Source organism: Scyliorhinus torazame, chromosome 9 (assembly GCF_047496885.1).
Source record: "Scyliorhinus torazame isolate Kashiwa2021f chromosome 9, sScyTor2.1, whole genome shotgun sequence".
NCBI classification, from domain to species: domain Eukaryota; kingdom Metazoa; phylum Chordata; class Chondrichthyes; order Carcharhiniformes; family Scyliorhinidae; genus Scyliorhinus; species Scyliorhinus torazame.
The window spans coordinates 186770449-187861344 of NC_092715.1; the positions used below are offsets into that span (position 1 = coordinate 186770449).

The 1090896-nt window shown below is 48.0% G+C and overlaps 1 protein-coding gene and 1 long non-coding RNA gene across 2 annotated transcripts; one reads left to right on the forward strand and one right to left on the reverse strand.

The window, feature by feature from the left end:
• Window positions 1-72842: 72842 nt before the first annotated feature.
• glis3 (GLIS family zinc finger 3) lies at window positions 72843-969702 on the reverse strand. The gene is made up of 11 exons (XM_072516903.1): window positions 969358-969702; window positions 963810-964316; window positions 733335-733530; window positions 689435-690470; window positions 398505-398666; window positions 394961-395071; window positions 295814-295955; window positions 239185-239350; window positions 222268-222449; window positions 123118-123300; window positions 72843-79057 (listed from the first exon to the last, which is right to left on the reverse strand). The coding sequence occupies exons 2-11, from the start codon at window positions 964201-964203 to the stop codon at window positions 78921-78923; spliced, it is 2709 nt and encodes a 902-aa protein (XP_072373004.1). The 5' UTR covers window positions 964204-964316; window positions 969358-969702; the 3' UTR covers window positions 72843-78920.
• LOC140429640 (uncharacterized) lies at window positions 513180-568217 on the forward strand. Its single transcript, XR_011949151.1, has 4 exons — window positions 513180-513257; window positions 524030-524147; window positions 567321-567463; window positions 567582-568217. It is a non-coding gene; the product is annotated as an uncharacterized lncRNA (long non-coding RNA).
• Window positions 969703-1090896: the final 121194 nt, after the last annotated feature.

Genomic DNA, 1090896 nt, shown 5'->3' on the forward strand with positions numbered 1-1090896 from the left:
GGCTCAGTTACAAAGGTTAAGACTGAGTATGTAATGAAAAAGGATGATCTGCGACCCCAACAAGCGGCAGAAATGGTAGTTTACCAGCAGGAGCTCCAATATAGTGACTTTGGGTGGGTGGATCAGCGAAGAGGAGGATGAGACAACAGTGCTATATTTCTATCACCCCCCCAGTGGTGGACGTTAGACGTTGAACAGTCACTGCATCACGTTACCCTGGCCTATGACAGAACTGGACGAAACAGGGAGTTGGAGGACAAATACCGGCCATTACTTGAGACCGAATGGCCAGTCAAGGTTACAGCCACAGTCACGGGAAAAGAAGGTACAGCCGATTTTGTTACAATATCACCACATTTATGGCCACAGTCAGCTTCGGTAAGCCCTCATATTACACGTCAGGTCCATGACCAGTACCATGCCAGGGATATGGGGCGAATGGTCAGCATCTTACCGCAGCTCGTCAGAATAGGTATGAGATATACCTTTTGAACAATCCACGTCTGACATTTAAATACTGTACCACTATCAATCCAGCCTGTTTTCTTAATGGTCCCCCTGTCCATGAAGACGCACCTGGCCACGACTGTTTAGCCTTGATTCAGGAAACTACCACAATAAGGGGCGATTTGAGTGACATTTCGTCAGAACAACCTGACATGATTATGTGTGGTCAAATATCCCACCGGGGTTTAGTTAATGACCTACTGCAGGCCCTCCTTATGCCCGCGCAGATTTCCGTTATTAAATGCGCTGCCCACACGAATGGTACAACCCCAGTTGACGTTGGTAATGAACGAGCAGATCGTGCAGCGCGCACAGCTGCACAAATTCAGCAAGTGATGGTGCCTAAAATGTTAAGTCAGACTAAACGATCTACTATGAATATGTCTGCTTCTGACAAGCCAATGCCAACCATCCAAGACGTCATAAGGTTACAGGAGGACGCTCCTGAGAGTGATAAACAAATGTGGAAACGGTTAGGTTGTACATATGATTCTGTTTCCTCTTTATGGACCACTCCTGCACATCAGACTTGTATGTCTGATGCGCTGGCTTTATGGGTCATTGAATGTGTACACTTTGCAACTCATTGTGGGGCTCGAGGGACTAGTGATTTGTTGCTGGACACTTGGTGGCACCCTAAAATGCAGGGGTTGGCCCAGAGTATCAGTAATCGGTGTTTGATTTGTCAGCAATATAACACCGGAAAAGGTATCCCTTGTGGGAAGGGGCAAACCCCGTTGCCCAGTGGTCCCTTTGACACGCTCCAAATGGAGTTGGAAAGGTGTCAATGTTACAAATATGTTTGGGTCATTGTGGATGTGTTCAGCAGATGGGTCGAGGCGTATCCGACTATCTATAGTAAAGCTGCTCCTGTGGTTAAAGTCTTGATGAGGGGAAATCATTCCCCGGTACGGTATACCAGCTCAGTTAAGTTCTGATAATGGGCCTCATTTTATTGGACAAATTAACAAGGAGTTTTGCTCCCAGTTGGGCATACGCCAGCAGTTACACTGTGCTTACAGACCGCAGGCGGCCGGGTTGGTTGAGAGACACAATCAGACCCTCAAAACTAAATTGGCAAAATTAAGAGCAGACACGGGACTGACATAGCTTAAGTTGCTCCCCGTTGCCCTCTTCCAGCTGCGGGTTACACCTGCGGGATCAGCCCGGCTCTCTCCCGTCGAGATTCTTTATGGCAGGCCTCTTAGAACTCCTTGGAGCCTGCAGGTTCCCAGACGGGTTCAGTTTCATCAGATGACTGAAGAAATGACCACCTATGTTCTAGCCCTTACGCAAGTGCTCAAGGAACTCCATGGCCCAGTCCGCGCGGCTCACCAGCCATTGCCCCAGTACCTAGCTCACTTTCAGTCCAGCCCGGTAGTTATGTCATGGTCAAAAAATTGGACTAGGAAGGGGTCGGAGCCGCGATGGGACGGGCCCTTCCAAGTTCTCCTTACCACCCCCACAGCAGTTAAAGTGGAGGGGCGAAGTGCTTGGTTCCACCTACATCACTGTAAATTGAGTCCATCTCCACTACTGTAAAAGGTCGGATACTAACCTGCCTCCCTTCTCCAGTGCTATTTTACAGGTGTGGAGCATGATGGAGTGGCTACGCATCGTCTGTCTGATATTTAGCCTCACTTCGCTTGGCGTGTTATTGGCGATGGATATGGAAAAGGGGAATATTATGTATCTGTGTAGCCCCAACCAATCTACAAGGATACATCACCTATGCAAAGGTGATGTTCTTCGCTGCCCCCATATACGAGGACATGGTATCGACTCATGGAAGGTCATCAAAGTTAAGGAGAATGCAGGAGTCATGAAGCAGCTGCACCGGTCCCGGCGATGGGAAGGGAACATTATATGGACATTGCCTTGTTTTTGGAATACATGTAAATTTGATTTTGGATGTGTTAAAAGTGGTACAATAAAGGAAAAATCAGGCTGTCAGAAGAGTGTAGGAAGAGAGCATGAGAAAGAGAAAGGGACTGGAGAGAGGACGGGGCGTGTGAGAAGGGAAGTACAGCTAGAACGTAGGTTACCGGGAGATACACTTAAGTTAGTTAAAGGCCAAACTGAGGAAAACCCGGGTAGTAAACCTTGGGAGCCCTCGGGGCAATAACCAAGGAGTTGTCTCAGCTACGGTTGTTTGCAATGCAGAACCGGCATGCTCTTGACTATCTTCTGGCCCGTGAGGGTGGGGTATGCGCCATAGTACAGGGCAAGTGTATCATGGGTGTTCAGGACTTGACCGCTAACATTACTAAATTTATGGATCGCATACGGGATCACTTGGACGGGATGCAGGATCCTGACTCTTGGGGTAACTGGGGATTTGGAGGATGGAAGGACTGGTTGATAAATATGGCCATGTATCTAGTGGTAGCTATCGGCTGCATCTTTGTGGGCCTGGCCATCCTTAAATGTGTGATGGGTAGAATGCGGGGTGCACTAGATCAGATCACCGCCCCAATCACCGGAAAAAAAAAATTTAACTGTTAAAATCCATGAGGGTGAGGCAGATGAAGGGGGGCTAAGACAGGAATTGGAAATGCAGCGACGGATCTTTTTAGATGAGGAACCGTAGCTATGGATTGGATAGTTTGGTTATCATGGAATGATAAAAGGAGGGAATGACGAATGTGATATAAAATAGTTACTTTAGAGTTACTAGTTAATGTATGTAGAAATAAGCCACTTTGATTCTGGCAGTTAGGGACAAAGGGGTTTGAGACCGCATGGAAAAAGCAGGAAGAGGTGTGTCTATGAGAGTGATGCTGCATTGATAGGGGCCAGAGGAAGGGATTGGAAGTGAGCCAATCAGAATAGATCGAACAGGTCAGGAGGGACATAGGCTGACCTATGTCCGTCGAGTATGTGAAACTTGATACCATTTGAATTGATTTTGCAGAGATCCCTTTGTCTTTTAGTTCAGTCGTTTTCTGGGGTGTAAGAGGCTGGATGTCTCTTACGTTTCTGTAAGATGATTCAAGCTTGCAAGCTAAATAAATAACTTCTTTTTACGTGCGAATCCATCTCAACTTTTATTGAGGCCAGACTGACAGAGAAAGAAATTTGGGGATCAACAACCACACAGCCTCTCACACTGCTCAATACACCACACTCCACACAGCCTCTCACACTGCTCAATACACCACACTCCAGACCGCCTCTCACACTGCTCAATATACCAAACTCAACACTGCCTCTCACACTGCTCAATATACCACACTCCACACTGCCTCTCACACTGCTCAATATACCACACTGCCTCTCATACTGCTCAATATACCACAGTCCAGACCGCCTCTCACACTGCTCAATATACCACACTCAACACTGCCTCTCACACTGCTCAATACACCACACTCCACACTGCCTCACACACTGCTCAATATACCACACTCCAGAGCGCATCTCACAATGCTCAATATACCACACTCCAGACAGCCTCTAACACTGCTCAATACACCACACACCACACTGCCTCTCACACTGCTCAATACACCACACACCACACTGCCTCTCACACTGCTCAATACACCACACAGCCTCTCACACTGCTCAATACACCACACACCACACAGCCTCTCAGACTGCTCAATATACCACACTCCACATTGCCTCTCACACAATACACCACACTCACACTGCCTCTCACACTGCTCAATACACAATACCCCACACATTACTCTCACACTGCTCAGTACACCACACTCCATACTGCCTCTCACGCTGCTCAATAAACCACAGTTCACACTGCCTCTCACACTGCTCAATACACCACACAGCCTCTCACATTACTCAATACACCACATTCCACACTGCCTCTCACACTGCTCAATACACCACACTGCCTCTCACTCTGATCAATATACCACACTCCAGACCGCCTCTCACACTGCTCAATACGCCACACAGCCTCTCACACTGTTCAATACACCACACTGCCTCTCACACTGCTTAATACACCACACTCCACATGGCCTCTCACACTGCTCAATACACCACACTCCACACAGCCTCTCACACTGCCCAATACACCACACTCCACACTGCCTCTCACACTGCTCAATACACCACACTCCACACAGCCTCTCACACTGCTCAATACACCACACTCCACACAGCCTCTCACACTGCTCAATACACCACACTCCACACTGCCTCTCACACTGCTCAATACACCACACTCCACACAGCCTCTCACACTGCTCAATCTCCCACACTCCAGACCGCATCTCACAATGCTCAATATACCACACTCCACACTGCCTCTCACACTGCTCAATACACCACACAGGCTCTCACACTGCTCAATATACCACACTCCACACAGCCTCTCACACTACTGAATACACCACACAGCCTCTCACACTGCTCAATACACCACACTCCACACAGCTTCTCACACTGCTCAATTTACCACACTCCAGACCGCATCTCACAATGCTCAATATACCACACTCCACACAGCCTCTCACACTGCTCAATACACCACACTCTACACAGCCTCTCACACTGCTCAATATATCACACTCCAGGCCGCATCTCACAATGCTCAATACATCACACTCCACACAGCCTCTCACACTGCTCAATATACCACACTCCAGACCGCATCTCACAATGCTCAATATACCACACTCCAGGCCGCATCTCACACTGCTCAATACATCACACTCCACACTGCCTCTCACACTGCTCAATACACCACACTCCACACATCCTCTCACATTGCTCAATACACCACACTCCACACAGCCTCTCACACTGCTCAATACACCACACTCCACACAGCCTCTCACACTGCTCAATATACCACACTCCAGACCGCATCTCACAATGCTCAATATACCACACTCCAGACCGCATCTCACACTGCTTAATACACCACACTCCACACAGCCTCTCACACTGCTTAATACACCACACTCCACACTGCCTCTCACACTGCTCAATACACCACACACCACACTGCCTCTCACACTGCTCAATACACCAAACTCCACACTGCCTCTCACACTGCTCAATACACCACACTCCACACAGCCTCTCACATTGTTCAATACACCACACTCCACACAGCCTCTCACACTGCTCAATACACCACACTCCACACAGCCTCTCGCACTGCTCAATATACCACACTCCACACTGCCTCACACACTGCTCAACACACCACACTCCAGACCGCATCTCGCACTGCTCAATACACCACACTCCACACAGCCTCTCACATTGCTCAATACACCACACTCCACACAGCCTCTCACACTGCTCAATACACCACACTCCACACAGCCTCTCACACTGCTCAATATACCACACTCCAGACCGCATCTCACAATGTTCAATATACCACACTCCAGACCGCATCTCACACTGCTCAATGCACCACACTCCACACAGCCTCTCACACTGCTCAATATACCACACTCCAGACCGCGTCTCACACTGCTCAATACACCACACTCCACACAGCCTCTCACACTGCTCAATACACCACACTCCACACTGCCTCTCACACTGCTCAATACACCACACTCCACACAGCCTCTCACATTGCTCAATACACCACACTCCACACAGCCTCTCACACTGCTCAATACACCACACTCCACACAGCCTCTCACATTGCTCAATACACCACACTCCACACTGCCTCACACACTGCTCAATACACCACTCTGCACACTGCCTCTCACACTGCTCAATACACCACACTCCACACAGCCTCTCACATTGCTCAATATACCACACTCCACACTGCCTCTCACACTGCTCAATACACCACACTCCACACAGCCTCTCACACTGCTCAATACACCACACACCACACAGCCTCTCACACTGCTCAATACACCACACACCACACTGCCTCACACACTGCTCAATACAGCACATTCCACACTGACTCTCATACTGCTCAATACACCACACTCCACACTGCCTCTCACACTGCTCAATACACCACACAGCCTCTCACACTGCTCAATACACCTCACTCCAGACCGCATCTCACACTGCTCAATACACCACACTCCACACAGCCTCTCACACTGCTTAATACACCACACTCCACACTGCCTCTCACACTGCTCAATACACCACACAGCCTCTCACATTGCTCAATACACCACACTCCACACAGCCTCTCACACTGCTCAATACACCACACTCCACACAGCCTCTCACACTGCTCAATATACCACACTCCAGACCGCATCTCACACTGCTCAATACACCACACTCCACACTGCCTCTCACACTGCTCAATACACCACACTCCACACAGCCTCTCACATTGTTCAATACACCACACTCCACACAGCCTCTCACACTGCTCAATATACCACACTCCACACAGCCTCTCACACTGCTCAATATACCACACTCCACACTGCCTCACACACTGCTCAACACACCACACTCCAGACCGCATCTCGCACTGCTCAATACACCACACTCCACACAGCCTCTCACATTGCTCAATACACCACACTCCACACAGCCTCTCACACTGCTCAATACACCACACTCCACACAGCCTCTCACACTGCTCAATATACCACACTCCAGGCCGCATCTCACAATGTTCAATATACCACACTCCAGACCGCATCTCACACTGCTCAATGCACCACACTCCACACAGCCTCTCACACTGCTCAATATACCACACTCCAGACCGCGTCTCACACTGCTCAATACACCACACTCCACACAGCCTCTCACACTGCTCAATACACCACACTCCACACTGCCTCTCACACTGCTCAATACACCACACTCCACACAGCCTCTCACATTGCTCAATACACCACACTCCACACAGCCTCTCACACTGCTCAATACACCACACTCCACACAGCCTCTCACATTGCTCAATACACCACACTCCACACTGCCTCACACACTGCTCAATACACCACTCTCCACACTGCCTCTCACACTGCTCAATACACCACACTCCACACAGCCTCTCACATTGCTCAATATACCACACTCCACACTGCCTCTCACACTGCTCAATACACCACACTCCACACAGCCTCTCACACTGCTCAATACACCACACACCACACAGCCTCTCACACTGCTCAATACACCACACACCACACTGCCTCACACACTGCTCAATACAGCACATTCCACACTGACTCTCATACTGCTCAATACACCACACTCCACACTGCCTCTCACACTGCTCAATACACCACACAGCCTCTCACACTGCTCAATACACCACACTTCGCACAGCCTCTCACACTGCTCAATACACCACATACCACACTGCCTCTCACACTGCTCAATATACCACACTCCAGACCGCATCTCACAATGCTCAATATACCACACTCCAGACCACATCTCACACTGCTCAATACACCACACTCCACACATCCTCTCACATTGCTCAATACACCACACTCCACACAGCCTCTCACACTGCTCAATACACCACACTCCACACAGCCTCTCCCACTGCTCAATATACCACACTCCAACCGCATCTCACACTGCTCAATACACCACACTCCATACTGCCTCTCACACTGCTCAATACACAATATCCCACACTGCCTCTCACAGTACTCAATACACCACACTCCACACAGCCTCTCACTGCTCAATACACCACACTCCACACTGCCTATCACACTGCTCAATACACCACACTCCACATTGCCTCACACACTGCTCAATACACCACACTCCACACTGCCTCTCACACTGCTCAATACACCACACACCACACTGCCTCTCACACTGCTCAATACACCACACTCCACACTGCCTCTCACACTGCTCAATATTCCGCACTCCACATTGCCTCTCACACTGCTCAATACACCACACTCCACACAGCCTCTCACATTGCTCAATACACCACACTCCACACTGCCTCTCACACTGCTCAATTCACCACACTCCACACTGCCTCGCACACTGCTCAATACAGCACACACCACACTGCCTCTCACACTGCTCAATATTCCGCACTCCACACAGCCTCTCACACTGCTCAATACACCACACACCACACTGCCTCTCACACTGCTCAATATACCACACTCCACATTGCCTCTCACACTGCTCAATATACCGCACTCCACACTGCCTCTCACACTGCTCAATATACCACACTCCACACTGCCTCTCACATTGCTCAATATACCACACTCCACACTGCCTCTCACACTGCTCAATATACCACACTCCACACTGCCTCTCACATTGCTCAATATACCACACTCCACACTGCCTCTCACACTGCTCAATACACCACACTCCACACTGCCTCTCACACTGCTGAATACACCACACTCCACACTGCCACTCACACTGCTCAATACACCACACACCACACTGCCTCTCACACTGCTCAGTATACCACACTCCACACAGCCTCTCACACTGCTCAATACACCACACTCCACACTGCCTCTCACATTGCTCAATATACCACACTCCACACAGCCTCTCACACTGCTCAATACACCACACTCCACACTGCCTCTCACACTGCTCAATATTCCACACTCCAGACCGCATCTCACAATGCTCAATATACCACACTCCAGGCAGCATCTCACACTGCTCAATACACCACACTCCACACTGCCTCACACACTGCTCAATACACCACACTCCACACTGCCTCTCACACTGCTCAATACACCACACTCCACACTGCCTCTCACACTGCTCAATACACCACACTCCACACTGCCTCTCACACTGCTGAATACACCACACTCCACACTGCCACTCACACTGCTCAATACACCACACACCACACTGCCTCTCACACTGCTGAATACACCACACTCCACACTGCCTCTCACACTGCTCAATACACACACTCCACATTGCCTCTCACCCTGCTCAATACACCACACTCCACACAGCCTCTCACACTGCTGAATACACCACACTCCACACTGCCACTCACACTGCTCAATACACCACACACCACACTGCCTCTCACCCTGCTCAATACACCACACTCCACACAGCCTCTCACACTGCTGAATACACCACACTCCACACTGCCACTCACACTGCTCAATACACCACACACCACACTGCCTCTCACACTGCTGAATACACCACACTCCACACTGCCTCTCACACTGCTGAATACACCACACTCCACATTGCCTCTCACCCTGCTCAATACACCACACTGCCTCTCACACTGCTCAATACACCACACCCCACTCTGCCTCTCACACTGCTCAATACACCACACTCCACACAGCCTCTCACTCTGCTCAATACACCACACCCCACTCTGCCTCTCACACTGCTCAATACACCACACTCCACACAGCCTCTCACTCTGCTCAATATTCCGCACTCCACATTGCCTCTCACACTGCTCAATACACCACACTCCACATTGCCTCTCACCCTGCTCAATACACCACACTGCCTCTCACACTGCTCAATATACCACACTCCACACAGCCTCTCACACTGCTCAATTCACCACACTCCACACTGCCTCTCACACTGCTCAGTACACCACACTCCACACTGCCACTCACACTGCTCAGTACACCACACTCCACACTGCCTCTCACACTGCTGAATACACCACACTCCACACTGCCACTCACACTGCTCAATACACCACACACCACACTGCCTCTCACACTGCTCAGTATACCACACTCCACACAGCCTCTCACACTGCTCAATACACCACACCCCACACTGCCTCACACACTGCTCAATACACCACACTCCACATTGCCTTTCACACTGCTCAATAAACCACACACCACACAGCCTCTCACACTGCTCAATACACCACACTCCACACTGCCTCTCACACTGCTCAATACACCACACAGCCTCTCACACTGCTCAATACAACACACTCCACACTGCCTCTCACACTGCTCAATAAACCACACACCACACAGCCTCTCACACTGCTCAATACAACACACTCCACACTGCCTCTCACACTGCTCAATACACCACACAGCCTCTCACACTGCTCAATACACCACTCTCCACACTGCCTCTCACATTGCTCAATACATGTCACTCCACACAGCCTCTCACACTGCTCAATACACCACACTCCACACAGCCTCTCACACTGCTCAATACACCACACACCACACTGCCTCTCACACTGCTCAATATACCACACTCCACATTGCCTCTCTGTGGTAGTATGTATTAGGGGTCATGTGGGACTGGAAGCCCAAATGTCATTGGCTGACAGATCCCGGGTCCTGGTTGGCCGTTGATCTCTAGCTCCGCCCTGAAGGCGGAGTATAAGAAGCCGGAGTCCTCCCCCGCAGGCCATTCTACTATCGAGCTGCGGGGGAACAGACACGCTTAATAAAGCCTCATCGACTTCACTCTATTCGTCTCTCGGAGTCTTTGTGCGCTACAATTTATTAAGCGTGCCTAAAAAGGACTATGGAGCTCAGGATCATCCCGGAATGCCTGAGGATCAGCCCCCACGCAGTGAACGCAGCAGCAGCCTTCAAGCACTGGCAGACTTGTTTCGAGACCTACCTCAGAACGGCCACCGGCCGGGTCACAGAAGACCAAAAACTACAGGTCCTGCACTTGAGGTTAAGCACGGAGATTTTCTCCCTCATCGAAGACGCGGCGGATTTCCAGACGGCGTTCGCAGCACTGAAAAGTCTCTATGTCCGCCCAGTTAACCAAATCTACGCTCGCTACCAGCTCGCGGCGAGACGGCAAAGTCCCAGAGAATCGATTGACGAATTCTACGCCGCGCTGCTGATTTTGGGACGAGCCTGCAGCTGCCCTTCGGTGAACGCAAATGAACACACAGACATGTAAGGGACACACTCCAGACCGCATCTCACAATGCTCAATATACCACACTCCAGACTGCATCTCACACTGCTCAATACACCACACTCCACACAGCCTCTCACATTGCTCAATACACCACACTCCACACTGCCTCTCACACTGCTCAATACACCACACTCCACACAGCCTCTCACACTGCTCAATACACCACACTCCACACTGCCTCTCACACTGCTCAATACACCACACTCCACACAGCCTCGCACACTGCTCAATACACCACACTCAACACAGCCTCTCACACTGCTCAATACACCACACTCCACACTGCCTCTCACACTGCTCAATACACCACACTGCCTCTCACACTGCTCAATACACCACACATCCTCTCACACTGCTCAATGCACCACACTCCACACTGCCTCTCACACTGCTCAATACACCACAGTGCCTCTCACACTGCTCAATACACCACACTCCACACAGCCTCTCACACTGCTCAATACACCACACTCCACACAGCCTCTCACACTGCTCAATACACCACACTCCACACAGCCTCGCACACTGCTCAATACACCACACTCCACACTGCCTCTCACACTGCTCAATACACCACACTGCCTCTCACACTGCTCAATACACCACACAGCCTCTCACACTGCTCAATGCACCACACTCCACACTGCCTCTCACACTGCTCAATACACCACACTGCCTCTCACACTGCTCAATGCACCACACTCCACACTGCCTCTCACACTGCTCAATACGCCACACAGCCTCTCACACTGCTCAATACACCACACTCCACACTGCCTCTCACACTGCTCAATACACCACACTCCACACTGCCTCTCACACTGCTCAATACACCACACTCCACACTGCCTCTCACACTGCTCAATACACCACACTCCACACTGCCTCTCACACTGCTCAATACACCACACGGCACACTGCCTCTCACACTGCTCAATACACCCAAGGCACATTGCCTCTCACACTGCTCAATACACCACACTCCAGACCGCCTCTCACACTGCTCAATACACCACACTCCACACTGCCTCTCACACTGCTCAATACACCACACGGCACACTGCCTCTCACACTGCTCAATACACCCAAGGCACATTGCCTCTCACACTGCTCAATACACCACACTCCAGACCGCCTCTCACACTGCTCAATGCACCCCACAGCCTCTTGTGGTAGTCACCACTAACTGTATATTAGATGTCGTACCTGTATATTAGATGTAGGACGGTACGGCTCCTGTACTAGAGGTACTGAAGTGTTGGGTACTCTGAGACACAGACGAACTAACACGGTTGCGAATGGTTCAACGCAGCTTTATTTCATTTAACTATTGACATAGTAAATTCTGGTACTCAGTACATGGTGACTGTCTGAGTGGCTGGCAACGAGGTCTGTGCCCTAAGCTGTCTCTTGATGGACTGCCCAGGAAGTGTCGTGTTCCTTGTTTTGTACTGTGTATGCTCTTGTCTGTGATTGGCTGTTGTGTTGTGTGTGCTAATTGGTCCGTTGATCTGTCCATCATTATGTATGTGTGTATGTGCTGTGATGTTCACTTGAATATCATGACAGGTACATGGGTCAATCCCTGCCTGCTGGCTCCGCCCAGTAGGCGGTGTATAAATCTGTGTGCACACCGGAGCTGCTCCCATTCTGGTAGCAGCTACAGGAGGCCACACGTCTTGCTCAATAAAGCATCGATTATTCACTCTCTCGTCTTTGTAGTAATTGATAGTGCAACAATTTATTGAGCAAAGATTTTGAAACGATGGAACTTTGCATCAAGCCTGATCGCCTGCAGCTACACCCTCAAGCAGCCAACGCCACTTCGGCCTTGACCACAGGCTAGCCTGCTTCGAAAGCTACCTCCGAACATCGGCTGAACAACCCTCGGACGCACAGAAGCTCCAGGTCCTTTATTCACGGGTGAGCCCTGACATTTTTCCTCTCATCTGGGATGCGCCCACTTATGCTGAAGCAATGGAGCTCCTGAAAGGACATTACGTTCGGCCGGTTAACAAACTCTACGCCAGGCACCTCCTGTCCACGAGACAGCAACTCCCCGGTGAATCCCTAGACGATTTCTGGCGTACCCTGCACATCCTGGCGAGGAACTGTGACTGCCAGGCAGTTTCGGCAGTTGAGCATAACTTTTAATCAGAGACGCTTTTGTTACGGGCATGGGGTCGGCGTACATCCGCCAGCGCCTATTGGAGGGGAGTACGCTTGATCTTGCGGCAACCAGGCAGCTCGTGAATTCGCTAACAGTCGCGTCCCGTAACGTCCAGTCGTACGCCCCTGACTGCATGGCACCCTCGTGGACATCGTGGACCCCTCCAACTACCGACCCCAGCCCACCGCAAGCCTGCGCCGCATGGCAGCCAGCCAACCCTGGGGGGCCCAAATACTACTGCGGGCAGACCAAACACCCCCAGCAGCACTGCTCGGCGCGGAGCGCAGCCTGCAAGGCCTGCGGAAAGAAGGGACATTTTGCTGCTGTGTTACAGGCACGGTCGATCGCTGCTGTCTCTAGGCACAGCGTTCCTACACCTCCCATGTGCGACCCGTGGGCGCCGCCATTTCCGTCCCCGCAGACCACGTGCGGCCCATGGGCGCTACCATCTTCTTCTCTACACGCCACGTGCGGCCCATGGGCGCCGCCACCTTCTTCCCCACAGGCCACGTGCAGCCCATGGGTGCCGCCATCTTTAATGTCGCCCGCCATGTGCGCCCCATGGGCACCGCCATCTTTGGCGCCTTTTTGGACGGCACCTCAGGACCCCTGCTCGTCGGGAACTTCGTCTGGCCGCTCATCACCTTCCACCACCTCCCAGCATCAGCCGCAGCTCGCCTCGATCGCCCTCAACCAGTCCCGGCCTCACAATCTCGCAACCGCAACAACAACGGTGAAAATCAATGGGCACAAGACTTCCTGCCTTTTTGACTCCGGGAGCATGGAAAGCTTTATTCACCCCACTGCAGTAAGGCGCTGCTCCCTCGCGGGTACACCCCGTTACCCAGAGAATCTCCCTGGCCTCTGGATCCCATTCCGTGGAAATCCGGGGTACTGCATCGCGACCCTCACCGTCCAGGGTGTAGAGTTTAGCAACTTCCGGCTCTACGTCCTCCCCAACCTCTGCGCTGCCCTATTACTCGGTCTGGACTTCCAATGCAACCTCCAAAGATTAACTTTAAAATTCGGCAGACCCCTACCCTTCTCATTGTATGCAGCCTCACGACCCTTAAGGTCAACCCACCTTCCTTGTTTGCAAACCTCACCCCGGATTGCAAACCCTTCGCCACCAGGAGCAGACGGTACAATTCCAAGGACAGGACCTTCATCAGGTCGGAGGTCCAGCGGCTTCTGCGGGAAGGCATCATTGAGGCCAGCAACAGCCCCTGGAGAGCCCAAGTGGTAGTAGTAAAGACTGGGGAGAAACACAGGATGGTCATTGACTACCGTCAGACCATCAATAGGTACACTCAGCTCGACGCGTACCCCCTCCCACACATATCTGACATGGTCAGTCAGATTGAGCAGTATCGGGTCTTTTCCACAGTGGACCTGAAACCTGCCCACCACCAGCTCCCCATCCGCAAGGCGGACCGTCAATACACTGCATTCAAAGCAGTTGGCCGCCTCTATCACTTCCTTAGGGTTCCCTTCGGCGTCACTAACGGGGTCTCGGTCTTCCAACGTGAGATGGACCGAATGGTTGACCGGTACGGACGGCGGGCCACCTTCCCGTACCTAGATAACGTCACCATCTGCGGCCTCGATCAGCAGGACCACGACGCTAACCTTCGCAAATTTCTCCACACCGCCAAGCTCCTTAATCTCCCGTACAATAAGAAGTGCGTGTTCCGCACCAACCGCCTCGCCATCCTTGGCTATGTTGTGGAAAATGGAGTTCTAGGGCCCGACCCCGACCGAGTGCGCCCCCTCATGGAACTCCCCCTCCCTCACTGCCCCAAGGCCCTGAAACGATGCCTGGGGCTTTTCTCTTATTATGCCCAGTGGGTCCCTAACTATGCGGACAAGACCCGCCCATTCATTCACTCCACAGTTTTTCCCCTGACGGCTGAGGCCCGCCAGGCCTTCAACCGCATCAAGGCAGACATCGCCAAGGCCACGATGCACGCGGTCGACGAGTCCCTCCCTTTCCAGGTCGAGAGCGATGCATCGGACGTAGTTCTGGCCACCACCCTCAACCAGGCAGGCAGGCCCGTGGCATTCTTTTCCCGCACCCTCCATGCCTCCGAAATTCTGCATTCCTCTGTTGAAAAGGAGGCCCAAGCCATCATGGAAGCTATGCGGCATTGGAGGCATTACCTGGCCGGCAGGAGATTCACTCTCCTCACTGACCAACGGTCGGTTGCCTTCATGTTCAATAATACACAGCGGGGCAAGATCAAAAGTGATAAAATCTTGAGGTGAAGGATCGAGCTCTCCACCTACAATTACGAGATTTTGTATCACCCCGGGAAGCTCAATGAGCCCCCCGATGCCTTATCCCGAGGTACATGTGCCAGCGCACAAGTGGACCGACTCTGGGACCTACACGATGGTCTCTGTCACCCGGGGGTCACCTGATTCATCCACTTCATAAAGGCCCGCAACCTGCCCTACTCCATTGCGGAGGTCAGGGCTGTCACCAGAGACTGCCAGGTCTGCGCGGAGTGCAAACCGCACTTCTACCGGCCAGATCGAGTGCACCTGGTGAAGGCCTCCTGCCCCTTTGAATGCCTCAGCATGGACTTCAAAAGGCCCCTCCCCTCCACCGACCGAAACATGTACTTCCTGAATGTGGTCAATGAGTACTCCCGATTTCCCTTCGCCACCCCATGCCCTGATATGACGTCTACAACGGTCATTAAAGCGCTCAACAGCATCTTCACCCTGTTCGGTTTCCCCGTTTACGTCCACAGCGACCGGGGATCCTCCTTTATGATCAATGAGTTGCGTCAGTTCCTGCTCAGCAAGGGCATTGCCTCAAGCAGGACGACCAGCTACAACCCCCGGGGAAACGGGCAGGTGGAGAGGGAGAACGGGACGGTCTGCAAGGCCATCCTGCTGGCCCTACAGTCTAAAAATCTCCCGGTCTCCCGCTGGCAGGATGTCCTCGCCGACGCGCTCCTCTCTATCCGATCACTACTCTGCACTGCAACAGACGACACCCCCAATGAACGTCTCCTTGCCTTCCCCAGGAAGTCCACCTCGCTCCCAACGTGGCTGGCAGCTTCTGGACCCGTCCTCCTCCGCAAACACGTGCGGTCCCACAAGGCGGACCCGTTGGTCGAAAGAGTACAACTACTACACGCGAACCCGCAATACGCCTACGTGGTGCACACCGACGGGCGCAAGGAAACAGTATCCCTCCGGAACCTGGCACCAGCTGGATCCCCACCCACGGCCCACCACCCGGCACCCCCCCTCCGATTGCCCCGGCCCCACTCACCCTCCCCCAGCGCACCTCACCACAGCCCCAACTGGTTCCATTCGGGGGCGATGAAGACGAGGACAACACACTCCCGGAGTCACAGGTGACCAAGTCGGCGCCCGCATCAACACCGGGACTGAGGCGATCACAGCGGAGGACCACGGCACCCGACTGACTGAACCTGTAAATTTTGCCTGAACTGTAAATTTTGCCTGAACTGTAAATTTTTCCACCAACCCCGCCAGACTCTTTTTTTAACAGGGGGTGAATGTGGTAGTCACCAATCCTGTATATTAGATGAAGTACCTGTATATTAGATGTAGTACGGTAAGGCTACTGTACTAGAGGTACATGGGTAAATCCCTGCCTGCTGGCTCAGCCCAGTAGGCGGCGTATAAATCTGTGTGCACACCGGAACTGCTCCAATTCAGGTAGCAGCTACAGGAGGCCACACATCTTTGCTCAATAAAGCCTCGATTATTCACTACTCGCGTCTTTGTAGTAATTGATAGTGCATCACCTCTCACACTGCTCAATACACAACACTCCACACTGCCTCTCACGCTGCTCAATACACCACACTCCACACTGCCTCTCACACTGCTCAATACACCACACTCCACACTGCCTCTCACACTGCTCAATACACCACACTGCCTCTCACACTGCTCAACACACCACACTCCACACTGCCTCTCACACTGCTCAATACACCACACTGCCTCTCACACTGCTCAATACACCACACTGCTCAACACACTCCACTCCACAATGCCTCTCACACTGCGCAATATACCACACTCCACACAGCCTCTCATACTGCTCAATAGACCACACTCCACACTGCCTCTCACACTGCTCAATACACCACACTCCACACTGCCTCTCACACTGCTCAATACGCCACACTCCACACTGCCTCTCACACTGCTCAATACACCACACTCCACACTGCCTCGCACACTGCTCAATACACCACACTGCCTCTCACACTGCTCAATACACCACACTGCCTCTCACACTGCTCAATACACCACACTGCCTCTCACACTGCTCAATAGACCACACTGCCTCTCACACTGCTCAACACACCACACTCCACACTGCCTCTCACACTGCTCAATACACCACACTGCCTCTCACACTGCTCAATACACCACACTGCTTAACACACTCCACTCCACAATGCCTCTCACACTGCGCAATATACCACACTCCACACAGCCTCTCATACTGCTCAATAGACCACACTCCACACTGCCTCTCACACTGCTCAATACACCACACTCCACACTGCCTCTCACACTGCTCAATACACCACACTCCACACTGCCTCTCACACTGCTCAATACACCACACTCCACACTGCCTCGCACACTGCTCAATACACCACACTGCCTCTCACACTGCTCAATACACCACACTCCACACTGCCTCTCACAATGCTCAATGCATCACACTGCCTCTCACACTGCGCAATACACCACACTCCACACTGCCTCTCACATTGCTCAAGGGGTTTGAGACCGCATGGAAAAAGCAGGAAGAGGTGTGTCTATGAGAGTGATGCTGCATTGATAGGGGCCAGAGAAAGGGATTGGAAGTGAGCCAATCAGAATAGATCGAACAGGTCAGGAGGGACATAGGCTGACCTATGTCCGTCGAGAATGTGAAACTTGATACCATTTGAATTGATTTTGCAGAGATCCCTTTGTCTTGTAGTTCAGTCGTTTTCTGGGGTGTAAGAGGCTGGATGTCTCTTACGTTTCTGTAAGATGATTCAAGCTTGCAAGCTAAATAAATAACTTCTTTTTACGTGCGAATCCATCTCAACTTTTATTGAGGCCAGACTGACAGAGAAAGAAATTTGGGGATCAACAACCACACAGCCTCTCACACTGCTCAATACACCACACTCCAGACCGCCTCTCACACTGCTCAATATACCACACTCAACACTGCCTCTCACACTGCTCAATATACCACACTCCACACTGCCTCTCACACTGCTCAATATACCACACTGCCTCTCATACTGCTCAATATACCACACTCCAGACCGCCTCTCACACTGCTCAATATACCACAGTCAACACTGCCTCTCACACTGCTCAATATACCACACTCCACACTGCCTCTCACACTGCTCAATATACCACACTGCCTCTCATACTGCTCAATATACCACACTCCAGACCGCCTCTCATACTGCTCAATATACCACACTCCAGAGCGCATCTCACAATGCTCAATATAACACACTCCAGACAGCCTCTAACACTGCTCAATACACCACACACCACACTGCCTCTAACACTGCTCAATACACCACACACCACACAGCCTCTAACACTGCTCAATACACCACACTCCACACAGCCTCTCACACTGCTCAATACACCACATTCCAGACCGCCTCTCACACTGCTCAATATACCACACTCAACACTGCCTCTCACACTGCTCAATATACCACACTCCACACTGCCTCTCACACTGCTCAATATACCACACTGCCTCTCATACTGCTCAATATACCACACTCCAGACCGCCTCTCACACTGCTCAATATACCACAGTCAACACTGCCTCTCACACTGCTCAATATACCACACTCCACACTGCCTCTCACACTGCTCAATATACCACACTGCCTCTCATACTGCTCAATATACCACACTCCAGACCGCCTCTCATACTGCTCAATATACCACAGTCAACACTGCCTCTCACACTGCTCAATACACCACACACCACACTGCCTCTCACACTGCTCAATACACCACACACCACACTGCCTCTCACACTGCTCAATACACCACACAGCCTCTCACACTGCTCAATACACCACACACCACACAGCCTCTCACACTGCTCAATATACCACACTCCACATTGCCTCTCACACAATACACCACACTCACACTGCCTCTCACACTGCTCAATACACAATACCCCACACATTACTCCCACACTGCTCAGTACACCACACTCCATACTGCCTCTCACGCTGCTCAATAAACCACAGTTCACACTGCCTCTCACACTGCTCAATACACCACACTGCCTCTCACTCTGATCAATATACCACACTCCAGACCGCCTCTCACACTGCTCAATACACCACACAGCCTCTCACACTGTTCAATACACCACACTGCCTCTCACACTGCTTAATACACCACACTCCACATGGCCTCTCACACTGCTCAATACACCACACTCCACACAGCCTCTCACACTGCCCAATACACCACACTCCACACTGCCTCTCACACTGCTCAATACACCACACTCCACACTGCCTCTCACACTGCTCAATACACCACACTCCACACTGCCTCTCACACTGCTCAATACACCACACTCCACACAGCCTCTCACACTGCTCAATCTCCCACACTCCAGACCGCATCTCACAATGCTCAATATACCACACTCCACACTGCCTCTCACACTGCTCACTACACCACACAGGCTCTCACACTGCTCAATATACCACACTCCACACAGCCTCTCACACTGCTGAATACACCACACAGCCTCTCACACTGCTCAATACAACACACTCCACACAGCTTCTCACACTGCTCAATATACCATACTCCAGACCGCATCTCAGAATGCTCAATATACCACACTCCACACAGCCTCTCACACTGCTCAATACACCACACTCCACACAGCCTCTCACACTGCTCAATATACCACACTCCAGGCCGCATCTCACAATGCTCAATACATCACACTCCACACAGCCTCTCACACTGCTCAATATACCACACTCCAGACCGCATCTCACAATGCTCAATATACCACACTCCAGGCCGCATCTCACACTGCTCAATACATCACACTCCACACTGCCTCTCACACTGCTCAATACACCACACTCCACACATCCTCTCACATTGCTCAATACACCACACTCCACACAGCCTCTCACACTGCTCAATACACCACACTCCACACAGCCTCTCACACTGCTCAATATACCACACTCCAGACCGCATCTCACAATGCTCAATATACCACACTCCAGACCGCATCTCACACTGCTCAATACACCACACTCCACACAGCCTCTCACACTGCTTAATACACCACACTCCACACTGCCTCTCACACTGCTCAATACACCACACACCACACTGCCTCTCACACTGCTCAATATACCACACTCCAGACCGCATCTCACACTGCTCAATGCACCACACTCCACACACCCTCTCACATTGCTCAATACACCACACTCCACACAGCCTCTCACACTGCTCAATACACCACACTCCACACAGCCTCTCACACTGCTCAATATACCACACTCCAGACCGCATCTCACACTGCTCAATACATCACACTCCACACTGCCTCTCACACTGCTCAATACACCACACTCCACACAGCCTCTCACATTGTTCAATACACCACACTCCACACAGCCTCTCACACTGCTCAATACACCACACTCCACACAGCCTCTCACACTGCTCAATATACCACACTCCACACTGCCTCACACACTGCTCAGCACACCACACTCCAGACCGCATCTCGCACTGCTCAATACACCACACTCCACACACCCTCTCACATTGCTCAATACACCACACTCCACACAGCCTCTCACACTGCTCAATACACCACACTCCAGACCGCATCTCACAATGTTCAATATACCACACTCCAGACCGCATCTCACACTGCTCAATGCACCACACTCCACACAGCCTCTCACACTGCTCAATACACCACACTCCAGACCGCCTCTCACACTGCTCAATACACCACACTCCACACTGCCTCTCACACTGCTCAATACACCACACGGCACACTGCCTCTCACACTGCTCAATACACCCAAGGCACATTGCCTCTCACACTGCTCAATACACCACACTCCAGACCGCCTCTCACACTGCTCAATGCACCCCACAGCCTCTTGTGGTAGTCACCACTAACTGTATATTAGATGTCGTACCTGTATATTAGATGTAGGACGGTACGGCTCCTGTACTAGAGGTACTGAAGTGTTGGGTACTCTGAGACACAGACGAACTAACACGGTTGCGAATGGTTCAACGCAGCTTTATTTCATTTAACTATTGACATAGTAAATTCTGGTACTCAGTACATGGTGACTGTCTGAGTGGCTGGCAACGAGGTCTGTGCCCTAAGCTGTCTCTTGATGGACTGCCCAGGAAGTGTCGTGTTCCTTGTTTTGTACTGTGTATGCTCTTGTCTGTGATTGGCTGTTGTGTTGTGTGTGCTAATTGGTCCGTTGATCTGTCCATCATTATGTATGTGTGTATGTGCTGTGATGTTCACTTGAATATCATGACAGGTACATGGGTCAATCCCTGCCTGCTGGCTCCGCCCAGTAGGCGGTGTATAAATCTGTGTGCACACCGGAGCTGCTCCCATTCTGGTAGCAGCTACAGGAGGCCACACGTCTTGCTCAATAAAGCATCGATTATTCACTCTCTCGTCTTTGTAGTAATTGATAGTGCAACAATTTATTGAGCAAAGATTTTGAAACGATGGAACTTTGCATCAAGCCTGATCGCCTGCAGCTACACCCTCAAGCAGCCAACGCCACTTCGGCCTTGACCACAGGCTAGCCTGCTTCGAAAGCTACCTCCGAACATCGGCTGAACAACCCTCGGACGCACAGAAGCTCCAGGTCCTTTATTCACGGGTGAGCCCTGACATTTTTCCTCTCATCTGGGATGCGCCCACTTATGCTGAAGCAATGGAGCTCCTGAAAGGACATTACGTTCGGCCGGTTAACAAACTCTACGCCAGGCACCTCCTGTCCACGAGACAGCAACTCCCCGGTGAATCCCTAGACGATTTCTGGCGTACCCTGCACATCCTGGCGAGGAACTGTGACTGCCAGGCAGTTTCGGCAGTTGAGCATAACTTTTAATCAGAGACGCTTTTGTTACGGGCATGGGGTCGGCGTACATCCGCCAGCGCCTATTGGAGGGGAGTACGCTTGATCTTGCGGCAACCAGGCAGCTCGTGAATTCGCTAACAGTCGCGTCCCGTAACGTCCAGTCGTACGCCCCTGACTGCATGGCACCCTCGTGGACATCGTGGACCCCTCCAACTACCGACCCCAGCCCACCGCAAGCCTGCGCCGCATGGCAGCCAGCCAACCCTGGGGGGCCCAAATACTACTGCGGGCAGACCAAACACCCCCAGCAGCACTGCTCGGCGCGGAGCGCAGCCTGCAAGGCCTGCGGAAAGAAGGGACATTTTGCTGCTGTGTTACAGGCACGGTCGATCGCTGCTGTCTCTAGGCACAGCGTTCCTACACCTCCCATGTGCGACCCGTGGGCGCCGCCATTTCCGTCCCCGCAGACCACGTGCGGCCCATGGGCGCTACCATCTTCTTCTCTACACGCCACGTGCGGCCCATGGGCGCCGCCACCTTCTTCCCCACAGGCCACGTGCAGCCCATGGGTGCCGCCATCTTTAATGTCGCCCGCCATGTGCGCCCCATGGGCACCGCCATCTTTGGCGCCTTTTTGGACGGCACCTCAGGACCCCTGCTCGTCGGGAACTTCGTCTGGCCGCTCATCACCTTCCACCACCTCCCAGCATCAGCCGCAGCTCGCCTCGATCGCCCTCAACCAGTCCCGGCCTCACAATCTCGCAACCGCAACAACAACGGTGAAAATCAATGGGCACAAGACTTCCTGCCTTTTTGACTCCGGGAGCATGGAAAGCTTTATTCACCCCACTGCAGTAAGGCGCTGCTCCCTCGCGGGTACACCCCGTTACCCAGAGAATCTCCCTGGCCTCTGGATCCCATTCCGTGGAAATCCGGGGTACTGCATCGCGACCCTCACCGTCCAGGGTGTAGAGTTTAGCAACTTCCGGCTCTACGTCCTCCCCAACCTCTGCGCTGCCCTATTACTCGGTCTGGACTTCCAATGCAACCTCCAAAGATTAACTTTAAAATTCGGCAGACCCCTACCCTTCTCATTGTATGCAGCCTCACGACCCTTAAGGTCAACCCACCTTCCTTGTTTGCAAACCTCACCCCGGATTGCAAACCCTTCGCCACCAGGAGCAGACGGTACAATTCCAAGGACAGGACCTTCATCAGGTCGGAGGTCCAGCGGCTTCTGCGGGAAGGCATCATTGAGGCCAGCAACAGCCCCTGGAGAGCCCAAGTGGTAGTAGTAAAGACTGGGGAGAAACACAGGATGGTCATTGACTACCGTCAGACCATCAATAGGTACACTCAGCTCGACGCGTACCCCCTCCCACACATATCTGACATGGTCAGTCAGATTGAGCAGTATCGGGTCTTTTCCACAGTGGACCTGAAACCTGCCCACCACCAGCTCCCCATCCGCAAGGCGGACCGTCAATACACTGCATTCAAAGCAGTTGGCCGCCTCTATCACTTCCTTAGGGTTCCCTTCGGCGTCACTAACGGGGTCTCGGTCTTCCAACGTGAGATGGACCGAATGGTTGACCGGTACGGACGGCGGGCCACCTTCCCGTACCTAGATAACGTCACCATCTGCGGCCTCGATCAGCAGGACCACGACGCTAACCTTCGCAAATTTCTCCACACCGCCAAGCTCCTTAATCTCCCGTACAATAAGAAGTGCGTGTTCCGCACCAACCGCCTCGCCATCCTTGGCTATGTTGTGGAAAATGGAGTTCTAGGGCCCGACCCCGACCGAGTGCGCCCCCTCATGGAACTCCCCCTCCCTCACTGCCCCAAGGCCCTGAAACGATGCCTGGGGCTTTTCTCTTATTATGCCCAGTGGGTCCCTAACTATGCGGACAAGACCCGCCCATTCATTCACTCCACAGTTTTTCCCCTGACGGCTGAGGCCCGCCAGGCCTTCAACCGCATCAAGGCAGACATCGCCAAGGCCACGATGCACGCGGTCGACGAGTCCCTCCCTTTCCAGGTCGAGAGCGATGCATCGGACGTAGTTCTGGCCACCACCCTCAACCAGGCAGGCAGGCCCGTGGCATTCTTTTCCCGCACCCTCCATGCCTCCGAAATTCTGCATTCCTCTGTTGAAAAGGAGGCCCAAGCCATCATGGAAGCTATGCGGCATTGGAGGCATTACCTGGCCGGCAGGAGATTCACTCTCCTCACTGACCAACGGTCGGTTGCCTTCATGTTCAATAATACACAGCGGGGCAAGATCAAAAGTGATAAAATCTTGAGGTGAAGGATCGAGCTCTCCACCTACAATTACGAGATTTTGTATCACCCCGGGAAGCTCAATGAGCCCCCCGATGCCTTATCCCGAGGTACATGTGCCAGCGCACAAGTGGACCGACTCTGGGACCTACACGATGGTCTCTGTCACCCGGGGGTCACCTGATTCATCCACTTCATAAAGGCCCGCAACCTGCCCTACTCCATTGCGGAGGTCAGGGCTGTCACCAGAGACTGCCAGGTCTGCGCGGAGTGCAAACCGCACTTCTACCGGCCAGATCGAGTGCACCTGGTGAAGGCCTCCTGCCCCTTTGAATGCCTCAGCATGGACTTCAAAAGGCCCCTCCCCTCCACCGACCGAAACATGTACTTCCTGAATGTGGTCAATGAGTACTCCCGATTTCCCTTCGCCACCCCATGCCCTGATATGACGTCTACAACGGTCATTAAAGCGCTCAACAGCATCTTCACCCTGTTCGGTTTCCCCGTTTACGTCCACAGCGACCGGGGATCCTCCTTTATGATCAATGAGTTGCGTCAGTTCCTGCTCAGCAAGGGCATTGCCTCAAGCAGGACGACCAGCTACAACCCCCGGGGAAACGGGCAGGTGGAGAGGGAGAACGGGACGGTCTGCAAGGCCATCCTGCTGGCCCTACAGTCTAAAAATCTCCCGGTCTCCCGCTGGCAGGATGTCCTCGCCGACGCGCTCCTCTCTATCCGATCACTACTCTGCACTGCAACAGACGACACCCCCAATGAACGTCTCCTTGCCTTCCCCAGGAAGTCCACCTCGCTCCCAACGTGGCTGGCAGCTTCTGGACCCGTCCTCCTCCGCAAACACGTGCGGTCCCACAAGGCGGACCCGTTGGTCGAAAGAGTACAACTACTACACGCGAACCCGCAATACGCCTACGTGGTGCACACCGACGGGCGCAAGGAAACAGTATCCCTCCGGAACCTGGCACCAGCTGGATCCCCACCCACGGCCCACCACCCGGCACCCCCCCTCCGATTGCCCCGGCCCCACTCACCCTCCCCCAGCGCACCTCACCACAGCCCCAACTGGTTCCATTCGGGGGCGATGAAGACGAGGACAACACACTCCCGGAGTCACAGGTGACCAAGTCGGCGCCCGCATCAACACCGGGACTGAGGCGATCACAGCGGAGGACCACGGCACCCGACTGACTGAACCTGTAAATTTTGCCTGAACTGTAAATTTTGCCTGAACTGTAAATTTTTCCACCAACCCCGCCAGACTCTTTTTTTAACAGGGGGTGAATGTGGTAGTCACCAATCCTGTATATTAGATGAAGTACCTGTATATTAGATGTAGTACGGTAAGGCTACTGTACTAGAGGTACATGGGTAAATCCCTGCCTGCTGGCTCAGCCCAGTAGGCGGCGTATAAATCTGTGTGCACACCGGAACTGCTCCAATTCAGGTAGCAGCTACAGGAGGCCACACATCTTTGCTCAATAAAGCCTCGATTATTCACTACTCGCGTCTTTGTAGTAATTGATAGTGCATCACCTCTCACACTGCTCAATACACAACACTCCACACTGCCTCTCACGCTGCTCAATACACCACACTCCACACTGCCTCTCACACTGCTCAATACACCACACTCCACACTGCCTCTCACACTGCTCAATACACCACACTGCCTCTCACACTGCTCAACACACCACACTCCACACTGCCTCTCACACTGCTCAATACACCACACTGCCTCTCACACTGCTCAATACACCACACTGCTCAACACACTCCACTCCACAATGCCTCTCACACTGCGCAATATACCACACTCCACACAGCCTCTCATACTGCTCAATAGACCACACTCCACACTGCCTCTCACACTGCTCAATACACCACACTCCACACTGCCTCTCACACTGCTCAATACGCCACACTCCACACTGCCTCTCACACTGCTCAATACACCACACTCCACACTGCCTCGCACACTGCTCAATACACCACACTGCCTCTCACACTGCTCAATACACCACACTGCCTCTCACACTGCTCAATACACCACACTGCCTCTCACACTGCTCAATAGACCACACTGCCTCTCACACTGCTCAACACACCACACTCCACACTGCCTCTCACACTGCTCAATACACCACACTGCCTCTCACACTGCTCAATACACCACACTGCTTAACACACTCCACTCCACAATGCCTCTCACACTGCGCAATATACCACACTCCACACAGCCTCTCATACTGCTCAATAGACCACACTCCACACTGCCTCTCACACTGCTCAATACACCACACTCCACACTGCCTCTCACACTGCTCAATACACCACACTCCACACTGCCTCTCACACTGCTCAATACACCACACTCCACACTGCCTCGCACACTGCTCAATACACCACACTGCCTCTCACACTGCTCAATACACCACACTCCACACTGCCTCTCACAATGCTCAATGCATCACACTGCCTCTCACACTGCGCAATACACCACACTCCACACTGCCTCTCACATTGCTCAAGGGGTTTGAGACCGCATGGAAAAAGCAGGAAGAGGTGTGTCTATGAGAGTGATGCTGCATTGATAGGGGCCAGAGAAAGGGATTGGAAGTGAGCCAATCAGAATAGATCGAACAGGTCAGGAGGGACATAGGCTGACCTATGTCCGTCGAGAATGTGAAACTTGATACCATTTGAATTGATTTTGCAGAGATCCCTTTGTCTTGTAGTTCAGTCGTTTTCTGGGGTGTAAGAGGCTGGATGTCTCTTACGTTTCTGTAAGATGATTCAAGCTTGCAAGCTAAATAAATAACTTCTTTTTACGTGCGAATCCATCTCAACTTTTATTGAGGCCAGACTGACAGAGAAAGAAATTTGGGGATCAACAACCACACAGCCTCTCACACTGCTCAATACACCACACTCCAGACCGCCTCTCACACTGCTCAATATACCACACTCAACACTGCCTCTCACACTGCTCAATATACCACACTCCACACTGCCTCTCACACTGCTCAATATACCACACTGCCTCTCATACTGCTCAATATACCACACTCCAGACCGCCTCTCACACTGCTCAATATACCACAGTCAACACTGCCTCTCACACTGCTCAATATACCACACTCCACACTGCCTCTCACACTGCTCAATATACCACACTGCCTCTCATACTGCTCAATATACCACACTCCAGACCGCCTCTCATACTGCTCAATATACCACACTCCAGAGCGCATCTCACAATGCTCAATATAACACACTCCAGACAGCCTCTAACACTGCTCAATACACCACACACCACACTGCCTCTAACACTGCTCAATACACCACACACCACACAGCCTCTAACACTGCTCAATACACCACACTCCACACAGCCTCTCACACTGCTCAATACACCACATTCCAGACCGCCTCTCACACTGCTCAATATACCACACTCAACACTGCCTCTCACACTGCTCAATATACCACACTCCACACTGCCTCTCACACTGCTCAATATACCACACTGCCTCTCATACTGCTCAATATACCACACTCCAGACCGCCTCTCACACTGCTCAATATACCACAGTCAACACTGCCTCTCACACTGCTCAATATACCACACTCCACACTGCCTCTCACACTGCTCAATATACCACACTGCCTCTCATACTGCTCAATATACCACACTCCAGACCGCCTCTCATACTGCTCAATATACCACAGTCAACACTGCCTCTCACACTGCTCAATACACCACACACCACACTGCCTCTCACACTGCTCAATACACCACACACCACACTGCCTCTCACACTGCTCAATACACCACACAGCCTCTCACACTGCTCAATACACCACACACCACACAGCCTCTCACACTGCTCAATATACCACACTCCACATTGCCTCTCACACAATACACCACACTCACACTGCCTCTCACACTGCTCAATACACAATACCCCACACATTACTCCCACACTGCTCAGTACACCACACTCCATACTGCCTCTCACGCTGCTCAATAAACCACAGTTCACACTGCCTCTCACACTGCTCAATACACCACACTGCCTCTCACTCTGATCAATATACCACACTCCAGACCGCCTCTCACACTGCTCAATACACCACACAGCCTCTCACACTGTTCAATACACCACACTGCCTCTCACACTGCTTAATACACCACACTCCACATGGCCTCTCACACTGCTCAATACACCACACTCCACACAGCCTCTCACACTGCCCAATACACCACACTCCACACTGCCTCTCACACTGCTCAATACACCACACTCCACACTGCCTCTCACACTGCTCAATACACCACACTCCACACTGCCTCTCACACTGCTCAATACACCACACTCCACACAGCCTCTCACACTGCTCAATCTCCCACACTCCAGACCGCATCTCACAATGCTCAATATACCACACTCCACACTGCCTCTCACACTGCTCACTACACCACACAGGCTCTCACACTGCTCAATATACCACACTCCACACAGCCTCTCACACTGCTGAATACACCACACAGCCTCTCACACTGCTCAATACAACACACTCCACACAGCTTCTCACACTGCTCAATATACCATACTCCAGACCGCATCTCAGAATGCTCAATATACCACACTCCACACAGCCTCTCACACTGCTCAATACACCACACTCCACACAGCCTCTCACACTGCTCAATATACCACACTCCAGGCCGCATCTCACAATGCTCAATACATCACACTCCACACAGCCTCTCACACTGCTCAATATACCACACTCCAGACCGCATCTCACAATGCTCAATATACCACACTCCAGGCCGCATCTCACACTGCTCAATACATCACACTCCACACTGCCTCTCACACTGCTCAATACACCACACTCCACACATCCTCTCACATTGCTCAATACACCACACTCCACACAGCCTCTCACACTGCTCAATACACCACACTCCACACAGCCTCTCACACTGCTCAATATACCACACTCCAGACCGCATCTCACAATGCTCAATATACCACACTCCAGACCGCATCTCACACTGCTCAATACACCACACTCCACACAGCCTCTCACACTGCTTAATACACCACACTCCACACTGCCTCTCACACTGCTCAATACACCACACACCACACTGCCTCTCACACTGCTCAATATACCACACTCCAGACCGCATCTCACACTGCTCAATGCACCACACTCCACACACCCTCTCACATTGCTCAATACACCACACTCCACACAGCCTCTCACACTGCTCAATACACCACACTCCACACAGCCTCTCACACTGCTCAATATACCACACTCCAGACCGCATCTCACACTGCTCAATACATCACACTCCACACTGCCTCTCACACTGCTCAATACACCACACTCCACACAGCCTCTCACATTGTTCAATACACCACACTCCACACAGCCTCTCACACTGCTCAATACACCACACTCCACACAGCCTCTCACACTGCTCAATATACCACACTCCACACTGCCTCACACACTGCTCAGCACACCACACTCCAGACCGCATCTCGCACTGCTCAATACACCACACTCCACACACCCTCTCACATTGCTCAATACACCACACTCCACACAGCCTCTCACACTGCTCAATACACCACACTCCAGACCGCATCTCACAATGTTCAATATACCACACTCCAGACCGCATCTCACACTGCTCAATGCACCACACTCCACACAGCCTCTCACACTGCTCAATACACCACACCCCACTCTGCCTCTCACACTGCTCAATACACCACACTCCACACAGCCTCTCACACTGCTCAATACACCACACTCCACACAGCCTCTCACATTGCTCAATTCACAACACTCCACACAGCCTCTCACACTGCTCAATACACCACACTCCACACAGCCTCTCACATTGCTCAATACACCACACTCCACACTGCCTCACACACTGCTCAATACACCACTCTCCACACTGCCTCTCACACTGCTCAATACACCACACTCCACACAGCCTCTCACATTGCTCAATATACCACACTCCACACTGCCTCTCACACTGCTCAATACACCACACTCCACACTGCCTCACACACTGCTCAATACAGCACATTCCACACTGACTCTCATACTGCTCAATACACCACACTCCACACTGCCTCTCACACTGCTCAATACACCACACTGCCTCTCACACTGCTCAATACACCACACTCCACACAGCCTCTCACACTGCTCAATACACCACACTCCACACAGCCTCTCACACTGCTCAATACACCACACTCCACACAGCCTCGCACACTGCTCAATACACCACACTCCACACAGCCTCTCACACTGCTCAATACACCACACTCCACACTGCCTCTCACACTGCTCAATACACCACACTGCCTCTCACACTGCTCAATACACCACACAGCCTCTCACACTGCTCAATGCACCACACTCCACACTGCCTCTCACACTGCTCAATACACCACACTGCCTCTCACACTGCTCAATGCACCACACTCCACACTGCCTCTCACACTGCTCAATACGCCACACACCACACTGCCTCACACACTGCTCAATACAGCACATTCCACACTGACTCTCATACTGCTCAATACACCACACTCCACACTGCCTCTCACACTGCTCAATACACTACACAGCCTCTCACACTGCTCAATACACCACACTTCGCACAGACTATCACACTGCTCAATACACCACACACCACACTGCCTCTCACACTGCTCAATATACCACACTCCAGACCGCATCTCACAATGCTCAATATACCACACTCCAGACCACATCTCACACTGCTCAATACACCACCCTCCACACATCCTCTCACATTGCTCAATACACCACACTCCACACAGCCTCTCACACTGCTCAATACACCACACTCCACACAGCCTCTCACACTGCTCAATATACCACACTCCAGACCGCATCTCACACTGCTCAATACACCACACTCCATACTGCCTCTCACACTGCTCAATACACAATATCCCACACTGCCTCTCACAGTGCTCAATACACCACACTCCACACAGCCTCTCACTGCTCAATACACCACACTCCACACTGCCTATCACACTGCTCAATACACCACACTCCACATTGCCTCACACACTGCTCAATACACCACACTCCACACTGACTCTCACACTGCTCAATACACCACACACCACACTGCCTCTCACACTGCTCAATACACCACACCCCACTCTGCCTCTCACACTGCTCAATACACCACACTCCACACAGCCTCTCACTCTGCTCAATACACCACACTCCACACAGCCTCTCACACTGCTCAATACACCACACTCCACATTGCCTCACACACTGCTCAATACACCACACTCCACACTGCCTCTCACACTGCTCAATACACCACACACCACACTGCCTCTCACACTGCTCAATACACCACACCCCACTCTGCCTCTCACACTGCTGAATACACCACACACCACACTGCCTCTCACACTGCTCAATATACCACACTCCACATTGCCTCTCACACTGCTCAATACACCACACACCACACTGCCTCTTACACTGCTCATTATTCCACACTCCACATTGCCTCTCACACTGCTCAATACACCACACTCCACATTGCCTCTCACCCTGCTCAATACACCACACTGCCTCTCACACTGCTCAATATACCACACTCCACATTGCCTCTCACACTGCTCAATATACCACACTCCACATTGCCTCTCACAATACACCACACTCCACACTGCCTCACACACTGCTCAATATACCACACTCCACACTGCCTCTCACACTGCTGAATACACCACACTCCACACTGCCACTCACACTGCTGAATACACCACACTCCACACTGCCACTCACACTGCTCAATACAGCACACTCCACACAGCCTCTCACACTGCTCAATACACCACACCCCACACTGCCTCACACACTGCTCAATACACCACACTCCACATTGCCTTTCACACTGCTCAATAAACCACACACCACACAGCCTCTCACACTGCTCAATACACCACACTCCACACAGCCTCTCACACTGCTCAATACACCACACACCACACAGCCTCTCATACTGCTCAATACACCACACTCCACACTGCCTCTCACACTGCTCAATACACCACACAGCCTCTCACACTGCCCAATACAACACACTCCACACTGCCTCTCACACTGCTCAATAAACCACACACCACACAGCCTCTGACACTGCTCAATACAACACACTCCACACTGCCTCTCACACTGCTCAATACACCACACAGCCTCTCACACTGCTCAATACACCACTCTCCACACTGCCTCTCACATTGCTCAATACATGTCACTCCACACAGCCTCTCACACTGCTCAATACACCACACTCCACACTGCCTCTCACACTGTTCAATATACCACACTCCACATTGCCTCTCTGTGGTAGTATGTATTAGGGGTCATGTGGGACTGGAAGCCCAAATGTCATTGGCTGACAGATCCCGGGTCCTGGTTGGCCGTTGATCTCTAGCTCCGCCCTGATGGCGGAGTATAAGAAGCCGGAGTCCTCCCCCGCAGGCCATTCTACTATCGAGCTGCGGGGGAACAGACACGCTTAATAAAGCCTCATCGACTTCACTCTATTCGTCTCTCGGAGTCTTTGTGCGCTACAATTTATTAAGCGTGCCTAAAAAGGACTATGGAGCTCAGGATCATCCCGGAATGCCTGAGGATCAGCCCCCACGCAGTGAACGCAGCAGCAGCTTTCAAGCACTGGCAGACTTGTTTCGAGACCTACCTCAGAACGGCCACCGGCCGGGTCACAGAAGACCAAAAACTACAGGTCCTGCACTTGAGGTTAAGCACGGAGATTTTCTCCCTCATCGAAGACGCGGCGGATTTCCAGACGGCGTTCGCAGCACTGAAAAGTCTCTATGTCCGCCCAGTTAACCAAATCTACGCTCGCTACCAGCTCGCGGCGAGACGGCAAAGTCCCAGAGAATCGATTGACGAATTCTACGCCGCGCTGCTGATTTTGGGACGAGCCTGCAGCTGCCCTTCGGTGAACGCAAATGAACACACAGACATGTAAGGGACACACTCCAGACCGCATCTCACAATGCTCAATATACCACACTCCAGACCGCATCTCACACTGCTCAATACACCACACTCCACATGGCCCCTCACACTGCTCAATACACCACACTCCACACAGCCTCTCACACTGCTCAATACACCACACTCCACACAGCCTCTCACACTGCTCAATACACCACACTCCACACAGCCTCTCACACTGCTCAATACACCACACTCCACACTGCCTCTCACACTGCTCAATACACCACACTCCACACAGCCTCGCACACTGCTCACTACACCACACTCCACACAGCCTCTCACACTGCTCAATACACCACACTGCCTCTCACACTGCTCAATACACCACACAGCCTCTCACACTGCTCAATGCACCACACTCCACACTGCCTCTCACACTGCTCAATACACCACACTGCCTCTCACACTGCTCAATACACCACACTCCACACAGCCTCTCACACTGCTCAATACACCACACTCCACACAGCCTCTCACACTGCTCAATACACCACACTCCACACAGCCTCGCACACTGCTCAATACACCACACTCCACACAGCCTCTCACACTGCTCAATACACCACACTCCACACTGCCTCTCACACTGCTCAATACACCACACTGCCTCTCACACTGCTCAATACACCACACAGCCTCTCACACTGCTCAATGCACCACACTCCACACTGCCTCTCACACTGCTCAATACACCACACTGCCTCTCACACTGCTCAATGCACCACACTCCACACTGCCTCTCACACTGCTCAATACGCCACACAGCCTCTCACACTGCTCAATACACCACACTCCACACTGCCTCTCACACTGCTCAATACACCACACTCCACACTGCCTCTCACACTGCTCAATACACCACACTCCACACTGCCTCTCACACTGCTCAATACACCACACGGCACACTGCCTCTCACACTGCTCAATACACCCAAGGCACATTGCCTCTCACACTGCTCAATACACCACACTCCAGACCGCCTCTCACTCTGCTCAATATACCACACGCCACACAGCCTCTCACACTGCTCAATACACCACACTCCACACTGCCTCTCACACTGCTCAATGCACCCCACAGCCTCTTGTGGTAGTCACCACTAACTGTATATTAGATGTCGTACCTGTATATTAGATGTAGGACGGTACGGCTCCTGTACTAGAGGTACTGAAGTGTTGGGTACTCTGAGACACAGACGAACTAACACGGTTGCGAATGGTTCAACGCAGCTTTATTTCATTTAACTATTGACATAGTAAATTCTGGTACTCAGTACATGGTGACAGTCTGAGTGGCTGGCAACGAGGTCTGTGCCCTGAGCTGTCTCTTGATGGACTGCCCAGGAAGTGTCGTGTTCCTTGTTTTGTACTGTGTATGCTCTTGTCTGTGATTGGCTGTTGTGTTGTGTGTGCTAATTGGTCCGTTGATCTGTCCATCATTATGTATGTGTGTATGTGCTGTGATGTTCACTTGAATATCATGACAGGTACATGGGTCAATCCCTGCCTGCTGGCTCTGCCCAGTAGGCGGTGTATAAATCTGTGTGCACACCGGAGCTGCTCCCATTCTGGTAGCAGCTACAGGAGGCCACACGTCTTGCTCAATAAAGCATCGATTATTCACTCTCTCGTCTTTGTAGTAATTGATAGTGCAACAATTTATTGAGCAAAGATTTTGAAACGATGGAACTTTGCATCAAGCCTGATCGCCTGCAGCTACACCCTCAAGCAGCCAACGCCACTTCGGCCTTGACCACAGGCTAGCCTGCTTCGAAAGCTACCTCCGAACATCGGCTGAACAACCCTCGGACGCACAGAAGCTCCAGGTCCTTTATTCACGGGTGAGCCCTGACATTTTTCCTCTCATCTGGGATGCGCCCACTTATGCTGAAGCAATGGAGCTCCTGAAAGGACATTACGTTCGGCCGGTTAACAAACTCTACGCCAGGCACCTCCTGTCCACGAGACAGCAACTCCCCGGTGAATCCCTAGACGATTTCTGGTGTACCCTGCACATCCTGGCGAGGAACTGTGACTGCCAGGCAGTTTCGGCAGTTGAGCATAACTTTTAATCAGAGACGCTTTTGTTACAGGCATGGGGTCGGCGTACATCCGCCAGCGCCTATTGGAGGGGAGTACGCTTGATCTTGCGGCAACCAGGCAGCTCGTGAATTCGCTAACAGTCGCGTCCCGTAACGCCAGTCGTACGCCCCTGACTGCATGGCACCCTCGTGGACATCGTGGACCCCTCCAACTACCGACCCCAGCCCACCGCAAGCCTGCGCCGCATGGCAGCCAGCCAACCCTGGGGGGCCCAAATACTACTGCGGGCAGATCAAACACCCCCAGCAGCACTGCTCGGCGCGGAGCGCAGCCTGCAAGGCCTGCGGAAAGAAGGGACATTTTGCTGCTGTGTTACAGGCACGGTCGATCGCTGCTGTCTCTAGGCACAGCGTTCCTACACCTCCCATGTGCGACCCGTGGGCGCCGCCATTTTCGTCCCCGCAGACCACGTGCGGCCCATGGGCGCTACCATCTTCTTCTCTACACGCCACGTGCGGCCCATGGGCGCCGCCACCTTCTTCCCCACAGGCCACGTGCAGCCCATGGGTGCCGCCATCTTTAATGTCGCCCGCCATGTGCGCCCCATGGGCACCGCCATCTTTGGCGCCTTTTTGGACGGCACCTCAGGACCCCTGCTCGTCGGGAACTTCGTCTGGCCGCTCATCGCCTTCCACCACCTCCCAGCATCAGCCGCAGCTCGCCTCGATCGCCCTCAACCAGTCCCGGCCTCACAATCTCGCAACCGCAACAACAACGGTGAAAATCAATGGGCACAAGACTTCCTGCCTTTTTGACTCCGGGAGCATGGAAAGCTTTATTCACCCCACTGCAGTAAGGCGCTGCTCCCTCGCGGGTACACCCCGTTACCCAGAGAATCTCCCTGGCCTCTGGATCCCATTCCGTGGAAATCCGGGGTACTGCATCGCGACCCTCACCGTCCAGGGTGTAGAGTTTAGCAACTTCCGGCTCTACGTCCTCCCCAACCTCTGCGCTGCCCTATTACTCGGTCTGGACTTCCAATGCAACCTCCAAAGATTAACTTTAAAATTCGGCGGACCCCTACCCTTCTCATTGTATGCAGCCTCACGACCCTTAAGGTCAACCCACCTTCCTTGTTTGCAAACCTCACCCCGGATTGCAAACCCTTCGCCACCAGGAGCAGACGGTACAATTCCAAGGACAGGACATTCATCAGGTCGGAGGTCCAGCGGCTTCTGCGGGAAGGCATCATTGAGGCTAGCAACAGCCCCTGGAGAGCCCAAGTGGTACTAGTAAAGACTGGGGAGAAACACAGGATGGTCATTGACTACCGTCAGACCATCAATAGGTACACTCAGCTCGACGCGTACCCCCTCCCACACATATCTGACATGGTCAGTCAGATTGAGCAGTATCGGGTCTTTTCCACAGTGGACCTGAAACCTGCCCACCACCAGCTCCCCATCCGCAAGGCGGACCGTCAATACACTGCATTCAAAGCAGTTGGCCGCCTCTATCACTTCCTTAGGGTTCCCTTCGGCGTCACTAACGGGGTCTCGGTCTTCCAACGTGAGATGGACCGAATGGTTGACCGGTACGGACGGCGGGCCACCTTCCCGTACCTAGATAACGTCACCATCTGCGGCCTCGATCAGCAGGACCACGACGCTAACCTTCGCAAATTTCTCCACACCGCCAAGCTCCTTAATCTCCCGTACAATAAGAAGTGCGTGTTCCGCACCAACCGCCTCGCCATCCTTGGCTATGTTGTGGAAAATGGAGTTCTAGGGCCCGACCCCGACCGAGTGCGCCCCCTCATGGAACTCCCCCTCCCTCACTGCCCCAAGGCCCTGAAACGATGCCTGGGGCTTTTCTCTTATTATGCCCAGTGGGTCCCTAACTATGCGGACAAGGCCCGCCCATTCATTCACTCCACAGTTTTTCCCCTGACGGCTGAGGCCCGCCAGGCCTTCAACCGCATCAAGGCAGACATCGCCAAGGCCACGATGCACGCGGTCGACGAGTCCCTCCCTTTCCAGGTCGAGAGCGATGCATCGGACGTAGTTCTGGCCACCACCCTCAACCAGGCAGGCAGGCCCGTGGCATTCTTTTCCCGCACCCTCCATGCCTCCGAAATTCTGCATTCCTCTGTTGAAAAGGAGGCCCAAGCCATCATGGAAGCTATGCGGCATTGGAGGCATTACCTGGCCGGCAGGAGATTCACTCTCCTCACTGACCAACGGTCGGTTGCCTTCATGTTCAATAATACACAGCGGGGCAAGATCAAAAGTGATAAAATCTTGAGGTGAAGGATCGAGCTCTCCACCTACAATTACGAGATTTTGTATCACCCCGGGAAGCTCAATGAGCCCCCCGATGCCTTATCCCGAGGTACATGTGCCAGCGCACAAGTGGACCGACTCTGGGACCTACACGATGGTCTCTGTCACCCGGGGGTCACCTGATTCATCCACTTCATAAAGGCCCGCAACCTGCCCTACTCCATTGCGGAGGTCAGGGCTGTCACCAGAGACTGCCAGGTCTGCGCGGAGTGCAAACCGCACTTCTACCGGCCAGATCGAGTGCACCTGGTGAAGGCCTCCTGCCCCTTTGAATGCCTCAGCATGGACTTCAAAAGGCCCCTCCCCTCCACCGACCGAAACATGTACTTCCTGAATGTGGTCAATGAGTACTCCCGATTTCCCTTCGCCACCCCATGCCCTGATATGACGTCTACAACGGTCATTAAAGCGCTCAACAGCATCTTCACCCTGTTCGGTTTCCCCGTTTACGTCCACAGCGACCGGGGATCCTCCTTTATGATCAATGAGTTGCGTCAGTTCCTGCTCAGCAAGGGCATTGCCTCAAGCAGGACGACCAGCTACAACCCCCGGGGAAACGGGCAGGTGGAGAGGGAGAACGGGACGGTCTGCAAGGCCATCCTGCTGGCCCTACAGTCTAAAAATCTCCCGGTCTCCCGCTGGCAGGATGTCCTCGCCGACGCGCTCCTCTCTATCCGATCACTACTCTGCACTGCAACAGACGACACCCCCAATGAACGTCTCCTTGCCTTCCCCAGGAAGTCCACCTCGCTCCCAACGTGGCTGGCAGCTTCTGGACCCGTCCTCCTCCGCAAACACATGCGGTCCCACAAGGCGGACCCGTTGGTCGAAAGAGTACAACTACTACACGCGAACCCGCAATACGCCTACGTGGTGCACACCGACGGGCGCAAGGAAACAGTATCCCTCCGGAACCTGGCACCAGCTGGATCCCCACCCACGGCCCACCACCCGGCACCCCCCCTCCGATTGCCCCGGCCTCACTCACCCTCCCCCAGCGCACCTCACCACAGCCCCAACTGGTTCCATTCGGGGGCGATGAAAACAAGGACAACACGCTCCCGGAGTCACAGGTGACCAAGTCGGCGCCCGCATCAACACCGGGACTGAGGCGATCACAGCGGAGGACCACGGCACCCGACCGACTGAACCTGTAAATTTTGCCTGAACTGTAAATTTTGCCTGAACTGTAAATTTTTCCACCAACCCCGCCAGACTCTTTTTTTAACAGGGGGTGAATGTGGTAGTCACCAATCCTGTATATTAGATGAAGTACCTGTATATTAGATGTAGTACGGTAAGGCTACTGTACTAGAGGTACATGGGTAAATCCCTGCCTGCTGGCTCAGCCCAGTAGGCGGCGTATAAATCTGTGTGCACACTGGAACTGCTCCCATTCAGGTAGCAGCTACAGGAGGCCACACATCTTTGCTCAATAAAGCCTCGATTATTCACTACTCGCGTCTTTGTAGTAATTGATAGTGCATCACCTCTCACACTGCTCAATACACAACACTCCACACTGCCTCTCACACTGCTCAATACACCACACTCCACACTGCCTCTCACACTGCTCAATACACCACACTGCCTCTCACACTGCTCAACACACCACACTCCACACTGCCTCTCACACTGCTCAATACACCACACTGCCTCTCACACTGCTCAATACACCACACTGCTCAACACACTCCACTCCACAATGCCTCTCACACTGCGCAATATACCACACTCCACACAGCCTCTCATACTGCTCAATAGACCACACTCCACACTGCCTCTCACACTGCTCAATACACCACACTCCACACTGGCTCTCACACTGCTCAATACACCACACTCCACACTGCCTCTCACACTGCTCAATACACCACACTCCACACTGCCTCGCACACTGCTCAATACACCACACTGCCTCTCACACTGCTCAATACACCACACACCACACTGCCTCTCACACTGCTCAATACACCACACTGCCTCTCACACTGCTCAACACACCACACTCCACACTGCCTCTCACACTGCTCAATACACCACACTGCCTCTCACACTGCTCAATACACGACACTGCTCAACACACTCCACTCCACAATGCCTCTCACACTGCGCAATATACCACACTCCACACAGCCTCTCATACTGCTCAATAGACCACACTCCACACTGCCTCTCACACTGCTCAATACACCACACTCCACACTGCCTCTCACACTGCTCAATACACCACACTCCACATTGCCTCTCACACTGCTCAATACACCACACTCCACACTGCCTCGCACACTGCTCAATACACCACACTGCCTCTCACACTGCTCAATACACCACACTCCACACTGCCTCTCACACTGCGCAATACACCACACTCCACACTGCCTCTCACATTGCTCAATATACCACACTCCATACTGCCTCTCACACTGCTCAATACACCACACTCCACACTGCCTCTCACACTGCTCAATACACCACACTCCACACTGCCTCTCATGCTGCTCAATACACCACACTGCCTCTCACACTGCTCAATACACCACACTCCACACTGCCTCTCACAATGCTCAATACACCACACTGCCTCTCACACTGCGCAATACACCACACTCCACACTGCCTCTCACATTGCTCAATATACCACACTCCATACTGCCTCTCACACTGCTCAATACACCACACTCCACACTGCCGCTCACACTGCTCAATACACCACACTCCACACTGCCTCGCACACTGCTCAATACACCACACTGCCTCTCACACTGCTCAATACACCACACTCCACACTGCCGCTCACACTGCTCAATACACCACACTCCACACTGCCTCGCACACTGCTCAATACACCACACTGCCTCTCACACTGCTCAATACACCGCACTCCACACTGCCTCTCACACTGCGCAATACACCACACTCCACACTGCCTCTCACATTGCTCAATATACCACACTCCATACTGCCTCTCACACTGCTCAATACACCACACTCCACACAGCCTCTCACACTGCTCAATATACCACACTCCACACAGCCTCTCACACTGCTCAATACAACACACTCCACACTGCCTCTCATGCTGCTCAATACACCACACTCCACACTGCCTCTCACGCTGCTCAATACACCACACTCCACACTGCCTCTCACACTGCTCAATACACCACACTCCACACTGCCTCTCACACTGCTCAATGTACCACACTCCACACAGCCTCTCACACTGCTCAATAAACCACACTGCCTCTCCCACTGCTCAATACACCACACTCCACACTGCCTCTCACACTGCTCAATACACCACATTCCACACAGCCTCTCACACTGCTCAATACACCATACCGGCTCTCACACTTCTCAATACACCACACTCCACACTGCCTCTCACACTGCTCAATACACCACACTCCACACTGCCTCTCACACTGCGCAATACACCACACTCCACACTGTCTCTCACACTGCTCAATACACCACACACCACACTGCCTCTCACACTGCACAATACACCACATTCCACCCAGCCTCTCACATTGCTCAATACACCACACTCCACACTGCCTCTCTCACTGCTCAATACACCACACTCCACACTGCCTCTCACACTGCACAATACACCCCACTCCAGACCGCCTCTCACACTGCTCAATACACCAGACTGCCTCTCACATTGCTCAATATACCACACTCCACACTGCCTCTCACACTGCTCAATACACCACACTCCAGACCGCCTCTCACATTGCTCAATACACCACACTCCGTACTGCCTCTCACACTGCTCAATACACCACACAGCCTCTCACACTGCTCAATACACCACACTCCACACTGCCTCTCACACTGCTCAATACACCACACTCCACACTGTCTCTCACACTGCTCAATACACCACACTCCACACAGCCTCTCACACTGCTCAATACACCACACTCCACACTGCCTCACACACTGCTCAATACACCACACTTCACGCTGCCTCTCACACTGCTCAATACACCACTCTCCGCACTGCCTCTCACACTGCTCAATATACCACATTCCACACTGCCTCTCACTCTGCTCAATACGCCACACTCCAGACCGCCTCTCACACTGTTCAATATACCACACTGCCTCTCACACTGCTCAATACACCACACTGCACACTGTCTCTCACACTGCTCAATACACCACACTCCACACAGCCTCTCACACTGCTCAATACACCACACACCACACTGCCTCTCACACTGCTCAATACACCACACTCCACACTGTCTCTCACACTGCTCAATACACCACACTCCACACAGCCTCTCACACTGCTCAATACACCACACACCACACTGCCTCTCACATTGCTCAATATACCACACTCCACACTGCCTCACACACTGCGCAATACACCACACTCCACACTGCCTCTCACACTGCTCAATACACCACACTCCACACTGCCTCTCACACTGCTCAATACACCACACTCCACACTGCCTCTCACACTGCTCAATATACCACACTCCACACTGCCTCACACACTGCGCAATACACCACACTCCACACTGCCTCTCACACTGCTCAATACACCACACTCCACACTGCCTCACACACTGCGCAATACACCACACTTCACGCTGCCTCTCACACTGCTCAATACACCACACTCCACACTGCCTCTCACACTGCTCAATACACCACACTCCACACAGCCTCTCACACTGCTCAATACACCACACTGCCTCTCACACTGCTCAATATACCACACACCACACTGCCTCTCACACTGCTCAATATACCACACTCCACACTGCCTCACACACTGCGCAATACACCACACTTCCATCACTCGCCCAGCAGTTCTCTCTCGTTCTCAAGACTGAAGTTTACAATCTAGATCCTTCACCTCAGTCTTCCTAAGTAGCTATGCTACCAGCCTCACACCTGCTTTTCGTTGTCTCCACATACTTTAAGCAATGGAGCAATGGTAGGCACATCACTCGCCGGAGAGATTGCGTTTCCCAATTTTCTCCACCCCTTGCCTTTTGCTCTCTTTGGTGTTGTCTCTTAATTTAGCTTTGTTTAATTACATTTGCTGAAGAGTCGCCAGGTATCTTTCGACACCGCCACAAGGTTTAAAACTGAATACTGATCAATGACTCAATACACCAGATAGTAAGTTCAAAAGCATTGCTCATTTATTTACACACAGTCAAATCTACTCATGCATAAAACTCTACAACCTAAACTATCACTATTACTAAAAGTCTATACTTAGCTTCGGGTGCCCACTCAGTCAGAGGAACAATGGCCGTTGCTCAGTTCTGAGGCTGCTGGGTTGAGCTGTTTACAGGATAGCAACTCGGAGCGTCTATCTCGTAGCGTGCGTTGACTTGGAACTTACTTGGTCTGGCGTAGCTGCTAGGCTGGTCTCTCTTTGCTGAGGTAGAGGTGGTGGTGGCCATGGATGCAGAAAATACCTTTGATCGGGTGGAGTGGAAGTACTTGTGGGATATCCTAGGAAGGTTTGGGTTTGGTCAGGGATTTGTGGATTGGGTCTGGTTGCTATACCAGGCACCTGTGGCGAATGTAAGGACCAACCGGGTCTGGCCAGAATACTTTAGTTTGTGTAGGGGGACAAGGCAGGGATGTCCGCTCTCCCCACTACTGATTGCCCTGGCCATAGAGCCCTTGGCAATGGCCCTTAGGTCATCGAATGTCCGGTGGAGGATAGTGAGGGGGGGGCGCAGGGGTGGAGCATACGGTCTTTCTCTACGCGGACGATTTGCTCCTTTACATAACAGACCTGTTGGGGGGGATGCCTGGAATTATGGAGATATTGGAAGAATTTGGTCGGTTCTCAGGCTACAAGTTAAATATAGGTAAGAGTGAGGTGTGCGTGATCCAGACACTGGGGCAGGAAAGGAGGCTGAGGGAGTTACCATTTAAAATGGTGGGTCAGAGGTTTAGGTACCTGGGGATCCAGGTGGCAAGGGATTGGGGGTCAGCTCCATAAGTTAAATCTGGGCAGGGTGGGCGAGCAAATGAAAGGAGGCTTCCGTAGGTGGGACATGCTCCTGCTGTAATTGGCGGGGAGGATACAGACTGTGAAGATGACAGTCCTCCTGAGGTTGCTGTTTGTTTTTCAATGTCTTCCAATTTTATCCCTAAGGCTTTTTTCAGGAAGGTGAATGCGGTGATCTCGGGTTTTGTATGGGCTGGTAAGACCCCGAGGGTGAAGATGGCACTTTTGGAATCGGGGTGCGAGGAGGGGGTTTGGTTCTTCCGAATTTTATTAACTATTACTGGGCCGCCAACATATCAATCGTTCAGACGTGGGTAGTGGGAGAGGGGTCAGTGTGGGAGCGAGTGGAAGCGATATCTTGCAAGGGTACGAGTTTGGAGGTTTTACTAATGGCACCCCTGCTGTTCTCTCCTGGTCGATACTTCACAAGCCCGGTGGTGGTGGCAGCTGGTGTGGGGGCAATGGACAGCACATGAGAGTGGAGGGGGCGTCAGTGTGGTCACCGATCTGTGATGATCACCGGTTTGTTTTGGGGGGACTGGGAGGGGGCTTTAGGAGGTGGCAACGGGCGGGGATTGAGATATTTGGGGAACTCTTCATTAAGGAGGGCTTCCCAAGCCTGCAGGCATTAGAGGAGGAGTTTGAGTTGCCGGGTGGAATGGGTTTCGGTACCTGCAGGTACGGGACTTTGTCCGGATGCAGGCTCCAAGCTTCCCTCGCCTTCCCCGAAGGGGACTACAGTATAAGGTGATGTCAAAAACGGGAGTTGGGGAGGGGAGGGTTTCGGAGATATACAAGGAGTTGATGGAGTGGGAAGGGGTCCCTATCGAGGAGGTGAAGAGGAAGTGGGAGGAGGAGTTGGGAGGGGAGTTGGAAGTCGGACTATGGGAAAAAGCCTTGAAGAGAGTCAATTCATCCTCGTCGTGTGCCAGGCTTAGCCTGATCCAGTTCAAGATGGTTCATAAGGCTCATATGAATGTGGCCCGGTTGAGTAGGTTTTTGGAGGAAGTGGAGGATAGGTGCGGCAGGTTTAAACCGGCGAACCATATATACATGTTCTGGGCATGTCCGAAGTTGAGGGGACTCTGGCAGGGATTTACGGACATCATGTCAGTTGTTCTGGAAGGGAGGGTGACTCCAAGTCCAGAAATGGCAATATTTGGGATATCGGAGAATCTGGGGGCCCGGGGGGGGAGAGAAGCCGATGTTTTGGCCTTTGTCTCCCTGGTGGCCTGGAGACGGATTTTGCTGTGATCGAGGGACTCGGAGCCTCCAAAGTCAGGAGTTGGGTTAGTGACATGGCAGGGTTTCTCAGGCTGGAAAAGATTAAGTTCGCCTTGAGAGGTTCAATTCAGGGGTTTGCTCGGAGGTGGCAGTCGTTCATCGACTTTTTTAAGGAAAACTGAACGTCCGCAGAAAGGGGGGGGAGAAAAATGAGAGGCACGGCAGTGTAACAGGGATTCCAATATAGGGTAGTTAGGAGCTAGGGCGGGGGGGGGGGGTAGTTGGTTATGTTATTGTAATATTGTTGCGTGTGTTGGGCTGCTAGGCTGTTCAGAATGTTAATTTGTTAAACCGTGAAAATTACAAATGCTTCAATTAAATGTTTTCTAAAAAAAAAGATTTCGCCCAAAATCTCAAAACCCATCTATAGATTTCAATGAAACTTGGTACACAGGCAGGCCCAATGAAGATCTGATTTGGTTTTGGTAAAGATGTGGATCCTGATCCAGCTTCTGGAATTATTTTAATGATCTGTTAACATTGGGAGAAAATGCAAATGGTCTGAGTTTAAAATGTTGTGGATTGTCTCAGCTGATGTTTTGGAATTTGTCACAGCTCTCAAAATGTCAGCAGAATTTTCAGAGTAGGTTGTTCAATATGGATTGGCCTGAAGTCTCCTCAATGAGATGGCAGCTCTCAAGAAAGTGAGAGCCATTTCAAAATGGCATGTGAAGAGTGCCCTCTCACTTATTTCAAACATACCTGAAACTGATTTGCTTTGATGCAAAGCTGGCAATTGGACATGTAGTTTTAAGTATCATTCGTCTCTATGTCAGTTCACAACAGAAACACAGCACCAGAGTAGGAAGAAAAATGATATTGAAAAATTCTCAATTTTAGAAATTTAATGAATGATAAATTACTTCTTGATGGACATAAGATAGCAATCTATCATCCGAGCTCTGACAAACAACTTTAGCTGCTCAAAAATTTGAGTTGTGGTTGATGTGTGGGACTTTCCTCCCTCTCCACAACTTGGTCTGCAGCAGCGGAGGGCTCAGCCGTGGCCGGCGACTGGATCGTCTCGTCCTGCCGTTGTCAACGGTTTCCCATTGAATGCACTCATCGGCACTGCGAAACTCACGGCAGCGTCGGCCAGACCGTAAGATCCCACCAACACGAACGGCCAGGAAATCTCTACCAAAATCCAGACCTTAATTTGAATTGTTAGTTTGTATTTCACAGGTGGGTATCCATTAGCCTCCATCTAATTTTGGTCAGTTCATTTACTGCATTAATATATTGAATTTATTCAGAACATACTTTATATGTGGTGAAGACATTGGGCCATCCACATCACTAAGTATGCATCTGCTCCGCATTATTATACTTGCATTTTTGCTTTGTTGCAAAATCAGGCATTAAGAGAAATGAACATACCTTATCCATCTAATTGATAATAACTCATGTTTGGATTCGAAATGAAACATTGCAAACCAGCCTCCATAAAATCCAAGATTTCACAATGGCCTTGGTGTTCACTTATGTTTTCCTCTTAACTTTGCCTTTTATTGAAATTCAATGATCCTAATTTTACTGCTTAACATTCTTGGATACGTTTTTCCTTCTCCATGATTAATTATTTCAACGAGCATGACTCAATGAGCAGCCAACCCAGAATTCAGGGTACATACTGTGCATCATTGGTAAATGATTTTGCGCAATGAAAAAGAAAGAAAATGGAGAAAGTTGGACGCCTATTAACTTTCTGTGGTACCGTGTGTGAATAGCGTGATTAGTGATAAACACCAGTGAAAGTAAAAGTTGATTAGAGTATTTCTAGAACCTTACTGTGTACAGCATCTGTCTTTACTTATCAAAGACATCTGGGTAAATTATTAACATTTCATCTGTCAGGTGTCCTTTGTCCTACCTCCTCTCTCCTTTCTGATAATTGGTCATTACTCAATAATACTGCCTTTGTGAAATACTTGCTGGGTGAAGTAACACTAGGACAGTTGCCAGAATTTCTAAATTCACCTATTTGCAGCAAAAAGAGAATAGAGCTTTCGTAGCAAAAGTGTATTTTTATTTGTTTTGTGATAAGTCAGCATATTTCCTTATTGCTCTTGAAGATTTAGAACAAGACATTTTGCTAATGAAGGCAATACTTATTTTTTTCAGGCTGCTTAAAGTTATAAGGACTGGACTAGTCTATCCCTGGGAATTATGGTGTTAACAATAAATGCACTCATGCATGATATTGGTATTTTCTGGTCACTTTCAAAAGTATGCGGTGGTACTTTCAAAAGAACATATAAGAAGGATCTTTATCATACTTTAATAAACTGGTCATCTCCTTTGTGAATCATTAATTTCTTACAGTGGCAGATCAATTTACAGCAGTTCACTGTAAATTTACAAATGGCATGAAAGGATGCGGTACACTGCTTTTCATGTGTAGATTTAAACTAAATGTAATTAAAGATGTATTTTCAATGATCAACAGGAGGACAGCTGTGAAGCTGTCTGCTCCCATTTTGGTTTATTGATGGTGCAGTAAACTGGTAATGACATAACAGAGTTTTATTTAGTTCTGGTGTGCTAAGTTTCTGCTGAGCTTTCATTACATTTGGCAACTGATCTAACTGGTTAAAAGCAGAAAATACTGAAAATGTATGATGGGTTTATCAGCATCTGAAAAATACAATTTGGCTGGGACACTTGTCAAACTTAGTTTGTGTGGGAGTCGTTGCCTGTCTCCTATGATATTGCATAGATTGTGGCGTAGTACATAAAGATATAAAGGATGGAGTCATGCTGATATGAAGTTTTAAATTTTATTTTGACAGATCACAAAGAAATGCTAACTCAGTAGTTAGGACATCCAAGATTAAAAATATTTCCCCTGAGATTTTGGTCGGCCTTAGATTTTCTTGGTTTGAGATCATGTCAATGTCAAATATGGTGACCACTAAGAATGAGGATAGATCAGAAAAAGAGGTCTGAGTGTGAAGAATTGTTCCAAATGCATTTGCTTCAAAAATCCTCTGTATGCTCCTCTGAGGGCAGCACAGTAGCACTGTGGCTTCACAGCGCCATGGTCCCAGGTTCGATTCCCAGCTTGGGTCACTCTCTATGCGAAGTCTGCACATTCTCCCCGTGTCTGCGTGGGTTTCCGGTTTCCTCCCACGAGTTCCGAAAGACGTGCTTTTCAGTAAATTGGACATTCTGATTTCTCGCTCTGTGTACCCAGAATGTTGGGTGAGGTTACTGGGTTACGGTGTTAAAGTGGACGTGTGGGCTTGGGTAGGGTGCTCTTTCCAAGGGCTGGTGCAGACTCGATGGGCCGAATGGCCTCCTTCTGCACCGTAAATTCTATGATCTAATGTGGCGATAGGGGCTTTTCACAGTAACTTCAATGCAGTGTTAATGTAAGCCTACTTGTGACAATAAAGAGTATTAAAAAAATTAAAAAGTATGCTTGAAGACAATATATATATGTTAGCTGAAGTTCTAAAATTGAAAATGACACTGATCTATTTTTGACTCCATCACCATTTGCAAAGTGTTAAATTCCACTGTTTTCTGAGGGACATTTTAAAATTTAAATCTTGAACGATGTTGCATGAGGCCTCAAAGACTGTTAGACTTTACTTCCCGTGAGGTTGTCAGTTTTTAATCAGAGGATGCCAATTTCTATCAGGGTCACATCCATTCCACCTCAACATTGTACTTCATGATGCATGGATACATTAGAAGAAAATGAAAATAATTGCAGATCTGTGAAGACAATTATAGCACAGCTCTCTTTCTGTCCTTTTTTATTAAGGGCGATTGGCTAATCTGAAACATGTACTGATGTGATTTTGTTCATTCAGATAACTATTTCCTTGGCTAGAACACAAGAATTCTGCAATTGTAGCTGCTTTTAGAAGTCAGGGAACTGAATTGTTTTACAAGGTAATGTAGGACGAATCAGGCTAGTCCAATATCAAGCCTAGGATAAATAAATGCTGGCCTTCCAGTGATGCCCACATCCCATGAAAGAATAATTAAATGAAGCCTAGGGTAAGGACTGTATGGTGTTGCATGACCTCAAATGTACAGGCACACGGTGAGTGAAGTATTTAGTTGCTGATGTAAGCATTTTTTCTAGACAGCTTGTCTGTTTGTGGTTCATCTTGGTCTTGTTTTGCAAATTAATTTCTCGAGATTGGGGAAAGGCTTCGATTTGGTCAAAATATTTAAATTTGACTTTTGCTTTATGTTAATCTCACAATTGCAAAATATTAATGATGCAGGTAAGAACTCTGTAGAATGGAGAAATAATAATAAAATGCAAAGTGTGAACGTGCTTCCTCAACCCGTAGGCTGAATTATTGACTATTTCACATTGGTTAAATACATGGGGCGGGATGTTCCGTCCTGCCGTACCACATTTCTGTTCACCCCGCCGGCGGGATGCTCCATGATGCCAGCTGGTCAATGGGGTTTCTCATTGTGGGGCAGCCCCACGCCGTCGAGAAACCCCCGGGCTGCCGGCAAAACGGAGCATCCCGCCGGCGGAGAATCCAGCCCGTTACTTTTTAAAACTCAATATCAGTGTGGTGCAATAAACAAATGGAACTGTAAAACCATTTAAAATTAAATGTATCAGTGCTGGCATAACCAAGGTTATATTACATCATTGGTTTTAATTTAGGTAAAAATAATTGGAGATGATTCACCGGCCGGTAGTATTGGCCCAGTTGTGGCTGGTAGAAGGAGTGCACCCTGGATGACTCAGGATATTGAGGCATGATCAAAAGGAAGAAGGAGGCATATGACAAGCATAGGCAGCTGGGATAAAGTGGATCCCTTTAAGAGTATAGGGCTTGTTGGAGTAGAGTTAAGAGAGAAATTAGGAGGGCATGAGATTGTCTTGGCAGAAAATCCAAAGAGCTTTTACAGATACATAACGGGTAAAAGGGTGACTAGGGAGAGGGTGGGTCCTCTTAAGAAAAACCAAGGTCATCTATGTGCAGATCCACAAGGAATGGGAGAGGTCCTAAATGAATATTTCTCGTCAGTATTTACTGTTGCGAAAGGCACGAATGTTAGGGAAATTGGGAAAATAAAAAGTGATGTCTTGAGGAGTGTATATATTACAGAGAAGGAGGTGCTGGAGGTATTAAAGTGCATCAAGATAGATAAATCCCCGGGACCTGATATAATGTATCCCAGGATGTTGTGGGAGGCAAGGGAGGGAATTGCCGCCACCCCTAGCTGAGATATTTGAATCATCGACAGCCACAGAAGAGGCGCCTGAAGATTGGAGGGTAGCAAATGTTGTGCCCTTGTTTAAGAAGGGCTGTAAGGATAAGCCTGGGAAAGACAGACTGGTTAGCCTTACTTCTGTAGTGGGTAAATTGTTAGACGGTAATCTGAGGGACAGGATCTACAGGCATTTAGACAGGCAAGGGCTAATTAGGGAAAGTCAGCATGGCTTTGTAAGGGGAAAGTCCTGTCTCACGAATTTGATTGGGTTTTTTGAAGGGGTAACCAAGAAGGTAGAGAGGGCAGTGCAGTCGACGTTGTCTACATGGACTTTAGCAAGGCCTTTGACAAGGTACCTCATAGTAGGTTGTTGCAAAAGGTTAAATCTCACGGAATCTAGGGGCGACCGAAGCCAAAGTGTGGTTGTGGAGGGTTGTTTTTCAAACTGGAGGCCTGTGACCAGCGGTGTGTCTCAGGGATCAGTGTTGGGTCCACTGTTATTTGTTATATATATTGATGATTTGTATGAGAATGTAGGAGGCATCATTAGTAAGTTTGCAGATGATGCCAAGATAGTGAAGAAGATTATATAAGATTGCAACAGGATCTTGCCCAATCGGGTCAGTGGGCCGATGAATGGCAGATGGAGTTAATTTGGGTAAATGTGAGGTGATGCAGTTTGGTAGGTCAAATCAGGGCAGGACCTACTCAGTTAATGATAGGGAGTTGTGGAGAGTTAGAGAACAAAGAGATCGAGGGGTACAGGTTCATAGCTCCTTGAAGGTGGAGTCACAGGTGGACAAGGTGGTGAAGAAGGCATTCAGCATGCTACGTTTTATTGGTCAGAATATTGAATACAGGAGCTGGGCCACCTTGTTGAAGTTGTACAAGTCATTGGTAAGACCACACATGGAATACTGTGTTCAGTTCTGGTCACCCTATTATAGGAAGGATATTGTTAAACTAGAAAGAGTGCAAAAGAGATTTACGAGGATGCTACCAGGACTTGATGGTCTAAGTTATAAGGAGAGGCTGGATAGGCTGGGACTTTTGTCCCTGGAGCGTAGGAGGCTTAGGGGTGATCTCATAGAGGTCTATAAAATAGTGAGCATAGAAGGTAGATAGTCAACATCATTTCCCAAAGGTGTGGGGTCTAGAACTAGAGGGCATAGGTTTAATGTGAGGGGGAGAGATGCAAAAGAGACCAGAGGGGAATTGTTTTCACACAGAGGGTGGTGAGCATGTGGAACGAGCTACCAGAGGCAGTATAGAGGCGGGTACAATATTTTCCTTTAAAAAACAGTTAGACAGTTACATGGGCAGGGTGGGTATAGAGGGATATGGGCCAAATACAGGCAAGTGGGACTAGCTTAGTGATGGAAACTGGGCGGCATAGACAAGCTGGGCTGAAGAGCCTGTTTCCATGCTGTAAACATCTATGACTCTATATGCCAAGGGAGGCCCGGCCAAAGGTCTTTTGGTGGGATAGAATGATCTCAATGATAGGCTGGGCCCGCGAATCCCACCCACTGTCCACAAATGTGGTTTTGTACACGGCTGGAATTGGGTAGTTCATAGAGTTAGAACAATTTCTTTCCACCCTGCATTAAAACAGTAGTCTAATCTCTTCATTGACCATAAATATTCTATGTAAAAGAAACTCAAACAATCTCCAATTATTTCAGGTTTGCCATTGAGCAGCACAGGAGGATCAGTAAAATTGGACATATCTTGGCACTAAATAGATAATTGGATTAAAAATAAATATTTTTAAGCAGTGGGAAATAGCAGTATCAAGATACTGATGAAGCACACATACACATTTCTCAGTGTTGTATTAGGAGAACAATTTGAAATTGATACCAAGATATGAATGAGGGTCAGGACTGTAGAGAATGTTTGACTGCTCCAGGCAGATTTAGATGTGCTGGAGGAATGGGTAAATGAGTAACTTACAAAAGTATATATATAATATATATTAAAGGCAGTAGCCAACAAAAGCGACCTGTGTTCTAGCGTATAGACTTCTAAAGATTCATGATTAATCCAGTGAAGAGATAGTTAGAGTGAATAACGTACTAGGGTTGATTTATTGGATAACCGATTAGGACAAAGCCAACTATTTTATCCTTGTACAAGGGCCTGGTATAATAATAATAATCTTTATTGTCACAAGTAGGCTTACATTAACACTGCAATGAAGTTACTGTGAAGATCCCCTGGTCTCCACACTCCAGCACCTGTTCGGGTACAGTTAGGGAGAATTCAGAATGTCCAAATGACCTAAAAGCACATCTTTCGGGACTTGTGGGAGGAAACACACGCAGACACAGGGAGAATGTGCAGACTCCGCACAGACAGTGACCAAAGCTGGGAATCGAATCTGGAATCCTGGTGCTGTGAAGCAACAGTGCTAACCACTGTGCTATCGTGCCGCCCTGTACCGTGAGGCCTGGTCGGACCTCAGTTAGGATACTGACCCACAAATGAGACACGGCTTCTGGGGGCATGTAGGAAAGTGGAATTGAGGCTACAATTAGATCAGCCACTACCCCACTGAAGGGTAGAACAAACTTAAGGACCAAATGGTCTATGCTTGCTCCTTCTTGTTACTTTATGTTTTTATGTTCAGTTATGGTCTTCTCACATGGTTACACGGAGTTTCAAAAATAAAAAGGTACACTGGAAAGCCACTAGATTAGTTAGCAGTTTAGAGCACCTTGGTTGCCACGTGAAGCTCAAAGACCATAGACTTTAGAGAAGCATTAGGTGGAATTTACTGGCTCTTCATACCCATGGGAAATTCCGGTCCCACGCCGGTGCACGGGTTACCCATGGACAATGGCAGGACCGGTAGATCCCGCTGGCGGGCCGCCTCCACCACCGAAAAACGCGCGCGGGTGGTCGTTACATCCCACCCATAGACTTGGATATTATTTGATCAAGGTTTGAAAGGTGATGAAGGTTGTGTTCGCATATACAGTTAGTCTCAACTAAATAGGTTGGGGAGCAGCAGTGGTCACAATCTCAAGTTATGTAAGACCAGAACTAAATTAGATGTTCGGAGCTGGTTCTTTTTCCAGAGACCAAAGGAAGAGGTTGCTGGCTCATGTGGTGAAAATTAATTTGCTGAATTGTTTGTTTGTTTTTTACAGCACAGAAGACCATTCAGCCCATCGTGTCTGCACAGGCTCTCAAAAGAGCAACCTACCTGGTCCTATTCTCCAGCCCTATCTCTGTAGCCCTCTAAATTCATCACTTTCAAATATATATTCAGCTCTCTTCTGAAACCTCCGAAGGAATCTGCCTCCACCACTCTCCCAGGCAGCACATTCCAAACCCCAACAACTCTGAGTAAAGAGGTTTCTCCTCATCTCACGCTTAGCTCTCTTGCTGACCATCTTGAAATTGTGACTGACCAACTAGTGGAAACAAAATATCCTTCTTTACCCTGTCAAAATTGTTCAGAATTTTGAACATCTCAATAAGGCCGCCTCTTAATCTTTGCTCCAAAGAGAAGAAGCCCAATTTCTCCAATCTTTCCTTGTATCAAAAATTCCTCATTCCTGGTATAATTCAAGTAGATCTCCTCTGCACTCTCTCTCGGGCTTTAACATCCTTCCTTAAATAAGGTACCCAAAACTGAACACAATACTCCAAATGTGGTCTGACCAATGATTTGTAGAAGTAGCATCACTTCCTTGCTTTTATACTTTATGCCTCTATTTATAATCCCAAGGATGCTGTAAATCTTCTTAATAACTATTTCAACTTGTCTGGCAACCTTCAGAAAATTATGCAATTGAACACCGAGGTCTCTCTGCTCCCGTACTTCCATCAAAGTTGTACCATTGAGCCTATAATGTCTCCCCATGTTTCTCCTCACATTTTGCTGCATTGAAGTTCATCTGCCAAGTGTCTGCCCATTTGGCCAACTTGTTAATGTCCCTCTGAAATTGCTCTGCGTCATCCTCACAATTCACTATTCTCCCTAACTTTATATCTTGTGCACATTTAGAGATTGTGCCCTCAACACCTGTCATGATATGCACTCATGCACATAATGAGATACAGACAGGCAGTGACAGACACCCAGTACAGCCAATCGACACACAGGACAGAACACAACCAATCACCAGGCAGAACACTAGAAGGTGGTCTCCCACTATAAAACACACGAGGCATCAACACTATGCCTCTTTCCACTGGTGACAACTGGAGTGACAGTCAGGATGTATATATCAGTTAGCACCTTCTACACGTGGCTCAGAGCTAGTCTGGTCTAGTTAGTTATAGCAAGCACGCTTAGATTAATAGTGTCAAACCCACAGCAAACTGTGTGCACTGCTTAACAATTTCAATAAAGCGTATTGAACCAACACCAAAGTTTGGAGTCTACTTTCAAGTACAACTGCATCCAGTTGCAATCCGTGTTACCCCTGGGTGATTAACATGACATGGTACCAGTAGTCTACTGTCTCTAAGTGGTTTACCTCGAGTGATTCCGTGACAACCAGCAAGTGCCTTCCAGCGGCATGGAGAAGATCCAGGCCCCTCCACAACTACGGATCTTCGGCAATCTCGGCACCAACTGGCGGGTCTTCAAGCAAAGGTTCCTTCTCTACATTGAGGCCTCTGACCTCGAGGATGCGTCTGATGCCAGAAAAATCGCGCTGCTCCTATCAACTGCGGGGGACCAGCCATCCAGATTTTCAACTCGCTTAATTTTACCGATGGCCAGGACAAGACCAAATTCAAGACCGTTTTGGAGAAGTTCGATAGTCACTGTGAAGTCGAAACAAACAACGCCTTTGAGCACTATATCTTCCAGCAACGCCTTCAGGGTAAGGATGAACCGTTCCAATCCTTTCTAACTGTTTGCTAGAGCTGTTGGGGAGGGTTTAAACTAATGTGGCAGGGGGATGGGAACCGATGCAGTGAGTTGGAAGGTAATAAAACAGGGACAGAAACAAAAGGCAGTAAGGGGGAAAGTGTAAGGCAGAGAAGCCATAGTCAAAAATCAAAAAGGGCGACAGTACAAGGTACAGTGACTGAGGGGAGCCCAGTAATACTAAAAGGAATAAAACGGGAAGTAAAATCATTAATGGTAAGCGACGCGGCAGGTTGTTACATGAAGATATGGGTTCAACGACAAGGAAATTTAGGAGAAAAGTTAAGAGGAAATATAACTTAGGAGAGGTTACTGATCGAGGTGTTAAGATTCAAAACAGAGGTAAAAAAGCCAAAATAAGTGTACTTTACCTGAATGTTCATAGTATTCAAAATAAGATAAATGAGTTGATGGCGCAAATCATCGTGAATGACTATGACTTAGTGGCTATTACTGAAACGTGGTTAAAGGATGGTCACGACTGGGAGTTAAATGTCCGAGGGTATCAAACTATTCGGAAGGACAGAGTGGATGGTAAGGGAGGTGGTGCAGCTCTGTTATTTAAAGATGACATCCGGGCAATAGTAAGGGATGACATCGGTGCTATGGAGGATTAGGTTGAATCCATTTGGGTGGAAATCAGAAATAGTAACGTGAAAAAGTCACTGATAGGAGTAGTCTATAGGCCACCAAATAGTAACAATATGATGGGGCAGGCAATAAACAAAGAAATAACGGATGCATGTAGAAATGGTACAGCAGTTATCATGGGGGATTTTAATCTACATGTCAATTGGTTTAACCAGGTCGGTCAAGGCAGCCTTGAGGAGGAGTTTATAGAATGTATCTGCGATAGTTTCCTAGAACAGTATGTAATGGAACCTACGAGGGAACAAGCGGTCCTAGATCTGGTCCTGTGTAATGAGACAGGATTGATTCATGATGTCATAGTTTGGGATCCTCTCGGAAGGAGCAATCACAATATAGTGGAATTTAAAATACAGATGGAGGGTGAGAAGGTAAAATCAAACACTAGTGTTTCGTGCTTAAACAAAGGAGATTACAATGGGATGAGAGAAGAACTAGCTAAGGTAGAATGGGAGCAAAGACTTTATGGTGAAACAGTTGAGGAACAGTGAAGAACATTCCAAGCAATTTTTCACAGTGCTCAGCAAAGGTTTATACCAACAAAAAGGAAGGACGGTAGAAAGAGGGAAAAACGACCATTGATATCTAAGGAAATAAGGGAGAGTATCAAATTGAAGGAAAAAGCATACAAAGTGGCAAAATTAGTGGGAGACTAGAGGACTGGGAAATCTTTAGGGGGCAACAGAAAGCTACTAAAAAAGCTATAAAGAAGAGTAGGATAGATTATGAGAGTAAACTTGCTCAGAATATAAAAACAGATAGTAAAAGTTTCTACAAATATATAAAACAAAAAAGAGTGGCTAAGGTAAATATTGGTCCTTTAGAGGATGAGAAGGGAGATTTAATAATGGGAGATGAGGAAATGGCTGAGGAACGGTACTCCCGTTTCAAATCGGCAGAATACGAAAAACTTGCCTCCCACGAGGCAGAGAGTGTACAGGCCATCGCCCGGATGCGGCGCCTCAGTATCGATGAAAGCGGCCATTTTGCACGCTTTTCCCAGGGCCCCAAGCGTGCGCAACACGAACGGGAGAACGAAGCGGCCGAAAACCAAACTGCGCAGGTGTGAATGTCGGCTGACCGCAGTGCGCATGTGCGACGACGCACGAAGCGAAACAACGTCAACATCATGACTTGCCCGAACTGCGGCACCGCCCACTTAAAGCATCAATGCCCTGCAAAAGGCAGGCGATGTTTAAATTGTGGGAAGCCTGGACATTATGCAGCCTTGTGCAGGTCTGCACGACCAGTCAAGGGTCAGCGATCCCAATTCCAACACAAGCGCGTTCAATGTGTACAGCAAGATTTCCTGGATTCTGATGCTGGCAGCACTACAGATCTAGAGGACGAATGCGTGGAGTCCCCCTATCGTGTGGGCATCATCACTACATGTGAGAATGCCTCTTCAAATTCAGCAAGACGCCTATCTATCCTCAATGTGGATTCCGCGGACGAATGGCATGCTGTCATACAAGTTAATCAATGCAGCATCCAGTTCAAGCTGGACACTGGCGCTTCTGCCAATCTCAGCTCTCAGGTTGATTTTGACCGCATTGAGGACAGTCAGCAAGGCCTGCAAGGAGACATTTGCCAGGCATGGCATTCCACTCACTGTCATGAGTGACAATGGTCCCTGCTTCCACAGCCAAGAGTGGTCCAATTTCGTCAAGTCGTACCAATTCAACCACATCACCTCAAGCCCACGCTACCCGCAGTCCAACAGAAAGGTTGAGAAAGGGGTCCATATAGTGAAGCAACTGCTCTGCAAGGCTGCGGACTCTGCTTCTGATTTCACCCTTGCGCTGTTGGCGTACAGGGCAACCCCTCTGTCCACCTCTCCGGCTCAACTCCTCATGAATAGAGACCTGCGGACGACTGTTCCAGCCATACACTTACTCAGACCTGAATCATCTCCCAGTGCTGCAAAAGGTGCAGCAACTCAGGAACCGGCAAAAGCTGACGTACGATGCTACCGATTTGCCTGTGCTATCTCCGGAAGATGCTGTTCGGATCAAGCTACCTGATGGAGGCTGGTCAGCTCCAGCTGTTGTTGTTTGACAGGTTGCTCCAGATCGTTTGTAGTTCGTATGGCTCCATTGTCAGGCGCAACAGAAGGGCACTACGCAAAGTTGCCTGCGCACCACCAGATCCTACTTTTCCATATGTTGTCGTGCCCCCTCCGGACACCTCGCACCATGAGGCCACCAATCTGGCAGCAATCCCGCCTGTCAAAGGGCCGTCGACCCCACCTCCACCTCTCAGGCGGTCGACAAGGATCAGACGCAAGCCCCAAAGATTGGACTTATAGACATTTATCTTGTAAATTTTGTTCTACATCTGCACACTAAACACCTCTTATGTATATATTCATCCACTCGCCATTTAATGTAAATAGTTCTACATGTAAATACAGTCGCATATGCTCCAAGCAACCAACATTTTTTTTTTTAAGAAAAGGGGAAATGTCATGATATGCACTCATGCACATAATGAGATACAGTCAGGCAGTGGCAGACACCTAGTACAGCCAATCAACACACAGGACAGAACACAACCAATCACCAGGCAGAACACTAAAAGGTGGTCTCCCACTATAAAACACACGAGGCATCAACACTCTGCCTCGTTCCACTGGTGACAACTAGAGTGACAGTCAGGGTGTATATATCAGTTAGCACCTTCTACACGTGGCTCAGAGCTAGTCTGTTCTCGTTGGTTATAGTAAGCACACTTAGATTAGACTTTCCTCCCCTCAATAGCCTGGGCTTGCATCTGATCTTATCTCTTCAGGAGAATACATGGCTTTTGGGTGCGTGCATTGGAAGTGTATATTCTGTGATGCACAAGGCATTGGAGCAAGCTGGATGAACTGATGGATCTTTTCTTGTCTGTTATTGTTTGTGTTTCTATAAAATTTTCAATCTCAAAGAATATGGGAAATAAGAACAGGAGTAGACTGTATTGCCCCTCAAATCTGCATCACCATTCAATACGATCATGTCTGATCTTTGGTCTCAATTCCACTTTTCTACCCGTTCTCCATATCGCGTGAGCCATCAGGGGCTAGATTTTTAATCTGGGCTCGAGAGACTGATGCCCGGAGTCCCAAACTCAAGTGGTGTCAACATCAGTGATGTGATGCAATGTGCTTTTCATATACAAATGCCGAACTGGCCTGGGGGTGAGCAATTAGCAGTGTTAGGAGTGGCCTGCAGAAGATCCCAGTAAGTGTGTAATGTGAATGGCAGCTGTGAATAGGCTTGCCATTCACTGATGAGATGGAGTAGCAGCGTATTCATAGGGCTATTACTGGTATTTACAGGCATCCATGGATGACAGTGAGATTCTTTGATTTCCCTTTTGCAGCTTTTGCAGAGGTAGTGGCTGATAATCTAGAAATATTGTTCCCCGTGTCCAGCAGAAGAAATCTGCCCAGAGACACAAAGAGGTTTAGAATGGAGGTGGTTATGGTTAAAAGCAAAATACGGCAGTTGCTGGAAATCTGAAATAAAAACCGGCATCATCCTGCCGCGCACTGCGTGCCGTTGGTCCGTCATCGGCTGGCTCACCCACGATGCTCCACCCCCGATGGCCGAAGTTCCCGATGGTGCGGGCCATGTGTGGTCCCAGCAATCGGGAACCCGGCGTGCCAGTTGCGGACGGTGTCCAGCGCCGCCACACTCATCTGGGATCCGTGCCGCTGGCCAGGGGGGGCTTCTGCTAGGACTGGTGGGGGTGGCCAGGGGGTGGGCTGTGGGGTTGCAGTTGGAGGGTTAGTGTTCGAGCACGGCCGGTGCCATGTTTTACGGTGCGACCAGGGCGTGTTATCAGCCCTCTGCATGAACTGCCCTGGACCCGGCCATTCTTTGCCTGTTTCCAGCGCGATCTGCGGGTGTTTCACGCGGCACTGGTACTCGCCCCTCACCGGCACCGGAATCGGTGAGGGGTCCGCGCCGATTTTCCTGTCGTGAACCTCCCGCAGATTCTCCATTCGCGCCGGCACTTACCCTCGGAAACCAAGAATCTAAGCCTGGATCTTTTAGTCAGGAGTCCAACCAGACTCCTCAGCACCAAGGTTCACAAACAAAACCTAAATCAAACTGGGACCATTTTACCTTACTTAACACACAAATGTACATATTCCATGACTCTGTCAAGATGAGGAGGTGGTTTGATCAGCACAGGGCAAGGAAGAGCAATGACCGGTGCAGCAAGAGGCAGCGGGACCTCAGGAAGGTCAGAGTATTGGTGACCTGGGGTCAGTGTGACGAGCATTGGCCTGACCATGGGTATAATACAGGCAGTGCAACTATTCACAGAGAGTGAAAGGCAATGCCAAAGATGTATTATAATGTCACAGGGAGTGGTCCCTCACATCTGCCAGCTTCTCCATGATGACCTGGAGGAAATACCATGCCGATAACATTGAAAGTCACGCTGCCTTAAAACTTCTTTGTCAATGGCTTCTTCTAGGGCTCCACTGGGGACCTATGCTGCATCGCCCACTAGCACTCTGACCTTCCTCAGGTCCCGCTGCCTCTTGCTGCACTGGTCATTGCTCCTCCTTGCCCTGTGCTAACCTGTGCTGATGCCGGGCCAACGGCGTTGAAATGGCGCACGGCGTGCGTCATGATGATGGCGGTTTTCAGGGCGCGGAGCATGGCAGACTTGCGTCAAACTCGTGCCGGCCCCGATTCCGGCATTGGAAAACATTCTGACATGCGGATCTGGGAGGTGATGGATGCCCTGTTGAGGAAACGCACCAATTTTTCCAATTACGCCTGGATTCCAAAAGCCAGGCTGCAAGAACGTTGGGTTTTGCTTTTACAGCAATCACAGGATTCCCGCAAGTCGAAGGGGCTATTGACTGCACACGTGGCCTTGAGAGCTCCCTGGCGACAGCCAGTCATATTCATCAATAGGAAAGGTTTCCAATTTTTGAACATGCAGCTGATATGTGATCACACAAGACAAGTAAGGTTTGTGCTCGGTTCCCAGGGAACTCTCACAATGCCCACATTCTGACCCACTCAAGGTGGCACAAGTTTTTTAAGGACCTCAGTGATTACAGGGCTGCCCCCTTGGGGACAAAAGATGTTCCAGAAGACCTGGCTGGTGATGTTAGTTTGCCGTCTGAAGAATGCTGTTGGGGAGAGCTACAATGTTGCGCATGCCTCTTCAAGGGCCATTGAGGAAGCTGGCAATAGGTTTGCTAAAGATCAGGTTCAGATATTTGGACCACTCAAGCGGGGCTCTCCAATACTCCCCACAGTGTGCCCTGGATCATCATTGTCTCTTGCATCCTGCACGACACCATTCTACAAAGGGTGAATGTCATCCCTGAGGAAGACATGGAGGACAGAGATGTCTCCTCTGATGGTGATGACAAGGGTCACGATGCAACACGCAGAGATAAATACAAAGGTACGATGCAGCAAGTAGGCAGTGACAATCTAATAGCTTACAGATTTCCAGGCAGAGTAAACTGCCGATACATTTCCTTTACTATTTGTTTTTTTTTATCCTATATTGGCTGAAGGACCTCAGCTCTTTTTTGGTTGCAAACATTACATTTTTCTCTTATGAATCTTGATTTATGATAGCTGAATCTTTGTCTTCTTTATTCATTCATGAGATATGGGCATCGCTGATTGGTCCGACAGTTATTGCCAATCGCATTGCTGCCGCAGACTTTTAATCCTATATCCAAATTCCACTATCTGTCCTGGTGGGATTCAAACCCTGGTCCCCAGCGCATTACCCTGGGTCTCTGGATCACTAGTCCGGTGACAATTCCACTAGGCACTGCCTCTCCTTAAATCGCACTGCATAATGTCTGCCCTCCTGATGGTTTGATCAGGCAAATAGCTTCAGGAGACATAATGACCTCTCTGCACAGACATAGTTTTCAGTGGTCAGAAGATGGTGCACTGCAAGCAATGACTTGCATGATGCAAGTCCAGGCCACACACTCACAAATGATGACCAATGTTTAATCACATACCTGTGGGGTTATTGAGGAAACACTATATTGATAACGTGAGAGAAATAAATCTATAGGAGTTCATTGTTGGATTTTGATTTGGCCCCAAACAAAATGCTCGCAACTACTGAAGCCATTAACAGCAAGATGGAATCTAGGATGCTTCTAAACTGTGCATGTGAACATATATCTACAAGTGCTGAAACTATAGACAATGGCTGTATGCATGCCAATTGTGTGTCTTCAAAACTTCTTTATTTTTCTTTTTCCATTACTATATCTTGGGTAAGCCCTGACATTTGTAGCGGAGTTGGAAGCATCCTGCTGACTGCTCCACCCTGTCAACTGATGACTTTGGTGGGCATATCCTAGTTGACCGGTTTTCTACTCAGATGCAGGTGCACCTTTCTTGGCTTGATCTGCTGGAGGTGAAATGATCACTGGGGGGTGGGGGGGGAATGATCACTGGGGGGGGGGGGGGGGGGGGGGACTGGCAGGCACCCATGAAGGTTGCTGAGGCGAAGTTCCTGGGATGCCTGACTGGTGCTCCTTCTCATAGTGAGTGTCTGACAGATGGAGGTCAAAATGCCTCATCTCCCTTTTGCCTCAGCACTACACACAAGGCTAGAGGATGTCTAAGCACATATCCGGCAGTCACTGTGTGTCCTCCTGGCCCTGGATCTCCATGGTGGCCTCCTACCTTTCCATGGAGGCAGTCAAGTGCTCGCACGCCGGAGCTACAACAGCACACAGAACATGGAAAAATTCTTCCAGCTTTCGATCCAGCCTTGGCTTCTGGCATCTCTGCATGATGTTCGGCTGTCTGTCTTTGCACCTACAACATACCTCTTAGCGCCGAGTCCAGAGACTCATCATCTGTATGGGGCTGAGCAGGGGCCTTGTCTGCAGCAGTCCTCCAAGTGTCAGAGACATCGGTATCAGTTCCTCCACCAGCTGTGGACCGGTGACTAATGATGTCCTCACCAGACTGTGACCCTGAGCCTAGTCTAGAATGTGTAGCCATCGAGGTGAGTGTATCTAGTTGAAGAGGCAGGTGAATGCCGTGATAGTCCATTCTCCAAGGCTTCCGAGGCATCATCCTCAGAGGTGGTGTTGCCGATCAGCTGTGGTGGTCTCCATTGTGTGCCTCCCCCTTTCCTAGAATGGAGAAAATAAATATTTAGTAGATACCTAAGAAGACACCTTAATTGAAGCAATGTGATACTCTGGGTGCATCTGACAACAGCAGACTGGAGGCAGCCTCACTGGATTCCTAGGGCAGTCCTATTACACCTTCGGAACAGGCACGGCCTAGCTCCTCCCTGGCTAGCTTGCTGGCCTCCTCCTCGAAAAGGGATGATGGCTCAAATAACTGATCTTGGCCCCTTCCCTCTTATTGTGGGTGTTATTTTTCCCCGCTGTAAGATAGAAGGATTGAATGTCATCCCAATGGGTTAATGAGCAGCTTAGGAGCATGCATGCCCATGCCGGTTCTTGAGCCCTCTCCAGTAAGTAATTCACAAGCAGGATGTCCTACTACTGATTGTGATCATGAAGTAGCTAGGATACATTCAGTGCACATATTCTATCTGCTGCTGTGTCTTGCAACCCAAACTTATGTCTGACATCCCTATCCACTCACACACTTGCATTGCCTGATGTCCTTATGGGTGTCACATTGCAGTGAGCAGACGATGCCACTTACCCTTGTGGAGTACCGCAAATCGTTCATTCAGTTCTAGCACTGACGCCACAGGTGCTAAACTCTGCTGCCATATCTGCCCATGCCACAGTGGTCGGGTGGGAGGGCTCCCTGTTGCCATTCCTAGGAAACAGCAATATCCTGTCTTTCCTGGATGGCCTGATGGAGAATCTTCAGGGAACCTTCACTGAATAGTGTCTGGCATGCAACATCCTGGTCTCAGCAGAATCTGGAACACCTGGCTTGCTGTTCACCAAAAGTAGACTCTAGAACAAAATACTCTGGTCATTTGTTATCTAATCTCTTGCAGGAAAGCTCTGCAATTTTCCATTGAAGGTCTTATATCCTTTCCATTTGCATCATATTCAACCCTGGTCAATTGCACGCTACCAGCACTTTCATAGTTCCATTAAGTCTGCACTCTCGTGGACCATTATGGGCAGCACGGTAGCACACGTGGAAAACACTATGGCTTCATAGCGCCAGGGTCCCAGGTTCGATTCCCCGCTGGGTCACTGCCTGTGCAGAGTCTGCACGTTCTCCCCGTGTCTGCGTGGGTTTCCTCCAGGTGCTCCGGTTTCCTCCCACAGTCCAAAGATGTGCAGCTTAGGTGGATTGGCCATGGTAAATTGCCCTTAGTGACCAAAAAGGTTAGGAGGGGTTATTGAGTTGCGGGGATAGGGTGGAAGTGAGGGCTTAAGTGGGTTGGTGCAGACTCGATGGGCTGAATGGCCTCCTTCTGCACTGTATGTTCTATGTTCTAACCATTGATGTGGGACATGATCCATGTAGACCGAGTGGTTGCATGAGAACGTGATGGCACGGCTACACAAGAGGTCACGTGGCAGGAGCACAGGAGCTATCCCCGGAATCTTGGGCAGAGCATAAGTGTTGTATATAGCTGTTGAGTTCAGGAATCAATTATCTTTGCTGGAAGTCCTTGATGTCAGTGATTTAAGGAACCCACAACATTCTACATGGTATCAGAAGTTGTCAGTATGGCACAAGGACTTTGCCGCATTGACCCACACGTCTTGTTGCGAATAGTTTTGAAAAGTTTCAGATGGAGTGGCGTACTTACTGTGATGCTGCACTCTTTGACAAACCAAAAAAGGTGCAGGCATATACCCTATTAAACCTTGCGGGCCCTGAGGCCATCAAAAATTTGAGTTGTTTGTTTTCCAGACAGGGGGAAAAGAAGACCCCGAGATAATCCTGAAACAATTCAAGAAGATTTGTCTCCCGGTAAAAAACATAATCCTTGGTAGACATGCATTCAATTCATTGGACCAAAAAGCAGATTAATCTTCCACGGCTACCCTAAAATATTGACAAAGACATGTGTACTTGGAACTTTTACTAAAGATTTGTTCAGGGATCAAGCAGTTTGTGGAATATATATTGGTTTAGTCTGCAAACAGTTGCTGCAAGAAAAAGGCTTAACGTCACAACCAGCCATCAATATCTGTATGTTCAATAAACAATCCGAGAAACAAAGCAGAGATTTTAGATGGGAAGCCGAGGTATTCATAGTACGGGGGGTGCCTGCTCCAACATCAGCAGCCAGCACCCCATCAAACAGAACAGCCTATTTTACATATGAAAGATGAAACAAATGCGGGAAATGGAACCACTTTGCTAAATGCTGCAGATCCAGGTCACAGCAGCACTCCTCTGCCATCAGCAACATGGTAGCGGTTCAATCTTCCAGAGGTAGGAGCATCAGTAAGGTGAACGAATTGGAGTTTAACCAAAACAGTGAAGCTACAGAGCACCCAACAATACGCAATAGTGACAGTGTTGACAACATCACAGGAAAGGTTGAGAGATCTTCACCACTCTCAACATAATAAACAATATCACCAGACTTAAAGTCAGGTTTGATACTGGAGTGAAGGATAATGTACTATCCAACCAAAGGTTACATGAAGTAGACCATTATGCATCAGCAGATCCCAGCACCTAGACATACCTCATGGCTTATGGCAGACAGACAATCCACACTGAGCCTCTGGACCAGGCTTACCGGGAGCTTCTGCACTTGATAGGGGGTGGCTATGAGATTCAGATGGGGATGTCAGTGATGCTACAGCAGGTCCATAGCCAATTGAAGGCATCCCAAAGGCTATGGGTGCAGGTGATAGGCACCGGTCATGCGTGGCACTGAGGCCGACACTGCTAAGGTGGCGACCGCAGTGGAGAGTCTGGTGCACGATGCCAGCAGCGTGAATGGTGGGTGTCCAAGGCGTGGCTCAGTCAGTGATGGCCATGGCTGAGGGCCTTGGCAACATATTCGCTGGGGGACTTGTCCCAGTCCCAGGTGGACCTTGCTGCGGGGCTCCAGAGCATGTCCCAGTCACTGAGGAGCATCGCTGGGGCGTCGACACCATGGTGCAAACATTGGGGAGCCACCTCGGCTGGCAGAGCCAGATAATGCTGGGGCGTCTGGAGCTCAATCCAGCTGCCCCTCTGTCCCAAGGCGACGTCCCAGGGCCTATGGGCACCGATCGGGAGGAGGGGGTGCTGGGTGCCAACCCAGAACCTCTCCACGACCTAGCGATGGCGGGCACTAGCTCGCCTGAGCTCTCTGCCCTCACAACCGCGTGTCTTGGAGTCAGCCTCCGGAACAGGGTGGAACGGCGAGGCATGTGCCGCTGGCAAGTGGGCTGGAACCCTCTGGCCTCAGGACCCCCAGAGGACGCCCGTCAAGCCATCAAGGCCACGGGACGTGGTAAGCAGCAGGCTACCTCCACCCTGATGTGCATCCTGGCGACACACCTAGACGTAGTGGCAGAGCGCAGAAGGTTAAGCAGGTCAAGGATCACTGAGAGAGCACTGGGGAGGAAGAGGGGGGTGAGGAGGGGTGGGGAAGGGGGTAGGGGTGCATCAGAGGCTGGGGGCAGTTGGAGTCACAATTGTACGGCATTAAAACACATTGCACCCAAGAGATGTGAAGCATCTGGCACGTTATTTTGCAATGTGGACGGAATCCAAGCCCATGCCCCAACACCCCTGGGATAGTGGTCCTAGATTTCCCCCCTCACCCAAGTCATACGAAGTGCAGGTGATGGGTGTGAGCGTGCACTCAGCAGAGCAACAGGAATCAGGCAATGGGCGGCACAGTGGTGTTCATAGTGAGGGGCTTAATTGAGCTGTATAGAAATGGCAGCCTACAGGCAGTTTGCCTCATGACAGAGTCACATGATTCCAGCAAGTGAGGTGTGACATGTAGACTAATTGCATTCAAAACCTAAACATGTCCCACCTCCCACAGAACCAGTCCCAATGTCCCAGGAATCTGAATTCTTTCTTCCTATAACATCTTACAACAGTGGTTAGCACTGCTGCCTCACAGCTCCAGGGTCCCAGGTTCAATTCCAGCCTCAGGTGACTGTCTATGTGGAATTTCCACTTTCTCCCCATGTCTCCGTGGGTTTCCTCCGGGTGCTCCGGTTTCCTCCCACAGTCCAAAGATGTGCAGGTTAGGTGGATTGGCCATGATAAATTGCCCTTAGTGCCCAAAAGGTGGTGTGGGGTTACTGGGTTACGGGGACAGGGTGGAGGTGTGAGCTCAGGTAGGGTGCTCTTTCCAAGAGCCCATGCAGACTCGATGGGCCGAATGGCCTCCTTCTGCACCAAAAATGCTATGATTCTGTGAGGCGAGACGCAGCTCACAGCGAGTTATCATCACCCTCTTGCCTTCGACAGTGATGCACAGACGGTGTTGACTCAGGCCCATCACCCTGGAGTGACGTAACACAGACCCTGGAAGATTGGAACAGGGCAGTTGTTGGCGTCGGGGGGAATGCGGGAGGGTAACGGATGGCCGAACTGGACCGAGGATGGGGGAATGGGTGTGGTGGGAAGGGGGATGGGTGAGATGACGGATGAAGCCAAGTCCTTTGAGAAGCGGGTGATGATGAGGGTCTCCCTGGCCTTCCGGGCATGCCAGACACTCACTGCTCCCGCTTGTCCTCCATCCTATGGCTGGTCCTGCGGGTCCACGCTGGGTTCGTCCTCCAGCCCCTCCTCACCCTCCTTCACCTCCAGCACCTTTCCCTCACTGCTGTGTCAGGTTGTGGAGGCCACAGCAGACCACCAAAAAGCAGGCGTCCCTCTGGGAGATGTACTGAAGTGCACCACCAGAGTAGTCGAGGCATCGGAAATGTATTTTGACCAGTCCTATGCACCGCTCAATGACAGTCCGGGTGGCTGGATGGGCCTCATTTTATCGGGTCTGAGCATTGGTCACTGGGCTCATTATTGGCATCATGAACCAGGTCCTAAGTGGATACTTCTTATCCCCCAAGAGCCGACCAGCCATCCTGGAGTGGTCTTTGAAGAGGCCGGGGATCTCCAACTGTCCCAGGATGTAGCTGCCGTGCACAAGATAGCGCAGACTACGATGGCGCACTCTTCAGCCTGCGAAATCTGTCACGACAGGACCAGCCCTCTTCAGCACAACGGCTTTTTTCCATGTGCACCAAGACCACAGTTCCTAGGGCCAAGTCTCTGCTGCGGCTTAAACTGGAAACCAACACGAATGAGGCCCTCCTGCAACACTGACTGAAAAGCAAAACGCCCTTTGATCGAGATGCCCATAGACTCAGCTCTCTAACATCAGGTCAGACGGTCAGTATTCAGATACTGAGGAATGGCAGCGGGTGTGAGGGGGGGGGGAGCCATGGGGGACTTGAGGGTCACGGGTGGAAGCCATCACTGGTTGTTTGTCTCTCAACCTCCTTACAGATTTTACACAAGATGGATGAGATCCTGGACCCAGGGGAAGCTGCCCTGCCGGTGCTGGTGGCAGGCCAGGCGGCCACACAGCGGCAATGGCAGCAGCAGCAGTGTTGACAGATGCTCGAGGCAGCAGACTATGTGCAGGGCTCCGCCCCACATCCTGAGGACCCGGCCGCCAATCAGACCAGGGAGGGGACCCAGAGGGGGAGGCCGGCGAGGGCCCAAGGTGTACAGGTGTCGCTTGTATTTTTGAACAGGTGACGGACAGCGTGTGCTGCAGGAGGCTCCGCCTCAACAAGAGGACGATGCGGCCCCTGTGCCATGTCCTTGATGACTTGGCACCATCAGGAGGAGGAGGATACCTGCTCCCAGTGGCTGTCAAGGTCACTGCAGCCCAAAGATTTATGCCTCAGGATCATTCCAGGGCTCGAGCGGGGACTTGTGTGGCATTTACAAGCTACAGTCCACAAGTTAATCCGTGAAATCATGCATGCCCTGTTTATCTGGGCCGCTAACTATATAAACTATTTAAACTTTGATCTCGAGCACACAGGTTGTCGCTCTTCTGCAGGAGGTTCGGCTGCCATCAGTACATACTGGGTTGTGGAAGGCACCTCTGAGTGACTGCTCTCTGGTGTCCTTCCTGTTCCAGGTGAGCAGGCCCTGCCGCCCTCTTCCTCCTCAGAATTTTGCTCCTACCTCTGCAGAGCCAGGTTCCTCCATTGACGTCTTCTCTCCTCTCTATGTGCCAGAAGAATAACAGCCAGTTCCACAGGCTCCATCTCTTCCCAATGCTAATCACTGCAAAAGTAAACGGAGAGCGTTAACAGTTATATTTTGCCTCGAAGGTCAAAGTTCTCTTTGCCCATTTACCTTCAGTTGCTCCATCTCGCTGGCCAGTAACCCATGTGCTGACCACCACATTGATGACCAGTCCTTCATTTGCTCCCAAAATGGTCAAGGCCCCACACCACCCTTGTCCATCGTAGCTTGACTGAGTAGCTACTGCTTTGGCCATTCTACTGCATCCTGCGCTCTCATCTTAGGCACAGGAATTGTCCCAAGCTTCACCCAAGGCCTTGCGTGCAAACTAGTCAACAGTGGGCCCCTATCAAAACACAACTTCAGACAAATCTGCTGGGTCAGAGAGCTCTCCTCAGCCAGTGTGCCCTTGCTCACTGTCAAAGGGGATGTATGTGCTTGCCCACTCGACAAATGGTGCAGAGAAACCATTGCAGTCACTGAATGTCAGCAAGCTGAGGGGTAACTGCTGAGTAGCAATCAGTGGCACTCACACAAATCAGTGATTATTTAGTGGGCATAATTGGGTGAGCAGTCAGACTACGGCATGTTAATTGAATTGTAGCTGAACAATCTCAGCTGCAGCAGAACGTTCATTAGTGATCTGTGTCACCATTACACTTGCATTGTCAGTTCGAAGCTCGCAGCATGCCACCCCCCCCCCCCCCCCCCCACACCCGCCACAAAATGAGTGAATCTGTCAGTCCATGATGACTGGCCATCTGTCCACCGCGCTAGCCTAGGCTTCTCTTCCCAGTGTCAGAACCATCCAGGAAGGCAGAGGTGAATCATTGGGCAGAACGTCTGCGGAGTGGCAGTCACAGTTGAATTGCCATTCTGTTCTTTTTTACTCCTTCGTTTGAAATAGCGAATTCTTCAACAGACACGTAGGAACAATTTTATCTCATCTTAGCAAGAGTACTGAGGTCTGCACATGGTGGGTACTGAGTGAGTAAGCATGGTAGGTGTAAGGGCAAAGGGTGGTAGCTGGGAGTGCATGATTTGCCATAAAGTTCCATTGTGTGCGAGGTTGGGGCTGATACAGCTGAAGGTGGTGTATAGAGCGCACATTACAAGGGCGAGGATGAGCCAGCTCTTTGAAGGGGCAGAAGATGTATGTGAACGTTGCGGGGGTGGGGGCCTCGCAAACCACGTTCATATATTTCAGTCCTGTCCAAAGCTGGAGGATTACTGGAAGGAGGTGCTTAGGGTAATCTCTAAAGTGGTGCACGTGAAACTGGACCCTGGCCCTCGGGAGGCCATATTCGGGGTGTCAGACCAGCCGGGGTTGGAAACAGGTGCGGAGGCAGATGTTGTAGCCTTCGCCTTGTTGATCATCCGAAGGCGGATCCTGTTAGGGTGGAGATCAACCTCTCCACCCTGTGCCCTGGCAGGGTGGGGGGGGCCTGCTGGAATTCTTAACGCTTGAAAAGGTCAAATTTGAACTGAGGGGAAGGATGGAGGGATTCTACAATTCATGGGCGTTATTCATTATGCACTTTCGAGAATTGGATCACATTGAACATTAGGGGGCTTTGGGGCTGGGAGGGTTGGGGGGAGGGGTCTGTATGTGTTAATGGTAACTATGGGTGTTCCTGATTCCTCTTTGTCATTTGTTTATGTTAACATGCGGGATAATGTTTGGAGGTTTGGTGGGAGGATGGGATCGTTGTTATTGATATGGGGATTGACATTACATTCGTTACTGATTATTGTTTATTGTTGGGTGTAAATTTAGGAGAAAATGTGCAAAAGGAGAATAAATCTTTTAAAAAAAAGAAAAGTTCCATTGGGGCTGTAAAGGGCCATGGGGATAGGTAGAGGCACATAGGATGGCATGGCGTTATCGAGGGACCATGAGGGTGGCATTAGGTGGCATGGGATGGCATTGATGGGGCATGGGGAGTTTGTGAGTGCTGAGAAAATGTGAGCGGTGAGGGATGGAGGGCTGTGTAATGTTTTATTTTAAAGCTTTGACACAGTGCCAGCATACACTCAGGCAGGCCTTCTACTCAGTCTGCCTCCACACCCGGTAGCCTCTGCACTCGTTCCTGGGTTACCCGTCACAACTCCTATTCACCACGCCCCCGGACTCAATCTTCCTGGGCAATTTTTCCTGGCTCCGATTTGTGGAGCTGCGAATTGTCCCGACTCTGCACTCGCAACCCATGAGAGAAAGCTTAGGCCGAAGTTTCGAAATTATCAACTGCAGATTAAGTTGAAAAGTGTACATATTTATTTTGTTTTTTACTATTTCAAGTTGATGATCATTCTATTAATATATAAATGATTAAGCATTTTCTTGTTATGAAATATTCGTCATGTTTTAAATCGGTTGCACAGTGGTTAGCACTGTTGCTTCACAGCTCCAGGGTCTCAGGGTTGAATCCCGGCTTGGGTCACTGTCTGTGCGGAGTCTGCACGTTCTCCCCTTGTCTGCGTGGATTTCCTCTGGGTGCTCCGGTTTCCTCCCACAGTCCAAAGATGTGCAGGTTAGGTGGATTGGCCATGCTAAATTGCCCTTAGTGTCCAAAAAGGTTAGCTGGGGTTTCTGGGTTACGTGGAGGCATGGGCTTAAGTAGGGTGCTCTTTCCAAGAGCTGGTGCAGACTCGATGGGCCGAATGGCCTCCTTCTGCACTGTAAATTCTATATGATTCTATTCATGGGTTCATGGTTAGTGAACAAGCCTGATTTCAATCTTGCGGCCCACTGAGATAGTAGAGGGCCACTCATACTGCCCACTCACTAGCCTAGGTTGCCCATCGCTGCTCACATAACTATGATCTGAGTGTTGCATCTGCCTAAAGAGTAACCCTAAGTACCCAAACATCCCTGCTCTTACTCACTAAACTATTTATCAGACATACTTCCAATATAGAAATCCCAAACAGAACAGATTTTCAATCAAAATGAACTCTCGGTAAATTTCCATCTGGGTGCTGATCATTAACTTGACTCAGGTCATACTGAGGCAGGCCAAGTCATGACTTGGGTGAAAAGAGTTGAATTAAACAAACTTTTAACAAAAGGAACTAACTTTAATCACTTTTAACCATTTCAAAAGTTTTATTTGGGTAACTCCCATTGGGAAAAAGAAGTACAAAAAATGTTCACTCCAGGTGCTGCAGTTTTATGACAGTTATTTCACAGCAATATAATCTACATTTCTAATCAATTCCAGTCCTAGAACTTTGGCCAAGAATTAAAAAAAAACAACCTCATTAGCAAGACCTTAAAGCATTTTTTCTGTTTCTGATTATATAAAGAAGTAGCACAAGTACTCAGCAATAACAGTAAAACAAGTGGAAAAACTGCTTTATTTTTCAGTACATCCTTCACTGGTGCATTTCAGTTGTTCAAGTGCTGACAGATATCCAGTTTCAATCTTGTACCATTTTCAGGGAAACAATTTATTTTGTGCTCAAAGTAGTGAACTAATATAGCAAAAGAATAATATAAACTTAAGGAAAAAAATAATTTATCAAAATAGTATTAAACCACAAGACTACATTATATGTGTGAATGAAGATGTAGCCATTAATCTATCCTGTTGCAAATTCAAGCTCTAGCCACACAATTTACATGATGTCATAAGTGTAGTGTTGGACAAGAAAATCAACCAAATATACAACCAAAATTGTCATTAAAAATCTACAAGTGCAGATCGATGAAATATATACAAGCTCTACAAAACCATGCAAAAACATGATACATTTTCACATCATTTCCTATCAAAAGTGCTCCCAGAACTATATTATGCAGAAAGCTCTAACATATGTACAAAATTATTTTATTTAAAAATGTTTTTAACATGCATAATTACTATACTTTATTAGTATACTATACCATTAGTATCCTCAGTGGGGAAACACCACTGTCTTGCCAGTGAGGACAATGCAATGTAATCTAGGAGAAATACAGCAAAAGAGCCATTTATCATGAAATACATAAAATAATAATCAAAGCTAGATAGATGAGCAAAGCAGCGTCTGAGCTAAACTGAATTGCAACATGGAGTTTACGCGGGACAGAAACCTCATCAGAGTCACTCAGGTCATAGAAATTGGGTTGTATCTGACTGTTATAATTATGGAAATATGGCACACGATGCCTGACTTTTGATGCAACTTACAAAATATTTTATGTTGGCTACTGTTACAACTGGTGTAAGAAATGTAGGTGAATGGCTAATGTCCTTCCTGGAAGACATGGCAAAGATTGAAAATAGTGCAATAGAAGATTACATAGATTTACAGTGGTTAAGTGCGACCAAACTTGCATTTCAAAAGCCTGCCAATTGTGGAAACAAAGGGAAATTGGGGCAAGTAAAGACTTCTAATGGTTTTGAAGCCATGCAAACGGTGAGTTAGAGAAGGAGACAATGATAATTCTTGATTTTAAAAAATCAAGTAATTTGAGGCAACACAACTGTGCTGCGTAGTAGGGGAATAGGTTTCTGTGACAAGGTGTGAAGGTTTAATCTTCATTCAATCCTTGCTCTGCTCAACCCCTGATCTGGGCCAACACTAAGCAGTCTCTCCAACTTGGATGATGATGAATCAGCAGGAGCAATCATGCCTGGAAGACTTACCAGATCAACAACAGAAGATTGGCAGGGAAAGTAACAGGATGAGTGCCTGCTGTCTCATCAGCAGAGGTGTGAAATCCAAGAGGACCTGAAGCTAAAGAATAATTTACAACAAAAACATTTGTAAAAGGAAACTGAAGAAAAGACAAATGACTGTGCACTAAAATAATTTTAAAAACTACAGAAATTGGCCACTAGTGGATGATCAACAAAATATTGGGGTGAATTTAATGGTAGCTCTGGCCACAATGGCAGGCCAGAAAGCCGGCTGGGTGGGGTGGTGGGGGACCATGGTTCAATGGTCATCAAGCAATTAACTTCCTGCTATTGGGGTTACCATCCATTTGAGGGTGAAGACCCAACCTCAAAGAGCTGTTGGACAATCAGAGTTGGCAACACTGCAGTGCCAGCAGCCCTACCATGAGCAGTGGCCACTGCTGGGATTGCAGACATCAGGGAGGAGGCCTGGCAACCCAGGTTACTGATTCAAACTCATGGTGCCACAGGTAGGTGAGTGGGTGCGGGTGGGAGAGGACCGATGAGTGTGAGGGCGTCTTTCTGAGGGAATGGCTTTGCTGATAGAGGGCATCTCCATGGATTACAGGATACCTGAGCAGGAGGGCCCCGTGGACTCATTCAGAGACTGCCAGCATCTATTGGGCAGCCTCTCTAAGTTGTGTAGGGCTTTCTCCCTCCTCATTGCTGGTTTAAGAGCCTCAATTAGCTTTTTGATGGGAAGGCCATCCTCAACCTTGCCCACCCTTGACTGAATCACAGGGTGCCAGGAAGGCACAAGCATTCCAACCAGACCGATCCTACTAATTCAGTGGTCTCCTTTCCTCAGAACACCCCCACCACCAAACCCCGCACACCCTATCAAGGGCTGGATTAAATCCTACTCATTTTATGCAAGGTGGAATATGAAGAGATTTTGATATTTAGATTTGTTTGTGGGTCAACCCTGTCCAATGGCTAAAACGCCCTCACTTAACAGACCTTCTCCTAAATAAATAGTCATCTCTTTGAATGATTGTATTATTTTCAGGCTGCATAAATGAAAGTCATACTTTCACATTGATGAATGACACAGTGAAGTGGTGTCATCACTGCATGCTAAAATATAGCATTCAATACTTTACTGCAACCCTGGGCATTCACTTCAGCCAACTTTGGTGTCTGATTTCAAGCTTTAGGGCTTCTCAATTAATTCAGATTATCAACGGCAAAATTCTTACTAAAGTCAAAATCAGCTTTGAAACTCCCAGGGCTTACCTTTATTATAGGGGTTATGATTCTTGCATCTAACTTCCCCTTCACTCTGGGTGCTATCATAAAATGGCGAATACACCATACAAACTTGTTACGCATATTTTATTGTTACTCCTTATGAAACTAAAAATCCTTTCATATAGATCTGCCCCCATTCCATTAAGTATCCTCTGTGTATTTCCCACCGCAGTTCAATAAAATTGGAGCGTTATCCAATTTTGGTAGAGCAATCAATTTTCTTGAATTAAACAATGTCTCTTGTATGATTTTTTACAGAAGTTTCCTTTTGGTTCTGTTTAGATGTTGAGTCATTCGTCCAAAAGAAGAAACATGTTTTGCAGAATTGTCACACAATCATAAATGTTTTAAAGGGAAATGTCCTCACAGTTACTTATTTCTTCCAGTGACCCGATTGATTACGTTCCCTGCTTTTTGACTGCTAGTTAGTGGCAGCCTAGGTGCAGGCCTTTTGTGTAAAACCTTCTCGAATGTGATATCAAACATTCTGCTCCTTTAAAAATGGGGACAATCAACGGTAAGAATAAATTCCTGTATTGTCACTGAAGCAGAGTTTTGTGATTGTTCACCAGCGGAATGTTACACAAAATGGTTGCTCCTAGAATGTCTTGAACATTTTTACAGTCTTTACCAGTAACATCCAATGTGCAGGAATGGTACTGAATAGTTCAAATTGATTTCTTTCTGAGGCAAAGCAGCTGATTGGCATTGTAGCAACAATTACCAAGTGGTTTCTGATCATAAAATGTAGAGAATAGGGGAAAGCGACTTTGGTACGTTGGAATTGACCCATTGATCAGAATGCTGCTCCCCTTTAAACACATGTAGGAATTTGCACGGATTGTTGTGAACATTCAAGTAAACAAGACCTCGAGAGGTTTAAAGAGAAAAACTCTGAATATTGTTTTACGTGAGTACGTTTTCATTTCTACTCGTGGATGTGGCAATGTATGACCCATTAGGGACCAACTAGAATAATTTGTGCACTGTACACATTCAGGGTGTGGGGAATTGGGGTGTTATGGTACTATTCTGAGCACAGGATGAGTTTAAGAGGATAGAACAACACAAAAGATGGTTTAGATCATATGGTTAATCTGAACAATCCTTCTCCTTGAATTTTGTGATCTCTGCATTCTACCATAATAAACAAAATACTTAATTAAAATAGTGCAGTGTGTGCGATGCTGTGTTACACCTCATTTCTTACTTTCATCTCAGAAATAGAACAATATAATGAAAAATAAATAGATAATGTGCAATTTTGCACTCTGTACAACATAATAGACTGGAACTTGCTGGACTGGAGCATCTCGCAGTATACGCCGCTAGAATTTCTCTGCTCCTTACAGCTTAAAAATATTTGCATTGCTGCACTTAGTGAAATACAGTCTATTCAGCTAACTAATGAATTTTAAGTACTGAGAAAGAAACAAAGGAATGTTGGAGAAGGAGAGCAGATCAGAGTCAAATTAGCAACAGAAAGAGAAATATAAATAGGAAAAGAAAAATTGATTAAGATAGAAAGAGAGAATAGACAAAGGAAAAGTAGGGGGGGATTCTCTGGCTTTCCCGCGGCGGGAAGCGGCCCACCACTGGCCAGCGGCGGGAGCTTCTGGTCCGCAGCGGTCAATGGGATTTCTCATTGAATCCACTCCATGCCATTGGGAAACCCATGGCAATGGGGCGCTGTCGATGGGACAGGAAGATCCTGCTGATGTGGACAACCAGAAGATCTCACCCTAGGTTTCTTTTCACATTTTTAAAACCTTTACAAGTAACTTGCAATGTGCAGGAATGGGATTGAATAGTTTAAATTGACCACTTTCTGGGATAAAGCAGTTGATTAGCAACAATTACCATGTGGTTAAAAAAGTGCTTATGCAGTTCATGTTCTAGTCCTAACTTTTGATGGCAAGCTTAATGGGCAATTAATGTGTATATCCAGCAAGTTCTGAATAATAACAGGGACATTATGAGAGTGGCATAAATCAAGCAACAAGTTCTGGAAATCCACAACTCATGGCATAATCCCCTATTTCTCGGAACCTGGTGGCCAATTTGCACATTAATAACAGCATGTGTTGTTAACATGCCATTATTTTTCCAGCAAGATCCGGCCCAATATCTTTATTAGTCTAAGTTGGACAGTGATTTGCAGGTGTGTGTACATTACTGTACATATATTAGAGCAATAAAGGTATTCGGCTTTAGTTAAATTACAATTTCCATAGAGTTTCAGTAAAAGCCATAGCATACAACTCACACACTGAAAATCTAAATATGGTTAGTTCTTATTTTATTTGTTGTTCTGTTTTTAATAAAACAAACTTGTAAATGTATTTTGTGACACATCTTTGAATGGGGAGAAACAGCATAACCTTTTCTGAATCCTAGGGCTGTTTAATGCCAAACATCATGGAAAAACCCACATTCTTGTTCATTCTAAGTTTTGTTAGAGTGCATCAAAAAAAAACCTTGCCTGAAAAATGTAAATTTCCAACTAATGATTTGAAAAGCAAGAAAAAAAAATCAGAAAATGTACATAAAAAGTGTGAGATATATAATACATTGGTAAATAGAAGATAGTGTAAAAACAAAAGAAAAAAAAGACAACAGACCTGTTCTGGAAGCTTCCTACCACATGCAATGCTACCTGTTTGAGTAGTCTGCTCCACTGTTTCTAATGTTCAGGTTGCTTCAACACTAGGTGGTGCTATCAGCCATTTTTTCAGCATCAACTGGAAAAAGAAATGGGTGGCTGGGATGCACATTAGACACAGTTCCCACTGCACCGTCACACTGTAGCACCACTCCTATAAGACTGATTGTGAAAGCTCTTCATTCAAAAAAAACGTTCAAGTTTGAGGAAAGAACAGAACAATTAAAGAGAAACAAGGACTCTATAAAGCAACATACGACCATTCATATAAATCATGGTTCCCTTTTCTTTTCGAGTGGTTGTAATGTGGCCATGGATAGATGAGCTGCACCTTAATTCCATGGGCTACTTCCCTTCCATGATATATTCCAGCTTTTGTGTTTCTCTTCTCTCAGGTGCTGGGCTTTATGTGCAAAGAGAAACTAGAGGTGAACACCGTGCTTCTCTCATCTGGGAGAGGTAGGGATGCAAAGTCTGAATTCACCAGAATAACTTCATTCAGAATCACAACTTTTAAGAATTAGTTCCAAAATAGAACAAAACAAACAAACAGTGCGGGGTCGCCTCTTTGTAGTTCGTCTCTGTTCTCAACCCTCTGTGTAAATGGAAGACATCTGGCTGGGGCAACGATCAATTGCATTAATCTGGAGAAAACCACTGTCCTCAGGACAATTCCGTACAGCGTCACCAAAAATCCCAGGGGAAGTTCCTTGAAAGTCATAAGCTGTAAATTAGAAAAAATATTGTTAATGCTTTGCATAAAATAAGGGCATACTAACTCCAAACTTCAGTATCTGGATCCACGCCTCCAAGTAGATACCAGCTGAGTTTTTAAGCAGGAGGTCTAGTAAAGTTCAAAACATTGATTGGCTCTGAAACACCAGGGGCGAGATTCTCCACTCCCGCGCCGGTTGGGAGAATCGCCTGGGTCGCCAAAATTTCCTGGGATGCTGGTCCGACGCCCACCCGCGATTCTCCCAAGCAGCAGGAACGGCCCGGTCGAGTTCCGCGGGCCGCAGGCTGGAGAATCGCCGGAGACACCCAAAATGGCGATTCTCCGGCACCCCCGCTATTCTCAGGCCTGGATGGGCCGAGCGGCCAGGCCAAAACGGCAGGTTCCCCCCGGCGCCGTCCACACCTGGTCGCTGCCGTCGTGAACGGTGTGTGAATGCTGGGGGGGCGGCCTGTGGGGGGGGGGGGGGGGGGCGAGGGGGGAATCCTGCACCGGGGGTTCGAATTCATGACGGCACGGCCACTTCGGCGTGGGAGTGGAGAATCCCACCCCAGGGGTTCGAATTCCATGCCTCGCACATGGTGATCTGGCAAAAAAAACGGCAGACAAGACCCAGTCTGGGATTCGCGCCCCACCCCTGTCAAGACAATTTTAAGCGGCAAAGAGAATTGGTGTGGGTAGCGAACCGGTACGCATTGGTCCTGGCTTTGCTGACTCCATTGCTCAGATAGGCATTTTGATGGAGACAGGCTAGCTTCTGAAGGCGACACAGTTCACATTAGCTCAGAGATACCGTGAACATGGGGGAACCTTAGTCTGGAGTCGGGAACCATTTGACAGACAAGTTCAAAAGATGTCACTTCACAAGTCGTAATGTAACCCTGTATGTTAAGTTTCATGTATATTTTTGATGCAATAATTGATGACAGCAGTTTGTTCTGAAAAACTAAGTGACCATTAAATTCACCAACATCATGAAAGTGGAGAAGTCGTCAGATGCATTAGGGATTATTATTCATTGATAAGAATACTCTTCTGCATTGAACAACATTGATATTCAGATCTGACTATGTCAGTTGTCCACTGTAATTTAATTTTTTTCCATTGAATGACAGCTCAGACATCTGTTTCCCTACTTCAAAGTTTGGGCAGATCATATTTAGCTCTGGGATTTTTTTACACAGTTGTACGATGTTTGGCTGAGTTCCAACCCCCATTAATGGATTCAGCTCAGCAAAGTTGTTGATACAATAATTCACTATAATGTCATTATGCATGCTTGGCTAAACCCCAAACTCCATAATGGATTCATCTCAGTACACGTTGTTGAAACAGTTGACAATAAGACTGGGAGTTTTTTTTCCTGACAGTTTTCTGACCACTTAAACGATAATGTTTTCGTGAAGTGTTTTTTGAATGACTGCTTGCTTATTTTCACAGTTTTATGAGCATCTCAAAGATTTCTTAGAGTTATTATAGAGGCCTAAGTGCTCTGTACACAGTGGACACTATGTATGTGGGTATAGGGAACTTAGGGATATGGGCATGGTGAATGAGCATGCAGGGGTTGAGGGGGATATGGGGGCTCAGAGAGCATTGTGTTATAGGGGTGGGAGTATATGGAGGTATGGAAGAGGTGGGGGTTCATAGGAGTGATGGGGTGAGGAAGTGTGGGGAGGAGGGTTGGAGGCCGAGAAGTGAGGATTAGAGGGCCTCAGACTCTTTAACAGCACTGGGCTCATGTCCCATCATAAAGAGATGGATTTTCTAACCTGCCCATCTTGGCATCTGGTCAACTCTGCTCCCATCTCTGGCTGTTTCTGGAAAAGATGGCCTTGACTCAAGCCTGCCCATGCCACCCCACCATGCAAATTGTATGGGTGGGCACTGCCAGACAGGAGGCATGAGCATAATGTTGGAAAATAGGACGATTTCCACCTCAAAACTGAAAATCCAGCCCCAGAAACCTTCCAATTTGCATGGTTCCCAGGGGTGGAGGCGAAGAGTTGTGGGTTGGGCCAAGGAGAGGAAAATATAATGTTAGGATTATGACCCCAGCCTCCCCATTCACTAATTCCCTGCTTGCTGTGATGAAATCAGCAATATGATTGTGTATGGGTGGTCCCAGTTTCAATATTATACTGGTTCAGGCTTTGAAGAATTTCAGCCCATCATAAAGGTAATTTTTGAGCTATATTCAAAAAATGCTCTCAGGTGATGGTGCTCACAGGCAGTGCTACTTTTTCTGTTTTTCTCCTCCATCGGACACTCAAAATGTGTTGCCAGTGGCGGAGACATATTCTCATCCTATGTACAGGTGATCCTGCCCGGACCATGGATATTCTGGTGCTTTTGGTGTCTGCAAGGGTTCGCGGATTTTTGCTCCCATATGTTCATGGACACCAGTGTCACATGGAACAGAGAAACCTTTTCAATGTTTTATACACAAGTACTTTCACTTTTATTTGGTGTGTGTGAATCTTCTGCAAGTTGCGAGAAGTCTATTTTAAAACTGAAAGGCATAGATTCAGAGAATCATGGGAAGTTTGCGGCACAGAAAGAGGCCATTTGGTCCGTTGTGTCTGCACCGGTCAAGGAATGAGCCATGCAGCCTAATCCGACTTTCCAGCACTTGGCCAATAGCCCGGGTTACGGCATTTGCATTGCATAAGCAGACACCCTTTAAGTGAGTTGACAGTTTCTGCCTCCACTACCCTTTCAGGCAGTGAGATCCAGAATCAAACAACTCTCTGCATGGAAAAAAAAATCCTCATCGCCCTTCTAATCTTTCTATCAATCGCTTCAAGTCTATGCTCCCGGTCACTGACCTCTCTGCTAAAGTAAATAGGCCCTTCCAATCCATTCTATCCAGGCCCCTCACAGTTTTGTACATCTCATTCTGTTCCGAGGAGAACAACCCAGCCTATACAATCTTTCCTCATAGCTGCAATTTTCCAGTGCTGGCAACATCCTCATAAATCTCCTCTGTGCCCTCTCTAATGCAATTACATCCTGTTACGACACCCTGGGCAATTGCACAGTTAATTCCATCCCCACAGACCCGGAGTCTCAACATAAGTGAATTGACCCAATAATTTGTGTTTTCTGAAGATCTTCAGCCCTTGACTGTTCCAATCAGTACCAGACACCAGATTCATAAGTAGAACATTAACAAACCGTTTATTAATAAAAAGAGGAAAAGTTGACTATATATAAAGAAATAACAGAACAATGGCCGATCAGGCTCCCGAATCCCAAAACCCCGTTGTGTCTACCCAGACATACACAGGACAGACACAAGGTAAGGGTTGGTGAGGAAAAAAACAAGGATTAAAAGGTATGTTTGAGATGAGTCTTCACTGCTGTTGTTGCGGCCTCTGGGAAATAGATTTAATCAAGAGGTTCAGGTGCAATTCTGTCCTTCGACCACCAGATGACGTTTTACCCAAGAGTTCCAGGTCAGTGCAATTCCACCCATCTGCCACCAGATGGCGCTAGGTATAGCATGTTCAGATCAGTTTTTGTTGCCGGTCACCAGATAGTGTTGAACACAGGGGGGCGGCAGGGATTCTCCGCTCCGGTGCCGGTTTGGAGAATCGCCTGGGTCGCCAAATTTTCTCGCCACGCCAGTCCGACGACCTCCCGCAATTCACGGAAGCGGCCAGATTGGCACAATCGCGTTTTGCACGGCGTGGTCCAGTGAATCGCCCGAGACAGCCAAAATGGTGATTCACCGGTACCCCCGCAATTCTCAGTGGCGGATGGGCCGAGCGGCCTGCCCAAAATGGCGGGTTCCCCCTGGCGCCGTCCACACCTGGTCGCTGCCGGTGGGAACAGCGCGGGAACGCTTAGGGGGCGGCCTGGGGGGGGGGGAATCCTGCACCGGGGGGGGCCTCAAATGGGGTCTGGCCCGCGATCGGTGCCCACCAATCGTCGGGCCGGCCTCTCTGAAGGAGGACCTCCTTTCTTCCGCAGCCCCGCAAGACCCATCAGACATTTTCTTGCGGGGTGGACTCGGAGAGGAAGGCACCCACATGCGCGGGTGACGCCAGTTATGCGGCGCCGGCCGCGTCATGTATGCGGCGCCGCCTTTACGCGGCGCCAAAGCCTGGCGCGCGTAAATGATGCGGCACCGCTCCTAGCCCATTATCGGGCCCTGAATCGGTCCGGATAGGGGCTTCACGACGGCGCGAACACTCTGCCTCCATTTCGGAGAATCCCGTCCAGGATGCTCAGATCAGTGCACCCCAGCCTTTCTACCACCAGATGGAGCTTTTGTCAGCCTGTGAGATTACTGGGCTTTAAATTCGAGAGTTTGCAGGCCTTTTATTTGCCTGATTTCTGTGAACAAACGCCAGCTGTATTTTAACGAATGCTCTCAGTTCGAGCTCTTCCCGGCTTTTCAGACAGAGGATTAAAAGTTTACAGACCTGGTGAGCGACTGCTTGTTTTCTTAATCCACTTGAGAGCTGTCTTCAAGGCCCTTACTAGCTGGCTTTCTTCACAGAACTGGCTTGGGAGCTTTAGAAATTGCCTGGTCGAGGGAGAGAGAGAGCCGCAGAGAGATAGAGAATGCCTTCCAGCTGCGACCTGGCTGAAACATTCTCAGAACTGAAGACAAAATGGAACTCTGCAGGAGACCCACTTTCTTTCCTGAAAGTTTCTGACTGGCTTCACAAATCACAGGCAACGATAGGAGCTGGCTGAAAATTCTACATCCACCGATTGGCTGCTTGCCAAGTGAATCAAGTCATCATCACAGGTTTTGCCACAGAACCTAAAGAGGATGGCTTGGCCTGGTCCATCAGAACGGGGTGTTCCAGCTCTGCCGATGAATCTTTCTATAATTCAACAGAAATCCCAAATGGCGCAGTAATATTGTACCAGTTAACCAGAAGGCAGTAGATCAAAGCAGGGCAGCAGGACGGGGATAAAAGGGGAACACAGGACAGACAAAAGGTTTTACAGCAATATTCTAACAATCCTTTTCATAATGAGGTGACCAGAACTGCAGTATTCCGATTGTGGCCTAACTAATGTTTTATATATATTTCCAACATAGCCTTCCTTACTCTTGTATTCAGCACCTCCGCTAATAAATGAAAGGGTTCCATATGACTTCTTAATCACCGTATCAATCTGTCCTGCTACTGTCAGGTATCTGTGGACATTGACTCCAAGGTCCCTCACTTCCTCTACAACCTGTCTTCCCATTTATTGTGTAATCCTTTGCCTTGTTTACCCTCTCCAAATGCATCCCGATCATACCTCATGGGTTGAATTCCATTTGGCAGTTCTCTGCCCACCTGACTAGGCTATTGATACTTTCCTGCAGTCTACAACAATCCTGGCTGTCGACCATTTGGCCAAATGTGTTGACTTCAAATTTCTTGATAATTCCCTCTATATCTACATCCAAATCATTAATCTGTATCACAAAGAACCTAGTGGAGCCCCGTGGAACTCCACTGGAAATAGCCCTCCAGTCACGAAAATATTCATCAACAATTACCCTCTGTTCAGTCAATTTTGGATCCAGCTTGCTACATTTCCCTACATCTCTCGGGTTTTAATATTTTTAACCAGTCTGCCATGCAGGAACTTGTCAAAAGCTTTGCAAAAATCCATGTAGATCACATCAACTTTGCGTACTCCCCTCATCAATCCTCCTTGTTACTTCCTCAAGACTTCAATTAAATCTATGTTGATTGTTTGTGAGTGATCCATGTCTTTCCAATTGACAGTTTATCCTACCCCTTGGAATTGATTCCAATAATGTGCCCACTACCGAGGTTAGACCGACTGGCCTGTATTTATTTAGTCTATCCCTTGCCCCCTTTTTCAACAAAGGTACAATGGTAGCAGACTGCCAATTCTCTGACACATCACCTATATCCAGTGAGGATAGGAAAATGATGGTCAGATCCTCCACAAGTACTCTCCTGGTTTTTCTTTTTATTAAAAAAGTATTTTTACTCGACAATTTTCAACATTTTCACAAGACAAAAACAACCCGAAACAAATTTAAACCCCCCCCCCCACCATCAACAGTCAACGGGTGTGCATGATGAACATACCCCAACAATTGTAGAACCCCTCTTTCAGCCCCCTCAGCTCAAACTCCAGCAGGTCCCTCCGCCACGCTGAGGCACCCCAACAAAACCCGCCAACAAGACCCGCCATTGAACGATCAGCGAGATGAAGGCTAAGACATCTGCCCCCACACACGCCTGTAGCTCGGGCTGGTCCGACACCCCAAATATGGCTTCTAGGAGACTGGGCTCCACATCCACATACCCCGAGATTGTACTGAACACCATCCTCCAAAACCTCTCCAGCTTTGGGCAGGACCAAAGCATATGAACATGATTCATCAGGCCCCTCCCACATCGCCCACAGACATCCTCCACCCCCTCGAACAGTGGGCACATCCTTGATTTTGTACCTTCAGCTGTATCAACCCCAACCTCACACATAAAGTCGAGGAATTCATCCTTTGCAGCACCTCACACCACAGTCCCTCTTCCAGCGCCACCCCCAGCTCTTCCACCCACTTTGCCTACTTTCCTAGTTTTTCTTACAGCCTGAGTACACTTCATCTGGCCCGTGTGATTTATCCACTTTCAGGCGTGCTAATCCTCTTAAATACTTCCTCTCTCCCTGTGTTTATCACATCCAAAACTTTACAGTCCTCTCCTTAACTGTAATGAGCAAGATATTCCGCCCAACCCGCTGCGAAGGCAGCCTGACATTGGCTGGTGGCAGGATCGGTGGGGCAGCACGGTAGCCTTGTGGATAGCACAATTGCTTCACAGCTCCAGGGTTCCAGGTTCGATTCCAGCTTGGGTCACTGTCTGTGCGGAGTCTGCACATCCTCCCAGTGTGTGCGTGGGTTTCCTCCGGGTGCTCCGGTTTCCTCCCACAGTCCAAAGATGTGCAGGTTAGGTGGATTGGCCATGATAAATTGCCCTTAGTGTCCAAAATTGCCCTTAGTGTTGGTTGGGGTTACTGGGTTATGGGGATAGGGTGGCGGTGTTGGCCTTGGGTAGGGTGCTCTTTCCAAGAGCCGGTGCAGACTCGATGGGCCGAATAGCCTCCTTCTGCACTGTAAATTCTATGATCTATGATCTTCTGGTCCTGTTGTTGTCAATGGGATTTCCCTGCGAGGGAAACTCACGGCAAAGATTTGCTATCAACGGGATTGAAAGATCCCATGGCGTGAATGGCTGGAAAATTCTGGCCTATGTATCCATTGAACCCCCCTCCCTTTTTGAATACAGGCCCGAAGTATTCATTAAATCATACACACATCTTTTGCTTTCACACATTAATTACCATTTTGGCCTTTTATGGGCCCTGCTCTTTCCTTAATTATTTTTTTACACTTGATGTATTGATAAAATATCTTCGGGTTCTTGATTTTGTTTGCCTATATTCTTTCATGTCCTCTCTTTGTTTTCTAATTAAATTTTTCATTTCACCCTTCCTCTTTCTATATTCCTCTCGGTTTTCTGTAGCATTGAGTTCTCAGTGTCTGGCATATGCTTTTGTTTTCTGGTGTATCTTACGCTGTAAGCTCCTTGACCTCCAGAGTGCTCCAGATTTGGCTGTTCCACCCTTTTTCTTTGTCGGAACATGTGTACTCTGAACCCCTTGAATCTCCCCTTTGAATGCCTCCCACTGCTCTGACACTGAATTATCTTCAATCAGCTGTTTCCAGTCCACTTTTGCTAGGTCGCTCTTCATCTTAGTAAAACTGACCCTACTCCAAATTAGAACATTAACTCCTATTTTATCTATGTCCTTTTTCATAACTATGGGGCTGGATTCTCCGTAGCTTCACGCCGAAATCGCAGAAGGAGATCGGCCGGAGAACCGGCTCCGACTCCGCAATCGGCTTTGACGCGTGTTTCGCGTCGATTTCCGATTCTCCGAACTCCCCAACATGACGGAATCGCGGCGCCCACCGCATGGCCTGGAGAATCACGTGAGGTGCCCCGACAACCGATTCTCCGGGTCTGCGCCCTGAATGGGGCGAAGTCCAGACGCCATGGTTCTAACCACATATAAAAATTTGTGAAGCCAGTGTGATGGCTGCTGCGGCGGCGGGAGGAGGTAGGAATTGGCGTGGGGGGACTGCAGGCTCCCGAAACGGACACCAGCTGTGGCTGCTGCGGGGGGGAGGGGGTGTTGGAAGGGTGGCTGCCAGGGTCGGGGAAGAGTGAGGGGGAACAGGTCCAGTGGCAGTGGACTCCCCGCCGTGACAGGGCGGTGCCCACGCAACGGACGCCATTACGGCGGCCATGTTGTTGGGCACCCGCCCCAGGCGCTGGGTGAGTGCAGGCTTCACGGCCGTATGGGTGGGTACCGGCCTAATCCCTGGCCACCCCACCCAACTGGCGACACCCACGGTGGGAAAGACCCAGCGCCGCGCCCACGGCAGCCCCAGTGAGGGCTGTGCCATGAAACGGTGGCCCTGGTAGCAGGGACGGGCGCATGTGTGGCTAGGGCGTGTGGTGCCAACTGGGACGACCATGTAGGCCATGGCACTTGGTTGTGCACAGGTGAATGCACCATGATAACATTTTGTGTCCCCTCACCTCCTGCAGATCATAATGTTTGGGCACCACCCAGCGATGCTGGCCACCGTGGCGGGGGCCGCTGCCGTGCATGCAGCCCTGTGGGAGAGTGAGCGCCTGCGGCTCAGAGAGGAGGCGGAGGCTGTAGCAGAGGAGCGGGCCGCAGAGGGCAGGTGCCAGCCGCTCAGGCTGGAGGGCTGCCCGCCCGACAGGCCGAGGAGGAGGAGGAGAAACAAGACGAGGGGGAGCAACAGGACGAGGACGAGGAGTAGGGGGAGGAGGAGGAGGTGATGCCAAGGAGGCGCTTGATGAGGCCCAGCATGTACCGGCACCGCATGTCCTTCCAGTCGCCAATTGGGGACCTGTCCGGCATCTCCCAGGTGCATCCGCACCATCACAGACACCCTGTGTGCCCTTGCAGAGCGCTACATACAGTTCCCTGTGGACCACGCCCACCAGGATACCCGGGCAGCGGGATTCGCTGCCATCGCCAGGATGCCCATGGTCCAGTGGGTCATCGATGGGGTGCATGTTGCCCTTTGGGCACTGGCGGATAACAGGCCGAAGTTCACGAACAGGAAGAGGTACCACTCCATAAATGTTCAGGTGGTCTGTGACCACCAGGTGAAGATACTGCTCGTCTGCGCCCGGTACCTGGGCAGTGCGCATGACTCATTTATCATGGTGCAATCATTCATCCCCGGCATGTTCGAGGGTCACCCATCCCGGCTGCGGGGCTGGTTGCTGGGCGACTGGGGTTACCCGTTGTGGTCGTGGCTGATGACGCCTGTACGGAGGCCACAGAGCGACACGGAGAACCGCTACAATGATGCCCATTGTGTGATCAGGGGTGTGGTAGAGAGGTGCTTCGGGGTGCTGAAGATGCGCTTCAGGTGCCTGGACCGCTCTGGAGGGTCCCTCCAGTACGGGTCAAGGAGGGTCGACCGCATCATTGTGGTCTGTTGCGTCCTCCTCAACATAACCGTGCAGAGGGGTGATGTGCTGGAGGAGGATGAGGAACAAGGACAGGTCTCTCCAGACGAGGAGAGGGAGAGGGACAATGGGCGGGACATGGGGGCTGGACATGAACGGGAGGTTGCACTACGCCACCGGCAGGCCTGCGAGCATGGGGCGCTTTGATCGTCGCACGTTTCACCAACTAGGGGCGTGAGCAGGGGTTTGTCGCGCAGTGGCACGGACACCACAATACCGCACCACCTCACCACCGACCACCCTCACCTCCCACAACATCAAAGAAACTCTGCCCCCACCACTGAACGCACTCACCTCCCCCAACACTGAACACACTCACCTCCCCCACCACCGAACACCCTCACCTCCCACACCATCGATACACCCGCATGCACACCACCCTTCCATTACACATCCACCTGCATCACAACGTGCTGGGGCACGGGGTTGCTAGTGACACCGGGCCTGGTCCATGGGATGGAGGATGATGACAGCCCGCTCTGCAATGTGCTCCGAGCTCCACATCGTTAGAAAATGTCTGACTCATGCCCATAGTAACACCCTCCACTTGGGTGGTCCCTGCATGTGAGCTGGACACTCCATCATATGGCCCTATCATTTAGCTGGGGACAGGGTGATTGGGGCGTCCGGTGGGGGGGGGGGGGGGGGAGGTGGTGGGGGGGGGCATTGGGGGGGGGGGGTTGGGGGCTGCCCTGCCCTGCGACTAGGGTCCCCTTAGGCGCACGTTTCCAGGGATGGCCCAGCCTGGATGGGCCAGGCTGCTCCTCGGGCATCCCCGCTGGCGTGGTGCCACCCTGCTCTGACCGCTGTCCACCAGATGCACCAGGGACATTAGTGGGGGATGGGGAGTCCGAGGTGCTGCAGTGTTCCGGGACCTCCTCTGCAGGAGTCACCTGCACGGGCTCCAGTACCTCCTCCTCCCTCGGGGTGCCCAATGGCACCCGGGATTCTCCATGGGATGGGGGTACGAGCGGAGCCCAAACCCCAAGGCGCCCCCAACAGGTGGTGCTGCCAGTCCTGGTGGCCCACTCTAGTATCGACCAGGGTTTGCATGTTAGTGGCCATGGAGTTCAGGGAGTGGGCCATCTCTGACTGGGATCTTGACACCTCCCTCTGGGACTGTGCCATCTCACTCTGGGTCTGTGGGACGCCGGTCAGCACTTGGGCAGGGGCGCGGATGCTCTAAGCGCCTGCTGAGACTGGACCATCACCTGAGCAATGCCACTGATGCTCTCAGCAATGGCCTGCTGAGACTGGGCCATCACCTGGGCAATGGCGCCGATGCTCTCAGCAATAACCTGCTGTGACTGGGCCACGCTGTGGAGCACCGCTGCAATCTGCAGCTGGCTCTGGCACATGCTTGCCTGTGAGTGGGCAGTCATGTCCTGGGCCATGGCCCTCACCTGTACAGATAGCCCCAGGCCTTACATAATCTGACGCATGTCTGACACCTTTGCCCCCATAGCCTTCACCGCGGAGGCCACCTGTGCGGTTAGGCCTGGATGACATGCATGACCGGCACCACTTCCTGCTCCTGCAAGCTGTTGGACTCCTCCACTTGCGTCTGCAAGTGCTGGAAGCCAGCCGCCATCCCCTTGCCTGGTCCCTGGGACGCTGACAGCATCCGATCTATGAATATCGAGTGGATATTCCAGGAACCCGGGACCCGTCTGGCGGCAGATGTTGCTGGGGCCGGGCTGCCCACTGACCATCCGGCCCTTCGGCTGCTCCTATCTCCACCTGCTGTACCGGAGCGGCTGTGTGGTGCGCACCAGCAAGTGTCCCAGAAGCCTCCCCACTAAAGCCTCCTCATTAAAGAGCCCAACCGAGGTGATAGTCTCTGCGATGGTGGAGGGTGTATGAGACAGCAGTGACGGAAAGTCTATGTCATCATCGGACCTGAGATCCGGCATCTCCTGTGTCGTGTTGTGCTGTGTGTTGGTTTCCTGTGTATCTGTGCCCTGTATGTTGGTTTCTTGTGTGTATGTCCCCTGTGTGATTGTCCCCTGTGTCGTTGTGTGCTGTGACTCCATTGCTTGTGTTTCCATCTCCTGGGTCGCTGTGTCCTGGCTTGTCTCGGGCGGAGGGCTGTTGTTAAGGCTGCCCTCCCCGTCGGTGCTGGCGTCCCTTGGGGACACTGGCCCTGGCACTGGCTGGGGGCGGGGGGAACCGGATGGGTCGGGACCATCACCGGCTGGTCCTGCAAGACGCAAGACAGCATGTATGGTTAGACAGACGGATGAAGATGAGTCATTATATAGTGAGGGGGTGGGCGGAGGGGGTGGGGTGAGGGGGTGGGTTGACGGAGTGCGGTGAGGGGGTGGGTTGACGGAGTGCGGTGAGGGGATGGGGTGAGGGGATGGGGTGAGGGGGTGGGGTGAGGGGGTGGGGTGAGGGGGTGGGTTGACAGAGTGCGGTGAGGGGGTGGGGTGAGGGGGTGGGGTGAGGGGATGGGGTGAGGAGTGGGGGTTGGCACACCTGTTGTGAGGGGCCGCAACCAGGTGGAGGGTGGGGGGGTGTCTCACTTGGTGGCGCGCCTCCGACTTCGGCATCAGCAACCTCCCACTCCTCGGGTCCGCCAATGGCGTCCAGTGCCCTCTGCTCAGGCACGGTGAGGGGATGCAGTTCTCTGCGGTTCGCCCCTCTGCTCACGCTCCCAGGGCTGCATGCAGGGCAGCGGCCCCCGCCACAGCACAGGGCACCCGGCCATTGTGGCTGGCATGGTGGGTGCATGTGGATCACGGTGGGTGGGTGGTCACATTGTGTGAGGGCTGGGGGGTTGGTGCCAGGGGCACAGTGTTGGGTACTCACGCTGGCTGCCCTGAGTAGTTTGTGCAGTTTCTTCCTGCAGTGGTCAGCTATCCTGGCCACCGGCCCGACTACGCTGACGATCTTGGCCACCTCCGCCCAGGCACGGCAAATGATGTCGCCTGCTGTCCTGCGGCCAGGTCCTGGGTACAAAACCACGCTCCTCTCCTCCATGTCCAGGAGGGTGTCCAGTTCGCCATCTCTGAATCTCGGGGCTGCTTGGCTGGTGGCCATCTTGCCTACGACTGCCGTGTGTTGGGGGAGAATGGTTTTCATCTGCCACGGCGCCGCGTCAATGATGCAACCCGCGTATCTGTGGCCGATCGGCGGCCGCTCCCTCGGGCGCTTCCCGTTGCGCCCGTGCTGGCCCCTTGTGGGCCGCTGAATTGCTGCACCTGGGGGCCCGATGACGCCGTTGTGAAACGCAACGGTTTTTACGACGCCATCAACACTTAGCCCCATTATCGGAAAATCCCGCCCATGATCTCCCTCTGTCACTCCTCCCACCTGCCCAGCTTCAGTTACTAAAACTAAGTCCAGAATCACACCCTCTCTTGTCAGGCTTGCTACATACTGGCCAAAAATGTTCTTCTGAATGCGCTTTCAGAACCCTTAATGGTTCCCTCCATTTATTTCAGACTAAACCTAACCCAGTTAATGTCTGATATGATTTGATTCGATTTATTATTGTCACATGTATTAGTATACAGTGAAAAGTATTGTTTCTTGCATGCTATACAGACAACGCATACCGTACATAGGGAAGGAAGGAGAGACTACAGAATGTAATGTTACAGTCATAACTGGGATGTAGAGAAAAGATCAACTTAATACGAGGTAGGTTCATTCAAAAGTCTGATGGCAGCAGGAAAGAAGCTGTTCCTGAGTCAGTTGATACGTGACCTCAAACTTATGTATCTTTTTCCTGACGGAAGAAGGTGGAAGAGAGTATGTCCAGGATGCGTGGGGTCCTTAATTATGCTGGCTGCCTTTCTGAGGCAGCAGGAATTATAGACAGAGTCAATGGATGGGAGGCTGCTTTGTGTGATGGACTGGGCTACATTCACGACTTTTTGTAGTTTCCTGCGGTCTTGGGCAGAACAGGAACCATATCAAGCTGTGATACAACCAGAAAGAATGCTTTCAATGGTGCATCTGTAAGAGTTGGTGAGAGTCGTAGCTGACAAGCCAAATTTCCTTAGTCTTCTGAGAAAGTAGAATCGTTGATGGGCTTTCTTAACTATATTGTCAGCATGGGGGGACCAGGACTGGTTGTTGGTAATCTGGACACCAAAAAACTTGAAGCTCTCGACCCTTTCTACTTCGTTCCCATTGCTGTAGACAGGGGCATGTTTCCTGAAGTCAACAACAATCTCCTTCATTTTGTTGACATTGAGGGAGAGATTATTGTCATTGCACCAGGTCACCAGATTCTCTATCTCATTCCTGTACTCTGTCTCGTCATTGTTTGAAATCTGACCCACTACGGTGGTGTCATCAGCAAATTTGAGAATTGAGTTGGAGGGGAATTTAGCCACACAGTCATAGGTGTACAAGGAGTATAGTAGGGGGCTGAGGACACAGCCTTGTGGGGATCCGGTGTTGAGGATGATCGTGGAGGAAGTGTTGTTGCCTATCCTTACTGATCATGGTCTGTGGGTTAGGAAGTTCAGGATCCAGTCACAGAAGGAGGAGCCGAAGCCCAGGCCATTGAGTTTGGAGATGAGTTTTGTCGGAATAATCGTGTTGAAGGCTGAGCTGTAGTCAATAAATAGGAGTCTGGGTAGTTACAATCTCCTACTCTTACTACTCTACTGTTTTTGCACTTCATAGAGGGGACATCGTCGTCAATCTCCACCTATCACTGACCCTCTATCCAGCTCCACTGCTCCATGAACCCCCACAACAGTGTAAATCTGATCCTATTTCCAGTTTTCTTTAGCTTTGATAAAGAGTCATTCAGACTCATATGTTAGCTCCCTTCTCTCTCCACAGGTTCTGTCAGACCTGCTAAGATTGTCCAATACTTATTGTTTTTTTTCACAAGGAGGATCTTGGTTCCGGCCCTACTGAGGTGTAAACCGTCCAGCTTGCACAGATCCTGTTTCATGTATAAGGGCAACTGTACTTCTTCAGTGTGTTCATAGTGAGAGGCTTAATTGAACTGAATAGAAATAGCAGCCTCCAGGCAGTTTGTCTCATGGCAGAGTGACATGATTACACCAAGTGAGGTGTGACATGTCAACTGAATGCATTTCAAAACCCAAACATGTCCCACCTCCAGCAGAACCAGTCCCGATGTCCCAGGAATCTGAATCCCTTCTTCCTACAACATCTCTCCAGCCATGCTTTCATCAGCTCTAACCTCCTATTGCTATGCTCACTAACGTGTGTCACTGGTGGTAATCTGGAGATTTTTTATCACTGAGGGTCTTCTTTTTAACATCTTACCAGCTCCCTGAAATCCACTTTCAATCTCATTCCTCTGTCTACCCATGTCATTTGTACTAATGTGAACCCTGACCTCTGGCTATTCATCCTCCCCCTAAGAATGTCCTGCAGCCGCTCTGTGATATCCTTGATCCTGGCATTAGGGAGGCAACCGATGCACGATCAATTGCACAAAGACTAAAGTTGTGTACAACTGTGGCTTTATTACAGTCAGATGCATGGCCTCCTGCTGCAGCTGGCGAAATGGCAGGGCACTGGAGGTCATGCATATTCATACAGTTCTCCCTGGGCGGAGCCAGCTGGCAGGAGCTACCGGCGAACCTGTAGTGCAGGTCCTACCTTACATCTCCTATTACAGTGGATCACCACATTCACCCCCTGTTAAAAATGAGTCCGACGGGGGTGACGTGAAACTATATACAATTAGTGCAATTATGGACAGTGGTAGGGAACGAAAAGTACATGTTGACGGTCCGGAGTCCGTCAAAGGTTCAGCCGGTCCGGTGCTTTGGTGCTTCGTTGGGAGCGGCGTAACGGTGGCGGCGAAGTCGGTGCTGGCGGTGGTGGAGGTGGCACCGATGGCGGTGCTGATGCTGGCCAGTCATCGCTGAACTCCGGGAGCGTGCAGAATTCCTCTTCGTCCTCTTGTGCGGAAATGGGGAGGGGTGGGGTGGTCTGGTGGGGTCAATATTGGCAGCGCGGTGGGAGGTGGGGGGTGGGGGGGTGTTGGGGTGGAACCTGACGGTTCCAGGTTCCTGAGTGAGACAGTATCTTGGCGGCCGTCGGGAAACTCAACGTAGGCATATTGAGGGTTGGCATGGAGCAGGTGAACCCTGTCCACCAAGGGGTCCGCCTTGTGGAGTCGGACGTGCCTACGGAGAAGGACCGGTCCTGGAGCAGCGAGCCAAGTCGGGAGCGACACCCCGGATGTGGACTTCCTGGGGAAGGTGAAAACACGTTCTTGGGGTGTATTATTAGTGGCGGTGCACAAAAGTGACCGGATGGAGTGTAGAGCGTCAGGGAGGACCTCCTGCCAGCGAGAGGCTGGGAGGTTCTTGGACCGTAGGGCCAGCTGGATGGCCCTCCAAACCGTCCCATTCTTCCGTTCTACTTGCCCGTTTCCCCAGGGGTTGTAGCTGGTCGTCCTGCTGGAGGCTATACCCCTGCTGAGCAGGAACTGACGCAGCTGGTCGCTCATGAATGAGGATCCCCTGTCACTGTGGATGTAGGCGGGGAAACTGAACAGGGTGAAGATGGTGCTGAGGGCCTTGATGACGGTGGCAGACGTCATATCGGGGCATGGGATGGCGAAGGGGAATCTGGAGAACCCGTCGACCACACTGAGAATGTATGTGTTACGGTCGGTGGAGGGGAGGGGCTGAGGCGCTCAAAGGGGTGGGAAGCCTTCACCAGGCACGCACGGTCCGGCCGGTAGAAGTGCGGCTTGCACTCCACACAGATCTGGCAGTCCCTGGTGACTCTCCTTACTTCATCGACGGAGTAGGGCAGATTGCGAGCTTTGACCAAATGGTACAATCGAGTGACCCAAGGCTGTCGTGTAGGGCCCGGAGTTGGTCCACTTGTGCGCTGTCACATGTACCTCGGGAGAGGGCGTCTGGGGGCTCGTTGAGTTTACCGGGGCGATACAAGATCTCATAATTATAGGTGGAGAGCTCGATTCTCCACCGCAAGATTTTATCATTTTTGATCTTGCCCTGCTGTGTGTTGTTGAACATGAAGGCTACCGACCGTTGGTCCGTAAGGAGAGTGAATCTCTTACCGGCCAGGTAATGCCTCCAATGCCGCACAGCTTCAACGATAGCTTGAGCCTCCTTTTCGATGGATGAGTGTCGAATTTCAGAGGCATGAAGGGTGCGGGAAAAGAATGCCACGGGTCTGCCTGCCTGGTTTAGAGTGGCAGCAAGGACGACGTCTGAAGCGTCGCTTTCTACTTGGAAAGGCAGTGACTCGTCCACTGCGTGCATCCCGGCCTTGGCGAGTGTGTGTGGTTCCGATGTCGGGATGTCCGGGGACCCTAAGGGGAACAAGATGCGCACAATGTGGGGTTGGGACAAGATGGCGGAGCCCATGGGGCGCACGTGGCCGAAGGGGGACAAGATGACGGCGGCCATTGGCCGTATGGACCCGGAAGGAGAAGATGGCGGCTCCCATTGTGCGTCTGGCGTGGGGGAGGGGGCGATAGCGTGCGCCATCGCAGTGACTGCGCGGGCCTGGCACACAGCCGCAAAGTGGCCCTTCTTACTGCAGGCTTTACAAACTGCAGTGCGGGCCAGGCAGTGTTGGCGGGGATGCTTCTGCTGACCACAGAAGTAGCAGCGGGGACCCCAGGGGTGTGTGGATCGGTGTGTGGCGCAGGCGTATTGCGAAGGCAGGGCCCCGGCTGAGGAGGTCGTCGGCGGGGTCCAGGAGGGGTGGGAAGGGGTAGAATTGTGGGCAGCGCAGAGGGAGAGGTACGATTGTACGTTACGGGATGCGACAGTCATGGAGAGCGCCAAGGTTTCCGTCTCCGCCAATTCAAGCATGGGCCCTTCCAGCAATCGTTCTCGGATGCAGTCTGACGCAATCCCCGTCACGAAGGCATCGCGCATGAGGAGATTTGCGTGTTCGGCGGCCGTGACGGCCTGACAGTCACAGTCCCGGATGAGTGGAATTAGGGCCCGCCAGGAGTCTTCGATGAACTCACCAGGTCGTTGCGAGCGGGTGGCAAGTACATGCCTGGCGAAGAGCGTGTTCGCCTTCTGCGCATAGTGTTCTTTGAGGAGTTCCATTGCTTTTGTGTAAGTCGTGACGTCTTGGATCAACGGGAACACGCTGGAGCTCAGTCTGGAGTACAGGACGTTGATCTTCTGAGCCTCCGTTGCCGCGGGGCCCGCCGCATTGATGTAAGCCTCGAAACATGCTCGCCAGTGAGTAAAGTCTTTTCTGGCGTCGGGCGAGTAAGGTTCCAGCTGCAGGTGATCGGGCTTAATTCAGATATCCATTCTGTGGAAAATCTGACTGTAATAAATTAATGCACGATCAATTGCACAAAGACTAAAGTTGGGTACAACTGTGGCTTTATTACAGTCAGATGCGAGGCCTCCTGCTGCAGCTGGCGAAATGGCAGGGCACTGGAGGTCATGCATATTCATACAGTTCTCCCTGGGCGGAGCAAGCCGGCAGGAGCTACCGGCGAACCTGTAGTGCAGGTCCTACCTTACATCTCCTATTACAGTGGTTCACCACAGCAACATACCATTCTGGAGTCATGTCTGTGGCTGCAGAATTTCTTGTATGTTCCCCAAAACTATCAAATTCCCGACCACTATTCCTCTTCCACTTTTTCTCCTTTCTGCCACTGCAGCCGAGTCACTCAGTGTTCCCCAAACTTGGATCTTGCTGCACTCCCTTGTGGAACCATTACCCTCACTGACACTCAAAATTAAAAACTAGTTCATGAGTGAGATAGACTCCGAGGACTCTGGCACGACCTGCCCCATCCTCCTAGACTTTCTGGTGGTCACCCATTTTCTCTCTGCCTGCATGCTCCGAACCCATATGGTGCCCACCTCCCTAAATGTGCTATCCACATAATCCTCAGCATTGCGGCCACGCCACAGTGACTCCAGCCGCCGCCTAAGTTCTGAAACCCCAAGATCGGGTTTCTGCAGGTGACACGTGAAGTGTCCACGATGCCCTGCATGCCACAGAATTTTGAAACAGTTCTAACGCCCACCCGTGACGATAAAAGGAAAACAAAAGCAAACTGAAAATGCTGATAATCTGAAACGGAAACAAAGAATGCTGAAAGTACAGAACAGATCAGTCAGCACCCTAAGATCAAAAAGATGACTTAATGTTTCAGCTGTAGGTCCATAGTCACAACTGGAAAATAGGAGGTAAGCATGCTGTGGACTGAACTACATGAAGAGGCCAGAGAGAAACAACAGGTAACAAACCAAGAATGTTGTCGCTTGTCATGGATATTTGTTCATTATTATGTATTATACTCAGCACAGAGTCAGGCCATTCATACAACTAGCTGAGCTGGTGTTTATACTTCACACAAATCTTCTCCCATTCAATTGACCTTATTTCAGCCTTTCAGCATATCTTTCTATTCCCTTTTCTCACATCGGCTTTTGAAAATGCCTAACATCTTACAGATAAGATTTCAAATCAGGGCGCCGTCTACCTGCTTATGTGAATGTAAAAGATCCAATGGCAGTATTTTGAAGTATTTTGAAGAAGAGCAGGGGAGTTATCCCCGAAGATCTATCCGATATTTAGTCCTCAGTCAATGTCATACCCGGGAGGTTGTCTGTTCATCAACATATAGCTGCTTGCGGGAGTTTGCTGAGTGAAAAGTAGCTGCCAGATTTCCTACCTTACAACAGTGACTGGTACGTCATTAGCTGTAAAGCACTTTGAGACATCTGGCGGTCATGGAAAGCACTTTATGAATGCAAGCCTTTTCACTATGTTCTTTGCATTAACCACTTTCTGTGGTAGTGGGTTCCAAATTCTAACCGCTCTCTGAGTAAAGAAAATTCTCCCTATGTCTCTATTGGAATTAATTTGCATTTCCTATGTTCTATTTGATATTTAGGGCCCCTAATTTTCGATTCTCCCACAAGTAGAAACATTCTTTCCACATCTATCCTGTCCAATCTATTCATAATTTTAAAGAACTCTGTCAGGGCACCTCTAAGTTTTCTCTTTTCTAAAGCAAAAAAGACCAAATCAGTTACATTTTTCCCAATAGCTCTAATGTCTCAGTTCTGGTATCATCTGGTACTTTTATGAACTTTCGCTGATGCTTCAATGTCCTTTTTTAGGGTGTAGAGGGTCAGAAATCTGCACAATATTGGTCACAGTCACCATAGTCTCATGCAAGTTTATCCAACTTCACTACTTTTGAATTGTATAACCAAGGAAAAACGTCTCACTGATTTGCTAATATATTTAAATGATTTCCTGACCTGTGATTCTGCTTTTAATGATTTGTTTACATGTATTGCTAGATCCCTCTGCTCGTCTATCCCATCTCTTGCTTTTTATTTTAAAGGTATAGGTGATGTTTCTGAATTTCCAACCAAAATGCATCATCTCACATTTATCTACATTAAAGCTCATTTTCCACTTAACTGCCAGTCTGCATGTTTTCTCATGTCTTCTTGTCACGTATTGCCTTTGCCATGGCTTTGTTTGAGTGCTCCAGAACCTGCACTACAGTTCCTGGTCTTTACCACAATTCTACTGGAGCCTTGATGCATCAGCAATCACTGGAAAATGTAATGAAGCAATGCAGCACTTAACTGTCACAGAGACTTGTGTCCACTACAGGGGTAGAGTCTTCAGCCAGTTTAGTCATACTCTCTGGAATTTCCAGATCACTCAGTTTTGCTGTTTCTCTACCCCTTCTCCTTTGAGATTGTTTTCAAACTTATTTCTGAGATCAACCTTCTGATTACCCATTGCGACCTTTTCTTTGGAGTGGCTTCCATTTTCCACACATTTGTCTGTGAGTTAACATACCATAATTTTTACTTTAACCATCTTGTCCTTCTGATAGCCTGTTGTTATACCCTGACACTGATCTGGTCATACCGACAACCTCCATTCCCAGTGAAAAAAGATGAACTTTCTCGTGAAGCACTGACAACATGCCACTTGACTGGACTGTCAGCTGAAAAAGCTGGCTATTGGCATGTATGTTGAAGTTGTCATTAGTGTACTATTACATTTGGGACAATGTCATGGTTGAATCTCCAGCAGCTGGTACCTCGACAAATAATCTTTGTTATTATCTACTGATTGACTCTGGCTCCGATGCTCAAGTTAACATTGTACATTATAGACTAAAAGAGAAAATGCTGGAAAATCTCAGCAGGTGTGGCAGCATCTAGAAGGAGAGAAAAGAGCTAACGTTTCGAGTCCAGATGACCCTTTGTCAAAGTACATTATAGACATCCACTCATCTGAGCCCTGCACAAATAGAAGGCAATTTTTATTTAATAGCTTGGAAATCCTGTGTAAATGCAGGTTTCTACGGACCGGGAGTGAATATGCCAATTCCCATCTGTTTCCCCTTTCTCTTTCAGAGGGTGCAGGGGGGGATATCTAGAATGTCACCAGGAATTAGGGTATTTAGTTATGTATTGCAACTATAAAGTTGGAGCCGGGAGGTTTAAGGGGAATTTAATGGGGGTCTTCACATTTATGAATGATTTTAATAGCATAGATAAGGGGCGGGATTCTCCACTCCCACGCCAAAGTGGCCGCGCCGTCGTGAACGCCGTCGAGGTTCATGACGGCGCGGAACGGCCCCGGTCCTGACCGATTCAGGCCCTGACAATGGGCCAGTATCGGGGCAGCGTCATCTACACGCGCCAGGCCTTGTCGCCCGCGTAAAAGCGGCTCCGCATAGATGACGCGGCCGGCGCCGCATAACGGACGTCATCCGCGCATGCGCGGGTTGGCCGGCGCCAACCCGCGCATGCGTGGTTGCCGTCCTCTCTAAGTCCGCCCCGCAAGAAGATGGGGGACGGATCTTGCGGGGCCGCGGAAGGAAGGAGGTCCTCCTTCAGAGAGGACGGCCCGACGATCGGTGGGCACCGATCGCGGGCCACCCCACATTCCAGGTGAAGCCCGGTGCAGGATCCCCCCCTCGCCCCCCCCCCCCCACAGGCCGCCCCCCCAGCGTTCACGCACCGCCCACGACTGCAGCGACTAGGTGTGGATGGCGCCGGGGGGAACCCGCCGTTTTGGCCTGGCCGCTCGGCCCATCCGGGCCTCAGAATAGTGGGGGTGCCGGAGAAACACCATTTTCGGTGTCTCCGGTGATTCTCCGGCCTGCGGCCCGCGAAACTTGACCGGGCCGTTCCCACCGCTTGCGAGAACCACGGGAGGGCGTCGGACTGGCGTCCCCGGAAATTTTGGCGGCCGAGGCGATTCTCCCAACCGGCGTGGGAGTGGAGAATCGCGCCCAACGAGTGCCGCTAGTTAGAAGACTAGGATTTATGAAAATTAGCAAAAGAACCAGGGACTGTGGGAGGGGGATGTTATAGATGAGGTGAATATTTTTGAACAGCAGGTTGTTGTGAATTGGGATACAGTGCCTGAAAGGGTGGTGGAAGCGGGTTCAATAGCAACTGGCAAAAGGAAAATATTTGAAAAGGAAAATGTTTCAGAGCAATGGAAAAGAGCAGGATAATGGAATTAATTGAGTAGCTTTTTTAGAATTGTCATAAGCACAATGGTCTCCATTGTTCATTTTCTATGATTCTGACACACATGAAATGAAATGAAAATCACTTATTGTCACAAGGAGGAAGTTACTGTGAAAAGTCCCTAGTCGCCACATTCCGGCGCCTGTTCGGGGAGGCTGGTATGGGAATTGAACCGTGCTGCTGGCCTGCCTTGGTCTGCTTCCAAAGCCAGCGATTTAGCCCTGTGCTAAACAGGACTAAACATACAAACAGATCAAAGAATTTGTCAACAGGCGCTATAATTCCCACTCTTTTCCAATTGTTTGCCTTGTGCACCAATGTGTTGGTGCACATTGGATGTTGTAGCTCCACCAGGATGAAAATCTGAACTCTTAAGGTGCATCTCTCTCTGTAGCAAGTAGAAATCCACAGCATCCAAGGCTCAGGTAAGCTTTATGGATACCTTTCGTGATTTTCTTTCAGTTTTTCCTCATGTAACCGTGGCTAATGAATGCTTTCTGATTGAGAAATTAGTTTGTTGTTCTCCATTTTCCCGCATAAAAAGTGTTTTTTCTGAAATAAATAGATTGTGAATTAACTTTTTCCTTCATTATTTTTAATGCAAAAATGCAAGAATTCTGGAGGCCATTGTTATATCTTTCCCTTCGGACTGATAAAATATTTATAGGTTTTTGGAACATGTCCCACAGGATTGTATAAACCTATATGTGTTCCATTACTTTTACAACATACATTAGGGTCCATTCGAATGCAATAGCCTAGACGATAACTTCTTCAGGATTCTCCCAAGGGACCGAGCATAGAATTTCTAGTGTCCTGTGGAATTATGTTAACATTCAGGCCTTTTTACATCTTTCTACAATTGTATACAAGGATAATTAGACTCGAGATGAATATTTATATTACAAAAGATTTGAATGCCAGGGTAGGATGTGGGATCCAAGATCTTGTGCAAAGTCATACCCATGGTACTCGACCTGTTATTTCCTAAATTAGAAGGGATAGGTGCCATACAACAATTGGTGGGTGAGTTACCCTCACATGCTTTTATTCATCCCCAGCAGCTGATTCCAGAGGTCCATTGCCAACACCTTGGAAGCTGGTCAGCTGCGTCTATGGGGTAGTTTAAGAATATAAAACAGAAATTGAAAACATATCAGAACGTGGGATGGAAGACGGATTACAGAACATATCCAAATTCTTCCAATATATTGTTCTTAAATAGCATTTTTATTTAGTTGTTTATTTTATTTTTGTCTTTTTATCTCTCCGTGCCTCCTCAAGTTATATATCTTCCTCCGCTGCGAGGATGAGCAAATTGCTGCTGCCAGAATTCCTTGACCCCAGAGCTAACTGTTAGGATTACAGGAATGATCCAGTGTGCCTCTGACATTTCCTCACTTTGTTGAGGAAATGGGAAGTCTCCAACAGGTGGTTGGCCATGGTAATACCTGTGACAAATATGAAGCACTTTGGTTTCATTTTGTCTGATTGCTTTTCATTCAAAGTCAACCTCAACCTACTTTGTTATGTGTGTTATAAAGACTGCTGTGGTCTCCTTGGTAGCAGGCTTGAGGGATGCCTTACACATAGATGATTTTCCATTTCAGATGGACTTTGTAATTGATTCAGTTAGGAGTAGACCATGTTTCTTTTGATTGCAGCTGGAAGTTGTGAATAGTGCTTCTTGGCAACAGGCTAAGAGTTACAAAAAAAAGGACCAGACAATAGTCATTTGAGTATTGAACAAATTGGGGCTTTAAAGAAAGAAGCATACACTTTAGGTAGCTTCCCACAAATGTGTAAAAATGCAAGAAAAGGGGAGCAGTGTTCACAACAGTAGTGTTGGAGAGATTCAGACAATATTTAAATTTAAATATTGATGCTGTCCCCTTTGAGAAGGTAGATGACAGAATTTTGACAGTTATTTAAAATGGGCAGGATCCGCCGTTCGATCACGGCGTCGGGATTCTCCAGACCAGCTGCAGTGAATGGGAGCGCCAAATTCACCGCCCTCACTAGCAGTGGCAGCAGGGTGGACTTGCATGGAAAATCCCAGCCAATGTGTATATAGATGTTACATATTTGCTTGTGGTTCCATAAATTAACTTGCTTCATCATTTAAACGTTGCGCATTTTTATTATTTTAAATATAATTGGAGATTGACCTCATAGAGATATTTTAGTAGCTCAAATATAAATAAGCCAGCATGTGCTGTCTGTTGTCCCAGATGCGTTATTGAATGTTTTCCCAAAGAGTAAAGTTGCTGAAGTGTAAGGATATGGAACTCACCGAGGAGAGATGTAAGTTATAAGAGCCAAAACAGCTAGGATAATAAAGCAGAGAAAAGACGAAAAGCAACAACTTGAATTCATTTGATGACTTTACTTTTTGTTGGAGATAGGGATGAAGTCGGCAGGAGAGATAGTTTTAAGGAAATCGCCAACGGTAGAGGTAAGTAGGTGTGGGTTATTTTTGCATTCCAGGCTGATCATTGAATAACGAGTAATTATGGCAAAGGGGAGCAGGGCCCGATTGTGGTTGAAGTGGCCCAGTCAGACCAGATAAAAGTGTTTCAAGCAGCAGCTATTACAATTGTTAGAGGCCTCCTCGAAAGCCATATACACTGAAAAGGCATCAAACCGTCCATTCAATTTGAGCAGGCAGCCCGATAATGAAGTCCTGCGCCCAGCCAACCCCCCGCCTCACACGGCAAATCAGTTCCCCCCTCCCTCGCACAGGAAAGTAGCCCCTATTCCTGGATTTTCAAGGTGGCCCCCCCTTCCCCAAGTATTGGGGTGACCTGGCCACCCCCACCCCCAACCCCCCAAGGACCCCCACAAAGCAGCTATGAGCCATGCTCCATTCATCTTCTTTATGGATGACTAAGTCATCACAATGTTTACAAACACCCACCACATCAAAGGGAGTTAAGTGCGTTCCAATTACGCCCCTTCATGCTTGAGTGATATTGAAATGCTGAGCTGGAAATTTAATGCACTTAACACCCTTGGATGTCAATCACAGCCCACTACCAGAAATGAATGAATCACTCGCAGCTACAGGATCTGAGGGGTTTAAACACAAGTCACAGTTGTTCTCCTTCCAGGAATGGACAGGTGGTGCTTCCAAATAAGTGTTCCAACTCGATTCTTTTCACTGCCCCTGTCTGGGCTGCTCTTTAGCTTCCCTAATAGGGTCTCCCTATTAAAGGGGTCCCTGTGGGGGTCTCGCTATTAAGGGGATCACTGTGGGGAGTTTTCCATTAAGGTCCTTGGGGGGGGGCTATCACCATTAAGGGGTCCCTGGGGGTCTCCCTATTAAGGGAGTCCCTGGGGGTCTCCCATTTTATTGGGTATCTATGGGGGAGGGTGGGCAGGGCAGTGGGGCTGTGGTCTGGTAATGGAGGGGTAGGCAGGGTGTACATTGTATGGGGGTAGGGTGGCACTTTGATGGACTTTGGGGGAAACCCCCTTAACGAGTTACATAGATACATAGAAGATAGGAGCAGGAGGAGTCATTTTGGCCCTTCGAGCCTGCTCTGCCATTTATCACGATCATGGCTGATCATCCAACTCAATAGACTAATCCTGCTTTCTCCCCATAGCCTTTGATCCCATTCGCCCAAGTGCTATATATAGCCGCCCCTTGAATATATTCAATGTTTTAGCATCAACTACTTCCTGTGGTAATGAATTCCACAGGCTCACCACTCTTTGGGTGAAGAAATGTCTCCTCATCACTGTCCAAAATGGTTTACCCCAATACCTCAGACTGTGACCCCTGGTTTTGGACACACCCACCATTGGGAACATCATTTAGAATCATAGAATTTACATTGCAGAAGGTGGCCATTCGGCCCATCAAGTCTGCACTGGGCCTTAGAAAGAGCACCCCACTTAAGCCCACGCCCCTACCCTGTCCCCATAACTCAGTAACTCCACCTATCCTTTTTGAACACTAAGGGCAATTTATCATGGCCAATCCAACAAACCTGCACATCTTTGGATTGTGGAAAGAAACTAGAGCACCCAGAGGAAACCCACGCAGACAAGGGGGGAACATGCGGACTCCTCACGGACAGTGACACAAGCCGGGAATCGAACCAAGGACCCTGGAGCTGTGAAGCAACTGTGCTCACCACTGTGCTACCATGCTGCCCTGTCTAGCCCTGTTGGAATTTTATAAGTCTCTATGAGATCCCCCTCATTCTTCTGAACTCCAACGAGAACAATCCTAACCTAGTCAATCTCTCCTCATATGACAGTCCTGCCATCCCTGGAATCAGTCTGCTAAACCTTTGCTGCACTCCCTCGAGAGCAAGAACATCCTTCCTCAGAAAAGGAGACCAAAACTGCACACAATATTCTAGGTGTAGCCTCACAAAGGCCCTGTATAATTGCAGCAACACATCCCTGCTTCTGTACTCGAAACCTGTCGCAATGAAAGCCAACAAACCATTAGCCTTCTTTATCGCCTGTTGCACTTGCATGCTTACCTTCAGCGACTGGTGCACAAAGTCACCCAGGTCCCCCTGCACACTCCCCTCTCCCAATTTACAACCAGTCAGGTAGTAATCTGCCTTCCTGTTTTTGCTTCCAAAGTGAATAACCTCACACTTATCCAAATTATACTGCATCTGCCATTGATTTTGCCACTCGCCCAACCTGTCGAGATCATGCTGTAGGATCTCTGCATCCTTGTCACAGTCCACTCTCCCACCCAACTTGGTATCATCTGCAAACTTTGAGATGTTACATTTTGTTTCCTCATCCAAATCATTATTATATAATGTGAATAGCTGGGGTCCCAGCACCGATTCCTGTGGCACCCCACTAGTTACTGACTGCCAATTTGAAAAGGACACATTAATTCCTATTCTTTGTTTCCTCTCTGCCAGCCAGTTTTCTATCCACCTCAATACACCTCCCCCAATCCCATGCGCTTTACTTTTGCACAATAATCTCTTATGTGGGACTTTGTCAAACGCCTTCTGAAAGTCCAAATATACCACATGGACTGGCTCCCCCTTGTCAACTGTACTGGTTACATCTTCAAAGAATTCCAACAGATTTGTGAAGCATGATTTCCCCTTCATAAATCCATGCTCACTCTGACTGCTCCTGCCATTGCTTTCTAAATGTTAAGCTATAAAGTCCTTGATAATGGATTCAAGAATATTCCCCACGACCGATGTTAGGCTTACTGGTCTATAATTTCCTGCTTTCTCTCCACCTCCCTTTTTTTCAATATTGGAGTGACATTAGCTTCCCTCCAATTTGCAGGGACTGTTCCAGTGTCTATAGAATCCCAGAAGATGACCACCAATGCATCCATTATTTCCAGAGCAACCTCTTTAAGCACTCTGGGATGCAGATTATCAGGCCTCTTTGCCCACCACGAGGTCCACAACATCAGGCTCAAGTTTGATGAGACTTGTTGTAAATCCCGCCCACGTCATTCCCAATCCAGAGGACTGGAGAATCATGCAGGGCCATAGAATACGGTGCCCGGCCTGCTAGGTGGATGCAAATGGGTCTTAGCATCCTCCCACTAGCGGGCGGGTGCGAACTACGATCCTGCCTCCAGCGAGGGGCCGGACCACAGCGATCAATTTGGTGCCTGGTGCAAATCTGGATTTTGGCCGTACTTCATTGGCCTACTTTGATGCAAACCACATTGTTTATAAACACTCTTGCTGTGATTGACATCTCTTTGCCACATCAAAAGGAGCCAAGTTGTTTCACTTCCTATTATTCACAGCAGAAAGCACTTAGCCGGTTCAAAGTAGGTACTTGAGACTCATTTCAAGTGTTAAAGGAAATAAAATTGATCAATCCAGACATCTGGCTGTCTGGATGCTCCCAATTACAATCCAGTAAAATCTCTTTGAAGTGAGCAGAGGCCTTGCAGATCAAAGGATCTGAGGGGCTTTAAACCCTGGTGAGGCGAGTTTTGCTTTCTATAAAGTTACAGCTACTGCTTTCTCTGCCTGAGGCAACAGCTGGAAAGGGCAGGTAAGTTTTAAAGAAACTATTTTTTATTGTTTTTGTTTGGACTGCTCTTTAGCTTCCAGCAGCGGTGACTGATGGGGATAGGGGTCTTTGTTATGGGAGGTCTCCGATTCTGCGGCTATGTCTGCAGGATCCGTCTGTTCGTACGACCAAAACGTCTGTGCTGTCCCCGCACCGATCCTCCACCCTGTGGGGGGCTAGCAGCTGCGTAAAGCCCTTGGCTTTACCTGCGGATATGGCCGCAGAATGGCCGGGTCCGTGACCGCACATGCATGCGGCGGCGGCCTGCGGCAGTGGCACCCTACAGTATGGCGCTGGCCGTGCGCGGAGCCGGCCTGCCAAATGCTGCCCTCTTTAAAACCCCTCGCCACCCTTGGACCACCCCCATCAGTCCCCCCAGCCCTCACTTATGCCCCCCCTGCCAGAGGAACGGCGCCGCCCCCTGCCAGCAGAATGGCTCTCCCCCCCCCCGCCTTGCGCGGTCCCCGAAGGTTGAGAGGACATGCGCCCCACGCCGTCGGGGACTCAGCCCATTGGGGGCGGAGCATTGGGAGAGGGCCTCAGGTGATGTTCTGATGCCATCCCGACGGCGTGCGGCACACTCCTCGAGTACGGCATTTTGGAGGGGGCGGAGCATTTGAAAAACGGCACCACCCCCGATTCCAGCGTAAAACGCATTCTCCGGCCGATTGCTGAACGCGATTTCGCCGTTGACAATCGGAGAATCCAGCCCCTATTCTCCCGAACAACCCTCCTTCGCACTTTGCTGTTTGAAACCAACACCTTTGACCAAGCTTTTGGTCATCATCCCCAATATCTCCTTATCTGGCTGGGTGTCAAATTTAATTTTATAATGCCTCCCTGTAGCACGTCGGCACATTTTATATTCTATTATGTTACAGATGCTATAGATGTTATAAATACAAGTTGTTGCTGTTTACACTCAGAATATAAGAATAACTTGCTGCCTATACTTTGTAATCTTGGTGTCAATCTTCACTCTAAGTTGCGCAGGTGTATGGCAGCCATGCATGGGACAAACAGGTCACTGACAAGCAGTTATACCTTTAAGCTGTGCTAAGCCTAAAGAGCCAGGCAGTGTAAGAAACTGACCATGCACAACAAAGAGAAACTAGAGAGGACATCGCTTGGTGTATCGAATTTTTGCTTACTTAACTACTCCTTTATAAAAAAGACAAATATACATAGTTCTCGTATTTGAATGTGAGTGTAAGTTAAAACTGAAAAAAAAGGTTTTACTGGCATATCTCCAAACTTAAATCTTGTTCTGGTACAATTGAATCCTGATAAATGCGTAACTAGTTTGCCAAGAAATGTTCCGCTTGAGTCAGGATTATGCTTCATCAGAATTTTTATCTAATTCAGAGAAAAAAAATAGCCAGTTGGCAAACCCTTGTACCAGAACCCATTTAATCATACAGCACTTGAGCCGAAACAAAACAGAAAATGATTAATAAGTTACATTTCACACAAAAGAGATTAGATTTCTAAAATATTCTGGCATCTTGAGGTAAAATATCACAGTTGGTTTGCTTTCATGATGATGAACATAAAAATAGAGTTGAATAAAACAGCATATTGAATAATTTTGTCCAGAAGTGTACATAGCATAAATGTGTTAAATGGACTGCAATTCTATACAATGAATTGGAAACAAGTTAGTACATGGGATTCAATGCAATGCTAGTGTTACCAATTTTGCGTCACGTCTTAACTGCATGTTTGCATTCAGAGTGGCACACTTTAAGAGCTCCTATAGAGCTAGGATAGATCCACATTATCAAATATCTACTTGTATGATAGCATAGTCCAGGGGCGAGATTCTCCACTCCCACGCCGGTTGGGAGAATCGCCTGGGCCGCCAAAATTTCCCGGGACGCCGGTCCGACGCCCTCCCTATTGGGGCTGTTTAGCACAGGGCTAAATCGCTGGCTTTGAAAGCAGACCAAGGCAGGCCAGCAGCACGGTTCAATTCCCGTAAAAGCCTTTCCGAACAGGGGCCGGAAATGTGGTGACTAGGGGCTTTTCACAGTAACTTGATTTGAAGCCTACTTGTGACAATAAGCGATTTTCATTTCATTTCATTTCATTTTTTCCCGCGATTCTCCCAAGTGGCGGGAACGGCCCCGTCGGGTTCCGCGGGCCGCATGCCGGAGAATCGCCGGAGACACCCAAAATGGCGATTCTCCGGCACCCCCACTATTCTCAGGCCCGGATGGGCCGAGCGGCCAGGCCAAAACGGCGGGTTCCCCCGGCGCCGTCCACACCTGGGGCGAAATTCTCCGTTATCGGCGGAAAGTCCGCCGATTGCGCAAAAAACGGCGCAAATCCCACTTGCGTCACGTCATAAAAATGGGTCGATAGTCTCCGGCCCGAAATGGGCTAGCAGCGACGTAACGGGATCCGCGCTTGCGCAGTGGTTCACGCCGTGCAGCGTCATACGCGCTGCACGGCGTGACGGCTCATAAGGCCGCGCTGCTCCCCCCCACCCGACCGGAACACCCGACCGCAACACCCGACTGGATGGCTGGCCGTCGCTCAGCCCTGAGGTTCGAGTCACGCGATGTGGAGGCGCACCTGGATGCGGTGGAGCAGAGGAGGGACGCCCTGTATCCCGGGCACGGCCGCAGAGTTGCCCCACGCCACAGCCGGCGTCTGTGGAGGGAAGTCGCAGAGGCCGTCACCGCTGTGGCCCTGACACCACGGACAGGCACCCAGTGCCACAAGAAGGTGAACGACCTCGTCAGAGCAGGCAGGGTGAGCCTCCCCATATCCCCCCCTCCCCCATATCCCCCCCTCCCCCATATCCCCCCTCCCCATATCCCCCATATCCCCCCCTCCCCCATATCCCCCATATCCGCCCCTCCCCCATATCCCCCCTCCCCCATATCCCCCATATCCCCCCTCCCCATATCCCCCCTCCCCCATATCCCCCACATCCCCCCTCCCCCATATCCCCCCTCCCCCATATCCCCCCTCCCCCATATCCCCCCTCCCCATATCCCCCCTCCCCCATATCCCCCATATCCCCCCTCCCCATATCCCCCATATCCCCCCTCCTCCATATCCCCAAGTGAATCCAGCCCTAACCTTAACCTCTGCAATGCACGTGCAACCGATGGCGTGCATTCATATACCTGCCTAACACTGTTGCCTTTTACCCCTGCCACCACCAACCCCCCCACAGGAGAAGCGCGCACACAACAATAGGGAGCATGTGAGGACTGGAGGAGGGCCCGCTGATGAGAGGCCACTGACCGTACACGAGGAAAGGGCCCTGGAACTGGCTGGCGGACCTGAGGACCGGGAGGTTGCTGATGCAGAGGTCGGGGGCGCACCAGCAAGTGAGCCACCGACAGCCCGTCCCCATATCCCCCCTCCCCTATATCCCCCTCCCCCGTATCACCTGATCACTGCCTGATGTCTAACCATGCATGCTTCATTGTGTATCGCAGGACCAAACGGCCAGGCACCCATCCCCGCAGATGCACACCGCCCGCAGGATGCCCCTCGGAGATCACAGGAGACGGAGAGACCTGCACCCTCCAGCATGCGACGCCCGCAGGATGCCCCTCGGAGACCACGGGAGACGGAGAGACCCGGACCCTCCAGCATGCGACGCCCGCAGGATGCCCCTCGCACACCATGGGAGACGGAGAGACCCGGACCCTCCAGCATGCGACGCCCGCAGGATGCCCCTCGCACACCACGGGAGACGGAGAGACCCGGACCCTCCAGCATGCGACGCCCGCAGGATGCCCCTCGCACACCATGGGAGACGGAGAGACCTGGAGCAACAGGGAGACGACACCCCCGTCACGTGCGGAAGCGACCACCCAGCGATGAGGGGGGCAGCCACAGGCCCCCGTCACATCCGAGCCAGGACACCACTACCCAGGACACCACTACCCAGGACACCACTACCCAGGACACCACTACCCAGGACACCCCTACCCGGGACAGCACTACCCAGGAAGACGAAATACCGGACAGTGACTCAGAGTGGATGGGTGGAGACGAACCCCCACCCCAAAGTGCCATGGACTCAGAGTGGGACGAAGAGCACGACACAACGCCACTGCTGTCACCAACACCCTCCACCATCGCAGAAACACTCACCACGGTTGGGCACTTTAGTGATGAGGCGTCTGGTACACTCACTGGTGCGCACAACACAGCCGTCCCGGTACAGCAGGTGGAGGTAGGAGCAGCAGAGGGACCGGGCGGTCGGAGGGCAGCCCAGGCCAAGCGAACATCTGCCGCCCAGATGGATCCCGGGTTCCTGCAGTTACCACACCCACACATAGATCCGATGCAACCACCGACCCGGAGACGAGCGAAGAGGGTGACGGGTGGCTTGCGGCGGCTGCGGTCGCAGGTGGAGGAGTCCACCCGCGTCCAGGAGCTGGGAGTGGTCCCGGTCATGCGTGCCACCCAGGCTGACACCGCACGGGTGGCGTCCGCGGTGGAGGCAATGGTTGCGACGGTGTCAGACATGGGGAACGGTTTGCGAGGCCTGGGGCCTTCCGTGCAGGCGGCGTCTGTGGCCCAGGAAATGGCTGCCCTCTCACAGGAGGCCATGAGCCAGTGCCAGCACCAGATGGCAGAGGCGCTCAACGCCATAGCCCAGTCTCTGCAGGCCATGGCCCAGTCTCAGCAGGCCATGGCCCAGTCTCAGCAGGCCATGGCCCAGTCTCTGCAGGCCATGGCCCAGTCTCAGCAGGCCATCGCTGAGGGCATCGGCGCCAGTGGCCATGTGCGAGCCGGCGTTGCACTGTCACAGACAGGGTTTGCCAACACCCTGGGCTCCATGGCTGCAAACCTGCAGACCCCTGTCGATACCAGCACGGGCCTCCAGGACTGGCAGCGCCAGATGTCGGGGGGGCGTCGGATGGCCAGTCCGTTCGCATCCCCCACCCATGTAGAGGCCTGGGGGCCATCGGGCACCCCGAGGGAGGAGGAGGTGGTGTGGTCCGTCCTGGCTCCCTCTGTAGGGGAGGTCCCGGTACACCGCGACACCTCAGACTCCCCCCCTTCCGTCCCAGGTGCATCGGGTGGGCAATGGGCAGGACAGGCTGGCAGCTCGCCATCCCAGTCGCCCGGGCCGCAGCCTGGCCCATCTAGGCCAGGACGCCCCAGGAAACGGCCGCCAAAGGGATCCAGTGTCAGAGGGCAGGAATCACAGGAGTCCACCTCCAGTTCTGCTGTACCGTCTGGGGAACCATGTAGACGTAGTCAAAGGGCCCGTAAGGCCAAACAATTAGACACTGAGTAAGTTGGCACGGGTGCAGGGCACAGATGAGTTTTAGGGGCTAGGGCACGTGCATGAACTGCTTTGGTTATTAAAGTCAATGTTACACCTACCGAAGCTGCCTTTGTGCTCTGTCCAAAGTGTGCGGGCGTGTCATGTACGTTGAGCGCAAATGTGTGTGTGAGGGGTGGTCTTACCTCAGCCCCAGGTGAGTCTGCCCCTTTCCCCCTGGGCCGCCATCAACATCCCCCGGGCAGAGGACGGGACCGTGCGCTGCAGTGTCACAGCCGCATGCAGGGATGGTCCGGGTGGATGGTGGTACTGTGGCCATGGGTCAGACATAGTCCAACGATGTAGAGCCAGGAGCTCATCGCAGGGCGGGTTGTCATCATCCTCCATGGCCTGCGATAGACACGCGTCCACCTGCAACTGTGTGAGCCCGGCCCGTTGTGCCGCCGGTGGATCGGCAATGGGGGGGGGGTGGTGTGCATGCGGGTGGGGTGGGTGGGGTTGGGGAGAGGGGTGAGGGTGCTGGGTGGGTGGATGGGTGGGGGGTGTAGGTGGTCGGCTGTTGCCATGGTGTGTGGTCTGTGGCCATACTACCCGATTCCCACGCCCATCTAGTCAGTGAAGCGGGCGTCTATCAGTCTGTCCCGTGCCCGCTGGGCCAGCCGGTAACGGTGGACAGCCACCCGCCTGTGTCTACCCCGTCTGCCCTGACCATTGCCCCCATCCACCTCATCTGGGGAGGACTGTGCCTCTTCCTGCTGCTCCTCCACTCCGCCCTCCTCTGCCTGCGGCACATCGCCCCTCTGCTGGGCTATGTTGTGCAGGACGCAGCACACCACAATGATGCAGCCGACCCTATCTGACCGATACTGGAGGGCGCCCCCAGAGAGGTCCAGGCACCTGAAACGCATCTTCAGCACTCCAAAGCACCTCTCGATCACTCCCCTTGTCGCTACATGGGCATCATTGTAGCGGTTCTCCGCCTCATTGCGTGGCCTCCGTATAGGCGTCATCAGCCACGATCGCAATGGGTAGCCCCTGTCGCCCAGCAACCAGCCCCTCAGCCGGGGATGGCGTCCCTCGTACATGCCGGGGATGGATGACCGCGACAACACGAATGAGTCGTGTACACTGCCTGGGTGACGGGCGCAGACGTGCAGGATCATCATGCGGTGGTCGCAGACCACCTGTACGTTCATCGAATAGGTCCCCTTCCTATTAGTGAACACGGCCCTGTTATCTGCAGGTGGCCGCACGGCGACGTGCATCCCATCGATCGCGCCCTGGACCATGGGGAACCCGGCAACGGCAGAGAAGCCCACGGCCCGGGCATCTTGGCGGTGCGCCATGGCATAAAGGGCAACTGCCACTGCCCGGATGCACCGGTGCACCGATGTCTGCGATATGCCGGACAGGTCCCCACTCGGTGCCTGGAATGACCCCGTTGCATAAAAGTTCAGGGCCACCGTAACCTTGACGGACACGGGGAGAGGGTGTCCCCCGCCAGTGCCACGCGGTGACAGTTGTGCCAGCAGGTGGCAGATGTGTGCCACGGTTTCCCGGCTCATCCGGAGTCTCCTCCTGCATTCCCAGTCCGTGAGGTCCTGGTATGACTGCCGGGGCCGGTACACACGGGGCGCCCTCGGGTGCCTCCGTTGCCGTGGGGCCGCGACGTCCTCCTCGTCCTGTCGGTCAGGTGTCCCTCCAGCCTGGGCGGCTGCCGCCTGCCCCTCTGCGGCAGCCTACGCCGCCTCTCTGGCACGCTCCTCCTCCTCATCCAGGGCAACATAGACATGAGCGGCTGCCACCACGGCGGCCAACATCGCTGGATGATCTGAAAACATGATGGCCTGGTGGGGGGGAGGGGAACGACGACATGTCATCATTGCCCATATCCCCTCCTCCCCCCAGCCAGGTGGCATGGACCACATGGGTCCAACTGTTGGAGGCTGGCACGTGGCCAGGTGGACCAACTCACTTGCCCTCCCATCACCCTCCTCGGCACGGACCCCCCCCCAACCTCCACCCCGGCACGGACCCCCTCCCCAACCTCCACCCCGGCACGGACCCCCCCAACCCCCAACCTCCACCCCAGCACGGACCCCCCCCAACCTCCACCCCGGCACGGACGCCCCCCCCCCAACCTCCACCCCAGCACGGACCCCCCCCAAACCCCCAACCTCCACCCCAGCACGGACCCCCCCCCCAACCTCCACCCCGGCACGGACCCCCCCCCCCCAACCTCCACCCCAGCACGGACCCCCACCCAACCCCCAACCTCCACCCCAGCACGGACCCCCCCCAACCTCCACCCCGGCACGGACCTCCACCCCAGCACGGACCCCCCCCCAACCCCCAACCTCCACCCCGGCACGGACCCCCTCCCCAACCTCCACCCCGGCACGGACCCCCTCCCCAAACTCCACCCCGGCACGGACCCCCTCCCCAACCTCCACCCCAGCACGGACCCCCTCCCCAACCTCCACCCCAGCACGGACCCCCTCCCCAACCTCCACCCCAACACGGACCCCCCCCAACCCCCAACCTCCACCCCAGCACGGACCCCCCCCAACCTCCACCCCGGCACGGACCCCCCCCAACCTCCACCCCAGCACGGACCCCCCCCAACCTCCACCCCAGCACGGACCCCCCCCAACCTCCACCCCAGCACGGACCCCCCCCCAACCCCCAACCTCCACCCCAGCACAGACCCCCCCCAACCCCCAACCTCCACCCCAGCACGGACCCCCCCAACCTCCACCCCGGCACGGACCCCCCCCCCAACCTCCACCCCAGCACGGACCCCCCCAACCTCCACCTCAGCACGGACCCCCTCCCCAACCTCCACCCCGGCACGGACCCCCCCCCAACCTCCACCCCGGCACGGACCCCCTCCCGGCACTCCGCTGGAGCCCAGCCTACTCTAACCACACCCCCCCCGCCGCACACACACACACACAAGCCGAGACACACCTCTCCTCATGCAATCAGTCTGCGGCCACGCCATTTCCTGCCCAGAGCCAACCCCCCAGGCCGTCACTCACCTCCACGCTGGTCGGCGTGAGCCTGGAGCACCGGGTCACGCCGATGAAAAGGAGGTTTGATTCACGTCGACGTGAACGGTCATCACGTCGACGGGACTTCGGCCCATCCGGAAGGGAGAATATCGGCAGGCCGAAAATCGGCTGCCTTGCGCAGACCCGTGACATTCTCCGCGGCAGCGGCGCCATTAACGCCCCGCCGACTTTTCTCCCTTCGGAGACTTCAGCGGGGGCGGGATTCACGGCGGCCAACGGGCATTCTCCGACCCTATGGGGGGTCGGAGAATGACGCCCAATTGTCTCTGTTGTTGGGAACAGCTGGGGGGGGGGGGGTGGCGGCCTGCGGGGGGGGGGGGGGGGGGATCCTGCTCCGAGGGGTACCTCAAATGTGGGATGGCCCGCGATCGGTGCCCACCGATCGTCGGGCCGTCCTCTCTGAAGGAGGACCTCCTTCCTTCCGCGGCCCCGCAAGATCCGTCCGCCATCTTCTTGCGGGGCGGACTCGGCCGCGCATGCACGGGTGATGCCAGTTATGCAGCGGCGGCCGCGTCATGTATGCGGCGCCGCCTTTACGTGGCGACAAGGCCTGGCGCGTGTAGATGACGCGGCCCCGATCCTAGCCCATTATCGGGCCCTGAATCGGTCGGGATAGGGGCCATTTCGCGCCGTCGTGAACCTCGACAGCGTTCACGACGGCGTGGGCACTTCGGCGCGGGAGTGGAGAATACGCCCCAGGGGTGCAATAACAGCATCCACTCGTTGGATAATGAATTGAATATGCCAAGCAATCTATTGTATACCTGCCACACATATATCGAATATATTCAAAGGTGGGCAGAAAACACAGGGTAAAATGAAACAAGATATGAAATGTTAAGCTTTTTATGTCAGAACAAGTGAACATTCAGAGCAAGACATTGTCGGATTTAATCAGTACAAATTGTTTTTCCATAATATTAAAAAATAATGATCGTGCTCTACTTTTACACATCAGTGGGCTACCGTGCTTGACTTGAATTAAAATAACTCCTAACTACTCTCTTATTTTCTGCTTCCGAGCTTGCCAAATGTTTGTCCTTGGAGCCTTCTGTTTTAAAACCTGACTGACTGCCTATGTCTTTGTCTTTTATCACTCCCTGGTCAAAGTTAAGTAAAGCCTGCCAGATGATTGCTGCCAAGTGGCCAGGTCCAGAGACTTCCCAGCGCAATGGCTGTGAGGTGATAATTCATACAAAGTCAGAGTAATTCATTTCTTATTGGCAAAACAAATGGATTTCAGCACAGGCAAATGTGATGTCCTCCATTTTTAGACTTAAAAAGGATAGAAACAGGACACTTCCCAAATGTCATGGACAAGTACAGAATTAATCAAAAAGGCTAATAATGGAATTCAGGCCTTTTATCCAGGGGGCAAGGTAATAGAAGTCAAGCTTGAACCATACAAAGCCCTGTTGGAACAGCACCAAATCTGCGGGTGAGGGGGGGGTTTGTAAATTTGCTCAGATGGACTTCCTGCTGCCTTTCTGCCAACCCCTGACCGGTTTGTAATTTTGGGAGGTGGATGTGGGGGGATTGGAAGGGGGATGGGAGTGGGGCCCAGGGCAGCCTGACTGCATTCACCCTCAATTGTGATCCTTAAATGGCCAATTATATGTCACTTAAAGGCCACTTCCCACCTGGCCACAATTTTGCGATCGATGGGTGGAGGCCGGTGATGGTGTTCGGGAGCCTGCTCATGCCTGGTGTGGAAAAAGAGAGATGAGGAATGACTTAATCACTGGCCCCTTTGCCAGAACAGATACCTTTTCCCAAATTTATGTGCCCTGAATTCTACTTCCCAGCCTGGCTTTGTTGTAATGACGCCCGTCTCCCTCAGGCCTCCCTTCCTGTCCCCGGCGCAAGACCCTGCGCCTACCTGGCACTGAGAGCTCTTGCACTGAGACAGTTGGGACTGCTTGTAATCCCAGGTCTCTGACGCAGGACTTTCTCCCGAGTGAGTGATAGAAATCCCGACTCTAGCTAATTAATTCTCCTTGGAGCATTAATGGGTTGCACGTCCAACTGCTGTGTTTGGCTCGATGCATTCCTCATTGAGACTTCAGGTGGCGATGTGGGAACTGCACCATTCGACAAATCCTACTTGTGGAGTACTGTATGCAGTTCTGGGCACCACGCTCAGGAAGACCTTTAAGACAGTCCATGAAACCTGGGGTGGAATCTTGTGGAGGCAACCGAGGTCTTGGCTGTGAGCTAGAGCGCCATTGAGACCCTTGCATTGTCACTTTTAGGGAAGGCCCACTGCACTTTGTGCCACTCAGGCACTTGGCATGACTGCAGAAGGTCTTCCACGGAGTTCAAAGACCCTGTGCGGGGTGGAACTCCTGCCAACCGAGAGCTGTTGATCAATCAGGGACTGGATGCTCCTCTGTACTTGCAGCACTTCCGGGGAGTTAGCGCTTACTGCCAATATGACACACACCCAAGGCCTCGGATCAAGGAGGGGCCCATGAACAGATGAGCGATGATGGGAAATGGATCAAGGAGTAGTGATCATGGACCAGGTGGGTTGGGGGGGGTCAGCAGGAACGGCAGGAAATTGGTTTTCTGAGGGCCACCCCTTCCCGATGTGGGGTGCCTCAATGAGGCACTGAGTAATTCTGAATGAGACAGAATTTGCTTGTTCTGTTCCCTGCTTATCAAGCACACCACCACTCCCGGTTCAATGCCAGTAGCAGTGGGATGAGACCCTTAGGTGGGCAGTAATTGTGCACTTAAGGGACTCAATTTGTTGCATAATAGGAAGGTCATCCACGTGCCATTCTGCCACGGACTTAATCAGGATGGAGGGAAGAAGGTGGTGGGGTCCCCACCTGCCACCCACCACTAAATGTGCCATGGGAGAGGATGCAAGATTTCATCCCTGGACTCAATGGGCAAAATTCTGACAGGAGATTATAAAAACTAAGGTTGTATTCCCAGGAATTTAGAAGGTTAAGGGTTGATTTGGTCCACGTTTGCAAGCTATAAATAGAAACAGATAGGGTAGGTAGAGAGGAACTATGGGCATGATTCTCCGTTTGGGAGATTATGTTCTCCCGCTGGAGTTGAATCACTTCTGGCTTGCGCTGGTGCTAGGAGTGGCACCCAGAAGCGATTGACTGCCCCTTGCCATGCAAATTTATGCATGGTGGGGATCGTGAGGGATTCTGTCACAGATCCTGCTATCAGGCCGCCATTTTGAGAGGGCAGCCGATAGCGATGTCCAGCAGCTGGCCCCTCTCCCCCCACTGCAATGCAGCTTCTGCCCCCTTCCGGCTGACAAGTATCTATGATTGACAGCTCATGACCACTTCAAAAGCAGTTAAGTGCTTTCTGCTGAGCAAACAAGGAAGTAAAATCCCTTAACTCCTAGATGTTTATAAACATTGTGGGTAGTTTCACAGGCTACTTGAGATTCATTTACGCATGAATGGAAATGAAAATAAACAATCCAGACCTTTGGTTGTTTTGAATGTGTTAATTACAGCCTAGCTAAAGCTATTTCTCTTTGAAGTGAATAGAAACCTTTCAGATCAAAGGAACTGAGGGGGTTGAAAGCCTTGTTAAGTGGCTTTTGCTTTCTATGAAGTTTCTGCTGCTTTCCAGACATCTGGCTGACGCAGCAGAGGTAAGAGTTAGATGAGTGAAAAAGCAGTGATTTCTTCACTGGGCGTGACTTACTGCGTAAAAAACAGAGAGTCATTTTGGGTGCGTATACCGTGGTCTTTCTCGGTGCCTGCAGTTTTTTTGGCGTTGGTGAGGAACGCTGTGCCGGTGCCGCACTTACCTCATTTCCTGTGCTGACGAGCTGATCAGGGCGCCATTTTTAAATGCTGCCCTGATTTTTCGACCCTCATCTGAATCCCCATCATGAGTCTGGACCCCCCCCCACTGCCCCAACTTACCTCTTAGAGAGTCCTCGAGCCGCCCCCTCACCCCACCTTTTAAGGGCAGGTCATCCCAGCCAGATCCCTGACATGGACAATCTGGAACCCAGGAGTCTCCAATGGCTTGGGAGACCCCTCCAGGTGCCATTACATCTGGTCCATGTTTGTGTGGACCAGTGCCAAACGGAGCCATGGCGAGGTCTCCAAGACATTGGTGTTAGTTCTCAGGCCTTGGGAGAATTGGGTGCAGACATTTAAATGAACATAATGACTCATTTAAATATGTTAATATTTATCTTGCCCAGCGCAGGGCCATGCTGGCACATACTTATACTAATCCACGTCCGTGTGAATCCCGGCCCAGAGCGATTGAATGGGCCCATTTATGCCTACCCTCTCCTTTCTAGCCATTAACCAATCCTCTCCACATGCTGATATATTACCACAAACTCCATGAACCCTTATCTTGCCTATTAACCTTTGTACCAGATCAAATGTCCTTTGGAAATCGAGGTACAAGACATCGAGGCGCCGTTTCAGAGAATCGCCTGGGGCGCCATTTTTACCTGCCACGCCGGTCCGACGCCCTCCCGCGATTCACCCCAGCGGCGAGAACGGCCACGTCAAGGTCTGCGCGGCGCAGGCCAGAGAATCGCCCGGGACCCCCAAAATGGCAATTCTCCGCTCTCCTGATATTCTCTGCCCCGGATGGGCCGAGCGGCCTGCCCAAAACGATGGCTTCACGCCGGCGCCATCCACACCTGGTCGCTGCCGAGATGAACACTGCGGGAACGCTGGGGGGGGGGGGGGGGGTGGCGGCCTGTGGGGGGGCGAGGGGGGTTCCTGCACTGAGGGGGTACTCAAAAGGGGTCTGGCCCACAATTGGTGCCCACCGATCGGCGCGCTGGCCTCTCTGAAGGAGGACCTCCTTCCCTCCACTGCCCCGCAAGATCGATCCTCCATCATCTTGCGGGGCGGCCGCGGGGAGGACGTCAACCGCGCATGCGCGGGTTGGCGCCGGTTATCCCGCGCATGCGCGGTTGACGTCATTTACGCGGCGCCGGCCCTATCATTTACGCGGCGCCACTTTTACGCGGCGCCAAGACCTGCCGCGCGGAAATGACGCGGCACCGCTCCTAGCCCCCCGGGGGAGTGTGAATCGGGGTCTGGGAAGTAAAACACTCCGGTTTTCACTCCGCCGTCGGCAGTTAGTCTCCAGATCGGAGAATCGCGCCCCTACTCTTTCCCCTTTATCTCCCTACTGGTTACACCTGCAAAAACGTCTAATAAATCTGTCAAACAGCAATTCTCTTCAGTAAAACCATGATGATTTGTTCGAATCATACTGTACTTTGCTCAGTGCACTGTTAAGACTTCCGGAATAATAAATTCAAGCATTTTCCCAACAACTGGGGCAAAATTCTCCTACCCGCCCCGCCACATTTCTGCCCCGACCGGCCGGCGGGAGTCTCCGTAACACCGGCCGGTCAATGGGGTTTCCCATTGTGGGGCAGCCCCACACCGTCGGGAAACCCCCGGGCGCCGGCAAAACGGAGACTCCCGCCGGCGGAGAATGACGCCCCACATGTTTGGTCTCTAGTTCATTATTTTCTCTCTCCCTTTTTTTTAAAAACGCGGCGTAACCTTTACCAAAATCCATTCCAATGGGACTATTCCCAAATCTGATCAATTGACTATTTATACAGATTGCTCTTCATGGTGATATGTGTATATCTTTAGACTTCTGTGTGTATGTATATATTCTGTGCATTTCACTTGGATTTCTAAATCTCCCTTCACCTATTCTCCTCCCTCCCGGTTAGTTTAAAGCCCTGCCCACTGCTTTCACAAAGAGTCATCCAGACTCGAAAGGTTAGCTTCATTTTCTCTCCACAGATGCTGTCAGACCTGTTGAGATTGCCCAGTATTTTCTGTTTTCCGGCCCAGTAGATGAGCTGACTCTTCCCCAAGTACTCATGTCAATGCACCCCTTCTCCCTGCAGCACTCTGAGCCCTGCATTTAATTTGCTTGTCTGTTTGACCCTCTGTCAATTGATGTAAATGGCAAACGCCTGATCTTAAGTTGGGGAAAGCAACCTCAGTATCTAGTCATTCGTAAATCAACCATTTTTTATTTTGCCGTTCTATTTTCCTCCAAACGTTTGGGAAAACACTGGCTGATAATCAGCTCGGAGTTGCTTTCATTTCCCGCCCTCTATTGTACATTTGCAGGAAAGGTGGTGGGAACCCTGTTTACACTTGTAAATGTGGTTTACACTGTAATTCCAGCAAAGTTTGGATGGCACAGTGGCAGCCGCTCCAAGTGATGTTTAAAGAACTAGCATTTAAAAAATAACTGCTTTTCCGAATCCTTTGCATGGAAAAAATTGTCAAAACAAATTCTGAAAAACGCTAAAGGAAAGTATAACCAGCTTGAGTTTCTTGGCTGTTTCATGATGTGGTTGGAAGCACTTGTATATATTACAACCATATTAATGCAGCTCCAATCAGCTTCAGTTCACTATTTAATGGCCTTTGCCACATTTGGCTTTCTGTCTGGTTTTAGAAAATGAAAAATAAACAAAGCACAAGAATGAAATAACAGCACCATTTTCAATTGTGATTTGGGTATTTCCTGAACAGGTGTCGAAGTGATTATTCAGCTTCAACACTTAAACACTTGGGGGGGAAAAAAAATCTCAATTTAAAATAATAATGATAATGCTGATGCAACTGTGAGTGATGTAAAATTTGCTTGCATCATTAAAATTATAACATAGAACATACAGTGCAGAAGGAGGCCATTCGGCCCATCGAGTCTGCACCGACCCACGTGAGCCCTCACTTCCAGCCTATCCCCGTAACCCAATAACCGCTCTTAACCTTTTTGGTCACTAAGGGCAATTTATCATGGCCAATCCACCTAACCTGCATATCTTTGGACTGTGGGAGGAAACCGGAGCACCCGGAGGAAACCCACGCAGGCACGGGGAGAATGTGCAGACTCCGCACAGGCAGTGACCCAGCGGGGAATCGAACCTGGGACCCTGACACTGTGAAGCCACAGTGCTATCCACTTGTGCTACCGTGCTGCCCATAACACTGCAATTGAAAAATTATTCAGGGACTGGACAACCACCTAATTGTCAAATCAAATTTGCAACAAGGAGCAACACTGTATTCTCATTGTTAATGACTATTTATTCATATCTTGTGACTGCTTAAGTGTTTTCAACTTTAATTCCTCCTCCCTTTAATTCCCCCCACTTCCTTAAATTTTTCAACTCGCACCACGATGCAATATTACAAAACCTCACCCCACACCTGGGGCCTAGAGTGAGATTTTCTCAAAATTCTCTGGCAATGTTGCTCTTTAACCAAAGTTTAGAGGTAAGGTTTATCCCCCTTGACCGTTACCATTCAGGAAACAATTTAAACCATCAGATGTCACTACTGAAGCTTTTCAAAATGATCTTTTATCTCTGATCTTTTCGTACAGGCAATGGATAGGCAACTAGGGAAGGGCAATGACTGCTGGCTTAGCTCGTGATGCTCACATCCCTAAAAATGAATACAAAAAACATCATAAGGTACAGTCCTAGCACTGGAGATTGTTTAGTAACTACAGCTTGAAAACCTCTTCTTAAAACCTCATTTCAATGGCTCATTACAGAATAGGAGAACTGTGGTGTTCTTGCATCGCATAAGAATAAACAGATAGTCACCTGGAAAACTGGGATGAGCGGACAAAGCTCTGTGGAAGACATCAAATCCAGATTGTCCCACATTTGTGGGAAGAACACAGTCTTCAAATGAAGGCACCATATTGCGAGGACTAGCTTGGCATATATTTCGAGAAGTTTCATTATACTGAGGAGGGTAAAAAGTCTGTAGCTGGCCATAATAACCTATAAAGAGAAACAAAGCAATGAGATAATTAATTAGGCCTAACCAGACTCAACTGTAGAAGTTTACTTTTGTTGTGTTACTTCTGAAATTCATCTTCTAAATTCTGAAAGCTGTTACAAGTTTTCTCAGAATCAGACAAAGAGAGGTGGTGAAATTCTCCTTCCTTAGACTAAGGGCTGGATTCTCCGATTGCCGACGCCAAACTCGTGTTCGGCGATTGGCCGGAGAATGTGTTTTTATGCCAAAATCGGAGGTGGTGCCGTTTTCCGGATGCTCCTCCCCCTCAAAAACAGCATCATCGGCGAGTCCGCCGCACGCTGCCGTTGGGACGGCCTCAGGACATCACCAGAGGCCCTTCCCTGATGCTCCGCCCCCAATGGGCCGACTTCCCGACGGCATGGGGCGCGTGTGCTCACAGTTTCCGGGGACGTCACGTGGTGGGCGGTGGACTGTGTCCAGCACCGCCATAGTCGGGGGGTGGGGGGAGCGTTCCGCTGGCCGGGAGGACTTGGGCAGGGGCTGGGTGGACTGGTGGGGGATGGTTGTGGGGTGGCAAGGCGGGCACTCTCTGGCAGACTGGGTCCGCGTGCGGCCGGCACCATGTTGTATGGCGCGACCGCTGCAGGTCTCCGCCCTGCGCATGAGCGGCCACGGTCCTGGCAATTCTCCATCCATGTCTGCAGGTAAAGCCGGGGGCTTTACGTGGCTCGGCTGCTAGCCCCCCACCGGGCGGAGCATCGGTGCGGAGGCGGCGCCGTCTTTTTGGTCGTAAGGGGGACACAAGCTCCGGACACAGCCTCAAAATCGGAGAATCACGCCCTAAGTGTTGATGCCAAGGTAGGATTTGTGGACTTCTACAACAGCAAACCTGGTGCAGCAGCAGGACCGATTCAGCGTCTGTTGACGGGCTAGCACCGGCGCCACGTACCGGCGCCACGTGGTACACAATCGATTCCAATCAGAAATGGTGCCGGATACGCTGGATTCGTGACTGACACGAAGGAGGCTGAAAAGGTGCAGTTGCATATACACACCGCACTCTCCACACACACCATCCCCGCCAACACGATGACAGCGAGGAGAGCTTGAGACACTGCTGGACGCCATGGAGGAGAGGTGGGCAACCCTGAAACCCGGCCTGGGAAGGAGGCTGCCAGCCCCCCCGTTCATCGTGCCTGGGAGCAACACCGTCCTGGCAAACCAGCAGTGCCGGAAAACACTGCACAACCTCCTCAGGACAGCCAAGGTAAGCAGGCAGCACTGTGCCCCTGGCAACAATCCCTGACCCTCACACCCGTAACACTCCCCTCCCCCACCATCCGGAGGGCATCCGAATTCCCCACCCTGCACCACATACCGGCACTCATATCGGCTGCCATGGCCTGGTGCCCTGGCCACTGAAGCCACCAGCTATCCACCCCCTGAATAACACTGTGCATTTTCTGTTCCTCCCCAGGAGAAGGCTGCCCATAACCGCCAGGAGCGAGAAAAGACTGGAGAGGGATCGCCAGACCTCCGGCCCCCCCACCCCGGCGGAGCAGAGGGCCCGGTAAGTGGTCGGCTGGCCCGAGGAAAGGGCAGTCGCAGGGGTGGAGGTTGGGCGAGGAAGTGAGACCCGACTGTGTTGTGGTTCCCCGTGATACGTACGTCCACCACCCCCTCAACACTACCCTCACCCTCACACCACCTTCACCCCACCCTCACACCACAAACACCCACATTGCCACTCACCCCCACACCATCCCCTCATCCCGCTCCACACATCCCCACCACCCCTACTCCCCCTCGACCCGTGGTCTAATCATGCAGGAGCTACTGGTGATGGGGCGGGTCCCTCTGGTGTCCCCCGCCCCCAGCCACAGCCAGAACCCCAGGTGCTGAGCAGCGGCGAGGATACAGACACAGCCGAGAGTCTTCAACCCGAGACCCAGGAATAGCCTGGATCTTGAATCCGATGATGACACTGATTTCGAGTCACAGCTGTCTCCAACACCCACCCCCATCCCAGAAATACCCACCTCGGTTGGGCACTTTGGTGAAAAGGCTCCTGGGACATTATCTGGTGCGCACCACACACATGCTCTGGAGGTAGGAACACCTGAGGGGGTGGAAGGTCAGGGGGTGGGCCGACCCCAGGGACTAGATGCTATCCAGATGGGTTTCAGGCTTCTGGAACGGACAGTCCCTTCGATCGCGGAGTTGCATTCGCAAAGCCAGGGACCACGGGCGAAATTCTCCGGAAACGGCGCGATGTCCGCCGACTGGCGCCCAAAACGGCGCCAATCAGACGGGCATCGCGCCGCCCCAAAGGTGCAGAATGCTCCGCACCTTTGGGGGCCGAGCCCCAATATTGAGGGGCTAGGCCGACGCCGGAGGAATTTCCACCCGCCAGCTGGCGGAAACGGCCTTTGGTGCCCTGCCAGCTGGCGCGGAAATGACATCTCCGGGCGGCGCATGCGCGGGAGCATCAGCGGCCGCTGACAGTTTCCCACGCATGCGCAGTGGAGGGAGTCTCTTCCACCTCCGCCATGGTGGAGACCGTGGCGGAGGCGGAAGGGAAAGAGTGCCCCCACGGCACAGGCCCGCCCGCGGATCGGTGGGCCCCGATCGCGGGCCAGGCCACGGTGGGGGCACCCCCCCGGGGTCAGATCGCCCCGCGCCCCCCCCAGGACCCCGGAGCCCGCCCACGCCGCCTTGTCCCGCCGGTAAGGTAGGTGATTTAATTTACGCCGGCGGGACAGGCAATTTATCGGCGGGACTTCGGCCCACCCGGGCCGTAGAATCGAGCGGGGGGGCCCGCCAACCGGCGCGGCACGATTCCCGCCCCCGCCGAATCTCCGGTGCCGGAGACTTCGGCAACCGGCGGGGGCGGGATTCACGCCAGCCCCCAGCGATTCTCCGACCCGGCGGGGGGTCGGAGAATGTCGCCCCACATGAGGGATTGTCGGCAAGCATCTGCAGGCGCGGGTTGAGGAGTCCAACTGTGTGCAAGAGCAGGAAGTGGTGCCAACCATGCATGCCACCCAGGCTTACACTGCACAGGTGGCATCCGTGGTGGAGGCCTTGGGGGAAAGGGATTCGGCTGTAGATCAGCATGTCCAAGGCCTAGCGCTATCTGTGCAGGTGGTGGCCTAGGCCCAGGACAGGGCTGCGCTCTCACAGGCAGCTATGTGCCAGAGCCACCTGGGCATTGCAGCGGCGCTTCTGGGCGTGGACCAGTCACAGCGGGCCATGGCTGAGACACAGAGGGAGGTGGCCTAGTCCCAGAGGGAGATGGTGCAGCTGATGTGATACAGACCCAGAAGGTAGTGGCACAGTCAATGGGTGATGTGGTGCAATCTCAGATGGACGTGCTCCACTCCCTGTGCTCCATGGGCACGGCATGCAGACCCTGGCCGAGACAAATGCGGGCCTCCAGGGCTGACAGTACCAGGTGGCGGGGGAACCTCAGGGGATAGCTCAGCTCGCACCTCCATCCCAGGAGGCTTTCGGGCATCCTGAGGGAGGAGGAGGTGATGGGGCCTATGCCAGTGACTCCTGCAGGGGAGGTGCCTGTACATCACAGCATCTCGGACTCCTTCCCCCCTTGTATCTGGCACATCTGGTGGGCAGTGGGCAGAACGCCACCTGGGACACCCGAGTAGCAGCCGCCCCAGAAGACACCCGCCAAAGGCGACCCAGGTCGTACGGCAGGAATCATAGCAGGCCCCCTCCTATCCTGCTGTACAATCTGGGGATTCACCTAGATGTAGCATTATGGCCTGTAAGTCTAGAAAATTAGACATCAGTTAAGTTGGCACGGTTGCAGGGCACAGTTTAGTGATAGGGACTAGGGCACGAATCTATCTATATGTTTTCACATTAAACACCTATGCACAATGTTACAACCTGCCTCAGTACTCTGTCAGAAGGGTGTGAGGGGTGTGCTGGCCTCAGAGGGAGCGAGGGCGGGGTGGGGGGGGGGGGAATGGATGGATGTTGGGGGTGGGCTTGGTTCTGGGACCACAGTTCAGTCAGTGCTCACCATTCCCATGTTACACCACCCCCGCCCCCTCAAATGTCCCAACCTCTGCCACCCTTTGGGATCCGACGGGGCCATGCGATGGAATGGCCGGCCCACATGCAGGGATCACCCAGGTCCCAGGTGAACGGTGGAAAGTGCTACCATGGGCAGGAGTCAGACGTTGTTGAAAGAAGCTGAGCACCAGAGCTCATCGCAGAGCGGGTTGTCATTATCCTCCATTCCATGGATAAGAACTGCTGTTACGGTCAACCCAGGGCCCACATCCCTCTGCAGCAGGTATGTATCATGGAGGGTGTTACAGGTGGGGGTGGGGGTGTGGGGGGGGGTGGCGGTGGGGAAGGTGGCCACGGAGAGGGATGGTGTGCAGGTGGGATGTGGTGCTCGTGCCCCTGGTCAATACCCCCTAGTCGGTGAACTTGGAGGTGATCAGAGCATCCCGTGGGTGTTGGCCCTGACGCACGCATTGTGCGGTCTCCTGTGCCTGCCCGGGCCCCATGTCCTGCCCATCCTCGCCCTCCCCACATCCTCCTCAACTAATGATGACTGGCGTTCATCCTCTTCCAGCACGTCGTCCGTCTGATACGTGATGCTGTGGAGGACGCAGCAGGCTGCCACGATGCGGGCGATCCTCCCAGTCCATAGTGGAGGGCCCCTCCAGAGCAGTCCAGGCACCTGAACTGCATCTTCAGGAGGCCGAAACACTGATCAATCACGCTGCATGGGTGTCATTGGAGCCGGTTTTCACATCAGTCTGTGGCCTACAGATAGGCAACATGAGCAACGACCACAGCGGAGAGCCCCTGTCATCCAGGAGCCAACCCCTCAGCCAGGGGTCCACCTCGAAGAGGCTGGGAATTGTCGAGTGTGCCAGGATGAAGGCGTCGTGTACACTGTCCGGGTGTCAGGCGCAGACGTGCATCTGAAGGTCACACACCAGCTGCACATTCATCGAGTGTCCACGTGGACTTCAATAAGTCCCTTGACAAGGTCCCTCATGGCAGACTGGTATAATAATAATCTTTATTAGTGTCACAAGTAGGCTTACATAAACACTGCAATGAAGTTAATGTGACAATATCCTAGTCGCCACACTCCGGGCTCGGTTAAGGTACACTGAGGGAGAATTCAGAATGTCCAATTCACCTAACAAGCACGTCTTTCGGGATTTGTGGGAGAAAACCTGAGCACCCGGAGGAACCCTACGCAGACACGGGACAAATTTGCAGACTCCGCAGACAGTGACCCAAGCCGGGAATCAAACCCGGGTCCCTGGCGCTGTGAAGCAACAGTGCAAACCACTGTGCTACCGTGCCGCCCTGGTACAGAAGGTGAAGCCACATGGGATCAGAGGTGAGCTGGCAAGGTGCTTTTATGAATGGAGGGCTGTGACTAGTGGTGTTCCACAGGGTTCAGTGCTGGAACCTTTCTGGTTGACGTATATATAAATGATTTGGAGGAAAATGTAACTGGTCTGATTAGCAAGTTTGCGGGCGACACAAATGTTGGTGGAATTGCAGATAGCGATGAGGACTGTCAGAGGATATAGATCAGTTAGAGACTTGGGAGAGATGGCAGATGGAGTTTAATCCGAACAAATGTGAGGTGATGCATTTTGGAAGGTCTATTACAGGTGGGAAATATACAGCAAATGGCAGAACCCTGACAGGCAGAGCGATTGGGTATACATGTCCACAGGTCACTGAAAGTGACAACGCAGGTACCAGCCCCCCCGAACAGGCTCCGGAATGTGGCGACTAGGGGCTTTTCACAGTAACTTAATTTGAAGCCTATTTGTGACAATAAGCGATTTTCATTTCATTTCATTTCAGGTGGAGAAGTTAGTCAAGAACACATACAGCATTCTTGCCTTCATCAGACGAGGCATTGAGTATAAAAATTGACAAGTCATGCTGCAGATCTATAGAACCTTAGTTAGGTCCTACTCGGAAGATGGGCGGAATTCTCCGACCCCCGCCGAGTCAGAGAATCGCCGGGTGGCGACGTGACTCCTGCCCACACCGGCCGCCGAATTCTCTGGCACCGGAGATTCGGTGGGGGCGGGAATCTCACCGCGCCGGTCGACGGCCCCCCCCCCCCCCCCCCCCCCCGGTGATTCTCCGGCCCGCGTTGGGCCGAAGTCCCGCTGCTGCGCTGCTGTCATGACAGCCCCGCCGACGTGAATCAAATCACCTCCCTTTCCGACGGGACTGGCGGCGGGGCGGGCTCCGGGGTCCTGGGGGGGGGGGGGCGCGGGCCGATCTGGGGTGCCCTCACTGTGCCCGCAATCGGAGCCTACCAATCCGTGGGCGGGCCTGTGCCGTGGGGGCACTCTTTTCCTTCCGCCTCGGCCATTGCCTCCGCGATGGCTGGTGCGGAAGCGACCCCCCCCCCCCGCGCATGCGCGGGGATGACGTCAGCAGCCGCTGACGCTCCCGCGCATGCGCAGCCTTCCGCCGACTGGCGAGGTCCCTTCGGTCCCAGCTGGCGTGGCGCCAATGGCCCTTCCTGCCAGCCGGCGGCGCCCCGACCACTCCTGCGCGGGGCTGGCCCCTCAAGGTGAGGGCTTGACCCCTAAAGGTGCGGAGAAATCCGCACATTTGGGGCGGCCTGACGCCGGAGTGGTTCCCACCACTCCATCCCGCCGGGACCCCCCGCCCCGCCGGGTAGGGGAGAATCCCAGCCTAGTGTTCAATTCTGGTTGCCACACTACTGTGGTAGTCACCACTTGCTGTATTATATGTATTACGGTAAGACACATATACTAGAGGTACATGGGTAAATCCCTGCCTGCTGGCTCCGCCCAGTAGGCGGCGTATAAATGTGCGTGCTCACCGGTGCTGAAGCCATTCTGGTAGCAGCTACAGGAGGCACAACATCTTTGTTCAATAAAGCCTCGATTATTCCACTACTCTCGTCTTTGTGGTAATTGATAGCGCATCAACTACTAGAAGGATGTGGAGGCTTTGGAGAGCGTACAGAAGAGGTTTACCAGGATGTTGCCTGGTATGAAGGGCATTAGCTATGAGGAAAGGTTGGATAAATTTGGTTTGTTCTCACTGGAACGACAGAGGTTTCAGGGCGACCTGATAAAAGTCTACAAGATTATGAGGGACATGGACAGAGTGGATAGTCAGAAGCTTTTTCCCAGGGTGGAAGAGTCAATTACTAGGGCCATAGGTTTAAGGGGCAAAGTTTAGGGGAGATGTGTGAGGGAAGTGTTTTAAACAGAGGGTCGTGGGTGCCTGGAACTCACTGGCATTGGAGGTGGTGGAAGCATGTACGATCTGACAAATACATGAATAACAAGGGAATAGAGAGATACGGACCCCACACTTGTAAAACGTTTTAGATTGGACGGGCAGCATGGTCAGCGCAGGCTTGGAGGGCTGAAGGGCCTGTTCCTGTGCTGTACTTTTCTTTGTTCTTTGAGTGAAATTCCTTTCGGTTCATGTAGAGTGGCCTGTCATCTGCAGGCGCTAGTAGGGCGACCTGCATCCTGTCGATTGCAACCTACACCCGGGGCATCTCGGCAATGGTGGCGAACTCCGCTGCCTAGGTATCCTGCTGGGCCCGGTCCACATCGAAATGGATGTATTGTGCCAACATTGTGCTGGGCATATAGGGTCTCCCCCATTTCCCACTTTGCCAGGTGCGCCATGGTCTGGCAGATATCTCTCCCTGCTCTGCCGGAGTATTCAACGGCATGCTCGGTCCGGCAGGTCTTCAAATAACAGGCGCTCAAGATACACGCGAGCCCACATACATCTACTCCTTTGCACCTCATCCTCCTCCTCCTCAGCCTGTTGGATGGTCAGCTCTCCATCCTCAGCAGCTGCCTCCTTTTCTGCTGGGGCACGCTCTGTTGCTGCAGCTTCCTCCACCTCGAACAGCTCCAGCCGTACAGCCGCAGGGCATCCCCGAGTGCTGCAGTGACTAGTGGAAGGCTACCATTGCTGGTTGAATTTAAATATCCATTGCCTGCAGGGGATGAAAGGCTGACATGTTAGCATGGTACCATGACCAACCAGGTCCAATGGGTTACATGGCGGCCCCGGTTGGCACCAAGGACCCTGCTCCCTCGTGTCCCCACACCCTTCCCCATCCACACACCCCTGGCCCCGTCGGTGCCTGGCATCGTGGGGGTCTTTGGTTCCTGTCCCTGCTGCCAGGGATACCGTTGGCTGCCGCTGCCCATGCCAGCGGTACGCTCGTGGCCCTCCTCCGGCTCCCCTCTGCAGAGGCTACTGTGGGCATTGCCCTTGGATGGGCCATGCGATGCCCTGCGAGCGAGTGGCGGCCGGTTGGGAGAGGGGGGGGGGTGATATGGTGGAGGGTGGGGGCTGGGATAGTGGAGTGGAGGGTGAGGGCTGGGGTGTAAGGTGGGTGCACCCATACGGCCGGTGTCAGTCTACAGAACCAGGGGTCAAGATTGGTGGTCAGTAGGGTGTGCAGCAAGATAGCTGCCCTGCAGGCCAAGGCGGTCCATGCCTGGACACCGCCCCAGTCCCATGGGGAGTCATCCTAGCCCCACGGCCCACCCCTGGTCATCCCCCTCTCAGCCCGGCCAGTGTGCAGCCCGGCAGCCCATGGTCATGCCTCACTGTATCTCCTACCTCCTCTCTCTCCCTCATGAGCCAAGGCGCCTGTTTCTTGATCTTTAAAAGCACAAGAAGTGGCGGAGAATCACGGAGGCCCCGAGAATACAAGGTCAGGCCCACTAGTGATATGCCAATGGTATTTACTGTATATGCGGAGTGGAACGCAGTGACGCCGCTGTAGAGGCGCTGGAGAATTGCGATTTGGTGTCAAAACCGATTCTCCACCCAATCGCATTTCCTGATTCCGGCGTCGGTTGACAGAGAATCCCCCCCCCCAAGGATGTTGCCCCTAGACATTGAAGGCTTGTCATCCTCTCAGCAGCTGCCACATATTAAAAATAAATGTAAACAGTTAACAGGTTAACCAAGATGGCGGAGCTTGGAAAGGAATTTTGGACTCATCAAAGCTGGCATTTTGCGACTCTTTGCGTGAGTGATGGGCAAATGAATCAAAATTTAAAGTGATCTAAATTGACTAAAGTGCATTTTCAAGTATTTACAAATACTTTGAGCCAAATCAATTTTCTAGCTTTATTCCGTGCTCAACTCAAATAGGAAACTGCAGTGTAAGTGAAATCAATTAATGTTATTACAGTATGATCTGCAATTACAAAATGACATTGAAAATACTACATTCTCGATGTAAACGTCTGCATCGAAATATGTGCCGATCAGCTTTAGAGACAACACGTCTTTGCACGTGACTAAAAGCAGCTGTTCTCAATGTTCAGCAGAAAATTACAATGAATTAAGTGCTCCACTTGCTGGAACAGGACTGTTTTGCAAAAGGTTACAGCTGAGTCCTATTACAGGAGAAAACTGCTTCTATCGAAGCCAAGCCAGCTGGCAGGGCCAATCGGAATGCATACTGTATACATCCTTCACACTGCCTTGCCCTCAATCTGCATGTTTGCACCGTCTCCAACTTTCTATTCACAATTCAGAGATTCATACAATATTGTCTGCTGCAACCAATAGCCTTGTATCAAGAAACCCAATAATTGTTGGGGAAAAGGTACAATGCCCCATAATATCATGTTCAATGTGAAGGGAAAAATACAGAATACTTTAATAATTTCAACAACAGCTACATGAAACAAATAAATTCATAATTTCAACAACAGCTATATCATACAAATGAATTAAGAATAAAATGCTCCCTCTCCCTATTCTTCCGGTCTAATTAATGTTTTTGTTCTGCTTACTTTGTTTTGTTACATTTATAAGGTTTATAACAATATAGGTAAATGAAACAGGTTATGTGACCTGCTCTGCAGTCTGCGTGACAGTATGTCTGGATGGTTTGATTGTTAGAGATCAAAAGAAGGCTTAGATTATTCCACTGAAAAAAAGTGCAAGGTACTTATGTTTGGACACAAAGGCAGCAGTCTCTGAGTTTAAAAAGGATAGAGTCTCCCAGAGTTCTACAAAGGTGTTTAAGGTAGTGTGGTAAACCACTGTTAGTGTATTATATGTGTTGCGGTAAACTGTTACTGTACTACATGTATTGTGGTGAACCACTGCTTGATGGTTCCGCCTCCCCTTGGGCTTGCTATAAAGGTGGCTGACCTCCGGTACTGCCCCAGTTCAGGATCAGTGGCCAGGAGGCTTTCTGTTTTGCTTATTAAAGCCACAGTTTTGTTCACTACTCGTCTTGTGTTAATTGATGGCACATCAATTTAATAAGCTAAACATTTAAGATGAATTCATAACTCAAGCCTTATCGCCTGGAGCTGGACCCACAAGCAGCCGACGCCACTGCGACATTCGAGCACTGGCTGAGCTGCTTCGAAGCTTACCTTGGATCCTCCACCAACGACATCACCGACCTCCAAAAGCTTCAAATACTCAACGCACGGGTGAGCCCCCTCGTATACGGAGGTGATAATGCTGCTCAAGGGAGAGTATGTCAAGGCAGTAAACAAAGTGTACGGCAGGCACCTCCTTGCCACGAGGCGACAACGCCCCGGAGAATCACAAGCCGAATTCCTGCGAGTCTTGCGGCTACTCGGCCGGAACTGTGCTTGCCAGGCGGTATCGGCTGTCCAACACACGGACCTGCTGATCAGGGACGCCTATGTCGTGGGCATTAAATCCAATTACATCCGCCAGCGTTTGCTAGAAGGGAGTACACTCGACCTCCCAGAGACAGTGCAGCTCTCAAACTCGCTGGAAGTGGATTTCCAGAACATGGAGGCCTACACATCCGACCACATGGCACCTTCGTGGACATCGTGGGCGCTGCCATCACCCGACTTGAGTGCGGTGCAAGTCTGTGCTACGCAGCAGCCCGCCAACGCCGGAAGCCCGAAATGCTACTTTTGCGGCCAGGGTAAGCACCCCAGAAAACGCTGCCCTGCACGGAACGCGATTTACAACGGGTGTGGGAGAAAGGGCCACTTCGCCAAAGTCTGCCAGGCCCGACCTGTCCCTAAAGTTCCTAGGCCCAGCAGCGCTGCCTGTTGTCTGTCAGGACCACACCCATCTGCCCAGCCACCCGCCATGTGCGACCCATGGGGGCCACCATTTTTGACACCACCTTCAATGCCACCTGCCACGCGCGACCCATGGGGGCCGCCATTTTGGAACCACTCCGCCGTCTCCCGGGACCCCTGCTCACACGGTCGTTTGCTGGCCACTGCTACCTCTACCGGCCCACCCACCACCTTCCGAAATTCGCCTCCATCACACTCGACCAGTCTCGACCTCATCATCTCACGGAATCCGTCCGGATCAACGGGCACGAGACAGCTTGCCTCTTCGGCTCCGGGAGCACAGACAGCTTTATCCAACCAGATGCGGTAAGGCGCGGCTCCCTCCAAATTTTACCCGCGACCCAGAAAATCTCCCTGGCTTCCGGATCACATTCCGTAGAAATCCGGGGGTACTGTGTCGCGACCCTTTCGGTACAAGGCGTAGAGTGCACTAACTTTAAGCTCTATGTCCTCCCCCATCTCTGCGCTGCCCTATTACTGGGCCTTGACTTCCAGTGCCACCTCCAAAGCCTTACCTTGAAGTTCGGTGGACCCCTGCCCCCCCTCACCGTCTGTAGCCTCGCGACCCTTAAGGTCACCCCACCCTTGCTCTTCGCTAACCTCACCCCGGACTGTAAGCCCGTCGCCACTAGGAGCAGACGATTCAGTGCCCGAGACAGGACCTTTATCAGGTCGGAGGTCCAGTGACTCCTACGAGAGGGGACCATTGAGGCTAGTACCAGCCCCTGGAGAGCTCAAGTGGTGGTCGTCAAGACTGGGGAGAAGCACCGGATGGTCATCGACTACAGTCAGACGATCAACCGGTACACGCAACTCAATGCGCACCCACTCCCCCGCATATCTGACATGGTCAATCAGATTGCGCCGTATCGAGTCTTCTCCACTGTTGACTTGAAGTCCGCGTACCACCAGCTCCCTATCCGCCCGGAGGACTGCCAATACACTGCCTTAGAGGCAGATGGCCGCCTCTATCACTTCCTCAGGGTTCCCTTCGGCGTCACCAATGGGGTCTCGGTCTTCCAGCAAGAAATGGACTGAATGGTTGACCAGTATGGGCTGTGGGCCACGTTCCCGTACCTAGAAAATGTCACCATCTGCGGCCATGACCAGCAGGACCATGACGCAAACCTCCAGCATTTCCTCCACACTGCTAAGCTCCTTAACCTCACATACAATAAGGAGAAATGCGTTTTCCGCACAACCCACCTAGCCATCCTTGGCTACGTTGTGGAAAACGGAGTCCTAGAGCCCGACCCCGACCACCTGCGGCCCCTTCTGGAACCTCCCCTCCCCCACTGCCCCAAGGCCCTGAAGAGATGCCTGGGATTCTTCTCATATTATGCCCAGTGGGTCCCCAATTATGCGGACAAGGCCTGACCACTCATTAAATCCACCATTTTTCCCCTGACGGCTGAAGCCCGCTTGGCCTTCAACCGCATCAAGGCAGATATTGCCAAAGCCGCGGTGCATGCTGTGGACGAGTCCATTCCATTCTAAGTGGAGAGCGATGCTTCGGACTTTGCTCTGGCCGCTACCCTCAACCAGGCGGGCAGGCCCGTTGCTTTCTTCTCCCGTACCCTCCATGCCTCCGAAATACGACACTCCTCCGTCGAAGAGGAAGCCCAAGCCATTGTAGAAGCTGTGCGACATTGGAAGCATTACCTGGCCGGCAGGCGATTCACTCTCCTCACTGACCAACGGTCGGTTGCCTTCATGTTTAATAATACACAGCGGGGCAAAATCAAGAACGACAAGATTCTGAGTGGAGGATCGAACTCTCCACCTACAACTACGAGATCTTGTACCGACCTGGGAAGCTCAATGAGCCTCCAAATGCCCTATCCTGCGGTACACGTGCCAGCGCACAAGTAGACCGACTTCGGCCCTCCCCAATGACCTCTGTCACCCGGGGGTCACCCGTTTTTTTCATTTTATCAAGGCTCGCAACCTGCCTTATTCCATCGAGGAGGTCAGGACCATGACCAGGGACTGCCAGGTCTGCGCGGAGTGCAAACCGCACTTCTATCGGCCCGACAGAGCACACCTGGTAAAGGCCTCGCGCCCCTTTGAGCGCCTCAGCATCGACTTCAAAAGGCCCTCCCCTCCACTGACCGTAACGTGTACTTCCTCAACGTTGTTGACGAGTACGCACGATTCCCCTTTGCCATCCCGTGCCCTGACATGATCTCTGCCACCGTCATCAAGGCCCTGCACAGTCTCTTCACCTTGTTCGGTTTCCTCACCTACGTCGATAGCGATCGGGGTTCCTCCTTCATGAGCGACGAGTTGCGTCAGTTCCTGCTCAGCAAAGGCATCCCCTCAAGCAGGACGACCAGCTACAACCCCCGGGGAAACGGACAGGTGGAGAGGGAGAACGCGACGGTCTGGAAGGCCGTCCTTCTGGCCCTATGGTCGAAGAGTCTCCCAGTCTCCTGCTGGCAGGAGGTCCTTCCCGATGCGCTCCACTCCATCCAGTCGCTCCTGTGCACTGCCACCAATGAGACCCCTCACGAACTTTATGTTTGCCTTCCCTAGGAAGTCCACCTCCGGGGTGTCGCTCCCGTTCTAGCTGACAGTCCCAGGGCCCGTCCTCCTCTGGAAGCATGCGAGGAGTCATAAATCGGATCCCCTCGTCGAGAAGGTCCTGCTCCTCCATGCCAACCCACAATATGCCTATGTGGCACATCATGACGGGCGGCAGATCACAGTCTCCCTCCAGGATTTGGCACCTGCAGGTTCCCCAGCGACCATCACCATCACACCCGATCCTACACCGTTTCCCTCCACCACTACCCGGCTACTTCAAGATTTGGCACTCGCAGGCCCACCGGCGACCATCATCACCACCCCCGCCCCTATACCGCACCCCCCTCCACCGACTCAACTACTGGGCGAAGAAGAAGACAACACGCTCCCGGACGCACAGTTCTCGACACCAGTGCACACACCACAGCCGGGGCTGAGGAGATCATGGTGGAAGGTCAAAGCCCCCGACAGACTCGACTTTTACGTCCACTTCACCCCCGTTGGACTCTTTTTTTTAACAGGGGGTGAATGTGGTAAACCACTGTTAGTGTATTATATGTATTGTAGTAAACTGTTACTGTACTACATGTATTGTGGTAAACCACTGCCTGATGGCTCCGCCTCCCCTCGGGCACGGTGTAAAGGTGGCTGACCTCCGGCCCTGCCCCAGTTTGGGATTAGTGGCCAGGAGGCTTTCTGTTTAGCTTATTAAAGCCACAGTTTCGTTCACTACTCGTCGTGTTAATTGATGGCACATCAGGTAGCGGGTTGTCAACAGTTGTGCTGTAAACTGTCCATTAACTTCGAAGATGAAAGGGAGTTCGGGTCAAGGAAAGCGAGTTAGCATTTTTGACCTAGGTACAAGGGTTTTCTGGTCTTCACATGGTGGGTTCTTCAGATCCTACCAACAGTGCACCCCGCCACGGATTTTAGGATGGTGAGGGGTGGAATCAATGGAAAACCCTGTTAACAACGATGGGAGCAGAAGCTCCAACCAATAGCAGGCCACCTCTGCAAAACTCGTGACGGGTTCTGCAGAAAATCCCACCCAAGGTTGATTGTTTCATGTTGCCATGGGGAAGAGGGCAGAGGAAGCCATTTTTATGATCAGGTTATAAGTTTCCCTCCAAATGAATCATAGAATCACAGAATTTACAGTGCAGAAAGAGGCCATTCAGCCCATCAAGTCTGCACTGGCCCTTGGAAAGAGCACCCTACCTAATCCCACACCTCCACCCTATCCCCGTAACCCAGTAACCTCACCCAACCATTTTTTGGACACTACAGGGCAATTTATCATGGCCAATCCACCTAACCTGCACATGTTTGGACTGTGGGAGGAAACCGGAGCACCCGGAGGAAACCCACGCAGACCCGGGGAGACCGTGCAGACACCGCACAGCCAGTGACCCAAGCCGGGAATCGAACCTGGGATCCTGGCGCTGTGAAGCAACTGTGCTAACCACTGTGCTACCGTGCCGCCCTGAATATCACAGACAGACAGAAGTTCTGTATGGTAAGCAGAGAGAAGAGACTGCTTGGCATTATGAGCTACGACACCCAGATATGGAACGGATTGGTCTCTTGTTGAAGAAACACATCCTACAGTCATTTATGGATTCTGGTAAATTTGTCCTGGCATGGTTTAGAGGAAAAGGAATCAATGGAACAGGCCATGCTGCTGCAACCAATCCATTGTTGTAAAAACTGAAGAAAGTTTCTGGATATGGCCACTTGAAGTTACTACTCAGAGAAATGGGGCCAAGAACCCACTGGAAGCCATGAGTAACTGTGCACTGTTCTCTATAACTTCTATTTTCCCGTGGGACGTGCGATTGTGATAAGTATAAATGAGGAACATGCCTCTCTGAAATTTACAAAATAAGTTGTCTCCAAAAAATGTTAATCTTTTAATACAGTTATAAATCATAGTGATTTTAGTCAATTGTTACAGTAAAAGTTTGAAGACATGAAATCTTGCTCTGTCAGTCTTTCAGCTAGTAACTGGAAATTCAAATTGTTTTAAGTTATTGGTCTCTATGGAGATCATAACAAAGTCTAAAGTAATTCAGGGTTTAAGCACAACAAAAGTACATTGTTACCATTTTGTATGTTATTGATAAATGCATTCACTTAAACCTTTAATACATGCGTGGGTTTTATTATTTCTGTGTTATTTTTAATTACCTCTGCAAGCCTTCAAGAATCACCATGTAAGAAAGCATTTCTTCACCAGCTATGGGCAACATGGTAACACAGTGGTTAGGACTGTTGCTTCACAGCTCTAAGGTCCCAGGTTTGATTCCGGCTTGGGTCACTCTCTGTGTGGAGTCTGCACGTTTTCCCCGTGTCTGCGTGGGTTTCCTCCAGGTGCTCCGGGTTCCTCCCACAAGTCCCGAAAGACGTGCTGTTAGGTAAGTTAGGTAATTTGGACTTTCTGAATTCTCCCTCTGTGTAACTGAACAGGTGCCGGAATGTGGCGACTCGGGGCTTTTCACAGTAACTTCATTGTGGTGTTAATGTAAGCCTACTTCCTACTTGTGACAATAACGATTATTATTATTATTACAGGTGACTCAGACATCTTGGGCTGGATTCTCCGCCCTGCCACATTTCAGGTTCAGCATACCGGCGGGATGCTCCATTTCGATGGCCGGTAAATGGAGTTTCCCATTGTGGGGCAGCCCCACGCCATCGGGAAACCCCCGGGCTGCCGGCAAAATGGAGCATCCCGCTGGCGGAGAATCCCGCCCTTATCGATTGCTCTGCTTCAGCTTTAGATATCTTTCTCACTCTCACTATCTTCTGTCTCTACCCGTAGAATTTCTTCTTTTGTACTTTTGAGGGCCGTGTCCAAAATGCAATCTGTAGTAAAATGTGATCTGCGAGATTCTTGATTGGGACTGCTAAGCCTTTTCTGGCTCTTGACAAAGGCTGCAATCTAACGGAATAAATTCTAAATGTCATTTCGGGGGCGATTGGTGGGACATTGCTCAATAGCTGCGTTGGCGAGATCGTGACCCATATCTAACGGCACTTAGTGCCAAAAATAATCCATTCCGGGCTTACTCGCCGTCTAATTCGCCGCACGTGCGCCCCAGGGAGCTGCTCTAAACGCTCCCTCACCACAGTCAACACAGAAGAAAGAAGAATGGCAGCATGCAGACCAGCCCCTCGCTTCAGTGATGCCGTCCTGGACAGGCTGTTGGTTGCAGTGGATGCGAGGTGGGCGGCCTGTTCCTCCGAGGGGTCCAGCAGCAGGGTAGGCAAGTTACCTGGGAGGCTGTGGCAGCTGAAGTGAGTGGGGGAAGCTTGTACCAGAGGACTGCCGTCCATGTCGGAAGAATACCAACGACCTCCAACGAGCTACAAGGGTAAGTCACCACCTCTCCTGGCATCAGTTCCAGCTGCCACCCCTCAGATTTACAACCAATTGCTGGCTGACACCTCGCACCCTCCCCACACCGATCTTCGTGCTTGTTCTTCGGAACCTCCTGGCGCCCACCAGCACAACCCCTTCATGTCCAGGTCCGTTGCCCTTCACATGCCACCTGCTATAGACCTTCCTGATCCATCAAGTGTGTGGCTCACAATGCCCTGTCTCTGTCCACACAGGAGAAGCTTACCAAGAAGAGTAGAGAACGAGACTTGAAGGGGCGGGAGGGGGGTCGGAGTACTCGTTATCAGCGTCCTTACCCAACATGAGGAAAGGGCCCTGGAGATCGGTGGCACAACAGAGGACAGAGCAGTCACCGACTGCGAGGTTAGCCTGCTCCACAGAGGTGAGGATCCACTTCTCCTTCACCCAGATGTCCTGCCTCAGCTGAATTATTCAAGTCACACAAAATGATCCTTTGCTCTCATTGACTGCACGTCGCTTCTCTCACAGGATGTTCACCTGATGGGGCCAAGCCATTGGGAATGCCGCACACCTTCCCCCACCACCCAAGAGACCACCTCAGAGGAGAACACCATTGATGCATCACAGCTATCATTTGCACCTTCCACTAGAACAGAGACACACACCTCGGTGGACAACATTAGTGGACAGGCTTCTGGGGCACAATATGATGAGCACCACACAGATGCTGATGTACATCCTGTGGGGGCAGAAACATCCAGGGGAGTCAGAGGCCAGCAGTCAGAGGTCTCCAGGCCCCCAGGACTCAGCTCAGTCCAAGTCAGATGCTGGGCCTGTGGACCAGACTATCGCAGAGCGCACAGTCACTCGGCTGCGGCTGTGTGATTCAGAGGGGAATGTCAGCAACAGTCCAGTGAGTCCATAGCCAATTGAAGGAGTCCCTAAGGCTGTGTGTGCCCGGCACTGCATGGCACCTAAGCCAGCACTGCTGGGTTGATGACCGCAGTGGAAAGCCTGGTGCATGACGTCCATGCCATGCCTGGTGTCCAATGTGTGACTCAGTCAGTGGCGACCATGGCTGAGCATCTTGACAGAGACGTGTCCCAGACGCAGGTGAACATTGCTGAGGCGCTGCAGAGCATGACCCAGTTACTGAGACATGTTGAGGGTGTTGACATCATGGTGCTGACAATGAGGAGCCTCCAGGACTGGCAGCGCCAGATGACCCAGAGGCCTCTGGAGCTCACTCCAGCTACCCTTGCATCCCACAGAGACCCCCAGGGCCCAGCGGGCTACGTCAGGGAGGGGGAAGCACTGGAGGTGAAGCCGGGGCTTCCCACCAGGAGGTGGCGGTGGCCTCCAGTTTTTCTGAATCTCCCCCCCCCCTCCTGACATCGGGTGACATGGTGATGCCAGTGACACCGGAAAGTCAGCTGGCCCTCCAGCTCCAGGCTCTCCAGAGGACATGAGCCAAGGGCATCAAAAGCCACAGGGCATGGAAAGCAGCAGAATACCTTCATCCTTCATCTCTGATGTGCATCCTAGGGACACATCTAGACGTAGCACTAGACCATGTAAGATGAAGAAGATTGAGGAGCACTGAGTGGGCATGGGGGACACTGAGGGGGTTGCTATCTGTAGCTATTAAAACATGTTGCACTTGATACTTGTGAGGCCTCTGTCACGATAATTTTCACAGCGGGCCTACCTGCGCCCCCAACCCCTTGTTGCCCTCCGCTACCCCCTAACCCAATTCCCGCGCCCCCACCCCCCCCACCCAGCCCCAGGCCCGGGGTGACCCCTGAAATGGATGACTAAACACCCCCAACAAGCCCAACCCCACCACGCCCCTGAAAACTATGGCAGCAATTCCAATGTCCTTGAGCTGCACGCCCATGAGTGGAAATGGGTAATCACCTCCTCAGGTGCCCCAGCAGCCATTGCGCTAGCTTCGCCTTTTTGAAAAGCAGCACTGAATTTGTGGCAGTGGGGATGAATTAAAATAAAAGCTGGATTTCTGCAGGGCAACATTTTCAGAGAGAAGTGTTTCTAAGACCATCAAAAGTAACAAAAATTGCAGAATCAAAATTGTGGAGACTAATCAAATGTGTCTTGGTATCATAAAGAGCTTACAGCGCAGAGGGGGCATGCAGCCCATCAGGACCATGCTAGCCCTCTGTAAGAGCAACTCAGCTAGTCCCACTCCTCCAACCTTTGCCCGTAATCCTGCAAATGTTCTTCTCTTCGGGTAATTATCCAATCCCCTTTTAAAAGCCACGATTGGTCTGTCCAGCACCACACTCTCAATCTGTGCTTTCCAGGCTCAAAACAGTCGCTGTGTAAATAAAATCAAGCCGTTTCTGCTTCTTTTGCCAATTGTCTTATATCAGTGTGCCCTGGTTCCATCAATGCGAACAGTTTGTCTCTATGCAGATCCTTTTTGAACACCTCTATCAAACCTCTTCTCAACCTTCTCTTCTCCAATCTATCCCCGTAATTGAAATCTGTTATTCTTGGATCCATTCTCGGAAAATGTTTCTTCTTTTTTATTCTTTTGAGGGATGTGGGCATCACTGCTTAGGCTAGCATTTCTTGCCCATCCCTAGTTGCCCTTCAGAGGTGGTGGTGAGTTGCCTTCTTGAACCGCTGCAGTCCCTGAGGCGTAGGGACACCCACAGTGCTTTTAGGGAGGGAGTTGCAGGATTTTACCCCAGTGACAGTGAAGAAACGGCAATATATTTCCAAGTCAGGGTGATGAGTGACTTGGAGAAAAACCTCCAGGTGGTGGGGTTCCCAGGTATCTGCTACTCTTGTCCTTCTAGATGGTAGTGGATGTGGGTTTGGAAGGTGCTGCCTTGTAGATGGTACACAGTTGCCACTGTTCATCAGTGACGGATGGTTTGAACGTTTGTGGACGGGAGACCAATCAAGCAAGCTGCTTTGTCCCAGATGGTGTTGAGCTTCTTGAGTGTTATTAGAGCTGCATTCATCCAGGCAAATGGAGAGTATTCCATTACACTCCTGACTTGTGCCTTGTAGATGATGGCCAGGCTTTGGGGGGTCAGGAGGTGAGTTACTTGCTGTAGGATTCCTAGCCTTTGACCTGCCTTGGTAGCCATAGTATGGCTAGTCCAGTTCAGTTTCTGATCAATGGTAACCCCCAGGATGTTGATTGTGGGGGATAATGCCATTGAATGTCAAGGGGTGATAGTTAGATCCTCTCTTGTAGGAGATGGGCATTGCCTGGCACTTGTGTGGCGTGTATGTAACTTGCCACTTGTCAGCCCAACCTGGATATTGTTCAGGTCTTGCTGCATTTGACATGAACTGCTTCATTATCTGAAGAGTCGTGAATGGTGCTGAACATTGTGCAGTTATCCGCAAACATCCCACCTCTGACCTTATGATGTGAGGGAGGTCATTGATGAAGCAGCTGAAGATGATTGGTGCCAGGACACTACCCTGAGGAACACCTGCAGTGATGTCCTGGAGCGAGTTGATTGACCTCCAATCACCACAACCATCTTTCTTTGTGCCAGATATGACTCCAACCAGCAGAGAGTTTTTCCCCTGACTCCCATAGACTCTAGTTTAGCTCGGACTGCTTGATGCCATAGTCAGTCAAATGCTATCTTGATGTCAAAGGCAGTCAATCTCACCTCACTTCTGGCATTCAGCTCTTTTGTCCATGTTTGAATCAAGGCTGTATCGAGGTCAGGAGCTGTGTGACCCTGGCCGAACCCAAACTGAGCGTCTGTGAGGTTATTGCTGAATAAGTGCAGTTTGGTATCACAGTTGATGGCTCCTTCCATCCCTTTGATTATGATGCTGAGCAGACTGATAGGGTGGTAATTGGCTGAGTTGGATTTGTCCTATTTCTTGTGTACAGGATACACCTGGGCAATTTTGCACATTGCCGGGTAGATGCCAGTTTTGTAACTACTGGAACAGCCTGGCTAGACTGCGGCACGGTGGTAGTCCCACACAATTCGATTGGGGTATCCTCAATGTAAATTCGAGACTATGTCTCCACAAGTACAGTGCGGTGGTCACTTCTACTGATGCTGTCATGGACAGATACATCTGTAGCAGGCAGATTGGTGAGGCTGAGGTCAAGTATGTTTTTTCCTCTTGTTGGTTCCCTCACCACCTGCTGCAGTCCCTGTCTAGCAGCTATGCCCTTTAGGACACGGCCAGCTCGGTCTGTGGTGGTACTACTAAGCCACTCTTCGTGATGGACATTGAGGTCTCCCACCCAGAGCATACTCTGTGCCTTTGCCACCCTCAGTGCTTGCTCTAAGTGGTGTTCAAAATTGAGGAGTTCTGATTTATCAGCTGACGGTGACCGGTACGTGGTAGTCAGCAGGAGGTTTCCTTGCCCATGTTTAACCTGAAACCATGAGACTTCATGGGGTCCAGAGTCTATGTTGAGGACTCCCAGGAAAACTCCCTCCCGACAAACATAATTTGTTCAGCCATGGGTGGGTGTCATTCCAACTTCTGCTCCTGCTAATGGACTTAGCCTCTGGAATAGAAGATTCTGCCTCAAATCTGTAGGTTTAGGTTAGGAGGTTAGGAGCTACGTGGCCATGCCGGAACCCAAACTGTGCATCACGGGGCAAGGTTATTGCTGTGCAAGTGTTGCTTGATAGCACTGTAGATAACACCTTCTATCACTTTGCTTAAGGATCAAGGGTAGACTGATTGGATGGTAATTGGCTAGATTCGATTTGCCTAGCATTCTGTGGGCAGGACATACCTGGGCCATCTTCCACATTGTTGGTTAGATGCCAGTGTTGTAGTTGTACTGGATTGGATTTGTTTATTGTCACGTGTACCAAGGAACAGTGAAAAGTATTTTTCTGCGAGCAGCCCAACAGATCATTAAGTACATGAAAAGAAAAGGACATAAAAGAAAATACATAATAGGGCACCACAAGGTACACAATGTAACTAGATAACACCAGCATCGAGTGAAGCATACAGGGGTGTAGTGTTAATCAGGTCAGTCCATAAGAGGGTCGTTTAGGAGTCTGGTAACAGTGGGGAAGACGCTGTTTTTGTGTCTGTTAGTGCATGTTCTCAGACTTTTGTATCTCCTGCCCGATAGGAGAAGTTGGAAGAGTGAGTAAGCCGGGTGGTAGTGGTCTTTGATTATGCTGCCTGCTTTCCTCAGGCAGCGGGAGGTGTAGATGGAGTCAATGGATGGGAGACTGGCTCGTGTGATGGGCTGGGCTGTGTTCATGACTCTCTGAAGTTTCTTGTGGTCTTGGGCCGAGCAGTTGCCATACCACGCTGTGATGCAGCCAGATAGGATGCTTTCTAAAGTGCATCTGTAAAAGTTGGTAAGAGTATACTGCAACAGTTTGGGCTAGGGGGACAGCTAATACTGGAACAAAGATTTTCTGTTCTACCCCTGAAATATTTCCTGGCCATTTGTCAGGCTTTTCTGCATCGGTACCTTCAGCCGTTTCTTGCTATTAACTGGAGTGAATCGGATGGGCTGAAAACTGGTATCTGTTATGTTGGGAACTAAGTAGGTGGCCAAGATAATTCAAGTGCTTCAATCTTGTCCTTTGCATTGACGTGCTGGGTTCCCCACATCATTTACGGATGTTTGTGGAGCCACCTCCTCCTCTGGTTAATAGTTTAATTATCCACCACCATTCATTTTTTTGGCTCTTTTTTGTTTTATTTTGTTATAAATTTAGAGTTCCCAATTCCTTTTTTCCAATTAAGGGGCAATTTAGCATGACCAATCCACCTACCCTGCACATCTTTGGTTGTGGATGTTATGGACCAGGGTTTAGAGAACCCCAAAGTGTGTCATAGAGTTTACCTGACCCACAACTTTAATAGACTGTGGTATGGGGAGCACACGGCCCACTCTACATGTGTGGTGCAGCAGAAATGGAAAAGTATTTTTTAAAGCAAAACAATGTTTATTCTATGAACTCAAGTTAACCTTTTTAAAACATACAGTGAACATCTTAGCAACCATTAATTCAAATACAACCCCCAAAGAATACAACACTAAGTAATCCTTTAAGCTTTCCTTTTAACATCCATAAGACTTAGAACACCTTTTACCAGAAGCACATCAGGTTAAAGTCATTACTGTTATTAGTTTTAAATCACCAGGATCGATTTACAGTCTTTAGATTATAGAGACTCCAATACACCTTCTGGCTGTGACTGCAGCTATCCAGCTCTGAAAATGAAACTAAGACACACCCTGCAGCAAACAGCCTAAAACAAAAGTAAAAAGCTGACAGACAGCCCAGCTCCACCCACTCTCTGACATCACTGCAGTAATAAACATCCATTTTTTAAAGGTACTCTCACTACAGATACTTATATATACACCCATTTATAAACACCCATTTCTTAAAGGTGCTCTCACATGACATGGGGGCGAAACCCACGTAAACATGGGGAGAATGTGTAAACTCCACACGGACAGTGACCCAGAGCCGGGATCGAACCTGGGACCTCAGCGCCATGAGGCAGCAGTGCTATCCACTGTGCCACCGTGCTGCCCCTCCACCTCCATTCATGGCTGAATGTAGCAGGACTACAGAGCTTCTTCTTACCAAAATGTATCGCTTCACTGTTTTAAACTTTGTCTATGCCCTCTTGAAGTCTATCACATTTCGGTGTCCAATATTTCCAAGTTTTGTGTCATCTGCCCTGTCCTGCATACTCAGGTTTAAGTCAATTTAGATAAAGAACAGCAGTGGTCCCAAACGCTGAGAAACTGCTCGCTCTCTCTCTCTAGATATATATACATATATATCCATCCAACAAATAATGGTTCAAACTAGTCTCTATGTTCTGTCACTCAGAGAGTTTTGCATCCATGCTGCCACTGTCCCTTTTATTTCATGGGCTTCAAATGCCTTTTGGACGTCCATGTACATCATTTCAACTTCTTTACCTTCATCAAGCCTCTCCGTTAACTTGTTGAAAAACACAAATCAAATTACTTTTCTCTGAACATATCTTTGTTGCTTTCCTTAATTAAGATGTGGAGATGCCGGCGTTGGACTGGGGTGAGCACAGTACGAAGTCTTACAACACCAGGTTAAAGTCCAACAGGTTTCGATGTCACTAGCTTTCGGAGCGCTGCTCCTTCCTCCTTCACCTGAGGGAGCTAGTGACATCGAAACAAACCTGTTGGACTTTAACCTGTTGTTGTAAGACTTCGTACTTCCTTAATTAATCCAAGGGATTGTTAATTTTGTCCTGGTTGATTGTTTTAAAATGTTTTCTGACCACCAAGTTTATACTGACTGGCTTATAGTTGCTGGTTTTACCTTTACACCTTTTTCTGAACAAGGGTGTAACATTTGTTATTCTCCAGTCTTCTGGCACCACCCCTGTACCTAAGGAGGATTGGAAGATTATGGTCAACACCTGCAATTTCGGCCTTGCTTCCCTCTGTCTCTTCAGGTGCATCTGATCCGGTGTTGGCGGCTTACACACTTTAAGTACAAACAATCTTTCTAAGGCTTCCTGGTTATACATTTTAGCCCTTTCAGTGTCTTAACTACTTACTCTTGCAATTTGACTTTGGCAGCATCTTAATTATTTGGTCTGAATGGTGCTTCTTAGGTGTGAGATCTTTTGGTGAAATTTATTTTGATGGAAATAGGTTTTGTTCAACTAAACATCTTTCACGTATTGTTTTATTGGTATCAAAAATGGAAACTTACAGGTATCTTCAAGATGCATGTTGGTGATTTCTTATGGGATGGTACTGTGAAATTTAAGAAATGTATACTGAATTATGATTATAGTAGAATTTAAAATTGGGAATACAGGCTGTGGGGTTCTAAGATATTGGTTTAGATATTAAGTAAAATAAGTCTTGAATAACTAAATTGGCAATCCTATTCAGGTAGTGTTAGTTCCATCCCAATTACTCATATTATGTTCTCACAGAAAGCGGAGACAGAACAATTGTGTTGCTGGACTGTTTAGTTGAACTGTTTGGACACTGAGACTAGACCAGATGGTAGTTTTGATGAGTTTCATTCAAGTACCTATTCAAAATACCCTAAAATTTAGATTGTTTTGAGGATAGATAAAACATTGAAAAAAATAAACCCAGGGAAACGCACATTTAAGTCCCCATGTTTTGGTAATCAAAAATCGATGAACTAGTCATTTATAGTGATGTGTCACGTGCTAACCTTTCTGATGGGTATTCTAGTGTAGCTGGTTTCATAATATTTCCGATGTATTGAAATGGGAAATGCCGTCCTTTAGTTTGGGAAGCTAAACAGGTTCATTAAATGTACTTTGGCTGCTGAAACACTAGCTTTCAAGGTGGTTGTGGATATACGTTTCTATTTGTCAAATATTTTTAGATTCTGTGCAATGGGCATATAAAAGGCAGTTTTGTAGATAATCATTCACTGTGAGATAATGTATACTCTGTGAGATGTGTGAGTGACCACAGGTTATGGATTGACCTTGATGGCTTGAAACAAATACTAGGGAGAAAGGCAATTTCTAACATTAAATGAGTGGGTGCAAGTCATCAATTGCTACTTATTTTTCAAAAGTAAATGCATGATAAATTGTTCGGAGTTCTAGAGGAAGTGTGCCTTGCAACGTAATATTTTATATAGAATATGGAGGTTTGATTTAATTATTTTGCAGTCTTGCAACAAGGGGATTTCTGAAGTGTGGGGTGGTGAAGGGTGGGTGTGAAGGGGCCTCCAAGATATTGAGATGGTGATGAGAGGACCCAAAAGGGGATGTGGGGAGACTTGAATAGGGGGGTCCTCATCAACCCCATGTGGGGTGTCTTCACTTGGGGGGGTGTTGGGTAATGCCGATGAGTGTGGAGAGTGACACTGCCCATCTATGGAATGTGTGGGGACCCTCAAGCTCACTTAGAGATTGGGGCGCCCGTTCAAAATGGTGCCCCGATCTTTGAGGAGCCTTTCTCACCGGCGGGTTCAGCTCCCAGTGATGGAAATATTTCTCAGTGTGGGCTTGACCTGCGAGGAACACCCCAAGGCCCAAACAAATTATTTAAGTGTGGCTAAAGAGTGTGGATCGCACCGACAAAGCCGGTGGGAAACACCTAGTCAAACCCACCCAAAATTACACTTGGAAATCTTTCCATTAAATCGCGCATCCCCTTTCTTCCTACCTGTCTGTAGCCTTACACCTACCAACCCCCATCCTCTCCCCACCATGCACCTCTTTGACCTGCCCAAATCTCCCTGCCCAAGCCCCTGCATTAACCTGATTCTGGGACCCATAAGCCTTCTCGCTTCTCCTCCTGGCATTGCGTTAGCAACCACTAATGCGTTCTTTGCACTGTTAGAGCTGGCAGCCAATCAGACAGCTCCTGATGTCAGGACTTTCTCCCCAGTGAAGTGTAGAAGTCTGACTGACAGGCAATTTAGCTGCGGGGTGTGCTGCACTCTGTAAGGGGAGGTGGTGGCGCAGTGGTATTGTATTGTCACTGGACTAGTAAACCAGAGACCCAAAGTAACGCTATGGGGATTCAGGTTCAAATCCCGTCATGTAGATGATGAAATATGAATTCAATAAGAATCTGGAATTGAAAGTCTAATGATGACCATGAAATCATTGTTGATTGTCGTAAAAACCAATCTGGTTCACTAGTATCCTTTAGGGAAGGAAATCTGCCATCCTTACCTGGTCTGGCCTACATGTGACTCCAGACACACAGCAATGTGGTTGACTCTTAACTGTCCCCTCAAGGGCTATTGGAGATGGGCAATAAGTGCTGACCCAGCCTGCAATGCCCACGTCCCATGAACGAATAAAAAAAAAATATTCAGCCCCATATTCAAAGGGCAGCATGGTAGCATGGTTAGCACTGTTACATCACAGTGCCAGGGACGCGGGTTCGATTCCCTGCTTGGGTCACTGTGTGTGCGGAGTCTGCACGTTCTCAACATGTCTAAGTGTGTTTCCTCCGGGTGCTCCAGTTTCCTTCCACAAGTCCCGAAAGACATTCTGTTACTTGAGTTGGACATCATGAATTCTCCCTCAGTGTACCCGAACAGGTGCTATAGTGTGGCAACTAGGGGATTTTCACAGTAACTTAATTGCAGCGTAACGTAAGCCTTCTTGTAACACTAATAAGGTTATTATTATTTTAAAAAACACAGATGGGAGTAAATGTTTGCTCTCAGCACAGAACTTCATGCAACAGGAGTACACTTCCCAGGATTTGGCCATGTGGCCTATTACATTGCATGCACTCTATCAGAAAACTATGCACCTGGACTTCTTCAGGAGGGAGCCAGAAGTTGTTAAAATAGTTTCAAGATTTTAAGGCGTTAATGTGCCAGGTTTAATTCTTCCAGCTTAGATCCACCATGCTGGTTCATATACCATCTGCTTTACATAGATATACCAGCTGCTGGGAGATTGCTATGCTAAGAACATGGAGATCCCTGGACTGAGAGTCCACATCCCCTGATCATCTCCCCACTGATACTAGTAACCTTGTTTAGAATAGTTGGAGGATCTTGAACAAATATGGCATCACATTGAAATGGCAATGGAGTCCAGGTGGAATATCCAGGTTTCAGGCTATTAATAGTTCTTACATAACATACCTGTCTGACTCCAAAACAATTAAAGCTTAACAAAAGAGGATAAATGAGGAATATATTACAGCTTTGAAAACTGTGTACGAAGTAACAAAGGGGAATGCTGCAAAGGAGAAAGGAAGGCATTGGAGTTTGATGTGGTGAAAAATATTTTGAAAATGTTGCTTCTTGATACTTTATTGATGTCTGTACTTGTACTCCAAGTCATTTTGAACTTCACTGTTTCAAGCTCTTTACTATTTAGAAAGTATCCTGTTCTGTCCTTTTTAAGGTCAATGTGGAGAACCTCGAATTTACTTATGTTGCCATCATTAATAGATTTTCCCATTCATTTAATCTGTCAATATCTCATTCAAATGTTATGCTTCCATCTACACTGTTTACTATATCGTCTATCTTTGCATCATTAGCAAATCTAATATGGGGCTTTCTATCCCATCATTTAAATTGTTAATATAATATGGTGATCAACACTGATCCTTATGGGAGACAACTTGGTGCATCCTGCCAATTTGAGTACTTGCCCATTACTCTGCTCTCACTGGGCCAATCTCCTGACCAGGTCAATAATTAGCTTCAAATTTAGCAGTCTCTTATAAGGGACTTTATCAAAGGTCTTCCAGAAGTCTGTACAAATAACATCCAGAGGCCTTCCCCTGCTCTTTAATTTAGCCACCTCTTCAAAAATGTCATCACATCATCAGACATGACCTATCCTTTACAAATCCATGCTTGATTTCTCTGATTATTTGAACATTTTCAAGGTGTTCAGACACCCTACCCTTAATTATATACTCTAGCAATTTCGCAACAACAGACATTGGGCTAACTGGTCTATAATTCTCTGGTATTCCTCTGTCATATGTCTTAAAAGAATGACATGAAATGCTTAATTTTCCAATATAAAGGGAATTGTTCTCAAATTAAGAACAATTTGGAGATTATAGTTTGGGAATCTACATTGTCTCACCTATTCCTTTTAAAACCATGGTATGGAAACCATTTGGTGCTGGTAGTTTGTCACTTTTGAGTGTCATTAATTTCTCCACTACTGTTAATTTTTTCTTATATTCATGCTGTTGAGACCCTTTCCCTGGTTTATTAATCGTTTCCTTGGCAAGCCTGGTATGCTAACCACTTCCTCTACAATTATTATTGATGCAAAATAATCATTCAACATGTCCATCATTTTCTTATTTTCATTGATGACGCCACCATTATCGATTTGCAGGGGGCTCATGTTACCTCTGATCACTCTCCTTTTCCGAATGTACAAAAACCTAAGCTTAGTAGTCTGAACAACGCAGACTGTGATGTTGGGCTGAAGATGGTGCAGTGAAGTGTTAACATGGGGGGGGGGGGGGGCGGTAATGAAGCAATTTGTGGGCAAAGAGAAGAATTTTTCAGTTGTCCTGGATAGTTGGGACTCAGAAAAAGGTCAGGCACGAGTGGTGTAATGGATGAGTAGCATTTGACACAAAAAGAGGATTTAAGTAGTATAATCTTTGACGGGTGGAGGTTTGTGCAGAGTGCAGTTCAGGTTCTCGTGCAGAAACCATGTTTGGAGGTTACAAAAGTATGGGTCCGTGTTTCAGCAGTAATGGGGGTGTGCTTGGGGCAGAAATGGGCTGTGTTGTAGAGGTGGAAGTAAATGATTTTGGTGATGGAAATGATTTGAAGCTCAGTTCAACGTTGCAGAAGACAAGAGAGGCTATACACAGAGGCTATACACCATCTGTTTCAATTTGAGAAAGTAACCAGGGAAAGCAGTATTTTGCATATGGGCTGTTTATTTTTGCACACAGTATAAAAATAAAGACTGATAAATCAGAGAATGCAGTTCAAAGAATATAACATTATTTATGTTCTGAAACTGTGAATCCTCAAGAGAATTAGATGTCAGCCTCATAGACTCAACAGATTGACCCTTCAAAAGACTCAAGAGAGTTCTGAATGGGTAGCCCCTAGGGCTAGTAGAAGCAGTAGACCAACTGGTTGCTGAGCTATGTGTAAAGCCAACCAGTTTCACCAGTTGCATTCAGCCAAATTGCAACATTGTCAGGTCATTGTTCATTGGAGGATTACCAGGCTGCATACTGTCACAAATATTTTGAATGGTCTAATGATACAAGCAATTATTTCCCTTTAGAATCCCTTGGGTTTGTGATCGGGACATGATAAACAGTACCTGTCAACTGTGATGCTTTATCTTGTCTGTTGTTGTATACCTTCTGGCTTCTAGGCTTTCTATGCCTAGGTGCAAAATTACAACTGGGAGGCATGAGAGGCATAACTTTAACTTAAGGCATAACTTTATAAAATCAGATTCCTAGTGAGTGATGTTTTATGCTGGGAGCATAATGCCGTAAACATATTACTATAATGCGTGACAGTTTCTTTTTTATTGTTCAATCTTATATAGATTAGATTTAAAGCAGTCTTGAAATGACATCCTGGGCGGGATTCTCCGAAATGGAGGCAGAGTGTTCGCGCCGTCGAGGTTCACGACGGCGCGGAACGGCCCCTATCCCGACCGATTCAGGGCCCGATAATGGGCTAGGTGCGGCGTCACGTCATTTCCGCATGCCAGGCCTTGGCGCCACGTAAAGGCGGCGCCGCATACATGACGCGGCTGGCGCTGCATACATGACGCGGCTGGCGCCGCATAACTGGCATCACCCGCGCATGCGCGGGTTGGCCGGCGCCAACCCACGCATGCGTGGTTGCCGTCCTCTCCGAGTCCGCCCCGCAGGAAGATGTCTGACGGATCTTGCGGGGCTGCGGAAGAAAGGAGGTCCTCCTTCAGAGAAGCCGGCCTGACGATCGGTGGGTACCGATCGCGGGCCAGACCCCATTTGAGGCCACCCCCGGTGCAGGATCCCCCCTCGTCCCCCCCGCAGGCCGCACCCCCAGCGTTCCCGCGGTGTTCCCGCCGGTAGTGACCAGGTATGGACGGCGCTGGGGGGAACCCGCCGTTTTGGGCAGGCCGCTCGGCCTGGCGGGAATCGCGGGGGTACCGGTGAATCGCCATTTTGGCTGTCTCGGGCAATTCGCTGTACCGTGACACGCAAAACGCGATTGTGCCGATCTGGCCGCTTCCGTGAATCGCGGAAGGGCATAGGACCGGCATCGCGGGAAAATGTGGCGATTCTCCCAACCGGCACGGGAGCGGAGAATCGCGCCCCCTGTTCTTCCCAATGGGTTTGGCCATAAATGTAGGCTGCCCATGAATAGTGGCCTTCCAGAAATATGTTAGAAACAGCAACAACATGCACTTGTATAGTGCATCTCATGGGGATGCAGTTTGATAACTTTAGCTGCACTTTATGAAGTTCCTGCATGTTTCTGGAGGTGAAGAAAGGAATAAAATAAGTAATGTGAGGGAGGTTCTTTTGCACCAAAGGTGGATTAGCCAAAGACTCCATGAACAATGTAGACATCAGGGGCGTCATTCTCCGACCCCCCACCGGGTCGGAGAATGGCCGTTGGCCGCCGTGAATCCCGCCCCCGCCCCCACCGAAGTCTCCGGTACCGGAGATTGGGCGGGGGCGGGAATCGGGCCGCGCCGGTTGGCGGGACCCCCCGCTCAATTCTCCGGCCCGGATGGGCCGAAGTTCTGCCCAGAAATTGCCTATCCCGCCGGCGTAAATTAAACCTGGTATTTACCGGCGGGACCAGGCGGTGTGGGCGGGCTCCGGGGTCCTGGGGGGGGCGCGGGGCGATCTGACCCCGGGGGGTGCCCCCACGGTGGCCTCTGCATCTTTGGGGGCTGAGCCCCAACCTTAAGGGGCTAGGTCGGCGCCGGACGAATTTCTGCCCCACCAGCTGGCGGAAAAGGCCTTTGGTGCGGAAATGACATCTCCGGGCTGCGCATGCGCGGGAGCATTAGCGGCCGCTGACGGCATTCCCGCGCATGCGCAGTGGATGGAGTCTCTTCCGCCTCCGCCATGGTGGAGACCGTGGCGAAGGCGGAAGGGAAAGAGTCCCCCCACGGCACAGGCCCGCCCGCGGATCGGTGGGCTCCGATCGCAGGCCAGGCCACCGTGGGGGCACCCCCCGGGGCCAGATCGCCCCGCGCCCCCCCCCCCAGGACCCCGGAGCCCGCCCGCGCCGCCTTGTCCCACCGGTAAGGTAGGTGGTTTAATCTACGCCGGCGGAACAGGTATTTTAGTGGCGGGACTTCGGCCCGGCGGGGGGTCGGAGAATCTCTCCCCAGATGTGATTTTGCCAGAGTGGACTGGGAGCAGACACTTGGGTAAATCTGTGACAGAACAGAGGGATGCATTCAAGAAGAAAATAGGGAGAGTACAAGGCCAACATAGAATCCCTACAGTGCAGAAGGAGGCCATTTGGCCCATCGAGTGTGCACCGTTCCAATAAAGAAAAAGGGTAGGACAAACAAATCCAGTGAACCCTGGATATCAAGGGATATACAGCATTGAATGAAGGATGAAACAGAGGGTTATGGCAGATATCGAATGCTCAAAACAGCAGTAGCCTTAGAGGAGTATAGAATGTGGAAGAGGAAACTTAAAAAGGAAAATAGGAGAACAAAAAGGGGCATGAAAAGATACTGGTAGGTAAAATAGAGGAAAATCCTAGTTGTTTTACAAGTACATTAAGGGTAAAAGAATAACTAGGGAAAGAGTAAAGCCCATTAAGGAACATGGTGGTAATTTGTGTGTGGAGCCGGAGGACGTAAGTGGGGTTCTAAATGAATACTTTGTGTCAGTCTTCACTAGTGATAGGGATGATGTGGGTATAGAAATCAGGGAGATGGGCTGTGATAAATTAAATAAATTGACATATGCAGAGAAGAAGCTCTGAGTGGTCTGGCAGGCTTAAAAGAAGATAAATCTCCAGGGCCGGATGAAATGTATCCCAGGCTGTTGAATGAGACAAGGCAGGAAATAACAGGGGGGTGCTGGCAATCATTTTCAATTTCTCCCTGGCCACAAGAGAGGTACCGGAGGACTGGGGGGTAGCCAATGTGATACCATTATTCAAGAAGGGAGGAAGGGATAAACCAGGAAACTACAGGCCAGGCAGTCTAACCTCAGTGGTGGGGAAACATGGACGAAATTCTGAGAGACAGAATTCATCTGCATTTGGAGAGGCAGGGATAAATTGATAACAGTCAGGATGGTTTTGTTAAGGGAAGATCCTGTCTAACCAACATGATTGAATTTTTCAAAGAGGTGATCAGGGCCGGGATTCTCCCCTACCTGGCGGGGGGTTGGAGAATCCCACCCCAGGTGTGTAGATGAGGGAAATGCATTTGGTGTAGTCTACTTGGACTTCAGCAATGCATTTGTTAAGGTCCCACATGGGAAAGTGATAGCGAATATAAGAACCCATGGGATTTATGGAAATTTGACAAATTGGATCCAGAATTGTATGTAGAAGGTTGATCAGTAAGCTCACGGATGATACAAAAACTGGTGGTGTGGTAAATAGTGAGAAGGATAGATAGGCTGATCAGTGGCAAATGGAATTCAATCCAGATAAGTGTGAGGTGATGTACTTGAGGCAAGGGGATACATGACGAATAGGAAACACCAAGGATCAGAGAGACATTGCTGTGCATGTACATAGCTCCCTTAATGTAGCAGAGCAAGTGGATACAGTGGTCAGAAGACATATGGTACACTTGCCTTTATTAGCCGAGGCATAGGGCATGACTCTCGCAAAAGGGAACAAAGTCCCCTAGCGAACGTGTTTAGCCATGTGTTTCCCGGCACTCACAATGCCATGAAACACATGGCTATTCAACGTGACTCGTGTTGAATAAGGGGCCTGAACAGGGAACACGCGGCGGATGCCACACATAGCCCCGTTTTGTACAGTGGGAGCTCTGCTCTCCAGAACTCCCCATTGCAGTGAGAGATCAGGATGCCATTTCTAAATAGCGTCCTGATCTCCGAGGCCCCCGAAACAATCCCAGACCTCACCCCCCCCAGCCCAAACGCAATATTGGAGGGTTTCCGACCCCCTATCCACAACCCCCTTCCCAAACCCACACCGGGCAACCTCAGCCGGTCGCGCATGTGCAAAATATGCCAGCTTGGCACCTTGGCAGTGCCCATACCAGCTGGTAGTACCAGGGTACCGAGGTGGCACCAGCAGTGCCAAGGTCATGCAGCTAGGAGCTTCCGAACCCCTAGGAGATCCTCATGAGTGCGGTTCTGTCTGGTCCCTGTTTGTGGGGACCAGTGCTGAACGGCGCTCTCCCGATGTCTCTGAGGCAAAGGGGTTGAAAAGTCTCAAGTACCTCAGGAATCTGCACATTAGAGTGAGGCTTAATGCCTTGCTTTAATATGCAGATTTTCTAAAAAAATGGTCACGGCCATTGTGGGCAGGATTCACATCGCAACGTCTCGTGAGATTGCGTTGAATCTCGTGAGGTGTTGCGAGCCAGGTAGATCCCAGGATCTTTTGGCTTTCAACGGTCACGTTGCACCGCGGTGAGCTGCTTTTTTGGCGCAGCGTGGCCGTTGGATTGCACCCTTAGTGTTTAAGAGCAGGGAAGTTATGCTGGAACTGTATAAAACATTGGTTCAGCCGCAGCAGTTCTGGAAACCACATTATAGGGGGGATGTGGTAGCACTGGAAGGGTGCAGGAGAGATTTACCAGGATGTTGCCTGGGCTCGAGAGTTTTAGTTACGAAGAGAGATTGGAGAGAAGTTGTTTTCCTTGGAGCAGAGAAGACTGGGGAGGGATATGATTGAGATGTATAAAATTATGAGGGGCATAGATAGTCAGAGGCTTAGTCAGGAAGAAGCTTTTCCCCTTCATGGAGGGATCAATGACCAGGGTGTATAGGTTTAGGTAAAGGCAGGAGTTTTAGAGGGGATGGGAGGAAAACGTTTTCACCCAAAGGATGGTGGGAGTCTGGAAATTACTATCTGAAAGGGTGGTAGAGGCAGAGACTCTCATAACATTTACTAAGTATTTAAGTGTGTGTCTGCAATGGCAAGGCATGCAAGACTATGGGCCAAGTGCTGGAAAATGGGATTAGAATAATTAGGTGGTTGTTTTTGACTGGCCCAGATGCAATGGGCCAAAGGGGCTTTACTGTGCTGTCGATCTCTATGACTGTATGACCACAATCTGAAGAAATTCTTCCTCGTCTTGGCCCTAAATGGCCTACATCTTATTCTGAGACAGTGCCCCCTGATTCTAGAACCCCCAACCAGGGGAAACAGAACTTACTCTGTCAAGCCCTGTAAGATTTCAATGAGATCACCTCACATTCTTCTAAACACTAGAGAATTCAGGCACAGTCTCCTCAATCTCTCCTCATGGAACAATTCCGTCATCCCATGAATTAGCCTGGTGAACATTCATTGCACTAGCTCAATGGCCAGTATATCTTTTCTTATGTAAGGAGACCAAAACTCACCAAGGCTCGATACAACTGCAGAAAGACTTTGTTACTCCTGTACTCTAATCCCTTTGCAATAAAAGCTAACATACCATTAGCCTCCCTAATTGTTTGCTGCACCTGCATGTTAGCTTTCATTGACTTATGAACAAGAACTCCCAGCTCACTTTGGACGTCAACACTTCATAATCGCTCCCTAGCTATAACATACTCAGCACTTCTGTTTCTCCTACCAAAGTGGATAACCACATTTTTCCACATTTCATTACATCTGCCATGTTATTGCCCACACAGTTGATCTGTCAAAATCTCTTTGAAGTCTCTTTGCATCCTGCTCAAAAGCCTCATTCTCGCCAAGTTCTGTGTCATCAGCAAACTTGCAAGTTTTGAAATATTTGGTTCCCCCATCCAAATCATTGATATATATTTTGTGAATAGCTGGGATCCAAGCATTGGTCCTTGTACACTAGTCACGGCCTATCACCCTGAGAATGATCTGTTTATCCCTACTCTCTGCTTTAAATCCGTTCACCGATCCTCAATCCATGCCAGTGTATTGCCCCCTAACCCATGTGCTCTAATTTTGCTTGTGTAGGAACTTATCAAAAGGCTTCTGAAAATCCGATTACACCACACCCACTGGTTCTCCCTTAACTAATCTGCCGGAAACATCCCCCAAAAAATCCAACAGGTTTGTCAAATGTGATTTCCCTTTCATAAATCCATGCTGACTCTGTCCAGTTATAATAGATTCTAGCATTTCCCTGACTGCTGATGCCAGGCTCACAGGTCTCAATTTCCCTGGGCGGGATTCTCTGAGCCCCGCGCCCGGGCTGGAGAATTGCCGCAACCGTGCCATGCCGCCTCGATGCCGGCAAGCGATTCTCCGAGGAGCAGTGAATTGGTGCCATTTGCGCCGGCGGGTTTGCCGCGCCGCCGGTTGGGGCCGCTGTCCGTGGCCGGGCCGCCGATTCTCCGGCCTTGATGGGCCGAGCGGCCGCGCGGAAATGGCAGAGTCCCGCCGGTGCCGTCCACACCTGCTCGCAGCCGGCGGGAACTCTGCTTGCAGGGTCGGGGACTGCCTGTGGGGGGGGGCGGGGGGCTCCTTCACCGGGAGGGGCCTCTGATGGGGTCTGGCCCGCGATCGGGGCCCACCGATCGGCGGGCCTGTCTATCCAGCCCCGGCCCTATTTTGTTACGCGACCGGCTCCTGAACCCCCGTGCCATGTTGCGTCGGGGCCGGCGCAGTGAGGAAGTCCCCCGTGCATGCGCGGGTTGGCGCGGCTCCAGCGCCGTGCTCGTGCTGGGCCCCTGTGGGGCCAGAATCGGTAGTGCCCACGCCCGTTTCGCACCGTCGTGAAACGCAACGCTGTTCACGACGGCGCGGACACTCTGCCTCCATTTCGGAGCATCCCGTCCCCTGTTTTGTCTTTCCTTCCTTTCTTCAACAGTGGGGCTACATTTACTACTTTCCAATCTGCAGGCACTATTCCAGAATCTAGAAAGATGGTCACTAATGCATCCATATCGCTACAGGCAGCTCTTTCAACACGCTGCGATATAGATAATCGGGTCTGGTATCAACTTTCAGTTCCATTAATTTTTTGAGCACAACTTTTTTTACAAATACTAATTTATTTCTGGTTCTCAATCTCACTAGTCTCTTGGCCCCAGTATTTCAGGGAGATTTTTTGCATCTCCCTCCATGATGACAGACTCAGAGAGAGGAATCCCCCCCCCCCCCCCCCCCCCCCCACCCCCACCCCGCCCGACCCTTCCCGCCGCCGGCAGGCATTATGACAGGCAGGGGCAGACAATCCCGTGGGAATATAAAAATCAGTTTGGGATTTGGATTTTATTTATTGTCATGTGTACCGAGGTACAGTGAAAAGTATTGTTCTGCGTACAGTCCAGACAGATCATTCCATACTTGAAAAAACATAGAGCATACATAAATACACAATGTAAATACATAGGCACAGGCACAGTTTCTTGATGGCGGGATTTGATGACAGGAACTTGCGATCCTGAGTAATGGCCAAGGAGTGACTGATAAAATATAGCCATCTAAAATTTTAGAAATAAGGCCATCATGTCTATAAATCACCATGATTTGATGTGATAATGCAGGGTAAAATCCACTTCCCAGGCAGCAGTTATACATTTTTCATGCAATTGTCTGCACTTGGTTTATTCAAAGGAGACAAAACTATCTCCACTTTCTGCAACCTTGGCAAATAACACCCCTGCAACAGCTATGGGAAGCTGAATGTAGGTACAGTAAGGCCCATGCATCCCTCTCTCTTCTGATACCAGCACTGGAAGTGATGGCTGCTGCTATGGCAACGCCCAGCAAAGGAGAGACAGCATGGATCGCGCCCTTGAAACATGGTAAGGGGGGGTGTGGATCACTGGGACAGTTCAGGAATGCCCAGGAGGTTGGAGGGGCGGAGGGCAGTTGATGGGGTTGGGGGTGGTATTTGTCACAGGGGTGACCGTTACTGCTAGGGACCCATCTATGATGGGCCACAGGATTCCCAATCAAGAGTGGGCCACCTAAATCTGCAGGTAGGCTCCTAGAATTTACCAGGCTGGGGTCAAGATCAACGATTGTGGGGGGAGTGGGTCAAGTAGGATGGGGGGTCAGGTCCATGGGTCAGGAAGAGTGTGTGTGCCCTGGGGAAGGAAATTCTTGTGGGGTCTTGGTGGTATGGAAAACCGTCGGGAGAGTAGTAATCGGGGATGGGGGGGTTTGCGGATAGGAGACCTCTGGGGGGCAGGGTGTGTGGGGAGGGAGTCCCATGAGGGGATCGGTCTGGGTGTTTACAACATTAGAAATTACTTTAATTCTTCTAACTTTTTTGAAGTAATTATTGGTGGAACCCTATTGGAACCATTGTACAAATCTTTCCTGTTTATTTCCTCTGTTCCCATTTATTTTATTTTATTTTTATTATTTTGATCCATGGACCCATAATCGGGATGTGTCTTTAAGCAGAAGTCACAAAGTTGAAACAGCCTGCTTGCTAGGACACTTGTGCTTCGCATTTTGGAAAGGAGAAGCCAGACTCTTCGCACCAAGTGGATCTTAGGAACTGGATTTGCCAGGGACAGTGTTCTGACTGAAAACAGTCAGTGATTGGTTCCTGCATGATGCTTTCTGGGAGAACTTAGCAGAAGCGTTTAGACCTTGGAAGTGAAAGGAATGCTCTATCTCTCTCTCCTGCTTGCTGAAGTGAAATAACTGCTTTATTGTTCTGAAAGCAGTGAGTGTCTGGCACATCCTTTGCTGTGAACCTGAAATTATGCTAGGTCTGCAGAGAAGGTAGAGAACTTTGCTGGAGAAAACCATCTCAAGCCTAGAAGGAAGAAGTACCGAATCGAAAGCCTGAACTTCAGAAAGACATCGACTAGGAGTCATCACAGTTCATCAGAGATTCTTATCCTTTTATTTTTATTAATATCTTCTTTCCCTTCCCACCACCCTGTCCCCTCTGTCTGTGTGTTTAGAGAGTGGGGCAAGTTAGGAAGGGGGGGGGGGGTGTTGGGAAAGGGGTAGTAGATAGTCAGTTACATTTTCTGTCTGTTTAATTAGGTATTATAGTTGTGTGGAGGTGGTGATGGTGCAGCATACATGGCTATGTGGAGGTTTCTGGCATTTAGCAGCAATGCCTTGTAAATCCTGATATAGCAACTGTGGTGAACCAAGGGTTCTCTTAAAATGTGGGATTAGCATGGACATGTTTGGAAATCTTTGGCAAGTGAAAGCAGTGACTCAGGTTCACCGGGAATGAGCAAATGAGGAAAATAAATGTTCAGTAACATCAAGAGTGCCAAGAAACATTGGTACATTGACATACAAGCATGCTTGTACTTTTAATTACCTTGTACAAGGAATTGGCCTTGAGCATTATACTTGGAGAGGTCATTTAAAAAGTTATTCTATAGTATTTTCCTCTTCTTGTAACACATTTCTCTATAGAAATTGGATGGGACATGGTCTTTGGGGGTTCATTACTCCATGCATGTAGCTCGTGGCAAGTCTGGCAGGAAGACCCATGCTCGGAAAAGCACCATGTAGTAGGCGAGATCTAGACCAGCAAGAGACTTGGTCAAGTGAAATTCATATGGGCTTTAAAACTGGAAAAGCCCTGGTCAGAAAATCAGGTGTGATGATCATTTCCTGAGATACATAAGCTGCCATTGGTGCTCTGTCTTGCATGCAGAGCCTCCCAAAATGTACCCTTTAATTTACCTACATTTCTCAAATTAGTGAGAAGATTCTCATTGGTTTCAAAACTTTTCAAACATTATATATGAAGATGGCCTAAGTTTTCAATGGTCTTCTGTTGTCAATGCTGCACCAGTGCCAAGACAAGCATGATTGGATCCAATGTACTGTTTCACCAGTACAAACAGTTCAACTTTACTGAAACATGCTGTCCTCTGTAAGAGTTCTCCTTCTTTGCCAATTTTCACCTATTTATTGCCACTAGTGTAACACATCATATTCATTTTTATGTGCCAAGAAGCTAATTTCCACCATTTCAGCAATAAATTTGAATAACGTCAGCTAACATCTGACTGAAAGTCAATCAATGGGCCAGAAAATGTAGTATAATGACTCAGTTTAAGTGTATGTGATTACTGCCAAAGAGCTGTCTACAGTGCCTTTTGCACCCAACAGCTCAAATATCTGTCACATACCCTGGGTTAATTTCAAAGAATGAATGGATGGATTCAAACATTATAAAAGTTGTTGTTTCCACAAAATAAGTTTTCCTAAAAGTGAGGCGCACTCAAGGGTGGCACAGACTGAGAATAATCCTGATTCAGTGACCTGTGCTCCTCCGAGCATAGCTCCTCAATGAGCGCATGGGGGCGATTAGTTCTGTCTCAGTGAAGTGTGTCACATTTGAAGAGAGGTAAGCCGATGGTGTTGCGGGTGATATATTAGCCTGGATAGAAGAGTGACTAACTAACAGGAAACAGAATTGGGATAAATGGCCATTTTCGGATCACCAAACTGGAACTGGTGGAGTGCTGCAGTGAACAGTGTTGAGGCCTCAACTATTTACAATCTCCATTAATGACTTGGATGAAGGGACTGAATGAAGGGAAGCCAAATTTGCTGACAATATGAAGATAGGTAAGAAAGAAAGTTGTGAGGAAGATACAAAGGGTTGAATCTTCTGGGTCCGCCAGCAATGCAAAGCTTGGCAAGGGGGGGAACATAATTTGGCAGGAGGCCAAATGTCAGTTTCCCAACGGAGGGATGAACTTTAGTACTCATGTTTTCTGGACCTTAAAGATGGGTTAAAGGCGGAAGGTACAGTGCAGTGTGTCGGTTGCCCCTTAAACACGGCACCCAGACTTTGAATCTCATGAGGTAATGATTGGGATGGTGAATTCCTGCCTGTCCCACCACCAGAATCGACGAGTTCATCACAGCTGTACAAGTAATTAGCGTAACAGCGCAAAATTGTGCATGATTGACCATATCGCACCAGCAGGCCCCACTACCGCCACCACCACTAGCAGTGGAAATCACACTGACTTCCACGTCCACTGCCTACCACCAAACACAGGGCAGAATTCTCCCTTTTCAAGACCAAATGTGCTGACGGGTGACTCTGGCGGTACCTTTCCCACAGGCCAGAATGGCAGAATCCCACATCAGATTCTATGCTTGGAAACTCATTAATTATGCACAGGTGAGTTCCTCTTCAAATCTGCTGCTGGTGGGCCATATTCATCCGCCCGCTGTCAGCTGATGGGTTTGAAGGTCCCGGCGCCATATGTAAACACCAGTCCAGCACACTCATATCACTCTCTCTAGCCCACCTATCTTCATCAGACTCTGCAGGATGTTAGCAACCCAGAGGAAAAAGGCAAGCAGCCTCAAAAAGAAGGTAGAACCAGCTTTCATTGCCAGGGCCCTCAAGATCCTCATTCAGGCGGTCCAGGTCCATCATCATATGTTCTACACCAGGGACAGCTCAAAAAAGCACACCAACCTGCACTCTCTGGCTTGGAAGGTCATTGCGCAACAGGTTAGCGTGGCTGTCATCCACCCGTGAACAGGCATCCAGTGTAGGAACCGGATGAATGATTTGCTCTGAGAGGGTGTGTCCTCTCAGCTCCCAAAGGACCATAAGATGTAGGAGCAGAAAAAGGCCATTCAGCCCATCAAGTCTGCTCCTTCATTCAATGAGTTCATGACTGATTGGCTCCCACCACTATCAAACTCTCACAGGTTTGTTTCGATGTCACTAGCTTTCGGAGCGCTGCTCCTTCCTCAGGTGAATGAAGAGGTCTGTTCCAGAAACACATATATAGACAAATTCAAAGATGCCAAACAATGCTAGGAATGCGAGCATTAGCAGGTGATTAAATCTTTACAGGTCCAGAGATGGGGTAACCCCAGGTTAAAGAGGTGTGAATTGTCTCAAGCCAGGACAGTTGGTAGGATTTCGCAGGCCAGATGGTGGGGGATGAATGTAATGCGACATGAATCCCAGGTCCCGGTTGAGGCCGCACTCATGTGTGCGGAACTTGGCTATAAGTTTCTGCTCGGCGATTCTGCGTTGTCGCGGGTCCTGAAGGCCGCCTTGGAGAACGCTTACCCGGAGATCAGAGGCTGAATGCCCTTGACTGCTGAAGTGTTCCCCGACTGGAAGGGAACATTCCTGCCTGGTGATTGTTGCGCGATGTCCGTTCATTCGTTGTCGCAGCGTCTGCATGGTCTCGCCAATGTACCACGCTTCGGGACACCCTTTCCTGCAGCGTATGAGGTAGACAACGTTGGCCGAGTCGCACGAGTATGTACCGCGTACCTGGTGGGTAGTGTTCTCACGTGTAATGGTGGTATCCATGTCGATGATCTGGCTCATCTTGCAGAGATTACCATGACAGGGTTGTGTGGTGTCGTGGTCACTGTTCTGAAGACTGGGTAGTTTGCTGCAAACAATGGTTCGTTTGAGGTTGCGCGGTTGTTTGAAGGCAAGTAGTGGGGGTGTGGGGATGACCTTGGCAAGATGTTCATCGTCATCAATGACGTGTTGAAGGCTGTGAAGAAGATGACGTAGTTTCTCCGCTCCGGGGAAGTACTGGACGACGAAGGGTATTCTGTCGGTTGTGTCCCATGTTTGTCTTCTGAGGAGGTCGGTCCGGTTTTTCGCTGTGGCGCGTTGGAACTGTCGATCGATGAGTCGAGTGCCATATTCCGTTCGTACGAGGGCATCTTTCAACGTCTGTAGATGTCTGTTATGCTCCTCCTCGTCTGAGCAGATCCTGTGTATACGGAGCGCTTGTCCATAGGGGATGGCTTCTTTAATGTGTTTAGGGTGGAAGCTGGAGAAGTGGAGCATCATGAGGTTATCCGTGGGTTTGCGGTAAAGCGAAGTGCTGAGGTGACCGTCCTTGATGGAGACGAGTGTGTCCAAGAATGCAACTGATTTTGGAGAGTAGTCCATGGTGAGTCTGATGGTTGGATGGAACTTATGGACCTTCACCGCACAGGACCTTCAACCGATGTTATACACCAGATACATCGATGACATTTTTTTCCTTTGGACCCACGGCGAAGAATCACTGAAACGACTACATAATGACATTAATAAGTTCCATCCAACCATCAGACTCACCATGGACTACTCTCCAAAATCAGTTGCATTCTTGGACACACTCGTCTCCATCAAGGACGGTCACCTCAGCACTTCGCTTTACCGCAAACCCACGGATAACCTCATGATGCTCCACTTCTCCAGCTTCCACCCTAAACACATTAAAGAAGCCATCCCCTATGGACAAGCGCTCCGTATACACAGGATCTGCTCAGACGAGGAGGAGCGTAACAGACATCTACAGACGTTGAAAGATGCCCTCGTACGAACGGGATATGGCACTCGACTCATCAATCGACAGTTCCAACGCGCCACAGCGAAAAACCGGACCGACCTCCTCAGAAGACAAACATGGGGCACAACCGACAGAATACCCTTCGTCGTCCAGTACTTCCCCGGAGCGGAGAAACTACGTCATCTTCTTCACAGCCTTCAACACGTCATTGATGACGATGAACATCTTGCCAAGGTCATCCCCACACCCCCACTACTTGCCTTCAAACAACCGCGCAACCTCAAACGAACCATTGTTTGCAGCAAACTACCCAGTCTTCAGAACAGTGACCACGACACCACACAACCCTGTCATGGTAATCTCTGCAAGACGTGCCAGATCATCGACATGGATACCACTATTGCACGTGAGAACACCACCCACCAGGTACGCGGTACATACTCGTGCGACTCGGCCAACGTTGTCTACCTCATACGCTGCAGGAAAGGATGTCCCGAAGCGTGGTACATTGGCGAGACCATTCAGACGCTGCGACAACGAATGAACGGACATCGCGCAACAATCACCAGGCAGGAATGTTCCCTTCCAGTCGGGGAACACTTCAGCAGTCAAGGGCATTCAGCCTCTGATCTCCGGGTAAGCGTTCTCCAAGGCGGCCTTCAGGACCCGCGACAACGCAGAATCGCCGAGCAGAAACTTATAGCCAAGTTCCGCACACATGAGAGCGGCCTCAACCGGGACCTGGGATTCATGTCACATTACATTCATCCCCCACCATCTGGCCTGCGAAATCCTACCAACTGTCCTGGCTTGAGACAATTCACACCTCTTTAACCTGGGGTTACCCCATCTCTGGATCTGTAAAGATTTAATCACCTGCTAATGCTCGCATTCCTAGCATTGTTTGGCATCTTTGAATTTGTCTATATATGTGTTTCTGGAACAGACCTCTTCATTCACCTGAGGAAGGAGCAGCGCTCCGAAAGCTAGTGACATCGAAACAAACCTGTTGGACTTTAACCTGGTGTTGTAAGACTTCGTACTGTGCTCACCCCAGTCCAACGCCGGCATCTCCACATCATATCAAACTCTCAGCATGGCATCATGCACTCAAATGGCTAATCTCTTCACGGATCTCACACATTCAGTCATGGGAGATACATGTCAACACTCATTCTCGTAACAAGACTTTCACAACACCACCATCCCATCTCCCTTGTTGCTCACACTCCATTCTCTTCCCCTCCTGGATAGGGCGCAGCACACACAGGGGACATACACTGCACGCAGCCTCTGCTCCAACCCCTCAGATCAGATGTCTTTCTCGCATCTCAAGACGACAGGCCAAACTTGTGCACAACAAACCAGAGCAAGCCCAGACCAGGGGAGGGACAGCAGAACTATTCGCTGTCAGTGAGTTCACTCCTGTGGCATCACAGAGCTTGACTACTTGCACCAACCTAGTATGGGACTTCCAGTGGCGGCTATGAAGGAGTAGGTCGCACATTTGGTGGCTCCCATTTCGGTCGGACTTTTGGACCTGTTACCCCAACTTTTTTGCGCTTTTGAGCGCAGAACTGGAAAGCAATAGTACTCAGGCACTGAACCCATACAGAGTTGTATGGACTTAAGAAGCCGGAGGGGTCACAAACAGCAGAAGAAGTGGTCAAGCAAGGGCACGGTGGAGGCTGTGAGAGAGACCAATATGGCCAATGTCCAGAGCAAGGCGCCAACAACCCAGCCTACAATGGAGCAGCTGCTACAGGCCATGCAGGAGGGCTTTTTAGCTCTGAAGCGCGATAACTTGGAGCTGCTCCGGAAGTCGATGGACCGATTGGAAAAAAGGCTGGATGATCAGGCTGAGAAGCTCCTGAAGCTGGAGAAGATGGTGGAGGAGCAGGCCAACTTTCAAATGATGGCAGACATGGCGATTCGGAGATTGAGGGATCAGCAAAAAATGCTTCTGGAGAGGCTGGAGGACCTGGACAACAGATCTGGCCGGCAGAATGTAAGAATCGTTGGCCTCCCAGAGGGGGCTGAGGGGCTGGATGCTGCTGCGTATCTGGAGGGTATGTTTCAGAAGCTGCTGGGGAACGAGGTGTTCCCTCGCCCGCCGGTGGTGGACAGGGCACACAGTTTGCAGGTGAGGCAGCCGCGACGAAGGGGTCCCGCACGAGCGATGGTGGTCTGGTTCCACAGGTACCTGGACAAGGTTCTGCAATGGGCCAAGAGCACACGAAGCTGGGCTTGGGACAATAGCACCCTGCGTGTTTACCAAGACCTGAGTACTGAGGTGGCCAGGAGGAGGGGAGGCTACAGGCAGGTGAAGGAGATTTTGTATAAGAACAAGGTGACATTCGGGCTGCTTTTTCCGGCGCGACTGTGGGTTACGTATGAGAGTCAGCACCACTATTTCGAGGAACCCGAGGAGGCGATGGACTTTGTTAAGAAGCAAGGGCTGGCCCTGAGCTGAGGACTCTTGGACTCATGGTAGAACTTTTAAGTCTATTTTTTTTCTCTCTTGCTGTGAGAGATGCCTGCATGCTTGGGTCTGTTCTTTTTGTTTTTTCAACCTTTTTAGATGGATGTATTTTGTTTTTTCTTGTTCTTTTTTGTGGTTTCTTTGACTGTTTCCTTTTTGGGTTTCTTGTTTGGTTGGAATTTTGATCGGGGGAAAATATAAAAAAGAAAATAGTTAACAAGGTGCGGTTATGATGGGGGTTTCTGGGGAATTTTTTGCAATCTTCTTCTGTGTTTGGAGGGGAAGGGCTGAGAGTGCCTGGTACCTCTTATCTCTATTTGTTTGATTAAAATGTCACTATTGTTCGGGATGTTTCTGACTTGTATAGAGTATTTGTGTAAGCAGGATTAGTTTGGTGGAAGATGGGTTGGGGGAGGGGAACCAGGGAACAATGGGTGAGAGACGCGCTGGCGCCGAAGCTGGGAGCCACCAGGCTAACTGGGTGGGCTAGTCAACAGAAGCCAGGTTCATATAGTTAGATTAGAGCAGGGGTTAGGTGGTAGGATGGTGTTGCTGGGGGGGGTGGAGGGGGGGTTGATCTGCTGACGAGAATGGAAATTGGACATGGCAACAGTGGGGAGGCCATGGGTGGAGCCGGCCAGGAGGCAGGCCAGAGGATGCGTGACACATGGCTGGGGGGCTGGCCAAGGAAAGGGGATGGCTGATCGGCAAAGAGGGGGGGGGGGGGCGAAGAGCCTCCCAACCAGGCTGGTCACCTGGAATGGTAGAGGACTAAACGGGCCAGTGAAGAGGGCGTGTGTGTTTGCACATTTGCGGGTTCTGAAGGCGGACGTAGTCATGCTGCAGGAGACGCACCAGAAAGTGGCAGACCAGGTTAGGCTAAGGAAAGGCTGGGTTAGTCAGGTCGTTCATTCGGGTCTCAACACTAAGACTAGGGGGGGTTGCGATCCTGATTAATAAAAGGGTTCAATTTGAGGCGGAGGGTACAGTTGCGGATGGGGGCGGCAGATTTGTTATGGTTAGGGGTAAGCTCGAAGGGGTGAGAGTAGCCTTGGTTAGTGTGTATGCCCCTAATTGGGACGATGTGGATTTTATCAGGAGGTTGCTAGGGAAGATCCCCGACTTGGACTCGCGCAAACTGATCATGGGTGGAGACTTTAACACAGTCCTGGACCCGAGCCTGGATTGGTCGTGTTAAAAAACGGGCAGGTTGCCAGCGATGGCAAAGGAACTGAGAGGGTTCATGGAGCAAATGGGGAGAGCTGATCCGTGGAGATTTAGTCGGCCGTCGGCGAGGGAGTTTTCGTACTACTCCCACGTCCACAAGGTGTATTCCCGAATTGATTTCTTTGTCATGAGTAGGGACTTGCTGGCCGGGATGGTGGGGGCAGAATATTCGGCAATTGCCATATCGGGCCATGCTCCGCACTGGGTAGATCTACAGATTTGTAAGGATAGCTTTCAGCGCCCACAATGGAGGTTGGAAGCTGGATTGCTAGCGGATGAGGCGGTGTGTGAGAGACTCAGGAGATGCATGCAGAATTACCTGCAGGTAAATGATACCGGAGAAGTCTCAGCAGCAGTGCTCTGGGAGGCGCTGAAGGCAGTGGTGAGAGGGGAGCCGATCTCAATCCGGGCTCAGAGGGACAGGACAGACAGGGCAGAAACGGACCGGTTAAGGAAATTTTACGGACGGACAGGAGCTAAGTGGGGTCCCCGAGACCAGAGTTACTCAGGAAACGACAGAGGCTGCAGGCCTAGCTCAGGGTGCTGACTACAGGCAAGGCTGTAGAGCAGCTTAGAAAGGCAAAAGGCGTGATAAATGAGCATGGAGAGAAGGCCAGCAGAATGCTCGTGCAATAACTAAGGAAGTGAGAAGCGGCTAGGGAGATAGGAAGGATAGCAGATGGGGAAGGAAATCTGGTGGGGGACCCGGCAGGGCTGAACAAGGTGTTTAGGGACTGTAAGCTGTACACTTCGGAACCCCCCAGGGGACCAGAGCGGATGAGGCGATTCCTGGATGGACTGACCTTCCCAAGAGTGGGGAGGGGGGTGGTAGATAGACTGGGGACCCTGGTTAGGATCGAAGAGGTATTGGGGGGCCTGAAGGTCATGCAGTCGGGTAAAACCCCGGGGCCGGATGGGTATCCGGTGGAGTTTTATAAAAAGTTTGCCGGGATAGTGGGGCCGGTGCTGGTCAGGGTTTTTAACGAGGCAAGAGACAGAGGGGTCCTACCCCTGACGATGTCGCAGACCACTATTTCACTTCTTCTGAAACGGGATAAAGACCCAGAAGCTTGTGGGTCTTACAGGCCGATACCTTTGATCAACGTAGGCGCTAAATTACTGGCCAAGATCTTGGCGACTATAACTGAGGACTGTGTACCGGACGTAATTGCGGAGGACCAAACCGGGTTCGTAAAGGGTAGGCAACTGGTGGCCAATCTAAGAAGGCTGCTTAATGTGATTCTGATGCCCACGGAGAGCAGGGAGGCAGAGATAGTGGTAGCTATGGATGCGGAAAAGGCTTTTGACCGGGTCGAGTGAGACTATCTGTGGGAGGTGCTGGGATGGTTTGAGTTCGGGGAGGGGATCATTGACTGGGTTAGGCTGTTATATCAGACCCAAGAGGCTAGTGTAACGACTAACAGGTCGATATCAGATTATTTCAGACTGCACTGCGGGACAAGACAGGGTTGGCCTCTCTCCCCACTGCTGTTCGCGCTGGCCATAGAGACCCTGGCAATTGTTCTGAGAGTTTCAAGGGACTGGAAAGGGCTGGTCCGGGGGCGAGTGGAACATAAAGTCTCGTTATACGCGGATGACCTGCTGTTATACGTATCGGATCCAATGGCGGGGATGGACGGTATCATGGAAACCCTGAGGGAATTTGGCCGGTTTTCAGATTAGAAACTGAACGTGGCTAAGAGCGAGTTGTTTGTAATTCAGGCTAGGGGGCAGGAGAGTAGGCTGAAGGGGTTGCCGTTCAGGCTGGTAGGAGAAAGCTTCAGATACTTGGGGATGCAGGTGGCACGGGACTGGGGCAAATTGCATACACTCAACCTGTCCCGACTGGTGGAACGAGTGAGGGAGGAGGTTCGGAGTTGGGATGCGCTCCCGCTGTCACTAGCGGGTAGGGTGCAGACTGTTAAGATGACGATTCTCCCGAGATTCTTGTTCATATTTCAGTGTCTCCCCATTTTCATCCTGAGATTCTTCTTTAAGAGGCTGAATAAAATTATCCTGGGATTTGGCTGGGTGGGGAAGTCCCCGCGGGTGAGGAAGGTGATGCTCGAAAGGAACAGAGGGGAAGGGGGGCTGGCGTTGCCAAACTACTACTGGGCGGCCAACATAGCGATGATAAGGAAATGGATGGTGGACACGGGGTCGGTTTGGGAGCGGATGGAGGCTGCTTCGGGCAGGGGCACCAGTTTGTCAGCCCTGGTTGCGGCGCCTCTGCCGCTCCCGCCGGCGCGGTACTCCACCAGCCCTATAGTGGTGGCGGCTCTACGGATCTGGGGCCAGTGGAGGAGGCATATAGGGGAAGTGAGAGCATCGGTGGCAATCACCAACTTGCCCCGTGGAACATGGACGGTGGGTATCGACTGGCGGAGGGTGGGGATTGCGAGGGTGGGTGATCTGTTCCTGGAAGGGAGCTTCCCGAGCATGAGGGGGTTGGAGGAGAAGTTTGGGCTGGCGGGAGGGAATTACTTTAGATACTTACAGGTGCGGGATTTCGTGCGCAGGCTGGTGCCGTCCTTCCCACGCCTCCCGCTAAAGGGGAGGCAGGAAAGGGTGGTTTCTAGGGGAGAGGTAGGTGAGGGTAGAGTCTCAGATATTTACAAAGAACTAATGGGAGCAGAGGATACACAGACTGAGGACCTGAAGCTTAAGTGGGAAGAGAGCTAGGGGGGGGGGAGATGGAGGACGGTATTTGTGCAGAAGCTCTGAGCAGAGTAAACATGACCGCAACATGCACCAGGATAAATCTGGTCCAGTTTAAGGTTGTGCACCGGGCCCACATGACGGTGGCCCGGATGAGTAAATTCTTCGGGCTGGAGGACAAGGGTGCCAGATGCGCCGGTGGGCCGCTAATCACATGCACATGTTCTGGTCATGCCAAAACTCAGGGGTACTGGCAGGGATTCACGGACATCATGTCCCGGGTTTTGAAAACTGGGGTGGTAATGAGTCCTGAGGTGGCAATCTTTGGGGTGTTGAGGACCCGGGAGTCCAGGAGGAGAAGGAGGCCGACGTCTTGGCCTTTGCTTCCTGGTAGCCCGGCGACAAATACTGTTGGCATGGAGGGACTCAAGGCCCTCGAAGACCGAAGCATGGCTATCGGACATGCGGGAGCTTTCTCAGTCTAGAGAAAGTTAAGTTCGCATTGAGAGGTTCACTATCGGGGTTCGCCCGGAGGTGGCAGCCATTCATTGACATCTTCGCGGAGAATTAAACATCAGCGGGGGGGGGGGGGGGGGGGGGGGTAGGGTAGAGTAGGGGGTCGTTCAGGCAGGTCCTTGCGAGAATGGAGTTGTGGTTTGTACTAAGCGTTATTTGCTTTTCTTTTTTGTACAGTACTATACAATGTCATTGTTTTATATGCCAAAAATACCTCAATAAAATTGTTTATTATAAAAAAAACCTAGTATGGATCTCAGCCTCATCACATTCACCGAATCCTTAAATTCACGCAGGGTGCAATGTTCTCAGAATTAGCTTCAGCTCATCCGTTAAAACTGTCTTTTTCAGATACCAGCAGACATGGCCACCTAGCCAGCCCAGCAGCTCTCTGGACTCAGAGAGCAAGTCTGAGGGTGGAGGGCTCAGGAAGAACTGTCTCAGTGCTCACCCGAATCATGGAATCATAAAATAGAATTTACAGGGCAGTAGGAGGCCATTCGGCCCATCGAGTCTGCACTGGCCCTTGGAAAGAGCACCCACTTAAGCCCACACTTCCCACCTAACCTTTTTGGACACTAAGGGCAATTTAGCATAGCCAATCCATCAAACCTGCACATCTTTAGACTGTGGGTGGAAACCAGAACACCTGGAGGAAACCCACGCACACACGGGGAGAACATGCAGACTCCACAGAGACAGTGACCCAAGCTGGGAATTGAACCTGGGATCCTGGAGCTGTGAAGCAACTGTGCTAACCACTGTGCATCCTCCACCAGCGCAGAGACACATATCTTTATGGGGTGTAGTTAAAGGCTAGACTCAGGGTCACTTTCTGGAGAACACCTCCCATATGCATCCCCACAGCTGCTGGGGGCAGGAAGAGCCCAGGTCTCAGGCACTTGGAAATCTGCTGGAGACCAGTCAACTGATCAGTCCCAGGCAGAGAATGCGCCTCTGGAAGCGGCTGTCAGCTCACTGTTGGAGATGCAATGAGAGACAGCGGAACATTGAGCAGGGCTTCTAAAATGTCTCAGCAGGCGAGAGCACATGATTGAGGAGCCCGTCCATGTGTTTTGTCTGATGCCGTGGCACCTGTCATAATATACACCAGTATATCATGGAGCAGACACACACTGATGGACACACAGCAAGACCAATCAACACACACAACACCGCAGCCAATCACCAGTGAGAGCACACGCACTATAAAGACAGGGGGCATCAGAGTTCCCGCTCATTCGAGATGCAGCCTCCTAGTAGGACAGAGCTTACAGCTTGCAGCACAGATCTTCACCATGTGCTGAGTGCATAGACTGGTTAGGACAAGGCATAGGTCTTTAGTTCAAGCTAATATTGTGTTAACCCACAGTGAAAGTATGTTCAACCGTTTCTGACTTAATAAAATAGTGTTGCACTATTTTAAGCGTTGGTGGCCTGTATGTGTTCCACGGATCCCGAGCACCCAACACATCATGATACCAGGAGTTGAGGGATATTAGAACTTCTTAGACCTACCTGCAAGTGATCTGCCTTCCACCAGCATACAGTCATCCTGCAAAATGGACAGCGTCCGCCCACCGCCGCCACTCCGCATCACCGGTAACCTAGGGGCGAACTGGAAGATATTCAAACAATGCTTCCAGCTCTACCTTGAAGCCACAGACCGGGAGGATGCCTCGGACACCAGGGAGATTGCTCTCTTCCTATCCACGGCCGGGGATCATGCCATCCACATTTTCAATTCTCTCACCTTTGCGGATGATGAAGATAATACAAAGTTCAAGACGGTCCTCCTCAAGTTTGACACTCACTGCAGCGTTGAGGTGAATGAAAGTTTCGAGCGCTATGTATTCCAACAGCGTTTGCAGGGTAAGGATGAACCTTTCCAGTCCTTTCTCACCCACCTCCACATCCTTGCGCAGTCCTGTAGCTACGGGCCCTCCTCCGACTCCATGATACGCGACCAGATCGTTTTCGGTGTTCAGTCGGACCCCCTACGCCAGCAGCTCCTCAATGTGAAGCAGCTCACCCTAGCGACCGCCATCGAGACCTGCGTGCTACATGAACACGCCACTAGTCGGTATTCCCACATCCAAGCGGCTGAAACGGCGCGGCAAGGTCCCCACGAGGCAGAACAGGTCCAAGCAATCGAGCAACTCCAGGGCCTCAGCCTGGATGAGGGTGGCCATTTCGCCCGCTTTTCACGGACCCGTGCACTTGTGCGCACCAAACGAGGGGCCGGCGACGTCGACGAATGTAATGCGCAGGCGGCACCATGTACAACCTCACCGCGCACGCGCGGTGGCACAGCGAACGTACTGATGCACAACGTGCGGCAACTGTGGCTCCACCCACTTAAAGCGGCAATGCCCTGCCAAATCCCGACAATGCCTGAGATGTGGCAGACTTGGCCACTATGCTGCTTTATGCAGAGCAGCTCAGCCTGCCAACTCATATCACTTCAGCCAGCCTCGCAGGAATGTCCGGGCCATTCAACCCACGGTCACCGAGTCCGATGCGGACCTACTACCCAACATTGACACTGAGGACCCGAAGGCGCCTTTTCGAGTCGGTATCGTTACAAAAAAACAGGGTGTCCCCGAAGCAAAGAATCCAGCCTCTATCGGTATACAGCATCGATCCAGACGATGAGTGGTGTGCCACCCTCACGGTCAACCAGAACTTGTTGCCCACCTCAGAGACTTAATTTATGAACTTTGCGGACTTATAGACTTTCTGAATTGTTTCATTGCTTTGTTTGATTGTTTCCCTGGTTTGTGTATAGTGTTGATCTTGTTATTCTTGTTGCATACTGCTTCTCTGCACCAGGCACCTTCCCATGTAAATAGCTTAGTTCTCATGTACGTAGTCCTGTAAATATGTCTTCGCACTCTACACGTAGTTTTAAAAAAATATATATTTATTAAAGTTTTTTAACACAATTTTTCTCCCTTACAAACAATAACACCCCCCACCCCGTAACAAAAAAAAACGAGAAATCGCGCAGAGCAAGATATACACATGGCAAAATGATATATTTACACAGCTTTGTACACTGGCCCTCACCTGTACGTGCCAGTTTCCCCAACCCTTCATGTTATCTCTTGCTCATCCACCCTCCCAGGCAGTCCCCCCTTTCCCCCCCCTCCCCCCCCTCCCAGGACGTCCCCTCCACCCCTCCACCCCGCCCCCCCCCCCCCAAGGTTGCTGCTGCTGCTGACCGACCTTCCTCTAATGCTACGCGAGATAGTCTAGGAACGGTTGCCACGGCCTGTAGAACCCCTGCGCAGACCCTCACAAGGCGAACTTAATCCTCTCCAACTTTATGAACCCAGCCATATCATTTATCCAGGCCTCCAGGCTGGGGGGCTTCGCCTCCTTCCACATTAGCAAGATCCTTCGCCGGGCTACTAGGGACGCAAAGGCCAGAATGCCGACCTCTTTCGCCTCCTGCACTCCCGGTTCGTCCACTACTCCAAATATTGCTAGCCCCCCCCCCCCCCCCCCCCCCCCCCCCCCAGCTTGGCATGACCCGGACTTTCACCACCTGAGATATTGCTCCCGCCACTCCTCTCCAGAACCCCTCCAGTGCCGGGCATGACCAAAACATATGGACATGGTTCGCCGGGCTCCCTGAGCACCTTCCACATCTGTCCTATACCCCAAAGAACCTACTCAACCTCGCCCCCGTCAAGTGCGCTCTGTGGACCACCTTAAATTGTATCAGGCTGAGCCTGGGACACGAGGAGGAGGAATTAACCCTACCTAGGGCATCAGCCCACAGACCTTCCTCGATCTCCTCCCCCAGCTCCTCCTCCCATTTACCCTTCAACTCTTCTACCAGCGCTTCCCCCTCTTCTTTCAACTCCTGGTGTATTTCCGACACCTTGCCCTCCCCGACCCATACACCCGAGATCACCCTATCTTGAACTTCTTGTGCCGGGAACAAAGGGAATTCCCTCACCTGTCGCCTCACAAAAGCCCTCACCTGCATATATCTAAAGGCATTTCCCAGGGGTAACTTGAACTTCTCCTCCAGTGCCCCTAGGCTCGCAAACGTCCCGTCGATGAACAGGTCCCCCATTTTTCCAATCCACACCCGATGCCAGCTCTGGAACGCCCCGTCCATCTTCCCCGGGACAAACCGGTGGTTACCCCTGATCGGGGACCACACCGATGCTCCCATTGCACACCGGTGCCGTCTCCACTGGCCCCAGATCCTTAGCGTTGCCGCCACCACCGGGCTCGTGGTATACTTTGTCGGCGAGAGCGGCAGCGATGCCGTCACCAACGCCCCCAGACTCGTTCCTTTACAGGACGCCATCTCCATCCTCTTCCATGCCGCCCCCTCTCCCTCCATAACCCACTTGCGGATCATCACCACATTTGCTGCCCAGTAGTAGCTCCCCAGGTTTGGCAGCGCCAACCCTCCTCAGTCCCTACTGCGTTCCAGGAACCCTCTCCTTACTCTCGGGGTCTTATTCGCCCACACAAACCCCATAATACTCCTGCCTACTCTCTTAAAAAAGGCCTTAGTGATCACGATGGGAAGGCACTGAAACACAAATAGAAACCTCGGAAGGACCACCATTTTGACCGACTGCACTCTACCCGCCAGCGAGAGCGGTAACATGTCCCATCTTTTGAAATCCTCCTCCATTTGCTCCACCAACCTCGTCACATTCAGTTTATGTAGGGTCCCCTAACTCCTGGCTATCTGGATCCCCAGATACCGAATGCTCCCCTCCGCCCTCCTCAGCGGTAGGTCCCCTATCCCTCTTTCTTGGTGCCCCGCCTGTAATACAAAGAGCTCACTCTTCCCTACATTGAGCTTATAGCCCGAAAACTCCCCAAACTCCCTGAGAGTCTGCATGACCTCCACCATCCCCTCCATTGGATCCGCCACGTACAGCAACAGGTCATCCGCATATAGCGACACCTGATGCTCTTCTCCCCCTCGGACCACCCCCCTCCATTTATTAGACTCCCTCAATGACATGGCCAATGGTTCGATCGCCAATGCGAACAACAGGGGGGACAGGGGGCACCCCTGCCTCGCCCCTCGGTACAGTCAAAAGTACTCCGACCTCCGCCGGTTCGTCACTACACTCGCCATCGGGGCTCTGTAAAGGAGCTTAACCCAATTGATAAACCCTACCCCGAACCCAAACCTACGCAGCACCTCCCAGAGGTACTCCCACTCTACTTGGTCAAAGGCCTTCTCCGCGTCCATAGCTGCCACTATCTCTGCTTCTCCCTCCGATGGCATCATTATCACGTTTAAGAGCCGCCGCACATTGGTGTTTAGTTGCCTGCCCTTTACATATCCCGTCTGGTCCTCGTGGATTACCCCCGGGACACAGTCCTCGATCCTCGTGGCCAGCACTTTGGCCAGCAACTTTGCATCCACATTGAGGAGCGAGATCGGCCTGTACGATCCACATTGCAGTGGGTCCTTGTCCCGCTTTAGAATCAAAGAAATTGTCGCTTCCGACATTGTCGGGGGCAGAGTCCCCTCCTCTCTTGCCTCATTAAAGGTCCTCACCAGTAGCGGGGCCAACAGGTCTGCGTACTTCCTGTAGAACTCCACCGGGAATCCGTCCGGTCCCGGGGCCTTCCCCGCCTGCATGCTCCCCAAACCCTTGCTCAGCTCCTCCAACCCAATTGGTGCCCCCAAACCAGCCACCTCTTGCTCCTCCACCCTTGGGAATCTCAGTTGATCTAGGAATCGTCTCATCCCCTCTTCCCCCGCTGGGGGCTGGGATCTGTACAGCTCTTCATAAAAGGCCTTGAATACCTTGTTTATTTTCGTCGCACTCCGAACCGTGGCTCCCCTTCCATCTTTGACACCCCCTATTTCCCTCGCTGGCATCCTCTTACGGAGCTGGTGTGCCAGCATCCGACTAGCCTTTTCCCCATACTCGTAGGTCGCCCCCTGTGCTTTCCTCCACTGTGCCTCCGCCTTCCCTGTGGTCAACAGGTCAAACTCCGTCTGGAGCCGTCGTCTTTCCCCAAGTAATCTTTCCTCCGGGGCCTCTGCGTATCTCCTGTCCACTCTCAAAATCTCCCCCACTAACCTCTCCCTTTCCATACCCTCTGTCTTCTCCCTATGAGCCCAAATGGAAATTAGCTCTCCCCTGATCACCGCCTTCAACGCCTCCCATACCACTCCCACCCGCACCTCCCCGTTGTCGTTGGCCTCCAAGTACCTTTCGATACACCCCCTCACCTTCCCCCGCACCACCTCGTCTGCCAGCAGTCCAACATCCAGCCGCCATAACGGGCGTTGGTCCCTCTCCTCTCCCAGCTCCAGTTCCAACCAGTGCGGGGCATGGTCCGAAGCGGCTATAGCCGAATACTCCGTCCCCTCCACCCTCGGGATGAGCGCCCTACCCAGAACAAAGAAATCTATCCGGGAGTAGGCTTTGTGTACATGGGAGAAGAAAGAAAATTCCCTGGCCTGCGGTCTTGCAAACCGCCATGGGTTCACTCCCCCCATCTGATCCATAAACCCCCTAAGTACCTTGGCCGCCGCCGGCCTCTTTCCAGTCTTTGATTTGGAGCGGTCCAGTGCTGGATCCAACACTGTATTGAAGTCCCCCCCCATTATCAGGCCTCCTATCTCCAGGTCCGGAATGCGCCCTAACATGCCCTTCATGAATCCTGCATCATCCCAGTTCGGGGCGTATACGTTTACCAACACCACCCACGTCCCTTGCAGCCTACTGCTCACCATTACGTATCGCCCTCCATTGTCCGCTACAATAGTCTTGGCCTCAAATGACACCCGCTTTCCCACCAATATTGCCACCCCTCTATTCTTCGCGTCCAGTCCCGAGTGGAATACCTGTCCTACCCATCCCTTTCTTAACCTGACCTGGTCCGCCACCTTCAGATGTGTCTCTTGGAGCAGGGCCACGTCCGCCTTCAGTCCCTTTAAGTGCGCGAACACTCGAGCTCTCTTCACCGGCCCATTCAGGCCCCTCACATTCCACGTTATCAGTCGGATTGGAGGGGCTCTCACCCCCCCACGCCCCGCCGACTAGCCATCTCCTTTTCTGGGCCAGTCCCGTGTCCACGCCTCCCTCACCCTCCAGTCCCCCAGAGGGGGGACCCCCGTCCCGACCACCTCATCTGGGTCCCATTCCCTTTCGGCCAGTGCAGCAGCAACCCTTTTTCCCCCCTTCCCCCCCCCTCCCCTCCCCCCGCTAGACCCCTGTCTAGCTTTTTTGCTCCCCCCATGTCACTCCCGTAAGTCAGCTGACGCCTGCTGACCCCGGCTTCCCCGCCGTCCCATTGACCTCCCCGCGTGGGAGTCTCCCAATCCATATGCATTCCTTCGTTCCCCTTCCCGCCTTTCCTCCCGCGCGCGGGTAAAAACCCCGCGCTTTCCAAAGCTATCTCCGCCCCCTCTGGCGCAGCTCCTGTCGCGGCCTTGTCTCTCTCCCCCAGCCCATGTAACATTTCCTGCGCGTGATTGACCCCCTATATACAACAACCATCACACATCAAACCCCAAAAACATCCCCCCACCCTCACAAACCCTCAGTTAGAGTCCAACTTTTCGGCTTGTACAAAGGTCCACGTCTCTTCAGGCGTTTCGAAGTAATAGTGTTGGCCCTTGTATGTGACCCACAGTCGCGCTGGCTGCAGCATTCCGAATTTCACTTCTTTCCGGTACAACGCCGCTTTGGCCCGGTTGAAACCCGCTCTCCGCTTTGCAACCTCCGTGCTCCAGTCCGGGTATATTCGGATCTTTGCATTGTCCCACTTACTGCTCCGCTCCTTCTTGGCCCATCTCAGGACCCACTCTCTGTCCGTGAACCGGTGGAACCTCACCACCATTGCCCTTGGCGGCTCATTTGCCTGGGGCTTCTTCTCCCGCACCCGATGTGCCCCGTCCAACTCCAGCGGCCTCGAAGGGGCCTTCGTGCCCATCATCGCCTCGAGCATCGTGCTCGCGTATGCCCCGGCATCAGCCCCCTCCACTCCCTCAGGGAGACCCAGGATTCGCAGATTCTTTCTCCTCGACCTGTTCTCCAGGTCTTCGAGTCTGCCCGCCCACCTCTTGTGTAGCGCCTCGTTCTGCTCCACTCTCACCGCCAGGCCCACGAGCTCGTCCTCGTTCTGACTGACTCTTTTCTGTACCTCCTGGATCTTAGCTTCGTGGGCCTTCTGCGTGATCCCGAGTCCTTCAATTGCTGAAAGCATAGGCGCCAACATTTCATTGCGCATCTCCTCGCGCTGCTCCTCGAAGCAGCGCTTGATGAGCTCCTGCAGCTCCCCTTTGTCCCTGGCCGCCGCCATTTTGTTTTCTTTCCCTCGCTTTTCCCGTTGCTCCAGTGCCGCTCCTTTGGCCGTTACACTTCTGGTCCGTTTCATAGAAGTTGGCAGTGTTTGCTTCACCAGTCTGCCCCAAAAAGTTTATGGAAACTCCTGAAAAAGGTCTGAGAGTCGGTTCCAGACGGGAGCTGCCGAATGCGCGACCTACTCCTCCATGGCCGCCACCAGAAGCCTCGTCCCTGCTTCTTCAATGGCCTTGTTAGATCTTTTCACAGTTGTTCCCTCTGCTGCTAGAATTCACCTTTGATAGAGTCAAGTCAGATTGCAGCTTTAAGCTTGCCCTTCCCCCGCCTGCATGCTGGAAGAGGCTTTTGTCTAAACCTGCAACCAAAGCCAAATCTTTTACTGTTTCTGCCGGGTCTGGCAGCCAAAAGACATAACATTCCTGGGGGGCACTGTCAGGGGAATGCTGCAGTCTTCTTGCCACACCGGGAAATTTCAAACAAATGCCGTGGGGGCCCTGTAAAAGAGCCCAAAAGTCCGATCCAAGCGGGAGCTGCCGAATATGCGACTTAGCTCTGCATAGCCGCACCCGGAAGTCTCACCCTACACGTAGTTATGAACATTCTCACCATACATTATTTATTGCCACACACATACATTCTTTTATAAAAGGGGGGATGTCATAATATACACCAGTATGTCATGGTGCAGATTCACACACACTGATGGGCACACAGCGGGACCAATCGACACACACAACACCGCAGCCAATCACCAGTGAGAGCACACGCACTATAAACACAGGGGGCATCAGAGTTCTCGCTCATTCGAGATGCAGCCTCCTAGTAGGACAGAGCTTACAGCTTGCAGCACAGATCTTCACCATGTGCTGAGTGCATAGACTGGTTAGGACAAGGCATAGGTCTTTAGTTCAATCTAATATTGTATATTGTGTTAACCCACAGTGAAAGTATGTTCAACAGTTTCTGACTTAATAAAATAGTGTTGCACTATTTTAAGTGTTGGTGGCCTGTATGTGTTCCACGGATCCCGAGCACCCAACACATCAGCTCCAACATGGAGTGCCTCAAGGCCACTCAGAAGGAAAAATCAGTAAAACATGGAAATAAGAATATTGGTTTGAAATGGTCTTGTATACGTTCAAATGGAACACCAAAACAACAGGGAAATAAGACTACTGGTCAGAACTGTTTTTTCCTCTGGGAACCATGGGAGACTTTGGTCCAGCAGATTGTGCTGGATTTGCGCTTGGCCCTGGACACACACCCGGGTGGGGACCCTCAGAATGTAGGCCACATGGGGACGAGGCATCTTGACTTCCCTCCGGGTGCCTCATCTCCTCCAGCAGCCATGCCAGGGGGGGGGGGGGTCCTCTGGCACCCACAAGGAGGATGAGTGTTGGCCGGACACCACAAGGGTCTCCACTCAGGACACTCCATGGGTGTACAGCCAATTCGAATCCCCTTTTCCCGCACCAACTCCAACAGCACGGGCTGCACAAGGGTGCTTCTGCATGAGCAGGAAACACCTATGAAGCTGGGCCCCTCCAGCTCTCTGGAGGTCATGACGGGCATCAGGACGCAGCAGCCAGTAGGCTGCCTTCACCCTTGCTGCGGATGCCGGGGTTGCACCAAGGTTTAGTGGTCGGGGTGGGTAATTAAAAAAGTTCTGATGCCATTTCAGGTTCACGGGTGCTCTATCACTGCGAGTAAATTGCACTTTTTGAAAACCATTCCACGGGATCTAAATGTAATGGTCAGATGAAGGCTGTTGCATAACTGTTGCTTCACTGTGCTAGGGTCCCAGGTTCAATTCCCAGCTTGGGTCACTGTCTGTGCGGAGTCTGCACGCTCTCCCCGTGTCTGCGTGGGTTTCCTCCGGGTGCTCCGGTTTCCTCCCACAAGTTCCGAAAGACGTGCTATTAGGTAATTTGGACATTCTGAATTCTCCCTCTGTGTTTCTTAACAGGTGCCGGAGTGTGGCGACGAGGGGAATTTCACAGTAACTTCATTGCAGTGTTAACGTAAGCCGACTTGTGACAATAATAAAGATTATTATTATTATTATGGGTAATGTATTAGCACGGATAGAGGATTGGTTAACTAATAGAAAGCAAAGAATTGGGATAAATGGGTGTTTTGCTGGTTGGTAAACGGTGGCTAGTTGTGTGCCTCAGGGGTCAGTTTTGGGACTGTAATTGCTTACAATTTACATCAATTATTTGGAGTCGGGGAGCAATTGTAATGTGTCAAAGTTCACAGATGACACTAAGATGAGGGATAGTGTAAAGTGTGCAGAGGACACTGAAAATCTGCCAGGGAGTACAGATAGTTTAAGTGAGTGCGCAGGATCTGGCGGATGGAGTACAATGTGGGTACATGTGAGGTCATCCATTTGGAAGGAATAACAGCAAAATGGACAATTATTTTAATAGTTAAAAAATTTGCAGCATGCTGCTGTGCAGAGGGACCTGGGTGTCCTTGTGCATGAATCGCAAAAAAGTTGGTTTGCAGGTGCAGCACGTAATGCAGAAGACAAATGGAATTTTGTCCTTCATTGCTAGAGGGATGGAGTTTACAAACAAGGATGTTATGTTGCAGCTGTATAGGGTGCTGCTGAGGCCACATACTGGAGTACTGTGTACAGTTTTTGTCTCCTTACTTGAGAAAGGATGTACTGGCACTGGAGCGGGTGCAGAGGAGATTCACTAGATTAATTAAGAGGATTGGCTTAATAATAATAATCTTTATTGTCACAAGTAGGCTTACATTAACACTGCAGTTACTGTGAAAAGCCCCTAGTCGCCTCATTCCGGCACCTGTTCGGGTACACGGAGGGAGAATGCAGAATGTCCAAATTACCAAATAGCATGGGCTGGATTCCCCATTATTGGGACTCTGTCCCCAAGCTGGGGTCAAAACGGTGGAGTTTCACACCAGAAAAACTGGCGTGAAAGGGCCACATATTCCTAACCCTGCAGGGGGTTAGCAGGGACTCGAAGTAAATCTCGCAGCATTTGCTGTGGATACGGGCCCCTGCACTTCCGGGTCAGAGGCCGCGCATGTGCACGGCAGCAGCCTTTAGCGGCTGCGTCGTGCTCCATGGCGGACTCAGACCACGGAGCCAGACCCAAGAAAGTGACCCCCCGATAGGCCTCACTCCCGACCCTCAACCCCCGCACGAACATTCCCCGGCTGCCTAAAAGCCCCCTCCTGGCCTCCGATCCTCCCGCCCCCGACTCAGTCCGCAGCCACCACTCGAGTATCCTGACTGGTTGGAGCACATGAGTTCCATGCCATTGGGACTTCAGCTGGTTGGGGATGGAGGATGTCGGAACGGGCCTCTGGCAATGGCCCTACGCCGCTTTTTGGGGCCCGCAGAACAGGTGACCCGGCGCCGGTCATGATTTCTTGCGGGAACATCGATTCTCCACCACTGCGCCGGCCGCGATTTCGTGGCGAGGGTGCGGAGAATCCAGCCGCATGACTTTCGGGACATGTGGGAGGAAACCGGAGCATCTGGAGGAAACCTCCACAGACACAGGGAGAACGTGCAGACTCCACACAGACAGTGACCCAAGCCGGGAATCGCACCTTGGACCCTGGCACTGTGAAGTAACAGTGCTAACCATTGTGCTATCGCTTATGAGGAGAGACTGAGTAGACTGGGACTATACTCATTGGAATTTAGAAGAATGAGGGGGGATCTGATAAAAACATATAAAATTATGAAGGGAATTGTTAAGTTACAAGCAGGGAGGTAGGGACTTCTGGTGGCGGCTATGATAGAGTAAGTCGCACATTTGGTGGCTCCCGGTCGGACGTTTGGACCTTTCCCCTGGACTTTTTTGGGGTTTTAAATGGTGAATTTGAAGGCTGAGACAATTGGGCACCGTTTCCACGTATCGGTGTATGGAGAAAAGAACCAGAAGTGCACAAAAAGGCAGAAATAGGAAGATAACCAAGAGCTGTGCTGAAGTTGCAGCTGGGGACAGCATGGCCGAGGACCGGACCCCTGGTGTGTTGGCCCAGCGATCAACGGAGCAGTTGATGCAGGTCATCCAGGATGGCTTTGCCAAGCAGAAACGGGACTGTCTCGACCCAATTAAAAAGTCGATTGATCGGCTGGAGCACAGATTGGACACCCAGGATCGGGCAATCCAGAAGGTTGAGAAGGTGCTGAGCAGGAGGGGCATCAAACAGCGGTGGAGCTGGAGGTGGGGATGCTGCGGGGCCAGCAGAAAAGGCTTCTGGAGAAGGTGGAGGACCTAGAGAATAGGTCCCACCGGCAGAACTTAAGAACTGTTGGTCTCCCGGTGGGGGCCGAGGGAACTGATGCTGGGGCATACGTAGCGGGTATGTTCTAAAAGCTGCTGGGAGAGGGGACATTCTCCCGACCCTTGGAGGTGGACAGGGCGCACAGAGCGCTCGCGAGGAAGCTGCGAACGGGGGACCCTCCGAAGGCAATGGTGGTGAGATTCCACGGGTTCCTGGACAAGGAATGTATTCTTCAGTGGGCCAAGCGAACGCGAAGCTGTAAATGGGGCAGTATCCTGCGGGTGTACCAGGACCTGAGTGTGGAGGTGGCTAGGAAAAGGGCAGGCTTCAACCAAGTTAAGTCAATCTTCTTCAAGAAACAGGTGAAGTTTCGACTGCTGCATCCGGCTCATCTTTGGGTCACATATGAGGACCAGCATCATTATTTTGAGTCGCCCGAAGATACACTGGACTTCGCGAAAAGAAAAGGACTGGGGGGCAGGGGGGGTGGGGGGGGGGTGGGGGGGGGGGGGGTTGAGAACTCTCGAACTTTGATGCAACTTGTTGGCTTATATTGTGTCCTTTTTTGTTTTCTTCTCCTCTTATATTTTCTCTTCTGTTTTTGAGTTCTGTTTAAGAGGGGGGGGGGGGGAAAGTTTTTTCGTTTTCGGGTGTTCTTTTTGGTGGATGTTGGCAATGTCTTTTTTGTTGAGGTGAACTTTTGTGGGATGGAGACGTGCTTATTTGGGTTTCGGTGGTGGGGTTGTTTTTTTTCAGTTGGGTGATTGTGTGGGAATTGTTAAATGTGGGAATTTGTTTGTATGAGCGGGGGGGGAGGGGAGTGAGGGAACAATAGGTGGGAGAATTTTTGGCGCCGTGGGCGGGGGCCACCAAGCTAGCTGGATGAGCTGGCTCACAGAAGCACAGTGGGGTGTGTGCATATGTTTAGTTTAACATATGGGTTAGGTTTTAGAGTAGAGTTGCTGGGGGGGGAGGTGGGTAGGTGTTCTGCTGACAAGGGAGGGGTTTCGGTGAAGGGCCAGAGAGGAGGTCGGTGGCGGGGGCTGCCGGGGGGCGGGCCGGAGGAGGTACGGCGCATGGGCTGGAGGCGGGCCCAAGAAAGGGGATGGCTGATCAGCGGAGTGGGGGGAAATTTGACCCCAACTAGGCTGATCAGCTGGAATGTACGAGGGTTAAATGGGCCGGTTAAGAGGGCACGTGTGTTCGCGCAGCTGAGGGGACTGAAGGCGGACGTGGTAATACTGCAGAAGATGCACCTTAGAGTAGTGGACCAGGTTAGATTGAGGAAAGGCTGGGTCAGTCAGGTTTTCCACTCGGGGCTGGATACAAAGACTAGAGGGGTTGCGATCTTGATTAATAAGCGGGTGATATTTGAGGTGGGTAGAATAGTTTTGGATGTTGGGGGTCGATATATTATGGTTAGTGGTAAGCTGGAGGGGATGAAGGTTGTGCAGGTTAATGTATATGCGCCAAATTGGGATGACGTGGAATTTATAAAAAGGATGTTGGGGAAGATACCGGACCTGGACTCGCATAAGCTGATCATGGGAAGGGACTTGAATACAGTTATTGATCCGGGCCTGGATTGGTCATGTTCGAGAACGGGCAGGGTGCCAGCAATGGCAAAGGAGCTGAAAGGGTTCATGGAGCAGATGGGGAGGGGTGGGTGGGGGGAGGTGGGTGGATCCAAGGAGTTCTCCTTCTACTCCCACGTACATAAGATGTACTCTCTGATCGATTTATTTGTCTTGAGTAGGGCTTTGCTGGCAGGGGTGGTGGACACGGGGTACTCGGCAATCACGATCTCCGACCATGCTCCACACTGGGTGGACCTGCAGGTTAGTACAGATAGCAATCAGCGCCCGCAATGGAGGTTAGATGTATGGCTATTGACGGACGAAGCGCTGTGCGAGAGGCTGAGCACATGCATACAAAATTACCTGCAGGTAAATGATACGGGAGAGGTCTCAGCAGCGGTGGTCTGGGAAGCGCTGAAGGCAGTGGTGAGAGGCGAGCTGATCTCGATCTGGGCTCACAAGGACATGACAGAGAGGGCAGAGACGGACCGACTGATAAAAGAGATTTTACAAGTTGACAGGAGGTACGCGGAGACTCCAGAGCTAGGGGGCGGGATTCTCCACTCCCACGCCGAAGTGGCCGCGCCGTCGTGAACTCCGTCGAGGTTCACGACGGCGCGAAACCGCCCCGATCCCGACCGATTCAGGCCCTGACAATGGGCTAGGATCGGGGCCGCGTCATCTACACACGCCAGGCCCTGTCGCCCGCGTAAAGGCGGCGCCACATAGATGACGCAGCCGGCGCCGCATAACTGCCGTCATCCGCGCATGCGCGGTTGCCGTCCTCTCTAAGTCCGCCCCGCAAGAAGATGGCGGACGGATCGGTGGGCACCGATCGCGGGCTTTGCCACATTTAAGGTACCCCCCGGTGCAGTATCCCCCCCCCCCCCACAGGCCGCCCCCTCAGTGTTCACGCCCCGTTCATGTCGGCAGCGACCAGGTGTGGACGGCGCCGGGGGGGGGGGGGAACCCGCCATTTTGGACTGGCCGCATGGCCCATCCGGGCCTGAGAATAGCGGGGGTGCCGGAGAATCACCATTTTGGATGTCTCCGGCGATTCTCCGGCCTGCGGCCCGCGGAACTCGACGGGGCCGTTCCCACCACTTGGGAGAATCGTGGGCGGGCGTCGCACCGGAGTCCCGGGAAATTTTGGCGGCCCAGGCGATTCTCCCAACCGACGTGGGAGTGGAGAATCTCGCCCAGGGTTTTTAAGGGAACGGCGGAGGCTTCAGGCGTAATTCGGCTTGCTAACCACAGGGAGGCAGTGGAACAGCTCAGAAAGGCGAGGGGGGTGATATTCGAGCATAGTGAGAAGGCCAGCAGGGTGCTTGTACAGTACCTCAGTAAAAGGGAGGCAGCTAGAGAAATCGGGAAAGTTATTGACGGGGATGGGAACTTAGTTGGGGACTCGGCAGGGGTGAGTAAGGCATTTCAGGATTTTTACAGCAGTTTGTACAGGTCGGAACCCCCTGCGGGGCCAGAGGGGATGAGGCACTTCTTGGAGGGGTTGACCTTCCCGAAGTGGACGGGGAGCTGATAGAGAGGCTGGGGACCCCGATCGGGTTGGAAGAGATAGTGGAGGGCTTGAAGGCCATGCAGTCGGGTAAGGCCCCGGGTCTGGACGGGTATCCAGCGGAGTTCTATAAAAGGTTGAATGCTGAATGCTCGTAGTATTCGGAATAAGGTAAATGAGTTGATGACGCAAATCATCGTGAATGACTATGATTTAGTGGCCATGACTGAAACATGGTTAAAGGATGGTCACAACTGGGAGTTAAATATCCGAGGGTCTCAAACTATTCGGAAGGACAGAGTGGATGGTAAGGGAGGTGGTGTAGCTCTGTTATTTAAGCATGACATCCGGGCAATAGTAAGGGATGACATTGGTCTATGGAGGATAAGGTTGAATCCATTTGGGTGGAAATCAGGAATATTAAGGTGAAAAAGTCACTGATAGGAGTAGTCTATAGGCCACCAAATAGTAACATTATGATGGGGCAGGCAATAAACAAAGAAATAACTGATGCATGTAGAAATGGTACAGCAGTTATCATGGGGGATTTTAATCTACATGTCGATTGGTTTAACCAGGTCGGTCAAGGCAGCCTTGAGGTGGAGTTTATAGAATGTATCTGCGATAGTTTCCTAGAACAGTATGTGATGGAACCTACGAGGGAACAAGTGGCCCTGGATCTGGTCCTGTGTAATAAGACAGGATTGATTCAGGATCTCATAGTTAGGGATCCTCTCGGAAGGAGCGATCACAATATGGTGGAATTTAAAATACAGATGGAGGGTGAGAAGGTAAAATCAAGCACCAGTGTTTTGTGCTAAAACAAAGGAGATTACAATGGGATGAGAGAAGAACTAGCTAAGGTAGACTGGGAGCAAAGACTTTATGGTGAAACAGTTGAAGAAGTGGAGAACCTTACAAGCAATTTTTCACAGTGCTCAGGAAAGGTTGATACCAACAAAAAGGAAGGACGGTTGAAAGAGGGAAAATCGACTGTGGATATCTAGGGAAATAAGGGAGAGTATCAAATTGAAGGAAAAAGCATACAAAGTAGCAAAGATTAGTGGGAGACTAGAGGACTGGGAAATCTTTAGGGGGCAACAGAAAGCTACTAAAAAAGCTATAAAGAAGAGTAAGATAGATTATGAGAGTAAACTTGCTCAGAATATAAAAACAGATAGTAAAAGTTCCTACAAATATATAAAACAAAAAAGAGTGGCTAAGGTAAATATTGGTCCTTTAGAGGATGAGAAGGGAGATTTAATAATGGGAGATGAGGAAATGGCTGAGGAACTGAACAGGTTTTTTGGGTCGGTCTTCTCAGTGGAAGACACAAATAACATGCCAGTGACTGATGGAAATGAGGCGATGACAGGTGAGGACCTTGAGAGGATTGTTATCACCAAGGAGGTAGTGATGGGCAAGCTAATGGGGCTAAAGGTAGACAAGTCTTCTGGCCCTGATGGAATGCATCCCAGAATGCTAAAAGTGATGGCTAGGGAAATTGCAAATGCACTAGTGATAATTTACCAAAATTCACTAGACTCTGGGGTGGTCCCGGCGGATTGGAAATTAGCAAACGTGACACCACTGTTTAAAAAAGGAGGTAGGCAGAAAGCGGGTAATTATAGGCCAGTGAGCTTATCTTTGGTAGTCGGGAAGATGCTGGAATCTATCATCAAGGAAGAAATAGCGAGGCATCTGGATGGAAATTGTCCCATTGGGCAGACGCAGCATGGGTTCATAAAGGGCAGGTCGTGCCTAACTAATTTAGTGGAATTTTTTTCGGACATTACCAGTGCGGTAGATAACGAGGAACCAATGGATGTGGTATATCTGGATTTCCAGAAAGCCTTTGACAAGGTGCCACACAAAAGGTTGCTGCATAAGATAAAGATGCATGGCATTAAGGGGAAAGTAGTAGCATGGATAGAGGATTGGTTAATTAATTGAAAGCAAAGGGTGGGGATTAATGGGTGTTTCTCTGGTTGGCAATCAGTAGCTAGTGGTGTCCCTCAGGGATCAGTGTTGGGTCCACAACTGTTCACAATTTACATGGATGATTTGGAGCTGGGGACCAAGGGCAATGTGTCCAAGTTTGCAGACGACACTAAGATAAGTGGTAAAGCAAAAAGTGCAGAGGATACTGGAAGTCTGCAGAGGGATTTGGATAGGCTACGTGAATGGGCTAGGGTCTGGAAGATGGAATGCAATGTTGACAAATGTGAGGTTATCCATTTTGGTAGAAATAACAGCAAAAGGGATTATTATTTAAATGATAAAATATTAAAACATGCTGCTGTGCAGAGAGACCTGGGTGTGCTAGTGCATGAGTCGCAAAAAGTTGGTTTACTGGTGCAACAGGTGATTAAGAAGGCAAATAGAATTGTGTCCTTCATTGCTAGAGGGATGGAGTTTAAGACCAGGGAGGTTATGCTGCAATTGTATGAGGTGTTAGTGAGGCCACACCTGGAGTATTGTGTTCAGTGTTGGTCTCCTTACTTGAGAAAGGACATACTGGCACTGGAGGGTGTGCAGAGGAGATTCACTAGGTTAATCCCAGAGCTGAAGGGGTTGGATTACGAGGAGAGGTTGAGTAGACTGGGACTGTACTCGTTGGAATTTAGAAGGATGAGGGGGGAATCTTATAGAAACATATAAAATTATGAAGGGAATAGATAGGATAGATGCGGGCAGGCTGTTTCCACTGGCAGGTGAAAGCAGAACTAGGGGGCATAGCCTCAAAATAAGGGGGAGTCGATTTAGGACTGAGTTTAGGAGGAACTTCTTCACCCAAATTGTGTGGGGGGGGGGGGGAGTACAGAGTCTCTCTGTATGCGGATGACCTGCTTCTGTATGTTTCAGATCCAACTGTGGGGATGGAAGAAATCATGGGTATTTTAGGGGAAATCGGCTGGTTTTCGGGGTGTAAGCTTAATATGGGGAAGAGGGAGATGTTTGTGGTCCAGGCGAGGGGTCAGGAGAGGGGACTGGGGGAGCTGCCGTTTAGATTGGTAGGGGACAGTTTCAGGTACCTAGGTATCCAAGTGGCGCGGGATTGGGACTGGCTACATAAATTGAACTTGGCCCGGTTGGCGGATCAGATGAAAGATGATTTCCGGAGATGGGATGCGCTCACGTTGTCTCTAGCTGGGAGAGTCCAAACGGTGAAAATGATAGTCCTCCCGAGATTCCTGTTTGTAGTTCAATGTCTCCCCATCTTTATTTCACGGTAATTTTAAGCGGGTCAATAAAGTTAGAGCAGGTTTCGAATGGGGGGGCACGTCCCCGCGAGTGAGGAGGGTAATGCTGGAGCGGAGTCGGGGAGAGGGAGGGGTGACGCTGCCGAACTTTAGCTATTATTACTGGGTGGCTAACATAGCCATGATTAGGAAGTGGCTGGTGGGGGGGGGGGGGGGTGGGGGGGGGGGTGGCGTGGTCGGCATGGGTGCGTATGGAGGCGGCTTCTTGCAAGGGCACAGGTTTGGGGTGCTGGTATTCTGCCATTTCCGCCGGCGCGGTACTCCACCAGCCCCACGGTGGTGGCAGCCTTGAGAGTCTGGGGACAATGGAGGAGATATGTGGGAGCAGTGGAAGCATTGGTTTGGTCCCCAATTTGCGATAATCACTGGTTTGAACCCGGAGAGTATGGACGGGGGATTCCGAATATGGCGGAGAGCGGGGATTGAGAGGATGGGGGACTTGTTTATAGAGGGGAGCTTTCCGAATATGAGGGCGCTGGAGGAGAAGTTTGCATTGGCGGGGGAAACGAACTTCGATATCTGCAGGTGCGGGACTTTCTGCGTAGACAGGTATCAACCTTCCCGCTCCTACCGCTAAGGGGGATTCAGGACAGGGTAGTTTCCAGAGGATGGATAGGAGAGGGGAGCATTTCTGACATTTATAAGGAGCTTATGGGATCAGAGGAGACGCAGACCGAGGAGCTGAAGCGAAAGTGGGAGGAGGAGCTGGGGGGAGAGATAGAGGAGGGTCTTTGGGCAGACGCGTTGAGTAAAGTCAACGTGACCGCAACTTGTGCCAGACTCAGCCTGATTCAATTCAAGGCCGTGCACCAGGATCGCATGACAGTGGCCCGGATGAGTAGATTCTTTGGGGTGGAGGATGGGTGCAAAAAATGTGCGGAAGGACCAGCGAACCATGTCCACATGTTCTGGGCATGTCCAAAACTGAGGGGATTTTGGCAGGGGTTTGCTGACATCATGTCCAAGGTATTAAATACAAGGGTGGCATTGAGTCCAGAGGTGGCGATTTCAGGGTGTCGCAGGATCCGGGAATCCAGGAGGAGAAAGAGGCAGACGTTCTGGCCTTTGCTTCCCTGGTAACCCGGAGGTGGATATTACTGGCATGGAGGTACTCAAGGCCCCCAAAGTTGGAGACCTGGCTATCGAACATGGCTGGCTTTCTCTGCCTGGAGAAAATTAAGTTCGCCCTGAGCGGGTCACTGTTAGGGTTCGCCCGGAGGTGGCAATCATTCATTGACTTCTTCGCAGAGAATTCATCGTCAGCAGAAGGGGAAGGGGGGGGGTGGTTAGTTTAGCGTAGATTAGGGGGTTAATTAATGGTGGGATCTGTGGGGGAGGGAAGTGGTATTTGCACAATGTTTATATTTTTATGTACATTGTTTATATTGCTGCTGTTACAATGCTCCCCAAAAAACCCTCAATAAAATGTTTATTAAAAAAAAAAGAAGCAGGGAGGTTGTTTCCACTGGCGGACAAAACTAGAACTAGTGGGTATAGCCTCCAAAATAAGGGGGAGCGTATTTAGGACTGAGTTGAGGAGGACCTTCCTCACCCAAAGGGTTGTAGATCTCTGGAATTCCCTGCCCAGTGAAGCAGTTGTGGCTACCTCGTTGGATGTTTTTAAGGCAAAGATAGATTGATTTTTGAACAGTAAAAGAATTAAGGGTTATTGTGAGCATGCAGTAAGTGGAGCTGAGTCCACAAAAAGATCAGCCAGGATCTTATTGAATGGCGGAGCAGGCTTGAGGGGCCAGATGGCCTACTCCTGCTAGTTCTTATGTTCTAGACATTCTGACCCCTCAAAATCTCAGGGAGCAGCTAGGATGGAGGACAAAAATGCAGGATTTGCTTTGCATGGTCATTTGCCAACTGTATGTTGATGTAATGGAAGCCCTTGTGATTGATGGACATCAATGGCTGCTGCCTGGGAGCCTGTATAGCCAAAAAGGTGCAGTCTATGGCTCCCTGCACTCTGGGCAACCTAGGAATATCTATGAAGCATGTGAATCTCTGAGCCTGGCTGTCCTAGTTCAGAGTAAAGTTCACATAATGATGGGCCCTCCTGTAATGGGCATTGGTCACTTCCTTTCTGCACCAACGTGTTTCTGACTGTGAAATGCTGCACAGGTCAGGAGTTTCTCCCTGGAATGGCCTTGAAGTTGAGAGCTGCCATTACATTCAGGGCCAGTGACAGGGGGATGCCTCTAAACCCATGTGGTGTCAGGTCTTCTCAGGGCATGTGACGTAGGTGGTGGACATCTGGATCTCTGGAAAATTGCAGCCTTGCCCTGCACTGCCTCTCACTCATGTGTAGAAAGGATATTTGTGGATGATAGACCTTCAGTGTTGCAAGTCCACTCCACTGACTGGGTGTCTGTTTCTCAGCCTCCTGTTAATACTGATGTCCCGCATGCAGTATCCCCTGCGAGCTGTGCACATCTACTCCTTTCCCTCTTTCACTTCCTGCATCGAATGAGCATTCTGAGGAAAACTCCCTGAACGACTAGATAAATTATCATTCTTGCTTCTTCTCTAAGATGACACATTGAAGTCCAAAATGGTTAAAGGCTGCTGAAAAGAATGGTGTGAACAAGAGACCTATGGAAGAAGTGGGGCAGCTAAGCTTTGACAGCTTTGACTGCGTTGTTTCTCATGCTACCTTACCCCGGGACTCTAGCAGATGGGAGTATAATGTGGGAAAATGTGAGGTTGTCCACTTTTGCAGGAATAGAAAAGCAGAATATTATTTGAATGGAGAGGGTCAGCAGAATGCTTTGGCACAGAAAGAAGTTGCTTCAGACAGCATGCAAGTACAGCAAGTACTTAAGAAGACAAACTGAATGATAGCCTTTATTGCCCTTTATTGCGAGCAGGGTGGAGTATAAAGGTGGGGATGACTTGCTACAATTATACAGGATATTAGCGAGACCACACGCAGAGTACTGTGTGCAGTTTGAATGACCTTACTTAAGGAGGGACCGACTTGCATTTGAAGCAGTTCAGAGAAGAATTATTAGGCTAATTCCTGGGATGAAAGAATTGACGATGAGGAAAGTTTGAATAGGATGAACCTATAATTATTGAAGCATCGAAGAATGAGAGGCTATCTTATTGTAACATGCAAGATCCTGAGGGGATTTAACAGCGTAGACGCTGAGAGGGTGTTTCCCCTTGTTGGGGAATCGAGAACTAGGGGGTATAGTTTCAAAATAAGGAGTCTCCCACCTAAGATGGAGATGAGGGGGAATTTCTTCTCTCAGAGGGTCACTAGTATTTGAAATTCGCTTCTCCAGCAGTGGAGTCTGGGTCATCAAATATATCCAAGGGTGAGTTAGATTTTTGATTGACAAGCGAGTTAAGGGTCACAGGGGACAGACAGGAGAGTAGAATTAAGGCCACAACAGATCAACCATGACCTTATTGACTGGTGAAGCATGTTCGAGGGGCTGAATGGCCTACTCCACCCCTTTTTTTGTGCTTCTATATTCATACATTTAAGTCTTGAATTCACAGCTGCAGTTGGGTGTGGGGTGGTGAAAAGAAGCACTGGATTGTTCGTGGGTAAGCTGGATTAAATATATATCCTTAATTAGAAATAACTCAATAAAACAAACAGGGAAACACACAAAAATGTTCTGCCCTCTGGGAAATTAGGAAATATGGAGATGGAGATAAAACTGAACATGACTTGTCAGGGAAAGACTCCAATTTTTCCAACCCCCAACTTGGAGAAAACAAGCAAGACAGATTTGGGAGGGATGGTGAGACATTTTAGATTTCAAGCTGCTTTTGCTTATCTAACGTTAATGGTTTTTATTGACTTATAATCATATAATTGAAGTCTGGAGAAAATATTAGCAAACTGCAGGAACACTGGAAACTGAATGGGGCTGAGGGAAGGGGGGTTGGTGATGTTGATTGAGTGGCAAATGCAAGGCAGAAACTCCATTGTAGAACAAAATGAAAAATATAGCAGATTTCTCTTTTTAAGTTTGTATCTGTAAATGTTGCCTCAATAAATGCGTAACATTTCAGAAAATGACATATATTTGTCGTTGGCGATCCCCACCCAATTCCTATGATGTCCTGATGTATAGCTTAAGTTTGGGAATGTATTTACAAACTTTGTCATGATATCCATATTAACATATCATGGTGCAATCACACACACACACTGATGGACAGGTCGATGGACCAATCAACACACACGCAACATCACAGCCAATCACCAGTGAGAGCACACGCACTATAAAACAGGGAACACCACAGTTCCCGTTCATTCCACCAGGACATAGCTCAGAGCACAGAGCTCACAGCGTGCCACTCAGACATACACCATGTGCTGAGTGCCTCTCTAAGATAGTGCTAGGGCTGGGTCCACAGGTTAGCTGGTGAAGTACGAACCACAGCCAGAAGTTAACAGTTGTTATTATACAGAATAATAAAACAGAGTTGTACCATCTACAACCGTGTTGGTTCGTTTATATATCGGAACACCCAACACGACAAACTTGACCACGAGGGCAGCCATTTATTGAATTAAACTATTCTGAAATGCAAATTTAAATTGCTACAGTATCCTGAATACTTAGGCAATGCTGACCATGGAGTGATTTTTGTATGGAAAAATAATTGATGTTGGAATGAGCCAAATGGTCTGCTACATTTGAACATCGGCAGAACCTGCAGCATAAAAGACTGCCATTTGTGATAGAATGTTCCTAAATCTATAAAAGACACACCACAAAGATTAATTGGTGCTGTGTTGCAAGTTTGCAGTCTATGTGGCAAACAGTAACCTCCAATTGGGCCAGGTTACATATAAAAATGTAAAAATCTGAAATCTGTTCACGACATGGTTACTTTTAGTTTGAACAAAGGCTGGGGAGTGGGCGATCAACCGATTGGCAGGAGGCAGATATAGACAGGGTCATTTGAATATTATAATGTGCTACGTGCTTTACATTTAACCACCATTTTAAATTTAAACTGTACAGCCAGGTTTCTCAGGTCTCAGAAAATCCATTGGCTAAAGGGGGGTGTTACGTTCTGGCGCTTGGCGGACAGAATTAGTGCACAAGAGAACGTCTAGTTCGTGACTGGTTGAATATTTATTGATTAACAATAATATGGGCCAGATAACAATAAGAAAACTATTAAAATTACAAACTATTAAATTACTATTGTAAAATTATCCAAGAGCTATAACAAATGCGACTATCCACGACAACGACTATCTCCAGACTCCCCGAGGTTGCAGTGTCACGTGGTTGTTCTTTACTGCCACCTGCTGGTTGAAGGTCATATCTGTTAATATTTACATAACTGCTTATGCTTATCATCACAGGAGGCACGGGCTGCTGGATCTAGGAGGTAAGCATCAATCCACTTACGTGCTGGTTTTCCTGCTTTCAACCCCTGAATTCAGTCACCCCATTAACTCTTCTGATTTCCCCTGCCCCAACCTTCTGATCACCCACTCAACTCTTCCAGTCTCCCCCACAAGGTCTCTGATCTGCCTTTTCACCTCCAATTCAAACTTGCATTCCAATCTCCCCCCCCCCCCCCCCCCCCCCCCCGCCCCCCACTCCAACCCTCCACCCCCCGCTGCCAGAGGACCTCGTACTCGACAAAACCCCACCCATTCTCCCTCATGGTCTCTGATCCCTCCATCCTTCTTCTCCTCTATGTACCCTGGCTGAGGTCTGGTGCTGAAGGCTTACCCATCTGACAACCAGCTAGTTTCTCAATCTGGTTGCCTATGGAAGGATATGGAGGAGAGAAATGCTGTTCGGGGCTGGGTTTCCATCCCAGAAAACAGTACCCCTGCATGCTCTCTCCATCTTTGAGTGAATATCCCGCCCTAGGTATGAAACAGATGTGGAGAACTGGCAAACTTTGAAGAAAATACTTTGTGAAATGAACATGTTAAATTTTATTAGCATTAGCATATATTAGAATGCATTAGAATATAAAACAAACATTTTCCCCATTTTCATTCACTACTTTAAATATCAAAATGGGACAATGATTTCAAACGTCTGGTAGCAGGGCTCATGCTTTGGAAATCTGGATTGGGTGTGCAGTGCAGATGGTCTTCTGGTCATATTTCTCTGGTGAATCATGTGAGTGAGGGAAGAGTGTGGATGTGCAAGTGAGTGAGGGTGAGAGACAAGAGTACATATGAATATATATGTGAACAAATGAATTAGGTGCCGGAGTAGGCGATTCGTCCCCTCAAGCCTGCTCTATTATTTGGTAAGATCATGGCTGCTCTTATTCAGCCTTAAAAATATTCAAAGACCAGGCCTCCATTGCTCTCTGTAGAAGAGAATTCCCGAGATTAACGACCCTTTGAGAGAAAAAAATTTCACCTCATCACCATCTTAGAGATCCCTTATTTTTAAATTGTGCCCCCTAGTTCCAGTCTCCCCCGCAAGGGGAAATATCACATAGGTCATTTTGGCTCTCTACTAATGATATAACAGGAAATTTCAACCTGTAGATTCAGATCCACAGAGAACCATCTTGAAAAGGTTTCAACCCAAGCAGAGAAAGGCATCTAAAAACAGCTACTTGTCTACTGTAAAGTAACTGAGTTGCTGGAAGTGCCACATCTGCAGCACCGAAGTAAGTCCTGTAAATCCTGGTTCCATCTTCAAAGCTCACTTGTTAAGGCAACCTCTGGCAATTCGACAGTGAAAGCAATCACTGCTGCAGAGACAACTTTACAACCTCATGACCTTCATTTCACATAAAACAACACCTCCACTTCAAAACATATCAGACCTGCACCGAATACAGACTAATCTTGATCTTTAATAATTCATTTTTATGGGATGTGGGCTTCACAGGCTAGACCAGCATTTGTTTCCTATCCCTGCAGTCTATGTGGTGTAGGTACACCAACTATGCTATTAGAGAGGGAGTTTCAGGATTTTGACCCAGCGATAGTACAGGAACGGCGATATATTTCCAAGTCAGGATGGTGAGTGATTTGGAGGGAACTTCCACATGGTAGTGTTCCCATGTATCTACCTGTCCATCAGTGTGTGTGTGTGATTGCAGCATGACATGTTAATATGGATATCATGACATCCCCCCTTTTCACAAGGATATGTGCCTACGTGGTAATAAATATTGGTACGTACTGAGTGCATTTGAGTATGTGTGTGCAATATTTACAACATGTACATGAGGCTAAACTATATACATAGGAAGGTGTCAGGTGCAACAGAGCAAAGAGGTTGTACCACAAACAAAACAAGTGCAAACATCAAATATTGAAAGAGAACTCCTGGAACGACAAGAAAGAAACACGTTAACATTATTGCACAACAAATTAGTGAGTCCAATGTGCAAACAGGCTCATAAGTCCAGTCTATTAGGTGGGCGACAAATTCGGGTTGACCGCCTCAAGGGTGGGTCAGGATCCACCGGCTGAAGAATGGGCCTGGCCACGGGCGCGAGAAGAATAGGCAGAGTGGCAGGAAGCTCCATGAAGTCGACATCAGGGACAACAGGAGGGCGTGGCACCGCTGCATAATCACGTAGCGAGCGCGGAAGCAGCCGAAGGGCCCGCCGATTACGCTGGCGAATAGAGCCATCAGGCATGTGAACCAGGAATGAGCGGGGAGCCACGCGGTGGAGAACCTCGGCGGTTGCCGACCAGAAACCCTCCGGTAGGTGTATGCGGACGTTGTCTCCAGGCACCAGGGCAGGAAGATAGGTTGCCCGAGTGTCATGTGCCACCTTCTGCTGAGCACGCTGCTGTCGCATCCTTTGCAGTACTGGAGCATGGTCGGGTTTAGGAACATGAATGGACGACACAGTGGTCCTGAGGGTGCGACCCATCAACAGCTGGGCTGGCGAGAGGCCCGTGGACTGTGGGGCCGAGCAATAGGCCAGCAGGGCTAAACAGATCCGGCATCAGCAGCCTTGCAGAGGAGCCGCTTCACGATATGGATGCCCTTTTCTGCCTTGCCATTCGACTGGGATGCAAAGGGCTGGACGTCACGTGTGTGAAGCCGTATGAAGCGGCAAAAGAAGACCATTCTTGGCTCGCAAAACAAGGCCCGTTGCCAGACATGACGGTGAGCGGAATGCCATGGCGAACGAAGTTTTCTTTGCATGATCTGATGACAGCTGATGATGTCAAGTCGTGCAGGCGTATGACCTCCGGATAATTGGAAAAATAGTCAATTATAATGACATAGTCCCTGCCAAGCGCATGAAAGAGGTCCACACCCACCTTTGCCCAGGGGGACGTTACTAACTCATGGGGCTGAAGTGTCTCAGGGGGTTGCGCCGGCTGAAACTTTTGGCAGGTGGGGCAGTTGAGCACCATGTTGGCGATGTCGTTGCTGACGCCCGGCCAGTACACAGCTTCTCGGGCTCTCCGCCTGCACTTTCCAACCCCGAGATGGCCTTCGTGCAATTGTTCGAGGACCAGCCTGTGCATGCTGTGTGGGATCACAATATGGTCCAACTTTAGGAGGACACCATCAATGACGGCCAAGTCGTCCCGGACATTGTAGAATTGTGGGCACTGCCCCTTGAGCCACCCTTCCGTCATGTGGCGCATCACACGTTGTAGAAGGGGGTCAGCTGCAGTCTCACGGCGAATGTGGGCCAGACGTGCATCAGAAGCCGATATGAAGGCTACTTATGCGTCGACCTGACAAACAAACCCCTCTGATTCGGGCGGTGTGCTCACTGCTCTGGACAGGGCATCAGCGATGATGAGGTCCTTTCCCGGGGTGTAGACAAGTTGGAAGTCGTACCTCCGGAGCTTGAGCAGAATGCGCTGGAGGCGAGGGGTCATCTCGTTGAGGTCCTTCTGAATGATGCCGACCAGGGGGCGACGGTCGGTCTCCACAGTGAACTGCGGAAGACCATGCACATAGTCGTGGAATTTGTCGATGCCGGTTAACAAACCCAGGCACTCCTTTGCAATCTGCGCATAGCGCTGTTCTGTGGGGGTCATGGCCCGCGAGGCATAGGCGACCAGGGCCCATGATGCCGTGTCGTCCCGTTGCAGGAGTACCGCCCCAATGCTGGACTGGCTGGCATCAGTCGAGATCTTTGTGTCCCAAGTAGTGTCGAAGAACGCCAATACCGGGGTGGTGGTGAGCTTGATCTTGAGCTCTTCCCATTCCTTCTGGTGTGCGGGCAGCCACTGAAACTCCGTAGTCTTCTTGACCAGGTGGCGAAGAGCCGTTGTGTGCGAGGCCAGGTTGGGAATAAACTTCCCCAGGAAGTTGACCATCCCGAGAAAACGTAGCACTGCCTTCTTGTCTGCCGGCTGCAGCATGGCTGCAATAGCTGCCACTTTGTCGGCATCCGGACGCACCCCTGACCGGGATATGTGGTCCCCCAGAAACTTTAGCTCAGTTTGGCCAAAAGAACACTTGGCTCGGTTGAGGCGCAGGCCGTGATCTCGTATCAGTGCAAAGACACGCTGGAGACGACTGATATGCTCCTGTGGTGTGGTGGACCAGATGATGACGTCGTCAACATAGACGCGCACCCCTTCGATGCCCTCCATCATCTGTTCCATGAGGCGATGAAACACCTCGGATGCCGAGATGATGCCAAACGGCATCCTATTGTAGCAGTATCTGCCAAAGGGAGTGTTGAAAGTGCACAGCTTCCTGCTGGACTGATCCAGTTGAATCTGTCAAAAACCCTTTGAGGCATCAAGGTTGGTGAAAATGTTAGCCCAGGCCATTTCACTCGTGATTTCTTCCCGTTTGGGTATGGGGTAGTGTTCCTTCATGATGTTATTGTTCAGGTCTTTTGGGTTGATGCAGATCTGGAGCTCGCCAGAGGGATTTTTTACGCACACTATGGAGCTGACCCATGGCGATGGCTCCGTGACCCGGGAAAGCACTCCTTGGTCCTGCAGATCCTGCAGCTGCTGCTTGAGGCGGTCCTTGAGTGGTGCTGGGACTCTACGAGGTGCGTGAATGTGCGGGGTAGCGTCCGGTTTGAGTCGTATTCTGTAAGTGTAGAGCAGTGTGCCCATGCCCTCGAAAACCTCCTGGATGTGGGCGAGAAGCGAGTGGAGCTACGCCCTAAAGTCTGCATCCGGGAAATCGGACGTGCCTTCTGGTGACAGAGTGTGTACCCTCTGAACGAGGTGGAGAACCTTGCACGCCTGTGCGCCTAACAGAGTCCTTCAAGGATCCAACTATCTCAAAAGACAGTGTGGCTGTGTATGAATTGTGTGCAACCTCGAGCTGGCAGGACCCCATTGCCAGGATAACGTTCCCGTTGTAATCAACCAGCTGACAGTGGGATGGCCGAATCGGTGGTTTAACCTTCAAGGTGTGGAAGGCTGACCATGCGATGAGATTGGCGGAGGCACCAATGTCTAAGCGGAATGTGATTGGTGATCGGTTGACCGTTAGGGTGGCACACCATTCATCGCCCGGATTAATGCTGTGCACTGGCATCGGCTGGTGGGTCCTACTTGGGGACATCCGGCTCCTGTCTATTACTGCAACACGGAAGGGTTCCCGGTCGTCGGTATCACCGGTCTGCACGTTGTCAGGGTATGACTTGGTGTATGTGGGCTGAATGGCCCGCACGTCCCTGCGAGGCTGGCGGAATTGCGGAGGGTTGGCAGGTTGACCTGCTCGACAGCAGGCAGTGTAGTGGCCCATCTTGCCACAGCGGAGGCATTGTCGCGTTTTGGCTGGACATTGCCGCTTTAAGTGTGCGGATCCACAGTTGCCGCACGTCGTGATGTCATGGCGTTCGTTGCACCACCGCGCATGCGCGGTGTGGTCCTGCGTAGAGCGCACCTGTGCATCACGTCCCTCTGCGTCGACGTCCCCTCTTTTGGCGCATACAAGAGCGGGAGGCATCGGAAAGCGCGCAAAATGGCCGCCCTCATCCGGACCGCGGGCCGATGGCGGTGGCTAGGGTGAGGTGCTTTATGTTGAGGAGCTGCTGGCATAGGGTGTCCGAGGTGACCCCAAAAACTATCTGATCCCGAATCATGGAGTCGGAGGTGGCCTCATAGCCACAGGACTGCGCGAGGATACGGAGGTGTGTCAAATAAGATTGAATAGACTCAGCCTTACCCTGCAGGCGCTGCTGGAAGAGGTATCTCTCGAAGCTCTCATTAACTTCCACGCTGAAGTGTTCCTCAAATTATAGAAGGACCGTCTTGTACTTCGTCTTGTCCTCGCCTTCCGCGAATGCCAGGGAGTTGTAGATGTGGATGGCGTGTTGCCCCGCCGTGGAGAGGAGGAGGGCGATCTTCCTGGTGTCCGATGCATTCTCCCTGTCTGTGGCTTCTAGGAAGAGCTAGAAGCACTGTTTAAACAGCTTCCAGTTGACGCCGAGATTTCCAGCGGCTGCGGCGGGCTGATGGTGTCCATGGCGCAGGATGGCGGATCTCTCAAGAGGTGCAGGTGGGTCTCACAGTCGCTGGCGAGTTTCCAACCCTGGTATCATGTCGTGTTGGGTGTTCCGATACACAAATGAACCAACACGGTTGTAGATGGTACAACTCTGTTTTATTACACTGTACAATAACAACTGTTAACTTCTGGCTGTGTTTCGTACTTCACCAGCTAACCTGTGGACCCAGCCCTAGCACTATCCGAGTGAGGCACTCAGCACATGGTGTATGTCTGAGTGGCACGCTGTGAGCTCTGTGCTCTGAGCTATCTCCTGGTAGAATGAGCGGGAACTGTGGTGTTCCCTGTTTTATAGTGCGTGTGCTCTCACTGGTGATTGGCTGTGATATTGTGTGTGTGTTGGTTGGTCCATCTACCTGTCCATCGGTGTGTGTGTGATTGCACCATGATATGTTAATATGGATATCATGACACCTTTGTCAACTGCTCCACAATAATCCCTTCAATGTCAGCAACTTATACAGTTTGATTTTGTGTGAAATGGTAGTGAACAGGATGGTGAAGATTGCCAAGCATATATAGGAAATAAGTTTCATGAGTATACATCTTGATGCTAAAGCACTGGTATAAATTGAAAAACAAAGCACTTCAAAATGATTTATTCACCATGTCAAACTATAATTACAAATTTTAAAATATTTTCTTTAAAGCATCTCCATTAACACCTAAACTGATGAGCAGCAAATGCTGCCTTGGAATATTCAAAATGTAAAAAAAATATGTTGATGGAAACAACAAAAATTGTTTTCACTCTATTTTCACTCTGTGTACCCGAACAGCACCGGAGTGTGGTGACTGGGGGCTTTTCACAGTAACTCATTGCAGTGTTAATGTAAGTCTACTTGTGACGATAAAAAAAATTATTATTATTTTGTGTTAAGTACCACAAAATAACACCAGGCAGTGGAGAAGACTGAAGAAAACTCTCATTCTCAGCCTTCAGCTAGATTTATTTTCAAAGTACAGAAATGTTGCTGCAATCTTCAGAATTACTGCACGAAAATGTGAGATAAGGCCTAAAAGTCCATGAGTAATGCCTTTAGGAAGACATTATGATCATTTGAAAGCCTTTTATTATTCTCATGAAGAAAATACAGCTGCAAAACAGAAGTAGTTTATGGAGTACATAGAACAGTCAATCTTGGACTGATTTCATGACTGCTTGCTATTTAAGCGCTAACACTTGGAGATTCACATAGGCTTCCAAGACATCCAGTCTTCAGCAGGGAAACTGTTTACTGCTCTTTGTTGAAAAGGCATGTTGGCTATGGAACTGTTCTCGCCTGGTACAGCCAATTTAAACTGAACTGACAAGTTTAAGACTGCACATTGAGATAGATAAATGTCACTATTGTTTGGTACCAGATTGAGCTGAAAGTTCAGTGACCATGGCTACAGCTCTTTAAATCATTCTAAACAAGCTGGAACAGCAAGGTAGTGAACTGCAGGAGATGGTGACTATTAGAACTGGCTTCCCACAGCCACCTGATATTATGAAATAAACCAAAACTGATGAAGCAGCACCATTGTGCACTCTTTAATACATTGAGATGAGACAACGAAGGATGATTAAAATTTTTGTCCATGCCTGGGGTGGTGAAGTTCAACACGAAAGTAATAAACTGTTGAAAGACATAAATCTTTCTAAGCTTAAAATGTTCGATCTGCTGTGCACAGGAATGAGAATTTTGTACTTATTTATGACCATAGTTTTCATGAGGCAACTAAAATTCAACGACTATTATAAAATAAATAAAGAATTTACCATTGTACCAACATTTATGAGCAATCACATTAAAAATTATCCAGGCCAGAAGACATGAGCAATAATTTCAACATAATTCAGGTATTATCAAATCTCTTGGTTTTAGTATTTTAAAAATTGCTTAAATTCTGTTCTGTGAAGCTGAGTTCCCTACTGCCACTGCTACTGGTGTGAGCTATTGGTGCCTGAAGCTGTTCCATGGTGTGGCCTGTGCAGTGCCCCACATTGAGGAGGGTGCTAATGCGGACAAGCTGCACCCATGCCATAGAAGTTCGCAGCGGGAAGGTCCTAATGTGAAACAGTCGTTCCGGTTGGTCACATGTTCTAGAAACAACACAACTCCAGTGAAGGCCTGTTCAAATCACGTACAGCTTCACCCCCAACCAAGAACCAATTATCCAACTATCAGGCGAGATGTTTTTAACTTAGCTTGGCTCGGGCAGAGCTTCTGCAAGTGCTGTGGAGTGTTGATCGAAGGGTTGTGGTGATTTGCTGGATTTAGCAGTGAATGTTGCAGCATCCATATGGGGGCAGAGAAGTTCTGTTACTTGTCCCAAAACAAATACGAGGGTTGTAGTTGCAGTGCCTTTGGGAAATGGAGCAGAGGCTGCAAAGAGGAAAAGCTCTGTGCAGAGAGAAGAGGAGGCTGCTCTACAGAAAGCCCTGCTCACCAAGGGTTTTCAAGGAGTACTTTACCTACTGTCACCTCAGCCTAGAACAATGCCTGGAGCACCTGAGATCCACCAAGAACTGTGCTCCATCCTTTAACAGGACCTGCTGCTTCATGGCAGGGCAAGGACCACACTGCTGGTAGCTGTCAAGCTCACTCATTCCAAACCTCAAAGCGAACTGATCCTTTCAGGCAGGAGCAGGTGACATTGTTTCATATCCCAGGATGACATTCACTACTACCATGGCTGAAAAGTGACAGAGGCCCTGTACATGAGGAAAGGCAAGCTCATGGTTTTCTCTATAACCAGGGAGAAGCAGGATGAACAGGCCTGTGATTGTGGGATTTCCAAAGGTGCAAAGTGCCATCAACTACATGCAAGTGCCTCTGTGAGCCTCATATGTCAATGGTAAAGTGTACTGGAACTGAAAAGGGTTCCACTCCATGAACGCCTGGTTGGTTTGCGCCTATGAATCATCATGTCTGTGAATGACTGCTGTTCTTGCAACAGACATGATCCTGACGCAGTCCACCACTCTTTCCAGCTTCGGATCACTATGGACCAATGATTGGCTTCCTGGATATAAGCGATAGCCCTGTACACATGGCTGATGATCCACCCCTCCTTCACTTGACCATGAGAACAATGGTTGCACAATGGGATTCATGATGATACCAGAAACATTGCGGAACAAACTACTGGCATTCTTAAGCAATGGTTCTGCTGCCTGGGCTACTCAGCAGGGAGCCTCACAACACTTACTAGAGTATGTAACAATGTTGGTCTGTTATATCCTCAGCAACCTCTGAATTGTGAGTGTACAGCAACTGCTATCAGGCATGCAGAGCCCCTTCTGGATGCGGAAGAGGAGGAGGAGACAACAAGGACCTCTTCACCCTGGACCACCTGTCCATGAACATTTACGCAAGCTGTGAAGGCTTTGATGAGTCATACTGAAGAGCTCCAACTACGGCCTGGTGAGAGGCCACAATCCTTCTCAGAGTGTACTCACTGCCTGCCAGGTGATTGCCAACTTCATTGAAGTTACCTCACTGGCTAGTACTTCACCTCTTTCAGCTGCACTTCCCTGCTGCTAGGCCTCATCATGGTATGGGAGAAGCTCATGGGAGAAGCTCATGCAGCTCTATGTTGCACCTCTGATAAAGGCAGAGAGGAAATGCACCACCAGCTGCCGTAGGAGCAAAACGAATAGTACCACCAACTGCCTTCTCCTCAACCCCATGCTCCACAGGTCAGAACGGATGGACTCTGAAATCTAGGTGGAAGGATGTGCACCCCATCCAACACAGGATTTGCAGGCTTGGGGCAGCTCGCTCTACCCAATGCACAAACTCCACGCAGACAGTCACCCAAGGCAGCAGTGCTAACCACTGTGCCAACGGGGTTGAATTAAATCAAGCCATGCTGCTGGCAATTCCACCTCCAATTCCACTTTTTCCCATTTTCCCCAGAGCTAAGTTTGGAACAGGCCTCAAAGATGCACTCTTTCTATTAAGGAGCTAATTTACATAATTCCGTGCTCACTCACAGCCCATCTCCAGTAAGTTTTTAAAAATTTTAAACGATGTGATGCAATTAAGGAACTTTTTGCCATCAGGTCAGCTGCATAGATGTAAGAACCAAATAAGGCAGGAAGAATTTTAAATGGCTTTGCCTCTTAGAATTTAACAGATTCCGGTTTTAATTCTCCCTGTATCTAGTTCTCACGTAGAAACAATGGTTTCAGATTGTGACTCAACAATTAATAGAGCATTCAATTGTATATTAATACTCCAAATAAAGAATGGATAGCTCATCTTTTGAATCTGAAGGATCTATGACTTTTACCTTGCTTCATTTTGGCATGTTTAAATGTGGTTACATGACATACTTTCTCTTCTTAGGAAACATCAATCTCCAATTTTTCTGTTGTACTATAAATTAATGATTATATAATTTCGCTTTCTAATAGATGCAGGTTTGAAAAACAACTATATGGGGTCCAATTCTCCTGTCCTGAATTAGGACAAAACAGTGGTGGGACCTTTAACCTGCCCACTCTGGAGTCAACCTGCCTCCGTTCCCTCTTCATGTCTGCCCAATCGGGCAGCAGACCAGTCTCGGGGCCAATTCGGGCCCTAACCGGAACATCCTGCTTCCCTGCAGGCTGGCAGCAGAAGTGTGTCCTTTTTTTTTATTGGTCTATGGGATGTGGGCTTCACTGGCTGGGCCAGCATTTATTGTCCATCCCTGAGCGCAATTAAGAGCCAACCACATTGTTGTGTGTCTGGAATCGCATGTAGGCCAGACCAGGCAAGGACGACAGATTTCCTTCCCGAAAGGACATTTGTGAACCAGGTGGGTTTTTACGACAATCGACAATGGTTTCATGGTCACCTTTAGGCTTTTAATTCCAGATTTTTATTGAATTAAAATTTCACTATCTGCCATGGAGGGATTCAATCTCGGGTCCCCAGAGAATTACCCTGGGCCTCTGGATTACTAGTTCAGCGACAATACCACTATGCCACTGCCTCCTGCGATCCGGAACTGAATCTTCTTCTCTGTGCCAATCTCTGAGGGGAAAATTCCACCCATGAGAGCAGCTGGCTTCATTGGGGAATTTGTTTTTTAAGAGAACTGCTTGGGGATCAACAGAAGCAGGGTGCTTCCCAAGCACCATAAGCAAACCTTCTGCTGATCATAGCCTTTTGCTGAATCCGCAAGAAGTAGCACACATAAATGGTAGCAAATACTGGATAAAGATTTATTAGCAATATAACACGTCTCCAGTCCCCTGAGGGTCTCCTTCCCCGACCTGCACCCAGGATGGGGTTTTTATATAAGTGAGGGCTCTCTGGGTTAAGGGGAAGCCCCATTGCTGGGGAAGTTCGTATTCTGTGGAGGTCACGAGAAACGGATGGTCCTTATCCTGTGACCTCCATGGGGGTTATAACACCTTTCCTCATCTTCAATGTCTGCTGGTGCCCTCCTCCACCCAGATTGCTGGGGATCATCCCTGTTGGCCATCTGCTGCAGCTTTCTCTTGCTGATGTTTCCAGCCAGAATCTGGACAGCTTGTCGATCTGAGGCAAGTGAAATATTGAAAATTGATGGTGTTATCTGAGGAGCATCTGGGGATTTGTTTCCCTGGAATTAATTGAATTTTCAAATTAAAATGATGGATTCTGGTTTGGATTCTGGAAACTTTTGTGTTTCACAACAAACCGATTTTAATTTCAACAGAGGGAAAAGTAGTGACATTCATATCCCCTTGTTCGGGCTCACAAAATCATTCTACCTTTCTAGTTGCAGCTGAAGGAGATGCCGTATCCAAACCAACACCCGACCCTCCCCCAATTACACTTTCTCGCCCTCTGACTAGTTCAAACTGACTCAACAATTAACCCTTGAACTTTCCTCCTGCCTCCTCAATTCAAGTATATTTTTGCCGGTTGTCTAATACCTTTAAGAGATAGCCAGCTGGATGCCATCATTTTAAAGGAAGTGTGTTATGTCACCCAGTCTCAGTTTCACTGCGGCCTGGAGAAGTTCACAAAGACACAGCTCTGCAGCTCTGAAGTCCTCAAGCTTTCTGTCCATGTATATCTGCTCACATATGCCCTGAATTAATAAATTAACCCACAACCTGTTTGCACAATCCCTTATGAGTGATTTGTAACTTTATATCTTCGTAACAGACACAACATGGTGTGCAGTAGTGATTCCTTCTAAACAAGATAATACTCAGCCTGGTAGCAAGTATTGAACCGTCTTAGATTGTGCTACATGGCATGAGATATTTTGGTCAGACCACATCAGAGTCACAATGTCAGAGTGTCAAAACTGCAGCTTGGTGACTGCATGGAAGCTTTAAGCTAGTGATCAAGCCAGGGGATTTTCACAGTAACGTCATTGCAGTGTTAATGTAAGCCTACTTGTGACAACAAAGATTCCAAAAATAAATTAATTAATAAGGTGAAAAGCTATTAACTAGACGGATCCTTCGCAATGAGTAATAATAATCTTTATTGTCACAAGTAGGCTTACATTAACACTGCAACGAGGTTACTGTGAAAAGCCCAGAGTCTCCACACTCCGGAGCCTGTTCAGGTACACTGAGGGAGAATTCAGAATGTCCAATTCACCTAACAGCACATCTTTCGGGACTTATGGGAGGAAACCGGAGCACCCGGAGGAAACCCACGCAGACACACGGAGAACGTGAAGACTTCACACAGACAGTGACCCAAACTGGGAATTGAACCTGGGACCCTGATGTTGTGAAGCAACAGTGCTACCCACTGTGCTACCAAGCTGCCCATGGTAGCATGGTGGAAAGTAGGAAAGTGCTTCAAGAGGACCAGCACTAGGTAGCTCAGGGTGAGTGATCAGGGCATGTGCCGGATCGATAGCGAGTGAGGAAGAGTCAACTGAACAAAAAAAGAAATTCCTAAAAATCCAGAGAAAGTTGTGAATAAAACAGATAGAGTTTCAGAAATGTGTGTGAAAGCAGCTACAGCAATTCTCATTCCAGGCACTATGAGAGAAGGAAGGTCAAAAAGATATTGCAGAAATATTCACAAAATTCTCCAGTTTGAATTGGGATTCAGCTGACTTAATATCCAAATTCGAAATGTTTGAACAGCATACAGTGCTATGGTTACTTGATTCAAGTGCATCTGAATCAGACAAGCACGCCATAAAATAGCAACCTGGCAATTGGTCTACACAGCCTGAACAAGTCTGGATTAACAAGTGAACAGCTAAAATATCCTCAATAGATCGAGACTACATTGGAAGACTGGTTCAGAATCAGGTTAAACTTCCGTATCCATCGACTAGAATTCTCATTTCAATAACAGCCTACAGAATCCCTAGACCGCCTTGTCAGTTGGTGCAGAGAAAAGAGTACGTACTGTGATTTTTCAAATGCAGATCTAGTAGACAGAATTGTTGAGTTTGTGATCACATCCACTCCTATAGAAGCTTTCCAGAAAGCTCTGGCCAAAATGTGTAGCATCGAAGAACAACTCAAGGGTGGGTGTAAGTACAAAGCACACCTCGCAGGTGAACAAAGCTTACAAAATGCAACCTCAATTGTGGAGGCTCTTATTAAAATACCTAAACCTAGTGAGCCATGTGGAAGATGTGGCCTTCTTCATGCACCAAGGAAATGCCCAACTTTCTATCAATATTGCAAAGCATGCAGCATAAGGGCCATTGGCAGTGTCAGTGCACTAGAGCAAAGGTTGAAGCAACTATAAAGAGCCATTCACTGATCCAAACAGACTAAATACAATGGGAACTCTCAAGCAGTAAAAATGACCATCCGGTATCCCGTCAGAAACAAATACTTGAACGACAAACCACAATGTTACCGACAGCTGGTCAACTCTCAGCAGTGGCTAAGATACTAGGCCAGAGCCTCAACTTTTTAAAGTTTTAATGCAGTGTGGAAAGATCGATTTGTTCCAGGTGCAATAATATAAGAAATAAGGCTTATTCATTTAATAAACAAAGTTCATTAAAGCAAAATAAAAAATAAATTCAACCTTTAAATTCAACCCTAACAATAACAAATTACATGTAGTTTCTTAACTTTAACACACAATTTCCCATTAAACAGCACTTTACATAAACCTGCAGCTCTCATTCCACTTACAGAGAAGGCAAAGATGGTATTTGTATTCACGAAGCAACTATTCTCCTGTTATGAAAGTTCTTTTAGTCCCCTTTTCCAAAGTCTGCCTCGGTGGCAACTTTCATGACCTTTCATGTTCGCTTTCCAAATTCTTCTCCTTGTACCAGTTCAAACCAGGTGTCTATCTCTCTCTGAGCTCCACACAGCCCCTCAAACAAAGCTTCTCTCCTGGTGTTTCCAGGCTTGAACTCCATCATCGTTATCTTGGCTGTTAGATTGCCTTCTCTCATTTATACAAAAGAACAGAGCCATGCTATTGATATGCAATTCATCTTCCATTGATGGAACAAGAGGAAATCAGACACTGTAATGGTCTAATGGGCTGGTCAGACAGAGTGTCGCAAAGGACAATAGGTCTGGGGCATCCTGTGTAATCCCACTAACAAGTTTTTTTTACATTTAATTTTTCCAATTAAGGGGCAATTTAGAGTGGCCAATCCACCTCCCTGCACATCTTTGTGTTGTGGGAGTGAGGCCCATGCAGACATGGGGAGAATGTGCAAACTCCACATGGACAGTGACCCAGGGCTGGGATCGCACCTGGGTCCTCGGCACTGTGAGGCAGCAGTGCGAACCACTGTGCCACCATGCTGCCCTCCCACTAATGGGTTTAAGTCTGACTGGGACAATTTACCTCAGGCGAGGTGAGGGCGTATCCCTCTGACTCCATGGTATCAGTTCTTTCCCTCAGTCTGTTTAACCCCTAAGTTGCCTGTTACATCTTCAATCCCATTTCTGGGCCCAATTTCCTCATAGCTCCCTCGCGTAACAATGGTGACACAAAGAGCGGTATGCACAGGTTTCACATAATCAATCTCATGGAAAACACAGATGCCATCCAAAGTGTTTGCCAAGATTCAAATTATATGCCCGAAGAAAGTGTGTAACCACAGCTAGTGGCCAATATTGACACAAGAACAAGTGCCAAAGTACTACTCTTGCAACTTCTAAAAGACATGTATCCATAGCCAAGGCGAACTCTACTACTGCACAATTTTCAGCATACAATGGTTCACGAATTTCATCTGCAGGTTCCATAGTCTTGGGGTGCAAGTACCCTCAATCTTCCTGGGTACCACAGATGTGACTCATCATGGAGTCTAAATGCTGTGAATTTGCACTAATGACAATCCATGGATTTAGTCAGGCCTCAAATAGCAGATCAACTTCAGAACCTATTCCTGTAACCTCAGTTCATGGCCTAACATTAACATTTCCAGGACTTCCGGTGATGGCGGGCGGGAAGCAGCCGCGCGTTGGAGGGCTCCCGTTTGGGAACGGCATTGTCGGGGAGTAACGCCCGGTCCTAGGGCCAGCGACGGTAGTAAAAGTCGGAAGACAGCGCAGAGAGAAGAAGGATGTCAAAAAACAGCCAAAAAAAAAGGCCATGAAAAAAGCGGCTGAAAGTCCGTTGGGGAGTGGAAAGGTCACCGCGAAGTCAGCAAAGAAAATGGAGGCTGGATCACCAGGGGAGGCCGCAGTGCTTACGGCTGAAGAAATAACTAAGGCGATGGCTGCGGAATTCGAAAAGCAGTTGGCGCAGATTGCGAAATGCATGGAGACGGTGAGGAAGGAGATGAGGGAGGTTTTGAGTGCGCTGGTTTCCCCGGTGATGATGGCGGTGGCGAGCGCAGTGGCGGAGGTGCGAGAGCAAGGGGAGGCACTGAAGGAAGTGGAGGAGACGTTATTGCAGCACGGTGCTCAACTTGCCTCGATGGGGAAGGAGATGTGGAAGGTGATGGACACTAACAAGGATCTGCGAGGAACAACGGAAGACCTGGAAAACAGATCCAGGCGACAGAATTTGAGGATTGTAGGGCTGCCCGAAGGAGTTGAAGGACCGAAGCCGACTGAGTATTTTGCCGTGATGCTGGCAAAGCTATTGGGGGAGGCAGAGGATCCCTCCCGATATGAACTGGATTGGGCTCATCGGTCGTGGAGGCCTGTACCAAAGGCGAGTGAGCGGCCAAGGGCAGTGACTCTGTGCTTCCGCAGGTACAGTGTGAAGGAGAAGGTCCTGAGCTGGGCCAAGCAGAAGCGGGTGGCGCAGTGGGCTGGAGCTGGTATACGTGTATACCAGGACTTTACGGTGGAGCTGGTGAGGAGGCGGGCTGCCTTCAACCGGGTGAAGAGGGCTCTGTACATTAGCAAGGTGCAGTGCGGCATTGTATATCCAGCGAAGCTCAGGGTGCCTTATAAGCTCAGGGACTTTTATTTTGGAACAGCGGAAGCAGCGGAGGAGTTTGCGAAGGCAGAAGGACTGTGGCAGAACTGACAAATTGAGGAACGGCCATGTGCCGATGTAACCTCATGACTGTATATTCTTCTTTTTTGTATCACTGCGTGCGGGTGTAGAGGCTAAAGGAGCCAATGTTGTATATATTTGGACAAGGGAAGGGACAGGATTTTCACTCGAAATGAGGGCTCTTTGGGGTGTAGGTGGATATGCGGGGTTTGTGTGCTAAAAGGGGATCTTTGGGCTTTCCTAGGGCCGGGCAAGGAGGAAAGGGACCCGGGCGGGGGCCTCCACGCTGGCCAGTTTAAGCCGGCCAGTGAACGGGAGTGAGGTGGGGGGAGGGGCTGCGGCCACGGAGCCTGGCAGAACAGGGTCCGAGTGGTCTAGCCGGGGTGGAAAGTTGGGGGGAAGGAACCGAGGTTGGGAGGAGGAGTTTTACAAGAGGCAGTGGACGGGAGGAGCTGGAGACTTGGGGGGGGGGGGGGGGGGGTACAACTCTGGGGTATCATGTACAGTACTCTCTCAGAGGCTGGACGGCGTTGGTTGGGGGTGGGGGTGGGGGGGTGGGGGGGGGGGGGGAGTTGTGTAGATTAAGGGTGACTATGGGTAATCCCTGATTCCTTTTTGTCATTTGTTTATGTAAACATGCGGGTTGAGGTTTGGGGGTTGGTGGGTAGATGGGATTGTTGTTATTATGGGGATTGACATATCTTGCTGATTATTGTTTATTTTTGATGGGTGTAAATGTGGGAGAAAATGTGAAAAAGGAGAATAAATTTTTAAAAATAGAAATGAAAAAAACATTTCCAGAATGTTCAACAATATTGACAGTCTCATGCAAGCTGCTATGCTACACTTGTAGGAGAACACAAGTCCGTCAACTGATCTGGTAAAGTTTGCGCAATAGAATTGCCAACACGCAAGAAACAATTACGAAAGATTCCATACCAAGGAAACTGCAGAAAAACATCATTGAGGGATGGGCTGATCCACTTCAGCATGGCCGCGAACATGTGAGGGCACTTTGGCCTGACCTGGGTGAGCCATGCACCTCCAAGAGAGTCATTTTTAAAGATAATCATACCTGAACCGTTGCAACCTCATATTCTTCAGCAACTTCGTCACTCACACATGGACGCAGATTGGATGAGAAGACTTTCAAGAGAGACACTTTATTGGCCAGGTATGAACAATGATATTGAAGTCATTGTCAAGAAGTGCAAGGCATGTCAAAAGCATATGCCAAGTCAGAACTACTCATTCCACATGAAGTTACAACCCATCCTGGGTCCAAATCGGATCCAACTTTTTTCATGTCGCACACACTGCTATTTTCCGTTTATTTGGTATTCCATTATGGATAATGGTCGACAGTTTATTGGTAAGCCATTTCACGATGTGAGAGAAGTGGAATATTGATCACATCGCATCTCCTCCTCATTGCCCTAGATCTAACCACCGAGCTGAATTTCACACAGTGAAATCCCTAATTCTCAAATGCAGACAGACCAAGCAAGATCAACACATTGTAATGTTCCATCTGACAATGACACCTTTAAGTGCATCTATTCTATCACTGGCAGCGCTTGTATCCAGCAGACCAGTGTGTATCACTTTACCTACTCTTAACATTCTACTCTCTCAGGAACCAGAAAACAACTTTTGTATGGATAGATTTGTATGGATAGACTGAGACTTTTTTCCCTGGAACGTAGGAGGCTTACGGGTGATCTTATAGAGGGCTATGAAATAAAGGGGCATAGATGAGGTAGATAGTCAACATCTTTTCCCAAAGGTAGGAGAGTCTAAAATTAGATGGCATAGGTTTAAGGTGAGGTGGGGAGAGATACAAAAGGGTCCAGAGGGGCAATATTTTCACACAGAGGGTGGTGAGTGGAACGAGCTGCCAGAGGCAGTAGTAGAGGCGGGTACAATTTTGTCTTTTAAAAAGCATTTACACAGTTATATGGGAAAGTTGGGTATAGGGCAATTGGGACTAGCTTAGTGGTAAAAACTGGGCGGCATGGACAAGTTGGGCTGAAGGGCCTGTTTTCATGCTGTAAACATCTATGGACAGTAATAGGAAAAGTGAAGGGAAGAAGAAATAAGAGGGAAGCTTACCTTGTGTGCTGCAATGGTGACAGGTCTGTGGCAGGCTGGGACTTGCATGTGCGCCATGCTTGCACTCTTTCCCAGGCCAGTTGCCAGGGGTTCAGGGTGATTAGCAAGATTTGAATGAGCACAAGTGGTATTGACATTTCTGCTGCATCCTTCACCTCAGACAGATGAGGAGAATTGTTGTGGCATCTAGCTACACTGGTTGTAGACGTTGCATGAAGATTGCCCTTTCTAATTAAATATTTAAACTTTCCCTAAAATCACCAAAATATCTGGGCGGCATGGGGGCACAGTGGTTAGCACTGCTGCCTCACAGCGCTGAGGACCCGTGTTCGATCCCGGCCCCAGGTCACTGTCCTTGTGAAGTTTGCACATTCACCCAGTGTTTGCGTGGGACTCACCCCGACAAACCAAAGATATGAGGTCAGTGGATTGGCCATGCTAAATTGCCCCTTAAATGAGGAAAAAAATTGGGTACGCTAAAAAGAAAATCACCAAAATATCCTTTATAATAAATCCCCCTTCCCTTTGGCCCATATCACTAATGGACGCCAGGAATGTATTGGTATTCTTGCAGCGAGTGTATCTGTTGCAAATTATGGGAAATATGTCAGATGATATCATCCTGTCATTTATGTCTTACACATGTACTTGGAAATCCAGGAAATGCAGGTGGTGTTGAACCAGAAGAATGCAATCTGGTATGATCCCTTCCTGGGCAGGATATGAGATAAATAGCAATGTAAGACATAGAAACATCTGCCTTTAGGTTTAGAAATGGCTCTTTGGTCAATATAATTCTTAACTGCCTTCTTAATGCCGCTAAAGTCGCATAAATGATATGGAAATCCTGCTCGGAATCTCAGCAGTGTGTCTGTCTCAGCATGAAGAAGGGATCGGTGTGCTCTGGCAACTCTGAAATTGATAGCATGGTTTATCATACGTGAAGGCAAGATCATGGCAGTCTTGGCCATGAAAAAAAGGCACAATACAATAATATTTGAAACTTTAACAGGCCGGAAATGATTGTTGTTATATCAGCAGATTAATATATTTAATGCATTCATATGATATTCCTATGTTGCCATTTTAATGGTATTATTAATCTGTTTAATTGGGTCAAAACCTGTATGAAAATAGAAGACAGAGGAACATCATCCAAATGTGTTATGCATTTGTTCACTAAAACCAGTAACAGCAATTTCTCAAATCACGTATTTTGGCTTTCACTGAGAGATTTATGTGGACTCGATTTTCCACCTATTGACTATTAATGGGACAAAATCTGGTACAGCTGTATGTGTATGAGGCCAATTTTACTGGAACTGACAAGAGTCAAATCTGCAATTTAAAAAAATATGAGAATCCACAGTAAAGTGCCAAGGCCAATAGATGCGTTCACCATCAAATTTGACAAGTATGAAAGAGAAGAGTAAGCAACTCAGGAAATTATAACTTGATGATTCTAGACTTCACTTTTATGTAGATTGAAGAATATTGAAATTGCACTGCAATAGCATAAAACGGTGTATATTGATACCATTTTACCTAAAGGAAGTTGATGCAGAATAAGTTAAACAGAAGTGGATATTATTGACTGATGAGTTTGGAAAATTATTGAAAAGAGTGGGAAAAATTCTCCGCCCCGCCGCACCATTTCTGTTTCAGCACACCGGTGGGATGCTCCATTACGCTGGCTAGTTAATCGGCTTTCCCATTGTGGGGCAGCCCCACGCCATCGGGAAACCCCCGGGCTGCTGGCAAAATGGAGTATCCCACCAGCGGAGAATCCAGCCCCTGATGGAAGTCCCTGAGTTCATGAAAAAGGGTCAGAGGATAAACACTAATTCTACCACAGATCAGAGCATGAAGGAAAGGAAGCTAAAAAGTCAGGAATGCAACTTTGGTGAAAGGAGATTGGTGAAATAACAAAGAACAAAGAAATGTACAGCACAGGAACAGGCCTTTCGGCCCTCCAAGCCCGTGCCGACCAAGCTGTCATGCTTCTACACTTCCTGGGTCCGTATCCCTCTATTCCCATCCTATTCATGTATTTGTCAAGATGCCCCTTAAATGATACTATCGTCCCTGCTTCCACCACCTCCTCCAGTAGCGAGTTCCAGGCACCCACTACCCTCTGTGTAAAAAACTTGCCTCATACATCTACTCTAAACCTTGCCCCTCTCACCTTAAACCTATGCCCCCTAGTAATTGACCCCTCTACCCTGGGGAAAAGCCTCTGACTATCCACTCTGTCTATGCCCCTCATAATTTTGTAGACCTCTATCAGGTCGCCCCTCAACCTCCGTCGTTCCAGTGAGAACAAACCAAGTTTATTCAACCGCTCCTCATAGCTAATGCCCTCAATACCAGGCAACATTCTGGTAAATTTCTTCTGCACCCTCTCGAAAGCCTCCACATCCTTCTGGTAGTGTGGCGACCAGAATTGAACACTATACTCCAAGTGTGGCCTAACTAAGGTTCTATACAGCTGCAACATGATTTGCCAATTCTTATACTCAATGCCCCGGCCAATGAAGGCAAGCATGCCGTACGCCTTCTTGACGACCTTCTCCACCTGTGTTGCCCCTTTCAGTGACCTGTACACCTAGATCTCTCTGACTTTCAATACTCTTGAGGGTTCTACCATTCACTGTATATTCCCTACCTGCATTAGACCTACCAAAATGCATTACCTCACATTTGTCCGGATTAAACTCCATCTGCCATCTCTCCGCCCAAGTCTCCAAACAATCTAAATCCTGCTCTATCCTCTGACAGTCCTCATCGCTATCCGCAATTCCACTAACTTTTGTGTCGTCTGCAAACTTACTAATCAGACCAGTTACATTTTCCTCCAAATCATTTCTATATACTACGAACAGCAAACGTCCCAGCACTGATCCCTGCGGAACACCACTGGTCACAGCCCTCCAATTAGAAAAGCATCCTCCCATTGCTACTCTCTGCCTTCTATGACCTAGTCAGTTCTGTATCCACCTTGCCAGCTCACCCCTGATCCCGTGTGACTTCACCTTTTGTACTAGTCTACCATGAGGGACCTGTCAAAGGCCTTACTGAAGTCCATATAGACAACATCCACTGCCCTACCTGCATCAATCATCTTTGTGACCTCCTCGAAAAACTCTATCAAGTTAGTGAGACATGACCTCCCCTTCACAAAACCATGCTGCCTCTCACTAATACGTCCATTTGCTTCCAAATGGGAGTAGATCCTGTCTCGAAGAATTCTCTCCAGTAATTTCCCTACCACTGAAGTAAGGCTCACCGGCCTGTAGTTCCCTGGATTATCCTTGCTACCCTTAAACAGAGGAACAACATTGGCTATTCTCCAGTCCTCCGGGACATCACCTGAAGACAGTGAGGATCCAAAGTTTTCTGTCAAGGCCTCAGCAATTTCCTCTCCAGCCTCCTTCAGTATTCTGGGGTAGATCCCATCAGGCCCTGGGGACTTATCTACCTTAATATTTTTTAAGACGCCCAACACCTCGTCTTTTTGGATCTCAATGTGACCCAGGCTATCTACATATCCTTCTCCAGACTCAACAGCTACCAATTCCTTCTCTTTGATGAATACTGATGCAAAGTATTCATTTAGTACCTCACCCATTTCCTCTGGCTCCACACATAGTTTCCCTTGCCTATCCTTCAGTGGACCAACCCTTTCCCTGGCTACCCTCTTGCTTTTTATGTACGTAATAGATGGAGAGGCTCTATATCGTGGTGAGCACCCTAGAAATGGCTGAAAATTCTACATCTCAGTTCTGAACCCAGCATTTCCCATCTTTGTGGGAGGAGGACTGGAGTCAGGCTAGGGCTTTACGGAGGCAGCTGGCCATTTAAATCACCAGCTGCTTCCACTGAAGTGGGATTTTGGAAGGCCAGGAGTGTGAAATACGGAGTTTCCTGATTAGACCAGGTAAGAAGTGGTCTGAACCTTCTGGATTTGTTTGGATAGCCAGGGTACCCCTTTGGAGTGATAAGATACCCCTTTGCATAGAGGCCTGACACACCTTTGGGAGAGGTAGGAACCCTTTGGGAGAGATAAGGCATCATTTGGGATTGTTAAAATTAAAAATGATTATGCATTTTTCTTTGCACAAACTAATTAGAACTGTCAAGCGGCCAGGGAACTGTCCAGCTGTCAACAAAATGTCAAAGCTGTCCAGAAAGTGCCCAAGGATATTTGGTGAATTGGCATGGAGGGTGAAAGAGAAAAGGGTTTATGAGTTGACATATGGACACAATTTGGCATAGTGAATGAGAGGCCATGGGGTTTTTGGGGGGGTATGGGTTGGAAAAAATGGTATAGGGCCATGTGGCTGGGCAGAGGGCCATAATTGGCATGAGGGTCATTGGGTGTAGATGGGGAGCTTGGGTTGGCATCGGTTTGGCACGGATAGAGCATAGGAAGTGTGCAGAAGATAAGGACAGATGAGAGGTGAAAGCCAGAGGGTTGTTATTTGTTTTAATCTTTTATTTATTTAAACACAGTGTGATGCACAGAGGCAGACCTTCCATCCAGTCTTCCTCTGCACATGTTAGCCTCTGCTCTTGTTCCGCTGTTGTCCGCCTCAGTTCCTATTTCAGCCTGTTCCCCCATCCCCCAATTGAAACTCCAACTTGTGGGAGGACATTTTTTAAAGGCTGGGTTTGCAGAGCTAGGAAATCTCTCGCCTCTATGCATCCAACATGGGGGTGAAAATCTGGGCTTTTGTGTCAGTGTTTGCGCACAAAAAATTTATTTTGCTGTCAATGCTGTTCCTATGAGAAACCTGCTGTCAATCAATGTGATTTCTGCCAATGCAAACCTCAGGTTGGTATGAACAAGTGTCAGCTCCCACTGCATGTAGTAGCCAGAGTCCCTTCCATTAGCAGCAGAACTCAAGCAGGTCAGACAAGGAAGGGTGAAGCAATTGACAGCACTGAAGAACAACAGAGCCATTGTCATTTACGGCACAGGAGGAGGCCATTCAGGCCATTGAGTCCATGAAAGGAAATCAAATGGATTGCAATGGCTGGGAAGGGAAATATAAGTAGGATAGGCAAGCCAGAAGGTAGTCATCAATGGTTTGTGGATGGAACAGCATCGAAGCTGGGAGTGACAATCTTGAGGAGAGAAAGGAGTGCATGAAGAACAACTGAGGAAGTGGAGAGGGCATTGCATAGAATATACACCACAGGACAAAGCCATTTGGCTCAAACCTGTCAATGTCAGCTTTTATGCTTCACCCGAGCCCATTTCCATCCTTCCTCAATAATCTCTATCAGTGAAAATCCCTATTTTCTCCTCCTTCATGCATTTATCTAGTTTCCTCTTAAATGTATCTAAACGACTTGCCATGAGGTAGCAAGTTCCACATTCACATCACCCTCTAGGCAAAGAGTTTCCTTTTGAATTCCCTACTTGATTTCTTGATGACTTATCATATAGTGGTGACCTCTTGACTTGCCCAGGGTGCCAAAATTCATTGAAGCGGAGTGGAGGGAGGGGAATATAATTGGCCAAGGGAACCTTTTCTTAATTTTTTCATATTAACATACGAGTTGCATGATGGAATGTTTAATTGATTGCTGCATTTTGGACTCAATTTTAACTCCCGCCCGCAGTTTTCCATCTCGTGAAATGGCAGTTTGTGCCATGGTGGTCAACTCTGCATTAACACAGTGCTATCCGAAAGCAGAAGTTAAATAAGTAGAGATACAATGGATTGTCAGTTCCATGTTCCATTTCATTGAATCTGTATGGAGGCAGCAAAATCAGTTTCCTGTTGAAGGCTGTCTGACGTTTTAAGCTGCTTCCAATTCCCATTGCAGCTGCCATTTCCGCCCCCTCTCAATGATGAGCTCCTGAAGACAACACCACCAATTATCCATTGAAAATATGTAAATATGCATGTCCGTGGAAAATTCACTGGGGTCAGTGCTGACGGCCTCAGGAAGGAAAAATACCTGACTCACCAACCTCTCCTGTGGATTGCATCAGGGGAAGAAAATCCCAGCTATCTCCTGTTCTGCGTTCAAATGAACTTCCCTTTTTGAGGTTTTAAATAATTCATTTCAAGAAAATGTTTAACTATCGTTAAGAACTGCTTAGCTGAACTGCTAACAGTTCAGAACTTTTCTTAATGTTCATTATTCTTGCAAAAACAGGAGAAAAATTGCATGTAAATAGATTTGAACCTGGCAGAGACAAGTTTTGCCATTCCTGATTACTAAAGGAGGAAAATTGGAAATTGTGAAAGTTTGCAATAGAACATTGCAGAACTTCGCATTTATCAACAAGATTTCCAGTGTGGATTTGACTGTGTTTTTGCTGTTGGTCTTCCTTATTTCTTACCTTGGACATGGATACTGCTGGAATGTGACGAAGAGGCTGTAATTGGTGGGTAGGGTTTGAGGTGGGATCCTGAAAACTGCTGTATTTGGGGTGGCTGTGGTGTCCTTCTGTGCATCAAGGGTGGTGGTGCTGTAATTCTCCTGGGACTGATGTGGTGAGGAGAAGGGTCTGAGGCTGCAAATCTGCCAGACAAATCAGAAATGACATAGTAACATAAGTTGACATTTTCAAAATTATCCCTTATATTCGTGGGGCCTAATGCCCACTTAAGATGAACTTTGAAAAGAACCTTGGGGTGCCTGTACTGCATTCAATTGTGGTAAAAGTCCAAAGATATCAAAAATAGAGCGCACAGCCTGAACGATTTCACATTAGGTTTGGCATCTGGGAAACAATTGCAAGTCATTTTGTACTACAAAAGAATGGTTTCATTTAGTAGTACTTTATGGCATTTAAAATAGTTCATGAATTACTTACTGAGTTCCTGGCCTGCTGACATTGGTGACTAGAGCCATTATTAATAGTCCCACTTGCCATATAAAATGGGTATGTTGGACAGCTTTCAATCTATATCTGAGTTTCTCCATTTATCAGAATTTTCCACTGGAAAACTGGAAACCTACTGCTGCTAAAAAGAAGGCATTTGACACCATAGGGATGCTGTTTCTAAAATGCTCATAGTTTGCTCCCCTCTGTCCCTCAACTGTTAGGAAAAAGTTGTGCTTCTTATGTTGACGTATGAATTTTCAGATACATGTGATGAAACAATGTGGCAGAATAGTGAACTGTTTGACTTGCCCTTTAAACATCTTTCCTGTTCAACTTGTAGTACTGCCAGTTGAATTGGAAGTCACAATGAATGAATTGCAGTCGCATTGGAAGCAGATACATTGATATTTATATCAGATGTGTTCTCTCTGTCCCTATTTTCTGCCAGTTCAGAATCCCCCTATTTGCAACATGCTAACATGTAACACCATCTCAAAGCTTGAACTATTCTTACAGTAGATGTGGATCGGACCTGAAAGTATCTTTAAAATTGCAAATACTTATCAGCTAGTTGTAGACTTTGAGGTTTTATAATTTAGTCTTTCCTGTATTATCATCTCTTGCTGCTTAATTTTGTCCGTCTTCTTGGGCTGTCCCGTGGGATAAAGAATTATTTGTTGCCACTCTTGGTTGATGGGTTCAAAGATGGTTGATAAGTCCAATGCATAATCTGCAAACTCTGCCACATACGGGGCAAGTGGTGCTTGAACCATTGGCAGGTGGTTATTTGGAGGTTTGGGTGCTCCCTTTGACAGATAGATTTTGTCCTGCTCCAGTTTGGGAGACAGTATTCCAAATATGATTAAAGTTGATTGGAACTAAATTACTGTGGATCATGAACTGTGATTTGTGGGATGAAAATGATATGATCATTGTGCATTATGGCTGGGGCAGAGGTAACTTTTACATTGCTTTTGGCCTGTGTTGTATCTCATCGGTGCACCGTCACCACAACTTAAGCAGCATTACACTCAAAAAGTATATTTTGCTGGATTATGTGGAGTATGTGTTAGCTCTTTACGACTAAATATTTAAATTCCAATCTATCATCAAGATTCATTTTTTAATTTTGTATTTTTTAATTGCAATTTTTGCTCACTTTTACTTTTCTGGCCTCAGGCCTCTGACTTTGCCACTCCATAGGCGAAATTCTCCGGAAACGGCGCGATGTTCGCCGACTGGCGCCCAAAACGGCGCAAATCAGTCGGGCATCGTGCCGCCCCAAAGGTGCGGAATGCTCCGCAGCTTTGGGGGCCGAGCCCCAACATTGAGGGGCTAGGCCGGCGGCGGACGAATTTCCGCCCCGCCAGCTGGCGGGAAAGGCCTTTGGTGCCCCGCCAGCTGGCGCGGAAATTACATCTCCGGGCGGCGCATGCGCAGGAGCGTCAGCGGCCGCTGACGGCATTCCCGCGCATGCGCAGTGGAGGGAGTCTCTTCCGCCTCCGCCATGGTGGAGACCGTGGCGAAGGCGGAAGGAAAAGAGTGCCCCCACAGCACGGGCCCGCCCGCGGATCGGTGGGCCCAGATCGCGGGCCAGGCCACCGTGGGGGCACCCCCCCCGGGGCCAGATCGCCCCACGCCCCCCCAGGACCCCGGAGCCCGCCCGCGCTGCCTTGTGCCGCCGGTAAGGTAGGTGGTTTAATCTACGCCAGCGGGACAGGCATTTTAGCGGCGGGACTTCGGCCCATCCAGGCCGGAGAATCGTGGTGGGGGGGCCGCCAACCGGCGCGCCGCGATTCCCGCCCCCGCCGAATATCCGGTGGTGGAGAATTCGGCAACCGACGGGGGCAGGATTCACGCCAGCCCCCGGCGATTCTCCGACCCGGCGGGGGGTCGGAGAATCTCGCCCCTGGTCTGAATTCTAAGGAGTATTTGAAAATAATTCATATTTTTCATCCTCCTTGGAGGGAAATGCTAGTCTTCTATCCAGCACTACCTCTGATGAGAAGCTGAGATCAAGGGGCAAAAAACATTTGTAGGGGTTGTATACAGACCACCAAACTTCAATGGTAATGTTGGGAATAGCATGAGACAGGAAATCAGCATTGCATGCTATAAAGGAACATCTGTGATTGGATTTAGATTTACTGGCTCAAATTAGTCACAATACAATAGAAGAGGGATTTCTGGAGTGCATAGGGGATGGTTTTCTGGACCAGTATGTTGAGGAACCAACAAGGGAACAGGCCATCTTGGACTGTGTGTTGTGCAATGAGAAAGGATCAGTTGGCAATATAGAGAGAACCCTTGGGGATGAGTGACCACAATATGGTAGAATTCTTTATCAAGGTGAATAGTGAGGTAGTTGAAACTGAACTGGACTAGCCATATTAATACTGTAGCCACCAGGGCAGGTCAAAGGCTAGGAGTCCTATGGCGAGTAACTCACCTCCAGACCCCCCCAAAGCCTGTCCACCATCTACAAGGCACAAGTCAGGAGTGTAATGGGATACCCACCACTTGCCTGGATGTGTGCAGCTCCAACAACACTCAATAAGCTCAACACCATCCAGGACAAAGCAGGCTACTTTATTGCTTCCCCTTCCACAAACATTCAAACCCTTCACCACTGACAAACAGTGGCAGCGTGTGTACCAGCTACAAGATGCACAGAAGTAACTTACCAAGATTCCTTAGACAGCACCTTCCAAACCCATGGCCACTACCATCTAGAAGGACAAGGGCAGCAGATACCTGGAAATCCCACCACCTGGAGGTTCCCCTTCAAGTCACTCACTACCCTGACTTAGAAATATATTGCCGTTCCTTCACTGACGCTGGGGCAATATCTGGTACGCCTGCTCTAACAGCACAGTGGATTTACCTAAACTGCAAGGACTGCACCAGTTCAAGAAGACAACTCACTTCCACCTTCTGACGGGCAACTAGGGATGGGCAATCAATGCTGGCCTTACCAGCGATGCCCACATCCCGTAAATGAATTTAAAAAAACACGAGCACTGAGAGGGCGTATCATGGGAAAATATACCAACCTAACTGGCATGTAACAGTGAGGAGGGGAATAAATTGATACATTCTGTGTCAACTTTGTCCAGAAGATTATTTTTGATTGTGTTATAACCCTCGCGGAGGCCACAGAAGAAGACCAATCAGAGTCCCCATGACCTTCACAGAGTACAAACTTCCCTGGCAGTGGGAGCAGGGCTTCCCCTGAACAAGAGAAAAGGTCACTGGTATAAAGACCCTGACCTGGGGGTAGTTCAGGGAGGGAGACCCTTCGGGGAGTAGAGATTCTTGTATGGCATAAATAAACCTTACTTTTATTTTCTACCTGCTTGGTCCATGCATGCTACTTTGGCGTATTTTACACTGGCGAAGAGGATGGGATTGGCCCGGCCGTCCTTGGTCCTGCCTCCACATAGATGTTGCGGGACAGTTCCAAGAAGCAATGATCCACATTGTCGTCCATGCCCACTCAAAGTGGATGATGCAGTCAATGACAGCTCAGACCACCATCGACAGGCTGCGACAATCGTTTAGCACACACGGGATACCTGAAGTGCTGTTCTCAGAACGGCTTTCGCGAGAGCAGAATTTGGGGTGTTCATGAGCATGAACGGCATAAGTAAGGTGCATGCCGCCCCGCACCACCGGCACCAAAGAGATCAGCGGAGTGAGTGGTCCAAGTGTTTAAGCTCGGAATGAAAAAACAGACCTCGGGTTCCTGGGAGACTTGACTGGCGAGGTTACTCTTTTGCTCCCGGATGACGCTGCATGCCATGTCACGGGCCACTCTGGCCAATTTATGATGGGTCACCGCCTTTGCAACCGGTTGAGTTGGGGTATCCAGGAAAGTCCGCCAGGGCCAGGACAGAACTGAGGCTGACGCAGGCCGATGTACGCCATTGCGCACATTCGCTTTGGGAGACCTGCTGCACGTCTGCAACTTTTGTGAGGGTACCATGTGGATCCCGGGCATCAACGGGACCAGTCTCCTATCAAGTATGGGCACAGGGTCGCGAGTCTAATCGACATGTGGAGCAACTCGCATTGCCACCTCTGCCACAGATGCCACCATTGGCCTCAATTGCACCAGCATGGAGAAGCCGGATTCAGACGTCGAGGGCGCTGAGATGCTGGACGAGGTCCCCTTGGGTTCCGATTCCGAGACCAACATGGACATATTGCCACCGCTGGAGTCCATTGTGTTGGCGCTCATGGCTGCCTGTGTCCTGCTGAACCCTGCCCAGGCACTGCACGTGAAAACGCTCCTCCCTCTGGATGCCAGATGCCCAAAGGCCGTAGCTGGGCTAAGAAAATATGACGTTCCTGGGACCCGCCCCTGGACATGAACATTTCTCCGGACTTGGGGGTGGGGTGGGTGGGTGGGGGGGGGGGGGGGGGTTTATAACCCTCACGGCGGAGACAGCATAAGAACTTTAAGAACTATCAGATTCCCCATGACCTCCACAGGGAACGGACTTACCCGTTAACGGGAGCGGGGCTTCCCCTCAACAAGGGAAAAGCTCACTGGTATAAATACCCCGACCGAAGGGAGACCCTTCGGGGAGTGGAGATTCTTATATAGTGTAAATAAACCTTACTTTTGTTTTCTACCTGCGAAGTCAATATGTGCTACTTTGGCGGATTCTACAGATTGTTTATAAAAAAGAAGCAGCATAGCAAAGTATGTGCCCTGATGTTAGCTGGGTAAGTGAAGAGGATGATGTATAAGTTGCTTGTAATTACATTTTTGGTGCCATATAGCTAACTGTTTTTAAAGCTTAGGCATTAAAATGAATGTCTTTTGGATAAACACTTAATGCCTCAGTCTTCCTTATCATACTATTGTTTTTGCAGTGACATCATTCGGCATTCTGACCTGGCCTTGTTTTTAGTTTGTAATCCACCTCCATAGCTGGGCCTTTTTACACTGCCATGTAGTTTGAGCTTGCAGCAGGGGACAATGATCTTGGAAACCTTGGTGGGGAGAGTTTAAACAGTCAATTGCCCCTTGATCTGCTGGCATTTGAAGAACTGCTTCAAGATGCAAACAGCATTCTATCTAAAAGTTGGGTTCAGTACATGAGTCTCACTGCATCTGTCCTTTGCTTCTTCCCAAAGGTGTCATAGGAATGTCCTTAGCCATGACTGAAGAGCATCCTTTCAGCCTGCCTTTGATTTCAAGTAAGTCCAAAAATGAAATGAATGCATCATGACAACTGCCTGGCGAGTGATGTCTGACGACGAAGACGACGGCAATGACGCTACTGTTACATAAACAACAACGTGAATTGAACATTTTTAATCCATTGAATTTCCCAAGGCAATTTATTGGAGAAAGAGATCTTAATCAGTTATAGAAGAGTTTAAGGAGATGATGATAGACCATAGATATGCAACCAGAGTCTTTTGACCTAACTTTCACCCTTAAATATAACCTTATGGGTTTTGTGCAAACAATCAAGTTCCAGAAATGACTGTGAATATGGATTTAATAGATGGATTTTTAAAATTTCGGAATCATGAGGAAGTAAAATGATAGCAGGATACTACGAAAAGGGAAATAACTCTGTCCCGAATATTGATTTAAACTTTGGATGAATTGAACTTTTCTTATACCTATCTCATTTTTCTTTAGCACACTCTTCTTTTCAGCTGCAGGAATTCAATGTTTGAGTAAATAAATTACGTCAAAAAGTGAAGAAGAAGAAATTCACTTTGATGGGAATTAGCCCAGTTTAGGAAAATATTTCAGAAATATTAAACTAGAATCCTTTAAAGCTGACAGTTGCACAAGTTATTTTACAATGCAGTGCTAACAACGCCAGAGCAACTGTTTAATATTGCTGGCGAGGTTGTCATGAAATGGTAAGAGCAACTGTAAAGAACACTGATTTTGCCTCAGAGAAATGGGAGGCACTTCTCAAAATGTTGTGCAGGTGGGAAAACAACAACACTGGTGCAAAACCTAGGTACAGCACAAAGCTACCATCTATTGTTCATAATTTCTTGGTGTTGCTGGGACTACCTTTCGTCTGAGGGTTTTGTCCTATTATCGTGATTCTTCCTAGAGTTCTTCATTTCATACCCTTTCCCAATCAGAAACTCATCTTAGATTGCAAAGGGTTAAGAGATGAACTGTGAATATTTCTGTTTCAATTGCCGCTGATCCTGTGGACCTAGAAAATTTCTACTTTCAATTCGGAGCTCACATCAATGGTAATGCAAATTTACCTGGCATAAGAAATGCTTTCCCTTGCCAGACATGAGTGGCTATTCCTTGTGCTGAAGATTGCACACAATAGTTGATGGTTCGTGCTTTTTGGAACCCTGGAACATATTATCTGGGTAGCTTACAGCTTTCAAAATAAAAACAAAACCACAGAAATGACATTAAGAAATATGAATCATTTCTTTAGCCATTCGGCTACACAGGTTTGAGTAACGTTGCACACATGTAACCTAACAGTTCTGAACAATATCAAGGAGAATAGTGGCTAAATTCCTTTCTGAAACACCACATTCAAAAGACAAGATAAACCATAGTATGCAATAGTTATGACAGAAAGAAATGCTAAAGTTTTTCTGAAGCACAAAGCTTTCTCCCCTATTTGGGAATGTTGGGAAAAATCAAGACATGGTGCATCAGACTGACCAGGAAACCACATCTTGCTCTCCTTTAATCATTTTTGAATGATGCTGCCGCCCAGAAATTATAGAACAAGTGATTTTCCTTTTTTGGGAACCCATCTGAACGAGGATTCTTCAATCTATGATCACAAATCTAAAAGTCGGCTGAGCATAGGAAACTATAGTTTGACTGTCCAGCAGCGCTAGTATAATTGCTTCCAGCCCAGAAATATTGAAACTGTCCTCAAAGGATGTCTGTGCAAACATTGCCTCAGCCCTATTCTGACTAACAGTTCAGAGTATTAACAGACAGAACATCCTTCGATCCATTACTGACTGTAGTGTGATAACTGAGTCAGATAAGAGCTGCTGATTTCTGTGTCCATGCAAGAACCATTGCACACTGAAATAGTCATCAGCTGAAACCTCTGAAGATCTTTTTATGGGCACTGGAGTTGGGTAAGGGGTTGACTAATCCTAAAGCTAAAGCAATAAATCATAAGATACCTTGCATTTTGTGGTGCAGATGACTATTTTCCCCCTCTAAAAGCAAATTGAATTCAGTAAATTGTTTTAAAATTTGAGGTAGGCCTACCTGAAGGGTTATTTAAACTATGTAAAGACATGCATATTTAGAAAGCAAACTTGCATAATACCAGAGAAGAAAGTTCTGAATACATCCCCTTAGGCAGCAATTGATAGGCTACATACAAACGGATGTCCCTGCTTCTGTACCCTCCTGAATGACAGGACATTAACCCCCAGAGGAAGAGTACAAAATAGAATGCATTTTTAGCTGAAAATTTTAAATATTCATATGCAATTTCACCTCACGGGGCATTTGATGGGTTTTCTACAGGCAATGAATCAAACATTGATTTAATTTTGACGTCATGTCAATATTTTGCACATTCCATTTGATTGGGCCAAAAAGGAATTGGAAAATTCCAAATATGACTGCCATCTCCAAGTAAGACATGAAGGATGAGCCATCAAAATATAGATCTATAAGCCGTACTTCAATGCATTCCAATTCTCTTGCCATACCTGAGGCAGATTTTTGTCTGTTTCCATAGCTAGTTATTCCTGGAACCGGTCGCTAGTCTGTTGCCAAGAGCTTTTAGCTGGGGGACGCCATTCCACATCAAGTATAGTTTACCAGGAGTCTCCCCCACTCTTACCGCCAGCCATTGACATGTTTGGAAGGATTTGCAGGTTGACACACTCAACTGTTTGACCGCGTTATGAATACACCTCCCTTGGCCATCAAGACCTGGAATGGGATTCAAACATGGAGTTTCTGGCTTGGAGGCAGGGATGCACCTCAAAACCACCAAGTTGCAGTGCATGGAGACAAGTATCAGGTTGGCAACCAATTTCCAGTGGAGAGTGTCATATGCTTCGGTATTAAGGCCACTGTTCATATTTTTTAATATGATTTAGAGGAAGGAATTGTATTCCAATTGTCCACATTTGCAGATACTACCAAAGTAGGGCAGTGGGAAATAATGAATATCAATATGCACAAATTCAAAAGGGTTGTGACGAGATTGTTCAGTGGGTGAAGAGATTGTTGGTGTAGCTTAATGCATGGAAATGTCCAGTTACTTGGGAAAGAAGATTTGGATTATGCACTAAAAGGGAATTACTTGAGGTATTGGTGGAGGCAAGAAATTTTGGGGTTTGAATGAGTTGTTGGGGAGCCACTGGGGTTTAACATGAGTGATTGGGGGTTCAGTTCTGTAGTTACCAAAGAGTTAGATGAGAATATTTCTGGCTCACATTTCCTGGGTAACTATTCAAATAAGTCCTGTGGAACTGTCCAAAGACTTCAAAGAACAAAGAACAAAGAAATGTACAGCACAGGAACAGGCCCTTCGGCCCTCCAAGCCCGTACCGACCATGCTGCCCGACTAAACTACAATCTTCCACACTTCCTGGGTCCGTATCCTTCTATTCCCATCCTATTCATATATTTGTCAAGATGCCCCTTAAATGTCCCTATCGTCCCTGCTTCCACTACCTCCTCCGGTAGCGAGTTCCAGGCACCCACTACCCTCTGCGTAAAAAACTTGCCTCGTACATCTACTCTAAACCTTGCCCCTCTCACCTTAAACCTATGCCCCCTAGTAATTGACCCCTCTACCCTGGGGAAAAGCCTCTGACTATCCACTCTGTCTATGCCCCTCATAATTTTGTATACCTCTATCAGGTCTCCCCTCAACCTCCTTCGTTCCAGTGAGAACAAACCGAGTTTATTCAACCGCTCCTCATAGCTAATGCCCTCCATACCAGGCAACATTCTGGTAAATCTCTTCTGCACCCTCTCTAAAGCCTCCACATCCTTCTGGTAGTGTGGCGACCAGAATTGAACACTATACTCCAAGTGTGGCCTAACTAAGGTTCTATAGGAGGGATATCAGAGGTAGGTTCTTTACCCAGAGAGTAGTGGGGGCATGGAATGCACTGCCTGTGGAAGTAGTTGAGTCGGAAACATTAGGGACCTTCAAGCAGCTATTGGATAGGTACATGGATTACGGTAAAATGATATAGTGTAGATTTATTTGTTCTTAAGGGCAGCACGGTAGCATTGTGGATAGCACAATTGCTTCACAGCTCCATGGTCCCAGGTTCGATTCCGGCTTGGGTCATTGTCTGTGCGGAGTCTGCACGTCCTCCCCGTGTCTGCGTGGGTTTCCTCCGGGTGCTCCGGTTTCCTCCCACAGTCCAAAGATGTGCGGGTTAGGTGAATTGGCCAATGATAAATTGCCCTTAATGTCCAAATTGCCCTTGGTGTTGGGTGGAGGTGTGGAGTTTGGGTGTGGTGCTCTTTCCAAGAGCCGGTGCAGACTCGGGGGGCCGAATGGCCTCCTTCTGCACTGTGAATTCAATGATAATCTATGGTTAATCTAGGACAAAGGTTCGGCACAACATCGTGGGCCGAAGGGCCTGTTCTGTGCTGTATTTTCTATGTTCTATGTTCTATACAGCTGCAACATGACTTGCCAATTCTTATACTCAATGCCCCGGCCAATGAAGGCAAGCATGCCGTATGCCTTCTTGACTACCTTCTCCACCTGTGTTGCCCCTTTCAATGACCTGTGGACCTGTACTCCTAGATCTCTTTGACTTTCAATACTCTTGAGGGTTCTACCATTCACTGTATATTCCCTACCTGCATTAGACCTTCCAAAATGCATTACCTCACATTTGTCCGGATTAAACTCCATCTGCCATCTCTCCGCCCAAGTCTCCAGACAATCTAAATCCTGCTGTATCCTCCGACAGTCCTCATCGCTATCCGCAATTCCACCAACCTTTGTGTCGTCTGCAAACTTACTAATCAGACCAGTTACATTTTCCTCCAAATCATTTATATATACTAGAAAGAGCAAAGGTCCCAGCACTGATCCCTGTGGAACACCACTGGTCACAGCCCTCCAATTAGAAAAGCATCCCTCCATTGCTACTCTCTGCCTTCTATGGCCTAGCCAGTTCTGTATCCACCTTGCCAGCTCACCCCTGATCCCGTGTGACTTCACCTTTTGTACTAGTCTACCATGGGCAGCATGGTAGCATAGTGGTTAGCATAGTTGCTTCACAGCTCCAGGGTCCCAGGTTCGATTCCCAGCTTGGGTCACTGTCTGTGCGGAGTCTGCACGTTCTCCCCGTGTGTGCGTGGGTTTCCTCCGGGTGCTCCGGTTTCCTCCCACGGTCCGGGGACGTGCAGGTTAGGTGGATTGGCCATGCTAAATTGCCCTTAGTGTCCAAAATTGGCCTTAGGGTTGGTTGAGTGGGGTTACTGGGATATGGGGATAGGGTGGAGGTGTGGGCCTCGGTAGAGTGCTCTTTCCAAGAGCTGGTGCAGACTCGATGTGCCGAATGGCCTCCTTCTGCACTGTAAATTCTATGATGCTATGATGATGAGGGACCTTGTCAAAGGCCTTACTGAAGTCCATATAGACAACATCTACTGCCCTACCTGCATCAATCATCTTAGTGACCGCCTCGAAAAACTCTATCAAGTTAGTGAGACACGACCTCCCCTTCACAAAACCGTGCTGCCTCTCACTAATACGTCCATTTGCTTCCAAATGGGAGTAGATCCTGTCTCGAAGAATTCTCTCCAGTAATTTCCCTACCACTGAAGTAAGGCTCACCGGCCTGTTGTTCCCGGGATTATCCTTGCTACCCTTCTTAAACAGAGGAACAACATTGGCTATTCTCCAGTCCTCCGGGACATCCCCTGAAGACAGCGAGGATCCAAAGATTTCTGTCAAGGCCTCAGCAATTTCCTCTCCAGCCTCCTTCAGTATTCTGGGGTAGATCCCATCAGGCCCTGGGGACTTATCTACCTTAATATTTTTTAAGACACCCAACACCTCGTCTTTTTGGATCACAATGTGACCCAGGCTATCTACACCCCCTTCTCCAGACTCAACATCTACCAATTCCTTCTCTTTGGTGAATACTGATGCAAAGTATTCATTTAGTACCTCGCCCATTTCCTCTGGCTCCACACATAGATTCCCTTGCCTCTCCTTCAGTGGGCCAATCCTTTCCCTGGCTACCCTCTTGCTTTTTATCAACTCCAGCTCAGAGTTAGTGACATTTATGGATGGTCCCAGTGTGCAGGGGACTTCTCTGTCGGGTGTTCAAACTTCCTGGGCAATTCCCACCGAGGTCAGCTCATCAGGACCCCATCTTGAGTTTTGTGTCCAAACCATTATGCTGGTGACTGTTAACTGATTCAGGTTTGGAGGTGGTGCAAATTACTGGTGCTGCTTTGTACTGTTTCTTGTTTCTATTTAATGTTTGTATGCTGTATACTTGCTATTGCACTGTTGCTGTTTACTGTTTAATGCTACATCCTCTTTTGCTTCTGTGGCCTGGAGCAAGGAAATGGAGGGAGTAAGATTGCCTACTGACACTGCTGGAGCGGGGGAAGGGGTGGTGAACTGATTCGACTGAGCTATTTGATGAAGGTGTTGAAGAAATGCTTTTGCAGATTGCTGGTGCCTTGTGTACTGTTGACTGTTCAATGTTTAATGTCTGGAAGCTGTGTGTTTGTTTGTTTCTGCCTCTTTTGCTTTTATGGGCTGGAGCAAGGAAAGGGAGGTAGAAAGGTGACCTACTGCCGGTGTTGGAGAGGGGGGAAGGTGTGGCGGACTAATTTGACTGAGCAACTAGATGAGAATGTTGCAAAAATGCTTTTGCAGGTTGCTGGTGAGTTTATTGCTTTGTTGGTTTTTTAATGTTTAAGTATATTTGGTTTTCTTTATATAAATGCACTGTTGTGGCTTTTTGTTTCTACTGATATTCTGTGGTGGAAAGGTGCTTGTGTATGTATGGCACGGTGCCTTCTCCTTTTCGGTTGATGGTTAATGTGATATATGGACTGTTAAGTTGTTTGTTTGTATCTTTTTGTCGAAAGGTATTGTTGACTGCTTTATAAACAGAATATTCTCAACTCTCAAGTGCGTACCCGAAGGCACACGTGCCATGTCTCAGAGGATGATTAGTGCAGAGCATGTCAAGCAAACTTTGATGCCTGAACAGTGTGCCTGAAGTCTAGGAGTTTCAGCACCACAGAGGCAGTTGCCAACAATCAAACACTAAAGAGCTGGGCTTCAGCACTGGTGATCCTCTCGTGGCCAGAGGGTAAGTGTGTGGCTCAGGGTTGGGCCCCTGAGAACGGCCTCCCCTAATGTTCCCGACAGAGGATGGAGTCTAGGGGCTCCTGGTGTGGCCCGGAATAAGTGTACGGAAGAAGGTTTTCCAGAACAACTGGTTTGCTGAATGGCATTCTGCGAGAAGGTGGGACGCGCGGGAGAGGTGGGGGGACGGGTAAGAGAGGCTTGGGGGATTTGTGGGTCCTGGGGATGGAAGCCTTAACTGATTGTTGGTCTCTCTCCTTCTCCAATTCCTTTCAGATCAAAAAATGTTTGCTGGTGTTGAGCCCGCAGAGGCTGCCATCACGATGCTGGTGGCAGCTGAGGGGGCAAGCTCCAGAGAACACAGCAGGCTGGAGGCGGCACCCCATGTGTAGAGGGCTGCCTCACTTCCTGAAGACCCAGCCACCCATCAGGCTGAGAGGGATGCTGAAGGAGAGGCCAGTGGTGGCCTGAGGTGCACAGGCATCATTGGTCATCAATGAGCTGATGGACACCATGTGGCGCTGAAGACTGCGTCTCAGCAAAGAGACAGTGCGGCATCTGTGCCACATCTGCGCAGACCTGGCACCCCGTAAAGCAGGAGGACACCGGCTCCTGATGGCCACACAGGTCACCGCAGCTCTAAGCATTTATGCCACTGGGTCATTCCAGGCTTTCAGCGGTAATCTCCATGGTATTTCACAATCTACAACCCACTGGTGCTTCTGGGAGGCTACGGATGCTCTGTATGCCCGGGCAGCAGACTTTATCAACTTTGAGCTGGACCAGGCCCACCAAGGTGCCAGGGCTGCAGGATTCTCCGCCATCACCAGGATGCCCCAGGTCCAGGGTGCAAATAATGGCATGCATGTTTCTCTGTGCCCACCGGGGCATCAGCGAGTATCCTTTGTTAACAAGAAGGGGTTCCACTCCCTGAATGTTCAGATGGTATGTGACCACCACCTCTGTATCATGCACGGGTGTGCCTGTTACCAAGGGATTGTGCATGACAGTTACATCCTGGCGCTCTCGAAGATCCCCGGTGTCTTCGAGGACCACCCCAGGATGACTGGTTGGCTAGTGGGGGACATGGGATACCCGCTGAGGTCATGGCTGATGACACCGGTGTGAAGGCCTGAGACTGAAGTGGAAACTCGATATAATGAAGCTCACACCATCACTGAACGGTGCATAGGATATGTGGTTCTGATACCTGGACCACTCTGGTGGTGCCCTGCAGTATAACCCCCAGAGGCTCTCCCTCTTTGTTGTGGTCTGCTGTGCCCTCCACAACCTAGCATAGCAGCGGGGTGACATGCTGGAGAGGATAAGGGCCCAGGCCGACTTACCGGTGTCACAGGCATCACCATACCACCCTGTCCTGCCTGCAGCATTTGAGATGAACTGGTGTTAGGAGGGTGGGATTTGGAAGAGCTGGAGAACACCATTGTTTCGGTGATGGTAGGTGCAGGGTTGGCCTCCAGCGTCTCCTCCCCTTGATGGTGCCCGTAGAGCCCTGGGAGACTCCATAGAATGGAGGGTCAGATGGAATGAGCTTCAGAAGCTTCTGAATCATCTGGTTCTGCCAGTCCTGGAGGCTCCCCATCATCTGCACTATAGTATCGCCTCCCTCAGCAATGCTTCTCACTGTATGGGCCACACTCTGGGGTGCCTCCGCAATGTCCACCTGTGCCTGGTACATGTCCCTCATTGAATGGGACATCTACTGTTGTCCAGGCCCTCAGCCATTGCCATCACAGATGAACCACACTTTGGGCACCACCACTCAAGATGCAGACGTCGTGCTCCAGGTTTACCACTGTGGTCGCCACCTTAGAAGTGTTGGCCTCAGTGCCACGCATTGTCAGCACCATCTCCTGCGCCTGAACCCTTTGGGACTCCTCCAATCGGCTTTTCCATCGCCGGAATGTTGTGGACAGCCCTCCTGAATGTTACGGCTGCATTCTATCATCTGCATCAGCTCTGGGAGAACATTGTCCAGAGGCATCTGACTAGGACCCAGTTAAGTTCTGGGATCCAGCAGTCCATCAGCTGCTGTCTCCCTTGGATGCTCCTGCCTCAACCTGATGTGCATCAGCAACTGTGTGGTGCTCATCAAATTGTGCCCACAGAACCCTGTCCACTAATGTGACTTACCGAGGCGCATGTCCCTGCACTGTGCGGGTGATAGCTGTGATGCCTTGTGGGTGGTCTCCTCGGAGCTCTCCTCTGAGGTGGAATCTTGGGTGGCAGTGGGGGAAATGTCTCTGGGTGGCCTCATCAGATGGAGATCCTGCGAGACAATGGACGTGTGGTCAGTGAGAGGGAAGGATCATTTTGTCTGGCATGAACTACTCACTTGAGACAGGTCATTTGGGTGAAAGGGCAAGGGCAGTGGATCCTCACCTTGCTGACTGCACTCTCCTCTGTCAACACTGCGATTTCTAGGGACCCCCATCTAGCATCTCACCCCCATTTTGGCCCTTCATTGCTTATTATGGGTTATTTACCCCCGTGGGGATAAAGAGAGAGCAGTGTGAGCCGCCCGCTCAGGGGGATCTATAGCAGGTGGCATCCATGGGCACCAGACCTGGATATGAAGGGGTTGTGTTGGTGAGTGCAAGGGGGTTCTGAGGAACCAGCACGAAGATCGGATGTGGGGAGGGTTTGAGGGGTCAGCCAGTTGTCATGTGAGAGGTCCTTTAAGAAATGGATGTTTAAGCAATGTACCTTTAAGAAATGGAGCTGCTCATATAACTGAAGTGATGTCAGAGGGTGGTGGGAGCTGAGCTCACTTTTGCTTTTTTGAGTTTCAGTTTGAGAAGGCAGCTGGGAATGTCTGTGTGTTTTGCTGTGAGCTGCAGGAAGAAACACAGAGCTGGTCTGTTGATGTCTGCAATCCAAAGACGATAAATATATTGAATGTAACCTAATGTGTTCTTATTTTTTAAGGTTTGAAGTCCTTTGGATGTTTAAAGGAACAGTTTGAAGGATTATTTAGTGCTGTAGTCTTTTGGGGTTATCTTTGAAGTAATGGGTGTTAAGATATTCAATGTTTGTTTTTGAAAGGTTAACTTGAGTTCATAGAATAAACATTGTTTTGTTTTAAATACCATTTGTCCATAATTGCTGTACCACACCTGGAGAGTACGCCGTGTGCTTCCCACACCACAATCTATTAAAAGTTGTGGGTCGGTTGAACTCCATGAAACACTTTGGGGTTCTGTAAACCCGGACCCATAACACAGTGATTTGTGGCAGGGGGGAGGTTTGAAAACAGGTGTCAGGAGAGAGGTGGTAACTTATCCTTGCATCTTGGTGGAGTTCATTGGTCTTCTTCCAACATTGGACGGTGGTCCTCCTGGTCATGCTGCCCTAACTAACAGCAGTGCCACTGCCTCTCGGGTAGCATTGGTGTCCCTGTTGCTGGGCCTCCGACCCCTTCGGGGGAAAGACTGGCCCGCAGCGAAAGACTCATCCACAGCGTTAAGAAGCTTGGTCAGGTCAGCATCGCCAAAGCAAGGAGCAGGCCTACGTGATGCCATGCTTGTGTGTTGACTGAGAGTGAGTGGTGAAGGAGTGTTTAAAAGCAGCTCGCTCTTGTTAACGGCGAGAAGTCAGGCGAATCAGACGGCAAGGTAGCCAGTAATGTCGAGAATCTCGTTGGGACTAATTTTTGGCACTAAGTGCCGTCGAATATGGGCCGCGAACTCGCCAACGAGGATGTTGAGAAGCACCTCACCATACACAATCAAAATAACACTTTATCCATTAAATTTCTGATTTACATGGTCTAAATGCTGTAAAGATTAGTACAACACTTGCATTTTGTTGGCGATTTTATACTAAAATGAGTTTGGTAGGTAGTGGAAGGATCCTGTGAAAGAACCTTTTAAAAACTCACCTTAAAAGATGATAGGCTCAGTGTTTCCTGTAGAATTTGAACCCAGGACCAGTGCTCAAATGGCTGAGTTATCAAGCAAGTTATTTTCATTTAATGGCACACAAAATCTTTATGGAAAAAATTATTTGACGATTGACTTTGAATATCAGATGTAAATCAAGTATTGATGAAGATAAAAATGATATTAAAAAAAATCTTAATCTAACATTTACTTACCTCTCATTGCCCTCTTCCACCACAGGGAGTTGGGGTAGCTGTGTCTGTGGATTGTGGGGACTCCCTTGCATATTATGCACAGGAGATGGATGGTTTGGAGGATGGGAGGAAGGAATGATGCCTGTTGCTGTTCCACATCGGCTTGAATGCGTGCTGGAAAACATTCCTGAAAAGAGCCATAAAAATGTAATATTACTTAATACAAGCAAAATTGCTCCCAATAACAATACAGTCACTATGAATTAAGGAAATGTCTCTCTCTCCGCGCCGAAATAGCGCTTGGTGCGGGGGCGGAGAATGGGCTTCAGACCCGCGATCAGGTCCGACAACGGGACGTGATTCTCCGGCGACCGGAGAATCGCCGCCAGTCACGCGCATGCACGTTCGACACGGCCGTTGAAAGAGGCCCCCGCGGCGATTCTCTGCGGTCGACCGGCCGAGTCCCTGCCAGCGTGGCTCACGTATGGTTCCACCCGGCGGGTGCTCGGCGTAGTGACTGTGGTGACCGTCCTGGTGGGGGGGGCGGGCGGATCAGTCTCCGGGGAGGCCTCCACGACGGCCAGGCCCGTGATTGGCGGCCACCTTTCGGCTGCGTGCATGATCTGGGGGGGGCTACCTTCTTCCACGCCGGCCCGCTGTGTGGCTCCGCCATGTTGCGCGTCAGCGCCGCGTGCATGTGGCCACCGCGCGCATTCACAGACCGGTGGCGAGCAGTGCAGGGCTGCATACGGCAGCTGGATCAGCATGGAGCACTCCGGCACCATGCTGGTCCCCTGTGGGCTACAGAATCGCTGGGCCAAGAGGCCCGTTGATGCCGGCATGAAACACTGCGGTGTTTACGTCGATGTCAACACTTAGCTGCGTTTTTAGAGAATCCCGGCCTATGAATCTAGTCACCCATTTAAAATTGGTTGAGAATTAAATCAGATCCCATTTTGGTTATTGCAAGGAACTTAGCCTGCAGGGAAGGGGAGTCATAAATTGATGGAGTAGAATGCCGGATAAGGTGTGCATAACTGTCATGACCTGAAATCTTGCAAATCCACTGTCGCTTAAATTAAAATAACCAGGCTGCAGCTGACTGTGCACGTTTAAAAAAAACCTCTCTGCTTGACTGGTTTGATTGACAGGCATAGGTTAGGAAAAGTAGCTTTTTGTTGACATTTCCACAAGGGGTTATCATTATGTCAGCATGAATGCTAGACTGAGTTTTGAAAACTACAACTATCTCAGCAGGGGATTTGAGAATTCACAACTTGTCAGCTTAAAGAGATGATCAAAGGATCAGAGGTCTTTGATGTGGTTACCAAAATAGATATTTGTTTTTGTAAGAGATTAACCACTTGAGATTTAAAAACTTTGTAAAGTTTTATGAATGGAAGATTTTTCTCTATCTGGTTTGTATGAGTGAGTGCTGTATTAGATTGTTAGAAGTTTTTACCATCTCTGCATAGCTCTGATGTCCTCCTCTGATTGATACTCGGAATTATCTATGGCAATGGAAGTCACATGAATGTTATAGGACAATGGGGGGGGGGGGGGTGGTGGCAAGGGGAATGGACATGAGTTAGCATTGAATTGACATGATTGAGAGTACATGGGGAAGGTGGGAGGCTGAGGGAGTGTAAGGGATAAAGACTAAAAGATCCTAACAATTTCTAATCCAACTGGGACAAAATCTCAGAGAGCCGAGAGGTGCCCTCGACCTAGCCCACTTCAGCATTTGCCCACCATGTGGCCACCTACATCTATTGTTCCGGTATATTTTGAACTTTCGATCAATACTTTATATTTTTTAAATGCACATAAGGCTACAAAACAATGGCTGCCTGAGGATCGCCAAACTTCTCTTGCGGTTAAAATACTCCCCGTGTCAGGTGGGAACAAAAGGAATATCCAGACTAATGTTGAGTATCTTTTTCTGAAACTAATTCAAAAGAGTCATTTCAAATTGAATGGACTATTCAGAAACAAAGGGCGTGATTGACAGGCCACATCCCACCGGAATCAGGGTGGGACGTGGCTGTTGATCCCGGGAGAGGCCTCCCCTGGAATTCCCGATGATCGTTCTGCCTCCCGAGATTTACCCAGATCTCGCGAGATGTTGAAATCTAGGTCCCGCCCAGTCGTGCGCGGTTAAGTGAGTTCAGAAACCCACTTAGCCGTGCTGACGCCAGATGAACGGCCAGCCAGCATCTATCGGCCTCGCCGAGGACACCGCTGTCGAGTGACAATTAGCACTGGTCCCCACAAATGGGGAATAGGTGGAACGGCACTTGGGGAGATCTCCCATACCATCGGAGGCCCCTGGATGGTCGGCCTCTGGTCAGCCTGGCACCCTTGTACTGCTGGTGCCATCCAAGCACCTTGGCACTGCCAGCCTGGTGCCCTGGCAGTGCTTCCTGCGTACCATCCTGGCACTGTCAGGGTGCCCATGACAGCCTGTCTGCGCCACCACATTACAAAGCAAAATGTCTGAAAACCCATTGGAAGGCTACATTTGTTTCACCAGGTCAAAGCTTGCACGGTGCTAGCTCCAACTAGTACTCTTTCATTATGAGCAGCCTAACAAGGAGTCTTTAAAGGGGCCACTGGAGACTTCCTAAAAAAGATCTGAAAATGCACAGGCGTGTACAAAGAGCAAAGAAAAGTACAGCACAGGAACAGACCTTTCAGCCCTCCAAGCCTGCGCCGACCATGCTGCCCGTCTAAACTAAAATCTTCCACACTTCCGGGGTCCATATCCCTCTATTCCCATCTTATTCCCATCCCTGTAGTTTCTTTTGGAGATGGAAGTAAAAAGAATTCTTCGCTTGGTTGCACAAAACAATTGCGGACTATTGCTGTCCGGCTTGCCTTTGTCAGTGACTGATCACCTGTGTCTCAGACTAACTTGTGGACCATGGCGCAGAAGCTCACCTGAATCATAATGGCGAATCATTATTTTTGTGGAGAGGGTATTGCAAAATAAATCATGTGGCATCGTCACTGAAATTTAAAAAAATATATTCCATGGTGCCCCAGTCTTGTAAATCAATGGAATCGACAAATACAGATACAATTATGCTTACGTTTAATAAGTAATTTACACAAAATTATTTGTGTCACAGCAATGCTTCTGACAATGAGATGTGAACTGATTTGTAAGTAACAAAATATACTTGTAACAACCCATGGTATGCAGAACAACAACATCAAGCATGCTACAATATATTTATATTAAGTGCTGCCTAGAAGGGTTAATTAAGTTCATTGTCTGGATCTTTTAGATTAGTGAAAGTCACCCCTTTTTTTGCTGCTGAATTGCTTTTAAGTTAGTTTTGAGACATTTAAAATGATTGACGGGTGGAACAATTGATTGGGCACGGCAGGAGAACATATCTGTTATTTTCATTGCTTGTATGACTGGGAGATTTTGAGATTAATCTGGAGCTGGTACTTGTGGTATTAATAACAATACAAGATTATAGGATCTCGTTGTAGACCATTTTGCCTTTTCACAATTTTAGCATCAGATTATTATTTCTACAGAAAAAATAAATTCATATAGTATCAGACTGATACCCACCAACTTTACATTAAGGTCAACTTCTGAAGCGTATATTATTCAAAATAATTTTTTTCAGGGAATTGCTAAATGTGTAAACTTACAGATTCTATTGATGACCACAACAGCACCATTTGTCATTATTTAAAATTTCAGTTGTGGTCATAAAAATTAATTTTATCATCACACAGATCTTTCATATTATTTCAATTTTCTACATGAGGTTTGACTGAGAAGTGTATTTTTAAATAGTGCCATTGGCGTTTAAAAATACAATGAGAACATTAACTTCATTTCCTCCTGTTTCTCCCTGTTCAGATCTCAATAGGCACAGCATCTGCTGCCATTGAGTTTGGACAATCTGGGCCGAGACCGCAGCAACTCCATTTTGCAGTTGACTGCAAGGAGGCAAGAAATAATGATTTACGTCAGTGGGATTTTGTGTTCCAATTGTCCCTGCCCCCCCTCACCCCATCATTGATGTAACAGGGAACCCAACGTTAAATACATTTAAATATAGTTAGCAGGCCATTGCGCCTGATAGTCCCATGCCCTTAAACTGTCCTTCCCCGTTGGCATGTGGGCATGCTGACGTGAAGCATGACAGATCTCCCACAGTGCACACCTGGTGAACAGAACTCACCTGATGAGCTCAGGTGTGTGCTTGGCTCAATGGGGAGAGGGACATGTCCAGGCACTGTCCCCTGGCACTGCCCAGGCATGTCCTTCTCCCTCCTAGCCAAGTAGTGCCGTGGGGTGGGGGTGGGGGGGGGGGGGGGGGGGTCGATTTCTAATTTTTTTTTGAAAATTTAGAATCTAAGTTGCTGACAGGGCGGGATCATTTCAATCCCACCCAGCCCTGCCAGCATGATGTAGTGGGATCTGACCTTCATGTTATTTTTGGTTATGAGCCAAATGAAGCAGCGGGGTTCACTACCTTTACGGGCTGCCAGCTTTTTCGCTGTTTACCCTGCTCGCTTTGCCATCCTGCCTATTTTGGGGGAAATTCTGTCCTTTGTCTTTCACAAGAGAGTATTTAATCTCTGCTCTCGAAGAACACGCCTTGGAACCTTCTCCTAAACAATGTTTTCTCTCATATGTTTTCATTAAGGATCTGCCTCCAGGGTTTCAACTTCGGCACATGCATTCAGGCTTCATCTTTCGCACAATCTCTCAGATACCTAGCTATGCAAACAGAACATCACTACTTGACAGGCTGTAGTAAGGGGTTAACAGCCTTTGGGTGTCCCTAGATCTTCTGGTTTTTTGCAAGCCCACATTATTTCAGGTCTGTATCCTGTAGTCCTGACTTTTAACTTGGAGCCTCTACTTCTTACTCGTAACTTCACTTAGCAGGACATTTTTCCAGATTCATGTTCTTTCCCTGTGACAAGAAGATCTTCTTGAAACGTCCTTTTGTTCCTCTCCCTCATTTTGGAACCTTTCTGTTGTTTAGTTTCTGACTTGCTTTCTGTCTGTTTTGCATCTGCTGCCTGTCCTGGCACTTTCTGTCGAATGCTGCTTCCAACTGGTCTAAAACTGTTTTTGCTCTCCCTGTGCGCCCCTGGCTACTAGGCAACAATATAGTTTTCCTGTTCTTTAGTAGAGTCGTAAAACCTAATTAAAATGCAGGCATCTTTTAAAGATCTTTGAAACTAAAATTCAAGACACCTTAACACAGAACTGTGGAAATATAAATTAAACCTAAAGTTAGACTGAAAGCTATAGCTTATGCCCAACACACAAAAAAATAGAAATGACCTAAAATGATTGAGCATGATTTAACTAAAAAAAAGTCCATTCTGGGCTGGAATCGAGGGGTCGTTCCCGGCACTACAAACGCCGCCATCTAAAGGCCGCAGGTGGGAAACGACCCGCCAATGGCACATAGCCTGCACTGAGTGGCTTTGACGAGTGGAGCACCTCAGGAAGAGATTGGGGCACCATTATTAAATTGCGCTCCGATCTTTCGAACCCCGATATGAAACCTGGAACCCCCTCCCCACAAGCCCCAACTCACCTGTTGGGAGTCCTTCTGGCCCCTCCCCCTCCACACCCACCACATATCGACAGGACACCCCCGGGCCCGATCACTGGCATAGGCAAAATGCCAGTTTAGCACCTTGGCCTGCCAATCTGACACTCTGGCAGTGCCAGGGTGGAACCCAGGTGGCACTACAAGAGTGACCAGGTGGTACTGCCAGGGTGCCAGCCTGGCTAGAGGCCAACCAACCGGGACCTCCGATTACATGAGAGATCGCCCAAGTGCCATTCTGCCTGTTCCCCGTTTGTGGGGACCAATGCTAAACGGCGTATGGCTTGGGTCTCCTCAGCGAGGCCAATAAATGCCGGGTGGCCATATGATCTGGCGGCAACATAGCAAAGTGAGTTTTTAAGTTCTTTTAGCTATGTGAGTCTGTCCCGCCCATTGTGGGCAGAATGCAGATCATGACGTGCCGCTAGATCTCGGGAGGCATGACGACCGTCAGGAATCATGGGAGAGGCATCTCCCAGGATCCACTAGTCACGACCTGTCCCAATTCCGGCTGGACACAGGCGGTAAATTGCACCCCATATCTATTTCCTAATACCTTGCAAATCGGTAATGGCTTAGGTGGTGCTTATTGAACACACAAGAAATCTAGCAGTGTTTAGTGGCTTCTTATCTGACCAAACTCCAGCAATACATCTACACATTAAGAACATAAGGAATCATAGAATTTACAGTGCTGAAGGAGGGCATTTGGCCCATCGAGTCTGCACTGGCCTTTGGAAAGCCCACACCTCCACACTATCCCCACAACTCAGGAACTCCAGCTAACGTTTTTGGACACTAAGGGCAATTTAGCATGGCCAATCCACCTAACCTGCACATCTTTGGACTGTGGGAGGAAACTGGAGCACCCGGAGGAAACCCACGCAGACACGGGGACAACGTGTAGACGCACAGACAGCGACCCAAGCCGGGAATCGAACCTGGGACCCTGGAGCTGTGAAGCTACTGAGTCCACTCCACCATTCAACAGGATAATGTTTGGTTTTCTCATTCAACTCAGCCTTTTTGCATTAATGTTAAACCATTTTGAAGTCTTGGTTCTTGTATCAACTAGAGTAAGATGTCTGGATTTATTTAAGTTGTACATTGCCTTCCAAAGAGTTTACACATTTTGCATGGAGCAAACAGAAACTGTGGCTTGTATTTATAAAGCCTCTTTAACATAACAAAGCATACAAAGGTACTTTACAAGAGTTTAATAAAGCAACGTTTCCACCTAACGAAATATGAAGGCAGTTGACCAAACACTTAGCCTGGGAGGTAAGTTTTAAAGAGCATCTCAAAGGAAGAAAGCGAGCTAGAGAGACAAAGTTTTTGGAAAAGAATTCCAAAATTCCTGCAGCTGAAGGCATACCCACCAGTGATAGACCTTTCACCATCAGGTCAGGCTACCTGATGGTGATATGTATCAAAGACTGGAAGGAGCATACAGATACAGTGAAAGAGAAACTGGGCTTGTGCGAGCAATGCCACTGTCCATTGTGGGTAAGAACCAGGTGATCATATGTGAGCTGCTCTAGGCACTCATCATCTATCTGAAGATCAAACATGGAACGTTTCTGAAGGGACACGATGTAAAAATGTCTAGATAAAGGGGAAGAAAACAAATGCAATTTTGCCCCCTTCCTGACGGCCACCTTTATGTGACACTGGTACGCAACACTAAAGGCTGGGTTTTCAAAGGGCAGCAGGGTTGGTACTAATGTGGGCAGGATTTGAAAAGTCCTGGCAGACATCTCAGGATCTGGTTGCCTGCGAGATAGTTTGTAATTTTAAAAGGGTCAGTGGCGGGGAAGGAATGGGAACCTGTTCACCATCAATTAACAACTGCTTAAGCTCTTTAAATAGCTTGTTAAAGGGCCTGCCCGATTCAGCATTGAAGTTTTAAACTTTACTTTGGTGATCCCAAAAGGTCTGCTGCATGTTAGTGAACAGATGTTGGGTTCGCTGCTGAGCCAAGTAAAGTTTTCCTGTCTTTTTACCGGTTTCTCTGGGACTTACTTGCCGCTGCATGAGTGCTGGATTGTCATTTTTGCTTCATGGTCCTCTGAAGAACTGTGTGCTCTCTTCGGCAAAACAGCAGCAAGTTCCAACAATGTTGTTACCTGTCTTTGCCACTGGCAGCAGGCAGCTCCCACCTCCAATTTGGTTATGAGCTTGCCTCTTGGCCAAATGAATTTAAAAATAGCATTGCGACAGCGACCCAAGGCGAGTGTGTGATCCGGAAATGGATTTCATCCAGTTGTTGGTTTCCCAATCCGGATTTGAAAATATGGTTCCAAATGTCACTAGGTTCTGATGTTGCCGTGTTGTGAAGGATGTGTATGGCCATGTTGCTGTGGAATGCTCCATTCAATTGAAGCGTGCAGTACCCCCTGCACCTCATGGAAAACACCTCTGACCACAAGTCTATCCGGCAGTGGTCCACAGGTAACGTCGTTGAGGCCCTGTAGGAAAAGGAGGTGGTGGATCCAGTTGGATGGTTCCCTGAATAGACTGTCAAAAGTATTTGGCAGAATGCCTCTTCATTAACTCAAACAGTCACCACGATGTAGTGGCAGTGAGTCAGATTCTTCAGGCCAAATGTACTGGAGGATATTTGACATGAAATATGAATGTACATTATAATATAACTTATAATGGCAAGATAGTGATGCACCTCATGTATTGCATTGAAAGAAACCAGTCTTTATGTAATGTCAAATTTGAACTATTATGTAAGGTGCAGTTACAAAATTTTGAATAATGTATATTTTTTAAAGAAAAACAATGGTGGAGCAATTAAAATCAGGAATGCTCAAGCGGCAATAATAAGACAAGTGCAGATAAGTAGGCAGCACGGTGGTTGGCACTGCAGCCTCACAGCGCCAAGGACCCAGGTTCGATTCCGACATTGGGTGACTGTCTATGTTGAGTTTGCACATTCTCCCCTTGTCTGTGTGGGTTTCCTCCCACAGTCCAAAGATGTGCAGGTTAGGTGGATTGGCTATGCTAAATTACTCCTTCGTGTCCTAAGGTTAGGTGGGCTTACGGGGTTGAAGGGAGAGGGTGGGGGAGTGTGCCTAGGGAGGGTGCTCTTTCAGAAGGTCAGTGCAGACACGATGGGCCAAGTAGCCTACTTCTGCACTGTTGGGGTTGTATGATATCTTGGAAGATTGTGGGACTGGAGGGGATTACATAGATAGGGAAGGGTAAGGCCATGGAAAGAATTGAAAATGAGGATGAGAATTTTAAATTGGAAATATTGCTTAACCAGAAACCACCGTCAATCAGTGAGCACAGGGATGATGGGAAAATTGATTTGGTAGAATCAGGACATGGGCAACAAAAGTTTTGGACCACCTCAAGTTTACAAAGAGTGAATAGTGGGAGGTTTATTGTTTTATTCGTTCATGGGATGTGGGCGTCGCTGGCCGGGGCAGCATTTGTTGCCTATCCGTGAGGACACTTAAGAGTCAACCACATTGCTGTGGGTCTGGAGTCACATGTAGGCTAGACCAGGTAAGGACCAAATGGGGTTTTACCACATTCGATAATTGTTTCTTGGTCGTCGTTAGACTTTTAATTTTTTATTCAAATTTCACCATTTGCCATGGTGGGGATTCGAACCCATGTTCCCAGAGCAGTACCTTGGGTCTTTGGGTTACTAGTCCAGTGCAATACCACTACGCCATCGCCTCTCTGTTTTAGGCACAGTTTGGAGTAGTAAGTCCAGAGGTAACAAAGCCATGGATGAGGGTTTCAGCAGCAGGTCAGAATTGGGAATTGTTACAGAGGTTGATTTGGGATAAGTGGTCAGAAGCTCATCTCGGAGTCAAAAATGGCATTCAGGTTCAGCCTCAGACAGTTGTCTCCACAGTCCGAAATGTGCTTTTCCAACAAATAAAAAACCTTTGCATTTTTCCCATGATCCAGCTACCCCTGTAACAAAAGTTATTTTTATTGCGTACGTTTGTTCAGAATGTCCCCAGTAAAGGTGCATACTCAATGACTGTTTGCATGTATCACAAATCACTGTTGTGGCAAAATCACACAACAGAATATTAATGAATTCTACTTTAAACAGACACAAACTTCAAGGAATATTTGACATTGAGTGGATTTAATTGTGTTTACGTTAGAATCATATCTTCCGTTTCCTGGATTTTTCTTTCAAAATCATAATAAACCTTTTTTTAGGAGCCCATCCAGCCCTGATGGCATAATGATCACTTGAAAATTTAACAGACAATGACATTTGAAGATATTGATGGCTTTCTTTCAAAATTGTTGCTGGAAGGTAATAAAAATTGGCCTCAATGATGTGAAACAGAAAATCATATCGTACAATCAATCTAAATTCCCATATTAATGATGTGTAAGAACACTGTTCTTTGTTAAAAACTCTCAGAAACAACAGGATCTTTTCTGTTCCAACTGGGATGAGAGGAGTGCACACTTGATCTCGCCGCACTTAGTCCACAGGTCGCAACATTAGTGCAAGTCTTCAATTCACTCACCAAAGTGATCAATTATTTACCTATGCTACTGTTCGACCCATTTGAAGGAGACCTTAACCCAGCTTCTTTCTATAATCTCAAGTTTCATTGATTTATTATAAAACTTTTTAAAAACAAGTTGCAAGGACTGGTCAACACACAATTTGTAATCCAGAAATATAACTATCCAGCCCTTTTAAAATTCCCCAGCACACACACAAATACACAAAGAACAAACAATAGAGTCTCTGCACAGATCACAGTTGAAGGAAAAACTTTATATCAAAAAAGATAGAATTTGCAGTGTTTGGACACTGTCAATCTGGAGCTCCCTTGTGAGAAGACAGAATGCTATTCTCAGTAGATGCCTGGAGGTCTCACCAACTGAGCTTCAGTGTGGAGGAAAATAGGGGCGGATCAATCCTTCTTGTCTCAGTCTCTCGGTTTTCCAAATACAGGCAAGCTCTACAAAGTATCCTGCCTGGATACTTATAACCACACTGTTTCAGGCAAGGCAAAGAGATAGCGAGTTGAGCAGCATTGCTTCTTCTCAGTTCATTCGTAACTAAGTTTTAAAAAAAGTTCCAAACATAAAGCTCATCATTGTCAGGTGGTTTCCAGTAAATCACCAAGGCTTCTGCATTTCAAACATTTTTTTCCTCCCAGCCATTAAAGCAATTACTGTTTAAATAGGCAAATAACTCTCCTCTTCAAGTAGCATCCTGGGCAGGTGTTTTATTGGAAAAGGCATGCTTGGTCCCAGTCCAAAGATAAACACATCCCCTACTTTAAAAAAAAAATCCAAATGTGCAAATAATGCAATGTCCTTCCAAATTTTAAAAGAAAAATACAGTTCTTGAAGATTTCTCAACATTTCTGACAAGAGAAAGAATTCTGTTTACTTTTGAAATTCCCTATAAATAAAATGCAGTGCTTTCCATTCATGTCCCTTCACGGTTGAGTGACTTTGAAGTAGTCAGCAGTGAAACTAACAGAAAACACATAACTCTGTTTGATGTGGCCCAGGAGCTGTCAATCAAAGCTTGATGTTTATAAACAGTTTCACAGCTGAGCACGTCAGTCACTTAATCATGAAGGAAGATCATCATAGAATTTACAGTGCAGAACGAGGCCATTCGGCCCATTGAGTCTGTACTGTCCTTTGGTAAGAGCACTGTACTTAAGCCCACACCTCCACCCTATCCCAGTAGCCCGACCTAACCTTTTCTTTTTTGGACCCTAAGGGGCAATTTAGCATGACCAATCCACCTAACTTGCACATCTTTGGGCTGTGGGAGGAAACCGGAGCACCCGGAGGAAACCCACGCAGACATGGAGAGAAAGTGCAAACTCCACACACTCACCCGCGACCGGAATGGAACCTGGGACCCTGAAGCTGCGAGGCAGCAGTGCTAACCACTGCACCTCCGTGCCACACATGGATGAATGGAACAATGCTGACAGCTGGGTCTGTGTAGAAGCTGTCAAGCACAGCCTCGGAAAATCAATATCAAAGAGAAATGAACAAATGGCTTATAGCCCACAGATCTGAGGGGGTTTAAACCCATCTGACTGTTTTTCCCCTTCCATGAATTGACAGGTGCTGCTTCCTGTGCCTGAGCCAACAGGTGTATTGCCCAGGTGAGTTTTAAAGCAGTCATTGTTTTCACTGACTGTCTGGATTGCTCTCTAGCTACCGAACATGGGACTCTCTTCTGGGGAGCTTCAAGACAGGGGTCTCTCTTCTGGAGTTCTCTTTATTTAGGGGGACTCTGTGGGTGTTTCTTTATTTAGGGGATATCTGTGGGGGGTCTCTTTATTTCATGGATTCTGTGGGGTTCTCTTTATTTAGGGTGTCTCTGGATATCTCTTTATTTGGGGGGGTCGCTATGGGGGTCTCTTTATTTGGGGCTTGCTGTGGAGGGGTCTCTTTAGGGGCTCTCCCTGTAATTAGGGGGCTTTGGGGGCGGTGGGGAGGTCCGGTGGGGGGGATGGGCAAGTTTTGCATTGTGAGGGGAGGGTGGCCCTCCGATGGACTTTGGGTGCAACTCCTTTAAGAAATTACCCCCTTGGCCCACCATCAGGTCCCCCGCATCAGGTACGTGCTTGTCCGGGCCTGCACCAGTTCTCACCCACGTGATTCCCGGCCCAGAAGACTGGAGAATCACCTGGGCCAGGAGAATGTGGTGCCAGGCCAGATAAAAGGATGCAAATGAGATTTAATGACCCATTCGCGGGCTCCGATCCCGGTTTCTCCCCAAAGCTGAATTCTCTGCTGCCTCGGGAACGCCGCTATCGGTACTCATGGCAGAGAAGCCAGCCCAATGTCAACAGTCATGAATCATCATGTTCATTACATAAATATATTTAGTATACATGTTTTCTTTAATAAAACAAGTTGTCAAAGTAAGCATACCCAAGACAATATGACAGGCAAGGCTTTTGAACTTGGAAGATATAGTTGTTATAGTATCTCCGGATTTAAGAAAAAGTATAATTGTTGCTAATCGATAATAAAAAGGTGCTCTGTGAGCAAAATGGCAAATGTTGGGATCATTGTGTTTCAGGAGGCGCAAACAAAGCAAAAACAGCAAATAGGTTTAGCTTTCCCTGTCCTCTCTGCCAGTGTTTGATTTTGGCTTGTTCTATTGCTGCAGTTAAAGGCGCCGTTAATAAGCTGTGTGTTACGGCTGCTGACTGAGCAAATTTTGACAAAGACTGCAAATAGTCCACCTCCCATCAAAAGTACAATAATCGCTTATTGTTACAAGTCGGCTTCAATGAAGTTACTGTGAAAAGCCCCTAGTTGCCACATTCCGGCGCCTGTTCGGGGAGGCCGGTACGGGCATTGAACCCGCGCTGGTGGCCTTGTTCTGCATTACAAGCCAGTTTAGCCCACTAAATGTAAGTGGACCTTAGTGTAGTTATAATAATTTTCAAAAAAATAACTTTCAAAAAATATATACAGCTGATCAGCATCTTGATAAGTGGCGGTGCTGCTGGGTCTGACTTCAGTCTGTTTTACTTTGCATTCAGCACATTCTCAGAAGGCTACAGAAGAGGTTAAAAAAAAGAAGTTCTGTGAAAATTGTTGATGGTCTGTGACATCTCAGGGGTTGAGGCAAAACGTCACAAGTGGTGAATATATTGAATGGGCAGTGGATCATGCCCTCTGCTGCCTGATAAAGTTGGAAGGAGGCCTGACCATTTTTGTGGTTGGGTCCTATTGAATACAACTGGTGTGCTGCTAGCACTAATAAGCCTCCTTGTAGGCAGCTCAATGATTGGAAGGGCAAGAAATCTAACCTAAAGGGAGCTGCTGCCACAGAAGGAAGAAGGCACTTTCCCAAAGGTGGTTAGCTCAGCACTACAAGTTACTGAAGCAACAGTCAGCAAGACATGGCCACGGGTCCCGACTTCTCGGAGTATTCCATGGAGATGCATTTGCAGCAAGTCAGCAACAGCTCAAGATCTGAACGCCACAATTTGGCCTTGATTTACATCTATTATTATGCCCACGTCTGTCTCAGGTAAGATCTCCAGCTCTCTAAATCAAGGTCTAAAAATTTAAATGGGAGTTACTCGAGCAGTAAATCAGCAGTTCGGTTTCTTTTGCGATTCTTGGTTGTTATACCGCTCTGTTTTTAGGTGCAATTTTCCCCTGTATCTTTTTACTGCTTTTCATACTTTGCTGTGCTCAACAGACTTGAAACATATCTAACCTTTAAATAGTCAATACAGAAAAGATGAGAGAGTACTGGAACCCCCAACTCCCTTCCCTTACTATCCGTAATCAATGTGTTTTTCAAAAAGATATGTGTGTTTCTTAACCTCCGAGTGTATGGTCAAATTGATCAACAAGCACATGCTTTTCAGGAGTTTAAAAAGAGGGCTATTTGTTCACTGATTAACCCCAAACATCTAACTCTACATCACTTCTCGGCATTTCCTCTCTCTCTCTCCCCCACATGCATACACATTCATGGAAAAATGCAATTTAAGAACAGTGAACTTTTACAAGTCATAAGCAAAATGATAGCTTGTAATGCACATGTTTGGCCTGTCTTGGAATGAACATGTGTTGCAGGCCCAGTGAAGAAGTTGTTAACATTCCTGAATGGTATGTTAAACTAGTATGACAGAGGGGTGGGGACCACAGTGTTAGCTTAGAAGGTGTAATAACTGAAGGAGAAATAGAGAACAAAAATAAGAGAACAACAACATCACCCTGTCTGCTCATAAGCAGTGGTCTGAAGGGTATTTGTTTCAATGCCATAAGTATAACAGATAAGGCAGATGAACTGAGAGCACTGATTAGTACTTGTGACTATGATGTTGTGGTTACCACAGAAATATGCGCAGTAATGTTCTTTGTTCTATTATAGACGATAAGGGAATAGTGTAAATGGGCTTTAGAGTGGTTTCACAGGTCGGCGCAACATCGAGGGCCGAAGGGCCTGTACGGCGCTGTAATGTTCTATGTTCTATGGTTAAAGGAAGGGCAGGATTGGCAACTGAATGTTGGAGGATATAGATGCTTCGGGAGAGATAAAGGGGGATGTAAAAGGGGTGGGGGAGTAGCATTACTGGTTAAGGAGAATATTATAGCTGTACTGCAGGAGGACATCTCGGAGGGCTCATACAATGAGGCAATCTGGGTAGAGCTCAGAAATAGGAAGGGGACAATCACAAGGTTGGGGGTTTGTTACAGGCCCCCCAACTGCCAGTGAGAGATAGAGGAGCAGACAGGCAGAGAGATTTTGGACAGATGCAAAAGTAACAGGGTTGTTGTGGTTGGGGATTTTAACTTCCTCTATATTGACTGGGACGCACTTAGTGCTAGGGGATTGGATGGGGCAGAATTTGTAAGGTGCATCCAGGAAGGCTTCTTGATGCAACATGTAGATGGTCCAACTAGAGATGGGGCAGTACTGGTCCTGGTATTGGGGAATGAGCCTGGACAGGTGGTTGAGGTTTCCGGAGGGGAACATTTTGTGAGTAGTGACCAAAATTCTGTACGTTTTCGGGTACTTTTGGATAGGGATGAAAGGTGCTAAACTGTGGAAAGGCAAATTATAATAACATTAGACAGGAATTGAAGAATTTGGATTGAGTGCAGCTGTTGGAGGGTAAATCAACATTGGACATGTGGGAGTCTTTCAAGTGACAATTGATTAGGATTCAGGAAAGTCACATTCCTGAGAAAACAAAAGATAAGTATGGGAATTTTAGGGGGCTTGGATAACGAGGGACATTGTGAACCTCGTCAACAAGAAAAAGGAGGCATTTTTACAGTAGAAATCCTTGAGGAGTATAAAGAAAGTAGAAAGGCACTTAAGTGGGAAATTAGGAGGGCTAGGAGGGATCATGAAAAGCCCTTGGCAAGTAGGATTAAGGTGAATCCCAAAGCTTTTTATTCATATGCAAAAAACAAGAGGGTGGCCAGGTAAAGGATTGGACCACTTAAGGACAGTGGAGGGAATCTATGTGTTGAGCCAGAGGAAATCGGTGAGGCACTAAATGAATACTTTGCATCAGTGTTCACCAAAGAAAAGGACTTTGTGAAAGATGATTCTTGGGCAGGGTGTGTGGATAGTCTAGGTCATGTTGACATCAAAAAGGAGGCATTTGGTTTTTAAAAGACATTAATGTAGATAAGTCTCCTGGCCTGTATGGGATTTACCCCAGAATACTGAGGTATTCTGACATCTTTGTATCCTCATTGGCAACAGGTGAAATGCTAGAGGACTGGAGCATAGCGAATGTGGCACCGGTGTTTAAGAAAGGTAGCAGGGATAATCCAGGAAACTATAGGCCGGAGAGCCTCATGTCAGCAGTAGATAAATTATTGGAGAGAATTCTCAGGGACAGGATCCATACCAATTTGGAAACAAATGGACACATCAGCAAAAGACAGCATTGTTTTGTGAAGGGGAGGTCGTGCCTCACTAACTTGATCGAGGTTTTTGAGGAGGTGACAAAGACGATTGATGAGGAGGGCGGTGGATATTGTTTACATGGACTTTAGTAAAGCTTTGACAAGGTGCCTCATGGCAGACTGGTACAAAAGGTGAAGTCACACGGAATCAGAGGTAAGGTGGCAAGATGGATGCAGAACTGGCTCTGTCACAGAAGGCAGAGGGTAGCAGCAGAAGGTTGTTTTTCTGAATGGAAGGTTGTGACTACTGGTGTTCCACAGGGATCGGTGCTGGGGCCTCTGTTGTTTGTAGTATACAAAAATAATTTGGAGGAAAATGGAGCTGGTCTGATTAGTAAGTTCGTGGATGACACCAAGGTTGGTGGAGTGGCAGATAGTGTTGAGGATTGTCAGAGTATACAGCAGGGCATAGATAGGTTGGAGACTTGGGCAAAGAAATGGCAAATGGAGTTTAATCCGGACAAATGTGAGGTAATGCATTTTGGTAGGTCTAACAGAGAGGGGAACTCTACCGTAAATGACAAAACTCTTAGGAATATAGAATGTCAGAGAGATCTGGGCCTAAAGGTGAAAGTGGCAATGCAAGTAGACAAGATAGTCAAGAAAGCTTATGGAATGTTTGCCTTCATTGGATGGGCATAGCGTATAAAAAGTGGCAAATCATGCTACAGTTGTGTGGAACCTTGGTAAGGCCGCACTTGGAATATTGCGCACAATTCTGGTCGCTACACTACCAGAAGGATGTGGAGGCTTTGGGGAGGGTGCAGAGGAGGTTTACCAGGATGTTGCCTGGTCTGGAGGGTGTTAGCTATGCGCAGAGGCTGAATAGACTTAGAATAGACATAGGATGAGTGCCGACCTGAAAGAGGTCTACAAGATTATGAGGGGCATGAATAGGGTGGATGGGCAGGCACTTTTTCCCAGGGTGGAGGGGTCAGTCACTAGGGGGCATAGGTTTAAGGTCTGTGGGAAAAGTTTAGAGGAGATGTGCGAGACAGCTTTTTTACACAGAGGGTGGTGAGTACCTGGAACACACTGCCAGGAGAGGTTGTGGAAACAGATACATTAATGGCATTCAAAAGGCATCTTGACAAATACATGGATAGGATGGGTAGCGAGGGATGTGGCACTCGGAAATGCTGAGAGTATTGGCCAAGGGTGGTATCATGACCGGTACAGGCTTGGAGGGCCAAGTGGCCTGTTCCTGTGCTGTATTGTTCTTTGGTAGTCTAGGTGGATTCATTAGCTGGAGTTGGACATCAGGTTGTTGCAGGATTCCCTTGAAGAACTGGATTTTCAGTAGATCACAAAGTTAGGTACTTGTATTCTTCTTACCAGGAGGTCAGTTTTTGGTACTGGTGGACTTGAAAAGTAGCAGGCTTGGAGACTTTAAAAGATGTTGTAGTCTTTAAAGGTAAAAATGTTGTTGCCCTTTATGTTTAGGTCTCTGTAGCTGTTGTTTGCAGACTGCCTAGTTTTCTGTTTGGTTCTTGGAGTAAAAGATTTGTTATCTGAAGGTAGTTTCAATCATATGATCAATATTGTTTAAATTAGAAGCCATTACTCTACAGTGGAGAATAGATGGTAGACATTCACCTTTATTTATGTTTTGACTAGTTTTTGTGTCGCTCTCATTGTTACAATTCAGGTTCAGAGACAGTAGCCAAAATGTAACTTTGGGCTCTCCCCGACCCAACGTATAATTGTGCGCGAAGACTCCGAGCGCATGTCCCGACATCATTGTGCCCTTGCGTGATATTTCAGTTTGCAGGCACACACGTACGCAAGTCAGAAGCGTGTCCGCTAACAATCAAGAAGCCAATTTAAGGTTTCCGGGTGCGGCGATGACCAGCTGAGTCGCACGTTTCGGCAGCTCCCAGTGAAACGGACTTTTGGGCTCTTGATAGGAGCCCCAACGGCAATTTTGATGGCTAAAAACACTGTGCGGTAAACCAGAAGGGAATCCCCCCTGGATACGGATGAAAAAAGGAGGAGAAAGTGGCCGGATTGCAGTGGATCCTTTAGAACAGCGGCAAGGAAGGCAAACAAAAACCAAGATGGCGTCGGAAGGTGGCAGTTTAACATGGGGCCCTGAACAACAAGAGTTCTTGAAATGCTGTGTGGAAGAGCTCAAAAAGGAAATGAAGAAAGAGCTGTTGGCCCCGATACTACACGCGATCGAAGGGCTAAAGGAGGAACAAAAGACCCAGGAGCGGGAGCTTCGGGTCGTGAAGGCAAAGGCAGCCGAGAATGAGGACGACATACAGGGCCTGGTGGTGAAGACGGAGACGCATGAGGCACATCAGAAACGATGTGTGGAAAGGTTGGAGGCACTGGAGAACAACGCAAGGAGGAACAACCTGAGGATTCTTGGTCTTCCTGAAGGTGCGGAGGGAGCGGATGTCGGGGCATATGTGAGCACGATGCTGCACTCGTTAATGGGAGCGGAGGCCCCGGCGGGTCCGTTGGAGGTGCAGGGAGCATACCGAGTGATGGCGCGAGGACCGAGAGCAGGAGAAATTCCCAGAGCCATAGTGGTGAGATTCCTCCGTTTTAAGGATAGAGAAATGGTCCTTAGATGGGCAAAGAAAACTCGGAGCAGTAAATGGGAGAACGCGGTGATCCGCGTTTATCAAGACTGGAGTGCGGAGGTGGCGAGAAGGAGGGTGAGATTTAATCGGGCCAAGGCGGTGCTTCATAAAAAGAAGATAAAATTTGGAATGCTGCAACCGGCAAGACTGTGGGTCACATATCGAGGGAGGCACCACTACTTCGAGACGGCGGATGAAGCGTGGACTTTTATTGTGGAAGAAAAACTGGAATGAGCGGGTTATTAAAAAGAACATTTGAACAAAGTGGTGGGGCGAAGAGGGGGGTTAAAAAGGGGGGAAAGAGGAGTTTTATGTACTAATCCTGCAATGTGGTAACTTTTCTCTCTTCCACAGGTGGTGATGGGGGGAGGAGGGGAGGCGGAGGAGATGGGGCGTTGGCCATTGGGGGCGGGGCCAAGGGAGAAGCGCGGGCTTGGTTCCCGCGCTATGATAATCATGGCGGGGCCAAGGGAGAAGCGCGGGCTTGGTTCCCGCGCTATGATAATCATGGCGGGAATAGAGAAGCAGGAAGGAGGGGGCGTCGCACGGTGCGAGCCGAGGTCACGGGGGGAAGCCGAGGTCGGCCAGAGTTTGCTGACTTCTGGGAGCAACATGGGGGGAGTAATTACGCTAGCGGGGGATCTAGCGGGGGGGGTGGGGGGTGTGGCGGGAGGGAGGAATTACTGGGTTGCTGCTGCTGGGGAGAGGGGGGAGCTGGTATGGGAGGGGATGGGCGGGGGGGCACCGCCTGGGGGAGATACAGCTGCGTGGGAACCGGGTGAGGAGCTGGAAAAAGGGGATGGCTAATCGACAAGGGGGGGGTAGGAAGCCCCCCAACCCTCTGACCAAGATCACGTGGAACGTGAGAGGGCTGAACGGGCCGATAAAGAGGGCACGGGTACTCGCACACCTTAAGAAACTTAAGGCAGATGTGGTTATGTTACAGGAAACGCACCTGAAACTGATAGACCAGGTTAGGCTACGCAAAGGATGGGTGGGGCAGGTGTTCCATTCGGGGCTAGATGCGAAAAACAGGGGGGTGGCTATATTAGTGGGGAAGCGGGTAATGTTCGAGGCAAAGACTATAGTGGCGGATAACGGGGGCAGATACGTGATGGTGAGTGGCAAACTACAGGGGGAGACGGTGGTTTTGGTAAACGTATATGCCCCGAACTGGGATGATGCCAATTTTATGAGGCGGATGCTAGGACGCATTCCGGACCTAGAGATGGGAAAGCTGATAATGGGGGGAGATTTTAATATGGTGTTGGAACCAGGGCTGGATAGGTCGAAGTCCAGGACTGGAAGGAGGCCGGCAGCAGCCAAGGTACTTAAAGATTTTATGGTGCAGATGGGAGGTGTAGACCCGTGGAGATTTAGCAGACCTCGGAGTAAGGTTTTCGGGCAATTCGGCCCTTTTTGGACTGCCCAAGAATAAAACCCAGAGACTAAACTGGACACTTTTCAGCCAAAGGAACGTAACCAAATTTCCCAGCAGGCTTGGTCCGCTGAGCTGAGTAGGGGCATAGGTATTTACAAACCCCCCCCAGGAGCTACAAGGAAGAAGGAGCCAGACAACTAGATAAGATTAAACACAGAGACAAAGGGGCATGGTAATGCTGTAAGGGGCCTGCCTGCAAGCAGGACAATGGGATGGTCATAGCCCCATGCAGATGTAAATGACTTTGCCTCCACCAGAGCAGAATCCAATCAACACCCCATCAACATAGCAGCGATCTCCAGAGCAGATGGAAGACTTTGAAAATCTTCACAAGGGAGCTCAACCTCGTTATCTCAAAAAGCAGACTGGAGGCGGACCTAGGGGAGGTACTCCCATCTTGACAGGTCTGACCGGCTCAAAGGGGGCAGGACCAGCGGGAACTTTAAACCTTATGGATTCAATGCAAAAGGGGCTGGCCGAACACAGGAAAAAGCCAGGTAAAACGGATATAAAAGGGGCTGTGTTTCGATTGAGGGTCTCTTGGCTTGACCTCTCCACCTTTGACTTGACCTCCTGCAGCCTGTGACTGTAAGTACCCTGCAGCAGCTTGCGAAACTCCCTTGACTTTGATAGTGGTTGAGGCTTTGGGGAAGGGGACTTGATTTGTATTTTGTGTCATTGCTAAAATTGTGTAACAATAAGATTTTACGTTGTGTCCGTTATAGTACTTTCTGAATAGACTTAGTTTGTGTTAGAGTTTAAGATTTTATTATAATTTCTTCTGTTTGATGATTTTGACCTGGGTTTTGCAATAAACCTCGATTTGCTGATAATTGGAGTCGTTTAAATTCTTCAATCTCTCACCAGCGATCTCTGACCAAGTCATTGTTAAGATATTCCTCACCTTAATTCCGGGGTCGAGAATCTAGGGTCATCTTGAACGATTCACTCAGGACAGGCTGCTGGTTAGGTAATAAACAGCAGTGTCCTATTCTCTCTCTTGGGAAAGCTACTCCAGCGAAGTAGGAACCGGGTGGGTGTTGCACCACCGGCAAGAGAGAGAATCACCTGGGCATTGGTGGGGGTCTGGATATCTGTGTGATATAAGCCTCAGGCTTCCGATTAGGGATAAACGGCAGGCTTGATTCAGTGCTCTCTTCCGTGGAGGTGTCCCAGTGCGGCATCCCCTGGCCTCTGAAGTTTCAGTGCCAGCTGGAGAGAGACACACACAGATACTCAAACCCCAGATATCGGCCCAGTAGTGGAGTAGCAGAGATGGAACCCTCTACAATGGCGACCGCGGCAGGAGCCCGGTGGTTTGGAGTATGTGACTTGGCAGAGGGGGTGAGGGAACGAAGTAAAATGGAGGAGAGAATCTCCTCGTATATGTGGCAAAAGGTCAACCTCACCAAACCTTGGGTCTCAGAACTAATCAATGCGGAGCGACCCGTAATGGCGGCGGCCGCATGGACAGAAAGTAAGGCACACAAAAGGCACTTGGAGAAGGCAGTTTGGCTGGTCTGCTTGTCCCAGCAGGTAGCCAAAACAGAGCGAAGGGTCGAAGAATTAGAGCAGGAGTTGGGAGAAGTTAGGGCCAGCGCAGGGGACAGCACTAGCGCAGCGGAACGACTGCGGGAGGAATTGGCAGAAATGAAACAGGACAGCCTACAGGAAAGCGAGTCTAACCGGTGCGAGAAGGAATATCTCCACTGCCAGATAGTGGAGGGTAAGACAAAGGAATGGAGGCTCCAGGAACTCTATGCTCGGAGTACAGAGCAGTGTAGGAAGCTGGAGGGGAAGTTCCGGGACATCCAGGCAGCGTACCGAGTGGCTCGCGAGGAAGTAGGGGACTGTGCTCACGGGCCGTGCCAGGCACGGATAACGGAGCTGGAGGAGACCTTGTCCAAGGTCAGGGGACAGGTACACCTGGTAGGTCCAGGGGGGTTCCCAAGGGGCAAGGGGCTCCTCGCAGCGGATGATTCCCCAAAGGCTAAGGGGAATAGACCGCCTCCTGAGGCGCCGGGATTGTGTCCGGGTCGGCAGGGGGGGATCGGACTGCACGTTCAGGGGCAAGTCCAAGGGGGGTCGGCAGGGTACCCCCAGCTGGCGGCGTGTCCGCCTGGTTTCGTATGTGGGTCCCCATGGGATGGGGACAGACCGCTGCCTGGGATGCCGGTGATGGGGCCGGGTCGGCAGGTAGGGTTCGGACCGCCACAGGGGCAGGTCCAAGGGGGGTCAGTGGTGTATCCCCAGATAGCGGCGTCTCCTATATGGGTAGTTAGCCCGGGGACAGGGGGGCTACCCAACGGGGCAGGAGAGCTGGACGCCGGGGAGGCGGAGGAGCAGGAACCCCAGGTAGGGCAGATGTGCCCTGTCAGGCAGAGAAGGTATGGTCCCCCGGCGGGGCTGGCGAATAGGGGACCGGTTGAGGGCGACATTATCATTCCTCATGGGGCATCCGCGCTCAGGGGGATGGTGGCCCACGTTCCCAGGCTAACTCCGAAAGGGGATCCCTCGCTTCACTTTATGGAGGTGGAGCAGGCTGCCAGCATTAATGACTGCGACGAGGGGGAGCAAATAAGGATGCTCCTGATGACCCTAGATTCGCAACTATGCAGGGCAGTGACCTCCGGGAATGGGGGAAGACCTGACACCTGGGCAGCAGCACGGACTGCTGTTCTGGAGGCAATGGGCTTGAATCTGGGTAGCCCTTTCATGAGGGTGGGGGAAACCAAGCAGCAGCTAGGGGAATCGCCAAATATGTTCGCAGACAGGCTGTGGACTGTCTATGTGGAGGCGTGCGGGACTCCCGCGGATAGGCAGAATTTAGATGAGAGAACAGCCCACTGGCTGAAGACCCTCGTAGCTAACTGTCTCCCTCACGTTAGGGCAAAGGCCGAACACTGGTTCGACCCGCAGAGTCCGGACCTTAATGAGGCAGAGGTCCTTAGAAAACTCACCCTTGCATATCGCAATGGGGAGAGAGAGTGGAAGCATGAGGGCACCCGGAGTTCCGACAAGAGACCGGTATGCTACGGGTGTGGTAAGGCCGGGCATTTCAAGAGGGAGTGTGAGAACCCTAGCAAGGAGGAGAGGGCTCCCGCAGTAGAGAGTCAGGCCCCGGCGGCAGGAGCAGCTGCTCCGGAAACCATCGAATTAAAAAAACTTTTAGCCTTTTTGCAGAGCCTAGCAGCTGGGTCGGGACAGGTGGCAATGGCAACGGGCCAGGGCCTGCCCGCACCCACACCACAAGAACCCGTATGACTACCCAGGGAGCAGCCTCAGGAAAAAGGGAGCGCAGGGGTAGTTCTAGCCCCAGACCCTGGTCCGGTCCAGGTGCAGGGTCCCATTCTGGAGGCTGCCTCAGCGGCTATTTGCAGTTTAAATCCCTTAAGGTGGGACCCATGCGAACGCCACATCAGTCAATTTAAATTGTTCCACCCCATAAGGGCAAGAAAGAGCAAGGTGGGGGGAAGACTGGGGGTGGTAGTGGAGAAACCCCCCGTAGAATTAACGACGGTGGGGGAGGTCCCTGACTCCACGGTCACACAACCGGTGACAAGGTGCTGTCCCGAAGGGGCAGTCCCAAAGAAACCGACAGTGCTGCAAGCACCCAGCCCAGGGACAGTAACGATTCCCAAGCCATTACCTGTGGGTCAGGTGGCCTGCCTTAGTATAGAGGCTAGGGAGGCAGAGGAGAGGGAGGTATCACCTTGGGCGTGGGAACCACCCAGGGGACGAAGGAGCAATCGGGTCTCCAAGCCCCCGGTAAGATGGTCCCCAGTAGAAGGGAATGGTGAGGGATGTAGGACATTATCCAGTGCTGCCACAAGTAGCCCAGTCTCCGGAGGGAGCAGAAAGGGATCCCCGAACCCCTTTGGGGAAGGAGAAGCAAGGGGCAGTCCGGACCCCTGGGAGGGGGAGGTCTGGCCCGAGCCGTTGGTCCAAACAGGTGAACAGCCCCAGTATAGCGGGGTCCAGTTTTAATTTGGCCACCCGGAGGCGGGTGGCATTGTATATATCATTTTCCCCCTGCTAGTTCTAATTAGTGTGTAGTGGTGTGTGGGTTATTTAGGATCGTGGGATCACAGAAGCGCATAGTGCAGTGATATCATGATTGAGCAGCAGACACTAGGACCCTGGTGGAGCCGGGCTGTGGACACAGAACCACAGACAGGCTGCGGCAATTTCATGTCAATTTCCCAACTTCAAAGCGGGAGCTGCTGCTGGCGCTGGATAGAAGCTATGCACTTTAAGGTAGGTAGTTCTGTAGAGGCAAGGATGTGTTTTGTCTCTTTTACAGATGGGGCACCCGCCGATGTGGAGCTTGCTGATGATCCTGGCGATGGTGGGACCGGGAGAACTCCGCAGAGGCGAGACAGAAGAGTCCTTCGTCTACGGGTGCTCTGGCGGCAGAGCCCCTCTTGTCACTACCGGACAGGGAGACCAGGTGTCCACAGAGCAGACCCGCTACTCACACCTGGGGAGGTGGCCTGGATGGCTGGGGTCGAACTCGACCAGGTACTCCAGCCACCAGAGCTTCACCTATGGAGAGGCCTCTGTACTCTGCGAGGAGATACAGGTGCCGACTGACCGGGTTAGGGTGACTGAGGGCAGGCGGGTGTGGTTAACCTATAAGGGGGACGTTCCTTTGGGGAGATGGTGGTGGCCCAGGAAGCTGAGCCTGGACATGAGGGATCGGTCCTCGGACTGGGAACGCCTGGACAACAACACCTACCGGACCATCACGGGGTCACCGGGTAGGATCACCGTTTGCTGGGATAAGTGGTGGGCTTCTGACCAGGGCATCTGTTTGTGTTTATGGGGGTCTACCAAGGCATGTCCACAAGGGGCATCGATCACTTTTGTTAGGTGGTGGCAGAACCCAGGGAACGGGATGAATTGACCGCAGTGGGGAGGGATGTGTAACGCCCAGGGAAGGGATGACTGTAAAAGCTACCGAACTGCTGGTTCAGGTAAAGCGACCCCTGCCCACAGCCCAACCAATCGACCCTCACAACTGTCCGATCACCACCAGGGGGCCTGAGAATGGTTTAGTGTTTGTCCCCACAAAGAAAATGTTGCACCAGGGGGTACATTATGCTGTCGCCTCAGTTGTACTGAACCTCTCAGCTGCAGGTATCGACGACGGAGGAAAATGAAGAGCCTTTAACGGGCTTTTGGGAAGAAGCGAAGTGCAGCCCAGAAAAGAGGATCCTTAATGAAATAAAGAGATTCAAATGTAAATAGTTGTATGGATTCGCGGGTTTCAGTTATTTGATTGTGATATATGTACAGGGACCCTTACGTTTGGGGTTCCGGTGAAATGTGTGTATGTTACTGTGTGTTTAAATTAAGTATGGTCTTGTCTTTCCCTTTCAATGAAATTAGGGGTAGCCTAGATTAAGGGAACTGTCTTGGGACTTGTAGTTTCGCATGTTGTTGAGGGGGGGCCTACGGTCCACACAAAAGGAAATGATTGCCCTTCACCTGTGTCGATACGGTCCAAGCAGGTAGGGACGTATCGAAGGGGCATCTGTAAGGTTTTCGGGCAATTCGGCCCTTTTTGGACTGCCCAAGAATAAAACCCAGAGACTAAACTGGACACTTTTCAGCCAAAGGAACGTAACCAAATTTCCCAGCAGGCTTGGTCCGCTGAGCTGAGTAGGGGCATAGGTATTTACAAACCCCCCCCAGGAGCTACAAGGAAGAAGGAGCCAGACAACTAGATAAGATTAAACACAGAGACAAAGGGGCATGGTAATGCTGTAAGGGGCCTGCCTGCAAGCAGGACAATGGGATGGTCATAGCCCCATGCAGATGTAAATGACTTTGCCTCCACCAGAGCAGAATCCAATCAACACCCCATCAACATAGCAGCGATCTCCAGAGCAGATGGAAGACTTTGAAAATCTTCACAAGGGAGCTCAACCTCGTTATCACAAAAAGCAGACTGGAGGCGGACCTAGGGGAGGTACTCCCATCTTGACAGGTCTGACCGGCTCAAAGGGGGCAGGACCAGCGGGAACTTTAAACCTTATGGATTCAATGCAAAAGGGGCTGGCCGAACACAGGAAAAAGCCAGGTAAAACGGATATAAAAGGGGCTGTGTTTCGATTGAGGGTCTCTTGGCTTGACCTCTCCACCTTTGACTTGACCTCCTGCAGCCTGTGACTGTAAGTACCCTGCAGCAGCTTGCGAAACTCCCTTGACATTGATAGTGGTTGAGGCTTTGGGGAAGGGGACTTGATTTGTATTTTGTGTCATTGCTAAAATTGTGTAACAATAAGATTTTACGTTGTGTCCGTTATAGTACTTTCTGAATAGACTTAGTTTGTGTTAGAGTTTAAGATTTTATTATAATTTCTTCTGTTTGATGATTTTGACCTGGGTTTTGCAATAAACCTCGATTTGCTGATAATTGGAGTCGTTTAAATTCTTCAATCTCTCACCAGCGATCTCTGACCAAGTCATTGTTAAGATATTCCTCACCTTAATTCCGGGGTCGAGAATCTAGGGTCATCTTGAACGATTCACTCAGGACAGGCTGCTGGTTAGGTAATAAACAGCAGTGTCCTATTCTCTCTCTTGGGAAAGCTACTCCAGCGAAGTAGGAACCGGGTGGGTGTTGCACCACCGGCAAGAGAGAGAATCACCTGGGCATTGGTGGGGGTCTGGATATCTGTGTGATATAAGCCTCAGGCTTCCGATTAGGGATAAACGGCAGGCTTGATTCAGTGCTCTCTTCCGTGGAGGTGTCCCAGTGCGGCATCCCCTGGCCTCTGAAGTTTCAGTGCCAGCTGGAGAGAGACACACACAGATACTCAAACCCCAGATATCGGCCCAGTAGTGGAGTAGCAGAGATGGAACCCTCTACAGACCTAGGAGTAAGGAGTTCTCGTTTTTCTCCTATGTCCATAAAGTCTACTCGCGAATAGACTTTTTTGTGCTGGGAAGGGCGTTGATCCCGAAGGTGAGGGGAATGGAGTATACGGCTATAGCCATTTCGGATAACGCTCCACACTGGGTAGACTTGGAGATAGGGGAGGAAACAGGAGGGCGCCCACCCTGGAGAATGGACATGGGACTAATGGCAGATGAGGGGGTGTGTCTAAGGGTGAGGGGGTGCATTGAAAAGTACTTGGAACTCAATGATAATGGGGAGGTCCAGGTGGGAGTGGTCTGGGAGGCGCTGAAGGCGGTGGTTAGAGGGGAGCTGATATCAATAAGGGCACATAAAGGGAAGCAGGAGAGTAAGGAACGGGAGCGGTTGCTGCAAGAACTTTTGAGGGTGGACAGACAATATGCGGAAGCACCGGAGGAGGGACTGTACAGGGAAAGGCAAAGGCTACATGTAGAATTTGACTTGCTGACTACGGGCACTGCAGAGGCACAATGGAGGAAGGCACAGGGTGTACAGTACGAATATGGGGAGAAGGCGAGCAGGTTGCTGGCACACCAATTGAGGAAAAGGGGAGCAGCGAGGGAAATAGGGGGAGTGAGGGATGAGGAAGGAGAGATGGAGCGGGGAGCGGAGAGAGTGAATGGAGTGTTCAAGACATTTTATAAAAAATTATATGAAGCTCAACCCCCGGATGGGAGGGAGAGAATGATGGGCTTCTTGGATCGGCTGGAATTTCCCAAGGTGGAAGAGCAGGAAAGGGTGGGACTAGGAGCACAGATCGAGGTAGAAGAAGTGGTGAAAGGAATTAGGAGCATGCAGGCGGGAAAGGCCCCGGGACCGGATGGATTCCCAGTCGAATTCTATAGAAAATATGTGGACTTGCTCGCCCCGGTATTGACGAGGACCTTTAATGAGGCAAAGGAAAGGGGACAACTGCCCTCGACTATGTCTGAAGCAACGATATCGCTTCTCTTAAAGAAGGAAAAGGACCCGCTACAATGCGGGTCCTATAGACCTATTTCCCTCCTAAATGTAGATGCCAAGATCCTGGCCAAGGTAATGGCAATGAGAATAGAGGAATGTGTCCCGGGGGTGGTCCACGAGGACCAAACTGGGTTTGTGAAGGGGAGACAGCTGAACACGAATATACGGAGGCTGTTAGGGGTAATGATGATGGCCCCACCAGAAGGGGAAACGGAGATAGTAGTGGCGATGGATGCCGAGAAAGCATTTGATAGAGTGGAGTGGGATTATTTGTGGGAGGTGTTGAGGAGATTTGGTTTTGGAGAGGGGTATGTTAGATGGGTGCAGCTGTTGTATAGGGCCCCGATGGCGAGCGTGGTCACGAATGGACGGGGATCTGCATATTTTCGGCTCCATAGAGGGACAAGGCAGGGATGCCCTCTGTCCCCATTATTGTTTGCACTGGCGATTGAGCCCCTGGCGATAGCGTTGAGGGGTTCCAAGAAGTGGAGGGGAGTACTTAGAGGAGGAGAAGAACACCGGGTATCTTTGTATGCGGACGATTTGTTACTATATGTGGCAGACCCGGCGGAGGGGATGCCAGAAATAATGTGGATACTTGGGGAGTTTGGGGATTTTTCAGGGTATAAATTGAACATGGGGAAAAGTGAGTTGTTTGTGGTGCATCCAGGGGAGCAGAGTAGAGAAATAGAGGACCTACCGTTGAGGAAGGTAACAAGGGACTTTTGTTACCTGGGGATCCAGATAGCCAAGAATTGGGGCACATTGCATAGGTTAAATTTAAATTTGTTGGTGGAACAAATGGAGGAGGATTTCAAGAGATGGGATATGGTATCCCTGTCACTGGCAGGGAGGGTGCAGGCGGTTAAGATGGTGGTCCTCCCGAGATTCCTCTTTGTGTTTCAGTGCCTCCCGGTGGTGATCACGAAGGCTTTTTTAAAGAGGATTGAAAAGAGCATCATGGGTTTTGTGTGGGCCGGGAAGACCCCGAGAGTGAGGAAGGGATTCTTACAGCGTAGCAGGGATAGGGGGGGGGCTGGCACTACCGAGCCTAAGTGAGTATTATTGGGCCGCTAATATTTCAATGGTAAGTAAGTGGATGGGAGAGGAGGAGGGAGCGGCGTGGAAGAGATTAGAGAGGGCGTCCTGTAGGGGGACTAGCCTACAGGCTATGGTGACAGCCCCATTGCCGTTCTCACCGAGGAACTACACCACAAGCCCGGTGGTGGTGGCTACACTGAAGATTTGGGGACAGTGGAGACGGCATAGGGGAAAGACTGGAGCCTTGGGGGGTCCCCGATAAGAAACAACCATAGGTTTGCCCCGGGGGGAATGGATGGGGGATATGGAATGTGGCAAAGAGCAGGAATAACGCAACTGAAAGATCTGTTTGTGGATGGGAAGTTCGCGAGTCTGGGAGCGCTGACCGAGAAATATGGGTTGCCCCAAGGGAATGCATTCAGGTATATGCAACTGAGGGCTTTTGCGAGGCAACAGGTGAGGGAATTCCCGCAGCTCCCGACACAAGAGGTGCAGGACAGAGTGATCTCAAAGACATGGGTGGGGGATGGTAAGGTGTCAGATATATATAGGGAAATGAGGGACGAAGGGGAGACTATGGTAGATGAACTAAAAGGGAAATGGGAAGAAGAGCTGGGGGAGGAGATCGAGGAGGGGCTGTGGGCAGATGCCCTAAGCAGGGTAAACTCGTCATCCTCGTGTGCCAGGCTAAGCCTGATTCAGTTTAAGGTATTACACAGGGCGCATATGACTGGAGCACGGCTCAGTAAATTTTTTGGGGTGGAGGATAGGTGTGCGAGGTGCTCGAGAAGCCCAGCGAATCATACCCATATGTTTTGGTCATGCCCGGCACTACAGGGGTTTTGGATGGGGGTGACAAAGGTGCTTTCAAAAGTAGTGGGGGTCCGGGTCGAACCAAGCTGGGGGTTGGCTATATTTGGGGTTGCACAAGAGCCGGGAGTGCAGGAGGCGAGAGAGGCCGATGTTTTGGCCTTTGCGTCCCTAGTAGCCCGGCGCAGGATATTGTTAATGTGGAAAGAAGCCAAGCCCCCGGGGGTGGAGACCTGGATAAATGACATGGCAGGGTTTATAAAGCTAGAGCGGATTAAGTTCGTTCTAAGGGGGTCGGCTCAAGGGTTCACCAGGCGGTGGCAACCGTTCGTCGAATACCTCGCAGAAAGATAGATGGAATGGAAAAAAGAAGGCAGCAGCAGCAGCCCAGGATCGGGGGGGGGGGGGGGCGGGGAGAGAGGGGGGGGAGGGAGGAGGAACCAGAAGGACTCTCAGGGTTGTTAATATATACTGTATAATATGTATAGGTCGTTGCGACAGATAATTATATATTGGACTGTTAAATTATATTTTTGGAGAGTGTTACTTGTGATAAGGCAGTTGCCAATTAGGGTTAGTTTTCATTTTTGTTATTTATTATTTATTCATTTTTTGTTTATAAAATAGGTCATTGTTATTTGTGTTGTTATAATATTGTGTAAAGGATGCACAATGTACTGTGTTGGTTGACCAAAAATGTTCAATAAAATATTTATTTAAAAAAAAGAAGCCAATTTAAATTAAATTAACAGCAAATTGTCTGTCTGCCTATTCGATTGGTCGGCAGGTTGATTGGCAATGTTGCTTCTATTCAGAGTGGGTGAAAGACCAGGGCTCAAAAACAATTAGCAAATCTGTCTGGGGACTGAAGTCTGTGTATGAGTGTTCTGTTAAACACTCGTGGCATTGTTGCTTCATTGATATTTGTTTTTTTACAAGTCAGCAGCTCCTTCAGACAGCTCTACAACTGGCCCCCTGAGGGAACACATTGGAAATGCCAAACACATCCAATCTTTTCTCAGCACCTGCCTTCTTCCTGCCCTCCCTGGCAATGCTCAGCCTTTCACAGAGCATGCTTCATGCTAGATGGTCGCTAATTGGTCAGCCATTGTGAAATTGCACTCGGGGTTGACTGCGCCTGGGAACGCGCTTCATGCCCACCAAGTGCTCATGTCCGACAGGCAGAGAATTCAGATCAGTAAGTCCAGGAGTCCATAAATTCTGTCTTTTGTCCACAAGCAAAAGAAGGTGTGAATTCCAGAGATGTTTTTTGTTTTCGTATGTCCATTCATAGGGGAACCTAACCCATGATCACCCACTTTTAAACTTGCCAGAGTTTTGAGGTAGCCTGTGCAGAAATGGACAAAGGTCACCTACTTAACAGCCTTTATTGTCCATTTTCAAAAAAAAGACAGTTCCAGAAAATTCTAGATCAAATATAGTCCATGTTTATGGTTATGAATAGGACATGCCTTTACTGGGCATGACGCAGTTGATGGTTTGAGAGAATGACTCAAAATATTAACCTGCCTTTCCTCATTATCCGTGATACCTTACCTGCTGACTATTTCCAACATTATAACATTTTACTTTACATTTCCAACATGTACTAAAGTTTTTCTTTTACTGGGCTCAAGAACTTACTTGTTCCCAGTGCTCAATGATGTTGGACATTTTTAGCTCACAATCTGTGATGCAAAAATAAACACTCATTTTATGAAATGCGAGTGCAGCTTGATTATTGCAATATTTAGTCAACTGAACTAAAAAAACACACAATTTATAACTAACAATAAAAAATTCAAATCATTAATTCTGCTCACCAGATCATTCCTGTCCGTCTCAGTTCATAGCAATTGCTGCTGTGGGCATCTGAGGAGGTGAGTAGCCATTGTTGAAATCGGGCAGTAACCCCGGGGGCACCGGGGGCCACTGCCCCAGTGCTCAAGGGGGCGAGGGAGCCCCCGGTGGGACTGGCTTGGTCGGGAGGGTGCATGTGCAGGTCGTGTTGGATGGCACCCTGAGAGATGACAGGTGATGTGAGGGTGGGGGAGGCCTCGTGGACCCGAGGGACCGGGGTGGAAGCCATAGCTGATCGTCAGTCTCGCACCCTTTTCAATTATTCCTTACAGATATTACATTATGGATGATATCGTGGAGCCTGCAGAATCTGCCTTTGCGGTGGTGTTGGCAGGCCAGGCAGCCAGACACTGAAGAAGGCAGCGGCAGCAGCGTCGACAGATGCTCGAGCCGGGTGCTCATCTGCAGGGCCGCGCCCCACACCCTGATGATCCGGTCACACATCAGACCAGGGAGGGACCCAGAGTAGGAGGCCGGTGTACAGGCATCATAGAACATAGAATATTACAGCGCAGTACAGGCCCTTCGTCCCTCGATGTTGCGCCAACCTGTGAAACCACTCTAAAGCCCATCTACACTATATCGCTGGTCCTTCAAACAGATGGTGGACAGCATGTGCCGTAGGAGGCTCCGTCTCAATGTGGCGATGGTACGGCCTTGTGAATGTGACACCACATGGAGGTGAAGGATACTCACTCCCGGTGACCGTCAAGGTTACCGCAGCTCTGAACCTTTATGCTTCAGGACATTCCAGGGCTCGAGTGGGGACTTGTGTGGCATATCCCAGCCAACAGCCCATAAGTGCACCCATGACGTTATGGATGCCCTGTTGGCCTGGGCAACTGACTATATAAACTTTGACCTGGACCAGGCCCATCAATGTGCCCGGGAAGCAGGATTCTCTGCCATCACTGGATTGCTCCAGTCCCAGGTCCAGGGGGTAATAGATGACACGCATGTCACCTTGCGCGCACCGGACAATCCGGATGTGCCCTTCATTAACAGGAAGGGGTTCCACACCATCACCTCGTGGGTGACCACCACCTCAAGATCATGCATTTGTGTGCACACTTCCCACGGACTGTGCACAACAGCTACATCCTGGGGCAGTCGGAGATCATCGGTGTCTTTGAGGGACACTCCAGGATAGCCGGATGGCTCTTGAGGCATCTTAAAACCTGGCTACTGACACCAGTACTGAGGCCGGTGACCAATGCGGAGACCTGACATAACGAGGCCCATGAGACCACCCGAGCTGTCATTGAGCAGTGGGATTCCAATGCCTTAAACAGTCTGTGATACACTGCAGTACACTCCCCAGAGGGTGGCCCCCTTTGTGGTGATCAGTGGGCGATGTGCTGCAGGTGGAGGAGGAGGAACATGCAGCCATCTCGGAGGAAGAGGGCGAGGAGGAGCTGGACCAGGAGGGGCTGAAGAACGTGCCGGGGAAGACCTGTGGGACCAGCCGGAGGGCAGAGGATAGACGGTGGTGGTGGGTTCCGGCATGCCTGGAGGACCAGGGAAGCCCTCATCCTCACCCACTCAGCAAAGGATGTGGCTTTGTCCGTCATCTCTCCCCTTCTTCCTTTCCCACCCACCGCCATCCCCACCCGGTCCGCCTCACAATAACCCCCACCACTGCGCCCCGCAACCCTCCCAATCACCCTGTTCCACCCTCCCAGGGTCTGTGCTCTATCATTCCAGGGTGATGGGCCTGTGTCTGCACAGTCAGCAGGTCAACATACAAGCAGGAGGGTGATTTTAACCCACTGTGAGCATCCTCTGGTGCTCTTCAATCTGTGCCATAGTCTGATTCCTGTCTGCCTGCTGAGTGCACGCTCACACCTTTCACCTGCACGTGTTATGTATGGGGGGGGTGTAGTCCAGGTCTAGCAGCAGGGAGCCTGAGGGGATGGGTCCAGGGGAGGGTGGAGGTCAACTTGGGGAGGTGTGTGTCTCTGCACTGGTGGAGGGTGGGGATGACAGCCATTATGCATCAATGGTAGCATCCTCAGAGCTCTCCACCGAAGTGTTCTCTTGGGGAAACAAAGTGGTTGGGGGGGGGGGGGCACCCCGAAAGGCTGGCACCGCCGGGTTGTGATCCTGCGGGAGAATGAACATGTGGTCAGGGAGAGGAAAGGATCATCATCCTGGCATGAACAACCCATGTGTGACAGGTCATCTGGGTGCTGGCCGGTGGATACTCACCTCTGCAGCATTGGCCAATCGAGACGTCGGTGACCGATCTGTCCTCTGCCACCCCCGCAACCTCCAGAGCCCATTCCTCATACCCTGAGGTCCACCACCCCGCCGCCTGCCTGGGCACTCTGTTTTGAGCCAAATTCTCTTGCGGGGACACAGAGGGGCCATTATAGGTGGGTGGGGGGTTCATGGCGGCAGCCAGGCAGGTGCACCACTGCTGGACATGGGTGGGGTGTGCTGGTGGATGCTAGGGTGTGCTGGGGCATATCACAGTTTTGTGCAGGGGTGGGTGGGGGGGGGGGGGGGGGAGGCTGTGCTAGGCGCAGGGCCATTGGGGGGGCCTCCGGGGGTAGCAGTCGGGGCCAGTGACACAGGGCCGATGCCAACTCACCCTGCGGCCCAGTGGAGATCGTTGAGCTTCTTGTGGCACTGGGTGGTGCCTCTCCTTGTCACACTCCTGGCGCAGAAGGTTGCTGCCTCCCAGGCGCCCAGGCTGCCTTGAGACTGACCTGAAAGTTGCCACTCAGGTTGAGAGGGTTGTTAAGAAGGCGTATGGTGTGTCAGCTTTTATTGGTAGAGGGATTGAGTTTCGGAGCCATGAGGTCATGTTGCAGCTGTACAAAACTCTGGTGCGGCCGCATTTGGAGTATTGCATGCAATTCTGGTCGCCGCATTACAGGAAGGATGTGAAAGCATAGGAAAGGGTGCACAGGAGATTTACCAGAATGTTGCCTGTTATGGAGGGAAGATCTTATGAGGGAAGGCTGAGGGACTTGAGGCTGTTTTCGTGAGAGAAGAAGGTTAAGAGGTGACTTAATTGATGCATACAAGATGATCAGAGGATTAGATAAGGTGGACAGTGAGAGCCTTTTTCCTCGGATGGTGATGTCTAGCACGAGGGGACATAGCTTTAAATTGAGGGGAGATAGATATAGGACAGATGTCAGAGGTAGGTTCTTTACTCAGAGGGTAGTAAGGGCGTGGAATGCCCTGCCTGCAACAGTAGTGGACTCGGCAACACTAAGGGCATTCAAATGGGCACTGGATAGATATATGGACGATAAGGGAATAGTGTAGATGGGCTTGAGAGTGGTTTCACAGGTCGGCGCAACATCGAGGGCCGAAGGGCCTGTACTGCACTGTAATGTTCTATGTTCTATGACCCTCCGAGCCTCTGGGGAACACGGTATCCCAGCTGGAATTGATCGTGTCCATCAGTCTGGCTAGGTCGGCATCTGTGAATCATGGAGCTGGCCTGCTGGCAGCATGCTTGTTCTGCGGGATTGGTTTAAGTGCTGCTCCCCCTCGTTAGTGGGGTGCTGTCGAGCGCAGTCCCAGCAGTTTCTTGATGACCATATTGGTAAAAACATAAAAAGCATATTCCTGGCCTGCGCCTAAGATAGGCGATAGAGTCTTTGCGTATGCAAATAGACGTCATGACATCTCTACGAAATTGGATTCCCTGAATGCCGTTGGTTGTGTGCCAGCTGAATTTAGTAAAGAGAGTCTACATGGCTTTAATGTGACCGCTGATGGCTGCCATCAAAAAGCTAATTAAAAGGAACTTTACTGAATGTAGAGTTAGGAGGTGCCGGGATACTCCTCTTGGTCATTGCCAGTCCCCACTTGACCCCCTTCTGATCATCTCGCTTATCTCCCGATCATTGCACTAACTCCTTCTGCTTGCTTTCCCAATCGCTTTAATTCCTCCCAGGTCTTACTTAAGGTCTGTAGTTAATGCCACAATAGTTGAACTCCTCTTCACAGATGAGTGGTGACCTGTTGATGCCCAGGAGGCTTCCGCAGAATGACATCCAAGGAGCAGTAATGGCGATTCAGACCTACCAATTCTGGCAAAGGATTGGCACCTGTACTACATTCTAGGCCTAGGTTTTTATAGTAAGAAGTCTTACAACACCAGGTTAAAGTCCAACAGGTTTGTTTCAAATCATTAGCTTTCGGAGCACTGCTCCTTCCACAGGTGAATGAACAGGTAGGTTCCAGAAACATATATGGAGACAAAGTCAAAGATGTAAGACAATGCTTTGAATGCGAGCATTTGCAGGTAATTAAATCTTTACAGATCCAAAGAGAGGGGTAATCCCAGGTTAAAGAGGTGTGAATTGTCTCAAACCAGGACAGTTGGTAGGATTTCGCAAGCCCTGGCCAGATGGTGGGGGTAAATGTAATGCAACATGAATCCAAGATCCCGGTTGAGGCCGTACTCATGTGTGCGGAACTTGTCTATAAGTTTCTGTTTGGCGATTCTGCATTGTCGCGCGTCCTGAAGGCCGCTTTGGAGAACGCTTATCCGGAGATCAGAGGCTGAATGCCCTTGATTGCTGAAGTATTCCCCGACTGGAAGGGAACATTCCTGCCCAGCAATTGTCGCGCGATGTCCGTTCATCCATTGTCGCAATGTCTGCATGGTCTCGCCAATGTACCACACTTCGGGACATCCTTTCCTGCAGCGTATGAGGTAGACAACGTTGGCCGAGTTGCACAAGTATGTAACGCGTACCTGTGGGTGGTGTTCTCACGTGTAATGGTGGTACCCATGTCAATGATCTGGCACGTCTTGCAGAGATTGCCATGGCAGGGTTGTGTGGTGTCATGGTCGCTGTTCTGAAGGTTGGGTAGTTTGCTGCAAACAATAAAGGCCCTGTCCCAGGCACTGTATCGTCTGCTCCTCGTGGCGACGGGCTTACAGTCTGGTGTGAGGTTAGCGAAGAGCGAGGGTGGGGCGACCTTAAGGGTTGCAAGGCTACAGACAGTGAGGGGGGGGCAGGGGTCCACCGAACTTTAAGATAAGGCTTTGGAGGTGGCAATGAAAGTTGAACCCCAGTAACAGGGCAGCGCAGAGATGGGGGGAGAATGTAGAGCTTAAATCTCCACATCAGTAGAGCTTAAAGTTAGTGTACTCTAAGCCTTGTACCGAAAGGGTCGCGACACAGTATCCACGGATTTCTACGGAATGTGATCCGGAAGCCAGGGAGATTTTCTGGGTCGCGGGTAAAATTGGGAGGGAGCAGCACATTACCGTATCTGGGTGGAGAAAGCTGTCTGTGCTCCCGGAGTCGAAGAGGCAGGCCGTCTCATGCCCATTGATCCGGATGGTCATCGTGGATTTTGTGAGATGATGAGGTCGAGACTGGTCTAGTGTGATGGAGGCGAGCTTCGGAAGGTGGTGGGTGGGCCGGTCGGAGGTGGCGATGGCCAGTGTACGACCGGGTGAGCAGGGGTCCTGGGAGGCGGCATAGTGGTTCCAAAATGGCAGCCCCCATGGGTCGCGTGTGGCGGGTGGCATCGAAGGTGGCATCAAAGATGGCGGTTCCCCATGGGTCGCGCTTGGCGGGTGGAATCAAAGATGGCGGCAAAGATGGCGGAGCCCACAGGTCGCACATGGCGGATGGCGGGCAGATGGGGGCGGTCCTGACAGACAACAGGCAGCGCTGCTGGGGCTAGGAACTTTAGGGACAGGTCGGGCCTGGCAGACTTTGGCGAAGTGGCCCTTCCTCCCACACCCATTGCACATCACGTTCTGTGCAGGGCAGCGTTGTCTGGGGTGCTAACCCTGGCCGCAAAAGTAGCATTTTGGGCTTCCGGCGTTGGCAGGCTGCTGCACGGCACAGGCTTACGCCGCACACGAGTGGTGTGATGGCGGCGGCCATGACGTCCAGAGGGTGCCGCGTGGTCGGAAGTGTAGGCCTCCATGTTCTGGAAAGCCACTTCCAGCGAGTTTGAGAGCTGCACTGTCTCTGGGAGGCTGAGTGTACTCCCTTCGAGCAAGCGCTGGCGGATGTAATTGGATTTAATGCCCGCGACATAGGCGTCCCTGATGAGCAGCTCCGTATGTTGGACAGCCGATACCGCCTGGCAAGCACAGTTCCGGCCGAGTACCCGCAAGGCATGCAGGAATTCGGCTTGTGATTCTGCGGGGAGCTGTCGCCTCGTGGCAAGGAGGTGCCTGGCGTACACCTCGTTTACTGCCTTTACGTACTGTCCCTTCAGCAGCATCATCGTCTCCGTATACGAGGGGGTGTCTCTGATAAGAAGGAAAACTTGCGGGCTCACCCGTGCATTGAGTATTTGAAGCTTTTGGAGGTCGGTGGTGTCGTCGGTGGAGGATCCGAGGTAAGTTTCGAAGCAGCTTAGCCAGTGCTCGAATGTCGCAGTGGTGTCGGCTGCTTGTGGGTACAGCTCCAGCGATCAGGCTTGAATGATGAATTCATCTTAAATGTTTAGTTTATTAAATTGATGAGCCATCAATTAACACAACGACGAGTAGTGAACGAAACTGTGGCTTTAATAAGCAAAACAGAAAGCCTCCTGGCCACTGATCCCGAGCTGGGGCAGGGCCGGAGGTCAGCCCCCTTTATACCGAGCCCGAGGGGAGTCGGAGCTATCAGGCAGTGGTTTACCACATTACATGTAGTACAGTTTACCACAATACATATAATACACTAACAGTGGTTTACCACAGGTTTGTTTGAGGTTGCGCGGTTGTTTAAAGGCAAGACAGTTCCAACGCGCCACAGCAAAAAAAAACACCGACTTCCTCAGAAGACAAACACGGGACACACCGACAGAGTACCCTTCGTCGTCCAGTACTTACGCGGAGCGGAGAAACTACGACATCTTCTTCGCAGCCTTCAACACGTCATCGATGAAGACAAACATCTTGCCTAGATCATCCCCACACCCCCACTACTTGCCTTTAAACAACAGCGCAACCTCAAACAAACCATTGTTTGCAGTAAATTACCCAGCCTTCAGAACAGCGACCACGACACCACACAACCCTGCCATGGCAATCTCTGCAAGACGTGCCAGATCATCGACATGGATACCACCATTACACGTGAGAACACCACCCACAAGGTACGTGGTACATACTCGTGCGACTCGGCCAACGTTGTCTACCTCATACGCTGCAGAAAAGGACATCCCGAAGCGTGGTACATTGGCGAAGCCATGCAGACATTGCGACAACGGATGAACAGGCATCGCGTGACAATCGCCAGGCAGGAATGTTCTCTTCCAGTCGGGGAACACTTCAGCAATCAAGGACATTCAGTCACTGATCTCCTGGTAAGCATTCTCCAAGGCGGCCTTCAGGACGCGCGACAATGCAGAATCGCCAAACAAACTTATCGCCAAGTTCCGCACACATGAGTACGGCCTCAACCGGGACCTTGGATTCAGGTCGCATTACATTCACCCCCCACCATCTGGCCTGGGCTTGCAAAATCCTACCAACTGTCCTGGTTTGAGACAATTCACACCTCTTTAACCTGGGATTAACCCTCTCTCTGGATCTGTAAAGACTTAATTACCTGCAAATGCTCGCATTCAAAGCATTATGTTGCATCTTTGACTTTGTCTATATATATGTTTCTGGAACCTACCTCTTCATTCACCTGTGGAAGGAGCAGTGCTCTGAAAGCTAGTGTTTGAAACAAACCTGTTAGACTTTAACCTGGTGTTGTAAGACTTCTTACTGTGCTCACCCCAGTCCAACGCCGGCATCTCCACATCATAGGATTTTATAGACTGAAATATAACTTTAAAGAATGACTTTTCAGCCAATTATAAATCCTAACTCTTGAATGCATTTTTATGTGCCTAAATTGGTTCTCCCAACTGGTCTACCATTTGGTGACACATGGAATCTGTGTTGTGCGCAGAGGGTTATAGAAAACAGTAAATAAAGCTGGGAATGAGTTGAAGGCAGTGTTCCGGCAATGTTGATAAGCGACTTTTGTTTGGTTTTGTGATTTCAGTACAAATTGTTTGATTGAATTAAATGAATTGAATTTCTCGAATCTCACTGTGAACCATCCCAGGAACACATAATGGCTTACAATTAGAAAAGCATTTGATCTTGGAGCCTGATAGGGACTGGAAAGACCATGTGCTGGGCAGATTGGTGGACTGTGAAATGCCGTAGATAACTGAGATATTCAAGAACCCACAGGCAAATGTCAAGAATCCATTAGTCAATAATATTAAAATAAGAAAGCAGAGACAGGGGATTTAGCAATTATGTGTCTGTGTTTAAAAGACTCATGTTTTGGAATAAATCCCTTTTAGTTGTAACAAAAATATTCAATTACGATGCTTTACATAGCCAAATTCCCAATTTTGAGAATTCAGGCTCTTGTTATTAAAATATATTAATTTTACTTTTAAAAAAGTCAGCAGGATATTATGTTCATTCCTGCAATGACTGCCATATGAAAAACCAGCTGGCTTGAGGAAGTGGATTCACCATTTTAATCCCTTCATCATCACAGCGTTAATAATATATGGAAAATGTTATTTTAGACAAAAACTGAATTCTTTTCAGTCCTTTGATAGCCCTTGTTTATTATCCACCAGGGAGATGACTAGGCAGGTCCTTCTGGCTGCAACAGTACCTGTCAGAGTGACAGGGCAAGAGCAGTTTGTCCCTGATACCAAACTCTTTGCTAATTTGATGGCAAACAATAGCACCTGCCTCTTGCACTCCATTACTGAGAAAACAAACACTTGTTGACTGACTGATTGCCAATGCAAATACTAAACATACAAATTTAGAAAACCATTCTATTAATTAAAACATGTGGCAGGTGTAAGAGTTTCTAGGTCACTGAAATTTCCATTATGTTTTAAATCATTGGCCTGAATTTTTGCCATGACAGGGAGGGTCTCTGCCTTATCCAAAATAATGCTGAAGGCCCAAGTCCAGAATTCCCGCTCTGAGTCTGACACCCAACATTTTTGCCAGGGGGCGGGGAACAGGGGTGGCTTGTAGTTGACCATCTGTGGTTCACAGAAGCAGCTGCACTTGCCCTCAGTCAGAACCAATTTTCGCTTGTGGGATGTCCAAAACACGACTTGTGGTATTTGTACCGATCAGAAGAAGATCTAAAGCTGCTGGAGATCTGTGGAGTTGTAGGATACCCTTTTGGTTAGGAACAGATACACCTTTGGGGCAGGTAAGTTGCACTTTGGGAGAGGTAAAGTGCCCTTTTGAATTGTTAAAAGTAGACATGAACATGCATATAGAGCAGAATTCTCCATTTGGAGACTAAGGGCACAATTCTGTCAAAAATGTTCTGCGTCATTTTTGGCGAGTTTGACGGGGTGTTTACCGCCAGATTTTTGGGTTAGATCCAGACTTGGATTCACCCAAACATAGGGTGCGATCGAACCAAAATAAAACAGAGTGCCGTTCTGGGTGGGGATTAGCGGGGTCGTTCCCGTTATCTATGTGCACTCTGTCTTGTTTTCGGGCCCCGATGGGGCACGCCCTGCCAAGGCCACACTTAGCCACATTTCTAAATTTTTAAATGGTGCCCCAATCTCATGACCCACTGACGCAATCCCCCAAAGCCCAAAATCACTTGTTGTGTGGTCCTCGGGCCCCCTGCACCCCACCATATACACGCAGGGCACCCTCGGACCTGATCCACAGTGCGGGCACAATGCCATCATGCAGGGTTGTCACATGGGCATCCTGGCACTTCCTGGCTGGCACACAGGTTTCACTTCCAGGGTGCCAGGCTGGCAATTACAAGGTGCTTGGATGGCACCAGCAGTGCCAGCCTGGCCAAAGGCCGACAACCCGGAGTCATCAGTGTCGTGTTGGGTGTCCTGCTGCACAAATGATCCAACACGGCTGTAGATGGTACAACTCTGTTTTATTATCTTAACAATGGTTACAACTAACTGCTGGCTTGGGTACGTGTTTCACCAGCTAACCTGTGAACCCAAAGAACAAAGAAATGTACAGCACAGGAACAGGCACTTCGGCCCTCCAAGCCCGTGCCGACCATGCTGCCCGACTAAACTACAATCTTCTACACTTCCTGGGTCCGTATCCCTCTATTCCCATCCTATTCATGTATTTGTCAAGATGCCCCTTAAATGTCACTATCGTCCCTGCTTCCACCACCTCCTCCGGTAGCGAGTTCCAGGCACCCACTACCCTCTGCGTAAAAAACTTGCCTCGTACATCTACTCTAAATCTTGCCCCTCTCACCTTAAACCTATGCCCCCTAGTAATTGACCCCTCTACCCTGGGGAAAAGCCTCTGACTATCCACTCTGTCTATGCCCCTCATAATTTTGTATACCTCTATCAGGTCTCCCCTCAACCTCCTTCGTTCCAGTGAGAACAAACAGAGTTTATTCAACCGCTCCTCATAGCTAATGCCCTCCATACCAGGCAACATTCTGGTAAATCTCTTCTGCACCCTCTCTAAAGCCTCCACGTCCTTCTGGTAGTGTGGCGACCAGAATTGAACACTATACTCCAAGTGTGGCCTAACTAAGGTTCTATACAGCTGCAACATGACTTGCCAATTCTTATACTCAATGCCCTGGCCAATGAAGGCAAGCATGCCATATGCCTTCTTGACTACATTCTCCACCTGTGTTGCCCCTTTCAGTGACCTGTGGACCTGTACTCCTAGATCTCTTTGACTTTCAATACTCTTGAGGGTTCTACCATTCACCGTATATTCCCTACCTGCATTAGACCTTCCAAAATGCATTACCTCACATTTGTCCGGATTAAACTCCATCTGCCATCTCTCCGCCCAAGTCGCCAAACAATCTAAATCCTGCTGTATCCTCCGACAGTCCTCATCGCTATCCGCAATTCCACCAACCTTTGTGTCGTCTGCAAACTTACTAATCAGACCAGTTACATTTTCCTCCAAATCATTTATATATACTACAAAGAGCAAAGGCCCCAGCACTGATCCCTGTGGAACACCACTGGTCACAGCCCTCCAATTAGAAAAGCATCCTTCCATTGCTACTCTCTGCCTTCTATGGCCTAGCCAGTTCTGTATCCACCTTGCCAGCTCACCCCTGATCCCGTGTGACTTCACCTTTTGTACTAGTCTACCATGAGGGACTTTGTCAAAGGCCTTACTGAAGTCCATATAGACAACATCTACTGCCCTACCTGCATCAATCATCTTTGTGACCTCCTCGAAAAACTCTATCAAGTTAGTGAGACACGACCTCCCCTTCACAAAACCGTGCTGCCTCTCACTAATACGTCCATTTGCTTCCAAATGGGAGTAGATCCTGTCTCGAAGAATTCTCTCCAGTAATTTCCCTACCACTGAAGTAAGGCTCACCGGCCTGTAGTTCCCGGGATTATCCTTGCTACCCTTCTTAAACAGAGGAACAACATTGGCTATTCTCCAGTCCTCCAGGACATCCCCCGAAGACAGCGAGGATCCAAAGATTTCCGTCAAGGCCTCAGCAATTTCCTCTCCAGCCTCCTTCAGTATTCTGGGGTAGATCCCATCAGGCCCTGGGGACTTATCTACCTTAATATTTTTTAAGACACCCAACACCTCTTCTTTTTGGATCTCAATGTGACCCAGGCTATCTACACACCCTTCTCCAGACTCAACATCTACCAATTCCTTCTCTTTGGTGAATACTGATGCAAAGTATTCATTTAGTACCTCGCCCATTTCCTCTGGCTCCACACATAGATTCCCTTGCCTATCCTTCAGTGGGCCAACCCTTTCCCTGGCTATCCTTTTGCTTTTTATGTACGTGTAAAAAGCCTTGGGATTTTCCTTAACCCTATTTGCCAATGACTTTTCATGACCCCTTCTAGCCCTCCTGACTCCTTGCTTAAGTTCCTTCCTACTTTCCTTATATTCCACGCAGGCTTCGTCTGTTCCCAGCCTTTTAGCCCTGACGAATGCCTCCTTTTTCTTTTTGCCGAGGCCTACAATATCTCTCGTCATCCAAGGTTCCCGAAAATTGCCTTATTTATCCTTCTTCCTCACAGGAACATGCCGGTCCTGAATCCCTTTCAACTGCCACTTGAAAGCCACCCACATGTCAGATGTTGATTTGCCCTCAAACATCCGCCCCCAATCTATGTTCTTCAGTTCCCGCCTAATATTGTTATAATTAGCTTTCCCCCAATTTAGCACATTCATCCTAGGACCACTCTTATCCTTGTCCACCAGTACTTTAAAACTTACTGAATTGTGGTCACTGTTACCGAAATGCTCCCCTACTGAAACATCTACCACCTGGCCGGGCTCATTCCCCAATACCAGGTCCAGTACCGCCCCTTCCCTAGTTGGGCTGTCTACATATTGTTTTAAGAAGCCCTCCTGGATGCTCCTTACAAACTCCGCCCCGTCTAAGCCCCTGGCACTAAGTGAGTCCCAGTCAATATTGGGGAAGTTGAAGTCTCCCATCACCACAACCCTGTTGTTTTTACTCTTTTCCAAAATCTGCTACCTATCTGCTCCTCTATCTCCCGCTGGCTGTTGGGAGGCCTGTAGTAAACCCCCAACATTGTGACTGCACCCTTCTTATTCCTGATCTCTACCCATATAGCCTCACTGCCCTCTGAGGTGTCCTCTCGCAGTACAGCTGTGATATTCTCCCGAACCAGTAGCGCAACTCCGCCTCCCCTTTTACATCCCCCTCTATCCCGCCTGAAACATCTAAATCCTGGAACGTTTAGCTGCCAATCCTGCCCTTCCCTCAACCAGGTCTCTGTAATGGCAACAATATCATAGTTCCAAGTACTAAGTCCAAGCTCTAAGTTCATCTGCCTTACCCGTAATACTTCTTGCTTCGCCCTATCACTATCCTAGTGAGGCACTCAGCACACGGCCTATGTCTGAGTGGCACGCTGCAAGCTCTGTGCTCTGAGCTGTCTCCTGGTAGAATCAGCGGGAACTGTGGTGTTCCCTGTTTTATAGTGCGTGTGCTCTCACTGGTGATTGGCTGCGATGTTATGTGTGTGCTGGTTGGTCCAACTGCCTGTCCATCAGTGTGCGTGTGATTGCACCATGATATGCTGATGTGGATATCATGACATCCCCCCTTTTCACAAAGGATATGTGCCTACATGCTAATAAATAGAAATGTGTACTGAGTGCATCTGAGTATGTGTGTGCAGTATTTACAACATGTACATGTGGCTGAACTATATACAGAGGAAGGTGTCAGGTGCAACAGAACAACGAGGTTGTACCAATAACAGAACAAATGCAATCAGCAAACAACGAGAGAAAACTTCTGGAACAATGAACGACAGGAAAAGAAACTCGTTAACAGTACTGTAAAACAATTCAGTGAGTCCAATGTGCTAACAGGCTCATAAGTCAAGTCTCTCAGGTGGGCGACAAATTCGGGTTGACCGCCTCAATGGTGGGTCAGGATCCACCGGCTGAGGAATGGGCCTGGCCACGGGCAAGAGAGGAAGAGGCAGAGTGGCAAGAAGCTCAACAAAGTTGACATCAGGGACAATAGGAGGGCGTGGCACTGGTGCATGATCTCGTAGCGAGCGCGGAACCAGACAAAGGGCCCGCCGATTACGGCGGCGAATGGAGCCATCAGGCATGCGAACCAGGAATGAGCGGGGAGCCACGTGGCGGAGAACCTCGGCGGTTGCCGACCAGCCACCCTCCGGTAGTATGTGGACGTTGTCTCCAGGTGCCAGGGCAGGAAGATCAGTCGCCCGAGCGTCATGTGCCACCTTCTGCTGAGCACACTGTTGTTGCATCCTTCGCAATACTGGAGCATGGTCGAGGTCAGGAGCTTGAATTGACGGCACAGTGGTTCTGAGGGTGCAACCCATCAACAGCTGGGCTGGCAAGACGCCCGTGGACAGTGGGGCCGAGCGATAGGCCAGCAGGGCTAAACAGAAGTCAGGTCCGGCATCAGCAGCCTTGCAGAGGAGCCGCTTCACAATGTGGACGCCCTGTTCCGCCTTGCCATTCGACTGAGGATGCAAGGGACTGGACGTCACGTGTGTGAAGTTGTATGAAGTGGCAAAGGAAGACCATTCTTGGCTCGCAAAGCAAGGCCCATTGTCAGACATGACGGTGAGCGGAATTCCATGGCGAGCAAAGGTTTCTTTTCATGCCCGGATGACAGCTGATGACGTCGTGTCGTGCAAGCGTATGACCTCCGGATAATTTGAGAAGTAGTCAATCAGAATAATGTAGTCCCTGCCGAGCGCATGAAAGAGGTCCACGCCCACCTTCGACCAGGGGACGTGACCAACTCATGGGGCTGAAGGGTCTCAGTGGGTTGCGCCGGCTGAAACCTTTGGCAGGTGGGGCAGTTGAGCACCATGTTGGCGATGTCGTCGCTGATGCCCGGCCAGTACATACCCTCTCGGGCCCTCCGCATGCACTTTTCAACTCCGAGATGGCCTTCGTGCAGTTGTTCGAGGACAAGACGGTGTATGCTGTGTGGGATCACGATCCGGTCCAACTTCAAGAGGACACCATCAATGACGGCCAAGTCGTCCCGGATGTTGTAAAATTGTGGGCACTGTCCCTTAAGCCACCCTTCCGTCATGTGGCGCATCATACGCTGTAGAAGGGGGTCAGCCGCAGTCTCACGGCGAATGTGGGCCAGACGTGCATCAGTGGCCGGCAGATTGGCCGATGTGAAGGCTACTTGTGCGTCGACCTGACAAACGAACCCCTCCAAGTCGGGCGGTGTGTTGGCCGTCCTGGACAGAGCATCTTATCCCCTTTTATTTGGGCAAAATGGCTGCCTCCAAATTAAGCATGAAGACATATTATCTTATTATTTTATTTTCCATTATGATAGAGAGATATTCAAAGTGCAAGCCTGTTATTAATATTGAAGAAATAGAGATCTATTGGTTATTTCCAACTTCTTTGAATCAGCACAGGTGAGAAATATCTGTTCTGCTTTGTGACATGCAGAAATTAAAGTTGAATTATTTTCTATTGAGTTCCAAATGATCTTATGAGACAAAAGGTGAGATATTTATACACTTATCTGTGGCTTATTTTTGTAGCTTGTTGTCTTGATTTGTATTTTGGAAATGGTTAGTAAAGGTGGGCTATTAAGCAATGGAATGTTTCAATTACGTGACATCATTGTGTGTGGAGAAGTGGTTGCCACTACACTACATACAAAAACAAAAGAACTAGGAGCAGGAATAGGCAATTCAGCCCCTCAAACCTGCTGTGCCATTCAATATGATCATGACTGATCTCATCTTGGCCTCAACACTACTTTCCTGCTGTTCTCCAAAACCCTTCAACTCATTGCTAATTAAAAATCTGTCCATCTCCTCCTTAGATTTACTCAGTGTCCCGGCATTCACCGTACTCTGTGGTAGTGAATTCCACAGATTCATGACCCTTTGAGAGAAGTAATTTCTCCTCATCTCTGTTTTAAATGCGCCCCATTATCCAAAAACTATGACCTCTCATTCTACATTGCCCCACAACAGGAAATGTCAGTCCATAACTTGCTGGTTCCCAGGGCTGCATGTAGGGGGCACCCCTATGATGCGTGGGAATCCCTCTAGGATGTTTGCACTTAAGGGTTGACGCAGAAATTGCCCAAAAGCGCTGACTTCTTCTGGACAAGGCATTGGGAACCATCCAACAGAAGCGATTTAAATTATTAACTCCGGATGGTTCTGCCAGTTTTACCGATAGTTACTCTGAAACAGTTTGAACATCCGACACAAACATGACCCCGAGGGGACCCATAACACCACACCCACATCCGACATTCCCCACCGTGCCGGCCGTCCTGCGGCCTGACCCGAACCTCCTCTGGCCCAACCCAACACCACCCCGCCTGATGCACACCACCTCTCTGTCCCGGCCTGACCTCCCCCTCCGGTGCGTCCCCCCCCTCCCCACACCAGCCCTCCTGGACTGAACCCCCCCTCCCGGACTATGCTCAATCTTGGACTGATCCCCCCACTCCGTCCCTCCTTCTCAGAATGAGTCCCCTCCTAAACTGACCCCACTCCCAGACTGAACCCCCTCCCAGACTGAACCCATTCCCGGACTGACCCCCTCCTCCCGGGCTGTACCCTATCCTGCACTGACCACCATGTCAATCTATGCCTCTCTACTGACCTCCATAGTCACTCATACCCTCCACGTCAATCCATAACCACTGTTCACCCCCATGCCCCCTATACCAACTTAATGCCAACCCATGCCACCACCCACCATCCTTTACCTTATATCCCCATACAAACACACCCAGTAACCACCATTGCAGACCTCAGGAGCCATGCTGAGATGAACTAAAATGAAGTTCTAAGTATCTATGGCAGGCTTCACTGTATAGAAAGCACTCTAATTAATAAAAACCCATTCAAAAGTGCTTAATCCCTTCAAGTGCTTACTCTCTTATAAAACCAAACATTTGTTTTCATAGCCCCACTTTAAAGATAGTTAATCCCTTTACAAGTTCTCGAAGCTGTCAATCAAACTGTGAATTTACAGACTCTTATGGGATACTGAAAGGTTGTGAAATCAATCAAGCAGCACTAATCCTATAAGGATAACACTTAAGCTCATAACAACAAACATCTATTGAAATTGCAGGCACTGATTTCTTTTCGACTGCAGGCTGTTTTTCCCCAAAATATAAAGAACAGGAGATTTAAATGACTTGATAGCTTGACAATTCCACATATTTTATCCACTTGTTACTCATATTCATGTCTACTTTTAACAATCCTACAGCTGTACTTGAACCTCTACAAAAGGGTATCTGACGTCTTCAAAGAACACCAGCAGGTTTAGACGCCTTCCTCCAATTTGTAAATCCCACAAGTTGTGTTTTAGAAACTTTGATGATGAAAGCTACTTCTGAGTAAAGGCAGCTGTGTGAAATATGTCCTACTCACATTCCCCCCTCCCCCCAATAACCCCCAGTGAAAATGCCGGTTGCCGGGCTCAGTGACAGGACTTCTAGAATCGGAGCTCCGGTGCCATTTTGGCTAAGGTGTAGGTCTTCCCTTACTTAAGCCCTAATTTTCACAGAGACGGATGATGTAATTGAGCTGTTTTGAAGAAAAGAATTGATAGATTAGATGGAGAGAAACTATTCTCTTTGTTGGGGGAGTGCAAAACTAAAGGGCATTCCCTTGAATGCAGAGCTAAGCCATTCTGGAGTGATGATAGAAACATTTATTCACAAAAAGGAAAGCTGGAACTCTCTCCCCCAAAAAACTGCTGAGGCCAAGTCAACAGAAATTTTTAAAATTTTGATTGATTGATTGTTGCTTTTCCTATATAAATCCAGACTCCCACTTTCTACAGGGCAGCACGGTAGCATAGTGGATAGCACAATTGCTTCACAACTCCAGGGTCCCAGGTTCGATTCCCGGCTTGGTTCACTGTCTGTGCGGAGTCTGCACATTCTCCCCGTGTGTGCGTGGGTTTCGTGCGGTTTTCTCCCACAGTCCAAAGATGTGCATGTTAGGTGAATTGGCCATGCTAAATTGCCCTAAGTGTCCAAAATTGCCCTTTGTGTTGTATGTGGTTACTGGGTTATGGGGAATAGGGTGGAGGTGTGGGCTTGGGTAGGGTGCTGTTTCCAAGAGCTGGTGCAGAGTCGATGGGCCGAATGGCCTCCTTCTGCATTGTAAATTCTATGAAATCTATGAAAAAACAGAGTGAGAGTAGAAAATCCTTGCTATTGTCTCCAGAAATTTACATATATAAATTCCAGTATAAGTTGACCTCAGCCCCCTCACCCAAAGTATTTTACCTCTACTCAACTTTTCTCTGCAAATGCAGCTTCATCATCTGTATTGCAATTGCCTTCAGTTCAAAAGAAAACATAATGGAAATAATGTCCTGATTTACACACTCCCCCACTCCCAAGTGAGGTGCGGAAGTCGCACCTGCTTGCTGGCCGGCATAGGCACAGTGTGCTGAAGGGCCTCTTTGCTTTGTGCTTTAAAACTCAATGGGCTGGATTCTCCAGGACGTCCGGAATGTGCTTCCTGATGAGTCGGAGTTTCGGGCGTGAGGCAAAATCGAGATTGGCGTCCAGCGCCATACTCGGGGGCCCCCCACTGGCGACATGAACAAGTTCCATACCGCACACCAGCAGGAGCATGTAAATGATCAAAATGACCCATCTGCACCTATTTAGCAGGCCTAGTGTCCTATGCTCCGCCCTCCTATGTTTCTCCAATCCCCGTAGGCAGGAATCACGTGGGCCGCAAGAGGATCGTAAAACTGGTGCATTTCAGCTCCGGCGGGAGAACAAAGTCTCCCAAACGGAGAATCCAGCCTTATGGCTTTTTAGCCAACACTTATTCGAGCGTGAAATGGCTGCGGGCCAGGCAGAATTGGTGGGGAACTCTTTGGATGGCGGGACAGGAAACTCTACCATCCAAAATATCCTGGCCGATGTCTAGGCACCAGTTAACTTATGAGGAATAAAGATATGATAGACAGGCCATTACTAACACATACAAAGCAAATGAAGTACCACTCAATATCATGCATCAAACATAACATACCATGTATAAACTACACAAAGTTCAACTTTTTTTTACATTAGTTGAAGCCTTGCGGCCTTTTAGGATATAAAGCATTTCAATGCAACTTATTGCTATTTATTCAAACATGAACAAATATAATCAAATAAAACACTATTTACATGCAATGGCTTCATCAATTCCTGACGGTGTCATTGCACCCCTCCTGCATGCAAACTCAATGGATGGGATTTTACATAGATGTGGTGGCCTTGCCCATTTGCCAGAAAATCGGGTGCAAGCCCACCTCCACCAAACCTGGAAGCCACGCCTCAATTTACCAGCCGGAAATCTCGAAAGTGCATAGGACAATCAGAGTAGTATAAAGTGGCTCACCAGGAGTTTTCTGTTGCAATTTACTGGGGTTGTGTCAGTTCCCAGATGCAGTTCCAATGGAAAATGTAGGTCTCATTGTGTAACACTTTATTAGAATTTCACAGTCCACTACAATTTTATCCTGGATAACTATTGCAGAAACATACATACTTGTACCATGTATCGGTGTCCATCCCTGTGGCAAGTCATACCACATGACATTGTGAAGCTGAAACTCTACAGTGTGTTATTAGTATCAGATGTAAAATTATTTTGTCTACTTTTTTAATCAAGACATTGGTTCATCTTTTTCAAAAGACATTACTCCTAACTCAATTTAAATTCTCAACAGGAAATTTCCACGATTACAGGAGGAGGCGATTCAGACGAACATATCATCACATTTTCTTGAACAAGACTACTCACTGTATACTGCTATCTATATTTGAAAAAAAGAATTGCACTTTAAATTTAAAGTTTTGAAAACAAAACTTGAATTTTTAACCCAATTTTATTCAATCCAAAAATCTTTTCCACTTACCATGCCTCAAAATAAGAGATAATAATAATCGCTTATTGTCACAAGTAGGCTTCAATGACGTTACTGTGAAAAGCCCCTAGTCGCCACATTCCGGTGCCTGTTCGGGGAGGCCGGTACAGGAATTGAACCGACGTTGCTGGCCTTGTTCTGCATTACAATCCAGCTGTTTAGTCCACTGTGCTAAACCAGCCCCCCCAGAGTGTGACATTGTTCCATTCCCAGGCCTCTGCCAATTCTATTTTGAAAACTAAGAGAGGCACATAACCAGGTGAGTGATTCTCCCGTTACGTTATGGGTGAGATCTCCAGCGGCGTTGCGCCCGAAAAACAGCGCGGCCGGTAGGTGCCGGGAGATCTCTCTTCTGGGATCTACCCGGCTTGTCATGTCTCGCGAGATCTAACATTGTGGGCGAGATCACTTTCTGGCAAATCTGCAGCTAATCAAGTTTATTCAATCCAAAAATCCTTTCCATTTACCATGCCTCAAAATAAGAGAGTGTGACATTGTTCCATTCCCAGGGTTTGAGGGTCGTGTCGAGAGGTTGAGAAATCGAGAGAAAATGGCATCTTGATCTCTCCCTGTGCTGAGGAGTTCCGGCGAGCGGAGCTCCTCAGTGCAGAAAACAGGACTAAGTGTGGCCTCGGCCGCACGTTCCCCACTGAGATCCCCTTCTACCTGAATGGCCATTCGATAGCATGGTGTTTCTTAATGCTCTGAGCGCCGGGAAACACCCGGCTAATCACACGCACACTTTGGGGCTCTGTTCCCATTTGGGTAGATCGCGCCCTATATCTTTTCTCAAAATTTGATGCTCACCATATTTTTTGGGGGGGATTTCTGATTTTGATTTGATTTGATTTATTGTCATATGCACCGAAGTACAGTGAAAAGTATTTTTCTGTGGCCGAGGGAATGTACACAGTACGTACATAGTAGACAAAAGAATAATCAACAGAGAACATTGAGAAATGGTACATTGACAAACAGTGATTGGTTACAGTACGGAACAAGGGGCCAAACAAAGCAAATACACGAGCAAGAGCAGCATAGGGCATCGTGAATAGTGTTGTCACAGGGAATATAAATTATCATCCTTTAAAAAAAATTTAAAGTGCCCAATTCTTTTTTTCCAATTAAGGGGCAATTTAGCGTGGCCAATTCACCTACCCTGCACATCTTTAGATTGTGGGGGTGAGACCCACACACACACGGGCAGAATGTGCAAAATCCACTTGGACAGTGACCCGTGGCCGGGATCGAACCCGGATCCTTGACGCAGTGAGGCAGCAATGCTAACCACTGTGCCACCCCATTATCATCCTTGTTGATGCAACTTATTAGCAACCAAGCACAAGCATAAGCCGATACAGTGGGATAAGTAAATGTTATTTGACCACCAGAGACTGGTTTAATCCCAGCCCAGATTAATGGATAGAATGTCTCCTCTCTTTGCTGACCATTGAGGTTCCATGTGAACATAGATTTGAATTATCTCAAACCAGTTCCTAATCATTTGCTGCAAACGCCTGACATTAACTTTGTAACAAATTAGCAACTTATACTTTGTGGAGGCCAAAAGGATGTCACATACAAAACTGTAAAATGTCACATTGGTCAGCTGTAATTGATGCTTTTCTAAAGTAGGATTCAAAGCAGATTGTGGGGAAATTTCTCAGTTGGCTAATTGTAATGAAATTGGAAACATGCTCATTATAAACTGATTTACAATTTTCTGATGGATGTTGAGCAGCATGGTTTTGGCAGGTCAGGAGGAGTTTTACTCTGCAACTCTTTGCATTACATTTGACTGGGGAATTCTCAATTTTAATTCTGGGGCCCTGATAATTATGAAGAGGCAGAGAGGGCTGTTTGCATGAAGGAGGAGGCGAACCAGAAATGTCTAAGTAGAATGATAGTGACTCATTTTCATTGTTTTACTTTGTTTACTACCCTGGGTCTTTCCCAAATAGATCATTGGGGATTGACCCTAGCAACCGAGAAGCATCACTAGGAAAATTCAGGCCGGTAATTGTGACACAGGGGTTCTCGAGCTTGCTCCACCATTTAATAAGATCATGACTGATCTAATTGTAACCTCAGTTGCACATTTCTACTACCCCTGATAAACTTTCACCTCCTTGTTAATCAAGAATCTATCTAGCACTGCCTTAAAAATATTCAAAGACTGCTTCTACAGCCTTTTGAGGAAGAGAGATCCAGAGACTCACGACCCTCTGAGAGAAAAACATTCTCCTCATGTCTATCTTAAATGAGTGATGCCTTATTTTTAAACGGTGACCCCCAGTTCTAGATTCTCTGACAAGTGAAAGCATCCTCTGCCCATCCATCCTGATAATATTTCTTAGGACCTTAAAAGATTTGATCAAGTCACTTCTTACTATTCTAAACTCTAGTGGATACAAACCTAACCTCTCCAATCTTTCCTCATTCTTGGTATTGGTCCAGTAAACCTCCTCTGAACGGCTTCAAACATCTTTCCTTCAATAAGAAGACCAACAGTACTCCAGGCGTGGTCCCATCAATGCCCTCTATAACTGAAGCATAACCTCCCTATTTTTGTTACCACTTCCCCACTCACTAAATTAGAACATTCGTTTTGCTTTTCTAATGACTTGTTGTACCTGATACTAACCTTTTGTGACTCATGCACAAGGGCACCCAGATCCTCCTGCACCTCAGAGTTCTATAATTTCTAACCATTCGGGTAATATGCTTCTTTTTTTATTCTTCCAGCCAAGATGGACAATTTCACATTTGCCCACATTATACTCAATTTGCCAGGTTTTTGCCCACTTGCTTAACCTATCTATGTCCCTTTGTGGCTTCCTTATCTTCTCTTCACAATTTACTTTCTTACCTATCTTTGTGTCACCAGCAAATTTAGCAGCCATATCTGCAGTCCCTTTGTCCAAGTAATTATGTAAACACAGCACTGATTCCCGAGGCACACCACTCGTCACATCCTGCCAACCAATAAACAGCACAACTTCCTGTTTCCTGTCAGCTAGCCAGCCTTTTAACCATGCCAATATTTTACCCACAACACCATGAGCCTTTATTTTCTACAATAACCTTTGATGTGGCATATTATCAAATGCCTTCTGGAGATCTAAGTGTAGTACATCTACCGGTTCCCTTTTATCCACAACACATGTGACTCCTTCAAAGAACTCCAATAAATTGGTTAAACATGAGTTCTCTTTCACAAAACCATGATGACTCAGCCTGATTGCCTCCTGGCCCACAGCAGTGCCAGAAAAGTACTTCTCTGCCGGTTCAGCCTATTTCCAACTCCCTTTAGCTGCAGGGTTTCTGGAGACCTAGAAATTCCAGCTGGCCAGCATTAAATTTAAAAGAATGTCAGAATATCGAGAGTGGTACATCATTAACATATTAAAATCATAGATCAACCTCTCCAGACTGGATGACTGGGATGCCTCCTAATCTATAGCGGTTACAATGGAAGTGGGTGTTTTTTTCCCAGGTTGCACATTTTGTAGATTTGACCAGTGACATCCACCCCCAACATTCCATCCTTTCTTGTCCAGTGTGGGGGTAGTAATAATTGCTCTCTGCAATGGGAAAGATATTTATTTCCAGCAAAAATAGCCAGAAAAGGTAAGGTAGGGAAAACATGTTGCTTTAGAAAGGTGACATTTTTTACTAATTCATGGGGATGTTTATAGGTTCCTCATACAGCATTCCCCTTATTTGAATGGAGTAAATAATGTCCTTGTTGACTAGGTGTAGCTAAGCAGTTTGTCTTTGTGGGGAGCTTAGGCGCATTCTATTGAGCCTCACAGGCAGTACCACCAGTTGTGGGTGAGTGGGGATTGGGAAACAGCATGGTTGCTGACCTGACCCAATGCTCAATGAAACATAGTCTGCAGTTATTTTTGTCTGAATAACATTCCTTGGGAACCATACACATACTCCTTTTGAGTGGCTGCTCATCAAGCATATCTGTATAATGCTAATGATAGCCATAAGGAAGTACAATCCTCTTACAATATTTAGGTGGAATTTTTACCCCTAGAATTGTGCATTAGTGGCAAACTGTTCGGATTTCTTTTGGACTGTTTCCAATATGAATTTTGGTTTTCCTGTTAATGTTTAATGTATTTTTCTGTGTTTTCTGCCTCAAATCATAATGGAAATATAAATAGGAAAATGCATAAATTGTTATTAATATTGCAAGGAAACTGACGATGGATATTTCCAAGACTTCTGAGAAGAGGATGATCCTTAACGTAGACTGAATTTGTAAAGCGCTGATCCAGTGCCAACAGTCATGCTACCCAAGGATGCATCCCTACATCTAAATGAATGCTGCAGAAAAGAGCTCTTTACCAAGCCATGGGTACTCTGCGACACCACACATCCAATCACACTGTAGAAACATAGGCAATAGCAGGAGGAGGACCTTCGGCCCTGCTCCACCATTCATTATGATCATAACTGATCATCCAACTCTATGGCCGAATCCTGCTTTCCCCCTATATCCTTTGATTCCCTTCGCCCTAAGTGCTTTATCTAACTGTTTCTTATATACAGGGCGTGATTCTCCAACTTCGTTGCACTCTCGCTCGAGCAAAACGAGGCCGGTGAATAGAGGCAGAGGCCGAAAACAAGATCCGCGCCATGCATCAAACCATTTGTGATGTAACCGGCCTGCTCCCGTAGGCGAAATCGGGGTCTCGCCGTAGTGTGGCGAGAAACCAATTATCACCACGTAAGCCCTATTTCCATACAATTAATGGGAGTGACCCCATATACAATGGCCTCCCATGATTCATTGGCCTCCCCAGCAAATGGTCACGTTGGCACCCATTATCCACCTTTTTAAAAACGTGAACATTGTGAAGGGCTTCTGTGGGGAGCCAAGGAGGTGAGTAGCCATCTTTGCTCACAGGAAAAGAGACTGGGAGAGCTGGGCTTGCCACCCCAGTGCTCGATGAGGCTGAACCGCTGTTTTAGCCATGGGTCTGGGTACGGAAGTGGGTCTCATAAGGAAAGATTAGACTCCCCATCTCAGGATCCTACCCCACACAATCTCGTCCCACCTCATCCTGATCATCTTACAGGGATGCCAGGGACCATTCCTTCTGCCACTCAGCATTCTACTCTGGCCCACTTCCCTGCCTGTATTGTGTTGGAAACATACTGGGGCCTTGCAGACATGGCCTTAGAATTAAAAGACCCTGAGCCTCAGACTGCTGAGATATCGATTGTTTACCAATCACCTTGGCCAATTCCTCCCTCAAGTTAAAATTAGGCTTTGGCCATTGGCTTTGCACGCAACATTTGCACCGTGCTTCCTTCCAGTTAGGTATTGTCTGATAGTTGTGATGACGGCATTTCGCTGCCCCAAGTTGTATGAAATAACAGACTGATGCATCCACTATTACCATTGCCTGCATCATACAGCCAGTTGGACCAGACTGCACTGACCCATGCTGCGACTCTGCAATCTCTCCCAAGGTCACTCTCCACCTGAAATATCCTAAAAGGAAGCTCAGCAAATGTATATTATGCAAACTGCTTTGGAGGTTTTTAAAAGCTTACCTGAATAGATGTCATGGGGTGGCCCTGGTGATCGACCCATAGTGCCGTCTGCAGCATCTTGTGGTGACGTAGCAGGCTGCAATGGTTGAATAGTGAGGCAGTCATTGAGCATTTCCTGATCAGGCTCATTGCTGGATCTTAACTGCATACAGAATTAAAACAGATTGAGTAAAGGAGAAAACAGTGATCTTACACGAGAGGCATCAAAATAAGCGAGTTTAAAAAAAAATATTATCAGATGGAGCATCGCCTGTTGAGCATACATTCTTGAAATGGATTTGTAAATGAAAGAAACTGACAAGTTTCCATCACATTACACAGGAATGTAAGAAAGATTTGCAAAGTGGTAACATACACGGGAATATATTGCTTAGAATGTTACAAAGTGAAAACTATTCGTTTTAATTTGACCGATAATTTATCCTAATTTTGTGGCAGTCTGACATTTCAGAATGAAGTATATGTGAAATGTGAAGGTTCATCTCGCTGCATGCAAAAACATGGTTAAGCAGGTGGTGTTAGGTTCAAAGTGCAGGAAGTTAGATCAGATGCAACACGTGCATCTCCGCCTGTCAGCAATAAATCGCTATTAGGCCACTGGGAGGCCATATTAACAAAACTGCTTTTTGTGCCACTGTTTTGCAACATTCCAAAAAATAGTTTCAAATACATAAACGCAGAAAAATCATTAACAGTTTAAAAAGCTGCCATTCACTTAAAGAAGGTTTCTAAAATCTATTCCAGGTTGGTGGAAAGGAACCTGGGGCGTCATTCTCCGACCCCCCATAGGGTCGGAGAATGGCCGTTGGCCGCCGTGAATCCCGTCCCCGCCGGTTGCCGAAGTCTCCGAAGGGAGAAAAGTCGGCGGGGCGTTAATGTCGCCGCTGCCGCGGAGAATGTCACGGGTCTGCGCAAGGCAGCCGATTTTCGGCCTGCCGATATTCTCCCTTCCGGATGGGCCGAAGTCCCGTCGACGTGATGACCGTTCACGTCGACGTAAATTAAACCTCCTTTTCATCGGCGTGAGCCTGTGCTCCAGGCTCACGCCGACCAGCGTGGAGGTGAGTGACGGCCTGGGGGGTTGGCTCTGGGCAGGCAATGGCGTGGCCGCAGTCTGAATGCGTGAGGAGAGGTGTGTCTCGGGTTGTGTGTGTGTGTGTGCGGCGGGGGGGGGGGTGGTTAGAGTAGGCTGGGCTCCGGGGGAGTGCCAGGAGGGGGTACGTGCCGGGGTGGAGGTTGGGGGGGGTCCGTGCCGGGGTGGAGGTTGGGGGGGGGGTCCGTGCCGGGGTGGAGGTTGGGGGGGGGTCCGTGCTGGGGTGGAGGTTGGGGGGGGGGTTTCTGCCGGGGTGGAGGTTGGGGGGGGGGTCCGTGGCGGGGTGGAGGTTGGGGGTTGGGGGGGGGTTCGTGCCGGGGTGGAGGTTGGGGGGGGGGTCCGTGCTGGGGTGGAGGTTGGGGGGGGGTCCGTGCCGTGCCGGGGTGGAGGTTGGGGGGTGGGGGGGGTCCGTGCTGGGGTGGAGGTTGGGGGGCGTCCGTGCTGGGGTGGAGGTTGGGGGGGGGTCCGTGCTGGGGTGGAGGTTGGGGGGGGTCCGTGCTGGGGTGGAGGTTGGGGGAGGTCCGTGCCGGGGTGGAGGTTGGGGGGGGGTCCGTGTCGTGCCGGGGTGGAGGTTGGGGGGGGGTCCGTGCCGTGCCGGGGTGGAGGTTGGGGGTTGGGGGGGGTCCGTGCTGGGGTGGAGGTTGGGGGGGGTCCGTGCTGGGGTGGAGGTTGGGGGTTGGGGGGGGGGGTCCGTGCCGGGGTGGAGGTTGGGGGGTGGTCCGTGCTGGGGTGGAGGTTGGGGGGGGAGGTCCGTGCCGGGGTGGAGGTTGGGGGGGTCCGTGCCGGGGTGGAGGTTGGGGGGGGGTCCGTGCTGGGGTGGAGGTTGGGGGGGGGTCCATGCCGGGGTGGAGGTTGGGGGGGGGGTCCGTGCCGGGGTGGAGGTTGGGGGTTGGGGGGGGTCCGTGCCGGGGTGGAGGTTGGGGGGGGGTCCGTGCTGGGGTGGAGGTTGGGGGGGGGTCCGTGCCGGGGTGGAGGTTGGGGGGGGTCCATGCTGGGGTGGAGGTTGGGGGGGGTCCGTGCCGGGGTGGAGGTTGGGGGTGGGATCCGTGCTGGGGTGGAGGTTGAGGGGGGGGTCCGTGCTGGGGTGGAGGTTGGGGGGGGGGGTCCGTGCCGGGGTGGAGGTTGGGGGGGGTCCATGCTGGGGTGGAGGTTGGGGGGGGTCCGTGCCGGGGTGGAGGTTGGGGGTGGGGTCCGTGCTGGGGTGGAGGTTGGGAGGGGGTCCGTGCCGTGCCGGGGTGCAGGTTGGGGGTTGGGGGGGGTCCGTGCTGGGGTGGAGGTTGGGGGGGGTGTCCGTGCTGCGGTGGAGGTTGGGGGTTGGGGGGGGTCCGTGCCGGGGTGGAGGTTGGGGGGGGGTTCCGTGCTGGGGTGGAGGTTGGGGGGGGGTCCGTGCCGGGGTGGAGGTTGGGGGGGGGTCCGTGCCGGGGTGGAGGTTGGGGGGGGTCCGTGCTGGGGTGGAGGTTGGGGGGGGGGTCCGTGCCGGGGTGGAGGTTGGGGGGGAGGTCCGTGCCGGGGTGGAGGTTGGGGGTTGGGGGGGGGGTCCGTGCCGGGGTGGAGGTTGGGGGGGGTCCGTGCTGGGGTGGAGGTTTGGCGGGGGGTCCGTGCCGGGGTGGAGGTTGGGGGGGGGTCCGTGCGGGGGTGGAGGTTGGGGGTGGGGTCCGTGCTGGGGTGGAGGTTGGGGGGGGGGTCCTGTGCCGTGCCGGGGTGGAGGTTGGGGGTGGGGTCCGTGCTGGGGTGGAGGTTGGGGGGGGTCCGTGCTGGGGTGGAGGTTGGGGGGGGGGTCTGTGGCGGGGTGGAGGTTGGGGGGGGGTTCGTGCTGGGGTGGAGTTTTGGGGGGGCTCCGTGCCGGGGTGGAGGTTTGGGGGGGGGGGGTCCGTGCTGTGCCGGGGTGGAGGTTGGGGGGGGTCCGTGCCGGGGTGGACGTTGGGGGGGGGGGGTCCGTGCTGGGCTGGAGGTTGGGGGGGGGGGTCCGTGCCGGGGTGGAGGCTGGGGGGGGTCCGTGCTGGGGTGGAGGTTGGGGGGGGGTCCGTGCCGAGGAGGGGGATGGGAGGGCAAGTGACTTGGTCCACCTGGCCAGGTGCCAGCCTTCAGCAGTTGGACCCATGCAGTCCATGCCACCTGGCTGGGGGGAGGAGGGGATATGGGCAATGATGACATGTCGTCGTTCCCCTCCGACCCCCACCAGGCCGTCATGTTTTCAGATCATCCAGCGATGTTGGCCGCCGTGGTGGCAGCCGCTCGTGTCTATGTTGCCCTGGATGAGGAGGAGGAGGAGGAGCGTGCCAGAGAGGCGGCGCAGGCTGCCGCAGAGGGGCAGGCGGCAGCCGCCCAGGCTGGAGGGACACCTGACCGTCAGGACGAGGAGGGGGAGGTGGACTCGTGGCCCCACGGCAACGGAGGCACTCGAGGGCGCCCCGTGTGTACCGGCCCCGGCAGTCATACCAGGACCTCACGGACCGGGAATGCAGGAGGAGACTCCGGATGAGCCGGGAAACCGTGGCACACATCTGCCACCTGCTGGCACACCTGTCACCGCGTGGCACTGGCGGGGGACACCCTCTCCCCGTGTCCGTCAAGGTTACGGTGGCCCTGAACTTTTATGCAACGGGGTCATTCTAGGCACCGAGTGGGGACCTGTCCGGCATATCGCAGACATCGGTGCATCGGTGCATCCGGGCAGTGACAGATGCCCTATATGCCATGGAGCACCGCTACATCCGCTTCCCCGTGGACCGGGCCAGCCAAGATGCTCGGGCCGTGGGCTCCTCTGCCGTGGCCGGGTTCCCCATGGTCCAGGGCGCGATCGATGGGATGCACGTCGCCGTGCGGCCACCTGCAGATAACAGGGCCGTGTTCACTAATAGGAAGGGGACCTATTCGATGAACGTACAGGTGGTCTGCGACCACCGCATGATGATCCTGCACGTCTGCGCCCGTCACCCAGGCAGTGTACACGACTCATTCGTGTTGTCGCGGTCATCCATCCCCGGCATGTACGAGGGACGCCATCCCCGGCTGAGGGGCTGGTTGCTGGGCGACAGGGGCTACCCATTGCGATCATGGCTGATGACGCCTATACGGAGGCCACGCAATGAGGCAGAGAACCGCTACAATGATGCCCATGTAGCGACAAGGGGAGTGATAGAGAGGTGCTTTGGCGTGCTGAAGATGCGTTTCAGGTGCCTGGACCTCTCTGGGGGCGCCCTCCAGTATCGGTCAGATAGGGTCGGCAGCATCATTGTGGTGTGCTGCGTCCTGCACAACATAGACCAGCAGAGGGCGATGTGCCGCAGGCAGAGGAGGGCGGAGTGGAGGAGCAGCAGGAAGAGGCGCAGTCCTCCCCAGATGAGGGGGATGGGGGCAATGGTCAGGGCAGACGGGGTAGACACAGGCGGGTGGCTGTCCACCATTACCGGCTGGCACAGCGGGCACGGGACAGACTGATAGACGCCCGCTTCACTGACTAGATGGGCGTGGGAATCGGGTAGTATGCCCACAGACCGCACACCATGGCAACAGCCAACCACCCACACCCCCCACCCATCCACCCACCCAGCACCCTCACCCCTCCCCAACTCCACACACCCCACCCGCATGCACACCACCCCCCCCCCCCCCAATTGCCGATCCACCGGCGGCACAACGGGCCGGGCTCACACAGTTGCGGGTGGACGCGTGTCTATCGCAGGCCATGGAGGATGATGACAGCCCACCCTGTGGTGAGCTCCTGGCTCTACATCGTTGGACTATGTCTGACCCATGGCCACAGTACCACCATCCACCCGGACCATCCCTGCATGCGGCTGTGACACTGCAGCGCACGGTCCCGTCCTCTGCCCGGGGGATGTTGATGGCGGCCCAGGGGGAAGGGGGCAGACTCACCTGGGGCTGAGGTAAGACCACCCCTCACACACACACTTGCGCTCAACGTGCATGACACCCCCGTACACTTTAGACAGAGCACAAAGGCAGCTTTGGTAGGTGTAACATTGACTTTAATAACCAAAGGAGTTCATGCACGTGCCCTAGCCCCTAAAACTCATCTGTGCCCTGCACCCGTGCCAACTTACTCAGTGTCTAATTGTTTGGCCTTACGGGCCCTTTGACTACGTCTACGTGGTTCCCCAGACGGTACAGCAGAACTGGAGGTGGACTCCTGTGATTCCTGCCCTCTGACACTGGATTCCTTTGGCGGCCGTTTCCTGGGGCGTCCTGGCCTAGATGGGCCAGGCTGCGGCCCAGGCGACTGGGATGGCGAGCTGCCAGCCTGTCCTGCCCGTTGCCCACCCGATGCACCTGGGACGGAAGGGGGGGAGTCCGAGGTGTCGCGGTGTACCGGGACCTCCCCTACAGACGGAGCCGGGACGGACCACACCACCTCCTCCTCCCTCGGGGTGCCCGATGGCCCCCAGGCCTCTACATGGGTGGGGGATGCGAACGGACTGGCCATCCGATCCCCCCCCCGACATCTGGCGCTGCCAGTCCTGGAGGCCCGTGCTGTTATCGACAGGGGTCTGCAGGTCTGCAGCCATGGAGCCCAGGGGGTTGGCAAACCCTGTCTGTGACAGTGCGACGCTGGCTCGCACATGGCCACTGGCGCCGACGCCCTCAGCGATGGCCTGCAGAGACTGGGCCATGGCCTGCAGAGACTGGGCCATGGCCTGCTGAGACTGGGCTATGGCGTTGAGCGCCTCTGCCATCTGGCGCTGGCACTGGCTCATGGCCTCCTGTGAGTGGGCAGCCATTTCCTGGGCCACAGACGCCGCCTGCACGGAAGGCCCCAGGCCTCGCAAACCGTTCCCCATGTCTGACACCATCGCACCCATTGCCTCCACCGCGGAAGCCACCCGTGCGGTGTCGGCCTGGGTGGCACGCATGACCGGCACCACTCCCAGCTCCTGGACGCGGGTGGACTCCTCCACCTGCGACCGCAGCCGCCGCATGCCGCCCGTCACCCTCTTCGCTCGTCTCCGGGTCGGTGGTTGCATCGGATCTATGTGTGGGTGTGGTAACTGCAGGAACCCGGGATCCATCTGGGCGGCAGATGTTCGCTTGGGCTGGGCTGCCCTCCGACCGCCCGGTCCCTCTGCTGCTCCTACATGCACCTGCTGTACCGGGACGGCTGTGTTGTGCGCACCAGTGAGTGTACCAGACGCCTCATCACTAAAGTGCCCAACCGTGATGAGTGTTTCTGCGATGGTGGAGGGTGTTGGTGACAGCAGTGGCGTTGTGTCGTGCTCTTCGTCCCACTCTGAGTCCATGGCATTTTGGGGTGGGGGATCGTCTCCACCCATCCACTCTGAGTCACTGTCCGGTATTTTGTCTTCCTGGGTAGTGCTGTCCCGGGTAGGGGTGTCCTGGGTAGTGGTGTCCTGGGTAGTGGTGTCCTGGGTAGTGGTGTCCTGGGTAGTGGTGTCCTGGCTCGGATGTGACGGGGGCCTGTGGCTGCCCCCCTCGTCGCTGGGTGGTCGCTCCCGCACGTGACGGGGGTGTCGTCTCCCTGTTGCTCCATGTCTCTCCGTCTCCCGTGGTGTGCGAGGGGCATCCTGCGGGCGTCGCATGCTGGAGGATGCGGGTCTCTCCGTCTCCCGTGGTCTCCGAGGGGCATCCTGCGGGCGTCGCATGCTGGAGGGTGCGGGTCTCTCCGTCTCCCGTGGTCTCCGAGGGGCATCCTGCGGGCGTCGCATGCTGGAGGGTGCGGGTCTCTCCGTCTCCTGTGGTCTCCGAGGGGCATCCTGCGGGCGTCACATGTTGGAGGGTGCGGGTCTCTCCGTCTCCTGTGGTCTCCGAGGGGCATCCTGCGGGCGTCGCATGCTGGAGGGTGCGGGTCTCTCCGTCTCCTGTGGTCTCCGAGGGGCATCCTGCGGGCGGTCTGCATCTGCGGGGATGGGTGCCTGGACGTTTGGTCCTGCGATACACAATGAAGCATGCATGGTTAGACATCAGGCAGTGATCAGGTGATACGGGGGAGGGGGATATAGGGGAGGGGGGATATGGGGACGGGCTGTCGGTGGCTCACTCGCTAGTACGCCCCCGACCTCTGCGTCAGCAACCTCCCGGTCCTCAGGTCCGCCAGCCAGTTCCAGGGCCCTTTCCTCATGTACGGTCAGTGGCCTCTCATCAGCGGGCCCTCCTCCAGTCCTCACATGCTCCCTATTGTTGTGTGCGCGCTTCTCCTGTGGGGGGGCAGGGGTAAAAGGCAACAGTGTTAGGCAGGTATATGAATGCACGCCATCGGTTGCGCGTGCATTGCAGAGGTTAAGGTTAGGGCTGGATTCACTTGGGGATATGGGGGATATGGGGGAGGGGGATATGGGGGAGGGGGGGATATGGGGGATATGGGGGAGGGGGGATATGGGGGATATGGGGGAGGGGGTATATGGGGGAGGGGGGATATGGGAGAGGGGGGATATGGGGGATATGGGGAGGGGGGATATGGGGAGGGGGGGATATGTGGGAGGGGGGATATGGGGGAGGGGGGATATGGGGGAGGGGGGATATGGGGGAGGGGGGATATGGGGGAGAGGGATATGGGGGATATGGGGGAGGGGGGATATGGGGGAGGGCGGATATGGGGAGGGGAGGGGGGATATGGGGGAGGGGGGATATGGGGAGGGGGGATATGGGGGATATGGGGGAGGGGGATATGGGGGAGGGGGATATGGGGGAGGGGGGATATGGGGGAGGGGGATATGGGGAGGGGGGGATATGGGGGAGGCTCACCCTGCCTGCTCTGACGTGGTCGTTCACCTTCTTGTGGCACTGGGTGCCTGTCCGTGGTGTCAGAGCCACAGCGCTGACGGCCTCTGCCACTTCCCTCCACAGACGCCGGCTGTGGTGTGGGGCAACTCTGCGGCCGTGCCCGGGATACAGGGCGTCCCTCCTCTGCTCCACCGCGTCCAGGAGCGCCTCCACATCGCGTGACTCGAACCTCGGGGCTGAGCGACGGCCAGCCATCCAGTCGGGTGTTGCGGTTGGGTGTTCCGGTCGGGTGGGGGGGAGCAGCGCGGCCTTATGAGCAGTCACGCCGTGCAGCGCGTATGACGCTGCACGGCGTGAACCACTGAGCAAGCGCGGATCCCGTTATGTCGCTGCTAGCCCATTTCGGGCCGGAGACTATCGACCCATTTTTCCGACGTGACGCAAGTCGGATTTGCGCCGTTTTTTGCGCCGATCGGCGGACTTTCCGCCGATAACGGAGAATTTCGCCCCTTAAGTGAGCCTGAGTTGACTCAACTCATGCACACAAATTGAAACCCTGGCATTAAGTACCTCAAAATTGGCAGGCTAATTAAGTTGTAATAAGTTGAATAGGAGATGATAATGTCAGACTCACACAATGGAAGCTGCCATTCTGAACCTGGGGCTGTGCAGATGAAATTTAATTTCTCACTTATGATTGTGAGAATAAGAATAGACGAGGAAGCAGTGGTGAGGATCTATAGGTATTTTTGGACAAAAAGGACAAGTGAACATTTTTTAAAAAATCAGCATTTACTGAGGTCTTGCAAGTGCTATAATGTAATTGTTTATCCAGAAAATACTGTCTAACTTGAGGATACAGAAGGGAACAGTGAAACACATTTTATGACACCAGTGAGGATGCTGCATACGATACAAGGTTTGTGCCATGAGTAAAATCAGTCAATTTGTTATTCCACTGCTCAACATTATACTTTCTATTTATATTACAAATTATTTTATATTTGCATCCTCATGACATGGTTTCAGATTTCCAGTCACATACCAGTCTAAGTCTTTAGAAAATCTGAAAAAAACAACTTTGAATGTGAATTTATCTTGAACAAGCATCGCATCTTCCCTTTTTAGTTGGAAGGAACTGAAGCTAGTCAGATGTTTGCCAGAGGCAGTCTGTGCCTGCAATTAATTGCCTAAACATGCAGTTCTACTTTATTCCTTCTGCCCAGATCTAGAATGATGAGGTAAAACAACCTATAAAAATAGAGCGGTCATCACACTGCAGTGAAAAATCTAAAGCGCTCCCTGCAAATATGTCACAGTGCACATGTAGAGCTATGTTTTCCTCCACTAATGCAAGCAGCCATTGCACTGACACCTCCCATTATTTATCACTGGTGAAATGTTACCAATAATGCAACAGTAGTTGGGGTGTACTGACAGTATCCATGTGTTCAGCAAACATTTGTGCATCTCTTTACTAACCTTTCAATACAGTGATGCCATTACTACCACAGTTTGTCACCAAAATGTCATTGCACCATTTGGCGCATTATATTCAGAGGCCGATGGGAGCAGGAACAGAGGTGGGAGGGTTTGAAATGTTGTGCCAGTGACCAGTCGCAAGCTGCAGGTCCCCTTGAGGTGCAGATCCTATTCCACAATGGTGATCTGCAAACTGTGTCCAATTTATATTTCCAAAATGTTGAAGTTGCTGAGAGGGCAACTCCTTCTCTCTATCCTTTATCTGCAATGGCAGGCTACAACTTCTTCCATGTTGTAGGGTCCCCTGTTTCAAGAACAGTCCTTAATTGAACATGTCAATCATGGCCTCTGACCACTAATTGGCCAAACCAGATAAAATCAATGTTGGTTGACTGACCCTGACAAAGTTTGAAGGTGGAACCTGCCTTTGACCTCGACATTGATGTTCCGACATAAAATGCTAAACCCTGGGCTGGATTCAACGCAGCCCCGTACCAAAATCGCATTCGGCTCAGGGGTGGAGAATTTCCGTTTACGCCGAAATCGTAGCCGGCGCCGCTCCCGCGATCCCGGAGAATCGCTCATGCGTAATTTACGCGGCGTGGCTAGGTGGCCATTGACAGAGCCCCCCCCCCCCCCGCGATTCTCCGTGCAAAACTGGCCGAGTTCCCGACAGCGTGGGTCTAACCACGTATTGGCCGTCGGGACCCTCAAGTGGCGGCTGCGGACTCAGTCCGTGGCTGCCCTGGTGTGGGGCGGGGGAAATCAATCACCGGGGGGGGGGGGGGGGGGCCTCATGGGCGTCCAGGGCAGCGATCGGGCGGCTCGGATCCACGGGAACCCACCATCCCAGGGGAGCCTACATCTTGCAGCAGCCTCCGCGGTCTGAGTCCGCCATGGTATTCGGTGCGGCCGCTGCAGGCTGCTGCCGTACGCATGTGTGTTGCGGCCGGAGCTGCGGGTGCCCGTATCTGCAGCTGAAGCTGCGAGAAGCACTCCGGGGCCCTGCCAGCCCCCGCAAGGTAGGAGAATAGCTGTAGATTTTTCTGAGGAAAGTCAAGAGTGAGACGCCAGCATTTTTATGCTGGTATGGGGACGTAGCCCCATTTTTTAGGAAGTCCAGTCCCCTGCCTTTGGTTTCCACAGTATCATGATGATGAAATTGGAGTGAAGCTCTTTATTCTCCCAATAATAGCAATGCTTCTTTAATCCAAAATGGAAAGTTATATCTGCAAATATATTAGATTTTTCACATGGGTGAGTAAGCATTACTTACATGTTAGTAATGGATATTGAATCAACCCACTCCAATGGTAATGAATTTCATATCAATTAACAGTTTTACAATGAGGAAATTCAGATAAATTAGTATTTTCTTGTGATTTTCTTCTGAATGAGGAATTCAAATGTCTTTATTTGGCTGTCTTGCTAGACACTTTGCAGTTCCATCTGATAACAAGCTCACTCACATTAAGACTGTAGTTTTCCCTGACTGCATTTTTTCCAATTGACTCAACAAACTAAAATGAATATCTTCTTATAAAGTACAGTTATTACTTTTGGGTGCAATTCTCCGGAAAGATTGCAAAGTATGGTAGGCAGCAAGCTTCTCAGAACTCGGCTCGGTGATACACCCGTAGCACTTTAAAGATGAGTCCACTTGATCCTAGTTTTATTCCCTTGATGTTTTCAATATACAAGAATTACTTGGATTTAGAATGTAAACTGGTGAAATCAGTGCCATTGGTACAAAATTAGGAGTGGCCATTGAATCTGAAGCAGTAGTTTAAGAAATAAAAAGGAACAGAAGACTGTTATTTCCATAGCATCTTCTATGATTTCAAGATGCCCCAAAGCACTTGAGGTATTTCGGAAGCGTAGTCGCTGTTATGTGTCAAAAATTGCAGTTGTCAACTGGTGCCCAGCAAGATCCCACAAACATCAAGGAGATAGGGCGGCACGGTGACGCAGTGGTTAGCATTGCTGCCTCACGGCTGAGGTCCCAGGTTCGCTCCTGGCCCTGGGTCACTGGCCATGTGGGGTTTGCACGTTCTCCCCGTGTTTGCGTGGGTTTTGCCCCCACAACCCAAAGATGTGCAGGGTAGGTGGATTGGCCATGCTAAATTGCCCCTTAATAGGAAAAAGTGAATTGGGTACTCGAAATTTATTTTAAAAAAAATCAAGGAGATAAACAATCAAATCATCTGCTCTTGTATTGTTGTTTGAGGAGTAAATATTGGCCAAAACACAAGGGTAACTCCTCTGTTCCTCTTCAAATACTGTTGTGGAATCTTTTGGCCAAATGGGGATCTCCATTTCACTTTTCATTCAAAAGGTGGCATCTCCAGCACTACAGCCCAGGGGTGTCAGCTTAATGCCCAAGTGTCTGGGGTAGGACCCAAACTCACAAACCCCTCATGAGGGGGTGAGAATTTTACTCATCGAGGGGCATGCTGTGTCAACTTCATCAAAACGCATCTTGCTATAAGTAGGTAGGTTCACTGCTCAAGTCTCAAGCAGAAGTTGTGTGCACATTTGAAATTAACAGTCGGAAATACATGTGCTGTGTACAACCAAATTTCGTATATATGTTTCTGGTTGGAAAGACTTCTTGCTGACAGTGCAATGTTTGGAATTACCCTGAGTTGTTAAGTGGGTTGAACAATAGCAGATGACATTTTTTAATATAAACAAACGTAAAATAGTGCATTTGGCAAAAATAAATTGGCCACATTAATTTGGCGAGCGAGAGTTATGAAGAAGTTAAAAGAGATCCAGGAGTATTAAATATTTCATCACTCAACACATTTAATCACTGTAGAGAAACAACCCATGATGCAAATAGAATACGGAACTATGTAGTTGAAGTGCACAATGCAAGTTGAGGGAAGACATGCTCAAATTATAAAGTACACTATTCACATCAGGGGCGGGATTCTGCCCTACCCGGCGGGGCGGGGGGTCCCGGTGGGATGGAGTGGCGTGAACCACTCCGGCGTCGGGCCGCCCCAAAGATACGGATTTCTCCGCACCTTTACAGGCCAAGCCTTCACATTGAGGGGCTAGGCCAGCAACGGAGTGGTTGGCGCGGCGCCGGCTGGCGGGAAAGGCCTTTGGCGCCATGGCAGCTGGGGCCGAAAGGTCTTCGCCGGCCGGCGGAAGTCCACACATGCGCGGGAGCGTCAGCGGCTGCTGACGTCATCTCCGCGCATGCGCAGGGGGGGGTGTCTCTTCCGCGTCGGCCATGGTGAAGACTGTGGCCGAGGCGGAGGGAAAAGAATGCCCCCATGGCACAGGTCCGCCCGCTGATCGGTGGGCCCCGACCACGGGTCAGGCCACCATGGGGGTAACTCCCGGGGCCAGATCCCCCCGCGCCCCCAAGAACCCCGGAGCCCGCCCGCGCTGCCAGGTCCCACCGGTAAGGGAACTACTCTAATTTACGCCGGCGGGACTGGCAAAGAATGGAAGGGACTTCGGCCCATCGAGGGCCGGAGAATTCGGTCAGCCCCAGGACCCATTGAGTCGCGCCGGACCTCCCATTCTCCGAGGCGGGCGGCGCGACTCACGCCACGTCAATTTTTAGGGGGGCGGGAGAAATAGGAGAACAGCGGGGGCGGGATTCATGCCGACCCCCAGCGATTCTCCAACCCGGTGAGGGGTCGGAGAATCCCGCCCCTCATTTCAATGAGTTTAAGACATTTTAACCGGCCTCCCTGCCACATGACCCTCCCCCCCCATTGAATGTCCAAGCCTCGCCGACATTTAAAACAGGTTTGGCAAAAGGAGAAACAGTGAGGGGATTCCCTCCGGGGGCACAAAGGGAGAGAGACATGCCTGGGAAGTACCCTGGCAGTGCCAACCTGTGTTGGGGCAGTGCCAGTAGTGAGCCCTCGTGAGAGCCCCATGGGGGGGGGGGGGATTTCTATTAATGTGTTGTGGGGAGGGGAGAGCAGGCTATGTGGGGGTACTTGCAGGCACATGGGAGGAGCAGACACTTAGTGGGGGGGGGAATGGCGGTAATACACGCATAGTGGTGGGGGGAGCCCCCAATTATTGTCCAGAGGGGGGGGGGGAGGCCTTGATACCTCAGTGGTGGGAGCTGTTAGATTCCATTGCTGATTGGGCGTCCTTTAAAGATGATGCCCAAATTTCTGTGGAGCCAGGTGCCTGTTCTATCAGGCCTCGCCCCAACAGAGTGATGTGTAAACCCCAACCACTTTTTTTTTCTTGAAATCGGCTGAAGATCTGGAGTTAAAGCTGGTCTGTGCAACTGTAGGGTCACATGCTGGTTTTCAGTCTGAGCCTGACACTTTGCCAAATTCTGGTGAGATTGCACGCTACATTGTGGGAGCAGGATAAGGGGGCACAGGTTCAAAGTATCAATAAACACATTTGGAATCAATGTCAAGAAGTTCCTGTTTAAACAAAGAGTGATAAAAACATGGAACAGATATGTGGGGCCAGAGTTTCATGCCTCCCTCTGTGGTGGAATGGAAGTCGGTGGATCCGACCCAATTCCAACCCCTATTTCCTTTGTGTGGAACATATAAGGATCTGGGATAAGGGTGCAGGTAGCAAGCCAATTTGTAGCAATCCAACCTTGCTTGCTGCAATGCATGGGTGGGTATTTTTGATCCCCCCCCCCCCCCCCGCACTATTTCCATGGAGTCTGGACTCGGGAACATTTGATAGGCAAGTTGAAAATCCATTGACAACTTTGCATATCATAATGTAACAGCATGTGTTAAACAATATTTTTAACATTGTTATTAATTATATTGTTTGACTAAAAAAGGTAACTGAACATTAAATTGACCAGCATTGTGAAAGTACTCAAATGCATTGGAGTATTTTATCCAATGGATAAACTGATCCTGTGAATTCAAAAGTATTGAGATTCAGATTTTAATATGTTATTCTTCCCCTGATATTTAATATTTTATTTGATAAACAGTCCAGCCATCTGCAGAGCCTTTGAAGCAATGGAACAGATGGCCATCTACTTCAAATATTTTAATGTATTCAGATCTGAAGGTTTTGTTTCTACATTTATGCATTTGTATTCCATAATAATAAGTGGCTGAGCTTCAAACCCCACTAATGGATTCAACTTGGCAAGGAGGATGTGAGAAGGCATGATGGGTGGGAGGAGAGGAAAGGGAGTGAGTTGCGAGTGTGAGAATGATTAACACTCAAATATGGAACAGGGACAATGTCCGAGTGAATGGAGGTGGGTCTTCTAATCTCCCCACCTTGTTTACATCTCTGCCATGCTTTAGGTAGTTGCCGCCCCAATTCCAGCCTGTCCCCACAACCCCGCCATGGAAATATGAGGTGGGATTGCAACTTGGGGAATGGCTTGCCATGTATCCCTCCTCAAGGATGAAAATTTGGAGCTTGGTCTGGTTGGTGGAGGGAAAATCAACTCTGGAATCATTTAGAAAATATTTGGATGAAGTGATGGGAATATATGTACTTTCTGGATTGATGAGACATGATGGGGGCGATTCTCCGATATGGAGACCAAGTGTTCGCGCCGTCGTGAACGCCGTTGCATTTCACGACCACACGAACAGGGCCCGGGCACGACTTATTCTGGCCCCCACAGGGGGACAGCACGGCGCTGGAGCGGTTCACGCCAAATGGGCGCCGCGCCAACCCGCGCATGCGCAGTCAGGGCAGCCCAATCCTGCACATGCGCAGTTGGGCCGCGCCATCCTGCGCATGCATGGAGAACGTCTTACGCACGCCGGCCCCTCACCAACATGGCAGCGGTGTTCTGGGGCCGCGCGCAGAAGGAGGTAGGCCCGGGGAGGGAGAGGCCGGCCCGCCGATCGGTGGGCCCCGATCGCGGGCCAAACCCCATTGGAGGCCACCCAGGTGAAGGAGCCCCCCTCCCACCCCCACAGGCCGCCCCCCAGCATTCCTGCAGAGTTCCCGCCGGCAGCAACCAGGGGTGGACGGCGGCGTAGGAAATCTGTCGGGCCGTAGCGGCCGCTCGGCCCATCCGGGCCGGAGAATCGCCGCTCGCCGGTTTTCTGAGCGGCCTGGTGTGAATCGCGCGCCACTGGTTTCCGGGGGGTGGGAGAATCGCGTGCGGGGGTCGAGGCAGCGTGGCGCGATTCACGCGGCGCCCCGGCGATTCTCCCACCCAGCGGGGGGGGGGGGGGAGAATAGTGCCCAATATGTTTAAGGATATAACTCATCTATATCAATTTGGCAACTCAAGCTTTTTGTTTTTGCCGTTTAGTAGTTATATTTGTCTGAATATAACAGGGAGGTATAGGGTATTGGCCTTTCATTCCAATGGATTGACACTGTTGTTATGATCCCTGTGATGAACTATAAACCGAATTAGCAAAATTTTCTAAAAGACACCTAAATGAAGAAATTACCAACCAGAATTCATTTTTTGTGACTTTTTGTGACTTTTACTGTAACACACACACATGAGCAAATTATGCTTCAAATGAAAGGTAAAAGTCATTTTAAATATTCCATACAACAAAGACACATTCTAGCAACCACAAGCACCCCACATAATTTTCTGAACAAAATGGCACTGTGTGTAGGGTCGTCTGGTCCTGCCAAAATTCAATGGCCTTTTGGCTGGTCTGTCAAATCACCTGCAGTAGCTCTCCACCATGATGGGACTGGAAAATCCCGGCCTCAGACTTTTCAACCCAATTCATTCAACCCTGGCGTTGCATTCACAGCAGGTGAATTTGATTTGCGGTCCCCAGGTGCGGTTAGCACCAGCATGACATCTACCAATCCTCTCTCACTAAGATCGTGTCAGGTGATGAAGGAGCTTTCCAGAGTTCCAACCAACAGTGCTTGGTTCACGATCTGGTCCTCTGAAACCAACTCTCTGCTTTAATGCATGTCTGAGCTATTCACACCACATTTTAGGATTCACTTCCATTAACCCGCTTATACATTGCTTCTCCAACAGCTTCTGGAATTCCATGTTTCTTTTTACTGCCAAACAGAAAACCAATCTTCTCAGAGAGCTTATTTGGCTTTTCCTCACAAGAATTCTATGTGACTCTTTCTGTCTCTACCTGTTGACTCTTTGTGGTTGCATATGCTTACTGATTGCCCAATGGCTCCTGCTCTCCTTTGCGTCGGCCAAACTCATGGACTTTGTATGTTAAATTCCTGTTGTTACTGTTTGTGAGTCAACTGATGACAGGTCATATGGACTAGTGCATGTATTTTTACTATTTTACAGAGTTTTCGGGCTTCGCGCCACTTTCGATAAAATTGAAAAACACATAAGAATGGTACAAATAATCTTCTTAAGATCATGCACCAGGATGTTGAACCAATTCACAATAGGATACATTGAAATTCGGTGGACATTACATCCCATACAAAATTGGTTCTTCTTTTTAATAACTGTATGAAATTGATACTCGTTCCCAGCTTTGTGATTGGCAGCAACTGAAATTGTGCTGCCATTGTAATTGCAAACAACATGTATCCAAGCCTTCAGTCTTATTGAGTGAAACATAAATACTTCACTGACATAAATTATATTAACAATATTTGTTTGGCATGTTAGATATTTTTCATTTGGAATCTAAATATATCTGAGACCAAACTGCTGAACGCTATCATATGTCATGTGAGTTACTTTTAAATTAATAGCTAGGATATATCAAGACCACATATCTAAATATTAATCATGTTTAATAGAATAAATGTATTAGTTGTTGAAATAAATATTTAGAGATGGACTAGATGACAACACTATTATTTTCAGTGCTGTCATCTTGCATTTAACACGGAGCTATATTTAATTTTAAGATCCAAAAGGCTTCCAAATCTTCAGGCTGCCTAGGTTGGAGACTAATTCCAGCCCCAATCCTGAAAGGTGTGTTCCTGAAACACGCACCTCAATTTTTATCGTGTTAGGATCCCAATTGATAGAACTGGACAGGAAGATCACAGAATGGAATTTGGCTAAAAGACTGTACCTTGCACTTTTTTTTAATCAAACATGGAGGGACAGAGTCACAGGACTGCAAATTAGTTTTTATAACAAGAAAAAAGCATTTCTTAAACATGGAAAAATTGGATTATAATCGGGCAGCACAGTGGCACAATTGCTGTCCCGCAGCGCCAGAGACCCAGGATTGATTCCGGCCTTGGGTGACTGACTGTGGAGTTTGCATGTTCTCCCTGTGTCTGCGTGGGTTTCCTCTGGGTTTTCCAGTTTCCTCCCACAGTCCAAACATGTGCAGGTTAGGTAGATTGGCCATAATCTATGTGCGGGGTTACAGGGATAGGGTGGGGGAATGGGCTGAGGTAGAGGCTCTTTCAGAGGGTCAGTGCAAACTCGATGGGCAGAATGACTCCCTTCTGCGCTGTATTGATTTTATGGATAATACAATAACGGATGACAAAGTACTTTTGAAGCTACAATGGTCTTGTTGAAACACAAAGTCCCTTTGATGCACACAAGATGATTGTGGTCAAAAACACACTGCTTCCTGAAACTCTAAATGAATCACTGTGGATGCCTCCTCTGAATTTCTCCAGATGATTGTCAACCACAGATCTGAGGAGGTTTAAACACAGCTGACTGATATTCTCTTTCCATGAATTGACACGTAGAGCTTCCTCTGTCTGAACCAGGAAGTGTATCACCCAGGTAAGTGTTAAAGTAGTAATTGTTTTCACTGCCTCTGTCTAGACTGCTCTCTAGCTTCCAGACAGGGGTCTCTCTTCTGGGGGGTTTGTGGGGGGTCTCTTTATTTACATGATCTCTCTGGGGATCCCTTTACTTAGGGGATCTCTGAGGGGTCCCTTTATTAAGTGAGTCTCTGGAGGGTGGGGTGTGGTGGGGTGGGCAGGTCTTGCATTGTGGGGGAGGGAAGAGGAGTGGCTCTTAGATGGGCTTTGGGGCAACTCCCTTACAGAGTCACCCCCTTGGCTCACCGTAAGGTCCACCACATCAGGGTCACATTTGTCAATAGCAGTAATGATTCTCGCCCACGTGATTGCCGAACCAGAGAATCACACCTGCTCAGAGAATACGGTGCCCGGACCGCTAAGCGGATGCAAATGGGTCACAGCAGTGCGCAAACCTTGATCTCGATGCCAGTGGGGGGCTGGAGCATTGGAAATTGATCTTTTCTTCACTACCATAGGTTTCTCCACCTCACCAGGAACTACGCTCCCAGCAGCGCGAGGTGGAGAATTTCGCTCAGTATCACCATTTTTATCCATCACCCTTATTATCCCTTTGAGCAACTTTAAATATTGGCTTCCAGACCTTCAAGGAGAATAACTTGATTCCCCGTGTCAAACCTAGTATGAATCCATTTTAAATACAAATAGTTCTTCACATGAATTCAATACTGACAGTTTAATGCAACTCTTCTACACACCTTGGCAAAAAATGTAAGAAAGGAACGGTAGACAAAATAACCATCTCATGCACGAATTGGTCTCACTTCCTATTTTTAAGACTGGTTTGAGACTAGAAATTCTGGACTGATCATCAGCTGCTAATTGTATTTTGTGCCTGGGTGATAGGTAGCCGGCAATTGAAGATTGGGGAAGTGGCACCTTGGCCACCTCTTGGGCAGCCAAATTCTGTCTGGTATGTACATGAGTGAGCAGTCACCGACCACAAAGAGGTGAAAGGCTGCCTATTTACACAAATACCTGTAAGACACAAATTGCAATTTTCAGATATAAATGTGCAAAGGATGTACTGTTCATGCTCTCCCCGTTTACACCAAGCACTGAGTGGCCTAACCCAGTTGCCCTTAAATGAACACGAGAGGCCACACAAAATGGCTCAGGAAACGTTTATAAACAGAATTGGTGGGCCCAAGAGGATTACTTTGGCTCCTCCTGGACCCAAATATCGATTTGAGGTTCCCCCACTCACACTCCACAAGGTGGGGATTGCATTCCTCCAGCCTGCTTTATTATCTTCATTTAGGAGACAGCTGACCTGAAGCTCTACACATCTGGTGAGCTACAATGGGGTGCCCACAACTTTGTGGTGGCAATTAGATAAGGTTGAGCATTGAAATGACTCAGTCCTGGAACCAATAAAAACAAACACATAGTGTGACAGCTCCATTGACTTCACATGCATTTCAGATTGTCCCCTTTGATGTTATGCTATTTTGAAGGAACCCTCCTCCTTTCCAGTACTGAGTACTTTTGAGTACAACCTGTAGAAGAGAATTATGCTGTGACTTGCGGTCAACAGTAGCTGGAGATTTAATTTCTAGTACACAAGCACAATGTTCAGATTTTGAGAGGAAAGTTAATGCTTAAATATGTTCCAACTGCATTTATACCAAATGTGAGTGCTTAATGATGACAATGGACACACAAAATGGAAAACACCAACTTCATGAGCATAATATTCACAAAACAACTGCTTAAATTATTAGAAAGCATCAGTCTGATATGCAAACATAATAGGACAACAGGACACTAGGAACTTCCTGACTTACAATTAACAATTAGGATTGATCATGCCAGGGCAACAGGTCAGGAGTATATCATTTTGAGTGATAGAAGTGCAGGTTTAGGACTTGGTAGGGAACCTTTCTTCACACAAAATGTTTTCAACAGTTGGAATGAGTTTCTTTGAAGGCTGACTAAAGCCATGTTACTGGACTCGCTAAAGGACTAACTAGATGTAATCAAAACACGGTAAAGTTGCTGCCGCATCAAGAAACATATGTTGGGCGAAATTCTCCATTTGGGAGAAATAAGTGTTGACGTCAGGACTGATTTGCATTCAGTTTCCATTCCCGTTGGGGGCACTATTTGTGGAGCGGTTCAGGGCATGCAAATGGCCTAGCACTCTGCACATGTGAATCTAGAGCAATTCTCATTCACGTTGGCATCGGATTCGCCTGGACCGGAATTGGCGCTGGAGTACATGACAAGCTGGAGCTGCTTATAAGCACTCCACTCCCCACACACTCTCATCCCAGCCAAGAAGATAGCCCAAAGAAGAACAGCACCTCGCTTCACAGATGTGGAGCTCGATACCATGTTGGATGTGGCGGAGGAGAGGCGGGCAACACTGAATGGGCGGGATCAGCGGTGGAAACCTTGGTTCAAAAAGTCACAGCCATGAGTCAAGATGTCCAAGACTTGGAGCACAGTGTGCGGTCGATGGCTGAGGCCCAGGACAGGGGAGTCAGTCACAGGCAGCCATGGACTGGGCCGATATGGACATTTCTGCAGCGCTCTAAAGCTTGATCCAGTCACAAAGGGGCATGGCTGAGGGAGTCGAGAGCATTGGACAGGCGCTGACTGACCTGGGCCAGTCACAGACGGACATGACGGAGGCAGTGAGGGACATGACTCACTCAGTCTGGAACGTGGCCCAGTCTCTGGGCTCTACATTTGAGGGCAATGAGAACCTGGTTGAGGTGAGACAGGGCCTCTCGGACTGGAAGCGCCAATTGATGGTGGAGTCTCTGGAGCTCACTCCAGCCTCACCTCCTTCGCATGGAGTAGCCTGGAGGCCATGGAGCACCCCAAGGGAGAAGGAAGTGATGGGGCTCATACTGGTGCCACCCGCAGGGAAGGTCCTGGAACACCTCAGCGCTTATAAATACCCCCCAAGGTGGTACCAAGGAACCTCTATCTGCACCACCTGTACCTGTCAACAGGGATACCGGTGGCTGCTGCAACCCCTGTCAGCGATAGGTTCTGTGGCCCCAGTCTTGTTTCGCCATCGGGATCGACTGTGGGTACCCTCATTGGGTGGGCCATGTGTTATCCCACAAGCAAGGTGTCATCTGGTCGTGCAGTGGAGAAGGTCACCGTGTGCCACCAGTCACTTCCATGTTTATAGGCTTGTTTGTGTGTAGATCCCACAGATGGGGGTGAGGCAGGGAAGTGTGCGTCTGCTGGGAGCATAGCTGCAGTGTGATGTGGGTCCTGGCAAGGCCTGGAGACAGCTGGTGGTCCTGTGGAGTGGGCTAGCTGATAGTGTCACAGGTGAGGCCACTGTCCTGAGAGCGGCAGTGTGCCATAAAGGGTGCAAAGCCACGGTGCATGTGGCCTTTGTTTGGAATGAGTGTTGCTATTCCCCTGCTTCCCCTGCAGTGGGGCTGTGCTCCTGATGAGTGCACGGAAGAGTGGCAACAGCTGTTGGGCCACTGATTGAGCTTGGCCATGCCCATCCCATTAATAGGTCAGCTGGGGGGCCTAGGGGTTTCCAGAGGAGAGGCCCGATTGGACTCCCAAATGACCAGAGGCTCTGTGATCATTTACAGGACACAGTGAACAGTCAGCAGAGTGAGCAGCCAGGGACCTGTAACTTGTACGAACAGGGTGCATTTAAAACCAATAAAGCAGCAATGGCAGTCTGAGCCAGGCCACCCTGATCCCGAGGAGAACACCCCAAACCCACGGAGCTGTCACCAAGTTGCTCCCCTCTACACTCCCCCCACACCCCCCTCTCCGGCCCTGGCAGCCAGCCCCTCGCAAGCGGTACAATTTTTAACAGTTTTTAAAACTTCTTACCTTTTCTCTCTCCCTCAGCACCATGGTGTCCAGTCCCCGTTTGTAAATACCTGTAAATGACTGAGAGGGGTGGCGGACCGGAGCATAATGTGTCAACCGCGTTAATCTCACATAAATGCCGATTTTGATGCCACCGCCGATGCGGGCCGCAAACCTCATTATTGCCACCAGCGAGCGACCAGAGTATGGCACCCGAATTGCGCCAGGCCTGGGACTCGATTTTGGCCTGTCGCCTGATTCTCCGTCCGTTTGTGCATCGTGAAGCGGAAAATCTCACCTGTGTTATTTGCAAGGTCATAGCATCTTCCGGAAAAGCAAGGAATGCAATGGCACAAATTACTCTGAATAGCATTTTCGTTTCATGTGTGTGTGACATTGTCACAATAAAACTCTATACAGCTTTCCTCCTTTCCAAGCAAAATATAATTTGCTAAATACTTTTCCATGATGGCAAGCACACCTATATTATATTACCCGGCTGCATATCAAATTCACACAATCTGCAGTTAACGATTTTGCTTGAAATGTTTTGGGAACGTACATTTTCTCAAAGCATTTAACTCAATTTTAGAGACATTTAAAATTGTGTTGAAAGTCCAAAAAAACTGCCTGAACACTTTTTAAAACCAGGGGGGAAATTCTCCGGAAACGGTGCGATGTCTGGCGACTGGCGCCCAAAACGGCGCCAATCAGACGGGCATCGCGCTGCCCCAAAGGTGTGGAATGCTCCGAACATTGAGGGGCTAGGTCGACGCCGGAGGAATTTCCGCCCCGCCAGCTGGCGGAAACGGCCTTTGTTGCCCCGCCAGCTGGCGCGGAAATGACATCTCCGGGCGGCGCATGCGCGGGAGCGTCAGCGGCCGCTGACAGTTTCCCACGCATGCGCAGTGGAGGGATTCTCTTCCACCTCCGCCATGGTGGAGACCGTGGCGGAGGCGGAAGGGAAAGAGTGCCCCCACGGCACAGGCCCGCCCGCGGATCGGTGGGCCCCGATCGCGGACCAGGCCACCGTGGGGGCACCCCCCCGGGGTCAGATCGCCCCGCACCCCCCCCAGGACCCCGGAGCCCGCCCACGCCGCCTGGTCACGCCGGTAAGGTAGGTGATTTAATTTACGCCGGCGGGACAGGCAATTTATCGGCGGGACTTCGGCCCATCCGGGCCGGAGAATCGAGCGGGGGGGCCCGCCAACCGGCGCGGCACGATTCCCGCCCCCGCCGAATGTCCGGTGCTGGAGACTTCGGCAACCGGCGGGGGCGGGATTCACACCAGCCCCCGGCGATTCTCTGACCCGGCGGGGGGTCGGAGAATGTCACCCCAGATTAGACATCAAATTCGAATTATTTCTCCATGTGGTTCTAAGCACAAAACTGAGACTGCCTTCTACATTACAACAATGACAACATTTCAAAAGCACTTTATTGGCTCTGGGGTATCTTGAGACCATGATCGACACTACATAATCAAAGTCTCGTGTTTTACTGGATAAAAGCACATTTCTGCGGCTGCTGGAATCTGAAACGAAAGAGAAAATGCTGGAAAATCCCAGCAGGTCTGGCAGCATCTGGAGGGAGAGAAAAGAGCTAATGGTTCGAGTCCAATGACTCTTTGTCGAAGCTCTGACAAAGCTTTGAAAAAGAGTCATTGGACTGGAAACGCTAGCTCTTTTCTCTCCCTACGGATGCTGCCAGACCTGCTGAGATGTTCCAGCATTTACTCTCTCTTCTTTCACTTCCTTCCTCTGGGGATCTCTCAGCATTGCCCTCAGGAGCCAAAACAGAAAACAACTTGATGACTAGAGCTGGATTTTGCTGTGAGCAGCAAATGAAGGACATCACCCATTATCATAGAATCTTCGGCATGGAGACAGGCCCTTCGGCCCAAACTGGTCCATGCCAATCAAAAAGCCCATCTACGCTAACCCCATTTGCCTGCATTTGGCCCATATTCCTCTAAACCTTGCCTATCCATGTATCTGTCCAAATGCCTTTTGAATGTTGTCAATGTCCCTGCCTCAATCACTTCCTCTGGCAGCTCATTCCACATAGATGCCACCCTGTGTAAAAATAGTTGCTCCTCAGGTTCCCATTTATTCTTTCCCCTGTTAACTTAAACCTATGCCCTCTAGTTCTTGGCCGGGATTCTCCGCTATCCAGCGGGGCAGGCCGTACCGGCGCTGAGGAGTGGCGTGAACCACTCCGGCGTCGGGCCGTCCGGAAGGTGCGGAATCCTCCTTACCTTCAGGGGCTAGGCCAGCGCCGGTGGGGTTGGCGCCGCGCCAGCCGGAGCCGAAGGGACTCCGCCGGCCGGCGCGAGTTGACGCATGCGCGGGAGTGCCAGCATGTTCTGGCGTGATCCCAGCGCACGCGCACGGGGGTTCTTCTCCGTGCCGGCCATGGCGGACCGTTACAGCGCCCGGCGCGGAGGGAAAGAGAGCCCCCACGGCAAAGGCCCGCCCGCAGATCGGTGGGCCCTGATCACGGGCATGGCCACCGTGCCCCCCCCCGAGAACTCCTGCCTGCAGAGTCAGGTCCTGCCGGTAAGGACCTTGTTTGATTTACGCCAACGGGACTGGCCGAAAACGGGCGGCCACTCGGCCCATCGCGGAGCGGAGAATTGCCGGGGGGGGCTACTGCCAACGGCCCCCAACCGGCGTGACGCGATTCCCACCCCCGTTGAAAATCCTGCGCTGGAGAATCCGGCAGCCGGCGTCGGGGTGGGATTCACGCCGCACCCCGGCGATTCTCCGGCCCGGCGGGGGGGTCGTAGAATCCTGCCCCTCAATTTCCCAACCCTGAGAAAAAGACTGAATACGTTCATCCTATCCATGCCTCTCATAATCTTATACACCTCGAAAACATCAGCCCTCAGTCTCCTGCCCTCCAAAGAAAAACTTCCTAGTCCATCCAATCTCTCCCTATAACTCAGTCCCTTGAGTCCTGACAACATCCTTGTAAATCTCTTCTGCACTCTCTCCAGTTTAGTAACGTCTTTCCTATAGCAAGGCGACCAAAACTGAACACAGTACTCCAGGTGCGGCCTCACCAACTGTCGCAGTAGATTTAGGTTAGCTGATTTCTTGGATGCAGTCAGGTGTAGAAGATGTTGCAATTATTACAAGATCTCTGTTCCCTGGTAGGTTTCTTCGAACCGTTACTCTTCTTCCAAAAGAGAGAGGAGGGGGAAGAGAGAGCAGCCCTCAGCTGGCTTCCTCTGCTGAAGAATTTCTTGACACTACTTGTGTCGCTTGCAAGACAGACCTGCCTTAAAATACTTCACCCATTTGTGTATTCGCAAGAGGATTTGGGTGTATCCGTCTGTGGCAGTCATTGTTTCAATATCCAGTCGTTTACATTGAAGTGTAAAACAGTTAAGAGTTTTGATGGGTGTTTGGATTATAGGAAATGTCCCTTCACACTCCCTGATGGCTATTTGTTGGTTTCTCCATCTCCGTTCAAATTGAAAGTTGAAAAATCATACTTAAAAATTGAAGGGACATAGCCTTGCAACATTATTCTTCAGACTTGCATTTGCCCATAGACGGCTATGGGGTTTTGGCTGACAAGTGGCTATCAGCAGACAGGAAACTGTGGGCGAGATTCTCCACTCCGGCGCCGGTTGGGAGAATCGCCTGGGCTGCCAAAATTTCCCGGGACGCCAGTCCGACGCCCTCCCACGATTCTCCCAAGCGGTGGGAACGGCCCCGTCGTGTTCCACGGGCCACAGGCCGGAGAATCGCCGGAGACACCCAAAATGGCGATTCTCCGGCACCCCCGCTATTCTCAGGCCCGGATGGGCCGAGCGGCCAGGCCAAAACGGCGGGTTCCCCCCGGTGCCGTCCACACCTGGTCGCTGCCGTCGTGAACGGTGCGTGAACGCTGGGGGGGCGGCCTGCAGGAGGGGGAGGGGGGATCCTGCACCGGGGGGTACCTCAAATGTGGGATGGCCCGTGATCGGTGCCCACCGATCGTCGGGCCGTCCTCTCTGAAGGAGGACCTCCTTCCTTCCGCGGCCCCGCAAGATCCGTCCGCCATCATCTTGCGGGGCGGATTAGAGAGGACGGCAACCACGCATGCGCGGATGACGGCAGTTATGCGGCGCCGGCCGCATCATCTATGCAGCGCCGCCTTTACGCAGGCGACAAGGCCTGGCACGTGCAGATGATGCGGCCCCGATCCTAGCCCATTGTCAGGGCCTGAATCGGTCGGGAAAGGGGCCGTTTCGCGCCGCCGTGAACCTCGACGGTGTTCACGACGGCGCAGCCACTTCAACAGGGGGTGGAGAATCCCGCCCTGTATTCCTACTACACGGAAACGGCACGGCATGTGTACCTCTTTAACCAGTCAAATTGAAGAATTGTGAATGAGCAGAGTCTGAACCATGAAGTAAAATAATGAGTTGGAAAGAAAGATTGAATTGAGAATGGGAAAGAGAAGGCTAAAAGAGGCAGGATGTTTCAAGGTGATGTGTGACTAATATGTGACTGAATTGGCATCTTGCAGCCTAAGTATATTCAAGTCAATCAGCTGGAGCCAAACCCAGCACAGTGGAAGAGGGCCGTAGTTTTGGCAGCCGATTATCTCAGGGTCAGGCATTGCTGCAGGAGTTTCTCAGGGCAGCAGCCTTAGGCTAACTATCTTCAGGTGCATTTTTAATTACTTTCCCTCCAACATAGGACCGGAGGTGGGGATGAATGCTGGTGATTGTACAGTGTTCAGTTCTTTTTGCAATTCCTCAGCTAATGAAGCAAACCATGCCCATATACAACACCACCTAGGCGGCATTCAGGCTTGGTCAAATAAGTGGCAAATCACATCCACACCACAAAATGTCTTGTAATGATTATCTCCAACAATAATCAATATAAACACATCCCCTTAAATGGCATTAGCATCATCGGATCTCCCTCGATCAACATTCTTGGGATTACCACTAACCAGACTCTTAGCTGGACCAGCCTTACAAATAGATACTGCGGGCACGATCGAACAGCCAAGTTGCGCCCAAAACACAGCTCGTCGTGGCACAGCATGGCCGATAGAAGCCGGGAGACCCCACTACAGGACCTACCTGGCTCGCAATTCCTCGCAAGATCTAACATGATCTCACAAGATATTGTGATGTAAATCAAGCCATAAGGCCATAGGTCATAGGAGCAGAATTAGGCCCCGCAGCCCATCGGGTTTGCTCCGTCATTCAATTTCTGGCTGATATTTTTCTCATCCCCATTCTCCTGCCTTTTCCCCATAACCCCTGATCTCCTTATTAATCAAGAACCTATCTATCTTTGTCTTAAAGACACTCAGTGATTTGGCCTCCACAGCCTTCTGCAGCAAAGAGTTCCACAGACTCACCACCCTCTGGCTGAAGAAATTCCTCCTCATCTATGTTTTCGAGGATTGTCCCTTTTGTCTGAGATTGTGTCCTCTGCTTCTAGTTTTTCCTACAAATGGAAACATCCTCTCCATGTCCACTCTATCCAGGCCCTGCAGTATCCTGTGAGGTTCAATAAGACCGGCAGCATGGTCGGCGCAGGTTTGGAGGGCCGACGGGCCTGTTCCTGTGCTGTACTTTTCTTTGTTCTTTAAGATCCCCCCCCCCCCCCCCCCCCCCCCCCCATGCTTCTAAACTCCAACGAGTACAGACCCAGAGTCCTCAACCGTTCCTCATACGACAAGCTGTTCATTCCAGGGATCATTCTTGTGAACCTCCTCTGGACCCTTTCCAAGGCCAGCATATCTTTCCTTTGATACGGGGCCCAAAACTGCTCACAATACTCCAAATGGGGTCTGACCAGAGCCTTACACAGCCTCAGAAGTACATCCCTGGATTTGTATTCTAGCCCTCTTGACATGAATGCTAACATTGCATTTGCTTTCTTAACTGATGACTGAACCTTCACGTTAACCTGAAGAGAATTGTGAACAAGGACTCCCAAGTCCCTTTGTGCTCATGGTTTCCTAAGCATTTCCCCATTTAGAAAATAGTCTATGCCTAAATTCCTCCTTCCAAAGTGCATAACTTCACACTTTTCCACATTGTATTTTATCTGCCACTTCATTGCCCACTCTCCTAGCTTGTCCAAATCCTTCTGCAGCCCCCTTGCTTCCTCAATACTACTTGTCCCTCTGCAGATCTTTGTATCATCTGCAAACTTAGCAACAGTGCCTGCAGTTCCTTCTTTCAGATCATTAATGTATATTGTAAAAAGTTGTGGTCCCAGTACAATTGAGGCACACCACTCGTCACCGGTTGCCATCCTGAAAAAGACCCCTTAATCCCCACTCTCTTGTCTTCTGCCAGTCAGCCAATCCTCTATCCATGCCAGGATCTTATTGTGGGCAGGGTCACTTTTCGGCAAATCTGTATATTAGAGCGAGACAGCTCATCTTATTTTAATATGCAGCTTCCCGAGGCATTGGGATTTATCCCTTTTGCCGCGGAGACCTCGGGCAAGTGTCGTTCAGTACTCATCTCCACTTGTGGGAGTCTCCCAGGGGATCAGAAGCCCCACAGTGCATGTCCTTTGGGCAGGGTGGTACTCTGGCACTGCTGGTGCCACATGGGCACCCTGGCACTGCCAGTCTGACACCATGGCAGTGCCACTGCCAAGGTGCCCAGGTGGCACTGCTAGCTGGCAGGGGCACTGCCAGGGTGCCAGGTTGGCACTGCCATTGTGCAAAGATGGTGCTTTTTGGGTGGTGGCGATCAGGCTGGTGTACCCTGCATGGGTGTTGGGGGAATGGGAGTTGCTCCCATAGTGCATTGGGCCTTTGGGGGGGGGGGGGAGAGGGGGGAGTTGGGGATCACTTCGGGGACCCCAGAGATCGGGACGGCATTTTGAGCACTGAGGAATTCTGGCAAGCGGAGCTCCTCAGTGCACAAAACGGGACTATGTGTGGCCTTGGCCGCGCATTCCCTATCTAACCAGGGTGCCGTTTTATAGCATTGTGTTTCTCAGCGCTGCAAGCGCCCGGAATCACATGGCTAAACACGCTCGCTATGTGACTTTATTCCCATTTAGTTAAATCCCGCCCTGCAGCTCTAAAGGTCAGAGGCTGCATATATTTTGATAAGTGACTAATCTTCTGACTCCCCAGAGCCTATCCACCACCTACAAGGCACAAGTCAGGGGTGTGGTGGAATACTCCCAATTAGTTTGGGCGGCAGCAGCTCCATCAACACGCGAGAAGCTCAACACCATCATCCAGAACAAGGCTTGTTCTGAAGGACATAACATTCACCTTGATAAATATTGACACACTGCACCACTGGGTGCAATGTGGTGGCAATAAGACCATAAGACCATAAGACATAGGAGCAGAATTAGGCTACTCGGCCCATCGAGTCTGCTCCGCCATTCAGATATTTTCTCATCCCCATTCTCCTGCCTTCTCCCCATACCCCCTGATCCCCTTATTAATCAAGAACCTATCTATCTCTGTCTTAAAGACACTCAGTGATTTGGCCACCGCAGCCTTCTGCGGTAAAGAGTTCCACAGATTCACCACCCTCTGGCTGAAGAAATTCCTCCCCATCTCTGTTTTCAAGGATCATCCTTTTAGTCTGAGATGGTGTCCTCTGGTTCTAGTTTTTTCTACAAATGGAAACATCCTCTCCATGTCCACTCTATCCAGGCCTCGCAGTATCCTGTAAGTTTCAATAAGATACCCCCTCATCCTTCTAAACTCCAATGAGTACAGACCCAGAGTCCTCAACCGGATACCATTCCTCAAATGTCCTCAAATATATGCCATTTACAACATGCAGAGTAGCAACTTGCCAAGGCTTTTTCAAGAGCAGCTCCCAAGCTCATGACGTCTACCAGCTAGAAGGACACGGGCAACAGGCACATGGGTATGCCACCATCTGCAAGTTTCCCTACCATGTCACACGTCACCGAGTTGGAAATACATTGTCCTTCCTTCATTGCCACTGAGTCCAAATCCAAAAACACCCGAACAAGTCGGAGTTCCTTCAGCATGTTAACTGCATTGTTCAAGAAGGTGGTTCACCACCACCTACACTAGGTCAATAAATGTTGGCCTTACCATCAATGCCTACATCCCATAAATGAATGAATGAATTTTTTTTGTATGTCCATGCGATATGTGCATTGTTGGCTGGGCCAGCATTTCTTGCTGATTTCTTTTTGCCCTTGAACTGCGTGGTTTGCTACGCCATTTCAGAGGGCAGTGAAGAGTCAATCACATCGCTGTGAATCTGGAGTCACATATAGGCCAGTTATATAAGTAGGATGAGATTTCCTTCCCTAACGGACATTCGTGAACCAGATGGGATTTTACGACAATCGACATTGGTTTCATGGTCGTTTAGGTCCAGATTTATTTTATTGAATTCAAATTTTACTATCTGCCATGGTTGGATACTGTTATAACCTGCCTACTTACGATTGGCTGGGGACTAATGACTATCCCACAATCCTGTGGGAGTATGAACTTCCCCAATGAGGGGGGCGGAGAAACTCCTGGTATAAATAAGCTGGCCAGTTCAGGAACCAGCAGGAAGGAGAAGGTAGCAAGGGAAGTTACTGCTACTGTTATGTATATATTGTTATAGTAAATAAATGTAATTACTTTGCATCATTAAAACTCGTGCTAGATTCTTCATGGCCCTTACAAAACTGGCGACGAAGGTAAAAGTGAATAGCTGTCTACACTGCTGAAGCCACCTCCCTGGGTTTTTGTTGGATACAGGTTGGAAGTTGTTTTCTATTATACCATGCCTCTGTACGGACGTTTGGATGTTTTTGATGCTGCGCTGGAAAGCTGGAACCAGTACACACAACGGATGCGTTACTATTTCCGGGCAAACAATATCACTGAAAACGAGCGCCAGGTGGTCATATTGCTCACCGCCTGTGGGCCGCATACGTTTGGGGTGATTAGGAGCCTTACGTACCCAGCTGCGCCGGACACCAAAACGTTTGACGAACTTGTGAATATAGTGGGGCAACACTTTAACCCAACCCCGTCCACGATAGTCCAGCGTTACCGGTTTAATACCGCTGAGAGGACCCCTGGAGAGTCCCTTGCCGATTTTTTATCCAGGCTACGCGGGATTGCGGAATACTGTGACTATGGTGAGACCTTGTCAGAAATGTTACGCGACCGTTTGGTTTGCGGTATTAACAATGCAGCAACCCAGAGAAAGTTGTTAGCGGAGCCAACATTGACTTTTCAACAGGCAATACAAATAGTCTTGTCCCGAGAGAGCGCAGAGCGAGGAGTACAGGAGCTACAGGGAATGGAAGTGCATGCCTTGGGGCGCAACCCTTTCCGCCCAAAAACATCCCCCCGCACTCCTGCGGTACCTTGGGCGAGGCAACGGCCGGACAGACGCCAGTGGCCATCGGACATTCCTCCCCGAAGGGAGCCTTCTCCAGAGCCAATGGATGAGGAGCCATGTCCGTGTCAGACTTGTAGGCGCCGACCCCGTCGCGGACGGCGGTCCAGGGGACGCCAGAGGCGCCGTCGTTCCGACCGAAACTGGGACCAGCCCAGGGGCCGTAACTGGGACCAGCCCAGAGGCCGTACCTTCCATGTGGATGAACCTGCGGCGACCACTCCTGAGACGTGGAGACGGAGGACGACTGCCTGCAGCTGCATTGTGTGGCAGCTCCCCGTGTGGCCCCCATTAAGGTGACAGTACGGGTCAATGGCCACCCGCTGGAGATGGAGTTGGATACTGGCGCAGCAGTCTCCGTGATCGCCCAGAGGACATTCGACCGCATCAAGCAGGGTATACAGACCCTTACATTAACTGACTCACAGGCCAGGTTGGCCACCTACACGGGGGAACCACTGGACATTGCAGGAACTACAATGACCCCTGTTGTCTATGGACGCCAGGAGGGGCGTTTCCCACTTATCGTAGTGTGTGGCCATGGGCCCAGCCTGTTGGGTCGGGACTGGTTGCGCCATTTGCGGTTGCAATGGCAGCACATCCTCCAAACAGTTTCTGGAGGGTTGACTGAGGTGCTAGGACGATACCCAGAGGTATTCCAGCCTGGTTTGGGGAAAATAAAAGGGGCCGTAGCCCGTATCCAAGTTGAACCAGGAGCCACGCCGCGCTATTTCCGGGCGCGCCCAGTGCCTTACGCCTTGCTCGAGAAGGTAGAAGGGGAGCTCACTCGTTTGGAGAGTTTGGGTATTATCAGGCCCGTCCGTTCTGCTGACTGGGCAGCACCAATTGTACCAGTAATGAAGCCAGATGCCACAGTTCGCTTGTGTGGCGACTATAAACTTACAGTGAATACAGTTTCCCGACTCGACCGATATCCAATGCCTCGCATAGAGGATCTCTACGCGAAACTTGCAGGTGGACTCTCATTCACAAAATTAGATATGAGTCACGCCTACCTGCAGTTGGAGCTGGACCCTGCCTCCCGACCATATGTAACAATTAATACACACCGGGGCCTGTATGAATATACACGGTTGCCCTTTGGAGTATCCTCTGCCTGCGCAATTTTTCAACGTGTTATGGAGGGCATTTTGAGAGGTTTACCACGTGTGGCTGTCTACCTCGATGACGTGTTGATTACAGGGACGTCGGAGCAAGAGCATTTGGAAAATCTGGAGGCTGTCCTTAGACGCCTTTCGGAGGCTGGAGTCCGTTTACGTCGCACAAAGTGCGTATTTCAGGCAAAAGAAGTAGTCTACCTAGGTTATCGGGTGGACCGCGAGGGTCTGCACCCCATCGCAGAGAAGGTGCGTGCAATTCAACATGCCCCCACCCCGACTGACACTTCGCAACTTCGTTCTTTTCTCGGTCTCGTAAACTATTATGGGAAGTTCCTCCCCAATCTGGCAACTACGCTGGCCCCTTTGCACCTGCTGCTAAAGAAAAATCACACCTGGGTTTGGGGTCAGCCGCGAGAAACCGCTTTCCGGTGGGTAAAGCAACAATTGTCGTTGTCTGGGTTACTAACCCACTATGATCCGGGAAAGCCTTTGCTCGTCACATGTGATGCATCCCCGTATGGTATTGGGGCCGTCCTGTCCCACAAGATGGAGAACGGGGCCGAGCGACCGATAGCTTTCGCCTCCCACACATTGACTGCAGCGGAGAAAAAGTACGCGCAGATCGAGAAGGAGGGCCTCGCAGTGGTTTTCGCGGTGAAACGCTTCCACCAGTATGTGTACGGCCGCCATTTCACTATCGTGACTGATCATAAGCCCCTGCTGGGACGTTTCAGAGAGGATAAGCCAATACCGCCCATTGCTTCTGCACGGATCCAGCGCTGGGCTTTGTTGCTTGCTGCATATGAGTATTCTCTGGAGCACAAACCAGGTATGCAGATAGCAAATGCCGACGCACTGAGCCGATTGCCTTTATCGACCGGCCCCATGTCGACCCCCACGACCGGTGAGGTGGTTGCAACCCTAAATTTTATGGACATCTTGCCTGTCACGTCATCACAGATCCGTGAGTGGACCCAGACGGAGCCAGTCCTGTCAAAGGTTCGGCACATAGTCCTGTATGGTGGGCAGCATAGACAGCTCCCAGGCGAGTTGCGGGCATTTTCCTCCAAGCTGTCAGAGTTCAGCGTGGAAGACGGCATCCTCTTGTGGGGGACGCGTGTGATTATCCCGGAAAAAGGCCAGGAGCTGATGTTATCAGACTTGCACAATGGGCATCCGGGCGTGACCAAGATGAAAATGTTGGCCCGGAGTTATGTCTGGTGGCCAGGCCTCGACACCGACATTGAGAAGGTGGCCCAAAACTGCTCCATTTGCCAGGAGCATCAGAAGCTTCCGCCGGCCGCGCCCCTATATCACTGGGAATGGCCAGGGCGGCCTTGGGCATGCTTGCATGCAGATTTCGCAGGCCCTTTTCAGGGATCCATGTTCCTTCTACTAATTGACGCCCAGTCCAAATGGCTGGAGGTGCATAAGATGCAGGGGACAACGTCCTGCGCAACAATTGAAAAGATGCGTTTATCGTTTAGTACGCATGGCCTCCCCGAGGTGCTGGTCACGGATAATGACACTCCATTCACGAGTGAGGTGTTTGCTAGGTTTACAAAGATGAACGGCATCCGCCATATCCGCACTGCCCCTTACCACCCGGCTTCAAATGGGTTGGCAGAGCGTGCAGTGCAGACATTCAAAAGAGGCCTAAAGAAGCAGTCTTCCGGATCAATGGACACGAGACTGGCTCGCTTTTTGTTTACGTACAGGACCACCCCCCATGCAGTGACTGGGGTAGCTCCCGCAGAACTCCTAATGGGCCGGAGACTCCGCACTCGCCTTAGTATGGTTTTCCCGGACATTGGCGCAAAAGTACGCCGCACACAAGAACGTCAGGGACAGGGATTGTCTCGGCATCGTCCGATTCTGCAGTTTGCGCCCGGTGACCCAGTATTCGTGCGGAATTTTGCTGGTGGTGCCCAATGGGTTCCTGGTGTAATCTTTCGCCAAACGGTCCCTATATCTTACCAAGTGCAAGCCCAGGGTCGTCTCCAGCGAAAACATGTAGACCACGTCCGGTCCAGAAGATCAGCCCCTCAAAAGATTCCCCGCCCCCGGAGCTCATTTCAACAGCCGCAAAGACCAGAGACAAGGGAAGGTAGTCCTCAAAATCTTCCACTGGTGCCTCACTCGAAGCCTGCGCAGGTCGTTACGTGACCAAATGGAGATAGAGACGCTGACATGACGGAGGCAGCAGACTCTGACTCCGAGATGGAGACACAGGATGCATCAGAGGGGGAATCCTCGGGTCCACGGGCCGTGGATGTACAACCGCGCCGTTCATCACGGAAGCGCCGGTCTCCATCTCGTTACACGCCGCCTGATCCAGCGCCGTGTGCAAATGGCGTCCGGCCTGCGGCCAAACGAGTCCGACGCCTTCCTTCGCCAGGGTCTTCGGTGGATTCCTTGGACTTTGTGGGGGAGGGATGTTATAACCTGCCTACTTACGATTGGCTGGGGACTAATGACTATCCCACAATCCTGTGGGAGTATGAACTTCCCCAATGAGGGGGGCGGAGAAACTCCTAGTATAAATAAGCTGGCCAGTTCAGGAACCAGCAGGAAGGAGAAGGTAGCAAGGGAAGTTACTGCTACTGTTATGTATATATTGTTGTAGTAAATAAATGTAATTACTTTGTATCCTTAAAACTCGTGCTGGATTCTTCGTAGCCCTTACAAAAGATACGAACCTGGGTCTCCAGAGAATTACCCTGGATTTCTGGATCACTAGAAGTGCCAATACTACTATGCCACCGCCTCCCATGAAAGGGTATTCAGAATGGAATGACTTGACTTACCATTTGCGGTGAGTTTAGTAGGAATAAGATATGGAACATTGTAGAAATGCATCAAGCAGTCCTTCAGGTTAGAATCATATGAATAATATATTTCTGCTGCCAAATGAATTGTGTAAGATGTTGTCGTGCATTCATTCTATCCATTCAAGCAAGTTCATTTCCATTTTAGGTTTTTATTAACTTTCCTTCCATTTTAATTTTTTCTTCTGTTCAATTAAGATGACTATCGGACTCTTGATTTATGCTAGTTTTTTTTCCAGGGACAGCGAGAATGTGGCTATGGTTTTGGCTATTTTGGCTATGGTTGTCTTCAAGTACCTCTCATATTGTGGATAATATATTCTGGTAACAACCAAATCTGTGAAGCATCGAGTCAATAGAAAATGCAGCTTAAGCTTCATTTAATCTTATTTATCACTTGTAGACATCCAATCTTATCCTACGGGGAGAATATGGAGAAGCTTGTGAATATTTCCCCAATGCCTAACAATTCATGTTGTTACCGTATTTAAGGCAATACTGCTTTTTAACAACATCTAAAAAGGTGAAGTCTTTTAAATAATCCTAATGTTGGAGAATTTAACCAACACCATTGTCAAGCTCAGTTTCTGTTCGATATTTTAAATCATTCAAACTCTTCCCTGCTATTTGTTATGAACAGTAACTTTATCTTGGAATTTTCTCGGTTGTGGGAATTGAATTTGGCTTTCTTTGGAACAGGACTTTGGAATATGACATTCAGACTTTAACAATACTGCTTCAGGAAAAGTGCCAATGGCTTCATGCTCTGCAAAATTATATCATTCATCACAGACAATTCCAATATTGCATTTATGAAAAATTACGAGTTGTAAAAGGTATGATTGAACTTGTTTTGTTCTTTATTCTGAGCAGTATTCAGCTCCATTAAATCTTCACTGTTATACCAATTTTTCTGAATGATATAATGTGTTGTGGCTACTAAATTTAATTACTATTGCACTTTGATATAAATGTTAGGAGGAAATCTTCTCTGAAATAATTAAATCCTCGAGACAGCATTATACATAGAGTTGCATTTTTTGCTTGTGAATGGTCTAAGCCAAAGTGGACAAAACATCGTTGTATGAATTACTGTGCAAGACTTCCGGTTGCGGCTATGCGGAGCTAAGTCGCACATTCGGCGGCTCCCGCAAAAACGGACTTTTGGGCTCTTTTCAGACCTCCAACGGCACTTGTTTGACGTTTCCCGGTGTGGGAAGGAGATTACAACAATTCCCCGATAGTATATGGCTTTTACCAGGAGCGGGGCGACTAAAAAGGTGGTGGTGAACCCGAAGAAGGTGCAAGGGAAGAAGAACAAAATGGCGGCGAGCGGAGACCAGGCAGCGTGGATGCAGTGGGCGCAGGAGCAACAGGAGGGTATCCAGCGCCGATGAAGGCTTCTATCGATAAGCTGCTGGAGATACAGACGGCCGGGTGACGATCCGCGAGGCCCGACAAAAGATCTCCGACAACGAGGACGAGATCTTAGGCCTGGCGGTAAAAGTGGAGGAGCACGAGGCGTTCCACAAGAAATGGCAGGAGCGGTTCGAGGAGATGGAGAATCAGTCGAGGCGGAAGAATCTGCGGATTCTGGGCCTCCCGGAGGGGCTGGACGTGGGGGCCTATGTGGTCACCATGTTGAACTCGCTGATGGGAGCGGGGTACTTCCAGGGGCCCCTGGAGCTGGAAGGGGTCCATAGAGTGTTGGCGAGGAGGCCCAAGGCTAACGAGCCTCCGCGGGCAGTGGTGGTGCGGTTTCATCGGTTCGCTAATCGGGAGTGTGTGCTCAGGTGGGCCAAGAAGGAGAGGAGCAGCAGGTGGGAGAACGCAGAGGTTCGAATATACCAGGACTGGAGTGCGGAGGTGGCGAAGAGGAGGGCTGGGTACAATCGAGCGAAGGCGGTGCTGCACAGGAAGGGGGTGAAGTTTGGCATGTTGCAGCTGGCGCGACTGTGTGTCACCTACAAGGACCGGCACCATTATTTTGAGTCTCCGGAGGAGGCGTGGGCCTTTGTTCAGGCCGAGAAGTTGTACACAGATTGAGGGTCGGGATGGGCATTTGAGGACTGCGGTATGTTACTTTTTGAGAGGGGGTCCTTTGCTCTTGGTCTCTTTTTCTTCCTGTTTTTCTCTTTCTGGTCGGTGAGGGTGGTTAGGGCAGGTTGGGCACTGTTTTGGTTGGGTTGGTCGGGGGGCTCTTGGAGGGGGGGGGGTAAGCAAATGGAACAGGTGTGGGTGGCCGGCTGTGAGATGGGGCTCCGCGGGGGAGGGGGAGGCCCGAGTCGGGGGTGAGGGGGGGGGGGGGGAATCGAGTTGCTGCTGCTATGGTCAAGGGGGTGCTGGAGTGAGTGGGGGGGTGTCGAGACGGGGGTCTGCCACCGTGGGGAATGGGCCAGGCGTGGGGTGCGGGCACGTGGCTGGCCGAGGAGGGGTTATGGCTAGTCGGCGGGGGAGGGGGGCGGGTAGCCCCCTGATCCGGCTGATAACCTGGAATGTAAGGGGACTGAATGGGCCGGTCAAGCGGGCCCGCGTGTTCGCGCACTTGAAGGGGCTGAAGGCGGATGTGGTTATGCTCCTGGAGACACACCTGAAGGTGGCAGATCAGGTAAGATTGAGGAAAGGGTGGGTATGTCAGTTGTTTCATTCGGGGCTGGATGCCAAAAATCGAGGGGTGGCGATCTTGGTGGGAAAGAAGGTGTAATTCGAGGCGTCGAGCATTGTGGCAGATAATGGCGGTAGGTACGTAATGGTAAGTGGTAAGCTGCAGGGAGAGAGGGTGGTAGTGGTCAATGTGTATGCCCCGAATTGGGACAATGTGGATTTTATGCGGCGCATGTTGGGTCGGATCCCAGACTTGGAAGCGGGGGGCCTGATAATGGGGGGAGACTTTAACACGGTGTTGGATCCGGCACTGGATCGCTCCAGGTCTAGGACGGGTAGGAGGCCAGCGGCTAGAGTGCTGAGGGGGTTTATGGACCAGATGGGAGGGGTGGACCCTTGGAGATTTGCAAGGCCGGGGGCTGGGGAATTTTCATTCTTCTCACATGTCCATAAGGCTTATTCCCGAATCGACTTTTAAAATTTTGACCAGGGCGCTGATAGCGAGAGGAGAGGATACCGAGTATTCGGCGATAGCCATTTCGGACCACGCCCCTCATTGGGTGGACTTAGAGCTGGGGGAGGAGAGGGACCAGCGCCCGTTGTGGTGCTTGGAGGTGGGGCTGTTGACGGACGAGGAGGTGAGCGAGTGGGTCCGAGGAAGTATAGAGAGGTACCTGGAGGCCAACGATAATGGGGAGGTCCGAGTGGGGATGGTATGGGAGGCGCTGAAGGTGGTGGTTAGGGGAGAGCTGATCTCCATTAGGGCCCACAAGGAGAGGAGGGAGTGGGGGGAGAGGGAGAGGCTGGTGGGGGAGATGGTGGGGGTAGACAGGAGGTATGCGGAGGTGCCCGAGGAAGGATTGTTGAGGAAGAGGCGCAGCCTCCAGGCCAAATTCGACCTGGTGACCACCAAGAAGGCGGAGGTGCAGTGGAGGAAGGCCCAGGGGGCGATTTACGAGTATGGGGAAAAGGCAAGCCGGATGCTGACGCATCAGCTTCGGAAGCAGGACACCGCTAGGGAGATCGGAGGAGTTAAGGGCAGGGGAGGGAGTGTGGTGCAGAGTGGGGTTGGCATCAATGGGGTCTTCAGGGACTTTTATGAGGAATTGTATCGGTCCGAGCCCCCACGGGAGGAGGGAGGAATGGGCCGCTGACCAAAGGGATAGGAAGCATGCAGGCGGGGAAGGCACCGGGGCCGGATGGTTTCCCGGTCGAATTCGATAAAAAATATATGGACCTGTTGGGCCCGTTGCTAGTTAGGACCTTCAATGAGGCAAGGGAGGGGGGGCTTTGCCCCCGAAGATGTCCCGGGCACTGATCTCCTTGATCCTGAAGCGGGACAAGGATCCCCTGCAGTGTGGGTCTTACAGACCGATTTCGTTGCTCAATGTAGATGCCAAGGTGCTGGCGAAGGTCTTAGCCACGAGGATTGTGTGCCACAGATCATCCACGAAGGCCAGACGGGGTTCATGAAGGGGAGGCAGTTGAACGCGAATGTGCGGAGGCTTTTGAACGTTATCATGATGCCGGCGAGGGGGGGGGAGGGGAGGCGGGGATAGTGGTGGCGATGGACGCTGAGAAAGCCTTCGATAGGGTAGAGTGGGGGTACCTATGGGAGGCGCTGAAGAGGTTTGGGTTTGGGGAGGGGTTTGTCAGGTGGGTTATGTAGCCACTTAAAATGGGCAACTCCCGATTCAAAATGGCGAACAGCAAATGCTGATGGGAAAGTCAGCCAACAGGCCAAAACCGAGCAGCTGCAGGTTGGTTGTGTATTTACCTCTGGAAAGGTCAGACAAGTCGATACCAGCAACCATCAGCATAACAAAACACCAGCCATCTGCATACTAATGAGCAATCCCCGGGAACAATAAGCAACATTTGGACACACAAAGCAAAGCCAGACTCTTTGGCGCCAGCAGAAGCCTACACAAAAGGAGATGAACGACCACCTCAGGACCGCCCATCGATCAGGGAACCGCTCCAGCATTGGAGAAAATCGAACCAAGTGATTGGGACAAAGTCCCGCGAAAGGCGGGAAGCCCCTGGAGACTAAAAGAATTGAGCCCCAAGTTCAAGGCGCTCTCTCTTCCAGCTCTCGTCACTCTTCAGCAGCCGACCGAACCTGTAAGTCTTACTTCAACGCTTGCTACGAGATAGGCACTCCTAGCTATCAATCAGTACCAACTTCGAATCCCGTAGGCTCAGAACCCGAACAAAAGGCCATTTGTTTCCCTAGGGCAGCACGGTAGCACAAGTGGATAGCACTGTGGCTTCACAGCGCCAGGGTCCCAGGTTCGATTCCCAGCTGGGTCACTGTCTGTGCGGAGTTTGCACGTTCTCCCCGTGTCCGCATGGGTTTCCTCCGGGTGCTCCGGTTTCCTCCCACAGTCCAAAGACGTGCAGGTTAGGTGGATTGGCCATGCTAAATTGCCCGTAGTGTCCATAAGGGTTGGGAGGGGTTATTGGGTTGCGGGGATAGGGTGGAAGTGAGGGATTAATGTGGGTCGGTGCAGACTCGATGGGCCGAATGGCCTCCTTCTGCACTGTGTAATCTATGTAATCTATGTAATCTGACCTGGTGGGCCAGTTCCAAGTTAAGTATAGGCCTGTTAGTTGTAAGAAGTAGCTCAGACATAGAATTTATGCATGAGTAGTGATTACTGTGTATAATAAATGTGCTTTGATTCAAATCTTACTAATCGGTGTATTGGATTATTGATCATTACTCGGACTTGAACCACGTGGCGGTATCATAAAGATACCCGGCGACTCAAGAGCAAAGGTGATAAAACAGAGCAATTAAACTAAGGCAAAGTTAGCAACTGTCCCGATGGTAAGTGTGGCCACAAGCAGGAGGAGGTCCGATTACTTTCGGTTGCACCGAGGGACGAGGCAGGGGTGTCCCCTGTCCCCCCTGCTCTTCGCACTGACGATTGAACCCCTGGCTATGGCACTGAGGGAGTCGAGGAACTGGAGGGGGTTGGTGCGGGGTGGGGAGGAGCATAGGGTGTTGCTCTATGTGGACGACTTGCTGCTATATGTGGCGGACCCGGTGGGGGGAATGCCGGAGGTAATGAGGATCCTGAGGGAATTCGGGGATTTCTCGGGGTACAAGCTCAACATGGGGAAGAGCGAGCTGTTCGTGGTTCACCCAGGGGACCAGGAGAGGGGGATTGTCGAGCTCCCACTAAAAGGGGCGGAGAGGAGCTTCAGGTATTTGGGGGTCCAGGTGGCCAGGAGCTGGGGGGCCCTGCATAGACTTAATTTCACAAGGCTGGTGGAGCAAATGGAGGAGGAGTTCAAGAGGTGGGACGCATTGCCGCTGTCCTTGGCGGGTAGGGTGCAGTCAGTCAAGATGACGGTGCTTCCAAGGTTTTTATTCCTGTTCCAGTGCCTCCCCGTGTTTATCCCAAAGGCCTTCTTTAGGCGGGTCAACAGGAGTATAATGGGGTTTGTGTGGGCGCGAGGGACTCTGAGGGTGAGATGGGTGTTCCTGGAGCAGAGTAGAGATAGGGGGGGACTGGCGCTGCCCAACCTCTGTGGGTACTACTGAGCCGCCAATGAGGCGATGGTGCACAAGTGGGTGATGGAGGGGGAGGGGGCTGCATGGAAGAGGCTGGAGACGGCGTCTTGAGTGGGTACGAGTCTGGGGGCGCTGGCAACGGCGCCGCTGCCGTTCCCTCCAAGGAGGTTTACCACGAGCCCGTTGGTGGTGGCGGCCCTCAAAATCTGGTAGCAGTGGAGGCGGCACAGGGGGGAAGTTGGGGCCTCGGTGTGGACCCCAATACGGGGGAACCACTGGTTCGTCCCAGGGAGAACAGATGGAGGGTTTTCGGGGTGGCACAGGACAGGGATACGAAGGTTAGGGGACCTGTTTGTGGACGGGAAGTTCACGAGCCTGGGTGAGCTGGAGGAGAAGTACGGGCTCCCCCCGGGGAACACTTTCAGTTACTTACAGGTAAGGGCGTTTGCCAGGCGGCAGGTGGTGGAATTCCCGCGGCTGTTGCCACACACAGTACAGGGCAGGGTGCTCTCGGGGGGGTGGGTGGGAGTGGGGAAGATCTCGGAAACTTACCAGGTGATGCAGGAGGAGGAGGCCTCGGTGGTGGAGGTGAAAGGTAAGCGGGAGGAGGAGTTGGGAGAGGAGATTGAGGAAGGGACGTGGGCAGATGCCCTAGGGAGAGTGAACTCTTCCTCATCGTGTGCGAGGCTCAGCCTCATACAGTTTAAGGTGCTGCACAGGGCACACATGACCGGGACAAGGATGAGCCGGTTTTTTGGGGGTGAGGACAGGTGTGTTAGGTGATCAGGGAGCCCAGCAAATCACACCCATATGTTCTGGGCGTGGCCAGCGCTGGAGGAATTTTGGAAGGGCGTAGCGAGGACGGTGTCGAGGGTGGTAGGATCCAGGGTCAAACTGGGCTGGGGGCTCGCAATATTTGGGGTCGCAGAGGAGCCGGGAATGCAGGAGGCGAAAGAGGCCAGTATTCTGGCCTTTGCGTCCCTGGTAGCCCGGCGAAGGATTCTTCTTCAGTGGAAAGATGCGAGGCCCCCAAGCGTGGAATCCTGGATCAACGGTATGGCAGGGTTCATTAAATTGGAGAGGGTGAAATTCGCCTTGAGAGGGTCGGTACAAGGGTTCTTTAGGCGGTGGCAACCGTTCTTAGACTTCCTGGCAGAACGGTAGACATTGGTCAATGGCAGCAGCAACTTGGGGGGGGGGGTTACTTTAGTTTTGTTTTTGTTATTTACACTGGAGGGTATGAGGGGGGTGTATATAGCTGTTGTGTTAAGTCGGGGTGTTAATGTTAATTTATTATTTATGTACAGGGGGAGGGGGGTATGGAGGGTTGCTTTTTGAGACTGTGTTTTGTACTTAACCCTGTTGGGTTCCTTTTTCATTTTGTTATTGATATTTTATGAAAATCTTAATTAAAATTATTTATTGTAACAAAAAATGAATTACTGTGCAAAAAGGTCATTCTATCCTTTTGCAAGAGGTAAGTGTCAACATTTCCATAGTAGCTTGAGCATTATTTTCTTTGGCCTTGCCTTTATAAAGAATTTTTCTCCATCAGTTGTTTGGTACGGTACTGTAATTGTATGAATCGCAGAATCACACATTTGTTACGGCTCTGTACGAGGCCACTTGGCCCATTGTGTCTGTACCAGCTCTCTAAATGAGCATTGTGGCTTCGTGCCATTCTTCTGCCTTTTCCCCATACCCCTACACATTGTTTCCATTCAAGTAATCATGAAATGCCCTCTTGAATGCCTCGATTGTACCCACCCCAACCGCACTTTCAGGCAATTCTTTCCAGACCCGAACCATTTGTGTGGGAAAATAAATTCTCACATCACATTTGCTTCTTTTGCAAATCACTTTAAATTGGTGCCCTCTCATTCTTGATCCTTTTACAAATGGGAATAGTTTCTCCCTATCCACTCTGTCCGGCACCCTCATGGTTTTGCTGAGTTGTTTAAGACTTGGCACATTTCTATAATGTCGGCTGTCTGGTATAAAATTGAACAATTTGAGATAGCTGGACCACCATGCTAAGAAAAAAGCTATGATGTGGAGGTGCCGGCGTTGGACTGGGGTGGGCACAGTAAGAAGTCTTACAACACCAGGTTAAAGTCCAACAGGTTTGTTTCAAACACTAGCTTTCGGAGCGCTGCTCCTTCCTCAAGAAAAAAGCTGGTTGCACAAATGTATAGGCTTTTGGAAATGCATGCATATATCAGAATAGCATGACACAGAACGATATAGTTGGTAGAGTGCATGCACCTCTTCAGCATGACCTTGATGCTGTTCTAGTACTGTATGGCTAAGGTTCAAGTAAAGTATGAACTTTGACTTTTGTAGCTTTTGTATCCAACTTAAATAGCACATTAGGACTGCGATACAGCAGAACGAATGTTTTTATTCGTTCATGGGATGTGGGCGTCACAGGTTGTTTCAGCATTTATTGCCCATCCCTAATTGCCCTTGAGGATGCAGTTAAGAGTCAAGCACATTGGGTCTGGAGTCATATGTCGGCTGGCCAGATAAGAATGGCATATTTCCTTCCCTGAAGGACATTAGTTTTACAAGTGACAACAGTTTACAACAATCGGCAATGGTTTCATGGTCATCATTAGGTTTTGTAATTCCAGAGTTTTATTGAATTCAAATTTCCCCATCAGCAGTGGTGGGATTTGAACCTGGGTCCCCAGAGCATCACTCTGGGTCTCTGGATAACTAGCCCAGTGACAATACCATTCTGCCACCACTTTTCCAATGAAGAAATGTTGTCCCAATGGCACAAACCCGCTTTGCCAGCACGCTTCGGCCCCAGACCCCGCATCTGGCTGCGCGATCCTCGCCAGCACCTTGAAATTGCACAAGGTGCGATTTCGTCAGGCGAGAACCGGCGTCCGTGAAGCCGATGAGTTTTTCTTGCCTGACATGTCACTCATTGCAATTTGGGGGAAATTACACATAAGAAGTTTGTCTCTTAATGATGGGCGGAAATTTCCAGCCATTCATGCCGGCGGGATGATCCGGTCCTGCCGATGGTGCAGTCCCGCTGTGGATTTCCTGGCGCCGAAGGATGCATTTAACAGGAACCATGTTGACAGCAGCGGGATCAGAAGATACTGCCGTCGGCTAATGGCGGGCTCCACGTGTTGTGTGGTAAAACCCATTGTTTTTGTAACATCAATTTGCTGATGACCTAGAGCTGAAACCAATTCCTGTGCAGTCAAGTTTGCTAAAAGACCAGGGGGGCGATTCTCCCATGCTGCGCGTCTGGGTGAATCGCTGTTGACGCCAGTTTTTCGTCCGACGCCGTTCCGCCATTCTCCCAACCGGCGAGAACGACTTCATCGAGGTCGGCGCCGCCCATGCCGGAGAATCTGCCGAGCAGGCAGTAGCGCCGATTCTCCCAGCCCCCCGCTATTCTCAGGTCACGCCGTCGCCGTTCACCCCTGCTAAATAAATTTGTCAGTCAGTCGTGCCGACTGACGAAGCGGATGAGGGAGGTGAGTAGGGGGGGGCGTCCACGGCCGGTGATGGCAGGTGGGTGGGAGGCTGTCCGAAGCATTTGCCGCGATCCCCCATGGGGAGGGGGGGAGGGGGGAGAGTGGGGAAAGGTGGATGTGGTTGGGGGGAGGGGGAGAGGGGGGAAGGGTGGATGTGGTTGGGGGTAGGGAGCTGGGGGGGGGTGAAGGGGGTTGGGGGGGTGAGGGGGGAAGGGTGGATGTGGTTGGGGGGGAGGGGGAGAGGGGGCAAGGATGGATGTGTTGGGGGAGGGGTGGGAAGGGCGGATGTGGTTGGGGGGGGGAGTGGGGAAGGGTGGATGTGATTGGGGGAGGGGTGAGAATGCGGAAAGGTGGATGTGGTTGGGGGTAGGGAGCTGGGGGGGTGCAGGGGGTTGGGGGGGTGAGGGGGGAAGGGTGGATGTGATTGGGGGGAGGGGGCCAGGGGGGGGTGATGGCAGTTTGGGGGAAGTGGGGGGAGGGGGAGGGGGAAGGGTGGATGTGGTTGGGGGGGGAGGGGTGAAGGGTGAATGTGGTTGGGGGGGGGAGGGGGCCATGGGGGGTGAAGGGGGTTGGGGGAGGAGGGGTGGGTTTGGGATGGGCGACGACAGGGCTAAGGAGGATGGGTTGTGTAAAGTAGTACAGGGAAGGGGGGATGGGGTAGGAGAAGGGGGCGGGGGTGGGGGATTGAGAAGGGGGAAGGAGGAGGGGGCAGGGCAAATGATGCCACCAGCCTGCCGGGTTGGGGGGGGGGGCCCTCCACGGTTGCCCGCCGGACCGAGACCCCCAGTTGGAGTGCCTTGGCAGGCAGGTGGCGAAGACACCCTTCCAATTCGAGGGCATGGTGGAGGGCTGTAGCCGCTGGCGCTGCGATGAGGAGGGACGGGGTGAACTGTGCGGGAGACGGATACTGTGGGCAGGTGGCACGGTGCGTGCCTGAATGAACAGTGACCAGGCAGCCGGGACACCCATTCATCGAAAGGGCCTTGGCTGCCTACGTGCCAAAGCGCCCTCCTAACAAATTTTGTTGCCTCTCCCTCCCAAACCTAGCCCCCCCCCCCTTCAAGTTCATGATGTATTCACAGCACCCATCGACGTTCGCCGTCGTGGCGGCAGCGGCAGCCTTGCAGATGGGCATCCGTGGCGGGCGAGCACGGCAGCTCAGGAAGGGTGCTGCGGAGGCGGGTGCAGCAGAGGGAGTGGCTGTGGAGGGCCCCGTGCCAGCCGCTGCTGCTGCAGGCCATCACGCCCGACAGGTCCAAGAGGAGGCGGAGGGTGTGGATCACCTCCACGTCGTCGGCCAGGAAGAGGGCGACGTCACCGATTCTGATGGGTCACCAAGGGATGAGCACGAGCAGGTGGTCGTGCCAAGGCGGCGGAGGCATCCCATGCGTCACCGTGTGTACAGGGACCGCATTTCCTTCGAGAACCTAATGGAGGCGGCATGCAGGAGGAGACTCCGATTGAGCCGTGAGACGGTCGGCCATATATGCCACCTAATGGCGCACCTGGAACCACGTGGAACTGGGGGAGGACATGCCATCCCAGTGAGGGTGAAGGTGACGGTCGCCCTGAATTTCTTCGCGACCGGCTCCTTCCAGTCGCCGAGCGGAGACCTTTGCGGTGTCAGTCAGACCTCGGTGCACCGGTGCATCCGGGCAGTCACCGACGGCCTTTATGCAGTCACGGCACGATACATCATTTTTCCGGAGGACCAAGCGCACCAGGCTGCCAGGGCATCGCAAATCGCCTCAGTGGCCGGCATCCCGATGGTACAGGGCATTGTGGATGGTGTGCACGTCAACCTGCGTGCACCAACGTGAGACAGGGACGTCTTCCTAAACAGGAAGGGGACATATTCGATGAACGTCCAAGTGGTGTGCGACCAGGGAATGAGAATAATGCACGTGTGTGCCCAGTACCCGGGAAGTGAGCATGACGCCTTTATATTGGCGCCCTAGCCCCTATAACTAATCTGTGCCCTGCACCCGTGACAACCTACTACGTGTCTAACGTTTTGGCCTTACGGGCCCTACCACTATGCCTAGGTGTCTCTCCAGACGGTACATCAGGAGTGGAGGCGGACTGCTGAGAATCCTGCCTTTCAACGTGGCTCCCTGTCGGCGCGCGCTTCCTGGGGCGGCCCGGCCTGGATGGGCCAGGCTCCTTGGCGTGCATGCTGGATGGCGTGGTGCCACCCTCCTCAGCCCGCTGCCCACCAGATGCACCAGGGACAGGACGGGGGGAGTGCGAGTGTTCCGGTCCCTCCCTTGCTGTGGTTATCGGGACAGGCAGCAGGACCTCCTCCTCCTTTGGGGAGCCCGTTGGCCCCGGGCTCTCTAAGGGACGATGGTGCGGCAAGCCCCATTGCCCCACCGACACCTGGTGCTGCCAGTCCTGGTAGCCCGCTGTGGGATCGACCAGGGCCTTAACGTTCCTGGCGATAGAGCTGAGGGAGTGCGACATCCCTGTCAGGGACTGCGCTACCTCCCGCTGGGATTGTGCGACGCCATCCAGCACGTGGCCAAGGCCGCCGATGCTCTCAGCGATGGCCTGCTGAGACTGGTCCAGACCCTGTAGCACGGTGGCAATGTCCAGCTGGTTCTGGGACATGGCTGCCTGTTAGAGGGCAGCCCTGTCCTGGGCCACGGAAGATGCGTGCACACTAAGCCCCACGCCCTGAAGAACCTGACCCTTGGCCGAAACCGTTTCCCCCATTGCCTCCATCGCGGACGCCACCTGTGCGGTGTCGGCCTGGGTGGCAATGTCCAGCTGGTTCTGGGACATGGCTGCCTGTTAGAGGGCAGCCCTGTCCTGGGCCACGGAAGATGCGTGCACACTAAGCCCCACGCCCTGAAGAACCTGACCCATGGCCGAAACCGTTTCCCCCATTGCCTCCAGCGCGGACGCCACCTGTGCGGTGTCGGCCTGGGTGGCAGCCATGACCGGCACCACTCCCTGCTCCTGGACGAGGATGGACTCCTCCAGCTGCATCTGCAGTTGCCGGAAGACAGCCGTCATCCCGTCTTCTGGTTCTGGGGTAGCAAATGCATCGGGTCTGTGGGTGGGTCTGTAATGCCTTGGAACCCGGGAGCCATCTGGGCAGCAGCTGGGTGCTGGGCCTGGGCTGCCCTCTGACCGTCCAGCCCCTCGGCTGCTCTTACCTCCACCTGCTGTACCGGTTCGGCTGTGTGGTGCGCACCAGTCTGTGAACCAGAAGCCTCATCACTTACTTGCCCAACCGAGGTGTTTGTATCTGCGATGTTGGAGTGTGTGGGTGACAGCAGTGCCGCGGCCGCTAGGTCCTCGTCTGTCCCCAGCTTGATTGTGGGGGTGGTGCAGTGTCAGGCGGCAGGGTGTGAGGGTGTGGACTGTGGGGGTGGTGCAGTGTCAGGCGGTGGGATGTGAGGGTGTCGACTGTTGGGTGGTGCAGTGTCAGGCGGTGGGGTGTGAGGGTGTGGACTGTGGGAGTGGTGCAGTGTCAGGCAGTGGGGTGTGTGGACTGTGGGGGTGGTGCAGTGTCAGGCGGCGGGGTGTGAGGGTGTGGACTGTGGGGGTGGTGCAGTGTCAGGCGGTGGGGTGTGAGGGTGTGGACTGTGGGGGTGGTGCAGTGTCAGGCGGCGGGGTGTGAGGGTGTGGACTGTGGGGGTGGTGCAGTGTCAGGCGGTGGGGTGTGAGGGTGTGGACTGTGGGGGTGGTGCAGTGTCAGGCGGCGGGGTGTGAGGGTGTGGACTGTGGGGGTGGTGCAGTGTCAGACGGTGGGGTGTGAGGGTGTGGACTGTGGGGGTGGTGCAGTGTCAGGCAGTGGGGTGTGAGGGTGTGGACTGTGGGGGTGGTGCAGTGTCAGGCGGCAGGGTGTGAGGGTGTGGACTGTGGGGGTGGTGCAGTGTCAGGCGGTGGGGTGTGAGGGTGTGGACTGTGGGGGTGGTGCAGTGTCAGGTGGCGGGGTGTGAGGGTGTGGACTGTGGGGGTGATGCAGTGTCAGGCGGTGGGGTGTGAGGGTGTGGACTGTGGGGGTGGTGCAGTGTCAGGCAGTGGGGTGTGTGGACTGTGGGGGTGGTGCAGTGTCAGGCGGTGGGGTGTGAGGGTGTGGACTGTGGGGGTGGTGCAGTGTCAGGCAGTGGGGTGTGTGGACTGTGGGGGTGGTGCACCACCCCCACAGTCCACACACCCCGCCGCCTGACACTGCACCACCCCCACAGTCCACACCCTCACTTAGCCCCGCGATCGGAGAATCGCTCCCCAGGTGTTCTTATTTTGGGTGTGATTATATACTGGATCATTCATTATTCTCTCTTGTGCATGTTGTATAAGTCTTGAAATGATGTTGTGTTGTATTATTGTAAATGGTTCAGCGCCTCAGTTACAAAACATGTTCGGCACTTATAGGAAATCATACATCATAGAATCCCTACAGTGCAGAAAGAAGCCATTCAACTCCTCGAGTCTGCACTGACCCTCCAAAAGAGCACCCTACCTAGGCCCACCCCCCTTTCTTATCCCCATAGCCCCACCTAACCTTTGGACACAAGGGGGCAACGTAACTGAAGTTTGGAGTCTTTTAAATGACCATCCATGTCCAAAAGGAAGAGTACTTTTAACTTGAAAAGAATGGTTTGATGTCATTGAAGTATAATTCCTTATAAATCTATGTTCTTGCTGAAGTGAAGTTGACTGTCATTATGGTAAATTGCAGAAATTTACATCAAAACTCTTTTCTCAGTACAAAATTATTTATTTGTCTCTGAAGGACCACATGATTTTATTTAGGAAGTGGAATAAATCACTGAAAAAAAGTCTTAATTCACCATATTAGCCTTAAAATTATGTTGTCTGTGTAGGGAAATCTGTGCAAGGTTAGCTGCACTGGAATTTCAGATCTGCAACCTTTCAAAATATGATAACAGTTCCCGACCTCTTTTGCACTTCCAGAGCTAATTCCAAATGTCTAAAATTGCAATAATTAATTAGCTGGACAATAAACTATATCACAACTGAGGTACATTTTAATAGCCCAGTTAATACATCAGTTTTACATAGTCTAAACTCTAATTGCCTCCAGGTTCATCAACTAGGGGTCTAGCCAACGGCATGAACATCCCCTACCCCCTCTGTGATTTGTACCTGCCTCATAATGGCGCGCGGGCCCTGGGTTGGCAGTAACAACGGGTCTGGTCCATGGGATAGAGGATGATGATGACCTGCTCTGCGATGAGCTCTGGTGCTCCACATCATTGGACAATGTCTGACTCCTACCCACCAACCACCTGGGTGATCCCTGCATGTGAGCTGGTCATTCCATCACACGGTCCCACAAAACTCTTTGGGTGGCGGAGGTGGGGACGGGGTGCGGGTGATTGGAGGTAAGAGGAAGGAGTGGGGTACCGGGTTGATGTGCAGTGTCTGACCTCAAGCCCCAGCCCATATCCACCTCCAATGTCCGTCCATCTCCGTCACGCCCTCCCCCCGCCCCAGCGCCTCCTCTGCAGCCAGCTCAATTCAGCCCATCCTTCACAACCTTCTGAAAGAGCACCGAGGCATTTCGGAACTTTTGCGCACAGGTGTTTATTTTGAACATAACAGGTGAACATCTCTATAGCGGATTGTGCTCAGCCCCTAGAGTTATCCCCTAAAGTTATCCTGTGTTCTGCACCAATGGCAGTCTGGTGTCTGCCTTTCTGGCCTTATGGGCCCCTATCTAGGTGGATCCCCAGGTGGTTCATCAGGAGTAGAGGTGGCCAAATGCTATACCCACCCCGTGACATGCGTTCCTTTGGTGATTGTCCTCTGGAGCTACTGGGATGGGCCTTGCTGGCAGTCGCTCAGGTGCCCCAGGTGATGTGGAGCAACCCTGTTCTGCCCAATTACATTTGATGTGCCAGGCATGGGTGGGGGGGGTTGGGTGTCACCACCATGGGCCCCATCACCTCCTCATTCCCCTCTCCCTTCAGTGTGCCCGGTGGCTCCTGGGCTACACCTTGGGACGGGGGGGTCGCCGGAGCCAACTCGTGGGGCTCGCTCGCCTTCTGGCATTGCCAGCCCTGGAGCCCACTCTCGTCTCGATCAAGGTCTCCATGCTCATAGCCACGGAGCACAGTGAGTTGGCCACCTCACTCTGGGACTGTGCCACAATACTCAGTGACTGTGCCACCTCCCTCCGGGACTGGCTCAGGTCAGCCACCGCCTGGGCAAGGCTGATGACACCCTCATCCATAACCCATTGTGACTAGGCCAAGCTCTGGAGCGTCGCTGCAATGTCCAGGTGGGCCTAGTACATAGCTGCCTGTGACAGGGCAGCCCTGTCCTGTGCCTCGGCCACCTCTCGCACAGATTGCCTCAGGCCTTGGGCATCTTGACCCATGGCAGATACATTTGCCCCCAAGGCCTACACTGCAGAACCACCCATGCAGGTGGCCTGGGTAGCATGCATGGTGGGCACCGCCCTCCTGCCCCTGCACGCGGCTGGACTCCTCCAACTGCACCTGCAGGTGTTCGATGCTCGCCAACAACCCCTCATGTAGTCCCTGGCTCTGTGTCTGCATAACCATTATCGATGGGACCGCCCTTTCCAGAAGCCCGAGACTGGCCTGGGCAGCAGCTAGTTGTTGGGGTTGGGCTGCCCTCGGACCGTCCACCCCCGCAGAGGTTCCTACCTACACCTGATGTACCGCTGCCCGTGGATGGTGCGGACCAGATAGTGCCTCAGGACTCTTTTCACTAAAGTGCCCAACCAAGGTGGGTGTCTCTGGAATGGTGGAGGGTGCTGGAGGCAGCTGTGATGGGAAGTCAGTGTTGTCTTTGGATTGGTGCTCTTTGGCATCTCAGGCTGGAGTTTGAGGGCTCACGTCACTGTCCGTTGCTTCCTCATTGCTCGAATCTGCTTGGGGTTGTGATCGCGGATGGGGGAACCAGGACGGCCCGCCTCATCTCCAGGTCATCCCGCAACACACAAGACACGATGCATGGATCGCGGGTTCGGGTGGTGTGGGTGTGGTGAGGGGTGACAAATGGGTTATTTGGGTCAGTGTGGTGGGGTTTGTGTCACACATGCCACGGGAAGCTGCAACCCCCCGGGGTCTCACTTGGTTGCTCAATGCTGACCTTTGCCTCGTCTACTGCTCTCTCTCCGAGCCCACCAACCAGGTTCAGTGCCCGCCGCTGCGAATGGGTCCAGCAGGACCCCACCACTCTCTCTTCTCCTGGGGAGGGGGGAGACAGGAAGTGCATAGTGTTAGACTGCCGGACTTGGGCAGCAGAAGGGGTGGGCAGCGCACCTGCCCATGGTGGCCAGTATGGATGCTGGCACCGTGGTGCAGGGTGGGGAGCTTGCACACTGATGACGGGTGGGGTTCAGCTGCCATCCGGATGGGGTGGGGGGAGGGGGGGGGGGGGGGGGGATACAGGTGTTTGGGTTGGAGGTTGGTGCCAGAACTTACTCACCGTGGCCACCCTGAGGAGGTCATGCAGCTCCTTTCTGCACTGCTGTCCGCTCCTTATGGTGGGGCCCAGGACACTCACAGCCTCTGCTACCCACACCCAAGCCTGCTGTTTCTTCCCACCCCGGGGAATAGGATCACCCGCCTCACCTCTACAGAATCCAGCAGGGTCTCCAGAGCTGCGTCCACAAACCGGAGTGCCGCTCTCCATGCTGCCATCTTGCTGGCTGTGATAAGTGTGTGTCGGGAGCTGATATGCGGCTGCAGCTTGTGAGCCTCTCGAATGGCAATCCGAGCCCAGCGAATCGGACACCGCTTTTCATTGGAATCGATCGAGTTCCACGGGGCGTCGGTGCTCGCCCATTAATGGATCATGAATTGCTCCGGGACCGGCGCCAATTTAGTTGTCGTGGAAGTCACCGATTCAGTCCCAGCGTCAACACTAGGAGAATCCCGCCCAGCACACCTTGAAATGCTTGATCGAACAAAGGGTCGATTGGTTACTTAGGAAATATTTTAGACTTTATTCCTTCTCCAGGCAAAGTGTGCAAACCTGGGGCGGAATTCTCCCCAAACGGCGCGATGTCCGCCGACTGGCGCCCAAAACGGCGCCAATCAGATGGGCATCGCGCCGCCCCAAAGGTGCGGAATGCTCCGCATCTTTGGGGGCCGAGCCCCAACATTGAGGGGCTAGGCCGGCGCCGGAGGGATTTCCGCCCCGCCAGCTGGCGGAAACGGCCTTTGTTGCCCCGCCAGCTGGCGCGGAAATGACATGTCGGGGCGGCGCATGCGCGGGAGCGTCAGCGGCCACTGAAAGTTTCCCGCGCATGCGCAGTGGGAAGAGTCTCTTCCGCCTCCGCCATGGTGGAGACCGTGGCGGAGGCGGAAGGGAAAGAGTGCCCCCACGGCACAGGCCCGCCCGCGGATCGGTGGGCCCCGATCGCGGGCCAGGCCACCGTGGGGGCACCCCCCCGGGGTCAGATCGCCCCGCGCCCCCCCCAGGACCCCGGAGCCCGCCCACGCCGCCTTGTCCCGCCGGTAAATAGGTACTCTAATTTACGCCGGCGGGACAGGCAATTTATCGGCGGGACTTCGGCCCACCCGGGCCGGAGAATCCAGCGGGGGGGCCCGCCAACCGGCGCGGCCCGATTCCCGCCCCCGCCGAATATCCGGTACTGGAGACTTCGGCAACCGGCGGGGGCGGGATTCACGGCGTCTAACGGCCATTCTCCGACCCGGCGGGGGGGTCGGAGAATGACGCCCCTGGTTCTGATCTTTCAGAAATAATTCACTTTGATAACTTTTTAAAGAACATTCTTCTGTGCTTTTAAAGTGCTGCAGGAATAACATTCTGTGTAAACAGGGAAATAATGTAATAATAATTCTGGATGGTTTGATATACCTCAATGTAACACCAGTTAGCCTGCTCTAAACTTACAGGCCTTTTGCAGCATCCAGTGTTGGTTATTGTTCACATATGTGTGAACAATATGTTGACAATATGTTGACAAATTGTTGACAATATGTTGACTATGTAATTCTGAAAAAATCTGAAACTTATAATAATTCACAGGGCTGCTTGTAAATTGATGCAAATGAAATATTTAACCGTGGTCTTCCATGCTTTGATGTTGTGTGTTGTACAAACATTTGAGACTGGCTGCTATAACTTCTAGTTAAGTGTCAGTCGGAGCCAGTTTCTAATCACGTTCAAAGTGCGTTTAGTTGTTCTTCCTTGACTGCACTAAAAAGAATTGGTCAGTCATGGCCTGAAAAGTTTTACAACAAATTATGAGATTAAATTCCTTAAACACTTTTGCCCATTACTAATCCTCTTTTGCCAACAGCCTTTTCAGTGAAAATTGCTGCACACCATGGTGCCTGATTTATATTTCATTCCTGAACAGGAAGTAGGGGGGATTAAAGTTGCAGGATTAGAACACTTGCTCTTCATTGCATTTTTGTAAAGAATGTATCCTAGATACCATATGCACTGTTCAGTGACCCTGAGCCTTTTAGAGCACCTCTTTACACATACATAAAATATTTTAAATTAGCTTTAGGAATGTTTAAATATCTTCTTCAGTGAGCGCAGTAGAACAAATTAGTCTTGTTTCCTCATAATACGTGGAATGTTTTTTCAGTTTAACAGCAACAATTAGAAACAATTGTTTGATATGAGAAACAAGAGTGCAGAAGGTAATACATTTTCAGTAATGTGCTTCTATTTTAGTGTTTTTTAATCAGAAGATTAAACAGTTAACTATTTCCTCCATGAAAAGGTTGCACATTTTAACTTGGGTGTAACAAACGTAGTATACTGCAGGAAAGCGTGGCCTTGATTTTCAGTCATTCGTGGCAGCGAGAATGCAAGAGAGTGGGCTTTGAAAATAATGCTTCCGGATGACGTGTCAGTACCTTGATGTCTCTGGGATGCGTTGCTAATTTCAGAGCTTGTCAACGGGCTGAGGAGGACTAGAAGGTGACTTACAAATCACACCTCACCAAGCGAAAACAGTCTGCTGTATGTTATTGCATAGCTGTCATGAGCCGTCAAGCAATGTGTTTTTTGAGGAACACATTTTGGCAATAAGGGTGTCAGATTGGGTGCAATACCTTTGCATTTGGCCACTTCGCTGCACCACAAGGCTACTGGCCCTCTGATGCCCTGCCTCCTCTGTTCAGCAAGCCCCAACATGGCTGCCATCTGCCTTTCAGGATAACCCTCAGCAGGCAGATCCCACCTTCTGGGAATACTTGACATCACTAATTGGGCATGAAATTCGCTGCTGGCCTAATTAGAGCATCTGCATATGAAGATACTGCCATGTGAGCAACACAGAAGCGGCACAGTGTTGGAGCTCAGAAATTATCTGGGCATCGGGTTCCTGACCACAGATGGAAAATCCAGGTTATTGCTGACCTTAAAAAATATAAATGAGTAAAAAGTCAATTTACTACTTCTGGATTTCTATTAGGTTACGTAGTAATATACAAATTACCTCAATTTCAAACATGATAGTAACTGATTTCTTACATGAAATGATGAAAAAATTGCTTGTGTTATTGTTAATTCTGGAAATGATAGCCTAACAATCGAGCAATTAACTCCAACAAAAAGGCTGAACTTTCCAAGCTAAAATGACTGGATAGGAGGCAGAGGAGCTGGTAAAATAGTGGGGAGCTGCAACAGATGTGTTCCTGCTCCATGGACAAGGGCAACCATTACCCTGGTTATGGCTTCAATTGGGGCTGATTTTGTGGCCTTATCAGCACTTTTCTGCCAGCAGAGTGGTCCCCACCATATGCAGAGGCTGCAGCTCAACGGAGACAGTCTACCTGGGGCCAGAGGTTCCATGATGCATTGACAGGGCCATAAGCATGAAAGGCTGCAATTGTGACTGCTTCCAATCTAGCAGGAGTTTCATCTCCATTCCAATGGACCCTCTGGCCCAGATTTTGCTTGGTTCTTCACTGCTTGGAAGGCCACTGTGGGTGCCATTATGTTGAGGTGCCCCTTTGATCTAGACCTGCTTCAGCAGCGCCAAATTCTTAAGGCGAGGCTGCCAAGGCTCCAGAGCTGACGGCTCTCTGATTCAGCCGGCAACATTGAGAGTCTGCCCGCATTCCTTTATAGGACGGTGAAAGAAGAGGCAATTTGGAGGTCACGTCCTGGAAGATTGCTAATTTTGTCTCACTGCTACCAAATGCAAGCTCGAGGCCACCATTTGGTCATTACATCGGAATCCTGAAGCCCACAGGAAAATCCAGTCCGAACGTTCTACGCACAGGAAGTATGCTCAGTAAATGAATCAAATCACTGAATATGCAAATAAGTCAATATGATTGCACACCATGGGCGAGATTCTCCGACCCCTCGCCGGGTCGGAGAATCGCCGGGGGCTGGCGTGAATCCCGCCCCGCCGGTTGCCGAAGTCTCCGTCACCGGAGATTCAGCGGGGGTGGGAATCGCGGCGCGCCGGTTGGCGGGCCCCCCCGCTCGATTCTCCGTCCCGGATGGGCCGAAGTCCCGCCGCTAAAATGCCTGTCCCGCCGGCGTAAATTAAACCACCTACCTTACCGGCAGGACAAGGCGGCGCGGGCGGGCTCCGGGGTCCTGGGGGGGGGCGCGGGGCGATCTGGCCCCGGGGGATGCCCCCACGGTGGCCTGGCCCGCGATTGGGGCCCACCGATCCGTGGGCGGGCCTGTACCGTGGGGGCACTCTTTCCCTTCCGCCTCCGCCACGGTCTCCACCATGGCGGAGGCAGAAGAGACTCCCTCCACTGCGCATGCGCGGGAATGCCGTCAGCGGCCGCTGACGCTCTCGCGGATGCGCCTCCCGGAGATGTCATTTCCGCGCCAGCTGGCGGGGCACCAAAGGCCTTTTCCGCCAGCTGGCGGGGCGGAAATTTGTCCGGCGCCGACCTAGCCCCTCAAGGTTGGGGCTCGGCCCCCAAAGATGCGGAGGATTCCGCACGTTTGGGGCGGCGCGATGCCCGTCTGATTTGCGCCGTTTTGGGCACCAGTCGGCGGACATCGCGTCGTTTCCGGAGAATTTCGCCCAGGATCTGGAGAAACACATCCAAGGGTTTACTTTCTTCCATGTGCTGTTTTCGCTGGCTGGATAATGTGTTTTCTATTTTTAATGCAGTTATCAATGCATTTAAAATAACTGTGTTAACTACTCTGTGAAAATAGCATGAACTCTAACATGTTAACCAGTGTGTTAAAAATAGTACACAGAGGAAATTAAACCCAGAAGTGGGCTACTTGGAATTTTTAATACAGCCGCATTGCTTAGACTTAGACAATTCTGGCCGTGTCAATAACTAATCTTTTGAATGTTCAAATTCCACATGCCCAAATATGTGCACAAAAAGAATGGGATGAGGTTTTAAGGCCTTTGTTAAAGTGTGGTCATCAGAGTTCAGTTACAAAATGTGACAATTATGAAATTCTAACTTGTGTTCAATCACTACAGAGGACCTGTAAACTCCTCAATAATTTTGAAGGGTATTAAATTGGACAGCCCCCCTCAAATGGGTGTGGGGATCACAATGTCCGATTGTCCTTCACCTCTTTAATGTAATGTGGGCAGCAGGGTATTTTCCATGCTTCCTGCTCATTCTTATGATTTGTGTGTGTGGCCAGTGCGAACTGTCCCATTGATTGGCTACATGCACGAACAAGGAGCCAAACATCGTAACTTGCTGGAACAACTTGAGTCTCACCTACATCTCTTAAAAGAGACCGTGGCTAAAAATAGGCTAGCGACTGACATCAAATAAGTGTCCCGGAGGTGGAAACTGTAGATTTGAGAAACAGAGAAACTATAACACGTCACATTGGAGAACAAAGACGTCTTCAGGACAAAATAACCTTTCTCAAAACCCAACTAGTGATCCAGTTACAGTCATAGTTTGTTGAATGTGACTTCTGCTTCTGAATAACTGCTTGATTTATCACACCCATATCGTCTCAATTTCATAGAATTTACAGTGCAGAAGGAGGCCATTCCTGCACCGGCTCTTGGAAAGAGAATCCCTACCCAAACCCACACCTCCACCCTATCGCCATAACCCAGTAACCCCACCCAACACTAAGGACAATTTTTGGACACTAAGGGCAATTTAGTATGGCCAATCCACCTAACCTGCACATCTTTGGACTATGGGAGGAAACCAGAGCACCCGGAGGAAACCCACGCACACATGGGGAGAACGTGAAGTCTCCGCACAGGCAGTGACCCAAGCCGGGAATCGAACCTGCGACCCTGAGGCTGTGAAACAATTGTGCTAACCACTATGCTACCGTGCTGCCCCTCAGCTCGATAGCTCTGAGCTCCGTAATCTCTCACCATTTAGATAATATGCTTTTTTATTCGCCCTGCCAAAATGGACAATTTCACATTTGCCCACATTATATTCCATTTGCCTGATCGTTGCCTACTCACTTAAATATCTATATCCCTTTTTACCCTCTTCGCAACTTACTTTCCTCCCCATCTTAGTGCCTGCAGCAAATTCTGTAATCATACCATCAGTCCCTTAATCCAGTCATTTAAATAAATTGTAAAAAGTTGAGGCCCCCAGCACTGATCCCTGTGGCAAGCCACTCGTTACAACTTGCATAAACCATTCATGCCTACTCTCTGTTTCCTGTTAGCTAGCCAATCTTTTATTCATTCCAAAATGTTACCACAAGACTTTATTGTAACCTTTGATGTGGCACCTTATCAAATGCCTTTGGGCAATCCAAGTACGATGGGCACGATTCTCCGCTCCCCCGGCTGTTGGGAGAATCGCCTGGGTTGCCAAAATTTCCCGCCACGCCGGTCCGACACCCTCCCGCGATTCACGGAAGCGACCAGATCGGCACAATCGCGTTTTGCGCGTCGCGGTCCAGTGAATCGCCCGAGACAGCCAAAATGGCGATTCACCGGTACCCCCGCGATTCTCAGTGCCGGATGGGCCGAGCGGCCTGTCCAAAACGGCGGGTTCCCCCCGGCGCCGTCCACACCTGGTCGCTGCCGGCGGGAACAGCACGGGAACGCTGGGGGGGCAGCCTGCGGGGGGAGGAGGGGGGATCCTGCACCGGGGGGGGGCCTCAAATGGGGTCTGGCCCGCGATCGGTGCCCACCGATCGTCGGGCCGGCCTCTCTGAAGGAGGACCTCCTTTCTTCCGCAGCACCGCAAGATCCGTCGGGCATCTTCTTGCGGGGCGGACTCGGAGAGGACGGCAACCACGCATGCGCGGGTGATGCCAGTTATGCCGGCCGCGTCATGTATGCGGCGCCGCCTTTACGCGGCGCCAAGGCCTGGCGCGCGTAAATGACGCGGCGCCGCTCCTAGCCCATTATCGGGCCCTGAGTCGGTCGGGATAGGGGCCGTTTCACGCCGTCGTGAGCCTCGACGGCATTCACGACTGCGCGAACACTCTGTCTCCATTTCAGAGAATCGCGCCCAGTATATTCACCAGTTCCCCTTTATCCACAGCACATGTTATTTCTTCAAAGAATTCCAATAAATTGGTTAAATGTGATTTCCCTCTCACAAAACCTTGTTGACTCTGCTGATTACTTTGAATTGTTCTAAATGCCCTGCTATAATGGCTTTAATAGCTTTTAACAATTTCCTTGTGAAGGATGTTAAGCTAACTGGCCTCCAGTTTCTTGTTTTCTATCTCCTCTTTTTGAATAAAAGAGTTACATTCACTATTTTCTAATCTAATGGAGCCTTCTGCAAATTTAGTGAATTTAGGAAAATTAAAACCAACACATCAACTATCTCACTAGCCAATTATTCTAAGACCCTAGGGTGAAGTCCATCAGGACCGGGGGACTTTCCAGCTCACAGATCCTACAATTTGCAAAGTAACACTTCCCTGGTAATTGTAATTTTCTTGATTCCTCCCTCCAATTCCATTTCCTGATTTACAGCTATTTCTGGAATGCCACTTGTATCCTCCGTAGTATAAACCTGTGCAAAATACCTGTTCAATTCATCTGTCAACTCTATTTTTTATTATTAAATCCCCAGACTTACTTTCTATAGGGCCAACACTCAAGTAACTTTTTTCTTTTGTAAATATCTATAACAATAGTCTCCAACGTGTCAATCACAATCGACAGGTTGATTCCAGAGTTTTGAACAATTGATCTTAACATTTAAAAAAAAATATACAGAGAGAGAGTAGGAAAAGTCATGATTCTGTATGCTGGTGAATTTTAAACTGTGGTGGTTATGGGTCACAAATGCAAGCTGCTGGAGAGTTTTTAAAAATAAATTTAGAGTACTCAATTATTTTTGTTTTTCCAATTAAGGGGCAATTTCGCATGGCCAATCCACCTAACCTGCACATCTTTGGGTTGTGGGGGTGAAACCCACGCAGACATGGGGAGAATTTGCAAACTCCACACGGACAGTGACCCAGGGCCGGGATTCAAACCTGGGTCCTCAGCGCCGTAGTCCCAGTGCTATCCACTGCACCACATGTCACCCCTGCTGCTGGAGAGTTAAACAAAGCTAAATGCTGGGATACAGAACAAACAGAAATGCTTTATGTTTAAATGAACCAATTGTCCACCTATGACGCTGTCACTGAGCAACTGGGGCCACTGTCCATTTGTCAGCTCATTGTCTGTTGTTGAACTGCGCCAAAACCTGGATGAAGCTGGGCTTTTCATTTTTTCATTCTAATAAGATTCATTTTCTAAAACTCAAATGTTAAATGAGGATCTAGGGATGTCTAAGAAGAGGGCAAGAGTGGGGGCGGTGGGGGGGGGGGGCCAGAGTAAAGGAGTATTGTATCATAATCCAATCTTTTCATGTTTAATCAATGTTTTCCCCTTGTTGTTAAAACTAATTTGAAGGTCCTGTGGCTCTGTTCCTCCACATTTTATTAAAAATAAATAAATGTAATTGTCTTTTGAGCCAGTGTTCCATTCTGGGATCTTCCCATCCAGTTATAACATCAACTGGGATCGTAACAATCACAAAACAATGCATGCAAACTTTAAGTAAATTTCCCTTTAAACAGCGTGATTTGGATGAAGAAAGTTGGGGAGAATTTTGAAAGCTCAACAGTCACTCTTTTCGATACTTGCAGCTAAAGGTAAGGCTAACAAAGTGGCAGCTTTTCATATTAGCCATCTGCTGGTGAAATATAAGAAACCAGTCACCAATCGCGAAGTTATCAAGAAGGCTATGATGATTCCTGCCGACACCTTGATCAAAGATTTTAAAAAGAATGATGAACTTAGAACAGGCATCAAGAGCATGCCACTTAAACAGGAGCCAGAGCTTTTCTCATGTAATGATAGTTGTTGTCAAGATCGCCAAATCAATTCATGCCAATTCTGCAACATCACTTGCTCAAATCATTACTCGATGATCGTGATGAACTATGACACTATGAGCTATGAGCTATGGTGAACTAATCCTTCAGGCAAATGTGGGGTGATTAAGTTAAGGAAAAGCCCTCCAATGATTTTTAGATCGACTCCCCAAAATTGTTACCTTTCTTAAATCAAGAAATGAGGAATACAGCGTGGTTGCTAGACTTGGCGTTTCTTATGGACATAAGTGCAAAATTGAATAAGCTGAATTGCGAACTGCAAGGAAGGGACGGAGACACATCACATATCAGTGCAGTGAATGCGTTTAAGTTGAAACTGGGCCTGTGATCCTCTCCGTTAAAGAACAATATTACTGAGCACGTCCAAAATTTGGAGAAAATACAACAACAGGTCAAACAGGAAGGGTTCCTCTAAACAAATTCTGTGACCATCTGAACAAATTGGAAAAGGAATTCAACAAACCATTTCAGGAGGTAGACAAGATGGAGCAAATCATTATGTTTGTCTCAAATCCTTTCCTTCAAGTGGACATTGGAGAACTGACAGCAACATTTCAGCAGGTGCTTGAACAAAGCAATGGACTTGACATGGAAATCATCATCATGCAATATGATATGGAGCTGAAAGCTAGGTCAAGAGACAAAGACATTTGGGGACTTATAAACTGATAAGTACCCTCTTTTGACATTCTGCACTCAAGGTGAAGGCTACGTTTGGTTCCACATAATTCTCTGAGATGGCTTTTTCACAGGTGAAAATCATCAAGTCCAAGTATTGCACTCATCTCACAGATGCCCATCTGATGGATTGTATGAGATTGGCCATCACAAATTATGACTTCACAGCACTAAAAGATGGTGTGCAAACACAGGCTTTACACTACAAATAGGTGTGTGCTGCGCATAGAGTACATTTTTCTGGGTTTTAGTAAAGTCGAATTTTTAAGAGTAGATCTTGGGATTCTCTACTTCACGATGCCAGAAACGTGAATCGCGATTAAACAGATAATCCAAAAATCGAGGTTTGCGCCCACGGCGATTCCGACACCATGGGCGAGATTCTCCGACCCCCCGCTGGGTCGGAGAATCGCCGGGGGCTGGCGTGAATCCCGCCCCCGCCGGTTACTGAATTCTCCGGCACCGGAGATTCGGCGGGGGCGGGAAACGTGCCGCGTCGGTTGGCGGGGCCCCCACCGCGATTCTCCGGCCCAGATGGGCCTAAGTCCCGCAGCTAAAATGCCTGTCCCGCCGGCGTAGATTAAACCATCTACCCTACCGGCGGGACAAGGCAGCGTGGGCGGACTCCAGGGTCCTGGGGGGGGGGGCGCGGGGCGATCTGGCCCCGGGGGGGGGGGGGGGGTGCCCCACGGTGGCCTGGCCCGCGATCGGGGCCCACTGATCCATGGGCAGGCCTGTGCTGTGGGGGCACTCTTTTCCTACCGCCTTTGCCACGGTCTCCACCATGGTGGAGGCGGAAGAGACTCCCTCCACTGCGCATGCGCGGGAATGCCGTCAGCGGCCGCTAATGCTCCCGCGCATGCGCCGCCCGGAGATGTCATTCCGCGCCAGCTGGCGGAGCACCAAAGGCCTTTTCCGCCAGCTGGCGGGGCGGAAAATAGTCCGGCGCGGGACTAGCCCCTTAAGGTTGGGGCTTGGCCCCCCAAGATGCGGGGCATTCCGCACCTTTGCGGGGGCGCGATGCCCGACTGATTTGTGCCATTTTGGGCGCCAGTCAGTGGACATCGCGCCGATACCGGAGAATTTCACCCCATGCTCCGGTCCTTAGCTGGGCACTATATTGATGTTTCTGCCCCGCAGCAGCGGACCCATGCGAAACCGTCATTTGCATGGATTTTAATATCATTAGCGGCTTGGACACACCCTGTTCCACCCTTCCCCAATGCTCACCCCTCGTATGCGAAAGTCACTCGGGCGCGAATTAGTGCAAGTATTGACAAGCAGGGCCTGGGCACCATGGCTGCAGAGGGGAAGCATGAGGCTACAAAGACACTGAAAAACCCTCAAGAATTGTCAGGCTTGCTGGGGGGGGGGGGGGGATGGCTTCCGGCTGGGGGTAGTAGCGAAGAGTGAGTTGGAGTGACTTAGGGTGTCCCCATTGGGATCGGGGTGGCCTGGCTCAGACCGCTATTGCTGCAGTCTGTCTTTTAAACGCACCCTTTTGCTGCTACTTACAGGTCCCTGGCTGTTCACTCTGCTGACTGCTGCCTGTGTACTTTTAATGCTCAGAAGGACTCTGGTCATCTGGAAGAACACCCAGGCCATCCCTAGAAACCCTCATATCCCAGCTGTTTCAGCAAGCGGATGGGCATGGCCAAGCTCAAACAGGGGTCCACCAGGTGCTGCCTATCTTCGGAAGCGCTGCCCCACTGCAGAGGAAGCAGGGGATCAGCAGGGCCACCCCAATCAGAGGACAACTGCACGTAGGCCTTTGGAGCCTTCCCTGGTTCCCTGCCACTCACAGGACAGAGGCCTCACCAGTTACCTCCACCCCTCTGGATCACCAGATCTCTCCTCTTGCTGACTGTCTCTGTCACCACCTCCCAGGCGTGTTCAGGAGGAAAAGCTTGAGTCTCGGCCCACCCTGGGGAAGAGGGTGTCTGTCCCCCCCTCTCCTCACTGGCATGGAGATTTTTGGGTCCACCTCGGACTCCCTCCGCTCCTCACTGGCATGGAGGTTTTGGGTCCACCTTGGACTCCCAACTTCGGGGGAGGTCAGGTCATCTGGGGGCCATCTTTGTGGCTGAAGTGTGTGTGGTAAGTGGAGCACCATAAAACAGCTCCAGCTGTTTACTACAGATGTGCGATAGAGAGCATCCTATCTGGCTACATCAGAGCCTGGTATGGGAACTTCTCGGTCCAAGATCGCAAGAACCTGCAGCATGTGGTGAACTCAGCCCAACGCATCACACAAGCTTGTCACCCCCACATTGATTCTGTATACATCACCTGCTGCCTCAGGAAGGCAGACAGTCAGAGACCCCTCCCACCCATGCATTGCCTTCTTCCAGACCCTTCCATCAGGCAGAAGGTACAGAAGTCTAAAGACCCGCACATCCAGACATAAGAACAGCTTCCTCTCCACAGCTATAAGACTCCTCAATGACTCTCCCTCTGACTGATCTGCTCCCTGTAAGAACACTATTCACGACGCCCTATGCTGCTCTTGCTCATATATTTGCTTTGTTTGCCCCCTTGTTCCACACTGTAACCAATCACTGTTTGTCGATGTACCATTTGTCAATGTTCTCTGTTGATTATTCTTTTGTCTATTATGTACGTACTGTGTACGTTCGATCGACCACAGAAAAATACTTTTCACTTTTATTTCGGTACATGTGACAATAAATCTAATCTAATCAAATCAGCTGCCAGGCTCTTTAGCATTAACTCCAGCCCCAGTGGTTAGAATGCCCGCAGGGCTGGGAGTTGGTCTGAATTCATGTGGGCAGAGGGCTGGCCCATTTACTTGTCCTGACTCGTGTACTGAATAATGACCCCCACTACGAACGAGAATCGCGCACAATTCAGTCCTGGCGGCAACTTAATCTCCCAAATGGAGGGCGGGATTCTCCGATTTTGAGACTCGGTGCTGGATTCTCCGCACCCTGACGTCGAAATCGCATCCGGCACCGGGGCAGTGAATCCATTTCCACACATGAAAAGCAGCTTACCCGGGAAGTAAGCCGCGTATCTCCCACCTGCGGTCATTGCTTGAGGCCCGCCCCGCTACACTCCGCCCCGACTGGCCAAAGTCCCAACGGTGTATTTCTAACACGGTTCCAACCATTCGGGAAACTCACGAGGCAGCTGCGGACTCATTCTGTGGCTGCCATGGTCGAGGGTGGGCCGATCGGAGAGCAGGGGGGCCTCATGGGGGGGACTGTGTCTTTATTGAGTGGGCGGAATTCGTCGGGTCGATGATTGATACTCGGGAGGCTGAGAAGCTGCAGCCGCACATACACATTACACTCCCCACACACACTTATCCCAGCCAACAAGATGGACTGGTTGTGCTGGAGCGCACCCATACAGCTGATGGGTTGGCTGGGACCAGAGGACACCTAGGGGAGGTTCCTGGGCGGACACCCGTACAACTCGCGGCACTAAGTTTAAAGTGGGCTGTTAACAGTGTGCGCAGCTGCCTTACCGGCTGCGGCAATGGTGTTCCGTGCCCTTCCACTTCGAGCCCACAGTCTACCTCCTGGCCACGCCCCGCTACTCTCCCCAGCCCTGGCAGAAACCCCCCGGCCAGCAGCACAACTGTCAGCAAACTATGGCGATGTTGACCCTTTTCGTACCCCCTCTCTTTCTGGAGTCGGTGCCGATTTTCCGCCCAATCGCCTTTCCCGATTTCGGCATCGGCTAACGGAGAATCCCGGCCGGAGAATTCCGGCCCTTGTGCTGCGTTTCGATTCTAAAAGTGATCTTGTGTTTAAAAAGGTTGAAGACCACTGATCTATAGAAACTTTTACTATCTGTCTTTAATTTTTAGCTAGCTTTCTCTAAATCTTTCCTCCTTATTATTTTATAGTCTTCCTTTGCTCTGGTTTTATATCCTACCCCATTCTCTGACCTCCCACCCAGTTGTATGCTTTCCCTTTCAGTTTGATGTTATCTTTAACTTTTTAGTTCACCACTGATGGTGGGTCCTCCCCTTGGAATTTTTCTTTCTTGTTGGAATGCAACTATTCTGTTTCATCTGGAATATACCCTTGAAGTTTTGCCACTGCATTTCTATTGACTGATCCCTTAACCCAATTTACCAGTCCAGTTTAACTGGCTCTGCTTTCATGCCCTCATAATTGTACTTATTTAGTTTTAAAATACTAATCTTAGGCACTCTCTACACTCCATCAAGCCGAATACAAAACTCAATCATAGAAGATACTTCACAGAAGCCTGCTTTGTCAGTGATGCACGATCAATTAAACTCAAGACGAAGTGATTTCATAACTGAAGGCTTTAATCGACTAGAACTTGTTCCCCAGCAGCTTCGGTACAGAAAGTGAAGGCTTCTGGGATGGCACCGGTTCTTATACTCTGCCTGTCAGGGTGGAGCTAAGTATCAACGGCCAATGGGAAACTCCTAGGTTTAACCAATGGTCATCAGCCTCATGGGTACCGCAATACCTGATAATACCACATTCACCCCCTGTTAAAAAAGAGTCCGGCGGGGGTGGTGGCCAGTGGTAACAGTCGCCTTTAACATGGTATGATCAGATATGGAGGTACCGTGATACCTCCTTACAGGGCTGTCGAGAATATTTACAAAGTGTTCGTTCACGGTTAAAGTCACAGCGAAGCAATCAGTCGATCGGGGGGCCTGGTCATCCTTCTGAATCGTCTGGGCTTCGGTGGTGATTCTGGTGGGGGTCCAGGTGGTTGCGACTCTGGGAGCATGGTTTCGGCCTCCCTGGCAGCTTCGTCACCCCGAGGCGGCGCTGTTGGAATTTTGGAAGCATGGAGGGTACGGGAGAAGAAGGCTACGGGCCTGCCCGCTTGGTTGAAGGTGGCCGCCAGAGCTACGTTGGACGCATCGCTCTCGACCTGGAAGGGGAGGGACTCGTCGATGGCGTGCATCGTGGCCTTTGCAATGTCTGCTTTGATGCGGCTGAAGGCCTGGCGGGCCTCCGTCGACAGGGGGAAGGTTGTGGACTGGATTAGAGGTCGGGCTTTGTCTTCGTAGTTGGGGACCCACTGTGCGTAATAACTGAAAAACCCGAGGCAGCGCTTCAGGTCCTTGGGGCAGTGAGGGAGGGGGAACTCCATAAGGGGGCGCATGCGCTCAGGGTCGGGGCCTATAACTCCATTTCGCACTACGTAGCCTAGAATGGCTTGATGGTCGGTGCTAAATACGCATTTATCCTTATTGTACGTTAAGTTAAGGATTTTCGCGGTCTGGAGAAATTTGCGGAGGTTGGTGTCGTGGTCCTGCTGGTCATGGCCGCAGATGGTGACATTATCCAGATACGGGAATGTTGCGCGTAAGCCGTACCGGTCAACCATTCGGTCCATCTCTCGCTGGAAGACCAAGACCCCATTAGTGACACCAAAGGGAACTCTTAAAAATTGATAGAGCCGCCCATCTGCTTCGAAGGCAGTGTACGGTTCACTATTACGGAGGGGTAGCTGGTGGTAGGTGGACTTGAGATCCACCGTGGAGAAGACCTTGTATTGCGCGATCCTGTTTACCAGGTCAACTATACGGGGGAGAGGGTACGCGTCCAGCTGCGTAAACCTGTTGATGGTCTGACTGTAGTCAATGACCATCCTATGTTTCTCCCCGGTCTTTACCACCACTACTTGAGCTCTCCAGGGACTGTTGCTCGCTTCGATAACCCCTTCCCTCAGCAGCCTTTGGACCTCTGACCTGATGAAGGTCCACTGTACCGCCTGCTCCTGGTGGCGACGGGTTTGCAATCCGGGGTGAGGTTCGCAAACAGGGAAGGCGGGTCGACCTTAAGGGTCGCGAGTCCGCAGACAGTAAGGGGGGGTATAGGGCCGCCAAATTTAAAGGTCAGGCTTTGCAAGTTACATTGGAAGTCCAGCCCCAGGAGGGTAGCCGCGCAGAGGTGCGGCAGGACATAAAGGCGGAAATTGTTGAATCTCCTGCCTTGGACAGTGAGGTTCGCGAGGCAGAACCCCTTTATCTCCACTGAGTGTGACCCAAAGGCCAGGGAGATCCTTTGGTTTACAGGGTGGATAACAAGTGAACAGCGCCTTACCCTGTCGGGGTGAACAAAGCTTTCCGTGCTCCCAGAGTCAATCAGGCAAGACGTCTCGTGGCCGTTGATGAAGACCGTCGTTGTTGCTGTTGCGAGTGTCCGAGGTCGACTTTGGTCCAATGTCACTGAGGCCAGATGAAGCAGTTGCGAGTTCTGATCGGGCAGCATGTAGTCGGCCGTGCTGGGGGCCTGGGGCACATCCAAGATGGTGTCTCCCATGGGTCGCACATGGTGGCCGGGGATGGACAAGATGGCGGCGGGGATGGACAAAATGACGGCGCCCACCCGTCCAGCTTGGTGTCCGGGGGGCAAGATGGCCGCATCCGTGGGTCGCACGTGGCCCTAGGATAGGGGGGTGGCGGTGAGCGCTGGCCGGTCGGGGCCTGAAGGGGGGGTTGCCGCGGTGGTCCGGAGTCGCTGGAGACTGCGGCCACCGTGCGGGCCTGGCAGACCCTCATAAAGTGGCCCTTCTTGCCGCACCCTTTGCAGGTAGCGGTGCGGGCCGGGCAGCGCGGGCGGGGATGATTCGCCTGCCCGTAGAAGAAACAGCATGGCCCGGTGGCGTTAGCGGGCCGTCTCACCATGCAGGCCTGCGGGGTCAGGGGGAAGGACTGTGGGGCTGCCGCTGCGGGGTGCCACGCAGTCCAGGGGGTCGCCGCGCGGTCGGGTGCATTGGACTGCGCGTTTTGGGAGGCTACATCCATGGACCCTGCCAGGGCCCGTGCCTCTCTAAGTCCCAGGGTGTCCTTTTCTAGGAGTCTTTGGCGGATCACTGAGGAGCTCATACCTGCTATGAAGGCATCCCTGATTAAAAGTTCCGTGTGCTCGCTCCCCGAAACCTGCGGGCAGGCACAGTTTCGGCCCAGCACCAGTAGTGCCTGGTAGAAATCCTCCAACGATTCCCCGGGGCTTTGCCGCCTAGTTGCAAGCAGGTGACGTGCGTAGACCTGATTTACAGGGCGGATATAATGTCCTTTTTACAGTTCGATTGCGGCATCATAGTCCTCCGCCTCCTCGATAAGGGTGTAGTTCCCAGGGCTGACCCTTGAGCGCAGGAGATGCATTTTCTGTCCTTTTGAGGGGGTGCCTCCGGCCGTCTCAAGGTAGCCTTTAAAGCACGCCAGCCAGTGTTTAAATATTGCAGCCGAGTTCTCCGCGTGGGGGCTGAGTTGTAGGCACTCCAGTTTGATTCGGAGATCCATCCTTCCAGCTTAAGTCTAGTCGATTAAATTGATGCACGATCAATTACACTCACGACAAAGTGATTTCATAACTGAAGGCTTTAATCGACTCGAACTTGTTCCCCAGCAGCTTCAGTACAGAAAGTGAAGGCCGCTGGGACGGCACCGGTTCTTATACTCCGCCTGTCAGGGCGGAGCTACGTATCAACAGCCAATGGTAAACTCCTAGGTTTAACCAATGGTCATCAGCCTCTTAGGTACCGCAATACCTGATAATACCACAGTCAGCATCTTTCAAACCCATGATATTTACCACCTCGAAGGAGAAAGGCAACAGATACATGGAAATACAACAACTTGCAATTTCCCCTCTAAGTCATACACCATCCTGACTTGGAACTATATTGGTTTTCCTTCACTGTCACTGGGTCACGTCCCTACCTAACTGCACTGGGGTGTGCCTACATGACTTGGACTGCAATAGTTTAAGGCAATTACCAGTGTAGTAGCCAACGGAACACACTTTATGGAATGCACGGTAGGCTGGATAAGAACAAGGTTTATATACACTATACACAATAAGCACAAGTACTACAACTCCTCACCCTGAAGGGACACCCTCTCCGACCTGCATCCAGGCCGGGGTTTATATACTGCGAAGTTCCTCCCAGTCAGGGGGAGGCTCTGCCCCTTCAAGTACCAGGGGAGTTCATATTCCATGGTGTAGGAGGGGAATTGGTTACAATAGAGTGCTTGGGTCATGAAGGGGTCATAACAGCTAGCAACATCTCAATGGCAATTAGGGACGGGTGACAAGTGCTGGCCTTGCCAGTCATGCTCATAATACATAGGTTATCATAGATTATCGTAGAATTTACAGCGCAGAAGGAGGCCATTCGGCCCATCGAGTGCAGCGGCCCTTGGAAAGGGCATGCTACCTAAGCCCACACCTCCACCCTATCCCTGTAACCCAGCAACCCCACCTAACCTTTTTTGGACACGAGGGGAAATTTAGCATGGCCAATCCACCTAACCTGCACATCTTTGGACTGTGGGAGGAAACCCACGCAGACACAGGGAGGACGTGCAGACTCCACACAGACAGTGACCCAAACCTGGAGTCGATGAAAGAATAAAAAATCTTGCTGTCATGCTCAATGCCAATTGAAAGGTAGACCAGTGCATCTATGTTTTGGAGCAACTAATTTGTGCAGAAGCCCTCAATTCAGCAAAAGGTCCTTCAGTTCATGCCACACTATTCTCGGTGGATTCTTGAAACCAGAAAGAACTATTGAACACACCAAACACTGGTAGAATTGTAGCGACAGAAAAAGAAGTCAACCTTCAACTAACATGTAAGACATTGATGAAGCCTTTAGAAGCAGGGTTGCGTTGCGGTAGAGGGGAGTGGGGGTAGGAGCTTATATATGTAGCTTAGCAAGTAATCGAGTTGCATCAAATGAATGTTGCACACTGATAGATGTCATGATCTGTTTGCTTACTGTCCTTTTGGCAAATCTTAGCTGTGTATAACCCAACATATTTACCAAGAGGATGTCGACATGCTTCAAATCAGAATATTACTAAGTCCTGCATTACCATTTTTGGATCCATAATGGAGTTTAGCGCCAACCCAATTTTTCTACCTTTGTACATATCTTTTTTTACTGTGGACAATAAATTGTTTAGTTGCCAATTTGGTGCTCATGTACAGCGATGCCAATGTGCTAATGAATCTTAATCCGAGTTACTAATTTAATAATATATTTTCAAAATGTTCTCCTGTGCAATGCACAAAGGGATTATTATTTAAATGATAAAATATTAAAACATGCTGCTGTGCAGAGAGACCTGGGTGTGCTAGTGCATGAGTCGCAAAAAGTTGGTTTACAGGTGCAACAGGTGATTAAGAAGGCAAATGGAATTTTGTCCTTCATTGCTAGAGGGATGGAGTTTAAGACTAGGGAGGTTATGCTGCAATTGTATAAGGTGTTAGTGAGGCCACACCTGGAGTATTGTGTTCAGTTTTGGTCGCCTTCCTTGAGAAAGGACGTACTGGCACTGGAGGGTGTGCAGAGGAGATTCACTAGGTTAATCCCAGAGCTGAAGGGGTTGGATTACGAGGAGAGGTTGAGTAGACTGGGACTGTACTCGTTGGAATTTAGAAGGATGAGGGGGGATCTTATAGAGACATATAAAATTATGAATGGAATAGATAGGATAGATGCGGGCAGGTTGTTTCCACTGGCTGGTCAAAGCAGAACTAGGGGGCATAGCCTCAAAATAAGGGGAAGTAGGTTTAGGACTGAGTTTAGGAGGAACTTCTTCACCCAAAGGGTTGTGAATCTATGAAATTCCTTGCCCAGTGAAGCAGTAGAGGCTCCTTCATTAAATATTTCTAAGATAAAGATAGATAGTTTTTTGAAGAATAAAGGGATTAAGGGTGATGGTGTTCGGGCCGGAAAGTGGAGCTGAGTCCACAAAAGATCAGCCATGATCTCATTGAATGGCGGAGCAGGCTCGAGGGGCCAGGTGGCCTACTCCTGCTCCTAGTTCTTATGTTTTGCCAATAAAGAACTCTACCTTATGGGGTGCATTCCTTTCTTTAGTTTGTTAAGTTCCTGATGGCATTTTCTGATCAAACCAAAGCATTTATTTTCGTTCTTTTCAGAAATTTTAAAGGAATATTTGCTGAAAAGTGGAAGTCAAATGGTGGGGAATTCCTTCTCAAGAATAACAATTAGTTTTTTTGCGGCTAATTTCTCTTTCTGTCCTGCACATTCTCTCATCAGTACTTGCAGACATAAATAGTGCCTGTATTGGTTATGATAGGATCTGGGAATAAACAAATGAGGTGAATTGATGGCATTCCCCATCTACTAATCCTATCTCCATAGAATATATTCAGTCCACGTGCTCTGCATCCTGAATCAAGCTACCTTACAAAAATGTATCCCGATCGAATATTTTGAAGCGAATGAGGGATTTGTCTCAAATAAATTTACAGTGAAATGAACGGCTGAGTGCTTGCAATATGATATTTTTTGATGGATTGTAGAGATTGTAGTGATCTGTACATCTGTACATACATCTGCACATACACCAGGGACTGCAGCACAGATGTGACAGCCACAGCAGCACTAGAGGGAGCATCAGAGACGGGTATAAAGGGTCGAGCCCAAGGCAGGATCCGCCTCTTTTTAGAAGCACAGAGCTAGTGAGCAGCAGCACACAGAGATAGCTTAGCATAGGCAGTTTACCTTAGCTTCACTGGTGATACCTCTTGACTGTTTTACATCTAGTTGAGCTCTGGAAGCAGAACAAACCCTTTGAATAAAGTGTTTGTGTTAACTGTAAGTCTACAGTCATTATTCAGAATTAGAGAATAACATATAGTACCAGGAGTGCTTTCAGCAAGCCAGCTAGACACCAGCAAGAGAAGAGAACTTAAACCAGACATTCGACCAAGGAAGGCCTTGCAGCATTCGGACACTTCAAATACCAATCGGCCTGCTCAGGACCACTGGTAATATGCATTCCAAATGGAAACTTTTCATACAACAGTTCAAAATATATCTAGAAGCTAAGGATCTAACCTCAGCGCCTGATGCCAGGAAGATAGACTTGCTCTTATCCCTGGCAGGTCCGCAGGCATTAGAAATATATAATTCCTTTATCTACCTGGAAGGGGAGGACAAGGGCAAGCTGGAAATAATCATCAAAAAATTTGAAACCCACTGTTAATCTGAAGTCAATGAGATATTTGAAAGATTCAAGTTCACCAGGCGCTTGCAAAAACCGGGAGAATCTTTCAGCAGTTTTGTAACTGATTTAAAATTACTAGCTCAATCCTGCAACTTTGAAAACCTCCGTGACTCCCTCATCAGAGACCAGGGGCGTCATTCTCCGACCCCCCGCCGGGTCGGAGAATGGCCGTTGACCGCCGTGAACCCCGCCCTCGCTGAAGTCTGCGGTACCGGAGATTGGGCGGGGGCGGGAATTGGGCCGCGTCGGTTGGCGGGACCCCCCGCTCAATTCTCCAGCCTGGACGGGCCGAAGTCCCACCCAGAAATTGCCTGTCCCGCCGACGTAAATCAAAGCTGGTATTTACCGGCGCGACCAGGCGGCGTGGGCAGGCTCCGGGGTCCTGGGGGGGGGCGCGGGGTGATCTGACCCCGGGGGGTGCCCCCACGGTGGCCTGGCCCGCGATCGGCCTGTGCCGTGGGGGCACTCTTTCCCTTCCGCCTCCATCACGGCCTCCATCATGGCGGAAGCGGAACAGACTCTCCCCACTGCGCATGTGCGGGAAACTGTCGGCGGTCGCTGACGCTCCCGCGCATGCGCCGCATTTCCGCGCCAGCTGGCGGGGCACCAAACGCCATTTCCGCCAGCTGGCGGGGCAACAAACGCCATTTCCGCCAGCTGGTGGGGCGGAAATCCCTCCGGCGCCGGCCTTGCTCCTCAATGTTGGGGCTCGGCCCCCAAAGATGCGGAGCATTCCGCACCTTTGGGCCGGCGCGATGCCCGTCTGATTGGCGCCGTTTTTGTCGCCAGTCGGCGGACATCGCGCCGTTGGGGGAGAATTTCGCCCCAGGTAGTCAAGGGTATATCTGATGAGGGACTTAGAAAATCCTTATTAAAACGAAAAGACCTAACCCTAGAAACAGCCATGCAAAGATGCTCTACTGATGAAAAAAGTAAAGAAGAATATGAGGAGTTTACTTACTTGGACCAAGGCCCTTTACCACGAGGTCGAGCCCGTCAAAATGGTGGCCCACGCGTCCAGAAGGCGCTCCTCTAGCGGCAATCCTGCACGCGCGAACCAGGATGCAGGCCACACGCATGCGCAGTTCTCCCGAAGATTTGACACGGAAGAAAGGTCTACTGCACATGCGTGAGCGTGGAGGGACAGCATCATGACGTGTCCCCGATGCGGACACACCCACTTAAAAGGGCAATGTCCAGCTTCTGGAAAACAATGTTTAAAGTGTGGCAAATACAACCACTTTGCCTCACAGTGCAGAGCTGCACTGCAAATGTTGACAACAAGACAGAAACACATGAACTTCAAAGTAAAAAGCATAGACTCAACGGAGCACAAAAAAAACAATGATGAGTATTCCTCGGATGAGGACAACCTCGCTTGCGACAACTCATTTGTCGTGGACACGATCGAGACAATTGAGGAACATGACGCAACAATCGCCACGCCTCACCCGGTCAACAGCGTTGATTCCAGCAGTGAGTAGACTGCGACTGTGCAAGTCAATGACTTTCCATTAGTCTTCAAACTTGACACTGGGGCCTCAGCTAACCTCCTCACTAATAAGGATCTCCATTTGATTCCAGGAGACCATGAAATAATACCAGCTGCATGTCGGCTGAAGGACTACAACGGCAATCAGATCGCCTCAAAGGGATTGTGCCATCTCCGGGTGGACAACAAGACGATACGCAAGCAGCTACGATTCGAGATTGTAGACGACAATAAATCATCACTGTTAGACGCTCAGGCCTGCAAAGACATGCGGCTGGTGCAACGCATTTTCATGCACACCCAGGATCCATCAAGCCTGGAAGCTAAATCTACAGCATGCTACAAGAATACCCCGACGTATTCAAAGGCATGTGCACCCCCTACCCTGCCAATACAAAATCATGCTGAAGATAGACACCAAACCCGTCATTCACCCGCCCAGGAGGGTTCCAACTCCACTGCGGGAGAAGTTGAAAGCGGAACTCAACAGACTGCAGTCACAAGGCGTAATATCGCGAGTCACACAGCCGACTGACTGTGTTAGCTCCATTGTCTGTGTTAAGAAACCTTCTGGAGATCTTCGCATATGCATAGACCCGAAGGACCTGAACCAGAACATTCGCCGGGAACACTACCCCATCCCCAAGCGTGATGACATCACAGCTGAGATGGCGAATGCTCGTATCTTCACCAAACTCGACGCCTCACAGGGATTTTTGCAGATACAGCTCGATGACTCGAGCAGATTACTGTGTACGTTCAACACGCCATTCGGACATTTCTGCTTCAATCGCATGCCCTTTGGCATTATCTCTGCGTCAGAGATCTTCCACAGGATAATGGAGCAAATGACCGAGGGCATCGAGGGTGTCAGAGTCTATGTAGATGACATCATCGTATGGTCCACCACTGAAGAAGAACACCTCTGTCGTCTGAAGAAGGTGTTTCGGAGGATTCATAAATACGGTTTGAAATTGAACCAGGCAAAATGCACATTTGCGAAGGAGTCTGTAACCTTTCTGGGTGACACCATATCATCTCAGGGTGTCAGCCCTGATGAGGTGAAAATCGCTGCAATATGGACCATGAAGACGCCACACAACAAGAAGGCGGTGCTACGATTTCTGGGCTTCGTCAACTTCCTCAGCAGGTTCATCCCAAACCTGTCCGCACGGACGGTAGCTTTACGCAATCTCCTACGAAAGACCATTGCGTTTGAGTGGACACAACGTCACCAAAAAAAATGGGTGGATCTCAAACAGCAACTAACGAGCGCACCGACCCTTGCTTTCTTTGACGCAACCAGACCCACCAAGATCTCCACTGACGCCAGCCAGGACAGGATTGGCGCCGTTCTCCTCCAACAGGCCAACCAGTCTGACTGGGTCCCGGTGGCATACGCGTCCAGGGCCATGACCGCAACTGAGTGCAGATATGCACAAATCGAAAAAGAATGTCTCGGACTCGTCACTGGGATTCTGAAGTTCCATGACTATGTGTACGGCCTGCCCACGTTCATAGTGGAAACAGACCACAGACTGTTGGTCCATATCATGGACAAGGATCTAAATGACATGACACCTCGTCTGCAGCGCATCATGATGAAGCTGTGAAGGTATGATTTCATCCTAATGTACACTCCGGGAAGAGATCTTGCCATTGCCGATGCACTGTCCCGATCAATTGGCACTGACAACGCACCATCAGCCCCCGTCAGAGAAATTAAGGCCCAAACACAGTTATGCATGGAGAATTTGCCTGCTTCGGACGAGAAGCTTTGTCTAATGCGACAGGAGACGCAGAAAAAAGCAACCTTACGGAGGGTGCTGCACCTACTCCAGCACGGTTGGACGAGGGGACAATGTCCACAATTTCAGAATGTCAAGTCAGAACTGATTGAAGTTGACGGCTTGCTGCTACGCAATGCGCAGATTGTGATTCCGGCCACACTCCGCGCCGAGATGCGACGTAAGATTCATGAAGGCCATCTAGGAATTGAGAAATGCAAAAGGCGAGCACGACAGGCTGTTTACTGGCCCAGCATGAATCAAGACATAACGGACATGGTCATGACATGTGACACCTGTCAAAGACATCAACCCGCACAGTGTAAAGAACCACTGCAGCAACACAAACTCACAATGGCACCATGGACAAAACGGGGCAATGACCTATTTCATGGCGCTGGGCGTGATTACGTCTTGATCATGGACTATTACTCAAACTATCCGGGGGTACTGAAACTCCATGATCTCACGTCTTCATCTGTCATCAAGGCGTGCCAGGAGACATTCGCGCGACATGGAATCCCGCGTGTGGTGATGTCAGATAATGGTCCCTGCTTCGCGAGCTGGGAATGGAAAGAGTTCTCAGACCGCTACGGCTTTCGGCATGTGACATCCAGTCCGCGCTACCCACAGTCAAATGGGAAAGTGGAAAAGGGTGTTCACATTGTTAAACAACTTATTAGCAAGGCAACAGATTCACGCTCGGACATCAATCTAGCGCTGTTGTCCTACCGAGCAACCCCATTGAGCTCAGGACTGTCGCCAGTGCAGATGCTCTTCGGCAGGGACATCCGGACAACCCTCTCGCCGATTCAATTCCGAGACCCCGATAACGCTCTGGTACTCGACAAAATGCGGGTACTACGGTCCAAACAAAAACAATACTACAATCAACATGTGATCCCACTCAAGCCACTGAACATGGGCGACATCGTCAGGATCAGGGACCCAGAACGCGGATGGTCTGAGCCAGCCACGGTGATCAGGCAGTACGCGGTCCTACATTGTCAAGTCGTCGGCGGGAGTACTCTTTCGCCGTAACCGCTGGGATCTGTTAATGCTTCGGCCTACAACGCCGGTGTTTCCCACACTGGACTTGACCAAGTCCATTAGTCCACAGGACGTTCCTCGCCACACAACGCCAGACAGTACTCTTGATGGAATCAAACCGTCATCCCCACCACCACCGTTAAGATGCTCCAGCAGAAGCCGTAAGGCACCCGACCGGCTAGATTTGTGACAACACTTCAACACGCCCACAAGACAAATATGAACATTTCTCACGATGGACTCATAACACTGTTAATTGTTTCTGTATTACTTTATCATTTTCAAAGTGTGCAGCTTTGCTTATTCTCACCACTTGTTCTGTACAGTTTTCTTGAGGCCAGCCTGAAAACATATCAAGTCAAAAGGGGGGGGGGGGGGGGATGTAGTGATCTGTACATCTGTACATACATCTGCACATACACCAGGGACTACAGCACAGATGTGACAGCCACAGCATCACTAGAGGGAGCATCAGAGACGGGTATAAAGGGTCGAGCCCAAGGCAGGATCCGCCTCTTTTAGAAGCACAGAGCTAGTGAGCAGCAGCACATAGGGATAGCTTAGCATAGGCAGTTTACCTTAGTTTCACTGGTCATACCTCATGACTGTTTTACATCTAGTTGAGCTCTGGAAGCAGAACGAACCCTTTGAATAAAGTGTTTGTGTTAACTGTACGTCTACAGTTGTTATTCAGAATTAGAGAATAACATAAGAGATTAATGGATAATGTTCACTACCTTATTGGACTGAATTTTCATTATGATGGAGAGCTTCTTCAGCACCTACCATTTCCATAGGGTGGCGATGTGGGTGGGTTCTCATGTCCACATCCGCGATTCATGGCTGCCTCAGGCTGATCTTATTTTTGCTGGAGCATTGTCAACTGCTTCAATGCAGTGCTAGTACACTGAGGCAGGCTTTCTGCTCAGCCCGCTTCAACACTCTTTCCAGAGTCACCTGCCATGACTCCCATCTTCAACCAGTCCACCACTATTCCTTGAACGAAAGTCTGACCTACTTTCTCCTGGGTTGGGTTTGCGGAGCTGGTAATGACGTTGGCTTTGCTCCTGTCCCGGGAATGACAATTCAGCCCCTTATGTCTGGTTTGCTGCCGTTTAACATACATCAGTCCGTGCATGTGCACACATATGCAGAATATTTCCAGTCAATTAGATTTCTTTCCAATGTACTGAGTGTTTCTGTTGCTACTGAAAGATTGTAATAGTTACTTCTACATTTTCGTTCCTTATACTGTGATCAAAAGACTTTGTGATATAGAACCTTAAAAAAAGTTTGCACATGCACTGTATTATTAGTGAGATATATAGTGTATGTGGGCACATATGAAATGAAATGAAAATCGCTTATTGTCACAAGTAGGCTTCAAATGAAGTTACTGTGAAAAGCCCCTAGTCGTCACATTCCGGTGCCTGTTCGGGGAGGCTGTTACGGGAATCGAACCGTGCTGCTGGCCTGCCTTGGTCTGCTTTCAAAGCCAGCGATTATAATATATGTACACACATATATATCACTCACACAGTACGTTACCATTGGTCATGGGATTTAACTTGCAGTCTTATTGTACAGCACAATAAAAGATTTAATCTTGGATCTTTTTGAGAGTAAAACCTGTTCTTCAAACATATATTTTTGGAAGTAACTTGAGAAGCGCCTTTGTAATATAATTGGTGACTTGACCCAATAATGTACAGGTGACAAGCTATTGTAGTTGGCCCACCATTGTGAATTGTGCATTGTCCTTGCACATTAATTGTACATACTGGGTCAGAATTACAACCCAGAAAGATAAATTGTGTTCTATGTAATTTTAAAAAACATTTTAAGAATCACTTCCATTGAAAATAATGCGAAAAGACAAATTAAAGAGCATTTGTAAACTTGCTATATAAATGAATCCATGACTAACAGGATGTGACAGGAGAGGTCTTTTATCCATTTGTCAGACACTGGTAACCTACTGATGCAAAATTGCTTCACTGAGCCTTCATCTCCATGGAATTTTTATGGCGATTTACATTTTATGAATTTCGCATTTTTGTATAAGGTTGCTTGGCCTCATGCCATCATTCAAGTTTAATTAAAGTCATAATTCAGTTTTGAGACAATTTTTTGTTTCTTCAGCTTTCACTGTTATTAGCCGGGAATGTTTGTCCATGCCAAAGTGAGACTCAAGTTCTCAACTAAACTAAAACAACAAAGATGCCTCGGAAGCTTAGCATACTGATAGAGTCTGAGTTCACTAGCGCTTAAAATATTTGAATTTGTCTGCACTATAGAAGACAAACCATGTAAGTGTGCACTACAGAAATGATTCAGTGTTTCTCATGTATTTTCAAGATACTGATGGTCTATGGTGGCAGGGATGCAGAAATGGAGTTCGAGAAATAATTCAATATGTTAGGAATTAACAAAGTTGGAGCATATTACAATAATGGAAACAAACTGCGAGGTTTGGACATTGCCTGAGCACAATGTAAGTCAGTTTTGTGCAGTTATCGCAAACTTGAGACCATCCTGGAGCAATGAACAATATCAAGCCCTTTTGAAATTTCTCATTTCATATTATGTACCAGCCATGAGTTCCTAAAGGAAAGTGGATAAGAATGAATTTTCTAATCCTGGGGCTTAGATGGCATGACTGGTATGCAGCAACTGATGTGCATCACTCAGAATCCACATGCCCAGCCTCACTGAAAATTAGAGGATTGGACTAATTTAGACATGTAGTGTGAACTCCAGTGGAGAATGCGCCTACTTTTTGGAGCCTGTAGAGTGAGCTGAGAGGGGAAATTCTGTGTGCTTCTGTAGTTGTGTGAAACTGATTTGTGGGCAGGGTAACTTAAAGGATGTGTAATATTTGGCTGGCCATTGAAGTTGGATGCTAAAAAATTCCGGAGGAAAGGAAGTAATCAGGACACAGCTTAAACCTTCCATGAATGTGCAATCAAGTGAAGATGCCCGTGTGCAAAGTAGATGTCAGGAAGGTGCCTTCCTTGACACTGCAGTGCACCCAACCCCCAAAGAAAGAAAATACAGTCAGATGTTGAAATATTGTGGATGATAGCAAACACTTTAAAAAGTGCAACATAATGCTAAACACTAGTTTCACCAAGACAAGTGTATCATCCAAGCACGTAAGCAACAAAGTGTTGCTCACTAACTTGCTACACATTTACTGAAGGCTCAGTTTTAGTCCTTAACTTTTTAGTTTCTTCATTGTTGATCGTGCTTGCTCCTAATACAGCACATTCAAACTATGACTTACAACTGAAACTCTGGGAGTTTAACAACTTAAAAATAACATTATCTGGTAAATTATTGTAACACAAGTGCAAGATGTATGATGCTTGTTTTCACACAGGACTGGCTGCAGGTTGAGTACAGGACTGTTACGTATGTGTTCTTTAAACTTACAATATCCTGATACTATTACTCTGATTGTGGGCCATGATGGAGCATATTGCAAGAATATTCTTGCCTGTCAGAGCATCAAGGGAGGAGTGGAACTTGAAACCCAAACCACATTCTGTCTTGTTCTCCTTCTTGCTCGCTACCATGTTGTCACCCACGTGAGCGTAGATAAAGCACGCACAACGTTTTACAATAAAGCTCTTTAAGAATCAGCTTTCTGAAAATATGTTCCTCTTCTGGAATTTTAGAGTTGAAGAGCTAGCACTTACAATGGCCCAAAATGCGGCAAGGTCTCCTGACACACTGTATTACTTTTACCAACATTTTTTCACATGCAACAAAGCTGCACAAATTCCGGGGGATTCAGCTTTAGGAGGTATCACCACGATGAGTCAGAGTGCACAGGTAAGGGGAGCAAGTGGTGGGTGCAAGACAAAAGGCGAAAGTCCGTTGTCTAGATGGCCATATGGATGTTATCAGTGCCTCCATGTATTAGAGAAATTCAACTTGTGTTGAAATTGCAAAACCATATCATACGCTTGTACTGTTTCTAGTGGGAAAATAAATGAAAATGCGGGAAAAAGCATTTGTTATTATTCTGATGGATCACAGTCCAGCCACTAGGTGACTTCAGATCATAAATCTCTCTGCTAGACTGAAAGGTGGTGAAGCTGAAAGGGGAGGTGAACTGACTTGTTACTGGGAACATTGTACCATCGCAACAATGGGGACTAACTGCATGTTTCCTGCAGCACAGTTGTACTGTGTTGGCCTAAAGGCGCAGAAGATGCTCCCTCAGTTATTGCCCGATATATTTGTGTCATAGTTTAGAGAGGCATAATATTAGGTGCAGAGCGTGTGCCTCTGGTGACAGCTGATCTCTCTTTTTAAATAAATTTAGAGTACCCAATTCATTTTTTCCAATTAAGGGGCAATTTAGTGTGGCCAATCCACCTTACCTGCACATCTTTGGGTTGTGATGGCGAAACCCACGCAAACATGGGGAGAATGTGCAAACTCCACACGGAGAGTGATCCAGAGCCGGGATTGAACCTGGGACTTCGGCGCCGAGGTTTCAGTGTTAACCACTGCGCTGCTCAACAGCTGTTCTCTTTGATAGGATTTTAAAAATATATTTTATCACTTCAGCCTGTAGATATTGCATATTTTATCACTTCAGCCTGTAGATATTGCAATGAAGGTGATTTAAAATAACCCCCAATATTAATTTTGAATTTGCAAATGGAAAATGTGGCATTTTGGATCGAAATTGGCTCAGTGGCAGGAAGTGAAGTTTAATTGGCCAATGGGTGTCTTTGTGACCGCAAGGCTGTTTCCAGGGGGCTCCATGAGACTTGGAACCGGTTCCCTTGCTTTACATGCTTTATATGAATGGTTTAGACATACATAGCACGGTGGAATAGTGGTTAGCCTCACAGCGCCAGGGACCAGGGTTCGATTCCAACCTCAGATGACTGTGTGGAGTTTGCATGTTCTTCCCGTGTCTGCGTGGGTTTCCTCCAGGTACTCCGTTTCCTCCCACAGTCCAAAGATGTGCAAGTTAGGTGGATTGGCCATGCTGAATTGCCCCGATGTGGTGTTATAGGGATAGGGTGGGGGTGGAGTATTGGATGTGGGTGTGTGCTCTTTCAGAGGGTCAGTGCAGACTCAATGGGCCAAATGGTCTCCTTCTGCTGTAGTTATTCTATGATTCTATTCTACATGTAGGGAGCAAGATTAAGAACCTCACAGCTGATTCAAAAATTGACTCTATGGTTGGTAGTGAAGAATAAAGCTTTAGACTGCAGGAAGATATCAATGGACTAGTTTAGTAGGCAGAAAAGAAACAAATGGAATTCAATCCAGAGATGTGTGAGGTAATGCATTTGGGAAGAGCAAAGAAGACAAGAATATAAACCATAAATAGATGGATACTGAGAAGTGCCGAAGAAAAGGCAGGCCTTGCAGTATATTACCACAAATCCCTGAAGGTAACCAGGAGAAAGGCATTAATAATACTTTCCTTTAGGGCAGCACGGTGGCGCAGTGGTTTAACCCTGCTGCCTCATGGTGCCGAGGACCCAGGTTCGATCCCGGCTCTGGGTCACTGTTGGTGTGCACATTCTCCCCGTGTTAGCGTGGGTTTCACCCCCACAACACAAAGATGTGCAGGATAGGTGGATTGAACGCGCTAAATTGCCCCTTAATTGGAAAAAAATGAATTGGGTACACTAAATTTAAAAAAAATATATAATACTTTCCTTTGTTAGAACATAGAACATTACAGCGCAGTACAGGCCCTTCGGCCCTCGATGTTGCGCCGAACTATGAAACCACTCTAAAGCCCATCTACACTATTCCCTTATCGTCCATGTGTCTATCCAATGACCGTTTGAATGCCCTTAGTGTTGGCGAGTCCACTACTGTTGCAGGCAGGGCATTCCACGCCCTTGCTACTCTCTGAGTAAAGAACCTACCTCTGACATCTGTCTTATATCTATCTCCCCTCAATTTAAAGCTATGTCCCCTCGTGCTGGACATCACCATCCAAGGAAAAAAACTCTCACTGAGTCCTCTGATCATCTTGTATGCCTCAATTAAGTCACCTCTTAACCTTCTTGACAGAAATCTTTGGATCCTCGCTGTCTTCAGGGGATGTCCCGGAGGACTGGAGAATAGCCAATGTTGTTCCTCTGTTTAAGAAGGGTAGCAAGGATAATCCCGGGAACTACAGGCCGGTGAGCCTTACTTCAGTGGTAGGGAAATTACTGGAGAGAATTCTTCGAGACAGGATCTACTCCCATTTGGAAGCAAATGGACATATTAGTGAGAGGCAGCACGGTTTTGTGAAGGGGAGGCCGTGTCTCACTAACTTGATAGAGTTTTTCGAGGAGGTCACTAAGATGATTGATGCAGGTAGGGCAGTAGATGTTGTCTATATGGACTTCAGTAAGGCCTTTGACAAGGTCCCTCATGGTAGACTAGTACAAAAGGTGAAGTCACACGGGATCAGGGGTGAGCTGGCAAGGTGGATACAGAACTGGCTAGGCCATACAAGGCAGAGAGTAGCAATGGAGGGATGCATTTCTAATTGGAGGGCTGTGACCAGTGGTGTTCCACAGGGATCAGTGCTGGGACCTTTGCTCTTTGTAGTATATATAAATGATTTGGAGGAAAATGTAACTGGTCTGATTAGTAAGTTTGCAGACGACACAAAGGTTGGTGGAATTGTGGATAGCAATGAGGACTGTCGGAGGATACAGCAGGATTTAGATTGTCTGGAGACGGGCGGAGAGATGGCAGATGGAGTTTAATCCGGACAAATGTGAGGTAATGCATTTTGGAAGGTCTAATGCAGGTAGGGAATATACAGTGAATGGTAGAACCCTCAAGAGTATTGAAAGTCAAAGAGATCTAGGAGTACAGGTCCACCGGTCATTGAAAGGGGCAACACAGGTGGAGAAGGTAGTCAAGAAGACATACGGCATGCTTGCCTTCATTGGCCGGGGCATTGAGTATAAGAATTGGCAAGTCATGTTGCAGCTGTATAGAACCTTAGTTAGGCCACACTTGGAGTATAGTGTTCAATTCTGATCGCCACACTACCAGAAGGATGTGGAGGCTTTAGAGAGGGTGCAGAAGAGATTTACCAGAATGTTGCCTGGTATGGAGGGCATTAGCTATGAGGAGCGATTGAATAAACTCAGTTTGTTCTCACTGGAACGAAGGAGGTTGAGGGGAGACCTGATAGAGGTATACAAAATTATGAGGGGCATAGACAGAGTGGATAGTCAGAGGCTTTTCCCCAGGGTAGAGGGGTCAATTACTAGGGGGCATAGGTTTAAGGTGAGAGGGGCAAGGTTTAGAGTAGATGTACGAGGCAAGTTTTTTACGCAGAGGGTAGTGGGTGCCTGGAACTCACTACCGGAGGAGGTAGTAGAAGCAGGGACGATAGTGACATTTAAGGGGCATCTTGACAAATATATGAATAGGATGGGAATAGAAGGATACGGACCCAGGAAGTGTAGAAGATTGTAGTTTAGTCGGGCAGCATGGTCGGCACGGGCTTGGAGGGCCGAAGGGCCTGTTCCTGTGCTGTACATTTTTTTGTTCTTTGTTTGTTCTTCTTCTCTCTAACGAAAACAGCTCAAGTCCCTCAGTCTTTCCTCATAAGATCTTCCCTCCATACCAGGCAACATTCTGGTAAATCTCCTCTGCACCCTTTCCAATGCTTCCACATCCTTCCTATAATGCGGCGACAAGAATCGCACGCAATACTACAGTTGCAACATGACCTCATGGCTCCAAAACTCAATCCCTCTACCAATAAAAGCTAACACACTGTACGCCTTCTTAACAACCCTCTCAACCTGGGTGGCAATTTTCAGGGATCTGTGTACATGGACACCGAGATCTCTCTGCTCATCCACACTGCCAAGAATCTTACCATTAGCCCGGTACCCGGTCTTCCTGTTATTCCTTCCAAAATGAATCACCTCACACTTTTCTGCATCAAACTCCATTTGCCACCTCTCAGCCCAGTGCTGCAGCTTATCTATGTCCCTCTGTAACTTGTAACAGCCTTCCGCACTGTCCACAACTCCACCGACTTTAGTGTCATCTGCAATCCTTCTACGCCTTCCTCCAGGTCATTTATAAAAATGACAAACAGCTGTGGCCCCAAAACAGATCCTTGTGGCACACCACTAGTAACTGGACTCCAGTCTGAACATTTCCCATCAACCACCACCCTTTGTCTTCTTCCAGCTAGCCAATTTCTGATCCAAACTGCTAAATCACCCTGAATCCCATGCCTCCATATTTTCTGCAGTAGCCTACCATGGGGACCCTTATCAAACGCTTTACTTAAATCCATATACACCACATCAACTGCTTTACCCTCATCCACCTGTTTGGTCTCCTTCTCAAAGAACTCAATAAGGTTTGTGAAGCACGACCTACCCTTCACAAAACCGTGTTGACTATCTCTAATCCAATTATTCCTTTCCAGATGGTTATACATCCTGTCTCTTATAAACCTCTCCAGGATTTTGCCCACAACAGAAGTAAGGCTCACTGGTCTATAGTTACCGGGGTTGTCTCTACTCCCCTTCTTGAACAAGGGGACAACATTTGCTATCCTCCAGTCTTCTGGCACTATTCCTGTAGACAAAGATGACTTAAAGATCAAAGCCAAAGGCTCAGCAATCTCCTCCCTAGCTTCCCAGAGCATCCTAGGATAAATCCCATCTGGCCCAGGGGACTTATCTATTTTCACACTTTCCAGAATTGCTAACACCTCCTCCTTATAAACCTCAGGCCCTTCTAGTCTAGTAGCCTGAATCTCAGTATTCTCCTCGACAACATTGTCTTTTTCCTGTGTGAATACTGACGAAAAATATTCATTTAGCACCTCACCTATCTCCTCGGACTCCACGCACAACTTCCCACTACTGTCCTTGGCTGGCCCTACTGTTACCCTAGTCATTCTTTTATTCCTGACATATCTATAGAAAGCTTTAGGGTTATCCTTGATCCTACCTGCCAAAGATTTCTCATGTCCCCTCCTGGCTCTTCTTGGCTCTCTCTTTAGGTCCTTCCTAGCTAACTTGTAACTCTCGAGTGCCCTAACTGAACCTTCATGTCTCATCTTTACATAAGCCTCCTTCTTCCTTCTTCCTTGTTAGTCAAGACATAGGGCACAATCTAATGGGAGAAGCACCAAGTGGGGTAGTGAGCGCGACTTTCCGGGTGCTTCCTGGCAGCCGACCCGGCGAGACTGCGACTGGTATCTAACGTCAGTTAGGGCCGGCAATGACCCCGTCCGGGCTTCACGGCGACAATGACTTTCCTGGCAGCTGATTTGCCTGGACAGCACCCGGCAGCTCCCCACTAACGAGGGGTAGCAACACATAAAGTACTCCCTCTGAGCAACCCCCAGTGAGCACACAGCCATGCCACTGCGCAGACAGCTCAACGTTTCACAGTTTCCGAGCTGGCCAGACTGTTGGACGTGGTGGAGTTGAGGCGGGACAGCTTGTTCCCCCAAGGGCGTTGGAGGGTCAGCCACAGGTTAGCAGAGGCAGTGGCAGAGGCTGTCAGCTCAGGAAGCGTTACAAGGAGGACCCCAATCCAGTGTCGTAAGAAGCTCAACGACTGCCACTGGGCCGCAAGGTTGAGTTGGCATCGGCACCCTGGCACTGATCCCACGTGCTACCCCCAGATCACCCCCCCCTGCCGGACCCCTCCTCCCCCAGCCGTCGCCCAACGAGCTAGTGGCTGGCAGCGAACACCATGCCTCCCACTACAATACTGTGCCTGTGTACCTGCATGCCCTGGCACCCACAAGCACAACCCACCCATGCCCAGAAGCGGTGCCCATGCCTGTCTCTCACCACAGATGCCCACCAATGTATGAAGCTTGCGGCTCTCTTTATTCCCACAGGAGAAGTTGGTGCATAACACGCAGGAAAGGGCCCAGGCGGGCTTAGTGCAGGACATCAGAGTCCTCACCCCCAATGAGTAACAAACCCTGGAAGTCACGGGAGTGACCCAGGACAGAGTGGTCACCGATGGCGAGGTTGGCCTGTGCCACAGAGGTGAGGATGACCCGGATGACCTTTTGAAAGTGATTTGTTCATGTCAGGCATAATGATCCTTCCCTCTCACTGACCCCATGTCCATTTTCCCACAGGCTCTCCATCGGATGGTACCGGTCTATCCGGGCCCCCCTCCTTCCCACCACTTCCAAGAGAACACCTCGCAGGAGAGCTCTGGGGATTCCAGCTTTGAGGCGTCACAGCTTCCCCACCTTCCACCAGGGCAGCGACACACACCTCGGTGGGCAACATTAGTGGGAACGCTTCTGAGGCACAACATGATGAACGCCACACAGGCGCTGATGCCCATCTGGTGGTGGCAGGATCATCCAAGGGAGACAGCAGTTGGAGGTCTGCTGGATCCCAGGACTCAGCTGGGTTCCAGTCAGATGCCGAGCCTCTGGACAAGGTTATGCCGGAACTGATGCAGACACTAGGGTACAACTGAGAGATTCAAGATGGGAAATCCACGACACTTCAGCAGGTCCATAGCCGATTGGAGAATTCCCAAAGGCTACGGGCGCAGGATTGGCACCGGCAATGCATGGCACCGAGGCCAATACTACTGGGGTGGCAACCGCAGTTGAAAGCCTGCAGCACGAGATCAGCATCATAAGTGGTGGTGTCCAAGGCGTGCTCAGCCAGTGACAGTATGTCTCAATCACTGGGGGGGGGGGTGTACCAGACAATGGTGGACATTGCCAAGGCACTCCAGAGCGTGGCCGAGTCTCAGGTACATATTGCCAAGGCACACCAGAGGGTGTCCCAGTCACTGAGGAATCTGTCCCAGACACGGGTGGACATTGCTGAGGCATTCCAGAGCGTGGCCCCGTGACAGAGGAGGATCGCTGATGGCGGCAACACTTTTGTGCAGACAATGGTTAGCTGCCAGGGCTGGCAGAGCTAAATGATGCAGGGGCTTCTGGACCTCATTCTAGCTACCCCTCCATTGCAAGGTATCCCCCACAGCCCTACAGGGAGCCTTCCAACCGGGAGATAACGGCAGTCTCCAACTCTTCCAAGTCTCCCCCCTCTCCTGACGACGGCATGTCTCGGGGTCAGCAGGTGGAACAGGGTGGCATGGAGAGGGGAGTGTCACCGGTAAGTCGGCCGGGGCCCTCATGTTACACCTGAGACCTGTGCAGCCTCTGTCATGTGATTCCCCATTGCAGGATGGCCTACACCCCCACCCACTGTTGTCCTCTGCTCTTCCCCAGCCCCTGCCCCCCCCCCCCCCGCCCCCACCATGATGGTTCTAGATCTGTGGCCCCTTAGACATACGATATGCAGGTGATGGGTGTGAGCATGCTGTCAATACAAAGAAAGTGTCGGACTATGGCATAGAGTGAGGGGCACCAGAGCTTACCTCACACCCTCCTGCCTTGTATAATGACCCACTGGCAGTCCCTAACACAGGCCAATCACCATGGGAGGATGTTACACAGACCCTGGGAGGGTGAAACAGGGTAGGCGGGGAGGTAGGGGAAATGGGTAGACAGGGGGCGTGTGTGGGGGGGGTGGGGGGGGGGGGGGGGGGGGTGGGGGGGGAATTGGAATGGTTTGGAAGTTGTGAGGGACGGGGAGATTGGGAGGCGGGGTGGGGGGAGCGGTTGGAATGACGGTCAAAGCCCTGTCTTTTGAGAAGTGAGCAAGGATGAGGGCCTCCCAGGTCTTCGGGTCATGCCCACCCTTGCCATTGGCTGTCCACCATCCTCCGGTTGCTCCTGCAGGTCCTCCCTGGGCTCGTGCTCCAGCCGCTCTTGGTTTGGCTCGTCTTCCCCCTCCTCCTCAGATGAGGCAGCATGTCCCTCCTCCTCCACCTCCTCCAGCATGTCACGCCGCTGCTGTGCCAGGTTTTGTTGGGCACAGCAGACCATCACAAAGCAGTCAACCCTCTGGGGGGTGTACTGCAGTGCATCACCAAACCGAGGCATTGGAATTTCATTTTCAGCAGTCTGATGTTCTGCTCAATGACAGCACGGGTGGCAACATGGGACTTGTTATACCGTGTCTCCACATTGGTCTCCGGCTTCTACACTGGCAACATCAGCCAGGACCTCGACAGTGCACCTTATCCCCCAAGAGCCAACCCGTCATCCTAGGGTGATTCTCAAAGACGCCGGGGATCTCCGAGTGTCCCAGGATGTAGCTGTCATGCACGCTCCCTGGGAAACGTGCACACACGTGCATGATTCAGAGGTGGTGGTCGCACACAAGTTGAACACTCAGCGAGTGGAACACCTTCCTGTTAACGAATGTCGCTCCCTGTTGCCCCCGGTGTGCGCAATGCAACATGTGCACCATCAATTACCCCGTGGCCCTGGGGCATCCAGGCATTGGCAGAGAATCCTGCTGCCTGGTCATCCTGATTGGCTTGGTTCAACTCGAAGTTTGCATAGTCCGATGCCTGGGCATACTGGGTATACATGACTTTGTGAATGCACTCGTGGGCTGTAGGTACGGAAATACTGCACAAGTCCCTGCTCAAGCCTTGGAATGAACCCAAAGCATTGACGTTCAGGGATGTGGTGACTTTGACAGTGGGTATCCTCCTGCTCCACATGGAGCCAAATCCGCAAGGACGTGGCCCAACTGCCGCACCATTCCCTTGTTGAGTCAAAGCCTCCTGCGGCACATGCTGTCTGACATCTCCTCAAACGACCGACGACACCTGCACACCTTGGGCCATCGCTGGCCTCCTCCTTAGGGTCCTTCCCAGGCCTGATGGGAGACCGGGTCCTTAGGGTATATGGCAGGCCCCTGCACATAGGCTGCCTCCTCGAGCCTGTGTCAACGCTGCTGTCGCCATCTTTTCTGGTGTCTGGCTGCCTGGACTGCTCTTCCAAGCCTCCCCCATCCTTACGTTCCCCACACCTTCTCTCAGGATGCCATCCAATGAGCCAGTTGTGCTGGGGGACCCTGTCCTGCACATGCATCCTGACCATAGCAGGGTGCCCTGGACCCCAGACCCCTGCCAGGAACATTACTTGGGCTGAGCTCAGGTTCCCTCCCCAATCCACACATGCACCCTCTGGTCACGGGGATAATAATAATAAAATCTTTATTAGTGTCACAAGTAGACTGCAATGAAATATCCCCAGTGTTGAAAGCCAGCGGGTGTATGATTGTTGGCTGCTGCCTCTATGGTGTTGACGCCTCTAGGGTTCAGGCAACATGTTCAGGCCTCACAGTTTGATCGGGCTGCTAGGTAATAGCACTCACCTGAGATATGGCACATGTAGCCACGGGATTCCACTCAAGAGCTGTGAAGTGCTTATATAGCCAATGATGCCCATTCCCCAGTAGCCTTCACCTGTGCAACCTGTGTTGCTCATGGCCAGAGGGAGTTAAAGTGCCCTTCACCATATTTCCACGGACAGGGCTCTGCTCTGGGGGTGTTCGGTGGGACAGTCAGGCAATAGCTGAAGTTGTCCCTATTATGATGTACACAATCTGGGGGGTGGCTTGTGGGACCCACAGGTGCTGAGCCCCTCACCGCCCCCAGCCCAGGGGCGACCCCCCCCCACAATGGCGCCCAGCACCCCCCCCCCTCCCCCCGACCAGGCCCGTTCACCCCACCTGCCCAGGGCCTCACCAGAGCCCCCCCCCCCCCAGGGCCTCACCAGAGCGTCCCCCCCCCCCCCAGGGCCTCACCAGAGCCCCCCCCCCCCCCCCCCCCCCCCCCCCCCCCCCCGGGCTGCATGCCAACTTTGAAGATGTCTACTCACCTCCTACAATCTCCTCAGCAGCCATTTCACCAGCATTCCGTTTTTAAGTAGGTGTGATATTGGGTGGCCGTTAGATAGGGGTTTGTCCCATTTATGATATGGAAAGTGCCCTCAATTGGTGTCAATTGGAAGCTCACCACGTGTAGATGGGATCCAGAACCCGCCAGCGAGAGCGGACCGGCTAGTTCGGAAACCAATCCCTGCCCAGCACGGATCCCGATTCCGGCCTCTCCCATGATCTAACCGGCTCGCAAGGCTCTGTGCCGGGTGCAAAACGGCCTTTAGATCACTTTCATAGGATAGAAGATTAAAGATGTTATGCTCCAGGTGCATAAAGTACCACTTATTGTTCTGGTCATATTATAGGAACGATATGATTGCACTGGAGAATGTATAGAGGGGAATGCTATGCTTCCAGGCCCAGGATTTGAGAATATTAGCTGCAGAAAGATTGGCTAGATCATAGATCATAGAATTTACAGTGCAGAAGGAGGCCATTCGGCCCATCGAGTCTGCAACGGCTTTTGGAAAGAGCACCCTATCCCCATAACCCAGTAACCCCACCCAACACTAAGGGCAATTTTGGACGCTAAGGGCAATTTATCATGGCCAATCCACCTAACCTGCACATCTTTGGACTGTGGGAGGAAACCAGAGCACCCAGAGGAAACCCACGCACACACGGCGAGGATGTGCAGACTCCGCACAGACAGTGACCCAAGCTGGAATCGAACCTGGGACCCTGGAGCTGTGAAGCAATTGTGCTATCCACAATGCTACCGTGCGGGCTAGGCTGGGGTTGTTTCCTTTTGAATAGGGAAGTCTGAGGGGAGGTTTAATTTCAGTACTTTTAATTATGTGGCAGGCTCTATAAAGTTGATAAGAAGGACCTAACTCTCTGAGCAAAGAAGTCAATAACCATGGGACACAGATTTAAGATAATTGTTCAAAGGATTAGAGGGGAGTTGAGAGTAGTAGGCCGATTATTGTGGGTTTATCTCAGGATGTGTTGGCTTCTTACTCTAGAAGAGATCTTGCTGGAGGCAATGACCTTTTGTTCATTTATTTACATGCTAACTATTTACAAAGATTAAATAAGACCAAGACAAGGCTGGAGCGATTCTCTGAGATGCTTCACACTTCCTCTCCTCGCAGTGAATAACAATAGTGTGACATAGCTCCTTATATACATGCACATAGCTTTCATTCGAGTTAACCCTTCACTCTACAGTAGGGATCTCTTACTCATTTCCTGAAAGGGATACAAATATCCTCATTGCACATACTTAGAAACGCACTTAAGATGCCATAACCTACAAGACGATGGACCAAGAACTGGAAAGTGGGATTAGAGTGTTGGTTCTTCTTTGCCTAGCACAGGCATGCAAGGATGAATGGTCTCCTTTTGTGCCATAGAGTTCTATGATTCCATATGAGTCAGAACTAGACTCTAAATTTCAGTTCCATGTAGTGTCACTTCCAAAGCTGGACTGAATATTTTGCATTTCACGAACATTTGACAGATTGTCTAAAGAGAATCAAACCACCTCTCCAAAGTAAAGCAGCTAAAACAACCTTTAAGAAATGTCTTCCACATATAGCTTTCCTTTAATGCCTAGTGTAATGCCATTGAAGATGAGCATGTCTTTATTTTTAAACTGAAAATGTATTCAATTCTGCTTCTGGTCTTTATTTACATGTGGGACACAAGCTTAGTTAAGCTATTGCACATTCTGTAACCACGTTTTTGGCCATTGCTGTTCCGTTGTCCCCCTCCCTTCTGCCTTCCACATGCAGACATGGCTGGAAATGGAAATACAGTTGTCTGTAAGAGGAGAGGACACAAACTGTAACAGACTTTACAGTCGCTGCCATTTCACCACATTTGAATCAGGTCCCTGGAGCTCATATTAGTGCCAAATGAAAAATCATTTCAACGGCTGAGATTGATTATTGGAAAAAATGGTACCTTACAGCAAAATGTAAACATTTTGTAATACACACATCAACATGCATTCATGCAACGCCTTTTAGCACAAGAAAATGTCCCATGGGGCTTCACAGGATAACTATGAAACACAATCTGATCCCCAAGCAACATTTGAGCAGGTGACCAAAAGCTTGACCAAAGAAAGGTGGGAGAGGCAGTGAGGCAAGAGATTTAGTGAGGGAATTTCAGAGTTTAGAGCCTCGACTACTGAAAGCATGGCTTACAGTGAATAGGTGGATTTTCAAAAAGCCAGAATGGAAGGAGCATGGAGAGTATGGGTAGGTACAAAGTATATACACTTTGCTGCAAATCAGCTGTGTAACTGTGCAGTAATATTCACTTGCAGACATCTGTGAGTACACAATTTCTCCTACAGCTACACTTCAACTACAGTGACATTGTAACGCACATTATAGTCCTCTCCATGTGATTCATTCATCAACAATGTAGACTTTGGTTCCACTGAATTAATTAAGAAAACAATACATTTTTTATAAATAATTGATACTAGGGAGTGGTTATAAGATTACAATCTCACTAAGAGGTTCAAACAATGTCATAAATTATTAGGACAGAACAAATTATGACAATTATCTCAACCCCAAATTGAAATTAGAACCTTGGAATTATATTCATTCATCTGTATGACATATGCGACAGAGTTGATTGTAGAAAGGATTTGGTTGTTTACAAACTGACAATACGTGCCTCATTAGATGCCAATGGTCACTGTGTTTTATTTATTTAATTGCGACGCTGTCAGCTTGAAAAAGTAATGACTCTGCTACAATATTAGACTATTTGAAAATTATAGTTACTCACATGACATAGAGGAATAATGTTTTGTAATTTACCAATGTGTGGCCATTTCACCTTGGAGTTGAAATTTGTGTTTGGAAACTTTACTAAGAATAGGTATAAAGTTAAGTGGAACACTGCTTTATATTCACAACCTTTCTTTGCTAAACCTGGCTCAGGAATTTTGCCTCCTTTGTTTCCAGAGTTTGTCCATTTAACTTGAGTTTGCAGTACTGCTAATAAAGTAACCAAGGTCATTTTGTTGTTGTGAGCTTGACTGATGTTTAAAACCAGAAGACTTCCATCAACAGTGCCAGTGCTATAGTTCATTTTGGAGGAGAGACTAACTTTCCACAACATTAGTCCACGATGATCTGACTTCTAGCTCTTAAGACTCATCTTTAGCCAACTGTCAGGAATGCAAAGATTTGACCTATTGTACAAAATATGATCAGGTAAAAGCTGGGAGGACTGCTGCTTGGTCAGTAGTGGGACAGTATGCTGTAATTTGTCGATCTAGGCAGGTCAAGGTGTCATCAAGGTTGGGCACGGGGTGTTGATTGGAGGGAAGAGGGGTTATTAACTGCAGGGGAAGAGGCAATTACTTGGGTGGTCTGCTGATTTTGATTGGGATGGGGAAAGATCAGGGACCTGAGTTAGGTGGGTAGGTGACTGTGGGGCTGAGGGGTTGGCATGGTTGAGGGGGTGAGTAGGTTGGAATCAAAAGCCTCAGGGACAAAGGCATTTGCAGTGGGGATCAAAATGCAAATTGAATCTGTGTCGATTGAGTACAATGACTGCATCGTCCAATCAGTAGCCTCCCTGTTATTTAGCTGGGATAGTGCATTAGTTAAATCTAGCCTGCACTGCCTAAAACTAACCCGTCACTGAAGCTGGTGCAAATTCTGAGAGTCCTCTGTGAGCTGAATCAGAGAGAACTGATCAGAGAGAACCTGCACAACAGGTGGTGCACTGAATGCCTTGGTGGGAGGGAAGAAAGAAGTCCTGGGTCAGTAAGGCCCTCCAGATATATTCAGAAGGCAGTGGGACAACCACAGATGTTATTGTCAGGAGTCAAGGCCCGAGGATCTGGATGCAGTGCTGTAAATATTTAATAAGCTCACTGGAGTAGAGATGATCGGTGAATGCACCTTTGATTTCAATGGGCGGAATTTTCCCCCCCCCACGCTGGATGGGAGAATCGCCGGGGCGCCGCGTGTGTCCCGCCAAGCTGTCCCGACGCCCGCACGCGATTCTCCCACCCCCCCAACCGGCGCGGCGAGAATCACGGCTTGACAGTGGGAGAATCGCCGCTCGCCGTTTGCAACGGGCGAGCGGCGATTCCCCGGCCCGAGTGGGCTGAGCCCAATACGACGGGTTCCCGCTGGCGCCGTCCACACCTGGTCGCTGTCGACGGGAACAGCACGGGAACGCTGGGGGGGGGGGGGGCGGCCTGTGGGGTGGGGAAGGGGGGTTCCTGCACCGGGGGGGGGCCTCAAATGGGGTCTGGCCCGCGATCAATGCCCACCTATCGGCGGGCCGGCCTCTCTGAAGGAGGACCTCCTTTCCTCCGCCGCCCCGCAAGATCCATTCGACATCTTCTTGCGGGGCGGCCTCGGGGAGGACGGCAACCGCGCATGCGCGGGTTGGCTCCGGCCAACCCACGCATGCGCGGGTGATGTAATTTACGCGGCACCACTTTTACGCGGCGCCAAGGCACGTAAATGACTCGACGCCACTCCTAGCCCCCAGGGGGCGGGAGAATAGGGAACTGGGAGCGGCGTTGCGTCATTTACACTGCTCCTAGGGTGAAATTCTGCTGAAACGGCGCGATGTTCGCTGACTGGCGCCCAAAACGGCGCCAGTCAGACGGGCATCGCGCCGCCCCAAAGGTGTGGAATGCTCCGCATCTTTGGGGGCCGAGCCCCAACATTGAGGGGCTAGGCTGGCGCCAGAGGAATTTCCGCCCCGCCAGCTGGCGGAAACGGCCTTTGGTGCCCCGCCAGCTGGCGCGGAAATGACATCGCCGGGCGGCGCATGCGCGGGAGCATCAGCGGCCGCTGACAGTTTCCCACGCATGCGCAGTGGAGGGAGTCTCTTCCGCCTCTGCCATGGTGGAGACCGTGGCGGAGGCGGAAGGGAAAGAGTGCCCCCACGGCACAGGCCCGCCCGCGGATCGGTGGGCCCCGATCGCAGGCCAGGCCACCGTGGGGGCACCCCCCGGGGCCAGATCGCCCCGCGCCCCCCCCAGGACCCCGGAGCCCACCCACGCCGCCTTGTCCCGCCGTTCAAAAGGTGGTTTAATCCACGCCGACGGGACAGGCAATTTATCGGCGGGACTTCGGCCCATCCGGGCCAGAGAATCCAGCGGGGGGGGGCCCGCCAACCGCCGCGGCCCGATTCCCGCCCCCGCCGAATATCCAGTGCCGGAGACTTCAGCAACCGGCGGGGGCGGGATTCACACCAGCCCCCGGCGATTCTCCGACCCGGTGGGGGGTCGGAGAATGACGCCCCTAGCCCCCAGGGGGCGGGAGAATAGAAGGCTGGGAGCGGGCTCCGATGCCGGAGTGAAGCACTCCAGTTTTCACTCCGGCGTCGGCACTTAGACTCCCAATGGGAGAATTGCGCCCCATATCTTAGTAATTGCACCACGAGCCTCAGACCACTGCTCAATTCACCACAGCCTCATCATTCATCTGCCAACAATTTCGATCAAAACATTTTCCCTTCACTTAACTTCACTGAAAAAGAAATTCATGTAGATGGTGTAATGGTGAGCAATCCACTTCTGCCCGTTATATCCTCATCACTCACTAAAGGTGAAAGTTCTTGTAACAGTTGTTAAAGTTACACTAGTTTTCCTGACTCTATGTTTGTCTGGGAGCAAGTCTTAGAGCAACCAAATATTTCCAAATGTTTCAGTCAGTGGTTTCTACTGTCGTTGTCATTGGAATAAATTTTAGATATTCAACCACAACAGCACTACCATTCTAAATGGAATCCATTTCTTATCAAGATGTTAAAAATGGTGTCAATTTCAACATTCCACAAAAGTGTTTGCTATTGTTGACATAAGCCTGAGGGATATCATTATAGGATTTGAACTGCATGACTGATTTTACAACATATCGGGAGGCATGGTAGCACAGTGGCTAGCACTGCTGCTTCACAGCGCCAGGGACCCTGCTTCGATTCCCAGATTAGGACACTGTCTAATCCACTGTGCGGAGTCTGCACATTCTCCCCGTGTCTGCTTGGGCTTCCTCCGGGCGCTCCGGTTTCCTCCCACAAATCCCAAAAGACGTGCTTGGTAGGTGAATTGGACATTCTGAATTCTCCCTCAGTGTACCCGAACAGGCACTAGAGTGTGGTGACTAGGGGATTTTCACAGTAACTTAATTGCAGTGTTAAATGTAAGCCTACTTGTGACACTAATAAAGATTATTATTATATTATTATCACAGTGTGGTGCCTGTCATTTCACAGTTTGATTGATAGCTCCAAGTGGTTATAAGGGGCGGGATTCTCCCCTACACGGCGGGGCGGGGGTTCCGGCGAAATGGAGTGGTGTGAACCACTCCGGAGTCGGGCCGCCCCAAAGGTGTGGACGTCTCCGCACTTTTAGGGGCCAAGTCCTCACCTTGAGGGGCTAGGCCCGCGCCGGAGTGGTTTGCATTCCACCGGCTGGCGGGAAAGGCCTTTGGCGCCATGCCAGCCGGGGCCGAAAGGTCTTCACCGGGTGACGCATGCGCGGGAGCGTCAGCAGCTGCTGACGTCATCCCCGCGCATGCGCAGGGGAGGGGGTCTCTTCCGCCTCTGACATAGTGAAGACCATGGCGAAGGCGGAAGAAAAAGAGTGCCCCCACGGCACAGGCCCACCCGCGGATCGGTGGGCCCCGATCGTGGGCCAGGCCACCGTGGGAGCACCCACCGGGGCCAGATCGCCCTGCGCCCCCCCCAGGACCCCGGAGCCTGCCGTGCCACCTTGTCCGCCATTCAAAAGGTGGTTTAATCCACGCTGGCGGGACAGGCATTCCAGCAGTGGGACTTTGGCCCATCACGGGCCGGAGAATCGGCGGAGGTGGGCCCGCCGACTGGCGCGGCATGATTCCCGCCCCTGCCGACCAGCGTGGCGCGATTCCCACCCCCGCTGAATCTCTGGTGGCGGAGACTTTGGGACACGGCAGGGGCGGGATTCACGCCAGTCCCCGGTGATTCTCCGACCCAGCGTGGGGTCGGAGAATCCCACCCAAGGTCTGTGATGTGGTGCTGTGAATATAAATGTTTGTTGTTGTGAAGGGATTTAGTAGTTTAAGGAATTTTAATGCAGTGAATGGGTTTTTATCAATGAGAGTGCTTTTTATTAAAGGAATTCAACAACAGACGCTTAGAACTTTTTTTTTTGCTCTCAACATGGACCCTGAGGTCTGCTCATAGTGGATATTGAGTGAGTTTGCATGGAGGGTGTAAGGGCAAAGTGTGGTGTGTAGGGGCATGGGTTGGCATAGGGGTTGTAAAGGGGCATGGGAGTTGAGGAAGTGGCATAGGTTGGCATGGGGAGTGTGATGAACCATGAGGGGTGATAGAGGTTATGGGATGGCCATGGATGGTGGGTGGAGGGCATGCCGTGGCATGGTTGGTATGGATGGAGTATGGGGAGTGTGTGGCAAGGTGAAGGCTGAGGACTGTTTTTAGTTTTCCTGGGTTTTTTTACAGATGGGACACAGTGCCGGATCACTGACGCTGGCCATTCACTCAGCCTGCCTCTGTAACCAACAACTCATGCGCTGTTTCTGAACTGTTTTTCTGGGCAGCAGCCATAGCTCCTGTTAACGCCAGCCAATCTGGAACAAAGACCTGATCATCCGGGCAAGTTTCTCCCAATTTGTGTTTGCAGAGCCGGGAATTTTACCGATCCAGGGGTGAAATTTCAGGCCCAATTGTACCATTCTTTCACAGCCCTGGCTTCGATACTTTGATCTGGCATGGACAAAGGATTGTAGTTAGACCCCTGTAGGCTGCCTGATTCAAGTTCACATTGCGGAGTATGCTCATCAATTTATTCATAGACCTGCAGTCTTACAATTACATTTTCAGAATCTTGCACATTACTCCTCACGATTGAGAATCTATATTCTAGTCATTTCAGGTTAAGGTAGTCACAGGACATCAGATAAGATTAGTTTTCTCAGTCAGAGCCATAGAGAAATTTATAGCCCTACATTGCTAAGCATTCAGTAACGCTGAATTAGAAATCTGTTCATCTATCTCATTTCTATGACTAAACTAGCAATTATGGAAAAATTATCTGCTAACTTAAATAATAAAATAAGCCTACTAGATCAGTATGGTATCTCATATTTTCAAATATAGCAAGAGTTGTGTCTGCATTGTGTTCCTGAACAACCACAAAACTGAGGATTTGCATCTTGCGACAAAAGCATCGTTAAACGTGAAATAATAACGATACTTCCACTACAACAGGAGAATCAATATTCTTTGTTGCTCCCGTTCCATCACAATAATTTCTTCAATCCTCCTGAATTTACTCACCTTTTTTCTAGCCTGCTGTTCTTTTGTGGAATGTGCCTTCACGTGCTTTCTGAGAGAGCTTGGGTCGGTGTACCGCTTAGTGCAGCCTGGGATCTGACATGCATACGGCTTCTAAACAAAGAGAGAAAACATCACTGGCTTTAGTACAGTGAAGGATGGTTGAGGAGTCTAATCAAGAGCTGGTCGGGAGCATTCTGTTGCACTGTCCACCAGTCAGATCTCAAATAAATTAACTTCACCTGGATCATGCGTACATTGGAGCCAGGCACGGAAGAGCTCAAGTATAAGTCAAAGGTTACTGAGAAACACCCGGTTCCCAATTGTGAGTAAATTTAACAACACGCTTCATAGGGTTGCATGCGAACCATTGCACAGACTGACATGCATTCCCCACCAAAGCAAACTTGCTATTAAAATTTGACAACATTCTCTTCTTTTGTACCTTTTACCATCTTTGTGAATTTAATTTATTTTTCAGTGAAAGCTTGCAGCCGACTTCTGTGATTATTGTAATTATATACTTACAATTATTTCAGCCCCTGAGACTGCAGCATAGTCAGAAACGATTAGCAAGAGAAAGCATTTAGGGTTTCAGCTCAAAAAACAGCAGAAAGGTCCATGTAACAGTATCTGATCGCTATGAGAGAAAATATAATCTGCTAGGAAAGACAGAAAACAAAGGTAGAAATAAGAAATTAGTCCCGACAAACTCAGAGGGTTTAGAATGTTGGTCATGCTTTCCCAAGCAATATAATTTAGTTCATTAACTAATATAGTTGTCATCTGACATAGGAACAATTTAAAGGGAGGTAACTGTCTGGAAAAGTGCTATCTACGAGCTATTACTTCAAGAGGAGACTAACTTAATGAGCTAGTATAGTTACCATGAGTTAATTTAGAGAGGAGAGTAACTCCTGAGAATCCCACAACACAGAAGGAGGCCATTTGGCCTACCATAAATGTGCCAGTTCCTTGCAAGAGGTATCCAATTATTCGCATTCTCCTGTTCTTTCCCTAAAACTTTGCAAATTCTTCATTTTCAAATATATGTTCAATTCCCTTTTGAACGTTAGTATCAAATTTTCCAGATCTTAACAACATGCTCCATTTTAAAAATTGTATGCGTCTCCCCTCGCGCTCCTCTCACACCTCCCCACCTCAGCTCCTTTATCAATTTGTACAGGTCTGTGCCTCTAGCAACAACTGAACAATAGTTTTGTCTTATTTATCTAAACCCAACACCTCTATTACATCCACCCTTAACTCCCTTTGCTCTAAGGAGAACATTTCCAGCTTCTTGAGTCTCTCCGCATACTCAACTCCCTCATCCCTGGTATCATTCCGGTAAATCTACATTGCGCCCTCTCCAAGGTCTTGACATTCTTTCTAAAGTATGGGGTCCAGAATTAGGTCCAAATACAACCAATTGTAAATAATTCCAGGAATGTAGTTCTATGGAGAATGACTCAACAAACTTGGGCTTTGCTTGTTAGAACAATGCAGTTTAAGGGATGATATGGTAGAGCTGTTTAAAATCATGAAAGCATTGGAAAATATCAGTAGAAGTAGAATTGTTTCCAGTAGTTAAGAGATCAATAACTAAGGGTCTTAGATATAAGATTAAATGTGGATTTAGAGGTGTTTCAGAATAAAGCCCGAGAGACACTTCTTTACATAGAGAATTGTGAGGCTGAGGAATTCAGTTCCCCAGTTAGTGGTTGAGACAGAACAAATGTCAATAGCCAAGATTAGATTGGACAGAGAGATGAAGAAAATGGGAATAGGATGGTTACATGTAATTAGGGCTCGATGATCATACAGGGGGTAAACTGGCCGATTTGTGTGTTGTAATTTCTATCTATTTCAACAGTTAATTCTTCTGACAGCCAGCAACAACTGAACAATCACCTTAGCTTTGTTGTACTTTCAAGCTTTTACAATTTTTTCACATATTTAGTCTGTCAGTGAAGCCAACAAAAAAATGAAATAGGTGTCCATATTGTACACTGATCTATACTGGATGTGGGAAGTGCAAATAGTAAGTACAGGTTATGCTCCTAGCCTTGAATAATGAGATTCAACCAGGTTAGCTAAAAGTCTTTATGGATTCCTGTATTCTTGAATATTGCTGGAGCAAAAATAATTAACATTAATGCAACATAATATGACAGAGCTGTGTAAAATTCTGAACTGCGTTGGAGATTGTGCTCCCAAACCTCAATAGGTTACATTAGCAAATAAGTAATATGGGTGGCACGGTAGCACAGTGGTTAGCACTGTTGCTTCACAGCGCCAGGGTCCCAGGTTCGATTCCCGGCTTGGATCATTGTCTGTGTGGAGTCTGCACGTTCTCCCTGTGTCTGCGTGGGTTTCCTCCCACAAATCCTGAAAGATGTGCTGTTAGGTGAATTGGACATTCTGAATTCTCCCTCCGTCTACCCGAACAGGTGCCGGAATGTGGCGACTAGGGGCTTTTCACAGTAACTTCATTGCAGTGTTAATGTAAGCCTACTTGTGACAATAAAGATTACTATTATTAGTAGTAAAGTACAGGAATTTCACTATGAGCAAAGAATCGGACTCTGATAATCCGAGCACATCTTCATTTTTCTGGATCTTTCAACCCTTTCACAAGCCCAAGGACGGCTCAAGCTCTGTGTTGTGCTCTGTTACATTTGGAAATTGTCTAGAAATTACTGTTGTTGACATACGGGAATGAACGATTGGAACATTTTTTCGTATTCTGCATAATACTATTTGAAGACATGTATTTCTATTCCATTTCATGAGTGCTCTGTCCAAAGGCAGGTCCTTGGCTCATTGTCTACGGACACTCCATTTAAGCTGTTTTCTTGCCTGGTTTTGTCAGTAGTGGTTTGCCATTGCCTAACACTCTGCGGGGAAAGGTGAGAGGACAGGTCGTCAGTCTACCCCAGGCAGAATGGGAATCCAATCCATGCTGTTGGCATTATTCTGATCCACATGCTCACTACCTAGCCAACTGAATTAACCACGCACATTCACTCATTGATTTTAAAATAGCAGTGTGTGTCTGCTGCACTCCCAACTAATCTCTTCTCCAGCAAGGGCTGAATGGGATGAGAGAGAAAATTCAATTAAGGTATTCAACCACATGAAAAGCTAAAAGCTAAACGAGTTTAAATATTTAATTAAATAAGTTAGAACTCACATAATAACAGATGAAAACAATTAACTGTTACCAGTTATTTAGGGTATTTGTAGCAGCGAATAAGACTAAATAGCTGATGTGCTGTATATTATATTGTCTTAAAATTATCGCCCAAGTAATGTTTAACAAAATATTAAATAGCATGAAAGCATTTTTGCAGGGACTTTCATGTGTTAGAACTGCTGTATTTTAGATATCAAATTATGATTATGAAGAAGTTAAAAAATAAATTGAGGCACAACGAGAAATATGATAACAGGATTATTTTTGTAAAGATTGCAACATTTACCATTACGTTTAAAAGCTTTTATTTCTTAATAATAGAGCACTGATGTCTGAATTAGAGACTCTTACTGTGTCTAGATGTGTTCTCTGGTGCTTGGCACGGTCACTTGAGTTGCTAAAAGCTTTTTGGCATCCTGGATGCTGACAAAGGTAAGGTTTTTCCCCTGTGTGACTTCGAAGATGAATCTTGAGATTTTCCAGTCTTGAGAAAGCCTTATTACAGCCTTCAAACTACAGGAAAAGATGTGAGAAACTATTGTTAGACGGAAGGCTTTTATACAAATTTCTATTAGGAAATGCCAGTGTTCTGCAGATGTCCACTTTTGATGATGGGTTACATTCAAGACATTAACCCCCTATCTTTTCCTTTTGGACAGTGGCTGTCTTGCTGTGCATTTCCAATATCTGACATTGTAGCTGTGATTTAATGGGAATGAAACAGAGTCCCTTTTTGAGCACATTTCGTTGGGTGTTTCCCGGCATTTGTAGCACTGAGAACAACCCCGCTATTGAACGGGACTCTGCTTCATTGTTGGGTCTCGGTGAGGAATGCCCCACCGAAGCCACACTTAGTGCCCTGATCTCTGGAGCCCCCACCGTGGCCTCCGGACCTTCCCAAATCCCTCACTCATCGAGTCCCTGCAACCCACCTCATAAGGGTAGAGCACCGCAAGCCGGATCCCTGGGCAAGATGTCACCTGATCATCTTGGCACTGCCAGCTGACAACGGCATTGTCAGGGTGCCAGGTTGGTACTGCCTAGGTGCCAAGCTGGCAATTTTGTGTGCTGCCAATTGGGCCAGAGTGCCCTGCGCAGGTGTTGTGGGGTGCAGGGGGTGGTGGTGGTGGGGGGGGGGGGGGGGGGGCGGGAGGAGGGACCCTCCAATAGTGTGCTGGAGCTCAGTAGGGGTTGAGGGTCACATTGGGGCTTCGGAGATCGGGACGCCATTTAAAAATTATGTGCCAATCTGTCGCTACACTGAGGATTTCCGGCAAGTGGAGACCCTCGGTGTAGATAACGGGGCTATGTGGGGCCTCGGCTGCGCGTTCCCCACTGAGGCCCCTCATTCAATACAAGTGGCATGTATAGCCATTCATTGCTCAGCGCTGCGAGTGCCGGGAAAACATGGTTAAACCTGCTTGCTATGGGACTTTGTTCCCGTTTAGTTGAATCAAGCCCGCGGTTCGATCACCCACCAAAGTCCAAGGTGCCCTGTTGCACTTGCTGCAGTTATCAGCTTGCATTTTTAGCAATTTTCAGTACAAATACTTTTCAACAATAATTGCATTTATGTAGCACCTTTAATATCATAAAACACCCCAAGGAACAAGCTGAATACTGAGGGAAACGTCCAACAGGGCATGCTATAAAGTGCTCTGCTGTGACCATCACAGTAAATAGTTGATAAAAAATGCCAAATAATTTATTGAGGTTTGAGGTACAAGGGAGGCATTTACAGAATAGAATCATTGCAGTCAGAAGGAGCCTGATGTCATTAACGATGGTGGGCAGGATCCAGCCTCCATTCTTCACACCTACAATTTTTCAGTCATGCAGGATAAGAGTGCAAATAGTGAGCCCACTCCTCGCTCTCCCGGTCTAGCTGGCTCCATTGCAATTGTTGGCATCTCGTAACCCCCTGCAAATTTTGTGGAGTCAACCCTGCTTTGTTACTCACTGCTCATTCACTGAGCAAAGAAGGGATCGAGAGCCAGTATTTACTTAACATATTTATTCAAAGGAACATCCAAGACAAAGACCACCACCACCACCGAAACCACCACCATAACCTCACACACACACAGACTCACACACACACATAGACACACACACATACACACGTATAATAGATTTCTAGATGTTACAGGTATCAAGGGATATGAGGATACTGTGGGAATTGCAATTAAGGTTGAAGATCAACCATGATCTCATTGAATGGCAGAGCAGACTCAAGAGCCTGAATGGCCTACGTCTGCTCCCATTTGCGTTGTTCATGCCACTCCCCACCCACAATTGCCCCTCATACTGTTCATGCTAGCAGAACTAATGAACCGTATAGTAACAATGGCATGTGTGAACCTGTTTAGGAGAAATCGTTCATTCATTTTATTTTGAAAAAAAACCCTGCAGTTCCGACAACCCTATAAAAGTGTCAATCAAACAAAACATTAAAGTTTCAATAACAGAAGCTTTAAGCACTTGACACCACATAACCTTGAGCAAAAAAACATTGAGACATTGACAAAAGAAATCACATAAAAATAACTTGTAACCTCATAGAGATTTCAATCAAGCAAATTCAACAGTGCTCTGCACCTGTGACAACAAACTCATTAACATAATCCTTTTAGACAAGCTTTATGGGAAATGAGTTGGCATTAAGCTGGCATGGGGGCTTGGAGGGGGTGTGGGTGTGACTGGGGAAGCTGATGGGATGTGAGAGGTGAGGGCTGGAGAGCCTAAAATATAACTAGACAATGGGGACAAAGTCCAGAGAACCAAGGCATTCATTTTAACCAGCTTGGCTGCCCCAGTGGCCATTCCTGATCTCCTTCTGGGGGCGGCAAGTCTGACTCTAATCTGCCCCTGCCTCCCCAGACAGAAAATAACATGTAAAGGAGCACTTTATACCAAGGCGAGTCTGTTGAATTGGGGATGTTTCCATCTTGGTCGTGAAAATCCGGCCTACAGGAACGGAAGAAATGGGAGCAGGAGTAAACCTTATGATCTGTCAAGCCTGCTCTACCATTCAATACTATCATGGCTAATCTTGGACTTCAACTCCATTTTCCTGCCTGCTCCCCATATTCCTTAATTTCCTTTGAGACCAAAAATCTGTCTATCTGCCCATTATCTGCCAATCTTTTCTGTTTGGTATAAAAATCAGTGTTGTAGTTAAGTCTTCTCCCTCTACATGTCGCACATTAGTAGCATCATGCCATTTTAGGGTGGAAGGGATGTTGGTGCTAACGCCGCTGTGCGAGAATCATTGGTTTGAGCCGGGGGGGATGGATAGTGTATACAGGAGGTGAGGGAAGTGGGTCTGTTCAAGGTGAGGGATTTGTATTTGGAGGAAGGGTTCACCAGTCTGGAGGAGCTCAGGGAGAGGGTAGAGCTGCTGAGGGGTAGTGAGTTCAGGTATCTACAGGTTAGGGACTTTGCACGAAAGGTCTGGAAGGGGTTCCCTAGATTGCCGGGATACACCTTGCTGGAGTGACTGCTGCTTCCGGATGTGGAAGGGGAGGGAAGAATTGGGGATATATCTAAGTGGCTGGGGGAGCAAGGAGGCAAGCGGGTGGTGAAGATCAAGTAGAAATGGGAAGCGGAGTTGGGAATGGAGATCAATTGGGGAGTATGGAGTGAGGCACTGCGAAGGGTAAACAGAACCTCCTCTTGTGCACGGATGAGCCTGATACAGTTTAAGGTGGTGCACAGGGTGCATATGATTCGGGTGAGAATGAGTGGGTTCTTTCAGGGGGTAGAAGATGAGTGTGAGAGGTGTGAGCGGGGGCCAGCAAAACACGCGCACATGTTTTGGGGTTGCAAAAAATTGGGAAGATTCTGGGCAGGAGTGTTTGCGGTCTTAGCCAGGATAGTCGAGGAGGAGGTGGACTTGGACCCTTTGGTGGCGATATTTCGGGTTTCAGAGAAGCCGGAGCTCATGGAGAGGAAGAAGGCCGATATCTTGGCCTTCACCTCTCTGATTGCACGGCGATGAATTTTGCTGGAGTGGTGGTCGGCATCGCCACCAGGGGTAGCAGCATGGTAGGGTGACCTGTATGACTTCCTGCGCTTGGAGAAGATAAAGTATGGATTAAGGGGCTCAGCAGGGGAGTTTGAGAAAAGGTGGGGGATGTTTGTGACCGTGTTTGAAGAGCTGTCCGTAGCAGGGGGGTGGGGGGGGGGGGGGGGGGGGGGGCGGGGGGGGCTGGGTGATGGGGAGATGGGGGGGGGGTGAAAAAGGAGAAAAATATGTACAAACTATATAGCTGATTGTTGGTAAGTATGTTTCCCGGGTTGTTTATTTGCTGTAACCTACTTTGATACATGTTTAGAATAAAATGCGTTTTTAAAAAAAATTAATAGCATCGTGCACAAAAAGGGAATCAATTTCCACATGCATGTTAATGATATTCACTCTACCTTTCCACCACCTTTCGCAACTCCTCCTACTTGCTCCCTGTTGTCACGTTGATCGTTTAGCTTCTAATTATTAATGAGCTCCAATTGTCTCAGCAATGGAAACATTGGGAAGACCAAAGCCATTGTCTTTTACCCCTGTCACAAACTCCATACAATTGTAATCAATTCCATCCTTTTCCTTGGTCAATGTCCAAAGGTGAACAGGCCAATAACAACCTTGGCATCCTGTTCAACCTCAAGCTGAACTTCCAATCACACATCCACTATACAAAATCAACCTGCTTCCACCACTGTAACATCATTCAATTCTGCCAATGCCTCAGCCAATGCTGCTGAAACCCTCATCCATGCCTTTGCCAGTTACATACTCAACCATGACAGTGCCCTCGTGGAAGGTCTCTGCACTCAGTAACTCCGCGGGTCCGAGCTCCTGCCGGGTGGTCCAATAGGGGAACCACGTCGGCAGAACTCGGTGGGAACTCAGCCGATCTACCGCGGAGAATCACCGCAGGGGCCTCTTTCAACGGCCCCCGACCGGCGCCATGTCAACCGCGCTCCCGTGACTACCGCCGATTCTACGGTCGCCGGAGAATCGAGTCCCGGCGTCGGAGCGGCACGGTGGGAATTTTCGATGTCAACAGCGATTCTCCGACCTGCCGCGGGCTCGGAGAATCCCGGCCCAGGAGTACGATGGAATACACACACACTGGTCTGGGTGGGTACTGCAGTGGAGGGTTTTCTCCATTTTGAAGCACCCTCTCTCTTACTTCCTCCTGCTCCTTTCAAGCTGCAATAGCTCTGACTGGTACTTCACTGTTGAGAAACAGCTTGCCCACCTTAATTGGATGGCAAGCTTGCCTCTTGTCATTAATTGGCAGCTCTGGGAACACCCCCTGACCCTTGCACATGGAGTTACTACAGCCCCTTACCACTCAAAGATTGGGGGACACCCTCCCACACCATACAAGCATCAGGGTGATCTGACTCGACCATCCCCCCCCCCCCCGTCGGCATTGGGGTACCCCAACCATCCCCGTCAGTATGGCGGCACCCCCTTCACTGCATTTTGTGAGTGGCTTGCTAGGCCATTTCAGAGGGCATTTAAGAGTCAAACACATTGTTGTAGGTCTGGAGTTACTGGTAAGCAAGACTGGATAAAGAAAGCAGATTCCATTTCTGAAAGGGCATTAATGAACGATATGAGCTTTTACGACAATTGATATTAGTTTGACAAGCACCATTACTGAGACGAGATTTCAATACGAGATCTAATAATGAAATGTAAATTCCACTGCCATTGTAGAAATTGAACCTATGCCCCTAGAATATTAGTCTGGGCCTTTGGACTACAAAACTAGCGACATTACCGATATGCCACCATCTCCCCATTTATAATCAGCAGTCCTTCAATGGAACAATGGTTGGTTCCTGAAGAAGTAATAAGTTTTCTGATTTTCACTTAATTTGAAACCATGCGTGCTTGCTCCTCCTGGTTCTACAGCAATACTGTGAATATCATATTGCCAAAACTCTCAAATAATAGCAAAATCTTACAGCTGCTGGGAATATGAAAAAAAATCAGAAAATGCTGGATAAATTCATCAGGTCTGGCACCATCTGTGGAGAGAGAAATAGAGTTAACGTTTCGGGTCCTTATGAGTCATATGGACTAACCTCTATAGTGTTATCATAGGATGAGACACACAGAGATCAATTACTTCTTCACAGCATAGCATTCACACAGCGGAAATGAATAAGAGAACCTTTCCTGGGTTTCTGCTAAGGACATTCTGGTGATCATTCCAGTCTGGTATTGGTAAAAGTGCACGGCTGTTTTGACTACTCGACCTGTCAACTGGGGAATGTGACATGGGAATAAAGGGAAAGGGAGGAAAAATACATCTTAATTCCCACAATGTAACCTTGGTGAAATGTGATTATTATGCAAGGCCTGAACAGAGTAAAGGGAACAAAGTCTCATAGCGAGCACGTTTCGCCGCATGTTTCCCAGCATTCGCAGTGCCGTGAAACACATGGCTATTCAACGTGACTCGTGTTGAATAAAGGGCCTGAACGGAGAACGCATGACAGAGGTCACACATAGCCCCATTTTTTACAGTTTCGGAGAGCGGAGCGCCCCATCGTAGCGAGCAATCGGGACGCCATTTTGCATTGGCATCCCGATTCCTGAGGCCCCTGAGACAATCCCTGACCTCCCTCCCAGCCCAAACACAATATGGGAGGGTACTCCCGCCCCCACACAATATGGGAGGGTCCCCCCGGCCCACCCCTTGCACCCCCCAACACCCACGACAGGCAACCCAGGCCCGATCACATGCACACTCCCAATGGCAGTGCCCATGTGAGCTGGTAGTGCCACCTGGGAACTTTGGCAGTGTCAGGCTGTCACCCAGGTGGAACTGTCAAGTTCCCAGGTGGCACTGCCAGGCTGCCATTTCCAGAGTGCCAGGGCACCACCCTGCCCAAAGGGCAATGCGCTGGGGGCCTCCAATCCCCTGGGAGACCATCACGAGTGCCTTGCCATCTGGTCCCTGTTTGTGGGGACTGGTGCTGAACGGTGCTCGCCTGAGGTCTCTGAGGTGAAGGGGCTGAATCCCAAGGCCTCAGTTACCTCGGGAATCTGCACATTAGAATGAGGCTTACTGGCTTGCTCTAATATGTAGATTTGTTAAAAAGTGATCCTGCCCATTGTGGGCGGGATTCATATCGCAACATCTCATGAGATTGCGTTGAATCTTGCGAGGCGTTGCGAGAAGGTTAGATCCCGGGAGCGGGGTCTCCCAGCTTTCTACGGCCACGCTGGGCCATGGCGAGTTGCTTTTCCGTCGCAGCATGGCTGTAGGATCGCGCCCCTTGAGTTAACATATTAAAGAGAGAGATTTCATGATATTGATGCCATAGGAACAGGGAAAGGCCAATTCAAAAGAAAGAATTTGCACCTTACTCATGCCATCAATATATCTCAGAAATATTTCATAGGCAGTGAAGTACTTTTGAAATATAACCACTACTGTAACATTAGGAAAGACAGCATCCAAATGCTTCACAGCAAGGTTTCTCAAATGGTAATGGAACAATAGTCAGGTCATTGACATCAGTTATGTTGGCTGAATGGTGAATGTTGCCCACAACATCAGAATAACTCCACCACTCTATTTTCAGATAGTGCCGTGGGAAGTTTGATGTCCATCTGAGATGGCAGATGGAGCCTTGGTTTAACTTCTTATCTGGAAGATAAAACCTCCAGTGGTGCAGTGCACCCTAAGTAGCAGCCTGGGGTCTGTGCTCAAGCCTCTACAATGGGCTTCAAGAAATAACCTTTTGACTGACGAGTGCTACTGCTGTAACTGTAAACTGAAACTATTGTGAAATATTTAACTTGAATGACTATCAAGAATTACCTTTTGATTAAACATTTCTGACCCATAAGTTATCATATCTATGTGAACTTTTAGGGTAATCAATCTTCAATTTTTATTGACAATCTTCACCATTAGGTTAAAAAAAGTGGTTATTTCATCAGGCAACCAATGTGGAGTGGGATTCATTTCACATGTCACATGTTAAATGTCCAATCAACAATCACACATGATCCCAATTCATCTTATTAATATGCTATTTTGCTGCCCTTGCTTTATGTGTATTCATTGTTTAAAGGCTAACAGCATTGATATTCTTCGGATCAGGTTTCAGCACTGTCTCTGATGTCAGTGAAACTGAAAACATGAAGGATTGTATGTCAAGTAGACCTATTCTATACCATTTGACTTCAATTAGAAGCAGAAAGTACAAAGTCGGGCAATTCCATCAGTCAAAGTCCCACACAGCCCTATTATTAGACACAGGTCAATGAGAGATGCAGTCTATATAGCTTGACAGGCAACTTTATACCCGAGACTGTATTAAAGTGTCTGACAACTTAATTACATACATGAACAAACTTGGAAAGATGAAGTGTTTTGCAATTCAACATTAGACTAACACTTGCAAAACTAGAGAAATAAGTCACAGTTTCATATTTTTCCTCCACCAACTTTGAAGGTTACAAGTTAGATTGCAATTTATTATTCTTTTCATCACTACAGTTATAGGCTTGCCACAGTTTAATCACTCAGTCACCAACACATTTGTAATTATATTAGTAAGCTGTCTGTGGTGGACAGGAGTTCAAAGGAGAAACTTGCCATTTTTTGTCTGAGTTCCACATCAGCCATGATTGAGAGCACAAGACCAGCAATGCCAATCTTTACTCCATGGCTAGGTTAAGTTGCATGGTTGGGGTACTGCAGCTGGAGTTATTGCCACAGATTTCTAAAATGCAGATTCTGGAAATTTAAAGGATTTGAAGTCAAAGCTATGAATTCTTTCCTTTGCCCTTTAGGATCATTTTAATTTGTAAGTGTGTTCATTTTGCTAAGACACATAAAATAAAAGACTTGCATTTACAGCACGTTTTACGAACACTAAATCTTTCAAAGCACTTTACAGTCAATGATATAGGGCAGAATGTTCCCATATTCTTTCAGAGTGTCAGGCTCTGACTGAAATCCGGGTCAGGATTTATCGGTTGTTCACGCCTACGGGAAATTCCGGCCCCACGCCGGCACACGGATTTCCTGGCGATGAGGGGCGCAGTCAAAGTGAAGTCCTGTTGATAATGGCAGACTGGTAGATCCCGCTGGCTGGCCACCTCCACTGCGGGGTGGTCAGTAAATACCGCCGCGGTATGTAGCTCTCCAGCTGCATTTTTAGTCCCGATCTTGAGCCACTCTGGGAAAACAAATTCAGGGGATGTGGTTTACGCCGTCACTGTGGGGGGGATGGGGCCCGATAGAACCGGTGAGGCCACCTCTACAGAAGGGCGCCCTGTTCAGCACAACCAATAAACTCTCCCCAGACACCCCTCTCTCTCCCCCCCCCCCACCCTCCACCCCCAACCTCTCCAGACATGGAGGATCCTACCCACAAGCATCGGGGCTCTCACCTCCCCTAACCCCCTACACTTTAAGTATATTAAAATGTATTTAAATGAGATTCCCACCTTTGCTGGGGGTGAGACTCGTTATGTCACCGGTGGGGGTTGTGGAAAATTGGAAAACACGATCCACTAGCAAGAATAGTGTTTTCCGATTCTCGCAGGATTTTCCAGCTGCGTCGCTGTTCTCACTGATGGCTAATGCGGGCTGAAAATCAACTCCGTACTGTCCAAGTATAGTCACTGTTGTAATGTAGGAAATGCAGCAGCTAATTTGCATTCACCATACTCCCATAAATAGCAATGAGATGATGACCAAATAATTTGCTTTATGTGATTTTACTGAGGGGTAAATATGATGAGGAGACCAAGGATAACACCCATGATCTACTTCAAAATAGTGCCATGAGATCTTTCACACCCACCTGACAGTTTATAAATACTTGATGTCCTCGGTCATTTGTTTTTATTCATTTGGAAGATCTGGGACGGATTCTCCGTTTCTGAGACTAAGTGTTGAAGCCAATGCAGAATCCCTGGACTTTCATGACAGAAAAACAGGCGCCCACATGGATCGATTCCGCAACTGTTAAGGGGTTAGCAGCGGTGCCACGTGGAACACTCAATTCTGAGAAATGGTACTGGATTCGCCAGTTTCGCGACTGATATCCAAAGGCTGACAAGCTGCAACCACATATAATCAATTCTCCCCTCACAAACACCATCCCAGCCAACAGGATGGCAGCGAGGGGGGCAGCCCCGAGGTTCACAGACACTGAGCTGGAGACCCTCTTGGACGCGGTGGAGGAACGGCGGATGACCCTGTACCCCAGCCCAGGAAGGAGGCTGCCAGCCGCCCCGTTCATCATGCCTGGACGCAAGTGGCAGAGGCCGTGAGCTCCGTGGGCCACACCATCTGTGTAAAGTCGACAGGGAATGGAACTGACAGAGCAGATCCGGCTGGGATTTTATGTATATTGTAAATGTAATTGCTTTGCAATCAACCAAATTTTCTTTTTCCTAACTCGGGTCGGACTCGTTTGTGGCCTACAAAAATTAAATTAAACATGGGTTCAGGTTTAAACACTTTTCTTCTCAGACAGTTTGAAGCTTTCATACACAGAGATCACTAAATAATTCGACACATGGTTTCATTACCAAAACCATTCTGAAATTCCTTTCTTCCATTTTCTCAATATTGCATGAATGAGGGAACAAAACAGGAAAAGGAAGAAAAAGTGGAATAGTTTTGATGTCATTTAGCAATGCAAAGTTGATCATTCATGCAGCTTCTTTTACAAGAAAAGTATAGGTAGGAATCGTGAAATTCATGCCAAGGCCACAGGCTGGTAAACTAAAAGCAAATGATATACATTTTTAGATTAATTACAACCCAGCTTGCCAGAGAGGTAATTGTAGTTGTAAACACCTTTACAAAGTACTATGATGACAACAGTGGTGCAGTTTGTATAACATACAATACCCCATTCTTACTATCGTCAGCTTTCAAATTATGGTAACACAAAAACAATGCATCGGGCTGCAAATTAGTTCTTGGTGCATTTAACATAATTTCTAATGTGGACAGAAAAAGAGCCAACCGATCACCAAATTTAAATGGAAAGGCAAATCCTCTTAAAGGAGTAGCATTTCTCCAAAGCAGTTGTTGAGTAAGCAGCACGGGAGCACAGTGGCTAGCACAGTTGCTACACAGCTCCAGGGTCCCAAGTTCGATTCCCGACTTGGGTTACTGTCTGTGCGGAGTCTGCACATTCTCCCCGTGTCTGCGTGGGTTTCCTTCGGGTGCTCCGGTTTCCTCCCACAGTCCAAAGATGTGTAGTTTAGGTGGATTAGCTATGATAAATTGTCCTTAGTGTCCAAAAATAAAGGTTAGTTGGGGTTACTGGGTTACGGAGATGGGGTGGGCTTAAGTGGGGTGCTCTTTCTGAGGACCGCTGCAGACTCAATAGGCCAAATGACCTCCTTCTGCACTGTAAATTCTATGCCTCTATTTTCACTCTTTTGTGAAAACAGAGCCCTTAACCAATACAATGGTAAATTAGTCATTTGTCAACTTTTCATATCTCCCTGATATTTAATAAGCGGCATTAACCTGTTTCAGGGAAATAGGTTTATGCCTTAGCTGGAATAATGGTAATAAATAATTCATACAATTAGGCCAAGTTTTAGTGTGTTGGCATTCCAGAGAGAAATTTCAATATTGGATGTGATGACACAAATCACATTGTAATGACACTATCAGAAGAAATAATTGTATCATAGAAATCCCACAATGACACATCTGCTTAATTTTCATATCATATCGATTTGCAGAATTTAGATATCTTTCTTGCCTAAAATGAAGCGTGTTCAGATTCAATACTCCGAAGGGAAAAGCAAATGGTGTGGAACGGACAAATTGAAAAGTGTCTTCCTCCTCCATCGAAAGATGGATCTGGAGTACTATGTCAGATTGCTCGGTTGGTTAGAGAGAAAAAGTACAGCTTTCGTTTTTTTTCCACTGATTCACTGAAAGCAGAAGTTTTGTTAATCAACAATACAGGTCCCAACAGAATAATTTTATTTGTTCAGTAATGTTTTGTTAAGATTTTATTTGCCTTGTGGTTAGAAAATTAAATTACATGCTGAAGGTTTCACTATATCCTAAAGCTGGTTTGTGCTACTCGTATTTGTGCAATCACATACAAATTCAAACCATACAGAACCCCATAAAATGTAATTTCCTGACTGCATTCATTTCCTGTTTTCCTGGCTCTCTCTTAATGAGTCTCAAATAAAAGGATTATACCTATTTACATTACATGAATTGTGCTTAGAATATAAAGTGGAGACATTCTGAGCCCTTTAACAAGCTAAACATTTGATGCCAAATCAACTCATAACAAAATGCATCAGAAATGGTTTTAATCTACGGCTGGGCTTTTATCCCCCTCACAATTTCAGCCTGTCTTATTGTTGATAGCCTCAACATTGCAATTTTGTCTGGTTTTGATAAAGACACGTCTCAGCTGTGTGTTGTCTTTAGGTGCTAACTTTTCATTTTGCAAACCTTCAATATTGAAACTATGAAGATAGGATTTTTCTTTTGTTACATCGACAATTATGAATTAAAACATTTATTGAATTCAGTCGGCCTTGTCACTTTTAATATTGGAACATTTCAAATACTTGTAAATTAATTTTGAAATGCTAACATGGTGGATTCCTGTTATGTCATCATTTAGTACAACAGCCAAAAAAGTAGACAATTGGTCAAAAACCTGTCGCCCTGCATACATGTGGATGCAAAGTTGTAGCCAAACAGGTCAGACATAAGCACATGCACTGTGCTCGGAAGTGGAATTCTGCATCAGGTAAGATGGGTATGCATTCAGCTGACCCTATCGGTGTCACCCACTATACACTCCCATTATTGTGGCAGGAAAAGGCTTGGGTTTTGTAATAGTCCTATAAATGTATGTCTTTTTTTTCTACATTAAGAAACTTGAGAACCTGTTACTTAACCAGACTTAAATATATTTTTAAAGATATTTTTGATGTTAGAGGATGATTTAATAGAATCCAGAGACTCCCTATAGTGTAGGAGGAGGCAATTCGGCCCATCGAATCTGCACTGACACTCCGAAAGAGCACCCTACCTAGGCCCATTCCCCTGACCTACCCCCGTAATCCCACCTAAGCTGTCCATTTTTGGACTGTGGGAAACTGGAGCGCCCGCAGGCACAGGGAGAATGAGCAAACTCCACATAGTCACCCTAGGTCGGAATCAAACACGGCTTACTGGTGCTGTGAGGCAGTGGTAACGGCTGTGCCACTGTGCTGCCATATTGGGCATAATTGTAACCTAACCCAGCCAGTTGGATTGTGTGGAATATCCACCTGACAGTCCAGTTGATATTACTCCCAACTGACTTTAGCAGATTTTAGCAGAGAGTAAAACGTGAAGGGTGTTAAATCAGAATTCAACTCAATCCTGTCTGTCTATATGTAGGTTAAGTTAAAATTACCCCTCATTGAGTACCTAAAGAGATGGGATGGGCTTAAGTGGGGTGCTCTTTCTGAGGACCGCTGCAGACTCAATGGACAGTATAGTAATGCACATATAAGTTTTGATGAATATGTACACACTTTTCACAGGGCATTCCATACTTTTTATGAAATACTCCATGAGTTTCATGAGTAACATGGATTAACTATGAATGAAAAATTGAGCACAGCATGTTCACAAATGCATTAAAGTTATTACCTGTACTTTGCAAATGTGTTTGATTACAGTGATTTGAAAAAAAACCCTGCTGCAATAAACAAAGGAACCAGTCAAATGTTACATGCAGCAGACCTGACACCTTTTACATTCAGGGTAAATCAATTTCCGGTTGGGATCCTAAAACAGGCACTAAGCCTTTTATTGGAAAATTCAACATCTATTATAGATAATTAGCAGGAACACTTTTAACATGTCCGAATCAATGTGGCATGGAATGATTTTTCTGACTCAGTTCATGCACAGGAGATTGGCTCCCAAAACAGGGCAACTTTGCACCTGTTCTTTGCTTTGAATGTAATGCATCTTTAGAATTAGATATGATTTACATTGGAGTAGAAATTTAATCAAAGTAGATCACATTATGCGCTCTTAGTACTGCTCTAAAATGTTTGTTTGCACCAGTACATGAGTGCTTTACGAAAAGAACTTTGTATTGTTAGAGATGCTGTCCTTCAGATAAGACATTAAAACCAGAGTCCCTTGTGCTCCAATGCTTTGGATGAAGATCCCAAGACATTACAAAGAGGAGTGGGAATATCTTCTGGAATTGTGTTTAAAGCATTTCTCCGTCAACCAGCTCAACTGGAAATGGGCATCCATTTCACTGATGACATCAAATACTTGTCATATTTGCCCAGCTCTTGACAGTCGCTACATTTGAAAAAACACTCATGTGAAATGTTCTGAGATATTGTAACAATATAATAAGGTGACCTAAAAATGCAAATAATTGAATGTTGATAATGTGAGGTCTTTATACCAAATAAATACTGTTTGGGAAACTTTAAAAAGTGATGCTCTATGACTGGAATAGGAATGCTGATCCCCATTGAAAAATCATGGTGACCTCAGAAATAATGTGACAATGGAAAATTCCATCAATAATAATAATAATCACTTATTGTCACAAGTCTGCTTCAATGAAGTCACTGTGAAAAGCCCCAAATGTATGAAATAATATTTACGGTTGTCTCAATCCCTAAAAGAATACACTAACCATTTTTAAACTGAGTGGAAAAAGGGTAGATTTCAATACATCTACTCCATCAGTTTAAATAAAGTGGTATGTTGGAGAGTCAGGGTATATGCATTTAAATTTTTTTATTTTCCAGCCACTTAGCTGCACAATTTATCATCATCAAAAAAAGCCTTGGATTAATGTTATTGTGGACCTGTTCAACACATGGAACAAATCCAGACAGTAACTGTTTATCGTGCAGAGCCTGAAAGTACTCCCTATTACCTGTTAACCAAGTCAAGGCACAAGTCCAGGCGAGGAATTAACAGTTCTGTTTTGCACAAGAGAATTCTAAATGTACACAGATTAATTGCAGCTGTTATATCGGGTAAGTGGCATACCTACGGACAGAAAATGCATATGCAATTATTACTGGTCTCTTCATGTCTCTTTTCGAGAGTGTCCTCTTTTTGCTGCAAATAATCTACTCCAAATCTCATACACACATTTAACAACATCTGCTACTACAATTAAAATAGATCTGATCAGGTAATGTTAAGGGTAGAAATTCATGTTTGGAAAATAAATATGGGCGGGTTGTAAAATAGGCTGTGGTTTGTTATCACCCATTTTTGCTACCATCCAAGCCTAAATTCTGCTAAACAGCGAAGGATTTGAGCAGAATATATTTTATATTGTTATTTAAAAGAAGGTTTGGACTAAGAGATCGAGAAATACTTCCCATCATTACCATTTTAGATCTGTACTGAGGGATGTGTTTGCTTCTGTTCCGGTAACTCTTTATAATGTCACTGCCACGTATATGCTGAAGACTATAGCTGACAATACACAACCTTCAATCAAACGATGAGCTGTAGCATTTTTAATCTTATGAAACTTTTTATACATGGCCCTCAATAAAATTGTGGAAAATTGAAACCTTTTCAAAGTATAGAAATAATATAGGGAAGTGCCATTAAATTTTATTTATGCCATCTGCATTTTGAAAATAAATAATTTATGTTCTACAGGCCTAATTATAAATATAAAATCAGGCACCAAAATTGGTTTGACTAACTCAAGGTACAAATTTATTTTACCAATAGAAACAAGAGGAATCAATTCCAGCTAGATATCAGTAATGTCCTTGAATGTGTGGCCACCACCCAAATCTGTTTCCATCTTTCCTGGAACTCAATGCTTGAATTCTTCCAATTAGCTGCCTGCCACAAAATTGATCCAGCTCTCATCAAAGTCACAAATGACATTTTATGTGACTGCAACTAAGATGATCTTTCTCACCTTATTCTTCTCGACTGATCTGCAGCCATTAATACAGTTGATTGCAACATCAGAGATCATAATCAAAGAAAAATTTCAACAAATCACTACCAAAGGACAGTTGCCAATAGTGAAGAAATGCACCTTCAGTGGCAACAGAATTCCATGTCAAAGGCCTTTGTGTACTGCTTCTGTGGCAAGCTGTTTACCAGTATTCCTTTTGCTTTTTCATTTATGGGATGTGGGCATTGTTGGCTGGGCCAGCATTTATTTCCCAACTCTAATTTTTCTTGAGGAGGTGGTGGTGAGCACCCTTCTTGAATCGCTGCAGTAGGTAGAGCCACAGTGCAGTTAGGAAGGGAGTTCCAGGGTTTTAACCCAGCAATGATGAAGGAATGGTGGCATATTTCCAAGTCAGGATAGTGAGTGACTTGGGAGGGGTACCTCCAGGCTTGGTGTTCCCATGTATCTGGTGCTATTGTCCTCCATGAGTTTGGAATGTGCTGTCTAAGAAGCCTTGGCGAGTTGCTGCAGTGGAGCTTATAGATGGTAACACATTGCTGTCTCTGTTTATCAGTGGTAGAGAGAGCAAATGTTTGTGGCAGGGGTGCCAATCAAGTGATTGCTTTGTCTTGGATGTTATCGAGTTTCTTGAGTGTTGTTGAAGCTGCACTCCTCCAGGCGAGTGAGAGTTTCCATTATACTCCTGACTTGTGCCTTATAGATAGTGGACAGGCTTTGGGGAGCAGGAGATGAGATATTCTCCACAGGATTCCTAGCATCTGACTTCCTTTGGTAACCACAGTATTCATACGGCTAGTTCAGTTCAGTTTCTGCTCAATGGTAACCCCTAGGATGTTGATAATGGGGGATTCAGCGATGATAATGCCTTTGAATGTCAGGGGACAATGGCTTGATTTCCTCCAATGGAGGTGGTCATTGCCTGGCACTTGTGTGGTGTGAATGTTAGTCACCACTTATCAGGCACAGCATTTGCTGCATTTGAACATGGACTTTTTCAGAAACTGAGGAGATGGGAATGGTGCTGAACATTGTGCAATAATCAGCGAACATCCCCACATCTGACTTTATGTTGGATGGAAGGTCATTCATGAAACAGCTGAAGATGGTTAGGCCTAGGACACTACCCTGAAGAACTCCTGCAGTGATGTTTGGGACTGAGTTGACTGACCACCAACAACCACCACCATCTTCCTCTGTGCCAGGTATAACTTCAGAAAGTGACATGTTTTCCTCCTGATTTCCATTGACTCCAGTTTTGCTATGGCTCCTCGACGCCGCACTCGGTCATATGCTGCCTTGATGTCAAGGACAGTCATGATCACCTCACATCTGGAAGTCAGCTCTTTTGTCCTTGATAGAACCAAGTGTATAACAAGGATAGGAGCTGAGTGATCCTGGCAGATTCCAAACTGAGCATCGGTAAGCAGGTTATTACTAAACAAGTGCCGTTTGATAGCACTGTTGATGGACCCTTTCCATCATTTTACTGACAATCGAGAGTAGATTGATGAGCGGTAGCAGACCAGGTTTTTATTTGTCCCTTTTTTTGTGTCAGGACACACCTGAATAATTTTGCACTGGGTAGGTGCCCGATCTGATCCGTTGATTATGGAATTGTTCAGCTCTATCTGATACTTGCTGCTTATGCTGTTTGGCATGCAGGTAGTCCTGTGTTGTAGCTTCACCAGGTTGGCACACATTTTTAGGTATGCTTGGTGCTGTTCCTTATATACCCTCCTGGACTCTTCCTTGAACTAGGGTCGATCCCTGGCTTGATGGTAATTGGAGATCGGGGATCTATGGATCATGAGGTTACAGATTGTGGTTGAGGACAATGTTTCTGCTGCTGATGGTTCACAGAACCTCATGAATGCTCAGTCTCGAGTTGTTAGATCTGTTCTAAGTCTACCCAGTTAGCACAACACAACATGCCACAACACAATGGAGGGTCCCCACAATGTGAAGATGGGACTTTGTCTCCACATGGACCATGCTGAGGTCTCTCCCCCCGATATTGTCATGGACAGATGCATCTGCGGCAGACAGGTTGGTGAGCATGAGGTCGAGTATGTTTTTCCCTTTTGTTGGTTCCCTGACTACCTGCTGCAAACCTGGTCTAGCATCTCTGACTCTTAGGGCTCTGCTAGCTTGGTCTGTGGTGGTGCTACCGAGCCGCTGTTGATATTGAAGTCCCCCACCTAGAGTACATTTTGCCACCCTCAGTGCATCCTCCAAGTGGTGTTCAACATGGTGGTATACTGATTCATCAATTGAAGGGGGACAGTACATTATACTGTACAGAGAGTACTGTACACCACTGTGTTGCCACCTCTGCTGGGTCTGTCCTGCCAATGCTGGTAAAAGTGGTGCCTGGGACATTACCTATGAGGTGTGATTCTATAATTTTGACCACTGTCTTTACTGATGTCTAGATCGGGCCAAGTGGTCTGCCCGGTATATTTTCTTTTTCTTGATTTTATGGAGGTTTGATACAACTGAGTGGCTTGCTAGGCCAATTCACAGTCAACCACATTGCTGTGGGACTGGAGTTACAGGCAGGCTTAGACCAGGAAAGAACAGCAGATTTCCTTCCCAAAGGGCATGAGTGATAGAGATGAGTTTTACGACAATTGACAATGGTTTCATGGTCATCATCAGACTTTTTATTCCAGATTTTATTGAATTACTCTGGGTCTCTGGATTACTAGTCTTGTGACAATACCACTGCACTGTTACATATAATAATAATAATCTTTAATAGTGTCACAAGTGGGCTTACATTAACAATGAAGTTACTGTGAGAATCCCCGAGTCGCCACACTCCATCACACGGAAGGAGAATTCAGAATGTCCAATTCACCTAACAAGCACGTCTTTCGGGACTTGTTGGAAGAAACCGGAGCACCTGGCGGAAACCCAAGCAGACACAGGGAGAACGTGCAGGCTCCGCCCAGACAGTGACCCAAACCAGAAATCGAACCCAGGTCCCTGGCGCTGTGAAGCAACAGTACTAACCACTGTGCTACTCTGCCGCGCAGGTGTGGGTGATTGTGGTTGTGTGCAATGTCTGTTAAAGAACCGAGTTGCGCAACAGTGTGTGACGTTATTGGCTACTTCGCGGGCTTTTGGCCTTTGTCTATTACCAGCTTCTGTACAGTGAAGACCTATTTAATAAACCTCAGTTAATGTTGCTGTCAACACATGTGCATCTGCAATCTATTTCTTTTGTACTGTTAGACAATAGATACAACACAGGCCGCCACCTCCCTCGTGGTGTGCCATCTCTTTTTTCTGGTAAAAGTTTGAAAGATTAGAGATACATGACTACAAGAGAAGCAGCAAACATTGTGAATTTTTAAAAGTGAATGGAAAGAAGTTGAACTGCGATTGAAAGAGAGGAACCATTGATGAAGAAAATTTGCGTCACAGTAAATTAGAATAAAGTACTGGCAGGAAATCATAGAATGACTTATTGGTTTCGCGAGAGTTCTTGGTATGCAAAATCTGGCCTCTCTGGGAACAAAGAAAAGGCAGCAGCCTTCTGGTAATGGGAACTTACTGAAATTTGGAGAAGATCTAGCTTTGTTTAATCCAGTTATGGACGAGTGTCTTCATAAGATAGAAGACAGTGAGATAGTGAGATACATGCACATTACCTTGGGAAAGATATACAGAATGAACTGATTCAGCTCTTATCCAACAACAAAGAAAAACAAATCATAACATCTGCTCATCCTGGCAAGTACTTTTCAGTCATTCTAGATTGTAAACCAGATGTAGGCCATATTGAACAAATGACCATGATCATTTGCTTTATGAACATAATTACAGACACTGATAATAATGAGCCTGTGCGCATAATGGAACATTTCTTGGAATTTGTGCCACAAAACGAGACAACTGGTGCTGGTATAATTATCCTTCACCAGTTGGAAGAGGTGTAATTTCCTATTAAAAACTCAACACGGGCTAGTTTATGATAACGGAAGCAATATGAAGGGGAAAGTAAATGGTGCGCCAAGCTTTTCATCACTTCTGCCAAGCAGGTGGCAGAAAGGGCTATTGGCACGATAGTGTCAAAGGCTGATTCAGCTGCATTGGGATGATCCAAACAGACCATGCACAACAGGTAAGAATGACCATCCAGTACTCCGTCAGAAACATATACATCAGGTGATTGACAAACCAGAAAATGGCGATGATGTGCACCAAGAGATGAAGATGGGAAGGTTCAAATTAATGTGGCAGGGGGATGGGAACCGATGCAGGAAGTCGGAGGGAAGTAAAACGGGGCCAGAAACAAAAAGCAGTAAGGGGGAAAGTGAAGCCAGCGTCAAAAATCAAAAAGGGCCACAGTACAGGGTACAGTGACTGCAGAGAGTGTTAAAAGAGAGGTGGCCAATGCAGGATTGAGGGTGTTGTACCTAAATGCGCGCAGTATATGGAACAAGGTAAATGAGCTTGTTGCGCACATTGAAATTGGCCGGTACGATGTTGTGGGCATTACAGAGATGGCTGCAAGGGGATCAGGGCTGGGATCTAAATATCCAAGGATATATGTCCTATCGAAAGGGATAGGCAGATGGGCAAAGGGGGAGGGGTTGCATTGTTAATAAGGAATGAAGTTAAATCGATAGCAAGGAGCGATATATGATCAGAAGGCATGGAATCTCTGTGCGTAGAGTTGAGGAATCGCAAAGACCCTGATGGGAGTTATGTACAGGCCGCCTAGCAGTAGTCAGGATGTGGGGCAGAAAATAAATCAGGAGATAGAAAAGGCATGTAAAAAAGGCAATATTACAATAATCATGGGGGACTTCAATATGCAGGTGGACTTGGAAAATCAGGTTGGTAGTGGATCCCAAGAAATGGAATATGTGGAATGTCTAAGAGATGATTTTTTGGAGCAGCCTATGACAGAGCCTACTAGGGAACATGCAATTCTGGATTTGCTGATGTGTAATGAGGCAGACTTGATTAGTGAACTTAAGGTGAAGGAACCCTTAGGGAGCAGTGTCCAGAATATGACAGAATTTACCCTGCAGTTTGAGAGGGAGAAGCTGCAATCAGATGTAACGGTATTACAATTAAATAAGGGTAACTACAAAGTCATGAGGGAGGAGCTGGCCAGAGTTGATTGGAAAAGGAGCCTAGCAGGGAAAACAGTGGAACTGCAATGGCAGGAGTTTTTGGGGGTTATTAGGGAGGCACAACAGAAATTCATCCCAAGGAGGAGGAAACATGCTAAGGGGAGGACAAGGCAGCCATGACTGACGAGGGATGTCAAGGACAGCATAAAGGCTAAAGAAAAAGCATACAAAGTGGTGAGATTTAGTGGGAAACCAGAGGATTGGGAAGCCTTTAAAAGCGGGCAAGGGACAACTAAAAAAGCAATAAGGGGTGAGAAGATGAACTATGAGTGCAAGCTAGCTAGTAATATAAAGGAAGGTAGGAAGAGATTTTTTCAATACATAAAAGGTAAGAGAGAGGCAAAAATAGACATTGGACGACTAGAAAATGTGCCTGGAGAAATAATAATAGGAAACAAAGAAATGGCAGATGAACTGAATAGTTACTTTGCATCAGTCTTCACGGTGGAAGACACCAGTGGGATGCCAGAGCTCCAGAAGAACCAGGGGGGACCAAATGAAATACAACGTGGAAAAGTGTGAGGTTATGCACTTTGGAAGGAGGAATTTAGGCATAGACTATTTTCTAAATGGGGAAATGCTTCGGAAAGCAGAAGCACAAAGAGACTTGGGAGTTCTTGTACACGATTCTCTTAAGGTTAATGTGCACGTTCAGTCGGCAGTTAAGAAGGCAAATGCAATGTTAGCATTCATGTCAAGAGGGCTAGAATACAAGACCAGGGATGTACTTCTGAGGCTGTATAAGGCTCTGGTCAGACCCCATTTGGAGTACTGTGAGCAGTTTTGGGCACCATATCTAAGGAAGGATGTGCTGGCCTTGGAAAGGGTCCAGAGAAGGTTCACAAGAATGATCCCTGGAATGAAGAACTTGTCGTATGAGGAACGATTGAGGACTCTGGGTCTGTACTCGTTGGAGTTTAGAAGGTTGAGAGGGGATCTTATTGAAACTTACAAGATACTGGATAGAGTGGACGTGGAGAGAATGTTTCCACTTGTAGGAAAAATTAGAACCAGAGGACACCATCTCAGACTAAAGGGACGATCCTTTAAAACAGAGATGAGGAGGAATTTCTTCAGCCAGAGGGTGGTGAATCTGTGGAACTCTTTATCGCAGAAGGCTGTGGAGGCCAATTCACTGAGTGATTTTAATACAGAGGTAGGTTCTTGATTAATAAGGGTCTGATCATCAGGCGTTATGGGCAGAAGGCAGGGGAATGGGGATGAGAAAATATCAGCCATGATTGAATGGCAGAGCAGACTCGATGGGCCAAGTGGCCTAATTCTGCTCCTATGTCTTATGGTCTTAAGAGCGATGAACACGGGCGGGATTCTCCGACCCCCCGTCGGGTCGGAGAATCGCCGGGGGCTGGCGTGAATCCCGCCCTCGCCAGTTGCCGAATTCTCCGGCACCGGATATTCGGCGGGGGCGGGAATCGCGCCGCGCCGGTTGGCGGGCCCCCCCTGGCGATTCTCCGGCCCGGATGGGCCGAAGTCCTGCTGCTGGAATGCCTGTCCCGCCGGCGTGGATTAAACCACCTGTCTTACCAGTTGGACAAGGCGGCGCGGGCGGGCTCCGGGGTCCTGGGGGGGGCGCGGGGCGATCTGGCCCCCGGGGGTGCCCCCACGGTGGCCTGGCCCGCGATCGGGGCACACCGATCCACAGGCGGGCCTGTGCCGTGGGGGCACTCTTTTCCTTCCGCCTTCGCCATGGTCTCCACCATGGCGGAGGCGGAAGATACGCCCTCCACTGCGCATGCGCGGAGATGCCGTGAGCGGCCGCTGACGCTCCCGCGCATGCGCCGCCCGGCAAAGTCAGTTTTGCGCCAGCTGGCGGGGCACCAAAAGCCTTTCCCTGGATTGATTTCCGCCCCGCCAGCTGGCAGGAAAGGCCTTTGGTGCCTGGAAATCAGTCCAGCGCGGGCCTAGCCCCTCAAGGTTAGGGCTCGGCCGCTCAAGATGCGGAGGATTCCGCACCTTTGGGGCGGCACGATGCCGGACTGATTCGCGCCGTTTTGGACGCCGGTCGGCGGACATCGCGCCGATTGCGGAGAATTCCGCCCCAGATTTCTCACACTCTCAATCTCATGGGAAACATAGAGCCAATCCAAAGTGTTTGCCAAGATTCAAATTATCTGTCCTAAGAATGTTAGTAAGTATTCATTTTTGGACAGGATTGACATGGGATAAGTGGCAACATATTCACTCCTGTGAATTCTAAACGACATGTATCCAGAGACATGGAGGGCAATGGTGAAACCCTCTGTTGTGAAACATTCTGTGTATAATGATTATCTAATTCCATGGGCAGGTTCCGTAGTCCTGGAGTGCAATTGCAATCAATCTTCCTGGATGTCACAGATGTTCTATACCATGGAAACTAAAGTCTCAGAGATTATAAGCCCAGTTCCACATTGGGGCCTGAAACTAATAACAGTCCATGGAATTAGGCAGCCTTCACAAAGCTCAGAACCTCAGAAACTACTTCTATTGCCTCAGTCATCACTTAACATTGAAATTTCCAGAATGCTTGGTCAAAATTGGCAGTTTCAAGGGAGCTGCAACATTACACTTGCAGGAAAATGCATGCCTGTCAATTTATATATAGGTGCAGCATCCACAAGACAAATTGATGGTCAAACTAAACAAAATGGAGAAAGACGGCATCATTTAAAGATTACAAGAGCACACAAATTGTCATAAAGTCATAGATGTTTACAGCATGGAAACAGGCCCTTTGGTCCAGCTTGTCCATGCCGCCCAGCTTCGATCACTAAGCTAGCCCCACTTGCCCATATTTGGCCCATATCGCTCTATACCCACCCTGCCCATGTAACTGTCTAACTGCATTTTAAAAGTAAAAGTCCTACCCGCTTCTACCACTGCCTCTGGCAGCCCGTTCTAGATGCTCACCTCTGGCAGCCCATTCTAGATGCTCACCGCCCTCTGTGTGAAGAAACTTCCCCTCTGATCTCTTTTGTATCTCTTCCCCCTCACCTTAGAACAATGCCCTCTAGTTCTAGACTCCTCTACCTTTGGAAAAAGATGTTGCCTATCTACCTTATCTATGCTCCTCATTATTTTAGAGAAGAATGGATTATTGAGAGTATGCCACAATCCATGACACTGAAATGCAGTTTGGAAAAGTTGCCAAAATCCACACAGTAAAAGAGTTAATTCCAAGATATACAGGTGCAAAGTTCTTCTTGAAGCCTGATGCCAAGCACTGTGACTGGTCAGCACATTTTGCGGCAAAGTTCCAAAACCTTGCCACATTTCATACCACATTCAGATGATACTGTTTCCAATACCTCCCTTTCGGGCTATCCCTTAGCCAGGATCTCTTCCAAACTCACATGGACCACATTACATACACTGTACCAGGATGCATTGGTATTACAGATGATATTACTGTTGTGGGGAGAACAAAGCCAAAACATGACCATAATCTGCACTTATTGACGCAAGCAGCACATAAGGAAGGATCGGTGTTTCACATTCTGAAATGTTACATCAACCTGCACCAGATCAATTTTTTCAATTCTATTTGTTCCAGTTCTGGCATATGTCCCGATCCAAGTAAAATCAAGGATAATTATGCCATGCCAAATCCTCAAGATAAGGACGATTTTCAAAGATGTCTAAGTTTCTTTAATTTCTTGTTCCCTTACATTCCCAATTTTTCTGAAAAAAATCTGAATCGCTTAGGGAATTGTTGAAAAAGGATATGCCTTTCCTGTCGCATGAAGACCACCAATACCTCTTCAAAGCACGAAAACAGTCATGAACAGAAGCATTGACATTGTAATTTTACTATCTTACGGAGGTAGTTATCCTGGGAATAGATGCCTCAGAGAAAGGTGCATGCATAATACAAAAAGGCAAACCTTTTTGCTTCAGAATGTCTGTAACGCAAGCCCAAGTGCTCCAACCTCGAGCGGGAAACATTTGCTTCAGTGTTTGGGATCATGCATTATTTTACCTGTCTATTTGGCAAAATATTTGTGGTAGAGACAGACCGCAAACCACTGGCGATGATTTGGTGTAAACCATTGACCAGTGCACTGTCAAGATTGAAGATTGCAACGTTCCTTGACAAAATTCGAGACTATGACTGTGAGATTAGGTGCAAGCTAGGTAACTTGATGATCACATTGGATAAATTTAGACGATTGCGTAACCCACCGAAAACAGGGGATATGATTAGATTTACAAGTTGACTTCATTGACTTAGAGATGTTCTCCAAATTGATCTGGTACATTTTTTGCCACACAAACGCCAGCAGCTACAAGAAGAAACGGCAAAAGGTTCCGCATCATAGAAATATGGAAAACCATAACGGAAGGAAGGGTTGATTCAATCTAGCATGTCCACGAACACATGAGACCACTTTGCCTTATGGAGAGGAGCTGGACATCTCCAAGAGAGACATTTTTAAAGGCAAGCAGGTCATCATACTGGAAACTTTGCAACATGATATTCATCAACACTCCCATGGGAATAGATCAGATGGGCAGCCTCGCAAGATGGATAGTCTATTAACTGGGTATGAACAATAACATTGAAGTCAACGTCAAGACATATGAGGTTTGTCAAGAGCATATGCTAAGTCAGCACAAAGCAGCAGTGATTGCACATGAAGTTCATGCCCGTAACCTGGTCCCAAAATTGCATCTTACCTTTTTCATGTCCAGAGCACTGAGGTAATTATCATTGTTGACTATTTTACCAAGTACCTCGTCATTCATGAATTACACAATATGTCAAGCACACCTGTTGCGCGCACTCTTTGAGCACTTTTAAGTTTATTTGGTGTGTCTAGAGAGATCATTATGGATAACATTTCACAATTTATTGGCAAGCAATTTCAGGATATGTGTGAGAAGTTAAATATTAAACACACTACTTCTTCTCCTCATTATCCTAGATCTAATGGTCTAGCTGAATCAATGATTTGTATGATGAAATCCCTAATCCTTAAATGTAGACAGACCAAGCAAGATCCACACATTACATGTTACATCCTTAAGTTCAACTATTCCATTACCAGTAGAGCTCATGTTTGGCATCAGTGCATACCAATTGACATATTCTTATTCATTTGGCCCTCTCAGAAACTAGAGAACATCTTTTAAAACTACAAGGGAAGTTGACCAATGCACATAATTAAAATACAGATGTTGAATTGTCAAGTTTACAGTTGGGACAACAGGTTCGCATCCAGGATCCCACAGAATGTGCATGGCAATTAGGCGAGGTGACAAGGATTTATTCAGAACTCAGGTTCTATGAAGTCTTTGCAGACAAAGACGCAATGGTGAGGCATCACTGAGAGCAAATGAAATCCATTCCAGCTTCTTATCCACCATACAGTCCAATTGCATTGAGGACAAGATCCAAAAGGCAACCAGGAATGACGTCCAAGAGTGATAATCCAATAGATCACTGCCCGGTAGCACAATGGTTAGCACTGTTGCTTCACAGCGCCAGGGTCCCTGGTTCGATTCCCGCTTGAGTACTGTCTGTGCAGAATCTGCACGTACTCCCCGTGTCGCTGTGGGTTTCCTCCGGGTGGTCTGGTTTCCTCCCACAAGCCCCAAAAGACGAGCTTGTTAGGTGAATTGGACATTCTGAATTCTCCCTCTGTGTACCCGAACAGGCGCCGGAGTGTGGCGACGCGGGGCTTTTCAAAGTAACTTCATTACAGTGTTAATGTAATGAATAGTTATACTTCTTTTGAAGGGGAAAAGTATCTGCATAAAAAGGGCGTATATTGTAATATGCCTTTCAGAGATATCAGCGTGACATCGCTCAAAGGGAAATGTATCAACTGATCCGGTTTTAGTTTCACATTTTCTTTGAGCAGAGCGCACAAACACACAGCTGACACCTACAAGCTTAAACCCTATGTATAACTGTTCTCGTGTGCCTAGTCTTATTAAACAAAGCCACAATGTGATTACCAAATGCTTTATGAGTGATTGATGCCTTGTGTCTTTTACAGTAAGTAAGATCAAGGCATTGTCTCATTATAATAGCAGTATTTCTCAGCTCCAACACTTGTTCTAATGCACCATATTCCTAATCTTGCAGTGAAACCAGTGAGTGAAACTATAATAATAATAATCTTTATTGTCACAAGTATGCTTACATTAACGCTGCAATGAAGTTGCTGTGAAAAGCCCCGAGTCGCCACATTCCAGCTCCTGTTCAGGTACACGGAGGGAGAATTCACAATGTCCACATTACCTAACAGCACGTCTTTCGGGACTTTTGGGAGGAAACCGGAGCACCCGAAGCAAACCCACACAGACACTGGGAGAATGTGCAGGCTCCAATCTGTCAGTGACCCAAGCCAGGAATCGACCCGGGGACCCTGGCACTGTGAAACAACAGTGCTAACCACTGTGCTACCTTGCCACCCAGGTAGATGGGAAAGTCGACTAATGCCTTGAAACCACTTTGCTATCAGCTCAGTGATATTAATAATGCACTAAGTGAAATCACTGACAATACTACCCTAACAGGAATATCTGGCAATTCCTCACAAGTACATACACAAGCTCTTGCAAATGATTAGCAAATGACTTCAGGCAAAGAAAGTTCACCTGCACAATTCCGTTATGCAATTGAGAGAAACCAACACATTTCTTGTGAACTGCAGGAGTGACAAAGGGTTTGAGGAAACACTGGTAGATGCACATGAACCTGCTGAGGATTTTGAGATACCTGCACACTTGGAACGAGATAAAGTCTGTATTGGGAGAAAGAGGAAGCACTTCACATATGAAGCAGATGATGAGCCTTTTCAGTGCCCCAATGAAAAATTCAGCGTCACCGCTGATTTTATCGTCCCTGACACAGTAATACAATTGGTTGAAGAAAGATTTACACAGATGCATCAGATTAGTTCTGAGTTTGGCTTCCTGTATGCTGTTCACAGTTTTCTGAAAAGCATATCAAAGCAGATTATGGAACATTGCTTGAAGCCAGAGCAAGTTTTAAAACATGAGGGCGCCACGATATTGATGGTGCAGAGTTGTGCAGTGAATTGTGAGCTATTGCAAGATGAGTCCCTAACTCTGCATTACCACAAGATATTTTGAATTGTGTATGCAAAAATAAGCTTGAGAGATAATGTCCCCAGCAACTTTATTGCTCCACACACCCTCTTGATCCTGCCAGTTTCTGTGGTCGTTGGTCAATGAAGCTTTTCCAAGCTAAAATTGGTCAAAACATACATTGGTTCCTCAATGATGCAAGAAAGACTTGTTGGACCATCCACCTTGTCAATAGAACATGAAATTGCACAAATCATTAACCTGAAGGAACTTGTTTCTACATTTGCTTAACTGAAAGAACGGAAAGTTAAATTTAAAATCTTGAGCAGCTTTTTTGCAGGAATACACAAGAGGGCATTCAGAGTTAGATAGCCACACTGCTCCCAATTTATTACCTTCAAATATGCCGGTTCCATTTCGGCCAACGTCTGACTCAGGTACAATGGCTAACCAGAAGTTAGAATTGGTTTTAATTCTTCTGACTTTATCTGGGTAACTATTGATGTTTGACAGTCAGAGCAATATGAAGTTTGCAATTTTAAGTTGCAGTTTGTCAGATGGTTCCCAGTGCAGAAGTGCAGGGCAGTTGCTCATGGGAAGTTTGCATTTCCCAGGTAATTTCTGTGAAATCCACCCTGGGACCCGCCAAGTTGGCAGGAGTTTCCTTTTTATTTATTTATTCCAATAATCTTTTCCAATTAAGGGGCATTTTAGTGTGGCCAATTCACCTAACCTGCACATCTTTGGGTTGTGGGGGTGAGACCCATGCAGACACAGGGAGAATGTGCAAACTCCACACAGACAGTGACCCGGGGCCAGGATCGAACCCGGGTCCTCAGCGCCGTGACGCATGAGGCAGCAGTACTAACCACTGTGCCACCGTGCCACCTATTAGCAGGAGCTTCCTCATCATATCTCTGGGACACCCCCTCACCGCCCCCCAGCTATGATGCCCTGGAGCTTGGAAGTTATGGTACAGTATCATGCCACGTGAGCCGTTACACAATAAAATGCATTGTGCGCAACAATGAGAATATACCATCAGTATTATAATATTCTCACTTTTCTTGTAAAATAAATCTGTAACTTGTTAACAACTGCTGAATATTTATTCATACTGATGCAGAATAAAGTTAATTCTATTTTCCGACGTTTGGAGAATGGATGGTCTGCCGGTTAAAAATGCCAGTTATCTAAGAGTTCTGTGTTTTCACGTTCAGCCATTTAGAAAATTCCTAGGTTATCTTGTGATGCAGGTTAAGGAATTGAGAGAGGTGCGGGAACAGAGCGTGCAAATCTAGTGAACATAAGGGATCATGGTGCTGTAGAAGCAGAGCAGTGAGAGGCTGAGGCCAGAGCGAGGGCTGAAGGCAGGCCATGGATAACAACTACCTGTGAGTTTGACAATTTTTAGCAGCTGTGTTCAAGTGGGAGAATTTTTGTATATTCATTGTTGGGGTCAAGGGGTTGCACCAGGCTGAAGGTTTGCCTTGCTGAAGTTGAAGACCACTTCAGCTCTAGTGAAATGAGCGATGGCCGTGAAGGCCATTGATCATGCAGCCTGGCTGTCACATCTGTGGAAAAATGTATGAACTCATTGTCATGACAGAAGAGGACATTGGCTACCTCCTTGATGCATTTGTTTTTGGCAGCCTGTGATATGTCACCCCTTGAGCCCTGGTAATCCACCACAGGCAAAAGATTTGGTGCAGAAGTGAACTTGAGAGCCTCTGGCATGGAGTTGCTGCAAGGTCATCCCCAGTTTCCTCCAATGAAAGTCAACAGCCTTCCACTGACTATTGTTATGACACCCTGAGCTAGTGCATGATCAAGTCCAGCCCCACTTGACCCGGAGTGACAACACAATTGAAATTGTCGATTAGTTCTTAGTCTTTGGTTGCCCAATAACTACAGTCACCAGGTTTGTAAATTTAAAGACAATTATTTTTTATCATAAACAATAACTATAATTAAATAGGCAGAAAATACAGCTGGTTAACTATGATCTATTTCCTCACCCCCCTCTTTAACTCACCCACCCTCTATACACACACACACACAAGACAGACAAACACAGAGGGGGAAGAGGGGTGTAGAGGAAAGTAATATGAAAAGTAAAAAGGATAAAAGTCTCCATTTCAGATGGACGTCTTCCAGTATACCTTTTAGTCTAGGCCTTCAGTTGGAGGTTCTTGCTTTCAATCTGTAATGGTTTTTACTGAATATTCATCAGGATTTCAAGACTTCTCTCCAGATTCAGAAACAGCAGGCAAGAAACCTTTTTGGAGAAAGAGAAAGGGAGCAACTCACAGCTCCTTCTCTTGGCGTCCAGGAGAGTTCTGATTCCTTCCTGGGCACTGAGAACACCTCCCACTTGATTGAAGCCAATCACTGTCTGTTGCCGGCAGATATCGGGCAGGATTCTGCCGTAATCGGTGGGGCGGGCAACTTCGGTGGGAAGGAGTGGCGTGAACCACTTCAGCGTCAGGCCGCCCCAAAGGTGCGCAGTCCTCCGCACCTTCAGGGGCTAGGCCAGCCCCGGAATGGTTTGCGCCATGCCGGCCGGTGGGGAAGGGGCGTGGCGCCATGCCAACCGGCACCAAAGGGCCTCCGCCGGCCGATGCGAGTTGGCGCATGCGCTGGAGCACCAGCGTGTGCTGGCGTCATCCCAGCGCATGCGCGGGAGGGTTCGTCTCTGCATCGGCCATGGCGGAGGACCACAGCGGCTGATGCGGAAGAATACATGCCCCCACGGCACAGACCCGCCCGAGGATCGGTGGGCCCTGATCGCAGGCCAGGCCACCGTGGGGGCACCTCCCGGGGCCAGATCCCCCCGCAACACCCCCCCCCCAAGGACCCCGAAGGCCACCCGCACCGCCAGGCCCCGCCGGTAAGGACCTACTCTAATTTACGTCGGCGGGACTGGCAGAAAACGGGCAGCCACTCGGCCCATCGCAGGCCGGAGAATCGCAGGGGGGGGCGCTGCCGGTGGCCGCCGACCGGCGCGGCGCGATTCCTGGCCCTGCCAAATCCCCAGCGCGGGGGAATTCGGCAGCTGGCGGAGGCGGAATTCACCCCGCCCCCCGGCGATACTCCGACCTGGCGGGGGGTCGGAGAATCCCGCCCATGGTCTTTGGCCACCAGCCAACCAATCAAACTGGATCCCTCTGATCTCTCAGGTGCCAGAAAGTCTGAGTTCTTCTGTTAAAAATCTAAATCTTCATAGCACAGTTTGCAACTTTTGAGTTGCATGTCCATTAAATATCTATGGATCAGAAAATGATAACGACAAAGTGAAAGAAGTGGGAAATAAGGGAATCAACAGGAAGGGTCCTTACACTATGTGGTGTAGGAGCACTAGGCCAGGCATAGTCACTCAGAAGGCGGGCACTAAAGGAATGTACAAGGACGATTGATTGACCTTTGTATGGAATAGTGATGGTTTTTCTGACAAAATTGATTTGGAATGTTTGTTTTGTAGTGCCTTTTATTTATGCATGGCAGAAAAGAGGATGACATCGATGGTCTACAACAGAGAACGTTATGGTGTGGGACAATTGTAGAAGGGGGAATTAGGGCTCCATTCACGGGCATCTCAGTCAATGAGTTGTTATGAACAACCTTGCCAGAAAGAGGATCAGTTGATTGCCTTATCCTTTCTTCCTCATCTCTTCCTCCTCTTCCTTCTCCTTTGTTTCATCCTCCTTAGTTTCATATTGTAGCAAGGGCTGTGCCTCATGATGGAAAGGTTGTGAGGGTCACAGCAGACCATGATGACTTGTGACATGCTCCCAGAGTAGAAAAGACATCAGAAGCATTGTTTAAAATCCCAAAGATCTGCCCAATTAAATTCTGTGTGGCTCCCAGTATATGCATGCAGCCCACGTGTGCATGGCTTGTGCACCACACCAAGGTCAGAGGATCAGTGCTCGCCCCTTGTCACCCAGTAGCCACACGCTGGTCTCTCATGGTGCCTCAAATGTTGACACAATAAAGGCATCAGGACTGCTACCAGAAAATCAGTCATTGATGAGCTAAATATGGTTCCATGCCAAATGGAATTTGGGGAGTGGTAGCCTTTTTGATTATGGTACATCTCTGAACTTGCAAAGCAATCTGTGTGCAGTAATGACTCACTGCAGAATTGAAAAGCCTGCAGTCCTGGGGGAGCCAGTGTACGTTTTGACTGCTTTCCCCTGGAAAAACAGAAGTAAATGAACTTTCCTCTCTTCACATTCAATGCATCAGTCACTTCCCTTAGACAGTAGTGGAGAGTCAACTGAGAGATGTTCCACCCTGGTAGGAGCCCAATATGAAGATATAAATAGCCAAGTTTACCTTTACAGCCTCAGCAATGGCACCCTCATCCTGTTTAGAGGCTCTGGGTCCATCTACAAGGTGTGTCAGGTTTTAGTGACCATGCTGTTCCCACTATTCCTCACTTAAGAGTCCTATGTCACCTCTTTTGGGGCAAGCCCACCAAATTAACTGCCCATTCGGCATTTAAGTGGACTACCAAACATCCCCCTTTTCAGAACGATTTGCAAGCACTATCATGTGCAATTGTGAGTTACCAAGTTATCAGTAAGTCCCCCAATGTTCTTCTGCATTAATAAACTATTATTCTTATCAGTCACTGCACATGCAAATCATACATAGTTGTTCAATCATGCAGGTCTCTTAATGGTACACATGCGTGCTGGGACCAGTGCACCTCTGGGAGTAGTGGTCATTCTGTACTCTGAGAAGCTGGTGAGATATCATCTTCCTGATCGGTCACCTGCAGCAAAGTGAAAGCTTCACTCGATGTTCGCATATGCCTGTGGTTGCAGGCATATACTATTGGTTATTCATGTTAACCACAGTATGGTTGAGGTGACAACTACTCTACGCATGCTCCAAGTTTCCACGTGGGCTGGTTCCTATTGAGAGCATTGAAAGTTTGAACCTTAACTGGGTCACCAATGCTCAGCTCTGGCAATCGTTTGGAAGTTTTGTCAAAATGAAATTTGGCTTTCTACCGTTTAACCTTGATTTGTTTCAACACATCTGTTACTACTTCTGGCTTTAGTAACTTTTTTGCTATTGTAAGAGAAGTTTGGGTACGGCATAACATTTGTCTTTGGACTGGTCCACTTTTCATGCCTTCAATCAGTGTGTTTTCCTATTTGTGGATTGCCTTCCATACATCTCTACTAGATCTGCTTGAGCTCTTGATGATTACTTTGGCAATTTTCACTTCCACCTTCGTGTATCCATTCAATTGGAGATAATGTGGAGAAGATGGATGGTGTTGAATTTCCCCATCATTTGTGAAGTGGCTAAATTCTTCACTTGTGAACTGACAGCCATTGTCGCTCATCACAATGCCTAGAATGCCATAGCGACTGAAGTGTGCTTTCAGGTATTCTACAATCTCATCAATAGTCATTGAAATTAGCTGATCTAACTCCCAGTAGTTAGAATAGTAGTCTATGGTGATAAAATAATCAGTTACTGCTAGAGTGGAGAGCTGTATTTCAACTTCATCCATAGTCTGTCTGGGATGTTATGCACCATCAGGGGCTCTCTAGCTTGCTTAGTTTGGTATTCATTACAAGCACTGCACTGGCTGGTGTGGTACTTAATTTCATTGCTCATGTTTGCCTTCCTCAAACTCAACTGAATTTCTTCATGGCTTTCATGGATGTTGTTCATAGAAACATATAAAATAGGAGCCATTCAAAATGATCATGGGCTCATCACCTATCTCAATGCCATACTCCTGCTTTTTCCCCATACACCTTGACACCTTTAGTGCCGAGAAATCCATTTCCTTCTTAAATATATTCAATAACTTGGCTTCCACAGCCACAGGTTCATCACTCTCTGAGTGAAGAATCTTTTCCTCATCTCAGTCCTATATGTTCTATCCTGTATCTTGTGACTGTGACTTCTTATTCTAGATCTCCCAACCAGGGGGAACATCAGCCCTCCATCCTGTCTCTCCAGCCTGATCAAAATTGTATATGTTTCAATGAAATCACCTCTCATTCTTCTAAACTCCAGTGAATACAGACCTAGTCGACCCAATCTCTCCTCATACAATAATCCTGCCATCTCAGGAATCAAACTGGTGAATTTCTGTTGCACTCTCTCTATGGCAAGTATATCCTTTCTTAGGTAAGCAGACCAAAACTGCAGCAATACACCAGTGTGGTCTCACCAAGGCCTTGCTCTTGTACATCAGCATTTCTCCTCTCATCTACTTAAGAATAATTATTCCATCTCATTTGTACAAGATGCTATTTTGTGCTATCAATTCATGTCTGTATGTCGGATGTGCTCTTGTGACTACAGTTGTGCCCTTGATCCGGTCAGGCCATCCTTTTATCATTACTAATTGCAGCACTTGGAGACTTCAATCATGTTGGGTAGCCTCGCTTGATTTGAGAAAGGTGTTTTTTGTCAGATTCAGTGTCTCTGCAGGGTGATGACTTTCAATCAACATGTCGAGCTGCTGCTTCTCATTGGAACTGGAAGACTTCACATTCTGTTTCATAATTGTCAACTTTTTTCATAAGGAGTGCTGCTCTCATCAGCATGTCAATGATGTATATCTGTTTCCATTTCCTTGTGTGTCACACCTGTAGATGAAGTAACATTCTTTGTAGACACTTTGGAGCAGATAATAATGGTTTGAGGAAAATACTTTGAAGTGGCTTGTGATCGGATTCTACTGTCACTTTGTCCCTCCCAAGCAGGTATTAATGAAAATTCTCTCAAGCAAAGCCAATGGCCACGCATTCTTTCTCAATCTGAGCATAGCATCTTTTAGTTTGTGCTAAAGCCCTGGATGCAAATGCAACTGATTGTTCTTGCCAATAAACACTCATGCTAATCGACGCATCATTGGTGACCATCCCATCCCTATTCCATCTAGCCACAAAATCACACAAGGATACCACTTGGCAGCAAGATCTGTCTTTCTGCTATCACACTGCTAATTGACTTCATCATTTACATCAGAATACATCAGCGCTGGTGTTGTCATCACTCGTTTGATTTTAGTGAATGCTGCTTCATGTTCTGTGCCCCAATAACACTGCACATCCTTAGCAATGAGCTGGCATAGTGGTTCACACTTCAATGACAAATTAGGCAAACATTTTGCTCAAAATAGCTCATGAATCCAACAAATCATTGCATTACTTTTACAGCTGTTGGATCAGCTATCTTTTCAGGATCTGGGTGAAGGCCTCTTGCTATCAATACATGACCTAAGTTCTTGACTTCAGGTATCTTCAATTATCTGGTGTGATCTCTCTACAAATTGCATTGGATTCTGATTGTGGTCAGCAATGGCCTCTTGCATTGTGTCTCCATATCCACAGACCAGCAGATCATCCACGATGACTTCCATTCCAGGAAGATCACTGACTACCTTATGTTGTCTGTGTCAATATACTTCTGTAGCCATTGTGGTGTTGGGTGCTCTGGTGCACAGATGAGCCAACACAGTTGTATGTGGTACAACTCTATTTTATTATAACTCTTATAATACAGTTCGTTCTGGATACTCTGCACGTGCTGTCTCCCTGAGTGTCCCCGGCTATGGCTGTGTCCTGGTTCTCCCCTGCCGCTCTTTCTGACCACCAGGGGTTGTGTCTGTGCTTTTATATCTTTTTGTCATTGGTTGTGGTGTTGTGTGTTCTGATTTGTCTGTTGGTGTGTCTATCATGATGTGTGTGTTTGAATATCATGACATCCCCCTTTTTTACAAAGACAAGTGCCTACGTGGTTATAAATACAATTGTGTCGTGAGTGCATCTAAGAGTGTGCGTTTGTGTTGTGTACAGCGTGTGTTTATGACGTAACTATTTACATGGGGCGATGTCGGGTGCGTCACACTAACAAGGTTGTACCATAACAAAACTTGGATGCGAGAGAAAAAAAAAACTTGAACATTGGTCCGGTCAGACGATATCTGGAACAATAAACAACAACAGGTTATAATACAGAAGTGTTTGACTTTTTGAACGTATTAACAGCGTTATAAGTCCAGTCTAGTGGGTGACCGCCTCAAGAATGGGCTGGTCCTCAAGCCGGTTCAGCTGTGGAGATTTGTGGTCACACTGGTTCACCTTGGACTGTTGGAGGTGATGCTGTTGCCGAAGTCTCTACTTTACCATTTGTTGTACTTCCTGCAGTGCTTGGTCTTTTTCATTCTTGCAAATATGACATTCAACATTTTTGTTAGTGGTGCCCTGGCTGTGGTTTGGTTCCGGTGGCGATGGAAGGGGCATGATCCGTGGCATCTCCACGAAGTCATCCTTGGGAACCAGTGGAGGATCCGGCGTGTGCGTACGGTGCAGTTGCGAGCGTGGAAGGCGGCACAGAGCCCGCTGATTGCGCCTACGCACCAATCCATCCGCCCTGCATGCCAGGAACAAGGTGGAGTCTGTTTTCTTTTTATGTTTGTGGTGGACGGCATCTTGTAGCCGATGGGTCGTTGCCATTGAAGTAGCACCATCACTAATATCATGCAAGGCGATGACTGTGCCAGATGTGGAAGTTGGCCAAGACCGTGTACGCTGGTTCCGGCCACCTGCTGTGCCGGAAGGGCGACTCCGCAGAGAAACGTCGAAGCATGTCGCCTTGGATAGAGAATTGTTGCTCGCATCAACGTCTGGCGATGGCGCGAGTTGGTGTGTCCATCTTGGACCGCCGGTGCTGGTTGCCACTGCCGACCCAGTGGGACTGCCACGCGATCCATTCCCTGTCGCCGTGGCATCTGCCGTCACCTTGAGCGTGCCATCACCGAGGCCGCGACACCGCCCGTCCGGAGCAAGGTCTGGCGTGCGCAGATCAGAGTCGGCGCTTGGCTGCTCCCCATCTGGAGTCCGGTCTGCCTTCCGTCGATGCCCCCCATCCGGAGTCCCAACAGGTTCACTGGAGGCAGCCGAGATTCCCTGAAGCTGCACTTCTGGAGTCGGAACATGCAGGAATGCACCAACCAGTGGAGAGGCTCGAGCCATCGAGGGTGGAAGCGGTGCGCCGCCACCGCAGTCATCAGTGGTCCCACCGTGATCGTTGAGTGCCTTGGTACGCACTAGGCGAGGTCTGTCACCTTGCACCTTTTGCATGGGAAGTGGGATGCTGTCGTCACTCGTCTCACATCCCGTGGATAGATCGTCATTAGCAGCTTGCTGTTCACTAGGGTTGGGTAAATTGTCAGAGTTTTCATCTGGTGGTGCACACCATGTCGGTGGACTGTCATTGTCTTGCCATTGTCCTTCATTTGGGCTTTTCTTCTTTGGAACTTTAAATCTTCCCCCAGACATTGCAGAACCTTGTTTATTACCCCCAAATTCTCCCATATGTATGGTCTCGAATATAGTATCCACTGTTTCTATCGACATTGTACCATTTTCCAAAGAACATTCCGTTTCACTTTTCTTCTCAGGTACCTCATATGTAACTTTGTTTGATGTACATGCCTTCATGGTCTCTGGGTCTGATTTTGCTGGGACTGGCATGGTCACAGTCTCTTTTTTACTGTTCTCAATTGCCCACATCATACTCCCCATACATAACTGCTTGAGCACTGGGGTTAGTGTGGTACAATGGATAATCGGTTCGACCTTATCTGCATCTTCATCATTAGTGGAAAGCACACTTGGTTCACTTGAAACTGCTGTGGGTGTTAAATTCGTTATCTGGCTACTCGATGTCGGTGTCCTCAGGATTCTTGCTCCAATGTTCTGCTCAATAATCAGTGGAGTGTGTATAGGTTCAATGCAATTAATGTTCCCTTCCAGGTTTGAAGAGTCATTACTGACTAACTGCTGGTCTCCGAAGTTGGGATTTTGCGGCATTGTGTTGAAGGGAGACATTTGTCCCTGCCGTGGATATGAGTCAGGTTGTGTTATTTCCATCACCTGAGGATCAATGTCTTGTCCATTTTTTCGATCCGTACTAAAACACTGGCAATTCTCAGTCTGCTCCTTGCAAGTTAAACATACAATTAATTTCGTTAGGAAATCCTCAGCATCCTTCTGTGGCCGTGCTGCATTATTAATCTCTGTTCGGCTACAATGATCCTGAAGGTCAGCGCATAAACCTTTTTTCTTCGGGCTTGGACAAGGCGATTCCTTTGGCTTGTCTTCAGTTGGGCTTGAACAGTCTTCAGCGCTGTGCCCTTTATTGTAGCATGAGAGACCGTCATGGTCATGCTGCTGTGTAGTGGAGCATGGTAGGCTGTCATAGCCTTCCTGCTGTTCACGGGAGCATGGCAGACCTGCATCGTCTGCCGCTGGTTGGTCAGGAGAGGTTGCTAGACCCTCATGGTCTTGTTCCTGCAAGGACTGCGCTCTGGAGTCCTGCGTTCCTTCCATCGTGGAGTCCGTCCACGAGCTCTCTGTGGAGGCTTGTGACACTGGAGTCACTTCTTGTTCGTGCAAGGACTGCGCTCTGGAGTCTTGCGCCGCCTCCACCGTGGAGGCTGTCCACGAGCTTGCCGTGGAAGCTTGTGACACTGGAGTCACTTCTGGTTCATGCGAGGACTGCACTCTGGAGTCTTGCATGTCTTCTTTCATAGAGTCGGGAACGTTGAGCGGGACGTGGACCACGCTCTGTGTGGCAGCAGGGCACCCTCTGTGTGCTTGCACCGCTCCCCGTCTGGTAATGTCAGGCCGCAGCATCATCCGGTACTGATAAGTTGGAACGTCATATCTGCTGGGTTGAAGATCCTCAAATCCGAAAAATGAATCCGCATCTGCGTCGGATTCAGTATGGGGGCCGCCAATGTGCACCACGAAAGGTTCGTCCGAGTCATAGTCATATAGGACCACGGAGCTATCATTGGGCTCGCGAGGTCCGGTAACACTGTAAAAATCGTCATCGAAGTATTCAAGGTCGGAATCATCGGCTTGTGCGTAGGTAACTGCTTGTCGGAGGGTTCTTCGGAGGTAACATTCATCTCCTGGGTCAATTTGCGGCACTGCGCTGTCATTCCAGGTGAGGGAAGGTTGTTTTACAGCTTTAACAGATTTTTGTTTTTTTGATTTGGGACGTTTCCCTTTTAAATTGGATTTGGGACATTTCCATTTTAAATTGGTGCAGTCTGGGGCCTCTGACATCCTGACGCTCGGTATGTAGCACGTAGGAAGCGACTGCGCATGCTCAGATCGCTGTTCCTTTACCGATGGCCATTTTCTTAACTGCGGATGCGCACCATATTGCGCATGCGCATACGAAACTTCCGGTTCTGCGCACTTCTCGCGCAACTGTGCTAGCGTTATACCTTTAGCAAGATGGCCGCCGACCTCGACCCAGCCTTCTCTCAGGCCCTGGACCTCGGGCTCCGGGATCCCAGCCACGAGGTGAGTACTGCAGCTTGTCTTACCTTTAAGTCCCCATTGGATTGCGTATTCTTCACAGTACTTGGCGAATTTGCCCATGACTGCCTGGTAATCGTGCCTTTGCTGCCTCCTGAAGAACCTGAACCTTCTGAACATTGCTCTTGCCCTTGCACCGGCGACGATGAGGAGAAATTCAATTTTTTCCTTGTCATCCAGGTCTTGGAGTTCAGCTGCCGCCAGGAACAACTCGAACATTTGCCGGAATCGCCGCCAGTTTTCGTGGAGGTCGCCGTCGCACTGGAGCGCCTGCGGAACCGGGAGCTCTTGCATTATGCCTGGGCACTGCTGGTTGTCTCTGTACACTGGATGTATGCCGGCAGGTATCGATCCACTCCTGTACCATGTGGTGTTGGGTGCTCTGGTGCACAGATGAGCCAACACAGTTGTATGTGGTACAACTCTATTTTATTATAACTCTTATAATACAGTTCGTTCTGGATACTCTGCACGTGCTGTCTCCCTGAGTGTCCCCGGCTATGGCTGTGTCCTGGTTCTCCCCTGCCGCTCTTTCTGACCACCAGGGGTTGTGTCTGTGCTTTTATATCTTTTTGTCATTGGTTGTGGTGTTGTGTGTTCTGATTTGTCTGTTGGTGTGTCTATCATGATGTGTGTGTTTGAATATCATGACAGCCATAGAATGCCAAACAGCATGTGTAACCATCCGTATCCCCCAAACAGTGTCCAGAATGTAATTAGAAAGTTGCAGCTTTCATCCTGCTTCACTTATCAGTAACTATCCTTGAACTCCAGTCCTCCCTCCCTCCTCCCATCGCCTAACCTTCGACACAGAGATTGGTCCCCTCCCAGAGTATCCCCTACCACTTAGCTGAAATACGGTGCTGGGACTTAGGCTCAGGCACAGCACTGCAACACTTCTTCTGGCCACTGCAGCACTGTGTCTGGAGAGGCTGTAGAACTGCCGGCCAATCAGCCAATCAGATTGGCCGACAGCTCTCTAAGGCAGGACTTCCATCCAAGTGCGGACAGAGGTCCAGCCCGCTGCCAAATAAATGCTCAATTGAGGCGTAAAATGGCAACAGGCCTGTCGGAGTCCCAACACTCAGGATGGCCGACGCAAACTGCTCGTCATCGTGAAAATCCAGGTCTAGATCTTCAGTCTTACCATTGCATTAGTTACTCAGTTTAATTTGCCCTCTCAGCATGAGTATCATGCCAACATTTGGCCTCAGCTTACGTTCAAAGGCTTTAATTTTGGATTGCAATGTTGAGCCACTTCGCATAGGTCTGTGAAGTTCATGATGTTGCATGATGCACCGGTGTCTGCCTGACATTTCCTGTTCACTTGATGGTCTTCTTCTGCAGTCATCATTCTAACAGTCACAAACCATTTATCAGCTATAGACTTAATGAAACCAACTTGTTTTATGGTGTATCATGATCAGCCAGACTCTTCAGCCGATATCTCTCCAGTGGCCATCTGTGTCGGCTTTCTTTTGCTTCTTTCTAGCTAAACACTTGTATGTAAAATTATTTGGCTTCTTGCAGTTAGAGCACATATTTTCATTTGTGTGAAGTCCACCCTGCAGAATTTGCGCCTTGCTTTTCATCCGTGGTAGTTTTGTTCCTTCAACCTGAAATGTCCATTAGCATAATGCACAGCCAGGTCTGTTCTGCCGTTCATGTTCTCTAGTTGATGTTTTACAATCGCTTCACTTCTGCCCATGTCGATTGTTTTCTTTTGAGTAGGTTTGTCCTCTCTCAGTGGACTTGCTCTCACTGGGAAACCCCGTTGACAGCGATGGGACCAGGAGATCCCATTGCCGACCATTGGCAGGACGGCTTTGCTTCACAAAACATGCTGCGGGGTTGGGTGGGGCAGAATAACCCACTCATAGATTTTGTATGTTACTTTCACTTTGGGTTCAAAGCATGCTTTCAAGGATTTCAAGATTTCTGCTGTCTGTTTTTTCTGTCTTTGGAGAGATTTAGGGTGATGTATGAGTTATAGCAGTCTCTCCGCAACAGTGCTAAAAAATGTTGCTACCCGTTTTGATTCCAGATTGTTAATTTAATCTGTTTTAATCTTGTAGGTTTGTCATTGCGAATGGAAAAACTGCCAGCTCCTCCGCATATCACCTTTCATTTCGACAGGAGCTGGGAGAGGAAAATTAACAGCCATTTTGATTCACCCAGTTTGTTTGCTTCCTATTCAGTTAATTTCTTTTAGCAGCTTTCTACAGCTCCGAACCTTTCTGTGTGCCTCTTTCAGTGGCTGTGGCTTCTCTCCAACTCTTCAAAACTCAATCTCAGCTCCACTTCTGACACCATGTTATGAGTTCAAAGAATAAATTGCTACCAGTATAATGATTTTATTAAAACTGCATGTACACAGCTGCCTCAAAGCTGTGTCTCATGGCAGAATTCACATGACTACAGTAAGCCAGGTATAACCTTTAGTACATGGTTGCTTTCAATCTCAGACACATACCGGCTTCATTCTCTTACTCTTGCTTGGTGATGATGCCGAGACGCGGTATGAGCCAGAAGAAATGTTCAGTTCTTTGTGCCCGGGAGGGAGAGGCCTGTTGCCCAAATGGGTGCGGCTGGGGGTATCAGAAGTAGTGAGCAGTAGGTGCATGGTTCCTCACAGCTGATGCAGCAACGCAAGATGAGGTTAGGAAAGGCGAGTGGCATATCATTTTCATGTGCCAACTCCCACACTCTCACTTGCCCAGTATTCGCCTCCAAAGCAGTCTTCAGCACTCATTCCTCACTCTCCAGGGGCTGCTCCCTCCCACAGTCCTGCAAATGTCTTAATGGATGCTTATCTGAGTACTGAGAAATGGTAACTTTGGTCATGGGTGAGGGCCATGCAACATTCTGCCCCTTTCCATCATCAGCCCGTTGCTGCTTCCAGTTGGATTTGAGTGATAGGCCGACAGACCATATGGGGCTGGTTTAGCACACTGGGCTAAATCGCTGGCTTTTAAAGCAGACCAAGGCAGGCCAGCAGCATGGTTCGATTCCCGTACCAGCCTCCCCGAACAGGTGCTGGAATGTGGCGACCAGGGGCTTTCACAGTAACTTCATTGAAGCCTACTCGTGACAATAAGCGATTTTCATTTCATTTAGATGAAGCCTGAGAGTCAGATTCGTTTGAGTCCAATGATGGGCCATTCACGTTGGCCCTCCTCACCCTTCTCATCACCCGAGTTAAAATGAGAGCTTATGACATTCATTTTGCTCTTGATAAGCTTAACAATTTTAAGTGTTGTATATACAAAGTGTAAAAATATATATTCACGTACTTCTAGCTACAACTGATAATCTTTGTTCTGTGGGATTTACTACACTGTTTAGATTAGCTACTCAACTAATAGTTCACACATCTGAAAACAAAATAAATCAATCGGAAGAAACTGTAGTACTGTTAACCTAATTACAGGGGAGGGCAGGGTGGGGGAGGGGGTGCAGTGGTGTTGGTGGGCGGTGGAGGTGGGTGATGGTGCTGAGGAGAAATGAGATGTTAAAAGAAACATTTTTCCAATTGTTTGTAAAAAAAGATGTCTAGTTAAGTGGGATTTAAGGCCCTTGAATGCTGGCTGAACAACACTGTTGAGATCTATACTTTTCTTTCGTAAAACTTTCAAACACTTACACAGATGATAAAGCCAATGAAGATATTTTTAATCAGTTATTTGTGGAGTGGAGCTAACTCTCAACCTATGTATCTTCAATTTATTAATAATTTTCTTTGTGATCACAAAAAGATGAGGGTGGCAGGTTGGCACAGTGGCTAGCACTGCTATCTCACAGCACCTAGCACTGCTATCTCACAGCACCTAGCACTGCTATCTCACAGCACCTAGCACTGCTAGTTTGCACATTCTTCCCATGTCTGCATGGGTTTCCACTGGGTGCTCCGGTTTCCTCCTCCACTCCAAAGATGTGCAGGTTAGGTGGATTGAATATGCTAAATTGTTCCTAGGTGGGGTTACAGGGAGAGGGCGGGGGATTGGGCCTGTGTTAGACTGCCCTTGCAGAGGGTTGGTGCAGACTCGATGGGCCGAATGGCCTCCTTTTGCACTGTAGGGATTCTATGATTCTCTGCCACATGACAAACATTTTCTCCAGAGAACTGGCAGCTTTCAACAGAACATGACCTGTTGATATTAAGTAGAAGTCACTGATACAAAGCTTTATGTTGAATAAAGCATTGAGATTTCTGAATGGCAGATTTTTGCATATGTTTTACTTAATATATTTTTTGGCACAGGCTATATTTAAGTTAGGCCCAAAATTCTTCCTGAATTGCATTAACTAATATTTCAGCTTGCTCCTGTACTCCTGTACCACTCAATTCCATTCAAGTTTATGCTCGAAGTTTTTGCCAAACACAGCCAGAGTTGCACCTGCATCTTGTTAATTTTGTGCAGTCCAACGGAGTTTGCATCTGTCTTATACTAAACATACATGAAATGAATGCAGTTCAATTCAATTAAATACCAGCTGAGTAAAAATGCCATCTAAGGTTATATTTGATTAAATTATTCACAGAATAAATTAAATTAAAATACAAGATCATAACAAACCCGTGTCTTAAATTTGATAAAGTGAATCTCGGTAGTTTTATCACGTCAAAAAGGGAATCCATTTATAAAATTAGTTCCTTCTATAAAACTTATATTTTGTCATTGTCCTGAGCCTTTTGTGTTCGTTTTGGGGCTGCCTGTCATAGACACCAAAGGGTCCAATTTTAACTCACTCAATACCCATTCATTTACACAGAATTAAATCCAGCCCCGAGTTAAGTAGACTTAACGCCCAAAAATAGAGTTCCGTTTTGGGCACAATAGCGGCGTGTTTCACAGCACCTACAGAGCCAAGAACGACCCCGCTATCGAACGGGACTATATTTTTTTGGCCTCAGCAAGGAAAGTCCTGCTGCGGCTGCACTTACTTAACTTCCTTCAATTGCAAACTCAGCTTGCCAGTACAGGAAGAACATAGAACATAGAACATTACAGCGCAGTACAGGCCCTTCGGCCCTCGATGTTGCGCCGACCTGTGAAACCACTCTAAAGCCCATCTACACTATTCCCTTATCGTCCATATGTCTATCCAATGACCATGTGAATGCCCTTAGTGTTGGCGAGTCCACTACTGTTGCAGGCAGGGCATTCCACGCCCTTACTACTCTCTGAGTAAAGAACCTACTTCTGGGGCGAAATTCTCCAGAAACGGCTCGATGTCCGCCGACTGCCGCCCAAAACGCAAATCAGACGGGCATCGCATCTTTGGGGGCTGAGCCCCAACCTTGAGGGGCCAGGTCGGCGCCGGATGAATTTCCGCCCCGCCAGCTGGCGGAATAGGCCTTTGGTGCCCCAACAGCTGGCGCGGAAATAACATTTCCGGGCGGCGCATGCGCGGGAGCGTCAACGGCCGCTGACGGCATTCCTGCGCATGCGCAGTGGAGGGAGTCTCTTCCGCCTCCGCCATGGTGGAGACCATGGCGGAGGCGGAAGGGAAAGAGTGCCCCCACGGCACAGGCCCGCCTGCGGATCGGTGGGCCCCGATCGCGGGCCAGGCCACCGTGGGGGCACCCCCTGGGGCCAGATCGCCCCGCGCCCCCCCCCAGGACCCCAGAGCCCGCCCGCGCCGCCTTGTCCCGCCGGTAAGGTAGGTGGTTTAATTTACGCCGGCGGGACAGGCATTTTAGCGGCGGGTCTTCGGCCCATCTGGGCAGGAGAATCGAGCGGGTGTGCCCGCCAACCGGCGCGGCGTGATTCCCGCCCCCGCCGAATATCCGGTGCCGGAGACTTCGACAACCGGCGGGGGCAGGATTCACGCCAGCCCCCGGCGATTCTCCGACCCAGCGGGGGGTCGGAGAATCTCGCCCCTGATGTCTGTCTTATATCTATCTCCCCTCAATTTAAAGCTATGTCCCCTCGTGCTAGACTTCATCATCCGAGGAAGAAGGCTCTCACTGTCCACCCTATCCAATTCTCTGATCATCTTGTATGCCTCAATTAAGTCACCTCTTAAGCTTCTTCTCTCTAACGAAAACAGCCTCAAGTCCCTCAGCCTTTCCTCATAAGATCTTCCCTCCATACCAGGCAACATTCTGGTAAATCTCCTCTGCACCCTTTCCAATGCTTCCACATCCTTCCTATAATGCGGCGACCAGAATTGCACGCAATACTCCAAATGCGGCCGCACCAGAGTTTTGCACAGCTGCAAACTGACCTCATGGCTCCGAAACTCAATCCCTCTACCAATAAAAGCTAACACACCGTACGCCTTCTTAACAACCCTCTCAACCTGGGTGGCAACTTTCAGGGATCTATGTACATGGACACCGAGATCTCTCTGCTCATCCACACTGCCAAGAATCTTACCATTAGCCCAGTACTCTGTCTTCCTGTTATTCCTTCCAAAATGAATCACCTCACACTTTTCTGCATTAATCTCCATTTGCCACCTCTCAGCCCAGCGCTGCAGCTTATCTATGTCCCTCTGTAACTTGTAACATCCGTCCGCACTGTCCACAACTCCACCGACTTGAGTGTCATCTGCAAATTTACTCACCCATCCTTCTACGCCCTCCTCCAGGTCATTTATAAAAATGACAAACAGCAGTGGCCCCAAAACATGTGGTACACCACTAGTAACTGGACTCCAGGCTGAACATTTCCCAAAAACCACCACCCTTTGTCTTCTTCTAGCTAGCTAATTTCTGATCCAAACTGCTAAATCACCCTGAATACCATGCTTCCATATTTTCTGCAGAACCCTACCGTGGGGAACCTTATCAAATGCTTTACTGAAATCCATATACACCACATCAACTGCTTTACCCTCATCCACCTGTTTGGTCACCTTCTCAAAGAACTCAATAAGGTTTGTGCGGCACGACCTACCCTTCACAAAACCATGTTGACTATCTCTAATCAAATTATTCCTTTCCAGATGATTATACATCCGATCTCTTACAAACCTTTCCAAGATTTTGCCCACAACGAAGTAAGGCTCACTGGTCTATAGTTACCGGGGTTGTCTCTACTCCCCTTCTTGAACAAGGGGACAATATTTGCTATCCTCCAGTCTTCTGGCACTATTCCTGTAGACAAAGATGACTTAAAGATCAAAGCCAAAGGCTCAGCAATCTCCTCCCTAGCTTCCCAGAGAATCCTAGGATAAATCCCATCCAGCCCAGGGAACTTATCTATTTTCATACTTTCCAGAATTGCTAACACCTCCTCCTTATGAACCTCAAGCCCTTCTAGTCTAGTAGCCTGAATCTCAGTATTCTCCGCTACAACATTGTCTTTTTCCTGTGTGAATACTGACGAAAAATATTCATTTAGCACCTCTCCTACCTCCTCGGACTCCAAGTACAAATTCCCACTACTGTCCTTGACTGGCCCTACTCTTACCCTCGTCATTCATTTATTCCTGACATATCTATAGAAAGCTTTAGGGTTATCCTTGATCCTACCTGCCAAAGACTTCTCATGTCCCCTCCTGGCTCTTCTTAGCTCTCTCTTTAGGTCCTTCCTAGTTAACTTGTAAGAGATTGCGTGCCATTTTTAAATGCCACCTCGATCTCTCGGCCCCCTCTGGATACCCTACCGTGGCTTCCAGACCCCCCAGCCTACCCCTTATTGAGTTCTCAAGCTCCCCCTCTTCCCAACTCCTGAGGGCAAGGCACCCCCAGGCCCAATACCTGGCGCGGGCAAACTCGCACCTGGCCACTGCCAGCCTGGCAATGCCACTCAGGATCACTGGCAGTGCCAGGGTTCCCAGGTGGCACTGCCAATGTGCATGACTGGAACTGCCAAGGTACATGGGTAGCACTACCAAAGTTCCATGTTGGCACTGCCAAGGTGCCCAGGTGCCAACAGGAGTGCCAGGGTACAACCCTGCCCAGTGCCTGACCACCCGGAGGCAGCCGAAGGCCTGGGAGACTCCCCCAGGTGTTGTCACGCCCTGGTCCACTTTGTGTGGACCAGGGCTTAACAATACATGGCGAGGTATCCTTGGTGCGGGCGTTCATTCCCAGGCCGTGGGAGAATCACCGGCAAGATATTTAAACCAGCCTCTTGGCTGATTAAATATGTAAATCTGGGTCTCGTCTGCATCGTGAGTGCAATCACATGCTTGAGTGATTGGAATGCACTTAATGCTTGGAATGCACTTACCTCACTTTGATGTTTCACCACTTAGGCCACTGAACCATGAAGGGAGCTGAATGAATCAAAGCTGCAGATGCTTTGTAGAAGCTGTCCAGACAGGGGCAGTGAGAATAATTACAGTTTTGACACTTACCTTGAAGCTCCTTCTGTCCATTCTTCGAAGAAAAACAACTGTGACCTGCATTTGATTCTCACAGATGCATTAGCTGCAAACCATTCATAGCTTTCTAATAGTGGTGATTGACAGCTTCTACAAAGCACTATTCAAAAGCTATGAATGGTTTGCAGCTGCCCCTGTCTGGACTTCTCTCTAGCTTCCAGTCAGGGCCGTTTTTTGCTGGGGGGGGGGGGTGTCCTTTTAATCCTCCTGTGGGGAATCCCTTTGGTCAGATGGTCCTTGGAGGATCCCCCTTTCACAGGGGCCCATGTGGGAGGTCCCCCTATTACAGGGGTTCCTTGGGGGGGGGGGGGGTCAGGGGAGTCTCCCTGTGTGGGGTTCTCCTTATTGCAGGAGCCCCTGTGTGGGGCCTCCCTATTATGGGAGTCCCTGTGAATCCCGCCCCCTATGATTGTATGCCTCTGGCCACTATTTGGGTCAATTTGTGGAAAAACACTTCTGCATCACTGTTACCCAAACAATGCAAGGTTTTTCCACCCATTAGACCCCAGCGTCAGTGTCTCAAACCAAAATGTCCTGCTCTAAAAGGATAACAAATTTGCAGAGGGTGACACCCAACATCTCTCATATATTTATCAGCTGCTACTGAGACAGCATTTCCAACAAAGGGCTGCAACAGAATGATCCATCTGGAAGATTGCATTTTCCGATTTGGGAGTGGGGGCTGAAAACCAACAGATGGAAAAATAAGGTAAAAAGTGGGAAAAACAGTGAGTACTTTGAAAGGGAGCTATCTGAAGAATAACAAAATGAGCATTTTGTAGTGTAATAATATTGTGCCAAGTATACGGGTGAGAAAGAAAATACTCAAAACAGAAAATTGCATCATATGCTTTCTGACAAGAACTTCAATCATATTTTGGGGATTTATTTACACTCTCAAATTGTTCAGTATACCAGACAGAAATGATCAGAAAACTAAAAGTATTTGGCAAATTTATACAATACACTTGAATCAATTTCAGAAATTTGTGGAATAGTTTTAATAATTTAAAATGCCCCACAATCTTTTCTTTTTCCACACCTAATTTTCAGTGAATTTAAAACAAAGTTTTATCAATTGAAATTGGGCGGCACGGTGGCATAGTGGTTAGCATTTCTGTCTCACAGCACCAGAACCCGGATTCAATTCCAGCCTTGGATAGCTGTCTGTGTGGAGTTTGCACGTTCTCCCCATGTCCGCATGGGTTTTCTCCGAGTGCTCCGGTTTCCTCCCACAGTCCAAAGATGTGCAGGTTAGGTGGATTGGCCAAGCTAAATTTCCCCTTAAGTGTCCAAAAATTTTCAGATTAGGTGGGGTTACGGGAATAGGGCGGTGGAGTGGGCCCGAGGTAGGGTGCTCTTTAAGAGAGTCGGTGAAGACTCGATGAGCCGAATGGCCTCTTTCTGCACTGTAGGAATATTATGTTGTGTGAAATGTTAAGTTATTAATGGAAAAGTAGTTGAAATTGTAAGTCTGATGATGTTAATTCTTTTGTCTTAAGATTCATCAAGCTTACTATACTCATGATTATAACAATATGTAAAGCCATGAGTATCTTAGGTTTCAAATGGCCCTCAACTTTTCAAGTTGTTCAGAATTTTCTCAGTAATATTTCACCTTTAACTATTTATACCGTGGGCAGCATGGTAGCACAGTGAGTAGCACTGTTGCTTCACAGCTCCAGGATCCCTGATTCGATTCCCGGCTTGGGTCACTGCCTGTGTGGAGTCTACACGTTCTCCCCGTGTCTGCATGGGTTTCCTCTGGGTGCTCCAGCTTCCTCCCATAAGCTCTGAAAGACGTGTTTGTTGGGTGAATTGGACATTGTGAATTCTCCCTCAGTGTACCTGAACAGGCGGCGGAATATGGCGACCAGGGGCTTTTCACAGTAACTTCATTGCAATGTTAATGTAAGTATACTTGTGACAATAAAGATTATTATTACCCTGAAGGTCTTATTTTAGGGTTTTCCCTTCCAGACAGGGAGAGTGAATTTTAGAAATTCAGGCATGCATCATTCTAAATAGTCGAAAATCAAGTAGTGTGTAGGCGTGAATTTTTAACATCCACTTTCTCCCTGTGGCATCAAGGTCTAGATCAGAGCTTCGCAAATTGTGGGTCGTGGCCCCGGGTTGGGCCAGAAGATGAGAATCTAAGGTCGCAACCTTAGAGGCAGCAATGCGGTCATGGAACTCAGGCTGATTTCTGACATCTGCAGTCCCTTTAAATTCTCACATTTTTTGTTAGTGGGCGCAACCAAATAGACTGCTCTCTCAGGCTTGACTGTTGCTGCAAAGAAAGCCTGTGGACACAAAGGTGTTTGATTTGTCACTGTGTCTTCAGCCAATGCAAGCTGGCTGTCTGCACACGTGCACTGGTCCGTGCAGACATCACTCTTGCGCCCAGGCTGCCAGAGAGCTTTTAAATTAAAAAAATGTTTATCCTTTAGTCCCAGCATCCCACTTTGTTATACAGTATAAGGGAGAAAAAAAGAAAAAGGATGGAGGTAGGGACAGAGCTAAGGTGAGCTGGGACTGTAAGGCTAAGCGAGAGTTCGGACAGCCTCGTCTTGCAGTGATCCATTAGACTAATTTAAATATGTTGGCACACAATTCTCTCGGGGTCCAGGAACGAACGCCCGTGTCTGGGAGACCTCGCTATGGTGCCATTTAGCACTACTCCAGACAAACGTGGACCAGCCAAATTAGCACCTGGTGGGTCTTCCAGTCCATCGGAGCCCCCTAGGTTGCCCTGCCGGACTGGCAGGGACACTACCAGGTTGCCAGGCTGGCAGTGTCAAGATGCTCGGGTGCCAGTTTGCCCATGCTAGGATTGGGCCCAGGGATGCCCCTTACCTTGAGGATCCCCTGAGAGTTATGTTTGGGCAGTGGGGGGAGATCGGGGTGGCATTTTAAAACGGTGCCCCGATCTCTTCCTGCACTGACGGGTTGAGCTCATCAGTGCAATAAGTGGGGTAAGTGTGGACTTGGCGGGACATTCCCGACCGAGGCCAAAAAACACATTAGTCCTGTTTAATAGCGGGGTCGTTCCCGCCACTGCAAGCATCGCGCGAGATCCCATTGTATGTGCCCAAAACGGGATTCAGGTTTTCAGGCATTAAATCACGCCCTAAGTCTCATTTCTCATTGATATTGTATCAAAGACAAATGCAGTATTAATCCCACGCTCACCCATGTTTAACCCTCTCTTGCCTACTGCAATCACTGCAGATTTCAGATAGAAATTATTTTTAAATGAATGCCTTTGTGTAAAGATATTTCTGAGCATCGAGCTTGCAGTTATTTACTTAGTAATTAAAGGGAAATGAAATGGAGTGATACAATTTTGTCTGTGGGCTCCAATGAATGAACACTGGACAATGTCTTTGTGAAATAAAATTTAGCTTCCTGTTTCACGTAGTGGAGAAACACCTGAAATGGGTGGGTGCAGCGTTAGCAGCAAAACCTTCCTCTTTGGGAAGAACTCTGCCATTTCTTCAACTACCACCAGGAGAGTGATGGGAGTGTGAAGGAAGGGGAGATGGGAGTGTGAAGGAAGGGGAGATGGGAGTGTGAAGGAAGGGGAGATGGGAGTGTGAAGGAAGGGGAGATGAGAGTGTGAAGGAAGGAGAATGGGGGTGAAAGAGAAGGAGATGGGGTGGTGAAGGAGGGGGAGGCACGGCAGGCCTAACTGCTTTCCCCTCCATTAAGCCTCCGTTGTCGCTTAAATCTTCCATATTTCCACCCAACCCCTCAATCTTTCACCCCTAGGTCACACAAAGTTTGAGGCATTAAAATGGGGTCAGACTGGAAAATATTTGGGAAGTACTGCCCTAGGTTCTAAACACTCTCCAGATAAAGAAATTTCTCCTGAATCCCCCCATTGGATTTATTAAAGATTACCTTGTGCTTACAGCTTGCTGCTGCCCATTCATTCTGAAACTAGGTGGGATGGTATTTCTCCAGTAAGCCATGACAAGCAATGGCAATCTGATCTGGCATTTATAAATGATTCAGAAGTTGTACAGAAAATGGAATTTGTAGCATTTATGGGGAACAGAATCTGGGAGTCACAAATACCTAGGACCAGGATACAGATGCGTAACTTTTAAAGAGCTAAATTTGCTGAAAAGTTAGAAAGGTTACAACAACTGAAGTTAATAAGTAATTGGAGAGTGTTCAACATATCGGTATAAAAGATGGCACACTATTAATGATTTCATGCTTGAATGTACAGGATAAATGCTTATGCAAATGTCTAAAAAATGAATGGAGCTGCAAGCTGTTTTGACCTGAGGATTGTTGTTCTGGGGAATGCTGGGAAAGTCAGAGTGTGGGGTTTGGCATCTGAAAGTGTTATGCCACCCACCTTTGCAATCCTTCTGAGGTCCTGTATCCTCATGATGCATTGTCTCCCGTTTGGAGGGACCACACTCATCTGCTGACCAACCTCCTTAGCCACTTCCATTCAGGCCTGCTTGGTTAGGGAGGTTGATCGCTTCCTCCCATGCGTTGGAGAGTTCACCTCACTGCAGCTGCTCAGATTCTGAATTCTGACCCCCAGGTAAATGTGAGAGACCTGGATCAGCCTTCCTAGGTCTCCTCAACATTCCTGTGGTTACTACAACCTCAAAAATCAAATGTTGGTGAGCCCCAGTAACCATGCTATGGTCCCTTTAATGAGAAAACGTCTCTTTGACAGAATGGACACACCATCCCGCCTGCCCAGAGGAAGGATGCCAAAGTCATTGTTTTGTGAAAGAGCCTTGGCAAAGGCCACCCATAAAGCTTTCGGCTTCCTGACCCTAAAAGAGGGTCCACCATTCCGGCAGGGACCAAAAGGACATGATCCTGCCCTATGGGGCAGCTCAGTTAACTTTGACAGATACAATCATTAATGCACAGTATTTCAGTGACTTCGGTAAGCATGTATCTTAATTCAATCCAGAGTCTGGAAACCTATACAGCCAATTTCCAATTATGACTCACTTTTCAATCCAAAATATTCAGAACAGAGCGGGCAGTCAGTGTTTCAGACTGTGAGGGTCTCACTGTTAGTGAATTATCTTTAAACTGTAATTTGGCAACCAAGATATTACACAGATTTTTATATTGTAAATTATACTTTATATTTCCTAAACATGAATGAAATATGAAGTAGAGCTGTAACACAAGCAAAAAGAACTGGCAAGAAGGGTCAAATCAGACATCTGTCTCCGTGCCAACCAACATCTGCTGTCAAGTATCATCACTGCAACTCGCTGACATATGTGCAGCTTTTCATATTGACCAGAATGATTCAATAGATAATCAGATAAAAGATGGGTATATCAAACTTCAAAGGCTTTAGAAACACCATATGAAACTGGTTATGTGTAACACAATATTTTTAGAGTGCTGAAATGATCGGTCAATTTACAGATAAGTGCCATTGTACATTAAAGCATTTGGAACTGAAGTTCACAGATGTGTTCTTTAATTTATAGGAGCTGTTTGAAAAACTCTGAATACGTACCTTTCAATCTGTCCTATTTAAACTTCAGTATATTGGACTTTCTAAACAATATTTCTTCTTTTGATGATGAAATGTGTCTACTGTTCTCATTGCGCAGCCATTAAGAAAATAACACAAAACAAAGTTTGCAGTGTGCTGTATTATTTTTGTCACCAAAGCTTGTTTGTAAATGTAATTGCCTGGGTAATCTTTTAGTGTGGGCATTCTACAATTACTGTTTTATTGCTAAATGTGCAGGTGAAGTTATAAAAACTGACTATAAACATTGGGGTGTTTAAACGTTCAAACTCAAATAACGCCATAATCACAATTTCCTGTATTTCACAGCCAGCTCACAATTCAATATAGGATATTACTTAGCCAACAATTATGCATTCAACTAGAACAATTAGCTGCCTCAGACCTGACTTAGCTATCCATAACATAAATGGCACAATATTAATGTTTCAGTGATCTTTAAAGGGACACCATAAAACATAATGGGATTAAATCAAATATGGGCTTGTGATGACCACCTACTGTCCTCTCTCAGCTGATGAATTGGTACTCCTCCATATTGATTGTCATTTGGAAGACAAAAGAGCTGAACACCAGAGTGGAATGAGTGTGACTGTCCTTGACACCAAAGCAGCATTTCAAGGTAGCACCAAGGAGCCCGAGCAAAATTGAAGTCAATGAGATTCAAGGGAAAACTCTCCACTAGTTCACTGGATTCATATCTGGTACAAAAGAAGATGGGTGTGTTTGTTGAAGGCCAATCACCTGAGCCCCAGGACATCACTGCTGGAGTTCCTCAGGTTAGTTTCCTTGGCTCAATCATCTTCAGCTGCTTCATCAATTCTCTCACTTTCATCATAAAGTCAGAGCTAGAGATGTTTGCACCGTGCTTAGTACCATTCACAACTCTTCAGATGCTGGCGCAGTCAAAACAATTGATTTTCAGTTTTTTGACTTTGTTACACTAAACTGGTCTCTGCAAAACTGATGTGGCAACAGACAAGTAACATACCAAGGGATTTTTACAGTAATGGAAGATTTGGAGCTCTCTCCAAAAATTAGATAGTATCACTCTGCTGTTAATGAGCAATTATACATTTGAATAATCAATGTTGAAACATCTAATGCTCATACCTCTCAGATAATTCAAACTCTAAAATACAGTTATCTACCCTGGTACTCTCAATCACATTGCTAATCAACACAGTAAATTCAAACAGCTATGGAATGATATTTAAAACAAAATTGAACTTGGGCAGAGCAGATAGGGAGGAACTGATCCTGCTCATAAAATTAAGAATGAGAGAGCACAGATTTAAAGTGATTTGCAAAAGAAGCCAAAAGGTTTTCACACAGCGAGTAGTTTGGTTCTGGAATGCACTGCCTGGAAGGGTGCTGGAGGCAGGTTCAATTGAGGTATTCAAGAGGGCATTGAATGATTACTTCAACTGAAATAAAATGCAGGGGTATGGGGAAAAGGCAAGGGATTGATAATGAGCCATGTTGCTTGTTTGAAGAGATGGTGCAGACACAATGGGTGAAATGACCTCCTTCTGTACCATTACAATTCTGTGATTCAGTGATTGTTTCTTTGTGTTTTTTCTGTTCCTGTCCTTGTGCAACCTTTGTTTAGACAAGTCTAAATCTATTCCCTTTACAGCTAATGCATCTGCTAATATGTTTTACATATTTTCCACAGTCTCTTCCAAAGTTGATTCAATGCTTTTACCACAAGTTTTAGCCGGTGACTTCCTCAAAACTACCTTATCTACAAAAAAGAATTGTTGGAAATCTAATTTCCAGAATTTACAATAGAGTTTTTTTTTCTGCAATAAAAATGCAAGTCTTTTTTCTTGTTTTGTGTATTATCTAAAATCTTGTTGCATTCAACAATGAGCTGCATTATGTCTCAGATGTGCTTATGTCCCCTTTTTAACAAACTATTACATTCTTCATGGCTTCTTCACTTTTATAATTTGGACAATGGAGAAAGCAGAGGAATTAATTAAGGGCAGGAAAGAAATTGGATGAATAGGTATAGATTAGCATGGATCTGGATCAAAGAAATAGTTCAAAGAAATAGATCGAACGCGATCGCGCGAGACATTGCAATGTGAATCCCGCCCATTGTGGGTGGGATCATTTTTTTAAAATCTGCATATTAGAGTGAGACAGTTAGTCTCACTCTAATATGCAGTTTCCTGAGGCACCCGAGACATTGGGATTTATCCACTCTGTCTCAGAGACCACTGGTGAGCGCTGTTCAGTACTGGTCTCGACAAACGGGATCAGATGGAATGGCACTCGTGTGGGACTCCCATCCTGCCAGTGCCACCTGGGTGTCAGCCTGGCACTGCCAAGGCACCCAGGTGGCATGACAAGGAAAATACGCAGATAAATGCACTTTCTTTGGGACTTTGTTCCCATTGAGTTAAATCGCGCCCATCATTATTAATTACTCGTTAAAAAAAAGCCATGAATAATGAATTTATTATGAAAATTCAACAGAATGAAGTGATCTTACCATAAAATAATCATACACAGTAAAACAAAATATTTTCATTCTAGTCTGGCAATTGTAATCATGGAGATACAATCTTGACTGAAGTCGAAGGGTTGCATTTTACTACAGATGTCAGGACCCCCGATGTTGGGGCAAGTGGCTGGTTCCAAGCCCATGCTTGCTGGCAGAGGGATCATCTTAGTGATTTTACAGCAGGGGGCTTCCTAATTATCCCACTCCATTGACAAATTGCTGGCCCAATATAAGGGCCGGCAGCGCTGAAGCCTCAGCAGCACCATTCAGAGAGATGGTCATTGTCTAACCATGCAGGAGACCTCAAGCCTCTGACTGGTGGTAAAAGGAAAATTTCAGGAAAACAAGAGCCAGAGGGAGAACCTCTCCGGGAGATCGTTAGGGCTACAGGTGCTGCCATGAGGAGGTTGCCTCTATTGCTCTCCTTATGGGTATGCTGCCCACAAATATGTGGATTGCATACGAGAGTCATGAGACAGTCAGTAAATGGTTGATATTGCTTGATACCTCTTGCTCAGTAGTCGCCCTCTGGTTTATTGTGGTGGCTCAAATGCAGATGATACAATGGACGGTTGTAGAATGACGGCATCATGATGGCTGTCCAAAGACCGGATATTGACCTCGCATTAAGTATGGTCCCAAACTTCAGATACGAGCATATGAATTGGGTGGCACAGTAGCACCGTGGTTAACACTATTGCATCACTGCATCAGGGTCTCGAGTTCGATTCTGGCTTGGGTCACTGTCTGTATGGAAAGACCAACTGGCCTCTTGAGCCTGCTCCACCATTCAATAAGATGGCTGATCTGATTGTAACCTCGACCCCACATTCCTGCCTACCCCTGATAATCTTTCACCCCCTTGTTAATCAAAAATCTCTCTAGCTCTGCCTTAAAGAGATTCAAAGAGTCTGCGTCCACTGTCTTTTGAGAAGAGAGTTTCAGAGACTAATAACCATCTGAGAGAAAACATTTCTCCTCACCTTTGTCTTAAATGGCAACCATTGGGCAGCACGGTAGCATAGTGGTTAGCACTATGGCTTCACAGCGCCAGGGTCCCAGGTTCGATTCTCGGCTTGGATCACTGTCTGTGCGGAGTCTGTACGCTCTCTCCGTGTCTCCGTGGGTGCTCCGGTTTCCTTCCACAAGTCCCAATAGATGTGCTATTAGGTAATTTGGACATTCTGAATTCTCCCTCCGTGTACCCGAACAGACGCCGGAATGTGGCGACTAGGGAATTTTCACAGTAACTTCATTGCAGTGTTAATGTAAGCTTACTTGTGACAATAAAGATTATTATAAATGAGCGATCCCTTACTTTTAAACCGTGACCCCCTTGTTCGAGATTCTCTGATAAGAGGAAACATCCTCTCCACACCTACACTGTCAATATCCCTCAGGATCTTAAAGGTTTCGTTCAAGTCACCTCATACTCTTTTGAATGCCAGTGGATACAAACCTAGCCTGTCCAACCTTTCTTCATAAGACAACCGGCCCATTCCTGGTATTAGTCTAGTAAATGTTCTCTGAACTGTTTCTAACACATTTAGGTAAGGTAAAGCTGCCATAGTCCCAGATGACCATAGACTCCTTTCCCTGTTGAGGGGGAGAGCTGACTGGTGGTGATTTAACCTGAGGATCACTATACCTCAGGTGAGGGGCAAAGTTGAGAAGGCGAGACCTTCATTAATAACCTCAACCGGTACTGGAATTGAACCCGTGCTGCTGGCCTTGCTCTGCAACATGAGCCATCTGTCTAGCCGAGCGAGTTAAACCGGCCCCCAAACACATTTACATCTTTCCTTAAATAAGGAGACCAATACTGTATATAATACTCCAGATGTGATCTTACCTGGACAACTGAAGCTTAACCTTCCTCATTTTGTAACCTATTCCCCTCACAATAAATGATAACATTCTATTAGTTTTTCTAATTATTTGCTGCACCTGTATATTAGTCTTTTGTGGTTCCTGCACTCTGACATCTAGATCCCTCTGCACCTTTCACCATTTAGATAATAATCTTATTTTTTATTCTTACTGCCAAAGTGAACAATTTCACATTTGCTCACAATATTTTGTCCACTCACTTTACCTTTTGGATATTTATGATTGGATTCACCTTCCAGTTGTGGCATATCGCAGAGTTGACATGAGGTGCCCACAAAATGAAGTGCATGCAGACAGTGATACCCTCCACCATCAGGAAGCATACGATCCTGGTAGAGTAGCGCGTTTGCTTTACTCAGACAAAGGAGAATGACATGTATTCAGCTTTCTTTGCATACAGAGCCCCTCTTATCTCAGTGGTTAGCAAACTGGAAGATAGTGCAAATATTGCTTGTTGCAGGCGGCCACAGTCACCTTCACAACCACCGCCAATGCAATTTTCACCCTGTTCTGAAGCAATAGTTTTGGCTGCAGCAGGTAGAACCTCCTTAGTGAAGCAAAGATGCCCATCACCTGTTCCTTGCTGAAGTCAGGCAGGTGAATTGCACACGCTGAGTTGGACATGGCTCCCTGCAGAGAATCCTTATCCCCATTTCTCTTCCTTTAACTTCTCCTCCTCTGATGACTCTGCTCATTCTCCTTGTCAAGCTGTGGGCCAAGAGTGATGGGAATCATAACTCCCATGTCTCGGAGCAAATGGTCTACCCAGAATCCTTGAAGTCAGGACTAAATCCTTCAGTTACACGATTCCCTGTGGACCTCAGCAAATTTAAGTAAAAACAGAACCCACCAAACACTTCTACAAACTCAACGGCAGCCAGAGAAATCAATCAGCAACTAATGTCTCACTTGATGATACCAGAGGCTGGTTTAGCAGAGTGGGCTAAAAAGCTGGCTTGTAATGCAGAACAAGGCCAGCAGCGCAGGTTCAATTCCTGTACCGGCCTCCCCGAACAGGCGGCGGAATGTGGCGACTAGGGGCTTTTCACAGTAACTTCATTGAAACCTACTTATTATTATTATTTAAATAGTGTGTGTGTGTGCGGGGGTGGGGGGGCGGGGGGGGGGAGGGGGGGGGGGTGAAGGTTTTTTCCTGCAAAGTTAAGAAAGGACATTAGTTGATGACATCACTGCGTTACATTCTGACTGACATCACAATTCGCCTATTTTTCACATTCCCAGTGCCCGTGCCAATGCCCTACCCAAGATAATGTCTGGAATTTTGGAACCAAAGCAGAACCCATTTTACCAAATATATTGTTTCAACAAATTTAGATTGTGTGGCCTGTGTTTAGTTTTGGATGCCTTACTTTGAAGAAGGTTGCAAAATGCATGCTGAAGTGCTTCATTAATGGCGAGAAGTTTTCACCAGAGAAACTGGGACGTTTTTCCTTGGAACAAAGAAATGTTAAAAGAAGGTCCAATGCATGTGTTCAAAATGATGTTGATCAGTGGACCTTAAATTGGAGGCCATAAATTTACGAATATAAGCACATAGGGAATTTGGCACCTCAAGCTTGTTCAGATCATTGGCAAAAGAATGGAGAGGTTAGAAGATTTTTTTTCCAAAAATGTAGAGGAGTTAAGAAATAGAATGCCCCATCAGAAACCACATCAGAATCCAAAACAACTATCAGAAGTCCAGCAATATTTGAAAAAACAATATTTGGAACGGTATGGAGAAGGAGCCATGGAATGAGATTTCAGGGACAATTCTTTCAAAGAGCTACATGAGAGTAATGGCTTGAATAACACTTTCTGTGTTGTGAAATGATTCTATTTTATGATTCTCACTATTCATTTCTCTTTCCTCCATTCATCCTCTGAATCCCAACCCCATCAATATCCAAGAACCAGTAGATTTCCACAGTAGTAGTTCTTTTGAGAGCACCACAATTGAGGAGGGATGGGCCTGGGTCCAGTTAATAAGCAATACTGCTGCAGAACAAGGAAATACAGACTGAAGTCTCATTTATTTGAGACACTAGTTTGTGTGGAAGGCTGCTGCGATTGATCAGAAACAATGCCTTGCTCACACACTTTGTTTATTGACTTCTTTCAGTACTGAATGTTCTTATATGTGACCTTGTTAGAAAGAACGCATGTCATTGTACTTTTCCAAATACATCTCTGTCAGTTTCTTCATGAAATAATTAAAATTGTAATGGATGTGCTACTTCGTCAATGCTATTCCAAAGCAGATCGGCAAAAGAACAGGACTGGAATGATACAACTGTATCTATTATATATCTTGTTAATTATTTTCAAAAGGAAAAATAAAATCAGTTTAATTCAAAAGAGTCAAACTGGCATTGGCTTGGGTAGTTTTAGGGGTTCCATAATTGGATTCTGATTTCCAGTTGCAAAGGGAAGAATATTTTACAAGGTTCCTGTTCCTCATTGTTATCCCGTGACCCTTGCTGAAAAATAGGCATGTGGCTGTCTACGACAGACAGGGTCAGGCTTGGCTGCAGTGGTTCAGAAGGATGTGTCGCCAACTAAAGCTTGCCCCAACTCATCATGCCCAAGATAATTTGAATGAGACACTCAGGGCGTTATGTCCTGATAGAATCCTACAGGAGCATCAGAGGAGGAGGGCCACGGAGAAAAATAAGAGGGATGTATCCAAATAAAACAATATCAATTACGTTAATTCAATGTGTTGGTATTGCTTGGTGAATCTGCCGAATCATAAACGGCAACTACCCTCTGTTTGATGTGCAATTGGCCTGCAAGTGAGGATCTGAAATTTTAACACATTCCTTACTCGACTGGGCAGACCACTTATTCTACCATTTCTATCAACACGGGAGACTTTTCTTCTCTGGGGTCATTAATCTTGTCAAAACTAATTTGTCACCACAACTGTGGACCCTCGGTGTATCTGACAGCAGCACAAGTTTCCATCAGCTCTGTAAAACAGCACTGGGCGCAACCAGGAAAGTGAGTGACTGATTAGCTGCGGCATGCTATGTTCATAAGTCAATCCAGTAAACCTCAAAACTATTGGAGTAACAATAATCTCCAGAGCCTGATATTGTTGTGATGATACCAAAAAAGATTTTTATTTGACCTTAAAATAACAATCCCAATGCCTGTGGATTCAAGTCTTAGAAATGTGATTACAGTACTGGAAACAATCACTAGCTCCTGACTGACTCAATTATATTCATTCTTCATTATCTGTCTAATTTCCAGAGTTTTTCAGTTCTTTATTGATGTAGTATTGATGGTAGTATTTTTTTCTGAGCAAAAGCTTTTTTTTAACATAAGAACTGATTGAAAATTTTCCCAGTCCTACCCCTCCCCCGTTTGTAATGATGTAATTGATTCCGTAATCTGGTGCATTAGCATGTTTTCCCACCTTTCTTTGCTAATTGCCGCTCAAAACTTGGCAAACCTGACCTTAATGGAATTTAGCCATTTCTCACTATGTTCATAGCCAAAGCCTGCTGAGATCTGAATTTTAAGTTGTTTTCCTTTGTTTCTGCAATAGCTGATGTTATTGAGGTCCAGCAATGACTTATGCAGAGGTTATTCTCATATTTCATTCAGTCCCTGCTCTCTTTTTTTCAAAAATTCTTGACCGAATCAAGTGAGGATTTTGTGAAGCTTTACAAATTTAAGGTGTTGCCACGGCACACTGCGGAAAAGTAACAGTTTACTAAAATGACCGCCAAGTGACAAAAATAAATGTTTTGATGCTCGAGTTAGCACGCAATATAAAGCAGTTGCACATTTCATTATTGCTCCAGAAAAGTAGTCTTGCTTTTCTTGCAATAATCATGCACTATACTTGAGTGCAATGCAAATATTTAACAGAGCAGAAAAGGGGAAACTCAATGGAATGTAGAAAGGTAAAGACAAAGTTAATTAATTACGACAGAACTCAGTTTCTGCTAGCGTAAAATTCATACCCATGGTCTTTACTGGAGGTGAAAAAGTACAAATGCAAATATTTCCTAAATTTCTCTTCCTCCTACAATTTTCAGGTTTTAAAATCAATATTTGCCATGACCTAACCACTACTTTCTCATTGACCTCAGCTTCCCTGACACTTTTCAGCCATGCTATACAACAAATGCTTGCCTTTCTCTCTAATTCCTCAATACAAAATTACCATGTAACATTGTTGAACAGCATGGCTAATGGAAACCTGGAAACATCTGTGAGTTATACAGTCTCCTCATTAATGACATAGAAGTGTATTCAGATACTGTGTCCTCTACTTATCTGGCAGTAATATTAAATGCTATAAAAGTAATGGTTTTGCCGGCTGCTTTGTAGCAATAATATTCATGTGGATTTACTGACAGTATCTGACACAGCAAAATCTCTGCCAATAGAAAAAATTAAATAAGAATGAGTTACAATTGTTTCAACATTGAATTCTCTTAATGGGTAATAACATACAACGTTACTTTAATAGCTTATGTGATTTTGATGTTGAAAGATGTAAAAACTACAACTATGAAATTAAAATTAGACAAATTACATTCCAATGGTCTGATCCGCACAAAATGAGTCTGTTTATTTTTAAACATTTAAATGAAGCATCATAGAACCCCGAACAACAACAATGTATATTTTCATAACATCTTTAATGTTATGGAACAATCCCAAAGATCTTCACAGAAGCATTATAAAATAGAGTATGACACTGAGCTACATAAGAAGATATTAGGTCAAATGACCAAAGGCTTGGTTTTAATTCTTCTAACTTTCTCTGAACAACTATTAGTGTAACCCAATTGGAACGACCCGAAGATTGCGACTTAAATCGCATTTTCGGATGGCTCACAGCGCAGGGCAATTGCCCAGGTGAAGTGTGTATTTGTGGGAAATTGCCGTGCAAATGCTTACCTGTGATGTTCTAAGAGCAGCGGTGGGTAATCTGAGGCGCATTTGGGTTCTGAGTGCAGCTCATGAGAACTTTTGTTGCCCATTGCCTGCAGGCAAGATTGCCACTTACTGCTGTCCATGTAGTTTTTTCCGACTGATATAACTGAAGTGGTACGGACATAAAGCAAGAGCAAGTGAAGTGAGGTGTGTACTGATTGCACACAACAGTGACTGTGAGAGCCATGTGCTCCCTCTGCATCCAAAGTGTAAATTTGTTTTTAACCAGTTGATGATAATTCCATTAATATATAAATGATTAAGCGTTTTCTATAATTTGTTCTGAAATATTCATGGAGTCATGGTTAGTGAACATGCCTGTTTTCAATTTTGCAGCCCATTCTAGATGAAGAACATTCACTAACCTAGATTCCCCATCGCTGTCCATGAGGGATTCCGTAACGCACCTTTGGGGCAACCTCCAATCCATGCTGGGAACTTGGAAGTTAGGGCCCAGACAATTGTTGAATATCTATTTTCTTTCAGAAAAATGACAGAAATAACTGAAGGAGTTTTTGCGGAAAACACACACCTTCCTGCGTCAAAAGTGATTGTTGCATTTCATAACGACAAAATAATTTTATTTATTGAGCGAATGTGAAATCCATAAACCAGTTTCTTCCGGTCCTGCAGTGTTGAGTGCGGATAGGCCTCCGCTGAGTCTGTGGATTGGACATTCTTCTATGATGTGCTTCATAGCTTGCTCTCTCCCACAGGCACATAGGGGACTGAGACTAATGCCCCATCTGTGAAGGTTGGCCAAGTTGCCATAACAATGAGAATATCAATGCGAACTATGCACTGGGTGCAACAATGGCAGAGTTAGTAATGTCTATGGGAACAGAAAGCTGCAAAAGGAAATTGATGGAGCAAGTGAGTGGGCAAAACTATGGCAGGTGTAGTTCGATTTGGGGAAGTATGAGGTCATCCACAATAGACCTAAGAAAGATAGATCAAAGCATGTTTTAAATGATGAACAGCTCAGAACTGTGGACGAACAGAGACATTCAGGAGACAGAAGTCACAAAGCTGATGGATAGCTGCAAAAAATAATTCAACAGGCTAATGGAATGATAGCCTTAGTTCAAGGTGCTGGAATACAAGCAGCGGTAGCTGCAGCTACATAGAATGCATCTGGAACACTGAGTTTGGTTTTTGAGCATCATGCCTCAGGAAAGATATATTGGCCTGAGAATGGAGGAAATGCTAAGTCATCAGAATGAGAATGGGTCATAAAGGGTTAAATTATGAGGACTGGTTTCGCAGACTAGGCTTATATTGGGTGCGCTCGAATGGCCACGCTGCACCCGAAAGCAGCGCACTGCGGCACAACGTGGCCTATAGAAGCTAGGAGACCCAGCTCCCGGGATTAACCCGGCTCGCCATGCCTCACCAGATCGAACGTGATCTCGCGAGATGTTGCGGTATGAATCCCGCCCATCGTGGGCAGGATCATGTTTTGGCAAATCTGCATATTAGAGGGAGGCAGCTAGGCTCGTTTTAAGATGCAGTTTCCCAAGGCACCCGAGGCACCGGGATCAATCCCCTTTGCCTCGGAGAACTCGGGTGAGTGCCGTTCAGTACAAGTTTCCACAAAAGGGAACCAGACGGAACAGCACTTGTGGAGGTCTCCCACGTGATCAGAGGCTGTCAGTGCATGTCCTTTGGACAGGGTGATACCCTGGCACTGCTGGTGCTACTCAGGTACCCTGGAACTGGCACGCTGGCAGTGCCATTTGAGGGCCCTGGGGACCCCGTCATAGTGAGTTGGGGGGGGGGTCACCTAGGGGCTCCAGAAATTGGGGGGGGTCACCTAGGGGCTCCAGAGATTGGGTCAGCATTTAAAAATGCAGTCTCGATTTCTTGCTACACTTATCGGAGCTCCTCAGTGCAGACTACAGGGCTATGTGCAGCCTTAGCCGCGCTTTCCCCACTGGGGCCTCCTATCTAACCCGAGTGACGTTTAATAGCGTTGTGCTTCTCGTCGCAGCGAGTGCCGGGAGTGCAGCTAAATGCGCTCGCTATGGGACTTTGTTCTCATTTAGTTAAATCACATCCATTATCTTTAATTATAGAAGTTTAAGGGGTGATCTAATTGAACTATTTAAGATGATGAAAAGATTTGATAAAGTTGGGGACTTTTCTCGTAAGCACTCAATCTTAAAATCAATGCTAGGTTATTCAGGGAGCACTTCTTCGCACAGAGGGTAGTAGCAATCTGGAATTCCCCCCCACAAGAAGCTATTGAATCTATTTAAATGAAAAACATTAAAAACTGAGGAAGATGTATTTTTGTTCGATAAGGATATTATGAGATATGGGGCAAAGACAGGTAGAGTTGAGATACAAAGTAGCAATACTTTATGCAAAATAGCGAAACAGGCTTGAGGGATGATCAGCCTACTCATGTCCCAGGTTTCTAGGGAGTATTTATACCAGTGGAATAACCTTTATCCATATAACATAGGAATTGTATGGATAGTTTGACATCAATTTTCTCTTATCACTCAGGTCTTATTAATAGGGTAGGTGGTGGCATAGTGGTAATATCACTGGCCTAGTAATCCAGAGGCTCATTCTCTGGGCTCCATGGGTTCAAACCCCACCAGCAGCTGGTGAAATTAAATTAAATTAATAAAAATCTGGAATTGTAGGCTCATATCTAAGTAAAGTTGACCATGAAGTTGGTACTTGTCATAAAAACACATCTGCTTCACTCATACATTTTAAGGAAGGAAATCTCTCTAGCCTGGCCTACATGACCCACATCAATGCAGTTTCTGCTTGATATTTGATGGATTTAATGGTTAACATGGGCGACACTATGATAGTGGAGACCTGGCACAGCAAAACAGAAGAAAATGAATATATCTGTGTATTTACAATGATCAGATGTTGGCAACGTGCTCTGCATTCTCTCTCCGTTTTGGCACATCAAACTTCTTACAATAAGCCATAAAAAAGGTTGACAGAACAATTTACGATCTTGGCAAACTTGAATGGGCCTAAAATGTTTTCTTCATCTGTACTAAGATTCAGGCAAAAGGGCTGATGAGATGGGGACAGCTGGTGGTTAAAGCTGAAGTGCAGCTTTTAAAAAATAATTGTGCTCATCAAAGTGAAGGATATTAGTGCTGATGATCAGCAGTATTCCTACTCCAGCAGTTAAATGTTGTATGAAGGTTGATTTGCTGTCCCCCAACCTTAGAATAGCATCCCCCGGTGCATTGTTGTGACACTCGTCTCACTGGCTCCACCAGTTGTTCTTTCATGTTTCTGAGTGAAGTGGTCAACTAGTAAATTAGGTGCAGATTTATGCTGTAAAGCAATGTGGATTAGGAAATAGATTGAAACTACCCAACACATTTCAGAGTGGAAACTTACGGACAGCAGACAGAGGGAACTTCCATCATATCAATCTGGGTTCAAATTTGAAATGAAAGGACTGAACCCATTATGCCTCTCAGTTTCCATGAAGTTCAGTTTTAAAGGCAGTTAGCAACCCCTTAAAAACTGCTTCCCATAACCTTGGGTCATAACATGTCTGATATATCATATTGGGCGGCACGGTGGCACAGTGATTAGCAGGGATCTGGGTTCAATTCCGACCTTGGGTGACTGTCCATGTGGAGTTTGCACTTTCTCCCCGTGCCTGCTTCGGTTTCCTCCAGGTGCTCCGGTTTCCTCCCACAGTCCAAAGATGTGCAGGTTAGGTGAATGGCCATGCTAAGTTGCCCCCTGGTATCCAAAATGTTAGGTAGGGTTACTGGGTTATGGAGATAGGGTGGAGACATGGTCTTAAATGGGATGCTCTCTCCAAGGGCCAGTGCAGACTTGATGGACCAAATGGAGTCCTTCTGCACTGTATGGATTCTATGATTCTACAAATCAAAAATTGCTGAATAGGAAGTTCCAGTGGCATTGAGCAAAGATCATATTATCATCCCATCTGACAGTATCAAAGGAATGGTAATAGGAATAAATTGGAATTGTAGGGAGAATTTATGGAAACGTGTGAAGAAGTGCATTTCATATCCTTAGGACATTCCAAAGCGCTTTACAACAAATGAAGTACTTTCAAATTGACATCACCAATTTATAAATGGATTTTGTAGTGATGATCAATTTGCATAACAGAGGCAAGATGGTGCCATAATGGTAATGTTACTGAGCTAGTAATCCGGAGATTTAGGCTTAATGCTCTCGGGAGATGGGTTCAAATCCCATCACAACAGCTGGTGGAATTTAAATCCGGAAATAAATCTGGTATATAAAGCTAGTCTGAGTAATAGTTACCACAAAACTATCATTGATTGTCATAAATGCCCATTGGTTTACGAATGCCATTTAGCAGAGGAAATCGGCTATCCTTTGATCTGGACTACATGTGACTCCAGGCCACCAGCAATGCTGACTATTCACTGTCCTCTTAAATGTTAAGTTCAGGAAACGGGGCAATTAGAGGTGGGTAACAAATGCTGGCTTTGCCAGTGACCTCCACATTCCATGGAAGAATAAAGGTTATTTGCTTAACATTTGTGTGGGTTATTTAGGTGCAAATAGTTTAATTGTTGAATAACAGATAACTTCTCGACTGTAATATGTAAGGAAAATTAGAATTTAAGTACCAGTTCTCATCAAAAGAACAATTTGATAGTTACTCAATCAACAACATTGTATATACAAACACATTACATGTTTTGTGTTGGTCACATTGGTAGTAGTGTGTCGATATCCTGTGCCACAGAAATAGGTTCAGGTTTGTGCCCGGAACTCCCTCATAATGTGTTTATAGTATTAGATTGGTCTTTACAAATCATTCCTCAGGAGTTCAAAGATGCCACGATTGTTCTTCGCTTGTACAAAAGAGGACAAAAATCTGAGTCTGACAACAATACAGAATTGCTTGCAATATGTTCCATTCAATAGAGTTGGAAAGCTACTTGGACAGAATGTACACTGCCAGAAAGCCAAATTAGGCTCAGGAAAGGGAGGCACTTGCAGTGATCTCCACCCTTCAGCAAATACAAGAGGAATGCCACGATCAACAGATAGGACACTACTGTGCCTTCGTTGACTATACCAAAGTCTTTGACATGGCGAAGAGAGAGGGCTTGTGGAGAATCTTAGCCAAACATGGATGCCCTAATCGAGCCGCAAATCTGACACAGGCCATTTCATGATGGAATGATGGCCAGTGTCACCAACAGTGGTGAATACACAGACCCCTTTGAAATAACAAATGGTGTGAAGCAGGGGTGTGTCATGGCCCCGTGCACTTCAGTATATTCTTTGTTGTCATGCTTTCTGAGACATTTGATGCAAATTTGTTAGAATATGCATCTAATTCAGAACAGATAGCAATCTCTTTAACCTGAGATGACTGAAATCCTTAACTAATGTATCAGAGATGACAATACCGGAATTGCTGTTTCCCAGTGATTGTGACTTTGTGTCGCACTGTGTGCGTGGCATTCGAAGAATCATGGAATATTTTTCAAATACGGCTGAAGACTATGGGTTAATTACCAGCATAGGAAGGACAGGGGTACTTCACCAACTACCATGAAGTTCTGACTATTCCCCACCTACTTTAACGATTAATGACACAACCCTGAAGGCTGGAGATAATTTTGCCTATCTTGGAATAAGGGGCGGGATTCTCTCAGCCCGGGGCCGGGCCAGTGAATTGCCGCGACTGGCGCGAATCATGCCATGCCGCCCCGACACCGGGACGTGATTCTCCGCAGAGCGGAGAATCGGGGCCATTGGCGCCGGAGTGGTCGGCGCGGCGCCGGTCAGCGGCCGCTCTACGCGACTGGCCCGCCGATTCTCGGCCCGGGATGGGCCAAGCGGCCGTAACAAAAAACCCGAGTCCCACCAGCGCAATCCACGTGTGGTCTTACCCAGCGGGACCTCGGCGTGGAAGGGTCCAGGGGTGGCCTTTGGGGGGGAGGGGGTCCGACCCTGGGGGGCCTCCGCTGTGGCCTGACCCGGGATTGAGGCCCAGCGATCGGCGGGCCGGCCTCTCGGGCTGGGGGCCTCCTTTCTTCCGTGCCGGCCTTTAGCCCTACGCCATGTTGTGTCGGAGGAGGGAGCTACTGCGCATGCACGCGTTGGCGCCGGTCCCACTGCCCATGTGCGCGTTAGCGCCAGTGCCCAGTTGATGCCGGGATCAGTAGCTGGAGCGGCGAGGTTCGCTCCAGTGCCGTGCTGGCCCCCTGTAGGGGCCAGCATTGCTGATCCTGAGGCCATGTTGACTTCTTCGAGAAACGCGACGCCAACTCGTAGCCTCAGGATCAGAGAATCCCGTCCCCGAATCTCCGGAAATGTTTGCATTGACAGCAAGGTGGCAAATGCAATTGCCAGAGCAATTTCCTGTTTACATAAGAGACTGTGGAGGAAATATGGTATCAACCTTTCAGCAAAATATCCTGCGTAAAAGTACCTACTCTCTCATATACCCATGTGATGAATATCACACTGACCACAGAACCAGATGAAGTCAAATGAAACCTGTATCATGTAATTGTCATTCAGAATCCTTGATACCCATTGGGATAGAAGCATAACAAATAGAATTATGAATAAGACTTAAATAGTTCAAACTACCCCAAACAACGAATGTAACAAAGAGAATAAATTATACTCCAGGATGTTGAGTTGATAAACATAAAATTCTTCCTAACATCATCAGAACAAACTTAGCAAAGAGGCCCACAGGCCCAGAGATAGCATGGTGCTCAAACGACTATTAGTCTGGCCATATTGCAAGATGTATTGACACCAGCACTGCAATTAAACACAGAGATAACACATATTCTGAAGGTCACCATCATTAAAAAAAAAGGATCCTACAAATATGAATAGCTGTCTTTAAAATGACTACAGACTAGTTCCATTAAGGTTAAAAAGGTACCAGGCTATCACCATCCTTTAGAGAAAAAAAATGTATAAATCTACAGATATGTATAGCTGCCTCTAGGACAGGCTGCTTAAGAAAAATGTATAAAAAGACACAGATTCAAACGAACCAGCACTATCTCTTCTTTCCTACAAGAGGGTGCAGTCAAGGTTCTGTTTGGGACTGCTTCATCAAACAAGACATTCTGGACTTTGTAAGTATGGCTTTCTTACTCTGTTAAAAATTTTTATAGTGGAAATACTTTTGTATCTCCATGTTGAAGTATATGGGCGTAATTTAACTAAATGGGAACAAAGTACCATAACGAGCACGTTTAACTATGTTTCCCGGCGCTCACAGTGCTGAGAAACATCCCACTATTTAATGCGCCCCGGTTAGATAGGTGGCCTCAGTGGGGAATGCTCAGCCGAGGTTGCACATAGTCCCTTTTTCTGCACTGAGTAGCTCCGCTTGCCGGAACTCCTCAGTGTAGCGAGAGATCGGGACACCCCCGGCGCAACCCCTGACCGCTCCCAGGCCCCAACTCACTTTGAGGGTGTCCCCGGGGCCCCTGTACCCTCCAATACCCGCACAGGGTATCACCGGCCCAATCGCCGCCATGTTAAAAATGCCAGCTTTCGATCATGTCCTATATTTCTCTTTTAGAAATGACAGTCTGGTAATAGACTCACATTTTGTAGACTCTGTAAATCTATTTTATATTTTAAAATGTTTAAAATAAAACCCTCTTAAAATTATTAACTGTGTGTGTTACATTGAGTAAGTTTAGATTCCTAGAGGCTCATTAGTAAAAGTCCCAGGAGACAACAATCCACGCTGAAAAAGTTTTAGTATGAATGACTTACCTGGAGAATTCCCATCAAAACGTAACTAAAAGCTGTTTAACTATTTCAGAGCTCGAAGAGTAATCTCCCACTCATGAGAGCTGTTCTCTGTTCTGTCTAGAAAGATAACTTTTCCTCTTTCGGTGGTTTAGTCGGAAACTGACTATTAAGATTAATCAGAGGATTTGAGTATAGGAGTATGGATGTCTTGCTGCAGTGATAGGGCCTTGGTGAGATCACACCTTGAGTACTGTGTGCAGTTTTGGCCTCCTAGTTTGAGGAAGGACATTCTTGCCATTGAGGGTGTCCAGCAAAGGTTCACCAGACTAATTCCTGGGGTGGCAGGACTGACATATGAAGAAAGATTGGATCGACTGGGCTTGTACTCACTGGAGTTGAGAAGAATGAGAGGGGATCTCATAGAAACATACAAAATCCTGATGGGACTGGACAGGCTAGATGCAGAAAGAATGTTTCAATGTTGGAGATGTCCGGAACTAGGGGTCACAGCCGAAGAATAAAGGGTAAGCCATTCAGGACTGAAATGAGGAAGAACTTCATCTCTCAGAGAGTTGTGAACCCGTGAAATTTTCTACCACAGAAAGCTGTTGGGGCCAGTTTGTTGGATATATTCAAAAGGGAGCTGGACGTGGCCCTTGCGGCTAAAGGGATCAAGGGGCATGGAGTGAAAGTAGGAGTGGGATACTGAATTTGCATGATCAGCCCTGATGATTTTGAATGGTGGTGCAGGCTCGAAGGGTTGAATGGCCTACTCCTACACCTATTTTTATGTTTCTATCCAGGTCAGAAATCCTAATTCAATACAGTCACACCCCAGAGACATGGACTACCTACTCCAGACATGTAAAGCAGTTGTTGAGGTTCCACATAAGATGCATTTGGAACATCATGGACATCAAAAATGTTGAGATACTTCAAAGAGCACTCATTATCAGAGCATAGCTCAGATGGAGTGTACATGTAAGTACACATGACTGATGATAAAATCCCTAATGTGGTCATGTATTCACAATTTATACTCGCCTGCAGGATAATCCAAAATTAAGTTTTGAGAACTCCTTGAAAGTGAACCTCAGGAAACATGTCATGTGCACCACAGTGTGGGAGAAAAATGCATAAGAAAAAAATTACCTTTGAACTGCAAAGAATACAGGCAGCAGAGGACAAAAGGCAAGCTAGAAAGACCAGGCAGTCCCAACAAAATCAAATAATTCATTCTTGCCCACACTGTGGAAAGACCTGCAGGTCTGCAATCTGGCTCTTCAGCCACATTAGAACCCTATGTACGCAAATAATGGACACATTTGATAATGAAAGAAACCAATGACAAAGACAATGCATAAAGCAACTCATCCAAAATGATATATCCTTGTTGTTGCTGGTTTAAGCAGTCCATGCCCAAATGTAGCAAAGCCTAGACAATATCCACGCTTGGGCTGACAAGTGGCAAGTTATAGTCACACCACACAAGTGCCAGGCAATGACCATCTCCTACAAGAGAGGGTCTAACGACTGCCCCTTGACATTCAACAGCTTTACCATCACTGAATCCCCCACAATCAACATCCTGGGGGTTACCAATAATCAGAAACTGAACTGGACTAGCCATATTAATATTGTGGCTACCAGTGCAGGTTAAAGGCAAGGAATCCTATCGGGCGTAATTCACCTCCTGACCCCGAAAGCTTGTTCACCATCTATAAGGCACACGTCAGGAGTGTAATGAAATACTTTCCACTTGCCTGGATGAGTGCAGCTTCAACACCACTCAAGAAGCTTGACACCATCCAGGACAAAGCAGCAGCTTAATTGCTCCCCCTTACACAAACACTTCAATGCCTCCACCACCGGCGAATAGTGGCAGCCATGTGTACCATCTACAAAATGCACTGCAGTAACTTACCGAGGTTCCTTAGACAGCCCCTTCCAAACCTGTGACCACTAACATCTAGACGGACAAGAGCAGCAGATACATGGGAACCCCAACATCTGGAGGTTCCCCTCCAAGTCACTCACCACCATGACTTGGAAATATATTGACGTTCCTTCACTGTCGCTGGGTCAAAATCCTGGAAATCCCACCCTAATAATATTGTGGGTGAACCTCCATCTCAGGGACTGCAGTGGTTCAAGAAGGCAACTCATCACCATCTTCTGAAGGGCAACTAGGGATGGGTGATAAATACTGGCCTAACCACCAACACCCACATCCTGTCAATGAATCAAATAAATACTTGTATTAAACAGTCCAGGTGTTGACCATAGAAAGAATAAATAAAGAAAAATACATCCTTAGGGTGGCTCAAACACCTTATCAATTAATCATTTTTTGAAGTATATTTGCTGTCATGTAGGCAAAATGGAAGCCAATTTGGGCTGGCAAGGGTCCTACAAGAATAAAATTGATTGAATGACCGGATGAATAAAATAACAAACTTCATACAAAAATCAAATAAACATCTTTGCTCAACTTGAACTAATTGCTGCTGTAACCTCACCCACACTTGCAGCTGATCATTCCAATACCCTCTTTGCTGGTCTCCCATCCTATAAATTCCATAAACTTCAATTTATTCAAAACATAACCATTCTTTCCTTGTCCAAAAAATCCTGCTCTTGTGAGCTATATAGACCTTCTGTCTAACATGCATTACTTTCAAAATTCGTAAGCACCTGGCGATAACATTTGATTGCGTATTGCCTGGATTTTTGATGTTGCCGGTGTCATTTCAGACCCAAAATGGCATCTACAGGACACGCACATTTCTAGTGCAAGGAAGCACTGTCAGTGGCTGCATGCCAGCGAGCCTGGGCTCCTTTCGGCTGGATAATTGCGACTTCTTGCAGCTTGCCCTTACTGTTGTGTCAAAGGTCACTGAGGTTCTGTATGCAAAGTGAGTTAGGTAAATTTCATCCTGTCTTGTCGAACAAAAGCATGATGTGTGAGCATATCGCTTTTTCCTCGACTGCAGACCGCAATAGCTTCCCGGTTGCTACATGTAAACTTGGAGGAAGGAATTTCATTCCCTGTGTCCAGACGGAGTGTGGTGATTCTCAACCTAAGATGCAGGTCATCTCCCAGGATCTGAGCAGCAGTCATTGTGCCTTTATTCCGTAGCAGTCTGTGCCACCGGCATTTGAGCCACTGCGGCTTTTGACTAAGATCGTGTCAGATCAAGCCCGAGATCAGGTGTAATTACCTGTTCTTGTCGGCTTGGATCATGTCTGTCGCTCTAGCTGGGACCATGAATTGGATTCAAAATGAATTTGAATTGTTTTTTGCAGCAAGCAAGGAGAGGGATTAAGGGCTTGCCCTGTTCACTCTGCAGATTGATTTTGTAACTTTAAGAACGGAATAATTTTTTTAAAACTACGACAGACCAGAGTGTGGTTACTGGGCCATGGGATTCTTCCTCTGACTGCTTAGCTCATGACTCTAGTATACACCACCCGCTCCCCACCCTAATACATGCACATACACACACACACGCACACACACCAGCATGCATGCATGTGCCAAAAAACATTCAGTGCCCTGGAACAGTCCATGTGGTGCTTAAACAATGCTTCCATTTCCTGGATTGCTCAAGGGGAGCCCTGCATTACTCACTGGAGTGTATGTCATTTTTCATTGTGGTTTGCTGCATCCTGCACAAGCTTGCCATCATGGAGGCATAGGCATTGCCACCCTGTGTATGGAGATGGGGCAGAAAGAAGAGGAGGAGGTGGAGTAGGATAAGCATGAGGAAGGGAGGAGGCAACAAACGCATCACCTTTTTAGCCAGGTTTTCAGTGATTGGCTCAGCTGACTATGGGAGAAGTGAATGCAACCCCAGTTGCCCATTTACCACAAGTTCAACATATCTTCCCTTTATACTATTGTGTACAATGATGAACAGCTAGATGTCAAATTTGAAATTGTTCAGCCAATTGGCAGCCCCCTTATCAGCCTAGTGTAGGGTAATGAGGTTACACCTGAAGCACAGATTGGGACACTTATCCATGTGGCATGGTTTGCACTTCGCAAGGTGAGACAAAATATGGTTCATGAGAATTCTGAAATATGCATTGAAAACATTTTGTCTGTGTAAACATGCACTTTCACAGACTTTATTAATTAACTCAAAAGATGTTTATTAATAAGAATTGTTCAGCAGCCTTATGGCTGTTCCTCGCTCCCTATACATAACTTGCCTAAAAGAGCTCCACCCCTGACATGATTACCTGAGTCCCAGTTGGTCCCCCAGGCCAGATGACCCTTAATCTGCTGTGTTGCCCTTAAAGGGACAATCGCCACAGTCTGGGAAGCATAAATGCATGTGAAATACTGTGTCTTCTATGAAGGAAAGTTACGATTATTACAAGTAAGACCACCCATACAGATGAAGTACATGAGTCATGGAAAGAGATTCTCAGAGGATCTGATATTTTCCTCTTTGTTCCATGGGTTTAACAGCTGCATAACGATCTGCAGTTGCAGTATTTAACATGTGTTGCTATTTGGAAAATGCAATCATTTTTGCCTCAAAACTTTTAAGGTCATTGAAAAAGGTCACTGAGTCCTGTAGCTGTAGCAATAGAGCACTTGGACTCCCAACTAGAGAGCCAATGTCTAAGTCCCAGACGAAACTGACACTTGAACTTATCCTCATTGAGTAAGTTTTATTGATACTTGCCTTGCTAGGTACAGTGTATTTCAGGGACAAAGCACTCTATCTCAGAGACAGGAAAGTGGAGGGAAAGGTGAACACTTTTAGCTGAAGATATGATATGAAGGTAGATGGCAGTAGAGAGAACTTAATGTAGTAGTGAATGGGATAAAATAACAATAACATACTTAGCAGAAAATTAATTGTGTCTCTTTTAAATCAGAAAAAATAGCACTGACATTGTACATTTAGTAGAACATTGAAAGCAAGATGTGCTTTGGCATTTTTGATGTAATCTTTCAACAGATTCAGAAAAAAACCCATAAGAAATAACACTACGTTGCTGCTAATATTGGCCGTGTGCCATAACAATTAACGCGTCCACATTCCATAACTACTTCAGAATAAGTCAACAAGAACAATTTAATCAACCAACAAGACTTGACCTGTTCTTGGTGACCCTAGCTTGAAACAATTTCACATCCCTGAAATGACGTCTTAATACTGCATAGTTTCTCTTCAACATTGATTTAGTTGTAGTGAACAATTTTCTTAGAAAAAGATTGACTGAGTTTCAATTTTGACTGAATGATTTCTGCATGTGTGTGGATTTAGAAGTGTTAAATATAGTAGGCACTGCAGTAAAATAAAATTAATTAAATTACTCTAGAATCTTTCAAAGAAGCAGAAAATATTAAGTATAAGCTCTCTAAATGATTATTAGCGATAGATTTTAGTAAAAGCCAAGAAAACAATTATTGAACCATTAAAGGTACAGAATTCCTTTGTGCGTGTACATTTATTTGATGCGAATGTTTTCTCACTGCTTACATCCAACTCTTAAATCATATAATGGAAAAGTAACATCTGCTAGATGGAAAAATAGGCCTGATCTAATCGAATCGCAACAGGGTCCCGTGTTGAGCGTGTATAGCCAGATGTTTCCAGGCATTCACAGCACCGAGAAACACCACACTATCTAACTGGACCTTGTTTCAATCCAGGCTTCAGTGGGGAACGCCCCGCTGAGGCTGCACTTAGCCCCATTTCCTGCACTGAGAAGCTCAGCTTTTAAAAATGGCGCCCCGATCTCTTGATCCCCCCCACCACGAGACCCCCCCGGACTCCCCCAAGGCCTCAATTCACCTGTGAGGGGTTCTCGGGGTCCCGCACACCACATCTCACAGGGCAGTGCACCCCCCAGGCCTGATCCCCTGCATGGGCAAAATGTCAGCTTGGCACCTTGGCACTGCCAACTTGGCAGTGCCTTGCCAGCTGGCAGTGAACCTTGGCAATGAGCCAGGCTGGCAGTGCCAGGCTTCCAGGCTGGCAGTGCCAGGGTATCACCATGCCCAGAGGGCAACCACATGGAGGCCTCTGATCCCCTGAGAGACCCCCCCTAAGTGTTGTTCCGTGGGGACCAACACCAAACAGCTCTCATATGTGGTCTCCAACTTTGCACATTCTCCGGGGGTGGGGTTCTCCTATAATGGGGCTATGTCCCCAAACCAGCATCAAAACGCATCAAAGCGCGTGCCCTCGGATCGGTGGCCCCCAATCGATAGGCTGGCTATCTGTGAGGCCCCCCCCCGCGATAAAGGATCCCCTGCCCCCCACCAGGGCGGCCATGGACTGAGTCCGCAGCCTCCACGCCGAGTTCCCGACAGGTGAGACCATGAGAGACCCACGCCATCGAGAACTCGGCCAGTTACACTTGGAGAATCGCTGCAGGGGCCTCTGTAAATGGCCCCCTACCCGCGCCGCGTAGACCGCGCGCACGTGATTCGCGCTGATTCTCCGGGCACCGATTTCGGCACGGAGGCTCGGAGAATCCTGTCCCTGTGTCTGCGTGGATTTCACCCCCACAACCCAAAGATGTGCAGGTTAGGTGGATTGGCCGTGCTAAATTACCCCTTAATTGGAAAAAAATAATAATTGGGTACTCTAAATTTATTTAAACAAAAGTAAAAAATCTGTGGTCTCCAAAGCAAAATGGTTAGATCCAGGGCCTCGGTAGATCAGGCAAGCTGTCTTACTTTAATATGCAGATTTACCAAATACTGATTGTGACATTTTGCGAGATCCTGTTAGATCTCGCAAGGCTTGGAGAGCCAGATACATCTTGACAGAGGGATGTCCCAGTATCTACCGGCCACACCGCAGTCTCATTCACCCGAATGGGGGTACAGCATGGTCGGTAGATCGCACCGAATAGCATCATATAATAAACTGAGGCACCAAAATAACCTTTCTTGATAATGGTTTCAAGTAGAAAATTGTTTAGCACAGAATTTAATTGTACGTTTGGGTACAGTTAGCCCAAATCATATCAAACTACTGGTATCAGTTACAAATTTCAGTTTTGAACTGGACATTCTCTGCGGAACAGTCTTAATCGTCTCCCCTTCGAGGACACTACATTCTTTACAGTTAGGATTTGCTGCTTAATGTCTGATCATATGTTAGCATGGCTTGGGAATGTAACAATTAAACCACAGTGCTGTATGAACTAAATATCATAATCTCAAACATGTCTTTGCATCATATGCTTGTCAATTTTTGAAAAGCTGAACTGATTAATATTTTAATGACACCAGACCCTGAACAAAGAACAAAGAAATGTACAGCACAGGAACAGGCCCTTCGGCCCTCCAAGCACGTGCCGACCATGCTGCCCGACTAAACTACAATCTTCTACGCTTCCTGGGTCCGTATCCCTCTATTCCCATCCTATTCATGTATTTGTCAAGATGCCCCTTAAATGTCATTATCACTGCTTTATAACAAGGAGAAAAAGATTGTGGGGCAGTGGGATAGAAAAAGGGATGAATGTTCTATTCATATGTAAGAGCAAATAATAAAGAGTGACAGAGCCACCTTTAAGTGGGAGGAGAAGTGATGTGCTGTACAGAGAGAGACCATCTTTGGGGACAGTAACCACAATTCGGTGACGTTTACGTTAGTGATGGAAAGGGATAAGTATACACCGCAGGGCAAGAGTTATAGCTGGGGGAAGGGCAATTATGATGCCATTAGACGTGACTTGGGGGGGATAGGTTGGAGAAGTAGGCTGCAAGTGTTGGGCACACTGGATAAGTGGAGCTTGTTCAAGGATCAGCTACTGCGTGTTCTTGATAAGTATGTACCGGTCAGGCAGGGAGGAAGGCGTAGAGCGAGGGAACCGTGGTTTACCAAAGAAGTGGAATCTCTTGTTAAGAGGAAGAAGGAGGCCTATGTGAAGATGAGGTGTGAAGTTTCAGTTGGGGCGATGGATAGTTACAAGGTAGCGAGGAAGGATCTAAAGAGAGAGCTAAGACGAGCAAGGAGGGGACATGAGAAGTATTTGGCAGGTAGGATCAAGGAAAACCCAAAAGCTTTCTATAGGTATGTCAGGAATAAGCGAATGACTAGGGTAAGAGTAGGACCAGTCAAGGACAGGGATGGGAAGTTGTGTGTGGAGTCTGAAGAGATAGGCGAGATACTAAATGAATATTTTTCGTCAGTATCCACTCAGGAAAAAGATAATGTTGTGGAGGAGAATGCTGAGACCTAGGCTATTAGAATAGATGGCATTGAGGTACGTAGGGAAGAGGTGTTGGCAATTCTGGACAGGCCGAAAATAGATAAGTCCCCGGGGCCTGATGGGATTTATCCTAGGATTCTATGGGAGGCCAGGGAAGAGATTGCTGGACCTTTGGCTTTGATTTTTATATCATCATTGGTTACAGGAATAGTGCCAGAGGACTGGAGGATAGCAAATGTGGCCCCTTTGTTCAAAAAGGGGAGCAGAAACAACCCCGGCAACTATAGACCGGTGAGCCTCACGTCTGTAGTGGGTAAAGTCTTGGAGGGGATTATAAGAGACAAGATTTATAATCATCTAGATAGGAATAATATGATCAGGGATAGTCAGCATGGCTTTGTGAAGGGTAGGTCATGCCTCACAAACCTTATCGAGTTCTTTGAGAAGGTGATTGAACAGGTAGACGAGGGTAGAGCAGTTGATGTCGTGTATATGGATTTCAGTAAAGCGTTTGATAAGGTTCCCCACGGTAGGCTATTGCAGAAAATACGGAGGCTGGGGATTGAGGGTGATTTAGAGATGTGGATCAGAAATTGGCTAGCTGAAAGAAGACAGAGGGTGGTGGTTGATGGGCAATGTTCAGAATGGAGTTCAGTTACAAGTGGCGTACCACAAGGATCTGTTCTGGGGCCGTTGCTGTTTGTCATTTTTATCAATGACCAAGAGGAAGGCGCAGAAGGGTGGGTGAGTAAATTTGCAGATGACACTAAAGTCGGTGGTGTTGTCGACAGTGTGGAAGGATGTAGCAGGTTACAGAGGGACATAGATAAGCTGCAGAGCTAGGCTGAGAGGTGGCAAATGGTGTTTAATGTAGAGAAGTGTGAGGTGATTCACTTTGGAAGGAATAACAGGAATGCGGAATATTTGGCTAATGGTAAAGTTCTTGGAAGTGTGGATGAGCAGAGGGATCTAGGTGTCCATGTACATAGATCCCTGAAAGTTGCCACCCAGGTTGATAGGGTTGTGAAGAAGGCCTATGGAGTGTTGGCCTTTATTGGTAGAGGGATTGAGTTCCGGAGTCAGGAGGTCATGTTGCAGCTGTACAAAACTCTGGTACGGCCGCATTTGGAGTATTGCGTACAGTTCTGGTCACCGCATTATAGGAAGGACGTGGAGGCTTTGGAGCGGGTGCAGAGGAGATTTACCAGGATGTTGCCTGGTATGGAGGGAAAATCTTATGAGGAAAGGCTGATGGACTTGAGGTTGTTTTCGTTGGAGAGAAGAAGGTTAAGAGGAGACTTAATAGAGACATACAAAATGATCAGGGGGTTAGATAGGGTGGACAGTGAGAGCCTTCTCCCGCGGATGGAAATGGCTGGCACGAGGGGACATAGCTTTAAACTGAGGGGTAATAGATATAGGACAGAGGTCAGAGGTAGGTTCTTTACACAAAGAGTGGTGAGGCCGTGGAATGCCCTACCTGCAACAGTAGTGAACTCGCCAACATTGAGGGCATTTAAAAGTTTATTGGATAAGCATATGGACATATGGATGATAATGGCATAGTGTAGGTTAGATGGCTTTTGTTTCAGTGCAACATCGTGGGCCGAAGGGCCTGTACTGCACTGTATCGTTCTATGTTCTATGTTCTATCTTGGGAATCTGGATGGAAGGGCAGAGGGAGAATATCAGAGACACACGAAGTTGAATTGAAGAGAAAGAAAAGTGCAAGAAATATTCCAGGAGGGATGGAGATACAAAAACAGAGGGAAACCTGGCAGTGAGAGGGAAATGAAGGGAGGGGTGTAATAACCTGGTAACGGGTGGAGGGGTGAAGGGGAAAGATTGGGTTGAAAAGAGAGAGAAAAATAAACATCGGTCTGAATTTTCAGGGTGGGTCCCTGGGAGACAGAAATGGAGATGGCGATCACCAATATATATATATATATATATTGGTTTTAAAATGTTTTTTCTTTTTAAAATAAATTTTAAAATAGTGTACCCAATTATTTTTTTCCAATTAAAGGGAAATTTAGTGTGGCCAATTCACCTACCCTGCAGATCTTTGGATTGTGGGGTGAGACCCATGTAAACGTGAGGAGAATGTGCAAACTCCACACATACAGGATCGAACCTGGGTCCTCAGTGCTGTGAGCCAGCAATGGAAACCACTGTGCCACCATGCCGGTGATCATCAATTTACTCTTGCAAGGCAGCTTGTCAATTTCAAGGCACTGATCCTGGTACTGACAATAATGAGCAGCATGGAGGAGAGGATGGGACTGGAATCCTACTCTCCCTCTGCCATGTTATTGATAATGATATAATATATCATTGATATATATTGAGATAGATATAAGACAGATGTCAGAGGTCGGTTCTTTACTCAGAGAGTAGTAAGAGCGTGGAATGCCCTACCTGCAACAATAGTGGACTCGCCAACACTAAGGGCATTCAAATGGTCATTGGATAGACATATGGACGATAAGGGAATAGTGTAGATGGGTTTTAGAGTGGTTTCACAGGTCGGCGCAACATCGAGGGCCGAAGGGCCTGTACTGCGCTGTAATGTTCTATGTTCTATGTATATCAGGTTTATTTACTGTTCAAACCTCAAGGCACCAATCCCTCAGAGGGGATTGCGTAAACGCACAGTGGGTTAATTTATTAAGACTAGGCACATGAGAACAGTTTTACACAAGTAAAAGCGAAAGGCTTCAGAGTTGTGTATGTGTGCTCTGCTCAAAGCAAAAGTGAAACTCAAACTTGATCACATGATACATTTCCCTCCTAGTGATGTCATGCAGATATCCCTTAAACATGCTCATGTTTAGTTACTATTCCATAAAGATAGAACTGATGAATCTCGGAGTCTCTAAAACATAGTAGCACAGAATTGCCATAACAGTAATATGTCGGTATGCTCAGATCTTGTGGTGGTAACATTACCTGGATGTTTTTTTAATTGCTCACAGTGATCCATGGGATTCTGATTTTTGGACGATGCTCCAGGTTGCTTTTGGGATTCTGTCCAAGATGCAATTGGACTCGAGTTGTTAAGAAGCTAGAATGGATCTGATTTGTTGCACCTTACCATTATGCCTTTGTGTGTGATGACTGCATAGTACCTTGGCAAACACTTCTGACGGAGAGATGGTATGGATGTTTTCCGCAAGATTGATCGTGTGAAATGTACTCACTGCTGTTTGTCTTGTTGTGTACCTAATCATCATTTTAGTCAATCACCTCATATATATATATTTCTGACAGGTTGACAAGTCTAATTGCTTTAAGGTACCGACTGGGTACGGTCTGTTTTGATCAGTGCAAGGCTCTTTGTAGCTGCATCAGACTTTGCTCTGCGCACTGGTGCTATTAATGGCCCTTTCTGCCACATGTCTTGCAGTGTTTGTTTTAATAAATTTAGTGAACCCAATTCATTTTTTCCAATTAAGAGGCAATTCAGCGTGCCCAATCCATCTAGCCTGTACATCTTTGGGTTGTGGGGGTGAAACCCACGGGGAGAATGTGCAAACTCCACACGGACAGTGGCCCAGAGCCGGGATCAAACCTGGAACCTCGGCGCCGTGATGCAGCAGTGCTAACCACTGCGCCACCGTGCTGCCCCTTGCCTTGCAGAGTTGATGAAAGGCTGGGCATGTGAAAGTTCACACCTTCCACATGTTTTACGAGGTTTTGGAATTCTAATGAGTGCGGCAACAATTGGGGTTAAACATAGGACCTTTAAGCTTTGTCAATCAATGACGATTACTTCATATTTTTGTCGATCTCAAAGTAGCTCTTCACTGCTATACATTTTGGGCTTGCCTAGAAGATCATCCTGGAATGCTTCCAGTTGAATGGAAGCAATCACCAACTCAACAATTGTCTGCCAACTCTATGTTGGCAAAATCATAGCACACACCATTTTCTCTGCATCTGCTGATAAAACGGTCTGTGAATTCTGTAGATTTCTGTCAAAATGACATAAACGCTAATTGGTGAATATAGAAGCTTAACCTGATTCTGATACTTAACTGATCTTCCAATGTAGTTCATATCTTCTTGGGATCCGTTAGCTCTTCTTCTATTAATCCTGACATGTTGAGCCTATGTAGACCTTAGTTATCAATTGTGAGGTTAAATTTTATGGCTTACTTGTCTGGTTCAGACACAGCTGAATCAAGAAACCATAGCTTCGGACATTGTTTAAACATTTTGACTTCAGATAGTAGGTCAACTGTATCCCAATTCAAATTGAGGAATTTTGTGGACATTCAGAAAAAGTCACTTTAACCTTCTTTGTTCTTTAGTATCTGGGATGAGTGTCATGGTAGCCACTTTTGTACACTTTGTACACTTTTCTGAAGCTTTGCGCATAAATACACATGGTGGCAACACCCCATGGAATAATGGCATCTTTGTTTTTCATTCAATTTATTAAACAATACCCCCCAAAGCCACCCATTATAATCACAATCCTCTCTGGCCCAATTTATATGACCCTTCATTCATTTTTTTTTACTCTCTCTTAGTCACTATCAATCTGGTCCACACCCTGGTCGCTCACCTTTCCTGATTGAGCCAACCTGGTGCTGATCCTCTCGATGTGCGGTCCCACTCACAGAAGTGACAGGCTATGTTTCAAACTCACAACAAGGGAACCATCTGCTTACCAGCACTTTACTTGAGCATTAGCTCAGCGCTGTGAAGGCCTGCCTTCTCAGTCTTGCCCCTCATCTGAGGTGTGGTGATCGTCAGATTAATTTACCACCAGCCAGCTCTCCCCCTCAAGGGGGAAAAGCAGCCCGTGGTCATCTGGGATTATGGTGACTTTAGCTCGGTGCTGTGTCTTCAAAGCTTTTCTTCACAATTACCATGCTGTGTTTCGTGTTATTCACCCTGGGGTAATACGGACTGCAACACGATGCAATTAAATGATCAAGCATACACCAAACGTAGGCGTTGGTTCAATAAGATTTATTGAACTTCAGTAACGAAGCACACAGCTGCCTGTGGGTTGACTCTCTACTACTCTAAGTAAATTAACATTAACTATCTAGACCAGGCTAGCTCTGATCCACGTGTAGAAGGTGTTGAATGATTTGTACACCCTGACTGTCACTACAGTTGTCACCAGTGGAAAGAGGCAGAGTGCTGATGCCTCATGTGTTTTATAGTAGGAAGCCCCCCTCTGGTGTTCTGTCTGGTGATTGGTCGTGTTGTGTTCTGCATGTTGATTGGGTGTCTGTCACTGCCTGCTTTTACCTCATGATGTGCATGGGTGCATATTATGACACTGTGGGTGCAACATTCCCGTATGCCGCAATTTGTTGCAGTCTGACCAAAACATCAAGGGTCTTCTCATGTCACATAGAACAATGAAAGGCTGCTGACTTGTACTTATTCTTGATGTCAAAAGTGTCACCACTGCTGATTACCATGTTGTGTTATCAAAATGAGACAGTACTTCAGGCTTATTTACTGTCCAATTCACAAGGCATCAATCACTGATAGAGGATTGGGTAAACATGTTGTGGGTTCATTTATGACCAAGCACATGAGGACAATTATCCACGGATTTAAAACTTGAGGACATAATCTCTGCTGAAATGAAAAGTGGAACTAAGACTGGGTCACATGGCACATTTCCTTTTTAGTACTGGCATCCTTTAAGAAATATTACAACACCCAAGTCACTAGATCCCACAACTAATATAAGCTCTGCTATCCTGCCACATACAGTGAGGGATGATCAGTGGACCATTAAACACTGAACGGGACTAGGAGATTGAACACCATCTCAATGGTGGAGGAGCCCAGCACATCAGAGCAAAAGATGAGGCTGAACAGTTTGCAATCATCTTCAGCCAGAAGTGCCGAATGCATGATCCATCTCTGCCTACTCTGAGATCCCCAACATTACCAATGGCAGTCTTCAGCTAATTCCGTGTGATAGCAAGAAATGGCTGATGGCACAGGATACTTTTTAAAATTAATTTTTATGGGATGTGGGCTCGGCCAGCATTTGTCGCCATTCCTTAATTGCCATTGTGAAGATGGCAATGAGCTGCATTCTTGGACTGATGTAGTCCATATGGTGGAGGTGCACTCATTGCGCTTCAAGGAGGAACTTTCAGGATTTTGACCCAGTGACAGTGAAGGAACAGCAATTTATTTCCAAGCCAAGATGGTGAGCGACTTGGATGGGAACTTCCAGTTGGTGGTGTTCCCATGTATCTACTGTTGATACTGCGGGATTCAGTGATGTAAGCCTTTGCACCACCTACAAGGTACAAGTCAGGAGTGTGATGGAATAGTCCCCACTTGCTTGGGTGAGTGCAGCTCCAACAGCACTCAAGAAGCTCAACGCCATCCAGGACAAAGCAGCGGGTTTGATTGACACCCCTTCCATAAACATTCACTCCCTCTGCTAATGCACAGTAACAGCACTTATATTAAGCAGAGCTTATATTAGTTGTGGGATCCAGTGACTTGGATGTTGTAATATTTCTTAAACGATGCCAGTACTAAAAAGGAAATGTGCCATGTGATCTAGTCTTTGTTTCACATTTCCTTTGAGCAGTGCCTATGTCTTCAAGCTTTCAACCCATGGATAACTGTCTTCATGTGCCTGATCTTAAATTAACCCACAACATGTAGCTACTTGCAGCTGGAGCTTGTTAATTAGTTAATTGGATTAGGCCAATTTTCAGAGGCTAGAGTCAGATAGTATAAAGGTGAGCCATCTTACAGTGCTGACTTTGCACTGAGTGCTGAATTTGGGTGCATTTGAGTGCTATAATGAGAGTTTGGTGACTGAGGGAGTTAGGTGAGGAGGGAGCAAGGTGCTCCTTTCATTTTGGTTCCTACACTTCCTCAAAGAGCGTGAAGGGAGCCGGGAGTTTACAACGCGTGCAGCTGACTGGGAGCAGAGTCGGAGGGCGGAGTTCCAGTTGGTCCACAGGGCAGCTATATTCTGTAAGGTAAGAGGGGATGGAGACTAGGGCAGTTGCATGCTCCTCCTGTAGGTTGTGGGTGGTGAGGGATACCACCAGTGTCTCCGCTGACTATACTTGGGGGGAAGTGCATCCAGCTCCTCAGAGACCGTGTTAGGGAACTGGAGCTGGAGCTGGATGAACTTCGGATCATCAGTGATGCAGAGGGGGTAATAGAGAAGAGTTATCGGTAGGTAGCCACACCCAAGGTACAGGACAAGAGTAGCTGGGTTACAGTCAGGGGAAAGAAAACGAACGGGCAGATAGTGCAGGGATCCCTCGTGGCCGTTCCCCTTCAAAACAAGTATCCGTTTTGGATGCTGTTGGGGGGGGATGGCCTACTGGGGGAAGGCCCTAGAGGCCAGGTCTCTGTCACTGAGTCTGGCTTTGTGGGTCAGAGGGGAGAATAGAAAAGCAATAGTTATAGGAGACTCAATGGTTAGGGGAATAGATAGGAGATTCTGTGGTTGCGAGTGAGACCCCCGGAAGGTATGTTGCCTCCTGGGTGCCAGGGCCAGGGATGTCTCGGATCAAGTCTACAGGATTCTTAAAGGGGAGGGTGAGCAACCAGAAGTCGTAGTGCACATAGGCACCAACGACATAGCTAAGAAAAGGGATGAGGATCTAAAAAGTGATTTTAGGGAGATAAGTTGGAAGCTAAAGAGCAGGACAAGCAGAGTAGTGATCTCAGGATTGCTCCCGGTGCCATGTGCAAGTGAGGCAAGGAACAGAGAGCGAGTGCAGCTGAACACGTGGCTACAGGGCTGGTGCAGGAGGGAAGGCTTCAGATATGTGGATCATTGGGATATCTTCTGGGGAAGGTGGGACCTGTACATGAAGGACGGATTGCTCCTGAACTGGAGGGGCACCAATATTCTGGGTGGGAGGTTTGCTAGAGCTCTTTGGGAGGGTTTAAACTAGTTTGGCAGGGGGATGGGAACCAGAGCTATGGATCAGAGGATAGGGTAGCTGTTGAACAGGCAGAAATAGTATGCAGCAAATCTGTGAAGAAGGATAGACAGTTAATAGGGCAAAGTTGGAATGGGTTAAAGTGTGTGTTTCAATGCAAGGAGTGTCAGGAATAAGGGAGATGAATTTAGAGCATGGATCAGTACTTGGAACTACAATGTTGTGGACATTTCGGAGACATGGATTTCACAGGGGCAGGAATGGTTGTCAGTTGTTCCAGGGTTTAGATTTTCAGAAGAATAGGGAGGGAGGTAAAAGAGGAGGTGGAGTAGAACTGTTAATTAGGGAGTGCACCACAGCTGCAGAAAAGGAGGTAGTTGATGAGGGTGTGTCTACTGAGTTAGTATGGGTGGAAGTCAGAAACAAGAAAGGGGCAGGCACTTTATTGGGAGTTTTCTACAGACCTAATATTGACTGGAACCTTCCTAGTGCAAATGGTTTGGATGGAGCAGGTTTTGTACAGGAAGGACTCCTGTCTCAATATGTAGATAGGCCGACTAGGGGGAGGCCATATTGGACTTGGTGCTCGGCAACAAACCAGGCCAGCTGTCAGATGTCTCGGTGGGAGAGCATTTCGGTGACAGTGACCACAACTCCTTGACCTTTACCATAGTGATGGAGAGGGATAGGAACAGACAGTATGGGAAGGTATGGGAGGGGAAATTATACTGCTATTAGACAGGAGCTGAGGAGAATAAAGTGGGAACAATTGTTCTTGGTGAAATCCACAACAGTAATGTGGGGATTGTTTAAGCAGCACTTGCTGCGAGTGCTGAATTGTTCTGGCCCACTGAGACGAGAAAGGAATGGTAAGGTGAAGGTCACTGTCTGTGTGGAGCTTGCACATTCTCCCCGTGTTTGCATGGGTTTCGCCCCACAACCCAAAGATGTGCAGGGTAGGTGGATTGGCCACGCTAAAGTGCCCCTTAATTGGAAAAAGTGAATTGGTACTCTAATGTTTTGAATAAAGCGTTGAAGAAGGTGACCAAAATCTGAGAAGCAACATGTCCTCAAAAATGTGATACAACTCAGGTCATTTTTGGATTGCTAAATTATTACAGTAAATTTGTCCAAATTAAGCACCAATTGAAGCCATTACAAACTTTATTATGTGCCAAAAAGGTATGGCACTGGACCGAATTATGTGAAAGTACATATAAAGAGATAAAAGAAGCTTTAAAGAAGTCAGAGCTATTGATTCACTATAATCCCAAAATGAGGTTGCAGCTTGCTTGCGATGCATCACCTGAGGGGGGTTAGCGCAGTTGTCCTGCACATAATGCACTCAGGAGAGGACCGGCTGATAGCATTCTCTTTGTGAACATGTATTAGCACAGAACCAAATTACACTCAACAAGAAAAAGAAGCTTTAAGAATTATATTCGGTGCAACATGGTTTCACCATGACCTTTATGGACGTAATTTTACAGTTTGACAATTCACCGATTCTTGATGACAATCTTTGGGCCGTAGAAAGGTATTTCTTCTTCAGCAGCTAGTCAGTTCCAGAGATGGTCATTGATATTGTCGGCACACGATTATGATATCCAGCTTCGTAAATGAGACCAACACGCAAATGCGGATACTTTGACAAGATTGCTGTTACAAGTCAAGCAATAATCTGAATAAAATTTTGTCCACATTCTATATTTTCGCACGTGGATAATGTACCTGTGACTTCATCTCAAATACACAGATATACAAGAACCGATCCAGTGATGGGGAGGGTGATGGACATGGCCCTAAATGGAACAATGGCAGACGTATATTGTAAAAATCCAGACCTCAAGCCCTACATCATGAAAACACTTAAGCTGACAGTCCAGAGTGGAGTTTTATTATGGGATATCCGAGTGATTATTCCTCTGTGATTGTGAAACAAAGTCCTTGAACAACCACATGAGGGGCATCTTGGTGTGGTGAGGATGAAAGAATTGACATGGAGTTAGTTTTGGTGGCCAGGATTAGATGCTCAAATCGAAGAGGCAGTGGGCCAATGTCAGTCCTGTGCAAAACTACACATCCATGGGAATTGCCAACACAGCCATGGCAGAGAATACACATAGCCTACGCCGGTCCATTTGAGGGACACTGATGATTGTCGATGCACATTCTAAATGGCCCGAGGCAGTGATCATGCTGGGCAGCACGGTAGCATTGTGGATAGCACAATTGCTTCACAGCTCCAGGGTCCCAAGTTCGATTCCGGCTTGTGTCACTGTCTGTGCGGAATCTGCACATCCTCCCCGTGTGTGCGTGGGTTTCCTCCGGGTGCTCCGGTGTCCTCCCACAGTCCAAAGATGTGCAGGTTAGGTGGATTGGCCATGATAAATTGCCCTTAGTGTCCAAAATTGCGCTTAGTGTTGGGTGGGGTTACTGGGTCATGGGGATAGGGTGGAGGTGTGGGCTTGGGTAGGGTGCTCTTTCCAAGAGCCGGTGCAGACTCAATGGGCTGAATGGCCTCCTTCTGCACTGTAAATTCTATGATAATCTATGATGTGATCCACAATGACAGAACAAATGATTGAAAAGTTAGATGAAACATTCACAAATTTTGGTAGACCAGAGCAGAGCGTGAGTGACTGTGGAACTCTGTTTACTTCTAAAGAGTTTGAAGGCTACTTGGAAGGGAGAGGTATACAACACGTAAAGCCAGCTCTGCACTACCCTGCAACAAATGATTTGTTCAATCACTGAAACATGCAATCAAGGCATGAAAGGACAAAGGTACCTTGTCAAGACGAGTTAACAACTTCTTGATGCCATACAGAAGCATCGCACATGCAAAAACACAGAGTTCACCAGCAAAGCTACTCTTTAAGAGGAAGCGAAGTTTGATCCTTTGATATCGCCTGATCCTTCAAAGATTGTCAAATGACAAAAGCAAGTGCAGCTTGATGTACCATCAATAACGACAGAAGATGAGTTGAGAGAGAAACTGTGGCTTTAATTAGCTTAAAGATACCTGCTGGCAGCCGGCCCCAGGCTGAAGGCAGGGCCGGAGGTTGTCCACCTTTGTATCTGAGCCCGATTTTGCGAGGGGTGGCGAGCCAGGTAGATCCCGAAACATAGGTGAAATGAGTAAGCAAAAATCTGGCAAATAGAGTATAATATGGGAAAATGTAAAATTGTCCAATTTGGTACAAAGAATAAAAAGGAAGGCTATTGTCTAAATGGTGATAGATTGCAGAGCCCTGAGGTGCAGGGGAATCTGGGTGATCTAGTGCATGAACCACAAAGGGCTAGTCTGAAGGTACAAGAAGAAATTAAGAAAGCTAATGGAATGTTATCATTTATTGAGAGGGGAATTGAATACAAATGTAGAGAGGTTATACTTCAGTTGTACATGGTACTAGTGAGGCCACATTTGGAGTGCTATGTACGGTATCAGTCACCTTATTTAAGGAAATATGTAAATACATTGGGAGCAGTTCAGAGAAGGTTTACCAGACTAATACCTGGATTGGGTAGGTTGTGTAATGAGGAAAGATTGGATAGGCTAGGCTTGCATCCACTGGAGTTTAGAAGAGTAAGAGGCAATTTGATTAAAACATATAAGATCCTGAAAGGTATTGGCAGGGTGGATCTGGATAGGATGTTTCATCTTTTGGGAGAACATAGAACTAGGAGTCACTGTTTAAAAATGAGGGGTTGTGCATTTAAAATGGAGATAGGTGACATTTTTGACTCAGTCATTCGTGAGTCTTTGTAACTTTCTTCCTGAAAAGGTAGTGGAAGGAGGGTCTTTGAATATTCGTGAGGCAGAGGTGGGTAGATTCTTGGTAAGCAAGCTGGGGAAAGGTTATCGCGGCAGATTGGGTGCATATTTTAGGTCATCTGATCAGCCATGACTTTATTAAATAGCAGAGTAGGCTCGAGGGGCTGAATGTCTACTTCATGTTTGTATGTTCATAAAGTGTGACCCACACCTCTTTTTCTGCCAGCTCAACACCTTTTGTTGAACATTCTGTACCTTAGCATGTTGCATTTATCACCATCCATTGGAGCTAGTCAACCAAGTTTCTGATATTCTTACATTATAGCTCTTCCCTTCTATAACAACTTTAAATGTCATAATGTGGAGATGCCGGCGTTGAACTGGGGTGAGCACAGTAAGAAGTCTTACAACACCAGGTTAAAGTCCAACAGGTTTGTTTCAAACACTAGCTTTCGGAGCACTGCTCCTTCCTCAGGTGAATCTGAGGAAGGAGCAGTGGTCCGAAAGCTAGTGTTTTAAACAAACCTGTTGGACTTTAAGCTGGTGTTGTAAGACTTCTTACTGAGCTTTAAATGTGGTATCTCATCCATAAATTTTCTAGTGATTTTTTGTGTATTTTTTCTCAGGATGTGAGAAAATCTGCAATTTTATTGCCCGTCTCTGCTTGCCTTGACAAGGCGTTGGTGGTGAACATGCTTTTTGAATCACAGCAGTCTCTGTGGTAAAAGGATGATGTTTGATGGGCAATTCCGGGAATTTGACCCAGCATTGAGGAAGGAACAAGACTTGCAGGAACTGAAAGCCGAGGGTGGAGCGGATGAACGTCTGGAAACTGATATGTTGAACAAGCTGACCGCTCCGTTTGCATGGTATGAAGCTTCCTGGAGTGATCCAAGCAGTATTTTCTCCTCAGTGGTGAAATGTTCAGAACACAAAGAGCTAATGTCATTACATAATTAACCACTAGATGGAGCTAGATGCAGAACTATATAAAGCACTGACTCACAGGCTTCTGGGAGAGAGTGTAGAGTACAGTTATATATATATATAGTGTCGAGACTAGTATTAGCAGAGTATAGATTACTAGATTATTGTTTACTACAGGGGTAAGTGGTTGAGCTTTAATAAGTAGTGTAAATAAAAGTTGGCTTCATTAATGAACTTAGCTTCTATGGTTTTTGTGAACACTACAACATCCATTCTGATAACAGAATCACAAAGAACACCACAAGTGGTTTTGGCTGGAATCATTTGGAAGACAGTTCACATATTTTACAGAAAATTCCCTAAAACGATACAACTGTCTCACAAAGGTGAAACCCCTTTCTCTTATCTACCGTTGTAATAGCTTTATTAGATTTTTCTATTGTTTTAAAGTGGAATTCTATTTAGTTGCATCAAACAAAGTTTCATAGGCTAGATTTAACATTCCCTTATTATCAAGTTGTCAAGAAGAGATCAGAATTTAATTATACAGCCTTAAAAGTTTATCAATGATCATTCGGTAACAACCTGAGACCAGAAAAAAAACCTTTGTATCATCATCTCCTGTTATTTCGTTCCTTAGAGAAATCGAATGTTAGTGATCCTTCTTCTAATGAAGATGTGTTCCTATCATAAGTGCCAATGAAAAAGGTAATTCGCAGAAGAAAAAACATGTTTTATGTACCTATTCCGACCCTCTGCTTGTTCTATGGGTTTTGTGGGCGAAGGTTTGCACTAACACTTGAAAGCATCAAGCTGGACAAGCCATTGATCAATATTTTACTCGGTTTTTATTTTAATGGTGCCAAAATTACTTTCATAGATCATTAGTAACTGTTTTGGAACTAATATACAAAAAGCAAATGTAGGCTAATATATGATCAACTGCAAGTTTCATGAGCGTTTCATCGAATGGTGCCAGTAATGAAAGTGAATGTTGTAGAACCCGTTTAAATGGCACTCACGAAAAGACTTCTACATTCTCAAGCAGATTGTTGCATTATTCTCAACAATATATTTACATGCTCCACCACTAAGTGACAAGGCATTGATTTGTAACAGTAATTTCCCATACAATGACGCCTCAAATAATAGTTGCCAAGTAAAAGCCAAGCACTCGCTCACCGAAAAGTGTATGTGTATGTGTGTGTGTTGTGGGGGTGGGGGAGGGGGGGGGGGAGAGTACATGTGACAATAACGGCAGCACGGTAGCATTGTGGATAGAACTGTGGCTTCACAGCGCCAGGGTACCAGGTTCGATTGCCTGCTGGGTCACTGTCTGTGCGGAGTCGGCACGTTCTCCCGTGTCTGCGTGGGTTTCCTCCGGGTGCTCCGGCATCCTCCCACAGTGCAGGTTAGGTGGATTGGCCATGATAAATGGCCCTTAGTGACCAAAATAAAAGTTAGGAGAGGTTGTTATAGCGGGTATAGGGTGGAAGTGAGGGCTAAAGTTGGTCGGTGCAGACTCGAAAGGCCGAATGGCCTCCTTCTGCACTGTATGTTCTATGTTCTATGTTCTAAATAATAAATCGAATCAAACAAAACCATGGACACTCTCCTGTGCTGACTGAAATACTCAGACTTATGCATTTATTGATCTAGCTGTTAAGGGCATACAGATGTCATAGATATCATATCATAGAATTTCGAGTGCAGAAGGAGGCCATTCGGCCTATCGAGTCTGCACCGGCTCTTGGAAAGAGCATCCTACTTAAGCCCACACCTCCACCCTATCCCCGTAACCCAGTAACCCCAGTTAACCTTTTTTGGACTCTAAGGGCAATTTATCATGGCCAATCCACCTAACCTGCACATCTTTGGACTGTGGAAGGAAACTGGAGCACCCGGAGGAAACCCACGCAGACACAGGAAGAACGTGCAGACTCTGCACAGACAGTGACCCAAGCCGGGAATCAAACCTGGGACCCTGGAGCTGTGAAGCAACTGTGCTAACCACTGTACTACATATTGCACTCTCTTCTTCCTGTGGAGAAGTACGGTAAATTGCGGCATATAAGTTGACCCCATTTTCCTGGCACCGAAATACATGTCTTTACATATACTTGGCGTATAAGTCGATCCCCCTTTCCAAACACGATATGCATTAGTAGTCAACCTACATTTTACACCCCGCAAATGAATGTTTTACTTACTGGCACCTGCTATCTAGTGCAAACAGGTGATACGGGCTGTGCTGCAAAGGTCCACGGGAGTTTAAGGCATGCAAACTCTTTGCACTGAAACTGATGGCATTTCAAAATGGCAACCATCCATACCCACCCCCACATCTCACTTTATACTTGCATATAATCCACCACCCGTTTTTGGATGGATCATATATAAGTCCCCCGCTTGTGGAGGGATTTCTCGAGGCTTCAAAGGTCAATTTACCAGCTGACATGTACGGTATGTGACTCTGTCGCTATTTGTTCGTGTCCCTCTTTCACAGCATGGTTTAGATTACAAGTTCAGCAGGTAGAGATTCAATGGCAGGTCCTGAATCAAATAAAACAGGAGGCTGCTGCATCATTTTTCTTTGCTCCATTGCATCAATTCTGGAAATCAGAGAGTCTGCAAACTGAGAAAGGAATTCTTCAACACTGGAATTAGCTCTCAAATATATTAAGAGGACTACAATCGAAGAAAGTCACGAGCGATGGAACGAGGAGTGCCTGAAGCAATCTGAGCTCGTTAGAGATGCATGACATAAAAGCATTCAGTAAAACAGGTGGAACAGAATTGAAATTAAACAAATTGAGAATAATTTGCTATGCTTCACAATGGCATCTCACTGAGTTCACCATTGGAAATATATATGCATAACCTTGTGGATTAAATTATTCTTTGGGTGTGGGAGAGAGGGTTCTCCTCAAAAGGTTGCTATTGGTGCCATCTTATATAGACATATAGACATAGAACATAGAACATACAGTGCAGAAGGAGGCCATTTGGCCCATCGAGTCTGCACCGACCCACTTAAGCCCTCACTTCCACCCTATCCCCCAAACCCCAATAACCCCTCCTAACATTTTGTGGACACTAAGGACAATTTTAGCATGACCAATCCACCTAACCTGCACATCTTTGGACTGTGGGAGGAAACCGGAGCACCCGGAGGAAACCCACGCAGACACGGGGAGAACGTGCAGACTTCGCACAGACAGTGACCCAAGCCGGAATCGAACCTGGGACCCTGGAGCTGTGAAGCCACAGTGCTAACCACTGTGCTACCGTGCTGCCCCGTTATCTTCACAATTAAATAAGGAGCCCTATTAAATAAACACATTTGTCATTCTGATTAGTACAAAATGCCCACCAAACACCCACAGGACCTTACATTTAACTCATTTCCAGCATTTTTTTAAACCAGCCATTTTACCATTTTATTACTCTCATAAACTATTGGTTGTGCAACATAATCCGACTAGTTTAGGATGCTTAAACAGTGATTTTTATTGCTTCACCATGCTACTTTGCTACAAATGGCATGGCTCAGAGTTCACTCAAAATTCTGGCTTCAAGAGTGCAAATTAACCACAAAGGTTTACTTTGGAAGGGACCATAACTGTAGCAATTAAAACCTGTTTGACTTGGTCTGGACAGTGCAAGGAATCTAGCAAGAATAAAAACCAGATTGGATTATAGATTCCGCATTGATAATACATTAAACACCGATTTAATGATCGGATGTGTCTTATTAGTGTAACCATGTTGTGTGCCTGGGGCAAGTCATGCATAAGATGGAAAACACGCTTTAACTTTTAGCAGAGCTACTGATAAACCAAATAACATTTTTTTCTGTGTAACTGGAACTTTATACATTCCAGCACCAGAATTAGACTTGTCTCATAACAGGAATGAATATGCCACTGACCATAAAAGGGTATTCACTCCATTGCCATCTTGTGAGAGTGCCTCTTGTTTCAATTCATCCCCTTTTTCTTCTATCTTGAATTTGTCTACACTGACTGTTCTTCTGCAACTCACTCAAATAGTCTCATTGGCCCTAGACAGAAAGTCTTGGCAGGTGGATGGAGATGCAACGCAGTTAAACTTCATCCTGCTTTAACCCAACATCCACAGGGACACATTTTAATAGGATTCAGTGAATAGGGATCTCAGAGAGCTATGATAGGTGCCTTTTACCTTCCCTCGCTGTGTGAATTACATTCAATCATAGGTGCCCTGCCATCACTCTGACCCCCAGACCCCAAGACTTAAACCTGAGATCTTCAGATGAGCATCGCTAACTTAAATGTAGCAAATGAGTAATTAGGGTAGATCAGCACGGTATAATTTGGTTAGTGATGAAGTATATTCAAATCATATAAAAATCTCAGGCACTTCAGTGGAGATCAATGCATCCTCTTTTTTTGGAGAGTGCAGGCAATATGTCTCAATAAGAGGCCCTTTAATTTTTTTTTGTGAGGCCCATACATGTTAGCTAAAGGAGTTGAAACGTGGATAGGAACTTTTGGGTTGTTGTGTGGTTATACAGCTTCAGCTCAGAAGGAACGTTAATAGGGGTGATAATTGTTGGATTTCTGAATGACTAACAGTACATATTGTATGATATTAGTACAGCTAAAGCCTCCTTCCAGTAAGTCTTGTGATAGTGCCTCTACCTCTGAGCCAGAAGCTGCTGATTTAGGCCCAATGCCAGGACTTGTTGGCCACAGAAAGAGGGTTCATAATGCTGTTGAACAGGCTGATAATCAGCTCGGGTATCCTTCCACCACTTTCCAACCATTCCCCAAAGAGAATGAGGAAAAAAGTGTGTATGTAAGGATACATAAAAAACAATTGAAGGGAAGAAAATGAAAATATATGATTCTGTTTTTGCAAATAAGTTAAAAATAAAATAAGGAAAACATATTGACTACATCAGATTGCCTTAGAATCATAGAATGCCTGCAGGAGGAGGCCATTCGGCCCATCGACACTACACCGAACCTCTGAAAAAGCACCCAGGCCCACGCCCCCACCTTTCCCCCGGAACCCAGTAACCTAACTTAACCTATTCATAGAATCATAAAATTTACAGTGCAGAAAGAAGCCATCTGGTCCATCGAGTCTGCCCCGGCCCTTGGAAAGAACACCCTATTTAAGCCCATGCCTCCACCCTATCCCCGTAACCCAGTAAATACAACCTAACCTCTTGGACACTAAGGGGCAATTTAGCGTGGCCAATTCACCTAATCTGCACATTTTTGGACTGTGAAACGAAACCGGAGCACCCGGAGGAAACCCATACAGGCACGGGGAGGAAGTGTAAACTCCACACAGAATGTCACCCGAGGCCGGAATTGAACCAAGGTCCCTGGAGCTGTGAAGCAGCAGTGCTAACCACTGCCCCACCATGCTGCCTGTGGAAACTTGAATTTTTTTAAAAATCAGTAAAACATAAATGATTTCTGATTCCAGATCCATTCATTGGGGCATGTGGGTAATATAGCAAGAAAATCAAGCTGTTAAAAGGGGACATAAATCTGGTTGCAGGCAGAGGAGAAATGCTTTGAAAAGTCTAAAATGGCCAAAGGAGGTAAAGAATGTTGGTGAAAGCGTTCCATGTAACACTCCAACCGCCAATGGGAAAAGGTTACTAGGGGTCAATAAGCATTCACAAAGCTATCACTTACACTCTACAACATTTTTATTTCTATCAATTTACTTTTATTTCTTCCTTCGATCCATTTCCCTCACCATTGTCGCCCTTCTGCCCACCCCACCCAACTAGGGCCATCTGTTCCCTGTTCCCAGTTGTCCTTTGATACACTGCTCACCCCTGTTCTGCCATCAACACATTCTGATCTGTTAATGTGCCACTATCAGCACCCTTCTTAGCCTTGATCACCACTGTCCAAGATACATTATCAATCTCTACCTACCGCTGGCCCTCTATCCAGCCCCACTGTTCCACGTGCCCAAGCACCCCTCCCCCCCAATCCCTCCATGACAGTCTAAATCTCATCCTATTTCCAGTTCTCTCTAGCTTTGACAAAGATTCATTTACACTTGAAACGTTAGCTCCGTTCTCTCTGCAAAGATGCTGTCAGACCTGCTGAGTTTGCCCAGCATTTTCTGTTTTAGTGTCACTTATACACATTCCCTCCGTTCTTGCAGGAGGTGCTTGGGCTCAGCTTTCAGCTTGAGGAAGATAAACTTCTCTGCACAGCCCCTCCTCTCCCAAGGGAACAAACTTGTCTTCATCAATAGGGCGAGCTGCCATGGCTGACAACACTGAAGGAGATATTGTGTAGGATTTTCTGACACTTTATGTAATTATTCCCCTCGTAAAACTTGCAAATATGGTCAGGGGCTTCCCGCTAAGCTTTTCACCAGCGGTCCAATGGTTGTTTGAGCATTTTGACAATTTGTTTGATGGCGTTTCTGGGGTTTTTAAAAAACATTCTTCTACGGGGTGTGATTGTCATTGATAAGATCAGCATTGATTGCCCAATCCTGAATTTCCCTTAAGATAGGCTTTCTTGCACCCCTGAAATCCACATGGTGCAGATACACTCGCATTGCAGTTAAAAAGCAAGTCCCAGGATTTTGATTGAGTGACAGATGAGGAGCGGTACTATAATTCCAAGTCAATGTGGTGAGTGGTTTTGAGGGGAACTTGCAAGTGCTGTTCTCAAGTGTCTACTGCCCTTGTCTTTCGAGATGGTAGAATCTGTAGGTTTGGAAGGTGTTACCATAAGACCATAAGACATAGGAGCAGAATTAGGCCACTCGGCCCATTGAGCCTGCTCCGCCATTCAATCATGGCTGATATTTTCTCATCCCCATTCTCCTGCCTTCTCCCCATAACCCCTGATCCCCTTATTAATCAAGAACCTACCTATCTCTGTCTTAAAGACACTTAGTGATTTGGCCTCCACAGCCTTCTGCGGCAAAGAGTTCCACCGATTCACCACCCTCTGGCTGAAGAAATTTCTCCTCATCTCTGTTTTAAAGGATCATCCCTTTAGTCTGAGAGGTGTCCTCTGGTTCTAGTTTTTCCTACAAGTGGAAACATCCTCTCCACGTCCACTCTATCCAGGCCTTGCAGTATCCTATACGTTTCAATAAGATTCCCCCGTGTCCTTCTAAACTCCAACGAGTACAGACCCAGAGTCCTCAACTGTTCCTCATACGACAAGTCCTTCATTCCAAGGAGCACCTGCTGACTCCCCACTGCCTGTCCACCACCTACAAGGCACAAGTCAGGAGTGTGATGGAATACCCCCCATTTGTCTGAATGAGTGTAGCGCCAACAGTACTCAAGAAGCTCGATGCAATCCCGGACAAAGCAGCCCGCTTAGTTGGCACCCTTTCCACAAGCATTCATTCGTTCCACCGACGCATAGGAGCAGCAATCTGTACCATACACAAGATGCACTGCATTACCAAGGCTCCTTAGGCAGCACTTTCCAAACCCATGATCACTACCATCTACAAGGACAAGTGTCACCACCTGGACATTCCCCTCCAAGTTACTCACCATTGTAAAGGACTTCTTTTAAATCTTAATTTACTTTTTAAAAGTCTGCCCTGCTGACTGTTTTCAAAACTGCAGACTTTTGGTTTTGAACTGAAACCCCCTACCTCTGCAAGCTGCTATTTGAACTGGCCCAGGCACACCCCTTGATGCGGTTGTTCTGTGGCATAGCTCATTATGTCATTTTGCTGGACTTGACTAACAGACAATCGACTCTTTTGAAATTCTGGGATTTATCCCATTTTGGATTCTGATTGGTGGAACCCTTCAAGATAGAAGAAGCAGTTTCCATTTTACTTCCGTTCTGCTTCGATCTCAAGAGCAGCAGAAACAGGTTTCAAACACTCTCTTCAACAGCTAAGGCTGGTGATTTAAAACACTCGCTCTACCCAGCCAGGCCTGTGAAGTTTAACCTCTGATTAAAAACCGGCAAGCAGTCTGCAGTCAGGCCTATGAAATAATAACGCCAGTTTGGAAGGTTGAGGAAGGCACAGAGCTGATAGCTCTCCCCAGAGATCTCTAGAATGGACCTTTTACTTTCTCTGCACTGCAGTCAATCCTGATCTGTAGAAAGAGCAGTGTTTCAGGGGCATAGTGGATGGAAAGCTGTCTTATAAACTTTTACATAGAGAATTCTTTTTTTAATATAAGTTTAGAGTACCCAATTATTATTTTCCTTTTCCAATTCAGGGGCAATTTAGCGTGGCCAGTCCACCTAAACTACACATCTTTGGGTTGTGGGGGTGAAACCCAAGCAGACACGGGGGGAATGTGCAAACTCCACACGGACAGTGACCCAGGGCCGGGATTCGAACCCGGGTCCTCAGCACCGTAGTTAAGTAGAGAATTCTAATACTATCTCAGTGAGACTGAGAATCAATCTCTTGGAGGCCTGTACAAGTGAAAGTGACTCTTCAGATGAATTCCTACAGCCCGCAAGGACTAATTGAAGGCAGATTCTAAAAGATCCAAACCAACCAGCACGGTAGCACAGCGGTTAGCACAATTGCTTCACAGCTCCAGTGTCTCCGTGGGTTTCAGCCGGGTGCTCCAGTTTCCTCCCACAGTCCATAGATGTGCAGCTTAGGTGGATTGACTAAGCTAAATTGCCCCTTAGTGTCCAAAAAAGGTTAGGTGGGGTTGCAGGGATAGGGTGGAGGTTTGGAATTGGGTAGGGTGCTCTTTCCAAGGGCCGGTGCAGACTCAATGGGCCGAATGGCCTCCTTCTGCACTGTAAATTCTATGAAGTTTCTATGAACCGGTAATTTCAGCATCATCGACTAGAAATACTCTGACCTCAGCAGCAAAGATTCATCTGAACCCTTTTAATCCCTGGTATTTTGAAACTTTCCTACCCCCTCCACATGCCTGTCTCATGTGTGGCTGGGTGGAGGGTGGATGGGGTTTAGGGGTTAGTTAGATGATTAGAACATTTTTTTTATTATTTCCATTATGTTTATCTCTTCTCTTATTATATTATAAATAAACAGTTTTGTAATGTTTTACTTATAAATATGGTGTCTGGAAGTCATTGGAGCAGTCAACAGTCAAAGATCTTAGGAGGATGTACAATTTATTGGTTAATTCACATATGTTGGGACTCCGAGGCCTGTGGGGCTGGAATTGACTGCGCACTAGCCCAGGGAGTCGTAACACCATCCTGACTTAGATATATCGTCGTTCCTTCACTACCGCTGGGTCAAAATCCTGGAACACTCTCTCTAATAGCACAGTGGGTGTACCTACACCGCATGAAATTGAGCGGTTCAAGTAGGCGGCTCACCACCGCAAGGGAAATTAGGGATGGGCAACAAATGGAGGCCTCGCCAGCTGAGCCCACTTCCCGTAAAAAAATGATGTTTTAAAAATGGTCATTGTTTGAACATAAGAGCAGGATTATGACATTTGGCCCATCAAACATGTTCTGCTATTCAATTAGAGTAGACCGTGGCTGATCACCTACCTCAATACCACTTTCCTGTGCTATCTCCAATTCCTTTGATGCCAGTAATATCCAGAAATCGATTGATTTCTCTTGACCATGCTCAATGGTCCTCATCACTTATCACAGACTGAATATTGTCCAGGTCTTGCTGCTTATGGACATGGACTGCTTCAGTATCGAAGGAGTCATGAGTGATACTGTCCACTGTGCAATCATCAGCAAACATCCCCACTTATGACTTAATGATGGAGGGAAGGTGACTGATGAAGTCGCTGAAGATGGGACATTTCCCTGGGCTGAGATGATTGGCCTCCAACAACCAAAACCATCTTCCATTGATCTAGTTATGACTCCAACAAGTGGAGAGTTTTCCCCTTGATGCCACACTTGTTCAAATGCTGCCCTGGTGTTCAGGGCAGTCATTCTCACCTCACCTCTCAAGTTCTGTTTTTGGTCTATCTTTGGACCAAGACTGTAATAAAATCAGTAGCCGCTGGCAGAACCCAAACTCATCATCAGTGATCAGGTTATTCCTGTGTAAGAGCATTATCGATGACACTTTAATGACACACTTTGTTGATGATCGTGGTGCAGCAATTGACTGAATTAGATTTGTCCTGCTTTCTGTGGGCAGGACGTACCTGAGCAATTTCCTACATTGTTAGGTAAAAGCCAGTGCTACAACTATACAGGAACAGTTTGGCAGCACGGTAGCACAGTGGTTAGCACAGTTGCTCCACAGCTTCAGGGCCCCAGGTTCGATTCCTGGCTTGGGTCACTGTCTGTACGGAGTCTGCACGTTCTCCCCGTGTCTGTGTGGGTTTCCTCTGGGTGCTCCAGTTTCCACCCACAGTCCAAAGATGTGCAGGTTAAGTGGATTGGCCATGATAAATTGCCATTAGTGTTCAAAAAAGTTAAGTGGCGTTATTGGTTACAGGGATAGGGTGGAGGCGTGGGCTGGAGTAGGGTTCTCTTTCCAAGATCCAGTGCAGACTCGATGGGCCGAATGGCCTCCTTCTGCTCTGTAAATTCTATGATAAAGATTGGGGACGGGGCTAGTTCTGGAGCACGATTGCCGGAATGTTATCAGAGTACAAAGCATTTACAGTATCCAGTACCTTCAGCTATTTCTTGATACCACATGGAGTGAATTGAATTGGCATTAGACTGGCATCTATGAGGTCGGAGATCTCAGGAGAAGGCCGAGATGGATCATCCACTCAGCTCTTCTGGCTGAAGGTGGTTGCAAATACTTCAGTTTTGTCTTTTGCACTGATGGGCTGGGTTCCCTGATCACTGAGATTGGGAAACTTTTGGACAGGTAGATTATTGAGGGCAAGGTTAAATAGGTTTTCCTCTCTTTGTTCCCTCACCACCTGCACAGGCCCTGTCTGGCAGATACGTCCTTCAGGACTCAGCCAGCTCAATCAGTAGTGCTATTGAGCCACTCTTAGTGATTGGCATTGAAGTCCCCCACCAAGAGGGGAAACCTTGAAAATCCTTGGGACCACCAACACACCAGTGGCTTATAAAGAGAGGGAGGCCCACCTACCCCTGGTTGTCATGAAAGGGTACAGACCCAGCCTCATGGGAAGAGATTTGTTAAAGCAAATCAGATTAAATTGGCTGGAAATTTTTACACTTTCCAACCTTGTCCTTCAAGATGTCTTGAGGAGGCTTGAGGAGGTTTGAGGACGTTTTACACAGCAAGGTAGGCTGGATTAAAGATGTCAATGCCAAAATCTATGTCAATCCGGATTCAAAGCACAGTTATTTAGAGCCAGACCAGTTCTCTATGTCCTGCATCAGAAGGTTGAAACTTTGTTTAAGAGACTAGAAGGATGGGCCATAATCAGACCGGTTCAGTTCTCCGAATGGGCAGTACCCATAGTTCCTGTTCTCAAGCTGCATCATTCCATAAGAATCTGTGGGGATTACAAATTATCCATAAATCAGGCTGTCCAGGTGGACACGTATCCAATCCCCTGGATTGAGGACCGCTACGCCAAACTGACGGGAGGCCTGACCTACTCTAAATTAAATCTCAGCCATTCACACCCTCAACTAAAATTGTATAAGGAGTCCCAGAAGTTTGCCACAATAAACACCCACAAGGGCCTTTTTCAGTACATGAGGTTGCCATTTGGAACCATGTCAGGCTGTTCTGTTATCCAGCATACAACCTTCCCCAAGGGATTCCCAAGGTAATGGTCTACCTCGACGACATGTTAATCACTGGCACCACCCCTGAAGGGCACAGTCTAGCCTGGAAAAGTTGTTAAGGAGATTTCAGGATGCAGGGGCCCATATCAAATGCAAAAATGTACATTCCATACAGCAGATGTGACATGTTTAGGGTTTTGCATAGGTGTGACAGGGTTGAATCCCGTTGAGGAGAAGGTCAAGGCTATCCATGAGGTCACAACACCCAACAATGTAAATGAACTCAAATCCTTCCTAGGCATGGTAATTATTATGGGATATTCATTTCAAATTTAGCTATAAAATTGGTATCATTAAACCAGCTACAAAAGAAGCATCAAGGGTGACAATGGAGGGAGCCTCAAGAAGAAGCTTTTTGACACTAAGGGCAATTTATCCTGGCCAATCCACCTAACCTGCACATCTTTGGACTGTGGGAGGAAACCGGAGCACCCGGAGAAAACCCACGCACACACGGGGAGAACGTGCAGACTCCACACAGACAGTGACCCAAGCCGGGAATCGAACCTGGGACCCTGGAGCTGTAAAGCAACTGTGCTAATCACTATGCTACCGTGCTTGCAGAGTCAGAACTCTGCCTTGCCATCTGAGGAAGTTCCAGTCAGTCTACAGGTAGAATGACAATCTCTCACATCCCTGTGCCATCCTATCCAAAAGCAAAATGGTATTTCTAATAATGAACAGGAGAGCAGGTTTGGTATTTACTGTGGTTCTTGTTGTAACCTATAATCAACAGCAGTTGCACCTCATTGTAATATATTTACAGCAACTTGAGTGATGTAAGCTATCGTATATCTCAGTACTACGGTGGTATCAGATATATCATATTTACAACACAACTTACTTATTATGTTACAAAACTTGTTTAAGACGCAAATAATATTGCATTTTTATCTTCTCCCTAAACCTTATTCTTCATTAAATTATTATCTGGCCCGGCTTTGTTTTCGATGTTGGATTTGCATTATTTGCAATAAATTAATTTATTTCTTCGTTTATTCTTCCCTTTCTTTCTCTCACTCTCTGAAACCTTCCTTCTTCTCATCTGATTTCCTAATCTCCAGCTGACATGAACCCCAAACTGCTCAGCCCCTATCTGACACTAATGACACTCGCCCAGCACTCTAATCCTTGACCAGTCTTCATTGGATCCTCATCTTTAGCACATAACCTTCAAAATTCTCATTCCTTATTGTCAACTCAGTTCAGTCTTGACCTTTAATATCTTTACATCTCCTCCGGCTCAGTCTCCGTCCTTTGTTCCTCCAATGTTAATCTGCTATAGGTCTTTCTAATTTTCCTCATTATGTTACCATTATAACATGAACAGTCAGCATCAAAACATTTGATAAATACCATCCTCATGAGCTCCCCTCAACAGCACCAAAAATATTATTCAAATAATATTAAATTGGATTTTTTTTTATTTCTTAGAATATCGAGCAAGTATAATCTTTTAAATTTTTGATGTTCTTTTCTGTTGGTCGCACCACACAGTCAGAATCCCACAGAATCCCTACAGTGTAGAAGGAGGCCATTCGGCCCATCGGGTCTGCATCAACCACATAGGCCGCTGTCCTCTCCCTACAACCCCTAACCTGCACATGTTTGGGCACTAAGGGGTAATTTATCATGGCCAATCCACCTAACCTGTCCATCTATGGACAGTGGGCAGAAACCGGAGCACCAGGAGGAAACCCACACAGACACAAGGAGAATGTGCCAACTACACACAGGTTGTCACCCAAGTCCGGAATTGACCCCGGGTCCCTGGCGCTGTGAGGCAGCAGTGCGAATCACTGAGCACTGTGCCGCCCTTGCTTTTCAATTTTCTGTCTGCTTATTACATTACATTTTGGCTATTGGTAATTTCACAGGAATTGCACAGCCACATATGCAATTTCTCCAATTTCATGTCACAATTTTTAAATGAGTGATATGATGGATAGACACAAGCCACAAACCTTTTAATAATGTGAATATTAATACAGTAAAAATTTGGGAGTTAGAAGTGCAAACCGCTTGTACAATGAATTAATTTAGTGTTTGCAGCACTGGGAAATGACTCTTACGGTCAAACATGAAGTGACTTGGTAATTGTTCAACTTCTTATGCTTCAACTGTAATATTGATGATGAGATAAATAAAAGCACAATAGGTTAGAGACGAGTGAGTTTGACTCCTGACTAGAAGCTCAAAGCTCAAATTCTATTGTCTGCTCAAATGCACAGCCATTCAGGACTGTGGAAGCAAATTGTATGGGAAATTTAAAAAGGATTTAATAGGCTTGAAAAGGAAAGGTTTGTAGGACTATAGGAAATGGGGTTAAACTGGACTAATTGAATGGCTGTTTCAAAGAGCAGGCATAGACATGATAGGATGAACAGCTTCCACTGCAGTTATAGCATATCGAGGAACACCCCTGGAAATTCTACTCTTTATTCTATTATACGCTGGCATCAAAGGTTTCTGATAGGTGTTACTTAATGTTGATGTTAAAATACTTAACATAAAATTGGCTTACAAGACATTAAAGCAATGTTCATCAAAATTGTTCACTGTGTCAATGTAAAAACTTGATTTTCTTGAGGTGTTTACATCTCTTAAGTGGGTCTCTAAGATGTTGTGGTATTCTGGGGCCCCTCAGGGAAGTATTTGGCCTCCCTCTGCTAAGTGCTAGCTAGGCTATCATTTTGGTCAGCTGTTTTGTTGGAAACGGGTCTAACAAATGAGGACCTGCTATTAAGCTTTGCAGAATCGCCCTGTCCCCAGCCTTCCAGGTCCTTCAGCTGTTTATGCCCTCCTTGAACCTCCATTTAAATAAATGGGCCAATATTTCAGTAAGCAAGTGATCAATCGATGAATTAGACTCCACAAAGAGACAATAGAAACACTTAATATTAATTTCTTGAATGCAAATTGACAGATTTATTTTAGAAAATAGCATCTGCAGGTACTCATAACGATATACAAGTAATTTGAGACATGGGGCGAAATTCTCCGGTATCGGCGCGATGTCCGATGACTGGCGCCCAAAATGGCGCAAATCAGTCGGGCATCGCGCCGCCCCAAAGGTGCGGAATGCTCCACATCTTGGGGGGCCGAGCCCCAACCTTAAGGGGCTAGGCCCGCACCGGACGAATTTCCACCCCGCCAGCTGGGGGAAAAGGCCTTTGATGCCCTGCCAGCTGGCGCGGAAATGACATCTCCGGGCGGCGCATGCGCGGGAGTGTTAGCGGCTGCTGACGGCATTCCCGCGCATGCGCAGTGGATGGAGTCTCTTCCGCCTCCGCCATGGTGGAGACCGTGGCGAAGGCGGAAGGGAAAGAGTGCCTCCATGGCACAGGCCCGCCCGCGGATCGGTGGGCCCCGATTGCGGGCCAGGCCACCGTGGGGGCACCCCCCGGGGCGAGATCGCCCCACGCCCCCCCCCCAGGAGCCCGGAGCCCGCCCGCGCCGCCTTGTCCCGCCGGTAAGGTAGGTGGTTTAATCTACGCCGGCGGGACAGGTATTTTAGCGCTGGGACTTCGGCCCATCCGGGCCGGAGAATCGCGGGGGGGCCCGCCAACCGGCGTGGCGCGATTCCCGCCCCCGCCGAATATCCGGTGCCGGAGAATTCGGCAACCGGCGGAGGCGGGATTCACGCCAGCCCCCGGCGATTCTCCAACCCGGCGGGGAGTCGGAGAATCTCGCCCATAGTGAGTATAGTATACCAGAGAGGATAAAGCCTATGATTCCTTGTGTCATTTCTGGGTCTGTTGCAGACTTATGGATTAACAAAGGTTGATTGGTGTTAATAGTTAACACTCCATTATCATTTAGATATGACCACTTTGGACTATTGATGGCAAACTAGATGGACTTTGATCAATTTTCATCCAGCAATTCCAATGATTCTAAAATTTGGTCCATTATTTTAGTATTTAAAATGATTGAAGAATACAAAGTGGCCAATTTATATTTTTTGTACAATTTTTACTTATATTGGAATGCAAAAGATGAATGAATAAAGCAATGAATTGTATATTATTTTCCCAGTGGGTGAAAAACACAATTGGTTCACATTGCAATAAATGTGCTCAAGAGTTGGCCATAGTTTTTATAAATAGCAGGAATCAAAGGTTATTCAGTGTTTCTATCTGTTCCCATATTATAGTTTAAGTAACAACAGATTAATTTGGAGTAAAACTGCAAACCTAAACCTTTTCCATCTGTAAAATAAAAAAGCTCCTGCTGCCAATTCTTTTTCAGTTTGTTCACTATGAAATCAGTACACTGGTGCTGAATGCCAGAACACTTTTTGTATTGCATATTTATTTTATATTGCAAATTCTTTTGTTGGCTTTCTCACTGAAACAATTGTAATTACCTACTACCACAGTGAATGGATGGGAACATTAGTTTGCCATGTTCTTCCTCCCAAGATTTGTTCTGCATTAAACAGCATGTGGCAACTTTATACCACCAATTTAGAAACAGCTGCATAAATAAATACAGCAGATTTATTAGCATCTGTTAAAAAAGAAAGATTTTAACCTAGGGCTTTTTGAATAGAAAGTACAGAACACCTAGATTCTATCTGTGAAGTCATGTTCATTTGTGCCAGCCAGTTGCAAGGATCTTTGTCATGGCAACTTTAATAAGTCAGCTAAACGCTGAAATGTATCGAGATGTTATATTGCCTGCTGGGTCACCTTGCATGAACAAGCTACCAGTTTTGGAGTTAGTGCTACCTTCTTAAACTGTGTCTGAATAATTTGTCTGCCTTAATGGTAAACTGATTCTTTCTTTTCGGGTCCAATGCAGCCTCCGTGATTGAAGGGTTATCCGTCTTTGGAATTCTCTTAAACAGAGAGCAGTGGAATATGGGACATTGAATATGTTCAAGGCTGAGTTAGACAGATTTTTGATTGACAAGGGAGTTAAGGGCAATAGGGTCAGGCAGGAAAGTGGAGGTAATCTCACAATCAGGTCAGTCATAATCATATCGTGGTAGAGCAGGTGCTACTCCTGCTCAAACACCAAAGGAGCACAATATAGTGCTCAAAATAGTTCCAAATTAAATGACGCAATGGTCTTAAATCTATTCAACTTCCAGCAAACCTAAATAGATTTAACAGCATGCTGAGAAGCAGCTTTATTTTTAGTCATGGCAGAAAAAGGTTTTGGACTCCTTTCTCACTTACTGTTGCACCACCCCTCCACTACAGGTCCCCAAGCACAAACCCACCCATGAAAAAGTTATATGTCTAGCTGTTGGAAAGATCATGTTGTGATGCACCTTTGAGGAAGCGTATTTTAAATTACTATCAATCAATACCACCTCAGCAGGTTATGATGTATTAGCTCCATGACTTGCATATAGATAGTCTGTAAGCAGCACAACCTCCCAAAGTTAACATTATCATCAAATAAGCAACCTGCATTATTGTTTTATCAATCCTTGAGTATGATTGGTATGTTTACGTTGAATAAGAAGAACATAACAGGGAGCAGTGAAAGAAAAATTCATATTGGTGAGCATGATGGCTGAGCAAAATTGGGCCAACTGAAGCTAAGCCAACGAGCCTGGTTTGGCTTCAAGTCACAAACCTTTAGGTCAGTAAATTTTAAAAGTAAATTTGAAATTCCCCTTCTCTCCCCCCACCCTCAATATACTTTTATTTTTAGACATTTTCTTATAATATCCTCTCAAGATTATTTTCTTCATTTTTCTGTTTCACTTTAGTCACTTTTTAACTGTATAAGTTATTTGGTAAGGAACTGATCTAATCTTAATACCTATATATGGTTCTTATTTAGATAGCCAGCACACTGCATGCATTATGCATTAAGAGCAATGTGGATTTATGTAAATTAATTATGGATCAGAGCTAGCTCATTTGTGTGCCTCTAAGGTTCATACATCAGCAGTAAAATGTAGATGGCATTCTGTAATGACTGTAATAGAACTTTATGTTACTCAACTTGCGTTTCTGGAGACTTACTGCCACTGACTTCACTCCAACTAAAGTTTCCAGCAATTTCTTTAAAATGTTCTTCGATTACTGTATGTAATTGTATCAAGCAGCTTCAGTGACAAAATAATTCTCAAATCCAACCATACTCAAACTCTACAATCTTTGCTTATAATTTACATTCTGTTCAATGTTGAAGGTTATTTATAAATCTAAGTTAGGGCTGAGCATTTCCTTATTTTTATAATGAAACTTGCTAACACCTCATAATTTTGGAGGGCATGAAACTGGCTTGGTATCATTCAATGATTGGGCATTAGGAGTGCTGATTGGGGGATCAATGGCATCTACCTGTGTACACTTCTGCCATAGGTTGCACGGGACACACCATCTTGCTAAGGGCTTCAGTATGCATGCTCCTAATGTTCATTAGATAATGCAGAGAAGGCAGATCATGACATCAATAACGCTGCAAAGCTGATTGGACTCTAGTGGTGCTGTTTTGGAGCTCAACGCTCCAGCCAATACCCTTTGTTAAGCTTTCATATCTGTCACTAGGTGAGGGTGGGGAACGAATAAACTTGCATATCTAAACAAGTTTTAAGCAACAGGAAGGACCATCCCAAAAGACTATCTAAAGGGATCACCAACTACTTACAAGTTAGATGCTGGTTGATTTCTTTTGACTGTTGCTATGTTCTACAAATGTTTTGTTCTTTTTTAAGTTGCAGACTTTACAGGTAGTAGTGGGGGAGTTGCTGAAGGACATTTGTTGACTTCAAGGCTTTTGCTCAAGCCAGTTGCTTCTGGGCATGATTTCACAAATGGGCATCTCTCTTACAATAAAGCATGAACATAAGAACATAAGAACTAGGAGCAGGAGTAGGCCATCTGGCCCCTCGAGCCTGCTCCACCATTCAATGAGATCATGGCTGATCTTTTGTGGACTCAGCTCCACTTTCCGGCCCGAACACCATAACCCTTAATCCCTTTATTCTTCAAAAAATATCTATCTTTATCTTAAAAACATTTAATGAAGGAGCCTCTACTGCTTCACTGGGCAAGGAATTCCATAGATTCACAACCCTTTGGGTGAAGAAGTTTCTCCTAAACTCAGTCCTAAATCTACTTCCCCTTATTTTGAGGCTATGCCCCCTAGTTCTGCTTTCACCCGCCAGTGAAATGGGGAATGAACAGAGGGCTCGTGGAGCAGGACAAACTGTTGGAAAAGGGAGAAGTAGGAGACGAGAAGGAGTCTCAGCAGGCAGCCAAATCCACCCAGCATGTCCAGGGAGCAATTTTATGACTTGAACACCAACAAGAAACAATATGTGGAGATCTCAGTGCTTCACTTAATTTAAGACATCCTCACTGAATCTGCCATCCAGTGCAATCACAAATTTAACCTTAGAGCACGACTTGGACTGAATTACTAGTAGCTGCAAAGGTGGCCCTAATGATTGATTAACTTTTATACATCTTTCAGGCTGGAGCTGTAGATATTTGTAACATCTGCCGCAGAATGAAAAGCATCACGAGTGGCTGCCAGGATATTGTGCACTGGCTTGCACGACTTGTTGGCTATGGCCGCCTACCAGCTGGATATTGAGAGAGTGAAATCTCTGGAGAACTTGGAGAACGATTCTCTGTGAGCTCTCCCCAACAGATCCACTTTTTGCTCCCTATTATGTATTTTCTTTTATTCTCTTTTCTTCCCATGTACTTAATGATCTGTTGAGATGCTCGCAGAAAAATACTTTTCACTGTACCTCGGTACACTTGACAATAAACAAATCCAATCCAATCCAATCCAACAATGCCCATAAAGCATACCATCAACGACATCCTGAACAATGAGGAAGATGACATTTTTAGCAAGGCTGTGGTTTATCCTATCTGCTTCTCTCTGACAAGAGAGACTGAAATGTAATTTAAAAAAACATCTGGTTCATTTCCTGTCCGTGGAGGGCTCTTCGTGTGCATGGGGGTGGTCTCCATATCCATGGGGGCAAACTTCATGTTTATTTCTGTTACATTGGTGTGATCTTTAAAATGGATGCCCTGATGTCTAGAAGGTTGACATTATTGGTGGGGCGGACTCTGTAAGCCAGTGTGATGGTGCGGAACCTGCCTCTTGCATTTTTCAACTAAGTTCAGAAATATATGGTGGGAAAAGCCACCAGAGGAGCCGGCTAGTTACTCACTGTTTTTTCCGTCCAAATGACACTTAGTTAAAAGGAAACAGAAAATTCCACCCCTAATCTCATTGTTGATGGTCATGAAACTACTGGATTGTCATAAAAAAAACCATCTGGTTCATTAATGTCCTTCTGCTGTCCTTACCTTGCCTGGCCTGGCCTCCATGTGGCTCTAGAACCACAGAAAAGTTCAATAAAAAAAGATTGGAAGGATCACCGGCATAAGCTTATGCACTGAAAATGACAAAGGTGCATTCTGTCCATATGATTCTGCAATGACCTCCTCACTAACATCTGGGGATTTGTCCCACACATTAGACCTGACATAGTCATACTCACAGAATCATTCCATACAGCCAATTTCCCAGATTGCTCCATCACAATTCCGAGGTACGTGCTGTTCCACCAGCAGGGCAAACCCACCAGAGGTGCAGCACAGTGGTATGCCATCAGGAGGGAGTGGCCTGGGAGTCCTCAACATTGACTCTGGACTCCTTGAAGTATCAGGACATCAGGTCAAACATGGGCAAGGAAACCATCACCTGATTAGCATCTATCAACCGCCCTCAATGGATGAGTCAGTGCTCCTCCATGTTGAACAACACTTGAAGAAGCACTGAGAGTATACTCTTGAGCATTTCAGTGTGCAAGAGGAGCTTAATAGCACCATTAATAATAATCTTTATTAGTGTCCCAAGTAGGCTTACATTAACACTGCAATGAAATTACTGTGAAAATCCCCTAGTCGCCACACTCCGGTGCCTGTTCGGGCACACTGAGGGAGAATTCAGAATGTCCAATTCACCTAACAAACAAGTCTTTCAGGACTTGTGGGAGGAAACCCACGCAGACACGGGGAGAATGTGCAGACTCCACACAGACAGTGACCCAAGCTGGAAATCGAACATAGGTCTGGCACTGTGAAGAAACAGTGCTAACCACTGTGCTACCATGCTGGCTGAATCCTAAAGACAGTTTGTCACATTGAGGCTGGGGCAGATGGTGGAGACCCAAATGGAGAGAAAGGCCTACTTTCATTTCCCCTCACTAATCTATCTGTTACATATGTATCTGTCCATGAAGTATTTATATGAGTGCCACCACACAGTCCTTGGGGAGAGGAAGGGCAAAATTCTCCATATGGGAGACAAAGTGTTGACGTGGGGACTGTATTGCCAGCGGTTCATGGCCTGTTGGGGGTGCTATTTGTGGAGCAATTCAGCACCCTACTGGCCTGTATTCCGAGCAACTCCTGTCCCAATGAGTATTCTACCCACAGGGGCCAACGTTAGCGCCAAAGGGCGTGGCAACTGGAGCTGTTTTCAAGCACCCCACTTACTGCACACTCACTGCAGCCACCAGAAATGTGCCGAGGTGTCAGGAGGGAATTCCATAGTTTGGCATTAAGACAACTGATGACATGACCACCAATGATGGAGCGATTAAAATCAGGGATATTCAAGAGAGCAGGATTAGAGAAGCACAGATATCTTGGAGGGCTGTAGAACTGGAGGAGATTGCAGAGATCGTGAGGCTATGGAGGAATTTCAAATCAAGGATGAGATTCCGAAAATCAAGACGTTGTTGACTGCTAATGTAGGGCAGCGAGCACAGGGGTGATAGGTGAATGGGTCCTGGTGCAAGTTAAGCCATGGGCAGCAAAGTGTCTGATGAATTCAAATCTCTAGAGGGTAGAATGTGGGAGACCAGCCGAGAGTGCATGGAATTGTTAAGTCTAGAGGTAACAAAAGCATGAATGAGGGTTCCAGCAGCAGATGAGTTGAGACATGGGTAAAGTTGGGCAATGTTATGGGGTTGGATGTAACAATGGCACAAATATGTGGTTGGAAGGTCATCTCAAAGTTAAATGTGATGCCAAGGTTGCAAACAATCTGGTTCAGACTCAGGCTGTTGCCAGGGAGAGGAACAACATCTGAGGAGAGAAAATCGTTAACACTATCAGCTAACATATGGAGAAGTTGGGTGGTTAACAATTTAGTGGGAACAGGGCAGCAGGGTGGCATAGTGGTTAGCACAGTTGCTTCACAGCTCCAGGGTCCCAGGTTCGATTCCCGGCTGGGTCACTGTCTGTACGGAGTCTGCATGTTCTTCCCGTGTCTGCGTGGGTTTCCTCTGGGTGCTCCGGTTTCCTCCCACAATCCAAAGATGTGCGGATTAGGTGGATTGGCCATGTTAAATTGCCCTTAGTGTCCAATAAAAGGTTAAGTGGGGGTTACGGGGATAGGGTAAATACATGGGTTTGAGTAGGGTCTTCTTTGTAAGGGCTGGTGCAGACTCGATGGGCCAAATGGCCTCCTTCTGCACTGTAAATTCTATGATCTATGAGGGTAGAGGAAGTACGTGTTAGACCTTATGGACAAGATGAGCCCAGAGAGGGCACAAGACGCGAAACTGCCCAAAGATGCGAATTTAGGCCGAGGGCATGCAAGAATCTTTAGAGGAAGATTGGCCCGGTGGACGAGTGGAGGGACGGAAGGTGGCAGTGGCAGCTGATAGTGTCTCTATCAATGTGACAAAGAAGTCCATGAGCTACTTATATTGTTAGAGGTGAGGGTGGATGAGGCAGGGAAGAGGAGTTTAAAATGATGGTTTGCAGTAGAGAAAAGAAACCATGGATTATCTTTCTTTTCCAGGATGATAATGAACAGTTTTAACAGACCAGAGCAGGACTCAACAGTGTGCGATGTTCTCCAGTTGATCTTAAACTAGTTGTCTGCCTTTGTCTCTCAAGTCTGCAACCCTTAGGCTTACATGAGCAGTGTTGAGGACATACCCAAGGGAATGGCCAGGGTGAGAAAGAAAATTATTTTTCTGGGGAGTATGGCATCAAAAATAGAAGTGAAGGCATGGATGAGCAAATCAATAGCAGCAGAAATGCTGTGGCAAGCAGCGGCCCAAAGAATAAACAATTAGGATTTTGAAAGAGCAATTGTAAGTAAATTAAACGATAATTCTTTCCAGGGATGAATACAGAAGGAGGCAGGATTGTGACGTGCAAGTGGGATTTTAGGGCAGAATGACAGAAGGAACTGATCAGAGATGGCCTCATCTATACACCATAGATATGTTGGGATTAGTAAGACCACATGAGATGGCAAGGTTAAGGGGGTGGTCGGCAATATGGGTAAGCAAGTTTACATAGAGGGAGGGATTGAGGGAAGATAAGAGATCAGTGAACCCAGAGTAAGATTTGAGATGGAGATAGAGCTCAAGAGGATTAGAATCATTTGGTGCAAAGGTTGGGGGAGGAAAGCAGTGAAGATATCTTGGTGCGGAAACTGCCACCGTGCTGGTCTTGATGGGGCAAATGGTATGGCAAGGTGTGGCGGATTCATTAAGCAATAAAGTGTCATCACCCCTCAGCCAGGTTTCCATTAAGTCATGACGTCAATCCAATTATCCATGACTGGTCACATCCCATGGACAAACAAAAAAAAGATTGGGTCATTCAGCGGCAAGAGTCAACTGCTGCTCATTTTCAAACAGCCTGAGTTTCATTCCTTTTGATTGTTTCAATGTATTTCCTGACAACAACCTAAGCTATTTGCATGGAGAATTTCCACAAAGGTCATAAAGACAGTGGGAAAGATGCATTCCATGAACAACACATACCTGAATTAGGTATGTGGCAATGAGCTCCAACTCTGGATCAGGAATCTACGGAATGAGCTCCCAGAGTGATCTGAATCATCGGCTGGGAGCTCAATTCAGCTGGAGGGTGTAGGAATTTCTGCACAGTTTCAAGGCTGCACCATGATTCTTACTTGCTGTGAAGTTAAACAGAGTCCAGTATGAAGCTGAGGTGGAGGCGCGCGGAACAGAATCTGCACAATTTTCTGGAATCAGAACAGCAGTTAGTGTTGCAAGGTGCGTGCCAAATGAAAATTGCCCGGATTGTTACTCCAAGGAACTAAGATGCATAAAAGTTATGTTAAATATGTTGAACAGTCTGTTATACTTATACTTTACTCACATGGCGGTATTTTCTAAAGTTCAGATGTTTGTAATTCTTCCAGATGTAATCAGGATTATAAACAAACACTTTGAAATGTTCCCCCTCTTGTTCCCATCAACTTTCACCACTTTTTCTCTGCCCTACCCTTGCTTCTTTCTGCCAATGGATTGACTGCTTTCTGGAGAAATCTTCCAGGTGTCCCAGTTGCTTTCTGCTTTCTTGCCAAGTGACATCCTTCAGTTGTGAGGCTGGACAATGAGTGTTGTTAACAATAGCAACATCACAGCTGAGGCCAATCCTACCCTCACATGAAGTATGCACTTCCAACAGCAGTTGGTCAAAGCAATTGGTAGTAGGAGCCCCACCCAATTTTTCAATTTTTTGCTCAGGAAAGTTGGAGCCATTATAGCACCATTAAATGACACCGCTGGTTGGGGTTGGACTTGAGATCTTTCTGGTTTGTACGATCTGGTCCCTCCTAATTTTAACCAGCTAAGTCATTGGGCAGCCATTTAAAAACTAAAGTAGAAAATACTGTGGTATCAGGCCTGATCCAGCCTTCCACCCATATTTCTTGATCGCTTTAGCCCCAAGAGTTATATTTAACTCCTTGAAATTGCACAAAGTTGTGGCCTCAACTACTTTTTGTGGTAGTGAATTGCACAGATTCACCATTCCCTGGTTGAAGAAATGTCTCCTCACCTCAGTCCTAAAAGGTTTACATCCTTTCCTCATACTATGACCCCGAGTTTTGGACTCCCCCACCATCGGAAACATTCTTTTTGAATCTACCCAGTCTAATCCTGTTAGGATTTGATAAGTTTCTATGAGATCCCCCTCTTACTTTTTTAAACTCCAATGAATATAATTCTAACCGACATAGTCTCTCCTCATATGACAGTCCCGCCATCGCAGGAATCAGCCTGGTAAGCCTTTGCTACAGTCCCTCCACAGCAAAAACATTCTTCCTCAGATAAGGACACCAAATCTCCAGATAAGGACACAATACTCCAGGTGTGGCCACACCAATACAATTGCAGTAAAACATCGCTATTCCTATACTCAAATCCTCTTGCTAAGAAAGCCTTTTTTCTGCCTTTTTTGCCTTTTTTCTGCCTGCTGTACCTGTGCACTGACTTTCAGTGACTGCTACATCAGGCCACCAAGGTCTCGTTGAGTATCCACCTCTCTCAATTTACACCCATTCAAATAATAATCTGCATTCCTATTTTTGCTACAGAAGTGGGTAACCTCACATTTATCCACATTTTACTGCAGCTGCCATGCATATGCCCACTCACTAGGCCTGCCCAAATCCTGCTAAACCATCTCTGCATCCAACTCTGTATCATCTGTAAATTTGGAGATAATTCATTCAGTGCCCTCGTCCAAATCATTATATAATGTGAACAGTCCCAGCACAGATCCCTGTGGTACCCCACTATCATTGCCTGGTCAATCAGAAAAATACCTATTTATTCCAACTTTTTGCTTCCTGTCTGCTAACCAGCTTTTTATCCATCTCAAGACACAACCCGTAATCCCATGCGCTTTAACTTTACATAGCAATCAGTTATTTGAGACTTTGTCGAAAGCCTTCTGAAAGTCGAAATAAACCATATCCACCGGTGCTCTCTGGTCAACTCTACTAGTTCCATCTTCAAAGAATTCTAGTAGATCTGTCAAGCAAGATTTCCCTTTCGTAATTCCATGCTGACATTGTCTGATTATACCACTGCTTTCCAAATGCTGTGCTATGAAATGCTTGATAATGGACTGCAGCAACTTCCCTCCTCCCGGCTTTAGGCTCACTGGTCTATAGATCTCTGTTTTCTCTCTACTTCCCTTTGTAATGTTACAAATACTTTTACCCTGGTAGGTGTTAGTAGTGGCAGCACTGTGTGTCTTTATCAAAATACACTATATTTTTATGGATTGTTCATATCAGTATCCTCTACTTTGTTAGTGTCACAAATAGGCTTACATTAACACCGCAATGAAGTTACTGTGAAAATTCCCTAGTCACCAAACTACCTGTTTGGTACACTGAGGGAAAATTCAGAATGTCCAATTCACCTAACAAGCACGTCTTTCGGGACTTGCGGGAGGAAACCGGAGCACCCAGAGGAAACCCACGCAGACACGGAGAGAACGTGCAGACTCTGCACAGACAGTGAACCAAGCCGGTAATTGAACCTGGGTCCCTGGCATTGTGAAGCAACAGTACTACCCACTGTGCTACCGTCCTGCCCAAGTTATAGATCTGACAGCTAACTCAGTTTTGATTATAGGATTACAGCACTCTAATGAGAGAGTATAGTAAAACAAAAGATGGAATGACTGAGTTGCCAGTATGATGACTGAGAAATGTTTGCTGTGTTAGCAGACCTGCCAGAGAGTCTGTTGTCATTTTCAAGATTCATGGAAGTGTCCTGCTCCAATTTGGCACAGGATTTAGTGCAGAGTTTGGAATCCATTTATTCTAGCGTGGGAGTGGTGGCCAACTTAAGGAAGAAAGTAACATACAACCATGGCAAAGGGATTTTTGGTTGTAGAACAAGTTCAATAGAGAAAGCACTTGTGGACCAAAACGTGATAAAACAGTTGATGCCTGATGTCTCAGCTTCCATTGTAGCACAGGTAGAAGCCAAGCAACATTGAGCACTGCAGACATTCAGAGGGATGTCATAAGATCTCTGCTTGTTGCCAAGCAAGCCCAGCATGGTGTGAAACAGACTCAGGCTGCTGCCATTATGGCTGTGGACACTAATACTTAAGGGGGCTTGCAGCATCTCACAGCAGTCCAACAATCCATACTCCAAACAGACTACTAAAACACGATCCCGGAGAGACCAAGGGCTGGATTAACCATTCCTGAGGCTAAGTGCCGATGCCAACGGAGGATCCATGATGTTTCACAATGGGAAGATCGGCACAAAACCCGATTCTGGTACCAGTGAGGGGCTAGCACCGGCGCCATGTGAAACATCCTCGGAACAAGCAGAAAACGGTCTGAGAACTGCCGGGTCCCACGCTGCACATGCGCAGGGCTGACAAGCTGCAGCTGCGCATGCCTACACCCCCACGCAAGCACCGGTCGTGCCAAGAAAAATGGCGCCGGCCATGCTGGACTGTGTACCCGCCACCCCAACCCCACAGCCCACCTCCTAGCCATCCCCTACCACTCCCCCCAGCCCTGGCAGAAGCCCCCCGGCCAGTGGCACAGATCTCGACCGAGTGTGATGGTGCTGGACACTGTCTGCACGCGGATGGGTCGACTGATGACGTCCCAACGGCGTTGCAACTGCGCACGGCATGTGTCCCAATGATGCCGATTTGGAGGGGGCAGAGCATCGGGACCCATGTCAATTGGCACCTGCCTCAATTCTGGCATCAGGAGCCATTCTCCGCCTAATCGCTGTCCCCGATTTCGGCATCGTGCTACGGAGAATCCCACCCCAAAACTTTAAAAAAGAAATTCTAAATTTCAGTGAATGACTGATTACATAACATGATTCAAGTTTTAAAACCTTTACTGTAACAAAGTTAAAGCAACATTAATGAAACACTATTTCAATAATAATAATATTAACATTGTAATGAAGTTACTGTGAAAAGTCGTTAGTTTCCATACTCCGGTACCTGTGAGCGGGAATTTAGACAGTCCAATTTACCTAACAGCTCGTCTTTGGGGACTATAGACATCATATGCTCTACACTGCAGAAAAGGTCCTCTATTTAACTTGTTCTACAACCAAAATCCCTTTGCCATGGTTATATGTTACTTTGCTCCTTAAGTGGACACATCATTCGCCAGGAACCAGTCCAAATCTATCCTCAGCTTCTTTTCCTTTTCCTGCCCGATAATCTCCACTCTCCAAACTGAATTTTGCAGTGAGGGAGAAATTGGAGATCCCTCCCTCTAGCCAAAGCTATGCAAATCTTACAATTTTGTTTAAATCCTCACAAATTTGGTCTCTTCAATCCAAGCATGAGCTGTGAGCCGTTACCTGCAATCTGCATGGTGAATAATCGAGGGATGCCATCTATATTTCTCTGCTCTCTCTTGGATTCTTGCAGATTGACTCTAGCTGTGAGGGTCCGTGATATTTAGGGAAACCTACAACCCAACCCTACAATGACTTTCCTATGGGCCTTTCCCTTCTTAAAGCCCATTCCTATGACAATGTGAATCACATGGGCCTTGTATTGAGGTAAAAATGTTAAGTAACTAAACTTTGGACTCCCAACTACATTCCATCTTGGAATTAAATAGACAGTTTAAAGTATAACTGATTACAAAACCTTGGTTCCTAATACCTCCCTACAACTTGGAGACAGCCAGTCTATCCATCATCGGTACAGCTACTCAATCATTGTTTAGAGGTGTGAATTTCTTGCACCTTCTTCCCAGTAAAACAACCTGGACCCCCCTTTAACCTTGAACAACCAGGTCTGACAGAATGCAGAACAGGTTACATGATCCCTTAATTTCTCCATTTTACTGTAGAATAAGGAGACGATCCTAAAATGCAACAATTTTATAAACCTTTATTTGTAACAACCAGGCTGGCATGGCACCATCCCAGAGTGTGGTAATGCCTCTATGGCATATGAATCTGCTGTCCTCTCTCAAAATGATGTGGAGATGCCGGCGTTGGACTGGGGTTAGCACGTCTTACGTCTTACAACACCAGGTTAAAGTCCAACAGGTTTGTTTCAAACACTAGCTTTCGGAGCACTGCTCCTTCCTCAGGTCCCACCAGGTGAATATTTGAGTATTGTATATATTATTGGAAGTGTTGTTGGATAAAGTTAGTATGGGTTTAATTTGTGGTACCTTTCATTCTGTGTTTGACCGAGAGGAAACTGTGATGATCCCTAACAGTGGGGTCGAAAGATGCAAAGTGAGAAGTCACGATGATATTGGAATTTTTCATGGGAATCTTAGTCTAAGAAGATATTTATGCCAGCTCTCAAGAGTGAAAGATATCCTGTATGCCTCCTTCCTTCCTCCTCTTTCTCTTCCTCCTTCTGAAGTGGTCATCAAAGACATGATGGAAGGGTTTGCACTTCAAAGAAATCATAGAATTTACAGTGCAGAAGGAGGCCATTCGGCCCATCGAGTCTGTACCGGCTCTTGGAATGAGCACCCTACCCAAGGTCAACATCTCCACCCTATCCCCTTAACCCAGTAACCCCACCCAACACTAAGGGCAATATTGGACACGAAGGGCAATTTATCATGGCCAATCCACCTAACCTGCACATCTTTGGACTGTGGGAGGAAACCGGAGCACCCGGAGGAAACCCACGCACACACGGGGAGGATGTGCAGACTCCGCACAGACAGTGACCCAAGCCGGAATCGAACCTGGGACCCTGGAGCTGTGAAGCAATTGTGCTATCCACAATGCTACCATGTTGCCCTCATGATACCAGGTTATGGAAGACGCAGTACAGAACAACAAATCCCAAGACACCACCTGGCGAGTACTGGAGGGCTTCCCTCAATTGGCAAGGCAGTTGTCTTAGGATGCTGATGGTCTTCTCCACGATGTTCCGCGATGCAGCATGACACTCATTGCAGAAACAGTGTCAAGGTTTGGTAAACGGAAGAGGAGAATCACCAGCTACAAGTACAACTAGTAGCCCTCGTCATCCTGCAGCCACTGTCTGGTTCAATCTAGTGAGTCAAGGATGGTTGGAATGACTAACTGGTGCAGGATATAAGCATTTTGACTGCTGTCAGGATAATGGGTATTCGCCAGCATGATGGTCTGTGCATGGTCACACAAAATCTCTGCATTCAGAAGTTGGAATTCCTTTTGGTCCCAGTACATCTCTCCCTTGGGGTGGGGAAATTGCAGACCCTTGTGTATGCAGCTGATTTTCCCCTGCATCATTGAGAAGCTGATAACCCTGGAAAAGCTACATGCCCATTCCTCTTTGCTTAGAGACAAGAAAACAAAGTTTCCTAACCTTGTGCACAGAGCCATGGAGACCTCCCTGATACTGTGATATTTGGAAAACTAAGAAATGTTGATAATGTCACCAGGTCCAGCCTGGAAGCACTCTAACAGAGAGAGGTTGAGGCCCATGGTAAACTTGATGGCCACTGACAATCCTGTCCTCACCCTGCTCTACTCTGCTGGTTTGAGGATGAGGCATAGTTGAGTGACCAGCTCCCAGGGGAAATGCTGCAGACACTGCTGTTGGCTGAAGTGGACAGGTATGCGAAGTACTCTGTGAACATACTAGGTGGATATGGACTTCTCTTAAGAGTAACCTTCTTCCTCTTGTGAACAGCTTCTTCCCTCTTCTCTATTGCTGTGCCCAATTGGAACTGCAACTATAGCATCCAGGGCTCAAATTAAGTTTTCTGCTGAGAGGTCTTTCAAATCACATCAATCCTTTCAAAGATTCAACACCACTCTCTGTGACTGAAAGAAATTGTGTGATGTCCTCCAATTACAGAGTACACCGTACTTCCACTAAATATACAACAGCAAAAGAAAATCAAAACCACCTCACCACAGATTTGAAAGGTGATCTCTTCAAGTGACGGGTTCGTTGTGCATTAAGCACATGTTCAACTATGCATGCTGAACAGAGAGCATTGATCAGACATGTTGTGCCAAATTTGCAATTGAATCGAGGACACCCCATTGACCTTGGCAGCTGGGATCTGACTCCGGGATTCCTGGAATTCCCAATTTTCATCAAGGCGAGTAAAGGTGCAGGTTACAAGCCCACATGCTACACTCCCTACCTAACCGGCACCATTGTGGCTATAGGCATCTCCTAGTCCTCTGCGATTTTCATTGAGTTTGGCCATATTTTCAGAGTCATGGTTCACAGCCCCTCAGAAGCATCATACACCACAGTATGGAGGAGGGAATCTTTTGATAGGTATGTACAAAATATCATACCGGTGCCTCCTATGTCAACATATGCCCCTTCACGCACCCCAATGCCCCACTATACTCCATGCCAACATATAACACTTCAATGCCCACTTACCCAGTATACACTCTGCACATAACCAATGAACGGTATGGTAACAATGTGGTATTTGAAAAAACATTTTAAAATGTCATTAATTCATAACTTTCTTACTAAAGACTCCTTTTATTACACCCCTGTGCAAGTGTCAATTAAACAGCCCTTTAAACTATAAGTAGCAGAAACTGCAAGCACTTGATACCTCTGTATCTTATGTAAATAAATATTGCACAATTGAGAAATAGATCTAAGAGAGAAAGCTGTCAATCAAGCAATTGTTTCACTTGGACACAACTCTTTCAACAGACAAATTAATCTATGGTCTCTCAGCCAAACCTCATTATTCATTCTTGGCTGAGAGCCCAGACATCCATTAGTTTGATGTAACAGCTGCGCCCAAGGGAAAACATCACTAGTTCTTTCTCTCATAGATCTATTTCTTAACTGCCCAATGTTCATCTCTAAAAGATAAAGGGGTGTTGAGGGCTTTCAATTTCTGCTATTGATACTTCAAAGGGCTGTTTAATTGACATTCTTTTTGTGTTATAATAAAACAAGTCGTTTGTAATAAAATTATGAATGAATGATTCTTTGTTAAAGTTTATTCACATGTGACATTGTTACTATGGGGTTAATTAATTATGTACAAAGTGTATTCTGGATAAATGAGTTTAGTGCCATAGGTTGGGGTGGAAATTAAGGCTGGGTGGGGGGGGGGGCATTGGTAGTCATGGGAAGTCTGAGGGGCTATCAGTTTGAATAGAGAGGACATGGGGAATGTCTGTGTGTGTGTGCATGTGGGTGGGGGGGGGTTAGATTTTTGAGGGTTAAAGGGCTGTTTTCTGTTTTGCCTTTATTGTAACTGGGACATTGTCCCAGTGCACTAAAACAAGCCTTTTTGAACAGTCCATCTCTGCACCCAACAGCCTCTGTGGTTTCCTGTGAACTCTTTTCAGGGGTACTTAATCCAGCATGCCCCTACGACCTACACCCCTCGAGAACAAAAGTCACATCCTTCTTGGTCCTTTCTCCCAGTGCAGAGAGGCCAAGCCAGGCAATTTCTCAACCCCTGCTACCGCCTCTTAGGATGAAAATCCAGCCTGTAAAGTTCAAAGTTGCAGGTCAGGTGCCAAGTTAGTCTTAGACACTGCCAAATGTCATAATCATAGATTATCATAGAATTTACAGTGCAGAAGGAGGCCATTTGGCCCATCGAGTCTGCACTGGCTCTTGGAAAGAGCACCCTACCCAAGGTCAACCTCTCCACCCTATCCCCATAACCCAGTAACCCCACCCAACACTAAGGGCAATTTTGGACACTAAGGGCAATTTATCATGGCCAATCCACCTAACCTGCACATCTTTGGACTGTGGGAGGAATCCGGAGCACCCGGAGGAAATCCACGCACACACGGGGAGGATGTGCAGACTCCGCACAGACAGTGACCCAAGCCGGAATCGAACCTGGGACCCTGGAGCTGTGAAGTAATTGTGCTATCCACAATGCTACCGTGCTGCCCCCACTTTGCAGACATTTTATAATAATAATCTTTATTGTCACGAGTAGGCTTACATTAACACTGCAATGAAGTTACTGTGAAAAGTCCCTAGTCGCCACATTCTGGCTCCTGTTCGGGTACAGAAAGGGAGAATTCAGAATGTCCAAATTACCTAACAGCGCCTCTTTTGGGAGTTGTGGGGGGAAACCGGCGCACCCGGAGGAAACCCACGCAGACACAGGGAGATGATGCAGACCTTTGCACAGTCAGTGGCCCAAGCTGTGAATTAAAGGCACTGTGCTGCAGTGCTGCCCACACACATGCATACTTCCTACAAAGCTGAATTTAGCAGCCCATGTTTAATAACTACACATTTATTTTAATGCTGGTCCAGTAACTTACACTTTTACCATCTCTGGTATCCTGACAGTTGGTATGCACCCAATTCTCTAGTTTAGAATTGGGCATGTATTTGATTACTGAGATTATCATAAACATTAATTTGGTTTCTTAATGGCCTCATGAATCTTACTGTATGATCCTCTGACTATAAACTCAAGGATCGTTTGTTTATACTTCAAATCTAAATGGAACAATCAAAAATGTTCGATGTTTCTGATCCAAATTAGTTTCAATCCAAATTGAAGCTCTAAATTATATTTAACCTGTGGTTGACTTCTACAGCACTTGACACTCAAAGAAAAATACTTGTTACTTTCCCTCTTTCGCAAAAAGGGAAAAATAGAAAGCAGCTTATAATGAACGTTAATCAATCTTAGTAATGTTTGAATGTTGATTGACAGAAAAATATAAGTAACTTTTTTGCTATGAGCATTTAAGTATATAAATGTCTGAAGCCATGATTTGTTTTGATGGGCAAATGTAGGGTGTGCATCAGTATGTTTCTTTTTTTCAAGTGGGTTCAAATCCCTTTATATTTTCCAGCATTTTCTTTCATCTCACAGTAGTCCATAAAACCATCAGGAGCAGAAGCAGGCCATTCACAGACTATAGAATACATAGAATACTTACAGTGCAGAAGAAGGCCATTCAGCTCATCGGGTCTGCACCGACCCTCTGAAAGTGCACCCTACTTAGGCTCACTCCCTCGCCCCATCCCTGTAACCCACTTAACCTTTGGACACTAAGGGGCAATTTCGGATGGTCAATGCACATTGTTGGACTGTGGGAGGAAACCGCAGAACCCAGAGGAAACCCACGCAGGAACAGGGAGAAAGTGTAAACTCCACACAGGCAGTCACCCAAGGACAGAATCAAACCCGGGTCCCTGGCGCTGTGAGGCAACACTGTGCCTCGGTACAGCCACCGATTCAGCCCCTTGAGTCTGCTCCGCCATTCAAGAAGATGATAACTGACTTGATGTGATAATGCCCAACTCCACTTTCCTACCTAATCCCTGTAACCCTTGATTCCCTTTACTGATTAAAAGTCTATCTATTTTAGCCTTGAACAAACTTAACAGCCCAGCCTCTAAAGCCCGCTGCGGTAAATAATTTCACAGATTCATTACCCACTGAGCGAAAAAATTCCTCCTGATCTCTGTCTTTAATGGGTGATTCCTTACTCTGAGATCATGCCCTCTGGTCCTAGAGTCTCCTAAAAGGGAAAGTAACCTCTCAGCATCTACCCTACTCAAGCCACCTGAGAATCCTATACTTCTCAATAAGGTTGCCTTTCATTTCAATGAAACTCCAGTGAATGCAGGCCCAACCTACTCAATCTCTCCTCATAAGACATTCCCTCAATAGCTAGGATCAACCTAGTAAACCTGTTCTAGACTGCTGAAAATGCCAATATATATTTCCTTCGATATGGGGACCAAAACTGTTCACAATATTTCTATATGTGGTCTAATTACTGCCTTGTACTGTTCTAGCAAGACTTCCCTATTTTTATACCCCATTACTTTTGAAATAAAGGCCAACATTTAATTTTCCTTCCCAATTACCTGCTGAACCTATATGCTAGCCTTTTGAGGTTTATGCACGAGGACCCCCAAATCCCTCTGTGCTGCAGCCTTTCTTCACTTAAATAGTATTCAGTCATACACTCCTTTCATACAAAGCATGGATAAAGAACTTGCTTCGGTATTCACAAATGCCCTTTGTAGTAACATTGTGCCCAATAGTTGCCCTGTTATATCTCTTTTTTCTGTTTAGTGCACCCAACAACAGCATGACATATATTGGAAATACAGTGTGATAAGCTTTTGGAGCTGCACCCTTGACTGTCTGTTGCTGCATCTTGATCTGTGTTGATATCTTCTCTGGAAATCAGGTAACTTAAAAGATTCAGGTATATTTCTAGAGAATGGTTAATGATATAGCACTACACTCTGTTAATTTCTGAAATTTCTATGTGAAGGTTATTTGGTTACAGACTAGTCTCTGGTAAATGCAAGCCATTATGCTATAAAGAATTACATTCTTCAAAAACTACAACATGAGTAATTAGTTAGACTGAGCGAAAAGCATCAGACCTAATCATTTTGCAGTATCTCAAGAGTTATAAAATCAGCACATTCTGAAAAATCAGTGAACTTCCTAAAATCTAGCTTCATACAATGCTGGCAACTTTCCATCTTGGGAGATGATAGTTTGAATCTTGGCGGTGGGCTGAGAAAGTGCAGCGTTTTCTGATCTCTATTTTCTCTGAGCCGACTTTGTGGTCAGCTGAGCTTTCTATTTCTCCTGGCCTTTCCTGGTGCACCTCCAAATGGTCAATCTCCAGAGTCCCAGCCACCAGCAACTGTCTCCCAATTCTGTGTTGATGTCCACCATCTTCATGTCTCATTTATGGGTGTCTCTGTGGCAGAGGTGTGGGTGCCCAGCAGGGCATGATTCAGTGACCATATCACCAGATATACAGTCTTTGAGTATAAAGCCATCATGCATCCAATGAATAAACTTTGCTCTTCACCTCGAACTGTATCGATGTGAGGTCTTACCAGATGTCATACTTCATAACATTAATAATGTTAAATATTGCAACGGTAAACTCATGGGGTGTGATTTACCAGCCACGTCCTACCAGAATTGGGACGGGTTGTGGCCAGTAGATCCTCGAGAGGCCTCTTCTGGGTTTCCTGATAATCGTTAAGCCTGATGAGATCTAATGAGATCTGGGTGGGACCTGGACCTGCAGAGTTAAGTGAGCTTAAAAGCTCACTAACTCTGCCGGCGCCGGATCTAACTGGCTCCCGGGCTCTACCGGTCTCACTGTTGAGATTCCAGCCGGGTGCCGTTGAGCATTGATCCCCACAAACTGGGACCAAGTAGAACAGCACTTGGGAGAGGGGGTCTCCCAGGTGATTGGAGGTGCCTGGTTGGTTGGTATCGGGGCAGGGTGTCACCCTGATGCTGCTGATTCCACCAGAGCACCTCGGCACTGCCAGCCTGGCACCTTGGCAGTGCCACCTGGACACCATGTCAGTGCCACCCATGTGCCACCCTGACACTGCCAGGGTGCCCAGATGGCAGTGCCAAGATGGCAGGGGAATTACCAGAGTACCAGGTTGGCAATGCCACTGTATCCAGGTGGAATTTTGCCCCACCGTGGATCGGTTCCGGGGGTGTCCTGCCTATATGAGGTGTGATGCGGAGAAATTGAGGACTCCTCCAACAGATGAGTTGGGCATTGGGGTGGGGGCACCTCAGCGGAGCTCGTCAGTGTAGGAAATGTGATTGGGTGTGACCTCGGTGGGGCGTTCCCTGGTGAGGCCCAAAAAAACCCCAGTGCCGTTAGATAACGGGGTCGTTCCCGGCACATAACGGACTTTTTGTTTCATTAGATCGCGCCCATGGAAATGATTTCAGGGATGTGATGTAATCAAGGATTTAAATGACACAATAAGCTGCAGATCAGAGAATAGCCTTAAAATCACATTTTTATTAATACTTGTTTTTATTAATAGCATGCAGGCTTTTCACCATTAAGGTGTTGGTAGGTGCACAGTTACTCCTGTTTTTTTTGGATCACCGGTTCTCAGCACGTGTGCTATAATAAACCTGATTTATTAAAATACCAATATTAAATGAGCATTAAGAATAGCTTTATCACTGTAGTATTGACAGTAAACTTTTACTACATTTTCCTCAAACATTTTTTTCTAATTCTCCTTCTCTATTTATCTCCGACATTTCTGAAGTATAACTTTAATTTTGTTTGTTTTTCAAATCTCGCCTTCTAATTTGTGATTTAAGAAAATCCGAAACAAGGTGAAAGGTGCTAAATTAAAATAGACGAGCTAAAAGCTCTTAGAACCTCCTAGCCTGCCTGCCCTATATTTTGCTGCAGACATTTTAAGAGCAGCTTTTAATTAAATTTCAATAAGTACGAAATACTGCTGAAAAAAACTGCACAGTTGAAACACACAAAACAGTAAATAAATCTGTTTCCTCTTTTTCCCAGAGCTCTCAGCACTGATTTGGCTATCAGTTTGAATAATAAGAAACTGTAAATATTTAAAATCTTCCAAAATGTTTGCTCATGTTGCCCAGCTTCTACCACAGGGCTCTCAGGGGATCCTTAAGCCACATTCATCTGAGCCAACACAAGTTACAGTTACAAAAGAAATTGGCAAAAAGCCTTTCTAATGTATTTTCTTTTGTGCATTAGAAACATCCACAAAATAAAAACGCTGGCTGTGTGCTACACTGAATGCCCTCATTAGCATCCATAGTATAGGTGCCACCCTTCACCTATAACATTTTCCAGTTCTGATGAAAGACGGTTGACCCGAAATGCTATCTCTGCTTCCCTCCCTTCACAGATCCTGCCTGACTTGCTGAGCGTTTCCAGCATTTTGTTTTTATTTAAGATTTCCAGCATCTGTTTATTTCCCTTTTGATTTAGAGGCCTAAACAAGTGCACTCAGTGGTACAAGCTTATCCAAAATGCCAGGAAAGAAATACTGACCAGACCTTTGGAAATACAAGGTAACCTGATGGTTCATGGCATTGAGCAGTGGAATATGTGATTCCTCACAACAAGTTCTGAATAATAAGTAGGTTGCCGAGAACAGACAAAGAGTGGAAGCACAGAATTCTCTCAAAGTGGAAAAGCAAAAATAGAAGGCATATACATCTTTTGCAGCATGCATTGCACTAGTTACTGTGAGGTGAGAATGAATTGTTTAAATTGTCAAGAGGGAAATAAATGGCAGTGTAGTCCAAGTATACTTTTCGCCTTTTATAAATGAATTCATGGGCTGTCGGGGCCGCTGGCGAGGCCAGCATTTATTACCCATCCCAAACTACCATTGACAAGGTGCTGGTGAGCTGCTTCTTAAAGGCCGCAGTCCATGTGCTTTAGGTTCATCCACAGTGATGATAGGATTAGGTTCCAGGATTTTGACAAGTGAAGGACCGGTGATATATTTCCAAGTCAGGGTGGTGAGTGGCCTGGAGGGGAACTTCCAGGTGGGGCTGTGGGATGTGGATTCAAACTATAAACATTATTTGCCTTGGGTGTTAACAGAGGCAGGTGGAAAGACCATGCTGCTCACTGTAGCCATCTGGGATGGCCACGTCCCGATTACAAAATGGACACTTGCAAAGACTGCAGGAAAAATTGGACAATGCTACGAAACAAGCAGGTGCAAGCTCTATCTGTTGATTAGAACCTTAAACGCTCAGATGGACAGAAACTACCAAACAATTTACATACTAATGAGCCATCTCCGGGGACAAAAGGGAAACATTTAGATACACAATGTTAGGACAGACTTCCCGGCGCCAGAAGAAGCTAAGACAAAGCTGACTGACAGTCACCAGGACATGCCCAGCGATCAGGGAACCATCCCTCTATTGGAGGAAAATCGATATCGATGATTGGGAAAGACCCAATTAGTTGAGGCCAAGTTCAAGGCCCGCCCAAAAGAGCACAAAGCCCTTTTGGGTATAAAAGGTATCCCCCAAGGGAGAACACTCTCCTTTGGCTTTGGCTCTCAGCAAAGAGAGAGACCAGCCTAGCAGCTACAGCAGACCAAGTAAGTTCCAAGTCAACGCACGCTACAAGATAGACGAACAGCTCAACCCAGCAGCCTCAGAACCGAGCAACGGCCATTGTTCCTCTGACTTAGTGGGCGCCCAAAGCTAAGTATAGGCTTTAATAATAGTGGTAGTTTAGTTTGTAGAGTTTATGCATGAGTAGATTTGACTGTGTGTAAATAAATGAGCATTGCTTTTGAACTTACTAACTGGTGTATCAAGTATTGATCAGTATTCGGTTCTGAGCCTTGTGGCGGTGTTGAAAGATACCTGGCGACTCTTGAGCAAACGTGATTAAATAGAGCCAAATTAAGAACCAACCAAAAGTTAGCAACATTTACTGGCGACTCTGGTGGGACTCGAACCCACAACCTTTGAATTGAGAATCCAATTGGGAACAGAAAGAAAAACCACAAGCGTCAAAACAGTACTGATCAAGCCTCTGTGATTCGGAAGTGTGTTAATGCATGCGTGCTAACAGGGATATAAGGTAAACCTGAGAGATTTTGTTGCGAAAAACTGTCGGGAGCTTTGTAGGCTGGAAATTAGTGTAAGCCGTACCCGTGTTTACATCACCGCTTCGTCACCCCCTGTTCCAAATTCATCAGAGATCCTAGTAGAGACAATGGCAATGAAGGCAATGGAACACCTTATGAACCCCCAGGAATTTGAGGTCGCAGCGACCAGCAGTAGAGTAGGACAGTGTCCCGTATGGGAAGAGGAGATCAGGAAATATCTCAAAGGGAAAGGATGGCCCCTTTGGAGTGAATTCTTTAATAATGAGGAAACAGGACCCGGGCATATAGGACATACTTGGTGGGAGAACCTGTCAGAGATCCACAAGAAGAGCTTGGGAAAAGCTCGCAAGCCAATGGCAATCATGTCCTGTTTGGCACAATTGCGAGACACAGAGGAGGTCGTTAGGACGCTCCGTAGAGAGATAGAAGAGAGAGACAGAACCAGTGAGGTAGACGTGAGTGAAGTAGAGAAAGAGAATCGAGATCTGAAAGAGCAGTTAGCAGCAAGGGACAGAGAGGTGGATGATGCCAAGAAGGCACATCAGTCTTGTCTCATGCATTTGAACAGCTTTCAGACACAATACGATAAGGCCTACCAGGACACGCAACGTGCGGTCTTGGTAAGACAAGAAACAGAACAGCAAGCTGAGAAATTGCAGAAACAGTGCAACGATTTAAAAGCAGTCCTATGAGCACTCCATACTTCCACGATGGAACAAAGGCAGAGCTCCGTAGACTATGCAAAGTGCCGGAAGCAAATTGCAGAATTGCAATCTCTGCTGTCCGTGCAAAATGGCTTTCAGAGTACATTCGCACCCCAATTAGATCAAGAAAATGGCCCCGATTGGCAGAAATTGATCGAGACTGCCCATAGATATGTACATGGGACATGTACGCAGGATAAAACCCAGAAAACGAAAGCGCCCCAACCGAACAGGCAGAACACCCCCCCATGAATCCTGTGACCACACACCGTAGGCCGCAGGAGAAGAAGAAGCAGATTTCCTTTACACAACCCCGTTAACCGTGACCAAATTATGGGACGTGTGTGGAAAAATTACACCGTTCCTTCCCACATCCGACACCCGCCAATTTTTCGCGAAGGTCAGACAACAGGCTACCATGTACGGCCTGGACGAAAAGGAGCAAGTGAAGCTCACAGTTTTAAGCCTCGACCCTTCAGTCGCAGCAGCCCTTCCCGACCAACAGAATGTAGGACGAAGCACACTCCAAGAGATGCATACAGCGATCCTTGATGCGATCGGCTTTAACAGAAGAGACCCCGTAGAAGGCCTAAATAAGTATATGCAAAAGAAGACAGAGCACCCCACAGCGTTTGCTGGACGTTTGTGGATTCACTTTACCTCAGTTTTTGGAGAGTTAGCCCGCGCCCATTTGTCCCCAGATAATCTGGCCAAATGGACCCGAATTCTAGTCTCCCATGCCACAGAAGCAGGACGAAAAGCTTGTGCAAATTATGACCCCTCAGATGAGGCCCACAATGAAAAATGGGTTTTGAAGAGATTGTCCCGCGCTTGGGAGCAATCAATTGTAGGCAAAACCACATTTATAACACCCGAGGAAGAGCAGGTAGAAATGAACCCAGTTAAGGCAAACGAGAACCCCGCATGGGTAAATGAGGGCAGGAAAAGCCAACCCCAGCCCAAAGCTCAGGAATGTTATAATTGTGGACAGCTAGGACACTTTGCACGAGAGTGCAACGCGCCCCAGAAGCAGCAGAGAAACCAACAGACAGGCACCCTAAACAAGAATAGGGCAAAGCCGATCCATAGCGTTAGCGCCCGTTCAGAGAGTACAGACAAGAACGGCACCGACTGACGGTGTTCGGGCTCCCCAACTTGGGCCTGCGACACCCTTTGGGACAAGTCCGGTAGACCGGTAGCAGCAGGCAAAGTCCGGGGACAACACGTGGAATTTCTTTGGGACACAGGAGGGTCCTGCACCACACTCAATTCCTCCACAATGTTCCAGCGAGACACGTGGCCCACAACAGACACCATTACACTCAGCAGTTTTACCAGGCCATTTACAACAGGGACACATCACAGCCCCTATAGCAAATACAGATAGGGAACATCGCAACCAAGCGCCCCAAAGTTTTAGTTGATCTGCCCCAGACAGCAGAACATATCCTTGGGATCGATTTCATGAGCTCCCATAACCTCTCTTTTGATCCAGTTAACAAGTGTGTATGGAAAATGGCAAAGGCAGCACGAGCCCCTGCCACGCTCACAGTAGGAGAATTCGTAAATAGGATCAGCTCAGGAGGAGACTTCTGGTTCGACCCTAGAGCCATTAGTGCAGATAAACAGATTAGGGCAGTCCTGCAGGAACACAAAGCACCATTTGCACAGCACAAGCATGACTGTGGCAGTTTGACTGGCTTTGTGAATGTTACAGGTCCCGACCCTAAACGCCAGAAGCAGTACAGATTTCCCTCGGAAGCAGAGGGAGAAATCTCCAAAGTAATAGAGAGTTTGTTGGATCAAGGCGTACTCCGATCAGGAGCCTCCACAAACAACGCAACGATTTGGCCCGTCAGGAAACCGGTTGGATCATGGCGACTGACCATTGATTACCGGGAACTGAACAAAGTAACCCCAGCAGCAGCCCCCACCGTAGCCACAAGTCCCGAGACCATGCTCAAACAGGGACTCCAGTCAAAACATTTTTCGGTTTTGGACATTAGTAATGGCTTCTGGTCCATTCCATTGGCTAAAGCGTGCCAGTACAAATTCCCCTTTACATTCCAAGGGCAACAATACACGTGGACGTGCCTTCCACAAGGCTTCCACAACTCCCCCTCCATTTTCCACCGACAGCTGGTAAATGGATTAACAAAATGTTCCCGCCCCGATTGTCTGGTCCAGTACGTAGACGACTTGTTACTACAGACAGACACAAAGGGAGAGCACATTTTGCATCTCGCCGAACTCCTAGTACTCCTAAAAGAAATTGGTTGTAAAGTCAACCCCAAGAAGGCCCAGATTCTGAAAGAAAAAGTGATTTACTTGGGAACAGTGTTCACTCATGGTAAACGCGAGATCGAGCAAAAGAGAATTGACTCGATCGTCAAATTGCCCCTTCCCCACAATGTCTCAGCCCTCCGGTCATTTTTAGGACTAGTTGGTTCCTGCCGAAACCATCTTGAGGTTTCGCCACTAAAGCAGCGCCCCTTTCCGAACTTCTCAAGAAGCAGGCACCTTGGGAATGGCTTCCACAGCATACAGATGCCATGGACGCTTTAAAAAGAGCACTCAGCACAGCCCCCGCACTACAGGTCCCAGATCCACATTCCCCGTATGCTATAGGTAGCAAGCACTGACCGAACCCTTTCGGCCGTGCTTCTCCAGGAACGCCACGACCAGTTATGCCCCGTAGCGTACGCCTCACGTATGTTAGACCCCGTAGAGCAAGGTTTTTCTGCCTGTGAAAGGCACCCGCTCGCAGTTTTTTTGGGCAGTGCAATACTTCGCATACATTACAGGACTCAATCCCATCACCATCCTCACAGAACACACACCGACACAACTATTGTTAGACGGCCGACTTAAAGATGGGACAGTCAGCCAAATCCGTGCAGCCCGTTGGACCCTTCTTTTGCAGGGACGGGACATCACGGTAAAGAGAATCAAAACCCACACATTCCTTGCCGATAATTTGCAGTGTGCAGGCACCCCTCATGAATGTGAGATCATCACCACTAAACAGAACATAGGTCCATTTATTCCCAAAACACCCCCCAGGAAAACAGGTAGTACACCCCAGAGACCCCAGCCCACAGACACATGCGCACCCCTGAAGATATATGTGGATGGCTCATCCACAGTGTTAAATGGAGAGAGAATTATCGGTTGCAGTATGTATGTAGAGGACGGGCAGGGACGCGCCCTAGATGAAATTTCCTTGAAGTTGCCAGGACACTTAGGCTCGCAGGCAGCAGAGCTGGCAGCAATTGCGTATATTGTAGACCACCCAGACTCGTTCCGGACCCCAGCAGACATCTATTCAGACAGTTTGTATGTCAGTAATAGTTTGACAGAGTTCCTACAACTCTGGGAAACAAGAGGATTTGTTTCCGCGGACGGTAAACCCCTACCCTCAGCCCCATTACTCCGTCATACCTTAGAGACAGCGAAGGATAGGAAATACAGCATAATTAAGGTCCGCAGTCATCACCATTCTTCCCCCCCTGGAAACGTTAAAGCAGACGCCCTAGCGAAGGCAGGCTCCAGGCATGGTTATTTTTGGAACCCCCCCGAAAGCACCCAGTACACGCAGTTCAGGTCTTACAGGCCAACATTCAGGATTTAGCGAAGGCCCAGAAAAAGGACAAGAAACTCAGGGAAGTTTTAAAGGGAACCTTCCCAGCCCCGTACGACAAGTTTAGAAACGCGATCACCACACACGACGGTGTGATTTTAAAGGATGGCATTTATATAGTTCCCAGCCAGGACATGAACCAAACCATTTGTCAGTTCCATGACAATCATGGACACCAAGGAATTGAACCCACCGTAGCCCACCTCAGACCGCTTTGTTGTTGGCCTGATTTAAAAATCGATGTCACACACTACGTAGAGAATTGTTTAATCTGTGCCCAGAACAATCTGAAATGAAATGAAAATCGCTTATTGTCACAAGTAGGCTTCAAATGAAGTTACTTTGAAAAGCCCCTAGTCGCCACATTCCGGCGCCTGTTTGGGGAGGCGGGTACGGGAATTGAACCGTGCTGCTGACCTGCCTGGTCTGCTTTCAAAGCCAGCAATTTAGCCCTGTGCTAAACAGCCCCAGTTGGACAGATATTCTAAAAAGGCTCAACTTAGCCATACCCGCCCCGTTAATGGACCCTGGACAAATCTCCAGATAGATTATATAGGATCCCTACCCCCATGCAGAAATGGTTACAAGTATGTGTTGTTGGTCATAGACACCTTCACAAAATGGGTGGAAGCATTTCCGTCAAGAACTAATACGGTCAAGATGGCGGCTAAAATCTTAACACACCACATCTTTACAAGATGGGGCCTCCCACGCAGTATAGAGTCCGACCAAGGCTCCCATTTCACCAGATGTGTAATGAAAAACGTCCTCACGATTTTCGGACTTACACAAAAGTTCCATATCGCATACCACCCCCAGTCAAGTGGTATCATAGAACGAATGAATAGGACATTGAAAGCCACCCTCAGGAAAATGGTTCAGCAAAATAATAGCACCTGGGATTCAGTACTCCCATTTGCTTTGATATTTTTAAGAAACACAGTATCTACATCCACAGGTTACACCCCCCACACCCTCATTACAGGACGCCCCATGAAAGGCACTGAGTATTTACTAGGACTGGATTTGGCCAGCCCCGCAGTTACAGCCCTCACACATGAAAATGCGGTTACACAACTAGTACAGAACATAAAGGCAGCCCAACTCGCTGCAGCAGTGAGAAAACAGGAAGAAACAGAGCAAGGCCTGTTTCGACAAAACAGTACACGCCACTGAGTTTACAGTAGGGCAACAAGTTATGCTTTCCCTTTACAACCCCAGTTCATTCCTCTCCCCAAAATTTTCCAGAACGTACTCCATTTCGGACAAAGTCAGCCCCTCAGTATACAAAATAACCTATCCCAATGGTAAGTCTGCGTGGTTTCATATTAACCAGCTCAAGGCTTATGGCTCACAGAATAACCACACACACCACATCCTGCTCGCAGCAGCAGACGATCACACCCCGCCCACAGATGACGTAGTCCTACCCTCCCCCAACCACTCCAGCCCCCCTCAGACACGACTTCAACTCCGCCTCCAGAGGCACGACTCCGCCTCTCCCTTCCCTCAACCAGCAGCAACAGCGACAGTGATAGCGATCAAGATGACGATAGCCACAGCACACCAAGATACGACTACACCCCTGCACCATGCACCACTCCCAGTGAATCTGAGCATGATTCTACCGACCCATTCGAAATCACTTATATCAAAGCCCCTGACCCAGACCCAGCGTTCGACGATTACGGATTGAAGCATAGTAGCTCCAACCTCGACACACGATTCTGGCACCGAGACAATTCATTCAGGCTCATCCGGAATGATGAGATGGACCCCAATTCGTCCCAAGCAGCTTTAGCACAGTTACTACAGACAAGAGGTTGGCAGCCGGGAGAAGATGATGATTTAGAGTCTGACTCCCACCAAATGAATCCCTTTGCGACCCTGTTCGCTATTGAACAGTGAGGTGTCCAGATGATGGAGAAAAAAGGAACCGATGGAGAGATACGGTGTCCTTTCTGATGGAACCTGCACCATGTTTGTTGAATGTTTGTTCGTTAGTGTTATCGTTAAGTGTTGTGTGTAAACTCGGAAAGTTTTTCAGGGCCCCAAGTCACCACCCCCTTTGATGGCCAATGGCTGTTAGAGGAACTAGTTTGTCCCCAGAAACTTGTTAATGGAACAAGTTTGTCCCAGACAATAGTTCAGAGGAACTAGTCTGTCGACAGAACCCAACTCATAGTTGCTCTCCTAATTCGAGAGGCAGCTCCCCACGACGACCACATTCTTACCCGTTCTTGCCAGTTGCTCAGGCAATGGAGAAACGGCATTGGTCCCCACCCTGCCTGAGGACCCCCCCCCCCCCCTCTGGTCAGCTACGCTTGGGTAGAGCACATACGGCATTGATCACCATCCTACCCGGGGATTCCACCAATTTCTTACCCACACCCCATACGCACCCCATTTTGGCTCGTTACGTTCAAAATTCTTTTGTTTGGTTTTGGCAACCCTTAGGTTGGTTCCCTATGTTATTTACATCCTCAAACACTGGGATGGTAAATCTCACAGGCTGCGAGATGGCTCGCTGTACGGCAGTATTTTCTTAGACGTCTTGACCAAATATTCGTTTTTTTTTAACTGAGGGAATCACAGATGGTGACCAATTAGAAAGGGAAATTGGCAGTAAAGGACAGACAGACATACGAGATCTTAAGCAAGATAATAATAGAAATTATGATTGTGTTCACAGAACTCCAGAAACCCAGGAATCACAGAGGAAGACAAAGAAGTCCGACAAAGATGAAGACAGCCTTCATGTTGACATGGATCTTAGCGGGATCCCTTCAGTTCTGCGCGGACGCTACCCCCCTGACCCCTACCACACAAACCGTGACTCTCACCCCTGTAATACACAGAACCCCGAGATAACTAGCCCAGCGACAGCTAGCAATACCCCGACCTGGTGTGATAAGTTTATCACCTGGTACTCACTCTCATATGTAGTCGAAGCACTCTTAGTGCTGGCGATACTTTGCAGTGTCGTGCAAACGTTTAGAGTCAGGAAATGGCGAAACAGAGCATATCGCTCTCGCACCCCGGTATACAGATTTAGGACCCCCATTTTCAGATTTCACCAGACCCCTGAACCCATTTGGACGGATTAAAGAGCATCCATCTTGTTTAATGTATTCTATGGAATAAAGGAGATGTAAACCTCTGTGTCTGACTGCCAGGCCAGAGAAATTTGTGTGCTACTATTTTGTACAGTTTAAGATGTATAGATTATTTTTGGATTGTTTGTATTTTTGGATTGTTTAAATGAGGATAGTTTATTGAGAATAGTTTGAGGTTCCAGTTTTTTATTTTTCTGTAATGCATGTATTAATGTCATAGCGCCCCGTAGAATTTTTTGATAATGAATGTATTTAAAATGGTTTAGGTAAAATTGTGTTGCATAGGATAGGACAGTGTAGAGCCTAAGCATGGGTGCCCCGGGGATCAGAGGATGAAGACGTCATGGTAATGTGATCCTTCACGCTTCGCGTTGAGTATCACAAGGAGGGAGTGTAGCCATCTGGGATGGCCACGACCCAAATACAAAATGGACACTTGCAAAGACTGCAGGGAAAATTGGACAATGCTAAGAAACAAGCAGGTGCAAGCTCTGTCTGTTGATTAGAACCTTAAATGCTCAGACAGGACAGAAACTACCAAACGATTTACATACTAATGAGCCATCTCCGGGGACAAAAGGGAAACATTTACACAATGTTAGGACAGACTCCCCGGCACCAGAAGAAGCTACGACAAAGCTGACTGACAGTCACCACGACACGCCCAGCGATCAGGGAACCACCCCTCTATTGGAGGAAAATCGATACCGATGATTGGGAAAGACCCAATTAGTTGAGGCCACGTTCAAGGCCCGCCCAAAAGAGCGCGAAGCCCTCCCCCCAAGGGAGAACGCCCTCCTTTGGCTTTGGCTCTCAGGAAAGTGAGAGACCAGCCTAGCAGCTGCATCAGACCAAGTAAGTTCCAAGTCAACGCACGCTACGAGATAGACGCTCCTAGTTGCTACCCGGTAAACAGCTCAACCCAGCAGCCTCAGAACCGAGCAACGGCCATTGTTCCTCTGACTGAGTGGGCACCAAAAGCTAAATATAGGCTTTGGTAATAGTTGTAGTTTAGTTTGTAGAGTTTATGCATGAGTAGATTTGACTGTGTGTAAATAAATGAGCATTGCTTTTGAACTTACTAACTGGTGTATCGAGTCGTTGATCAGGATTCGGTTCTGAGCCTTGTGGCGGTGTCAAAAGATACCCGGCGACTCTTGAGCAAACGTGATTAAATAGAGCCAAATTAAGAACCAACCAAAAGTTAGCAACATCACTCGATGAAAGTGTTTTGAGGCCTGACTAATTTTCATGGTTGCACTTCATTACCACACTGACAGCAACTTGCTTCTTTGTTGAACCTTATTGGTCATTGATATGCAAGTGCCACTTAAACGGCGAGACAATAATACTCCTGACCCCAAAAAAGAACTTAGAAACCCTGTTGAAAACATTTTTGAGAGGCCTGCAGCTAAATTGCCCCATGGTGTCCATGGATGTGCAGGTTGGGTGGGGTTAGGGGCAAGGGAGTGACCCTCTAAACCAGACCCTTAGGGGCTGGTTTAGCACAGGGCTAAAGAGCTGGCTTTTAAAGCAGACCAAAGCAGGCCAGCAGCACGGTTCAATTCCAGTACCAGCCTCCCCGAACAGGCGCCGGAATGTGGCGACTAGGGACTTTTCACAGTAACTTCATTTGAAGCCTACTTGTGACAATAAGCAATTTTCATTTCATTTCATTTTTCATTTCAGAGGGTCGGTGCAGACTCGATGGGCCATATGGCCTCCATCTGAAATGTAGGAATTCTATGGTTTAAAGCTGACACTTCGCCCATTGGTGCTTCAACTTTGCATTGGGTCCCCACAGTATCATCGACTATCTTTTTCAAGGCCCCATTGAAAAGGTTCAACTCTGGTAGAGCAGCTGAAACAGGGTTCTTGCACTGTCATTTTAGTCATGTTACTTCCTTGATTTTGTGTGGCTGGCATGATGCAAATTGGTGTAATTTCTTCAGAACAATACGTTTATTCACCTCACAAATATAGTGGAAAAGTTTGATGTTTCCTATTTCTGCAAAGATCAGGGAAGTGTTCTTAACAAAACACGTTATACAATCTTTCTGTAAATAATGAATATATGAAATCCTCTGGCTGTGTTTATGTGTTTGCTTTGAATAGTGGGAAAAAAAGTTCTGCCTGAATTTAGTTCATGTTATAACAATTCTGAAGTTGTTTTATGCTGACACTGGGAGCTGCAAGTAGAAAAGCACTTCTGCTATCTGGCACCAACATTAAGATCACTGTTACTTTTTTAAATGCGACATCACTGTTTCTTTTGGCTTTAGCAGAGGCTTTTCTGTAAAGAGTACATGCATCAGACACACTGTCAATGAAGTTAGACATATATGATAGCTGACTTTGCTTTGTAGAAAGCATTTAAACCTGGGCAAGCCTGCGGACCTGTAAAGATTAATCAAAATGTGAGCTTTAAATTAAATTGAATACTCTTTACACACCTATGTCAAAAGGCTCCCTTATTTGTTCTGAGCAGTTAAGATTTCTTTTCTTGACATACAGGGAACCTGTAATTATCTCTTTCACTGTACTTTCTACATCTGATTAAATTGTTAACTAAATACATATCAAAGAGGAGATAATAATCAGCTCAAATTGATTGTGACAGTCACTGTTCCAAATCATCACCTTACACCTTTCAGCTAAATGCTCTTTATGCAAAGAAATTTATGTTTCAAAGATTAAAGGTGTAACGTGATCTTTTTCCAGTTGGACCAAGAAACTATGGTAAAGAAATTAGTTGAAGTGTTAATTGTCCTTCAGACCAGATAGTAATCTTGGCAGTGTGTAGAAAACAAACTGTGTTAGTGATCAGCATTGTCTTTGCAATCTGCATACAGGGTGACTTAGATATATCCTATAATGATCACAGGTGCTCTGTTTTCACTAAAGTCACAGAACAAGTAAAGGTATGCATTTTATAAAGGGATCATATTCCTGATGTGACAGTGAGCCAAACCAGGGACATATGGCAAGAAGGTGATTGCAGAAGTTAAGGCAAAGAACTTGCCGTTTTATAGCAGCTTTTACCATCTCTGGAAGTGCCAAAATGTTTGACACACCGTTAAATACTTTTAAAAGAGCACTCACCTTCGTAATGTCAGAAACACAGCAGCCAACTTGCAAACAGCAAAGTTCCACAAACAGCAAAGTGACAATCAGATCATTTTTTAAAATTGTTGTTTGAGGATGACGAATAATTACTAACCAAGACTGTGGGCGAAATTTTCAGATTGTTTTTCAAAGTGTTGTCTCAGGTGGGAAAAGCAATGGAAAGCCCACCAGCTGCATGGCCGGCTTTTCTGTATTTTTAAACACTTTGGAAAAAAATGAAGAGGCAAGTCCCACGCTGAGATGCTGGCAACTCGCCTCCTGACAGAGTGGGGCACTGTTTTTAAAGGCCATCTGAGGAAGGATGGACTTGCTCTGGAGGGAGTGCAGCGAAGGTTTACCAGGCTGATTCCTGGTTGCCGGGACTGTCATATGAAGAGACACCATGTCGGTTAGGATTATATTCATTGGAGTTTAGAAGAGTGACAGGGGATCGCGTAAAAAGTTTGAAAATTCTAACAGGATTAGACAGGGTAGATTCAGAAAGAACGTTGCCGATGGTGAGGGAGTCTAGAACTAGGGGGTCATAGTTTGAGGATAAGGGGTAAACATTTTACAACACAGGTGAGGAGAAATTTCTTCATCCAGAGAATGGTGAATCTGTGGAATTTATTATCACAAAACATAGCTGAGGCCAAAATGTGTAATTTCAAGAAGGGGTTAGATATAGCTCATGGGGCTAAATGAATCAAGGGATATGAGTGGGGGGGTTGAATCAGGGCACTGAACTTGATGATTAGCCATAATCATAATGAATGGCGGAGCAGACTCGTAGGAGCAAATGGCCTCCTCCAACTTCTATTTTCTACATATATTTCTATGTATATGGGGCTCAATTCTCAGGGCCCGTTCACTGTGGACGCAAATTCTATTATGGCCAAAAGGGGTGTGAACCTGATTTCCATGAATTTAAATGTTTAAATATCATTATAATATGGCTTACACCAATTGTTTCTGGACACACTAGATGTCACGCCGGTGGGAATCACTACGGATTTTCAAAATCGAAAACCAGTTGTGATGACCGCACTGGGGTTGCAAAGGTTCCATGGAGGCCCCGGGGTTGAGGGCCGATGCTGGGCCAACCCTGTTAGGGGGCACTGAGAGGGGGCAAACCCTTCTCCATTGGGGAGGTGGGATCCCCTTAGGTATGGTGGAGGGGAGAGAGGTGCGTGCTAGAAACTCTTGGGGTGTGGGGAGGACAGTGCCACCCGTGGGGTAGGAGGGGTGTCGTTCTGAAGCTTGTGGAGGGGGCTCCTCCATGGCCGTGGGGAGGGGGAGGGGGGGGGGGGAAGTATATTTTCAACGCAGATGCCCTTTAAAGATGGTGCCCCGATCTCAGTGTTGCCAATTTTGCCAGCTCTTTGAGGCCTCGTCCTGCCAGTGCAAAAGCTGCCTCCCGATTTTTTTCCTGACCAGGTGTCAGAAGAACTGGACAGAAAACCTGGCTGTGTTTTTGGGGAGAAACACGCCAGTTTTCAAAAAGAACCACACACTTCGCAATTATTTTTCCAAAATTCCGCCCATGAGTTCCCTGTCATAATACCATGTTGACTCTGCCAAATCAGAATTTGAATTCCTAAGTGCCCTGCTATTGCTTCTTTTATAATGGTTTCCTGCAACTTCCTGATGTCTGACGTCAGGATAACTGGCCTGGAGGTCATGGCTTACTCTCTCCTGTCTCCCTTGAATAATGGTCTTACATTTGCTAACTCTCACCCCATTGAGACCATTCCAGAATTGAGGGAAATATGGAAGATCACAACCAGTGCAACCCTTCTTTTAGAACTCTGGGGTGTAGGCTGACAGGTCCATGGCATTTATTAGTTTTCTGGCCCATTAATCTCTCCAGCACTTTTTCTTTGCTAGTATAAATTATCTCAAGTTCCTTATTCTCACTAGGCCATTGATTCCCCACTATTTCTGGTATGCTTTCCGTATCTTCTAGTGTGAATACACACAAAAAATATTTGTTTAATGTCTGCGCCAATTTTTTATTCCTTGTTATTTTATCTTCTGTTTCAACCTCCGACGGAGCCATGTTTACTTTGGGCATTAGGAGAGAATTCAAAAAATAAACAATTTGGAAGGCAAAAAAGGACCAATGAAATTAAGTTATCAAGGAACAAAATAGTAAAATGTTTTCAAGATGCATTGATAAACAAATGATGGCTGGGATAGGATTTGGACCATTTGATCTCCAGGATAATACCACAGGTAATGATAGAAAGATGGCAGGAATATTTTAAAACTATTTTTTTGATATTTACCAGGGAGAATAACAAGATGAGTAATTAGTGCATTTAAAAGAAAATAATGGGGATGTATTCAATAAACTAAATAAACTCGGATTAAAAAAACAGGTCTAGCTGAATTGCACCCATGCATTTTAAAATAATCTAAAGTAGGGATGGCAGAGACATTGCTGCTCATATTTACTAATTTGTTAGAAATAGGTGTAGTGGCAGAGAACTGACTGGCCGATAGCTAATGTAGTTCCGAAATTTCAAGGAAGCCGAACATGCCCAGGGAATTATACATGAGTCAGCTTAACATCGGTGGTTGGAAAAATAATGAAATAATTACTAATGGAGGAATAGAAGAACATCTCAAAAAGATAAACATAATAATGAATAGTCAGCATGGATTTCAAAAGGGAAAATCATGCTTGACCAACCTTGTTGAAATTCTTTGAAGTGGTCACAGAGAGTAGAGAATTAAGTAGTTATAATTTATTTGGATTTTGATAACATGAACCATAGTAGACTAATGAATAAGGTAGAAGAATGTATAGTCAGGGAACAACTGACAGAATAGATTGCCTGCTGGCTTCAATCCAGGAAGCAGAGAGTGGGAGTAGAGAGTGTTTATTCAGAGTAACAGGAAGTGAGAAGTGACGTTCCAGAAAGGTCAGTGTCAGGTCCACTGTTGTTCACAATTTAAATTAACGATTTGGGCTTTGAAATCAAAAACACAGGTCGGCCTTTCGGCGGGTCCCGTCACAGGCAAAACAGATAATTCAGAGACACAGCCAAACATTCATTGACTTTGGGTGGGAATTTGCCATCCTGCCACAGGTGGGGCTGGAAAATTCTTGCCTCAGTTTTCAAATTTGTAGTTGACATCAAATTCAGAGGAGGTAGTGGGAGATAGTGAGTACGAAAGAGGACCGTGCCAAATTACAGGTCTGGATCATGTTACCATCAAAACGGAGGAGGTATTGGATCTTTTAAAAGATATTAATGTAGATAAGTCTCCTGGGCCGGATGGGATTTACCCCAGAATACTGAGGGAAGCAAGGGAAGAAATTGCTGGGGCCTTGACTGACATCTTTGTATCCTCATTGTCTTCAGGTGAGATACCAGAGGACTGGAGAATAGCTAATGTGGTACCGCTGTTTAAAAAAGTTAGCAGGGATAAGCCTGGAAACTATAGGCCGGTGAGCCTCATGTCAGTAATAGGTAAATTATTGGGAGAGAATTCTCAGGGACAGGATTTATACCCATTTGGAAACAAATGGACTCATTAGCAATAGAGAGCCTGGTTTTGCGAAGGGGAGGTCGTGCTTCACTAACTTGATCAAGTTTTTTGAGGACGTGACAAAGGTGATTGATGAGGGGAGGGCGGTGGATGTTGTTTACATGGACTTCTGTCAAACCTTTGACAAGATGCCTCATGGCAGACTTGTACAAAAGGTGAAGTCACACGGGATCAGAGGTGAGGTGGTAAGATGGATACAAAGTTGGCTCTGTCAAAGAAGGCAAAGGGTAGCAGTAGAAGGGTGTTTTTCTGAACAGAAGGTTGTGACTAGCGATGTTCCACACGGATCTGTGCTGTGGACTCTGTTGTTTGTAGTATACATAAACGATTTGGAGGAAAATATAGCTGGTCTGATTAGTAACTTTGCGGATGACACCAAGGTTGGTGGAGTGGCAGATAGTGTCAAGAATTGTCAGAGGATACAGCAGGACATAGATAGGTTGGAGACTTGGGCAGCAAAATGGCAAATGGAGATTAATCCGGACAAATGTGAGGTAATGAATTTTGGTAGGTCTAACATCGAGGGGAAATATACCGTAAATGGCAAAACTCTTAGGAATATAGACAGTCAGAGAGATCTGGGCGTGCAGGTCCACAGATCTTTGAACGTGGCAACACAAGTGGACAAGGTAGTCAAGAAAGTATACAAAATGCTTGTCTTCATTGGACGAGGCATCGAGTATAAAAACTGGCAAGACTTGCTACAATTGTATAGAACCTTGGTAAGGCTGCACTTGGAATATTTTTTTTTTTAGAAAATACAGCACAGAACACAGAACAGGCCCTTCGGCCCACGATGTTGTGCCGAACCTTTGTCCTAGATTAATCATAGATTATCATTGAATTTACAGTGCAGAAGGAGGCCATTCGGCCTCCTTATATTGCACACAATTCTTGTCGCCACACTACAGAAAGATGTGGAGGCTTTGGAAAGGGTGCAGGGGAGGTTTACCAGGATGTTACCTGGTCTGAAGGGTGTTAGCTATGTGGAGAGGCTGAATAGACACGGACAGTTTTCATTAGAAGGACGGAGGTTGAGGGGTGACCTGGTAGAAATCTACAAGATTATGAGGGGCATGGATAGAGTGGATGGGCAGGCAGTCTTTCCCAGGGTGGAGGGGTCAGGCACCAGAGGGCATAGGTTTCAGGTCGTGGGGCAAAGTTTAGAGGAGATGTGCGAGGCAGGTTTCTTATGCAGAAGGTGGTGAGTGCCTGGAACGCGTTGCCAGGGAAGGTTGTGGAAGCAGATACATTAACGGAGATGGATAATCACAGGTTAAAGAGGTGTGAATTGTCTCAAGCCAGAACAGTAATTAACCTGTGATTATCCCTCTCTCCAGTCGCTCCATCTGGACCTGTAAAGACTTAATTACCTGCAAAGGCTCACATTCAAAGTATCGTCTTGCATCATTGCCTTTTTCTGTATATGTGGTTGTGGAACCCACCTCTTCATTCACCTGATGAAGGAGCAGCGCTCCGAAAGCTAGTGATTCGAAACAAACCTGTTGAACTTTAACTTGGTGTTGTAAGACTTCTTACTGTGCCCATTCCAGTCCAACGCCAGAATCTCCATATCATAGATATTTGCAGTGCAGCTTGTACTAGTTTACACTTGAAGACAGTTTTAGTCAGAGTTCACAGCACAGGATTTTAAAGTCTGGTTATACAGTGGAGAATTTGATATTTATTTGGTACTTCAGATTCATTCAAAAATGTTTTTGAATAATCCATAACTGAATCTAACTTTAAAAAAACACTTGAATAAAGCATTAACTGCTTAAAGAGGCAGTTGACTTTCCCTAGCACACCAAGAAATTACATTCCTCAAACTACAACTCACTGACCACTGGGAAATGAACAGCCCTCCTCCCACCATCAATCATCACAAAAGTTGTAATTTTCAATATACAATCTTCTGTGTTTGTCAAGAATATATATGTATTAGACCCATGGCAATTAGAATTTGTTCCATGGATAAAGATAAAGAAAAATTATTTTATGAAATTGGAGATGTTTATACTCCGAGCAATAATTATCCACTAATCTCCATAGAATTTAGGTAGGTCAGAAACTTGGAAACAAAAAAAAGTCGAAAAAAGATAAACAATAGCTACTCCTTGTTACATGTAATTAGAAATGCAGAGAAACATGTATCCCCCTAAATATCACATGATGCATTTGTAATAAAGTATTGCAGACTACATTGTGCAATGTCTGAATGTGTCATCCAGTTTTCCGAAATGTAATGTGATTTGAGTCTTTATTCAGAACGTTTCTGATTTCAAACTTATCTGAACATTTTATGTGAATTTAATATTAACAATGTCTAGGAGCGGCATGTGGTGCAGTGGTTAGCACCAGCCTACGATGCTGAGGACCCGGGTTTGAGGGTTCGAATCCCGGCTTTGGGTCATTGTCCGTGTGGAGTTTGCACATTCTCCCCGTGTCTGCGTGGGTTTCACCCCCACAACCCAAAGATTTGCCGGTTAGGTGGATTGGCCACGCAAAATTGCCCCTTAATTGGAAAAAAAATAATTGAGTACTCTAAAAAAAATTTTTTTAAAACAATGTCTAAACTGTACAACATGTAGCTATTTTCCATGGCTATCTTCTGAAAGTGTCAGCTAGGAAGATGCACTTTATCCTCCTCCAACACATTTTGTCTGCATATCTATCTCCATGGCATCAATCTTATGTTTTCACCCTACTTTTTGCTGTCTCACCTTTTCCTTCAACAGCTTTTTCTCTTGATCTCTGGATGAACTCTTTTGCTCCATGTTTAGTCCTGCCTCTTCATTATTTACATGATATCCCATTGACTACATCATCAGTGGAGTCTGTTTAACTTGTGTAATGATTAAACTAATTTTACCTCTCCGCTGCTTCTTCCCCCCCATCAGTACTGTTACTCTCCTCTTCAGCTGTACACCTGAGACTATAGGCGAGATCTACCGGCCGCATTACGCTTGAAAGGCAGCACGGCATGGCCGGTAGATGGCAGGTGATTCCTCTGCCGGGATCTATGTGGTTTTCCATACCTCGCGAGATCTAACACGATCGCGCAGGAAGTTGCGATGTGAAAACATCCCCTTGTGGGCGGGATCACTTTTTAGTAAATCTGCATGTTAGAGTGAGACAGCTATTGTCACTCTAATATGCATTCTCGCAAATCTACCCAAGCCGTGTAATCTAACCCCCTTTGCCTTGGAGACCTCCGGTGAGTGCCGTTCGGTGCTGGTCTCCAGAAACAGGGACCGATGGAATGGCAAGTGTGGCCTGTAAAAATGACGTCCAGATCTCACCCTGCAATGAGAAGTTTTGGCAAATGGAGCTCCTCAGTGCAGGAAACAGGATTCAGTGCGGCCTTGGCTGCACGTTCCCCGCTGAGGCCCCCAATCTACCTGAAAGGCCGTTCGATAGCCTAGTGTTTCTCTGCACTCTGAGTGCCGGGAAACAACTGGCTAATTGCATGCGCTACGGAACACTGTTCCCATTTGGGTAGATTGCTTCCTATGTTCCTATGTGGCTTCCTTCAACTTAATGATGGTAAAGTCAAAGTCATAACTTTGGCTATTGGACAGTTCTGTGCCACCACTCTAAATTCCACTAATCCACCACATTGCACCTCAAGATTCACCCAAATGAGTGGAGCCTTACAGTCCTGCCTCCTTTCTTACTTCTGATCTACCTCTGAAATATTGCCCGTCACGCTCCTAATCTTCCCCTATAGTTGTCCATGCCCTCATCATAGGTCTGAGTTACTGATTGACTTTACTGTTAGTATCTCTATCTCAGTCTTTGCAACCTAACTTTTCAAAATTGCATCCTCTTGTACACAAAGTTCGGTATGCTTGTTTAGCTCCAAAACATCCCCCCCATTCGAACAGATTGAATATACAATTTCCGCTATGCCGATCAAATTGGTTTATAGTCCAGGCCCATTTGAATTTCGGAGAGAGACATGTTTTTATACACATTCCCTCCACTAATCAAACATCAATCTACTTCTTTATATTCACTCTGCTCCACAGGCAGCCATTCCTTCAGCTACAATGCACCATTAACTGAAACTCCTTCCCTAATAGCTAGGTACCTTCTTTTCTGCATTCACAATCCACTTTTGATTGTACATTTTATCACCTCTCTCTATCCTTGACTTCATCTTTCCTTACCCAATGTTTACCTTTCCTGGCAAACTCTGTAATTTGTTTGTCCATGAGAAACAATATGTCAGTGTAAATTTGAATATGATTATCTTACAACGTAAGATAAAAAGCATTTTATCAGCGCTCGGGCAAGACATCATGAAATGTGTTTCTGAACAAAGCCACTGTTGAATTAACTGTGAAATGAGTGTACGCAAATAATAATAAATTAACATATGTGTCCTTCTCCCTAGCAAAGGGCGGAGTTCAGTTGCCTTCTTTGATTAGATCTAACAAATTTAGTTTAATTTGAAAATGAAAGCAGAATGTGGAGATCACATAGAAATGCTTAAATAATTGTTTATTTAAAATCTATATGAACTCAAAAATGATATTGCAATGGACCGACTATTAAAGTGTGCATTGGTAAAGGGATGATTTTCAGGCCAATTCCAAACGCCTCATGTAAAACCTCCCCACAATTGGTAGGCACCTGTGCGCAGTTACTGGTGTTTTCTTCTTTCTCAAACTTTCAATGCGCAGGAGGAACAATCACAAAAATGTATTGGACGCTTGAAATTCTTCGGCAGCCATTCATTGTGTAAGTCTATTGAAGTGCATGACGCGACAGAATAGTAATCCATTCAATGTCTCTTTGTCACTTATCTTGACAACAGTAGGGTAGTTATTATGCTCAATTATCTTTGCTATTGCTTCTAAGAAAGCGGTATTAGCAGCTGTATTATTCTGTTAAACCATGACTGAATGGTATGTTCGCACTAATGCCAATTGGAAAAAAAGGTATCAAGCTTTTACAGAAGGATCAGGTTTTTTATGAAAAACTTAAGACCGAAGTATTTGATAGGTAAAATATTTTTTATGAATCAGGATCAGTGAGAATTGCAAATTTTTGGGTTTTATCTTAATGAGGTAGTGAGCACAAATTCTGCATACATTACTTATTCAAACTAATCCAGGCTGTGAGGAGTAATTTTATTAATCTGCTCTTGACAGGCAAAGTCCCATACATACCGAGAGCATAGATTTGCAAAATTGTTCTTGTAACTTCAAACCCAAAATCAAACTGGACACCTTTGAAAGATTTTCTTTGCTAAAATGACCAGAGATCCTGAAATTGCACCATGGAATACCAGAAAATTAAAGCTCAGTGCGTTAGTCTGAAATTGCTCTACCATTTATTTCAAATGACTCCGCTAAACTAGCAGATCGAAGAATTTCAATTCAAATGCGAGCAATTTCGAAGCTTAAAGGTTTGTTTCTAATCCAACTGTAAGTTCAATATGAAATTGGCATATTAAAAATATTCAAAGCTTTCTGATGAATCAGTCGGTTAACGCAGCGCAAACCTGTACCATTCAAGTCAAGAAAGCCTTCCATTTGCTCCGAATGATTTGATCTCAGTTCACCTCTGTGTGTTAGGTTCGGGAGAAGGATGCAGTTGATAATTATTATCCAATTACCTTTGTAAAAATGCATGCCTGTGAAGATCAGGTTGAGTTGGTCATGATTCAACAATTAAACAGCCTGTCAGCAGTCGCCCCAGGCTCTATATAAAGGATAGTCACTATTGCAAGTAAATCCTACTGGAGCAGGTAGTTAACACCTTAAGGAGAAATTAAGTGGAGAAGATTGACAGAAAGAAGAGGAAAAAAATATTTGAGGGTAATCCAATGACGCTGTGTAAAAGCGGTGCCTTGTGGTGAAGGACTGGAGTTTTAGTACTTGATGCTTAAGAACATAAACTCACCCCCCTTATACCCTCACTCCACCGTTACCCATTTTCATAGTTGTTAATATTTTTGCCACTGTTGTCCCACCTTGATAACATTATTCCAAACATGTCACTCCATAATTTAAGAAGCTTTCCTAATTGTTTTAAATTTACTTTTCAACAATTACATATTCGTAATTATGTTTGACCGTCCTCGCTTAGTTTGATGTAATATAGTGAGTCCGCCTGGTCGCAATCATTTGCTGTTTTATATTTCTCAATGAGTTTTTAAACTTAGTAGCCTTCTTTCAAGAGCAGAGGCTTTCAAAATTACTTTGCTGAGCCACACTTCAGAGGTTCACTTTTCATGCATGTCTCCCCTTTCTTAGAAACAGGAAGGAGTTAAGTTGAGAGTCCCTGGGCGGGTTTCTCCATAGCCCGACGGCAAAATTGTGATCAGCGATCAGGCAGAGACTGAATTCCCACGCTGAAATCGGGGCCGGCGCCAGTTTGATGCCGGTCTGCCATGCTCCAAACTGGCAACATCGTGACGCATGGCACATGTCGTTTCAACGGCGTTGCCGCGCCATCGGCTAGCCCTACCGCAATGCTGTGCCTCCGATGCGTCAAGTTCTCAACAGTACGGGCCACGTGTGGTCCCAACCGTGCGGGAATCCGGCGTGCCAGTTGCGGATTGTGTCCAGCGCCTCCACACTCAGAGGGGATCAGTGCCGCTGGCCGGGGGTGCTTCTGCTAGTGCTGGGGTGGCTGGTGGGGGGTGGCCAGGGGGTTGGTGGGTTAGGGTTTACGCACAGCCAGCGCCATGTTTTACGCCGTGACCGGTGCAGGTACTAAGCCATGTGCTTGCATGGATTGGGACCTGGCATTCTCGAGCCGTTTTCGGCTCGGACAGCGGGAGTTTCAGTTGGCGCCGGTGCTAGCCCCTCACTGATACCGGAATCGGTGGGGAGGCTTCACGTTGATTGTTCGGTCGTTAAAGACCATACATGCTCCGCTGGTGTCAGCATTTCATCTCCCAAATGGAGAATCCAACCCCCTGAATTTGGGCGCGGTTATCATGATGTTCAATTACGCTTCACCCCATCTTTAAATTTGCTGGCTGGGTCTGAGGGCTTTCTGTGTCCCTATTTAAAGCTGGAAAAAGGATTCTGTTCACCATACTTCGGGCAAGTCCTTAACCTTTTCCTTTTAGGGCTTGATACCTTATTTCTTCCTGACTCGTTGGCTGGTGTGGCATCTTCCTCACTATTCTTTCCCTGCTAGAGGACTTCTTGGATCCCTATTCAGCCTGATGATGTTTGGAGAAGCTATTTGGGGAATTCTAGGAGTCTTCTTTGGGCCTGTTTAATTTTACTGGCTTGGATTTGATCTTGCTACCTTAAAGCAGCTCTCACCAGAGGTCTGTGGGAACACCTGGCTGCCAGCCAAATGGTTTCCAAGGAGGAAATTGATCGTTGCCAATGGTAACCGATGGACAACGCCTGCTGTAACCGGGCCTGAAACAAGGTTACGCTCTAGGTGAACCTCATGGAGGGGTGCAAGAACAGATCCTCCTCCCACTCCACTGATCAGGGCTTTGGCCTTTGGGGTATATAATATCCCAAAATATCAACAGAATTTTGTATAAAGCTAACACAAGTGCTCCAGAATTGCACCTTTAACTTCACTTCATGTCTATAATGGCAGAAGACAATATGAGGAACACAGTTTAATGTCTTGCAGCACATAACTATTCTGTAACTAAATATGTTGGCGAAGCTCTATACCTTTTCACACATGGTGAAAAAACTGCCGTTCTTATTCTGCAAAGAAAGGTTAAACTTCATTAACCCTGTCAACTCCACTGTCCAAATCGTCCTGTAGGACCTGGAGGCTCTGGTTGAAGAAATGATGGTGAAGTGATTGTCATGATATTCAGATAAACATATCATGGTGCAAACACACATACACACTGATGGACAGATCAACGGACCAATCAATACACACGCAACATCACAGCCAATCACAAGCAAGAGAACACGCACTATAAAACGGGGAACACCACAGTTGCCGCTCATTCCAGCAGGAGAAAGCTCAGGGCACAGAGCTCACAGCAAGCCACTCAGACATACACCATGTGCTGAGTGCCTCTCTAAGATAGTGTAAGGGCTGGATCCACAGGTTAAAGGGTAACAAACGAACCAGTCATAAGTTTACAGATGTTGTTATTGATAGTAATAAAACAGAGTTGTACCATCTGCAACCATGTTGGTTCGTCTGTATAGCGGAACACCCAACACGACAGTGATGATTCAATGTTGATTTTAAAAAGTTTCCTCCGAGTTTACGGATTCTTGCGGCAACTTTGCCATGTGACGATTATCAAAATTGTGTATGAAGCGAACTTGCCAGTGCAACAGCCCTACCCTCTCCACACAGCGCGAGGAACAGACATGAATTCAAAAGAAAACAAACTGGAGAAGTTGGAAATCTGACAGAAAAACAGAAAATGCCAGAAATACGCAGCAGGTTTGACAACAATGTATGAAAGGTGAAACAGAGTTAATGGGCATAATTCAAATGGGGAGACCCTCATCGACTCCAAAACGGGGTGTCCTCATGTCCTCACTTGGGGAGGGCGGGTATTATCCATGTGTGCAGGGAGTGACATTGCCTGGAGGTGGGGGGCCCTCAAGGTCACTTAGAGATTGGAGCAATCTTTCAAAATGGCAGCCCAATCTCAGAGGAGCCGGTCTATCCGGCGAGTTCAGCTCCCCACTGTTGAAAGCATTTCAAAGTTTGGGCTTTATCAGGGAGAAAATCCCCAAGGCCCAAAGAAATGACTAAGGACGAGATTTACCGGCACCATCCCATCAGAATCAGAGCGAAATGCGGCGGGTAGATCCCGGGAGAGGCCTCCCCCAGGATTCCCGACAGCTGTTATGCCGGGATCATGGGGGAAACCCAGTCTCACACCGTTAAGTGAGCTGTGGTGACGCTGGACTGAATGGCCACCCGGTGTCTATCGGCACTGCCGAGGAGACTCCTGCTGAGCGCCGATCAATACTTGTCCCCACAAACGGAGACCAGGCGGAATGGCACTTGGGAGTATCAAAGGTGATCAGAGGCTCCTGGGTGGTCGGCCTCTGGCCATGCTGGCACTGCTGGTATCACCTGGGCACCTTGGCACTGCCAGCTGGCACCCTGGCACTGCCACCTGGGTGTCATGCTGACACATACAGGGTGCACAGGTGGCACTGCCAGGCTTTCAGAGGCACTTCCAGGGTGGCAGGCAGTCAGTGCCATTTATATATGGCGCTCCAATCTCTTCCTGTACCGAGAAGCTCCACTCCTTTAGTTAAATCACGCGCTAAGTGCGTCTGAAAAGCAGTGTGGAACTCACCCAAAAAAGCAAAGTGAAACACCCCACCAAACACGCCCAAAATGACACTTAGAAACATTTTGGTTGAGTCGCACCCAATGTTTCAGATCGATAAAGTTTCAGATCAATAACCTTTTATCAGAACTGAAACAATGTGAAATCTTAATTCCATTTCTCTTGCCACAAAGGCACAAGGTCATTGGCTAAGCCTTTAAATGATTTGTAACTATGACAGCAGAATTCAGTACATCTTACAGTTTTTTTTGGCAATGCTTTTGTGACTAACACCTCCCTTTGTACACAACATTGACACTTAATGGCATAAATGCAACAACTCTCACCTGAGCAACAAGTTCATTACTACATCCAGTCATGCCTATTGCCCCATTTGCTCAAATCTCAACAACAACAACCAGCTGGACACAACACATTCACATTTTCGTTTATCATGAACCAGACTAATGTTTTGAAATGTTCTCATCAGCAGTCCTGATTAATTGGGGCATAACACTGAAATCAAAATTCTTTTGATCTCAAATGATCTGATGTAGCAAACAAAAAAGTTGTAATTTTCCCTGCATTCTTCAGTTTCTCCTGTCAGTACCAGGATTTTATCAACCATATGCCATTTTGCACTTCTTGCTATTTGATATGAGACTGTGTAAAGTGATTCAAGTACTTTGGCAAGGATAGCTCTCTGTACTTTGATTACATTAATTCTGTCCTTTCAGTTGAAAGAGCTTTTGTTTGAAAACAAAATCGCATGCTTTATTTTTGAGGGAAAGATGTTTGGTGTCCAAATGACGTTTTAGTTTGCTTGGCTTCATACTATCCTGAGCAAGAAGTTGAGCACAAACAACACATTGCTGTTCATGATTTTTGCAGAACCAGTGAATGTGAGTATGGAGGATCATATTTCATATTTTTCATCTGCTCTCTTTGTTTCTTACAGAAACTCAACACCCTCAACTCTATGTTTCAAAATATGATCCATTCTTGAATATTTATCAATGCCAGACATCATACCCTGGGGGCTAGGGGCACTGGGGTGTTTGGAACAATGTAATATTAAAAGACAGATCAGTGCAGTTATCAATCAGGCAAGGATGATCTTCTTCAGTTCTCTGCCCAAAGGAGGACTAATCTACAGCGCCACAATCTCCACCACAACCAGGGCATGGAAGCAGATCTCAAATCTACACCAATCAGAATGGAGAACAAACCCTGTGCTATTGGTATCAATTTGATCCATACTAGCTGTCCAACCAACTGGGCCACAGTCCATAGAATCCCTACAGTGCATAAGTAGGCCATTCGGCCTATCGAGTCAACACCAACCCTCTGAAAGAGCACCCCACCCAGGCCCACTCCACCACATCATTCCTGCAACCCCATGCAACCTGCACATCCTTATTGCTGTGGCAACATGCAATTTTACATGCATAATATAGTGCAGAGCTACAAATAGTGATGGTAGAGACTTCAATTTTATTTCCATCACATAGCTGATTAGGAATCAGTCTCACTATTATCGCCTACCATTGGTACATGGTAGAAGGTTTCCAGATTGATACTAATTGCAGATTGACATTCAATCTGTTTGCCCACGTTATGATTGCACCTTCCTTGGCCATCAAGTCCTGGAGTTGCACTTGAACCTGGAGCTTCTAATAATAATAATCTTTATTAGTGTCACAAGTAGGTTTACATTAACACTGCAATTAAGTTACTGTTAAAATCCCCTTGTCGCCACACTCCGATGCCTGTTTGGGTACACTGAGAGAATTCAGAATGTCCAATTCACCGAACAAACACGTCTTTCGGGACTTGTGGGAGGAAATCGGAGCACCCGGAGAGACGGCGAGAACGTGCAGACTCCGCACAGACAGTGCCCCAGCCAGGAATCAAACACGAGTCCGGGGGCTGTGAAACAACGGTGCTAACCACTGTGCTACCGCAGGATTTCTACCATTGTGCCACAAGACATCCTTTGCAAGGATGATATGGACTAGTAAAAGAAATTATAACATAATAATAAATTATAATATAATAGTCAAAAGAGACTGCTCAACTGCTGGGTGCCTGGATTTGCCACTGGGGCATCCTCAAATCTTTCCGCACATTACTATGGTAAAGTGGCCTCTAACACTCTGAATTTCTTTATATTTTAAAGTAAAGCTTACTTCCAAAGAGAAAGTAAAGGTCACCTTGCATCGGACAACCCATTCCTTACTTATGACAAACATTTTTTAAACGTTGAGCAGTACTTTGTACTTAGTTGTCATAAATTCCATTTCACAATTGTCTGCCTTGTTGCATACACACTCTAAATGCTTCTGTAAATCTTCTGCTACATCTTCTGTATCTATTATTCTTCCTTGTTAGCAAATCTGACAATTTGGTTTTGATATTCAGATCATGCGTGTCGATTGAAAACCAAGGGGGCAAGATATTGTATTTTTGTGGAATGCTCACATTCAAGGTAGTGTGGTGGGTATTGACACTGACCAACTTCCCCACCACTGACAGTGGCGAGTGTTCCAGGATCTGTGTCATTATCATTGTTTTGGTGGGTTCCTGGCTGGATTCCCACCTGCAATAGGGAGTCTGCCTCAGGGACTGAAATGGCTGCGAGCAATTTGAAAAATTGTGGAATGTGGGAGAATTGTCAAACCTTTTAAAATGTTAAATCCCTCGCCGTTTGCCAGAGCAATACTGGATGGCAGTAACATGCAGTCCTGCCCCACCCCAAATCCACCCAAAACTGGACAGAAAAGGAATGGAAACTCTTGCTTCATGTGTCCAAGCATGAATCCTTATAAAACTTCAGCTGTAACCTTTCCTTTGTCTCAGTCCAGGAGCTGGAGATTTTGCCACAGGGGTGAGAAATAGGAGGACGGTCTGTTTTTGGGTCAGAAACCAATCCTCAGTTAAAAACTGATTAAAATTCTGATTTTCAGGGGGCTGGACCTTTTACTGGTATGAAAATGAGGTTTCCAGCCTCAACGAGGCAGGGGAGAAACAGAGATGGGTCATATTAAATGTGGGACTCATTCAGACGGCCATCATCACTGCTACCGCTGGTTGTACTAAGGGAGAAAATTGCTGATTGTGCCAAAGCCTTCCAATTTGGCAGAAGGAAGCAAGATGCTAAAGTGGAGTCGCAGGCCTGGCACCCAGGGCAAGGTAGAACCTCGATTTCGGCCTGACATCCAATCCACCACCCAATGGCAATTCGCTTTGCCAGCATCGCGGGGTGGAGATTCCAGCCTATAGTATTGTGAACTTTGCTTACTGACTTCCCGATCACCAGTCATGGAAAATATTTCCGGATCAAAGTCATGACTATAATTTTGGTAAGGCTCCTCAGTGGATTCCTACCACACAGAGCGGAAAAAAAATCAATAAAGTGAGCAATGAGTGAAAATCCATCCTAAACTGGGCAGAAGGGGAATGGAAAATCTTCCTTGACGCAATTGAGCTGAATATATTTGGATAAGATGTAAGACAACTCTAGTCTTGGATCTTGAAGCTTTCTGATCAGGAGGAAGGTAATCTGATGTTAATAATATTAAACTGCTTCCCTTAGCCATCTATGACCAAGAATATCTAACTATTAATTTTTCCTTTGATCTTCTCTATTTGCTCCTTTGTCAGGTGTACATTGAGTTGGATTACATGTCAGAAAGTTCAGACCTCCCTGAGAAAGTTGCTGTGTTGAATAATTGAATAGATGCACCACAATCTGCTGTGGGCCAAATGACATCTGCCACTGAACTGAATTGTCAGTGAATCAGTGATCAGTAATAAAACCAGCAAATGCTTGCTTAACTCAGCACATCTGGCAGCATCTGTGAAGAGAGAAACATACTTAACGTTTCGAGTCCTTTGCTACAGGACTGATGTGACGAGTGATCAGTATTTATCAAAATAACTCTGGTTATCACGGTGGCCGACAGCAACAGTTGCAGAAGTAGCTCTTTTCATGGCAGTCAGACCATCGGAAAAGATTGAAATTAGTCAGGAGCCAGGATGCAGAATTTCACATCAGTGACTTGACCATGATATTAGATGAATATAATCACAAATTTTGACTTGGGTCATTCCTGTGAAGTATTACGAAGAGCGCAAAATGAACATGAAATCACATTCCTTCTCTATTTCCCTGCTTGCTTATACAATTAAATAAATCTGTGAGGCAAATGAAATAGCACAGCAGTTAATTCAAGGATATTGATGGACAACCGAATAATGCATGTAGGAAAAGATAAATATCAATGCAAAACCTACTTCTGCAATATTGCCATCGGGTTGTACAGCATATTGATACTTATCTGCTGTACCGGATAAGAAAAGAGACGCACTGAGACCAACGGTAATCTTTCATAATGTACTGGTTAGGGCTGGTTTAGCTCAGTGCGCTAGACGGCTAGTTTGTGATGCAGAACAAGACCAGCAGCGCGGGTTCAATTCCCGTACCAGCTTACCCAAACAGACGCCAGAATGTGGCGACTAGGGGCTTTTAACAGTAACTTCATACTTGTGACAATAAAAGATTATTATTACAAAGAACAAAGAACAAAGAAATGTACAGCACAGGAACAGGCCCTTCGGCCCTCCAAGCCCGTGCCGACCATACTGCCCGACTAAACTACAATCTTCTACACTTCCTGGGTCCGTATCCTTCTATTCCCATCCTATTCATATATTTGTCAAGATGCCCCTTAAATGTCCCTATCGTCCCTGCCTCCACTACCTCCTCCGGTAGTGAGTTCCAGGCACCCACTACCCTCTGCGTAAAAAACTTGCCTCGTACATCTACTCTAAACTTTGCCCCTCTCACCTTAAACCTATGCCCCCTAGTAATTGACCCCTCTACCCTGGGGAAAAGCTCAACACTAAATTAATTGCTTCAAATTATACCCAATAGCAGTGTTGGAACTAAAAGAACCATTTCTTTCTTAGGTCAAAATGTTTTTTCTTGACACAGTCCGAAAGGATTGAATTGAAAATTGTACACAGCTCATTATTTTAAGAATTAACACGTATCAGTACAAATAAAACACTCGCCTTGCTTTATGCTTTCCTAAATTCTAGATCAGTAACAAATGCAGATGTTGCTGTTTCTTAATTGTTTGAGTTTGATTCTAATAACATAAAAATGCATAAACGCTATGGTGTCTTTAATTAGTTGTTATGCTTTTATGTGGTAAACTGTGAGAACAAAGAGGTGAAATTGACATTAAGTTACTTATTTGCTCAGTTTTAATTACTTGCTTTCCCCGATAGAACAAATGTTTCAAACACATTCAATCAAGATGTTATTTTGCCTCAAATGCATACATTTTACTGGAAAACAGTAGGTGGGAAGTGTGAGTTAGGTATATGAATGGAATGGAAAATATGAAATGCAAGCATGGTTTTAATAAACTTTAATTGAAGTGGTGTATGGATCTAATTATATTTTTTTAATAGTTCTTTACAGTAGTAACATTGGCTTAAAATATAAGATACAATTAATTTGGGGTAATTTGGGGCTTTATTACTGAAGCATTTTTTCAATGTCAGAGGCAATTAGAAATGAAGGGCACAGTTCTCACATTCATATAATGAGCTCAAATTTCAAATGCTATAATTAAGTGGACTTTTATAAGATGAAATAGTATTCAGTGGTTCAGAATCAGAAACCTCTTGTGATTAAGTGATGGTTGAAGTCATGCTCAGTTGCAATAAAGATTATTGTACCAAATTATTTTGATGGTTTCTGCTCTGTTTCTGCAAACACTTGAACTGCTATGACAGATATCACGTTAATGATCAAATCCTGCATATTTATTTCTATGATCAATTATTCTTTTATCCACAATATCCCCATCAATTTGTGTTATTATTTTTCTGTTCCTGAGCCACCCCACTATTGTGATGTGTTCTTTTTTTAAGAATTGAGATTACCCAAATTTCCACTTAAAGGGCAATTTAGCGTGGCCAATCCACCAAACCAGCACATCTTTGGGTTGTGGGGGTGAAACCCACACAGACATGGGGAGAATGTGCAAACTCTACATGGACAGTGACCCAGGGCTGGGATTCGAACCCGGGTCCTCAGCGCCGCAGTCCCAGTGCTAACCACTGCACCACATGCCACCCCTTGTGATGCATTCTTGATTTGTACACTGTATCATTCAGCTCAGTTCGTCGGCCAGCCGGTTGGTAAAGTGAAACAACGCCAACAGTACGGGTTCAATTCCCACACCATTTGGCTTAGGTTGGCCTGAAGTTCATGTCTATTTTAAACGGTGTAAACAGATATGTACAGTGGAGGTCGAAAGAGACTTAGGTTCATGTACACAGATCATTAAAATGTTGTGGTCAGGTGCTAAAAATATTGGCAGTGATTCTCCATTGTGAGTCCGCCCCACTACCACTGCTAGCGAGGACAAGGAGTTTGTTCCACCACTCGCTGGCGGCGGTATTCTCTACTACTGCTGATTGTCAATGGAATTTCCCGTTGAAGCCAACCCACACCGCTGGCAAACCCTGGGCAGGATGCGCTGACAGCAGGATCAGCGAATCCAGCCGCCAGCGAATGGCTGGAAAATTCCAGCCAATAAAAATCGCTAATTGAATTAGCCATTATAACTCAAGGACTGCAATATAAAGCGGAGGAAGTTTTGTAATTGCCCAGGTAGAACCGCATCTGAAGTGTTCTGGGCTCCACAACTTTGAAAGAATACAGAATGTAACTACGGCTTCAAGAATTTGCTTATGATAGGGCAGCACGGTGGCGCAGTAGTTAGCATTGCTGCCTCACGGCGCTGAGGTCCCAGGTTCGATCCCAGTTCTGGGTCAATGTCCGTGTGGAGTTTGCACATTCTCCCCGTGTTTGTGTGGGTTTCGCCCCCACAACCCAAAGATATGCAGGGTAGGTGGATTGGCCACGCTAAATTGCCCCTTAGTTGGAAAAAAATGAATTGGGTACTCTAAATTTAAAAAAAAAAAGAATTTGCTTATGATTATATAAACTGGGTTTGTATTTCCTGAAATGCAAAAATTTAAAGGATGATTTAATAGATGTTCTTAGGACGTTGAAAGGAATTAATTTGCCTTTGAAGGATGGCGAATAATACCTGTAGTGGCCAATTAGAGACTGTCCAGTGGGAAAACAGAGAGTAACCTTTTCTTCTGGTAAGAATGTTTAGGGCACAGGGGATGTAATCTTAAAATCAGAGCCAGGCCATTTAGGAGAGAAGTTAGGAAGCATTCCTTCATTCTTGATTTGGTTTAGTAGAAGTGTGGACCTCTCTCCCACAAAAAATAGCAATAGATGCTATCGTAATTCATTACTTTAAATCTGAGATCAATAGACGTTTGCTAATAAAGTTATTCGGACATATGGAGCCAAGGTGTTTGGATTTGTTTAGTATACAGTTTAGCCATGATCTCACTGAATGGTGGGTTAGACTCAAGGTGTTGAATGTCGTACCCCTGTTCCTATGTTCCTGATGTTTCAATGTTAATTTGTATAGAGGAAACCCTTGTACAGTTGTATCGGGATAATTTAAAACCTTTTGTTTCCTGGTTGGATTCCTTGCACGTTAAAGACGAGTACTAGATTTTAAGAAGGTTAAATTTGCAAAGATGGTAATGACTAAGTTTGGAGTAACGGGGGCAGCATAGTGGCGCAGTGGTTAGCACTGTTGCCTCATGGCGCCGTGATTCCAGGTTCGATCCCGGCTCTGGGTCACTGTCCATGTGGAGTTTGCTGATTCTCCCCGTGTTTGCACGAGGGAGATGTCAGCATCACTCCAGCAGATCCATAGCCGTTTGGAGGAGTCCCAGAGGCTACGGGCAGAGGAGATGGCACCAAGGCCAACACTGCTATGGTGGTGACTGCAGTGGAGAGCCTGATGCACGATGCCAGCACCATGAGTGAAGGTGTCCAAGGTGTCACTCAATCAGTGATGGCCATGGCTGAGAATGTTGGCAGAATGTCCGACTCGTTGGGGAATCTGACCCAGTACCAGGTTGTCCGTGATGAGGTTCTGCGGGACACGCATCCTGGGGAAACACCTAGACATAGTGGTAGAGCTAGGAAGGCCAAACACGTTAAGGGTCATTGAGGGCACTGGGAGGTTATCGGGAGGGGGGGAAGGGGGGGAGGAGGGAGGGGGCTAGTGGGGCCAGCATCATCAGGTGTGAGGTATTGTACACACATTAAATACCTTTTCTTTCAACCATTATGATGCCTCTGTCACTTCCGTCCGCAATGCGGGCTGACCTCCAGACCCTTTGCCCATCTCTCCAAGCATTCCCCCCCTCCCATGATGCTCACCCACCCTCTGGCCGTGGATATGTCCCGGAGCTGTGTCCCAATCCCCTGGATGTTCAGATGTTGTATGTGAGGTGTTGCCTCCAGCATTGCTCAAACACAGTGTCCAGCCATCAAGCTGTGATTGGGATGCTAGGCTATGACTCCCACATGCTACATGGCCCACCCACCCATAGTAATTTTCTTTGCATCTGTGAAGTGCTCACTTAACCATGATTGCCATTTTCTTTTTGGCAATAGCCTTCAGCATGGTGGTGCCGTGAGCGGTTGCCCCCCCACCCTCCTATGGTGGCCCAACTCCTGAGGAAGATCCCCCACCCCCAGCCTGGGGTCTCCCAGCCCCAGTCGAAAGTGCCTCACCCCTCCCACCGAGCACTGGGGTGGAAATCCCAGCACCCCCGGGCCCGTTGCCTGTGAACAAAGATGGCTACTCCCCTCCGCGACTCCCCAAAGAAGCCCTTCCGCCAAGTTCACGTTCATCAAAAGGAGTCCTAATCGGCTCAAGCATGACCACTTGCTGGGGAAGCCGCTGAATGACAGGAGGCCGTTGGATATTAGGTGGCTCCCGTTAATTGTGTGGAAATGGGACTTAAATGGTGATAATTGTTTTCTTGCCACGCTACGGCGAGATCCCGATTTCGCCTACGGGAGCAGGTAGGTTGCATCACAAACTGTTTGGTGCCCGGCGCGGATATCGTTTTTGGCCTCTCCTGCTATTCACTGGCCTCATTTTGCTTGAGCGAGAGCATAACAAGGCCTGAGAATTGCGCCCATAGTGTCTGTACGTTACACATTGTTAGGATGTAACAGGTATTATAGATCAACTGGTTCTTATACTTGTGAAAATTCACAGTAATGGTCTCAGTAAGATGAATAATACAGCACGGGGACACTGGTCCGGATTCAACCAGAAGTTGAATTTTACACACATCTGCGGTGGGTGAGAGGTCAGGAATCAGTGGATCACCCACTCCCACCACTGCCTTTGGAAGATGGTGAATAACACATGTAGCAGCCAATTAACACCCGGCAAGAAGGCAGCTGGCAAACTGCCTCGGGAACTAGTGGGTCCAAACAGAAGGGCAGACCATGACCCAGAAGGAAGTCATGGCCACTCATTTAAGGGGACCCCTGGTCCTGGATTGTGGCAGATGCACCAAGAAACATTATTTGGGCACATCAGAATATTTGGTGAAAAATCTGAATTTATTTAAACCATTGCAGTCGGTAAATGATGGATGATTGTTCTCATTGGGAAGTATTCCGGAGCCTTGGCAGGGAATAAATAGCATTGGAATGCACATGACCCAAAGCCCTGAGGAATATCAAGTCTTTAGGGAGGTATAGCACATCACACTCTGAAATCTGTGGGTGCGATTCACTGGAAATATTTCCCAGACCTATTTCTGGTGAGTTTGGCTGGGTGTTTCTCAGTGGCCACAGTGCCGAGAATGACACGCTATTTAACGGCACTTAACCATTTTTTTTAGTCCTCAGTGAGCCCCCCGGCCCGCCCTCGAGGCCATTCGTAGGACTATTTCCTGCACTGGGAAGCTGAGTTTGCCAGCACGATCGGCTCCTCCGAGATTAGGGCGCCATTTTGAAAGACTCCCCTGATTTCTACACTCCCCCCTTTCAGGATCCCCTGCTTTATCCTCCAAACCTTTCTTTGGACCCCTCAGACCATCCCCGCTCACCCCTTTTCATAGGCATAGCCCGCCAGAGCCTGACCTTTGGCAGTGCCAGGTTGGCTCCATCTGGTGTGTGTTTGGCAGTTCCAGGATTCCAGGCTGGCAGTGCCATGATACTCAGGTGCCAGGATAATACCCTGCCCTGCCCCCACCACCCTGGGGGCTCTAATGGCCTTTGAGACCCCCAGAGATGCCATCGTGCCTGGTCCATAATTAAGGAAACAAATGCTAAGTGAGCCTAATGGCTCATTTAAATATCATTGCCTGGATCACACCCAGCAAGGGCGTGACCCAGATTCCTCCGGGCGCTGCGAGTCAGGTGACTCGAGCGAGGTTTCACAGCCAGCGTGGAGCCCGATTTGAGGCTCTCCCGCGATTCACCCGTTGCGCCCAGAGTGGAGCCGGGCACGTCGCGATGGGTAAATCACGCCCTGTGTCTCTCCACAGATGGCCAGGAGAATGGAACCAGGAGCTGGGGAGGTCAAAAGATCAAGGACGGCTCCAAGGTTTGGCAATGATTCCCTTTGAGCACTGCTGCAGGCTATAGTGATAGGTGAGATTTCCTCATGCCTGCTTGGTCCCATCCATTGTGAGCAGGATCATGATCGTGACAGCCCTGATGCCTGGGTAATTCTCGCGAGGCATACTGGCTGTCGATAGGCCTGGGGGAGCTCCTCTCCTAGCATTGTCGCGATCCAATTCCAGCGAGACGTGGCCGACACTTCGCGCCCAAAGTCTATGGAGGCACTTGAATTCCATCACCAGAAGACATAACACTCCTGTGAAAGTGGTCGGCATGGTATGGCCTTTGCATTGTTCAAGTGCCTGCTGCTGCTTCCGCTCCGCAGCCTCTCAGTCCTCAGTAGCTTGCTCACCTTCCTGTACTGATGCATTCCTAATTGGACAGCAGGCCTGCTCCTTCTCCTTGCCTCCTCGCTGGGGGTGGTACCTCCCACAGTTAGCACGCCAATGGGAGACACTGGGCGGGATTCTCCACTCCCGCGCCGAAGTGCCCACGCCGTTGTGAACGCCGTCGAGGTTCACGACGGCGCGAAACGGCCCCTATCCTGACCGATTTAGGACCCGATAATGGGCTAGGAGTGGGGCCGCATCATTTACACGCGCCAGGCCTTGTCGCCACGTAAAGGCGGCGCCGCATACATGACGCGGCCGGCGCCGCATAACTGCCGTCGGTTGCCGTCCTCTCCGAGTCCGCCCCGCAAGAAGATGTCAAACGGATCTTGCGGGGCTGCGGAAGATAGGAGGCCCTCCTTCAGAGAGGACGGCCCGACGATCGGTGGGCACCGATCGCGGGCCAGACCCCATTTGAGGCCACCCCCGGTGCGGAGTGGAGAATCCCGCCCACTGTTTCTCAACACAAATGATGCTGTGCTCAAAGATGACTATAGCACCAATATTTTCTACCCATCCCTGAGGGATGGCCCTGATTATTTTAATTACTCCTTTAAATATGCTGATCTGATACTCGCCCAGTGAAGATGTCATCTAGATTGTATTGGCGTAGCGGGTTGGGAGCATTATGATTGGCTCGGCGCCTGGCGTGAAACCGGTTTCTCCCACTACTCAGTGGGAATAGTTTGATCGGCGCTGGGTGCAGGAAAATCATACCCGGTTCTTCTCACCAGGTGTGTTTTAAACAGCCTTTAATTCATTAGTTCAAAATGGTGGGTGAGCTGCTGATTTTGGAGCCCACCCGCCTACCGTATTATTGTGCACCAGTGTGATGACATTTGGTTTGTGAGCCGACATCATCACGCTGGATAGTACACTTCTGAAGGAGTATGGCAGTCCCGCTTTCACAATGTAACATCCAGCCGATGTGTTTGACATGGCAGAGTGCTTTACGTCACCAATATGCCACTCCACCAATCCACTTGATAATTTATTTTCAAATTTATTCTCTGCAAGAACTAGTGCACTACTTCCAACTGACAGAATTGGAAGGAGGGTCTATGCTCTTTTCAAACTTTGAGGAATAACATTAATGAATTCATCCTCTACATTTCTCTTCCTCTGCCCAGAGAGACACAACCTCCATCTTATTTGTCTACTTTCTGGTGCAGGTATAATCGGCGGGAGGGCAGGGGGGACTCTTTATATACAGTCAAATATTGGCATACATGGTAGATCAGTTCCCCCTGTGGTACAATATATAAAGCATCAATTAGCTGCCTATAAACAACTGACTATTTGATCAAACCTCTTGGAAGGACACATTTTATCCTGTGTAAATATGCGCATAAGACAAATTCTGAGTTATTTCCATTAACTGCCTTGATTAAAAAAATAAATAAACACGGATAGTTCTGTACACAACTTTTGTGTGTTTTTCACATGCTTCTGTTTTGATTGTTGGCTAGTGGATCAATATGTTTCGTAGAACAGTATTGGGAAATGCTCATCAATACCACTTTGGCATTTATTAAAATCGATCTCTGCATTGTGGTAGTTACCACTGAACAAACTTACATGGCCTTGGAGAAGATCTACGATTTCGGATTGGTACAGACTTTTCCACTTTAATAGCTGTGCTTGTCCAATTAAAGCAAGACTGGTGCAGCTTTCTAAAAATGCAATGTTTTACTCTCCTCAATACTGCTTCTAATACCAAAAAAAACTAGAGTTCCAATTCTATAATTGAAATAATTTTTGTGCATATGCAGTAGAAGGAAAATCCAAGAAATTACTGTTGACAGCAGTGGGCAAAGCTTAATACAATCGTGTGGCTGTATTTTTCTGCTATTTGTAACACACGTTATTGATGCCCTTATTTTAAATTGGCCTGTCAAAATAACAAAGGTGTATGAATCAATAGCATGATGTTTGCCCACAAATGTCACCAACAGTGACAAGTACATTTGATATAGGCAATATTTATGGGCTACATCTGTGAACAGTGTTGCCAATTAATAAATATAACACTACAGATACAGGTAGGTTCACATGAAGCAATACTATTAAGTGCCTAAAAGATAATTATGCTGCACACATCACATACAAGTTTTGGGAATCTAATTCTCCACAGTTTGGCTGAAAAATAGTGGCCTTGTTTTGTGGCAGGAATACTGATGATGCTTACAGAATTCATCATTATTAAGGAGTAAATCAGGCAGCATTATCAGACATCTGCTCTGCACAGTTTAACATGCTCACGTTGCCTTGCCCCTGCTCAAGCATTGTTACAGCAACAGCAGCAACTTGAATTTATATGACGCATTTAACATAATAAAGCATCCCAAGGCATTTCACCAAGGCATTGAAAAATATATGGGCACAGAACCACTTAAGGAGATGTTAGGGCAGATGACCTAAAGTGTGGTCAAATAGTTGACTTTATTGAGTGTATTAAAGGAAAATAAAATTTTAGGGCGAGAATTCCAGACCTTAGGGCCTAGGCAACTGAAGGGACAGCCACGAATGCTGGATTAACTAAAATTGAGGTTGCTGATGAGATTGGCATTAGAGGAGCACAGATATCTCAGAGGATTGCAGTGCGAGAGGAGATTACAAAGGTAAGGAGAGGTGAGGCCATGGGGAGATTTGAAAACAAGAATGAAATCAGTGAGTTTGGGGGGAATTCATGAATAGCATTTGGTGCAAGTCAAGTTTATGGAGGATAGAATGTGGGAGGCAGTCAGGAGTGCATTAGAAAAGTCAAGTCTGGAGATAACAAGGGTCTGATTGTGTGTTTCAGCAAGAGGCAAACTCAGATGATGTTAAGGAGATAGTGGTCTTAGTGACAGTGCGAATATGTGATTGAAATCCCATCTCAGGGTCAAATATGAAAACAAGATTGCAAACAGACTCACCCGCCCTAAATTGAGAAGGATAGAGTCAATGGTTAGGGATTGGAATTTGAGTCACGATTTGAAGAAAAAGGCAATATTTATTTGGAAGATAGTTCTGCTGCTCTGAGGGGCAGCACACAGAGGAGAAATAGGCGAGATCCAGGGATAGATCCCTAAGGGACACCAGTGGGAACAGTACATGAATAGGTAGAAAAGCCATGTTGAGGATTTTCTGGCTACAATCAGATAGAGAAAAATGGAACCAGCTGAGTACAGTGCTACCCAGCTGACTATCAGTGGAGAAGCATTAGAGGAGGATAATGCGACTAACTGTGAAATATTGCAGACAGATTGAGATGGATGACAAGGGCTAGTTTGGCGTGGTCATGGAATGTCATCTGTGACTTTCAGAAGAACCATTTCTGTGGCAGGGCGGAAACTTGATGGAAGAGATTGAACATGAAGTTCTGGGAAAGATGGGCGCAAATTTGGGACACTTAGCATCAAATAAAGAGAGGACACAAAGTTGCTGTGTTTGGCCGTCGGGGCCAAAGTTTCCTTCCTCGGTAGAGGAAGTCCATTATTCCTGGGAAGTGTAATGGTTTTGCAATTTCTGGAAAGCTGAAATCTAGAAGTTGCAGTATGGTTGATCGGGCTCCGGCAGAGTCCATACTGGTTGTCCCAAAGTTCCAGTTCTTAGGGTGGCAGGCAGTTTACTTGTTTGCAATGGTTTCTTGCTCGCAAAATGTAATCACAGGCGTGAATCAAGGAGTTAACACTTTTTGTCCCCATGCATAAAATGAACAGGTAGTTGCAGGCAAATTGTGAATAGAAATGCATTTCATGATAGACCTTCCCAGTCACAGACTGGCTTCTCTACCTGCTTTCATGCATTTGCAACTCCAGCTTTACCATCAGTACCCCTAAATCTCTCCATACCAGCAATCCACCCCCTACTCTGACTGCAGGCACTTCCCTTCCCACATCCCAGCTCCACAGTCCCACTGAACTTTGCTCCCCTCCATCAAGTGCTTTTAATATTGCTGGGGAATGGGGGGATTTGGAGCAGAGGTGGGGGAGCTAGACTGGGAAAGGAGCTGAAGATGTAGGGGCTGATCTTGGGAAGTTGGGGTGTGTGGTGCAAGCCCAGAGGAGTGAGAGTGGAGAGCTGGAGGTGGCAAGGGTGACAGGGTGGGCAGAGGAAAAGGAACTGGGATACCAGGGTTAGGGGATGAAGAGGATTAGGGGCCATTCATATCCAAGGACAACTTGTTAAAACTGTTATAAAGTATTTAAATGATTAATAACGTTTCATGTTAAATGTCTTAACTGTTTGAAAATCTTTTTTAAAAATTATCTGCCATTGAGCTTAAGACTGACCTCAAGGGTGTGCCTTCAGTGTCTGGTGTCAAAAGGGCTTTTCCAGCAACTCTGGAACCATCACAGTTTGTATTATGTCAGTCCTGCTACATGGAGAAGTGGATGTTTTTGCTGCCGACATACCCACTAAACATGGCAGCAAATCAAGGTTTCCCCTTGAAAGTGTGAATGCATTTTCAACAGAAAACTATCAAATTACCTGTCGCTGGCACTGAAATTTATTTTCACAAGTGTGTTGTGTCATTTCTTCAAATTTTATTTATTGTTGAGATATATAAAAAATACTTATCCAATTTTTATGCTTTGATTTATCCTTTCCTGGCCATAATTTGATCCTGGCATCAACTATAGGGGGTCGCCAGAGCCCAGCAACAGTGATGTCATCAAACAGGCTAAGCAGCCAATCACATTGAAGGCTTTTCACAGACTGCAAACCAGGAAGCAAAATGCAATGATTATCCTTCACGTTTTGCACAAATCATTGTACAAAGAAGGTAAAGAAAGCTTGGAACATTAAGATAGATGTTTAAGTATCATAAAAAAACTTAAAGGCGAATGGAATATTTGTCAAAACAAAATGATTGTTCTACAAATATAAAATTTGTTTTCCAGGGCCAAAGAGGCTGTTCAGCAATTATGAAGCTCGTACATCGTTGAAAACCCAGTGACTTTGTAAAGGGTTTCACAGCAAAGATCAATACCACAACAGTTGAAGTTTATGTCAATTTAATTGATTTCTGAGATTTCCAACTGTGTGGACTTCAAAGAGTGCCCTGTGGAGGAGCTGAAAATCACTGAAATCAACTTCTGATTTTCCATATTTAACTGCACATCTGCGGATACCAGAAATTGCTATTGATGAATGTAATAGAAAATAGTTAGTTCAAATATTAGTTACAGTAATGTAGATGTGGATCAGTCTAATAGTAGTGAGTTCACAAAGGACAAAGGAATTCAGAAAGCATGGCAAGGATGGGGAAAAGGATGCTGGGTAACAAGAGGCCCAGGGTTAAGGAATGCAAAGTGAGCCAATCAGGATGTATGGCCAGGTCAGGAGGGGTATAGGATGACCTATGGGAATCTTGTATGTGAAACTTGATGCCATTTGAATGTATTTGCAGAGATCTCTTTGTCTCCGATCTCACTTGGTTCCAGGAGGGTTCCAGAAGACAGCTTCTGTGTTCTGAATCTCTGTGGAGCGAGTCAGCCTTGCAAGTTGGTTAAAATAAATAATACTATACCTACAAATCCATCTCGAGTTTTATTGAGGCCAGACTGACGGGTAAAGAATTCAATATTGTCACTATCAGCTTCACAATTGTTATGGCAGTGAATGTCGACAGTTTTGCTGCCATTACACATGCAGAATCCAGACTAATACAATACTTTTTTTTTCCGTCTCTTTCAACCCTCTCTCTTAATCTCTTCTTTCTTCGCCTCTTTTATTTTGCTTTCTCCACTTAATTTTACATTGAATTACATCTTCTAGCTTACACTTAGGCTTTCCATGTCTCAGGCAGGATTCTTCAATGGCGTTGCTTGCCCTGATCATAAAGGTCCCATATCCCCAGTACAGACTGCTGCATTGTATCAGACTCTTGATAACTGCAACTCAGGCAGACAGTTCTTAAATTTGGCTCTTGTAGTAGCTATGAACACAGGGAAACCTGTGGAAAGTTACTATCAATAGGAAAGAAACATTGAGTATAATAATTCTTAGCATTAAAAAATGTTGAACAACATTAATATCAATCTGGGTTAGAAAATTGGAAAACTTCCCATTTGATTAAAAAATTGTCTTCAACACTGATTTCACTATACTGGCCATGCTTTGCCCTGCAGATTATTATTTGATATATTAACAAAGCCGCATCACAATCCTTAATTCTTCAGTGCACAGATTAGTGCACATCAGTATCAGAAGGCAAGTTGACCACGGCAGTCTGCTTTAATGCAAAATGATGCAAAATCACACAGTGATCAGTAAGATCACTCTTGCAATTTGTTACGATCCCAGTTAATGTTATAACAGGACAGGAAGGTCCAAGAATGGAACCGTGGTTCAAAAGGCTGCAACTTTTCTTTTCGAAAACATGGAGGTACAGAATCACAGGACTGCTAATTAGTTTTAACAACAAAAAGCATTTATTAAACATGAAAAGTTGGATTGTAAAATAATACTCCTTTACTCCCTTCTTAGCCTAACAAACACACTGATTTAAAGTTTAACATGGATTACAAAGTACATCATAAGCTACAATGGTCTCATGAACACAAATGTCCAATTTAAGCACACAAGGTGACTGTGGTCTAATACACACTCCACTCTGAACCCAAGTTAATGGGTGACGAAGTGCTCCCTCCAGCGGGAAAACCAAAGTGATTCCCGCTGGTGCTAGGAATGACCCCGATGTGCCATGCTGTGGCGCTTGGAAATTATTTTTAGCTGAATTGGCTTTCCCATGCCATTCAATGGCACACAATGGTCCACGCTGCAAGGGAAAGGGCGGGACCTAATCTCTCTGACAGGTCCCGCACCTCTAAGATCAGAGCGCCAATTTTTAAAGGGCACTCTGATTTCAAAAAAGTACTTCAGCTAGCCCCCCACCCATCTCCCACCAGATCGCTGGCAGGGCACTACACTCACCCCCTACTACCACTGCCACCCAACTCACTGACAAGGACTTAAGAACCCCTTTCAGACCCCTAGACGCCTTTTTCAGCCACCGCCCCACTCTACCCCCAGTACTCCCTTCATGCCTCGCCCCTTGGCAGTGCCAACCTAGCACCTTGCAGTCTGAGGGATGGCAAGGTGGTTAAGTAACCTCCCAACAATTGCCACCAGGGTTGCGAGGGGTCCTTCATGGGAGGTGGGGTCAGGGGAGCTTGTGCTGGATGGGCTGGGGGGGGCTCAGGTCAAGGGTCTTTTCTGGGATGCAGGTCATTTGGCTGCACTCCCTGGGACAGGAAAAGATTACAAATGGAGGTCATGATAGAGCTGCATAGAACTTTGGTGAGGCCACAGCTGGAGTACATGGTGTAATTCTGGTCGCCACATTATAGGAAGGATGTAATTGCACTGGAGGGGGTGCAGAGAAGATTCACCAGAATGGTACCTGGGATGGAACATGTAAGTTATGAAGAGAGGTTGGATAGGCTTGGGTTGTTTTCTTTGGAGCAGAGAAGACTGAGGGGTGACCTGATTGAGGTAGACAAATTATGAGGAGCTTGGACAGGGTGGATAGGGTAAAGCTGTTCCCTTTAATTGAAGGGTCAGTTACGAGGGGACATAAGTTCAAAATGAGGGGTGGGGGGTTTAGGGGGTATTTGAGTAAAACCTTGTTGCCCAGAGTGTGGTGATGGTCTGGCATGCACTGCCTGGGAGGGTGGTGGAGGCGGGATGCTTCATATCCTTTAAAAAGGTACCTGAATGAGTACTTTGCACGCCATAACATTCAAGGCTATGGGCCAAGTGCTGGCAAATGGCATTAGGTGGGCAAGTCAGGGCCTTTCATGCGTTCATGCAGTCTCCATGGGCCGAAGGGCCTCTTCTGCACTGTAGTATTCTGTGATTCTGATTCTGACCTGCTCTCCACTGGGAAAGGAGGGACCAACTCCACCAAATACGGGAGCATGGAGACAAGGGCAGTCACCTACTGGCTCACCAGCTGAGAAAGCAGCAGGCACGACGGAAATAGCGCAGGTGAGCGATGGGAATGGCAGGCTAGTCGCAGCGCCAAATTAGATCAATGAGGCCTTTGCGACCTTCTACTGGGAGCTGTACCCCTCTGAGCCCCTGGAGGGAGACTCGAAAATGAAACGGTTTGTCGATGGGCTGGACATACCAGTTATGGGGGAGGAAAAGAAACAGGGTGTGGGAGGCTATATTAGGGGTATCGCGGTACCTAGGTGGGATGTACCTTATACTGTAGTATGAGTGATGGAACCTGCCTGCTGGTTCCGCCCAGCAGGCGGAGCATAAGGGTCTGTGTTTCACCCACAGCAGTCATTCTGTACCGGAGCTGCTGGGGTAACTACTTGTTCATTAAAGCCTTCAATTGGACTACAATCTCGCTTCAGTAGTGATTGATCGTGCATCACAGGGACTGGTACCAGTGGTATGTCTGGGGGAGGTCATGGAGAGCATCAACTCCATGCAGTTGGGAAAGGCACTGGGTCCAGACGGGTTCCTGGTGGACTTCTATAAAAATGATTGTGGCAGCACTGGCCCTGATTCGCTGTTGAGCGGGGCCCTGCCTTCCATGCTGGCACAGGCCTCAATATCGCTGATCTCAAAAAAGGCACAGACCCAATGGAGCGTGAGTCATACAGACCCATCTCACCCCTGAACAGTGATGCTAAAGTCCTGGCGAAGCCCCTGGCGCATTGCATGCCAGAGTAGTCGTGGAAGATCAGACTGATTTGTCAAGTGCAGACAGCTAATGGCGATCCAAGTAGCCCACGATTGGACATGGATCCATAAGTGGAATGTGTTGAGCCGAGTGAAAGAGGTGAAGAGAGACTTGTGGAGATGGGACTTGCTCCCGCTCTCCCTGGTGGGAAAAGTGCAGATAATAAAAATTAGTGTGTGCCAAGATTCCTCCCAATCTTCATTTCCTCGGCCTTCTTCACCAAGATAGATAAACTAAAAGAGTGAAAGCGCCAGAGGCAGAATAGGAGTGAATGGAGGAGACCTCCTGTATGGGGACATCTCTTTGAACACTGGCCACGGCCCCACTCCCATTTCCCCCAGCCAAGTACTCTAGAGACCCAGTGGTGGTGGCCATGCAAAGGACCTGGAAACAGCTCAGGCACCATTTTAATCTTGGTGGAATGTCTGCTATGGCCCCCATCTGCAAATAACATAAACCACCTCCTTTAAGATGTGGAGACAGGATGAAGGGGTACTGATAGTAGGGCACCTCAAAGTAGACGGCAGAGTAACCGCTCTGGGGGGACCTAACAGAAAAGCTCCAGCTCTCAAAAGGCAACAAGCTTCAAAGCCTGCAACTGAGGAACTTCCTCTGCAAGGAGACCGCAATGTTCCCCCAACTACCCGGACACGCCCTATTGGACAGACTGCTAGCATCGGGCGAGTTAGGGGATAGTAACAGTGTCGACACATACAGACGACTGCTAGAGAAGGTAAGGGCCCAGCTGGTTGAGACACGGGAAAAGTGGGAGGAGGAGCTGGGCCTGGAGATAGGGGGAGGACTCTGGATCAAAGCACTGCGTAGGGCAAACTCCACCTCATGCGCAGGGCTAGAGCCTATCACAGCTATGGGCGGCATGGTAGTACAGTGGTTAGCACTGTTGCTTCACAGTTTATGGAGGATAGAATGTGGGAGGGCAGCCAGGAGTGCATTAGAAAGTCAAGGGTCTGATTTCGTGTTTCAACCAGAAGGTGGCACGGTAGCGCAGTGGTTAGCACTGTTGCTTCACAGCGCCACAGTCCTAGGTTTGAATCCCAGCTTGGGTCACTGTCTGTGCGGAGTCTGCAGATTCTCCCCATGCCTGCGTGGGTTTCTTCCGGGTGCTCCGGTTTCCTCCCATAAGTCCTGAATGATGTGTTTGTTAGGTGGATTGGACATTCTGGATTCGACCTCTGTGTACCCGAACAGGCGCCAGACGACTAGGGACATTTCACAGTAACTTCATTGCAGTGTTAATGTAAGCCTACTTGGGGCAAGAATAAAGATTATAAAGATAGTGCACAGGGCGCACTTGACCAGAACACGCATGAGCAGGTTATTTCTGGAGGTGGAAGACAAATGTGAATGGTGCCAGGGAGTCACAGCCAACCACACCCACATGTTCTGGGCCTGTCCCAAACTTGTCGGGTACTGGACCACCTTTTTTGAAGCCATGTCCAGGGTTGTGGGAGTGAGGGTGGAGCCATGCCCACTGGTGACGGTCTTCGGGGTTGTCATGATATTCAAACACACACATCATGATAGACAGACTAACAGACAAATCAGCACACATGACACGACAGCCAATCACAGACAAGGACAGAGACAGTATAAGAGAAGAAACACGACACCTGGTGGCCAGTAGATCTGGAGACCAGGAGAAGGACAGGACCTGATTAACATCACACACAGGGAGTCACCACGTGCAGAGTATCAAGACAGAACTGTAAATAACAAGTTGAAATAAAACAGCGTTGTACCAAATACAACCGTGTTGTTTCATCTGCTCCTCAGAACACCCAACACCACATGGTACAGGAGTGGATCGATACCTGCCGGCATACCCCAGCGTACAGAGACAACCAGCAATACCCAGGCAAGATGTACGAGCTCCCGGTTCCGCAGCCGCTCCAGTGCCACGGGGATCTCCGCGAAAACTGGCAGCGATTCCGGCAAGCGTTTGAATTCTTCCTGGTGGCAGCCGAACTCAAAGACCTGGCCGATGATGAAAAAATAGCGTTTCTCCTCACCATCGCCGGTGCAAGAGCAGAAGAAATCTTCAAAAATTCAAGTTCTCCAAGGGGCAAAACAGATACGATTTCCAGGCAGTCCTGGACAAATTCGCCAAATACTGTGAAGCAAACACACTCCAATCGGCAAGGAAAGGTAAGAAAAGTGGCAGTACTCACCTGGTGGCCGGGATCCCGGAGGCCGAAATCCCGGACCTGAGAGAGATTTGGGTCGAGTTCGGCGGCCATCTTGCTAATGGTATTACACTAGCACAGTTGCGCGAGAAGTGTGCAGAACCGGAAGTTTTGTCTGCGCATGCGCGAGACGCTGCGCATGCGCAAACAAGAAAACGGCCATCGGTAAAGGAACAGTGATCTGCACATGCGCAATCGCTTCCTCCGTGCTACGTCACGCGCGTCATGACATCAGAGGCCCCAGACCGCACCAATTTAAAGGGGAAACATCCCAAATCCAATTTAAAGGGGAAACGTCCCAAATCAAAAAAACAAAAATCTGTTAAAGCTGTAAAACAACCTTTCTTCACCTGGAATGACAGCACAATGCCTCAAATTGAACCAGGAAATGAATTTAACCTCCGAAGAACCCTGCAACAAGCAGTTACCTACGCACAAACCGATGATTCCGACCTTGAATACTTCGATACCGATCTTTACATTTTTTCTGGACCTCGCAAGCCCAATGACAGCTCCGTGGTCCAATACGACAATGACTCGGACGAACCTTTTGTGTTCAACATTGGCGACCCCCACGTTGAATCTGACGCAGATGTTAGTCCACAGGGCAGCTATATTCTGTCAGGTAAGAAGGGATGGAGGCTAGGCCAGTTGCATGCTCCTCCTGTAGGATGTGGGTGGTGAGGGATACCACCGGTGTCCCCGCTGACTATACCTGCGGGAAGTGCACCCAACTTCAGCTCCTCAAAGACCGTGTTAGGGAACTGGAGCTGAAGCTGGATGAACTTCGGATCATCCGGGAGGCAGAGGGGGTGATTGAGAAGAGTTACAAGGAGGTAACCACACCCAAGGTACAGGACAAGAATAGCTGTGTTACAGTCAGGGGGAAAAAAACAAACAGGCAGACAGTGCAGGGATCCCTGATGGCCGTTCCCCTTCAAAACAAGTATACCGTTTTGGATGCTGTTGGGGGGGGATGACCTACCGGGGGAAGGCCCTAGCGGCCAGGTCTCTGGCACTGAGTCTGGCTCTGGGGCTCAGAAGGGAAGGGGGCAGAATAGAAAAGCAATAGTTGTAGGAGATTCAATGGTTAGGGGAATAGATAGGAGATTCTGTGGTCGCGAGCGAGACTCCCGGAAGGTATGTTGCCTCCCGGGTGCCAGGGCCAGGGATGTCTCGGATCGTGTCTTCAGGATCCTTAAGGGGGAGGGTGAGCAGCCAGAAGTCGTGGTGCACATTGGCACCAACGACATAGGTAGGAAAAGGGGTGTGGAGGTAATAAACAAGTTTAGGGAGTTAGGCTGGAAGTTAAAAGCCAGGACAGACAGAGTTGTCATCTCTGGTTTGTTGCCGGTGCCACCTGATAGCGAGGCTAGGAATAGGGAGAGAGTGCAGTTGAACACGTGGCTGCAGGAATGGTGTAGGAGGGAGGGCTTCAGGTATTTGGATAATTGGAGCGCATTCTGGGGAAGGTGGGACCTGTACAAGCAGGACGGGTTGCATCTGAACCAGAGGGGCACCAATATCCTGGGAGGGAGGTTTTCTAGTACTCTTCGGGAGGGTTTAAACTAATTTGGCAGGGGAATGGGAACCGGATTTGTAGTCCAGCAACTAAGGTAGCCGATATTCAGGACGCCAAAGCATGTAGTGAGGCAGTGGGGAAGGGAACACTGACAAAGGAGAGTACTTGCAGGCACGGAGATGGGTTGAAGTGTGTATACTTCAACGCAAGAAGCATCAGGAATAAGGTGGGTGAACTTAAGGCATGGATCGGTACTTGGGACTACGATGTGGTGGCCATCACGGAAACTTGGATAGAAGAGGGGCAGAAATGGTTGTTGGAGGTCCCTGGTTATAGATGTTTCAATAAGATTAGGGAGGGTGGTAAAAGAGGCAGGGGGGGGGGGGGGTATTATTAATTAGAGATAGTATAACAGCTGCAGAAAGGCAGTTCGAGGAGTATCACCCTATTGAGGTAGTATGGGTTGAAGTCAGAAATAGGAAAGGAGCAGTCACCTTGTTAGGAGTTTTCTATAGGCCCCCCAATAGTAGCAGAGATGTGGAGGAACAGATTGGGAAACAGATTTTGGAAAGGTGCAGAAGTCATAGGGTAGTAGTCATGGGCGACTTTAACTTCCCAAATATTGAGTGGAAACTCTTTAGATCAAATAGTTTGGATGGGGTGGTGTTTGTGCAGTGTGTCCAGGAAGCTTTTCTAACACAGTATGTAGATTGTCCGACCAGAGGAGGGGCAATATTGGATTTCGTACTGGGTAATGAACCAGGGCAAGTGATAGATCTGTTAGTGGGGGAGCATTTTGGAGATAGTGACCACAATTCTGTGACTTTCACTTTAGTAATGGAGAGGGATAGGTACGTGCAACAGGGCAAGGTTTACAATTGGGGGAAGGGTAAATACGATGTTGTCAGACAAGAATTGAAGTGCATAAGTTGGGAACATAGGCTGTCAGGGAAGGACACAAGTGAAATGTGGAACTTGTTCAAGGAACAGGTGCTACGTGTCCTTGATATGTATGTCCCTGTCAGGCAGGGAAGAGATGGTCGAGTGAGGGAACCATGGTTGACAAGAGAGGTTGAATGTCTTGTTAAGAGGAAAAAGGAGACTTATGTAAGGCTGAGGAAACAAGGTTCAGACAGGGCATTGGAGGGATACAAGATAGCCAGGAGGGAACTGCAGAAAGGGATTAGGAGAGCTAAGAGAGGGCATGAACAATCTTTGGCGGGTAGGATCAAGGAAAACCCCAAGGCCTTTTACACATATGTGAGAAATATGAGAATGACTAGAGCGAGGGTAGGTCTGATCAAGGACAGTAGCGGGAGATTGTGTATTGAGTCTGAAGAGATAGGAGAGGTCTTGAACGAGTACTTTTCTTCTGTATTTACAAATGAGAGGGGCGATATTGTTGGAGAGGACAGTGTGAAACAGATTGGTAAGCTCGAGGAAATACTTGTTAGGAAGGAAGATGTGTTGGGCATTTTGAAAAACTTGAGGATAGACAAGTCCCCCGGGCCTGACGGGATATATCCAAGGATTCTATGGGAAGCAAGAGATGAAATTGCAGAGCCGTTGGCAATGATCTTTTCGTCCTCACTGTCAACAGGGGTGGTACCAGGGGATTGGAGAGTGGCGAATGTCGTGCCCCTGTTCAAAAAAGGGACTAGGGATAACCCTGGGAATTACAGGCCAGTTAGTCTTACTTCGGTGGTAGGCAAAGTAATGGAAAGGGTACTGAAGGATAGGATTTCTGAGCATCTGGAAAGACACTGCTTGATTAGGGATAGTCAGCACGGATTTGTGAGGGGTAGGTCTTGCCTTACAAGTCTTATTGAATTCTTTGAGGAGGTGACCAAGCATGTGGATGAAGGTAAAGCAGTGGATGTAGTGTACATGGATTTTAGTAAGGCATTTGATAAGGTTCCCCATGGTAGGCTTATGCAGAAAGTAAGGAGGCATGGGATAGTGGGAAATTTGGCCAGTTGGATAACGAACTGGCTAACCGATAGAAGTCAGAGAGTGGTGGTGGATGGTAAATATTCAGCCTGGATCCCAGTTACCAGTGGCGTACCGCAGGGATCAGTTCTGGGTCCTCTGCTGTTTGTGATTTTCATTAATGACTTGGATGAGGGAGTTGAAGGGTGGGTCAGTAAATTTGCAGACGATACGAAGATTGGTGGAGTTGTGGATAGTGAGGAGGGCTGTTGGTGGTGGATGGTAAATATTCAGCCTGGATCCCAGTTACCAGTGGCGTACCGCAGGGATCAGTTCTGGGTCCTCTGCTGTTTGTGATTTTCATTAATGACTTGGATGAGGGAGTTGAAGGGTGGGTCAGTAAATTTGCAGACGATACGAAGATTGGTGGAGTTGTGGATAGTGAGGAGGGCTGTTGTCGGCTGCAAAGAGACATAGATAGGATGCAGAGCTGGGCAGACAAGTGGCAGATGGAGTTTAACCCTGAAAAGTGTCAGCTTGTCCATTTTGGAAGGACAAATATGAATGTGGAATACAGGGTTAACGGTAGAGTTCTTGGCAATGTGGAGGAGCAGAGAGATCTTGGGGTCTATGTTCATACATCTTTGAAAGTTACCACTCAAGTGGATAGAGCTGTGAAGAAGGCCTATGGTGTGCTCGCGTTCATTAACAGAGGGATTGAATTTAAGAGCCGTGAGGTGATGATGCAGCTGTACAAAACTTTGGTAAGGCCACATTTGGAGTACTGTGTACAATTCTGGTCGCCTCATTTTAGGAAGGATGTGGAAGCTTTGGAAAAGGTGCAAAGAAGATTTACCAGGATGTTGCCTGGAATGGAGAGTAGGTCTTACGAGGAAAGGTTGAGGGTGCTAGGCCTTTTCTCATTAGAACGGAGAAGGATGAGGGGCGACTTGATAGAGGTTTATAAGATGATCAGGGGAATAGATAGAGTAGACAGTCAGAGACTTTTTCCCCGGGTGGAACAAACCATTACAAGGGGACATAAATTTAAGGTGAAAGGTGGAAGATATAGGAGGGATATCAGAGGTAGGTTCTTTACCCAGAGAGTAGTGGGGGCATGGAATGCACTGCCTGTGGAAGTAGTTGAGTCGGAAACATTAGGGACCTTCAAGCAGCTATTGGATAGGTACATGGATTACGGTAAAATGATATAGTGTAGATTTATTTGTTCTTAAGTGCAGCATGGTAGCATTGTGGATAGCACAATGCTTCACAGCTCCAGGGTCCCAGGTTCGATTCCGGCTTGGGTCACTGTCTGTGCGGAGTCTGCACGTCCTCCCCGTGTCTGCGTGGGTTTCCTCCGGGTGCTCCGGTTTCCTCCCACAGTCCAAAGATGTGCAGGTTAGGTGAATTGGCCAATGATAAATTGCCCTTAATGTCCAAAATTGCCCTTTGTGTTGGGTGGAGGTGTTGAGTTTGGGTGGGGTGCTCTTTCTGGGAGCCGGTGCGGACTCGGGGGGCCGGGTGGCCTCCTTCTGCACTGTAAATTCAATGATAATCTATGATTAATCTAGGACAAAGGTTCGGCACAACATCGTGGGCCGAAGGGCCTGTTCTGTGCTGTATTTTCTATGTTCTATGCGGATTCTCTTTTCGGATTTGAGGATCTTCAACCCAGCAGATATGACGTCCCAACTCATCAGTGCAGGATGATGCTGCAGCCTGAAATTAAGAGACAGAGAGCGGTACAAGCCCACAGAGAGCGGCCTGCTGCCACACAGAGCGTGGTCCACGTCCCGCTCAGCGTTCCCGACTCTATGAAAGAAGACATGCAAGACTCCACACCCCAGTCCTTGCAGGAACAAGAAGTGACTCCAGTATCACAAGACTCCACAGCAAGCTCGTGGACAGACTCCACAATGGCAGAAACGCATGACTCCGATGCGCAGTCCTTGCAGGAACAAGACCATGAGGGTCTAGCAACCTCCTCTGACCAACTAGCGGCAGACGATGCAAGTCTGCCATGCTCACGTAAACAGCAAGAAGGCTATAACAGTCTACCATGCTCCACTGCACAGCAGGACGACCATGACGGTCTCTCGTGCTACAATGACGGGCACAGCGCTGATGACTGTTCAAGCCCAAATGAACACAAGCCAAAGGAATCGCCTCTTCCAAGCCCGAATAAAAAAGGATTATGCGCTGACCTTCAGGATCATTATCGCCGAAGAGATATTAATAATGCTGCACAGTCACAGAAGGATGCTGAGGATTTGCTAAAGAAATTACTTGTATGTCTAACTTGCAAGGAGCAGGCTGAGAATTGCCATTGTTTTAGTACGGATCGAAAAAATGGACAAGACATTGATCCTCATTTAATGGAAATAACACAACCTGAATCATATCTACAGCAGGGACAACTGTCTCCCTTCAACACAAAACCGCAAAGTCCCAAATTCAGAGGCCAGCAGTTAGTCAGTAATGACTCTTCAAACCCTGAGGGGAATATTAATCGCATTGAACCTATGCACACTCCACTGATAAATGAGCAGAACATTGGAGCAAGAATCCTGAGGACACCGACATCAAGTAGCCAGACAAAGCACTTAAAACCCGCAGCAGTTTCAAGTGAACCAATTGTGCTTTCCAGTGATGGTGAACATGCAGATAAGGTCAACCCGATTATCCATTGTACCACATTAACTCTAGAGAGTAAGCATTTATGTCTGGGGAGTAGAATGTGGGCAATTGAGAACAGTAAAAGAGAGACTGTGACTATGCCAGTCCCAGCAAAATCAGACCCAGAGACTATGAAGGCATGTACATTAGAAAAAGATACATATGAAGTAACTGAGAAGAAAATTGAAACGGACTGTTCTTTGGAAACTAGTACAATGACGAAAGAAACTTTGGATCCAACATTTGATGCCCTACATATGGGAGAAATTGAGGGAAATGAACAAGGTTCTGCAACGTCTGGGGGAAGATTTAAAATTCCAAAGAAGAAAAGCCCAAATGAAGGACAACGGCAAGACAATGACAGTCCACCGACATGGTTTGCACCACCAGATGAAAACTCTGATAATTTACCCAACCCTAGTGAACAGCAAGCAGCTACTGAGGATCTACCCACAGTATGTGAAACGAGTGACGACAGCATCCCACTTCCCATGCAAAAGGTGCAAAGTGACAGACCTCAGCTAGTGCGTACAGAGGCACTCGACGATCACGGTGAGACCACTGGTAACTACGGTGACAGCACACTACTTACACACTCAATTGCTCGAACCTCTCCACTAGTCAATGCATTCCTGCATGTTCCGACTCCAGAAGTGCAGCTTCAAGAAATCTCAGCTGACTTCAGTGAACCTGCTAAGACTCCGGACGGGGAGCATCAACAAAAAACAGACCAGACTCCAGATGGGGAGCAACCAAACGCCGACTCTGATTCACGTAAGCCAGACTTTAGTCCAGACAGGCAGTGTCGCAACCTCAGTGATGGCACGCTCAGGGTGACAGCAGATGCCACAATGTCAGGAGATGGATCACGTGACAATCACACTGAGTCAGCAAAAACAAGCAGCAGCAACAGTCCAAGAGGAATACACCAATTTACACCACAGCTATGTCCACACATTTGTTCCACACCGACAATGCGGCCAATGACAGCTCATGCCGGACAGACCCAGTATTCAAGCCTGTAGCAGCCAGCAGTCTATGCAGCATATTCTCAAACAGGCCAGCACTGCGGATTGCCCACTAATGGAATCAAGACCGAAGGAGGACTACCGCCAGCGCAATCTGCACTACAGACTGGATGCCTTAGTTACTGCCCAGGATTTGCTGCACCACAGCCTGGCCAGATAGCGTTTTCCTATCAGATGCAAGGTTCTAGTTTCACATCATCACCAGACATTGATGCGAGCAGCAATTCTGTCTCCAAAGCGACATGCTTCAACGCTTCTCAGCAGAATCACCCTTCCAGTACAGCATGTGGCCAGAACCAGCGTGCACAGTCTCATCCGACTTCAACATCTGGCACGTTCGTCACCTTGAATGATATTGTTGATGGTACCTCTTCAATGTCAACGACCCATCAGCTACAAGATGCCATCCGACGGCACCACCACAAACATAAAAAGAAAAGGACTCCACCTCGTTCCTGATACGCATGACAGATGGATCGGTGCGTAGGCGCAATCTGCGAGCCTTTCGCCTACTTCCACGCTCGCAACGGAACCACACACAGACGCCACGTCCTCCGATGGTTCCTGATAGTGACTTCGTGGAGCTGCCATACACGGTGCCACTTCTGTCGCCACCCGTGGCCAGGCTCGCACCTCAGCCGGTGGTTCTTGACTCAACCTTGAGGCGGTCAACCCGAATTCATCGCACACCTACTAGATTGGGCCTATGAGATTGTTCACACGTTAAAGTTTAGAAACTATTGTATTGTAACATGTTACTGTTTTATCATTCCAGATCTTGTTTGACCGGACCACACTTCAAAGTTTTTTCTTCTTGTTTTGTTATGGTACAACCTCGTTAGCATGACACACCCGACATCGCCCCATGTATATAGATACGCCACACGTACCTGCTGTAAATATCACGCACACACACATTTTTAGCTGCACTCAGGACACATTCATATTTATAACCACGTAGGCACATAATCTTGTAAAAAAAGGGGGATGTCATGATATTCAAACACACATATCATGATAGACAGACCAACAGACAAATCAGCACACATAACACGACAGCCAATCACAGACAAGGACAGAGACAGTATAAGAGAAGAAACACGACACCTGGTGGCCAGTAGATCTGGAGACCAGGACAAGGACAGGACCTGATTAACATCACACAGAGGGAGTCACCACGTGCAGAGTATCAAGACAGAACTGTAAATAGCAAGTTGAAATAAAACAGCGTTGTACCAAATACAACCGTGTTGGTTCACCTGCACCTCAGAACACCCAACACCACAGGGGTGTCTGAAGAGTCAGAGTTCTTCACAGGGCGAGGGGCAGACACCCTAAGCTTTGCCTCTCTGATCGCCTGCCAGAGACTCCTGCTTGGCTGGAAATCAACAGCACCACCCGAGGCCGCGGACTGGTTGACTGACTTGGCGGAATTCCTCAAATTGGAGAAAATAAAATTTGGCATCAGGCGTTTGGAAGGAGGCTTCCACAATACATGGAAACAACTCACCAGCCTCTTTGAGGACCTGTTCATGACCAGCAACTAACTTGAGGGCAGGGGGAGGGGGGGGGGGGGGGAAGCGGAGACCGAGCTAGACAGTGGAAAAGAAGAAGGGGGGGGATGGAGAAAGGGAAGCAACACTCAGGGCAGAGGAAGAAAGTACAGATGGACCAAACAGTCCTGGGGGAGAAAAAAACATTGATGCTAACATGACAACGAAAAGGTAATACCTCTGTGGCCTCAAACACTCCTGGTATGTTTTAATACCATGGGGCAACATGTATATAGTTAATAATATGGTTGTTGTAGCCGCCATTTGGAGTTTACTGTTGATATGCCTCGTGTTTCTGTATATGTTTCCTGTGTGTTCTTATCATTTCTGTTTTGTTATAAATACAAATTGAGATCAATAAAAGATACTTAAAATAAAGAACAGCTAACAGGAATTTATTATTTCCTTTATAATGAAGAAATATATTAGATTCAATTAAGTTGCAAGGGATAAATATAATTTATATTCTTGTAGTTCTCCAACAAATTTGTTAAGCAAAGCAGGGCATCTGCAAATCTCAAAATGGTTGCTATGGGGAATATTTTGCTCATGCAGAAGTTTTGAATTCCAGTTCATAATATGGTGTGCTCTTATGTTGCATTTAGCTTGAAATATCAGATGCACAAATATCACAAAGATATGCATCCGTTTTTGATACCACCTCTGGAACACACTATTAATGGTCTTGCCTCTGGGGGAAGAGTGAAATATTGTTTGGTAACCTCAACTCAACCTGCTACCAATTAGAAAAACTGACAGGATCTATGTAATACAGGTGTGCGAGATTTATTCAAGATGCCATAATTTGGCACCACTTGAGAATGAGTAACAATGCACTGCAGGTACTGTTGCATAAAGTTAATATAGAGAATAAATATTATCTAATGAGGTAGGTTTCAGTTTTATTAGGTGTGTCAGAAACATAGTTAACTTGCCGTCTGAAGAAAAACTAACTAGCACTAGTAACATCTGGTTCAATTTCCAGAGCCGATATTTCCACTTAATCTATAAATTCAACTATTTTTTTTTTAACTGGAGCTATTTTCTTTATTTTCAACTGATGAGGTATACCTGACTTTTAGGATGAGACTTTCACACAAAGAAATTGGGGACTAATCACTGCATGTTGTATCTGTCATAATATACACCAGTATATCATGGTGCAGACACACACTGATGGACACACAGTGGGACCAATCAACACACACAACACCGCAGCCAATCACCACTGAGAGCACATGCAATATAAAGACAGGGGGCATCAGAGTTCCCACTCATTCGAGTTGCAGTTAGTTAGGAGGTCAGAGATCACAGCCTGTAACACAGACATTCACCATGTGCGGTGTGCATCAACTGGTTAGGACAAGGCAAAGGTCTTTAGTTAAAGCTGGTATCGTATTCACCCACAGTCTGAGTATGTTTAAACAGTTAATGATTCAATAAAATAGTGTTGCACTATTTCAAGTGTTGCTGATCTGTATGTGATCCAGAACACCCAACACATCATGATACCAGGAGTTGAGGGATATTAGCACTTCTTAGACCTACCTGCAAGTGATCTGCCTTCCGCCAGCATTCCATCATCCTTCAACATGGACAACATCAGCCTGCCACCGCCACTCCGCATCGCCGGCAACCTTGGGGCCAACTGAAAGATTTTCAAACAGCGCTTCCAGCTCTTCCTCGAGACCACAGACAGCCTCAGATACCAGAAAGATTGCTCTTCCCCTCTCCACGGCCAGGGAGCATGCCATCCACATTTTCAACTCTCTCACATTTGCGGATGATGAAGATAAAACTAAGTTCAAGTCGGTCCTCCTCAAGTTTGACACTCATTGCAGCGTTGAGGTAAATGAAAGTTTTGAGCGCTACGTGTTCCAGCAGCGTTTGCAGTGTAAGGATGAACCTTACCAATCCTTTCTCACGCACCTCCGTATCCTTGCGCAGTCTTGCAGCTAAGGGCCCACCTCCGACTCCATGATACGCGACCAGATCGTTTTCGGTGTTCAGTCGGACCCCCTACGTCAGCAGCTCCTCAAAGTAAAGCAAATCACCCTCGCGACCGCCATCGAGACCTGTGTCTTACATGAAAACGCCACGAGTCGGTATTCCCATATACAAGCGGCTGAAATGGTGCGGCAAGGTCCACACGAGGCGCAACGGGTCCAAGTGATTGAGCACCTCCAGGGCCTCAGCCTGGATGAGGGCGGCCATTTTGTGTGCTTTACGCAGACCCCCGCGCTTGTGCGCACCAAACGAGGGGGCGGCGACATGGAGGAACGTAATGCGCAGGCGCGCACCACGCACGACCGCACTGCGCATGCGTTGTGGCGCAGCGAACGTGCTGACGTCACGACGTGCGCCACTGTGGCTCCGCCCATTTAAAGCGGCAATGCCCTGCAAAATCTCGACACTGCCTACCATGTGGCAGACTTGGCCACTATGCTGCCTTCTGCCGAGCAACTCAGCTTGCCACTTCATATCGCTTCAGCCAGCCTCGCAGGAATGTTCGGGCAATTCAACCCACGGTCACCGATTACGATGCGGACCTCCCACACAGCAGTGACACCGAGGACCCGAAGGCGCCTTTTCGAGTTGGTGTCGTAACGAAAAACAGACTGTCCCCGAAGCAAAGACACCAGCCGCTTTCGGTATACAGCATCGATCCAGACGATGAGTGGTGTGCCACCCTGACGGTCAACCGATCCCAAATACGATTCCGCCTGGACATTGGTGCCTCCGCCAATCTCATGGCGTGGTCTGACTTCCAAAGCCTTTGTGTCAAACCAGCCATCCTTCCATCAGCCTGCCAGCTATTGGGTTTTAATGGCAATGTCATTCCTGCTAGCAGCTCGTGCCAACTTGAAGTGACGCACAGGTCACGCAAAGCCATCCTTCCTTTCGGGATCGTGGGCTCCTCAAAAGACTCCCTGCTTGGCGCACAGGCTTGCAAGCTGTTGAACCTCGTTCAGAGAGTGCACTCTCTGATGACACGTCTGCCTTCCAGGATGCTGACTTCAGGGCGCAACTCAACGCCATCATCGACCAGCACCGCGACGTCTTCGAAGGCATGGACACGCTCCCATATACTTAGAAGATCCTACTCAAACAGAACGCCACGCCTGTGGTGCATGCACCTCGCCGGGTCCCAGCACCCCTTAAGGACCGCCTCAAGCAGCAGCTGCAGGACCACCAGGACCAAGGAGTGATCTCCAGAGATATGGAACCAACCGACTGGGTCAGTTCCATGGTGTGTGTAAAAAAGCCTTCCGGCGAGCTGAGAATTTGCACTGATCCCAAGGATCTGAACCGCAATATCATGAGGGAGCATTATCCAATTCCCAAGCGTGAAGAGATCACATGCGAGATGGCTCGCGCCAAGCTCTTCACCAAACTCGATGCCTCGAAAGGATTCTGGCAAATCCAGCTCGACAAATCCAGCAGGAAACTGTGTACATTTAATACCCCCTTTGGCAGATATTGTTACAACAGGATGCCGTTTGGGATCATATCTGCTTCAGAAGTGTTGCATAGGATCATGGAACAAATGATGGAAGGCATTGAAGGTGTTCGCGTCTATGTCGACGACATAATAATTTGGTCCACCACCCCGCAGGAGCATGTCAGTCACCTCCAGCGCGTGTTCGAACGCATACGTGAGGAAGGCCTACGCCTCAACAGAGCCAAATGCTCGTTTGGTCAGACAGAACTCAAGTTCCTAGGGGACCACATCTCCCAGTTGGGTGTGCGGCCGGATGCGGACAAGGTGGCTGCTATCACAGCCATGAAAACGCCAGAGGACAAGAAGGCGGTCCTCCGATTTCTGGGCATGGTCAACTTTTTGGGGAAGTTCATCCCTAACCTCGCCTCTCATACCACGGCTCTCAGGAACCGGGTCAGGAAGACGACAGACTTCCAATGGCTTCCTGCCACGAGCGCGAATGGAGAGAACTCAAAACCAAACTCACTACGGCCCCGGTCTTAGCTTTCTTTGATCCAGCAAAAGAGACCAAAATTTCGACCGATGCCAGCCAATCCGGCATTGGGGCAGTGCTCCTGCAACACGATGTGGCCTCATTTTGGTCCCCCGTTGCATATGCGTCATGCTCCATGACCCCCACGGAACAACACTATGCGCAGATAGAAAAGGGGTGCCTGGGCCTTCTGACCGGTGTCGTCAAGTTTCAAGATTATGTGTACGGCCTTCCTCAATTCACCGTCGAGACCGACCATCGCCCGCTGGTCAATATAATACACAAAGACTTGAACGACGTGACGCCTCGCCTCCAGCGTATTCTTCTCAAGCTCCGGCGATACGACTTCCAGCTTGTATACACCCCAGGCAAAGACCTCATCATTGCCGACGCTCTCTCCAGGGCTGTCAACACTCCATGTGACCCAGCGGGATTCGTCTGCCAGGTTGACGCCCATGTGGCCTTCGTGGCCTCCAATCTACCTGCCACGGATGAACGCCTCGTCCAAATTCGCCGCGAGACGGTGGCTGACCTTTTGCTACAACGTGTCATGCGCCACCTAACAGACGGGTGGCTCAAGGGCCAATGCCCGCAGTTCTATAACGTCAGAGATGATCTGGCGGTAGTAGATGGTGTTCTCCTGAAACTGGACCGCATTGTCATCCCGCATTGCATGCGCCAGCTCGTCTTGGAACAGCTACACGTGGGCCATCTTGGCGTGGAAAAGTGCCGCCGACGGGCCCGAGAGGCAGTGTACTGGCCCGGCATCAATGACGACATCGCCAACACAGTGCTCAACTGCCCCACTTGTCAGCGCTTCCAGCCGGCCCAACCACATGAGACCCTACAGCCCCATGAGTTGGTCACGTCCCCTTGGACCAATGTGGGCATCGACCTGTTCCACGCGCTGGGCAGGGACTACTTTTCAAACTACCTGGAGGGGTTACGTTTACACGACATCACTTCGTCTGCAGTCATCCGTGCCTGTAAGGACACCTTTGCTCGACACGGCATCCCACTCACTGTGATGTCAGACAATGGCCCCTGCTTCGCAAGCCAGGAATGGTCCAACTTTGCCAGGAGGTACAACTTTGTGTATGTGACATCCAATCCCCTGTACCCCCAATCCAACGGCAAAGCAGAGAAGGGCGTCCACATAGTCAAACGGCTCCTCTGCAAGGCTGACAATGCTGGGTCCAATTTCTACCTCGCCTTGCTGGCCGATCGCTCGGCCCCACTGTCGCCAGCCCAGCTGCTCATGGGTCGCACCCTGAGTACGACGGTGCCGTCTATTCATGTCTCAGACTTCGACCGCGTTCCGGTCCTTCAACGAATGCAGCTGTCTCGTGCACAGCACAAGGCGGCTCATGACTCCCGTGCAGCTGATCTCCCTGCTCTGGTTCCAGATGACAACGTCCGCGTCCATCTTCCGGATGGTGGCTGGTCTACAACCGCTGTGGTTCTTTGGCAGGTGGCCCCCTGCTCGTTCCTGGTTCATCTACCGGATGGCTCCATTCTGCGCCACAATCAACGTGCCCTTCGTCTCGTTCCGCGCTCACTACGTGATCCTCCACCATTGCCATGCCCTCCTGTTGACACTGACCTGGACTATGCAGAGATTCCGGTCACTCTGCATCCTCCTCACTCTAACGCAGTCCAGCCCGCTCCTCAGCCAACAGCTCCCGGCCCACCCTTGAGGCGGTCAACCACAATTTGTCGCCTACCTCAGAGACTTAATTTGTGAACTTTGTGGACTTATGAACTTTCTGATTTGTTCTGTTCTTCCGTTTAATCGTTCAAGTGGTTTGTATATCGTGTTCATCTCAGTATTCTTGTGACACACTGTTTTTCTGCACCAGGCACCTTCCCATGTAAATAGCTTAGTTTTCATGTACATAGTCCTGTAAATATTTCACACACACGTAGTCAGGAACATTCACCATACACTATTTATTGCCACGCAGGTACATTTTTCAGAAAAGGAGGGATGTCATAATATCCACCAGTATATCATGGTGCAGACACACACTGATGGACACACAGTGGGACCAATCAACACACACAACACTGCAGCCAATCACCAGTGAGAGCACACGCACTATAAAGACAGGGGGCATCATAGTTCCGGCTCATTCGAGTTGCAGTTAGCTAGGAAGACAGAGCTCACAGCCTGTAACATAGACATTCACCATGTGCTGAGTGCATCGACTGGTTAGCACAAGGCAAAGGTCTTTAGTTAAAGCTAGTATCATATTCACCCACAGTCTGAGTATGTTTAAACAGTTAATGATTCAATAAAATAGTGTTGCACTATTTCAAATGTTGGTGACCTGTATGTGATCCAGAACACCCAACACATCAGTATCTGAACAACACAGAAGCCCATCATCTTTCCTGCTATCTGCCAGCTGTTACTCAGTTGGCCGCACCGTAAGTTCTGAGTCAGAAAGTTGTGGGTTCAAGTCCCACTCGAAACCTGTAGCATAAAAATCAAGGCTGAGACTCCAGTGCAGTACGGAGGAGTGCTGTCTTGTTGGAAGTGCTGTCTTTTGGATGTGCTGATAAACTGTGGCCTCACTTGCCCTCTCATGTGGCTATAAAAGAGGCACCATGGCACTGCTTTGAAGAAGAGCAGTGGAGTTAATGGCAGTGTCCTATCCAATATTTATCCCTCAATCAAAAACAGATGACCAGCTCATTATCAAATTGCTATTGGTAGGAGCTTGATGTGCACAAATGTGCTGTTGTTTTTCCTGCATTACAACAATGACTACACTTGGGAAAAAAACAGCTTTGGCCTCCTTCCTTAAGGGAGCATATATAGTACTTCCAATTGGAAGCAGTTCAGAGAAGGGTCATTGTGTTAATTCCTGGGATGAAGGTATTGTCTGATTTGGAAAGGTTGAGCAGGTTGGACCTATACTCATTGGCGTTTAGAAGAAAGAGAGGTGATCTTATTGAAATATATATGATTCTGAGGGGACTTGAGGGTGTAAATATTCCAAAAATGTTTCCCTCATTGGGAACATCTAGAACTGGGAGCACAGATTCAAAATAAGGGGCCTCTAAATTAAGACTGAGATGAGGAGGAATTTCTTGCCCCAGAGGTTTGTTCATCTTTGGAATTCACCACTCCAGAGAGCAATGGAGACTGGGGCATTGAATATAAGTAAGGCTGAGTAGAACAGATTTTTGATATACAAGGGAGTCAAAGGTTATGAGAGGGCAACCAGAAAGTTGGTGTTGATTCTATAATCTGATCACCATGATCCTATTTGCACGGCGGAGCAAGCCCGCATGGCAAAACAGCTTATTCCTGCACCTGCTTGTTACGTTCTTATCCTGGAGATCCTTAACTAATATAAGCCCATCAGACACAGTTTTGAAATTTAACTTCAATTCCCCAGCACCACGGTCTTTTCATAGAATCATAGAAGCATGCAGAATTGAAGGATGCCATTTGGCCAGTTTTATTTGCCCTGGATCTTTGAAAGAGCAGTGGTGCTTACAGCTAAATCCCTGCTGTTTCTTCATCAGCCAGATAAGTATGTTTCCAAATCCCTAATCACCAGTTAACCTGAAAGTAAGTGATGATCCCTTTAAATAGTGCTGGTGTGGGTGGGGATAGTCTCTTTCCTGCTATTGGATGCAGTATAGCTGTGCATTAAGAGTGTGTTAATTGCAACATTGCGCTCCATAATGGCTTCACTGGCATCAAATCAGGATAATACACTGATTGACATCACAGTTTATACTTTGCCTGCAGGTGTACTAATACCTTACTGATTAGTAAGTTTGCAGACGACACAAAGGTTGGTGGAATTGCGGATAGTGATGAGGACTGTCAGAGGATACAGCAGGATTTAGATTGTTTGGAGACTTGGGCGGAGAGATGGCAGATGGAGTTTAATCCGGACAAATGTGAGGTAATGCATTTTGGAAGGTCTAATGCAGGTAGGGAATATACAATGAATGGTAGAACCCTCAAGCGTATTGAAAGTCAAAGAGATCCAGGAGTACAGGTCCACAGGTCACTGAAAGGGGCAACACAGGTGGAGAAGGTAGTCAAGAAGGCATATGGCATGCTTGCCTTCATTTGCCGGGGCATTGAGTATAAGAATTGGCAAGTCATGTTGCAGCTGTATAGAATCTTAGTTAGGCCACACTTGGAGTATAGTGTTCAATTCTGGTCGCCACACTACCAGAAGGATGTGGAGGCTTTAGAGAGGGTGCAGAACATTGAGGGCATTTAAAAGTTTATTGGATAAACATATGGATGATAATGGTATAGTGTAGGTTAGATGGCTTTTGTTTCGGTGCAACATCGTGGGCCGAAGGGCCTGTACTGCGCTGTATTGTTCTATGTTCTATGTTCTATGTTCTATGTTCTAAGAGATTTACCAGAATGTTGCCTGGTATGGAGGGCATTAGCTATGAGGAGCGGTTGAATAAACTCGGTTTGTTCTCACTGGAATGGTGGAGGTTGAGGGGCGACCTGATAGAGGTCTACAAAATTATGAGGGGCATAGACAGAGTGGATAGTCAGAGGCTTTTCCCCAGGGTAGAGGGGTCAATTACTAGGGGGCATAGGTTTAAGGTGAGAGGGGCAAGGTTTAGAGTAGATGTACGAGGCAAGTTTTTTACACAGAGGGTAGTGGGTGCCTCGAACTCGCTACTGGAGGAGGTGGTGGAAGCAGGGACGATAGTGACATTTAAGGGGCATCTTGACAAATACACAAATAGGATGGGAATAGAGGGATACGGACCCAGGAAGTGTAGAAGATTGTAGTTTAGTCGGGCAGCATGGTCGGCACGGGCTTGGAGGGCCGAAGGGCCTGTTCCTGTGCTGTACATTTCTTTGTTCTTTGATGTCTCGTGTGGCTAGCACCAGACGTGTGTGTGGATGCTGCTGACACTAATTTGGAGGCACATTGGTCCCTGCACTGCTGAAAAACTGTGCACTGTTAAGTTCAATTTTGTGGCCGATGTATTGTACTTCCAATTTCCACTCACTCACTCTTGCACACTGCTATTTAGTTGTAGAATGTTACACTTTGTTCCCATCTATGTTCCGTCTAATCTGTAAACTTGTACGCAAATTAATTTGAAGTTATTTGCTCAAGAAAGAAAATTTGCAGTGATCATTCCTGCTGACCTCACAAAAAGCTAGTGGATGTTCATGTGCAAGCTGTAATTGTCTCCTGTCAGGAATATTGCACCCTATCCCCACCCCATGATTACCATTCCTCTGCCAGGCTTCATGGTCCCAATTTATTCTGCTTTGTTCTACCCATCAATTACACGGTTCTCTTCCAGACTCCCAATATGGTCAATGTTTCTTGTTTTCTTTGATTTTCTTTACTAACTCATTTGTTGGGATAGTGAGAGTTGACAGATGCTCCCCTAATCCATAACAACTTTGACCATATTGTAATGTGCGGTTTAAGCACACAGACTGCATAACACGTTAAAAAGCAAGATTCCTTTATTCCACCAGCATCAAATCTGTAGAAACTGGCAAGGGAGGGCAAAACTCAAAGAAACAAATATTTACAGATAGTATTCAGAGAGATAAGCTCCAGATATCTTTCACAGTTGGGGCCTTAATCGGCTCCTCAGCACAGCAATCAACAAGGATGTTTGGGTTTGTCCTGATGCCCTCTCTCTCCATGAGGTAACCCAGACTCAGGGGTGCTGCCATTCAGTCTCACTAGGCTCCACAATTCCCTTTCCTGGCTCTTCAGTCACCCTCAGGGTCTTCAAGCAGCCCAAGGATCCTACCGGGCGGGGGGGGGGGGGTTGCTTACTGAGAGGTAGCTGTGGTGTGTGAGCACCAATGAGAGCCTGGGAGCACTGAATTCGCTGATAGGCTCAGCAGGCAATACAGAACAACATCAGGCTCTGGTTGGTGCACTTCCCATTAGAGCGGGAAAACAGTATGCCAGACGTTGAGAGGTGGTGGAGACAGAGCAGTTCAGATGGAGCCTGAGGCCAGGACGGAGAGTGAGAGGGTAGGAAACAATTGAATTGGCGAGGGTGAGAGCAGAGGCCAAGCCAGGTAGCCTGCAGCAGCAGCCCGGCAGCCAGTGAGCCACTACTAGCACACCTATGAGCTTAGGTCTTCAAGGAGAGCAGCCACAGGGGTGACTCAACTCCCAGGCCAGGGATGAGGAGGGAAAAGAAGCCTGCTCTTTCTGAAAATTTATATTCATTGAAATCAAGACAGATCAGTCAATGTGAAGAGATACAATGAATATGGCAGTCAAAAACGCAGAAAGTTGAAGGCGGAGCAAGAGGATGAAGCTAGGCAAAAAGACATTTTGAAACTTTACTTTAAAAGGATTGAAATCGGGCGGCACGGTGGCGCAGTGGTTAGTACTGCTGCCTCACGCCACCGAGGACCCGGGTTCGATCCCGGCCCTGGGTCACTGTCCGTGTGGAGTTTGCACATTCTCCCCGTGTCTGCGTGGGTCTCACCCCACAACCCCAAGATGTGCAGGGTAGGTGGATTGGCCATGCTAAATTGTCCCTCAATTGCAAAAAAAGGGCATATTAAACCTTAAAAAAGGTTTGAAATATTCAGCAGTGCCCAAACTGAACATTCATCCTCAGCAACAACATCCACCAACATTTTTGGTAACTTGTCTGATGACTTTGACCTGCTGATTTTCGGAGATAGGAAATGTCCGTCTTCGCCTGAAAAAACATGAACATGAAGAAGTGGACTCTGCAATGAGAATGGAATGACAATATATTGCTCAAGCTCATTGTTCTACAGTTGAAGTGAGGGAAGAAACCTACCGTGAAGACATTGCCTTATGGCACAATTGCAGAGTGGAAGTGAATCTCGAAAGAAAACTGTTGAATTACTTTTCATGCTTTTCACAAATGTTTGGATGAGAATGCTAAGAGCTGCTGCAATGAGAGATTAATTGGATTCTACTGGGAGGACACAGACACAAATCTTTCTGAAGATGAAGTGAAAAAATTCATTCATTTCATCGATAATGATGAGCTCTGTCCTTTAAGATCACCAGCTGATTTGTACAAACTTGTACATGATGGTTTGAAGTCAACCTTTCCAAATGTGGAAACCATTCTGAAAATAGTTTTTAACAATATATGTCAAAAATGCTTCTGATGAACGTTCTTTCTCTGTGTTGGATAGAATGAAAAATTATCTGCAAAGAACGATGAGTCCAGAACATTTGACAAGTTCAGCAATACTGACAATTGACTGTGCATCCTTACAAGGTTTTACCTACAATGGTTTCATTGTCTCTAGTTTCATCAAAAAATAACTTCCGATGTCTTGTATGCTTCTATCATCATAGTGGTCTGTATTCTTTGTTGATGTTAGTGTCTCTGTTTCCATTGAGGTAATCATTTCGAACTTCCATGACTTCTAACTGAGGCTAATAATTGTGAAGTATTCAATAAAGGTGTTTCAACATTTTGCAGCGATTTGCTGACGGCACTGTTTCTTTAAAGTAAATGGTTCCACAAAACAGTAAAAATTGATTTGTGAAGAAAAAGTGCAGAAGCAAAGCTATCTAAATTGCCATACATTGCAAAGAAAATCTAAAAAATCCGTCTCTCAACTATGTTGTCCAGTCCAAATTCTGTTGTTCAAAAGAGCACATTTGCTGGTCTGATATAATGGCTGATGGCCACATGCAGACAGTTCTAACCGGTGAGTAACATCCATCCTCCAATGCTCTCAATACTGGCCTTCAGAAAGTCTCTTTTCTTCTGGACAAAGAATGGAATCCTGCCAGACAGTTGCCAGCACAGCCACTAATATTAGACTTGGGATCATTGGAATATTTGCTCCTGCACTCGGCTTTTTCCACCTCATTCTGTCTTGCACTGGACTGTGCTGTGTTGCAGTCATATTATTGGCTGATTTCTCCATCCTGTTGATCATCAGCCAGTTCATGTCTTCTTGCCTCAAGACACTCAGGTTACAATGTTGACCATCTCTACCGTCATGCTGCCAATAGATGGGCTTAGATTACAGCTAACCAATTACAGGCGTGTTCATTGATCATAGATGATAGAATTTACAGTGCAGAAGGAGGCCATTCAGCCCATCGAGTCTGCACCGGTTCTTGGAAAGAGCACCCTACTTCAGTCCAAGCCTCCACCCTATCCCCATAACCCAGTAACCCCACCTAACCTTTTTGGACACAAAGGGCAATTTATCATGGCCAATCCACCTAACCTGCACATCTTTGGACATCTTGTTGTCAGAAGTTAAAAAGCACTAAAGCAGTTAAAAAGTAATCTTTGTTTTTTGTGACTTGCATTGTGTGAGCTGAGGGTGGGTGGGGTCAGGATGGGATTCATGTCAGTGGGAGTGGGGATTGATGTCATTTGGGGCAGAGCTCAACATCACTTTGGGCAAGGCTTGATGTCACCAGAGGGCCAGGTGTGAGGTGGGGCCCCTGCAAAGAGGCAACGCGCGGGACCCCCAAAAGTGTAAGTCTGCCTCTGATGGATCGGCTTACAGGAGCTGAGCAATTCCTCTGCACGTCACTGTCCCCCACCATCGACCTGCAGCCAGAGGCACCGGTACAATATAGATTGTCAGCCAGAATTTAACAGATCATATCATAATTGGGAACTTTCTAACTACTTTTGAACTGGACAATGCACCTCAGATTTTCCCCAGTGAAGCCTTTGTGAGTAAGAATTCTGAACAAGCGTGATTTTTTCAAAAACATCTATTCACCAGTTTTTCCACCACATCTAATTGAGGACCATGTGGCAGAGGAATGGTAACCTTGGGACAGGCGTATTCCTTATACAATTGTGGACAATTTAAAAGCTTTTTCTGCACCGTTGAATCAAGATAATTATATTTTTAAAATCTGCCTGGTGGTCGATGTACTTTAGATGCTGGAAATGTTGTAAAATGGTAAGAATTGTATGCTGATTCTACTGTATAATAAATTAAAGTCAAAGATAAATAGAAAAGAAAGAGTTCTGATGGGAAACTATTTTCTTAAAGCATGCGCTGAGGTACTACCATAGATATTTATCAACACATCACAAATACTGACTCGGCAACCAAATTCACTTTTCCTTGGGTTAATAAGTAAAACATTAAATCTGCTAAATTAATCATTATTTTTTATTCTTAGAGTTAGATCCACAATAAACACGCACACCACATAACATGAAAAATGACATGGAATGAGGTAAAGACTTTAAGTCTGTTCCTTTCGCAGACTATATACCAGTTGCTCTATCATTGACTCTACCCCAGTTTGGCTCCATGTAAAGATTATACAAGTTTTCCTCTATACCAAATCTACCAAACAATATTCTAAAATAGCAACCTAACCCTACATTCTACATTACACGTTATTGACCAAGTGCCTTCCTATTATACTCAATAACCCCCACTTCTCTGTGGCCCATAACCTAACTTGTACCAAGTTTTCTTCACACATATTCTCTGTGTTCGTTGATCTACATAGGCACCAATTTTAAAACACTCATCCTTGTTTTTGAATCCTTCCATGGCCTCACCCCTCCTGATTGGTGGAGCCTCCTCCAGCCCTACAACACCCTAAGATATTGGAACTCATCCAATTGTACATCCCTGATTGTAATTGCTCCACCATTTGTGTTCATGCCTTCAGCTGTCAAGCCCTAAGCTCTGGAACTCATTCCTTAACCTCTCTTACTTCACTTGCCTCCTTTAAGATGCTCCTTAACACCCATCTTTTTTTACATGCTTTTGGTCACCTGCCCTAATATCTCCTGCTGACAATTGGTGTCAAGTTTTGTTTGGTAACAGTTCTGTAAAGCGCATATTTAATCTTCCTTCTGACCCTATTCCTCGCATACCGAGGCTTGCGTTTTTCTCTTTTCAGGTACCCAAGAACTGCGACCTGGCCAAGCAGTGGAGGAAGAGCAAGAAGGCAATGGTAATAAAGACATAGCATCATCGCTTGATTTCAAACTCAGTCTCTAGCTGAGATACTGACACTGTACATACCTGAGTGGAGGCCAGAAAGGGAATCGGTACATGATGACATATGAGGCACAAATATGCTGCAGTGAGATTGCATATGAGTTATACTGCAAAGGACAGAAATGAGAACTTTGATGGACCAGACCACGGAGACAGCAAAATGCTTGGTACATTGGCAGACCTGCCAGAAAGCCTGAGTTCAATTTCAAAGAACATATAGAAATCTGAAACCACCTTAGCATGGGGCCTTAATCAGAGTTGGAGCCCAGCTCCATCAAACTGATGGCCAACTCCATCAGCACATCTGTCAACCCAAGCGTGACACAGTGCCTGTGGCCAGTGTCTGGGCTTCCATTGCAGAACTAGCAGCTTGCACCAAAAATCTGAATGCTGCAGTGGGAGCTCAGGCTGAAGTCAATGCTAGGTCAGCTTGCTTTCACGCAAACTCAGCTCGCTGCCACGGAAGCTCAGACTGTGTAGGCATAGCTGAGGATATGAGTATTCAAAGGGGCTTGCAGGGTGTCACAGCAATCTGTTATACAACAGATTAGCATAATTGCTGTGGTGTCGTGTACCCTGGGGGATCGCCACTGGCAGCAGGGAGCACAAACCTGCTGTCCTCTCTTGGGATGACAGTATACAGATCCCACTCCTTCCACTTTTCCTTTGCCATTGTCTGTCAGCCAGGCATCCCAGATGCCGTCATCTATGGCAAGATTGTGCAGTCTGAAGCCAGCCTTCTAGATGCAGAGCTACATGAGTTAATCCTCCAAGTATGCATGCTAATCCATGTATCAAGGTAGCATTTGGCATGCTTTGTTCAAGCAGTGTGCTTCTGTACAGAGGACCAGATTAGAACCCTAATGGACCTTATATCATCCAAAAAAAATGGGTCCAACAAAGCTCAATTTTGCCCCCAACCTCTTTAAAAGGTGACCCATTTCTTATTCACAAACAAAAGTAATTGCCACAACTTTCCTGATGGTTTAGTGGCCAGTTTAGCTTTGGCTCGACAGCTAGTTTGTGATGCAGAACAAGGTCAACAATGTGGGTTCAATTTCCATACCGATTGAGGTTATTCATGAAGATCCTGCCTTCTCAAACTTGCCCCTCGCCTGAGGTGTGGTGATCCTCAGGTTAACTCACCACCAGTCACTCTCCCCTCAAAAGGGGAAAACAGCCTATGGTCATCTGGGACTATGGCAACTTTACTTTTACTTTTCAATTTCAGGTTGGTGTGAAATTGAGCCCTTTAGCGCAGAAATATGCCGGATTTGTTCCATGCCCTGTGGAAAGCTAGATGGGCCCGAGGCAGATATAATTATAAATGACATCTGACACCCTGGCCTCCTGATTCATGGTGATGTCTGCGGAAAGTATGTACGGTGGATGTTGAATGAGAATAGGATCAGACTTGGCTGTATGGTACCTAAAGTCACGTCCGAAGTACGTGGGAAAAACATTGGAGTGCTGTTTTGCCATGGACTATTGTCTTCAGAGGGCGAAACAAGGTCAAAACATCAACATCAAAGCAAAGTAACAGGCCAACACAAAGCTTGTTTGGTTCTGATGAAAGGTCACATGTCCAAAATTGTAACTATATTTTTTCCTCCACAGATGCTGCCTAAGCTGTTGATTGTTTCCACTATTTTCTGCCTTTATTTCAGAGTTCCAGCATCTGCAATATTTCTCTTTGGCAAAACTTTTTCTGTCTATTTCGAACTGTATGCTACTTGGATTCCAGGGTGGCAGTGCAAGGGTGCCCGAATGCCAGGGGCACTGCCAAGGGTCAGGGCTTGAGGGGGGGCCATGCCCATGAAAGGAGGGTGGAGGGGGGTTTGAAGGGTGGGGCTGTGCAGTGCAGGTAAGTAGGGGCCTCCAGGAGGTTGGGGGCAGAAGGATGGGTGGCCTGGAAGGGGGGTGTTGTAAAGCGACTTGGGGGGCCTGAAGAAGGGGGGCCCCAAGGACCCATAACGGGGTGTCCTCACTTGGGAAGTGTGGGGTAGTGCCTATGTGTGCAGGGGGGGTGACATTGCCCATGGTTAGGGGGTCTGGGGGACCCACAAACTCACTTAGAGATCGGGGCACCATTGCAAAATGGTGGCCTGATCTCGGAGTTCATCTCCCCAGTGCTAAAAAAATAATTCTAAATGTGGGCTAAACCGGTGAGAAACTCTCCAGGGCACAAAAAAGTGACTCAGTGTCATTAAATAGCGATGGGGAACTCGCCGGCAGAGCTGACGGGAAACTCCCTGAAAATCCCGCCACAAATTACCTTAAAGGTTTTTCCAAGAATTGCGCCCAGGGTTTTTAATTTTTAAAAAATATTCTTTTATTCTCCTCCTTTTTCACATTTTCTCCAAAATTTACACCCAACAATAAATAATAATCAGTAACGAATGTAATGTCAATCCCCATATCAATAACAACGATCCCATCTTCCCACGAAATCCCAGACATTGGTCCGCATGTTAACATTAACAAATGACAAAAAGGAATCAGGAATCATCCATAGTCACCATTAATACATACATTCCCCCTCCCCCAACCCTCTCAGCCCCCAACCTCCCTAATGTTCGATGTAATCCAATTCTCGCAAGTGCATAATGAATAACGCCCATGAATTGTAAAACCCCTCCATCCTTCCCCTCAGTTCAAATTTGACCTTTTCAAGCATTAAGAATTCCAGCAGGACCCCCCCCACCCCCCCCCCCCCCGCCACATCAGGGCACAGGGTGGAGAGGTTGCACTCCATCCCAACAGGATCCGCCTTCAGACGATTAACGAGGCGAAGGTTGCAACATCTGCCTCCGCGCCCATTTCGAACCCCGGCTAGTCCAACACCCTGAATATGGCCTCCCGAGGGCCCAGGTCCAGTTTCACGTGCACCCAGGTAGGGATAACGGCACTAATCCCAGCCCTGCCTGAGGACTCCAAATGCATCCGGTCAATTAAGCTCGGGTAGTGGAGCAACGGCACTGATCACCACCCTACCCGAGGATTCCACCCATTCTTGCCCTGCTGTGGCCCACACGCACCTCATGTTCCCTTCACTCGAGTATTCTGGAATGGTTCTTTACACATTGCACTGTCTTTGACAGGTCTCAGTTTTCCCTTCTCTGCTCTTTCATTATGGTTTAAAGAATGCCCTTTGTCACAGTCTGTACACTCATCCCTCTACCTTATGCGACCCTCTGGTCATTCCCCACCTGCTATTTACACGTTTGACACACTTAGTTGCCACATATGCTGCTACATGCGAACTACCTCTGGACCCTGGACACCAAAACGCTACTAAATTGGCCGTCCTAAAATTCGGCTCGTAAGATGAGCCTCAGCCATCACTGGTTGCAGTAAAGGAAAGACTGGATGGAGAAATCACACATAGAGATAGACACTGAAACCCCCACTTGGTGCAAAAATATTGCCAAATGGTACCCCCTTTCATACACAGTAGAGGCCCTTCTGGTAATTGCAATAATCTGCAGTGCCATCCAGACACTTAGACTCCGTAAATGGTGAAAAAGAGCCTCCCGCTCCCCGATATATACACTCAGAGCCCCCTTCTTTGGAATTCACCCAACTCAACAAACACCGTAATCGCTGATAAAAATAAAGACCATATACCTCTCTAACTTTGATAGATTAAGTAGGAATGTGATGCTGCTGTTCTGAAATCTTGTATTGTACATAAGTTCTTTTTGGTATTTGCTAGCAGTATGAGAGTAGCTCAGGTAGTGTTACTTAGATATTCAATTGTGCGTAACAGTGAAATGTTTTATAGTGACCCGTTAGAAATTATGAATGTATGATGCGTTAATAAAAGTGTTAGGTAAATGCTCCAAAAACATAGGACAGAGTAGTGTAGAACCTGGCCTTGACCAAGGGTAACCGGCACACCAGGGTTGGATAAGGGATCAACAGTGTGATCCACCATGCTTCGTGTTCAGGATCAAGAGGACGGGATGTAGCCATCTCAGATGGCCACCTGCAAAGGACCATGGGAATTATGGCCAACCCAGGACTCAGACAGACTCCGAGATTGTGTGTGTATTTGCAACCCAGATAGCTAGACGCGATCGAAACCCCCGTTCGTTTGCATTCTAATTGCCCATTTCCCCAGAACAAAAGAACTGTACTCAGGTAACCGATACAGATACAGACTAATCCGCGCCACTCCCTTTACTCAGTGAGCCCAAACAGCCAAGGTCAATGACCGCTAAGGACACGTCCAGCCATCAAGGCACCCGCCCTTTATTGGCCAAAATCGAAGGCAGTGATCGAAGCCTGTCGAATTATTGGGTCCAAGTTAAGGACCGCCCCAAAAAGCGTGAAATCCCAGAGGGATAAGAAGACGATCGCTACCAGACGGATGAGCCCAGCAGAAACAGAGCCACTTCTTCCACCCAGCCACGCAAGATCCAGACAAAGGCCTTGTCCACCTGCATAGAGCCGGTTGCCCTGAAGTTAAGTATAGGTTATTGTAGTTGTAAGGTGTAGTTTAATTTGTAGTGTTTGTGCTGCATGTCGAAGTAATCCTTGTGTGTAAATAAACCATCTTTGAACTTGAACTGACTAACTGGTTGTGTGGTCCTTTGATCGATATCCAGTAAAGCCTTGTGGTGGTATCATTTGATACCTGGCGACTCGAAAGAACATCATGATTAAATTGGCAACATTATTGGCGATTCCAGAGCCGATTGGCAACACGCCTTCTACTCCTCCAAAATAGCCCTGTAAACCGTTGATAATACCCCCTTCTCCAGTCCCCCTGTCGTCAGCACCTCCTCCAGCAATGTGGAAGCCGGCTCTATTGGGAAGCTCTGTATCTCCTTTCTGGCAAAGTCTCGAACTTGCATGTATCTAAATATTTCCCCCTGCTCCAGCCCATACTTCGCTCCCAGCTCCTTCAATCACGCAGAACGACCCCCAAGAAATAAATCTTTTATTGTTCTAATTCCTTTCTCTTCCCACCTCCGAAAATTCCCATCCCACTTCCCTGGCTCAACTCGATGGTTCCCCCGAATCGGCATTTCCCTTGACCATGCCCCCAACCTGAAGTGCTGTCGAAACTGCCTCCAAATTCTCGACAAAGCTATTACTATCGGACTCCCTGAGTATCTCCCCGGAGCTGTCGGGAGCGGTGCTGTCGCTAGCGCCTTCAATCCGGACCCCCCTACACACACTCTCCTCCATTCTGACCCACTGGGAATCAACCCCTCTGACCCAGCTCCGCACCTTCTCCACATTCGCTGCCCAGTAATAATACATCAGGTTCGGAAGACCCAAACCCCCTGCCTGCCTTCCTCTCTGTAGTAGCACCTTATTAATTCTGGCCACCTTCCCTCCCCATATGAATGAGGTAATCATCCCTTTAAGCTCTCTAAAAAATGCCTTTGGCAGGAAAATCGGCAGGCATTGAAAAATAAACAGGAATCACGGCAGCACATTAATTTTAACCGCCTGTACCGAACCCGCTAATGACAGAGGGAGACCATCCCACCTTGCCAGGTCAGCTTTCACTCTCCCCACCAAACTAGAAATGTTGTACCTACGGAGTCCCCCTCCCTATCTCGGGCAACCTGCAACCCCAGGTTACTAAAGTGAGTCCCTGTCTTATGGAATGGCAGCATCCCCACCACTGCCCCCACCCCTGGCCAAGACACCACAAGATATTGTCGAGATTTAATTTGTACCCTGAGAAAGACCCAAACACCCGAAGCAGCTCCAGTATTCCCCCTATTGATACACTTGGTTCCGACATGTATAATAACAAGTCATCGGCACATAAGGAGACCCTATGCTCTATCCCCCCCCCCCCCCACACTATCCCTCTCCATACCCCTGAACTTCTTAATGCGATGGCCAATGGCTCAATCGCGAGTGCAAACAGCAGGTGGGACATAGGACATCCCTGCCTAGTCCCACGGTGGAGAGGAAAGTATTCTGAGCTGATGTCATTTGTGCGGACACTGGCCCTCAGCTCCTTACATAATAGCTTTACCCAGTCCACAAATCTGGGTCCAATTCCAAACCGCTCTAGAACTGCCATCAAGTCTCCCCATTCTACTCCCGTCAAACGCTTTCTCAGCGTCCAATGCCACAACCACCTCTGTTTCCTTCCCCTCCGCCGGTACCATAACCACGTTCAATACTCTCCTAATGTTCGAAAAGAGCTGCCTCCCTCTCACATAACCCCGTCTGATCTTCACCTATCACTTTCGGGAGGCACTCCTCTAACCTACATGCCAGTACCTTTGTCAATATTTTTGCGTCCACATTTAAAAGTGATATGGGCCTATACGACCCACACTCGGTCGGACCCTTATCTTTCTTAAGTAACAGGGAAACCGATGCCTGCCCCAAAGTTTATGGTACCACCCCCTTCCTTATCGCCTCCTCAAACATCCCCACCATCAGCGGTACCAGCTTATTTTTGAATTTTTTATAATATTCCACTGGAAACCCATCCGGCCCTGCCACCTTCCCCGACTGCATCCTCCCAATCGCATCTTTTATCTCCTGCTCCACTATTGCTCCCTCTAATGCAGCCCTGTCCCCCTCCCCTAACCTCGGGTATTCCAGCCCATCTAGAAATTCCTGCATCTCCCGGCCTCCCCCAGGTGGCTCTGACCTGTACAACCTCTCATAGAATTCCTTAAAGACCTTGTTAATCTGATCTGGAGCTACCACCAACTTCCCTGCCCTGTCCCGCACCTGGACAATTTCCCTTGCCGCACCCACCAACATCCGGCCTGCCATCTCTCCATGCTCGTAAACTGCCCTCCTTGCTCGCCTCAATTGGCCTACCACTTTCCTGGTAGATTGGCGGTCAAAGCTCGCCTGGAGTTCCTTCCTCTTTTCCAATTGCGCTGGGTCCCTATCTTCTGCATACCTCCTGTCTCCCTCCAGCATCTCATCTATTACCCTCTGAAGTTCCAACCTCTCCTCTTTGTCTAGTCTCGCCTTGAACGAGATCACCTCACCCCTCACCACCGCCTTTAAAGCCTCCCAGACAACCACCTTTGACACCTCACCCATGCAGTTAAAACATACATATTCCTCAATTACGATCTCTCTTCCAACTCTACTCCTCACTTCTGTCCCAAGCCTTCTGCCTTCATGAACGCCTCAGCCGCCTCCACCGTTTCAAAATAAAAATCTTTGGCGTTGTACGTCACCCTCAGCTTTGCCAGGTATACCAAACCAAATCGCAGTCCCTTGTACAGTGCCGTCTTCACTTGGCTGAACGCTGTTCGTCTCTTTGCCAACTCCACTGTCAAGTCCATGTAAATCCGAACTCTAGCACCATCCCACTGCATCTTCTGCTTCACCCAGCTTAACACCTTCTCCTTCATGTGGTATTCATGGAAGCAGATAATTACTGCTCTTGGTGGCTTGTTTACTTTGGGTTTCAGCCTGAATGACCCATGAGCTCGCTCCAGTTCAAACCGGGCGGGGTCTTCACCCTCCCCCATCAACTCCGCCAGCCCAGGGTTTTTATTATCTCATTGCTCTGTGGGACCTAGTTGCATGAAAATTGTTTGTCAGATTTACCTACATTATATTAAGTGACGACATTTCAAAAAGTACTTCATGAAGTGTTACACAGTTGGACGTCTGGAGGTTGCGAAAACTATTATATAAATAAGAGTGCAAAGTCAGAACAGCTACAAACTGACACTAAACATCACCAGAAGAAATTTAAGAGGTTAAATCTTTAGGTTGGAGCTTCTATGATGTATGGTGTTTAACAGGTATTTATATAGTTATTTTCAGTTGCAGTATTTGTCTTTTTGTTGCATAAAGTTCCTCAATTTGAATAGAAGCTCCTATTTTCCAAATGTGCATCAATGCAGAAAACATCCTCTTTAATTATTGTGTAAACAATGAAGTTTATCTCTCACACTTGAATAAATCTATTTCAGTATTGTACCAAATGTCCCATAACTTAAACTTCCCTTGAAAAAGATGCACATTGTAGTTCGAGAGGTAGTAAGCTTACAATGATCATCTTTATTTAATCAAAGAACGTATTCCTCATTCTTCAAGCTAGAGCAGTTTCTGTCAGTGTGTTAGTAAATCAACAATAACTACTTGAAAAGTTTGTGAGAACAGAATTCTAAGAATTAAAAATTTGGTTCACTCGTTGTCAATAAAAAGCACATCACCATTAGAGTTCACATTTCTAAATTTCACCTTTACTCTGTTGCCAGAAGATTGTCGACTCTAAGTAGTGGAGAAAATGATCTTTGGTAACAGAGCTAAATTCTCTAGTCTTCAAAGCCTTACCCAGGTTCACTCAGGAGCAGAGTGGTGATGAAAGTGAGTAGTTAACAATTTAGACACATGTAATGAATACTTTTGAGTGTTGATGCACTATCAATTACGACGAGACGAGAGTAGAATGTAATCAAGGCTTTATTACACGGAGATGTGTGGCCTCCTACAGCAGCTTACGAAATTGCTGCTGTTTGGACAGCACACACATTTATACTCCGCTTACTGGGCGGAGCCAGCAGGCAGGGATCAACCCCTGTACAGGGGCCTTACCATAATACCCATATATACAATATAATACAACAGTGGTGACTAACACATTCACCCCCTGTTAAAAATGAGTCCAGCAGGGGTGGGCGAAAACTATATACAGACAGATTGGTTTTAAAATTACAGAGAAGATTACAAATTTAGACGATCGGGCGCCTTTATCTGTCGTTGAGAGCGCCGCAGTGCTGGTGGTGACTCAGGTGTAGGCTTGGTCTTCGGTGACTCCGGGAGCGTGTCAAAATCCTCTTCATCCCCGGGTGGGAGCAAGTGGAGGACGGATTGTCCTGGGGCGGGGCTGCAGTGGGGTGTGCCGGGGGAGGGGAGGGTGGCGCCGGGGCAGTGGGGGGGGGGGGGGGGGACCCAGCTGGTGCCAGATCCCTGAGGGAGACTGTGTCTTGGCGGTCGTCGGGGTACGCTACGTAGGCGTACTGCGGGTTTGCGTGGAGTAGCTGTACTCTCTCAACCAACGGGTCCGCCTTGTGGAGCCGCACGTGCTTGCGGAGGAGAACGGGTCCTGGAGCTGCCGGCCACGTTGGGAGCGAAACCCCAGAGGTGGACTTCCTGGGGAAGGCAAAGAGACGTTCATGGGGGGTTTCGTTGGTCGCGGTGCACAGGAGCGACCGAATGGAGTGAAATGCGTTGGGGAGGACCTCCTGCCAGTGGGAGGCCAGGAGATTTATGGACCGTAGGGCCAGCTGGACGACCCTCCAGACCGTCCCATTGTCCCCCTCCACCTGCCCGTTTCCCCTGGGGTTGTAGCTGGTCGTCCTGCTCGAGGAAATGCCCCTGTTCTGCAGGTACTGGCGCAGCTCCTCGCTCATAAATGAGGACCCCCGGTCGCTGTGGACGTAGGCGGGGAAACCGAACAGCGTGAAGATGGTGTTGAAGGCTTTGATGACGGTGGCAGTCGTCATATCGGGGCATGGGACAGCAAAGGGGAATCGGGAATACTCGTCGACCACATTAAGAAAGTACGTTTTGCGGTCGGTGGAGGGGAGGGGCCCGTTGAAGTCCACGCTGAGGTGTTCAAAGGGGTGAGAGGCCTTCACCAAGCGCACATGGTCTGGCCGGTAGAAGTGCGGTTTACACTCCGCACAGACCTGGCAGTCTCTGGTGATAGCCCTGGCTTCCTCGATGGAGTAGGACAGATTGCGGGCCTTAATGAAGTGGTAAAAGCGGGTGACTCCCAGGTGACAGAGATCGTCGTGCAGGGTCCGGAGTCGGTCCACTTGTGCACTGGCACATATACCTTGGGACAGGGCATCGAGGGGGCTCGTTGAGCTTACCGGGGCGATACAAAATCTCGTAATTGTAGGTGGAGAGCTCGATCCTCCACCTCAAGATTTTATCATTTTTGAACATATCCTGCTGTGTGTTGTTAAGCATGAAGGCAACCGACCGTTGGTCAGTGAGGAGAGTGAATCTCCTGCCGGCCAGGTAATGCCTCCAGTGCCGCACAGCTTCAACGATCGCTTGGGCCTCCTTTTCGACGGAGGAGTGCCGAATTTCGGAGGCATGGAGGGTGCAGGAAAAGAATGACACGGGACTGCCAGCCTGGATGAGGGTGGTGGCCAGAGCGACGTCTGATGCATTTCTCTCGACTTGGAAGGAGAGCGTCTCGTCGACCGCATGCATTGTGGCCTTGGCGATGACGGCCTTGATACGGTTGAAGGCCTGGTGAGCTTCGGCCGTCAGTGGGAAAGCAGTGGATTGAATAAGTGGGCGGGCCTTGTCCGCATCGTTTGGGACCCACTGGGCGTAATACGAAAAGAACCCCAGGCATTGTTTGAGGGCCTTGGGGCAGTGGGGGAGGGGGAGTTCCATGAGGGGGCGCATGCGATTGTGATCGGGCCCTAGAACTCCGTTCTGAACCACATAGCCGAGGATGGCTAATCGGTTCGTGCTGAACACCCACTTCTCCTTGTTGTAAGTTAAGTTGAGGAGTGTGGCGGTGTGGAGAAATTTGGAAAGGTTAGGCACCGTGGTCCTGCTGGTCGTGGCCGCAGATGGTGACGTTGTCCAGGTACGGGAAAGTGACCCGCAGCCCATACCGGTCAACCATTCGGTCCATCTCCCGTTGGAAGACCGAGACCTCGTTGGTGACGCCGAAGGGAACCCTAAGGAAATGGTGAAGGCGGCCGTCTGCTTCGAACGCAGTGTACGGGCGGTCCGCCTTACGGATGGGGAGCTGGTGGTAGGCAGATTTCAGGTCCACTGTCGAGAAGACCCGGTACTGTGCAATCTGATTGACCATATCAGATGTGCTTGGGAGTAGGTACGCGTCGAGCTGCGTGTACCGACTCATGGTCTGACTGTCGCCAACAACCATCCTGTTTTTCTCCCCGGTTTTCACCACTACCACTTGGGCTCTCCAGGGGCTGTTGCTGGCCTCGATGATACCTTCCCGCAGCAGCCGCTGGACCTCAGACCTGCTGAAGGTCCTGTCCTGGGCGCTGTGCCGTCTGCTCCTGGTGGCGACGGGTTTGCAATCCGGGGTGAGGTTTGCAAACAGGGAAGGCAGGTTGACCTTAAGGGTCGCGAGGCCACAAACATTAAGGGGTGGTAGGGGCCCGCCAAATTCCAGGGTTAGGCTCTGGAGGTTGCACTGGAAGTCCAGGCCGAGTAGCAAGGCAGCGCAGAGGTTGGGGAGGACGTAGAGCCGGAAGCCACTGAACTCTATGCCCTGGACGGTGAGGGTAGGCGATGCAGTACCCTCGGATCGCCACGGAGGCCAGGGAGATTCTTTGGTTAGCGGGCTGTACCATGAGGGAGCAGTGCCTTACCGTATCGGGGTGGATGAAGCTCTCAGTGCTCCCAGAATCCAGAAGGCAGGATATCTCGTGCCCGTCGACCTTCACCTTTGTTGAAGCGGTCGCGAGGTTGTGCGGTCGAGACCGGTTGATCGTGACCGAGGCGAGACGCGGCTGGTCATCGGCTGGTTTTTAATTCTTCGTGTTGATTCCTCTTTATGCCCAATAGTTCCTAGTTTCTGTTGAGGCCTTTTGAGTTTGGTCATTCTTCTGAGGGAAATCCATCATTCTTACTGGAGATACACATTTCACAAATGGAACCTTCATTTCAATTTGTCTTCACTTCAGCCAAACCCTTTTGGCTTCACAGTTCGTCAGGTCTGTCTCTGACAAAGTGTTGATTTGTTTCCAGTCTGCAATTCTCTCTTTGCTCTTCTTATGGGTCTTTTATTGCCCTCCTTCTGGGATCGTCTGTTGCTTACTCTTTGAGGTCTTCATTGCCTCAGCTGAGGTTTTCCGTTGCCTCTTCCCTGCTCACCTATCTTGTAATTGTCCATGTTTTCTGATACTACATAACTGAGAGTCTGGCAATATCTCAATTGGGTTCACTCACCCAAAGAGAGGCATAATAGTAAGTATTTTCTTTTCGACTTCCATTTAAATAGGATGCTCGCAGGTCTTCGGCCAGAGGCAGTGTCTATCCTTGTCAACAGATGTAAAGATGCATTTCCAGAGACTCCATTCGTGAACACAAAATTGATTTATTAATAAGAATTGTTCAGCAGCCTCACAGCTGCAGCTTGGTCCCTACTTGTCTCCTGCCTAAGAGAACTCCGAAAATATTTATTTGCCTAAGAGAATTCCACCCCCTGGTCCCTATTCGTCTCCCAGGCCAAATAACCCTTAATCTGTCATATTGCCTTAAAGGGACAATTACCACAGAATACATCCCTGCCAACAGAGTCTGCCCCGCAGTCACTGCGCGCTCCAATGTACGTTAAATATTTGGATGTGGGACCTACGCCCTTCACTCGCGAGGCTGGGGGGGATGGAGGTCCTGTGATTACCGGACCTGAGGAACGAAATGCCCCATGTTAAAAGGGGACTATTGATGGAGGAGCTCTTCCCCCACGAACCTTCTTATCCGAGGCCTGAACCCGATTTATTTTGGGCTTCCCCCATACCCCGGAAATCCTCGTGCCAGTTTGAAAATTGAGGCTGGTAGGAAACAGCCCTTTAGTGGTCAAAAGTTAGCCATTTAAGGGGCTCAATTGGGGCCAAGGTAGACAGGCCAGCCAAGGCCTTGCCAGTCCTAATGTAAACTTGCAGAGGGGTTGGGGTGGGTGCAAACCCAGCAGGAAGCCCATCTGAGGAATTTTATGCCCAGCCCAGGCCTACAAATGCACCAGCGGGGAAGGGTAACATTCTGCCTGAAATTTATTAAAACATTTGTTAATTTATAACAAACTTGCTTGCTGTACTTGACCCAAATTACATCCACTTAATTAATATCAACTTAATTTTATTTATCACAACTGTCCCTGTAAAACTAGAATCTGCAGCTTTATATATTTCACTTTTCTGGCCAGGCTGCTTTTCTGCTAATTGCTTGTACATATGCATGAATACCTGCAGATCATTTTCCGATTACACAGCCTGTACTTTCCTCGTGTTTTTAAAGTTAAACAAATAGCATCTGATACCATATTCTAGACTCATCATTTATGTTCCTGTTGGTAAATGGATTGAGAGCAAGAACGCACAGATTTACAAAGAAGCAAATGTGGTGAGAAAAACTTTTCCACACGAGTGGTTTGGAGTCTGCCTGGAAGTCTGCACTGCCTGGCAGTCTGGTGGAGGCAGGTTCAAACGAGGCATTCAAGAGGGCATTAGATGATTACTTGAATTTTTAAAATGTACAGCGGTATGAGGAAAAGGCAGGGGAAATGACACTCAGTCATGATGCTCATTTAGAGAGCCGATGTGGACACGATGGGGCAAACAGCCTCATAGAGGCAAACTTTTTGGTCTATAATTGGCAGTCAAAATAATGGTGAGGTGGACAGGGCTCCCCTTTATTTTGTTATGGGAGGTGTTTTCAGAACCCCAAAATGTATCACGGAGTTCAACCCCCCCCCCTTTTAATGGATTGTTGCTTTTGAAGCACACGGCTTGTTTCCCAGGTGTAGTATTACAATTATGGACACGTGGTTTTTAAAACAAAACAATGTTTATTCCATGAACTCAAATTAACCTTTTAAATAAACATTGGATCTCTTAACAGCCCTTACTTCAAAGATAACCCCGAAAATAATACAACACTACCCAATCCTGCAAACTGTCCCTTTAAACATCCAAAAGACTTAACAAATCCTTCAAACAGAAGCACATTAGATTTATATTCAATACTGAGACCTTTTTACAATACCGATTTCACCAAATGATTAAGAGATAGTCCTTCATGGCAGAGATCACCAGCAATACAACTCACAGCCACACCCAAGCTTTCTTCTCAAACTGAAACTAAAACTCCCAAAAACAGAAGTGAGCTCAGCTCCCCCCAACCTCTGACATCACTTCAGTAATATGATCAGCTCCATTTCTTAAAGGTACATTGCTTAAACATCCATTTCTTAAAGGTACTCTCACATGACAATTTGTACACTAATCAGGGTGCAACATCTGGTTGATGCCGACTGAGATGCGCAACTTCCTATAATCTGTGCTAAAATTACATTTTGTTGTTTGGCTCTCTGCTCAAATGCATTGGACAGCATGAAGATTCTGTTTTGACACGGTACATATTGATTAGGTTCGCCAGAAAAACTTAGCCCTTGTCCTTTCAGTCTACATGCCTTTTTAGCAAGTGGTAATTCTTAATTACTGCCAAGCACATTTTCTGGCATGCAAAATTGCAAGTGCAAAATCTCCACAGATTTTAATTGCGGGATATTGAAAAGAAATTGAATATATATTTTTTTAAAGCCTTTTCTTTCTGTCTCTTTTTCTTTATTTTAACCCAATCTTCCCTTCCCTCTCATTGGGCTGGATTTTGATTGAATTTGAAAAACTCCACAGACATTCAGAAATGATGGACAGTACCCATTTCTGCGAATGCCTCCAGTTTTCACTGGCAAAGGAGAAGGGGATCGGCAATGAGCCCACACCCTGCATTCCCCATTGCGGGGGTAGGCATCTTCTAGCCCCGAGCAATTTTTGTGGAGTCTGGTCAACTTCTTAGAGGAGTCGTGAAATATAGGGTGTGATTTAACAAAAAAAAGAGTCCCATTTTGGGAGCGAATAACCCGTCAGTGGATGAATAGATCATGGCACCATTTTTAAATACCGCTCCGAACTCTCAATCACCCATCATGGCCTCCAGAACCCTCCATTGCCCCAACTTATCGATTAGTCAGTCCTTGACCGCCTCCTCATCCTACCTCATAAGAGCAAGGCACCCCAGGCCCAAAATCTGGCATGGGCAACCTGGCACCCGTGCACCTTGCCACTGCCAGCCTGGCAGTGGCCCTTCCAGCCTGACAGTGCCACATGGGCAGCCTGGAAGTGCTACCTGGGCAGCCTGGTAGTGCCATCTGGGCAGCCTGGCAGTGCCAAGCTCCCACCCTGCCCAGAGCCCGGCCAACCGGAGACTTCCGATTGCCTGTGAGACCCTCCCAAGTGCCGTTTGTAGAAACCAGTGCTAAACAGCTACACAGTGAGACTTGGCACTGCCATGTTGCCGAGGTGGCCCTGCCAGGTGCCAGGCTGACAGTGCCAAGGTGCAAAGCTGGCATTGTTCCCACACCGGGGATCGGGCTGAGGGTGCCCTGTCCGTGTGAGGTGGCGTGTGGGGAGTACCCCTCAAAAGTGAGTTGGGGCTTTGGGGAGTTCGAGGTTGGTGTTAGGAGGTAAGAGATCGGGGTTTTAAAATGGCGTCCGCTGTTCTCCTCCCACTGAGGCCCCAGATTGCAACAGAGTCCCGTTCGATAGTGTGGTCTTTCTCAGCGCTGTTAGCGCTGAGGAAACACTCGACTAAACACACTCAACACGGGACTCGTTACAATTTGGTTGGATCGCATCCAGTGTGTTCATGTTGGATAGGTAGATGGCAACCTACATAAACTTGAAAGGCTGTTCAGGAATATCAAAAACCCATACAAATGCTGACAACTAATAAAAGCAATACACTACTGAAAAAAAAAACAGCCTTTGTCTGCTTCGAGGTGATTCCATTTTATTCCAGTTTGTTTTATTATTTTTAATGGTGATCGGGGATCGCATTCTATAGTTTAGTTGAGAAAACAATTTGCATTTACATCGCATCTTTCTGTGCCTCAGGGGAGTTCCAAAATGCTTTATAGTCAATTCAGTACTTTTTGAAGTGTAATGTATCATGCACTGAAATGCTGATTTTGATTTGCCCCCAGCTGTCTCCCATTCCCTGCACTATTACTCAATATTAGATTGTTCCTCCACATGGATTTTGATGGATAACAGTTTAAAGCTGGAAGGTATATCTCAGAGAGGCAATATGAAGAGATGCTGACAGCCAAGGAAAGAAAAGGAGGTGTGGTCGGAAGATTCTCAACCACAAGCAGACTGCAAGAATCACAAAAGTATCACAAACTCATGAAATTTATTATCATAAATGGAGGCCTAATGCACATTTTACTTTGGGGGTAGGTAGCCCAGGGCTCCATTTGACCTAATTTTCACTCTGCGAATGTGGGAGCGGGATTGAGTTGGGCCCGCCAACACTGAAATCAGATTCTACGCAGCCACTGGAGTAAGTGATTGGAGCAAGTGATTGACAAGGCAAGCTTGTTTTCTTGGGATTTGTTCCAGTCATTTTAGATGCTGTTGGGACCTCTAGTCCTCATCCCTCACATTTCAACCCACCCCCATGTCCCCTCATAACACACCAATGTAGCTCATGTCCCCTAACTATTGACCCCCATGCTCTCTCATATGCTCATGTCCTCTCATGCCCCCATGCCACCTCCGTAATGACTCACACAGTATCCGCCTTGGGCAGACCTCAGAAGCCATATGGAGATGAAAAAAATAAACCTTTAACAAGCTAATACAGCTCTTACTCATACATATTTGATAGCGAAAGGAATTTGCATAAAAGAAACCCATTTAAAGATTTTAAGTCTCAAGTGGTCAGTCTCGAATAAAAACAAACACTTGTATTCAGATCCCACATTAAGAATGCTGATCCTTTAACATCTTCATTAAACTGTCAATCGAACTGTGAACTCAGAATCCCCTGCTGAGATAGTGGTAGCTCTTTGAACTCACCACAAAGTTCAAATAGCCCAGCTAAGTTAGGGTTTCCTTCCTCTGTGAATCAAACCCTGCTCAATTTTACCATCTGGCAATAGTCGGATCTGTCAGAAATGAGGGCAGGACTTCCGGGGCACGATTCTCCGATCGCGGGACTAAGTGGCCGCGATGGCGCAAAACGGCCCCCACCGCTGCCGATTCAGGGGCAGAAAAGGGGCCAGCAGCGGCGGCGCAAGAAACGCGGTGGGCGTGGCGCCAGAGCAGCGGCATCATCGCGCGATGCCAGGATGACGCTGCGCTGTGCCATAGGAAGTGCACGATCGGCACCCAGGCACCGAAGTCTGGAGATGGTGGAGCCCTGCCGTGCCGCTCCCTGCATCCGGGACAGTGACCTAGAGACACTGCTAGACACAGTAGAGGAGCGCAGGGCCATCCTTTTCCCCAGACGTGGCCAGCGGGCGCCGACGGGGAGCCACGTTGAAGGGCAGGATTCTCAGCAGTCCACCTCCACTCCTGCTGTACCATCTTGGGAAACACCTAGACATAGTGGTAGGGCCCATAAGGCCAAAAAGTTAGACACGTAGTAAGTTGGCACCGGTGCAGGGCACAGATTAGTTATAGGGGCAAGGGCACTTGTCTTTCAATATCACTATTAAAGTTGTTACACCAAACCTAGATGCGTCTGTCCTATGTCCGGTGCCTGAGGGGGACGTGAGGGGGGCCGGGTCACGATGGTGTTCGAAGTTCATTACAACAGTGAGGATGGGTATGCCCCCCCCCCCCCCAACCCAAGCACACCGTCGTCCTCAGCACACCGACGCCCGCTGCCCCACATGGACATGGATGGAGTGTCCGTGGCACATAAAGGGAACACTGAGGTGGAGGGTTCTGATATGGCCATGAGTCAGACATTCTGTAGCGATCCGGAGCTCACAGCTCATCGCAGAGCGGGTTGTCAACATCCAACATGGCACTGTTCACACCCGCTGACGGAAGTAAATGTGTTACTAGATTCACGCTGTGCCGCAGGTGTTGGGTGCTGTGAGAGTGGTGCTGTGGGTGGCAGGGTTGTGCGATGGTGCGGGAGATGGGGAGGGGGGGGTGCTGGGTGGTGCCATTGTGCGCGATCGACGGTGCGAGTGCCCTGCACAACAATGCCCTCCCCCTAGTGTGTGAAACGTGCGGCGATCAACGCCTCGCGTGCTCTCTGTCCCAGCCTGTGGCGTCGTGCGGCCTCCCGGCCGTATCCCGCACCCCGGTGGTGTCTGTGCCCCGTCGCCCTCCCATCCTCCCCCTCCTCCTCCTCATGCTCAGACACCCTCATCGGGCTCACCTGGTGCATACTCCTCCATGACAACGCCCCTCTGTTGGGCAATGTTGTGCAAAACGCAGCATGCCACAAAAATTCTTCCCACCCTGTCGGGGTTGTACTGTAGAGCGCCTCCAGAGCAGTCCAGGCACCGGAATCTCATTTTGAGGAGGCCGAAACACCTCGCCACAACACCCCTGGTTGCAGCATGGGCCTCAGTATAGCGGGTCTCCGCATTGGTCTGTGGCCTCCGTATAGGCGTCATCAGCCATGGCCGCAAAGGATTACCCCTGTTGCCCAGCAACCAGCCCCACCAGGGGGGGGGGGGGGGGGGAGGTGACACTCGAAAATAGCGGGTATGAATGACCGTGCCAGTATGAAGGCATCATGCACGCTGCCTGGGTATTGGGCGCACACGTGCATTATTCTCATTCGATGGTCACAGTTCACCTGGACGTCCATAGAATAGTTCCCCTTCCTGTTCAGGAAAACGTCCCTGTTCTCCGAGGGTGCACGCAGGTTGACGTGCACCCCATCAATGACGCCCTGGACCATCAGGATCCCGGCCACTGAGGCGAATTCCGCTGCCCTGGCAACCTGGTGTGCGTGGTCCTGCGGGAAATCAATGGATCTTCCTGCGACGGTATAGAGGCCGTCAGTAATGGCCCGGATGCACCGGTGCACCGATGTCTGAGAGATTCCACATAGGTCCCCGCTTGGCGCCTGGAAGGACCCCGTTGCAAAAGAATTGAGGGCAACCGTGACATTAACCCTCACCGGTATGGCATGTCCTCCCCCCTTCCAATTGGTGCCAGGTGCGCCATTAAGTGGCATATATGTGCCACCGTCTCACGGCTCAATCTGAATCTCCTCCTGCATGCCGCATCCATAAGGTTCTGGAATGAAATGCGGTCCCGGTACACACAAGGCCGCATGGGGCGCCTCCGCCACTTTGGCACAACCACCTGCTCTTGCTCCTCCCCTGGTGCCCCATCAGGATCTGAGTCATCGACCTCTTCCTGCCCAACGATGTGGTGGTCATTGTCACCCTCCGCATCCTCTTGGACCTGTTGGGCGTGAGGGCCTGCAGCAGGAGTGCCTGGCACGGGGCCCTCTGCAGCCAGTCCCTCTGCCACATCCGCCTCTGCAGCAGCTTCACTGAGCCGCCTGGATCGGCCGCACCGAATGGATATCTGCAAGGCGGCCGCTGCCGCCACGGCGGCAAACATTGATGGCTGTTGAGCAAACATCACGAACTAGAGGGGGGAGGGTGTTGGGAGGGAAAGACAACGACATTTGTAAGTTGGGTGCTTTGCCACTTTGGCAGCCAGGGCCATTTTGGATGCATGGGTGCCCCGGCTGCCTGGTTACGGTTCATTCACGCAAGCACCGTTACACCTGCCCACAGTACCCGTCTCCCGCCCAGTTCACCCTGTCCCTCCTCATTGCAGCGCCAGCGGCCTCAGCCCATCACCATGACCACAACTTGGAAGCGTGTCTTCGCCACCTTCCTGCCATGGCACTCCAGCTGGGGTGTCGGTCCCGCGGGTATCCTTGGAGGCCCTCCCCCCGACAGAATGGTGGCATAATTTGCCCCACCCCCTCCCCCTTCCCCCTACACATTCCCCCACCCCCTCCTTCCCTCTACTCCTTCCCCCACCCTCTCCCTCTTCCCTCTACTCCTTCCCCCACCCTCTCCTCCTTCCCTCTACTCCTTCCCCCACCCTCTCCCTCTTCCCTCTACTCCTTCCCCCACCCTCTCCCCCTACACCTTCCCCCACCCCCTCCTCTTCCCCCTTTTCATTCCCCCACCCCCCTCCCCCTTCCCTCTACTCCTTCCCACACTCCTCCTCCTTCCCCCAACCCCTCCCCCTTCCCTCTACTCCTTCCCTCTACACCTTCCCCCACCCCCTCCTCTTCCCCCTTCTCATTCCCCCACCCCATCCTCCTTAGCCCTGTCCTCCCCCCCCCCCACCAACCACCGCCCCCAACCCCTTCTGCCCCCATGGGGAATCATGGCATACGCATCAGAAAAGCTCCCCCCCCCACCCGCCATCACCGGCCGTTGACGCAGTTTCCTGCTTCCTGTTCTGCTTCACCTCCCTCATCCACATCGTCAGCCAGCACGACTAGCTGACGAATTTATTTAGTAGAGGTGTACGGCGACGGTGTGACCCGTCGGGACTTCGGCCCATCCGGGCCGCAGAATAGGGGGGGGCAAGGAGAATCGCATCTATTGCTTGATCGGGCGATTCTCCGGCATGCGCGGCGCCGACCTCGATGACGCCGTTCTCGCCGGTTGGGAGAATGGCGGAACGGCGTCGGACCGGCGCCGCGGGAAAAAGTGGCGTGCACGGCGATTCTCCCAAATGGCGCGGCATGGCGAATCGTCCCCCTGCATTCTGTTTACGTCCGGTTTTTTTTTAAAGGTCCACCATCTTCCCAACTCTGCATTCATCTGGCCTTCTCTCTCTCTCTTAAGAGCTGGGTTTCTGACACTATTAAACTTTTAACAGCAGAATATTGAAATTGGTTCCAGCATTTAAAAGTCTAAATTATAAAGTCATCAAGATTCCAGAATCAAAATGAGAAACCAATAAAATACATGCTTTAGGTCCTGCATTCCCTAGTTTGAAACTATAGTCGATATGAGAGTCCCTGTGGTTGCTTGACAAGAGGTGCATGCATTACAAATTCAAACTTGTATAATGCATGTGGCTTAGCTTTTTATATGTAATAGCATACACAGCACTGATTATTAAAGACCTCGGTTCAATGTTTATAATGTTCCTCAGCAAAAACATTTAACATTGCAGGATATCATGTCTGACTCAAGGGAAAGCAGCTCAACACTAATAGAATTATAAGTAAGGACATCTTTTAGTTTACCTTCACATCATTTGAAAAGATTAGTTTCACCACAATGCGGCAAGAACTGGGTCTTCAAATATTAAATGTGTCGTTTTCTATCATAAAGGAGCAAAATCTCTTTCAATCTGTAAAAATGATTGCTAAGAGGAAAATACTCCTTAAGATTTTTCACAGTATGTGCCACCCGTGCAACTACAACCACCACCACCACCACCCCATGCAACACCACCATTTTAATGCCTCAGACTTCATGTGAAGCTGAGGTGACAATTTGCAGGATATGAGAGTTATTGAGCTGGAGGGGCGTGGGGGACGCTTCAGTTGATGAGGGAGGGGAAAACAATTGAGTCAGCCCGATCTGCCCCATCCTTCAACACCTATCTGCTCCCTCCTTCAACCTCCAGCTACCCCCTCCTTCGATACCTCATTCCCTCTCCCTCAACCCTCGTTGCCCCCTGCTTCAAACCTCATCTTCCCCCTCCTTCAACCCCAACCTCCCCCTCTTTCACCCCCCAAAATCTCATTCCATAAGCCTTGTCTTAATAGAGTGGTGTCAAGCCAGCCTGTCACCAAGTTTGTGAGGTTAGCATCACTTAAAGCTAGCCTGCACTTGCTCAACATGGCAAAGTGCGAGGTCCCAGATTGTCAGATACAGTACTCGGGGGCCCTGATGCAGGGTGTGAACAGGAGCAGGGAAGTTCTCTTCCCACGGGGGCCAGGAGATTTTCCAGCCAAGTGCTTTACAAGACACAGAGGTCAGTGTGAACAATGTTACTCCGAAAATTTGGATCCACTGCTACACAGTCAAACCCAGTAAATCCATCTTCAAATTCCATATCCTTATGAAGGAACCATTCGCATCAGATGCTGTTCCATTCACTGCGCCCCGTTCACTCACCCACCAAAAATCTCTATCAAGCACTACTGTACATTCATTGCTCAAGATCACCCCCACACACTTGAAACTGCTGCAAGCCTCCACAACCATATCTCACAAGTTGCTCACACTGCCAGTTATTCAATCATGAATCTAATTCAGAACCCATTGCCTGATAATATGGCAAACAGCAGCAGAAAAACTAGAAATTATTAAACGGGAAATCCAAAAATATGTGATACCTTTCCCAAACAATGTCACTTCCTTCAAAACGATGTGTGGTGAGCTGTAAATGATGTTTTACATCCTGAATGATCGGGTTCTTAAAAATTTGGCCACAATCTTTACATTTTGATAAGAAAGTGTGCGCTAACTTTGTAGGAACCAATCTGTCTTCTTAAAAATTGAAAACCAGAATAACGTATGGCTGAGTGAGAATGATACCACACAATTACCTAAATTAAAACAAATTCTGCATCTTGTACACTCAACATCAGATATATCAAAGGACATAAAATCAGCTTTTGGCAGATTTCCATATGAATTTATGCAAATTACTTCAACAATTATCCTATTAAATTCTTTAATACAACATGTCCACGGGGTCGCAGATTACAAGTACACAGTGTGACCCTCACACAATATATCTTCTACATGTCAAGTGTTTCTGTATTAAACCAACGTTGACTCAATATCCTATAGCCCATTGATAATACAGAGCTGCTTTGATTGTTGAAGTTGCCAAGTGGATTTGTCAACAATGCACAGGTGTGAATGGGCAAGTCTGCATTCAGCTGAGCCCTTCACCAGTGTTGTAGAAGAGTCTACAAGCCAACAATATTGCTCGCTCTTATCATCACAGGCAATCCACCGAGTTCACTCCTGGCAAAATATAAAATCTTAGCAGTCCACCAGAAGCCCACTGTGCATTGCGGTATTTCTTTGGCTGCTCTATATAGAATGATAGAGTTCGGAGGTAACTGACAAATGGATCTGTTTCCAAAACCTATAAGGTCGATACTACAAAAGCCCTCTATCTATTTTAGCCTATATCTGTCATCTTTGCTTTATGACAGATACATTTTAAATTTCCTTTATTCCTGAAAGTTGAAATGGAGGACGTAATTATTCCAGGAAGCAGGAGTTAAGTTCATCAGACCAACATGGAGGCCGGATACATTACAGGCCTGTAAAATCCCACGAATGCTGAAGTGCAACATCTTTGCTAATTTTGCCTCTTAGAAAGGAGCATGAATTAAAAGTTCCAAAAAATAGTGCCAAATGCTATGTTGGGATGAATTTCTTCAGGTCTTCTTCCACTCTACTTAATTAAAAAGAAGATATTTAGATGTGGGCATTGATGGAAAGGCAAGCATTTATTGCCTGAGGTGGTGGTGGTCCTTCTTCTTAAACCACTGTAGCATAGTTTTGACACAACTGGCTCCATCAAAATGGGTGAACAGTAAACCAGGTGGTCCCTTGCCTGCAGTCAGAAACTGGAACAAAGAATCAAACTTAAACAATTATTTGATGTAAATGAAGTCTTCATATGCCGGTTGCATGATTCCATTTTGGCCACAAGATTGTTCATTGGGAAATCCGCATGATGCAAATCAGGCATTTTTAGGACTCCCTGCCTAAACTGAAGAGGCCCAAAATTCCAGCCTGGGCCAAGGCAGAGCCTCAGAGGATATCTGGGAAAAAAATTAGAAAAAAAACTATTTTCTGGTGGTGGTGATGCTGAGGGTTGGGGAGAAGTTGCATGGGTAAATCTCCAATGAAAGGGCATGGCAGGAGTGGGGATCCCTGGAAATTCTGTGCTTAATGCATTTAAAAAGCATGAGTGAAACTCAAACAGCAGCAAGCTCACATGGGTTGATTTGAAGCCTCTTGAATGGTCCCAAAGCTCAGTTAGGTTAGGATATTAGAGATTATTGAATATCTTATATCTTGAGGCAAAACGATTTTTCCATGGGAGATGGAGACTGCCACAGCTATTAGTCTAAAAGAGGCTGCATTGGGTTGAATGTCAATGAGGTGCCCTTGCAGATGCCTGGCTTGCTCAATATGTTAATGACCTCATCCCCACAGTTTAACATGGGGTTAATGGCCAAGTATCTGTGCATGGGGGAGTTTTGATCTGCCGTCCTTTTGCCCGAAGAGCAACCCCCATGAGATTTTAAGTGAGAGGGATTTATGTTTCATCAACTGATGACTAATATAACTTTGTTTCGTGCTAGGTCATCTTCAGAGTTCAGTCTGTTTAATAGGCCAATTAAGTAATATGAGAAATTCTATTAATATAATATTTTATTCACTGGGTAGAATGGGCAGATTAAAGCATTAAAATCAAGGCAATTACTTAACAGTAATGATGAACTGAGATGATCAAAACAATAAACCTTACTGAACACAACAGTAACATAGCATCAAATACATTGATATTGTGGAAAGCATATTTAAATTCTTAGTATACAATCGAAATTCTGCAGATATGGGGAATCCGAAGTAGAAGTAAAAACTGCTGTAAATACTCAGCAGGCCAGGCAGCACCTGTGGAGACAGAGTTAACCTTTCAGGTCAATTACCTTTCATCAGAACAGCTGTTCAGTCTATCATCGGTGTTGTGCATGTGCAACTGTGCAAAAGGAATTTAAAGGGGCTGGGTACTTAACTTAATTAACCGTGTACTCCGCAAAAAGTTAGAGCAAATGTAGTGGGGGTGAGGGGGTGGGGTTGATAGCATTTCTAATATTAAAAGACTACAGCAGACAAAGTCTGGCTAGATGCAGGCAGATATCTCTCTAACTAGAGATATATGTTGGACAAACCTGTTGGACTTTAACCTGGTGTTGTAAGACTTCGTACAGAGATATATGTGATTAACCTGGATCAGTTAACATGGTTTTAACACTTCCAATTAAAGAGCAAATGCTGTTGCACCTTTGATAATACTTCAAAGAACACTGATGAGGTGATAAAGAGTTACTTATATACGTGAGGCGATGGAGGGAAAATACTTTGTTATTTTCTTTCCTCAGGTTTTCTGGGGCTACAAGTCGCAAACCTGTTTTGGAGCTAGTGACATCGAAACAAACCTGTTGGACTTTAACCTGGTGTTGTAAGACTTCTTACTGTGCTCACCCCAGTCCAACGCCGGCATCTCCACATCATGGCTGTTTTAGAGAGAGGTGGGAACAGCGGGTTAAAGTTCAGAGTGGCGATGTGAATGAATATTCTGGAACCTTCCTTAAATTCTCAAAATATTCAGCTACAGTTTCACAGGTTGACAGATTCCACATTAAGATAGAGTGCATGAGGTTTGTGAAAGCCTCAGGCTTAAAGCACCAAATGATACTTTTTCATTTGATGTCTCCTTTCACTTTTTATTTGCCATTTTAACCAAGTGGATTGTTCTTGCTTCCTTTCCTAACAGGGCATAAGGAAAAAAACATTTGTTGCACCTATAACCAAGTTATCTACCGCACCCCCCTCCGCCGCGCCACCTCCCCCCCCCCCCCCCCCGCCCGCCCCGCCAAAAAAGAGGTTTTGTACAGAAGTTTAAAATGGAAAATAATTACCAGAAATATTAACATAATTCAGTCCATTGATCACAGACATTCCAGACTCTTTATGATGTCTGATTGAAAAATCAGACAGATTTGTATAGCCTCTGGACTTTTGGGTTAGGTAAATGGTTAGTGGAATGGAATGCCAGACCTTACAAATAGCCGCTGATTTTAGCTACTATAACCACTTCTGGGTTTCCAAGCTTTTCTTACTGGTTTAAGGTAAATATTTCACAGTAGAACCTCTTGGATGAGAATAGGAAAAGGCTAACCCCCTGGATTAATTTACCCACCCCTCTTCCTTAATCTCTTTAACCATCACACCCCTGTACATGACATGTATGAAATACAGCTTCCTCCTTTTTGTAAAGGGGCAATTTAGCATGGCCAATCCACCTACCCTGCACATCTTTTGGGCTGTGGGGGTGAGACCCACGCAGACGTAGGGAGACTGTGCAAACTCCACACGGACAGTGACTCGGGGCCAGGATCGAACCCAGGTCCTCGGCGCCGTGAGGTACCAGTGCATCACCGCACCGCCTCTGAGATGCAGCTTCCTATTTGTGTTAATGAACTCAGTAAAAGCATAGAGAAATTTACAGCACGGAATGCTATTTGCCCACTTTGTTATGCCATCACTTTGTAGGAGTAACGCAGTCCATTAGAATCCCAGTGCCCTGGCTGCATCCCCTAGCCATGTATCCTTTCTTATGTCAAATGTCAATTTACTCTTCTCTTTAAAAATTAAGTGGTCTCTGCCTCAAATATTCTGATTCTGCACATTGGCAGACAATGAATGCTAGGGAGTATAATTTTGAAATAGGAAATAAATGGATTTGATATCAATTTGACAATGTTATTATTGAGTACTGCTGAAAAAAGAGAAATTGTACTTGAAGCTTTTCATCATGCACTCTCAGGACAATTTATAAGAATACCAATGTCAGGGGAAACAACAAATTTACGCTTTTATGAGATGAGAATGCTGATTGTTTGGAAAGTGGACTCTGATTGGTAGAGCCATTGTCATGGAGAACGCACCAGTTGATGATGACAGACAGTTAACTGCAAAGTATTATTTGAATTTTAAACCAGGCAGCTTGACTCTAATTGGTCAAGGCATTTCTCTGAGGAATGAACCAATAAATGGCAGTCACTTATTTTGTTTAGCTGAAACAGGTGCCATGTGTGGACATATTGGGCGCGATTCTCCGACCCCCCACCGGGTCGGAGAATCGGCGGGAGCTGGCGTGAATCCCGCCCCCGCCGTGTCCCGAATTCTCCGCCACCAGAGATGCGGCGGGGGCAGGAATAGCGCCGCGCCGGCCGGCGGGAATCGCGCCGGTCGGCGGGACCAACCCTTGGCGATTCTGTGGCCCGTGTTGGACCAAAGTCCCGCCATTATCAACCCTCTCCAGCCGGCGTGGATTAAACCACCTACCTTACCGGCGGGATATGGCGGCGCGGGCGGGCTCCGGGGTCCTGGGGGGGGCGCGGGGCGATCTGGCCCCGGGGGGGTGCCCCAACCGTGGCCTGGCCCGCGATCGGAGCCCACCGATCGGCGGACGGGCCTGTGCCATGGGGGCACTTTTTTTCTTCCGCCTTCGCCATGGTCTTCACTATGGCGGAGGCGGAAGAGACCCCTTCCCCTGTGCATGCACGGGGATGCCGTGAGTGGCTGCTGATGCTCCCGCGCATGCGTCGCCCTGTGAAGACCTTTCAACGCCGGCTGGCGTGGCGCCAAAGGCCTTTCCCGCCAGCCGGCGGAGCGCAAACCACTCCGGCGCGGGCCTAGCCCTCAAGGTGAGGGCTTGGCCCCTAAAGGTTCGGAGAATTCCGCACCTTTGGGGCGGCCCGACGCCGGAGTGATCCGCGCCGTTTTTGGCGCCGGGTAGCGGACAACGCGTCAGTTTGCGGAGAACCCCGCCCATTATTTCTGTCAGTAAGAACAGGGCTCTGCGTATTGTTTTTGTAGCTTCCAGTATGTACAAATGTGCCACACTACAAACCTGACTGGCAGTCTTAACCAGTCTTGGTTGTGAGCATAATTCATATCATTATTATATAACATGGAAATCATTGATATTCACTTTGGCATATTTATGTTGAATTTTCCAAGCCCATTTCAAATATTATTTGGTAATGCATATATCATCCACAGTAATTCATGTGTGGTCTATAAATCCACCTTTGCTATTTGATTTGGCTCTGTTTAAAAACTATTTTTAACATATGCCTTTGCATTTTAAATATGCTGCAGATCAATTGGGCCCATTTTTACCAACCGGCCAACATTTGGGACACACGCCGGCCGACCTTCATGACCCATGCTGGCCAACCCTCGTGACCCACGCCGGCCAACATTCGCGACCCACTATTTTCTCTTATTTTAATGCGAGAGGTGAGCCTGTTTGGTCCTCATTTACTTGTTAGCTGCTGCCAAAATGGAGGAATCGCAATCACGCCCAAAGCACGTGACATCGATGTCATGATATGCAAACATGCAGATAATGATATACAGACAGGCAGCTAATGAACACAGACAACAGGACATGACCAATTAGCAGGCAGGACACTCAGGGTGGTATCTCACTACAAAAGGCATGAGGCACTCACACTCTGCCTCTTTCCATTGATGAACATCTTCAGAGTGAGTCAGGGGGCAGGATTCTCCCCTACCCGGCGGGGCGGGGGGTCTCAGCGGGATGGAGTGGTGTGAACCACTCCGGCGTCGGGCCGCCCCAAAGGTGCGGATTTCTCCGCACCTTTAGGGGCCAAGCCCTCACCTTTAGGGGCTAGGCCCACGCCGGAGTGGTTGCCGTCCTGCCGGCTGGCGTGGAAGGGCTTTGGCGACATGCCAGCCAGGGCGGAAGGGACTTTGCTGGCCGGCGGAAGTCCGCACATGCGTGGGAGCATCAGCGGCTGCTGACATCGTCCCGCGCATGCGCAGGAGTGGTCAACTAAGCGTCGGCCATCGCGGAGACCTACACGACCGACGCGTAGTAAAAGAGTGCCCCCACGGCACAGGCCCGCCTGCGGATCGGTGGGCCCCAATTGCGGGCCAGGCCACCGTGGGGGCACTCCCCCCGGGGCCAGATTGCCCCGCGATCCCCTCCAGGACCCCGGAGCCCGCTCGCGCCACCTGGTCCCGCCAGTAAGGGAGGTGGTTTAATTCACGACAGCGGGACCGGCATTACAGCAGTGGGACTTCGGCCCATCGTGGGCCGGAGAATTGCCGGGGGGGTCCGCCGACCGGCGCAGCGCGATTCCCACCCCCGTCGAATCTCCGGTGCCAGACAATTCGGCGGCCGGCGGGGGTGGGATTCATGCCGCCCCCCGGCGATTCTCCGACCCGGCGGGGTGTCGGAGAATCCCGCCCAGGGTGTATGTACAGTATCACACCTCCAGCACGTGACTAAGAGCTAGTCTGGTCCAGTCAGGCAGAGTACCACACTTAGGTTAGCAGAGAGTCAAACTCATAGAGAACTGTGCTACTGGTTCAATAAATCAGATTGAACTAACTTCAAGGTCTGGAGTATCTTTTGGTCAAAGCTGCAACCAGTTGCAGCCTGTGTTATCCCAGAGTACATAACACATCAGTTGACTTTTGGGGGTGTGTGACCTGGTCTCTACTTCCCTTCAGGAAGGAAGATTACTTTGAATTGAAAAACTAATCTTCGCCTGCATTTCTGATTGCGCAAATTCGCGCGCAACAGCCGCAGCAGTCGGCTTTTAACAATTCTTTTTTAAGGACTCATTTGTTTCATTATAGAGGGAATGAAATTCTAATCATTAACATTTAAAATAAGATTCAAGTTACTGCACAGTGTTCTGGTAAATATGACAGCAACAACCAGATAAAAAAATGCGTGCATAGCCGCTCATCGGTGCGCATGCACAGAGTTTGCGCATGGGCACTGATGAGCAGACACACATGCGCAGTGCACCCGCATTTTTTTATATGGTCGCGGCCGTCATTCTGAAGGCCGCTCACAGCCGGCATTGTTAAAAGCTGTCTGCTGCGGCTGTTGTGCACAAATTTGTGCAACCGGGAGCGCCGCGAAGGATGGGTCCATCACCTTCCCGGACAACCCCAGGTGGTCGCGACCCCGACTTTGAAAATGCCTGCAATAAGGGATATAAGATCCTATTCGAAAAAGCACTTAAATCAAAGAATTGAAGGTACAAAGTAAACACTTAATAGCATCTCCTTCAGAGGTTATGGAAAATAGTAATATTTTGGGGGAAAAAATAATAATGAAGTTTCAGCATGGCACACTGTAAAATTATCATACCTCTGTGGTGGTTTGAAACAGAGACAATTGCAAATGATTGCAAGTTCCAGTTCTGTATAAAATGCTACAGATTGATGAATGAGTCATGAACCCTTTTGAATATACTTTTATAGTTGGGGTAGTTAAATATAAAATTATATTTGTAATTAAATGATTCCTGGGGTGCTGTACATTGATGAATCAAAATGAAATTCAGTTCAGTATTCAACTGAAGCATGATTGGAGAGTAAGGGAATTGAATCCAGGGATAGAAAGGTGCAATAGACAAGGCAAATGGGAGGAAATAGTAAGCAGAGTGCCGGTTAAAGGAGAAAAAAGTGGCAGGGTACAAAAAGGAGGGAGAAGAGACAGAAGTTACTAAAATTTGTCTATGTTTGAATTTACTTTTACCATATTGAGAAAGGTTTAAAACCATACCCTTGTCATCAGAATCACTGTACCAGACACCAGGCTGAGTTTATTTGCAAAACTCCTATCTCAGAGTCTTCCACAGACACAAATGATATGAAAAGCAGTATTATCGGTTTGCCCAAAGGTACTGTGAACATTTTTGATGAGCTTGTATCCCTATATATCGAATTTAACATATAATAGATATATTAAAGTCTTATAAAGACTGCATACTTGCAGCAGTTAACCTTGCAAGTCTATGACATTTTCTTCACCACACTCTGTTGGTAACTTCTTTTTGTAAAACACTGCAAAGTTGCTTACGCTGTGGTAATTCTGATGAGGCAGGCATTTTGCCAGACAGAAGTGTACTGTTGGTTACCACAGGATTTGCAGGGACATCTCATTATAATATTGACAGGAGCATCATGCACGTGGAAAGCAGGCATAAATACGTGAGAGAGGGTAGGAAAGGTGTTGCTGTGAATATAGCCTGAGTAGCATTAAAGTGTTCCCTAAACTAACAGTTACTTGAGGCTTTCTCGCGTCTGCACAGCAATTAACAGTAGTCAGATATGTTTAGCATTTTTTGTCGTAAGGCAACAAAGGTTTCCGTGGAAAGTTCTGTAACTTGTCCACAGAGAGCAAGCCAATTACAGTCCTCATCACCCTACTCAGAATGCACTGCAGGAAAGAGAAACAATGCTGTCTCCTTGGTGATGAAAGAAATAACAGTATTAGGAGCTGGATTTCCCGACAACAGTAACATGCAATTTATCACGTGAAACAGGGGATTGTCTTTGTCAGCAAATTGCTGAGAATTACAATATCTGTCAAATAGAGTAAAGTTTCTTCATAACAATGTTTCTATTAAAAACTGCAGAGAAACACAATTATTTACTATATGTTATGCATTATATATGTTTTCATTCAATTGCATTCCAAGAAATGATTTTCAATCCTTCCTGGATGACAATAGTCTATAAAAAATTGCATTCCACCATATCAACTACAACAGCTGGATTTGCACCTGTGTACTCTGAAGAACTGATTTTATCCAGTTACTTTGGCCGAAATTTAACCACAAAACTACTTTAAATTATAAAGAGTCATACCTGTTATGCATTGACTGAGAAATTTGTCATGGAATTTTACATTGTGTTCTAATATCTTGAGGTCATGTAAAAGTTAATTCTTTTTGCTCAGGCCAGATGCAAGAATTGTTTTTTTTGCTTTGGGGAATGAATCATTTATTCAGCAGCAATAAAGGGCTTGACATTGGCTTTTTGAGTAAGCAGTGGAATTTCAGATGTCTTTAAATTTTTCTTTTTCAATTTTTGTTTTTGTTAATAGTAATGGGTGGGTTTTACATTTGAAACAATTGTGAAACTAAGGCATTTGTGAAGTCCTTCAAACTTCAACAAAACCTACAATGGTAATTTTTTCAAAAGGCTTTGTTAAAAAATAGTTTCTCCAATTTGATGTCAGTCCCAATTACCACTCTCAGCACTAACTGTGCCTTTTGACAGCTTCGAATGGCAGCTTTGATAATCCAAGTCGGATTACCTTACAATGTCAAAGTTTCATATTTTGTAGATCTTTTTTTCTTAGACAGGTATCCTTCTGCTGTCATTTTTCTCTTTTATTGGGCTTAATTTTTTTTAATTGGGAAGGCCCAGTCAGGAAATTTTCTGAATTGCAGACCTATCTCATTATAAATGGCCCCCACACCCCACATGCAATGTTTTCACTCCAGAGAAGTGGGCACAGGATCAAGTTAGGACTGCTGACCTCAAAAGCAGTTTGAATGCAGACACGGAGGCTTGTGAGTATCGTGGTGGGTGTGTTAGAAGACTCATTTCATCCCAGTTGTATTGAAGCTTGTTAGGCAATCTAACCTTCATCCTTCACACACCCTCACCTCTTAACCCACACCCACTTCCCATGTTCCCTCGAAACTTGATACTTCCACGCCTAATACCCCATCCATGCCCACTCACCACTATGCAACATGTACAGAACCAATAAGACAGATTATAACAACAACCGCTCTTGAAATGCTCATGAAATAAATCACCCATTCAGAATTGTTATATTTCTTTGTTGCCACGAAAGGAAAATAGAGGTTCCCACATTCTTTATTAAGTTTAGTAAGAGATGATGCTCATACGATCAAGATGGTGGCCTGCCCAAAGCCCACGTAAACAATCTGCTGACATCACTACAAATCACGTGATGCATAACCAGCAGGAATGTATTCCCGATACAAAACACCCCTCCCCTTTACTTCATTAGTGCAACGACAGCAATTAACGTTGATACAACATATCTCCTTTTGTATTATTTCTATACGTATGCAATTCAATAAGACAGTCTCCGTGGTGGATGCCTATTCATTTTTGATACAATTCAGCAATCTTTAACTTGGCTACTTACGACCTCGGAAGTGTCCTCATTCCTTTAAGTACATGGGGCGGGATTCTCCACCGGCGGGATGCTCCGTTTTGCCGGCAGCCCCAGGGTTCCCGATGGCTTGGGGCTGCCCACAATGGGAAACCCCATTGACCGGCCGGCATAACGGAGCATCCAGCCGGCAGGGTGAGGCAGAAATGTGGCACGGCAGGACGGAGCACCCGCCGATGGTATTTCTTGAATAGGTATTTCAGTATCTGTCACCATAGGTATTGAAAAGTCCTCAGAAACAGAATCTGAACTCGTCACTTGTCTTTGGTGTCTGTCCCAAGGTGTAGCCCCCTGGATCTTCTAACGGTAGAACTTCTTGAGAGTTGCTGCAAGCTCACTTCGTGCATCAAGTAACTGATCAGCATGACGTCGCCAAGCTCTTTCATCATCTGTCTGTATGGCGCATGATATTGGACTCGTCTTTGCTGGGATCATAGCTGGTACCCATTTCTCATTGGTGGTGAAGCTCCTAGCTAGCATCTCTCACCATAGTTGAATACTTTCTTTTGTTTTGAGATTTTCTCCTCCCTGGCAATTTGTGCTGATTGTTGTCATTTGGCAACCTATGAAGCATCATCTGGAGTTAACAAATCAAACTGTGGTTCATGGTTTCCTCTTGAAGAACAGCATTGCTGGTGAACTTTATGTGGTATCATGTACAGTGTTTGATAAGGTATTATGAATTTGTTTACTTTTCTTGATAATGTTCCTTGGTCCTTTGATTGTAAGCCAGAATGCTTTAATGTTTGCACAAAACATTAGATCAATCCATTTGTTGCTGCATGATATGGAGTTGGCTTTGTATGATGTATATCGTTCCCTTCCAAGTAGTCCTCAAACTCCTTCGAAGTAAACTGTGTACCATTATCACTGGCAATCTGCTCCGGTGTTCCAAATCTTGCAAATATTTTATCTAATTTCTCAACGGCCTGCTCAGTCGCCGTTGACTTTGTTAATGCGACTTCTTGCCATTTTGAGTGCGCATTCACAATCACCAAGAACATGCGACCCTCCAGTGGACCAGCATAATCGATGTGTATTCACTGCCATGGCTGAGTCTGCCATTCCCACAGATATAATGGTTGTAATGGTGGAGAATGCCTTAGTTTTGCACAAGATTGGCATTGCCCAATTTTCTCTTCAATTTGAGAATCCAATTCTGGTCACCAAAAATAATTGCGTACCAATTTCTTCATCCTTACCACACCAGGATGTCCCTCATGCAATTGGTCAAGGACTCTACTACGTAAGCACGGAGAAATAATCACACGGGTTCCACACAATAGAGCTCCATTCTGTACTATCACCTTAAGTGTTCGTGTGATGTACGACTTAAGGTCTGGATTTTACCTACGAACATCAGACAATGTTCTTCTTTGGACCAAATCCACCACCTTCACCATCACTGGATCTATTCCTGCATATCTTTGAACTTGAGATGAAGTCACAAGTACAATATCCACGAGCGAGAAATACAAAATATTGACAGCATTTTCTTCTGGGTCATACTTGACTTGCAATGACAATCGTGAGAAAGCATCAGCATTTGCATGTTGCTCTGACTTGCTATACTGGATATCGTAAGTGTGCACCGACAACATCAATGAAGATCTTTGCAATCTACTAGCTGCCAAGAATCCTAAAATCATAAAATCCTTACAGTGCAGGAGGAGGCCATTCGTCCCATCAAGTCTGCACTGACCCTCTGAAAGATGCTAAGGGGCAATTTAGTATGTTCAATTCAACTAACCTGTACATCTTTAATCTGTAGGAGGAAACCGGAGCACACAAAGGAAACCCATGTAGACACGGGGAGAACGTGCAAACTCCATACAGACAGTCTAAGGATTTGGGTTTGATTTATTGTCACGTGAACAAGATACAGTGAAAACTATTGTTCTGCATACATTCCAGACAGATCACTCCATACATGAAAAACATAGAACATACGATAAATACACAATGTAAATACATAGACACAGATATCAGGAGAAGCATACGGAGTGTAGCACTGTTCAGTAGAGAAGGTGTGTGGAGAGATCAGTTCAGTCCATAAGAGGGTCATTTAAGAGTCTGATAACAGCGGGGAAGCAACAGTTTTTGAACCGGTTAGTGCGTGTTCTCAGACTTTTGTACCTCATGCCCGATGGAAGAGATTGGAAGAGAGAATAACCCGGGTGGGAGGAGTCTTTGATTATGCTGCTCACTTCCCAAGGCAGCAGGAGGTGTAGACAAAGTCAATGGATGAAGGGCGGGTTGACGTGATGGACCAACCCCATAGGGTGAAGCATCGCAAGAAAGTTGCAAATTCCTCTTGGGATTATAATGAACCAACAGCTCTGACTTCAGTAAAGCTTCTTTCACTTCATTGTCTGCATTTTCACATTTTTCTGACCAGTGCCATGCCTGTTTAACACATAGCAACATGTGCAAAAGCTTCAATCGCACAAATTACCATAATAATTGATCAATCGTAAAAATGTCCTTAATTGTCTCACATTTTGAGGACTTGGTTCTTCTAAGATTGTTGACATTTTCTTTGGCTCTTCGTGTAAACCATCTTTCTCGATAATACGATCAATTTAATTTATGGATGACTTAAACAAGTTGCACTTTTCCTTCTGAACTCAGGTTGTGGCTCTGTAACCTCTTCAGGGTAGCTTCCAAATACTCCAAGTGTTCCTGTTCACTTGAACCAGTGATGAGTATGTCATCTCAATAACATTGCACTCCATTCAACCCATTTATAATTTAATCCATGGATTTCTGAAAAAGAGCAGGCGCGGATGGTATTCCAAAACACGATGAGAGATGGTGATCTGCCCAAAGCCCGGGCAAACACTTTGCATCACTACACATCACGTGATGCATGATAAGAATCTGCTGTTGAAAAAACCCCCTGATATTCTTACATCCTTATAAAAGCATCAATCAGATACTACCACTTGTAATTTCAACAACAGCAGCTTTACCTCACTTTACACCTCTTAATTTTATCCAGATAAATATGCAGAATTGAAAAAGATCAAAGAAAGATTAACTTAAAATAGCTTCAAAAAGATGTCAAACAAAGCTAACACAAAAGATGGCAACATCTGGCAACTATATTAACAGAAACAGTTGTCCAGACATCTGGGGTGGGATTCTCTAATCCCGCGGCAGAGTGTCCACACCGTCATAACCGGCATCGCGTTTTACGACGGCGTGAACGGGCCGACCTGACGTCTAATTCTGGCTCGCAAAACGGACCAGCACGGCACTGGAGCAGTTCACGCCGCTTCAGCTGTTGATCCCGGCACGAACTGGGTGCCGCGGGATCTGCGCATGCGCAGTGGCACCGGCACCATCCCGCACATGTGCATGCGCAGTGCCTTTCTTCAACACGCCGGCCCCGATGCAACATGGCGCAGGACTACGGGGGATGTCGCGGGAAAAATGAGGCCCCCAGCCAGAGAGGCCAGCCTGCCGACCTGTGGACCCCGATCGCGGGCCAGGTCACATCGGAGCCCCCCCCCCCCCCCCCCCCAGGGTTGGACACCGCCCCCCCCCTGACAGGCCACCCTCTCCGACCCTTCCACGCCGAGTTTCTTACCGGCTGAGAGCAGGTGTGGACGGCGCTGGCAGGACTCGGCGTTTTCACGACGGCCGCTCGGCCCATCCCGGGCCGAGAATCGGTGGGCCGGCCGTGTAGAGCAGACCCCGACCGGCGCCGCGCCAACCACGCCGTCGCCAATGGCGCCGATTCTCCGCTCTGCAGAGAATCGCGTGCCGCGTCGGGGCAGCGTGGTGCGATTCGCGCCAGGCGCGGGGATTCTCCAGCCCGTCCCCGGGCTGAGAGAATCCCGCTCCTGTTTACCCAGGTGGCCTCATCATGAATGCTTGGTTGAACTCTTAATTGAAGCTTTACCCCAATTAACATCTCTTAATCCTGTCTCAATAAACATGTAGACATTGGAAAAACAGATCAGAGAAAGAATAATTTTTTACAACCTCATAAACATTTCAATCAATCAAAGCTAACACCCCACTTCAGCCTGCGTAAACAGACCTCTGCTGAGCTAATCCATTAAGTCCTGGAGTTCTGATGTGTCATTTTTAAAATGATAATGGGCATGGACACTCTTTACTGGGTTGCAAATTCATTGGATGCTTTAAGTTAGGAGAAACAGTTTGTAAGGGGCTGCTAATGTCTGCTGCTACCTTTATCATTGAAATTAAGGAAGTACCTGATCTGGAAGCCTGAGCATCTGTTTGATTTCCAACAATCATCACTTCTACTTGCATTGGATGTATGCCATGCAACTTTGGCACAATGAAAGAGCATGTGCAAACGAACAATGCCTCTGCACAATTTGTTAAATGGTACCTTCCATGGAGTTTCAAGGTTCCATCTTAGCATTCTGCTTATTTGTAACCAGGTGTAAGTGACTTCATAGCTGCAAGATTAACCTCACTCAACCTCCCTCAACGTGGTTTTTATTTTTCGGCTGGCTTTATTGCAGCCCATTGTGGTGGGAACCATGGCAGCCAATCCCACTTAATCATGGTGGCAAGAGACCTTTCACAATTAAGTTGGAGGGTGGAAGGGATTCCAGGCTGCCATCAGTGAGATGTCAGTTAGATTCATTAATGAGGCAACTGCATTTCAGTGGTGGCTCAGGGATTTAATCGGAGCTCCATGGCCTCCTTGCACCTCCCAACAGCTGCCCAGCAAATCCTATTGGGGTTGCCAGCAGCCTATCAAGTGTGCTGGGGGGGCCCTCATTATCAGGCATTCTGTGCCCAACGGTGGAACCTCTATCAGGAAGTGGGTGGTGGGCATTGAGAGTCACCTGTGCTCTTTCTTCTGATCTCCCTTTGCCCTGATACCCACCTCACAACACCCATCCCACCCTCATTCACCTTCGGTCTGGGATCCCATGACATTCCCGGGCCTCTGTTGGGTGCAGTGCCACCAGATGCCACTGCTTCTGCTGGTGCTGGGGATAACAAGTTGCCAACCTGTGATTGACTGCCACCTATTGTGGGCAGGACCTCTGCCACCAGCACCTCAGCAATGTCTGGAATTCATAGTCCGTGCAGCCGGCTGGATTCTCCAGTCCCGTTGCAGTGAATAGAGTTTTGACTGAGTGCTAAATTCTCCGTTCTCACTGGTAGTGGTGGCGGGTTGAACTCGGATCGGAGAATCATGGACAATATCAGCTAACATGGGGCCCAGAGAGGGATGTTGGGTGATCAACCATCTGGTAGGAGCAGGATCGAGAGAAAGAAATAGGCTGGTCTCATGGGGAAGATGGGCGTGGAGAGGACATGATGGGAAACTAGAGAAAGATGAGAGATCAGGGCTCTAGGTCAGGTGGTTGCTTCGGAGATGTTTGGCCTGGTGGGCTAGTGGAAAGGAGGCAAGTGGCAGAGGCATTTGTTCAGACAATGTTAATCTTTATGACAAGGACATCCATGAGCTCATTGCGATTGTTGTTGGAGCTGAGGATAGAGAAGATAGTAAGAAGTCTCACAACACCAGGTTAAAGTCAACAGGTTTGCTTCGAATCACTAGCTTTCGGAGTGCAGCTCCTTCATCAGGTGCTTCTTACTGTGCCCACCCCAGTCCAATGCCGGTATCTCCGCATCATAGAGAAGATAGGGAGAGGAGTTTAGAAAGTTGGTTTGCAGAGGTGAACTGATCCTGGAAGAGTAGTTGTTTGGGCAGAGGAGAGCAAGGCCCAATAGTTCTTTATGTAGTTTAGCCAGGTGAACAGCTAAACTAGTCATTGACCATTGACAGTCAAGTCTGCCTACCTGGGGCTTAAAGGAGTGAAAATGGGAGCTGTTATGTGCCTGAAGAGAACTAGGGAATCAGGGGCGAAATTCTCCCAAAACGGCGCGATGTCCGCCAACTGGCGCCCAAAACGGTGCCAATCAGACGGGCATCGCGCCGCCCCAAAGGTGAAGAATGCTCCGCATCTTTGGGGGTCGAGCCCCAACATTGAGGGGCTAGGCCGACGCCGGAGGAATTTCCGCCCCGCCAGCTGGCGGAAACGGCCTTTGTTGCCCCGCCAGCTGGCGCGGAAATGACATCCCCGGGCGGTGCATGCGCGGGAGCGTCAGCGGCCGCTGACAGTTTCCCACGCATGCGCAGTGGAGGGAGTCTCTTCTGCCTCCGCCATGGTGGAGACCGTGGCGGAGGCGGAAGGGAAAGAGTGCCCCCACGGCACAGGCCCACCCGCGGATCGGTGGGCCCCGATCGCGGGCCAGGCCACCGTGGGGGCACCCCCCGGGGCCAGATCACCCCGCGCCCCCCGAGGACCCCGGAGCCCGCCCACGCCGCCTTGTCCCGCCGTTCAAAAGGTGGTTTAATCCACGCCGGATGGACAGGCAATTTATCGGCGGGACTTCGGCCCATCCGGGCCGGAGAATCCAGCAGGGGGGCCCGCCAACCGGCGCGGCCCGATACCCGCCCCCGCCGAATATCCGGTGCCGGAGACTTCGGCAACCGGCGGGGGCGGGATTCACGGCGGCCAACGGCCATTCTCCAACCCGGCGGGGGATCAGAGAATGACGCCCCAGAAGTGAAAGATTGGTGATGTTTGAGTAGAACGTTAGCTACAGAAATGGTCTGAGGGCTCAAATGAAGTGTTAAAGTGAGAATACAGACAGCATTCAGATTAAAACGAACAGCAGTCAACCAGGGTACAACTGACAGCAAGCAGCTATATGGCAGTCAACAGGTCAAAATATAAAACATTTGACAAGCGAATATTACTTCAGCGTACAGTCACATCTCATCCTACACTTAATGCTAGCACAGAGAAGTCATGTTTTATAATCAAAATGAACAGATAATTAATCGGTGTGCAAGGAAATGACAAATTAAGCAGTAACTGGTGTATTGATAATTTAAAGGCCAATTTAACTGAAGGGACTCCATAACAGAAGAAACTATTTCTCTTGACGGTGTTCCTTAATGTATGGCTGAGGCCTCAGGTTTGTTGTCTTAGCTTTATATCCAGGATTTATTTATCTTGGAGCCAAAGATGTCGCCCCGAGTTTCAAACTATTTAAATTCAGTTCCATGTGTTTTAAAAAAAGATAATTCTTATGTTATCGGATTGGTTGTTTCTTAATTTTTAAATTTAATTACTGTACATCTGCTTTTAAATGTACCTGCAATACAAGGTTTTGTGCATGAAAGATCAGGTACTGTAGTTGTACACAGGAGAATTGCGGACATGAGAATTTGAAGTGTAAACAAGCAGCAGTTACAACCATTATTATCGTTGATTTGATTGACTTCAGTTTTTTAGCGTCACAGATAAAATTGTAAGATAAATGAAGCAGATTTCTTAAAAATAGTAACTTTTTAATCTGTTCATTTTACTGGTGAAAATTCTGTGTAATATTTTGCCATGATCTTTTTCCATACACAATGCGAAGTGCACTTCTATCCTTCTAGAGTTCCAAAAACAAATCTCAGTCAATACGGGCTCAATAACACACCCTGTAGAACGCATGCAGGTGAGGTAATCTGTGAATCATTCAACATTTTTTGGTGTATCAAGGACAGAGCTGTTTTTTTCCCCCAGAAATGACTACTGTCCTTTCTAGTTTTTATATTTGCACTCTGGAATCAATCATAAGACTGGCCCACACAACCTGTTTAATTGGTGTAATTTTCCATAGCATGATTTGAAGGGTTTTTCCACCCACTAGTGAGTTGCAGATTGACAATTAACTTGGTTCACGAGCTGACATATACAGAAAGAGTTACAGGTGCCATTCTCCTTCAAATACTCCTAAATTAATGTGTCTGGTGGATGATTCTTGGTCAAGAGTTTAATCTCTTCTCTGGCACAAGACATCGGCTTGGACACAACCAAACACCCATGGTCAGCTTACATCGGGAAAGGAGGTGGGGGTGTCCTTTATCCCACAAGAGACACCCTCACCTGCGTCAGCAATGACTGCCAGGCCATTGTTGGCTTTCCTGTGGAAGAGTTGCTCCTCCACAATCACAACCAGGCAACTGTGGCATTTCTAAATGCAAAAAACACAAGCCTGACCCTGAACTTCCTGTTGCCTGTTACTTCAATTCTTAACCTTACTTCCACTCTGACCTTTTTGCTCTTTTGGCTTGCTGCAGTGTTACAATTAAGCTCAACTTAAGCTCCTCAACTTTCGTCTTGGCACTCTGCAGCCTTCTGGACTCAACATTTGAGTTCAACAATTTTATATCATAATCTCTGCCATCATTTTGCCTTGTATAGGTTTTTTGGGCTGCTTTTGCTGCCAATGCCATAAATGCGCAGTTATGTTGTTTTACTCCGTGACGCCATTGTAATACCACAATGGACTTAATTGCACTTTTCAATATAGCTGCAATATGTTTTCCTTAAAAAGGTGTTGATAAAGTTTGTTTAGAAGATCATTTAAATCTTCATATCTGCCACAACCCTTGGGCACTTGAATTAAGAAAGTTTGATATTTCCGTTTAGTTTTGAATGACTTTGTCCAGCCAATCTCTAACAAAACTATAATGATCTTTATTGTCACAGGTAGGCTTACATTGTGTCACAATATCCACTCATGTATATAATGAGATGCAGACAGGCAGTGATTGACACACAGGATGACCAGTAAGCACACAACACAGTGCAGCCAATCACCAGACAGGACACTACCACTATAAAGACAGAGGGCACTAGGTTTCCCTCTCTCTCGGGACCCTGCCACTGAGACAGTCAGAGTCCACGAGCTAGCAAGTGCAAACACCATGCAGTAGCTAGTAAGTCTGGTCAGGCTACTAAAAGGTCTCCAGTCAGTTCAGTATAGTGTCGACGCATAGCTTAATATGTATATCAGTTCTATCGTTGAATAAAACAGTGTTGGATCATCTCCAGTGTTAGATGTCTGTTTCTAGCTTCCCTGCATCGAGTGCAGTCCACATCGAACCTACCTGCCTAACACATCACATTGCAATAAAGTTACTGTGAAAAGCCCCTAGTCGTCACATTCCGGCGCCTGTTCGGGTACATGGAGGGAGAATTCAGAATGTCCAAATTACCTAACAGCACATCTTTTGGGACTAGTGGGAGGAAACCGGAGCACCCAGAGGAAACCCACGCAGATACTAGGAGAATGTGCAGACTCCGCATTGTCAGTGACCCAAGCTGGGAATCGAACCTGGGACCCTGGCACTGTGAAGCTACAGTGCTGGCCACTGTGCTACCATACTGCCCTTAATACTGAAGAGCAGTTGGGTGATTCCCTCATTCAGAGATCATTTCCTAACCTCAGTTGAGTATCCTGATCATAAAACGAATCCTGGTTCACTTCCTTTCCCATATCAACATTTTAATGATGAATTAGATACAGCAAAAAAAAGTTTTTATTCAGGACTGCAGGCCAGAATCTGCTCTGCAATTAAGATGACAGACCGTAGTTAAATAAATCAGAGCCATACACTGGGGCACAGCGTCATTACTTTCCTGCACATGCACGGTCAGTGCGTGTACTCAGAAGTGTATTGACAGCCATCTGAGAAGGGGGAGGAGAGGGGGGTGTTTGTACTTCGGGGGTACCCTAAAAGATGTGCTGAGGGACTCCCGGACGTTCCTATGCAAGGACTGGAAAGTTCACACTTCTGATGGGCAATTACCCTGTATTAGGAACTATCCAAAACTCTGATTTAAATCAAAGAGTTTAGATAATTCCAACTCTCTTAACAGATTAGTTACCCAGGGAAGGTTGAAAGGATTAAAACCACTAATCTCCTCAGTAACTATACTAGTGGTCCACCTCAATTCTCCACTAGACCCTCTGACGATAGTCCACCGCCCCTTGTCAACTAACCCCTTGACTACTCTCCCGACGACCTCTCTTCATTAACCCCCCTACACACACATCCCGCGACTGAATATCCATTACAATATGTCATGTCAAATCAGTCCTCTGGTATATATAACAGAATTGGCTGGTTAGTGTTATATCAGGCAAAGCAGGAAACTTCACCAACCAATAAACTATGGGTGCAATTTAATGGAAATGAAACTGAGTCCCGTGTCAAGCGCATTTAGCTGGGTGTTTCCCAGCTCTAGCAGCACCAAGAATGACCACATTATTAAACAGGACTCTGCTTCATTTCTGGACCTTGGTGACGAATGCCCCGCCACTTAGTCCCATTTCCTGCACTATCTAGCTCTACTTGCCAGTGCAAGAGAAGATTTAAAAATGGTGCCCCAATCTCTGGACCTCACACCACGGCCTTTGGACCCCCCCTATTTCGCAACTCACCAATAAAGGGGTCATCGAGCGCCCCGCACCCCACCTCAAGGGCAGGACACCCCCGTGGCCAATCCCTGGCACAAGCATGATGCTACCTGAGCACCTTGGCACTGCCAGCCTGGCATATGGCAGTGTCATTGTGCCCAGGTGGCATTGGGGATGTCAGGGTACAACCCTGCCCAGAGGCCCCCTTTCCCCCCTCCCCCCCATCCCCCCTCCCCGATCCTCCCCCAAACTCCCCCCATCCCGACTCCATCCCCCCCCCATCCCGACCCCCCCCCCCTCCCCCATCGGTATGCCGGTCCATTTTCGTGGAAACCAGTGCTAAACGGCGCATGTTCAGGGTCTCCGAGGTGAGGCCGTTAGGTCCGGGACACTAGCTAGAACTGCCATAAACATATTCAAGTGAGACGAACTACTTACTTGAATATGCAAATCTGAGTCCTGTCCTCAATGGACGGGATCCAGATCGTGACGCGTCACGAGATCACGTTATATCCCGCGACAAGGCCCGAGTCAGTCACGGTGAGGCCGATAGATCGTGCCTTATGACTATGAATTTAGTTTTGATAAACATTTCCAATGGAGATGTCAGTCAAATCTGCAAGTGTCACACTTTGAATGGAAATTGCATCATATGTTTGGTTAAAAAAATTGCTGTTCAGTGCCAGCACTAGATTCTATGTTAGTATCAATTTGTCATAGAAGATTTAATTTACTAACTTGAAACATTTATTGGTTTCCTAAATTTGAAATGTATTTTATATCTATATTTATATCAACTAATGTGCACTCCAAGGTTGTCCTCCAACTAGTCTTCAGACACTGGTTAGGAGATGTGCAAAAACAGCTTGTAATAACATGCCTTTCTACGTTTTCCTGTTCCTACTGCAAAGCCTCCAGACCACACTCGATACAGCCAAGATCAGGAAATTATTGGATGGAGAATTGGTATCCCATTATTCCAGTGTAAAATAAATAGGATCAATGAGGCAAGTGCCTGAAAAAAATAGTTCTTTAATTGAAATTAATTTGGGTCTTAATTTGACATCTGAAGGCTGAATAGATTTGTGGGGGGGGGGGGCAACTGATGTGTTTGGGTTGATACTCTTCATTTTATAAATAAAAATTGTGGTTGGGTATTTTAATCTGATGCAGTTACACTCTTTTTATAGAAGGTGTGCCTTGCTTTCCTGCCAGTTCCTAAGCAGTGTTCATAATCGAGGATTGAACATGTCTCATCCAAGATATCTGTACACATGGGGCGCAATTTTGCCAAAAGAGAACCAAGTCTCCTAGCGAGCACGTTTAGCTGTGTGTTTCCCGGCACTGGCAGTGAATAAAAGGCCTGAATGGGAACGCGCGTCCGTGGCTGCACATAGCCCTGTTGGCCACAGTGGGGAGCTCCGCTCACCGGAAATCGCCATTGTGGTGAGAGATCGGAAATGGCGTCCCGATCTCAGAGGTCCCCAATACAATAACCAACCTCCCCCCTAGCCCAAACACAATGGGAGGGTCAAACCCCCCTTGCACCCTTTCCAAAACCCAGGCCGAGCAATCCCAGCCTGATCGCGCATGGGCAAAAATGCCAGCTTGCCACCTGGGCAGTGCCAACCTGGCAAATCCCATGCCAGCTGGCAGTTCCACTGGGCATTTTGTCAGTGCCAGGCTGGAACTTCCAGTGTACCCAGGTGGCACCAGCAGTGCCAGGGCACCACACTGTCCAAAGGGCATGCAGCCGGGGAGACCCACTCAGGTGACGTTGCGTCTGATCCACATTTGAGTGGACCAGTAGTAAATGGCACCCTGTAGAGATCTTCCAGGCATGGTCGGTGAGTCCCAGGCACCGAGTGAATCCAGCATCCAGGTACGTAAATGAGCCATAATGTCCAGAGATGGCGAGATCCAGATCGTGTCAGGCGACTCAGGCGAGGATTTGTGCCCAGTGTGGAGCTGATTTGGGGCTCGCAATTCACCTGTCTAATTGGAGATCGCAGGGCAGGAAATTAAGGTAAGTGCAGCCATAGCCAAAATAAAGAACAGAGTCCCGTTTGATAGCAGGGTCCTTCTCAGTGCTGCAGGCGGCAGGAAACACTCCGCTATTCGCGCCCAAAACGGGACTCTGTTTTTTTCCCATTAAATCGTGCCCAACATTTGTGACACCCAGTTGCCAAACAATGACCATCTCTAACAAGAAAGAGTTTAACCATTATCCAATACAATGGCTACAAGAGAAGGTCAGAGACTGGGAATTCTGCAGCAAGTAATGTATCTCGCGATTCCTCAAACCTCATAAGGCACAAATCAGGAGTGTGATGAAATATTTACCACTTGCTTAGATGAATGCCATTGGAACTTGAGAAGCTCAACACCACCGAGGAGATTTATAGCTCACCCACCACCGAAAACGTTCACTCCTTTTATAAATGGTACATGTTGTATACAAAATGCACCGCATCAATTCACCAAGGCTTCTTCAAACTTCCAACTTCTATCACCTGGAAGTTTAAGATCAGCAGGCGCATGGAAACACCAAACCCTCTGCACGTTCCCCTCCATGTCACACAGCATCCTTCCTTGGATTGCATTGCCATTCCTTAATGGTTGCTGGGTCAATATCCTGAAATTCCCACTTTAACAGGTAACAGCTGGTACCTGCACAAGCATTACAGTTGTTCAAGAAGACAGCTCAAGGGCAATTAGGGATTGACAATTAATGTTGGCCTTCCCTGTGGTGCTCATGAACAAATAACAAAATAAAAACTTTAATCCTCAGGAGTTGTAATTAATTACATAAATATGGTCTGGGGCAAGATTCTCCATCCCCCCGCCGGGCTGGAGAATCAGCGGGGGGCGGCGTGAATCCCGCCCCCACCGAATTCTCTGGCACCGGAGATTCGGCGGGGGCAGGAATCGTGCCGTGCCGGTCGGCAGGGCCCCCCCCCGGCGATTCCCCGGCCCGCGATGGGCCGTAGTCCCGCTGCTGTAATTCTGGTCCCGCCGGCATGAATTAAACCACCTCCCTTACTGCCAGGACCAGGCGGCGCGAACGGGCTCCGGGGTCCTGGGGGGGGGGGGTGCGCGGGGCGATTTGGCCTGGGGGGGTGCCCCCATGGTGGCCTGCGTGCGGGCCTGTGCATGGGGGCACTCTTTTACTACGCGTCGGCCATGTAGGTCTCCGCGATAGCCGACACCTAGGTGACCCCTCCTGCGCATGCGCGGGGATGACGTCAGCAGCCGCCGGCCGGCGAAGTCCCTTCGTCCCCGGCTGGTGTGGCGGCAAAGGCCTTCCACGCCAGCCGGCGGGACGGCTACCACTCCGGTGCGGGCCTAGCCCCTAAAGCTGAGGGCTTGGTCCCTAAAGGTGCGGAGAAATCCGCATCTTTGGGACGGCCCGACGCCGGAGTGGTTCACACCACTTCACCCGCCGGGACCCCCCGCCCCGCCAGGTAGGGGAGAATCCTGCCCCAGGTCTGTGATTCTAGGTTTTGATCCATAATTTATTCTTTGTTCTTTCAACAAATGAGGAAATAACCACGTTGTCCTCCAGATCTGCAAGTATTTTATGGTTGACTGTTTAAAGGGATTTCAAACATTTTAATACCCTCCTACATTCCAACTAGTCATGAAACCATAGTTTCATCAAACAGTGTTGAAAGGGCTCGTTGCGGTATCTGAATATTTATCTCAAGCTGGAATGCTTCATAATTATTTTCCCACTCTATAGGTGGGATCTAATTATGCTAGTATATTAAAACATTTTATATTTTTAGCACATTTGGTTTGAAGTTTTCAATGAGAAGATTAATAATGTGCAGGTAATGTAGTCTTACCGATGTCTGCTTTACATTGCTGGTTTCCAGTCAATAGTAGAGACAAAACCAAAGTGGTTATTAGTTGAACTCTGAGATGTATTTATAGAATGCTGTATCCAAGCAACATGTAGTTATTCACTCACTAATTTAAACTGCCATTCCAGTGGACACTGGCTAAGGAAATTGGATACATGTTTGCTGAAAATGTTGTTTTATGTCTTGCAACACTTACAAACTTTATATTTTTTCACAGGAAGCTCCTGAAATACAGTTAACTGAGATTTGTGTCAGAATCTTAGTGTATGCAAGTGATAAACAGCTCCTGTATATTATATAACCAGCAAGGCCATAAAGAATAATTCAAAACAGAGACACTCAAACTAGCACAGCACTACTTCAACAACCCCAACAATTTATACGTCTGTAGTACTTTTAGTGAAATAAAACATCCTGGGTGCTTCACAGGAACATTACAAAGCAAAATTTGACACCAAGTCTCATCAGAAGATATTAAAGTAAGATGATCAAAAGCTTGGTGAAAGGGATTCTTTTAACATAAGAAATAGGTGCTTGGCCATGCGGCCCTTTGGACCTGTTCCTCCATTCAACAGAGTCATGGCTGATCTTCTGTCTCAACTCCACTTTCCTCATATGCTTTTCTTTTTATTCTTTCTTGGGGTCCAGGTGTCATTGGCAAGGCCAGCATTTGTTGCTTGTTCCTAATTGCCCTTGAGCTGTGTAGTTTGCTGGGCCATTCCAGAGGGCAGTTAAGAGTCAAACACATTACTGTGGATCTAGGTCCCTGGTAGGCTAGAGCAGGTGACGATGGCACTTTGCTTCTCTAAATGACATTAGTGAACCATATGGCTATTCAAACAATTGTTTGTTTACGCTGGAGGGCAGGAGACCGAGGGGCGGCCTGATTGAAGTCTACAAGATTATGAGGGGCATGGATAGGGTGGATAGGGAGCAATGTTCTCCTTAGTTGAAATGTCAGTTATGAGGGGGCACAATTTCAAGGTCAGGGGCAGGAGGTTTAGAAGGGATTTGAGGAAAGCTTTTTTACCCAGGGGGTAGTGACAGTCTGGAATGCAATGCCTGGGAGTGTGGTAGAGGTGTGTTGCTTCACATCTTTCAAAAAGTATCTGGATGAGCACTTGTGATAACATTCAAAGCTATGGGCCAAGTGCTGGCAAATAGGATATTTTTCATGCATTGGTGCAGACTCAATGGGCCGAAGGGCCTCTCCTGCACTGTAATATTCTGTGATGACATTTTCACAGTCACCATTACTGAGGTCAAGGGCTGGATTTCTGCTGCCCGTTAATGAGATACAAATGCATTTGCATCCTCCCGCCGGCGCAGGCATGTTGCTCACTGCTCTTGCTGACGGGGGACCGGAGGGCGCCCATCCATTCTCCACCGCATCGGGAACTCCGCTACCGATGGCAGGCGGCGGAGAATCCACCCATCAATGTATATTTTATAGAACAAATCGGTTGATGAGATAATGAAAATTGTGACAAGAATACAATATGCCAGGTGTAAGTTTAGAAAGGCATTCTGAATGTTTTTCAGTTTTATCTTGGGATTCAGGAATAAACTTTACAAGATGGTAAACTTGGTAATGCCCACAATAAAATGGTTTATTTGTAGTCTCTAGAATCATGGAGGTTTCTCATATCATGCTTTCTTATTCCCGTAACAGCCTCCCCGAACAGGCACTGGAATGTGGCGACTAGGGGCTTTTCACAGTAACTTCATTTGAAGCCTACTTGTGACAATATGCGATTTTCATTTCATTTTTTATTTTCATTTCATTTATCTTCCTTTATTCTTAAAATAAAGGTTCATTCATATATGTATGAAAAATATTATTGCATGAATATTGTCCTTTGGATGTCAATATCCAACAGCTACAGATGTTTTGGTGTTATAACAGCATCTGTGCTGCTGTGTTGACCTGAGAACTTCAGATTGGGGAAACAAAGTAGGGAAATTAAATGAGTAGAATGGGAGGTAGAGTGCATCATAGCCAGAGAATAGCCGACAAAGTCAGTAACAACCATTTATTTAGAAGTACCTGGAATTAAAACATTGGAAATATAGTGAAGAGAAACCTGATGGATATATTGGACAATAATTTTCTGGAGCAAGGCTGCCTTAATTAGACATGCCCTTGCATGTTTAGGATTTAAATTTTTTTTTGTCTGGCAAGTTACTAAAAGCATGAGCTGATAACATCACAGCGAGGGAAACCAGCCATCTGGGACTTGAGTGAACAGGGAAAGTAATTGTGTATCACTTTAACCAATCAGATAATGTAATTAGGAAATTAACAGCGCAGGGACTGAGAAGGAAATGTAAATCAGAGGGAGCAAATTCAGAATCAAGTCAGTTACAGAAAGAGAAGTAGCGACAAAAGAAAAAAATAGAATGGACGAGTAAATAAAAATTAATTTTTAAATCTTCATCAACTAAAATCTCAAGGAATGAAACTCCACACTTATTATAGTTCATTCTCAGTGCAGAGAGATTGTTTGGCAGTAATTAACCAATAAACAGAATATTTTCAGCTTGACAGGCTGTAACGAACAGCGTACCACGTGGATCAGTACGTGGCTCTCAGCCATTTACAATCTATATTCAAGACTTAGTTGAGGGGACTGAATGCAACTTATCCAATTTGAAAATGAAATGAAATGAAAATCGCTTATTGTCACAAGTAGGCTTCAAATGAAGTTACTGTGAAAAGCCCCAGTCGCCACATTCCGGCGCCTGTTCGGGGAGGCTGGTATGGGAATTGAACCATGCTGCTGGCCTGCCTTGGTCTGCTTTAAAAGCCAGCTATTTAGCCCAGTGTGCTAAACCAGCCCCAACCAACCATTTTGCTGATGATGTGAAGTTTGGTGGAAAGTAAGCAATGGGAAGGATGAAGAGGCTGCAGAGGAATAATTGACAGGTTGGGTTGGGCAGAAACATGATAGATGGAATACCATGTGAAGCATGAAGTTATCTACTTTGGTCTCTACACTCGGGGGGTTCGAGTCCCTCCACATTAACAAGATCCGTCTCCGGGCTACCAGGGAGGCAAAGGCCAGGATGTCGGCCTCTTTCACTCCCTGAACTCCCGGGTCTTCTGACACCTCAAAGATCGCCACCTCTGGACTCGGCACCACCCGTGTTCCTAGCACCTTGGACATTGCCTTGGCAAACCCCTGCCAGAACCCTTCAAGCTTCGGGCATGCCCAAAACATATGGACATGATTTGCTGGGCTCCCCGCACACCTCGCACCTTCTACCCCGAAAAACTTGCTCATCCTCGCCGCCGTCATGTGTGCCCGGTGTACCACCTTAAACTGTATTAGACTGAGCCTGGCACATGACGAGAAGGAATTGACCCTACTTAGGGCTTCCGCCAATTGTCCTGACTCTAACTCCCCTCCTAACACCTCCTTCCACTTGCCTTTAGGCTCCTCCACAGGGGTTTCCTCCGCCTCCAACAGCTCCTGGTAGATATCCGACCCCTTCCCCTCCCCCACCCAGGTACTGGACACTAGTTTATCTTTTATCCCCCGTGGCGGAAGTAGCGGGAAGGCCAACACCTGTTTCCACAGGAAGGTTCGCACTTGTAGATACCTAAAGCTGTTCCCTGGCGGCAATTTAAATTTGTCCTCCAGCGCCTGCAGGCTTGGAAAGCTCCCATCTATAAACAGGTCACCCATGCTTCTAATACCCGCCCTCTGCCAGCTCTGGAACCCGCCATCCATCCTACCTGGCAGGAGCCTGTGGTTATTACATAACGGGGTCCAGACCGACGCTCCCTCCACTCTCTTGTGTCTCCTCCACTGCCCCAGATCTTCAGTGTCGCCACCACCAGACTTGTGGAGTAGCGGGCCGGCGAGAACAGCAGAGGTGCCGTTACCAGCGCTCCCAAACTGGTGCCTTTGCATGACACCACCTCCAACCCCTCCCATGCCGACCCCTCCCCCAATACCCACTTCCTGATCATGGCAATGTTGGCCACCCAGTAGTAGTTGCAAAGGTTCGGCAGCGCCAGCCCCCCCCCCCCCCACCCCGACTGCGTTCCAGAAGCGCCCTCTTTACTTGCGGAGTCTTGTTCACCCACACAAATCCCAAGATGATCTTATTAACCCGCTTAAAAAAGGCCTTAGGGATGAAAATGGGAAGGCACTGGAATACGGATAAGAACCTGGGGAGGACTGTCATTTTCACGGTCTGTACCCTCCCCGCCAGTGACAGCAGGAGCATGTCCCATCTTTTAAAGTCCCCTTCCATTTGTTCCACCAGCCGGGTCAGATTAAGCTTATGCAACAAATCCCACTTCCGGGCCACATGTATACCTAAGTAATGAGAGTTGTTCTCTACCCTCCTCAGCGGCAGCTCCCTCAGTCTCTTCTCCTGCCCTTTAGCCTGGATCACAAACAACTCGCTCTTCCCCACGTTCAATTTATACCCCGAGAAACTGCCAAATTCCCTTAAGATCCCCATCCCCTCCAGTGGGTCCGAGATATACAGGAGATCATCCGCGTAGACCCGATGCTCCACCCAAACCCGAGACACTACACGTGTAGTGTCTCCCACCCGCCCTCCTCCTCAAACCTAATAATAAAACCCATTGGTGTGAGGTAAGTACCATATTTTATTATTAACACTAAGAAGGTAAGTAAGTGATTTTTACTCATTTTTACTTTTGTACCTTTTTCAAATTGTGTGTGTGTCGGGGAAAAACTGAAGTGACATCACAGAAAAGCTGTGGCCTGAGTGGCTGGTTGGGATTCTACACTAAATTAAAAAATTAAGCATTGGTAACTAATTAAACATAATTACTTAATTATAATTTAGAGGGATATCTAAGCCAGAGATCAGAGAGTACTATATTTAGCTTTCGCATTTCTATTAGAAATCTAGTGCTAGGAAACAGATAGTTAACAGTAACGTTGAAATTTAAAAAAAATATTTAAATTTTTTTTTTTTAAATTTTAATTTTAATTAATTGACGCAATGTCAGTTAGAGGGGTGCAGTGCTCTGACTGTGAGATGTGGCAGGTCCGGGAGGCTTCCAGCGTCCCGGATGGCTTCATCTGCAGAAAGTGCACCCAACTGGAGCTCCTCACAGACCGCATGGTTCGGTTGGAGCAGCAATTGGATGCACTTAGGAGCATGCAGGTGGCGGAAAGCGTCATAGATCACAGTTATGTAAATGTGGTCACACCCAAGGTGCAGGCAGAGAAATGGGTGACCACCAGAAAGGGCAGGCAGTCAGTGCAGGAATCCCCTGTGGTTGTCCCCCTCTCGAACAGATATACCCCTTTGGATACTGTCAGGGGGGATAGCCTATCAGGGGAAAACAGCAGCAGCCAGAGCAGTGGCACCACGGCTGGCTCTGATGTTCAGAAGGGAGGGTCAAAGCGCAGAAGAGTAATAGTAATAGGGGACTCTATAGTCAGGGGCACAGATAGGCGCTTCTGTGGGCGTGAAAGAGACTCCAGGATGGTATGTTGCCTCCCTGGTGCCAGGGTCCAGGATGTCTCCGAACGGGTAGAGGGTATCCTGAAGGGGGAGGACAAACAGGCAGAGGTCGTTGTACATATTGGTACTAACGACATAGGCAGGAAGGGGCATGAGGTCCTGCAGCAGGAGTTCAGGGAGCTAGGCAGAAAGTTAAAAGACAGGACCTCGAGGGTTGTAATCTCGGGATTACTCCCTGTGCCACGTGCCAGTGAGGCTAGAAATAGGAAGATAGAGCAGCTATACACGTGGCTAAACAGCTGGTGTAGGAGGGAGGGTTTCCATTATCTGGACCACTGGGAGCTCTTCCGGGGCAGGTGTGACCTGTATAAGGAGGACGGGTTGCATCTAAACCGGAGAGGCATAAATATCCTGGCCGCGAGGTTTGCTAGTGTCACACGGGAGGGTTTAAACTAGTATGGCAGGGGGGTGGGCACGGGAGCAATAGGTCAGAAGGTGAGAGCATTGAGGGAGAACTAGGGAATAGGGACAGTGTGGCTCTGAGGCAGAGCAGACAGGGAGAAGTTGCTGAACACAGCAGGTCTGGTGGCCTGAAGTGCATATGTTTTAATGCAAGAAGTATTACGGGTAAGGCAGATGAACTTAGAGCTTGGATTAGTACTTGGAACTATGATGTTGTTGCCATTACAGAGACCTGGTTGAGGGAAGGGCAGGATTGGCAGCTAAACGTTCCAGGATTTAGATGTTTCAGGCGGGATAGAGGGGGATGTAAAAGGGGAGGCGGAGTTGCGCTACTGGTTCGGGAGAATATCACAGCTGTACTGCGGGAGGACACCTCAGAGGGCAGTGAGGCTATATGGGTAGAGATCAGGAATAAGAAGGGTGCAGTCACAATGTTGGGGGTTTACTACAGGCCTCCCAACAGCCAGCGGGAGATAGAGGAGCAGATAGGTAGACAGATTTGGGAAAAGAGTAAAAACAACAGGGTTGTGGTGATGGGAGACTTCAACTTCCCCAATATTGACTGGGACTCACTTAGTGCCAGGGGCTTAGACGGGGCGGAGTTTGTAAGGAGCATCCAGGAGGGCTTCTTAAAACAATATGTAGACAGTCCAACTAGGGAAGGGGCGGTACTGGACCTGGTATTGGGGAATGAGCCCGGCCAGGTGGTAGATGTTTCAGTAGGGGAGCATTTCGGTAACAGTGACCACAATTCAGTAAGTTTTAAAGTACTGGTGGACAAGGATAAGAGTGGTCCTAGGATGAATGTGCTAAATTGGGGGAAGGCTAATTATAACAATATTAGGCGGGAACTGAAGAACATAGATTGGGGGCGGATGTTTGAGGGCAAATCAACATCTGACATGTGGGAGGCTTTCAGATGGCAGTTGAAAGGAATTCAGGACCGGCGTGTTCCCGTGAGGAAGAAGGATAAATACGGCAATTTTCGGGAACCTTGGATGACGAGAGATATTGTAGGCCTCGTCAAAAAGAAAAAGGAGGCATTTGTCAGGGCTAAAAGGCTGGGAACAGACGAAGCCTGCGTGGAATATAAGGAAAGTAGGAAGGAACTTAAGCAAGGAGTCAGGAGGGCTAGAAGGGGTCACGAAAAGTCATTGGCAAATAGGGTTAAGGAAAATCCCAAGGCTTTTTACACGTACATAAAAAGCAAGAGGGTAGCCAGGGAAAGGGTTGGCCCACTGAAGGATAGGCAAGGGAATCTATGTGTGGAGCCAGAGGAAATGGGCGAGGTACTAAATGAATACTTTGCATCAGTATTCACCAAAGAGAAGAAATTGGTAGATGTTGAGTCTGGAGAAGGGTGTGTAGATAGCCTGGGTCACATTGAGATCCAAAAAGACGAGGTGTTGGGTGTCTTAAAAAATATTAAGGTAGATAAGTCCCCAGGGCCTGATGGGATCTACCCCAGAATACTGAAGGAGGCTGGAGAGGAAATTGCTGAGGCCTTGACAGAAATCTTTGGATCCTCGCTGTCTTCAGGGGATGTCCCGGAGGACTGGAGAATAGCCAATGTTGTTCCTCTGTTTAAGAAGGGTAGCAAGGATAATCCCGGGAACGACAGGCCGGTGAGCCTTACTTCAGTGGTAGGGAAATTACTGGAGAGAATTCTTCGAGACAGGATCTACTCCCATTTGGAAGCAAAGGGACGTATTAGTGAGAGGCAGCACGGTTTTGTGAAGTGGAGGTCGTGTCTCACTAACTTGATAGAGTTTTTCGAGGAGGTCACTAAGATGATTGATGCAGGTAGGGCAGTGGATGTTGTCTATATGGACTTCAGTAAGGCCTTTGACAAGGTCCCTCATGGTAGACTAGTACAAAAGGTGAGCTGGCAAGGTGGATACAGAACTGGCTAGGCTATAGAAGGCAGAGAGTAGCAATGGAAGGATGCTTTTCTGATTGGAGGGCTGTGACCAGTGGTGTTCCACAGGGATCAGTGCTGGGACCTTTGCTCTTTGTAGTATATATAAATGATTTGGAGGAAAATGTAACTGGTCTGATTAGTAAGTTTGCAGACGACACAAAGGTTGGTGGAATTGTGGATAGCGATGAGGACTGTCGGAGGATACAGCAGGATTTAGATTGTTTGGAGACTTGGGCGGAGAGATGGCAGATGGAGTTTAATCCGGACAAATGTGAGGTAATGCATTTTGGAAGGTCTAATGCAGGTAGGGAATATACAGTGAATGGTAGAACCCTCAAGTGTATTGAAAGTCAAAGAGATCTAGGAGTACAGGTCCACAGGTCATTGAAAGGGGCAACACAGGTGGAGAAGGTAGTCAAGAAGGCATACGGCATGCTTGCCTTCATTGGCCGGGGCATTGAGTATAAGAATTGGCAAGTCATGTTGCAGCTGTATAGAACCTTAGTTAGGCCACACTTGGAGTATAGTGTTCAATTCTGGTCGCCACACTACCAGAAGGATGTGGAGGCTTTAGAGAGGGTGCAGAAGAGATTTACCAGAATGTTGCCTGGTATGGAGGGCATTAGCTATGAGGAGCGGTTGAATAAACTCGGTTTGTTCTCACTGGAACGAAGGAGGTTGAGGGGAGACCTGATAGAGGTATATAAAATTATGAGGGGCATAGACAGAGTGGATAGTCAGAGGCTTTTCCCCAGGGTAGAGGGGTCAATTACTAGGGGGCATAGGTTTAAGGTGAGAGGGGCAAGGTTTAGAGTAGATGTACGAGGCAAGTTTTTTACGCAGAGGGTAGTGGGTGCCTGGAACTCGCTACCGGAGGAGGTGGTGGAAGCAGGGACGATAGTGACATTTAAGGGGCATCTTGACAAATACATGAATAGGATGGGAATAGAGGGATACGGACCCAGGAAGTGTAGAAGATTGTAGTTTAGTCGGGCAGCATGGTCGGCACGGGCTTGGAGGGCCGAAGGGCCTGTTCCTGTGCTGTACATTTCTTTGTTCTTGTTCTTTGTTCTCCCACAGGTACACCCACTCCACCCGATCGAAAGATTTCTCTGCATCCATCGCTGCCGCAACCTCTGTTTCCTCCCCTTCCAAGGGCATCATAACAATATTTAAAAGCTTCCGCACATTAGCATTAAGTCGCCTGCCCTTAACGAATCCAGTCTGGTCTTCTCCTACCACCCCCGGGACACAATCCTCTATCCTCGTGGCCAAGATCTTAGCGAATAGCTTGGCATCCACATTTAGCAACGAGATTGGCCTGTAAGAACACACTGTTCAGGGTCCTTCTCCCATTTCAGAATGAGTGAGATCGAGGCCTGCGACATTGTAGGGGGGAGGATTCCCTTCTCTCTCGCCTCATTAAAGGTTCTCATCAGTAGTGGGCTCAACACCTCTGAAAATATTTTTTAAAATTCCACGGGGAAGCCATCCGGCCCCGGAGCTTTGCCCAACTGTATGCCCTCCAGCCCCTTAATAATTTCTTCTGTCTCGATCGGTGCCCCCAGCCCCTCCACTAGACCCTCCTCCACCCTCGGGAACCTCAACTGGTTCAGAAATTGCCTCATCCCTTCCGCACCCGCGGGGGTTCCGACTCATATAGTTTGCTGTAGAATTCCTTAAAAACTTCATTCACCCCCTCCGGGCCTGAGACCAAGTTGCCCTCCTTATTCTTTACTCCCACAATCTCCCTGGCCGCCTCTCTGTTCCTAATTTATAATCCATATTTATACACCGCACCCCTAGCTTTCCTCAACTGTTCTACCGCTATCCCTGTGGTCAACAATTCAAACTCCGCCTGAAGCTTGCACCGCTCCCTCAGGAGTCCCGCGTCCGGGGCCTCTGCATATTTCCTATCCACCCGGAGTATCTCCTCCACCAATTTCTCCCTCTCCGCACTTTCCCTCTTTTCTCTATGGGACCGGATCGATATAAGTTCCCCTCTAATAACTGCCTTCAGGGCTTCTCAGACCGTCGCTGCTGATACCTCCCCCGTGTCGTTTGTCTCCAAATATTTCTGGATACTCTTATTCACCCGCCTGCAAACCACCTCGCCTGCTAACAACCCCACGGCCAGCCTCCACAGCGGACGCTGCCCTCTCTCCTCACCAAGCCGCAAATCTACCCAGTGCGGGGCATGGTCCGAAACTGTGTTCGTCGAGTATTTCATCCCAGTCACCTTTGGGATCAACGCCCTGCCCAGAACAAAGAAATCAATATGGGAATAAACTTTGTGGACATGGGAGATGAAGGGAAACTCCTTTACCCTGGCCGTGTAAACTTCCAGTGGTCTACGCCCCCCATCTGTTCCATAAAGCCCCTCAGCTCCCTTGCTGCCGCTGGCCTCTTCCCTGTCCTGGATTTTGAGTGATCCAATTCAGGTTCAATGACCGTATTAAAGTCCCCTCCCATGACCAAGTTGTGTGATTCAAGGTCCGGGATTTTGCCTAAAACACGCCTCACAAAATCCACATCATCCCAGTTTGGGGCGTAGACATTCACAAGCACCACTCGGACCCCCTCCAGCTTACCACTCACCATGATGTACCTACCCCCTTTATCAGCTACTATTCTCCCAGCCTCAAATGCCACTCGCTTGCCGATCAGAATTGCTACCCCCCTGGTCTTCGAGTCCAGCCTTGAGTGGAACAGCTGACCCACCCAACCCTTCCTTAATCTCATCTGGTCTGTGACCTTCAGATGTGTCTCCTGGAGCATTGCCACGTCTGCCTTTAGTCCCTTTAAATGCGCAAATACGCTTGCACTCTTCACTGGCCCATTCAGACCACTCACGTTACAAGTAATCAGCCTGGATGGGGGGCTACCACCCCCAGCCCCCCTGCCGACTAGCCATCACCCTTTCTTGGCCAGCCCTGAGCCCACGCCCCCCACTTCCCCGGGCACCCCCTCAAGCAGCAGCCGCCCAAATCCTCCTTTTATTCCCTGAAGAAAATTTCTCCCTTGCCCGCAGAGCAGCCATTCCCCCCCCACCCCGTCCCCCCCAACACCAGAAACCTAATCTCCCAAATGAAACACCAACTCAACACTAAGTCACCCCCACCACGCTTCCGAGAGTCAGCTGAGCCATGCAGACCCCGATAGCCCCCGCCCCTGGCGCCGGTCAGACTATCACCCTATTGTTCAGACCCCTCTTCCCACATAGGAAAAACCTATTTACAAGATCACATTCCCCAGTAAGTAAACATCAGCTCTCCAAAAGCCATTAGCATAACCATAAAGCCGAACAAACACACTCACTTAAAACAAAACCGAGTCCCCCGAAGGGTAGTGCTGGCTTTAGGCCCCCCCTCCCCGTATCAACCACCTTCTGAACAAAGCACCCTCCAACCGTCCCCCCAACCCTCTCTCTCGCCCACGGCTAACCACAATCTTGTTTAAAACACAATTACAAACCGCCGCCTCCTCCCATCTTCGAAGCACTAAGTGTCTCTTAACTCGAGTCCAACTTCTTCTCTTTAATAAATGTCCAAACATCATCTGGCGACTCAAAATAATAGTGTCGGTCCTCGAGCGTTAGCCACAGTCTCGCTGGGTATAACACCACAAACTTCACCCCTTCTTAAAGAGGGTCGTCTTTGCCTGGTTGAACCCCGCACGCCTCTTGGTCAGCTCCACACCCAGGTCCTGATAGATGCCACCTCATTATTCTCTCACTTGCTGCTCCATTCCTTCTTGGCCCATTGCAGGACACGCTCCTTGTCTGAGAATCGGTGAAAACGGACCACCATTGCCCTTGGCGGGTCGTTCGCCATGGGTTTCCAATCCAGCTCCAGGGGTCGAGGGAAAGCCCCCGCTCCCATCAACAGCTCCAGCATACTCGCCACATACGCTTCCGCATCTGATCTCTCAATACCTTCAGGACGGCCAATGATTCTTAAATTCTGCCTCCTGGTTCTGTTCTCCAGCTCCTCCAGCTTCTCCTGCATCTGCTTGTGGCGGTCCGCTAGCACCTCCACCTTATGCTCCAGCACAGTTATCTCGTCCTCTTGGTTGGAGAGTTTTAATTCGATCTCCTGGATCGCTTTCCCCTGGGCTGCCTGAGTCGCGACCATTTGGTCGATCGATGCTTTCATCGGGTCAAGCGTATCCCTTTTTAGCTCGGCAAAGCAACTCTAGAAAAACTCCATCTGTTGCTCCTTCGGCCAGTGAGCCGCCACTCCCTGGTCATTGCCGTCTGCCACGCTTCACCGCACCTCCAGCTCCCCTCGCTTCCCTCTATCGGGACTAATTTGTTTCACACAGCCACTTCTGGCCCAGCTATCCATACACCGGGGGTGGGGGGGAAATCCTCCTTACTGATGCTAACTTCGCCGATTTATTTCATAAAATCCACAAAAAGCCGGGAAAAAAGGTCCGAAAGTCCGATTCAGGCGGGAGCTATCGAATGCGCGACCTACTCCTCCATGGCCGCCACCGGAAGTCCCTGATGTAAGTTTATGATCTTAACTAGCGTGTCTAATAAGACACCCATCGGACCTTATTTAAAAATACTTTGTTGTTGCAATATTAATTCTTATTACTGGGGGATTGAATTATTTTGACTCTTGGAAATAACTGATAAACATTGGAAATCGCACCAACATTTTGCTGTGTGCCATCTGAAGCAATTGTAATCTTTGCTATTTCCCCATGAGGCATTTATTATTCTTGTTCTGCCCTAAAGAGACAACATGCTGTGACTTATGGCAGCACTGTTTTATATTTATGGTATCTCAGAACATCAGGCCCATCATATCTGGACTGGTGTTTTTCTCCATGAACCATTCAGCTAATATTCTTCTTTTGGTCTGGGCTTTCTGCAGCTCCTCCTAAAATTGCGCATTAGTCAGAGAAAGGCCAATGGAAATTAATCTCCTCAGTCCCTACCTTCAAGGATTCAGTTTATTTTTATGGCCTTAACTATGTGTATTATTAACATTTAGTATAGTATTGTAGTAATTATGTAACTGGGCAAGTAATCCAGTGGCCTGGACTAATAAGGCTTGGCCCAGAGACCTGAAATAAGAGTGTGAGCCAAAATCTTGCCTTGGAAGTTTGAGAAACTGAATACAGTTAAAATAAATTAGACATGTAAAGTTCTTGGTTAAAAAGTCACAAAGAAGCTATTAGATTGTTGAAAAAACCCAAATTGTTCACTGAAGTCTTCTGAGAAAAAGAATGTGCCATCCTAACCTGGGCTGGCCCTATACGTGATTCCAAATTCTTGCTAATATTGTTGATTCATAACTGTCCTCTAAAGTGGCTTAGCAAACCACTCAGCTACATCAGAACACTTAGGAATGGGCACCTTGCCAGCGACCCCCACATTCTGAGAATGAATGATGACCCGCATATTTGTACTACAAGCGCCGCCGACTCTTTTACTACATTTAGAATTTTTAAAACTTAACTTCCGGTGGCGGCTATGAAGGAGTGAGTCGCACATTTGGTGGCTCCCGCTCTGGTCGGAATTTTGGACCTTTCCCCCATTTTTCTACCGGAATTGAATTGTAAAACGGATGTTAGTGGCAATTGTTTACTGAAATCCCACTTCGGTGCATGGAGAGAAGGACTAGAAGTGTTCGTAAGGGCAGAAACCAAAAGATAGAGAAGGCTTAGGCAGTAGCTGCAACAGAAGACAGCATGGCAGAGGTTCGGACCTCTGGCTTGTCAACCCAGCAGTCTATGAAGCAGCTGATGCAAGTCATTCAGGAAGGCTTTGCTACGCAGAAATGGGACTGCTTGGACCCGATAAAAGAGTCGATTGAGTGGTTGGAGCATAGATTGGACGCCCAGGGTCGGGCGATCCAGAAGGTGGAGAAGGCACAGGCTAAGCAGGAGGAACATCAGACTGCGTTGGAGCTGGAGGTGGGGATGCTGAGGGACCAGCAGAAGAAGCTCCTGGAGAAGGTGGAGGACCTAGAAAATAGGTCCAGCCGGCAGAACCTAAGAATCGTCGGGCTCCCGGAGGGATCTGAAGGAACGGACACTGGGGCATACATCGCAGACACGTTTGTGAAGCTGCTGGGGGATGGGGCATTCACCCGGCCCTTGGAGGTGGATAGGGCTCACAGAGCACTCGCAAGGAAGCCGTGAATGGGAGACCTCCCCCCCGAGGGCAATGGTGGTGAGATTCCACAGATTCTCGGATAAGGAGCGCATTCTACAGTGGGCCAAGCAGACACGGAGCGGTAAATGGGACAATGGCATCCTGCGGGTTTACCAGGACCTGAGTGTAGAGGTGGCCAGGCTGAGAGCAGGCTTCAACCAGATCAGGTCGATCCTTTTTAAGAAAAAGGTGAAGTTTGGACTGTTATACCCAGCCCGTCTCTGGGTCACGCATGAGGATCAGCACTTTTACTTCGAGTCGCCTGAGGACGTGTTGGACTTTGCGAAAAAAGGCTGGTGATGGATTGAGAACTTTTGAACTTGGCTGCAACGTTCATGTTTTTGTTTTTTCTTTTTGTTTCTCTGTTTTTGTAAAATGTTTCCCATTTTGCGTTTCATGGAAGATGTTTGTGATGCCGGTTGCATTGATTTGCAACCAGCGGTAGAGCTGAGTAAGTTATATGCACTGTTGGGGGATGGAGGGGTGCTTGTTTTGATCTTGGTGTTTTTCTGTTGGGCAATTGTGTGGGGATTGTTAGGTGTTGGAGTTTGATTGTATGAGCGGAGGGGAGGGTTGGGAGGGAACAATAGGTGGGAGACTATCTGGCACCGGGGATGGGGGCCACCAGGCTAGCTGGACGAGCTAGCTCTCGGAAGCACAGTGGGGGGTGTGCATATGTTTGGTTTATTAAAGGGGTTGGGTTACAGGGTGTTGTTACTGGGGGGGGGGGAGTGAATGTTCTGCTGACGAGGGAGGGACTTGGGCTGAGGGACAGAGAGGAGGTTGGGGGTAGTGGCTGCCTGGGTATGGACCGGTGGAGGTGTGGAGCACGGGCTGGAGGCGGGCCTAAAAAAGGGAATGGCTGATCGGCGGAGGGGGGCGGGTGCAATGAGCCCCCCAACTAGGCTGATCACCTGGAATGTTCGAGGGTTAATTAGGCCAGTCAAAAGGGCACGTGTGTTCACGCATCTTAGGGGATTGAAGACGGACGTGGTAATGTTGCAGGAGATGCACCTTCGAGTAACAGGCCAGGTTAGATTGAGGAAAGGCTGGGTCAGTCAGGTCTTTCACTCGGGATTAGATTCAAAGACTAGAGGGGTCGCGACCCTAATCAATAAGCGGGTGGTGTTTGAGGCGGGTAGAATAGGAGGTCAGTACATTATGGTCAGTGGGAAGCTGGAGGGGGTGCAGGTGGTATTAGTAAATGTATATGCGCCAAATTGGGATGATGTGGAGTTTATAAAGAGGATGCTGGGGAATATACTGGACCTGGACTTGCACAGGTTGGTCATGGGAGGGGACTTCAACGCAGTTATGGATCCTGGCTTGGACCGGTCAAGCTCGAAAAGTGGAGGGTGCCAGCAATGGCAAATGAACTAAGAGGGTTCATGGAGCTGATGGTGGTGGTGGGGGGGGGGATCTATGAACATGGAGAGAAGGCCAGCAGAATGCTTTCACAGCAGCTTAGGAAGAGGGAGGCAGCTAGGGAGATAGGGAAAGTAAATTACGGAGATGGGAACCTGGTTGGTGATTCAGTAGGGGTGAATAAGGCATTTAGGGATTTCTACAGCAGGCTGTACGGTCGGAACCCCCTACTGGGCCGGAGGGGATGAGGCGTTTCTTGGAGGGGCTGAATTTCCCAAAGGTGGACGGCGAGCGGGTAGAAGGGCTGGGGGCCCCTATCGGGCTGAGGAGATAGTGGAGGGCTTGAAGGTCATGCAGGCGGGTAAGGCCCTAGGTCTGGACGGGTACCCAGTGGAGTTTTATAAAATATTCTCGGGGATATTGGGGCTGGTGTTGTTGAGGAAGTTCAGTGAGGCAAGGGAAAGAGGGGTGTTGCCCCGACGATGTCACAGGCAACGATTTCGCTGATTCTTAAACGGGACAAGAACCCGGAGCTGTGTGGGTCCTACAGGCCAATTTCCCTGTTGAATGTAGATGCCAAGTTGCTGGCCAAAATCTTGTCCTCCAGGATCGAGGATTGTGTTCCGGACATTATTTGGGAGGACCAGACGGGGTTTGTTAAGGGCAGGCAGTTAGTGGCCAATGTAAGAAGGCTGTTAAAAGTGATCATGAAGTCCCCGGAAGGTAGGGAGCTGGTGGTAGTGGTCGCAATGGATGCAGAAAAGGTTTTTGATCAGGTAGAATGGGAGTATCTGTGGGAGATACTGGGATGGTTCGGATTCGGGCGGGGCTTTATTTACTGGGTCAGGTTACTGTATCAGGCTCCTGTGGCAAGTGTACGGACAAATAGGACAACATTGGACTATTTTATACTGATGCCCCCTCTCCCCACTGTTGTTTGCACTGGCTATAGAGCCGTTGGCAATTGCTCTGAGAGCCTCGAGGGGCTGGAAAGGACTGGTCCGGGGGGGGGGGGGGTGGAGCACAGGGTTTCGCTCCATGCGGATGACCTGCTTCTGTACGTTTTGGGCCCAATAGAGGGGATGGAAGAAATCACGAGGACTCTAGGGGAATTTGGCTGGTTTTTGGGGTATAAACTTAATATGGGACAGAGTGAGATGTTTGTGGTCCAGGCGAGGGGACAGGAGAGGCGACTGGGAGAGCTGCCGTTTAGGTTAGGAAAGGGTAGCTTTAGGTACCTAGGGATCTAAGTGGCGCAGGAATGGGACCGGCTGCATAAACTGAATCTGGCCCGGCTGGTGGACCAAATGATGGACGATTTTCGGAGATGGAACTCGCTTCCGTTGTCTCTGACTGGGAAGGTGCAGACGGTGAAGATGACGGTCCTCCTGAGATTCCTGTTTGTATTTCAGTGTCTCCCCATCTTTACTCCACGGTTCTTTTTTAAGCGGGTGAACAGAGTGATGGGCTTCATCTGGGCGGGCAAGACCCCGCGAGTAAGGAAGGTAATGCTTGAGTGGAGTCAGGGGGAGGGCGGGCTGGCGCTGCCAAATTGTAGTAACTATTATTGGGCGGAGAATATAGCCATGATCAGGAAGTGGGTGGTGTGGGAGGGGTCGGCATGGGTGCGTATGGAGGTGGCTTGATGTAAGGGCACCAGTTTGGGGGCATTGGTAACTGTGCCTCTGCCGTTCCCGCCGGCACGGTACTCCACCAGTCCAGTGGTGGTGGCCGCCCTGAGAGTTTAAGGCCAGTGGAGGTGGCATGTGGGAGCAGTAGGAGCATCGGTCTGGGCCCCAATCTGTGATAATCACCGGTTCGCCCCGGGTAGTATGGAGCGGGGGTTCCGGTTATGGCGGAGAGCGGGGATTGAGAGGATGGGGGATATGTTCATAGAGGGGAGCTTGAGGGCGTTGGAGGAAAGGTTTGGGTTGGCAAGGGGAAACAATTTCAGGTATTTGCTGGTGCGGGACTTCCTTCGTAAACAGGTGTCAACCTTCCCGCTCCTACCGCTAAGGGGGATTCAGGACAGGGTAGTTTCTAGAGGGTGGGTTGGAGAAGGGAGCGACTCGGACATTTATAAGGAGCTTATGGGGTCGGAGGAGACACAGACCGAGGAGCTGAAACACAAGTGGGATGTGGAGCTGGGAGGTGAGATAGAGGATGGTTTATAGGAAGACGCGTTGAGTAGAATCAACGCGTCTGCAACATGTGCCAGGCTCAGCCCGATAGAATTTAAGGTCGTTCACCGGGCTCACATGACAGTGGCCCGGATGAGCAGATTCTTTGGGGTGGAGGACAGGTGCGCAAAATGTGCGGGAGGACTGGCGAACCCTGTCCACATGTTTTGTACATGTCCAAAGCTTTGGGGATTTTGGCAGCGGTTTGAAGATGTCATGTCCATGGTGTTAAAAACAAGGGTGACGCTGAGTCCAGGGGTGGCAATGTTCGGGGTGGCAGAAGACCCAGGAACCCAGGAGGAGAAAGAGGCAGATGTTCTGGCCTTTGCTTCCCTGGTAGACTGGAGACGGATACTATTAGCATGGAGGGACTCAAAGCCCCTGAAGTCGGAGACCTGGCTATCGGACATGGCTAGCTTTCTCTGTTTGGAGAAAATCATGTTCGCCTTGAGAGGGTCACTGTTAGGGTTCACCCAGAGGTGGCAACCGTTCGTCGACTTCTTTGCAGGAAATTAATCATCAGCAGACGGGGAAGGGAGAGTAGTTTAGATTAGAGTAGGGGGTCAATAAGGGTGGGACCTGTACGAGAGGTAAATGGCTTTTGCGCTATGTCTATTGTTTCATGTATATTGCTTCTTTTGTTGTTGTCACGATACCAAAAATACCTCAATAAAATGTTTATTAAAAAAAAATAGAATTTAAAAGACTTATTTCCCTGTTCCTACTGTATTTCTACACACCGTCAACTATTTGCCTTCTTACCAGTCTAACAATGCAATCTTTCACACTTCTCATCATGGTTTGCCACATCCCTCAATTTGTTATAATTCAGGATTTTAATATTGTTTACTCAATTCTTCAATCCAAACTATTTTTGTATATGGTAAACAACAGTGGCCCCCTGTGGAATATCAGTCAATACAATTTTTGTCTGAAAAGTTTTCCATTTACCATTAAATATACTTTGCATCTATCCCCATGTCAACTCTTTGAAAACTCATATAAAGTATTGTTTTTCCTTTGCTATTCTTCAAACAATTCTACAAATTGCCTTTAGAAATATAACCTGACTGACATTAATTAACTCATTAAGTTAATAAACTGAGAGCTTTGTAATTGAATTCTATATTGTAGCTGGGCCTGGTTATTAACTGGGGCAGGTCATGTAGGGAATGGAGAGCCAAATTTCAAACACCAGACCTGGAAATTCAGGGTTCCCTGTATTCTGGGGCTTTTCAACTCCACAGCATGTATCATTTTTCATTGACAGTTCCCCACCTGGAAGACAGCCTGATTGACAGGCCTTCAGTTCCAGTCGAGCGGGCAAGATCCTGTAGCAGTCGGCAGGTACAGATAAATCCATGACTCTGGTGGGGGGGGGGGGGGGGGGGGGGGTGGGGTGGGGGGGGGGGGGGGGATTCGATCCTGGGGGTCTTTGAATGAAGGGAGGTCTGATGAGTGGAACCATGGGCACATGACAGCTGGGAAGAAGCACTCATGCTCCTCCTTTGTTGACAAGTAATGCTGTGAATGCTTCTCTAGGAAGCTTATCAGTCGGGTTTCCTGAGGTCTGAGAGCCAAGACAAAACAAGTTAAATCAGAGGCTTCCATCCTCATTAAAATATTTAAATTGCTAAACCAATTGCTGAGGAGCAGATTGGCTGCCTGCCCCTTGTCCCACCTTTATCAGGCACAGTGGGTAGATAGGGCATAGATTGGGGTCAGGTTTCAGATATGTTAGAATTTTAACAACTGTCCTCACTACAACCCATGCATTTTTCACTGTTAAAATTCAGCTTTAGATGTTTACCAAGTCAACTGTCACTAATTAGTCTTGTTTCCAAGATCAGTTTGGTCTTGCTTCTTGAAAAGATGCATCGTGTTTGTTGATGTGTTATGTAATCTGGGATAACACAGGCTGCAACTGGATGCAGCTTTAACCAAAAGATACTCCAGACCTTGAAGTTAGTTCAATCTGATTTATTGAACCACAGTTAGCACAGTTCTCTACGAGTTCGACTCTCTGCTAAACTAAGTGTGGTTACTCTGTCTGACTGAACCAGACTAGCTCTTAGCCATGTGCTGGAGGTGTGATACTGCAAATACACCCTGACTCACTCTGTAGATGTTCATCAGTGGAAAGAGGCAGAGTGTGAGTGCCTCGTGCCTTTTATAGTGAGATACCACCCCTGAGTGTCCTGCCTGCTCATTGGTCATGTCCTGTTCTCTGTGTTCATTAGCTGCCTGTCTGTATATCATTATCTGCATGTCTGCATATCATGACATGTGTTACTCTCCAATTGGGGGAAGGGAATAACTGGACAGGAGGACAAAACCTGGTGCGGCAGCAGGATAATAAAATCTGTTCCTGATTAAATAAAAAAGGATAACACTGAAGGAAACAGGCACCCTGGATGACGAAGAGGATAGGCAGATTGAAGAACCAAGTGACAAACTTCAGACCTTTGGACTTGGCTATCCTCTTAATGAAGATATAAAGCAGGGAAATGGCCTCTTTAGGACTGGAATCCTGAGACACACAAGTTACATATTGTCCAATTCTGTGGGGGAGGGGGGGGGGGTTGCTGCTGCAGCTGGGGCTGTGAGTTCCAGATATATTATTTCCCCTCCCCTTCCCAATGCAGATCAACATTTGACAACCTTTAAAAAGAAAGCTAGATTAACCTCACATTCACAGAAGTGCCAAAGGCCATTTTGGAGGACCTAAGATAGATAAGGCAGAGTCACAACAGATTCTAACGCCATTCTCCATGCTCACACTGGACTAAAATATGAAACAATGAATCAATACTTTGAGCACTTGGAGAATTTGCATCAGCCAACAACTACTTATATTTATACAGCGCAATGCAATTGTACAATTTAATGTAATAAAATGTTCCAAGATGCCTCACGGGAGCATTATTTCAAGCCAGCAGCACGGTAGCACAGTAGGGCAGCATGGTGGCACAGTGGTTAGCACTCTGGCTTCACAGCACCAGGGTCCCAGGTTCTATTTCCGCGGAGTCTGCACATTCTCCCAGTGTCTGCGTGGGTTTCCTCCGGGTGCTCAGGTTTCCTCCCGCAAGTCCCGAAGGATGTGCTGTTAGGTGAATTGGACATTCTGAATTCTCCCCCTGTGTACCCGAACAGGTGCCCGAATGTGGCGACTAGGGGCTTTTCACAGTAACTTCATTGCAATGTAAGCCTACTTGTGACAATAAAGATTATGAAAAAAAAACAAAGTATGATACTATATAGGGAGATTTTAGGTCAGGCGACTAAAAGCTTCGTCAAAGGGGTAGGTTTTAAGGAGTGTCTCAAAGGACGAAAGCAAGGGGAAGAGATCGAAAGACCTCCAGCTCTGGGTATCCCAGAGCTTTGCAGCTGAAGGCATGATCACCAATGGTGCAGTGATCAAAATTGGGATCGCACAAGAAGCCAGAATTAGAATTCCCTGATGGGGGTGGCTCCAGACCAGTTGGTGTATCAAAAGTTGATTCTTTGATCTTCAAGCTTTGCCAGACAGTTTAGAGAGAAAATTTAAATTGGCTTTTCAGAGCTTTAAGGCGTTCCCATGGATACCATCAGGTTTGTCTCCTCGCTTCTCACAGGATGGTAGTTTTATTTGAATATTCCAGCTGTTCATCTCAGATGTCTGTTCATTTTGGTAACAGGATACAGGACCAGGCAATCTACGTGCCTGCAATCGTGACTCAACCAGCTGAAGAGTACTCCGATAATGTAAAATTCTTGAGCTACAACTGTCCCAACATGTTCTACACAGCATGCTGGAAATCCAAAGAGATTCATATATAGTATAGAATCATATAACACCTACAGTGCAGAAGGAGGCTAGTCAGCCCATTGAGTCTGCACCGACCTTCTGAAAGAACATGCTACTCAAGCTTACTTCCCAGCCCTATCGTAATAATCCCTTAAGCTAACCATCTTTGGACATGAAAGGGACAATTTAGCATGGCCAATCCTCCTAACCTGCACATCTTTAGGCTGTGGGAGGAAACCAGAGCACCCGGAGGAAACCCACGTAGACACGGGGAGAAAGTGCAAACTTCATAAAGAGAGTCACCCAAGGCCGGAATTGAACCGGGGAACCTGGCACTGTGAGGCAGCAGTGTTAACCACTATGCCACCGTGCCACCCAGATATCTCAGAAAGTTAAGCCTGTTATTTTCTTCATATTTTAAACTGTATTGTGATAGGCACTGACATTAAAGATGGATGAACAAGGAACGCATGTCAGTATAAGGGATTCCTTTTAGACCTCACTAACCAACATCTCTAAATTGTTTCAACAATCATTTTTGGATGAAAGTTTCTCAGAAAGAACTCCTTAGTGGCCAACTTCCAGCAGATAATAGTTTCACAGCACAGTGACACACGATGCACATAAATGCACTGCCGGCTCAATAAATGATGCATGATGTTCATGCTTTCTTGAACAAACATAGTACCACTTATTAACAAGTATGTGATGTCTGTTTGCCAAATTGTCATTAAATAAATATCTGGAACATGTTTAGACAAGTGCTGTTGAGTCAGTTAGGTCATAACAGAAGAGACTTTCCATTCCCAGTAACTGAAATGACTGCAAGTCCAAGTAAATTAGCCATTAAGAAAACAACAGTACCATTGTCTTCAGTCCATCACGTAGAACAGACCCGATTAGAATCAATGACGCTCTATTATAATGATAAAAGCGTGCTTGTATAGCTGCACTTTTAAAAATGCATTTCTGAAATACAGAATGAGTTGTCAAGAATTTTATCTGACAAGCATAAATTATGACAACCTTGAACCGTGGCTTTACATCTTATTTTACAGGCATTTCCTGATGATTTAATCACTAAACCAAGCCATTTATGGAGGATAAAAACAATCGCTAACAGAAAGTATGAAAGTCATCATTTATAATATGTTGAATCATGTGAGTAACATTTCCACACAATTGTTTAACATGCTGATATGAAAATTCTTTATTCACTATTTTACCAGATGTTGAAATGAACAAGTTAATCCTGTTAATATAATAAACAAAGTAATTCCAAAAGAGTGTGTTAAGCATGTTTAGATCAACACGTGTATGAGATTATTGTTCAAGACAATTATTCAACTCCTGCTGGTGTTTTACATTGCAGACTTAGAAATACAACATCAATGGGTTTACCTCCCTGTGACACAATGTGCCACTAATGTCCGCCATAATAAGCTGCTATTAAAAAGAGGAACTGAGCAATGCAGTTGTTTAACACATTATCTGCTTAATTCTGAAATCAGATTCAAACCAAACCTAGATTGAAGGGTAAAAAGCTCCTATTTTGCCAGCCTACGTGAAATGAGTTTGGGAATGTTCAGTCCAGTTTTTACTTTGTATAAGGTCACAATGGAAAATGCCTTCAAATTGGAACTGAAATAGGCACCTTTACTCATAATGCCCAGGATGACTGCTGCAGGATTTTTTTTTAAATTACACAAATGCAACAGAGGTTTTCTTCTGATATTTAATTTTAAGTCACACCTGGGATTTATATTCCTTTAATGAGTTTGTGCAGAAACATTGTGAACAAATGGAACTAAAAGTTTAACCGTGCCTGATAATGGGGGTGAAGATCGCATGCATGGTTAGCCTGCACCCATTAAAATTGAGACAGGCACACTTTGTGCTGCCTGCTCAATTCTATGATAGTGGTTTGTGGCCCAGTGCTAAACGCCCTGCTGAGTAGTTGCATGTTCAGTAAGGAGTTCAAGTTTGTATGAGGCTAGCACTAGTTAAAGCTAGCATTTCTTCAAGTCAGCCTGCATTTCTTAAAAGGAAGGGGAAATCAGGCTGCAGCAGCTCATTCAACTGGCTGGGAAACGCTACAGAAGGAGGAAGAAACATGAATAATGGTGCAGCTGGTAGGCTATGGCATTTGAAGATGCATTCACTGACTTTGGCCATTCATGTCAGAGGGATTATTACTATTGTTCTGCACTAGAGACCTTAGTGAACGGGTTGAAAAGAGAAGAGAGGTGATCTAGCCACGGGAGGCCATCCGTACATACACTACAAAGGCGTGGGAGCTGATAGCTATAGAGGTGGATGTAAGGAGTTCAGGTTCAATGGCCTGGATACAGTGACGGAAGAAGTTGAATGACCTTGCATGAATGGCCAAGGTCAGTGAATGCATCTTCAACTGCCATAGCATACCACTTGCACCAGCAATTTCATCCACTGCTCAAAGCATCAGAGCTCTGTCACTTGCCGATCAATAATTTTGAGCAATCACGCCTAATGTTCAAATGCTCCACCTCGCCCTCTCATGGATGTGCTTCTACCAGCCTAACACCCACATCACACAAATTCCATGTACTGCAAGGTATGACAGACATGTCACTCAAACAGATTGCTGCACATTAACTGACACTTTTTGTATTCCTTGCAGGTCAAGGTAGCTCATAACAGGATACAGGAGCAATGAACTAGAGGAGTACAGGCTTAGCTGCACGAGGGCTGAAGGGCCTGTTCTGTGCTGTACTGTTCTATGTTCTATGTTCTATATCTCACCCCCTTGGAGAAGAAGGTGTATTACTTGCCATTACAGAAGCTGTGCCATTAACTAATATGGCAGGGGGGTGGGAACAAGAGCATTAGCTGAAAGTGTCATAACTGAAGGGGAAATGGAGAACAAAAATAATAGACCATCACCCTCAGGCAGAGCAGAAAAGGTGAAAAGTGTGAGAAGGGAGGTGGTCAATGCAGGATTGAGGGTATTGTACCTTAATGCGCGTAGTATACAGACCAAGGTAAATGAGCTTGGCGCGCACATTGAAATTGGCCGGTACGATGTTGTGGGCATCACAGAGACATGGCTGCATGGGGATCAGGGCTGGGATCTAAATATACAAGGATATATGTCCTATCGAAAGGACAGGCAAATGGGCAAAGGGGCGGGGTTGCATTGTTGGTAAGGAATGAAATTAAATCGATAGCAAGGAGTGATATAGAATCAGAAGGCATAGAATCTCTGTTGGTAGAGTTGAGGAATCGCAAAGGTAAAAATACCCTGATGGGAGTTGTGTACAGGCCCCCCTAGCAGTAGTCAGGATGTGGGGCAGAAAATAAATCAGGAGATAGAGAAAGCATGTAAAAAAGGTAATATCACAATTATCATGGGCGACTTCAATATGCACGTGGACTGGGAAAATCAGGTTGGTAGTGGATCCCAAGAAAAATAATTTGTGGAATGTTTAAGAGATTTTTTTGGGAGAAGCTTGTGGTAGAGCTCACTAGAGAACAGTCAGTTCTGGATTTGGTGATGTGTAATGAGGCAGACTTGATGAGGGATCTTAAGGTGAAGGAACCCTTAGGGAGCAGGGACCATAATATAATAGAATTTATCCTGCAGTTTGAGAGGGAGAAGCTGGAGTCAGATGTAACGGTATTACAATTAAATAAGGGTAACTACAAAGACATGAGGGAGGAGCTGTCCAGAGTTGACTGGAAAAGGAGACTAGCAGGGAAGACAGTAGAACAGCAATGACAGGAGTTTTGGGGGATTATTCGGGAAGCACAGCAGAAATTCATCCCAAGGAGGAGGAAACATGCTAAGGGGAGGACAAGGCATCCATAGCTGACGAGGGACGTCAAGGACAGCATAAAAGCAAAAGAAAAAGCATACAAAGTGGCAAGAATTAGTGGGAAGCCAGAGGATAGGGAATCATTTAAAAGCGAGCAGAGGACAACTAAAAAAGCAATAAGGGGAGAGAAGATGAAATATGAGTGCAAGTTACCTAGTAATATAAAAGAAGATAGGAAGAGTTTCTTTCAATATATAAAAGCCATGATGTGGAGATGCCAGCGTTGGACTGGGGTGACCACAGTAAGAAGTCTTACAACACCAGGTTAAAGTCCAACAGGTTTGTTTCGATGTCACTAGCTTTCGGAGCCCTGCTCCTTCCTCAGGTGAATATATAAAAGGTAAGAGAGAAGCAAAAATAGACATTGGACCACTGGAAAACATGGCTGGAGAAGTAATAATAGGAAACAAAGAAATGGCGGACAAAATGAATAGTTACTTTGCATCAGTCCTCACGGTGGAAGACACCAGTGGGGTGCTAGAGCTACAGGAGAATCAGGGGGCAGAGGTGAGAGCAGTGGCCATCAATAAAGAGAAGGTCCTGGGGAAACCGAAAGGTCTGAAGGTGGATAAGTCACCTGGACCGGATGGACTCATCCCAGGGTCCGAAAGGAGATAGCTGAGGAAATTGTGGAGGCATTGGTGGTGATCTTTCAGGAATCACTGGAGGCAGTAAGGGTTTTAGCAGTAATGCTAAATTTCTCCTTAGTGTCCAACGTTAGGTAGGGTTAGAGGGATAGGGCTGGGGGTGCGCTCTTCTGGAGGGTCCGAGCGGACTTGATGGGCTGAATGAACTTTTTCTGCACTGTAGGGATTCTACATCTGAATCGCTTTGATGTGATCCGTGTCTTGTGGCTACTCTCAGTTATCTATGGAACGTCAAAGCAAACAGCTATCATATAAAATAAGAAACAGAAAATACGGGAAACACTGATCAGGTCAGGTGGTATCTGTGGAGAAAAACAATGTTTTGGATGTGAATTCTTTGTCAAAACTAGAATGGTTCATACTTGCAATGTTTCTCTTGTCTCCATAAAAGCTGCCTGATTCGCCACGTGTTTGTGGTATTATCATAACAATCAGCATTACAAGGGTTAACGTAGTACCATGTGTAGCCACTAGAGGGAGCTGCAGATACTACTATATAAAGCAGTGATGCTAGACCTCAGGGGAGATATGCAGGTGACAGCTAGTGAACGTCATAAGAGCAGTTAGTGTGAGAAGGTTATAGTTTATACCAGTAGTGAAATTAGCAGTAGATGAGTGTAGTTAGATGTTTTTGATCAATTCTGTATTCTAAAAGGACTAAGTGTCGAAACCCAGTTTAGTAGTGTCAATAAAATCATAGCTTTACTTAATTAAAAGCTACACTGTGGTCTTTGTGGAACACTACGTAACCATCCCAAATAAGCAACACAAAGAACACAACAGTGTTTTCAGAACATTTGTTTTTTGTTTCAGATTTTCAGCAGTTTGCAGTGTTGGCTCAAGTTAAATACTGACATATCCCTAGCCAATTTCAGGGAAGTACCAAACTGAATTTTGTTGAGCGCAGAAGTCTACAAACTAACCCTTGTGATGAGAAATAACTCATATTGTAATAACCTACAGGCTTGTATTTTGCAGTAGTAATGATAGCAAAACTGTCAGTGTTTATTGTCATTAGTTATCTGAATTCTATGCAGCCCGCATCATCTGCAGTTAAGTAAGGAAATCCAAAGGTTGCTGACTGTGAATCTATGCTTCTGCAGAGCGTGCACTGGTAAGGTCATTCCAGGATGCAATAATGAAAATGTCCATTCTTAGTCTTGCTGTAAAAACACTGAAAAATATTATGGGCACGACCTAACCAAAAAAAACAGAATCTGTTCTGGGCAGGATTAGAGAGGTCATTCTCCGTGCTTGTAGAGCAGAACTCCTCAGTACAGGAAGAGATTGGGTCGCCAATCTCTTTAAAATGGCGCCCCGATCTCTCGGCTCCCTGACGCAACCCCCAGACCACCCCCCCCCCCACCCCCAAACTCACCTGCTGGGGGTTCCTTGAGCCCCCAGCGCCTCACTTCACACGGGCAGGGCACCCCTGGGTCCGATCGCTGGTGCGGGCAAAATGCCACCTGGCCACCTTGGCACCCTTGCAGTGCTCCTGCCAGCTGGCAGTGCCACCTGGCCACCCTGACAGTACCAGGTTGGCACCCATGTGGCACTGCCAGAGTTCCCAGGTGACATCACAGTGCCAGGGTGCCACCCTGCCTAGAGGCTGAGGACCAGGCGCCTCCGATTGCCTGGGAGACCCCCTCAAGTGTTTTTCCACCTAGTCCCCATTTGTGGGAACCAGTGCTGAATGGCACCCGGCTAGGGTCTCCTTGGTAAGGCCATGAGCCGGTTCGATCTGGCATCGGTAGAGTTAAGTAATTTTTTTAACTCACTTAACTCTGCTAGTGTGGGTCCTGCCAATTATGGGTGCGATCCAGATAGTAATGCCTCATGAGATCGTGTTAGATCTCGTGAGGTGCAGCTACTGTCGGGAATCCCAGGAGAGGCCTCTCAAGGGGTCCACCGGCCGTGAACCCTTCCAATTCCAGGGGGCTGCAGCCGGTAAATTGCATCCTATACCTTGTTGAATGAGGTATAGCTGAGATTTTAATAACATACTAAGTTCATAGTTACCGCAAAACAGACACAGTAGCCCGAAAAGAGTAATTTTATATTTAATTTCTCCATTATGATAAGAAATTCCACAAACTCTTAACCTTTTTATAGTAGGATATTTTAGCTATTGATTTAATCCCATGTGTTTATCCCAACCATTTATTTCACTACCTGTAAAGTTTTTAAAAATCAAATGGAGAGATTCAATGGTTTTTACTTCCTTTTTTTGCTTCCTGGGAGAATACTTCTCTGCTATCGGCCATCTGATGATCTCAACATTGTTGAATACCTGGAGATCCTAGACCTTGACTTGGCACTAGATTCAAACTGACATTGGGAAAAGGGAAATCCATGCCACAGAGATTGCTAGATTGTTGTGGGCAGCCTTATTTGTGGTCAACAGCAAGCACTGTTGCTTTGCCAATGGCTGTTACATCCAACCCAACAGATCTTTAAAGTAAGTGTACATTTCTAAAGTGCAAACAGTTTTCAGCACAGCCTGCTAACTCAATTACTGACTGGTTTTGAAGGTGTTTAAGCACATATTGGGCTGGATTTTCCGTTCTGAAGATGTTCTCCAGCCAGTGGAGGCACACTACTGATCTCCCATGGCGCTAGGAGAGGCATCCAGGTGCGATTTCCTCTCCTTTTCCATGCTAATTTATGCATGGTGGAGAGCTTGCAGGACTGGTTCGGAATCCTGGTAATGGTGGCCCGATAGAGGGGTCTAGCAACAGGCCCCCCTCCACTCCCCACAATGCAAATTATGTTGCCCCTTTCTGTTTACAAGTAGGAGCATCCTCATCCTTACCACAGAAATAATGTGTCACTACTCACAGCATACATCCATGAGGGTGATCCAACGCCCCTCAGTCCACCAAATCAGACCCCCATCAGATACCCCATTAGACTCCCCCATCAGAGACTCCCATCTAACACCCAGTCTGAAATTTAAAGAGCAGTCCAGGCAGTAGAGGGAAAAATCACTGCATTTTCACATACCCTTCCCGAACATCTGCTGCCGCAGTCAAAAGTGTTTAAAATAGCAGCTGTTACAAATGTGAGAGGCTTCCTCCAAAGCCAAGTTCACTTCAAAGGGCTTCAAATCCCTTGGCAGCCTTTGAAATGTAAATCTTCCATTCAATTTCACACAGCAGTACATTACATTAGCTAATGGTTGACAGTTCTATTACTCCATAGACAGCTAGTTGGTGGATTGTTGATCTAACTTTCCCTTCATGCTTGAACGAGTCTCACGTACCCTGCTGTGATGCTAAACACAATGTTTATAAATATTCTTGCTATGATTGACAGCTCCTCACCATATCAAAAGGAACTAAGTGATTTTGCTGTGAAAAAGCGGAAGTGAAAGCACTGAGCTGCTTTTGATGTGGTGAGGAACTGTCAATCATAGCAAATGTGTTTATGGGGTGCAGGATTTCTATTGTGGGGGAGTGGACTTTGGGGGGGCACCTCAGTTATGCACATACCCCCTTGACCCACTTCAGGGTCCACCGCATCAGGGCCATGCTTGGGAAAACTTGCACCAAATCCTACCATGAGGATCTCCTGCTATGAGGGCTGGTGCATTATGGGAGGGGGGGCGCAGTGGAGACTCAAATTAATTTGAAGCCCATTAGTCAGATGCAAATGGGTTCTCATCATTGATTTGTATATTTCTGCCGACACGGGGTGTGTAGCTCGCTGTCATTTATCATAGACTGTTATAATCATAGAATTTACAGTGCAGAAGGAGGCCATTCGGCCCATCGAGTCTGCACCGGCACTTGGAAAGAGCACCCTACCCAAGGTCAACACCTCCCCCCTATCCCCATAACCCAGTAACCCCACCCAACACTAAGGGCAATTTTGGACACTAAGGGCAATTTATCGTGGCCAATCCACCTAACCTGCACATCTTTGGACATTGCTGGCAGGGGACTCGATCATCAGAATGGGATTGGTGCCCAGGGCCGATCCAGTTTTTCAGCCATGTTCCATTCTCCGCTAGATCAGGAACCTTGCTATTGGTGTCAGACAATGGAGAATCCATCACATTATCTTTTGATACCTCTTCTCACCCCCCGAATGCAATCCCAATGAGTGTACCCACAAGAATCACTGGTAGATTGAGGAGGATTTAATTTTAGGAACTGAGGATTTGGACCAATGTGATCTGTTCAGAGAGAAGCAGTCTGGGCTTGCAATGGGGAACTATGTTTAACAACCTAGTTGGATTTTTTGAGGAGGAAACTAACATGGTAAATAAAGAGTGTCGCTGGAAATTATTTATATGGATTTGAAGATCTTGAACAAAGTTCCAGTGAAAAGATTGTTGATAAAAATGAGAGTACGTGGAACTAGAGTAACTTATAAACTTATAGAGGGAATTGATTTGGAGGTAAGAAACAGAGAGCAGGGATAATGGATATGTTTCCAAATTGGCAGTGCTCTCCCAGGGAACTGTACTGGGGCTACAGTTTTTCACTATATTTACAATGACTTGAATTAAGGAATAGAAAACTGTACTTTAAGTTTACCAATGGCTCTAAGTTAAGTGGCACAATAAATATAGTTGACCATTACTGCTTTTAGGTTGAATACAGGTCATGGGGCTATTAACTCATAATCTGTAGAGGTGGTAGTGATTGACAGAAGGTTAAGATATAGTCCTTTAAAACTCCGTGTACCTCATATCACAATAATACAGGATCTGTTTTAAAACTGCCAAATAGCAAACTGTTCCATTTGTAGAGAACCTTGCTTGTTTTCTCTTTACATGAACTTTCTGTGTGTTCTGAGCTCTCAAATAGAAAAAACAGGCCGACTCAACCTGACTGCTGTTAGCTTTCTATTTACCATTTGTTTCTTAGCTGTTGACCTCAATGGCAATTTCAAGTCACTTGAATTGAAGAATGAACTTCGCAATTGAGACACTAAAACAAAGAATAATTGAAATATTTTTAACAGTTTTACCAACATTCTATGGCCTCAACATAACTGTTCCACACTGTATTGATGGCTCCTGTAAAAATGCAGTACTGCATCAGATATGTTCTACTGAATTGAAAGGTCCCTATTGTTGCTCCAGATGGGAGCATGCTACAATGTTCATTTTATTTCACACGGTATGAACTAACTTCCTATAACATCTTAAAACATGTTTTTTTCATTCAAAGGCTGTGGGCTTCACTGGCTACGCCAATATTCATTGCCCGTCCCTAATTGCCGTTGAGAAATTCCCCATGAGCTGCCTTTTTGAACTGCGGCAATCCATGTTGTGGTCAGGTGACCCATGGCTTCCAGGATTGTTCTAGAAATATTGATATTTTTTCAATGAACATAGAAAAACTCGAAATGTGGAAGCCAAGTTTAAACCTACCCGGACTCTGCAATTTGAAAACTGCAGAGCTGGAACAGACAGTATTCATTCAGCCAAGCCTTAGACAATCAACTTCCCATTGAAGCCATACAGGCCTGGAACTGCCTGGCCAGGTGCTAACAGTCACATGGCTTCAGAACAAACTGCTGTTACACCTCCAGTGAACCTGCTTTGTTAGAAGAATGCTACGCAGACTTGGTGGCACCCAGCTCAGTAGGAGGCCAGAGGCATAGCGTGACAAGGGCAGCATTTGACAGTTGAAGGTTCAAAACCCTGTTTTGCTACCTCCAAATATGGAAAATAATCACCTCATCCCTGCCTCCGCCTGATGCCAGTATTGGACACAGGCCACAGGGTCTTTGAAAAGGGTGCAAAGAGGGAAATAAACGAGGCAACCTGAAGCCCCAGCTCTGTTTTTGCAACTTCTTCAACGGCGTCTCCAGAGAGCACCTTCGACTGGCAGCTGAGAAGCACAGCTTCTCTAGCTCCTTGTACCTCGTGGTGAGCATCATCAGACTGACCAGACCCAGAAGACCACCCGGTGAAATGACCCGAAGATCAGAAGCAGCCCTAAATGAGAGGGGAAGCCCAAAATCGATGACTGCAGATCCTGAAACATTAGCCAATTCTCAAAGACCGAGGAACAGCCTGTCGTGACCTTATTGAATAGGTATTATCAGTGTTATCAGATGAACAGTTCAAATATAGTGATATGTATCTGTGGTTAGGGTGTAGCAAATCATCAGAAGCGTGTGTCAGAAGTAGATAGCTAGTGTAGATTTGAGACTGTTTAATTAGAGATTTAAAGCTGTTTACTGAAGAGTCCTGAGAAGAAATTTATTGAGTTTGATAGAGTTTAATTGAAGTATTAAAGCAGAGTTTGATAAATATTGTTTTTCCTTGATAAAGTGTTCAATAAAGTTTTGTTGGACCTTCACCCGATTCTTGTTCCCTTTGTCTATTTCACCGCGTGAGTAGCATGCCTGAGTTGAAAGGGTTACTGAAAACTGGTCAAGCGTAGTCGGGGTATATTTATCCACCTTTCACTTTACAATAATGTGGTGTAGTTGTACCCACAGTATTGTTAGGGAGGCAGTTATTTCAAAATAACAATGCCTCATTTTTGTCAAAGATTGGGCATTATATTGGCTTTGATACTTCTGTCACAGTGCATATGGAGTTATCAAACAGTTTCTCTCACAGAAATCATGCTTCAACTTGATGCAATTGTTACAAAATTGTTTGTTTGAAACCAATTTCTGAAAGAAGCGTTAAACCATTTAGTTCAAATACAAATATCTTGTGAGATTTATTCAGATACAGGTCTGATTGATATCTTTTGTTTTAAAACAAAAATCTACTTAAATCTACCTGGATAACCACGTCTATATAATTTCTGACACCAGTGACAAACGTCGAATGCAAGAGGTTTTGAGAAGAGGAAGGGTTGGATTTGGAGGACCAGTCTAGGACAAGCTGTTCCAGATATATTCTATTCCATTCCAATTCTCTTTCCACACCTAGTGGTGTACCAAGTCTGTTTCCATAGCTAGTAATTCCTAGAACGGTTTGGTAGTCTGTCACTATGAACTTATAGGTTGAGGGGCGCCACTCCACATCAAGCGTGGCTGACCAGGAGACTCTGCTGCTCTTACTGCCAGCTATGGCATGTTTGGAATGATTTACAGGTTGACGAACACAGCTTGCTTGACCGTGTCATGAACGCACCTTCCTTGGCCATGAATTCCTGGGCTGGGAAGTTACCCACTGCGCTGCAACACCTCCAAATGTATTTTATAGCCATCCTCAAATCCAGATCTACAAAAGGAGGTCCAGGAACTGCACACTGTCACAGAAATAGTGCTTGTTGGAACTCTTATGCCAAAAAGAAATGCTGTGTCAGAGTATCGAATGACACAAATATGATATGGAATTTCTGAATAATTATAAAGCTGAATAGATCTGCCGAAGCACCCAATCAAAGTATGTCATGCTTTCAATGACACTGCATGAATGGCAGAATTGTAGGTTGAATAACAGCCAGTAATGCAAGAACATTTATTTAAAAATTTGCCTTAGTGCTCTTAGAGCATTACGACTGCAATAATTGCCACCATGATACTTTGCATCAGCCTTCACGGTGGAAGACACCAGTGGGATATCAGAAATTCAGGAGAATCAGGGAGCAAAGGTGAGTGTGGTGGCTAAGGAGAAGGTCCGCTAAGGAGAGGATTCTGGGGAAACTGAAAGTTCTGAAGATGAATAAATAACCTCGACCCGATGGACTACACCCTAAGGTTCTAAAGAAAATAGCTGTAGAGAATGGGGAGGCATTGGTGGTGATCTTTCAGGAATCACTGGCGGCAGGGAGGGTCCCAAAGGACTGGAAAATAGCTAATGTAACACACCTGTTTAAGAAAAGAGGGAGACAGAAAATGTGAAATTGTAGTCGGTTAGCCTGACTTTGGTCATTGGTAAAATTTTAGAGTCCATTATTAAAGATGCGATTGCAGAGTACTTGGAAGTGCATAATAAAATAGGACTGAGTCTGCACGGCTTCACCAAGGGGAGGTCATAACAGACAACTCTGTTCGAATTCTTTGAGGGGGTATCAAGGAAGTTTGACAAAGGAGAACCTGTGGACGTGATCTATTTAGATTACCAGAAGGCCTTTGACAAGGTGTTGTATAGGACGCTGTTAAATAAGTTAAGAGCCCATGGTGTTAAGGGTAAGATACTGGCATGTATATGGGATTGGCTGACTGGCAGAAGGCAGAGAGTGGGGATAAAGTGGATGGCAGCTGGTAACTAGTGGTGTGCCTCAGGGGTGAGTGTTGGGACCACAACTTTTCACAATATATATTAATGATCTGGAAGAAGGAACTGAGGATACTTTTGGTAAGTTTGCAGATGATACAAAGATAATCAGAGGGACAGGTAGAATTGAGGAAGCAGGGAGGCTGCAGAAGGAAATGGACAGGCTAGGAGAGTGGGCAAAAAAGTGACAGATGAAATACAATGTGGAAAAGTGTGAGGTTATGCACTTTGGTAGGAAGAATGGAGGCATAGACTATTTTCTAAATGGTAAAAGGCTTAGGAAGTCAGAAGCACAACGGGGCTTAGGAGTCCTAGATCAAGATTCTCTTAAGGTTAATGTGCAGGTTCAATCGGCAGTTAGGAAAGCAAATGCAACGTAAGCATTCACGTTGAGAGGGTTAGAATACAAGAGCAGGGATGTATTTCTGAGGCTGTATAAGGCTCTTGTCAGACCCCATTTGGAGTATTGTGAGCAGTTTTGGGCACCATATCTAAGGAAGGATGTGTTGGTCTTGGAAAGGGTCCAGAGGAGTTTCGCAAGAATGATCCCTGGAATGAAGAGCGGTTGAGGACTCTGGGTCTGTACTCGTTGGAGTTTAGAAGGATGAGGGGGGATCTTTTTGAAGCTTACAGGATACTGCGAGGCCTTGATAGAGTGGACATGGAGAGGATGTTTCCACTTGTAGGAAAAACTAGAACCAGAGGACACAATCGCAGACTAAAGGGACGATCCTTTAAAACTGAGATGAGGAGGAATTCTTCAGCCAGAGGGTGATAAATCTGTGGAACTCTTTGCCGCAGAAGGCTGTGCAGGCCAAACCACTGTCTTTAAGACAGAGATGGAAAGGTTCTTGATTAATAAGGGGATCTGGGGCTATGGGGAGAAGGCAGGAGAATGGGGTTGAGAAACATATCAGCCATGATTGAATGGCGGAGAAGACTCGATGAGCCAAATGGCCTAATGCTGCTCCTATGTCTTATGGTCTTATGAAAATCAAAAGGAGAGTGCTGAACAGGCTCCTTAATTACCTCAATCCACCCATTTAATGAAGTGGGGTACTTTGCGGTCTCACCTACATTCCATTTTCCCTCATCCATGGAAAAATCAGCAGTGTCAGGAACTGAGGTGGCTGACCGGCATGCAGACTGTTGATGCCATTTTCCTGAGTTGTCCTGTTTCGTTTTTAAGTGGCTCTGTTCCAAGTTGGTGAGAAAGATCCGGTCCCTACTCTTTCTATAATAAATATTTGTTAAAATACATGTTTCTATGTACCAAACCTATCTTCCAACTTCTTCCATTGGGCAGGAGATGCAAATGTTTAAGAACACGCACTAACAGGTTCAAAAACAGCTGCTTCCCCGCTGTTACCAGACTCCTGACTGACCCTCTGATGGACTGAACTGATCTCTTCACACATCTTCTCTGCTGAGTAGTACTGCACTCCGTATGCTTCACCCGATGCCTGTACCTATGTATTTACATTGTGTTTACAAAGAACAAAGAACAAAGAACAAAGAAATGTACAGCACAGGGACAGGCCCTTCGGCCCTCCAAGCCCGTGCCGACCATACTGCCCGACTAAACTACAATCTTCTACACTTCCTGGGTCCGTATCCTTCTATTCCCATCCTATTCATATATTTGTCAAGATGCCCCTTAAATGTCCCTATCGTCCCTGCCTCCACTACCTCCTCCGGTAGTGAGTTCCAGGCACCCACTACCCTCTGCGTAAAAAACTTGCCTCGTACATCTACTCTAAACTTTGCCCCTCTCACCTTAAACCTATGCCCCCTAGTAATTGACCCCTCTACCCTGGGGAAAAGCCTCTGACTATCCACTCTGTCTATGCCCCTCATAATTTTGTATACCTCTATCAGGTCGCCCCTCAACCTCCTTCGTTCCAGTGAGAACAAACCGAGTTTATTCAATCGCTCCTCATAGCTTATGCCCTCCATACCAGGCAACATTCTGGTAAATCTCTTCTGCACCCTCTCTAAAGCCTCCACATCCTTCTGGTAGTGTGGCGACCAGAATTGAACACTATACTCCAAGTGTGGCCTAACTAAGGTTCTATACAGCTGCAACATGACTTGCCAATTCTTATACTCAATGCCCCGGCCAATGAAGGCAAGCATGCCGTATGCCTTCTTGACTACCTTCTCCACCTGTGTAGCCCCTTTCAGTGATCTGTGGACCTGTACTCCTAGATCTCTTTGACTTTCAATACTCTTGAGGGTTCTACCATTCACTGTATATTCCCTACCTGCATTAGCCCTTCCAAAATGCATTACCTCACATTTGTCCAGGTTAAACTCCATCTGCCATCTCTCCGCCCAAGTCTCCAGACAATCTAAATCCTGCTGTATCCTCAGACAGTCCTCATCGCTATCCGCAATTCCACCAACCTTTGTGTCGTCTGCAAACTTACTAATCAGACCAGTTACATTTTCCTCCAAATCATTTATATATACTACAAAGAGCAAAGGTCCCAGCACTGATCCCTGTGGAACACCACTGGTCACAGCCCTCCAATTAGAAAAGCATCCCTCCATTGCTACCCTCTGCCTTCTATGGCCTAGCCAGTTCTGTATCCACCTTGCCAGTTCACCCCTGATCCCGTGTGACTTCACCTTTTGTACTAGTCTACCATGAGGGACCTTGTCAAAGGCCTTACTGAAGTCCATATAGACAACATCTACTGCCCTACCTGCATCAATCATCTTAGTGACCTCCTCGAAAAACTCGATCAAGTTAGTGAGACACGACCTCCCCTTCACAAAACCGTGCTGCCTCTCACTAATACGTCCATTTGCTTCCAAATGGGAGTAGATCCTGTCTCGAAGAATTCTCTCCAGTAATTTCCCTACCACTGAAGTAAGGCTCACCGGCCTGTAGTTCCCGGGATTATCCCTGCCACCCTTCTTAAACAGAGGAACAACATTGGCTATTCTCCAGTCCTCCGGGACATCCCCTGAAGACAGCGAGGATCCAAAGATTTCTGTCAAGGCCTCAGCAATTTCCTCTCCAGCCTCCTTCAGTATTCTGGGGTAGATCCCATCCGGCCCTGGGGACTTATCTACCTTAATATTTTTTAAGACACCCAACACCTCGTCTTTTTGGATCACAATGTGACCCAGGCTATCTACACCCCCTTCTCCAGACTCAACATCTACCAATTCCTTCTCTTTGGTGAATACTGATGCAAAGTATTCATTTAGTACCTCGCCCATTTCCTCTGGCTCCACACATAGATTCCCTTGCCTATCCTTCAGTGGGCCAACCCTTTCCCTGGCTACCCTCTTGCTTTTTATGTAAGTGTAAAAAGCCTTGGGATTTTCCTTAACCCTATTTGCCAATGACTTTTCATGACCCCTTCTAGCCCTCCTGACTCCCTGCTTAAGTTCCTTCCTACTTTCCTTATATGCCACACAGGCTTCGTCTGTTCCCAGCCTTTTAGCCCTGACAAATGCCTCCTTTTTCTTTTTGACGAGGCCTACAATATCATTCGTCATCCAAGGTTCCCGAAAATTGCCGTATTTGTCTTTCTTCCTCACAGGAACATGCCTGTCCTGTATTCCTATCAACTGACACTTGAAAGCCTCCCACATGTCAGATGTTGATTTGCCCTCAAACATCCGCCCCCAATCTATGCTCTTCAGTTCCCGCCTAATATTGTTATAATTAGCCTTCCCCCAATTTAGCACATTCATCCTCGGACCACTCTTATCCTTGTCCACCAGTACTTTAAAACTTACTGAATTGTGGTCACTGTTACCGAAATGCTCCCCTACTGAAACATCTACCACCTGGCCGGGCTCATTCCCCAAAACCAGGTCCAGTACCGCCTCTTCCCTAGTTGGACTGTTTACATATTGTTTTAAGAAGCCCTCCTGGATGCTCCTTACAAACTCTGCCCCGTCTAAGCCCCTGGCACTAAGTGAGTCCCAGTCAATATTGGGGAAGTTGAAGTCTCCCATCACCACAACCCTGTTGTTTTTACTCTTTTCCAAAATCTGTCTACCTATCTGCTCCTCTATCTCCCGCTGGCTGTTGGGAGGCCTGTAGTATACCCCCAACATTGTGACTGCACCCTTCTTATTCCTGATCTCTACCCATATAGCCTCACTGCCCTCTGAGGTGTCCTCTCGCTGTATAGCTGTGATACTCTCCTGAACAAGTAGCGCAACTCCGCCTCCCCTTTTACATCCCCCTCTATCCCGCCTGAAACATCTAAATCCTGGAACGTTTAGCTGCCAATCCTGCCCTTCCCTCAACCAGGTCTCTGTAATGGCAACAACATCATAGTTCCAAGTACTAATCCAAGCTCTAAGTTCATCTGCCTTACCCGTAATGCTCCTTGCATTAAAACATATGCACTTCAGGCCACCAGACCCGCTGTGTTCAGCAACTTCTCCCCGTCTGCTCTGCCTCAGAGCCACACTGTCCATATTCCCTAGTTCTCCCTCAACGCTCTCACCTTCTGACCTATTGCTCCCGTGCCCACCCCCCTGCCATACTAGTTTAAACCCTCCCGTGTGACACTAGCAAATCTCGCGGCCAGGATATTTATGCCTCTCCGGTTTAGATGCAACCCGTCCATCTTATACAGGTCACACCTGCCCCGGAAGAGCTCCCAGTGGTCCAGATAACCGAAACCCTCCCTCCTACACCAGCTGTTTAGCCACGTGTTTGTCTGCTCTATCTTCCTATTTCTAGCCTCACTGGCACGTGGCACAGGGAGTAATCCCGAGATTACAACCCTCGAGGTCCTGTCTTTTAACTTTCTGCCTAGCTCCCTGAACTCCTGCTGCAGGACCTCATGCCTCTTCCTGCCTATGTCGTTAGTACCAATATGTACAACGACCTCTACCTGTTTGCCCTCCCCCTTCAGGATTCCCTCTACCCGTTCGGAGACATCCTGGACCCTGGCACCAGGGAGGCAACATACCATCCTGGAGTCTCTTTCACGTCCACAGAAGCGCCTATCTGTTCCCCTGACTATAGAGTCCCCTATAACTATTACTCTTCTGCGCTTTGACCCTCCCTTCTGAACATCAGAATACATTGTGTATTTATGTATGTCGTATGTTTTTTCATATATGGAACGATCTGTCTGGACTGTATGCAGAACAATACTTTTCACTGTACGTTACACATGACAATAAATCAAATCCAAGTCCAAACAACAGTTGTAACAGGGAGAAGAATCCGGTAAAATGGGCAAAAAGAGAATAGGTGAAATTATTTATTGACAATAAAGGAATTGGTGAAAGAAAAAATGCTTGCATGCAAAATTACATCTGGATAGTAGGCTGAAGTGCGATTAAAATAACTCAATACTAAATTTTTTATATTGTGCTTACCAAGTTACAACTTAATTCACTCAGAAGTCAATTATCAATATACCCAGGATATTTTTGCCCTATTTTTTCAACAAATGTCACTCAATCACATTTTCACTATATTCAGTAACAATTCCATAGAACAGGAAACGCACTATTGGTTGTACTCAGTAAAAAGACTTAATTTTCTTTCTAATGTGTACAAATCAAATTTGGAAATGCATAATGCTACAAATTATATTAAGCATATCATCGTCTCATTGTGTCAATTTTCTACGTAACTAACAATGAAGTCCTGCTATTATTGTTGCTCTCTAAAACTAAACAGTGAGATTGGTCAAACAATTGGGGATGGAAATACACCTTGGGTGGTTGCACAAATAGACGCTATCGCTTTGATTGCCTGTTCAACCTTCTGTCATATTTTCACCTCTGCTCAACAAAATTGAACTGAATATCTGGCCAGATATAGAACAGGTGTCTGATGTGAGAGGACCATTTCGTACAGGTACCCATGAAAGATTTCTATGTTTTTTTTCCCGTAATGACAATATCCCTTTAAAATCTATTTTCCCCGATACAAGCCAGTGATACTTCTCTAACACAGGGAAACTGCTTTTTCAAAAGATGAAATCAAATCTGGTTCTGATTTTCCACAAAATGCACAGTATAAAACAAGGCCAGTTGCTCAGGTATGCTAGATCGCATGCCACCTCATGGGAAATGAAATTAAAATTACTGAATGACAGATCTTAAATTGTGCTTTCTGAAGTCAAATAGTTTCTGGCAGGTATTCCTACTGACTGCTGCCAGTAGAACATCTGGAGAGGATTTCTCCCCTCTGTTTAACTTTTTTCTTTCCCATCCTTCCAGCAAATGTCATTCAAACATTTCTGAAGATCATACTTCTATCATACCTGTTAAAGAGTTTGATATACCAGATGCCTCATGGGATTCATGCCAATGGCTCAGCAATGTTTCTTCTCTGACATGGCTAAACTTCTCCAGATGTTAGAAAACAGCATGTTTTTGTTTTCAGTTTCCAGTAGTGGAGATGTTACCATTCGTCATGTTTATTTGAAATGATAGCACGCTGCACTGTCAATTTGATCAGAGGAAACTTCATTTTGTCTCCTCATGTGATTCAAACACATTGGTATTAGCATGAGAACTTTTTGATTGTGTTTTGGAGGTGCAGGTTTAAATCTGAAAGAAAATGTTTCATTCAGACACGGGACTCAGTTACCCTGATCCACCTATATGAAATCTCATTGGCAATGTAAATCGAATTCAGACTGTGAAATGCTGTTTCCTGGAACCGCATTTTATTGGCTACCTTACTCGATGGCCACTAACAAGAGCCTCATATTTCAATGAAGTGGGTAACACAATATAAAAAAAACCTGAGAGATGGATATAATTCTATCCATATGGACAAAAATTAGATTGCATTCAGATTTACTAAACATGGTTCTCATGACTAGTAAAATGTCATTAGAGGAACTCAATTCTAATTCAAATCATGAGCAAATGTTGCTTCTGGCTGTGCAACGTTACCAGTTCCAGATATATTAGGAATAACTGAAGAACTAAAATATGATAGGGCATTTAAGAAGAATTTTTTTGTGATTCCACTTTTATGCCAGTTTCAACATAGCGAAGAATGAGTGGGTGGCACTGTAGGTATAATGTTGTTCTTTGCCATCTGATATCCAGGTTTCAGTTCAAATAAAGATCAATGAGTTGAAAATCTTCTCTTGTGATGGTAAGGGTGTAAAAGGAAAGAGATTTGAGGATTCTCAACCCCACATTTTTATTATCTTTTCCCAAAAAAACTAAGGTGTCTCAAATATTTCAGGAATTCATTCTGAAGAGAAGGACTAGCATTTATTACTCCACACCCGTTACTCTGAAAAGTGATGGTTCACCTTTTCTTGAATCACTGCAGTCCACAGTCCATATGTGGCAAAGATGCTCTCAATGAAGACGAAATGGCCATATTTGTCCAAATCTGGATGGTATGCAAGATCAAGGAGAGTTTGAGGTGATGGTATTCTCATGGCCTGGTTTGGATTGTTCCAACTGTCTTACAGTAATTACCCAGAAAATGTTAGAATTAAAACCACTTCCAACACCTGGGCAATACAGTATCGATTCCCGCCACTCAATGGGGCTCCCACCCCCCAAAACCCCAGGGTACCCCATGAACACCCCCGACTGATCACCCAAACACCACCAACCCTTACTGACCCACTGGCCCCCAATCCCTTGCTCTCCTACTGACCACTCGATCCCCACCACTGTAACTTCATTGCAGTGTTAATGTACGCCTACTTGTGACACTAATAAAGATTATTATTATGATTCTCCTTCGCTTATCAACCTACAAGGCAGCTACCCCACAAACTGACCTCCCCATACCCACTGACATACCTAACTGACTCCTGCCTGACCACTCCTGACTAACCCCCTACACTGACCAGCTGACCCACACCCCACTGCCAACCAACCGATCCAACTAACCACTCACCTCACTGATCACCTGACCCCATCTCCCCTAACGAACCTGCCCCGATTGAACCGCAACTGCCAACCCAATCTCCCACCGACCAGTAGACCTCTGACCACCCAACCCCCACCCCCAAACCTGCGAATAATCACCCAAGATCACCTGACCAACAAGGCCCTCATCCCCCTGACCACACGAGTCCTCTCTGACCAATCAGCCCTACCAATCCTCCTACACAGTGCTACCCAATTATTTTACAAGCCTACCTTTTCCCTAGCTTCTGAAAGTGGCTAGATGTTTATTCACGTGTTTTATGGCCGTTAATGCACTCACGTCTAAAGCATAGATGTTGTTCAGGTTTTGCTGCGTGTGTGCATGGATTGTTTTAAGGTCTGTGGAATAGCGAATGGAATGAACACTATTCAATCAAATGAGAAAATGGATGACAGTTCATTGATGGAGCAATTGATGATAGCTGAGCCTCAGGCACTGCCCTGAGAAACTCTCACAGCAATGTCCTGTAGCTGAGATGATTGGCCTCCAACTACTACAACATCTTCCTGTGACTCTAACGGGTGACTCTAACAATTGGAGAATTCCCCCCTCTTTCCTTCTGACTTCAGCCTTACTGAACATTCTTTTTGCTGTACTCAGTTGAATGCTGCCTTGTCGTCAAGGCAGTTACTCTGACTTCACTTTGAAATTCAGCTTGTGTTCACATTTAGAGCACAGCCATTCTGGCAGAACTCATCTGATCATTGGTGAGCAAGTTAGAGGTAAGTAAATGTGCCTCGATAGCATTACTCTTTCCACCAACTGTCATGTTGGAGCTTGCTTTTCCAAGGCTGTTGTTGGAGGACATTTTTGAGGTATCTCAAGGCTAGTTATATATTTTATTGTATTTACTATCTGCATGGATTGTGGGTTTGATATTGTCAGAGTAACATAAAGAGTATGACCTATGAAATCATTGCACAATAAATTTGAAATGCTGCATCACTAGATACATGATTATTTGCCCCCCCTGCTTTAATATAGCTGACCAATACATTCAGAGCGATACATGCACACAGCTGACATCTCAGTTCGTGTAATATTAACCTTCAAAGTAAATTCATCATTACAAATCTGGAATAATTTCAAATAAACATTTGGAGTTGCAACAATTGATAGTTTCAGAAAAGATTTGCGGCATTTTTATTTTCCAGCCTTTCCTAGTCAAAAGGGAAATAAAAAACAATCTGTGGGCTGAATTGACTGCTTTGCCAATAATCCTCAGGAAACATAGGGCTGGGTTTTAAGGGGTTGAGAAGCCTGGGCGGAGGTGGGGGTAAGGCATAGGGAGGATGCCCTAGGGAGGATGTCCTTTGATGCACCAAAAGGACTGCAAAGGAGGTCTGTCCCTCTTGCCTGGTACCAGCTCTCCCAGCTAAAACTGCCAAGTTACCCACATGATGTCGGCCTTCCCCGTCCTGAGTGAAATAGTGGGTTATTGGGGTACGGGGATAGGGTGCAAGTGAGGGCTTAAGTGGGTCGGTGCAGACTCGATGGGCCAAATGGCCTCCTTCGGCACTGTATGTTCTGTGTTCTAACAGCGGTATGAGGCCCTTAAGTGGTCATTGATTGCACTTAAGAGCCTCAATAGGCCTAGGGTTGGTGAGCGATCAGATGCCGCTACCATCCCAGAATTGGGAAAGGCAGGTAAATAGCCAGCAAGTTGCCTGCTGCATTTTATGAAGCCCTTCCCCTACCCCACAGCACCACCATGTCACTTTCAAACCGACTGTCAGGGAAGTGTAAAATTCCGTCCATTGTGATACACCTCGGCCGGAATTCTCGGGCCGTTGGGATTCCCCGTTCCTGTTGTCAGCGTACCCCCCCCCGCCCACAGGTTTCCCGACTGCAAGGGGTGGTTTCAATGGGAAATCCAGTTGACATGTGTCAATAGTAGGGAATCCCACCTCTACGAAAGGCGTGCTGCAGAGAAACACATGGCTGGGGGACCAGAGAATCCAGACCCTCACCTTCTCTATTAATGCCCGTATGGTGAACAGAGAAGATATTAAATTCTTGCTGGGTAAATTTATCTGAGATTAAGGGCATTATTTTGGCTCGGAAGGTAGGATGTGGGAGATGGGATTGCTGCTGGTCGCAAATCCCTTCTAATGGGAAGATGTTAGTGGACAAGAGGGATTAATTGATGAGGAGTCGGAATTGGCAGCCGATTAGTGGTGGGGATTGGAGGGATGGAGAGTGGAGGTGGGTGACATTCTGGCCTGACTTGGCAGCTGTTGCTTTGTCTGCCATCTGTACATAGTTTAAAAAAATGAAAGGATCCAAATTGGCCAGGACAAAAGGAGAGCTGGAACCTGGGATAGGATAGGGAAATGCTAATGCTATTAAAATGTCATTGCTGTGGAATAGATTTGCTTCAAAACTTCCACTTCTTCAATTAAATAAAACTTTTTCCACACTGCTGTCCCTGTTCCAATGGTCTGGTGCTCTTCAAATATACACAGCTCCCAATGGCTGCCTACCCATGCAAAAATTGAGACCTTGGAAAGGAAGTTTTTAAAGGAGTTGCTTAATTGCCTAAATGCATCCAATTAATGATGAGGGCAACTTCACTTCCCCACTCTCTCCTCACGCTGCTCCCGCTCTCATGAAAATTGGCAAGATTAGGAATGGGGGGAGGGAGGGGGTGGGGGAGAGTGTCTTCATGCATGACATCAGTGCCATTTTCTTTCACTGCCCACCTCCATTTCAACCCAATCCTAGCAACAAATATCCAAACCCTAAAACAGAACTGCAATATACACCACACACAGGGGGTGGGATTTGATGGTGCAGGCGGCCCCAGTGAGATTTTCTGGTCCCGATGTTGTCAACGGGATTCCCTCGTCGCCAGGAAACCCGAGGCCGGGGTGCACCGTCGGTGTGACCGGACTATCCCGCCGGCGTGAATAGCCAGTAAATTCCACCCAACAATGTCATCTTTGTAATCTACTGTTTACATCATATAGAGGTGGCAACTCAACCACAAACACATGGGGCTTGACTAATAACGTGGCATAATAATTTCACTGCAACCATTTCAAAATCTGTTGGACGACCTAGTTCCTATCAAAAATTAATATTTGCATCTAACCTCTATCGCTTTAGTTTTACTTACTAACTTTTCTTGTACTAGAAATAGGATTCATACAGAGCTGCAACAGCGCTGATCACTCCTCAGTGACAGACGTGCAACTATCAGGTCAGATCACCTATAGACCACAAGTCATTTCCATAACTTCTCAGCACAGTTCTCTGCTTAGTTTCACAGAATTGAAAAATCTAGCAAATGCAACAATTTTTAATTCTCATTTGTTAACTTTGAAAATGTAGTGATTTTATCTCTCTTATAAAAACATACCAATATATTCCCTACCCAAAAATCTGTATTCTAACACTGATTTCAAAGTTGCACCAAATCTTGTACCTCTTCTGTATTGTTGCTCCTCTTTAGTGCTCCAATCCTGTTGGTTGAATCTTTCTTTCAATAGCTTCTCACTAATTTATCAAAACGATTTCTAATTCACTTAAGTGGATTCAAAACAATGTGGCGCATATCCTGATAAGTAACATAATGCCAGTATTTTTAGTTTTTCAGTAATGATAATGCAGAATCCTTGCCATGCAAAAGGAGACCATATGGCCCATCAAGTCTGTACTGCCTCGCTGAAAGAGCGTTCTACCTAATCCCACCCCCTGCTGTATCCCCATAACCTTGCACATTATTGATTTTCAGAGAGCAATCCAAATCCCTTTTAAATATAATGATTTAAATATTAAAGCATATGTCAATGTATGGGCAATTGTGCTCTTACCATATTTCTTGCATTAAAAAAATCATCTTGTATTTAAGAGGCATCATTCTGTTGGGAGAGTATTTCAGGAAACTGTGGACATGATTTTCTCTTTGCTAACATGTGCTCCTTATAGTTCCTTACTGGGAGTGTTGACTCACAGATCATTCCCTAGTGCAAACAATATACTTCATGCATTTCCTGCATCATCAATCAACATTGATCAAGAGGGCTACAGCAGCCAACACCTTATGCCAAATCCTTTCTTGGATCTGTTGCTTTGATTTACAAAACACCATTCTGATGATAACTTTCCCTCTGATTTTTCTCCAGACTCCTACCCGATTCTATTTAGTATCTCCCGATGAAGAGGTTACAATACAGGGTTCAATAATGCGACAGCTTTAAAATCCAGAAGCTGTCACTGCATGGCATTATGCATGGTCAAATGAGCAGCAGTTTACCCTTGAAACTTAAAAACTTGTGCAGTCTTTCCATTTATGTCCTTACTGTACAAATAATGTTTGCTGTTATTAGTAACTAGGCTACTGCATGAATTCATGAAACAGTATTAGAGGCAATAAAACTGAACGTTCAGGTTTTGCATCGTATTTGTAACCACTGCTGCACAAAAGAAATCTTTTGGAATGTTAATCCTCAATTTAAAAAATACATTGGTGTTGTTTTCTTTGCATCAAAGCTATATTATAGTTGAGATATCCAGAAAATCACTAAGACTGTGGCACTCCATTATACTCGATGAACCAAACATAAGTTACTGTATTTTTGAACCTATTTTTTACAAGAATCAAGATGGCAACCAAAGCTAGATATGATAAACATGATTAATTATCAGACAGTGCTTCAATGCCTCATGTCAATAAAATTGTTCATTTGTAAGCAAGTAAAAAGGAGTATATAGAACTTTGCTTTGTCACCTACCGTACACTTGTTTGGCTTTTCTCCTGAATGCACCCTCATGTGGATCAACAATTTGTAGCGAGCATTAAATGGCTTGTATCTGCGTGGACAACCAGCCCAGAAGCAAGTAAAGTCCTCTCCTTTACGTTGGTCTATGTGTGCCTTTTCAATATGTCGCACAAGTTCCTCCTGCTCATCGTACATTGCACTGCAGTCTATCCATCGGCAGCAGTGCTTTCCATTAACTCTTGATGGCTCACCGTCCTCATCCAGCTGTGTCCCTTGTGGTGATGGCTGCCCACGGGGATGGGAGTGGGTCATGAGGTGCTGGTGGGCGTGGTAAGGTGGCGGCGGGCCCTGGGGCAGTGTAGGAATTTCCATGCCTGAAGAGAATTCATCCATTTGATCATTTTTAAATGCATCATACTGCTGATTACCAATCACTGAGATACCCTGTTGAACAACCATGTTGTTCATCACCATGGGATGCACAGAAGAGTGTTCCAGCTGCTGCATCCTCTGGTACACTCCGTTACTGGCTTCAAGATCAGTGAGTGTAAAGAGATTACGCTCTTTACCTGCTGTATTGTAAGCCTGAGGGATGCAACTACCCCTGACTCCGAGGAAATGTCCACACACTTCAGGCTGAGGGGAAACATCAGCTGGAGACCCCCTCGATCCATTGATGTACGCAACTAATGAAGTTGGAGATGTGCGGATAATGAGGTCGATTCCAACTCCGTCTGAAAAGGGCGAGGTGGAAAGACCTCTTTTTCTTGATCGAGCAGAATTAGATCGGGCAGAATTGCGACAGCTGTTCTCATTCCCAAACAGGTAGGACGGCAAAGAGTTTGAGGTGCTGTTATTTGACATGGCAGTCCCAGGCGGTATACTCAACACATCCCCTAGTTCGCTGCCATTCTGAGAACCTTGATTCGACGGGAGGGATGGGAGGATTGGGTAACCATGAGGCCACTCTTGCTTCACATTCAATGTTGACTGGCTTTCTATAAGGCTTAGTGCAGTTGAGCCCAGTGATCCACCAGAGGTAATGGATCTAAAAAGTAAAAGTAAAAATAACAAGACGATGAAAAAGAAAATCAAAGTTGTCGCAACCTTTTCCTCACAGGTGACAAAGCATCAGCTGTCACTTGAAATCTCTGTTTCTGTGGAAAATGGTGCTTTGAAGTTGCCTTAATCTAACCTAATTATGCAATTTCCTTTCAGTGGGAAAGAGCCTAATTGTTGGAGACTAGAAGTTCAAGTTTCATAAAGCAAGGCTCAATTCATTTGAATTAATCAAAAAGAGCTTAACTGTTGGATTGTGTGCCATCCTTTGGATTTTGCACAGGGACAGGGCACAATTGGTAAAACTGCAAGATTTATTCATACTGAAGACAGATCCTGACAACCTAAATGGACAAAGCTTATTACAGGAACAGTTGAACAAAACAAAAAAAAATCACTTGAATTGGTTCCTTTATGATGTAAGATAGCAAAGGGGCAAAATGCAATCACACCCAAAAAATAGGCACGGTTATTATGATGCATAATTAGCCAACACCCCTTTCTTCTGATGCAGGCAATATGCAAACTTTGTGCTGCCCATTTATTTCAACAATGGCAATGTGCAACAGTGCTAAGCTGAGTACCTGCATGCTAGAACAGGGGGAGATGTTGATATAGTGGTAATGTCACTGGACTAATAATTCAGAGGCCCAGGCTAATGCCCTGAGAACAAGGGTTCAAATCCTATTACAGCAGCTGGTGGAATTTGAACTCAATTAATAAATCTAGAATACAAAGCTAGTCTCAGGAATGGTGACCATGTCAATGATCAGCGATTTTTCTAAAAATTCATCTGGTTCACTCATATCCTTTCGGAAAGGAAATCTGCCGCCCTTCCCTGGTCTGGGCTATGTGTGTCTCCTGACCCACAGAAATATGGTAGACTCAGAGCTGCCCTCTGAAATAACCGAGCAAGTCACCCAGTTTAAGGGCAATTAGGGATGGGCAAGAAATGCTGGCTTTGCCATTGACATCCATATTCCATGAAATAATTTTTAAAAAAGCAAACATGAGTTTAAGCTAGCCCGCACTGTTTAAAACCAGCTTTTTGTCTGGAGCCGGTGTTGGTATTCTGACATCAATTTGTTCTGGGAAAAACACAGGAATGGCACATAAAGGCAAAGTGTGGGCTCTGAGGTTCACTAACAACACTGCAGGCCTTTATGCAGGAGGTAGAGAAGAGTAGAGATATCCTCCACCTTCAGGGGCCAGGAGGCTTTTCAGTCAAACAGAAGGTAGAGTGAGACCAGATAGCTGTGCCGATCAATGCAAAAAGAGTAGTCCAGTAACCTGGATGCAGTGCTGATAGTAGTTTAATGATATCACACGAATGGTCAAGGTTAGTGGGTGCATCTTCAATTGCCACATTCCACCAACTACATCACTAGCTTCAGACACTCCTCAATGTGCCACAACCTCATCCCTCTCCCACCAACAATCTGTCAATTACATCCAAAGCTTCACCTCACACTCACAGAGTTAGCACTGCTCATGCCTCATACCCACATCTCACAGCTTTCACACACTGCCAGCTATTCAACTATGACAGTCACATCGCCCAGAAACATTGCACCACACTCACTTGCCTCTCTCCTGCCGGACAGGATTGTGCATAACTGCAATCAGCAGCAACAAGCAGAGTGAGCAGTTACTAATGCAGACCTGCATCCCTATGGAGGGGACTGCTATTGAAGCTTCCATGACTGATGTCTTGGCTAACAGTGGGGATGAAAGCGTGAAGATTACTTTATGCTCCAACCTAATCCTCCTTCTTGCATCCCACGTTATCCTCATCCCACAATTTCTTCTGATTTACAAATTGCAGCTGAAATAAGCATTGTACTTGCATTTACCGCCTCTTCCCTCATGTCAACTCTACCTTTATGCTTTTCTCCTTTAAGTCCCCCAAGAGTTGTAGCTTGGGCAGGCAGTGGTGCAAGAAGCATGATGTGCAAGAGGAAGAAGAGACTGCTGGTGATGAAACGTCATTACTCCGTCTCACATCAGTACACACCAACTCAGATACTTGCACTGTATGTGCTTTCGAGGTTGGCTTAGAGATGGGAACGGCATGTGGTGTGTCATAGGGCACAGGTGTCCTGCAATCAGAGCAGGGCAGCGCTACAAGTGCCAGAGGGTGAGGAGGTCATCCATGGGGTGGCATAACAGCAAAAGGCTGATGAGTAAACCCACAGAAATGCTTGGTGGGCCTGCCTTTGGGTCACTGTCACGGGGCATGGAGGAGTCCAGCATGAACCTTACACACAGATTTACACAAAGCTTGGAGTCCATAATTATCAGCGTGACAGCAGCGGCAAAGTGCAGTAGCACATTTACAGACCTAACCATGATGGCCAATGTCTCAGCTTCCATTGCAGCACAACAGGAGCCACCCAGTGTCTGAGTGCTGCAGGGGAAGACTGAACCATGCAGGCTCAACTTGGTGTCTTGTGAAGTAAAGAGCAAAGGGAGTCCAAAGAGTTCAGAAGAAAGACGTTTATTCCGTTTATTCAGCATAACAGCAATACTTATGCAGGACTCTGTTACACATCTTCAGGTCCTCACACCTTTAGCAGCTGACCTGTTACACTAGCGCTGGTTAACTCACAACCCAATCAGCACGAGGGAACAATCAGCCCCAGCTGGATGAGTCCCATGCAGGATTATAACACCTTGCAAACTCACCTGCTGCCACACGGCTGCAGTTACTGGTGGCCAAATGTTTGCACTGTCTCACAGCATTCCAATAATTTGTCCACTGACGCCTTCCTTGGATTGCTACGTTACCGCCCCAGGAGAGTGGCAGTGCTGAGAACATCAATGCTATCACCTTGAGAAAGGGAAGTGGGCTTGTGTGCACAGAGCCACTTGCTGTTGACAGTCAGGTGGCCAGCTCAGATTGCTGCCGCCTGCAATAAGGTGCTGCAATCTGAAGCTCGACATTTTCAGGCCAGAAATGGGTGAGGTCAATCTCCAAAGCTGTCTCCCCTGCTGAAAGTCAGCAGTCTTTTACCAACCATGCTGCAGTATAGGCAAAGTACCTAGCACAATGGGGAAGTCAACAGTCCTGGTGAAGCCACATGCATGCTCCATCTGCTTCTCATTGGAAAAACAGAAACCAAAGGATTCCTTCTATTCACCCTTATACCCAACTGAGGATGACGAACTGTGTGATGTTGGACACATCCCCTGTTTCGCACTGGAAAGACAACATGAGAAGTCAGCCTCACAATGCTGTTCTCATCTGTGCTGAGGCTGTATATCTGTCTGTAACAGGTGGTGGATTTCAGTGAGCACTAGCGCAGTGCGAAGGAGGCATCTACTGCATTATTCCTTGCTTAATTTGAGGTAGAAGACCTACTACCTAAAGAGCCTGGCTAGATATTATCTCCTGCTGAGTCCTTCTCCTCCTCCTACTTCAAATTGCTTATCCTCCTTCATGTTGCCGCTACTCAACAACCAGGAACACTACAGTCAGGTACCCGTAGAACTGACCAAGGAAAACACCCGCCAACTCAACAGATTGATCAAGACCTTGGATCTAGACATTCAGAGTACCCTGCGTCCTCTCATCCCACGTACTCCCCACCTTGGAGATCTATACTGCCTCCCGGAAATTCACAAGGCCAACACACCAGGCCGTCCTATTGTATCAGGCAATGGGACCCTGTGTGAGAACCTCTCTGGCTACATCGAGCGCATCTTGAAACCCATCGTACAAGGAATGCCCAGGTTCTGTCGCGATATGACGGACGTCTTACAGAAACTCAGCACCCATGGACCAGTTGAACCAGGAACATTCCTCGTCACAAAGGACGTCTCGGCACTCTACACCAGCACCCCCATGATGGTGGCATTGCTGCAACAGCCTCAGTACTCAACACCGACAACTGCCAATCTCCAGACTCAATTCTGCAACTCATCCGCTTCATTCTGGATCACAACGTCTTCACCTTCGACAACAAGTTCTTCATCCAAACACATGGAACAGCCATGGGGAGCAAATTCGCACCTCAATATGCCAACATCTTCATGCAAGAGTTTGAACAGGACCTCTTCACCGCACAGGACCTCCAACCGACATTATACACCAGATACATTGATGACATTTTTTTCCTTTGGACCCACAGCGAAGAATCACTGAAACAACTACACGATGACATCAATAAGTTACATCCCACCATCAGACTCACCATGGACTACTCTCCAGAATCGGTTGCATTCTTGGACACACTCATCTCTATCAAGGACAGTCACTTTAGCACTTTGCTTTACCGCAGGCCCATGGATAACCTCACGATACTCCACTTCTCCAGCTTCCACCCTAAACACATTAAAGAAGCCATCCATTATGGACGAACCATCCTTGGATCTGCTCAGACGAGGAGGAGCGTAATAGACATTTACAGACACTGAAAGATGCCATCCTACGAATGGGATATGGCGCTCGACTCATCGATCGACAGTTCCAATGCGTCACAGCAAAAAACCACACCGACCTCCTCAGAAGACAAACACGGGACACAACCGACAGAGTACCCTTCGTCATCCAATACTTCCCCGGAGCGGAGAAACTACGACATTCTCTTCGCAGCCTTCAACACGTCATCGATGAAGATGAACATCTTGCCAAGGTCATCCCCACACCCCCACTACTTGCCTTCAAACAAGGCTCGAGGTCAGGTAGAAGTAGAAAGAAGTTGAACCGTGATGCCACAGCCTGCAGGTAAGGGATTGGCTGGTGACTGGGAAGTAGTTTTTCTTTTATTGTCCCTCAGGTGTTATCGTGCAGGGCGCAGAAGTTGCTGAGTGAGTGCTTGCTGAGAAGGGGAGTGAATAACAGGTAAGATCTTTCTTTTTTTATCTAGAGGGGATGGCAGGGAAGGTAGTGCAATGTTCCTCCTGCAGAATGTTTGAGGTGAGGGACGCCGACAGTGTCCCTGCTGATTTCATCTGTGGAAGTGCACCCATCTCCAGCTCCTCAGAAACCGCGTTAGGGAACTGGAGCTGGAGCTGGATGAACTTCAGATCATTCGGGAGGCAGAGGTGGTCATAGTTAGAAGCTTCAGTGATGTAGTTACTCCGAAGAATAAAGATAGATGGGTGATGGTGAGAGGGGCTGGGAGGAAGCAGTCAGTACAGGGATCCCCTGTGGTCGTTCCCCTTAGTAACAAGTATACCGCTTTGGATACTGTTGGGGGGGGGGAAACTTATCAGGGGTAAGCCATGGGGTGCAGGTTTCTGGCACAGAGTCTGTCCCTGTTGCGCAGAAGGGAAGGGGGGAGAGGAGTAGAGCATTAGTCATTGGAGACTCCATAGTTAGGGGGATAGATAGGAGATTCTGTGGGAACGAGAGAGACTCGCGGTTGGTGTGTTGCCTCCCAGGTGCCAGGGTGCATGATGTCTCGGATCGTGTTTTCGGGATCCTTAAGGGGGAGGGGGAGCAGTCCCAAGTCGTGGTCCACATACGCACCAACGACATAGGTAGGAAAAGGGATGGGGATGTAAGGCAGGAATTCAGGGAGCTAGGGTGGAAACTTAGATCTAGGACAAACAGAGTTATTATCTTTGGGTCGTTACCCGTGCCACGTGATAGCGAGACGAGGAATAGGGAAAGAGAGGAGTTGAACGCGTGGCTACAGGGATGGTGCAGGATGGAGGGTTTCAGATTTCTGGATAATTGGGGCTCATTCTGGGGTAGGTGGGACTTCTACAAATGGGATGGTCTACACCTGGACCAGAGGGGTACCAATATCCTGGGGGGGAAATCTGCTAATGCTCTTCGGGAGGGTTTAAACTAGTTCAGCAGGGGCTTGGGAACCTGAATTGTAGCTCCAGTATACAGGAGGTTGAGAGTAGTGAGGTCATGAATAAGGTTTTAAAGTTGCAGGTGTGTACCGGCAGGCAGGAAGGTGGTTTAAAGTGTGTCTTCTTCAATGCCAGGAGCATCCGGAATAAGGTGGGTAACTTGCGGCATGGGTAGGTACCTGGGACTTCGATGTTGTGGCCATTTCGGAGACATGGATAGAGCAGGGACAGAAATGGTTGTTGCAGGTGCCGGGGTTTATATATTTCAGTAAGCTCAGGGAAGGTGGTAAAAGAGGGGGAGGGGAGGCATTGTTAGTCAAGGACAGTATTACGGTGGCAGAAAGGACGTTTGATGAGGACTCGTCGATTGAGGTAGTATGGGCTGAGGTTAGAAACAGGAAAGGAAAGGTCACCCTGTTAGGGATTTTCTATAGGCCTCCGAAAGGTTCCAGAGCTGTAGAGGAAAGGATTGCAAAGATGATTCTGGATAGGAGCGAAAGCAACAGGGTAGTTGTTATGGGGGACTTTAACTTTCCAAATATTGACTGGAAACGCTATAGTTCGAGTACTTTAGATGGGTCCATTTTTGTCCAATGTGTGCAGGAGGGTTTCCTGACACAGTATGTAGATAGGCCAACGAGAAGCGAGGCCGTATTGGATTTGGTACTGGGTAATGAACCAGGACAGGTGTTAGATTTGGAGGTAGGTGAGCACTTTGGTGATAGTGACCACAATTCGATTACGTTTACTTTAGTGATGGAAAGGGATAGGTATATACGCAGGGCAAGAGTTATATCTGGGGGAAAGGCAATTATGATGCGATGAGGCAAGACTTAGGATGCATCAGATGGAGAGGAAAACTGCAGGGTATGGGCACAATGGAAATGTGGAGCTTGTTCAAGGAACAGCTACTGCGTGTCCTTGATAAGTATGTACCTGTCAGGCAGGGAGGAAGTGGTCGAGCAAGGGAACCATGGGTTTACTAAGGCAGTCGAAACACTTGTCAAGAGGAAGAAGGAGGCTTATGTAAAGATGAGACATGAAGGTTCAGTAAGGGCGCTCGAGAGTTACAAGTTAGCTAGGAAGGACCGAAAGAGAGAGCTAAGACGAGCCAGGAGGGGACATGAGAAGTCTTTGGCAGGTAGGATCAAGGATAACCCTAAAGCTTTCCATAGATATGTCAGGAATAAAAGAATGACTAGGGTAAGAGTAGGGCCAGTCAAGGACAGTAGTGGGAAGTTGTGCTTGGAGTCCGAGGCGATAGGAGAGGTGCTAAATGAATATTTTTCATCAGTATTCACACAGGAAAAAGACAATGTTGTAGCGGAGAATACTGAGATTCAGGCTACTAGACTCGAAGGGCTTGCGGTTCATAAGGAGGAGGTGTTAACAATTCTGGAAAGGGTGAAAATAGATAAGTCCCCTGGGCCGGATGGGATTTATCCTAGGATTCTCTGGGAAGCTAGGGCGGAGATTGCTAAGCCTTTGGCTTTGCTCTTTAAGTCATCTTTGTCAACAAGAATAGTGCCAGAAGACTGGAGGATAGCAAATGTTGTCCCCTTGTTCCGGAAGGGGAGTAGAGACAACCCCGGTAACGATAGACTAGTGAGCCTTACTTCTGTTGTGGGCAAAATCTTGGAAAGATTTATAAGAGATAGGGTGTATAATCATCTGGAAAGGAATAATTTGAGTAGACATAGTCAACACGGTTTTGTGAAGGGTAGGTCATGCCTCACAAACCTTATTGAGTTCTTTGAGAAGGTGACCAAACAGGTGGATGAGGGTAAAGCAGTTGATGTGGTGTATATGGATTTCAGTAAAGCGTTTGACAAGGTTCCCCATGGTCGGCTACTGCAGAAAATACGGAAGCATGGGATTCAGGGAGATTTAGCAGTTTGGATCAGAAATTGGCTAGCTGGAAGAAGACAAAGGGTGGTGGTTGATGGGAAGTGTTCAGACTGGTGTCCAGTTACTAGTGGTGTACCACAAGGATCTGTTTTGGGGCCACTGCTGTTTGTCATTTTTATAAATGACCTGGAGGAGGGCGTAGAAGGATGGATGAGTAAATTTGCAGATGACACTAAAGTCGGTGGAGTTGTGGACAGTGCGGAAGGATGTTACAAGTTACAGAGGGCCATAGATAAGCTGCAGTGCTGGTCTGAGAGGTGGCAAATGGAGATTAATGCAGAAAAGTGTGAGGTGATTCATTTTGGAAGGAATAACAGGAAGACCGAGTACCGGGCTAATGGTAAGATTCTTGGCAGTGTGGATGAGCAGAGAGATCTCGGTGTCCATGTACATAGATCCCTGAAAGTTGCCACTCAGGTTGAGAGGGTTGTTAAGAAGGCGTATGGTGTGTTAGCTTTTATTGGTAGAGGGATTTAGTTTCGGAGCCATGAGGTCATGTTGCAGCTGTACAAAACTCTGGTGCGGCTGCATTTGGAGTATTGCGTGCAATTCTGGTCGCTGCATTATAGGAAGGATGTGGAAGCATTGGAAAGGGTGCAGAGGAGATTTACCAGAGTGTTGCCTGGTATGGAGGGAAGATCTTATGAGGAAAGGCTGAGTGACTTGAGGCTGTTTTCATTAGAGAGAAGAAGGTTAAGAGGTGACTTAATTGAGGCATACAAGATGATCAGAGGATTGGATAGGGTGGACTGTGAGAGCCTTTTTCCTCGGATGGTGATGTCTAGCACAAGGGGACATAGCTTTAAATTGAGGGGTGATAGATATAAGACAGATGTCAAAGGTAGGTTCTTTACTCAGAGAGTAGTAAGGGTGTGGAATGCCCTGCCTGCAACAGTAGTGGACTCGCCAACACTAGGGGTATTCAAATGGTCATTGGATAGAGATGTGGACGATAAGGGAATCGTGTAGATGGGATTTATAGTGGTTTCACAGGTCGGCGCAACATCGAGGGCCGAAGGGCCTGTACTGCGCTGTAATGTTCTATGTTCTATGTTCTATGTAACTGCACAACCTCAAACAAACCATTGTTTGCAGCAAACTACCCAGCCTTCAGAACAGCGACCACGACAACACACAACACTGCCGTGGCAATCTCTGCATGACATGCCAGATCATCGACATGGGTACCACCATTATACGTGAGAACACCACCCACCAGGTACCCGGTACATACTCATGCGACTCGGCCAACGTTGTCTACCTCATATGCTGCAGGAAAGGATGTCCCGAAGCGTGGTACATTGGCGAGACCATGCAGACGCTGCGACAACGGATGAACTGACATCACGCGACAATCGCCAGGCAGGAATGTTCCCTTCCAGTTGGGAAACACTTCAGCAATCAAGGGCATTCTAGCCTCTGACCTTCGGGTAAGCGTTTTCCAAGGCGGCCTTCAGGACGCGCAACAATGCAGAATCGCCGAGCAGAAACTTACAGCCAAGTTCCGCACACATGAGTGCGGCCTCAACCGGGATTTTGGATTCATGTCGCATTACATTCACCCCTCACCATCTGGCCTGGGATTGCGAAATCCTACCAACTGTCCTGGCTTGAGACAATTCACACCTCTTTAACCTGTGATTATCCCTCTCTCCTGTTGCTCCGTTTGGACCTGTAAAGACTTAATTACCTGCAAATACTCACATTCAAAGTATCGTCTTGCATCTTTGGCTTTGTCTATATATATGTTTCTGGAACCTACCTCTTCATTCATCTGAGGAAGGAGCAGTGCTCCAAAAGCTAGTGATTCGAAACAAACCTGTTGAACTTTAACCTGGTGTTGTAGGACTACTTACTATACTCATTCTCTTTGTTGTGCTAAGGGAATTGGAAACTTCAGAAATTATGTCTGGATTCTAAACAGAACTCGAAGTCAGAACCAACGCCTTTGCATGTGGCCTTTGGATTACTCCAACTTTACATGACCAAACACTTTGATTAACTCAGCAGCAGTCAGTAGAAATAAATCAGCGTCTAACAAGAGAATGGTTGACTGCCTCTTTCAACAGCACTATTTTGGAGACTTAACGATATAAGGCCCAAAAAACAGAGTCCCGTTTTGGGCGGGTGCGTCACGGCGCTGACCCAACTATCAATCAGAACACTTATGTTTCTGGCCTCGGTCGGGACGGCTCCGCCAAAGTGCACTTATCTCACTTCCTGTACTGGCGAGCCCAGCTCCCGTCAGTGCAGGAAACTGAGCGGGCGCCATTTTTAAATGCTGCCCTAATCTCTTTGCCCCCCTTGGACTCCCCCAGCAGCCTCTGGACCCCCCCCCCTCCACAAGGTCCCAAGTTACCTGTTGGGGGTCCTCAGGCCCCCTCATCCCACCTCTTCAGGGCAGGGCACCCCTGGGCCCGATCTCTGGCCCGGGAAACCTGGCACCTGGCCACCTTGGCATTGGCAGCCTTACACCCTGGCAATGACCCTGCCAACCTGACAGCATCCCTGCCAACCTGGCAGCGCTACCTGGGAACACTGGCAGTGTGGGTGGCACTGTCAAGGGTGCCTAGTTGGCAGCGGGAGTGCCAGAGTACTGCCCTGCCCAGAGCCCAACCACCCGGCGGCCTCTGTTAGACTAAGGAAGAAAAAAAACGCCCCCCCCACAGGTACCAGTATGCCTAATCCACGTTTGCATGGACAAATGCTAAACGGCACCATGGCGAGGTCTCCGAAATGCAGATGTTCTTTCGCGGGCCTCTGGAGAATAGGGCACTGACATATTTAAAAGAGCCTCATGGCTCACTTAAGTATGTAAATCTGTATCTTGCCCAGCGAGAGAGAGATCCAGAGCATGATGCGTCGTGAGATTTCGTTAGATTTTGCAAGGCATTCCAAGCGTTGCAAATATTTAATGACCTCATTATGTCATTCATTCGGGTGCAACAAGGCCGTTTGACTGCATCACTAAAGTTAAATCAGCTTTACACACCAATTGACATTATAATCTGCATACTTCCAGTGTGTTCCCCGAGCACAGGTACTAGTCATCCCAGCTGCCACGGCCCACATCAGAAGTGTGTGCACATGCCACTTTTAAACAACAATTAGCACCAATAGTGTAGTGATCTGTATATCTGCTGGTATGTGAGGGGTTAACATCTGTAAGATAGTGCTAGACAACCACTAGATGGCAGCACCAGATCTATGTATATAAGCTTCACTCAGAGGAGATTCCTGCCTCTTCATATTAGGAATGACTAGCGAGCAGAGTTTTAGAGATATAGCTTAGTTGGCAAGTGTAGTTAAACAATATATAATTATTCTTATTTATCTAATCTTCAGTTATAGTTGTAGAAGAGTGAACAAACTCATAGACATTTATAATTTGTTATTCAATGAACAGTATTTGCTTAATTTGAAGACTGATAGTTTTACTGATCACCAACCATCAGACAATTCTGGAAGTAATCAAAAGAGTAACGAGATATTACTATAACGTAATATAACATGGTACCAGGTCTTGGCTTCGAAAAAACTAACTAGAAAGACTAGAAACATCAAGAAAAGAAGAAATTAGTAGCAGCTATTCAACTGGGGACGTGTCGCAGCAAACGGATGCATCGCAGAAAATCACCTCGATGGATCACGCACAAGCTCCACGTCAACTCAAGACTACCGGTTATCTAAATTCTAATTGGAAGTTGTTCAAGCAACAATTTCAAATCTACTTAGAAGCTACTGATTTAACTGCAGCAACTGATGCTAGAAAGATTGCATTGCTTCTATCAATGGCAGGATAGCTTGCATTGGAAATATACAATTCATTCCTATACTCTGAAGGTCAGGACAAAAGCAAATTCGATGTAATAATAAGTAAATTTTGATGACCATTGCAAAATACGAACAAATGAAATATTTGAACGTTTCATATTGAACAGAAGATAGCAGAAAACAGGTGAATCTTTTACAAGCTTTGTCACAGATTTGAAACTCCCAGCTCAATCTTGTAACTATGCAGCACTGCATGACTCGCTAATCCATGATCAAATTGTATATGGCATAAATGATGAAAATTTAAGAGAGAAGCTTTTAAGCCACAAGTTCTAACGTTACAATTAGCCATAGAAAAATGTTTAGCACATGAACAGAGCAAGAATCAATACATTGAATATTATACCCGTGAAAAAGGCACAAAAATTACCACGAGGTTTAGTGTGGAAAAATGTTGTCAAAATCGATGAAGAAGCACGTTTAGGATGGCAGCCATCTTGCGCATGCACACTCGAACCTTGCACATGCACACTTCGGCAGAAAATGCAAGGCGGAGGAGAACCAATCTGCGCATGCATGGGAATGTCTCATGCGTCAGAAATTTGACGTCATGGAATTCTGCCTTACAAGTTAACAACTGTCCTATAATATTTAAACTTGACACAAGAACTTCAGCAAATCTACTGTCAAGATTGGATCTCAGTAAGATTCTGGAAGAACCTGAGATACTTCCAGCTGCATGTAGGACTACAATGGCAACCAGATTGCTTCAATAGGATCATGCCATTTGAAAGTCTCTTACAAAAGAATCAAGAAATTATTACGATTTGAAATCGTCACAAATGACAAATCTTCATTATTGGGAGCACAAACATGTAAAGACTTGCCGCTTGTACAAAGAATATACACAGCAACTCAATTTACACCAGGTCTGGATGAAGAAATCCAACAAATATTGAATCAGTACCCTGATGTATTCAGAGGCATGGGCACATTACCGTTCCAGTATAAAAGTTTACTCAGGAAGTGTGTCAAGCCAGTTATTCATCCGCCTAGGAGAATTCCTGCTCCTTTGCGAGAAAGGTTAAAACTAGAACTTGACCGACTTCAAACCCAAGATATTATATCTCGAGTCACACAACCAACTGACTGGGTCAGCTCATTGGTTTGCGTAAAAAAAAACATCTGGAGATCTTCGCATCTGCATTGATCCTCAAGATCTTAATAAGAATATACGGAGGGAACATTATCCCATACCAAAGAGCAAAGAAATCACAAGTGAGATGGCAAACACACGCATCTTCACGAAGTTAGATGCTTCACAGGGATTTTGGCAAATGCAACTTGATGACTCGTGCAGATTATTATGTACTTTCAACACGCCCTTTGGACGATTTTTCTTCAACAGTATGCTGTTTGGTATACTATCAGCATCTGAGATATTCCACAGGATCATGGAGCAAATGGCAGAAGGAATTGAAGGTCTGAGGGTGTATATTTATGACATCATCATTTGGTTCACAATCAAGGAGGAACACATCAAACGTTTGGAACAAGTATTCGAACGCATCAACAAGTTTGGACTCAAACTGAATCAAGCAAAGTGTACATTTGCAGAATCCTCATTGAAATTCTTGGGAGATACCATTTCTTGTCAAGGTGTCAGACCTGATGATAGTAGATAGCAGCAATACAGCACATGAAAATTCCAGAAGATAAGAAAGCTGTTCTGAGGTTTCTGGGTGTTGTCAATTTTCTGGGCAAGTTTATTTCCAACTTGTCATCAAGAACAACAGCATTGAGAAATTTAATCAAAAAAGCTACCATTTTTGAATGGACGCAAAGTCATCAGAAGGACTGGATAGATCTTAAAACAGAACTTATGACTGCACCGATATTCACTTTCTTTGGTCCGAAAAGAGCAACCAAAATATCCACTGATGCAAGTCAGGATGGAATAGGTGCAGTCCTCTTACAACAAGATGAACAGTCTTATTGGATTCCTGTAGCATATGCTTCAAGAGCAATGACAGCAACGGAATGTCTGATATGCACAAATTGAGAAGGAATGTCTAGGTCTGTTGACAGGAATACTCAAATTCCATGATTGTATCTACAGACTCCCAACCTCCATAGTTAAGATGGATCACAGGCCGTTGGTCCACATCATTGACAAAGATCTAAATGATATGACACCCAAACTCAAGCGATTATGGTGACATTAAGAAGTTACGATTTCCATTTAATTTAAACATCTGGGAAAGAATTAATAATTGCAGACACTTTATCAATTGTTTCATTGCAACAGAAAGCACATCAATGGAATTCATTTAAGATGCAGAAGCTCAGGCTCAACTCTGTGCGGAGAACCTTCCTGCATCAGACAAAAAACTGCAATTAACCAAGTCAGAAACGAAGAAGGATGTTACTCTTCAGAGGGTAATGCACGATCTACAACATAGATGGCCGAAGGGGCATTGTCCTCAATACCGTAACATACAATATGATTTGACAGTAGTTGATGGCCTATTATTGAGACTAGACCAAATTGTCATCCCACAATGTCTTCGATCCGACTTTTTAGAGAAAATTCAGGAGGGATACATCGGTATTGAAAAATGTAAAAGAGCAAGACAGGCAGTCTCCTGGCCGGGGATAAAGAGGGACATCACTGACATGATAATAACCTACGAAACCTGTCAAAGACACCAACCTACACAATGCAAGGAGACCCTTCGGCAGCACAAATTGATCACATCTCCTTGGTCAAAAGTAGAGATTGACCTCTTCCACACAACTGGTCAAGACTATGTTCTAATAATGGATTATCATTCTAACTACACAGAAGTTACAAAACTTCTTAACCTGACATCAAATACAGTAATTAAAGCATTCTCAAGACATGGAATACCGGGTACAGTAATGTCGGACAATGGTCCATGTTTTGAAAGTTTATTAGTCAGAATTCTCGAAGAAATATAACTCCAGGCATGTGACATCTAGACCTCGCTACTGTAATTGAAAATATGGAAAGATATGTCATTTGAAACATGGAAGTCTGGCAATACCTGATCTAAGAAACATGAGAGAATGTAGGGGAAAATCCCATGAAGTGTTAACAGCAGCTGCAGGAGAGGGCTGTGAAATGCAGATAGCCTTTGTCAAACAGGCTTAGCAAACAAAATAAGCAGGTCTTTCAAGTCACAATCAAGTGAATTTTAGTATACAGCTAAAAGCAATATTTCACACCTTCATTGAAGTTACGTAAGCAGATGGAAAAGAATGGATAAGGTTTTCAGTTGAATTAGGTGACAAATGTATAGGTGCAAAGTTCTGCTGACGTCAGGTAAATTAAAGAAAGCTGGAGACAACGTGTCAATGAGAACACAAATTAGACCCAAATCAAAGTCAAAATTATGAGCTGGGGACACAATTTGATAATAATAAAATTATAGAAATGACAGGAATCAAAAGTCACACCACTTTGAAATCAAAGCATTTTGAACATCACAAAGGATACAAAGTAATCAAAGATCTATGAGATGAGGTCATGTTCAAAATGAATACTTAGTCGTGTTAGAAAAATTCAGATTAAAGGTACCTTTTACAATCCAAGTGAAATAAAAGTTACTTTACAATAAAGTCATAAAAACGTAATAACTGCTAGAAGGGGGACAAAAACACTAAGAAAGGGGACAGCCAGCAGAGTCAGCTCAGAGTCCGCTCAGAGTCAGCTCAGAGTCAGCTTTCATAGCTCGGTCATGGGAAAGGGACAGAGCAAAGCAGCCGAGCTAAAACAGCTGATACATCTAAGGAAGACCAGAATTTAAAGAGGAGGCAGAGTCAGCTCAGAGTCAGCTCAGAGTCAGCTCTCATAACTCGGTCATGGGAAAGATAGAGCATAGCAACCAAGCAGAACAGTGAATCCATCTGAGAAAGACCAAAAGCTAAAGAAGAGAGAGAGTCAGCTCTCACAGCTCGGTACATAGGAAAGATAGAGCATAGCAACCGAGCAGAACATCGAATACATCTGAGGAAGACCAAAAGTTAAAGAGTCAAGGTGGACCTGAAGGTCTCTTTAACCAACCAGGAGAATCCAGAAGCAAAATCTTTTTACTTTTCTGTAAAGACAGTGATTGCATCTTTTAAAAGAAAAAATATAATAAAATAACTTAAAAGTCTTAACCTGAAACAATGGTTATTACAAAGTCTACTTTACTTACTTAGCAACATGGGACCCAGGATCGATGCTACTAAGTGGTAAGTAGATGAAATCTTCTGTGAAGGTATGGGTTATACCAGGGGATAACTTGAAAATATAGTTTGACCTGAATAGCCCCCACCTAAGCCTGCATAGGAGTCAGGGAGTGAGAATCCCTGTTCACCATTTAGAATGTCGACCCTTTTTGGTATAGGGGGAATTCTAAGAATAGTGGTGAGTTTTTTACTTCACTACCCTCAGTCCAGCGGCAAGGTAGAGAAGGGTGTTTACATAATCAAACAAATGATTAGTAAAGCAAATGACTCAATGTCAGACATCCATTCTGCTTTATTGTCATACAGAGCTACTCCTCTATCTTCAGGACTCTCGTCAGCTCAAATGTTATTCAACAGGGATCTCAGGACTACCTTACCAGTGATCAGACTGCAGAATCCAGATCATTTGCCTGTTCTGAGAAGATTGAAAAACAACATAAAAAAAAAAGATTGTACTATGACCAACATCCAGCTCAATTAGAACCACTGACAAAGGATGACCTTGTCAGGATCAAGAATCCAGAAGGAGGACGGTCTTATCCAGCTACAGTTATTAGGCAAGCAGCACCACGTTCCTACATCATCAAATCAGCAGAAGGCACATTTTGTCGACGCAACAGTCGAGCTTTACAAAAAAATTAGGCTTCAACAACCAATATTTCCAAATTTAAACTTCAATGACTCATTATTTCAAGAAAATCTACTGCATCCCAAGAAATTGGATGACATGCACAAAAATGTCTAAGTTTCAGACTCACCACCTCGTCAGTTAAGAAGATCGACGCGAAGACGACGATAACCTAACAAACTGAACTTATAAAGTCTTATAATCTTGTGTATAAGTCATTCCATAACTTTTGCTTGTACAGATATACATCTCATAATTTATACTCTTTGTTGTACAATTTTCTCTAGTGCATAGAAAACTGTTAAAAAAGGGGGGTGTAGTGATCTGTATATCTGCTGGAATGTAAGGGGTTAACATCTGTAAGATAGTGCTAGACAACCACTAGACGGCAGCACCAGATCTATGTATATAAGCTTCACTCAGAGGAGATTCCCGCCTCTTCGTATTAGAGTGACTAGTGAGCAGAGTGTTAGAGGTATAGCTTAGTTGGCAAGTGCAGTTAAACAATATATAATTATTCTTATTTATCTAATCTTCAGTTATAGTTTTAGAAGAGTGAATGAACTCATAGATATTTATAATTCGTTATTCTATAAACAGTATTTGCTTAATTTGAAGACTGATAATTTTGCTGAACATCAACCATCGGACCATTCTGGAAGTAATCAAAAGAATAACGAGATATTACTATAACGTAATATAACAAATAGCACCCAAAGTATGCTCACTACGGAGTCAACATTTGCGGCCCAGGTCTACAGCACACCAGTGAAACCCGGCAGCACATAATTGAGGTAGACATGTAGGCAGGAGGCCATGGACTTTCAAGAAAATTGCCGTGGGCCTTTTAAAGGAGCATTTTGTAGTTTATTCATTTGGTTTCTTCAGACATTACGTTTTTTGAGCCTTGTTGTTGGATGCAATTACTTATCTATTTAAATTGCCTCAATTTCCCTTTATTGGGTTCAGACAGTTTGCCCCCATGAAGCCTCCAAGCTGAGAATTGTCTGACTTGACAAAGGAACCTCTGGACATGTGCCAATCAGATTAGGATTCCCAAGAGGTGTCAGATCTGCTGCCCACACTGGCACCCCAGTAGTCAGTAACATTTTGGCACACATGAATGTGCCAAATCTTGCTTGAGGGGAATATTTTGCAGCATATACCGTTAGTCATTTCCCTGCATCCTTCATGTTAAATTATTTTGCCCCTTAATTTACTGAAAATGAGAACTGATAATGGCATGATGAGAACAGAACATCTCAGTCATGATCTACCGGCCGCACCGTGTCCCCGTTTGGGTGAGTGGGGGCATGGCGCAGCCGATAGATGTCGGGAGATCCCTCTTCTGGGATCTACCTGGCTCACCACGCCACATCTCGCATGATCTAACGAGACATTACTGTCATGTGAGAGTGCCTTTAAGAAATGGATGTTTAAGCAATGTACCTTTAAGAAATTCAGTGATGTCAGAGTGTGGGTGGAGCTGGCCTTTAGATCAGCCATTTTGCAGTTTTTAGTTTTAGTTTGAAAGTGCTTGGGTGTATCTGGGTTTGCAGTGAGCTTGATCTTCTGTGATCTCTTCCATGAAAGACTATCTCTGGATCATTTGGGTGATTTAAACTCATAAAAGTAATGCCTTAAACCTGATGTGTTTCTGTTTAAAGGTGTTAAGTCTCTTGGATGTTGAAAGGAATAACTGAAGGATTATTTAGTGTTGTATTATTTTTGGAGTTATCTTTGAAGTAAGGGGTGTTAAGTGATCCAATGTTTATTTAAAAGGTTAAGTTGAGTTCATGGAATAAACATTGTTTTGCGTTTAAAAATCCACGTGTCCATAATTGTAATATCACACCTGGAGAACAAGCCGCGTGCTCGGAAAAGCAACAATACATTAAAGGGGGAGGTTGGTTCAACTCCATGATACATTTTGGGGTTCTGAAAACACCTCTCCCATAAAATTACGATCTGAATGCCGCCAATCGTGGGCGAGATCAGTATTTGGAAAATATGCATATTAGAGTGAGGCAGCTAGTCTCACTCTAATATGTGCTCGCCTGATCTAACAAGGTCCTGGGATCTAACCCCTTTGCCTCGGAGACCTTAGGCGAACGCCGTTCGGTACTGGACATAACCATTGTGGATCAGACGGCAAGGAACATGGGAGCTCTTCCAGGGGATCTGAGGCACTGTCGGCTGGCAGTGCTATAATCCCCGAACAGGCGCCGGAATGTGGCGACTAGGGGCTTTTCACAGCAACTTCATTTGAAGCCTACTTGTGACAATAAGCGATTTTCATTTCATTAAATTTTTCATTATTGTGCTAGGCTGGCATTTTTCCTGTGCTGGGGATCAGGCCCTGCCCTGCTCATGTGGGGTGCGGAAGGGGGGAAGAGATTGGGAAGTGGGAGGTGTGGACCCATTTATAATTGAGTTGGCGAACGGGCGGCATGTGGCACAGTGGTTAGCACTGCTGCCTACAGCACTGAGGACCCAGATTCGAATCCCGGCACTGGGTCACTGTCCGTGTGGAGTTTGCACATTCTTCCCCGTGTCTGTGTGGGTTTCACCCCCACAAACCAAAGATGTGCAGGTTAGGTGGATTGGCCACGCTTCATTGGTCCTTAATTGGAAAAAAATAATAATTGGGTATTCTAAATTTATTTTTAAAAAATAATAATAAAGTTGGGGCTTTGAGGGGTTCAGGGGTCGCGAGGCAGGGTGGGGGGTGAGATATTGGGACGCCATTCAAAAATGGCATTCCGATCTCCTCTTGCATTGATCTCCTCAGTGTAGGAAACAGGACTAAATGCAGCCTCGGCAGGCCATTCTCTGCTAAAGCTCTGTGGTAACATGGCCTTTCTTGGCTGTGCGAGTGCCGGGAATCACCCTGGTAAACGCACTGGACACGGAACTCTGTTGCAATTCGGTTAGATTGGGCCCCTAATGGGGCAATTCCTTAACCAATGGGTTTTAGGATTGAGAAAGAAACAGAGGAACAAATAAAAAAGGAAGGTTAATTGGAGTAAAATTAGGTACGGAAAGTGAAAAGCTGAGAGGGAAAGAAAGATTACATTGAGAATGGGAAATAGAAAAAGAATATACTGAAAGGAATATTAAGAAAATAAATTACATAACTTCTGCCACAGTTTCTGTCTTAAATGCTCTGAGAAAGGCTGAAATTTATAGGTCGGACATGATTGGATTAAAGATTCTTGGGATTGGACTGAGAGCACCCCGATATAGGCTTGCTCACATATTTTGTCCTGGCCAGTGATATGTTCACCCACAGATCCTTGGAAATTCTCAGTTCAGCTTAGGACTAAGCAAGAATAGGCACAGATAAGTCTGTTGCCTCCTGAGGTTGTACCCAATCTGTTCCATCTAGCTGCCTCAAATGACAACAGAGGTAATAATAATAATCTTTATTAAGAGTCACAAGTAGGCTTACATTAACACTGCAATGATGTTACTGTGAAAATCCCCTAGTCGCCACATTCCAGCGCCCGTTCGGGTACACGGAGGGAGAATTCAGAATATCCAATTCACCTAACAAGCACGTCTTTCGGGACTCGTAGGAGGAAACCGGAGCACCTGGAGGAAACCCACGCAGACATGGGGAGAATGTGCAGACTCCACACAGACAGTGATCCAAGCGGGAATCGAACCTGGGCCATGGATGTTCAGAGGATAGTCCCTAATTATAATGGATAAAGGTAATTAAAATGAACAATTCCATGACATTCGCTGTGAACGACTATTCACAGGGGTCAATCAAATTAAAGCTTAATTCAAAGATGAATTTCTGTAGGGCAAGTATGGTAACTGCTAGGTAACAGCAGAAATTAGAACCTATGGTAATTCATTCAATTGCTGTGGTAATTCATTCAATTGCTGTTTGGAGGACCTTGCTGTGTCTATTTGCTGCTGCATTTGTCTTAAAAATGAAAGTAAAATTCAAAAGTGATCAATTTGTTGTCTAGCATTTTGGTACATTCTGAAAAAGTGCAACATAAACACAGCATCTTAATTTCTTACGTAGTTTAATTTGATCTTTACCATTTAACAATTAGGTCAGTTTCGTTTTCTTCACTGTTTGGCAATGTAACTTGTTGCCAAATTGTCCAAAAAGGCCATAACACCAAGTTTGCCAGGGCATTATCTAATGGCAGAACCTCTTTGTGTGTGGAAGTGTAGAAGTGCTAAAACAATACCATCAGTGTCCCCCAAAATGCTGGAAATACTCAGCAGGTCAGGCAACATCTGTGGAGAGGAACAGAGTTACCACTTCAGATCGAGATGAACTTTCATCAGGCTGTTCATCACCACATTTCTGTTACAAGAGTTTGCCGTGTGCAAATTGGCTGCCACAAATATTACATTGTAACACTGATAAACTTAAATATTACTCAGATGTAAAGTTTTTTGGGATGTACTGTGGTGAAGAAAAATGCTATGTAAACCGGTGGAGAATTCATGGAGTTCTACGACAGCAAAACTGGCGCCGCATCTGGACTGATTCAACTATTGTTAAGGGGCTAGCACTGGTGCCACATGGAACACAATTGATTCCAATGGCAAATGGTGCCGGATTCGGCGGTTTCGTGATTGTCATTCATGAGGTTAACAAGCTGCAGCCGCATATACACACTGAAAACCCCCCACACACCATCCCAGCCAACAAGATGGCAGCAAGACACACGGCACCATGTTTCGTGAACGCAGAGCTTGAGATCCTCCTGGACGCCGTGGAGGAGAGGTGGATGGCCCTGTGCCCTGGCCCAGGAAGGAGGCTGCCAGGCACCGCCATTTGCCATGCCTGGGCGCAGGTGGCAGAGGTCGTCAGCGGCACCAGTAACGCCGTCTGGACCAGACAGCAGTGCCCGAAGAAACTGCCAGACCTCCTCTGGGCGACCAGGCAGGGCGACCAGGCAGCACTGTCCCCCTGACACTAGTCCCATGCACGCGTAACCCGACATCCCCATCTACCCAGAGGACAGCTGAACCCCCACCCTGCATCACGTGACGGCACTCTAACCAGCCACCATGGCCGGGTACCCTGGTCACTGAGGCCATCAACTACCTATCCACGGTGTTGCATGTGTCGGACTGTCTAACACTGTCGTTTACTATTCCCCCCCAGCCCCCCGCCAGGAAAAGGCCACCCAGGAGCGGGGGAAGACAGGAGGGGGACCGCCGGACCTGTGGCCCCTGACCATGGCAGAGCAGAGGACCCTGGACGTGAGCGGCAGGCTGGAGGAAATGGAGGTCTCTGGGGTGGCGTTCGGCTGTGGTGGAGGAAGTGAGACCCCGCTTAGTTGCGTTCCCCATCACACGTGTGTCAACCATCCCCCCAACGGCGCCGCCACTCCACCCTCGCCACCCCTCACCCCCATACCACTTTCACCCCCACACCACCCCCACTACTTCCCACCACCACCCACCACACCCCTCGGTCTAATCATGCGTCTTGTCTTATGCCTTGCAGGAGCAGTTTGTGATCGAGCGGGACCATCTGGTGTCCCTCGCTGCCAGCCAGTGCCACAGCCGGAGCCCCCCCCGTGAGCCAAGCAGCGACGAGGAGAGCAGTTCGGACACCAGTCCTCCACCCGAGGCTCAGGAGACCCCAGAGCTCAAGTTGGAGGATGTCTCCAACGCTCTCCACCAACCCACAGAGACTCACCTCGGTTGGGCACTTTAGTGAAGAGGCTCTTGGGACACTCTCTGGTGCACACCACACAGCTGATCCGGGACAGCAGGTGGAACTTTACGAGCTGGAGCTCCTTGAGGAGGAGGAAATGCAGCAGCGGAGCAGGAAGCAGAGGAGTGGGCAGCAGAGGGGCAGGTGGCAGCCACCCAGGATGGAGAGTTGGCTGTCCGACCGGCCGCGGAGGAGGAGCTGCCAAGGAGGCGCTGCATGAGGCTGTGTGTACCGGCAGTGCCTGTAATTTGAGGACCTGCCGGGCTGGGCATGCCGTTGAAGACTCTGGCTGAGCCGGGAGATATATCTGCCAGATGATGACACAACTCGCACCACGGGGGATGGGGGAGGACTCCCGATGGCCGTCAAGGTGACGGTTGACTTGAACCTTTACGTGATGGGGTCCTTCCAGGCGAGTGGGGACCTGTCTAGGATCACAGACCTCAGTGCACAGGTGCATCAGTGCCGTCACAGAGGTCCTATATGCCCAGGCGTCTCAATGCATCCATTTTAATGTGGACCAAGCCCATCAGGATGCCTTGGCAGCGGGGTTCGCCTCCATCGATGGGATGCTCTGGGTCCAGGGAGTGATCGACAGGATGCATGTCCCCAGGGATGGTGCAGGCGGGAGGGATTCAGATTTCTGGATAACTGGGGCTCTTTCTGGGGAAGGTGGGACCTCTACAGACAGGATGGTCTACATCTGAACCTGAGGGGCACAAATATCCTGGGGGGGGAGATTTGTTAGTGCTCTTTGGGGGGGTTTAAACTAATGCAGCAGGGGCATGGGAACCTGGATTGTAGTTTTAGGGTACGGGAGAATGAGAGTATAGAGGTCAGGAGCACAGATTTGACGTCGCAGGAGGGGGCCAGTGTTCAGGTAGGTGGTTTGAAGTGTGTCTACTTCAATGCCAGTAGTATACGAAATAAGGTAAGGGAACTGGCAGCATGGGTTGGTACCTGGGACTTCGATGTTGTGGCCATTTCGGAGACATGGATAGAGCAGGGACAGGAATGGATGTTGCAGGTTCCGGGGTTTAGGTGTTTTAGTAAGCTCAGAGAAGGAGGCAAAAGAGGGGGAGGTGTGGCACTGCTAGTCAAGAGCAGTATTACGGTGGAGGAGAGGATGCTAGATGGGGATTCATCTTCCGAGGTAGTATGGGCTGAGGTTAGAAACAGGAAAGGAGAGGTCACACTGTTGGGAGTCTTCTATAGGCCTCCAAATAGTTCTAGGGATGTAGAGGAAAGGATGGTGAGGATGATCCTGGATAAGAGCGAAAGTAACAGGGTAGTTATTATGGGAGACTTTAACTTTCCAAATATTGACTGGAAAAGATATAGTTCGAGTACATTAGATGGGTCGTTTTTTGTACAGTGTGTGCAGGAGGGTTTCCTGACACAATATGTTGACAGGCCAACAAGAGGCGAGGCCACGTTGGATTTGGTTTTGGGTAATGAACCAGGCCAGGTGTTGGATTTGGAGGTAGGAGAGCACTTTGGGGACAGTGACCACAATTCGGTGACTTTTACGTTAATGATGGAAAGGGATAAGTATACACCACAGGGCAAGAGTTATAGCTGGGGGAAGGGCAATTATGATGCCATTAGACGTGACTTGGGGGGGATAAGGTGGAGAAGTAGGCTGCAAGTGTTGGGCGCACTGGATAAGTGGAGCTTGTTCAAGGATCAGCTACTGCGTGTTCTTGATAAGTATGTACCGGTCAGGCAGGGAGGAAGGCGTCGAGCGAGTGAACCGTGGTTTACCAAAGAAGTGGAATCTCTTGTTAAGAGGAAGAAGGAGGCCTATGTGAAGATGAGGTGTGAAGTTTCATTTGGGGCGATGGATAGTTACAAGGTAGCGAGGAAGGATCTAAAGAGAGAGCTAAGACGAGCAAGGAGGGGACATGAGAAGTATTTGGCAGGAAGGATCAAGGAAAACCCAAAAGCTTTCTATAGGTATGTCAGGAATAAGCGAATGACTAGGGAAAGAGTAGGACCAGTCAAGGACAGGGATGGGAAGTTGTGTGTGGAGTCTGAAGAGATAGGCGAGATACTAAATGAATATTTTTCGTCAGTATTCACTCAGGAAAAAGATAATGTTGTGGAGGAGAATGCTGAGCCCCAGGCTAATAGAATAGATGGCATTGAGGTACGTAGGGAAGAGGTGTTGGCAATTCTGGACAGGCTGAAAATAGATAAGTCCCCGGGACCTGATGGGATTTATCCTAGGATTCTCTGGGAGGCCCGGGAAGAGATTGCTGGACCTTTGGCTTTGATTTTTATGTCATCATTGGCTACAGGAATAGTGCCAGAGGACTGGAGGATAGCAAATGTGGTCCCTTTGTTCAAAAAGTGGAGCAGAGACAACCCCGGCAACTATAGACCGGTGAGCCTCACGTCTGTAGTGGGGTAAAGTCTTGGAGGGGATTATAAGAGACACGATATATAATCATCTCGATAGGAATAATATGATCAGGGATAGTCAGCATGGCTTTGTGAAGGGTAGGTCATGCCTCACAAACCTTATCGAGTTCTTTGAGAAGGTGACTGAACAGGTGGACGAGGGTAGAGCAGTTGATGTGGTGTATATGGATTTCAGCAAAGCGTTTGATAAGGTTCCCCACGGTAGGCTATTGCAGCAAATACGGAGGCTGGGGATTGAGGGTGATTTAGAGATGTGGATCAGAAATTGGCTAGCTGAAAGAAGACATAGGGTGGTGGTTGATGGGAAATGTTCAGAATGGAGTTCAGTTACAAGTGGAGTACCACAAGGATCAGTTCTGGGGACGTTGCTGTTTGTCATTTTTATCAATGACCTAGAGGAAGGCGCAGAAGGGTGGGTGAGTAAATTTGCAGACGATACTAAAGTCGGTGGTGTTGTCGATAGTGTGGAAGGATGTAGCAGGTTGCAGAGGGATATAGATAAGCTGCAGAGCTGGGCTGAGAGGTGGCAAATGGAGTTTAATGTAGAGAAGTGTGAGGTGATTCACTTTGGAAGGAATAACAGGAATGCGGAATATTTGGCTAATGGAAAAGTTCTTGAAAGTGTGGATGAGCAGAGGGATCTAGGTGTCCATGTACATAGATCCCTGAAAGTTGCCACCCAGGTTGATAGGGTTGTGAAGAAGGCCTATGGAGTGTTGGCCTTTATTGGTAGAGGGATTGAGTTCCGGAGTCAGGAGGGCATGTCGCAGCTGTACAGAACTCTGGTACGGCCGCATTTGGAGTATTGCGTACAGTTCTGGTCACCGCATTATAGGAAGGACGTGGAGGCTTTGGAGCGGGTGCAGAGGAGATTTACCAGGATGTTGCCTGGTATGGAGGGAAAATCTTATGAGGAAAGGCTGATGGACTTGAGGTTGTTTTCGTTGGAGAGAAGAAGGTTAAGAGGAGACTTAATAGAGGCATACAAAATGATCAGGGGGTTGGATAGGGTGGACAGTGAGAGCCTTCTCCCGCGGATGGAAATGGCTGGCACGAGGGGACATAGCTTTAAACTGAGGGGTAATAGATATAGGGCAGAGGTCAGAGGTAGGTTCTTTACGCAAAGAGTAGTGAGGCCGTGGAATGCCCTACCTGCTACAGTAGTGAACTCTCCAACATTGAGGGCATTTAAAAGTTTATTGGATAAACATATGGATGATAATGGCATAGTGTAGGTTAGATGGCTTTTGTTTCGGTGCAACATTGTGGGCTGAAGGGCCTGTTCTGCGCTGTATTGTTCTATGTTCTATGTTCTATGTTCTATTATGGGAACCTGAGTTCCCATATGTACCGGTCAGGCAGGGAGGAAGGCGTCGAGCGAGGGAACCGTGGTTTACCAAAGAAGTGGAATCTCTTGTTAAGAGGAAGAAGGAGGCCTATGTGAAGATGAGGTGTAAAGTTTCATTTGGGGCGATGGATAGTTACAAGGTAGCGAGGAAGGATCTAAAGAGAGAGCTAAGACGAGCAAGGAGGGGACATGAGAAGTATTTGGCCACTCTACAAAAACTGAAAGGGGTTCCACTTGATGAACATGCAACTGAAATGTGACCATCAGCTGCGCATCATACATGTCTGTACCTGGGCAGTGTGCACGACGCCTTCATCCTGGCACACTCGACGATTCCTGACATGTCCAGCTGAGCAATTGGCTCCTGAGTGAGAGGGGCTATCCACTGCGGTCGTGGCTGATGACGCCTATCCCGAGGCCACAGGCCAATGCGGATACCCGCTACAACGAAGCCAATGCAGCAACCAGGAGCATGATCGATCGGTGCTTCAGCCTTCTGAAGATGCGGTTCAGGTGCCTGGACCGCTCTGGGGGTCCCCTGCAGTATGATACTGAGAGGGTCGCCCGCATTGTGGCGGCCTGCTGCTTCCTAGAATCATAGAACCATAGAATTTACAGTGCAGAAGGAGGCCATTCGGCCTGTCGAGTTTGCACCGGCTCTTGGAAAGAGCACCGTGCCTAAGCCCACACATCCACCCTATCCCTATAGCCTAGTAACCCCACCTCATCTTTTTAGTCACTAAGGGTAATTTAGCATGGCCAATCCACCTAACCTGCCCATCTTTGGACTGTGGGAGGAAACCAGAGCATCCGGATGAAACCCACGCAGACACAGGGAGAACGGGCAGACTCCACACAGACAGTGACCCAAGTCAGGAATCGAACCTGGGACCCTGGCGCTGTGAAGCAACTGTGCTAACCACTGTGCTACCATGCCAACCTCCACAACATCGCACAGCAGAGAGATGATGTGTTGGAGGAGGAGGAGGAACACCAGGTCTCATCCGATAAGGAGGATGAGGGGCGGGGGAGGGGGGGGGGGGTGGCGGTAGGACATGGAGCCCAGGCAGGCACGCGAGGCTGAGCCAACACGCATGGGACGCTCTGATCACCTCCAGGTTCACCAACTGAGGGGGAAGGGATGGGGGGAGGGAGTGGAGGATTGGCCAGGGGCACGAGAACCGCATCGCAACACCACACTTCCTCACTACCCACCACCCCCCAGCCCAGCCTGCAACTCCCTCGGTGACACATACCTGCCACACAACGGGGTGGGGGCCCTGGGTTGGCAATAATACCAGATTTGATCCATGGGATGGAGGATGATGACAACCCGCTTTGCGATGAGCTCTGGTGCGCCGCGTCATTTGACCATGTCTGATTCCTACCCATGGTAGCACTTCCTAATGTCCACCTGTGCCCGGCCGTCCGCCCACTTCGCCACCCCCCTCCCCCCCCCCGCCCAAACCATCCACCCCTTACACCCATCAGACAGAGCACCGAGGCAGGCTGTAACGGTGGCAACAGGTGTTTAATGTGAACGAATATATACAGATTTGTGCCCTAGCCCCTGTAACTAAACTGTGCCTGCACCCATGCCAACTTAACTAGTGTCTAACGTCCTGGCCTTACGGGCCCGAATACTTGGCCTAGGTGGTTCCCCAGACAGGACTGCAGGAGACGCCCTGCTGTGATTCCCGTCCTGTGACCTGGGTCTCCGTTGGCGGGCGTCTTCTGGGACGACCGGGCCTGGATGGGCCCGGCTGCTGCTTGGGTGTCCTTGGTGGCGTGATGCCACCCTGTTCTGTCCGCTGCCCAGCAGATGCACCAGGGAAAGGAGGGCAGGAAGGAGTTTGAGGTGCTGCAATTTCCGGCACCTCCCCTACGGAAGTCACCGGCACGGGCCCCATCACCTCCTCCTACCTCGGGGTGCTCAATGGGACGGGGTACGAGGGGAGCTCCCACACCACCTGGCACTGCCAGTCCTGGAGGCCCACTCTCGTCTCGACGAGGGTCTGCAGGACGTGGTCATGGAGCACAGGGAGTGGACCATCACCACCTGGGATTGCGCCACATCACCCATTGACTATGCCACTACCTTCTAGGTTTGTGTTACATCAGCCAGTGACTGCGTCATCTCCCTCTGGGACTGGGACAGCTCCATCTGTGTCTGCACCACGTCGGCCAGCGCCTGGGAAATTCCGTCAACATTCACAGCCAGGCCTGCTTTGACTGGGCCATGCTCCAGAGTGCCGCTGCGATTTCCAGATGGCTCTGGGTCATGGTAGCCTATGAGGAAGCAACCCTGTCCTGGGCCTCGACCAGCGCCTGCGCAGAATGCCCCAGGCCTTGGACATGTTAATCCAAAGCAGAAACCGTTGCCCCAATGCTTCCACTGAGGAGGCCACCTGTGAGGTGTTAGCTTGGGTGGCATGCATTGTTGGCATCACCTCCTGCTCCTGCAAGCGGTTAGACGTCTCCCAACTGCACCTGCAGGTGTTGGATGCCGCTGACGACCCTGCATGTAGTCCATGGCTCTGCGACTGCATCTCCACTACAGATTGGACTGCTTGTCCCAGAAGCTCGAGACCCTTCTGGACGACAGCTAGTCCCTGGCTTTGGTCGCCCTCTGACCGTTCGGGATGCTCCTACCTCCACCTGCTGTACCAGATGCGGTGTGTGGTGCTTCATTAATGTGCCCAACCGAGGTGAGTGTCTCTGGGATGGTGGAGGGTGTTGGAGATGCTGTGAGGAAAATCACGGTCATCCTCCGACCCAAGCTCCGGGTTCTCCTGAGTCTCTGGCGGAGGACTGGTGTCCAAACTGCCCTCCTTGTCAGTTCTCAGCTCATGGGAGCGCCCCGGCTGTGGCATAGGCTGGGAGTGGGGGACACCAGATGGACCTGCCCCATCACCAGCGGATACTGCAAGACACAAGACAAGACGCATGATTAGATCGTGGGCCGGGGGGGGGGGGGGGGGGGGGGGGGGGGGGGAATGGGGGTGGGCATGTGGGTGGGGTGTTGGTGATGTTGGCGTGAAGGTGGTGGGGGGTCGGCACACGTGTCATGGGGAACCGCAACTAAGCGTGGTCTCATTTCCTCACCCGCGGTTGAGCTCCACCTTCGCCATCTCCCATTCCTCCGAGCCACCGACCACGTCCACAGGGCCCTCTGCTCGGCCATGGTGAGGGTCCGCGGGGCCGGCGGTCCCCCTCCAGTCTTCTCTCGCTCCCGGCAGTTGCACGCGGCCTTCTCCTGGAGGGGGTGGGGAGGAACAGAAAACGACAATGTTAGGCAATTTTACACATGCAACCCAGGGAGCGGGCAGCTGATGGCCTCAGTGGCCAGGGCACCTAGCCATGTTGGCCGGTATGGGTACCGGCATGTAGGGCAAAGTACGGGTTCGGCCATCCTCCTGGGGAGGTGGGGGGGGGGGGGGGAGGGGGGGGGAAGGGGGGTCAGGTTATGGGTGTGTGGGACGCGGGTTACTGGCAAGGTCACACTGCTGCCTACTTACCCTGGCCGCCCGTGCAGTTTTGTCCAGCACTGCTGGCCCGTCTGGACAGTGTTGCCCACGGTGCTCACAGCCTCTATCGCCCAGGCACAGCGAATGCCGGCAGCAGGCAGCCTCCTTTCCGGGCCGGCGTACAGGGTCATCCTTCGCCGCGTCTAAGAGAGTCTCCAGCCCGGCACCTGTAAATCCCAGGGCTGCTTTCCTCGCCGCCACCTTGTTGGCTGGGATGGTGAGTGTGGGGAGTGAAGTGTGTATATGCGACTGCAGCTTGTCAGCATCATGAGTGTGAATCACGAAATCGGCGAACCCTGCACCGTTTCCCATTGGAATCGATTGTATTTCACATGGCCTGGTGCTAGCCCCTTATCAATAGCGGAATTGGTCCAGGTGTGGCGCCAGTTTTTCTGTATTGAAAGTCCACGAATTCTGTTTTGGCGACAACACTTAGTCTCAGAAACGGAGAATCCCACCCCATATCTTTCCAAACAAGTTCAAGTCCAAGTCATCTAAAATTGAATTGAATTGAATTTTAATTTTTAACCTGAATTTAAGATGAATATCACTGCAGAATGCGAGCACGTGAAATAAAGACATTTTCTGTATTTTTTTAAAAAGATACATAGTTTGCATGTGCCTTATTACTAGAGCAAACTTTGGTTTCAGAAGTTATGCTTGCTGCATTTCACAACCAAACTTTGAAAGGTCTTTTAATCTTTAATTATAATAAAACATATTTTAAGATTATTCTTTTAAAATTTTGGTTTGCAAGCTGTGAATGTACTCACTATTTTGTTAGTCTGTTCGTACATGAATTTGATAAAAGAAACAAGTCCAGAGTCAGCTTTGATATTATGCCAGAACAATAAGGCCAGAATTTTCACAAAGGCAGAAGGACCCTGTGCCATTGCCAAAATGGCACTTGAGCCTCAAATCCATAAGGTCTGGCCCCGTATCTGGCACCCACTATTTTCACTGGAGGCGGGAGTGTTGGGGAATAAGCAGGACGTATTATATTCATTCATCATTCATGGAGGCAACAGCACACTTAAAAGTGCAGCTCCCTTCACTCAGAAGCAATTTTCATTGCACAGGTATTTGAAACATGACTTGTGGACTTTACAAATTTGAGGTAAGTGCCTAAACCTACCAGTGGTCTTTGGAGACATGAGGTACACCATGGGGATTTTTTTAATTAGACATGAATTTGCATAAAGCTTCCAAGTCATTTAAATTACCTGCTCTTTAAAATTAGAAAACCAGCCGGCTCGGTCTCTCATTTGAAAAAAGATTTAATGTTTGCAATTTCAATAGATGTTTGTTAACATCAGTACTACTTGACTGTTTCCACAACCTATCATTATCACAGTGGGAGCCCTGTAAGTTCAAAGCTTGATTGGCATCTGAGTGGTTATAAAGATATTAGCTGTCTATGATGTACGGCTATGTGTACAAATGTTTTTTTTAATAGGAGATTAAGTACTTGAAATGATTTAAATATATTGACTGGATTTTTATCAAATACGGTGATTTTGTTAAATCATTGAAATCTGTATTAGACACTTAGAACTTTATTTTATTTCATCAAACATGGAGCCTGAGGTCAGCATATAGTGGATGCTGGGTGAGATTACTTGGAAGCTTTAGGGGCAAAGGATGGTATGCCAAGGAGCACTGGTTAGTATTAAGGTGGCATCACCGAATCTATAGTGCAGAAGGAGGTCATTCGTCCCATCGAGTCGACGCCGGCCCTTGAAAGAGCGCTTAGGCCCATGTCTCCACCCTATCCCCATAACCCAGTAACCCCACATAACCGTTTTGGACACTAAGGGGCAATTTATCATGGCTAACCCACCTAACCTGCACATCTTTGGACTGTGGGAGGTAACCGGAGCACCCGGAGGATACTCCACACAGACAGTCATCCGAGGCCAGTTTGAACCCGGAGCCATGGGGCAGCAGTGCTAACCACTGTGCCATTGTGCCGCATGGGGGTTATAAAGGTTCATGAGGATGAGTGGATAGCATGGATTGACATGGCGGGCATGAGGGGCTTTAGAGCGTGAGTCAATGAGTATAGGTTGGCATGAGGAGCATGAATGACCAAACCTGTGTGCGTAAGGCATGAGGTGGAATAAGTTGGCATGGATGGGACATGGGGAATGGGAAGGTTGGTGAGGAGGTATGTAAGGGTGAGTGCCTTATTGTTTTTATTATAAATGGGGCAAAGTCCCAGAGCATTGAGGCCTGCCTCAGAACTCAACATCCCCCTGTGGCTGCTTCTCAGCTATTTCTGGGAGCGGAGGGCACAACTCCAGATAGCACCGGCAGCGCCCGCACTTACCCATTCAGGGAAGTTCCTCCCGGGCCAGGTTTGGGGAGTCAGAAAACTTCCCGGCTCTGCCCACCGAATGAGAGAGAAAATTGCAGCCGAATAAGCATGATGGAGGAGGATATGGAAAATCAAAGGAGTAAGGTAAGGGTATCATTTATCATCATCACTTGATTTTACCCCATTTTTATTTTCATGGAGGCAAAATTTAAAAGCTATCTCAATGGATTGGTGGTGACAACAAAACATCATTAGGTAAATTTTACTACTTAAAAAAATAATTCCAATTAAGGGGCAATTTGGCATGGCCAATCCACCTATCCTGCACAGCTTTGGGTTGTGGGGGTGAGACCCATGCAGACACAGGCAGAATGTGCAAACTCCACATGGACAGTGACCCGGGGCAAGGATCGAACCCGGGTCCTCGCCATGAAGCAGCAGTGCTAACCACTGCTCCAATGTGCCACCCCAGTAAATTTTACGATTGACCAGAAGGACTTGAGGTGTCCAAACTATTCTTCTATTCATGAGTCCATGATCGTTAAAGGAACGTGGATGTCAGCATGTTCTTCAATGTTAACAGACAGTAAATCTTTTCTGGATCGCTGATCTCCACAGCTGAATTTCCAATATATCCTCATGATTTATCAATTCTTAAATTAACCCTTATATCTTTCAAAAATTATGCCCAAGAAATAGCTTTTTATTTGAATGTCACGAACATAGTTCCATTACAGCAAATACATACTACTGAGGTGATTTACACATTCTCCCAACATGCTTTTGATCACAATGTGACTAAAATTAGTATAACATATTTACATCACGGCAAAGAAATTGAAGTTCTGCACATGGCGTTGAACCTAATGAAGATAGAGTGGATAATGAGCAACTTGTTGGAAATTAGTACACACCCACATGTATAAATATATATGTGTGCATTCACATGCATACAGGCAACAGTTCTGCAGAATTTCAACTGGGAAAAAATGTGGCGAACATGTCAAAACCTGGGATATTTCAAGTGTTTACCAATAAACAAAGAATAAAGTAAAGTTTACAGATGACACAAAATAATATGTTCATATGTTGGCCTTGAGCTCTTACCAAATCATCTAACCTTAGAAATGTTTGGAATTCCTTTATAGATTAGTTAGGTCAGTAAAAAGAATTGTAATTAGTCGTGGAAGTGTCAGTGGGACAACTGAAAACAATATCCTTGCTTTGTTTCTCTGCCATCATGTGACTTCAGGGTACATAAATTTTGAATTTTCTCTCCCCCCCCCTCACAAAAGATAACCATTTGCTTTCATTCTGTCAATGGATAACTGAAAGAAGTCAGTTAAACTTGGAGGTTCTTTCCTGAGGGTCACTTGACGATCAAACAATGAACTTTTATAAATTGCCATAGAGTTACAGCTTAAAAGAACAATGATCACATTCAAAGACATTATTTTATTGTTATAGGTTTTCTTTTGGACTGCAGTGCATTGGTATCTTTAGGCTCGAGTCATGGATTGGAAGGTTCCAGAAACATGCTTTTCAATTCCTTAACATTGACTCTCTTACGAATAGTAACCTTGTGAGGGTGTCTGCTAGAGGCACGTGCCTATGGCCAACTGATGCCATACCTTCCTCACAACCTTTCCCCATGGAGACCCAAAACTTCCCATACTGACAAGTGTGGATAAAAATATTTAAGAAAGGTGATCAAGCCCCCGTCTCTGAATAGTCTGGGTGTTGGGAGGGAAATCAGTAGCGGAGCAGGAATCCTCCTCTGCCTCATTTCTATGTTAGGTGAAGATATAAGGAGTTTGCAGATGGATATAGGTAGGTTGAATGAGTGTGGAAAATCTGGCAGATGGAGTATAATGTGGGAAAATGTGAAGCTGTTCACTTTGAGAGAAAGAATAAAAAAGCAGAGTAGGGCAGCACGGTAGCATTGTGGATAGCACAATTGCTTCACAGCTCCAGGGTCCCAGGTTCGATTCCCAGCTTGGGTCACTGTCTGTGCGGAGTCTGTACATCCTCCCCGTGTGTGCGTGGGTTTCCTCCGGGTGCTCCGGTTTCCTCCCACAGTCCAATGATGTGCAGGTTAGGTGGATTGGCCATTCTAAATTGCCCTTAGTGTCCAAAATTGCCCTTAGTGTTGGGTGGGGTTACTGGGTTACTGGGGATAGGGTGGAGGTGTTGACCTTGTGTAGGGTGCTCTTTCCAAGAGCTGGTGCAGGCTCGATGGGCCGAATGGCCTCCTTCGCACTGTAAATTCTATGTAAGTATTATTTAAATGGGTTACGACTGTGGGGTTTTGAGGCGCAGAGTGACCTAGGTGTTCTAGCGCATGAGTCACAAAAAGAAAGAATGCAGCTGCAGTACATTGAAATCAAGAAGGCTAATGTAATGCTATTCTTTATTGGGAAAGGAATTGAACAGGATGTTATGCTTCCATTGTACAGGGCATTGGCGAGGCCACAACTCGAATACTGTGTGCGGTTTTGGTCTCCTTATTTAAGGAGGAATTTAAATGTGTTGGGAGATGGTTCAGGGGTGGTTTATTAGATTGATACATGGAATGAGCAGGTTGTCTTATGAGAAAAAGTTGGAAAGGCTGGGTTTGTTTCCGCTAGAGTTTAGAAAAGTGAGGGGTCACTTGATTGAAATATACAAGATCCTGAACAGTGTTGCCTGTACAGAAAGGATGTCTCCTCTTATGCGGGAGTTCAGAACTCAGGGATGTGGTTTTAACATGAGAAGTCGTTCTTATAGGACAGAGATGAAGAGAGTTTTTTTTCTCTCTGGGGGGGGTTCCGCAATTTGGGACAATCTGCCTCAGAAGGTGGTGGAAGCGGGTTTACTGAATATTTTTAAGGTGGAGGTAGACAGATTCTTGTTAGGCAAGGGAATCACAGGTTATTGTGGTAGAATGGATAATGGAACTTGAAACACATTCAGATCAGCCATGATCTTATTGAATGGCGGAGCAGGCTTGAGGAGCCAAATTGCCTACTTCTGATCCTGTTTCATATGTTCATATGTTTGTTTGTGTACTGGAGCTGTATCAGTTTGGGCCTGTAAAGTTTACATAAACATGATGTTAATAAAATATCCAATTAATCCAAAATCCTGAAAACAGAATGGATATTCCATTTTTTAATACTAAGAAAATATTGTGTTTAACCTTCTGCTTGCTTTATACATTGCAGACGACTGAAATGTTTCGACATCTAATGCTGGCTTTAATATGAATCGATCTTTGGGTCAATTTCAAGATGTCCCCAAGAGGAAATGAGAAAATGATGTGTTGTAAATACAAACATTCACATATCTTTAACACAAGAGCACAGTGATGTAGTAGCCCTTTCTCTGTTCTCAAAACACCCATTTTCAGCAACACTGAGAATATTCTTAGCGGCAATACAGAACAAACTCCATATTGGTGGTTCCGAGAGGGGGCAAGCAGCAGGAAGATGAAACTGTAGAAAGATAAGTGAACATAGCTTTTGCAGATACCCCAAAACACCTTTATGACTGGAGGCTGTGTGGGGTAGCAGTTTGAAGGCCCCACAGCCACCCCAACATATAAAAATGCAGTTAGAGTATTCCTATCTGACTTCCCGCTTAATCCAGTCGCTTTGATGACAGATCTCCTGTATACACCTCTTACCACTGAGTGGCAGGCAATGGATAGTGACAGAAGGACTGGGTAAAGGCTTCCTCCCTCTCAAATTTGGCTGTAAAGCATTAATTATTGCACATCTCTTCTATCTCCAGGACCTTTTTAAAGATCTCTTATCAGGTGGTCTGACAACGGCATGTACATTTAATTTCTCTCTGGCTTTTGTGGATTTGCTCAAGGTGATGAGAATCCCATTTGGTACTAGCCCTGAAAAGTCAATAGTCCATGACCAAGAGGCATGGATCAGAATTGCAGTGAAGTCAGAGGGGAATCCCACTAACTCTCTCACTCCATGAGGAAAGATCACTCCATTATTCATATTACAATTTCCATAAATCAAATATCTAAAGCTGATACCCAAAAGAAATACACTTCGACTCAGGAAGGAAGTGGTTATCTGTTTATAAGGGCCACAAATAATTGCTGTAATTTTCACTGATGTACAGGGTGTACTTGGGAAGGGAGGACCATGTAATGTTCCATGGACTTGTTCATAAGTCACAGCAATTTGCTGGACGGGGAGTAAGGTAAAAGAGTACATTCTGTGCTCTTGTAAAGATAACAGTTATGAATGATCCCTTATTCCCTGTGATTTTCAAAGGATGGACAGAGAATTTTAACCATAAATGAACTCAAGTAACTAAGGACTGTCCTACAGGTTAATGTATCTGCAACTTTGAAAAAACCATTAACGTAGATCAGAAGGAACTGCAAAAACACTCTATCTGCACATAAGTTGTGTAAACATAATAGCATAAATTTATGGTTTAATAAAAGGCCCCAATTTGCCACAAATAATGTATAATAAACCTCATTAGGTTTTGATATTGAGATCTATATTGGACTGCACTCTTTGAAGTTTCAGTTTCTGTCTTTGGCATGACAGAAGTAGACTCACACAACTTTGGCTTCAAACTTTAACTTTGGGCTCGATTTAACATTAAAAAATTGTGGATGGGTTTAGCGGGGTGTTCGCCGGATATGACCCCACTATTGAACAGGACTTTTATCTTTTCGGGCCTCAGTGGGATTCCTGCACTGAGGAGCTCCGCTTACCAGTGCAGGAAGAGATCGGCCCGATCCCACACACGGGCAAACTGGGCACGCTGCCTGGGAGACTAACTGAACCCTCCCCTAATATGCAAATTTAGGGCCCTCCCATTGTGGGAGGGACCCAGATTGTGACATTTCGAGAGATCCCTTTAGAGGCGTGAGAGGCAGGGGGTTTACCGGACCCATCGCATCCCGAGTCAGGCGGGGAGCGACTGGTAAATTTCATCCTTTGACTTCAAACAGCACTCTAACTGGACCAATACCAAGTGACGTTCCTCTCTCTTTGGTGACTTTAAACATGTCACCAACATTTGGTTGCAGTTAGGAGAACATTAAATGCACATGAAGTAGGAGACTAGATGTTGCAGGGAAGCAGAATGACAGTAAATGGAATTAATGCAGGTAAGAGTAAAATACCGTCCGTAGGAAGGGAAAGTAAGTGACACATGACATATTCCATGGTGATAAAATATCTAAGGGTGAAACTGAGATGCGGAGGATTCTCAGGGCAGAATCATCCAAGTCTGATTGCGGGAGGGCTAAGCTGCGTTTAACCTTCCGATGGCAATGGCGGCTTTTTCCATCGTATTGTGCGCACGAGTTTCATGTCGGATCGCTGGCGGGTGCCCTCCGATTCATCTGCCCTGCCATCACCTCAGTGCTTCAATGATCTGGGCCCATATTTAAAGGCTGCCTCTCCACACAGCTAACACACTTCAAGTGAGAGGAAGCTGCTGGAAAGTCATGGCTGCCAAACCCAGGAAGCATACGGCACCCAAATTTACCAACACCTCCTTCGAGTGCCTGTTGGATACAGTGGAGGCCCACCGAGATGTTCTATATCTACACTCCAGGCAAAGACCTTCACGCAAGGTCTCCAATCCAGCATGAGAGGCATTAGTGGCGGTAGTCAGTGCATCCAGAGCTGAAAAAGGATGAACGATCTTCTCCGTTCTACCAGGGTAAGTCACTCTTCTCATCATTTATAACTCATACACTCTTACTTCCATCACACATATACAGAGATCTCACTCAGTGCCAGCTAAAGGGACACCACCACTAATTGTCCCACACACATCTTCATCTCCCCTGTGGATCCTCATCACCTCTCTAGTCCTATTCACCAGCCACACATGCTAAGCACCCTTATCATCTGCCCCAGCACGTATTCTGCTCACACTCTCGCCAAGTATCTTCATGCAGGACAAGCTGACTCATAACAGGAGGGAGAGATCCCGGACTTTCGATCCTCGCTGATTTTGAGGAGAGAGCCTTTCAGCTGGCAGGTAAGGATGTAGACCATTCCTCTGCTGATGATGATCAGTCATGCCTCAGTTGCTGGAGCTCCAAATGCAACGTCGGGAAAATAAGGAAGGGATGGCTGGTGCACTTCTGAGATTATAAGGCACGATGGAGGAGTCCGTTCACTTTAGACTGAGATGATAGCACCGACAGGCCAAAGCCACCGTGGAGACTGGTCAAAGACTTATGTCCTGCATTGCTGCAGGAGCTGCACTCAATGGCAGAGGCATTTCTGGCATCCATCAGTTTCAGGGCCAGAGGGGGGGGGGGTTCTCAAGCTTACTCCATCTGCCCCCTTCTCAGGGAGGCAGCCAAGGCCCCTCGGGCACCCACAGGGAAGAGAATCAGCTGGTGCACACACCGGCGCCATCCACTCAGGTATCTCTAAGATTGTCCTACCCATCCGAATCCGCTCTTCCTGTGACCACTTCAGATCTGCAGGCCAAGGAAAGTGGCATTGCCACACAGCAGGACCCAAAAACAGGCCAGGGCCCCCCAGATCTCAACCCTCCAGAGAATGCCCTCCAAGAGCATCATAGACAACAGTGCATAGTAATCAGCAGATTGTCTCCACCTCCATTGTGGATGTTGGGGATGCACCATGATGTAATGGCAGGGTGAGAAAGGTTAAGAATTTGTAGCTGCACAGTGCGGGCTTGGGGACTAATCATTTGTACATAATGTTCACTTCTGTAAATATACGCCCCATTCATTTCATCCTTTCTATGGCTCCTTGTTGTGATGAGCAGTGTTCCTGTCAGTCGGTAATGAAAACTCGATTCTTATACAAGATAAAGGCAGGCTGCTCAGGACAGTGCTCATTCCCTGTGCTTTGTTCAACCTTCACAGCATATTGATGGCACCACAATGACTGAACACATCACTCATGCCTGTATCTCAACGGTAATTATAGTGTCTGCTAGCATGCCCTGTGCGAGTGTCACACAGTTCGGTCATTCTCCCTGTGTGCTGGCCTCCCATCCCATCAGCTTCTGTCTCCATTGACACTGTGATTCTCAAGGGTTCAGCTCACAAAGGATGCTATTGGACCAGAAGAAGTTAAACTTTCTCTGCTGCATCGCCATGATATGACCCTGATCATCGAGAGCAAGCAAGCTCCATCAGCCAGATAGGAGTCAGGCATTCACAGAAGCTCTGTGAGTATCTATGCACTGTCCCCACTGCAAATCATCATCCTCCCCACTGCAAATCATCCTCCTCCTCCTGGAATGTAGGAACTATGAGTATTCACTGGCTCTTCATGGCAGGAGCCTTACTACAGATGGTATCACAGAATCATAGAATTTACAGTGCAGAAGTTGACCATTCAGCCCATTGAGTCTGCAACGGCCCTTGGAAAGAGCACCCTACCCAAGACCACACCTCCACCCTATTCCCATATCCCAGTAACCCCACCCCACCTTTTTGGACACTAAGAACAAAGAACAAAGAAATATTACAGCACAGGAACAAGCCCTTTGGCCCTCCAAGCCTACGCCGATCCAGATCCTCTATCTAAAACTGTCACCTATTTTCTAAGGATCTGTATCCCTCTGCTCCCTGCCCATTCATGTATTTGTCTAGATACATCTTAAATGATGCTATCGTGCCCGCCTCTACCACCTTCGCCGGCATGCGTTCCAGGCACCCACCACCCTCTGCGTAAAGAACTTTCCACGTATATCTCCCTGAAACTTTTCCCCTCTCACCTTGAACTCGTGACCCCTAGTAATTGAGTCCCCCACTCTGGGAAAAAAACTTCTTGCTATCCACCCTGTCTGTACCTCTCATGATTTTGTAGACCTCAATGAGCAGCCCCCTCAACCTCCGTCTTTCTAATGAAAATAATCCTAATCTACTCAACCTCTCTTCATAGAGAGCGCCCTCCATACCAGGCAACATCCTGGTGAACCTCCTCTGCACCTTCCCCAAAGCGTCCACATCCTTTAGGTAATGTGGCGACCAGAACTGTACGCAGTATTCCAAATGTGGGCGAACCAAAGTCTTATACAACTGTAACATGATCTGCCAACTCTTGTACTCAATACCCCTTCTGATGAAGGAAAGCATGCCGTATGTCTTCTTGACCACTCTATCGACCTGCGCAGCCACCTTCAGGGTACAATGGACCTGAACACCCAGATTTCTCTGCACATCAATTTTCCCCAGAGCTTTTTCATTTACCATATAGTTCGCTCTTGAATTGGATCTTCCAAAATGCATCACCTCGCATTTGCCCGAATTGAACTCCATCTGCCATTTCTCCGCCCAACTCTCCAATCTATCTATATTCTGCTGTATTCTCTGACAGTCCCCTTCACTATCTGCTACTCCACCAATCTTAGTGTCATCTGCAAACTTGCTAATCAGACAACCTATACCTTCCCCCAGATCATTTACGTATATCACAAACAACAGTGGTCCCAGCACGGATCCCTGTGGAACACCACTGGTCACAGTTCTCCATTTTGAGAAACTCCCTTCCACTACTACTCGCTGTCTCCTGTTGCCCAGCCAGTTCTTTATCCATCTAGCTAGTATACCCTGGACCCCATGAGACTTCACTTTCTCCATCAGCCTACCATGGGGAACCTTATCAAACGCCTTACTGAAGTCCATGTATATGACATATACAGCCCTTCCCTAAGGGCAATTTAGCATGGCCAATCCACCTAACCTGCGCCTCTTTGGACTGTGGGAGGAAACCGGACCAACCGGAGGAAACCCATGCAGACATGGGGAGAACGTGCAGACTCCGCACAGCCAGTGACCCAAGCTGGAATCCTGGCACAAAACTATGTCTGGTGGTCAGGTATAGAAAAAGCTATTGAAGAGCTCATACAACAGTGCCATCTTTGCCAAATGCAGCAAACTTTGCGGCCTACTGCCACTCTGCACCCTTGGGAATGGCCAGTGTGTCAGTGGACCAGGGTTGACTACGCTGGTCTGTTTGTGGGAAAATATTTTTCATGCTGGTGGATGCCCACTCGAAGTGGCCATCGGTTCAAAAGATGGGAACCATTATCTCGGCGGCCATGGTAGATTCTTTGCGCTGAATGTTTTCCATTCATGGGCTTCCCGGGTCAATTGTTACAAACAATTGCCACCCCTTCACCTGCAATGATTTCCAGGTTTTTGTGCGAGCAAATAGCGTGCGACACACTGGGACAGCCCCTGACACTCAATGCCGAACAGTCTGGCTGAGAGGGCCATTCAAACTCTCAAGAATGTCATGATGAAGCAACATGATAAACCACTTCAATTGTTTGCTAATTTTTTGTTATTGTATAACTCAACCCCTCATTCCACCATGGGAGTCACACTAGCTGAGCTGCTTATAGGCTGTTGGTTGAGAACCCAATTGGAGTTGTATTTCCAAATTTGGAACCTGGAGGTCTCTAGACCCATTGACTTTTTGATGGACGCTCTTTTCCCTGAAGTCTCTGTTAACATTTGGAACTTGCTTATATAGTTTAGGGTAGTTGTAATAAGCGACTTAAGGGGGGAGGGATGTGATAGCAACCTCCAAGGACCATGTGACCGGCTTGGGCCCAATCGCACAAGAGCGTGCAAACATCTGCAACAGGAAGTTTGCACTGCTGGAAGCTTGCAGTGCATGTCTCGAGCCACCACATCTACCATTTATAAGACTCTGACCTTTTAGACAGGTATACTATACAATGCTGTTGCCACTATTCCTTCAGAAAAACCCTGACGGTGTTTTTTTGGCAAATGGGAATTCTTCTCTTTTTTTATGGACTGCTGGAGTGAAGGCTGACTGATGTGGAAAATGTTACTGGTATTAGCTTGGAAAGATTCAGTCATATAATAAAATTAATACTGCAGCAACTTGGAGCCGGTTAGCTCACTTGGCTAGCGTGTGGTTCAGATTAATGTCAACAGCATGGGTGTGATTCCTGTTCTGGCTGAGGTAGACTTGGGACCTGCCTCCTCACCCTGCCCCAGCTTGGAAAGCAATGACCAACCAATGCAGACAAAAAACTGCATTGGATCAGCAGAGACTGAACCAAGGCTTTTGGGCAGAGCAGACATACCATCCTACATTACAGAACAATTCATCGCTTCAAATGGGGCTCCCAATGTGGTAAAATTTGTGAGAGGTGAGACCTGAGGAGAGCGCATCATTTAGGTTGGGACTTTCTGGACCTTCCCAATGGCAGGATCTTCTGGACGTGCGAAAGTCAGGGCCAGGAATCCAGGCAAAAGGCCATAAACTTTGGTGGGAACAGAAGATCCTGCCGGTGGCCAATGGTTCACCAGATCCACCTTGGACAATTCCCGACCAAAGTTTAAGTAGTGAAGTCAGATGGCACAAGGCACATGTATTTGCATGAATTCTTCCTTTTCAAAATTCATCATTGATACTGGAATACCGGATCTCATTCCCACGCTGAACATTGGTTTCTGCAAATGGAGCAACTACTGTCTGCAACTGCACTGTGGGAAAAGGGTTCTGTAAAAAGAGTCTTGCTGAAAATGCCAAGAACAAATTAGCACACTGGACTAAATCGCTGGCTTTTAAAGCAGGCCAGCAGCACGGTTCAATTCCTGTACCAGCCTGCCTGAACAGGTGCCGGAATGTGGCGACTAGGGGCTTTTCGCAGTAACTTCATTTGAAGCCTACTTGTGACAATAAGCGATTTTCATTTCAAATAATGCACAAAAGATTATGTAGATATAACGATGTGAAAGATAAAAAAATATTAAATCCAATAAATTTCTTATCAAAATCATAAAATCCAAAGTAGTAAATCACAAAACTATCCGTTTTAGATTGGTGTAGTTCTTAAAAAATTGAATTGATGAAAAAGAGCATTGATTTTGGTACATGGAAATTTAGAAAGGATTGTACAAAATTAGTAAGGGCTAATGATATTTCCTATGTTTAGGCAAGAACTCCAAAAATTCTTCCCATTTGCACCTCATTCAAGTTGTGCCCAACAAACCAGATGTTCAGGCATACTAGCCTGATTTAGTGAGATCCTAAAATGTAAGCACATAAAACGCAGCAGTTGCATATCTTCTTGCTTTGCTCAATGTTATCAATGCCCCTTTCTCAATCCATGCCTATCAACAATCAACAAATTAAAATCAAAAACATTACAAGACCTTGTATCTGAAGCAGGAATGTTTAGGTTTGGGTGCATCTGACGGTAGATGGCGCGATTGAAGTGGTTGCTGTGAACAATTGCCTGGTTTGACAGAAGTCCTGTTCTCTGGATCGTCATGGGACTGCTTGTAACCACTAAATTGTTGCTGGTGCCTTTCCCAATTGCTTTGCATTGTGGTCCAAATCCAGGGTTCCCTGAAGTACATATAAAAGAAGATGTTAGCCTTGCAACAGAATATATCAAGATATTGCAAAGGCGCAGCAAATTATTTTGCACAGAAATGGAAAACACCAGTATATCTTAAATAATAGCATGCTTTCAGCTTAGATATGGAACAGTGCTGGGGCAACCTTCTCTAAAAGATTTGCTTCAGAGCTTGTCAGCATGGATGTGGAAAATTCAAGCACATCATTAACGGGAAAAAAAAACACAATCCCGTTTCGGGTGGATTCATTGGGGTCGTTCCTGGCTGCCCCGCTATTGAATGGTCACATTTCCTGCACTGAGGAGCACAGTTCCACTTTAAATGGTACCCCGTTTCCCCCCCTACCGCCCCCCCCCCCTGCCGACACAATCCCCGGACCCATCCAATGCTTTTGATTTCTCTGGTTATTGTTATTATTAGTCACATTATCGACTAAAACTATTTTACAAAGGGAGCATGTTGGGATAACTCTGAACCATTTGAACTAAGTAATCCAGAAATAACATTCAAACTTTCATTTTAACTGAGTTTAAGACCAGCCTCAGACAAGCTTAAGGCTCATGCCCAGTGTCATGAGAATGTCACTTTAAGAAATGGTTAGCTGCTCATGTTACTACAGTGATGTCAGAGTGTGGGTGGAGCTGAGCTCTGGTTCTGCTTTTTAGTTTCACTTTGAGAAAAGCTTGGGTGTGTCTCTCTCTTTTTGGTTTCGTTTTCCAGTGTGTTGCAGCTGAAGTCAGCCAAAGCAGCTGTACTGTTGATCTCTCTGCCATGAAGGACTATCTCTTGATCATTTGGTGAATTCAGAAATTTAAATATTTTCAGTACTGAATGTAAACCCTGATGTGCTTCTGTTTAAAGGTTGTTAAGTCTTTTGGATGTTAAAAGGACAGCTTAAAGGATTACTTAGTGTTGTATTCTTTGGGGGGTTATCTTTGAATTAATGGTTGCCAAGATATTCACTGTTTGTTTTAAAAAGGTTAACTTGAGTTCATAGGATAAACATTGTTTTGTTTTATAAAATACTTTTCCATTTCTGCTGCACCACACCTGTAGAGTGGGCCGTGTGCTCCCCATACCACAATCTATTAAAAGTTATGGGTCAGGTGAACTCCATGATACACTTTGGGATTCTCTAAACCCTGCCCCATAACACCAGAAACAAAGCTTAGCAGGTAATGTATACTAAATTCAATTTTTTTTGTGTGGGTCATCAGTGAGTTTGTATGAAAAAAAAATTGTTAGATGTCAGAATATTTCTGCTTCTTCAAGCCTTTTATATTGCTCCATTTTACTCCAAACTGTGGTTCAACCCTGATTTATTTACACAACAGTGCTAATTTTACTATCTCTCTCCTCCCCACCCGCTACCTCTTATTCCTTTTTGGGTATTCACCCAGATGATATGTTTGGTATGCCAGACAATGCTAACTGGTGAAGTTACAACACAAGATACATGCATGTTGAACAACAGAAGCAGCATGCTATTGACCAAACTAAGCAATCCATAAAATCATAACTAAGTCCACCTGGGCCTGTCTCGGGGAAAAGCCGGATCAGCTTTCGCCGGTTCAGAGGAGCTAGTTTAGCACAGGGCTAAATCGCTCGCTTTGCAGCAGACCAAGGCAGGCCAGCAGCACGGTTCAATTCCCGTACCAGCCTCCCCGAACAGGTGCCGGAATGTGGCGACTCAGGGCTTTTCACAGTAACTTAATTTGAAGCCTACTTGTGACAATAAGCGATTTTCGTTTCATTTCATTTTGAAATCCCAAGGCCAAAATGCATACCAAAGCAGTCCTGCAATGTACCATGAATGGTGTGGAAAATTAAATAACTTATGGGAAGAGAAGGACCCATGAAACCCATCTTGAATGATGGTGGGAACCCAGTATTTGAGTGCCAAAGACAATGCTGACATAGTTGCAACCATTTTCAGCCAGAAGTGTCTGGTAGATGATCCATTTAGGCCTCCTCCAGAGCAACTCACCATCACAGAAGCATTCAGTTCATCCAACTCACTCCATGTATTATCAAGAAATGGTGAAGCACACTACCTACAAAAAAGGCTATGGTCTCCAACAATACCCATACAACACAGTTGAAGGCATGTGCTACAGAATTATACAAGCATCCAGCCAAGCTGTTCCAGTACAGTTAAATTACTGGCATCTACCCAAAAAATGGAAAATTATCCTGGTATCTCCTGTCCACAAAAAACAGGACAGATCCAATCAGGCCAATTACAAATCTATCAATCTACTGGTGTTGCCAACATTACTGTCAAACAGCACTTACCAATAACCTATTCCATAATGCTCAATTTGGGTTCTGCCTGGAATATTCAACTCCAGACTTCATTAAAGCCTTACTCCAAACATGGACAAATGATCTGAACACCAGAGGTGAGGGTGACTGCTCTTGACATCAAAGAAACATTTAAATATGTGTGGATTAAGGAACCCTTGTAAACTTGAAATTAATCAGGATCAGGGGATATTTTCCCACTTGGGCAGCACGGTGGCTAGAACTGCTGGATCACAGCGCCAGGGACCCTGGTTCAATTCTGGCCTTGGGTGACTGTGTGGAGTTTGCATTTTCTCCCCATGTCTGCATGGTTTTCCTCCGGGTGCTCCAGTTTCCTCCCACAGTCCCAAGGTGTGCAGGTTAGGTTGATTAGCCATGCTAAATTGTTCCTTAGAGTCCAATGGTTAGGTGGGGTTGCGGGAATAGGGAAGGGGTGTGGGCCTACTTAGGGTGCTCTTTTAGAGGATCGGTGCAGACTCGATGGGCCGAATGGCCTCCTTCTGTACTGTAGGAACTCTATGATTCTGTGTTTCGAGACATACCTACCACAAAGAAAGATGGATGTGTTTATTGGAGGTGATTTCAACCCCAGGCCACCACGGCAGGCATATCACAGGCTTGTGTCCCAGGCCCAACCACATTTAACTGCTTTATCAATGACCTTCCCGCCATCCTAGGGTCTGAAATGGGAAACTTTGCTGATAATTGCACAGTGTTTAGTTCCATTCGCAACTTCTCAAATAATGAAGTACTTTTTGCCCACCCACAGCAAGACCTGAACAACAATCAGGCTTGGGCTAACAAGTGCCAAATAACATTCATGCTGCACAAATGCAGATACTGATCATCAAGAGAGAATCTAACCAACTTCCCCTGAAATTCAACGGTTTTACCATTGCTGAATCCCACATCATAAACTTCCTCTAGGTTACCGTTGGCGGGAAGCCTAATTGGAACTGCCAGATAAATATTGTGGTAACAATAGCAAATCAAAGTCTGTTTATTTTGAAAAAAGTAACACACCTCCTGATTCCTCAAAGCATATTCACCATCTACAAGGCACAAGTCAGGAGTGTGAGGAAATAATTTCCAAATGCTGGGATTAATGCAACTCCAGTAATGATCAAGAAACTCAGCGCCATCCAAGACAAAGCAAACCAGGACCACTATCGATCATCTGAAACTTTCATTCCTTCCACCACTGGTAGATAACAATTGCTGAGTTTACCATCTACAAGATGCACTGCAGTAACTCGCCAAGGTTTCTTCAATAGCACCTTCCAAACCCTATAAGTCGAGACGTTGGAAGGACGAGGGCAGCAGGTACTGAGGAATACCTCCACCTGCAAGTTCCCCTTCAAGTCACACTTCATCCTGACTTGTCATTGCTTCATTGTTGCTGGGTCAAATTCATGGGCTTTAGGAGTTCAAGGAGGGCAATTAGGAATGCTGGCCTTACTCAATGATGCTCTCATCAAATGAGTACACAAAAAAATGTAATCAACTGAAGATTTTTGGTACACCCTGCACTTGGGCAGTCAAGATTTAACATAGAGGAAATTGAGGTGATTGGGCTGAAAATGGCTTTTTCCAGCTCATTTCCCCAACAATGCTGGAACCGTACCATTTGCAATGTACACCTAAGTCTATCTATTCAGGAAAGTTACAAGAACCCTTGAGGTTGCACCCCAGCAGGACCAGGACCAATATGCACACAGGGGTATTTGCTAGTGCTGTTGGGGGGAGTTTAAACTAAAATGGCAGGGGAATGGGAACTTGAGTCGGGAGACACAAGAGAGGGAAACAAAAATAGAAATGAAAGACAGAAAAGTAGACAGAAAAAGAAGTGGAAGGCAGAGGAAACAAGAGCTCGTAGCAAATAGGGCAATCGTACAAAAAAATGTTTAAAAATGATGCAAAGTCAAGTCTAAAGTCACCATATCTGAATGCCTGAAGCATTCGCAATAAGATCTGTGAATTAACAAATTGATATACACAGGTACAATATGATTATAATTACGGAGACATAGATGCAGGGTGACCAAGGCTCAGAACTGAATATCTAAGGATATTCAGACATAAAAAGGAAAGAAGTTGTGGTGGTGGTGTTAGTTAAGGATGAAATCAGTGCAATAGTGTGAGAAGATATTGGCTCAGAAAATTTAGATGTAGAATCAGTCTGAGTGGGGCTAAGAAGCAACAAGGAGTGGAAAACATGAATGGGAGTTGTCTATAGGGCTCCAAACTATAGTGGCAATGTCGGGGATGGCATTAAACAGGAAATGTGGGATGCATGTAACAAGGCTGCTACAGTAATCATGGGTGACCTAAGTTTACATATAGATTAGGCAAACTAAATTAGCAATAATACCATGGCAGATTAATTCCTGGAGTGTGTACGAGATAGTTTTTTAGGCCAGTATGTTGAGGAATCAACGAGGGTACATACTTTCTGAGATTTGTTATTATGCAATTAAAAAGCTTAATTAATAATCTTGTTGCACGGGATTCTTTAGGAAACAGTGACCTTACCTGATGGAACTCTTTATTTGGATGGAAAGTGAAAAAGTCCCATCTGAAACTAGGGTCCTAAATCCAAACAAAGAAAACTACAAAGCTATGTGGTGTGCATTGGTCAGGATAGATTGGGCAACAGTCCAAAGATGTACAAGTTAGGTGGATTGGCCATGCTAAAATTGCCCTTAGAATCCAAAAAGGTTGGGTGGGGTTACTGGGTTACAAAAATGGGGTTGATATGTATGCTTATGTAGGGTGCTCTTTCCAAGGGCCGGTGCAGACTCGATGGGCCGAATGGCCTCCTTTTGCACTGTAAATTCTATGATAAAAAGGCATGATGGTGGATAGTGAATGGCTAATATTTAAGGAACGAATGTATGTATTGGAACAGTTATGCATTCTTTTCTGGTACAAAAGCAATACAAGAAAAATGGCCAACATGGCTTACAAGTGAAATTAAGGATTGTAATAGAGCCAAAGAGGAGTCCTATAAAGTTTTTAGAAAAAAATAGCAAGCCTGAGAATTGGGAGAAGTTCAGTATTCAGCAAAAGAGGACAAACAGATTGATTAAGAGGGGAAAAATAGATCATGAGAGTAAACTTGCAAGTAACATAAAAGTGGAATGTAAAAGCTTCTGTAAGTAAGTTTTTAAAAAAAAGATGAGTGAAGAGAAATATAATCTCTTATCCTAAACAGGCAAATTTATAAGAGAACAGGGAAATGGCAGAGCAATTAAACAATACTTTAGTTCTGTCTTCATGGAGGAAGACACAAATAACCTTCCAGAAATGCTGAGTAATCAAGGGCCTAGTGAGAAGGAGAAATCGAAGGAAATTAATATTACTAGGAAAATAGTGATGGTGAAATTAATGAGATTGAAAGTTGATAAATCTCCAGCGCCTGACAATCTACATCCAAGGGTACTGAAAGAGATGTCCAGAGAAATAATGGATGCGTTGGTTCTTATCTTCCAAAGTTCTGTAAACTATGTAACAGACTTGGTAGATTGGACGTGGAGAACGAAACCGTGCCATTTAAAAAAACAAGGGAGGGAGAAAACGGAATTACAGACAGGCTAGTCTAATATCAGAAATGGAGAATATGTGAGAGTCTATTATACAGGATGTGATATCAGAACACATAGAAAATTGGACAAAGTCTCTTTTTTTAAAATTTAGAGTACCCAATTATTTTTTCCAATTAAGGGGCAATTTAGCTTGGCCAATCCACCTATCCTGCACATCTTTTGGTTGTGGGGGTGAAACCCACGCAGACACCGGGAGAATGTGCAAACTCCACACGGACAGTGACACAGCGCCAAAAATTGGACAAAGTCAACATGGTTTTATGAAAAAGAAATCATGTTTGACAAACCTATTGGAGGGCGTAACAAGCAGAATAGATAAAGGAAAACCAGTCGATGTGGTGTATTTGGATTTCCAGAAAGTGTTTGATAAAATCCCACAGAAGAGGTTAGTGTTCAAAATTAAAGCACGTGGGATTGGGGGTAATATATCGACATGGTTTGAGAATTGGTTAGCATGCAGGAAGCAGAAAGTAGGAATAAATGTTTTTTTTCGAAATGGCAGGCAGGAACTAGTGGGGTTCCACAGGGGTCAGTGTTTGGGACCCAGCTAATCACAATATATATCAATGATTTGAATGAGGGAGCCATAATGTTTCCAAGTTTGCTGATGACACAAAACTCGCTGGACAGGTCAGATGAATGCTAAGAAGCTTCATGGTGATTTAGACAAATTGAGTGAGTGGACAAATATGTGGCGGATGCAGTATACTATGGATAAATGTGAATTTACCTACTTCGGAAGGAGAAACAGAATGACTGAGTATTATTTACATGGTGAGAGATTGGGAAATGTTGAGGTACAAAAAGGACCTGGGTGTCCTAGTACATCAATCATTGAAAGCAAGCATGCAGGTACAGCAAGCTGTTAAGAAGGAAAATGGAATGTTCTTTTTTAAATAATATTTTATTAAAGAATTCATAATCAACAAACATGATCGAAATTACAACATAACTCTGAACATTGTCCAAACATGGTACAATTGGCATGCTAACAACACACGGAATCAGCGATACAGCAATACAGAAAAACCCAACAAAGGCTACATCCAACACCGTCCCGAATACCTCCCAACTCCCATAAATAAACCCTAATTCCCCCCACCGCCCCCTTAACAGCTGATGGTAATTAACTCTTGGAAGCATGTGATAAATGGCTGCAACTTCAAGTAGAACCCCTTCACTGACCCCCTAATGGAGTACTTGACCTTTTCCAGGCAAATGGAATGTTGGCCTTCATTGCAAGAGGACTCGAATACAGGAGCAAAGCGATCTTACTCCAGCTGTACAGGGCCTTGGTGAGACCATACATGGAGTATTGTGTATAGTTTGGTCTCCTTACCTAAGAAATGATATACTTGCCATAGATGGAGTGCAGCAAGGGTTCACCAGACTGATTCCTGGGGAGGCAGGATTGTCGCATGAGGAGACATTGAGTCGACTGGGCCTGTAATCACTGGGATTGAGAAGAATGACAGGGGGTCTAATTGAAACGTATAAAATTCTGAGAGAGCTGGACAGACTGGAAGAAGGGATGTTGTTTCCTTTGGCTGGAGTTCGAGAACAAAGGGTCACAGTCTCAGGATATGAGGTAGGAAATTTAGGACTGAGATGAAGAATTCTCTTCCACAGAAGGTTGCGGAGGCCAAATTACTGAATATATTTAAGAAGCAAATAGATAGATTTTTAGACTCTAAATATGTCAAGTGGTATGGGGAAGAGTGCTGGAGTATGGAATTGGATAGAGGATCTGCCATGGTCGTGTTCAATGGCGGACAGGTGCAAGGGACTGAATGGCCTACTCCTGCACCTATTTTCTATGTTTCTAATGAAATGGGGGTGCAGACCTGACATGAAAAGTGTCAGGGAAATAATAACCATAACTGAATGAAATTCAATCGAAAAGCTGGAAAGAAAGGGGGTCGACAAAACTAAAGTTATTTAATGGGCAAATGGAAAATTTCCATGAAGGGAAAAAATAATGTGAACTGGAAAGTAAGGAGTATCACACATGGCAAGGCAAATACAACTGGAAATGTTCAAACATCGACAATTTGCTTCAGACAAAACATATTCCTATGAGGGTGGTGTATCAAAAACTGTAATTCCTTGCAAAAATACAGAAATTAAAACAAAATTTGGAACGGAGGCACATGACAAATTCCGGCTAATAATAAAAAAATAGCAAGCTGAATTGAGAGAATAAAGAGAAAAACAGAAAAAAAGATCAGGGTGGGTAAGGGAGAGAGACACATAAGGGCTAACAGGTCACATAAAAGGAAATGATATTTTGTGAACACATGAAAGTAGATTTGTTAAATGAAGAACAGGCTTGATCAGAAAATATATACTTGTTGAAGATAAAAAGAATGGAGGAGATACTAAAATATTACGTTACCTCATGTACCTGACATGCATAGAAGAGCATACTAGCAGGAATAAAAGACAAGAGAAAGAGGTGGAACAATGAGGTAAGTTTTCAATAGGTAAAGAAGTAGCCATGCAAAAGGATTACCAGGTTTACATATAACTTAAGCAGCAGTCCTTAAAAGGGAGCGCTGGAGGCTGCCACCAAAACGTTACAATTGTAAAATATACTTATGCAAATGTGCAGGGAGCTGCACATTAAAACCCCACAAGCAGTTGCTGATTACCGCTGTCGGTCCTTCTGGTTTGCTTCCCAGCCCTGGACCTGCCTAATGTCATAGGTTGGTACCAACTGAACTTGCTGCCTCTCTTGTTCCTCCAGTGTAAGTCAGCTTCCTCTGGGGCTATAACTGACACCTGCAGCTCACCAGTAATAAATAAATGAGACTGATAGCCATTGCTGTTGGCATCTTCAGTTGTGTGCTGTGCAAGCTGCACCCAGATTGAATCTCAATTCTAGGCAATCCATTTTCCAGGCTGGGAAGTCTCATAATAATTGTACAAAAATTAAAACACGGTTCACAATTATAATAATGGTACTAAACACAAAAGCAAAAGAGCTAGATTCATAAAAATCACTGGTTAGGCCACAGTCTGAATTTTGTATCAAGTTTCTTATGCATTACTTTAGGAAGAATAGCAAGGATGGTCACCTGGAAAAAAGTCATTACATGTTAATTACATCCGAGATTATTTCTTGGCTTTGAAATGGTTGCCACATATGAAGTTTGTAGCTGCATAATTATCACGAACGCTTGATCTAGAGATCAAACTAGTTCATATCCAAGTTGGGTGTCAATAATGAGTAAAAAATTAATCAACCTAAAGGTAGCAATTTGCAATCTTCAATCTGCAACGAGAAAATTGATTAATAACAAATTGCCTGCCGAAGGGAAATAAATTCTTTGATTATGTGCATTGAATTCTGCCCAATTGGAGACCCAAAGGAATGATATAATACATAGGACTTCTTCCTTTTGCATTCAACCCAAGTTCTACTTTGGCAACTGTTCTTCACATCATAGCCATAAGATGTGACTCCTTTGGGCAAAAATGATCCCACATGTGTATCATTAAAAGCCGACTGAAATCGCTCAAAGCTAATTTTGATAACGTTTAAATATCTAGGTCAAACATTTTCCTTCTTGTCCCACATCTCTTCATTTGTTTCTGTATCTTGTAATTTTGTAAATAAAATTGCTTACTAGCTATAAGCTGAACTATATAGCTTGGTAACATAGCGCCTCTCTTTTAGCCTCTCATGTGAAGTGATTCATTACAAGGTTAGTGGGGAGACGGTGGCATTGTAGTGTTGTCACTGGATGAGTAATGCTCTGGGCATCCAAGTTCAAACCACGCCACTGCAGATGGTCATAATTGAATTCAATAAAAATCTGGAATTAAAAGTCTAATGGTGACCATGAAACCATTGTTGATTGTCGTAAAAACCCATCTGATTCACTAATGTTCTTGAGGGAAGGAAATCTGCCATTCTTAGCTGGTCTGGCCTACATGCGACTCCAGACCCACAGCAATGTGGTTGATTTTTAACTGGCTAATCAAGGGCAATTAGGGATGGGCAATAAATGCTGACACAGCCTGTGATGCCCACGTCCCATGAAATTTTTTTTTTTAAATTGTTAATCGTGGGCAAGATTGCATAGCATGAACATTTCTTAGAAGAATAATTTTGTCTATGGAAATAGAGAGAGAAGACAATGATAATGTAGTAGATGTAATTCATCTGGGGGTGTGATTTAACCAGAAAAAAATCTATGTCCGGTTTTGGGTGTGTGTTCAAGGGATCTTTCTCGATGCCTGCGGTTCCGAGAAGCACCCCGCTATCCAATAGCACTTTGCCGTTTTTCTTGATCTCGGGGAGTTTCTTGCTGCTGAGGCCACACTTAACGAGTCATTTCCTGCTGGCAAGCCCAACAGAAAAGGCTCCTCACAGATCAGGGTGCCATTTTGGCTGGCTACCCAATCTTTCTCCACCCCTTTCAGCCCTGTTTACGAACCCCTATTTTCCAACACCCGCCCCCCCCCCCCTCTCCCCCCCATCCTCGGGAAGGCCCCTGTAAACAGCCCCTCACACTCCCTCCTCCTGGTGAGACCCCCTCTGGCCCGATCCTTGGCAGTGCCAACCTGGCACCTGGGCACCCTGGCACTGCCAACTTGACACCCTGGCAGTGACCCTGCCAGCCTGTCAGTGCCACCTGGGAACTCTGCAGATCTGGATCACACCCAGTTTTGGCAAAATCCAGAACACAGTCTCATTTTGGGCACCGCAAATGTCACAAGAGGCCTCTCATGAGATTCAGCGGCCTCCTTTTGACACCAAGTCGGACGCGATGTGGCCGTTAAATTGCGCCCTTGAATTTTCAAAAGACCCTGCCCTTTAAATCGGAGAGATCGGATCACCCTTTGCTAAAGATGCCCCAATCTCGGGATTCCCTGCATTGCCAGCTTTCTTAGGTCCTGGCCCTCCAGTTGACCGTGTGAAATTACTTCCCCTTTGAAATTTCACAGAGTGCTGTTCAATACGACAAGGAAAACTGGTTGTGCAGCCTGCAAGGTTCACACTGGTTTTCTCTCCTGAGCCAACAAACGTTACATTTTTGGGAACATTTGGGCCTGTATTAAAAGGTTAAGCATGAGGTGAAAAGTTCAACGAACAAAATATGAAATTGTAATGTATTGGTGAAAAAGTTCCGAGGAGAATATTCGGCTATAAATAGGATTTGGATTGGGTGGCATTTAAATATGTAAAAAATGTGAAACCTGCACCCACCCACTTCTGGTTATAACATAGGTAGAAGGGCAGCACAAGTGGGGGCTGGCAACCAACTCACTCACAAGAGGATTGACCAATTAAATACTTTAAGAGGCTGCAAGTGCCAGAATAAACCATCATTTTAATCTTAACCCTGTCTGACTGTGTTTCTTGGATGTTGGATAAAAATAACCAAAGACGGCACGATCCAGGAACTAATTCCTTTCCACTTAACTGCTGCATCCAGTTTACTTGCATCATCTGTGAGTGACACCACCTCCAACCCTTCTGATCACATCCTCTCCCACTCTTGCATTCTTTCCCCCACTGAGGCCCTTCTGATTTCTCCCCCAAAACAATCTTTCAAACCTCCCTGCAACACGTCAGAGGCCTTTGATCCCTCCTTTCCACTCCTCAACTGCAGCTTGGTGCTGAAGGTCTATCCGCTCAACATCCAGAAGTTAAAATTGGCAGGACCTAAAGGAAATACATTTTTCCGTTTTTTCCAACCTCTACACAGCTTCTCAATTACCGTCCCCTCACCACCACCCCATCCCCCAAACCATCTCTGAGATTACTATTAGTCTTCTGAGTCATAGGATCATAGAATACCTCCAGTGCAAAAGGAGGCCATTTAGCCCATCGAGTTGGCACCGACCCTCCAAAAGATCACCCACCCAGGTCTACTCACCTGCAGTATCCCATAATCCCACCTAACCTTTGGACACTAAGGGGCAATTTAGCATGGCTAATTCACCTAATCTGCACATCTTGGGGCTGTGGAAGGAAACAGGAGCACCCAGAGGAGATCCACGCAGACAAGGGGAGAACGTGCAGCCTCCTCATAGACAGTCACCCAAGGCCGGAATTGAACCTGGCGCTCCCATTATATTTTTTGTAGCAAATCATAATATTAACAGTGTTACAACCAGAGTTTGGGTGTTTTTATTGTTCTCCATGATCAAAGTGTTTTAATGTGTGAGGTTAATATATTTCCTTATCCTCAGAGTGGATAATTTAAATGATTCCAGTCGCAAGCTTTTTGTGAGTTTAAAAATAAAGAGATTATTTATTAGCATGCATTTTAAATGCAGCATCTTGCACATAAGTGCACAGGGGCAATAAGTAGCTAGAGCTTAATAACAATATGATTACAATCTGAAATTATTTCTGTCTCTTTCATAGCAGGCTTGTAGTTGCTTGGATGAGTTGTTACTTAAGATGGAGTGGAGGTCTTATGAAAGCAGTGGATTCTCAGTGAGCTGGGAAGTTTCTTGTAGCTGAATTGCCAGGAGATTAACTCTCAAGAGATCTCGAATTTGGAACAGGTTGGGGGAGAATCCTTCTTCCAATTTCAAGGTATAGCAGTTTTACCTTTGCAGCTTGGTTGTCTTGCAGCTGGCTTAGGTTTTTTTTTTGAATGGAACTATCAAGGTATTTTCTGACCTGAACAGCTTCTGCCGTTATTTTTAAAAGAACAAAATATGACTGTCTTAACCATCTGACCTGTGATGGGTTCAAAGTCTTTCATCCAAAAAAACTGGTGGGTTGGGCTGATACACATCCTATGTTTTTGCCTTTCACAGTTTAAGACTTTGTGTTTGGCTGGGGGACAGCACAATACAATGAAAGGTTGACATGATCCAGTTCATATTCATCTACCACCTGTAGAGTTTTAAGTTCTTTGCTATCTCTGGTGAAACTCGGAGATCAGTTGTTTGCAAACACCTTTGTCTGTAGGTTTCGGTCCATTCTTAAACAACAGGCTGTGTGCATCTTACAAGTGGCTGTGAGATTCCTTCGCTCAGGTCCTGATGTAATCAAATATTGGTCACCGACTCTGTTGTCTAAAAGTTCAAATGCCAAAGAGGTTGCATGGTATGCTGCAGAAATCTCACGTTTTGGTGTTCACTTTTGAAAAATATAGCTTTAGAATTTGTAATATCTTAATGCCTGTACTCTGCATGACAACAGGAAAACAAAAACTGGTACAGTGACATAATTACATTTGTGCTTGCTTTGTGGAGTGGTGGGCAACTACAGTCTTTGGTACCTTTTTTTGTCTTATCACCGATTTTATATTGCCATTGAGTGAAAACGATATCACACCTTTAATTGTATGTGTCATGTGTTTTTCAAAAGGGTATAACTTACTAGTTATGGTTACAAACTGCAATTAGTTAAAGGCCACAAAAAGGTTAAAAAAAACATTTTCAAAAGAAGGTATTAATGACTAAACGCTGGGAATTTATGAAGGCATTGACTGGAATTTTCCAGCAATTCCCACTGGTGGGATCTTCTGGTGCTGCCAAGGGCGAACCCCCGCCGTTGGTTTCCTGGCTGCAATAGGAAACCCCGTTGACGATGGCAGGACCAGAAGATCCTGCCACTGGCCAATGGTGGGCTGCCTCTACTGCCGTGAAACATGTGGTGGGGGTCCAGAAACTCCAGCCATTGTGTCACTAACTGACTGTGCCTTTTCAATGATTTATCAGAACCGAGGATAATGATATATAAATCAAGGATGAACTGATCCAGCCAGCAAACGTCCAATGATACAGTTGGTGTGTTGAGTATGTGGTGTTACATTTGGCAAAAAATGGAGCTTGTGATTGTATCTTGAGTGCAGGGACAAACAAAGGGCCAGAGGGTAAGCATTGCCAATGAGAGACCTGTGTGTCATTTAGATAAACCAGGACCAACCTGCCAACAATTCTACCAACTGTGACATCTGACCAGCAGATGGGTGGGTAGTTGGGTAGGGTTGAATGGAGGCAGCAGCTGCGAAACTGTGAGAACAGTCAACAGTAACCCACCTGAAAGGGAGCAGTGTGTCCAATGCAATTGGGGAAAGCCGAGAGCAGCTTTAAAATCAAGATTTTGGTCTTTAATTTTGATTGATCTAATAAATATTGTGCCCTTTATTTTCTCCTTTCAAGTAATAACCTCCATCTTCCAGAATATATCTGGAAAATGACAGAAGTCTGTTTGATTTTCTTTTTTAAATAATATTTTATCAATTTATCACCTAGCCTCCAATATTTATCAGTATTTCAAAATGGTTGCAATAAAATGTTGCAAATCAAGGCCCAAAAATAAAATACTGGGGAGTATTTTTTTTTTTAATAAACGTATTATTGAGGTATTTTTTGGTATTATAACAACAACACAATAAACAATGTACATAAAACTATAAACATAGTGCAAAAACCGTCTCCCTCCCTTACATGTCCCACCTTTATTAACCCCCTACTCTAAGCTAAACTAACCCCCCCTCCTTCTGCTCACAATTAATTTTCAGCGAAAAAGTCGACGAACGGTTGCCACCTCCGGGCGAACCCTAACAGTGACCCTCTCAAGGCGAATTAGATTTTCTCCAAACAGAGAAAGCTAGCCATGTCCGATAGCCAGGTCTCCGACTTCGGGGGCTTTGAGTCCCTCCAAGCTAATAGTATCCGTCTCCGGGCTACCAGGGAGGCAAAGGCCAGAACGTCTTCCTCTTTCTCCTCCTGGGTTCCTGGGTCTTCTGACACCCCGAAAATTGCCACCTCTGCACTCAGCGCCACCCTTGTTTTTAACACCGTGGATATGACATCTGCAAACCCCTGCCAAAATCCCCTAAGCTTCGGACATGCCCAGAACATCTGGACATGGTTCGCTGGTCCTCCCGCACATTTTGCATATCTGTCTTCCACCCCAAAGAATCTGCTCATCCTGGCCACTGTCATGTGAGCCCGGTGAACGACCTTAAATTCTATCAGGCCGAGCCTGGCACATGTTGCGGACGCATTGACTCTACTCAACGCATCCACCCGTAGACCAGCCTCTATCTCTCCTCGCAGCTCCTCCTCCCACTTGCGCTTCAGCTCCTCGGTCTGCGTTTCCGCTGACCCCATAAGTTCCTTGTAAATATCCGAGACGCTCCCTTCTCCAACCCATCCTCTGGAAACTACCCTGTCCTGAATCCCCTTTAGCGGTAGGAGCGGGAAGGATGACACCTGTTTACGTAGGAAGTCCCGCACCTGCAGATACCTGAATTTGTTTCCCCTCGCCAACCCAAACTTCTCCTCCAGCGCCCACATACTCAGAAAGCTCCCCTCTATAAACATATCCCCCATCCTCTCAATCCCTGCTCTCCGCCATATCCGGAACCCCCCATCCATACTTCCCAGGGCAAACCGGTGATTATTACAGATTGGGGACCAGACCGATGCTCCCTCTGCTCCCACATGTCTCCTCCATTGGCCCCAGATTTGCAGGGCCGCCACCACCACGGGGCTGGTGGAGTACCGTGCCGGCAGGAACGGCAGAGGCGCAGTTACCAACGCCCCCAAACTGGTGCCCTTGCATGACGCTGCCTCCATACATTCCCATGCTGACCCCTCCCCCACCACCCACTTCCTGATCATGGCTATATTCGCCACCCAGTAATAGTTACTAAAATTTGGCAGTCCCAGCCTGCCCTCTCCCCGACTCAAGCATTACCTTCCTTACCTGCGGGGTCTTGCCCGCCCAAAGGCCAGAGATCACTTTGTTGACCCGTTTAAAAAAGGACTGTGGAATAAAGATGGGGAGACATTGAAACATGAACAGGAATCTCGTGAGGACCGTCATCTTCACCGTCTGCACCCTCCCAGTTAATGACAACGGGAGCACGTCCCATCTCTGAAGATCGTCCTTCATTTGGTCTACTAGCCGGGCCAGATTTAATTTGTGCAGCTGGTCCCATTCCCGCGCCACTTGAATGCCTAGGTACCTAAAGCTTCCCCCTACTAATCTAAACCGCAGCTCCCCCAATCGCCTCTCCTGTCCCCTCGCCTGGACCGCAAACATCTCACTTTTCCCCAGATTTAGCTTATACCCCAAAAACCAGCCAAATTCCCCGAGAGTCCTCATGATTTCTTCCATCCCCTCTAATGGGTCCGATACATACAGAAGCAGGTCGTCTGCATAGAGTGAGACTGACCCCTCCCCCCCCCAACCCCCGGACCAGCCCCTTCCCGCCCCTTGAGGCTCTCAGAGCAATTGCCAACGGCTCTATAGCGAGCGCGAACAACAGTGGGGAGAGGGGGCACCCCTGTCTCGTCCCCCGGCGCAGTCTAAAATAGTCCGATGTTGTCCTATTTCAACACTTGCCAAAGGAGCCTGATACAGCAACCTGACCCAGTCAATAAAGCCCCACCCAAATCTAAACCGTCCCAGTACCTCCCACAGATAATCCCATTCTACCCGATCAAAATACTTTTCTGCATCCATTGCGATCACTACCTCTACCTCCCTACCTTCCGGGGGCATCATGATCACATTTAACTAGCTTCTTACATTAGCCACCAACTGTCTACCCTTAACAAACTATGTCTGTTCCTCCTCAATAATGTCCGGAACACAATCCTCAATCCTGGAGGACAATACTTTGGCCAGCAGTTTGGCGTCCACATTCAACAGGGATATCGGCCTGTAGGACCCCACAGCTCCAGGTTCTTGTCCCGCTTCATTCGGATCATTCGGGAGGCAGAGGTGGTGATAGATAGTAGCTTCAGGGATGTAGTAACTCCAAAGAATAAAGATAGATGGGTGACGGTGAGAGGGGCTGGGAGGAAGCAGTCAGTACAGGGATCCTCTGTGGTCGTTCCCCTTAGTAACAAGTATACCGCTTTGGATACTGTTGGGGGGGGACAATTTACCAGGGGTAAGCCATGGGGTACAGGTCGCTGGCACAGGGTCTGTCCCTGTTGCTCAGAAGGGAAGGGGGAGAGGAGTAGAGCATTAGTCATTGGAGACTCCACAGTTAGGGGGATAGATAGGAGATTCTCTGGGAATGAGAGAGACTCGCGGTTGGTGTGTTGCCTCCCAGGTGCCAGGTTCCACGATGTCTCTGATTGTCTCGGATCATGTTTTCGGGATCCTTAAGGGGGAGGGGGAGCAGCCCCAAGTCATGGTCCATATTGGTACCAATGACATAGGTAGGAAAAGGGATAGGGATGTAAGGCAGGAATTCAGGGAGCTAAGGAGGAAACTTAGATCTAAGACCGACAGAGTTATTATCTCTGGGTTGTTACCCGTGCCACGTGCTAGCGAGACGAGGAATAGGGAGAGAGAGCTGTTGAACACGTGGCTACAGGGATGGTTCAGGAGGGAGGGTTTCAGATTCCTGGATAATTGGGGCTCATTCTGGGGTAGGTGGGACCTCTACAAACGTCTACACCTGGACCAGAGGGGTACCAATATCCTGGGGGGGGATATTTGCTAATTTGCTCTTCGGGAGGGTTTAAACTATATCAGCAGGGGATTGGGAACCTGAATTGTAGCTCCAGTTTACAGGAGGTTGAGAGTAGAGAGGTCATGAGTAAGGTTTCAAAGTTGCAAGAGTGTACCGGCAGGCAGGAAGGTGGTTTAAAGTGTATCTACTTTAATGCCAGGAGCATCCAGAATAAGGTGGGTGAACTTGCGGAATGGGTTGGTACCTGGGACTTAGATGTTGTGGCCATCTCTGAGACATGGATAGAGCAGGGACAGGAATGGTTGTTGCAGGTGCCGGGGTTTAGATATTTCAGTAAGCTCAGGGAAGGTGGTAAAAGAGGGGGAGGGGTGGCATTGTTAGTCAAGGACAGTATTACGGTGGCAGAAAGAACGTTTGATGAGGATTCGTCTACTGAGGTAGTATGGGCTGAGGTTAGAAACAGGAAAGGTGACGTCATCCTGTTAGGGGTTTTCTATAGGCCTCCGTAAAGTTCCAGAGATGTAGAGAAAAGGATTGCAAAGATGATTCTGGATAGGAGCGAAAGTAACAGGGTAGTTGTTATGGGGGACTTTAACTTTTCAAATATCGACTGGAAACGCTATAGTTAGAGTACTTTAGATGGGTCCGTTTTTGTCCAATGTGTGCAGGAGGGTTTCCTGACGCAGTATGTAGATAGGCCAATGAGAGGCAGCGCCATATTGGATTTGGTACTGGGTAATGAACCAGGACAGGTGTTAGATTTGGAGGTAGGTGAGCATTTTGGTGATAGTGACCACAATTCAATTACGTTTACTTTACTGATGGAAAGGGATAGGTATATACCGCAGGGCAAGAGTTATATCTGGGGGAAAGGCAATTATGATGCGATGAGGCAAGACTTAGGATGCATCGAGCTTGTTCAAGGAACAGCTACTACTTGATAAGTATGTACCTGTCAGGCTGGGAGGAAGTGGTCGAGCGAGGGAACCGTGGTTTACTAAAGCAGTTGAAACACTTGGCAAGAGGAAGAAGGAGGCTTATGTAAAGATGAGACGTGAAGGTTCAGTTAGGGCGCTCGAGAGTTACAAGTTAGCTAGGAAGGACCTAAAGAGAGAGCTAAGAAGAGCCAGGAGGGGACATGAGAAGGCTTTGGCAGGTATGATCAAGGATAACCCAGAAGCTTTCTATAGATATGTCAGGAATAAAAGAATGACTAGGGTAAGAGTAGGGCCAGCCAAGGACAGTAGTGGGAAGTTGTGCGTGGAGTCCGAGGAGATAGGAGAGGAGCTAAATGAATATTTTTTGTCAGTATTCACACAGGAAAAGGACAATATTGTCAAGGAGAATACTGAGATTCAGGCTACTAGACTAGAAGGGCTTGAGGTTCATAAGGAGGAGGTGTAAGCAATTCTGGAAAGTGTGAAAATAGATAAGTCCCCTGGTCCGGATGGGATTTATCCTAGGATTCTCTGGGAAGCTAGGGAGGAGATTGCTGAGCCTTTGGCTTTGATCTTTAAGTCATCTTTGTCTACAGGAATAGTGCCAGAAGACTGGAGGATAGCAAATGTTGTCCCCTTGTTCAAGAAGGGGAGTAGAGACAACCCCGGTCACTATAGACCAGTGAGCCTTACTTCTGTTGTGGGCAAAGTCTTGGAAAGGTTTATAAAAGATAGGATGTATAATCATCTGGAAAGGAATAATTTGATTAGTCAACACGGTTTTGTGAAGGTTAGGTCGTGCCTCACAAACCTTATTGAGTTCTTTGAGAAGGTGACCAAACAGGTGGATGAGGGTAAAGCAGTTGATGTGGTGTATATGGATTTCAGTAAAGCTTTTGATAGGGTTCCCCACGGTAGGCTATTGCAGAAAATACGGAGGCATGGGATTCAGGGAGATTTAGCAGTTTGGATCAGAAATTGGCTAGCTGGAAGAAGACAAAGGGTGGTGGTTGATGGGAAATGTTCAGACTGGTGTCCAGTTACTAGTGGTGTACCACAAGGATCTGTTTTGGGGCCACTGCTGTTTGTCATTTTTATAAATGACCTGGAGGAGGGCGTAGAAGGATGGGTGAGTAAATTTGCAGATGACACTAAAGTCGGTGGAGTTGTGGACAATGCGGAAGGATGTTACAAGTTACAGAGGGACATAGATACGCTGCAGAGCTGGGCTGAGAGGTGGCAAATGGAGTTTAATGCAGAAAAGTGTGAGGTGATTCATTTTGGAAGGAATAACAGGAAGACAGAGTACTGGGCTAATGGTAAGATTCTTGGCAGTGTGGATGAGCAGAGAGATCTCGGTGTCCATGTACATAGATCCCTGAAAGTTGCCACTCCGGTTGAGAGGGTTGTTAAAAAGGCGTACGGTGTGTTAGCTTTCATTGGTAGAGGGATTGAGTTTTGGAGCCATGAGGCCATGTTGCAGCTGTACAAAACTCTGGTGCAGACGCATTTGGAGTATTGAGTGCAATTCTGGTTGGCGCATTCGAGGAAGGATGTGGAAACATTGGAAAGGGTGCAGAGGATATTTACCAGAATGTTGCCTGGTATGGAGGGAAGATCTTATGAGGGAAGGCTGAGGGACTTGAGGCTGTTTTCGTTAGAGAGAAGAGGTTAAGAGGTGACTTAATTGAGGCATACAAGATGATCAGAGGATTAGATAGGGTGGACAGTGAGAGCCTTTTTCCTCAGATGGTGATGTCTAGCACGAGGAGTCATAGCTTTAAATTGAGGGGAGATAGATATAGGACAGATGTCAGAGGGAGGTTCTTTACTCAGAGAGCAGTAAGGGCGTGGATTGCCCTGCCTGCAACAGTAGTGGACTCGCCAACATTAAGGGCATTCAAATGGTCATTGGATAGACATATGGACGATAAGGGAATAGTGTAGATGGGCTTTAGAGTGGTTTCACAGGTCGGCGCAACATCGAGGGCCGAAGGGCCTGTACTGCGCTGTAATGTTCTATGCTTCAGAATCAGTGAAATCGTGGCCTGTGACATCATCGGGGGCAGCACCCCTCTTTCCCTTGCCTCATTGAACATCCTCATCAACACCGGCCCCAAAATCCCAGAGGACTTTTTATAAAACTCCACTGGGTACCCGTCCGGCTCCGGGGCTTTACCTGCCTGCATGTCCTTCAGACCCTCCACTATCTCTTCCAACCTGATCGGGGCCCCCAGCCCTTCTCCCAGCTCCCCGTCCACCATTGGGAAATTCAACTCCCCCAAGAAGTGCCTCATCCCCTCCGGCCCCGTAGGGGGTTCCGACCTATACAGCCCACTGTAGAAATCCCTAAACGCCTTATTCACCCCTGCTGAATCTCCAACCAGGTTCCCATCTCTATCACTTACTTTCCCTATCTCCCTGGCTGCCTCCCTCTTTCGACGCTGCTGTGCAAGCATTCTGCTGGCCTTCTCTCCATAATCATAGATCGCCACTCTCGCCTTTCTCAGCTGCTCCACCGTCCTCCCTTTGGTTCACAAGCCAAACACCGCCTGTAGACTCCGCCATTCCTTTAAAAGCCCGTCTCTGGGGTCTCCGCATACCTCCTATCGATCTGTAGTAGCTCCTTAACCAGTCGGTCCAGCTCTGCCCCGTCCACCTTCTCCCTATGGGCCCGTATCGAGATCAGCTCCCCTCTGACCACCGCCTTCAGTGCATCCCAGACAATCGCTGCTGAAATTTCCCCCATGTCGTTGACCTGCAGGTAGTTCTGAATACATTTCCTCAGCCGCTCGCACACCACTTCCTCAGCCAAAAGTCCCACATCTAACTTCCAGTGCGGGCGCTGTTTACTGTCTTTACTAACCTGCAGATCAACCCAGTGCATGGTCTGAGGTTGTGATCGCAGAGTACCCCCTGTTCACCACCCCTGCCAGTAAGGCCCTGCTCAAAATGAAGAAATCGATCCGGGAGTGTCATAATATACACCAGTATATCATGGTGCAGACATACACAATGATGGACACACTTCAAGACCAATCAACACACAACACCGCAGCCAATCACCAGTTATAGCACACTCACTATATAGACAGAGGGCATCAGAGTTCCCACTCATTCAGGATGCAGCCTCTCAGAAGGACAGAGCTTATAGCTTACAGCACAGATCTTCACCATGTGCTGAGTGCATAGACTGGTTAGGACAGGCATAGGTCTTTAGTTTAATCTAACATCGTGTTAACCCACAGTGAAAGTATGTTCAACAGTTTCCAACTTAATAAAGTAGTGTTGCACTATTTTAAGTGTTGGTGGCCTGTATGTGTTCCACGGATCCAGGGCACCCAACACATCAGGGAGTACACTTTATGCACGTGTGAGTAGAAGGAGAACTCCTTCACCCTCGGCTGCCCAAATCCATGGATCTAACCCCCCCGTCTGCTCCATGAACCCTTTTAGTTGCTTTGCCATTGCTGGCACCCTGCCCGTTTTTGAGCTTGACCGGTCCAAGCCAGGGTCAATAACTGTGTTGAAGTCCCCTCCCATGACCAACCTGTGCGAGTCTAAGTCTGGTATCTTCCCCAACATCCTCTTTATAAACTCCACATCATCCCAATTTGGCGGATACACATTTACTAATACCACCTGAACCCCCTCCAGTTTCCCACTGACCATAATGTACAAGCCTCCCACATCTGAAACTATTCTACCCGCCTCAAACACCACCCGCTTATTGATCAGGATCGTGACCCCTCTTGTCTTTGAATCCAGTCCCGTGTGAAACACCTGGCTGAGCCAGCCTTTCCTCAGTCTAATCTGGTCAGTTACTCTAAGGTGCGTCTCCTGCAACATTACCACTTCCGCTTTCAGTCCCCTAAGATGCGCTTTTAACCACGTGCCCTGTTGACCGACCCATTTAACCCTCGAACATTCCAGGTGATCAGCCTAGTTGGGGGGCTCATTGCCCCCTCCCTTCACGGGGGAGTATTTATAACGGGAGCTTAATCCTGCAACCAAAATCTCTTTAAAGCTGACACCAGATATACAATCCTTTGCATAAAAAGCACCCAAATTTACCAACAAATACAAATCTCAGGAACAATACCCTGCATGCATTTTTGGACTCTCCATTGTGAGGGAGATTGCAGAATTGATTATTTACTCCAGTATTATTGGGTGCATTCAGGATTGCTGGGGAGAAAGATTGAAATACTGCAAGGGAGGAACTGTATAAACATTCTTACGTTAGGGAGAAAAAAAAAAGAACTGCTGTAGGTTTCTTACAAAAGGAACAACTGGCAATGTATCTAATAATTAAAACATAGTCCTAAAATGTATTTAAATAAAAGGGCCTCAGGAAGTCTGTGTCAGCCCTCGTCACCACATTCCGGCGCCTGTTTGGGTACACAGAGAGGAAATTCAAAATGTCCAATTCACCTCACAAGCACGTCTTTTGGGACTTGTGGGAGGAAACCGGGTTGCCCAGAGGAAACCCACGCAGACATGGGGAAAAAGTGCAGACTCCACCACAGACAGTGACCCAAGCGGGAATCGAACACAGGACGCTGGCGCTGTGAAACAACGATGCTAACCATTGTGCTACTGATGTATTAGCTGAATTGGCTACTGCTGCTTGTGAATGGATAGTCCTAGTCCCACCCTTATCCTGCCTCTGGCAAAAAATGGCCTGTGGAGGTGGCGGGAGCAAGGGTGGTGGGGGGGGGGGGGGGGGGGGGGGGGGGGGGTGGCGGGCAACGGGGGAGGTGGAGTTGGTGTAAGCGGGTTGGTGCTGGGAAATTGCATGCTGACTGGCAGTGTGAAATTCCATGCCTACCCACCTCTATGCCTGTCCCCCATCGAAGATTAAAAACTAATCTTGGCTTATAACACTGTCACAGAAAATCTATCGAGCCTAAGAGGTGTCCTCTAGATTTAGGGTATGTGTTGCTTTACATCACAGCATGGACGGTACTATACCCAGTCCCCCTTTAATGCTTTCAGGCAGTTTGGAGACTTTACAATTCTTCCAAGTCTTGTTTTTACAGCAGTGGTAAACTCTGTTGTTCTGGGTAAACCTTGATGAATACAATTTCATTTTGAATGTGGTCATTCTGGCATTTGGTTGTCTTCTTCAATTTCTTTCAAATGTCTCTTGGGTGGGTCATCTTGGGCGATGAGAAGAGACTCCTTCTGTTCCTCCTGACTGTACATTCAGAGTACTGGCAAGGTATGACAGTGGCTGACCATTGTCTCTCTGGACAATGATGCCCTCTCTATCAAGGTCCTACATCCAGACTCTGTTGTCCTTTTGTAAATGTGGCAGGTGTCTGGTGCAGTGTCTATTGTTCCAGATGGAAATGTGCTTCCGTCTGTTAGATTGTTCTTTGTCCTGGGTATTTTGGTAATCTTTCGCTGTCAACCCTGGTATTGGGGGGATTGGGAGTTGTGCATGAAGGTTTCTGCCCATCAGGTAATCAGTTGGAGCTAAACTGCATTGTAGTGGGGTGAACCTGTAGATTAACACTGCTGCTGGGAAGTCATCGCTCTTTCTCAGGAGAGGTTTTATAGTGCGGACCCCTCTTTCTGTCTCTCCGATCGACTATAGGTATCTTGGGAGCTGGTATCATCTTAGAAGCCATATGTGATACTAAATTGAGTGAATTATTCATTTGTATATTATGGGCATTACCTGTTCCGGGATTCCATGACTCGTGAACATCCCCTTCAAAGCATTTTTTAAAAATAAATTTAGAGTGCCCGACTCATTTTTTCCAATTAAGGGGCAATTTAGCGTGGCCAATCCACCTAACCTGCACATCTTTGAATTGTGGGGGCGACACCTACGCAAACACGTTTTTCTGTGGTAACCAGCAAGTGTGTCCTCACCGTTTGTGAGTACAATTCAAGCTCCTTGATCAGGTTGACATCATGTTTCACTGGAAAGTTCACTGTGGCCCTGGAAAGTTTGTCAGCCATTGTTTGTTTTTTCCTGAACATATACAAAACTCATAAAGCATAAATGGGATCTCTGGAATTTGGTGGCATTTTTCCAGCCCCTTTGATGCACCAAATGTTTGCTCTTGGTGGATGTCACTTCACCATGCTTGGCCTTTCTTGAGAAGGTTCCACAGGGATTCCGTGACCTGTGTCAGATTGGGAAAAAGCATTGACAACTGGTTCACCACACCCAGGAATCTCTGGAGGTCCGGAATTGAAGGTGGGGTTGGGAACTTGCCGATAGCTTTTGTTTATTGTGAGTCGGCCATGATGCCTTTATCAGTGACAATGTGTCCTAAGAACCAAATAAAGGTCTCGGAGAAGTCACATTGCTCCTTCAGTGTCAGTTTGGCTTCCTGTGGGCAATCAAAGACTGCCGTGAGCCATTTGTCATGTTCTTCTGCTGTCATTTTGTCGACCAAAACATCACCCTTATGGCAGATGACAGCCACTAGGCCTTGGAAAATAGCCAACAAATGGCTGTGAAAGATTTCTAGTGTGGAATATTAGGAAACAGTTTATGTTCCCTGATACTTATGTTCGAACTGGGGTTTGAATTGTTTAATCGATTGCACTTATTGTTTAATAGACTGCACCAATATATAAGGGGGATACAGGTGGCACTGTTCTGTGTTGGAGAAGTGATTACTGAACACAATAAACTTGGAGTCAAGTAAGTCAAGATTTGCTCCCTCGTTAGCCTTGGAGCTTAACATGGAAGTGATTCCAAAAGGTAAGCTTTTGAAGCAGAATATGTCAAAAAGAGTGGTGAATGTGGTCGATAATCTGGACATTTCATCCAATAGAAGTTGCCAAAAGCCTCTGTTAGCATTGAGCTTTGAAAACAGGGGTATGGTTTCCCTTGGCCTGGAGTATCCCTACTCCTCTGCTGTTTTCCCAGCTCGTTGCTCTGCACCATAGTTGGCTTTCACCCCTTAAAATGAATCTGTGCTGTAAATGGATTTTGGATTGCCTGACAATCTTAATGGCCTTTTCAATGGTTAAATCTCCTAGCATGAAGCATGTCTGCGAGTATATCGACCACCACTTCAACAACCTGTGTCCCTGATTAGCTCTGACTTCAGCATACTGTACAGTTCATTAATGATGTCAATAGGCTCTCCTGGCTGTTGGACATGTTTGTTACTGATCAAATTAAAAAGGATTTGTTGATTCTTTGTCTCGCTGTTATAATGTCATTGATCAGTTCTATTGAATAAGCAGTGTGTTAATCTGTTCAGTTTCTATTATTTGCCTAGATCTGAAGCAATCACATAAGAACATAAGAACTAGGAACAGGAGTAGGCCATCTGGCCCCTCGAGCCTGCTCCGCCATTCAATGAGATCATGGCTGATCTTTGTGGACTCAGCTCCACTCTCCGGCCCGTACACCATATCCCCGAATCCCTTTATTCTTTAGAAAGGTATCTATCTTTTTCTTAAAAACGTTTAAAGAAGGAGCCTCAACTGCTTCACTGGGCAAGGAATTCCAGAGATTCACAACCCTTTGGGTGAAGAAGTTCATCCTAAACTCAGTCCTAAATCTACTTCCCCTTATTTTGAGGCTATGCCCCCTAGTTCTGCTTTCCCCGACCAGTGGAAACAACCTGGCCGCATCTATCCTATCTATTCCCTTCATAATCTTATATGTTTTAATAAAATCCCCCCCCCCGCATCCTTCTAAACTCCAATGAGTACAGTCCCAGTCTACTCAACCTCTCGTCATAATCTAATCCCCTCAACTCTGGGATCAACCTAGTGAATCTCCTCTGCACTCCCTCCAGTGCCAATATGTCCTTTCTCAGGTAAGGAGACCAAAACTGAACACAATACTCCAGATGTGGCCTCACCAACACTCTATACAATTGCAGCATAACCTCCCTAGTCTTGAACTCCATCCCTCTAGCAATGAAAGACAAAACTTGATTAGCCTTCTTAATCACCTGTTGCACCTGCACACCAACCTGCACACCAACATATCTAAGGGATCGCTTTCTCCAATATCACCAACCTTGAGTGATCTAAACCTTGCATGAGTTCAAACTGGCCTGAAAGTGTAGATTTTTTGATCCACGGTTGAAGTGTGTACAGTTTTAATGCTGGGATGGTGCTGCAGCAAGCTTCTTTGTTGGGCGCGATTCTCCGACCCCCTACCGGGTCGGAGAATCGCCGGGAGCTGCCGTGAATCCCGCCCCCGCTGTGTCCTGAATTCTCTGCCACCAGAGAATCGGCGGGGGCGGGAATCGCGGCGCGCCGTCGGCGGGCTCCTCCCGGCGATTCTCCGGCCCGCGATGGGCCAAAGTCCCGCCGCTGTCAACCCTCGCCAGCCGACGTGGATTGAACCACCTACCTTACCGGCGGGAGCAGATGGCGCGGGCGGGCTCCGGGGTCCTGGGAGGGGCACGGGGCGATCTGGCCCCGGGGGGTGCCCCCACGGTGGCCTGGTCCGCGATCATGGCTCACCGATCGGTGGGCGGGCCTGTGCCGTTGGGGCACTCTTTTTCTTCCGCCTTCGCCATGGTCTACACTATGGCGGAGGCGGAAGAGACCCCATCCACTGCGCATGCGCGGGGATGCCGTGAGCGGCCGCTGACGCTCCCGCGCATGCATCGCGAAGTCCTTTCGGCGCTGGCTCGCGTGGCGTCAAAGACCTTTCCCGCCAGCCGGCGGGGCGGAAATCACGGGGTTTGAGAAGTCTGATTCTGCATGGGCCACAACCCGGGGAAATAGTCATACACCAGTCAGACAAAACGGAAAAATATTCCTCTTTGCTTGTTAAAAGGGATTGTTTAATCTGAAGGAAATGTAGACCCGAGGAGCCGGGATCCTGTAATGGCAGGAAAAACAGGCACCATGGATGCGTTTGAGGATTGAGACATGGAATTAATATGAGGAAAGCTTCCAATTGTTTCTCATAGCAAATCAGACACCGGAGGACCTAAAGGGCTCAACATTTCATCTCAGCTGGCCGGAAAACATTTTTGTTGCTGCAGAATTAGTTTATCCACTATTTTTGGTGGCCAGGATTAGATGCTCAAATTGAAGAGAAAGTTGGGCAATGCCAATCTTGTGCAAAACAAAATAACATTCCACTATACAGGCATGGAAATGGGTTGAGACAGCCTTGGCAGAGAATACACATTGATTATGCTGGTCCACTAGAAGGTCACATGTTCTTGGTGATTGTGAATGTGCACTCAATGGTCAGAAGTCATGACAATTAAGTCAACGATGACTGAGCAGACCATAGGAATCATTAAAACCTACTATCAAACTACATGTGTGCAAGGAGTGGGGCCAGCGACCGCATGGAGATTGGACGTAGGACTGTTAGTGGACGAGGGTGTGTGTGGGCGTGTGAGGGAGTCCATTCAGAACTATCTGGAAATAAGCTACATGGGGAAGTCTTGGCAGCAATGGTTTGGGAAGAACTCAAGGCAGTGGTTAGAGGTGAGCTAATATCGATACAGGCCCACAGGGGGAAGGTGGAGAGAGCAGTGATAGATAGGTTGGTTCGGGAAATACTCCAGGTAGACAGGAGATACAGGAGGCAGGGTTATTGAAAGAGCGGCGGAAGCTACAAATGGAGTTTGGTCTACGGGGAAGGCGGTGGAGCAGCTGAGGAAAGTGAGTGGGAGGCGATATATGAGTATGGAGAGAAGGCTAGCAGAATGCTTGCACACCAGCTAAGGAAATGGGAGGTGGCCAGGGAGATAGGTAGAGTGAAGGACAGAGCTGGGAACACGGTCTTGGAACCAGCAGGGGTAAACGGGGCGTTTAAGGAGTTTTATGTCGGCTATACGAGTCAGAACCCCCAGCTGTGGTAGAGGGGATGAGACAGTTCCTGGGTGAGTTGAAGTTTCCGAAGTGGAGGAAGGATTGGTGGATGGGCTGGGAGCCCCGATCGGAATTGAAGAAATAGCAGACGGGCTGGAGGCTATGCAGTCAGGTAAGACCTCGGAAACGAACGGCTACCCAGTGGAATTTTACAAAAAGTTCTCTGAGATGCTGGGCCCACTGTTGGTGAGGACATTTAATGAAGCAAGGGAGCGGGGGGTTCTTCCCTCGACAATGTCATAGGCCTCGATCTCACTGATCCTGAAGCGGGAGAAGGACCCTGAAACGGGAGGAGGACCCCGAGCCAAGCGGGTCATACAGTCCAATCTCCCTAATGAATATTGATGCCAAACTATTGGCTAAAATCTTGGCCTCAAGGATAGAAGATTGTGTCCCAGAGGTGATAGGGCAGGACCAGACGGAGTTTGTTAAGGGCAGACAGCCAACCGGCAACGTTATAAGGCTCTTAAAGTGATCATGATGCCCCCAGAGGGGAGGGAGGTGGAAGTAATGGTTGCGATGGACGCAGAAAAGGCCTTCGACCGGGAGGAATGGAATTGTTTGTGGGAGGAGTTGCGGCGGTTGTTGTACCAGGCACTGGTGGCGAGTGTCTGAACAAATCGGTTGACGTCGGACGATTTTAAATTGCACCGGGGACTAGGCAGGGATGCCCCCTCTCCCCACTGCTGTTCGCTTTGGCCATAGAGTCACTGGCGATGGCGCTGAGAGCTTCATGGGACTGGAAGGGGTTATCATAGATTATCATAGAATTTACAGTGTAGAAGGAGGCCATTCGGCCCATCGAGTCTGCACCGGCTCTTGGAAAGAGCACCCTACCCAAGTTCAACACCTCCACCCTATCCCCATAACCCAGTAACCCCACCCAACACTAAGGGCAATTTTGGACACTAAAGGCAAATTATCATGGCCAATCCACCTAACCTGCACGTCTTTGGACTGTGGGAGGAAACCGGAGCACCCGGAGGAAACCCTTGCACACACGGGGAGGATGTGCAGACTCCACACAGACAGTGACCAAAGCCGGGATCGAACCTGGGACCCTGGAGCTGTGAAGCAATTGTGCTATCCACAATCTGAGGGGGGGTAGAACACAGGGTATGGCTATACATCGACAACCTGCTCCTGTATATTTCCGACCCATTAGGGGGGATGGGAGAGATTATGAGACTTTTAGGGGAATTTGGCCGGTTTTCGGAGTACAAATTCAATATGGGGAAAAGCGAGATGTCTGTGATCCAGGCAAGGGGGTAGGAGAGGAGACTGGGAGAGCTGCCGTTCAGAGTGGTGGTAGGGAGCTTTCATTATTTGGGAATCCAGGTGGCATGGGACTGGGGGCTGTTACATAAACTAAATTTGACCCGGCTAGTAGAACAGATGAAGGAGGTCTTTCGAAAGTGGGACATGCTCCTGCAGTCACTGGCAGGGAGAGTACAGGCCATGAAAATGATGGTGCTCCCGAGGTTTTTGGTTGTTTTTCAGTGCCTCCCCATCTTTATCCCAAGGGCCTTTTTTAAACGAGGAAACAAAGTGATTTTGGGTTTTGTGTGGGCGGGCAAAACTCCGCGAGTGAAGAAAGTGTTGCTGGAGCGGAGTCGAGGGGAGGGTGGGTGGCACTGCCAAACTTTAGCAACTATTACTGGGCGGCAAATATAGCCATGATTAGGAAGTGGGTAGTGGGGGGGGGGGGGGGGGGTCTGGGAGCGAGTAGAGGCGGCATCATGCAAGGGCACAAGTTTGAGGGCATTGGTAACGGCACCTCAGCCGTTTTCGCTGGCCCAATACTCCACAAGCCCGGTGGTAGTGGAGACCCTGAGAGTCTGGGGCAGTGGAGGAAGCATATGAAAGTGGAGGGAGCATCGGTTTGGGCATCGATTTGTAGTAACCATCGATTTGTACCGGGAAGGCTGGATGGGGGGTTTCAGAGTGGCAGAGAGCAGGGATTGAGAGGATGGGGGATTTATTTATAGATGGAAGCTTCCCCTGTTTGAAGGATTTAGAGGAGAAATTTGAACTGCCAGCAAGAAATGGATTCAGATATCTGCAGGTACGGGATTAGTTGCGAAGACAGGTTTCGACCTTTCCGCTCCTACCGCCACAGGGGATACAGGACAGAGTAGTTTCCAGATTTGGGGTGGGATAGGGGAAGGTTTTGGATATTTATAAAGAACTCATGGAGTCGGAGGAAACGCAGACAGAGGAGCTAAAGCGCAAGTGGGAAGATGAGCTGGGGGGGAGATCGAGGCAGGTCTTTGGGCGGATGCGTTAAGCAGAGTCAACAGGTCCTCATCATGTGCCAGGCCCAGCCTGATTCAGCTTAAGGTTGTCCACCGGGCACACATGACGATGGCCCGGATGAGCAAGTTTTTTGGGATAGAGGACAGATGTGCGGGAGGGCCAGCAAACCATGTCCATATGTTTTGGGCAAGTCCGAAGCTTAGGGGATTTTGGCAGGGTTTTACAGATGTCATGTCCACGGTGTTAAAAACAAGGGTGGTGCCGAGTCCAGAGGTGGCAATTCTTGGAGTGTTGGAAGATCCGGGAGTCCAGGGGGTGAGAGAGGCTGACGTCTTGGCCTTTGCCTCCTTGGTAGTCCGGAGACGGATATTGCTAGCGTGGAGGGACTCGAAGCCTCCGAATTCAGAGATCTGGCTCAGTGACATCACTTGGTTTCTCAGAAGTGAGAAAATAAAGTTTGCCCTAAGAGGGTCAATGCGAGGGTTCGTCCGGAGGTGGCAGCCATTTGTCGACTTCTTTGGAGAAAACTAACTGTCAGCAGAGGTGTGGGGGGGGGTAGTTAGATTATTGTTTCAAGGACGTAGGACTTGTGAGGGAAGGAGGCGGTCTTTGCACTATGTTTATATTTGTATTTGTACTGTTTTTTAAAAAGTATATATATTTTATTGAAAATTTTTCGATCACAATTTTTTCCCCTTACACATCAAACATAACAAAAAAGAAAATTTAACAGTGAACAAATAGCTAATCAACATGGTAAACTAATCATTTGACATAAACTAAAACTTTCCATCCCCCCCCCCCTCCCCCCCTCCACCCTGGGTTGCTGCTGCTGGTCATCTGTCTTCCCTCTAACGTTCCCCTAGGTAGTCGAGGAATGGCTGCCACCGCCTGGTGAACCCTTGAGCCGAACCTCTCAGCGCAAACTTCATCTGCTCCAGTTTTATGAACCCCGCCATATCGTTTATCCAGGCCTCCAGTCCGGGGGGTTTCGCTTCCTTCCACATGAGTAAAATCCTACGCCGGGCTACTAGGGACGCAAAGGCCACAACGTCGGCCTCTTTCGCCTCCTGCACTCCCGGCTCATCCGCAACTCCAAATAAAGCTAGCCCCCAGCCTGGTTTGACCCGGACATTCACCACCTTCAAAATCACTCCCGTCACTCCCTTCCAATACCCCTCCAGTGCCGGGCACGACCAAAACATATGTGCGTGGTTTGCCGGGCTTCCGCCGCACCTCTCACACTTGTCCTCCACTCCAAAGAACCTGCTCAATCTTTCTCCCGTTATGTGTGCTCTATGTAGCACCTTGAATTGAATCAGGCTAAGCCTGGCGCACGAGGAAGAGGAATTTACCCTGCTTAGGGCATCAGCCCACATACCCTCCTCTATCTCCTCCCCTAGCTCTTCTTCCCACTTTCCTTTTAATTCACCCACCATCTCCTCCCCCTCTTCCCTCATCTCTCGGTATATCTCTGACACCTTGCCCTCCCCGACCCACACCCCCGAAAGCACTCTGTCCTGAATCCCCTGTGCCGGGAGCAGCAGAAACTCTCTCACCTCTTGTCTTGTGAACGCCCTTACCTGCATATATCTAAGGAAGTTTCCCCAGGGCAACTTGTACTTTTCCTCCAATGCTCCCAAGCTCGCAAACGCCCCCTCTATAAATAAATCTCCCACCCTCCTAATTCCCAACTGGTGCCAGCTCTGAAATCCTCCATCCATCCTTCCTGGGGCAAACCTGTGGTTGTTCCTGATTGGGGACCCCACCAGGGCTCCCGTGCACCTCTCTGTCACCTCCATTATCCCCAAATATTCAATGTTGCCGCCACCACTGGGTTCGTGGTAAACCTTTTTGGTGAGAGCGGTAGCGGCGCCGTCACCAGCGCCGCTAGGCTCGTCCCTTTACAGGACTTCCTCTCCAGTCTTTTCCACGCCGCTCCCTCTCCCTCCATCATCCATTTACGAATCATCGCCACATTGGCGGCCCAATAGTCGTCGCCCAAATTCGGTAGCGCCAATCCTCCTCTGTCTCTGCTACGTTGTAGGAACCCCCTCCTTACCCTCGGGACTTTCCCTGCCCACACGAAGCTCGTGATGCTCCTGTCTATTTTTTTAAAAAAGGTCTTAGTGATTAGTATAGGGAGACATTGAAATACAAATAAGAACCTCAGGAGGACCATCATCTTAATTGCCTGCACTCTGCCCGCCAACGACAGAGGCTGCATGTCCCACCTCTTGAAGTCCTCCTCCATTTGTTCTACCAATCTTGTCAGATTAAGTCTGTGTAAGGTTCCCCAGCTCCGAGCGATCTGAATCCCCAGGTATCGGAAGTTTCTTTCCACTTTCCTTAGAGGCAGGCCTTCTATCTCTCTACTCTGGTCCCCAGGGTGTATCACGAATAGTTCACTCTTCCCCATGTTAAGCCTATATCCCGAAAAATCTCTGAACTCCCTCAATATCTGCATGACCTCTGTCAACCCCCCACTGGGTCCGTCACATACAACAGTAGGTCATCCGCATATAGCGACACTCGGTGTTCTTCTCCCCCTCTAATCACCCCTCTCCATTTCCTGGAGTCTCTCAATGCCATGGCCAGAGGTTCAATTGCCAACGCAAACACCAATGGAAATAGCGGGCATCCCTGTCTTGTTCCCCTATATAGTCGGAAATACTCCGATCTTTGCCGACCCGAGACTACATTTGCCGTTGGGGCCCCATAAAGGAGTTTGACCCAGCTAATAAACCCGTTCCCGAACCCAAACCTCCTTAGCACCTCCCATAAGTACTCCCACTCCACCCTGTCAAATGCCTTCTCTGCATCCATTGCCGCCACTATCTCTGCCTCCCCCTCCACTGGGGGCATCATTATCACCCCTAATAGTCGTCGCACGTTGACATTCAGTTGTCTCCCCTTTACGAACCCTGTCTGGTCCTCGTGCACCACCCCCGGGACACAGTCCTCTATGCTCGATGCCAGGACCTTTGCCAACAATTTGGCGTCCACATTCAATAATGAAATAGGTCTATAGGACCCGCACTGCAACGGATCTTTATCCCGCTTCAGAATTAGCGATATCGTCGCCTCCGACATTGTCGGGGGTAAAGTCCCTCCTTCCCTGGCCTCATTAAACGTCCTCACCAACAGCGGGGCCAACAAGTCCACGTATTTTCTATAAAATTCCACCGGGAACCCGTCTGGTCCTGGAGCCTTCCCTGCTTGCATATTCCCCAGCCCCTTAATAACCTCGTCCACCCCAATCGGTGCCCCAAGGCCTTCCACCTCCTGCTCCTCCACCCTCGGGAACCTCAATTGATCCAGGAACTGCCGCATCCCCTCCTCTCCCTCCGGGGGTTGGGACCTATACAGTCCTTCATAAAAGGTCTTGAACACGTCGTTTATCTTCCCTGCTCTCCGCACCGTAGCTCCCTTTTCGTCTCTAATTCCTCCTATCTCCCTCGCCGCTGTCCTCTTTCGCAGCTGGTGGGCCAGCAGGCGACTAGCCTTTTCCCCATATTCATACCTCCTCCCCTGTGCCTTCCTCCACAGCACCTCCGCCCTTCTGGTGGTCAAAAGGTCGAACTCCGTCTGGAGTCGTCTTCTCTCCCTGTACAGTCCCTCCTCCGGGGTCTCCGCAAATTCCCTGTCCACCCTTAAAATCTCCCCCAGTAATCTTTCCCTTTCCTTGGTCTCTGTTTTCCCTTTGTGGGCCCTAATGGAGATCAGCTCTCCTCTGACCACCGCTTTTAGTGCTTCCCATACCACTCCCACTCGGACCTCCCCGTCGTCATTGGCCTCCAGGTACCTCTCAATACATCCCCGCACTCTTCCACACACTCCCTCATCCGCCATCAATCCCACATCTAATCGCCAGAGTGCTCGCTGCTCCCTTTCCTCTCCTAGTTCCAGGTCCACCCAGTGTGGGGCATGGTCCGAAACCACTATGGCTGAATACTCAGCTTCTTCCACCCTTGAGACCAACGACCTTCCCAGAACAAAAAAATCTATCCGGGAGTACACTTTATGGACATGGGAGAAGAAGGAGAACTCCCTGGCCCTCGGTCTAAGAAATCGCCATGGATCCACTCCCCCCATTTGGTCCATAAACCCCTTGAGCACCTTGGCCGCTGCCGGCCTTCTTCCGGTCTTCGATCTGGATCTATCTAACCCTGGGTCCATCACGGTGTTGAAGTCCCCTCCCAATATCAAGTTTGCTACCTCCAGGTCCGGTATACGACCCAACATCCGTCTCATAAATCCCGCATCATCCCAATTCGGGGCATATACATTAACCAGCACGACCTCCATTCCCTCCAACCTGCCACTCACCATTACATATCTACCTCCGCTATCTGCCACAATGCTCCTTGCTTCAAATGCTACCCGTTTCCCCACCAATATGGCCACCCCTCTATTCTTTGCATCTAGTCCTGAGTGGAACACCTGTCCCACCCATCCTTTCCTTAACCTAACTTGGTCCGCCACCTTCAGGTGCGACTCCTGGAGCATAGCCACATCTGTCCTTAGTCCTTTCAAGTGCGCGAGCACTCGGGCCCTTTTAATCGGTCCATTCAGGCCTCTCACGTTCCACGTGATCAGCCTCACTAGGGGGCTACCTGCCCCCTTCCCGTGTCGACTAGCCATCACCTTCTCTAGGCCAGTCCCGTATCCCGCCTCCGCGCTCCCACTCGCTCCCCAGGCGTCGCATTCCATCCCCGTCCACCCACTCTTTAGCCATTTCCTCTTTGATTTCCGCAGCAGCAACCCAATTATCCCCCCCTCCCCCCCGCTAGATCCCCTTCTAGTGTGATTGCTCCCCCCATATTACTTCCGCAAGTCAGCTGACTTCAACTGACCCCGGCTACTCCTGCTCCCTCCTTGACCCCCCCATGTGGGGAACTCCCATCTGCCTTGCGCCTGTCTTCCCGCCATTATCTTTCTGGTGCGGGAACATCCCTTTATCTGACCCGCCTCTTGTGGCGCAGCTCCCTTTCCCCTCCCACTCCCATTCCTCATTCTCCGCCTATGTCCCTTCTTTCCCCCCTCACCGGCGCCCACATTTCTTAGTGTCTCCCCCCATCCCAATTTACTTCTCTATTTACATCGACAATAACATTCCCTACAGTATCAGTCCCTCAGTTCCGATCCAATTTCTCCTCTTTAATAAAGGTCCATGCTTCTTCCGCCGTATAGAAATAGTGATGTCTCTCCTGGTCGATTTCGGCGTGAGAACAGCTGGTGAGTCAGTTTCAGCGGGAGCATTGCGGAAGTGGTTGCTGGGAGGTAAGTCTGTCCTTTAAAAGCACTTGTCTTTGCAGGGGCAGGCCAGTCGATTTCGGCGGGAGAACAGCTGGTGAGTCAGTTTCAGCGGGAGCATTGCGGAAGTGGCTGCTGGGAGGTAAGTCTGTCCTTTAAAAGCACTTGTCTTTGCAGGGGCAGGCCAGTCGATTTCGGCGGGAGAACAGCTGGTGAGTCAGTTTCAGCGGGAGCATTGCGGAAGTGGCTGCTGGGAGGTAAGTCAACCTTTAAAAGCACTTGTCTTTGCAGGGGCAGGCCAGTCGATTTCGGCGTGAGAACAGCTGGTGAGTCAGTTTCAGCAGGAGCATTGCGGAAGTGGCTGCTGGGAGGTAAGTCTGTCCTTTAAAAGCACTTGTCTTTGCAGGGGCAGGCCAGTCGATTTCGGCGGGGGAACAGCTGGTGAGTCAGTTTCAGCGGGAGCATTGCGGAAGTGGCTGCTGGGAGGTAAGTCAACCTTTAAAAGCACTTGTCTTTGCAGGGGCAGGCCAGTCGATTTCGGCGTGAGAACAGCTGGTGAGTCAGTTTCAGCGGGAGCATTGCGGAAGTGGTTGCTGGGAGGTAAGTCTGTCCTTTAAAAGCACTTGTCTTTGCAGGGGCAGGCCAGTCGATTTCGGCGGGAGTGGAGCTGGCTGGTTAGTCAATTTCAGCAGGAGCTGAGAATTTTTCTTTTTTTTAAATTATTTTTTTAGGCGGGAACAGGAAGTCGACCCGCGGACGTCTGGGAAGACCCTCACCAATAAATTCTGGTGGAGAGGAAACCCGAGACACTTCACGTGTAGTGTCTCCCACCCGCCCTCCTCCTCTAACCTAATAATAAAACCCATTGGTCTGAGGTAAGTACCATATTTTATTATATTATTATTATTTTTTATAAAAATTTAATTTAGTTGTTAGCCAGATCTTGGTAGAAAGTTAGAGGAATGCCAGGGAAGGGAGTGCAATGTTCCTCCTGCAGGATGTTTGAGGTGAGGGATGCAGTTAGTGTCCCTGCTGATTTTACCTGCAGGAAGTACTGCCATCTCCAGCTCCTCCAAGACCGAGTTAGGGAACTGGAGCTGGAGTTGGAAGAACTTCGGATCATTCGGGAGGCAGAAGGGGTCATAGATAGCAGCTTCAGGGAATTAGTTACACCAAAGATTGGAGATAGGTGGGTAACTGTAAGAGGGACTGGGAAAAAGCAGTCAGTGCAGGGATCCCCTGCGGTCGTTCCCCTGAGAAACAAGTATACCGCTTTGGATACTTGTGGGGGGGGGGACTTACCAGGGGTAAGCCATGGGGTACGGGCCTCTGGCACGGAGTCCGTCTCTGTTGCTCAGAAGGGAAGGGGGGAGAGGAGCAGAGCATTAGTAATTTGGGACTCTATAGTCAGGGGCACAGATAGGAGATTTTGTGGGAGCGTGAGAGACTCACGTTTGGTATGTTGCCTCCCAGGTGCAAGGGTACGTGATGTCTCGGATCGTGTTTTCTGGGTCCTTAGGGGGGAGGGGGAGCAGCCCCAAGTCGTGGCCCACATTGGCACTAACGACATAGGTAGGAAAGGGGACAAGGATGTCAGGCAGGCTTTCAGGGAGCTAGGATGGAAGCTCAGAACTAGAACAAACAGAGTTGTTATCTCTGGGTTGTTGCCCGTGCCACGTGATAGTGAGATGAGGAATAGGGAGAGAGAGCATTTAAACACGTGGCTACAGGGATGGTGCAGGCGGGAGGGATTCAGATTTCTGGATAACTGGGGCTCTTTCTGGGGAAGGTGGGACCTCTACAGACAGGATGGTCTACATCTGAACCTGAGGGGCACAAATATCCTGGGGGGGAGATTTGTTAGTGCTCTTTGGGGGGGGTTTAAACTAATGCAGCAGGGGCATGGGAACCTGGATTGTAGTTTTAGGGTAAGTGAGAATGAGAGTATAGAGGTCAGGAGCACAGATTTGACGTCGCAGGAGGGGGGCCAGTGTTCAGGTAGGTGGTTTGAAGTGTGTCTACTTCAATGCCAGGAGTATACGAAACAAGGTAGGGGAACTGGCAGCATGGGTTGGTACCTGGGACTTCGATGTTGTGGCCATTTCGGAGACATGGATAGAGCAGGGACAGGAATGGATGTTGCAGGTTCCGGGGTTTAGGTGTTTTAGTAAGCTCAGAGAAGGAGGCAAAAGAGGGGGAGGTGTGGCGCTGCTAGATAAGAGCAGTATTACGGTGGCGGAGAGGATGCTAGATGGGGACTCTTCTTCCGAGGTAGTATGGGCTGAAGTTAGAAACAGGAAAGGAGAGGTCACCCTGTTGGGAGTTTTTTATAGGCCTCCTAATAGTTCTAGGGATGTAGAGGAAAGGATGGCGAAGATGATTCTGGATATGAGCGAAAGTAACAGGGTAGTTATTATGGGAGACTTTAACTTTCCAAATATTGACTGGAAAAGATATAGTTCGAGTACAATAGATGGGTCGTTTTTTGTACAGTGTGTGCAGGAGGGTTTCCTGAAACAATATGTTGACAGGCCAACAAGAGGCGAGGCCACGTTGGATTTGGTTCTGGGTAATGAACCAGGCCAGGTGTTGGATTTGGAGGTAGGAGAGCACTTTGGGGACAGTGACCACAATTCGGTGACGTTTACGTTAATGATGGAAAGGGATAAGTATACACCGCAGGGCAAGAGTTATAGCTGGGGGAAGGGCAATTATGATGCCATTAGACGTGACTTGGGGGGGGTTAAGGTGGAAAAGTAGGCTGCAAGTGTTGGGCACACTGGATAAGTGGAGCTTGTTCAAGGATCAGCTACTGCGTGTTCTTGATACGTATGTACCGGTCAGACAGGGAGGAAGGCGTCGAGCGAGGGAACCGTGGTTTACCAAGGAAGTGGAATCTCTTGTTAAGAGGAAGAAGGAGGCCTATGTGAAGATGAGGTGTGAAGTTTCGGTTGGGGCGATGGGTAGTTACAAGGTAGCGAGGAAGGATCTAAAGAGAGAGCTAAGACGAGCAAGGAGGGGACATGAGAAGTATTTGGCAGGAAGGATCAAGGAAAACCCAAAAGCTTTCTATAGGTATGTCAGGAATAAGCGAATGACTAGGGAAAGAGTAGGACCAGTCAAGGACAGGGATGGGAAATTGTGTGTGGAGTCTGAAGAGATAGGCGAGATACTAAATGAATATTTTTCGTCAGTATTCACTCAGGAAAAAGATAATGTTGTGGAGGAGAATGCTGAGCCCCAGGCTAATAGAATAGATGGCATTGAGGTACGTAGGGAAGAGGTGTTGGCAATTCTGGACAGGCTGAAAATAGATAAGTCCCCGGGACCTGATGGGATTTATCCTAGGATTCTCTGGGAGGCCAGGGAAGAGATTGCTGGACCTTTGGCTTTGATTTTTATGTCATCATTGGCTACAGGAATGGTGCCAGAGGACTGGAGGACAGCAAATGTGGTCCCTTTGTTCAAAAAGGGGAGCAGAGACAACCCCGGCAACTATAGACCGGTGAGCCTCACGTCTGTAGTGGGTAAAGTCTTGGAGGGGATTATAAGAGACAAGATTTATAATCATCTAGATAGGAATAATATGATCAGGGATAGTCAGCATGGCTTTGTGAAGGGTAGGTCATGCCTCACAAACCTTATTGAGTTCTTTGAGAAGGTGACTGAACAGGTAGACGAGGGTAGAGCAGTTGATGTGGTGCATATGGATTTCAGCAAAGCGTTTGATAAGGTTCCCCACGGTAGGCTATTGCAAAAAATACGGAGGCTGGGGATTGAGGGTGATTTAGAGATGTGGATCAGAAATTGGCTAGCTGAAAGAAGACAGAGGGTGGTGGTTGATGGGAAATGTTCAGAATGGAGTACAGTCACAAGTGGAGTACCACAAGGATCTGTTCTGGGGCCGTTGCTGTTTGTCATTTTTAGCAATGACCTAGAGGAAGGCGCAGAAGGGTGGGTGAGTAAATTTGCAGATGATACTAAAGTCGGTGGTGTTGTCGATAGTGTGGGAGGATGTAGCAGGTTACAGAGGGATATAGATAAGCTGCAGAGCTGGACTGAGAGGTGGCAAATGGAGTTTAATGTAGAGAAGTGTGAGGTGATTCACTTTGGAAGGAATAACAGGAATGCGGAATATTTGGCTAATGGTAAAGTTCTTGAAAGTGTGGATGAGCAGAGGGATCTAGGTGTCCATGTACATAGATCCCTGAAAGTTGCCACCCAGGTTGATAGGGTTGTGAAGAAGGCCTATGGAGTGTTGGCCTTTATTGGTAGAGGGATTGAGTTCCAGAGTCGGGAGGTCATGTCGCAGCTGTACAGAACTCTGGTACGGCCGCATTTGGAGTATTGCGTACAGTTCTGGTCACCGCATTATAGGAAGGACGTGGAGGCTTTGGAGCGGGTGCAGAGGAGATTTACCAGGATGTTGCCTGGTATGGAGGGAAAATCTTATGAGGAAAGGCTGATGGACTTGAGGTTGTTTTCGTTGGAGAGAAGAAGGTTAAGAGGAGACTTAATAGAGGCATACAAAATGATCAGGGGGTTGGATAGGGTGGACAGTGAGAGCCTTCTCCCGCGGATGGATATGGCTGGCACGAGGGGACATAACTTTAAACTGAGGGGTAATAGATATAGGACAGAGGTCAGAGGTAGGTTCTTTACGCAAAGAGTAGTGAGGCCGTGGAATGCCCTACCTGCTACAGTAGTGAACTCGCCAACATTGAGGGCATTTAAAAGTTTATTGGATAAACATATGGATGATAATGGCATAGTGTAGGTTAGATGGCTTTTGTTTCGGTGCAACATCGTGGGCCGAAGGGCCTGTACTGCGCTGTATTGTTCTATGTTCTATGTTCTATGGAAGTGACCCATAGTCATGCCGGCTGCAGCATCCCGAACTTCACCTTTTTGTGTAACACCTCCTTGGCTCAGTTAAAACTCGCCCTCCTTCTCGCCACCTCCGCACTCCAATCCTGGTACACCCGTACCACTGCATTCTCCCATCTGCTACTCCGTACTTTTTTAGCCCATCTCAGGACCTCTTCTCTATCTTTAAGGCGGTGAAACGCACGATTGTCGCCCTAGGTGGTTCTCCCGCTTTTGGTCTTCTCGCCGGGATCCGATGTGCCCCCTCCACCTCTAAGGGGCCCGCAGGGGCCTCAGCTCCCATCAGCGAGCTTAGCATCGTGCTTACATAAGCCCCGCAATGCGCTCCTTCCACTCCCTCAGGGAGACCCAGTATCCGAAGGTTCTTCCTTCGCGCTCTGTTTTCTAGGGCCTCAATCCTTTCAATGCACTTTTTGTGGAGCGCCTCGTGCGTCTGTGTTTTGACCGCCAGGCCCAGGATCTCGTCCTCATTATCCGTCACCTTCTACTCCACCACGCGGAGCTCTGTCTCCTGGGTCTTTTGTGCCTCCTTGAGCCCCTCAATTGCCTGTAGCATCGGGGTCAGCACCTCCCTCTTTAGTAGCTCCACACACTGTCTCAAGAATTCGTCTTGCTCGGGCCCCCATGTCGCCTGGGCTTTCTCCGCCGCCATCTTGTGTCTTCTCCCTTTCTGGCCCTATCGTCGAGGATTCCTCGCGCTGCAGCCGTCGCCGCCGATATTTTCCTCTTTCGTTGGGGAGGGGACTCCCTATTCACTCACCCCACACCGGGTTTCGTCGCGCGAAAACTTCCCGTTGGGGCTCTTAAAAGAGCCCGAAGGTCCGTTGGAGCTGGAGCCGCCGAAACGTGCAGCTTAGCTAGTCATCGCCGCAACCGGAAGTGTATTTGTATTGTTTACTGTAATTATTATAAAATTATAAATGCCTTAATAAAATGTTTTTCAAAAAAACAAAAAACTTTCTGTAAAAAAATCGAAGGACCAAGGAACATTATCAGGAAGATTAAACAAATTCCTCGTATCTTATCAGAACACTATACATGCTATCACGCAAAGTTCACCGGCAATGCTGTTGTTCAAGTGAAAACTACGGACCAAGGAACATAATCAAGAAGACGCCACCTGATACTTCAGAGATTGGTAACACTAACATCAAGCACCAGTTTGCAGAAACTTTCCAAGAGATTCTTCCCTTGGAAAATCTACAGAGCAATACTTTGGGACGGAAATCAGTTTTTCGGAGGACTTTTCGAACGCTTTCGTGACGGATACTGAAACAACTGCTCAAGAAGTACCATCTACAGAAAGAAATGAAGACACTTTTGAGGTCACAAGTAGCCAATTCTACCTGAAAGGAAAAGACGTCCACCACAGATGGTGTCTTATTGAAGTGTGTGTGTGTGTTCATGTATGTATATATGTATAGAAATAATGTTCCTCTCGAACATTGGTTCCAAAATTGAGGAGTGACCTTGAATCTGAGCGTAACAATCACATTTGAGGTTAGGAGCTCCCCTTCCTCTGTGCAGCAGTGGCAACTATAGAGAGTAGATGACAGTTTGGAGGATTTATGAGCCAGCCCTAGAGCCACTGTCAAACAGCAAGGGGCAGGCGGTGAGCCCAGAGTGCACTTGAAGGTACAAAAGCACGGGTGTGGGTTCATGTGTGGAGGGGATTTGGGAAGAGGAGATGAATAAATGTGGGGAGGGCATTAGGAACAGAGGCTCTTGAGTGACTGGGAAGAGGGGCTGTTGAGTGAGTTAGTGAATAGGGGCTTGCTGAGAAGAGGGGCTTCTTTGTTTATGGAGGGGGAAGGGAGGGGTAGGTTGCTGAGTAATTGAGAGGGGATTTTGTACAGAATCACCCTTATCATGGAATGGCATATCATTGGTAGTATTATTACATCATGAACCAACTTTCACACTGAAGTGCTGCTTTAGTTAAACCGTAAGAAAAAGCAATTGACCGATAGGAGCTCAATCTTCTAGTACCCCAGCTCTTCCTTTGCTGTCCAATTGCATGCTGAATGTCTACTATTTTTTCTCTACTAATCTCCCTTGTAAATTATTCCAAACATATGTCTCGCTTTGCACAATGAAAATACTCATAATATGTTTTAAATTTCCTTTTCATTAATATGTCATCATCTGGCCCTATTCCCTGTGAACTTATTTTGGGGAAGTTCCAGATTCTATGACCCACTACTGGAAGAATGCTGGGGCAGGAATTACACACGTCAATGGCCCTGAATTTGACCGTAACAGAAGTCACAGGGTCAGCTCATATTGATAACCCTGGCTGGGACAAAGGCCCAATGGGACGCACAGGGACGTGCCCTCGAGGAAATCGCATTAAAATTACCCGGACACTTAGGCGCGCAGGCAGCAGAGCTTGCGGCCATCGCTTACATTATAGAGCACCCAGATTCCTTCCCCAGCCCAGCAGACATATATTCAGACAGTCTATACATTTGCAACAGCCTCACCAAATTTCTACCCCTCTGGGAAACAAGAGGTTTTGTTTCCGTGGATGGGAAACCCCTCCCCTCAGCCCCATTACTCCGCCATATTCTGAAAAAAGCCAAGAACAGGACTTTTGGCATTATAAAAGTCCGCAGCCACCATCGTTCCTCCCCCCCTGGAAATGTTAAAGCCGACGCGCTGGCAAAGGCAGGATCCAGGCATGGGTATTTTTGGAAGCCCCCCGAAAGCGCCCCAGTGAGTGCGCCAGTGAGTGCAGTTCAGGTCACGCAGACTAGGATCGAAGATCTAGTACAGGCCCAGAAGCAGGATAGCGCTCTCACTGAGATCGTGAAAGGGAAGTTTCCAGCCTCTTACGAGAGGTACAGAAATATGATAAGTGTGGTGTTGAAAGACACCCTTAATATAGTTCCGAAGCAGGATCGGAACCAACTAATCTGTTTATTCCATGATGGTCATGGACACCAGGGAATCGATCCCACTGCAGCCCACCTCAAACAGCTTTGTTGGTGGCCAAATCTCAAAGAGCATGTATCCCATTACATTGAGAATTGCCTCATCTGCGCTCAGAACAACCCAGATAGATATGCCAAAAAGGCACACCTCAGCCACACCCGACCCGTTAACGGCCCCTGGACTAACCTCCAGATCAATTTTATAGGTCCATTACCCCTTGCAGGAATGGCTATAAATATGTTCTGGTGGTCATAGACACTTTCACAAAGTGGGTGGAAGCATTTCCAGCCCGCACCAACACCGCGAAAACCACAGCCAAAATCCTAACCCACCACATTTTTACAAGATGGGGACTCCCCCGCAGTATTGAATCAGACCAAGGTTCTCACTTTACAGGACGGGTCATGCAGAACGTCCTCACGATATTTGGCATAACCCAAAAATTTCACATTGCGTACCACCCACAGTCGAGTGGCATAGTGGAGCGCATGAAACGGACCCTAAAAACCACCCGTAGAAAAATGGTCCAGCAGAACAACACCACTTGGGATTCTGTCCTCCCCTTTGCGCTGATGTTTTTGCGTAACACTGTTTCCACCTCCACAGGTTACACCCCACACATCCTCATGACCGGACGCCCCATGAAAGGGACAGAGTACTTGTTGGGTTTGGACCTGACCAGCCCTGAAGTTACGGCCCTCACCCACGAGAAAGCCATTGAACAATTACTTGTAAATGTAAAAACGACTCAGTTAGCAGCCGCTGTTAAATTGGGCATTAAAAAGAAACAGAGCAAGGCCTGTTTTGATAAGGCAGTACATGCAACGGAGTATAATATAGGACAAGTGATGTTGGCTGTGTATAACCCCAGCACATTTCTATCTCTGAAATACTCGGGTCCGTACTCCATTACGGATAAAGTAAGCCCATCGGTATACAAAATCAAATACAAAAATGGTAAGAGTGAGTGGTTTCACATAAACCAGCTAAAGGCTTATGGAACACAGTCAAACCACGCCCACCACGTCATGCTTGACGCAGCAGACCAAACCCCGCCCACAGCCAACGTGACCACACCAACCCCCTCCATGTCCAGCCCAGACACAGACTCGCCCCCGACTCCACCCACAAACTTTACACTCCGCCCCGGAACGCCCACAGACTGCAGCAGCAGAGACAGCGACTGTGACTCTGACGACAGCCACAGCACGCCTCCCTACTATCCTGGTCCCACACCCAGTGACTCCGAGTTCGATTCCAGTGATCCCTTCCTGATCACTTTCTTAAACAAACCACACCACCCACCACCGACACACACGGACGACTCCGACTTTATCCCCACACAACTTGACGAACGCCATTGGCACCGCAACAACTCCTACAGACTCGTCCGCAACGACGAGAGCAACCCCAACTCATGCCACGCAGCCCTCTCAACATTAATTCACTCCAGAATTTGGCACCCGGGAGAAGGGGACGACCCCGAGTCAGACCCCCAATCCGCCAACCCCTTTGCGACCCTGTTCGCAACAGAGAACTGAGGTGTCCGCATGATGATTTAAGGGAGACACTTGGTGAAAAGTGTTGTCCTTCCTGATGGAACCTGCAGGATGTTTTGCGTTGTTTGTATGTTTGTTTAAATGTTGTTCGTCCGACAGGAGAATTTTCTCACCGCCACACACCCATTCACCTGAAACCTTTTAGCTCTTTCCAAATCCCCCACCGCGGCCAGACGCTTGTTCAGCGGTAACAACTTATCCACAGATACCTGGTCAACAGACCAGACGCTTGTTCAGCGGAACTAACTTATCTGCAGATACCTGGTCAGCAGACCACACGCTCGTTCAGAGGAACTAGCTTTTCAGCTGGTACTGGTCCAAGGCCAGATGCCCATTCTGATTTGACGGGAGAATCACAGCAGCAACCCCACCATGATGACTACATTTTTGCCCGTTCTTGTCGGTTGCTCAGGCAGTGGAGAAACGGTGTGAGACCCGCCCTGCCTGGGGACCCCCCCGCTGGTCAAAAGCGCTCGGGTAGGGGACATACGGTATTGGTAGCCGTCCTACCCGGGGACTCCATCCAAATCTTACCCATTGAGGCCCATACGCACCTCATTCGACCTTTTCCTTTCAAAACAGTTTTATTTATTTAGGCGACCCTTGGGTTGCTGCCTCATGCTATTTACATCCAGGAACATTTGGATGATAAACTTAGCACTGGTTCACCAGTGGGAAGTGTGCCGTGTCCTAACATTTGTTTTGAAAAAAAAATGGGGGGGGGGAAGTCACATATAGTGACCAATTATAAGGGTTTAATTGGCCCCAAGAAGGACAGACACACTAACATACCGGATATTATACCAAGGTAGTTACAGAGACTATGCTTATTTTACAGAGCTCCAGAAGCTCCAGGACCGGAGAAAACAGAGAACACAAAGCAAGAAAAAGAAAGAGGACAGCCATGAGGACTTCTTTCATCGTGATCAAGATTTTTATACTGAACATTTGGTTGCGCGGGAACGCGGACCCCATTACTCCAAACCCCTCTGCCGTCAATGTTTCACTGCCCCGCAGTACCGAGGGCCCAGTCACCAGCCACGCTGCATTATCCTGGTGTGCCAAGTTCATAACTTGGTACTCCCTGTCGTACGTCATTGAAACACTATTAGAGTTGGCAATACTCTGCTGTGCAGTGCAGACTATGCACCTCCGCAAATGGAGAAGGAGAGCCTACCGCGCTCGAACCCCGGTATATCGGATCCAATCCCCTATATTCGGTTATGCCCAGACCCCAGACCCCCGCAACCTATAAAAGAAAAAATAAAGAACAAGCACTTGCGTTTTTCTGTAAATAAAAGATGTACAAAACTGCCAGTAACAAAAAATGTATGATCCTGAGCTTGACTGCCAAGCCAGGAAAGAATATATGGAATGTTATGATTGTTGCTGTATGTTTTAGAGAGATAGGATGATGCAATGCTTGATGAGTGTATTTAGGTAAAATTAGAGGTTCCAAGTTTTTATTTTTTTAGATGCATGTCCCTGCCTGACATAGCGCCCTCAAGAATTGTTTAGGTAAATTTTTGTGCATAGCTAGGGTCAGAGTAGTGGCCATGTAGGAGGTGTCCCCCCCCACCCCGGTTAGGGAACAGAAAGGACAAAATTTATGTGATCCTTCACGCTTCGCGTTAGGATCACAAGGAGGGTCTGTAGCCACCTAAAATGGCTGATTCCCGATTAATTTGGCCAAAACCTGATTTCAATTGGCTAACCAAAAAGGCTGATGGGAAAAGCAGCCAACAGGACACAAACGGACAGCTGCAGACAGAATAGCGTATTCAGATCTGGGGAAGGCGGCCCAGATCGATACCTAAGACTATTAGCAGCACATCAACACAGACATCTACAGTTTAATCGGCTATCCCCGGGAACAATTGCAACATATTAGCAATTGAATGCCGGGCCAGACCTTTCGGCGCCTGCAGTGGCCGAAACAAAGACAGGTGAACGACCACCCCCCGATCGAGGAATCGCCCCATTATTGGAGCATATCGAACCCAGTGATTGGGAACAAGTCCAATCACTTGGGACTCAGGGTCAAGGGCCGCCCCGAGAGGCGGGAAGCCCCTGGGCCCTATAAAGTGAGGGGCCAAGTTCAGATCTCGCTCTCTCTCCCTTCTTCACCTGCTCGCAACCTTCGCAAGAACCTTCGACAAAGAACCGTAAGTCTGACTCCAGTGATCGCTACCCGATAGAGATTCTTAGCCATCGACCTGTATCAGCCTTTTGAATCCCGCAGGCCAGATCCAATTCGATAAACTATTTGTTTCCCTGACCTGGTGGGCCATCTCCTAAAGTTAAGTATTGGCCAGTAGTGGTAGGTTTTGATATAGATAGTAGGATTATTGTGTAAGTATTGATTGCTGTATATAATAAATGACCGTTGATTTCAATCTTACTAAGCGGTGTGCTGAGTTATTAATCATAACTCGAGCTTGAACCACTTGGCGGTATCAGAAAGATACCTGGCGACTCGTGAGCAAAGGTGACATAATCAGAGCTAATAAAACTAAGGCTAAAAAGAGCAACAGAACACGGGTTGGAAAACCAACAGCTAGGGTGGTAATGGGCCCCTGGCAGGGGGCAACAGTACGCCAACGGGGGGGGGGGTGAGGCAACGCCAGGCCCCCCATCCTCCCACCGCCACGGCAAGCGCACCCTGAACAAAAAGCAAACCACTACCCGAGGGACCGCTTCAGGTGGGAGACCAGGCCCCAGCACGAGGGAACGAGCGTAGCGGAGAAGGGAGAGCAAGCGAGAGGAATGCAGAATAGGATGGGGGAAGAGCGGCAGAAAACCGTAGAGGTCGGGCGAGGGAGAAGCGAGACAGTAACCCCATAACCCCAGAGAGGGGGGCCACCACACTAGCAGGAAAGCTAGCGCCGGAGGCATGCAACAAAGCAGGGCTGCAGCGCGCCCCCAACAGGGGGGACAGTGCCACGCAGGGGGGAGGGGGGGGGAGAAACGGGACCACTCAACAGAGACAGGAGAGCAAACGGGGATAGGAGCAGGGGAAAGAGGGACAAAAGAGAGGTATATGGGAAAGGGGAGAAAAAGGGGGGGAAGGGAGGGACTGGAGGGGGTGGGGGTGGACACAGGGAAGGAGGGACAAACAAGGATAGAAAAGGAATAGCAATAGGGCTACAAAGTGCCACAACCAAGGGCTCGGAACAAGGAATCACTGCAAGCATCCACCCAGTACGGTCTCTGGGCGAAGGGAGATCCCAGAGTGTAGGGGACTACCCGCGTGGCAGACAGTGGGCGGCCATGTCGGGTGCCCCCTGGACAAAGGGAAACCCCAGAGCGCAGGAGCCCGACAATTGCTAATCATGTGCGCAGACAAATGAACCGGGGAAAGTTAATTTGAAAAAGCTGCTATATTTCATTCTTCAAATGAAATCTCTTCAACAACACTGACCTATAATTTGCAGTGTGTTCAGATCCACTGTTACCTATCTAAGACCCCATTTTAAGTATTTTTGTTTAATTTATATAATAACAACAGGAAATTAGAACTAGCACCAAAGGTCAAAAGTAAAGCAATGTGAAAGGCATCGTAGAGTGAAAGGAATCAATCTGCTCCTAATAACCTTAACCAATACTTTACTTTCAACTCAGGGAATTCAGAACAGCAAATTAAACACATGCTCGTGTCATTTATACAGTACATTTGAGAAGGTAAAAACTGTCTCTCTCTAACTGGACTGATTTGAGCTAGTTTTTTGTCTGCTGGTTCATAAAGCAATTGTGTTTATATGTCAGGCAGTACAGTTTCAAAACAATAAGGCAATACTCAGGATACCAGTCACAAATACAGCAGTCAATATGTTTGAGGATGAATAGCATAAGACAAGATTTGGGTAATAGATTCACCACATTCTAATGAAGAAAATTAAATTTATATTACCCATTGTAGTTTAGAGTGAAAGTGAATCAAAATCATTTTTTCTTACACTTAATTATAAATAAAATACAAATGCAATGTTTCAAATTCAGGAGCCAAAGACAATATAGCAGAGGTCTGGCCAATAGGTTGGTTGCAGAGACAGGTAATAATTGAGGCTTTTAAAAGGAGAAGAGAGAGGTGGAGAGGGAGAGAGATGGCACAAAGGATTCCAGAGTGTAGGATAGTGATAAGCACATTGGTGTCAAACATGGGGTAAGAGAAAAAGGGGAATGCACAAAAGGTAAATAAAAAGAAGAAATAGGAAAAGAAAAAGTGAAGCTGGAGGAGTGTAGCAAATGGAAAAGCCTAGAAAAGTATTAAACATGAAGGTTAGAATTTAAATTGGAGGCATTAGGGAACTGCGAGTCAATGTAGGTCAGCGAGGGCAGAAAAGGTAGATAAGTGAAACCTGATGTGGTAGAAATTACAGGCAGTAGAACTTTGCATGTCAAAACTGAGTAGAGAATGGGTATGGGAACCATGAGACCATAGGAATAGTTGCGTGGATGTGACAAAGACTTGGATGAATGTTTCAGTTACAGGTGAGCTTCGACAAAGGTTACGGTGGCTGCATTATGGAGGAGGGAGTGGGTGGTCTTTGTGACGGAGGGCAAATAGGGTCAGAAGCTTGATATAGGTTCAAATAGGAGACTGGAGAAACCTTTCAGCCTGATTCAATAGGTAAAGCAGGAGGAAGGAATTGGGTCAAAAACAATGGCCTCAGTCTACCAACTAATTAACAGGAGGAAAGTACGGCTTATTGAAGACGAGGAGAGGGAGGAAATGGCTAAAGGTGGAAGGTTGGATAATTCAGAGGGAACAATGTGCAGACAGAAAGTCAATCATTGTCATGAGTAGGCATACTATGATTAGGTTAAGAGTGCAGCAAGGAAAGGGCAATCCTACTCAGACAATAGAGGAAAACCATTGGATTTATTGATGGCTACGTTACAAAATATTAGAAAGTATTGATGTGGTGGATCTTGGACTGAAGAATAGAAGGTATGAAAGTATAAGCATCAACTTTAAAGTATTTACGGCACAGGAACAGCTGACTCAGCCCAGCATATCTGTATTGAATGTTTATTCTCCACACCGGTCTTCTACCATCCTCTGCATCTAATCCCATGAACAAATTATTTGATTCCTTTCACCATTATGTGCTTATCAAGTATCCATGCTACTCACCTCAACTACTCCCTGTGGTAGCCAGTTTCACATTCTAACTACTAACTAGGAAACAAGCTGTGCCTATATTGCCTATTAGGGGCACGATTCACCGAGCCCCACGCCAGGCTGGAAAATCGACGCAATCACGCCACCCCAACGCCGGGGTTGCGTGAAGGGTCGGGGGGCAGCCTCTTCCCCTCCTCCCCCAGTCCTACTTTGTTGCGCGGCCGGCCCCTGAACCCTCACACTATGTTGTGTTGGGGCCAGCGCGCTGAAGAAGTCCTCCGCACATGCGCAGGTTGGTGCGGCACTCATTTGGTGCCGGGAAAGGAGACTGGAGCGGCATGAACTGCTCCAGCGCCGTGCTGGCCCCCTGTGGGGGAATTGCGCCCTAGATCTATTTGTGATTATCGTGGAAGTGATTCCAGCACCGTAGTGCGCCCAGCATGATCTGGGCGTGCAGGGTGCATCATGGGAGAGGCCCAAAACGGGCTTTTCACAGAGTGCAACACCATGCACGAATCACCTGATCCCGGCACGATCTGGATCACGTCCTCGCTGGGCGTAATCCAGATAATCATAATTAAATGAGCCAATTGACTCATTTAAATATGCACGGTCTAGTGGAGGCTGCATTCTGGGTACCAATTAGTACTGGTCCCTGGGCGTGATGGCCACTGGGAGGGGGAGGGGGGTCATGGAGGTCATTGGAGCCTCCCAGGTGGCCAGGAACAGGGTAGGATAAATGCTGGCATGCCCCCAGCACCCTTACAATGCCAACCTCACTGCCAGGGTACCCAGTTGGCACTGTCAGGGTGCTTGGGGCACTGCTGGGTGCCAGTCTGGCACTGCCAAGGGTCAGGGCCTGAGGGGCACCATGCCCATGAAAGGGGGGTGAAGGGGTTCATAAAGGATTGGCAGGTGAAGGGGGAGGTTCTGAATGTAGATGGGGGGGGAGTAATGCCCATGTCTGTGGGGTTGTGGGGGACTCTCAAGATCAGGGCACCCTTTCAAAATGGCACCCTGATCTCTGAGGAGCTGGTCTTGTCGGCTCCCCACCGCTGACAAAATTTCTGAGTGTGGCTGGACCGGGGAGAAACTCCCTAAGAAAGACTTTGGGTCCATATAACTCTTCTTCAGAGGTATAGAGGTAGAGAAAAGTGATGGGTTTTATACAGTTTAAGAGGGGGCAGAGCAAGTGCAGAAGAAATTATCTATCTACTGTTGGACCTGATTCTTGGAAGTGATGTGGGCCAAGTAGATTGAGTGTCAGTGGGGGAACATTTAGGAAACAGCGACCATTGTATTGTAAGGTTTAGAATGATGATAGAAAAGGAAAATAGGCAATCCGGCATTAAACAAATAACTAATTGGGGGAGAACTGACTTCAATGGGGCAAGAACAGAGCTTGGGCTGAATAGTGTGATGAATATCACACTGACCAGAGACTCCGATTAAATAAAAAACTTCTGTAAGAATCAAACACATGGCCTGGAGTTGAAACTAGCACGCACGCGTCTTAAGAATGGTCACCACCGACTAGTTCCTTTGGTTAGAAAGGTACAAGGATGTCACCATCCTTAAGAGAAAAAAATATCTAAATCTACAGATATGTATAGCTAATTCTAAGACAGGCTGCTTGAAGAAAATGTATAAAAAGACACAGATTCGACAGAACCAACACTCACTTTTCTGTCCTGCAAAGAGGGTGCAATCACTGTTCTGTTCCTCCCTGTTTCGTCAAACAAGTCATTCTGAACTTTATAAGTATGGCTTTCTTCCTCTGTTAAAAGTTCTGGAGTGGAGATACTTTTGGATCTCCATGTTTAAGTACATTTCTCTCTGAGCAATGACAAACTGTTAGCAGACTTACATTAATGGCCAACTATTAGCAGGCTTATATTTTGTATACTCTGTAAATCTGTTTTATATTTTTTTTAATGTTTGTGATAAAACCCCACTAAAAATTTAAACTGTGTGTTACGTTGAGTAAGTTCAAAGTCCGAGACCCTCATTAGGAAAAGTTCGAAGAGACAAGAATCCATGCTGAAAAAGTAACGGTTTAGTATGAGAGACTTACCTGGGGAACCCCCCACCAGAAAGTAATTGAAAGCTGTTTAACTGTGTCAGAACTGGAAGAGTAATCTCCCTAGAGTGAGAGCTGTTCCTTGTTTTGTCTTGAAAAATAACTTTCCCTTTTTCGGTGGCTTGTCGGAAGCATACTATTAAGATTAATCATCCAGGTCAGTGTGGTAGTATGCATTAGGGGTCATGTGGGACTGTGAAGCCGTGATGTCATTGGCTGACAGATCCCGGGTCCTGGTTGGCTGTTGACCTCTAGCTCCGCCCTGAAGGCGGAGTATAAGAACCAGGAGTTCTCCCCCGCAGGCCAGTCTGCTACTGAACTGCGGGGAACAAGTCACGCTTAATAAAGCCTCATCGACTTCATCTCTATTCGTCTCTCGTGAGTCTTTGTGCGCTACAATTTATTAAGCGTGCTTAAAAGAACTATGGAGCTCAGGATCATCCCGGAATGCCTGAGGGTCAGCCCCAACGCAGTGAACTCAGCAGCAGTTTTCAAACACTGGCAGACTTGTTTCGAGGCCTACCTCAGAACGGCCCCCGGCCGGGTCACAGAAGACCAGAAACTACAGGTCCTGCACTCGAGGGTAAGCCCGGAAATTTTCCCTCTCATCGAAGACGCAGAGGATTTCCAGACGGCGTTCGCAGCACTAAAAAGCATCTAACTTCGCCCAGTGAACCAGATCTACGCACGCTACCAACTCGCAACGAGACGGCAAAGTCCCGGAGAATCGATAGATGAATTCTACGCCACGCTACTAATTTTGGGACGGGCCTGCAGCTGCCCGCCGGTAAACGTGATGGAACACACGGACATGTTGATGCGTGATGCTTTTGTGGCTGGTATGAACTCTTCCCAAATCCGCCAAAGACTTTTAGAAAAAGAGTCGCTAGGACTCTCAGAGGCACGGGCCCTTGCAGCCTCACTAGATGTGGCCCCGCGAAACGCCCGCGGCTACGGCCCCGACCGCGCGGCAGCCCCTTGGGCTCCGTGGACCCCCGTCGCGACAAACCCCCCCCTCCCCCCCACCCCACAGGCTTGCGCGGTTCAGATGCCAAGTCGTCCCGGGGGAGCCCGCTGCTATTTCTGCGGCCAGGCGAAACACCCCCGGCAGCGCTGCCCGGCCTGCGCAGCGATTTGTAAGAGCTGCGGAAAAAAGGGCCATTTCGCGGCTGTGTGCCGGTCCCGGGAGGTCGCCGCTGTCCCCGGAGAACAAGGAGTCCTGCGCGCTTCTAACGCTCCCCAACCCCCCCAGCGCCCCATGTACGACCCGCAGGCGCAACCAGTTTGGGTCCCAGCCACCGCTGTCCAGCGCCCCATGTACGACCCGCAGGCGCAACCAGTTTGGGTCCCGGCCACCACTGTCCCCGGAGAACAAGGCGATCTGCGCGTTTCTGACGCTCCCCAACCCCCCCCCCAGCGCCCCATGTGCAACCCGCAGGCGCCGCCATTTTGGGTCCCGGCCACCACGAGGGGAGGAGAGGCGCCGCCATCTTGGGACCCCCCAGACCTGTGCGACGCATGGGGACGGCCAATTTGTCCACCCCCGCCGCCATCTTGTGACCCCCCAGCCATGTGCGATGCATGGGGGTGGCCATTTTGTTCACCCCCGCCGCCATCTTGGACGGCAACAACGGACCCCAGTGTCGACGGCTCCACGGGGTTCGAGGAAGACGCCCAAGCACTACGATCACGTCTGGCCTCAATGACGCTGGACCAAGCACGGCCCCGGACGCTCCAGACGACGACAACAACGGTGCTGATAAACGGGCACGAGACACCATGCCTGGTCGACTCCGGGAGCATGGAAAACTTCATCCACCCCGACACGGTAAGACGCTGTTTTTTGACCATCCGTCCCAGGGCGCAAAAGATTTCCCTAGCTGCAGGATCCCACTCCGTACAGATTAAAGGCTTCTGCATAGTGACCCTAACGGTGCAAGGGAGGGAGTTTAAAAACTACAGGCTCTACGTCCTTCCCCAACTCTGCGCGCCCACATTACTGGGATTAGATTTCCAGTGCAACCTGCAGAGTCTAACGTTTCAATTCGGCGGCCCAATACCCCCACTCACTATCTGCGGCCTCGCAACCCTCAAGGTTGAGCCCCCATCCTTGTTTGCAAACCTCACCCCGGATTGCAAACCCGTCGCCACTAGGAGCAGACGGTACAGCGCCCAGGACCGGACATTCATTCGTTCCGAAGTCCAGCGGCTACTGAAGGAAGGCATAATCCAGGCCAGCAACAGTCCCTGGAGAGCACAGGTGGTAGTAGTAAAGACAGGGCAGAAGCAAAGGATGGTCATAGACTATAGCCAGACCATCAACAGGTACACACAACTAGATGTGTACCCTCTCCCCCGCAGATCCGACATGGTCAATCGGATTGCCCAATATAAGGTCTTCTCCACCGGGGACCCCAAGTCCGCCTACCATCAGCTCCCCATCCGCCCAAGTGACCGCAAGTACACAGCCTTCGAGGCAGACGGGCGATTAAACCACTTCCTAAGGGTCCCATTTGGCGTCACAAACGGGGTCTCGGTCTTCCAACGAGAGATGGACCGAATGGTTGATCAACACGGGTTGCAGGCCACGTTCCCGTACCTCGACAATGTAACCATCTGTGGCCACGATCAGCAGGACCACGACGCCAACCTCCAAAAATTCCTCCAGACCACTAAAGCCTTGAACCTCACATACAACGAGGACAAGTGCGTTTTTAGCACAAACCGGCTAGCCATCTTGGGATATGTAGTGCGCAATGGGATAATAGGCCCCGACCCCGAACGCATGCGCCCCCTCATGGAATTTCCCCTCCCGCACTACTCAAAAGCCCTAAAACGCTGCCTGGGGTTCTTTTCATATTACGCCCAGTGGGTCCCCCAGTGCGCAGACAAGGCCCGCCCCCTAATACAGACCACGACCTTCCCTCTGTCGACAGAGGCTTGCCAGGCCTTCAGCCGCATCAAAGCGGATATCGCAAAGGCCACGATGCGCGCCATCGACGAGTCCCTCCCCTTCCAGGTCGAGAGCGACGCCTCCGATGTAGCTCTAGCGGCCACCCTTAACCAAGCGGGCAGGCCCGTGGCCTTTTTCTCCCGAACCCTCCACGCTTCAGAAATCCGCCACTCCTCAGTGGAAAAGGAAGCCCAAGCCATAGTGGAAGCTGTGCGACATTGGAGGCATTACCTGGCCGGCAGGAGATTCACTCTCCTCACTGACCAACGGTCGGTAGCCTTCGTGTTCGATAATGCACAGCGGGGCAAAATTAAAAACGACAAGATCTTAAGATGGAGGATCGAGCTCTCCATCTTCAACCATGAGATCCTGTACCGTCCCGGAAAGCTGAACGAGCCGTCCGATGCCCTATCCCGCGGCACATGTGCCAACGCACAAATTAACCGCCTCCAAACCCTCCACGAGGACCTCTGCCACCCGGGGGTCACTCGGTTCTACCACTTTATAAAGTCCCGCAACCTCCCCTACTCTGTGGAGGCGGTCCGTACAGTCACAAGGAACTGCCACATCTGCGCAGAGTGCAAACCGACTTTTTCAGGCCGGATGGTGCGCACCTGATCAAGGCTTCCCGTCCCTTTGAATGCCTTAGTCTGGATTTCAAAGGGCCCCTCCCCTCCACCGACCGCAACATATACTTCCTGAACGTGGTGGACGAGTACTCCCGTTTCCCCTTCGCCATCCCCTGCCCTGACATGACAGCGGCCACAGTCATTAAAGCCCTTAACACCATATTCACACTGTTCAGTTGCCCCGCATACGTCCACAGCGACAGGGGGTCCTCCTTTATGAGTGACGAGCTGCGCCAGTTCCTGCTCAGCAACGGTATAGCCTCGAGCAGGACGACCAGCTACAACCCCCGGAGGAACGGGCAAGTGGAGAGGGAGAACGGCATGGTCTGGAAGACCGTCCTACTGGCCCTACGGTCCAGGGACCTCCCAGTTTCACGGTGGCAGGAGGTCCTCCCGGACGCTCTCCACTCCATCCGGTCGCTACTGTGTGCTAGCACTAACCAAACGCCTCATGAGCGCCTCCTTGTCTTCCCCAGGAAGTCCTCCTGTGGAACGTCGCTGCCGACCTGGCTGGCGGTCCCAGGACCCATCTTGCTCCGAAAACATGTGCGGGCGCACAAGTCGGACCCGTTGGTCGAGAGGGTTCGCCTCCTCCACGCGAACCCGCAGTACGCTTACGTGGAGTACCCCGACGGCCGACAGAACACGGTCTCCCTGCATGATCTGGCGCCCGCCGGCAACACGCACACCCCCCCGACACCAATCACTCCCTCCCTGCCACACACCCCGCGAGCGCCCCCTTCCCGGGAGGATCGGTCCTCCTCCCAGGTCCGACCAGAAGTGAAGCTGAAGCAGAAACCGTAAGGCTCCCGGAGACGACAACACTGGAACAAGCACCACCACCGGGGCCGAGGCGATCGACGAGGACGACCAGACCGCCCGACCGACTCGTGGCATCGATGTAACACTACAACTTTGTGGACTTTAACGAGAACTCTTTCCTTTTCCCCCTTTTACTGTAAATAGTTCAAAACAAAAAAAACCTCTGTACATACTGTGATGACATGCAAAGGTTTTCCTCCCAGGACCAGCCTTGTAAACCCTTACCACCATACGAAGCAGCACCCCGCCAGGTTCATTTTTAACAAGGGGTGAATGTGGTGGTATGCATTAGGGGTTATGTGGGACTGTGAAGCCGTGATGTCATTGGCTGACAGATCCCGGGTCCTGGTTGGCTGTTGACCTCTAGCTCCGCCCTGAAGGCGGAGTATAAGAACCAGGAGTTCTCCCCCGCAGGCCAGTCTGCTACTGAACTGCGGGGAACAAGTCACGCTTAATAAAGCCTCATCGACTTCATCTCTATTCGTCTCTCGTGAGTCTTTGTGCGCTACACTCAGAAATCCTAAATCATTCACAATAGACTGCAATGAAAGGTTGGCAGGAAAACCCATAGCTGAACAATGGGCTACCTCCAAAGCAGAAATGCTCCAGACACAATCAAGGTATATTCCCGTAAGAGGGAAAGGTAGGGCAAACAAATCCACAGCGCCTTGGAGGAAAAAGGTGATGGAAAGAAGTAAAAGTGCGCTTATGACAGGAGTCGGGTTGAAAATACAGTTGAGGAACCAAGAGGAATATAGACGCTTTGGAGAAGAGGTAAATAAACACATTAGAGAAGTGAAGAGGTGTGGTGGTTTTAAAATTAAGTCTGCAGGCCTCAGAGGTTCAAATAAGCAAAGAGCTTTATCTGAAGATGTTAACACAACTGGCTGCCAAATTACACTACCCATTTGCCCAGGCTGCACACAGTACAGGATTAACAGTGACTTTAAAATCACCGCAAATGCATACAGATCCATCATTTTTTATCATGGGAGTGATCAGCGTGGCACTTACTTTGTTAGAACATAGAACATAACAGCGCAGTACAGGCCCTTCAGCCCTTGATGTTGCACCGACCTGTGAAACCACTCTAAAGCCCATCTACACTATTCCCTTATCGTCCGTATGTCTATCCAATGGCCATTTGAATGCCCTTAGTGTTGGCGAGTCCACTACTGTTGCAGGCAGGGCATTCCACACCCTTACTACTCTCTGAGTAAAGAACCTACCTCTGACATCTATCTTATATCTACCTCCCCTCAATTTAAAGGTATGTCCCCTCGTGCTAGACATCACCATCCGAGGAAAAAGGCTCTCACTGTCCACCCTATCTAATCCTCTGATCATCTTGTATGCCTCAATTAAGTCACCTCTTAACCTTCTTCTCTCTAACGAAAACAGCCTCAAGTCCCTCAGCCTTTCCTCATAAGATCTTCCCTCCATACCAGGCAACATTCTGGTAAATCTCCTCTGCACCCTTTCCAATGCTTCCACATCCTTCCTATAATGCGGCGACCAGAATTGCACACAATACTCCAAATGCGGCCGCACCAGAGTTTTGTACAGCTGCAACATGACCTCATGGCTCCGAAACTCAATCCCTCTACCAATAGAAGCTAACACACCGTACGCCTTCTTAACAACCCTCACAACCTGAGTGGCAACTTTCAGGGATCTATGTACATGTACCGAGATCTCTCTGCTCATCCACACTACCAAGAATCTTACCATTAGCCCAGTACTCTGTCTTCCTGTTATTCCTTCCAAAATGAATCACCTCACACTTTTCTGCATTAAACTCCATTTGCCACCTCTCAGCCCAGCGCTGCAGCTTATCTATGTCCCTCTGTAACTTGTAACATCCTTCTGCACTGTCCACAACACCACCGACTTTAGTGTCATCTGCAAATTTACTCACCCATCCTTCTATGCCCTCCTCCAGGTCAATTATAAAAATGACAAACAGCAGTGGCCCCAAAACAGATCCTTGTGGTACACCACTAGTAACTGGACTCCAGTCTGAACACTTCCCATCAACCACCACTCTTTGTCTTCTTCCAGCTAGTCAATTTCTGATCCAAACTGCTAAGTCTCCCTGAATCCCATGCTTCCGTATTTTCTGCAGTAGCCTACCGTGGGGAACCTTATCAAGCGCTTTACTGAATTCCATATATACCACATCAACTGCTTTACCCTCATCCACCTGTTTGGTCACCTTCTCAAAGAACTCAATAAGGTTTGTGAGGCACGACCTACCCTTCACAAAACCGTGTTGACTATGTCTAATCAAATTATTCCTTTCCAGATGATTATGCACCCTATCTCTTACCTTTCCAAGATTTTGCCCACAACAGAAGTAAGGCTTCTTCCTTGATCTTCATCTTCACTGAGGTATCCTTCACGCTTCACAGCTCATTGTTGAAGACAATGGCATATTTCTTTAAGATTGTGTGTAAACCCGATTTGGAATCTGTCATGAGATTTACCTTGGCCCTATTTAACCTGATCTTTTCCAACCAGGCTCTTCTCATTAGTCCTGGATAATTTCCTTTGACTATGTACAAGCACAAATCAGCTGACTGTCTATTTAATTGCCCTGTCACATCAACACGGCCACTAAATGAAACGACTTCTCCGAATAGGTTTTTAAACTAGGGGCGCAATTCTCCCAGCCCCGCACCGGGCCCGAGAATCGCCGCAACTGCGCCATGCCGCCCCGACGCCGGCGCACGATTCTCCGGGGTGCAGCGAATCGGCGGCATTTACGCCGGCACGGTACCGTTCGCGGGCCGCTGTACGAGGCCGGGCCACCGATTCTCCGGGCCGGATGGGCCGAGCAGCCACGCGGAAAAAGCAGAGTCCCGCCTGCAACGTCCACACCTGGTCGCTGCCGGTGGGAACTCTGCGCGAAGGGTCAGGGGGCGGCCTGTGTGGGGGGGGGGGGGGGGGGGAGGGGGGCTCCTTCTCCGGGGGGGGCATCCGATGGGGTCTGGCCCACGATCGGGGCCCACCCATCGGCGGGCCGGCCTCTCCCCCCCGGGCCTACTTTGTTGCGCATCTGGCCCGAGAATCCCCACTCCATGTTGTGACCGGGCTGGCGCGTTCCGTAAAGCCACCGCGCATGTGCGGATTGGCGCGTCGCCACTGCGCATGCGCGGGTTGGCGTGGCGCTCAGTTGACGCCAGGAAGGGAGGCTGGAGCTGTGTGCACCGCTCCAGCCCGTGCTGGCCCCCTGTGGAGGCCAGAATCGCTCGTGCCCGCGCCTGTTTCGCGCCATCGTGAAACGCGACGGCATTCACGACAGCGCGGACACTCTGTCCTGCAATCGGAGAATCGCGACCAGTATCTTTGCGGGTTTCTGAGAAATATGTCAGAGCTTTTCTCGATAAACAGTATCTGGTACCAGCGAGATACTGCCCCAGTGTCTGCCTCTATCTTCACCGGCTGAGCGTCCAGCGATGGAGTGACCCAGTAACAATTTGTTTCACCAACAATAGCCAGTATCTTTGATGACATCTAATCTTTGGTCTATGAATTAAGTTATATCTCATGTCCTTTCTTTACCACATGGATGCTTTTTCCTTTATTCAGTTTCCCCTTTGATTTATTTGGCTCTTGCTCCTTGCAACTTTTGCTGAAACTTGTTTCTTTTTCCAACAAGCACATTCAATGTGGCCCTTTCTGCCACAACCCCTGCACATGATGTCTTTGCATCAACAATCTGCTGCTGAGTACTCTCTTTTTACACGCCTATTACATACATACATACAGTTTACAGTGCAGAAGGAGGCCATTTGGCCCGTGGAAAGAGCACCCCACTTAAACCCACACTTCCAACCTATCCCCGTAACCCCACCTATTCGTTTTAGACACAAAGGGAATTTAACATGGCCAATCCACCTAAATTGCACATCTTTGGACTGTGGGAGGAAATCGGAGCACCCACGCAGACATGGAGAAAAAGTGCAGACTCCACACAGTCAGTGACCCAAGCCGGGAATCAAACCTGGGACTCTGAAATTGTGAAGCAACTGTGCTACACTGCTTCCCTATGGCAAGTGCGAGTTTGTGTCCACATTTCGGCCGACATCTTGTGAATTTTTGAACTGAAACTCAACTGTTGAGCTACTTTGCCTGCTAATTCCATAGATACAGCAACCTCCAGAGCTTTCTTTAAGGTCAGGTTCCTTTCGCTTAACAACTGCTTTTGAATAGCTTCACTCCATAAACCACAGACTAATTTATCTCTGATGGTATCATTTAACATGTCCCCAAATTCGCAGTGCTCAACCAGTCTTTTCAAGGTAGCTACAAACTGTGCAATCTATTCACCGTCGTCATGATTAACTTATGAAACCTTAACCCTTCTGTGATGACTAGTGAATAGTGGCCCTGCAATATTTCCATTACTTCATCATACATTTGCATCCTGGCTTTTCTGGCTGTACCAGATTCCTCAGGAGGTTAAATGGTCCCCCCACCTTGCCGCCCCCCCCCACCCGCCCTCCATTATGCGCAGGAAAGTTGGGACTTTTATATCTTCTGCTCTCTTGTTTGATTGACAAAATAGTCAAATCTCTCTGTATATGAGCTTCATCGCTCTGTGTTCTCATCAAATGGTCAAATGGTGCCAAAAATCCCTGCCATTTTTCACTGCGTAAGAAGCGGTGCGTGCCCCAAATTTTTAGCACTATCTTGCTCCTTTCTCCCCAAACAAGGCAAACCTGATCTCAGCCGGTTTTCCTTTCGTGTTTTACAACAGCCCAATGTAGCGCACAAAGACTCACGAGAGACGAATAGAGATGAAGTCGATGAGGCTTTATTAAGCGTGACTTAGTTCCCCACAGTTCAGTAGCTGACTGGCCTGCGGGGGAGAACTCCAGGTTCTTATACTCCGCCTTCAGGGCGGAGCTAGAGGTCAACAGCCAACCAGGACCCGGGATCTGTCATCCAATGACATCACGGCTTCACAGTCCCACATGACCCCTAATACATACTACCACATTCACCCCTTGTTAAAAATGAACCCGGCGGGGTGGTGCTTCGTATGGTGGTAAGGGTTTACAAGGCTGGTCCTGGGAGGAAAACTTTTGCATGTACAGAGGTTTTTTTTTTTTGTTGTGTTTTGAACTATTTACAGTAAAAGGGGGAAAAGGAAAACGTTCTCGTTACAGTCCACAATATAGTAATGTTACATTGATGCCACAAGTCGGTCGGGCGGTCTGGTCATCCTCGTCGATCGCCTCGGCCCCGGTGGTGGTGCTTGTTCCAGTGTTGTCGTCTCCGGGAGCCTTACGGTTTCTGCTTCCGCTTCACTTCTGGTCGGACCTGGGAGAAGGACCGATCCCCCCGGGAAGGGGGCGCTCGCAGGGTGCGCCGGTGGCAGGGAGGGGGTGATTGGTGTCGGGGGTGTGTGTGTGTTGCCGGCGGGCACCAGATCTCGCAGGGAGACCGTGTCCAGTCGGCCGTCGGGGTACTCCACGTAAGCGTACTGCGGGTTCGCGTGGAGGAGGCGAACCCTCTCGACCAACGGGTCCGACTTGTGCGCCCGCACATGTTTTCGGAGCAGGATGGGTCCTGGGACCGCTAGCCAGGTCGGCAGTGACGTTCCAGAGGAGGACTTCCTGGGGAAGACAAGGAGGCGCTCATGAGGCGTTTGGTTAGTGCTAGTACACAGTAGCGACCGGATGGAGTGGAGAGCGTCCGGGAGGACCTCCTGCCACCGTGAAACTGGGAGGTCCCTGGACCGTAGGGCCAGGAGGACGGTCTTCCAGACCGTGCCGTTCTCCCTATCTACTTGCCCGTTCCCCCGGGGGTTGTAGCTGGTCGTCCTGCTCGAGGCTCTACCGTTGCTGAGCAGGAACTGGCGCAGCTCGTCACTCATAAAGGAGGACCCCCTGTCGCTGTGGACGTATGCGGGGCAACCGAACAGTGTGAATATGGTGTTGTGGTAGTATGCATTAGGGGTCATGTGGGACTGTGAAGCCGTGATGTCATTGGCTGACAGATCCCGGGTCCTGGTTGGACGTTGACCTCTAGCTCCGCCCTAAAGGCGGAGTATAAGTACCAGGAGTCCTCCCCCGCAGGCAGTCTACTACTGAACTGCGGGGGAACAGTCACGCTTAATAAAGCCTCATCGACTTCACTCTATTCGTCTCTCGGAGTCTTTGTGCGCTACAATTTATTAAGCGTGACTAAGAAGCGTGCTTAAAAGAACTATGGAGCTCAGGATCATCCCGGAATGCCTGAGGATCAGCCCCCACGCAGTGAACTCAGCAGCAGCTTTCAAGCACTGGCAGACTTGTTTCGAGGCCTACCTCAGAACGGCCCCCGGCCGGGTCACAGAAGACCAAAAACTACTAATCCTGCACTCGAGGTTAAGCACGGAGATTTTCTCCCTCATCGAAGACGCAGAGGATTTCCCGACGGCGTTCGCAGCACTAAAAAGTCTCTATGTTCGCCCAGTAAACCAGATCTACGCTTGCTATCAACTCGCAACGAGACGGCAAAGTCCCGGAGAATCGATAGATGAATTCTACGCCGCGCTACTAATTTTGGGACGGGCCTGCAGCTGCCCGCCGGTGAACGCAAATGAACACACGGACATGTTAATGCGCGAAGCTTTTGTGGCAGGTATGAACTCCTCCCAAATACGCCAAAGACTTCTAGAAAAAGAGTCGCTAGGACTCTCAGAGGCACGGGCCCTAGCAGCCTCCCTAGACGTGGCCGCGCGAAATACCCGCGCCTACGGCCCCGACCGCGCGGCAGCCCATTGGGCTCCGTACGCACCCGTCGCGACAAACCCACCCCCCCCCCGGACACCCCACAGGCTTGCGCGGTTCAAACGCCAAGTCGCACCGGGGGAGCCCGCTGCTATTTCTGCGGCCACGCGAAACACCCCCGGCAGCGCTGCCCGGCCCGCGCAGCGATCTGTAAGAGCTGCGGGGAAAAGGGCCATTTCGCGGCTGTGTACCGGTCCCGCGAGGTCGCCGCTGTCCCGGGAGAACAGGGAGCCCTGCACGCCGTTTACGCTCCCCAACACCCCCCCCGCCCCCCCCGCGCCCCATGTATGACCCGCCGGCGCTACCACTTTGGGTCCCGGCCACCGCTGTCCCCAGAGAAGAGGGAGTCCTGCGTGTTCCTAACGCTCCCCAACCCCCCCAGCGCCCCATGTGCGACCCGCAGGCGCCACCATTTTGGGTCCCGGCCACCACGAGGGGAGGAAGGGCGCCGCCATCTTGGACCACCCCAACCATGTGCGATGCATGGGGGCAGCCATCTTGTTCACCCCCGACGCCATCTTGGACGGCAACAACGGACCCCAGTGTCGACGGCTCCACGGGGTTCGAAGAAGACGCTCAACCATTACAACCACGTCTGGCTTCAATGACGCTGGACCAAGCACGGCCCCGGACGCTCCAGACGACGACGACAACGGTGCTGATAAACGGGCACGAGACACCATGCCTGGTCGACTCCGGGAGCACGGAGAGCTTTATCCACCCCGACACGGTAAGACGCTGTTCTTTGACCATCCGTCCCAGCGCAAAAAGATTTCCCTAGCTGCAGGATCCCACTCCGTACAGATCAAAGGCTTCTGCATAGTTACCCTAACGGTGCAAGGGAGGGAGTTCAAAAACTACAGGCTCTACGTCCTTCCCCAACTCTGCGCCCCCACATTACTGGGATTAGACTTCCAGTGCAATCTACAGAGCCTTACCATCAAATTCGGCGGCCCAATACCCCCAATCACTATATGCGGCCTCGCAACCCTCAAGGTGCAACCCCCGTCCTTGTTTGCAAACCTCACCCCGGATTGCAAACCCATCGCCACTAGGAGCAGACGGTACAGCGCCCAGGACCGGACCTTCATTCGGTCCGAAGTCCAGCGGCTACTAAAGGAAGGCATAATCCAGGCCAGCAATAGTCCCTGGAGAGCACAGGTGGTAGTAGTAAAGACAGGGGAGAAGCAAAGGATGGTCATAGACCATCAACAGGTACACACAACTAGACGCATACCCTCTCCACCGCATATCCGACATGGTCAATCGGATTGCCCAATATAAGGTCTTCTCCACCGTGGACTTCAAGTCCGCCTACCATCAGCTCCCCATCCGCCCAAGTGACCGCAAGTACACAGCCTTCGAGGCAGACGGGCGATTACACCATTTCCTAAGGGTCCCATTTGGCGTCACAAATGGGGTCTCGGTCTTCCAACGAGAGATGGACCGAATGGTTGATCAACACGGGTTACGGGCCACGTTCCCATATCTCGACAATGTAACCATCTGCGGCCACGATCAGCAGGACCACGACGCCAACCTCCAAAAATTCCTCCAGACCGCTAAAGCCTTGAACCTCACGTACAACGAGGACAAGTGCGTTTTTAGCACAAACCGGCTAGCCATCCTGGGCTACGTAGTGCGCAATGGGATAATAGGCCCTGACCCCGAACGTATGCGCGCCCTCATGGAATTTCCCCTCCCGCACTGCTCAAAAGCCCTAAAACGCTGCCTGGGGTTCTTTTCATACTACGCCCAGTGGGTCCCCCAGTACGCAGACAAGGCCCGCCCCCTAATACAGACCACGACCTTCCCTCTGTCGACAGAGGCTTGCCAGGCCTTCAGCCGCATCAAAGCGGATATCGCAAAGGCCACGATGCGCGCCATCGACGAGTCCCTCCCCTTCCAGGTCGAGAGCGACGCCTCCAATGTAGCTCGAGCGGCCACCCTTAACCAAGCGGGCAGGCCCGTGGCCTTTTTCTCCCGAACCCTCCACGCTTCAGAAATCCGCCACTCCTCAGTGGAAAAGGAAGCCCAAGCCATAGTGGAAGCTGTGCGACATTGGAGGCATTACCTGGCCGACAGGAGATTCACTCTCCTCACGGACCAACGGTCGGTAGCCTTCATGTTCGATAATGCACAGCGGGGCAAAATTAAAAACGACAAGATCTTTAGGTGGAGGATCGAGCTCTCCATCTTCAACCATGAGATCCTGTACCGTCCCGGAAAGCTGAACGAGCCGTCCGATGCCCTATCCCGCGGCACATGTGCCAACGCACAAATTAACCGCCTCCAAACCCTCCACGAGGACCTCTGCCACCCGGGGGTCACTCGGTTCTACCACTTTATAAAGTCCCGCAACCTCCCCTACTCTGTGGAGGAGGTCCGTACAGTCACAAGGAACTGCCACATCTGCGCAGAGTGCAAACCGCACTTTTTCAGGCCGGATGGTGCGCACCTGATCAAGGCTTCCCGTCCCTTTGAACGCCTTAGTCTGGATTTCAAAGGGCCCCTCCCCTCCACCGACCGCAACATATACTTCCTGAACGTGGTGGACGAGTACTCCCGTTTCCCCTTCGCCATCCCCTGCCCTGACATGACAGCGGCCACAGTCATTAAAGCCCTTAACACCATATTCACACTGTTCAGTTGCCCCGCATACGTCCACAGCGACAGGGGGTCCTCCTTTATGAGTGGCGAGCTGCGCCAGTTCCTGCTCAGCAACGGTATAGCCTCGAGCAGGACGACCAACTACAACCCCCGGGGGAACGGGCAAGTGGAGAGGGAGAACGGCATGGTCTGGAAGACCGTCCTACTGACCCTACGGTCCAGGGACCTCCCAGTTTCACGGTGGCAGGAGGTCCTCCCGGACGCCCTCCACTCCATCCGGTCGCTACTGTGCACTAGCACTAACCAAACGCCTCATGAGCGCCTCCTTGTCTTCCCCAGGAAGTCCTCCTGTGGAACGTCGCTGCCGACCTGGCTGGCGGCCCCAGGACCCATCTTGCTCCGAAAACATGTGCGGGCGCATAAGTCGGACCCGTTGGTCGAAAGGGTTCACCTCCTTCACGCGAACCCGCAGTACGCTTACGTGGAGTACCACGACGGCCGACAGGACACGGTCTCCCTGCGAGATCTGGCGCCCGCCGGCAACACACACACCCCCCCGACACCAATCACCCCCTTCCTGCCACCGCCGCACCCCGCGACCGCCCCCTTCCCAGGAGGATCGGTCCTCCTCCCAGGCCCGACCAGGAGTGAAGCCCAAGCTGAAACCGTAAGGCTCCCGGAGACGACAACACCGGAACAAGCACCACCACCACCACCGTGCCGAGGCGATCGACACGGTCGACCAGACCGCCCGACCGACTCGTGGCGTCGATCTAACACTACAATATGTGGACTTTTAACGAGAACTTTTTATCTTTTCTCCTGACGATTACTGTAAATAGTTCGAAACAAAAAAAAACCTTGTACATACTGTAATAACATGCGAAAGTTTTCCTCCCAGGACCAGCCTTGTAAACCCTTACCACCATGCGAAGCATCACCCCGCCGGGTTCACTTTTAACAAGGGGTGAATGTGGTAGTATGCATTAGGGGTCATGTGGGACTGTGAAGCCGTGATGTCATTGGCTGACAGATCCCGGGTCCTGGTTGGACGTTGACCTCTAGCTCCGCCCTGAAGGCGGAGTATAAGTACCAGGAGTCCTCCCCAGCAGGCAGTCTACTACTGAACTGCGGGGGAACAGTCACGCTTAATAAAGCCTCATCGACTTCACTCTATTCATCTCTCGGAGTCTTTGTGCGCTACAGGTGTTAAGGGCTTTAATGATTGTGGCCGCTGTCATGTCAGGGCAGGGGATGGCGAAGGGGAAACGGGAGTACTCGTCCACCACGTTCAGGAAGTATATGTTGCAGTCGGTGGAGGGGAGAGGCCCTTTGAAATCCAGACCAAGGCGTTCAAAGGGACGGGAAGCCTTGATCAGGTGCGCACCATCCGGCCTGAAAAAGTGCGGTTGCACTCTGCGCAGATGTGGCAGTTCCTTGTGACTGTACGGACCTCCTCCACAGAGTAGCGGAGGTTGCGGGACTTTATAAAGTGGTAGAACCGAGTGACCCCCGGGTGGCAGAGGTCCTCGTGGAGGGTTTGGAGGCGGTCAATTTGTGCGTTGGCACATGTGCCGCGGGATAGGACGTCGGACGGCTCGTTCAGCTTTCCGGGGCGATACATGATCTCATAGTTGAAGGTGGAGAGCTCGATCCTCCACCTTAAGATCTTGTCGTTCTTAATTTTGCCCCGCTGTGCATTATCGAACATGAAGGCTACCGACCGTTGGTCCGTGAGGAGAGTGAATCTCCTGCCGGCCAGGTAATGCCTCCAATGTCGCACAGCTTCCACTATGGCTTGGGCTTCCTTTTCCACTGAGGAGTGGCGGATTTCTGAAGCATGGAGGGTTCGGGAGAAAAAGGCCACGGGCCTGCCCGCTTGGTTAAGGTTGGCCGCTAGAGCTACATCGGAGGCGTCGCTCTCGACCTGGAAGGGGAGGGACTCGTCGATGGCGCGCATCGTGGCCTTTGCGATATCCGCTTTGATGCGGCTGAAGGCCTGGCAAGCCTCTGTCGACAGGGGGAAGGTCGTGGTCTGTATTAGGGGGCGGGCCTTGTCTGCGTACTGGGGGACCCACTGGGCGTAATATGAAAAAAAACCCAGGCAGCGTTTTAGGGCTTTTGAGCAGTGCGGGAGGGGAAATTCCATGAGGGGGCGCATGCGTTCGGGGTCGGGGCCTATTATCCCATTGCGCACTACATATCCCAAGATGGCTAGCCGGTTTGTGCTAAAAACGCACTTGTCCTCGTTGTATGTGAGGTTCAAGGCTTTAGCGGTCTGGAGGAATTTTTGGAGGTTGGCGTCGTGGTCCTGCTGATCGTGGCCGCAGATGGTCACGTTGTCGAGGTACGGGAACGTGGCCTGAAACCCGTGTTGATCAACCATTCGGTCCATCTCTCGTTGGAAGACCGAGACCCCGTTTGTGACGCCAATTGGGAACCTTAGGAAGTGGTATAATCGCCCGTCGGCCTCGAAGGCTGTGTACTTGCGGTCACTTGGGCGGATGGGGAGCTGATGGTAGGCAGACTTGAGGTCCACGGTGGAGAAGACCTTATATTGGGCAATCCGATTGACCATGTCGGATATGCGGGGGAGAGGGTACGCATCTATTTGTGTGTACTTGTTGATGGTCTGGCTATAGTCTATGACCATCCTTTGCTTCTCCCCTGTCTTTACTACTACCACCTGTGCTCTCCAGGGACTGTTGCTGGCCTGGATTATGCCTTCCTTCAGTAGCCGCTGGACTTCGGACCGAATGAAGGTCCGGTCCTGGGCGCTGTACCGTCTGCTCCTAGTGGCGATAGGTTTGCAATCCGGGGTGAGGTTTGCAAACAAGGATGGGGGCTCAACCTTGAGGGTTGCGAGGCCGCAGATAGTGAGTGGGGGTATTGGGCCGCCGAATTGAAACGTTAGGCTCTGCAGGTTGCACTGGAAATCTAATCCCAGTAATGTGGGCACGCAGAGTTGGGGAAGGACGTAGAGCCTGTAGTTTTTAAACTCCCTCCCTTGCACCGTTAGGGTCACTATGCAGAAACCTTTAATCTGTCCGGAGTGGGATCCTGCAGCTAGGGAAATCTTTTGCGCACTGGGACGGATGGTCAAAGAACAGTGTCTTACCGTGTCGGGGTGGATGAAGCTTTCCATGCTCCCGGAGTCGACTAGGCATGGTGTCTCGTGCCCGTTTATCAGCACCGTTGTTGTCGTCGTCTGGAGAGTCCGGGGCCGTGCTTGGTCCAGCGTCATTGAGGCCAGACGTGGTTGTAGTGTTTGAGCTTCTTCCTTGAACCCCGTGGAGCCGTCGACACTGGGGTCCGTTGTTGCCGTCCAAGATAGCGGCGGGGGTGAACAAAATCGCCGCTCCCATGCATCGCACATGGCTGGGGGATCACAAGATGGCGGCGAGGGTGGACAAAATGGCCGTCCCCCTGCGTCGCACAGGTCTGGGGGATCCCAAGATGGCGGCGCCCCTCCTCCCCTCGTGGTGGCCGGGACCCAAAATGGCGGCGCCTGCGGGTCGCACATGGGGCGCTGGGGGGGTTGGGGAGCGTCAGAAACGCGCAGATCGCCTTGTTCTCCGGGGACAGCAGTAGTCGGGACCCAAACTGGCTGCACCTGCAGGTCTTACATGGGGCGCTGGACAGCGGTGGCCGGGACCCAAACTGGTTGCGCCTGCGGGTCGTACATGGGGCGCTGGGGGGGTTGGGGAGCGTTAGAAGCGCGCAGGAATCCTTGTTCGCCAGGGACCGCGGCGACCTCCCGGGACCGGCACACAGCCGCAAAATGGCCCCTTTTCCCGCAGCTCTTACAAGTCGCTGCGCGGGCCGGGCAGCGCTGCCGGGGGTGTTTCGCCTGGCCGCAGAAATAGCAGCGGGCTCCCCCGGGACGACTTGGCGTCTGAACCGCGCAAGCCTGTGGGGTGGGGGGGAGGGGGGGGGTTTGTCGCGACGGGGGTCCACGGAGCCCAAGGGGCTGCCGCGCGGTCGGGGCCGTAGCCGCGGGCGTTTCGCGGGGCCACATCTAGTGAGGCTGCAAGGGCCCGTGCCTCTGAGAGTCCTAGCGACTCTTTTTCTAAAAGTCTTTGGCGGATTTGGGAAGAGTTCATACCAGCCACAAAAGCATCACGTATCAACATGTCCGTGTGTTCCATCACGTTTACCGGCGGGCAGCCGCAGGCCCGTCCCAAAATTAGTAGCGTGGCGTAGAAATCATCTATCGATTCTCCGGGACTTTGCCGTCTCATTGCGAGTTGGTAGCGTGCGTAGATCTGGTTCATTGGGCGAACATAGATGCTTTTTAGTGCTGCGAACGCCGTCTGGTAATCCTCTGCGTCTTCGATGAGAGGGAAAATTTCCGGGCTTACCCTCGAGTGCAGGACCTGTAGTTTCTGGTCTTCTGTGACCCGGCCGGGGGCCGTTCTGAGGTAGGCCTCGAAACAAGTCTGCCAGTGTTTGAAAACTGCTGCTGAGTTCACTGCGTTGGGGCTGATCCTCAGGCATTCCGGGATGATCCTGAGCTCCATAGTTCTTTTAAGCACGCTTCTAAGTCACGCTTAATAAATTGTAGCACACAAAGACTCACGAGAGACGAATAGAGATGAAGTCGATGAGGCTTTATTCAGCGTGACTTAGTTCCCCGTAGTTCAGTAGCTGACTGGCCTGCGGGGGAGAACTCCAGGTTGTTATACTCCGCCTTCAGGGCGGAGCTAGAGGTCAACAGCCAACCAGGACCCGGGATCTGTCAGCCAATGACATCACGGCTTCACAGTCCCACGTGACCCCTAATGCATACTACCACACCCAAGTTCTAAGATTCTTCGTAGCGGTTTGCTGGCTACTTTTGATTCATACTTCTCTTCATTTTCATTTCTGATATACAATGTTATTACGAAAATATGATGGAATGAATTTGACAAAGGGCATTTGTATAAGACTAATAATCTATCACTCGTCGTTTTCCTGTGATGTAGGAGATTTTTAAAAGATATTTATTTATTTTGTGCGTGTAGCAATGTAATCCCCACTCCACACTCATTTGTCCCTTGTTATTAAGTTTTGCTTTCACAGCACACAGACCTTTGTTCTGCCATTAACAAAATCTGCTGTCTTACCTTTATGCCACTCTCAGCACCTTATTTAATCTTTAACACTATCATTAGTTCTTCCTTTGTCTTCCGCCTGTAACATCTTTGTCAAATTTCTCCTCATTCTCACCTATCTCTGACTATCTCTCTACTTTGCTCCACATCCTCTTAAACAGTATAATATCCATCAGTTTTCTCCCTCCCTTTAGTTCTGAAGAAGAATCATACGGACTCAGAATATTAATTCTGTTCCGCTTTCCATAGATGCTGCCACACCTGCTAAGTTTTTCTTGCATTTTCTGTTTTATTTCAAATTTCCAGCATCGGCATTATTTTGCTTTTAATCAAAACAATGGACGAAATTCTCCGGTATCGGCGCGATGTCCGCCGACTGGCGCCCAAAACGGCGCAAATCAGTCGGGCATCGCGCCGCCCCAAAGGTGCGGAATGCTCCGCATCTTGGGGGGCCGAGCCCCAACCTTAAGGGGCTAGGCCCACGCCGGACGAATTTCCGCCCCGCCAGCTGGCGGAAAAGGCCTTTGGTGCCCCGCCAGCTGGCGCGGAAATGACTTCTCCAGGCGGCGCATGCGCGGGAGCGTTAGCAGCCGCTGACGGCATTCCCGCACATGTGCAGTGGAGAGTGGAGGGAGTCTCTTCCACCTCCGCCTTGGTGGAGACCGTGGCGAAGGCGGAAGGGAAAGAGTGCCCCCACGGCACAGGCCCGCCCGCGGATCGGTGTGCCCCGATCGCGGGCCAGGCCACCGTGTGGGCATCCCCCAGGGCCAGATCGCCCCGTGCCCCCCCAGGACCCCGGAGCCCGCCCGCGCGCCTTGTCCCGCCGGTAAGGTAGGTGGTTTAATCTATGCTGGCGGGGCAGGTATTTTAGCAGTGGGACTTTGGCCCATCCGGGCCGGAGAATCGTGGGGGGGGGGGGGCGCCGCCAACCGGCGCGCCACGATTCCCGCCCACGCCGAATATCCGGTGCCAGAGAATTCGGCAGGCAACCGGCGGGGGTGGGATTCACGCCAGCCCCCGGCGATTCCGGGTCGGAGAATCTCGCCCAATGTGTCAGCTTCAGGTAAATGGGGAGGAGAGGACAAGGACAAGAATCAGAATGTTCTGCCTTAAATTATGTTGCCAGAAATTGTACATGCCTTGTTTCTCAAATCATATACCTGTGAGGGTATGGATTAGGATTAACAAATATAATGGAATGCAGGTAGGAGTAGTATATTACCCTCCCCCCCCCCCCCCAACACATTCCCCAAAAGTTATTATACATTTGGACAGAATCAAGCAAGAAATAATTTAAGGTTGTAACAAAGGCAATATAATAATAATGGGAGACATTAATCTTCCTGTGGTTGGAATAAATCAAATTAGCAAAGAAACTTTGGAAGATGAGCGTATAGAATGCAGCATTCACAAAAGCTATTTAGATCTAGTATGGTATAATTAGGCAGAATGAAGTCCAAATCATTAAGATTAAACTTCAATCAAAGCCAATTGCGCAGGTACAAGGTGAGAGCTGTTTAAGGTTGAGTTGGTAAATAGACTGAAAGGTGTGGCAGTAAGTCACCAGTGGGAAACATTTAATACATTATTCAAATTTCAATAAAAATATCTTCCATGGAATAACAAACCTGAGTGACAAAGTTCCATCCATGGTGACGAACGAAGTTAAGGATAATATTAGATTAAAAGAAGAGGTTTATAATGTTCAAAGAGTAATAGTAAGCCTGAGGATTGGTTGCTAAAGACTGCCAAGAAAGTTGATAACAATGGGGGAAAAATAGAATACATGAGAGTAAACTAAACAGGTATATCTCAAAAACATCCTTTTGAGAACTTTTGCAAGTAAATCAAGAGGCGGAGGCTAGCTCAAGAGGCTAGCTCAAGTAAACATTGGTCCTTCAGAGGCACAGACAAGAGAAGTTATCATGGGAATGAAGAAATGGCAAAGATGTTGAATTATGGGTCCACGTTCACAGCAGAAAACACAAGTTACACACCAGAAACAGAAAGAAACCAATGAGGTGAATAAGAGTGAAGAACTTGATACAAACAGAGAATAAAGTGTTATAAATGAGAAAGTACTATAACTGATTTAGATATGAATGTAGGGGGGTTGATCAGTAAGTTTTCGGATGATACAAGAATTGGTGGGCTGGTAAATAGTAAGGAGGATAGCCTCGATTGCAGGAGGATAAAGATGGGCTGTTCAGTGGCCAATGGAATTCAATCCTGATAAGTGTGAAGTGATGCACTTGGGAAGGACAAATAAGGCAAGGGAATATATGACACATATGGGGAGATGGTGGCATAGTGGTATTTCACTGGACAATAATCCAGACATCCAGGGTAATGCTCTGCGGTCCCAGGTTCGAATCCCACCGTGCCAGATGATGAAATTTGAATTCAATAAAAATATGGAATTTTAAATCTAATGATGACCATGAAACCATTGCCGATTGTCGTAAAAATCCATGTGGTTCACCAATATCCTTCAGGGAAAATAATCTGCTGTCCTAACCCGGCCTGACCTACATGTGATAGTGCAGCTAAACATGTGGCTAAACCAGTGTTGTAGGAGGGAGAGTTTCAGATTTCTGGACCATTGGGATCTCTTCCGGGGCACGTGGGACCTGTACAAAAAGGACGGGTTGCATCTAAACTCGAGGGGCACCAATATCCTGGCTGGGAGGTTTGCTAGTGTCACTCGGGAGGATTTAATCTAGTATGGCAGGGAGGTGGGAACCAGAGCGTTAGCTTAGAAGGTATAATAAATGAAGGGGAACAAAAATAAGAGATCAACATCACCCTCAGGCAGTGCAAAAAAGCTGACAAGTGTGAGAAGGGAGGTGGTCAATGTAGGACTGAGGGTATTATTTCTTAATACGCGCAGTATACAGAACTAGGTAAATGAGCTTGTTGCGCACATTGAAATTGGCCGGTACGATGTTGTGGGCATCACAGAGACGTGGCTGCAAGGGGATCAGGGCTGAGATCTAAATATACAAGGATATGTGTCCTATCGAAAGGACAGGCAGATGGGAAAAGGGCGGGGTTGCATTGTCAGTAAGGAATTAAGTTAAATTGATACCAAGGCGCGATATAGGATCAGAAGGCATAGAATCTCTATGGGTAGAGTTGAGGAATCGCAAAGGTAAAAAGGGCTTGATGGGAGTTATGTACAGGTCCCCTAGCAGTAGTCACGATATGGGGCAGAAAATAAATCGAGTGATAGAGAAAGTATGTAAAAAAGGCAATATTACAATAATCACGGTGGACTGAGAAAATCAGGTTTGTAGTGGATCCCAGGAAAAGGAATTTGTGGAATGTCTAAGAGATGTTTTTTTGGAGCAGCTTGTGACAGAGCCTACTGGAGAACAAGAAATTCTGGATTTGGTGATGTGTAATGAGGCAGACTTGATTAGGGAACTTAAGGTGAAGAAACCTTTAGGAAGCAGTGACCACAATGTAATATAATTTACCCTGCAGTTTGAGAGGGAGAAGCTGGAATCAGACTAACTGTATTACAATTGAATAAGGGTAACTACACAGACATCAGGGAGGAGTTGGCCAGAGTTGATTGAAAAGAGAACATAGCAGGGAAGACAGTGGAACAACAATGGTAGGAGTTTGGGGGGCTTGTTCACGATTCTCTACAGGTTAACATGCAGGTTCAGTCAGCAGTTAGGAAGGCAAATGCAATGTTAGCATTCATGTCAAGACGGTTAGAATACAAGACCAGGGATGTACTTCTGAGGCTGTTTACGGCTCAGGTCAGACCCCATTTGGAGTATTGTGAGCAGTTTTGGGCCCCGTATCTAAGGAAGGATGTGCTGGCCTTGGAAAGGGTCCAGAGGAGGTTCACAAGAATGATCCCTGGAATGAACAGTTTGTCGTATGAGGAACGGTTGAGGTCTCTGGGTCTGTACTCATTGGAGTTTAGAAGGATGAGTGGGATCTTATTGAAATTTACAGAATACTGAAAGGCCTGGATAGAGTGGACGTGGAGAGGATGTTTCCACTTGAGGGAAAAACAAGAACAAGAGGACACAATCTCAGACTGAAGGGACGATCCTTTAAAACAAAGATGAGGAGGAATTTCTTCAGCTAGAGGATAGTGAATCTGTGGAACTCTTTGCCACAGAAGGCTGTGGAAGCCAAATCACTGAGTGTCTTTAAGACAGAGATAGATAGGTTCTTCATTAATAAGGGGATCAGGGATTATGGGAGAAGGCAGGAGAATGGGGATGAGAAAAATATCAGCAATGATGGGGATGAGAAAAATATCAGCAATGATTGAATAGCGGAGCAGACTCGATGGGCCGAGTGGGCTAATTATGTTCCTATGTCTTATAGTCTTATCGTCTTTTGTGACTCCAGACCCACACAGCGATGTGGTTGACTCTTAACTACCCCCCCCCCCCCCCCCCCCACTGAAATGGCCTAGCAAGCCACTCAGGTCAAGGGCAATTAGGGATGGGTAACAAATGCTGGCTCAGTCAGCAACACCCACATCCCAAGAACAAATTTAAAAAAAATAAACGGCAGGACCCTGGAAAGCACCGAGGATCAGAGGGACCTTGGTGTGCATGACCGGTCTGTTAAGGTAGCAGAGTAGATGGATACAGTGATTAAGAAGGCATATGGTATACATGCCTTTATTAATTGAGGCATAGGGCGCGATTCTCCGGCCACATTGCGCTCAAGCAAGAGCACAACTGACTGGAGAATCACAGGAGAGGCCTGCAGCAAGTAGAAACTTTTCCTATCTGTTTTTATATCCTGAGCTAGTTTCCTCTCATAATCTATCTTACTTTTCTTTGTAGCTTTTTCGTGGCTTTCTGCTGACTTTTAAAGGTTTCCCAATCCTATAGTTCCCACTAATTTTGCCACTTTGTATGCATTTTCTTTCAATTTGATACCCTCCTTTATTTCCTTAGATATCCATGGCTGATTATCCCTTTTCCTCCAGTCCTTCCTTTTCACTGGTAAATACTTTTGCTGAGCACTGTGAAAAATCACTTTGAAAGTCCTTCACTGTTCCTCAATTGTCCCACCATAAAATCTTTGCTCCTAGTCTACCTTAGCCAATTCCTCCCTTATACCATTGTACTCTCCTTTGTTTAAGCACAAGACACTGGTATTGAATTTTACCTTCTCACCCTCTATCTGTATTTTAAATTGAACCATACTGTGATCGCTCCTGCTGAGAGGATTCCTAATTATGAGATCATTAATTATTCCTGTCTCATTACACAGGACCAGATCTAGGATAATTTGGGCCCTCCTTGGTTTCATTGTATACTGTTTGAGGAAACTATCACGGATACATTCTATGAACTCCTCAAGGCTCCCCTGACCGACCTGGTTTGACGAATCGACATGTAGATTAAAATTCCCCATGATAATTGCCTTACAATTTTTACGTGCATCAGTTATTTCTTTATTTATTGCCCGCCCCACCGTGATGTTATTATTTGATGACCTATAGCTACACCCATCAGTTACCTTTTCGTCTTATTATTTCTAATTTCCACCCAAATGGATTCAACCTTTTTCTCCATAGAACCTATAATATCTCTCACTATCGCCCTGATGTCATCCTTAAATATCAGAGCTGCACCACCTCCCTTACCTTCCCGTCTGTCCTTCCCAATGTTGGTCGAAGGATACATTTTGGTTCGGATACTTCCTTGAAATAGTGGTGTTGAATTTTATACATCCACTGAGTAGGGAGAGAGGATCTCAGCTAACAATCTCATCCAAAAGATGATGGCTGAAATTATCCGGCTGTTCCCATTGGTGGGATCTTCCGGTTCAGCCAACAGCAACCCCTTGCCACGGATTCCCTGACAGTGTAGGGTGCAAACAATGGGAAACCCCATTGACAGTGGTGGGACTGGAAGATCCTGCCACGGGCCACCTCCACCACCGCAAATAACAGCCATGGGGTGGGGGAGGGGGTATGAAATCCCACCCGATAGCTCTGACTGTGCAGTAGTCCCTCAATCCTGGATAAGTGGCGACCTAGTATAATTTTCAAAACAGAGATAAAACCATAACAGAACCATGGAATTTATTCCCTCCATCCACTGTCAACAAACCCTTACCTTAACCCCTTGGTGTGCATAGTCAGCTAAAAGAGGAAAGGACAAAGAAAATGGAAAAAAAGTATGAACATTTTTGTTTATGCACTCGCGTCTCCGGAGTGATCCTTGAACCCAAAACCTTCCGTGTCAGAGAAGAGAATGTTGCAAGTGAGCCAGAACTGACACTAAAGGACATGCAACATATCCATCACACTTACAACTGATTGCTCAAAAATTTGCTATTTTGTTAACTCTCTTGAATCATTCAAATGCAGACTGACCGTAAAAGATATCAATCACAAAGCAGCAAGTGGTGAGGAAAAGCTGCCAACTGAAAATCAGCAACGTATACAAAACCACATAAATTGTTCATTTATCTTTTGAAGACACAAATAAAGATTCACCCCGCTACCAAAAAAAAGAAATTTCTAATTTTTTACCTGATTTTCTTTGTCCTATCCTCTTTTAGCTAACTATGTACACAGAGGTTATGGCTGTTGACAGTGGATAGAGGGCATGGGTTCCATGGTTCTGTTGTGGTTTTATTTCTCTTTTGAAAATTATACTGGGCTACTGAAGAGAAGTGATTTAATTACAGGAATACAATTTACTGTTTTAGGGAAACAGATATGGAAAAGGTTATGAGACAAATAGCTTCTTCATTCAACTCATCTATATTTTCAGTGAAATATTACTTCTCCAAGTATAAAATTAAGAGCTTTTCTAGTTTTGGCACAGAGAATAGAGACAACTGCTGGCTCCATATAAATTGCTGATGTGCTTTCAGTGGTTTCACGCTCGGTTAATGAGCTTGACTATTACTTTCATGGTTCATTTAAATGTTTATGGCTCATTAAATAAATAAAAATAAGTGTTGCAGAAAACATTTCCAGTTGGGATGACAAATCTTTTCCTATGCTAGCAGAGATCCTTGATTATTGAATCAAGTAATTTTTATATAAATTATATTTTAAAGTTCACAAAATATATATCCATTACTGCTTACATACATTCTCATAAATTAACATACAACTTAAAATGATCTCCTTTATAGACTAATTAGAAATTAAATGATTTAATTCCTTCTTATGAACCACAGGCGTTTAATTCACTGGTCCAAGCAACTTCAAACTGGATATTAAAATCAATTCATTTAATATTAAACAGCATTTCAAATGACAAGAATGTATTCTAAGATGGTAAGAAATGCACTTAAGGTTCAAACTTTGACAATTCCAGTGTGGACCAGCATATTTTTAATATCAAAGGCTGCAAATTTGATGGATAGAGACAAAGCGCAAGATTTTCCCGTTACGTGTTTATCGGAGGCAGCTGCCATTGGCCGGTGGTGTAGCACGGTAGCACAGTGGTTAGCACAGTTGCTTCACAGCTCCAGGGTCCCAGGTTCGATTCCGGCTTGGGTCACCGTCTCTGTGGAGTTTGCACGTTCTCCCCTTGTCTGCGTGGGTTTCTTCCGGATGCTCCGGTTTCCTCCTACAGTCCAAAGATGTGCAGGCTGTGTCCAAAAAGGTTGGGTGGGGTTACTGGGTTACGGGGATAGGGTGGAGGTGTGGGCTTAAGTGGGGTGCTCTTTCCAAGGGCCGGTGCAGACTCAAATGGGCCAAATGGCCCCCTTCTGCACTGTAAATTCTATGATTCTGTGAATCTTCTGGGCCCACCTTTGTCAATGGGATTTCCCGTTGTATGGACCCTCCACCGGTGGGAAACCAGCAGGGGAAGGGTTCGGTGCACCCCACCTCACACGCGCAGGGTTCCCCGGACCTGATCATCAGCACGGAAAAAATGCCAGCCTGGCACCTTGGCAGTGCCGTGATGATACCCAGGTGCCCTTGCCAGGATGCCTGTGCCAAGGCAACAGCAGCAATGCCAGGGTGCCACCCTGCCCAGAGGGCAACCACCTGGGGGCCTCCATTCCCTGGGAGCCCCCCCCCCCCCCAGCTGTTCCGTCTGGTCCCCGACTAAAAGATCCCGGCAGCGGGAATGGATGGAATTTTCAGTCCAGATTGTAAGTTTAATTTCCACCTGTAGGTGAGGGTGCAGCACTTAAGTTTGAAGTTGCTTCCATCATGATTCTGTCCAGTTTAGAATGGATCTTTAAATTTGAATTGCAAGAGGGTTCCAAATCAAGGGACATGGAGGAAGGAATTTCCCGACCTCTGTTAGTGAATTTCTCCCTTTATACATTTGAAAGCTTTATAAGCCGCAAGAAGCCTATGGGGTGGGAACAATTAACTTCCCCTTGGCCCTCGCAGAATACAAGCTCCCCCGTTAAGGGGGTGTAGGACTTCTAATGTACAGTTGCACCATATATAAAGCCAGTCAGTTAGGCACCTGCTAGAGAAGATCCAGTAGGGAACTACTGGAGCTCTATATAATAGTAGTTGTAAAATAAAGTAAGTTTTTTGTTTCAACATCTCGGTGTTGATTCTTCGTGGCCCTTACAAATGAAGGCCTTAGCAGAATTTTCACCAACGAAGATTTATTTGCGGGTCTCTTACTATGGACGCAATCTACCAGCCGCATTGCGCTTGAAAGGCAGCGAGGTGCGGCTATTGATGCCGGGAGATCCCTTTTCCATGTTCTACCTGGCTTACCAGGCCTCGCAAGATCTAATGTGATCTTGCAAGACGTCGCGATCTGAATCCCGCCCATTGTGGGTGGGATCATTATCTGGCAAATCTACATATTAGAGCGAGACATCTAGTCTCACACCAATATGCACTCGGACCTACCGAAGCCCTGGGATCTAACCCTTCACCTCGAAGACCTCGGCTGAGCGCTGATCAGTGCTGGTCTCCACAAACGGGGACCAGACAGAACGGCACTTGGGGGTTGGGGAGGGATGGGGGTGAGGTTACCCAGGGGAATGGAGGCCCCCAGGTGGTTGCCCTCTGGGCAGGGTTTTGCTGCTATCACCTTAGCACTGGCATCCTGGTAGGGACATCTGGGTACAATCCTGGTACTGCCAAGGTGCCCAGGTGGCACTGCCAGGGTGCCAGGCTGGCATTTCTCTCTTGCCGGTGATCAGGCCCGCAGGTGCCCTGCGCATGGGAGGTGGGGTATGGGGTTTGGGGTGTGCCCCCTCCCAGAGGGGCCCCCTATAAATGAATTGGGGCTTTGGGGGTGGTGGCCAAGAGATCAGGACGCCATTTTAAAATATCTTCCTGCACTGAGGAGTTGCAGTGAGCTGAGGTCCCCAGGATTAGGGAGCAGGACTAAGTACAGCTTCAGCAGGTCGTTCCCACTGAGGCCCCAAATTGGAACAAAGTCCCGATAGATAACGTGGCGTTTCTCAATGCTGCGAGTGCCAGGAAACACCCAGCTAAACGCGCTCGTCACAGGACTATGTTGCAATTTGATAAGATCACGCCCTATATGTTTCTAACGTTTACTAGAATCAGGTCCCAAAGGGATTGCTTTTTCGCAGAGGACACTACATTCTCTCACACTCTCAAAGGCCTTTTTCTGACCCGCTTTTATTCTTGTGGTTATCTTAAGCTTATGTTGTTTGTTATTGTCTTGCAAACAGATGTCTTTTGCATCACATAATCCATCATATATCTGAATACTTCTATCATGTATCCTTTTAACTTCCTCAGATTTAATGAAAAAGAACAAAATTCTCAAGTCTTTTTACATACCTGTTGTTATAACCTGCACGGGATCTACGGGGTCAGACCAATTAGTCTCCCCATGAGTCTCGTTGAGTATGAGATTGCCCGCTGACGGGCGGGAGCCCCATCAGCTGAGCCATAGACACTATATAAAAAGCTCGGCCCAAGTGGGAGCCGAGCAGGGAAGTCCTGACTGGGACCTGTGTATACGTGTCAATAGTGTTTGTTCAATAAACAAACAATTTGTTTTAGCCTCTCATGTGGACTCCTCTGTGAACACAATACCTGAAATCCTTCATCCCTGGTTGTTAAGTAATGGGTTAAGAGACATTCCAATTAGTTGTCTCATTTATGTTAAGTATCAAATATTGACACTGATATGTCAAGGGGCTTCAGGTGGCCTTTGTGTCAGGTGAGGTGAAGATAGAGTTTTGTGCAGAGTCTGTTAAAGTGAAATAAAGGTGTTTGTGAAAAGGAGAAGAACTTTTGAATCTTTATACAACAGCAGCTAAATATCTAATAGATGGTAGCAGAGGACGGTTGCTGTGCAAATGTGAAGGGTTGAAAGATACACCTTTTCCAGACCAAACCATGGAGTGAGTGAGAAGAAAAAAAAAGATATATGGCTGAACCTAGGATAAAGATGGCTGGATATGACTACCCCCCTTATTTTCTGAAAGGGGATCGTACGATCAATGGAGCAGTGTAGTAGCTATGCGAACTAAGGTGACTGCCTTGGGAAAAAGAAAACAAGGTATGACATTGGCTCTTTCTCTACCTTATGACAGTAAAATCTGAAGCAAAGTGTTTTCTCAGCTGGAATTGGAAGAGTTAGACTCAGAAGAAAGTCTGGAGACTCTATTACGTAATATGGATAAGATTTATAAAAAGAATGACATGTTAAGTGCGTATGAAGCATGGACGGATTTGGATAGGTTCTGGAAAATAGAGAAATTCTCCATAGAAGACTATATGAATGAAAGGCCCAGGCAAAATCATAGGCATAGATGGCAAAACAATTATTTTGCAACATGGCAATCAAACTCTTAGGGTAAATTCATCAAGGATAATGGGTACAGATTACAAATTTTCAAATTTAGACAGAGCAGACAGACATGACGAAGAACCAGAGTCATCTGATACGCACGTGTTACAGAACTATGAGGACGAGTGAACTGATATAGACAGGGTTTCTGTAGAGGAACACAACACTTCTGATGAATTAGAACAAGCCATTTTTCTGAAAGGACAACTGCCAAAAGTTGGTACAAAAGTGACATACTCACCTGAAGGGTCTAGTCAATGGAAGGATGCAACTCTTGTTAGCAGGGAAGGCCACTGGAAAGTATAAACATTGGTTGAATGTACAGCATTCAGGGGAGGGAGTCAAGACAATGGATTGGGAACACAATGTTCAAAAATGGAGTGCACAGAAACGCAGTGCCAGTTCAGATAGTACATCGGATAGTGAAAAGGTCCGCAGGAAAAGGTCGAGAACTATTGAAAGGACATCCCACAGCAGAAGGGAAAGATCAAGCAGTAGCAGTAGCAGTACAGAACGAGATACCAGGCGGGAGAGGGGACATAATTTATCAAGATCTCGGAATATGAATAAGACTACAAATACTAATAGGAGTAGAAGCCCACGTGCTTGGAAGATTTTGGTGGCTTCCAATAAATTACATGAAAAAGTTATCAAAGATGCCAAACAGCAAGAACTGCATAGTTGGAGTGAATTTGGGGTATACACGGAAGTACTGGATAGGGGACAAAGAGCTCTATCCCACAGATGGATTTGCACGGAAAAGGTTCTTCCGGGTGGAACTTATAAGGCAAAGGCCAGGCTTGTGGCAAGGGGATTTGAAGAAAACTTAGAAGGTCAGGATTTAAGGGTAGATTCACCTACGGCAGGAAAGGTTATTTTAAAGATCTTCTTGGCTCTATTAGCCACAAAGGCATGGGAATGCAAATCTATAGATATAAAAGCTGCCTTTCTGAAGGGGCATCGCTCCAGAGAGACATTTTTCTCTATCCTCCGAAAGAAGCAGCTAACACAGAAGGGGTACTCTGGAAGTTGAACAAATGTGTATATGGATTGAATGCTGTGTCTAGAGTCTGGTACTTCTCGGTAAGGTCAGTTTTGTTAAAGTTACAGTAAGAAGTCTTACAACACCAGGTTAAAGTCCAACAGGTTTGTTTTGATGTCACTAGCTTTCGGAGCGCTGCTCCTTCCTCAGGTGAATGAAGAGGTATGTTCCAGAAACACATATATAGACAAATTCAGAGATGCCAAACAATGCTAGGAATGCGACCATTAGCAGGTGATTAAATCTTTACAGATCCAGAGATGGGGCGACCCCAGGTTAAAGAGGTGTGAATTGCATCAAGCCAGGACAGTTGGTAGGATTTTGCAGGCCAGATGGTGGGGGATGAATGTAATGCGACATGAATCCCAGGTCCCGGTTGAGGCCGCACTCATGTGTGCGGAACTTGGCTATAAGTTTCTGCTCGGCGATTCTGCGTTGTCGCGGGTCCTGAAGGCCGCCTTGGAGAATGCTTACCCGGAGATCAGAGGCTGAATGCCCTTGACTGCTGAAATGTTCCCCGACTGGAAGGGAACATTCCTGCCTGGTGATTGTTGCGCGATGTCCGTTCATTCGTTGTCGCAGCGTCTTCATGGTCTCGCCAATGTACCACGCTTCGGGACATCCTTTCCTGCAGTGTATGAGGTAGACAACGTTGGCCGAGTCGCACGAGTATGTACCGCGTACCTGGTGGGTGGTGTTCTCACGTGTAATAGTGGTATCCATGTCGATGATCTGGCACGTCTTGCAGAGATTGCCATGGCAGGGTTGTGTGGTGTCATGGTCACTGTTCTGAAGACTGGGTAGTTTGCTGCAAACAATGGTTTGTTTGAGGTTGCGCGGTTGTTTGAAGGCAAGTAGTTGGGGTGAGGGGATGACCTTGGCAAGATGTTCATCGTCATCAATGACGTGTTGAAGGCTGTGAAGAAGATGACGTAGTTTCTCCGCTCCGGGGAAGTACTGGACGACGAAGGGTATTCTGTCGGTTATGTCCCATGTTTGTCTTCTGAGGAGGTCGGTGCGGTTTTTCGCTGTGGCGCGTTGGAACTGTCGATCGATGAGTCGAGTGCCATATCCCGTTCGTACGAGGGCATCTTTCAACGTCTGTAGATGGCTGTTACGCTCCTCCTCGTCTGAGCAGATCCTGTGTATACGGAGCGCTTGTCCATAGGGGATGGCTTCTTTAATGTGTTTAGGGTGGAAGCTGGAGAAGTGGAGCATCATGAGGTTATCCACATCATTGTTAAAGTTAGGCTGCTGCCAGTTGAAAGCAGATCCAGCAATATTTTACTGGCACTATAAAGGAAATCTTTCTGCCATCTTTATGATGCATGTCGATGATTTTTTGTGGGGTGGGACTCATGATTTCAAAGCTATTGTAATCTCTTGTTTGAGGAAAGAATTCTGGGTTGGAAGTCAGGCTTCCGGTGCATTTAAATATATTGGATTGGAAATCGGACAGACTAAGATAGGGGCAACTTTACGTCAGCAATCATATTTGGAAAGCATCAGCCCAATAGCAATTAGTCATGGCCGGGTTTCACAAAAAAACGCAATGGTTTCAAAGATGGAAAAAGAGCAACCTCTAAGTTTAATTGGGCAACTGAATTGGTTAGGTAGACAGACGAGACCGAACGTGAGTTTTGATGTCTTAGAGTTGTGTACAAAAATGAATGATCCCAAAGTGGAAGATATAATAAGAACAAATAAAGCGTTGGTCAAACAAAAAATGCAGGAGTGCGTTTTGAGGTTCCCGATGTTAGGTGACCTGAAGCACTTGAAACTCATAGTTTATAGTGATGTGTCCTATGCAAGCGCCGGAGGTTTATCATTTTCGTTTTGGGGAACAATGGTAAATGTTGCCCTCTTGAGTGGGAAACAAAGAAAATAAGGAGAGTGGTCAAAAGCACTTTGGCTGCTGAGACGTTAAGCCTTGTAGAGGTGGTGGATATGCCCTTTTACATAGAGTACCGTTTCCGCATTGATGCTGATTGTTCCAAGTTACACCCTTTCTATTACATCTGAATTGCCTGTTCCAATAGAAATGACACTAGTGTCCTCCACCGTGAAAACTGAGGCAAAGTATTGATTTAGTGGGCGCGATTCTCTGACCCCCCCCCGCCGGGTCGGAGAATCGCCGGGGGCTGGCGTGAATCTCGCCCCCGCCGTATCCTGAATTTTCCGCTGCCAGAGAATCGGCGGGGACGGGAATCGCGCCGCGCCAGTCGGCGGGCTCCCCCTGGTGATACTCCGGCCCACGATGGGCCGAAGTCCCACCGCTGTCAACCCTCGCCAGCCGGCGTGGATTGAACCACCTACCTTACTGGCGGGAGCAGACAGCGCAGGCGGGCTCCGGGGTCCTGGGGGGGGCGCGGGGCGATCTGGCCCCAGGGGGTGCCCCCACGGTGGCCTGGCCCGCGATCGGGGCACACCGATCGGCAGGCGGGCCTGTGCCGTGGGGGCACTCTTTTTCTTCCGCTTTCACCATGGTCTTCACTATGGCGGAGGCGGAAGAGACCCCCTCCACTGCGCATGCGCAGGGATGCCATGAGCGGCCGCTGACGATCCCGCGCATGCGTCGCACGGCAAAGTCCTTTCGGCGTCGGCTGGCGTGGCGCCAAAGGCCTTTCCCGCCAGCCGGCGGGGCGGAAATCACTCCGGCACGGGCCTAGCCCATCAAGGTGAGGGCTTGGCCCCTAAAGGTGCGGAGATTTCCGCACCTTTGGGGCGGCCCGACGCCGTAGTGGTTCCCGCCACTCCATTACGCCGGATACCCCCGCCCCGCTGGGTAGGGGAGAATCCCGGCCAGTATTTCTGCCATTTCTGTGTTCCCCACTGTTAACTCACCAGTTTCATCTTCCAAGGGGCCAACATTCACCTGAGCGACTCTCTTCCCTTTTATGTACCTGCAGAAGCTTTTGCTATCCTTTTTGATATTCTGTGCTAATTGTTTTTTGTAATTTACCTGAGCTCTTTTTATTACATTTTTTAGCATCCCTTTGTTTATATTTGAAAGTTTCACAATCTTCCAGCCTGCCACTGGCCTTTGCAATGTGATATAACTTAGTTTTTGTCTTTATAATGTCCTTGACCTCCTTATTTAGCCATGGATGTTTTTTTACCCCTCTGCCCATCATTCATCCTCTGGGATATATTTTAGATGTGAGGAATTGAGTATCGCCTTGAACAACTGCCACAGCTCATCAGCTGTCCTACCGTTTAGCCTTCCTGCCCCATCTATGCGGGCCAAATCTTTCCACAAGCCTATGTAATTTCGTTTAATTCCAGAACACTAGTGTGGGACTCCACTTTCTCACCCCCAAACTGAATCTTGAATTCTACCAAACTATGGTCACTACTCCCTAGTGAACCCTTACCTATGAGGTCATTAATTAATCCCTCCTCATTACAGAATGCCAAATAGAGAGTAGCCTTCTCCCTGGTTGGTTCCCCAACATATCGTTCCAGGAAACAATCTCTAATGCATTCAATGAACTCTGCCTCCAGGCTACCCTTGCCAATTTGATTCCACCAGTCTATGTGCATATTAAAATCACTCATTATTATTGCCGTACCTTTCTTGCAAGCCCCCAGTATTTCCTGGTTTATACTGTGCCCCACTATAGAACTACTGTTTGGGGACCTATAGATTACTCCTACCAAGGACTTCTTCCCTTTGTTATTTCTTATTTCTACCCAGACTGATTCAACATCTTGATCTCCAGTACTTATGTCATTTCTCATTACAGCACTGATCCCTTTCCTCACCAGCAGGGAACAAGCCACCTCCTTTTCCTTTCACCCTATCTTTCCGAAATACTGCAAACATTTGGATATTCAGGGCGGGATTATCTCAGCCCGAGGCCGGGCCGCAGAATCACCGCGACCAGCGCAAATCGTGCCACGCTGCCCCAACGCCATTGGCGCCGGGATGGGCCGAGTGGCCGTTACAAAAAACCCGAGTCCCGCCGGCGCCATTCAAATCTGCTCTCAGCCGGTGGGACCTTGGCGTGGAAGGGTCCGGGGGCGGCCTGTGGGGGGGGGGGGGGGGAGATTGACCCCGGGGGGGGCTCAATTGTGGCCTGGCCCGCGATCGGGGCCCACTGATCGGCGGCCGGCCTCACTGGCTGGGGGCCTCCTTTCCTCCTTTCTTCCGCGCCGGCCCCTTTAGCTCTACGCCATGTTGTGTCGGGCCCGGCGCGGAGAAGGGAGCCAGAGTTGCTGATCCTGAGGGTAAATATTGACGCCACCGAGAAACTCGACGGCGTTTCCGACGGCGTCAACATTTAGCCTCATGATCAGAGAATCCCGCCCTCAATTCCCAGATCTGGGGCGGGATTCTCCAATGACCCACTCCGGCGTCAAAACGCGGGCGTTTCACTCCGGACTTTCTTGAAGAAAGTCCAGAGTAATTCTCCTACATGAAGGGGGCTAGCAGGGCCCTGGAGTAGTCCATGCAGTTCTGCGTGCCGATACGGGACCCTGCACTTCGGGTCGGGGGTCCGGCATTGCGCACGGCGGCGGCCTTCAGCGGCTGCCCCGCGCGACATGACGGAGTCACAACACGGAGCGGTCCCAAAAATATAGGCCCCCCCAAGATCGTGCACGCCTGCGGATCGGTGGCCCCCAAATGCTAGCCTGGCCATCCCTGACGCCCCCCCTCAGTGAAGGATTCCCTGCCCCCTACCAGGGCGGCCGCGGATTGACTCCGCAGCCGCCTCCGGCCGTTCCCTACAGGCAAAATGTGGTTAGAACCATGCCGTCGGGAACTCGGCCAGTGGTCATCGGAGAATCGCTGCAGGGGCCTCTGTCAACGGCCCCCTACCCGCGCAGCGTAGACCGCGCACGCGCAATTCACGGCGATTTTCCGGGGAATCGCGGGAGCAGCGTCGCGCCGGTTATTGCCGAAAGCCCCCATCCTCCGTCCCCGCACCGATCGCGATTTTGGCGCGGAGGCTCGGAGAATTCCACCCCTAGTCTCCCTGTAACCACGCTTCAGTGATCCCCACCAAGTCATAACCTCCTGTTGCTATTGCTGCCTCTAGCTCAGTCATTTTTTTAATGAATGCTTCTTGCAATTAGATACAAAGCTTTTAAATTTGTTTCAATGTTAGACGTCCCTACTCTTCTATAATTCCTTGGTGCATAAAGACATTCACCTGTTCTATCCCTCACTTTTATTTTCTGGTAACCACCCATCACATTGCTAACCTGCACTCTTACGTCCTCCTTTAAATTGGGTTTTCTAGTTTCCCCTACAACTGAACCCCCCCCTCCCCCCTCCCACCCCCACCCCCAATTTAGTTTAAAGCCCTAGTTACGCGATTCACTATGACTCTGGTCCCAGCATGATTCAGTTGAAGGCCGTCACTTCGGAACATGTCCCCTCTTCCCCAATACTGGTACCAATGTCCCATGAATTCAAACCCATTTCTCCCACCCCAACCTTTGAGCCATGCATTTACCTCATTAATCTTATTGGTCCTGTGCCAATTAACCTGTGGCTCAAGTAGTAATCCAGAGATTATTACCTTTTTGGTTCTGCTTTTTAGTTTAGCTCCTGACTCTTCATACCCCTTTTTAAAAAAACTCACATAGACCGCTTCCACTGGATTTCTATTACTTCTTTAAAGAAGTACCTTTTAGAAATTTAAAACAATTTGATGGAGTACTAATGTGGAGCCCATAGAGTTTGTCAGATAGAGGTTCACCCCACTCTCCTCGTGATATACGATCAATCACTACTGAAGCGAGATTCTAGTCCAATTGAAGGCTTTAATGAACAAGTAGTTACCCCAGCAGCTCCGGTACAGAATGACTGCTGTGGGTGAAACACAGATTCTTATGCTCCGCCTGCTGGGCGGAACCAGGAGGCAGGTTCTACCACTCATACTACAGTATAAGGTAGATCCCACCTAGGTACCACGATACCCCTAATATAGCCTACCACATTCACCCCCTGTTTAAAATAGAGTCCGGCGGGGGGGGTGGCCTTGCTTTTACAGTGGTAGAGGTTATAGCGGTACCTTCCGGTGCCTTTGCATGCAATACACATATTTACAGACAATTGTTTACAAGTTTATTTTATAATGAAACTATCAGCCGGTCGGGGGCCCTGGTCGTCCTCTGCGATCGTCACAGTCCCGGCGGTGATGCTGGCATCGGCTAGGGCATCCGTGGTTCTGGGAGCGTGTTGTCTTCAGCTTCATCGCATTCGGATGGGGCCAGTGGGAGGGCGGATCCTCCTGGGAAGGGGGCTGCGGTGGTGTGCGCCGGTGAAAAAATGGTTGGGGTTGGTGGGGGGGGGGATCCACCGGGGGCCAGATCCCGGAGGGAGACTGTGTCTTGTCGGCCGTCTGGGTGCGCCACATAGGCGTACTGGGGGTTAGCATGGAGGAGCTGTACCCTCTCGACCAGTGGGTCCGACTTGTGGGCCCGTACGTGTTTGCGGAGTAGGAAGGGTCCGGGGGCTGCCAGACATATTGGGAGCGAGGTCCCCGAGGAGGACTTCCTAGGGAAGGCAAAGAGACGTTCATGAGATGTTTCGTTGGTAGTAGTGCACAGTAGTGATCGGATGGAGTGAAGTGCATCGGGGAGGACCTCCTGCCATTGGGATACTGGGAGATTCTTGGACTGTAGGGCCTGTAGGATGGCCTTCCAGACCGTCCCGTTCTCCCTCTCTACCTGCCTGTTTCCCCGGGGTTGTAACTGGTCGTCCAGCTGGAGGCAATGCCCTTGCTGAGCAGGAATTGACGCAGCTCGTCACTCATGACGGAGGACCCCCTATCGCTATGTATGTAGGCGGGGAAACCAAACAAGGCAAAGATGCTGTGGAGGGCTTTAATGACAGTGGCAGCCGTCATGTCGGGATAGGGGATGGCGAAAGGGCACTGGGAGTACTCATCAATCATGTTTAAGAAATACGTGTTGCCGTCGGTGGAGGGAAGGGGCCCTTTGAAATCCATGCTGAGGCGTTCAAAGGGGCGGGAAGCCTTCACCAGGTGTGCTTTCTCTAGCCTGTAGAAGTGCAGCTTGCACTCCGCGCAGATTTGGCAGTTTCTAGTTATGGCCCTGACCTCCTCGATGGAGTAGGGCAGATTCCGGGTTTTAACAAAGTGGAAGAACCGGGTGACCCCCCAGGTGGCAGAGGTTGTCGTGGAGGGTCCGGAGTCGGTCTACTTATACACTGGCACAAGTGCCGCAGGACAGGGCATCAGGAGGCTCGTTGAGCTTCCCGGGATGATACAAGATCTCGTAATAATAGGTGGAGAGCTCGATCCTCCACCGTGAGATCTTATCATTCTTAATTTTGCCCCGCTGTGCATTGTCAAACATGAAGGCTCCTAGTGAGGAGAGTGAATCTCCTGCCGGCCAGGTAATGCCTCCAATGCTGCACAGCATCGACGATGGCTTGGGCCTCCTTCTCGACGGAGGAATGGCAGATTTCAGAGGCGTGGAAGGTGCGTGAAAAGAAGGCCATGGTCTGCCCGCCTGATTTGAGGGTGGCAGCCAGAGCTACGTCTGATGCGTCGCTCTCGACCTGGAAGGGGAGGGACTCATCGATTGCGTGCATCGTCGCCCTGGCGATGTCTGCTTTGATGCGACTGAAAGCCTGGCGGGCCTCTGCCGATAGGGGAAAAACCGTGGACTGGATTAGTGGGCGGGCCTTGTCCGCATAATTGGGGACCCACTGGGCATAATAAGAAAAGAAGTTCAGGGCCTTGGGGCAGTGGGGGAGGGGAAACTCCATGAGGGGGCACATGCGTTCAGGATCTGGGCCTGTGACTCCATCATGCACTACGTAGCCGAGGATGGCTAGGCGATCGGTGCTAAACACGCATTTGTCCTTGTTATAGGTTAAGTTAAGGATTTTTGCGGTATGGAGGAATTTGCGGAGTTTGGTGTCGTGGTCCTACTGGTCATGGCCACAGATGGTGACATTGTCGAGGTACAGGAACGTGGCCCGCAGACCATACCAGTCAATCATTCGGTCCATCTCGTTGGAAGACCGGGACCCCATTTGTGACACCAAAGGGAACCCTTAGAGAGTGGTAGAGCCGCCCATCTGCTTCGATTGCAGTGTACTTGCGGTCGTCCGGGCGAATGGGGAGCTGGTGGTAGGCTGATTTAAGGTCTACTGTGGAGAAAACCTTGTGTTGTGCTATCTGGTTGACCATTTCAGATATGCGGGGAGAGGGTACGTGCCGAGTTGCATATACCTGTTGGTGGTCTGACTGTAGTCTATGACCATCCTATGTTTCTCCCCGGTCTATACAACCACCACTTGAGCTCTCCAGGGGCAGTTGCTGGTCTGTTACTAAAGCCTTCCTTTAATAACCATTGGACTGCCGACCTAATGAAGGTCCAGTCCTGGGCACTGTACCGTCTGCTTCTGGTGGCGACGGGTTTGCAATCGGGGGTGAGGTTTGCAAACAGGGAAGACCGGTCGACCTTGAGGGTCGCTAGGCCGCAGACAGTGAGGGGGTAGGGGGCCGCCGAATTTGAATGTTAAACTTTGCAGGTTACACTGGACGTCCAGAACCAGGAGTGTGGCAGCGCAGAGATGGGGAGGATGTAGAGTCGGAAGTTATTGAACTCCATGCCCTGGACCATGAGGTTGGCTATGCAGTACCCCCAGATCTCCACAGAGTGGGACCCAGAGGCCGGGGAGATCTTTTGTTTATTTGGGTGTACAGCGAGGGATCAGTGTCTTACGGTATTGGGATAGATGAAGCTCTCCCAACTCCCAGAGTCGATCAAGCAGGATGTCTTGTGCCTGTTGATGAGTACCGACGTTGTAGCGGTTGAAAGTGTTCGGGGCCGAGACTGGTCCAAGTTGTGGCAGAAGCTGAGAGATCTCGTCGGGCGATACACGGCCACCCGAGTCGGGGTCCTGAGTCATCATCCAAGATGGCTGCCCCTATAAATCGCACATGGCCAGCTGGGAGGTCTCATCAGGTGATACATGGTCAGCCGAGTCGGGGTCCTGAGACGTCATCCAAGACGGCTGCCCCCATGAATCGCGCAAGGCCTGTGAGGAGACGAATGGCAGCGGGCCCGGTTTGTCTGTGGAGACAGCGGCGACCGACCGGGCCTGGCATACTGCCATGAGGTGCCCCTGCTTCCCGCAGTCCTTGCAGATTGCGGATCGGGCCGGGCAGCGTTGCCGGGGGTGTTTGTTTTGCCCGCAAAAATAGCATCGCCCCCCCCCCCCCCCCCCCCCCCCCCCCGGTTGTTGCGGGAGGCTACATCTAGGGAGTGCACAAGTTTCTGTGCCACTTTAAGCCCTAGCGTGTTGTTTTCCAGCAGTCGCTGGTGGATTTTAGAGGATAGCATGCCCGCAACAAAAGCATCCCGTATTAAGAGTTCGGTGTGGTCATTGGCTGAGACTTGTGGACAGTTACAGTTTCTACCTAACACTAACAATGCGCCGTAAAAATCGTCCAGTGATTCCCCTGGGATGTGCCGTCTGGTAGCTAAAAGATGCCGAGCGTATACCTGATTCACAGTGCAGACGCAGTGTTCTTTTAACAAAGTCATTATGTCATTATGTCCTCGAAACCGTCCGCGTCTTCGATAAGCGTGTAGATTTCTGGGCTCACCCTTGAGTGGAGGACTTGCATTTTCTGTTCCTCCATGGGGGTAGTCGGGGCCGTCCTGATGTACCCGTTGAAACATGCCAGCCAATGTTTAAAAGTTGCTGCTGAATTTGCTGCATGGGGGTTGATTTGTAGACACTCCGGCTTGATGCGGAGAGCAGCCATTCTTCAATTTTGTTCATTAAATTGATGCACGATCAATCACTACTGAAGCGAGATTGTAGTCCAATTGAAGGCTTTAATGAACAAGTAGTTACCCCAGCAGCTCAAGTACAGAATGACTGCTGTGGGTAAAACACAGACTCTTATGCTCTGCCTGCTGGGCGGAACCAGGAGGCAGGTTCTACCACTCATACTACAGTATAAGGTACATTCCACCTAGGTTCCGAGATACCCCTAATATAACCTACCACACCTCGCACGCAGAATTCCTGTTGTTAGAAAATTGTCAGCTGACAGGTGTCGAGCCGCTTGGCAAGAGAGGAACAGAAATGTTGACATTGAAGTAAAGGAGGTTACTCCTATTTACCTTTCTGTGATTATGTCAATATTGCCCACTGGTTCACAGGATAGTTTGGCTCAAAGTGACTGAGTTTATTTTTTGACCTTCATTTCTAAACTTACAAACACATATTGTGAGAATGTATGTGCATTGGCTTTTTTTCCAAAATGACTTTTATCAACTGTGATCAGGTGCAAAGAAAGTAAATACTATAACCTGGCTATTGATCTACTTTGTTCTGACATTTCAAATAATAGTATTAAACTATTTATCGGTGTAGAAAAATGAAACATTTTTTCATCATGACCTAAACAAAATCTTCCATTTGCTTTTTATTGACCGTACTTACAGGAGGGAAAACCCTGGGAAAATTATACAAAGAGCCGCAAATATTTAAAACCTGCATTACTCTTGTGTGCTTACATTCATTTCAGACCTGAAGGCATTTCTCTTTTCAGTTTTATTCTTTCATTTGCCTACGGCATGCTAATTAATTGAAATTTTCCAGTGCTTTTGTAGCACTGACAAAAACTCAGTTCCTTCAACTTAAAGAGGTTCTATATACCTTCCAAAGGGCAGCACAAAGCCACTGGGGATAAGAGGTAGGATTAAGCCCAATTTGAATGAGTCAGCCCCTGTAAAGACTACTCCAGTTCCTGCCCCTCACCTTCAGCCTTGCCAAATCTGATTTAATGGGGACTGACATCTTAACCACAGCTTTTCTTTCTTCGAAGAGGAGGCTATTTTGTTGACATTGTTTGAGATCAGAAATTAGTCCATGAACAGACTGGCCTAGTTTAAAATGGGGGAAAAAACCTGATTTAGTTTTTGATTTAAAAAAAAAAAAAAAAAAAGATTTGGCTGTTGATGAAAGCAATTTGTACCTAACACTGTTTTTATCCACTTCGCGTTCTTCATATTTGAAATGCACTTGACATTGTACAAGCATTATATATGTTACAGATTATATCTGTTTAGCAAAAGAAGTAGGAAATGGCTCTTCCTCAGTTATGTGTCAAAGTAAATGTATGACGGCCAGTTGCTATTGCTGTTGGATTCCAAACAAAATACAATGATCTGGCTCCAAAACAGACCCATAAAAGGCACAACACTCTCAGCTGAACTTTAACTAACTTCATTGAATATTTACATGCACAATTTGGAATTTCCATTTAACAAAAAGTGTTAATTGTGTTTTATGTCAAAAAGGCAATGATATTGTATTAGCTATCTAATCAGTGTTTCAAGTTTGTATTCCTTTAGATTTGTATCATTAGAAGACAACCAACAAGGGTAATTTTAACTCTATCCGCATGGTAGACAATGGACGGGCATGCAATTAAAATCACGTGCTCTGTTCTTCCTGTCTTCTATTTTAACCAGTGTTCGAGGTAGGTAGCGAGAACACTTGTAATGACTTTCTTTAAATATGTAAATCAGGTTCTGATGACTCAAGTGGGCACAATCGCAACTTTAACTGGTGACCTGAGCAAAGAAGCCATTCTTGCTTCCCCATCAGGTGAAGCTAGTACAAAGAAGAACTGAGGCCTGCACTTCGCCAATAAAGATGAGGTTTGCTTCTCAACAATTTTTAAACATTCCCCGTAGGTCCAGGAGGACATCAAGTCCTTCATCAAGTCCTACAAGGGATTTAAGTGTCTGGTGACCCAGCTTCCTAATTTTTCATCTCAAGTCACTCTCAAACTCCTTTATCAAAATTGACCCGAGTGCTGAGACAATTAATTTGACTCTGTTTGGTGGTCTCAAACTTACTGCCCATCAAACTAATACTCAGAGAGCTGGTTTTGGGCAGGTAAACTGGGATATGCAGATGGGGCCTAGGAGTTAAAGGGCCATATTTTGGTGGACGAGGTGGGAATCAAGGAGCAGGGTCATTTCCAGCTCATAAAACACAGCCACAATATGAACCTGGAAATGAAAATCACTGTGATACAGGCAGAAGCCTATTTGGATACGGGTCAGACCTGCTGGCCAATTAATAATAATAATCTTTATTATTGTCACAAGTAGGCTTAAAATAACACTGCAATGACGTTACTGTGAAAAGCCCCTAGTCGCCACACTCCGGCTTCTGTTCAGGTACACGGAGCGAGAATTCAGAATGTCCATTTCACCTAACAAGCTCGTCTTTCAGGTCTTGTGGGAGGAAACCGGAGCACGCGGAGGGAACCCAAGCAGACACTGGGAGAACGTGCAGACTCTGCACAGACAGTGACCCAAGCCAGGAATTGAACCCGGGTCCCTGGCGCTGTGAAGGAACAGTGCTAACCACTATGCTACCGTGCCGCCCTGCTGAAGGGGTGAAAAAGGAAGAGGGGTGTTTCCAGGGCAAGCCGCATTTAAACAAGAATCGGCAGCCAATACTGAGGCTGTCATTTGCGACTAAGAAATGTCACTGTTTGCAAGTACCTTAGGCTTACTTACTTAACCATTTAGTTGTGGGGTCAGGGTCGAGATGGTGGCTCTGGGGTATTGTCTATCATTCCAAAGTATGCTGCTTGAGTCTGTAGTTTCTCAAAACCATTACTCTTTACAGCAAGTATTTACACATCTCAACCTCTACACGAGGTTGGAGTCTTCCTGCTTCCGGATCTCTCTCACTTCTAAGCCATTCGATCTGACATTATTATTACATCAGCATAGTACATGCCTCTGATATTGACTCGTAAATCTATGTTAACTGCCTTTTAGTCTCAAGTGTGAAATCATTTAATGATGTAAAGTAAATGGTATCAAAACGTCTTTGCAAATCTCTACTTCTCCTGCTTTACCTTGCTTGGTCAGAGCAATCTTTGGGTGTTATTAAACTAATTTGGGTGGAGGCTAGAATTGTGAGGAACTAAGAAATCACACTGCATAATTTTATAAAATATAGATAGATACACTAGTTGCTGTCTCTAAAATATTAAAACTGAATAAAGATCTACAGAATGAGAGAATCTATGTCTGTCTATGACCCCTGAACAAAAGGGGCTACTTAGCAGTTTTAGGAAAACTCTTAATTCATTATGTCTGAGGAGTCGGTGGTGACCACCAGGGCACTACACAGCCCAACTTCAAAGGGAGCTATACAAAGGCCACCTGCATTTAATAATCCTGGCTGGTGAGAGAGAGATGGATCGTCTGCTAAGACAAATACCTCATCATCTTACTTTTAATTCCTAATAGCTGAGACATTTAACTGTCTTTGGAATCCAGAAGCTGGATATACACCCTTTGTCAAAGATCTAGTGGAGAAGTGGGAGTTATGTAACAAGGGCTTTGGCTTATGGAAGAAGCCTTGCTGAACTGCATAGCTCTGTCTGCTGTTTATTATAACTGGCCTCATCTACATTCCTTCAGGTGTAAATTCTGTACCATTGCTTACAAGACACATTCTCTCTTACATGCCTATCTCATTGTGTGAAGTCAATCCCACCGGGAAAATGAATTATCCAGCAAGGGTCTTCATCCTTCTGTGGACTTTGGTTTTGGGCTCTGGGACCCACATGAGACCATATTTCCTCTTTCTTTTGTCTCTGTACTGTATAACTTTCTTATCTCTACCCCTCTCTTTATTATCTAAATGCAAGTGAAGCATAGCAGCCCTCTTTCTGTATTTTGAGTGTGTGCACAGAAACCAATCCTTCTGAGTTCATCTTAGCTTGAGTTTGTGTATTACCAGAAAATTGGATCTCACAAAAAAACGGAGGGGTTGAGAAATATGCCACCCTTTGTAAAGAGATAAATTAAAATACCTTTGTGCTTTTGGATGGGTGGTGAGAGGAGAAATTAGTGCTGATTAAATTAACCTCCATCCTGTCTGTTACATAATGCTGACTTTGCTTATTTTCTTTGGTCTTGGATTTATATGCAGAATGTAATGGTCAAGTATTACCATTACAAGTAATGTAGTTAAATTATTTGAAGGGGCTCCACGGAGATATAAAAACTGAAGTAAATGGCTTTTCTCAAAAAAAACAAAGATTTTATAAGTGAATATTTTCTTAAATAAATAATCACCTAGCTACACTTAACTTAGTATGATCTCAAGTAAAAGCAAGCCGAATTAGGTCACCTCGCAAGAAAGCAAGCAGCCATGCTAGGATGGACAGGACATATTTAAAGTTAGGTTACCAAACCTAAACATGAAGGCAGGCATCACTTGCTGTCAACTAGAACTGAGGACAGATTCATGTATTGTTTCCTTAAATTATGCTATTCCCTGCAGAAGCAAAACATAAACTTGGCATTTGAAAATCTTGCAATCCAGAAGTATAAAGCAAAGGATATAGATCCAGTATAGGAAAAGGTTCAATGCCCACTTACACTCTGACAAGGTGAGTATTACCTACAACCAATGGGATAGGTAGCTGGGAAATATGCCCCAACATTCACAGCAGTTGAGGAGACCTCAGGCAGATACAGATTCTGAACTGTGGAGGAGTGTGTGTCCAGGACACTTGGAGATGTTCTGAGCCAAACTTCTTCTGTGGACATCTCACTACTGAATGTTATTCTGCTTGATTTGGAGCAGCCAACCTTGTCTGTATGAGACTGCAATGCGTCATCTCTTTCTCTTTTGTCCTCCTAATAGAAATGGCCGCATAAAACAACTTCCTTCCAGTAAATGAAGAAATAGAAACAGCTAGAGTATCATAGCAGGAGGAAGTTGGAAATGGCACATATGAAGATGTAAAACTATATTAACTTTCTGCAAAATTGTCACAACAGTATGCCAACAAAACAATACTTTCTCACGGTGGCACTGTGGTTAGCACTGCTGTTTCAGAACGCCAGGAACCTGGGTTCAATTCCCGCCTTGGGTGACAGTCTGTGTAGAGTTTGGACATTCTCCTCGTGTCTGTTTGGGTTTCCTCTGGTTTTCTCCCACAGTCCAAAGATGTGCAGGTGAGGTGGACTGGCCATGATAAATTGCCCCCCAAAGATGTGCAGGTTAGGTAGGATTACCGGGATAGGATCGAAGACGTGGGTCTGGGTGGAGTGCTCTTTCAGAGGGCCAGTGCAGACATGCTGGGCCAAATGGCCTCCTTCTGCACTGTATGGATTCCATGGAAATTTACCAGCGATAATGATGATCACACACTGTCGTCCAGCACTTTGGGATAGTAAGATTGCAGGGTCCAGATTTCTGCAAACGCATATAGCAATTTTTTTTATTCGTTCATAGGACATGGGCATCGCAGGCTGTGCCAACATTTATTATTCGTGTCTAGTTGCCCTTGAAGGGGCAGTTAAGAGTCAAACACATTGTTGTGAGTCTGGAGTCATATGTAGGCCAGACCAGGTAAGGACAGCAGATTTCCTTCCCAAAAGGACATTAGTGAACCAGATAGGTTGTTACGACAATCGGTCATCATTAGACTTTTTTTAAATTCCAGATTTTTATTGAATCAAATTTCACCATCTGCAGTGGTGGGATTTGAACTTGGGTCCCCAGAGCTGGGTCTCTGGTTTACCAATTCAGTGACAATACTACTATGTCACTTCTATGTTACCGCCTCCCAGTGTTCGGGACTGGAATTCAGGCACTGGACCCCAAATCATGAAGTCTGTACAACTACTTTTATTTTCATATTTAACTTCTTTTCTAACTTGTGGATAATATTAGCAAGGTTGCATTTACTGTCTATGTTGCCGTTGCCCTGGCTAGTGATTGTTTTGAAATGCCTTTATCCTTCCAGGATGTAACAGTTTTGATTTAAATGTATTAAACAGAATGTCGGACATCTTGCTCGAAAATAAATTTCCAGTCTTCAGTACTTATATCCCCGGCAGTAGTTTCAAATCCTATAATAAAAGTGGCCACATGTTAGATATGTCTGCAGATGAAATTGTAATTAATTTGTGTCTACTACAATTACAGTCTAACTTCTTGACTTGACAGATCATGCAACTTATATTCAGGGCTGTTTCGAGTTATTACCATCTCCTATAGTCTTTGTCAGCTTTACTAAAGCTGAGGATAATTTTAGAAAAGCTTGCACCTTTAAATGTGGCACAGGCAGGAAACATTCAGTTGTGCGTTGCAGGTTGGAAAAGTAGATGGGAAGTAATTGGGGAAGCATTGAGTGCAACTTAGAAGGATTAGAGGAACTTGCATGTTTGCCAAGCTCAAAGCTCAAGAAACAGGATTAGGCCATTCATTTCCTTGAGCCTGTTCTGCCGTTCAATTGGATCATGCCTAATCTAGGTGAAAACCAAGGGCTATGATGCGGGCATCATTGAATGAAGTAGGGCAGAAGGCTGGATAGCTCAGGAAATATTGATCGTGCAAAACCAAGTGAAACATAGCCACACCAACTGTGACATAGCCTGAGAAATAAATAACTGAAGCTTGCAAAACATTGAGTTTTTAAAAAATGTTACTACAAGCTATCAGTTGATCAATCACTGCTTGCTTATTATGCACTTTAGGAGGTGTTAAGGTGGGTGAGGTAGGCAATGGGTGAGGTGTTAGGTGGACGTATGGGTAGTCGGCTGGGGGATAATAGTTCAGGTCGGAGTGTAGTCAGGTCGAGGGGTAGTCATGTCTCCTTGTGTGGTAGTCAGGTCAGGACTGGTCAGGAGATTAGTTGAGTCAGAGGCGTATGGTCAGGTCAGGTGGGTGGGGAGTGGTCGGGTTGGGGAAAGGGGCTGTCAGGTGATCGGAGATAGTCGAGTCTAGTCGTGGGTGGGGTGGGATGCTCAGGTGTAATCTGGGGGGTAGTCAATTGGTCTACTCTCCATCATCAGCAAAGTGCTGGAAGGAGTTATCAACAGCGTTATTAAGCAGCACTTATTCAGCAATAACCTGCTCACAGACTCTCAGTTTGGGTTCCGCCAAGGTCACTCAGCTCCTGACCTCATTACAGCCTTGGTTCAAACATGGACAAAAGAGCTGAATGCCAGAGGTGAGTTGAGTGTGACTGCCCTTGACATCAAAGCAGCATTTGACGGAGTATGGCATCAAGGAGCCCTAGCTAAACTGGAGTCAATGGGAATCAGGCAGGGAAACTATCCGTTGATTGGAGTCATACCTGGCACAAAGGAAGATGGTTGTCGTGGTTGGAGGTCAACCATCTCAGTTCCAAGACATCACTGCAGGAGTTCCTCAGGGTGGTGTCCTAGGCACAACCATCTTCAGCTGCTTCATCAAAGACCTCCCTTCCATCATAAGATCAGAAGTGGGGATGTTTGCGGATGACTGCACAATGTTCAGCACTATTCGCAACTCATCAGGTAATGAAGCAGTCATGTCCAAACGCAGCAAGATCTGGACAATATCGAGGCGTAGGTTGACATGTGGCAAATTACATTCGCACCACACAAGTGCCAGACCATCTCCTACAAGAGAGGATCTAACCACCAACCCTTGGCATTCAATGGCATTACCATCGCTGAATTTCCTACAATCAATATCCTGGGGGTTATCAATGATCAGCATGTGAATTGGACTAGCCATATTAATACTGTGGCTACCAGGTCAGATTAAAAGGCTAGGAATCCTATGACGAATAACTCACCTCCTGACCCTCCAAAGCCTGTTCACTATTTACAAGGCACAAGTCAGGAGTGTAATGGAATACTCTCCACTTGCCTGGATGAGTGCAGCTCCAACAACACTCAAGAAGCTCGACACCACCCAGGAAAAAGCAGCCCGCTTGATTGCTCCCCCTTAGACAAACATTCAAACCCTCCACCGAAGAATAGCGGCAGCCGTGTGTATCATCTACAAGATGTACTGCAGTAACTCACCAAGGTTCCTTAGACAGCACCTTCCAAACCCATGACCACGACCATCTATAAGGACAAGAGCAGCAGATACCTGGGAAGCCCACTACCTGGAGGTTCCCGCCAAGTCACGCACCACCCTGACTATACATCGCCATTCCTACACTGTCGCAACATCCTGGAATTTCCTCCCTAACAGCACAGTGGGTGCACCAACACCTCAAGGACTGCAGCAGTTCAAGAAGGCAACTCACCACCACCTTCTGATGACAATAAATGCTGGCCCAGCCAACAACACCCACATCCCGTAAATGAATTAAAAAATGGTTGTTAGGTCTGGAGTGTAGTCAAGGTAAGTGGGTTGTGGGTGGATGTTTGGGGATCAGTTATGAAGTTAGCTAGCTGTTGAATTAGGTGTTTTGTTATGCTCTTGACGGAACATAAGCTGCTTCCTTGATGTGGACTCTGACAAAGGAAGGTTCAGACTTGGAGATAGCTTTAACGTGTTTATTAAACTATTAACAATTCTCCTACTTGGATCTGACGCTACTGTTAATCCTGCTATAGCTACTCAGACTGATTAACCCAGTCTGCTACAATCCACGTGGTGGGTGTGATGTTCAATCAACCCTGTGTCTGTACTCAGAGTCTCCACTGGAAAGAGACTGAGCATGTGTAATGTGTCCTTTTATATGGGTTGGTGTAATGCCCGCCTGTGGTAGTGTCACCTCTGTGTGTATCATGACTGCCCATTGGTTGTGTCCTATCTTACTGACCTATTGGTTGACTGTCTGTGTGCCATGTCTCTGGTGTTCCCTCTAGTGTCTAGGTAGGTGTAGTGTATGTACTTTAACCCTTTGCGTACTTACAGTGATGTATATCACCCCATCCCCCCCTTTTTTCGTGTTGTATATGTTCTGTACAGTGTTAAAGAAAATTGAACAAACTAGGTAGATGAGTGATACTCTGTACAAGTTATGATAACAGTGATCATTAAACAATAAGTCCAAATCGTATACATGAGTCCAAAGTTCATTAATTATTATGGTTGAGTGGCTTTCTTGTTTGGTTGGTGAGTTGGTGGATGGACAAAGGAAGGTTCAGACTTGGAGATAGATTTAACACGTTTATTAAACTATTAACACTAGGTTTTAATCTTATATTTCCTGGATAACTATTCAGGTAAGTATCACAGTACTGTCAAAGGCTCCAATTCTAAGGGCAGACTTTTATGATCTCCTGCCAGTGGGCTTGCAGTTGCAGGGGACCATAACATTCTTTTGATTACCTTCTCACTGGCTCCCGCCTGCCTTTCCACAATTTTGACACTGGGATGGATGAGGCCTAGGCTGGAACCTCTGCCCTCGCCCCAATTGAGGTGCTCCACTTTCCTCCCACAGTCCAAAGATGTGCAGGTTAGGTGGATTGGCCAGACTAAATTGTCCCTTCGTGTCAAACATGTGCAGGTTAGGTGGGGTTATGGGATAGGGCGGGGAATTGTCCTGGGTAGGGTGCTCTTTCAGAGGATTGGTGCAGGCCCGATGGGCCAAGTGGTCGTCTTATACACTGTAGGGGTTCTAGAATTCCATCTTTGAAACAAATCTGTCAAATACAAGCCAGCCAGTCTCGTATCATTTGAGGAGAAACCTTTAGAGACAATAATTTTGGATAAAATTAATTGGCATAAACTAAAGTGGGTTAATAACTTAAAACTAGCACAGATTTGTTAAAGGCAAATCATGTATAAATAGCTTGATTGAGTTCATGAAAGTAATGGGGATGGTTGCTGAGGGTAATGTGGTTGATGTTCTGTATAGAATATAAAAATGTTCTTGATAAAGATACACCTCAACTTGTTTTGCAAATTGAAGCACATGGAAGTAAAGAAATTTTAAGAATTTAAGAAATTGGCTGAAGGGACAGAAAGCAAAGAGTAATGGTGAACAGTGTTTTCCAAGCTGGAGAGAAATGCAATGGCATCCCTTGCATGTCAGGTTTGGGACCACAAATCCTTTTGATATATATTAATAACAAGGCATGATTTAAAGTTTGGAGATGACATGAACCTTGAAAATCCAATAAAAGAGTGAAGAGAATAACATTGGATTTCAAAAGGACATAAACTGATTGGTCATGTCGGTAGACAAATGGCAAATGAGATTTATCACAAAAAAGTGTGAAGTGGTTATCTTTTGTAAGAAGAATGAGGATAATAATTTCAAGTAAATGGTGAAATTTTAGAGGGATGGAGAAGTAGAGGGTGCGACTTACCGGCCGTATCCCACCGGACATGGGATGGAACATGGCCGTTAGATGCCAGGAGAGGCCTCACCCGGAATTCCTGATGGATGTTACGTCTCGCGAGATCTAACCAAGTCTCGTGTGTTAGACATTTAGCTGCTGTTGTATAAAGAGTCAAAGGGTCTGCTCTTTTTTTCCCACAAACACCTTTAATTTACTTCAACAGGCTGTGCACAAAACTCTAACATCACATCACCTGACACAAAGGCCACCTGAAGCCCCTTTTATATTCAGTGTCAATTATTGGATACTTAACATAAATGAGACAACTAATTGGAATGTCTCTTAACCCATTACTTAACATCGTGAGACGTCGCAATCTGGATCTCGCCTATCCAGTCTTGCATAGGTAAGTGAGTGGCTAACATTGGATCGAATGGCCACCCGGCATCTACCGACCTCACCGAGGAGACCCCAGCCGGGCACCGTTCAGTACTGTTTCCCACAAAAGGGGACCAGGCAGAACGGCACTTGGGGAGGTCTCCCAGGTGATTGGAGGCCCCTTAGTGGTCAGCCTCTGGGCTGGGTGGCACCCTGGCATTGCAAGTCTGCTATCCTGGCAGTGCTACAATGGTGCCTTAGGTGTCGCTGCCAGGAAAGGTGCAAGCCTGCCATTTTGCCCGCACCAGGGATCGGCCCTGGCAGGGTGCCCTTTCCCTGTGCAGTGGGGTGCAGGGGTCCTAAGGACCCACTTATAGGTGAGTTGGGGGGGTCCAGGTTCGTGTCAGGGGTATTCGGGAGTTCGGGCACCATTTTTAAATGATGCCTCAATCTCTTCCTGCACTGAGCAGGTCCGCTCGCCGAAGCTCCTCAGTGCAGGAATTGATGCTCAGTGCAGCCTCAAGGGGACGTTCCCCTCCGGGAGCCAAAATAACACCAAAGTGCCATTAGGATAGCGGAGTTGTTAATGGCACTACAAGCATCGGGAAAGACTCCACTAGCCCCACCCAGAACGGACACTGCTTTTCTTTTATTCAATCACACCCATAGAAGAGGGGTGTGTTCATAAGCATTTGAAGGTGGCTAAGAAAGTTAGAAGACTTCTAAAAATAATATATAGGATCCTTGACATTACAGAGAGCAGCTTGGAACACAAAAGCCATACTAAATGCTCCTGTTTCATATACCTCTGCAGGCTCGTGTTTTGTATTAGTCCAACAATACCAAGAATATTGTATAGTGGCATAAATAGTTGTGGAATAATTAGTGATGGAGAAGTCTCCACCAAATTTGCCACTTACCGCACTGCTTTGGGCGAGCAGTGATCAGGTCAGCACATTGTTATATGCACTGAGTGACCTTGCAGGAGAATGGTGCTCTGAAGAAGTAGAGGCTTTTGAGAAAAATAAAAGAGATGCTGATATCCCCTGACATTTTAGTTCACTCTGACTACCCACTATCATTACTGTAAATGCATCTTCTACAGGACTGGGGGCTGTACTCTTTCAGATACAGATGGATGGAAAGCACAGACAAGTTTACTGAGCATCCCAATCACTGACTGAGACTGAACAGAGATATGCAATGATAGAGAAAAAAGTAGTAGCTGCTTCATAGGCTTGTGTGAAGTTCACACATTTAGGTTCTTGGTCTCCAGTTCAAGACAGCAAAAATACCCCCACGAGTATAACAATTCAAACAGAGGATGATGAAGTTTGAAGTAAAGAAAGAGTATGTTCTGGGAAGGCAGGGAATGCGTTGGCCCGTATCCCGCTGGCAAGATGATGCAGCCCTTTTTGAAGAGGCAGAAATCTTGGCATTGACAGCAATAACAACTCCACCAGCAACAACTCAGCAAATTAATGAAATCATGTGCAGAATATTGATGAAGGATGGGCTCAGCTTCGAGAGTACGTCATCAAACGATGGCCAGCATACGTGCCACGCATTCTCAGGCAGTGCTATGAACAGAGAGGACACTCAGTATATTTGACGATTTATTTGGATGTGAGGAGAGAGTTGTTCTTCCAAAGATTCTGAGACTAGACATACTGCAATGATTGCACCGAAGACCTTTGGTCATCATAAAATGTTGAGCCAGAGCAAGATATGCTATTTGGTGCCCAGATCTCTCAAAGTCACGAAAAGAGATCAACAAACTGCATTATTTGTGCAATTTATCATCAGTAGACAAGAGAACAAAACAAACTCTGAAGTGAGAGTGACTGCCCTTGACATCAAGGCACCATCTGATTGGTACGACATCAAGAAGCCCCAGCAAAACTGGAGTCAATGGGAATCAGGGGGAAAATGCTCCACTGCCTGGAGTCATGCCTAGCACAAAGAATGATGGTTATGGTTGTTGGAAGTCAATCATCTCAGTAACAGGACAGCACGGCAGAGGTTCCTCAGGGGAGTTTCCTAGGTCCAACCATCCTCAGCTGGTTTATCAATGACCTTCCTTCCATCATAAGGACAAAAGTGGGGATGTTTTCATATGGTTCCTCAGTGTTCAGCGCCATTTGCGGCTCCTCAGATACTGATGCAGTCCATGTCCAAATGCAGCAAGACCGAGACAATATCAAGGCTTGGGCTGACAATTGACAAGTAATATTTAAGTCACACAAGTGCCAGGCAATGACTGTCTTCAACAGAGAATCTAACCATCACCCCTTCACATTCGATGGCATTATCATTGCTGAATCTCCTACTATCAACATGCTGGGTGTTACCATTGACCAACAACTGAACTGGATTAACCATGTAAATACCATGGTTACAAGAGCAGGTCAGAGATGAGGAATCCTGTGATGAGTAACCAACTTCCGGACGTCCCAAAGCCTGTCCCCCAGGCACATGTCAGGAGTGTGGTGAAGTACTCCTCACTTATCTAGACGAGTGCAGCTCCAGCAACACTTAAGAAGTTTAACAGCACCCAGGATAAAGCAGCCCAATTGATTGGCACTCCTTCCACAAACATTCACTCTCTCCATCACTGGTGCACAGTATGTACCACCGACAAGATGCACTGCAGGAACTCACCAAGGCTCCTGAGACAGCACTTTCCAAACCGCTACCAATCTAGAAGAACAGGGAACAGACACATGAGAACACTACCACTTGGAGGTTCCTTTCCAAACCATTCACCATCCTGACTTGGAAATATATCGCCATTCCTGCACTGTAACTGGCTCAAAATCCTGGAACTCCCTCCCTAACAGCATCATGTGTGTACATACACCTCGTGGACTGCAGTGGTTCAGAAGGCAGCTAACTACCACCACTAGGGCAATTAGGGATGGGCAATAAATGCTGGCCTAGCCAGTGATTGCCACATCCCATGAGGCATCTTCTTTCCCATGGGAATGTCAGAAGTAAAATGTTTTTGATTGTGGTAGACTAGGGAACGTCCGAGGTAAAATATTCTTGTTTGTGGTAGACTATTACCCCAGAAATCCAGCAACTGCAGGGTCACACTTCTAAAGCAGTAATTACATTGCTGAAGTAGATCTTTGCATTTTATGAAATCGCAGACCTTGAAATCACAAATAATAGATTGCAGTTGGGCCAATGAAAACATTCATGAATTCACGGCATTTTCATAGATTTGTCCCTACCAGCTCAGCAAGTTACTCTCAAGTCAATGGTGAAGCTGAAAGGGTATTGGGCACAGTGAATATATGGCTGAAGGAAAATAATGACATCCAGCTTGCACTTCTGAGCTACTGTTCAAGTCCACTCCAAAATGTTCTAGTACCATGTAAACTGAGAGCTCAACTCGCTACCCTAATGCGCACACTCATTCTGCAAGAACAAACTGCTGACTTGGATAAAATGTGAGAGAAAGAGGACAAATATTGTTCCAGCCAAGTGTGGAACAGTGACAAACATCACCATGCCTGCAATCTGCTGGGACTTCATTCAGGAGAGCCAGTTTGGATTAGAGACCAAGCTCATTATGGACAAATGCTTGAATAGAAACCACACCCATGGTCCTACCTCATCCAAATGGAGCAGTATGGTGAAATGGAACAGACGTGCACAGGATGCATATAGAAGCAGTGTTTTGACCTGAGGAAGCAATCATATACCCAATCTAACCAGCCAGAGGTGCTGCATTCATCTGCCAATTCAGATGACAACTTGACTGGTGAACCTGAGCCATCTACCAATTTGCCTCCTGCCCATCAGAGTCTAAGGGACCGCAGGGCTCAAAACCCTGATGCCCTCCAAAGGTGAAGGGAACCCATTCTAGTAGGTTCATTAAATTGCCATAACAGTTGCCCATATAAGAGGGATGGAGGAAAGAAGAAGATCTAAGAGAAGAAGAAAAAAATAAGGACTGCAACATAGCAGAGACTAAAGTTGTGATTTCTTTGATCTTGACAACATAGAAATAGGAGTCAGACACTTGGCAGGAGATGTAGTATAATGTGTTATATTGGATTGTTAATGGGTTAATTCTAACCATTGAACATGCTAATCATACAAAGGCTACACCATCATAGGAAGTGATGTAGCATCACACGATTGGGTCCTCTCCTACTATGTCCTGGAAGATGTAAGTTAGAGGGGTAAAATATGGTCCAATAAAACTTTGGTTTGATATACCTCTGCAGAGTCATGAAATATTTTGTATTCGCCGAACAATACCAAGAATATTGGAAATCAGTTGCAGGACTCAATGACTTCCTGTTGTGCACTCGCCGCCTCTCAGCTGCCATGTTCCAGACACTGCAAGTGACTCCTCACAGTTGGCAAATAGCCATTGCAGGTGCAAAATATCTCTCAATTGCCTCTTAATACTGTAATTACCTTTTCACCATTGACACGCAGGTTGTTGATCCACCTCTGGAATATACTGATGGAGGTGGGAAAATATTAGGTATCAGCCAGGTGGCTTTTTACCCCTCAATTTTCCCCAACGCCTCACCTGCAAATGTGCCTTCAACTAACTGGGAAAATTTCCCCCTAAGTCTACACCTTGGGTTCAAAGCCCGGAGAAAAGTGTTGAAATTGTAATTAATTAAGATTAATTTCATTATGCTTCAGCTGAAGTGAATAGACTGCATTTTGTAAATGTTGGAAGATATAACTCCTCTAAAGTGGTTGTGCTGCATGGACCTGTTCATATGCAGTCACAGGTAGCACATAAAATTCGAGCTGTGATCACATTAACACAATTCAGTTGTGCAACCTCCAAAATCATAATTTCAGCAGTCAGAGTAAAATTTTCCGCCAATAAACAGACCAAAAACACAAGAGTTGGCCAGCAATCTCAAATGCAAGTAGTAAATCGGTCCTCAAGAAGCACTGATGAAGCAAAGTTCCGTCTGTTTCTGGGAGAATTTATCACTTGGGTAAACCAATATCAAAAAACAGTCCTGCAATATATATTGACTATTTTATGCGTCCTTTAAATAATCCTGGACATTTTACAGAGCACTCCAATCAAACAGAGCAAATGGCCCACTTCCAATCTGCAATAAACATATACACCCTTACACCACATTGATAGTCTAAGTGCCAATTTTGTGCCTGATGCAAAGGCATATTCCAGGACTTGATCTGTGGCCTGTTACGAAACCATCAGGTGACTTTCACGAAAGCAGACAATTCAAAGTCGGATCATCTCTTCTCTTCATCTCTTCTCATGAATTCAGAGTGTGCTCTGTAAATTATTATCCCTTAGTCATTTTAACATTAATGAACTACTTTTAAAAAATAAATTTAGAGTACCCAATTCATTTTTTTACCAATTAATGGGAAATTTAGCATGGCCAATCCGCTGACCTGGCACATCTTTTTGTGGGGGTGAGACCCACGCAGACACAGGGAGAATGTGCAAACTCCACACGGACAGTGACCCTGGGCCGGGATCGAACCCGGGTCCTCGGCGCCATGAGGCAGCAGTGCTAATCACTGCACCACCGTGCCACCCGGGGATAAACTACTTTAAACACTTTTTAAAATTGGATTGCTTGGCTTAATCATGGCTCTTCATATTGGTCTGATTCTACAAAATTCAACAAAATATAGTATGTTAAAAATATTTTGAAACAAAATGTAATAAGATTACAGATTCTTCTATACATAGTTGCACGTACAAATGCGTCACTTTGGAAAACTGTTTTATGAAAAAGATATTATGTCCACCAGAATTTGAAGCTCAAAACTAATGTGTTTTTTTTCAATTTAGAGTGCCTAATTATTTTTTTTCCAATTAAGGGGCAATTTAGCATGGTCAATACACCTAACCTGCACATCTTTGGGTTGTGGGGGTGAAACCCACGCAGACACTGGGAGAATGTGCAAACTCTGCATGGACAATGACCCAGGGCCGGGCTTCGAACCCGGGTCCTCAGCAACATAGTCGCATTGCTAACCACTGCGCCTCGTGCTGCCCAAAATGAATGTTTTTAAAAGGAAATTTTGCTGTGACTTGCTTTGATACATGTTTGTAATAAAATAAGTTTTTAACAAAAAAACAGAGTGTACTTAACTTGGAACCTAACTCATGTTCAAGATATTTAATAATAATCTTTATTGTCACAATTAGGCTTACATTAAAACTGCAATGAAGTTACTGTGAAAAGCCCCTAGTTGCCACATTCCGGCACCTGTTCAGATACACAGAGAGAGAATTCAAAATGGCCAAATTACCGAACAGCACATATCTCAGGACTTGTGGGAAGAAAACGGAGCACCCGGAAGTAACCCACGCTGACGCAGGGAGAACATTCAGACTCCACACAGACAGTGACCCAAGCCGCGAATCGAACCTGGGACCCTGGAGTTGTGAAGCAGCAGTGCTAACCACTGAGCTACCGTGCCGCGACATTCAATATAGATTGAAAAAGTTAGGACAGTTTTTCTGTTTGTCTTTATCTCATCTTATTCATGGCTACAATTTTATTAGAAAAAGTATGCATTGCATCCACAATCGATGCAATCAGAGTGTCATGAAATTAACCATCCAAAAGCTAAATCCAGTGGAGCCCAAGATTTTCAAGCATTGATTCTATTTCTTTAAAAAATAACTTTAAACATTTAACATCAGGTTCTCTTGTAAGAATCTGTTTATGAAGTGCTGATGTGAAAGATCTCACATAAAGTTTGATCAGTTGAGGTCTTTCTTCTGTTGGATTGTGATACTTGCCTATTGGGTCATGTTAATATCTGCAAAATGCTACCGTGGTGCTTGTAATATCAACATTATACTTCCAAAATCATGCAATTGAGGCACCATTAAACTGTGCCGCATTATTTGCACTCACCATATAATAATTACTTGGAACTTCAGTTTCAATTCAACTTGGATCAAATAAAAAGGCCTGCCAACCTAATTATCAGCTTGAGTCCGTGAGCCTGCAGAATGGCAAAAAATGTGCTAGTAACCAAGCTGACTACAACTTACTCATAGTGATAATTTTCAATTATTCTTCTGGAACATTTACAGCATGAGTGCAAATTCAAGTCACTTGTGATTATAGGTCCAAGAGGAATTTCGGAAGAATCAGCACATTCAAGATTTAGAAACCAATTTGCTACCAAGTTTATGTCAACATCTGCATAACTCTGAAAATAGGCAGTCAACATAGATTGAAAAAATTAGGACAGTTTTTCTCGGAGAAAAGTAGGCTGAGTGGAGATTTGTTGGAGGTATTCAAAATGATAAGGTGTCTGGACAGCATAGATCGGATCAAGGACAAGAGAACTAAAATACTTGGCAAAAGAAGCAAAACTGATACGAGAAACAAAACTTATTCATGCAGCGAGTGGTTAAGTTCTGAAATGCACTGTCTAAAAGTGTGGTGGAGGTTCAATGGAAGCATTGAAAATGGAATCAGACCACTATCGGAAATGAACAACTATGAAGGTTACAGGGAGCTCGGAAAATGGCACAAAGTGAATTGCTCATTCAGTGAACCTATGCCGATACAATGGCTGAATGGCCTTCTTCTGCATCATAACAATTTTGTAGTACTGTGAAATTGGGCAGAAATGATGGCGCAGCTGGGAGATTAAGGAACAACTGATAAATTAAAACGAGAGCTCATTAAATCAAATAGAAGTTTTAGTATAGTTGGTAAGAAGAATATGTCAGGAATGTTAAATGAACACTAGGGTACCTGTTTTCATGGTGCAGGAAGTGGACAGAAAACAAGCGGTGCAAGCAAACCTAAACATCAGCCATGTGAGAAACTTAGTAGATTTAATATTAAAAAATGGGTATGGAGAAAATAATGGAACTTAAATCTCCAGAAACTTATCATTACTTCCCAAGGTATTAAAAGAAATAAGTGAAAATACTGACAAAATTGCATGTGTGTTGGTCATAATTTAGCAAGACTCTCTCACCTTGAGAATTGTGGCTTTGAATTATAAAACTACAAATGTCATTGTAATACTTAAGAAGGAGCGGAGGGAGAAACCAGATAACTGCTGTTGCATCCATTATGAGGATCATATGGAACTTATCACAAAATGATTGACTATATAGACAAATATAAGCTCATCAAAGAAGATTGGCATGTGGGTGAAGTAATAATAATATTTTATTAGTGTCACAAGTAGGCTTCCATTAACACTGCAATGAAGTTACTGTGAAAATCCCCTAGTATAAGTCATGCCTGATTGATCTGTTGATGGAGGATGTGGTAGACATGAGAGTACGTATGGATGTTGTCTATATGCATTTCTAGAACACACTTGATACAGCTCAGTACAAGAGATATCAATAGCAAAAATAAAAGCACAGATAATTGGAGCCAACCCTGTGACATCAATTGGTAAGTGATAGGTAGGTAGAAGTCAGAGGATGGGCCGGCAGGATCTTCTGGTCCTGCCAAAGGTGACACTCTGCGGAGGGTTCCCTGGTGTACGGCAGCTGAGCCACACAAAATGGAGTAGACTTTGGTGGGACTGGAAGATCCTGCTGGCGGCCGACGGTGAGTCATGACTCCTCAGACACTGAAGCAGTCCAGGTCCAAATGTAGCAAGACCTGGACAATATCCAGGCTTGGGCTGGCATGTGGCAAGTAACATTCACATTATACAAGTGCCATGCAATGACCATGTCCAACCAGAAATGATCTAACCATCGCCCCTTGATATTCAATGGCATTACATTAGTTGAATCCCCCACTATCAATACTTTGGGGGTTATCATTGACCAGAAATCTATTTGGACTGGCCATAAGAACAGGTCAGAGGCTGGAAACCTGTGGTGAGTAACTAACCTCCTGACTCCCCAAAGCCTGTCCACAATGCACAAGGTATAAGTCAGGAGTGAAGATACAGAAGTCTGAAGACCCGCACCCAGACCCCAGACATAGGAACAACTTCTTCCCCACAGCTACTAGACTCTTCAACAACTCTCCCTCATACTGATCTGTTCCCTGTAAGAACACTATTCATGACGTCCTATGCTGCTCTTGCTCATGTATTTGCTTTGTTTGGCTCCTTGTTCTGCACTGTAAACAATCACTGTTGTCGATATACCATTTTCATAGAAGTCATAGAATTGTCAATATACTCTGTTGATTATTCTTTTTTGTCTACTATGTACGTACTGTGTACGCTCCCTTGGCCGCAGAAAAATACTTTTCACTGTACTTTGGTACATGTGCCAATAAATCAAATCAAATCAAATGGATTTGCTTCTGGTGAGATTGGGCCATGTGGAAGGGCCCGCAAAACTGTGGCTCCTGGACAGAGAATGGCACTGATACATGGAACAAGTCAAACTTTGATGGACAGATAATTTCCACAATAAAGTTCTGGACATGATAACACATTCTCAGGCTTTCCTCCGTTTCTGTTGGGGAACCTATGAGAGGTGATACCGTGTGTTTGTTTTTTTGTGTGAAAATGAGCTGATATAGCTTTGTATTGCTACCAATATGGAATGATGACATTTCCTTGTTCTGAAATGCTTAGTGTGATATGTGGAATGTTACATAGTTGATTTTCAGATCTTAGTTACTGTTGACTGTTTAATAAACAAAATACTGTCAAGTGGATTTTCGTGCCACATCTCAGGCAATGAGGATGTTAAATTGTACTGTTTTTGAGCTGGGTGGGAACCCAAATTGAAGCCCATCGTTGCTATTTCACGCTCCCTCCCACGCCTGTAAACCCGCCAGCAAGGGAACATAAAATTCAGCGGACGATTTTGAGCTGACGTCACAAAACAACCCTAAAACCGTTGCCAGCAAGTGCCGTGAAAAGTATTCTCTGGTTCCTGAAGGTGCAACAAGAGATTAAAGATGATTTGTTTTTATTAAAGAAGTAAATTGGAGGGTATTATTTTATCCTGAATTTAGAATATAGAATTCCTGCAGTTGGAAGGAGGCCCTTCAGCCCATCGAGTCTGCACGCACCCTCTGAAAGAGCACCTTCCCCTGGCCCACTCCCTCAGACTATCCCGGTAACCCCATCGAACTTGCACATCTTTAGACTTTGGGAGCAAACCGGAGCACCCGGAGGAAACTCACACGGACTCGAGGATAAATTGCGAACTCCACACAGGCAACCATCCAAGGCTTGAATTGAACCAGGGTCCTTGGCGTAACTGAGCCAGCAGTGCTAACCACTGTGCTACTAGTTTGTTTGTTGCAGCAAAAGTCTCAAAAATGAGAAATCTTCTGTGCTTCTTTCAGTTGGTGACTGGAAATTCAAATCTCTTTTTAAAAATGATCTGTCTCTATAGGGATCATAACAGTGGCTCCCAGCCACAGATTCAAATTTTAAAACGGAGCTGCGTTCACATTACATCCGTTATGCCAGCGACAAAGCAGCAGTAAGAAGAATTGGTTCTTGAATAAAAATAGAAAGTATGTTCCATTGGATGAAGTCAAAAGCTCCGTGGTCAAGCCTGTCATATCTGTGCTACTCTTGAGCTGTTCTGCTACTGTCATCCTTGACCACCTTCTCGTTAGTCAAAGCATGTCCATAAAGAAGTGTAAGCCTTTTTCCATATCTGTGACAATCAACATGCAATGCATCACAATCATCCATTTGATTCTGCTCCATCTATAGTGAAACATTCCTGGTGCAATCCAATTTGTTTAATATTTCTCTTATACATAATTGTAATTTCTACTTATTGTCTTGGGACTTTGCTTCCTAAATCCTAACTTTTACACTGGACAGAATACTCGGAACTTTACAGCACCAAAATGGGCATTTCTTCCCAACTGCTCTACATTGGTGTTTTTGCTCCTCACGCACCTCCTCTCACTCTACTGATCTCTCCCAATGGTTCATTATTTATTCTTAATAAGTGGAAAATCAAAGACTGTGTACTAGTGATTTCCTTCGATCTGTACCACATGAGTGTTGCTTCCAGCTGAATAATGTTTTATGCACAATGAAACCACAAAGCAGTAATAAAATTATAAACCTGTGAATTATGATACATAGTGCCTGGAGTCACGTTATTTTCAACAAAAATTAATGTAAAAGATCATTTGTTCCCAACAGGACTAAAACTATATTTTTCCCAAATCTTCATTATGATCAATTTATGTATATATTTGATGGTGCTAACAGTAATGCTACCGAGCGCTCCTTAAATGCACCTCTGCTGGGCAGCACAGTTGCACAGTTGTTAACACTGTTGCTTCACAGCATCGGGGATTCCGGTTCGATTCCCGCTTGGGTCACTGTCTGTGCGGAGTCTGCAGGTTCTCCCCGCGTCTGTGTGGGTTTCCTCCGGATGCTCCGGTTTCCTCCCACAGTCCAAAGATGTGCAGGTTAGGTGAATTAGACATTCTGAATTCTCTCTCAATGCACCCGAACATGCGCCGTAGTGTGCCAACTCGGGGATTTTCACAGTAACATTTTTGTTAATGTGAGCCTACTTGTGACATGAATAAAGATGATGATTATTATTTTTTAAAAATAAATTTAGTATACCCAATTAATTTTTGCTAATTAAGGGGCAATTTAGCGTGGCCAATCCTCCTACCCTGCATATCTTCCTGGGTTGTGGGGGCGAAATCCATGCAAACACAGGGAGAATGTGCAAACTCCACACGGACAGTGACCCAGAGCTGGGATCGAACCTGGGACCTCGGCGCTGTGAGGCAGCAGAGTGCGCCACCATGCTGCCCAATTATTATTATTATTATTATTATTATTATTAATAAACAACTCGATGTGGTAGCAAGTTCAACATTCTCACCTATTTTTGAATTCCTTAGTGGATTTATTAATGACTATTTTATTTTTATGTCCCCTAGTTTTGAATCCTTCCAGAAATGAAAACTTCCTCTCTGCTTCTGCCTTATTAAACCCCTTCATAATTTTAAAGACCTCTCTGAGGTCAACAGTCTGCCTCTCTCTTCCAGAGAAAATAAGCCCTTACCTATTAAGGCTTTCCTGATAGTTGAAACCTCAGAGCACTACAAGAAGAATTTTTAACTGAATTGTTCAAAATGTTTAGTTTGAAACTTAAAACAGGGTACTGAAGATTACTTTAGACAGAAGATATTAGAACAGAATAAATATAAAGTACCAGACTGTCAGTTTTTGTGTAAAAGAACAGCTGTGGATCCGCTACATCAAAGAGAAACATTAATTATAATCAGAAGACTGCACCAAAATATAAAATAACCTAATATTTAATGTCAGACAGAAAATAGATTTCAAATGAAAAGACGGAATTCTAAAGATTATAAAATTTGTTTTCATTATCCACTGAGAGTTTGTTGATGTGGTATTATGTCTCCACCTCAACCCCGTAGGCTCTTTTGGAGACTGATGGTTGTGTTTACGTTCACATGAAGTGACATGAGCAGCTTGATATGTCCAATAAAACAGGCTAATCACTGAACTAGAGTGCCCATATTACAGATCACCATTCAAACTTCATTTACCTTAATGGGTGGGTTGTTAGATGGATTTTAAAAAAACAATATGACCTGCTACTTCCAAGTAAAAAGTTGGGGAATTCTTTAATGGACGATTAGAAAGAGGAAAAACCCTTAACTGCAACAGTCCAGCCTTGCAGAAGCCTGACTTGCCCGACCCTAGATTGGAATGGGCAGCACGCTAGCACAGTGGTTAGCACAGTTGCTTCACAGCTCCAGGGTCCCAGGTTCGATTCCCGGTTTGTGTCAATGTCTGTGCGGAGTCTGCACGTTCTCTCCGTGTCTGCGTGGGTTTCCTCCGGGTGCTCTGGTTTCCTCCCACAGTCCAAAGATGTGCAGGTTACGTGGATTGGTCATGAAAAATTACCTTTAGTGTCCAAAAAGGTTAGGTGGGGTTATTGGGTTACGGGGATAGGGTATAGGCATGGGCTGCTCTTTCCAAGAGCCGGTGCAGATTCGATGGGCTGAATGGCCTCCTCCTGCACTGTAAATTCTATGATCAGCTGCACAGAAATCTTTGACCACCAAGACTGTTAATGGGCCTCCCACTTTAATTTTGCAAATAGTCAATTTGAAGGCTTTAACATTTGTCAAGAAAGTGTGTTGCCTTTGGTGGCAGCATAACTAAGACAGGGTGGCACACTTGAAATCTTTTGAGAGAAGGTGAATTTCTATGTCAAATTCTATTATTTTGCACACAGTGTAGTCCTATTTTGCCTTGGAAAGGAGAACAAATTTGCTTTTGTCACAAAACATTTTATTGAAACAAATTTGGAAAGAAATGTTCTTGTGGATGTGTGTGTGTACACTTGTAAGATGTTCCCTGTTTGTTTTATGGCACACAATCCCAAATAGTGATTCAATAGGGGCCCTGCATAGCCAAAGAGGATCAGACTGTTCCTGTTACTGGCAATGACTCAGTCAACCCTGCTATTGAGGAATTTACATTTTTACTTCCACAATTGATAAATGTCTTGTTTTGTAAAATAGTGATAATGACAATAAAACAGTGACATGGAAAATAAAAGGAACAACCAGCTGCCAACATCAGAGAATGCTATTATCATTGACACTTTTGGTGATAGAAGCAAAAAAAAGACAATTAATCATGACAGGTGAAAACGTTTCACACATGGGTAACATATAAATTAACAAGGTGAGCCAAATAATGACAATTTGTCCTAGTGCATATGAGAACAATTTTCAGCTGCTGGCAATATGTTTATCACACAAAAAACTGGCAACCAGAAACTGGAATTATGGGTTGTATTGTGCAGGTAGGAACTTGGCTTCTCCCACGAATACCTAGGGACTGTCTGATAAAAGTTTCAGTCGGACCTATAAATGGGTGAGCAGCCCAATCAACTGAAACACACAAGGGGTTTGACTCGTGTGCAGGTTAGGATCCTGATTGTAATTTTCAGGTGTAAATTAGCAACACATTTCATGGCTTAAGCAGTGGTGTCAAAGGAATCTCTAAATAAAACATGCTGTTTTTGTTAATGTAGATTGAGGAGCAGGAAACTCAAGACATGCACCAGCCCTTTTGAAATGAAAAATGAAATGAAATGAAAATTGCTTATTGTCACAAGTAGGCTTCAAATGAAGTTACTGTGAAAAGCCCCATTCCGGCACCTGTTCGGGGAGGCTGGTATGGGAATTGAACTGTGCTGCTGGCCTGCCTTGGTCTGCTTTCAAAGCCAGCGATTTAGCCCTTTGCTAAACCAGCCCCTTAAGGCTCACCTCAAGATTGGCTCCATGCCCTACCTAAGGCGTGGCATGCTATCTGGTTCAGTGTGGGAGCCATCCAGTTTCATGTCATCCCTACTGTACCTCACACGGAAACTCACCATTGCATTACGAGGCCGGTGGCGCAAGATAGGATGAGGGGAGGGCCAGGGGTGCTGATGGAGAGGGTGGGGGGAAGAGTGGCAGGGGTGAGGGGCCCTGGGGGTTTGTGGGAGAGAATGCCTGGGGGTACTGGGGGGGGGGGGGGGGAGGGTTCACAAGCAGGGCCCCCATCAAAAGCCATCTTCTGACTGGGGGCACCATCGCTTTCAGGTCTGGTGACCTCCAGAGCTCCCTTCCGACTTGGCCTATTCCCTGAGACGTTGATCTGAAAATGTTTTGGCAGCCGATATTTATTTCCCTACAAGGATTATTATGAAGCATCAAGAAAAAACTTGTAATTCAAGAATGGAAAAATGCATTTTAGGGCAGAGCTAACATATAGCTTGCAGAATGAAAGAATTTCAAATTGCTTCTAATATGAGTATATAGTCACAAATCCAAATGATAGGATTCAGGCTAGTCCGCCGATTGGCGCAAAAAACGGCGCAAATCCGACTTGTGTCACGTCGGAAAAATGGGTCGAAAGTCTCCGGCCCGAAATGGGCTAGCAGCGATGTAACGGGATCCGCGCTTGCGCAGTGGTTCACGCCGTGCAGCGTCATACGCGCTGCACGGCGTGACGGCTCATACGCGCTGCTCCCCCCCCACCCGACCGGAACACCCGACTGGATGGCTGGCCGTCGCTCAGCCCCGAGGTTCGGGTCACGCGATGTGGAGGCGCTCCTAGACGCGGTGGAGCAGAGGAGGGACGCTCTGTATCCCGGGCACGGCCGCAGAGTTGCCCCACGCCACAGCCGGCGTCTGTGGAGGGAAGTGGCAGAGGCCGTCACCGCTGTGGCCCTGACACCACGGACAGGCACCCAGTGCCACAAGGTGAACGACCTCGTCAGAGCAGGCAGGGTGAGCCTCCCCATATCCCCCCTCCCAATATCCCCCCTCCCCCATATCCCCCTCCCCCATATCCCCCCTCCCCCATATTCCCCCTCCCCATATTCCCCCCTCCCCCATATCCCCCCTCCCCCATATCCCTCCCTCCCCCACATCCCCCCTCCCCATATCCCCCTCCCCCATATCCCCCATATCCCCCCCTCCCCCATATCCCCCATACCCCCCTCCCCCATATCCCCCCATATCCCCCCTCCCCCATATCCCCCCTCCCCCATATCCCCCCTCCCCCATATCCCCCATATCCCCCCCTCCCCCATAGCCCCCTCCCCCATATCCCCACTCACCCATATCCCCCATATCCCCCTCCCCCATATCCCCCCTCCCACATATCCCCCATATCCCCCATATCCCCCCTCCCCATATCCCCCATATCCCCCCTCCCCCATATGCCCCCCTCCCCCATATCCCCCCTCCCCCATATCCCCCATATCCCCAAGTGAATCCAGCCCTAACCTTAACCTCTGCAATGCACGCGCAACCGATGGCGTGCATTCATATACCTGCCTAACACTGTTGCCTTTTACCCCTGCCCCCCCCGCCCCCCACAGGAGAAGCGCGCACACAACAATAGGGAGGAGCATGTGAGGACTGGAGGAGGGCCCGCTGATGAGAGGCCACTGACCGAACACCAGGAAAGGGCCCTGGAACTGGCTGGCGGACCTGAGGACCGGGAGGTTGCTGATGCAGAGGTCGGGGGCGTACTAGCAAGTGAGCCACCGACAGCCCGTCCCCATATCCTCCTCCCCTATATCCCCCTCCCCCATATCACCTGATCACGGCCTGATGTCTAACCATGCATGCTTCATTGTGTATCGCAGGACCAAACGTCCAGGCACCCATCCCCGCAGATGCAGACCGCCCGCAGGATGCCCCTCGGAGACCACAGGAGACGGAGAGACCCGCACCCTCCAGCATGCGACGCCCGCAGGATGCCCCTCGGAGTCCACAGGAGACGGAGAGACCTGCACCCTCCAGCATGCGACACCCGCAGGATGCCCCTCGGAGACCACGGGAGACGGAGAGACCCGGTCCCTCCAGCATGCGACGCCCGCAGGATGCCCCTCGCACACCACGGGAGACGGAGAGACCCGGACCCTCCAGCATGCGACGCCCGCAGGATGCCCCTCGCACACCACGGGAGACGGAGAGACCTGGAGCAACAGGGAGACGACACCCCCGTCACGTGCGGGAGCGACCACCCAGCGACGAGGGGGGCAGCCACAGGCCCCCGTCACATCCGAGCCAGGACACCACTACCTATGACACCACTACCCAGGACACCACTACCCAGGACACCCCTACCCAGGACAGCACTACCCAGGAAGACGAAATACCGGACAGTGACTCAGAGTGGATGGGTGGAGACGAACCCCCACCCCAAAGTGCCATGGACTCAGAGTGGGACGAAGAGCACGACACAACGCCACTGCTGTCACCAACACCCTCCACCATCGCAGAAACACTCACCATGGTTGGGCACTTTAGTGATGAGGCGTCTGGTACACTCACTGGTGCGCACAACACAGCCGTCCCGGTACAGCAGGTGGAGGTAGGAGCAGCAGAGGGACCGGGCGGTCGGAGGGCAGCCCAGCCCAAGCGAACATCTGCCGCCCAGATGGATCCCGGGTTCCTGCAGTTACCACACCCACACATAGATCCGATGCAACCACCGACCCGGAAGAGGATGACGGGCGGCTTGCGGCGGCTGCGGTCGCAGGTGGAGGAGTCCACCCGCGTCCAGGAGCTGGGAGTGGTGCCGGTCATGCGTGCCACCCAGGCCGACACCGCACGGGTGGCGTCCGCGGTGGAGGCAATGGGTGCGACGGTGTCAGACATGGAGAACGGTTTGCGAGGCCTGGGGCCTTCCGTGCAGGCGGCGTCTGTGGCCCAGGAAATGGCTGCCCTCTCACAGGAGGCCATGAGCCAGTGCCAGCGCCAGATGGCAGAGGCGCTCAACGCCATAGCCCAGTCTCAGCAGGCCATGGCCCAGTCTCTGCAGGCCATGGCCCAGTCTCTGCAGGCCATCGCTGAGGGCATCGGCGCCAGTGGCCATGTGCGAGCCGGCGTCACACTGTCACAGACAGGGTTTGCCAACCACCTGGGCTCCATGGCTGCAAACCTGCAGACCCCTGTCGATACCAGCACGGGCCTCCAGGACTGGCAGCGCCAGATGTCGGGGGGGCGTCGGATGGCCAGTCCGTTCGCATCCCCCACCCATGTAGAGGCCTGGGGGCCATCGGGCACCCCGAGGGAGGAGGAGGTGGTGTGGTCCGTCCCGGCTCCCTCTGTAGGGGAGGTCCCGGTACACCGCGGCACCTCGGACTCCCCCCCTTCCGTCCCAGGTGCATCGGGTGGGCAACGGGCAGGACAGGCTGGCAGCTCGCCATCCCAGTCGCCCGGGCCGCAGCCTGGCCCATCTAGGCCAGGACGCCCCAGGAAACGGCCGCCAAAGGGATCCAGTGTCAGAGGGCAGGAATCACAGGAGTCCACCTCCAGTTCTGCTGTACCGTCTGGGGAACCACGTAGACGTAGTCAAAGGGCCCGTAAGGCCAAACAATTAGACACTGAGTAAGTTGGCACGGGTGCAGGGCACAGATGAGTTTTAGGGGCTAGGGCACGTGCATGAACTCCTTTGGTTATTAAAGTCAATGTTACACCTACCGAAGCTGCCTTTGTGCTCTGTCCAAAGTGTGCGGGCGTGTCATGTACGTTGAGTGCAAGTGTGTGTGTGACGGGTGGTCTTACCTCAGCCCCAGGTGAGTCTGCCCCCTTTCCCCTGGGCCGCCATCAACATCCCCCGGGCAGAGGACGGGACCGTGCGCTGCAGTGTCACAGCCGCATGCAGGGATGGTCCGGGTGGATGGTGGTACTGTGGCCATGGGTCAGACATAGTCCAACGATGTAGAGCCAGGAGCTCACCGCAGGGCGGGTTGTCATCATCCTCCATGGCCTGCGATAGACACGCGTCCACCCGCAACTGTGTGAGCCCGGCCCGTTGTGCCGCAGGTGGATCGGCAATGGGGGGGGGGGGTGGTGTGCATGCGGGTGGGGTGTGTGGGGTTGGGGAGGGGGGTGAGGGTGCTGGGTGGGTGGATGGGTGGGGGGTGGGTGGTCGGCTGTTGCCATTGTGTGCGGTCTGTGGCCATACTACCCGATTCCCACGCCCATCTAGTCAGTGAAGCGGGCGTCTATCAGTCTGTCCCGTGCCCGCTGGGCCAGCCGGTAACGGTGGACAGCCACCCGCCTGTGTCTACCCCGTCTGCCCTGACCATTGCCCCCATCCCCCTCATCTGGGGAGGACTGGGCCTCTTCCTGCTGCTCCTTCACTCCGCCCTCCTCTGCCTGCGGCACATCGCCCCTCTGCTGGGCTATGTTGTGAGGGCGCAGCACACCACAATGATGCGGCCGACCTTATCTGACCGATACTGGAGGGCGCCCCCAGAGAGGTCCAGGCACCTGAAACGCATCTTCAGCACGCCAAAGCACCTCTCTATCACTCCCTTTGTCGCTACATGGGCATCATTGTAGCGGTTCTCCGCCTCATTGCGTGGCCTCCGTATAGGCGTCATCAGCCACGATCGCAATGGGTAGCCCCTGTCGCCCAGCAACCAGCCCCCCAGCCGGGGATGGCGTCCCTCGTACATGCCGGGGATGGATGACCGCGACAACATGAATGAGTCGTGTACACTGCCTGGTTGATGGGCGCAGACGTGCAGGATCATCATGCGGTGGTCGCAGACCACCTGTACGTTCATCGAATAGGTCCCCTTCCTATTCGTGAACACGGCCCTGTTATCTGCAGGTGGCCGCACGACGACGTGCATCCCATCGATCGCGCCCTGGACCATGGGGAACCCGGCCACGGCAGAGAAGCCCACGGCCCGGGCATCTTGGCTGGCCCGGTCCACAGGGAAGCGGATGTAGCGGTGCGCCATGGCATATAGGGCATCTGTCACTGCCCGGATGCACCGGTGCACCGATGTCTGCGATATGCCGGACAGGTCCCCACTCGGTGCCTGGAATGACCCCATTGCATAAAAGTTCAGGGCCACCGTAACCTTGACGGACACTGGGAGAGGGTGTCCCCCGCCAGTGCCACGCGATGACAGGTGTGCCAGCAGGTGGCAGATGTGTGCCACGGTTTCCCGGCTCATCCGGAGTCTCCTCCTGCATTCCCGGTCCGTGAGGTCCTGGTATGACTGCCGGGGCTGGTACACACGGGGCGCCCTCGGGTGCCTCCGTTGCCGTGGGGCCGCGACGTCCTCCTCCCGCTCCTCGTCCTGTCGGTCAGGTGTCCCTCCAGCCTGGGCGGCTGCCGCCTGCCCCTCTGTGGCAGCCTGCGCCGCCTCTCTGGCACGCTCCTCCTCCTCCTCCTCATCCAGGGCAACATAGACATGAGCGGCTGCCACCACGGCGGCCAACATCGCTGGATGATCTGAAAACATGACGGCCTGGTGGGGGGAGGGGAACGGCGACATGTCATCATTGCCCATATCCCCTCCTCCCACCAGCCAGGTGGCATGGACCGCATGGGTCCAACTGTTGGAGGCTGGCACCTGGCCAGGTGGACCAACTCACTTGCCCTCCCATCCCCCTCCTCGGCACGGACCCCCCCCCAACCTCCACCCCGGCGCGGACCCCCCCCCCCCCCCCCCGCAACCTCCACCCCGGCACGGATCCCCCCCCAACCTCCACCCCGGCACGGACCCCCCCCCAACCTCCACCCCGGCACGGACCCCCCCCCCAACCTCCACCCCGGCACGGACCCCCCCCCCCCAACCTCCACCCCGGCACGGACCCCCCCCCAACCTCCACCCCGGCACGGACCCCCCCCCAACCTCCACCCCGGCACGGACCCCCCCCCAACCTCCACCCCGGCACGGACCCCCCCCCCAACTTCCACCCCGGCACGGACCCCCCCCCCAACCTCCACCCCGGCACGGACCCCCCATCCACCTCCCCGGCACGGACCCCCTCCCGGCACTCCCCCGGAGCCCAGCCTACTCTAACCACCCCCCCCCCCCCTCGCCGCACACACACACACACAACCCGAGACACACCTCTCCTCACGCATTCAGACTGCGGCCACGCCATTGCCTGCCCAGAGCCAACCCCCCAGGCCGTCACTCACCTCCACGCTGGTCGGCGTGAGCCTGGAGCACAGGGTCACGCCGATGAAAAGGAGGTTTAATTTACGTTGACGTGAACGGTCATCACGTCGACGGGACTTCGGCCCATCCGGAAGGGAGAATATCGGCAGGCCGAAAATCGGCTGCCTTGCGCAGACCCGTGACATTCTCCGCGGCAGCGGCGACATTAACGCCCCGCCGACTTTTCTCCCTTCGGAGACTTCGGCAACCGGCGGGGGCGGGATTCACGGCGGCCAACGGCCATTCTCCGACCCTCTGGGGGGTCGGAGAATGACGCCCAGTATGTTCACAATAGAAGCTACACCTGCTCTCAGAGACAAGTTAGGCAGTGTTCCAAGTAGCCTGGGGTTACCCTGAGAATCACTTGAAAAACTCCACACTGGATCATCAATGGGGCGGTAACATGGTTGTTCTGGGTTTCACCCAAATTGCAGGCACAAAACCTCACCTCACTTCCATACCTCTCGATCCCAGGAATTTCTAGCTTTTTATATCCAATAAGGATAGGTTTTTAAAGCGACATTGTTGTTCTCTCAGTGAATTTAATTCAGCCTCAGTCCTTAGCAGGGAGGAAGAAATTCCGTAAAATTCAATTGCCCACTGGTTTTATTCTATAGCAGATGCCATATCCACCATGGTTACAATGATTGTGAAACTGTTTTTGTATGAGGTGTTCGAGTTCAAAATACACGAAGGCAATGATTTGATTTTCACATGAAATGTTATCAGTCATGTAAGGTGTAGCTTAATGTGCAGACAGCACTAAGTGCTGAACATGGAGTTATAATTACTTGACTACTGGTTTGAATTAGTTGTTTGATCTCTTTAACTCACAATAAATGATACTTTTAAAGGGAAGTTATTGTCACAAATGTCCAGGATAGAGGAGATTCACAAGAATGATTCAGCAACTATAGCTTTAAGGACAGATTGGAAAGGTTGAGTCTGTTTTCCTTGGAGAAAAGAAGGCTGAGAGGTGACTTGACCGAGGTATGTATCCCTGAGGGATGTGGATCGGGTAAATAGTGGGAAACTTTTCCCATTCAAGAGAGCACTAAGAACTAAAGGGCACAGATTCAAAATAATGGGCCAAAGGAGTGTGAGACCGTAAGAAATAGGAGCAGAATTAGGCCACTCGGCCCATCGAGTCAGCTCCGCTATTCAATCTTGGCTGATATTTTTCTCATCCCCATTCTCCTGCCTACTCCCCATAACCCCTAATCCCCTTATTAATCAAGAATTTATCTATCTCTGTCTCAGTGATTTGACCTCCACAGCCTTCTGCGGCAATGATTTCCACAGATTCATCACCCTCTGGCTGAAGAAATTCCTCCTCATCTCTGTTTTAAAGGAACGTCCCTTAGTCTGAGATTGAGTCCTCTGGTTCTAGTTTTTCCGACAAGTGGAAACATCCTCTCCACATCACTCTATCCAGACCATGCAGTATCCTCTAACTCTCAATAAGATCCCTCCTCATCTTTCTAAACTCCAAAGAGTACAAACCTTGGATCCTCAAACATTCCTCATACAACAATTTCTTCATTCCAGGGATCATCCTTGTGAACCTCCTGTGGACCCTGTCCAAGGCCAGCACATCCTTTTTTAGATATGGGGCCCAAAACTGCTCACAATACTCCAAATGGGATCTTACCAGAGCCTTATACAGCCTCAGACGTACTCCCCTGCTCTTGTATTCTAATCCTCTTGACATGAATGCTAACAAACTTTTCCACATTGTATTCCATCTGCCACTTATTTGCCCACTCTCCTACCCTGTCCAAGACCTACTATAGTCCCCCTGCTTCCTCAATACTATCTGTCCCTCTACAGATCTTTGTATCATCTGCAAACTTAGCAACAATGCCTTCAGATCCTTCTTCCAGATCATTAATATATTTTGCGAAAGGTTGTGGTCCCTGCACTGGCCCCTGAGGCACACCACTAGTCACTGGCAGCTATCCTGAAAAAGACCCCTTTATCCCCACTCTCTGCCTTCTGCCAACCAGCCAACCCTCTATCTATGCTAGGATCATACCCTTAACACCATGGGCTATTAACTTTTTTAACAGTTTCCTATGCGGCACCTTGTCAAAGGCCTTCTGGAAATCTAAAGAAATCACATCCACTGATTCTCCTTTGTCTAACTTGCTTGTTACCTCCTCAAAGGTGTGAGATTTTTTTCATCCAGAGGATGGTTGCAATCTGGATTGGAGACAGATTTGATTGAGGTATTCAAAAGGGAGTTGGATAGCTAATTTAAAAGAAAGAATGTGCAAGGTTTTGGGATTAAGGCAGCGGGAATGGGACAAGGTTGAATGTTCCTTTGGAGAGCCAGTACAGACTCAATGGGTTGAATAGCCTTCCTCTGCACTGTTAAAAATCAGTGAAAATCAAACAAACCTGGACATCATAGTTCAGCTTGATCAATTGTCTAAATTGAGCACATATGGGGCTTAACTTTGAACTCTTTGGCGGGCATAAAACTGATAGCAGAGTTTTCAACTGAAGTTAATAGAAAGAAAAGAGAGTTTGATGTGCAAAGGACAGTTGATCCACTTATGTCCACTTAAGCTGCCACTGAAGTTCAAAATAGTGTCCATTGGTTTTAAGCTTTGTAGCCACCTGAGTTGGCCAACTCCCGATTTAAAATGGAGAACAGCAAAGGCTGAAGGGAAATTCAGCCAACACAGGCAGAAACTGGCAGGTGCAAGTTACTGTGTATTAAACTCTGCAAAAAGCCCAGACAACATCGATACCAGCGACCATCGGCATAATAATGTAGCAGCAATCTACATACTAATGAGCAATCCCCGGGAACAATCGAAACATTTGGGATAAACAAAGCCAAGCCAGACTCCCCGGCGCCAGCAGGAGCCAACACAAAAGAGGTTAACGGACACCTCCAGACCGCCTGTCGATCAGGGAACCGCTCCAGTATTGGAGAAATCGAACCAAGCGATTGGAACGAAGTCCAATCACCTAGAACCAGGTACAGGGTCCGCCCCAAAAGGCGGGAAGCCCCTGGGCACTATAACGTTAAGCCCCCAAGCTCAAATCGTTCTTCTTGACCGGGTCACTCAGCAATGCGAACCGACCCTTGACAGTGACCGGTGCAGCTGCCGCCGAGAGACGGTAAGTCTTAAGTCGACGCTCGCTACGAGATAGGCGCTCCTAGCTACCAATCCGTACCAACTTCGAATCCCACAGACTCAGACCCGAACGAAAGGCCATTTGTTCCCCTGACCTGGTGGGCCAGTCCGAAGCTACGTATAGGCCTGTTAGTTGTAGAAGTAGCTTAGATGTAGAATTTGTGCATGAGTAGCGATTACTGTGTATAATAAATGTGCTTTGATTTGAATCTTACTAATCGGTGTATTGAGTTATTGATCATTACTTGGACTTGAACCTCGTGGCGGTATCATAAAGATACCTGGCGCCTCGAGAGCAAAGGTTATAAAATAGAACCAATTGAACCAACCAAAAGTTAGCAACATATTACTGACGACATCTGACGGGACCCGAACTAGAAGTGGCTTAACCACTCCGGGAGAACCCAAAAATTTGAATTAGAGATCCAATTGGGAACAGAAAACAACAAGTGTTCAAGCAGTTCTGATCAATCCTCATAATTCAGAAGTGTGTGTATGCATGCATAACTAACAGGGCGATAAGGTAATACTGATAGATTTTTGTTGCGACAAAACTGTCGGGAGTTTGTATTTCGGAAAGTAGCGAAAGCCGTACCCGTAATTACAGCACCGCCTTAGTCCCCCCTTGTTCCAAATTAAAAGAAGCACTTAGATAGGAAAGATGGCAATGCAACGCCTCATGAACCCAGAGGAATTTGCGGTCGCAGCGACCAGCAGCAGTAGAGTAGGACAGTGTCCCATATGGGAGGAAGAAATTAGGAAGTACCACAAAGGGAAAGGATGGCCCCTTTGGAGCGAATTCTGTAGCAATGACGAAACAGGTCCCGGGAGTATAGGACATACTTGGTGGGAGAACCTGAGCGAGATCCACAAGAAGAGCTTAGGGAAAGCTCGCAAGCTAATGGCAATCGTGTCCTGCTTGGCACAATTGCGAGGCACAGATAGGACGCTCCGTAAAGAGATGGACGGCATACATCAAATGAGTAAGGTAGATGTAAGTGAGGTAGAAAGAGAGAACTTAGAGTTAAGGAGGAAGTTGGCAGCAAAAGACGGAGAGGTGGATGATGCCAAGTGGGCACACCAGTCTTGTCTGGCGCACTTAAGCAGCTTCCAGTCCCAGTATGAAAAGGCCTATCAGGACACGCAACGTGCAGTCCTGGTATGAGAAGAATCCGAGAACCAGGTAGAAGCATTGCAGAGGCAGTGTAGTGACCTGAAGGCAGCGTTAAGAGCACTCCATGCTGCCACCACGGTGCAAAGACAAAGCTCACTAGACCACGCAAAGTGCCGGAAGCAGATTGCAGAGCTGCAATCTCTGCTTTCACTTCAGAAAGGATTACAGGAAACCTTTGGAGCAAAGTTAGATGAGGAAGACGTCCCTGATTGGGAAGAATTAAACGAGACAGCGCAGAGATATGTTCAGGGAACATGTGCGCAGGGAAAGCCCCAAAAGAGGAAAGTGCCTCAACCCCCCACAGAGCAGATAGTTCAGGCTCCAATGAACCCAGTAACCACCCACCGCAAAGCCACATCGGACAATATGGAATTTCTGTACACCACCCCCTTAACAATGACCCAAATTACGGGACGCGAGCGAGAAAATTACACCGTTCCTCCCCACCTCAGACCCCCACCACTTCTTTGCCAGAGAAAACAGCAGGCGACCATGTACGGCCTGGATGAGCGTGAGCACGTAAAGCTCACGGTTTTGAGTTTAGGCCCTTCGGTTGTAGCAGCCCTTCTCGACACAGAATGTAGGAGGAGGCACCCTTGCAGAAATGCATACCGCGGTCCTAGACACGATCGGGTATAACCGGGGTGACCCCGTAGATGGCCTCAATAAATGCAGGAAAACGAAAACCGAGCACCCCACAGCGTTTGCTGGATGCCTGTGGATCCATTGTGCAGCAGTTTTTGGAGACTTAGACCACGCCCATTTGTCTGCGACACCCTTTGGGATAGGTCCGGACGACCGGTAGTTGCAGCAAGAATTCGGGGACAGCCCATCGAGTTTCTATGGGACACAGGCGGGTCCCGCACCACCATAAATTCCTCCACCATGTTCCAGAAAGACACGTGGCCCACTACAGCCACCATCACCCTCAGCGACTTTACAGGCCACTCACAGCAGGGACACATCACAGCCCCTGTACCCATTCAAATCGGCACCATCACCACCAAGCACCCCGTAGTCTTAGTCGATCTACCCCACACAGCAGAACACATTCTGGGAATCGATTTTATGAATTCCCACAACCTGTCCTTTGATCCAGTCAATCAATGTGTCTGGAGAATGGCAAAATCTGCACGAGCCCCCGCAACGCTCAACATAGGTGAATACGCGAGCAAAATTAGCGCAGTGGGCAAATTTTGGTTTAACCCGACCACGCTTAGCACGGACAAGCAGGTTAGGGCAGTTCTGCAAAAGAACTGGGCAGCATTCGCGACCCACAAACACGACTGTGGCCGGATGGCTGGTTCAGTACAAATCACAGGACCTGACCCTAGACCCCAAAAACAATATGGATTTCCCCAACAGGCAGAGGGAGAAATCGCAAAGGTAATAGACAGCTTATTAGAGCAGGGCGTACTTAGATCAGTAGCCTCCATTAATAATGCCCCGATTTGGCCAGTGAGAAAGCCCGATGGATCATGGCGACTGACCACCGATTACTGGGAACTCAACAAAATCACCCCCGCAGCAGCCCCCACAGTAGCCACAAGTCCCCAGACCATGCTCAAGCAAGAACTCAATTCCCGATACTTTACGGTTTTGGATATCAGTAATGGATTCTGGTCCATTCCATTGGCAAAGGCGTGCCAGTACAAATTTGCCTTCACCTTTAAAAATCAACAGTACATGTGGACATGCCTTCCACAAGGATTCCACAACTCCCCCTCCATTTTCCACCGACAGCTGGCAAATGGTTTAGCCAAATTTTCTCGCCCCGAATGTCTGGTCCAGTACGTAAACGAGGTTTGCGAGTGTCACATGGGAGGGTTTAAACTAGTATGGCAGGGGGGTGGGCACGGGAGCAATAGGTCAGAAGGTGAGAGCATTGAGGGAGAACTAGGGAATAGGGACAGTGTGGCTCTGAGGCAGAGCAGACCGGGAGAAGTTGCTGAACACAGCGGGTCTGGTGGCCTGAAGTGCATATGTTTTAATGCAAGGAGTATTTATTACGGGTAAGGCAGATGAACTTCGAGCTTGGATTAGTACTTGGAACTATGATGTTGTTGCCATTACAGAGACCTGGTTGAGGGAAGGGCAGGATTGGCAGCTAAACGTTCCAGGATTTAGATGTTTCAGGCGGGATAGAGGGGGATGTAAAAGGGGAGGCGGAGTTGCGCTACTTGTTCGGGAGAATATCACAGCTGTACTGCGAGAGGACACCTCAGAGGGCAGTGAGGCTATATGGGTAGAGATCAGGAATAAGAAGGGTGCAGTCACAATTTTGGGGGTATACTACAGGCCTCCCAACAGCCAGCGGGAGATAGAGGAGCAGATAGGTAGACAGATTTTGGAAAAGAGTAAAAACAACAGGGTTGTGGTGATGGGAGACTTCAACTTCCCCAATATTGACTGGGACTCACTTAGTGCCAGGGGCTTAGACGGGGCGGAGTTTGTAAGGAGCATCCAGGAGGGCTTCTTAAAACAATATGTAGACAGTCCAACTAGGGAAGGGGCGGTACTGGGCCTGGTATTGGGGAATGAGCCCGGCCAGGTGGTAGATGTTTCAGTAGGGGAGCATTTCGGTAACAGTGACCACAATTCAGTAAGTTTTAAAGTACTGGTGGACAAGGATAAGAGTGGTCCGAGGATGAATGTGCTAAATTGGGGGAAGGCTAATTATAACAATCTAGGAGTACAGGTCCACAGGTCATTGAAAGGGGCAACACAGGTGGAGAAGGTAGTCAAGAAGGCATACGGCATGCTTGCCTTCATTGGCCGGGGCATTGAGTATAAGAATTGGCAAGTCATGTTGCAGCTGTATAGAACCTTAGTTAGGCCACACTTGGAGTATAGTGTTCAATTCTGGTCGCCACACTACCAGAAGGATGTGGAGGCTTCAGAGAGGGTGCAGAAGAGATTTACCAGAATGTTGCCTGGTATGGAGGGCATAAGCTATGAGGAGCGATTGAATAAACTCGGTTTGTTCTCACTGGAACGAAGGAGGTTGAGGGGCGACCTGATAGAGGTATACAAAATTATGAGGGGCATAGACAGAGTGGATAGTCAGAGGCTTTTCCCCAGGGTAGAGGGGTCAATTACTAGGGGGCATAGGTTTAAGGTGAGAGGGGCAAAGTTTAGAGTAGATGTACGAGGCAAGTTTTTTACGCAGAGGGTAGTGGGTGCCTGGAACTCACTACCGGAGGAGGTAGTGGAAGCAGGGACGATAGGGACATTTAAGGGGCATCTTGACAAATATATGAATAGGATGGGAATAGAAGGATACGGACCCAGGAAGTGTAGAAGATTGTAGTTTAGTCGGGCAGTATGGTCGGCACGGGCTTGGAGGGCCGAAGGGCCTGTTCCTGTGCTGTACATTTCTTTGTTCTTTGTTCTTTGTGCTTAATATTAGGCGGGAACTGAAGAACATAGATTGGGGGCGGATGTTTGAGGGCAAATCAACATCTGACATGTGGGAGGCTTTCAAGTGGCAGTTGAAAGGAATACAGGACCGGCATGTTCCTGTGAGGAAGAAGGATAAATACGGCAATTTTCGGGAACCTTGGATGACGAGAGATATTGTAGGCCTCGTCAAAAAGAAAAAGGAAGCATTTGTCAGGGCTAAAAGGCTGGGAACAGACGAAGCCTGCGTGGAATATAAGGAAAGTAGGAAGGAACTTAAGCAAGGAGTCAGGAGGGCTAGAAGGGGTCATGAAAAGTCATTGGCAAATAGGGCTAAGGAAAATCCCAAGGCTTTTTACACGTACATAAAAAGCAAGAGGGTAGCCAGGGAAAGGGTTGGCCCACTGAAGGATAGGCAAGGGAATCTATGTGTGGAGCCAGAGGAAATGGGCGAGGTACTAAATGAGTACTTTGCATCAGTATTCACCAAAGAGAAGGAATTGGTAGATGTTGAGTGTGGAGAAGGGGGTGTAGATAGCCTGGGTCACATTGTGATCCAAAAAGACGAGGTGTTGGGTGTCTTAAAAAATATTAAGATAGATAAGTCCCCAGGGCCTGATGGAATCTACCCCAGAATACTGAAGGAGGCTGGAGAGGAAATTGCTGAGGCCTTGACAGAAATCTATGGATCCTCGCTGTCTTCAGGGGATGTCCTGGAGGACTGGAGAATAGCCAATGTTGTTCCTCTGTTTAAGAAGGGTAGCAAGGATAATCCCGGGAACTACAGGCCGGTAAGCCTTACTTCAGTGGTAGGGAAATTACTGGAGAGAATTCTTCGAGATAGGATCTACTCCCATTTGGAAGCAAATGGACGTATTAGTGAGAGGCAGCACGGTTTTGTGAAGGGGAGGTCGTGTCTCACTAACTTGATAGAGTTTTTCGAGGAGGTCACTAAGATGATTGATGCAGGTAGGGCAGTGGATGTTGTCTATATGGACTTCAGTAAGGCCTTTGACAAGGTCCCTCATGGTAGACTAGTACAAAAGGTGAAGTCGCACGGGATCAGGGGTGAGCTGGCAAGGTGGATACAGAACTGGCTAGGCCATAGAAGGCAGAGAGTAGCAATGGAGGGATGCTTTTCTAATTGGAGGGCTGTGACCAGTGGTGTTCCACAGGGATCAGTGCTGGGACCTTTGCTCTTTGTAGTATATATAAATGATTTGGAGGAAAATGTAACTGGTCTGATTAGTAAGTTTGCAGACGACACAAAGGTTGGTGGAATTGCGGATAGCGATGAGGACTGTCGGAGGATACAGCAGGATTTCGATTGTCTGGAGACTTGGGCGGAGAAATGGCAGATGGAGTTTAATCCGGACAAATGTGAGGTAATGCATTTTGGAAGGTCTAATGCAGGTAGGGAATATACAGTGAATGGTAGAACCCTCAAGAGTATTGAAAGTCAAAGAGATCTAGGAGTACAGGTCCACAGGCCATTGAAAGGGGCAACACAGGTGGAGAAGGTAGTCAAGAAGGCATACGGCATGCTTGCCTTCATTGGCCGGGGCATTGAGTATAAGAATTGGCAAGTCATGTTGCAGCTGTATAGAACCTTAGTTAGGCCACACTTGGAGTATAGTGTTCAATTCTGGTCGCCACACTACCAGAAGGATGTGGAGGCTTTAGAGAGGGTGCAGAAGAGATTTACCAGAATGTTGCCTGGTATGGAGGGCATTAGCTATGAGGAGCGGTTGAATAAACTCGGTTTGTTCTCACTGGAACGAAGGAGGTTGAGGGGAGACCTGATAGAGGTATATAAAATTATGAGGGGCATAGACAGAGTGGATAGTCAGAGGCTTTTCCCCAGGGTAGAGGGGTCAATTACTAGGGGGCACAGGTTTAAGGTGAGAGGGGCAAGGTTTAGAGTAGAAGTACGAGGCAAGTTTTTTACGCAGAGGGTAGTGGGTGCCTGGAACTCGCTACCGGAGGAGGTGGTGGAAGCAGGGACGATAGGGACATTTAAGGGGCATCTTGACAAATACATGGGAATAGAAGGATACGGACCCAGGAAGTGTAGAAGATTGTAGTTTAGTCGGGCAGTATGGTCGGCACGGGCTTGGAGGGCCGAAGGGCCTGTTCCTGTGCTGTACATTTCTTTGTTCTTTGTTCTTGACCTACTACTGCAGACAGACACCAAGGAACAGCACATCGAGCTTCTGTCCGAACTCCTGGAACTCTTACATTCAATTGGTTGTAAAGTTAACCCCAAAAAGGCCCAGATTTTGGAAGACAAGGTGATATATTTGGGAACAATTATCACGCACGGTAAACGCGAGATCGAGCATAAAAGGATTGACTCGATTGCTAAATTGCCCCTTCCCCAGAACGTTTCAGCCCTCTGGTCGTTTTTAGGACTGGTTGGCTACTGCCGAAACCACATTGATGTTTTGCCAGCAAGGCAGCACCCCTCTCAGACCTGCTAAAGAAAGGAGGCCCTGGGAATGACTTCCGCAGCTTACGGATGCTGTGTACTCTTTGAAACAAGCACTCATAGCAGCCCCCACACTACAAGTTCCAGACCCACTTTCCCCTTACACTATAGAGGTAGAAAGCACAGACCGCACCCTTTCGACCGTGCTCCTTCAGGAACGGCACAAACAGTTAAGGCCTGTGGCTTACGCCTCCAGAGGTTTAGATGCTGTGGAGCAGGAATTTGCAGCCTCTGAAAGGCACCTGCTCGCATTATTCTGGGCAGTACGGTATTTTTCGTACATTACCGGACTGAACCCCGTCACAATCCTCACAGAACACATCCCCACCCAACCTTTACTGGACGGACGACTCAAGGACATTACAGTTAGTCAGATAAGAGCAGCTAGATGAACCCTTCTTTTGCAGGGACGGGACATCACTGTTAAACGGACAAAGACCCACACTTTTTTAGCCGACAACCAACAATACCCCGGAACCCCCATGAATGTGAAATTATCTCTCCACACCACAACACAGGCCCCTTTATTGCTAAAACATCCCCCAGAAAGCTAGGTAGTTCAACCCAGAGCCCCAAGCACACAGACACATGCGAACCCATTCGAATATATGTGGATGGATCTTCCACAACATTAGAAGGGAAGCGCATACCAGGATGCGGTATTTACGTCGAGGACACGCAGGGACGCGCCCTAGAAGAAATAGCAATAAAACTTTCAGGACACTTAGGCGCGCAGGCGGCAGAACTTGCGGCCATCGCCTACATGGTGGAACACCCAGATTCCTTCCCCAGCCCAGCAGACATATACTCGGACAGCCTCTATGTCTGCAACAGCCTTATGGAATTCCTACCCCTGTGGAAAGCAAGAGGATTTGTTTCCGCAGACAGAAAACCTCTCCCCTCAGCCCCATTACTCCGGCACATTTTAGAGAGAGCACAGAACAGGACTTTTGGAATAGTCAAAGTTCGAAGTCATCATCGTTCCTCCTCCCCTGGAAATGTATAAGCCGATGCACTGGCTAAAGCAGGTTCCAGGCATGGATATTTTTGGACACCCCCCGAAAGCGCACCAGTGACTGCAGTTCAGGTCTCGCAGACTAAGGTCGAGGATTTAGTGCAGGCCCAGAAGCAGGATAGCAATCTCAGGGAGATTCTAAAAGGAAAGTATCCAGCACCCTACGAGAGGTTTAAAAATGCTCTGAGCACACATGACGGTGTGGTGTTAAAAGACACCCTTTATGTGGTTCCTGAACAGGACAGGAATCAACTGATTTGTTTGTTCCATGACAGTCATGGACATCAGGGAATCAATCCCACTACAGCCCACCTCAGGCAGCTCTGCTAGTGGCCGAGTTTAAAAGAAGATGTTAATCACTACGTTGAGAATTGTCTTATCTGTGCCCAGAATAATCCGGACAGATATGCCAAAAAGGCTCAACTCAGTCACACCCGACCCGTTAATGGCCCCTGGACTAACCTCCAGATTGATTATATTGGACCATTGCCCCTTTGCAGGAATGGTTATAAATATGTACTCGTGATGATAGACACGTTTACAAAATGGGTGGAAGCATTCCCATCCAGTACGAACACGGCAAAGACCACAGCCAAGATTTTAACTTTACAAGGTGGGGACTCCCCCGCAGCATTGAATCCGACCAAGGTTCCCATTTTACGGGACGTGTCATGAAGAACGTCCTCACGATATTTGGCATTACCCAAAAATTCCACATTGCATACCACCCACAGTCGAGTGGTATCGTGGAGCACATGAATTGGGCCCTAAAATCCACCCTCAGAAAAATGGTCCAGCAAAACAACACCAATTGGGACTCAGTCCTCCCTTTTGTGCTGATATTTTTGCGAAATACTGTTTCCACATCCACAGGTTACACCCCACACACCCTCATTACCAGACGCCCCATGAAAGGCACAGAATTTTTATTAGGTTTAGATTTGACCAGCCCCGAAGTGACGGGCCTCACACACGAGAAAGCAGTGGAACAATTAGTGGTGAATGTTAAAACGGCTCAGCTAGCAACCACAGTGAAATTGGGCACAGGAAAGAAACAGAGCAAGGCCTATTTCGATAAGACAGTGCATGCGACTGAGTTTAGTGTAGGACAGCAAGTCATGCTCTCCATATACAAACCCAGCACATTCCTGTCACCTAAGTATTCGGGTCCGTGCTCCATTGCGGACAAAGTAAGCCCTTCCGTCTACAAAATAAAGTACCCCAATGGAAAGACTGCGTGGTTCCATATCAACCAGCTTAAGGCATATGGAACACAGTCTAACCACGCACATCACGTCATGCTCGACGCAGCAGACCACACCCCGCCCACAGCCAACGTAACCCTACCCTCCCCCAACACGTCCAGCCCAACCACGGACTCAACCCCGACTCCACACCCGACCTATACACTCCTCCCCGGAACGCCCAAAGACTGCAGCAGCAGCGACAGCGACTGTCACTCGGACGATAGCCACAGCACGCCTCCCTACTATCCCCATGCAACAGGACCCACACCCAGCGAATCTGAACACGATTCGAGTGAGCCCTTCAAGATCACTTTCCTAAACAAACTCCACCACCGACCACCGACCTACAATGACGACCCCGATTCCGTCCCCACAGAACTAGACACCACCTATTGGCACAGCGATAATTCGTACAGACTCGTCCAGAACGCCGAGAGCGATCCAAAATCACACCATGCAGCCCTATCAGCCCTGATACACTCGCGAGTTTGGCATCTGGGAGAAGATGACGACTTTGAGTCTGACTCCCAAAACGAGAACCCCTTTGCGACCCTGTTCGCATCCGATAACTGAGGTGTCCAGATGATGTTTTAAAAGGAACCGCTTGGGAGAAACGGTCTCCTTTCTGATGGAACCTGCAGCATGTTTGATGTTGTTTGTACTTGCACTGTTAAATGTTGTATGTCCGACCGGAAAAACATTTTTCCACAGCCCCACGCCCTTTCGGCCGAAACTTCTGAGACTTTGCCCGCAGAGACTTGCTAATGTCCCAGACTTCAGTCTAGAGGAACTCGTCTGTCGACAGATACACAGACCCTCGTTCGTAACTGCCCTTCTGGTTCGAAGGAAGAACCAATACGGCAACCAATACGATGACTACATTTCTTGCCCGTTCTTGTCGGTTGCTCAGGCAGTGGAGAAACGGCATTGGGACCCGCCTTGCCTGGGAACCCCCCTCTGGTCAGCTACGCTCGGGTAGGGCACACACGGCAATGGTCGCCGCCCTACCCGGGGACTCCATCCAAATCGTACCCGTCGCGGCCCATACGCACCTCATTTTGACAAGTTTTGTTCAAAAAGTTCTGTTTTGTTTTCAGGTGACCCTTAGGTTGCCAACCTTATGCTATTTACATCCTCAAACATTTGGATTGTAAATCGCACAGCCTGCGAGACGGCTCGCACTGTTTCAGTATTTTTAAGTGTGTCTTGTCCTGAAATTCGGTTTTTGATTCCACAGAGCTCCAGGACTAGAGACGAGAAGAGAAGAGAAAAGAGAGAAGAAGAACCATGAGGACATCCTCCGCATTGCTCATCGTTATAATGGATGTTTGGTAGCGCGCGAACGCGAACCCCCTGACCTCAACCCCCCCCCCCCAGCCGTTAATGATTCACTTCCCCACAGTACCCAGAGCCCAGTCACAAGCGACACCTCACCATCTTGGTGTGACAGGTTTATAACCTGGTACGCCCTGTCCTACGTGATAGAATCCCTATTGGTATTGGCGATAATCTGCTGCATCGTGCAGACGATTCGTCTGAGAAAATGGAGAAGGAGAACCTACCGCGCTCGCACCCCGGTATATAGGATCAGATCCGCTATTTCCGGATATGACCAGACCCCCGACCCCCGCGATCTATAATAAAGAGCATTCGTTTGCGTTTTTGTTGTGAATAAAGAAATGTTCAAGAGCAATTGTACAATCCTGAGCTTGACTGCCAAGCCATAAAAATGTGTATAATACTGCGATGATTTTGTTTGTATGTTTAGAAAGTTAATGTGATGAAATGTTTAAGTGAGTGTAGTTTATTAAGGGTAGTTAGAGGTTCCGATTTTCTTGTTTTGCAGTGCATGTCCCTGTTTGACATTGCGCCCCTTAGAATTGTCAGTTGAAAATTTTTTGCATAGTTATGGTCAGTGTAGAGGCCATAGAAGAGTGCTCGCCGGGTCAGGGAATGAAAAACAACGCAGTTTTGTGATCCTTCACGCTTCGCGTTAGGATCACAAGGAGGGTGTGTAGCCACCTGAGTTGGCCAACTCCCGATTTAAAATGGCGAACAGCAAAGGCTGAAGGGAAATTCAGCCAACACAGACAGAAACTGGCAGGTGCAAGTTACTGTGTATTAAACTCTGCAAAAAACCCTGACAGCATCGATACCAGCGACCATCGGCATAATAATGTAGCAGCCATCTACATACTAATGAGCAATCCCCGAGAATAATCGAAACATTTGGGATGAACAAAGCCAAGCCAGACACCCCGGTGCCAGCAGGAGCCAACACAAAATAGGTTAACGGACACCTCAAGACCGCCCGTCGATCAGGGAACCGCTCCAGTATTGGAGAAATCAAACCAAGCGATTGAACGAAGTCCAATCACCTAGAACCAGGTACAGGGTCCGTCCCAAAAGGCGGGAAGCCCCTGGGGACTATAAAGTTAAGCCCCCGAGTTCAAATTGTTCTACTTGACCGGGTCACTCAGCAACGCGAACCAACCCTTGAAAGTGACTGGTGCAGCTGCCGCCAAGAGACCGTAAGTCGTAAGTCGACGCTCGCTACGAGATAGGTGCTCCTAGCTACCAATCCGTACCAACTTCGAATCCCGCAGACTCAGACCCGAACAAAAGGCCATTTGTTCCCCTGACCTGGTGGGCCAGTCCGAAGCTACGTATAGGCCTGTTAGTTGTAGAAGTAGCTTAGACGTAGAATTTGTGCATGAGTAGCGATTACTGTGTATAATAAATGTGCTTTCATTTGAATCTTACTAATTGGTGTATTGAGTTATTGATCATTGCTTGGACTTGAACCTCGTGGCGGTATCATAAAGATACCTGGCGACTCGAGAGCAAAGGTTATAAAACAGAGCCAATTCAACCAACCAAAAGTCAGCAACAGCTTGCCCTGCTGTTTCATATTGACTTACTGAAATAAGGTCCTGAGAATTGAAAAATTGTCAGGGCCAGTGGACTCCTCCCACACCTGTGTATCCTGAGTCCAGCAGAAGCGGCGACACTCAAACTAACTGGGTCACAGGGAGCCGCAAAATTGATGTTGGAAAAACAAGGAGTGCTATCACAGGGGGAAGTGAACATGTGCAGGGACACAAGGGTGCTTCTGGGGCCACACGAGGTTTAGCATTCATGTGTCAACCATTGGAAACGTGGAGCCCCACATTGGGACGACGAGATGGGAAAATCTTAACCCCAAAATGTCTGTATTCTCTCATGCATGTCTCAGGAATCGAGGAAAATGTGTAGCTGGAGAGACTGGGAGCCATCCATCCACCTCTGACAGGGCTACAGGGAAAAGGTGGGAGAGTGGCACTAGGCGAATTGCTCTTGCAGAGACCAACATGCATATGATGAGCAAATTGACCCATTCTGTGTTCTAGCTATTCTGTGAATTTTTGCCCCCAGTGGATCCCTAGAAAGATCCAGAGGTATAGAAGTTAAGGTCTTAGGGTAATCTTCAGGACCATTGCTGTTAGATATCAATTGGATCCCATGGATCTCAGCTCATTCTGAATATTGTGGATAAATCAATGGCCACCTCCCTGGAGAGCCTCAATCTATACTGAGACTACTGCTCAGGTAAGGAGTTAGTTGAGCAATGTAATTTCCCGCTGATGGGCCTTTCTTTGTCCAGGAGGCTGTTGGTGCACTCCTCTATCCTTTCTCTGGCATGTCCACCCAGAGGCTAGCATCCTGCTGCTCCTACTGTCCCTGCTGTGGCCTCATTGGTGCCTGGACCTCCCTCCCTCTGCACTTTTCCTCATCCTTCAGTGGCTGGGCACAAAGACAAGCTGGGGCATGGTCGATGGGCTCTACCCTACTCACACAACCAGCACCCCCAACACCTTTCCCTGGCTAGTCCATTGGGAGCAAGTGCCTCTGCCCCTCTCTGACCCTTGCAGCATGCCTCCTCCATTGGTGCTACCAACTGTACCCCACTGCTGCCAATGTCTGACAATATCCTGCATTCCCTTCAACGCTGGCTCCCTGGGTGGCTGGCTGACAAAGACATTACTAAACTCTCATCTCCTTGCTCCTCTTTTAACCATGTGGGGTTCTGGAACTCTGTGGTTCTTGTGTGCCTTTTATAAAATTCTAAAAACACGTAAAAACATGTAACCACCTTAATTGATGTTCCACCACACTGTAGCAAGAAGACCACCCTCCATTATTCCCACTGCACATAAAATTCAAAGGTGTCATCATAGCGTTAGACTTCCAGTCAAATACATCCCGACTGCATTTTACAGCCCCCACCCCACAGCCAAGTCCTGTGTCAACGGGCCAGTCAAATTCCAGCCATAGAATATTTGTTACCTAGGTATCTGCAAACAATCACAAAATCTAGTGAATGCAACTGTCTATAAGATAGACTGCAGATTTTATAAGGCAGCTGAATTGAATTTAAAACTGCCTCTCCAGAAGTGAATCGTCAAAGACATTATAGTCTATAAAGCCACGTTCCCAGGCAAGTGTTAAACCATAGCAAGCTCTGTTCAGCTCAAGTGAACAGCGAGTGTACTGACACAAAGAATAAAGTAAAAGATCTCTGAGGGGCGTACTTGATGAATCACTTCCACATAGAAGAAATGATTCACAATGTTTTTGGTCATGGAACAATTGGGCGAATGTTAAAGGACATCACCTGTGGAGCCAGTGCTTGGCATAGAAGCAGACTTGGAGACGTTCAAAGATATGCGCCAGGAATTACAGTTAAGAATCAATTTAATACATTTGAGGACTCCTCAAAGAAAGAAAATTATAAGCATTTCAGATTATTCACAGATCATACTGAACTGTTCATTTCTTTTTACATTCATCAAGATTTTGTCTGGCAAACTTTATGGTTTGTGTATGAGTGTGCAGTTAAAATATATGAATAAGTCATCATGAACTAACTTAAATGGGTTGAAGCTTTCTGTCCCTTCTGGCACACTCTTGCATAACTTCAATGGGAGGGTATTGAAGACACTGGAAATCAGGCTCAGACCTGTTTATGCCAGACCGCAGCCTAACATTAGAGTTTCCAGGGTGATCTGGAGGGATGACTCCTCCTGACCAAACAAAACTATTAGCAAAAAGAAGGCATGACTGAAACTGGGGACTACTTGTGTGGTGCATTTCTACATTCCCAGTCCTCAAGAGGTATCTGTTGTAGAATCAGCAAGGTACATCTGTCCTCACTGATGTACTGAAAGCCAGCATAAAAGGGATGCACTTCGATCTGGAATGGGGAAATGGCTTTGAAATCTGAAAGGAAAAGGTATTTCAATGTGACTCCATTACCAAGCCCTCAAGAAGCAGCTACTTTCTTTGTTCCAGTGGATACCCCAGCCCTCCCCAACAACCCCAGTCAGCCTAAATCTCTGGCTGGCTGGAGTGCTGGATGTGTGTTACTGCCTCCTAATAGAATGAGAATTAAGGAATATCTCTCGACCACGTGAACATTGTTGCGGTCATCAGCAGAGATCCTCACAAGTACATTGTGCCCTTCCCTTGCTTTCTGCCATGGGTGTTTGGCCCTATTACAGCATTGATTAAGAAAATAATAATAATGTTCTTCTGCATTTGGGGCTAAAGGATATCGGAATTTTTCTTTGAATCTAAACTAGCTGTGTCTAACCTACAATGGTTTTGTATGGAAATGAACGCCACCAAAGACATGTGCATTCTCCGCCCCGCCGCGCCACTTTTCTGCCCCGACCCGCTGGCGGGATTCTCCATTACGCCGGCCGGTCAATGGGGTTTCCTATTGTGGGGCAGCCCCACGCATCGGGAAACCCCCGGGTGCCAGCAAAATGGAGAATCCTGCCGGCGGAGAATCTAACACCCAGTGGTCTTTCCACCAGTTCAAATCTTAAATGACAGTGAAGTATAAATAATATGCAATAATAGCCACTATTTCTTGACAATGGTGTAGCTTTCCCCACAGCCAACCCAGAATGCCTTTGCACCACCCTGTGCACTGTTCACCCAAAAGAGCTACTTCAGTGGGCATCCAGCATTACCATTGTGGCTTTACTGCAGAAAGCACATCTGCGATGGGTAAAGAGTTCAGTTAGATGCAGAAAAAAGATTATGCGCTGTTAAAACATAACAAAAACTTCCCTCTGACTGAAAAACAAGGAGTGATGCTGTCACTTGCACCCACCTTTCCCAATGGCAAAGCTGAACTACTCTTCGCAAATCACGTACTTTGCTGAAGCTGCACCTAACCACATCGGAACTCACTTCATACGGAAGAAATTTGTAAGTCCTGAACAGTCCTTGACTGTACCAATGCTAAAAAACAATTAGATCTAATGAAAAGATATCTGTCCCATTTCTGAACTCTCATTCTCTACAGGGTTTTTCAAAACTCAGGGTCACGACCCACGGGTGGGTTGAGGGCAGGTGTTGGGGGGGGGGGGGGTCGTGGACAATTGGATGTGGCATTCCTGATCGTGGGAGAAGCGCCCAAAGGCCACGACCGGCTTTTTAAAATGCTGGCAGCAGCCAGCTTTTAGGTTGAGAATGCCAGCAGCCTCAGCATTTTGCCTTGCTCCATCCGATTGCCACCCAGATTATTCAATGGGTGATTAGCTTTCCTAACGCCACATCTGGCAACTCATTGTTCCGCTGACCAATAGGAGGAGGCAGGGGAGCACTGGCTTCCATAGGTACTTCAATGGCAACACCATCACAGGTAGGAGGAATGATGTGATAGCTACATAAACAGGGATTGCAACAATTGTTTGTTCTTCAAACTGAGATCCAATAAGAAGGCACCAGCAGCAATCACAGAAAAGAAATGTGATTTGTGTTATGTGTGTAGACTGCCATCTCCTGACGTGAACGCATTGTTCCAGTACCGTGTTCTCCTGACTTCAGGGCGCTGACCCAGGACCAAATTTATTTTTAAAGACGGCAGAGTCTTCCCACCAGATGTAGCGGCAAAGAGCTGGTCATGTGCCGGCATGCACACTGACATCATGTGATCTGTGCTTTGAGTGCAAAATCACAGTGGAGAGGTCCCTCCATTTTGTAGCTGCCAGCAAGCAAGCAACAGGAGTGTGTGAAGAACTGAAGATGAATCAGTTTGTAATAAAAAAGAGGGCCAAGATCTGACAACTGAATCTTCTGGAGAGAGCTTTCCAGGAGAGTTCATGGCAGACAAAGCAGGGCCTCTGGTAAACAACCCATTAAGAAGAAGATGACATTGGGAAAAAAGCAGTATAAAGACGATTTCTTGAGGTATGGTTTTATTAATTGTGCCAATGCAAATTAGAATGCAAAACCAATGTGTGTTAAATGCAGGGAAGTACTGGCAAATGAAAGATAAAACCCCTCAAAACATCAAAGGCATTTGAAGATTAAGCATAGCGAGTTTGAGATCAAAGCTTTTGAATTAAAGGGCTGGGGATGAGTCATGGTTTGATATGAAGATTATGAGGGATGAGTGGGAGGTGTGGTGTGGGTTGTTTTTTGTTGCACTGTTACTATTACAACTGGGACAAAGCCCCAGAGCAGTGAGATGGGCCTTTTAAACAGACCGTATCCGCACTTAATGCTCAAGCAGCTGGCTTTGCATTGTTTCCAGGATCGATGGGCCCAACCCCAGTTAGTACCCACATCCTCCATACCCTCCTAGAATGAAAACCCAATGGGTTGAAGAAGTTTCTCCCAAGTTGGGTTTGTGGAGTCAGGAAATTTCCCCAATTCTTCGTACCAACCATGAAGCAAAACTACGGGGGATCCAATCTTCCCGGAATATTGGCAACGGTGGCCAACTGCTGTGAGATTAGGCATCATATGATCAGATAAAATCCAACCAGCATCCGTTAAGTTCTGTTAAATTCTGCCAGGGGTGGACTGGTGCTGGAGGTGCAACCAGACCATTTCAAAGTACTAATCACTAAATTTGGGAATCCATTCGCCATCCAGGTAGAGGGAGAACTGGAAATGCATCTATTTAGATGGAAGATTGATAAACATATCGGATCTGCAATGGCATTAAACAACCTCATTCCCAGGCTCCCAAGTATTTAACCCATTTGTGGCCTTGTTGTACTGGATAATATAGTGGAAAACATTTGACACAAAAAAAATATATTACAGAATTGTTCCATCTCTTTTTAGTTCAAGTTTCTCAATGAGCTGCAATCCAAAAGCTGGAAATTAAATTTAATGCACATTGTTGCATCGCAACATTCAGGGTATTACTAAATTTGTATCTATTTACTGGTATAAATCCAACCCCGCTAACTGGGATTTGCATCAGTAAATTTGTACAGCTGGGCTATGTCCACTGCACACTTTGGGTTCTCTTTTTTTTGGACCACTGGATTTTGGACCACATGCAGACGCATATGAATAACAGATGACAGAGTCCATATGCCTTGGTGTATGTGTAGCAGTGTTTTTTGGAAACCAAAGTGTTGCTCTATAAACTGTCCATTATGAGTGAGTCACAATTATTATTGCTGCACACTGTCAGGCAAATGTAACATGAGCATCTCTATAGCAGACAAATTCACACTCCTGTGAATCCATCAGGAATTTGAATTCAGGAACGAATGGGTCATCATTTTCACAGTCTATAATCTTTTTTTCAATTGAATCAACAAACCATAATGGAGGATGAAGACCTACGGTTCAAGCTTGGGTTTAAGAAGTCTGAAAACTGTAGGATCAAGGGAAGCACACAGGGAATAACATTTTCCACTCTGCCTGCAGTTTAAATTTAGATTGTTTGCCAGAACAAGTTATATTTCCCTTGCTCTGCAGATGTGTTTGTGTGCATTTACCTCTTTTGGAGCCTAACCTGTTTGCTTTCCCTGTGTTGATTCTCACTGTATTTCTGAAACTCCGTATAGGGAAATTCCCATTGGGATGCTGCCAGTAGGCAACTGAAACTAAATCAATAAGCACAAAAGCTCACAAAAATCTAAATACCAGCAGAGAGACATCAGTAAGAAATTGCAGAAATACATTACCCTCTATTTATCATGATCTTTGGCATGCTTGCTATCACCTAGCAACCCTCAAACTCTATTTCGGTGTAGTGATTACTAATGAGTGTCCTACATGCCCAAATATTGGAAAATAAAACTCCCGTCTCTTTGAAGCATTCAGTTCTTACTCCCCCCACAGGAAAGTGGGTCTCTGCCCATTTTCTGGTCAAAATCATCTGATTTGTACCTGTAATCCATCCAGCTGAAATAGCCAGGCTATAGAATTCCACAAAGATTTAAAATCCTGAGACTAATATGTTGGACAAGAAAGAAGGATTGATTATCAGGTGGTAACACTTTTTTTCCTGGTATTCCATCTCAAAACATAAATGAGGACCGCGGATTATCTTCCCGGATATGGGAGCTTTATGTAAATTTATCAAGAGTAATAAATACTTGGTAGAGAAAAAGGAATGTTTGGTATGTGAGGGGAAGCTGATCCTCTTGAATGCAAGATTGACATTAGAGAGGGTGTGGGACTTTGCCTTGAGATCACATGAGGTAGTGAAACCATTATTAATAAATTAAGGCAATGGAACCATTAAGCAATAAGCTGTAACTGTTGGCCTAACCTATTGGAAATTTGACAGTATCAAAGCTTATTCCTCTGCCAATAGATGCAAATACAGAGGTACCTCATTTCACTGTGGAAGAAGACCAGTTTCTCTGCAGATCCCAGAGAATAGGAAACATGATATTTGTTCTGGTTATATATCATTTGTGCTAAGAATATATAACTCCTACCATCAATGACAAGACTATAAGAACAAGAAAATGAACTCTGAAAGTGCCCAGGACTTGATTGTTCATGAATGCTGTGATTTGTGTGGGGTGAGCTCCCTCTGTAGAGGAACTCACTACTGCAAGACCACCCTGCATACACAATTGACTTCAAACAAGGTCAGAGGCATGACAAGTTCAGGGCAGCAGGTGGAAACTTCTCCAACCCGCTTCTGGCAAGAACATTAGAAAAAAAATCATTACTGATATTTTGATGACTAGAGTTTGAAGAAGTGGAAAACATAAGCCTCTTTCCATTGGCCCTTGAATAGACAGTGTTTGAACACAGGCAAGGTGCAATAAAGAAAGAAAATAACACAAATACAAGCCAACACTGGAGAGCTGCTCTCCCGAGTACCTGAGCAAAAATTAAAAAGTGCTCATCTCTGTAATTATTAGTAAACTCTGAAAACTGCCTCTCAAGTAATCTAGTTTCATTATGTACAAAACAAAGCAAAAAATACATGAATACTAGTGGAGCTGCTCCTGTGTGTCCTGGACATTCACTTGAATCAGGTGATTTGTGATGATGCTAGAGCTGTATGAGTTGTACAATTGAAACTTTAAAAAACATATTGTAAAACGCCTCATAACAGACATATTCAGAAATTAGGACATGGAATTAAAGGGGCAGTGGTAACTTGGATAGATAATTGGTTCAGAGCTCAGAGACAGAGTAGTGGTGAAGGGATGTTTCTCTGACTGGAGAGATGTATGCATTATGATCCCTGGACTGGTATGAAGACCATTGCTTTTCTTGCTTTAGCTAAATATTTACAATTTGAAAATAATGCAAAACTTGGCATCACGATAAATAGTGAGGAGGATAGCAGCAGGCGTCCGGGAGGGCATAAGCAAACAGGTGAAATGGCCAGAAAATTGGATGGTTGCATGTAAAACAGATAACTGAAAAGTCATGCAATTTGGGGGGAGGGGGGGGCGGGGGGGGGGGGGGGGTTCAAGACCTGTGATTGCAAATTCCCAAATTAAGACAAGTTTTGGTAGAGCAAGTAAGGACAAACATTCCGCTCTGGCAAGTGGCTCCTGATGGATATAAAATAATTGGGGGAAAAAACTAGAAGGGAAGCGAGGAGAGCTTTTAATTCCAGACAGAAGGATCTGAAAGACAGCATTTGAAAAGGTGGTGAAAGCAAATTCTATAGGAAATCCTGAAGAGGCCAAATCTACAAAATACTGGTAAAAATGCCTGGTAAAAGTGCTGGAATAATCTAGGGAGCTCATTCAAAGAGTCAGCAAGGGCATGGTGGCTGAATGGTTCACATCTGTGCTGTAATATTCTAACTCTTGTAGCTCAGCTGAGTTGTATTGTACACGTCGAGATTGCACTTTTACTCCTGCACCAGCATCATTGCCATCCTGTCGTGACTGTCCGAATGGACTTAAATTATGGTGGTGAGTAATGCATGAGTTGATTTCCCTGCCTCTCTACTGCTGTGCTGTTGACCCTGATTAAGAACAGAAGGGCTACTGTTACTGACTGTAGTAGCAGGACGACTACCAGAGCCACTGAATTTGCAATACAATATGATGAGGATTTAAGTTATACTGATGGCCTTCAGTTCCTCTAATTTAACATTTATTTTTAAATTCAAAAACAGCATCATTATGAATACTTAAGGACGAAGACAAATACTTAGAATAAGTCTGCAATTGATTCTAGCAGATACTTGATACAAAGTGAATGTTGACGGTGGTCCACAAAAAGGAACTATAGTGGACAGTGAGTAAAAGATGGAATGGTTGTTACATTTTAAACTAAGTATCGCCCAATACAGCGCCATAATTTTGGACATGATGTGAGAAGAGCAGTGGCTCATTTGGCAGTGAAGGCATTTGCAGGAATAAAATTCTTGTCAATAATTTCTATCCCTGGATTTTTCTCTGCCAGTCTATCAGCAGCAAAGCAAGGGAAATAGAGTGGGAAGGTTCAGAGCTAGGCTTTCATTCCGAAATCCACTGCGCAAAATGTTCTTCCTGCTCCTTGCAGGAATCCCAGCCACCAGTCCCTCGACTGTTCTGCTGTAAAAGATAGCAGAGGGAGCAGGGGAAATAGGTAGTGAAACAACATTTCCTTACTTTTCTGCCTACAGTAAAAACACAGAAAGGGTGATGAGTCTGACTGTCACACCAGGAACAGCTCCATAGCCAGTGAAGGAGGCAGTACGGGTCTGTCCTGTCCTACACTTATGTCAATCTGATATTAAGATATGCGATTTGTGTTCACTCAGAACTCTTCTTGCAAAATGTAATTGAGCGCTTTCTGCACCCTTATGTCCCTCTTCTCCCTTCAAAGCATCCTGCTACTGGACTGTGAGGTGTTGCTTCTGCGCAGTGATGGGTCTCCCCAATATGGAACCACCGTGAGGCTACCCGACTTACATAATTAACAGCGAGCAAAGGAAATGACAGAGTCATGACTTTTTCAAGACAGCAGGTGAGAACTTTGCTCTTATGTCAGCAATGCTGCCCCAGAAGAAAGTTATTACCCCATGGGTTTTGCTGACTAGTCAAAAGGATTAATTGGCACGTTATTATGGTGTTGGTTATTATTATTCTATTGGCAAAACCTGGAAAGGTTTTGAGAATGTCATGTCCACTCATATTGATATGGAGTCAGTAATTTATGGAACGCGTCTTCATATTTATAAATATGTTTTGCCTGGACAGAGATTTGTTTATCACTTGTAATATTTTCCATCTTTAGTGAAGTCTAAAATTGGACAGTGCCCAGCAATTTGGCTTGAATCCCAAAGTTTTTTCACTTAAGTTGTCTTCAGGTTGATTGAAATTTTCCAGTTGGCCTTTAGGATCTTTTGAGGCATCAGGGATGAAGGCAACTAGCTGCAGACACCCTTCCTGTGGCAGATTGCTCTAAGGCTCCAGGCCCTTCCTACCTGCCTGGCCATAGCTACAGCCGCAGGCCACATTGGGCCTGCTAATGAGGCCATTTGTTAATTTAAAACTTTTAAGACGTTGCACTGACAGTGCCTCAAAATATCTCTTACCTTAATTGGACAGCGAGCCCACCATTTAGCCAATAATTGGCCAATTTAGAGAAGATCAGGTGACTGTATTGCTCACAGTCTGGGTTCATGACTCCATTTGACCCCGATGTCAAGGCCCTGACACAAAACCAAAAATCCTGCTCCATTTTAGAACAGGAAGAATGTTTCTGCATTCAGAGACATGGAAGGTGTACCAAAGAATCACCTTTATTTTAAAATTTAAACTTTTGCCTTTCTTCTAAATAATTCTCCTGTCCAATCTCAAAAAAACAGATGGTACTTTGAGAAATCTAGAATTTGTCAAAATTACAAAAGTTGCCAGTGCAGTTTTGTTGACGTAAAACTAGCCAACACTAACTTCATAATAGATGGTTATTTCAGATTTGGCAATTAGAATTCATGCAATCAAAGAAACCAACATCTGTCAACACTACGTAAATAAGATCTTTTAATTCAAAGACATGTAAAGGAATTTAATGCCAAGTATTTACCTTACACATGCTGATGAACAAAAGAGCCAGATTTTTCATGCATATCAAACACTCACCCAAATAGGCCATTCAGTGCTGCCAACAGTAGTAAATGTGTAAATGGAAAACAGCAGATCTCATATTTAAGTTATATAACTAATGAAGTTTGTCGTAAAATATGTCCTTTGTCCTAGAAATGCTAATTGCCTGGCAGACGACACAGATGAAATTCTACCATGAAACCGTTCCTGTAAACAAAAGCATAAGCTTGTACTATAAAACTGCAGGAAACACAACAATGAATAATTTAAACAACTTCACCCGGGAATTAACTGTTGACTTCCTTTTACTTCTAACTTCCTTTTCAATAAAGAAAAGTAATAGACCAAAAGAAACCTTTCTTTGTAGGAAGCATTCAAGGTCGAGGTCAAAATCAGTAGATGTAGTCTGGAACAATGGGCGGGATTCTCTCAACCCAAACCACGTAGCAGAATCTCCGCAACCGGCGCGAATCGCGCCACACCGCCCCGACGCCGTCACGCGATTCCCCGCACTACGGGCCCCCCCCCTGCGATTCTCGGCCCGGGATGGGCCGAATGGCCATGTCAAAAAACCCGTGTCCTGCCGGCGCCGTTCGCACCTGCTCTCAGCTGGCGGGAACTCGGCGTGGAAGGATCGGGGGGGCGGCCTGTTTGGGGGGGGGGGGGGGAGGAGGTCCGACCCTGGGTGGGCCTCCGATGTGCCTAGCCCATGATCGGGGCCCACCGATTAGTGGACCGGCCTCTCTGGCTGGGGGCCTCCTTTCTTCCGCGCCAGCCCCATAGCCCTGCCTCATGTTGCGTCGGGGCCGGCACGGAGAAGGGAGACACTGTGGCACCCAGTTCACGCCAGGATCAGCAGCTCGAGCGTCGTCGGCTGCTCCAGTGCCATGGTGGCCCCCTGTCGGGGCCAGAACTGCTGATCCTGAGGCCATGTTGACGCCGTCGAGAAACGCGACGGCGTTTCCGACGGCGTCAACACTTAGCCTCAGGATCAGAGAATCCCGCCCAGCAAATTGCAGCAGAGGGAGCACATTTCTAAATTGCGTTTGAACTCCAATTTTTTCACTGCTGGCAGCACAGGGAACAGTTGCTTGCACCTCCTTACTGTCACAATCACATATTTCTTTCTCCCACAAGATTTGGTCATGGCAGCTTTTGCAGAATGGGGCCAAGGTTCAAAGCTTCTAATTTGTGTTTATATTGTTTGATCTGCTTATGGGTGTTGGTTACATCTCAGTAGGTTTGATGAAGTCTTTGTAGTCTTCAGTAAGTTGACTATAAGTCTTTATTAACTACTGGAACTATTTACAAATATACAGAAAAGCGTACAAGCTAGGAGCTTTCTCCGTGCTTTGGTCAGCACATGGCTCTGTCCAACACTACACTGTGGCTACGGGTCATCTCTTAATTCACTGTGTGGGCGATACTGTACTCAATTCCATATAACGTAGATTGTCCGACCAGAGGAGGGGCAATATTGGATTTAGTACTTGGTAATGAACCAGGGCAAGTGATAGATTTGTTAGTGGGGGAGCATTTTGGAGATAGTGACCACAATTCTGTGACTTTCACTTTAGTAATGGAGAGGGATAGTTACGTGCAACAGGGCAAGGTTTACAAATGGGGGAAGGGTAAATACGATGTTGTCAGACAAGAATTGAAGTGCATAAGTTGGGAACATAGGCTGGCAGGGAAGGACACAAGTGAAATGTGGAACTTGTTCAAGGAACAGGTGCTACGTGTCCTTGATATGTATGTCCCTGTCAGGCAGGGAAGAGATGGTCGAGTGAGGGAACCATGGTTGACAAGAGAGATTGAATGTCTTGTTAAGAGGAAAAAGGTGACTTATGTAAGGCTGAGGAAACAAGGTTCAGACAGGGCATTGGAGGGATACAAGATAGCCAGGAGGGAACTGAAGAAAGGGATTAGGAGAGCTAAGAGAGGGCATGAACAATCTTTGGCGGGTAGGATCAAGGAAAACCCCAAGGCCTTTTACACATATGTGAGAAATATGAGAATGACTAGAGCGAGGGTAGGTCCAATCAAGGACAGTAGCGGGAGATTGTGTATTGAGTCTGAAGAGATAGGAGAGGTCTTGAATGAGTACTTTTCTTCTGTATTTACAAATGAGAGGGGCGATATTGTTGGAGAGGACAGTGTGAAACAGATTGGTAAGCTCGAGGAAATACTTGTTAGGAAGGAAGATGTGTTGGGCATTTTGAAAAACTTGAGGATAGACAAGTCCCCCGGGCCTGACGGGATATATCCAAGGATTCTATGGGAAGCAAGAGATGAAATTGCAGAGCCGTTGGCAATTATCCTTTCATCCTCACTGTCAACAGGGGTGGTACCAGGGGATTGGAGAGTGGCGAATGTCGTGCCCCTGTTCAAAAAAGGAACTAGGGATAACCCTGGGAATTACAGGCCAGTTAGTCTTACTTCGGTGGTAGGCAAAGTAATGGAAAGGGTACTGAAGGATAGGATTTCTGAGCATCTGGAAAGACACTGCTTGATTAGGGATAGTCAGCACGGATTTGTGAGGGGTAGGTCTTGCCTAACAAATCTTATTGAATTCTTTGAGGAGGTGACCAAGCATGTGGATGAAGGTAAAGCAGTGGATGTAGTGTACATGGATTTTAGTAAGGCATTTGATAAAGTTCCCCATGGTAGGCTTATGCAGAAAGTAAGGAGGCATGGGATAGTGGGAAATTTGGCCAGTTGGATAACAAACTGGCTAACCGATAGAAGTCAGAGAGTGGTGGTGGATGGCAAATATTCAGCCTGGATCCCAGTTACCAGTAGCGTACCGCAGGGATCAGTTCTGGGTCCTCTGCTGTTTGTGATTTTCATTAATGACTTGGATGAGGGAGTTGAAGGGTGGGTCAGTAAATTAGCAGACGATACAAAGATTGGTGGAGTTGTGGATAGTAAGGAGGGCTGTTGTCGGCTGCAAAGAGACATAGATAGGATGCAGAGCTGGGCTGAGAAGTGGCAGATGGAGTTTAACCCTGAAAAGTGTGAGGTTGTCCATTTTGGAAGGACAAATATGAATGCGGAATACAGGGTTAACGGTAGAGTTCTTGGCAATGTGGAGGAGCAGAGAGATCTTGGGGTCTATGTTCATACATCTTTGAAAGTTGCCACTCAAGTGGATAGAGCTGTGAAGAAGGCCTATGGTGTGCTCGCGTTCATTAACAGAGGGATTGAATTTAAGAGCCGTGAGGTGATGATGCAGCTGTACAAAACTTTGGTAAGGCCACATTTGGAGTACTGTGTACAGTTCTGGTCGCCTCATTTTAGGAAGGATGTGGAAGCTCTGGAAAAGGTGCAAAGAAGATTTACCAGGATGTTGCCTGGAATGGAGAGTAGGTCTTACGAGGAAAGGTTGAGGGTGCTAGGCCTTTTCTCATTAGAGCGGAGAAGGATGAGGGGCGACTTGATAGAGGTTTATAAAATGATCAGGGGAATAGATAGAGTAGACAGTCAGAGACTTTTTCCCCGGGTGGAACACACCATTACAAGGGGACATAAATTTAAGGTGAAAGGTGGAAGATATAGGAGGGATATCAGAGGTAGGTTCTTTACCCAGAGAGTAGTGGGGGCATGGAATGCACTGCCTGTGGAAGTAGTTGAGTCGGAAACATTAAGGACCTTCAAGCAGCTATTGGATAGGTACATGGATTACGGTAAAATGATATAGTGTAGATTTATTTGTTCTTAAGGGCAGCACGGTAGCATTGTGGATAGCACAATTGCTTCACAGCTCCATGGTCCCAGGTTCGATTCCGGCTTGGGTCATTGTCTGTGCGGAGTCTGCACGTCCTCCCCGTGTGTGCGTGGGTTTCCTCCGGGTGCTCCGGTTTCCTCCCACAGTCCAAAGATGTGCGGGTTAGGTGAATTGGCTAATGATAAATTGCCCTTAATGTCCAAATTGCCCTTGGTGTTGGGTGGAGGTGTTGAGTTTGGGTAGGGTGCTCTTTCTAAGAGCCGGTGCAGACTCAAAGGGCCGAATGGCCTCCTTCTGCACTGTAAATTCAATGATAATCTATGATTAATCTAGGACAAAGGTTCGGCACAACATCGTGGGCCGAAGGGCCTGTTCTGTGCTGTATTTTCTATGTTCTATGTTCTAAACCCTATATGTGCCAGACTATAGATGTGACAACACATTATCCTTAATTATGTCAAGAACTGATAGCCTGACTCGCCCACAAACCTCAAATACTCGCCACATCTTTCAGTCCAGCCACTTTTCCCATCGATGGGAATGCTTTCAGCCACTCAGCTCCATTTTCCAGAAATCCACCTGAGTGCAGACGGAGGTGGCGACTGTTGCTATGATTCTTAATGAATACTTTGCAGCTGTTTTCTCAAAAGAGAGGGGCGACACAGGCATTCCAAAGTTGTGGGGGGGATGGTTGTATTTATTTATGGGCTTTACTGGCTGGGCCAGAATTTAGTGCTCATTTCTAATTGCCCTCAAGAAGGTGCTGGTGATCTACCTTCTTAAACCGCTGCAATCCTCGTGGTATAGGTACACCCACAGTGCTGTTAGGAAGGGAGATTCAGGATTTTAACCCAGTGGCAGTGAAAGAATGCCAATATTATTCCGTCAGGATGGTGACAGATTAAAGGGGAACTTGCAGGTGGTGATGTTCCCATGCACCGACTGGGCCCTTGTCCTTCTAGGTGGTAGAGGTTGTAAGTTTGGAAAGTGTTGTCGAAGGAGGCTTGGTGAGTTGCCGCAGTGCATCTTGTAGATGGTACACGCTGCTGCTAGCGTGCGTCAGTGGTGGAGTGAGTGATTGTTTAAAAAAGTGTGAAATACTAGATGAAAGTAACATTGAGAGAGAAAATAAGTATTTTTAAGGTGTGTAAATCTCCAGGTCTGGATGAAATATATCCTAGTTTGTGAAAGGGAGCAGGAGAAGGAAGCTTGGACAATCGTTTTCCAATCTTTTATGGTTAGAGGCAGGGGGCCAGAGGACGGGGGACAGCTAACACTGTGCCATTGTACAACCGTGTGGTGAGAAAATTATTGGAAAGAATTCAGAGGGCCAGGATAAAATGGATTAATCAAAGACAGGCAACATGAATTTGTTACGGGAAGACATGTCTGTCCAATATGATTAAATTTTTTGCGAAGACAGGGTAGCATGGGGGCACAGAGGTTAGCACTACTGCCTCACAGCGCCAAAGATCCTGGTTCAATTCCGGCTTTGGTTGATTATGTGGAGTTTGCACGTTCTCCCCATATCTTTGTGGGTTTCCTCCGGCTGCTCTGGTTTTCTCCCACAGTCCAAAAATGAGTAGGTTAGGTGGATTAGCAGGGTTACGGATAGGGTGGGGGAGTGCTGCATGGTCCTAAGTAGAGTGCTCTTTCAGAGGGCCGGGGCAGACTCGATGGGCCAAATGACCTCCTTCTGCACTGTAGGGATTCTATGGATTATATGGATAACAGAGATCAATGAGGGTAGTGCATCTATACTTTATATGGATTTTAGAAAGGCTTTAAATAAGGTCCCACATGGCAGCCTGGTCACAGAAGTGAAAGGCTAAAGGATCCAAGGCAAAGTTACAAGTCGGATGTAAAATTGGCTCAAAGGAGGAAGCCAGCTTTCGTGACTGTCAGTCTGTGTCCAAAGGGGTTAGGCAGGGGCTCAGAACTAGGTTCCTTACTTTTTGTGGTATTTATCAATGATTTGGATTTGTAGGAGAAATGATTATGAAGTCTGCAGCCAACACCAAAACTGGCTGTGAGGTTGGGAATGAAGAAAGCTGCAGGAAGATAGATCAGTCAAATGGGCGGAACACTGGCAAATGAAGTTAAATGCGGAGAAGTAGAAGATAACGCATTTGGGAAAGGCTAACAAGGCAAGGAAATGCACAATAAATGGTCAGAGACTGAGAAGTGAGGAGGAACAAAAGGACTTTGAAGTGTATGCATAGGCAAGTATATTAGGTCACTGGGAAGGTAGAAAATTTGCGAAAGAAGGCAAATGGGATACTTGCCTTTTGCAGAGACTAAAGGAGCTGGGTGGTTCAATTGAAACTGTATAAAACATTGGTGAGGCTACAGCTAGGATACTGTGTGCAGCTCTGCTCACTTCACTATAGGAAAGGTGAGATTGCATGGGAGAAGGGGCAGAGATCATTTCCGAGGATGTTGCCTAGACCGGAGAATTTTAAGTTGTGAGCAAAGATTGTACAGTGTACGGTTGTTTTCCTTGGAAGAGAGGAGGCTGAGAGAAGACCTAATTAAAGTGTATAAAATTATCAGAGGCCTCGACAGAGTGGATTGGAATTCCTGCTTGCCTTGGTTAAGGGGTTCATAACCAGGGGCATAGATTTAGAGTAAGATTTAGGAGGTTTAGAGAAGATTCAAGAGGGAAACCTTTCATCCAGACAGTGGTCAGAATCTCAAACTCACTGCCTGAAAGGGTAGAGATGGAAACCCTCATAACACTTAAAAAAACACTCGGCTATGTATTTGAAGTACCAAAATCTACAAGGCTATGGGCCAAAAGCGGGAAAATGGAATCAGGCCAGATGACTAGTTCTCAGGACAAGATGGGTTGAATGGTCTCCTTCCATACTGTAAATTTCAATGTGGGTCTTAGAGGGACTTTGGAGGTGGTGATGTACCCATACATCTGCTGCCATTGTCCTTCTTTGTGTTGGAGGTTGTGAATTTTGAAGAAGCAGTTGAAGGAGATTTGACACTTTATCTTGTGGTACACACTGCTGCCGAAAGAGAAAATGCTGGAAAATCTCTGCAGGTCTGGCAGCATCTGTAGGGAGAGAAAAGAGCTAACGTTTCGAGTCCAATGACTCTTTGTCAAAGCTCGACAAAGAGTCATCGGACTCGAAACATTAGCTCTTTTCTCTCCCTACAGATGCTGCCAGACCCGCTGAGATTTTCCGGCATTTTCTCTTTCGTTTCAGATTCCAGCATCCGCAGCAATTTGCTTTTATCCAGTATTTTTTACACACTGCTGCCCTGTGTCAGTGGGGAGGGAGACAATGTTTAAGGTGGATGGGGTGCCAATCAAGCAAGTTGCTTTGTCCTGGATAGCTTTGAGCTTCATGAGCATTGTTGAAGCTCAGACCCCTGACTTGTGCCTTACAGACAAGTGTGTAGTCTTTGAGGAGTCTAAATGTGAACTGTTCATCACAAATTTCCCAGTCTTTGACCTGTTCCTGTAGTCACAGTTTTTATATGGCTGGTCTAGTTCAGCTTCTGGTCAGTGGTAACTGCCAGAGTGTAGATATGGGATTCAGCTTTGGTAATGCCAATGAACGTCAAAAAGGGAAATGGTTCAATTTAGATTCGATTTAGGTTTATTGTCATGTGTACTGAGGCACAGTGGAAAGTATTGTTCTGCATATAGTCCAGGCAGATTGTTCCATACATTATAAACATCGGACATACGATAAATAGCCAATGTAAATACAAAGACGTAGACATCGGTGAAGCATATGGAACATAGTGCTACAACATTAGAGAGATCAGTTCAGTCCATAAGAGGGACTGGTAACAGCGGGGAAGATGCAGTTTTTGAATCTATTGGTGCATGTTCTCAGACTTTTGTATCTTCTACCCAATGGAAGAGGTTGGAGCAGAGAATACGATGGGTGGGAGGGCTCTTTGATTATGCTGCCCACTTTCCCAAGGCAGCAGGATGTGTAGCAGAGCCAATGGATGGGAGGCGGGTTTGCATGATGGACTGGGCTGCGTTCACGACTCTGTAGTTTCTTACGGTCTTGGATCGAGCAGTTGCCGTATCAAGCGGTGGTGCAACCAGATAGGATGCTTTCTATGGTGCATCTGTAAAAATTAGTAAAAGTCAATGTGGACATGCTGAATTTCCTTAGTTTCCTGGGGAAGTATAGGAGCTTTTATGCTTTCTTGGTCGTAGCATTGATGTGGCCACACTTAGAAACATTTTAGTTAAATCATGCCCTCAGCCTTTTTAGAGGGCAAAACTGTGAAGGAAACAGCAGACTATGGGTAAGTGAGAGTGAACATTTGGTGGTCACACCTTGCCTGAAGCGAGTAAAAGAAGGATAAGGGGCTGGATTCTCCATTTCAGTGACTAAGTGCCAGCTCGGACGGATAATTTGCTGGAGGTTTATGATGGAAATATCGGCGCTGACTCCTCACCGATTCCGGGATAGGTCAGGGGTTAGCAGCGGTGCCGGGTGAAACTCCCCCTCCCGCGCTGAAAATGGACAGAGAATGGCCTTGTCAGTGGCCACGCATGCACACTGCTGACGACCTGCAGCGGTCGTGCCATGCAACATGGTGCCGGCCGTGCGCGGACCTGACCCGACCCGCCATCTGCGACCCCACAGCCCACCCCCCTGCCACCCTCCACTAGTCCCCCCAGCCCTCGTGGAAGTCTCCCCCGGCCAGTGGCACGGATCCTGGCCGAGTGTGGTGGTACCGGACACAGTCCGCAGCCGCCATGCCGGGTTCCTGCACAGCTAAGACCGCATGTGTCCCGTGCAGTTGGGAACTCGGCCCATTGGGGGCAGAGCATCATGGGAGGGCCAGCCAATGATGCACCGATGGTGTTGCAATGGCACGGGGCACGTGACACGATGATGCCATTTCCAAGGGGACGGGGCATGGCTGACCAGCGCCAGTCCCGATTTTGGCATCGGAGTCGATTCTCTGCCCGATCGCCGATAAGCAGGACTAAGCCCAAGTTCTGTATAGGCAGGAATTCCTCAAGGAGATACACTGGCATCCTTTTAATTTTTAATGGAAAATTATGTAATGAGGAAAGCAGCAAACTATAATGAAAGCAAATATGGTTTAACCATCAAGACAAAAAAAGGTCACAGATATCCAACTATGCTTTGATTTTGCAGATCACTTTCCTTTCTGCAGTACCAGTAGAAGATGGACACATTATTAACGAAAGTGAAAAGAAAACACTGTGGTTCAAATGAATGTAGAGAAAACAAAATAGTGAAAGACTATTTAGAATTCAAATCGTTAACAAATTTGATCTTCTCCTTGGGCATATTTTAAATTATTTTAGGTGCAGAGCTATGTTTATGTAGTGTGCAAGTCACAGAGCGACATACATTGTCGGTTCCAGTATTGGAAGGTATATTTTGCTGTGCTGTCTCAATCTGCAAAAACATTCCTAAATAAGTAATAAAATTGCACCTTGCTATTGAAGTAAGGATTCAATGTTGAACTACAAAGTTGTTTTGGTTACTTGCCTGTTTAAATTATGCACATTCTATTTCCCATGCTTCAATTTCAAAAGTAAACAATAATTGGTGATTTTGGAAGAAAATGATGGTTGTTGAACAACCATGAGCCTCTGGTTGCTGAGCATTAAAGGCTTTCAAATGTGCAGGTCCAAAATCTCTGAAAAAGTTCTCCAGGGAAATGAACATGCCAGGGCATCGTACTTGCATAAACATCTCAGATTCTTTGCATCACCATTACTTTAATTCAGAAAGAATATATATTTGGTTTAAGTTTGGAGCTCTTTTAGCAAAAGGATTTTGTAAATTGCATGAGAAAATTATTTTGGAAATCCTCATCCTTACATCAGTAAAGAGCATTTTGAATTTCAAAACCAAACTCTGAGCGTTTTCATCAGTGCAGATCTTCATTCATACAATGATGGAACCTTGTTTTTTGATAAAAAAGGAAAGAAGAAACATTTTCACACAAGTAACATAAGTCAAAAGGTTTGCATTCTGTGTCTTGGTTTTCTATTACACTATAGATTTGGGTTTGTTCCTAGATTGCATACAGACCTCTTGGGAGAAGCAGTTCTGCCAAATGTAACTCATGGTACAAAATTTAATTTGAAGACAGTTCCATCGAACGTTTACCGGATCAGCTCATTTACCTTAATTTGCTGTCTATCTTCATGTCTCTCTATTCTCCCCTGCACACCACCCAACAAATCCGATTTAAAATATTCTCTTTTATGTTGAGCTTAACTTGGGGTTTTGTAATATTTAGGGTGATTCTGATGCTCAGAATAACTGATAGGTGGTGGTCACAGTCAATGTGACCTGCTCCTTTTCTGAGCCAAGCCAGATTATTGCTGTTGAAGAGAGACAGTCATCAAGGTTGAGGGCTGGGGTGGGTGGATGGAGCATGCATGGGCAAGCAGCAGACTGGTCGTGTTTAGTGAGGCTTGGCGGAGCTTAAATGCAAATTTCTTTTGGAAAAATTAAAGACATATCTGGTTTTGGAGCTATCTGTTGTGTTCCTGTTAAGGTGTATTGGCCAGTCTGCCTGGCTAGAGCACACTCATAGGGCAGGATTCTCCGTCCCACCGACCCCGGGATTCTCCATCTCGCCAGCCGGCCAATTGTGGGTGGCCCCATGCTATTGGGAAATCCCCGGGCTGCCGGTGCAATGGAGAATCCGACAGCGGAGAATCGAGCCCATGATGTTCGCATCGATCTAATGCAAAAGGCAGACAACAGCAGACACACTTTCAAGGCCACAGTAGGCCTTCCGACAAAACAGGATGTCAATCTCATCGAACAACTGGAAACGTACTCCAAATTCAGGACGTCAATCTCATCGAACAACTGGAAACGTACTCCAAATTAACAGTGCTATGCTTGCCAGTGACTGTGATAATAGGCAGACTATCATCTGTATATAATATGAGTAGTTCATCATCACTGAAAATTCTATGATCTATGATCTGCATGTGTATTATAAGTTATATGTTCCACTGTTGTAGTTATAGCATCCAACCAGCAGGTGGGGCAGGTATGGAGTCCCATGACCCGGATGCACCAAGTGTTCCTGCAGAAGGTGTTTGTAAGGAGTTGATAGCAGTTGCATAATAGAGCAGCTCTGTGGAATCTTAGTGTAAGTTTGTGTCAGACATTTATTTCCAACTGTATTCACCTTAGACATTTTAGTTATTCGTTAGTGTAGTGTCAGTAATAAATAACTTTGTTTGTAAAACAAAGTCTAATGTTCTTTGTTCACAAGGCATTATTGAGATTCTACATCAGCCCAAACAAAGAACATTACATGGTACCTTGGAGTGGATGTCGAAAGAGAACAGTTAGGGAAAGTTACATACGTCGAGAAGACACAAGAGAACAAGCAGGCACTCGGAAAAAAAATACAGGCTGTAAAACTAAATACTACCAGGATCATCAAAGTGTGATGGAAGTATTGAAGACTCCCAGCCAACTGCTCACGACTGATAATGTCGATGTGAACTGGCGTGCTTTCCAGCAACAGTTCACTTTTTATATGCAAGCTTTTGGTCTCCAAGAAGCTTCGGACGATAGAAAAATAGCACTCCTAATGACAGTAGCCGGTCCCCAAGCAATTGATCTGTATAATACTTTTCAGTTCACTTCGGAGGAAGACAAGAAGAGCTACTCAAAAATAATTGAGCAATTCGATAACTATTGCCATCCGCAAAAGAATGAAACCTTTGAGCGCTATGTATTCAGGATGAGACTATATACACAGCTGTAGAAACGCCAAACATTGAAGCAACCAAGAATAATTTAGCTTACCAGAAAATAACCAGACTACCTCGTCTTCGCCTCAAGCACTGCGGCGATCCACCAGGATTCGAAGACAACCTGATAGACTCAATTTCTGAACATCAACAGCCAAATCGATTGACGTGCTGAAATGTCATGTTTACATGCATGCAGTTTTACCTGAAAAACTCACTGTATATGCGTAGAGTTTGAATGTACATGCTTATGATTCAAAATCATTTTGAAAGAAAGGAGGATGCGATGCTAGGCAGACTATCATCTGTATATGATATGAGTAGTTCGTCATCACTGTAAATTCTATGATCTATGATCTCCATGTGTTTTCTAAGTTATATGTTTTACTGTTGTAGTTCTAGCATCCGATCAGCAGGTGGGGTAAGTACGGAGTCCCAGGACCCAGATGCACCATGTTAACCTGCAGAAGGTGTTTGTAAGGAGTTGATAGCAGTCGCATATTAGAGCAGCTCTGTTGCATCTTAGTGTAAGTTAGTGTTAGACATTTATTTTCAACTGTATTCACCTTAGACATTTTAGTTGTTTGTTTGTGTAGTGTTAGTGATAAATAACTTTGTTTACAAAACAAAGTATAATGTTCTTTGTTCACACGGCAATATAGAGATTGCACATCAGCCCAATCAAAGAACATTTCAGTGACCACAAGCAAACTCCAATATATTCATCAGGAACAAATGTGAAATGAGGAATGTGCCCGTACCCACAGAGATCAAACAGAGGGACCATGAAAACTTGGTTCAAACAATAAAAACATTTTACAATTATAGATGACACCCTGGTCTATGACGGGTGGCTGGCATCCCAATCTCCAGTCTCCCTGTAGCTAAAGATTGTTAAATATATACACTAGTGCTACCTGGGCATCACCAAATTCAGAGCATGGCCCAATCTGCTGTCTGGTGGCCAGGCATTTCCAAGGTATTGAAGACACCATTGAAAATTGAGAAGTGTAAGCATTGCACAGGAAAAAACTAAAAAAGTCCCTCATTCCCACACAGTTGCCGACATACCAGGCCATGGGAAAGGTTGGGCATTGACCTGTTCATCCTCAACAGAAAATCATTCCTTGTAGTGGTGGATAGGTTCTCCAGGTGAGTTGAGATGAAGCAACCGTATACAACTCATACAGAGGCAACAATTAGGGACAGATTCAGATTTACCGATTTGTTTTTGTTGAAGTGTCAACATGGGCGGGAAAAGTCCACCTCGCCCATGGAACTCCCCCTCCATTGGCCGACAGGGCTCCCCAACATCTCCCCCATGGAATCCCCAGCACCTTCTCTACAGAACCTACCCCTGCCAGGGGACAGTGTCTGGGCAGTGCCAGAGCCAGTGCCCAAACAGTGCCAAGGTACTGCCCGGGCATGACCCTCTGCCCCCGGGGCTATAATCAGCTGTGTGCCTTCAGTGGGCTCTGATCGTCAGGTGTGCATCGTGGGGAAAATGTTGTAATTCAATTCAGTGTACTCTCACACCAATGTGAATGGACAATTTAACATGGGGGGATCTATTAGGTGTAACGTTCTGATATGCTTAGTTAAATAGCTGTAAATGGAGATCCTAACATTTAAAGGCATGGGAGGGCGGGGGGAAGGGGATGTGGAAATTGAGCAGGGAAAATCCTGCTGGCATAAAAGCCTTTTTGGGACTCCATCATGATTCTCCACCCTCTTTGCCATTCCCAACCCCTAAAGGTGGGAGCGGAAAATCCCCCTGAGAAACTACAAGAGGTATTTGTAATCTACGTTCATGTGATGAGATAGTATCTCATAGAATCATAGAATCATAGAATTTACAGTGCAGAAGGAGGCCATACGGCCCATCGAGTCTGCACTGGCTCTTGGAAAGAGCACCCTACCCAAGGTCAACACCTCCACCCTCTCCCCACAACCAAGTAACCCCACCCAACACTAAGGGCAATTTTGGACACTAAGGGCAATTTATCATGGCCAAGCCACCTAACCTGCACATCTTTGGACTGTGGGAGGAAACCGGAGCACCCGGAGGAAACCCACGCACACATGGGGAGAACGTGCAGACTCAGCACAGACAGTGACCCAAGCCGGAATCGAACCTGGGACCCTGGAGCTGTGAAGCAATTGTGCTATCCACAATGCTACCGTGCTGCCCTTGGCGCCTAGCGGCTCATAATTTACAGACGAGTATTTTGGACACTTTGGCACCACATCTGACTTCCACCAGCGGACCAACTCCTAGAGATACTCACAGTCAAATGGGGCAGCTGAAAGAGGGGCCTGTAAAATAAAAGCCCTTCTAAAATAGAACAAGGGCTTCCCCACTGACTGCTCACATACAGGTCCATCCCATTACAATGTGGTCCATTCCCAAATTAACTTCTGATGGACAGGAAACTCCACATACCCATTCCAATCCTGTTGAAAAAGCCCATACCAGGAGCAGTAACCAATTATCAGGACATCTAAGCAAGAGTGCAGTCTTACACGCTGAAGCTTCTGCCTACAGCAGACACATGCCAAAATTACAGCAAGACCGGGGTAGCATGGTGCCACAGTGGTTAGCACAGTGCCTCACGGCGCCGAGGTCCCAGGTTTGATCCCGGCTCTGGGCCACTGTCCGTGTGGAGTTTGCATATTCTCCCCGTGTTTGTGAGGGTTTCGCCCCCACAACCCAAAGATGGTTAGGCTAGGTGTACTGGTCATGCTAAATTGCCCCTTAATTGGATAAAATGAATTGGGTACTCTAAATTTAAAAAGAAAAAAATATACAGAAAGACCGACATCGAGAGAGAATGTTCGGTAATTAGAAAGGACAAGGACCAACCTCACGCCTACCGAGATGCCAGAACAACCTCCAAACCCACAGAAAGAACCAGCAGCGGCAGATCATAGCACTCCTCTGAGAATAGGGATTATGAGTTACAGAAGGGTTATATAAGACTTCCAAACCACTTGAACCTTTGAATGTAAGGACATGAAGGGGGAAGATGGGGTAGTGATAACATAGCAATGACAATGTAAATTCATGATAGTAACAACAATGTAAAACGCAAGGTAAACAATCACTTAAAATACATTGGATAAAAACTCGGGAGGGTAAGTATAGTATGAAGTATGGTATAAAGAGGGCAAATGTAGGACTTTGTACAGTACTGCCCACACACCGATGTAAGACGGCACAAGACCCGCATCCAGGGTTAGTTTAGTGTGGGACAGAGTCACGTGTACTAGCAATCATGGAGACAGCTCCTAGTTTGTACCCTATACCCCTATACTGTATAAATGTAAATATTTTGAAGAATTAATAAAGACTTTCAGCTAACCTGCATATGACTATGAAGACTTCTTCAGAGCTACTGAATTTTAACAAGCAGCTGACAACAGGGGCGGATTTCTCCGGAAACGGCACGATGTCCGCCGACTGGCGCCCAAAACGGCGCAAATCAGACGGGCATCGCGCCGCCCCAAAGGTGCGGAATGCTCCGCATCTTTGGGGGCCGAGCCCCAACCTTAAGGGGCTAGGTCGGTGCCGGACGAATTTCCGCCCCGCCAGCTGGCGGAAAAGGCCTTTGGTGCCCCGCCAGCTGGCGCGGAAATGACATCTCCAGGTGGCGCATGCGCGAAGCGTCAGCGGCCGCTGACAGCTTCCCACGCATGCGCAGTGGAGGGAGTCTCTTCTGCCTCCGCCATGGTGGAGACCGTGGCGGAGGCGGAAGGGAAAGAGTGCCCCCACGGCACAGGCCCGCCCGCGGATCGGTGGGCCCCGATCGCGGGCCAGGCCACCGTGGGGGCACCCCCCGGGGCCAGATCGCCCCGCGACCCCCCAGGACCCCAGAGCCCGCCCGCGCCGCGTTGTCCCGCCGGTAAGGTAGGTGGTTTCATTTATGCCGGCGGGACAGGCATTTTAGCGGCGGGACTTCGGCCCATCCAGGCCGGAGAATCGCGCGGGGGGGGCCCGCCTACCGGCGCGATTCCCGCCCGCCGGGTCGGAGAATTTCGCCCAAGATACCTCAAAAATGCATGAGGACTCAATTACCATCATAGGATCCTGATTTGCATGTTGCAAGCCTGGACTACCTATGTGAAAGCTTGCGTGGAAATGCTGCCTGGTGTACTGATAGTAGGTTCAGACCTGCAATATTTAGGGTGCTAATCATTGTCCCCATCAGGAAGAGGCTTTGAAAATTCAGGTCCTTACTTCTATCTCTGCACAGGTCAACAATTAACTTTAACTTAAGGCAAGAAATGGTAAGATATTAGTGGGCAATAATCTAAAACCTACAGTAAAGACAAAATGAAAAGTTCAAATAAACTTCGAGAAAAACAAGGCCCAGTTCACTATAGAAATCGAGGATGACAATAACAGCCATGTTTTCAGAGGTTTTTATTACTACTAGGGATATTTCCTTTTGTGTCTTAACAAGGTTGGTAACAGGAATAATTAAACTACACCTTACAATCCTGTACATGTATGCTTATGATGTCAAGTTAATCAGCCTTTCTTTGTTATTCCGTAACTCTTACACTGCTGAAACATTGCGGGCGATTCTCCCAAAAAATGACTAAGGCCAGGATTCTCCTATGCCCGCCACCGGTAGCAGCGTTCCTGATGTGGTGGAGAATCTCGCACAAGCAAAAAGCGGGATTGCCGTTGAGTGCTGATCCCGTTGTGATTCTCTTGTCTGCCACTGGCGGCGACATAGAGGTTAGTGCTCACAACAGCGCCTGGTCCGTCAACCCCCACTCTCATTTCCCACCCTCCAGCGTGCTGGGATTGTGTCAGTGCCATCAGCGGGTCACTGCCGAGGGCAGGGGGTGGTGATGACTGTCATAATATACACACAGGTATATGATGGTGCACAGACAGGCAGTGATTGACACACAGGATGACCAGTGAACACACAGAACACAGCAGCCAATCACCAGACAGGACACGACCACTATAAAGCCAGAGTGCACTACTTTTCCCGCTCTCTTGGGATCCAGCCTCTGAGACAGTCAGAGCCCATGAGCAGCAACTAGAACATACACCATGTGGTAGTAAGATAGTCTGGTCAGGTTAGCCTCAGGTCTCCAGTCAAGTCAGGATAGTGTCAACCTACAGTTAAAGTATGTATGATAGTTAAGAGTTCAATAAAATCAAGTTGCATTTCTTCCAGTGTTTGAAGCCTGTCTCTCACTGCTGCAGCAAACGCAGTCCTCGCAGACCCGGCATACCCAACACATCATGGTACCAGTGAGTTATGCTCGAGTTTGACGGACCTGCCTTGAGATAGTCTGTCTTTGGTCAGCCATCCGGTAACATGGACAGCGTCCACCCTCCCCGCAGCTCCACTTCGCTGGCAACCCCAGTGCTAACTGGAAGATTTTCAAGCAGAAGTTCCAGCTGTATCTTGATGCCACCGACCTGGAAACCGCATCGGATGCCAGGAAGATCGCTCTCTTCCTCTCTACAGCCGGGGACCACGCTATCCACACCTTCAACTCCCTCACCTTTGCTGAAGGCGAGGACAAAACAAAGTTTAAAACAGTCCTGCTGAAGTTCGACAGCCACTGGGGCATCGAAGTCAACGAGAGCTTTGAACGCTGTGTGTTCCAGCAGAGGCTGCAGGGTAAGAATGAACCTTTCCAGTCCTTCTTAACCCACCCGTATCTTCGTGCAGTCCTGCAACTACGGCTCCACGTCCGACTCCATGGCCCGCGACCAGATCGTTTTCGGGGTCCACTCCAATCCCCTTCGCCAGCAGCGCCTTACAGTTAAGCAGCTCACCCTTACCATCTCCATCGAAACCTGTGTCCTCCACGAGCACGCTAACAACCGGTACTCCCATATCTAGGCGGCAGAGATGGTGCGGCAAAGCCCCCACGATGCGGAGCGGGTGCAGGCCGTAAAACAGCTCCAGGGCCTGAGTCTGGATGAGGGCGGCAATTTTGCGTGCTTTTCCCGGGCTCCAGCGCATGCGTGCCACGACCAAGGGGATGGCGAGGCCGACGACCGAACTGCGCAGGTGCGCCCATTATTCGACCGCACCGCGCATGCATGGTGGCGCACGGAGCGTCCTGACGCCGGCGCCATGACGTGCAACAACTGTGGCTCCGCCCATTTAAAGCGGCAATGTCCCGCGAAATCTCGACACTGTCTCCAGTGTGTCAAGCTTGGCCACTACGCAGCCCCGTGCAGACCTGCTCAACTGCCCAATACACAGCAATCCCAGCCGCAGCGCAGGAACGTCCGGTCAGTACAGCAACCCGTTGCAGACTCCGACTCTGACATGGTTCCAGATTCCGACACCGAGGGCCTCACATCCCCATTCCGGGTGGGCATCATCACCAAGCATACGATGCTTTCAACGAAGAAGGTGAAACAACTCCCAGTGCTGGGCATTGGTCCAGACGACGAGCGGTGTGCCACCCTCCCGGTCAACAAGGCTCGCATGCGCTTCAGGCTGGACACCGGCGCTTCAGCGAACCTCATTTCAAAGTCTGAACTTGACACCATCCGCATCAACCCAAGCATTCTTCCACCGGTGCCTGCCAGCTCCTCGACTACACTGGCAATGCCATTACTGCCAGTGGCTCATGCCAGCTTGCGGTATCCCATCGTTCTTCAAAAGCAACCCTGCATTTTGAAATTGTAGGAACCAATAGAGCTTCCCTGCTCGGTGCTCGGGCCTGCAAAATCCTGAATCTTGTGCAGTGGGTTCACACCATGTCGTCCGCAGAGGCAACGGCCTCGCCAGATGTCAACTTCCAAGCCCAATTAGATGACATCATAGCACAATACCACAGCGTCTTCGAAGGGATGGGTACACTACCTTACTGATAAAAGATACTGCTGAAGGCGAATGCCACACCTGTGGTTAATCCACCGCATCGGGTGCCTTCACCCCTCAAGGACTGCCTCAAGCAGCAGCTGCAAGACCTCCAGGACCAGGGCATCATTTCTAAGGTCACTGAACCAATGGATTGGGTTAGTTCCATGGTCTGTGTCAAAAAACAAGTCAGGGGAACTTCGCATTTGCATCGACCCCAAAGATTTGAACAGTAACATCATGAGGGAACACTACCCTATACCTAAACGAGAAGAGCTCACCAGCGAAATGGCTCACGCCAAGCTTTTCACGAAGCTGGATGCCTCCAAGGGGTTTTGGCAAATACAGCTGGACGCGTCCAGTCGAAAGTTGTGCACATTTAACACCCCGTTCGGTCGCTACTGTTACAACCGGATGCCCTTTGGCATCATCTCCGCCTCGGAGGTGTTCCACCACATAATGGAGCAAATGATGGAGGGCATCGAGGGGGTGCGAGTGTACGTCAATGATATTATTATCTGGTCCACAACTCCTCAGGAGCACATCGATTGCCTCAAGCGGGTGTTCCACAGGATCCACGAGCATGGCCTCAGACTCAATAGGGCCAAATGCTCGTTCGGTCAAGCAGAAATAAAGTTCCTTGGCGACCATATTTCGCAGTTCGGTGGCGGCGATCAACGCCATGAAGACCCCGGAGGACAAGAAGGCGGTCCTCCGCTTCCTTGGGATGGTCAATTTCCTTGGGAAGTTTATCGCCAACCTTGCATCACACGCCACAGTTCTCCACAATCTTGTCAAAGAAACTACGGACTTTCCAGTGGCTCCCCGCTCATGAGCAAGAGTGGCATGGGCTCAGAGCGAAACTCACCAAGGCTCCGGTACTGGCATTTTTCGACTCCTCCACGGAGACCAAGATCTCCACCGATGCGAGCCAGGCTGGCATTGGGGCAGTTCTCCTCCAGCGGGATGAATCCTCCTCCTGGGCCCCAGCCGCATATGCCTCTAGAGCCATGACACCTACTGAGCAATGATACACTCAGATTGAAAAAGAATACCTGGGCCTCCTCACAGGGATTGACAAATTCCATGATTACGTGTACGGACTCCCCAAATTCACGGTCGAGACAGACCACAGGCCATTGGTTCACATCATCCAAAAAGATCTCAATGATATGGCGCCACGGCTACAACGTATCCTCCTCAAACTCTGCCGCTACGATTTCGACCTGGTCTACACCCCGGCAAAGAGCTCATTGTGGCCGACGCACTCTCTAGATCCATCACCACACCGTGTGAGCAGTCAGACTTTGTCTGTCAGATAGACACTCAGGAGATGTTTTGTGCATCCAACGTTCCGGCCACTGATGAAAGGGTCGTGCAAATTCGTCAGGAAATGGCCAGGGATCCTTTACTCCAGCAGGTGATGCGACATCTCGCGGATGGTTGGCAAAAGGGGCAGTGCCCCCAGTTTTATAATATAAAGGATGATCTAGCGGTAGTGGAAGGCATATTAATGAAGCTGGACAGGATAGTAATCCCACAGAGCATGCGAGAGCTGGTCCTCGGCCAAATCCACGAGGGTTACCTGGGGGTCGAAAAGTATCCCGTCGAGCCCGAGAGGCAGTATTGGCCAGGCATCAGACAGGATATCGCCAACACGGTCCTCAGTTGCCCAACGTGTTAAAGGTTCCAACCGGCTCAGCCCAAAGAGACTCGACAGCCGCATGAACTGGTGTCCTCCCCATGGTCCAAACTTGGTATTGACCTCTTTCATGCAAAGGGCCGAGACTATGTCCTCCTCGTGAATTACTTTTCCAACTACTCCGAGGTGGTTAGACTGACTGACCTCACATCAGCAATGGTCATCAAGGCATGCAAAGAGACTTTTGCCCGTCATGGCATTCCACTTACAGTTGTGGCTGATAATGGCCCTTGTTTCTTCAGCCGGGAGTGGACAGATTTTGCCCGGCGGTACAATTTCACGCACGTCACTTCAAGCCCCAGTACCTCCAGTCGAATGGGAAGGCTGAAAAGGGGGTCCACATTGTTAAAAGTCTGGGGCGAGATTCTCCGACCCCCCGCCGGGTCGGAGAATCGCCGGGGGCTGGCGTGAATCCCGCCCCCGCCGGTTGCCGAATTCTCCGGCACCGGATATTCGGCGGGGGCGGGAATCGCGCCGCGCCGTTTGGCGGCCCCCCCCCCCCCGGCGATTCTCCGGCCCGAATGGGCCAAAGTCCCGCTGCTAGAATGTCTGTCCCGCCGGCGTAGATTAAACCACCTACCTTACCGGCGGGACAAGGCGGTGCGGGCGGGCTCCGGGGTCCTGGGGGGGCGCGGGGCAATCTGGCCCCGGGGGGTCCCCCCACGGTGGCCTGGCCCACAATTGGGGCCCACCGATCCGCGGGCGGGCCTGTGCCGTGGGGGCACTCTTTTCCTTCCGCCTTCGCCACGATCTCCAACATGGCGGAGGCGGAAGAGACTCCCTCCACAGCGCATGCGCGGGGATGTCGTGAGCGGCTGCTAACGCTCCCGCGCATGCGCCGCTCGGAGATGTCATTTCCGCGCCATCTGGCGGGGCACCAAAGGCCTTTTCCACCAGCTGGCGGGGCGAAAATTAGTCCGGCGCGGGCCTAGCCCCTTAAGGTTGGGGCTCGGCCCCCAAAGATGCGGAGGATTCCGCACCTTTGGGGCGGCGCAATGCCCGACTGATTTGCGCCGTTTTGGGCGCCGGTCGGCGGACCTCGCGCCGATACCGGAGAATTTCGCCCCAGTTGTGCAAAGCTGCTGACTCGGGTTCGGATTTTAACCTGGCGCTGTTAGTCTATCGGGCGACTCTTTTGTCCGCTGGCCTGTCCCCTGCACAGCTGCTGATGAACCGCACACTACGGACGAAGGTGCAGGCTATCCACATCCCGGACCGTGACAATTTGCCAGTCTTGCAGAAGATGCAACAGTCTCGGGATCAATGCAAGTTGGCGTACGACGCCCACGCCACAGATCTCCCTGCTCTGGCTCCTGCTGACCGTGTTCGTGTTCCGCTACCTGACGGTGGCTGGTCTGCCACAGCAGTGGTCGTTAAGCAAGTGGCCCCGAGATCGTTCCTCGTTCGCATGCATGATAACTCCTTTCTTCGGCGTAATAGGCGGGCACTGCGGCTACTTCCACGCCCGCCACCTGAACGTCATGTCCCGCCTCGCGTGCTGGTTCCTCAGGACGCACCTTTCCACGAGGCCACCGAACTGCCAGTTCTTTTATCAACCTCTACATTGGAGGCAGTTCTGCCCGTTCAAGTGCAGGCGGCCCCTGACCCACCCTTGAGGCGGTCAACCAGAACCCGTCGCCCACCACAGAGACTGAATTTATAGACTGAATGTTGCATTACCTTGTGATCCGTTTACACATCTGTACATATTGTTTCTTCCTAATTTGTTATCTGCCCTCTATCTGCATTAGATACCTTCCCATGTAAATACGTTAACATACTTTGTATATAGTCAGGCTCCTGTACACACACACACTCACTATTTATTGACCTACACACATTTTTATTAAGAAATAAGAAAGGGGGCAGATGTCATAATATACAAAATATACATCATATACAGGTATATGATGGTGCACAGACAGGCAGTGATTGACACACAGGATGACCAGTGAACACACAGAACACAGCAGCCAATCAGCAGACAGGACACGACCACTATAAAGCCAGAGGGCACTAGTTTCCCCGCTCTCTTGGGATCCAGCCTCTGAGACAGTCAGAGCCCGTGAGCAGCAACTAGAACATACACCTTGTGGTAGTAAGATAGTCTGGTCAGGTTAGCCTCAGGTCTCCAGTCAACTCAGCATAGTGTCAAACCACAGTTAAAGTATGTATGATAGTTAAGAGTTCAATAAAATCAAGTTGCATTTCTTCCAGTGTTGGAAGCCTGTCTCTCTCACTGCTGCAGTAAACGCAGTCCTCGCAGACCCGGCATACCCAACACATCAATGATAACCCGCAGTGAGCTGAGCACCAGTGCTCTTCAATCTATGCCATTGTCTGATCCCTGCCTGTTTGCTGAGCACTCACTCACTCCAATCACCCGCACATGTGTGCCCGGGGGCAGGGGGATGCCTGGAGAAATGGGCCAAGGGTTCAGAGGTCGGCCCACATTGTGGAAGAAGTGACAAACATGCCATAATGGTTGTACACAAGGGTGTTTAATGTGTAATACAATTCCACACTCTCCTGATGGTGCCACCCTCACCTCACCACCCCCTCACTCCCTACCTACCGCCCCACCCTGGATCCCCTCCCCCGGTACCCTCAGTGATCCTCGATGTGCATTGCCTTCCTATCTCTACCACTACGTCTAGGTGTCTCCCCAGGATGTACATCAGCAGTGGAGGCAGCCAGCTGCCTATCTCATCCCGTGACTTTCGATTCTCCTGACGTGTCTCTGGGGCTCTGGGGCTTGAGGGCCCCGGCAAACTTGTCAGCGGCATATGTACAGCCGTGCCGTCCTGTTCCGGGTGCTGACTGTGAGATGTGGTCTCATCAGAGGGGTGGAACCCGGGGGAGCTGATGGCCACCATCCCCACTCCATGGGATGGGTCCGGGTTGGCACTCGGCGTCCCCTCCTCCCGGTTGGTGCCCATATTGCCGAGGTCTACCTTGTGACAGAGGGGCAGCTGGTTGAAGCCCTGGCTGCCCCTGCATCATCTGGCTCTGCCAGCCCTGGCGGTTCCCCATGGTCCGCAACATTGTGTTAATGCCCTTGGCGATGCTCCTCTAGGACTCCTCCAAGTGGCTATGGGTCTGCGGGAGTGACACTGATATCTCCCTCTGAATGTCCCGGCCGCTCCTTAACATCTCCATCAGTTCCGGGTAAACCTGTGCAGCATCAGATTGGCATCCATCTGGGTCCTGGGATCCCGCAGTCCTCTGACTGCTGTCTCGCCAGGAGGTTCCTGCCTCCACCTGATGTACATCAGCAGCAGTGTGGTGCTCACTGTCATGATATCTACATTAGCATATCATGGTGCAATCACACACACACACTGATCGACAGGTAGTTGGACCAATCAACACACACACACAACATCGCAGCCAATCACCAGTGAGAGCACACGCACTATAAAACAGGGAACACCACAGTTCCCGCTCATTCTACCAGGAGATAGCTCAGAGCACAGAGCTCACAGCGTGCCACTCAGACATAGACCATGTGCTGAGTGCCTCACCAAGATAGTGCTAGGGCTGGGTCCACAGGTTTGCTGGTGAAGCACTAACCTCAGCCAGCAGTTATTAGTTATTATTGTACAAGACAATAAAACAGAGTTGTACCATTTACAACCATGTTGGTTCATTTGTGTATCGGAACACCCAACACGACACTCACCAGATTGTGCCACTGAAGCCTGACCATTAACATTTCCCACCGAGGTGCGTGTATCTGCGCTGGTGGAGGGTGGGGGTGACAGCTGTGCTGCAACTATTACGGTGGCATCCGTGGAGCTCTCCTCCAAGGTGGTCTCCTGGGAGGCTGGAGAGAGAGCCGTCCGGGATGGGCCAGCGCCATTGGCTGGAGGACCTGCGGGAGAATGGACATGTGGTCAGTGGGACGGATGGGTCAGTCAGTCGGTAAGGCAATAACAACTCACGTCTGACAGGTCCTCCTGGTCCCTCCGCGGCACCCGCCAGCCTCCACATGTGTAACCGCTCAGTTCTCGGCCTCACCTGTCACCTTCAGGGCCTGCTCCTGAATGGAGTTGAGGATTCTTAGGTCTGAGACACCACCGCCAGTTTTGGCCATCTCCCGGCGATTTTGGGAGAGCTTTTCCTGAGGAGACACAGAGAGGGCATCCTAGCCACACACGTGGCTCACAGTGGTGGGAGGGGGGTGTGAAGGGAAGGTTGAAGAGGGAGGGAGGGCTGGGGGTCACATGGAGTGTTGGGGTGTGGATGCTGAAGTGGGGGGGGGTGGTTGGGTGGGAGGGGGTGTGTGGGACGTTGGTGTCTACTCACTCGTACTACCCAATGTAGGGCATTGACCTTCTTCCTGCACTGGAGGCCAGTCCTCCTGGTCACACTCCCGACCCCTACAACTGCTGCCACCTCATCCCAGGCAGCACTGGCTGACCTATGGCTAACCCTCAAGAACCCCTGGGGGAATAAGACATCTCTCCTGGCCTCCACGATGTCTAGGAGCGTCCCGAGGTCAGCGTCCCGAATCTTAGGGCTGATCTACGCGGTGCCATTGTTCCGAGCTGGCTGGGGTTGGCTGAGCAAGTGCTGCCCGCTGCTTAAGTGCTGCACAACCTGGGTAGGGGGGTGCTGGTGAGCATGGTGCCAGCAAATTGGCTCATTTGCAGCGAGAAGCAATGGAGGAGGAATTTTGTAAGGGGTCTAGTTTGAGGGCTATGGTGATGGCAGCATTGCCAATGGCTCCGAGTAGTTATTCAGGGAGCCCAGTGGTGCAGTCCACGGAGATATGGAATCAGCTGAGGAGGCATTTTAGGATGGAAGGGATGTTGGTGCTAACGCCGCTGTGCGAGAATCATGGGTTTGAGACGGGGGGGATGGATAGTGTATATAGGAGGTGGAGGGAAGTGGGGCTGGTCAAGGTGAGGGAATTATATTTGCAGGAAGGGTTCGCCAGTCTGGAGGAGCTAAGGGTGAGGGTAGAGCTGCCGAGGGGTATAGATCATAGAATTTACAGTGCAGAAGTTTGGCCCGTCGAGTCTGCACCGGCTCTTGGAAAGAGCACCCTACCCAAGCCCACACCTCCACCCTATCCCCATTACCCAGTAACCCGTTCCAATACTAAGGGCAATTTTGGACACTATGGACAATTTAGCATGGCCAATCCACCTAACCCGCACATCATTGGACTGTGGGAGGAAACCGGAGCACCCGGAGGAAACCCACGCACACACGGGGAGAACGTGCAGACTCTGCACAGACAGTGACCCAAGCCAGGAATCGAACCTGGGACCCTGGAGCTGTGAAGCAATTGTGCTAACCACAATGCTACCGTGCTGCCCTTAGTGAGTTCAGGTATCTACAGGTTAGGAACTTTGCATGAAAGGTCTGGAGGGGGTTCCCTAGTTGCCGGGATACACCCTGCTGGAGCGACTGCTACTTCCGGATGTGGAAGAGGAGGGAAAAATTAGGGATATATCTAAGTGGCTGGGAGAGCAGGGAGGCGAGTGGGTGGTGAAGATCAAGGAGAAATGGGAAGTGGAGTTGGGAATGGAGATCAATTGGGGAGTATGGAGTGAGGCACTGCGAAGGGTAAACGGGACCTCCTCTTGTGCACGGATGAACCTGATACAGTTTAAGGTGGTGCACAGGGTGCATATGACTCGGGCAAGAATGCGTGGGTTCTTTCAGGCGGTAGCAGATGAGTGTGAGAGGTGTGGGCGGGGGCCAACGAATCATAAACACATGTTTTGGGGTTGCGAAAAATTTGGAAGATTCTGGGCGGCAGTGTTCGCGGTCTTAGCCAGGATAGTGGAGGAGGAGATGGACCCGGACACTTTGGTGGCAATATTTGGGGTTTCTGAGAAGCCGGAGCTCATGGAGAGGAGGAAGGCCGATGTCCTGGCCTTCGCCTCTCTGATTGCACGGCGGCAAATTTTACTGGAGTGGCGATCGGCATTGCCACCATGCGTAGCGGCATGGTTGGGTGACCTGTACAACTTCCTGCAGTTAGAGAAGATAAAGTATGAGTTAAGGGGCTCAGCAGGAGAGTTTGAGAAAAGGTGGGGATGTTTGTGACCACGTTTGAGGAGCTGTTCATCGTAGGTGGGTGGGGGGAGGGGGGGTGTAAAAGGGGGGAAATCTGTACAAACTGTATTGTATAGTTGATTGTTGGGAAGTATGTTTCCCGGGTTGTTTATTTGCTGTAACCTGCTTTGATACATGTTTGTAATAAAATACGTTTTTTTAAAAAGGCAACTCATCAGTCAGTTACTTTGGAAACAGGTCTTCCAGTTATCGATGAAACTCAGTCAGTTACCTGGAAAACAGTTAATCAGTTACCTGGGAAACTCATCAGTCAGTTACCTGGGAAACTCATCAGTCAGTTACCTGGGAAACTCATCAGCCGGTTACCTGGGAAACTCATCAGTCCATTACCTGGAAAACTGTCTTGTCAGTTATCTGGGAAAAGGATCCGTCAGTGAAGGAAGTGGTTATAGTTTTCTGTATGCTGAAGCAAGTTGTTATTAACTACATGTAACTACAATAATAGTAATCTTTATTAGTGTCACAAGTAGGCTTACATTAGTGTCACAAGTAGGCTTACATTAAGGCTTGCAATGAAGTTACTGTGAAAATCCCCTAGTTGCCACACTCCAGTACCTGTTCGATACACAGAGAAAATTCAGAATGTCCAATTCGCCTAACAAGAACGTCTTTCGGAACCACAGATTTGAGCCAGGGAGATGGGATGGAAATTTTCGGAAATGGGAAGAGAAGGGGATTAAGACGCTAAAAGATTTGTTTCTCAGGGGTCGGTTTGCAGGATTGAAGGAGCTAGAAGCGAAGTATGGGCTGGAGCAGGGAGAAATGTTGAGATACATGCAGGTTCGAGATTTTACCAGAAAGGAGATACAGAGCTTCCCGGAGGAACCGACCTCCACATTGCTGGAGGAGGTGCGGATGACAAGGGGACTGGAGAAGGGGGGAGTGTCAGCGGTGTACAGAACTATTTTGGAAGAGGATAAGGCACCACTGGAAGGGATCAAAGCAAAGTGGGAGGAAGAGTTGGGAGAGGTTATAGAGGAGGGGGTCTGGTGTGAGGTGCTCCGGAAAGTAAATGCCTCCACCTCTTGTGCGAGGTTGGGGCTGATACAGCTGAGGGTGGTATACAGAGCGCACCTCACGAGGGCGAGGATGAGCTGATTCTTTGAAGGAGTAGAAGATGTGTGTGAGCATTGCGGGGAGGGCCCCGCTAATCATGTTCATATGTTTTGGTCCTGTCCAAAGCTAGAGGATTACTGGAAGGAGGTTTTTAGGGTAATTTCCAAGGTGGTGCATGTGAAACTGGACCCGGGTCCCCAGGAGGCCATATCCGGGGTGTCGGACCAGCCAGGGTTGGTAACGGGGGCGGAGGCAGGTATCGTAACCTTTGCCTCGTTGATCGCCCAAAGGCAGATCCTGTTGGGATGGAGAGCAGCCTCTCCACCCTGTGCCCTGGCGTGGCGTGAGGTCCTGTTGGAATTCTTGACTCTTGAGAAGGTTAAGTTTGAACTGAGGGGAAGCTCGGAGAGGTTCTACAAGTCATGGGCATTATTCATTATGCACTTTCAAGATATAGATAACATGGAACATGAGTTGGGGGGGGGTGGGTGGGAGGGTTGGGGGGAGGGGGCTGTGTGTATTAAGGGTGACTATGGGTAATCTCTGATTCCTTTTTGTCCTTTGGTTATGCAAACATACGGGCTGATGTTTGGGGGTTGGAGGGAGGATGGGATTGTTGTTATTGTTATGGGGATTGACATATTTGTTGCTGATTATTGTTTATTGTTGGTGGGTGTAAATTTGGGAGAAAATGTGAAAAAGGAGGAGAATAAAAATTTTTTTTTTTAAAAAAGAACGTCTTTCGGGACTTATGGGAGGAAACCGGAGCACCCAGAGGAAACCCACACAGACACGGGGAGAATGTGCAGACTCTGCACAGAGAATGACCCAAGCCGGGAATTGAATCTGGTCCCTGGCAATGTGAAGCAACAGTGCCAACCACTGTGCTACCATGACACCCAGCATATACATATATACATACGTACAGTAAAGGGTATAGGTAAGGAGCAATCTCCATGTCTAGATCTTAACAGTCTCTGGCCAAAACCACACTGACCCTGGATCTGGGTCATGTGCCTTCATGCATCATTGTGTTGATGGGACTGTACTCATCCCACATTAACACTGTATATACCAGACCCTTATACTATAGCTGCTGCATGCTGCAATATCTCAATACTATTCCTTTGAACCATCCCCATACTGTAGCAGTGCCCACGTACTGCTGCCATGTCAAATTAGAATTACAGTAAGAAGTCTTACAACATCAGGTTAAAGTCCAATAGGTTTTGTTTGGAGTCACTAGCTTTCAGAGCGCAACTCCTTCATCAGGTGAGTCACCTGAAAGCTTGTGACTTCAAACTAACCTGTTGGACTTTAACCTGGTGTTGTAAGACTTCTTACTGTGCCCACCCCAGTCCAACACCAGCATCTCCACATCAAATTGGAGTTAGTTACATTACTGTTAGAAAAACTGAACTAGAAATTAAAAAATCTGTGGTGAATCCCTGAGTCACAATGTTGAAAATAAATTTCTCTTCGACTTTTGTAGGTAAATTCTAAGAACCAGGCACCAAATTCCAGTGGTGCCAAGACATCACTTCACAGCACCCAATATCATTCACCCTTTTCACAGTAAGCATCAGCACAAGTGCATTCAACGAGAGATTCCCCAAGATTATAGAGCTGACGGATTCAGGCTTCGTGTTGCTTACATTTCAAACAACACTGCTACTTGAATGCTAACTTTGCAGTTTTGTTACTATCAGAGAGCACCAAGTACCTGCATGGCCTAATGGAGAAAGTAAAGAAGTATTACACATACTTGTGCAGGATGATTTAACAGAACTGTAACCTAGAGTGTTGAGTGTGGCAACGTTAGGACCATCTGCCACAAAGTCTCAGTTAAAGAAGTTGGAACATGTTTCACTGAAATTTGCTGTTTATTTTGAGCTTCAATCTGCAAGAGAATTTATTGTCCATGTGGAACATGCTGAGAAATAGAATAGGAAGATTTGTCATGCAGGGGTCATAGTCCTGATCATTGATAGAAGGTTCCCTCATGCAACTCAATGGGTATGCTCATGCGGACCCCACCATGAGGGCATTGTTGAAGTAGTAATGGTTGAGACACCTGACTCTTAGAATGATAGCTCAAGTGGCTCATCCAGCACTCCACTCCCAACCCCCTCCCAACCCCCTTAAATTACAGAACGAGAGCCAGAAACATAGAAATATAGAAAATAGGAGCAGAAGGAGGCCATTCAGCCCTTCGAGCCTGCTCCGCCATTCATTATGGTCATGACTGAGGAAAGCTGACAGGATCAGCCAGCCACTTCATGAGGAAGCACAGCTGTAGCATTTGTAGAGTCATCACAATCTAAAGAGGCTCCCAACTGGCACCCATCCAGTAGCTAGGCCTTTAACCTACCCCACCCCGTCTGGAAAGGCACAGATAGGAGCATCTGATTAGTGCATAGCTGATGGTGTCTCGAGAGAGCCTACCACATGACTTTTGTGCCTGTGGTGATTTTCTTTCCGGCATCTACACTTTCTGTCTGATTGTCAGTGACTTGCTCTACCCTCACTGGGTATGAGCCTCCTCAACCACTTAGGACTGTAAAGGTTTGCAACGTGCTGAAAGGATCATGACCGGTGTTTGAGAAATGGGCACAGGCCATTTAATTTTGTGTTGCTGTCATTGATCACCTGAAAATTGATGGTGCAAAACCCCTTGGGGGTGAGAGGGAGTCGCAAAGGGATCACAATCCTTATTGTAGGCTATGTGCAGAACCCAAATGGCACAAACGTCTTGGACTGCAGAGATATCTCATTCAGCTGCCATGTTTCCAATGAGATTTTGTTTCTTTTTGTTCTTACTGTAGTTTGACTGTTGTTGCCAATGTCTCCTGTGGTAGATTGGAAGGACCTGAGGGCTCCAGACTCTGATCATCTTGTCTGTCATTTTCAGGGACGGTTTTATACAAATTGACTTCCATACTTCGTGATATCAAAAGTGACTATTGTACATTAATTGAAAATGAAGCAATTTGGGGCATTCCAAGAACATGTAAAATGCATCCACTCATTCTGGATTATATCGCATCTTTTATATTACTGATTTCCAAAAAGGTACACTATCCTTTGCACCTGTATTCCAATATCAACTGAAGCAAAATAGGACGATAGGAGTACATAAATGGAAAATAACTCACATATTGTACATTAGCTGCTGAAATCAAAATATAGTCATGATTGTTCTCAGTTCTGCATTCCTCAGTGAAACACAGGTTCTTAGTTGTGTATATTTTCATTTTGGTGTATTGAGAGCAAAGATTTGCAAACTAGAGAGGAATAGTCCAGTCGTTTTGTGATCAATTAATAAAGAATATTTATTAACTTAAAGGAAAAATACATGACAAGTAGGACTATAAAACACTACAACGGTGATGTGTTGGGTGCTCTGGATCCGTGGAACACATACAGGCCACCAACACTGAAAATAGTGCAACACTATTTTATTAAATTGGAAACTGTTGAACATACTTTCACTGTGGGTTAACACGATGTTAGATTAAACTAAAGACCTATGCCTGTCCTAACCAGTCTATGCACTCAGCACATGGTGAAGATCTGTGCTGTAAGCTGTAAGCTCTGTACTTGTAGGAGGCTGCATCCTGAATGAGCGGGAAAACTGATGCCTTCTGTCTTTATAGTGAGTGTGCTCCAACTGGTGATTGGCTGCGGTGTTGTGTGTGTTGATTGGTCTTGCTGTGTGTCCATCAGTGTGTGTGTATCTGCACCATGATATACTGGTGTATATCATGACATTCCCCCCTTTTATAAAAGAATGTATGTGTGTGACAATAAATAATGTATGGTGAGAATGTGAGGAGCGAAGACATATCTACAGGACTATGTACATGAGAACTAAGCTATTAACAAGGGAAGATGCCTGGTGCAGAGAAGCAGTATGCAACAAGAATGACGAAATCAACACTATATACAAACCAGGGAAACGATCAAACAATGCAACAAAACAATACAGAGAGTCTATAAGTCCGCAAAGTTCATAAATTAAGTCTCTGAGGTGGGCGGCGAATTCTGATTGACCGCCTCAAGGGTGGTTCGAGAGCCGCCGGTTCAGGAGCGGGCTGGACTGTATCAGAGTCAGGGTGAGGCACAGTGACAGTGAGCTCTGCATAGTCCGTGGCAGGGTCAGCAGGAGGGCGAGGCGACAGTGAAGGGTCACGTGGCAAACGTGGAACGAGACGAAGGGCGCATCGATTGCGGCGCAGAATAGAGCCATCCGGTAGATGAACCAGGAACGAGCGGGGGGCCACCTGCCGAAGGACAACAGCGGTTGCAGACCAGCTCCCATCCGGAAGATGGACACAGACGTTGTCATCTGGAGCCAGAGCAGGGAGATCAGCTGCACGGAAGTCATGAGCCGCCTTGTGCTGTGCACGAGACAGCTGCATCCGGCGAAGGACTGGAACGTGGTCGAGGTCTGGGACATGGATGGACGGCACCGTCATCCTCAGGTTACGACCCATGAGCAACTAGGCTGCGACAGGCCAGTGGACAACGGGACGGAGCGATAGGCCAGCAAGGCAAGGTGAAAACCGGACCCAGCATCGGCATAGGAGCCGTTTGACTATATGTACTCCCTTCTCCGCTTTGCCGTGGATTGGGGGTACAGGGGACTGGATGTCACATGGGCAAAATTGTACCGCCTGGCAAAGTTGGACCATTCCTGGCTGGCGAAGCAGGGGCCATTGTCCGACATAACCTTGAGCGGGATGCCGTGTCGAGCAAATGTTTCTTTACATGCATGAATGACGGCAGATGAGGTGATGTCGTGCAACCGTATCACCTCCGGGTAATTCGAAAAGTAGTTCACGATCAGGACATAGTCTCTACCCAGCGCGTGGAACAGGTCGATGCCCACCTTGGTCCATGGTGACGTGACCAACTCATGGGGCTGCAGGGTCTCACGTGGTTGGGCCAGATGGAAGCGCTGACAAATGGGGCAGTTGAGCACTGTGTTGGCTATGTCCTCATTAATGCCGGGCCAGTACACTGCCTCTCGGGCCCTTCGGCGGCACTTTTCCACGCCAAGGTGGCCCTCGTGTAGTTGTTCCAGGACAAGTTGGCGCATGCTATGCGGGATGACAATGCGGTCCAGTTTTAGAAGAACCCCGCCTACTCCCACCAGATCATCTCTGATATTATAGAACTGAGGGCATTGGCCCTTGAGCCACCCGTCCATTAGGTGGTGGTGCATGACATGCTGTAGCAAGGGGTCAGCCGCTGTCTCGCGGAGAATCTGGACGAGGCATTCATCCATGGCAGGTAGATTGGAGGCCGCGAATGCCACATGGGCGTCAACCTGGCAGACAAATCCCGCTGGGTCACATGGAGTGCTCACTGCCCTGAAGAGAGCGTCAGCAATGATGAGGTCTTTGCCTGGGGTGTATACCAGCTGGAAGTCATATCGCCAGTGCTTGAGAAGAATACGCTGGAGGCGAGGCGTCATATCGTTCAAGTCTTTCTGTATTATATTGACCAGCGGGCGATGGTTGGTCTCGACGGTGAATTGAGGAAGTCCATAGACATAATCGTGAAACTTGACCACACCGGTCAGAAGGCCCAGGCACTCCTTTTCTATCTACGCGTAGCGCTGCTCCGTGGGGGCCATCGCACGTGACGTATATGCAACGGGGGCCCATGATGAGGCCTCATCACGTTGAAGGAGCACTGCCCCAATTGACTGGCATCGGTCAAAATTTTGGTCTCCTTTGCTGGATCAAAGAAAGCCAAGACCGGGGCCGTGGTCAGTTTTGCTTTGAGTTCTCTCCATTCGCGGTCGTGGGCAGGGAGCCATTGGAAGTCTGTCGTCTTCCTGACCAGGTTCCTGAGAGCCGTGGTATGAGTGGTTAGGGATAAATTTCCCTAAAAAATTGACCATGCCCAGAATTCGGAGGACCGCCTTCTTGTCCTCTGGTGTTTTCATAGCTGTGATGGCAGCTATCTTGTCCGCATTCGGCTGCACACCCAATTGGAAGATGTGGTCCCCGAGGAACTTGAGTTCCGTCTGACCAAAAGAGCATTTGGCCCTATTGAGGCGAAGGCCATGCTCATGTATATGTCTGAATAATCAAATGATTATGCCATCGACATAGACGCGAACACCTTCAATACCTTCCATCATTTGTTCAATAATCCTATGGAACACTTCTGATGCAGGTATGATCCCGAACGGCATCCTGTTGTAACAATATCTGCCAAAGGGGGTATTAAATGTGCAAAGTTTCCTGCTGGATTTATCGAGCTGGATTTGCTAGAATCCTTTTGAGGCGTCGAGTTTGGTGAAGAGCTTGGCTCGAGCCATCTTACATGTGAGCTCTTCGCGCTTGGGAATTGGATAATGCTCCCTCATGATATTGCGATTTAGATCCTTGGGATCAATGCAAATTCTCAATTCGCCGGAAGGCCTTTTTACACAAGCCATGGAACTGACCCAGTCGGTCGGTTCCGTGACTTTGGAAATCACTCCTTGGTTCTGGAGGTCCTGCAGCTGCTGCTTGAGGCGGTCCTTAAGGGGTGCTGGGACCCTGCGAGGCGCGTGCACCACAGGCGTGGCATTCGGTTTTAATAAAATCTTGTAGGTGTACGGGAGAGTGCCCATGCCCTCGTGGTACTGGTTGATAATGCCGTCAAGCTGCGCCCTGAAATCAGTGTCCTGAAAGGCAGACGCGTCAGCAGGAGAGGGAGAGTGAACTCTCTGAACTAGGTTCAACAGCTTGCATGCCTGCGCGCCAAGCAGGGAGGCGTTCGAGGAGCCCATGATTTCAAATGGAAGGATGGCTTTGTGTGACTTGTGCGTCACTTCCAGCTGCCACGAGCCGCTGGCAGCAATGGCATTGCCATTATAATCTAATAGCTGGCAGGCTGATGGGAGGATGGCTGGTTTGACACAAAGGCTTTGGAGGTCAGACCGCGCAATGGGATTGGCGGACGCACCAGTGTCCAGGCGGAATCGTATTTAGGACCGATTGACTGTAAGGGTGGCACACCACTCATCGTCTGGATCGATGCTATATACGGCAATTTCCGGGAACCTTGGATAACAAGAGATATTGTAGGCCTCGTCAAAAAGAAAAAGGAGGCATTTGTCAGGGCTAAAAGGCTGGGAACAGACGAAGCCTGTGTGGAATATAAGGAAAGTAGGAAGGAACTTAAGCAAGGAGTCAGGAGAGCTAGAAGGGGTCACGAAAAGTCATTGGCAAATAGGGTTAAGGAAAATCCCAAGGCTTTTTACACGTACATAAAAAGCAAGAGGGTAGCCAAGGAAAGGGTTGGCCCACTGAAGGATAGGCAAGGGAATCTATGTGTGGAGCCAGAGGAAATGGGCGAGGTAATAAATGAATACTTTGCATCAGTATTCACCAAAGAAAAGAAATTGGTAGATGTTGAGTCTGGATAAGGGTGTGTAGATAGCCTGGGTCACATTGAGATCCAAAAAGACGAGGTGTTGGGTGTCTTAAAAAATATTAAGGTAGATAAGTCCCCAGGGCCTGATGGGATCTACCCCAGAATACTGAAGGAGGCTGGAGAGGAAATTGCTGAGGCCTTGACAGAAATCTTTGGATCCTCACTGTCTTCAGGGGATGTCCCGGAGGACTGGAGAATAGCCAATGTTGTTCCTCTGTTTAAGAAGGGTAGCAAGGATAATCCAGGGAACTACAGGCCGGTGAGCCTTACTTCAGTGGTAGGGAAATTACTGGAGAGAATTCTTCGAGACAGGATCTACTCCCATTTGGAAGCAAATGGACGTATTAGTGAGAGGCAGCATGGTTTTGTGAAGGGGAGGTCGTGTCTCACTAACTTGATAGAGTTTTTTGAGGAGGTCACTAAGATGATTGATGCAGGTAGGGCAGTGGATGTTGTCTATATGGACTTCAGTAAGGCCTTTGACAAGGTTCCTCATGGTAGACTAGTACAAAAGGTGAAGTCACACGGGATCAGGGGTGAGCTGGCAAGGTGGATACAGAACTGGCTAGGTCATAGAAGGCAGAGAGTAGCAATGGAAGGATGCTTTTCTAATTGGAGGGCTGTGACCAGTGGTGTTCCACAGGGATCAGTGCTGGGACCTTTGCTCTTTGTAGTATATATAAATGATTTGGAGGAAAATGTAACTGGTCTGATTAGTAAGTTTGAAGACGACACAAAGGTTGGTGGAATTGCGGATAGCGATGAGGACTGTCAGAGGATACAGCAGGATTTAGATTGTTTGGAGACTTGGGCGGAGAGATGGCAGATGGAGTTTAATCCGGACAAATGTGAGGTAATGCATTTTGGAAGGTCTAATGCAGGTAGGGAATATACAGTGAATGGTAGAACCCTCAAGAGTATTGAAAGTCAAAGAGATCTAGGAGTACAGGTCCACAGGCCATTGAAAGGGGCAACACAGGTGGAGAAGGTAGTCAAGAAGGCATACGGCATGCTTGCCTTCATTGGCCGGGGCATTGAGTATAAGAATTGGCAAGTCATGTTGCAGCTGTATAGAACCTTAGTTAGGCCACACTTGGAGTATAGTGTTCAATTCTGGTCGCCACACTACCAGAAGGATGTGGAGGCTTTAGAGAGGGTACAGAAGAGATTTACCAGAATGTTGCCTGGTATGGAGGGCATTAGCTATGAGGAGCGGTTGAATAAACTCGGTTTGTTCTCACTGGAACGAAGGAGATTGAGGGGAGACCTGATAGAGGTCTACAAAATTATGAGGGGCATAGACAGAGTGGATAGTCAGAGGCTTTTCCCCAGGGTAGAGGGGCCAATTACTAGGGGGCATAGGTTTAAGGTGAGAGGGGCAAGGTTTTGAGTAGATGTACGAGGCAAGTTTTTTACGCAGAGGGTAGTGGGTGCCTGGAACTCGCTACCGGAGGAGGTGGTGGAAGCAGGGACGATAGTGACATTTAAGGGGCATCTTGACAAATACATGAATAGGATGGGAATAGAGGGATACGGACCCAGGAAGTGTAGAAGATTGTAGTTTAGTCGGGCAGCATGGTCGGCACGGGCTTGGAGGGCCGAAGGGCCTGTTCCTGTGCTGTACATTTCTTTGTTCTTTTGTTCTTTATACCGATGGAGGCTGGATTCTGTGCTTCGGGGACACCCTGTTTTTTGTCACGATACCGATTCGAAAAGGTGTCTTCGGGTCCTCGGTGTCAACATCGGGTAGTAGGTCTGCATCGGATTCGGTGACCGTGGATTGAATGGCCCGGACATTCCTGTGAGTCAGGCCAAGCTGATCTGCATAAAGCAGCATAGTGTCCAAGTTTGCCACATCTCAGGCATTGTCGGGATTTGACAGGGCATTGCCGCTTTAAGTGGGCGGAGCCACAGTTGCCGCACGTTGTAGCGTCAGTACGTTTGCTGCGCCACTGCGCATGCGTGGTGCGGCCGTACATGGTGCACGCCTGCGCAGTACGTTCGTAGACGTCGCCGTCCCCTCGTTCAGCACGCACAAGCGCGGGAGTCCGCGAAAAGCGTGCAAAATGGCCACCCTCATCCAGGCTGAGGCCCTGGAGCTGCTCGATTGTTTGGACCCGTTGTGCCTCATGGGGACCTTACCGTGCCGTTTCAGCGACTTGGATGTGGGAATACCGACTAGTAGCGTGTTCGTGTAGCACGCAGGTCTCGATGGCGGTCGCTAGGGTGAGCTGCTTTATCTTGAGGAGCTGCTGGCGTAGGGGGTTCGACTGAACACCGAAAACGATCTAGTCGCGTATCATGGAGTCGGAGGTGGGCCCATAATTACAGGACTGCGCAAGGATGCGGAGGTGGGAGGGAAAGGACTGGAAAAGTTCATCCTTACCCTGTAAACGCTGTTGGAATACATCGCGCTCAAAACTTTCATTCACCTCTATGTTGCAGTGAGTGTCAAACTTGAGGAGGACCGTCTTGAACTTTGATTTATCTTCATCATCAGCAAAGGTGAGAGAATATGGATGGCATGTTCCCCGGCCGTGGATAGGAAGAGACCGATCTTCCTGGTGTCCGAGGCATCTTCCCGGTCTGTGGCTTCAAGGTAGAGCTGGAAGCGTTGTTTGAATTTCTTCCAGTTGGCCCCTAGGTTACCGGTGATGCGGAGCGGCGGCGGCGGGCGGACGCTGTCCATTTTGCAGGATGACTGTGTGCTGGTAGAAGGCAGATCACTTGCAGGTAGGTCTAAGAAGTTCTAACATCCCTCAACTACTGGTACCATGATGTGTTGGGTCCTCTGGATCCGTGGAACACATACAGGCCACCAACACTGAAAATAGTACAACACTATTTCATTAAGTTAGAAACTGTTGAACATACCTTCACTGTGGGTTAACACGATGTTAGATTAAACTAAAGACCTATGCCTGTCCGAACCAGTCTATGCACTCAGCACATGGTGAGGATCTGTGCTGTAAGCTGTAAGCTCTGTCCTTGTAAGAGGCTGCATCCCGAATGAGCGGGAACTCTGATGCCCCCTGTCTTTATAGTGAGTGTGCTCTAACTGGTGATTGGCTGCGGTGTTGTGTGTGTTGATTGGTCTTGCTGTGTGTCCATCAGTGTGTGTGTATCTGCACAATTATATACTGGTGTATATCATGACAAACGGTACACTTAATTACACTGACGATTATAGTGGGCAGCATGGCAGCACAGTAGTTGCTTCACAGCTCCAGGGTCTCAGGTTCGATTCCTGGCCTGGGTCACTGACTGTGTCTGCGCGGGTTTCCTCCGGGTGCTCCGCTTTCCTCCTACAAGTCACGAAAGACATGCTGATAAGTGAATTGGACCTTTTCAATTCTCCCTCAGTGTTCCCGAACAGGTGCCAGAGTGTGGACTAGGGGATTTTCACAGTAACCTCATTGCAGTGTAAGCCTACTTGTGACAATAATAAAGGTTAATATTATTATAACAAGCCGGAGAATCGTGCCCAATATTCTGCACCAGCAAAATTGAGCATAACAGACTACATATTTTGCCCCTAATTGGATCCAGCAGAATAATTCTTAAATGTAAGTCTATCAGCTTTAGAATAATAGAACTATAGAATTCCTATGGTGCAGAAGGAGGCCATTCGGCCCATTGTGTCTGCACCGACTCTCTGAAAGAGCACCCTCCCTAGACCAACTACCCTGCTGTATCCCCATAACCCCACCTAACCTGCACATCTTTAGACACTAAGGGGCAATTTAGCATGGCCAATCCACCTAATTTGGACTGTGGGAGGAAGCCCGGGCACCCAGAGGAAACCGACAGAGATACGGGGAGAATGTTCAAACTCCACACAGTCACCCAAGGCTGGAATTGAATCTGGGACCCTAGCGCTCTGAGGCAGCTGTGCTAATCACTGTGCCACCATGGCATCATACAGAATGTATCACACCAACTACATCTTTCATAAATAGCACCTTTAACATAGTCAAATGTCCCAAAGGGACTTCAAAGGAGAGTAATCATACAAATATTAGCCCTGAGTTACAGGAGACATTCTGAGGTGGCCTAAGGCTTGGACAAAAAAGTAAGGTTTTTGGAACATTCTTAAAGGAGTGGCGATGTGGGGAGGATATTGGTATGATTGCCAGGGCCAAGAGTTCAAACAGCTGAAGATTGATCCGCTAATGGCAGAGTGAAGAAATTAGGGGATGGAAAAGAGGCCAGAGTAATAGAAAAGCAAAGTTCTCAAAGGGTTGTATAGCTAGAAGAGGTTGTAAAGATAGAGGAAGGAGAAACCATGAAGGGAGTTGAATTCAAAGCTGAGAATTTTAATCATAAGGCAGCAAGGGGGTAATATAGGTCAGCGAGGACAGAGGTGATGTCTGAAAAGACAGCACAGTTTACTTACAAGCAAGAGAGCTTTGGATAAATTTAAATTTATGGAGCGTGAAAGATGGGAAATTAGCCAAGAAAGCTTTGGAATGCTCAAAGCTGGAGGTAAAGGAAGCATGGATGAGCATTTTGGCAGCAGATAAACTGAGGCAAAGATGGACAATAGTCAAAGGTGGAAGAAAAAAGTCTTGATGATAAAGTGGTTAGTACTGTTGCTTCACAGCGCCAGGGTCCCAGGTTCGATTCCCGGCTTGAGTCACTGTCTGTGCGGAGTCTGCGGACCCTTTGACAAAGGGTCATCTGGACTCGAAACATTAGCTCTTTTCTCTCCCTACAGATGCTGCCAGACCTGCTGAGATTTTCCAGCATTTTCTCTTTGGTTTCAGATTCCAGCATCCGCAGTAATTTGCTTTTACACAAGGAACTTTGTTCCCTTTTGGGAAGATCGCGCCCTAAGTGTTGACAGCAATGCAGAATTCATGGACTTTCATGACAGCTAAACTGGTGCCACACCTGGACCAAGTCCGCTGTTGGTAAAGGACTAGCACCGGCGCCATGTGGAACACAGTCGATTCTAATGAGAAACAGTGCCGGAATCACCAGTTTCGCGATTGACACTCAGGAGACTGACAAGCTGCAACCGCATATCCGCACTTCACTACCCACACACACCATCCCAATCCCCACACACACCATCACAGCCAACAAGATGGCAGCAAGGCGAGCAGCTGCAGGCTTCACCGCACCAAGCTGGAGACCGCGCTGGATGCCATGGAGGAGAGGAAGATGACCCTGTACCCCAGCCCAGGAAGGAGGCTCCTAGCTGCCGCTGTGCCTGTTCGCAGGTTACAGAGGCGGTCAGCGCCACCAGCAACTCCGTCTGGAGCAACCAACAGTGCCGGAAGAAACTGTACAGCCTCCTCAGGATGGCCAGAGTGAGTAGGCAACACTGTGCCCCTGGCACCAACCCCCATCCCACACACCCGTAACCTAAACCCCCTGCCCAGCTTGGACGGGCGGCCGAACCCCTAACTGCACCACATGCTGGCACGCATGTCGGCCGCTATGGTGGGGTGCACTGGCCAGTGAGGACACCAGCTGCCCACCCCATGGGCTGCATGCATCGGACTGATTAACACTGTCGTCTTCTGTTTCCCCAACCTCAGGAGAAGGCTGCGCACAACCGCTGGGAGCGTGAGAAGACAGGAGGGGGACTGCCGGACCTGCGGCACTTCACTGTGGCCGTGCAGAGGACCCTGGATGTGGCCAGCGGCTTGGAGCAAATGGAGGTCAATGAGGTGGAGATCGGCCGCGGGCAAGGAAGTGAGACTCTGCTTTGTTGCGGTTCCCCATGACACGTGTGTCAACCACCCCCCCCCCCCCCACCCCTATACCACCACCACCCTCACCACCACATCACCCTCACCATCACTCCCACATCACCCTTACCCAACACCACCATCTCCTACCCTCACCCCTACCAACCCCACTCCCCCGCGGCCCGCAGTCTAATCATACATCTTGCCTTCTGTCGTACAGGACCTGCTGGAGATAGGGTGGGTCATCTGGCTTCCTCCGCCCCCAGCCAGTGCCACATCCAGTGCCACAGACAGAACCCGCCCCCAGCTAGTGCCACAGCCAGACCCCAGAGGCCCGCCCCCCCGGTGAGCCGAGCAGTGACGCTGAGAGCAGCTCGGACACCAGCCCTCCGCCCAAGACTCAGGAGACCATGGAGCTCGAGTCGGAGGACGACAGTGATTTCCCATCTCAGATGTCTCCAATACCCTCCACCATCCCAGAGACACTCACCTCGGTTGGGTACTTTAGTGAAGAGACTCCTGGAACACTATCTGGTGCTCACAACACAGCTGCTCCAGTATAGCAGATAGAGGTAGGAATTCCCGAGGGGGCGGACAGTCAGAGGGGAGGCCGGCGCCAGGAACTAGCTGCCGTCCAGACAGCTCTCGAGCTTCTGGAACAGACAGTGCCATCCATAGTGGAGATACAGTCATGGAGCCAGGGACTACATGAGGGGTTGTTGGGGAGCATCCAGCACCTGCAGTTGGAGGAGTCCAACCGCGTGCAGGAACAGTAGGAACAATGCGTGCCACCCAGGGCAACACCGCAGGGGTGGCGTCCATTCTGGAGGCATTGGGGCCAACGGTTTTGGCTATGGACCAGCATGTCCAAGGCCTGGAGCATTCTGAGCAGGCGCTGGCCGAGGCCCAGAACAGGGTAGCCTCTCAGGCGACCATGTCCCAGGGCCATCTGGAAATCACAGCGGAGCTCCTGAGCGTGACCCAGTCACAGCAGCCCAGGTGCTGGCTGACGTGGCGCAGACATAGAGGGAGGTGGCTGAGTGCCAGAGGGAGATGGCACAATCACTGGCTAATGTGACACAAACCCAGAAAGTGGTGGTATAGTCGCAGCGTGATGTGGCGCAATCCCAGACAGAGATGACCCACTGCCTGTGCTCCATGGCTCCGAGTGTACAGACCCTGGTCAAGACCAGAGCGAGCCTCCAGGACTGGTGGTGTCAGGTGGCGAGGGAGCCTCAGGGGATAGCTCCGCTCACACCCCTGTCCTATGGAGTAGCCCGTGGGCCATCTGGTACCCCGAGGGAACAGGAGGTGATGGGGCCCATGTCGGTGACTCCCACAGGGGGAGCTGCCGGAACACCTCGGGCTCCACCCCCTCCTGTCCCTGGTGCATCTGATGGGCAGTGGGCAGAACAGGGAAGGGCATAACAGGGTGGCATCACGCCACTCGGGACACCAAAGCAGCAGCCGGGCCCATCCAGGCCCAGTCGCCCGAGAAGACGCTCGCCAATGGGGACCCAGGTCACAGGGCAGGAATCACAGCAGGCTGCCTCCACTCCTACTGTACCGTCTGGGGAAATCACCTAGATGTAGCGTTAGGGTCCGTAAGGCCAGAAAGTTGGACACCAGTTAAGTTGGCAGGGGCGCAGGGCACAGTTTAGTTATAGGGGCTAGGACACAAATCTATAAATATTTGTTCACATTAAATACTTGTTGCCACCGTTACAACCTACCTCGGTGCTCTGTCCAAGGGTGTGAGGGGTGGACTGGTCAGCGCTGGCTGGGTAGGAGGGGGGAATGAGCGGATATTGGGGAGGGGGGGGAATGAGTGGACCCTGTGGGTGGCCTGGGCTCCATCAATCCCCCCCTCCACATCTGCCCCCACCACCGTGGGCCAACCCAGGGGTTTTGATGGGACCATCAGTGCCCGCCGCGAGTTTGGCATCTTCGCCCAATCGCATTTCACGATTTCGACGTCGGCAAACGGAGAATCCCGCCCCATGTCTTACTAAATTAATCAAACTTTTCAGGGAAGTAACAAGGGGGATTGATGAGGATAGTGCTGAGGTTATTGTCTACATGGGTCTCAGTAAGACATTTGACAAGGTCCCACATGGCAGACTGGTCAGAAAAGCGAGATCTCATGGGATACAGGGGGAGGTGCCAGGTTGGATCCAAAATTGGCTCTGTGACAGCAAATAAAGGGACACGGTCAATCGGTGATTTTAGGAATGGAAAACAGTTTCCAGTGGTGTTCCACAGGGCTCAATATTGGGGCCTTTGTTGTTTGTTGTATATATTAATGTTTGAGACTTAAATATGTGTGGCACGATTGGGAAATTTGCAGATCACAAACAAATTGGTTGTGTAGTTGACAGTGAAGAGAACATAAGACATAAGAGCAGAAGTAGGCCATTTGGCCCATCAAATCTGCTCCACCATTCAATGAGATCATGGCTGAACTGATATAATCCTCAACTCTACTTTCCCCTCTTATCTCCATAACCCCTTATTCCCTTACTGATTACAAGGATAGTTGTTGATTCCAGAATCAGGGGCGAGATTCTCCGACCCCCCGCCGGGTCGGAGAATCGCCGGAGGCTGGCGTGAATCCCGCCCCCGCCGGTTGCCGAATTCTCCACCACCGGATATTCGGCGGGGGCGGGAACCGCGCCGCGCCGGTTGGTGGGCCCCTCCCCGCGATTCTCCAGCCCGGATGGGCCAAAGTCCCGCCGCTAAAATGCCTGTCCCGCCGGCGTAGATTAAACCACCCACCTTACCGGCGGGACAAGGCGGCGCGGGCGGGCTCCGAGGTCCTGGGGGGGGGGCGCGGGGCGATCTGGCCCCGGGAGGTGCCCCCGCGGTGGCCTGGCCCGCTATCGGGGCCCACCGATCCGCGGGCGGGCCTGTGCCGTGGGGGCACTCTTTTCCTTCCGCCTTCGCCACGGTCTCCACCATGGCGGAGGCAGAAGAGACTACCTCCACTGCGCATGCGCGGGAATGCTGTCAGCGGCCGCTGACGCTCCCGCGCATGCGCCGCCCGGAGATGTCATTTCCGCGCCAGCTGGCGGGGCACCGAAGGCCTTTTCCGCCAGCTGGCGGGGCAGAAATTCATCCGGCGCCGACCTAGTCCCTTAAGGTTGGGGCTCGGCCCCCAAAGATGCGGAGCATTCCGCACCTTTGGGGCGGCGCGATGCCCGACTGATTTGCGCACATTTTGGGCGCCAGTCGGCAGGCATCGCGCCGATACCGGAGAATTTTGCCCCATACCTATGATTTAGTTGAGTGGGCAGAGAAGTGGATAATGGAATTCAATTTGAAAAAATATGAGATTATGCATTTGGAAAGAGCAAAGAAAGCAAGGGAATACTCAGAAAACGGAAATATATTAAAAGGGGTTGAGGAAGTGAGAGACCTTGGAATGCATGTCCACAGGCTCTTGAAGGTGGCAGGGCAGGTGGGTAAAGTGGTCAAGAAAACATCTGGAATCCTTTCCTTTATTGGCAAGGTTTGAATACAAGAACAGGGAATGTAATGATGGAATTGTATAAAATGCTGGTTAGGCCACAGCTGGAATTTTGCGTACAGTCCTGGTCACCATATTACAGAAGAACATAATGGGATAAAAATGAGTGGCTAGTTTCCTTTTTCTCTTTTTTAGGTGACACAGACACAATGAACTGAATGGCCTCCTTCTGCACCCTAATGTGTCCATGGTTCTCAGCTCATGTGAACACCACCACCTCCAAAGATGTGCAGGTTAGGTGGATTGGCCATGATAAATTGCCCTTAGTGTCCAAAATTGCCCTTAGTGTTGGGTGGAGGTGTTGACTTTGGGTATGGTGCTCTTTCCAAGAGCTGGTGCAGACTCAATGGGCCGAATGGCCTCCTTCTGCACTGTAAATTCAATGATAATCTATGATTAATCTAGGACAAAGGTTCGGCACAACATCGTGGGCTGAAGGGCCTGTTCTGTGCTGTATTTTTCTATGTTCTATGTTCTATGTACAAGATGCATGCGATTCTTAGAAATATGCCACTATTCCTTCATTATTGTTGAGTCAAAATCTTGGAACATTGTCCCTGAGAGCACCCACACCACATGGACTTCAGCAGTTCAATTTGTTGGCTCACCTCCATTTTCTCAAGGACAACAACAATGACAATTAATACTGACCTTACTAGCAACACCCACGAATAAATAATTTACTTATTCGCATTTTGAAAAAAAGTACCATTACAAATATCGATGCCTTCAGTCTAAGCTTTTAATTTTGCATTCATCAGGACAAATTCAAGAATGCAAACTTTCAAAGGGAATAGCAATTTATACTAATGAGAAAGAGATGCGTTCAGTTGGCAAGTGGACTCTGGCCTGAATTTTGCACTTGTTGGGCACATTGTGCACCATGGATGGGCCCAGAAGTGGATGCTAATTCCGCTGCTGGCCACAATTAGCCCCAGGATCTGATTTAATGTGGGCAGGCCAATTAATGGGCGGCCAGTGGGAAACACACTGAGAATGGCCCAGCACTCACCTGAGGAGAGTGAGAAGATGGCAGCTGCTGAGAAAAGGAAGGGTCCGCGTTGACACTTCTATTGGGCTCCCTCAAGGCAGATAGCTGCTGCAGAGCTGTCTCAGGGAGTTGCAAACCTATATAAATTAAAAGTTATGAAAAAAATGCAGCAAACTGTATCTATGTTACACACCTGACAGCAGTATTACGTCCCTGGACATCTTGGGCGAGATTCACCGGAAAACTTTGCAAGTGTTGTCGTGAGCGGGTATTGCGGTGAGCTTCTCGGCGCTTGGCCTAGTGAGACCAGCAACGCTATTCAAAATTAATTGGTCCACTAAGCAAGGCCTCACGGGCTTCTCGCAGCAAATGAAGGCTCACAAGCTGATTCGCTGGTACAGTGCACGCCAGTCTCCACTAACAAGGTCGAGCAGCACTTAAGCTGCACTTGTTCAGCCAACTCCAGTCAGCTCGCAATACTATCGCCGAGGAAGCCCCAAGATTCGGGGACACTGACCTAGGGAGGTTGCTAGATGCCGCGAAGGCCAGGACGGATGGCCTGTTCCCCCCAGGGTCCAGGAAGGTCAGCCATCGGGCAGCCACTGCTGCCTGGGACAAGGTGGCGGCGGCTGTGAGGGCCGGGAGTGTGGCCAGGGGACCTGGCCTCCAGTGCAGGAAGAAGGTCAATGGCCAGGCAGCGCAAGTGAGTAGGCACCAACAAGCTCTCCCATAATAGCTGGGAGAAAGCCCAGATTGGTGGGCGTGCCATACATCAGAATCCTCACCGCCTTCAAAGAGCATGCCCTTGAGGTGACTGGTGTGGCCATGGACAGAGCAGTTACCCACACGGAGGTTGGCATATGCTGCAGAGGTGAGGAACCACCGGGCTCCACCCGGGGGACCTGGCAAATGTAAGTTGGTGATACCTTACTGACTGGCCCATCCCTCCCACTGACCACATGTCCATTCTCCTGCAGGTCCTCCAGTCAATGGCGCCAGCCCATCCCGGGCGGCCCCCTCTCCAGCCTCCCAGGAGAACACCTCGGAGGAGAGCTCCGAGGATGCCACCATAATAGTCACAACCCAGCTGTCATCCCACCCCCGACCAGCGCCGATACACGAACCTCGTTGGGATATATTAGTGGTCAGGCTTCTGGGACACAATCTGGTGAGCACCACACTGCTGCTGATGCACATCAGGTGGAGGCAGAAACCCCCAGACGAGACAGCAGTTAGAAGTCACATGCGTGGTTCACAGTGGTGGGAGGGTGTGTGTGAAAGGAAGGTTGGGGGGGGGGGCTTGAAGTGGGAGGGAAGGAAGGAAGGTTGGAGAGTTGGGGGAGTAGATGCTCCTGTGGGGGTGGACAGGTCTCAGGTGTTGGGGATGGGGAGTTGGTGGGCGTTGGTGCCTACTCACTCATGCTGCCCAGTCATTGACCTTCTTCCTGCACTGGAGGCCAGTCCTCCAGGTCACACTCCCGGCCCTCACAGCCGCCGCCGCCTCGTCCCAGGCAGCACTGGGAAGGGGGTGGATTGCGGCACCATCGGGAGAGGGGACAATTGTATTACACATTAAACACCCATGTGCACAACCAGTATAATGACTCTGTCACTTACTTCCGCATTGCGGGTCGACCTCCAAACCCTTGGCTCATCTTTCCAGGAATTGCCTCCCCTCCTTCCGGGCAATGAATCGGGAAGCGCACCAACGTCTTCTTGCATGATTTCACATGCTGTTGGGTCAGGGATGTGCCCACTCAAACCACATAAAATTCTGACCTCTGAGTGGTCGCCATGAAGAATGCACCAGGGAAGAGTTATAGTTATCCCCCAAGCTTTTGCTTAAATTCAAAAAAGACTAGATGACTCTGATTAGTTGATTGCATGTTTTCAAGAAGCAGTTAGATATGGCACTTAGGGTGAAGGGGATCAAAGGAAATGGGGGGATGAAGAGTGGGATGAGGCGATGAGGCTATTAGGTTGGATGATCAGCCATGAACATAACGAATGGCGAATGGCTGTTAAGTTGGATGATCAGCCATGATTGTAAGAGTGGTGGAGCAGGATCGAAGGGCCCAGTGGCCTCTTGTTGCTCCTATTTTCTACATTTCTATGACCCACAGCTCCATGCCAGTGTGTAGAGGAGAGACACCCTCTTCCACAAGGGGCTGCAGACTCAAGCCTACCCTCCTGAACTACCTCCTGGTAGCAGAGGCAGTCAGTGCTGCCAATCCCGCCAGGAGGAGACAGCTGGTGATCTGGAGGGATGGTGATCATTAGTGAGGCCTGTGCCCTGAGAGGAATAGGGAACCAGGGAGGTCTCCAAAGGCTACAGTGCAAGTAATCTATGGTTGGGTGAACCCTGCTGATCACCTGTTTCCTCTGCAATGGGGCAGTGCTTCTGAGGAGTGACAACACCTGGTAGGCCCCTGATTGAGCTTAGCCATGTCCATCCCCTTAATGATACAGCTGGAGTATGAGGATATCCAGAGGGTGACCTGGGTGGGCTCCTAGATGACCAGAGGCCTTCTGAGCATTCCAAGTATAAAGACAACACTCAGAAGTGTGAGTAGCAAGGAGCCTGGAAGAAGAACCAAAGGGGTGCGTTTAAAATTCAGACTTCAGTAATGACAATCTGAGCCAGGCCACCCTGATCCCCAGGGGGCACCGTGCGCCCATGGCCTCGGCACCGAGTCACTTCCCAGTACTGCCGCAGGCCCGGAACCAACCCCAGCAAGCCATGAAAAAGACAATGTCAGCCTTTCAGCATCCAGGGAATGAAAGGCATTTCTCTGATTGGCCTGTTTGATTTATTCCAACTTGCTGGTGCTGGGCAAAAAAGCCCACAACCATGGAGCCAGCTGCCAAAAAAGGCAGCAAGAAGCAGAGAGACAAAACGGAGAGGTGCATGTGAGAGAACAGGGGGATTCGGCCTCCGAGGCGTACATCTCAGAGATTTGGGGGCGGGGGGGGGGGGGGGGGGGGAGGGCGGTCCAGGCTTCAGAGAGGCACATATGGGAATTGGGGTTGTTCAGGGCCTTGGTGAGGCATGTGTGAGAAAATGGGGGGGGGTTGTGTGTGAGAGAGCAAGTGTTAATAACTCTGTGTGTATGTGTGTATATGAGAGAATGGAGAGTGAGAGAGAGTGTGTGTGTGTGTATATGTGAGAGAATGGGGAGTGTGTGTGTGGTGTGTTTGTGTACGTATGTGAGAGAATGGGGAGTGTGTGTGTGTTGTGTGTGTGGGTGTGTATGTGAGAGAATGGGGAGTGTGCGCGTGTGTGTATATCTGTGAGAGAATGGTGAGCGAGTCTGTGTGTGAGACATGGGTGAGTGCGTGCGTGTGTGTGGGTGGGTGTGTGCGAGAAAGAGACGTGAGTGTATGTGGTGTGAATGTGAGTGAAAGATGTTAGTGAGTGTGTGTGAAGGAGCGAGGTGAATGTGTGAGAGGGAGAGAGAGGTGCATTTTCCAATATGAAAATCAGCTATCCAGCATAATTTCTCCCATTTAAAAGATAAAAAAGGTTTTTTTTAATAAGATACATTTTTAATTATTACCAGATTAACCCCTCCTAAAGTGGGTACTACTTCCAGGGGTTAATGCGAAATGGTCATGGGAGGGTGGCTTAGCCAGGGTTTAATGTGAGGGTCTCATGTATCTGGCGATTATAATTGTGACTGTGCCTCTTCCTAATTCCTAATGTATGCATAGATATAGCGAGAAAAGACTTGTTTACGTTTGATTTCTGTGTTGTCACCTCTCGCGGCAAAAATAAGGCGTTGACATAAGGTGAATGTTTGGGGTCACCCAATGCTCTTGGAAGGTCACTAGGATGCCCCGAACTCTGTTCTAGGTGATAGTGGTCACAGATTTGGGAGGTGCTGTCAAAGAAGCCTTGGTGAGTTACTGGAGTGAATCTTGTAAATGGTACCCACTGTAGACATAATATGCCAGTGCTGCTGGAATGCTCTTATTAAGGTAGTGGATTGGGTGCTAGACAAAGAGGCTACCAACACGTCTTCTACCAAAACATCTCAATTTTTAAAACCTCAATTAAATTTTCCCTTGACCTTCTCTGTTCTAAGGAGAACAATATTCCACAATTTCTAAACATAGGAACCAATCTAACCAAATGGGAACAGAGTCCCATACCAAGCGCACTTAGCGGTGTGTTTTCCCACACTCGCAGTGCCGAGAAACACCCCACTATCTAACCCACATCCAGTTAGATACAGGGCCTCAGTAGGGAAAGCGCTCCCAAGGCAGCACTCAGCCCCGTTTCCTGCACTGAGGTGCTCTGCTCGCCAGAACAGTGCAGCGAGAGATCGGAACGCCATTTTAAAATGGGGTCCCGATTTCATGAGCTCCCGAAGTGACCCCTCAAACCCTCCCCCAGCCCCAGCTCATTATAAGAGGGCCCCCGGGATCCCCACTACACCCCCTCCCCACGTAGCACAACCCTGGCCCAATCACCGCCGCAACCGGAGGTCATCAGGCTGGAAATCTGGGGTAACCGTAATGGAAAATGCCAGCTTGGCACCATGGCACACCAGCCTGACATGCTGGCAGTGCCATCTGAGCACCTTGGTAGTTCCAGATTGCCACTCTGCCCAGGGGGCAAGCAGCTGGGGGCCTCCGATCTCCTGGCAAACCCATATGAGTGCCGTTCCGTCTGGTCCCCGTTTGTGGAGACCAGCACTGAATGGTGCTTGCCCGAGGTCTCCAAGGTGAGTGGGTTAGGTCCTAATGCCATTGTTACTCAAGGAATTGCATATTAGAGTTAGACGAGCTGATCTGGCAAGAAGTGGTCCTGCCCATAATGGACTGGCTTTGCATCTCAACCTGTCGCGAGATCGCATTAGATCCCAGGAGATGTAGCAAGCCGGGAGGTTCCTGGGAGCAGTGTCATATGTCATTTACCGGCCATGCTGCGTCGTGACACACTGCTTTTCAGGTGCCGCATGGCTAGTAGATCAAGCCCATACTTTAAGTCCCTCATTTTTTTTTTCGACATGTTATTTGTGATTAACGTTAGAAATTGTGATCTTTTATATTTGTTGCAATAATGCTGGTACAAATTGGTTTTAAGGTGCATACAGTAATTAGGTCGACTAACGCTGTGATTAAGGGGTTGTAAAAGTGTGGTATCCTTGATTTTGCAGGGGGTGTTCTGATAGCTTTGAGTAGCATTTACTTGTTTACAGACGGGTGGCTAATGAATATTATTTAGCTTTGGAGGCCTGATAATTTATAAGAGCTATTCTGCAGGATTCTCCACCAGCGGGCTCCTCCAGCCCTTTGGCAGCGCACCCATGCCCGTGCATTTCCCGACGGCATGGCAATGGGAAACTCCATTGGCCAGCTGCGGGAATGGGCGTGCCATGCCAGAGAACAGGCTGGTGGGATGGAGAATCCCACCATTGTGTTTGGTCCTGGCTAACCAGGTCATGGGACATTTTGTGGGAGGCGATAGTAGAATGTCTTTTGCTTATGGTAGAGATGATGTAATTAAGGGGAGGAGCGAGGGCTTTCTGTAATTTCAGTTTTCCGCAGGATTCGAAGTTGAATAGAAATGTCTCTGCAAGGTCGTGGCACAGAGAAAGGAAAGTAAACTGATTGTTAATTTTATATATAAGTGGTCTTTGAACTATATTGGAATATATATAGTTGCAGGTGTAGTGAGTAATTTAAAAAATTTTATTTAAGAACTGTTTTAACTGTTAAGTGTAGAGCTATTACTTTGGTGCTAATCTGAATGATTTGGTGTTTAAATTAAATTTTGTTTTAACATAGAAGATATTTATTGGCCAGTGTTATCACTCCTGTGATGCAGTCACCTTTCCTCACAATTTTACAAATAGCAAATAGTTGAGTTCTCATCCTAATATATTCTCTCAATTGAAGATTTGACATGCCAAGATAATGTATGCCTTAATGGAATTAATAACTTTAAAAGGATCTTTCAAAATTCTGTTCAAGAATGGCACAGGTGACATTAGAATCTACAGGCAAAATCTTTTCTATGCCACGGTTTCCCACAGCCCACTGGAGAAGCAGGGCACACATCCCGGTTGATCAGCGATGCCCCACAGCTATTTAACGCTCTGAGGAACGTCAATTAGTTGGAGCGGGGTTTCCACTTGTGATGGGTGGAAGTTACGCCTCAGAGAGTTGGTGGACAATCTGATTGGCAGGCAGCCCTGTAGATCCAGTCATGCCACTGGGTGTGGTGGCCAGAACTGGGACTATGGGACTATAGACAGTCCTCAGAGTCAAAGTGCTTGAGCCCCAGGACGCAGGCAAGTGTGTGGTTCAGTGGCAAGGGGATAGGGGTGAGGGGGTGATTTGAAGGTTGACAGGGAGGAAGCATCCGGGACTCAGACATTTTACATAGTACATACAGTGCAGAAGGAGGCCATCGAGTCTGCACCGACCCACTTAAGCCCTCACTTGCACCATATCCCTGTAACACAACAACCCCTCCTAACCTTTTTGGACACTAAGGGCAATTTAGCATGGCCAATCCACTTAACCTGCACGTCTTTGGACTGTGGAAGGAAACCGGAGCACTCGGAGGAAACCTACGCAGACACGGGGAGAACGTGCAGACTCAGCACAGACAATGACCCAGCGGGGAATCGAACCTGGGACCTGGCGCTGTGAAGCCCCAGTGCTAGCCACTGTGCTACCGGGCTGCCCTAATTTGAGATGGGAATTGGGTGGGTGGACCTGACCCTGAATGGCACCCAGTAATGGAGGTAGAGGCACCCCCCTCCCCCCACTTCCACTCCTCTGTGATTCGAGGTCCAGCAGGTTAACCTGCTGGGCTCCCCATCTCCATCCCTGAACTCCTACAGCCAGCCTCAAAATGAAGGCCAAGGTGGGAAGTGACCTGATTAATTGGCTGTTTAAGGACTTCTATTGTGGTGAGGGCAGGCAGACCTTGCCGGTACACTGTACAATTAAAGATAGGGAATGGTGTCGCTATATGCGGATGACCTGTTGCTGTACGTGGCGGATCCAATGGAGGGGAGGGTGGAGGTCATGCAGACTCTAAGGGAGTTTGGGGAGTTTTGGGGCTATAAGTTCAATGTAGGGAAGAGTGAGCTCTTTGTATTACAGGTGGGGGACCAAGAAAGAGGGATAGGGGACCTACCGCTGAGGAGGGCGGAGGGGAGCTTTCGGTATCTGGGGATCCAGATAGCCAGGAGTTGGGGGACCCTACATAAACTGAATCTGACGAGGTTGGTGGAGCAAATGGAGGAGGATTTCAAAAGATGGGACATGTTACCGCTCTCGCTGGCGGGTAGAGTGCAGTCGGTCAAAATGGTGGTCCTTCCGAGGTTTCTGTTTGTGTTTCAGTGCCTTCCCATCGTGATCACTCAGGCCTTTTTTAAGAGAGTAGGCAGGAGTATTATGGGGTTTGTGTGGGAGAATAAGATCCCGAGAGTAAGGAGAGGGTTCCTGGAATGCAGTAGGGACCGAGGAGGGTTGGCGCTGCCAAACCTGGGGAGCTACTACTGGGCAGCAAATGTGGCGATGATCCGCAAGTGGGTTATGGAGGGAGAGGGGGCGGCATGGCAGAGGATGGAGATGGCGTCCTGTAAAGGAACGAGCCTGGGGGCGTTGGTGACGGCACTGCTGCCGCTCTCGCCGACAAAGTATACCACGAGCCCGGTGGTGGCCGCAACGCTTAGGACCTGGGGCCAGTGGAGACGGCACCGGGGTGCAATGGGAGCATCGGTGTGGTCCCCGATCAGGGGTAAACACCGGTTTGTCCCGGGGAAGATGGACGGGGAGTTCCAGAGCTGGCATCGGGCGGGGATTGGAAGAATGGGGGACCTGTTCATCGATGGGACGTTTGCGAGCCTAGGGGCACTGGAGGAGAAGTTTGAGTTACCCCCGGGAAATGCCTTTAGATATATGCAGGTGAGGGCTTTTGTGAGGCGACAGGTGAGGGAATTCCCGTTGCTCCCGGCACAAGAAGTTCAAGATAGGGTGATCTCGGGTGTATGGGTCGGGGAGGGCAAGGTGTCGGAAATACACCAGGAGTTGAAAGAAGAGGGGGAAGCACTGGTAGAAGAGTTGAAGGGTAAATCGGAGGAGGAGCTGGGGGAGGAGATCGTGGAAGGTCTGTGGGCTGATGCCCTAGGTAGGGTTAATTCCTCCTCCTCGTGTGCCAGGCTCAGCCTGATACAATTTAAGGTGGTCCACAGAGCGCACTTGACGGGGGCGAGGTTGAGTAGGTTCTTTGGGGTAGAGGACAGATGTGGAAGGTGCTCAGGGAGCCCGGCGAACCATGTCCATATGTGTTGGTCATGCCCGGCACTGGAGGGGTTCTGGAGAGGAGTGGCGGGAGCAATATCTCAGGTGGTGAAAGTCCGGGTCAAGCCAAGCTGGGGGCTAGCAATATTTGGAGTAGTGGACGAACCGACAGTGCAGGAGGCGAAAGAGGCCAGCATTCTGGCCTTTGCGTCCCTAGTAGCCCGGCGAAGGATCTTGCTAATGTGGAAGGAGGCGAAGCCCCCCAGCCTGGAGGCCTGGATAAATGATATGGCTGGGTTCATAAAGTTGGAGAGGATTAAGTTCGCCTTGAGAGGGTCTGCGCAGGGGTTTTACAGGCGGTGGCAACCGGTCCTAGACTATCTCGCGGAGCGTTAGAGGAAGGTCGGTCAGCAGCAGCAGCAACCTTGGGGGGGGGGGACGTCCTGGGAGGGGGGTGGGGGAGAGGGGGGACTGCCTGGGAGGGTGGATGAGCAAGAGATAACATGAAGGGCTGGGGAAACTGGCACGTACGGGTGAGGGCCAGTGTACAAAGCTGTGTAAATATATCATTTTGCCATGTATATATCTTGCTCTGCGCGATTTCTCTTTTTTTTTGTTACGGGGTGGGGGGGGGGGTTATTGTTTGTAAGGGAGAAAAATTGTGTTAAAAAACTTTAATAAATATATATTTTTTTAAAAGATAGGGAACGGATGAGAGGATTGGGGAGTGTGGGGAGGCCGCCCAGGGAATTTTACAGGTCCCTCGATCAACATCTCATCCCCACAACTGCAAAGGTGTTGGTGGAGATTTGTAAAATTCTGCTCTATATCTGTCAAAGGAAGTTAGAAATAATGAATTCAGTTTACACAAACTAGGGAAATGATTCAGGAAGTCATTAATTGTAATTCTGAGAAAAACAATGTTAGTTTGGAAAATATTCTTTGTTGCATGGCCATATATTCAAAGAGCTTGAGAAAAGGAAAGTATATAACGTGAAACTTTAAAATTAATAAATCAATTTTAAGAATTTTATTTTCAATTTGTTTTGCAAGTAACAGAATAGGGATTATAATCACAATTAATCAAAGGCAGAAGCCAGAAAGTAAAATACTTCCAAGGTAACATCCATAAATGTAGCAATTTGAGAATTAAGAGAATTAGCTCAACCATATCAAATTTATCCCTGTACCCAGAAGTACGATGTCCCTCGTGGAGTGGTTCCCGATATTTGTAGTAAAGAACTTAATCACACTAAAGGCAATGGAGCAAGATTCAATCTTTTGCCAAGTTAGCATACAAGCAACATATAAAAGAGAAATTCCTGTGGAGATATAAAAGCAAAGCAAAAGCACTTTCACAGTGTTCAGTCGGTAAATAAATTGACTAATAGAAACCAGAAATTCCAAGCTTGAAGTCTGGTTCACGTTGAGTTAGCTGCTTAATCGGTGGCAGTAAGTGTGTTACAATTAGCTTCAGTACAGAATAGCTAACAAAAATATGTTTTGTTGTAGATGAAAACAAGATCACAATGAATTCCAAGTACATCACTTTGGGAGACCATCACAATTAGGTTTCAAAGCAAGTGCTTTATTTAGTGAATATGATTTATTGTTAAATACATGGCATAAAAATTCATAAGATCGAAGATAGCCTCTATTTAAATAAAATGCTGAAATACAAAATACTTCTGACTCCTGTTTCACCAGTGGTGGAATTACCCCACCCGAGCTAGATTATATCCAAGTCAAAAGTGATGAAAGAAACTAATCCATGTGAGTAGGGGCTGAAAACACTGACCATGTATCATTACAAATGAACTACAAGATTTACTAGTCCACTCACACTGACTACGTCCCAAATCTCCTTTCACCCCCTGGATTATCTCACCCTCCCCCACATTCACTTTAGTGCACTCATCTTGACATGAAGCCTACCCACTGCTCCTAGCTCCTGACCATGTTATTTCACTTTGAACATAATGTTACCGGACATCAACCATTTTGTATCCTCAAGCGCGGACCTTACTTCCTTCAGTACCATTCTCACAGAAACATGTTAAGAATGTCAGATTTTATAAATGGTTATACTTTTGAACTATCTGTGAATTCGAAGGTGGGATGGTGTCGGTAGTCTATAAAATAACTAATTTGCATTTTACCTGGATATGAGGCCCATGTGATTCATTATACCATGGAAATGGGTTTGTGAGGTGAAGAATTCATAATCCATGGCATAGTATTGTGTTATGTCATTGCCTAATAAACCCCTGAGCCTCACAGACACAAGTCAGCCTGCAAGAATCTAAGAGAGAGCAAGATATAAAAGCAGCGAGTCCTCAACCTGAAGCAGACAAAATGATGCCCTTATTGTTCACCACACAGAATGCCAGTGAGCCCTTGTGCTCAGATTGAAAGAAAAAGACAAATTTATGAGGAGTGAAAGGAGGTTGAATAATTTTTCTGAGAGAAGAAATCTCCAGTGTAACCTTCATAGTTAAAGGCAGATCTGAGTGGAATCAGCTGAGGAGGCATTTTAGGGTGGAAGGGATGTCAGTGCTAACACCGCTGTGCGAGAATCATGGGTTTGAGCCGGGGGGGATGGATAGTGTATACAGGAGGTGAGGGAAGTGGGGCTGGTCAAGGTGAGGGATTTGTATTTGGAGGAAGGGTTCGCCAGTCTGGAAGAGCTAAGGGGGAGGGTAGAGCTGCCGAGGGGCAGTGAGTTCAGGTATCTACAGGTTAGGGACTTTGCACGAAAGATCTGGAAGGTGGTTTCCTAGATTGCCGGGATACACTCTGCTGGAGCGGCTGCTGCTTCCGGATGTGGAAGGGGAGGGAAGAATTGGGGATATATGTATGTGGCTGGGGGAGCAGGGAGGCGGGTGGGTGGTGAAGATCAAGGAGAAATGGGAAGCAGAGTTGGGAATGGAGATCAATTGGTGAGTATGGAGTGAGGCATTGCGAAGGGTAAACGGGACCTCCTCTTGTGCAAGTATGAGCCTGATACAGTTTAAGGTGGTGCACAGGGTGCATATGACTCGGGCAAGAATGAGTGGGTTCTTTCAGGAGGTAGCAGATGAATGTGAGAGGTGTGGGTGGGGGCCAGCGAATCATGCGCACATGTTTTGTGAAAAATTGGGAAGATTCTGGGCGGGAGTGTTTGCGGTCTTAGCCAGGACAGTGGAGAAGGAAGTGGACCGGACCCTTTGGTGGCGATATTTGGGGTTTCAGGGAAGCCGGAGCTCATGGAGAGGAGGAAGGCCGATGTCTTGGCCTTCGCCTCTCTGATTGCACGGCGACGAATTTTGCTGGTGTGGCGGTCGGCATCGCCACCGGGGGTAGCAGCATGGTTGGGTGACCTGTATGACTTCCTGCGGTTAGAGAAGATAAAGTATGAGTTAAGGGGCTCAGCAGGGGAGTTTGAGAAAAGGTGGGGGATGTTTGTGACCGTGTTTCAGGAGCTGTTCGTCGCAGGGGGGAGGATGATGGGGAGGGGGGGGTGAAAAAGGAGGAAAATTTGTACAAACTGTATAGTTGATTGTTGGGAAGAATGTTTCCCGGGGTGTTTATTTGCTGTAACTACTTTGATACAAGTTTGAATAAAATGCGTTTTAAAAAAAGGCAAATCTGGGATTACACATTATACCCGGCTGTGAAAGGCAAAAGGAAGCAGGCCATCAGGGGTGGAGAACAGCTTTGGACTGTCTGTGGGAAAGAAGTACCTACTTAAGGAATAGTGAAAGTATAACCACAGTGGGAGATTTTCCGTCATTTTAAAAGATAAATGGAGAAACATTTCTGTGCTTTAGAGTATACATCATCTACAAAATAATGTTTTGTTAAAGCTGCTTTTAGTTTGTTTGTTACAATCAAATTCTTCAAACTTGAAATCTTGTGTGATTCTTTCAGTCAGATGCTACAATTTTGTTTATGTTAAATCAAACAATATTTACAGAGATCATAGCAAATAGCGAGGTAGTCTCCCTTCTTCTTGGACATAAGCAGTCTTTTTGATGATAGTGGTCCAACAATGGTATTGTTGACAGTTCTAATTTGGATAGTTACAATTAATCTACCGTGTGAATTAAAGTACTGATGCTAAATTGCAATCCTCTAACTAAATATCATTACTGAGAAAAATCGGCAGCTTAAACAAATTTCAGATGAAATTTGGGTAATCTATTCAACAACACACGTTAGTGGTCAAAGTATAGAATTACAGAATCATGGGAAATCCTGCTAAAAAAAAACACATAATACAGTAGATATTACTAGATGTGGACAGTATATTGTAAAACCCAAACACTGCTGAACGGGAAGCTGACAGAGCATGCTATTTTTATTATAGAGATATTTGCCAAATGTAATGAACCACAAAGTAATAATCTGGCTTTGGTTTTAAGCAAATAAACTGCTTCAGCTGTACTCAGTTTTTCACACAATTCAAACTCAGAGAATGGTTCATTGCATAGCTATCCAATATTGTTTATGTGTCACGCAACTTCTTTTTAAAATAATCAACTCAAGAGTATTGATGACTAGATTTAGAGGCTGTTGTTTACGCGGGAGAAATCTGCAGGCATCCTCAGAATATTTAAGTAGCCTGTTGGCCAGCGGTTGCTAACTGCTGACTCATTGCCTGCTTATTGGTAACCTAAAGTGTCACTGCTCTTCTCTCTCAAGATGGGAGTTCATTAAAGTGTCTAGCTGAAGATAAAATACTGGCACTCTGTGATTAAAAGTCCCATTTGGCCCAGAAGATTTTGAATTTGCTGTTATTCCAAAAGCGGTTTTAAATCTGATCAGAATAGATTTGTGAAAACAGTCAATGCTGAAACTTTAGTTCCTTCCTTGGATTTTGGTGTTTCAGTGCAAATTTAAACAAATTTAATTTTGAGTACCAAAACATTTTCAGAGTGGCTTTATGAAAACAGGCAAAATGTAAAAGCTTATTGATGTTACACTGGAAAAGTATCAATGCGGCTCAGCTCCTGGAACTAAAATTCTTTCTTCTTCTCTTCTTAGGAAGTCCCTTGAAGTCAAGGATGATTTGATCCCACACTAAAAATATGTTCTCAGATGACTGAGGAGTCCAATGGGTGGAGTCTGTCATAGGTGGGGCAGTCAGTGGGTGGAGGAATGGGTGGGTGGGGTACTTGGGTTGTCACGCGCTCCTTTCGCTGTCAGGGAGTGACTTCAACCTGCTTTCGATGAAACTCGAGGTGTTCAGCTCCTTCCCAAATGCTTTTCTCCCACTTGTTGCCCGGTGGGACTCAGGTCAAGGATGTTTCGAGGCTGGAGTAAAATTCCTCGTTGGACTCCTCTATAACTTCCAATTTTGGGGCGTACTCACTGAGGACTGTAGCGCACTGGTTCTGGGCTAGGGTGAGCTGAAGGGTCAGGAGACATTTGTTTATCCTGCAAGGGAAATCTCTGAAGCTGCCAACTAATTTGTTTTTAATGATGACACCAACCCTGTTGAGGCAGCGATCTTCTTCTGGTTTACCTTTACAAAAGGAGACGCAATCGCCACCTTGTTCATTGAGCTGGCCTTTCCCTGGCTGCCGGGTCTTGCTTAGAGTGCGATGTCAATCTCAAAATGCCTGAGTTTCTGGGTAACAATAGCAGTATGCCGTTCCGGCCTGTCGCTGTTGGGGTTGTCCATGAGCGTCCTGACGTTCCAGGTCACAAACTTCATTTTCAGGGGTGGAAGATGCCTGCACATGAGTTATTTTAATCTGAGATGGCCGTTGTACACCAGCTACCACATGGCTTGACATCACAAGGCCTTGGTCCAGTGGAAAGAGGGTCCAAGATGACTGGAGACCAGGCTCCACTGTATGGGCCCATGACATACGAGCACACATTCCTACTTTCCTCCTTTCTCCTTCCCACCTCTCTCCCTGGGATTCATAAAGTGCAGTGGCAACCTCATGAGAGTGGCACTGTCTGTCGGTCCATTTGGAAAAATTGATTCCGTTTGGCATGCGGCGGCCCAAATGCTACTTTACACCGAGTTCACTACTCTCTTCCTGTGCTCTGCCCCTTTGCTTTTAACCCTCACTATAGGTCTTGCTAATTTACTTTTAGTCCCCATTGCTGCTCTCGCTGATTCCCTCTCTGCTTTTTGCCCCTGCAAATCCTTAATCTAATTTTTCTTGATGTTTCAGGCATGTTGTATTTTACTTTTACAGATTTTGCTTTTATAAACCGAAGAACCAATAATGATGGGCTTACCTGTACTAATTCACGATGAATGACATTTTAGTAACTAACTTGCATGCTCCTTATATTGGTGTATGAGTTGCATCTTTAGCCAGCACTGTGTGGTTTACAATGGGTCATGGTTGGAAAGTTCTTGCAAGGCTACTAGCTGCATGAACACAATGATTTGCTATGTCTTAATGAAACAATTAAATGGTCCAGAAGCAAGCAAGATTCAAATAATTGTACATTAATCGCATAAAATAAAATTCAGCAACTTTACTACCATAAAAAGTTTCCAGTTAATTTAATGCACTATGTAGAATCCGCACAGAATGACCACAACGAAACAGTAGGTGGGATACAAAACTGGGTTTAATGACATCCACAATTTTTCTATTCCACTCCCTGAAGGGTTCTCCTGCCCCCGACCTTCATTTAGGCCAGTGTTTTTAAACTACGCAGGCACCCCTTGTTAAAGAGAGGCCTCGCCCCATTATCGCGGAAGTTCGTACTCAGCTGAGGTCATGGGGAACCTGATGGTCCATATCCTGTGTCCTCCATGAGGGTTGTAACACATTACTTTTACAATTACTAGAATGGATCTGTAATCATCAGCAATCCCTATTCTTAACTGGAGAAAACCTAACTAAAAATTTTGTCATTTGCTAGCAACAATTTCTTATAATGTTATTCTACATATTTTTTATATTTAGTCTGGCATTATAGTCTCTGCTGAATGAAACTCAGTCAATACATTGAATAGCATGGATGAAGGTTTTCATTTGCAGCTACAGTTCTATGAATCAGCAAAATGGAATGCAAAAGACATGAGTTTCTTCAACATTAGTGGGACACCTGTGATAACCCCGAAAGGGATCATGAGGAATCACTCACTGATTTCCAAATGGGGCTCATTGAGTGTGGGTTCCCATGGTAAAGAGCTGAAGCCCATCCAGCTAGGACTTGAAATGAATCGCTTATTGTCAGAAGTAGGCTTCAAATGAAGTTACTGTGAAAAGCCCCTAGTCGCCACATTCTGGCACCTGTTCGGGGAGGCTGTTACGGGAATAATGGCATAATATGTCCAATGTCCAATACAGTTTGCCCCGGTGCTTCCGTTACTAAAATCCGACGAGTTGGTCCCCCAAGCCACATGTCAAAGATCTCTACGCAAAGCTGGCTGGAGTCCACACTTTTATCAAGCTGGACATGAGCCATGCGTTCCTCCAGCTGTAGCTCGATGTGGCATCCAGGAAGTTGGTCACCATAAACACCCATAAGGGGCTGTATGAATACACCCAGCTGCCTTTTGGAGTCTCATTGGCATGCAGTATTTGTCAGCGCGTAATGAAAAATATCCTTCGAGAGCAACCAAGGGTGGCAGTGCACCTTGATGATGTGTTACTCCCAGGAGCCAGCGACAAAGAACACCTGGCAAACTTGGAAGACGTCCTGCGTCTGCCTCAAGCAGGAAAAGTGCTTGTTTCAAGAGGGCGAGGTGACATATCTCGGTTAATGTGTCTACAAGGACGGCCTGCACCCCGTAGAGGACAAAGTGAAGGCCATAAAAGGGGCAAAACACAACGGAATTGAAGTTGTTCCTAGACCTCATCAATTATTATGGGTAATTTAACCCGAACCTAGCCACCTTACAGGCACCACTACACGCATTGCTGAAGAAAAACCAAGTGGCCGTGGCAGGCGCCATAGGACGAAGCATTTACAGAAGTTAAACAATGGCTCCTGCTCCTGTTGTCCAATATCTTGGCACGATTCCACAAGATTGCTGGCACTAACATGCAATGACTTTCCCTGTGGAGTAACTTGTCCCATTGTTGGAACGATGATACCGAGTGACCGATTGCATATGCGAAGTGACATTATGCACAAATTGCAAAAGAGGGTCTGGCCATGATATTTGGAGTGAATATTTTATGATAATCATGGGCCATAAACCCCTGTTGGGCCTATTTAAGAAGGACACATTGACTCGCTTTCAGCACTGGAAACTCTTGTTGGCAGCATACAAATACTCCTTTGATCACTGCCAGGGAACACACATAGCCAATGCTGATGCCCTGAGTCAACTACCATTGCCCACACACTCGCCCCCCTCCCACACAAATGGAAGAGGTCATCATGACTTTGAATTTAATTGACACCCTACCTGTGTCCAGCATGCAGATCCAGACATGCCCCCAGAAAGACCCTACGTTGGTAAAACTATGCCACATGATCCTAAGCGGTGGACTCCAAGGACACCCTACAGAGGACCTGAAGCCGTTCCTCTCTAAACATCAAGAATACAGTGTGGAAGATGGCCTCATCCTATGAAGAGCCGGAGTAGTTGTTCCTTGCCCTAGCCAGTGCCTAATCTTAAGAGAGCTCCACAGTGTTCACCCAGGCGTCTCCAAGATGAATTTGCTATGTCTGGTGGCCGGGCTTGATTCCGACATTGAAAGTTTGGTGGAACAATGCCCGTCATGTCAGGAGAATCAGAAGCTCCCGTCGTCGGCCTCACTACACCAAGAAGGCCTTGGGTATGGGTACACGTGGACTTCACCAGGCCATTTATGGGGTCAATGTTTTGGACCTTGGTCGACACTCATTCTAAATGCACACATTGATTGCCCTCCATGACTTCCAGCACCACCATAGAAAAGCTCCGGCAATCACTTAACACTGATGGGATACTGGAGGTCCCATGTCTGACAACAGCATGCCATTCATCAATGGAGAGTGATTTGCAAACTCCAATGCGATGAAGCATATTCAGATGGCGCCCTACCACCAATCCTCTAATGATTTGGCTGAACAGGCGGTCCAAATGTTTAAAAATGGTCTTCATCACCAGTTCACTTGACACCAAAATGGCTTGGTTCCTTTTCAACTACAGGGCCAAACCACATGTGATAATGAGGGTTGCACCAGTGGAACCTCTGATGGGCCGACACCGTCGGACCAGAGTCAGTCTTCTGTTTCCCAAAATGGGAAAGTGGAGTCAAAACAGAAGGCTCAAAAAAAAAATGATGACACATAATAGGACTTTCAGGCCAGGAGATACCATCTATATTCATAATTTCAGAGACGGGTCACTTGGATCCCAGAAGATTGGCCTTTCTAAGAAGATGGGAGGTGGATCATCTTCAGAGCAGGGAACCCTTGACTGCAGAGACTACTCTGGGCAGGGTGATGCCTTCAACGTCTTTGGAACCTACCACAGGGCAAGGGACTGAACCCATGGTATACCGAGAGTCATTCCCCAGGAGGATGGACACTCAGGCTCTGGTGTGGAAACTGAGGTGAAGGCGCTGCCAGAAATCAATACTGGGATAGAACCCCAATCAGTGGCGTTTCGATACTCAGCGATGAAGCGGCTATCCCCCGTTTGCTTTATCCCCCAGATCCAACCACTGACAATGGACTCAAGGCTGTTTGCAAAGCAGCGCAGGCGGCCTCATGCTCGCGGGGGTAAAGAGGAGGCCCTGGATGTGAGGCACGGGGGGGGGGGCGCGGCTGTAGGGATGTGATAACCCTCACAAGGAATCATTCATTGATCTTGATGTGGGGCTCTTTAAGTACGAGTTCCCATGGTAACAGTATGAGGTCCATCCAGTTGGTACTCATTATTGAGCCATTAAAATACTTACCCAGACTGGGAGTTCCTGTTAGTCAGGCTGGGACACTAGGATAGTATGTCACGGGTGCAGCTTTACTTTTGCATTAAAATAAATTTGGTTTAACCTTTATCTTTGTGATTCCTGGATTACTACAACATACGGTAGTTTGCTTGAGATTGGACAATAGAGATGACGTCTACAATAAATATGCATCTCAAAATGATACCGTTGGGTCAATTGACACCAGATAAATCATGGGCGGGATTTTCCTTCAGTGGGAGCCTCCTCTTCGCCAGCAGCGCACTCACATCCATGGATTTCCCAATGGCGTGGGGTGGCCATAATGGGAAACCCCATTGGCCGGGACAGAGGATCCCGCTGCCGGCGGGGGTGCACCGCACCAGAAAACGGGTCTGGCGAGATGGAGAATCCCACCCCATATTTTTGATGGAGCTCCCAAAGGAAAATATGTCACAAGGTCCCAAGTTTGGCCCTTGTTTATGTAAATTAGCTTGTTTCCATAAGCATAATTGTCCTTTGTGTGTGCTAGAGCTGAAACTTTAACCAAGGATGCAGTTTAATTATCAACCAGTAACTCCGGCTGAAAAATACAAGTGTAGAGGTATCACCTATCTTAGTTATGATATCTCCCCAGTCAAATAGCCTGCCAACATTCAAACAACTTGACTAAGTTGGCAACTCCTTTTTTGAGTCAAAAGGTGTCAGGCTGTACCCCAATATTTAAGCACATCAGTCTTTTCAATACTGGAGGCTTCACTAAGCAGAATCTCTGACAATCACTTGTTCCCCTTCATTAAGCATTGAAAATATGCAGAGTCAGATTAACATGAAATTACAATGTAAAGCATGTATTCTGCAAGTGAGCAGTGCCCCAATGCCAACCTAATTCTTGTACTTTTTCCCTTTCCTCTAGGTCCTTTTCAACAGTCAGAGCCCTCCATGACAACACCAGATGAAGGAATTCTTTCTGTATGAGACAGTCATACATTCCACCACTTGCATTTGCATTGTGGTTAGTTTAAGAGTGAGATATAAGGATTGGCACGTGGTGATGCACTTAGCACTACAGCAGAATATTTGTGCACAGGAACAGCTGGTGATAATTGAAGAGTCCTTTCCCAGTTGAAATAACATTGTGATCCCAAGCATATCACAAGATGCTGAATTGCAAGTATTTAGTAAGCATGCACCTTTTGCCAATGGGTGTCTTTCTAATGCAATTCAATGCTGCAGTTAATAGGACATTCAGTGGATTCCAACCGATATAGGACAGTAAGACTATTTTTGTAATTTTAACTGCTCACCTGCCCTGTTCCTGCTGGATGGGTAAGATTAAAATTCGAGGCTATAATAACTTAATGTGAATTTGAGCCAAGACATTAAAAATCTTGGACTTAGCATTATCTGGAAACATCCGGAACATTTTGCTTAAGACAGAAAGAAATCCTGTTTACTTTTAGGAGTGGGAGAAAAAGATATGGGGTAGAACTTTATGTTCCCCTGTTTGTGGTGTGCAGGCTGGGGGTGGTGAAAAATGCCATGACATCATTCCTGACGCCTAACTGCCTGCCACTATCCTCACAACAGTAATAAATTGCAGGAGAAGCATGCCTGCTCTTGCACCAACTGAGACCCTCCCACACTTCTCAGCCCAACCTGGCCCCTGAACCCCCTTGCCTTCCCATTCACCGGGTCCAGCTAGCCTGGCTCTGACAATACCCTATACTCTGCCCACCCCCCTCCCCCCCTCCCCCCCACCCACTCCACCATCCCTTCACCCCACCCCTGACACTTACCACCATGTGTCTCCAATGATCATGCTTGTTGGGATCTGCTGCAGTCCCAGCAGTGCCCTCTGCTCCCAATGGTGCTTGGTGGCATGAGGGAGCTGAGGGCCATTTGATTGGCCAGCAGCTCTTGGAGGTGGGACTCCTTGCCGAGATGGGGACAGAATTCCCACTACTGGGAAATTAACACCCCGACTAATGATATATTATGGGTTGGATTTTACTTACAGTGACCGGGTACTGTGGGCGAAAGCAGAAGTGGGCATTTCATCCTCTCCAGCCCAGGCCCGTTGCCCCATGACTTGTGGATCTGGGTGCCATTTGTAAATGCCACACTGATCTTTCAACTCTGCTCCCTCACCATGGACTCTGGACTCCTCAATTGCCCTAACTTACTTCTTCGGGGGTCCTCAAGCCACCCCTCATCCCACCTCTTAAGGACAGTGCACCCCCGGCCCCATCCCTGGCATAGGCAATCTGGCACATGGGCACTTTGGCACTGCCAACCTGGCACCCTGGTACTGTCCTTGCCAGCCTGTCAGTGTTATCTAGCAACCCTGGCAGTGTCAGGGTGGCACTGAAAGTATGCCTAGGTGGTAGACCTGTGGTGCCAGGCTGGCAGTGCCAAGGTTCCCAGGTGCCAGCAAGAGTGCCAGGTACCACCCTGCCCAGAGCCCAACCACCCGAGGGCCACCAATGGCCTGGGAGGACCCCCCCCCCCCAGGGTGCCATTAAGCCCGGTCCACATTTGTGCGTACCAGTGTTAAACGGCACCATGACGAGATCTCGGGAGAATACCGTACAGACATATTTAATTGAGTCTCATGGCTCACTTATCTATGTTAATCTGGGTCATGCCCATTGTGATGTCTCGCCAAATTTATTTAAATTTCTCGAGACATTTCAAGCGTTGCAAATCTTGTGAAATGAAAAAATGAAAATGAGAATTGCTTATTGTCACAAGTAGGCTTCAAATGAAGTTTCTGTGAAAAGCCCCTAGTCGCCACATTCCGGCGCCTGTTCGGGGAGGCTGGTACGGGAATCGAACCGTGCTGCTAGCCTGCCTTGGTCTGCTTTCAAAGCTAGCGACTAAACCAGTGAGATGTCTCTCGCGAGATTAAACAGCCTCATCACATCACCAAGTCGGAAGCGACGAGGACATTAAATCGGGCCCTAAATATCTTCTCACTGAGTCAAATAACAAATAACAGCATACCATTATTTGTTGTAAATTTCAAATTAAATATTGAAACTTATGCATCGTTTGGCACTTTAAAAAAGTGTTGACAACATGATTACTTACGGTATAAATTTGCCGCCAAACCGTAAAGTGTACGTGAAAGAAAGATATGCTAGATTCTATCTTATTGCACCAATTTTGGATTGTATTATGTGTGATGAGACCTCTGGTATCTATTCGTTGACCTCTGTTGAGTTATGAAGCTTCAACTGGAGTGCATGTAGTTGTGTTTGTTTTATTGTTCTCAGAAATGGAAGTATTCTTACCCCGATTGCTGCTCACTGATACCTTGTTAAAAGTGTGTGTGCGTGTTTCAGGAGGACAGGATTTAGTTCAGCTTTGATAGATTTTCTGTTGAATAGGTTGAAAATGTTCACTTGTTTAGTTGCATCGATGAAGTATCGGAGGGCTGCTGGCACCTGTGAAACTGTGCACATTATTTTTGTCATGTTCATAAGGCATGAAAGAGACCATAAACTGTTTAAATCAAACGTTCCTTTCTGCTTATTTAAAAATTGACTTTGCTGGACCAAAAACCTGGCTGCTACATGTCAGATGACTTGAAAGTTGGTTACAGTCTTGAAAGTGTCCAACAGTACAAGACATTCTTGCGGAATCTCACACCAGTCATTATGTGGATCCAGTCGAATCAATGAAATAAGGGAGCAGCAGATAGCCTGTCTCCCCAGCCTTGACTTATAAAAAGGGAAGCGCCATTGAAACTTAAGTTACCCGCGGAGTAATAGCCACCAGCTATCTCCAAAGGTGAACAATGAATTTTGACCAACGGTTTAGAAACCGATCGTCAACCTGAAGTTGACTCATCAATGGACAACACCACATGACCTAAGGTCACCTGGCCTTTGGAAAATTTTAATGTTACATTCCTGCACTCCCAAGGCAGTCAGTGTTAATTTAAGCCTACTTGTGACAATAATAAAGGTTATTATTATCAACACTAAAGCACAGCTCCAAGCTGAAAACAAAGACTGTTTCAAGTTTAAATCTTCTCGAAGCCTGGTTCTCCAGAAGATTCCTGCCATCATCAGTAGAGTGAATCAAGCCTCTGTCTACCAATCTCATCTTGCTGTGTCACCACCAACTCTGAAGGAATTCCGCAACTCCTGCTTTCAGCTAGCTGGACCTGCTTAAAATGTAACTCCTTGTGAAGGAACCCTCATTTGACTCTGATATTCTGGACTCTGACATCCATGTGAATTAATATCCATATATTTGTTTTTTAAAGTTAGTCCTTGTTGTCAGACGCGTTTCTATCCTACCCCCTTCTTTTGTGCGTACGTGTAAATATAGTGTTGTATTAAGGACATTAAGATAACACGGACTGCAACTGGATGCAGCTTTACCTGAGAGATACTCCACACCTTGAAGTTAGTTCAATATGATTTATTGAACCTGTCACATAGTTAGCTCAATCCTCTGTGAGTTCGACTCTCTGCTAACCTAGTGTAATTAATCTGTCTTACTGAACCAGACTAGCTCTTAGCCACGTGCTGTAGGAGTTATATATGTACACCCTGACTCACACTGTAGATGTCACCAGTGGAAAGAGGCGGAGTGTGAGTGCCTCGTGCCTTTTATAGTGGGAAACCACCCCCAAGTGTTCTGCCTGCTGATTGGTTATGTCCTGTTCTCTGTGTTCATTAGCTGCCTGTTTGTATCTCATTATGTGCATGTCTGCATATCATGACATACAGTTGCAAAAATTATTCCTGGCTTTGAAAGTATGAATAAACAACACACCAGTCTATTTCAAAAATTTAAACACCAATACTTACAGACGATGAGAAAAATAAAGGAGTTCAGTTTGCCTCTCTCCCCTGTCTGTAACACTTTCCAGAGGGAAAGGGAGAACTAAAAAAAATTCTCGAGATAATCGATGAATAAGGTTTACTTATCCGGTGATATTTCTGTATGCAATGCACCAACTGCAAAACACACTTCCACAACTTAAATACTATAACCATCTGGCACCACAATTGTGTAAAAGTTCCAAGTACTGGGGGGCGAAGTTAATTCTATTCCAATAGGTTGAACTGATACAACTTCTATGCCACACTAAAAAGTAAGATCATCTTTTCCCCGGCTGGTCTGTTTTATTATAAACGGACACATTTCTCTATTCTTCAAAATCTCTAAAATAACAGAAACCCGTAGCTGAGCCCAGTTTACACTTGTGCTGTTGACTTTGAGAAACACTTTTCAGTGGTCATAATCTGGTTTTGACTTTGATGACCTGCAGTTTGGAGTCCGATAAAGTTGGATTGAACCAAAAATCAGAATACTTTCCAGTTTGTTTTGGCCTAATAACTAAACTACACGATATTGTGTACACAACTTCTGCGCATGATGGAAAACTGCATAATATCGATAAAAACAAAAGTCTGCAATCCATTTATATTAAGTACATTCTTTAAAAAATGACATAACGTGCCCATGTATATTCAATGTACTATTTCCTAGTCCCTTATTATATTTTAACAAGCCACAACCCCTGAACAAAAAGATTGCTCATAGTTTTTTCTCTAATAGAAACCAGATAAAACTGCTCTAAAACAGGCTTGTTACAATGCTTCTTGTCTCCCTTCCCAAGAGTATTTTGCACTGGTCTTGCATACATTAGTCCTGATTGATCTGCATGTCACTTGGATCGGGATTCTAGCAATTCTAGCCATGTGATTTGTTTAGCACAGGTGCAGGAAGAAAAGATTACAAAAGATTAAAGAGATATGTCACCAACAATACGTGGTATTTTTTCGACTAAACTGTCTTAAAGCTCTGGATCATGCTATAATTACTTCTTGGGATGAGTGCCAGAAGTGCACATTTACAGTTCACAGAGGCCAAGGTTGAGTAAATCTATCATATTTAATTAGCTAATGCTTCACACGGTCTCTAGGGCTAACCAATTAAGCACTATTCAAAGTATCAGACAAAAAGACAATCGCTCAAAATATCTGTGGGGATGTGTTGAGATGCATCTATTTTGGACCTCCACCACTTAGCCCTTCCCCCACCCCTGATGGATTGAGCATCCCAGACGAAACATGCAGACAAAACTTGTAAAGAAAACATTGGCTAGCCAAATTGAAGGTCAATGTGGGCCCCACACCTGGTCTTGGGTCAGCCAGTATATCTGGTCATAACTAGGCATACCTGCACTGACAATATACTGATCTCAAGGACCTGGAGGATAGGAACTCAAATATTCAAAGGTGCTGGGCTAAACTTTCCTCTTGGGAGCGTGTTTTGCGAGTTGGGCCTTTTCGTAGCTTGTGAACTGCTCTCCCGACACATGCGTGACTCTGCTCAAGATGTTTGTTTTTTGCCAGCAGGTTTTGGATTTCAGTTTGTAAACTAGTTGGGAGGAATGTGCTTTCGAAGACAGCTTGGTGATAAGGCACACCTCAGTTACAGCAGCATGGCTCCTTAACTTGTTTAAAGGCTCCCTAAACCTCACCCTTCACTCCACCTCACTCTCCCCTGCCATCTTCTGCCCACCTCCATGCATTACCTCATATCCTCCATAGCCACTCACCCAGTATCCATTGTATTCAATTCTTGGAGTTTATGCAATATTAATGGAAAAATGGTGGAGTTTGATTTCAAATGTGGTTGAGTCGTAACTCTCCTCTAAACTAGCCTAGCAAGTTCAAAGGGGACAATTAGACATCCAATAAAAGAATAAATAAAGTCTCGAGTGCCCGTTGTGATTTGCAGGGCAGTGTTTTTAGCTTCAAAAGGTGGGGTGATGGGATGATCTATGTCAAATAAAATGTCATAGATTTGTTTGCGGCACAGAGGGTGGCCATTCAGCCCATCAGGTCCATATAGTCTTCCCATGGACCAATCCAATCAGTCCATTCCCCCACTGAAATGCAGACAACTAACTTAAATGCTTGGCTCATTATTAATAAACTGCCAGCGGCACAGTGGTTAGCACTGCTGCTTCACGGCGCAGAGGTCCCAGATTCGATCCTGGCTCTGGGTCACTGTCCGTGTGGAGTTTGCACATTATCCCCGTGTTTGCGTGGGTTTCACCCCCACAACCCAAAGATGTGCAGAGTAGGTGGATTGGCCACGCTAAATTGCCCCTTAATTGTAAAAAATGAATTAGGTGTTCGAAATTTTTTTTAAATTATTAAATTGTCAGCAACCCACACAAATGGGAGGTTCAATTTTATAGGAATTAAATAATTAAGCAATTTGGGAATGGTTGCACTGCCACATGGCAAAAAGCGACTGGTGGGCATTTTCATTCATTTCTTTTTTTAAAAAATATATTTATTCAAATTTTCCAACAAATTTTCAACAAAATCCCCCCCCCCGAACAAGAAAAAAGAAGCAAAAACACAACAATCAGAAATTATACATTGGATTTCCCCCATATACAATAACCCCCCATATAACATTTAAAAGCACAAAATAGGGAAAACCCCCCACCTTCACCCAAACGCCACCCCAAAAGAAACCCCTCCTCCCTCCAGCACCCCCCCGCCCCTGGGCTGCTGCTGCTGACCTCCACTTAACGCTCCGCGAGTCTAGGAATGGTTGCCACCTCCTGGAGAACCCTTGCACAGACCCACGCAAGGCAAACTTTATCCTCTCCAGCTTAATGAACCCTGCCATGTCATTGATCCAAGCTTCCACACTAGGGGGCTTCGCATCTTTCCATAGTAGCAAAATCCTCCGCCGGGCTACCAGGGACGCAAAGGCCAGAATACCGGCCTATTTCGCCTCCTGCACTCCCGGCTCGTCTGATACCCCAAATAATGCCAATCCCCAGCTCGGCTTGACCCGGGCGTTCACCACCTTGGACATAGTCCTCGCAACACCCCTCCAAAACCCCTCCAGCGCCGGCCACGACCAGAACATATGGACGTGATTTGCTGGGCTCCCCGAGCACCTCCCACATCTGTCCTCCACCCCAAAGAACCTACTCAACGTCGCCTTTGTCATATGCGCTCTGTGAGTAACTTTGAACTGTATTAGGCTGAGCCTGGCGCAAGAGGAGGAAGAATTAACCCTACTGAGGGCATCAGCCCACAGACCCTCATCTATCTCCTCCCCAAGCTCCTCCTCCCACTTGCCCTTTAACTCCTCCACCGAGGCCTCCTCCTCTTCCTTCAGCTCCTGGTAAATCGCCGAAACATTGCCTTCTCCAACCCATACATCTGAAATCACCCTGTCCTGAATCCCACGTGCCGGAAGCAGCGTCAATTCCCTCACCTGCCGCCTCACAAACGCCCTCACTTGCATGTACCTGAAAGCGTTTCCCAGGGGTAGCCCAAACTTCTCCTCCAGCGCCCCTAGGCTCGCAAACGTCCCATTGATGAATAGGTCCCCCATTCTTCTAATCCCTGCCCGATGCCAGCTCCCAAACCCCCCCCCATCCATCCTTCCCGGGACGAACCGATGATTCTCTCGAATCGGGGACCAAACCGAGGCTCCCACCTCGCCCCTGTGTCGCCTCCACTGCCCCTAGATCTTCAGCATCGCCGCCACCACCGGACTCGTGGTATACCTTGTCGGTGTGAGCGGCAGCGGTGCCGTCACCAGCGCCTTCAGGCTCGTGCCCACACAGGATGCCATCTCTAGCCTCTTCCACGCCACCCCCTCTCCCTCCATTACCCACTTACGGATCATCGCCACATTGGCAGCCCAATAATAGCCACACAAATTCGGCAGCGCCAGCCCCCCCGTCCCCGTCCCTGCTACGCTCCAGAAACACTCTCCTCACCCTCGGGGTCTTATCCGCCCACACAAATCCCATGATGCTCCTGCTTACCCATTTGAAAAAGGCCATGGGGATCAAAATGGGAAGGCACTGGAACACAAAGAGGAACCTCGGGAGGAGGACCGTCATTTTGACCGACTGCACCCTACCCGCTAGTGAGAGTGGCAGCATATCCCATCTTTTAAAATCCTCCTCCATCTACTCCACCAACCACGTCAAATTGAGCTTGTGCAAGGCCCCCCAGCTCCTAGATACTTGGATCCCCAGGTACCAAAAGCTCCTTTCCGCCCTCCTCAGCAGTAGCTTGTCTATCCCCCTTCTCTGGTCCCCTGAATGCACCACAAAGAGATCACTCTTCCCTACGTTGAGTTTATACCCCGAAAAGTCCCCAAACTCCCTAAGGATATGCATGACCTCCATCATCCCCTCCACTGGATCCGCAACATACAACAACAGGTCATCGGCATACAATGACACCCGGTGTTCCTCTCCCCCCCGGACCATTCCCCTCCATTTCCCAGATTCCCTCAGTGCCATGGCCAGCAGCTCAATTGCCAGTGCAAACAGCAAGGGGGACAGGGGGCACCCCTGCCTCATCCCCCGGTACAGCCGAAAGTACTCCGACCTCTGCGGGTTCGTAGCCACACTCACCACCGGGGCTTTATATAGCAGCCTGACCCAACTGATGAACCCCTCCCTGAACCCAAACCTCCGCAACACTTCCCAAAGATACTCCCACTCCACCCGATCAAAGGCCTTCTCCGCGTCCATAGCTGCCACTACCTCCGCTTCCCCCTCCACCGAGGGCATCATAATCACATTGAGGAGCCTCCGCACATTTGTATTTAGCTGCCTACCCTTCACAAATCCCATCTGGTCCTCATGAATCACCCCCGGGACACAGTCCTCAATTCTCGTAGCCAGCACCTTCGCCAGCAACTTAGCGTCAACATTGAGGAGCGAGATCGGTCTATACGACCCACATTGCAATGGATCCTTGTCCCGCTTCAAGATCAAAGAAATCAGCGCCCTGGATTTTCATTCATTTCTACAGGCTACACAACCAAAGTTTTATGTTACTACTTTCTTCTCCAAAGTGCTGTGTAATGGATTGTAATTGTAAAAATGTGAGGGTTGTTGATGTACACCTGCAAGAACATCTAGTGCCTCAACATGCTAGTGATCTGTGATACTCTGGAAAGGGTCCTTCATGTGAAATGATTATTTTCATGTTGAACCAGTTAGATGTTTCAGTTATTTGAAAAATAAATCCAATGCTGCTAATTTAAGAACCAAGGTTATTCATTGAAATTGTGACATTGACAGCTGCAATTCATCTCCAATCCAACAAAACAACCATATATCATTCATATGAGAGACAAGATCCAACATTTTTAATTCATTTACGGGATGTGGGCACCACTGGCTAGGCCAGCATTTATTGCCTGACCCTAGTTGCCCTTGAAAAGGTGGTGGTGAGATGCCTTCTTGAGCCACCATTGTCCCTGTGGTGTAGGTACACCCACAGTGCTGTTAGGGAGAAATTTCAGGGTTTTGACCCAGCAACAGTGAAGGAACAGTGATATATTTCCAAGTCAGGATGTTAAGTGACTTGGAAGGAACCTCCAGGTGGTGGCGATCCTAGGTACCTGCTGCTCTTGTCCTTCAAGATGGTAGTGGATGTGCGTTTGGAAGGTGCTGCCTAAGGAACCTTTCTGAGGTCCTGCAGTGCATTTTGCATTTGGTACACACGGTTGCCACTGTTCATCAGCAGTGGAGGAAGTGAATGTTTCTGGAAGGTGCAGCAATCAAGTGGCCTGTTTTGTCCTGGATGGCGTCAAGCTTCTTTAGTGATGTTGCATCGATCCAGGCAAGTGGAGAGTATTCCGTTACACTCCTGACTTTCCTTGTCAATGATGGACAGGCTTTGGGGAGCCATGAGGTGACTTATTCACCACAGGATTCCTAGTCTTTGACCTGCTCTGGTAGCCACAGTGTTCTTTGGCTAATCCAGTACAGTTTCTGGTCAATGATAACTCCCAGGTTGTTGATAGTGGGGGATTCAACAATGGTAATGCCATTGAATGTCAAGGGGCGATGGTTAAACCCTCTCTTGTTAGAGATGGTCATTGTCTGGCACTTGTGTGGCATGAATGTTACTTGCCATGTCAGCCCAACCCTGGATATTGTCCAGGTCTTGTTGCATTTAGACATGGAATGCTTCAGTATCTGAGGATTTAGGAATGGTACTGGACATTGTGGAGTCACCTACATTCATCCCCACTTCTGACCTTATGCTGGAAAGAAGGTTATTGATGAATCAGCTGAAGACGGTTGGGCCTAGGACACTATCCTAAGGAGCTCCTGCAGTGACATCCTGGAGTTGAGATGATTGATCTCAAATCACCACAACCATCTACCTTTCTGCCAGGTATGACTCCAACTAATGGAGGGTTTTCCCCATGATTCCCATTGACTCCTGTTTTTCTAGAGCTCCTTCATGCCACACTCGGTCAAATGCTGCCTTGATGTCAAGGGCAATCACTCTCACCTCAAATCTGGCTTTCAGCTCTTTTAACTTAATTGAGTATGAAATAAAACAGAAAATTCTGGATGCACGCAGGAGACCAGACAGCATCTGTGGACGAAGCAAAGTTAACATTGCTTTATCCTTCATTGGAAGGAGAAGATGTCGCAGATGGACAGAAGGAGAAACCAATCAAGGGAAAAGGTGAGGGGAAAGAACAGTGGAAAAGACAAGAAAACAAATGCTTTCTGGAGTGATTCGACAGATAACAGGTGATTGAGAAAAGGAAGCATAAGACAAAGTGATAAGAGAAATGAGACATATGCGAGACCCAGAGGCTGACTGAATGGTTAAAAGCACAATAGCAGAACTGAAAAAGCTGGGGAAATTGACAAAAGTGGAACAGACTCTCGTGACACAGGGCTTGTTGAAATTTCAGTGAAACTGGTTGAAATATTCCACTGATATTCACAAGCTATATAATCTCATCCTTGGATACACGTTAAACATTTGTGCTTCTGAAAACTGATCAGTGTAGTAACAGCTGTGTGTCTATTCACTTATTGCCAAGGTACAGCATGCAATAGAGATCAGTAGTAAACAGGGGTAAATATTCTGTAGACATTGAGAATCACTTTTCAATCCCATTATGTACTAGTGGCAGATGCATTGTGATTCTATCACCTTCCAATGCACAAATCCGTGAAATAATTTAAGTATATCCTTAATTTTGAAGTCTGTTTATCTATGGAGCTTTTAGTATTCTTTTTATACAGTCCAACAACAATAATTGACATTTTTATAGCACCTTTAACATAATAAACCATCCCAAGGTGCTTCATATGAATATTATAAAACAAGATATGACACCAAAACACATAAAGAGATATTAGGTCAGATGACAAAAGTTTGGTCGAAGAGACGTGCCTGAAAGGAGGAAAGTGAGATGCAGATGCAGAGACATGTATGGAGGGAATTCCAGAACTTAGGACAGAGGCAATTGCAGGCACTGCCATCAATGGTTTAATGATTAAAATTGAGAATGCTCAAGAGGTCAGAATTAGGAAGCACGATATCTCAGAGGATTGTGGGGCCGGAGGAGATGACAGAGCTAGGGAGGGATGGGGCCACGGAGAGATCGGAAAACAAGGATGAGAATTTTAACATTGAGATGTTGCTTGACTGGTGCCAATGTAGGTCAGCAAAGACAGGTAGTGTAGTAAATTCTGAACCAAAAGTCATAACAAGAGGGTTTTTTCCCCAATTACAGGTCAGCAATATTCATGGTTAAGAAAATAGAGTATCCCATCCCCATTATTTGCATAAAGTGCAATTAAATCTCTTAATTTCTCCTCCCACCTTAAAAAAACACAAGTCAGGGTGGGAGATTGATCGGCAAAATAATAGGCATCCCTGAACTCTGAAATGAAAGGGTGGGATGAGAATGAGCATCAAAACCTTGCACTTGTAGGACATTGGCGAGGGGGTGAGTGGAGGAGGACTTTGGTGGGAGACGGAGGGGGTTATGTAGACGATGGCGGCACAGGGAGGGAAGTGAAGTGGAGAAATAAAAGGCAGATGTGATTATATTTTGTGTGTTGCTAGGAGGCAGAATAAAATGTGAAGTGCATTGTGTCCACTCATCATTCACCAATGACTAATGATACAGTGAATTCCAGTTTTTAATTGCCTCATTGTTAGTCGTTTTGCTTTAACGTCAGTCAATTAAGGGGACCCACATTTTCATATAGAGTTGCGAGTTTTGTTTAAAGTTGTTTCCCTCCGGGTTTGGCGTTGTGACCCAATCAGCGATATTTGGAAGCAACCTCTACCACTCCCCAATTCTCACCACATCCAGTTTTCTATCTCTGCTGTTCTCTTGTCCTCTCTTTTGCTCCTGGCCCTCCGATTCAAAGCCTTTGCCACTTCATAACCCTCCCCCTCAATGCCACTCAAGCTCAACGACTTACTTTCTGCAAGTTAAAGATGCATCTCACCATACATCTCCAGAATACTCTCCACTTCTCTGGATGAGTGCAGCTATAACAATGCTCAAGAAGCTTGACACCATCCAGGGCAAAGCAGCCCTCCACCTTAAACATGCACTCCTGCCACCACCGACGTACAATGACAGTAGCGTGTACCATCTACAAGATGCACTGCAGCAACTCACCAAGGCTCCTTCGACAGCTCTCCTAAACCCACAACCTTTACCATATAGAAGGACAAGGTTAGCAGATGTTGGGAACACCAACATCTGCAAGTCCCCCTCAAAGTCACACGCCATCCTGACTTAGAACTGTATCGCTGTTCCTTCGCTGTCACGGAGTAAAAATTCTGGAACTCCCTCCCTAACAATGGTGTGGGTGTTCCTGAGAAACACAGACCACAACAGTTCTTTAGGGCAAATAGGAATGGGCAATAATGCTGGCCAAGCCAGCAAAATGCACATCGATGAACGAAAATAAAAAAATAGATAATTGTATGAATCTGGTGCTGCTGAGTCTGTGGAGATCCCAGCCAATCAGATTGGTGAACAGCTGCCTAAGGTGGGACTATCTCCCAGATGGGAGAAGCCTCACCCTGGGCCAGTTAACCAAGTGGGAAATAGCAGCAGGGCAGCCAGCTTTTTAATGGGCGGCCCTCCAATCATTTTTTTATTTGCTAGGGGGAGGGAGGGGGGCAGGAGCGGTAGCAGGGAACATGGTGCCCCTTAAAATTCAGGCCATGTTTTTTAGATATGGACCAGCACAAAATTAACACAATAATTCAGGAGTCAAGTTGGTAATTGATTTTTGAGTGCCATGGCATGGTGCAAGAACTCTGGACACATTTGTTTTTGTTTGCATGATGTGTGGTATAACTCCAGCTCAGCATGGGACCAACATTTATAAATAGAATCACAGAATTCACAGTGCCGAAGGGGACCCTTCAGCCCATCAAGCCTACACTGGTCCTTGGAAAGAGCACCCTACATAAGCCCACAACTCCACCCTCTCCCTACCCCTTCAGCCTATCCCCATAACCCCATCTAATCTTTTTTGTACACGAAGGGTAATTTAGCATAGCCAATCCACCTAACCCGCACATCTTTGGACTAAATACTAAGGTAATCCAAATGAATTTTATTTTTTAAATGTATTTGCATAGATTAACAATGCTTCCTGCTGGTCCAGGAGGACAATGGACCCCAGATAAAATGGCAGCAATACAGGAATGGCAGTAAGCCAACCAGCTCTACTTTCAACTCCATCACTGGTCTGTTTCCATCAAGTGGAGGGGGTTGAACAGGGTTAACACTTCACTTCCTGCCACCCTCCCATCCCAGCCCACCCTAAAAAACTGCAACGTAACTTTGCCACATTGCCTTTCAGAAAATACAGGGGATCATGTACAGCATCCATCTGGCCATCTTGCAGCCTTTCCTGTATATCAGTAACCTAACATGCCTCATGCAGCTGGAATGTGTTGGCAAAATTCACTGTGTGACGCACTTAGGGTTTCAGTACAATAGTTCCAAGTATAACTTATACTCTGTGTGCCATGTTGCTTTATGGCCACGCAGGCTAACCATTCAAAGGACTGCAAAATCGTCTGACAACTTGGGAACGTGAACAGTTAAAGAGTACCACAGTTTTGATAACATATTTAGTGACATGTTTATTTCAGACACATGTTTGCCTTATTTTAGCATCTTTCCTCCTTTCTGCCATACTTGTAACCAGGTCCACTGGATATTGCAGAAAGCAGTTAGTTATCTCTTGTCAGGCTTTTTCGAAAAGTAAGGGCTTTTAGTGCTCTCTTTAGTAATGCCCCCATATTTTCAGGATACCTCCTTTGATGAGAAAGTGTAAATCTTTAAATATTATCTTGTTAAATGCAAATGGAATTTACAGAATGTATTTACTTCAAAATTATTCTTTGAATTGATACATTTTAGTTATAGACCTTTAGGGAAAATCTTAACAATTCAGCTGCACTTTGCTCAACATTGCTTTGGCAACCTACTGGAGGTTGCTTTGAAATAATATCTCACCATCTTACAAATTATATCAGAGCTAAGCAGAGTATTTTTGAGTGCAGAATGCAAAGTGATTTAAAGTACTGAAATATGTTAAAAGTTCAGTATCCTGACAATGCAAAATGCCTTAATCCACTATGTTCAAAACCTTATGAATTTCCACTTTTTAAACACAGGGGAAAATATTTTCTTTCCTTTTTTTTATAAATTTAGAGTACCCACTTTTTTCCCAATTAAGGGGCAATTTAGCGTGGCCAATCCACCTACAAATGCACATCTTTGGGTTGTAGGGGCGAAACCCACACAAACACAGGGAAAATGTGCAAACTCCACACAGATAGTGACCTAGAGCCAGGATCGAACCTGGGAGCTCAGCGCCGTGAGGCAGCAGCACTACCCTCTGCGCCACCATGCTGCCCAGTTTCTTTCCGGCTGTGTACTCAACCAAGCTCTATAGTCTGTATGTTAACTGCAATTTCATTTTAACTAACAAATCAATGAGTGAAATTATGGGGGAAAGTACAAGAATCTTTTCATCATTTTACTGCTGTTGAATTCTAAAATCTCACTTCTGTGCACACAAATGCTTGGAGTTAAAACGCAGGAGCTTGTCATTTCCAACTAGGAATCAAATTAAACATCCAATATTACAGCAATATCAAGCCATTTTTGTTCAATAGAACCAGCAGTGTCCCACTATAGCAACTGGTTGCCTTAGCAGCACTCGTTATGATATTTATGCTTTCATTTCTATGGCATTGGTAAAGCCTAATTGGCTTGGAAAATGCCAAACATTAGTAACATGGAACACAGGGACAGATATAAAATAATCTGTTCCAATACAACACATTTCTCTGGGTCAATTGACTTTATTTGCAATAAAGTAACAGTTCCTTTTAGCATCCAAAATTCATACAACTTTGTTCTAAACTATCAAACTTCAAGAACGTAATCATGTGATGGGTCAGAATACAAGTTCCTATGCAAGTTCCTGTTCCAATTCAACCAATAAATTAGAGATACAGTATTGGGCTCATCTTAACAATGGTGAAGACTCAGAAGAGATAAGACTCTGGTCATTTTGGCATTAGTGGGAATCCAAACAAATAATATAATTTAAAGAGTGTACTTTAACCTCTCAGAAATCTGGATTATACAGCATTAAGAATGGAAACTGATATGATGAATTGGGTGAAAGACCAGTGAAGAAGGACAATAATGTTGAAACTAACTCATGCCATTATTAAACAGTCGCTTAATTTCAAAGCAGCAAAGCATTGGTGAGAAGCCAACAAAACCAGCAAGAACTGCTGGTGTAACTAAATCATCTCAGTGCACCATTTACTGTCAAAACATTGAATTCTGAAGTGCATAGCTTGCAACGTACTCCCCCCTCCCTACCCCACCACCCATAATCATGTTCTGATTATTCTAAAAGAACATCGAGTGGGTACTGTATATGTGTAAAACAATGATTCCCTGTTTAGCTCATTTGTGAGACATACTGTCAGCTACAGAATGAATGATCATTGTGCAAAAATACTAACTTTGAGATCTCAAATCAGCATTTATCACGGTGGGAGTGGATTTAAATAAAGAGTAACAAGTATCAAAAATGACCAAGGAATTCAGGTGATGTTGTAATAATAGGTAACTGTTTATAGCCATCATTATAACTCCAAGATGTAATTACTCCCCTGGAAGTATTCCCACATTTTCTTTATTTCATAATATATACGGAGGGAATTTTATTCCACTGTTTTTGTTGGTGCCTAGTGTCATGGCAGACAGCAACAGCCAGAATATTCCATGCAGTTAATACATTATGATGTATATTGAATGATTAATAATCATGATATAATCAGCGTGAGTCATCACATTGTAATTTGCAGTTCAATTCCTAAGAATAATAAATCACTATGTATTATTATAAAACATCACAGTTAGAAGTGCTGGTTATTGATTCACTGAATGTACTGTAGGAGTCCTGTGCTACAGTTACCAAGGAAAAGGTTAAAAAAAAGCTGGCAGTAATAGATTAGCAAGGGTCACTTACTATTTAACCAAGCATATTTTAACTTGCTGGCTGTATGCTGACATCATCACAAACATGCAAAGGCATGCTTATGGCAATGGATCAGGACAGGTCAGTTAATTACTAATCAACCATCCATTTATTCAAATACCCTTTACCCAATGAATAAAATAAGATGCTGTTCTGGAAAATAATGTTGCATTATGTATTAAACAAAGATTCATTGTTTACGTACATAAATTCTAATCTTAGCTGAGAAGCACACCAGTAGTTCAAGAATTCATCAGCTGATATCACCTGTATAGATTAGTACACATCTTGATGTTCAAGTAAAAACAAAAAAAAGTTCATTTCAGTTAATGAAAGCCATACCTTTTATAGTGTTGCTCGAAAAAATGCCTCCAAAATCCATGTGTTTTGGTTTTGAGGAGAGGGCTGTTGAATGCCCGAGTGGCTGGGGCACTTGAAAAGTATGTTTTGTTACCACGTGCCTTCTCGGACTTAAAGCAGGTAGATGGATGGCATTGTCGGGCATGTTGCTGTTTTGGGGTGTCACTGGAGAATGCTGGCAGCCATTCAGAAACAGTTTTGTGTGCATGTTGTTTGCCAGCATTCCAGTAGCGGGACTTGGTGTTGCGCTGTTTGAAGACGGGCATGGTGTTTCTGTCTGAATTATGATGGGGGGGATCTGTTGTCCGTTGATCAAGGCTGGCCCCTGAGGAGTACCTGTTCCCCTGTGGTTAATATTACAGGGTCTTCCATTCATGTTTAAGACGATTCGTCGGCAATAAAAAAAACGCTTAAATTACCGCAATTGTGTCGATCCAGCGAGAGTTAATGACAGTTCACTACATTATCCAAACCATGTCAGAGAATACCCTGTGAAAAGAACAGATACAATATAAATGCAAATTTACTAAATACAATAACGGGGTATTTATTGTCTGGTCAAATACATTGATGGCTGTTTCAACGAACAATCATTGCTGTAATGTTTTGATGCTATACCTTTGACTTTTTGGTTCTGAAAATGTCGTAGAGTCCGTGTTAAATAATTTTATTTGCTTTTTTAACGGGAATTAACGTGAATAGTTTGAGTAACGGTGTACGAACCCGGACTGCACTAAGTATCGTCAACGAAATGACAACATCGTGAATATCAATCTAACGCAATTTATTTGTATAATGATTACTTTTCTGATCACAATGTGTAGGTCAATTAATTTTTTCCAGTTTTTATACATAGTAATAAAAAAAACAATCAATGGTCAGATGGTCGTCTTCTTATTTTTCAGGCTTGGTAACATTTATATATAATAACGAGCCGAATAGTGTGAACCTGTGTATTAAAGGCGAAGAGCCACTGACTGCACCTGAGTACTTATTTCCTTAATTTAGCCATTTCCAACATTTTTAACCAATTTAATCATTTTATGATTGGATCAATTGCACCATTCGTGTTTCTGGAGTGTCTGGTATGAGGACGGGGGAAATAGCCGGGCCAGAAAAAAATGGGAATGTCTAATATTGGTCATAATTATTCCTATTGTTTGGAGATAGAATTCGGGGAAATCTCCCCAAGTTGCCTCCTCCTCTCTGTAAATTTTGTAAAATGTCACTCTTGTCCTGATAATTCAGAAAAGCTCCGCCGCGCGTTGTGGAATGTTGTGTTTATTGCAAGGAGACTGGAATATAAAAGTCGGGATGCTTTGCTGCTGTTGTACAGGGGTTGGCGAGACCACATCCAGAGTGCTGTGTACAGTTTTGATCTCCTTATTTAAGAAAGGATATAAATGCGTTAGAAGCAGTTCAGAGAAGTTTCACTCCAATTATACCTGGCATGGGGGATGGGGGGACGGAGGTGGAGATGAGGGCATTTCATCAGGAAAGGTTCCCAACCTACAAACAAGGAGCAGGAGTAGGCCATTTCCATTTGTCCCTTCCAGCCTGCTCTTTCTTTAGTAAGTTCATGGCTGATCGGATAGTAAACCTCCAATTTGCATCTGGCCTACCACCACTCCTCCCTCCCCCCCCCCCCCCTCTCATAACTTATCACCCCCTTGTTAACCAACATTATGCATTAAAATATTCAAAGACTGTGCTTCTACCACATTTTGGAGAAGAGAGTCCCAAAGACACATGACTCTCAGAAAAAGAAGTGCGCCTCATCTCCATTTTAAATGAGTGACCCTTACGGTGACTCCTAGTTCTAGATTTTTCCACAAAAGGGAACGCCCTCTCCACATCCACCCTGTCAAGACCTCTCAGAATGGACAGATTGGGACAGTATTCTTTGGTGTTTAAAAGAGTTAGAGGGGATATTTTTGAAACATAAAAGATCCTGAGGGGATTTGACAGTGCGGATGCTGAAAGAATCCTTGTTGGAGAGACTAGAACTAGGGGACTGGGTTTAAAAATAAGGGGTCTCCCATTTGAGATGGAGATGAGAGGAATGTTTTGCTCGAGGGGGAGGGGTAGTGAACTTTTGGATGTGTCTTCCTCAATAGCATTGGAGACTGGGTAATTGAATGTTTTTTTAAGGTAGAGGTAGATATATTCTTGAGTAACAAGGGAGTCAAAGTGGAGTTGAAGCCACAATCAGAACTGACATGGTCTTACTCAATGACAGAGCAGGCTCGATGGGCCGAATCCTCAAGAGTATTGACAGTCAGAGAGATCTTGGTGTACAGTCCACAGGTCACTAAAAGAGGCAACACAGGTGGAGACGTTAGTCAAGAAGGCATACAGCATGCTTGCCTTCATTGGCTGGGGCATTGAGTATAAAAATTGGCAAGTCATGTTGCAGCTGTATAGAACCTTAGTTAGGCCACACTTGGAGGATAGTGTTCAATTCTGGTTGCCACACTACCAGAAGGTGTGGGGGCTTGAGAGAGGGTGCAGTAGAGATTTACCAGGATGTTGCCTGGTATGGAGGGCATTAGCTATGAGGAGCGGTTGAATAAACTCGGTTTGTTCTCACTGGAACGAAGGAGATTGAGGGGAGACCTGATAGAGGTCTACAAAATTATGAGGGGCATAGACAGAGTGGATAGTCAGAGGCTTTTCCCCAGGGTAGAGGGGTCAATTACTAGGGGGCATGGGTTTAAGGTGCGAGGGGCAAGGTTTAGAGGAGATGCACGAGGTAAGTTTTTTACACAGAGGGTAGTGGGTGCCTGGAACTCGCTGCCGGAGGAGGTGGTGGAAGCAGGGGCGATAGTGACGTTTAAGGGGCATCTTGACAAATACATGAATAGGATGGGAATAGAGGGATATGGACACCGGAAGTGTAGAAGATTTTAGTTTAGACGGGCAGCATGGTCGGCGCAGGCTTGGAGGGCCCAAGGGCCTGTTCCTGAGCTGTACCTTTCTTTGTTCTTTGTTCTTTGAATGGTCTGATCCTGCTCCTAATTCGTGTTTTCGCGCGTTTGTATGTTGGTATGTTATACTTCAGGACTGGGTCTCAATTTTGCAAGGTCTACTAGATGATCTCCAAGAAGCATTATACAGAACTGGGAGCGAATCCAGATTAGTTGAGCTGTTGCTTGTTTAGCAATTAAATATAATCCGCCGAATTTTGCAGCATGCTCCTGTCATGACAAAGGAGAGCGCACGTGCGAAATAAATCCAAAAGTTGCAATGTAGCCTGTGAACAACACGCTTTGATATCTCTGTCAGATTTGTTTAAAGGCCAAAAATAAATACAAACGGTAGTGCTGGGATTGGAATTGGGTGTTCTACCCCTTGTGTTGGAGTTACTGGAAAATAAAATCCTATCTAATAAACCAAATCCAATTGATCGAGTAAGTCGCAGAACCCCAAGTGGAAGGTGAAATGTGAATTAACTGTGTTAGAGGCACTGCCCGAACCAATTGGGTGGCCTACATGCCCTGTCAAAGAGGAAACAACTGAACGGGGGGGGGGGGGGGGGTGGAGAGAGACAAATAGAGTGAAGTTCACCTTCTGTTTTCATGTTAAAAGCATAGACAGGATTCAGGCAGATTGCAGAATGCCTGTAAGTAAAAGCGAAATTGTATGTCAGGGCTGACAATGGCAGGGTTCAATCGTGACAGAGAAGCGAAAGAAAAGTCACATAGTGCGAAGTTACAACCAGAGTGACACACTTCATACAAGCTGCGCTGTTTTGGTGGGAGGTGTTGCCCAAGACCAGAATTTCTCCAGTGGATAGATGGTTTGTGAAACGTGATATATTGTTTGATGAAGTTTCCAATGAAAGAGAGAGAGAGAAAAAACACATGAAATAAACCTACCCCAACAGCAAAGCAACTTGAGTAACCAGTGCACTAAGTGAAGGCGCCAGCCAGTGAAAATAAGTAGATTTACTCTAATTGAAATAATAATCGATTTTTAAAATAAGTGATTGTAGATGATTTCTAAAAATCAAATTGGCCCGCAAAACAGAAGTTTTGAAGGGAGGAAGAGGTATATTGAAAACATTAAAGTCCATCAGAAGAGAACATAGGAACGTGGTACCAATTAGAATAAATAGACAGAATTGAGTTTATTGGTTCGAAATAAAGTGGCGGGAGCCTGTGCACCTGGCGGCGCGAGCTGGAGCGAACACCTTTGGCGGCAGAAAACCGGCCCAAAGAGGCCGTGAACTCTCACTGTCCTTTCAGCTGACCGGGCAATGGAGGCAAAGGTCATTCCTCCCATTCAAAAGGTCAGGAGATATTTATAATCAAAACTCATTATTTTTAAAAATATATACTTCCGAGTGTTAATATCCTCGGTAACCACATTTGCAGTTATAGATATTGTCATTTAGGTTAAATTGTTTCAAATGTCATAGTGTTATGATGTGTAAACTGCATTCGCTTAAGAGATGAAATAACGAATATATATATATAAAGCATTTAACTATATTTTCTCCATACTCCATTACACACCGATTACAGAAAGGACAGACTGGTCTCTCAATTTGAAAGCAGTGGGTGTTATTTCTTAATGCTCACGGGAAAAAAATACTACTCTCTCTAATTTGGTTGCACGCCTTCATTTCAAGGATAACAGGCAAATACTTCAAAGGATTTCTCATATCAATATCCAGACTCGAAAGCACGCTCCTTCTGCAATTCAAGTATTTGGACTATCGGCATCTGGTAGATTTGGGGATTTAAATATGAACCTTTTCTGTTGATTGGATGAGGGGCCATGAGCGTCTTGGGCAAGTCGGTCAGAGGCAAAGCCGCAGAGGAGGCGAACCATTGGCAGCTTGATCCGCACAACCACGTTCTCTACCTTCAGCTTTACCCCTGCGCCAGGTTCAATTAGCTTTATCAGCTCGCAGTGGCAATTACCTGAGTGCTGCAATCCCTGCCAAAAGCCCAGTTTTTATACACTACTCCTCTGTAAAAAGAAATAAGTTTGTGCTTGGCATAAAGCCTCTGCTCACCTACAGACTCAGAAGTCCACCTGTCATAAGTACCCAATTGCAAATTGACGTTTGCTTAAAAAGACAGGTTTTGGAAACAAAACTTCCGCCAGTGTTTTATTATTTATCCGAGAGCCTGGCAAAATATCGCCCAGCACTCGAGGTCCACGCCGATTGTGCCGCTTCATAACCTGCATCGTATAATAAATAAACCTGCCTGTGTAATGTAGCCCAGTTTCCGCTCCTGTGTGTTTGGAGGCGTTGGAATAAGTGTTCCGCTCATTAAACCATACTTTTGCGAGTGGTCACCTATGTTTCCACAAGTTTCAGATCCACAAACAGACGAGTGATAGCAATGTAATGGGGATACCTAAATCCACTGTATGTATCATGACAGTTGACAGGAGAACTTCACACATATTCTCAAACATTCACGTTAGCAACTGTGGTTATTTGCACACGGATCACGCTGAAATTAAAGTGGTTGAGGGGTTAGTCTACAACTTGTTCAAATCAAAAGCCACTTACCGGGTACTTAAAAAAAATTGCACAACCCACCGCAAACACCCTCATGACAGAGAGTATCTCTGGATCCTGGCGAATATATTCCCCAGTGAAGTTAGTCGGCGTTCAAAGATGGAGCTGTGTCGCCAGTGAGTTTTCCCCGCAGATCTCACTCTGGCCGTACAGAAGCTTTCTCTCTCTCTCTCTTTCTTTTTGCAGAGGGGGAGGGGTTCTATAAGCTTTGGGATCACTGCTATATACTCGGTTCTACTGCTGATACTTGGTGTTATGTTGTGAGCGTGGCTGTATCTATGCCAGTGACTGGAGCTGTGTGTGTGTGTGTACTCAACCCGACTCGACTGCGGGGGCGGGTAATTGGTGACCGATTTGTGGAAGCTCATTCAACCAAGGACTTGAGAGCCGCACCAGCCATTCGCTGAAAGAACTTTAAGCATGTTTCCTGCATGTTACAGCTGAGTATCAAACACAACGATACTGTTTGCAGATACATTCTGCGTTGGAAATTTGCTTTCGTTTATTCACCGTAAAAAAAAACTTTGATCTGTTTGTGCTGTTGAATAATTGGCATGGACGCAATATGCTTACTGATATCCGCATACTCGCTGCATTTACGTACGCATTGCCGGATTGCCGTTTCAATGAAAAGCGGGTTATCCTACTCTCCTCAACTTTGATCGACATTTCCAACACTCTTGGGTTGACAAGTTTGTGAGACCCGTGCACTCGAGCTGATTTAAATCCGCGATAGCAATGCTTAATTTGTGGCATTAATGGGAAAATTGTTTTACAAGAAAAAAAACGGCTTGTGTTGTTCACTAACCCTTGAAAAATTCGAAAGACGGAACAATAAAGGGGCCAAGTTTTAATACAAGGGCACCCCATTTGCTCACCCATGGCGTTGCTCACAGCATAAAGAACATTTAAGAATTGTCCCACGCTCAAATATTGTGCTTAATCTTTGTCCACATTTGTGTGTGTGTACGCACACAAGTAACTACACAATCTAATCAAAGGGAAGAACACATTGAATCAGCATCCCCTTCCAATGTACGACCTTTACAGCGCATTTTTGAAAGGCATTTTTGAAGTTCAAAAACTGCTCCCTCAACCCACTTGTTCACTGTAACCAGGAATGACACATTCGCTTGTTTACCACAACCCACTGAGCAAGATTACCTTGGGCCAATGACAGATGAAATTCCTCACTTGCATTGTAACCATGCACTCATCGTAGGACTGATAAAACGCTGCGACTATGAACACCCCACACTGAGAGTCTCTTGTAATTAATACTGGCTGATGGGAATTCCAGAAAGAGATCCAATCATTTGGAATGATCATTATTATTGGTGGACTTTAATGTGCCTAGAAATTGTGATCAGTAAGTTCGCAGATGACCCGGAAATTGGTGGTGTGGTAAATAGCAAGAAGGAAAGCCTTAGATTACAGAATGAAATAGATGGGTTGTCCCCCTCTTGAGAGGGGAGGGGTGTTTTCTTTCTCCCCCTTCTGCCTGCCCGGTGTCCTTCTCCGGTGGTCATTGCTGTTCTTTTGGGTGCCTTTCCACCGGGCTTGAAAGCTGGTGCTTTTGTTTTCTTGGTGATTCATCCGTTTCTGTTCTTAGTGTATTGTGGATGTTTTTAAGAGTATGGCTGATTGTTTTGTAATCAGCTGTGTTCCTTTGTATTGTGGAGTTGTTAATAAACTCAAAATATCTTTAGATGGACGGGCCAAATGGGCAGAGCAGTGGCAAATGGAATTTAACCTTGAAAACTGTGGGGTGATGCATTTTGGGGGGACTAACAAGACAAGGGAATACAGAAATATGCGGTAGGACACTAGGATGTACAGAGAACCAGAGGGTCCTTGAGATGCATGCCCATAGATCCATGATGGCAGCAGGACAGGCAGATAAGGTGGTTAAGAAGGCATATGGGATACCTGCCTTTATTAGCTGAAGCATAGAATATAATTACAGGGAAGTTATGATGGAGCTGTAAAATACTGGTTAGAATGTGATTACCCTAGAGTGGGTGCAGAGGAGATTCACCAGGATGTTCCCTGGGCTGGAGTGTTTCAGCTATGAAGATAAACTGATTACGCTGGTGTTGTTTTCCTTAGAACAGAGAAGGCTGCGGGGGGGACGGGGACCCAATTGAGGTGTACAAAATTATGAAGGACATAGATGGGATAGATAAGGAACTCCTTAGTAGAGGGGCCAATAATGAAGGGGAGTAGAGGGGCCAATAAACGGGAGGGGGGGGTGATTTAGAGGGGATTTGAGTAAAAACCTTTCCACCCAGAGGGTGGTTGGAATCAGGGACTCATTGCCTGAAAGGGTGGCAGAGACGGAACCCTCACAACATTAAAGAAGCCTTTAGATGAGCACTTGAAACACCATAACATATAAGGCCATGGGCTAAGTGCTGGTAAATGGGATTAGAACAGATAGATGTTTGATGGCCGGACCAGACATGGTGGGCTAAATGGCCTCTTTCTGTGCAGTAAAGCTCTACGATTCTGTTCATGTTTCACTTCTTTCTGTATCTCTTTCCCGGCCTTAGTTTTCAAGAAAAGGGTAATGGCCAAGAATCCAGTGAGGAAAGGAACTGCTGGTTACACGTATACCTGGTGGATATGGGGACAATACGGTTTGCAGAATCCCTATTGCCCTAAATCTGACTCCTACATGTCAAATCTCCTGATTCCCTTCCCAATGCATCCTCTACTGCTTTTGACTTTATTCACTTCCTCCTCACTGTCCATTTTACACCATCCACTCTCCATGGACTGAATCTTTACACTTTAGTTTATAAATGAGGGATGGGACCACATCTGAATTCCGATCCCGATGGTTATTGAGGCCTGTCCGCCTGCGCGATCTTACCTGAGGCGGCCAATTATCAAGCCTCCTTAGGGAACCCCATCCAATTAAGGAAGGTGGGTGGGCTGTGCAGACGGGAAACTCAGTGTGAGCACCCGGGGCCCTGGGCAGACACACCAGAAGATGTAGGTGCTGCTGCTGTAGGTGGGTGCTCTGGAGCGCCTCGTGGTGTAGGCACACTCTGAAAACTTTTTTAAAAGTTGAAAATAGGAGCTGCTACAGCTTCCAAGCCATTGTAACTTTGTAAGTTTGATGTTCATGTTGCCTTTTCACCCCGCATTACCTGACCTGCAATCTCCATTCCGTGCCATTCTGGCCAAAATCTCCCGAGATCACATTATCTACCTCTTGCTCCTCGTGTCCATCATCTGCCTATCATAAACTGCGGCCAATGGTAAACATTGAGATTTGGCCCAATGACAGAGACTGAAAGTTGTGGGGAGGCCAACAGAAGAAAAAACTGAGCCAATGCTGGCAAGACACTGAGGTGGGGAGGCATGGTAATAACTGAGTCCCACAATTAGACATTGATCTGTGTCCTACGGAAGACAAAATAAGATGAACCAAAGAAAAGTTGGATCTGAGGAGCAGGAAAAAATGTCAGAGGAGAGCAAAGGGTGCATACTGAAATAAAAGCAAAATACCGCGGATGCTGGAAATCTGAAATAAAAACACAAAATGCAGAAAAGGCTCAGCAGGTCTGGTAGCATCTGTGGAGAGAGAACGAGGGATAACGTTTCAAGTCTGTGTGGCTCTTTTTAGTGCATACTGTAAAGCTTGGGATCCAACATGCCAACCTTTCAAAAGTAAAGTGCTGTGAATACCAGTGATGCTGGAATAAAGTTTGGGGTGATTGGAGCATCTAGAAGGATTGAAAATTGGGGTTGGGATGTTTAGAATCACAGAGCAAAAGAGGTCCAGATGTAATGTTGCAGACCAAGGCACTGCAGCAGATCTAAAAAAGATCCCAAGGGTGAATGGAAGGTGGGAATAGGAGCATCAATAGTGATGGAGATCCTGCAATTACCCTGCAACAGATAATTGTTTCTGCTGAAAAGTTCCATTGTAAATGATTTCATAGCCATATTCAGTTATAAATATTGGCACAGCCACATTATTCAAATATAATGTCATGAAGACATAAGGTTTGTGAAAGGATGCATGCCTTGGCAATATTTTAAATATATATGTATATATAGATATACATATTTAGACATACAATTTCAACAATGCATGCACAGTCACATTTCTATTACCAATATGTTCATGTTTATATAAGTGTAATTTTACATGTATCTGCATGGGAACACATTAATCACACAAATAGCACATCTATAAATTGACACATTTATATTTAAATGGTTTGTTAGTTGTTAAAATCCAATAGATAATTGTGATAAATGTATCACCAGCTTGAACATAATCGGGTAACCAATGTAATTTTTGAAATACTACGTTATTTTATTTTAGGCCTGCCAATTTTAGATGGAAAATAATTTTTGCCCTTCAATTGCCAGCAAGTTTAGATACATTCCAGATTTTCTTTTTAGTTTCGAGCACAATATGTTAGATCTGTTCAGCTTATTCCTTGATCAAAAAATAAAGTAGTATTTATTTTTGTGCATTTTCCTCTACCTGATAAGTCCAACAGTTTAGTTGCTGATAGGATCGGTCTCTGATTGGTCAATCACAAGCTTCTAGCTTTCACTATCAAACCATTAAATCCTAGAACTACTAAGGTCGGCATTGTCTCATTCCCAGTATAACATTAATCTTTAATTGTAAGTATCAAATTTAACCATTTGCACGAGACCAGATGATCTTTCTTGGCTTTAGTGTCAACATCTCAATTGTGCATAGATAATAGATGTATAGTGGATTGAGTTTAATACTCTTTATGTGAAATTACTTTCCAAAATACTATTCAATTTAAATCCTCACTAATAGATAAGAGTCAAAAGAAATTGTGGGCATCCATAAACAACATTTTAATAAGATTCTACATATTCAGACTACATTTCTATCTCTCCAGCACTTTGGCATTATAAATGTTGCTATAGTAAATGGTGTTACGTGCCTTATTGAAGATTTCCCATAATTTTAAAGTATTAACTGAAGAAGTTCAGAAGATTAAATTGGTGTGAAAATTAGTTGAATTGTCTAGATCTAAAAAAAAATTGGGAAATAAAAGAAGATATTTGTGTTGCATGATCTGTATCCAACATTAATGGGATAAAAGTATTTATATGCATGCAGAAATTATCGCTGGTAACATCATGATAATTGATATTTTCTTATGTGATGTATAAAATTATTTCTATTCAAAATTAAATTTTGATTGGAACTACTGCCAATAGAAAGCTAAGCTTATTTAGGCTCTGGTACAGACACAATAAGCACCTTCTATTCTGTTAATTGGTTGTTAATAAATGTTCTGAGTTTCTGTGAAACAATATGGTACATACTGACAGACATTGATATATATATATATATATATATATACACACACACATATATTTTATATGTATGTATATATATACACACACATATGATATATCAAACAATTCAAGCATGTGCTTCATGTACACAAAACTTTACTTCCCTTTGCCATATTTTTACATAATTTGTTTCCAATATAAAATTGAATGGAATATTTTCACACAATTTATACTGGTAGATGTTGTCTCAAATATATGTCGTGGGGCAGTTCATGTATGTAAGATTTTAGAAAATAGTAGACATGGTAACATCAGAACTGACTAAACAATTGATGTGATTATTTATTTTTCAATTCCCCTAACTTTAATTCCTCACTTAATAATTTTGCAGAAATATTGGAATTCCACCATTTTATGAGGAGAAGGACTTAACTTGTAGGCAAAAAAATTGTCATAATGATTGTATTTTCATTAAATACTTTCTATTTCACGTGAGACCATAACATTTTAGTCACCAAAACTTCTTCCTTTGAAAATGCGTTACATACAAAATGTTACAAGTATAAACTATTTAAACGCAAAAACCATATAAATGGCCTAATCATCACTCTTAAAACTCCAGCTGCACTGTAAGTAAACAAAAAGGAACACAGTGCACCATTAAACCAATCTGTTTCTTTTATATCTCTTTGCCTGACTAACTTCAATTGGTTCTTTCCAAACCCATTTTTTAAACATTTGATAATGTAAATGATCTAAGATATTTTGGTTGCCAGTTATATATTTGGCCTGGGATTGATGTACTCCTAACTTTTTTTTTCCTCATTGACTTACATCAGACTTGGTAGATCGTCAAAATATTCCATTGTTGTGTAATTTCTGAATCACTTCTCAGCCACCGCTGTAGGCTTTCTTTGGTGGAATAATGAATATCCTCCATGCAAAGGTAGTGAACAAAAGTGTGAAATAACTTTACAATTTCTACCAATTGCGCTGTACTAACATCGTTAGAACCACCAATTGGATACTTTTCTTTAACCAGTCGGTTCTCAGAAGACATTCAAAACTCAACGAAATAAGTATTGCGGATTACAGCTAAAGGACAAGTGAGCGTAATCAGACCCGTATTACCAATTTGCGACTCCCACGTTCATCTGAATTTTGGCACAAATAGAGAGATAATTAAAGAGTTCCTGGAGAGAACGTTTTGCCGGCGGGCGCATTGCCAGAGTTCTGAAACCCAGTATCAAAGCCGAGTCCACGCCTGAAACGTTCACAAGTCTGTCCTTTCCATAGAAGTTGCTTGATTTGCTAAATGTTTTGTTTTTAGCCCAGCATATCAGCAGTTGCATTTTTATAGTTTTGTGTTTGTTTATGAAGTATTTTGTGCTTGTGATGCAAAAGTATTCAGCGTGATCGCAGCAGATCTGGCGTTTTACACATTGTTCTTCATACCAACAAAGACCATCAGAATCCCTGAGAGGTTGTTTATTAAAATGACGGTTGATGTATGCCATAGTCTCCAATTAGCTTCAATTACACGATTTGCCTTTTTGTATAGAGTATAGCCCACGTTTTAGAATAAACTGAGTAATCCATAACAACATTCATGCGTTGTATATCAACTTTGAGCGTTGCTCATTGACATGAAGCACTATGAAGTTAAATAACACGGCTGGAGTATGCGGTTCTGCGCCAAAGCATTTTATGCACGAAAGCATTTTACCTTTATCCTTCACACAAACATTGGCATTTATCGCGAATTGATATTGTGAACACAGATTATTGCAAGACGCAACAAGATTTTATCAATGAGAATGACACAGATGAAATTGTATACTTTCACTTTAGTACAAAGATCGACTTAAAATTGGACTGCGCCTGTATATTAAACAATGATAGTTTGTAGAGGTCGTCTGGTCACACTCAATTCCAGGGAGATAATTTCCACAGTTGATTTATTTTTCTGGCTCACCTATTACAGATAGTTGGAGTTTTAAGTTCTTAGCTGGACCTTCAATTTGATTACACTAAACATTCATTCATGTGTGCTCTGCTAATTGTCTGCTGGTGCTTCATCCTGAGCCGTTTTCTTGGCTGTTTTCCAATGGTGGCTTGCCATTGCCTACCACCCTCAAGGACAAGGTACGAGGCAGTGCTCAAGTCTACCTCCGACCCAACTGGATTGAACCCGTGTTGTTGCCGTTTTCTGATCCACACGCGAGCCACCTACAGTAATGGCATTTTTAACACATTAAAAGTTCCAAGGCACTTGCCTCACTGGAGAATTGTCAAAATAATGTTACACCTAAAGACGGATGACAAAATTTTGGTCAAAAGCAGGTTATCTGGTCACTTACGACATTGTTGTTAGTGGGAGAGTGTTGTCTGTAAATTGCTTGACACCTTTCCAACATCACATCGGTGATTGGATTCAAAATGTGCATGTATATTGCTTTGGGACATCCTCGGGGTCAAGGAAGGTGTTAAATAAAATACAAGTCTTTCTGCTCTTTTATGGAAGCGAAGAACATGAAAGGCTGGCCAGGAGTGCATTGAAATAGTCAAGTGTAGAATTCAACAAAAGCATAGATGAGGAATTTAGTAGCAGATGAACTGAAGCCCCATGCTGCTTTATCAATGAAGGGTGGCATGGTGGCACAATGGTCAGCACTGCTGCCTCACAGCACCAGGGACGCAGGTTCGATTCCTGCCTGCCTGTGTGGAGTTTGTATGTTCTCTATGTGTCTGCATTGGTCTGGGTGCTCCAGCTTCATCCACATTCCAAAGATGTGCAGCTTAGGTGCATTGGCCATGCTAAAAGTGCCCCTTAGTGTCCAAAAGATGTGCACGCGAGGTAGGGTTACTGGGTTATGGGGATTACAGGGGGGTGGGCTTAGGTAGAGTGCTCTTTCAGAGGATTGGTACAGACTTGATGGGCTAAATGGCCTCCTTCTGCACTGTAGGGATTCTATCATTTTCCAGCACGGTAAGGTCAGAAGTGGGGATGTTCAGGGATTGCACACACAACGTTCAGCACCATTTGAGACTCCTCAGATCTTGAAGTAGTCCATGCCTTTATGCAGCAAGACACAGACAATATTCAGACTTGGGTGATAAGTGGCAAGTAATAGTCACACGACACAAGTATCAGGCAATGACCATCTCCAACAACAGAGAATTCAATCATTCCCCCTTAACATTCAATAACATTACCATTGCTGGGGGTTACCATTGACCAGGTAGTGAACTGGATCAGTCATATAAATACTGTGGCTACAAGGGCAGGTCAGAGGCTATGAATCCTGCGGCCAAGTAACTGACCTCTTCACTCCCCAAAACCTGTCCACCACCTACAGGGCAGTGTGATGGAATACTCTCCACTTGTCTGGATTACTGAAACTCCAACGACACTCGAGAAGCTCATCACCTTTCAGGACAAAGCAATTTGCTTAACTGACATCCCTTCTACAAACATTTACTCCCTCCACCACTGATGCACAGTGGCAGCAGTGTACCATCTACAAGATGCACTGCAGCGACTCAGCAAATCTCTTTTCACAGCACCTACCAAACCTGTGACCCCTACCACCTAGGATAAGGATTTTAGATGCATGGGAAGACCGTCACCTCCAAATACCCCTCCCAGGCACACACCATTCTAACTTGCAACTATATCCCTGTTCTTTCACTGTTGTGGGTCAAAATCCTGGAACTCCCTTCCTAAACAGCACTCTGGGTATACCTACACCATATGGACTCAGTGATTCAATAAGGTGGCTCACCACCACCTCCTCAAGGGAAATTAGTGGTAGGCATCAAAATGCGAGCCTGGCCAGTGATGCCCAGGTCACCGTGAAAGAATAATTTTAAAATGGGGCATGCTATGAAGGTAGAGATGGGTGGTTTCAGTGTTAGCACAAATATATGAACCAAAGTTCATCTTGGGGTCAAATATGACACGATAAACAGATTGATACAGCCTCGAAAGAGAGATGGAGTCAGTGACCTGGCAATAGAGTTTGTGGCATTATTAACACAATGAATTAATCTTTATTTCTAAAATTTAACAGGGATCCTGAGATCTGTGCGTACCACCTGCTTAAGGAAACAAGACATTGACTTTTTGGACTTTGTGGATGATTATAATTCATTTGATTTCCAAGCAAAATCTCAGTCGAAAATGTACAGTACCTCAATAAGTCAATCAATATTAATAGCAATGGATCGGTAGACAGGTGCGGACTGATTTATGGTAAATACTATAACTGGAACAGATTTCAGGATCACACGTTGTCTGAATTGATCATTACCGCATTCTGGGTTGAAATCCATGTTGTGTTATCATGTGCGAGGGGAATGATGTACCTCTAGTCATTTAGCGGAACAAAAGTTGGAGAGAGAGAGAGAGAGACACGCGTTATCAGATGGAAGGGAATGCAATTGCGTCTGGGAATTCTAGTAATTTTTAACTTTTGAATAATTTGTGTAACAAAAGCTTGTCAGTTGATGTGAACTTATGGCAAGAAGTTAGTTCCTGTAAATCGTTTCAAAGTGTTTCTCTCTCTCTCTCTCTCTCACCCTCTTTGCTGCACTGCACGAAACTTCCTTGTTCACTTTGACGCAATGAGTTCATCCCAGCTTCTATTTCTATGTAGTTTTATCGTTCGTAAAACTAAGCACGGAGCCGCTGGAAGAACTGTCTATTCGCTCTATTCTTCTACAATGAACTTCCCCTGTAACAATCCAAAAAGACCATGGTTAAAACTCTTGACAAAGACTGAAATAGTTTTAGCAATCATCTGAAGTGCTGTTGAAGTAATTATGTTCACATTTAGCATAATCAAAGCAACTATTTGGATGCTATAACTGAGTTACTCAAGTGATTACATTCCTTGTAAATTTTATAAGATGCCCTGATGACAAAAAAGGCTTTTTCATCTTCATGATTTTTGAAAGGAGTTTTCAATGTACAATACAAAGTATGAGGCAGGAATGACAGATATTGCCCTGATACGAGCTATTCATGCCTGACGCATTCTTTTGAAATGTCTCTCTCCCTCTCTGCTCTTTTAATTTACCTGTATAAGGGTATCTTTTGATCGCAAGTTTAGTATCAGTGCTAATCAGTTTCAACTTTATCGTGACGTTAAACTGGTCGAGTGTAAATAGAGTTCGAATGCCGGCCATAAACTCGGAAAGCCAGTCAAGTAATGGTCCAGTTTGCCCTTTTGTCAGTGGGAACATGATTTTAGATTCAGACTGAATTTGTCCCCGTTACCATCCCAGACTAGACCCCAGCAGTGGCTAGGATACTGGACCGAAACCACAATATTTTAATTTATTTTGTAAGACTTTGCGTAAAGAATAATTCACACCAGGAGTGATTGCATTAAAAAATAGGGATTTGGTATTTTAAAACAAAACTTTATTATGAATACAATATGAAACTCTTTAACTTCATACCCAAAGAAAACTGCTTCTAATTACACCTTAAACATTACCACTCAATTGTCCATTAAACAACAAGTAAAGAAACATACAGTTCCCTATCCAGTTGAAAATCAGCTTGGCACAGAGTCATCCTTGCTTGACAGAACAGATCTTAGCTCCTGTTAGAACTCCCTCAGACTCTGGCTGAATATCTTCAAATAGCTGTTTCATCTGGGTTGTTTCAGCCTCTTCCTTGTCTTCAGACAAGACTGCTATGTTTTAACTATTATTAATCTTTTTATAACTATCCTACTGGGAGATAATTGTGGATTCAGTGTCAGACAGATTAGACTTCAACTCCTCTCCTAAAGCTTTCTCAAAAAGTGATTCTCTGAAACACTTAGCTCCACCCAGCAATGTCATCACCTGCCCAAGTTGAAAAACAAATTAACTTTCAAGGCTGAAAGTACATTAACTCCCCAATCAAACCACAGTGCATGAGCCCAGACTGAAAAACACATTCATCTGGTCAAATTCATCTTCTGGCTCCTAAAAGCTCCCAGGCCCTACAAAACAGGATTATTTTTTTAAAAGCCTGACCTCTGGAGTCAAACACACTCTAACCCCAGGCTTTAAACCCTTAAATTGCCCAATATTTAGAATTCAATATTCCTAAAATTCTCTGTCCGTCACACCTCCCCCTTAAAAGTGAACCAACAATATAAACAGGTGGCTTCATTTTTCCAAATCCTTTTCATTATAAAAAATTCTTATGATTACATGCAACTTGTACTCGATAAGATATATAATTTTACATTTTAAAACAGCCAAACATAACCATGAGTATAGTCCATTTTAGTCTTCTCACAGGTCAGTCATGATAAAGTATTAGCAGGGGAGGCAATGGCATAGTGGTACTGTCACTGGACTAGTAATCCAGAGGCCCAGGGTAATGGTCTGGGGACCTGGATTCGAATCCCACCTGGGCAGTTGGTGGAATTTGAATTCAATAAAATCTGGAATTAAAAGTCTAATGAGGACCATGAATCAATTGTCGTAAAAGTGTTCTTTAGGGAAGGAAATCTGTTGTCCTTACCTGGTCTGGCCTTCATGTGACTCCAGATGCACAGCAATATGGTTGACTCTTAACTGCCCTCAGGGATGGGCAGTAAATGCTGGCCCAGCCAGCGATGCCCACATCCCATGAACAAATAAAGAATAAAAAATCACATTGTCTCTTTATGCCGGATGTGGAATTTGTAAATTTAACGATTGTAACAATAAACTCCATCTGAACAGTTTTGTCAAGAATTTTAGTGGATTATGGTCTGAATGTACATTTGTTTCTTGTTACTAACTAGCGTTATAACGTCAATACTCAATGTCTCCTTCTTGGCGGTCGAATATTTCCTTTGGTGAATATTGAGTTTCCTAGAAAAATATCGATCGGTCTTTCGAATCTTTTGTTGCCTTCCTGCTGCAGTACAGCACTAACACCCCATCAATTACCTCCTTAAAAATGGCTTGGCAAAATTACTGTGTCATCAACACAGTAGTTAACACAGTCTTCAGATTATCAAATGCCTCCTGACATTCCGACGTCCAATTAAATTTTGTCTTTGTTAGAAGTTCAGTCAGTGGACAACCACGCTGCCGAAATGTGGCATAAATTTCCAGTAGAAACCATGCCTCTCCACATTGATGGTATTATAAATTCTCCAATAGTTTTCATTTTCACATTCCGTGGGGCCATTTGACCAAGTCCAATTGTATGATCTCCAAATGTGACATGAGCTTTCGCAATTTCACTTTTAGCCAAATATACCACCAACCCAGCTTTATGTAAACAAGGATTTTTTTTTTAAATGTTCCAAATTCTCCTTCCATGTTTGACTGAACACCACCAAATCGTCAATGTACACTACACAATGTTTAGTCCAGAAATGACCTAGTTCCTTAATCTTTGGAAAGTACCTGGCGCATTCTTCATTCCAAATGGCATGGCTTTAAATTGATTCAAACCATTTGGCGTCACAAAAGTTGAAACTTTCTTCACAGATAAAGAATCTGTGATTCTGCGATAAAGGTACTTGCCAATGTCCTTTAAGTAAGTCAAGTTTGGTAATAAAATGTGCTTTTGCACCTTTTCAACACAGTCTTCCAAATGAGGAATAGGGTACGAATCTGACTTCATAACTGTGTTCACCTTTCTATAGTCCACACACAATTGTTTGCATTCCATCCGGTTTTGGTACCATGACAATCAGTGAGCTCCAATCTCTCCAACTCATTTCAATGATATCCTCCTTAAGCATGTTGTCAATCTCCTTTTGGACTTGTGCTAACTTCAGTGGATTGAGCCTGTATCATTGTTGTTTAATGGGAACAGTATTTCCTACATCTACATCATGCATAATTACTTTTGTACTTCCAGGGGCGGCACGGTGGCACAGTGGTTAGCATTGTTGCTTCACAGTGCCAGTGACCTAGGTTCAATTCCTGGCTTGGGTCACTGTCCGTGCAGAGCCTGCATATTCTTCCTGTCTCAGCGTGGGTTTCGTCCAGGCGCTCCAGTTTCCTCCCACAAGTCCTGAACAACGTGCTTGTTAGATGAATTGGACATTCTGAATTCTCCCTCAGTGTACCCGAACAGGCGCTGGAGTGTGGTGACTAGGGGATTTTCACAAGAACTTAATTGCTGTGTTAATGTAAGCCTACTTGTGACACTAATAAAGATTATTATAATTTATTTCCACATACTATTTGACTGTAATAACATTTTAGGTCATTTTGAGTTTTCTCTGGAAGGTAACTCAACAGTTTATCCCAATTTCTTAATACTTCCTCATGATCCAATTTAATTTAAGGAACTTCAAATTCAGAACCATCTGGATTTATCTCTTCTCCCTGAGTTACCAAACTAACACCTCCTCCTTCTTTCCTTCTCTATCAAAATACCTTTTGAGCAGATTAACATGACACACTCTGTCTGATGTCCTTTTCAAATAACTCACATCCCCAATTCTTCCCTCCCCTTCCACATCCTGAATCAGCAGTCACTCCAGCAGGGTGTATCCCAGCAACCTAGGGAACCCCCTCCAGACCTTTCGTGCAAAGTCTCTAACCTGCAGATACTTGAATGCATTCCCCCTCGGCAGCTCTACCCTCTCCCTTAGCGCCTCCAGACCAGCGAACACTTCATCCAAATACAGATCCTTCACCTTAACCAGCCCCACTTCGCTCCACCTCCTGTATATACTATCCACCCCCCTACCCCCGGCTCAAACTCATGATTCTTGCACAGCGGCGTTAGCACCGACATCCCTTCCACCCTAAAATGCCTCCTCAACGGATTCCATCCCTTCACCATGGACTCCACCACTGGGCTCCCTGAATACCTACTCGGAGCCATTGGCAACGCTGCTGTCACCATAGCCCTCAAACTAGACACTTTGGTTTACTTCCCACTTTAATAAAGTCCACTGGATTATCCTGTGTCACTGAGTCAGTTCTCCCAATACTTTTCTTAAGCCACCAATACTATAACTTCACATGTCCAACTTTATTACAATGAAAATACTTAAGTTTTCTTATCTCTCTTCCACTGTAATAGGTTTCCTTTTTGTTCTGAGATACACTGTCCTTAACATCACCAATCGCCAACTAAACCTCTTTTGCAAGGACCACCTGTGAATTTCTCATTTCCCCAGTTTCTATCCTTCACAGATTGAAATTGATGTTGAAAACCAAACTTTGCTTTGTGAACCAATTCAAAATCATCTGCATTTCTGCTGCCTATCTAGCGGTTTTAACTTTTTGCTCTTCTACATGAGTTCTCAGTAACGTTGGAACTGAATCTTTAAATTCCTCCAAAATAATTGTTTCCCTAAGAGTGTCACACGTTTGGTCTATTTTAAATGCTCTTATCCACCCATCAAAACTATTTTGTTTAATTATTTAGAATTCTATGTAGATCTGACCTGGTTCTCACCTTAGATTTCTTAACAGTTGCCTGAATGATTCTGGCACCAGTTCATCAGCACTTAATATGATTTTTCTCACCTCATCATAATCCCTAGATACCTTCTCTGAAAGTGATGCACACACTTCACTGTTCCCTCAATGGTCCAGGAGTGTCAGCCACAAGGCAGTCAGTGCTGCCTAGGATGAGGTGACGGCAGCTGTCATCTCTGGGAGTGTGACCAGGATGACTGGCCTCCTGTACCTTAAGAAGGTCAATGACCTACACCGGGCAGCATGAGTGAGTAGACACCAATGCACCCCCCCCCCGCCCCAAGGGAGCACCCACTCCCCATGCGACCCCCAATCATCCCTCCACCCCCTCCCCCTTCAACACCCCCTTCCACCACTGATAACCATGCATGTGGCTAAGAATGCCCCCTCTTTCTCTCCACAGGAAAAGCTCTCCCATAATCTTCAGAAGAGGGCCCTGACTGCTGGTGGGGTGCTGGACCTAAGAATCCTCAACTTCTTCGAGGAGCATGCCCTGGAGGTGACCGGGGGGGGACAGATCGGTCACTGACATGGAGGCTGGCAGATGCCGCAGAGGTGAGGAACCACCGGGCCCAACCTTGGAGACCTGTCAAATGTGAGTTGTTATTGCCTCACTGACTGACCCATCCCTCCCACTGATCACATGTCCATTCTCCTGCAGGTCCTAAAGCCAACGGCGCCGGCCTATCCTGGGCGACACCTCTCCTGACTCCGAGGGGAACACCTCGGAGGAGAGCCCCAAGGATCCCCACCCTCCACTAGCGCAGACACACACACCTCGGTGGGACATGTTGGTGGACATGCTTCAGGGGCACAATCTGGTGAGCACCACACTGCTGATGATGCACTTCAGGTGGAGGCAGGAACTCCCAGGCGAAACAGCAGTCGGAGGACTGCTAGATTCCAGGGCCCAGCTGGGTCCCACTTGATGCTGATCCTGTGGTACAGAGGTACTCGGAGCTGCTGGAGGTGATAGGATGCATCCAATATATTCAGTGAGGGATGTCAGTGTCACTCCAGCTGATCCATAGCTGATTGGAGGAGCCCCAGGTGTTTGGGCTCAGGAGAAGGCACCAGCAATGCGTGGCACTGAGGCCAACACTGCTAGGGCGGTGACCATCGTGGAGAGCCTGGTGCACCATGTCGGCACCATTAGTGAAGGGGTCCAAGGTGTCACGCAGTCGGTAAAGGCCATGGCTGAGGGTCTCGACAGAATGTCTTTATGAGGTTCTGCAGGACATGTCCCACTCTCAGATGGGAATGGCCGAAGTGCTGCAGAGCTTGTCCCAGTCACAGGTGGGCATTGTCAAGGCACTACAGAGCTTGTCTTTGTCATTGAGGAGCATCGCCAAGGGCGTCGACACTATGCAACAGGGTTGGCAGAGCCAGGTGGTGCAAGGGCAGCCGGAGCTCGAACCATCCGCCCCTCCATCCCAGGGTCCTATGGACACCAACTGGGAGGAAGGGGTGCTGGGTGCCAACCCAGACCCATTCCATGGAGTGGCCATGGTGGCAACCAGCTCCCCCGAGTTGCGGCTTGGGGGGTGGAGGGTGCAGCACCATGGGGAATTGTAAAACACATGAAACACCTTTTTGCACAGCTATTATGATGCCTCTGTCACTTTATTCCGCAATGCGGCTGACCTCCAAACCCTTTTCCCATCTCTCCAGGCATCCCCCCTTCCTTCCTGTGGCACTCACCCACACTCTGGCGGTGGACATGTTCCCGGAGCTGTGTCCCATCTCCTCGGTATTCGGATGTTGGCTGCTGTGTGTGTGCTGTTGCCTCCCGCAATGTTCAGGCATCAAAGTATGATTGGAATGCTAGGCAATGCTACATGGCCCGCCCGCCCATGGGAATCCACTTGGGATGTGTTAAGTGTTCACTTAACCATGGTTGCCAATTCCCTATTAGTGATAACCTTCAGCAACAGGCCAGAGGCCTCAGCATTCGGTGGGGGTTATGGGTGGTCGGTGGGCAGGGACAAGGGTTGCCCCCAGAATGGGTACACGATCCAGGGGTTAGCTTGGTGGCAGCATGAGCAGTTGCCCCCCCCCCTCCTATAATGGCATCCCCCCTGCAGAGGGTCCCCCACCCCTAGCTGGGAGTCCAAAACAACCCCTCCCCCGCCGAGCACCTGGGTGGCAATCCCAGTACCCCCGGGCTCTTTGCCTGTGAGCAAAGATGGCAATTCACCTCCTTGGCTCCCTTCCGCCAGGTTCACGTTTTTCAAAAGGAGTGCGAATTGGCGCCAGCGTGAACTCTTGCTGGGGAGGCCGCTGAAAGACAGGAGGCCGTTGGAGATGGTGTGGCTCCTGATAATTGTATGTAAATTGCACTTAAGTGGTGAAATTGGTTTCTTGCCTCATTACGGAGAGATCACGATTTCGCCTACGGGAATGGAGGGTTGTATCGCAAACTGTTTGGCATCCGACGCAGTTCTCGTTTTTAACCTCTCCCGCTATTCACCGGCCTCGTTGTGCTTGACCAACAGTGTAATAGGCCCATCATCTCCCCATGTATCTGTATTTGTGACTGTATCATTCCAGTGAACATGCAGCTGATTAAAGCCTGGTATCACTAAAATGTCGATAAAATACTTTAAAATTAGCAATTGAAGTGACAGTTTCCATTTTGCAGCGGGTGTGAAAAAGCTGATGGAACGGGTCAGGGGGACTTGTCCCAGCCTGACACCAGAATACAGGATTGTACAGGAGTGTGACATTTTGCTGGAGGACCCCACCCCGCCTGGGGTATTCCTTGCTGCAAGTGTGGAGCCTCACTCACTATCTGTCAACCAGTTATTTGGGGCTCCGTTGTGTTGGACATGGGCGCGAGTTTCCACGTGAACCCACCAACACCAGGATTGTGTCCTGGTCCTGGGAGTTCACCTCGCAGCCAGGCAAGGCTGGTCATATTTGCAATCCATCAGACCTGTGAGCATCTGTACAGGCACGGTCTGACTGAGGCTGGGAGAAGGCTGGAGGCTCCGAACGCCCGTCTTTGAAAGAAAAAAACATCCCAAGCAGCCAAAATTTCTGCTGAAAAATGTAAACCCACGTTTCTTTGCAATCGCTCACCACAACGTGGACGTCAACTGACAGTCAGTTTTATTTTTAATACAGTGCCCCTGTCAGCGTGTAACCCACAGGGGCAATTCTTAATGAGGGCGCACGGAAGAAGGAATGGGGGCGGAGTCGAGCAGCTTTAATTAGGGCGACATGTATGCAGCCAGTACGCTAGCTTCCGTTCTGCCTTTGTGCTGGAGTGGTTTGATCGCTGATTTAAGCGTGTTTGTTCCTTGCATTTGCACAACTCGCCCCGCTTCAGCGAGGCCATAGCAACGCTATTGTTTATATGTGGGTGACGTCTGAAGGTAGCCTAGGAATACTCCGACAACTAACCAGCGAAGTGCCGGGGACTGTTAACAAGGCAAAGCGTTTCCAGCACACCTCGTGCATTAAAACACATTCGCTTCTGGGCTTTTTGGCTAAGATCAAGCATAGCGCTTCCCGGCCTTTTGGCTGAGATGAGCGTGCGATCAGGTGTAATGCCTGGATGTAGTATGTCTCTCTTGTGGGGACCATGAATTGGATTCAATTTGAATTGTTTTTTGGAGCAGGCAAGGAGCTGCATTAGCGGTTCGCCCCTGTCCACACTCTGAGCCTTAGCTTTGTAACTCTGATAAAGTAATAAACAAAACACATTCGCTTGTCGGCCTTTTGGCTAAGATCAAGCGTAAAGTTTCCCGACCTTTTGGCTAAGATGAGCATGGGATAATAAGAAATAGGAACTAGGAGCAGGAGTAGGCCATGCAGCCCTTCAAGCCTTCTCCGCCATTCAATGAGTTCATGGCTGATCTTTTGTGGACTCAGCTCCACTTTCCCACCCGAACAGCATAACCCTTTATTCCTTTATTCTTCAAAAAACTATCTATATTTATATTGAAAACATTGAATGAAGGAGCCTCAACTACTTCAATGGGCAGGGAATTCCATAGATTCACAACCTTTCGGGTGAAGAAGTTCCTCCTAAGCTCAGTCCTAAATCTCCTTCCCCTTATTTTGAGGCTATGCCCCCTAGTTCTGCTAGATCAGGTGTGATGCCTGGATCTGGTATATCTCTCTTGTGGGGAAAATGAATTGGATTCAATTTGAATTGGTTTCTGGAGCAGGCAAGGAGCTGGATTAGGGGTTTGCCCCTGTCCACACTCTTTGAGCTCTGGCTTTGCAACTCTGATAAAGTAATAAAAAAACACACATTCTGTCTTTCACAGTGGAAACAATTTTTGCCCATTTCCCAGGCTGACAAAATGTATTTCCCACACTGAAAACCGCGCCAAAAGTGCCCTCAGTTTTGATTTTCTGTTCTTAGAAGGACCCAACAACCAGACAAAGAATACATGCCAAAATAGTTTGTTTCCCTCCCAATCAATCGGAACTTGCCCTCCCCCAAGAAAATAACACATTGCACGATTGCATGTGCTTTACATGTTTGTAGAAATTGTCTTTACTGACAACTGCATTATTTTTCATTCCACCTGTGCTAATCTTCGTGCAGTATAATTGCAAAACTCAACAATTCATTTTACTAATCAGTTCATCGTTTTGTTTTTGAGCTTCGACTTCACCGAAAGGGGTTGAGATACCCTCAATTATGACTCAGGAGAGGAGATTGACAATTCAAAGGCTTTAATTACCAGAGAACCAGACAGCTGCCGAGAAGTGTGCTCACTGCATGCTGCCTACTGAACGTAACTTTATATACAGCTTCCTGGGGGCGGAGCCGGAGGTGGAGTCCCCCGGGGTTCCAAACCCGGTCTTAAGGGGGCCTACGCATTAAAGGTACATGTGTATACAGATATCATTCATCACGTTCACCCCCTGTTTAAAAAAAAACACATAGTCCGTCGGGGGTGAAGTGGAATTACAAGTTCAGTCTTTTGGGTGGCCTGATTGCCCGTGTCAACCTTCTCAGCTCCGGCGGTGGTGTGGCGGATACGGTCGTCCTCGGTGGTGGTATATCCAGGAGCACGGTTGTCTGAGCCTTTGCCCGCGTTGGAGCAGGGGGGTATCCGGGGTGACTAGGGTGATTGGTGCCGGCGCTGGCTGTGGGCAGGGGGGGCGCTATGGAGGGGACGCTGTCGGAGTAGACAGCTGTGCGGGGAGGGGAGCATCGGTGGAAAGGGGGGCATTGGTGGGCAAGCCAGCGGGTGCCAGGTCTCGCAGGGAAACGGTGTCATGCCTGCCGTCGGGGTGCTCGACGTAGGCGTAGTGAGGGTTTGCGTGTAGTAGTTGGACCCTCTCAACCAGTGGATTTGTCTTATGGCTCCTCACATGCCTCCGGAGTAGAACTGGTCCCAGAGTCATCAGCCAACGTGGAAGCGAGACCCCAGAGGTGGACTTCCTGGGGAAGACAAACAAACGGTTGTGAGGAATCTCATTCATGGCCGTACAGAGGAGCGACCTACAGAGGAGTGTAGGGCATCGGGTAGGACCTCCTGCCAGCGGGCGATTGGGAGACGTCTTGCCCGTAGGGCTAGAAGAACAGCCTTCCAAACTGTTGCGTTCTCCCTCTCCACCTGCCCGTTTCCCCGCGGGTTATAGCTGGTCGTTCAGCTCAAGGCGATGCCCTTGTTGAGCAGATATCGACGCAGCTCATCGCTCATGAACGATGTACCCCAGTCGCTGTGGATATAAGGGAGGAAACCAAACAGCGTAAAGATGCTGTGCAGTGCCTTGATTACGGAGGCCAAGGTCATATCGGGGCAGGGGACAGCGAAGGGGAAGCGTGAGAATTCATCGATGACAGTGAGGAAATATCTGTTGCAGTTGGTGGACGGGAGGGGCCCTTTGAAGTCCACGCTTAGTCACTCAAAGGGCCCAGAGGCCTTTACCAGGCGAACCTTGTCTGGTCGATAGAAGTGCGGTTTGCACTCCGCACAGATCTGGCAAGCCTTGGTCATGGCCTTGACCTCCTCAGTGGAGTAAGGTAGGTTGCGGGACTTGATGAAATGGGCAAGCCGGGTGACCCCCGGGTGGCAGAGGTCATCGTGGATGGCCCGCAGACGGTCTTTCTGCGCATTGGCGCACATGCCACGGGACAGGGCATCTGGGAACTCGTTGAGCTTTCCCGGACAATATGTAATATTGTACATGTAGGTGGAGAGTTCGATCCTCCACCTCAGAATTTTATCATTCTTTATTTTGCCCCGTTTTGCGTTATCGAACATGAAGGCGACCGACTGTTGGTCGGTGACGAGGGCGAACCTCCTACCGGCTCGGTAGTGCCTCCAGTGCCGCACGGCCTCCACTATGGCTTGTGCCTCCTTCTCGACTCCAGAGTGTCGAATTTCCGAGGTGGTGAGGGTTCGGGAGAAGAACGCTACAGGTCTGCCCGCCTGGTTGAGGGAAGCAGCCAGGGTGACGTCTGATGCGTCACTTTCATACATGGAAGGGAATGGTTTCGTCCAACGCGTGCATGGCGGCCTTGATGATATTGGCCTTGAAATGACTGAAGGCCGACTGAGCCTCAGCCGTCAGGGGAAAAACCGGGGTCTTAATGAGTGGACGGGCTTTGTCCGCATATCTGGGGACCCACTGGGCATAATAGGAAAAGAGCCACAGGCACCATTTGAGTGCCATGAGGCTACGGGGGAGGGGAAGTTCCTTAAGGGGGTGCATGCGGTCGGGGTCTGGGCGCATGCGGTCGGGGTCTGGGCCTGGGACCCCGTGTTCCGCGACGTAGCCGAGGATGGCTAGCCGGGTTGCGTGGAACACGCATTTCTCTTTATTGTATGCCAGATTGAGGGCCCGGGCGGTCTGGAGGAGCTTCCTCAGGTTTTCGTCATGGTCCTGCTGGTCATGGCTGCAGATGGTGACGTTGTCCAAGTACGGGTCTGTAGCCCGTAAGCCGTACTGGGCCACCATTTGATCCATTGCCCTTTGGAACACGGAGACTCCGTTTGTGACACCGAAAGGGACCCTGAGGAAGTGGAAGAGCCGACCGGCTGCTTCGAAGGCCGTATAGGGGCGTCCTCTGGGCGGATAGGGAGTTGATGATCGGCCGATTTTAGGTCGACCGTGGAGAATACTCGATACTGGGCGATTTGGTTCACCATTTCTGCTATGCCGGGAAGTGGGTACGCATCGAGTTGCGTAAAGTGGTTTATGGTCTGGCTATAGTCCATTACCATACGTTGTTTTTCTCCAGAGCGGACTACCAGTACTTGTGCCCTCCAAGGACTGTTGCTAGCCTCTGTGACCCCTTCTTTTATTAGCCGCTGAACCTCTGACTTGAGGAAAGTCATGTCTTGGGCACTGTACCGCCGACTCCTGGTGGCGACGGGCTTACAGTCGGGGGTGAGGTTCGCAAAGAAGGAGGGTGGTGCAACTTTGAGTGTCGCCAGGCTACATACCGTGAGTGGGGGCAGGGGTCCGCCGAACTTCAGGGTCAGGCTTCGGTGGCTGCACTGAAAGTCCAGACCAAGCAGCAGGGGGGCGCAGAGGTGAGGGAGGACATAAAGTTTAAAACGGGCATATTTGGAGCCTTGGATAGCGAGGTTCGCGACACAATACCCCGTGATTTGGACCGAATGAGACCCAGATGCGAGGGCGATAGTTTGGGAGGCGGGATAAGTGCACAGGGAGCAGCGTCTTACCGTGTCTGGATGGATAAAACTCTCCGTGCTCCCGGAGTCAAAAAGGCAGGGGGTGTCGCGGCCGTTGATTTGAAACTGCATCATTGGGTTTCGCAGGTGCTTCGGCCGAGATTGATTGAGCGTGATTGCTTCTAGTTGCGGGCAGTCAGAGTCCTCGGTTGAATCGGACTCGCAAAATGGCCACCGCCGTCGGTCGCACATTTTGAGTTTTCAAGATGGCCGCCCCATGACTCGCACGAGGCCGATGACGCGTCAGAAGTAGACGTGTCCGGCCGCCGCGCGGCCGCGTTGCGGGGCCTGTGGTCCAGGGAGTTCGATTTCTGGGCCCGATGAGACTTTTGTTTCTGGCCTTTGGGCCCAGCCAGGCAGACCTTCGCGAAGTGCCCCTTCTTTCCGCTTTCGCCGCAGATAGCGGAGCGGGCCAGGCAACGCTGGCGTGAGTGCTGGCCTTGCCCACAGAAATAGCATTGGGGGCCCCCGGTGTGAGCGGGTTGCCGCGCGCCGCAGGCCTGAAGCGTGGCCGAGTCTGGAGGGGATCGAGAGGAGTTTGCAAGGTCCGCGGAGTACGTGCGGAGATTATGGTGGGCCGCTTCTAGGGATGAGGCGAGCGTTACCATGCCTTGGAGGTCCTTCGCTCCGTCTTCTAGGAGTCGCTGCCGGATGTACGTGGATCGGATACCGGACACAAAAGCATCACGAATATGTAAGTTCATGTGGACTTCTGCCGTCACCTCTTTATGGCCGCAGTTCCTGGCGAGCGCGGTGAGTCTCTCCAAGTATTCATCTAGCGTTTCCCCGGAGCACTGGCGGCAGGTCGAGAGCAAATGTCTGGCATGTACCTCGTTTATCGGCTTTACGAAGCACTTCTGTAGGATTTCGACTGCCGTGTCGTACGTCGTAGCTTTCTCAATCACGGAGGATAGTCGGTGGCTTCCGGCGACCGAGCGTCCAAATTGAGCTTCTCCGGCTTTAGACCGCTGTCCATCTTGATGTAATCTGGTAATTAAATTGAGATACCCTCAATTACGACTCAGGAGAGGAGTTTGATAATACAAAAGCTTTAATTACCAGAGAACCAGACAGCTGCCGAGAAGTGTGCTCACTGCACGCTGCCTACTGAACGTAACCTTATATACAGCTTCCTGGGATGGAGCCAGAGGCGGAGTCCCCCAGGGTTCCAAACCCGGTCTTAAAGGGGCCTACGCATTAAAGGTACATGTGTATACAGATATCATTCATCACAGGGGTGTCAATTTTAATTGTAGCAGCCAACAAGTAATATGACGCTCTTAGCATAAACCAAACCAAATATTTAAAATCGAAAACAACATCCTTTCGACTATTATTTCTGTAAATTCCAAACAAACTGTTGTGCAGTTCTTTTGCAAACATCAATTTGCTTTTACAGTATAAAAAATCCCAAGACAACCATGATATTGCAATAAAACACGAACATGCAAATTCAAGATGTTGTCAAGATACTCTCCACACTCTGAGTTACTGAACCGCTTTGAAATCTTACTGAAAATATTTCAGTAACAGTAGTTTCTACAGAAACAGAAAGTTGTCTACTGAAGCAGTAATTTCTCACTACAAAATGGCCTCTGGAAGCTTCCAAATCCTACACGATAAGAATAAATGTTTGGTAACTGAATAGCATTTGTTTATTTTGTTGATTTGTGGCAGTTAATTATTTGTTAATTTGTGTCACTGGCTGTTTCTTTACTGCAAAACATCTTGGGCTGGTTTCTCCGTTTCAGTGGCTAAGTGCCGGCTCGAACGGAGAATTCGTGAACGAAAAATCAGCACCGACCCCTCACTGATTCCGGGACCAGTGAGGGGCTAGCAGCCGGGTGAAACTCCTGAAAATGGTCGGAGAATGGCCGGATCACTGGCCGCGAATGCGCATGGCGCCAATTAGGTTGCAGTCGCGCCATACAACATGGCGCTGGCCATGTGCGGACTTGCCCGCTATCTGCGACCCCACAGGCCATCCCCTGGCCACCCCCAACTAGTCCCCCAGCCCTAGCGGAAGACCCCCGGCTGGTGGCATGGATCCCACACAGTCCGCAGCCGCCACACCGTGTTTTTGACCGCTAAGACCACATGTGTCCCCCGCCCTCGGGAACTCGGCCCATCGGGGACAGAGGTCGCGGGAGGGCCTGCCGATGATGTGCCAGCGGCGTTGCAACAGCGGGTGACGCGTAACGCGATTACACCATTTTCGAAGGGGCGGAGCATGTTTGACCAGCGTCAAACTGGCGCTGGCCCCGATTTGGGCATCGGATCAATTCTCCACCCAATCACCGATTACGATATCGACGTCGGGCAACGAAAAATCCCACCCCTTGTTTCTTTCCTCTGCCCTCGCCTCCAACAATAAATGTGAGGAGTCATGGACTTCCTCATTACTAAGCAGAGACCATCAATCCGCTGCCTCTGCTACTTCTCTCCTTTCCTCTAGGCCTAAATTCCTCCAAGGTTCACTCCTGTCCTTGTGCTGCATTTGTATTATTCTCTAGTGTTGCCCCTATCTCCCCTCATGCCCTCTCTAAGCTCATCAAGCGTTAAGAGCTACCACTTGTTCTCTCAATCCCATTCCAGCTAAACTGCTGGCCAGCCAACCCCCTTTGGGGCGGCACGGTGACACAGTAGTTAGCGCTGCTGCCTCACATCTCCAGGGTCCCGGGTTCAATTCCGGCCTCGGGTGACTGTGTGGAGTTTGCACTTTCTCCCCGTGTCCCTGTGAGTTTCCTCCAGGTGCTCCGGCTTCCTCCCACAGTTCAAAGATGTGCAGGTTAGGTAGATTGGCCATGCTAAATTGCCCCTTAGTGTCCAACAGGTTAGGCCCGGTTACAGGGACAGGGTGGAGGCTCTTTCCAAAGGCCGGTGCAGACTCGATGGGCTGAAATCTATGATTCTATCATTCTTTCCTGGTCCCCATGTTGGCTGATATTGTTAATTATTCTCCATTCAAGTACTGTTGCTCTCTCCTCCAAATCGGCCTTGATCACCCCTCTCCTAAAAATATTTTGATCTCCATGTTCTTGCAAGCTACTGACCAATGTCCAACCTTTCTTCTCCAAGGGGAGGTGGTGGTGTAGTAGTATTGTCATTCAATTAGTATCCCAGGATGCTGATCTGGGGACCCGGGTTCCAATTCCACCACGGTAGAATTTAAACTCAATAAAATATCTGGAATTAAAAGTCTCATGATGATCATTGTTGATTGTCATAAAACCCATCTGGCTCACTAAGGAAATCTGCCTTCCTTACCTGGTCAGTGACGTCAGTGCCATGTGGTTGACTCTGAAATGGCCCAGCAAGCCACTCAGTGTATCCAACTGCTACGAAAACACAAAAAACTAGACAGACGCCTGTCTGGCATCGAACCAGGCATCGGAAACGACAATGGCAAACCCAGCCCTGTCGACCCTGCAAAGTACTCCTTACTAACATCTGGAGGCTTGTGCAAAATTGCGAGAACTGTCTCACAGACTACTCAAACAGCAGCCTGACATAGTCATACTCACAGAATCGTACCTTACAGACAATGTCCCAAACACCACCATACCATTCCTGGGTATGTCCTATCTCAGCGACAGGACAGACCCAGCAGAGATGGCGGCATAGTGGTATACAATCGGGAAGGAATTGCTCTGGGAGTCCTCAACATCGATTCTGGACGCTATGAAGTCTTCAGGTTAAACCTAGGCAGGAAAACCTCTTGCTGATAACCACTTACCGGCCACCATCAGCTGATGAATCAATACTCCTCCATGTTGAAGGAATTGAGTATAAAGGTAAGGAAGTGTTTTTGCTACTAAATAAGGCATTGGGAAGACCGCACCTGGAGTACTGTGCACAGTTTTGGTCCCCTTAGATGAGGAAAGATGTAGTGGCATTGGAGGCAGTTCAGAGGAGGTTCACTAGATTGATTCCCGAGATGAGGGGCTTGTCATATGAGGATTGAACAGTATAGGCCTATACTCTTTAGAGTTTAGACGAATAAGGGGAGATGTAACTGAGGTATACAAGATGCTAAAAGGTATGGATAAAGTAGATGTGGAGCTGTTGCTTCCCCTTGTGGAGCATTCTAAAATGAGAGGTCATATTCTTAGAATACGAGGGAGCAAATTTAAAACCGATTTAAAGAAAAATTACTTCTAAAGGGTTGTGAATCTGTGGAATTCGCTACCCCAGAATGCAATGGATGCAGGGACAGTGGGTAAATTTAAGGAGGAGTTAGACAGATTTTTAATTGGGAACGGGTTGAAGGGTTATGGAGAACGGGCAGGACAGTGGAGTTGAGGCCAGGATGGCATCAGCCATGATCACATTGAGGATGTTAGGCTCGGGAGGCTAAATTGCCTACTCCTGCTCCTAGGTCATGTGTTCATAGAACCATAGAATTTACAGTGCAGAAGGAGGCCATTCGGCCCATCGAGTCTGCACCGGCCCTTACAAAGAGCACCCTACTCAAGCCTACGTATCTATCCTATCCCAGTAACCCCCACTTAACCTTTTTGGACACTAAGGGCAATTTAGCACAGCCAATCCACCTAACCCGCATATCTTTGGACTGTGGGAGGAAACCGGAGCACCCGGAGGAAACCCACGCAGACACAACGAGACTTGCAGACTCCACACACACAGTGACCCAGCCAGGAATCGAACCTGGGACCCTGGAGCTGTGAATCAACTGTGCTAACCACTGTGCTACCATGCTGCCCTCTCGGGAGAAGATACTAATGCTGATTATGCAAACCAGCTCTTGGTCTGTAACATAGAGGAAAATATCAGCCATGATAGAATGGTGGAGCAGACCCAATGGGCCAAATGGCCTAATTCTGTCTCTATATCCTATGAACTTATGAACTTATTGAACATTGCTGAGAGGAAACACTGAGGTGGCAAGGGTGCAGAATATGTTCTGGGTGGGAGATTTAAATGTCCATCACCAGTGGCTTGATAGTACCACCACAGACTGAGCTGGCAGGTTCCTAAAGTACATAACTGCTAGACTGGGACTGCAAGTGGTGAGGGAACCAACAAGAGGAAAGAACATGCTTGACCTCATCCTCACCAATCTGCCTGCTACTGATGTATCGGTCCATGACAGTATCGGTATAAGTGACCACTGCACAGTCCTTGTGGGGACAAAGTCTCGTCTTCACATTCAGGATATCCTCCATCGTGTTGTGTGGCACTACCACTGTGCTAAATGGGATAAATGAACAGATCTAGCAACTCAAGACTGGGCATCCATGAGGCACTGTGGGTCATCCGCAGCATCAGAATTGTATTCAACCACAATCTGCAACCTTATGACCTGGCATATCCCCAACTCCACCATTACCACCAAGCCAGGGGATCAACCCTGGTTCAATGAAGAGTGCAGGACAGCATGCCAGGACCAGCATCAGGTGTACCAAAAAATTAGGTGTCAACCTGGTGAAGCTGCAACACAGGATGACTTGAGTATCAAACAGCATAAGCAGCAGATTCCACAATGAACGCTTTAGGTATAAGCTCTGCAGGCCTGCCACATACAGCGGTGAATTGTGGTGGACAATTAACCAACTCACTGGAGGAGGAGGCTCCACAAATATCCCCATCCTCAATGATGGAGGAGCCCAGCACAAATGTGCAAAAGACAAGGCTGAGGCGTTCGCAACAATCTTCAACTAGAAGTGCTGAGTGGATGATCCATCTCGGTCTCCTTCAGAGATCCCCAGCATTACAGATGTCAGTCTTCAGCCAATACGATAAACTCCTCCATGTTGCAGGGCGTGGCCTCTGCGGGCTGCCACCGTGCGCATGTGCGGCCACGGACCCGGCAATTCTCCGGCTGTATCCGCAGCTAGAGCCGGGTGCTCTACGTTGCGTCCCTGCTAACCCACCACCAGACGGGGGATCGGTGGCCGTTTTGCATCGATTTTACAGTCGTAAAATGCCACCGTTCCCACGCCGTCGTCAGCACTTAGTCTCCGAATCGGAGAATCCAGCCCACAGTCTCAGGACAGAGAATCTCAACCTGTTGAGTTTCTGTCATGTATTTTAATGTGTTTGAATAAGCCGATTCTCAACCCAGAAAACTTTGAGCATATGGGGCTGGATGACCCAGGAGGAAGTCAGATTCAGGGTGCAGGATTTGCTTCCTTTTCTTTCCTTCTCTGCCACTGCTCCGCCCCACCTTTAAGATACTGTGATACAAAGCTTGATGGAGAAGTTGCCATTATTCTGAAAGACTGGCAGAAAGCTCCATCCACTCATTAATGTAAATGTTACCGCACTTCAAGAAGAGCTTTGAGTGTCTTTGAAGCATTTCCTTTGCCCTCCCCAGGAACAATGGCCAATTGAGAGTTGAGAAAACAGGACCTGGTAGGGGAGAGGCTTTTCTGCGAGCCGGATACAGTGTGCAGTGCAGCGCAGCTGATTTTACAGGAGTGTCGTGAAGACAACTGCCCTGTACACTAGGATTTGTGTTGACTTGCAGATCTCTTTGTTGTAAAACACTCACGGCCGTAGTTTGTAGAAGGTTGAGCCAGCGCAGCTAATCTATTTAGTCTTGGCACAGAGGACACTGAGCTAAAAGAGTTTTACACCAAGAAGATACTTAATACTGCCAGCAGAGGGCAGTTGATCTTTGACGAGGTCCAGAACGACTGTAGGTGGATTGTAAATAATATGCAGGCTGTCAAACAGATTTGCTTGAAAATGGATTTTGAAGGTGTTTATTTCAGACCTCTGACCCAAGACAGTCACAGTCATATCATCATGAAACAGTTGTCGTATTGTGATTAAGTTTCTTGGGTAGAGTTGGCTACAGTGGAAAGGGAAATAGGTTAAAAGGTAACATGGTAGAGATGCATCGCCCTATTTTGGTGTCCTGGGGAGAGGGCACGGGTCAGGTCAACCGCGTACCTGGGTGTTATAACCTGCCTACTGACGATTGGCTGGGGACTAATGACTATCCCACAATCCTATGGGAGTATGAACTTCCCCAATGAGGGGGGAGGAGAAACTCCTACTATAAATAAGCTGGCCAGTCCAGGAACCAGGAGGAAGGAGTATGTAGCAAGGGAAGTTACTGCTACTGTTATGTATATATTGTTATAGTAAATAAACGTTATTATTTTGTATCCTTAAAACTCGCGCTGGATTTTTCGGGGCCCTTACAAAACTGGCGACGAAGGTTAAAGTGAATAGCTGTCTACACTGCTGAAGCCACCTCCCTGGATTTTTGTTGGATACAGGTTGGAAGTTGTTTTCTATTATACCATGCCTCTGTACGGACGTTTGGATGTTTTTGATGCTGCGCTGGAAAGCTGGAACCAGTACACACAACGGATGTGTTACTATTTCCGGGCAAACAATATCACTGAAAACGAGCGCCAGGTGGTCGTATTGCTCACCGCCTGCGGGCCGCATACGTTTGGGGTGATTACGAGCCTTACGTACCCAGCTGCGCCGGACACCAAAACGTTTGACGAACTTGTGAATATAGTGGGGCAACAGTTTAACCCAACCCCATCCACGATAGTCCAGCGTTACCGGTTTAATACCGCTGAGAGGAGCCCTGGAGAATACCTTGCCGATTTTCTATCCAGGCTACGCAGGATTGCGGAGTACTGTGACTATGGTGAGACCTTGTCAGAAATGTTACGCGACCGTTTGGTTTGCAGTATTAACAATGCGGCCACCCAGAGAAAGTTGTTAGCGAAGCCAACATTGACTTTTCAACAGGCAATACAAATAGTATTGTCCCGAGAGAGCGCAGAGCGAGGAGTACAGGAGCTACAGGGAATGGAAGTGCATGCCTTGGGGCACACCCCTTTCCGCCCAAAAACGTCCCCCCGCACTCCTGCGGTACCTTGGGAGAGGCAACGACCAGACCGACGCCAGTGGCCATCGGACATTCCTCCCCGAAGGGAGCCTTCTACAGAGCCAATGGATGAGGAGCCATGTCCGTGTCAGACTTGTAGGCGCCGACCCCGTCGCGGACGGCGGTCCTGGGGACGCCAGAGGCGCCGTCGTTCCGACCGAAACTGGGACCAGCCCAGGGGCCGTAACTGGGACCAGCCCAGAGGCCGTACCTTCCATGTGGATGAACCTGCAGCGACCACTCCTGAGGACGTGGAGACGGAGGACGACTGCCTGCAGTTGCATTGTGTGGCAGCTCCCCGTGTGGCCCCCATTAAGGTGACAGTACGGGTCAATGGCCACCCGCTGGAGATGGAGTTGGATACTGGCGCAGCGGTCTCCGTGATCGCCCAGAGGACATTCGACCGCATCAAGCAGGGTATACAGACCCTTACATTAACTGACTCACAGGCCAGGTTGGCCACCTACACGGGGGAACCACTGGACATTGCAGGAACTACAATGACCCCTGTTGTCTATGGACGCCAGGAGGGGCGTTTCCCACTTATCGTAGTGCGTGGCCATGGGCCCAGCCTGTTGGGTCGGGACTGGTTGCGCCATTTGCGGTTGCAATGGCAGCACATCCTACAAACAGTTTCTGGAGGGTTGGCTGAGGTGCTCGGACGATACCCAGAGGTATTCCAGCCTGGTTTGGGGAAAATAAAAGGGGCCGTAGTCCGTATCCAAGTTGAACCAGGAGCCACGCCGCGCTATTTCCGGGCGCGCCCAGTGCCTTACTCTTTGCTCGAGAAGGTAGAAGGGGAGCTCACTCGTTTGGAGAATTTGGGTATTATCAGGCCCGTCCGTTTTGCTGACTGGGCAGCACCAATTGGACCAGGAATGAAGCCAGGTGCCACAGTTCACTTGTGTGGCGACTATAAACTTACAGTGAATACAGTTTCCCGACTCGACCGATACCCAATGCCTCGCATAGAGGATCTCTACGCGAAACTTGCAGGCGGACTCTCATTCACAAAATTAGATATGAGTCACGGCTACCTGCAGTTGGAGCTGGACCCTGCCTCCCGACCATATGTAACAATTAACACACACCGGGGCCTGTATGAATATACACGGTTGCTCTTTGGAGTATCCTCTGCCTGCGCAATTTTTCAACGTGTTATGGAGAGCATTTTGAGAGGTTTACCACGTGTGGCTGTCTACCTAGATGACGTGTTGATTACAGGGACGTCGGAGCAAGAGCATTTGGAAAATCTGGAGGCTGTCCTTAGACGCCTTTTCGGAGGCTGGAGTCCGTTTACGTCACACAAAGTGCGTATTTCAGGCAAAAGAAGTAGTCTACCTAGGTTATCGGGTGGACCGCGAGGGTTTGCACCCCGTCGCAGAGAAGGTGCGTGCAATTCAACATGCCCCCACCCCGACTGACACTTCGCATCTTCGTTCTTTTCTCGGTCTCGTAAACTATTACGGGAAGTTCCTCCCCAATCTGGCAACTACGCTGGCCCCCTTGCACCTGCTGCTAAAGAAAAATCACACCTGGGTTTGGGGTCAGCCGCAAGAAACCGCTTTCCGGCGGGTAAAGCAACAATTGTCGTCGTCTGGGTTACTAACCCACTATGATCCGGGAAAGCCTTTGCTCGTCACATGTGATGCATCCCCGTATGGTATTGGGGCTGTCCTGTCCCACAAGATGGAGAACGGGGCCGAGCGTCCGATAGCTTTCGCCTCCCGCACATTGACTGCAGCGGAGAAAAAGTACGCGCAGATCGAGAAGGAGGGCCTGGCAGTGGTTTTCGCGGTGAAACGCTTCCACCAGTATGTGTACGGCCGCCATTTCACTATCGTGACTGATCATAAGCCCCTGCTGGGACTCTTCAGAGAGGATAAGCCAATACCGCCCATTGCTTCTGCACGGATCCAGCGCTGGGCTTTGTTGCTTGCTGCATACGAGTATTCTCTGGAGCACAAACCAGGTACGCAGATAGCAAATGCCGACGCACTGAGCCGATTGCCTTTATCGACCGGCCCCATGTCGACCCCCACGACCGGTGAGGTGGTCGCAACCCTAAATTTTATGGACACCTTGCCTGTCACGGCATCACAGATCCGTGAGTGGACCCAGACGGAGCCAGTCTTGTCAAAGGTTCGGCACATAGTCCTGTATGGTGGGCAGCATAGACAGCTCCCAGGCGAGTTGCAGTCATTTTCCTCCAAGCTGTCAGAGTTCAGCGTGGAAGACGGCATCCTCTTGTGGGGGACGCGTGTGATTGTCCCGGAAAAAGGCCAGGAGCTGATATTATCAGACTTGCACAATGGGCATCCGGGCGTGACCAAGATGAAAATGTTGGCCCGGAGTTATGTCTGGTGGCCAGGCCTCGACACCGACATTGAGAAGGTGGCCCAAAACTGCTCCATTTGCCAGGAGCATCAGAAGCTTCCGCCGGCCGTGCCCCTACATCACTGGGAATGGCCACGGCGGCCTTGGGCACACTCACATGCAGATTTTGCAGGCCCTTTTCAGGGATCCATGTTCCTTCTGCTAATTGACGCCCAGCCCAAATGGCTGGAGGTGCATAAGATGCAGGGGACAACGTCCTGCGCAACAATTGAAAAATGCGTTTATCATTTAGTACGCATGGCCTCCCCGAGGTGCTGGTCACGGATAATGGCACTCCATTCACGAGTGAGGAGTTTGCTAGGTTTACAAAGATGAACGGCATCCGCCATATCCGCACTGCCCCTTACCACCCGGCTTCAAATGGGTTGGCAGAGCGTGCAGTGCAAACATTCAAAAGAGGCCTAAAGAAGCAGTCTTCCGGATAAATGGACACGAGACTGGCTCGGTTTTTGTTTACGTACAGGACCACCCCCCCATACAGTGACTGGGGTAGCTCCCGCAGAACTCCTAATGGGCCGGAGACTTCGCACCCGCCTTAGTATGGTCTTCCCGGACATTGGCGCAAAAGTACACCGCACACAAGAACGGCAGGGACCGGGATTGTCTCGGCATCGTCCGATTCGGCAGTTTGCGCCCGGTGACCCAGTATTCGTGCGGAATTTTGCTGGTGGTGCCCAATGGGTTCCTGGTGTAATCTTTCGCCAAACGGGCCCTATATCGTACCAAGTGCAAGCCCAGGGTCGTCTCCAGCGAAAACATGTAGACCACGTCCGGTCCAGAAGATCATCCCCGCAAAAGATTCCCCGCCCCCGGAGCTCAGTTCAACAGCGGCAAAGACCAGAAACAAGGGAAGGTAGTCCTCCAAATCTTCCACTGGTGCCTCACTCGAAGCCTGCGTAGGTCGTGACGGGACCGAATGGGGATAGAGACGCTGACATGACGGAGGCAGCAGACTCTGACTCCGAGATGGAGACACAGGATGAATCAGAGGGGGAATCCTCGGGTCCACAGGCCGTGGATGTACAACCGCGCCGTTCATCACGGAAGCGCCGGTCTCCATCTCGTTATACGCCGCCAGATCCAGCGCTGCGTTCAAATGGCGTTCGGCCTGCGGCCAAACGAGTTCGACGCCTTCCTTCGCCAGGGCCTACGGTGGATTCCTTGGACTTTGGGGGGGAGGGATGTTATAACCTGCCTACTGACGATTGGCTGGGGACTAATGACTATCCCACAATCCTATGGGAGTATGAACTTCCCCAATGAGGGGGGCGGAGAAACTCCTACTATAAATAAGCTGGCCAGTCCAGGGACCAGGAGGAAGGAGTATGTAGCAAGGGAAGTTACTGCTACTGTTATGTATATATTATTATAGTAAATAAACGTTATTATTTTGTATCCTTAAAACTCGTGCTGGATTCTTCGGGGCCCTTACAAAACTGGGGTAGGGGGGAAACCCAGACAATCCTGTGGGGGGTGGGGAAGGGGTCTGCGTCAATTTATGGTGGGGGGGCCAGGACCGATTTGGAGGTGGGGGGGGGGATCGAGGCTGATTGCGGTGTGGGGTGGTACCGGCCGCCTGACCTCACTATAGGGCTACCCGCTCAAGATGGCGATCCGATAGATTCCCTCGGAATCCCTTGTATTCCACGTCATGCTGAAATGTTTGCTGATTTACGGCCACAAGGGGATCATTAAACTGGTGCCATTCAGCTCCGGTGTGAGAGCAAGGCTACATTCTCTGTTTCGAAGACTAAGGGCTGGATTCACCGTTTTTGAGACGAAGTGTTTTAAGACAAAAAGATTGGCGCTGAACCCTCACCGATCCTGTGACCGATGAGGGGCTAGCAGCTGCGCCGAGTAAAACTCCCGGCCACCACGGTACAAAAGGCTGGAGAATTGCCGGGTCTGTAGCCGCGCATGCACACGGCAATGACCTGCAGCGGTCGCTCCGTAAAACATAGCGCCGGTCGTGCGCTGACACGACCTGCCGAATAGTACTGCCCTGGCCACTCCTCACCAGTCCCCCCGAGTCCTCCCGGAAGCCCCCCTTTCCTGGCCAACAGCACGGTTCCCGCCCGACTGTGGCGGCACTGGACACAATCTGCAGCCGCCACGCCAGGTTCCTGGCTGCTCGGCCCATTGGGCCTTCAGGTGATGCTCCAACGCCGTTCCAACGGCGTGCGCCACACGACACAATGATGCCATTTTGGAGGGGGCGGAGGATATAAAACCGGCGTCAAACTGGCGCCATCCCCGATTGGGTGTCAAATGTGATTCTCTGCCCGATCGCCGATTACGAAATCGGCATCGGGGATCGGTGAATCCCGCCCTAAGTGCTTTCGCCGAGACTGAATCTGGGGATTTCTACGACCATGGAATCGGTGTTGGTTGTACAATTCAGAATCATTAATGAGCTAGCACAGGCGCCATGTGGACCTACAGCAATTCTGATGAAAATCGGTGTCTGAATGGCCGGGGTCGGTATTGGCACTCGAGGTTAACAAGCTGCAGCCACAAATGAGCACTCCACTCCCCACACACACTCAATCCAGCCAACAAGATGGCAGCCTGGAGAGCGGCACCCTGATTCAGAGCTCAAGACCCTGCTGAACGCAGTAGAGGAGAGGAGGGGCACCCTGTTCCACGGGGTGGGAAGGAGGCTGCCACTCATTGCTGCACAGTGGGCCTGGTGGCAGAGGCCATGTGCCCCACTGACTGGACTGTCCAGCAATGTCGCAAGAAGCTGCACAACCTCCTCAGGGCAGTCAAGGTGAGTAGCCAGCACCCTGCCCCAGGGCACCAACCCCCATCCCACACACCCATAGCCCCTCTATCTGGAGAGTGACTGAACCCCACCTACCATCAGCATGATCGCACCCTATCCTGCGCCACCTGCCAGCACCCATACCACCCGTTATGGCCGGTGCCCTGTTTACAAAGGCCACCAACTGGCTAGCCCCTGTACTGCCTGCATCTGACTGCTCCAGGAGCACCCCTGTCCCAAGGAGTAGCCCAGGGACCATCGGGCACCCTGATGGAGGAGGAGGTGATGAGGCCCATGCTGGTGACCCTGGCAGGGGAGGTGGTGGAACTCTGCAGCGCCTCAGACTCCCACCCCAGCCCCACCCTCCAGTCCCTTGTGCAACCGATGGGCAGCGGGCAGAACAGGATGGCTACCTGGGATGCCCGAGAGACAGGCCAGTCGCTCCAGAAGACAGCCGTCAAAGGGGACCCAGGTCACAGGGCGGGAATTGCAGTAGGCTGTCTCCACCGCTGATGTACCACCTGGGGATCCACCTAGGCTTAGAGTTGGGGCCCGGAAACCCATAAAGTTAGACATCAATTAAGTTGGCATGGGTGCAGCACACAGGATAGCGTTCGGGGTGAGGGCACAAACCTGTGGATACCTGTTCACCTGTTCACAATAAACACTTGTTCACAAATGTTTCAACCTGCCTCAGTGTTTTATCAAAGAGGTGTGAGGGGTGGCCTGGGGGTGCTGCAGAGGGGTGGCTGGGAGGGGGGTGTTGGGAGTGGGGAAGGGCGGCCAATGGAGGGGGGCATGGGCTAGAGCCCCCAGGTCAGCCATCGTGCTATCGCTTTGGTTCCGGTCCCAAACCCAACCCTCTCCGCCCCAACACCCCGTGCCCCCCCACTCCCGCACCCCGTCCCCACCCCCGGCACCCCAAGGGTTCGGTGGAACTCAGTGATGGAATGGCCAACTTGCATGAAGGGACTACCCAGGTGGACAGTGTATAATTATACCGTGGGCAGGAGTCAGACGTTGTCAAGCAGTACGAAGCACCAGAGCTCATCTCAGAGTGGGTGGTCATCATCCTCCATCTCCTGGACCAGACCTGCTGTTAATCACGGAGGAGTTAACAAGTGTTGGGGGGGGGGGTTTGAAGGGATGCTCGTGCTGCCATTGGCCAGGCCCTTAGTCGGCGAACCAGGAGGCGATTAGAGCGTCCTGTGTGCGCCGGCCCTGGCGCACAGACTCTGCATCCCCCTGTACATGTTGGACCCTTTGTCCTACCCTGCCCATCCTGACCCTCCCCTGTATCGTCCTTGTCAGATGAGGCTTGGCGTTCATTCCCCTTTTCCAGCCTGTCGCCCCTCTGCTGCGCGATGTTGTGAAGGACGCAGCAGCCCACTCCGATGTGGGAGATCTCCCATCGCTATACTGGAGGGCCCCGCCAGAGTGGTCCAGGAACCTGAATCGCACCTCAGGACGCCGATGCACTGTTCGATCATGCCTGGTCGTGGCATGCACACTGTTGTAGCGGGTGTCCGCGTCCGTCTGTGGGATCTGGGTAGGCATCATCAGCCACAACCGCAGCGGATATCCCATGTCACCCAGGAGCTAACCCCTGGCCGGGGGAGCGCCTCGAAGTTGTCGAGAACAATTGGGTCTGGCAGAATGAAGGTGTCATGGATTGGCAAATCATGTAGTAGCTGTATAGAACTTTAGTTAGGCCACACTTGGAGTATAGTGTTCAATTCTGGTCGCCACACTACCAGAAGGATGAGGAGGCTTTAGAGAGGGTGCAGAAGATATTTACCAGGTTGTTGCCTTTTATGGAGGGCATCAGCTATGAGGAGAGGTTGAATAAACTCAGTTTGTTCTCACTGGAACGACGGAGGTTGCGGGGCGACCTGATATAGGTCTACAAAATTATGAGGGGCGTAGACAGAATAGATAGAGGCTTTTTCCCAGGGTCGAGGGGTCAATTACTAGGGGACATAGGTTTAAGGTGCGAGGGGCAAGGTTTACAGGAGCTGTACGAGGCAAGTCTTTTACACAGAGGGTAGTGGGTGCCTGAACTCGCTGCAGGAGGAGGTTGTGGAAGTAGGGACGATAGTGACATTTAAGGGCCATCTTGACAAATACATGAAAAGGATGGGAATAGAGGGATACAGACCGGGGAAGTGCAGAAGATTTTAGTTTAGATGGGCAGCATGGTCAGCACAGGCTTGGAGGGTCGAAGGGCCTGTTCCTGTGCTGTACTTTTCTTTGTTCTTTGTCCTAACTCAGTCAGGTGATAATAGTTTTGCTCGTCAAGGAAGTCGAAAGAGGAAAAAGATAGGACAGGGAGCCAGAGAGAGAATGAGGTGGTTAAGGTGACATAACTTTGTCAAGCTAAGAAAAATAAACAGTGACAGGGTGCAAAACAACAAACTGAAAACCTTGGCTGTCGGATTCGGGTACACCCGACAAAGCAACAAGAAGGCAAAAAGAATCTGAAAAAATATGCTCCTCCACCTCAATAGCAACGCAGTTCTTCACAACAGAAAATAAACACAAACGAGTGGTTGCAAACACGTAGGTCAAGAGGAGAGACACGTCAGTGGTGGTCAGTGGCAAAACTCTGGAGAGCACACCTGCTGCTTTTTCTACACTTGTATCTCCTCCTTCTCTCTCCTACACCTGCACTCTAGGCAGCTTTATCCTGACCACATTTCTGGTTTCTGGTCACATGCTCATCACACTGCCGCACATATCTTTTAGGTATTAAACCTCTGATCGAAGCTATGCCTTTAGGTGGCACTGTGGTAATCGTTTCCAATGCTAAGAACATGCTGTAAAACTTTGATTCAACAATCCTGATACACCGCACTGTAGTTAGTTAGATAGTGTTTCGCATTGCACAAGGCAACCTATTTTTTCCACTGTCCATTACAAGACATTATCAATGTCATGTCTTAATCTGGCATTTTGGTTTTTCATAGTTGATGTTTATATTTATAACTCTGTTATGAGCTTGTCCTCGTCTCTAAGTTGCCGATGTAACGGAAAGCATTATTGCATCAACAAGTCATTAGCCTGACTCATATCCCTTACACGAGAACCACTGGCAAGTTGGCCTTAGTCTGATTCATACCTTTCAACTCATCTGGTTTGGGTGGGCATACTCCTACCAACAAAGTTCTTCGGAACATAAAAACACACAATCCTTTCCTCAATGTTAACCTATAATCCACAGAGAAAGGTATAATGTTATATCAACTTTTTAATCACTGAGATATTTTGTTAAAATACTTTAGCAATTTAAACTTTTTATCAAATTATTTTCGTTGAATTTTTAAAACTTTTAAAATAAATGTAAATGTATAAATCCTCTTCTTGGTCTTAATTTTTCTCCTTTTTCTTCTCTTTCCAGTTCTACTTCTAATTATTTATATTGATCTTAAATAACAACTTTTATGTAAGTACACCTCTACATGACATCTCCACTAAACCCCCCACTTGCTAAAACTGATTGCTCTACTAGCGGTTGAGAACTCCGCTGATGTTAAATGCGAGGTTATCCCAAAATCCAGAAGGGTAACTTGGAACACAGCTGGGCGTCATTCTCCGACCCCCGCCGGGTCGGAGAATCGCCGGGGGCTGGCGTGAATCCCGCCCCCACCGGTTGCCGAAGTCTCCGGCACCGGAGATTCGGCAGGGGCGGGAATCGCGCCGTGCCGGTTGGCGGGCACCCCCCCCGCTCGATTCTCCGGCCCGAATGGGCCGAAGTCCCGCCGATAAATTGCCTGTCCCGCCGGCGTGGATTAAACCACCTTTTGAACGGCGGGACAAGGCGGCGTGGGCGGGCTCCGGTGTCCTGGGGGGGGCGCGGGGCGATCTGGCCCCGGGGGGGTGCCCCCACAGTGGCCTGGCCCGCGATCGGGGCCCACCGATCCGCGGGCGGGCCTGTGCCATGGGGGCACTCTTTCCCTTCCGCCTCCGCCATGGTCTCCACCATGGCGGAGGCGGAAGAGACTCCCTCCACTGCGCATGCGTGGGAAACTGTCAGCGGCCGCTGACGCTCCCGCGCATGTGCCGCCCGGGGATGTCATTTCCGCGCCAGCTGGCGGGGCAACAAAGACTGTTTCCGCCAGCTGGCGGGGTGGAAATTCCTCCGGCGTCGGCCTAGCCCCTCAATGTTGGGGCTCGGCCCCCAAAGATGCGGAGCATTCCGCACCTTTGGGGCGCGCTATGCCCGTCTGATTGGCGCCGTTTTGGGCGCCAGTCGGCGGACATCGCGCCGTTTCGGGAGAATTTTGCCCAGGTTCTTAGTGGTGTATATTTGCATTTTGGTGTACTGAGAGCAAAGATTTATAACTAGAGAGGAATAGTCCAGTCATTTTGTGAACGATTAATAAAGAATATTTATTAACTTAAAGGAAAAATACATGACAAGTAGGACTATAAAACACTACAACAGTACACTTAACTACACTGATGATTATAGTGGGCAGCATGGTAGCACAGTGGTTAGCACAGCTCCAGGGTCCCAGGTTCGCTTCCCGGCTTGGGTCACTGTCTGTGCGGAGTCTGCGCGTTCTCCCCCTGTCTGCGTGGGTTTCCTCCGGGTGCAGTCCAAAGATGTGCAGGTTAGGTGGATTGGCTCTGCTAAATTGCCCTTTGTGTCCAAAAAAGATTAGTTGGGGTTACGGGGATAGGGTGGAGGTGTGGGGATAGGGTGGAGGTGTGGGCTTGGGTAGGGTGCTCTTTCCAAGGACTGGTGCAGACTCGATGGCCCAAATGAACTCCTTCTGCACTGTAAATTCTGTGATACATACACAGTATTACAAGAAGTTACCCCTTTGTTCCCAAATACCGATGGTTTCCTGAACTCTTGAGATGCCCGGTGTTCCCAAACAACATCCAATATTATATAACTCTATGAGCTTAATCCAGAAGATAATACCATACTCAGGTTATTTGTCCACATTTGGGAAAATTGTCTTCAGTTTCAGCAAAGCAAAATATTTGAGTTTTGGGTTTTAACTGGCTGCCCTTTAAGCAATAACTTGTTTTCAGGGGAGACTGCTCTCTGTAGCTGGGTGTGGCTGTGATGGTAGCAGCTGCTACTATGTCCCTTTCACCAGTTACTGTGCTATATATATATCATTATTCCCTTTGATGTTACCCCCTGTGAACCCAGCTTTTAGCAAATAAGTGTCAATTCCCTTACCTTTCCACTTTGAAGTTACCTCCTCTACATCCCATTTTTCCCCGGAGTCACTTCGGTAAACACTTGCTTTCCTCACTGGTATTTATTCCCAAATTAAAAGTCCATTCAGACATCTGCCTTCATCAGTTCCCCGTTTTACTTTATTTTATCCCAACTAATCTTAGTTTTCCTCAATTCTTAACACGTTCATCAGCATCACAGGCACCCATTATCTACCCATCATCTACTTGCCACCACCAAACAAGTTGGTTCTCTTAATGACTCACTTACCTCAAATATGTAAGGCTAAATTTTCCCACTGCGTTGTGCCGATTCTGTTACACCGGATGCATAGCGGAAGAGACCAAAAACGGGTTTCGTGCCAGGCTCCGAGCCATGTGTGCTGCACCCGACCCACAATGCTTGACGCAGTCTGGATCACCCCCTCACTGGGCAGAATCCAATAAGCATATTTAAATTACTTATTAGGCTTATTTAAATGCATGCAGCTCGTTCAAGGCCGCAGTCTCCTGGCTCCCGTTATTCACCGGCCCACCAGCAAGACCTCAAGCAAGGGAAACAAAATGTGATGGTAACACCGGGGGGTGTGAAAGTCATTGGTCCAACCCCTGAGGGTTCGGGATCAGGGCAGGGCATTGCCCTGGCACCCTAAAAGTGCCAACCTGGCACCTGGAAATGCCAGGGGTGAACATGGGGGACTGAAAGGGAAGGGGGCTTAAACGACCCCATGCCGAGAAATGTGCACTTAAGGAAAAATGTGGGTGAATACCAATCTGGATCACGCCCAAACACCCGATGAGAATCACCCTGCGAAAACTGCCCAAAATGACACTTGGGGCGCGATTCTCTGGAAAGGTTCCTAAATCTGGTAGCGAGCGGAACTGCGCTCAGCCACGTGAGATTGGGAATGCTATTCAATGTTAATTGGTCCACTTAACGAGGCCACATGAGCTTCATGCCGCAAATGAAAGCTCACCAGCCGATTCGCCGGAACTGCGCTCGCCAGCTCCCCCTCCCGCTAACAAGGTCAAGCAGTAATTAAATAGCACGTGCACAGCCAGCCCCACTCAGCTCGCAGCCTCGACGCCGAGAAGACTAACCTGAAGATTTGGAGAGGTGGATTGGGGAGGCTCCTAGATGCGCTGGAGGCCAGGAGGGTTGTCCTGTTCCCCCGAGGGTCCCGCAGGGTGACTGAGACCATGAGGACTGGCATCCAGTGCCGCAAGAAGGTCAATCACCTACACCGGGCAGCATTGATGAGTTGCCACATGTGAGTTTTTAATGTCATACAGACTGACCCATCCCTCTCACTGACCACATGCTCATTCTGGCCCATCGGTGTAGCCTTCATCTGCAGCTGAGCTGACTGACCGGCTGTTATCGGCCCAACTGCCCACTTGTCCATGTGACTCTTTTACTCTGTGCTATGACTCAGTGAGTGGAATGCCTTGTACCTCCTCCCCGTTAAGTTATTAGCCAGTGGGTCTGTTAAGAAAACTGTCTACCACTGCTACCCCTTTGGGGTGTCGGTTGAAAGAAAACAACCATTATTCCCAAAATGTCACTTGGAAGTACAGAATTGTTGAAAAAAAAGAGAGATTTTGTCAAAGCTTTTAATCTTGCATGCATCAGAACAATCGCAAGAATACCAATGTCAGGGGAAGACAACAAATTGATACTGTGTGAGAAGAGAGTGTTGATTGGTTGACAAGTGGATGCTAATTGGTAGAGGTGTTACCATGAAGAATGCACCTTCACTGGTCAATATACACATTGGGATTCTTACTGTCTCTGTCTCACACGCTATAAGGCTGGCCTTCTCGGAACCTCCTAATTAGGGCCTGAGCCATTTGCTCACCATGCTAAAATCGAGCACATCAAAAGCATCCTGTAGGATAATGGCTACTTTGATCAGATCATTCTACGTAGTTGAAGGATGCTGATGAAAGATGTGATGCTGCATCCAAAGGCCTCAATGCCCTTCTCCTCAGAGGTCTTGGCTTAAACAGCAGGCTGTCATTAGAGAAAACAAACAATTAAGTTTACAACATTCACTTTCCCTCTTCCCATAACTCTCTGATGCCTGTCTCTTCTTTTTTCTAGTGGTTGACAACAAGCTCACAACCTCTACACTCTCTCCTTTCTGCACTCCTGCTTCACTGTCCACAATTGCCTGGATTCCCTGCTTTACCCAACCAGTTCTCCAGCCTTCTCCTCTGCTGGTGTGATGGACTGAATGTTAAGCATCCCTCTATCTGCCTTTGCCTATTATTTTTAATCGTGGAAAAATGAATTTGTGCTCAATGGATGACTGACCTCCGTATCAGCTGGTATTCCTCTGTGACATAATGGGGTCTTGCAGGTGTCTTGTCCGCACTTCCACTCTAATGGGACTTAGAGGACACTGGTTCCAAGCAGTTACTCCTTGTCTCCCACATGCAGTCAATCCTCATGTTGCACCTGTTGCTGGGTCATACAATTCTTTCACCTGCCTGGCTGCTCCCTCCTGTTGCTAAGACCCATTGTTCATTGCGCACATGAGAGCGACAGCAATCTAAACATTCTATTGTACTTATACAGGGGTGGAGGTCATTGACCCTCTTTCAGCACTGGACCCATTTGTGCACCCATAGCTGCTAATCTCCACTGCAATCTCCATCCAGATGTCCCTGGTCAGGCGGGAGAGCCTCCTGATGCCTTCTGTGGGCAAGAGCACTTCATGAAGTTCCTAGGCAACCTGGAGGAAAACCTGCAGGGAGGTATTGCTAAATCCTGGGGTCACCCATTGGCTGTTGAGAGCCCTTTGCCTGTTTGCAGGCCCCTGCCCGACACCATTGACTGATCCAAACAAACACAGATGAATCTGGGCCTTTAAATGATGAGGTTGGAGGTCTGGTTAGGAAGGTGCTTCCTCGCAGCATCTGTATTAATGATGCTGTTGGCTTGTAGGCATTGTAGGTAGGTCCAGGTACCATTTTAAAATGATGTCCAAACCTGTGACCATCTGACTCCAGGCACGGCATCTTCTTGCTTGCCCCCACCACATAATTGGCTGAGCCTTTTACTGCTGCCATGTTAATTGGCTGGTTGCTTCCTAATCACATTTGGCCTGCTGTTCCAAATATTAGCATCAATGCTACCCACTTTGGTGTCTGCCACTGGGATTTATGCCAGTAATATTAAATTCCACCCTATTATTCCTCAAAGTATATCTTCCTGCTACACGAGCCTATCTGTTCAAAGTTCAGTGCCATAATCTAATTGCAGTTATCAGGTAATTTCAATCCTTTATTCTCTCCCAAGACCACTCACAATCCCACAATTCCACAGTTCCCTAAATTACTCTTGTATAATCTCCCAGCTAACACCTCCCAAACATTATACCATCTCATTTATCATTGCCAACACTAAATCATGTTCACTTTCTTATAAAACTATATAATCTGACTTTAAAACAAGTGGAGATTGGACCTGATAACACCCAATTTCCACAACAAAAAGCAGGCCAGAGACAAGTGGTGAATTTATCCAAAATCCTTGCATATGAATAGGTTGTGTAATTGATGGAATGACATACTGGAACTCCTGCTGCTACTGCCGCCTCATCCCCAAAGAAATAGAACATTGGTAAAATAGCAGAATCTAGTTGAGTGAATAATCTAGTTGAATAGAATAATTGAGGTCCACAGGAGTGTTACAGGCCTGTGTGTGGAACATCTCAAAACAAAATGGCAGCCCAGGTGAAATCAATCCTCTTATAATTGGCTTATTCGGTTAGTTCTTTCAAGTTTAATCGCATGAAGGATCATGATTACCTACTAATTATTTTGAACAAAATAGTTTCCTGTATGAATTTCTAAAATCAGTCCTATGAAAATTATTATTCACAGAGGGGGTAACCAGTTAGCCTTCGACAAGCACAGGACAGATGAAACATTGTAAGAGTAGCTGATACTTGAGCCAAATCAGCAGCTGCACCCTTCACGGAAATAGAAAATGCCCATATGGAATGAGGAAATAAGAAATTTACAAATGGATACGGATAGGTTAAATGAGTGGGACAAAATTTGGCACATGAAGTTTAACGAGGATAAGAACAACAAAGAACAAAGAAATGTACAGCACAGGAACAGGCCCTTCGGCCCTCCAAGCCCGTGCCGACCATACTGCCCGACTAAACTACAATCTTCTACACTTCCTGGGTCCATATCCTTCTATTCCCATCCTATTCATATATTTGTCAAGATGCCCCTTAAATGTCCCTATCGTCCCTGCTTCCACTACCTCCTCCGGTAGTGAGTTCCAGGCACCCACTACCCTCTGCGTAAAAAACTTGCCTCGTACATCTACTCTAAACCTTGCCCCTCTCACCTTAAACCTATGCCCCCTAGTAATTGACCCCTCTACCCTGGGGAAAAGCCTCTGACTATCCACTCTGTCTATGCCCCTCATAATTTTGTATACCTCTATCAGGTCGCCCCTCAACCTCCTTCGTTCCAGTGAGAACAAACCGAGTTTATTCAATCGCTCCTCATAGCTTATGCCCTCCATACCAGGCAACATTCTGGTAAATCTCTTCTGCACCCTCTCTAAAGCCTCCACATCCTTCTGGTAGTGTGGCGACCAGAATTGAACACTATACTCCAAGTGTGGCCTAACTAAGGTTCTATACAGCTGCAACATGACTTGCCAATTCTTATACTCAATGCCCCGGCCAATGAAGGCAAGCATGCCGTATGCCTTCTTGACTACCTTCTCCACCTGTGTTGCCCCTTTCAATGACCTGTGGACCTGTACTCCTAGATCTCTTTGACTTTCAATACTCTTGAGGGTTCTACCATTCACTGTATATTCCCTACCTGCATTAGCCCTTCCAAAATGCATTACCTCACATTTGTCCGGATTAAACTCCATCTGCCATCTCTCCGCCCAAGTCTCCAGACAATCTAAATCCTGCTGTATCCTCTGACAGTCCTCATCGCTATCCGCAATTCCACCAACCTTTGTGTCGTCTGCAAACTTACTAATCAGACCAGTTACATTTTCCTCCAAATCATTTATATATACAACAAACAGCAAAGGTCCCAACACTGATCCATGTGGAACACCACTGGTCACAGCCCTCCAATTAGAAAAGCATCCCTCCATTGCAACCCTCTGCCTTCTATGGCCTAGCCAGTTCTGTATCCACCTTGCCAGTTCACCCCTGATCCCGTGTGACTTCACCTTTTGTACTAGTCTACCATGAGGGACCTTGTCAAAGGCCTTACTGAAGTCCATATAGACAACATCCACTGCCCTACCTGCATCAATCATCTTAGTGACCTCCTCGAAAAACTCTATCAAGTTAGTGAGACACGACCTCCCCTTCACAAAACCGTGCTGCCTCTCACTAATACGTCCATTTGCTTCCAAATGGGAGTAGATCCTGTCTCGAAGAATTCTCTCCAGTAATTTCCCTACCACTGAAGTAAGGCTCACCGGCCTGTAGTTCCCGGGATTATCCTTGCTACCCTTCTTAAACAGAGGAACAACATTGGCTATTCTCCAGTCCTCCGGGACATCCCCTGAAGACAGCGAGGATCCAAAGATTTCTGTCAAGGCCTCAGCAATTTCCTCTCCAGCCTCCTTCAGTATTCTGGGGTAGATCCCATCAGGCCCTGGGGACTTATCTACCTTAATATTTTTTAAGACACCCAACACCTCGTCTTTTTGGATCACAATGTGACCCAGGCTATCTACACCCCCTTCTCCAGACTCAACATCTACCAATTCCTTCTCTTTGGTGAATACTGATGCAAAGTATTCATTTAGTACCTCGCCCATTTCCTCTGGCTCCACACATAGATTCCCTTGCCTATCCTTCAGTGGGCCAACCCTTTCCCTGGCTACCCTCTTGCTTTTTATGTACGTGTAAAAAGCCTTGGGATTTTCCTTAACCCTATTTGCCAATGACTTTTCATGACCCCTTCTAGCCCTCCTGACTCCTTGCTTAAGTTCCTTCCTACTTTCCTTATATGCCACACAGGCTTCGTCTGTTCCTAGCCTTTTAGCCCTGACAAATGCCTCCTTTTTCTTTTTGACGAGGCCTACAATATCACTCGTCATCCAAGGTTCCCGAAAATTGCCGTATTTATCTTTCTTCCTCACAGGAACATGCCTGTCCTGTATTCCTTTCAACTGACACTTGAAAGCCTCCCACATGTCAGATGTTGATTTGCCCTCAAACATCCGCCCCCAATCTATGTTCTTCAGTTCCCGCCTAATATTGTTATAATTAGCCTTCCCCCAATTTAGCACATTCATCCTAGGACCACTCTTATCCTTGTCCACCAGTACTTTAAAACTTACTGAATTGTGGTCACTGTTACCGAAATGCTCCCCTACTGAAACATCTACCACCTGGCCGGGCTCATTCCCCAATACCAGGTCCAGTACCGCCCCTTCCCTAGTTGGACTGTTTACATATTGTTTTAAGAAGCCCTCCTGGATGCTCCTTACAAACTCCGCCCCGTCTAAGCCCCTGGCACTAAGTGAGTCCCAGTCAATATTGGGGAAGTTGAAGTCTCCCATCACCACAACCCTGTTGTTTTTACTCTTTTCCAAAATCTGTCTACCTATCTGCTCCTCTATCTCCCGCTGGCTGTTGGGAAGCCTGTAGTATACCCCCAACATTGTGACTGCACCCTTCTTATTCCTGATCTCTACCCATATAGCCTCAATGCCCTCTGAGGTGTCCTCTCGCAGTATAGCTGTGATATTCCCCCGAACAAGTAGCGCAACTCCGCCTCCCCTTTTACATCCCCCTCTATCCCGCCTGAAACATCTAAATCCTGGAACGTTTAGCTGCCAATCCTGCCCTTCCCTCAACCAGGTCTCTGTAATGGCAACAACATCATAGTTCCAAGTAGTAATCCAAGCTCTAAATTCATCTGCCTTACCCGTAATGCTCCTTGCATTAAAACATATGCACTTCAGGCCACCAGACCCGCTGTGTTCAGCAACTTCTCCCCGTCTGCTCTGCCTCAGAGCCACACTGTCCCTATTCCCTAGTTCTCCCTCAATGCTCTCACCTTCTGACCTATTGCTCCCGCGCCCACCCCCCTGCCATACTAGTTTAAACCCTCCCGTGTGACACTAGCAAACCTCGCGGCCAGGATATTTATGCCTCTCCGGTTTAGATGCAACCCGTCCATCTTATACAGGTCACACCTGCCCCGGAAGAGCTCCCAGTGGTCCAGATAACGGAAACCCTCCCTCCTACACCAGCTGTTTAGCCACGTGTTTGTCTGCTCTATCTTCCTATTTCTAGCCTCACTGGCACGTGGCACAGGGAGTAATCCCGAGATTACAACCCTCGAGGTCCTGTCTTTTAACTTTCTGCCTAGCTCCCTGAACTCCTGCTGCAGGACCTCATGCCCCTTCCTGCCTATGTCGTTAGTACCAATATGTACAACGACCTCTGCCTGTTTGCCCTCCCCCTTCAGGATTCCCTCTACCCGTTCGGAGACATCCTGGACCCTGGCACCAGGGAGGCAACATACCATCCTGGAGTCTCTTTCGCGTCCACAGAAGCGCCTATCTGTGCCCCTGACTATAGAGTCCCCCATTTACTATTACTCTTCTGCGCTTTGACCCTCCCTTCTGAACATCAGAGCCAGCCGTGGTGCCACTGCTCTGGCTGCTGCTGTTTTCCCCTGATAGGCTATCCCCCCCGACAGTATCCAAAGGGGTATATCTGTTCGAGAGGGGGACAACCACAGGGGATTCCTGCACTGACTGCCTGCCCTTTCTGGTGGTCACCCATTTCTCTGCCTGCACCTTGGGTGTGACCACATTTACATAACTGCGATCTATGACGCTTTCCGCCACCTGCATGCTCCTAAGTGCATCCAATTGCTGCTCCAACCGAACCATGCGGTCTGTGAGGAGCTGCAGTTGGGTGCACTTTCTGCAGATGAAGCCATCCGGGACGCTGGAAGCCTCCCGGACCTGCCACATCTCTCAGTCAGAGCACAGCACCCCTCTAACTGACATTGCGTCAATTAATTAAAATTAAAATTTGTCTTTTTTTTATATAAATACTTTTTTTTTAAATTGCAAAGTTACTGTCAACTATCTGTTTCCTAGCACTAGATTTCTAATAGAAATGCGATAGCTAACTATAATACTCTCCGATCTCTGGCTTAGATATCCTCTAAATTATAATTAAGTTATTATGTTTAATTAGTTCCCAAATACTCAAAATTTTTTTAAAATTTAGGTTAGAATCCCAACCAGCCACTCAGGTCACAGCTTTTCTGTGATGTCACTTCAGTTTCCCCCCGACACACACAATTTGAAAAAAGGTATAAAAGTAAAAATCACTTACTTACCTTCTTACCTTCTGAGTGTCTGAGTGTCTGAGATGTTCTCAGGTTCTCTCGCTGACAAAGACTGCTCCTCCACCTCCGATCCTTGACCTGCACAATGCTAATAATATAATAATATAATATGGCACTTACCTTACACCAATGGGTCTTATTATTAGGTTAGAGGAGGAGGGCGGGTGGGAGACACTACACGTGTAGTGTCTCGGGTTTCCTCTCCACCAGAATTTATTGGTTGGGGGGGGGGGGGGGGGGGGGGGGGAGGGGGGAACTTGCCAGAGGTCGAACTTCCGGTTCCCGCCTTATATAAAAACAAATAAAACAGAAAAGAAGAACAGACACGGGACCAGGCAAGGCTTTTTAAACTCACTACTCACCTCCCAGAAGGCCCCTGCGCACCGCTGCCGCCGAAATCCAAAGGGCTGCTCCTGTAAAGGTAAGGGTTTTTAAACTCACTACTCACCTCCCAGAAGGCCCCTGCGCACCGCTGCCGCCGAAATCCAAAGGGCTGCTCCTGTAAAGGTAAGGTTTTTAAACTCACTAGTGTGAGGTTATCCATTTTGATTGGAAAAATCATTATTTAAATGGAGAGAAACTTCAGGCTGCGTCAGTGCAGAGGGATCTGGGTGTCCTCGTGCATGATCTTCAGAAACTCTGTATGCAGTACAGCAGGTAATAAGGAAGGAAACTTTTGCCTTTATAGTCCCCTTATTTGAGGAGGGGTGTAGTTGCACTAGAGGCAGTTCAGAGGAGGTCCACTAGATTGATTACAGAGATGAGGAGCTTGTCTCATGAAGAGAGATTGAGTAGTTTAGGCCTGTGCTCTCTCGAGTTAAGAAGAATTAGAGGAGATCTAATTGAGGTATCTAAGATGATAAAATGTATATACAAAGTAGACATAGAGCAGATCCTTCCTCTTGTGAGGCAATCTAGAATGAGAAGTTATAGTTTTAGATTCAGGGGTAGCAGATTTAAAATAGTGATGAGAAGAAATTACTTCTCTCAAAAGGTTGTCGATCTGTGGACTTCGCTACCAGAGTGCGGTGGATGGTGCGATATGGAGTAAATTTAAGAAGATTTACAGATTTTCAATTAATAATGTGTTGAAGAGTTATGGAGAATGGGCAAGAAAGTGCAGTTGAGACCGAGATGATCGTGTTGAATGGTAGAGTTGCCTCGAGGGCCTGAGTTGCCTACTCCTGTTCCTAGTTATTATGTTCTTAAGCTAGAAGCAAAGCTACATGCATCATTTCTGTTGTGATGCGCGATCAATTACACTCAAGACAAAGTGATTTCATAACTGAAGGCTTTAATCTACTAGAACTTGTTCCCCAGCAGCTTCGGTACAGAAAGTGAAGGCTGCTGGGACGGCACCGTTTCTTATACTCTGCCTGTCAGGGCGGAGCTACGTAACAACAGCCAATGGTAAACTCCTGGGTCTAACCAATGGTCATCAGCCTCTTAGGTACCGCAATACCTGGTACTACCACATGTTGCTTAAGTGGTTCGCAGACAATATTATTAAAACTCCATGGGCAGGATTCTCTGTCCCGCCGCAGCGCGTCCCCACTGGCAGCGGGATCCTCCATCCCGACAACTGGCCAATGGCTTTTCCCATTGTGGGCCTCCCCACGTCTGAAAATCCGTGTCACGAGTGCGTTGCCAGCGAAGTGGAGGATCCCGCCGACGAATAATCCAGCCCCATACCTTTTGTCCAAGCGTTTAGTGCAGAATTAGCTATCATTCATTAAATCAAGTTTTTGTCAGTGCCTATAAGGTCACTTAATGCCTGTGATTGCTCCATGATCATTACATAAAATGTTTGAGCTGTATTGTGCTTTCTGCAGTCATAAGGTGCAAATTGAAATGGTTTTAGTGGCATGCTTTGTCATGAACAGTACTTGCATGAAATTACAGGTTTTGAAAATATTGAAATCCTGAGTTTGATCTGCACCTCAAGCAACCATCCCTTTACAGCACAATTTTGATAGGCCAAATGGCCTTCTCTCCAGGGATGTGGCCTTCCCTATCTCATACTCTTCTAATCCAAGCCTTTTGCTAGCACCTTTGCTATCCAGGGAGCTCGAGTGCATTCTCAGTTCTAATTTCTCTACAATTGGTGGTTATGCCTTTAGGTTGTTGAGGCCTCAAGCATTGGAATTACCTCCATATACCTCTCCATTTCACCACCTTGCTTTCCTCCTTTAAGATGATTGTTAAAACCTGCCTATTTGGCTAAGCATTTGGTCATCTGGCCTAGTGCCTCCTTATCTAGTCCAGTGTCACACTTTGTTTATAATACTCCGTGAAGTGCCTTGGGGTGTTTTGTTATGTCAAAGGTGCTATACAAATAATAATCGTAGTTATTGTAACATTCTAAGTAACTATGAAATTTCATGAAACAACTTTCATCTTCACAGTTGCAACTTATTATTCTGTCTATCTTTGGATTCTTTTTAGATTTGGATGCCAATCTATTTTCCTATTCCTCATTCTATTTTCCTCATTCTCATTTCTCCTGTATAATTTATATATTCAACCTAACTCTCCCGAGTGATTACAAGCCAAAATCTGTCACATGCTCTCTTTTCCTGCTTCATACTATTCTCTAGCACCTTTGATATCCAGGGAACTCTAGTTTTGCCGCTTCTTCCCGTTCCTTATGTTCCAGTTTGGTGTTAGTAGATGCGCACTCTTAAGTGGCTATCGGTACAAGAGATGGGGACCACTACCTCAGTTGCCACAGTAGATGCCTTGTGCCAAGTTTTGCCATTCATGCGCTTCCCGGGTCAATTGTTTTGGAGCCACTTCACCGGCGATGATTTCCAGATTTTTATGCGGCAAATGGCATAAAACACAACAGGACATCCCCCTACCACCCAGTGGTCTGGCTGAGAGGGCCGTTCAAACTTTCAAGAATGCAATGAAAAAACAATATGACAAACCACTTCGCTAATTTTCTGTCATCGTATAACTCAACCCCTCATTCCACCATAGGGTTCACACCAGCTGAGTCGCTCATGGGCCGTCAGTTGAGATTCTGATTGGTTCTTGTGTTTTCAAATTTGACCGGGGGTGGGGGGGAGGGGGAGCGGGTGGAGGCACATCAGAAGAGCCAGTGGTCAGAGCAGAGGGGCGACAAGCCGTTGTGGGTTGGAGACACAGTTTTAGTTTGTAACTTCGCCTCAGGTTCTCTTTTGTGGTCAATGTGAATGGGAAGACCATCAGAAAGCACGTCAAACACTTGAGGAGTCAATGGGTGGTGACCCCCAACTTGGAGTCGACAAGTCCAGATCGCATAGTGAACATTCCTGTAACTCTGTCCAGCCAAAGGGACCATGGACTCCTGATTTTGCTCAGCTAGCTGTGCCTGTCGACGTCTGTGAGGCCAGTTCACTTTTCTTGAGGTTGTGCATCCCGAGGTGACACAAACTGTTGACCACTTGATCGCCCAAAATAGTGCCGAGCCTGTGGTAGGACTACTAAGGTCCGGGAGGACCCAGGGATCTCCAATCCGATTGACTTTTTGATGGGCTCTTTTTTTTTCCTGTTGTCTCTGTTAACATTTACAACTTCTGGATATAGCTTTTGGGGTAGTTATAAGGGACTTAAGAAGGGAGGGATGTAGTAGCACAGCACCTTGAAGGGGACGGTTTCACGGACCACATGACCAGCTCGTGGCCAATCGTGCACAAACCCTGGCCAACAGGGAGTTTGTGCAGGACATTGAGAGCAGGACACGGGCAGTGTGGACCAGGGAGTTGAAGTGTTCAGACCTATTGTATAACGTTCTGTGCCTGTTACTTAACTGTCTTTGCCTTTCATCAATAAACCCCTTGGTTAACTACTGGAAGCCTCCAGTGCATATCTTGAGCCGCACAGCAGCAGAGGGCATGGCTATGAAAGAAATAAAGAAAGCAGGCGCTACAATTAATAAGCAATAAATTGCTTCCTTCTGTATTTTTGTTTCCCTTACCTTCAGTAAGCTGTTGTTTATCCCGAATGCCATCATTGCCAGTTAAATTTCTATGCCTACTTTCCTTCTTGAGAGAATAATCAAAGCCAACAAGATAAACACATCAAAGGATCTCAGATGTCAGGCGCACTTTAATGGCCTGGTTGTACCCGTCTTGGTGATGCGCCGAGGCCATTGAATCTCACGAGAGGCCTCTTGTGAGATTTGTAACACTAGAAAAGTCTCACGAGATTTAATGGAATCCCGAAAGACGTCGCGATCTGGATCCCGTCCTCGCTGGGTGAGATCTAGATTAGCATATTTAAGTGAGCCATTAGGCTCATTTAAGTTTGCCTGCGCCGGATTCTCCCGGTGCCCGGGAACTAATGGTCGTGGCTGGGAGACCTCGCCAGGCTACCGTTTAGCACTGGTTTCAACTTACGTGGACCAGGCATATCAGAACCTGGGGGAGTTTCTCAGGCCATTTGAGACCCCCGAGTGGGCAGGCTTTGGGAAGGGTGGTACCCTGCCTCTCTCTCTGGAAACCAGGCACCTTGGCACTGCCATCTTGGCACTGCCAGCCCAGCACCCTGGCAGTGTCACCCTGGGCACAGTACTATGGTATCTCAGTGGCACTGCCAGGCTGACGAGGACAGCTAACATCTCTCAGTAAATGGTTTAACCTGTTTGTCCTTTGTCATCATTTCCATACAACCAGCAACTTTACATGGTGTCAGGGGATGGCGGAGATGGCACAAGGTCTTTGCCTCATCGACCTGCTGATTTTCAACAAAGATAGAGCTGACAACTGGAAGAAGTTTGAAAAAGAATGGCATGTCTGCTGTTGTGCCCATCTCCCTGATGAAGAAGGCACAACCATACACACTTCTGAACCTAGCAGACCTAGAGATCAAAAATTTTGAATTCTTTGTCTTTCAAGGGGGAGAAGAACAAAGGGTTTTGAGGTAGTTAAAAATTTCGAACAATCAGCAGCAACCCAGGGAGGGAGGAGGGCGGGGAGGGGAGGGGAGGGGGGTGTCTCTTTCGGGGGGGGGGGGTGGTATTTGGGCGGGCGGGGGAGGGTTTTTTCCTAGGGGTACTTGTGATGAAAAAAAAAGCATATGGGAGGGTTAATATGTGCGGGAGAAACCCATTGTATAAGTTCTGTATTATCTTTGATTGATATGTTTATGTTCTGTTCTGGTCTTTTCTCTTTTTCTTTTCTGTTACGGGGGGGGAGGTTAATTGGTTGAAAATTTTTGTTGGAAAAACTTTGAATAAACATATTTTTTAAAATTTTAACATTCGAACAAATATGCACGGCAGTAAAAAATATTATTTTGGACTGACCTGTTTATAACACCACTCAGCAGAAACCCAACGAGCTTGGACAAGTACATACTGCAACTTTGAAAATCGTGAAAATAAGGTGCACATTCGGTACCCTCAATGACAAAGTTGTGAGAGACACCATCGTATGCGGAATAATCCACCTTGGGCCAGATGGTTTAGCTCACTGGGCTAAATCGCTGGCTTTTAAAGCAGACCAAGGCAGGCCAGCAGCACGGTTCAATTCCCGTACCAGCCTCCCCGAACAGGCGCCGGAATGTGGTGACTAGGGACTTTTCACAGTAACTTCATTGAAGCCTACTTGTGACAATAAGCGATTTTCATTTTCATGTACACACGCTGCAGCACCAAGAGATGCTAGAATAGAAAGATCTGTTTGACTGTGGTATAATTGGGAAACTGACAATCATATATAATATGAGACTGGATGACTCAGAGATTGATGGATTGAATCGAATGACAAGACTGGGTGTCATAGCCTCCAAAAATAGGTCACATTGTGGGTTTCGGTGATGGTAGCTACAGTAAAAAATTATCTTTTTTATTTGGGTGAACTGGGTTAACCTGCATTGACCCAGTTCACCTAAATAAGACACTGCTCAGACCCCACCATCCTATGAAGATGGTTGAACAGGTTATGACCGACGTGCCCAACGCTAAGTATCCTGGATATGAAGTGAGATTTTGGCAGATCCCACTGGATGAAGAATCCTTGAAGTTCACTACATTTGTGTCTCTGGCGGGTAGATGCACGTTGCTCCACATGCGCCGCATGCATCTCCGTAGGCAGTGAGATCTTCCAAAGGTTGATGTGATAACTCCTCACAGGACTACTTGTGAAATGGCCGTCAATGACATGGGTATGGGTCGTACAATGAACAACCTGATGCACGTTTGGTCCTCGACGGAATCAGGACCATACAGTTGAGATTCAATCCTGCTGAATGCAGACTCAGGGTCAACTAAGTTCCTTATATGGGTCACCTGCTCACAGCCGATGGTGTGAAGTCAGATTTGGATAAGACAACGTCTATACATCACATGTCCACCCCTGAAAACAATCACGCCCTGCAATGTTTCCTCGGTATGGTGAATTATTTATCAAAGTTCGTGCCCTGAGGTGACTGGACCCCTCTGTCACCTTCTTCACCAGGATGTCAAATGGTGTTGGTAGGAGTGTCACACTGCTGCGTTCGACATACTCAAGCATCTGCTTTCAGCCCCTCCAGTGCTACAATGATTTGACGCTCGAGCACCTGATTCATATCAGCAGATGCCTCCCAGCACAAACCTGACGCAGTCTGTATCCATACTGGCAGACCAGTCCAGTAGCCTTCGCATCAAGCTCCTCACCAACATTGAATCTTGTTATGCCCAGATTGAGAAGAAACTCCTTGCCTTAATCTGGGGGCTTTTCACAGTAACTTCATTGAAGCCTACTTGTGATAATAAGCGATTATTATTATTATTTAATCTTCGCATGTCAGGTATTTCATGTCTATCTATGGCTGCCCAGCCAACATTGAAACTTATCACCAGCCACACATAACTATACTTAAAAGCCTCTTCATACTATACTTAAAAAGCATCTTCATACTGCATCCCCAAGCCTGCAGCATATGATGCTCAAGTTACAACGCGACAACCTCGGTGTCCTCTACAAGCACGGTGAGGAGCTATACCATGTTGATGTCCTCTCCAGGGCTTACATATCTACCACTGACCAGGCAGATCGTGAGGACAATGATATCATGATGATTCAATTATTGTCGTCCTGTAGAATTGACAAATTCCAAGTTGCCCGACAGACGGATCATACATGCAGGCAGCTCCATGAATGGTTGGTCAGTGTCATCAAAGGAGCTTCCTCATGAGCTCCGTACATTCTACTCCATGAGAGAGGAGTGAACCATGCAAGATGGACTGAACTGCCTGGCCAAAGATTCATCATCTCTACTTCTCTGCAGAGGTACTACCCAGCAACTCTACCGAGGGCACCAGGGATGGAAGCAACAAAGTGCAGAGCAAAGGAAACCATGTACTGGCCCTGAATGTACTTAGACATAGAGAGGGAAATGTCCAGATGTGCACCATGTAATGCGCTCAAACCGCATCAAACCAAAGAAGCGCTTCACCTCCATGAGGTCCGAGACCTTCCATGGCCGCTTATGGCAGCAGAGATATTCAAATCGAATGGGAAACAGAATCTAGTCCTTGTCAATTAGTACTCCAATTAGACTATCTGCTCAACATAAAGAGCAACACAGTCATTGAAAAGGTGAAGAAACATTTCACTACACTTGGCATTTCCCGGAGGATGATGATGAACAACACCCAGCAATTTGCCTCCAGGGTGTTCTAGAACTCTGCGCACACATGGGACTTTGAGCATATCACAAGTAGCCCCTTCTACCCACAACCAACATGTTTGGCAGAGCAGGCAGTATGCCCAGCAAAGCATCTCCTCAAAAAATGTCACTGTGACAACACAGGCTTATATTAATCTGTGAAATTTGCTGAGACAGGGCCTGCTCTCATCAGCACAGAGGATGTCCTCCAGATGTACCAGAAGCATAATCCTTGTTGGTAAGACCCTTCAGTAACCCAAAGTGGAAACAACTGTGGATGGAGCCTTCATAAAATGACAACAAAGAAGTAAAAGGTACTTAGACCGCAACGCGGACTATACTCTAGAATTGGACCAAACAGTCAGAATGCAGACCACCCACGGCCATAACAAACTGGGAATGGTCCACAGCCATGCCCCCAACCAAACAGCTATGTGGTAACGTCAAATGGTGCTCTCTACGTCAGGAACTGGTGTCATTTATTACAGTTACCAGAACCAGCGCCACCAACTGCCACAGATTTCAATACAATGAGTTTGTAATCCATGCCCCCTGCACCAGTGGAGATGGATACCAATGCTCCAACTCCTGGAGCTACTGCGCACACCCCAGAATGACTGATGCGTCCGCCAGGTGGACAACAACCTGTACGCTAAGCACAGCCATCTGTCACAATTATAAGTTTGGGGCACCTGAGCAGACCAAACTCCAAGCTCAAGGACTATGTGCATGTTAGCCTACATATGGGCTGTTGTTTTTAAAAGGGGGGGAAGAGACGCATTGGGTTTTGCGCCAGGTGTAACAGCCCAAGTCTGTGCTCTGTATATTGTAAATAGTTAATGTTCTGTTGCCCAAGTTTGTGCTCTGTACATTGTAAATAGAAAATGACCTGTTACCACAGTCCAACATTGTCATATGCTGTAGTGTTGGTTGTCTCAACTAAAAGGGGGAAGGTGTAGACTGGGTGGCCATGTGTATATTGTGATGACGTGGAGATAGCAGTGACGTATCGGTAGCATGGGACGAACACACAGCATGTAAGAGTTGCTAACATCTCCCAGTGAATGGTTTAACCTGTTAATCCTTTGTTACCATTTCCATACAACATAACAACATTGCACCCACCACCTTCCCATCCACCCCAAGCTCATCCCCAAAGCACATTGGATATATTTTGAATAAGGGGCTGCATATTACGGGGTGGGGTGGACGGCTCAGCACTCCGGGTGCAAAGCCAGCGGGAAGTCGACTCGTTTCACACCTGCCATAATGCACTGTGGCCGGACTAGGTTGGTGCAGTGTGGGACATCCACCCCTTTCTGTGGGGTATTTAATCACATTGCCCAAATAATTAGAACTGTGAATATTGTTCCTAAACTGAGAGTTAAGAAAATTGAATAAAGCAGTTATATATATTAAAGCCATTGGCAAAAAAACTGATGACAAATGAGATGTGACAATAAAATTGTGTTATCAGATTCAATGAGGTGACAAAAAACTATTAGGTCTAGAGAAAAAAATGACGACTAAGTGAATTTTACTAGTGCATGGACACAAAGGGCAGACTTTTTGGAGTACTAACTCCTCATTGTCCACAAGGTGGTGCTTTTCAAGGACTGTCAGCATGATAAGTGCGAGAGACCTTTCTCACTAAGTTATTTTAACTAACATTAACTGAAAAACATTGTGATTTTCAAATTTAAAATGAAGAAGCCATTTTAATAATCCTTCCTCATGAGTTAACAACTGAATGTAACAAAGTTTATTTTATTCCTCCTCCATTGATAGGAAGGGAGGGGGGGGGGGGGGAGTTATTCTGCAACAATGGAATTGCAGTTGCATCAACATGCATGCACCCTGATGGCATTACCATTTTATAATTGATATTTATGTGCTAAAATATCTTGAAATTAAGAATTTTTCTGTCAATCTGCAATCTGCTGTTCTCACAAGCATCATTGGAAAAGCACACATTGCTCACTTGATCAAGTCATAAAGGTTTAAAAAAAAATCAAAGAGGCAAGATGTAAACAGGGAGCGGGATTCTCCGTCGGACGATGCTGGAATCAGGGAACACCGGAATCAGGGTGGAGAAGCAGTTCCATCGCCGAAATTGCGGTGGCCGCCGTTTTCACGGCAAATCACAATTCTCCGTTGCCTACCCAGCAGTGTTAATGCATTCCACAACACATGTACAGTAAACGCCGTTGACATATCATTAGTGGGCCCGATCCGGTATTCTCTGGGGCCTCCGCTATGCTTTGCCTTCGATGGGCCGAGTTCCCTATGGCGAGGTTCACTTGTGCTTTTAAAAATCATAAAACGGGTGAAGGCGCTGCTGAGGGAGAGAGAGGGGGTACGCAAAGTGTCCAAGATCACCATAGTTTGCTGACAGTTGTGCCGCTGGCCGGGGGGCTCCTGCCAGGGCCAGGGGGAGTAGTGGTGGGTGGCCAGGAGGTGGGCTGTGAGGTCGGGGTGGACAGACACGGGACAGCATCGCTGCTGACTGCCAGCTGTGAACTTAGGGACTCGAGTCATATGGATGTCCCCCCAGGCCACACACCCCCCCCCCCCCCGAGGTGCCTTATGGCCCCAGCTGACCCATCAGCTGTATGGGCATGCTCCAGTGCAACTAGTGTCATTTTGTTAGCTGGAAAGGTGCATGTGGGAAGCGAACTGTGTATATGAGGCTGCAGCGTGTCGGCTTCCTGAGTGTTAATCGCAAATCGGGAAATCCGGCACCATTTCGCATTGGAATCGATTGTGCTTCACGTGGCGCCAGTACTAGCCCCTTAACAGTTGCTGAATCGGTCCAGGTGCAATGCCAATTTTGCTGTCGTGGAAGTCCTCGAATCCTGCCCTGGTGCCAACCCTTAGTCTCAGAAATGGAGAATCTCGCCGTGGGTTTCTTCAGTTGGCAATGCATTCCAGGATTTGGAAAGGGATAAGTTGTCCAGTTACCCAGTTGGTGGAATACATGATATGGTGAAGAGAGGATCTGACTCTGATGTGATGTTAGAATAGCCTGCCCACCACTCACTTTTGAGATTCACACTGCAGAATTGCCATTAGCTTGACGTACTGCAAGGTGACCCATGTCCCTGGAATCATACTTCAGCATGAGCCAATGCCTTCAGCCAAGCTGGAGAATGAAGAACCTGGCTTTGAACACCATGAAGTACATTCCAGTCTGGAGTATGTTAACAGCAAGTATTTATTGACAACTCTTAACCCTGTATATATTTACAGTAGAATGTACACGTATGGAGCTGACCCCATTTTAGATATTACCCCAACTGTGTCCATCTCCAGATTGACCTTGGTTCTAGATCAGGTATCTCCTTGCATCAATGTGTGGACAGTGCTGTACTCAGTCCCACGTGTACTTACCTTTTATGTACTAGACCCTTCTATTACAGGGAAAGTATTGGAGGAGGTGACAGTCGTAAAAAGGTTAATGCAGAAAAACAAATAAAAATATCTTGAAGCATTGGAAAGGGTTAAACCACTCCACGCCAGCTAGTGCTTGAAAACGAAAATGAAAAAATTATATCTGGTTAATGCAAATTAATTCCGGTCTCTAGGCATTTGATCAAGTATGCTAAAGTGTTCTGAAACAATATTAGTGTCACATTTTAATAAATCTGATTTAAACTGAATTGCTTGTGCATTCTTAAACTGATTTAATTTAAATCACTCCTTTTAGATGAGCCTAAATCCCTATCAAAAGCACAACAATTCCTCTATTTGTTCTCCTGTTTTGGGAAGAATAAACAATACATTGAACTGAGAAAAGATTGGGTGAGATTTAATCATGTTCTCGTAATATAATTATTGTAAGGGTCTTTTCTGTTTATTCCTGTTTATTCCCCTTTTCTTTTATTTTGTTGTTATTATATTGATCCATGGATGATTATTGGACGCGTCACTTTAAGGCAAGCAGAAGAAAGCAGTGGCCTGCGCCTTTAACCCAAGCAGAAGACTGTGCTGGTCCAGGCAGGAGTTGTAGAGATTGGCTAGGTCTCGGTTGATTGATTTGTCTGATGGCTAATGAATTGTCCAAAAGGTTGTGCTCTGCTCGGTAACAGGTGTGATTTGGATCTGATCCCACTGGACAGTTTTTCAGTCACAAGGCTCGAGTTTGATTTCAGTTTTGATCATGCCAGTCCCAGGAAGAGACCCACTCTCTCTCCTCTCCGTTTTATTCCAGAAAAGCTGTGGGTGCGATTCTCCAGAAAGATTCTAAATATGGTAGCGAGCGGCAACTGCCGCAAGCTTACCGGTACTCAGCCCAGCAAGGCCGGCAATGCTATTCAACGTTAATTGGTCCACTAAAACTAGGCCCCAAGGGCTTCTCGCCGCAAATGAAGGTTTGCCAGCTGATTTGCCAGGACCCCGTTCACCAGCACCCCCCACCCCCCAAACAAGGTTGAGCAGCACTTAAACAGCAATTGCTCAGCCAGCACCATTCAGCTCGCCCCCATGGCATTGAGAATACCGGACCAAGATTCAGCGATGCAGACCTGAGGGGGCTCCTTGACATGGTGGAAGCCAGGAGAGATGTCCTGTTGCTCCGAGGGTCCCGGAGGGTGAGCCACAGGGCAGCCAGTGCCACCTGGGACAAGGTGGTGGAGGCTGAAAGCTTGGGGAATGTGACCAGGAGGACTGACCTCCAGTGTCATAAGAAAGTCAATGACCTACACCGGGCAGCAGGGATCTGTTGACACCAACACCGTCTCGCCCCCCCCCCCCCCCCCCCACCCCGAGAGCTTTCCTCCCCCATGCGAGCATCCACCCTGCACAAAACTCCATGTGGCCCCAACCCTCCATTTACCCTGCTCTCCATTCAACCCCCCCTCCCAACCCTTCCTTCACACTCCGCCTCCCACCATTGTGAACCACACACGTGGCTAATGATGCCCTGTCTGTGTCTCCGCAGGAGAATCTCTTCCACAATCACCAGGAGAGGGCCCAGACTGGTGGAGGCATGACGGACATACGGGTCCTCACCATCTTTGACGAACGGGCGATGGAGGTGACGAGGGTGGCTGAGGACCGAGCGGTGAGGATTCACCAGGCCCCACCTGGAGACCCTGTCAAACGTGAGTTGTTATTGCCATACTGACTGACCCATCCCTCCCACTTACCACATGTCCATTCTCCTGCAGGTCCTCCAGCTGACAGCATCGGCCCATCCCGGGTGGCACCCTCTTCTGCCTCCCAGGAGAACACCTCAGAGGGGTCACAGCTGTCATCCCCACCCTCTGCCAGTGCAGAGACACACAACTTGGTGGGAAACATTAGTGGGCAGCCTTCTGGGGCACAATCTGGTGAGCGCCACATAGCTGCTGATGCACATCAGGTGGAGGCAGGAACCCCCAGATGAGACAGCAGTCAGAGGTCTGCTGGATCCCAGGACCCAACTGAGCCCCAGCCTGGCACTGAGCCTCCGGTATAGGGTTACCCAGAACTGATGGAGACATTAGGGTGCGGTCAGGACCTTCAGAGGGATATGTCATCGACACTCCAGCAGTTCCATAACCGATTGGAGGAGTCCCAGAGGCTACGGGTGCAGGAGATGTTGGCGGCAACCCGTGACACCGAGGACAACACTCCTAGGGTGGTGACCACAGTGGAGAGCCTGGTGCACAATGCAGCAACATGAGTGAAGGTGTTCAAGGTGTCGCACAGTCGGTGACGGCCATGGCTGAGGAACTCCGCAGAATATCCGACTCGCTGGGAGATGTGACCCAGTACCAGGCTGACCTTGATGAGGTGCTGCGGGACATGTCCCGCTCTCAGCTGGGAATGGCCGAGGCACTGCGGAGCTTGTCCCAGTCGCATGTGGGCATTGCCGAGGCCTGCAAGGCATGGCCCAATCACTGAGGAGCATCGTCATGGGCGTCGACTCCTTGGTGCAGGCATCAGGGAGCCACCAGGGCTGGCAGAGACAGCTCACTCAGGGGGATCCGGGGCTCAAACCAGCTGCCCCTCCATCCCAAGGTGAACCCCAGGGCCTATGGACACCAACTGGGAGGAGGGAGTGCTGGGGGCCAACCCAGACCCGTCCCATGGAGTGAGGATGGAGGCCACCAGCTCCCCCGAGTTCCACCCCTCTGATATGGCCGTGTTTTGAGGTCGGCACATGGCACAGGGCAGCACGGCTGCGCAAGTACCGTCGAAAGGTGAGCCGGGATCCTCCTGCCAAGAGCATCCAGAGGACACCCACCAGGGGCATCGAAGGCCATTTGACAAGGTAAGCAGCTGGCTGCCTCCACCTCAGATGTGCATCCTGGGGAGACACCACACGGAGCAGTAGAGCTAGGAAGGCCAAGCATATCGAGGATCACTTAGGGTACTGAGGGAGGGGGAAGTGGGTGGGGGTGAAGGTAGGGGGTGAGGGGGGTGGGAGAGAGTGGGGCAGCACCTTCAGGAGAATGGGGAATTGTATGACATCAGTGATACTTTAAAAACCCTTTAGCACAACCAGCATGACGCCTCTGTCACTTTCTTCTGCTATGCGGGCCAACCTCCGAACCCATAGCCCATCTCTCCAGGCACGCAGGTGATGGGTGTGAGCGAGCACTCAGCTGCCAGGCAGGGGTTAGACGAGGGCATAGATTGAAGAGCACTGGCAATCAGCACTCTGCGGGTTATCATCACCCCCTCTGCCTTCAACAGTGCCTTGCTGACAGTGCAGACACAGTCCCAGCAAAGGGCAGCACGGTAGCACAGTGGTTAGCACAGTTGCTTCACAGCTCCAGGGTCCCAGGTTCAATTCCCGGCTTGGGTCACTGTCTGTGCGGAGTCTGCACATTCTCCCGTGTCTGTGTGGGTTTTCTCCGGGTGCTCCGGTTTCCTCCCACAGTCCAAAGATGTGCAGGTTAGGTGGATTGACCATGTTAAATTGCCCTTAGTGTCCAAAAAGGTTAGGTGTGGTTACTGGGTTACGGCGATAGGTTGGAGGTATGAGCTTAAGTAGGGTGCTCTTTGTAAGGGCCGGTGCAGGCTCGATGGGCCGAATGGCCTCCTTCTGCACTGCGAATTCTATGATAACGTCCTGGAGTGATGTGACACAGACCCTGGGAAGATGGGAGATGTGGGTGGGGAGTGGGTAAAGTACCAATGACAGATCAGGCCACGTCCTAAGTGAAGCGGGTGACTGTGAGGGCCTCCCTGGCCCTCCGGTTCCTCCCCGGGATCGTCATCCAGCACCTGCTGGTCCAACGCCTCCTCATCATCCTTGTCCTCCTCCCCCCTCCTCCTCGGAGGTGTCCACATGTTCCTCATCCCCAGTCATCGTCCCACTGCTGTGCCAGAACACCACAAAGTGGGCGACCCTCCGGGCGGTGTACTGCAGGGCACCACTGGAGCAGTCGAGGCACCCAAATTGCATTTTGAGCAGTCCATGCACCACTCAATGACAGCCCGAGTGGCCACATGGACCTCGTTGTATTGGATCTCTGCAACGGTCTCCGGCTTCTGTACTGGCATAATTAACCAGGTCCTCAGCGGGTACCCCTTATCCCCCAAGAGCCAGCCGCCAATCCTGGGGTGGACCTCAAAGTGGCTGGGGATGACTGACTTCCCCAGGATGTAGCTGTCGTGCACACTCCGGGGAAGCGTGTACACATGTGCATGATCCTGATGTGGTGGTCACACACGAGCTGAATGTTCAGGGAGTGGAACCCCTTCCTGTTAACGCAGGGCACACCAGATGGCCCGGTGAGCACAAGGTGACATGCGTGCAGTCTATCAGCCCCTGGACCTGGGGCATCCCAGCAATGGCGGAGAACCCTGCTGCCTAGGCATCTTGTTGGGCTTGGTCCATGTCAAATTTTGTGTAGTTTTCTGCCCGGGCAAACGGGGCATCCATGACCTGTCACCTGCACCTGTGGGCTGTGGCCTGTGAGATGCCACGCAGGTACTCAGTCGATCCCTGGAAGGATCCTGAGGTGTAAAAGTTCAGAGCTGCAGTGACCTTGAGGGCCACCGGGAGCGGGTGTCCTGCTTCTCCACGTAGTGCCGAGACCGCGAGGACATGGCAGAGGTGCCGCACCATCTCCTAGTTGAGGCAGAGCCTCCTGCGGTACGTTGTCTGTCATCTATTAAAATGTCCTGCGATGCCTGTACACCCTGGGCCGTCGCGGGCCTCCCACTCTGGGTCCCTCCCTGGCCTGATGGGCATGGGACGGGGTCCAGCACATGGGCCACTGCCTCGAGCATCTGCAGACGATGCTGCTGCCGCCGTCTCCGGTGTCTGGCTGCCCAGCCTAGAAACAGCACCATTAGGGCAAGTTCAGCTGGGCCCAAAATACCATCTATACCTTTTGGATATGGCCTTAAGTGGTGATAATTGGTTTCTCGCCATGCTACGGTGAGATCACGATTTCACCTATGGGAGTGGGCTGGTTGAATCGCAAACTGTTTGGCTCCTGGCGATTTTCTCGTTTTCAGCCTCTCCTGCAATTCACGTTCGAGCAAGAGTGCAACGAGGCCGGAGAATCGCGCCCAGTTTTTCTGAACTGGCAGAAAGCCTGGGCAAATCTGTTTACAGAAGAACCATTACAGGCTGTGCAGACAAAGTTCAGAATTTGCTAACTCTCCCAGAAAAGCTGGTGTGAATTGGTTATCTTTCTCCAGAAGGCCTGCTGCCTGTGAGTGCTACCTTTTCTACATTAAAGAGGCCTGAAGCTGAACCACGAACTGAAAGCCAGGTTTGAGGAAACAAAGTCTCTGCCTCTCCAGTAAAGACTGCGAAGAACGCACGCTAGAAATCATCATCCGAAGCAAAGACTCTTTTTTGTTTCATTATTTCTTTCCTTTTCCAGTCCTCTGTGTTTGTCTGCCTTGGGTGTAGAGGGTTGGAAGGCAAGTTAAAATAGGAGTTAGGTACTTATTAATATTTAACCAACTGTATCTGCTGCATATTCCATCATTATTCTTATTATAAATAAACAATAATTGTCTTTCAACTTACAAACCTGGTGACTGTAATTATTGGGCACTCAAGGTATTTTGGTTATTTTTTGGCTTATTCACTTGTGTTGTGACTTTGGGACAAGTGGGGCTGGAATTGGCTGCACACTTGCCCGGGGGTCGTAACATTGTATTTAAAATAATGAAATTGAAAATGTTTTAACTTTTATTTCCAGTCGCACAGCCTGAATGAAAAGCCTATGATAGCAAGGTTTGGCTCCTTCGTGCCAGATTTTTCAATGTCATGGGTGCCTTTTTAGTTTCAAGATAGCACCTAAGGCATATGTTTGCATGTCTGATGGGAGTTGCATTGCACACCATTTTGGTGAAGGTTTTGATGCACATTCATGGAGCTTCCAACAACAGTACACAGAGTGGGCAGATAGTGATGTCAAGCATTATGTAATGCTGATTAAAAACCAGCCCAGCCATTTTGGAACTCAATGTTCTTGCTAATAGTCTCTCTTAAAACACACATGGTTGAACACGCATGCAGCAGCAGGAAGGACCTGTACCAGTACTATTTAAAGGGATCTTCAACAGTTTAGTTGCTGATTGAGGTGTACTGGCTGTTGCTGTGATTATAGAAGTGTTCGATAGCTTCTAAAATTCGTCAAAGCTGCTAACGTCTACAGCGAATGTGGCATATGCTGAGGGTCTTTGTCCTGATTTCAAGGGTCCTGCGCCAGTCATGGGTGTCTGATCACAAGCGAATCCTGCCTCGGGTCTATTCTGTATAATACACACAGTTAAGTAGGTGTCTGAAAGTGTGAAATCAACTAATAGCGTTCCTTCTTCATCACTGACTTGTTGCCCATTTGCTCTTCCAGCACTACCTGGCCAGGTTGCAATTCCTGGACATTTAAAAGGAGAAAGGCACAAAAGTAAGTTTGTGATGAAGGAACTGCTGTGGGAGGGGGTGGTGTGTGTGTGTGGTGCAGGCGGGGTGTGGGGGTGGTGGGGGGGTGGGGGGGGGGGGGGGGTGGTGATCTTCACACTGTCTGCTGATTACAAATTAGAATTAGAAAGGATTCTGGGTTGCAGGGGAAGTGGGATTTGAGAAGTGAAATTAGATATAAAGATACCATCATCTTTGATAGTTTCAACCCCATCAGGCCGTTCACCTGATGGTGATCAGTGGGTATGGACATAGAACCATGCCTGTCCGGTTATTTGCTAACTTCTGTTTTGTTAATTTACGGTATGTGGGGGTTATGGCTAAGTCAGCATTTATTGTCCATCTTTAGTTGCCTTTTTAAGGTGGTGGTGAGATGCCTTCTTGAGTCATTGCAATTCTTGAGGTGTAGGCATACCCAAGGTACTGTTGGGAAGGGAATTCCAGGATTTTGACCCAGCGAGTGAAGGAACGGCGGTATTTTTCCAAGTCAAGATGGTGAGTGACTTGGAGGGTAACCTCCAGGTGCTGGTGTTTCCAGGTATCCGCTGCCCTGTCTTGCAACAAAGAGGGAAATGCATCAGTGGGTACAATGAAATCCAATTGGATGATTTGGCTGCCAAGGTTTAATAGCTGGCAGTGTATGTAAGCTGTGAGATGTCGGTGTGAGGCTTGCAGCAGTTCTAAGTGGGTGAGGAATGAGGTGATGTTCTGAATGTTAAGTGTAAGTCATGATTGGTAGAGTTGCTGGTAAGTGAGTGAGGGGAGTGAGATACATTGAATAGTTTGTGACGATATAGCATGTGAAGATGTTCACAGACCTTGACCACTTGTGTGAAATAATTGAACTTTTTGCAGAAATACAGCTATCCTCAGGGCTTGACTCTTGGTGTTGACTGGTATGACTTCTCAAAATATGTCTTGGGACCATCTTGCCTTCTGTGAATAAATCACATCTCTTTTCCTCTGTCTCCCCCACCAAGGCCTCCAGTGCTGAATCAAAGAACTTTGGAGCAACTCTCCTCTGTGGCACAGTAATTCACTTTACTTTCTGCTCAAGTTCTCATGCACAAAGTTTCAGAATTTGCCCTGGCCAGAATGCACCTCCCGGAGGCTGGCTTTTAGCAAGAATGGCCCGCTTTAAGTTGTGCTGGCTTTGTCCAAGAGTGGCCCGCCTGCTGAGTTGTGCTGCCACTCAACAGTGTGTCTAGTAATATTTTTTTAAATGTGCAAATTAAGAGGCAGCACAAAATTGGCATGCTGCCTGCATCAGTTCATTTTTTGGATAAATACTTTTGTACACTGTGGCTTGCCGTACTCAAGAGGCCTCTGATATGATGATACGTGTGTTATGATATGCAGACACACACATAATGATATACAGACAAGCAGCTAATGGACACAGAGAACAGGACATGACCAATAAGCAGGCAGGACACTCAGGGGTGGGATCTGACTATAAAAGACATGAGGCACTCACACTCCGCCTCTTTCCACTGATGAACATCTAGAGAGTCAGTCAAGGGTGTTGTTACAATCTCACACCTCTACCACGTGGCTAAGAGCTAGTCTGGTTCAGTCAGAGTAACCACACTTAAGTTAGCAGAGTCGAACTCACAGAGAACTGTGCAAACTGTGCTATTAGTTCAATAAACCTGATTGAACTAATTTCAAGGTCTGGAGTATCTTTCTGATCTAAGCTGCATCCAGTTGCAGCCAGTGTTAGACCAGTGTACCTAACACAACAACGTGAATAATGACTCTAAGGCAGTAGTCATTTTACACACGCGATGGAACATGGTGTCAGAAGTGTTCAACCAGGATCAGGGTGACTAACTCTGAGGAAAATAAATAAGGGATACTTTAAAGGCGGGGTTGCTGATGAGAATGGAGACCAGGGAAAGGTCTGCAAGTCCATGGCCGCCCTGGTCAGGGACGGGCCGATCGGAGGCCTTATAGGCGGTCGTGGAATGTTTGTGCGGGGGTTGAGGGTCATGCACGCAGCCGATTGTGGTGTTTCTTCTTTGGCTCCACGGTCCAAGTCCGCCATGGAGCACAGTGCGGCCGCTGGAGGCCACCGCCGTGCGTATGCGCGGCCTCCAACCCAGAAGTGTGGGGGCCCATATTTGCATCAAAAGCTACGAGATCTACTCCGGGTCCCTGCTAGCCCCCTGCAAGGCTAGGAGTTCGTGTCCCTTTGATGCCAGTTTTTCTGGTGTAAAACTCTACCGTTTTGACGTGGGGACATAGCCCCAATAACGGAGAAGATACTTCACTTACATTCTGCTTTTTGGACCCTGGCGACACTGTGAATGTTGATGCGTTGCAGTTTTATGCTGCTCCCCAACATGCACACACACACACACCCTCGGACTCTCCCATAGCCCAAATCACTTACTCAGCCTCCCCTCTCTCCAATTTCTACTCCACTTGCTTAGACACTCCTCTCACTAACCATCTACCCTCAGTCCCCCAGCATCCCCTCTACCCTACCTTCCCAGGCCTGCCTGAGTCTCAGGTCTGCTGGCTGCCAGATGTTCCACCACTCACTTGGGCTTCCCAGTGGATTCCCCCCCCCCCCTACTTGGGCCTACTGCGGGATGCATCTCCCACCCCCTTGACTTTGGCCTGCCCCTAGATCCACCCTCACCTAGAACCCATTGTCAGATCCCTCCAGCCGACTTGGGACTGCTGCTGGATTCCCCCCCCACTACTCAGGCCTGCTGGCCACCGGACCCTCACAAGCACCTGCAGGCCCGTTGAACCTGGCAGAGCCCTACTAGAGACTACCGCCCCCCCCCCCCCCCCCCCAGCCCAAACACCAACCCACCTTCCGATGGTTTCGAATTGAAAGTGTATTAATCAATAACCAAGCTGGCCAGTCCTCCTGTTCCCTGTTGCTGAGTCAATGGGCTGCGCCTGTGTCAGCATAGTGTGCATGTGCAGAAACCAAATATAGTTGGACAGTGGTAAGAGTAAACCCTGAGCAGCCTCCGTCACTGCTGGGAGAAATACAGGACAGACCCCATCTCTGGATCTGTAAAGATTTAATCACCTGCTATTTCTCGCATTCCAAGCATTGTCTGGCATCTTTGAATCTGTCTATATATATGTTTCTGGAATATACCTCTTCATTCACCTGAGGAAGGAGCAGCGCTCCGAAAGCTAGTGACATCGAAACAAACCTGTTGGACTTTAACCTGGTGTTGTAAAACTTCTTACTGTGCTCACCCCAGCCCAACGCCGGCATCTCCACATCGAGGAAGTCAATGTAAGAGACGCGCGATAAATCGGAAAATTACGGGAAAGTCCTGTGAAACACGGGACGATTGGTCACTTTGGTTTTGATTGGGTGGATTTTGATAACTGTAAGAGAGCCAGCAGAAGTAAAACAATAGTTGAGAATAATGAAAATGTAATTGGCAACTTTGTATAGGATATTGACAGCTGGGAGAGTCATTATAGCTTTGAATATTCCTGTATCTGCCTCTATGGCAATGAATGGAGATTTGAGATGGAATTGGCAGTTCTTCAGAGATGGAATTGACAGAATTATGAGATTGCCACAGAGTTCAACATGAAACCTGAATAAATAAGAGCAGCAAATCTATCGGGAAGGAGTACGACAAACTGTAATGCACCCTAAGCCTAACTGAGGGATGGAAAAACTAGACTTTGGACATTTTAGAGGCCTTGAAAATCCACTTTGAACTGTTTCCTGATGTCATTTATGAATGCTATGTGTTTAAAACGAGAGCTCAGGAAGAGGGGGAGAATATTGATCAGTACACTGCACTGAGACATCGAGCTGTGTCTTGTGGGTTTAGACAACTGAAAGAAAATCTCATCAGAGATATTATTGCCTCAGGAATAATATCCAGCTGTGAGAGCACTTTTGCTGAAAGAAGATAAATGTACTCTCAAGAAAGTTATTGACATGAGCAGAAGCTCCGAGGTGGCTAATCATCAACTGAAGAGTATTGATGGGAGAGCTGGCAAGGTTTTGTGTTCTGCTGGAAGGCTGCCCAAGCCTTCCAGGCACAAATTAATGATTAAATGGAATGACAACTTAAAGATGGCCCAGCAGAAAGATCAAGGCAGAGCACTGGATGTAAATACGATCGAGGACACCACAAGAAGGAAAAGGAAACATGTCCAACATGGAGAAAGCAAAGTTCTAACTGCAAAAAGCTGAAACACTCTGTCGGTTAGTGTTTTGTTGGAAAGAAGAAAAGCACATCTGGAAAGATGGTAGCTGGAGGGATGCTGGATGATGCTTCAAACAAATCCCTCAACTACATGCAACACCATAAGTTCCCCAGATCTGTGTGAGGTTATTGAAGATGGTGCCCCAAAAGTTAAGCCATTGAAGATAAAGTTGAGGATCTTTAATGGAATGATCTTCACCCCAAGCAGACAATTGACAGCCCAATGCATCGGGAAGAAAGAAGGTCTTCAGTTCCAGATAGTGGACACTGAGAAAAGATCCCTCATCTTGGCTGAAACAAGTCAAAAGCTTGGACTGGTAACCCTACACATACTAGAAGAGTTTTGCAGTGCCAAGCTAATAACTACTGAACAGTTGCTGTCAGATTGCAAAGACATTTTCACACGTCTTTAGAATCTCAGATAATCTCTACAGTGTAGAAGGATGCCATCCGGCCCACTGAGTCTGCATTAACTATTGTAAAGAGTACCTTACCTAGGCCCACATCCTGACCCTATCCCCGTAACCCAGTATTCCCATCTAACTTTTTGGACACTAAGGGGCAATTTAGCATGACCAATCCACCTAACCTGCACATCTTTGGATTGTGAGAGGAAACCAGAGTACCCAAAGAAAACCGACACAGCCACGGGGAGAAAGTGCAGACTCAAGACAGTCACCCGAGGCCAGAATTAAATCCGGGTCCCTGTGCTTCTTGGATGTCTTCCTTGTGAGTATCATCTTGAAGTAGATGAGAGTGTGAGACAAACTCAAGAGTCTTCCGAGGAGAGTTCCAGCTGCTCTCAAGTTCAGCATGAAAGAGAAGATAGAGGAGCTTGAAAAGATGTGAGTAATCAAGAAAGTGACAACTCTTGCAGACTAGATAAGCAGCATTATAGCAGTGAAACAAGCAAGAACCCTAAGAGGGTGAGATCCAAAGGACCTAAATAAAGCTTTCAAGAGATCCCACCAACCCATGCCAACCATTGATGAAATTCTGCCAGAATGAGGTGCGAAGGATGGATACTGGCAAGTGAAGTTGGATGGAAGCAACAGTTTTTAATGATAGCATAAAATAGTCAATGATCTTCCATGTGTGAAAATCTAATGGATGATCTGCTAGTTTATGGATGTAGAGGCACAATGGAGAAGCAATCGCAGACCACAATCAGAATCTAGCAAGACTGCGAGAGAGAGTTCACTCGATTAACCTGAAGTTGAACAAGAAAAAACAAAGGCAGCTGAAAAAGACTGAAGTCAAGCACGCAGGTCATGTAAGAGTTTTGCCCTGGTTATGATTAGGTGCAAGCTATAGGATAGATAATAATAATAATCACTTATTGTCACAAGTAGGCTTCAATTAAGTTACTGCGAAAAGCCCCTAGTCGCCACATTCCGTCGCCTGTTCAGGGAGACTGGAACGGGAATTGAACCTGCGCTGCTGGTCTTGTTCTGTATTACAAGCCAGCTGTCTTAGCCCACTGTGCTAAACGAGCTAAAGCAGCAACCAACAGATGTGAAGGCGGTCCAGCAATTTTTTGGAATTGTGAACAACCTGGTCAAATTAATCAGAGTGTGAATCTCTACAGAAGCCCACTGCAAAACTATGTTCAGTATTATTGGAGCACAGATCAAGAAGCTTCCAATCACAGCAAACAACCCGTGATGACAACGCCAGTGCTGAGGTATAAAGATGTCAATGACCAAGTCACTCTGCAGTGTGATAGAACTGAAAATGAACTTGGAGCGACTCTCATGCAGAAAGGACAACCAGTTGCATTTCCATCCAGAACGTTAATTCAAATTGAATAACATTATGCACAGATTGAGAAAGAGTGCCTGGCTATTGTCTTTGCATGTGAGCATTTTAATCAGTACCTGTTTGGGAAAGAGAGACAGTAGAGTCTAACCACAAGCCACTTCAAAGCATCTTTCTTAAACCACTTCTATCTGCTCCAAGGTATTTGCAAAGGATCTAATTTTGTTTGAAGAGATATCATTTTTGTAGTAATCCAGGTGACAGGAAAATGTGCATCCTTCCCTTCCCGCCGCCAAGGTGCGGGAGGCAAACGCAATGTGCCGACATCCGTCCTGTGTGCCAGAACAGCTCTGATGCCATAAGGCAAGCATCGCAGGTCAGCAGTAGTGACTTTGATGGGTTGAAATGCATTGAGAGTCGCGAGGAAGGAAGTCTTCTCTTCACCTCATCGAAAGCTGCTTGCTGCTGCGGGTCCCAAACCCAACGCTGGCCAATACTGTTGCCAGATTCGGGGTAAATTTCCCATAATAATTGATCAAACCCAAAAAAGAACGGAGTTCCGTCTGGTCATCTAGCACTGGGCCTGCCGGATTGCCCGCACTTCGTCATCGACCGGGTGCCACCCATTCCGGCCCACTCTGTAGCCCAGGTAGATCATCTCTGAGGCGTGGAAAACACACTTTTCCCTGTGCAGCCGGACCCCTGCTGCCTTGAAGCATTGAGGTATGCTGCAAGGTTTTTCATGTGTTCATGATCGGCCGATCCAGTGATTAAAACTCAGTCTAGGTAAACCTCGACCTGTGGTAACCCCAGGAGTATGTTTTCCATTACCCTCTGAAATATGACACAAACATCTGCTCAGTTCGATGGTGCTCAGCCTGGGAGGGGGGCTTAGTCTGGGAGGGGTGCTTGCCCGGGAGGGGTGTCAGTCAGGGAGGGGGCTCAGTCTGGGAGGGAGGGGGAATTAATCTGGGGGTGGGAGGAAGTGGGGCCAATTGAGGAGTGGCTCAGTTCGGGAGGGAGTGAGGTGGATCAGCCTGCGAGGGGACACAGTCCGGGAGTGGGTTCAGTCCGGTAGGGGGCTCAGTCCAGGCGGGGGATTTGTCTGGGAGGGAGGATTAATCGGGGAGAGGGGTCATCTAGGAGTGAGGGAGATCGGAACGGGTCACGCCAGGATGGGGGGGTCGGGACGGGTCAGATTTGAGGATGGTTCTATAACCATGGGTCTCACTCACCCGATTTTTAATAGCGTGGCATACGGGTAAAAGCAACGGAGCAAAACTGGCGCACAATTCCGATTCTGCCAACAGGAATAGCACACCATTGATCAAATGTGTCCAATGCTGAAAGTCGAACAGACGAGAAAGAACAAACATATTTTGTTCATCCGTGATAATTTACTTTATAGACTGTGTGTGGAGTAACTTGCAGATGCTGCTGCATGCAATATATGGAGACAATGCAGAAAAGGTTAAAAAGATATGTTCCAGGGATGAGGAATTTCATTTAGACACATGGGCTGGATTCTTCCACCCCGCCTGCTATAAGAACACCAGGGGAGGACACGGACAATGGTGAAGTCCATTGACCTCGGGCGGGATTCTCTGGTCGCTGGGAGGGACTGTTTTTCTTGAAGAAGGGAAGGTTAAGTTTAAGAGGCATTCAAACATAATGGGCATGATTTAACTAAAAGGGAACAAAGTCCCATAGCGAGAGTGTTTAGCTGCGTGTTTCTCGGCGCCACAAAACATATGGCCATAAAACACCACTCACGTTAGATAAGGGCCCTCAGTGGGGAACGCGATGCCGGGGTGGCACATTGTTTTCTGCATTGAGCAGCTCCGCTGGCTGGAACTCCTCAGTATAGCGAGAGATCAATAGCGTCCCGATCTCCAAGGCCCCCAATGTGACCGTTGACACCCCAAGCCCCAACGCGCTATAGGAGGACCCTGCCACCCCAACATCCACTTAGGGCACTGCCGGACCATTCACTCGCACACAAGAAATTCCAGCTTGACACCATGGCAGGGCAAACCTGGCACTCTGGCAGTGCTGCTTCCAGCTGGCAGTATCACCTGGGGACATTGGCAGTGCCAGGCTGGAACCCAGGTGGCACTGCCATGGTGCCAGACTGGCAGTGCCAGGGTGCCCAGGTGGCACCAGCAGTGCCAGGGTACCACCCTGCCCAGAGGGCATGAACCTGGGGGCCTCCCATCCGAGTGCCTATACTCCTGGTCCCCGTTTGTGGGGGCCAGTACTGATCGGCACTCGCCCAAGGTCTCTGAGGCAAAGGAAATTGATCCCATGCTTCGGGTTAACTCAGGAATCTGCACATTAAAGTGAAATTAACTGTCTCGCTGTAATATGCAGATTTGCTAAAGAGTGGGCAGGTTTTGAATCGCAATGTTTTGAGGCGTTGTGAACTGGGTAGATCCTGGGAACAGGGTCTCTCGGCTTCGATCAACCACGCTGCACCGTGACAAGCTGCTTTTCAGACGCAGAGTGGCCGTTCCATCGCGCCCTATGGCTCTGGGTAGAGAAGACAGAGAGGAACTGTTTCCATCGATGGAAGGATTGAGAAGCAGAGAGCACAGATTTAATGTAATTGGCAAAAGAAGAAATGGAGGCACAAGAAGAAATGTTTGCAAGCAGCGAGTGGGTAAGGTTTGAAGTATACTGCCTGGTGGAGGCAAATTCAATCGAGGCATTCATGAGGGCATTGGATGATGATCTGAAATGGAAATGAAGAATGTGCAGGGTAATGCAGTCTCAGTCCTGTGGTTCTGTAAAAAGGGGGATATATGGATAAATGCCTTTATATACTGTGGCTTGCCATAACCAAGGTTTTGTGCAGAAACTATTTTACAACCACTGTCACAATCCTCGTACTTGTTTTTGGGGGGAACGGTTAATTAATGTTACCACCAATGACATTAAGATTACATACATTGTGATACCTTGCAATGAAAGCTTCATGTTTTTACCTGGAGCTCTTCTGTTCATTATTTTAGTTGCGGTCTTCATCAGTTTAAAATAAATGAATGAAAATCTACTAATATTGTAGACAAAGAAAGTTCAATAAATGCAATATTATTCATGTGCTATATTCCGGCAACATAGTTTCAGTGCTTAAATGTGGACACGGAATTACCATTTTCAGAATGGAACTTCACCCATCAGGAATGCACATCTAGGGCGTCATTCTCCGATCATTCTCCGACCCCCCAGCGGGTCGGAGAATGGCCGTTGGCCGCCGTGAATCCCGCCCCCGCCGGTTGCCGAAGTCTCCGGCACCGGATATTCGGCGGGGGCGGGAATCGGGCCGCGCCGGTTGGCGGGCCCCCCCGCTGGATTCTCCGGCCCGGATAGGCTGAAGTCCCGCCGATAAATTGCCTGTCCCGCCGGCGTGGATTAAACCACCTTTTGAACGGCGGGACAAGGTGGCGTGGGCGGGCTCCGGGGTCCTGGGGGGGGCGAGGGGCGATCTGGCCCCGGGTGGTGCCCCCACGGTGGCCTGGTCCACGATCGGGGCCCACCGATCCGCGGGCCGGCCTGTGCCGTGGGGGCACTCTTTCCCTTCCGCCTCCGCCACGGTCTCCACCATGGCGGAGGCGGAAGAGACTCCCTCCACTGCGCATGCACAGGAAACTGTCAGCGGCCGCTGACGCTCCCGCGCATGCGCCGCCCCGAGATGGCATTTCCGCGCCAGCTGGCGGGGCAACAAAGGCCGTTTCCGCCAGCTGGCGGGACGGAAATTCCTCCGGCGTTGGGGCTCGGCCCCCAAAGATGCGGAGCATTCCGCACCTTTGGGGCGGCGCGATGCCCGTCTGATTGGCACCGTTTTGGGCGCCAGTCGGCGGACATCGCGCCGTTTCGGGAGAATTTCGCCCCTAGAAAAGAGAGGCTTTGGGTGGGATTCTCCAACACCCCGCCAGGTCAGAGAATCCCCGGGGTGCGGCACGAATCCCGCCCCGCCGCTCCGACGCCAGCTGCTGTCTTCTCCGGCGCCGGTTTTCGGGCAGGGTCGGGGTTTATGCCACGCCGGTTGGGGGCTGTTAGCAGCGGCAATACTCCGGGCCCCGATGGGCCGAGCGGCCGTCATTTACTGGCCAGTCCCGCCGGCGTGAAATGGACATGGTCCATCACGGTGGGACCTGGCTTGTAGGCCGGCTGCATGAGCCCTCGGGGGGGGGGGGGGGGGGGGGGATCTGGCCCCGGGGGGAGGGCCCACATTGGCCTGGTCCGCGATCGGGGCCCACCGATCTGCAGGCGGGCGTGTACCATGGGGGCACTCTTTCCTTCCACATCGGCCTCTGTAGGGCTCCGCCATGGCCAGCGCGGAGAAGAACACCCCTGCGCATGCGCAGGAAACACGCCGGCCAGTCTGCACATGCGCGGAACCACACTGGCGGTTCTGCGCATGCGCCAACTCGCACCGGCCCTTCGCCGCCGATTGGTGCGGCGCCAATCCCTCCGGCGCTGGCCTAGCCCCCGGAGGTGCGTCCGGTCGGCCCGACGCCAGAGTAGTTCACGCCGCTCTTGGCGTCGGCATCGGGCCATCCGGCCAGTTGCGAGAGACTCCCGCCCTTTGTCTCGGCAAATTTCTGTTCGTTGATTGTCAGGAGGGATATTGTGATTTCCTAAGGAGCAGGCATATAAAATTCTGTGCTGGGAGTGTACACTCAAAAAAACAGGCCTCAACCTCTTTTCTTCTCCTTACAGACATTAACCTGAGAACATGTTGAAAATAGATTGATCCTCAAGAGGGCAGACTTGCACAACAGTGGTCTTACAGGCCCAGCTTTTCCAAAAAGGTTCGGAAATCCTCGGTGTTGACGGCGGGGTAGGATTTGCAGACTTTTACGACAGCAAAACTGGCGCCGCACCTGCACCGATTCAGTGTCCGTTGAGGGGCTAGCACTTAGGCCATGTGGAACACAAAACACAATCGATTCCAATGAGAAACGGTGTCGGATTCGTCAGATTCGCGGTTGACACTCAGTAAGCTGACAAGCTGCAGCACCATATACACTTCACTACCCACACAATCCCAGCCAAAAGATGGCAGCGAGGAGAGCGGCACCAAGGTTCATGGACGCCGAGCTCGAAGTCCTGCTGGACGCCCTAGAGGAGAGGCTGTGCCCGGCCTGAGACGGACACCCTGTACCCCGGCCTGAGAAGGACACCCTGTATCACGGCCCAGGAAGGAGGCTGCCAATCTCTGCCGATGGCAGTGCCTGGGCACATTTGGCAGAAGCTGTAAGCACCATGAGCAACACCGTCCGAACCAGTCAGCAGTGCCGTAAGAAATGGCATGACCTCCTCAGGGTGACCCGGGTGAGTAGGCAGCACTGTGCCCCTGGCACAAAATCCACCCCCCGTCACCCATAACCTCACCCCTCCCACCCACCCCCAAACCCCCATCCTGCACCACATGCCGGCACCCGTGCCCTGACCACGGAAGTCACCAGCTACCCACACCCTGGGCTCCCTGCATCAGACTGTCTAATACTGTGCATTTTCTGTCTCCCCCCCCCCCCCACCACGCCAAGAGAAGGCCGCCCATAACCACTGGGAGCGGAAGAAGACTGGAGGGGGACCACCAGACCTGCGGCCCCTCGCTGCAGCACAGCAGAGGGCACTAGGTGTGGTTGGCGGGCCCGAGGAAAGGGCAGTCGCCTGGTGGAGATCAGCATCGAGCAAGGAAGGGAGACTCCATTGAGTTACGGTTCCCATTGACAGCCCCACAGCACCCCCACCCCTACAGCCCAGCTCCACCGCCACAACCACTCCCACTCCCTCTCGGCCCACGGTTTAATCATGCTCATTGTCATGTGCCCTGTTGGAGCAGCTGGTGATGGGGGGGGGGGACCCACATTTTGGAGCTGCTTCTGATATCCCCAGCCAGAGCCAGAATCCCAGGTGCCGAGCAGCGGCGAGGACACCGACACGGACGCGAGCCATAGACCTGAGATCCAGGACACTCCGGAGCTCGAGTCTGACACTGAGTTCTGTCACAGCTGTCTCCAACACCCTCTAACATTCAAGAGACACTCACCTCGGCTGGGCACTTTAGTGAAAAGACTCCTAGGACACCATCTGGTGCACACCACACACATGCTCTAGTACAGCAGGTGGTGGTAGGAACTTCCGAGGGGATGGACGGTCGGAGGACGGGCCGACCCCAGGGACTAGCTGCTGTCCAGATGGGTTTCGGGCTTCTGGAAGATCGTGGAGATGCAGTCGCACAGCCAGGGACTGCATGAGGGATTGTCAGCAAACATCCAGGTGCAGGTGGAGGTGTCCAACCGCGTGCAAGAGCAGGAGGTGGTGCTAGCCATGTGTGCACCCAGGCCAACACCGCACGGATGGCGCCCGCAGTGGAGGCATTGGGGGGAGGATTTCAGCTATGGATCAGCATGTCCAAGGCCTGGGGTAATCTGTTCAGGCAGTGGCTGAGACCCAGGACATGGTTGTCCTCCTCTCATAGGCAGCCATGTGCTATGAGGACATTGCAGCGGTGCTCCTGAGCATGGCCCAGAATCAGCGGGCCATGGCTTAGAGCGCCTGCGCCATTGACCAGGCACTAGTCGACGTGGCTCAGACATAGAGGGAGGTGGCCCAGTCCCAGACGGAGATGGCGCAGCCAGTGGCTGATGTGGCACAGACCCAGATGATAGTGGCACACTGAATGGGTGATGTTGCGCAGTCCCAGACGGAGATGGACCACTCCCTGTGCTCCATGGCCGCGAGCAAGCAGACCCTGGTCAAGACCAGAGTGGGCCTCCAGGACTGGCAGTGCCAGGGTGGGGAAGTCTCAGGGATAATTCTGCTCGCGTCCCATGGAGTATCCACGGGCACCCCGGGGAGTAAGAGATGATGAGGCTCCCTGCCGATGACTCCCGCAGGTGAGGTGCGGGTACACTGCAGCGCGTTGGACTCCACCCCCCCCCCCCCCCCCAATCCCCCTACTGTCCCTGGTGTGTCTGATGGCCAGCGGGCAGAACAGGGTGGCACCATGCCAACAGGAACACCCGAGCAACAGCCAGACCCTTCCAGGCCTGGTTGCCCCGGATGACATCCGCCAAAGGGGACCTAGGTCGCAGAATGGGAATCACAGCAGGCCACCTCCACTCCTGATGTGCCATCTGGGGATCCACCTAGACGTAGTGTTCAGGCCCATAAGGCCAGAAAATTAGACACCAGTTAAGTTGGCACGGGTGCAGGGCACAGTTTAGTGATAGAGGCTAGGGCACAAATCTGTTTAATTGTTTTCACGTGGAACACCTGTGCACAAATGTTACAACGTGCCTCGGTGCTCTGTCAGAAGGGTGGGCTTGCCGCAGAGGGGGCGCGAGTGCGGGTAATGGAGGGAATGGGTGAGCATTGGGGGATGGGCATGGCTCAGAGACCGCGGTTCAGCCTGCGCTCACCGCTATGGTTTCCCACCTCCCCCCCCAAACCCCCCACCCTTAGAGGCTACTGTGGCCATTGTCCTTGGGTGGGCCATGTGGTGTGCCGCCGGCGGGTGGCGGCTGGTTGGGGGGAATGGTAAGGCGGAGGGTGCGGGGGTGGTAGTGGGAGAGTGGGGGCTGGGGGGTGGGAGCATCCATTCGACTGGTGGCCAAGGTGGCTGGTTAATCAGGTGCGCAGCAACATGACTGCCTTGCAGATTGCAGCAATGATGGTCCATGCCTGGACACCGCCCCAGTCCCGTGGGAGGTCCCCAGCCCCACGGCCCATCCCCCTTTCACCCCCCCTTCCCCCCCCGCCGGCTCTGGCTGGCCCCCTGCCAGCCGGCCATCCCAGCCAGTGTCAGGACCGACAGCCCACGGTCGCACCTCTGCGTGTCCTACCTCCTCTCTCTTCCTCAGCAGCCACAGCGTGTTTCTCAACTTTTAAAAGTACAAGTGAACCTCGCCATCGGGAATTCCCCCCGGTGAATGCGGAGAATCACGGAGGCCCCGGACAGTACTGGGTCAGGCCCGCTAATGAGATGCCAATGGCGTTTACTGTGCTTGCGGAGTAGAGTGCATTGACGCCGCGGTCGAGGCGGCGGAGAATTGCATTTTGGTGTGAAACTGGCGCCTACCACAATTTCAACGTCAAAACTGATTCTCCGCCCAATCCCATTTTCTGCCCCCTATTTCTAAGCCTGAACAGATAGAAAATGCATACTTGGCTTTCTCCAATTTTTTGAACGATTTCCCAATGAAGGATCCTTCACAACCGACTTGTGAGAGCAGCACACTGCATCCGTGCACCATGTCCCCTTTTTACAATACAGTGGCCATATTTTGTAAGTAAAGAGTTTAAATATCCAAAGGCTGCTTTGAAAACTGCAAAGAGAGATGATAAACATGGAAGGGAAGTGGGAAAGGTGGGGGTATGGGAAAATGGTGGAAGCTTGGTCAGGTGGCAGGTGGTTAGGGTGTTAGGTGGGGGGAGTTAGGCAGGTAAGGTGGCAGGTGAGTGAAGTAGGTAGATGGGTCGGGCAGTTGAGTCAGGGGGAGTCACGTCAGACCAAGATGAGAGCTAGTCAGGTTGAGTTTGGGCTAGTCAGGTTGGGTTGGGGGTGAAGTTGGGGGGTCAGGATGGTGGAGTCGGGGGTTAACTGACCTGTGGGAGTTCAGAGATATGGGGCGTTATTCTCCGCTTGCCAATGCCGAAATCACATTCGGCGATCGGGCGGAGAATCCATTTTGATGCCAAAATCGGGGGCGGCGCCTGTTTTCAGATGCTCCGCCTCCTCCAAAACGGCATCATCAGTGAGTACGCCGCACGCCGTTTGGGTGGCCCCAGGCCGTCACCTGATGCTCCGCCCCTGAAGGGCCGATTTCCCAACGACGTGGGACACGTATGCTCTGAATTTTCGTCAACCTTGCATGGCGGCTGCGGACTGTGTCCAGGGCCACCACAGTCGGGGGTGGGGGGGGGAAGCCCTTCCGCTGGCTGGGGGGCCTTCGGCAGGGGCCGGGGGGACTGGTTGGGGGGTGGTCCGGGGGTGGTGAGAGGGGTTACAGGGGGACACTATCTGACAGGCCGTGCCTGCTCGTGGGCAGTGCCATGTTGTATGGCGCAACCGTTGCAGGTCGTCGCCGTGCGCATGCACGGCCACGGACCCGGCAATTCTCTGCCCGTTTCATGAACGCCGGAGGTTTTACGTGGCGCGGCTGCTCGTCCCCCACCGGCCGGAGCATCGGTGCGGAGGGGGCGCCGACTTTATCATGCAAAACTAGACACTTCCTTCGGACATAGTCTCAAAATCAGAGAATCCAGCCCATGATTGTGGGGTTCATTATGAGTGATTGGGGGTCAGCTGTGTAGTTAACCAGGTGTTAGATAGTTATTTTCCTGCCCAGCATTTCCTGGGGAATGCATGGAAGTCAGAAAGGGCTGAAATCTCTCATTCTAATTTCGGAGTTAGAGACTTGTTGAGATGCTCCCAGGAAGAATTGTTTTGCACAGTGAGTGGGAATGCCCGAGGATTCGCTCACTGTCCATAGATACAGAAACAATCAATGGTGTCAAAAGGAAAGTGGACGAACACTTGAAGGGAATAAGCTTTCAGTGCTGCGACGGAGACCAAATGGTGGAGTGTGACTCACTGGATTGCTCCGTGGGGAGCCGGCATGGATGCAATGGGCTGAGTGTCCGCCTTCTGTACTGTGAATGACTCTGTGAATCTATGTTTTGAAGTGGTTGTTTATTTTGATGTGGCAATCCTGGACCAGTTTCTGCTTTCCATGATGAATGGACACAGTTCAGAAATGGAGTTCCAAAAATATCCATAAATCCTTGAGAACAACTTCTGAGAAAAATGCAATTAGAAACATACGCAAGATGACAAAATGAGTATGGGTAGCAAAGGTCATTCAGCACATCTTCATTTCTGGAGAGAGATCCTGATTTCTCCCCTCCATTGGCACATTCATAATATTTTGTGTGCTTTGAGCGGAGAAGGAAAGGGTAGGGGAACCCCATTGATGATTTGCATTATCATTTTATAAGTGTAACACAGTACTGGGGCAGAGTTGTGGACGAGTGGTACCTCCCTGCTCATATGTTTTATTTTCTCTCAGTCAAAACTACACAGCAGGTCAAACGGCACTGCATTTCTCAAAAGGCATCACACAGAAACAGGACCAGGTACAAGTAAGCAGGGATGGGTATTAAAAAAAAGACTGGTCTTGAACAGAGTGCCTACAGGGGTAATCGGATGTGGAGGGAGGCTGGTGATCAAATTGAGAGAAAATCTGTTTGACTACCTGACTTTGAACTTTGATTGGCATGCGACCTTGAATTGGAATACGAATTGGGACTGACTGAGAACCAATCCTGGTAGGATCTTAACTTTCCAAACACTGACCAAGTGACTCTCTGTTTTGGTTTGATTGCCCCAGTAAATAGCTTCGCTATTCAGTTAAATATATAGGGAAGATAATCAATGTAAAGATAGTGCTCAACAAAGAGCTGGATTTTTTTCTGTTTTGTTTTACTTCCTTATTATTTTATTACCCTCAATTTGAAACAGACTTGCATGGGGGTATGTGCCTAATAAGATACAGGCTGAGATTTGGGCTTACCAGTTCCAACATGTGGATCATTCTCTGCACCTAGATGTGGGCTGGCACTATCCATTTTCACCATCATGCTCATTATGATGGGGCTGGTTTAGCTCAGTGGGCTAGACAGCTGGTTTGTGATGCAGAACAAAGCCAGCAGCGCAGGTTCAATTCCCGTACCAGCTTACCCGAACAGGCGCCGGAATGTGGCGACTAGGGGCTTTTCACAGTAACTCTGTGGGCACGGGAGCAATAGGTCAGAAGGTGAGAGCATTGAGGGAGAACTAGGGAATAGGGACAGTGTGGCTCTAAGGCAGAGCAGACAGGGAGAAGTTGCTGAACACAGCGGGTCTGGTGGCCTGAAGTGCATATGTTTTAATGCAAGAAGTATTACGGGTAAGGCAGATGAACTTAGAGCTTGGATTAGTACTTGGAACTATGATGTTGTTGCCATTACAGAGACCTGGTTGAGGGAAGGGCAGGATTGGCAGCTAAACGTTCCAGGATTTAGATGTTTCAGGCGGGATAGAGGGGGATGTAAAAGGGGAGGCGGAGTTGCGCTACTGGTTCGGGAGAACATCACAGCTGAACTGCGAGAGGACACCTCAGAGGGCAGTGAGGCTATATGGGTAGAGATCAGGAATAAGAAGGGTGCAGTCACAATGTTGGGGTTTACTACAGGCCTCCCAACAGCCAGCGGGAGATAGAGGAGCAGATAGGTAGACAGATTTTGGAAAAGAGTAAAAACAACAGGGTTGTGGTGATGGGAGACTTCAACTTCCCCAATATTGACTGGGACTCACTTAGTGCCAGGGGCTTAGACGGGGCGGAGTTTGTAAGGAGCATCCAGGAGGGCTTCTTAAAACAATATGTAGACAGTCCAACTAGGGAAGGGGCGGTACTGGACCTGGTATTGGGGAATGAGCCCGGCCAGGTGGTAGATGTTTCAGTAGGGGAGCATTTCGGTAACAGTGACCACAATTCAGTAAGTTTTAAAGTACTGGTGGACAAGGATAAGAGTGGTCCTAGGATGAATGTGCTAAATTGGGGGAAGGCTAATTATAACAATATTAGGCGGGAACTGAAGAACATAGATTGGGGGCGGATGTTTGAGGGCAAATCAACATCTGACATGTGGGAGGCTTTCAAGTGGCAGTTGAAAGGAATTCAGGACCGGCATGTTCCTGTCAGGAAGAAGGCTAAATACGGCAATTTTCGGGAACCATGGATGACGAGAGATATTGTAGGCCTCGTCAAAAAGAAAAAGGAGGCATTTGTCAGGGCTAAAAGGCTGGGAACAGACGAAGCCTGCGTGGAATATAAGGAAAGTAGGAAGGAACTTAAGCAAGGAGTCAGGAGGGCTAGAAGGGGTCACGAAAAGTCATTGGCAAATAGGGTTAAGGAAAATCCCAAGGCTTTTTACACGTACATAAAAAGCAAGAGGGTAGCCAGGGAAAGGGTTGGCCCACTGAAGGATAGGCAAGGGAATCTATGTGTGGAGCCAGAGGAAATGGGCGAGGTACTAAATGAATACTTTGCATCAGTATTCACCAAAGAGAAGAAATTGGTAGGTGTTGAGTCTGGAGAAGGGTGTGTAGAGAGCCTGGGTCACATTGAGATCCAAAAAGACGAGGTGTTGGGTGTCTTAAAAAATATTAAGGTAGATAAGTCCCCAGGGCCTGATGGAATCTACCCCAGAATACTGAAGGAGGCTGGAGAGGAAATTGCTGAGGCCTTGACAGAAATCTTTGGATCCTCGCTGTCTTCAGGGGATGTCCCGGAGGACTGGAGAATAGCCAATGTTGTTCCTCTGTTTAAGAAGGGTAGCAAGGATAATCCCGGGAACTACAGGCCGGTGAGCCTTACTTCAGTGGTAGGGAAACTACTGGAGAGAATTCTTCGAGACTGGATCTACTCCCATTTGGAAGCAAATGGACGTATTAGTGAGAGGCAGCACGGTTTTGTGAAGGGGAGGTCGTGTCTCACTAACTTGATAGAGTTTTTCGAGGAGGTCACTAAGATGATTGATGCAGGTAGGGCGGTGGATGTTGTCTATATGGACTTCAGGAAGGCCTTTGACAAGGTCCCTCATGGTAGACTAGTACAAAAGGTGAAGTCACACGGGATCAGGGGTGAGCTGGCAAGGTGGATACAGAACTGGCTAGGCCATAGAAGGCAGAGAGTAGCAATGGAAGCATGCTTTTCTCATTGGAGGGCTGTGACCAGTGGTGTTCCACAGGGATCAGTGCTGGGACCTTTGCTCTTTGTAGTATATAAAATGATTTGGAGGAAAATGTAACTGGTCTGATTAGTAAGTTTGCAGACGACATAAAGGTTGGTGGAATTGCGGATAGCGATGAGGACTGTCGGAGGATACAGCAGGATTTAGATTGTTTGGAGACTTGGGCAGAGAGATGGCAGATGGAGTTTAATCCGGACAAATGTGAGGTAATGCATTTTGGAAGGTCTAATGCAGGCAGGGAATATACAGTGAATGGTAGAACCCTCAAGAGTATTGAAAGTCAAAGAGATCTAGGAGTACAGGTCCACAGGTCATTGAAAGGGGCAACACAGGTGGAGAAGGTAGTCAAGAAGGCATACGGCATGCTTGCCTTCATTGGCCGGGGCATTGAGTATAAGAATTGGCAAGTCATGTTGCAGCTGTATAGAACCTTAGTTAGGCCACACTTCGAGTATAGTGTTCAATTCTGGTCGCCACACTACCAGAAGGATGTGGAGGCTTTAGAGAGGGTGCAGAAGAGATTTACCAGAATGTTGCCTGGTATGGAGGGCATTAGCTATGAGAAGCGGTTGAATAAACTCGGTTTGTTCTCACTGGAACGAAGGAGGTTGAGGGGAGACCTGATAGAGGTCTACAAAATTATGAGGGGCATAGACAGAGTGGATAGTCAGAGGCTTTTCCCCAGGGTAGAGGGGTCAATTACTAGGGGGCATAGGTTTAAGGTGAGAGGGGCAAGGTTTAGAGTAGATGTACGAGGCAAGTTTTTTACGCAGTGGGTAGTGGGTGCCTGGAACTCGCTACCGGAGGAGGTGGTGGAAGCAGGGACGATAGGGACATTTAAGGGGCATCTTGACAAATACATGAATAGGATGGGAATAGAGGGATACGGACCCAGGAAGTGTAGAAGATTGTAGTTTAGTCGAGCAGCATGGTCGGCACGGGCTTGGAGGGCCGAAGGGCCTGTTCCTGTGCTGTACATTTCTTTGTTCTTTGTTCTTTGTAACTCCATACTTGTGACAATAAACGGTTATTATTATTACTGGTAACTTAACGCAATTTACTAAATTGCTAAAGGATTTGAGTATCACTGACTGGGCCATCCCTAATTGTCCTTGAACTGAGTGGCATGGTAGGCTATTTCAGAGGGTCACTTAAGAGTCAACCACATTTCTGGAGTCACATGTAGGTAACACGTAAGGACAGCAGATGGGTTTTAAGGACAATGGGATTTTTTTTGTTGCATTCAAATTTCACCATTTCTGTGGTGGGATTTCAACCTGATGCCCACATTTTTATCTGGATCTCTGGACTACTGATCCAGTGACAATACCACTATGCCATTACATCCCCCTGAAGGTACAGCATTGGTGGTGCAAATCCAAAGAAAAATTAAACTTTTAAGCATTGTTCATTCTTTACTTAAAGCGCTCATACTCGTCACTGGTGACTGGGGTGCTGTTGTCTGTGACTGGCACCTCCGGGATGCTGTGGATGTTGAAAGAGGGCGATAGCGTCTCAACCTTGGTCTTTGACAAAGCGGACGACATCTGATAGACTTCCAACCACTTGGAGTGGGCGTCCACCACAAGCAAAAACATTGACGCTTGGAAGGGCCTGACAAAGCCGGCATGCAGGCACACCCAAGGTCGGCCTGGCCATTCCCAATGTGGCAGGCAGGAGCTTCTGCTGCTCCTGGCATGTGGTGCATTGTTGGTCCAGTCTTTTGATTACACCATCCAGGCCTGGCCACCACACATAGCTTCTGGCCAGCATATTTTTCTACACCAATGGGTGTCCATTGTGAAGACCCTGGAGAATTATGGGGCTGGTTTAGTGTGGTAGTCACCACTGTTGTATTATATTGTATATATGGGTTTTACGGTAAGGCCCCTGTACTACAGGTGCGGGGGTAGATCCCTGCCTGCTGGCTCCGCCCAGGAGGCGGAGTATAAATGTGTGTGCTCTCCAAACAGCAGCCATTTCGTAAGCTGCTGGAGGAGGCCACACATCTCTGTGTAATAAAGCCTCGATTACATTCCACTCTCGTCTCGTCGTAACTGATAGTGCATCAATTTATTAAACAGAGATTTTTCAGAGATGGACCTCCGCATCAAGCCAGATCGCCTGCAGCTGCAACCTCAAGCAGACAACGCCAAAAAGGACTTCCAACATTGGCTAGCTTGCTTTGAAGCATACATCAGGTCTGCGCCAGACCCAATCTCAGAAGCACAGAAGCTCCAGATTCTGTACACGCGGCTGAGCTCCAACGTATACAATGAATGGTAGAACCCTCAATAGTATTGAAAGTCAGAGAGACCTAGCTGTACAGGTCCACAGGTCACTGAAAGGGGCAACACAGGTGGAGAAGTAGTCAAGAAGGCATACGGTATGCTTGCCTTCATTGGCCGGGGCATTGAGTATAAAAATTGGCAAGCCATGTTGCAGCTGTATAGAACCTTAGTTAGGCCACACTTGGAGTATAGTGTTCAATTCTGGTCACCACACTACTAGAAGGATGTGGAGGCTTTAGAGAGGGTGCAGAAGAGATTTACCAGGATGTTGCCTGGTATGGAGGGCATTAGCTATGAGGAGCGGTTGAATAAACTCGGTTTGTTCTCACTGGAACGACGGAGGTTGAGGGGCGACTGATAGAGGTCTACAAAATTATGAGGGGCCTAGACAGAGTGGATAGTCAGAGGTTTTTCCCCAGGGTAGAGGGGTCAATTACTAGGGTGCATAGGTTTAAGGTGCGAGGGGCAAGGTTTACAGTAGATGTACAAGACAAGTTTTTTTACACAGAGGGTAGTGGGTGCCTGGAACTTGCTGCCGGAGGAATTGGAAGCAGGGACGATAATGAAATTTAAGGGCATCTTGACAAATACATGAATAGGATGGGAATAGAGGGATACAGACCCAGGAAGTGTAGAAGATTGTAGTTTAGTCAGGCAGCATGGTCGGCACGGGCTTGGCGGGCCGAAGGGCCTGTTCCTGTGCTGTACTTTTCTTTGTTCTTTTTTCTTTGTTCTTTGTTTTTCCCCTCGTCCAGGACGCGCCTACCTACGCAGAGGCCATGGCGCCACTGAAGGAGAATTACGCTCAGCAGACCAACAAGATCTACGCCAGGCACCTCCTATCCACGCAGCACCAACTTCCCGGTGAGTCTGTGGAAGATTTCTGGCGCGCCCTGCTCGCCCTGGTGAAAGACTGTGACTGCCAGGCCATTTCGGCCACTGAACATTCGAACCTGCTAATGACTGACGCGTTCGTTACGGGCATAGGGTCTGACTACATCCGCCAGCGCCTCTTAGAAAGGGCCACGCTTGACCTCGTGGCGACCAAGAAACTAGCACTCTCGCTCACGGTCGCCTCACGCAACGTACAGGCTTATGCCCCCGACCGCACGGCCGACCCCCCCCCTGTGCATCGTGAACCCCGCCAGCAGCCACCCCGTCGTGGACCCCATCAGCGTCCGCCCTCACCCAACCCACGCCTGCGCCGCGCGGCAGCCAACCAGCCCCGGGGGACCCAAGTGCTACTTCTGCGGACAGACAAAACACCCCCGGCAGCGCTGGCCAGCGCGGAGCGGGCTCTGCAAGGCCTGTGGCAAGAAGGGACATTTTGCTGCAGTGTGCCAGGCCCGCTCAACCGCCGCTATTGTCCCGGCACCCCCCACAGGCGGCCAGTGGGTGCCGCCATCTTGCTCCACTCACAACACGTGCAGCCCGTGGGCGCCGCCATCTTGCTTGCCTCAGAAGCAATGGGCACTGCCATCTTGCCTGCCCCAGGACACTTGCGGCCCGAGGGCGCCGCCATCTTGCCTGCCCCAGGACATGTGCGGCCCGTGGGCGCCGCCACCTTACCCGCCTCAGGACCCCTGCCCGTCAGGCACCTCATCGGGCCACTCATCGCCTGCAACCGCCGACGACCAGCCGCGTCTCGCCTCGATCACGATCGACCAGTCTCGACCGCACAACCGCGCGACCACTTCGACAAAGGTGAAGGTCGACGGGAACAAGATATCCTGCCTTCTGGACTCCGGGAGCACTGAGAGCTTCATCCACCCCGAAACGGTAAGGCGCTGCTCCCTCGCGGTACACCCCGCTAACCAAAGAATCTCCCTGGCCTCCGGATCCCACTCCGTGGCAATCCAAGGGTACTGCATCGCCAGCCTCACCATCCAGTAACAGCCTTCCCGAACAGGTGCCGGAATGTGGCGACTAGGGGCTTTTCACAGTAACTTCATTTGAAGCCTACTTGCGACAATAAGCGATTTTCATTTTTCATTTCAGGGCGTAGATTTCAGCGGCTTCCGGCTCTACGTCCTCCCCAACCTCTGCGCTGCCTTGCTACTCGGCCTCGACTTCCAGTGCAACCTCCAGAGCCTAACCCTGAAATTTGGCGGGCCCCTACCTCCCCTTATTGTTTGCGGCCTCGCGACCCTTAAGGTCGACTCGCCTGTTTGCAAACCTCACCCCGGATTGCAAACCTGTCGCCACCAGGAGCAGACGGTACAGCGCCCAGGACAGGACCTTCATCAGGTCTGAGGTCCAGCGGCTGCTGCGGGAAGGTATCATCGAGGCCAGCAACAGCCCCTGGAGAGCCCAAGTGGTAGTGGTGAAAACCGGGGAGCAAAACAGGATGGTCGTTGACTACAGTCAGACCATCAATCGGTACATGCAGCTCGACACGTACCCCCTCCCACGCATATCTGATATGGTCAACCAGGTTGCACAGTACCGGGTCTTCTCGACAGTGGACCTGAAATCTGCCTCCCACCAGCTCCCCATCCGGAAGGCGGACCGCCCATATAATGCGTTTGAAGCAGACGGTCACCTTTACCATTTCCTTAGGGTTCCGTTCGGCATCACCAACGGGGTCTCGGTCTTTCAACGGGAGATGGACTGAATGGTTGACCGGTACGGGCTGCAGGCCACTTTCCCGTACCTGGACAACGTCACCATCTGCAGCCACAACCAGCAGGACCACGACGCTAACCTTTCCAAATTTCTCCACACCGCCACACTCCTCAACCTCATGTATAACAAGTGAAGTGTGTGTTCAACACGAACCGATTAGCCATTCTCGGCTATGTGGTTTAGAACGGAGTTCGAGGGGCCGACCCCGATCGCATGCACGCCCTCATGGAACTCCCCCTCCCCCACTGCCCCAAGGCCCTCAAACGATGCTTGGGGTTCTTGTTGTATTACGCCCAGTGGGTCCCAAACTATGCGGACAAGGCCCGCCCACTCATTCAATCCACCGCTTTCCCAGTGATGGCCGAGGCTCACCAGGCCTTCAACCGTATCAAGGCCGACATCGCCAAGGCCGCGATGCACACAGTCGACAAGACGCTCCCCTTCCAAGTCGAGAGCGATGCATCAGACGTCGCTCTGGCCGCCACCCTCTACCAGGCAGGCAGGCCCGTGGCATTCTTTTCCCGCACCCTCCATGCCTCCGAAATTCGGCACTCCTCCGTCGAAAAGGAGGCCCAAGTGATCGTTGAAGCTGTGCGACATTGGAGGCATTACCTGGCCGGCAGGAGATTCACTCTCCTCACTGACCAATGGTGGTTGCCTTCATGTTTAACAACACACAGCGGGGTAAGATCAAAAACGATAAAATCTTGAGGTGGAGGATTGAGCTCTCCACCTACAATTACGAGATTTTGTATCGCCCCGGATGGCTGAATGAGCCCCCCGATGTCCTGTCCCGAGGTACATGTGCCAGCGCACAAGTGGACCGACTCCGAACCCTGCACGACGATCTCTGTCACCCGGCAGTCACCCGCTTGTACCACTTCATTAAGGCCTGCAATCTGCCCTACTCCATCGAGCAAGTCAGGGTTATCACCAGAGACTGCCACGTCTGCGCGGAGTGTAAACCGCACTTCTACCGGCCAGACCGTGCGTGCCTGGTGAAGGCCTCCCGCCCCTTTGAACGCCTCAGCGTGGACTTCAAAGGGCCCCTCCCCTCTACCGACCACAACATGTACTTTCTTAATGTGGTCGACGAATATTCCCAATTCTCCTTCGCCGTCCCATGCCCCGATATGACGTCTGCCACCGTCATCAAAGCACTCAACACCACCTTCGCTCTGTTCGGTTTCCCCGCATACGTCCACAGCGACCGGGGATCTTCATTTATGAGCGAGGAGCTGCGTCAGTACCTGCTCAACAGGTGCATTGCCTTGAACAGGACGACCAGCTACAACCCCAGGGGAAACGGGCAGGTGGAGCGGGCGAATGGGACAGTCTGGAGGGCCGTCCAGCTTGCCCTACGGTCCAGAAATCTCCCGGCTTCCCGCTGGCAGGAGGTCATCTCCAACGCACTTCACTCCATTCGGTCGCTCCTGTGCACCGCGACCAACGAAGCCCCCCCCCCCCCCCCCCCTCCCCGCAGAACGTCTCTTTGCCTTCCCCAAGGGGTTTCGCTCCCAATGTGGCTGGCAGCTCCAGGACCCGTTCTCCTCCACAAGCACGTGCGGCTCCACAAAGCGGACCCGTTGGTTGAGAGGGTACAGCTACTCCACGCAAACCCGCAGTACGCCTACGTAGCGTACCCCAACGGCCGCCAAGACACAGTCTCCCTCAGGAATCTGGCACCAGCTGGGTCCCCACACACCACCCCCACCCCCCACCCCAGCGCCAACCTCACCTCCCCCAGCGCACCCCACCGCAGCCCCCGCTCCAGGACAATCCGTCCTCAGCTTGCTCCCACCAGGGGATGAAGAGGATTTCGACACGCTCCCGGAGTCACCAAGCCGATGCCTCAGTCGCCACCAGCACTGCGGCACTCTCAACGACAGATTAAGGTGCCCGATCGTCTAAATTTGTAACCTTCTCTGTAATTTTAAAACCAATCTGCATGTATATAGTTTTCCACCAACCCTGCTGGACTCATTTTTAACAGGGGGTGAATGTGGTTGTCACCACTGTTGTATTATATTGTATATTTGGGTATTACGGTAAGGCACCTGTACTACAGGTACGGGGGTAGATCCCTGCCTGCTGGCTCCGCCCAGGAGGCGGAGTATAAATGTGTGTGCTCTCCGAACAGCAGCCATTTCGTAAGCTGCTGTAGGAGGCCACACTCTCTGTGTAATAAAACCTCGATTACATTCCGTCTCGTCGTAATTGATAGTACATCATCTGGCACAGGGCTAAATAGCTGGCTTTTAAATCAGGCCAAGCAGTGCGGGTTCAATTCCTGTACCAGCCTCCCCGAACAGGCGCCGGAATGTGGCGACTTGGTGCTTTTCACAGTAACTTCATTTGAAGCAGCACGGTAGCATTGTGGATAGCACAAATGCTTCACAGCTCCAGTGTCCCAGGTTCGATTCCGGCTTGGGTCACTGTCTGTGCGGAGTCTGCACATCCTCCCTGTGTGTGCGTGGGTTTCCTCCGGGTGCTCCGGTTTCCTCCCACAGTCCAAAGATGTGCGGGTTAGGTGGATTGGCCATGCTAAATTGCCCATAGTGTCCAAAATTGCCCTTAGTGTAGGGTGGGGTTACTGGGGATAGGGTGGAGGTGTGGACCTTGGGTAGGGTGCTCTTTCCAAGAGCAGGTGCAGACTCGATGGGCCGAATGGCCTCCTTCTGCACTGTAAATTCTATGATAATCTATGATAAGCCTACTTGTGACAATAAGCGATTTTTAATTTGTTTCATTTTCAATTGCCTATCTGCATTGGCTCAGGACCATGACACGAGCCCCCCCACAGGAAGATGGCGTCTTCCACACTGAACTCTTGCATCTTGGCATCAAAGGCCTGTAGATCCTTGGGCAATTTCCCTTGCTGGCCCCCGAACAAGACAATGTAGCATACATTCGCCAATATTGGGTCCTTTTGTGCCCAGTCGGGTATCTGGCCGGTGGTGACCGGCAAAGTGTCCATGAAGTTATGCATTGAAACAACTTAATTGACCCTCATGGGGATGGAGGGAGTGCCGTCAGTGACCGCCTGCTCAGTGCATCCGCATTTGATATCTGCGAACATGGGCGATGCCCAATGGCGTACTCGTAGGCTGCTGTAACAGGGCCCATCGCTGAATCTGGGCGGACGCTGATAATAATCTTTATTAGTGTCACAAGTAAGCTTACATTAACACTGCAATGAAGTTACTGTGAAAATCCCCTAGACGCCCTACTATGCTGCCTATTTGGGTACACTGAGGGAGAATTCAGAATATCCAATTCACCGAACAGCACGTCTTTCGGGACTTGTGGGAGGAAACCGGAGCATCTGGAGGAAACCCACGCAGACACAGGGAGAACGTGCAGACTCCGCACAGACAGTGACCCAAGCCAGTGATCGAACCCGGTTCCCTGGCACTGTGAAGCAACAGTGCTAACCACTGTACTACCGTGCTATTGGTGGGATCGCCTTGTCTTCTTTAAAAACCCCGAGCAGTGGTTTATGGTTCATCACAATAGTACCCATATACGTATTAATGAAATTTCTTCACCACAGACTGACGGGCAAACCTTTTTTTTCAATGTGGGCATATTTGTGCTATGCAACGGCGTAAGTCCATGACACTGCCGGCCTTTCCCTATCATCAGCCATGCGGTGGGACAGCACTGCCCCATTCCGTAAGGTGAGGTGTCGTATCTCACCAAAAAGGGCTTGGAATGTCGGAACGTGTCAACAACCCTGACGCCGTTAGCTGCTGCTTTACCCTGGAAAAGGCTTCCTCTTGAGGCGCTCTACACATCCATTCTTGCTGCTTCTTCAGCAATGCATGCAGTGGGGCGAGGATGGTCGCTAGGCCAGGAATACTTTTCCTATAGTAGTTTAAGAGACCAAAGATTGATTGCAACGCTGTCGTGCTTTCTGGTGTGGGGGCTTGCTTTATCGCCCGCACGTTTTCCGCAACCGGGTGTAGTCTGCCCTGATCCACGCGATAGCCCAAGTGTGAAATTTCCTTGGCATAGAAACCGTGATTTCCCCTCTTGAGGTGGCTGCCCAACTCAGAAAACTGGCAGAGGACGTCTTCCAGATTGTTCAGGTGCTCCCTTTCATGGCTGCGGTGACCAGGACATCATCCAGGTAGACAGCCACATGTGGTAGCCCGCTCAGCATATTCTCCATAACGCGCTGAAATATTGCCCAAGCTGCCGATATTCCAAACAACAACCTCATGTACTCATAGAGGCCCTTTAGGTATTAATAGTTACGTAACGCCTAGATCGGCATCCAGCTCCGGCTGGAAATAGGCGTGACAAATGTCGAGCTTGGAAAAGGAATGACCGCTGGCCAACTTCATGTATTGGTCTTCTATCTGTGACATTGGGTACCTGTCCAGACGGGAGGCCTTGTTTACGGTCAACTTATAATCTCCGGATAGGCTTGCGGTTTTGTCAGGTTTTAGTACCGGAACTACCAGCACTGCTCAATCAGCAAACCGTACCGGCCAAAGGACACCGAGGCATTCCAATCAGTTGAGTTTGTCCTCAAATTTTGCCCGCAGTGCATTTGGGACCGGGTGAGCCCGGAAGTACTTTGGCTGATCCTCAGATATATCTTGATCATGGCCCCCGTAATCTTGCCCTGGCCCTCCTGGAAGCCTTCTCGTTACTTCGCCAAGAATCTGTCATAATATCCACCAGTATATCATAGTGCAGACACACACTGAGGGACACACAGTGGGACCAATCAACATACACAACACCGCAGCCAATCACCAGTGAGAGCACACGCACTATAAAGACAGGGGGCATCAGAGTTCCCGCTCATTCGAGTAGCAGCTAGCTAGGAGCACAGAGCTCACAGCCTGCAACACAGACATTCACCATGTGCTGAGTGCATCAACTGGTAGGACAAGGCAAAGGTCTTTAGTTAAAGCTAGTATCGTATTTACCCACATTTCAAGTATTTTTAAATAGTTAACCTTTTAATAAAATAGTGTTGCACTACTTCAAGTGTTGGTGACCTGTATGTGATCCAGAACACCCAACACATCAGACTCCAGTGCCCATCCGAAAGATCTGTTACCAGTCTAGCCGGAGACGCTGTAGCCAGACACAGTCCAGCAGACTCGTTCCAGGGCCCCATACTATTATTAATGGCAGTCTAATGGACCGCTGCCCTTATGTAACCGGCGTCATTATCGTGCCCGCTATGGCTAGGGGTTCCCCCGTATAAGTCGCTAGTCTTGCCTCAGTGTCCCACAAACCCAAGTGTTGAACTCCAGTCCTGGTTCCCTGGAAGGTTTGTTTTGTGAGGGCCATGAAGAATCCAGCACGAGTTTGTAGAGTCAAACAGAAGTAACTTTATTCACAACAATATGTACCAAATAGCAGTAGTTCACTACTGATTCCTCCTCTAGGCAGTACCACAACTTAGTAAGCTACAGTCTAAAATTGAAACCATTCAACTTGCAAATCATCGGCTTTTAATATGGTGAAGCTGTTAGCAGATTCCTTTTTCCAGAAAAATCGTTTGCATTTCAGTCAACAGATATGACAGAGCTTCAGTGTGTTGCTTCGGCACGGATACGTAAAGATCATGTTACATTCTGAATATTGTTGCATTCCATGAAAGAAAGAGGGCTGTGATTCATTCAATAGTGCTGAGGAGTGGCAAGGTTGTTGACAGTCGCACAATATTCTTTCTGATGAACACACCAACAAATCTTCAACCAGATTCAAAGGAAAAGGGCAAGGTTAATAATTTAAAAATGGAAGGTGGGGCTCAACTGTAATATTGGCCCACTTGCTGCATTTTCTCATTTTTAGTTTCCTTTAGATTGATTTTATCTCTGTCACTATGCCAGAACACTGCTTCTGCCACCCCACTTCATCCCACATTGGCAGTGACATCGCTGTTCGCACCCAGTGTCGCAGGGGAATGCAAATGGGTCAGTTGAACCCATCTGCATCCTATTAAATCGCTGGACACCAGATTCTCCACGCTTCTGTGATGTTCCGGCCCTCTCAGTCGGGATTCCGGCGGCATGGATTGGTGCAAGTATTTGCCAGTGTGGCACTGACCCTGATGTGGTGGACCTCGTGATGGGCCAAGTTAATAGGTATTTAGCGTAGGTGCCCCAAATTCTATTAGAAGGCCCCCCTCCCCAAACAATGCAAATCCTGCCCACCTCACCTCCCAGCTTCCCCCATCAGACGCGCCCATCAGTACCCCCACCAAAGATCCCTATCAGGCAACCCCCCATCCTTATTTGGAAAGACCTATGCGCCTCAGACATCAACGGACATGGCCGGTAAGGACACGCCCCACCTTCAAGATGGCGGGTCTTAATTGGGCCTAATCGATCAGAGTGATCAAGCCCTGATCGATTGATTGGACATTCACCTGGGACCACCCAAAAGGACGCAAAAACTCCGGGGGATAAAAGGTGATGCGCAACCCCTCACTCGCTCAGTCAACAGCAACCAACAACGGGACCCTTCATTGGCCGAAGAAGACCATCCATGACCAGAGCCAAGGACAACGACGACCAGCAACAGATTCTCAACACTGCCAGACTCCGGACTACAGATAAAGGCCATATTTGACCGGTACTTGCCAGTCACCTGGAAGTTAAGTTAAGGTCTTGTGTGTGTTAGCTTATAGTTCAACTTGCATGTATGTGATTAACAGTAATAATTATGTGACAGTAAATAAACTATATTATTGTACAAAACAACTTGTGGTCATTTGTCCATTGTATACGGATTAAAGACATGCTGTGGTTTAGGCATAACAGCCTTGTGATGTTGCCTTGGCTTTCTATGAAGTAACAGCTGTTGCTTTCTACACCCCTGTCTGACACAGCTGGTGTGAGGGACAAGTAACTGAGAAGTAGTGATTTTTCACTGTTTCTGCTAGACTGTTCTGCCGTTTCCAGGCAGGAGTGACTGATTGCTGCAGGGGGTCGGTGGCGGGGTCCCTGAAATGGGAGTCTGTTGGGGAGGCTGATGGGGGGTCTCTGATGGCAGTCTAGCGGGGGGGGGGGGGGGGGGATCGGGTCACCTTAATGCTGTAGGGGGTGAGGGGGAGCGGTTGACCCAGCAATTCCCATGGTGTTGGGGGGAGGATGTCCCTACTTGTCAGTCGAGTGGGGGGGGAGGGGGAGTGCAGCCACCGGACCTCGGTATTGGGCCGCCTGCTCAAAATAACAAGATTCCAAACAGAATCATGGGAGCTTCTATATATGTTGCCCTTTTTATCATTTTTTCCCCGACATGCACACAAAAATAGGTCAACTTATTAAGCTACAGTAAGTATTCCCGTAACAGCCTCCCCGAACAGGCGCCGGAATGTGGCGACTCGGGGCTTTTCACAGTAACTTCATTTGAAGCCTACTTGTGACAATAAGCGATTTTCATTTTTCATTTTCATTTTTCGTATTCCAATTTGTAAATACTAATTCAAAGATGAATTCAAGTGCATAAACTAGGATGGCAATGGAGAATGAATCGCTTCTGGGCGCGCTCCTAGTGCCTGCGCAAACAGGAGTGATTCACCTCCAGCGGGAGAACACAGGGCTGGATTCTCCGATTTTGCGGCTAAGTGCCGAAGACGGCGTGGGAACAGTGGTGTTTTACGATGCCAAAATCATCGCCGAACCCTCACCGATTCCTTGACCGGTGAGGGGCTAGCAGCGACGCCAGATAAAACTTCCGGCTCCCACGGCTGGAGAATGGCCGGGTCCGTGGCCGCGCAGGAGCACAGCGACGACCTGCAGTGGTCGCGCCAGATAGTGTCCCCCTGGACTCCCCCTCGTCACCCCCGGACTACCCCCCCCCCCCCCGCCCCCCCCGGTCAGCGGCAAGGCTCGCACCCCACCTGTGACATAGTCCGCAGCAGCCACGTGAGGTTGACGTAAACCAGAGCACAAGTGAACCGCGCAATCATGAACTCGGCCATCGGGGCTGGAGCATCGGGGGAGGGCCTTCAGGTGACATCCTGAGGCCGTCCCAACGGTGTGCGCCATATGTCCCGCTGATGCCGTTTTGGAGGGGCGGTGGATCCAAAAACAGACCCCGCCCCCAATTTCGGCATCAAAGGGGATTCTCCACCCGATCGCTGATTGCGATATCGGTGTCGGGCAACGGAGAATCCCGCTAGTTTCCCAAACGGAGAATCCTGACCACTATTTTCATCTTTGAATTAGTATTTACAAATTGAAATACTATTTTTGTGCACAAGTAGTGAAACAAAACGATAAAAAGGCATCATTAATAGAACATAGAACATAGAAAATACAGCACAGAACAGGCCCTTCGGCCCACGATGTTGTGCCGAACCTTTCTCCTAGATTAATCATAGATTATCATTGAATTTACAGTGCAGAAGGAGGCCATTCGGCCCCTTGAGTCTGCACCGGCTCCTGGAAAGAGCACCATACCCAAACTCAACACCTCCACCCAACACCAAGGGCAATTTGGACATTAAGGGCAATTTATCATTGGCCAATTCACCTAACCCGCACATCTTTGGACTGTGGGAGGAAACCGGAGCACCCGGAGGAAACCCACGCAGACACGGGGAGGACGTGCAGACTCCGCACAGACAATGACCCAAGCCGGAATCGAACCTGGGACCATGGAGCTGTGAAGCAATTGCGCTATCCACAATGCTACCGTACTGCCCTTAAGAACAAATAAATCTACACTATATCATTTTACTGTCATCCATGTACCTATCCAATAGCTGCTTGAAGGTCCCTAATGTTTCCGACTCAACTACTTCCACAGGCAGTGCATTCCATGCCCCCACTACTCTCTGGGTAAAGAACCTACCTCTGATATCCCTCCTATATCTTCCACCTTTCACCTTAAATTTATGTCCCCTTGTAATGGTGTGTTCCACCCGGGGAAAAAGTCTCTGACTGTCTACTCTATCTATTCCCCTGATCATCTTATAAACCTCTATCAAGTCGCCCCTCATCCTTCTCCGCTCTAATGAGAAAAGGCCTAGCACCCTCAACCTTTCCTCGTAAGACCTACTCTCCATTCCAGGCAACATCCTGGTAAATCTTCTTTGCACCTTTTCCAGAGCTTCCACATCCTTCCTAAAATGAGGCGACCAGAACTGTACACAGTACTCCAAATGTGGCCTTACCAAAGTTTTGTACAGCTGCATCATCACCTCACGGCTCTTAAATTCAATCCCTCTGTTAATGAACGCGAGCACACCATAGGCCTTCTTCACAGCTCTATCCACTTGAGTGGCAACTTTCAAAGATGTATGAACATAGACCCCAAGATCTCTCTGCTCCTCCACATTGCCAAGAACTCTACCGTTAACCCTATATTCCGCATTCATATTTGTCCTTCCAAAATGGACAACCTCACACTTTTCAGGGTTAAACTCCATCTGCCACTTCTCAGCCCAGCTCTGCATCCTATCTATGTCTCTTTGCAGCCGACAACAGCCCTCCTTACTATCCACAACTCCACCAATCTTCGTATCGTCTGCAAATTTACTGACCCACCCTTCAACTCCCTCATCCAAGTCATTAATGAAAATCACAAACAGCAGAGGACCCAGAACTGATCCCTGCGGTACGCCACTGGTAACTGGGATCCAGGCTGAATATTTGCCATCCACCACCACTCTCTGACTTCTATCGGTTAGCCAGTTCGTTATCCAACTGGCCAAATTTCCCACTATCCCATGCCTCCTTACTTTCTGCATAAGCCTACCATGGGGAACTTTATCAAATGCCTTACTAAAATCCATGTACACTACATCCACTGCTTTACCTTCATCCACATGCTTGGTCACCTCCTCAAAGAATTCAATAAGATTTGTTAGGCAAGACCTACCCCTCACAAATCCGTGCTGACTATCCCTAATCAAGCAGTGTCTTTCCAGATGCTCAGAAATCCTATCCTTCAGTACCCTTTCCATTACTTTGCCTACCACCGAAGTAAGACTAACTGGCCTGTAATTCCCAGGGTTATCCCTAGTTCCTTTTTTGAACAGGGGCACGACATTCGCCACTCTCCAATCCCCTGGTACCACCCCTGTTGACAGTGAGGATGAAAAGATAATTGCCAACGGCTCTGCAATTTCATCTCTTGCTTCCCATAGAATCCTTGGATATATCCCGTCAGGCCCGGGGGACTTGTCTATCCTCAAGTTTTTCAAAATGCCCAACACATCTTCCTTCCTGACAAGTATTTCCTCGAGCTTACCAATCTGTTTCACACTGTCCTCTCCAACAATATCGCCCCTCTTATTTGTAAATACAGAAGAAAAATACTCATTCAAGACCTCTCCTATCTCTTCAGACTCAATACACAATCTCCCGCTACTGTCCTTGATCGGACCTACCCTCGCTCTAGTCATTCTCATATTTCTCACATAGAACATTACAGCGCAGTACAGGCCCTTCGGCCCTCGATGTTGAGCCGACCTGTGAAACCACTCTAAAGCCTATCTACACTATTCCCTTATTGTCCATATGTCTATCCAATGACCATTTGAATGCCCTTAGTGTTGGCGAGTCCACTACTGTTGCAGGCAGGGCATTCCACGCCCTTACTACTCTCTGAGTAAAGAACCTACCTCTGACATCTGTCTTATATCTATCTCCCATCAATTTAAAGGTATGTCCCCTCGTGCTAGACATCACCATCCGAGGAAAAAGGCTCTCAATGTCCACCCTATCCAATCCTCTGATCCTCTTGTATGCCTCAATTAAGTCACCTCTTAACCTTCTTCTCTCTAACGAAAACAGCCTCAAGTCCCTCAGCCTTTCCTCATAAGATCTTCCCTCCATACCAGGCAACCTTCTGGTAAATCTCCTCTGCAACCTTTCCAATGCTTCCACATCCTTCCTATAATGCGGCGACCAGAATTGCACGCAATTCTCCAAATGCGGCCGCACCAGAGTGTTGTATAGCTGCAACATGACCTCATGGCTCCTAAACTCAATCCCTCTACAAATAAAAGCTAACACACCGTACGCCTTCTTAACAACCCTCTCAACCTGGGTGGCAACTTTCAGGAATCTATGTACATGGACACCGAGATCTCTCTGCTGATCCACACTGCCAAGAATCTTACCATTAGCCCAGTACTCTGTCTTCCTGTTATTCCTTCCAAAATGAATCACCTCACACTTTTCTGCATTAAACTCCATTTGCCACCTCTCAGCCCAGCGCTGCAGCTTATCTATGTCCCTCTGTAACTTGTACCATCCTTCCGCACTGTCCACAACTCCACCGACTTTAGTGTCATCTGCAAATTTACTCACCCATCCTTCTACGCCCTCCTCCAGGTCATTTATAAAAATGACAAACAGCATTGGCCCCAAAACAGATCCTTATGGTACACCACTAGTAACTGGACTCTAGTCTGAACATTTTCCATCAACCACCACCCTTTGTCTTCTTCTAGCTAGCCAATTTCTGATTCAAACTGCTAAATCACCCTGAATCCCATGCCTCCGTATTTTCTGCAGTAGCCTATCATGGGGAACCTTATCAAACACTTCACTGAAATCCATATACACCACATCAACTGCTTTACCCTCATCCACCTGTTTGGTCACCTTCTCAAAGAACTCTATAAGGTTTGTGAGGCACGACCTACCCTTCACAAAACCGTGTTGACTATCTCTAATCAAATTATTCCTTTCCAGATGATTATACATCCTATCTCTTATAAACCTTTCCAATATTTTGCCCACAACAGAAGTAAGGCTCACTGGTCTATAGTTACTGGGGTTATCTCTACTCCCCTTCTTGAACAAGGGGACAACATTTGCTAACCTCCAGTCTTCTGGCACTATTCCTGTAGACAAAGATGACTTAAAGATCAAGGCCAAAGGCTCAGCAATCTCCTCCCAGCTTCCCAGAGAATCCTAGGATAAATCCCATCCGGCCCAGTTGACTTATCTATTCTCACACTTTCCAGAATTGCCAACACCTCCTCCTCATGAACCTCAAGCCCTTCTAGTCGAGTAGCCTGAATCTCAGTATTCTGGTTGATGAATCAGCACTATAGGTTGAATTTTAGATATTTGATTTGGCTATCTGTCACTACTCCTTTGGCGAAAAACAATCAATATCTTGGAAACATGCTAAGTTTGTCCTGGTTTGAGAGGTTAACTTCAATGAAGTTAGAATTGACATAGTGGTGTTGGACTGGAGTAATGAGAAACTCCATTTTGCTTGAGGATGGTCCTGGAACTTTGAACAGCTGGGGTAGAGGACATCAAGGCCCGATTGTAATGTGATGCAGTCAAATCTGGTCTCACGGTGGGCGGCCTTCGGAAGTTTGTTCTGGAACAGACTCCGGCAGGCACAATCGACAGCATAGTACACTCAACCTATTTGAATCAAAGGATTTCAAACATGGGATCCTGAATTCTCTGTGTTCGAGCATCCCACCTGCCTTAGGCAAGTATATGAGGTGCTCGCCTACAAGCCCACCTGACAATTACATCATATTTTTCTTGGGCATCCAAGGGACATTGAGCTACCTCCACACCTTGACTTTATAACTACTACGCACCCCCACCCTTTACCTTAGGTCAGGATTAAGCTGGTGACAATTAAAAAACTGCCCCTACAGTTTTTCAGTAGTTCACAGCACTTGGATTTAGTTTCAGATAGGCAATATAAATTGCTGAAGTGTGGATTGGGGTGAGTTTCGATCCAAATTCTAACTGTTCTGTTTATAGAAAATATGAGGTTTGAGGATCTGAGCTTTGTATAAATTATGATCTCAGCATTTCATAACACATTGATGAGTCCTTACACCATTGCACCTTTCAACATTTTACACAACTGGCTGAGGTTATTTTCAATCTTCTCTTTCCCAGTGAGGAATGGGTGCCTTTACATGAGGCTACACCCCTTAACCAGAGAACATTACTGTTAGGTGCCCCCTGAAGCTCCTGAGCCCCTTTTTCTGCACCCAATAGGAGATGCATGGCGGGGGTTTAAAACCCGCAGTTCCGACACGGACCGGCAACGCCATACGTTTCCAGGCTGGGACATTGTAGCCATCTGGGATGGCCACTTTCAGAACAGAAATGGAAGCTCATAGAGACTATAGGGTAATGTGGACAATACTAAGCAACAAGCAGGCACAGAGCCTGAATGTATATTTGGAAAGCAGTCAGCAGACGGAATCGAAACTCTGGGTTGATTAACATATTGATGGCCCATCTCTGAGGAACAAAGGACTAATACTCAGGTAGCCGATACTGTCGCAGACATCCCGACACCAGTACCCCAAACGAAAGACACAAACAAAGCAAGGCCAATGGCCACCTAGGACATGCCCAGCCAACAGGGCACCCACCCCTTTATTGGTTTAGATCGATGACAATGATCAAGAAGCTGCCCAATTAATTGGGACCAAGTTTAAGGCCTGCCTAAAAGCACATGAAGTTCCTCCAAGTATAAGAAGGAACCCCCGCCAAAGGTTGAGTCTCTTGGATTCGGCTCTCAACCGGAGAGACTGTAGCCATGTAAAATGGCTGCGTTCCGATTAATCTGGCCAAAACTCAGTTTAAAATGGCAAACCCGAAAGACTGCTGGGAAAAGCAGCCAAGAAGACTCAAGCAGGCAGCTGCAGACAGGTTCGCATATTCAGCTCTGGGAACGTAGCCCAGATCGATACTCAGGGCTATCAACAGCCCTTCAACCCAGGTATCCGCAGTTTCATTCAGGACTGTTTACACCTAATCTACTCAGACATCCACAGTTAAATCGGCTATCCCCGGGAACAATTGCAACATATTAGCAATTGAATACCGGGCCAGACCTGTCGGCACCTGCAGTGGCCGAAACAAAGACAGGTGAGCGACCACTCCCCGATAGAGGAATCGCCTCACCATTGGACACATCGACCCCAGAGACTGGGGACAGAATCCAATCACTTGGGACTCAGGGTCAAGGGCCGCCCCGGGAGGCGGGTAGCCCCTGGGCCCTATAAAAGTAAAGGTCCAAGTTCAGATCTCTCTCTCTCTCATCTTCGCCTGCTCGAGACCTTCACAAGACCAGCCACCGTGTATCGTAAGTTTGAATCCAGTGATCGCTACCCGGTAGAGATACCTAGCCACCGACCTGTAGCAGCCTTTTGAATCCCGCGGGCCAGATTTGATTGGACAAGCCATTCGTTTCCCTGACCTGGTGGGCTCTCCCTAAGTTAAGTATTGGCCAATAGTGATAGGTTTATTTTATAGAAAGTAGTATTAGGGTATTAATATTGCTTGTTGTATATAATAAATGACCGTTGTTTTAATCCTTACTAAGCAGTGTGCTGTGTTATTAATCATAACCTAAACTTGAACCACGTGGCGGTATCATAAAGATACCTGGCGACTCATGAGCAAAGGTGACCTATACAGAGCAAATAGACTAAAGCTAGAAAGAGCAACAAGACCCATCCACCAGCATCACCAGAAGCAAGTAAGTTCAAGGTCAATGCTCGCTACTAGACGGACGACCTTAGTGTACTCCTGTTACCTCTTCGAATCCAACAGCCTCAGATCTGAACAATGGCCATCGTTCTTCTGACTAAGTGGGCACCCAAAGTTAAGTATAAGTGTTAGCGATAGTGATAGTTTAGCTTGTAGTATTATTGTGCATGAGTAAATCATACTGTGTGTAAATAAATACCATTGACTTTGAACTAACTAACTGGTGTATTGGCTCTTTGATCGGTTTTCGGGTTGAACCTTGTGGCGGTATCAAGAGATACCTGGCGACTCTGAAAGTATACACATAATTAGGATTAAGAAAGGCGACCATATTGACTGCTACATTTATAGCAAGTAAACAGAGCAACAACATAAGTGTTGTACACTACGGCTGCGGCATTTTCGGTCTTGGCCAAGTTATTACACTGTTCAAATAACTTTTGTAAGGTTTTCGGGCAATTCGGCCCTTTTGGAGAAACTCAGAGACTGTAAACTGACTTTCCAGCCAAGGGAACAGAACCAGTTTTCCCAGCAGGCTTGGCCCGCTGAGCTGAGTGGGGACATAAGCACATAAATATTTACAAACACCCCCCTAGGAGCTACAAGGAAGAAGGAGCCAGACAACAAGATAACATCAAGACACAGACAAAGGGGCACGGGAATACACAGGAGGCTTGCATGCAAGCAGGACAATGGGATGGTCATAGCCCCATGCAAATGTAAATGACCTGGCCTCCACCAGAGCAGAATCCAATCAACACCCCATCAACATAGCAGCATCTCCGGAGCAGATGGAAGTCTTTGAAAATCTTCAAGGGAGCTCAACCTCGTTATCTCAAAAAACAGACTGGAGGCGGACCTAGGGGAGGTACTCCCATCTCGACAGCTCTGACCGGCTCAAAGGGGGCGGGACCAGCGGGAACTTTAAAACTTACCTTTTCAATGCAAAAGGGGCTGGCCGATCACAGAACAAAGCCAGGTAAAGCAATATAAAAGGGGCTGTGTTTTCAATTGGGGGGCTGTTCGTTCGTGGCTCGACCTCTGCACCCCTGACTTGACCTCTGCAGCCTGTGACCGTAAGTACTCCGCAGCAGCTTACGAAACTCCCTTGATTTTAATAGTGGTTGAGGCTTTGGGGAAGGGAACTTGTTTTGTGCCTGTGATATTGCTAAAAGCTGTGTAAGCATAAGAATTTTCGTTGTGTCCGCTATATTACTTTTGAATAGACATAGTGTATATTAGAGCATAAGATTGTATTGTGTTTCTTCTGTTGATGATTTTGACCTGGGTTTTACAATAAACCTTGATTTGATGACAATTGGAGTCGTTTAAATTCTTCAATCTTTCACCAGCGACCTCTGACCAAGTCATTGTTAAAATACTCCTCACCTTAATTCCGGGTTCAGGAATCGAGGGTCATCTTGAGCGATTCACTCAGGACAGACTGCTGGTTAGGGAATAAACAGCAGTGTCCTATTCTCTCTCTTGGGAAAGCTACTCTAGTGGAGTAGGAACCGGGTGGCTGTTGCACCACCGGCAAGAGAGAGAGTCACCTGGGTATTGGTAGGGGTCTGGAGATCTGTGTGATATAAGTCTCAGGCTGTCGGTTAGGAATAAACGGCAGGCTTGAATCAGTGCTCTCTTCAGTGGAAGTGTCCCAGTGCGACATCCCCTGGCCTCTGAAGTTTCAGTGCCAGCTGGAGAGAGACACACACAGATATTCAAACCCCAGATATCGGCCCAGTAGTGGAGTAGCGGAGATGGCACCCTCTACAATGGCGACCGCGGCAGGAGCCCGGTGGTTTGGAGTATGTGACTTGGCAGAGGGGGTGAGGGAACGAAGCAAAATGGAGGAGAGAATATCCTCGTATTTGTGGCAAAAGGTCAACCTCACCAAACCTTGGGTTTCAGAATTAATCAATGCGGAGCAACCGGTAATGGCAGCGGCTGCATGGACAGACAGTAAGGCGCACAAAAGGCACTTGGAGAAGGCAGTTTGGCTGGTTTGCCTGTCCGAGCAGGTAGCCAAAACAGAGGATAGGGTCGAAGAGTTAGAGCAGGAGTTGAGAGAAGTGAGGGCCAGCGCAGGGGACAGCGCTAGCGCAGCGGAACGACTGCGGGAAGAAATGGCAGAAATGAAACAGGAAAGCGAGTCTAACCGGTGTGAGAAGGACTATCTCCACTGCCAGATAGTGGAGGGTAAAGAAAAGGAACGGAGGCTCCAGGAACTCTATGCTCGGAGTACAGAGCAGTGTAGGAAGCTGGAGGGGAAGTTCCGGGACATCCAGGCAGCGTACCGGGTGGCTCGCGAGGAAGTAGGGGACTGTGCCCATGGGCCGTGCCAGGCACGAATAACGGAGTTGGAGGAGGCCTTGTCCAAGGTCAGGGGACAGGTACACCTGGTAGGTCCAGGGGGGTTCCCAAGGGGCAAGGTGCTCCTCGCAGCGGATGATTCCCCACAGGCCAAGGGGAATAGACCGCCTCCTGAGGCACCGGGATTGTGTCCGGGCCGGCAGGGGGGGATCGGACTGCACGTTCAGGGGCAAGTCCAAGGGGGGTCGGCAGGGTACCCCCAGCTGGAGGCGTGTCCGCCTGGTTTCGTATGTGGGTCCCCATGGGATGGGGACAGACCGCTGCCTGGGATGCCGGTGATGGGGCCGGGTCAGCAGGTAGGGTTTGGACCGCCCGGTCAGGGGCAGGTCCAAGGGGGGTCAGTGGTGTATCCCCAGATAGCGGCGTCTCCTATATGGGTAGTTAGCCCGGGGACAGGGGGGCTACCCAACGAGGCAGGAGAGCTGGACAGTGGGGAGGAGGAGCAGGAACCCCAGGTAGGGCAGATGTGCCCTGTCAGGCAAAGGAGGTATGGTCCCCCGGCGGGGATGGCAAATAGGGGACCGGTTGAGGGCGACATTATCATTCCTCATGGGGCACCCGCGCTCAGGGGGATGGTGGCCCACGTTCCCAGACTAACTCCAAAGGGGGATCCGTCGCTGCATTTTATGGAGGTGGAACAGGCTGCCAACATCAATGACTGCGACGAAGGGGAGCAAATAAAGATGCTCCTGATAACCCTAGATGCCCAGCTATGCAGGACAGTGACCTCTGGGAATGGGGGAAGACCTGACACCTGGGCGGCAGCACAGACTGCTGTTCTGGAGGCGATGGGCTTGAATCTGGGGAGCCCTTTCATGAGGGTGGGGGAAACCAAGCAGCAACCAGGGGAATCTCCCACCATGTTCGCAGACAGGCTGTGGACTGTCTATATGGAGGCATGCGGGATTCAAGCGGATAGACGGAATTTAGGGGAAAGAACCGCCCACTGGCTGAAGACCCTAGTTGCCAATTGTCTCCCTAACGTTAGGGCAAAAGCCGAACACTGGTTCGACCCGCAGACCCCGGCCCTTAACGAGGAAGAGGTCCTCAGGAAACTTACCCTCGCATATCGTAATGGGGAGAGGGGTGAGGACAAGCCCCTTAAGGGTAAAGTACACGAAATCGTGCCAGCAGCCCCTAAGAGAGAGTGGAAGCATGAGGGCACCCGGACCTCGGACAAGAAACCGGTATGCTACGGGTGTGGGAAAGCCGGGCATTTCAAGAGGGAATGTAAAAACCCTAGCAAGGAGGAGAGGGCTCCCGCAGTAGAGAGTCAGACCCCGGCGGCAGGAGCAGCTGCCCCGGAAACCTTCGAGGTAAAGAAACTTTTAGCCTTTTTGCAGAGCCTAGCAGCTGGGTCGGGACAGGTGGCAATGGCAACGGGCCAGGGCCTGCCCGCACTCACACCACAAGAACCCGTATGACTACCCAGGGAGCAGCCTCAGGAAAAAGGGAGCGCAGGGGTAGTTCTAGCCCCAGACCCTGGTCCGGTCCAGGTGCAGGGTCCCATTCTGGAGGCTGCCCCAGCGGCTATTTGCAGTTTAAATCCCTTAAGGTGGGACCCATGCGAACGCCACATCAGTCAATTTAAATTGTTCCACCCCATAAGGACAAAAAAGAGCAAGGTGGGGGGAAGACGGGGGGTGGTAGTGGAGAAACCCCCCGTAGAATTAACGACGGTGGGGGAGGTCCCTGACTCCACGGTCACACAACCGGTGACAAGGTGCTGTCCCGAAGGGGCAGTCCCAAAGAGACCGACAGTGCTGCAAGCACCCAGCCCAGGGACAGGAACGATTCCCAAGCCCTTACCTGTGGGTCAGATAGTCTGCCTTAGTATAGAGGCTAAGGAGGCGGAGGAAGTGGAGGTATCACCTTGGGTTTGGGAACCAGTCAGGGGACGAAGGAGCAATCGGGTCTCCAAGCCCCCGGTAAGATGGTCCCCATCACACCTCCCTAGAACCCGGTCCCGCAGTAAGGGGGCCCGAGTAGAAGGGAGCGATGAGGGATCACCGAACCCTGTTGGGAAAGGAGAGGCAAGGGGCAGCCCGAACCCCCGGGAGGGGACGGTCTGGCCCGAGCCGTTCGACCAAACAGGTGGACTGCCCCAGTTTAGCGGGGCACAGTTTTAATTTGGCCACCCGGAGACGGGTGGCATTGTATATAGCATTCCCCCCCTGTTAGTTCTAATTAGTGTGTAGTTGTGTGTGAAGTATTTAGGATCGTGGGAACACAGAAGCGCCTGGTGCAAGGGTAAAATGATGAAGCACCAGGCACTAGGACCCTGGTGCAGCCGGGCTGTAAAACACAGAACCCCAGACAGGCTGCGGCAACTTCAAAGCAGGAGCTGCTGCTGCCACCGGATAGCGGCAGGCACTAGGACCCTGGGGAGCCGGGCTGTAAACACAGAACCCCAGACAGGCTGCGGCAACTTCAAAGCAGGAGCTGCTGCCGCCACCGGATAGCACCCATGCACTTCAAGGTAGGTAGGGCTGTAGAGGCAAGAATGTGTTTTGGTTTTACAGATGGGGCACCCGACGATGTGGAGTTTGCTGATCTTGGCGATGGTGGGACCGGGAGAACTCCGCAGAGGCGAGACAGAAGAGTCCTTCGACTGACCGGGTTAGGGTGACTGAGGGCAGGCGGGTGTGTTCAACCTGTGAGGGGGACCTTCCTTTGGGGAGACGGTGGTGGCCCAGGAAGCTGAGGCTGGACATGAGGGATCGGTCCTCGGACTGGGAACGGACTGGACAACACCTAACGGACCATCACGGGGTCACCGGGTAGGATCACCGTTTGCGGGGATAAGGGGTGGGCTTCTGACCAGGGCATTTATTTGTGTTCATGGGGATCTACCAAGGCATGTCCACAAGGGGCATTAATCACTTTTGTAAGGTGGTGGCAGAACCCAGGGAACGGGATAAATTGACCGCAGTGGGGAGGGATGTGTAACGCCCAGGGAAGGGATGACTGTAGAAGCTACCGAACTGCTGGTTCAGGTAAAGCGACCCCTGCCCACAGCCCAACCGATCGACCCTCACAACTGTCCGATCACCACCAGGGGGGAGCCTGAGAATGGTTTAGTGTTTGCCCCCACAAAGGAAATGTTGTACAGGGGGTACATTATGCTGCCGCCTCAGTTGGACTAAACCTTTCAGCTGCAGGTATCGACGATGGAGGATAAATGAAGAGCCCTCAACGGGAAGAAGCCAAGTGCAGCCAAGAAAGGAGGATCCTTGGTGAAATAAAGAGATGCAATTGTAAATAGTTGTATGGATTCGCGGGTCCCAGTTACTTGACTGGGATATATGTACAGGGACCCTTACGTTTGGGGTTCCGGTGAAATGTGTATATGTTACTGTCTGCTTGAATTAAGTATGGTCTTGTCTTTCCCTTTCATTGAAATCAGGGGTAGCCTAGATTAAGGGAACTGTCTTGGGACTTGTAGTTTCGCATGTTGTTGGGGGGGGGACCTACGGTCCACACAAAAGGAAATAATTGCCCTTCACCTGTGTCGATACGGTCCAAGCAGGTAGGGACGTATCGAAGGGGCATCTGTAAGGTTTTCGGGCAATTCGGCCCTTTTGGAGAAACTCAGAGACTGTAAACTGACTTTCCAGCCAAGGGAACAGAACCAGTTTTCCCAGCAGGCTTGGCCCGCTGAGCTGAGTGGGGACATAAGCACATAAATATTTACAAACACCCCCCTAGGAGCTACAAGGAAGAAGGAGCCAGACAACAAGATAACATCAAGACACAGACAAAGGGGCACGGGAATACACAGGAGGCTTGCATGCAAGCAGGACAATGGGATGGTCATAGCCCCATGCAAATGTAAATGACCTGGCCTCCACCAGAGCAGAATCCAATCAACACCCCATCAACATAGCAGCATCTCCGGAGCAGATGGAAGTCTTTGAAAATCTTCAAGGGAGCTCAACCTCGTTATCTCAAAAAACAGACTGGAGGCGGACCTAGGGGAGGTACTCCCATCTCGACAGCTCTGACCGGCTCAAAGGGGGCGGGACCAGCGGGAACTTTAAAACTTACCTTTTCAATGCAAAAGGGGCTGGCCGATCACAGAACAAAGCCAGGTAAAGCAATATAAAAGGGGCTGTGTTTTCAATTGGGGGGCTGTTCGTTCGTGGCTCGACCTCTGCACCCCTGACTTGACCTCTGCAGCCTGTGACCGTAAGTACTCCGCAGCAGCTTACGAAACTCCCTTGATTTTAATAGTGGTTGAGGCTTTGGGGAAGGGAACTTGTTTTGTGCCTGTGATATTGCTAAAAGCTGTGTAAGCATAAGAATTTTCGTTGTGTCCGCTATATTACTTTTGAATAGACATAGTGTATATTAGAGCATAAGATTGTATTGTGTTTCTTCTGTTGATGATTTTGACCTGGGTTTTACAATAAACCTTGATTTGATGACAATTGGAGTCGTTTAAATTCTTCAATCTTTCACCAGCGACCTCTGACCAAGTCATTGTTAAAATACTCCTCACCTTAATTCCGGGTTCAGGAATCGAGGGTCATCTTGAGCGATTCACTCAGGACAGACTGCTGGTTAGGGAATAAACAGCAGTGTCCTATTCTCTCTCTTGGGAAAGCTACTCTAGTGGAGTAGGAACCGGGTGGCTGTTGCACCACCGGCAAGAGAGAGAGTCACCTGGGTATTGGTAGGGGTCTGGAGATCTGTGTGATATAAGTCTCAGGCTGTCGGTTAGGAATAAACGGCAGGCTTGAATCAGTGCTCTCTTCAGTGGAAGTGTCCCAGTGCGACATCCCCTGGCCTCTGAAGTTTCAGTGCCAGCTGGAGAGAGACACACACAGATATTCAAACCCCAGATATCGGCCCAGTAGTGGAGTAGCGGAGATGGCACCCTCTACACTTTGATCAGGCTAAGTTCATTCATTCCAATAGAAACTGTTGTTGGACCTCCTGAGGAGTTAAGTATTTGCACCGTGAAGCAAAAGAGTTTTCAAGTGTTTAAGAGTTTCCTGTGAATTGTATCTGTGTAGTCATGTGTGGCAAGAATGGCATTGGTCATGGGTGATTAAAGTATAACTTTGACAGCCAGAGTAAGAAACACTTATAGAGGGATCCATAAATATTAATATTGAAAGATAATGGTTGATAGGCCTGTCCTTCAAAGTGGTTCAGAACAGTTACATCAACAAGTCCTGTCTGATCAAGTAATTTTGGACTAAGCAATTACAACTATTTACATGAATGCCTTCTTCAAAGGAATTTGGGAATAGATGCATAATGAGGTCTTACCTGGGACATTTGCCTTTGATGTAGACAAAATGCGATGTATGTTGGAGTTTTCAACTGTTCAACTCAAAAAACTCGAAAGATATAGAAATCCAAAAGTTGCTCTCACACACTGTGCAATATATCAACAACACTTGTTTAGTGCACTCTCCCATCAATTGTTTGTTGGGTGTCACTGGCTGGACCAGAATTTATTGTCCACCCCTAATTCCTGTTGAGGAGGTGATATTTCAGGTTTCTCAAGGTGTTATGAATTAGAGAAGGAAGGTAGATGAATCCTAACATTGTTAGCCAAGAATAAGCTTATAATACAGCCTTAAACTGTATTATAAACTGGGCAGCATGGTAGCATTGTGGTTAGCACTGTGGCTTCACAGCGCCAGGGTCACTGGTTCGAGTCCCTGCTGGATCACTGTCTGTGCGGAGTCGGCATGTTCTCCCCATGTCTGCGTGGGTTTCCTCCAGGTGCTCCGGTTTCCTCCCACTGTCCAAAGACGTGCAAGTTAGGTGGATTGGCCATGATAAATTGCCCTTAGTGTCCAAAAAGGTTAGGAGGATAGGGTGGAAGTGAGGGCTTAAGTGGGTCGGTGAGACTCGATGGGCTGAATGGCCTCCTTCTGCACTGTATGTTCCATGTAAATATCTATGTAATAAACCATGGGGCTAAATTTTTGCATTTAACATCTGGGCATCAATTTCAATGACCAAAGCACTTTTCCCTTTTTTATCTTTATTCTTTCATGGGACATGGGCATTGATGGCAAAGTGAGCATTTGTTGCTCATCCCTGATTGCCCTTGAATTGAAAAGCTAGCTAGGCCATTTGATTTGATTTGATTTAGTGTCACATGTACCGAAGGACAGTGAAAAGTATTGTTCTGCTGCCAATGTACACAGTACGTACATAGTAGACAAAAAAAAAAAATCAACAGAGTACATTGATAAATGGTACATCGACAAACAGTGATTGGTTATAGTGTGGAACAAGGGGCCAAATAAAGCAAATACATGAGCAAGAGCAGCATAGGGCATCGTGAATAGTGTTCTTGCAGGGAACAGATCAGTCTGAGGGAGAGTCGTTGAGGAGTCTAGTAGCTGAGGGGAAGAAACTGTTCCTGTCTCTGGATGTGTGGGTCTTCAGACGTCTGTAGCTTCTGCCTGATGGAAGCGTCTGGAAGAAGGCAAAGCCTGGGTGGGAGGGGTCTCTGATAATGCTGTCTGCCTTCCTGAGGCAGTGGGAGGTGCATACAGAATCAATGTGCGGGTGGCAAGCTTGTGTGATGCGTTGGACTGAGTTCACCACACACTACAGTTTCTTGCGATCTTGGCCGAGCAGTTGCCATACCAAGCTCTGATGCAGCCGGATAGGATGCTCTCTATGGCACATCTATAGAAGTTTGTGAGAGTCGATGCAGACATTCTGAATTTCTTCAGAGGACAGTTAAGAGCCAACCACATTGCTCTGGGTCTGGAATCACATGTAGGCCAGACCAAGGTAAGGATGACAGTTTTCTTCCGTAAAGGATATTAATGAAGCAGATGGGTTTTTACAACAATCGACGATTGTTTCACAGTCACCATTACTGAGGCTAGCTTTATATTTCAGATTTTATTAATTGAATTTAAATTTCATCTGCAGCCACGGTGGGATTTAAAGTCATGTCTCAGAGCATGAGCCTTGCCCTCTCGATTACTAGTCCAGTGACATAACCAAAATATCACCATCTCACCTATTTTTTTGGTCCCATTCATTTCAATAGAATGAAAATCAAATGAGTTCTACAATTGGTATGTGATGCACTCTGCCAGATTACTGCTCTGGACAATGGAGACAAAAAATTACCCTATGCTCTCTTAGAACAAGTTTCCCTTTTTGGCAGCATGGGATAACATGGGCCAATCTGAGGCTGGGAGCTCAATTGAATGGCAGTGCTACCAGGAAGGTATTGGCCGTTGCTGCAGGACGTCCATCCGAGGCCTTGGATTGAGGAAGAACCCAGACACAGGTGAATGATAGTGGAAAGGGGATCACGGGAAGGGGATCATGGGAAGGGGGTCATGCAATGTCACATTTGTTCCACCCTTAGCATTAAAAACACACAGAGGAAAAGATAAAAAGTGTGTAATGCAATAGTTGGAAGGAATTCAAATTGTCAGGGAAATAGTTAGGTGTTTCTTTGGTCACAAACGAGACTCCAGGATGATATGTTGCCTCCCTGGTGCTAGGGTCAAGCATGTCTCAGAGTGGCTACAGGACATTCTGGAGGGGGAGGGTGAACAACCAATGGTTGTGGTACACACATCGGTACCAATGACATAGGTAAAAAAAAAAGGAATTAGATCCTAAAAGCCAAATATAGGGAGTTAGGAATTAAATTGAAAAGTAGGACCTAAAAGGTAGTGAATACTGTGAGAACTAGTCAGAGTAAAAATAGCAGGATATATCAGATGAATATTTGGCTGGAAAGAAAGTGCAAGGGGGAGGGTTTCAGGTTCCTGGGACATTGGGACAGTTCTGGGGGAGGTGGGACCAATACAAACAGGTTACACCTGGGCTGGAACGGGACTGATGTCCGAGTGTGGTTGGTGAGGGTTTAAACTGGAATGGCAGGGAATATGGGAACTTAGGCAGGGTGACAAGGGAAAGAGAAACAAGGATAGAAAGAAAGAACAGTAAAATGCAAAAATGGTAGACAGGGTAATCAAGGGTGAGAGGCAAATAGGGCCACAGTATGAAGAAAAGATAGGGTGACTAAAAATGGCATAAGGCAAGCCTAAAGGCTTAATGCACAAAACATTCAGAATAAGGTAGATGAACTGACGGCACAAATCGAGGTAACTAGATACGATCTCATAACCATTACGGAAATATGAATATCAGATCAAAACTGGGAGCCTAATATTAAAGGATATTTGACCCTTCAAAATTACAGGCGGGAAGGAAAGGTGGTTGGGTAGCACTGTTAATAAGAGATGAAATGAGGACAGTTGTGAGAGACAATCTAGACTCGGATGATATAGAGTACATTTGGGTGGAGGTAAAAAACACCAAGGAAAAGAAAACATTGCTAGGAATAATGCCTAAACCCCCAAACAGTAGAAACACTACAGGTAAGGATAAAAATTGACAAATAATGGGAGCATGTAAAAGGAATAGAGCAATAATTATGGGTGGCTTTAATCTTCATGTTGATTGGGTTAATCAAGTTGGAATGGGTAGCTATAACAACAAATCCATAAAGTGCATTCGGGATAGTTTCTAAGAGCAACATGTCAAGGAGCCAAACAGGGAACAGGCTATCTTGGAGCTGATAATGAGGCAGGTTTAATAAATGTCTTCAGAGTAAAAGATCCCCGAGGAAGTAGTGATCATAACATGATAAAATTTAATATTCAGTTTGAGAGTGAGTAACTTGTGTCAGAGACACAAGTTTAACTTAGGCAAAGGAAATTACAATGAAATGAGGATAGAGTTAGCTATTGGGCGGATAGATGAGCAGGAAACACAGTAAACAAGCAGTGGCAAACATTTAAGGAGGTAATTCAGCAAAAATATATCCCAATAAGGAGGAAATATTATAAAAGAGGGATAAACCAACCATAGGTAACCAAGGAAGTTAAGGAGGGTATTAAGTTGAAAGAAAATGTATTTAAGGAGAAAAAAGTCACTCTGAGACAGCTCCGAACTTGGGATAAATTCAGAATTCCAGCAAAGGAGGACTAAAAAGAAAACAAAGAGAGAGAAAATAAAATACAAGGGAAAACTAGCAAGGAATATAAATATATTCTTTAAATATATAAAAAGAAAGAGAGAGGTCAAAATGAACATAGGCCCCATAGAAAATGAATCTTGGGAGATAGTTATGGGGAACAAGGAAATAGCATAGGAGTTAAACAGATAGTTTATGTTGGAAGATAATTCGAACATCCCATTATTACTGAAGAATATAGGGGAGGGGTTAAATACCATCACCATAATGAGGAAAGTGTTATTAGACAAACAAATGGGGCTAAAGGCAGATAAGTCCAGTGGAGTTGATGGTTTGCATTGTTTGTAATTTTCCAAAAATCCTTGGATTCTAGCGAGAAGTGCCAGAGGAATTGAAAACAGCCAAGCTATCCAAAAAGGGAGGGAGGTATAAAGCGGATAACTATAGGCCGATTAGCCTGACATCTATTGTTGAAAAATGTTGCTATCTACTATTAAGGAAGTAATAGCAGCATATTCTAGAAAATCATAATCTAATCAAGCAGAGTCAGCATGGCTTCATGGAAGGGAAATCGTGTCAGCCTAACTTATTAGAGCTTTTCAAAGAAGTCTCAACCAGAGTGAATAGAGGAGAACCAGTAGATGTGCTATATTTGGACTTCCAAAAGGCATTCGATAAGGTACCTCACAAAAGGTTAAGTCATATGATAAGATGGTGTTGGAGGTAGTATATCAGCATGGATAGGGAATTGGCTAATGGGCAGGAAACAGTGAGTGAGGATAAAGAATTCTTCTTCAGGTTGGTGACCTGTAATCAGTGGGGTCAACAGGGATCAGTGCTGGGACCGTAGCTGTTTATACTTGGAGGAAGGATGCGAATGTACTGTCGGCAAATTTGCAGACAACACAAAAATAGGTGGAAAGGCAAGTTGCAATATGGATACAAACAGTTTGCAAAGTGTTATTGATGGGTTAAGTAAGTGTGCAAAAAAGTTGGCAAATGGAGTATAATGTAGGAAAATGTGAAGTTTTTAATTTTGGAAGGGCAAACAAAAGAACAGAGTATTATTTAAATGAGGAAAAACTGCAGAAATCTGCAACACAAAGTGTCTTGGGGGTACTTGTGCACTAAACACAGAAAGCTAACACAGCTGCAGTAAGTAGTCAGGAATATTGGCCCTCATTTCAAGGAGGTTGGAGTAAAAGAGTAGGGAAATCTTGCTGCATCTGTACGAGATAATAGTGAGACCACATTTGGAGTACTGTGAGCAGTTTTTGTCCCCTTATTAAGGGAAAGGTATTACACACGTTTCAGCAACTGCGATGTGCCCGGCGCGGATCCAGGTACAACGGGTGAATTACACGAGAGCCTCAAATTCGGCTCTACACCCACCGTCAGGCCGATCACAATGCACCCAACCTGCTCAGTCTGGCACAAGGGCGAGATCCAGATTTGCATATTTAAATAGGCCAATAGGTTAATTTAAATATCCGGACAACGTACGCACCCGGCGCCTGAGAATCCTCCAAGACCTCACTTGGGCGCCGTTTAACACTGGTTTCCACAAACGTGAACCAGGCGTGACGGCATCTTGGGGGTGTCTCAGGCCATTAGAGACCCCCGAGTGGTCAGGGACAAGGCCAGTGCGTGCCCTAGCACTCCGCCTGGCACCCGGGCGTCTTGACATTGCAGTTTGGCACCATGGAGTGGCAGGCTGCCAGGCTGGCAGTGCCAAGGTGCCTGGGTGCCAGGTTGGCAGTGTCAGGGATCAGGGTTGTGGGGGCCTTGTCCATAAGAGCGGGTGTGGGGTGTTCGAGGATCCCAGAAAAGGTTGGGGATAGGGGGTGAGGTGGGGCATCCTGAAAAATTATTGGGGGGACTGAAAAGGGGGGGGGGGTTCTTGAGATCAGGGCATCCTTCCAAAATGATGCCTCGATCTGCGAGGAGCCAGTCCTGCTGGCAAGATCAGCTCGGCATTGCAGGACGGCTGTCTAAGTGAGGCCTCAGTGGGAAGAAATTCCCTGAGGCCCAAAAAACCCAGCAAAGTGCCGGTGAGTAGCAGGGTAAATCTTGGCACCCTGCCAAATGCGCCCCAAAAGCCATCTTTAACCGTCGCTCCCATTATTTCTTTGGAGGCGGTTCAGAGAAGGTTCACCAGGGTGATCCCCATATGGAGGGCTTTATGAGCAAAGTTTAAACATGTTGGGACTCTACTCATTGGAATTTAGAAGAATGAGAGGAATGTTGTATCAGTCATGATTCTATTGAATGGCAAAGCAGGCTCAAGGGGCCTACTCCTGTTTCTATTTCTAGTTCTTAACCCACACATAAAGGGTAGGTTTGGATTCTTTATTGTGGGCTGGCTACATTTACAGCATCTATGGACAAATATTCTTTCAGACTGAGGCATAGGCACAGAACCATAGAATTCCTACAGTGCAGAAGGAGGCCATTTGGCTAATCGAGTCTGCACTGACCCATAAAAGGGGCAGAGAAGACTTGGCCATTGGGAAACAGGTGACCTTGTGCTGCGCAAGGGGTTGGATAAGAGGGCAGGCCAAGCAGTGCAGGTGCTCATCACCCTACAGGCATTGTGAGGCCTGGCTGTCGGGAATAATTGGACAGCCATCTTACCAGAAGGAAGGCAGCATCTGGCAATGGGGATACCTCTCTCACATTTTGGACCCACAGGACGGGCGGAGCACCAGGCATCAGTAAGGAGGGGAGAGGGAACAGGTCATATGCCCAACATCAGATCTACTAGTGAATATGACCAAGAGCCAGTGCCACAGGAGACTGTGAGTCTCCAGGCAGATGGTCACAGACATCTGTGCCCTTGTTGCCAAAAGCCTCATACCTCACAACACTGCTCACCATATCCTGTACGTAGCCATTAAAAGGCACTTAGGCCTTGAAAATCTTTACTTTGGCTTGTCGCAAGGATTGTTCAGCTATGGACATAGATGGACAAACAGCAGCTCGCCACGGCATCTCAAACTATACTGTTGCCCTATATGTCAGAGCTGGACAGTACATGACAGACCTGGCCTTACTGGTGCAGAGGTTAGTGGGTTTCACCACCATTACTAGATTCCTCTAGGTGTAGAATATCATCAATTGCCCCTATTTGGACACTACGTCACCCAATGAACATTCACTCAGATTCATCCATTGGAAGTGCTTTTGAGCTCTGGTTGTTATAACAACCAGAGTTTCCTTCATGTTTGCGCTCATTTACCTCACAGCTGCCATGACTCCTTCTCTGCCAATTCAGTCTGCCACAGTTCTACACTCCACCATCAAGATTGTGTGGCTGAATATAGGGGAGGCAGTGGCATAGTTATATTGTCACTGGACTAATTAGCCAGAGACTCTGGGGACCTGGGTTCCAATCCCATCATGGTAGATGGTGAAATTTGAATTGAATAACAATCTGGAATTTAAAAAATCTAATGATGCCCATGAAACCATTGTCGAAACCATCTGGTTCACTAATGTCCTTTCGAGAAGGAAATCTGGGCTACATGTGACTGCAGATCCACAGCAATGTGGTTGACTCTTGTTTCAAATGTCATTATTGACAGTGTGCTCAGACGGGAAAACACTGCTCAGTGACTGCAAGAATACAGCTCAGTGACCCACCCTGAGCTCCGGGATGTCCGCATGTAAGGGGTCATTAAGTGGCCTGTTCACACAGGCCTCCCATATTCAGGAGCAGCATTGCATTATGAGGCTCTTCAGCTGTTCTATCTGCTGGAGGATGAATACCCAAAAGGCCTGCCTAGAGGATTGGGCTAGCACTGACCGTACCAAAGCCTATGAACCTTTTTCTGCCATGGATTTGGGTTCTCTTCAACGTGCTTCTGCCACTGACTATGCCAGTGATGTCCATCCACGCCCATTTGCTCTGTGGGTGGCCACTTCTTGCCACTTGCCACATGCTGGGAAGAGGACCTTCCTCCTCCCCATCATGGCTTCCAATATCAACCCAAAGTTCACAGCTGAAGTGATGGACTGCCAGAACCCGGGTTCCAGGTTTCAGGCTCTCCTGAAAAATCCAGTCCGAAGCTTTCTGTAAGTCGTCACGGTCCAGTTCCAGCAGTGAAACAACAGCTTCAGTAATGTCTGTCCGGGTGAGTTTAAATCAGGCCCTGTACTGGAGTTATCTCACCTCCATTCTTGGCCCTGCAGCCCTTAATTGGCTGTCAAACCTGTCTTCACACCAATTAAGTGGTTGTTTCTGTAAAACTTGACAGTTCAGCAATGTGTTAGTTTTCGAAGAAGAATCTGCACTAGCAGGAATGGAAGGAAGTAAAGGTAAAGCTAGGTTTAAGGACGGTACCCTGCAGACACTTCTAAGTAGGGATCAACACTGCAAACATCAGTTTTACATCAGACGGACAATCCAAAAGCATACTTCATTTGGATGGCATGGCTGGATATTTCTGAAGGATGAATGCTGCATTCCAAATCCCTACAATAAGGCTGAAGTAAGGAAGACATTTTTAGCCTCCAAAAGGTACCCACGTTAAGAATCTACAATAAGAATCCACTTTACGGTGCTGCTGAGGTGGGCACAGGTATACTGAATTTATCAGTCTTTTGTTAGTCAAGAGAGAATATCATTATTATCAATGTCAAAACTGTTTTGTTTCAGCAATGGTCAGCCAGGGAAAGAGTACAAAGATGTTGCTCAGTAATACCATCATTCTGCATCCACAGAAGTGCCAGTGCACACTCTATGAAAGATCATTGTCATGATATGCAGACATGCAGATAATGATATACAGACAGGCACAGGCAGGGAGCTGATGAACACAGAGAACAGGACATGACCAATGTGCAGGCAGGACACTCAGGGGTGGTATCTCACTATAAAAGGCACGAGGCACTAACACTCCACCTCTTTCCACTGATGAACATCTACAGAGTGAGTCAGGGTGTATTTGCAGTATAACACCTCCAGCACGTGGCTAAGAGCTAGTCTGGTTCAGTCAGACAGAGTAACCACACTTAGGTTAGCAGAGAGTCGAACTCATAGAGAACTGTGCTAACTGTGCTACTGGTTCAATAAATCAGATTGAACTAGCTTCAAGGTCTGGAGTATCTGTTGGTTAAAGCTGCATCCAGTTACAGCCTGTGTTATCCCAGAGCACATAACACGACATGCTACCAGGAGACTGCTTAATCTAGGTGGTTTACCTCAGTCCGTTCCGTGACGACCAGCGAATGTATCCCGGCACCATGGAGACGATTCAGGCACCTCACCAGCTCAGGACCTCCGGCAATTCTCAGTGCCGACTGGCGGCCATTCAAGCAAAGGTTTCTGCTGTACATCGAAGCTTCAGACCTCGTGGGTGCATCTGATGCAAGAAAGATCGCGCTTCCCCTCTCAACAGCGGGTGATTAAGCCATTGAACTCTTCAACTCTTTTCGCTTCACCGAAAGCCA

Excerpts from the sequence above, each read along its gene's own strand:
- glis3 (XM_072516903.1), bottom strand. The coding sequence starts at position 964,203 with ATGAATGGAAGACCCTGTAATATTAACCACAGGGGAACAGGTACTCCT. Across the intron at positions 222,450-239,184 it reads GTGGAAGAGGGCAATGAGAG|ATTTGCAGCCTCAGACCCTT; the intron begins GTAAGTAAATGT and ends TTTGTCTGGCAG. Across the intron at positions 79,058-123,117 it reads CGCTCATCCCAGTTTTCCAG|CTTATGACTTTCAAGGAACT; the intron begins GTGACTATCTGT and ends TCTAATTTACAG.